Source organism: Emys orbicularis, chromosome 1 (genome assembly GCF_028017835.1).
Source record: "Emys orbicularis isolate rEmyOrb1 chromosome 1, rEmyOrb1.hap1, whole genome shotgun sequence".
Classification (NCBI taxonomy): domain Eukaryota; kingdom Metazoa; phylum Chordata; order Testudines; family Emydidae; genus Emys; species Emys orbicularis.
In genome coordinates this window covers 267,214,510-268,184,283 of record NC_088683.1, presented here as the reverse complement: position 1 = coordinate 268,184,283, position 969,774 = coordinate 267,214,510, and the positions used below count along the sequence as shown (strand labels likewise).

Here is a 969,774-nt window from a genome sequence, read left to right as displayed (position 1 = left end):
TTCTGCTTTGTATAAAGAGTGTTTCTAAATCTTCCTAAATATTATTTACAAATTGACTGACCTGATGCTCATGAAATACAAATGGCCCCCAATCTCAGTATCCAGCCTGTGTTTCTACAGGGGACAGATACCAATGATCATGAAATGGAAAATCAAATGCACTCACTGGAAATGCAATATTCTTATCCTAAAGCTTCAGAGAAAAGTTTTAGAGTAATTCAAGACTTGTATATTTGAGGTGTTTCAAGAACTGTTGAGAGGCCTCATTCTCTGTATATGTATGTATAGCAAAAATATTTATTCTTACTGCATACCTTAAATATATCTTGGAACATTCATGTTCATTGTCAGTACCCAGAGAGAGATTTCATTTTAAATTAAAAAAAAAATAGATTTTTTTCACTGTGATATTTTGTAGTAGAAGTCGTAATAAATACTGTAGTTCTTGATGTTGGCAGTAGAGTTGCAGCTTAAACTATACTGTATAATAATAATAATAATAATAATAATTTATTATCCCACCAGCTCTCCCATATGGATGCCCAGTAGTACAATTTGTAATTACATCTGTCTCTCTAGGCAATACCGTATGTTTCAAGACTATTAATATCAAAATCTTCTTATATAAAATAGTAATAATGTTGACATGCATTTCTTTATATATAATACCTTTAGGTGCTGCTTGTTTTTACATTAATATACCTCTGCACTACTTGTTGCATTTTTGACTTCCTGTACCTATCTTTTAGTTGTATTTGACAGTATTAAAGATTTTAAATTCTCCAGTAAGGAATTCTTCCAGTAAGGAATCCACAACATGTTGAAACCTCCAACTATTACTTATTTAATAAAAGATATTCTGTTCTTTGTTTCTGATGCAAAATCATTACATGCCAAAGCATAAACTATTGAGGTAAAGTGCATGTGCTTATTTTGGACAGTATTTAATAAGTACTTAGTTTACTGTAATTACATGTATTTCTAAAGTGCCAATCCCAGTAGTATCCATGGCATTATGGGAAGTTCATTCATATTTGAAGGGGAAAAAAGAGTAGGAAATCCAGTATTGCATGTTGTAGCTACAGTGTATATATTCATATACACACATATTGTTTTAGATTTTGCTATGAGTCATTTTAAGACATTCTGTGCAGTACAATAGTGACAGTACTTTGTTTAGTTGGAGCAATTTTAGCTGAAAGATTTCCAGATTTTGATAATAAGATGAGTTGGTATAACATATCTCTGTCATCCCTGCATTCCAGTAGAAATTCATGTTGTGTTCTTATTTGAAGGCAGCCTGTGAAGAAACATTAAGCATAGGATCCCAAGTTGGCCTTCATTTGGATGCAGTAGTCTTTGGAGGAGAGGATTTTCGAGCCAGCATAGGTTCTGACCTGTTTGTTTATTATAAATGTTAATGTATGACATTTGTAGTGAGAATAGTGATGGTATTTTATCCACTTGTCCTGACTGCAATAACTAAAGAACTCTAAACATGATTCTGCACTTACTTGTATTGGTACATTTTCCCATCTTTCTGCATAATTTTTATTAATGTAAATTATGTCATTGGCATTTTTAAATTCAGAGCTTGGTAAAATGATGACTTACAAAACACTGGCTTTTTCCTATTCTTGTCACGCTGTAGCTAAAATAAAATATAAACCTGTTGAATCACTAAGCTTACTTTAAACTGTAATATTCATATGAACAGCTATCTGTATATTCTCTTAAGAACCATCTTTCAAGTCATATTTTCATGTGTCTGTTTTTAACATTATTTACAATGAACTGTATTTTGATATCATTCACAATACATCCTTGTTAAGTTTTGCTTTAATAAATGTATTATAAACACTTCCCAGGTCAAAACAGCCATATCTCCTTGTAGACTTGTGTTACACTGATAATGCCATTTCTCCAAAGCCAGAAATATTTCAAAATCTCTTTTGTAAATTATTTGTTTAACGGAGACATTATCTGCTAAAAGCCTCTTTTTAATCTGATTCAGCTATAAACTCCTTAAAGGCAACAAGTACAGTTCAGAAGTATCCATTTCTTAATGAAGTATATACATATTCTAATGTAACAATTAACAACAAATTATTCTATACAAATTGATAATCCATATCTGAACAGTGACCCTAAGGAAAAGAGAACAGATTATTATTTTTTCACACCAGGATTCATGTGAGAATGTTTTTATCTGATAGACTGTGGACTCATGAATTCTTGTGAATGCTTTTGGCCCCTCTCAAAAGTCATCTGCCATAATTTTTCAAATTTTCCAATCCAAGTATTAAAGCTTAAACATTTGGCTAAGGACATCGGTTGTGACAAGAATCGCAACCAAGGAAAGTGCAATTCTGTTCTCAGTGTGAGTTTTTAACCATTTCCTTGTACACAGTATATCCATCTGTATAATGCTTCTCTTGTTGTAACGCTTTTCAGTGCCACTACAATAAGTAATAGAAGCAAATGATTACTGAAGGTGGATTCCTGCAGCCCTTCCTCAGCCAACACTCCCATTGACTTCAATCTCAGGATCTATTATTTGAACCAAATCATACCCTAAATTTCAGAAGCTAAGCACGAAGAAAATATTTTTTCTGGATAAGCTTAATATTTGCCCAACTAAACTATTTAAATTATCTCTTTACAACACTTGGTCAGTTAACCTTTGTATCCCTCAATTATTTATTTATTTATTTTTAATGATGTAAACGAGAACACAAATAAATTTTATTTTATGTTAAAAAAGTTTCAAATGAGAAGATTTAAAAAACAAAGTTAACTTCTTTCTATTCATTGTTTTCTTAGGTGCTACAAGTAGTAAAGAAACTCATGATATTCTGTACGCCAGGCAAAAAATTATTGTCACAGCAAAGGCTTTTGGCCTACAAGCTATAGACCTTGTGTACATTGATTTCCAAGATGAAGATGGGCTCCGTAGGCAGTCAAGAGAGGGTGCCCTAATGGGATTCACTGGTATGGTTATGTGACAATGTCTACAAAAATTATGCATTTTCTTTACAAAATATAGACACATTTTATATCACTTAGACTGCAAACTAGTTTGTGTTCACAGATCAGTTGTTGATCAGTCAGTGCTGTCAAATGCGTCCCCAATTGCTTATGCTTTTAAAATTTCAGATAAAAAAATTCAGACTGCAAAATCATAGGCTGCTTTTCCAAAATCACATCAAGGATATCACTATTTTTGTAATGGAAGCCTGGGTATAAGATGTACAATATGTGATTCTTCCTGACAGACAGTTCAAGTGAGATGTGATATTGTGCTTTGTGATGAACAGTTTATTTTTTTATTACTTTTTTGAATTTTTAAACAATGGCTAATATTTTTTAATTTGTTTATTTATTTATATGGTGAAAGCGTGGATAACCCCCCTACCCCGATATGCTAATACATATATGAAAGTTATTGTCATGTTGTTTTCTTTGATTTGATTTTCCATATTCTGGCTCCCCTCCCAATAAGTGCTTGTGCACCTGGTGACACCTACAGGTACTGGCAGACGGCAAGACCAACAGGCTCCTTGCAACAGAGTCCTGTGACACTGACGGTTATCCAGTAATTGGTATACCACATCACTCACTCTCACCAGTGAGACATCGTAGCAACCAAAAGATGGTGCTTTTTCAATAGAAATGTACCATTTGCTATACATTATAGAATTCTAGAAATCAGTGCTAACACTTTAAATTATTTCTCTCAAAAATTATAATTCAAGTTAGACTCAAGACAGTTGCATATGTGTTAGCTATTCATTATTGAAAGAATATATCCTGAGGTAGTGATATAACAAGAGATGACACTTTTCAAAGTAAAAGTAATGGCACATGGTACTTCAAAGTACTTTCATTAGCTGAACAAAAATATCAAATGAAAATTAAAATTAGTCTAAATGTTTCACACTTTGCTGTTAAAAACAACATAGAATGTCTGAAGAAGAGCTCTGTGTAAACTCAAAAGCTTGTCTCTCTCTCCAGCAGAAGTTGGTCCAATCAAAAATATTACCTCACCCACCCTGTCTTTCATTGAATTAAAAGTAATTCTGGACTCTCTTAAGCACAGATTCTGCCCTATTCTCTGCTGAACCTTGGTACAGTACTTGCAAAATCTGAATCTAGATTCAGAGACAAAATTTTTACTGTGCCAGAGCTATGGAATATTATTTATGTCCTTGTGGACTTTCAGGGCCCAATCCTATTCCTGCTCAAGTCAAGAGGAATATGACAGGGCTCTTTGACTTCATCAGCTGCTGATGGCTAAGACACACAGGCCAATATTTTCTAATTTAGGCACCTACATAAAATAACCTGGTTTTTAAAGGTCTTGAGCATCTGCAGCTCCTGTTGAAGTCCATTAGAGTTGCAGGTGCTAAACATCTTTGAAAATTAGGCCATTTTATTTAGGTGTGTAAATTAGAAAAAAATTTCCATCACTAACCTTGATAGGTTTCAGAGTAGCAGCCATGTTAGTCTGTATCCGCAAAAAGAACAGGAGTACTTGTGGCACCTTAGAGACTAACAAATTTATTTGAGCATAAGCTTTCGTGGGCTACAGCCCACTTCATCAGATGCATAGAACGGAACATATAGTAAGAAGATATATATACATACAGAACATGAAAAGGTGGGAGTAGCCATACCAACTGTAAGAGGCCAATCAATTGAGTTGGTATGGCTACTCCCACCTTTTCATGTTCTCTGTATGTATAAATATCTTCTTTCTGTGTGTTCCATTCTATGCATCCGATGAAGTAGGCTGTAGCCCACGAAAGCTTATGCTCAAATAAATTCATTAGTCTCTAAGGTGCCACAAGTACTAACCTTGATGACATTTGGGTCCAACTGATCGTGATAGGAAGTCATCTGACATCAGTGTGGTGGGGTTTTTGAGAGGTAACAGTGGAGTTGGCAGTAACTAGCTGCATATCGTTTAAAAATACAAAAATGTGACTGAAGTTGTAACACTCAGATATGGCATAAATAGAAAGGCTACATCTGACAATTCAGGGTGTCAAGGGAAGTTAATTCCTAACTCAGCCGTGGAGGGTCTTTGGCCTTTCTATATTACATTTAAAGATCTGCAGAAGGGGCTGAGCTCATTAACATGAACTTGCAGCCTTTGCCTTTACCTTTTCCCGATGTCTCTCCATGGCTAGAATCAGGAAATCTCAAAAAATAGAATGTCCCAGCATATAATCTGATAAATAGTCCAATCAGATGTGAAGTCATAATCCATGATCTTCCACTGGGCAGAAGGCTGTGGATCATTTTTGCTTAAAGACCCCCTTATTTCATACAGCTGTCTAGTAGTGTGGTAATAAAATCTTGATGTTCTGTTAATAGAAGTTCTGAATACTTATTTATCATGTATTTTAAAGTTTTTTGGGTCAAATCCTGCTAGTTTTACTCACAACTAATGCCACTGAAGACAACAGGTGTGACTAAAATGAGCTAAATCTTTTACACAGCTAAAGTAATGATTAATCAATTAATTGGCAAGATACACAGAAAATAGATACAGTACTTATTTGGGACTCATAGGGTCAAATTTGCTGTCTTCCTAAACTGATGCAACTCCAGAATACTTAACAAAGTTGTATATACATAGCCCTGCAGTGAATTTTAACCTTTAATGTAAAGTAATCAAAATATGTTTATTGAAGTTTAAATAGTGTGCACATCTCAGAAATATATAATTACTCAATAAAAAATGGTTTTTCTATTTATTGAAATGCTTATCTGACCATCACCACCATAGTATCTACGTTTTCTTCTCATTTTCTTTTAAACTAGACATTGTAAGCAGCCTATTGTCTCTGCAATAAATGTGCATATATGTACTGAATGTCTTCAATCATCATTTAGCCACTGTAGATTATTTTAAAAATAGGTTTACTTTTACAGCGGCATATGTTTTACAGTACCATAAAATATGAACTTTAAATCAATGCGTTGTCTGTATAAATGGTCGTCAGCTTTAGGAATGTTTATATCCAAAAATAAGTAAACCTTGGAATAAAGCTTTAACAGCTGACTTAGTCATTATAGCTACTCCAGTGCTACATGCTGAGAAGCTAGATATAAATATGAAACACTATAAGTTTTCCTCTCTCTTTTTGCAGTCTTTTGTAGAAGACAAAAATGACACCATCATACAGTTACCTAAAGACTTGACAGGTATTGATTTAAAGCACAATATATCAAGTGGTACTGTAAAAAGGATTTCATGGTCATAAATTTTAATGTCTTCCAATTTTGCACCCTCTCAGTAACTCGTCAATAACAACAGTTCAGTTTAAAATATTTGCTTCATTCCTGCATGGCATTAAACTCTATTATACAGTTGTTTGGATACATAAGATGTGACAAAAGGCAACTCAGGCCATAAATCAAATGTTACATTATATCTTCTATAATCTGTTCACCAATGTCACAATGGCACAAATTGAAGTTTTTTTACTATAAATGCATTTTAAAAAACTAATTTTAATACAGAAATGCAGTTGCCTTTTAAAAAATAATTGATCTGGAGCTTTTGATTTTTTTTTATTGTAATTTAAGTCTTTGTTATAATTTTACATACATAATGAAAATAATTTTCCTGAAAATTAAGCTTTGTAGGCATTACTATGAATTATGTATATAATCTTCAATTTCAGAATTACCAGTTTAACTGTTAAAAATAAAGCAAATTAAAACCAAGAATAATAATAATTTACTCACTTATTGCTATCTTTTGATTTCATTAAAAATTATCTTTAAACCCAATTAAAATGAAATACATTAGCAAAAGAAATTTTCTGTTCATTTAATTTCTTTCTAACAAAATAGTCCTTAAAGTATTTAAAGTTTTAAACTATTATTTTAAATTATTTTTTTCTATAGTGGAGTGAAATATCAGAATCTGAATATATGGATGCCCTGAGGATTGTAAATAAAGGATTGTGTAACAAGAAATAAAATAAAATTGAGCTTCTATGGCAAATTCTTCTTACAAATGTGATAATTCTGCACAATTCTTTCTTGTTTATAAAATGTCTTCAGCTAAATTGGTTCACAAATTTATTTTTATGTACCACTAAATTTTATATTATGTTGCTGATGATTGCAAATATTTTTTCTAATTGTTAAATCATTTAAAAATGAATGCTTAATTTCCATAGTAATACATATGAATTATTACATGAAATAATGTATTTATATACAATGTATCCAACTTTTAGTTTAAATGGGAATTTTAAAAAATAGCTTTTCTACCTGGAAAAAACACAGTTAGGACCCAATACCACAAACTTTTACTTACACGTGCCCTGATCCTCCACTGAGATCCACTAGCATGGACCTCTGCACTCATTCAGAGTCCCATTGGATCAGTTGGATACCAGATGGTGCGGGGGTCTGCACTAGCAGATCCTGACACAGGTTTGGAGCCATGAATAGTCTTTATGCACACAGGTAGTCTGACTGAGCGGCCCTTACTCACGTGAGAGAGTCCAATCTTGAGTGGTTCTGTGCATGTGAGTAACATGGGACCACTTCTGTGAGGAAGGACTATTCATTTGACTAAGGGTTTGCAGGATCAGTCCCCTAATTTGTAACTATTTTTATTTGATGTAAAGGAAAATTAAAGTCTCCTCCATGAACATTTAAGTAAACAGGAATATTACAGTACAATTTCTTTAAATTAATTTTAAAATGTTCATTATAAATAAAAAACCATGCAAAATCACACCACCATGTGAAAATTCCTTTTGAAAAAATTAAGAATGTAAAATGCTATTTTAAAAAATGTAAAACAAATAATATAGGCATTGTTTAATTTAAGCATATACAGTATGAATTGAAACTGAATACCTGACTCAGCAAGCAATGTGAAAATCTATACTAAAATTAACAGGCAACGTTTAATTTCTTTTTATTATATTTATATATATATATATATATATTTATGCAAGAAAGGATAAAAAGATGCCTATCTAAGCCTAGAGAGTACCTTTTAAGTTCATTAATATAACAAATAACAAAAAGAAAAGTATTATGCATCAGCAGTAACTAACTAATCATTAAGGTGGGGGAAGAATTTTGAATATTTTTAGTTGCTAAACGAAGTATGGGAATTTAGGGACTAATCCTTTTGTAGAATTAAAAAAGCTATCAATGAAATATAGCTTGTTTTGTTGTTTAAATATCATTTTCAGGTTGTTTAATTTTTCAGTAAAACAGTAATTGTCAGTTTCTGATGCTATTATTTATACAGCTAGAATTTAAAGATATATTATACTTAAATTGTTATTAACAAATTTGTCTAACACTTACACCTGTAATGACAAAAGGAAGATGTATGGATTGAAATGGATGGAAAGAATTGTAATTTTTGAATGATAACAAATACAACTTCTGTTTTAGTTATATTCGTTCATATAGTATCTAGCAAAAGATTGTTGTTCAGTTTAATAATACAAGAAATCTAGTTAAATAATTAGTTATTTAACATAAAGTCTATGAGGCATTTAAGAGCCTCAAGTGGTTGGAACATTTTGTTGAACATCTGTTTGTTGATGCATGATTCTAGTGTTATTAATCTTCTTTGTAGGTAAGCAGGTGATTCACCCTAACCAAATTGCTGTTGTCCAGGAACAGTTCTCTCCAAGCCCTGAAAAAATAAAGTGGGCACAAAGACTGATTTCTGCTTTTGAAGACCATCAGCGATTAGGAAAGGTAAATATTTTGTTAATGCCACATATACAATACTAGTTAGAATAATATTTAAATTTGAGAAAAATTGGGGAGTGTTTGTTTTTACAATAAAAAGTATACAGTAATTTATGGTTTTATTAGCAAAATGTATGCCAGGGTAGAATACAGCTAGAATATTCACGATAAATGTGGAACTTCTCAAATGCATTTATAAATACACTTTCTTTATTCTCCTGCCTGTCTTAACTTTTATCCTTTAAATAAAATTATTTGCTGCTTAGGGAATTAAAAATACTCTTAAATTATTTCATAGAAATCATGATGATATTGTCATATGAAAATAATTTGCAATCAAAGGACAGGTAGCATGGAAGAAAAAAACACATCCTGCTTGTTTTGGTATTATTTGTGGGAAGAAATAAATAGATTTGAAATTCTTTATTTTAAAAAAATATCTGATAAAATTTCTTTAGTTATGGGGGTCTGATTCTGCAACTGCTTACACGTGTGAATAACGTTACTTATATGCATAACTCTTTGCCAAATGTGACTCTTAATAATTAAAAGTGGGAACGTTTTCTATGTATTTGTACCAATTTCTGGACCTGAGATTTGGATTGAGTGGAAAGCAAATTAACACTAGAATATGATTGTTCCTAATTTAGTGCATCATTGAGTCTCACGTTTCCTGCTCTGTGGGTTTCTGCTATGTAAATATTGCGGTGGTGATGCACAATCTGTCTCCACTTTGTGCCAGTAATACTTAAATTAGGGGTCGCCTGAAGGAAGATTTTATGCTAGTTGCAGCATTGTCAGTTAATTATCTTAAAGGTTATTTGCTATAATCCAGTTTGCCTCTTTTTGAAAGAAAAAAGTTGCAGCTAAGTATGTTTATCTTAGTTACAGCCAAACCTGAGACTGTTAAAAAGCCAGGGGAGTTTTGATGTCGACAACATTTAGTTGCACACAAACTGAAATGCCTGAAGTGTGTTTGTACAAAATGTAAGTGCAAAATAATTATAATTATAAGTAAAAAAATCTTCTGTAGTAAAGCTGAGCACACAAGACTTTGTACAGAGTTGTACTTTTTACTGGTAGAGTATAAATATTCACAATAAATTCCTTTACTTTATGATGTGTGGAAATACATTGGAAGTTATATCTTCCCCATTTGCACACATTTCTAATGCAAGAAAGATTGCATATTAGAAATTCTAGAAAGGTCATAGCAGATTTGTGATTCCTTTATGCCTATCCTTCAGAATAAAGCTTTTAGAATAATAATTTATTATTAGAATAAAGTTACTGGTCTGCCCTTCACTGTCTACCGTATCTACAAACATTTCCATCACTGTGATATTTGGGTGCCAGCCTGGATAATTGTTTCAGGTCACCATCATATGTTATCTTTGTGTCTCTTTGTTCTGTTCCCCTTACCTCGGTGATTAATGTAAGTAACATAGAGAGAACATGCATGCATGATTTTTCACATTTTTCTGATTCCTACACACTACATATCTTACAAATGCATTTTGCTGAGTATACACAATGCCAGTGGTTGGAGTTTTTCAGGGAAATGATAAGCAGATAAATAATAAACATTCAAATGACAGACTCAGCAGAATATTTGTTTATGTTTACGGCTTGTACCTCATGAGCCCATATAAATTGAATGTCAAAACCCTATCAAAAGAGTACACCTGTAAATTGTATAACTGGCGAGGGAATATACGGTAATTACAATATTAGTAGCATAAAATTACAAAAACCTTACAGATATGGCATTTAAAGATCCTCCATTATGGAAGCATTACTTTTCTAATTTGTTTTAAAAGTGTTATTTTAATGACAGTTTGTCCGCAAAATGCTGGTTTCTTGATAAGATCAGCAATTTATGAAAGTTTCATTGTAACAAGTGCTTTTTAATTAGATTAGAAGCTTCTATAACTCTTTGGCAAATATAGATTTGCTTCTTTACTAACCAGTTTACACGTTTCTATATATTTGGTGTATAAAAATCTATCCAAAAAAAAAAAAAAAAAACCTTGGTAGGCAAGTTATTTTGTGACCTGGCTCGAATTCTTAACATTTAAATACTACTACTTTTTCATAACAAAAAAAAATTAGTAAATAGATTGCTGTGTGCAATGTTTCCTGCAAACTTCTTAACTGAGTTTGTATTGCTGTATTATAAATGTGTAGCCAAGAAAAGCCTGAACAATCTGATTACTTAATTTTTCCAAAGCAAAGGTGTCTCGCAGGAGGGATCTCACGCTGTGTGTCCTAGAGAGATGTTAAAATTACAATAATAACTCTTCCCATCCCATCTTCTAAGAAATATTCCATATATTGCTTTTAGAAATCCTAATGTGCAGATAGTGAAACACCACTCCTGCTTTTCTTTTTATTTTATTAAATTAGAACTTGCATGTCAGTAGGTCCAAAAATATAGCTTTGGTTCATACTGTTCAGTCTTGCATGTTTTTGTTATGTTATTAATCAAAATAGAAAGCCTGGAAAAAATAAATGCAAGGGATTTGAATGGCTAGGTTGCTCACAGATAAATTTTTGGTCTTCAACCTCTAGGATCACAGTTTGTTGTTAATTGGTTTCAAAGTTTGATGCCCTTAGTCAACAATAGTTTGCATTAAAATACAATAATCAGCTCTCATAATTTATCACAGTTTGACAGATACAATAGTCACAGTAAGCTTTGTTTGAGAAAAGGCTGAAATCAGACTACTATATCTTGCAGACTAAAATGCTTTGACATAGTGGTCCCTGCATTTGAGAACAGAGGTTAGTAAGAATTAGGATCACAGGTGGACTCTAGGGTATTTTAGACACTCCTGTAGTCCCCAGGGAGAAAAAAAGCTTCTGCTAGCCCAAATTCTTTGGAATAATATTATGGGCATGGTCCTGTTTGCACTGAAGCCAACAACAAAACTTTCATTAACTTTTTAATAGTAGCAGGATTGGGGCCTACGCGTAGGTAATGAAAAAAGGGAATGACTAACACAATATATACACCACTGATCCAAAAACTGGACCTCCTCCTAGTGTGTCATTTGTGTTAGTACTTTATTGTTTGTGTCTGATTTGGACATTGTTGAACTAAATCACCATTCTTTGTAAAGGGCTTTGAGATCTGCAGATGAAAAGTGCTATATGAAAGCAAAGTATTATTATAATATAGCTTCAGTAATTTTTCAAAGAGAAGTGCATTGTACAATTGCTATGACGTATGATTCTTGGGACTAAATTCAGGTACAACCCCCCCCCATGAAAGTCTAAAAGTGGCATAAAATAGATCTTGATCATAGACTGGATTCAAGAAGCAAGATAGTGTATCTTGCACTTACGTGGCATTCAATAGGCCAAATTTTGCTCTCACTCTGGTTTAAATCTGGAGTAGCTCCACTGCAGTAAATGAAGATAATAAAGTGATACAAATCTAAATTAAATGAGGGCAGAAATTGGCACACCTGGCGTACAAAAATGAATAACTTACACTCCAAAAGGGCAGGCTGAAGGTAGCAGGAAAAGCTATTAATAGGGTGTAAGAAAAAAACAGCTCTCCTTTTAATGTAACTACATTACACTTTACAGTGTGCCCTCATTTTCTCGGCCAAAATGCAGCTTACTCCACCATTACATGACTGATAAATTTGACCCAAAAATACTTTAAAAACCATAGAAGCTTTTTGTTGTTTATATATAATAGAAATAGTAAATTAGTTTTAAAATATATTCAGATTGAGTATTCTTGTGCAATCTGAGTTGAAAATATTATATTAGGTACAGTATGATTTCTGTAAGGGTCTTTACCAGTCATCTGAGTTGGGTTTTTTAATCTGATATCAAGCAAAAATGACAAATGGAGTGCAAAAAGATCAAATAAAAGTGTAATTAAGCTTTTACATAAATAAGTTGTAAATATTTTAAAGGAACCTGATTGGTCAACCAGAAAAGAAAGAGCTAAATATTGCCTCAAAAGTCACATGTAAATTAAGTGTAATTTAAAGTTAGGATTAGTAATTCACAATACAAAACTGTAACTTTGGTTGAGTGCTTTAGGCTCCACAGGGCTAAGCTGAAAGAATGCTATATATAGTGCCATGTATGGATAATAGTCTTAGGAGGCCTTTGGCATCTGAATGATATGTGAACTCAAGTGATTTGGCAAACTATGCAGTAGCTTTTATGGTCCTTCCTGGAATCCTTTTATTTACACAGAATCTGGTCTGCAAGGGAATTGCTCACAAAGGCCCTGTCATAACAGTCTTTGTTTAGGAAAGTCTGAACCCAGGCTACTGTATCTTGGAAACAATCTGCATGCTAGGACTTGTACTTGGGAGTGCTCCAACTCCCCTTGAGGTCAGTGAGTGTCTTTCCCCTGATTGCAGTAGGAGTGGGATCCAGCCCCCAGTAAGGATTCTGTCTGTCTGTAGCATCTAGCTCCCATTGCCTTCCCAAGGGGCTGTTGTTCTGGGAGAGGGCTCCTTAGCGCCTGTGCCAATGTGTGTGTGTTTGTGTCTAGTCAGGAGACACTGGTCCCCAAGCTCTTCCTTCATTCTGGGCTTGTCTATACTTACAACACTGCAGCAGGGGTGCTGGAGCGCGTCAGTGAAGACACTCCCTAAGCCGACGGGAGGGATTCTCGTGCTGGCGTAGGTACTCCACCTCCCCGAGAGGCGGTAGTGAGGTCACCAGTCTGTCTAAACCAGGGGTCAGGTCGGTTTAACTGTGTCGCTCAGGGGTGTGGGTTTTTCACATAAAATATAGACAATATGATTAACAAAAGTCTCTTATGTAGCTGTGTTATTCAGAAGAGAGATCAAAGAAGTGTGCTATAGCACAACGGGTGGATTTCCTCCCATAGAAAAGACTATTTGGGGGAAAATCGTGAACCTCTGTTATGTAGAGGTAAGGGGCACATTAGCTTGTTATTCCTACATATGCTGACTTCCCACTGGTACGACCAATCCTGCACACAGTCGTGCCAGTTGGGGTAGGTGTGAGGCAGAAAGGCTCTTCGCCTGCTTTGCAGTTCAGACCTGCAGAAGCTCATGAGAGTGCTGGGAGCTCGTACAAATGATTTGCTTGCCCCCCCCCCCCCACCCCTCCAAGCAGGCCCTCTGTGGATCTTGATACTTTTCCCTCCTGTCACTAAAGCCCTGGGGCTAATGCACAGGGAGGCTAATACAAGCTGCAACCCGGGCCCAAAGTCTACACTGCAGTTAAACAGCCCCTTAGCCTGAGTCAGCTGGCACAGGTCTGTCGCGGGTTTTTAATTGTACTGTAGATGTACCCACATCAGTTTAAAGGATACTTTGGATAAGAAAAGGGAGTCTGTCTCTAGAAATATTCTATTTGAGTGCCTCACTGTTTCTAGCATCTGTGTATTCTGAATATCTTGTGCATCCAGGTTAGTTATTTGATAGCTGCCAGTTCCTGCCTTCCCAGAAAGGAGTTATGACAAGAAACTACCCAAGAATCCTGGATAGATTTGGATTGGGGGGTTCATATGTAAATAGTCTGCTGGGAAGAGAGGAACAGGAAACTTCATCTTGTTATAAACTGAAAGATACTGACCAGGACCATCTCAGGCTTTCCCAAACATCCTCAGCCAGTCCTTAGTGATTTATTAAGCTGTAGAGATTCATCAGTGAAAAGGGGCGGGGGCTTTGTCCCAGCTCGTTATGATAGCTTTTCCCTTTAAAAAGGGTTTTTTGGAAGAAAACCTGGATTCAACCCTACCTGACCTGTCAGGCAATAAATTTAAACTTCCAATGTTGACTTCTCTGAAACTAAGCCTAAATCCTTTTCCACAGGAAAATGTCACCCGTTTGTAGTCAGGAGGTTCCCCGACAAGCATAAGCATAGTTCCAGTTTTTGGGGAAAGGGGTGCCAGTTTCTTTTGTTTCTGTACCTGGAAGTAAACCCAAGCCATTCTCCTGAGCCCCTAAGTAGAAGAGCAAAGGTTTCAGACAGTCAACTTTTTCCCTCCATGGACTTTGCCTAAAGATTTTTGCTTAATCCCAGTGGGAAGTTATCTTTTTGAACTCCTGGGTCTTTTTCCATAGTCTCCTGTGGGTGTCCTCTTAATATCCTCCTGCTTCTTCCCCTCCCCAGAACAATGGTCTTCCTTTCCTTTCTCTGTAAACTGTGTAACAGTTTTGGGGGTTGGGAACAGTGTTCCCAGGCCCAGGCAAACAGATTTTGATGGATTTATTCCATATTCTTTGTGGCCTCAGAGAAGGAGATATCAGACCTTTTTCTTTTTATTTTAGGATTTGGAAGTGGGTGAACAATTTCATAAAACCTCAGAGGATTGAAATGGAATCTTTCAGCTAGCAATGGATCAGGAATATTTCCTAGACTTGACGATGCATGCTTACACATCACCTACTTTCCTTCCCATCAGAAGTACACAAAGTTTGCATTGGCTTGCTGATATTTCCAGTTCAGCACTTCTGCATTTAGTCTGCCTGAGAGTGTTCACAGTCAGCCCTCCATAGAAAGGATCTTACATAATTACTTATTTCGACAACAGGTTTACTCACACACAGTCTCTGGACTGGGTTACCCAAGCAGTATGGGAGCTTTGTTCAATTTACTGGGCCTCATAATGAATAATGGGGGAAGACGATGAACGCTCCAGGTCCTAGACTAACTACATATTGCCTCAGATGTGAGCCTGTCAGGGTGAAGAGCTAACACACAGGCCCAAAGAGAGAGAGAAATTAACCTTCTTAGTGTTCAGAAGGCTAATCCGAGGGAAGCACATCTTCATAAAGTCCATCTGCTCAGCAGTACTTGTGTACCTAGACCATGAAAAACAACGCTGCTAGGGAAGTCTGCTCCTTTTTTTTTTTTTTTTGTTCATCTGAGTAGAGGTCATCATCCTCTTACTTAGGCCATATTGGCTCTGGGTCACCTTACTGTACAGCAGACTGGCTAAAGCAATAAAAGAGTATTCTAGAAGAATTGTCCTAAAGGCCGAAGCCTTTCAGCAAGAATTGGGGAGTCCCCATCATATACCCATTTCCAACAAAATGCAGTACCAGGTGTTCCCCTTTAGGTAGCATTTCTTGGAACTTTCCCCGGCTTGCAATTTTCTCTTCTTCCACTCATTGGAGGGTCCTAAAGAAAACTGAAGGTCACAAAACTGCTTTCATCCTAGTTACCCTGAACTGGCCAAGGTGGTGTTGGTGTGCAGAGTTCATATAAGACTCCTCCTATCCTTATGCCAAGACCTTACTCAGCAGGACCCAGTAATGCCCCATACCTGGGTCCCACTTGACCTGGTTCATAGTAGGGTATTCCTGAAAGAGTTGACATCTCTGACATGGTGGCCCACCCCATGCTGTACACACACAAAGAATAATTATTTTGCTTTCTATTGCGTGTGGACAGTTTTTTCCATGTGGTACAGAGCAATTTTTTCCCAACTAGACAGGCCAGAAGCCAGATTTAGATTTTCTACAGGTTTTTGTCAAAGACCTATCCCCTAGCTCCATTGGGATTGAAGCCTTTGCACAAAATACCTTACAGAAGAGACAAAGAGGACATCAAACCTAGAGACCATTAGCCAGAGCTCATCTGCTGATTAGTGATCGAGACAGTAGATAGTGGAAAAGACAGTTTTTCAGGAAGCTGGTTCCCAAAACACAATTTAGGATTTTGATGATCAATAGAAACAACTTGAATTTCATTTGTAATCAGAGAGAAAGCCAGTATAATATTTGGAGCTGATGTGTAATATGCTTGCTACAGCTTAGGAAAGCAGATCTCCATGTTCTGTACCTGCCGTAGCTTGAGAGCGGTTTTCAGTAGCGTCCCTCATATCGAGAGCATTACAGTAATCCAGATGGGTGGTCACAAAGGTGTGGATGATCATGAAAAGATCAAATGCAGATGAAAAAAGAACTACTGGCCACCTAAGCCATATGCTCTCAGAGATCAAGGAGTATCCCTAAATTGCAAATCTTGTTAACAAAGCATGAGCAAACTCCTTCACTAATGGGGCCAGTCACTATCCCACATACCTCCAAACAATTAGTACTCTGTTATCTGGTTTGGCATTAGTCGCAAATCACATTCTTCCAAGCCTCAATCTCTTGTCTCAATTAGGTACAAGGAAATAAAATACCACACTATCTGGGTTAAATGAAAGACACACAGAGCTGCAAGTCGTCTGCATACTGATAGTCTGAGAATCATAGAATATCAGGGTTTGAAGAGACCTCAGGAGTCATCTAGTCCAACCCCCTGCTCAAATAGGACCAACCCCAACTAAATCATTTTGCCCAAATTGTTTAATTATCTTATCAGAGGTACATGTAGAACAAGAGAATTGAGAGAATAAACCCCTTTGGAACACCACATACTGTATGAGAGGTCTCAGTGTGCATGAGCAATTGTGCAACAATACCACCTTCTGGGATCTTTCTGGAAAAAAAGAGGGGGGAGGGAATGGAACCACTCGCATGCAATCCTGTCCATCCCTGCCATAGTCAAGTCAACAAAACATTACAGTCAACTCTATCAAAGATTGCTGGCATATTTAAAGGAGTCAGCGTGGATACCATCACTAAGAAAGGCCACCAAGTCCATTGTAGTCTCTGTACCATACCCCAGTTGTTTGAGAGAGATCAAGGAAACGTGAAGACTCTGGATTATATGAGAACTGCCCTGCACTACCTTCTCAATAACCTTGTAAAAACAGCAGTTTAGAGGCCAGGAATAATTAACAAGGTCAAAGTCCAAGATAGGATTTCTTGAGCAGAGGTCTAATGAAGACTTGTTTGATGGAAGGTGGCATTTTACCATCCTCCTTAAGGTAAGCATTGATTACCAGACCCAGTATCTCCCTGACTGATTTTATTTTCCATGGCAGAAATAGATCCAACTCACAGTTATTTTCCAAAGTTGCTCTAGGATCTCAAGAAGCTAAATTGATTGAAACTGAACCACAGGAACTGTCCCCTCCAGATACAGATTTGCTCCTAACAGAATGGCAACCCACTCTGAGTCCAGTCAAACTAACATGCAAAAAATGATAAGAGTATTTATGACAGTAAACATTTTATGATGTTTCCGTGAGGTGGAAATCTGAATTTACCAAGCTATTTACCAAACTGAAGTATTCCATAGGGTAAAACTTTTTAGGCCTGGTCTACACTAACCCCCCCACTTCGGACTAAGGTACGCAAATTCAGCTACGTTAATAACGTAGCTGAATTCGAAGTACCTTAGTCCGAAGTTACCGCGGTCCAGACGCGGCAGGAAGGCTCTCCCATCGATACTGCGTACTCCGCTCGCCGAGCTGGAGTACCAGCGTCGACAGCGAGCACTTCCGGGATCGATCCGGGGCACTTCCGGGATCGATCCGGGATCGATTTATCGCGTCTTAACCAGACGCGATAAATCGAACTCAGAAAACCGATTGCTTACATCCGGACCCGGATGTAAGTGAAGACGTACCCTTAGATGCTATTATGATAGAGAAGAAAACCCTCACTTCCCCAAGAGCAAAAGACTAAAGTCTTCTATCAGGAAATCTTTTAGTCTTGGAACGCAATGGACCAATACTGGATCTCTTTATGCTGCTCCATATAGTTCATTTGTCACAAGTTAAGGAAACCTTTGAGGATGACATCATATTGGGACAGACTATCCAGAAGCCACTGTACCAGTGTTCAAGAACCACAGATGGTCATAGTGTCCCACTAGACTGCCTGTAGAATGGCCTACCAATTGTACATTATTCTTTTTTTGAAATCACTGATATCAACTCAGGTCTATGTCTCCATGAATGGCATAATGAAATGGGTCCTCTGTCCTGATAAGAACAAACATAAACCCAAACTGATGTGTTGTAAAGTTTAGTCCTGAATATCTCCGATGGCAACTCCACTGCGTCTTGATGCTTTATTCCATTAGTTTTTCCTAAAATGTCATTTAAATTGTCCCCCTGCTGCAAAAATGTTGTTCCTTTTTGTTTTGACAGCGAATAGGAGAATAAATTGCTCTGTCCTCTTTATAATATCCCTCTGCCTATTCGTAGTCTGTCTCTTTTGTCTCTGTATTATTTTAGACTCACCATGCTCAATTCTTTTTTTCACAGGCCTTATTTTCCAAATCTTGTCATTTTTGTTGGTCTCCTCTGAGAACTTGCTACAATTAGTCTCTCTTTTTAAAAATTCTTTTCCAGCTTTGTTTCCCCTTGGTACCTGCTGAGTGTACCCTGCACTCCATCCTCCAAATCACTTTGGGCTAGTGTTAAATACCAAATAGATCCACTAGGATCCCACTCACCCCTGCACACTTGACACATAAATTACTGTTGCTTTTTAAAACATTTTATCTATTTGAGAGAATATAAAATTTCATTATAAATTCATTGAGCCCAAATGTAGGCCCAGTTTACAGAGTGGGATGGGGCACATAAGCTCCAACAGGCTCTATAGCACAGGCTATTCCCATTGCAGTCTAGGAACGCTGGCCTGCGGTATAAGGATGTGAGGAGGGGAATATACCTGCTTTGCAGGCATGAGTTGTGGAGCTTCTCAGGAGACAGGGACGCCACCTAAATAATCTCCCTGTTCCCACCCACGCAGCCCTGTATGTATCAATAACCTCTTCCATCCCCCCTACAGCTGGAGCTGCAGAGGACTTAACAATTACGTCAACCTCTGTGCAGCTCCAGTAGGCAGGGAGAGAGGGGAGTAGCCAAGTCGCCCCCCTTCTCTCTCTGTCTGAGTTCTGTTATAGACCTGTCAGCAAGGGAAATATCTTTGAGACATGGAGGGCCATGCAGTCTTTCCCCAGCTGTTAGTTTGTTAGGGACAAACCATCTCCACTCCCCGTGAGTGGGACAACAAGGAAGAGCTGCCTATACTCTGCTCCCTGACATTTCCCAGAGCCTGAATGCCACATATGGCACTCAGGCTGAGCGGAGTCAGAGACTCCACCTTTGGGAAGGGGAACACATGCTACCCCTCCCGCAAGATCTGCTTTCACAGCTGGTCAACCCAGGCAGGATGAGGAGCTCCTGCAGCTTTGACGTGGTAGAAGCTGCTGGGTGCAGACTGGGTCCCATTCTTTATAACAACACACCTTTAGGACATCAAAAATGTTGTTACGCTAATGAGAGGTTCTGGTAATGAAAATGGAATGTATGCTGTATTGTTTGAAATGGACATAGTAAAGGAAAGTCCAAAAAGGTCATATGACCCTACCTAAAATCTGTAGCCAACCACATTTCTCCTACGTCTGGCCACAAGACTTTTGGGTAATCCTGTAAAATACACCCATGTTTAAATACTCTGGAAAGAAATAGGATGTTTGTTTATGATGTGCAGATCATGGTGCTTTCATCATGTCACAGTCATTCATGATCTGACCTTGGCAGAATGAGCATGACCCTCCTTTTCTGTTTTGTCTTGGTTTTTTTTTTTTCCTTTTTGTTATTTTCCTTCCCCCTATTCCAGTGTAAGATTTATGGGAAATATTCTGGGGACTACTTTACTGAAGCTTTAGGCACTCTCTGCTTTCCACAGATGTTATTAAATATCACTTCTGATAAAAGAATCACATCAACTCTCCAAAAGTGAGGTTTGGATAATCAGGAAATCCTGGGTTGACTCCCAGGTTATAGAGCAGGTAGAGCTGAGGAAAGGGAGACGAAGGAATGGGAGTGAGCCAAGGAAGTGAGCCATTTTGCAGAGAGTCCAATCCAAGGAGATGTTAAGTGTCCTCAAATACCACGGAAGTCAATGAGAATTGAGGATGCCCGCAGTTTGCAGCTGGCTCTCAGCACCTTAGACTAGAGGGTCAGGCCCTAAATCAGCCTAGCTAAAGTGCCTGAATGGGGAGTCGGTGATGCTCTGTGATTGGCAGAAAAGTAGCACAACACCAACCAGTTCTGACCCAGACACCAGTTCTGATGCTGGGAGCAGGAATAGTCTGTGATGCATTCCCAGCTTGCCAGTTGGAAAATCCCGTGTCAGACCTGCCAGTGTTTTTGCTTCCCTAGCTCCACACCCAAAAGGCTTTGGAGCTGACAAAACTATGTTTCACAGCACTTCTGTACACTGCATACAGACTCTTCCAAGTGGGCCCAGAAGAGTGGTGATGTGAGCAAGTCTAGTACATGGTACGGCCAATCGGCAAATGAAAGTGTTGGATCAGGCATGTGTTGGGTGTAGTGCCAAAATAGCACCACCTGTGGTAGGACATTTTCTGATAGATAAAATGGAAGTGTAACATCACCAGTTTTGACCTTTGCATCAGTAAGAACATGGCAGTTAATTTCAGAGAGAGAAGGTGAACATTTTAGTGTATTTCCAATGGAAAAATGTATAAGAAAAAGAGGAAATTTATAAACAAGGACTAAGGGAGAACAATAAAAACTATGAAGATTGCACAAGTATGGAAACAGAAAAGCTGTCACGCTTGTGAAAGCAAGCAGAAAATGTCTGTTAGCTGCTTAGAAATAGGAAAAAAGAGAAAGAGGATGATTTACATCCTGCAAGAAAACAATAGACTTTTTCTACACACTGGAACTGAAATTGTATCACGTGTTTGCCTTACATGCAGTTGGGCTCACTTTTTTAGGCCCTAGTTTCTGTGATCTTGTGGAGAGTCCAAGGTCCCTGTTGTGATGTGTGCAGGAATTCTGAACACATGTAGGGTGAGATTGTGACTGGCCCTTGCCTGGGTGTTCAGTAGGAGGAAGGAGTCAGGAGTCACTTCATCCTTCTCCCTCTTCTCACACAGCCCATGTAAGGGCCACCAACGGTTGCAATCATTGCATTCAGGGCAGTGTTGAAACGTGCAGTCTGGCCCTTGCATTATAATCCTTTCAGGCTAGGGACCTTGACGTATCCACCTATAAATCACCATGCTCACCAGGGATGATATAGCAGTAGTAAGCCTGCCCAACATGGCTGTAGTTCTGTCCCTAAAAAAGTGCAAGAGATGTACAGGTATGCGTTTTATAAGCATGCACCTGAAGGCCTGGTTCTCCTCTCTGATCAGTTTTACCCAGTGTAACTCCATTATCTTCACAGATGTGAGAGGAGAATTAGGCCCTGAATTTTTAAGACTATGTGCACGGAATATGAAACAAACACCTGAAATCTCCAGAGAAAGTCACCGTACGACTTGAGTTCCTTGTGCCTAGAACTGGCGTCTCATCTTTATGAATTGTTTAAACAAAACTATATAATAGTTCTTAGGCTCCCAGTGACCCACCCACTCCTCAAAAAGCCTGTGGTTGTAACCCATCACACAACTATAGCAAGCATAGGGTTGCAGGAAAGGAGAGGACAGAGGCTTATGGAAAGAGAGAGAGTAAGGGACTAGGGGATGCTATCGGAGGGATGCAGAGAAAGAGAGGACTCCAAAGGCTATTGAAGGGGAAAAGAAGGAGAAATGCTCACATTCCAAGAGACAGCTACACTGAATCTCTAAACCTTAAAGGTTTCCCCAGCACTATCACCAAGTGACCTTTTGGAATCTATTTATGCTAAAAACTATAAACTTATTTCACCCAGATACTGGGGAAAGACTGAATGGCTTATTCTGGCTCTGTGGAGGGTATGAAATGTATCGTAGAACACGAGCAATCTGAAGCCCCACTTGTCACCAGTCATTTAAGGATATTTCAGTTCTTGCTAAAATTTTGATTAAGAATTGCATTCTGATAGAGCATTTTAACAACTAGAAAACTAAATACAGGCTAGAAATGTGAGCTTATTAGGAATGTTTGCCAGTATGAAGATTCAGCTCTGGGACTAAATGTATCCCTAGTGTAACTTCACTGAAGTCAATGGTTTTTATAAAAAAAATCTTGTTGTCTTTATCTTAATATGAAGGGAAATAAAAGGACTTAAAAAAAAAGGCAAATTCCATCTAGTGGAATTAGAAAGGCTAATGTAGGGTAATACCATAATTACTGGTATTGCCGGTCTGCAGAAAACTGGAGGTGGAAAGAGCTACGGTGAATAGAATATATTCAAACTGGTTGCTTTTTCTGGATTTTAGCTCACTATTGCAAATTAGCAAGAAGAAATTAAACCTCAGAGTGAATAAACAAAGAAACCAGCTTGCTTCTGCTCCCACTTCATGTAGGAAAAACAGACATTTTCCTCTGGATGTATGTGTAGAATTCTGATTGATATCTATCAAAGTTACCTATGCACATTGAGAGGACAGCACACCAAAAGCTGTCCTCCTGTTTTCATGTGCATCTATGCTATTTTCTTGTTTTCCCTCTTTAAACCTCTAAACTATTATTTTAGTTATAACAGGGCAAGTGTGCTGTTTACTAAATTGGTCCCTTCTAAAAGAACACATAATGTAAATCCAGTTATCACTGTTATGCTACAAGTGAATTAACCTTTGGAACACTGACTTTTTTCCAAACTATTATTAAACTGACTCCTTATAGCAAAATAGATACAGTTATAAGATAAGCTTTCAGTTAACAAAAATATGTTTTGCATAAATTAGTACCTCAACCACTCCATAGCATTATGCTGAACAAGTAGTTAAATAATAAACTATACATCTTAAAATGTTTGCTTCATTTCTAATTCTTGCTTTCAACAATTGACAAACCTAAGTTATGGTTAAGTAAGTATGTTCTTTTTAAAATAGCTAATAATTAATCTGTAAATGACTGCAATGTTGTTAATAGGAAGATTATTTACATAAGGCCTACAGAGTTCTAGGCAATTTGTAAAGACATTTTTGAAGCATTTTTCATCTGAATTTCTGCTTGATTTGAATGATGATGTCATCACCATCAGCCCATTATTCACCAAATCCTGCTAAAATTCCAGGATAATGTACAGGATATGAAACTCTGAATAGAATAGACTAGAATAGAATAATTGGACTAATAGTTCAAAAATTGGTTGAGTGTCAATTTATAGAATTATAATAAACTCTATAAGTGACTGTGTCCAAGGATGAAATTTTGCTGTGTTATGTCCTAATTTGATAAGATATTTAATTTAATATTGCTTGAATGAGTTAAAGGTATGAGGCTGGGATCCACGGGAACAACGCATTTCCATAATCATTTTTGGAAAATGCTAGATGTTATCATTTGACTTGCTGGATTTCTCAATTTCATTATTAGTCTGTATCTTGTAACTAGAAAATAATAAGCATTAGTTTGTTTCACTCTCAATTCCCCTGGCCTCCCCCAAACACAACCAAACAGAAATGTCTTTCCTCACTCTATCCCCTCCCTGGTGTTGCTCTTATTAGTCAAATCTAAAATGAGTTCATGGTCCTGTATTGATTTCAGTGGGGCTCTAAATGCATGCAGCAGCAACACACACACACCCGCCGCCTACTACACAACGCAGGACCAGAGCCTTTATATGTAAGATCTTCGGGGAAGGGGCTACATCCTTTAATTTGTTGTGTGACATGCCCAGCTCACTTTTGGCCATTGTAAAAGGTAGAAATAATAATCCTGCAAGCTTGTTTTGTTATGTACAAAAAAAAAAATGTCAGAAGTGCCTTTGACAAATGCAGGAAGCAGGAGTCCTGCAATATCACTTAGCACTGTCTTGCTGCAAAGCTTTTTAGCTTCAAAATCCTATTTCTTCAACACAAAATGTTGGAATTTACTGATGGGTTTAATACAATGAAAAGGAGATTAAAACATCCAAAATTGGGGGTGGGGTCAGGTTTGGGGCTCTTTAATACAAGGTTTCTTTTAGTTGAGATGTAACTACAGCTTGTTCATCTCATACTAACACTAAGTGGAACATGAGCTAAGTACTGATAAAAATGAAAAGTTACTCAAAAATCTGCTCTGACTCTGGGATAGTCACTGTTCAGACACTCTTGGTCAATCCTGTGCAGAACATAGTCTGGTAAATTCTCCAGTACAGTAGTGCACAATAGTCAAATACAGCATGTTTTACATTGTTAGATATCCATTCTCTGAACATGAACATAATCTGCTAGCCATATAGGAAGGAGGAAAAGGAGAAAGGAGCAATGCCAGCAGCTCTGGAAGGGCAGCACAAGGCCCTGAGAACTAACTGTCTTACCGGTGGAGCTCTAACTGGAAGAGATTTCCCAAAAAAAGTCTCGGGGCCAAGACCTCTGTTTCAGTTTCCCCAAAGGGTAATAATGCCTCTCCACACTTGTAACTAGCTCGGTGTTCTACGTATGGAAAAATGTGATACCTGAGCACAGTATTGTTACATTGCATTTTGTGAAATGAAAAGTGAAGGGGGCTAGGTGTTGGTATCACTATTTGTCATAGCTGGGGAAAGAACTACTAATATGATGCTATAATTAGTTAGAAATCATCTAATCTGGAGCCTTGCTGAATGTAGACTAAGGCCCTTAGCTGTTCCAGCTCACTTTTGTGTGATGAGTGAGGATGGTCTGATCTCTTCTATAAAAGGGGCCCAATTCTGTGAGGTTAGTTTGTCTTCTTGTACCAAGCTTCCACTTCTTTTAGAACTAGTAAGGGCTATTTTCCCATGTCAATACATATTGTCTGTGCTAATCGGCAGCATGCCCTAAAATTCACCTGTCCCACTGTGTGGATCGTTTCTGCTCTCTGCCTGTTTTTCAGATTGGGAGTTAAATACATACGCTCTTTCCCGCACAGTGTGATCAAGTGTGTTTTTTTCCCTCTTCCTTTTAACATTGAACTCCCCGCCTCTCTCTTCCTCCCTCCCCCCCCCCCCCCTTTCCTTTAGTTTGGCTCTTTCTGAAGGCTATACAAGAAGAATCAGTTTGATTCATGTGGGATCTAATGTTCCTTGTTTTACAGATGGATGTAAAAAAACAAACAAAAAACAAAATAACCTATCATTTTAAAGGTTCTTTCATGAAGTTTGTATTTTCTGTTTTCCAGGGAGCCTTTACTTTCCATGGGAGTATGATAGACATGCCATTACTGAAGCAGGCACAGAACATTGTTACGCTTGCCACAGCCATCAAGAAAAAATGATCTGTTAAATGAAGCTCTCACCATGACTGCAGAGAAGCAGTTTTAAAGAACGACTTTGGGAAAATGTAAATACATCAGAGTTAAGCAGAACTCCATTTACATTTCCGCAGATCTGACATAATTTTTCTTGCCAGACTTGCTAATTACCACGGCTATGTATGATTTAAATTAGTGCTCGCTCCAGTGCAGCCCAGTGTGCTCGTCCTCCTGGATCCTGGAGTGAAGTCATATTGCTGGGTATATGACATCACAATAACGATTACAAACACAGCCTTATGACTTCACTGGGGGACAGCAGCAACATCTGGGCTGGGATGAAAACAAGCTCTTCTAAAATAACAAATGAAACAAAAATCAGGTCAAATGCTTCTGTTTTGTCTGTGCTTTTCCCCGCCCCCATGATATTTGCGGCAGAGTAGAAGTCCTCTTTCGAAGGGCAAATTCATGCATAATTATTAAATAGGTGACACCTTAAAGATAATTAATTAATTCATTAATTATCTTTAAGGTGCCACCGGACTCCTTGTTTTTATTAACTAGTTGAAATTGTTGTTATGAAAATCATTTAATCTCTGTGTGGGCTTTTCCCCCCTCCTATAAATGTACAACAGTAATTAAAAAATTAATGTACCATTATGCGAGACTCTTGGTTTCTTTTTTTAAGTGGTTGCTATTCAGACCATTTCCTCCTGGAAACGTAAAGACCGGGATGGGTTGGACGGCAATAAACGTGTAGAGTTTTCGAGGACACAATGCAGCAGAACTTGTGCATATGGTCTAGAGTCAGATTTGCATCACATTAGAGATACTGCTACAGGTCATATGGGCCGTGTGGTTAACGGGCTTAGCAAAGCTGTTTTGAAGAGGTTAACCCAGCTTGTAGTAAGGGTAAATAAACATAACAACCAGCCATTGTTCTCTATTCAGCATGTACTCTTATATCGACGGCTAAAGGGTATTGAAGCTGCAGAGGATCAACTTGTGGTTGCCAGAGGACGCCAATGAAGTTTGAAACACCAACAATCAGAGATTTTGTTTCTGTTCCTCATTAAATCATGAGCTTTTGTGTTCGGACTATGAACGACTGTTCTTTAAGAAATTACCAGAATGGGAAGTTTTAAACTATGCACCACCCTTTTCATGACCTACACAGCAGCAATGCTGCTGCACTTAGACAAACACCGCGGGGAAGGCTGTTCTGTTTATTTAAATTTGTAAATAGAAAACAGTTGTTTTTAGTTTCATTTTTCACCGCCTCCATCGCCCGTTTACTGCTGGAGCGGGCGGGCACCGTTGCTTTTTCCTCCCAGATGCTCGGGTTTTTTTCCTTCCCTAGGACTGGGCAGCTTTCCCCCCCTGCGCTAGAAACATGTTTTTAATGTGGTGTTGGTGTTTAAGCGACTGTCTCAGGGCGGTGCAAGCGCACGAGGGCAAAGCCCAGCCGGAGAGCGGCTCTGATCGCTGCAGCCCCCAGCCCGTGCCGGGGGCGCCTGAGCCGGGCAGGAGCAGCGGACAGAGGCGGAAATGCTGGAACCAGCCCAGTCCGCTGTCTAAGCGCCCCGCCTCCCTGCGATCCGGCCTGAGCGGGGTAGGGGCGCGCCAGGCCCGGGCCGGGGGGATCTGGGGCGCTGCAGCCCGGAAGCGGGAGCAGCCCCAGGGCAGCGCCCTGCTGGGGACACGCTGCTTAGATGAAGGCAGCCAAGCTGCCCCCGCCCCGCTCGTAGCCTCCCCTCCAAACCCTGCCGGGACCAGGGAGCCCAAAGCCCCCCGGAGCCGGCTCAGCCCCCAGCCGCTGCGCTGCGATCCTTGGCCTCGCGGGAAATAACCCGGCTCCTCCCGGAGCGCCTCGCCCGCTTCCCCGAGCTCTGAGCGCTGCGGGCCCAGCCCGGGAGCTGCTGCGCCGGGGCAGCGCTGGGGCCCCGCTCCTAGTCCCCAGCCACGGCTCAGTGCAGCCGCGGAGCTCCACGCTCTGCACCGGGCCTGCCTCGGGCTCCTACTAAAACCCTCCTGGCGGCCGGGCTTGTCCCCGGCCAGCCCCGCGGCTCGGGCCGGTTCTCCGGGGTTGGGGTTGGCCTTGGCCTGGGCCACAATGGACTAAAACCCGGAAGAAGCCCCAGGCACAAGCCGGGCTGTGCGGAGAGTACCGGGTAGCGGCTCGCCCCGTCCCCCCTCCCCCGCTGGGCTGGCTCAGGCCAGGCTGAGACACGGGCAGTGGCTGGAGCCCGGGGCTGGAATCGCTGCAGAACAAGTCCCGGTGCGCGCGGAAAGGGGCTGCAGGTGCCGGGGCTGCTGTTCTGCAGCCAGCCGCCCGCAGGGAGCGATCAAGCCCGACCTGCTTAGGGAGGGAGGCGAGAAAACCACAGCGACCTCCCCGCTCCTGCGTGGGGCAGGCTGGAGGGAAAGATCCTGGCCCTGGGCAGATGAAGGGACACAGAGACCTGCCAGTGACACAGCCCCTCGTGTTGCAGGGCCCGGGAGCTGCCTGGGGTGACAGAGCCAGTCCAGAGGCTTGGGGAGCTGCTGGTGGCGAGCTGGCTGGGGATGGTAACGACTGGCTGGGGGTGGCAAAGTGCAGGACCTGGGCGCTGGCTGGGAGGTGATAGAGCCAGTCCAGGGGATGGGCAACTTCAGGCCAGGGAGGTGGCTGGGGGGTTAGAGCCAGGCCAGGAGAACGGGCAGCTGCAAGCCAGGGCACTGGCTGGGGCGATAGAGCCAGGCCAGGGGAGAGGGAGCTGGTGGCTAGTCCCTCTCCTGGCTCTGAGCCCCGGGCTCTGACACTCCCCGTTCCATGCAGACTCGCCCTTTTCCCGCTAACCCCCCTAACCTGACGCCTCGCCCCACGCCCGGCCGCTCTGCAATGGCTGCAGCCCCGGGGCGCACAGGGCCGGCGGAGCTGGGCAGAGCCGCAAGGGGCCCGGAGCCCTCGCAGCGAGCTGCAGCCCGCGGGTCAGAGCCCGAGCAAAGCCGCGCCCAGCTGCCCCGGGCTAATCGCGCCCCCTGCGGAGAGGGGCGGCGTTGGGCAGGGAGGGAGGCGCTGGTTTGGGCTGAACAGCAAAGGCCGCTTCCCCGCCTGGCGGGATTTCATCCCCTACTTGGTGCGGGCTGATCTATTACCGCGCCAGGCGCTGGAGGCTAATCTGATTAATTAAAGACTACCTGCTTCGAGTCCGCGGAGCAGCCCCCTCTGTTATTAATTCTTGGATGACTAAATTATGGGTAATACTATTAAAACATTATCCAAACTAATGAGAAACAATTACTTAGAAAATGAGCTGGGACAAGATTGAGCGGCGGACATTGGCGGTTATCCCCGCAGATTACTTGAATAAATCATCAGGTGCAATGCGAGGCGGGCTGCAAAGCCCTGGCCCAGGAAAATGAAAAGGAGAGATTTTTTATCGGTTTGCATAATTTTTTCATTAATCTCAATAGGACCCGTGTGGTGCAGATTGTTTTATTCCCTTAACACCTCGCCTGGGGGGAGGGGGAGATCAAACTAATGGCTTCATTGTTTTACTGAAGGCTTAATGACAATCTGTGACAACCTCATTTTGTTGTACGGAGGCGCCTATCGATACACTCGGGCACTAAGCGAGGTGGCCGGGGAGCCCGGCTGGTGGTGGGCTTGGGTGAGACAGGTCAGGGCGTTTGGAAACACCCCACGCCCGCCGCCTCTAAGCCCTGCAAGTACATCGCGCTCCCAAGCGCTTCCCCCCTAACTTCTTCAGCCAACCCATCGGCCCAGCTGCGGCTGTTTAGCCACCATCCACTTGTACTGCAGCTGCTTGGTTTAGTAACTTCATTTCATGCCACGTTTCCAGAGAACTAAACGATGCAAATCTTTACATTTCTTCCCGCTGGCGGCTGCATACTGATTGCCGTCGGGGAGCTGCGGAGTTTGTTTCCCCCCGACAGGAAAATCCGGCTCCCAGTTCGCTTTTTAAGGGTTTTTCTCCTTATAGAAAATCCGCTTTGATTTCTCTCGGGTTACTTTAGGAAGCGTTAAGTGTTTTCCGTTTTTCTTCCTTCACTTCTTTTTGCCTTGCGCTCGGAAGGCAAGTGATGAAACAAAACAGATGATAAGATTAGCAGCGGGATTTTGTGCATATTAATGACAGTAAAGGGCACCTAATGGGTTTGTAATTGCCGAGCGCTTGGGCTCGGGACTGGGAACCGCAGCCCTGCCTCAGCAAACCCCCCTGCGAGGTTTTCACGTTGGAATTAGGGGGGAAGTGAACCAGTAACTACCAGCGCCCCGCGCTGAAAGGCGAAAGCGCTTCTCTGTCCCTCTCTCCGCGCTCTGGTTTAAAGGGGGAAACGGACAAACCGGGGAGTAAATTACTTTCCAACTCCTGAACGCTACTGCGCAGTTTGCTTTTTTACGTGCTAGCAATGAGCAGGGCGTTTGCGGCTGAACCACCAGCCAAAGGCTGGGGGAAGGGGAGCCCGGGAGGCGAGGGGGAAGCAGCTTGTAAGGTTTTCACAAAGCAGAAACGCTTCTTCTCCCAAGCTGCCGGGTGACATTTGAAGGGGATTTTTTGACCCCTTAAAAGGAGCGTTTGGGTTCCTTCCCCAGCACACCCCCAACGGGCCTCTGCGCAAGGGGCTGCCTGGCGGGAACCCCAAACCCCTTCCACGCGCGGCGTGGGCTCTGTGACCCCGACGCGGAACCTGGCAGCGCTTTAACGCGCATTAGCGATGCCGCTCCGGCGCCGGCGCCCCTTTGCCGGCTGTTCTAACCCAGCGCTCCGCACGGGGCCTGAGCTCACGCCCGCGCGTTGGTGTTTGGCCTTTGAACGCCGCTTTTCGCGGGGCTCACTCTGGAAAGTCCCTCGATCGGAGCAACAAACCCAAAGGCCTTCGGATCTTAACTTTCTCCCGGGTCCTCGCAGTGGGGAATACCTGGGCCGGGCTGAAACGGGGCTTTGGAAACTCTGACAAGCCAATAACAGGGGATAGGTGCTCCTGGGGCGCTCACTGCCTGGGCAGACACTTCTCATTGTGTCCTGGCCCATCCGATCGCGGCACAGCCCGGGGTTTCTCCCGCACCCCGCTGCCGCTGGGATGGGTCAGAGCCTGTTGAAGATTCGGTCGAATATTTTAGGGGCCGGGCAAAAACAGCTGTTCGGAGGCTGGAGAAACAGCTCCGGTTTGGTTCCGTGTTCCCCCGCCCCCCAGGAACACATGGTCCTGGTGCACCCATAAGGTGTGATGGGGACAAACCGGAAAGCAAACGAATCAAGTTGCTAATGCCCACGTCTGGCCTGTGGGTCGGTCTAATCGGGCCAGGGACCGGTTCAGGAATTGCCAGCTGGGGAAGCCAGCCTGGACTTTGTGAAGTCAGACAGCTGGGGCTGGAGCCCAGGGAAGGGGTAATTCCAGACCCAGGCACTGCGCTGAAAGGGAACAGGGAGAGCAAGCTGCTTTTTAAGGGACAGAAGGAAGCAGTAGCTCCCAGATGTGACGTAGGGGGAGGTTGGTTGGATTGGGAGGAGGCCGGTTTTTAGTAGAGCTTCCTCCCTGGGTAGGCAAAGACCAGAGGCCTTGTTGGTCAAGGCGTGTTGCCTTTGGCTGGGGTAGGTGGGCAGTAGGAGGCTGAATATTTTTTTTGTGACAATCAGAACAAGGGACACCCCCCCCCCCAAGAATTCAAACACTGGTAGCTACACACCCTGGCCCGCTGGCCAGCACCTGAGCTTGCCTGTGCACTAAGGACTGGTGCCAACCTGTGAAAAGCAGAAGGCCTTAGGGCAAGAGGGCAGGTGGGGTTGGCACTGCCTTGGCTCCCCTTCTCCTGGGCCAAGACCCTCCCTGGGCAAAGTCTAGCGCAGTGAGTCTCAACCTCTGTACGCTCAGGGCCCATTTGTCAAACCCTGATGGCCTGTCACAAACCAGGAAATAGCTTGAGTGAAAAACCATCTGGCTTACTAACCATTTCTCACCCACACTTTCTAATCACCACATGAAGGTGATAAGTACTAAAATAAATACACCCTGTGTACCACAGCAGCAGATCCCAGGGCTCCTGTCCCCATTCGAGGTGTTGTAATCTGCAGGGCTGCTGAGATTTGGCCTGGCCCAGCCATCTGGCACACGAGGCTCACAGCCCCACTCACTCAAATTTGGTGCGCCCAGCCCCCGGCATCATTACAGGGGGCAGTTGGGCCAGACCGGAGCAGCGCTGCGACCCTGTGCACAAGGTCACAAGGCCTGGAGCTGAGCCCAGCCAGCCCCTCAGGAGGTGCCTTTATGGTGTGAGTGCAGGGCGGGCTCTGAAAGGTCCCACTAGGCCTCCAACCCACCCTCAGGGACTGGACCCAACCTCCCCAGGTCTCCCATGCAACCCTTTGACACATTTTGGGGATCCAATTTTGGGTCATGGGTTGAGAAGCCCGGGGCTCCAGGCTCTGCAACAGAACTGTCCTGCACACAAATTCATCCCCAGTGACGTGAAGATGCCAGCTTTAGAGAGAGGCTGCCTCCACAGGGGAAAGGGCCGAGTAACTGGAGTCTAGGACCGATGGGTCCCTGCTAGCCAGAGTCTCTGGCAAATCTGTTTCAGGAGCCCAGGAGTTAGTGGAAGGGCTCTTTAGGCCACCCCGCTCCCATGCAGGCTTGATACCAACAGCACATTTCTGTGCCTGGCCACTCTAGTGGCAGGATGAGAACTATGGTGTGGGGCAGCTGTACCGTTTTAAACAGAGATGTTCAGGTTGCTGCTGGCTTTCTAGTGTGCCGGCTTGTGTCTGTGTGTCTGTTGGTCTGTCTGACTGTAATGGTGGCAGATCAAAGGCTGCCCCATGTCCCGTGGAGCCCAGGACAATCCCACCCCTTTGTCTGCTGTTGCTAGGAGTCCAGGAAACTAAGAGAAAGTGTAAGGAGCATGTTAATCAGACTCGTTACAGTACAACAATAACGTCTCTCTCTGACAGCCAGCCCAGAGCCCCCAAATGCCCCCGTCAGGCACTGGGACCAGCGGCACCTGCCCTGGAGAGGCCAACCTGTGCAGAGCACCGTGATTTGCTCAGGGCTGTCACACTCACGCCTCTCCCCTCCCCAACGGTGATCACTCTGTCCCCATTCCCCACAGCAGATGCCAAGCGGCAGCCTGAAAGTGCCAGGCTCTCTTCCACAGGTCAACCTAACCACTCAGCATCGCCTCTGCGTTCAGCTTGTGGGGCCTTTCCCTGGGTGAAGGGGAAGAGCTGGAAGGTTCCCCCTTAGCCTCAGTGCCAGAAGAGGGTGTAACACTTAGCATTTGAGTGAACTTTCCGGAGGGAGCAGCAATTTCAGAGTCTGCGGAGGGGAGAGAACCAGTGCTGAAATGCCCCTTCGGTTTGTCATGTTCCAAAGCCAAAGGAATTCTGCTAGTAATGAAAATAATGCAGTTTTACTCACACTAGTGTCCTTCGAAATGCAAAATGCTCTGTGATAGTATCATGGGGCCCCATCTGGGTTCGGGGCCTGTAGGCACTCCTGGAATACAGCACTGCTGCTGCCAATAGTAAGACTGTTAGATCAAACGCTAGTCAGCAGCTCCCAAAGTAAAGCTTGCCTCCAGGTCACACATAGCTACAATACCTGGATAACACCTTACAATGACCTAGGCTACATTTATTAAGTGTGGTAAACTAACACTGCCAACCAGAACAACCTTGATTTTTGACTGCTTGTTTTGTGGGCTTTAGTTTGGGAGCATTTTGGCCCAAGGCTTTTATGTTTGTGCAGCACCTAGCAACAAACAACAATAATACCTGTACCTGTGCTTGTGGTATTTAAGGCCACAGATCAGATTCATGCAGCGGTGAGGATGCAAATGTCTGCATACATCTTTGGTTCTATTCTGATTACCAAGTTTTGTCGGAAAGACCGCCATGACTTAGAGCTCTGATACATGCAACTTCATATGGAAATAGTCCCTGAGGAAGAGGTAACCCTCTGCTTAATTGAGGAGGAGAGGCAGGGTCTGGGGAAAGATATTTTTAAAAAGTTATATGTGGTTGTAAAATCACTTCCCAGCATGCTCAAAGACATTTATTAGCAGTCTTATGAAATCCCACCCCTTTTGTGACATCATTCGAGGGAAGGGAGTGAGAAGAATTCTCTCTACCCACCCTGCGGGGCTGAGAGCTGCCAAAGGGACAGTTTGCACAACAGAGATCCAGCCAGTGGTTCTCAGCCGGGGTATGCATTCCCCTACAGGTACATAGAGGTCTTCGAGGGGGTACATCAACTCATCTACATCAGTGTTTCTCAGCTGGGAGATCGCAACCCCAAGGGGGGTATGGGATGGGTTTAGGGGGGTCGCAAGTGCAAGGCCGGTGTTAGGGGTGGCTAGCAGAGCAATTGCCTGGGACCCCCATGCCACAGGAGGCCCCACAAAGCTAAGTTACATGCTTCAGCCCTGGACGTTGGGACTCGGGCTTCAGACTCCTGAAAGGGGACACTAGCCTGCAGAAATATCACACCCATGGTCCAGCACTTGTGAGCTGCATTAGAACTAGCACCAGTGTGTCCCTAGTGTAATTCAGCTCCGGCATTTGCAGCCCCACGTCATCGTTAGCTGTGGGCAAATTCATTTAGTGCTTTACTGTCTTTCTTGGGAAAAATACCCTACATTCAATGCAAAACCTATTCATGTAATACTAGGGTTTTACAATGCCAATTAAAAGCCAAGAAATCTGAAAGCTAGAGCTGCCACAAGGTGCATTCACTTCATGTTGCATGAAGAGAAGCTGTTTTTTCTTTGTTTTGTATTTAATAGATACCAAATGCGCATAGACACCCAGACCCTCAGAGCAATGGCAGAGGACACACTAACTTCAGTCATAAACACATACATGTCCCCTACACTATGTACTTAGTAGATGGTTACAGCTTCTGGTCTATTATGGGTTTTAACAATGTGTGTACGTCAGAGTGGAAACACGAGGGATGTGGGTATATAGGGAAGCATATGGGGGGGCAGGTATGACTGTATTGATGGGGTGCAGAGGTGCTGGACCAATTTGCACAGTGAGGGTGCTGAGAACCATTGAACCAAACCGTAAACCCTCTATATGATGGAAACCACTTCATGACCGGGGGTGCAGCAGCACCCTCGGCAACCCTAGTTCCAGCACCTATGATGGAGTGTGCAGGTTTATGGGGGTATGCAGGGAGAGGAAAGCTTTCTGGGGGAAACTCCATTTGCTGGAGATGTACAGGCCAGTCTGCTCTGGCTCCCTTCTTACAGGCATGTGCGTGTGCTTGTTTTTGTAAGTTAACATTTCCTTTGAGGGGGGAGAGGCACATAAGCTTCTTTTGATTGCCTCCTCGGCTATAAGTTACCCCACATTGGGCTAGATTTGTCCTTGGAAGTAAGCACAATTGAGAGCAGGGCTGAGGGGACGGGGAGAGGGGGCCCCAAGGCCCTTGCCCGGTGTATTGAACCTGAGCAGGAGGCCTCCGCTGTGCCCCAAGAGCTGATGAGCACAGACAACAACAACTCCACAATAGGGATTGTTACATCGCACTGACTGTTTTTGCAGCTGCACTTTAGGCATTTCCCCCAACCCCCAACAACTACATTATTTCATGTAAGAATGTTGTTTGAAAAAATACACCAACGCTGGCGCTCCTTGCACAACAAGTCTGCCAGCAGCAGCACTGAAATCATTTCAGGCCCTTTTAACATTAATTTATTCATTTACACTTACAAGTTTGTGGCTCTCAATAACCATATGTGCAGCTGCACAAATTGCATCTCACTCGGAGGACACTGCATGCCGTGGTTTGTTTCAGTTAGCACAGCTGGGAAGATAGGTCCAAAACACACAGGTGGCATTTCAGCCCAAACCTATTTTCTTTGCATCCCCCAAATTCCCAGTGAAGTTTCAGGAGGAGCCGACAGAGCTAAGTGGGCACCAGTTTCCCACTTGTCCAGCAAACTAGCTAAGCTTTTCTCTTTGGGTACTTGCAATTCAGTCCACAGCATGAAAGTGACTTCGTAGAACCAGATGATCCCCTCCCATGGGAAGGGGAATTCACTCTGGAATTGTTGGGTGTGACCATCTAGGCTCATCATTGTGTGGAGCAATGGTACAATCGCTGGGATGGATGAGGCATGGACCGTGTCCCTGAAAACCAAGAATGCCCCTGCTTCCAGAGCTGATTCCTGTTGGTTTTCCACAAAACATTGTTTTGTCATGATTCTGGTGAACACCGCAGCGTGGTCACCTGAAGAAAGCTGGCCTCAGGCTGGCTGAATGCATTGCACAGCCACTCCCTGCCAAACCTGTCAGATGTTGCTGGCCAGCCTTCCCCCATCCATGAAGACTCCCAGCGAGCACCTCTCTGGGACCTGATTTCCCCCCCCCCCACCCCCCGAATCAGCTCAGTGAAGAGTTAGAGAATCTCTGGGCTGTGCTGCAATTGGTGAGTTTCGCAGCCCCTCAGCTGTCCTGCTGGCTGTGGCAAGGCACAGACCATACGACTAAGCGTGAACGTGACAGACAGAGAAAGTATAAGTGTGGCAGCGAGTGAGGGGAAGCTACCCTGGAGGGTGAGACAGGATTGAAGGATGGAAAGGGAGAGGCCAAAGGAGCACAGAAGCAAGTAAAGAAAAGGGAGAAAACAGAAGCCAAACATGTAGAAAATGTAAGGCAGGTAAGCAGCTTTCTCTTCCCCTCTCCCCCCGCTGGTACAATTCTCCTGTGCCTGCCTCTCTAGCCCCCACCGAAATATCCATCGCAGTGTCTTGTTTCGCACCTTGAAAACATGGTCACACTATGAGACGGTCACGGGCCTCCCCCAACCCCAGCATTTTACTATCCAATCGCTGAGGGTTTGTGCATTTTCATATCCGGTCTCCCCACATCCCTTACATCTTTTCTTATGTGGTCACACCCCTGCCGGGGGGGGGGGGGGGGGGAGGGAGGGGACCAGTGTGTGTGGCCTTCTAAAACATGCCCATGTTCCCAATAGCTCCTGTGGCTAGCCTGCCTGCTGCAGGACTCACCACTCCCAGCGCTAAGGAGTTGTGCGGCCAGGGACTCCTCCATGACGGCGCACTACCTGCCCTCTAGAGGAGGAGAAAAGCCAGGCCGCAATTAATGCTGAAACTGTGAGCATTCCACGCCATGGGCAATTCTTCAAGGGGACGTCATGGAGAACGACTGGCCTGTGACTGAACCCCTTGTCCTGATGTGCCCACACAAAAATCCAGCCAATCCCGACCAGGTCAAGTTGCCACTGAGAGGCATTCACAGACTAGTGTGAAGAAGTGTGCAAAGCCACCCGTCTGGGCTTACCAAAGGATATGGCTAGTATTTATGCAGGCTTCACCCTCTATGACCACAAAGCAGCTGATCTGTAGCATAGAAATTAATAATGGTGCAAGAAATAGATGCCCCCTTGCCCATCATCACAACCCTTTCCACACACAGAACTCCCATGGACGCCAGTTACAGAGGTAACGTTAAAGGCCAACAGAATATAGTCTCACTCTAATAATAACACTCCCCTGCTATAGCAATTTTCATCTGAGCTTCTCAGAGGCCTTCACAAACATTAGTAAATCAATCCTCAAGCCTCCCTGTGGAGCAGGGCTCATCCTTTCCATTGTACAGATGGGAAAGCACAGAGAGGTTAAGAAACTTGCCAAGGTCCCTCAGGAAGTCTGTGGGAGACCTGGGAATAGGGCCCAAAAGCCTGACCTTCAGCCCCTTGCACTAACCACTAGAGTAATCTGTCTCCTCTATTCTCTCACAAAATCTCTTTCAATGATGTAAATGTAGTGATTCCTGCATGGGGCCAGATTTCAGAGCTTGCTGACTTGTGCACAGCCACATAACTGGGTTTATAGATGGAGGCTCTTTCCCTCATTCCCTTTTTGCTGCTGTGGCTCTGGAACTAGCCTTTTTCCTGACAAAAATACCTAATATGGGACAGTTACCAACACTAGTGGAAATTGTCCTTGTGCAGAAGAATGGTCTTCAACTTCTGTTATTGGAACAGTGACAAATTACCCTGCAGCTGGCTGTTAGCTTCCATTTACCAGGCAGTCAGCTGTATCTCTTGCGTTACTGACATTAGTCAGTGCAGATTTAGACTTTGCCTTATGTTAAAGTGGAGACCCTATTCCACACTGCTTGAACATCAGTGACTCAGCGATAAATCCAATAGCACCAGCCACAGTGACCTGACTTCTTCCTGTCACTGCAGTTAAGGCTCTGCCAATGTTTATAATATATAAGGCTCTTGTAGATTATATCCCAATAACAAACACACTACAGGCTAAAACTTCTTTTACAAGGAGCGAACTTTTCTTTCTTCAATAAGGCACGGGAATACTCTTCCAAAAACATTAAATCACTAACCTTTCGGCCGCTTTCTGTTCTCTTTATTTGATGAGGCCAAGTCTAGCCATTAATTGTTGGTAGTATCTTAGGTGATTTATGTCATGTTTTTATCTACGGTAATCTATTAAAATGGCATAAAATGTTGAGTCAGTAGAATTACAAAGTGCTTTGGGGGCATTGCTGGATGTGAAAGGCGTTATTCAAATTGAAATGCATTTTGTTCAGAGCAGTGGCCTGGGTGGCCAGGTGGCAAGAAGCACTTTTCACCATTGACAAACTGTGAATTGTATTTGGAATTAAGTTTTTTGATTAAAATCTGCATTGCTGAGACTCCTGCTGGTGGCCACCATTTTTCTGAAAAGTGACATCGTCTCTGGCACTGATACTATGAGAGCTCAATATCACAGACTGTAAATCAATTTCCTAGTGCTGTTTAGAAATCAGAATTTTAGAGTGAGCATTAAGGGCCATCTCCTGCATTCTCTGCATACTCACATGGCAGCCGGAGTGCGGCGTGTTCAAGAAATACAGACTTGGGTCCTTGCTTGTTTTAATGAGTAAAGTTATCTTCTTCATATAAGGAAGGAAACAGTTTTTAAAACTGATGTTAAGACACACTATTGCTGATGTCACAACTTATGTCATTTTTCAGCAAGCTGTTAGGTACCAGCAGGAGACTCTGTGATCCCAATCTGAGTTCACAGCTTGTGGACTGATCACCCAAAACTCCCACTGAAGTCAATTCTGTGCTGAGTGGCTCCAGGTCCTGGCTCTCTGTTTGCAAATTATATAAAAGATTCTCCCTACATGAACTTTCAGACAATGCGCTGAGGGGAATGGGTACAGCTTAATATATATACAGCTTGAAGGGCTGATGGTGGCCAGTGGATCTTCTTTATAAACCTTTTTCTATTGCCTCCTAGCCTTTAGAACTGATTATTCTTAATCCAATCCTACGGTCATTTCACACACAGAACTCCCATTGAAGTCAGTGAAGGCCCATTGAAGTTAGAGAGTTTTGCATAAAAAAGGAATGCAAGATGGGCCCATTCCCTTCATCTTTTAAAATTAGATTTTTTTTTGTTTTGTTTATGTTCATTTAACACAAAACCAGCATAAATATACATAAAGAGATTCCTCCATAGAACAGGCTAATCGTTTTTCATATTTTGAGAAATACAATCACAAAAACGTATAAATAAGTGTTTAATCAGTAAAACAAATCAGCTCTTTGGAGGCACTTGCGGTCTGTTTGGTAAACAATATTTTTAAGAACTGCCTTACTGCATATTAACCCATTAGAGTGGAACAATACATCATGTTCTTCCTGGGTACACCCAGGAGACAGGACCATCTAGGCTCAGGGATAAATAATATGCATTACATGACCTGAGGTTGTGAGCCACACCAAGAGACGGAATGAAATTCAGAGCGAAAGGTGACAGCCTCATCGTGTGCTTTTCCCCCCACAATGATGTGAGCCAAAGGTGGAGCGTCAAGCCTCTGCTTTGAATTTCCTGACTTTTGTTAGCGTATGTCACTACATTAAGGGTACAATTGCACAGTGGCAGAGATATGGATTAGATGACAGAACAGGTCTTTTCCATCTCTAAGCTCTCTGATTAATACGATTAAAAGATGACTATTTATTTATTTACGTAGATGGGTGTAGCTTCCTCTGATGGAAATGATACTGCATCAGTGGATTTGTTTCTCCTCTGGAGAAAATCCTTGCTTTAGTTACTACTACAGTCACACACTAATAGCTGAACAATAAACATTTTCACTTCCAGAAACACGATGGCAGGATTAGAATTACTGGGCCTTCGCCCAGACTACATGATGGTGACATAACATAGCATTTCCTTCTGGTAAAGTGACATTGGCACCTTTGAAAACTACTGTGACCTCAGGCATCTGTACATCAAAGGCCATTTCCACAACCTGCGCTTCATTAGCTTTCACAGTTGAAGTTACAGGAACAGTACTTCCTCAGCCTCTAATGGAAAACACGCTGCTCCATTTGCTGTTGAAGTGTTAAAAGTCCCTCTTAACATCAGTTACTGTGCTGGGGCTTCATTGGTATCCTAGTAAAATAAAATGACTTGTGGAGTGGGAGCTGAGTTCAAGCTGATGTAGTCCTTACTCCGGCAAACCTCATTAGCGTTAATGGGCGTTCCATGTGAGTAAGGACGACAACACAGGGCCCTTTGGGTCATTCCCTAAGAATCCATCGCTTGACAGGACCAGGCCCTTAGTCAAGGACTGTGCTTGCAGCTCCTGAGGACTGAGGGGAAGATTTCATGCGTCTATAAGAATGGCTTAAGAAAAGGGACTGGGATGTCTGACGGGAGCTCTGGGTCCAGTCTCACTGCAGTAGGAGACATGGAAGGCCACACCGGATCCTGAAGAGAGAGAGGCTGAGCAGAGAGGAGGGATGCTCTTGTGTTTACGGTTCAATTCCTGGCTCTACCACAGCCTTTGTGTGTGATCTTGGGCGAGCCACGTAATGTCTTTGTACCTCATCTCCCCCTCTGTAAAAATGCAATGAACATACTTCCTTTCCCTGCCTTCTCTACGTAGCGCATAAGCTCTTTCGGTCAGGGGCTGTCTTTTACTATGTGTCTGTACTTAGCATAATGGGGTTGCAACCTCTCTTGGGCCTCTAGTCACTAATTTATGAATGGGTTAAATGGGTAACATACGCTATTTGTATGAACATTCATTAATAAGCTATGGTAGGAAAGAACAACCCAGCTACAGGGTTGTTTCTTGGGAAAGAATAGAGATGTAAGTGGAGTTCCTTCAGAGTAAGGTGTTAATGGATTTCCTTTGATACTGAGAAAGGCCACACTGTTTACTACTGGCCATGAGCCTCCATTTTGGGTCAGGTGCATGGGGCTGATTGGTCATGGGTGGGGCTAGAGGATTACAAAACTAATCTCCAGATGAGCTGGTCACTACAGTTTGGGAGTTTGTTCTCATTGGAAATCTCCAGCATGTCTGAGGATCCTCTTCCATGTCCATACCTTAGTATCAGTCAGGATTATATGTTAGTCTGGGAGTGTAGGATAATTCACAAGTTTCTTCCAGCTTGGACATTTGATACAGCTCAGAAGCTTGCTCTCTTGCTTCCTGGGAATTTAACCTAACTCAGGGGGTTGTTCTAGTTTTAGGAGCTTATTCTGGTCCTGAGAGCCCACTCCTGTTTCAGAAGCTCTAGTTTGGGTTAGGAGCTCAGTGCAGGTTAGAACCTAGAACTGATAGTAGACATCAGATAAGTGTTTCAGTTATGAGCCTTTTTGCCTTACAGAGGGATTTATAAAGGCATATTTATTTCTCAGGAAGCTGCTACTGGAATTTTAAACCTGCTGCCCATTAATTTCATTTGGTGGCCCCTAGTTCTTATATTATGGGAACAAGCAAATAGCTTTTCCTTATTCACTTTCTCCACACCACTCATGATTTTATATACCTCTATTCTATCCCCCCTTAGTCTCCTCTTTTCCAAGCTGAAAAGTCCTAGCCTCTTTAATCTCTCCTCATATGGGACCCGTTCCAAACCCCTAATCATTTTAGTTGCCCTTCTCTGAACCTTTTCTAATGCCAGTATATCTTTTTTGAGATGAGGAGACCACATCTGTACACAGTATTCAAGATGTGGGTGTACCATGGATTTATATAAGGACAATAAGATAGTCTCCGTCTTATTCTCTATCCTTTTTTGAATGATTCCTAACATCCTGTTTGCTTTTTTGACTGCAGCTGCACACTGTGTGGACATCTTCAGAGAACTATCCACGATGACTCCAAAGTCTCTTTCCTGATTAGTTGCAGCTAAATTAGCCCCCATTATATTGTACGTATAGTTAGGGTTATTTTTTCCAATGTGCATTACTTTACATTTATCCACATTAAATTTCATTTGCCATTTAATTAAGGTAATAGGGTTCCAAAGAAATCCTAAGTTAAGACCCCCTTATAGTCTATATTTTTAATGAACTCCCGACTCTTACTGCTCTTTCCCTTCACCACACTCATGAGTCTATGGCACACTGCTTACATGACACAACAGCCGTCTGACATGACAATTTACAAGCATATCAGAAATGAATGTTGTTGCTGCAACATTTTCTATTCTTAACCTGAGCACTTTCATTTGCAATCTCTGAAAATACATAACATTGGTCAGTAACAATAGTGCTTCTCACTTACTCAAGTGTGTGTGTATGAGAGAGAGAGATGAAGTCAGCAACAGGGCACTGGAAAGTGAATCACTAGTGTTTGGTTGTTTTAGTTAATGTGGGAGTATTGTTCTTTAGCGTTAGTACACACAAAAGTGTGTTAAAGAGTATGCCAGGGTGCATTTTGTCACTTGATTTGGACTACAGTCCCCGTGCTCAGCCCACTGCAGGATCAAGTCCGCAGGGCTAGCTGCAAAGCCTGTTGAAGTTAAGGTGAGTTCTACATTTGCAAGGGAGACAATGTACTTGAAGTCTAAAAAACTTGGAAATACTAAATCATCTCTCTCAAATAATTAAAAGAAAACGTCGTCTGTGTTGCCAGCCAGGTTTGACTGAAATGAAGGGAGGTGATCCCACGAATACTTATACTTGCCTCATGCTCCGTGCCAAACCTGTCAAACTCCAAGAGCTGCTGGGGTTTACAGACTTCCCTCAGCTACCCCAAGCAAAACCACAATTGCATAAAGAAACCTTTTCAGTAAAACCGTCTGCCAGGAGCCTTAAGCCAACAAATTAGTTATTTTAAACATATTTCCATTTTTTATTTAGCACTGCCCCCATCCCACCATTGCGGTGGTCCCTAGGAGTGATGTATTATCAAAGACATGCTTCTGCAGAGATCTCCCACTGGAATCCTTGACAGCAGGCTAAAACCTTCACTCCTTCCTCAGACCCAACTCCTGCTGAGTCAAGGAGAGCTTGGCCTGCGTAAGGACAGCTGAAGTGGCCCAAAGTTTCCAAGCTGGCTTCGGAATTGGAAAAGGTTCAGAAAAGGGCAACAAAAATCATTAGGGGTATGGAACGGCTTCCGTATGGGGAGAGATTAATAAGACTGGGACTTTTCAGCTTGGAAAAGAGATGACTAAGGGGGGATATGAATGAGGTCTATAAAATCATGACTGGTGTAGAGAAAGTAGATAAGGAAGTGTTATTTACTCCTTCTCATAACACAAGAACTAGGGGTCACCAAATGAAATTAATAGGCAGCTGGTTTAAAACAAACAAAAGGAAGTATTTCTTCACACAACGGACAGTCAGCCTGTGGAACTCCTTGCCAGAGGATGTTGTGAAGGCCAAGACTATAACAGGATTCAAAAAAGAACTAGATAAATTCATGGAGACTAGGTCTATCAATGACTATTAGCCAGGATGGGCAGGGACGGTGTCCCTAGCCTTTGTTTGTCAGAAGCTGGGAATGGGCGACAGGGGATGGATCACTTGATGATTACCTGTTCTGTTCATTCCCTCTGGGGCATCTGGCATTAGCCACTGTCAGAAGACAGGATACTGGGCTAGATGGACCTTTGGTCTGACCAGTATGGCCGTTCTTATGTTCTTATGGTCCTGTGATTGAAGCCACAATGCAACGAGAGCAGAGCATGGGCCACCCATCTTTGCTTCACAGAATCTTCCCTGTCACTCTGCTCCTCGCAGTTGCTGTCCTGCCATGTGGCCCCCTTCTACACTCAGGTCACCACAGGTTTCAATGCTACCACTCCTGCCATGGCTACATGGTGCCAGATAACGCTACCCCAAAACCAGCTGAATAATTTCTGCTAATACGGTGGCAGAGATTAAGAGGGAGCTGGGGCCCTATTCAGTAGCTGTAATAAAGGATGGGTTCACAGTTACCCAGGTGATCCCTTCTAGCTGTTACCTTTACCCCTTCATTCTCACACCTCCAAGAAGGGGCAGTAAGAGTGAGTTTAGGGACAGGCCCAGCAGCAGTGCTAGTCTTACATGAGTAAGAAGTATAAGAATTACTGGGACAGTGGGCTTGCACTTCCTTCAGTCTCCCTCCTTCTCTTCCCACTGGGAGTTTCTTCCTGCTCATCCTGTCCCCATGAGCCTCACACTGCTCTGACCCCTTCCATCCTTCTATTAAAACAGACATGCTTATTTTAGTGCTGCCATTCCCAGCCCTGGCTTTCATGCCTGACCAACCCTACCCACCACCCCTCAGCCCCTGAATTCATCTGCTCCCATCACAGCTCAACATGTGGCTGATGAAAAACAATCCTGCAGCTGATACAAGTCTCCAGTCAGCCACACCATGGACCCCTACACTTCTTGAGGCCAGTGCCTAGCCATCCAGTTGATGACAATAACACCGTTATTATACGTATACCCAAGTTGGGGCAGGATGCTAGAGGGGTAAGGGTCATTTTTGCCTCCCTCGCTTTCAAGGGCTTCCTGCTTTTGAGAGTAATGTAGTTGATTTTATATTATTCAATTGCAGGGCCAAGTTCTGCCCTGACTCACAAACTTGGCCATGGACCCTTCAACCACTTTTCAGCTTCAGTTTCTTCTTGTCCCCACTGGCGAGTGCCTTTGGCAATCATTGCACTGAATTAACATAGCAGTGGGTAGAACTGCATCATGTTAGAGGATGCGTCACCATAATCCTTTCAGATGAACTCTGGGAAGACCATAATTAGTCGTTACATGTTCACGGTGATGGGACCCTATAAACACTTAGATAAATAGTTGATTACTTTTTAAAATCTAGAAAACAGGTGGCAACCTCACAGTACAATTTATTCAGTATAGATGAGACATGTGTGGCAATTGGTAAGCACCAGAATTGTCAATAAAGCCAGAAATAAATCAAAATGATTTTCTACTTAAAATATTGGAATGACTAATATAGCTGAAGAAAAATTCTGCTGTGGTTACAGTAAGTAATAATCTTGTCAAGATAAAAGCAGAGCTTTAAAAAAGACCTATAATGAAATACAGATTTTGAAACCTAAAACCTACTGTAAACTAAATCCTGTTATATTGTATGTCCATTTTAATTCAGATTGCAGAAACGTATCATCAGAGTGATAACCCAAAGCATATTTAGGGCCTGATCTTGCAAAGATTTATGCACATGAGCCCATGTAGCTCCTTGCTGGGTCTTCAACGTCCTTGGAAATAGGATAGAATACTGTAGCAGAGGGACTAGTGCTTATTGTACTGGGGGGGGAAAAGAATGACTAGTAAATTACCTTGGTTGGATACTAAATCTGACTTTCTCTCTGCTGGAGTGTGGATTCTAGGAACAAAGCTGAGGAGATGGAACAAAAATTGGCTATGCTATTGTGGGATGTAGAACTACTGGCCTCAAAAACAGACCTCTTACCAAAGACAAATGAAAGTATCATAAAGGAAAACAAACAGCTAGAAAACAAGCAGCTACGAGCAAGGTACAGGACCAGAACTCCACGTGCTAGAATTTCCCAGAAGGGAAAAGGACTGAACGTACAGCATTAAAAAATGGCTCCAAAAACATTGGGCCATATTTAGAAGTGTCATAAATGGGGGAATAAGTTATAGATCAGAAAAAGAGTACTTGCTGATAGTGTGTGTATATCAGAGCAGGGATGTAGTAGGGAAAGCAACTAACAGGGGTGTGTAAGATAAACTGAGCAGGCCTGGTGTATTTATCTGACACCTTCTTGTTTCTTCTTCTTAGATGCTTTTGCTGCTACACCTCCATCCTTTTCACCCCATCACACAAACGTACACTCACCAAGTGCACACTGTCTTGGAGCGCCTACACCAAAGGGCATTCATCTCACGGGAGAACAAGTATTTTCATTACCTGCCTTCATTCAGGTTTCTGTTCTGCAGAGGCAGCTTCAAAGTTCTCCAGGAACTGCCTAAGAGGTGTGCTAACAGAAAAGCCTGAAAGTATGTTCTGAAACAGCACATTCCCTGGCTAGCCTAACTGCAGCCCTTGTATGGCAAGAATTTGAGTCTTTGAATATTTATTACTGGTGGTGATGGAGAAGCCAAAAAGAACCTAGTTGGACTTTCAGAGTCTAGGTTGAGTCTGCAGGACTAGCAGTTAGAAAAACTCTCCCATGTAACCAGACTGAGCTTGTATTGTGTGGCATCCCTGAGACACAATAAAATGGAACGCCATGCTGACATGTTTCATGAGTCCTGTTTAAGAGTAGGGCCTATCTTAAAGGGACATGAGAAAATGGTAGAAGCAAAATAAATACATACATAAAATTTTAAAATTACATACTTTATGATAATTGGGGAAATGTCCTCAAGATTCTACTTACTAGAAAAAATATCCAGTAGTTTAGCTCAATTTAAGAAAAAGCAGCCCCCAGTTTTGTCTGACACACCAGAAACAATGTGCAAGCTCCCCTGCTTGTGGCTGGCTATGAAGCACTAGTCCCAGAGCTGTGCATTTTGATGCTAACAGCGTTGATTATCATGGTGCACAATAGTTGGTGTAAACACAAGGCAGCCATTTAGGCTTCTGCTCCACTGGAAAGAGGAAAGAAATGTTTACCAAATGGAAACAGAAAACATTGGCAGGGAGAGAACTTTAATTTCCAAGCTTCAATGAGCGCATCACAAACGCTGAAGATTAAAAATAATTTTCACATGGACTCTCACCTCATGGCCCTTGATTTAGTGCAGGGATTCCCACACATTGTACTCTTGGAACTAATTTCCATGCAAGAGGCAAAATGCAAGCCCAGAGCCAACTTCTTACTCTGTGAATGGAAAAAGGCAGATACATAAATGCGTGCCTGTCATGGGAGGGATTAGAAAAGGATCTGTCAGAGCCTTTCAGGCAGAAGATGATCCACACTCCATCAGGTGTGCCAATCACCAGAGCCCAGGTCTGAGGCTGGTATGCTGGGTTTAGCACACATATGCACGTGTCAGAATTCAGCCTTTTTGCAGTTTATCCAAAAGAGCAATCCTTACTGAGGAAGAGAAAGACCAAGGGAGAGATCCCATTGGATAGCCTAATTATATTAAAGCCTTTTCCTGAAGTCTATAGTAGAGTCCCCGAGGAAAAGACAGAGATGGAGACAGCCACGGCAGGGTACACACTGCAGAGTTGGTTCCCTCCATTCCCCCTGCAGACTGCATCACAGTCTGAAACTGAGACTGGAGCACTTTCCTCTGTTTGAGGTCTCCTCTCAGTCCAGGAGCCAGGAGTGAGGCCAAGAGTGCTGATGATTTACCGCCTTCCACGATATCCCATGGTGGCAGAATGGTATAATGGAAAACTGCAGATGTTAGTTTAGGTGCTTTTTAAAAAATCTTTCCTTCTTTTTTGTTTTCTTTTCTCACCTTTTCATGATTGAATGGTTCAGGGCCGCCTTATTCCCTGCTGACCAGAGAAGGCTACGGAGGCAGGTTGTTTTAACAGCTTAAAACACACACATGCAACGTTGCAGGGGAAAGTGGAGAGGGCTGATTGGATGAAACCCAAGATGATGGAGCTTGTTCATAAAGCTTGTCTCCGGGCATTAGGCAATGTAGTTATGCCAAGACTCAGTTTAGCCCAGACCTCTGTAAGGGCGAGAGCTTCAGGATTCTTCCAAAGGGGATATTGTCCCCTGAACCTGTATCTATTGAGTGAATCCAGTACTTTTCATGGAATTCTAAATAAAAACACACTTTTAAAACTATGAAATCAAATCCTCAGTGGTCTCCATGCTTCCTCCTTGCACCTAACCAAGGATCAGACCATACTATGAGGCCACTAAACCAGGGCACCCAGTACACAACAAGATTCCAGTCTGAGGTGTAGATGGAACATTAACCATGATCCATATAGGAGATAACACCTTGGCCATCTCTTTGGACACAGTTGATCCACCACTACACATTGTAGCCATGTAGGCTGTATTTATAGTGCAAATGTGCCCTACCAGCCACAGTTCCCATTGCCCATGCTACAGCGGCAGTGTGACCGTTTGATTTGATGTGCTATATTTGAGAAATTTCCCTTCTAGCATCTGGCAAAAAAACATTACCAGATGCTGAAAATGTGGCCTCCCACACATACAGCTAGAGCCCAAGTACCAGAAAAAAAGTCATTTTTTTGACATCCACCTCTACTCAAGGGCTGGTGGAGCCAGGATGACAAGTCTGTAATTACAGGGGATTCCAGATCAGAGGGGGAAGGTTGTCTCCCCCCTTGCAATTAGCCTAATTATTATTGAAACTACAGGTGGCCCTGTGCCCGTACCAGCAGTGCCCTGCCCCCTGTGAAGCTATAAACTTGGTGATCCCATCTAGCTTTAAAAACAGTTTGACCACATTGTAGGGAATCAGAAGGGGATAAATAAGCCCTGTGCTACCCACTAGAGCACATGGAGAAGACACAGATCCTCTGCGGAGCCTGCTTGCCACCTCGAGGTGCTGCACAAATGTTAATGGAAGTAGTCATGTATAGCCCAGTACATGCTCAGGCTTTAAACAAGGAATGGCCAATTCTTATGGGCCATTTAACTAGATCTGTAACACAGAGGTGATACTGGCTTACTGCCACAATTACACATAGTCAAAACTCCACTACACGGCTACCACTGTCTGTCCTCTATTTGACACAAGTAGTGACATAAAGACCCACTATTTATAGATTGCTTCTGAACAGAACCATTTGAAAAGGGAGTCCATATTTGCTACAGCTCACTCTTTTAATGTAAATATTATAATTTATATTACAGTAGGGCCTAGGAGTCCTTACTGAGATGGGGGCACTTTGCAGACAGCGTAAGAGAGAGTCCTGCCCCAAAGAGCTTACCATCTAAATAGACAAGACAGACAAAGAACCGGAGAGGAAACAGACTTGCCCCAGGTCACAGAGGAGGACAGTGGAAGAGCTGGGAATAAAACCCAGTCCACCTGAGTCTCACTCTATTGCCCTGACTCTGGCCTCCACTGCCTCTCTGATAGAACCTGTCTCACATCTTCATGGTCATCAGCTCAGCTACAGCTGTTTTGGGGGTAGTACTCTTCTGCGTGGTGTTTTACAGTGGAGGAACGGTGGGTCCTGGCAGTTGTGCTTGAGTAATATCGATGGTTTTCTTAGGCTGGCATTCAGTAATGACAAACCACACTGTTTTATTGGAGGTGTTGTTTGGCTGGACAGTTCCCCAGTGACACTGTCACAGCAGCAGCAGAAGCCTGGTAGAGTTATCATCTCACTCAAGTCTGATAGCTAGTACAGACATATAGAAGTGGTAGCCAGATTAGTACATGTAGCCCACTTTCTCTTTGGATTTAATGTCCTTTATTATGTTTGAATCTCAAGTATTTGTGCTTTGTGTTTCAGACTAAAAATCAAAAGTATTCCTCTCCTGTGGCTCCCTGACAGTTCTTCAATATATTAGAGTTTTAAAAAACTCTTCAAGGCCAAAAATGCACTTTCAAGTGCTGTTTAGGAGTTTACCATTTCTCCCTTCTCTTCATTCCTAGGTCTGCCGGATGCTTTATGAAAGGTGGGAAAAAATCACCTAAAAGTGCTGCTTTTGTATTCAGTTTACATTGCTTCTTATACAGACACCTGCCTGGAAGGAGACAGGTGCACATCCCATGATGTCATGATGCAGCATCGCTAGCATTATTATTACTTTCTATTTCAACAGCTGCACTAGCTCTGGAACTTTCAAAAGTATCAATTTTCTGTCAGAACTAGACTTTTTATAAAAAACATTTTGAGGCTAATGGGGAGAAGCCAAAGTGAGCCCACCAGGCAAATAGCAGTAAGCTCACAAGCATTAAGAAATCTGTTTGCCAGGAGGCCAAGTGGTTTTCTGCAGCTCTTAAAAAAATAACAAAAAGCTATTTTGTGCTTGAAATTAAAGAAAACAAAGGATGCCTCCTACATGTCTATACATGAGATTCTGGAATATTACATTCTTGTATAAAATGTATGCCAACCAAACTGCAATAGCAGCAAAATACCTAGGACTACAATGTTGCAAGCTGGCTGCAATAATATGTGCATACATACATAGCTACATTTACTCTTCTACCATCTTTAAAAATATTCAATAACCTATGGAGGCCCTGTGAGGGAAAGAGGTCGTTCGTATTATATCCATTTTACAGATGTGGAAAGTGAGGTTGGAGTGCTTTGCAAAATCAGTGTTAGAGCTGGGATTAGAATGTGGGGAGTCCTAGCTCTCAAATCCATGCACAGCTCATTAGATTCCGCCTCTCTGAATACATATTTGATGGAAGATTTTCGTTTCCATGATGTGGGCAGGAGGGAGAGGGAAATATTCTAGCTGCTGATTAAGAGAATTATTTCCTTAGGAAAGGGCTCATTAAACATCCTTCCAATGCTGTGTTCTGTTGAGGGCACTGTTAGGATTAGCTGGGTTTAAAATTCCCACTGTTGACTAAAATCTAATGTTCCAAAGTGGCCTAACATAAAACATGCATTTCCGAGCAGGGAATAACATAGATTGTAAATAATCATCAGCAACATAAAGGATCAGATGAAAATGTGGACACAGAGCCTGATAAATGATAAATGGTCATATTCTGTTCCGGGGGGCACCCCCATAAATCAATGTGCCTGCAGGGATTAGGTTTTAAAACTCCTTACAAATGTTGCTTTTATATTGGACTGGCTCACCTTCCTCTCTTCCAGCCACCCAGCTCCAGCATGGAGCAACCAATCTAGCTCCCATGAAGTCTAAGTCAGAACTCCCTTTGACTTCAGTCCTGGCATCTCAACCCATTGCCATCTGTCCCTGCCATCCCAAAGACAGAGGCAGTCTCCCTAGGAAGTGGGCACAACATCCAGACTATATAGAATTGGGAGGAGAGGGGAGGTCTTATCTTCCCTCCCCCTTCCATGCGCACAAGCTGTCACTACAAGTTATCTTCTCACTTTTGAGATCAGCCAGTCTCCTGAGTGGAAAATAAGTGTTATAAGGGGAGATGAAGGTAACAATCCTGTCCACAACTGCCTCTTTCCCCATATCTCGAGAGCTGACTATGCCTCTTCTTCAGCACTCCCTCCAAGGTTGCAGAATGGGAAAGAGTGGCCCCTGGTTGGCACAATGGTACCTTCCAAGCACCATGTCAGCTGGATTGCCCCTTTAAGATGTAATGTCAGATAGTGATTGAAGATGGGTGTAACTATGTGCTGCCTTTTCATCTCAGGTCTGGAAGATTTCTGAGAGCATGACAGAAATATGAGATAGTACTTTGGCAATACAGACCTCTCCTTCAAATGTAGGAGGGCCATTTATAATCTCTGCACTGTAAAACATGTGGATTATGTAATCCTTGTATTCCAGACAACCTGACAGTAGTCGAATTTGTTTCTGCTTTAATAGTGTTCTGTGAATATTGCGGTTTTAGACACAGCCTGGTTAGGTGAGATCTTCTCCTGTCGCCCGGCTTGTTGATTTAACACTGCCTCGGTTACTAACACCTGCTGACGAGACAGCATAGCTTGGCAAAGTAATCCTCAGGAGTCTATGTCTGAATCTATAGAGAGTGCATCCCTAATCATTAATGCAGAGCACACCCTCGCTGGTCATTTAAAACATATGATTAGCCAAAAGAGAATTAATGTGTAGGTTTAAATTTCGCATATAGAGCTCCAAAGTTTTCAAATCTCTTAAAGAACAAAAGAATGATTATGCAGCACACTACAAAAGTGTGTGTGTGCGTGCGTGTGTGTGTATGGATCAACTTTTTGTAGACATGTATTTAAAACGACCAGTGAGGGTTATATATATGTATGTAGGTTTCTCCTCGCTGCATTATATTCTGGAGTTTCTCACTTCCTATATGAATTCTTGTTCTACTGTATCCTACAAATTGTTTATGAAAAAGTATGTTCCTGTTTTAATCCTATATTCTCATTAAGTATTTCTCTACTTGTCATCTCTTCCCAGCTTTATACAGTTACACTTTTCACTACCTAGACGCCTTGATTTGTATGTTATATCCCTCAACAAAAATATCTTCCCCTGATTTTTGTTTCCTGGCCGGAGTCTGGATTATTCAGGTTTAAAAAGCAAAGGACTATTTTCTAAATTCCTCTGTGTGCAGACTTCAGACAAATCCACACAAGGAAGGCAAACGTGGAAAGCCAACCCAGCGCGTGCACTGGGTAACGGATAAGTCTCTTGCCCCGTAGCAATCACAGATTTTCAGGCGCTATTTAGCCAAGACTTGGTTTAGCCACGTTTCTAAAGCTGCCAACTTGATAAACACCCTGGTTTCCTGGAATAATTGGCACGAGGCACCCACCGCAAATCCACACAAAACCAGGCATCCCAACCAGTAAAGAGTGTGTGCGTTTGGATTGTATTGATCAGCTTTGGGTTCCCGTGTAATAAATTGACAACAACCTGAAGGGCCCGTGCCTTGGGGCCCTTATGTCCCTCTTTCTTTTGGCGTCCCTGGGCACCAGGGCTGTGGCATACAGCAAACAATGACGCTATTCTTCGCCAGCCGGGTGCGCGCAGTTCCCGGGACTCTGAGCAATGCATCCTCCCGCATGGGGCAGCGCCCGCCGGGTCGCCAGGGAAGATGGCAGCAGGAGTTAGGCGTGGGAGAAGATAATGAAGGACTATTAATGAATGAATACGCTCCGCCCCTCCTGTCCTGCGCAAAACCTTTGGGCCCAAGGCTGTTGCCCACAGCCAGGCAACGCGTCGTGCCGATGGGAGTAAGGAGGGCAACGTTTGCCCTTGGTTTTCGGAAGCGCTGGGACCAATTTCCCACCAAACAGCCGCGCGATGGGCTCTCTGGTGGCGCTGGGAAGTTTGCTTTGGCGGCCCCCCTGCCGGGGGGCGGTTGTTGGGAAAGGAGCCCCCTTTGCTTGGCGCCTCGGCAGGATGGGGTGGGGGGTGTCTGGGCCGTTCCTAGTGCGGCCAGGGCCAGGGCAAGGAACAGCCCTGCCTAGCTGGCTGTGCCGGCTCAGGTGCGGGGCGGGAGGAAGAGAGCAATTGTCTAGTCCCAGCAGCGTTTTCTCGCTGTCTTTCGCTCCTGGTCTCCGGGCTCTGGCCTTTGCTTGGAGCTGACTTTCAAATCCCATTTCTTTTTTATTTTGAACCCAGCTCAAAGCAAGGCACGTGCATTGTAAAACATGTACTTCTTCGGCCACTGGGGGAGAGAGGTGCCCTGCCCCACGGATGACTTGGTTTATTGAACAGGGGAGTAAAAAAAAGCCAACTCTGCAGAACCAGCCAAACCATACACGTATATCTGCCTTTAAATAGCCACCCCTCCTCCCCCCTCAAGGACTCTTTCTGCTGAGGTCTGTTGTGCCCTTCAGGGACCCACCAACCATAGGGGCCGCCGATGGGGATATTGAATGCCAGCCTTTATTCAGTTTGGATGTATCCTGGAGGAAAATCGCCACGATTTTACTTCTCTAATGAACATGATCCTGAAGATATTTGTCTCATGGCCGACGATTCTGCTAATCATAAATATGTGGGGGGGGGTTAAGTTGTGATCACACAAATAGATACTTTGGGGGGAAATATTAAATAAAACTGTAGCAAAGGCAGGGGGGAAATCTCTTGTTTCTACGGTGGTTTAAAGGGGGGAAATGAAACACCGTTTAAACAAGTTCCATAGTTAACAAATGCTGCTAAATCCTTAGATCTCCAACGGATTAATGTCTCCAAGTACCTTGGGCATACGCTCCAATATTTAGTTACCCCTCAGGAACTTGACTGGGTCTTCGCTTTCATTTTTTAAAATATCTTCTTAGGGTTGTTGTTGTTTGTTTGTTTGTTTGTTTTTGGTGTGTGTGTGTGTGTGTGTGTGTGTGTGTGTGTGTGTGTGTGTGTGTGTGTGAGAGAGAGAGAGAGACGTTAATAGTTTTCTGCTTAAGATCATAATAATGTTGGGTTCCATCAATGAACCCCTAAAACTTCACCTGTGAGCCCAGTCTGCCAGGCTTGTATCCATGGGAACGTGGTTCATTGTCAAGTACCCGGAATTTAAGTGTCAAATAATACAGGGACACTACTACTAACAATCAATGAAGGTTAGGTTCAGTTGTAGAACCGATAATTGGTTACATTTCTCCAACCGCTGCAGGATATAACAAACGGCAAACGCATCTGGCATGTGAACATTGCCAACTAGAGAACAGACATGTAAGTGCTGACAAAGTAAATGGAAAAAGCAGGGCTCCGTAATATCCTTGTTCTGTGCTCTGACTGGGGAGATGGAGTCGCATAAAATAGTCGAAGATCCCCCGTGAACGGATGATGGACAGTTTAGAGAGAGACTTTTCCTGTGGCATGGAAGGGGAAACAAAATTCAAGGGCTGTCCCTGGAAATTAGCCTCTGTTGGCAGTGCTGTTTAAAACACCGGCTGGGGCTCTTTCCTGGCTAACCACCAGAAAACTTGAACTCAGAAGAGTTGGTTTAGTTTAATACTCCCTGAATACCGTTAAAAAAATCCCTCTTGAGAGGCAGGAATTATTTTGTTTTAAAGGCTGTACCCTTGAGCCCCTCCATAATTCTCGGGATTTTGCTCATGATTTTAAAGAAGTTTTATGTCACCTCCGAGACTCTGCCTTTTTGGGGGAGTCAAATATTCCTTAATTAGCTGCTGTCTCTTAACAGAAAGCCACGGCGGCTTTTATTTCATTTTACTTTGCCATTTTAATTTACTCCCTTTCGCGTTTAATAACTAGGCAGGGAAATGCTCAACAGCTGCTGTAAAACATTCCATCTCCGCCTTACTGTTGTGTGCGCTCACAACACAACTTTCCAATATGATCTCCCATCTCAGGGAGCGGAACGGAATAGGAAAAGCGCGGTAGCCTAATCTTAGAGCGAGCCAATGTGTCAGGGAGCTGTTTTAAAACTCCCTTTTTAAAAAATCCGCTTGGCGCGGGATACAACCTTTCTCGTGTCTTACTGAAGATGGAAGAGTAGGCTCTTGGGTGGTGAAATGCCCAGTAAATATATATTAACTCCATGTAAGCGATTTGCTCCCGCTAATAATAGCGCTAACTTCAGAGACTTCGGAATAGTTTGTTCGCAAGGGAGCAGACTAATGCGTTAATTCAGCAGAGAGGTGGGGTAGACGGTGAGAAAACCACCAGAATAAGCAGAAATGACAACCGAAAAAAAGAGGTTCATCTTTAGAATTGCATTAAATCCTTTGCATGTTGCATAACGTCTTTATAACAGCACCTTGGGAGATACCAGGGGGGAAACCCGCTAGCAGGAGCTGCCGCTGATGTACCAGAACCCTGACACTTTTCCTCCCAGCGATCCCCACCTAGTTTGGAGACAACGTTAAAAACGAATTTGTTAGTAGAGGGTCACTGCGTTGTTTTCAAGCCCGTGATGCTGCCTTGGGAATCCGAAGCGCAGTTTGTTTATACCAGGCACAAAAGCAATATAAAAATAGGGCTCAGCCCGGCGTGCTGGGGAGGGGGTGCGCGCGCGCCCTTCTGGCGGACGCACCTATCATAAAATCTAATATTGACTGTAAAACAAACCAGGGCTTTGAAAGTGCTCGCGCCGGACGCTTTCATAAAACCCTCCCGGCACGTGCATAACCTGCTTTGGATAACTGCATTAGTGTGTGAACGGTTCCGCCAAGACGCATTAGACATTATTTAGGATTACGGACAGGATGCGTACACACAGCCCAGGGTGTGTTTGCATGTGGCCAGCGAATTAAGGAAGGGTTAGGTTCTGCGTTGCTTTGGTTTTTGTACTAGTGCTGAGACCGTCTAGCTCGTTTCACATACGAAATTTGATACACTGAATTCCTGGCTTGTAGCCAAATTTCTTTTCTGGCGTTGGGTTATATAACATTTTACCTTTAGTCTCCATAAAATAAGATCAGCATAAACTCTATTAACGCCACAAAATTATTTGGAAACACTGACGCTGAACTGATCTATACCGTTGTTCACACATAAAAATAATGCCCGAAGGATCAAGGAAGAGGAATAATTTGAAGTTTTTGCAACTTCCACAATTAGAAAGATATGTGTGAAAACTCGCAGCATTTGGAAAGGTCAACTCCATGGACTTGCCTAGCCCAGCAATGTAATACTTTGCATCAGGAGGCCAAAAGCTGAAGCAAAAAGTGTCTGGTAGATCCTAAAGGACAATTCTGTCTGGGTCTCCTTGGTTGTTATACCTCACCTTTGTCATTCAGACAAAAATAGCCCTTTCTTGCCAATCTGAAAGGTTTAGTCTCTGCAAATGCCCTTTCATTGAAAGTCGCCTTGCACATTTGAATGAAACTGTTTGGAGAAACCTTTGCCAAATATTCAGTAACTATTTTATCATCTAAAAGGCTTGGTCTGATTTATGCTTTGGTAATAGGTTTGGCGTTTAAACAGAGCACACTAAAATGCGTTTTAATTGTAAGCTGTCTGTTTTCGTCTTTCAGGAGCTCTCGAGCAAAATGAACTTTATTTCACTGAACATGATGCCCTCCCTGGCTGTAGTAGTGTCCGTTCCTTGTTAATACCGCATTATACCATCCTTCCTAGTCCCCTTACAAAAAGAAAGGTTCGGCATTGCAGTCCTTGCGATACTGAAAAAAGGAAATTAGGTTTGTATAGTAATTTTGAGAATTATATCGTTTGGATTTGTAACCAAGTGTTTTCGACAAAAAGTGTCAGGTGAGGCTTGTCCCTTCCTTAGACATTTATTAAAATAAAACAAAATGTAATTATTAGTCGCTTCTGAATTTTTAATAGATTAGAACGCGTATGCAAAGTGAATAATGCAAGCCATATTTTGGCTACTCTCAAACCACCATGATTTCCCCTCCCCCCAAAAAAATCTGGCCATTTCCGTCAAAAAGGATGTGAAGCTACTAAGATACTGACATATACACAGCTCCCAAACAGCATTTCCCATTTTTGTATGTACAATATTTTCTGTTTTATGTTATAAATAGCCGTGTAAGGCTATTCCAAATATTCCAGCATCTCAATGTATGTCTTTTGGTTTGCATTTGGGGGAAATAATGTAAAATATTCCCCCCAAATTTGAAATATTTTCTGGATATGTGCAGTCATATAACGTTGTATTTGTATTTATTTTTAACATTACTATTGTATTTTTATTTTAAAATTTGCTTTCCTAATAATGAATGATGTAACCATACTTGATCGAATGCTGCTTTTCTTGCTCAGATCCTTTTAACTGCAGCTATAGTTTGAGGAAGGCGAGTAGGAGTTGGTTTTCATATACAGAAGAGCTCAGATTTTGTTACTGTGCATTGAGGTGATCACAAAGTTCCTTAATGCAGGCGGAACTCTGAAACAGTTTGATTAGGACAAGACTCTGGGGCTTTTACTCTGCAACCGAAAAAGAGGTGTTCAGGCTGCATATTCATAAAGCGGTTAGATACACAGCTGTCATGTATGAAATACAACCAAAGAAATGTTTGGACAGCCAACTCTTAGTCAGTCTAGGCTTTAAAAGCAATTAGGTCAGAAAGTAAAGATAATGAACATTACATCACACCTCAGTGATAAAAAAAAATTGGCCCCTGTTCATCGCAATGTTTTAAGAAGGTCAAAGTCTCATTAACCCTGTCGATTTTAAGTAGCTAAGGGCTGAGCTCGTCAGCCTGGGAAAAAAAAAGTACCGTATGGGTAAAGATTAATAGTTTAAATATGGGCAGCACCTGAAGAATAGTTTGGCTAATAACATGGTGAGGCTATATACACACCTATGCGCTCTATCCTCCAGGGCTTTGAAATGTTTTGTATCTGATTTTTCATAAATTAATATTTCTCGTTATGGGTGGACCTGACTTTGAGTCGGGAGTCTTCTGATTTATTACGGTTTTCAATAACACTCCTTTTCACGTTAGTGCAAGGGTGGGTGGGTTATTTTATGAGTTGGTCAATGATCTATTTCGAGAGTGCAGCGATCGAGCGAAATATGCAGTATTACAATAGATCAATGCGGCTTTTCCTGGCCAGGGACACGTTTGTGACACCTGAGTTATTGCTGTTTGTTCTGACCCCGCCTCCCTCCACATACACCCCTGGCACCACAGACCTCCTCGGTATTACGCTAACGCTGCCTCTGAGTGCTTCTCTGTCTAGGCGCGCACAGGGAAGATGCGCTCCAGGGGCCGGGGAAGGGGCGATGTTATTGCGCGTAGCGTGGTGTAACGGGTTCTAGAAATATTTTTTTCTTTACAATCTGCTAAAAAGCGAAAGGTTAAAATGCACGGGGTCCGTGCTGAACGCAGCTCCTTCCTCGCCAGCCGTGTCAGCCAGGCTGACCGAGCTGAGCGATCGTGTCAGAAGGCTTTGAGAAGGCGTGTGAATTCTCCAGGTTAGCAGCCGCGTTGGAGGGAAAGGCAGCTCTCCGAAGTGCTCTGCACACACACACACACACACACTCTCACTTAGCCACGGCTAGACAAACCGACAGACACATGCGCACAGCGATGGCAATGATAGACACGCACAGGCTTAGAGAAAAAGTCCCAGTAGGTGCCAAAAACACAGGCGTTCAGCCAGCCAGATGCCTGCAAAGCCACCCAGCTCACATATGTAAAAACACACGCACAGAGCCAGCCACCGAGTCAATGTCTGGCACACACACACACACACACACACACACACACACACACACACACACACATGCCGTTACATGCAAACATCTATCCAGAGAAATCCAACGCCTCCCGCCCAACACACGTACCCCCCCGCGCCCCACAGACCGCTCAGCCACACATAGGCAGTGATTACAGCCTGTCTCTAACCCCCCTCCCTGTCACCAGCGCTCCGCTCCGCACAACAGCCCGCAGCAGCCCCTTCCATTCCCCTCCAGTTCCGGAGCAGTTTGAAGTTGAACTTTGATTCACTAGGAAAGTTTCTCCTTTCCGGAGAGGCAGGCGCGTCCCGCTGAACAACTGGGAAGCTGGTGGTGTGTGTGTGTGTGGGGGGGGGGTCCCTAGGGTACACCAGAAACAGAATCGCCTCCTGGAGATCCTCTCGAGACTTTGTGCCATTCGGGGGTGGGGGGTAGCTCTTCCCCACGAGCGGAACCAGAACACCCGAGGGAACTAGTTTACACCCAGAGAATATTTACTACTTACAGGGGAACGAGCACACACACACACACAGAGGCACTGCAGGGAAAGCACCATTTTGCCTCTCTCACACCGCTCGCTCTCGCTCTCCTCTGTTGCTCTCGTTTCTGACACACACACTCCCTGGCTCTGGCCCGTCGGTTTGCAGCCGTAACGCTTATTTCATGCTCCTCGGGGCCCCTCGCTGTTTCCTTTTGTCCTGAGTTTTGATGACCCATTTCCCTCTCCCCCCTTCTCTTTGTCCCCCCGCTTTTCCCTTTCCCCTCGATTTTTCTCTCGCCACCTCTCTGTCCTCTCCCATTCCTTCCTCTGCTCTCCCCCCCCCACTCCTGTCCCCACTTCCTCTGCGCCCCTCGCCCGCCCCAGCCCGAGCTGCAGCCCCAGCAGAAGGAAGGGGACAGGGACCCGCGCGCTCCCTGCCCCACGCCCCGGGCTCCCCAGCTAGCTGGGTGGGGGTGGGGGGAATCGCCTCCTCGCCCGCGCCTTGTTTGTTTTCCTTTCCCCCCGGAACGCCAGATGAAGACGTGACGCTTACACACTTTTAGTGTGACGGCCGAATAATACCACGAGTCAACACACCCAGCAAACAAAAGTGCTTGTAGTACATGGCCAACCCCGCTGGGAACTGGGCTGCGGTCTGCTGCAAAAATCAAGCTCTTCAGTGCTAATTACAAATAAATGATGATGTGCTCACTAAGTAATTGATTTAATGAAGTTCCTATGAAACTATTAAAACCGGGTAGAGGTCAGGCTGGAGACGCCCCAGAGCGCCCATTGTGGGATGTTTAACTCCACCAATCTCCTCGGGAAGACATCGGGGCTAATAGGTGAAGTCACAGCTGTTCCAGGCTGACTTCTGGAGCACCAGGACTCGCTCCCCAAACATCCCAAGCAGCCGGTCCCAGCCCCCTTGGAGGAAGCCCGGGCAGTACCCTTCCACTACCCTTCCACTGCGGCCCGTGGCCCGCTTCGGCTGCGAGGTCCCTCCCCAAGCCACCAACGCATCCCGCCACCCCCCGCCCAGTCCCCCCAGTTCAGACAGGCAGTGCTGATGGTACTCACTCAAACCTCCAGCCTGGCTGGCTCGCAACTGGGCGCCTTCCACAGAGATCCCGAGTCTCATTAGAGAGGGGGGAGCTGAGCACTGAACTTGTCTCAACTACTACAAGTCGACTGTAATTTCCCCCACTTCTTCAAGAAACTTAAGCTAGTATGCCAGGTAGGGTGCTTGGAAGGTTTTGGCAAGGTGCCTGGAATGGGAATGTGTGCCCATTTTTACTTGAAGGGCTTTCTTTTTGAAAGGCCGCTCGGAGCTCTTAAAGGGGTGAACCGCCAGTTGTATGAAAGTAGGAGAGGGAGGGAAACAGAAATTAAAAAAAAGAAAAAAAAAAGAACACAGTGATTTTATTTTAAGACCCATGTTTGGCTTTTCCTTCCTGCTACTCTGGCGGGACAGAAGGGGCTTGGCAGATTAGAGCTGTTTGCCCCCCCCCCTTTTTTTTTTAAACACCAAATTTACAAAGTTAGTTTTGAAGTGGAGCCCTCGCCGATGTTTGTGATCCTAGCTGCATTTTTTATTTTCTTCTAAAGCTGTCCCAGCTCTCGCACTCTGCGCGGCACAAAGACCCTCTAGTGCCCCTTCCTCTTAACAATCAATATCTATCTCCTTTGTGGGTGTGAAAACGAGAGTTAGAGAGGAAGAAAGAAATGTCCTTGAGTTCTAACATGGTCTGTTTGTATTTGTTTAGCACACAGGCGATGCCTCAGAAAGGGAGGGCTGATTGGCATGTCCCTTTCATCCTAGTCTAGTGCTTCCTCCAACAAGGGTACTAACCCTGCACTTTGCCCTTTTTTGCTGGACACTTTATATTCTATAGTACTGGGGGATGCTACTGTGTCTGCCGCCATATATTTACAATCTACTTTGTATCTCTTCCATCTATCTCTGTATTCAGATTTAGGTTGGATATTTATAGACTAAGCGTCACTTTTGTTTGAGATCATACTAGTTTACACTAAACTGGCAGTTCATTTAGTTCAGGTTTTTATAGGGAGCCTCACAGAAACAATACTTTCTTATATTTCATGATGACCCCCACTGCTCCCCAAAACTCTCCGGAGAGCTGGTTGTGCAATTGCTTCTTATATAAAACAAGATGGCACGCAGTCCTCACGGGGGGAAATAACGCGTTTTCTCCTGGTCCGCAACAACTTATTCCAGACAATGCCCATATCCTTTTGAGTTAGTGACTCCCCAAGCCATGTGGCTATCTACAGCTTTCACTTTGAAAATCATCTACAGCCTCTTCTGTTTCCCTGCACAACAGACGAGTTGATTATCTCATTGCATATGTAGGCATAGGGGTGGAATGTTTAGAACACCAAATCCTTTAATACATTCTTTCAGATTTGTTTTCATTATCTGGGGAGGGACATTTCTGACGATTAATTTGAAACAAATGAAGCCCGCTTGTCTCTTGTTTGCCAAACAGGCTCTAGAAAATGTGCAAACACAGCCATTCACTTCGGCTTTCTGCACCCACTACGACATTTGCTGCTGTTTGAATTCAGCTCAGGACCTAACAGCATCCAATCTTCACCCTCGATCCCCCCCCACACACACACTCCACTCCCGCCCTAATATTCCTATAATACCAGTTGATTACTATATCCACGCTCTCTTTAATGTACGATACGGGTTTCTCTTCAGCTTCACAATAAGTGACACATGCACCCCGAAACCAACGTGTGAGGAGAGCTCTGGATGCAGAGGGCTATTGACAGGAATACTGCAAGGAGACAAAGCTGGAGTCTAGTGGAATCAAGCGCAGCCTTAATTAACACCATCTTAAATAGTCCAATAGGCACCGACGACAAAGTTGAAGAAAGACTTTAAGGCTGAGTGCCCCTCGACAAGCTCTTTTTTTCCCCTCGTGTCATTCAATATTTAATGCACTGTGCTTGTAACGCTACTACTGGTGCTCCTTTCTCAGCGAGTACATTATTTTTTCACGGTGCCCATAGCCAGGGAAAGCCCTTTAGGCAAAGAAAATCAAAATGTTTGTTGTTTTGGATGACTTATAACTCTTGTTTAACACAAGCACTTGCAAGGAAGTATAACAGGCGCAGCCTCCAAAGCAAACAACGGCATCCTTGTGACAGAGCCCAGCACAAAAAGCACATTGTGCTATGGCCGATTCCTTTTCTCTGGGGCTAGATGGGTGCCTGTAGGAGAGGGAACGCCACGATGCCATTTTACTTTTGAACGATTGTTTTTGAGTTATGCCATGTGGTCAAAAGGAGCGAAGGGGAGGCTGTTGCCAAGCTCCTAAGACAAACGAGTTGCCTTTCATTGAGCTACCCCGGCGCTCCTCTACAACGAGGTTTAAATGTCACCTCCATGTTTTTAATGGACACAGGGCTTCAGGGGCGACCCTTCAAAGCGCCTTCAGAATAAACCACCCTTATTAAATATGGCTCTGCCTGGGAAAATCACTTGGCAGAAAAAGGGGGTCGGGGTGGGGAGCACAGAGAGCGCCTTGCGAGAGACCATGTGGCGTTCCTCTTGCTGCACTCCGGGTTGGGATGGAGAGAAAGCTGTGTCCCATTTTGAGTGTGTGTGTGTGTGTGTTTTGTTGAGGGAGGGGTCTGGTGTGTATGGAGGGAGGGGTGTGTGTGCGCGCAGAGCGGGGGGGAGTTGTAATACAACCTCCTTTTCCTCCCCCCATCCCAACACCACCCCCCCAAAAAAGAAGCTGAGTGAAAGGTTGGGGTGTTTTCCTCCTGACTTCTTTTTGTCCTTAGGAGAGTGGCGTCTGCAAGTCTGAGCTGGGAAGTTACTGATTTGCAGGCTGCATGTTAAGGCAGCCCATGTAAGTAATTTCTACGGGCATCCCAGCAAAGGAGAACAAATCGTTGACAAAGGCGAGCCCTTTCAATTCAGCAGCGTCGTTAGGGCAACCAAAAAGTATTCCTCCTATAATAAGTTCCACTTCAAAGGATTTCTCATTCAACGGTGACTGCTTCGCACTTTTATTAAGTCCGGGCTTTTTCACTCGGAGGAATCATCTGTTTGGTTATTTTTCATCGTGTTTATTTTTCACCATTCACACAGTACTTGTATTAAATAAACAAAGAACAATCGCTCTGCAAATAAAAGTGCTTAGGTGGGGAGGGGGGAGAGGAGCTAGGGATGGCGCTTTCTTTCCATTTGTTTGTTTGTTTATTTATTTAAGCCGGCCATGATTGTGAAGGGCCTAAAAAAGAATGGGACGGAAGCCAAAAAATATGAGAGGTTCTGATGAAGTGAAAATTGACTGAACTAACACGGCATGAAACTAAAGGTCAATGCAACTGTATCTTAATAGAGTGTCTCGAATCGAGGTGGACTGTTTTCAATGCAGCCTGCTTTTGCTGTCCTCATTGCCATAGCAATCCTAGCGCTCCATGTTGATGTACCATAAAAGCAGTAGTTTGAATTTCAAAGAACCTGCCTTTGAACTTCTCCCTGCCTGATTAGGCACTTGCGTTGTGTGTGAATATGTGGCTGTGAGTGTGTTTGTGTGTGTGTGTGTGTGTTCATGTCAGTGTGGGGGGTGTGAGGCGCTCAGATTCTCCAGTAATGGGGTCGGGGGCGTATAAGTAGCTAGGTGGACAGATAGGAAGAGGTGGGTTTGGAATTAGTTGGAATGTGTGTGGAAGCGATAAACCGATCGTGTGGCTGAGTAGGATTGTAGCAATTTTTGTGTGTTGACGCGTGTGTTTCCTGGAATACTCTCTAGCCTTCTTTCGAGGGAGTACCTGAAGTATTTTCCTTGAGACAATAGCAGGCCATGTTTCCAAGTGTATTTACAGCGACTTGTCTTAATAGTCCTGTGTACACAACGTGTAAAGAAAGCACTGGCCATTTCTCCCCTGAAAACAAAGCCATATTCTTCCACCAAACTGGCTGTGGATGTAGTGACAGTGCCACACATGTACGTGAGTCTGTAAAAACTATACCTCATTGCCAATACCGCTACTATGTTGTACGTGGTTCTCAAAGGCACCCGCCCCTATAATGTCTTGACACGTAATTTCCCACACTCAAGAATTTTCGAATTCTGTTAAAGTTTGGTATCACTGCTTTACCCCTCAAAGAACTGAACAACCTCTGCAAATAATAATGTGTGGTGAAATGTCTCACAGTTCTTAATACAAAGGTAGATGATTTAAACAGTGTTTGTTAGGAACACGTTTTGCCTAGAAAAGATGAAGTCTTTGATGATGGCCAACTTAGTGTCAATAAGTGGCTTTCTTTGAGACATATTCAGATGGGAACGTCTTGCTTGCCAATTGCCATAGAAATCTTAACACACCATGAAGATTGTCCAAGCGCCAAGCCTTCCGTTCTGGGCTAAATTACTTTGAAGTGGCGCAGGACGTGCACTGGTCAATTTTAACTCTATACACTGGACAGAGAACACTAGGAGTGGGAGATTGTGCGTTTTAAAGCAGAAAATAAGAAGGGGAAACTTGTTTTATACTCTCTATACAAGATTCTGCTCATTGTCAGATATCTTTTATCTTTTATATTTCCCATGAATGATTCATGTCTTGGTGGCTTTGTGTTGCCCTCCTTTTCACAAGAAACTTCATTAGAGAGCTATAAGTTTTCCCATTGATTGGAGCTCTCATTTATGAGTGTTTTTCTGCTTCGTATGTTGGTTATTGTCATTCTGCTTGAAACAACTCTTTGCAACCTGTTTCACCTTTACCACATTTAACAAAACTGACTTTAAAAAAACACTATAACCTTTTGGTGAAACTGTTATTGACATTTTGACCAGTCATTTTCAAGTATTGGGACATCACATTCAACATTCCTGAACTAGCTTTAAAAAATAAATAAAAACAGAGAGAAAAATCTTCAATAATACTTATGTACAGATATAATAGTTTTATCTAGGTTTTTTCTATAGTAGCTTTCACTCAGTTTTCATTTTCTGCACAGAAACTCATTGATATATAGTGATGTATTTTATGCAGCTTGCGAGAAGTTTCTTTGACGTAATCCCATAACATTATATAATATGTATAATATATAAATATATTAAATATAATGTTATATATAATGTTATGAGAATATTTATATAGTCCAGCATAATTTACTGTAACACAATTTTTATGCCAGGATAGCTAATAATTAAACCATTCGATACTCTGCATGCATTATTTGTCATGAGTGCCGGAAAGGTCCAGCAAGGTATAACAAAATAAATATTAGTATTTTAACTACTGGAATTGCCAATTTTGACTAGCTGTCATTAGACTTTTGATTAGCTATCATTGCAGAAGCGAGATGTAACATAGCATATAATCAGCTATCTATCTACCTATCTATCTATCTATCTATTGTGTCTCTGCACGTAAAGATATTCGTAGAATGTCTCATTGTTTCATTATTAGGAGCCAAATCCTGTAATTCTTCTCGCGATTAGCCCGGTTGGCTTCAGTGGGAAACTACTCAGGAGAGTAAATATAGCAGAAATTGATTATGAAGAATGGATATATATAGTTAGAACCTCCCAGTATATACACATATTTGTTGACTGAAAATCAACTCTAAATAACAAAAAGAAACATTCTTTACTTATATTTTTGTTGGAAATAATCACAGTATCTCACATGACCAAGAAAAATATCGTAACGATTGATATTATTGTTCTTCACTGGTGTGCTATGACCTGAGGTACAAAAGTATCTATCTAGCTATCTAGTGTTTGGTCTCTAGCTCGCTCTCATCTATCAGTAAAGCACATGCAATCCATAGAAAGAATATTTTTATTTATTTGCTTGATGATCATTCTTGCTTTCTTATGGTCGGGTTTACAGAGATGACGGGCGTTTTTATTTAGGAGGTATCATGTGTCATAAAATTTATGGGCAGGTGTGTGACCTTATGTGTGGCATAGTACATAAAAATAGTAGTATATCCCTCCGTTTCATATTTTAAAACCCCTGTAATGTAGTAATGTATAGTGCAATCTATTGTTGAAAATTTGTATAAATTAAACAATTCGTTATAAATCAGTAAGAAAATTATTTCTAACAAGATTATATTACATAAATTACCCTTAAAAAGTCCATACCTTACGTTATCATTTTCTATTTATTTGAATGGGCTTTGAAAGTGAAAAAAGCAAATAAAATAAACTTTAAAAATTATTTTCTATTCAAGTTTTCTTGTTGTTTTTTAAGGAATGTCTGTATCTTTAAATTCACCATAACAATATGAAGACAACGTTTAAAGGCTTCCAGATTGACAGCACCATGCACTGTACTAATAATATAATATCTCTATAAACTATATATATCATCACCAACACACTGCACAGAAGACATGCAGGAAGAGCTTGTTTTCACATTACATTGTTCATTCAAGTAAGCTGGAAAATATAATGATTTTTTTAAACAAATCACGGAATCATAAACAACAATCTATCACCAAAATTAATAATATAATTCTTTGGTGTGTTCTGTACTCTTCCAGAAAAGGATGATGTCCGAAAATAAATTAATTCAACTGTACAAAATAATAGCAGTCACATACAAGTTATTAACAATGACAAGACTACATCAACCAGTCACAGCACACAAAACAAATTTCTACAAACCCTGTGGGAGGGGAGGCTACCTGTTTATGTATTCAGGGTCTCTGAGGATAAATTAGTGCTCTTTAGTTTATTTGTATGATGTTTATGATGGACTAACATTTTGCATGGGAAATGTGTCGTACCAACCGCAAATAAATTGACTAAGAGTTATCGTCATAGTTCCCTGACCTTTTCCTTTAATAGCTTGACAGCTATGCCAAAGGTCATGCACTCATCATTTTTTTTTTTTTTTTGCTCTAACTACAATCTTTGTAAATTTTAATATTTGTGACAATTGTTTTTCTCTTTTAATGTAACTGACCACTATACATGGTCATTTGAGGACTGCATGGGATGGGGGGAGAATGAATACAATCATGGTTTTAGATGTTGAAAAAAATAAAGCATTTTCAAATGAGTATCCACAATGGTATAAAAGGAGATTGATCGGTCTAAAATATCAGCTTTCACAACAGTGTCACAGCTTCTCATACTTGAAGATTTTGAAGTAATAATGGCTCTGATGTCCAAAGCACTTTTGACCTAACAACAAACTCTACTACACACATGGTCTGACATAGCAAGATGCAGGATCTTCTCTTTTAAACAAACTTTGCTAAAGGGAACAGAATTCACTTTTGAATTTTGTGTGCTATATTTAAAAAAAATCACAGTATCACAGTTGTCAGATAGCAGCGGTTTTCTTTTATTCTCCATTTTAGTCTCAGGACTCATAACAATACAAATTTGTGGAGAAATGTTAAGAGAAATGCTGCATCTTTTTTTTTTTCTTTTTAAAAAACCATTTTCACATTGTATACAGCTAAGGGATAAGGAAACAAGCCTAGGTATAAAATATCAGATTTGGGTGAAACCTAAGGACTCAGAAATAAAAAGCAAAAATTACAAAAGATCTGAACTGAAAGAGGAAAAAAAACATTTTTTTAATATGTAACCAGTCCAAGATTTGTTGGAAATTCAGCAGGTGGTGGTGGTTTACAATTAAGAGGCCATTGCGGAATTGGGGCCTACTCAAGCTGTTAAGAAGACCCCAGAATGATATATAAAGTATTTAAGAGCCACTCCAGTAAATGGAGAGGCCCTATCAGCTTGCAGGCTACATAATGAACACTCTTCCTCTCTCTCTCTTTTAGAACTATTGCATTGGCAGTGTATAATCTTGATGAACTGATCTGTCCATTGAGCTCCCTTGGCATCTTCCCCATATCTGCAAACATGCAACTTGGTTCACTGAGATAGTCCAGCTTGGTATTTTCATTTCTTATTTTTTATAAAAGGGTCCAAGTGTCTTAATTAAATTAGTTAAGTGTACAAACACCATAGGGTTTTATATACTGAATAAATAGCGGCGATTCAACATGATGGCAATTCTATGCCATCCATTTATTTCAAGCTTTGTGTCATTACAGTTCAGGAGAATGGTCCAAGTACTCCCAAGTCAGAAACTTGTTGTTGTTGTTGTTGTTGTTTTTCTTCTAATGGTTAGTTCTGGTATCAGAGTTTCTATAAGCCTCTTCATCTTCAGATTCAGAGGATGTTACATTGCTGGAAGGTGTATGAAGGTTATTAGAAGCCCCACTGGCCTGACAGACGTACCACTCATTGAGGTTGGTGACCTGAGGGGAAAGATTGGCAGAGCGGCCCCTGGCTGAGTCCTGGGCAGGGGACAGGGGAGCACCTAGGGGGGTTCCTGCAGACTGATAACCGTGAGATCCAGGTGTAGGAGAAAGTGGTGGAGACTTGCAGTGTATCTTCATGTGTTTTCTTAAAGAGCTGGGATGCGTGTAAGATTTATCACAGCCTCTGATTTTGCAGTAATATGGCTTATCACTCGTGTGGACGTGGGAGTGTTTCTTTCTGTCACTGCTATTGGCAAACTTCCTGTCGCAGCCATCAAATTCGCATTTAAAAGGCTTCTCTCCTACAATTGAAAACATTAATAATTATCTTCTGGGGGAGAAATCCTAAATCTTGGTCACTTAATTTTCAGGTCAGAGCTATGGTTAGTTTAAAAACAAACAACAACAGCACTAAGTGGAACATTTCACAGCTCTTATAAAACACGGGTCCCCATGGAAAAATTCACTGCAAATCGTTTCTGTGCTTGTCATTAGGAGACTCGTGATATGGTTGGGAAATAAGGTTATACCTGCCGGAGAGTTCAGCCTGCACTGGTGTCAAATGAATAATATTTTGTAAACTGTGAAATGTTAACTATGATTTTCAAAAAGACTCAGACAGAACCATGAAGTGTCTACTTTTTCCATGCACAAATTCTCTTGCAAATGAAAAATTTAAATGATGCATTAACAAACAAAACTACCCCCATCAATACATTTGTCATCTAGGGGTGGCTTTGTCTATAGACTGGCACATCTTGTCCTAATCCTTTCACAATGGTTTATAGTATATGGAGAATCTTTCCTTTTCGGAAATAAAAATAACACCTGTTTAAGCACATAACCATAACATCGGATTTTTGCAGGCCATACTTTAAATGTAGACCAATATCTATCAACCTTTATTCACAATCTGCACGTTAGTGAGAATAATATACTGTAATAGCAATAGACAGTAATAATGACAACAGTGGACTGCTATTACGGTATCTATTTACCTGAGGCTAATTTGTGTCTAAAAATCTATAGCAAATCTATTTTAATAGCTTTACGCATTGCTTAACAGTTAAAGTGGTTGTGAAAATCAGCCTCAGGCCTTTTTGTCTGGCATACCTTTAAGTTCCACCGGGTCCTGTAATACAATACTTTGGTTCATGTGTATTTTGTTACATATAGCTGTGCTCCAGATAAACTCTTTCCCATAGTTCTTGAATCAGGGATGTGTAAATGCCTATTATTGAGATAACAGGGAAAAATGTGCCATATCATTTTATTACAAATGTAATATAATTTAGAAGAGTAACTTTTTTTCTCTGTCATATTACACGTGAATCTGATACATCTAAAATGCATAACACCATTACTGCAAACATTTATTTAAAATGCTGAAGTTTTATGCCAGATTATGTCTGACGCAAACTTTCATATATATTTTGTTCTACATTTTCAAAAATAACAATGTACTCTAGCCCCCGCAGTGGAAGCACTTCGAGTTTTATTGAAGAAAACCTTGTTAGTCACTACTTTTTGTATAATTATATAATCTTACAATAAAATATTAATTGAAAACAAGCACACTTTTGATAACTGTCTTTTTTTTTTTTTTTTGCTAATGCTATTCAAACATTTATTTCTATATTCTAATTCCAAATCAAGTTATTCAGTTTGAAATCGTTCAGATACATTTGCACTTAGTCACAACTATCAGCAAATATCTAGCTCCACACAAAACAAACATTATTATCTCTCTCCTACCCCAGAAATTACGTTGATTAAGAAAACCAATCTGGTCCTTTTTAAATGCAGTTTTCGTATACACATAAGCGCTCGCGCACTCACACTTCCCACTGAAAAGGATTTCACAACATAGATGAAGTCACTTTATCTGTTCATTTTATCTGAAAAATAGCGTATCTATTGGAAATTTTCGCTACATCTGTATTGTTTTACAAAAATATTAGGTTTACATAGCCGATTGTAATGTGCACTCCGGATATTCTTAAGAAAAGCTATTTGACAGATAAACTGATTTGTACTATTTGCGTCAGACACAGGGATAGTTATTAAAAATTGGTTCCATCAGTGTTTCAAAAAAAGAAAATGGTTCTTTCAAGGACACCTAGATTGCAGTGATCAAATATATTTGGTACTCTGACGGAGACTTTACGTCAGAGTTTAACCATTTGCAGATTGTTCCAGTTTAACATTGCTAGATGAAAAGGATTTGAAGATACACAAGTGCATCTTTGCAAAGTTCTTCCCGTGCACAAAAACACAGTTGTGAAAACATTTGTTTATTTATTGCCAAAGAGTGATAATGCTAAACACTTTCCTGTTGAGGGTCCACAGTTTTAAGCCATATGTTCCATTAACATTATGAAGCAAACATCTTCGGGGATCAATAAAATATTTTGTTTGAGATCATGGATTAGTTACGCGTTACAGTCTTAAGCTATTAGACCGAAATAGTTTGGGATCATATTGTCCAGTGCAGCTTAACAAGGGAGTGGGGGGGGACAATTCAAATTATAGACATATTTCTCCTGTCTGGGGGCCTATAAGAAACACACAAAATCCACTAATAATGAAACATAAAATTACTGTGGTTATTTTAAACAATGACACTAAGAATGAATAATTAGTAAATCCTTAGCGCACTTTGACTGTACATTGTTGAATTAGATCTAAGTGGTAAACACAAGGCTACGGTAATTATCTGATCTTTTCATTTGACTTTCAGATTTGGGTCTTTAAAACAAGTAAATCTTCTGTGCAGACATGTGTTTGCACGTTATGAGATGGTCCTGGCAAAGAGCAGCCTGGGCCGAGTGGCCTAAAACAACCCCTTCCTCCTTCCCTGGGCCGGGCTGTCAGCAGGCTGGAGGGAAGATTTTCTTTCTCTGCTGCAGCCCAGAAGGGGCAGTTTGTCTGTTGCATCCTCCTTCCTTTCTCGAAGGCTGCTGGTTTGCAATGGCCTCCCCGGTGGCTTCTGTGTATGTGTGTCAGTGTGTCTCTGATATCAGTATGTGTGTCAGTCTCTCTCTCTCTCTCTCTCTCTCTCTCTCTCTCTCTCTCTCTCTCTCTCTCTGTGCCACTGTTCGGTGTGTGCCAGTCTCTGAGCTTCTCGCACGCGCTCTCTGTCTCCATATCTCTGTGTGTGCGGCTCGGTATCCGTTTGTATCTCGGTGTGTGTTTTAGTGTGTATTTATTTATATCGATCTCTCCGTGTGTCTCTCTCCCCGTGTAAGTGTATTTTAGTGTGTATTTATTTATATCGATCTCTGTGTGTCTTTGTATCCGTGTATATTTATTTACAGCTGCGTGCCACTCGGTATCTATAGAGATCAGTCTCTCTGTGTATCTTTGTGTGGATTTACTTCTGTACGCGTGTGTGAGAGCTGCTGTACCTCACTGTGTGCATCTCTGTGGACTGGAGTGCACAGAGATCAGTGATCGTGCGTGTTTCCCACTCTGCGGGTGTGTCTCCGTAAGTTTCTACAGCTGCATTTGGCTGTCTCTCTGTTCTGCATTGGAGGCCACTATCCAGAGAAGCTGCAAGGGCCAAGGCCCAGCCGCCTCTTTCTCCAGCCGTGGCCCGCTCCCCATCCGCTGCGGACCATCGGACCAGAAAGAGAAGGCGCCTCATCCTTGGGCTCAACTGCCAGGGAGAGCTGACACCGAAAATCGCCCCTTGCTTTGTAAACAGGATGCCAGAGTGGGAATTAAACCCAGCGGAACCCAGCCGGTCCTGATAGCAGCGACAAGGTTCAAGTCCCCAAACTATGTTTCTAGCGGCGCTGTATTTTGTGCACTGTCCAATGTTACGCCAGCTGCTCACACACGGGAAAAGTTGAGAGCAGCGGTAGGAAAGGGAATGCGCTTCCCGAGTCATAAATCTGAGCTCCCTTTTAATTGCAAAAGGGGAAACGTGCTCTGTGGGCCGCCCTTTGTTGTTGTTTAGGGTTTCTTTTTACAAAGATAAATGAATAAGCCTGCTCCGCTCTCTCTCCCTGCCTCCCCAACCGCACTCCAACCTTCTGCTCACTGCACTGGAAATAGGAGACGGCTCCCAAGCTGCAAATCATATTTTTAGGATTTGGCACCATTCCCTTTTAATATGCAGGAGCCATCCCCACCGCCTTGCACTGTGACAGGGACAAGGGGCTGTAAGTGTCGGGTTTACGTTTTGTTTTCCAAATCATCGCGACAGATGGATACAGATACATTTCAAAAACATGGTAGGGAAACAAGGATTCTCGGAAATGCCTCCAGCATTTCACTCTGTCCGCAATGCCATTAACAAAAAGCTGTCAGCCTGCCTGCAGCAGCAATCCTTCCTGGCTCGGAACTGAACAGCCAGGGCTGGGTGTCCTCATCTCTCTGCGCGTACATCTGGGCTCTTGTCTGACATATTCTGCAGATAAAATCTATAATCCTTTCAGCCATGGGCCATTTGGCTTTGCATTGAAACAACACGTTGCATGTTGTCCGCTTTTCTCTTTGCAGCAACACACAATAAATCAAGAAAGCAATTATGTAAACTCCATTTCCTTAACTATCCTCCAAGGAATAATATTTGTCTACAACTATCAATCCCAACTTCGTTCATTTTCCTCAGAGGTTTTTGTTTTGTTTTGTTTGGGGGTGGTTTTTTTTTGGGGGGGTGGGGAGTTAACCTAAACCAAAATGTCTATTTGTAAACCAACACAAGTCCCATAAACAAAACTCTAGTGAGGGACCCAGGCTGACTGGGGATTTCCCTACAAGTGAAGGGTGCCTGTTTCTCCACGTTTAACTTAGACATCTTAAAATCACAACTTGCGCTGTGAAGAGGCTGCTCTGAAGTTTCCTCCTCAAAACAACAATAAGAAACTTCTTTACACACACACAACCACCAAAAACCACACCAAATGTTACTCATCTTGGAACCTTTAAACGATCAGCATTTAACCAGTGAAACCCCCTATAGCTCAAGTCTTTTCACTGCCCCTAGCAAACACGTTTGCTTAATTTAAAGAGGAACTGCGCCCCCCTGGACCCCCACCCTCCCACTTCAAATGAAACTTTGCCTGGGACAACCCTCCCATGCGTCGTTCGGTTGAAACCCTGCCTGGGACAAGCTCCCCTCCTCCCTCCAGAAGCGCAGACGCGGAAACACCACCCGGGATTTTCGGGTGGGGTGGGATTTGGTCTGCAGTGGGAGATCCCCGCTCCTCATATTCCACGAGGGAAAGCGGGGCCTGGCGAGACTGGCCTTGGTCTTCACCTCCTCCTTCCTGGCGTGCTGTTTCCCAGGCCCTGCCTAATTTCCTAGCTCTAGGTGTTTATCGGCTTGAATTTTCTGCTGCAGGTCTAGGGATTGGCTGTGCGGTTGTGTGTGTGCGCGAGAGACTGTGTGTGTGTGTGAGAGAGAGAGAGCGAGAGAGAGAGAGACTCTGTGTGTGTGTGTGTGTGTGTGTGTGTGAGAGAGAGAGAGAGAGAGAGAGAGAGAGAGAGAGACACGGTGTGTGTGTGTGTGTGAGAGAGAGAGAGAGAGAGAGAGAGAGAGAGAGAGAGAGAGAGAGAGAGACGGTGTGTGTGTGTGTGTGTGTGTGTGTGAGAGAGAGAGAGAGAGAGAGAGAGAGAGAGAGAGAGAGAGATGGTGTGTGTGTGAACGCGCCCTGGGTGCTCCTGAATTACTTATTCATGAAAAAAGTCACATGTTTGAATGGCCGCGTGATGAGAGGAGGAAAAGAAAACAACCCCACCGAGGGAGCGAGGCAGAGGGAGCGGGGGAAATACCCACCTGTATGAGTGCGCTTGTGAATCTTGAGGTTCTCGGAGCGGGCGAAGACCTTGCCGCAGCCCGGGAAGGGGCAGGGGAAGGGCTTCTCCCCGGTGTGCACGCGGATGTGGTTGATCAGTTTGTACTTGGCCTTGAAAGGTTTCCCTTCCCGGGGACACTCCTCCCAGTAGCACACGTGGCTGCTCTGCTCCGGCCCGCCGACGTGCTCCACGGTGACATGGTTCACCAGCTCGTGCATGGTGCTGAAAGTTTTCGAGCAAGGCTTCCCGGCGGCGCTGGGCGGCGGCTCCTGCTCCAGCCACTTGCAGATGAGCTCCTGCTTGATGGGCTGCCGCATGTACCGGAGGAAGGCCGCTGCCGCCGCCCCCGGGTGGTGGGGGGGGGCCGGGTGGTGCCCGTGGCTGGCGGCCGCCAGGTTGACGTTCAAGCCCAGGGAGCCGTAGCCGTGCAGCGAGGAGGCGGCCCCGTAGGGCTCAGCCCGGCCGTACAGCTCCGCGGCCGCCAGCCCCAGGCGCATCTGGCCGTTCAGCGGGTGGTGGCCTCCGGGGGCCGGCTGCTCGTGCAGCGCCGGGAAGACCGCGTGGGCCGCGGCCCCGTCCGACGGGCCGTAGGTGCCGGCGGCGGAGATGAACACGCCGTGGTGGGGGTGCGGGTGGGGGGAGCTGGCCGCGGGGTGCGGCTCCCCCAGCGCCCCGTGCATGGCCACGCCGGGTAGCTCCCTCCGCAGGATGAAGTCCCTGGCGCTGCTGGTGCCGGCGCTGCTGGCGGCGTAGCCCGGGTGGGGAGCCGGGGGAGCCGCGCCGGCCGGGTAGCTGCTGACCGCGGCGGCGGCGCCGCTCTGGGCGGCCGGCGAGGCAAAGGCGGCCGCTGTCTGTGCCTCGGGATGCTGCGAGGGGCTGAGTTTGAGGACGCTCGCTTGGGCCATGTGCTCGGGTCCGAATGGCGTGAGGGCCACGCCGGGGTCACTCCCCATCTCCCCAGGGTGGAGGTGAGCGGCGGGGTGGGAGTGGACGTGGTGGCTCCCCAGCCCCGGGAAGCCTGTCATATTCTGATGAGGATGGGGCTGAGCCGCTGCCAAATCCGCTAATCTCAGTGTCGGGTTCCTCTTGCTCAAAGGGGGCTCCATAACTACACAATCCAGCCCATCTACACTCACTGTTGTTATTTTTTTCCCTCTGCCCGCCTTCAAAAACATGTATATATTAAGCGGCTCTTTAACTTCTTTTGTCTCCGCTCCTAACTCCGCTTATTCCTTTCCCCACTCTGTCCTCCAGCGATTGGCAGAGCGCTCACCACATTTGAGCGGCACAGTGGGAACTAGAGTTTGGAAATGGCACTGGTGGGATTGGAGGGAGCCGAGTGATTGGCAGAGGCCAGGGCAGCGCGATTGGCTCCCTTTCAGGCCGGCTGCTCAGCGGGGACCCGCCCTTACGCGCTCTCCCCCTCTGGTTTCTTTCCCAAAGTTGGGCTGGCCGAAAGTGAGCGCTGAACCTGTGAGTGCCAGCCGGCGTGCCAAAGCCAAGCGTCTCATGCCGGCTACTCGCCTTGTAGAAATAAGGCCCTGGGATCAAACACGCTCTCACACACACTTACTCAATCACGGGACACTGGGCTTCCCAGCCATTCTGGGAAAGAGATTTTACAACTTAAACACACACACACACACACACACACACCCTTATGGCTCGTTCAGCTCCCTCAGCAATGTGCTTCTGTGTTTATTTTCAGGCTGCAGGCATTTTTACTCCTGTGTTCTTCTGTTCAGCACAACTCTGCCAATTGGAACAGTTATTCAGGCAACTGTTGAAAGAAGCCAAGCCATTCGTTGAATAGGAGGAGATTGTTAAATTCCGGGGAAATAATGTCCTGATGCAGCACTGGAAGACAAAACTTACACTCTAAGTACTGATTACAGAATAAAGCACAGTATTTAAGACATTAACTGCAGAAGCAGCACGAATTAAAACTGTAATTTCTTTAATTAATAACATAAAATAAAATAAAAGGCATGTTGCACATGGTAGAAGCGAGTTTTGGAAGGGTCTGCTCAACGTGTATTCTCGAGCTTTATATGGAGATGTAGAACACTTACTATTCACAATCAGGCAAAATAACTGCGCGGTATATCTCTCAGGTAAAGTGGCTGGAATGATACAAGCGGATCTGAGACTCTTTTCACTTACATATGGCACTACAAAGAACCCACAATCAGCATATTTTATAGAAAACGCTAGATCGGTCCCTTCATTTCTCACCATTTCAGTAAAACTCACAAATACATTAAGAGTCTTTGCAAAAAATAGCTGATGAAGTCATCAGATAATAAAATAATGTTACGTCTTATTTTTTCCTTTAGGGCATTAAAAGTTTGATAGAATGGATACATTACATGATGCTTGTTCTTAAAATTTAAAAGCCTCCGACCTTCTGAACTTTGTGCTGTATACAATCTGTGAAACCTTCTAAAGAGAAGCTATTAATTGTTTGTTCTTATCGATTTTTATAAACAGGTGCACAACAGTCAAAGAAAATATTGAAAGTTTCCTTTAGGTTGAAACGTTGTGGCTGTGTTAATCAGATGTCTCTGTTACGTAATTTGACCGAGATGGCAAACATTTTTATACTGATCCTCGAAAGTGAAGCGAAGTTGAGACATTTTCGCTTCTAGGGTATCCGTTCACTTGTTCTTAATAAATTATAAAGTGATAAGACTATCCTTTGAACACGAAAGGTTGATGTCCCTATTTTGGTGTGCTACAAGGAAAGCTATGCTGAATTCTTCTGCAAAACAAATAAAATATAGAAGTTACTGTCTTCTAAAGCAGCCAGATATAAAATAGCAAGAACTAGTATGATTGTTATAATTGGTGCTAAAGTTGGCGTACATTCTGTACTCAATATAATTTGCTTTCTTTAATGACGTGTCCCTGGGGAAGCTAAGTGCAATGAAGTGGTCATTAGATACAGAAATCAAATAAACGAAAACACTGCACGTAACCTTCCGTTTTCTGTACATGTACAAGTAAGAAACTCTCCTTTTTAATGTTATGAGAGAAAACTTTGAACTGGGGATCACATGAGAACTGTCATCTTAGTTCAGAGTATCCCCATCTAACCAGTGCTACTGACAAAAGTGTTATCGATTAGGTAATAATTCGGGTTATTTTGCTTGTTTATTTTTCACACGTGTTTAAGAAAATCCTGTGGTGCTTCTGCGAGTCCCGCTTGAGGGTGGGTATGGCAAGCGCAATTTGGACCATAATGACTTCAGAAACACAAGGGTTCACTTTACATTTCAGTACATCAGACTGGGGCTTGCGCAGCGCACCGTGGTGTAGCTTTGTTTCATTCACCTGCCAAAAGTGTTTGAAACCTGCTCCAAAAACGAGCTTCAGCCCTTTCCTGAAGATCTTTTGGGATTTTAGTCAGGTTAGAAGAACAGTACAAAAATAAACAACCACTTGCTTTTAAAATGGGCTGCTTGGTGTTTTTATTATGCAATAAAACCTTTTCTCTTCAAAATGGCTTTTTACAAAAATTCTAAGCACTTTGTTTTATTGAATTACTGAGATTTAATGGTTTAATGGGTGAATGCATGGAGGACAAGCTGTAAACGTGAATAATAGTATCGCAGCTATGCGGTATCTTGTACACGCCTCCTTGTACAACTCTTGTTAAACACAGCATGATATGTATCTGTCATCGATTTAATATATCTTAATTCAAATATATCTCCCTGATCAATTTCATTTTATGGGGACTGTAAAATAGAGAAAATATTTTATGGTTAAACAATAGTCAGAAAAACGCCGACAGACAAGAAAGACGTTTACATGATCACATGAAAATTCGTCAACCTCTGAGTAAATATAAACCATGGAAAATGTAGGCGACTGCTCAGGTACTTTGATTTTGGACGCTGGAATTTAAAAAAATAATAATTCAAACCAAATACATTACCATCCAGGACTACTAATATGATTTCATATTAGGCCTAAATTGTCCTAAAGATACATATTGTGCTATATTTATGTATATGAGTACACCGAAAATCGCAAAGACACAGTATGTTTGTGGGTATGCACATATACATACACACGCACAGCTGCATCTCCAGAGAGTTTTAGAAACTCAACAGGCCCTTTAAACTCTGGTGAAGAGGTGAATCACTAGTCCAATATAAATATTACAAATAAACGCTCAGGTGGCAGTTTATAAAAGTCAAAATTAACTCTATTAAGCCTTGAAGCATTTTTTAAAGATTCCACTTCAAAATATATAATTATCTTGGCTTTTTTATGTTTGCTTTAAATATTTTGTTGATAGTTGCATTATGTAAATATATGCTAATGAGCACGAGCACCATTTATAAACTGTCGCCTTTAATGCACGTCTTATTGATATTTAGGGAAAAGAGAACAATATTTTATAACATATAAACCTTCTGGGGAACAATTAACATTCAAGCTTTTCTCAACAAGTCCTTAAAACCTGTTAATAGACCAAAACTAAAGTAGATTACCCCTCCCCCCACATACAATTAGATTACTTTTTAGCAAAACAGTCAACAAGACACCCCAAAACTTTCTTCAGCGCCAGACTTGGTTAAACCACTGCAAGTTTTATACACATGCAGTGGTGTGTCTGTCAGAGCGGCCCCACGTTCTTACAAGGTGCTCCCCTGCTCCATTACCTCGCGCCTTGTAAGGCTGTATTCACAGAGACTCCAGCATAACGCTTGATTGCACGCCCTTAATTACTGAACAGATACAAGTTTCTTTCCGATGGATGTAGGTAATTAATAAACGATAAAGGAAGTGAACAGGACGGCTTCCTGGCAGCTTTGCTTTGTTTGTAGTTTTGTTCTTGATCTAAGGGAAAAGACGTACAGAATGGAAAATCCATGTTTATTGCAACGCAAATTACCCTATCGTCAGTCAGGCGTGGTTTATGCCAGGTTTACTTTCTGACAGGCAAGATATTGAAAATGCGACAGAGTGTATCTGCGAGGGGAGACTAAGATTGGAAATGGTTTCAAGTATTAATTCTATGGTAGGCTTTTCACATTAATAATGGTGGAGTCCTCAGAGTTCAAGCCTGATGCACCAATGGTCTCAAAACTCTTATCAGAAAACATGTGTGTGCAGAAAGAGTCACAACCCCATTATGGGTGAAGTATATGGGTAATAATTATTTGATACCAACAGAACAAGTGGAAAGAACCCCGCCAAACACACATGTGATAATAAACGGAAAGTATTTGTTGACATGGAGATTATCCATGCGCTCACACATACCCTGTTTCACATCCCATCAAGTTCCCCAAATTCAGATAGCAGACTAAAAGAAGCCAAGGTATGATTTGTTTGTACATTATACCTACGATGACATATTTATACATGACAGGCCCTTCTGTTTCTTTCAGAACAGAGTTCTCTTTACACACGCCTTTTTATTATTAAATGTTGTATTGGGTGGTATTGCAAGTTAGTGAAAATGCGATCAAACCGATTGGTCTCTGTTGCTACAGAATGGATGTACTATATACGTGTGGAATGCACAGTACAGTCCATCAGTGAAAGGACTCTATTAGCAATGATTTCTAGAAGTACAACTTCTTTGGTTACCACAAAAGAGTACGGAACATGGAGGATTTACTTTTGGTCACACTGCAGTGCGAGGGTTTAAGATTAAACGTCATATGTTGTTGCATAAATACATGGTAGTGAAATGACCTAAAGGTAAAAAAGCAGCAGACTTTGGGATTCTAGATTTTTTCCCCTGATGCAGTGCTCAACTGGATATAGTTTACACATGCTGTGTCTCTTTTAAACTTCAGCTGTTAACAATAAACGCCAACTTTCCATAGCCTCTTTTAATATATCCAAATGAAGGTAGAAGTCATCATGATGGTACAATACAAATTGAGTGTATTTAATTGAATAGTATCCACTTAGTCCTAAATGCTTTTGTGATAAAGGACTGATGATATTGTTTGAAAAATCAAGAGAATTTAGAATATAAACATATTGTGACTGAACTACAATGATATTTTTAAAGTATATTTTTATATGGCAACAAAACCTGAAAAGCAATAATTTTCAACCCACTACCAGTTAGTAAAATCATGGCATAGTTCTAATAGTCTGATTTATTCCCTAAAACTTTTTTTTAAAATAGTAAATAGTGTTTTACATGGCACAGTGTTTATTAAAATTAGTTCAAAATTTAGCGTATTTTTCTCTATATCTGAACGTCAACGTTTGAAGAAGCTGTTGAGATAAATCAAATGGTGACATTTTGACGGCTTTACTTGTATAAGCAATGTGGTTACCATATGGCATTGTTATTTATGAATGACAGCATAAATTGTATTACAAAGTCTATCGCAATAATTGTGCAGTTTATTGGAAAGCTGCTCTGCTGTCACTAGCATTTATAAGGCAACCTCCATATGACAAAGGTATGTCAGTCAAATTACACATTCATGTTTAACATCTCGCTTTTAGTGTTTTCGGTGTTTTTATTTTTACGGTTATAAAAATACTCCTAGTCTGGTAGGGAATTCAGAGTGTCTCCTGTGACAAAATAAATCTGCAGTGTGATGCAGTAGCACAATAACAACTGTAAAAATCTTGTCCAAGTATTCGCTGTTACTTGGCCGATTCTTCATCCCTTAAAAAAATCCACTGTACTCTGCATCACTAAATCACTGGCAAATTCATTTTTATATAGGAACTTTTTATAAGTACAACTGAGAGAACAATAAATTTTAATGGTATGAAAGAAAGGTGCTCCTTTGTAGGTTCCCTATACGTTGTAGTGGGTTTTAAGAAATGGCATTTAAAAGTTACAACTTTGGCTGAGATTTTCATTATTTCCCTTTTCTTTTACATTACACTTCTATTAAACTCTGACAAAGAACTTTTGTTCCAAAGTGTGTTTTACAGAGGGAGGCTACAACACAACACATGTGGTCTTCACGGGTCATAGGTCGAACGGCCTAGAAGTGGCTAAGATCGGCAAAATCAAAGGTAACCTGCAACTTAATATCCTGTTGATGATCTTGTTGAATTTATGAGTGTCTGTGATACAGACAACGGTGCAAGTGATTCTGTTAAATTGCTCTGTTCTTTTCAGGTTAAACAGAGCATCATCCCCCTCTCTACACTCCTTCTCTTCCCTCCATAAGGAAACAAAGCTTGGATTTTATACTGAATGGTGCGCATCTTATCTCTACTTTAAATCTTTAATTTCATTTTTCTTAACCCTAATATATATGCATTTAAATAGACGGTACAGGCACGCCTTGAAATTCATCTTCACACAACCATACATTCTATGCACATCTCCATATCAACTTTTATAATACAACTAGTCCACAGTTCCCAATGTAAACAACAATCTAGTGGGGGGGAAATCTAGCGGAGTTTACATTTTTCTAATACTCAACTGTCCTCTTGAACGTTGATTCCTAGGAAGAGGAAGATTATAAAAGACGAAGACAATACCCGAAGTTAGGAAAAATCCCTTGCTATCACACCCTATCTGCATAAGCAATCGGTAATAGTAAGAGCAGTGTAGTTTTAAAGAGAAATACGTAAAACTTACAAACAGGGAAATGTGAAGCGGCTGTTTGTTCTGCTGGTCTGACACCACTGCACTGCGGTCACCTCCGCAAGCCTGTTGAAAAACTTATTTCACTGAAACAGTTTAGAAGGGAGTTTGACTGGCCGCTCTCTTCCCTCTAAAGAATGAGCTTAAGTCTGCATTTCTGGCAATGGCCCTGAAAGCGATTGCAGGTTTTTTTCCTCTCTCTCTCTCTCTTTTTCCCTTTTCACCCTGTGACATGGGGGAAAGGGGTTTTGCGGTTCGTAGAGAAATAAAGCACTTCTTAGAGGGGACGGCGACATGACTTTGAACTTGGATCAGCTCCTCTGTTTCCTGCAGAGAGAGTAGAACTGGAGCCCTGAAAGAATAGCAAAGAGAGTCCAGCCTGCGGGGTCTCCGGCTGGAATTAACGAATTCTCCCCAAACTGTCCCAATGCAGCCGCCTGAAGCCGCAGAGCCAGCATACAGCAGCAGGGTGATCTGGAAATGGGTAAGAAAGAAAGAAAGAAAGAAAGAAAGAAAGAAAGAGGTGGGCATTTGGATATGTTAACATTGTTTTACTATGAAATATGTTTAACACAATATTTTTCTCTGACATGTTTGGGGGCTCTTCCTTTCTTAGATGCAGAATCTTCCTTTAAACTCTTCTGCTGAAAAGTGGTCTAAATAAGTAAGTGTATGTGGCTATCAGTGTTTATGATTATTCGGTTTTCCGGAGGCAGACACTGTAGATTACTATAACCTCCAAGTTGTGCTCTATCTCCCTAGCTCTGATTCAAGGGGCATCCCTCAAATCCTCTTTTCTGAAGCGTTGTAGGGAAAGGACAATACAATCTGTTTGCTGTCTGGCCATATAGGTTGTAGGGTCAATACAAGGACAGCAAATGCATGAATTCTGCAGTCTGGAAAGAGAACTTCGGGGAGCAGCACTCCCACGTAGAAAGACATGACCAAGGGACGGCTTGGAAGAAGGGCTCGGGGCTTTAGCTAACAGAGGGGTATGTCTAGATACATTTGGAGTTTGTGGGTTTTAACGATCATTTTAGATTAGAAGGAATTCCTGTTATTCATAAAGGAACCCCTCGCGTTTTACGAAGAGTAATAAACCCAGCGATATTTTTATGTTTCAGCTTGTTCCAAGGCAGGCTTTTAATTGTTTTTAACCATTTAGTGGAGGGGGGAAATACTAATTTAACCAAATCAAGGGAGAAAAGCTGTTTGCAATGTTGTTTTGATTTCACATATCGTTAGACACTGTAATATCATCTATCTATCTATCTATCTATCTATCTATCTATCAGCAGAGCATTATAAAATCCCCCCTCCCTCCCACGCAAAGTCCACTTGTATTTGGTGCAGTACACAATAACGTGAGGAGTGACAGGAATGTCGCTGGTAAGAGTATTTATTCCGCCTCTTTTAAAAAACCCACTACATTTTGGGTTGATTCTCTCTGGTGAGCACAGAGATGATTAGAGTGTAAACGTCAGGTTGAGTGCAGAAAGGTCAGTATTACAAATATTATTTTTTTAAAGCGCCTTGTTTATTGGATACTGGCCCCAACATGATTATTTTCCAGCCACTGCAAAACAAACCCAACCAGGGGCCAGACATGTATTTAGTGGAGGGGGAGGGGAAGCGGACTTGTTCGGTGTGTATAGTGTGCTGCTTTTTATTATTATTTATTGTTATTATTCCTGCCCTCTAATAATACGGTTTTCAAACAACAACAGCAAGTTTTGTTGTTGCGGTTATTGTTAGAAATTAGAAAGGAACCATCAAGCCCTATAGCCCCTGCTCTGCAATGCACATGCATAGGCAGTCTGATCTCTCCGCTCTATACAAGTGGTTTAAAACACCAAATAGCTGTTTGGTGTTTTTCTCTCTCTTCCCTCTCCCCCACCCCCCGACGAAATAGCACCGTTATCAATAGTGTATTTGATTTTTCTCTGTCCCTTTCGATTATTTGGCGGATTTGGTTTTGCAGCAGAGGAGAGAAAAGGGGGAGGGGAGCGGCAGTATTGGCAGGTCGTTCCCCCCCCCCCCCCCGTTCATGTTTTAAGCGCCTTGTTTTGCTTGTTTGTTTCCCCCAAGAAGGAAGACTGGAACGGGCAGAGGCAGGCTGGCTCTGGCGGCTCCCCTGCTTCTTCCCCCGATCGCTTCCCCAGCAAAAAGAAACAGCGAAAAAGGGGTTTCAATAAACCCCCCGTTTCCAGCCTCGCTCGCACTTGGTGGCTGGAGCTGCGGCAGCCCCACTCTGCCTCTCCCTGTGGCCGAGCTCTGGGGTGGGGTTGTGCTGGGGGAGGGGGGGCAGAGCCCGGCGCTGCTGCTCGCTGCTGCTGCTGCTGCCGCCGCCACCGCCCAGCCTTGGTGCCGGAGGGGGAGGCGGGAAGGACCCGGAGAAGCTCGAGCCGCTATTAGCCGCTCTTAGGGGGACGCCAGGATTGATGAGGCCAGTTTGACCAATGAGCTGGCGCCTGGAGAATGACCGGGCTGCTGTTAAAGGGGGCGTTTGAAGAGGAGCTGCCAGTCCAGTCAGAGAGTAAGAGAGAGAGGCTGGGAGAAGGGGGGTGGGGAGGGGAAAAAAAAATAAAAGCAGCAGCAGCAGCGCCCACCGAAATAAACAGAGGCGGAGAGACACGGGAGGAAAATAAAACCCCGCATTGAGGGAGCAGCCAGGCGCAGGAGAAGGGCTCACTTCCCCCAGCCCGCTCCAGAGAGGCTTGATCATCTGCAGGGGCTGCGTGTCCTGCTGCTGAGCCCCCCCGCTCGGCTCGGAGACCCAGAGAGGGGATCACTTTTTTTTATTGTTGTTATTGTTTTTAATCCGCATCTCCCCCCTCCTCCTCCTCTCCCCTCCCCTCCCCCCATCACTCCCCCCCCTCAGACCCAACTTAAAGAAAGAGAGGAGGCTACAGAGAGAGGACAGAGACGCGTCTGATTCCTTCATCTGTGGGAATTCGTTCCTGCGAGTTTACTACGTGAGACACATCTAATGCCCAGCCGAGAAGAAGAGGAATAAAAAAAAAGAGAGGGGGGAGGGGGCACCCCAGCCGCAGCCGGAGAGGGGGGAAGCCAGCGAGGTGTGGGGGAGCAGGGAGGCATAAAAGGGGCCAGCGCTTCTGGGGGTGCGGGGCTCAGGGCGGAGGTTGGCGGCAGTGACATTTCCTAGGCAGGGTGTGAGTGAGTGTGTGTGTGTATTGCAGGGAAAGGCAACGCGATTGTCCCCCCTCCCTCCTTCCCTCCCCCCCCTGCTCCCCCTCCTCTGCCCTGCCCGCCCGCCCCCGCCTCAGCTCCTTTAATACACTTTGGTTCTCCGCCTGGCTTTGGACTCGTCTCTCTGTGGCTCGCTCGCTCGCTTGCTCGGCGGCTGCTGCTGCTGCTCGGTGCAGCGGGGGGAAGCCTGGTCCCTGGATCCTCCTGCTGCTGCTGCCGGGTGGTGCCCGGGAAGGAAGAGGAGCAGCCGCGGGGGAGGAAGCGGAGAGGAGCGGCAGGACCATGCTGCTGGACGCCGGACCCCAGTTCCCTGCCATTGGAGTGGGCACTTTCGCTCGGCACCATCACTCGGCCGCCGCCGAGATGCAGGATCGGGAGCTGAGCCTGGCGGCGCAGAACAGCTTTGTGGACTCGGCAGCCCACATGGGGGCTTTTAAACTCAACCCCGGGGCCCACGATCTGTCCCCCGGCCAGAGCTCGGCTTTCACCTCGCAGGCTCCCGGCTACCCGGCGGCAGCGTTGGGTCCCCATGCCGCCCATGTCAGCTCCTATTCCGGGGCGCCTTTCAACTCCACCCGGGACTTCTTGTTTCGCAGCCGGGGCTTTGGGGACTCGTCTCCGGCCGGCGGCCAGCACGGGATCTTTGGCCCTGCGGCCGGGACCCTCCATCACCCGCACACGGACGCTCAGAGCCACATCCTCTTCCCCGCCATTCACGACCAGCATGGCCCCCACGCCTCCCAAAACGTCCTGAATGGGCAGATGCGCCTGGGTTTGCCCGGGGAGGTCTTCGCCCGATCGGATCAATACCGCCAGGTCTCTAGCCCCAGGACTGATCCCTATTCGGCGGCTCAGCTGCACAACCAGTATGGCCCCATGAATATGAATATGGGCATGAACATGGCAGCTCACCACCATCACCACCCAGGTGCCTTTTTTCGATACATGAGACAACAGTGCATCAAGCAAGAGCTGATCTGCAAGTGGATCGACCCCGAGCAGCTGAACAACCCCAAAAAGAGTTGCAATAAAACTTTTAGCACCATGCACGAGCTGGTCACCCATGTCTCGGTGGAACATGTTGGGGGACCCGAGCAGAGCAACCATATCTGTTATTGGGAGGAGTGTCCCCGGGAAGGCAAACCTTTCAAAGCCAAATACAAACTGGTCAATCATATCCGAGTGCACACGGGAGAGAAGCCGTTCCCCTGTCCTTTTCCTGGCTGTGGGAAAGTTTTCGCCAGATCAGAAAACCTAAAAATCCACAAAAGGACACACACAGGTAATTATGTTTGGTTTCGAAGATTTAAAAATGGCTTATTTATTTAAAAAAATGCACTTAAAGATGCTCCCGTATGTAAAGACTTCCAATTTCAGCATGCTGCAGCGTTTCTCGGGGTGTTTTCTCCGGCTCTTTCAGTTTGAAAGGATTTTTTTGTTTTGTTACTAATTGCTTTATATCTGTGGTCATTTATTAATGTGAAAACATGTCAAGACTTGACCGAACTCTTTCCCTTTCAAAGTAAAATACAGGCGAGATATATTCATTAATACTATTAAAATATGGATTGACATATGTATAGATAAAATATTGTCCTTAAGTAATGTACATATTTATATATGACTTGGGTGTGTGCGTGCGTGCATAGGTATTGTAAATATAAAAATATCTCGTAGTAAGTGGCGAAATGTCCCTTTCTGGGAATGCTTTTCATTAAATTTAAATGGTGTGAGTGAGGGCAATAAAATTTTCTAATTTAGAAAGTGTTTTTAAAGTCTCATGTGAGGTGGTTTAGGGTGGTGTTGCAACAGTTTATTAAATTATATAATAGGTAGCAGAGGATTTGAGGTTCAGAAACTTACACAAAAATCAGGTCAGATATGAGAGAAGGACACAACACTTCCTGGTGGTAAATTGCGTGAGCTGAACTGTAACAAAACAAACGCATCATCCTGCTTCATAGAGTATTCATTTACTATTACTCCCAGCTTAGAATTGTGCCAGAGTATTTCATAAAAGACAGCCAAATATTTTAGCAACTTCCACTATAAATATTTACTTGAATACGGGTAAGATCTATAGGCCTATTGTTTTCTTAAGTGTTAAGAATGATGCTAGGTGCGAGACGAGCTTTAACAAGGTTTAAAATTTGAGAAATTTATTTGCATGAAATGCCCGCACTTAAGTCATTGTGTCTGAGCGGATGTCTTTAAGAAACAATTTAGGTGCTAATGGAATTTAATGTTAAATGGTTCCCCCTCCAAATGGGTGGATGTTTGAGTTCTCACCTCCAAATTACTCTGAGCATTTGGAATTCTGGCAACAGGGTGAAGAAATTGTATGAAAATTAAATGGAGTATTTTACAGACATTTAGTTTCCCCCAGCGGATATGTGTTTACTTCGAAGATCCATACATGAAATAAAATGTGTGTAGCCTTAACTCTTTTGTTAATGGTTTATAGTTTAACAGGATATTGGATTTTATACAAAGGTGCAAACGTCTCAATTTAAAAAAAAATGCTTTCGAGCCGATTGTGTGATAGCACCAGTTGAAACAAAACAAAATCCGTAAATTCATTGGAGCCATATCGTGTCACCAGTTTTGACGGAGAACTCCCTACTGGTTTCACTGGGGAGTCCTACTTCAAAAGCAATGGCGAGATATGGCTCCAATATTTTTGTATTTTTTGATAAAATATCTTGTCAGTAACGAAGTGATTAGTTCATAGCTGCACATCAAGGCGTCATCAGAAAACAATCCACACAGTGACATCAATCTTTTGTTAACCATTTTAGTGGATTTGACATTGGTAAACAAAGCACTAGAAATTTAAAAAAATTAAAAAAAATAAAAATTATTCTTATGAACCCCTATTTTAAGGCAGGCAGGTGTGGGTTATTGTGCACAATAAGTAGGGGAGAAGTCCAAGTTGAGTGTTTACTATAACCCAATCCTCCTTGTTTATCTTCCAGGAGAAAAGCCTTTCCAGTGTGAATTTGAAGGCTGTGACAGACGTTTTGCCAACAGCAGCGATAGGAAGAAGCACATGCATGTCCACACTTCAGATAAGCCCTATCTGTGCAAAATGTGCGACAAATCCTACACCCACCCCAGCTCTCTGCGGAAGCACATGAAGGTATACCACATTGCCATTTTTCCAGTGGACATCCTCTGAGGGGGTCGGTCTGGGAGAAGGGTTTAACTCGCATTTTCTTTATTGGGAAGGGAAACAAAAACAGGAGCCGCCTCATCGCCAGGTTGTAAAGCCAGGGAGCCTTTGCGTGGCACAGGAGGCCGGACCTGGGTGCCTGGGAGTGCGCTGGCCCTCCGAGGGTGGTGTGAGCTCTGGCTGGGAGTGCCTTGCGCACAGGGACACTTACTCCACCCTGTCTTGTTGCATTTGCTTTCCAGGTCCATGAATCTTCTCCTCAAGGCTCTGAATCGTCCCCGGCTGCCAGCTCGGGCTATGAGTCCTCCACGCCCCCGGGCCTGGTGTCCCCCAGCGCCGAGACTCAGAGCACCACCAACCTGTCCCCGGCGGCGGCGGCGGCTGCAGCTGCGGCGGCGGCCGCGGTGTCTGCGGTGCACAGAGGCAGCGGCGGCGGCGGCGGGGGAGGCAGCGGCAGCGGAGCCGGCGGGGGTGGAGGGGCCAGCGGGAGCCACAGCGGCCTCTCCTCCAACTTCAACGAATGGTACGTGTAGGGGCCCTGCCGGACTGCTGGGCAAGGCCCCCGCGCCTGCCCTCCCCGCCGAGGAGGAGGAAGAAGCAGACACACCGGGAAGGTGCTGGATCCTGTTTGGTTTGGGTTTAATTCTTAACCAGCGAAAGGATTAACAACTTAAACGGCTCTAGAGCCCAAGAGAGCAAATCCCCGCCAGAGCCTCCAAAACAAAAAAATCCGCCACAGCTAAACTCTTCTTGTGTCCCACCCCCCCTTTTCCCTCTGCCCCAGCACCCTCCATCCCGACCAGCTGTGTATATAGAGGACTCCTCCTTCCTCCTCCAAGGTGGTAAACGAAGTTTTATTCGATTCTTGGTGTATAGAAGTTCGTCCCATTTGTAAACTACGGATTGATTTCCTCCCACCCCCAAAAAGTGATGGACTTTTTTCGTTTCTTTTCTCTTTTTAGTTCATCCATTTAAAAAAAAAAGTAACGTGGAAGAAAATGGTTTCTTTTGTAATTGTGATAATGAATATTGTGTTCTTTTTTAAGAGGCAATTTGATTGTAAACTTAATTCAACTATAGACTGGGGGAAAAACTGTGCCAAAGTCTCCATTTTGTTACACACACACACACACACACACACACACACACACACACACACACACCAACAACAACGCTTGTGAATGTATTTTTCTGTTAGCTGGGTTTACATGTGATGTTTTAGTGCTTTTGCAAGTTCAATTTGTTAGTTCCTGTTTGGAAGATTGTGAGGAAAAATAAACGTCGTGCCGTTAGCTTTTCCCTAATAACACCCTTCCTTCTGTAAATACCTGTTACCATATTTATCCATTTGTAATTAAATTATGGTATTAACTTGCTACAGAGGAAACAGTATTTATAAAGAATGTTTCTTAACTATAAATATGTACAATTGTGAGCATAAACTGTTTCAGATTTTTTATTTGAAGGTTTAAGTGGTTTCATCATTTTTTGTGATATGTTTTGAGAGTAATGCATACAGAAATATAATAAAATGTGTTGAAACTGCATGTACTGGTTCTTTTTACGTCCAAAGGCTTTCTTTAACTGGGTAGGTTGCACCTAAAGAATGAAAATCAGTGTGGCTAGAAGATGCAAAACATTTTTTAAAAACTCGCAAAATCACCTTCGGGTATTTTGTTTTGAAATTATATAAAATTTCTTCAGTTATGATAGCGTTAACTTTCCTCCAAAATATCATTAAAAAATAAAAACAACAACAACAAACCCCTACATGATGTGCCAGTAAAACAATCACATTTTGGAAAGCCCTGTGATGACAATAAGAGCGAGCTTTTCAAGTGTTCTACAATATATATATATATCTGTTAGGTATATGTTTACATTGAATATAAGATACCTCGAGCTTTCCTCAGGAAAGTACACATTTGTCATCTGTTTTACTCTATTATATTTATGTTCTACATTACTTGTTTTTGTAGAAGGTACCAAAAATAGTGCACACTGGAATGTTGGTGGATTAGAAATTCACAAACATTGATCTAAAGTTGTTCCTTTGGTCATGGCATTTGAAATTTACGTTTATTCTTTAAATCTTTAAAATATTAGAAGTGAAAGACAGCATAAGGTAGCTTCATTTTCTCTTAAAGAAAAATGTAAATAAATTTTAAAAAGCAAATATAGTGATTTTAATTAAAATGTATTAAATGAGTAATCAACGCAAACAAATCTACAGATATTAGTCGTGGGGTTTGCAAGGAAAAAGAATAAAGCTTGATCTTAATTAACTCTTGCTTACCGCTGGATTTTAGTGAGAGGCTGAAAGGGTGTGGACCAGCATCCAGGCTTTCTTAAGGAATTAGACATCAAATAAAATAGGGGATTTTCCCCTTTAATGGGCAGGAAGCGGCTTTCTAGGAATACCGGAATAATCAAGACACCCAAGGCGTGTGTGGCACAGCTTGGGAATCTTGGAAAGCTTGGACTTTGCCAAACCGATTTCTAGCCACGTAAGTAGTGAAAACAGGCAGATCGAAGAGCCAGCTCCTTGGAATAGAACTCCTAGCGCCCTATTGTGGCTACACTGTTTTCAGCAAAAACATGTACAGATAGGTTTGCCTCTCAAACGCAGCCAACCACATCAGCTTTCTTTTCTCCCAGTTATTGTTTTGTTCTCCGAGTTTAAATGACAATAGAAGTGTCCCACGATGGCTGGGGAGCTGTGTGTGTTTGTGGGATCCTGTTCTCTTTTTGGATGGGAATGACACACGGCTGGGTATGAATGATACATGCTCAGCAGCAGAAGACTAAATCACATGGGGGGGGGGGGGAAGGGGAAGAACTCAGGAAAATCTCCCCAAATGCTGCTCCAGGAGCAAAGTTTTGGTAGGATTCAGAGACTGCGCCCTTCCTATACTGAGCTCTTCTGCGGGTTGGAGTCTGGCGTTCATTCATGTTGCATAATATAAGACCCTGAAGTAATCAAACAGCTATTAAAATCTAATTTATGTTCTGTAATAATATTACGCAAAATTATTAAAGCAATTGGCATACGCCGCCGATCCCTTGGAGAGATCACTGGAAAAGGCAGCTCGAGTAAAGTTCTTTTCCTATTGAAAAATGTAACCTCATAAAAATAGGGCTTGTTTCAGATTAAAAGTGTTCGAAGTGTGGTTGAAATTCTGGTTATTTTTTGTAACCATTCTCCCCACCTCCACCCAGCTATTGCTACCCTGTTTCCGAGCGGGTTAAAGTTAGTGTGGGGGACTGTAGAAATTAACGCACAGCGCTGGAGACACATTCCCCTTTAAGAACAATTCCTCTGCTATTTTTTAGTCCTAAGAACTCTTCCCCCGGGGTTTTGTGTTTGGTTGTCTCCTGTGCATAGGAGGTAGCTCCCTGACCCCGGCGGGAGGGAAAGCAAGCCTGTGGAGGAAGAGGCATCCTTATGCGCCTCGGAGTTAGTCGAAGTGGCTGCCGTGTTAGCCCAGCCCGGTTGAAGGGAGCGGCTTCGGGGCTCTTGCGGGCTAGTCCACTCGTTCCCCGCTCCGTGGCTGGCCAGTGCACTCAGGAGCTATTGATTGCAGCTCCACTCTTCGCTTCCGTTTGTCAGCCCGCACGAGCATCGGGAGAAGTTTGTACTTCGCTTGCTATCGACTGTGGTTTCCCTTCCCCGGCCCTGGAAACAGATTCTCCGCCGCCCGCCAGCTGGAGTTGTGTTTTCATTTCTTGTAGCCTAATATCTGTTTTGGCGTGAGATCTCTGCCGTAGGACCGACTACCTCTATTTTAAAATAACCCCCCAAAAGCCTCATCACCACCAGAACCGCAACGGGGCTGGGCTCTCTCCCGGCCATTATTTAGGAGCAGCAGATACAGAAAAGTAAAACAAGTCCCCGCCGCCCGGCTAACAAAGCTGCCTTTTCATGACGGGCCCTAGGGAAGGGAGGGCAACAACCGTGGTCATGAGAATGGCTTTTTTTCCCCCTCGCCAGACTGGCCATGAACTTGAACTTGAATTTGACTTGGCTCGCCCGCTACCTAAAGTAAAGCAATCGCCTCCCCCCTCAAGGCTGCCCGGCTTTCCCAGGACCCAGGCAGGGCCCACACCGCCTCTGTTGTTAGTAATAGTTCATAATACATTTAAACCGCCTTTCCTTTCTGAGCCTAGTGATTTCTATGGCGATTGCCAGCCTCGCAGGGTTCCCAGCGGACATTGTGTACAGCCACACACGGATCGACAGCACAAACACACACGCATGCATCCGTGGGGCTGAAGGGTTCTCTGGGGACGGGAGCCAATGGGCAGTACACAGCCGTCTGGGCTTGGCAGATGTAGCTCTGCAAGCAAGACCCCTGTCTCTATCGCGCCGGCTCTTCATCCATCTCCTCTCTCCCACCTTCCCCCCCCCCTTCCCTCCCTCCCTCCCCCCTCCTCTCACTTTTCTCTTTGTCTCTCAGGTTGAGCCTGGTGTTTCCAAACCTGGAGTGTCTTGCTCGCTGCACTTTTGCACACCCCGAAGGGAAACCAAGGACAAATCGTAGGCAAGGCCAGCGGCTCTCTTGGCAGCCCTGGACCCTGCTGCATCCGCACCCCTCCTCCCACCCGCACCCGCACACCAAGGAGTTGGAGAGAGCCAGCTCTATTCCCCAGCAGACAAACTAAAGGCCAGGACAGCACCGAGGTCTGCAGAAGACCAGAAGAGCTCCAGTGGTCTCTCTGTCTCGCACACACCTAGTTCCAGTGAAATAACAAAAGGGGGGCAGGATTTCACAGCTAAGGCAGCAGCATTCACTTTGAAAAACACAATATATCAAAAACGATGCACAGATTACATGTATTTACTGCAAAATTGCAGCTTCTTTTGCAATGAGGTCGCTGTATTACACTGAAAATCAATATCAGGCAATACTGTTCTTTTTATCACTTCTCCTGATTTTGGATTTTGACTCTTTCTTCATATGCCCTATGGAGTACATTTAACGATTTTACCTTTAGCTGGTTTCCTAAAACTTTGTTCCCAAAGCTGCAAATTCAGATTTAATTTATAAAAGAGTTTAGATGTTTTCTCCTGATTTCTCCCTGCCTGTAGGTAATATAGATTGTATCGCGTAATTTTCTAAAATATCCTACCTTTACCTGTACCTTTATTTGACATGACTGTAACAAATCAAACATTTTTTAAAACTATTTAAGCATCCCTAGGGGAAAAAACTCCGTGTGCCAGGGAGGCCAGCATTAAAGTTATATATTTAATACGGTGTGAGTCATTTTATGATTTAATACCCAGAACAGGCTCCCTTCTGCCCAGCAAAATAAAAATACAACATAAAATACAAGCTAAAGGTCAGCTTGCCTGGGATCAGCCCCGCAGAGGATTCATATGGAGAGTCTCCAAGATTGTTCAGTTTCATTCTGTCTAGACTCCACTAAGCCTATAGCAGCCTTTTAAGTTTCTCCTTTGTTTTCAGAAACTCTCACACTCTTTTTTCTACCAAATATGAAGACAGCAAGCGACACAAAACTGCTATCCAACCGCATGTGCACACTGGACATGCTAATTGGTACAGCGAGGTACGTATATTTTTCATCTACAACTTTTGGGGGTTTGGGGCTGGCTTCCCCCCTTCGGCCCCCCGAAACACACACACTGGAGGGCTTCTCATTTTACAAGCCGAGACTCCGGTATTGTAGTGCAAACGTAAGTAGCAACGATTAAATCCACTCTAGGGCACCATGACTCCCTCGCTCCGAAAGTGCGATTTAACTCAAGTTCTATGGATTTTTACTTCCTTCATTCAGCAGCGCCCGCCCCCCTCCTCGCACACGCTGAAAGATTTCACTGCACAAAATGTCCGTGTTTAGTGCTTGCCCTTTTCAAAAGGGGTGCCAGAGGTTTCATGTCTTTATTTAATCATACTTCAAAGTCATTGCTGCTATACTGTTGTCCTAAGGAGAGGAAGCATAACACAAAACGTACTGGCGATCTGACTTCCTACCAGGGAGTTGCACCGGGCAGTAAACAATAACAGGTTATTCCAAATACCTACCATCCCCGAACATTTTAACATGTTTCAAATAGCTTTTTAATGACGCCCTCGGTGGGAATTTTTATGGCCGGGGTATACATTTCCGAGCTGCAAGAAGTTGTTAGTTTACCATTTTTAGAACAACCCTCCTAATTCTTGGTGTAACCCCAGGTGTGGTAGCCATCTGTTGCTTCCTATATGGGAAAACAATTTCTTAATTAACCAGGACACTTCACCTTTTTTGCCACGATCCACACAGACAGAGGGTTGAGTTTTGATGCGAATGTCACCTCTTTAAAATATGGTATAACTGTTAACGGTCCTGTTTTCATGGGCATATGCGTAGTTGGGGCTAGGAGCAGAAGTGATTGCCAATTAATAGTTTTATATTTAGAGACCATTTTCTAGAGATGAACAATATGTGGGAAACACAGGTTCTGTGTGAAACATGGGAAATACATCTGGAGTCTCAGATTGCAATGGTAAATATTTTCTGCCCAAATCTCTTTCCAGCGATTTCCAAGATACAGCAGTTTGATCTCTGCTGTCTAGCTCCCCGCCTCTCCCTTTGATTATTGGGGTACTGATATGCGGCAGTCAGCGGAGGTGCTGGGTTCTGGGCCATGAGGAAACGTTTATTGCTCTGGTCAGGACTATAATGTGGGTGATTAATGTGAGGGCTCCTCCTTGCACCAGCTACAATGACCAGATACAGATATGGACGGTCTAGTTCACACACAAGGGACCCACTTCAACATACCAACTTCATCAGAACTGGGCTGGTGAATAACCATTTCTGTGTGAGTGTCTGCGGAGTTATCTTTGGATCTTAGGTCTCGCAGGAGAGCGATTGTTTTGTTTTGTTTTGTTTGGATCTCGATTTAAGCCAGTTGCTTGTGGCGGAGAAAAGAGCAATGTCCATTCCGACTTTTAAAGTAACAATTCCGCAGTGTGTGTAAACAGCCTTTCCTCGCCTTCTAGTCCTAGTCGCAGGCTGTAGATGAAATAACAGTTTTAATGAGAGCGGTGGCTATTGCTGCATTAGGTGGTGCGAGTTATGAAGATGATCTGACCTGTAGGGAGAGAGTGAAAGGTCAGCTACATGCAGTGACCAGATTTCTGCTCATTCCTGGCACATGCTGCTACGATATTGATCCATGGAGAAAGATAAACATAAAAGCCAGATCCTATGTCATGAATACTAATGAATGTTGGTTCCAGGTTTTAATTGGTGTTGACTTCTTTTTTTTTTCCCCCACGGTAAACATTTATTGCAGACCTCCGTGAAGCAAATCTTCGCTGGTTTTCCTTTTTCCCTGTATCTCTCTCTTGTTGCAAATCTTCGCAGCAATTTACTTTCCCGAACAGCGAATGTATAATCCCAGAGACGCCATTGCCTGCACTCATTTCCATACCACAGTTCACAGGGGGAGATATTACTGAATTAATTAAAACTTGAAACGCAGAAAAGTTCTTATAAAATGCACTATTTCGACCAGGACCCACATTTCGCATATTTATTCAATATATTTCTTTGAATCATTATGTGGTGAACTTGTTCTTCTTTATTTTATCTTCTCTCCGGACTCTGGACCAAAATTATCAGTATAAATAGGGGAGTGATTTCTGGTTAGAGACATCCTAATTCCTGAAATGTTACGAGACTAGTCATCCCTATACTAGTCAATTATCGCATAAACGTTACAATTATCACGGAGAAGTCCTCATTTTAAATTAACTTTCCTCTCTCGTTTTATCTGTTCTGTGTGTATAAAATAGATATGGAAACACACTGAAGGGAATTCAGAAATGTTTCCAGCAATGCCCCTCTTACGAATTTACTTGTTAATAATCACTTTATCTGCAAACTAGTATCTGAATGGTTTTGTCTTATGAAATTGACTCAATTATCTGGGAACCAGGTGAAACTGTGTGTGCCATACCGCTAGTAACACATCCGCTTCATACTGCTGTTAACTTAACATATGTACAATGGGCACAATCCGCTGTACTAAAACAATCACCTCTATCAAGCTGACATTTTTGAAAAAGTTAAACTCATAGGTCACATGGTTACAAATCATTTTCAAGCAAGTAACTCCACGAAAGATTTTTTCCCCTCCTTTACACTTTTCAGGCTATTTTTTTTTATCCGCGGAGTGATTTATTATGTAAGTAATTTTAGGGGATACAGTTTACAGCCTGAATTATTAGACTGAACACCTCTGGCTGACACCACAATGCATTTTTTTCCTGCCTGCAGCTGTGAGTCACAACCCCATTTTCATACCAAACCTCTGCGCATTCCTTTACAATGTAGACTTCCTTCTTGCAAAGATCAAACATGCTTCAGCCAATGTGTTTATTTTAAAATACAGGAAAATTAAAACTAAACATGGGCTTACAAGGAAAACAAATGCATCATTTCTTTCCCTATCCTCCCCTTCTCCCCCCCCCCCCAAAAAATTAACCATGGAGCTGACTAGTCCTCTGAAATAAAACATTATAATAGCAGAGTCAAAACAATTGATTTCAACCGAAATGCTGAAAGAGGAATGGATCCCTTTGTTTTGTATTGCGGGTATGTTTTTAATTATATGTGGAAATGTCAGGGGGAAATGCTGTAACCGTAGTCTCCCCATAGCACACTTTCCCTGGTTATTTAACTTCAACACTACAAGCCCAAAACAGACATACTAAGCAAAATAATCTCAGTATTCTGTTAAATAGTTTACAAACGGGATTCCGGATTTGGATAGCTGCTCAGGGCCTGGTCCATTGAAAGGCCTCACAGAATCGGGCCCTGTACAGAGTAGATTTCACAACCGTCTATTGTTTCAGAGTTGTTGTCTATTGTTTGTTTGCTAATGAAGGTGACAAGTTCCAATTGCCGGCCCTACTTCTAAACCACTTCAAAGCCTTTAACGTGGTGGTGATTTAAAAGCCTTCTTGCAGCCTAGCTGCCCTTACGCTTAGCAATCTTCCTCCATATTTAACATCTACTTTAGGTACAGATGGGAATAGATTTTAGCTGTCTGCTTTTAAGGCAATTTACTCCCCACCTCTCAAAACGCCTTCATGGGAACTGCTGAACTTTTTCTCTCTTCAATACAAACTTGATTCTAGCTCCTCTTTCCTCCTGCCTTTTGCCCTGAGATAGATTTCGGCTCGTCTTTTCTCCACTCATCCATGCGTTCTTCATTCATCTCTTTACACACACAGTCAAAGAATGAAATTTCAATACCAGGGAGCAGGACAGATGCTCTTTCACTTATTAGCTAACCTTAATTGCCCATACGTACAAAAAAGACGATTCCCTGGAAAACAGATCAAAAACTTTGGGAAACTGATCAAAAAACTTACTGGAACTTTGAATAAGTGAATTAAAACTAATAATCGCAGTGCGGTGTTTCTGCAGGTGAAAGGCTGGAAAGGTTTATGACCTTGTTTAACTGGAACAACTCCAGCTTCCCTAAATTATTCACCAGGACACACCGATCACTTTTCGAGAAAACGAATCATCTCTTGGATCCCTTGTGATTGCAGGGTAACTTCTGGTTAAAATTTAAAGCGTAAAGTACATATAATTGGTTCATAATTCAATGCTTATGTATATAAATATATTACCAACACAATCGTAAAGACACTGAATTAAGCTGCTCACTCAACTTTTAGTATTGTAAAGATGAGCAAAGTGACTAATTAGATGAGTGTACAGGTGATGTTGTTTTTCTCCCTTAGAGCTGGACATGATTGTGTGAGCTGGTTGTTTGCCAAGTGTTTGACTTTTATTCAAAGTCTGAAAACCTGAACTTCAGCCTGTTTAGGAGGGATGGGGGAGAGAAGGACTCAGTCCGTCGTATTGTCCGATTTGGATTGCTAAAAGTCAGCAAAGACAACACAGAAATCTTTAGACAGCCAGTTCCACGTATAGAGACTGTCTATTCCTGAATATTTGGATATACTTGGTAATGTGATTTTGTTTCTTCAGTTTCACCTGGACAGTATAGGAGGCATTGGATCCCATCCCGCTCTCGGATCCCATTGACCGATCTGGCAGGATCGGGCCGCTTATGACTTACCTTATTACTATTTGTAATTACTTTTGACGCGCATTCCTGTATTTGAATGAAGTAGGGTAAGAAGAGGTGAATTATGCAGTATACACTACAAATCACGAAGAGGCAACATTTCTACACGGGACAGCACGGCTTCTCCATCAGACTGTGAGTCTTTATCTTTACTGCGCCAGAAACCCACCATATATATGCATAACTTTTGAATGAATCCTTTGAAAAAGATTTGTGATCTGCTGATACATTGTCAGGAAGAAAAGCTCCACAACTGTGAATCACACACACACACACGAGCACGCGCGCGCACACACACGAGCGCTCACACACCAGTTGGGAAAATACTATTATTTTTCGTATGCTAACATTGAACGGGGAAGAGCTAGACATTTACTACATATCAAAAGTGGTTAGCTGACAAATTGAGCTTGATCTTTGAAGATTCTCCAGCTGACTAGGCGGTTGGAAGTTTCAAATTGTGAATTTGGCTAGTTCCTTTGGACAGAACTCCTGCGCTATTTCTCTTGGCATTGAGTTCTTGGTAGACATTTTATATAATTTCTTGTATCACTTCAGCACTTAAACCGATCACTGAAACGTTTGCAGGCGAGAATGAGTGTCAAAAGGTGCTGCAGTTGGCTTGGTTTGTCTGCCTCAAACGGGATGTCGCACTTTGAGAGCTGATGCTTTGGGATGGGAGGCAGAAAACGCCGCGACAAATTAGCCTTTATTTGGGCAGCTAAAATTTCTCCCAGGTTCGTGGTCCCACGGTTGTTTGTACAGTATATGCCATAATGTATTTAGTAACAATTTTAAAGTCGCTCTTGACTTGTGCTTTGGTTTGGATCCTTTAACCCGTCGATGCAGGTGCAACGTAACAAGACTAATCGAAGCAAGAATTTACTTAGAAAATTAATCTGTTAAGCGTTTGCCTTTGCAAAAAGGCTGTATTCAAGGCAACAATAATTATTTGGCTCTGATCTTCGCGTTTCATTTGGTTCCTTAACACCCGTTATACTTCGAAGAACTAAAAATCAGCCCCTTTATAGGTAAATCATCAATTATACTCTGAGTAGTATTTGGTTTCACAATAGTTTTACTAAAGAACAAACAAAGATTGAAAATATGTATTGGATAGATTCAAAATACAGCCGGGAGATCATTAGCTTTCCCTTACATACTCCTCTCATAATTACCCAACTTCGCTATCATTTTTGGTTTAACGTAATACACTCATATCAAATCCCTGAATTCCCCACAGTGCGTCTGCAGAATGGTTCCTAATTAAATGTGCTATTTGGGTTTCCCATCTGCAAACAAAAATAACTAATCGGCTGGATTTTTAAGTCCCGTGTATCACTCTCTAACTAGAGCGTGTTCTGCTGTCCAGCCCTTGATGATCTAGTTGAATGTCTGGACATTGTGCCAAGGAGCGTATTTGAAGCAGATAAGTATGTACAATACAAATGCGTTTTGTTAGACCTGATGGATGCTATTTTTCCTTTAATAGGTTTGTAGCAAACTAACACAATAACACAATGTATTCCTTTTCAAGGTGCATTGTTAATAAGGTCTATTAAGAGTGCGTTGAGCTATTTCTCGCTCCTATTGAACAGTCTGTTGCTCAAACACAACAGCCAACAAGCGCCAGCTGCCTCAACAAAAGTAGAAACCTAACCCTTTTATGTAATGTTTTAACAGAAAGGGGTAGCTGTGTTTAATTAAAAACATTGATGTTTCACTGAAACAATGGAAACTCAAGTTCAAGTGGTGCTCTATTGATTTAAGATGATTTTACTAGCAATGGGTATAATTCCTCCTTTCTGCTTTCACTCGTGGTAAAGGGACCCTTCTTTCGGCATTATTTGGGTGAATGGTAAAAGACAGAGATGGCGATTGCCTTAGAAACCTGATTAACGCCACTTTGCTACAGGAGAAGGTGTTTAATTTCTGAGCGCACCCCATATTTTCTGTCAGTTTATTCACCGTAGGGAAGCTTTGAAAGTAGCTCCTCTCAGCAGGTTAAAAAGTGAAGTATGCGTCCTGGCATTTAAATGTCTTTGTTACTGTTTCAAGGCCAGTTGTTGGGAGCTGCACGGCCGGAATACTAACGGTTTGCAGCGAGTGGCGGAAAGTTCCTTTGTGTGCGTGTCCACACTTCTCACTTCGGTAACAACTTGATCACTCTGCTGGGCTTTCAGCCCTGGGGCTCGTCTGGGAAAGCCACTCTCCGAAGGGATACTTCCGGTCTGGGGCTTTTCAGGCTTTAATCAGACACTGAGAAACGAAGCAGCTAGCTCTTGTCCCGGGGAAATAGAATTTAGCGCCGTACATGTCTGGCCACGTGGAATAAAATACATGTTACCGCAAAGAAATGTGTCTAAGCCTACTGCTCCTTAGCGCACTGGCGTGTGTTGCTTTATATTTCCGCATCCAGGGCATGCACTAAAGTCGTAACCCTCCCACGAGCCCACCACTAGGGTGGTATAAATCACAGCCTTTAGCCCCTCCCCAGTGTGGGGAGCACATGCTTTTCCTATGGCTTCGGGGTCTTGTTTCTTTTCGAGTCATCGGAATCATAAGAAATCCCTTCCCCTGGCTTTCCATCGGGTTTAAAGGGAGGCAACCCGCTCCCTCCCCGATAAGGCGTGGCTGTGTAATGACACAAAGCACGCGCCACCGCTGCTGGCTTGAAGGAAACCCCAAGGATACACCCGCACACAGCATCGCGCCTTGCTGTGCGTCAGGAGCTCTCCGACGCAAACCCGTGTCAGGAGATAGGGAGTTAAACATTCAGCTCTCTAACCTGAACTCTCTAATCTGCCAGCTGCATCCAAACCCGCTCGGAGGCAGACGGGCCGGGGAGAGGACTCCCTTTGCCTCGGGGGAGGGAGAATCATGTCCTCGCTTTTACTCCGGATTACCATGAGTGGGTACACTGCGCAGTGGATCAGGCGCCTTTCAAACAGGCGCCCTTTACACAGTGCTCGAAACTAGCGGTCCCCCTCGCTGGCAGAGTGAGCGAGGCGCGCTCCCGAGGCAGAGGCCTGGGGAGACCGAGAGGACTCCCTTCCCCAGGGGAACATCTCCCACCCCTTCCCCCAGCCGCTCCCTCTCCAGCGCCCACTCCTCTCCACCACCTCCACTACTGCCCGCCTCATTTCCACCCCCCATTTCCCTCTTGCCCCCCATTCCCACTTCTGTTGGGCCCCACCTCCCACAGCACCAATCCCTGGTCCCCTCCCGACTCCCCCCTTCTCCTGCCCCTCACCAGGCTGTTGTCCAGGCTTCTTGGCAGTGCCAAGCTGGCACAGCCCCTTAGGAGGTGCAGTAAGTGTACTGTATTTCTTTCCAGAAAAAGTAAACACGTTGGGGTGTCTCTTCCCTGTTTTCATAGGCAGCTCAACATAAGTTATGTCAGCCCCTCCCGCTCTTTCCACTCCAACCTACAGGATCCTGGTTTCACAATGTAGCCAGCCACATTGTCAAAGGGAGATCTCTGGAGCTTAGGTTTTGTGGGGGAGGAACGGAACACAGAGTGTTTTATAATGCAGGAGGAATCTCAGGGTCTTTCCCTTACTGCTGCATCCCGTGGGTAATCCCACTTTGTGGATGAAGGCTATTGGGGTGTAGCTGAAAAGAAACCTGGCAGATCACACATGGAATCATAGATGATCAGTGGTTTATTTATAGGGAGATGAGAGAGAGTACTTCTTCCCAGCCCCACCACCAAGCAACCTGCCTAAAGACTAAATTTTGGTGGAGTATTTTCCTCTTCTCTTCATTATATATTGTCTGTGGTTTACATTATTTAGTAATTCTATTAGGAAATGGTTACTTCCCTCCACAGCTTTCTGTGTGGCCTTCCACAGCCACTCTAGTCCTTTTCAAATGAATCCAGGCTAGACTGTGATAACATTACTCAGGACCTTACAATTTGAGTAATCCCCCAGAAGACACTGGAACTGGTGGGATGACATACTATTTAGGGTGACTAAAGGGATCAGTGAGTCTGGCCCCATTTTATTAATTAAAAGCAAAACTGTAGGTAGAGGGAAAGTCTGCTTTCTCTGCACTGAGTCTGGGAACCACACCTGTACATCTAGGAGAACTTAACAAATACAAAATCTTGGTTCAAATGCAGAGCTGTACACCTCTACCCCGATATAACGCGACCCGATATAACATGAATTTGGATATAACGCGGTAAAGCAGCGCTCCGGGTGGGCGGGGCTGTGCACTCCGGCGGATCAAAGCAAGTTTGATATAACGCGGTTTCACCTATAATGCAGTAAGGTTTTTTGGCTCCCAAGGACAGAGTTATATCGGGGTAGAGGTGTAATTTGTTAGGTTATTTCATATCCTGTCCCCAGCTACAAAGGTGTATTATTCAAGTGTTTAAGAATATTTGTAATTTGTAAAGAATATTACAAAATATGGGACAGTGTTGGCTCCTTCAGCACATTATTATTTTTTTAAATTTATTTAGGACCAAATAACCAATATTTTCAAAGAATGAAGAACTTCTTTTTAAGTGTTTAAATGTGTTAATGTCTTCTAAATAAATCAAAGTGAGAGGAAATAATGTCAATTATTATAAATTATTATTATCATTTGCTGTTTGCACTATGGTAGCATCTAGGGGTTCCAGTCAGGGATCAGAACCCCATTGAGTAACTAACCATTGGAACAATTTATCAAGACAGTTGTGGTGGATTTTCTATCATGGACAATTTTTAACTCAGGATTGACATTTTCCTAAAAGTTATGCTGTAGGAATTATTCTGGGGAAGTTCTGTGGCCTGTGCTACAAAGGAGGTCAAGACTAGATGATCACACTGGTCCCTTCTAGCCTTTAAATCTGTGAATTATACGAGGCACTGAATATCCCTGGGATCCCTGCCTTGAAAAGCTTGCAATCTAGATAGCAGGTACACCTCTACCTCGATATAACGCGACCCGATATAACATGAATTCGGATATAACTCGGTAAAGCAGCGCTCCGGGGGGGCAGGGCTGTGCACTCCAGCGGATCAAAGCAAGTTTGATATAACGCGGTTTCACCTATAATGCAGTAAGATTTTTTGGCTCTCGAGGACAGAGTTATATCAGGGTAGAGGTGTATTTGGCAAATGTCCTATTAAGATATTATTAATATTTTGCAGTTGAGCTGGAACAATATAACAGGGTGACTTTCCTTTTAAGGTCTAGAGGCCTAGGGCCAGCCAAGCCTAGTTACTAAGTAGGTGCACCTGAGCAGAGGTCAGCTGATTCCTCTATAAGAGCAGCAGAAAACTGGAGTGGGAGAGTGGGGGGAGGAAACAGCATCAGCTCATCCCAGAAGGAGGACTGGGGACTCCTTATCTAAGAGAGACATTTACTGGACTTGGGGCCTGGAGGACCAATGAGTGTCAGAACTAAATAAACTGGTCTCCAAGAAGTTGTTTTAATTACCTTTAGGACTATGATCTGGAGTTTTGAGAAGTCCACAAAGGGAAATCGAGGCAGGGTGGTGCAGAGTGACCTCCAGCCACAAGGGGGCACATGGGAAGTGGCTGACTCTGGTAAAAGCAGAAAAATAGTTCTCTTGAGATTCCTCTGGGAAGAGAAGAAAAATACTCTTGAATGTTCTGTCCATCCATGCATGATACATAAATACCCTATATATGTAGAGAAATTTAGATGCAAATAATATCTGATTTATAGGTTCCGTAGGAACAATATACACATTACATATAAAAAAACATGCTGAAAGAACATTAAGGGGCAAGGTCAAGTACTCAAAAGATGGAAATGCCAGAATTAAGGTTGTGCCATGCAAACTTAATTTGATCCCCTTGTGCACAGACATTATGCTAGTCTTGCCCTATATCCACATGAGAAATCTGTGGCAGAGCCAAGTTTAGAACCATGCTCTACTGGATCCCTATCCTGTGTCTTAAGTACAAAAGAATAGCCTCTCTGTCTTTGGAAAAACTCTGCCTCATTCTGAGTCTCTTGAGCACTGAATGAGGCTAGGACTCTGAAAAACAAAGATAATAGTTTAATTACAATAGTGTAATTAAAGACTATATGACTGTATGTGATCTCCTAGGTAAAAACAAACAAACAGCAAAATGAGAAATTCCATCATGTGGCATCATACTGGATTCCCACATCGCTACACCAGCTGAGCTAATGGGATAACTGGTAGCAGTAGTAGACTGTTATTGTCAAAGTAGACCAGCCACCAGAGGGAAGCAACTGAGGGAGAAGTCACTATTTTACAGTCATTTTCCTTCCCATCCTCCAGTCTAGGACATCTAAGAAGGGTTGGTGTTGTTCAATGGCCACAAGAAAAGCAAGGAACTTGAAGGATTCAAATCCAGGAGGAGCCACTCCAACACTGCTGTAGTTACTCCAAGTGCAGATATTGGGCTAAAGAAGCAGGGCCCATCAATAGTCAGTAAACAACTACTGACTGCGTCTTCTGGTAAATGCACTTCAAATATTGTCTGTGAAACAAATGTGTGTGTTAATTCATGTTCAAGTTCAGTAGTGATCATTTAAAAGAAGGTACACTTGAGGAGCCAAAGTTTACTTGCCTTGCTCACACAGGCAGTTCCACTGACGTCTTGTGTGAGCAAGGCAAGAAGGATTTGACCCCGGGATAACTTATACTAGCAGTTATTTTTCCTGAATGTTCATATTCTGAACCCATCACACCCTCACATCCCACCAGACACAGTGTCTTCCTGCTCCTCCTAGGGTGACCAGACAGCAAATGTGAAAAATCGGGACAGGGGGTGGGAGGTAAGAGGAGCCTATATAAGAAAAAAACCCAAATATCGGGACTGTTCCTATAAAATCAGGACATCTGGTCACCCTAGCTCCTCCTCACCTCTGAGACTACCTGATGCACCCCATCTTGCCCACAGCAGAGGCTCTCTAATGTGCTCCTGTTATATTCCCCCTCCTGGGACATGAGATAACCCCCATTGAAGTCAATGGAAAAACTCCCATTGACTTCAAAAGAGCTGGATCCAGCTGCAATGAGACCTCTTGTCCACCCTGTCTGTTTGTAGAGGAAGTGCTCATCCTCCACGTGTAAAATGGATCTTTTGGGTTTTTTTAACCAATTGAGAGCAAGAGACTTGCTTTGACCTGAAAAGGTGGGAAACAAACAAATAATGCTATCCTTGTTCTGATGGTTGTTTCTGGGGGGGTTGAGTATTGTTCAGAAGCCCTTGCACTTTCATTTTCTTTAATTTGTGTTTACATGGATTACATTTTTGAGGCATTGGAAGAACACCTACACAGGAAGCGATCCTTAACATAGCACAAACATCTCCTCTGAGAGCTTAACAAAGGCTCTGTTGTACAGAGCTACAGTAACAGAAACAGTCTTGCCAGAAGAATTAATGTCCAGCACACCAAACCGTATGCATATTGAAGTATGTATTTAAATTGATACCTGTCGAAGAAATAAGCATGTTTAAAGAATAATCCTTTACTGCACACAAGTTACAATGAAGTGTAATGTTAACCTAGTATTGGAACTGCTATGTGAAATGACTTTTTCTAAGTGCTACACCAATCATTTCCTTCCAATGAAGTCCTGTTACATATTATAGACACAGGGAGTTTTACAAATGAATGACTGATCACCCCCTAAAAAATTATAAAAATTGTAAAATATTTTGTTTGTGTTCAATGGAGTTGTATATTCAATGTGTTGTTACTGTCCCATACAGCTTCAAGAAAGTCCCAGTTAGACTAGGCGGTAGCAATGGTGTGTTGTAATGTATATTCTGATAGCTGTCTCTATACTGCAGTTGTTAAAATAGGAGATTTATGGTGGAACAGAAGGGAATTTGTTTGAACCATAAACCACTCAAGATATTAAGTATCAGTCTGTATCAGTTTTGTTTGCAGTTATTTGTTTGCAGTTACCGTATACAGTCATAAGAGGTTGCCCCTCTATTTAGACCACTTTAAGGTATTATCAACCTTGATGCTATACAATGAAATACAAGTGAAATACAAGTGTTCAGTTTGTGCTATCAAAGAAATAGTTTATTACATCTAAGTTGTGATTACATCAACGTTAATACATATACTTTTTCTCCACAGTTTGTATCTCTGTGAGAGAATGAAGAAGCAAAGATTCTAGTAGCCACATACATTATGGACCTGTTCCAAAGCTCACTGAAGTCAATGAGAATCTTTCAGCTTACTTGTATACAGAGGTATGCATGATCTTATCATGAGGCAACAGAAACCAAGTAGGTATTTTTATCCTTTAAAGTATATTCCATTGCTATCCTTAATTAATCCTTACATATATTTCCTATTCCATTAGTAGGGTTTAAGCATATCTTAAGTGATGTAGAGACCTTGGGTGGCCCCTTTTACAGAGGAATATATTTTACCCACTGTGCCTAGATATTTTGCCAAGTAACTCTTGGGTAGGTGTGTCAGAAATATTTAGATAGACAACACAATCCTCTGTGTTATCAGACTTAGTTGCTGAAATGATTTATAGTAAAGCGACTGCAAATAAGGAATGAGCTGCAGGAACAGATGAACTTCTAAGGGTATGTCTACACTGCAAAGTTGTCGACAAAACTATTGTCTTTCACGGGTACTTAAAAAAGCCCCGCCGCGAAAGACAAAAGTTTTGCCGACGCAAGTGGCAGTGTGAACGTGGCTTTGTCGGCAGGAGCGCTCGTGGAGCTGGAAGTATTTTGTTGGCAAAAGTGCTGACAAAGAGCATTTACACACGCTGACTTTTAGCAACAAGGCTGTGTCAACCTTGTCGCTAAAAGCTGCGTGGTGTAGACAGGTCCTAAGTAAAAAAGAGCTTCTTTTCATTCAGTAATCAAGAATGAGAGAAGACAAATACAGAAAATATTTGATACTTCAGCAGAAACGTTTTGTCAGATAATGGTTTCCATGATATGTCAACAGCCCTTTAAGCATACAGCATTTAAGAATATTTACTTTTCTAGTTGTTATTCAGAAGTGTTTTGACATATGTTTCATTTGACCCATCCTGATTCTTTGCCATTTTCTGCCTGTAGGCACCTCACATTACTGCATTTCTACATCCTCCACAGTCAGTCTCTTTATGTATTAGTGTTGTCTCTTGAGAAGATTGGGCAAAAGGAACACTGAGCTATGTGATTTGAACAGCTGACTAGACCGTCTAGTGTAAGGGCCCAGTCCTGTCCCCCTTGAACTCAATGGCAAAAGTCTGACTGGAGCAGGATCAGACTTTCTGTAGAAGATGTCAGGGTCTGGAGAGTGTATAAATATTCCATTTATTTTTCCAGATTTTAAATCCAGATTTTAAAAACAATGCAGAAATATGCAGACTGGAATTCTACATATAGTTATGAGGTAATATCTCCTCCACAAAATGATGTGTTAAAATGCTGCGCCTCAGTGCTTGATTGTGACTGGTTGTGACAGTGACTTAAAATTTACAAGTGAGGTAGATGAATAAGGATATCAGAACCTTTTTTTCTGGATCTGTCCTTACAAAATATAAATGTTAGGTTGAAATTATTAAGCATGATTATAGTTCGTGTAAACCTATTTTAAAGACTGAATTTTTAAAAAATCAGTTAGGGCCTGATTTTTAGATTGTTTCCTAGGAAAAATTCTATTTGAGACAAATCCTGGTTCCAATTAAGTTCAGAGGAAAGCTTCTGTTGATTTAAATAGAACCAGAATTTGGGCAACTGATTTTAGAGAGAGTTTTCTGCATATAATCATAAAAGTATATTACTCCTAGTCAACAACTATACACTCTCAAGCCATTTCCCAGTGAGCAGGTGTGCACATCTCTCACTCACTTCCCCCACTTCCCCCCCAAAAAACAAACAAACAAGCAAAAAAACCATCACCAGAAATGTCACTATTTTATAGGCTTGTGGGCAATCTCAGTGAGGAAGTCCATGATTGACTAGGCATGGAAACTGAACTACCTTCTCTCCCCTACCAGTGGTTCCTCCAAGCCAGGATGAAAGAAAATAGGTGGGACAGGATGAGGAAGGGTTGTCCACGTAGCAGCTTTCATGAACACTAAATGCAGATGCACAAAATTGCAAGTAAAGAAAAACCTATATCTACATTCTGCAGAGAGAAGAACGACTGCATGCTCCTTGCAACATCATCATATGCCCATTTTGGAAAAAAAAAATACAACACTGATGCTTATAGATATAAAATATAGATATATGCCCAAAACATTCATGTTTTCAGTATGTAAATAAAATAATTTGTCAAAGTATTTTTTTATATTGAAGTTGGAACCATTTGGAATACAGCATTTAAGCTCTGCTCAGAAATCTTTTTATTGTTTAAGCTTTTATTGTTTTAAATACTAAGTAGGGATATTTACTCTACTTTCACAAAGATTGGATTACAATTTCCCATGATTAAAATTGATGAAACTCCATAATCATTATGGGACTGTAACTACCACTATGGAACTTAGGAAATAAAGTCCAACATGAGACACAGTAGATAGATATTAAAAATACTGCATGTTTGTACTACACCATCAGACCAACATTTAAGATGGAGTCAATTTTCAAACTCCTACACAAGCAATTATGGGTGGTATATAAGACATTTTCAAAGAAGAGTAAACTCCCATATGCAGAGCATCATGTTATTAGATCAGTGGTGGATGGAGACTGGGAAGGGCTATGAATCTAGACCACTTAAACTGCCTTTTTAAGAAATGTCAGGTGGACAAGAGTCATTCTGTTCTGACAGTCATAGATGAGTGAAACCGATAACTAAGAAAAATTAGATTTGTTAACAAATAACAAAATCCAGCAGATACTGTAGTGTCAGTTGATGTCATGCCCATAACTTGAATACTGTATGCAGTTCTGGTCACCCTATCTTAAAAAAGATATATTAGAATTGGAAAAGATACAGAAAAGGGCAACAAAAATATTGGGGATATATGGAACAGCTTCCATATGAGGAGAAATTTTAAAAAGTAGGACTGTTCAGCTAAGAAAAGAAACAACTAAGGGGGATGTGATAGAGGTCTATAAAGTTGTGACTGTTGTGGAGAATGTGGATAGGGAAGTGTTATTTACCCCTTCACATAACACGAGAACTAGGGGTCACCGAGTGAAATTAATAGGCAATGGGTTTAAAACAAACTAAAGGAAGTATTTCTTCACGCAGTGCACAGTCAACCTGTAAACCTCATTGCCATGGATTGTTGTGAAGACCAAAAGTGTAACTGGGTCCAAAGAAGAACTAGATAAATTCATGGAGGATAAGTCCATGACCTGGCCCCACCCACACTCCACCCTCAGGCCCCCTCCTGCTTTCTGCCAGTGCAGACTGCGGCTCTTCCCCTGTTGCTGGGGCCACGGGCTGGGGCTGAGGCTAGTGGGGGCCGGCCTTTAGCCCAGGACTCCGGGCTGCTGGAGCCGGAGCTTGTGCCAACCACCTGGTGCTCAGGGGCTGGGAGCACTGGTGGCCACGGCACCTGCCTGCCCACCCAGTGCTCGGGGGCTGGAGGCTCTGGGGGCCACGCTGTCCGCCTGCCCAGCACTCCAGGGCTGCGGGGGGGGGGGCACCACCTGCCTGCCCAGAACTCTGGGGCTGGGGCCACACTGCCCACCCAGCGTTCTGGAGCTGGAGGCGCTCAGGCAGCCTGGGGCTGGGGGTAAGCTGGTGGCCACAGGGGTGGGGGGTGGCTCTGGGCTCCAGTGGAGGAAGGGGGGCAGGAAGAGTGGGGCCCCAGGTAGAAGAAGGGGCAGGCCGGGCCAGCGACTAGCCTCCCTGAACCTGCAGTTCACCCGTCGCCCATGCCAGGGACACAAGCCCATACTCCCAGTGCCACTAAACCTTCAATGGCCAGAAGCATGGGCTGGGAGTGGACTACAGGGGATGGAGCAATCAAAATTGCCCTGTTCTATTCATTCCCACTAAAGCATCTGGCACTGGTCACTGTCAGGGACAGGATACTGAGCTAGATGGACCACTGTATGCCCATTCTTAAGTTCTTACTTTATGGTCTTATAGTATGCACTTTACATTAGTGCCAAATCCTCAGATGGTGTAAACTGGCATAGCTCTATGAGCTGAGGCTGTTCTAAGTAACCCTGTGGGTTGAATCAACCTCTGACAACTCTGAAGAACAGAGCAATGCAAGTGTAGCTTTCAAACACCTTTGCCCAAACCCAGGTCCACAGGTTGGCTGGACAGACCCAAGGATCAGGGCCATTATGTTTCAGCAGTGGCAACTGTCTCTGTAGGGTGAGTCCTTTGCTAGTATTATTACTAGTATTATTATTATTAGTAGTAGTAATACTACTTTATTAGTAGCTTTGCATCTGTATTACCTTGGGTTTTCTTTTCTTTATCTCTCTCTCAAGACACATAGAGTCCGGTCTGCACAGTACTTGGATGGGAGTCTCTAAAGAAAACCCAGTTGTAAGTGGCACTCTTCTATTTGGATCAGCAATGAAATAATATCCCAGCATGGTTAAAAGAAGGTACTGAGCTGCTGTTTCAGGTGAGAGGTGATCATTATAGTTCCATAGAGCTTTCCACACTGTTAGATTGTAACCCTAGAATACTGGGTTGTTATTTTCTACCTACCTAAACCTTCCCTGAATTTTCAGTTAGATAGCCTTTTCTAATTTTCCCTCCTAAAAATCTGTTGTGTGATGTTACAGAACAGCTGTTGTATTCTACCTTATCAGTAGATGAGTGTTCACTACATATACATGCCTGCATCATCCTAATGGTTCACTACATATCCATGCCTCCTCACCTAATGGGTTATCTGTGGTAAGCCTTAGGAGGAGGAGAAGGGGACTGGCCATACTGTATTACCATTTTGTGTTGTCCTGTAGGATTTCCTCATGGATATCCAGCAGAATGTTTGTACTGTTGGAAGATGTATTAGTTCCCGTGGGGCCCTCTCTATGGCTGCTTATGAGCAGTCACCATCGGGATACAAAGCCAATAATAGCAGAACTCTTGAGGGACCAGAGAAACAGCATGGATACTCCAGTCTCTTCTGAAGGGAGGAGCAATTCCTCAGGAAATCCCAGGAGCCATGGAGTTAGGACAACTCCCACACTTAATCCCAAAAATCTTGCTTGTTTTATGATCTACTAGAATGTTGCCACTCTCCAAAGATCACAGACATTCTATTAACCAGTTCCAAGCATTTGGGTTGATGCTTCTTTGAAAAGGTTTGTTTTAGGTAAAAATTGTCAAATTACAAAAATTCTGAAGGTCTTTGTATACTACTTTCCTTTGCAAGAGAATATGGAACCAGTCACTGATGTATACATTTTATGTATGTGAGTAGAGGGGATAAAAGCACAAAGTTGAGTTGAAATTTGAAAAAGTAGCAATAGTCTTTCTTTCTTTTGTTTTTTGGTTTACATTTCAGTGTCCAGCATTCCAGAAGGTGAAGGTGCCCAATGCACACATAGCAGAAAGTAATAGCCGACCTTTGATGGAATCATAATTGTTTTAGTCTCCTCAGATTTAATGTAGTGGGATCTGTCTGACTTAACTATTTTAAAGCTGAATAAGTGACCCCAAAACTTTGCATTCAGAGATATTATATGGTTGCGTGACACTCCATGCAGGACCTGGAATTCATGAACTGAGGAACAGATTATCATGCTCTATTAATATAGTATTTCAGTTGGGAAAGAGAGAATCTTGATCCTATATTCTCCATTTTTCACAAGTTTTCAAGAATAAGTGAGAGAAAACAAAGAAAATAGAATTTTATTATAGATAATGGTGTAATAAATATATGTCAGTTAGGATATGAGACATATTTTATATATTGCATTAACTAGTATATGTATAGTATATACAACAGGAGACAATTGCTGGTGCCCACTATATTTAAGATTGTCTAATAATTTCAATCAATCATACTCTTTCCTGTTTTCTCTTTATAATGCCTTTCTAAATTATTATTCTCTGGGGCCTAGTATCTGTCCAAAAGTGATTTTTTTAAAAGTTTAAGCAAATTTCCTTTATCCACTTTTGAGTTTAGCGGAGGTGTCAATTTTTTCCTATATAAAAGAAACCTTCCAAACTATAACCAGACCTTTTTAGAATGGGGTAGAGGAAAAATTCTTAAGTTTGAAGACTGAAATTTAACATGAACATAACCCTCAGTGAGGGCCAGTGCCTTTCATCCAGATTGGACACTCATTTATACCATGTGCCATGTACACCAGACATCAGTGGGATTGAATAGGTTATAAGTGATGGCAAAATATATCCCTTTGGTTTGAAAAATAATGACTTTGGTTTCACAGATACACCTCTTGTCAAGGCTGTATCCCCACTTTGAACTTTAGGGTACAAGTGTGGGGGCCTGCATGAGGACTTCTAAGCTTAACTACCAGCTTAGATCTGGTCCGCTGCCACCATTCCCACAAGCTAATTCCCTTCCCTGGGAAGCTTTGAGAAACCTTTCACCAATTCCCTGGTGAATACAGATCCAAACCCCTTGGATCTTAAAACAAGGAGAAATTGACCCTCCCCCCCTCCTTCCTTTCACCAACTCCTGGTGAATACAGATCCAAACCCCTTGGATCTTAAAACAAGGAGAAATTGACCCTTCCCCCCTCCTTCCTTTCACCAACTCCTGGTGAATACAGATCCAACTCCCTTGGATCTAAAAACAAGGAAAAATCAATCAGGTTCTTAAAAAGTAGGCTTTTAATTAAAGAAAAAGGTAAAAATCATCTCTGTAAAATCGGTATGGAAAATAACTTTACAGGGTAATCAAACTTAAAGAGCTCAGAGGACCCCCCTCTAGTCTCAGGTTCAAAGTACAGCAAACAAAGATAAACACTCTAGTAAAAGGTACATTTACAAGTTGAGAAAACAAAGTAATACTAAGACGCCTTGCCTGGCTTTTTACTTACAAGTTTGAAATATGAGAGACTTGTTTAGAAAGATGGGGAGAACCTGGATTGATGTCTGGTCCCTCTCAGTCCCAAGAGCGAACGAACCCTTAAACAAAGAGCACAAACAAAAGCCTTTCCCCCCCCAAGATTTGAAAGTATCTTGTCCCCTTATTGGTCCTTTGGGTCAGGTGTCAGCCAGGTTACCCGAGCTTCTTAACCCTTTACAGGTAAAAGGATTTTGGAGTCTCTGGCCAGGAGGGATTTTATAGTACTGTACACAGGAGAGCTGTTACCCTTCCCTTTATAGTTATGACACCTCTACCCCGATATAACACGACCCGATATAACACGAATTCGGGTATAACGCGGTAAAGCAGTGCTCTGGGGGGGCGGGGCTGCGCACTCCGGCGGATCAAAGCAAGTTCAATATAACACGGTTTCACCTATAACGTGGTAAGATTTTTTTGGCTCCTGAGGACCGCGTTATATTGGGATAGAGGTGTGATATGATTGAAAATTGTGTATTGAGCATACTCAGTAGGCAATCTTAAGGCTACATATACAGGCTTGTAAAGTGTTCAGCTTCTTAGTTCTGTGCTTCTTGGCTCAAAGAAGCAGCACTTGTATCATCTACAAGATGATAGCCTTGGAGGAAGGAATTTACAAGCTCCACAAAATGATTAGTTCTAGATTTCTTCTCCCTCCTCCTTCCCTCCACACACCTTTTCAAATTCATTTTCCTTAAAGAAATCTAAGAAAATTAGCATTAATGCATCATTAAGGTTGCAAGATCAAGCGCTTTAAAGTCAGGAAACTCCCATAGTTAAAGTTGCAATGGCAAGATTTATATGATCTGCGTCTCCCTCAAAATGTCTGACATATATTGTAACTACAGATAGGCTCAAGCTACAGCATTTAGATCTGGATTCTGATCATCTCAAGATTCAGACGTTTTCAGATTTCCCCCCAAAATGTATAAAACTAGGGTCCAAATGCAACATTCAAATCCAAATCTGGGTTCAGATTCTGAACATCCTCTTGTTCAGGGAAGTTCAGAGATCGAGGTTTGGTCCAGGCCTATTTCTAGTTCTAACTATTGTGTAAGAGCCTGACCATTTCATCAGAAGCTCATGTGCAGCCTCTGTGATGGGCTATACAAACCCAACACTGGACAACAAAGGGTTAAGGGTTAAGACTTGGAGAGCCTGGAAGAGGAGCTTAAAAGGAAAGCAGAGCAGCTCACTTGTTGGCAGACCAGGGAAGAGAATGGACCTTTAGCTCCTGTGGAGAGGGCTAACTGAAGACAGGAGCTTCCCAGACAATACTGTTTGAAGATCCCTCCCTGAAGGAAGGGAAGGCCAGATCTTGATGCACCCTGAGAGGGAGTCATTCCCTTCTGTGTTTTACTAAGTCAGTCTATTTGAGTTAATTCCCCTTGCTTATTGGTCATGGACTGCCCCAGAATGGGGGAGAATTTAAAATGACCTGGCTGGAGGGCAAAATCACAGGAAGCAGCAGGCTACTACAGAGGCAGAGCAGCCATTGGCAGGAGACACCCAGTGGAAAGAGAGCTGCTATGCCATGCCTGGCCATAAAGAGGGGCCACCAGTGAGTTGACCCCTTCACAAGCTCTCCTTGGCTTCAGTGGGAGTTGAATGTACAAAACTGAGTGTCTGATCAGCCCCTTGAGTTCACTATTGACTAATAAGTTTAGGATGTAGCTGCTGGAGCCCGAGTATTTTCAGATATGTCCCCCAAGCCATTTGAATAATTAGGGTTTATCTGAATTAATTAATTTTCTGCTAATGCTAGTCACGCTTAGTAACATGACCAACTGTAGATTAAGAAATTAGTAGGCAGTTCTGTACAGTATTTGAAACCCAGTGTGATGTTTGTTTTGGAAACAAAAATGTCTAACAATAATACAAAGATGTGGCAAAATTATAGGTTTAAAATATTACATGTTTGGTCAAACTAACCAAATGTACACAGAACCATCAAAATGGAACTTCCAGAATGAAAGGTCACTATTACCAACTAAGGTACACTGACCCCGTGCCACACAGATCTCCATGAAAATTTTTATTTGAAAGGGCAGAATTTGGCCCCTAAAAATGCTGAGAAGTGTCCAACTTGTGTACTCTGCTTTCAGAGATAAAGTCCACAGCCTGACCAGAGACAGCTGGCCAGTATGCTTTTTTTACATATATTTTGTGGGTTTTGCTGAGTGAGGACTTAGTTTATTTCAGTGGAGAAAACACTCAGTCCCAAAATATTGGAAACAATTCTATTCAATCAATTTATATATATATATATTTTTTTGCTGCATATATTATATCACAACAATGGATTTTATATACACATTGCTAGTTCAGACTGATATTTTAGATCAACCTTTCAATCTAAAATGAATGTAGCTGGTTGTATAGGCCACACCCAAAGATTAGCAGGAAAGGGTTTAGTCATCTTGATTTGGCTACTAGAGGGAGGACAGTTTGCTGCTTTAGGTGCAGGGATTTGCAGGATAGCAAAAGAGGGCCAGCTTTGGAGAATTCTGTTCTATATAGATTCCGTGTGGTTCACCTCTATTTTCTCCCTCACCTTCATTTCATAAACAAATGGGGGTCATGGTGAATAAGTGCCCAGCATGGGTGTGATTAAAAATATTATTCTGTTTATCTTGCGGAATAGAAACAAGCATTACCCTATGACCTTCCCCTAAACTAGGACTGAACCCCAACTCATGTTATATCTGAAAGGGAGCTCCTTGGGGGTAGGGAGAGCAGCAGCAGGAAGTATGGAGCAGCTCAGTGGCTGAAACCAGCAAGAGGTATACTTTCTTCTAAAACAAATGATACATGATGGTTATTTATACTAAGGAAAGAAAATCAGGTAGAAGCACATATTGGAGGTGTTCCTGATGCTGTATTAATATGCTGAACTGCTGTGCTTTTTGAAATCAAACCTAGAGTACAAAACACCTTTTCCACTAATTGTGGAGAATCAAATTTAGACAAAATTGTCTCAAAAGATCTCTAAACACTTCCTCCTGTGAAGCTTCCTGCAAGCCTAAAGCCCACAATTTTTAGATTAAAATAGCTTTCCCTTTTTCTTTTGTTAATATACATTCTTATGTAAAGAGCTTTTTAATGCAGCTTTTCAGTATAGATTCATACTTTCAAACTCCATGCGCACAGCATTCTGACATATGTTAACATTAATTTCCATAGTTTCAAATGTTCAGTTCTTCTTTCTAACCCTTTCTCCGTATCTTTAATAGTAATGAAACTGCATTTTAGGGGGCATCATGCAATTCCAAGATATTTTCCCCCAGAATAACTGAGTTACCAGTGAGAAAGGGCAGAAGAGGCAGGAGCAGATGCACCTATCTCTTCCACAACTCTGTCTATACCTTCTTCACACAATGCACAGTCAACCTGTGGGAACTTGTTGCCAGAGGATGTTGTGAAGGCCAAAAATATAATTGGTTAAAAAATAATTAGATAAGTTTGTGGAGGACAGGTCCATTAATGGCTATTAGCCAAGATGGTCATAGACACAACCCCAGGCTCTGGGTGTCCTTAAACCTCCAACTTCTAGAAGCTGGGACTGAATCACAAGGGATGGATAACTCAATAATGGCGCTGTTCCTTCCCTCTGAAGCATCTGGCATCCACTACTATCAAAAGATGGGATACTGGGGGGTGGGATAGCTCAGTGGTTTGAGCATTGGCCTGCTAAACCCAGGGTTGTGAGTTCAATCCTTGAGGGGGCCACTTAGGGATCTGGGGCAAAATCAGTACTTGGTCCTGCTAGTGAAGGCAGGGGGCTGGACTCAATGACCTTTCAAGGTCCCTTCCAGTTCTAGGAGATAGGATATCTCCATTAATTCATTGGTCTGACCCAGTATGGCTGTTCTTATGAATGTAATTAAGTTTCTTAATCTGCTGTTGCTGAGTCTGTTTTATTTCATTAGCACTTTATCCCCACACTTCTCCCTCTTATCAGTTAGAAAAGAGAAAAGGAAAGGAAAAAAGTACTTAGGTCAGGTGATGCAAAAGCAGTGGGTCCTGTGTGAGAAAAAGAAAATGTCAGTCATTTATATACAGCTAAGGAAGCAGTTGCTAGTAAAAGATCACTTAATCAAAGTAATATATTTAATTTGTATATTATTTAAATAATAAATGTACCACCAGAGCAGTTTTTGGAAGGTAATACTGACACAGGGGCTGATCCTGCTTCGTGGGAACTCAGTGAAAGTTTTACCAAGGACCTCACTGGGAGCAGAATCAGGCCCAAAATCATTAAACCACTTAATTGCTTTGAAAAGTCCATAGCAAAGTCCAGTAAGCACAAAAGAGAATATGTATTTTAAAAAAACTGCCATCCAAAAATAATATTCCGATGGTGCAAGAGGGAGCTAGCATTTTATTTTCATTTCCCTCCTCCCAGAAATTACATAAGCAGGGGTCATGTAATGTCACACAGCCCACTGAATTTGGGAGCACAGGAGAAATGGTATTTTATGCTGCCCACACGCCATCCCGGAAGGGCTGTTGGCTGGGGCTGCTGGTGGTAACAGTGGGGTGAGCAGGCCCTTGTGATTTTGAATACAAGTGTGGTATCTATACTGGGTGTGAAAAGCCACTTGAGTGAGGTTGGCTGAGTTAAGGTTCCATTTTTAAAAGCTAGTTAGATGTTGCTAAATTATTAAATTAAATATGATAATGAGAAGTAGTATTCAGTGAACGATTTAACTGAGCAATACAGCAAGGTACATGTTGTATGTTAAGCTGTCTAAGAAATTCCAGTTTTGTCTTATATAAATTAAATAAATAAATTAATGGAGATATCCTATCTCCTAGAACTGGAAGGGACCTTGAAAAGTCATCGAGTCCAGCCCCCTGCCTTCACTAGCAGGACCAAGTACTGATTTTGCCCTAGATCCCTAAGTGGCCCCCTCAAGGATTGAACTCACAACCCTGGGTTTAGCAGGCCAATGCTCAAACCACTGAGCTATCTCTCCCCCATCTTACATCTTGTTAGTCTTCTAACACACACCTTAGAAGACATGTATTTTTGCCATGCAGCTGATATATGGCAGCTGATTGTACTTGTGATCATAGGTGGATCGTTATTAAAAATTTACTATGTTCAAGAACAGTGCAATTTCAAAGCCTTGTAAATCAGCCAAATCTGAACCAATTTTCCCTGGAACATTCAAAGACACTCTTCAGTCAAAGATTAGCTTCCTGTCAAATTTATCTTTTCACTCCCCAGCCCTTTTGTGTGTAGGGAAATGGAGAAAACAACTGCAATATTTTATTTTAAATGAAGAAAATGCAATTTTCACTCTCCTTCTGCTCAAAGATTGCTGAATTGTTTTGCTCAAACTTTTAAATAATAAAAAAAATTACCTTTGACCAGGAAGAGACCCTGAAATTTCAGCCCAATAAGTGACAATTCTGGAAGGTTTTATGCCTGAAAACAGAGGCAACCTTAACTATAGCTCTAGTGCTCCCGCCATAATGAATCATGAGCTAGATCTTGCAGCCCCTAACATACAGACATTAAATTAATTACAATTGTTAATTAAAATATATTTTATTGTTCTTTGGGGAGCGCAGACTAGAAAACACAAGAATATAGTTCTCATAGAGTTAAGGTCCAGAGCCACAAAGGTACATCAGTGCCTAAATCTGAAATCTAGGTGCCGTAATCTTGTGTTTAGGTGCCTATGGTTTAGTTTTGTCTCCACTGTGATCCACAAGACTCCCGCCAAACCCTGTAAATGCCTAAACTCACTCAGCGCCTAAGTTTTCAGTGTAAAAATTCCATAGGCACTTGGATTTCTGTCTCTGGGCATGGGCACTGTTGACTCACTCTAGGCATCCAGGAACTTGTCTTCCGCATTCCTCTGCTGCCTAAGTCACATCTGGGGCCTGATCCAGTTGGTGTGCTCAGAAGCTGCCTACCAGATCACACCCCAATCAAAATTTGGCTAGAGGAGCGGTGACCACCTTCTAACTTTTGGCCTAGTGATTAGAGCACTCCCCTGGGAAGTGGGAAACTCAGATTAAATTCCCCCTCTCTGCCAGAGTGGGAGAAAGGAGGCCCCCTGTTCAAATCCGATGCATCTGAAGAAGTGAGGTTTTTTACCCACAAAAGCTTATGCCCAAATAAATCTGTTAGTCTTTAAGGTGCCACCGGACTCCTTGTTGTTTTTGTTCAAATCATAGTTCAGGCGTGTGCTCTAATCACTGAGCTATGGGATGTTCTGAGATGGGACTCCCTCAGTCTGTCCTATTGAAGCTGTTCCATGATGGATAAATACTGAAAGTGATTAGAGCACGGGGAACAGACTCAGGGTCTCCTATCTCCCAGGGGGGTGCCCTAACCACTGGATTACAGAATCAGTCTCTCTCTGATTCAGCTACTAGTAAGCGTTTATTTATTGGGCCCCCAAGACTTGAGACTCAAAAGCACTAGTTGCTTCAGAAAATCTTAGCCATACAGAGTAAATTGAAATTAACCAACCGGTTTTAAGGCAACTTCACTTATCTTGTAGGCTGACATCCACACACGCAATACTAGTTAAAAATAACAGACTAGCTAGGAAGATGCGAGCTACAAACACTGAATCAATTCACTCTTCTAAAAGAAATTCATTTGAAATTTGAAGAACAGCTGCAACAGGAGAGATTGAGGAAGCCCCCCCCCCATCAGAATATTCCATATCTCAGTGGTTGGGGCACTGACTGTTTTAAGAGATGGGTGACCCCTATTCAAATCCTTGCTCCATCTTATGCTGGGAGGAATTGTACCTGTGTCTCCCTCATCCCCGCTGATTGCTCTAACCAGTGAGCTAAAAGTTACAAGGCAGCACCTCCTCCTCTTCCAGCCAGTTAGGTGCAAGGCAGGTGTCTAACTCATTCCCACAAGAAGTGCCTAAGCCACCTGACTCTAGGTGACTGATTCTTGTTTGTTGATCCCTAAACAGAGATAGGTGCCTCCCTACAGCACAGATTTAGGCATCTTTCTCCAAGAGGGTGCAGGTCTTAGTACACATCCCTCTTGTCAGCATCTCCCATTGGCTAGCTTAGGGGCTCCCCACCTAGTGAACTGGGTTTGTGGATCATACTTTAAGGCACTTATTTCTCCTCATTCCTTGCATAGGAGCCTAGACACCTAAAAGTTCCTGTGGTTCTGTAGATGCCTAGAATTTAGGTGCTGTGATGGTCATCATTGCAATGCCTAAATCCTTATGTGGATACCACCCAAGTAATTATAAGGAACAACTGAAAAAATCTGCCAAATTCACTTTGGAATAGAGATGATATTGTGGTGAATTCACTCCCCCCCCCCCTCCAAAAAAATACAAGTATATTTGATAAAACTGATCTCTGCAAACTTTTCATATACAGACTCCCATAAGAATGTGATGAAAACTGGGGGATCAAAAATGGAAGTTAATGAAAGTTGTGGGAGAATTTGGTTCTCTAAGTACAGGCAAAATTAATTCACATAGAAGATAATAAAAAATCATGGAATATTTCACCAGATGTAGTTCTAAAGAGAGAGATGAAAGGAGGTGGAGAAGAAAATAGAAGTGAAATGAGACTAAATTTTCAAATAGTGGAGGCCAAAAACTTGGTGTTCTATTGTGCAGCCATTGTGCATAATTACCACAATAATAAGTACACATTTGGAAATTGTGAGTGCAAATGGGTAACTTTGTACCTAATTACCTCTCAGAGGACACAACTGCTGGATTAGTGCATACAGTTGCAACAAATGAACAGGCAATTGTAGCAGTGCAAGTGCATGCACAATTTTCCGTGAAGACCTGCACTTTTGAAAATGTAGGCTTCTTAGTCCATTTCATTTTCTCAAGATTTCTTGTGCTGGGGCAAACTTGGCTGCTGTTTTTCAAATGCCAAAGGTTGACTGGATTTTGCAGCAAGCCCATTATAAACACTAGATAGGTTTTCCTCCCAAACATCATTGTATTATGAAATTATAAATGATCTGAAAACAAAGCAAACATATTTACAATGTGCAGTTTCTGTTAAGAATCCATTGCTCATGATATGACCTGACTTTCAGACAGATACCAGATTATTATTTAAACACAAGTCATACCTCTATCGAAAAGAAAAAAAATGGGGAAAAGATATTGAGAGTCTAGATTACTGGTGAAAAAATGCAGAAGTAAATATAGACTTTCGTTTTAAATTTTACATGCTTGTTTATTTATTGACCTTGTCTTAGTAACTGTTATGTGTTGTACTGAGAATCCTGGAGGTTTTTACTTCAAAACAGTAAAACATAAAACAGTGTTGAAGATAATGATGATGAAGATATGGCAGGTTTTTGTTGCTGTTGTTTTTTGTGGCCAGCAATTAAAGAAAGATGGATCAGTTTTACATCCATTAGCAAGAGCTCTTGTATCTCCTAAACTGGCCACAGGTTCTAGCATTCATGTGCTGTGTGTATAAAGCTATGCTAAACTCCATGCTGGGAGAATAGTATGGTTTCATTAGTATGGTTCTCAGACAAAATGTGTGTCCATATTGATCAGAAAACTGTACTATAATTATGCCAGCAGCAACTTTTTTTCGATAAGAACATAAGAACGGCCATACTGGATCAGATCAAAGGTCCATCTAGCCCAGCATCCTGTCCTCCAACAGTGGCCAATGCCAGGTGCCCCAGAAGGAATGAACAGAACAGGTAATCATCAAGTGATCCACTCATTCCCAGCTTCTGGAAAACAGAGGCTAGGGATACCATCCCTGCCAATCCTGGCTAATAGCTAGTGATGGACCTATCCTCCATGAATTTATCTATTTCTTTTTTGAACCCTATTATAGTCTTGGCCTTCACAACATCTTTTGGCAAGGAGTTCCACCGGTTGACTGTGCGTTGTGTGAAGAAATACTTCCTTTTGTTTGTTTTAAACCTACTGCCTATTAATTTCATTTGGTGACCCCTAGTTCTTGTGTTATGAGGAGGAGTGAATAACACTTCTTTATTTACTTTCTCGGCAACAGTTATGATTTTATAGACCTCTATCATATCCCCCCTTAGTTGTCTTTTTTCCGAGCTGAAAAGTCCCAGTCTTATTAATCTCTCCTCATATGGCAGATGCTCCATACCCCTAATGATTTTTGTTGCCCTTTTCTGAACCTTTTCCAATTCCAATATATTTTTTTGAGATGGGGCGACCACATCTGCACGCAGTATTCAAGATGTGGGCATACCATGGATTTATATAGAGGCAACAGGATATTTTCTATCTTATTATCTATCCCTTTCTTAACGATTCCCAACATTCTGTTCGCTTTTTTGACTGCCGCTGCACATTGAGTGGATGTTTTCAGAGAACTATCCACAATGACTCCAAGATCTCTTTCTTGAGTGGTAACAGCTAATTTAAACCTCATCATTTTATACGTATAGTTGGGATTATGTTTTCCAATGTGCATTACTTTGCATTTATCAACATTGAATTTCATCTGCCATTTTGTTGCCCAGTCACCCAATTTTGAGAGATTCTTTTGTAGCTCTTCGCAGTCTGCCTAGGACTGAAGTATCTTGAGTAGTTTTGTATCATCTGCAATTTTTGCCACCTCACTGTTTACCCCTTTTTCCAGATAATTTATGAATATGTTGAATAGGACTGGTCCCAGTACAGACCCTTGGGGGACACCACTATTTACCTCTCTGCATTCTGAAAACTGACCATTTATTCCTACCCTTTGTTTCCTATCTTTTAACCAGTTACCACTCCATGAGAGGACCTTCCCAAGACTGCTTACTTTGCTTAATAGTCTTTGGTAAGGAACCTTGTCGAAGGCTTTCTGAAAATCTAAATACACTATATTCACTGGATCCCCTTTGCCACATGCTTCTTGACCCCCTCAAAGAATTCTAGTAGATTGGTGAGGCATGATTTCCTTTTACAAAAAGCATGTTGACTCTTCCCCAACAAATTATGTTCATCTATGTGTCTGACAATTTTGTTCTTGACTATAGTTTCAACCAGTTTGCCCGGTACTGAAGTTAGGTTTACCAGCCTGTAATTTCCGGGGTCACATCTGGAGCCCTTTTTAAAATTGGCGTCACATTAGCTATCCTCCAGTCATTTGGTTACAGACTACAGTTAGTAGTCCTGCAATTTCACATTTGAGTTCCTTCAGAACTCTCGTGTGAATACCATCTGGTCCTGGTGACTTATTACTGTTTAGTTTATCAATTTGTTCCAAAACCTCCTCTAATGACACCTCAATTTGGGATAATTCCTCAGATTTGTCACCTAAAAAGAATGGCTCAGGTTTGGGAATCTCCCTCACATCCTCAACCGTGAAGACTGATGCAAAGAATTCATTTAGATTCTCCGCAATGGCCTTATCGTTCTTGAGTGCTCCTTTAGCATCTCAGTGTGTCCAGTGGCCCCACTGGTTGTTTAGCAGGCATCCTGCTTCTCATGTACTTAACATTTTTTTTGCTATTACTTTTTGAGTCTTTGTCTAGCTGTTCTTCAAATTCTTTTTTGGCCTTCCTAACTTTGACACTTCTTTTGCCAGAGTTTATGCTCCTTTCTATTTTCCTCACTAGGATTTAACTTCCACTTTTTAAAGGATGCCTTTTTGCCTCTCACTGCTTCTTTTACTGTGTTGTTACGGTGTCTTTAAAAAGTTTCCATGCAGCTTTGCAGGGATTTTACTTTTGGTGCTGTACCTTTTAATTTCTGTTTCACTAACCTCATTTTTGTGTAGTTCCCCTTTCTAAAATTAAATGCTACAGTGTTGTGCCACTGTGGTGTTGTCCGCCCTCAGGGATGTTAAATTTAATTATATTATGGTCACTATTACTACGTGGTCCAGATATATTCACCTCTTGGACCTGATCCTGTGCTCCACTTAGGACTAAATCAAGAATTGCCTCTCCTCTTGTGGGTTCAAGGACTAGCTGTTCCAAGAAACAGTCATTTAAGGTGTCAAGAAACTTTATCTCTGCATCCTGTCCTGAGGTGATATGTAGCCAGTCAATATGGGGATAGTTGAAATCCCCCATTATTATTGAGATTTTTATGCTCTAATCTCCCTGAGCATTTCACAGTCATTATCACCATCCTGGTCAGGTGGTCAGTAATATATCCCTACTGCTATCTTCTTATTCGAGCATGGACTTACTATCCATAGAGATTCTATGGTACAGTTTGGTTCATTTAAGATTTTTACTTCATTTGATTCTATACTTTTTTTCACATATAGTGCCACTCCTCCACCAGCACAACCTATTCTTTCCTTCCAATATTTTTTGTACCCTGGTATTACTGTGTCCTATTGATTATCCTCATTCTACCAAGTTTCTGTGATGCCTATTATATCAATATCTTCATTTAATATGAGGCACTCTAGTTCACCCATCCATAGGTGCCGACTTCTAATGGTGCCGGTGGGTGCTCAACTCCCCTCTGCCCCCGGCCCCACCCCGACTTCACCCCTGCCCTGCCCCCTCCTGCCCCCATTCCAACCTCTTCCCCAAAGTCCCCGCCCCAACTCCGCCACCTCCCTGCCCCTATTCGACTCCTTCCCCAAATCCCCGCCACAGCCCCGCCTCCTCCTCCCTCCCTCCCGGAGCTTGCTACAGTTGTTTGGTGGTGGCAAGCGCTGGGAGGGAGGGGGGAGGAGTGGGGATGTGGCACGCTCAGGGGAGGAGGCAGAGGTGAGGTAGAGCGGGGGGGGGGGGCGGGTCAGGGAACTTGGCTGCCGGTGGGTGCAGAGCACCCACTAATTGTTCTCCATGGGTGCTCCAGCCCCGGAGCACCCACGGAGTCGGTGCCTATGCACCCATCTTATTATTTAGACTTCTAGCATTGGTATATAAGTACTTTAAAAGCTTCTCACTTTTTAGCTGTCTCCCATTGCATGATGTAATTGAATGAGACTTTTTTTCATTTGACTGTTTCTCATCAGATCCTATCTGTATTTTATCATCTTCCATTCTCTCCTCCTTATTAGGACATAGACAATCTCCATTAATAGATCCTCCCCTGATGGATGTCTCTGTCCGAACCACATGCTCCTCCACACCTGTCGGCTTTCCCCCAGCCCTTAGTTTAAAAACTGCTCTACGACCTTTTTAATTTTAAGTGCCAGCAGTCTGGTTCCACTTTGGTTTAGGTGGAGCCCATCCTTCCTGTATAGGCTCCCTATAACAAGGTTGTTGCTATCATGGTTTGAGACATAGACTAGACTGGGCCAGATTGTAGACATGTACACCCCTCCCCTCAGTCCCAAAAGGAAGGCACAGCAAATATGGAGCTCTCGAAGGACTGTATCTTTCTTTGAGGATTAGTTTTTCCCCTTCCATGTGCTTCTACCTGGGAGTATCCAGCCCTACATACATAACAGCATGTGACATGTCAAGCAAGGAAAGTTAAATATATCAATTTTATGTAATACATCCTGAATTGTAATTTGCACTCTGCTACAGATTCTCTGCCTGACCTTGTTAAAGTCATTTAACTGCTCTGTGTCTCATTTTCTTCATCTGTAAGTAAAACCAAGATACTATTACTTACTCTTTTACATCAGATGGGCTTTGTGAGGATTGATTAAAGTATATACATCACTATGACAATGTTAAGGGCTATGTTTAATTAATAATTTCATTTATTATCTATGTCATAATTTATATGATGGCGGGGGGTGGCAAGATGGTTACTGTAAATTAATCCATAACTCAGTAGTGGTACAATGGCAGCTAAGCCACTATTATAGAGTTCGGTGATGTACTTATATGACAAACATTAGAAATACATATTGTTTTAAGCTCTTCACAAGTGATTATGTTGTATTGTTATAATCTGTAGTTGCTTCAGTGAATCTGACTTTTTTGTGTAAGTATCTTGTCAATATTTTGTAGTTTATAAACAAGTCTAAAAATAGATTTAAAGCATGCTTTAATGGAGTAGTTCAGTAGTGTAAAACAACAGTACCTCTGTCTCCATATATTTTCCACTATGTTCAGTCTCTTCCCTGAGGTGTTGGACTTCAGACATGTTTTATTAACATTCTACAGTTGTACCCTTCTGACTAACCAGCCATTAGCTGGCTCACTGATCCTTAACTGCAGATCACTCTCTTATATAGGCTGCATTTCCCTTAGGTTCCAAAATAATTAGTCTCATGGCTATGGATGTGATTTCCGTTTAAAGGAATGTAGAAGCAGCACCTCAATCACTGCTGGTGAGTATCCTTATTCATGTTATGTGCCTTCTGTGGTTAGTATTTATAGAATACCATATTCTAATTCTACTTAACAATTAGACTAACACCAGAGAGAGTTACGTTTGCCTTCCAGCACAATTTTCAGCACAGTGAGCAAGGAGTTACACATACAGAGCTCCCATAGCAACATGTTATTGTTAACTGAAGTTGTGTGCATAGCTCCATGTACTAAAAATTCACTAAGGACCAACTTAGCTGTCAAATTGGACACTGGTGAAGTATCTGAGGGCAGAATACTCCTGTAACCACATAAGGGTATTCTATGGTAATGGAATAGCCCCTAACACTGCAATATTACTATTATAAGTTGTAGTGTTTTGGACCATTACTAAAGAATAATGTGCTCCTTTTTTTTGTAAGGAGTGAACCTAAAGTCTTCATTATTACAGAACATTTGAGTATCACTTCTCAAATAGTAATGCATTGAAAGCCCATAAATCTTCAGTTCTTTGATATCAAAATTATATTTTTAATCCACTACAACATCCCCCATTGAATGTATTGCTACCAGGAAAAAAAGCAGTACCTTTATTTCAGAATACAGGTGGAGAGGGGGGAATGTAATCAGATACTGATATCTCCTTTCAGTCAGCATCTACATGTATTCATCTTAAATGTCAATATTAAAGGGAAACAAAGTGAGATCAATTAAAAAAAATCCTGACATTGATGGAATAGCAAAATCAATAGGTGTATTATTTACATAACCCACCTTCTTCTGGGATCAAAAGACAAAACTGAAAGAGGGTAAAAATACCTGACAGCTGAAGAGTTTCATTTAATATAGTCACTTTAACAAAAACTCAAGTAGGTCCAGTGGTCCTAATTAAATTAATTAGGTGCCAAAAATGTTTAGCTATTATAATCTTTTACATTTTATCCAGTTGCTTTCATCGTACTGGACACATCAAAAGTAGTCATCTACCAACAGTAAGAGACTATCTAATTATTATACAATAAAAAGGATTAACTGTCCCAGCAGAGGCTGCTTATTGTTTCTCTTATTCACTGGTCTACCAGTGTCCACAATTTCTGAAGAGAAATCAGGCAACATATTTTAACACAAGTAAATAGGCATTGTGTATGAATGAGGTACTAACGAAGCATTAAGGATATAGGCCCAGATCCTCAAAGGTAGTAGGCCACTAACTACCATTGGGAATTAGGCACCTAAATACCTTTGAGGATCTGGGCCATGTATGTCAAAAAAGAAAACTGCAACATGCTGATCCTGCAACATGCTGAGTCCCTCCTGAGAAGTGCTGAGTGTCTTCAACTCCCACTGAGTTCAGTAGAGGAGGGGGTGCTTTGTTTAGGAAAGCTACCCAGTGCTCACTGTCCCCTCTTACTGCCTTCAGGGGCACACACCATCCTAAAAGGAGGAGGCACAATCCCTCCTAGAGAGCCCCATAGAGTAGTGCAGCTCTGCCCCAGTGCAAGACAGATTGTAAATTACACAATCTGACCTAGTAGTATGCTGAACATTTAGGGCCTAATTTGATGGAAATAACTTGCTTTTTTCACATGTAATTTTTCATGCACAGTTAATTGTAGGTGCAAATTATAGCATTTAGATGTCTGCTTTACTTGCAGATGCAGCCACCTGTTTAGATGTCTAAATACTAGCATTTGCGCCTTCAAAATGGTAGGCTGACTGACGCCCCTTTAAAAATCAGACTTTCAATTGCAGTACATATTACTTTGCTAAGGATATGTGAACCTGTGAAAATCTTGATTAGATAGATAAATACAAAGAAATATTAGTTAGAAAATAATAAATTAGAAATTATCATCTCATTTTGGAGGATAAAAGCAATCTCCTCTTTGTCTTTCTCTTTCTTTCTGTGCATGTGTATGTGCCAGGTCTGACATGCTAACTTGTTACAAATGTGACTCAGACATATAGCTAGAGTCTTTTTATCTCTCTGGGTGGGGAACATTGAGACAATTTGCATATTTACTTTCTTTTATTAAACTGCATCTTCGTTGTTAACTCATTTAAAAATGCCAATTTAAAACATTGGCTTTGATCTGGTTTCCTGGTAATTAAATTGCTTGCCTTTAAACTTCCATCATTTAAAATAATCCTTATTAAGACAATTTTCCCAAACTTCAAATGTTGGTTTTCAATTCTAGTGTGAAGGGAATGAATAATGGTTCTGGATATATTTACTTAAACACAGGCTGGTTATACCAAACTAGGAAATCTATTTCCTTCCTCATGTATTAACTAAGGGCATGATACAACAAATTCTTACCCTGTCAGAGGCCTTAGTCACACAGTAGTCCCATTTGTTTCACTGGAACAACTTACATTAATAAAATCTACTCAAATGAGTAGGGATTTCTAGGATTGGATCCTAAGACATGCTATTATCCTTCTAGGCAGAATGAAATAAGCATTCCCATGCTGGCCTTTTAGAAAATGTTCATTGTGAAATAACTTCAGTTCTCAAATACAATATAAGTAAAGATGTATAATTATATCTGTGTAGATAAAATATAAATAATCACCACATATTCATCTAATACAATAACCTGTACATCTTGTTGCCTGACTGAACTGCTTCTGATTTGAACTTCACCAGGTCTGAGAGGTTCTGTTCAGATGTTCCAGCTGTGTGCATCTCCACTCATAAGAGAATAAAATAGAAATAAATGTAAAGGGGTAGATTGTGCCTGTTAGGCACACCCACAGCAAGTAATTAAATACAATCTATAAATCTTTGTTTTAATCTGATATAAATATAATTACATATTTCATTATATTTTAAAATATCAATCTCTTCCTTCTCTAATTACACATATGAATATATGGTAATTGTTTTGATTGTGAGGTGGTTAAAAATCTGTGCCATACAATATTAAAAAGAGATTAAAAGGCCTTTTGTTCATATGGAAATACCAAAAACAACATTTTGTTTAAGTGGGATTTTATATTTCTCTAGTCAAGTGATGACGGGGCTTTTGTAAAGAAAACCTTTCATCTTAAACATTCAGTACTCCATCACAACATAATTACCCTAATTTGTATTCCACTGTAGAAATAGGCTTTTTCAGTTTAAACAAATTAAGCAACAATCACTAAGCATACATGGCCAGCATTTTTTCAGGTAACCTGTTATCTGCTCTAGTTACAGCTTTATCTTTATAAACTAGAAATCCTGTTTTTGTTTTCCTGATTTTTCTGAGGATTATGTTAGTCAGATTGTCTAAAGAGGCATTGTGGCTCACTGGTTAGGGCAGTGGATTCAAGAGGTTATGCCCCACTCTTTCCTTACTCATTGTATGATCTTGAGCAAGGCACTTTGGGCCAAATCCTTCCCTCATTTAGACCCCAGTTCAGGAAAACACTTATGCACATACTTAACTTTAAGTGCATGAGTAATCCCATCCCTCTTCAGCAAAGCACTCAAGCACAGGTTTAAGAGCATTGCTGAATCAAGGCCGTTCATTCCCATTGACATCAGCAGATGACGTATGACCTGAAGTATGACAATTTATATCCCTTATAAATTGGGATAGTGATATTCTATCTCTATGTAACTATGGATGTTCTTGCTGTCTATATAAATGTGTCAGGGCATGAACCAACCTCTAACTGTGATGAGGGTTTGAAGAAACTTCCCCTATGGGCAGTTTATTTCAAAATGATCTACTACAGAGTTTCTTGTGCCTTCCTCTGAAGCATCTGGCACTAGCAACTGTCCGAGAAAGGATACTGAACTAGATGGGCCACAGGTATGACCATTCCTGTGAAATCAGTGGAGTCAAACTGGTTTAAAATAGGTATAACATCAAAACCAGGCCCATTACATTCAGGCCCCAATTCAGCTACACACTTTAAAGTGTAAAGCACATGCTTAAGTGCTTTGCTGAATGGGGGCCTCAAAGAGAAAGTAAGGGTATGTCTACACTACAGGATTAATCCGAATTTATATAATTCGAATTTTGGAAACAGATTGTATAAAGTCGAATGTATGCGGCCACACTAAGCACACTAATTCGGCGGTGTGCGTCCATGTACCGGGGCTAGCGTCGATTTCCGGAGTGTTGCACTGTGGGTAGCTATCCCATAGCTATCCCATAGTTCCCGCAGTCTCCTCCGCCCATTGGAATTCTGGGTTGAGATCCCAATGCCTGATGGGGCCAAAAACATTGTCGCGGGTGGTTCTGGGTACATCCTCCCCCCTCTCCAGGGAAGCAACGGCAGACAACCGTTTCGCGCCTTTTTCCTGGGTGAACAGTGCAGACGCCATACCACAGCAAGCATGGAGCCCGCTCAGCTCAAGACAGCAGTCATGAACATTGTAAACACCTCGCGCATTATCGTGCAGTTTATGCTGAACCAGAACCTGCAAAACCAGGCGGCGAGGAGTAGGCTACGGCAGCGCGGCGGCGAGAGAGATGAGGACATGGACATGGAATTCTATCAAACCGCGGGTCCCGGTGCTTTGGAGATCATGCTGTTAATGGGGCAGGTTATAGCCGTGGAACGCCGATTCTGGGCCCGGGAAACAAGCACAGACTGGTGGGACCGCATAGTGTTGCAGGTGTGGGACGATTACCAGTGGCTGTGAAACTTTTGCATGCGTAAGGGCACTTTCTTGGAACTTTGTGACTTGCTTTCCCCTGCCCTGAAGCACCAGAATACCAAGATGAGAGCAGCCCTCACTGTTGAGAAGTGAGTGGCGATAGCCCTGTGGAAGCTTGCAACGCCAGACAGCTACCGGTCAGTCAGGAATCAATTTGGAGTGGGCAAATCTACTGTGGGGGCTGCTGTGATGCAAGTAGCCAAAGCAATCACTAGGCTGCTGCTACGAAAGGTAGTGACTCTGGGAAATGTGCAGGTCATAGTGGATGGCTTTGCTGCAATGGGATTCCCTAACTGTGGTGGGGCAAGATGGAACCCATATCCCTATCTTGGCACTGGAGCACCAGGGTACCCAGTACATAAACCGCAAGGGGTACTTTTCAATGGTGCTGCAAGCACTTGTGGATCACAAGGGACGTTTCACCAACATCAACGTGGGCTGGCCGGGAAGGGTTCATGATGCTCGCGTCTTCAGGAACACTAATCTGTTTAAACGGCTGCAGCAAGGGATTTACTTCCCGGACCAGAAAATAACCGTTGGGGATGTTGAAATGCCTATAGTTATCCTTGGGGACCCAGCCTACCCCTTAATGCCATGGCTCATGAAGCCATACACAGGCAGCCTGGACAGAAGTCAGGAGCTGTTCAACTACAGGCTGAGCAAGTGCAGAATGGTGGTAGAATGTGCATTTGGCCGTTTAAAAGGTCACTGGCGCTCGTTACTGACTCGGTCAGACCTCAGCCAAACCAATATCCCCATTGTTATTGCTGCTTGCTGTGTGCTCCACAATCTCTCTGAGAGTAAGGGGGAGACCTTTATGGCGGGGTGGGAGGCTGAGGCAAATCGCCTGGCTGCTGATTATGCGCAGCCAGACACCAGGGCGATTAGAAGATCACACCAGGAAGCGCTGCACATCAGAGAAGCTTTGAAAACCAGTTTCAGGACTGGCCAGGCTACCGTGTGAAAGTTCTGTTTGTTGAAAACCCGCCCCCTTGATTGACTCATTCCCTGTAAGCAAACCACCCTCCCCCCTTAAATCACAGCTTGCTTTTAAAGGAAATAAAGTCACTATCATTTAAAAATCATGTATTCTTTATTAATTGATTATAAACATAGGGAGAGAACCGACAAGGTAACCTGGGTGAGGTTTGGGAGGAGGATAGGAGGGAAGTAAAAGGCCATTGAAAAAATTCAATATAATGACAGCCTTTTGGTTGGGCTGTCCACTGGGGTGGAGTGGGAGGGTGCACGGAGCCTCCCCCCCCGCGTTCTTACACGTCTGGGTGAGGAGGATATGGAACATGGTGAGGGGGGAGGGAGGTTATACAGCGGCTGCAGCAGCAGTCTGTTATCCTGCTGCCGTTCCTGAAGCTCCACCAGATGTTGGAGCATGTCCGTTTGATCACGCAGCAGCCCCAGCGTTGCAACCTGCCACCTCTCATCTCGAGCATCCCTCATGACATCACGTTCACTGGCATCTTTCCTGTATTTAGATACCGTGTCCTTCCACTCATTCAAATGAGCTCTTTCATTGCGGGTGCATTCCATTATTTCCGAGAACATCTCGTCTTGCGTCCTCTTTCTCCGCCACCTTATCTGAGATCGCCTTCGGAACGGAGGAGGGAGGCTTGAAAAATTTGCAGCTGCTGGAGGGAGGGATGAAAAAAAGGAGAGAAGTTTTTAAAATGATACATTTTACAGAACAATGCTTATACTCTTTCATGGTGAACAAGACTATTCACATTACATAGCACATGTGATTTCAGTACAAGGTCGCATTTTCCATCTTAATATTGAGTGCCTGTGGCTTTGGTGTTAGAGATCACAGACGCAGGTCCGGGCAACAGAATTCAGCTTGCATGCGGCCATGGTAAGCCATTGTCTTTCGGCTTCTGCGCCCTCCTTTCCCACATACCAAACAAAGCCCATTGACTGCTGCGGTTTTCCTGTTAACCTTCAGCAGCAGAAAACAAACTAACCCCCCCACCCATCTAATTCTCTGGGATGATCGCTTTATCCCTCCCCCCACCGCGTGGCTGGTATCAGGGAAGATCCCTGCGGAAACCAAACTAACCCCCTGCCCCTCCCTCCCGCCATGAATTATCTGGGATGATCGCTGTACCCCTCCCCCCACCGCGTGGCTGGTATCAGGGAAGATCCCTGCTAGCCAAACGCGAAAAGCTCAGGGCCAATTCCCCTCCCCCTGCGCTTGGCTAACTGCAGGGAAGGATTTCTTTTCAGCCACAGGCAAACAGCCCAGTAGGAACAGCCACCTCTGACCCCTTAATTAAAGTCCCGTATTTCAACCAGGTTACCATGAGCGATATCACTCTCCTGAGGATTACACAGCGAGATAAAGAACGGATGTTGCTTGAATGCCAGCAAACACCGGGACCATACGCTGCCAGGCTTTGTCATGCAATGATACCAGATTACTTGCTACTAGCATGGCGTGGTCAAGTGTCCTACCATGGAGGACGGAATAAGGCTGCACTGCCCAGAAACCTTGTGGCAAGGCTTTTGGAGTACCTCCAGGAGAGCTTCATGGAGATGTCCCTGGAGGATTTCCGCTCCATCCCCAGACACGTTAACAGACTTTTCCAGTAGCTGTACTGGCTGCGAATGCATCCCAAGTCCTCAGGGCAAAGTAATCATTAAAAAACGCTTGCTTTTAAAACAAGTTTTATATTTTAAAAGGTAAACTCACCTGAGGTCCCTTCCATGGGGTCATGGTCTTGGATACTGGCTTGGGAGGGTTGGGAGGGTACTTCAGTCAGGCTGAGAAAAAGATCCTGGCTGTTGGGGAGAACAGAGTGCTGTGTGCTCTCCGCAAGCTCGTCGTCCTCCTCCTCCTCTTCCCCGTCCGCAGAATCCTCAGGTGTAGCTGATGAGATTACCCCTGCCTCGGAATCCATGGTCAGAGGTGGGGTAGTGGTGGCGGCCCCCCCTAGAACTGCATGCAGCTCGGCGTAGAAGCGGCATGTCCGTGGCTCTGACCCGGAGCGACCGTTTGCCTCCTTTGTTTTTTGATAGGCTTGTCTGAGCTCCTTGACTTTCATGCGGCACTGATCTGAGTCCCTATTGTGGCCTCTCTCCATCATGCCCTTGGAGATTTTTTCAAAAGTTTTGGTATTTCGTCTTTTAGAACGAAGTTCTGCTAGCACTGAATCCTCTCCCCATATAGCGATCAGATCCAGTACCTCCCGTACGGTCCATGCTGGTGCTCTTTTTCCATTATCGGCCTGCATGGTTACCTGTGCTGATGAGCTCTCTGTGGTCCCCTGTGCTCTCCACGCTGGGCAAACAGGAAATACAATTCAAATGTTCGCGGGGCTTTTCCTGTCTACCTGGCCAGTGCATCCGAGTTCAGATTGCTGTCCAGAGCGGTCACAATGGTGCACTGTGGGATAGCTCCCAGAGGCCAATACCATCGAATTGTGGCCACACTAACCCTAATTCTAAATGACAATATCGATTTTGGCGCTACTCCGCTCGTCTGGGTGGAGTACAGAAATCGATTTTAAGAGCCCTTTATTTCGAAATAAATGGCTTCGTTGTGTGGACGGGTGCAGGGTTAATTCGATTTAACGCTGCTAAATCCGAATTAAAGTCATAGTGTAGACCAGGCCTCAGTGAAAGAGAGAAGTGAGGAGTCTTTGGGTATGTCTACTCTGCAATAAAAAATCTGTAGCACTGAATCTTAGAGCCCAGTCAATTGGTTCAGACTTGCAGGGCTCGGGTTGCTGTGGGGGTGCGTCTTGGAGCCCAGACTCCAGCCCCAGCCCAAACATCTACTCTGCAATTTTTAGTCCTGCACCCTGAGTCAGCCACAGCCATGCTACAGGTCTTTTTATTGCAGTATAGCTGTCTAAGTTCAGACCTTGTGCAAGCAGTTGCAACTGCACATGTAGTTCACAGAGTTCTCACTTACATGAGGTCTGAATATGGTCCTAGATCTTTTATATAACAATAACCGAAAAAAGAGTGGTACTGATTTAGAGACATCAGCACTGAACTATACAGAATGATCATTCATAGCATGATGTGGCGGGGGTGAGGGGAAGCAGGAAAGGAAGGAATTTAATATGAAAAGCTCAAGGATGAGCAAATTTAATGAGAAAGATCTTAGTATTATATTTCAGTGATGTGAGGTTCCAATGATAGGTGAATATATCATTTAGGGCCAAATTCAGCACTGATACAAATGGATGGTGTAAGTTATACATCTAGGGCCAGATTCACCACTGTGTTCCAGCTGCTTTGCAACTTTGAGGTAAGCAAAATCCCCATAAAGCTGGTTTATCCAGCAAATAAACTGAATTTACAACTACTTAGCATTGCTTAAGCAGTGTGGAACACCAGAGTGCAATGGTGAATCTAGCCTCCAAGGGACATTGGTTGGAAAGTGAGTGTAAGTAGGCTTAAATGGTGAAATAGCGTAACTTGTGTGGGTGTGCAAAAAACACCCAAACAAAGCAACGTAATTTATTTGGTATTTTATTGGGACAAAATTCAGCCTTGGCATAAAAGGTACAACTGAATTTGGCCCTGGTACTGTTAGTTTGCATCATCTTTCACCTCACTCTTGGTTCTTCATCTTTGTGAGACAAACATGGCATGGCATATAAGTTACATTAATTTTGCCCATGCATTGAATCTAGGTTAGTGCAAGTTACACTACGGTGTCACTTTATACCTCTTTCAGTCTGGCCAATATACATCCAATGTGTAACATATACTGTCATTTATGTCACCCTGAATTTGGTTCAGAAAATTCCAGGAATTGCCCCGGCTTATTAGGTTGCATTTAGATGAATTTGGCTGTACATATGTTTGTTGCTGTTTCATATCTCTTGTAAATAAGTTAATAGATAGATGTATTGGCTGACTGGAAGATTGAATCTGTCTCTCATAGACCATTGAATAGAATGCTAATAGAAGGGAACATGGATTACAGAGTATGTAACACATACTTAAAGTTTCTTCTAGCTTTGAGTCATTTAGGCACAGACTTTTCTGTTATGGTTTTTACATCCTATAAACCTCATATTCTATTTTCTTTGTTTGATAAGGTACAGACATGAAGATTACTATTACACTATGAATTTTCCTTCCCTGAGTTGTAACTTAACATTAAATCATGCTACAGAAGCTTAAAATTTTCTGGGTAAATTCAGGGTTATGTTTGAAGACAGAAGCTCACCAATTCTCTGATTAGGAAGAAGCAAGTCAATTTATAATATCTAAAATTGTAGGGTTTTTTTGCAACCAATGGGCATACTGAGAAAATGATATGGGTCCCAGTCTGGCAGACATTTACGAACGTGCTGAACTTTATGAATGTGAATAGCCCCAATAACTCATTCTGTTCTCATTAGTAGAATTACACATGTGCTAAAGTATTTGCAGGATTAGGGCCTTAGATTTTACAATTTTAAAAAACTATTTATTTAGGAAGTTTTAATGGGTTTATAAATCCACGACATGTAAATATCAAAAACAAAACAATAATCATTACAACAATGAGCTTTGCTTTAAAGAGACATTCTACAGTAATATAGTCATCAGATCTCTTTATTTTACAAGGTGTTACCATATTAGATGAGCATCATTACAACATCTGGGACATATTGTTTCCAGTGATTTTTATGAACTTGAGTGAAATCTGCTATTACACATATTTAATAGACCGAGCATGTCTATGAAATGTTATTTTTAAAACTATTTATTTAGATTTTATAAACAAATCTGATATCCTTGACTTTGAATGGTACTTTTAAAAATTCATGCCTTTAACGAGTGGGAAGTTTTTACTAGAGTTGACCCCCTATTGTTCTTGTAAATTTGGCAGCAATAACTGTATAATTTTAGTCAATTATGTATTTTTTTCTTTTTTCTTTATGTAGTTAGCCTTTTTGAGAAAGATTATATTTGTAGCTTATGATATAAAATTTCATAAATAAAAAAATACAAAAAAAAAATATATAGGCAGAAAGCCAAAGTTAAATCACTCTAAAAAGCAGAAAGGCTTCAAATACAGATAGAACTGACTGGGATTCTCCTACACTTTTTCTCTTGTCCCTTCCATAAGTAAAGTGTTCCTGCCCTTGCTGCAGAAGAAAAAGGACTTGCATTAGTCAGTTTCCTACTGCATCAAGTTCTTTATACACCCAGCTGGCTGCAAAGTTTCTCTTTGCAGCCATGCCTCTGTGTAATCCTAGTCAGTTTCCCTTTGCAACTGTGGGGTGCCTCCTTTGATGTGGCGCTGTAGGAGGTTGCCTATGCTTAAAGGAGGGCCTGCAAACAGAACCCCTTCTGTGGAGCAAAAGAAAACACCAGTGTGATGTCATGTGACTCTTTTTTTAATATATACTGTGGAGGAACTGACATCCATGTCTCAGAATTTTGTTATACAGTTTTATGATGTTATACAGTGGTAGAGATTAGATAGACATAGATATCTCATTTAAACCCTGAAGTGAGGGATATCTACTCTAGACCTCTCTTCTGCGGTTGGTTTAATCAGTGACTTTCCGGACTTTCCAGGGAAAGTGGGTGGAAGAAATTGGAGTGGTAGTTTCCAGGGTATTTTTAGTGGGATCTTTATTGTTAAATGGATTTATCTGTGACACTGATAGATTAAATATATTATGACATGTTTTTAGACAATAAAGGTTTTTTGTGATTAGCTTATTTACATCTGCATGGCTTGAGTAAGCATTTTTAATAATATAAACATAAAACATGTAATAGCAACAATGAAATGTCAGTTTTATTCTCACTGCTCAATTTATATGAGGAAGCGGCACATAACTCATCCCTGTCTTTTAGTAAGCAGCAGGGACAAAACTAGTATTCTACTGTCCACCATTCTGCATCTTCTCTGTCTGTGCAATTTCAGTAAATTTATTGCCATGAGAAGTTAGAAAAAAGCTGACAAAATTAATAAATCTAGGCCAAAGTTTTTAAAATCCTGGGTAGGTGCAAACAGGTGTTTGAGCATCCATTTAGTGGCACAAACTGGAGTTAATCCTGGAGGAAATGTACAAAGTTTGTGTCTGGTTGAACCCAAATATATCTGAGCACTCCAAGGGCATGGGATAGGGACACGGTCTGGAAATTGAGTGTCCGAAAAGAAGTTCTAGAAGGGCCTGGGTGCACTCAGCAGCTGCTGTTGGTGCTCAAAAGTTAGTCGTCAGAGGAAGCACAGTTAAGATATTCAAGCAGCACCCCCTCATTGGTTGTTCTCGACTCTCTGCACTCTGAAAAAAAAGATAGCATGAAGGAAGGACTTGACTCTACATACATTTGAGAGAAACAGAGAATTTACTATGGATTTATAGGATTAGTACATAGGAAATAGTATTATGTACCAGATCAATCCATCGGTCCATCTAGCTTAGTAGCCTGTCTCCAACAGTGGCAGATGTGTCAGAGGAAAGTGAAAGTATGCAATAATCTGACTATAAAGGAAGTTGCTTCCTTAACCCCCTCAACTAGAGGTTGGTTTGCGCCTAGAAGCATGAGCATTTAATCTGTTCCAAGCTTTTTAGACCTATTAAATATAACTACGTATCTATATATATTTTCTGAATGAATGTCCATTTTTGTGCTGTTCTAGGACTAGCAGTATCTTGTGGCCATACATTCCATTGATTAATTTCATAATGCACACAAAAGTATTTTCTTTTCTCTGCTTTAAATTAGTTGCTTTTCACATTTATTGAATATGCCCTTGTTCTTTTATTAGGGGAAAGAGTAAATACATGCATCCCAGTTATCCTCTCCACACGTTACCATTACTGTACTTATTTTTATACCTCTAATTAATGAATCAGTATTACTTCCATTCTACTTTGGACATTCCCATTCTGTCTGAGTGCACAAATGTGGGGAGCCAGACCTTTTACAGAGCCCCCACACCTGAGGCCCTTTGAAAATTTCCCTTCCTGTTTCCCTATAGCCTATGCTATACAGTGATAATGGAATCATAGAACCATTGGGTTAGAAGGGACTGCAAGGGTCATTTAGTCTAACCCCCTCCTAAAATGCAGGATTTGTTGTGTCTAAGCCAGTGATACTCAGACTCAGGCTCACAAGCTGCAAGTGGCTCTTTAATGTGTCTCCTGAGGCTCTTTGCAGCACATATTAAAACACGGTGTGATCTAATTATTAACCAATCGGGAAGATTTTATTATGTTATTCACTAATTGTAGTTGATAAAATAATACTAACTCACTTTGCTGTGAGAATAATATATGTCAATATAAAAACCAAATATTTCCTGTCATACCGTTTAAATATGAATATATAGTACTATTGTAAATGAAACCATGAATTTACACTACTGTGGCTCTTTTGGGTAATATTGATCGCTAATTTGGCTCTTGAACCACTGAGGTCTGAGTATCACTGGCCTAAATCATCCAAAACAGGTGGCTATCCAATCCAGCCTCTTTTTGAAAACTTCTAGTAAAGGTGCTTACAGGGCCTCTCTAGGCGGTCTGTTCCATTGTTCTACCGTTCTTACAGTTAGGAAGTTTTCTTCCTGAGATTTAATCTAAAGCTGCTTTGCTGCAGTTTGACCCCATTGCCTCTTGTCCTGCCATCTATGGAAGAAGAGAACAACTTTTCTCCAGCTTTTTATGGCAGACTTTGAAGACCACTATCATATCCCCCCCTTAATCTCCTCTTTTCCAAACTAAACATACCCAGTTCCTTCAATCTTTGCTCATAGGGCTTGCATTCCATCTCTTTGATCATCTTTGTCCCTCACCTCTGGATCCTTTCCAGTTTCTCTACATCCTTTCTATCCATTGGTGACCAAAACTGGACACAGTTCTCCAGCGGAGGCCTAACCAGTGCTGAGTAGGGTGGTACTATCACCTCCCAGAGCAGGGTGATTGAAGGGTTTTATACTATTTAACTTATTTAGGCTAGAAAAATTTCTAACTAGCAGCCAGACTAGTGACACTCCAGCAGAGCTGGATGTACAAAACGTACCTTACTGGCTGTGATGGACACAGTGTGCATTGGGAGGGGGAACAGCACCCATGGCTAATACCACCAGACCAGTCCGGAGGGGCTGTCCTCGGGGGAGAGGGGGGGCGAGAAGCCAGCAGCTCCTGGGGGCGTTCACAGTGGGTCGGAGGTCCTGTGCGGGCCGTGCATTGCCTTATGTCCTCACAGCCGGGCGGTCCCCGGCAGTGCACTTGCCAGCACGACTCCCAAGCCTGCCTGGAGGCTGGTGTCACCGCCCGGCCTGGCTCGGGGCTCCCCGCGCTGGGGACGTGGCTGCAACAGCCGCCCGCGGAGCCTGGCCTCAGTGCCCAGGTGACTGACCGCGAGCCCAGGGAAGAAAGTGCAGCCTCACGCCGGCGCGCGGCCAGTCACGCTCGCGGCGCCTGTGGCCGGAGGGCCGGATTCAGCGGAGCTGGGGTGGCACTGACCGGCGGGGGCGGGCGGGGCAGCTCTGGGCTGCTGGGGAGGGCGGGGCCGCTCTGGGCTGCCGTGCACGCGCAGCAGCCCAGCGCTCTCGGGGGCTAATCGGGGGAATCCCCGCGTGCCCGGCTCCTCCGAGGCACGAGGATGACGGGCGCGAGGCGGGGAAGGAGCGGCGCGCGCCCTGTCCCTGACACTTTCCCATAGCCTGCGTGCTTGCCTGGAGCGCGGGCGGAGGGAGGGAGGAAGGCGATCCTGATTGGTTGAGCGCGGAGCGCTGACCCCTCCCCCTCGCCGAGGTGAAAGGGCAACCAGGGCTCCGGCTGGCAGTGGCGATGGCGGCGTCCTTGCGCCAGGTGGTTGCGGGCACCTGGCGGCAGCCGGAGCGACACCTGCTTGCGCTGCAGGTGAGCGGGGAGCCGGGTTAACGCTAGCGGTGGCCGGGCCCGAGCGCCCTTCCGGCGCCTCCCGGAGCCGCTCGCGCCCGCGGGGGATGCACGGCCGGTGAGCCGAGCCCTGCGCCCCAGCGGGCGTCGGCGTCTGTGGGAGCCCCCGGAGGACGCGTTACGGGCTGTGGCAGGAGCCCGGGGGAGCAGCGCTGAGCGAGCCTGTCGCCGCCCTTGTCTGGGGCCGGTGAGAGACCAGCGGCTCCCTCCGCAGGGCCCGGGGCCCAGGGATTGTCTCCGGGATCTTGTGCCAGGTGCCCCTTCCCTGCCCCAGGGAGCTGTAAGGGTTGTCCACGTTTTTCTGGGCTGTGACAGGCTAGACCCGGCCAGCTGGTGGGAATAATGTTAAAATGGGCTTCAGCTTTCAATGCCCTTCCTTCAGGAGTCTGCTTGTTTCTCCTGACAGCTCTGACTGCCATGGCGCCTCTCCTTTCAGATTGGAATAGGCACTAGTGTGTGTGTGTTAAATGAGTTACTCTTCTCATATGAGACTTGTGGCTTCTGGACATTCCAGTCAGGATTGGGGGATGATTGTGTCAAAGGTTGTGCATAAGCTAGTTTTCAAAAAGAAAAGCCAAGTTATTTGTCTCACTTCTATGTACTCCATAAAAACTAATGGATAATCTCTCATTTGTTGCACAACGAGTAGCAATTATGTGAAATGCTGTGCAAAAATATTAATATTCTGTTATAAGATATTTCATGCATCAGCTGTTTCTGAACAGAGAGGCATTCATCTAGAGAGGCCTTGAAAATCCTTTAGAGAGGAGGGAGGAGGAGAAAAAGGGTAGAGCTTGGAGAGAAACTTGCAGAACAAAGCATCTGCCTTGTATAGCCCTTAGAACTTGTGAGCCCTGCAGAATAGGGCACCACCTAAACTGGGTGGTGGGCAATGGAAGGGATGGAATGTGAATGCCTGCGATTCTTGAAAGCAAATTGCCTTGGAGTGGATATCTGAAGTAGTCAAGGGAGAAAGAGCACCTGAAAGGGGACCAAAGCCACGATTTACCTGATCAGCAGAACTCTGAGCTCTGCAGAATAGGAACCTTCTCCAGTGTTGTACCTCTTAAGGATGGGTTTCAGAGTAGCAGCCGTGTTAGTCTGTATCCGCAAAAAGAACAGGAGCACTTGTGGCACCTTAGAGACTAACAAATTTATTAGAGCATAAGCTTTCGTGGGCTACAACCCACTTCTTCGGATGCATATAGAGTGAAACATATATTGAGGAGATATATATACACACAGATACAGAGAGCATGAACAGGTGGGAGTTGTCTTACCAACTCTGAGAGGCCAATTAAGTAAGAGGAAAAAAAACTTTTGAAGTGATAATCAAGATGGCTCAGTACAGACAGTTTGATAAGAAGCAAGTGTGAAAATACTTACAAGGGGAGATAGATTCAATGTTTGTAATGGCTCAGCCATTCCCAGTCTTTATTTAATCCCGTGTTGATTGTGTCTAGTTTGCATATCAATTCCAGCTCAGCAGTCTCTCCTTGGAGTCTGTTTTTGAAGTTTTTCTGTTTTAAGATAGCCACCCGCAGGTCTGTCATAGAATGGCCAGACAGGTTAAAGTGTTCTCCCACTGGTTTTTGAGTATTATGATTCCTGATGTCAGATTTGTGTCCATTAATTCTTTTGCGTAGAGACTGTCCGGTTTGGCCAATGTACATGGCAGAGGGGCATTGCTGGCACATGATGGCATATATCACATTGGTAGATATATGTGCAGGTGAACGAGCCCCCTGAGGGGGGCTCGTTCACCTGCACATATATCTACCTGCACATATATCTACCAATGTGATATATGCCATCATGTGCCAGCAATGCCCCTCTGCCATGTACATTGGCCAAACCGGACAGTCTCTACGCAAAAGAATTAATGGACACAAATCTGACATCAGGAATCATAATACTCAAAAACCAGTGGGAGAACACTTTAACCTGTCTGGCCATTCTGTGACAGCCACCCGCAGGTCTATCTTAAAACAGAAAAACTTCAAAAACAGACTCCAAGGAGAGACTGCTGAGCTGGAATTGATATGCAAACTAGACACAATCAACACGGGATTAAATAAAGACTGGGAATGGCTGAGCCATTACAAACATTGAATCTATCTCCCCTTGTAAGTATTTTCACACTTGCTTCTTATCAAACTGTCTGTACTGAGCCATCTTGATTATCACTTCAAAAGTTTTTTTTTCTCTTACTTAATTGGCCTCTCAGAGTTGGTAAGACAACTCCCACCTGTTCATGCTCTCTGTATCTGTGTGTATATATATCTCCTCAATATATGTTTCACTCTATATGCATCCGAAGAAGTGGGTTGTAGCCCACGAAAGCTTATGCTCTAATAAATTTGTTAGTCTCTAAGGTGCCACAAGTACTCCTGTTCTCTTAAGGATGGTGGCAGCAAAGCTGCCATACTGCGTACCTTAGGAGGCCTGCAGGAGAGGAGACTTCTCTTGTCCGATAGAAGGTCTGCAGAAGCTGGGTGAATAAGCATGGCTGTGGCCTGGATGCAGCAAATCAGAACAGATAAAAGCCTCCCTCCCATCCCCCTTTGGGAGCCAGGAAGTGGAAGATTTCTTAAGAATAAATGGTAGAGTGAGCAGCATAGAGAACTTGGTACCTGTCCAATGGAGCATGAGGCTCCACAGAAGCTTATGAGCTTCCAAGGGCAGGCATCTTCTGACAACGGTGAAAATAATTTATAAGAAAAAAACCAAGTTAATAGGTTACATTAATGAGAACTTTATTGAAGTGCACAGTGTGAATTCTTACAAAGATCTCTTATACTTTAAGATACATGTTCATGATATTAAGTATATAACTAGTGAGGCGCATAATGAAAAACTAGACTGTCACTGACATACTTAAAATAGGATTCTAAGCAAAATAGGAGAACATTGGAGACCTTAGTTTCTTACTCTAGATGTTGATATATAGTATAACTTATAGTATTAGGTCAACAAGGATAATGGAGGGAAACCTGTAATTGAAAGTGAAATGCATTATGGATTGGCAGAAGCTTGCCATAATTAAGATTGAAGTTTATAAGCTACAAAGTCCATTACAAATCCAGTTTTCAAACACCACGTCCAAAAAGGGGGAAATTTAACTTGGATCTCCCATATCCCAGGTGAGGGCTCTAACCACTGGGCTAAGTTATAACATGGGCACTGCCTCCGTCTCCTCCAGCCAGGTTTTTGAATGGGATCGGATCTGGTAGGGGGCCTTTGAGCATGCCTATTGGATTGGGCCCTGTATGTGAGACAGGCACTCTAAATCTATCTTTCCACAGTTTGTGGCTTGCTCTGGGGTTTAGGGGGGGAAGATAGGTGTCCCAGCACCTAGAGTGAGTTAGTGGTGCACATGCCCAGAGGGAGCTCTTGCGGTAGAAATTGAGGTGCCAATGAGTTTAGGTGCCTACAGCCAAGCAGGAGTTTTGTGGATTGCAGTGGTGCCTAAGGCCATATTTATGCTAGACACCTTGGTTGGCACAAGTTATTTTGGTGTAGAGCTGCTGCAGTTAGTGTATTGCTCATGCATTCTTGGTTCATTGAATTGGTGCTGTGTGTACTCATCGGGAGTGCCTGTGTTGATGCACCATGGGTAGGTATTCCAGTGTGCAACTTGCCATTGTCTGGCGCATGGTCTTTTGAGAAACTTTGGCAATGCATGGTGGGACAGAAACAAGTTGTGTGGGAGTGATTGGGAGCAAGGGGTCAAGCTCCTATCATGCAACTTCATCTATTTCTTAATTTTCATGCTTTTATAAAAGAAATCGTGCGAAACTGCAGCAGCACTTCCTGCTGTCAGTCCTCTCTAAAAGAACCATGGAGCTCACACAGCTCTGCACTGTTGACATGAGTGTTGCAAACACCGGACAGACAATCCTCCAGTATTTGTAGAGCCATAGGCCTTGGCTACACTTGCAAGTTACAGCGCTGTAAAGCCTCCTGTCCCGCTCAGGGACACCGGATTGAGAGCTGCACTAGCAGTTGAGAAGTGAGTGGCGATTGCTGCGTGGAAGTTTGCAACCCTGGATTTCTACCAGTCAGTAAGAAATCATTTTGGATTTGGAAAATCCACAGTGGGGACCCTTGTCATACAAGTGTGTAGGGCCATTAATTGTTTCCCGTGCCTGCTATACAAGAGTGTCTCTTTTGGTAGTGTGCAGGAGATGGTGGATGGATTTGCAGCAGTGGGATTCCTGAACTGAGATGGGGTGATAGAAGGTGCACACATCCCTATTTTAGCACCAGCTCACCTTGCACAGAGTGAATCAACAGAAAGGGCTACTCTTCTATGGATATACAAGTGCTGATGGATCACCAGGGATGCTTCACCAGCATCAGTGTTGACCGGTCAGGGAAGGTGCATGATACTTTCATCTTTAAGAATGCAGGACTGTTCAGAAAGCTGCAAACAGGGATGTTCTTTCCTGACCAGAGGATTTGGCATTTCAGTGCTACAGTGATCATGGGGGACCTAGCTTACGCCTTGCTTCCCTGGCTCATGATGCTGCACACTGGCCACTTCAACAGCATCAAGGAAAGGTTAAAGTGCTAGCTCAGCAGGCGCAGAATAACAGCGGAATGTGGTTTTGGTAGATTGAACTCGCCCTATACAATAACATTATGGCTCTTAAAATAATAAATAATAAAACAATAAAATTTTGGCTCTTATTCCCAGGGGTATGAGTGTAGGGCAGTGGCACGGAGCACTGGCGCTATTTTCCACAGGTGGTGGTGATTTTTAGCTGATCTTGCTCTTAAGGGTAACAAAGATGTAGAGAAAACAGCTGCAGCTGACATCCTGAAGCCACCTGGCCCTGTATGCTGCTGGCTTGTTTACTTCTATGGTGCTAGCCAAAGTCATTGCAGACTGGCAGGTTACTGTGGAGGAAGAAATAAGGTTACCATCCCTAGAAACCTTTGGCAGAGGATTGCAGTGTAGCTCTGAAAATTTTATCAAGATCTCTCGAGGGCTGTCCTTGTATACATAAACTGCTCTGCATTGCCTCCTGGCTAACTTTATGTGGGAAAGCAGATACCAACTCTGCCTCTGTTTGTTGTACTGCTACCTGTTCTAGTAAGAGTACATTAATGAAAAATCAATATTCATGTCCTGCTATGTAGGGGTTGGGCTTCATCTGTACATTTAAACATTGAACAGGAAGGGTGGTTTTCATTTAAATCACTAATTTGATTTAAATCACTAGTCAGGAAGACTCAATTAATCATGGATTTCTACATAAAAGTGCATTCTTATTGGTTGTTATAACCTTAATACATATTCTTCACAACTCGGAGAGAGACGTAGGTTTCATTTTTAGAAGGCACACACTATACATTTTTAAAGTGATTTATTTTGAAAACTTTTCAGATTAGTTTTACAGCTATATCAGAAAATGAATTATTGTTTGGTTATATTCATTTACTGAAGGTAATTGAAGCAGATACACCTCTACCTCAAGAAAACGCTGTCCTCGGGAGCTAAAAAAATCTTACCGCGTTATAGGTGAAACTGTGTTATATCGAACTTGCTTTGATCCACCGGAGTGGGCAGCCCCGTCCCCCCGGAGCACTGCTTTACCACGTTATATTAGAATTTGCGTTATATCGGGGTAGAGGTGTATTTATGAAGTCATTGGGTGGTGAAATATCTCCAATTCAACAGGTTAATCATTAATATTTGGAGGATTTTCTTGTCATGCTGTATTAGGAGGAGAACATCACCAGACAGACATTTAAATTGTTTTATTTAACTAAAACAACATTATGTATTCTGGATTTTTTTTCTTCAACATATAATCTTTTAACAAAACAAGCATATGAATTTTTGAATTTAGTTAAACATTAGTTTTTTCAAATCAGGTTTGTTTTTGTTTTTTAACTAAAATAGTTAAATGAAATATTAAAAAATAAAATAAAATCAACTGTCAGCCAGGTCGACATGAGAAATTTAAAATCCTGGCTTCGGCAGTTAACTCAGTCGTCTTCACCTTCATTTTCCTGTTTGTTCATAATCTGGAAAAGAAAAACAAGCTTTCCTGCTTTTTCAAGTCCCAAACGATTTCTCAATTTGAAATGAATTAGTCCAAAGGAAGAAAATATTCTTTTTACGCTGGCAGAAGTAAAAACACTTTTACTGCTGTTAAAAGTGAGATTATCACTTCAACAGTCTCTGAATCCAAGTGCTTAAGTGGCTTCCACCACTTCACTGGTTTGACTTTCTTTAAAACATCATCAGCAAACATATTTCTTGATTGGTTCACCCTTAGCTCTGAAGTTTATTATAGTTGGCATTATGGAGGGATGATTGCGGGATGTCCATGTCCTAGCCAACTCCTCTTCTTCGGCAGTAAAGCTTTCACCCTGGTACCGAGTATTGAGAATATTTGCAAGAAAATGAACTAGAGAGAGTGCTTGTCCCATTCATTTTTTAATGCTTGTACAGTAACTCTTCACTTAAAGTCGCATTTTTCAGGAACATAACTACAACATTAAGGGAAACGATGTTAAGCGAATCCAATTTCCCCATAAGAATGAATGTAAATGAGGAGGTTAGGTTCCAGGGAAATTTTTTTTTTTTTTTTGCTGTACAGTACAATAGTTGGGAGGTGCCCCCGCCTTGCCCCACACAGGCACAGCTCACTGGCACTGGAGATGAGGCAGGCAAGGAGGCTGAAGGTGCTGTAGGCTAGGAGAAACACGTTGCGCAGCGGCAGCTTCCCCTACTCTCCAAGCAGCAGGGGCAGGGGGCTCAACCCTCGGCCCGCCCACGCCACCCCTTCCCCCAAGCTCTCACCCTTAACCTGCCTCTTCTTCTCTCCCCCCCCCCCCTTTTACTCTGCACACCACGTCCTCGCTCCTCCTGCCCGCGGCAATCAGCTGGCTTGCGACATTCAGGGGGCAGGAGGGAGGGGGGAGGAGGAGCGAGGACTCGGCGCGCAGGCTCCCCCCCTCTCCCCTGCCTCCTGCCCGCAGCAATCAGCTGGCTTGCGACGTTCGGGAGGCAGGGGACAGAGGGGAAGCCTGGGCGCCGAGTCCTCGCTCCTCCCTCCTGAATGCCGCAAGCCAGCTGATTGCCATGGGCAGGAGTGGGGGGGAGGAGCGGGAAGGTGCTGATCTGTGGGGTCTGCCGGTGGGCGGGAGGCACTGCGGGGGAGGGAGGGCGTAGGGGAGCTGATGGGGCTGCCAGCTGTGGACAAAGCAGGCAGCCAAAAACGTTATAGCGAAGCATTGCACAACTTTAAATGGAGCACGTTCTGTAATTGAGGAGGGACGTAAGATCGAAACAACGTTAAGCGAGAGGGTGTTAAGTGGGGAGTTACTGTAATTTAACTCCATAAAATTGAGTCCCTAATCCATGAACTCCTTTACAAAACTTTTCTTAAACATTACAGGAATATATTGTCTCATACTATAGAATTAGAATTTATAATCCCTATTCCATGATGAGATATATTTGAGCTATAATGTATCTTTAGATAGTTTATCCCCCCCCCTCAAAGCATTTTATTAAAAAAAAAAATAATAATAATATATATTAAAATAATTGATTTGTATCCACCCTGGTAACAGGAAATGGATTCACAAACTTTTCCTGAGGTTTCTTCCTCTGCATTGGGCTTAGCTGCTGGAACTGACTAGACTGTGCTGGAGTCTTGAATGGATACTGGCTCTTGGCATAGCTGGACCTCCCTGACTGTATGTCCCCTGTCTCCCATCTTCCTTCTCCTTGCTGTTCACTGGAGGGGTCTGCATCCTGGGCTCTTCAGAGGAACCCATGGTGCTCTGCAGGGTGCTGGTGGGGTCTCTGCCAAGTGTGCCAGGCAGCTTGTATTAAAAGCAGCAGATCTGTGGCTCAGCACCAGATCAACTATTGGGCCTGACTGGCCTTCTGGCATGCCTGCTGCAGTTCCTTTGCTTTCATGCAGCACTGCTGCTGATCCCTGTCATACCCCTTTGCCTGCATCCCCCGTGCAATCTGTCTGTCAATGTCCATATTTCCAGGACTGCTCCGTAACTGTGCTTGCACAGACTATTCTTCCCACAGGCTCAAGAACTCCAATGCCTCCTGTCTACTCCAGGCAGGCGCACGTCTGGAGCATGTAGGCAGCATGGTCCATTGGGCACTTGTGTGCAACATGGAAGAGCTGCTAGGTGTACTTATCAAACTTGGAAATCAGGAAAAGGCATTTAAAAAATGTGGGCTTTGTACAGGTTGTGTGTGGCTCCTGGTGTCTGTGACCCCTGGGCAGTGGAGTTCACAGTTGTGACCAGTGTGGTCAGTGTCTGGCATTGTGGGACAGCTGCTGGAGAACTGTTAGGGTCAACCTAGGTCACGGTGTCTATACTTGCACTGCGTCAACCACGACAGGCTGACTTCCCCGATCAGCATTGCCATAATGGGGTACTTACATCAGTGGTAGACAAATTTTGAGCATAGACACAGGCATAACTAGGCTGACGCAAGGTGACTTACATAGACCTAACTTTGTAATGTAGACCAAGCCTCTGTCTTTGTGGCTCCGTAAAATGCATTGTAAAATCATTGTTGGAGAAGTTGTTTTATAGATACCTCGGCTAGCACAGAGTTGCCAAACTCTGGTCCTATCAGTACAGGCTCAACCAACTGCTCTTAGTTTAAAAAAAAATATAAAAAAATCATGGTTTTGCTTCCAGTTGAAGCAAATTTGACTTAAACCTTACTTTGAGTGGGTTGTTAAAAACACAACTAACTGCAACACACTGAGTTAGATTACAACTCTGTGTACTTAAGCACTTAGTCTGACAAACTATACACCAAATGTAAACTCAGTACAGAATTTGAGTTTGATTCTCTTAGTATTTTCAATACAGGAAACAGAGGAAGATCGTTGTGATTTGTTTAATGTAGAAGCTTTGTAAATGAATTAGGTAATTTTCATAAAAGTAAGATGAAGTTCCTGTCAAAATTTATATTATAATTAAAACAGTTGAATAAGGTTGCTTACTTTTTCAGTTCTCTAACTGCATGACAGCTTTCCTCTTCCAATGTTAAAAGGTGTTTTCAATAAATTCCAAGGCCTTAAATCCATTTTAATTCCCACTGACTGTAACTTTTCCATTTCTTCCCTTCTAATTTGCTTCTTTTGCACAAAAATCTTCTGGCTTCTCCTGTGCCTTCAGAGTTAAATGGCTTTGTATTGTGGTGTTCACAAGACAGTTCAGTAACCTCTCTTTCTAAATTAGCTGTACACACTTGGTTCAGCCGCTATAAACCATCAGAAGCTTTTCTTCCAGTGAATGATATTAACTTGCAAAGATTTTGTTGAATGTGTGTGTGATTGAGCTCTTGTGGGTTTCCCTACCCTTCCGTAGTAGTGTACAAAAAGACGATGGTGCCTTTCTGTTGGGGAGTGATGGGAGGAGGCTGTGTGTGTGTCCCCTTCCCCCTCTCCCTCTCTCAGTCCAGCCAAAATGAGGTGTCCATTCTTCTATTTCACATGCAGAAGTTGGAATATATGGCCCACTCCTGCACCCATCTACTCTCCCTACTCATGTTCTCTGGTTTGTCCTTTCCAGAATAGAGTACAAAATTTTACCTTCTACCCTTTACATTTTTCCATGTATTTGTCCCACTCTTTGCACAACCCCACTTAATTTGGCCTCCGAATATACTTTATTTATTTTTCTTCAAGCTTCATTTTTCCTCCTTTTCTCTAGCACAGTATGTCTGTGTCATGGTCATGCTGCTCACACTCACTCACTCATCTCCTCATCAGATAGCAGTTCCTTGTGGTACATATATGGAGCTTGGTTATATGGAAAAAACATAAGGGCAGGCAGTTGGAAAAACTCAACTTGATAGTGCAATTACGTAATTATTTATTACCCTCCACCCCATTTTGTATTTGAATCCTGAGTAATCTTCCTGGGTCTAGGGCTCTATATTTCCTTTGTTTCCTAATCTTTCTCTGTCTGTATTCCATACAGCTTTAGACTGTCCCAGTCACTTTTGCAGTTTGGTTTTGTCCTGCTATGTATATTTGTTGCTACTTTAATTTTAGTATTGTCTGAACCTGATCATTCTTGTGTGAAAAAACAAATCCCTGGGTGGGTTGGAAGAGTCATGAAGCAGCCAGGTGGGCTTTAGAGAGATGACCTGAAATGACTGCGAGGGGATGGTGCATGTGTGCCTTAAAAATATATATAGAACTCTTTGCCCCTTGGAAGCCTTGGACTGCGCTACAATTAGTGAAGCTTAAGCCATTGGAACAGGAATAGCTCTGCACACTTTCTGGCAGTGCTTTGTGGGCCACAGCCTGAGAACCACTGCGTCACCCTGTCCCCATCTCTTCTCAAACACTAGATTTTTGTTGGGTCTGCATCTCTCTACAATGGGTAGCTGTAGTGGCACAGCTGTGCTGCTGTAAGGTACGCAGTGTAGACATAGCCTTTGTCACTATGGGAGCTCTGCTTTTAGTAGAATTAGTAGTAGTTTAAACTTATAAGCCACATCAGTTGACCCACAATTCCATTCACAACAGTTGAGAGATTGCATGTAGTAGCTTTTGCAGACTTTAATCTTTGTTCCACTAGACTGTCTTCCATAAGATGGCAGTTTCGGTAGATACATGTGTCCTAGGAAAAGATGGGTGATGCACAAACAGTATTTCTCTGAGCTTTTGCTTCCTCCTGTAAGTTAGTCATTCTTGTGGGTGGACATCTTTCACTGGTCATCCAGAATTGCTGCCCGGAAACTCAAAATGACATTTCAAGTAGTCTGACGTACTGGTCAAATAGACTACCAAATCTTTCTACTTCACCAGCTTTAAAGAATACACTTAGAAGTGCTTATAAAGAGTTGCTTGATGAGGGGAAACTAATTATTTGGCTTTTGTTATTTTAAACTACATGAAATGGAAAAACTTGGATATTTAAGCTGTGAACTGCTAACAATCCTTTTGTAAACAAATTCCAAAATCATTGAGGATGGACAGATGTGTTGGTGGATATATAAGGGAGTAGGACAGTAGATGAAAATGTACTGTCGTTTTAGTTCTGGACACTTCTGGCCAAAATGCTAATTTGAACCTAAGAAAACTTAGTCTTAACCTGGTCCTTTAGTAGTTTCTTAGCCACATAAAATCACTTTTGCCTGCTTTACGTGCTTCTGAGGCAGAAACTATAATCTCAGGGGATGTAGCATTTCAGGTCTGAGATATACTGGCAGACCAGTGTGGTATGTTCAAGCTTCTCTATCAGAACTAAATTCTTTCTAGTTCTCTCTCAATACATCTCTTGTGAGAGGCACTCAATTCTTCTCCCCCCTTTTTAAATTAAAACAAAGCTTCCCCTCCCCCCCCAGCCTAAAATCATAAGGAGAAAAGCTACCCTTTTAAAAAAAGGGGGAATGTGGCAGTAAAAGAACATTCAAGGCTTATAACTTACAGTACTCTTGCAATTTTAACTTTAATCACTGATCGTGCCATGAAGAATCAGTGCTCTTGTTTGGCAATGGAATAAGTTTTAGATCGAATACAATACATAGGGAGAAGTTTTTCATGTCTTGTATTTAAAAAAATTCAGGAAGTTTCAGGAAAGTTTTTTATTAAAGTTTAAATGTAAAGGTTCAAGTGTGGGTTTTGTTGTTGTTGTTTTGTTTAACTTCCTTGCAGCTTAGTATTACTTGAAGAAAATTATTTTATGTATAAATTATTCTTTTAATTAACCAAACATCTGTAATTTGAATCCTTATCCCCTCCATGTTTTTTGTAGTGTGCAACACGCCATTCAAGATGGTGCCTTATAACGTCACGTACATTCTATACAGCTGAATATGATCCCAACGAAAAGGTAAGTTTATAAAATCGCTTGACTATACTGTACCATAAACATTATTTGAAAGCTAAAAGTTAATCTTTTCTCCAGTGCTTATGCTAACACTAGTAGTCTTAGTGAGACTGCCTGTCACTAGCAAAACTCCTTAAATGTTGGATTTAAAAAAACAACAACTTGCTCTTCGGGCAAATACACTCCCAAGAATAAGGATAATTTATTTGCCCATGCCCTGGACATAATGTACTATTCTTTCACATTTAAAATAGTTATTTACACTACACGTAGTCATTATTTTTGAAGAGGTGGAGTCCCCATTTCTTGAGAATCTTTAAAGCTAGATTGGACAAAACACTGCAAATTACTATAGACAGCAACTCTGCATTAGCAGCAGGACATTTATTTAATGACCTAACATGTCTTCCAAATCTAATGTTTACAAACAGTTCACATGCTAGGAAGGTAAAGATGAGACTTTATAGGGCTAGCAGAGAAGAGTAAATCCTCAAGTTTGAGGAGGTTGCCAGCTTTTTTTTTTTCTGGCCCACTAATTGACTCAGGAAGTAGCAATCTAGGTCTGCGGCTACTAGCCAAGGAAAACTTTTTCTAATGGGAGGTACATTCACTTGGCTTGCCTCTAAGTAAATCTGCTTGGATGATTGCAAATACTGTGGCTGCATGTGCTTTGGTATTGAGGGGAAAGTATGGCAGCTGTGTTTCACTCTGGGGAATACAAGCCATAGATTTACATGTCTGCATAGAAGCAACTGACAGGGGATGACAGCTATATTAGAAAATGAAGGGCAGGGGGAACGGGAGTTGTAGAACAGTTTCTTAAAAGTAACTTCATTCTTGGAGAATTTGATCATGAATTTGCACTTGCAACATTTCCTACAAGTCTCGACTGTCACTTATTCAAGACTGCTCCTCCCTCTCCCACTATGGTTAATTTCCTCTCTGTCATGAGGATAGCTCTGTATTGGCAGTGAAACAGGGTGCTTAGCTTCCCTCAATCTGTTAATTGGAAGTCCTGTGAGTACGTGCAGGGGGTAGTGGGTGTCAATGTAGCTCAAACTCAGTTATCTGAACATTATTTAAAAGAACTGAATCCGACTGAATTTCAAGATCTTCTACTAATTAGGGGAAATGATCTACTCAGGAAAGACATCATACATTGCTTTTGAGCAACATGCTGTTTCTTGCTGGATGTAAAATGTGTCCTCTGTAATAGCAGGAACAAGAGTTCAGTGTCTCCTCCTCTTAGTGTGTCTATTGCAGAATTGACTTACTTTATTTCACATAACTATACTGGTTTAGCTCCCTTTGTGGCCAATCTTATTTTGGAATAAGTGGATTTTTTTTTTTTTTTTTTTTTTAATTTGGCCTAAACACTTCCCAAAGCGATGTAAGAAACTGAGGCCGGGAGGGGGGGGGAGGCACTGCTATATTGAAACAAGTGTTTCCACACCAGGAGACCTAATAGTATAACTACAGTGTCTTAAATTCATACCTTGGCTTACAGTGCTGTAACGTTACTATGTCGACAGGCCCGTATTCTAGTATAACTGTGTCTGCACTGGGAGGGTACTGCCTCTTAATTATGCCAGCGTAGTTAAAGTGACAAAACTCCTAAATGTGGACAGAGCCAAAGAGTTCAAGCCTGATGGAACAGCAAATTCCAGTTCAGAGTTGGCAAAATTACATGGAGACCAGTTTGATCACTGTTGATCTGAATTGATTGTCTTCCTTTCAGTCAGAATAATCAAGATTAGACTGTGGTATGAACGAAGGTTTTTTTTCTTCTCATTTACACAAGGCCCACCTCAGAGATTTTTTTACTGGAGTGTTTGGTTTTTTTAGTTATATTTGTCTTTAAAAAGAAAAATGTTGATTCGTCAATGTCTTTCTTCCTCCTTCAGACATTTGAGAAACTCCTTATTGCCAACAGAGGAGAGATTGCATGCAGAGTAAGTTATAACTTTAAAGCATTTATCATTCTTGAACTTTTTTGCTATAAGATTACTTAAATACTGAAAACTCTCTTTTTACATAAATAGGTGATTAAAACATGCAAGAAGATGGGCATTAAAACTGTTGCTATACATAGTGATGTTGATTCCAGTGCTGTAAGTATTGTCTGATCATTTTTGTTCCCTTTTTTTTTTTTTAAAGCTTCTTTCTGAACAACAAAGGAATTAAAGTGTTGCACCACTTGGCAATGTGACACCTAACCTTTAGGCACCTAGGAAATCTCTGGAATCCACAAAGCCTGAATTAGGTGCTTAGGCTCCATATGCAATGCATGGGGAGCAGGTAGTGTAAACCTGACCTAATACAGCAAAAGTAAAGTATCCTACACTAGTTTAGATAATAACTTTATTACAGAGGAAGAGGTAGCAAGTGGATAGCCATTTTTTGTTTGTTTGTTTGTTTATTTGACTCTGACCAACTGGAAATAGTAGCAATAGTTCTTGCATCTGAAGAAGTGAGGTTCTTACCCACGAAAGCTTATGCTCCCAATACTTCTGTTAGTCTTAAAGGTGCCACAGGACCCTCTGTTGCTTTTTACAGATTCAGACTAACACGGCTACCCCTCTGATACTTGGAAATAGTAGGTAACTAGTAACAGTGTTTGTAAAATGAGTTTATACAAATGGGGAAGGGAGAATGAAGCAGTATAAGAATGATGGAAGCGAAAGTTGGGTTTCCAAGAGGTAGGTAGGCTAACGGGAAAGTCTTCTGTGGGGTGAAATTATGGGGAAAAAGTTGGTGTTCCTTCATTTAAAAAAAATTGTCAAGGACTGTTGAAAATCATTCCAGGGGACTGAATGTCTGAGTGCCGATAATGGCGTAAATCTATCTTTGGTACTTATAGCCCCATTGCCATCGTATCTGAGCACCTCACAGTCTCTACTGTAGTTCTCCTCTCAAGATCTCTTGTGAGGTAGGGTGTACTCTTCCCCATTTTTGTAGATGGGGGAACTGAGGCACATAATTTAAGGGCTTATCTACACAGTGCCACAACCAGATTGGAGGTGTGAATTGTAGAGCTCTCTGACTGCCCGTGTAATACCCTACTGGCATAAACTTAAAGGTACCTACTTCATGTTAACGTAGTCTTGTTCGTTCACACTGATGTAGTCCCTATTTCAAAGTATCTTTAAGTTTACGCCAGCAGGGGCTACATGGATCATTTAGAGTGCATCACTTCAGGGCACTCTGCAATTGATACCCCTGTAGTCCAGACCAGCCACTAACGACTTGCCTGAGGTCACACATGAAGACTGTAGGAGAGCAGGGGATTGACCCTGGGTTTCAAAACCCAGGTTAGTGTCTAAACCCCTGGATGGTCCTACTGGACCATCCTTTTGTCCCTGAGAAGAATAGAGTACCTTCATAACCTCTGGCTGAAATTCAGTTCAGGCCAGTGGTAATTGGAAGATATTGCTGTTCAGTGTACTGTGAAATGAGTTTTTGGTCTCTTGTTCAGTTCCTAGTGGGCAGGTGTCCGTGTCACAGTTATCAGTAAATGGTGCTTTTGCCGGTTTAGTTGGAAGCCAAGGATTAAGTGGGTGCAGTGAATAGCCTACTGTTTCACTAGGGTATGCCCACACCGCAGCAGGGAGCATGCCTGCTAAGTATAGGAAAATGAGTTAGTTAGCATGAAGATAAGTTTGAGATGGTAAGATGGGAAAATTGAAGCTAGTAAGGCCATGACCCAGGGTTATGTTGTAGCTATATTTTGATTATAACTGGTTTTAGCACAGTTTTTAGTGAGTGTTTTTGAGAATTGTGATTTTTTTTTTTTAATTATTAAAATGCTGTCTATATTGATAACATGGGAAGGGTATTGGTGCAGATGTTAGTTTAAACTATGTATAATGTAAAAAGCCAATAAAGAGGTGGCAGAAATGTGAACATGGTAATGTATAGGTTTAATGTTAATTAGCATTATAAAAGGAGTAGTTTTGCTAAATTGTGGAAAACTCTAGTTAATACCCAAAAGTATATAATTAAGGGCAAGTTTACACTAGAGCTCTGCTGGCCTAGTGCGGATGTGGATAGCGTGAAACTTGCATCACTTAGGGTGGGGGCTTTTTCACATCCCTGAGCAACGTAAGTTAGATCAACTTAAGCAGCAATAAGAACCAGGAGTACTTGTGGCACCTTAGAGACTAACAAATTTATTTGGGCGCAAGCTTTCGTGGGCTAAAACCCACTTCATCGGATGCATGCAGTGGAAAATACAGTAGGAAGATATATATACACACAGAGAACATGAAAAAATGAGTGTTGCCATACACACTAACAATACTAATCAATTAAGGTGGGCTATTAGCAGCAAGAGGAAAAAATTTTTTGTAGTGATAATCATTTCCAACAGTTGTGGAGAAGGTGTGAGTAACAGTAGGGGAAAAAATTAGCATGGGGAAATAGTTTTTACTTTGTGTAATGGTCCATCCACTTCCAGTCTTTATTCAAGCCTAATTTAATGGTGTCCAGTTTGCAAATTAATTCCAATTCTGCAGTTTCTTGTTGAGTCTGTTTGTGAAGTTGTTTTTGGTTGGAGAATTGCGACTTTTAGATCTGTCATTGAGTGACCAGGGAGGTTGAAGTGTTCTCTGACTGGTTTTTGAATGTTGTAATTCTTGATGTCTGATTTGTGTCCATTTATTCTTTTGCGTAGAGACAGTCCGGTTTGGCCAATGCCCGAGTGGCATTGCTGGCACATGATGGCATATATCACACTGGTAGATGTGCAGGTGAACGAGCCTCTGATAGTGTGGCTGATGTGATTAGGTCCTATGATGGTGTCCCTTGAATAGATATGTGGACAGAGTTGGCAATGGGCTTTGTTGCAAGGATAGGTTCCTGGGTTAGTGTTTATGGTGTGTGGTTGCTGGTGAGTATTTGCTTCAGGTTGGGGGGCTGTCTGTAAGCGAGGACTGGCCTGTCTCCCAAGATCTGTGAGAGTGAAGGATCGTCCTTCAGGATAGGTTGTAGATCCTTGATGATGCGCTGAAGAGGTTTTAGTTGAGGGCTGAAGGTGACGGCTAGTGGTGTTCTGTTACTTTCTTTGTTGGGCCTGTCCTGGAGTAGGTGACTTCTGGGTATTCTTCTGGCTCTGTCAATCTGTTTCTTCACTTGAGCAGGTGGGTATTGTCGTTTTAAGAATGCTTGATAGAGATCTTGTAGGTGTTTGTCTCTGTCTGAGGGATTGGCAGAAATGTGGTTGTATCTTAGAGCTTGGCTGTAGACATTGGATCGTGTGATGTGGTCTGGATTAAAGGTGGAAGAATGTAAGCAAGTATAGCGGTCAGTAGGTTTCCGGTATAGGGTGGTGTTTATGTGACCATTGCTTATTAGCACTGTAGTGTCCAGGAAGTGGATCTCTTGTGTGGACTGGTCCAGGCTGAGGTTGATGGTAGGATGGAAATTGTTGAAATCATGGTGGAATTCCTCAAGGGCTTCTTTTCCATTGGTCCAGATGATGAAGATGTCATCAGTGTAGAGTAGGGGCATTAGGGGACGAGAGCTGAGGAAGCATTGTTCTAAGTCAGCCATAAAAATGTTGGTATACTGTGGGGCCATGTGGGTACCCATAGCAGTGCCATTGACTTGAAGGTATACATTGTCCTCCCCCACAACTATTTCACATTTGGGGACAAAGTCACAAAGTTCAGCCACCAGGTTTGTCGTGACATTATTGGGGATACTGTTCCTGACTGCTTTTAGTCCATCTTTGTGTGGAATGTTGGTGTAGATGGCTTCTATATTCTCTATCTATAGTGGCCAGGATAGTGTTTTCTGGAAGATCACCAATGGATTGTAGTTTCCTTAGGAAGTCAGTGGTGTCTCGAAGATAGCTGGGAGTGCTGGTAGCGTAGGGCCTGAGGAGAGAGTCTACATAGCCAGACAATCCTGCTGTCAGGGTGCCAATGCCTGAGATGATGGTGCATCCAGGGTTTCCAGGTTTGTGGATCTTGGGTAGCAGATAGAATACCCCTGGTCAGAGTTCTAGGGGTGTGTCTGTGCAGATTTGTTCCTGTGCTTTTTCAGGAAGTTTCTTGAGCAAATGGTGTAGTTTCTTTTGGTAACCCTCAGTGGGATCAGAGGGTAATGGCCTGTAGAATGTGGTGTTAGAGAGCTGCCTAGACGCCTCTCATTCATATTCTGACCTAGTCATGATGACGACAGCATCTCCTTTGTCAGCCTTTTTGATTATGATGTCAGAGTTGTTCCTGAGGCTGTGGATGGTGGTGTGTTCTGCACGGCTGAGGTTATGGGGCAAGTGATACTGCTGTGGAAAAGCAGTGTAGACCTGCCCTCAGTTACAGGGTTATAAGGCTATACTTCATTCTGTTGTCAGTGGACTGATCACCCATTGATACACCATTCTATCTTTAAATGTGAGTATAATTGTAATACCTGGTCATTGTCTGCCTGTCTGCTTACCTAATCATTTTTCTTTAGAATAAAGTTTGGCTCTATCAGAGTATCATCCAGGGTTCTCTACTATATTAAATTAACTGACTGTAATGGTCTCCACTCAGGGTCTGGTTGGGAAGCCACGGCCACAACCCTGGACTGCCAAGGGGGTTGTGGGGCGGGAAGCCTGAGCCCTCCCACTCTACTGGGCTCTGACCCAGGGCCCTTTTAGTTACCACTAACCTGGCAACCAAGTCTACTTAAGACTGTCCTCCCTGGGCCTCTTCCACTTGTCCTCCCTTAGGGTCACCTCAGTCCAAGGCCTTCACCTGATGGGAAAATCCAAATCTCAATGAAGCAAGAGGGAGTCGCCACTGTCCAGGGCCACAGAATACTTCCCTCTCTGCTTGTCTCTGTGGAGGGTCCTCCCTTTCCTCATGGAGGGCCCCTTTAGGTTTCGCTCTGCTCTGCTGGAGTTGTGGGCTGCAGATCTGCTCACCTTCAGCATGGCTCGCCAACTGAGCTAATTCGCTACCTTTTAATTCCTCCAGCAGATGGAGCATTTGCTGCAGGTGTGGAGGGGCGGGGCTGGCTGAGCCCAAAATGAGCTCTTTAGCCCTTGTTGCTCAGTGTGGGGTTTGTACACCCCAACACACAGAACTAGAGGCTTGAACCGAAAAACTGATTGGGAAAGCTAAGGCACAATAAACCTATTTAATATTAATTGGGAACATATAAAATTCCAGCAAAGTTCTGAACCACACTAATAGGGGAGAATGGGGAAAGAAAGAAAAAGGCAGAAGCAAGAATGAAAAGCTTAAAGAATGTCTGGATGTATTCAAATAATTTTGCTGTGATAACATGGGGTGTGTTGAATGAAATGAAGTAGTATCAAAGACATTTGGGGTATGTTTACACTGCACTAACCCCCCCCCCCCCCACGGTAGCAAGTCTTAGAGCCTGGGTCAATTAGCTCGGGCTGTGGGGCTAAAAATTGCAAGGTAGATGTTCAGACTCTGGATAGAGTTTGGGGTCTGTGACCCTGTGTGTGTGTGGGGGGGGTGTTGGTGGTGGTGGAAGGAAGGAAGGGTCACAGAGCTTGGGCTGGCTGAATGACTACATCAGTGGTTTTCAAAGCCAGTCTGCCGCTTGTTCAGGGAAAGCCCCTGGCGGGCCGGGCTGGTTTGTTTACCTGCCGCGTCCGCAGGTTCGGCCGATCGTGGCTCCCACTGGCTGCGGTTTGCTGCTCCAGGCCAATGGGGGCCGTGGGAAGCGGCGCGGGCTGAGGGATGTGCTGGCTGCCCTTCCCGCAGCCCCCATCGTCCTGGAGCGGCGAAACGCGGCCAGTGGGAGCCGCGATCAGCCAAACTTGCGGACGCGGCAGGTAAACAAACCGGCCCGGCCCACCAGGGGCTTTTCCCTGAACAAGTGGCGGACCAGCTTTGGGAACCACTGGTCTACACTGCAATTTTTAGCTTGGTAAGCCCAAGTCAACTGAGCCAGGCCAGCTGCAGCTGTGCCACAGGGCTTTTATTGTAGTGTAGATGGCATGTAAATGGCATTTTGGCTCATGGAGGACAGATGAGGCCCTGCAAGACTACAAAAGGGCAAACATAGTGTCTACTTAAGTACCTAGGGAACTAAAGACTAGTAAATATAACTACCATTTAATGAATTATTGTAACTATTTATTAAGCAGCTTAAAAACACCTAAAGGAAAGCAGATGAATAATGTGGATTCCTTAAAAGAAACAGTACTGAAACAACAAAGTTTTAAATCTGGTTGTATTTTTGTAAGTATAATGGATAACAGGTTTAAACAAAACATCTATTGGGGGGGAAAAAAGAACCCTATGCATTGGAAAACTAAAGACATGATTTGTTATTCCCACCATGTTTCCTTTATTCACTATCAGTCAAATATTCCTTTCTTAAGAAAGAATTCTAGAATTAAGTCCTCTAATTATTCAGGGTTGTGTACACAAATTGGAGGGGAAGGGGGTGAGTGTGCATGAGCCAGGTTTAGATAATGTAGGTAGAAGAGTCCAGATGCTAGACTGTACCAGCACATCCTTTAACACAGTGTAAACGGTCCGAGTCGGGGCTCGACCCTTCAGGACAGGAGGGGAGCCACACCGACTCACCACACACGGAATAAACAGTCAGCTAGCTCGGGACTCAGTGGCTCAGGCCCTCTGGAGCAGGGGCTGAGCAGGCAAACAGTTCAGTGGCTCAGGCCCTCTGGAGCAGGGGCTGAGCACAAACAATTAGTCAAGTAGCTCAGGCCCTCTGGAGCAGGGGCTGAGCACAAACAATTAGTTGAGTAGCTCAGGCCCTCTGGAGCAGGGGCTGAGCAGATAAGCAGTTTAGTGGCCCCGGCCCTGGTTCAGGGCGGAGCACAGGCAGTCAGTGAGCTCAGGCCTTCTGGTGCAGGGCTGAGCACAAACAATTAGTTGAGTAGCCCAGGCCCTCTGGAGCAGGGGCTGGTCAGGCCAACAGTTCAGGAGGGGCTCAGGTCCTTACAGCAGGAGCGGAGCATTAACAACACTAGTTCACAGGCTCAGGCCCTTAGGCAGGGAGTGAGCACACCAGTAGTGGCAGCCTAGGTCAGGGCGGGGCAGCAAGCAGGTAAGGGGCTCAGGTTCCTACCTGACCCTTGGGTGAGGGGGAAGCCTGCCACCCGTGAGTGGGGTGGCAGGGGGGGACGCAGGCCCACCCACTCCACTGCGTCCCAGCCCGGGGCCCTAGCAGCGATGACTCTCGCTGCCGGTCAGTGGGGTATCCTGACCGAAACACACTGACATGGGTTCACATGCGTCTACAGCCTGACCAGGGTCGGCTGCCCCCGGGCTACTTCCAGTATCCCCCTCAGGGCCTACCTCGTCCGTGGCACCGGGCTCGGTCCAGTCCATCAGCGCGGGCTCCTCTCGGCCGGGGCTTGGCGGCAGGTCCGGCAGCTCCGTAGGGAAGTCCGGCCACTGACACTCGGGCGGCTCCTCCGGATAACAGCAGGGCCGCAGGGGTTCTGGTGGGGCCTCCCCTTCGGGGTTGCTGTGGGGGAGTTCCAAGGACCCCTCCCAACGACGGGAGCGGGCTGGCTCCGGCGGCTCCTCCTCGTAGTGAGCTCGGGGCAGCTCCGGCCAGCTAGGGTGTCCGCCTCAGGCCTCAGAGGTATCCTGGCGGGGAGCTCCCGGCCGCACGTCTGCTCCCTGCGATGGCCGGGGCCTGACTGAGCTCTGGCGGCCGGCCTTTATACTTCCTGTCCCGCCCCGGGACTTCCGGGGGGCGGGGACAGGCGGTGGTGGCTCTGCCCACTCGGGTGTCTGCAGTGGTGCTCCCTCTTCAGGACAGGAGGGGAGCCACACCGACTCACCACACACAGCATGGAAATAAGAGTGGCTCCATGCTATCTACAGTAGTGTTTCTACCCTTGGTACTATTAGTGTAGCTGAACTGGTGTTGGTCATGAGGTCTCAAATGTTTAGGTCTCAGATCCAACACCTGTTAAAGGAAAGTGTTCTAGTGGACTTCAACTTCAGTGGGCTTTGGATCAGACCCCTAATGTCTGCTTACAAGCAGACAAGACTCATTTATCTAACCACAGGTCACTGCAAAGGAGTCAGGAGCCTTTCCTGTTTCCTATGTTTGAGGGTTGGGGGACTCCGAGGTCTCTTTCCTTTCCCCCTCTCCCCCCCCCCCCCCAGGCTACCACTACAAGATCTCCTGGATTGAGATAATGACCATCCTAGGCAGCTGTCACAAAACAAAACCAACAAAATGCCTACTTGGTGGAGGGGAGACCCACGTTGTGCACAGAGGAGTGGCTGCCCAATGTGAGGTGAAACCAGGGTGGCCGAGAGGATTCAGGCCAGCAGCCACCTCCAGTCTCCTGCCAAAATTAATGGGGGTGTGGAGTAGTAAGGAGGGATGGGTTATCCCAATATTTAGGACTAAATATTTAGGTTACTTTCTCTAAACATTTGAGTCCCCCGAATTGAAGAAGTTTAAATTCCATATTCCCAAATTAAACTACATTAAGTGAATGCATCATACTGGGTATTGTAATCTGACTGACTTGACTGTAACTAACAGCATCTCAAATTTTGCTTTGACAAGTTTAAGTTAATATTCACTCTAGATTTGACATTAAAAACTATAGCTAGTGAAATAGTTTTTATGAACTAACTTTCCTGGTTCCAAGTGAGAGTCTTTACAGTAAGATGTAACCGGAGCGATTGGTTGTAGGATTGGGAATTCTGGTAACGTGTGTTCCCTCTAAGCTGCGTGGTTGCACGGCTGCCCAAGAGTCAATCAAGTGCTGTGCACTTGATTAGCAGAGCCGCACACGTCTGGTGGCATGTGTTCAGGTGCCCCTCCCCCCATTGCTCTGCAGCCGCATTGCTCCTGCCCTCTGCCTTGGAGCCCCTGGTCAGCTGCTCCTGGGACCCTCCTGCTTAACGTGCAGAGCGGGGGGAGGATGAGGGGCACTGATGTCAGGGTGTTTGTCTCCCCACTGCCCATGTACCCTATCTCCGTGGAGTAGGGGAGGGTGGACAGGGCTCAGGAGCAGGACAGAGCTGCTGTGGTCTGAACAATGAGCCTTCTGGTGAGTGCCTTAAAGAGACAGTGCACGGTCTCTCATAGACTTCCTCAGCAGCCAGCACGCGTGCACTCCCCCCCCCCCCCCCCCCACACACACAGAGTCTCTCTGTCTCTCTCACACTTGCCTCCCAACACATACTAGTTGTTGTTGTTACTTTGTTACTTCTTGGTACTTCCTGCAATGCACACACATTCCCTGTAACTTTATTCTTTCAAAGTGCTGTTATTAGTTTTTTGACTGGTCTATGCAGTTCATTATTTTATTTCTCTCTGATGCTTAAAAGTCTGAGTAGTGAGTTCTAAAATGCCTGACCTGTCCTGGCTGGAGTAATTATCCCTGTGGTAACTTTTTAAAAATTTATATCTAGGTTTTTTGTTGGGAGGGGTGTTTGTGTGAGACACACACACACACACACGAGAGACTGTGTGTGTGCACGTGCTGGCTGCTGGGGAAGTCTGAGAGACTGTACGCTGTCTCTTTAAGGCACTCACCAGTAGGCTCATTGTTCCGACCACAGCAGCACCGTCCTGCTCCTGAGCCCTGTCCCCCCTGCTCTGCAGAGATGGGGTACATGGGCAGAGGGGAGGGGGAAACCCTGACTACAGTGCTCCTCCTCCCTTCCACCCCTCCCCCCCACTCTGCACGTTAAGCAGGAGGGTTCTGGGAGCAGCTGACCAGGGGCTCCAAAGCGGAGGGCAGGAGGAACGCGGCTGCGGAGCAGCGGGGGGAGGAGCACCTGAACACACGGCATCGGATGTACCAGGCTCTGCTAATCAAGTACGCGGCACTTGGTTGACTCTTGGGTGGCCGTGCGACCGCGCAGCTTAGAGAGAACACAGCTTCCAGCCATCATCAATTAAGGGAAATAGGGTTAGCTTTACACGTACCATAAGGATGAAAATACTAGAGAGAATATGTCCAGAATGAAGTAGGAAACCAAATAAAGGATGACTGTAAATTTAACTGAGAATACACTGCTTTAAAATAGTTTCTTAAATAGAGAAGTAACAGAAGTGGAATTTAGAAAGTCACAAAGACCTTGACAATATAGCTGCTAAGGAACAGGCAAAGGATATTGCTGGCTATGGGAATTTGAAATATATACAGAGTAGTAGGTCATGATACACACTCTATGGTCTTAAAACATTTGGCTAACGTTTTAACTACAAGCAGTTATTTGAAGAAGCCCAGGAAATATTTTATTGTGAATTACTTGAATGCAGTATAAGCACATGAAAAGTACAACTGGAAAGAAGATTCATTTTGCCACTTGGATAATTAAAAATTGGGCCAGTGGGATTTTTTAATTAAAAACAAACAAAGAACCCTGAAATAAACCAAAAGTTGCTGCATTTGACTGAGAATAAACAAAGATGTTTCAGCCCCAAAGCAATCTTATTTTTTTAAAAAGTGCTTGAAAATAGGGATTTAGGCTGAAAGTACCCCCTCAACCATAGGTATAGCCTTGCTAGAGTAAACACTATAAAGAAAAGCTAAAGAAATATTGTAATGCCTAACATAATGAGCTAAAAGCTCCTGTTAAATGAACAGGTTTACACTAATTAGATCTGAACAAAAGAAGATATAGCATAAAGCAGTGAACTAAATATAATTTTATTTGGCATTTTTAACACAGCAGGGATTCTATAGCCGTAGAATGTAATGAACTATAAATGACTAAAAAAATCCCATGGGAAAGTCATGTAAGTCACTGGAAATCTGTGAAGTAAAAGATGACTAGTTATACCTTAATGTAGGCTAGTTATTGATATTGGTCTTTTTTTCAGTTGAAGTGAGGACTCCAGGTGTGATCTGCTTTTGTATCAAAGTGTGCTAAAACTCAAACATTTTTCATGTTCATAACTCTGTGGATTGGATATTTATATCTACTGGCCATTAAAACATACTTTCCCTTGAGCAAAACTAAAACTGACAAAATATACATGCCAGAGTTGTTTCTAAATTTACAAATACTTTGCTTGTATCAAAGCAGTTGCACTGGATTCAAATGTACTGTAGGAAAACTCCTGCAATGGTGTAGAGGGATGGAAGGAGAAACGGAATGATTTAAAACTGTAGGTAACTTCTCTGACTGTCTTGTGGGTTTTTTGAAATTCAGTAAATTTCAAAATAATTTAGACAATAAAAAAATTACTCCTTTGGAAGGCTATACACAGTATTTTAAAAAATGTTAACTTCTAATCTAGAACCAGGTAACTCAGTCACGTATATTTGTCTTGAGTAGTCCACTCTTTTGAAGAAGCACTGTGATTGCTTCTAGTTTTGTTGATGGTTACCATGCAATTAAAGGGGATACTGTCAAATCTGTATTCCTGACTTCTTAATTCTACTTTGGCAAAAGTAAATAACACAAATGTGGGAGTAGAGTTGGTTAATTGGTTGAATTCAGACTATTAATCTTCCCACTTTGGAAATATTTGCCATTTGTTTCTCACTTTCTAAGAAATGGAAGCTAACACAAAGTATGCTGTTAAGTGTCCAGTTTCTATAAAGTATACAAATATAGAGGCCTAACAGTAAACAGGCTGCAGGCAAACCACAAAATAAAGACAAACTTAAAACATACCTGCCTCAAAATACACACAAAATCCCTCCCTTTGAATGTAACAATATAGAAATGTAAATATCTTGATGGCATAGAAGTATTCCAGTGTGCATCCAGGAGGAGGCTATTCTGGAACTTTGGGCTTGGTTATTACAGCGAGGGGTAGGCATGTGGGCATCAAGATGCCAATATGGGAGAATCTGCCCACCACAACATAATCTCAAAGGGGGGCAGTTCCACATCATAGGCACTGTGGTTAGATGGAGAATATGTTTATTCAATTTATGAATTCTGGTTGCTATTATAAGATTAAGAAAATTGCTGTATCATTGAATACATATGTGCTTATGGTTTCCACCCTTGTTGACAAGAACTGTCTGTCAGCCCTCCCAGACCAGGTACAACGGGGGTCTTTAGAACTCCACTAGTTCCCATTCAGGTGGAAACACCTTGGGACAATGGATTAGCTCAAGCCTAATAGAAGCTGTTTTATCCTACTTCTCTGCAAGGGGCTGGGGAAGTTAGGAGAGTGGAAAATTCTCAAACAGGATAAAGGGACTGGTGACAAAGCAAGGGCTTAAGAAGGACTCAGTGGGAAGCCTTTGGACATAGTTACAAAGTTTTGGGCAGGAGAGGCAAAGAGACAAGCGGGCTCTTTTTTTTTGTAGCTGGGGGGCAGGGGCCCAGTTTAGCTATGGGACCAACCAAAGTCAAAGCAAACTGACCTAGAAAGGGGGTGAGGCCTCCATGGTTGAGAAGAGAAGCCATGTGATACAGAAGAAGGATCCTGGATGTCCCCAGAGGACTCCGATCCCAGCCCAAAGAATGCTCTGGAGGGAAATGCATGTAGGGTTTAATACTTTTGTAGAGAGTTGCAGTTCTTGTGGTTTTAAGTAAAGAACAATGGTGTGTTAGAACTCTGTGCAGTGTGCGTGTGACACCTACTACATACCTTTGAAGAGCTAACCTCTGAATTCCAAGAATCCATATGGCTGGAACTCAGGGAGAGGGTGTGTTTAAGCTGTGGAGGAGTCTGAGGATCAGCACTGATCCCGGGGCTGGGTAGTTGGACCATGAGGTCCCAGCTCTCAGAGCAGGTGCTAGACAGAGGATCGGTACCCCAAAATTGTGCCTAGAGGCCTCACGCCAGGGCCAGTGCCTGGCTCAGTTCAGACTTTGGAGGATTTAAGCACATGGGGCCAGAGTTGTGGGTCCCCTTGTAGCAGTCTAGTGAGTGTCCAATTGGGGGAGCACTGTTAGTTCTGTGCCACACTGCTATGAATAGGTGTGGTCAGCAGTTCCAGTTCAGTGGCTGCAGTTGCCATGGTGGTATCCTAAGGCAGCAGTTCCTCCCTTAGGTTGGTTTTGTATTGCTTAAGGTTTTACATACTAATAGTAAGGCCATGAATGCACCTGTTTGGTAAAGTCTTTTTAAAACCGTTCCATCTACGGTACTGTGAAGAGCAAGAGTTGAAATTCATAAACAGCTCTCTGAATCTTCAGGTAGGCTTAGAAAATATGCCTGCCCACTTAACACTGTCTTGTTACACCCAACAACCAGTTTAAGTTGTGTCTATTTTCCTGCCTATTGGAGAGATGATCTCCTGTTGTGTATTGTTTGTCTGTAGAGAAAATGATTTTGGTACATTCAGTTTTGATAGTCACTATGTGGTGCATTTCTGCTCAGGTGGATGGAAACAGAATGAATATCAAGATGTCCATGAGGCAGAGTGTATTACACAGCTTCTTGAATTAATTATTGAAATTTTTTTAACACGGTGGGATACCTCCTAACTGGATGAAGTGCTGATGCCTAGAGAGTTAAAGGAATTCATTTATATTGTGTGAAGTTTGTTACATACTTACTGCTCTTGTTTATGCACCATGTGATAAATTTTCAGAGATTGATATCTGGTTCTGATAACAGATGTACAGTTCTCATCTCGTAATCTTTAGCCTTATCTTTCATAACATAAAAATGCATGCATAACTCTATTCATAATGGAAAAGTTTGTTTATCCAAATGCTTACAAAATATTTCAGTGCAGTACTTTGTCCTCCATTATCTTATATGAGGTATGGAGAGTGGTGCTCATGATCAGCAGTAAATAATATCATTAGACATTGTGAGTGTGGGGGTTAGACACACAGTATAAATTCCCCTGTATGACTTTGCCAATGCACCTTAGTCCTGAGTTGCAAAAAGCCTTCTTTTTCTGAAGCTAATATTGTGCTAAGCCAGTGGTCCCCAACCTTTTTACGTACAAGATGACTTTTTGAATTTAAGTGCAACTCAGGATCTACCCCACCTCTTCTCCGAGGCCTTGCTCACTCCACTCCCCTCCCCTCTTCCCCACACTCACTCACTCTCACCTGGCTGAGGCAGGGGTTTGGGGCTTGGGAGGGGGTGCAAGCTCTGGGCTGGGGCCAAGGGGTTTGGAGTGTGGGAGGGGGCTCTGGGCTGAGCTTGGGGTACAGGAGGGGGTGAGGGGTGCAAGCTCTGGGAGGGAGTTTGGGTTCAGAAGGGGGCTCTGGGCTAGGGCAGTGTTGGGGTGCAGGAGGGGGTATTGGGTGCTGGCTCTGGGAGGGGGCTCAGGGCTGGGGCAGAGGGTGCAGGCTCTTGCCGGGTGGCACTTACCTTGGGAAGCTCCCGGTTGGCGGCGTAGCGGGGCTAAGGCAGACTTCCTGCCTGGCCTGGCCTGGCCCCAGGCCGCTCCCAGAAGTGGCCAGCATGCCCCTGCAGGGGGACACTTTGTTCCACGCACTGCTCCTGCCTGCAAGCACTGCCCCTACAGCTCCCATTGCCCCCCGTTCCCAGCCAATGGAAGCTGCATTGCCGGACTCTTAGGCCTGGTCTACACTAGGAGTTTATGTCGAATTTAGCGCCGTTATATCGAATTAACTCTGCACCCGTCCACACCACGAAGCTATTTAGTTCGACATAGAGGTCTCTTAAATTCGACTTCTGTACTCCTCCCCAACAAGGGTAGTAGCGCTAAATTCGACATGGCCATGTCGAATTAGGCTAGGTGTGGATGGAAATCGACGGTAATAGCTCCGGGAGCTATCCCACAGTGCACCACTCTGTTGACGCTCTGGACAGCAGTCCGAGCTCGGATGCTCTGACCAGCCACACAGGAAAAGCCCCGGGAAAATTTGAATTCCTTTTCCTGTCTGGGCAGTTTGAATCTCATTTCCTGTTTGGACATCGTGGCGAGCTCAGCAGCACTGGCAACGATGCAGAGCTCTCCAGCAGAGATGGCCATGCAATCTCAGAATAGAAAGAGGGCCCCAGCATGGACTGATCGGGAAGTCTTGGATCTGATCGCTGTGTGGGGCGATGAGTCCCTGCTCTCCGAGCTGCGATCGAAAAGACGGAATGCAAAGATCTACGAGAAGATCTCTAAAGCCATGGCAGAGAGAGGATACAGCCGGGATGCAACGCAGTGCCGCGTGAAAATCAAGGAGCTGAGACAAGGCTACCAGAAGACCAAAGAGGCAAACGGACGCTCCGGATCCCAGCCCCAGACATCCCGTTTCTACGAGGCACTGCATTCCATCCTAGGTGCGGCCGCCACCACTACCCCACCACTGACCGTGGACTCTGAGGATGGGATATTGTCGACGGCCGGTTCCTCGGACATGTTAGCGGACAGGGAAGATGAGGAAGGAGATGAGGAGGACGAGGCAGACGACAGCGCTTACAACGCTGATTTCCCCGACAGCCAGGATCTCTTCATCACCCTTACAGAGATCCCCTACCAACCGTCCCCAGGCGTTAACCCGGACACAGAATCAGGGGAAGGATCAGTCAGTAAGTGTTTTAAACATGTAAACATTTATTTTTAACAGAACAGGAATATTAACAATGGCTTTTTCATGATTACTTTGCCCTAGGCGCTTCACGTTTCAGTCCTTGGCAGTGCAACTACTGAAAAAAAAATCTAACAATGTCCGGTTTAGCATGATTGTTTTGCCCTAGGCGCTCTACTGTTTAGTCCCTGCCAGTGCAGCTACAGTAAAATCCGGTCTATATGTCCGGGGATAGAGCAGAAATCCTCCTGGGACATCTCCACGAAGCTCTCCTGGAGGTAATTGGAAAGCCTTTGCATCAGGTTCCTGGGGAGAGCGGCCTTATTGGGTCCTCCGTGGTACGAAACGTTTCCGCGCCAGGAGACAAGCAAGTACTCCGGGATCATAGCCTTGCAGAGCATGGCGGCATACGGCCCTGGTCTTTGCAGGCTTTCCCGAAGCATCCGTTCTTTCTCCGTCTCTGAAATCCTCATCAGAGTGATGTCGCTCATGGTGACCTGCTTTGAATTAGGTAGGGGAATGTTAGTATTGGGACTGCTTGCCTGTGCCTTTACAGAACTGTAACCGGCGGTTTAGAGCCACGCGGTGGAGGCGGGAGAGGAGCAGCATACAGGGATCTTTCCCTGGGACAGCCGCGAGGGGGTGGGACAGGGGCAGAGTTCATGCTTGCCGGATTGCTGGCAGCAGGGACTGGCATTGCTTTGAACGTGAAAGGAGGCCAGTGCTATTATTAAAGTTTTAAGCAGCCACAAGTCTACGGCTTACCATGTCAGCCTGTTACCCAAATTCCGCTGTCCTGTCCCGCTTGTCTGATCTGCACTGCAAGACCCCAGGCACTGAATGCGAAGGCCGAAAATTCGACCTTGTCCTGAGTGCGCATGTGATAGGTGCTGTGCATGGTCTTGTTCACAGAGAAAGACTGTGTTATTTGTTCAACCAAAAATTTATCTTTCTGAGGAATTCACTCCCTTTTTCCCATCCCACAGCTGCGACTGTCTCCCAAAATACCCTGGCATCACAGTCCCAGAGGCTAGCGCAGATTAGGCGTAGGAAGAAGAGGACACGGGAGGACATGTTCTCGGAACTTATGGGCTGCTCCCGAGCCCAGGCAGCCCAGCAGACCCAGTGGAGGGAGAACTTGTCCCAAATGCACCGATCACACATGGAACGGGAGGAGAGGTGGCGGCAGGAAGACCAGCAGGCGACTCAAACGCTGCTTGGACTAATGAGGGAGCAAACGGACACGCTCCGGCGCCTTGTGGATGTTCTGCAGGACCGGAGGCAGGAGGACAGAGCCCCGCTGCAGTCTATCTCTAACCGCCCTCCCCCGCCACAAAGTCCCATACCCCTCACCCAAAGTCCCAAGAAGGAGGGGCGGCAGAGTCCGTGAAAACTCTCACTCCATCCCTGCAGACTGCTCAAGTACCAGAAGGCTCTCATTCCCCAAAATTTGACAAGTCCTTTCCTTCCCGCCTCACCCAAGCCCCCGTCCCAGTTTCATCCCCCAGTTTCATGTGTAGTTGCTAATAAAAAATACGTTTCTGTTAATTACTGTTTCCATCATGTTCTTTTAGAGGAGAGTCTGTTTGAAGGGGGAGAAGGGGGTTGGTAATTGGACAGGACAGTCACCTTTACCAGGGTACAGACGCGGGGGCAGGTTCAGCAGCAGAGCACACACACATTGCATTCGCTAGTTACCCTGGTCAGTCTGGGAGGTGGTTTTCATGTTGTGTGTGTGGGCTATGTGACTTTGTGGCGGGGGAGGGCGGTTAGAGATCTTATGCAGCGGTCCTTATCCTGGATCACAGAGCCACGCAGCAGGGGATCTGTAACCGTCCTCCCCCTGCCACAAAGTCACATAGCCCCCACACACAGAGTCCCGAACAGGAGGGGTGGCAGGCTCCGTTGAAACAACCAGTCCACCAGTGCGGAGCCTGTCATTCCTGGAGTTTAGAAGCGTCCTTTGCATCACTACACTACACCCGCTCCCCACCACAGTCTGCGTCCCAGGTTCAACACTTTCCCGCGAAAACAGTAATAAAGAAAACGGTGTTCATTAACAAATTTCAAGTGATCTTATTTTTAAACGTGTGTTGGAAGGGGGGGAATGGGGTGAACGGGGTATGTAATTGGAGAGGATAGTGAACATTTACTGGGTAAAGAAATGGGGGCAGGTTCAGCTTCTCTGTAAACAAACTTAATAGTCACAGGTTACCCTGCTCACTCAGGAACCTAGCTTTCAAAGCCTCCCGGATGCACAGCGCGTCCCGCTGGGCTCTTCTAATCGCCCGGCTGTCTGGCTGGGCGTAATCAGCAGCCAGGCTATTTGCCTCAACCTCCCACCCCGCCATAAAGGTCTCCCCCTTGCTCTCACAGAGATTGTGGAGCACACAGCAAGCTGCAATAACAATGGGGATATTGGTTTCGCTGAGATCAGAGCGAGTCAGTAAGGTTCTCCATCTCCCCTTGAGACGTCCAAAAGCACACTCCACCACCATTCTGCACTTGCTCAGCCGGTAGTTGAAGAGTTCTTTTCAGTGTCCAGGGCGCCTGTATAGGGCTTCATGAGCCAGGGCATTAGCAGGTAGGCTGGGTCCCCGAGGATGACTGTAGGCATCTCCACATCCCCAAGAGTTACTTTGTGGTCCGGGAAGTAAATACCTTCCTGCAGCCGTCTAAACAGACCTGAGTTCCTGAAAACACGAGCGTCATGAACCTTGCCCGGCCATCCGACGTTGATGTTTGTAAAACGTCCCCGATGGTCCACCAGTGCTTGCAGCACCACTGAAAAGTAGCCCTTTCGGTTAATGTACTGGCTGGCCTGGTGGTCCGGTCCCAGGATAGGGATGTGAGTTCCATCTATAGCCCCACCGCAGTTTGGGAATCCCATCGCGGCAAAGCCATCTATGATGACCTCCACGTTTCCCAGGGTCACTACCTTTGAGAGCAGTAGCTCAACGATTGCGTTGGCTACTTGCATGACAACAACCCCCACGGTAGATTTGCCCACGCCAAAGTGGTTCGCGACTGACCGGTAGCTGTCCGGCGTTGCAAGCTTCCAGAGGGCTATGGCCACTCGCTTCTGGACAGTCAGGGCTGCTCGCATCCGGGTGTCCTTGCGCTTCAGGGCAGGGGACAGCAACTCACAAAGTTCAAGGAAAGTTCCCTTACGCATGCGAAAGTTTCGCAGCCACTGTGATTCATCCCAGACCTGCAGCACTATGCGGTCCCACCAGTCCGTGCTGGTTTCCTGGGCCCAGAATCGCCGTTCCACAACATCAACATGACCCATTGCCACCATGATGTCCTGGGCGCGGGGTCCCGTGCTTTGTGACAGGTCTTTGCGACTCTCAGACTTCAGGTCCTCACCGCGCTGCCGTAGCCTCCTCGCCCGATTTCTCAGCATCTGCCTCTGGGAAAGGTGGATGATAAGCTGCGAGGTATTGACAACGGCCATAACTGCAGCGATGGTCGCAGCGGGCTCCATGCTCGCAGTGCTGTGGCGTTCGGGCTGTCACTGACCAGAAAAGTGCGCGAACTGATTTCCCGCCGGCGCTTTCAGGGAGGGAGGGCGGTGGTGACGGTTGGATGACGACAGTTACCCAAAACCACCCTCGACACATTTTTTTCCCCCAGAAGGCATTGGGGGCTCGACCCAGAATTCCAATGGGCAGCGGGGACTGCGGGAACTGTGGGATAGCTGCCCACAGTGCACCGCTTCCAATGTCGACGCTTGCCCCGTTAGTGTGGACTCACAAAGTCGAATTACTGTCCTTAGTGTGGACACACACGTTCGACTTTGTAATATCGATTCCACATATTCGATTTAAGTAAAATCGAACTAGTCTCATAGTGTAGACCTACCCTTAGACAGCCCGAAATCACGATCGACTGTCAGAGGCTCCAGGATTGACCAGTGGATCGCAATCTACCAGTTGGTGACCACTGTGCTAAACTATGCTGGCTTAATGATGTAGACAAATGACCACTAGAGTCTGGGATAAGACCAGCAAGCTTGCTTTCACTTGTGGATATACATATTTGAGACTGTACAAAAAGTCAAGAATCAGTTAAATCCTATTTCAAAATGTATGCCTTTTGTAAAAGCAAACCATACTACTCTGTCTAGATCCGCAGGAACTATAAACTCTTAATAATGCTCTAGCAAAGTTCTTATGAAAAAAATTTAACACGGAAAAACCTTGGTAAGGGAAAAAGGTGCACATCAACATTTTTTTGTACCACTCCAGACAATATTGTGAATCATAACAGCTGTAAGGGGGGTAAAAAAGGATGTTTAGGGACATATTGCATCTTTATTTCAAAGTGCAGAGTAATACAAAGGTTGAACGTGTGGCCTTTTTAACCCACATTTCAGGTGCTACAGGCTCCTTCCCAGGAAGGATCCTGAACAGACATCACCTAAAAGGTCCAGTGTATAATGGTCTTTATGCAGTTGCACAAAAAGCATAACTTTACTTTTTTTTGTCATGTTGCCACACAAATATACAAAAAATTCTGCTCTCATCTTCCTCTTAAGTATTTTGGAATGTTTCCATTAAAAATTGTGACACTCTTAGATGGCTTCTCCATTCAGAATTTCTTCTGGACATCTTGACTGCTCCATCTGTCCAGTGGCCAGTCATGCTCCTCAAAATTTTGTATGGGCCAGCTCTGGCTTGGTCTCTAGTTCCTGTCTTTCAAAGATGGATTTTGGGAGTCTGCACCAGCTCCCTACTGCTTCTTGTCCAGTTCATTTGCTGTCATGGTGTTAGGTTAATTTGAGTTAGATCTGGGTTTGGATTCTGCTTTCTACCCCTGGAAGCTTTGTATGGCAGGAAAATACTGCATGGTGCATTTTGACCTCACAACTTCCTCAGTGTAAGCAGGGGCTGTGCACACTCCAAAATTTTGCCTGTCTTGATGCAAAGTTCATGGGAGGCCTGTGAACCATGAATAATTTTGTACACTGCCTGTGCAGGTGTGAATTCATAATAAGATGTCAGCTGAAGATAATACCTTATTTATGAGTTTGCTTCCATAACCCCCTCAGTCTGTAACCTTCCAGTTAGAACTGGTTGTAAGGTAGAAATCACTTCCTGTGAATTTAAAAAATAAAAAGCCAAAGCTCAGCTTTGGCAGACAATTTCCAAACACCTCAATTCCTAAACTTTGCATTAATTTGTACTACTTCAGCAGTTGTGCCCAAGGTATACTAATTAATGTATAAACATATCAAAAAATCATCCAAAGCACAGGACTTGGTGGTGATGGGGGACTTCAGCTACCCCGATATCTGTTGGGAAAATAATACAGCAGGGCACAGATTATCCAACAAGTTCTTGGAATGCATTGGAGACCATTTTTATTTCAGACAGTGGAGAAAGCAACTAAGGGAAAGGCTGTTCTAGATTCTATTTTGAAAGATAGGGAGGAACTTATTGAGAGTTTGAAAGTGGAAGGTAGCTTGGGTGAAAGTGATCATGAAATGATAAGAGTTCATGATTCTAAGGAATGGTAGGAGTACTTTGCTTAGAAAGGAACAATCAATTGCACGCATACAAAATGGGAAATGGCTGCATAGTAGAGTACTGTGGAAAGGGATCTGTGGGTTATAGTGGGCCACAAACTAAATCTGAGTCAACACTGTTGCGCAAAAAAAAAAAACCCAACGTTTCTGGAATGTACCAGCAGGAGTGTTGTAAGCAAGACACGAGAAGTAATTCTACCACTCTGCTTTGTGCTGATAAGCCCTCAGCTGGAGTGTGGTGTCCAGTTCTGGGCACCACATTTCAGGAAAGATGTGTACAAATTGGAGAAGGTCTAGAGGAAAGCAACAAAAATGATTAAAAGTCTAGAAAACATGACCTATGAGGAAAGATTGAAAAACATAGGTGTGTTTAGTCTGGAGAAGAGAAGACTGAGGGGACATAAGTTTTCAAGTACATAAAAGGTTGCTACAGGAGGAGTGTGAAAAGTTGCTCTAGTTAACCTTTGAGGCTAGGACAAGAAGCAATGGGCGTAAAATGCGGCAAGGGAGGTTTAGGTTAGCCATTAGGAAAAATGTCCTTTCAGGGTAGTTAAACATTAGAACAAATTACCTATGGAAGTTATGGAATCTCCTAGCAGGCTTTTAAGAAAAGGTTAGACATATACCCTGTCAGGAATGGTCTTGTTATTATGTAGTCCTGCCATGAGTGCAGGGAACTGGACTAGATGACCTACTGAGATCCATTTCAGTCATACATTTCTATGATTCTGTATAGAAAAACATGTTCTTGCCTTGGAGATCTTAAAATCTAAAACATTTAAAACCAGATGAAAGCATGATGTAAGGGGAGAGTGATATAACCATAGGGGTGGGGTGACTCATAGTTCCAAAAAGACCTTGGGTTTTTTGTGTGTATATGTAAAAGTCTGTCTTCCCTTTCTGCCCTTCTACTGAATTGTTTGCAACAGTAGGCTTAATTCTCACAAGCATTATGCAAGATGGATAGGTCTAAATCAAAGCAATTTAAATAGCTGATTTCTATCAGCAAGCAGGAAACCTTGATTTAAATTATTGGTTTTAATCTTGTTTTGCATTTGAATTTTTTTCTAAACAAAAGTTAATTCTCATTGGTTGGGTAACCATTAAAACACATTGACTTGCAACTAAAATATAGCCTTCATGCTACATTTGGTACTTATTTTTGCTAACCAGGACAATACACTATCTATACACATTTATTTAAGCAATTATACAGCTTAACATACATTTATTCAGATTCTTAATTTTTACATTTTCATTGTTGGAAAATGGTGAATGATGAATTTTTTTACTTTTGATTTGTCAGGCTCTGGTTGGATGAAAATTAGAATTCAGTAAAATGTGCTAAAACAGCATTTTATTTTTGTCACTAAATGGAACTACCTTAAATGTGCTGGACACAAACTTTATCAAAGCATGGTTTACATTTAAAATTGATATATTAAACAAATCTATAGTTAGTGAACCAAATACTTCTGATCACTCTTGTCCTTCAAGATTTTAGAACTAGTAGAGCTCATCCTCTGGCACCACAGTGGCATTCATAAGTTGGAAGAGGAAAAACAAGCTATCCTGCTTTTATAACTCCGTCTGTATTTTAACTTCAAACTAGTAATTGAACTGAACTAGTTGAATCAACTGAAATGAAGAAAATATTCTCTCTGCACCTGTGGAAGAGGTTGCTGCTGTCAAAAGCTGGTTTAGCACTTCAACAAACTCCAGGTGCTTACCAGTGACTTTCACCAGTTCAGTGGTTTGCCTTTCTTTAGAACTTCAGCAGCAAACATATATTGCTTAATGCTTTTTGTTTAAATTATTGTAATAGAGTATAGTAAGTATAGGCCTTGACAAAAGTTGCCATAATTTCAAATTTAATTTTAAATAGATTTATTTTAAAAACATGTATGTAATTTAAAAAAAAAATTTACATTTAAAAAAATTGTTAATCCACCTTGTATTATGCAAGGAATGGGTCTTAAAGATATGAACACTGACCCTGCTGGTTAAAAATTTTAATGTTGTTTTTAAAAACTATTTTCAAGTTTGTTTTTTTAACTCTTAATTTGTTTCATCTATTCACTGTGTAAGAAAGTAATGCTAGAATTATGGAAAAGGGCTATATTTTGGGACCACTCTTTAACCACTGCCTTCAGTTACCTTGACTAGCCTCAAACCTACATGAAATACACTTTTTCTCATGTTAATAGCATTCCATTCCCTCAAATTTAAAAGATTTCCCTACCATGCTTGAATAGCACAGGAAAAGCAGCAGGAGAATAATCAACTAGAGGCATGATGCTGATACCTTTACACTACTTGGGTAATGCCTTACCCCACAAGTAGTCTGATGGAAACCAGTGGGACTACTTCTGGTGTAAGTATTATTTAACATGAGTAAGGGCATCAGAATCTCGGTCAAAGTTAATTTGTAAGCACTCCTAGTAAACCATACTGCAAGACAAACAAGCCCTGCTCAAAGCTATTTAAAAAATAAATAAATAAAAAATTAAAATATATGGCCAGTTTGCTCCACCCTCAAAGCTCTTCAGATTCTACTTTTCCCCCCCTCCACCCTTCTCCCTCACCCCCCTACCCCCAATCCAGAAGGAACAGATAATTTGGTTACTTTGAAATGTACATGGTTTTACTGGGGTATAGTTTTATACCAAAGTACTGTCTGACAATAAGAACGGCCATACTGGGTCAAATCAAAGGTCCACCATCTAGCCCAGTATCCTGTCTTGTGACAGTGGCCAATGCCAGGTGCCCCAGGGAATGAACAGAACAGGTAAACATCAATGATCCATCCCATTCCCAGCTTCTGGCAAACAGAATAGAACACCTTATAGTAATAGAACGCTTTATAGTCTTTAATGAAATGATAAAAGGTGCATCAATGATATTAGCTGGGCATAACCACAGCTCTTTTTGCCCTAATTACAGCTATTATTATTATTGGTCATTTTCAGGTCGGAGATTACACCTTGGTCAAAAGTAACCCAGCTTTTTGCCAAGAAAATATTTTAGAATAACTAAGGGGATGCTTGATGAACAAGCATGGAGTGCGGGGACTTAATGTTCCTTGGTCGGGAATGTTGATAGCATGACCTTTTTTCACACCCTGCTGTAATCTTTTTATAAAACGTCCCATGTTGCTTATTTAGTTGTGAACATGAGAGACATACTTTCACTGGATTCCTGATTTCTTTTTTGACCCTTCCCCTCATTCCCCGAACTGGTGGATCTAATATTGCACTGAGCATCTCTGCTCAATATTTATGTACTATGGAAATGCACATATAGCATATTTTCAATGTGTTTTGCAAATATGAAGTTTTGTGACCTTTTGGGAAGTGACTAGTATTAGTTTGCTTTGACCTGTTGACTTTGTGGGTTTCCTTGCCCAGGTGAGCTAGAACAGGGTCTTAAGGTCCTTTGATAGAGAGGAAAGGACATACCCCCTCCACCTACACCTCTACCCCGATATAACACTGTCCTCGGGAGCCAAAAAATCTTACTGCGTTGTAGGTGAAACCGCATTATATCGAACTTGCTTTGATCTGCCAGAGTGCGCAGCCGCGCCCGCCCGGAGCGCTGTTTTACCGCGTTATATCCAAATTCAGGTTATATCGGGTCGCGTTATATTGTGGTAAAGGTGTATTTGGCAAGAATGCCTTACTTGGGCTTATTAGTTAGCTGTTCAATAAATGATTGGGCAGTTTCATCATCTAAAAGGGTGTGTTCCTTATTTGCCTATGTCTCTAGCAATGTAGCATTTTGTTTCCAAAGATGAATGCAGGAAAACTGCGTTAATGAGACTTACTTTTTACATTGTTCTTGCCTTTTTTGCCACTTAGTTTTCTTGCAGTGTGTTTGCACAGCTTCTCCTTACGTCTTCCTCCATTCCTTTCTCCTTCTGACATACAAGAAATGAACCTCAGTGCTGACCTATTGTTCTTTCTTGTCTCCTGTTGTCCACTTGGGTGAGCCCCGCGTGTGCGGACAGTGACAGGGGAGCGGAGGGGTAGGAACAATCTGGCTGCCTCTTCCCCCCCTCCTCCCCCCCTCCCGCCGGCCTTGCAGGGAGGGTGGGGGAGATAGACGCTCTGACCAGGGGCTCCCGAAAAAATGGTAGGCCCTGTACAAATGTGTGCCCATGCCCCCACTCCCTCACCTGGTGCTTGGGGCGTCTCCCACTCTGCCCTGTGCTCCTGCTGGGGAGCAGGATTGGGGCACTCTGGGCTTGGAAGCCCCTGCGCCCTGACTCCACTCCCTAGCAGGAGGGCCAGTTGAGTGGAGTGGGACAAGCCCCCCGACCCCACTCTGTGGCTGGAGCTGAGCAAGCCTCTGCGCCCCGTCCCCACTCCCTGGCTGGAGTGTTGGGCGGGCATGTGGGGCAAGCACTGGGGTGGGAGCAGAGCTGAGCCGGGACTGGGGGTTTGGGACTGGATGTTAAGTGGGTGGGCTGTGGCCCACTCGTGGCTATGCATATCCGTCACTCATCAATAGGGGAACGTGTTCCGATGGTCCATATCTGCATAGCCATCGTTTGCAACTTACAGTACAGTACTGCAAATGACTGATATGTGGATTGGGACCAACGTGAATTGGAACACGTTCCCCTATTGATGAACGACGGATATGTGAAACAACGTATAAGGGGGAGATGTATATCAGGGACCCCCTGTATAGACATTTTGGCTCAGGCTGGAACCCAGACTCTAAGCCCCTCCCCTTTTGCTGGGTTTCAGAGCCAGTGATCCAGCCTCAGCCTGAATGTCTAGGCTGCTATCTTTAGTCCTCTAGCACAGGGGTGGGCAAACTTTTTGGCCCAATGGCCACATCTGGGTATGGCAATTGATGGTGGGCCATGAATGCTCATGAAATTGGGGGTTGGGATGGGGTGAGGGCTCCATCTGGGGGTGCAGGCTCTGGGGTGGGCCAGAAATGAGTTCAGGGTGTGGGAGGGGGCTCTGGACTAGGGCAGGGGGTTGGGATGTAGGCGGGGGAGGGCTCTGGCTGGGGGTGCGGGCTCTGAGGTGGGGATGGGGATGAGGGTTTGGGAGTGCAGGAGGGTGCTCCGGGCTGGGACTGAGAGGTTCGGCGGGTGGGAGGGGAATCAGGGCTGGGGCAGGGGGTTGGGGCACAGGAGGAGGTCGTGGGCAGGCTCCGGGCTGCACTTAGCTCAAGTAGTTCCCAGAAGCAGCAGCATGTCCCCCCTCTGGCTTCTACTTGGAGGTGTGGCCAGGCGGCTCTGCGCACTGCGGTTCCTGGCCAATGGGAGCTACGGGGGCAGCCCTTGGGGCAGGGGCAGTGTGTGGAGCCCCCTGGCTGCCCCTATGTTTAGAAGCTGGAGGGGGGGACATACTGCTGCTTCTGGGAGCCGTGCAGAGCGGGGCAAACCGTATTAAAACGTCTGGAGGGCCGTAGTATGCCCAGTTCTGCTCTAGCACAAGCCTTGCCAGCCCGTCAGTTGACCTGGGCTTTGAGACTCACTGACCTTGGGTTGGTTTTTTGCAGTGTAGATTTACAATCTCAGGGTATGCTTGTCAAGGCGAAGACGAAGCCTGCCTTTGTCTGTGTAGTGCCTAGCACAATAAGATGCTGACCAGGAGCTGAGTGCTACGGTAGTATAACTACTCATATACTGAAGTGTAGGAGAGAGACTTCTAAGGAGACATAGTCCATACAGATCATTAATACCACCAGTGATGACCATGTCACAAAGTTATGAGTATCACACTCTAGCACACAACCCATCTACGTCTGGCATATCCTGGTATTGGATCACTGCTGGTTCACTTGGTGCCATGGGTGGTTGCACCTATCGTCACGTCTTGTTTAGCCCTGTCTGTCAATGCTGACTATTGGCACTTGTGTAAGATATGCTCTGCATTCCCTCCTCAACCTCTTAGGGCTAGTCCTTCCATCTATTCTCTAATAGATTAAGGGTCACACTTACACTGAGTGCCATAGATTCTTCACCTCTCTCTCCCTCCCCCCTCCCCCCACCCACACCGCCTTGGCAGGTGTCCTCACCAAAAACATAAAAATAGTAGTCTTATACAGAAACAAATAGTTAATTATAAGTGATTTCTTCCCCCATCATCTTGGTCCCAAACAGTGTAATGGCTGGAGATCTGTAAAGTAGCATGCCTGGCATTTGGGCTATTTCTTTTTTAACACTTTACCACAATCTTGAATAGCTGAGTGGCATTCTCAAAATGATGAAAAATTTCCTGAAACAGAGTTACAACCTTGGCACTTTGGGGAACAAGTCCTGTTTCCCCGTGCACATTCCATCCGCCTCAGGTAGTGAATAAGTCAGTGTATCTTGACATTGACCTAAAAAGGAAAGTTGCTTTTAATAGCAAAGATAGGTCATCACCAAAGAGAGGACAGATACTAACTGGTCTGGAATAATGACTTGAATAACTTTATGCCCTGTAGAGGTAGACTGCTGAAGTGAGGTTCTTGCAATCCCTTCTGGAGGGAGTCATATCTTCTAAGGAAATAATGTACTGCAACTTTCCTGGCCAATAGTCATATCTATACATATGCAAGACTTTCAGTTCTTGGAAGTCATGTGTGTAAAATTTAAGGTATCAGAAACGGTAGGCCCTTTTTTAGCTTGTACTTAAATTGATGGTCCTGGGACACTGTAGCAAACTGGTGGTTGGGATTTTAGCAAACTGGAATAGAGTGGCTTGAAGTCCCTGTGATGTGATTTTTTTTTTTTTAATATATATGGATGACTACCTATGTTCAGAAGGTATAAATGATAAGCTCAAGCAGGAATATGTCTCTACTGGGGATATGATGCCCATATGTTATATTTTGTTAACTGAACATCTAGGAAGCATTGTTGCTTACATTAATCCAGTCATCTATTTGAGCTATAACCCAATATCTACTCCACACCAGGCTTGTTGCTCAGTTGTACTGTATGCTAGTGGCAAATGACAAAAACACCTTGAATGAATAATTCTGGTTAAAATATTAAATCCCTGTTTTGTTTAAAAGCCATCTGGCAAACACCCTCAAGTTAATAAAAAACTGGCGTCAAAAAACTAATCCAAAAAGTTGGTTATTTTTTTATCCAAGTAAAACTGAATAAACTATTAATATATATGACAAAATATTACAGGCCAGATGAGTCTACAGGCCATGGCTGAATGCCACAGTGGAAGTTTCAGAATGTGTGATCATCTCTCAGTGATTGTAGCAGCTTGTTACCATTATCAGAAAACGAATGCCTGTCCCTCATGCATAACTTTAATCTTAGCTACAGAAGTGCAGCTTCTGCTCCTTCTGTAATAGAGGATGTCTTCAAATACTCAGTCATCCTCCATTGAGTCACAGAGCTCCAGTTCGGGAAAAAGAACATTTTATTTTGAATTATATTTCCCTTTGAACACATTTTTCTGGACATGGGGAGCTCTTAAAATCTTGGCAATCATGAAAGTTTGAGAGGGTGGTGGTAATGGTGCCAGTAGGCCTAAAGTTCTTAGTGCTTTTCATGGTTTCTTTATAAGTGTTAGTAAACAAAGGATTAGATTTTAATATTGGTGTCCAGAGCAGTAGATGATAAGCTCTCCATTTAGGATGGAAGGTTCTCTTGGGGTGTGTGTGTGTGTGTGTGTGTGTGTGTGTGTATATATATATATATATATATATATATATATATATATATATATATATATATATATATATATATATATATATATAAAATGCTCTGTGCTCAGCATGCTTCCAAGCTACACATTCAAAATGGACTTTGCAGCTTGGTAAAGATACATACAGTGAGCAGAGGTGGCTTTAGAAGGGGTTCATGGGTTCAGATGCATCCATAGAAAGCATGAAACCAAGGGTGCAAACACACTCTTTGCGGGGAGAAGGGCAGGGAGCCATGTTCACTCCTTCGCTTGAGAAGCCATGCATGGCTCGATAGCCTGGATCCTTTGTCATGGTGATGTCACACCTGGCCATGTTTACTGTGCAGTGATATCAGTTGCATGCTGCTACGAAGGCCCGAAAGACAAAAATCTGCCAGAGGAGAGTTGTGGGGGGTGGTGTGGTGTGGATGGATGCCTCCATGTGTCCAGGTCTCCAGGCAGCCTCCACGTGTCCCAGTCTCCACACAGCAGAAAAAGTGGTGCAGGGCACTGGGCTGAAGGCGAGGCCTTTTCCTGCTCTGAGCAGCTGCTTCTGGATGCCGAGCAGAGACACCTCCCCTTGTGTATCCTGGGTGGAGTCTCTTGTCACCGTGAGAAATTGGGACCAGCCCTTGGGTGACCGTGGGCAGCAGGCCCTGTGCTTAGTTGGGCACTAGATGCCCCTCTTCCCCTGGTGCTCTGCTTGTATCCTACTCTTTGTATTTATTTTTTTGTTTGTTTGTTTCAATGTAATGCGATTACATTAGAGTTTAATATGGTGCACCCACTGAATCGGGAGGCTACATCCACCACTGACGGAGTTCATTTCGCACAGAATTCATAAGCTGTACAGACAGATTACCCAAATCATCACATCTTGTACAAGAAGGACCCCCATGATATGTATTAACTTTGCGCTAGAGCAAATGTCACCCCGAAGATCTATTGTGCACTCTGGTGGTGGTGGGGAGTGGCAATGTCAGAGTGGACATGCCAGCATGTCTATGCATCCGATGTGCTATGGGAGGGGTGTCCATGACGTCTCTGGGTAGGATACAGATTGAGTGGGTGAGTGGTGGTGTTAGGGTGACCAGCTGTCCCGATAGTATTGGAACCATCCCAGTATTAGGAGATTTGTTTTATAAAGGCAACTATGGATCACGCCCCCCCCCCCCACCCCCCCCCCCCCCAAAAAAAAAGTGTCCTGATTTTTCACATTTGCTGTCTGGTCACCCTAGGAATTGTGTATGTGTGCACTAAAAACCATGTTCACATCAGTTTAGTGGCTGAATACCTTATGTAGAAAGGGATAGGGACTAGAACTGAGTGAATTTTTTCTGTCATAGTTTATTTGCTGAAAAATGCAGTTTTGGGTCAACCAAAACTGATTTGTGAATTTGGGTTGCATTTGGGGAAAGGTTTTGGCTCCCCCAAAAATGAAGATTTTTTTTCAAAAAAAGAAATGGTTTTGACACTTTAAAACAATTCAACGTTTCATTTTGAAATTGAGCAAATTTATTTTTAAAAAGTGTAAAAATAAATACCCCAAATGAAATGAAATGTTTTGTTCAATCTAAAACAATTTTTGGTATGGATTTATTTATTTATTTTATTTTTTGTTTGACCACCAAATTGAAAAATCAATTATTCGCTCAGATCTATAGATCTGTAGAACCATAGTGGCTAACTGGAATAATAGCCATTGAGGGGCTGTGATTCCTGATGGTTTGAACATGAATTCTATTTTTTTCCTATTAAACTTTAAATGGAAAGATGTTGTAGTTTTGATATGTTCAGAACTACTTGAAACTATATTGAAGTCTTGTCTTTTTCAGATGGAAAAACAAGATTAAGGGTCAAACCTGAATCCATAAAATGCAATAGCAAGGTTGTCAGTTATTTTCATTTTCTGCCATCTGCCTACAGATATCTAGGGCTGACTTCATAATCTGTACCTGGATCTCTGTAGACTAGAGGTTGTTGGAAATTTTCAGATGAAACTAAGTTTTGTCAGCAAATGCTGTTTTGATAAAGTGAAAGGTTTGTTGGATCTGTTTACAGATCCAACTAAATGTCTTTGTTTCTATTAGAAACCTTCCAATGTTCCAGGTTCCACAGCTTTGCATTAGAGATGCTGGGAGCCCTGGGGCCAGTTTCCAATGTCTGTGGCTCTATGGCAGACCCACCATGCGGACTGCTGCTGGCAGCAGACCCTGGGCTTCCAGACTCTCCCTGGCCTGCTGGTTCCCCAGACTGCCCAACTCCTGAGCAGGCAGGCCTGGGAGCCAGCTGGCTGGAGAGTCTGGGAGCTCTGGGGTTCCTGGTTGTAGAGCAGCTCTCAAGGCAGAGCTGCCCCAGAGCTGTGGACCTTGGGAGGCCAAGCAGCAGCTGAGTGAAATTGAGGTTATCAGTTTCACAGCAGCAGTGACACTGACAAAAATGTCAGTTTCACATATTTTTATTTTGGGAACACCAGGTTTTGGTGTTTCCAATGAAATTTTCAGTTCTTGAGAAATAACTCCGTGTCGTTCCCAATTGAAAGAGAGCAATTTTTTGTGAACCAAATCCACTGAGTTTCAGCTAGCTGTATTGTAGACACAATACAGCAGAAAATGAAAAGAACCGTGGCCCAGATCCACAAAGGTATATAGACTTCTGTCTTCCATTGATTTCCGGCTTCTAACTATCTTTGTGGATCTGGACCTAACAGTCTTACTTCTGAATGTTGTGGTTTAGAGGTTGACACTTTGTTTTGTTTTTTCAAGTGAATAAAATTGTCACATTATTTCTCAAGTAACTTGCTGAGAAATTAATTGGAAGAAGCAATAGTGTTAGAAACTGACTAGTGAACTAGGAGGCAAAAATGAGTGCATGGTTTTTGTAGCAAACTTTAGGGGCCTCCATATAAGTAAAGGAAGTTTATGTACTAGCTGATTTTAAAAGCAGAGTTTCTACTTCTGAAGAACAAAAATTAATAAAACTGAGTATAGAATCCAAATAATAAACACACTATATATTTTATAGAATGTTGCATCTTTACTTCATAAACAACATAGTTTATTTAGGTAGTATTTATTTATTAACTAGTATACTAAAGTATATAGGGAATATTATACAGAGACATTGAATAGATATGACAGTTGACTTCTGTGGAGTTTTTCTTTTTTAGTGGATTCGATTCTATTCATGAAGATTGCCCCTAAGATTATTTTTGCTTTTCTACATATACTGCTTTTTGTATGCTATGTGTTCAATTATTTAAGGTGACTATATTGCTTCATTGTGAAACCAGAGACAAATTTTTAAATGTACAGTATCTTTTTTGCCATCTACTGTGCAAATGTGCAAAGATTACATTATATGAACATCATATAACAAGGCATACTCCAAATTAAAGTTTAATGAAATCCTAATTCTGTGTGAACATGGTTATGACAATGGTGGTTATTTTGAATAAAGAGGCTGACTACTTTTCTTTGATCTTTGTTTTCCACATTATGTAGTGGGTTTTAATTAAACTACATAAACTATTGTAATATAGTATTTATTTTTGTTTGAACCATCACATGGGGGAAAAAATCGTATAATACAGCGTACTCATATATTCCAGGCTGATTTTTTTTTTTTATACTTACGAGAAAAATAATGAATTTAAAGCTTTATTTGTCCAAAACTTTAGATGTAGATTTAATTTTCATATTTTTATTTTATTTATCAATAAAGACAATCTTAGTGGTGAATTTATTTGCCTTTGTTATGACTAATACATCTTTAATTTATAGAGATACATAGGCACCCTGAATTTGAAGTACCATGATTTTCTATCTGTGAAGCATAACTTAAAAAAAAACTTGGAAGGAAGACATTTTTGCGATCTTTCATTTATTATAGAATTTTCACTTGATCTTCATTGCATAATAATTTGAGGAATGTTAATGCTAAATCCAGTTTGATTTCCCCATAATGCAGTTTGCACTCAGTCTAACCTGCATTTCACTTCCACTTGTGGAAGGTTTTGAGGATAGGTAAGCTCTCAAATGAATACTGAAAATTGGTTAATCAAAGTGACAAGAAAAGAAAATACATTTTATTTTTGTTTAACACTGGAAGATCTCAGTACAGGCAAGCAGATGGACCAGTGGGTATCATGAACTTTCCTGCTAAAATGGCACCAGCTGTACTTGCTGGGAAAACTTCCCATTTAATTTCTTTCTACAATTGTGGAAAAAACTTCTTCATGCTGAAAGACCATTGCTACAATAATTTAATAGGAAGATTCATGTCTTTATTTATATAATCCTCCAAAGGCTACTGCCATGCACAAAATCAGGACAGGGGCTTTGTCTTCACTGACACAAAAGGGTTAACAGCAAGATAATTAATGCACGCTAGTTGTCCCACTGTAAAATCCTAAGCATGGACAAGGTGGAATTTACTGTGAGGTAGTTAGATGAGCTAAACGCTGTGCCTCTGCACATGGTTGACCTTACCTGATTTACCTCATGGTAACCACTTCAGGTGCCTTGTCTCCACTAGGATTTTACAGCAGGATAACTAGAATGATACTTTTTATCCTCTGGTAAAAAGAGGATTTTTTGGGGGGGTCAGTGAAGACCTAGCCTCAGAATATACTGTATTATTGTAGGTGCTAACCAGTAGCCCCATTCTTCAGTGATGCTACTGTTTAGGATTCCCTATAAGGGTCTATGTTCCTGAAACTCTTATTTGACCCGGTGGAGAAGCTTAATCAGGGTCTGTACTTCCAATTTTATAGAACTGTTATGTGAATGTTTGAACAATTACTTTTGCAGTGGTGAAACTTCCATTTTCTTTTGCATCTTTCTTTTCTCTTTGTGGGCAATTTTTTCAGACTGAAACAAACTAAACACGTCTTGCTTTTTTTTCTTTCATGAGCTTTGTCCAAAAATATAACAGCACTAATTTTACTGTTTTTATTAGGCTAATGAGATTTAAGAAGTATAAATTGCTGTAATATACTCCTGGGGGAATTCTGTGCCAAAAAAATAAAAATTATGTGCACAATATTTTAAAATTCTCTGCAAAATTCTGCATATTTTATTTGTCAAAATAACACGATATATGTCAGTTTCAATTATTTTGGTCATTTATTTCAAAATTCATGTCAGCAAGTATGTCTGTAATAATATAGACGAAAAAAGATTCAGAAAATGTTTTTTGATAAATAGATTCTTTAGTAGGCATATTAATACAGAACTTTGAGTAACTCATTTAAACTATAATGCAGAAACATATTTCCTCCACCCCTCAGAAGCAGTGCAAAGGCTTGCGGGAGCTAGGGGTAACAGAGGAGCTGAAGGAGAGTGAGTGAACCTGGAGGGTTGTTGGGTGTGGGTGGGAGAAATCTGGAACAGGTTTTTTGTGGGGGAGGGAGGGATTGTTAGGGAGTTGGGGAGCCTCCCCCACGCAAACCTTGGCTGACCCGTAGCCTCTCCCATTCAGTCAGGCACATCTGCCTCAGTTCCCGTGTGGCTCTGCAGCCCCTCTCCCAGTCAGCCCCTGGCTCAATGCTGTCACCCCACTAGATCTTGAGCCCACGCCCCAGGCTGTCCCCGACTAGCCCTTCTGAATTCCAGTCTGTGATGCTGTGATGTTCCCTTGGTGTTATTTGGACCGGTGATCTGCTAGGTCACTCCAATCCTTGACTCTGGGAGCCAGCCTTACCTCGCTTTGCTTTGAGAACCCCCCACTCCTGGGCTCTTCACGCACAGCCTTTAGCATGTAAGCTGCTCCCTGGATTGTGCAATCGAATGACACTAGCCAATATCTCCGGTCCCAGACACAACCCTAGGAACCTCCATCTTGCAGTGTCCAGTTATGCCCACTGGATGCTGCAAGCTTATATGAGTTCGTCAATTTAACAAAGAAATTGATATGTACCAGGCTTGTTATCCCAAGGGGAGTCTCTGACACGCTTCAAACCAAACACACTGCGTCAGGTAGAATAAACAAACAGATTCTTTAATTATAAAGCTAGATTGTAAGTGATTATAAATGAAAGCATAACAAGTCGGATTTGGTCAAATATAATAAAAGCAAAACACATTCTAAGCTGCTCTTAACACTTTCAGTACCCTTACAAACTTAGATGCTTCTCACCACAGGCTGGCTGGTAGCCCTTCAGCCAGGCTCTCCCCTTTGATCAGTGCTTCAGTCGCTTGGTGTGGTGTCTGTAGATAGAGGTGGAAGAGAGAGGAAGAGCATGACAAACGTCTCTCCCTTTTATCATGTCATTTCTTCCCTCTTGGCTCCCCCCCCCTTCAGGGTCAGGTGAGCATTACCTCATTGTAGTCCCAAAGTGACCCAAGGAAGTGGGGTGACTCACTTGAGAGTCCAACAGATCCTTTGTTGCTGCCTAAGCCAGTGTACTTTGTCCCTGTGAGGCTGGGCTGGGTTTGTCCCATACATGCCCTGATGAGGTGGGACCTGCCTCACTGCTCTTGGAGAGTTTTTGCCTGGGCTTGCTTTAAACCATGAGGACACGTTTTCAGCCTCATAACTTTATACATGAAATTACAACCTATAACATTAGTATAACAACAATGCTCAGTGCATCATGAGCCTTCCAAAGACACCAGACATGACAAACTTTGCATTGGATACCACACAATCATTTTACAAAGATGAACATGGGAGTGCTGGGTGTTTCCCCCGAGGTACAGAGTGTCACAGACCCCTTCCCCTCCCCCCCCCCCAGCAGCCTCATGTGCACACTCTGTGCCTCCTCACCTGGCCCTACTGTGAGGAACGCAGCCTCTCCCTGGGGTGGCTGTCCTCTTTTCTGGTACCACAGTAGGCCCTGGTGAGCAAAAGGTATAACTGCAGCGCCTCTTCAGCAGAATCTATGTTCTATGGAGAAAAAAAATATGCGTTCCGGGGGGGAAGGCAGGGGGAACATGAATTCTGCACATGCACAGTGGACAGAACTCCCCCAGGAGTAAATATTAGCAACCTTCTGTAAGATAATGCCATATAGATAAGTCATTACTGTACAGAAAAATACAAAACATGAAAGCTGTTGATGAAACTGTGCCTTGAAGGAAATAGTCTGCAGATGCAAGGAAAGCTTAATATATGATGGTTTTATTTATTATCAAGTTATGATGCAGTGTCATCATATGATATTGCTATGGTAGTGTAAAATATCAAGTATATTTAAATCATTTGGACGAACTCAGCATACAATCACTACTACAGTTTTCTGCCATCAGTAGATTTCTGAAAATAAGAATAATGCATTTTCCTTCTAAATTCATTTTGCAGGCAAGCATGCTTGTCTATTCTCTGCCCCAAAATAAATTTAACTGTAAGACTTTAAACAGAGGAAATAAAAGCTCATTTATTTGGATAATATGCTCTTAAAATAATTAAAAGGTAGTTCATGGCTCCATTGAATAAGAGCTTTGTTTCATTTTAGTTGAAAAATAAAATATAACCTCATATGAAACAGTGTCACTTGCTTACTGTTTTTGAAATTGTATAATTTTAAAACCTGATTGGACATGACTCTTGCTGGGCTGTGGATCCCTCCCTCCTTTTAATTTTGTTTCCTCTGACTACACCTCTATCCCGATATAACGTGACCCGATATAACACGAATTCTGATATAACACGGTAAAGCAGTGCTCCGGGGGGCGGGGGGGGGGCGAGAGCTGCGCACTCTGGCGGATCAAAGCACGTTCGATATAACACGGTTTCACCTATAACGCGGTAAGATTTTTTTTTTTTTTTTTTGCTCCCGAGGACAGCGTTATATCGAGGTAGAGGTGTATTTTGTGAGACCAAACATGTAAGCACACTGGTTGTCCCTCTCTAATGGCCCTTCTGTATCTCTAGGAAGAGGAGTGTTGAGTTGTTGAGTCTGCATATTGTAAGCAAAAGGGTGAAAATATCCTAATGTTTGTACCCTAGTTAGGAGTGTTAGATACAGAAGCCCAAAGCTTGTGTTTGGGCTTCCTGGTACATGGAGGAGAGACATCTCTGGTGCAATAACTTACAGTCATCTAAACTTTCCAGGTTGAGGTATGGTAGGTTTATTTAAAATACATTGCATCTCAATGTCTAGTTCAACCTGCCTTTGTACAAGTCCTGTTGGGTCGGAGTGGGGGTTGGGAGTTGGGTGTAGTAAGTTGCAAAGAGTTTGTCTTTGTTCCCACATCCTATCTTTCTGGCATGCTGGATGGTAGTTCCTGTCGTCTTTTGGAGGGAGAGGGAGAGGTTGGGGAAGAGCTTTATGGATGGATATTCTGTAAGCTTAATAAAGGTAATTCCAGGTTATTCTGAAATTCAGATGTCCAGTAGTATGAACATTAACTACATAATACCATACTGCTAAAACTACTTATTCTATATTTTTGTGTCCTCTCTACTGCCATATAGCCCTTACTGTATCACTTACAGATAAATGCTAGAAGTCATACTGTTGCATCATTCTTTTCAGCATATCCTCCAAGTTTCTGTTATTTAAGCAAGAGCTTAGTATATCCTCTGAGGTTCTGTTCTCTAAATGTGTTATCTAAGCAAGAGTTGGTAAGTTGTAGTCTGTTCTGTGTGACACACAGGAGAAATGTTGCAACATGGACAGGCTCATCATGAAACCCTTGTCCCATTTCAGGATGGTCTGAAAAAGTGTGCATGAGTGTTCCTGCCAAGTTCAGGCTGAGTCATGTGGACTTACTGGACATTGTATCAAGGCATCTGGGGAAAAAGTTAATGCCATCAGTCCTTGCAAAACCACTTTTTACTGCAAAATACACTGCACGTTTGGAGACTTCCTCGTCTGCTAAGAAAATACAATTAAATGTAGGAACATACATTTCTACTCTTAACATGTAATGTTTCTTGTGAAGAACTTCAAAAAGATCTCACAAAACTAAGTGATTGGGCAACAAAATGGCAAATGAAATTTAATGTGGATAAATGTAAAGTAATGCACATTGGAAAAAATAACCCCAACTATACATACAACATGATGGGGGCTAATTTAGCTACAACGAGTCAGGAAAAAGATCTTGGCGTCATCGTGGATAGTTCTCTAAAGATGTCCACGCAGTGTGCAGAGGCGGTCAAAAAAGCAAACAGGATGTTAGGAATCATTAAAAAGGGGATAGAGAATAAGACTGAGAATATATTATTGCCCTTATATAAATCCATGGTTCGCCCACATCTCGAATACTGTGTACAGATGTGGTCTCCTCACCTCAAAAAAGATATTCTAGCACTAGAAAAGGTTCAGAAAAGAGCAACTAAAATGATTAAGGGTTTAGAGAGGGTCCCATATGAGGAAAGATTAAAGAGGCTAGGACTCTTCAGTTTGGAAAAGAGAAGACTAAGGGGGGACATGATAGATGTATATAAAATCATGAGTGATGTTGAGAAAGTGGATAAGGAAAAGTTATTTACTTATTCCCATAATACAAGAACTAGGGGTCACCAAATGAAATTAATAGGCAGCAGGTTTAAAACAAATAAAAGGAAGTTCTTCTTCACGCAGCGCACAGTCAACTTGTGGAACTCCTTACCTGAGGAGGTTGTGAAGGCTAGGACTATAACAATGTTTAAAAGGGGACTGGATAAATTCATGGTGGCTAAGTCCATAAATGGCTATTAGCCAGGATGGGTAAGAATGGTGTCCCTAGCCTCTGTTCGTCAGAGGATGGAGATGGATGGCAGGAGAGAGATCACTTGATCATTGCCTGTTAGGTTCACTCCCTCTGGGGCACCTGGCATTGGCCACTGTCGGTAGACAGATACTGGGCTAGATGGACCTTTGGTCTGACCCAGTACGGCCTTTCTTATGTTCTTATGTTCCCTCTCTCCATCTGCTTCTTCATTGTTATTGGCTCACCTTTCTGGGTTTCAGGTGGCTTTCAGCCCAAAATGCAGATGTGCTAGTAGCTGACCCACTTCAATGGTGGGTCTAGGGGTAGCTCAGGCTATAGATTAGTGAGGGCTTTCTAGCAGCTGGATGTCGGACAGGATTTTCTCTAGTCGAGTCCTCGCTTTCCTAAAGTCAGGATTCCTTCTACGCCAACTTCTTCCTTTTAAAAATCCTTATAGCTTGCTAGTAGTCCTAGCTGTTATCTACTGGGAAATTAACCATTTTCAAAAGTATTAAGGGAAGGTGTGGGGTAGGGTTGTAGTGGGAGGAGGAAGGGGAATTGGACTGAGGGGCGCTAGTGGGTGAGTGTGTTCCATTCCTGGGTAGGAATTGACTTAAGAGGGGTAAGGAAGGTTGCTGCTGTGATCTTCATTTGCTAATAGGCAAGTGCATGCCATACTCTTGACTTCAATACTTTAAGAATTTTGTGGAAGTTTCTATTCACCTCCTGTGTTGAACTGAGATGGGGAACACTGAATTTGTGGTTGTCTACTTTTCTGCAGTGTGGAAGGCCAAACTGCATCTCTGACGTTAATCTTCAAAATTTGTATTTGCATTTTACTTCCAAATCTGTTGAGTCTTTTAGGGACAAAAATATCTTTGTAAACTTTGAAAGTTTTTAAACAAGTTTAGTTTATTAATTTTCAGTTAAAATAACTATTAGACTTCTGAAAAACTTGAGATTTGGCTCTTGTTTGACCTCTTAAAAATGAATTGTATCTCTTTAAGCATGTCCTTCCCCCCCCTCCCCCCAGTGTATTGTACACATGTTAAAATGTATAAATATTTGACATTTACCATGTTAAAACAAAAAGTCAACAAAATTCATGAAAATCTCTACTGAGAGCTGCATCTTACCCAGGTGGCCTGCTGCTTGAAATATGACTCCTGGTGTGTATTGTACTCTTAGCCCTAGGATTCAATAATGAGATTGAGTGGTATCTTGCGTGAGCACTCCTGAATGATTGACAGTGAGGTGATGTGAATCATCATTTATCAAGATATTATCATGCCTACCCTTGATAATTTCTCCCTGCTGTCTGGGGAGGTCGTGAGGAAAGATATGACTTTGTGATGTCAAAGTAATTAGTGTTTGTTGGTTTCCAGCTGAACAAACTGGAAGCTAATGATCAGGTAAATGAAGATAGAGTACATTAGTGTAGACAAAGTTGCAAGGACCTTGGGGAAGAGTTTATCAAAATTTCATGGGAGTTATTTGAATGTTTTATGTCTAATTGAGTTTTATTCATTCAGTTGTGAGCCATAGATAAAATTCCTAACATAAGAATACTTCACAAACTATTCATTTTGTTTTCATGACATTTGTTGATTTCTACATTTGGTTAAAGTGTGCCTGCTGTAGGGTTAGAGATATCTTACTCTTTTCATAAAATTTGGATACTCACATACAACAGAGGCAACTGCTAGTTAAATTGTATTAAAGAGTCATAGCAAGGGTTGTAAGGGGTTTTATATATGTGATAAATTACTGAAAATCACCTATACTTTTTGCTTTCCCTGTATTTCCACCTTTCACTTCGTCATTTATTCTCTTAAATATTTTTGGGTTGCTAGAATACTGAACACACTTGGATAATCTTGGATGTCTCTGTGGCCTTTGTAATCTGCATCTACAGTGTCACAGCAGGTACTTAACAAAGATAGTGGTTTCCTAATGCAATTTAAAAGTAATGGGATGCATAAGTCATTACTGAAATATTATTTCTAAAAACCTATTGTGTGCATATTTATCATGTTTCACGTGACAGTGAAGTTACAAAACCAGCTGAATATAATTTAGCTACAAAATCCTTTAAATCATTGGCTGGTGGTCATAGTGTGGTTCACTTATGGTTAGCAATTAATCTCCATGTTAATTAACTTATTGAAGAGTTATCAAATGTGCCTGCTTTTAAAATGTCTTAAATTTACTCATATCCATTCATCAATAAACATGTATTAACAGTATGTCAACCCTCAAGTTTCTTCATGACTAACAAGCATTATTCAAGGTAGATGATCTAACTAACTGCAAACAGAATTTAAGTAACTTTAAGAATAGATTCCTGTTTTTCTCTCCTAGGTTCCCTTCATTAATTAAACCATTATTGCAAAATCATTAGACAGGCTAGAATTTAAATATATGGCTTTAGTGTACGTTTGTATTTTACTTTCTTGGGTCCCATTCACCCCCCTCCTCCCCAATTCTTTGGTGAAAGTGAGTAGGCTAGAATCCCTGGCAGTAAGTTGTCCACATTAATATGGCTCATCAGAGACATTATATTTAATTGGAGAGCCTGCGGTATAGTAGCAGGAGGCTGAAGGGAATTATTTAGCATTAGCAATGGCTCGTCTGGGAGTTGTGCACTAATCAAGGAGCTTGTGTGTTAACTGTGGGGATGATGGGAATTATGACGATTATGACATGTTAGCACATGTCTGTATGAGAACTGGACAGGCAATGAGTTAATCAAGAAGTATATTAAATGGCTCTCATGCTGTTTCCTTATTACTCTGTATAGTGTCTGTCAGGTTGTGTACTTCAAAAACAGACAAAATTGAATATATGGTTTTTGCAGGTAAAGTAGTTTGTTTAAAAAAAAAAAAAAAAGAACCTTCTCTCCATGCTTTTGAAGCATATGCATATTATGTACCAGGGGTCGGCAACCTTTCAGAAGTGGTGTGCCAAGTCTTCATTTATTCACCCTAATTTAAGGGTTCGCGTGCCAGTAATACATTTTAACGTTTTTAGAAGGTCTCTTTCTATAAGTCTAGAATATATAACTAAACTATTGTTGTATGTAAAATAAATAAGGTTTTTAAAAGGTTTAAGAAGCTTCATTTAAAATTAAATTAAAATGCAGAGCCCCCCGGACCGGTGGCCAGGACCCAGGCAGTGTGAGTGCCACTGAAAATCAGCTCACGTGCTGCCTTTGGCACACGTGCCATAGGTTGCCTACCCCTGTTATGTACATTCACTGTTAAGGGAACAGTAAGTGAATATTTGGGCTTCAAGAGGCATACTTTTAAAATGTGCCTTTTCAGTCTGCTGGTAGTTATTTTGTGACTGTTTCGTGTACACAAATCATCTAAATCTTCGCTTTTAGTAGATACTACCTTTACAGGTCTCAATTAGAAAATGAAATTGACTTTTTAACCTTTTTTAAAATGGAAAGCAATTCACATATTTCAGTAAACTATTAATATTTAACACTTGGCAGCTACAGGCAAATAAAAGCATAAATCTTTTCCACCATCAAAATGCTCCAAACCTTGCAAAAAAAAAAAAATTCCCCTTAGCTGTAGAGGGTGGTCTGTTTGTGTGCCAGGTAGACCCATCCTGTGCCCAGCATGGGTAGAGGCATCCATTTCATATCTGTCATGAAACTATCAGTTAGAAATGCTAGAAATGTACATGTTTCTAGGAAATAGAACTAATAAATTGAGTTCATTTTAAAAAATAAATTGAAATGTTGCCTAAATCCGCAAGCGGACTGGATTAAATCTGTAGGCAAACTTATCTTAGAGTTACTGTAGAGATGAGCACACACAATTTTTTTTTATTATTGTAAGCACTGCCAAATTTAATAAAACTTTCTACCAAACTGTGACCTTCATGTATTAACTTAATTAAAGCAGTATCATGGATAGTACTCAAAGTGTTAACCTGTAGGAGGTTGTTATTGAAATCCATTATCTATGGAGTCAGTATTAGTGGTCAGCAGCATCAGAAGTAAAACTGCAAGTAAGAACCTCCCTTGGGTGCTGTGAGCTCAGCAGGTTAAACTGTCAAAGCTTCTTAAAGGACTGATAGTTAAACCCCCTGGAGTTATAGGTAAACCAATCATTTGCCATCAGCAGGGAATATGACTTTATTTAGGAGGCAGAAAAAAAAATTAAATGCTAACAGGAAAGAGGATTTAGTCAGAACCCTCATATTTGCAATATTAGGTTTTGTATATACTGTGTACTTTGGCAAGACTTCCTTAGAATTTAAGGTTTCTTCTTTTGTTCAACAGGAAATTAGTTATTTTAGCAATGTTTTATAAAATAAAGGGATTGAATAAGCTGTTTGTACTGTTAAGTCATATATGACATTTGAAAGTTTATGCATGTTGTAAAAAAGGAAGAAAAAATTGCCTTTTTAAAAAGGGGAGGAGTTGTCAATATGTAGACGTCCTAATTTATATGAAATTGTTACAGAAAGGAAAACAGTATAAATGTGCAGACATAGGTTTACTGAATTTTGTGTACATCATCTTTATGAAACATTTAACACATTATTTATTGATATTTTTGTACACATTTTAAATATATTAATGCTATTATATATAGATCATAAAACATACATGATAAATATCACAAAGAAGGTAACATTGTGACTAACATTTTTGTATTTTCAACTTTATTTTTTATGTTTTAAACATGCAACCTTATACTCCCAGAGGAAGGCAGTTGTTTTGCATTTAATTTCCTTGTTTCTCTCTTTTGTAAAGGAAAACAATATTTTTTTTAACTGAACTGTAATATTTTTAGATGGTCCCAATTAATCTATAAAGCAACATTTCTTATTGAACTGTGTAAATGGGAATGAGAGCTGAGCACATGCTTTTGTGATGACTAGTAAGAGGCTGTATCTGGGACTATGCTAAACTCTAATAATCTTGGCAGTTGTCTGCTGGGAATGCTCCAAGTGATTTTTTCCTGCCAGTAATTTTATGACACTTTTAACTGACCATTTTCATTTTTTATACTTCACGGTTGGATTATATAGTACTCCAAAATAAACACTCTTTAAATATCAATGACCTGTTTCTGCACCACTTTCAGACTGGTGCAATTCTTTTGAGCCATACCAGCTAGATTAGATAATGCAATGGACAATAAGGCTCAGCTGTTCTTGACCAGAGTCTGCTGAGGTACAACTATGTGACAATATTTTTACCTTGGGGAGTTGTTCAAAAAGTTCTAAGCAAGTGAAGAGGGGGAGGTTCGGGTTTATAATGGAAACTGCTCAATAAACTTAGTTGTATTAACTGTAACATTGACTGCACAGTGAATACAGTATTTTTTTGGCAACTTTGGAGTTTCATTGTAGTCATGATCAGAGAATCTCAAAAATTTGCTGCTCTTACAATGACCACAGGACTTGTTGTGTGGGGAAGGAGGATTGGAAAATTCTTTTTTGTAAAGGCTTCTGTTGTGTGGTGCAGAAGGAGCTGGGCCATGGCCTCTCCCACTCCCTGGCTCATCTGACCTCTGTTTGGGCATCTAGTGCCACTGTACATGGTAGACTCACCCAGTGGTTGTGCTAGCACAGCAAGGACCAGGATTTGGAGCGAAGACAGTGGGCCCCAGGCACTCTCCCTCCAGGTGTGCTCAGCAGAAGATAATTCAGTCTGACCCTAAAATTTGAGGTTGTGGTACTGATCATCTAGTAATCTGTAAAACTGTTTTACCAGTGTTCTGTTATACAGCATGTTATTACATGTAACTCCAGATACAGGCTCACTTGTTGACTTTTAGGTCTACAGAGAGATGGTGGTAGTGTGTGTTAGGGCAGCATAGCATAAACCCTTGTAACGTCTACTTATGGGTGAAACAGAGACCAGTATAATAATATAACTAGCATTGTTTAGCTACTATATGTTGCTTATAAAACTAGAAAAAAGAAAATACTGCATGAAACAGTGTTGTGTTCATCTCTCTCCCTCCCTCCCCCCCCCCACGCGTTTTCTAAAGCTCTGTCTGCACTACAGCTTTTATCCAGGTTTGTAACTGGTTGGTGACACGGTTGACTGAAAATGGTTTGTCCCAGCTAACTTACATATGACTCTGTTAATAACCATGACAGCTAATAGTGTTTTCCCTCCTTGCGCAACTACTTGGGCTGTAGCATGATTGTTATCCTGTAGCTTGGTTTTAGTGCTGTTGTGTCCTAGGATAAATGGGATCCCCTAATTGCCCATGTAACTGGTGAATCTGGTTCTTCCTCTCACATCTCTGGTAGGAGATTCCAGAATGCATTTCCCCATATGATGCTCTTTCTGCTTGACTGCTAGGTGCTCTGTGGTCACCTTTGGAAGGCACTGTGCAACAGCTACCTAGTCTTTATTGGAGTACACTGGTGCAAATATAGTTAGATGTCAGTGTAGGTGGGTATGTGTAAACATAGGTGATACTTGGTGGTTTTATGAAAAAAGCTGCTGGGTGGAATCAACATATTGGTCGTAACTAGTTCAAATAAATGTCATAAACTGGTTAAATGATCATAATTATACTTTTGATATAGACAGGACTCAGCTCTTGCTTCTCTTACACTTAGAACGAGCTGCTTTAAATTTACATGTCAGTCCAATTGGTGGTCCTGTAGTAAAATCAGACCACATATACTGAATTGTGCTGACTTCTTAGCTGCATGTCTCTGCCAGTTCTGAAACTCTACTCCTGTAAAATTTTTCTTTTTTTAGAATGTGGTTCTACTGTGAAAAGTTACTCCGAAAACAGTATCCTGGGGTTCCTGGTTTATTGTGTTCCAGTGTCTTCCAGAGCAAATTTACTTAGTTGACAAGTATAAAGATGGTTTTTCTAACAGCCAGACTTGCAAACTCTTTTGGGGATCTGAAAGTCAAGCTGTGTTCTTTCTTGCTTTTGTATCAACACTAGTAATGAAGATTCTGCAGGCCAACATCTGCCCTCAGTATGCTATATGGAACTCCATTACCTTCAAATTCGCCCCCTAACTTCAATAACAATTCTGATGCTTCATGAGCCAGAAAAGAACTCAGCTCAGTCTCCTGTAATTCTGTTGGTTCTGCAGGACTAAAGAAGTGAAGAGTATCAAAATAAGTGAAAACGCACACGGAACAAATCTTTTGAACGAGAAGGTAACTTTTCAGAGTAGAACGACTCTTTGAGCGCCATAAATGCTAAGCTTCAGTGAAAATTGTATAGTGAGGTCATAGTTTAATAAGCCATTTAGATATCGGGTATAACATTTTGGTTTAAGAAGAATGACAATATACTGAAGCACAGGAAAAGTTTTTATATGAAGTATATTTAATGAATCAAAAGTTTGTATAGACTGCTGTAGAACAATGGATTTAATATAAAAACAGTTTACTTGTATGAATATATTTTTGGATGGCATTCATCTTTAAACATGAGAACAAAGTGGTTACTATTTAAATTGAACAAATGCCTTAAAGACATCACAAATGTTCATTCATTGAACACCAAAAAGGGTTCCAGGTGCTACTACATGCCTGGTAGAAAATGTCCCGATCCATGCCCAAAAAGCTTATAATCAAAGGACTGATTCTGTAATTTAGTCTGTGTGAGCAGACCCTCCATTTAAGTCAGTGGCGCTTTGAGAATGGGTGCAGAGGCCCGCCTGAGAACAACTTGTAGCATTGGGGGAGCTAAATTTTTATGGAAATTGTCTGGTGTGTGTGTGTGTGTGTGTGTTAATTGCCCTAGTTTACATAGACAATCTCAATCTGTGCTCAGGCAGTGTGACTGCAGTACTACAAGGTGGGATCACACTTATTACTGAAACATCTCAGGCAAAAGTTATGGGATAATTGATAGGATAGAATTAGCTTTGTTATGCAGTACTGTTATTGATGACATTAGGTAAAGCGTTCTGTGGTAAAGAGTGAGCTTGGCTTCAGTGCTCTAGAAGGTCATGTTGCTGATTATGAATTAGTTCTGACACAGACATGAGCATACCCTGATGCAGGCTTTCTTCCCTTCCAAAGAACCACTGTGTCAAATCTGATTAATTTTAAGACCTTTGCTTTATTCACTCTACTACATATTCATACGTATTTAAATAAAAGAAACCATTTTTATATCAGACTTCACTAACGAATCCAAAAGTTGGAATGTTTTTTTCCCTTATGAAACAGGACATTTTTGTCACAAGTAGCTTGGGCTGTTCACTCTTTGACTTGCATGCACTGAAAGTGTATATTTGTTCAAAAGAATAACAGTCCTACCATGCTGAAGATAGATATAGGTTCCTCTCAATATGAAGCAGACACACATTGTTTCCTCCCTACTTATTGTATCTTCCTTTTTAAAGAAGGATGACTCCAAATTGGGTATTCCATCTACTCGCCTAGTTGAAATCTGTGGGTTTTGGCCCCTCTCTAAAATCTGGACGCACCACTAAGCCAGCCTGAACTGGTGGCTTGAAGAACTACAGGATAAGAATAATTAGGAGAAAGAAAGAGCATCATTGGTAACAGGTTTCACTTTCCTGACTACTTGGTGTGAGACTGCTAATCGAGGACCTGATCCTGAAGACTACTGGGCATATTGTCTATTACTGAGTAGTACCATTGGCTTGCCTGGGACTACTCACATAAGTAAACGCTGTGCACCAAATAAATGCTTGCAGGACTGGGCCCTTGAAGACCAATTTCACTAAAATTACACACACCTTTTTTTTTTTTTTTTTTTTATGGACTCTCAGTTTAGATTGCGTATGCTTCAAAATAGCACTGCAGTTTGATCTACTCATGATGACTTTAGGCTTGACTTGTTTATAAGCTTAAATGAATTTGTACGTTTTTTGAAATGCTGACTAAAAGTAAATGTGGAATATGTGATATTTGTGCTAGTAGTCTTTCACAGTTCAGCTTCTCACAGAGTTTAGAAATAATTCCAGTATTTTATGTTAGGATTAAATACCACCACACAATTGAAGAAGAGCTCTTTAAGTGTAGGCTTGAAAGCTTGTGGCACCTTAGAGACTAACAAATTTATTTGAGCATAAGCTTTCGTGGGCTACAGCCCACTTCTTCGGATGCAGCCCACGAAAGCTTATGCTCAAATAAATTTGTTAGTCTCTAAGGTGCCACAAGTACTTCTGTTCTTTTTGCGGATACAGACTAACACGGCTGCTACTCTGAAACTTGAAAGCTTGTCTCTCTCACTAACAGAAGTTGGTCCAATAAAAGATATGACTTCACCCACCTTACCACACAATTATGGCATTTATCTCAGTGGATAGAGGTTTAAAAACTACTTAGTATTATAGACTTACTGTATTTTCTCTCTCTCTCTGTGTGTGTGTGTGTGTGTGTGTGTGTGAGAGAGAGAGAGAGAGAGAGAGAAATGAGGTATATTTTTGCAAAGAAGTAAATTCAGACTTAATTTGCATTGTTCATTATTTTGGAGTTTTCCATGCTCATTTTTTTTAAGCTACCTTACAAAGAGTTTACTCATTAGCCCCATTTTTATGGCTTGAACTAATTGTAGTTTCTCTTATTGAGCATTATTATTCAATTTGGGTCAATTGAGGGAATCCACTTACATTATAAATAAATTATAAATAAATAAATTAATGGAGATATCCTATCTCCTAGAACTGGAAGGGACCTTGAAAGGTCATCGAGTCCAGCCCCCTGCCTTCACTAGCAGGACCAAGTACTGATTTTGCCCCAGATCCCTAAGTGGCCCCCCTCAAGGATTGAACTCACAACCTGGGTTTAGCAGGCCAATGCTCACATCCATTGGTGCGTTATACTGATTTGAACTAAAAAGGAGTATGACTTGTTTGATGAGTTTGATGAGTTTTTTGTCCAAACAACACTCAAGATCCCATTTATTTAGTATACCAAACAGAAGGGTTCTGATAGAATTGTCGTTACTTTTCAGATCTGGCAAAGACAGACTATATATACAAATATGAAATATGATAGTAAAGTATAGAATCTAAAATGGACAGAGGGAGTGGAAAAACCAGTTACCACTTAGTGTAACCGTGTGTCCTGTAGCAGTATAAAATTCTGCATACGAAGACCTGCGGATACAAAGGGTGACCTAGTCTGAAAAGCTGGGACACTCAGGAAACCGACATTTATCTCCTGAGGGATTGGGTGTGTGTGTATGTGTTTTTTTTTAATTAGGCATTTGCACTCAAGTAATTGGCATCTGTCACATGGTAGACAGCAGCAGCACGTCTTGGTTGCTCTGGGGATTAGCACTGACCAGGTGTTTTGCCCTCCTCTGATGGTGTCTCTCCCATCGTCCTCTCGCCATCTGCCACGCAAGGGGCTTCCTCTTCTTGACTTGGCCCTCTGGTCAGGTCACCATGTATGTTTCCCCCCTGGGGGGTGTATCAAAGTCCCTCCATACAAAATGGCGGTCTTCCCTTTACTGCTCTGACCATGCCACTGCTGCAGTGGTTAGTAGGGGAACCCAGATCCACCTTCTACTCCAGGTCCCGGCGCAGGAGCCCTCTCGTTGGTAGCCAAGGTCTGACCTACCCCATACTATGCTGCTTTTCCCCTGAGCCTTATGTACCTCTCTGGCTCTTCCCCTTTCTCTGGGTTTGCCAGCCCAAACTCCCCGCTCCCAGGGAGTAACTGTAGGCTACTTTCTTCTAGTCCCAGACACACCTCCCTTTTCCCAAAGAATGACTGCAGACTCTTCCCTGCAGCCTCTTCTAGTTAAATCCCTGCCCGTGTCTCCTTCCCCAGATGCAGCCTGAACAATTAACTGGCCCATTTAACCATCTTAACACTTCCTGGCCTAGTGTGGGGTGGACACCCCATCACATGCATCATAGAAAGAAGTTGGATGGAATGAGTACATTTAGAGTGCGTCTACACTGCACCCCTTTTTTGGTAGTATGCAGTGTTCATATATACATATCCTCCCCGCCCCCAGGCATGGGTAAAAATAACAGGGTAGATGGTGAGGCAAGTAGAACTAAAACATGCTTGAAGGGTGTGGGTATGTCCTTGAGTACGTTCATACACTACACGGCTCCCTAATTTTATCAGTGTAGCGTCATTTGCGGCGGGTGAACCCGCGCTTTGGGGAGGCTAGCCCACCAGCCCCGCCCCTTATGCCCAAGGCCCCGCCCTGCATGCTAGAGCCCCGAAACTCCACCCATAAAAAGAAAAGCCCTGAGGGGGCCCCCCTAACCGGAGGAGCCCTGGCCTGCCCTAGCTGGACCCACTGCCCCCCCACAACACCGGACAGAGTTGTCGCCCCCCACCCCCGAGTGTCAGGTCGGCCCCACTGCCGGCCATAGGCGCCGGGTCTCCTGAGTGCTGGGCCAGCCACGCTGCTGGACGGAGCCGCCGGGTCCCCTGAGCGCCGGGCTGGCCCCAGTGCCGCGCCGGGCTGAGTCGAGCCGGCAGTCTCCCTGAGCACTAGTCCGTCCCCAGGGAGGCAGCAGGGAGAGGCTCAGGCAGCTCTCTGCTCCTGAAGTCTTTCCCCAAACCAGGACTTTTCCTTACTGCCATGAAGGGCTCCAGTAGTCGGGGATTTGCTGAATCCTTTCCTCATTGCTTCCTTCTCTGCCAGAGCCTTTCACTGACACATGTAGCTACTCATACACTACAGACTCCTGCCAGTGGTGTATAGGGTAGATGTAGCCTTATTGGCTGAGTAAACAAGGAACTTTTTCTTCTGAAGACAACTGAAGATGAATTGTATTTATGGTCTTTTCATCCTGACAGTGCGGCTGTTGTGAGATTTATGGCGCCATGCTCTTTATAACATGAAGACAAGGGGGAATAAACGCACAGATTGTAGTTCTTGTCTAAGGTCTAAAGTATCTTATTGCATACTTGGCTGTTCGCATGAGTTCTTAACTATAAAGATGGGATATGTCCAAAAGTTGTTTGTTCTGGAGGATGGCAATTCAACTTGGAGTTGTTGCAAGGTCAGAATTCCAGAGATCAATACGTGGCCATGAGAAACTTTCACAAGATCCATTTCCCCCCCCCATGTGGTGATGAGGCATGCCTCACAAGCTGCATTTTTGGCCGTGACATGGCACAGTTCAGGTGGCGTGCTTTTTTAAAAAAATAAAAAGAACATACCTTACACTGTAAGAAAATGCAAGTTATGCTTCATGTCTATGGCCTTACCAAATTCACGGTCCATTTTGGTCAGTTGTAAATTTCATGATTTCAGCTATTTAAATCTGAAATGTCACGGTGTTGTAATTGTAGGGGTCCTGACCCAAAAAGGAGTTGTGTGGGGAGTCGCAAGGTTATTGTAGGGGGGTTGCGGTACTGCTGCCCTTACTTCTGCACTGCTGCTGGTGGTGGCGCTGCCTTCAGAGCTGGGCAGCTGGAGAGCGGCGGTGGCTGCTGCTTGGAAGCCCAGCTCTGAAGGCGGAGCCGCTGCCAGTAGCGGCGCAGAATTAAGGGTGGCATGGTATGGTATTGTCACCCTTACTTCTGCGCTGCTGTCTGCAAAGCTGGGCCCTCAGTCAGCAATCGCCACTGTCCAGCCACCCAGCTCTTTATGCATCCGAAGAAGTGGGTTGTAGCCCACGAAAGCTTATGCTCTAATAAATTTGTTAGTCTCTAAGGTGCCACAAGTACTCCTGTTATTTTTCCAGCTCTGAAGGCAGCAGTGCATAAGTAAGGGTGGCATGGTATGGTATTGCCACTTTTACTTCTGCGCTGCTGCTGGCAGGGTGTTTACAGTCCGTGACGCATTTTTCATGGCCATGAATTTGGTAGGGCCCTATTCATGTCACAGTGCTACAGTCTTACCTTAAGATTTGTATAAGCATTTTCCTTTTGGATGTTTCTTGGATACTTAATTCAAAAACATTTAAATAGAATGATTATGCCTAAATAATTTAACTTCTCTTGTGGTTGAACTACTAATTAAATATAGAATATTTTCCATAATGGATTTGTCATGGATGTGGGGATTGGGAAGAAATAATGCTGTGGATGAGTATAATCTGTTGATTGATTTATGGATCCACACTCACAAGAGTATCACAAACCCACACGGTGTCACAGATTGCTAAATTTTGCCTTTAAATCTGATTTAGCTGAAAGATGTGTGATATCACATGTTGCTAGATCTTTTAGCTACCCTTTTGAAGAAACTCTAGTGTCTTATGCCAACCATGACACGAAATATCTAGTCATTATGAAATGTGTTCTAGATATGTTAATTTTGGAGAATATAAGCAGCTTGTACGTAGGTGTAAGACATGACTTGGTGAAGTGTCATTTTCATGTTGTGTTTTTTTTTTTCCACTCCTTCTCTTAGGACCTTGTATCTGTTTGAAATACATACTTTGGAGGGAGGATAGCGCAACATTATTAAAGTTTAGAGCAGAAACCGTCAGGCACCTCAAAAACATACATTCTTCCATTCATTGGTACTGTCCACGTGTAGAGCTGAGTTTAAACTGATGTTCTAATGATTTAAACTAATCAAAGTCCAAACAGTTTCAACAGTTGTTTAAGAACCAGTTTTTTTTTCATTTGAAAGTAAATGAAGGGAAACAATTACTCCCTTGCAAAGTTTAGCCTGGAATAAGTTGTTATGGCTAAATTAAAAAAACAAACAAACACACACACACTCAATATAGGCATTTATAACTGACAAGCTAAAGCAAGCTGAATTTCAGCAGAGACCGCTGAAATTCACAGTGCTTACAAAGAGAAATGTATTGGATTCTTCAAGAAATGTAAAAAATCTGCATGTATGTTTCTGGTTTTTTGAGAGAAGGGAGCTTGCAGTGTCACTGTGCATGTCTTTGCTCATCATTGTGTGGTAACTTGAAAGGTGATATTGTAATGTAGATACAAATAATGGCTTTGTAATAGTTACCCGTAATTGTGGGTACTCTATATGGTTTAGATATTACCATCATATTTCAGTATAACTTGTTATAAGTTATGTAATTCATTCATGGTACAGTACATGAACATACTTGTGATCCAGTGTGTTACATAATAAGTAAAATGCCTGCTCTAACAGGTATTGGTGTAATAGAGGGATGACACACGAGTGCTAGTAATGAAATTGGTCTTTAAAGTTGGATCACTAGAGCCAGTAAATAATCAGATATACAAAAGGTTCATGCCCCTGCCACATTCCTTCAGTTACTCAAGCGGCTGCCATTAAAGTCAACAAATGCTGACATTCATGCCAGAGGGTGGCATGAAAAGCTCTTTGGCTTGACATGCAGAGAGTCTGTGCTTTGTGCGCCATGCCAGAGCAGAACAGGCAAACTGAAACTAATAAAGGATGTTGTCAGTTCTACTTTTTTGCTATGTCTACACATGAGGTAAAGCAAAAGAGGGGGAGGACTGAAATGATGCTGAACTATGAGCAAGAGATGGGGAAGATGCCAGCAATTAGGGAAAATTTGGGGGAGGTGGAGGGAGAAGGGAAACAACCAGAAAACAAGGGGGAGGAGGGAAAGGAAGTGAGCAGGGAATGCTAAGGGAGGAGAGAGAGCAAAAAAGGGGAGAGAGAAGAAAAAGGAGAAACAAACACAGAAATGTCACTTTTGACTCAGTTCACAATACTTCTAATGAATGCAGTTCTGTGTTTGAGGCTCTGTATCACTTTTGTGTGTTTCTTTTGTTACTCAAAAAATGGTTGTCTAACTTTTTGTCCTAAGATTACATGCTACTGTAAGGAAGGCCTCGATCCTGCCAACATTTACCTGCTTAACTTCGCTCACCTGAATAGTCCCATTTAAGTCAGTAAGATTACTTATGTGCTTGAAGTTTTAAGCTTGTACATCTTGACAAACTGGAGAAATGGTCAGAAATAAATAGAATGAAGTTCAATAAGGATAAATGCAAAATACTGCACTTAGGAAGGAATAATCAATTGCACATATACAAAATGGAAATGACTGCCTAGGAAGGAGTACTTCAGAAAAAGGATCTGGGGCTTATAGCGGATCACAAAATAAATACAAGTCAAAAATATAATACTATTGCAAAAGAAACAAGCATCATTCTGGGATGTATTAGCAAGAGGAAGGAAGGAAGATGCGAGAAGTAATTCATCCACTCTTTTCAGCACTGATCAGGCCACAACTAAAGTAATACGTCCAGTTCTGGGCACCACACAGTGGGGAAAGAGGTGGACAAATTGGAGACAATCCAGAGAGAAAAACAAAAATGATTAAAAGTCTAGAAAACAAGACCTATGAGGAAAGAGTGGGGGAAAAAATTGGGTTTGTTTAGTTTGGAGAATAGAAGAAAAGACTGAGGGGGCACATGATAACATCTTAAAATATCTAAAAGGTTGTTGTAAAGAGAAGGGTGATAAATTGTTCTCCTTCTCCACTGAGGACAGGATAAGAAGTAATGGACTTAAATTTCAGCAAGAAAGATGTAGATTAGACATTAGTAAAAAGTTCCTAACTGTAATAATAGTTAAGCATTGGAACAAATTACCAAGGGAGGCGGTGGAATCTCAGTCATTGGAAATTTTAAGAAGAAGGTTAGACAGACACCTGTCATGGATGGACTAGATAGCACTTAGCCCTACCTCAGTGCAGGGGACTGGACTAAATGACCTATTAAGGTACCTTCCAGTCTATGATTCTATGGTAAGGATGCATGCAGGTTTTGGACCTTAAAATGTTTTTGCTCTTAGTGCTTAATGAAAGCTAGTGCATAAGTTAACTTTGGCAATGTTTGTTCAAAATCGTTTATTACAATCTAAGAATTGTTTTCTGTGTGTTCAAATTGACATTATTAAAATCTCCTGCATAAAGACTTTTTTTTTAAAAAAAAAAATATAGGTGTAGTTGAATAGCTGCATAGTGAAACCTGAGTATTTGTCAGAAGCTGTGATAGTTCACATGTGGTTGATTAGAGATTCCAGAAAGTAACGTGTGTTTGTAGATTCTGATTCAGGGAAGTATTTAAGTGCATGCCTAATTTTAAGCATGTGATTAGCCCCACTAATTACAATGGGACAAAAAATATGCTTAAAATTAAGCATGAATTTAAACACCTTGTTGAGTCTGGGAATTAGGGTTTAATTCTCCAAACTAACTCTTAAAAGCCTGACTAAAAATGAGAAACAAAACTCAGGTTCAGAACAAACGCCCCTGTTATATCAGGGAATTATGCTTCTGCTAGAAATGTTTTTACCACGTCTTCCAGAATGTTAGCTTCTCAAGCAAAATATTGTGGCATTAATATATTTTTGGCTGCCTCTTTTGTTGTTTTATATATATCTTCATGTCTGTGTGCATTTCTCTACCATCTTTTTCCTTGAATAATCCTGTAGTATGCAGAGGCCACATAAAAAGCAAACTGTTTTTATATGTCACCATGTGAATTGACAACTTCATATTCTATTTACAATATAAAATTATCATGCTATTGGAGTAAGATTCCTAAAAGAAAATAAATCAAGGAAATGAAAGTATTCTAAATTTTGCTGCTTACTTTCATGTATTTTAATGCCAGTGTCCAACAGCTAACTGTAATGTGTTAATTTAAAAAAAACATTTTGGCTGTGGTATTTTTAAAATATTACCTGGAAGAAATAACAAACAGGCCTTCACGTGTGTTGGATTTGTACTAATGCTGGAATGCCAAAACTGATAAGTTAACATAGACACTGACTTTAAAAAAAAACCATATTTTAACCATTTTGCAAATTGCAATTAAATGTTTCTCATTTATCAAATATTTTCTTTAAAAAAAAATACATATATGTATTTAAAAATCTCCTTGGCACTCCCAAACCAATGCAAAGATCACTGCTTAGTTGCAGTTTTGTAACTTCTTTCCCCGTCTCTCCCAAACGAACGAAAACAACCCAGTGTGTTATGCAGATGATCCACTTAAATTTCTCCAAAACATTTCTATTTAATTATTCCTATAAAATGTGGGGAAAACTTTCTTAGACTTTTGTATGTTAAGATTTGACTGAAAAATGTATTTGACTATTGCACATGTGAATAAGGATACAGTGGATCAGGAATCAAATGTGAGCCTGCTTAAATAATTTTCAAGATTTTCTGGTTCACGTGTAGTGATATTGAACTCTTTAGTCATAGGCTTTAATTTGTGCATGGTGCTGACCTGATGCTGTGCAGGGACACTCACTGCATCCCTTCATTCAATTCACTCTAATTATCCCCAACTTCCTGGGGAGCCTGCTTAGAACTGGCCATGAATGTTTGTTGTTAAGTATTAAGATATTAGGCTACCCTGGTTACATGTAACAAAGTAGTTTTAGGCTGTGAATTTACATATAGATGATCAGTACAGGAAGCTGAAATTATATTTGTCATAATTTTATTTAATCAAATACAAAGTATATATTGAAATAATAAAACATTTTGACAGTGACTTAAGCTTAGAGCAAATGAAATGCGATTTAATGTTACTTTGAGTTCTTGTACATTGATGTTTAATTTCAGTGCACATTTTAGAAGTGGCTATGGTATGTTAATTATCTTTGAAACAATCAGATTTGTGTGCATATTTCAGGGTGGTGGTAATTATTTTTGCTGGGAGCATCTGTTAATGCAGAATTTTGCCTCTTCAGGTTCATGTGAAAATGGCGGATGAGGCTGTCTGTGTTGGCCCAGCTCCCACCAGCAAAAGCTACCTCAACATGGATGCCATCATGGAAGCCATTAAGAAAACCAGGGCCCAAGCTGTGAGTCTGAATGAGTCTATCTGCTGCAGCTGTTTCATATATAGAAAGCAGAAAAGCCAGAGTTTGTATTTAAAAAAAAAAAAAAAAAAAAAGTGATTGAATATGCTATTCCAGTTAGTTCATGTCACATGAGTTAAATGTGGCCGAAATCGCTACTGGAAATCAAAGGCTTTGTAGCATCTGGCAGTTCTGGTCGCTGATCCTGCAGGTGGCTGCTGGATTCAGCTTTCACACCAGGGAGCAGCTTCAGTTCATTCCCAAATTTGCTTGGGAAAAAAAAACCCAATTAGTTTTGAGCACTAACCCTTTCCATGCCATAACCGCTTTTTTCGATGTTTTTATAAAGTGTGTCCAAAAAAGGCTTTTGTTTAAATTCAGTTTTAATCATTTTTAAAATTACACACATAATTACACTTGCAAAAAGGTAAATGGTGCATCCAGTAATTATTTTTGTTGTTTCATAATGTTCCACAAAATGCACATTAGCATAGATGGGTAAATACGGCTGCTGTTGTCTGCCCCCCTCCTGTCCCAATGGGCCAGAGATCCAAAGTTTAACAGGGATTATATTGGAAAAACAAACATACATATAACTGATTGAAATAATGCTTTTTGCTGTGGTACCAGTGAATTAAATGCATTATTATGTACAAAAACATCTTTAAATAAAATTTGATGGATAGAATCAGTCAACACCAGTAATTACCCTGGAGTGGCTCAGTTAGCATTATCATTTCTTTTGAAATAAATGTCTTTCAGTATGGTGCTTGCAAAAAAAACAAAACAAAACCCACCTTGAAATCGAATTTACAAATAGTACAGATGCTTACACTGTTTAAGACACAATGCAGATAAGAATAGTTTATTCTTTTAATCTTTAGTCTGTCAGAATGTTTCTTTAGTTGACTGTTTATATAAAATTAAAAACAGTGCTGTTTTTGTGTAATTATGCAGAATTTATATTAAAGTGGGGATAGCATGTGAGGGGTACATAATTTTGATCTGAGCTCACATTACTTTCGTCCCTGCTGCAAAAGCAGAGCACATTATTCCATTGATCACTAGCAATGCTAGGAGCATTAGAGGTGGTAGAACTTGTAATGGTAAACACTAGAACTACTGTTAACATCTTATGCTAGAACAGGGGTTCTCAACTGGGGGTCGGGACCCCTCGGGGTCGTGAGGTTATTACATGGGGGGTCACGAGCTGTCAGCCGCCACCCCAAACCCCGCTTTTCCTCCAGCATTTATAATGGTGTTAAATATATAAAAATGTGTTTTTAATTTATAAGGGGGGTTGCACTCAGAGGCTTGCTATGTGAAAAGGGTCACCAGTGCACAAGTTGAGAACCACTGTGCTAGAACAATTTTGGGAGGGAATAGATGGGGCGGGTGGTTAGAGAGGAATAGAAAGGGTGTGGTTGAGGATACATGTTAAGATATCTGTAGTCAGAGAAGTGTGGCAAAGAAAGAAACAAAAAAGATCATTTCTGTGCCTCTGGAGACAGTGCCTCCCTTCTGTCACAGACAAGAAGTGATGCCTCCAGAAAAGCCAGTTCAGACAATGCATGTTAGCAGATGTGATTTGGGAGGGCCAAATCACTTAACCTATGCTGAGGACACACAATCTTGAAATGTTAAGCTAATTTAAATAATAATCAGTGAGACACTGTCTCACCTTGACATGCCTAACTGTCTGTGTATTGATTTCTAGTCTTTGAAATCTGATAAATTTTAAAACTCATCTTGGTTTTTATTTTCAAAGGTCCACCCAGGATATGGATTTCTTTCAGAAAACAAAGAATTTGCCAGGCGTCTGGTAAGTGTTTGGTTTGTTTGTTTTTTTGTTCATGAATCTTTTGCAAAGCACTGGCATGAGGAGGTGTCGTAGATGCAGTACATTCATTGGGAACCAGTGTCTTAGAAGACTTAAAACATTGTTGTTGCAGCATATTTAGAGATTAAACTGCACATATTCCAGAATAGCACTCTAACATGAAGAAATGGATTGTGATTGAACATACCTGAAATATCAAAATACCAATTCATAGAACGTGTAAAGGTTATATTAAAATAAAGGGATTCTGTTGCTTGGTGGGGGGAGGATGAGCGAGGGCGTTTTAATGGTACGGCTGGATTTTTGAATTCTGAGATGTGGATGGTGAGGAAGTTGAAAGAATTTTCCCATTACAAATTTGAATTTTATAACATACTGAAAAAGTATATATTTTCACATGCAATTAACTATGTTTTTATAATACAAAAGCTGACTGAATTTATTACATTTATTTTAATGATTGAACCAAGGACTTAGTCCTGCAAATACCTTTATTGGGACTATTCAGTTGCATAAGTGTTTTTATGATTGGGCCTAGAATGAAATAGCCAAATTCACGATGAGGAGCTTGATTCTGCAGCCACTGAAGACAATGGTAAATCCCCCATTTTTCTAGTGGTGTAGGATCTGGCAATTAGTTTTACTGTAGTCTGCTTCTCAACTTTCAGTAGAAAACTGTTCTTGTCTCCTTGGACCCAGAGGAATCATGTGTCTCTGTGATGGCCAATTCAAGCAGGAGGGAGTTGACACTCCTCCCTGCTTAGCTGTTTATGTAATGTTGCAGTGGTAGGCAACTGAGCAATACAACAGAGAAAAGTCAATGGAAAACCATCAAAGATAAACTATAAACTTTAAAACCACTTGGAGGTGAAAAGGGAACATTATAACAGTCAGGGGATTGCCCTGTCTAGGAATAAAGACAAAAGACAGCTGCCATATATCCGGGGAGAAGGACACTGCATCCATTCACTGAGGAGACATCTTGTTGAACGGTGGTTTTTTATGAAAAATTGGATCCTGGTTCCTGAGAAAACACCAGCTTTGCAACAGACTGAACCAGGGATCGGCAGCCTTTGGTACGTGGCGCACCAGGGTAAGCACCCTGGAGGGCCGGGCTGGTTTGTTTACCTGCCGCGTCTGCAGGTTCGGCCGATCGCGGCTCCCACTGGCCGCGGTTCGCCGCTCCAGGCCAATGGGGGTGGCGGGAAGCGGCGGCCAGCACATCCCTTGGCGGGCCGCGTGCCAAAGGTTGCCGATCCCTGGACTGAACCTTTGGAGAGAGAACCTATTTTATTAGATAGGAAAGATAACTATTAATAAATGTAAGCCCTAGTTCACATTTTATGATTTTGTTTTGTATTTTAACCATTTCTTTCCTTCACTCTCTCATTTCTAGTGGAGTTTCTGTTCTTTCGTAAATAAACCTATTTTTGTATTATAACTGCTGATAAGTGCTGTGCATTATACAGGAGTGGTGACCTAAGGTAAAACTGGTAAACAGGGGTACCATACTCCTTTGGGAGTAGAGGATTGGGAATTTCTGAGAGCAGCCAGTCTCAAGGGGCTGCATATCACAGGAGAACACTTCAAGGGACTTTGGGGAGTGGGGTTCACCTATTGTAAATCTGCAAGGCAAAAGCAGGCTGGCATAGCCCAGAGGAGAGTGCTTGAGAGGCTCACAGGCTGGTGGTGTTAGGGACCTACCACCCCGCTACCACAGGCAAGACTCCCTCTTGCTGGAGGGCAGGAAGTAACAAGGTGATTCTCAGTCCTGGGTACCCTGAGAACTATCACATCTCCCCCCAATGTAACTTGATTACATGTTAATTGAAAAGTGTGACTTATTTAAAGCTCACATATTTTAAGTAGTAAGGAATATTTGTTACCATTTTAAAATAAGTAATTAAGAGTATTTGTACCCTTTATTCATGTTTGAAGCACAGGTGTAAGGAAAATACAAGAATGGAGAAAAGAGTTGACTTTACAGAGGAGATTTGTAAATAGTCCTTGGTTTCCCTTGTCTTACCTGGTCTGTGGTCATTTTGTTCAGGATTCCAGCTGTAAAGTGGGGGAGGGGAAGGCAGGGCTTAGTTGCCCTGGATATCCAGCTTTAATGGACGCCATCTCCCCCAGTAAGAAAACTTTAGTTGTAAGTGGAATACAGAACCCTTGCTATCTTTAATCACCATGCTGCAAAAAGCAGACAAATAAACAAGAGTCCAAATTCTGCATGATGCTAAATGCATCCTGAAAGTTGCTGAGCATCCTTTCCTTCCACTGAAGTTGAAAGGAGTAGTGACTACTTGGTACCTTCCTGGTTTGCCCTCCAAATCTGTTAAAACATCTTAAATTTTAACTTTGTACCGCTAGCAGTTTTTCCATTCTAATTGCTCTGACTGTATAAAGAACAGTATGTTGGCCAGAGCTCAAAATGACTCTTTTTACTCATTTTGTTTTTAATTGTAAGTGAATTCTGTTCCCACTGGATTACTCTAGCATGATAGCTAGTTTTAGTTGGCAGTTTCCTTAAAAACAAAAAAAGAAACAAAAGTATTTGCTCATGTTGTATAACTATTATGTGTATATTTTGCTGCCAAACTTTGAAATTTGATAGTCATTATCCCAAACTGGGCACATTTCCTAGTAATCTGGTAGTTATTTGGTGGTGTGGATTACACTCTGGGTGACAATCTGGAACACTCTTTTGGCAGAACTAAGTAGAATGAAGCAAAGGGTATTTCCCTCCTCCTCAAAATATCTGCAGATACTCATTTGTATCCATGAGATAAAATAATGTCTAGAAGCATATTCAGATCTGGCTGGTGAGATAAATTTAAAATATTTTTTAAATTGTTTATTTCACAAATTTTCTCTCTGTAGCTCTATAAAACCAGAATACAATTTATAATGCTTTTAATTAATTTTTACTTTTAAAAAATGCTCTACATAAAAGTTGCACTGAAGGCCCAATCCTGCTCCCATTGGGTTCAGAATCATGCTCTCAGAGGACTCCTTAATGTAATGATTCCTTGTTTTTCTTACTGAGCATTATTGGTATTTCTCATCCATATATTTAGGTTGGAAACTGAAGGCTCATACATTTCTCTTCATTCCAATCTAGCACAACTGTCATGAATTAATACTAGGGCTGTCAATTAATCGCAGTTAATGCCTGCGAATAACTGAAAACAAAATTAACATGTTAATTTTTTTAATGGCGTAAATCAGATATCTCTGCGTGGGAAGGGAGGCATTGGCTGCAGAGGGACCTAACAGTGTCAGAACAGGCGGAGTAACTCAAGATGCCTCCAGAGAGCGGGAAGAGGAGAGAAAAGGAAGTGGCTCCCATTCTGGCTCCAGTGGAGAGATAGGGATCCTGACCCCACCATGCCCCATTGCTCCCATACAGCTCCTCGCTCTGGGGGGTCCCCCATAGAGAACAGGGGCCCGGCGAGCTCAGCCTCCCTCCACCAGCCTCTCCTGCCCTGCCACATGCTGAGTCCCTGAGGTAAAATCCACCCTCCCTTGCAAACGAGGACTCCCTCAACTGAAGGAAGCCCACCTAGCTCAGTAAAAGGAGGCAAGCCCGGTGAGCCCAGTACCAGAAACCACCCTCCTAGCAGCAGCCAGACACTTCCCTCCTCCTCCTCCTGCACAAAACATTGCTTTCTTCCCCTCCCTCTCCTCGCCCATCCTTGTAGTCACCCCTGTCCTCCTGGACTCTCCTCCTGCACAAGTCATTGCTTGCTAATGATCCCTGAACACTGAATGCAGATTTCTAAGATGAAACTGTCTTCCTCTTTGGACAGGAGGTGAGCCTGTGAGCTCAGAAACCCAGACCAAAAGGAGCAGCATCAAGAATTCACCCTTCTCCTGCACCCTCACCCCTCCCATTTCCAGAATACTGACTTTCTGAGATTAAAAAAATCTTATCCCTTCAATAAGCCAAGACTCTTCTAAAGGAGATGCATACATAATAAAGGCTAACCCAGCAGCAGCAGGGGGAAAAAAAGCCTCTTGCACAATTCACTCTCCTACTGAATTCTAAAATCCTGAGGTAAAATCTTTCCATATCCACAGCAAGGACTGAGTGGATTTGCAGGCTCTAAAGTTTTACATTATTTTATTTTTGAGTGAGTTATGTTAAAAAAATAAATAAAAATTCTACATTTGTAAGTTCAACTTTCATAATAAAGTGCTTGCACAACAGTACTTGTACAAGGTGAATTGAAATACTATTTCTTTTGTTTTTTGAAGTGCAAATATTTGTAATAAAATAATATATAGTGAACAGTGTACACTTTGTATTCTGTGTTGTAATTGAAATCAATATATTTGAAAATATAGAAAACATCAAAAATATTTAAATGGTATTCTATTGTTTAACAGTATGATTAAAATGGCAATTGTGATTAATTTTTTTAATCTCATGATTAATCGCGATTAATCTTTTTAGTCGCTTGACAGCCCTAATTAATACACGATAGCATAGGTTGGGTTTTTTTATTTTGGGGTTTGTTTTCTTTTTTCCCCTCTGATTGGTTGCTCTTCATACTTTAAAGTAATGATAAAATACATTTATGTTCAGATGCATGCATATACATCAGAAGCTATTCCACACAATTCCACAAAGGTAAAAAGGCAATATACTAAACATTATAAACTCACTGTTCTGTCTATAAGAGCAATAACGAGCTGAAAGCAGAGCGTTGTCTTTAATTAACACATGGAAGGTCAGATCACATGTAATCCTATTGTGTGTGATTTGAACAAAAGCATGTCTTTTTGGTCATTATTGCTGAAATGATTCATGGAAAAACACACAGCGATAAACAGTTCTAGTAAAGGGCAGTAATCTTCAATGGTTTTAATGTGCTGATCAAATAATCTGTTTGCCAAATTATTTTCCCTTTTTCCCCCGCTTGGGTTCTCTTATTCCCTGTAGCAAATAAATGAAACGCAAGAGCATATGCACAGTTGGGATTTTAAAAAATCCTGTGAGTTTTGACAAAGTATCTTTTGAAAAGTGAAATTTACTTGCACCTGAAAATCTGAGGTGGTGTTTGAAAGAGTCCTATCAAACTCAGTCACCTCTCTAGGTTTATCCGTTCCATTTTCCTCTGATGACTTAAAAATGTAGTGGACCATTTTTTTTTCTGTATTGAAGTGAGGCTCTATTGTGGATTTCATAATCAAAATTTAAGGTCCATGTCTCAGATATTAAGACTTTTTTATTTTTTATGATATTGTAATTTTAAATAAATCAGTGAGGTAAATAACACTGAAGTTTGATGTACACTGGATACTTAAATTCTATTTTAATAAACTGATAAGATGTACATTGTCAAGCGTGTTAAGTACCTGAGAACCCTATTTTACATTCTAATGTTGTTTCACAGGTTTGAGAGTTCCAGGCTGTAACTCTGTTAATGCCTTATGTAGAGAGAATGATTTATTAACTGAGGCTACTTAATTCAATGCACAAATAGGTCATTACTTGTAAATGCAATTATAAGCATAAACTACAAGTAATCAACTTGAGTTTTGCTGGTGGAATAATTGAATAACATCCTGTATTGACAGAAATCTAAAGATGCAGTTGTCAAATTTCATTTCCTAATAAAAATGGATTTTGAGTATGTTTTACTGTATGTCATGGAAAAGATTTTCAAATGCACAAGTGACAGCTAGGTGTCTAATTTCAGTAAAAAGTCAATGAGAGGTGCCCAACAACGATTTATGCCCTTGAAATCTGTCTCTGTGTTGTAGAAGGAGTGGTTGTGACCCCCTATGTTTAGGTCACGTAACACTTCCAGTATAAAATGGAAAGTGTTCTTCTGATCTCTTTGAGAAGCTCTAACATCTGCATTGTTTGCAACAAGCCTTTGAAATTTGGCCAGGGGAAAGCTCTGTGGCTAGAGAGAGATTTCTTTTTGACCCATGGATCAGTTATTCATTTTTAAAAAATAACCATTTCTCTTTCCTTGCTAACATTTGTCATGAAAATTTTGGCCGCATGCGAAAGTAATAACTGATCAAAAACAGTCTAATGAGCCAGGACCACACAGCAGCAGCAGCACCACCACCATCCTAAACACTGCAGTAGGAATGCCTGGGGGTTACCAAATCAGCTGTAGCAGTGCAGATGGAGAGAGTTGGGCCAGGCCCATACTCAGAGCACCCCTTTACACCTTGCATGTTGTCCCAGTGGCCCATTCCTCTCTGGGGGCACCACATGAGGCACCCAGCTCCTGGTGGTTGGGGGAGAGAACAGGTGTCGGGCAGGGCTACTTCAGCCACCCTCTAGACTCAGCACCTGGCTCCAGCCGCCCATCCGTTCCCTTTCTGGGATTACCAGCCTTCTCCTGTTACCAGCTAATACTAGTTTGTTAGTCCTGAAGCTCAAGTGGCACAAGTCTGAGGTTCAGGGTTCAAACCCTGATGATGATGCATGATGGAGTAGTGTTAGTTGCACACAATGGTGTCTGTTTTTACCTTTTTAGTTAAACTAAACAAAACTAGGAAATTGCTATGAAAAAATCTGTTAAAAGAACATTATTTAGATTACAAAGTTAAATGCTTGAAAATTAGGAAATGCTGGATTTACAGTTGCAGTGCAACCTTAATTCTGCTCCCTGGTGTATATGTAATATGGTAGTCTTTAATTATATGATCACATACTATTTTTTCCACAGGAATACTGTTCCATTCAGTGTATGTGATAGATACATCAAAGGGAAGAATTAAGATTGCACATGCAATCTTAAATTTAGCATTTTCTTAATTTTTGAGTGCTTGACTTTGCATATGGTTTTAACAGGACTTTTTGGTATGTAATCTACAGTAGTAGACCTGGATGAAGATCTTGGTTCCATTTTGATGGTGAGATACAGATCTTCACTTGTGCAGTATTCTGACATTTTAATTAAAAACTTTTTTCTGTTTCTTTAGTGCTCTTCTAGTAATTACTGTACAACATGTCTAAGAAAAGGACAAAGGAACCAGTGCTATTCTTTTAACCTTTAAAGGCTATATTCAGATTCTTGGTAGAATTAAATAATAACAAAAATCCTTTAGCAAAATAACTGAAGAAACAAGATATGTATGGAAATAACTAATCACATGATTATAAACTATTATAAGTCTTGTCTTTCCTGTTACCTCAAACTACTCTCATTTTTTGTGTCATCCTGTGTAATAAGAATCTGAAGCCTGTGCCTACAATGAACTCAGTGCACGTGGACCCATGCTTCCTCAGAGCTAACTGCAGAATTCTCACCTTTAAAGTGTAAGCTTTGGTGGTAGGGAGTAGAGACTTCCCCTTGTGTTTACAGCACGCCATGTACACTTAATGGCACTGTGTAAATAAGTGGGGAGATTTAATTTTGTTTGAAGGACTCTGTCTTGCTTTGACTCAATCTTGACAAATTTGTGATATGTGGTGACGAGGGTGCTATCATGCTGGCACAGTCCTAGTGAGACACTATATGCAGATTTTCTCAAAGCCTAAAAATGAAAGGAAGGGAAACCGACACACCACTTTGACCCTTATCTTCCTTTAATTGTTCTCCAAAATACATTATTTAAGTTTGAAATATAATGGGTTGAAATTTGTTATATTTTGGGAAATGTTGGGTATGAACTACGGCTGTCAAGTGATTAAAAAAATTAATCATGATTAATCATACTGTTAAACAATAATAGAATACCATTTTATTGAAATATTTTTTGATGTTTTCTACACTTTCAAATATATTGATTTCAGTTACAACACAGAATACAAAGTGTACAGTGCTCACTTTATTTTTGATTTACAAATATTTGCACTGTAAAAAACAAAAGAAATAGTATTTTTCAGTTCACCTAATACAAGTACTGTAGTGCAATCTCTTTGTCATGAAAGTTGAACTTACAAATGTAGAATTATGTACAAAAAATAACTGTACTCACAAATAAAACAATATAAAACTTTAGAGCCTACAAGTCCACTCAGTCCTACTACTTGTTCAGCCAATCAAGTTTGTTTACATTTGCGGGAGATAATGCTGCCCGCTTCTTCTTTACAACGTCACCTGAAAGTGAGAACAGGCGTTCACATGGCACTGTTGTAGCTGGTGTCGCAAGATATTTTTACGTGCCAGATGCGCTAAAGAGCCATATGTCCCTTTATGCTTCAACCACCATTCCAGAGGACATGTGTCCATGCTGATGACGGGTTCTGCTCAACAACGATCCAAAGCACTGAACCAACACATGTTCATTTTCATCATCTGAGTCAGATGCCACCAGCAGAAGGTTGGTTTTTTTGGTCATATGGGTTTCTGTAGTTTGCTCATCGACGTGTTGCTCTTTTAAGACTTCTGAAAGCATGGTTCACACCTTGTCCCCCTCAGATTTTGGAAGGCACTTCACATTCTTAAACCTTGGATTGAGTGCTGTAGCTATCTTTAGAAATCTCACATTGGTACCTTCTTTGCATTTTGTCAAATCCTCTGGAATGATGGTTGAAGCATGGAGGGGCATACGAATGTTTAGCATATCTGGCACATAAATACCTTGCAATGCCTGCTACAAAAGTGCCATGAGAACGCCTATTCTCACTTTCAAGTGACATTCTTGTAAATAAGAAGTGGGCAGCAGTATCTCCCGTAAATTAAACAAACTTTATTGGCTGAACGAGAAGTAGGACTGAGTGGACTTGTAGGCGCTAAAGTTTTACATTGCTTTGTTTTTGAGTGCAGTTATGCATTGAATATACATCATTAGGCTTACTTGGATGTAATAAGCCATGTGTTTGGGCTACCTTCATTAACATGCTGAACAAAAAAGTAGCATGGTAAACCTGCTCTCTGACACACAAGTAGCTCTGATCAAAATACTGACAGCGCACCTTAAATGAGAACAAACTTTTTATTTTGGCTACTGTTTGTTTAATAGGATAGTGTCAGGTGGTGTAGGCTCAAGATTTAGATTTTGTAATTCTTCCCCTTGCCCCTCAGTACATACAAAACTAATTTTTTATGGGGTTACATGTTTAACTTACAGAATAAATGAGGGAAAAAAAAGAAAATAGTGTTTTTGTTTGGGTTTAAACATTCACCTGCAGTATTTGCAACTCAGACATTGCAGTGCTGTGCCAGTGCATGAGATCCAGAAAGTGAAACTTACTTGTCTTTTTTCCATAGGGATGAAATACAAAAAGTAAACAGTTTGCTTTTAAATAAGTAGTCAAAAGTACATTAGAATTGTAAAACTCTTTTAGAATCCTAGAATCATAGAATATCAGGGTTGAAAGGGACCTCAGGAGGTCATTTAGTCCAACCCCCTGCTCAAAGCAGGACCAATCCCCAACTAAATCATCCATTAGTTAAGGTGGTATTGATAAATAGCCTAGGGAAATCTATTTTTAAATACTTATAATCTGACAGCATCTCTTTAAAACATACTCTTATTAGTAAGATAATTTAAACACATTCACATTGTTCTGTACTCTGTGGAGAATATTTCAGTCACCCATTTCTACCAGTTTTAGGCAGTAACAGTTGTTTTCATTAACTATCTGCTTAAAAAGTCCTAATAGTACAGTAGAAAAATGGTATTAGTCTTTTCTCTGGAAGATGTTACAATAAATTGGCATATACCAGTACAGTATCAGGGTTCAGTGCTTTAAAGATTGACTAGGATAAATAGTCAATGAAATGAATGCCATTTATACATTTTGTACAATAGCTTCCAAAATCCCACGTTTCTGCGGGTAGGTTGGGTACACAGTTACTTTGACTAGCACTTGCAAATACTTTTTTTTTCATGTATTAATAAATCGAACTTCAAAATTGTCAGGTATGTTTTTTAGAGGCTGTCTGGAAAACTCAGTCTATTAAATAGATAATCTGTATAGTTGGAAAGAATGGCATGGTTTGTGAAGAAAATGCATATCTTTGTCTTCTGTCTATATAATTTGATAATATTTTCTGACACCCTGTGCCTTAACTTCAGAGTGCTTTATATGTTTGGTTTTCTTGTTGACCTTGTGCACACAGGACACTTTTCTCCTCCTATGTGACAGAATCTAAATAGATTTCATTTACCTTTTATTTACAAAATATACCCTTGTTTTTTAACTCAAATATTCTCTTGAAATGTGGTGTCAGCCAAATTCGTCAACCTGTGCGATTGCTGTGAAACCTCTTGATTAAGTAGAAATGATACATTAGTTTAGGATCATTTGTCACTACGTATCATGGGGCAGCCTGACTTTTTAAATGATTTAACTCTATGTATGTGATTGCAGATTATGATGGTTGAGATAGGCAAAATATCTTTCTTTAACGTGGGTCATGTAATTTTTCCCATGAGGTGCTTTTCAACACCAGTTCTGGCACATTTAATGAGGTGTGCGGTACCATAGATGAGTGGATTTGTGGAATTCTGATTTTTAAAATTAATTATTTTTTGACATGCTGTGTAACCACAATAGTTTTTTCCCCCTAGGCTTTCCATAAGCCTTTCTATTGCTTCTGAAATGTTGTTTTCCTTCTTCCCTGCGATCTTCTTCAAGCCATATTTGGTTTATAGTATAAAATTCTAATTACTTGGAAAATTGCATCTTGTGGTATACTATTTTGTGTGTGTGTGTGTGAGAGAGAGAGAGAGAGGAGGCAAATGATTTGTAAACAAATCACTAGAAAATTTCCTTGTTTGATACTGGTAATACTATTACTGCTCACATTGGCTGGCTCTCTTTTCAGTTATTGATTGGGATGACACAAACAAGCTTGCCTTGTTTACAATAAGCTCTCCATCTGCCCGTTCTTGATCTAATACACTTGTTAACTTGTAGTGTTCTGGCATAATTGATACAAGTTTTTGTACAGTAACTTTGAAACTATGATTATGGGCCTGCTCCTTCTCTTAAACCATTTAAATCAATGGCAAAATTCTCATTGACTTCAATGGAATAGGATTGGACCTGAAATTTATATTACAAAGAAATTTCCATTTCTTTACAGTTAAAGCAGATCATATGCCTTTGAAATAAGAGCTCCTGTTGCCCTATGGATTAATTCATTACACGCAGAAGCAGATGGAATTTCAACTTAGAATTCAACAAAGGCAGGGCCTCCTTATAATTAATAGATACTTGATATTTTTGTTTAGGGCATAGGAGAACTTACACACTATAACAATGGGTGGGTTTTCTACAGAGTCCATCTCTTAGAACACCAAATGTAGCTTAAGGTGTACGTGCTTGCTTCCTAAAATGTGCATGTGGGCATAAGTAATTAGATGATTACCACTGTTTAGTTATAGGCCTGGATGTTATCTACAAAGTTACAAAGTTCTTTAGACACTGTATTGAAGTATGGTGTTTGTGATCTGCTAATTTACTAAGTGGAATATATTGTGTGCCGCAAACTCTTATCCCATTATGTGACGTATCTTGGACATTTACTAGATCTCTCTTATATGTGATATAGTTGCTTTCTAACTGTTAATCTTCAAGAATTGGCAAAACAAACTGAATAAAATAACATTCATGCTTTCTGCAATAGATGTTTATTAGTAAACAGTTTTTGTGAAAACTTTTAGCATACTGTTTCTGGTTAAAGTGTCAGAAGGCTTATTTTTGAAAGAACGGCATATTATAAAGAATTTGATCTACTGTTACCTCTGCACATAGCTGTGAACACTGTGCTACAAACTTAATACAGTACATCTTGATGACAAAAATTTTCAGAAGTGGATGACTAAAGCTCCTAGATAGATAGATATTTTGTCTAATTGCTACTGTATCTACATAGATCAGTGGTGGGCAACCTTTGGCCCATGGGCCGCATGCGGCCCATCAGGGTAATCTGATTGCAGGCTGCGAGACATTTTGCTGACATTGATCGGCCGCAGGCACAGCCCCCCGCAGGTCCCAGTGGCCATGGTTCGCCCTTTTTTTTTTCAAGTCAGTGAGGGAAGGGCATTATGAAAGTCCATGAGGTAACTAGACAACCCTTGCTGAGAGGTGCAGCCTACAAGTATGTGGCCTACATCTTCTAACTGATCATAGCAACAAAGGGGGGAATTACAAAGGCCCCACTTAGTCATTAGCTGTACATCTGATCACTCCACATCTGAGGTGATCTGAGATTTACCCAAATGTGGCACAGAAGGTCAAAACCAGTGGGTTGGGCTTGGATCTGTCATGTGATAGGCATGGCTATATTTGAAGCTTGTTCTTGTCACCTAATATGCCAACTGGAGGAAATATTGAGATTGCTTAGGAGACTTTCCCAGATTGGGTGTCTCGAGTTGAGATAAGGGCTCAGTGGATTAAACATATCTTTAAACAGAGGTAGATGTGGCATGCCTTGCACCTTAAGGAACAGATTCTGTGGCATGTCTTGCACCTTAAGGAGCAGACTTTTCACCTGATGTCAGGAGAGCTGTAGTTGGTAGCCAGGGCAGACTGGTCAGTGTGATGGTTATATAAACCCCACACCGGGCCAGAAGGGATTAAAGGACAGTACTGGGCCCAGGTGGCCCACCTCTTCTGCCCTGCAGAGCACACTCCAATTGGAGACAGGATTGAAAAAGGAGCAACTCAGCTCAGAAGGGGGGAGACTGGGGATGAAGACAGACCTACCTGAAAGGTTCTTGACAAAGGTGTTGGAGAAGTCTCCCTGAGGGAATAGGACTATATGCCGAGACCAGTTGAGACTGACAGTTTGGCTTCTTTTTCTTATCTGGTCCAGAAGCTGAGGGAGGAAAGCAGTAGTGGGAAGTGATCTAGGGAGGGTAACTCAGAGGGCCACCTTGGGCTGTTGAGTGTGTGTGTGTGGGGGGGGGGGGGGGGGAGGGCAGTAACCACTAGGCCACACAGCCTACCAAGAACTCTATTACAGTCAGTCTCACGGTACCTGTTATTAGATGCACAGTTTCATTTAGCTGAATGTCTACTAGCCCTGTGTGGAAAGAATGGAGCCACACCAGGTAGCAATACTCTGCTACAGAGTAACCCAAGGAAAGCTCAGTATTTCTTACATTCAGCTAATGTGCAGAGACTATGTAGGGACCCAATTTACTAACCAAATTGACTGTTGACCCCGATCTGATCTTGGAGGATCTATAGTTTTGGGTAAAATATAATCCAAGAATGCTTATAGAAATAATAATGCTAGTTATTGAAGCTGTAAGAGCAAGTAGAAGAACCAAAATCTATGTATTAAAATAGGCTTACCTATAGGTTTTTGGTATGAAGTATTAAGTTTTTATAGTGAAGAAAAGGTACACCACAAACTTACACAAGTTATCTCCAAGTAGGAGGGCAGTTTGGGGTTTGTGCAATATGCTAACTATAGAAATAACCATATTGATGCATATCATTTATTAAGAAATTAATTGACCCAAATGGCTTATGTCAGTGGTCAGAAGTCTAAGTATAGTCACTTGGAATGCCACAGGTGGACGTGATCCAAGGTTTCTTATGGTCACAGAAGGAGACAAATATGGCCATGTATCCGAATGGTTTCATAAAAGGACCCAAAGACAGCATAAACAAATTAGGACCAACTCTCTGATGTGCTCCAATGACTGTTCCTTCCACCTTCGTTTCTAATGGTTCTCCATAAAGTTGTAGGTATGCATGGTGTAAGATTGTAAGTCTGTACAATACAGGAAACCATTTTACTGTGCTTATCTTATTCTTAAACTTTTATATGTTGATTTTCAGTATGATTTCAGTTATATTTGTCTGTATTAACTAAAGCTCAAAGTTCCTGTGTGCTTCACCAATTTCATCATCTTAATTAACTCTAAGTAGCCACCTGAATATTTGTGACAGGTGCACTTTGCATTGTAGACTAATCATGTTACAGGTTATTTCTTGTCTTCAACGAGACCTTGATAAGATGTTCATTGAAGGTCAAGGTGTGGTCCAGTGTAACACATAGATACACAGGCTTTGGGTTGTGGTCCAGAGTGTGTCCATTCAGGAAGATTTTAAGCTGTTTGGTGTGGTATAGATGGAAGTGGCTGGAAACTGTCTTTTTAGTACTAGGTTTAAGTCTGCATCTTTTATGATAGTGGGCCATCTCTTTTATGTCAGCAGTCCGAACTTCTGAGTGACTGGAATCCTGGTCCTGTACTGCCAGACTGGTTTCTAAATCATATGGCAGGGGTATTAGGAACGTCATTTGTGAAGCATAAAACTGGCTGCTGAGTCCCTCCCCATCATGAACTGCTGCTCCAACATGCCATTGGTGTGCGCTATGAGCTCGTGCCCGCTTCCACCTTCCTGCGATTGTTTGACAGGGCCCTAGAAATATGGGATAAAAGGTGTTCCAAATGGATTTAGTATAGGACAGGCAAATTTTTATTAAAATATGGGATGTCCCTTTATAGCATGGGACTATTGGCAATCTTAATTGTATGACTTCCTCCTTACATCTGCTTCATTGTAACCATTCTCTTGTAGGGTCTATTCACACTAAGAAAAATCAGATAGGTAATTCTCTACCAGTGCAGGTACGGTATCTACTTTGTTGCTGCTGCAGTCAGAGGAAGAATCTCCAGAGCCTTAAGAAATATTTTGTGTGGGGGCCACAAAAATACAGTTTACTCCACTGCCTTTTTTGGGGGGAGGAGAGTGTCAAGATTCACTGATGGTTTCAGAACTGCTACACTGGTGTATAACATTGCCTTAACTTCATGATTATAGTTTGCCAGGGGACAGAATAAACAATGCCAGTCCCCTTTGCCCATCGGGGGATTTAGTATCAATATGCTGCTAGTTAGCATTAGACTAGATAATTTTTTTTTTTTTTTTTTTTTTTTTAATTTGGTGGCCAAGTCGAAAAAGCCGGGGGGAAAAATTTTTTGGTTCACTCTGTTTCAGTTTTAATTCAATCTGCTTACTTTGCCACAAGGTAGATTTAGGATAGATATTAAGAAAAAATTTCTAACAATAAGGATAGTGAAGCTCTGGAATAAGCTTGTTGGTGGAATCACTGTCTGTGACGCATTGTACCAAAAAAGACACAGGTGACACCACTCACCATCAGTGCTTGGAAAGTGCACACATTAATGGACTGCACAACAGCAGATAAATCAGAGAGAACAACAGCTCTAGTTGGTAGAGAACTGGCCAGATGTAACATCCAGATAGTGGCCCTGAGTGAAACTTGCCTAGCTGAAAAAGGAAAATTTACTGAAAAAGGAGCTGGCTATACCTTCTTCTGGAGTGGCCGTAGTAATGAAGAGCGAAGTGAAGCTGGTGTTGGGTTTTACCATCAAAACACAGTTAGTTAGCAAGCTTACAAATTTCCCAAAGGGTGTGAAAGATACATGCACCATGACCAACCCAAGTGTGATCAAAGACAATTTTTACAAAGACTTGGGGTCCCTTGTTGCAGAAATGCCGAAGGCAGACAAGCTCATCATCCTTGGTGACTTCAGTGCTAGAATTGGCACAGATTACCAGGCATGGCCTGGTGTCATTGGAAAAAAGGCCTTGGGAATGCAACAGCAACGGGTTCCTCCTGCTGATGAAATATGCCGAATATGACCTACTCATCACCAACAGTCTTTCACTTGTCAAACCGTAAGAAGACTTCTTGGATGCATCTGTGTTCCAAGCACTGGCATCTCACTGACTAAGTCATCATCAAGAGAAGACGGACAGGATGTTAGAGTGACAAAGGCTATGAGAAGTGCAGAATGCAGGACTGATCACAGGCTTATCGTCTCCAAGCTGAATATCTGGATACATCCTAGTAGATTATCACAAGGTAAAAAAGCACCCAAAAACTTAATGTGTGCAAATTGAAACAGGAGAATGTGAAACAGGCTTTTGTTGAAGAACTGCGCAACCAACTTGTAACAACGAGTTACAACTCTTATAATATAAGAGTTATATGCGAACTCTTATAACATCAAGGAAAATTGGGCATCTTTTAGAGATTCTGTGTACTTGCCTATATCCAATACTCTTGGTTCCATTACACGTAAACATCAAAGTTGGTTTGATTAAAAACAATACTGACATAGGGAGACTATTGAATGAGAAACCTTGTCTCCATAAGGCCTGTTTAGGAGATAGCACTTCAACATCTAAGAAGGCAGCCTTCAACAACATTAAGAGGACTGTCCAATGCAGATTTAGAGAGATGCAAAACTCATGCCTGAGCAACAAGGCAGATGAGATTCAGTCCTATGTAGACAGGAATGATATGAATAACTTCTATGATGAGGACAATCTGTGGGCCACGGTCATTAGGATCATCTCCAATACTGAGTGCAGATGGCACCACATTGCCCATGGACAAAGAAAAGATACTGCAAAGGTGGGCAGAACACTTTAACAGCGTCCTCAATCAGCAGTCATCTATTAGCAAGGAGGCAATTGATCGACTGCCCCAGATTGCTATCAACATATCTCTTGCTGATCCCCCAATGCTGACTGAAACTACGAAAGCGATTGACTTGGTATCAAATGGTAAAGCACCTGGAGCAGATGCTATACCAGCAGAAGTCTATAAGGTCGTAGGCTTGCCCAGGGCTCTGAAACTGACTGGAAAAAAAGCAGTCAATGTGGACTCAAGGAACTATACCCCAGGAGTACAAGGATGCATCCGTCGTCCACCTGTATAAGCAGAAAGGTAACAGACAATCCTGTAACAACTTTCGGGGCATCTCCTTGTTGTCAATAGCCAGGAAAATTCTCTCCAGAATTCTGCTGAATTGTCTTGTGCAACACATTGAACAAGGGCTCCTGCCTGAGAGTCCGTGTGGCTTCAGGAAAGGGCGCGGGACCATAGACATGGTGTTTGCAGCTCGTCAACTTCAGGAGAAATGCCAGGAACATACCTTCAACCTGTATATGACCTTCATTGACCTGACAAAGGCATTTGATACAATCAGTCAGGAGGGCCTTTGGCAGATCATGGCAAAATTTGTTTGCCCGGAGAAATTCGTTGCAATGGTTCGATAGTTACATGATGGCATGCTCACTCACATTATGGACGATGGTGAGTCATCTGAACCATTCCCAGTCACCACTGGAGTCAAGCAGCACTGTGTGTTGGCCCTAACCTCCTTCAGTGTGGTGTTTTCTGCCATACTTACAGATGCCTTTTGTGACTGTGACAACAGGATTGGCATCAGATACTGGACTGATGGCAGGCTTTTCAATCTGAGGAGACTACAGGCAAAGATGAAGGTACAGGAAGTGACTGTTCATGCTCTTCTGTTTGCTGACATCTGTTCCCTGAATGCCAAATCTAAGTCTGACATGCAGCAGGGCATAGACTGTTTCTCTTCAGCTTGTGACAATATTGGTCTCACAATCAACATCAAAAAGACAGAAGTGACGTACCAGCCTTCTCCAGGAAAGCCTTACGTAGAGCCTATTATCACAGTGAATGGCCAAACCCTCCAGGTAGTGGACAAGTTCACGTACCTCGGCAGTACACTGTCACGTGCAGTTCATATCGATGACAAAACCAATGCTAGAATTGCCAAAGCAAGTGTGGCCTTTGGTAGACTATGTGCAAATGTGTGGGAGTACAGAGGCATTAGTCAACAAACAAAACTGAAAGTCTACAAAGCCATTATGTTGCCAACTCTGATGTATGCATGTGAAACCTGGACGGTGTACAGGTGCCATGTTATGAATCACTTTCACATGGACTGTCTGAGGAAACTGATGAGGATAAGATGGCAAGACAAAGTTCCAGATACTGAAGTTCTCATACGGGCAGGTATTCCAAGCATCCATAGTCTGTTGATGAACTCAGAGATGGGATGGGCGGGCCATGTCACCAGAATGTCAGATGAGTGACTGCCAAAAAAGATCTTCATGGTGAGCTAAAGGATGGAAAGTTCTCTTAGGGAGACCAGAAGAAAGGTTTCCAGGATTTCATCAAGTTATCCTTGAGGTATTTCAACATAGACCCAGAGATTTGGGAAGATTTTGCTCATGACCGTTCTACCTGGCGAAGTCTCATCCATACTGGAGCTACAGTCTATGAGCAGAAGAGAACTGCTAAGGCAGAGCAGAAGTGTCAGCAGCGTAAATCTCACAACAGCAGCATGTCCGCTGTTAATCAAGCAACCCATAGCGGCATCTCTTGCTAAGTGTGCAACAGACAGTTCAAAGCTCAAATTGGTCTGATCAGCCACTCATGTGTTCATAGAAACCAAACCAATCAGTGATGTCATGGTCATCTTTGAACTCGAAGGATGAACAACAACAATCTCAAAATAACACCCCAAAACCCATATTCACCACAGTTACATGAAAAGTATGCCTTATGAGGTATCAGTTAGAAAGTTATAATCTATTGAGCATCATTGTTCTGTCAAAATGTATCATTGTATATGAAGTTATGAGATTTTGCTATATGTTTGTTACTGAAACCGGTTGTGAGTCTGGGAAATGCCCACAGACTAGCTCTTCAATAGCAACAAAGGAGCAACCAACACCCAGCCAGGTGTTAAATGACCATCACTGGCCGTTCACCAGTAGGGGGGGTTGTAAACAAGAGATTTACAATTCACATGAAAGACAGTTGCTCGAGCACGTACACCATAGGGGCTGCCTAATCCCCATGACACAGCAAGAATCTTTCCAGCACTTGGGAGGAGAGTATAAAATCAGGGACAATGACGTCACCTCTCCTCCCCCAGAAAATTTGAACTGGGGGAAGTGGTCCTAACTGGAAAGCTTTTCCAGTTAGCACAGATTGCTGTAGGCTTTTGGGTAAGAGAAACCTTATTGCTTCAAATGTGTCTTAGCTTGATAAAGTTTAGGAATTAGACTGCGATTTTCTTTTATTTCCTTTTGTATCCTGTTTTGAACTTCTATGCCAGTACCACTTATAATCACTTAAAAATCTATCTTTCTGTAGTTAATAAACTTATTTTAATGTTTTATCTAAGCCAATGTGTTTTTGATTGAAGTTTTGGGAATCTAGTCAGGTTTCAAAGGCTGGTGCATATTCATACCCTTTGATCATATGAAGAAGTAATTAATGAGCTTACTCTGATCAACGGGGTCTTGAGCAGTGTAAGATGCCTGGGGTGCAAGGCTGGGGGAATTTGCGGGTGCCTCCCTGTATACAGTTCATGAGTGGCTGTGAGAGCCTGCATGTAACTTTGGGTGTGCCTTCACATGCTAATGGCTGCGCGAGAGCAAAGCCTGAAGGGGCTGCTTATCACTTGCAGAGCAGTGTGAGAGAGACCCTGAGCTAGAGAGTCAAGGGGGCATAGAAATTCCACAATCCAGGTTGGCCTCCTGGGCATGCTACAGTGGCACCAGCAAGCAGAGTGAAATGCACAACTTGTTGTACCGAGAGAGATTTGCACTTCATACAGTGGTGTAGCGATTTTAAGTGAGACCTTAAGTGTGGTGGCTGAAAACAGTCAAGAAAAGATCACATTTTTGTTATTTTCTGTTTGCTTATTCTGGGAAAGGGAAAAAGGAGCAGAAAAAAGCATAAAGATGAGCAAGAACGAAGCAGTTGCAAAGTTAGAGCTGTACTGAATGCAGGTAGTAAAGAAAGAAAGAGAGCACCACAAATCTTGGAGGTAAAGCAGGCGGAGGCTGCCAGGGAAGAAGCTGCACACAGAACGGCCATGGAGCTGAAAACCAAAGAGGATGAAGAAAAGGGGAGAGAATGCAAATACCAACTGGATCTGATGGAAAAGCAGAACCAGAACTCCCCAACTCCAATGATTCCCATCACTCCAAAATTTTCTAACTGGGAACAACTGTGTCTTGCATACAAAGAGTCAGACTGTATCATGGAGTATTTCACCGCTTTTGAGAAGCTTTGTGAAGTCCATGAAATCCCTGATAACAAGAAGGTTCCCATCTGGATTGCAAAATTGTCTGGTAAAGCTTGAAATGTATTTAATGAAATGCCAGTTCAGGGATGCTTTATAATGCTCTAAATTTAAAGAAATGGTTTTGAAAAGGTTCCAAATTACTCCTGAGGTATATAGGGTAAAATTTAGAAATCTTGAGAGATGTGGGTATGAGTAATGGTGAATATGTATACAGGAAGAATGACCTGATAAGGAAGTGGGTTCAGGGGAAAGGTGTTTAAAATTGTGACCATGTGATCAACCTCTTTGCTCAGGAATATTTCTTGAGTATATGTAAAGACGAGTGAAACAGTGTCTCTGGGATAAAACTGTGACATCTGTGGAAGAAATGGGTGCTCTAGCAGATGCCTTCGAGCAAACCCAGTATTCTGTTGTGAGGAAATCACAGAAAGAGGGGTTTAAACCTGGGGGAAAAGGAAGAGAGCTGGGAGGCTAGGGTCTTGCCTCCCCAAAGTCATTCCTCTCCTAGTAGTTTCTTTCCCAAGGCTCCTGAAAGGGGAGAGGAGCCCAAAAGGTGCTACCAATGTAAGTCTTCTGAACATCTAAGAAATTGTTGCCCAGAGCTGAAAGCAAACCAGCCACAGGCAGCCAATGTTAATTCTGCTGTCCTCAAAACACAAGCATCTGAGTCACCTGAAACTTACAATATTGGTTTTGTGGGACTTGGCTCTGGAGAGCTAGATATGAGGCATGTGAAGACTGTGTTAAAATTAATGACGGAATGCATGAGATGGAGAGATACAGGTGCACAAATTTCTTTGGTTAAACAGAGTATAGTTCAAGAAGGTGACATGTTGCCAGGTCAAATGCCAGAGCAGGTATTAGTAGGAGATTTCAGGATTGTTGTGCTTTTAGCCAAGGTACATTTAAAATATTTTCTGAACTATCATATTTTATAAGTGGGGTTGGTGGATGATATCTCCATTAACATACTTGTTGGAAATGATTTCTCCCCGTGTAGCTAAAGCTGTTAAGGTGGTAACTTGCAGCAAAAGGGAATGTTATGCTGGAATCCCAGAGGGGGTAAAGGCCCAGAGACTGCTGAGTGAGATAAAGTCTCTTTGGTTCTTCTGCAGCAAAAGGAAGCAGCTTGTTTCCAGGCATGAGAGGGAGTGGGTGCTGAGACTGGCTCTCTCACAGCAGAAGGCAACATGCCCTCAGGGGCAGAGGGGTGGGGTTGTTGTCTGTGACTGTGAGGATGCTATCCCAATTGTTAGCTGCCAGGAATTTGCCGCTGAACAAAGGATAGATCCCACTATAGATCCCATAAAGAGATGTTCTAGAGGACAGCTCAGTAAGAGAAAGTGGGGTAAGGATTTTTATAGAAAAAGGACAGCCCTGTAAATGGTTGGTGTGCCTTGCCAGCATCATGGGTAAGCTATGTTGTCAGCACATGAATGTCTCCATGCTGGTCACTTGGGAGGAAATGCCTAGGACAGAGGGACTGTCTCAGCATCTGTCCACCCAGGCAAGCAACCTGCAACTTAGATTCAGAGGGTAAACTGTGTAACTGGCCTTTTGGAGGAGAGATGTCATGGGGCGGAAGCAAGCAGACTATTACCCTAGGCCCCAGATGGTGCATCCTGTTGTACCCTTTTGGGCCCAGGCGCATCTGATTTCCAGTGGGAGCAGAAGTTGGGAATGGAGATTTGCCAAGTCACCGGTCTTGACATGCTTGTGGAAAATGACTATGTTTTAAAGACAGGACACAGCCCCTGCACCCATAATGAGGAACCTGCAGCCCAAGCAATTGGGTGTCTGTGAGTATGCAAATGACCCGTCTTGCAAAGGGAAGAGGGTCTTCCCCTTGGCTGGTAAGACACAGAGAGCAGGTGAAGGAATGCTGCTGGAAGCAGGAACATCTGATCAAAGAGTAGATACTCTTAAGAGAGCACAAATCATAACCCTCTAGGAAAAGGGGGTTGGGAAAGACTCAGTGCTGGGAGTGAGGGGAACGGGTTAACACCAATAGGGGAAATGGGCTTTTTGCATATGCACAACCCTGGGGTTGGGAGTCAGTTCCACAGATGGCCAGCCAATATACAGGATCTCACTGCACTCTTATCTCACCAGACCCTGCAGTACGAAAACCCCAGAAATGTGGTTGGATTAAGAACCCATGCAGAAAGAAACACCGTAGTAAAAAGAACTGTTTACATGCAAAGGTTCAGAAAAGAGTTAAAGGACACAGTAGGTATTGAACAAATCAGCCTCAAAACCAGACTGTCTAAACAGAAGGCATGGTATGACAAAGATACTTGTTAAGGCCCATTTGTGATAAAACATTTGGTGCTAGTGTTAAATCTTATGATAAAAAAAATTGGTGCTGATGTTAAACCCTGTGAAAAAGGTATAATATGCACAATTTTTGGGAAAAGCCCTTGGACATGGTAGGAGTGGTAAATGGGAACACATCCTGGGTTCAGAAGCCTTTATGGTAATGATGCTTCTCAGATATTACCTGTAAACAGACTTAGAGCTTGTCACAGCACAGGAACAATAATCAACCTGGTCTGCTGAGTGGAAAGGGAAAATGAGGCATACCAAGTCATTGCTTTGATGGCTAAATGTCAATATAGCTATGTTTGGAAAACATTGATATCTACGTAGAGCAAACACCAGTTGGAAAAGCAGAAGTGTTAACAATGCTGCAAAGAGATGCTTTCTAGCAACCTGGAGAAAACTCGCTTGCTAACTCATGAGATCACTAGACTGGTCCACAGAGTTAAAAGATTCACAAAACTTTGCAGGAGTATATGTGGTTAACAGTACAATGACTTGGGAGTTCTGTTGTCAAAACTCAAAAGGGCCCCAACACAAATTGCCTTCACATTAGTTAGTGACTAACACTCTTTGCAGTGCAGTAAAGGGGGAGATGTGATGCGCTGTACCTCAAAATAGCACCCCAAAAACCCATATTCACCACTGTTACATGATTATGACATGTTTTGTACAAAGTATGAGGTATAAGTTGGAAAGTTATAATCTGTTGAGCATCATTGCTCTGTCAAAAATGTATGTATCGTATATGAAGTTGAGATTTTGCTATACAGTAACTCCTCACTTAAAGTCGTCCCAGTTAACGTTGTTTCGTTGTTACGTTGCTGATCAATTAGGGAACATGCTCGTTTAAAGTTGTGCAATGCTCCCTTCTAACATCGTTTGCCAGCCACCTGCTTTGTCCACTGCTTGCAGGAAGAGCAGCCCGTTGCAGCTAGCTGGTGGGGGCTTGGAACCAGGGTGGACTGGCAGCCCCCTATCAGCTCCCCGCTCCCCTAAGTTCCCTGTGCAGCAGCTGCCCAGCAGGCTAGCAATTGCAGCAGTCTCTCCCCCCACTGCCATGTGCTGCTCCTGCCCTCTGCCTTAGAGCTGCTCCCTGAGACTCCTGCTTGCTGTGTGTGGGGGGGGGGGAAGGGAGGAAGAGGGGGGGCTAATGTCAGGGTGTCCCCCTCCCCCCCTGCTCCTGCACCCCGCTTACCCCATCTTCCATAGAGCAGGGGGGACACACAACAGGGCTCAGGACGGAGGGAGCTGGCAGCAGCTGCAGTCTCAGCAAGCTGATCTAATTAACAAGGCAGTGTACTTAAAGGGGAAATGCGCATCTCTCTCTCTCTCTCTCACACTCACACTCACACTCACACACTCACACTCACACACACACACACACAGTGTCTCTGTCTGCGATGCTGTCTTCCCTCCCTCCATTCCTGCTGCCTTGTAGAGTGTGAGAGTTAACCCTTGTAGGCTCAGCCAATTGCTAGTTCATCATTTAGCAGTAAGGCATTCCCTGGGAAGTATCACACCCTCTGACTCTCCACCTCAACCAAGCTTCACAATCATCATCACTGTGTACCAGTATTAAATTGTTTGTTTAAAACTTATAGTGTGTGTGTGTGTGTGTGTGTGTATATATATATATATATATATATATATATATATATATATATATATTAGTCTTTTGTCTGGTGAAAAAAAATTCTCTGGAACCTAAACCCCTCATTTCCATTAATTCTTATGGAGAAATTGGATTTGCTTAACATCATTTCGCTTAAAGTTGTATTTTTCAGGAACATAACTACAATGTTTGTTTTTTAAAAAAATTTTTATATGGAGATATACCTATCTCATAGAGCTGGAAGGGACCCCAAAAGGTCATCGAGTCCAGCCATCTGCCTTCACTAGCAGTGAACAAGTACTGAATTTGCCCCAGATCCCTAAGTGGTCCCCTCAAGGATTGAACTAACAACCCTGGCTTTAGCAGGCCAATGCTCAAACCACTGAGCTATCCCTCCCCTCAATATTAAGTGAGGAGTTACTGTATGTTTGTTACTGAAACAGGCAGTGAGTCTGGGAAACGCCCACAGGTTGGCTCTTCAGTAGCAACAAAGGAGCGACTAACACCCAGCCAGGTATTGAGCGACCATCACTGGCCATTCACCAGCAGGGGAGTTGTAAACAAAAGATTTACAATTCACGTGAAAGACAGTTGCTTGAGCATGTACACTATGGGGTTGCCTAACCGGCATGACACAGCAAGGATCTTTCCAGCACTTGGAGGAGAGTATGTGAGAGGTAACCTAAGCTAGAGAGTCAAGAGGGCATAACAATTCCACAGTCCAGTCTAGGGTGACCAGATCACCCAGGTCAAATATCGGGATGCGGGGGCGGAGCAAAAAAAAAAAAAAAAAAAGGCGGCAGAGCAAAAAAAGGGAGAGTTGGCAAGCTCTGGCACCCGCGAACCCCCTGGGCCTGTTGCGGGGACCCAGCAGCGCGCACGCTGCGCCCAGCCCTTGGCCAGTCGCGTCTGGGCTGGTTTCCCAGCTGGTGCTATCCCATGGGCAGCCCCAGAGTGGGGGCAGCAGGCCCCAGCCCCCCCATCCCGCTCAGGTCCCGCAGGGGAACGAGCGGGACTGGGCTGCCTATGCCTCCGCCCCGGGGCCGCTGCGGGATTGCACCAGCTGGGCAGCCAGTCCAGACGCGACTGGCCAGGGGCTGGGCGCAGCGTGCGCACTACTGGGTCCCCGCAGCAGGCCCGGGCTCGGGAGGTTCGGGCCCGGGCGCCAGAGCCGCAGCTGCTGAGCGCCATGGCCGCTTATTAGGCCGTGGCAGTAGGAGCTGCAGCAGCTGCTGCTCCCGAGTCCCGCTGCCCAGGTGGGGAGAACAGCCGCCGCCTGGCCCCGCGGGCTGCCCCCCTACTCTCCCTCCAGGTACCGCCCGACTGAGTCCTGCCTGCGCTCGGGGCCAGGCCGGACTTTCACTCACCCTGGCCCCGCGCTCGCCCTGCGTCTCCGGGGCCTCCCTCCAGCGCTTGTGGAGGGAGGAGGAATGGCGTGCTTGGGGAAGAAGTGGGGATTTGGGAAAGGAGCCAATGGGGGAAGAAGGGGGCGGAGTCGGGGGGGGGGGGGGGCGAGCCCTTCCGGGCTCCGGAGCCTTTGCTTGTTTGTCCAGTGTCCCGACCTAACATTGGTCGGGACGCGGGACAAACAAACAAATATCGGGACAGTCCTGATAAAATCGGGACGTCTGGTCACCCTAGTCCAGTCACACTGTCATTGGAGGTTTTTAAGAACAGATTAGACAAACACCTGTCAGGGATGGTTTAGGTGTACTTGGTCCTGCCTCAGCACAGGAAGATGGACTAGATGACCTCTTGAGATCCCTTCCAGCATTGCATTTCTATGGCTCTGATATTTTTCTTTACCAAAATGAAAAAAATGTTGTTCAAGTTGAACAGAATGTTTTGAAATGAAATATTGATTGGAAAGCACGTTTTTGAAATGGTTCACTTAGAAAATGTTGACATTTCCAAAAATGTCTTTACACTTTTTAATCTGAAACAACTTGCCAAATTTGGCCAAAATTCCTGAAGATTTTTGGTGCCCAGAAAAATTAATTTTCTGGTGAATTTACAGGTGGGTCGCATCATATGCACATTTAACTTACGCGAATTCAACTATTTGTGCTCGGCAAAAAAAAGAAAAACAAGAAGATACCTGTATATAGTGCAGGCGATTCCACCCAATGAACGTATGCCCTGGAGTGAGCGTGAGATGGTAGACGTGAATCTGCTGTTCCCTCAGTCGGTCTCAGTTCCTGCGTGCCTCTCAGAGTGTGAGCATCTCGCCGTGCTGAGTGTGATTCTAGTGTACGAAAAATACATATCTTTAAACAACATGGCCCCTAAACACAAGCCAATTACTTCGCTGTTTCTTCGGTTGAGCACCAGATGATCTGTTCCAACGCTGGAGGAAAAACTGGCTGTGTTGGACTTATTGAGAGACGGTATGTCTGTCTCCAACGTGGCACGTAAATATGGCCGCAACGAATCTAGCATCAGTGCCATCAAGGTTCGAGAGAGAGAAATTTGTCAAGCCGTGGCATCAAGTGCTCCAATAACTGCTAAGGTGACGAGCCAGGTGCGTGATAAGACTTTAGTGAAGACTGAAAAGGCATTCAACTTACGGCTGGAAGACATGAACCATAAATGTGTGCCTATCGATGGCAATGTGTTGCGAGAAAAGGCTCTTAGCCTCTACGCGCTGTTCAAACCTCCTGCCGAAGAGGGACGGCCTTCTGATGAGAAGGAATTCAAAGCCAGCCAAGGTTGGCTTAACAGTTTTAGGAACTGCTTCAACCTCAAAAACGTGCAGACTACTGGTGAAGCTGCATCTGCCAATGAAGAGGCAGCAAAAGCCTACCCCGAACAATTAAAGAAAATCATAGAAGAAAAGGGCTATCTTCTGGAACAAGTTTTTAATGCTGACGAGACCGGGCTCTTTTGGAAAAAAAATGCCCAACCGCACTTACATTTCGAAATCAGAAAGACAAGCCCCTGGCTTCAAAGCAGCTAAAGACCGTGTGAGTGTGTTGTTTTGTGGCAATGTGGCTGGGCATTTAATAAAGCTGGGTTTGCTCTACAGGGCTGCAAATCCCCGTGCCCTAAAAGGCAAGAACAAAAATCTCCTGCCTGTGTTCTGGCAATCAAATAAAAAGGCTTGGGTGATGGCAGCATTATTTCTGGATTGGTTCCACAAGTGTTTCATTCCAGATGTCAAGCGGTACCTCGAAGAGAAAGGACTTGACTTTAAAGTGTTGCTGATCATAGACAATGCTCCTGGCCACCCTGCGGCACTCCGGTTTGCACATAACAACGTTGAAGTCGTCTTTCCGCCCCCCCCCCCAATACCACCTCCATCCTCCAACCTCTCAACCAAGGAGTGATTCGCTGTTTCAAGGCCACGTACACGAGGCTTACGTTCTCACAGATACGTAGCGCTATGGATGTTGATCCCAATGTTAATGTGATGGAGTGTTGGAAGTCCTTCAACATTGCCGATTGCATCACTTATATTAAACAGGCAATGGATGCAATCAAGCCTGAAACAGTCAATGCATGTTAGCGAAACCTATGGAAAGAATGTGTGAATGATTTTAAGGGTTTCCCGACCATTGACAAAGAAGTGAAATGCATTGTTCAGGTGGCCAGGCAAGTGGGTGGTGATGGCTTCGTCGACATCCTTGAGGAAGAAATTGAAGAATTAATTGAGAGCCATTGAGAAACATTGACTAACGAAGAGTTAGAGGAACTGATAAAATCGTCTACAGAAGATGAAGATGATGACGACGAACAGGAAGAGCCAGCAAGTTGGAATCTTCATAAATTTACTGAAGTGTTCCAAGCAGCGAAACACTTGAATGATTTAATTTCTGAATACGATCCCTCTATGGAACGAAGCCTCAAAATCACACGTCGTATTACGGATGATTTGAGACCGTATCAAGAAATGTTTGAGCAGCTCAAGAGACAACAGCGACAGTTGCCGATCACCATGTTTTTCAAGGAAAAACAACCAGCAGCAGATGAACCTACGCAATCAACTTCTCAAGCTGAACCAGAGCCAACCACTTCGTCTACGACTCGCTCTCCGTCACCCAAGCTCTCCGTCACCTCCATCTCCTGGATCGACATCAAGCCCTGATGACCCCCTGTAATTACCCCTTGTAATTAAAAATACAGTACTGTAAAATTATATTTTGCATATGTACTCTTTATTATATACTGTACATTACTGTATACATTATAGATTTATACATATTACTGTACAGGGTTGTATACACAAAACCATGTACAGTATACTGTACTTTATGGGCGATTTAAGGGATTTTCAAGGGTAATTTTGACTATATGCGATTTTCGCCTTACGCGCTGACTTTAGAACCTAACCCCCGTGTAAGATGTGACTCCACTGTACTATTCATTGGAAAAAATTTCATGCAGATCTACATTAAACACTGAGGTTGCATCTGCACTGGGAAAAGTCACACCTGTAACCCTCCACTGGTGTTGCTCCACTGGCAAGAACAATTATGGAATCTGTAGTGCAGACAGCACAGGATTAAATGACATATACCAGGAAGTATCAAATGCCATTGGTCATCTGTTCCCCTTTTGGGGCTCATTTTGATACTTAGCTTATATAATTTTCAAGGCAGGCACCATCTCCTTTTTATGTGTATGTACAGTGCCTAGCACACTTGGGGCCCTTATCTCTGCTTGGGGCCTCTAGGCTTCTGCAATTCAAATGAATAATAATAAAAGTAATATCAGCTTGCGAGATGGAAAAGGATAAATCAAAAAAGCGTTTTTAATTTCAAATAAATATATGTATTATATAGTATGTGAACATCTATATGCATATGTATGTAATTGGTGTAACCTCATTTGTCAATATTTATCATTGAAAGCCCTTTGTTGATAGAGCCAGAGCAGTAACTGATAGTTAAGGATCAAAACTTAATGTCTGCTCACTCAAAAAGTTGTGCTTGGTGGCCCATTTTGAAGGTCTGATTCTGATCTCTTCTGGAGAGTTTAAAATGCTTCCTATACCTTCTATTAATGCAGTTGAAAAGTTGGGTTCCCAAAATTAGGCACCTGAATAAGTGGACCTGTTTTTTTGTAGGTGCTCAGCATCTACATCTGCCACTGCTTTCCATGGAACACATTCAACCCCTCTGAAAATCAGACCACTTATTAAGCTGAGTAAATGTGGATTTAGGTGCTAATTTTGTGTGCAAGTTTCAAAAATAGTGTCCGTATGGTATGTTCTATTTATAAGATATGTCTGTCACCAACATTTAGATGCGTTTGCAATAAAAACTTACTACATTAATGAAACCAATGTTACATAACAAAAAAATCCTTCTTTGTCAGATTTTTTCCATGGCCCCTTTTCCCCAAAACTAAGTAACCCATAGTTGTTCCTCACAATGTTGTGTATCTGAATTATAAAACCCTTGAAAATGGGGTATGCTGTGGAGGTTTTGACAGGTCTTCTCTATAGTGGTAACATCAAGCACCTTTTTAATAAAAGGGAAAGGTACTTTTTTGGTCCCCTAAACCTAGGGGATTTCACTTTTGTCAAACTGTAATAGGGAGGGGAAATGTCACGATTGTGCATTATGTTGGTGGAAACCTGTTTGTGTGAAATGATTTTACACTTAATTTTTTTAATTTACCAGCTACATTTCTGAAACAATAACCTTTTAGGCAATCCGATTAAGTTTTATGAGGATGCCAATGTGGTTAGTATCATTGTGTACACATTTCTGATTGATTAAATAAATGTGTGAAATGCCCAATAATTTTCTTAGCTTTTAGGTCAGAATTAGTAGGTAGCAAAAGACTGCTGGGTAGCAGCTTTGTTACTGTTTAGCAGATAGGTCCTTTAATTGGTGCTGAATTGTGACTTTCAGTACATACAGGGTTAAGTGAAAAGGTTGAAGTAATCTAGTGAGTATTTTTCCTTTAATGTGCTCATTAGCAGTGGCAAGTCTAGGTTTTAGCACATGTCAGTAATTTACATTTCTTTGCTGAGTGGCTGCCCTTGTTCAAGAGTTGTTTCTAAGCCTGATGAATATACTTGTATTGGGAATAAACAGAGTAGAAGAATTGAAAGCCAAATACCCTGCCAGGCTTTTCAGTAGGTTCTGAAGTTTCCAGTGGATCACTGATTAGCAATGCATGGAGCGGTAAGAAAATGCAAAGATACGACCTACAAAAGTTACCACAGGTAGGTTAGCCCATTAAATCCCCCGTTTTTGTAGCTACCTGTACATTCATCCTCACCAATTACTATTTCTTGGCAGGCCTCCTCTTAATATGAAAATACAGTATATTAGATAGGGGTGAACAATGCAGTGTCAACCAGGTTCCTTTCCCCCCTCCTAACAACTAAGCAAAGTCTGATTGTTATGCAATGAGTCCTAAAGAAACAAAGGACTTGATAGGCTTTACAGCTCCCTGGGATCAGATTATTGTGATTTGGATCCCTGTGAATATTTGCTCTGGGACTCATTTCTTTCCTTCTGCCTGATTTGATACCAGCTTGTTCTGGCTTTATTTGAAGACTTGCAGAGATCACACAGTGTAAAGGGAAATATATATACACACACTGGGATACAGTGGCAGTATGGTTGGCAGCTGAGATATGGGGCACTTAAAAAAAATAAATAAAGCAGCTATGAGCTGTTTTTCGAGATTGAATGTAATGCTTTCTTGTGGAAAAATTTGTTTGGGTTGGTACTAAAACCAATATTGCCATAAGATTAGCTAGAAATATTCCTGATGGAATGATATTTTTACCATTTTGAAATCTTCTTTGACTGTATACAGAATGCTAATTTAGAAAATCTGTATTCTGAAATGATACTCTCCTTTGTAGAGAGGATATGCCATGTGCAGACGGATGTGATAGTTATATAAAAGCAAATGAATTTAACAATATGTAGCTATATATGAAATTACACAGATTACCAAGCGTTTTTATTCCAGATGTCATGCTAGAAACATACTGACGCTCTTCTGAACATTAGAAATTTTGGAAAAGAATGTTGATGCACTCTCTCATTCTCCTTAAAAAGATACACGGGTTAAAGTCTATGATGTGCAGCATTGTTTATATTAAAGCTATTTATTAAAGGATTTTGGGACAAAATATATTTAATGACTGGAGCCAGAGAAATACAGCAGAAGGTATTCTCAAATATTTTTGTGAATAAAACCTGCCAGTTCATTGCTAGGTATTTGTGAACATTTGGTGGGCAAAGTTTTGTTTGTTTGTTTTCAGCAAACATTCTTGTTAAAAAGAAAAGTGGTGTGAATATTTGGGAGAGTGGAAATCACAATGTAAATGCTTTTGTGGCCTTCTCAAAAAGCTTTGTGTTCATACAGTTTTGTAGAAAAATTGCATATGTTCATGGACAATTTTCAAACAAGGAAAAAGAAATCCCTATTGTTAAAGAATCCAATGGGAAACCAAAACAATGCCCATGTGACTCAGAGGACCAGTCATACCGTGTGAATAGAGAATAACTAATAGTTTACAAGTCATAGCTTGTGCAAACACATTTTAGCCTGTCTGAAAGATATTTTATACCAGGTTTTTACTGCATCACTATTTTATTATATTTTTTGTCCACCTATTTTCAGTGAATTATAGCTTTACAAAAGAGAGCAAATCAGTTAATAAAGTGGTACAGTACTCTTTGCAGATGAGAGATTAAGGCCAAAATTTTAAAAAATAGGAGCCCAAAGCTAGGATCCTAAATCCTTATTTAGGCTCCTAAATGGGGCCCCAGTTCAGCAATACATATAAGGATGCACATAGTCCTATCTCTGGGGGCGTGATGGTGGTGTCCCAATCCTGTCTGGTATTTCTGGGAGCTATTGCACTATAAATGCATAATTATAGTGCATGTAAAATATCATCTAAAATATGTATCATAGCCATGGGCTTTGATGTGCTAATATATGCTACATAATTGCACCTGGGGCGATAAGAGTGTATATTGCTCTTGCATTTGTTTCCTTTAAATCTTAAAAAAAACAAACAAACAAAAAAACCACCTTTCAGATCTTTATTATAGAAGACTACCTCCCATCCCCAAGTCAGAATGTCCATACGTTCTGTAGTACTGATAGTTTTAAACACAAAGAACTGCATTGATAACTGTATTCATACGTTAGCACAGCATCTCTAGAATTAAAAGCAATACCTGCTTTTTAATTTTTGGTCTTTTTTCCTTCTAAAATAGCTAAGGTGTATTAAGAGATTGTTATCAAAATGAATATTCAAGCTCTGTATGGCTCAAAAGCTCGTCTCTCTCGCCAACCGAAGTTGGTCCAATAAAAGATATTACCTCAACCACCTTGTCTCTCTAATATCCTGGGACTGACACTGCTATAACATTGCAATACTCATTCATGTACATCAGTGGATTTCAGCAGAGTACTGCTGTTATGTATAGTACTTCAAACTTTGTTTTTTGTGTCTCCAAATCAATTAAGAACATTGTTGTTTTTTGTCCTTGGGAAAACAATAAATATATGCATCAGTTCTTGAACACTTTAATATTTCAGCCACTCTTTTAACGAGCCAGCAGAATTTTTTTTGGAAGAGATAATACATTCATTGCTTTATTAGCCATTATTTATTTTATCTGCCCAGAAACAGTGCAAATTTAAAAATATTCCAAATACATAAAGCTGTGTGTATTCAGGAACCATGGTTTTTGTATCAAATTAGATAGATATGTTCCCACTGTACCTGTGTTGTGCAGTAGTGACATTAGTGGCCTGTAACTGCATTTGTTTTCTTTCTCTCTTCTCGCAGTGGGGCTACCCAAGGATTGAGTGTGCGCGTGCTCTTTATTGCACCCATGTAGAACATGCTTCTGACTACATGGAACCACCGTGTGGAAAGAGATTGTATAAGGCAATAAGAATGATGTGGGGTTATGGCCCCTACCTGCAAGATTCTTCTTCGAGTTCTTGCTCATGTCGATTCCTTTCTAAGTGTGTGCACGCCAATGTGCGCAATTGTCAGAGATTTTTGCCTTCGTGGTACCCAAAGGGTCGGCTGTGGTGCCCTCTGTAGTGCCATGCTCATGCAGCGGTATATCAGGCGCTGCCGGCCGTAGGCCTTCTCAGTTCCTTCTTCCTGTCCATGGTGGTTAGTTGGAGCGCCTTCCTTGTTTAGCAAGAGCTAGTGGTTTTTTTTCTTTGACGAAGTTTGTGCCTTAAGCCTTTGTACATAGTTTGAACACACTAATGGTTAAGTAGTTAAGTGTTTTAGTTAGTAGTTAGGGTCCCGGTGGGGACTTTGCCCCAGGTGGGGGATGCCCTGGTCTCCCAGGTTTAAGCCCTGCTCGGATTGCAACAGGTCTATGCCTGTGAGTGATCCTCATAGCAACTGTCTTAAGTGCTTAGGGGAGTCACATGTCAAGGATCGGTGCTGGATCTGTAAGAAGCGGGATATCCACCTCAGGACTCTCCTGACGGAGTCTGCCCTCCGCCTGGCTTCCAAGCCATCCAGGCAGGTTGCACTGAGTGCCTTGGCTTCTGTGTGCAGTGTGCCTCTGGCACCCTGCTCCTCCCAGCACCGTTCGCTGTTGCTGGTGCCGAAGAAGAAAGCTAAGAAGCGCTCCCTGGCACTGAGCAAGAAGGCCCAAGGGTCATCGACCAAGGGACCTGGGCCTGGCTGCCAGGCTACTCTGGAGCCACGTGATCGTGCCTCCCCGGTTGGGGCTCTCAGCCCCATTAAAGGTCTGCCTCCGACTCCTGATAGCTGTATGGGATGCACACTTAAGTTCCCTGTAAGCTGCGAGGCTGCACAGCAGCCTATTTAGCGCCACGCAGGCACTCGGGGAACCCACCCAGCTGGGACCTCCTGCAGCCAGGGGAGGGGCGCCCATAAGCGCCGACTTCCCCTCTAGCTGGGGGGTGCTCGATCCCCATCTCTTCCTTGCCTCCTCCCCCAGCGCACCCCATCCCCGCTCCTCCCCCTCCTGGAGTTTCCTACATGCCACAAAACAGCTGTTGGTGGTGGGCAGGAGGCGCTGGGAGAGAGGGGGAGGAGTTGGTCTGTGGGGCAGCTGACAGGTGAGAGGCCCTGGGCGGTGGGGGGAGCTTGGCTGCCAGTGGGTGCTGCTGAGCAGAACCTGCTAATTTTTCTTTGTGGGTGCTCAAGCAGGGCGACCTGGGTGGGTGTAGAGGCCGAGATGACATTGAAAAGGGTGTCCTCCTGTTCTGCCATCTCCTGCACCTCCAGCCCTAATTTCTTGGCCACGTGCCATAGTGGGCTTGATGCTCCCTGAAGTCATCCAGTGGGCTAGCCCTCAAATGTTCTGCGACCGCTTCATCCGGGGATGATGAGAAAGATTGGACCACTCTGGGAGGTCCCAGGGCATCGACTGCTGCCAGGGATGGAGGCTTACTAGTGGGCACGGGTTCCTCCACTCTGGTCTCCAAACGGACCCCTGGCACTGAGCCTGATGCCACTGGTGCTGCCGATCAATGCTTTGATTCGGTAACCAAGGAGCACTGTGAAGGGGGCAACGTCATGACCGGTATGCCCCACGCGCTCTCATAAGTCCCCTATGCTGCCTGCTGGTCGTACTGCCACTGTGGTGCCACAGATGACGGTGTGGGTTCCCATGTCCAATCTTGCAGATGGAAGCTAGCTGATGGGCTGAACTGGCCCTCTGTGCCGGAGGAATCACCTTCCGGCGACCAGGGAGAGGCTGTCGACGCCTATTTCTGTTTGCTGGTAGTGACTACCGGCGACTGCTAACCAGACATGGGAGACTGGTGTCTATACCAGGGAGAGTGGTACCAGTGATGGGGAGACCTATCCTGGACCTGCGTCACCTCAACAAGTCTCTCATGAACTTAGTTTTCACATGGTCTCCCTGGCCTCCATCATCCCTTCCCTGGATCCGGGAGACTGGTACGCTGCTTTTGACTTAAAGGACACTTACTTTCATGTCTCCATGTTCCCAGGACACAGGCATTTCCTGTGTTTCATAGTGGCTGGGTGCCAATTACAGTTCACGGCACTGTGTCCTCAGATCCCAGGGTGTTCACAAAATGCGTGGCGCTGGTGGCGGCTTACCTGAGACGTCGAGGGGTTCAGATCTTCCCGTATCTCGATGACTGGCTCATCAAGTGCAAGTCTCCGGGGCAAGTTTAAAGGAGCCTCGATCTGGTGCACTTCACCTGCAGCGACTTGGGACTGCTAATAAACACAGAAAAGTCCACGTTAATGCTGGTCCATGCATAGAATTTATCAGAGTAGTTCTTGACTCCATGCGAGGCAGGGCCTTCCTTCCAGAGGCGTGTTTTTGGGTCATGTCGGACTTGATTTCCCACGTAAAGAGCCACCTGCTCACCATGACCCACACATGCCTGTGACTGATGGGCCACGTGCGTGTACGTGGTCAGCCATGCTCGACTTCATCTGCGGCCTCTGCAATCGTGGCTGGCCTCGGTCTATATCGCCAGCAGACACGCCCTGGACCGAGTGGTCATGGTGCCGAGCCACATCCTCTCATCCCTGGACTAGTGGCTGGATCCCAAGTCAGTGCCGCAAGGATTTCCCTTTGCAACCCCATCCCCGTTGCTTCTCCTGGTGTCAGACGCGTCGGATCTGGGCTGGGGAGTCCACTTGGGTGCTCAGCACCCAGGGCCAGGTCGTTTTAGCACGACCTAGCCCTTCATATCAACATCAGGGAGCTCAGAGTGGTACGCCTGGCTTGCCAGGCTTTCTTGCCCCACCTGAAAGGCAAGGTAGTGCAGGTCCTGACGGACAATACTGCCGCAATATATTACATCAACAGGCAGGGCGGTGTCAGGTCTTCAGCCTTTTGTCGGGAGGCACTCAGCCTCTGGGACTTTTGCGTGCGGCATGTCATTCATCTGGTGGCCGCCCACCTGCCTGGTACCAGGAATGTCCTGGCGGATTGCCTCAGCAGGACCTTTGTCTTGCCACGAATGGTTGCTTCATCCGGAGGTGGTCAGCCTAATCTTCCACAGATAGGGGACTCCCCAGGTGGACCTGTTCACGTCCAGGCAGAACCGAAAGTGCCACATCTTCTGTTCTCTGCTGGGCAGGGACAAGGGCTCCCTGTCGGACGCTTTCCTGATCCTGTGGTCAGGAGCGCTGATGTACGCCTTCCCACCAGTGCCGTTGATCCACAGGGTCTGCTCAAGGTGAAGCAAGACAAAGCAGACGTCATCCTCATAGCCCCAGTGTGGCCTCGCTAACACTGGTTCGGTAAGATGTTGAGTCTTTCGGCAGCCACCCCACTACAGCTGCCTCTTCAGATGGATCTGCTGTCCTAGAACCATAGCAATCTGCTGCATCCGAATTTGGTGACGCTGCACCTGACATCTTGGCTACTGTATGGCTAAGTATGGATGAATGGGAGTCTCCAAGCGTTCTTGTCAAGAGTGTCTTACAAGCTGATGCCAACCTTCTTCATGTCCTCCTTCAGCATCTCAAACTACTTTTTTTGGGGGGGAGTGTCTTGCTTGTCGTCTTTGTTCCATGACTACTCACTCTAGTACTCTCTGGCCACCATATCCCACATCTTGTTGTTTCATGTGACCCATCCATCTCAATCAGTACTCTTAGCTTTTCCATGGTGGGTGCTACCTGCATCATGGCTCTCACTGTTTCACTGTATAGCCTGTCAGCTCTCGTCTCATTCAGCATCCACCTGAGTATTCTTATTTTGGCAGTTTGAAGTACAGTAGTTATTCTTCTCTCTTCCTCATTGACCAGCATTCCAACCCATAGATTGTGGCTGGCCTAATCGTGATCTTATCATAGAACCATAGAATATCAGGGTTGGAAGGGACCTCAGGAGGTCATCTAGTCCAACCCCCTGCTCAAAGCAGGACCAATCCCCAGACAAATTTTTACCCCAGTTCCCTAAATGGTCCCTAAATATACACTTTGCTCTTTTGTTTACTTGGCTTAAAGTTGACTTCTGAAGTTTAACAAGGCTGTATTGTATATTTTATTGTAGGAATTCTCCTATATGTAAGATATTGAATCAAAATAATTACATTAAAAGAACATTATTACGGTTCTAAAATCAATCATTCAGGAGTTAAGAAATGCCAGAATTAAGGTTGCTCTTGAAATCTTAATTTGGTTCCATCTTGCCTATGTATTTTGATAGTCGTTAATCTCATGATCACATACAATTTTTTCCATAGTATCCCTGCCTCATTCAGTGAATGGGTAGTTCTTCAATATTTCTTTTTATCCTCCGCATTCAATGTGTGGCCGCATGACTTACTTGACACATGTCAGCCAAACCCTGAACAGAATACAAAATTGTTAATTTCCTCATGGGTGTTTCTTTGGCACTTATCACTGTATGAGTACTTTATACATGTTAATTAATTTGTCTTCACATCACTCCTCTGCTCCTGCCCCTGTCATCCCCATTTCTCACCCCTCTTCATTCTGTTGTGGCGTAGCTGCTTCCTCTTTCTTCTTCCACGTGGCCTGGATGCTTGCAGGAGGAGCATAGAGAACACCCAAGAGACTGTTTATGGCCCCACAGCTGTTGAGAAGATGAATTTCAGAGAAATGTTCTGCTCAACTCCTGTAGCTTTGGCTTAAGCATTCTCAGTGTAGATAGAATATTCAGAGAATTTAAGTGTCAAAACTTGTAAGAAGTATCTATTGAGCATGTGCAAATTGAGACTTTCAGAGGCTTATAACTTGGCCAGATTTGGGCATATTTTTAAGGATGGAATAAAAGCACATCTTTGACACTAGAGCGTCTTCCTTACCAACTTTCAAGTTCCCACTCCAAAGCATGGTGGAACTAGAGGTTCCCAGTGAAATAGCTATAAGAGTTCTTGTAACAAGGGGGGAGATGACACATTTTCATTCTTGGAAACGTCTGAACCATTTTTGTTGCAACTTTCACAAAAGAATTCAGCCCAAGATAGAGGCCTGGTTTGGAAAACTTCCACACAAACTGTTAAAGTGTGGCCAAAGTATAAGCAACTGAAAAAGAGTCTTATAATGGGGAGTGTTGGACAATCTTAACTAGAGATGGAACTATAATGCGGGCCAGTTTCACCTATAATACTGAAACCTATATAAGAAATAAAAAGGTGCCTATGAATTTGTCATGTTTTAGCCACAAAGTTTTTATGCTATGTTTCAAATATTAATATTAGGGGTACATTATATAGTAGGTATACTTGTACATTTTTTAGAGTAGCATTATTTTTTGGCCATATTTAGTTAGTTTAACTAAACTACACAACACTTTTATAGTCATTTCAATGCTTGATAACTTCAGGGTTCATTGCCCCTGTACATTTTTCAAATTATTAGCTTCTTAATGCATATGGCTTTAATTTACCCCCTACTAACATCTTTAAATGGGTTTTCAAGAATTTTGAAAGTGGACGACTATAGTTGTGCTTCAGTGCTGGTCCTGATTGCTGACATAGAATTTCTTAAGTAGCCCCTACAATTAAAGGGATGGGAGGTTCAAACAGCTCCTACGGCAAAAGCTAAAGATTCTCTTGAAAATAGATTTGTATTTGGTTTCCCAGGGTGTTTTTGCTCTGTTTATTTCTGATGACTTGCCTGTTGCTTTTGTGAATGCTTTTACCTCAAAAATGTTACTTTAAAAAGTTGAATGCATTAACTGCAGTTGTCTCTTCTTCTGAGAACTTTTTTCAGGTTTAAACCTCTATAAAATGTGTTTTTAAAATTTTGTTATTAAAAGACCATTTATAGCATAAAAGTCATTTGTCAGAAATTGAACGAGGGTAGGTATATTCCCAGTGACCAAGACTTGAGTACAGACATTGGTCTTACATCTTTATAAGTAATTTTGCTGTACATTTGCTTAACAAATTCTAAACATAAATCCGGATAATACTTTTTGTTCCAAGTGTCAGGAAGTTACAGAACCATTGTTTTTTAATTAAAAAATTAAATTTTCCATCAAAGCACAGTGTAGCATTTTCAGGGGCAAAATGTCATCTGCCGTATGCTCTCTCAAGTGAGTGTATTAAATTTGTACCCAGCTTCAACCATTTACATTTCCACATTTGTGTTGCAAAGATGTTGGTTTACGCCTGATTTTTTAAGTCCTCAGCCATAATTTTTATCTTTCAGCTAGCTATTACATTGTTAATCAATTTTGTTGCAATGAAAATTATTTAAAAATGTGTTGAACATTTAATTTTTTCCTTATATAGTTCTTTTTTGCCCCCCCCTACCTTTCTTCCCAATTTCTGGTTCCTGCTTTGTCACAAGTAACAACCAATATACCACACACTACTTCTAACCAGCAAGTTAAATAAGCTGTTTCCTTCAGGGAAAATGAACATAGCTTTTTATCATACTCTTTATTAGTGAGTCAGTTGTGCTGAGGGATGGGTGAGTCAGGCCTTTCCCCAGTGAATAAGTTCATTACTTCTATCAGCCTTCCACTGGTCCAGAGATTAGGAGCTCATGATCACAAATCAAGATTGGGTAAACATTGGGATGCTGGAGAAGAGGCAAATAATTTTTTTTTATTAGGTTAGGCATCTGGTACAACTAATTTTTGTTTCAAGTATTTCATATCACCCAATGCAGAAACCATATCCTACATAAGAACTGGTTTCTCATGTTCTTGGGTCCTCTTTAGTAGTAGCCCTGTGCACACTGGAACAATGGCAGCATGTCTGTGTTTTGATCTTTTGTTCCCATGTGCGAGAGGACAGTTGGCATTTGGCCTTTAGAGCATTTGTTGCCATCTGACCGTGGATTCGGCAACAGATTGGGTCACATTCTGAAGATTTTGGTCATAGCTACAAGGGCTAGAAGCTTAATTTTTAATAAGAAAAAGTGTTATTTATGCAGAAACTGACAGCAGCCAACCAGGGAAATTCTGGTATGTTGTATAATCACAAACTGGTTCATCCTGATCCCTCACACCGGTGTGGAGAACTGGGATAGAAGAGCCAGATTTTGAAATGCATTTTAAAAAGGAGTATCAGTCAAATGGAGAGTGGTGGGTACTGTCTGCTCGATAGCTGGTTCATTTGCAGCCAAGGATCAAGCTTCAGGTGTTGAGCTATTATTGTTTTTTGAGTTAAGTGCATGTTAGGATGGGTTTGTATGAGGAACATTCGTATCTGTATTACAGCAACAAATAGGGAAGGCCTTATTTGCCTATAGGTTTCTTTGGTGACTTCAGTTTACTATTATCAGAAAATTATTTTTGAAGATCTATATACAAGTCTGTCATTCAGTAGTATGTCAGTTCTGAGCAGGACAGAAATCCTCAATTTAATGGAATTCATTTTTCTGAGATAGGAGTCGATTGCCTTGATTTCTTACTTATTATGGTACTACCTAGAGGCCCCAGTACAAAAGGGTAAAACAAAAGCAATCGTTTCCCCAGAAAGCTCAAAGTCTGACTATGGAAAAATGGAACAGATGTATGAACAAGCGAATTAATGTAGGATGGGGTTGCGAGTAAGATAACTATAAAGTTGTATAAATTTGCATAAACTGGAAGTCTGTGATCATAGTAATCTCAAGATTTTCTGTTCCAGACTGTGATATAATACTGCAGAAAAAAATAAAAATCCCAGTAGAAAAATAATACAATAATACCCAACAAACATATATTTACATCCTAGATAGAACCAAACAAAAATTTGTCTGATGGTGTAATTTGGTAACTTCTAATGTATAAATGAAGACTAGTATCTTTCCTCTGTTTTGAGTGCATAATGGCAGGTAATGCAGAGTATAGAAAATGTAACTTCACTGCAAGATCTATCATTTTTCATATTATTGTTATTTATTTGGCGACAGGACCTCAGGTGCAATCAGGACCCGATTGTGCTAGGTGCTGTACACATAATTAAAGGACGATTTATGCTATTTTTCTTCTGATTCTGTTAACATTTAAAAAGAAGAGAAAATGGAAAATAAGTAGAGTGTACACGTGGGGAATTATCCAGGGCTCTAGGCTAAGAAACATTCAGAAAGGGCATGTAGATTGGGAAATGCAAGCAGTTCCCTCTAGTGTGCCAACTCTGCTTATGCTGACAATTTGCAGATCAGCTCTGTGGCTGGACGAAGGCAGTACTAGAGAATGCGGGGCATTTTTCTTCCTTTGTATTTTCTCATAAAGCACCTCCTTTTCTTCTTGGTTACCCATATATACCTTTTACTCTTATAAGAACAATTCAGTAACATACTTCATTTAAAAAAAGAATTGTTTATGGTTATTTCATTTTGTAGCATGTTTGACTATCAAAACTTGATATGGAGACTATTGAATGTAGCTTTTTTCAGACAGGAGGGTGAGCTCTTTGTCTAAATGCCAGGGTTGTGAATTACAGCTGTTGTAGTTGTCTTTTGGTCTTGATCCTACAGTCTTTGAAGTCGGAGGGTCTATTTGCATGAATAAAGGGTTGTAGGATTGGGCCATAGGTCCCCCCTTCTCCCCTCCTTTTTTTTGTGAGAACTTTTCCCATACATAATGTTCTGGAATTCCTATTACACTTACATGAATCTAGAACTAAGATGTTATTTGTTCCAGATTTAAGTTAGCGATTTCCTTATTTTCACATTTCTTTCCTATATTTTAAAGATCTTTGGGAACCAGCATTTTTGTTAATTTTCCAAAATATGTCTCAACTCATTTTTTAAAGCTACCAACTCTGATTGATTAAACATTTTTTTGGAAAATGTTGAGAAGATTTTCCCTTAAATTCATTTTGCACCGTTGATCATACCATTTCTTTGTCACTTTGTTTGATTTTTAATTTTGTTCTAATGCCTTTTCCTTAGTTTATTTCTCTGCTGGGTATGACATGCAGTCGGTTTATATATGGTGAAGACTGTCGTGAACACACAATCCTAAATTCTTATTATTGAATTTGTTTTGGTATTTTGCTCATTACATACTATCTGTAATTTAACTCTCTCATGAATATAGCCTTTCGTGTAATGACTCGTTTTAGAATAATGAATACATACCATTTTATTCAGCGTTCAGAACAGTTAACAAAATATTCCGTTAGCAGTAGAGGCAGAGCTGGTAGCAACACCTGTAGTTAAATTTCAGAGGGGTAGCCGTGTTAGTCTGTATCAGCAAAAAGAACGAGGAGTACTTGTGGCACTTTATGCCCTAATAAATTTGTTAGTCTCTAAGGCGCCACAAGTACTCCTCATTCTTTTTACCTATAGTTAAGGTTGCCTAACATTTTCTGTTATAAGTGCCTGTTTTCAGTTGCTTATAACTTTGTCATACTCTAACCCGTTGGGCTCTTTTTGCCCCCATGCTTGCTGTGTTGCAGACAGAATTAACTTTCTGTAATGTTTCAGTGAAAATGGTTCAGCCATTTCCAAAGAACGAGGTTAGGAGAAAAAAGTAGTTCTGCTAATGATAAAATATTTTTCAGACACTTTTTTGAAGTGATTTGGAGCAGGAACTTCAAATTTGTTATGGGTATAGTTCTAGAATCAGAGATGTATCCTTTTCTATGTCATAGAAAATCTGTGTAGATTTTTCTATTTGGCTCAGTAGAGCTTGTTAGAACGTGGCTGCTAAAATCCCTAAAGCTGCACTGAGCATGCTCATTCCTCACAGCGCTCCCTGCGTGCCGGTTATATTGCGCATGTTTGCAGCCCTCACCAAACATTCTATGTGGGCAGTAGATGTGGTCACCCCAATCTCAAAAAAGGTATATTGAAATTGGAAGAGGTACAACAAAGGGCAACAAAAATGATTGGAGGTATGGAACAGCTTCCATAGGAGGAGAGATTAATAAGACTGGGACTTTTCAGCTTGGAAAAGAGATGACTACAGGGGGATATGATTGAGGTTGATAAAATCATGACTGGTGTGGAGAAAGTAAATAAGGAAGTGTTATTTATTCCTTATAACACAAGAACTAAGGGTCACCACATGAAATTAATAGGCAGCAGGTTTAAAACAAACAAAAGGAAGTATTTCTTCACACAAAGCACAGTCAACCTGTGGAACTCTTTGCCAGAGGATGTTGTGAAGGCCAAGACTATAACAGAGTTCAAAAAGAACTAGATAAATTCATGGAGGATAGGTCCATCAATGGCTATTATCCAGGATGGGCAGGGATGGTGTCCCTAGCCTCTGTTTGCCGGAAGCTGGGAATGGGCAATGGGATGGATCACTTGATGATTACCTGTTCTGTTCATTCCCTCTGGGGCACCTGGCATTGGCCACTGTCGGAAGACAGGATCCTGGGCTAGATGGACCTTTGCTCTGACCCAGTATGGTTGTTCTTATGGTCACAAAGCTATACCTCCAAATTCGGGGGATTCAGCTGCAGCAGCATCACCGCTCTTTGGCTTCACCTTTGGGAAGGTCCACTTGGTTGGGAACCAGGAGGAGATGATGGTGAGTTCTAGTTCTAGCTCTCCCATTCACTGGTGTTATTTATGTGCTATTCATATCCATTAATATGGAGCAATTCCTCATACCCCCTGCAGGCAGGTATCATTTATCTATATTACAGATGGGATAACTGAGTAGTTGCTCAGGCCAGTTCTAGTCTCAGCTCTGTTAGAACTCAGGTCTCTAATGTTTCAAGTCTATCTCATTGATTTAGCCACACTGCCTTTCAGAATGAATGTGCTGAATCTACATGATAGTTCATGCTGTCTGTAACATCTAGTCTACATTGCCTTCAATAACCTGGAATGGAACCCAGGATTCCCAGTTAACGGCATTCCTTTGCTGTCTAGTAAATAGTTGTGTAAGCCACTGGCAAATTGAGTTTCACATTCCTTTTCTAGTGGCTGTCCCACTAGAGTAACAGTCTACTACTGCTACCAGTTACTCCATTAGCTCAGTTTGTTGGGGTCTGCTCTGTGGTTATAAAGATATGTTGGATTCCAAACCTGCTGCTGACCTCTGTTGTGGCTCTGTGGTCTTAATGGAATTTCTATTTTTGCAGTTAAAAAAAAACACGAAAAACAAAAACTAAAGGAACTACATTAAAAACCACTACACTAAAATAACGCGAGGCTTGCAAAATCAAGCAGTCGAAAGGAAATGTCAGAATTAAGGTTGTCTACGAAATCTTAATTCAGCCCTTTGTGCATATTGCATTATAAGTTTTTCTTTAATACTACCACTGCTATTGTTAAAACACATACTGTTTGTTCTACACAACCCCTGTCTCATTTTGTGTATCTAGTGAACAATGAAGGCAGACACTTACAAGAAGAGAAGGGGTTGGTGCTTTAATGTATTGGACTCGGGCCCAGGAGAGCTGGATTCTGTCCTCACCTGTCACAGACTTTCTATGGCCCTGTGTAAAGTATAAACTTTGGTCAGTGTAAGCTACATCAGCATATAGCTTCTGAAGTTTGTATATTGCTTGTGCATGTACGTTCTTGGCTGCTTGCATTGTCCTGCACATACTCACCACAAGTGCTTGTGTCAATGCATAGTGCTGTGCACCATGGGTAGGAATCTGTGTGCTAGGCGTCGCCATCTAGCACAATTCCTTTTGAGAACCTTTTGCAAGTGTTGTGGGATAGAAATGACTGACTCATGGATCTCTGGGATATAGGGGTCAAGTTTCTAGCATGCAGCTTTCTCCATCCCATAATTTCCATACCATTTTGAAGAAAAAAAAAATCTCACAAACCATGTGGCACTTTTCAGTGTCTGCTATCTCTGACAGAAGCCTGGAGGCCCCAGAGCTCTGCACTGTTCTCATGAATGTTGCAAATACAGAACACACGATTCTCCTGTATTTGCCGACCAACAGGAGGAACTGTAACAATAGGGGCAATGATGATTTTTCTATGGTTATTTAAGTGTTGGTGGCTCAGTGGAGACACGTCACTGTTATCAATGTGCGCTGGTTGGGGAAGGTGCATGACGCCCACATCTGTAAGAACAGAGTATTGTTCAGAAGAATACAGCCTCTCTTCAAATTTTACAACGCCTAATCCATGAATAAAGATTGAATTTTCTGAGGATTAAGTAAATGTTAGTTTGTTTAATGGACCCTTTAAAAAACTTATTCTGGTGAGTCTCACCTTTTTTGTACTCTGCTAACTTAAAAAAACCCACCTATATCTTCCCTCCGGAATACTGCGCTTCACTCACACCCCCATCTAAGAACCTCTTGACATAACACACTTTCCAATTAAAAAAAAAAAAAAATTCCTGCTATTTTCCATGACTAAAAACTTATCTGCTGAGGCTAGCTAAATGTTTATTTCCTGCAGAGAATCTTAAAAAGAAATGTCCTCTTTCAAAATGGATGGCCACCATTTCTCTGGAGCTTATGCAGATGGAAGCTCAGGACCTGATCTTGCAACTATTTAAGCCCACGCATAACTTTAGGTGTGTGAGTAGTCTGATTTCAGTAGGACTATTCACGTGCTGTAAATTAAGCACATGAGTAAGAGTTTGTAGGATTGAGGCTTTAGTCCACCTCAGTAAAGAGGGCCACCACTAGTGAGAGTGAAGCCAGGTTCTCCTCAGGAAAATTGCCATCCAAGTGCTTTTCAGGAGGTGAAGAAGGTGAATATGCAGGTGAGAACAAGGAATATATCAGGGGTGGCCAAATTTACTGGCCCTCCAAGCCACATATGACAATCTTTAGACGTTTGAGAGCCCCAGCAAGCATGCAGCCCCAAGACCCCCCTCCCCGCTGGGCAGAAGGCCCTACTCCTCCACCCTGCTGAAAGGGAGAGGTCCCAAGCTCCCCCCCCCTTTCCCCACCAGTCTGGTAGGTGGAGAATGGTGTGTGTATGGGAGGGGGGAATCTGTGAGCTGCACTTGAGTGGTAAAAGAGCCTCATGTGGCTTGCGAGCCACAGTTTGGCCACCCCGGAATAGATTGTGGTAAGCAGGTTAATATCTGGGGGTGGAGGGTTCGAGGCTATGGGGCAGAGTTAAAGCTGTGGTGGTAATATCTTATGAGTAGACCTGTGTCAGCGTGTTGTGGGTAGATTCCCCGCTGACCCAGTGGCAGACCACTCTGCTGCTGTTAGAGCCCTGGGCTGGGATGCAGTGGTGTTGGGTGGGCCCCTGTCCCCCCTGCCACCCCACCCCTGGAGTGGCAGTACTCTCCCTCCTTAGGTCAGGAGGCCTGTGCTCTGCGGGCAACCCCCTGCTGGTGCCCTATAAATGGCTTTCTGGGGCCCCTGCCCTGGATGAGAGCCTGGGCCCCCTGAACATTTGCAGCTACCCTGTCTAAGGGTTAAAGCCTTCAACTGTGTGGTTTCCTGCCCTGGCTGAGGGCCTGTGCCCCTGAACTATTTGTGGCCTTACCCTGCCTATGGGTTGGGGCCAGAGACTGTTACTTTCCCCATTTACTTAGCCTGTTGTTTTAGGAGCGTGTGTAGCAAAGGGGTGTGGCCTCCCTCAGAGACGACAGCAAGGGAGAGCCACATCCACCTGCATGCTTACAGTCCCATATTTTGTAATAGAGTATTATATGTCTGTTGCAGGTGAATTCAGCAAGTGACTTTCCACATTGCAGTGGTGTGGCTCGATAGCTGAGTACTGCTAAATATGGATCGTCTCTCGCATCCATTGCTTTTTCTGAGCAAATTCTTCATTATACATTTTCCACAGTCAGCTAATCCATTGGTTTGAGGATATCTGGGACTAGATGTCTCAGAATGAAAGTTGTGCATTTTAACCCAGGAATTCCCTCTTCCTGAACTGTGGTCGTTAGTCTTGTTCTTGAAGTTCCATGACATGCAAATACAGATTTAATGTGCCTGACAGCTGTTGCTGTTGTGGTGTCTTCTAGTGGGATTACCTCTGGGAAATTGGTTAAGTAGTTCATTATAACCACATGATGATGTCTTCCCAAGGAATTGCAAGTTGTTTGTTCATTGTCATTGGTTCTTTCTGCTGGTAATATCTGTACTTCTGATGTGTTCCACACTTGCTTTCTTCTATGTCACTATTAATTTGTGGCCAGAACACACCTTCTCTAGCTCTCCTTTTTGATTTGGTCATTCAGAGGTGCCCATCATATATTTGTTCCAATATTTTCCTTCTCATCACTATGGAACCATGATCTGTGTTCTTTTCAAAAGCACACCCGAGATAACTGAAAGCTCCTTTTTACAGTAGGAATAGGCAGGTAGAAAGTGTTTTCCCCCTCCTTCCGGTACTTATTGCTTGTATCACTGCAACGTTTCAACCTTAGCTGTTTGTCACCAGTTCATACCATGTGCCTGTAGATACAGCCCATGGCACTTATGTTCACATATATGTTCATTGCTTGTTCCAGATCATCAGACTGTGTATTGTCAGATGGAGCATATACTCTTGCTAAATGGCATCCAGGTTGGAACTCCAGGGTCATGTCATATACTTTCTGTATTTTCAAAAATAGTTGCTGTGTCTTTGGTGGTGTTTCTCTAGGTCCATTTTGTGTACAGTAGAACCTCAGAGTTCATAGAATATCAGGGTTGGAAGGGACCTCAGGAGGTCATCTAGTCCAACCCCCTGCTCAAAGCAGGACCAATCCCCAGACTGATTTTTGCCCCAGATCCCTAAATGGCCCCCTCAAGGATTGAACTCACAACCTTGGCTTTAGCAGGCCAATGCTCAAACCACTGAGCTATCCCTCCCTCTTGAACACCAGAGTTTTGAACTGACCAGTCAACCACACACCTCATTTGGAACAGGAAGTACACTATCAGGCAGCAGCAGACCCCCCCCTTCCCTACACACACTTAAAAAAAAAAAAGGGGGGGGGGAATACATTATGGTACTGTTACCGCCCAAGTGCTCGAGGCGGACTTCAAATGGTCCGTTGCCCGGTGTGCTTGGCACCAATAAAGACACCGAGGGGAGAAAGCAAGCCAAGTTTATTTCAGAGCTCTGAAATGGCACTAGGAGACCAGCATGCCTCAAATCCAGTGCAACAAATACAAATAACTTTTACCTTTTATACTTCAAGCAGTCTCTGTGTAAGCCTTTGTCCTGTTACTCCCTCTTACACCTCCCACCCCTCCCTTCTCTAGCAGTTACAATTAGAAAAGTTCCCATACGCCTGCTTATCTTGTGGCCTTGCAAGGCCTGTTTACAGCAGTCTGCCTGCTAGAAAAGCTGACCCTTACATTTCTGCTTCAGCTTGCTACAAAGCCTGTAAGCAGCGAGCACAGAAGTAGGTGAGAGTTCACAAGATGGGGTTTGGGGGTGCAGATAGGCCCAGAGCAAAAGAGCTTCATCGACACTTTGGTCTTCCACTCTCCCAAGTTACCTGGTAGCTATGCCTAGTGGTCCCCCAACAGTACTGTGTTAAATGTAAACTACTAAAAAAAAAAAAAAAAGGGAAAGCAGCATTTTTTGCTGCATAGTAAAGTTTCAAAGCTGTATTAAGTCAATGTTCAGTTGTAAACTTTTGAAAGAACAACATAAAGTTTTGTTCAGAGTGATGAACATTTCAGAGTTATGAACAACCTTCATTCCAAAGGAGTTTGTAACTCTGAGGTTCTACTGTATTGCAATCAGTTGTTTGTGATCAGTTTCTTCTTTGAGGCTACCACCAGAGAAAATCATGAAAAGTTGTACCTCCCTATGCCAGCTCTCATTTCTTCTCAGTTTTCAGTTTGTGCGTACGTCTTCTCTGTAGCTGTTGTAGCTCTAGAGGCACACAAGGTTGGCAACAAGTCTGTTCCATGACACTAATAGCACTGCTCCCAGCCCTGTTGAAGCATCTGAAGCATTCAGTGGGCCAAAAAATTACAGCTCTGGAGTTGATGTCTGAACTCTTTCATGCTCTGGCATATATACCCATTCAGTTCCCTTGTGGAGGTGAGTCTTAGGTGCGTTGTGTGAGCTGCATAGTTAGATATGAATTTGCTGACATAATTCAACAGGCCTAGCAACCTTTATATTTCCTTTTTATCTTCTGGTTTCAGCATGGTCACTGTTGCTCAAATCATTGATTTAACCGGCAAAATTCCCTTTGAGGAATCTCTTCCAAGTATGTTATGTCTCTTGTTTGAAATTGACATTTGGTCTTACTCAGTTTAAGGTTATTAGCTCTTGCAATTTGCAGTACTCTCCTCAGTTGTTCCTGATGTTCAATGGCAGTGCTGCCCCAAATTAGGTCATCAATGTATACTTTAATGCCTGCTAGATCCTCTAGCAGCTGGCTTATTTTACAGTGAAATAATACTTTTGGAGCCAAACATATTCCAAAAGGCAGTCTTAGGAAGTGGTATCTCCCAAACGGTGTGTTGAAACCGCAGATCTTGGGCCTGGTCTACACTACACCTTTAATTCGGATTTAGTGGCTTTAATTCGAATTAACTCTGGAACCGTCCACACAACGAAGCCATTTAATTCGAATTAAAGGGCCCTTTAATTCGATTTCTGTACTCCACCCCGACGAGCGGAGTAGCGCCAAAATCGAATTTGTCAATTCGAATTAGCGTTAGTGTGGCCGCAATTCGATGTTATTGGCCTCCAGGAGCTATCCCACAGTGCACCATTGTGACCGCTCTGGCCAGCAATCTGAACTCGCATGCACTGGCCAGGTGGACAGGAAAAGCCCCGGGAACATTTGAATTTCATTTCCTGTTTGCACAGCGTGGAGAGCACAGGTGACCACAGAGAGCTCATCAGCACAGGTAACCATGCAGGCTGATAATCGAAAAAGAGCACCAGCATGGACCGTACAGGAGGTACTGGATTTGATCTCTATATGGGGAGAGGATTCAGTGCTAGCTGAACTGCGTTCGAAAAGACGAAATGCCAAAACTTATGAAAAAATTTCCAAGGGCATGATGGAGAGAGGCCACAATAGGGACACAGATCAGTGCCGCGTGAAAGTCAAGGAGCTCAGACAAGCCTATCAAAAAGCAAAGGAGGCAAACGGTCGCTCCGGGTCAGAGCCGCGGACATGCCGCTTCTACGCTGAGCTAAATGCATTTCTAGGGGGGGCCGCCACCACTACCCCACCTCTGACTGTGGATTCCGAGCTGGGGATAATCTCATCAGGGACACCTGATGATTCCGCGGAAGGGGAAGAGGAGGAGGAGGAGGACGAGCTGGCAGAGAGCACCCAGCTCTCCGTTCTCCCCAACAGCCAGGAACTGTTTCTCACCCTGACTGAAGTACCCTCCCAAGCCTCCCAAGCCAGCACCCAAGACCATGACCCCATGGAAGGGACCTCAGGTGAGTTTACCTTTTAAAATATAAAACATGGTTTAAAAGCAAGCATTTTTAATGATTAATTTGCCCTGAGCACTTGGGATGCATTCGCAGCCAGTACAGCTACTGGAAAAGTCTGTTAACATGTCTGGGGATGGAGCGGAAATCCTCCAGGGACATCTCCATGAAGCTCTCCTGGAGGTACTCCAAAAGCCTTGCCACAAGGTTTCTGGGCAGTGCAGCCTTATTCCGTCCTCCATGGTAGGACACTTGACCACGCCATGCTAGTAGCAAGTAATCTGGTATCATTGCCTGACAGAGCCTGGCAGCGTATGGTCCCGGTGTTTGCTGGCATTCAAGCAACATCCGTTCTTTATCTTGCTGTGTAATCCTCAGGAGAGTGATATCGCTTAGGGTAACCTGGTTGAAATAAGGGAATTTAATTAAGGGGACTGAGGTGGCCGTTCCTACTGGGCTGTTTGCCTGTGGCTGAAAAGAAATCCTTCCCTGCATTTAGCCAAGTGCAAGGGGGGGGGGGGAGGATTGGCCCAGAGCTTTTCGCGTTTTGCTAGCAGGGATCTTCCCTGATACCAGCCAGGCGGTGGGGGGAGGGATAAAGCACTCATCCCAGAGAATTCATGGCGGGTGGGGGGGGGGGGGGGTTAGTTTGGTTCCTGCAGGGATCTTCCCTGATACCAGCCACGCGGTGGGGGGAGGGATAAAGCACTCATCCCAGAGAATTCATGGCGGGTGGTGGGGGGGGGGGGGTTAGTTTGGTTCCTGCAGGGATCTTCCCTGATACCAGCCAGGCGGTGGGGGGAGGGATAAAGCACTCATCCCAGAGAATTCATGGCGGGTGGGGGGGGGGGTTAGTTTGGTTCCTGCAGGGATCTTCCCTGATACCAGCCACGCGGTGGGGGGAGGGATAAAGCACTCATCCCAGAGAATTCATGGCGGGTGGGGGGGGGGTGTTAGTTTGGTTCCTGCAGGGATGTTCCCTGATACCAGCCACGCGGTGGGGGGAGGGATAAAGCACTCATCCCAGAGAATTCATGGCGGGTGGGGGGGGGGTGTTAGTTTGGTTCCTGCAGGGATCTTCCCTGATACCAGCCAGGCGGTGGGGGGAGGGATAAAGCACTCATCCCAGAGAATTGGATGGGGGGGGGGGTGTTAACCTTCAGCAGCAGAAAACAAGCTAACAGGAAAACTGCAGCACAACGGGCTTTGCTTGGTATGTGGGAAAGCAGGGCGCAGAAGCCTAAAGACAGTGGCTTACCATGGCAGCATGCAAGGTGAATTCTGTTGCCCCGACCTGCGTCTGTGATCTCTAGCAGCAAAGCCACAGGCACTCAATATTAAGAGGCAAAATGCGACCTTGCACAGAAATCACATGTGCTATGTAATGTGAATAGTATACACCGTGAAAGAGTATAAGCATTGTTCTGAAAAATGTATCTTTTAAAAAAATTCTCTCCTTTTTTCACTCCCTCCAGCAGGTGCAAATGTTTCAAGCCTCCCTCCTCCTTCCCGAAGGCTATCCCAGATAAGGCGTCGTAAAAAAAAAACGAGAGAAGAGATGTTTTCCGAAATCATGCAATCCACCAGGAATGAAAGAGCTCATCTGAATGAGTGGAAGGAGACGGTTTGCAAGTATAGGAAAGAAGCCAGTGACCGTGAGGACAGGAGGGACCAACGTGAGGACATGAGGGACCAACGTGAGGACATGAGGGACCAACGTGAGGACAGAAGGGACCAACGTGAGGAGAGGAGAGACGCTCGAGATGAGAGGTGGCGGCAGGAAGATCAGAGGAGTCGGGAAGCAACGCTGGGGCTGCTGCGTGAGCAAACAGACATGCTCCGGCGTCTGGTGGAGCTTCAGGAACCGCTGCTGGAGAACCGAGTGCCGCTACAGCCCCTGTATAACCCCCCTACCTCCTCACCATGTTCCATAGCCTCCACACCCAGACGTGTAAGAACACGGGGGGGGAGGCTCCATACACCCTCCCATTCCACCCCAGTGGACAGCCCAAGCAAAAGGCTGCCATTTTTTTAACCTTTTTTTACTGGGCTTTTCCTTCCCGCTGATCCTCCTCCCAAACCCCACTCAGGTTCTGTGCCGCTACAGCCCCTGTATAACCCCCCTACCTCCTCACCATTTTCCATAGCCTCCCCACCCAGATGTGTAAGAACACGGGGGGGGGAGGCTCCGTACACCCTCCCATTCCACCCCAGTGGACAGCCCAAGCAAAAGGCTGCCATTTTCTTAACCTTTTTTTACTGGGCTTTTCCTTCCCGCTGATCCTCCTCCCAAACCCCACTCAGGTTCTCTCCCTCTTTTTATAATCAATTCATAAAGAATAAATGATTTTTAAACAATGGTGACTTTATTTCCTTTGAAAGCAAGCTGGGGGAAGGGGGAGGGTGGGTTCCTTACAGAGAATGAGTCAATAAAGGGGGCGGGTTTTCAGGAAGGATAAACAAACATAAATTTCACACTGTAGCCTGGCCAGTCATGAAACTGGTTTTCAAAGCTTCCCTAATGCGCAGCGCTTCATCGTGTGCTCTTCTAATCGCCCTGGTGTCTGGCTGCGAGTAATCAGCAGCCAGGCGATTTGCCTCAGCCTCCCACCCTGCCATAAAGGTCTCCCCCTTGCTCTCACAGAGATTGTGAAGCACACAGCAAGCAGTAATAACAATGGGGATATTGGTTTGGCTGAGGTCTGAGCGAGTCAATAAGGATCGCCAGCGACCTTTTAAACGGCCAAATGCACATTCTACCACCATTCTGCACTTGCTCAGCCTGTAGTTGAACAACTCCTGACTCCTGTCCAGGCTGCCTGTGTATGGCTTCATGAGCCATGGCATTAAGGGGTAGGCTGGGTCCCCAAGAATAACAATTGGCATTTCAACATCCCCCACGGTTATTTTCTGGTCCGGAAAGTAAGTCCCTTGCTGCAGCCGTTTAAACAGATTGGTGTTCCTGAAGACGCGAGCGTCATGAACCCTTCCCGGCCAGCCCACATGGATGTTGGTGAAACGTCCCTTGTGATCCACAAGTGCTTGCAGCACCATTGAGAAGTACCCCTTGCGGTTTATGTACTGGGTACCCTGGTGCTCCGGTGCCAAGATAGGAATATGGGTTCCATCTATTGCCCCACCACAGTTAGGGAATCCCATTGCAGCAAAGCCATCCACTATGACCTGCACATTTCCCAGAGTCACTACCTTTCGTAGCAGCACCTCCGTGATTGCTTTGGCTACTTGCATCACAGCAGCCCCCACAGTAGATTTGCCCACTCCAAATTGATTCCCGACTGACCGGTAGCTGTCTGGCGTTGCAAGCTTCCACAGGGCTATCGCCACTCGCTTCTCAACTGTGAGGGCTGCTCTCATCTTGGTATTCTGGCGCTTCAGGGCAGGGGAAAGCAAGTCACAAAGTTCCATGAAAGTGCCCTTACGCATGCGAAAGTTTCTCAGCCACTGGGAATCGTCCCACACCTGCAACACTATGCGGTCCCACCAGTCTGTGCTTGTTTCCCGGGCCCAGAATCGGCGTTCAAAGCCTATAACCTGGCCCATTAACATCATAATCTCCAAAGCACCGGGGCCCGCGGTCTCAGAGAATTCTGTGTCCGTGTCCATGTCCTCATCACGCTGGTCGCTGCGCTGCAATCGCCGCCTCCTCCTCCTCCTCGCCTCTTTTTTCTGGTCCTGTGTAAGCATAAACTCCACGAGAAAGCGCGAGGTGTTTATAATGTTCAAGACTGCGTTCTGGAGCACAACGGGATCCATGCTTGATGCAGAATGGAGTCTGCAGAGTTCACTCAGGAAAAAAGGCGCGAAATGGTTGTCTGCCGTTGCTTTCAGGGAGGGAGGGGGAGGCTGTACCCAGAACTACCTGCGACAATGTTTTTTGCCCCATCATGCACTGGGGTCTCAACCCAGAATTCCAAGGGGGGTGGAGACTGCGGGAACTATGGGATAGCTATGTAAAAGCTACCCACAATGCAACGCTCTGGAAATCGATGCTACTATGGTAGCTTGGACGCACACCACCGAATTAATGGTGCCTAGTGTGGCCGAATACATTCGAATTTATAAAATCGGTTTCCTAAATTCGAATTATATAAATTCGAATTAATCCTGTAGTGTAGACATACCCTTGAAGTCCTCTGTGTCCAAGGGGATATACCAAAATTCTGCATCCAATTTGCTGAAAAATTTGGCTCCTGCCAACTCAGACAATAGTTCACTTCTTGTGGGCAAGTGGAATTGTTCTCTTTTTATGTTTTTGTTCAGCTCCTTAGGGTTCATACATAGCTGTAGTCCCCCTCCTTTTTCTCTGCAATTACTCAGGAGTAAATCCAATCTGTTTTGTTTTTCTATTTGGTGAATGATACCATTTGCTGTCATATTTTGCAGCTCTTTTTCCAGCCTCTTGGAACTTTTCATAGAGTCTATTGCAGATTATGCATCTTCTCATAACTGTGTCTTATGTGTTACTTGTTTCCTGTGAATACATCTGTATATGATGTTATTAATGCTTTCTGATTCTTTGATTGTCTGTCTGTCTCTATGGCATTACATCCTCTTAATGAGACAAAGCACCTCACGCGTGTGTAGGCCCAAGATTGGTTGCTTAGTTCTGTGTACCACCACAAGCTCTTGTTGTATCATTTCCCCCCTTGTATTTAAATGTCAGTGTGCATTCTCCCAACACTGGAATTTTTCCTCCATTATACTCTTTCACAGATAGTTTTGACTCTTCAACTTTTATATGCTCCTTACATCTCTCTGTTTCAGTTTACTATATTTATTTGTGCCCCAGTGTCTTACCTTGTATGTCACTTAAGTGCCATTTGCGCATATTTTAATTAGTGACAGGTTTCAGAGTAGCAGCCGTGTTAGTCTGTATCCATAAAAAGAACAGGAGTACTTGTGGCACCTTAGAGACTAACAAATTGATTTGAGCATAAGCTTTCGTGGGCTACAGCCCACTTCATCGGATGCATAGAATGGAACATATAACAAGGAGTACATATATACATACAGAGAAGATGCTATACCAGCTCGAAGAGGCTAATTAATTAATAGGTCATCTTAATTAATTAACCTCTTAGAGCTGGTATGGCATCTTCTCTGTATGTATATATGTACTCCTTGTTATATGTTCCATTCTATGCATCCGATGAAGTGGGCTGTAGCCCACGAAAGCTTATGCTCAAATAAATTTGTTAGTCTCTAAGGTGCCACAAGTACTCCTGTTCTTTTTATTTTAATTAGCCAATCTTTTGAGTTTTCAGCCTCCTCCATTATTGTGCTTAAGAACAGCTCTTCCTCTTTATTGAAGAATCCATTACTGCACTTAATACATGCACTTTCCTGTGTTCTCTGCACATTTTAGCATAAGGGTTGGGTTTATTACTGTTTCTACGTATTGGCCTGAATGCTGGATATTTCCTATATTCATACTGGTTGCCACATTGCTTTACACGTTTCAGTCCCTGGATAATTTAATTTCTGTGAAATTTTCCCTTCCCAATTTAGAACCATCAAGGGAATAGAACCACATGTGAGTTTTACAGATCTTTTCATAGCAGGTGTCAGTAAACTTTACAGCACCATGCACAAATACATATATTATTCAGACTTGTTCTGTCAGGAACTTCCAGCCCATCATATATTTTGTTCAATAGGTTTGAAATAGCTAATTTGTAAGGAAGTTGTTTGAGGCACTGATTAGAAGAGGCAGAGTTTAGTACTGGCCGCAAACTGCAATTTAGAGTTGAAATGTAGATAGTAATATTGGTGAAAAATACAAATTCATGTAATGGATTTTATAATCCAGGTTTTTTGTTATTTTTAAAAATAAGATAAAGGGCCAAATTCTTGCTTGCTTTACTCAGCCAAGAGTGTAAGTTGCATGACTAAGGTGAATAGCATTTGGTGGAAAATCAGCATCACGTACACAGGCCTTCATATCCAGAGATGTTGAAATCAGCAACAATAATGCTTCTCTCAAGTAGGGTTTGGATATAAATATGTGGGTGTTTTGTTTTTTTTAAACACATTAGTATTCAGGAGGAGAAAAAACCCTGTAATAACTTACCTGACATAATTTAGAACAGTTGAACGTAGAACAGAGCAATTGGAGGGAGCATTGTATCACTATTAAATAACCAAGGTAATAGCACGGAAGACTACATGTTTGCTACTTCTCAGTGAGCTTGTTTGGTACTAGCTGTAAGAGAGAGTTTATCTTCCATTACCAGATAATAAGTTTTGTCCAAGTTCTGTGTGCACAAGTTTAAAGGTTGCTTTTTTTGTAGTAAACAAATTTAAAAAAACCTCTTTCATTCAGTTGGTTTATTTGACTACACTATTAGTTTTCTAGGATCTATAGCTATATTATCTCAAATTCCCTCTATTTGTAAGAGGATGATCTACCAATATTGCTGTATTGTATGACAGTGTAATATATACTGTATGTAGTGTTGTATATACTGTAATATATGAGGTTTATTTAGATGTCTGTATTACATGTGTTATAGTTACTTGCATTTGTATATATGTTGGACAATCTTAAAACACTTCACAACTTTAAACTGATATATTTTAGGATGACTTCTCCTACCAATGGAGTGCCTCTAGATCGATGATCATATGCAGCTTGAGTTTGACAGAGCATAGCAACAATGTACTCTTCATTTAAGGGCAGGAAATGAAGAAGAATAGTATGTCCAATTGAAAAAACAGGGGACTTTAGGTAGGCAGAATGTAATTACCCAAGTTGGAGTTTAGTCAGGACAATGGGCTTACAGCCTTATTCTTATGAATAGTGCTACTGGATATTTAATGACTACCTCAGTTTTATGCCATTTGAAAACTGGGACCTCCCAGTATCATGATGATCTAAGCACCCTGCTGTGACACTAGCTCATTACTGATTTGTTGAGACAATGCCACTTACTGAATCATCAATGCCACTACTTCCAGCACCCAGTTCTGCAACAGACTTACATTGGGGAAGTCATTCATACTCTCTCTGACTCAGGTTCTCAATTTGCAATATGGGTATATTGATGCTTATTCAGCTTTGTAACCCCTGTGAGATCTCTGGGGGGAAAAGTATTGGTAAAATATTAAACATTATTGATTTATTATTTGACTTAGAGACATTCCCTCCAAGTTCTGCTTCAGTTTTATGGGATTATTGCAATTAAAAAAATCCTGTGACTACAAGGCTGAGATTGTAAGATTTATGGGGCAGAGACTGTCTTTTATTTCTGTTTGTACAGCACCTAGTACAGTGTGGTCCTGGTTCATGACTGGGGCTGCTAGCCACTACAATAATACACACAATTAAGATTTTATAATTATTTGTATTATTGATTATCATTATTTGTTGAGCTCCAATTGTTCGCATTATTTTGTTATAGCCATGTAAGTTAAGCACAAGCATAATCTTTTGTAGAATTGAGAACTGTTGCAAACATTTCAGAGAAGAAAGTTTCATTCTTGTATTTATTTGAAAGGCTTCATGTACACCTGTGCCATTGAATGGACAAAGGTATGGTTGTAGGGTATTTAGATATGTCATATGCACATACGTATATTAACTTTTAGCTTGGTAATATATGAAATGTAAAATACTCGTAAGAAGTGAGCCCAGTTCCTTAGTAACATGAGATACTAGTTTAGCCAAAGGAACACCCCCTCCTCTCCACCATCGGTGCCTGTTTTTCATTTAGTGTAATGTATATTTTGTATTAAACATCTACTTGAGTGTTCTGTGCCAAGTGCAGTTATTGCTTCCAGACTGAAAGTCAAACAGCTTGGAAAATAAAGTACTTGTACTATCTGCAGTAGAGAAAGTTACCATCTTTGAAGTAGTGCTTCTTTTGGAAAAGAGAAATGATTGGTATATTAGATGAATCCTAAAAAAGACTTTTTTTGGTGGACAGGGGAAATTAACTAATGCCTTTTGAAGAACAAATCTTATGTGGCTGTTTATAGCCTGGAGAAAAGGTAAGTTGCTTAATAATTGGTGTAACTAAAAGGGATTCATATTCACTGTCTAATTGGTGGGAATGGCGTTCCATATGTAGTACCTCAGGTGAGTGAAGGCTTTTTCTATCTTGCTGACACTTTCAGAACGTTTTGTACAACACTTGCATCTTATGAACGTTTAAGAAAAAACAAAACCCCAACAACTTGTACTAATGGTGAGATAGATGCTCCTTTTGCCTCTGGCAAAATCCTCTACCACAGATGGTCTTGCAGTGAAGAGAACTGATAGAACTTTTTTGTCTTACACTAAAAATGAAAATGGTCCCTACAAGGCTGGAAGATTGAGAAGATTGAGATTACACTTGTTAGTGTTTGCCATTTCCTTTGTGCATACCTGATTTCTTCTCTTTATCTTCATGTAATCAGGAGCTATATCCATTTCCAGAATCTAATTGAACGTAATGAAGAAAGAGGTTGGGCCGTTAAGCCTCTGCATTCTCTGCTCTTTGTGCTGATCATGGTGCTAAAAAGAGATGAGTTAACATAAACCTGAGTAGGCTGTTTAACCTTTTTTCTCTTCTGGAAATGTAGATGCAATAACATTTGCAGCTGAAAAGGCTCATTCGCAGTTTCTAATGTTTAAGGATGCAAATGAAGCATTTTGTCTTTACTGTCGCCTGGAGGTGTTATGCAAGAAAACAGAAAGAGGTTTCTAGGATTAGTTCCACAGATTTCTTTTATCATGTAAAAAACCAAGGCATGTTTCAGTGCCATGAACTGAAGAAAACAATATGGAAAACATCTAGGGGAAATTCTTACGTGTTTTCATCTAGTTCTACCTAAATTTTCTGGGTGTTCATTATTTCTGAAAAGTTAAATACTTAGTTCTGTTGTGGTGCATAATGTTCAAGTTAACTTTGTATCCTTTTTGGGATCCTCACTTTTTTTTTTAAAGTATCCTATAGATAGAAGCACAATTGATCGTTAATATTTGTATGTCATGTAAGTTACTGTACACTTACATTTTATAGCAGATTTTCTTTGTTAGAATGTGCTTTCTGACTTCTTATATGGACCGGTGCTGCATTTGGGTTCTTGAGAAATGTACAGTTATAATAATAAAAAGATGATTACTTAGATTATTCTTAAGCTTTGATTTAGTGTTTTATTAAATTAGATTTGGCCTTCATAGTAAAATCCAAAGCAAAAATTTGAATTTGAAAATTTTTTCACGGAGATGGTTAGCTTTTTGAGAGTGCAGAGAACGTTTTTTCAATTGTTTTTTACTGTCGCACTCTCCTGTTAATGATATTTTAGTGTTCTTATTATTGCATTTCTACAAATTGGAAATTTCTTCTAAATAAAAAAAATACAATTTATTGTATATACTATGAAATTCCTTAAATGTGAAAATTAGTTCATACTGTATGATAGTATGATTTTGGAATATATATGCCCTTATAAGATTAATATTCTTTATTGTGCCATTCTAATTACCATGTTATGGGTATAGAATTTCATATTTTAGGAAACTTTAAAATAAATGTTAGTTTCTAATATTACTTTTTCATTTAGTTAGTTGTGCCTTAGGTGATGCTGACTAGATGTATTATGGCTGCTCCTTGACCCCTACCCAAGAGGTTACATACCTTTCTTCTGAGACAACCAGTTGCAGGGGTAGTGGAACTAGACTCCTATAATGCAGTCTTGGGTCCAGTCCATACTGGGCCAGAAACAGTGCTTGGAAATCATGTTTAAACTTTATTTAAGCATGATTCTATCTAAACAGAATTCTGGAACAGTTTCAGTGGTCCTTTTTTTTAAATGTTCGTTCTTGTGGAAGTGTACTTAAATATAGTGTAAACACTGTGCCCATACTCTCTTCGCAGCCTGTTACAGAGAGGGCAAGAGTGTCAAATGTTTGGTGCAACTTGAGGTAGTCCTATTTTTGTATCCTGTCCATAGGAGGCTTGTGCTTGTAATATGGACTGAAATGTATTAAATATCCAGAAGGCTAGACTGATTACGTATGTTATTTTATTGGTATTATAGGACAAAAATTCACTGTCTCCAATAAAATGATTAATTTGCAACAAAATTTATTTCTGGCTAGTTGGCTGTCTGATCATGTATATATTGCCATTACTATGTATAAGTTAGACTGTTACTTGGAATGAAGAGTGGGCTTAAATTCATAGCAGTTCTCAGTGTGTTGGTGTTGTACTACAGAGGAGTATACAAATAAACCTTGTTAGTCTATGTTTTAATAAAGCAAAAACATAAATTTAAGCCTCCCACTTGGATGAATTCCAAGTAGAGTAAATACTATCCAACCTATTTCAGGGGTTGCAGGATTTTAAATGGGTATCCTATCATGGTCACGTTTTTTTCCCTTATGTTCATAGTTGTGAAAGTGCTTTTAAGGTTTCTATAAACTCAATTTTAAGAACAGTCTGAAGCAAATTTCTTAAACCTAGTTTCATTTGATTTGAAGTAGAGTTCCTTCTTTTTTCAACAAGTTTTTTCCTTTGTTTTTTTAAAAAACCCTTTTTATTTTTAAGATTTACTCTTACATACAGCACTTACATCTACGTGATAGAATATGTAAACAGTAACATGCATAATGCAAGGTACAAAACTAAAAAATTGTTACAGGATAACTTGATCAAATTACACTATTTTGATATTTCTGTTGTGACTGGGGTGTGTGTGTGTGTGTGTGTGTGTAATATAAAATATATAAATTTCAAATATAGGATAATGCACAGGGCCAAATTAATTTCTTCTTGGATTCCTTGACCCAAAAGACACTAATGACTTATACAATGTAGGGATTGATTTTCAACATTTGTAGTTGTGCCTCTGCTCACATGTAAAATGTGAGTTTACTTTTTGAGCATCTGACCAGAAGTATGTGTGCACGTATGTAAATCTGTTTGCACACACATGATCAGATAGGTCAAGGGATTTAATATCCACAAATTTATTGAAAACCAGACCTATGATGATGCATTTCTGTAACTTGTCTCTCTTAATATGGGATTCTAGATGTGTTTGAAAGAGTGTATTAATCCTATTTTCTGTCAAGCAGAGAACCAGTCTCTCTAGTATACAGATGGTATTTCCCATACTTAGCTTTTTAACCAATCAGACAGATCATCCATTGTGATAACTTTAATATCTTGGCAAACAACTCTGCTACAGAGGATGGGTATATCCCTTTTGGTTAGAATCTAATTGCTTGAAGTTCATCTGGAACTGGAAAGCTGAGTATCTGCTGATTCTGACTCATTGAATTGAGTGAGCGGTGAAAGTCACAAGGAAGTGTGTGCTAGATGCCTTACGGGTAGAAGCTACATAAAAAGTTTGTTGAAAAACTTCTGTTAGTCACAAAGACTAGTAAAAAGAACAGGAGTACTTGTGGCACCTTAGAGACTAACAAATTTATTTGAGCATAAGCTTTCGTGGACTAAGCAGCTCACTTTATATTATTTTTGATTACGAATAATTGCACTGTAAAAATGATAAACAAAGGAAATAGTATTTTTCAGTTCTCCTCATGCAAGTACTGTAGTGCAATCTCTATCGTGAAAGTGTAACTTACAAATGTAGATTTTTTTTTAATTACATAACTGTACTCAAAAACAAAACAATGTAAAACTTTAGAGCCTACAAATCCACTCAGTCCTACTTCTTGTTCAGCCAATCGCTAAGACAAACAAGTTTGTTTACCTTTATGGGAGATACTGCTGCCTGCTTCTTATTTACAATGTCACCCGAAAGTGAGAACAGACGTTCACATGGCACTTTTGTCGCCGGCGTTGCAAGGTATTTACATGCCAGATATGCTAAACATTCGTATACCCCTTCATGCTTCAGCCACCATTCCGGAGGACATGCTTCCATGCTGATGATGTTCGTTAAAAAAAAAATAGTGCATTAATTAAATTTGTGACTGAACTCCTTGGGGGAGAATTGTATGTCTCCTGCTCTGTTTTTCCCACATTCTGCCATATATTTCATGTTATAGCAGTCTCGGATGATGACCCAGCACATGTTGTTTGATTTAAGAAGACTTTCACTGCAGATTTGACAAAATGCAAAGAAGGTACCAATATGAGATTTCTAGAAATAGCTACAGCACTCGACCCAAGGTTAAGAATTTGAAGTGCCAGCCAAAATCTGAGAGGGACGAGGTGTGGAGCATGCTTTCAGAAGTCTTAAAAGCGCAACACTCAGATGCGGAAACTGTAGAACCTGAACCACCAAAAAAGAAAATCAACCTTCTGCTGGTGGCATCTGACTCAGATGATGAAAATGAACATGCATCGGTCTTCTCTGCTTTGGATCGTTATCGAGCAGAACCCGCCATCAGCCTGGATGCATAGCCTCTGGAATTGTGGTTGAAGCATGAAGGGACATATGAGTCTTTAGCGCATCTGGCATGTAAATATCTTGTGACGCCGGCTACAACAGTGCCATGAGAACACCTGTTCTCACTTTCAGGTGACGTGAACAAGAAGCGGGCAGCATTATCTCCTGCAAATGTAAACAAACTTGTTTGTCTGAGCGATTGGCTGAAGTAGGACTGAGTGGACTTGTAGGCTCTAAAGTTTTTATATGGTTTTATTTTTAAATGCAGTTTTTTCGTACATAATTCGACATTTATAAGTTCAACTTTCATGATAAAGAGATTGCACTACATTACTTATATTAGGTGAATTGAAAATACTATTTCTTTTGTTTTTTACAGTGCAAATATTTGTAATAAAAAATCAATATAAAATGAGCACGGTACATTTTGTATTCTGTGTTGTAATTGAAACCAATATATTTGAAAATGTAGAAAACATCCAAAAATATTTAAATAAATGGTATTCTATTATTGTTTAACAGTGCGATTAATCACGATTAATTTTTTTAATGACGCGATTAATTGTGAGTAATTTTTTTTAATCGTTTGACAGCCCTAATTATAAATTTGCTCTTTAGAAAAGTAGAACCACCAAAATTCCCCTTGTTGTAGTTTGCTTTTGGGTATACAGGAAACAACTGACAAAACTTTACCATTGGGTACATGACCATTCTATTTCTAAACAAAATGCAGATGCATGTTATGCTGAGTTTACTGTGAGACCCGAATGTAACAGTCTAAATGCAAAGTGGAAACGTGGCAAGGGTTGGTGTTCAATAAGTCTTCAAGTTTTGAATATATTTTTGAATACATATGTGGGAAAGAGAACAGTTGGAAGTTGTTCTTGATATTTAGTGTAACAGGAGTTTGACATACTATCAGCCGAAAAGGATTTGGTCTGCATTTTAGCATCTTAGTTTGGGTATTTGTTGAATTTTCTGCAGTTTCATAGGTGTGTTGCAGAGCACAATGTGCAGAGTCCCGCATTTTGAGTGATCTCGTCACACTTCATAGTGTTAAATCACTTTTTGGAATAATTTAGGCGGTGGGAAAGAACTAGATGGGGGAAGTGACCCAGTGTAGCTAGACTAGCTTCATAGGGGGATGAAAAACAGGTGCTTTTCTGTCTCCTGTTGACATTTTTAGAATAGTTTTATGGGAGGACAAAGATTTTGAGTTGTCAGATGCATAGGACAGTGAGTTGGTGCATGTGTCGAAAGGGAGATTGTTTCCCTCTTATTTTTAGAAAGCACAAGTTTTAAACTAAATTTGAAGATGATTTAAGAATTTTTTTAACCCTATGTTGTTGTTGTTGTTGTTGTTTTTTTTAAACCATGCAGGTACTTTAACTTTCTTGGACTCAACATGTAGGAATGTTGTGAGTCTGTCATATCTTCTGCAAGTGTAGAATGTAGATTTATTCTGGAAGTTCTAAAGTGGACTCATCTAGAATCTATTCTTCCTTGGTATCTCTGCTTGCATTAGAGAACAAAAAGACAGCACAGAAGTTTTATTTGTTGTAATTGTGGACTCTGTGCAGCACAATGAGAAGTGGCTTGGCCATAGGATCCAGTTCATGACTTCTTCATTGCTCCTCTTACGGAGAAGTATTCAGACCTTCATCCTGTGAGCTGCTGAACTCTGGCTCAGATCCAGTAAACATTTACGCGTGAGCTTAACTTTGTCTGTGGTTTGTCCCAAGTCAGTGTGACTACTTACATGCTTAAATACTTTGCTGAATTGGGGTCACAATGCTCAGCTCCTTGTAGAACTGAGTCCGTAATGCTTTCCTCTACGCTTCTAGGTGAAGTTCCTTTCTTCATCATCACTTTTTCTGCTCCTTCTCTTCTTAGCTTTTTTTCCTTCCTTCCTCATCCTCATCACCTTCCTAGGGACGAAAGTAACATTCAACATTTACTGGTGCCGGCCCCCGAAAGGGGTGAGGCCTCAGGTGCAAGGGGCGGGGCTGCGGGATCAGCGTCCCCCAGCCAGCTCATCCGCGCAGCCTGGCCCGCACCGCCAGGGGCTCCAGCGGCGACTTAAAGGGCCCAGGGCTCTGGTTGCTTTAACGTCGCTGCCCCCCCTCCCCCTCCCCGGCAGGGCTGCCGATGGGGGGTGCAAAAGGGGCAACGACGTTAAAGTGCTTTAAGCGGAGTCGTTAAAGCACTGCTGTGGCAGTGCTTTAACGTTGGCTAGTACAGGCCGGTACCTGCGGCCACTTTTTACTGGTACGCCTTACCGGCCAGTACCGGCTTACTTTCACCCCTGCACCTTCCTAACATATATCAGAGTCTTAGCTGCCAAAAGTATATGCAATGACTGGCACTTCTGTCAGTGAGATACTGTGCATCACTGTCTGAAGAAGATGAAGTTTCCTTCTCCTTCTCTCTCTCCCGGTCCTCTGAGGAGTTTGATTCTGGCAGACTCAATGATGGGGATATGTGATTAATTACAAAAAATATATAAATAAAGATCAAAGGCTCCTTTTAAATAGAAAAATACAAAGGAAATGTAAGATTTTTAATACCAGTCTTCACAAATATTATTGACTCGTGGACTGAGTGGTAACACCTTCCTGAGAAGAAACTTGTTCCTGTTGTGTGTTCATAACTACTTAAGATTCAAGAATATGAAAGAAACCTGCTATTGTATCTATACTATAGATGCAGCAGATTCTCTTTTTTAATAAAAAGTTGGTCATTTCACTAGGGCGATGCATCTTCAAAAGATCCAGTTAACAAATGAATTCCATGTAACTTAATCACCTCTGCGAATGTCATGAACTTTCCCCTCAGCAGTTTGTGAAACTCTCTCCCTCACTCACTTCTGGATGATGATTCTCCCTCTCTGCTAGTTCAAGAAATAATGCAGGTTTTTGATTCTCTCTGCTAGATCTACCTGAAGGAATCATTCTTCCACATTCTTATCCACCTATTTCACTGTTTCTGTCAGACACTTCAAAACAGGGTTCAATTTAAATACCTTCAAACTTAGGCTCCTAGTTTTCTGTTTAAGAAAAAAACAAAGAACAGAAAACAGGGTTGGTTTTTTTTCTGTTTACGTTCATATTGTCTATTTCCTTAAATCCATTTAAAGACTTAAGCCCTAAGCTGACTTCTTCTGAAACCAAATCTCAATTTAGTGCTGCAGGTTCTCATTAAACCTTTCTATTAACCACTCCAACAAGCCCCTTAGTATTATCCATTACTTGACTCCCTCAAAATAGCCTTTTTTAGTGGCCCTCAATTCAGACTATATCTGAATTTTTTTCTGAACAAAGTGATTGGTGTTCAGAATACCACCCTCCTCCCTAAATACCTAAGGTGCTCATCCCTAAGATCAACTCCTTATTTCATGTCAGTGAGAACATCTTACCATCTCTGCATTCTAAGCAATCCCAAAGAGACCATTTTGTAACAAATAATGTGCATTGATTGTTATTTTTGCAACATCGTGACATTGCATTTTTCACATTTTGGTGTTTATATCAATAAGTTGTTCTTTATTGACACATCAATAAAATGTGAAGACATAGCTACTGTGACATCAGCCATAATAATCATAAATGATTACATTGTCTTAAAAGGCTAAGATAAATAGGTGACAACCCAACATGCGCGCACACACCCCACACACAAAATTAATTTTAATTTTGTAGTTAGATGTTGATAGATGTTTGGCTGTATGTGTGTGTGCTCTCTGTGTGCTGCCCCAGCCCTACACAGACAGCTGGCACGGTGGACCTCGAGCGAATTGCTCAATGACCACAAAATCCGTTAACGGACGAAGGCACCAGGCCAGGTTTATTGTCGACAAAGCACAGTACTATTATCCCACAGCCTCTACCAGACCACTAATACATGTATGCCCATAACAATGTACCAGCTCAGTGAATGGCGGGACTTTCCGTTCCTTCCTAGGCCAGACAGAAATACTTCCTCTGAGATACATCTTTATACCTCGATACAAACAAGTTAGTATTGCCCCTCTAACATAGTTAGTTACTGCCCCCTGATGGGGCTAGTTATTACCCATCACCTTGTACATGTTGGTTCAATCAAAACATCTTTATACGTACTGTCATCCTGACATTTTTTAGAAGGGGTCAGTGTGTTCCTGTTGTCCTTGGGGAATGTTTTTGTACCATCCTTGATATTAGGATGTTCTGGTACCACTTGATATCGGGATGTGTTTGCTCTGTGACTAGGAGTGTGTATTTCTGTAATATCAGCCCTGTTCTTGCCAGATTCTATGAGCAGGTCCTGCCTCATACCAGGCCTCTGATACAAGGGCTTATGTCTCAGGCTCTCTTCCTACTAAATTCCCCCATTTTTTGTCTTTTTATGGGGAGGATCTTTACCCATCATCCCGGAAAAGCATAATGCTTGGACTGAAGATGGCCCAGTGGGCTAAACACTGTTGTTATGTGGCCACCTTACTTTCCCATTCACATATTCACGCCCCGTCTGTTCCTTAGTCTGCACATTCCCTTGTACGACTGATGGACAGATTTTATTTTCCAATTGTTTTTAGTCCCTTATAGTGGACCTGGGAATGTTAGGCCTGGCACCATGACTGAGGCATGGGGTGTAGAGTTGTACTTTGATAACCTGTGTGTGACATGAGGAGGCCTTTATACTTAGTTGGTGGTCAATGAGATGGGCTTTGGTCAGGATTATAATAATATGCACATGTGTATATGTTTGTACCTTAAACATTTATTATAGGACACATTTGGTTCAACACACCTCACAGAGTATCCAAGTATACAGATGTTCAACAGCCTTTACAAACTGGTATAAGTACAAACATTTGCTTTAAAAATATTAATAAGCATTTGATTATTCCTTATCATGATTATTCGTTACTATGGCAGTGTTGATGGTGGCTGACCTGGGTCATTCCACAAACTTTAAAGCACAAATTCTGAACTTCAAAATAGTATCAGTGTTAAATGTCAGTTGAGAAAATATTGGTATTCAGTAAGCTGTCCTTCCTCAACACTTTCAGTTGTGGTGGGTAACTTTTGCTTCTTAACTGATTGATCAGTTAGAGAGAGGTTCTTCTCTTAAATCAAGCCAATGGGAAAAGCCATACAGTCTGGCATGACTACTCTTTTGATGGTTAACCTTAATCCTACTTTGATCCCCATATAAAATTTTGAATATCTTAATAATGTAATAGTTCTGGTTCTAATTTTCGAGTACAAAGGACACACAAGCTACTTACACTACGTGTGTGTGCGCACACAGAAAAGGAAAATAGTAACTTTCACCAAAGGTGATTGCAGTGGAATTGCTGGTGGACCTGCATAATATTATTCCTTAATAGAAGATTCTAAGAAACTGTTATGAAAGGTACATTTTTCACTTAAGAAAACTCACTTTTGTTGGCTAGCATCATAGGGGATAAATGAGGAAAAATCATAATTCATGCTACTGGTATTAAAGTAATTTTTATGCCACCCTGTTTCCAGCTGAATGTGGAAAACCACATTTGTAAGATTTTGCTTGTCTGAAGGATGCATGCAAATATTATATTTTCCATATTGCAGTATTTTCAATATTTTTTAAGTTCAGTCTTCAAAGTATTTTAAAATGTTGAATAACAGACTTTATACTTTCATTTTGATGTTGGATAAGGCTTTGGTTTAAAGAATGCATAATGAAATCCTGAACTGTATTATACTTTAGTAAGCAATCTTTATAAGTCACTTGTGGCTATTTCAATCATTGGTTAACTGGACTGCTCTCACTCAAGGGATATTTCTGATTTTCAAACTGGAATACTTTGACTTTCTGCTGTTTTCTTTGGCCTGGCTTTGATTTATACAGACAAGGATTATAGGGGCTTTGAATCTGTGTGTATGCATGTTTAACAAGTCCATATACATTTTTAATGTACCAGCTCAAATGCTTCTTCCCTTTTAGTTATGTTTCTCCATAAATATATTATTTTCCAAATAAAGTTTCATTAAGTAATTTAGATTTTTCTTGTGTAAACCCATAATGAACTCCTGCCTAAGGATTTTTTTTTTTTTTTTTTTTTAATTTAAACCTTCATTGTCTCCACAGGCATCAGAAGGTGTCACCTTTATTGGACCTGACACACATGCTATTCAAGCTATGGGAGACAAGATTGAAAGCAAATTATTAGCCAAGAATGCAAAGGTCAACACAATCCCTGGCTTTGATGGAGTGGTCAAGGTGAGAAACTGTTTAACTGCTGTCTCTCCTGTATAGGCTCTCACATTGTTTAAATAAAAGTACCACTCTTTTCAAAGGTGTGATATAGGATGCAATTATAAATTCAATATTCCAACTTCAATAGAAGATCCAACTGAAAAATGTCATGGTCCTGATATTTTCAATGGCAAAAATGCTTCTGAAGAAGAAGAGCTGTTGGAAGAATAGAATGAATTGTCAAATATTAAGCAGTATGCCATGGACGGCATACGAAGTGTGGTTCCTCAAAACATCTCACATTTTAAATTACATTTGAGATAGTTAAGACAGGGGAATATGAGTTTAATACACCAGGTGTAGGTTGGTGGTTGTGAGTGTGTGTGTGCGGTGCATGCATGCATGCATACCTTGATGTGTGTTTTTCTTCCTTCATTTTCCCACCAGTTGTATTAACTTTATTGGCATGGCCTAGGTAAAGTGTTGCCAAAGTTAATATGTTAAGTATTTGTGGGCAGCACAGGTTTTGCAGGGGCAATGGCATTTGATACACCATGTCTATTTTGTATTTCTCCCCAGTACTGAGTCAGTTGTAGACTACCATATATTATGAGACTGGTTCTATAAAAAAGCTGTTTCTTTTCTTTTCTTCCAGACTTATAAGCAGTGTTTCTTCCCTGCTTTTAGTAGGAATTCTTGCACTATTTCCCATAGGTTTTTCAACCATCTTTGCTGTGTTTCTTACAGCGAAACGGAAAATGTTTTGATTTCATCTCTCCTTTGACATATTGATTGTGATGTTGGTCTTCTATTTTTCTACCTTTGTGTGTGTCTGTGTATAGGCTACATAATGGGCTCATAATACAAAACTGTTTTCAAATGCTGAAAACTTGTTGAAATGTTCACCTTTTGGGGTGAAATTTCTCATGGTTGGTCTTCATCTTCAAGTTGAATTTTTGGGATAAATTTGAGCAAAAATCCCTTCATCTGTTTTTGTTATGGGATAAAATTATAATCTTGACACTTGGCATTGACCTGGACCTCACAAGGCTTTGTGTACATTATGAAATATTGTTGCGCTTTGAAGATGATTGTGAACAAATGAATTTCTTGACATAATGCTGACCATGATTTAGGGCTTGTCTACTTGGGGATTTCATGGGGATTTTAGTGCAGAATATCTAGGGTGTGAATTTAAAGTGCAAGAGTGCCTTTTTGTGGTGTAGGTTAATTCTCTTCCAAAATGGATTAAGCTAAACTGCACAAAAGCATTCTTTGCACAGAATAAGTGTGTCCACACAAGGAGATGGTACTAAATACTCACTGATAGCTATACTGTACTAGCTATTCTGGGCTTTTCCCTCGTAGACAAACACTTACTGATCTGCATAGACCAAGACACACAGTGTTCAGCATCATGTCAGCTACCCAGGATTAAAACCTTCTGGTGTTTTTTGCTGGAAGGAATGAGTGACAGAGAGATTAATGGGAGAGAGGGAGGTATAGAGGACATGATGAGGGGAGAAATTGAAAGAACATATCCTACGGACCTGGGAGCAGAGGTAGTCCTTCATCTCCATCTCCAAGTTCTGCGTTTTCACTAAGGGTATATCTACACTGCCCACGTTACAGCACGGCCGTGGCGGTGCTGTGACGTGGGCAGTGTAGACCCACTTTATCGCTGGGGGAGAGCTCTCCCGGCGATTTAAAAAAAACAACAACCCACCCCCAACAAGTGGTGGTAGCTTTGATAAAGCGCTGTCTATACTGGTGCTTTTCAGTGCTAAAACTTTTGTCACTTCATGGGGTGTTTTTTCACACCCTTGAACGACTAAAGTTTTAGCGCTGAAAGTGGCAGTGTAGACACAGCCTAAATCTAGCTTTTCCTGCAGCAAGAGAAGCCACCCTGGCTTTTACACAGGTAGCTTTGCTTCCATTATGCTTTCCCCATAGAGAGACAGCTTTACAAAACCATTTTTTCCTGTGTGGATGCTTCTTTGAATTGGCCTGAGAATGACCTAGATAATGACTGGACGCTGGATGCTAGTCACTGTGGATCTGCATACTCTAGGCCAGGGGTCTCAAACACGCGGCCTGGGGGCCGCATGCAGCCCGCGGGGTTATTTTCTGCGGCCCGCGAGCTCCTAGCGCCCCCCCCACCCTCCTCCAGCGTTTACCTAGAGCGGCTCCAGCCGGACGTGCACCGGGGGCAGAGCAGGCTCCCTGCCTGCCTGCCCTGCCCCCGCGCCACTCCAGAAAGTGGCCAGAATGTGGGAAGGGAGGGCCCAGGATCTGTGTGTTGCTGTTGCTTCAGGCACCACCCTCAGCAGCTCCCATTGGCCGCGTTTCCCTGTTCCCGGCCAATAGGAGCTGCTGGGGGCGGTGCCTGAAGCAACAGAAACAACCCTGCACCCTCCCTTCCCCAGGTTCCAGCCGCTTCCCGGAGCCCGCCCCCCGAACCCATCCTGCACCCCAACCCCCTGCTGCATCCCTCCTGCACCCCTACCCCCTGCCGTACCCCACACCCCTCCTGCACCCTGATCCCCTGCCCTGAGCCCCTGCCACATCCCACACCCCTTCTGCACCCCCGGGGGCGGGGAGGGGCGGAGTTGGGGTGGGGATTTCAGGGAAGGGGTTGGAATGGGGGCAGGGAAGGGGTGGGAAGAGGCAGGGCAGGGGCGGGGCCTCATGGAAGGGGTGGAGTGGGGGTAGGGCTGAGGACGGCGGGGGTGAGGTGTCAGTAATGCGGCCCTCAGGCCAATGTACTAGTCCTCATGTGGCCCTCGTGGTCATTTGAGTTTGAGACCCCTGCTGTAGGCAAAATAGCATTGCTAGTGCTGGAGATGGAAATGCCTGGGGCCTGCGATGTCTGAAGGACTCATGTTCACAAATAAAAGTGTTCACAGGCATTTTACAATGGCATTACCATCCAGGAGAGTACACTGCCTTGGATCAAACCTTTATAAAGCCACTACCTACGCTGGTGTACTCTCTGCTGGTGCAGTGCTAATGTTGATGGGAATGCAAAGGTGTTGCAGCAATAACAGGTCATCTTGGATCCATTGCAGGCTTCTATGTCCTGTCTTTCAGCAACTGCTCCATACAAGGTTCGGAAGACTTAGCAACAGTCTAGCTGTTACCCAGCTGAACTCTGCTCTTCCTGATACCTTGTCCCTCATTCTAACAATCCTAAGGGCAAGTGAGGACTGCAGCTGGAAAAAAATCTGATGAGTAGGAACCATGGAGTTTAATATTCATAAATAGCTTTTATTTTACACATGAAACCATCAAATGTTTATGGAACACTTAATATTAAAAATGCTCATAAAGTTGTTTTATTGGGCTATGTCTGTACTGGCAAGTGAAAAACAAAACTTGTGTCGTTCAGAGGTGTTGGAACCCCCCACCCTCGAAAGATGAAAGTTTTGTCGACGACAAGCACCGGTGTGAACAGCGCTCAGTGTGGAGAGCGCTCCTGCCGACGCCGCTAACGCCGCTGATTGGGGGTGGAAGTTTTTTGTCGGCAGGAGAGCCGACAGACAGCGGCTACACTGTGCGCATTTTAGCGGCCCAGCTGTAGTGGCACAGCTATGTTGCTAAAAACTGGTAGTGTAGACACAGCCTTAATGTTTTTAGGTACTGGTTGTTTTGTGCTATTGTAAAATATCCTGATTTTGTGGGCTTGATGAGTGGTTAGTAAACACTAATGACAGAACTAATAGCTAGTTTTCCAAAAAACATTGCACCTACAGGCCTCTGGCATCAGTACATATAGTCAGTTATTTTCCCCATTAATAACTGAAAATAACTGACTATATGTACTGATGCCAGAGGCCTGTAGGTGCAATGTTTTTTGGAAAACTAGCTCAGAAACTCCCAGAACCCCAAATATGAATGGAAAGAGGATCACTAGTGATATGATGTTTGTATTAGTATGTGGATGACAGGCAGCTGTACGTGACCTTTATGCCAAATATAAACAACGTCATCTCCCAGCCCTCAATGTTTGGATGAGATCAGCACCTTCTTGAATGAAGAGCAGTGTCCATCAAAACTCCTGCCACCCCTCCCCCCAAAAATTCTCATAAAACAAAACTTACTAATCAGGTTACATTTCCTACCTTCTGGGGAGAAAGGGAAATTGTTTCTTTTAGATTCTTGTGAGATTCCTGGATATCAGAAACAACCGATAGATATGCATACTAGTCAACACTGCTTCCACATGAAATAAAGCCTTGAACAGAAGAGAGGTTGACTTGACTGGGAAAGCCTGTGACATTATATACTTAGACCCACGGGAAGAACCCCATCAACCGAAGTAGGATGAGAATATCTGCCTGCAATTGCCCGTGAATCCCTGATTGGAAGGAATCACAACAGATGTGAACTTGTTTATTGTGGTATCCACCTGGATCACAGAGTGTTACAGGACTTTTAGTCCCTGGTAGACAGAGGGTTTTTTTGATCAATCAGCTAGAGTGCAGAACAGCTCTGCATTCCATTTGCCAATTCAGCCAGGAAGTGAGGGGCAACGCAGTGTGGAGCTCAGTGGATACTATCACAGGAGCTGCATTCAAGGGAGGGGATGAGGAGCTAGCTAAAAGCATGGTGTTTGGGTCTCAGACTTGTTTTTAACTTTGCATTTCTGCCTTTCTGGTGGCCATCCACTTGGCCAGTGAGCGGGAGAGCCTTCAGGCTCTTCTGTGTTTGAATCCCTACCTGACTTTTCATCAGGACAAGGTAGTCATGAGGAGTGGGATTTTTAAAGACACAAAGGGCTTTTATGTTCTCTAATTCCACTGAAAGTCATTGGGAGTTGAATGCCTAACTCTCCTTTGTGCCTAAATCTGTTCTCCTTTTTACTTACCAAGATGACTTCCTCTTTCCATTTGGAAAGAAAAATGCCTTCACACACTCTGTGTGAAGAGAGCTTTGCATAATACTGTAAAGACCACTTCACAAGTTAGAAAGACAGATCAGGGTTGTTGTTTTTTGGTGGACAAAAAGGCATAAGAAAGATCCAGTGCTTCACTGTCTTGTTCAGTTCAAGACTGCATTAAGGAAGACTACATTGCTCAGAGTGAAGAGCTGTCTGTCTGCTTATTAAATGTCATTTAAACAGTGTCGCGAAATGTACAGGGTGCTTCACAAATCTAGAGTAGACCATGTCCCCTTCCTCAAATAGCTCATCATTTAAGACAACGGTTTTCAACCCATGGTCCATGGACCCAAGGGCATCTGCAGACTATGCCTAAGCTTTCCAAAGGGATCCGCACCTCCATTTGAAAAATTTTAGGGGCCCGCAAATGAAAAAAGGTTGAAAATCACTGATTTAAGATACGAGACAAACAAAGGTCTAAACACAGCACAACAGTTCAGGCAGGAGAGGCTGTGGAGAAGTTATTGACCAGGAGAACAAAGTATTGTACAGTAGAAAGGATTCTTTCAAGGTTTCGTCTTTAAGAAGAGTTTTGAAAAATGGAAGAAGGTGCCTGGCATACAAGAGATGAGAACCTGTTCCCAGGGGAGTGATCATCATAAATGAAGGTCTGAAGTCAAGAGTGGAAGAGGGTGATGAAGGGATCATTGAAGATAGAGTATTGGGAGGAGCAGTGAAAGTGAGTTGGGGAGTAAGAGGAAATAAGAGCACAGCTGTGGGTGAGAGCAGGATTATGCAAGAATATGAGGATGAGGAGCTTGAATCTGATACAGTAAGATAAAGGGAGTCAGTACGGTTTGAGAACATGAGGACTTCAGAAGATATTTTGGTTAGACTGGGGCCTGGTCTACATCTTGAAATTTAGGTCAACATAGTTACATCTCCCAGGAGCATGAAAAACCCACATCACTGAGCGACATAGCTATGCTGACCTAACCCCCAGTGTAAACGCAGTTATGCTGCCTGAAGAATCCTGTGGTGCTATAGCTTTGCTGGTATAGTCTCTATAGTGAAGACATGGCATTAAATGGGAGAGGTGAGAAGCAGAGAGGCCAAAGAGAAAGAAGTTACAATAATAATCAAGGTGAGCAATGACCAAACTGAGTGGTGATAAAGAAGCGTATGTGGGTTTCTCGCATTGGGGAAAGTGACCGAAGGCAAGATTTTACAGTTTAAAGAAACGTGAGGGAGAAACTGGGTAGTGGGGAGGAGGAAAGAGGCTGTAGTGAAAGGTGGGAGTGGGGAAGATAGCGGAGAAAAGTTTTTATTGCTGGATAGTGTCCAGTTTACTTGTACAGAGTGTGCCGCAATGCTGAGTGTGGGTCCAGTAGGTTAATATCTGTAGATTAAATCCTCTCCCCTCTGAAGTCAATGGGAGTTTTGACATAGATTTCAGTGGGGTGAAGATTTTTCCGTATGTTTTGTTTTTTTCCTACGTAGCCATTTCAGTATGTTTTTGAGCTGGATGCTGATGTTAAAATGCCCCCTAAACCTCTTGCAAAATAAATATTGGACATTAGTAACCGCTTATCTATTAGTTTGGATTTTCCAAGTTCCTCTACACCACCAAATATCCCCATCCCTGAAAAATATTATGTAGTTATTACTAAGTAATAAAAATTGTAGAGCTCCCAAAGTCTCTCAACTAGTTCAGCTAGTCAATCCACTTCATCACCGTAGCTCTACTTTTTTCCTGTTTCCATCTGCTGGTACCTGGCAAAGAAGAATTTAAACCAAATGAACAGGTAAGAAATTTCTGTTTAATTTAACAAAAATGACTTTTTAATGCCCCTTTAACTTAACCATGGTAAACTCAGCCATTTGTAAAAACATAATCGGTAAAACGTGACTTTTATATCACTTTTTTATTAATTGTTCAAACTAGTAAAAATGTATTAACATAATAAAATAATGTGCCAGAATTGTATAGTTTTTTATAATTAATCTGTTTTAAACAAAAACTAGTGTAGCTTATGTGTATTTACAGGAAACATCAGTACACCAATGAAACCTTTGCAAAAGATGAAGTACATTAAAATATTTTAAAATACTCTTTTAATACTCATGTTTTCTTTGTATATTTTCCACATGTGCTCTTATGCATTGGGTAGTACATTATTTGTGATACCAAATTTTTTTCCATGGCAACTATGTAGTGTGTCTGTCAGAACTACTCAGCACCAATAATCTAAAAATAACTGCCTTAAATTTTTATTAGAACTTGGACACTTGCCATATTTATGTAATGCTCAAATAAAATGCACCGTATTAAAATTTACTGTTTCAGGGAAAGAGATCAAAAGGCAGTTGCTACAGACTGGATTATGCTAGTTGTTTATGCATTTTTCCAAACAGTTTCTATCTCTCCTCCCTCTTTTAACAATTTGAAAACAAACAAACAATATCTTCTGTTTCTAAAGCAGACTTTGAAAGCTAAAAAATTTGGATATGCATTGAATTGCTATTGTGAAGTTGTTTTAATTTTAATACAATAGAGCTAACTAAATTGATGTTAAATAGTGTAAATAAGTGATATCCTTGCTGGGCAGACTTCTTAAATCTGTTCCCCTCACTGTTTTTCAGGAGGCTATTAATGCTGTGCTCCTCATATTGCGCTATTTATTCTTTAAAATTGTTGACTGTATGTATAAAACAATCATGGCTCTGAAAAGTTGTCTTCCAGTGATTTGCTGCTTGTTTTTCTCTGAACTTGCAATATACGTTAGCCACTTGTTTGCAGGTAACTAAGTGAAAAAATTTATCCTATTTGCTTCCCCCTGTCCCAATTCTATTTTGCAAATATATGACTGAATTTGCAAGAGAAAAGAAATGTAAAAGTTTCCTTCTTGACTATAATCGTGGCTCTTCATCAGTCATCACTCTTCCTGCATTTTGTTCAAGAGGCTCTAATTGTCTGCATTTGGCAGGTTTAACACTTCCTGACAGAGAGGCTATTAAGGGGAAGTATTCTCGCATAACTGTCACAGGCAGGAACAAAGAACCTTCAAACTCAATGTGTGGAAACCACTAACATTCTTAAATGACCCTTTTCATGCATTTTTATCCCTTTAAGCTAAAATTTGGAGAGTGCAGGGTCATGGAAAGCAGCAAGGTGTAATAAAACAGTAAACCTTGATTTTATTTTGTAGATTTATCTCTGACTTAAAAACAATTGTTATTTGGAAAAATCTCATTAACAGATGTGACTGCTTGGAGTAAAAAGACTTAAAACCGATGTAGCTTTCAGGACTGCTTTGAACTTAACAAGCACCGATTTGTGGAGCAGACTAGCTAATGAAAGGAAATTAAATTTTCTGACAACTTCCCCTGCCAGCCTCCTTATTCTTCATGGGGTTGTTACTAGGTACTGAAGACTTTTAAAGAGGATTTTGTTTTATTATTGGACATAAATGAACCAGGTATGAACATTTTGTATGTATTTAAAAAAAAGTTCTGACCTGGGTGCTTTTAAAACGAATTGCCTTAAAAGCTTTAAAAATATTGAGTTTCATTTTAATGTTCATAAGTCAACCCCTTAAGCTTCAGACGTACTTAGCAGCTGGTGGTTTCCAGACATTACTGCCTTCCATTCAAATTTTTTAATGTATGTCACAGAATAGTATAAATATTAGCAAATTTGGATGGAATTTTCAGATTTAACCCATGCCACTATCATATAAACTTTTTTCTTTTTACAGTATCATGATGGAAATATATTGTTGTGGGTGAAGGGCAGCAGAATTTAACTACTGAATGAGATAGAAACTTTGGCTGTTACAAGTGAACCTGTGCTGAAAGTACCTTGGGAGAATCATTTTATTTCCCCTGGCTTCCCTCTCACCCACACTCCATTACATTTTCCTTTCCATAGTTTGAGTCAGCTGATGCAATATAGATGGTGACAACAAAAGAACTTTGCTAATTAATAGTATCTTACAAACTGTTTTTGATCATGGAAACCATTATTTGAATTTATGTATTTCAGACAACAGTTCAAAACCCTAACAAGTTACATTAAAGCATCTGTCTTGAGGCTAAAAATTGTAAAACTGAAGTTGATGTGAATTTTGCCTGAATAAGGACTGCAAGATTTAGTCCTTAAAGAAGTTCTGTAAGATTCACTCTGAATCTGAATCTTATCCAAACAATAGAGAATCAACTCCCCCTGCTGACAGCATCTGGGAAAACATGACATAAATAACCGAGGACAGAAACAAGCTGGCAATGGACAAGCTTTAATGATCTGATTTATGATCCATTATTGATTGTAAACTTCTAAATTCTACCATTTAAATTCCTTCAACTGCAGAAAATCATTTTGAGATTCTGGTAGTGCTTCCTGTCAGCTGATTGCTTGCTGCTTTGAGTTTCTCAGTATAATAATGATGAGGTAGAATTTACATTCCACTTATGGTATTAATTTTACATTCCTCTGACTGAAAAGGGTCAGAAGGTTGTAAAATCAAACATTAAATGAATCAGAGGAGACAGTAGTGCAATATATGACTGCCCTAAGGACATAGTGCAATGGCTGATGGGATTAATGTTAGGTCTCATTTCCTGCTTTTACAGGATGCAGATGAAGCTGTCAGAATTGCAAGGGAAATTGGTAAGTTCTTAAATTAGCTATGGTGGGATTTGTGTGCCTCTCAGCAGACATGGTTGACTAAATTGAATGTGTAATAAGTAATCCCTATAGAACAAATAATGTTTTAATGGTTTTTAAGTTCCCCATTGCCTTAACGCCCTATCTCTTAAATCATCACATTTTAGCTTTACAAACTGAGCTTTAAAGACTGAGCATATGAATGAGTTGCAGACAGGATACAAGACACAGTGATCACTGGTTAGTTTAAAAAGGAATTTATTTTAAAGTATTCATGAAATTAAATATGATATCCTTTTTGCATAAGGTGTTAGGCACGGTACATTTCTCTTTATATGGAGGCTGACAGAATGATGCTTATGCTCTTCATTCTTCATCATTATTTGGACCACTGTTGGCATGAATACAGTCTGGGTCACTAACTTTTCTTCTATCCCATGCTAAAATCAAATCACCATTCTGCTTCTAAATACATTATAGAAAAGCAAACAAAAACCTACCTGGGACTCTTATTTTAGCTAAGGCCAAGTGTAATGTGTGATAGACACCTTCGGTCCTCATTTAGGAAAGCTTCTTATTCAGGAAAATATCTATGCATGTTCTTAAAGTTAAGCACATGCTGAAGTGCTTTCCTGAATTCGGTAATTCTGTAAAGCAGTGGTTTTCAACCTGTGATCCGTGGATCCCTGGGGGACCGCAGACTATGCCTAAGATTTCCAAAGAGGTCCGCACCACCATTTGCAATTTTTTTAGGGGTCTGCAAATGAGAAAAGGTTGAAAACCACTGCTGTAAAGTGTTTTGTGGAGGTGAAAGCCTGGATGGGCTCTCTGATTACTGTTGTATGAGCCTAAGGATTTGTCACTTAAAGAGGGTTTTCTTGTTTTTTTTTTTTTAACTGTGTAGCTACGCCAGGGGTCGGCAACCTTTCAGAAGTGGTGTGCCGAGTCTTCATTTATTCACTCTAATTTAAGGTTTTGCGTGCCAGTAACACATTTTAACATTTTTAGAAGGTCTCTTTCTATAAGTCTATAATATATAACTAAACTATTGTTGTATGTAAAATAAATAAGGTTTTTAAAATGTTTAAGAAGCTTCATTTAAAATTAAATTAAAATGCAGAGCCCCCCGGACTGGTGGCCAGGACCCAGGCAGTATGAGTGCCACTGAAAATCAGCTCGCATGCTGCCTTTGGCACGCGTGTCATAGGTTGCCTACCCTTGAGCTACTCCAACACGAACCCCTACCATGGATGCATGTACTTCACCAGTGCAAAAGGTGACTAGTGCTGTCACACCTTAGACTGGTTTAAAACTGGAATAATTTGTGGTGCTGAATGACACTTTTATACCAGTACAGTGCATTCCCACTGAGAGTTTTTACTGGTGCAGCTATAGTGCACTAGTTTAACTGCACCGAAATCACAGGTGTAGACAAATTAGAAATTAGGATGGCAAAATTTAATTCAGCATTTCTTTTGGCTAGCTTTTATGTCACTGTTGTGAGATCAGGTGATGACTTATCACTCACTGTCATTCAAGCAGAAATGAAAGGAAGACAAGATTGCTAGCCACAGTAGAATTTTAGTAGGAGAATTTGTTAAATAAAATTGCAGTTTTATAGTATGGAACCCTTTTAAAAAAATAAATTAAATACATTCTTCTCAGCTTCATTTGTATATTTTGACTTGCAATTTTGTTTTTGTAGGATTTGTAACCCCTGATCTAAAAGGCTACCTGCAAGTGTTTTTGTAAATTAACTGAGTATTTTGAGCGACACAAATAGCAAGAGGCAGTGGTGCATTCCACATGACTTTTAAAACTTATTCCCACTTATTTTTAATTTTCGACCCCCTGATGTCCTCCTGACCTATTCCTTTTTCTGATATAATTGTCACTTCAACCTGTTAACCTTGATGGGCATTGGAGACAGTTATAGGGAGTTATGCAGGTAGCATTTTTTTTCTTTTGGTCTCTGGCTAGTTTTAAAAACTATGTTTAAAAAGTTTGCCGAATCATGCTGTATATTGAAAGAAAAAAAAAGCCACTTTTCACGTTTCCCCCACCAGTTCAAATAGTTAGACTTCATTGAGGTTTCTAAGGTGATGTATAGTTCTCAGCACGGTTAAGTGCATCATGTGAGGTGGTGATCTGTGTTGTTAGGGGACCTAAAATAAGAAAACAGGATACAACCGAAATCTCTAATGTGTGTAATGCACCTGTACCCTTTTGCTGTTTGGGGCACTTGGAATTTATTTACAGTATTGTCAGGTTACCTTTAACTTTGCTCATCCAAACAGTCTTGCTTTTCTAAGAATGTCTTTGAGATAGTTATTGCAAAGAAAAAATTGTTCTGATGTCAGTTGGAATGCATATATCAGTGTTTAGCATTCCAAGTAACGCCCTCTGCTGATTTCACTTCCTGCTCCTCAATGGTGCATTCTGACTGGCTGTCCATTAGCAATACTGGCTGTGTAGCATGCAGCATCAATATTCTATGTGGTACTGCCTGTAACTGTCTAAGAAAAGGCTATCATTATAAATAAAGTAATAAATATAGCTTAAAGGAAAGAAAACATATTTTATTGTCCAATCATAAGTGAGCTGAATTTGTTTCTTTCCCTCCTTTAATTGGTGTAGTGTTCTCTTAGTTTCCTTCACCCTGCCATTCCCTACGCTGCCCCCCCAAAATTAGGATATGTTCTATGTCATCTCTTCTTTCCTCTTATTGTTTGCATGTTCCCTCTCCCCATACTTTTCTGTGTGAGCTTTACTTCTCCCATAGTCCTTTCTGCAATATATAATCTCACTAGCTCTACTCCTTTACCATTTTTACAGTATTTTTAATTCTCTTCTCCCATCACTTCCGATGGGTTGTCAGTCTTCCTTTTCCCTTCTTGTTGTGGTCCATCCTTTCTTTCCTCTTCTCTCTGCTCCTATTGCTCCATTCTGAAGAGTTCTGTTCTGTGTGATGTACAGGCAGTGATGTGAAACCAGCAGGGATTTTCTTTTTTGGGTAATCTCCTGGCTGTTCCATCTATTCAGGCTGTAAGTCGCAAATTGAAACTTACTAGTGTCCTGAGCTCTGAAGCATGATCAGGATCTGGTAAGTTTCACTTTACATCTTGTCATGTGAGTGAGCAGAACAACCAGGAACCAAAGCCAATATAAAACAAAGCCTGTACAAAAACAAAGTAGCTGGAAAACATGCTATTGTCATGTTTCAGTTCACTTATAGCTGGCTGATGTTTAATGTTGCTTAAAATAGATACTGAAAAGAGACTCTCGTATTGCTGGACAGGCACAGTTTATGGTCCAAAGGCTACTACTTTATAAAAATAATTTAATAAAATAATACCTGACAGTAAGATGTGCTGGCAATGATGAAAACTGGGAAGCAACAGCAATAGGGAACCATCACAAGCCCTTGCTGACCCCTTTTGATACTCAAATACTGAATATACTTAACTGTGCAAAGACTGAACAGACCAACTTAATGATGACAATATTTCGTATTTTATACAGCATCAAAAGTCTACCAGACTCTGTTTAAATTAGGCAAAAAGGCTTGTATATTTCCAAAACCCAGACAGGTGTACAATCCCGTGAATTCTAATGCAGCAGGAAAAGCACCAAAGTTTGCACCAAGAGTTGGGTAAACTCGTGAATCCAAACGTAGGCACAAGAAGGTAAATTGGTGCTTAATCTGTGGGAAAGAGTAGAAGACCCCACCCTGCTCAAATAATTTACCCCTACCTGGGAAGATGAATCTAATCCTTGCTGCTAGAACATACTACCATAGATGCTGTTAGTTTTGAGTTTAGCAACAATAAAAAATCCAGCCAATCTTTAATCCATGTGCATATATTCAGTTATTGAGACTGTAGCCAATGTCTGAGAGGTGCAGGCCATCAATACAAAATTGACTAGGACAATGATAATTAATGCCGTCAGCATCTTTCCCCCAACAGATACACAAAACCCAGCCAAGGCACCCTCATCTCCTATATAGCAGGACTGGCAGGCCTCTCAGGATTGCCAAATAACAAAAGGACCCCCTGGGACATCAGCTCTATCCTTGACCCAAGGCCAGTGTCACAGATGATCATTCTTAATGCCACATTTAGACACACAAATGAAAGTTCTCTGGTTTTTCAGAAATGCTAAATACCCACAAATTCTGTTAAAAGTGGAAGGCAGCTAGTGTGCTTAGCATCTTTGAAAGCAGGCTATTTTTTTGTTTTTTGCTTATGTATTTAGGAAACTAATCTTAAACACACAATTTTGAAAATTTTGGCCCTATTTTATTCTATATTATTTTTAATGTTTTGTTGTCTTTTCACCTGAAGCATTTCTAATTTAAATTTCAAGGGTCATATGTCTAGGGAATGGTTGATGCATTCACATAAAATAGGACTCAACCTCTGCTCAAAATTCACATACAGACCTTCTTGAAATTTGAAAAAGGTTGGATACCCTTTTCTCTCCATTATTTTTTTCATTTCCCCCCCTTCCTTATTTCAGTATATTTCTCAAATACTGTTTTTGAACCCTGTTGTAACAGTAGGGAATAGGCAGTTCTCTATCTGGCCAAACTGTGAGAAAATATTTCAATGGGAGACCTGTTTGAATCATGTTCTAACACAGAAGTCAAACATGGCTCTATTATCTGGGTTTGTCAATACTGTTCTGTTTGGTCTATGGCTTAAATTGTTTTCAATGCCAGCTGAGAGAGGATAGGGAGAAACCATTGCTGCATTTGTCATTTTTCCAAATGCAGACAAAGCCGAAGTATGATAACTATCTAATAAAAATGCTCTCTTGGAAGGCATAAAAAGAGTAGACTGCAGAAATTTTCTCCCTTACTATGGAGAGTTGTATGTGTATATTGAAACTCTTCCTTTATAAAATGTGTGCTGTTTTTTTTACACATAGTGGGACTATGTATAGTCTTGATTTGCCACCTTATGTACATGTACAGCTAATATGAAATCAATACAAATAAAACTACCAAAAAGCAGCAGTAAAGTGCTGCAAAACTCAATGGGTCATACCAATAACAACCCTCCTGTACATTTTTTGTTAAGTAACCCAGTTTAGCCATCTTGTGATCTACATGTTTTATAATATGTAAACAGTATACCTCATTTTCCCCCAGAACTGAATGTCAGCAAAATTATAATTATTTTTATAATGACTGTAGCTCCTATGTATAAGTAAAATCAATGAGTCATTCAATTGAATAATATGATGTGTTATACCAGGCTGAAATGATTAGCCTTATTGGTAAGAAGATGAACTTTTTCAAGCTTCAAGTGGTATTACTATGGGGCACATAACATTAATTTTTATTTTTAATGTTAGATTGGAACATCACAATTGCCATACTGGATCAGACCCATGCTCCATCTCGTCCAATAAGCTGTCTCTGACAGTGGTCAGCACCAGGTGTTTCAGAGACTGGAGTAAGAAATCCACAGTAGGGAGATGTAGGGTAATCTGCTCCCCACAATAGGGCTCATTTAATCTCTAATAGTTAGATATTAGCTAAAGGCCTGAAGTATAAGGTTTTATAATGGGTTTTATATCCCTCCCAATATCCTTTTTTAGCCTTAACAATGATAACTCTGGTGGATATTCTTTTCAGCCATAAAAATGTCTAATCCCATTTTGAATCTTGCTAAATTTGCCCACTGACGTTCTGTGGCAAGGAGTTCCACAGTTAAATTACACTTTGGGAAAGTATTTTCTTTTATCAGTTTTGAATTTACCACCTCAGTTTAACTGAATGTCCTATTTATTTTGTATTATGAGGCAGGAAAGTTCAGAAGCTTCCAATCTGCCTTCTCTAGACCATTCATTAATTTATATGGTTTTATCATCTCCACTTTTATTCACCTCCTTTCAAAGGTAGAAAACTCAAGTCTTCCCAATCTCTCTTTATGTGAAAGTTTTTTCAAGTCCAATTATTCTTACCGGCCTTCCCTTTGAAATTAAATAGATGTGAACTGTTTGAAAAGTGAGGGGTAGAACTAAATAAGTAAACAGTAAAAACGAAAGTGAAATTTGTTAAAGTGGTTGATTCAGGCACCCCTATTTTGGCTTGTATCCAAATATTCACTATCGTCCCCAAATCTCTTAAATAGTGAGCTTCCCAAATTAGTCATGAGTAGAAACAAATCTTCATTTTGCAAGGACAGATCATGATTTTAGTGCCAAGACAAGTCAGCTGGGGTAGAGTTTGCTCTAATTAGCATCCTCATAAACTATACCTGCAGCCCTGTGACACACAAATGGTTGTGAATTTTCCCCCTATCTTTGAAAATATCAAACTATCTAAGAAGCTATTCCAATCTGATCCTCAACTACCAAATGTCTCACAGATTAGTGTAAGAGAGAGGCTGATGAATCAATGCAAATAAGAAATGACCTTTGGAAAGTAATTTGTAATCAAAATAGTTATGCTACATGTACTAATTTCTCTCTCTCTCTGTCTCTCGCTTTCTTTTTAACATTCAGAAAACTTTTACAGCCAAATTGAAAAATTCATAATAAGTTAACTTTACTCTGGGAGTAAAATACTACTCAGTCTGAGCAGGGGTGTCAGATTTTGTCCCTTAATTTAGTGTTTGTATTACATCAGTTTGGGGGAAATACTTCTGTTACCTTCTATTGGTATATAATTGTTAGTATTTTTTATTCACTCGTGACTCTTTTGTGATGTCAAAGAAATTTACTGCACTATTGGCCAAGGCCTTTGAATACATAAGTTGTTGCTGCTGGCCATTTTGACCAATAGCATAGAAACTCCTCCTGTCTACTTCTGCTGGTAAAGTATGTATGTTTTATCTTCATCAGTGAAAATACTTATTTCAACAGAAGAAAGGTAACAAAATTAGTTTGAAGAGTAAAGTTAACTCAGAAGTGAAAAACATACCTTTTCTCTTAAACCACTTGGCCACTCAGGGACTCTGTCCACTCAGTATTTTTGGAGGAATAAATGAAATAGAGAGAACCTCTTTCTCATGGCATCACGAATGTACTGTATTGACAATGTAGTCTTAAAAAGGAAAAAAAAAATCTCTTCTCTCGCCAAACAGTTTTTAATAAACCAGTTATTGTCTGCTGCATTATTGGACATGTGGTCAGTTGTCATGTTCATATGAGCAACTGATCAAAGTTTGAACTTCTGTGTAATTGTTCCCCACTGTTAGGCTACCCTGTCATGATCAAGGCCTCAGCAGGTGGTGGTGGGAAAGGCATGAGAATCGCTTGGGATGATGAAGAGACCAGGTGAGATGCTGTCCAAAAAACTAGCCTTGATAAATACTACAGTTACCAAAGTTCCATTAAACTGCTGTGAACTGACAATTAAACAGATACCAAATGTGAAATGGAGAAATTGGATAGTTTCTGCTTTTATCCCTTTTGTAGAAAGTGTGCACGATACGTGGGTGGTTTCTTTATTTTTTTAATATATATTTTTTCAGTACAAACCTGCCTGTGCAAGCATTACAGTTTACAACTTACTGGAATAAGAAAAAAAATTATCTTCCAACCGCCTTTCTACTGTGGCTTTATTTATTTTATAAATCTATGATGTAAATAATATTTATATTGTATGTCTCTGAATTTATTGTTATATGAATTATCAGTGTATTAAGTAAGGTAAACAGTTATGCCCCAGTCTTGGAAACATTTATTCATGTAATTAGTCCTCTTAAATTCAGTGGGACGGACTACTAATGTACGGAAACGCATTTGTGAGTGTTTTCAGGATCTGGGCTGTAACTAATATTTTAGCTCAAAATCATGTAATTTAATCAATCTCCAGTAAACTGGTGTGTGTGTGTGTGTGTGTGTGTGTGTGTGTGTGTGTGTGTGTAAGTATACTCAACACCAAAAAAAGGTTTTCAGTTTTTTATAATAGGTCTTCCCACAAAATACCGAGCCCTTTCTAGCACTTTTGAGTTCACTGAAGATATTTCGGAATGCATTTTTCTGTGACCTAATAATCAGGAGACCGGTTGCAACTTATCGTATTAGTGATGTCACAGAATGATGCATTTTGGGACGTCTTCAGTGCACTAGGAATTGTCAGAAGACTTTCTCAGTGAGAAAAATGATCTAACTTGAGGTACACTTTTTTCATGATTTATTTCTAAATTGAATTCTGTCCACACTAGGACATAACAGCTGTAATTAACTCAGTTTAATTTTACTTGATAAGTTCATCTTTAATGAACTGCTGTGCCATGTGTTAAAAAAATGAATGAAGTATCGGTTCTAAAAGCTAGAAGAAAATAAACAAAATGAATAGCCAATAATTAAACAATTTTTACATATAAATAATACAATCTTATTTATGTTCTTCACTTCATATAGCTTCTTTATGTTCTAATCTAAATAGGAAATTAAGGATAGCATCTTAGAATGAGGATCTAGGATAACACACTTCATACTTAGAAGGATGCTTTGCTCCTATTGCTTTAGAAATCAGAATTACTCCCTTGATCTTGTACAGTCAACAAGTACTTCTGTTGTACTAAATCAAAAGGTATTCACTTCAGATATCATCAAAAGAAATTTCACAAAATGAGTAACTTTTAAAAAAAATGAAAATGCAGTACTAAACCACGATTGCTAAGTGGGTTTAAAGCAGTACAGATAAGAATTGGGGTGGTCAGAAAGCTCTCTGATGCAAATGAGTGATGTCAACAGAATCCAATTAGGCATGTGATTTTTGTTTATCTTAATAACACTGCTTTAGGGACAACAGCTAGTGATACTTGCCTTGTTTATGGAAAACCCACTGGAATACCATTCAGTGTTTGTTACTGTGTACCCAGGAATCTGTCTCCCGGATGGTCATTTAGCTAGTGTTACATTTATCCTTTCTTTGCAAAGTTTCCTTACCCCACAAAAAGTGTAAAAAATGGTTGGAGAAAGAACATACAGAGTCACTAAGAAAAAAGAGTCATTTACAGATAAACTATATTTGCACTACCCATCTAATCAAGAGGAAATTCTCATTTTACAATTCGCAACTAGGCAGCAGTGAAGCCTAAATTTTAACTAAAGTTGGCTAAATATTTTGCTGTCTGTTACAGAAATGTAAACTGAGATTAAGAGTGAGGGGAAAATATTTAGAATAGGAACAGTATGATTTGGAGAAGTAGAAATATTAATAGAACAACACTTCCCTCTAATTTTTAATAGTCAACATTGACATGTGTGTGACAATGAAAGGTTGTGAAAGATTCTTCTACACACTGATTATATTGTCTAAGAAATATAGTAAAGTATTTTTCCGTTTTGTGTAGCAACAAGAGAGTAATTTCTGGTTCTAATCACATGAAGCCTATTGACATTGATTTTTGAAATGGGTGGCTCCAGGGAAAAGTGATAGTATTTTGCTGTTCTCACCTTGAGCTTCTTATTCTGAGTGCAGCCCAGGTTGGTAATGACAAACAATTGCCATCTGATTAGTTGCTGATTGGTATCCTGTGGGATGAATTTGTGGTCTCAATCCCGTTTCAGTTTTAAAAAGATGCTAATTTCTAATGTTGGCAATCTCATCAGAGAGGCCAAAGACTGAATGAACATGAAGACTGAACTACCTTCTCAACTATAGAGGCAGTACCCCTAGAACAGTATTGTAATATATTGGTGGGCCAGTGTATGCAAATTTATATTGCTTTTGCCCTGTGGATGTAGTTCTGAGTGTGGTGAACATGACACCTTCCATAAATTCTAAATTCATTTTAAGTAACTTTGCTTAAAAAACACTTACTGGATTTTCAGGATATAGAGTATTTGATGCACAGTTTGCAATCTACTTTTCAAAACAGGGGATGCACAATATTTTGTTCAAAGAATTAAGATTAAAGACCACGGATTACGATTCCCAGAATAATGGAAATTGAACATAGAAAAGACCTATTTGAACTACTTCACTCCTTGCTATTGCAAGATTATTCCCTTGTTGCATAATTACTAGTGCTTCATCCTGTGTACTTTTTGAAGGTCTTACGTGATGAGACTTTCAGCATATCTCTTGGACTTTTATTATTCAGTCCTACAGATCTTACTCTTAGGAAAATTTAGGCAGAAAACTTTTCATTCTTAATTTCATCCTATTATTCATCCCTAGTTATACCTCAATCTACCACCCTTAATAATTCTTTTCTCTCTTTGGTATTTATACTCTCCTTGCTTTTGGAAAGTTATCAAGTCTCCTATTAGTCTCTCCTTTACTGATCTTCTTATCTTCATATGTCATCCCGTCAGCTCTCTCACCATTTTAATTGCTCTCTTCTAAACTCCCTCCAAACTATGAATATCCTTGCGGTAATGGAGGTGTCTAGAATGATCAATTGTAGCAGAGCTGTATGGAGTGACTGTTGCCTCTTTGCATTGTGATAAACTTCTCTGCATAAACAGTCCAAAATTACATTGACTTATGTCCTGTTGCAAACTCATAATACATTGTAGACTCATATTGTGATTCCTCTACTTTGCTGTCTGCTGTCACCTCAAGGTCTCTGTCAGCATTACTGACTTCCATAGACAAAATGCATCTCTCATTCAATTTCCCACTTTGTGTGTATGTTTGGAACAGACTGCTAGGGAGTTCTTATCTCTTGGCAACTTTTGTAGTGGTATACATGAATTTTTTGCAGGTAGGGAGCCAACCCTGAAACTCCAAGGTCTCTGGTCTCCCTTCATCCCCAAGAATGATTTCTCAGCATCAACCTTCTGGAGCTTTTGTTCTCCAGTCCTATGTATCTCTCCATCAGCACTAGGCCCTTGCAAAATGTGGCAAGCAGAGGGCTTTGGCCTACATGCATAGATCACTATTCTCCAACCCAGAAAACCTTGCACTGACAGCATAGAGATTGAGCTGTGGAGGTATGTAGCTGAAGGCTTCTCCAAGGTGGTTACAAATTGCATGCATCTCTCAGCAGGATGCAGCCGTCCTTTCTCACCCTTGCTTGGATTGGATTTATGCTTCCCTCACCATTGGAATTGGTGTTCTGAAAGTGGTTGGACATGCAGTCCGTTCCCGCCAGCATGTTGTGTCTCCCTTTCCCCCTGACTCAAGCTGGTTTCAAGAAAAGTCTCAGTCAATGCTCTTTCTGGTCATGTGTTAGCCATCTTAGCTCTTTGTGTGAGCTCTACCTTTTATGGGACCACAATTTCTCTGTCTTTGTACCAGGTAACATTTCTGCAGTGGGATTTATCCTTAGTTTTCCAGGAGATGACAGAACCCTATTCACACCTTTGAATGACAGATCCATGAAACTATGAATACATTAGATAACTTGAAAAAGCAGTTTCTATCTATTTTCAGCTATAGTTATGACAGCCTTTAGAATGGGAAATTATGCTCAGTGATTTTTTTTCTTATTCTCAGTTTAACAACTGCCCCAAGTACCTTCCTGAGATGAGTTTGCCTTGATAGACCGATCTTTTGTCTCCTTTCTTGGGTAGGTGAAGTCATAAGGCTGTCTGTGATTGTTGTTGCTAGGTAGTTTGATAGAAAAGGGGACTATGGCAAACAAAGTTACTGGTGACTTCCCGTGCTGCATTCACTACATCCTCTAATTTTGTAATTCTCCTTTAAAAAAAAAAAAAAAAATCAGATTGCATTCAGTTAAGAAAATTAACACAACACTGATTCTCCAAAGAGATTTTTTTCATGCTGTAATCAAGGATGTTGTAAATAGATTGGATATGAGTTATTTGATAGAATATTAAAAGTGAATAGAGAAAGCTCACTAAATTTGTGAAATTCCATTTTACTGGTGGGGAGGGGAAGGAATCAAATCCCCAGGTATTTAATTTGTGATTCTAGGACTTTGACTGTGTCTTTTTATAAACAAGAAGCCAGCCATTTATATAGTAAAAATATTGTGACTATATACAAGAGTTTTCTCAAATCATTTAAAAGAAATTTGGAATCAAGCTAAAGCATTGTTTTTGTTTGTTTGTTTACTTTTTATGTTTACTTTAAAACTAATTATTTGTAAGGTATTTATATTTTGATTAACGTTAAGCATTGCACTTAACAGTCACAGTTTTAAAGGGATTGTATTGGTGATTCTCAAACAGCTGTTTTTAGAGCTAGGTTTCACAAGAACACAGAACTAGACAGAAAGTGTCTACGCCAGGGGTCGGCAACCTTTCAGAAGTGGTGTGCTGAGTCTTCATTTATTCACTCTAATTTAAGGTTTCGCATGCCAGTAATACATTTTAACGTTTTTAGAAGGTCTCTTTCTATAAGTCTATAATATATAGCTAAACTATTGTTGTATGTAAAGTAAATAAGGTTTTTAAAATGTTTAAGAAGCTTCATTTAAAATTAAATTAAAATGCAGAGCCCCCCGGACTGGTGGCCAGGACCCAGGCAGTGTGAGTGCCACTGAAAACCAGCTCGTGTGCCGCCTTCGGCACGCATGCCATAGGTTGCCTACCCCTGGTCTAAGCAATGCCAGCACTGGAATTTTATTCCCCCCCCCCATTAATTGGTATTTGGCTGGTCCCAGTATCGGATATTGTAATGTGACATTATATCCCAAGTCTCCTACTTACCCTATCTATTTCTGCCCAAAGAAGGTGGTTTCTGTAATTGTAGTGAGGCTGAGCTTTGTGAGCATGCAGTGCTCCCAGATCATTCCATTGCAATTCAGCCAACAGCAAGAAAACTTGTGGGTTCTGTTTTTATTGAATGCATATTTCTTGCCAAGAAGTGTAGTCTTGGTGAAAAAAAGACATTAAAGAAGCCCTACAGCATCCCTGGAGAACCAGTCTGGCACACAGCTCAACCAGAATTGGAGGAGTGCAAAGGCCACCTTTTCACCACCCTCTCCTGAGCTGACAGTATGCTCCTCAGCCATGGCAAAGATCTGAGACAGTATCTCCTAATGCTTTGGGTCCCTAGGCCACTGGTTCAGTACTGATTCAAAGAGAAGCGTGAAGCTTAAAATACGTAATATCTTTGTTGGGCTTACGTCCAGACATTGTCTCTCTGCCTAGTCTGTGTAATCTGACTAGGTCTTCTATGCCCCTTTAAAATGAATGAAATTCATTCTTTTATTAATAGTCTTCATTCTATTTATGGACACAAAGATAGGTTTAGAAAACACAAGTGTGTAAATAAAGTCAAAATACCTAATTAAGACAATCACGTATTTTTAGGTTTTACAGATGTATAGATGAGGTAATTAGGCATATTGATTTTTTTTTTTTTCTTTTAAACAAGCATTGCAGTCTGGATTTTTAATTAGCACATGCTTCAGTGAAGGAAAAATAAAGTAGTCAATCAATTTCACATAATGCTGTCTGATATAATGTTTACAAAAGCAAATCCATTGATTTCAATACACTGGACCTTCGTTAGAATGCGCGTCTATATAGCGTGAATTCACATATAACGCGGTCGCGGCCATGGATCCCAAATTTAATTACTTTAAATGCAATTCATTTTAACGCGGTCCCTGCTATAATGCAGTCCCCGCGTTAACGCGGTACAGCACATGGATCCCAAATCCCGTGTTCTAGCCGAGGGTCCGGTGGACTTAAAATTGTTCAGAATCTGTTTTGATAAATATAGATGTACACCTGTACCTCGATGTAACGCTGTCCTCGGGAGCCAAAAAATCGTACTGCGTTATAAGTGAAACTGCGTTATATCGAACTTGCTTTGATCCACCGGAGTGCGCAGCCCTTTCCCCCCCGGAGCACTGCTTTACTGCGTTTTATCCGAATTCGTGTTATATCGGGGTAGAGGTGTATCTGTGTGTGTGTGTGTGTGTCTGTCTTTCTCTCTCTCTATTTTGCACCATTTTAGTTTAACGTTTTTAGTCAGATAAGCTAGAGTGGTGTCTACTTGTATACAAGTGGTATAATTTTGTTGTACAGAGCATGAATACGCTGAAGTCCATCTTCCTCTTGAATAAATAAATTTAATGATTTGAGGTTAAAAAATAAAATTGGCCAAAGGGAACAACTGAGTGCTAAACAAATTCAAATCTCTTTAAATTATAAAACAGCCATTATCTAAATGTGCGTGTTTAAGAGGATGATAGAGGTACCTTTAAATATAATACTCAAAAAAGGGCCACATGTATCCATCCTACAAAAAACTGTCAGGGAGGCTGTGTTTAGGACACTGAACTGAGTTTGGGAGAGAAGAAATTCACAGCTGCCTCCAACTAATAGGCAAGTGCATCACAGCCCTTCCATGGCTACTGTTCCATTTTATGGGCTAAAACAGTGACTGCTACCACTCTGCACCTCCTACATGTGGTGTTAGGACGACTGCATTCTGGCAGCTGAAGATACAGTAGTTTGCCCCCCACCTCTCCTGTGAATTGGCCTGTCTCTGGGGCCAGCACAGAACCTCTTGTCTGCTGTGTGAAGGGGTTGCAGAGTCCACCATGCAGCCTTTGGGCCCTATTCACATGTGTCAACTTTACCCAGTGGAAACTGTACTTAAATTTGTATTTCACTAGTCATGTCCCGCAGTAGTAACTGCTCTATCAGGAAAAGTGAAACCAACACGTTCAGTATCTCATTAATCAAACAAATGAAAAATTAAATCTTATGTAGGAGAAAGTAAATAAAGGCAGGAGGGGAAATCATACTAAGGGGCTTGGTGCATGCAATGTAAGGCTGAGTTCTACCATACATTAGGAAAATAAACTTATGACTATAGCTAAGTATTGTGTTTAAAAAAATTGTGCATTTAGTAATGTGTAGAACAGCTGAATTTACATAGTACAGCATCCAAGATTTGTCCTTTCATTTAATTTTTGTATAACTAACCTTTGGCTCTGCCATCGTTGAGTTATTCAGACGCTGCAATTCCTAAAAATTAATGATGGACCCATCCAAGATGTGAATTTTGTATTACATAATTGTTTTTGGAATTTTACAATTTTTTCTCTTGGAAAATACGTAACTTGTGCAAAGTTGTCCAACTGTCTTAAAAATGCTCAAACGTTTAAACTCTTCAGAGTTCCCTTTGTTCTTTGAGGGGAAAATTAATGAATTTTTACTTTCCTTCTACCTATCCAAGAAAGCTCTTATTTTTGCATTCTGTTTAAAAAAATTGAATGTACACTTAGTGAATCGTGTCTTTTTGGTGATATATAGATTAACGGATGGTAGTCTGATTTAAGTGAATACCAAAACTCCCACTGAGTGGAAACTGAATCAGGCCGTAAAAGGATTCATTTTCTTTATTGTCAGCCTTGCTTTTTTTGGTTTTTGTTTTTTTTTAAAGGGAAGGCTTTAGATTTTCATCTCAAGAAGCTGCTTCAAGTTTTGGTGATGATCGACTATTGATAGAAAAGTTTATTGATAACCCTCGCCACATAGAAATCCAGGTATGTATTTTTTCCATTTGAAATAAAATTTGAAATGATCAAACCTTGAGATGGTCGAACATGCACTATAATGGTAAGCATGGTCAGATTTATTATAGCTTTAAAGACATTAATGTGGATATCAAACTGTATTCTGTTACTCAGAGACCGTGACTTGGATTCAGCTGTCCTCTCAAGCTTCTTTCAGAGTAGATTCTGGAGGTGGAAAGTCTTACAACCTCTTTTCTTCCACTGCATCATCCCTTCTGCTAGAGAGTCCAGATGGGTCCATCGCAACCCAAAACACGGGTGGTGCAGGCTAATGGGGAAGGCGTTTGTGACCATGGTGGCTATGTGATGTGCTGATCTAGCATATCCCTTGAGCTGCTTCCTGCAGCAGGGTTCCTACAGAGTATCCATCACAACTTAAAACTCCCCTGATCTGGCAGAAACCCTGAGTGCGGCTATTTGATGCAGTGCTACTTGTTCTAATTCATGGGGGCGGGCTTTGCTAGGAGCTATATTTTACCCCTCTTTCCATTAGCATGGATTAATCTATTAATATGCTTCAGATAACAAAATAACATTTTCGCTCCTACTCCCCTCTGTTTTCCAGGAAGATGGGAGAAATGGTATCCATGCATTTGTCTGAACCGCAAAGATCTGCCTGCCCCCAAATTTTCTCCTTTGTTTTTCACCTCCACATCCCACTATCAAAGCATTCTTCAAGCTAAGGTGGTCTAGAGCCAACTTCCTCCAGAGCACATTTAACATTTTCTTATTTGTCCAGAGGGGATTGCTTAATTCCTTCAGATACGTTGGACATAACACAGGAAAATCAAATGAAGGTCATCAATGGGTTCTGATGACTGATGATGCATATCATTTGAACTACACGTTTGTAGTTGCTGTGAAGTCAGTTGAACCACTTAAGGTGTGTGTAGGTGTTGCCTCATAGTTCACAATATATGGCTGCTTTTTACTTGGATAGCTTAGATACAAAAAAAGATTAATTTTGATCTTGGGCCAGACCTGCAGTTGGTATAATTTGGCATAGCTCCACTGAAGCAAATGGAACTACTCCAAATGCCCTTTGTGTTACAAGCAGCTCTTTTCAGATTGAAGATAAATTTTGTTCATGCCAGAGACGCTAGTCTTCTTACAAGAATTCACCAAATCTGAAAATTTAAAACAAGCCTCTATTTTGAAAATAAATACATTTAAAGATGTCTTAACTAATGGAAACAAATCTCTTCTAATGCTCATGCATTAGAAGAATAATGTAGCAAAATATTACAACATTTTCCAAGACAATTTCCTTTGGACTTTTAGCCAAGAACAAGAAATTTGCAGCCCCAAATACTTCTTTGAAATAAGAGATAAATGATTAAAAATAGAGTTTGAGCAGAAGTGCCATCTCAGCTACATCATCATTATACTTCAAAATTGTGCTAAAATTTTAATATTATGTACATTAAAGAATTTTTGAATCTTTGCCATTAGTGGGTATATAATATACTGTGCTTGATTCATATTATGTAACCAATATCTGAGTCATATTTACATTGAATTCAAAGCAAAAAATTATACCATTATTAGACTTATCAATTGCACACAATTTGGGGAGAAAAATTATCTTTAGATTTTTCTGGAGGGAATTTCTTTACATTTTAACGCATTCTTCAATATTTGTTTCAATAAAAGACAAGTACAGTGGTTGTTCTGACAATGTTGGTTTGTATTGCATCCTATTTCATATGGAAGCAGAAACGTATCCATATAAACCCTAGAACTTTCCCACAGATCTTGGGGGGGGGGAGGGGAAAGTATTTATTATATCATGCTTATGTTTGGATTTAGTCATAAAATGTGCCTCAAGCTAAATAATTATGTGGATTTATTATTTCAAAGTGCAAAATACTGGGCATAGAATACGTTATTTAAACAGTCAAGTTAAAGTTTTGCATACAACTCTAACAAACCTGAAAGGGATTCTGAGGTTTCTTTTACTGTTTTCTTAAGACTCTAGGTAAAGTGATGTGAATAAAGATTTTCAAATATATTTATAGCTAATTACAAACCAACTCCTACTTCTTAATATGAGGTTTTTGCCTGTCAGAATTTTGAAAAATCAAAGTTCTGAAGCCCAAGCAAGTGCTATTAGACTAGAGTGAACAACTTACTTGACATCTTTCTTTAGTGTGTATGCATCAATGGGTATCATATAAATTAAAACCAGATTTATTGATACCAAACAGGACTATATTCAGGCATACAGATTTTGGTAAAAAGTTTTACCTGTTTAATATTTTGAATGTATTCTTTCCCATCTTATCTATGGAACTTAAAATTGTGGATGCAACCCTGAATGAATCTCTTTTGACAAGAAATCTATAATGTGTGTGTCAGTTTCCTTAACGGAAGTTTCATTTGTTTTTCCAGTCCAAAATACAAATTCCTTATAATTTGTCATGTGATTTTTTTTCACTGAGACCTTGAGATACTTTGACAGCAGTTCAATAATTTAATATAAAAAACCCTGCTGATTGTGTGGACTGGTAAGTAAGAGGAAAAAACAAATTAACCCCTTTAACACTGCCAAATATGTCCACTCTATTACCCAACATGCTTAGTATGATCTGATTTTTGGTTTTTTTGCTTAAAAATTTCCCTAAACACAGACTTGATATGGTATCAGAAAAATGAGCAAATATTGAATCTACTAAGGGTGAAGGTTAAGCCCAAAACTATATTCTGGCTTTTGAGTGACCAGGAACTGAATCCTATCAAAAGGCCCAAATTTTCAACAGTGACTATTGGTTTTTGGGTCCCCAGCTTTTTTGGGGGCTCCACTTTAAATACCTTAAAAGGCCTGATTTTTCATAAGGTGTTGAACATCCAGCATCTGAAAATCTGGGCCTTTTGATAGAATTCAAATTTGACACCCAAAACTACTATTCACTTTTGAAACTGTAGACTCCTATTCTTCCTTTGTGGCACCAAATACCATCTCTTTGGTCTCTGGAAAGATACCAACATTAAAAAAGTGTCAGCTATCAAATATGTTTTATAAACATAAAAGATCAATATTAAATAGTATCAAAGAGACTCCTCACATGCTTAAAATTAAGCACATGCATGTGTGGTTGTAGGCTTGGGGCCTTAAAGTAATCTGTTCCTCAACAGGGGTAATGTTGGCTGTCAAATTATTTTTTATAAAAATTAAAAAATGATAAATCTTCTCCTTATTTCTCTTCCACCCCATCAAACAAGTAAGCAGAACCACCCAACTGAATCAGTGGCAAAATTTCCTTCCATTTCAGTAGATACAGAGTTGGATCAAAAGTACTATAAAATGCACAGTGAAACTAGCACCTGAAGTGGGGATGGTAGCCTATTTAAGAAGTCTAAAAATGGATTCAGAAATTAAGTTGATTTTTAAGACCCTCAGTTCAGGAAAACTCTGAAAGTCAATGGGATTTAATATGTGCTTAAAGTTAAATGTGTGCTCAAGTGCTTTCTTATATTGGTACTTAATTTTGCAATCCACCTTTATTCACTTCTTATTAAATAACCCTGCCTGACTGATATTTTTTGCTCTACCTTTCAAAAATGTTCGGATATTTCACATTTTAGAACAATGTGATACTATACATCAAATAACATCAAAGATCAAACAAGATATCATTGATTTTTATAATTTATAAATTTGAAATAAGAATAATGAATCATATTTTATCCTTGTAATGCATTATAATACACCTTTACAACAATCCAGTATATCATTTTAGCTACATATCCTAATCAAGTTTAGGATTGACCTTGATTCATGTTCAAACTGCTGAACATACAAACACTTTGAAAACAGATGCCAAATATTTATTAATTTAGCAGTAGCTTTTAAACAGTTTTTTTTAACATTCTTGCACAGCTCCAAAACCTTGCGTACTTAAAAATGTAAGGGTTTCCTGTGCTGAGGAATAAAACAAACACTCGTAAAACATAAAAAAAGGCTAAAACAATTAACAGGAAAAAAGAGTCCAAATAGACTTCATGGCTTGAACTGATTTTTGGAGTCTTGTTCTCCTTGAATATCTGACATGAAGGATCTCAGTTTAAAGTAAAAGTAAACTGAATGTCTAATTGCAAGGTATTTGGTTAAATACCAAATGTTGCAACTGGAAATGGCATTTGGCTGAATTCAAATAGGAGAGAGTGTAATAAATGTTATTTTATTATTTAGTGTAATGAGGTGTCAGTAATAAATACCACTAATTAGTTAATCTTGGAACTTCACAAATCTGACCATTTTCTTTAGTAATTTTTTTAATATCTTGCTTTTATCACCACTAATTAGGAAAAAATACTGTAGATGGAACATGTATTTTTAATTAGAGGTAGATGGGAATTTCAGTTCACCCCAGTAGTAATTAAAGACTGTTATTCCCACTTTCTGTAAATGCATTTTGACAATGAAACCTCTTCTGAAAATAATTATAATTATATATAATAATTCTTTTATTAAACAATTATTTTTGTTTTGTTTCTAAAAATAATATGAATAGTGGTCTCTAGATAAAGACCCAACTCTGGATGTTCCTTTGCTTACACCTGTCAAGGCTGTATCCCCATTTTGAACTTTAGGGTACAAGAGTGGGGGCCTGCATGAGGACTTCTAAGCTTAACTACCAGCTTAGTTCTGGTCCGCTGCCACCATTCCCTACCCTGGGAAGCTTTTAGAAACCTCTCACCAATTCCCTGGTGAATACAGATCCAAACCCCTTGGATCTTAAACAAGGAGAAATTGACCCTTCCCCCCTCCTTCCTTTCACCAACTCCTGGTGAATACAGATCCAAACCCCCTTGGATCTTAAAACAAGGAGAAATTGACCCTTCCCCCCTCCTTCCTTTCACCAACTCCTGGTGAATACAGATCCAAACCCCCTTGGATCTTAAAACAAGGAGAAATCAATCAGGTTCTTAAAAAGAAGGCTTTTAATTAAAGAAAAAGGTAAAAATCATCTCTGTAAAATCAGTATGGAAAATAACTTTACAGGGTAATCAAACTTAAAGAGCTCAGAGGACCCCCCTCTGTCTTAGGTTCAAAGTACAGCAAACAAAGTTAAACACTCTAGTAAAAGGTACATTTACAAGTTGAGAAAATAAAGTAAAACTAAGACGCCTTGCCTGGCTTTTTACTTACAAGTTTGAAATAAGAGAGACTTGTTTAGAAAGATGGGGAGAACCTGAATTGATGTCTGGTCCCTCTCAGTCCCAAGAGCGAACAACCCCTTCAAACAAAGAGCACACACAAAAGCCTTTCCCCCCCCCAAGATTTGAAAGTATCTTGTCCCCTTATTGGTCCTTTGGGTCAGGTGTCAGCCAGGTTACCCGAGCTTCTTAACCCTTTACAGGTAAAAGGATTTTGGAGTCTCTGGCCAGGAGGGATTTTAGTACTGTACACAGGAGAGCTGTTACCCTTCCCTTTATAGTTATGACAACACCATTGAGCTAGATTGTTAAAAGCAACGTCTTAAGCCTTTGTGTTAAGTACTCATATCTGCTTCTTATAAGCCAAGTTTGTTGATAGTGGCAAAATAATAGTTTTAAGAAGCAGATTGCAAACGTGAGTAATGATACAAGCAGTTTCCCGAGAGACTATAGGTACCTCAGAACTGGGGAAAGGAGTGGGAGGAGTGAAGGTGGGTTTCCTAACTAAGAAGGAGATAGGGGAGAGCTGATCAGATGATTCTCCCCTCCCTCCCCCCGGAAAATGTTTATATAAATAGGGGGAAATAAATTTGTCAGATTTCCATTGACAATTTATACTTTTTGTCAAAGCTGTTTTTTCAATTAAAACTTGAATTTTTCTGTGGAAAGCAGACACTTTTTTCATGAAAAGGTTTGTTTAGTTACTTTCACTCCACCCCCAATTTTCTATTGAAAAACTGTTTCAATGGAAAAGCCCGAATAAGAGGGTCTGGTTATAGAAAAGCAGGGCAATGAAGCAGCCATTGTTGTTCCAGAAGAGCAATTCTACACAAGCGAGCATACCCTGTCCTTTGGGTTTTATTATTTAAAATAATATTTATAGTATAAGTCTCCCCTTCTCTAAAGACACTTCTCTACTGGGAGTCCATGGAGTTCAGTTTCTGCAGTCATGGACTGGATGGACCAGGACTGGAATGAGGAGATAGGCTATGCTCTGTTGGATTCTCCATTCTTCTGTTCCAGCACAAGTTAATACACCCTGAAGCTATGCTGTGTTGCTCTGTTTCCTGAAGTGTGCTTCAAAACCTTCCTTTTGGGAGATTCAGAGACCAGCTGTACTTAGGAAACTCCTATGAACTAGTAATGCATTATAATACACCTTTACAACAATGCTCTAGCAGCATTTGTGCTCTCCAGGGTCATTGGGAAGCAGTGGGATCAAGCACCAGCACAAAAGCTAAAGGCACCTATGTGGATTTCTCCTGGGGATCCCCCAAGTTCCACAGGTTAAGTGGGGACAAATTATGCTCCATCCTCACCTCTATCCCCTAAAGATTCCTATGAAAATGTTGAGTTTGATGCTGCAAGTAGCTGATCTGGCCCTGATCCAGCAAAGCACTTTAACATATTATTAACTTTAAACACATAAAGTAGTCCCACTGAAATCAAAACTCAGACTTTTGTCTCATTTGCCTGGGTTATTTCCACATTAGTTAACAATTTTGTGTTGATGCATGAGCTGTAATGGAATCTAGCTCACTCTCAGGTCTATTTACTCTGTGGTGCTAAAAGGAACAAGTTGTTAAAACTTTTTTTTGCTAAAGTAAGCAGATAGGGATGAGTTCACACAGGTTTTTGAGTAAGATGGTACTATTTTTATCTAGTCAATTTTGAGTTCAGAACTGCACTTTTAAAGGATGGGGCATGAGGATTGGTACAGACAATTGTAAATCAGAGCGGGAAGGCTAGTGGAAAAAGGTTTGTAGGAGAGGAAAGTATGCTTAGTACATGAAAAGGGGGGAATTGCTCCAAGAATAGGGAGCAGCATGAAATAAGATATAAAGTTGGGAAAAGCCAAAGGAAGCATTAAGGAGTGGCCTGAGTATGAACGAAAGGATTGGGCTCAGACTAGGACTGCCTATATTTTCCTTTCTTCTGACAGTTTGAAAAGCTCATGATCAGTTGACAGTCCTATCCTGCTGACCTGCACGCTTCTCCAGTCTGGATATGTGAAATGGGACTCAGACTCTTCATCCTATGCCTTGCTCTTCAATATACTAAGCTTGCAGGGACTGCAGTAGCTTCAGCTGCTTGGGAAGGCTCCTTGAAACAACCAGTTAAATTTTCATCTGAATTGTTGGAGAAATCTGGATGTTACATTGCATATCTCATTCTTTCCCCCTCGCTTTTGCCAAGAGACACGGGTTTTTTAACCCACGAAAGCTTATGCCCAAATAAATCTGTTAGTCTTTAAGGTGCCACGGGACTCCTTGTTGTTACGATGTTTCTGAACACTTGTCTCCCATTTGAGGGGCACTGTATTATGATTAACCCATTGAGTAGGCTCCATTAGTAACTGTTTCTGAAAGCTTTTTATCCATAGAGCAATAGCTAAATTTGACATCTTTTGAGATTTTACTCCCTTTTGTTGATATAGGCTATTGTTAACAGTATACTTATGTTTGCAATACTATTTTAGGAGATTACAATATAATTTTGTCCCCATCCATTGATTTTCAGTTTTTTTTTATTTAATGAACTTCACTTTTGTATTTCTCACAATGTTTGAAATTATTGGAGCTTTCCCCCCACATATCCTTCATAAATACAGTTTAAAAAAATAAGTAGTGGAGATTTTAGAAAAAAGACAGTTACTGTGTTTAGAGTTTGAAATAATATTCTCACCGTATTTATAATACAGCTAATTTTCTAGAAAGGACATGTTCATTTCTGTTTTCAGCATGCTTTGCTAGAGTGCTTCTTTTTTATGTTTAATTTGGTGAAACATTTTACATTTGAACTCTTATGTAATGAAATCTATGGCACACAGATGACAGCACAGGCATCTGATAGTGGAATATAAAAAGGCCAAATATATGCACTTCTTTGTTAATAGCAACATATTCTACTAGGTTTTGGCAGATAAGCATGACAATGCTTTGTGGCTGAATGAAAGAGAGTGCTCCATTCAAAGAAGAAATCAAAAGGTTGTGGAAGAGGCACCAAGGTGAGTATAAACTTCTCTCCTTGTACCTTTTTATGAGCATTGATTACGCTTTGGAAAGCTACTTTTACATACTGTACAGATATGAACAATTTTTAGTCCATTAAAAAACACCGTAAAGACAAGTAGTAGTGTTTAAGTAACTAATGTAATTCTGATTCAGAATTTAGCATCGCAGTATTCTGATCTAGCTTCACAATGTTCATTCTATGTCAAGTTATTACAGTTTTTATTCATAATCTTGTATAAAATAGATAGTAAGAGTACTGGTCAAGTATTTTAGACATACACACAGAAATGTTCTCCTTTTGTGATCGTCTCCTACCAGTGAGTACAGAAGCCAAATGAAGTCTCAGACTCGCTGTTCCTGAAGATGTTTGATTGCTACGTTAATTGATAGGATGGCAGAATCTCGCCCTGTTACTCAAGTGTTGAGTAGTACCTCACTCCATAGCAAGTCCCAATCAAATTAATGACCTGTAGTTATTAGGAGTCCAGTACCTCCAGCTGCTCAATGTTTTTAACTCCATTGATTTTAGTAAGAGTTGAGGCACATTAGCTCTTCACAGGATTGGGTCTTAAAAGCTCTCTAATACACCATCTTATAACATGCTGCAAAGGTGTTCACCTGAAAGAATTGTGTGTGTGTGTGTGTGTGTGTGTGTGTAAAAACCTGGATTGTTCAAAATCAGGAGGATGCCCCAAACTGCATTTAATTATCTATTATTAAGTGCAACCACGTTTAGGTCTGAACTTGCAATTGTTCAGTAGTGCAGAACAACATTGTACAACAATTTAGGGTGTGATGACCACATCCAATGGGCATTTTGGATCATTTTAAGTTACTTGAGTTAAAATTTGATTATGGCTGTAGAGCCAACTCTCCCCATCACTTACAAAATCAAGGTCCTAAATGCTATATGTATCTGATCTGACAGACAGTAATTTTAAGTGCAGGATATTACATAACACAATACACTGGTTGAGCACAGACTCAGAGGAAAAAGTGCTACCTTGATTAATCATTGTCACATCTTGCAACACCTGTGTGTTCCTCAAAGGCCTCCCATCCAAGAACCTGACTTTCTTTCACTCATGAGATTTGATTGCTTCAGATCACATGGTAGCGAATGGCATCATCAAAGAAGGGAATTCTCATTGACATTTTAGTGTAGCCTCGGCATAAAATTATGTTTTAGATGCAACAGTGCTCCTCAATTCTCAAAAGTAATCTGCTTTATATCTGGATGAAGGGAGCAGGAATATTTTGGAGAATATTTTGTATTAAAGTTGCATTGATGAACAGAGATGTTAGTGGGATGGGAAGTAACGTTTTGCCCATGTGTCCATCCCTGAGGCTGTAGAAACAATAAAACAAGTCAATTGTATTGTCTTTAATTGGCTGCACAATAGCTTGAAGAAGGTCTCGTATCTGAAATGTCACATCTGATCATATTTTCTCTTCTCGATGCTTTTATCTTGTGAAGTCTTTTTATTCTGCAGCCTTCATGCTGCCAGAGAAACTATTTAGTTCAAAGAGTAACAGGTATATGAGGTGGAGAAGGAGTTGAAGTCAAGTTTAAAATGTTTCATTTTTAAGTGGTATGTGATTAGGTTGGAAAAGGGGCTGTTTAGGGTGTATTGAGAGGAGAGAGTGAATTGTTTAAAAGGGAGAGAAACAATGTACGTAAAAAGTAAAGGCACTGAAGGGAATAGGAAAACCTCAGTTAATTAACCTAGCTGATTGCAGAGATAATCCAGTCATTTTAGTGTATAAAGCTTAACCACATGGCAGAGATCAAGTTTAGCAGTGTGACACTTCTGTTCCATTCTTCTGCTGCAGCAGGAGGCAAAGAGAGAGACCTCAGACATACATTTAGAAAATACGGGAAGATATTACTATAGTACTGGGAAGTAACTGTCCTTTTATCCATATGAGAAATAATAATGCTTGTTCTTGAAAAGGAATACCAAGGCTATAATTCCAAATTAGAAATGTACTGCTCTTCATAAACCATTCAAACTGTGCTCCGTGATTGATGACATCAACAGAAGACCCTTTATTGAATTATAGCTTTTTATTTAACTTGTTGCTATGCATTATTCTGTTACTGAATCAGAATAATAGACCCCCATCTCTTTATATTACCAGTTCATAACCATGCCCTGGTAAGGTGTGTTCATTGCTTTCCTCATCCCTTTGTTTCTTGTGATCTCATCAGAGGTGTTAGAGCAAAGACTGATACCTTTTCTGAAATCAGACATTTTGTTTTCAGATTCTTTTGTTATATGTAGCCAGCAAAGAAGGTCTTTTTCCCTAAATCTAGAGACCTTCTTTTAACATGCCAAAAGTCTCTGGTTTATTGTCCATAAGAAACCCTATATTACCACTCTACGAAGGACTGAGGCCAAACTAGCATTTTACCTATAAAGGAATGGTTTCCCCATTGTCTCTGGTTCGTCCAGAATCTTACCCCACTTTTCTTTTGCTTGAGTCCAATATAACTCATTTTCTTGCACAAACTCGCTGATCATTCATCTTCTAAACATTTTTCTTTCAATTAAAAGTCTTAGGAAATACTGTAAACTAAGGCCCTGATCCAGCATTTGACTCTGTCTAGCCAGTTCTCTGTGGTCATGTGGCGCCCCATTGACTTCACTGGGGCTCCAAGCAACTAGAGGGTTCCTTCTGTGTGGTTCTCTTTGCAGGGGTGGGACCTAATTCAGTAAGACAAGCCACAGATCACAAAATTCAGTGTTGGAGTTGGCTGACTACTTTCCCTTCTAGGCATCATGCACTTTTTTTTAATCCAACTGTCTATAAGCAAAGCTCTTAAAAACGACTTAAAGCAAAAACATTCTTAAAAGTGGCCTGGTGTGGGCCAAAACTGATTCTCTATTATCTTTTTATATTTTACTTGCTTGATTGTAGTTCTGACATGTTTCTAAAATAAACTGCAACAAGGGTGTAATACATATTTTTGCTTACTGTTGTTTCTAGTAAGGGACAAATGTGATCTTTCATTTAAGATCATGTACAAGGTTCAGCATCTCCTAGAGAAAAACTTTCCATAGCTTTGGTAAAAGCCACAAGAGTTTCCCTAGCTGGATAGGTTAATCTAAATCTGAACTTGTTGTGTAGTGGAGAGGAATCATCAGGATATATGTTTTCTTGAGTTTGTAAATTCAGTGGCCTATTGGTGGTGACGTATTTAGTTTCCTGGGGTGAGGAAGCTTGACTGTTGGGGAGCCGTCTTAACAATGGCTCCTGAGGGAGTAGCTGAGCTGCACTTTGGGGCAGAAGAACAACGCTGAATGGTGGCCATGCTGTGTTGAAGGGAATGAATCAAAATCAGAAAGCCACAAAACTAAAACTTGCAGTTTAAGGGTAAAGTTGAGAGAGAGATTTAGGATCTGAAGGTGGAAACTGCAAACTGTCATTGGTTATCAGATTCAATATTGTGCATGTCCTAGTTTTCTTTCATCACAACCTTGCCTGCATACAAGAAAGTCAAATTAAAACAAAAACAAAACACAGTACAGATTCTCATTCAGACCTTACGAACTTCCAAAGTTTATCGTAGCTTGGATTACAGAGCACATAGCTATGAAACAGCCACATAATTATATTTCAAACAGATGCGGAAAACAAGACAACCACAACCATAGGGTTTGCTCTTGTTTATGTAGGCATTACTATTTCCATAGTGTAGCTATTGTCTGCAGGCTTCATCATTGTCCAGAATTTTCTTTAATGTTGGTTTTTAATAATTAGACGTGCTCTCCAAATAACTGATGACTTTTTAGGTTATATTATTTTAAAGATCTCAGTGTTATACAATGTGTATATTGATTTAATTTATATCTTGAAAACATTTTCCTGTAATTTGTCTTGAAGGTACTCTCAATACTGAAATGCATTAATACTGGTTACCAAGAGTGCTGAATGTTGCATTTAATCTTTATTTTTTAAAGGAATTTAGAATGAAATAATCTCTTAGTTCTAAAGATGGGCTAACCTTCTGAGCGTGGATGGAAGTACAGGAATTAGTAGTCTGTTTGCAATTTTAAGGAAAATTAATTTGGAGTAATATAGGGTGTGAATTTAAAGCACAATATTAACTCCCTGTATGGTTAAAACTAATTCAGAATAAGGCACTCTTATTCCATAATAAGAGTGTCTATGCAGGGAGTTAATCAGGAAAAGCTCTTCCAGAATAACTCCCAGTGTAAATAAGCCCTTAACTTGTTTATTCAACAGTAGAGATATAATTTAGTGCATTTGATTGACCAGAAGTGGTGTCCTTTTTAATTTACATGGGTTTTTCTTTTTTGCCCTCTTTTGTGTGTAGCTTAAGAAAAGGATAATATTATGTTTTTCTAACTAAAGAAAGGCACTTTTTCTGCATTTGTAGCACTTTTCTGGACCCTGAGACAAGAAGAGCAATGGGAGAACAAGCAGTAGCTCTTGCCAAAGCAGTAAAATATTCCTCTGCTGGAACTGTAGAATTCCTTGTGGACACCAAGAAGAATTTCTACTTTTTGGAAATGAACACTAGACTTCAGGTAAGAAAAAGAACTGTTCAAATTCAGAGACAGGATTATTTTAAAAAGTGTGTGTATGTGTGTATGTATGTATGTATGTGTATATATGTGTGTGTATATATATATATATAATTATATATAATAATCCCTCCAAACGTAGAGTCTGATCCTGTAAGGATTTACATATATGAGTAACTTTACACTGACGTTAATAGGCCTACTCGCATGAGTAAGCTAGTGTGCACAAATCTTTGCAGGAATGGGCCCTTGCACAGCACATAGAAATAAGCATTCAGTGCTTTGCTCTTTGTTACACTTGACCTAAAGACCTTGCAAGAGGTCACAGTTAAGTGCTACTGTGAGTTCACAGTAAGTGGCTAGCCACTGTGCTTTGATACTTTTCCCTCTTGGTAACAGAAATTTCCATGTATTTTTCATGCTTTGGTGAAAGTTTGTTGAGCTTTACCAGCAAGGTGATTAAACTACACAATGATGTCAGAAATAAAAACATTGACACATTGAATACTATTTTAAGTCATGAATATAGTACAAAAATACTAAAAAAGGATAGCTCTGTGGATTTCAAGTTGGTGTTTGCACTTAATTGTGGAATTGATAATGTGAAATAGAAATGGCTGGGAATAATCCCTTTTTAAAAAATTATATTTTTTATTAAAGGTTCCTGTTTAATAGCTAGTGTCAAAAAAACCCACTATTGATAAGCTTTCTTCTGCTGCTGCTTTAACATACCAGTAATAGCTATACAAGGAAACAGGGTGCATATCTTAAAATCTGTGTAGCATTCTCGAAGATATGACAACATAACTTGCCAAATCTCATGTAAACAAGTAAAGTATTCTCCCCTTTCTTCTCCCATGATGTCGAAGCGTTAAAGATTAGCAGTTCATTTTCTAAATCTAAAAGAACCAAAATGTGAAACGATGCAATAGGAACAATAAAATTCGTTCAATTTTCAGCAGCTTTTTATCTCACTAATTGAGCCAGATTCTGCCTGCTTCTTTATACAGGTCTGCAGTGACGGGGAGGGTAAAAGGAGCTCCTTCTACTTCCATCGTCCATGCTCGACCTGCGTAAAGGCCAGGCACACTTGTAGAGAATGGAGCACAGGGACCACACCCTTAGGTTGGGGAGGGGCACAGAGGAGGTAGTGGGGCCTGTCAAGCTGTCTGGAGTGGCTCAAGAGCATGAGTACCTCAGGGCAGACTGAAGAAGCAGGGCAGAAACCCCAAATTGGTTGAGAGTTCTCTACTTAGATTTCACCAACCAAGTATCAAGCATGAGCTTCTCAGGCACTATAATAGCCTAACCATGGAGTCACAGACAGTCCCCTTGGGTACTCCGGTTTATCTTACCACCCAGGCAAGCTTGCCTTTGTGTTAGATAGTCCCTTACAACAAAAATCACAACAATATTCAGATTACTCCCAGTCCCAAAGGAGCAGTCACTTACCCCAGGTCAACTTCAACTTAGCTCCTACACCAAAGACGACCCTTGTAGCCAATCCTATAATAAACTAACTAAAGATTTATTAACTAAGAAAAGAAATGAGTTGCTTACAAGGTTAAAGCAGGTACACACACACACACACACACACACACTCTCTCTCTCTCTCTCTCTCTCTCTCTCTCTCTTCCCCCCCCCTCCCTCCAGTCTAGATCCCAGAAAGTAATAGAAGCTGCTGTAATATGCAAGCTCTATGAGTTCTCTAGGGCTAACCCAGGCCAAGCACTGGGGAACGCTTGCTTATGCTTAGAGATCTTTGCCCATCAGAGTTCAAGTAGCATAGAGATCATCAGTTCCTTCTTGTCAGGGATTTTTATTCCCTTCCCCCAGCATTCAAGCTGATGGGACAAGTCCACCTGCAGGTCTCCTCTTCATGGGTGTGGTGGGGAGCAGTCAACAGAGTCTTTGTCCTTTGATGTTTCACAATGGCTCAGTTGGTTTCAATGGGCCTGAGACATTCTATACCTTGGGGGAGCGTACTGTAACCCCCATATTCCTCATTTTCATATAATCATAATCTTGCATATAAAGCATGCCTTGTACGGTATCGGGGAAAGGTTATGATCTGCTGAAGGTCATTTCTCTATCCATATATGTATATCATTAATGCATATGAAGTTATGAGGATTGTGTTGTATGGTTGTCACTAAACCATTCTGTAAGTTGGGGAATCATCCAGATATTAGCTCCCCAGAGGCAACAGCAAGGAAAGTAACCAACACCCAGGCGGGGTTTCAAACGATCCATCAACAACCATTGTCCAGCAAGAGAGGTACAATTCAATGACTCACATGCATGAGGCCACACCAGGGGAATTGCTCAACCTTGCCTGGAGACTCAGCAATGCCCCCAGACATGCTTGGACTTGTGCTTCCCAAGCACATGGGACTGAGGTTATAAAACAGAACACAGTGGCCACATGCTGGGCTTTTCTCCTTTACCCACCTACGCTGCAAGCAGCAAGGACACTCTGAAGACTCCAACTGAGGGGACTGGCCCAGATTTCAAGGATGAAATCTATATACAATGGACTGCAATATCCAGTGGGGTGAGGAAAACTGCTTAATCTAGATGTTGCCCCGTCTAATAGGGTTGAGAGTTTAGACTGCATGGTTATATTTTCTTTTCTTTTGGTAACTAACTCTGACTTTTTGCCTATCACTTAATATCACTTAAAGTCTATCTTTTATAGTCAATAAATTTGTTTAACAGTTTATCTTTACCAGTGAGTTTGTATGAAGCTTGTGGCAAATCTGCTCAGGTTTTGCAAAGGCTGGTGTATATTCACTTTCCATCGACGAAGTGGTAAACCAGTTAATAAATTAGTACTGCTCATCTTGAGCAGTGCAAGACAGTATATTCCTGAGGTACAGTGCTGGGAGCTGGGGGGGATTTTGCTCTGGTGCCTTTCTCTGTGTGATTCATGAGTGGCTCTGGGAGCATTCATGCAATCTAGCTGGCTGTGGGGCTCCATATGCTGTTGTGTCGAGTGATCATAGCGCCTTGAGGAGTTTGCTGCTGGTCACTAGCAAAGCATTATGAAAGACAGCCCAGGCTGGAGAGAGTTAAGGGGCACAGCGATCCCACAGTCCCAGGCTGCACCCCGGGACTTCACAGGGCCTTCTTGTGTGCAGGACCTAGCATCTTCTGTAGGAAGCCAGCCTTTACATTAATTTAATGCTTCTTTCCTGCTTGATGCGTTACACAGCTACAGAGGCTTACAATGCAAACACTCAATATAACCTTATAACATGGGGTACAGACGTTACAGGAGATTAATACATGCAGCATCCTACAAGCATTTCATAAAGTCTAAACACATTTTTATAAATCGAATACCTATTTAAATAATACTAACACACAGGCGAGCCAGACTGGTTTCCAGCTACGCATTCATCAGTGTTCACTTGGGGCCTAGGAGCCTTGGCATGAGCTGGCACCTGATCTGCCAGCGTTATAGGGCCATAGACCCATCTTCCCTTCCATCAGCCTGCACTGGAGGGAAGGCTGCACCCTATAACACTGCTCCTCCTACAGGACAAGGAGTGCTTTTTGGTGCCTGCCCTGGTATAGCTCTGCACTGCCCTTACTAGGGCTATGTCTACCAGGCACAATTTAGCCCTATGTCAAATTTGATGAGAAGTGGTAAGGATTAATCACTAGACAAGTTACCAATTTATTGGCCATTAAAGTGCTAGTAAACGCTTGTTTCTTCTGTATATACATTCTGTACATTTATAATTCCTAGTTTGCCTAGCATTTCATATAAACAGGTTTCAGAGTAGCAGCCGTGTTAGTCTGTATCCGCAAAAAGAACAGGAGTACTTGTGGCACCTTAGAGACTAACAAATTTATTAGAGCATAAGCTTTCGTGGGCTACAACCCACTTCTTATGCATCCGAAGAAGTGGGTTGTAGCCCACGAAAGCTTATGCTCTAATAAATTTGTTAGTCTCTAAGGTGTCACAAGTACTCCTGTTCTTATTTCATATAAAGCTTCTGATAAATCTTTTTATGATTATGAAAATTCATAAATGATACAATCCTAACCTGATGCCAGCAAGGATACATGATCCTAAATGTTCTCCTTTGACACTGTGCTCATTATCTATTCAGGTGTTAGGCTGAAATACAAACGTGATCAGTAAAGTACCCTTGTGCTCAATTCTGTCTGTAGCTTTTTTTATCATTGTATGTCTGTCGGTTTTGCGCTGTAATATATGGTGGTAAAAATCTTCTAATTCCTCAGCATCAAACTCATTTAGTTGTGGATATCTCCAAATTGGCAAGAACAAAGCCATCAGAATGGAATGAATGCCATCTTTAGAAACTTTTAAAGATTTCTTTAAAATATTGTGTAAGCAGTTTGAGAGGTCCCCTCTAATAGTAGACCCTTTCTTTCCAAGTCTTAAGAAATTTACTAACCTTAAATTACAATACTTATGTACATTCTCTAATTCTACTATCTATCTTGGCTCTGTATTATCTGTAATTAGCATTTCAGTTTGAGGTTGGAGGGTAGCAATTTTCTTTGTTTCTTCTCCAAGCTTTCCCAATTGATCTGTCACTTTTCCCAGCTCTCAAACTTGAGTTTCTGTTCCACTAACAGATATGTAACTAGCATCTAGTTTTTGCTCCCTTCTATTAAGAGCCAAACATAGACACTCTAATGAACCATCTCCAAATTTAACTTTAGAACCAGGAGAGTCTCCAGATGTCCATGTATTTGCACTCACTTTTACTGGTATATGCTTCAGCCTTCTGCCTCTTGTAGCTTGTAAGTGCTTATGAATCAGGATTGCTAGTGAGTGTACTCTTTCTGCTAGTTTGTGCAGAGCTCCCTGCATTTAGAGAAACTTTCCTTGAGGGTCAGTTTACTAATAGGTAAAAGTGTGCCAAGCCTACCCCTGGGCACACTTCAGGCATTATTCCCTTTACCTTTTAGCACCCTCAAAATTCATCCCAAATAAAATGTGCAGTTATGTCACGGCCTTTATTTACCCCAGAATCAGTCCCAGTCTCTCTCTCTCTGGCCCAATGAATAGTTACTGTAATTATTTACGCAAAGCAGAACAGTTCCAGAAGGAGAGATTGAGGAAGACATTAGAATAGGCAGTAGCCTGGTGATTAGGGCACTCACCTGGGATGTGATTACTCTGAACTGGACAGAGCAGGGTCTCACATCCCAAATGTGTGTCCTAACCACCAAGCTATTGGCTATTCTGGGGTGGGTTGGTCTAAACTCACATACAGTTAACTACATCGGGGCAGATCCTTTCCTCTGTTCCAAACTCTTTATGCTGCCTACTTACCTTCCTTAGGCATGCTGAGCATAGTTCAGAAACATCTGCAGTGTGTCTCTTACCCTGTCATGCGGTTTTAAAAATTTTAGGGGGAGGTGCTATCTTTTGATCAATTCCTTGGGAAGATTCTTTTTTGCCACCACAATCCTGTAAACAAGCACAAATAAAGGATGCTTATGTTTTTTTATTTCTGTGCTAAATGTTGCAGTACAGTGTGAAGTTGGGAGACAGAAAACCAGTGTACCAGCTATATGATTTCTGTTATAATTTACATGAATTGTTTGTTACAGATGTTTTACTCTCAATCAGTGGTTCAGGGAAAGTGAATTATTGTTTGCTGTCAGCAGAAAAATTTTACATCTAACTGTCATGCCATATGCTGATGACTACAAGAGGATCTGAGATCAGCTAATTTTGTTAGAGAATAAATCATTCTTGCTATCATGCAGAAAGTATACAGACTTAGATGCTTCCCGTATCAGTTACAAGTGAGCTTGCTGTGTATTGTCATGTACTGCACATTTGGAATAGCTTTCAGGCAGAGTTACCACTGTTAGGGGCAGAGCAGATGTTGCATATTTGATCCTTTATAGCCACTCGAGGAGTGTATTGGTTCATGTTACTTAGTTGTCATTTGGTTAATAAAAAGTAGTCATACTCAAAAATAGTGTCAACATGCTTTGAAATAAATTAAAAGCAGAATCTCAGCTCTATAACCTTCCTAGCTTGAGAACGGTGTCAAAATTTCCCTTTCTAGCAACCACATTCAAAATTGTTTTTCTTACTTTAGGAACACTTCAGTTGAAATATTATTTCTATTAGGCTTTAGATCTAGAGACACTAAGCTTGTGAATAAGGCGTATATGTAATGTAGAGGTGTACAATGTTGCTAAATTTCCTCTAATGTAAATTATCTGATGAGGGCAAAAAGAAGGTTTCAAAATGTTAGAAGTAATTGTAGTACTTCAAATTCAGAAACATAACCACTTAATTTATGAAAAATATATTATGGGATTGCCCAAGACATGACAACAGTTACTTAAGCAATTTAGTATGTATAATCCAGGGATTTAGGCCAATCTATGCCTAAATCATATACATACAGTGTGGTGATTTTTTTTAAACCAGGTCTGATTAATATAATATGTATTAAAAGGTTATATGTATAAACTGGACTCAGAAGGAGATGTAAAATATTGCATGTAGCTCAAGAGAAGTGATCATTATGTTCTCTTCTCATGTAACAATTCTGTTGAATATTTTTGTAGCACACAATTTTAATTTCTTATTTAGGAAAAAAGAGGAGTTGTGGTTAGATAGAAGTAAGGGAGCATTAGTGTATCATGTTTGTATCAGGTTTACTAGAAGAAAATTTACATATCTCTGTGTGTGTGTGTGTGTGTGTGCTTCCACATTTATTTCCATTATAGCCTGTTCCAGATCTATCATACGTAAGCATGTTGTTTAAGTTTATCTTAAACATTCGAGCCCTGAGATTATTGTTTACTAAATGTCCATAACATGTATAAAAGTGTTGTCTAGCAGCAAAATTCTTGTTACTCTTGTCAAAGTATGAACAATTTCTGGAAAATGTCATGCTATAGTTTTGGTATGGCATGCTACAGGCAACACTCAGTGCAAATCTTTAAAGCTGTGATTTTACATTTGAGGAATTTTGTCCATCCTTACATGTATCTGTATTTTGTTTGCTTGTTTTTATACTGAACTGATAAAGACAGTTGAAAAGAGAGAGAGGGAGGCGTACCTTCCAGCATAGCTAATAGTCCAGGGTTTAGGGTACTCACCTGGGATGTGGTAGACATAGGTTCAAGTCTCTGCTCTGGATTTCCAAGCGCTGCTGTCAGAAAATTATATTCTGGCTTTTATTTTTTTGTTTTTTAAAAGAAAAATTCAACACCGTCTATGAATTAAGCGTTCTGGAAATGGCTTTTGACCAGCTATTGACTGTTCTATGTCTGAACAGCACAATAATGGGGAAAATATCCTTGCAAAGTAAAATTGACGTAACAGAATTCCTGAATTTCGTATCTAGGTAGTAGATCTACCAAAACACCAAAAACATCAGGCGGACCAGGTACTTGAACCTGGGTCTCCCATATTGCAGGTGAATGCCCTGGCTGTTAGCTATGCAGGAGTGGGTTAGTCTGTCTGTCTTTCTTTAGTGAAAATTTTTGAAAGGTCTCGGTTTTGTCCTGATGCAGAATGGGAAAATATTTTGAAACCTTGACAGTTTTCATGGGATGGAAAAACTGGTTTCTGTCCAACTCTTGTAATGAACTCAGTGTAAATAACTAGGATAGATACAACCAGAAGTTGTGTTTTCTGCTACCTGTAGCAAATCCCTGAGAAAGTAAGTGATAGTTTTTGTTGGCTGGTTTGTTTGTTTTTGTGGGGGAGGTGAAAGGGGAGGGAAGGGGTGGTTGTCATTGTATCAGAAGACTGCAATATTAAGAAATGTGAAGTGTCTCAAAGTAAAATTTCAGATGACTACAACTGCAATTTGCTGAGGCATGTTGTTCAGGTTTCTTAATGTTGCAGTGATGCATTGCTGCATTCATTTCACTTAGTTCACCAAACAGGCATCAGATGGTAAAGGCTTTCAGTTGTTACTAACCTGGGCTGGATTTAAACTACTGACCTAGAGGTGAAAGGTTTCTTCTCCCGTTACCAATCCCCTAAGCCTCCCAGAATCCAGTCTTCACAAAGTTTATGCCGGCTGTCCATGCCTGTTTGAGCTGGAGGAAAAGATGATTTTGCTGCCAGACAAGACTCCTTTACACAAGAGGGTCAGCCGACAACAGTTAACTAGATTTTGCCATGCTCTTGCCTCTTTAATGCAACTTCCATTATATAGCCACTGGTCATATGCTGCTCAGACTCTCAGAAAGAACTACAGAAAAGCGTTGCTAATTGTTGTTGACAGAAGAGACTGCATTGTTTCCAAAGTCACTGAATCTGATGGATGCCATTAATAGAGCTGCCAATACATGGAATAATGTCTCAGGCCATGTCTACACTAGCACTTATGTTGGCAAAACTTTTGTCACTCGGGTGTGAAACACCCCCCCCGCTCCCTCCCGAGCGACATAAGTTTTGGTGAGACAAGCACTGGTGTGTACAGCGTTATGTCGGTGGCAGACGCTCTCCCGCTGATATAGCTATCACTGTGCGTTGAGGTGGTTTTATTATGTCGACGGGAGAGTTCTCTCCTGTTGGCATAATGTGGCTACACAAGTGCTCTTACAGCAGCACAGCTGTAAGCTTGTAAGTATAGCTATGGCCTCAGAGATGATACCACCATGTGCCTATAATAAAATATATCAAAGAGTAGAAAACAAAGGAAATTCTTTTTTGGCATTGAGAATAAGCCTGAGAAAGAAACCAAAGATCTTTCTCCAACTACAAATGAGTTTATTAGTTTTAGTTATTTGGATATGAAGAATATTTAAGAATGTGACCATAGCCAGCTTAGTTAGAGGACTTCAAGAGGGCTCTGAGATTATTGCTGAATATAGTCGAAGCAAGAGGAAATAGCAGCTCTAGAAAGAAAGGCATAAGAGTCTTTATCAAGTGTGAAATGGGAAGGAAATTCTGTAGAATTAACAGACTGTCAGGATTTTTAAAGAGCAGGATTTTAGTTTACACAGAAATCTTGAAATTTTGAACAAGGAAATGTGTTGGATTTTCAAAGGCTACTTGTCAGAAAATTATAATTTTTATTTTGAAATTTAACACAGCCTATGAATGTAAGCATTCTGGAAATGACTTTTGACCTGTCTGCTAACTATGGGATATTACATGTCTGTACAGCACAGTAATGGGGGGGGGGGGGGGGGGGGAAATCCTTGCAAAGTAAAGTTGACAAAACAGAATTCTTAAATTTCAAATCTATGTGGTAGATCTTCCAGAACATCAAAATGTGGAAAGTTTTATGGTTATCATGAGAAGAGGACTAAGTATCTCATTATAATTGCATATGCAAAGAGATCTTTTAGAAGAGTCAGCAGGTACTGGAAAGTTTTGTTAAAGTATTTGCTACATGATGTCTTTACTAATTTTGATATAAAACAGCAAGAGGCACCCATCTGTACCCTTTAGAAGCAGAACCTCAGCTGGTGTAAACTGTCATAGCTCCACTGAAGTCAGCTTCCATTAGCTGAGGATCTGCCTCTGACAAATACTTAAAACATACAATAGATTGAAAAGAAATAGTAACCCCTACTATATAATAATAAGTAACGAGGCAGGACAGATGATAAACCAAATTCCCCACTTACAATATTTTCATCTTCAGACCCCCACTCATCCCTGAAGGGATGTGCTTGGCCACATTTCCTAAACGCCAACAGATGTGGGCTTTTGTGAGCCAAAGTTGAAGAAGTGCATTCCAAAAGAAAGAAAACACCTTGCCAGGAGCCCTCTCTCCTTAACGCCTTCTCTTTTTTAAATTCTGCGTGCTGGTCCAGCTAGTGTGCATCTGCTGATCACAGCTCAGGTCGTATGTCATGACTTCACATAATTATTTTCAGTAATTTAGGTGGGCCAGATCATCAGCTGGTGTAAACTGATGTAGTTCCACTGAAGTCAGTGCAGTCCCAATTATTTAAACCATCAGAGGATCTGGTCCTATGTCTATATACATTACATACTCCCCTTTGTCCCCATTCAGTAAAGCATTCTGGGATACGTTTTCTATTAATGTGATCTTGCAAATGGTGGGATTATTGGTGTATGTGAGACTGTGAGACTTAGCAGTCAAGAACACTTGAGGTACGTAAATATAAGTACACTGCTGTAGCTCTACTGTTTTTCAGCTTTTCAATATAAAGAACATAGGTTTACTGAAATAAAAAGCATCTATGTGACCTTGGAATTGTGTATCCAGAATGTATTCTGTAAAATGTTAGTTGGTTTTGGGTAATGAAAATTTATTTTGTTGAGTAGGGAGAGCCCATAAGATTCCCAAGTAAATCATATGCTTTTGTATACTGTGCCATAATTTGAAAGCTTTGGGTTATTTATTTGAATGTAAAGAGGTATATGCCATTGCTATAACCAAGGAAAGACTTTCCGCAGAAAGGATGACATATTACTTTTAATCCCATTGGAATTCAAATTCTCTGGGCCACTGTGCTCTATTCAGATACTCCTGCTAACTTGTAAGTAACATGATGCCATTTGAATACACAGGCATAAGTGTGGTCTAGTAGAAAATCATGGGTACGTCCAGACTACCCATCGAATCGGCGGGTAGTAATCGATTTATCGGGGATCAATATATCGCGTCTCGTCTAGACGCGATATATCGATCCCCGAACGCGCTCCCGTCGACTCTGGAACTCCACCAGGGTGAGCTGAGGTAGCGGAGTCGACGGGTGAGCCGCGGCCGTCGGTCCCACGCCGTGAGGACCCGAGGTAAGTCGAAATAAGATAAGTCGACTTCAGCTACGCTATTCCCGTAGCTGAAGTTGCATATCTTACATCGACCCCCCCCCCCCCAGTGTAGACCAGCCCCATGTGTGTTTACTGATGGGTATGAACACCTCAGAACATTACTCCCTGAAGTTATTCATCTGTGATCTGGGGAACTGCCTTTACCACTCCAGCTCTTGGCTGGATTTGTTTACAAAAGTTATATGATTGTTTCAGTGGCTGCAGTCTATAGCTCTGTTTAATTGGGCGATTTGGTGATTGTGATTAGGTATGGTTTGGAAGCTGGAGCACAAGCTTCTTCACTTTAATCCATGCTCTGACACTTACTGGACTGAGACTTTGACTAAGTTACTTAACCTCCTTGTATTCTTACCCACTTCCCAAAGGAGTTATGAGTGGCTAAGTAAGCAAATACACTTCTTATTTCTGAGGGATGGTGTCTCAGGGTTCTCTACTCAGCGCAGGGGTACCTCCTTGTAGCTGCATCAGGGAAATAGATCTGCCTGGTCTGATGCCCCCTTCCATCTCTTGTTAATGCTGTGTCCCTTTCATGCTCCAGGACAGCTTTCTCTTCCTGACTCGGGATGCTCCCTCTTTGTGGATTGGGATGTTCCCTCTTTGTGGCTTGGCCCTCCGGCCAGGTCACTATATGATTTCCCCCTTCTGGGGTATTAAGTCACTGGATTGGCTGTCTGGATATTGTTCCTGGCAATTCTCTAATTCAAAGCTATGGCTCTTCCCCAGTGGCCAGTAGGGGAACCCTACTGCTACTCCAGATTCTAGGTCAGAGACCCTTAAAGCAGTGGCCAAGGCCTGCACTGTCTAAGACCTTGCTGCTGTTTCCCTAGGCCTTTTCCTACTCCACCTCTATCAGGCTTCTGCTTCACCACCCTTCTGGGTAAACCCTGCCTTTAGGGCCAGGATCCCATGGCTTCTGCTCCCACTTGAGTTTCCTCCTTTCCCTCTCTGAGCCCAGAGAGTGACTGCAGCCCCTTCCTGCTGCCAACTTTCCCAATTTTATACCAGGCCCTCCCCCTCCTGCCTAGCTTGTCTCCATCCTGTCAGGGCTTGTTTCATGAGCATATTTAAACCAGTTGATTTTTTTTTTTTTAAATAAAGTTTTGAGTTAGCAGCCTAGAGGCATGTCTACTCTACAAACTTTTGCCGACGCAAGTTACTTCGACATAAAGCTGTTGCAATGAGTGTATTGCTTGGGTGCATGTGTACTTGGTTCCTTGCATCGGTGCTACGTATACTCACCAGGAGTGCTGGTTTCAGTGCACAATGCGGTGCACCATGGGTTGGTATCCCAGTGTGGTACTCGCCACTGTCCAGCACACTATCTTTTTGGAAATTTTGGCAAGGCACGGTGGGGCAGAAATGAGTCGCACAGGAGTGACTGTGACTGCGGTGTCAAGTTCCCATTATGCAGTTCTCTCCACTGCATAATTCCGTCTTTATCCCATAATTTTTGCATCTGTTTTGAAAATACCACAAACCCATGCGGGACTTGCTCTGATTGAAGCATGGAGTCTGCAGAGCTCTGCAGTATTGTCATGAGTGTTGCAAGCACAGGACATACGATCCTCCAGTATTTGCAGAGCCAAAGGAAGAGCTACAGGGAACATGACTATTTCCTGGAGGGCAGATTGCTGTGGGACATAACTATAACCAATTCAAGATAGTTGGTCTAGGAACACACCACCAACAGTGAACTGTAGAGAGCCACTTTTGGGCCTGAGAAACCATCACTGACTGGTGGGATCACATTGTAATGCGGGCTTGGGATGACGAATGGTGTATGTAGAACTTTTGTATGGGCAAGGCCACATTCTTGGATCTGTATGCAGATCTTACTCTAGCCCTCTGGTAGGGACACTAGAATGTGAGCTTCACTCACAGTGGAGAATTGAGTGTCGATTGCACTCTGGAAACTTGCAATGCCGAATTGCTACCAGTTAGTGGGACACCATTCATCATTTTGGAATTGGAAAATCCACGGTGGGGGCCATTGTTATGCAAATGTGCAAGGCCCAGGTTTGTGACTCTCTGCAATGTGCAGGGTGTGGTGGATGGATTTGCAGTAGCGAGGTTCCCAAACTGTGGTGGAGTGATAGACGGTGCACATATCCCTATTTTGGCACCAGTCCGTTTTGCCACAGAGTACATCAACAGAAAGGGTTAATCTTCTATGGTTATGCAAGTGCTGATGGATCACCGGGGATGCTTCGCTGACATCAGTGTTGGCTGGTCAGGGAAGTTGCATGACACTTGTATCTTTAAGGACATAGGACTGTTCAGAAAGCTATAAGCAGGGACTTTCTTTCCCGACCAGTGGATTATCATTGGCAATGTTGAAATTCTGTAATGATGCTGGGGGACCCACCCTACCCCTTACTCCTCTGGCCAGGGCTGGCTTTAGGCCGATTCCCTCGAATCGGGCCCTGCGCCTAAGAGGGCCCTATGCCCTAAAGAAGAGCGCCTAACTTAGGCGGCTTTTTAATTTTTTTACTCACCCGGCGGCGGTCTGGTCTTCAGTGGTACGTCGGCGGCGGGTCCTTCACTCGCTTCGGGTCTTCGTTGGCATTTCGGCACTGGGTCCTTCAGTGTCATGGAAGAACCAGAGCGAGTGAAGGACCTGCCGCCGAAGTGCCGCACCGCCGCCGGGTATTCGAATCAGGCCCCACACTTATTAAAGCGGGGCCTGCCTCTGGCTCATGAGGCTGTACACTGACCACCTCAGCTTGTGGCTCAGCACGTGCAGAATGACAGTTGAATGTGATTTTGGTAGTCTGAACAGATGCTGGCCTTGTTTGCTCACAAGATTGAATCTCAGTGAGAAAAATATCCCTATGGTTATAGCTGCCCACTGCATAATATCTGTGATGCCAACAGGGAAAAGTTGCTGCCAGGCTGTAGCAGCTGTCTGCTGAGTTTGAACAGCCAGACACAAGGGCTATCAGAAGAGCTCAATGCGGCGCTCTATGGCTCAGGAAGGCTTTGAAAGAGCACTCTAACAGTGAGCCAGAGTAAGGAGTTGTGGTGTCCTGTGCTCTCCCTGGCTCTGCTCTTTGGGGTCCTGTTGGGAATTGTGTGGTGCTTGGTGCATATCTATGCATAGATCACTGACAGTGCACCTATTAATTTTGTGGTGCTTGCTGTACATTTATGCTGCTTATACTGTGTTTGTCACTGATCCTATGAGTTATGTCACAGAGTACAATAACAAGTAAGTGGGTGTTTTCACTACTGCCAGGCACTCTGCCGCATATGTTAGCAACTAATAAAGATTAATTATTTTCCAAACAATACTATTTTATTGAGTAATGAAAACACTTCAAAATATTTTGTGCAAGTTAAAAGAAAATCTGTTAAAACTTTAATAAATGTATGGAACAGAAGGAACATTGATTTCCATTTTAGCTACACATACACTGACCTGTGAGAACTAAGGTTGATGTATGTGAAGCTGTGGTTGTACTGAATGTCCCCAGTGGTGGAGTGGCAGGGGTATGGATGCGACCCCTGATGCAACGTGGAATTTTGAGGGGAGGGGGAGGGAATTATTGGGTGGGGCTATACTGAAGTTCTCCATGAACAGTAAAGGCAGGTGAGCCTGGGATTGTTGAGCCAGTAGGTCCACACGTGTCTGCAGCATCTGTTTGCTGCTCGAAAAGACCCATTATGTCCTGGTGCATCTTCCTCTCCAACTCCTGGGCCTCCCTACTGTCTGCAATATTCATCCTCCAGGCCTTATGGTCAGCATCTGATGTAACACTAGGTTGCAGGATCTTGGTGAAAATGTCATCCAGAATCTCTCTCCCCCCCTCCCCTTTCAGATATGGGTCAGGCACTTCACTGGTGTGGAGGGCAAACCCCTCAAGGCCACAACTGCAGCAGCTACAGATAAAACACAGAGGTACCACTGTCAGTATAGTTGCAATGGAAAGTGAAAGTTAAGATTCAGAACTCCCTTCCCTGGCTCCCTTATTGACACTCTTGCCTTAGTTCCGAGTGCATATGCAGGGTGCTACTTGCAGCTTCAGCCATGTTGAGTATGGCCTGCCAGGGGTGAGGGAAATGAGGGAATTGCTAGGTTGCATGGAACTGAGTATAGGGCAATGGCACTGGATACTGACACCATTCTCCACAGGCAGTGGTGATTTTTAGCTGATATCACACTTCTAACTGGACTGTGGTGGAGTCTCAAAACAGCTTCTGGCTTGCAGCATAGCTGGACCCCAACCAGTCGCATGTCCCCTATCCTCCACCACCATTATCATCACCTCATCCTCACTGCTCTTGTCAGGGACCTGTGACTTGGGCTCCTTGGTAGCGTAGTGGTGGGGATCTCCGTTAAGTGTGGCATGCACCTCTTTTTGTAAAAGTGGCATGTCTGCGATTCATCACTGGATTGACTGTTGGGCTCCCTGGTCTTGTGACATGCCTGCCGCAGTTCATTTGTTTTTATGCAGCACTGCTGCTGATCCCAATGGTACTTCTTGTGCATCCCCCGTGCAATTTTGTAGATGTCCACATTTCTATGGCTGTTCCATTGCTATGCCTGTACAGTCTCTTCTCCCCACGGGTCCAGGAGCTCCAATATCTCCTGTGTACTCTAGGCCAGAGTGCGTCTGGAGTGCATAGCCGGCATGGTCAGCGGGGCAGTTGCACACTACAATGGAGAGCTGCTAGATGGACACTCTGAAAAAGACCTTTCAAAAATTCACAGGGTTTTAAAAGGCAGGGGTGGGGGTTCTGGTCTCTCTGACCCCAGGGCAGAGGACTTCACAATTGTGACCAGAGCAGTCAATGTTGGGTATTGTGGGAAAGCTGCTGGAGAACTGCTAGGGTCAATATAGGTAATGTAGTGTCTATATTCGCGCTGCATTGACCTCAGTGTGTCAACCATGGCTCAGCACCACTCAGGGAGCTGGTATTACTACGTGGGTGCAATGGAGAGCTATCATCACGGGGAGACAAATTGAAGCATAGGCCTGGTCTATCCTACCAAGTAGGTCGACAGAAAGTAGCTTCCACTGATGTAACTCGCCTACTACACTGATTTAGTAACTCCACCTCTCCGAGAGGCTTACTGCTTAAGTCAATGTAATTAGGTCGATGCAGTGTCAGTTTAGACATTGTGTTGCTTACATCACTATTGCTGCCTTTTAGAAGCTGTCCCACAATGCCCTGACACTGACCGTTAAATCAGTGCAAGCACCCTGGTTAGTACGCGCACCACCGACACAAGGAGTGTAGTGTGGATAGGGGAGGGGAGGGGGAAATAAATCCAAGACCACCATGTACAAAAAAAATATTATTAGTGACATAATCACAATCTTTCCATTATTTGAGGAAAAAAGATATATTGGTTTCCTTTTAGGGGGCCAATTCTACGGTCTTTACCCCTCAGAAAGATCTATGGGATTAGACTCTTAGGTTCAGATCCTGTACATGAGCTCTATGTGTGTGGATCCTTGCATCCTCGTGGAGTGTGTTGCAGGATCAGGGCCATAGTTTGAACAGGATAGAACAGTTTTACTCTTTTGGACTATAGGCTTCATGCTCTGCATATTGCTAAAAATATTCAAAAAATGAATTGCAAAGACTAAAAAAAAATGAAGGTTTCTTAGCTGACTGCTTCATGCCCCTGAGATATTTAATTAAAAAATTCAATTTAAAATATTCAGCTCGTTTCCACCCCATTTTATGGATTATATTTTGGAGATTTAACAATGCGAGTGTGTTAACAAAATGTGTGACTAGAAATTACTAATAAAATAGTGTCTAGAGTAGTTCCAACGGAATATGTATATAAAAAAGCTTGCTTGCCATATTTTCGTAATACCATTTTCTTCAAATACAAAGGGAGTCTTTTGAAGCAACAAGATAATATTGACTAAGTCAAAGAGTCTTATTGTAGAGTAGATTAAACAAATGTTTGTGAGTCTTAAGAAACAAACAACAAAAATATTTCTCTTTCCAGAAACATTCCATCCTATTTTGATCATCAACAATAAAGCTGAAAACCACAATGACGCTATTGTGCCTGGAATGCCAAGTGTAATCCAAGAAAAATGATGAGGCTAAATAATAAAAATGTCTTCTTTAGAGAAATGTTACATTTTTTCCTCAGTATTAAAATTCTGAAAATGTTCTAAAGTTAAAGGTAATTTTTTAATTAAAATCCTAACTGTGAGAACAAGTTTCCTGACCAAATAATTGATATATAAGTAACTTTCTATTAAAACTTTGTTTTAATAAAAAATTAAGTGCTGCAGTGTAACACCGCAAGGTGGCTGCTGAATTGTTTCCCAAAAACTCCAAATAGGGTTATTAAGTGTGACATAGTAGAGCGTATAATGTGCCAGGTAAAATCAAGATTGAATCCCAAAGGTATGTTCTTAAACTGCATAATCAGATCCCCATTTCAATACCATGTTTATACTTCAAAGAACAGGTGCTTATTTCAGTGATGATTTGTCATTAAAATTATGTCAAAATGTCTTAAAATGTTGTTGAAACTATAAAAACACTCACAACACACACAGGGCTAATTATGGGTGCCATCTGTTTATTTTTATAAAGCAATTTTTTTTTAAAGACCAGTGCATCTTCTTGCTCTGATAAACCACAAGATTATTATAATGATTAACTGTTTTCCTTCAATTAGTGTACTTGAAGTAAGGAAGACAACTAGTTTGTTCATTGACCTTTTCCTGTGTCATAAAATGTATATAATATGACATCTCATTGTGAAGTGCATTTTCTTAAGATATTTGACCCCTAGAACAAAATCATTTTATAATAAAAATGGCAGTTCTGTCATATTTTTTACTTGGGACGTTCTAATGCTCTCATTGTATGTATCACATGCTAATATAGTATGTGTCTTTGTTTGTGTCTACATAGTAGGACCATAACCCATCTTCTTTGGGTGCTTTCATTTCACAACTTTTCCACAATCGTTAGAGATTGCTGTAAGTTAATAAACATTTTCAGTTTACAACCACATAAAAAACCACGTGTGTGTGCATGCGCGTAAGTTTGCACACGCACCCAGTCCGACCCAGCTTTAGTGTGAATGATGGGTATTCCCATGACAGCATCATCCAAAGCCGTTAGCAGCAATTTGCTGAAAGAGCAGAGTGACTCGACTGGTCCAGCCCAGCTATTGTGCCTGCTAAGCACTACACAGATAAGTCTGGAGGGAAAAAAACTGAAGGATCCATCTGCTCATTTCTGCTACACTGCGCTGATGTAAGATTACGCTAATCTGGTTGCTTGTCAGGACAGGTTAGTGAAAGCAGGCGAATGGGTGAGATTTAGGGTAGACTAGCTCTATGGAAAATCGTAAGCTGCTCCTGTACATGCCATGTTAAGTGTAGCAGAATGGGTTGATTATCAGCTACTTTGAGGATTTCAGTTAAAATACATTACATTGCTAGATTAAAAATGAGTCCTCCTCCTTTATACTTCCAAACAAACAAGAAACTAACACATCTGCACCAAATACCATTATGTTGTAAAAAATAAAACATACTTCCATATTTTTTTGTAGTTTTGCTTTTACTCCTTGTGCTTAGTTATTGTATTTACAAATTGCTTATTTATTTTATTTAGGTTTTTTTTTTAGGTGTGTGTGGGATTCTTGTTTGTTTTTTCTTTTGGTTTTGCTTGTCTCTTCAGTTTGGTTTGGTGAAGAAAGCCCAGAGTTGGAAATTAACCCTTGTCCCATTTTTGGCTGGTGATATCTTTGTTTATCTGTATTTGTTTATGATGGGTTTTTTTGGTTGTTTTTGTTACCTACTGACTGTCAGTTCTTGACCTTGCAGGTTGAACATCCCATCACAGAATGCATTACTGGCCTGGACCTAGTCCAAGAAATGATCCGTGTTGCTAAGGGTTACCCTCTCAGGCACAAACAAGCTGATATTCCCATCAACGGCTGGGCGGTTGAATGTCGAGTTTATGCTGAGGTAAAATAAGTGGTAAGGGGTGGGAGGCTGTATGTGGAGCAGTAATACCCAGGTGTAGATAGGCACCAAGGTGAAGTCAAGGTTTATAATTTGAGATTTGTGATTTACTGTATGTAACACAACTGATTAAAGAAAGTTTTATGTGGATTTTTATGTTGTAATTCAAAAGAATAGCCTGAGACCAAAATTATTGCCACATACATTTTTAGAAGAACCTATCTCCTGCAAGTAGCCAATAATCATTTCAAAGGAAGTTCACGGCATATTTTCAGCCTAATTTAATATGATGATTGGGCTGTATTTCATTTTCTTCTGAACTATTAACCAGTACTTCAGGTTGGCTCACCTCCACGTTTTTCTTAAACCTTTTGGCTTAAATATTTGGGTAAAATTTTGTAAGCTGCCAAACTTTTAATGGCACTGAGGCATTTGCTAATAGTTCAGGAAGGATGTTTGCTCCTCTGTAGCTACATTTGCTTTATATGACCAATTTGGAAAGTGAATTTCAAAACCATAAGTGCACAATTACATTATGACTCTTCATAGTAACAGCAAAAAAAAAAAAAAAAATCTGAATTAAAAAAATTCTCTTTTTAAGCACGACTGAGACTGGTATTGTAAGTTAATGTGTTATTAGCATTGTTTTTGATATTTGGAAATTTAGACTTGTCTATTGAATGAATGATATTCAGCTGTCTTCATTTTGTTTTAAGAATGTTAATACTTTAGGCAATCTTTTACAAAAAAAAATCAGCATCTTGGTATGTGTTTTCCCATTTGACTATTGCTGCTTTTATTGCCCAAGACATCTTAATTTGTCTTGTTCCCCTTTCTTTATTTTTCATGACACAGTAGTTTGTTGCTTGTTCTGCTCATTACAGGATGTATATGACTATTTGGATGAAGATTAAATGTATTTGTGATTTGAATGATACAAAGTGTGCATTGAGTATTAGTATGGCTTTACTAAGGTAGTTGGTATTCAGAATTTTTGCTCAACCATCTATGAATATTAAAGGAGTTTGAACAACAGAATCCTGTTTCACCGTGTGTATGTTGTTCTGTTCACGACAGAATTTGCTGTACTGATAAGTTTGTAAGTAGTTTTATGTGCGAGATTTTTAAAGGCACAAAGGACCCAATTCACATGGAAAGTCAAAGGGAGTTCAGCTCCTAACTACCAATTTTGCCTTTGAAAAACTTCTTTTATGTCATCCCTCCCTTCCCCCCTGCCCAAAAATACCAAAGCTTGAAGATGGCTGAGGAGTTGATACTATAAAGACTTCACTAGGAAGAAATACTCTTTTCTGCTTTAATAATTGCATTTCAGAAAGATGAGGTTTTAATAAATGTTCCAGTTCTTCAGTGGAAAAAGGGAAAATGGCCCGACAATAAGTAATTCCGGAAACAGAATGTTAATCAAAATAGAAGTGGTAGAAGCTGTTAATTTTGCAACTACTTAACCTTGTTTCCTGTATGTAATGTCTCTAAATTAATGCTTTCTCATGTTTTACCTTCATTTCAGGATCCCTACAAATCTTTCGGTCTGCCATCTATTGGTAGATTGTCTCAATACCAAGAACCACTACATGTGTCCAATGTAAGTGACCTGGGCTCTGATTTTCGTAGGTGCTGAGAACTTCAGATTGTCAGTCCCTCTGACAATCAGGCCCTTAGTTTCTATCATCTGTTAAAGGTGGTTAATACTATTATTTGTGCTAATTTAAGATAAGATGATAAAAAAATACAGTACTAACCAAATTGGACTATAAAGCTATAAAGTTTTGTTCTGTATAATCCTTTCAAACAAGCCTCAAATTAAAATACGCTGTAGAGCAAATAGCATAATCAGATGTTGAATTAACTCTTGAACTGCAAAGGACTGAATACTCCAAAGAGAAGCTGGACTGCTATTCAAATTCGCAGCCTTTAAAAAGCAAATACCGTTTGTTACAATTGAAGAAAAGTGATTATTAAACATAGTCTAACTATGCAGAGTGGCTGCTTAACAGTTTTTTGCTCCAATAAAAGAACAGGGACATCTCCTTTTTGTATAATCAAAGTAATAAGTAATAAAGCCACTGTGTCAGCTGGTGGAAGGACAAGACTATACCATCTGTGAATATGATTATTCAGTGTGATTACTTGCATGGAAAATAGTGAAAGATTACAGGAGGAATCCTAAATTTGGAGATGTTATTGGATATATGATTTATTTCGCTTCTTAAATTGTTTTTGCCCATATGCTTTCTAAAGGGACCTGACCCTTTCTGGGCTTTAAGGCTTCATGCTGTGTTCAAAGCCTGAAAGCAGAAGAAAAAATTGTAAAGATTTAACAGGCATTATGTAACGTTAAATAGAAGATAAGAAAACAAGTATCATGGGATGTATCTAAACATTTTTTTTAATGAAACAAAGAGTGTATTTAATAAGAATTTATAATGATTACTCTAGTGGTTGTTAGACATTTTTACCATGTTGTAATAGCTAACAGGATGTCAAACATTTTGCCCTTGCAAGTTTTTGCAATTTGCAATTTTCCAAACGTGAGACCTGTTGAAAGTACAAGTGATAATGGACAAACTATACCCCCTACAGTCTTTGTCCCACCAAATCTTTCTTCAATTAATGTTGCAGCAGGAGTTTTATGTAATAACATTTGCGCTTGTGAGCCATCCATAGAAAGAAAAAACAATTAAAATGCCTTAAATGTTCTGCTTACTGCTGTTATTTGCTTGTGTGAATGTTGCATGTCAGCTAAATGGACCACGGAACAGATAAAGTGATTGGGTGCAGGAGAGTGCACACCAAGCTTTGTCTATCATTATTGCTGGGAGCAATCAAATTGATGCCAGCAGGACAGTAGACGCGTTGACAGCTGTAATTATGTATCTCCATGGTGATCACTTTTGGCCTGTCATGGAGGCCCACAAGTCCCCTCCCTTGCAAGCATTTAATCAGATTGGGCTGTCACTTGTCAGGTAGACAGGGCGGGCTGGGAGTTGTGCTTAGGGGGAGAGGTGAATTGAAAATGAAGGGTGGGAGACGGCTGATAGCTTCACGTGGCCCATCGTGGTACTGAAGAAAGAAATTTTAATTATGCTGGAGGCTTCAGAGAAATGGTTTGAGGATCTCATACAGAGTAGCTGGGCTGTTTTCTTTCTGTTTACTCTCGTTGTCTTATTAAAAAAAAGCTGTTCTATTTTTATTTAGCAAACCATATTTTTGGTCTGTTCCTCTGTAGTAGCAGAAAATGTGCAATACTGGAGATTAATTTGTCTTCTGAGGATGTCACATAATTAAGAATAAAATTGATTTGACTGAAGAATTTGGATATTATATTGAAACTATTGGTGCTTCACCATTTCTTTTATAAATTCCTGTTTTCAAAAGATAATAAGTTGTCTGTAAAAATTTGCTCTGAGCTAAAATTTGGCATAGAAGGTCTCAGTCATGGCATCTTACAAATGTGATTTTAAATTAGTTTGGTTGTTTTTCAAATTAAAGGAGGTAGGGGTGTGTGGATGGGTGGGTTGATAGGGGAAGTAGAAAAGCGACTTGGAAAGTTAGGAAGACGGGGCATTGGGGAAATGTTTTTCCTGTGCTCTAAGAATTCTATACTGGGTTTGAGATTGTAATAATTTTTAAATGTACCAGCTGCTAGTTCAGAGTATGATTTTTAGGGCTAGTGAGTATTCAATTTTTTAAAAAAGCTTAAAATGAGGTAACTACAAAGAAATAAGTATCATCAAGATTGTGACAGTAGAAACTTATTACTCTTGCATGTTGTAACAAACTGACTGTGCTGCAGTTGGCATTAAGATTTGAAGAGCTCCAAAGCCATTCTTCGCTAATGTGATCAACAATCCATTCTTTAAGGGTGCCGATGTTGACATAGTCTGTGGGAGTGAGCTTCCCAGCTCAAGTCAACAGAGTTGGGCTAATGGGGCTTATGCTAGAGCTCTCAAAATAGCTGTGAAGACAGCACGTTGAAGTTGGGGCTGGAGCTTGGGCTCTGAAGTCTGGGGAGGGTGGAGTAGGTCTGTCTGTCTCTTAGACCCCAGTATTGCAGTGAACTGTGTATGGGTGGAACTCTGGGTGCATAAGTTAGTAGGACTTCATGCTGGCAAAGTGGTGTGCCAGTGCACTGTTCATTGCAGGATTGGAGCCAGAGGTTTTGAGGAGAGGCTGAGGGAACTGGGCTTATTTAGTCTGCAGAAGAGAAGAGTGAGGGGGGATTTGATAGCAGCCTTCAACTACCTGAAGCGGGGCTCCAAAGGGGATGGAGCTAGACTGTTCTCATGGTGGCAGATGACAGAACAAGGAGCAATGGTCTCAAGTTGCAGTGGGGGAGGTCTAGGTTGGATATTAGGAAAAACTATTTCACTAGGAGGGTGGTGAAGCACTGGAATGGGTTACCTAGGGAGGTGGTGGAATCTCCATCATTAAAGGTTTTTAAGGCCCGGTTTGACAAAGCCCTGGCTGGGATGATTTAGTTGGGGTTGGACTAGATGACCTCCTGAGGTCTCTTCCAACCCTAATCTTCTATGATTCTATGTTTTCCTAGAGCACCTAACATTATAATATAGTAATATACAATCGCACCACTATACTACACCACTGGAACTGTTTGGGCTATGAAAGGATCTTGACTTGTATACTCTCTGTAGTATTTTTTTAAATACCGAGAAAAGGAAAAACATTAAGTAAAAGTAATGCTAATAAGTATTACTATTAGCTATCAAGATAAACACACTAGAGCAAAGATCTTTAAAATAAAGGTTTCTGTTATATCCAGTTTTGCACACTATAGTTTACAGGATCACCTATTGTTATCAGCCCCCGATATACCTAAGCACAACAGAGAGAATTGAAAATGGTAAAATTATTTCCTTTCTGCTATCAGTTTGTCATTTTTATATAGCTTTTCTGTGTTTATTTTATGAAGAATAAATTTTAGAAGGAATGAAAGCTTTTATTATATACAAACTGGCCCCAGGTACTTTTTTTCATAATTTTATGAAATTATAAAGCAAATTTTCAAGAACCTTTTTTTTTAGTTCCTTGTTTTTCAGTATATTTGAATTTTTAAATTAGTGTGGATATATCCAAGTACATTACGTCTAAGTTTGTGTATACAGTATATACAGTGGAAGCATTGTTTAGTGCACTAAGCATGTAATGGGGAGCCAGGAAGTTCTGATTTCTAATCCTGGTTCTTCCACTAACAGCCAATTGCTGAACTTCTTTTGGCCAAAATCAGCACTGGCATAAACAGTGCCTACTCCTATTTACAGTTGCATCTGCTTATTTCACATCTGAATTTGGCCCTTCTTTATATGTTTTCTCATTGTAAAATTGGGATAATAATATTTGTATACCTCACAGAGGTGTTGTGAGGATTAATTACTTTACATTTGTTTGTTGCTTTGGACATGAAAAGTGTTATATAAATGCCATGTATTATTAGAATATGTACACAGGTATGCTACATGTTATATATGTGTATGTACTGTGCCATACAAGAAGCAATATGCTGCCTCTAGGGAACAGTCTTGACTGGCTGTGGGATGGACTAGATATCTTACTAGTTCTTTCTTATCTCTGTGCATGGATGTATTCATTCATGTATGTATGTACCTGTACAGAGAGGAAGGATGGCTTAATAGTTATAAGAATGGGAATCAGGAAATCTGAATTTCCTGCTACATATATCCTTTGTGACCTTGCCCTTCCTCATCATCTGTAAAATGGGGATGATAATGCCATCTACCTCAAAGTTCTGTTGTAGGGCTAACTAATTGTTTATAAAGCATCTTGATTTCTTATAATGAAGGTGCTGTTGAACTGCAAATACAAATATATTACGTGTATATTAATAAATATTCAATTAAAGTGTTTAAAAAAGAAAATGATCATTAAACCCATGTTAGGATGTAGTTCTCATTGAAGAAAGAGAATAAAGCTGCTGGGATATCTTTTAGGTTATTTGGATAATAAAGTCATCATCCTGTCCTCATGTGGATTCTTTAGACAAGAGGTTCTACATGTGGTCCCTTGGTAATTGCCTAAATTAAAATATTAAAGGCCTAACAGCCGTTGTGTTGACCTTTTTTTGCCTTGCTGCAATCAGATGAGCTGCTGTTTATTAGAAAGATTCCTTCCCACAGGTGGAGATTTAAGTGAGTTTCTAGGTCCCACTTGCCACCCCCTTTACAATGTAAAATATCAAAGCCCTGGTGTTTCAGCAACTTCAATTGGATTCCTCTGTCCTTAAGATCACTGGGATGCATTTATCAGTCTTGAATTACTTTGATTAAAAAAACACTAAAGTGCTTTAGATTCCAGAGTTCAACAGCAACAATTTAATAAATATTTATTTCCCAGAAATTGCTCATTTTAAAAGTTTTATATGGCTAACCTCAATGCCTCACTGGTGAAATCAAACTGAGAGATGAAAACAAGAATCAGCAATATACTAACTGACTTGTTGGCTGGTTAACAGCAATCAGTTTCTTCAAAAGAAATTTTTGAACTTGTGCTATTTTTTCCCTATGAAAATTGCGGAATCAGAGCTTTAATTGGGGCTGTGTCCTTACAAAGCAAAGCCATGGAAAAAGCTGTGTAAACATTAAACACCCAGGGGTACAGCAGCAACAGAAAAAAAAATGTTTTACAGTAGAGAGGGTGAGGCAGAAAAGGAAAGTGTTACAGACATGAAAGCTACAAGACTAGTATTCCTATAGAGCTGATAAGCAGAGCTCCAAAGTTCCTGCTGAATGAGCCTTAGTTGTGTCCCCACCGGAGCCCTCAGAAGGGCTATAGTGGGACACAAGGGATGTGATTACATACATACTCAGAAAGGATGCGATTACAAGGGGCATCTTTCATGCCAGGTGTCAGTTGGCGGAATAATTACAAGTGTATTTTATTGCAGTAATTAAGTCAGCATTGGTTGCATTGAGAGTTCAGATTTAGAGTTGTATAAACCACTATAAATTGATAGAGTGATCAAAACCCAAATCTGGTTGCTCTGGATTTTACAAGAAAAAAGTGATTTTGACTAACAGTTTGCATTCATGTTTTTTTTAAGAGGAGAGTAATTCATAGGTATTTTTCCCACAAGGGGGAATGGGAGGGGATTTTTTAGCCCTTGGTGAAAAGAATATTTTATCTTCTCATGAAACTTGTCAAGTTTAAAAGTATGAGATGTATGTCCTCTATGAGGTCAAAACTTGGTTTTTGTTCCACTGTGAACTTATATTTGCTCCTTTTTTATTTTTTGAAGGTACGTGTTGACAGTGGCATACAAGAAGGAAGTGATATCAGCATTTATTATGATCCCATGATCTCAAAAGTGAGTTGATTTTTTTTAATGTTCTAATATATAAAATACTAGTTTTAGATACAAAATTTTTAAATGAAGAGAGATTTTTTTAGTAATGAGCCAATATTTCAAAGCTGCTGGATGTGATATGCATAAAGGAAACATGAGAGAAAAGAGGCTATATTGAAAAGGAAGCTTAATATGGAAGAAAATTTACAAATATGTCTGATCTCACAGAAATTAGTTCACCCTTTTACTTGTTTTTTATTGTTCTTGTTATGTTTTCTGATTCCTAAAAGCATTTTAAACAACGGCCTGCAGTTTCACAGACTTATCGCATGTCAATCTAACTTTGTTTGATTTTTCTGAGAAATTAGAGGGCCGTAATTCCTGACAAAAAATGTTAAATAGGAGTTAAAGTTTGAGAGTACATTTCAGTTATTTAAGGGTAAAATTGCTACAATGACATTATAGTTAGTGTTTTAAAACGCCAAGAATTAAACTTACAAGAAAACAAAATCTTAAGAAATACGAAAATTCACAGTCAGAGTTCCTGATCTTTAATCGAATTTTTTGTGTGACTCTAAGAAGAATAGAGAGCCAGATATAGATATGCTTAACTCGTATAAAGAAAAAAACCTGATCTTCTGTATCTGGATGCCAGAGGGTTGAGAGGCCTCTCTCTTGTTTTGGGGAAGTGCTCCAGTAGACAGACAGTAATATGTGCAAAATGATTTCTGTAAATGGAATATCTAAACACATGATCTGTGAAGTTTATTTTTTAAAGAAAATTATTATATTTCAGAAATTAAAACTGAATTTTTATAGCTGACTAAATACCTTTGTTTTTAGCTAATTACATATGGCTCTGATAGAGCTGAAGCATTGCAAAGAATGGAAGAGGCTCTGGACAATTATGTAATTCGAGGTAACTACGGAAATTTGGGTTCCTAGTGTGGTAGGCTGGCATCTATTTCAAGCAAACAGCTTGAAAATGTAGTAATTAGCAAATTGAGTAAAGTTCCTGCTTATTAAGTGCAAATTAAACCAAGAAAAGCTTGTGTTAATTAAGCTGAGAAGATACATCAAATCTAAAGAGACTTCATTTTTTCCTGCAGCATTTTTGTTTAAAGTAATTAGTTAAATAATTTAATTAAATTACTTTCAAAAACTGATAAGAGCTCTCGTAAACTTATGGTAGATCCTGCATTTATTACCCTGTGAAATTCAAAGGCAAGTATATTGTAATCATTCATAGTACTTTAGTAGATCTACTGTGTTCTTACAGTACCACAAGCCTGTGTGTTGAGTTTTTTCATTCTAAAGGGTTGTGTTAGCACTGGGGGAATACCATGGCATACAAATTTGGACAATATTTAGAACCCGAGATGATGATGATAAACCTCTCTTTCAGCTCTCTTCCCAGGCCTACCTGTGAGAATCAGATGTTTTTCTTAAGCTCTTTATAGAACATGGATGAGTCTGCCATAATTAATCTTGACTCTTTCCCCCTCTAAGCTCTGGAGAAGGTCTTTGTTTCTCCTCTGAGTTCAAAGGAGAATACAGGGAGAAACAGTGTCTTGGGGGGAATTTTGTTCCACTCTCCAACCTCTGAAGACCACCAGAGAGAGAGGCTATGTAGGAAGAGCCACCAGAATGATGGCTTAGGTTACCTTTTTGGGGGTGTGGCTGAGAAAAGGAGTTAACGTGCACAATGTCCTTTTTAGTTCTTCGAGCAGTGTCCCTATGGACATCGGTGATGCCTATCTGTAAGTGGGCCAATAAAAAATATGATGATCTGGTTATGGAGACAGAATTTCTTTTCTCCCATCCTTCCCCAACCTCATCGTCATCGACATGATAAACTCTTGGGGCTGTCAGTACCAAATGAGATCCACCCCTGTGATAGGGTTTGGAAGTGCTTGGAACTCTTCGGGAGGAAAGCCTATTCCTCGGCCATGCTACAGTTTTGAATAGCAAATTATCAAGCCTTAATGACAAAATATGACTGTCAGTTATTCAGAACTTAACAGCTTTATTGATCAGCTTCCAGAGTCACAGAATGACCAGTTCAAAGCTATCATCCAGGAAGGACAGCTAGTAGCCAAAACAGTGCTACAGTCTGCCCTTGATGCAGCCAATACAGCGGCTCGGTCCATCTCCAGGGTGATGGTTATGTGACATGCATCGTGGTTACACCTTTTGGGCTTCCCTAAAGAGGTGCAGTCGACTGTCAAAGACCTTCCTTTTGAAGGCAGTAAGCACTTTGCAGAGAAGATGGACGCCTCTCTGCATACCCTTGAAGGTTCAAGGGCCACTCTGTGCTCATTAGCGATGTACACACCTGGACAGAACAGAAATTTAGTCCACAGCCCCAACACAAATCACACACCTCTCAATACCCGACTCAGCACTTTTATGAACCTCAGAGACCATCCACCTCCAAACACCAATTGTGACATGTTGATCAAGGTGTCGATAGACAACTCCCCTCAAGTGCTACAGCTGACCAGTGTCTCCTATCCCATTTGGCTACTGTCTTGTCATGATCTGCAGCACCTGGGAATGCATAACATCAGACCAATGGGTTTTGGAAATTGTTCACAAAGGGTATTCCATCCACTTTACCTCCCTCCCCTGCCCACAACACCTTCCCTGTTCCTCTTCTGGGATCCTTCTCAAGAGAGTATACTATGACAAGAAAATAGATTGCCTCCTTCGGTTAGGAGCCATAGAACCAGTACCTCAACATCTATGAGGCAAAGGTTTTTACTCTCGCTATTTCCTAATACCCAAGAGAAAGGGAGGTTGGAGACCAATACTAGACCTCAGAGCGCTCAACAAGTTTGTTAAAGGTCAAAAATTCAAGATGGTCACTCTAGCAATGATTATTCCAGCATTGGAACGTGGAGACTGGTTTTCAGCCCGCGACCTTCAGGATGCCTATTTCCTCAGATTTACCCTAGGACAAAACCACTACCAATACAGAGTACTCCTCTTTGGGCTATCATCAGCTCCAGGAGTATTCTCCAAGGTTGCCTCAATAGTGGCTGCTCACTTACACTCCCAGGGGATCATGATCTACCCCTACCTGGACAATTGTCTCCTCAGAGCCCGGTCCTTCAAAGAGGCTCGCCAGGTTACCAAAACCGCGATTGACTCATTCACGGAACTGGGCCTGCAGATCAATGCCTAGAAATCAACCCTCACTGTAGTACAATGCTTGGAATTCATAAGAGTCGACCTCCGCTCATTACGGGCCAAAGCACTCCTACCTCAGCACAGGTTCCTCTCTTTGGCCAGACTCATAGACACTGTACAAAACAGCCCCCAAATATCAGCCAGATATATCAACTCTTAGGGCATATGGCAGCGGGCACAGCGGTAGTACCAATGCCTGGCTTCACATGTGATGTCTCCAGATGTGGTTCAGTTCAGCTTACAGACCAAACAGAGGGGACTGGTATTTGGCCCCCAGCAGTACATCATCTGTTAATTACCTCATACTGTGTTCCGCAAAATGTTTAAAAATAAAACAAAAAAAATCTGGTACTTGGGTTTTTGGGTGCTATGAGCAATATACTTCATATTAATGATATATCCTGTCATTTATAATACACCTCTACCCCGATATAACGCTGTCCTTGGGAGCCAAAAAATCTTACCACGTTATAGGTGAAACCACGCTATATCGAACTTGCTTTGATCTGCCGGAGCGCTGCTTTACTGCGTTATATCTGAATTCCTGTTATATCGGGTCGCGTTATATCAGGGTAGAGGTGTACATCACATCACGTAATGCTCATGTGAGTCAGTTTTTAGCATGAACCAACATAGCACAGCATGATGTCATGGTGGTGTACATTAAATTTAGGGTTTAAATGGAAATCAGCAGATATTTTTGCATTGAGTACTTATTATTCACATAGCTAGTGCATAATCTGTAATGAAACCAGTAGGCAGAAATAAAGGATATAATATAAAGCAAGTGGTATGCATCAGCTGCTGAAAATCCTGGTTTGCAGGTCTACCCAAATTCTCTTCGATAATGGTGCAAATGTTTAATAGACACACACTGATTCTTTTTAACCTATATGTGTGGCTATAACCCAGCAAAAAACAGGAAATTTAAATTTCCGTCTGACGTCATGTAAATGATCACACCCAAACAGTCTGTAATAAACCAATGCCAGTGCCAGAACACTTTGATGGTGACTGTCCATGAATTAGTAACCTCCGTGTAAAGTTCACTAAATTAAACATGATCAGACCTAACTACCTAGTAGCAGACATTTTAGTTAAAAGTTTCTGAGCTCAAGTTTAGAGTTTGTGTTTCTGACCTCTCCCTTCTTTACAGGTTTACTCAGTTCCCATAAGAAAAAGACATGACAAAAGCAGAACTAAGGGGAAAAAATCAGTTTTATTTATCCACAGTATGTGAGGAAAAATGCTAATTACTTCTACATGTCACATCAGGATGGGATGCAGAAATAGTTTCTTGACACCTTAAATGGCTGCTTCTTGGAGTAGCTAGTCTTAGAACCCTGAGGAGAGTCAATTCTTGATTTAATCCTAAGTGGAGCACAGGATCTGGTCCAAGAGGTGAATATAGCTGAACTGCTTGGTAATACTGACCATAACATAATAAAATCTAACATCCCTGTGGGGGAGGGAATAACTAAAGCAGCCCACCACAGTAGCATTTAATTTCATAAAGGGGAACTACACCTAGGGAGGTGGTGGAATCTCCTTCCTTAGAGGTTTTTAAGGTCAGGCTTGACAAAGCCCTGGCTGGGATGATTTAGTTGGGAATTGGTCCTGCTTTGAGCAGGAGGTTGGACTAGATGACCTCCTGAGGTCCCTTCCAACCCTGATATTTTATGATTCTATGATACACAAAAATGAGGAATTTAGGTAAACAGAAATTAAAAGGTACAGCACCAAAAGTGAAATCCCTGCAAGATGCATGAAAACTTTTTAAAGACACCATAATAGAGTCTCAATTTAAATGTATACTTCAAATAAAAAAACATAGTAAGAAGAACAAAAAAGTGCCACCGTGGCTAAACAACAAAGTAAAAGAAGCAGTTAGAGGCAAAAAGGCATCCTCTAAAAAGTGGAAGCTAAATCCTATTGAGAAAATAGAAAGAAGCATAAACTCTGGCAAGTGAAATGTAAACATATAATGAGGAAAGCCAAAAAATAATTTGAACAACAGCTAGCCAAAGACTCAAAAAGTAACAGCAATTTTTTTTTAAGTACATCAGAAGCAGGAAACCTGCTAGATAACCTGTGGGGCCACTGTACGATCAAGATGCTAAAGGAGCACTCAAGGAAGACAAGGCCATTGTGGAGAAACTAAATTAATTCTTTGCATCGGTCCTCTCTGCTGAGGATGTGAGGGAGACTCCCAAAACTGAGCCATTCTTTTCAGGTGACAAATCTGAGGAACTATCTCAAATTAAGGTGTCATTAGAGAGGAGGTTTTGAAACAAATTGATTAAAATTAAATAGTAATAAGTCACCAGGGCCAGATGGTATTCACCCAAGAGTTTTGAAGGAACTCAAATGTGAAATTGCAGAACTACGAACTGTGGTATGTAACCTATCATTTAAATCAGCTTCTGTACCAGATGGCTGGAGAATAGCTAAGGTGATGCCAATTTTTTTTAAAAGGCTCTAGAGGTGATCCTGACAATTACAGGCCAATAAGCCTAATTTCAGTACCTGACAAATTGGTTGAAACTATAGGAAAGAATAGAATGATCAGACACATAGATCAATGCTATTTGTTGGGGGAAGAATCAACCTGGTTTTTGTAAAGGGAAATCATGCCTCACCAATCTACTAGAATTCTTTGAGGGGACAACAAGCATGTGTACAAGGGGGATCCAGTGGATATAGTGTACTTAGATTTTCAGAAAGCCTTTGAAAAAGTCCCTCACCAAAGGCTCTTAAGGAAAGTAAGCTGTTGTGGGATAAGAGGGAAGGTCCTCTCATGGACATAGTTAAAAGATAGGAAACAAAGGGAAGGAATAAATTGTCAGTTTTCAGAATGGAGGGAGGTAAATAGTGGTGTCTGTCCCCCAGGGGCCTGTACTGGGACCAGTACTGTTCAACATATTCATAAATGATCTGGAAAAGGGGGGAAACTGAAGTGGCAAAATTTGCAGATGATACAAAACTACTCAAGTTAGTTAAGTCCAAAGCAGACGGCAAAGAGCTTCAAAGGAATCTCTCTCAACTGGATGACTGTGCAACAAAATTGCAGATGAAATTCAATGTTGATAAATGCAAAGTAATGCACATTGGAAAACATAATCCCAACTATACATATAAAATGATGGGGTCTAAATTAGCTGTTACCACTCAAGAAAGAGATGTTGGAGTCATTGTGGGTAGTTCTCGGAAAACATCTGGTCAGTGTGCAGCAGCAGTCAAAAAATCTAACAGACTGTTGGGCATTATTAAGAAAGGGATAGATAATAAGGCAGAAAATATCATATTGTCTCTATAAATCCATGGTACCCCCACATCTTAAATACTGCATGCAGATGTGGTTGCCCTATCTCAAAAAAGTTATATTGGAATTGGAAAAGGTTCAGAAAAGGGCAACAAAAATGATTAGGGGTATGGAACGGCTTCCATAGGAGGAGAGATTAATAAGATAGTCTTTTCAGCTTGGAAAAGAGATGACTAAGGAGGGGAGGTGATAGAGGTCTATAAAATCATGACTGGTATGTAGATTAGGAAATGTTATACTCCTTCTCATAACACAAGAACTAGGGGTCACCAAATAAAATTAATAGGCATCAGGTTTAAAACAAACAAGAGGAAGTATTGCAGTGAAGGCCAAGACTATAACAGGATTCAAAAAAGAACTAGATAAGTTCATGGAGGATAGATTCATCAATGGCTATTAGCCAGGATGGGCAGGGATGCAAAACCATGCTCTGAAGTGTCCGGATCCTCTGTTTGCCAGAAGCTGGGAATGGGCAACGGGATGGATTACTTAATGATTACCTGTTCTGTTCATTCCCTCTGAAGCACCTAGCATTGGCCATGGGCGGAAACAGGATACTGGGCTAGATAGACCATTGGTCTGACCCAGTATATCTGTTCTTATGTTCTTACTTTTTTCAAGCCACAGCTCAGCATTGGGGTGTCTTTCAAACCCTTTATTCCAATAATTTCTCATGCACCTCTGCTGTTGTCAGAATGGCAGGTAGGTGTGCAAGAACATAGTGAAGATTTTGATTTCCTTTTGTTGAGGGAGAAACAGTTTAAAATTGAATATACTGTAGTCATTTGACTTGATGCTGGTCACCAGTGTTCTCAGAAAACCTTTGATGTTCCACTGTGTGATTGACTGAGTTCCCAGCTTTCCCTGCTCATGATTGCAATAATCTCCAGGTCCACTCCTTTAAGTGCCTCAACTCAACCGCAAAACAGCAATATTCCATCAGAACTTGAGACATTTAGAAAAGTAATGGATTTGAAATCCCCTTCCATTGAAGGGTCCATTCCCTAGTACTGTGTTCCTCTGTTATCTGATCTTCAATACTCAGAGGTTTGAAGAAGAAAACTTCCGAGAAGCTGTTTCATCCTTGCTCCTCTAGAATCTCTTCTTGTGAGCCCATTTTCCCCATGTGATAACTGGAAATTCCAGTGCTTCAGGAGATCTGATTGCTTGACAACTTTCTAGCTTTCTCTCTACAGTTTCAACATATAAATCACTCTACTAGAGAGAGGGGAGGAGAGAGAGATCTAGAACATTTCCCTTTCCGTTTTCCTCTGCTTCCCCTGTGACTTCTCTTTCAGAGAAAGAAGAAACTAGTAATTCCTGGGCTACCTGAGAGCCCCTTGCACTAACTCCTTTACAGAAAAGCAAGCAAAGAAAATAGTCAGAAATTTAGGTGAAATCCTAGCCCCATCAAAGTCAATGGGGGGTTATTCCACTTACTTCAATAAGACCAAGATTTCACCCCTTATGAATTTTCCTGGATCATTTATTTCTTTTGCCTCATTAACCCACCTCCTCAACTTTGAATTGTCTGTCAGTTTTCAGCACAAATTTAAAACTGTATAAAGGTTGTTACTTTCTTTTGTTTAGATACAAACAAAATGCATTACACGAGAAGTTAGAAATTTGATATTATTTATAAGAGAGAATCCATGACCTCCACTTTAAACTTTCTAATCTTCTGGTGGGAGAAGTGTTCATGCAGTTGTGTAAAATGCCTGTATTTTGTAAACTAAAGGAGGCACATTTCCTTCCCAGGTATACTAGATGCTTTAAGCAAATATGTATTTAAAATTTAACATGCAGGCATTTAAAAAATATGAAATTCTCTTAACTGGCTGACAAAGGATTTGGTGGGAATCAGGCTATGCTTATTTGATAAAGATTTTGTCTCATGACAGAAGTGAATGCCATACTAAGGTACATCCTTCAGAGTTCTCCTTTCACAAATATGTTTACACTCATAAGAGTCACACTAATCCCAGTCGGTATCGCTTCAACGTAATAATCTTTTTTTAACACTGCTTTAGGAAAATCTGACTTGATCATCTACGCTTTCAGTAGAATTTAAAATTCTTATTCTACAGATCTGTGAAGAAGATAATAATTTGAATTACAAGTAATAAGCACAATGTTATTTTGTACAGAATTCCCATACAGAAAACGGAACATTTCCCCAGAAATAGATTATGATACGAGGATCCAAAATTTAGCTCTTTACTCAGTTGGCTGACGCAAATTGGAAATGTGATGCTGACTCTCCCAACTCTCTGAAGGGTGAACAGTGATTTGTAAATCCACTTTGTGGACGTGGATAGCTCTCTGAAGTAGTCCTAGCTGCTGTGACTGTCCTCAGGCTTTAGGGCTCTGTCACAGTGAGGTTTCAAAGTAAGGAAGGATGAAGGCACTGTTGTGCCCTGTCAGTCAGGAACAATTCTGAGTAGGGAAGGTTAAGGGATATAAAGCAGGGTTAAGGGGAAAATGCATTGTGCCGTGAAACCCTGCCATCTGTAACCTGGATCTGGTTACTGACCTGGAAGGGCCCCAATGTGGTCAATAAGCTACACAAGAACAACAAAATAGCACTTGTGTATCGAACACCTGAAAACCCAACATGCAGTTTTTATGTTTTGCCAGTGTGCACTACACAGATAATTTAGATGCCATGATGTTGTGTACTGTAAGCATAGTGCTTAAATAGTTTGTGAAATCTTGTGGGGGTTTTTCTTTCATTGTAAAAGTCAAATTTCACAATATTCCAGGGATATGAAATAATAGTCTTCATTGAGTCTGCTGGCATGAGTGATATTTTAGATTCTGCTACAGACGTGGTATGTGGTTGAAAGCAAATAACTTTGGTCCCCATTCAGCAAAACACTTAAAATGTGCTTAAATTAAGCACGTGCTTAAGACCAGTTGGCTAGGCACTGCCCCATATATGTAGTGTGTTTGAGTCCTGTTTTCGCTATTAAATATAAGTCTTACTATGTCACTTTTGTATTATAATATAACAAAGTCAGAATCTAAGGCCTGGTCTACACTAGGAGCTTATATCGAATTTAGCGCCGTTACATCGAATTAACCCTGCACCCGTCCACACCAGGAAGCTACTTAGTTCGAAATAGAGCTCTTTTAAATTCGACTTCTGTAATCCTCGAAAACGAGAGGAGTAGCGCTAAATTCGAAATGGCAATATCGAATTAGGCTAGGTGTGGATGGAAATCGACGGTAATAGCTCCGGGAGCTATCCCACAGTGCACCACTCTGTTGACGCTCTTGACAGCACTTAGAGCTCGGATGCTCTGACCAGCCACACAGGAAAAGCCCCGGGAAAATTTGAATTCCTTTTCCTGTCTGGCCAGTTTGAATCTCATTTTCTGTTTGGACAGCGTGGAGAGCTCAGCAGCACTAGCAACGATGCAGAGCTCTCCAGCAGAGTTGGCCGTGCAATCTAATAGAAAGAGGGCCCCAGCATGGACTGATCGGGAGGTCTTGGATCTCATCGCTGTGTGGGGCGATGAGTCCGTGCTTTCAGAGCTGCGCTCCAAAAGAAGGAATGCAAAGATCTATGAGAAGATCTCTAAAGCCATGGCAGAGAGAGGATACAGCCGGGATGCAACGCAGTGCCGCGTGAAAATCAAGGAGCTGAGACAAGGCTACCAAAAAACCAAAGAGGCAAACCGACGCTCCGGATCCCAGCCCCACACATCCCGTTTCTACGAGGCACTGCATTCCATCCTAGGTGCGGCCGCCACCACTACCCCACCAGTGACCGTGGACTCCGAGGATGGGATATTGTCCACGGCCGGTTCCTCCTCGGAAATGTTAGGTGACGGGGAAGATGAGGAAGGAGATGAGGAGGACGAGGCAGTCGACAGCGCTTGCACCGCTGATTTCAACGACAGCCAGGAGCTCTTCATCACCCTTACCGAGATCCCCTACCAACCGTCCACAGCCCTTACCCCGGACACCGAATCAGGGGAAGGATCAAGCAGTGAGTGCTTTAAACATCTAAACATTTCATTTTAACATAAGTGGAATATTTATATTGTTAAGAATGGGCTTTTCAGTCACTCAGTTAAACATAGAAACTTTTATTTATAACAAAACAGGAATAATAACTATATCAGTAATTTGTTGTTCATGATTTAGTTGGCTTAGTAACCTTTTTACTACTAACTATGTATAGAAAATCAAGTACTGTCCGGATATTCATGATTAGTCCACAACACGGCCCCTCCACTCTGTAGTCCGTTATGCTCAACTTAAAGGAAAAGGCGGTCAATGTGCCCGGGAATGGACAGACAGTCCTCCTGGGATAGCTCCGCATAGCTCTCCTGGAGGTACCGCTCCAGCATGCGCACGAGGTTCAACGGCAGGGCAATCTTGTTTGGTCCCCCGTGGTAGCACACGTTCCCACGCCATGAGTCCATGAGGTAGTCGGGGATCAGTGCGCGGCACAGCATGGCGGCATATGGCCCAGGCCTCTGCATGCATTCACGCAGCATCCTTCCCCTCTCGGTCTCCGAGATCCTCATGAGGGTTATGTCACACATGACGCCCTGCTTTAAATTAGGGAGGGGAATGTTAGTATTTGGACTGCTTTACAGCCACGCGGTGGAGGCGGCAGAGGGGCAGCATACAGGGATCTTTCCCGGGGACAGCCGCGAGGTGGTGGGACAGGGGCAGAGCTCATGCTTCCCTGATTGCTGCCAGCAGAGAGTGGCCTTGCATTCAGTGCGAAAGGAGCCCAGTGCTACTATTACATGTTTAAGCTGCCACAAGTCTACGGCTTACCATGTTTTCCCGCAGCAGAAGTAGAGGTGTCCTGCAACGCTTCTCTGATCGCAACTGCAGGACCCCAGACACATAAGGCGAGGGCCGAAAATTCGACCTTGTCCTGAGTGCGCATGTGAAAGGTGCAGTGCATGGTGTTGTTCACAGAGAAAGACTATGCTCTTTGTTAGCAACTTCATTTATCTGTCTCAGGAATTTACTCCCTTTTTCCCATTCCCACAGACACATCTGCGACTGTCTCCCAACCCAGCCTGGCATCACACTCCCAGAGGCTAGCGCAGATTAGAAGAAGGAAGAGAAAAACTCGTGAAGACATGTTTTATGAACTTATGGAGTGCTCACGAGAGCAGGCAGCCCAGACGACACAGTGGAGGGAGAACTTGTCACAAATGCACAGAGCAGTCATGGAACGGGAGGAGAGGTGGCGCCAGGAGGACCAGCAGGCTACTCAAACCCTGCTTGGACTAATGAGGGAGCAAACGGAGACGCTCCGGCGCCTAGTGGATGTTCTGCAAGACCGGAGGCAGGAGGACAGAGCACTGCTGCTGTCTATCTCTAACCGCCCTCCCCCGCCACCAAGTCCCACACCCCCCTCACCAAAAGTACAAAGAAGGAGGGGCGGCAAGGGCCGTTAAAACTGTCAGTCGGCCACTGCACACTGCTGCAGCAATGGAAGGCTCTCGTTCCAAACTTTGAAAAGTCCTTTCCTACCCATCTCACACTAGCCCATGTCCAAGTTTCCTTCCCCCCCCCCTTTTCATGTGCGGTTCGTAATAAAACATCTGTTTCTGTTAAGTACTGTTTCCGAGAGTGTCTTTTGGAGGGGATTCTGTCTGAAGGGGGGGAAGGGGTTTGTTACTTGGACAGGACAGTCACCTGTAGCAGGCTACAGAGGCGGGGGCAGGTCCAGCATCAGGACACATACACAGCACAGTCACCAGTTACCCTGGTCAGTCTGGGAGGCGGTTTTCTTGTTCTGGGGTGCGAGGGGGTTGATCTGTGACTTTGTGTCGGGGGAGGGCAGTTAGAGCCTATGCCGCGGTCCTTATCCTGGATCACAGAGCCACGCAGCAGGGGATCTGTTACCCTCCACCCCCTGCCAGAAAGTCACTTGGCCGACACATACATCCAGTCCCGCCCAGGACTGCTGGCAGGCTGCGTTGAAACAACCAATGCAGCACTGCGGAGCCTGTCATTCCCGGACTTTAGAAGCATCATTTGCATCAAAACAGTAAGCCCGCCCCCCGCCACAGTCTGCGTCCCCGTTTAAAACATTCCCGCGAAAACAGTAAAAAAGAGAACCTTGTTCATTAACAGAACAGAACAGATTTTATTTGTTGGGAAGGTGGGGAAGGGGGTATGTAACTTGGAAGGATAGTCAACAGTAACTGGGTAAAGAAACGGGGGCAGGTTCAGCATCTGTGTCCACAAAGTAAAAAGTCACTGGAGACCCTGTTCAGTCAGGAACCTGGCTTTCAAAGCCTCCCTGATGCACAGTGCGTCCCGCTGTGATCTTCTAATCGCCCTGCTGTCTGGCTGGACGTAATCAGAAGCCAGGCTATTTGCCTCAACCTCCCACCCTGACATATAGGTCTCCCCCTTGCTCTCACACAAATTGTGGAGCACACAGCAAGCAGCTATCACAATGGGGATATTGGTCTCGCTGAGATCACAGCGAGTGAGTAGGCTTCTCCATCTGCCCTTGAGACGGCCAAAAGCACACTCCACCACCATTCTGCACTTGCTGAGCCGGTAGTTGAATAGTTCTTTCCCTGAGTCCAGTGCGCCAGTGTAGGGCTTCATGAGCCAGGGCATTAGCGGGTATGCAGGGTCCCCGAGGATGACTGTAGGCATCTCCACATCCCCAACAGTTACTTTGTGGTCCGGGAAGTAAAGACCTTCCTGCAGCCGTCTACACAGACCAGAGTTCCTGAACACCCTAGCGTCATGAACCTTGCCAGGCCATCCAACGTAGATATTGGTAAAACGTCCCCGATGGTCCACCAGTGCTTGCAGCACCATGGAAAAGTATCCCTTTCTGTTTATGTACTGGCTGGCCTGGTGGTCCGGTCCCAGGATAGGGATGTGAGTCCCATCTATAGCCCCACCGCAGTTTGGGAATCCCATCTCGGCAAAGCCATCTCTGATGAGCTCAACGTTTCCCAGGGTCACTACCTTAGATAGCAGTAGCTTGACGATTGCCCTGGCTACTTGCATAACAGCAACCCCCACGGTAGACTTGCCCACGCCAAACTGGTTAGCGACGGACCGGTAGCTGTCTGGCGTTGCGAGCTTCCAGAGGGCTATGGCCACTCGCTTCTGGACAGTCAGGGCTGCCCGCATCCGGGTGTCCTTTCGCTTCAGGGCAGGGGACAGCAACTCACACAGTTCGAGGAAAGTCCCCTTCCGCATGCGAAAGTTGCGCAGCCACTGGGATTCATCCCAGACCTGCAGCACTATGCGGTCCCACCATTCCGTGCTGGTTTCACGGGCCCAGAATCGCCGTTCAACAGTATCAACAAGACCCAGTGACAGCGAGATGTCCTGGGCGCTGGGTCTCATGTTCTCAGAGAGGTCGGAGCTAGTGTCCGACTTCATGCCGTCACGGTAGTGCCGTAGCCTCCTCTCATGATTGATCTGCAGCTGCCTCTGGTACAGGTGGAGGAGAAGCTGCGAGGCGTTGAGAACTGCCACAACTGCAGCGATGGTCGCAGCGGGATCCATGCTCGCACTGCTGTGGCGTCCGCGCTGTCAGTAATCAGAAAAGCGCGCGAAATTATTTCCCGCCGGCGCTTTCAGGGAGGGAGGGAGGGAGGGAGGGCTTGAGTGACGGACGGATGACGACAGGCGCCCAAAAGCACCCTCGACACATTTTTTTACCCAGAAGGCATTTGGGGCTCGACCCAGAATTCCAAAGGGCAGGGGGGACTGCGGGAACTGTGGGATAGCTGCCCACAGTGCACCGCTTCCAATGTCGACGCTTGCCCCGTTAGTGTGGACTCACAAAGTCTCACAAAGTCGAATTACTGTCCTTAGTGTGGACACACACGTTCGACTTAGTAATATCGATTCCACATAGTCGAATTAACTAAAATCGAAGTACTCTCGTAGTGTAGACAAGGCCTAAGGCTTATCTATGTGAGAGAAATAGGCACTAGTGTAACTGCATCAAATTACTTACAGTGATAAATGCCTGGTATAAATTCACTGTACCACTGTAAAATGGGAGTTACACCAGTGCAACTTTATCCAGTAGATGACTGGAGTAAACTCTGCTGATGTAAACCCTGCTTTATATCAGTGTGGTGTATATTTAGTGGGGATTTACACAAGTGCAAACACCTTGACATGGTTACACAGCCCTTATTTCTCTCATAAATAGGCCCTTATTATTACATTAATAACAAACAGTGACTCATAAGGTTTATATTTAATAAGGAAAATGAGCATTATACACACCACATATCTAGAGCATAGCCTGATGTTGCATCTAATGTTATGTGATGGCACCTAGCCAGTTGGACATAAGCACATAAAATCATAGAAATGTACGGCTGGAGGGCACCTTGAGAAGCCAGCAAGTCCAGCCCCCTGCACTGAGGCATGACTAAATATACCTAGATCATCCCTGACCGGTATTTGTCCAATCTGGTCTTAAAAACCTTGAATGTTAGGGATTCCACAATCTCCCTAGGAAGCTATTCCAGAGCTTAAATACTCTAGTAGTTAGAAAGTTTATCCTAATATTTATCCTAAATCTCCCTTACTTCAGAATAAACCCATTACTTCTTGTCCTACCTTTAGTATACATGGACAACAGTTGATCACCGTCTTCTTTATAATAGCCCATAACATAGCTTATCAGGTTGCCGGTCAGTCTTCTTTTCTCAATACTAAACATGCCGAGTTTTTTTTTTTTTTTTTTAAACCTTTCTCATAGGTTAGGTTTTCTAAACCTTTTATCATTTTTGTTTGCTGTCCCCTGTACTCTCTAATTTGTCCACCTCTTTCCTAATGTCTGGCAGCCAGAACTGGACACGGGACAATTATCCAGGTCTTAAATACAACACTCCTGTTAATACACCCCAGAAGAATATTCGTCTTTTTCGCAACTGTATCACATTGTTGACTGATACCGAATTTGTGCTCCCCTATAATCTCCAGATTCTTTTCAGAAGTACTACTACCAAGGCAGTTATTTCCCATTTTGTAATTGTGCATTTGATTTTTCCTTCCTACGTGGAATAATTTTCCCTTTTCTTTATTGAATTTCATCTTGAAGGTTGTGTTGAATTCTAATCTTGTCCTCCACAGTGCTTGCAACCCTTTCCAGTTTGGTGTCATCTGCAAATTTTATTTGCACTCTACTCCATCATCCAAGTCATTAATGAAAATAATGAATAGTACTGGACCCAGGATTGACCCTGTGGGACCCCACTAGATGCACCCTCCAAGTTTGACAGTGAACCACTAATAACTTGTCTTTGAGTATGAACTTTCAATCAGTTGTGCACTCACCGTATAGTAATTTCATCTAGACCAGTGGTTTTCAAACTTTTTTTCTGGGGACCCAAGTTGAAGAAAATTGTTGATGCCCACAACCCAATGGAGCTGGGGATGAGGGGTTTGGAGAGTGGGAGGGGCTGAGGGCTGTGGCAGAGAGTTGGGATGTGGGGCTGAGGGCTGCGGGGTAGGGCCAGGAATGAGGGGTACAGGGTGTGAGAGGGGGCTCTGGGTCTGGGCAGGGGGTCGGGGTGTGGGAGGGGGTCAGGGCTCTGGGCTGGGGGTGCAGGCTCTGGGGTGGGGCTGGGGATGAGGGCTTTGGGGTGGAGGAAGGGGTTCCAGGTTTGGGGGGGCTCAGGCCTGGGGCAGACTTACCTCTGGTGGCTCCTGGTCAACGGTGCAGCTGGGGTGCAAAGGCAGGCTTCCTGCCTGTCCTGCCACCGCAGACTGCGCTGCGCCCCAGAAGTGGCCAGCAGCAGGTCCGGCTCCTAGGTGGAGGCGTGCAAGCGGCTTTGTGTGACTCTCCCCGCAGGCCCCATCCTCCACCCCCGTTCCCATTGGCCAGTTTCCGGCCAATGGGAGTGTGGACCTGGTGCTTGGGGCGGGGGCAGCGTAGAAACCGGACCCGCTGTTGGCTGCTTCCGTGACGCAGCGCGGTGTCGAAACAGGTAGGCACTAGCCTGCCTTAGCTGGGCAGCACCGCTGATGGGACTGTCACGGTTGGCGGTGCTGACCACAGCGAACCAGTGCCTGACATGCTGCGACCCAGTACTGGGTTGTGACCCGAAGTTTGAAAAATGCTGATGCATTTCCCTAGTTTGCTTATGAGAATCTCATGTTGGACTGTGTCAAAAGCCTTACTAAAATCAATATATATCACATCTATTGTTTCCTTCCATCCACTAGGCAAGTAACCCTGTCAAAGAAGAAAATTAAATTGCTTTGGATGACTTGTTCTTGACAAATCCATCCTGGCTATTTCTTATAACTCTGTTATCCTCTAGATGCTTACAAATTGATTGTTTAATAATTTGTTCCAGTACCTTTTTCAGTTACTGAAGTTAGGCTGATTGGTCTGTAATTCCCTGGGTTCTCCTTGTTCCCCCTTTTAAAGATAGATACTATGTTTGTCCTCCTCTAGTATGTCACCCATACTCTAGCAGTTCTCAAAGATAATTTTGAACAGTTCTGAAATTGCTTCAGCTAGTTCCTCAAGTATCATAGGATGAATTTTGGCCCTGCCAACTTGAATACATTTAACTTTTCCTAAATTTTCTTTAACCAGTTCTTTCTCTGTTTTGGTACCTGGTTGCCATTAACCTTTTTAGTGAAGACTGAAGCAAAATAAGCATTGAACACCTTAGCCTTTTTGATGTCATCAGTTATTAGCTCTCCTTCCTCACTAAATAGAGGACCTATACCTTCCTTCATCTTTCGCTAGCTCCTAAGGTTATTTAAAGAACCTCTTCTGATTGCCTCTTATGTCTGGTTTCTGCCTTAGTCTTTCTGATTTTGTCCATACATGCTTGTGCTATTCTTTTGTACTCTTCCTTAGCAATTTATTCATGGTTCCAATTTTTGTAGGATTCCTTTTTGTTTTTCAGTTCATGTTGGGCTGGCACACATTTCTCTCACATAGAACCTAGCTCCTTAAATTTGGGAATTCCTGCCTTGTTTTCTTAATTTTGCAGTCTTAATCTTTCATGAGTATTCTTTTTGGTATTTAAATATTTATATTTGATATTTATTCTTGTTTATAATCTTACCAAGATTAAAAAGATCTTACCTCTGAGAAAAAGTTGGTATGGTGAAAGAGATAAAAATAAAAATGGATAGGAAAGTAATAAGAAAAAGCATTAGTAAGATAACAATAAGCCCAAATATTAACCTGTAGGGCACCAGTTTTAGCTTAGGGCAAAGTCCTAAAATGTAATGAGTTTACAGGACTCGCCGTACTCTTTGGGAGTCACTAGTTTCTATTCGAAAAGCAACACAGATTTTGGCACAGTTTTGCACAGCAGGAAATCTTTGCCCTGTATTTATTTAAGACTGAGTATTCATGGATACCAAACTGTCTCTCATCTCTAGAGAGAGTGATGCCTAATGGGATCATTTCAAAAAGCTTGTTTATACTGTCATCATCTGAACTGCATTGACGCATACAGAACTTCAGTTTCTAGCTCTGTTGGCCCTTTACTTGAACTTGTTAATGTTTTAAACAAAAACGGCGCAGAAGAAATATGAAGTTCCGTCTTGTTAACTCTCTGGCATTTACATCCCAATATTAAAAATAAAATATCTTGTTTTTTGTTCTAACATAGTCTACACATTTTTTATTTAAAATGTTAATGCTAAGTTTTTCATTTTTGATTTATTAAACCAGTATTACATCAAAATGAAAACTACTTTGTAATCTCCAAAATGGGGCTTGCATATGGTAGTGTCTCACACCATGAAGTCACCTCCCATCTAAATGGCAGCCACAAGTAGTAGAAGGCTCAGGATAAATTTTCAGAACAGCGAATGCTGTACTTTGCACCCCTCTTTTAAAAAAAAAAAAGCTGCTTGAATCTATACATAATTTTATATTAATATATTGTGCTTTATACAAATTGTCTGTTTCTCTTTATGTAATAAACTGCACAGCCTAAGGGGGAAATTTTTAGAGTTATATGGTGTTTTAGGTGAACATTTCCAGGTAAAATCCATTTGAGTCTTTGAAAATTTCCATTTAAATGTGCAAGAATCACACTGTTTTCCAAACAAAAGCGTTCACTCATTCATGGGGGGTGGGATGGAGTGACTGGTTAACAGCCCAGGAGACTGCAAATGGATGGCTCAGGGACTGCTAATGGAATACGGAGCCTTTCACCACTTCTGTGTCACTAGTTCAAAGCAGGCACAGGTTGGCAAGGACTTTTAGTACTACCATTTTAATGGCTGCTTGATGACCTTTATGAAATTAGTGGTCTCAATCCAGTTCCTAGTGGATAGGTATCCACCGGGAACAAAACCCACCCTTATAGTGTCATTCATTACAGTCTCAGTACAGAATCTAGGGATTGAAATGGCATGGTGACTGAACCACTTTGCCCCCCAGAGATGGTCCCTCCAAGTCAGGTTAAAGGCATATTGGAGTGGGGTGAGGAAGCTTACTGTGCTGCTTCTTGTTGTGTACCTGTTCTGTGATCAGATAGAAGACTTTGTTTGCCAGTGCTGCCAATCCAACATTTTTCATAAGCATTAAATTTACTTAAAAGACGTATAGTAAAATTTGCTTGTTTGCTAGGAAAAAATCAATTTCTTCTTCCAGCAGTGTCCCTATGGGTGCTCCACTGCAGGTGTGCTTGCATCCCTGCGCGGCTAATCAGAGAACTTCAGTAGCAGTGTCCATTGGAACACAGCATGCACGGGCTAACCCTCCTCAGTTCCTTCTTAACCGCCCCTGGCTAGCAGTCCGTTAAGACTATTGTCTTAATCTACTTAACTCTAGTTAGTCACGCTGTAATTCGCCTCCTGCAGCAAGTACTCTTTTCTCTCCGTTAAGTCAGGGAAGAAGGGCTCGCGGAGGGCAGCTGAAGCACTTCAAAGACATACTGAAAGTACCCCTTAAAAAGGGAGGCATCAACCCAACAAATTGGGAGGACTCGGAATGGAACAGAACACAGTGGCGCCACACCATACACCAAGGCACAGCTCACTTTGAGGAGAACAGACATGCTCATGAGACAGAGAAGCGACAAAGGAGGCAAGAAAGGGCGCACAACAGTCCAGCCAACAACTATGTCTCCTCCAAGATTACAGCTGTCACTTCTGTGGGAAAATCTCCAGGGCATGAATTGGGCTCCTCAGCCACTTGAAAACCCGCCAATGAACCCCCTTGGCAGACATCATCCTGGCATTGAGGGATAGCCGAAGAAGAAGGATAGTTAGTCAGTCTCCTAGTTCTAGTTCTAGTTGTAGTTTCCCCCCTTTCTTTATTTTAGCTTTAAAAAAAAAACCCTTTTGTTTTTCTTCCTGCCTTTTTCCCCCCAACAGGGAACCTTTCCCCAAATGGGGTATGTCTGGTTCACTGGGCTTCAAGAAGACGATCCCGAGCACAAATAAGCACTCTCAGTGCATTCGCTGCTTCGGGGAAGGCCACATACAACAGAAGTGTGGTCTTTGCCAACAGCTCTGGCCTAGATCCCACAAAGAAAGAGAGGTACACCAGAAGATTATCTTCATGGAGGTAGCTCTCTGACCCCAGTCATCTGGTAGACATGAGTCTTCTCCACAGACTTCTACATCTAAGGTCTGAAGGTCGAAGAAACAGCTGCAGACCCTCTCACAAATCTTCTAATAGAGAGGGAAGCCTCCCCAGTGAGCCCTGAGATAGCAGCAAGCAATCACCATCTTGCTTGGTGTCTTTGGCACCACTGCCACCGAGGCCATCTCAGTTGACCCCCATGGCTCATGGAAACTGACAGTAACCGGTACCACTGACAGGGCCACAGGCCTGATGGGCACGGGCATCAAGTCATTGGCACCGAAGGACAGGAGTAAGCACTCCGCTAAAAAGACGCTTCCGCTACACGAGCCTGCATCGGTACCGCTGGCATTGGCTCAGCTGAGACAAGAGTGACCGGTGTGGACAAGATCCCTGTCCCCGCTGGCACTGCAATGGATGATGAGACAATCGGTACAGGCAGAACTGTGCCATTCAAGAGACCTCCACATGCCGGAAATAGCGGAGTCCCCTCCTCTTGGTACTGAGACCTCTGCACTGAGCCTCTACCTCTGTCATGCCATGCCCCTCTGCTATCTAGCGAGCGTTCAGACAGCGAGCCTGAGGCGGTGGCGTTCCAGTACTTCTCCCAAGCTCCATATGGTGCTCACTACCAACAGAGCCCAAGGATATACCCACAGATGGCCCCACCACCACCATCCTGGTATGTCCACCTCTGGGCACCACCACTTGGCTTTGACACCACCCCCCAGTGGTCATATTGGGACCCTTAGGTGGCGCACCATCAACATGCATCTCGAGCACTGAGTCTCACTCGAGAGCCCTTGAGGCACACTCCCTCAGCCACACCATCCAGGGCTTTTTGGAACTGCTTCAAGACTTAGAGGAACAGGAAGCTGGTACCAAGGAGGAAGTGACACTGAGGACCATATCCTCCTCCTCCTCCAGATGAAGCCATCATGCCTTCTCCACCATCTTTGGTGGATGACTTTCGTCTCTTTCAGGAACTGGCAAAGAGGGTGGCAGACACTTTCCAGATTCCATTGGAGGAAGTGAGGAGTACCCACCATCAGCTACTTGATATCCTCCATTCATTGGTCTCCTCAGTGATCATCCTCCTGATTAATGATGCCATTTTAGACCCGGCAAAGACTGTCTGGCAAACTCCGGCATCAGTGGCCCCGACCTGCAAGCAGGCAGACAAAAAATACTATGTCCCCGCTAAGGAATCTGAATTCCTGTTCTCCCACCTAGCACCAAATTCCATCATGGTGGATGCTCTCAACCCTTGCGGCCGACAACACCAATCAAGGGCTTCTCGCTATGACGGGGATTGGAAGCACCTGGATCTGTTTGCCAGAAAAGTCTACTCCTCAGCCAGTCTACCATTTTGTATCGCCAACTACCAGGCCGTCATGGCGAAATACGTTACATAAACTACTCAAAGCTGAATGACTTTATTGAAAAGATGCCAGAAGCACATGATGATTCATTCAAGGCCATTATCCAGGAGGGCCAATTAGTGGCAAAGACATTGCTGCAATCTGCCCTCAATGTGGCCGACACGGTGGCTAAGTATATCTTCATGGATGTGGTGATGCGACGAGCATTATGGCTTCATTTGTTGGGATTCCCGAAAGAGGTGCAGTTCACAGTTGAGGACCTTCCCTTTTAGGGCATGAAGCTCTTCTCCAAGAAGTCTGGCGCCTCCCTTCACATCCTGAAGTATTCCATGGCAACCCTCCAGTCACTGGGTATCTATACGGCATGATAAAAGAGATTATTTAGTCCCCAATTCCAGCGTAGACCACACGCATCTCAGTACCAACCTCAGCGCCACTATGAGCAGCAAAGAAAGAAAGGGAAATTCCCTAAATGAAAATAATCTGGCCCACATTCTTCATCCTAGCCCTCTACCTCTAAACAACACTTTTGATGGGCAGGTCGAGGTGCCGTTAGACCACTACCCAACTGACACTGCCAACCATCGTTTCACACCCATTTGGCCACCAATTAGCAGTATTCCACAGTGCCTGGGAATGCATAACATTGGATTGATGGGTCCTACAGATCATCTGAACCAGGTATTCCATTCAGTTTACCTCCATATCCCCTCCACAACACCCTTCCCAGTCCCTCTTCAGGGACCCTTCTCACGAGAGTTTACTACAACAGGAGGTAGATCCTCTAGTTAGGAGCTATAGAACCAGTACTTCAACATTTATGAGGCAAAGGTATTTCCTAATACCCAAAAGGAAGAGAGGTTGGAGACCCATGCTAGATCTCAGAGCTCTCAACAGGTTTGTCAAGGCTCAAAAATTCAAGATGGTCACCTTATTGACAGTCATTCCAGCATTGGAACAGGGAGACTGGTTTTTGGCACTCGACCTCTAGGACGCCTATTTTCACATCTTGATCCTACTGACTCACAGACGATGTCTCAGATTCACGACAACTACTGATACAGAGCGTTTCCCTTAGGGCTATCATCGACCCAGACGGTATTGTCCAAGGTGCTTTCAGTGGTGGCTGCTCATTTACACTCTCAAGGGATAATGATTTACCCATACATGGACGATTGCCTTCTCAGAGCCCAATCTCTCTGAGAGGCTCACCAAGTCACCGATACTACAATACATTTGTTTACAGAACTGGGTCTACAGATGAACACCCAGAAGTCAACCCTCACTCCAGTTCAATGCCTGGAATTCATAGGGGTTGGCCCTAGTGCATTACAGGCCAAAGCCCTCTTACCTTAACACAAGTTTCTATCCTTAGTCACACTCATACACACCGTTCAAATCAGCCCAGAAATACCAGCCAGGCTTTGCATCCAACTCTTGGGACATACGGCAGTGGGCATGGCGGTGATACCTCATGCCAAGCTCCACATGCAATGCCTCCAAATGTGATTTGGCTCGGTTTACAAAACGAACAAGGACAGGTTGGACAAATTGCTGTCACTACCCATTAGGATCAAAAACTCCCTAAAGGGGTAGAAGGATCCAGCCAATGTTTGCAAAGGGACCCCTTCTTGCAAATATCACCTCATTGCTCCTCACCACTGACACATCACTCATAGGGTGAGGCATACACATAACAGTCTCACGACACAAGGCAAACGGTTGCCTGTCGACCCCACATCAGTCTTTTTGAGCTAAGAGGTGTCAGGAATGCCTGCGCCGATTTCCTCCTGCTCATCACAGGATCACACACCAAGATTCTGACAGACAACATTTGCAGTATGTACTACACCATTCAGCCGGGGGAGCCAGATCGCCCTCCCTATGTGCAGAAGCGATGAGATTATGGAATTGGTGCATCTCCCACAACGTTATACTGTCTGCAACGTACCTCCCAGGTACACAACTCAATAGCGGACAGTCTCAGTAGCAAATTCCCACATGGCCACGAGCGGAAGAGACATCTGTCCATACGTCACAACCTATTCAGATGATGGGGGACACAGTCTACAGATCTGTTCGCCACTTACCTGAACAAGAATTGTCCACACTACTGCTCCAGAGCAAGGATGGGACAACACTCCTTAAGCGATGCTCTCCTTCTCCACTGGGACGGGGACCTTCTCTACGCCTTCCCTCCATTTCCCCTACTATCCTTCTGAAAATAAAAAGAGAAGGAGCTCGTGTCATTCTGATTACGCCTACTTGGCCGAGACAGACCTGGTACCCTTACCTGTCAGAGCTTGCAATGTGTCTGCTGATCTCTCTCACGGCCATTCTGCACCTCTTCTCATAGAACAAAGGATGTACCCTACATCCCAACCTGAGGATTCTCTGCCTCAAGGCATGCCTCCTATTTGGTTCCAACACCTAGAAGGCTCCTGTTCAAGAGAGGTATAAGAAGTTCTATTACATAGTAGAAAGTCCTCAACACGATGCACTTACCTGCAGAAATGGCCCAGGTTTCAGATTTGGTGCACATCCCAACAAATCTCCCCAGCATCCGTGACTCTTAAACATATCCTAGACTATGCTTTAACCCATAAACGGGATGGACTATCTCTAAGCTCTCTCAGGGTTTACCTAGTGGGTATTACAGCCTTTCACCAACCTGTAGAGGGGTACTCAGTGCTGTCACACCCAACTACAAAAAGTTTCCTCAAGAGTATAGTGAACTTTGTCCCACAACCTCGACATCCTACCCCCACATTTAACCTTGCACTGAAAGGACTGACTAGACCCCCACTTTGAACCCATGGGCACCTGTTCCCTAATGTACCTATCCATGAAAATGGCCTTCCTGGTAGCCATTACCTTGGCCAAGAGAATAGGAGAGAGTACAGGTCTGATGGCACGTCCTCCATACACTATATTTTTTCCAGACAAGGTTACACTCACACCGCACCCAAAATTCATCCCTAAGGTAACCTCTCTGTTTCACTTGAATCAGTTAATTTACCTTCCAATCTTCTACCCCAAGCTTCACCAAGACAACAGGGAGGATATATTGCATACCCTGGGTATCAGGAGAGCCCTGGCCTTCTACCTGGACAGGAAAAAGGCCTTCAGGTAGTCCCCATGACTTTTCCTCTCCACGATGGAAAGATCCAAGGGCTCAGCAGTATCAGCCCAAAGACTTTCCAAGTGAATCTCGATTTGTATCAGACATTGTTACCAAGTTCGTAATGTGACCACTCCAGATGCCATTTGTACACACTCCACAAGGTCAGTCTCCTCATCCGTTATCCTCCTTAAGGATGTCCCTATCTCAAAGATCTGTAGAGCGGCGATGTGGTTGTCAGTCCACGCTTTTGCAGAACACTATGCGATCACGGGGTATTGTGCCTCCGATGCCATCTTCGGCTCCATGGTGCTGTCTTTTGTAACAGACCCACCTCTGAAGTCCTGATGCTTCAGAAGGGGAACTGCTCAGGAGTCCCCTACAGTGGAGCACCCAAGGGACACTACTCGAAGAAGAAGTTACTCACCTTGTTCAGTAATGATGGTTCTTTGAGATGTGTCCCCCTGTGGGTGACCCACAACCCACCCTCCTCCCCTCTACTTCGGAGTTCTTGTCAATGACTCTGGTGGAGAAGGAACTGAGCAGGGTTAGCCCATGCGCGCTGGCTAGCCTCATGGCACAGCATGAGAAGAGACAGCACATGTGCAGGCCTAATGGACACTGCTAGTGAAGTTCTCCAATCAGCAGCGCAAGAACCAAGCACACCTACACTGGCGTACTCATAAGAGGGCACATCTCAAAGAACCATTGTTACTGCACAAGGTGAGTAATTTCTTACTTTACATAGTTAGGCTGAGATTTGGGAATTGGGCTTCCAGATTCCTTAGGGTGGCTTTGAACACCTCAGCATTAAATTTTATTCCAAACATCCAAGCTGCATAATTACTGTGCAGGCCTTTTTCAAGGTATGCTTTCAGATAGTTTCATGGCTTCGCTCCTTATATTATAAATATATTATAAATTATATTATAAATCAATTATAATATTGTAACAGCATTACCTTTGAGCCGCCAGTCAGTTTACAGTGCTATTTAATATGTAGTGGAAGAGTACAACTACTGTACACTGAAATAAGAAATCCTAGAATCCACTAGCCAAGTATCAAGACTGAAAGTGGGACTCACTGAAGCAATACTCAGTTCCATTACTGGAACACAAAACCTGTCCTCTATTTTCTACACTAGATATCTACACTATTACTCTTGATGGGTCCGTGCTCTTCCATTGACAAGTAATCTGCGTTTAGAATCTGGACTTGTAGCCTTCTGAGTGACCAATGTTCTAACAGCAACACATTTTTGTCCACTGATCTTTCAGTATAGCCCGCTGATGACAAGCTTCCTTGAGTTCAAACAGATTTGTCTTGAGTTGCTACAATTCTAGTTTCATCCAATCACTGCTGAAGGAAAATGGAATGTCCCTCAATATTAAGAATGATGATTCACTTCTATGGGGGGATTTGGAGTTGGAGTGGCTCAAAATTAGCATCTATTATGTTTTTTTAATATATGTTAATTGTTCACCTTTCTATACTTGACCTATCTTGCAGCCCTTTTGTGTCTGTTGGATTTTGACCAAACTACCTTTTTAATTTGTGAATCCTCAAAGATGTAAGGGTGTTTTCTTTAAATAGCTGAAGCATGCTATTAGGTACGATAGGATTTCTTTTACTAATATTTAAGCAGATGCTATTTGATTCTCAGCCCCCCACCCACTAATGAATGTTTTATCTTTGTAGTTTGTTTTGTTATGTTTAATAATCTGTTCACTGAACAAAATATTTAAAACCTAGCATGATGTTCTGGAAAGTTTTTTGTAGTGTATTTCTATCTCTGTGAATTGTGTTTAAAATGATTGTTTAATTAAAATGGGCACCTTTATGTGGAAAAGCGAGATAATTGATTATTTCAGTAGTCAAGTAGGGGTCTGATTAGGTCAGTTTCTTGTACCAACAAGTATCAACACTTTTTTTGTGCTCCCTGTTGATTCATGTAAAGCAAGAAAGTAAAATTAACAATACCTCTGAAGCTCTGTCATTACTTCGCTGAAGAAATCATGTTATTTTTATTGTGCTGTGGAGGGAGTAGTGCAGCAGAGTATTCTGTGGAAAAGTGGGAAGAGCACACGGAAGGAAATAACAAGACTAAAAGCGGGCAAAAACATGGAGTGGAGGGAAAAGTAAGGCAGCCATTAGGGAACAGTAGTGGAGGAGGAAATCAACAAGAAGAGACAGAAAGAGGAGACAGGATAGAGAGTGATAGGCTAAAAAGGCCGAGAGAAGAGCGACATTTCAAAAGAAAAATGGATACAAAAAGACTGAACCAAGAGATGCTTAGGATGAATGTATGAGAGGAGAGCCACCCACGTGCGTTCCCAGGGGGCCTGGGCAGCTTTGTACTCAGGTGGCTAGCCTGAGCTGCCGCCTGTGCGACATCCAGCTATGCTGCTAGCGCATATTTATCTGCCTGCTCTGGGAAGCCCTCTCCCAGCTGCAGTATAGACATACTCATAGTATATATGTGGAGACAGGGAAGAGTAGGAGGAACAGCTCTTATGCCTCAGTTTCCACAACTGTAAAATAGGGATAATGATTACCTCCTTTGTAAATTGTTTTGAGATCTATGGATGAGAAGTGCTATCTAGAAATTAGATGATGTTATGATGGAGGAAGGGTACAGCATACATGGTGCTGGAGGTAGGCCTGGACTTTCTGGAAATAAAGCAGACAAACTTTCATTTAAATTAGTATTGTATAGTCATAAATCCCCTGGCTTTGCTGGGTAGAATGGTTTACCCAATATTAGTTAATTAGTTAAAATACACCTAACTATACATAATAAATTACTGATTGAGACAGCATGGGTATGGTAAAATCTTTTATTGGATCAACTTCTTTTGGTGAAAGAGAAAAGCTTTTGAGCTACACACAGCTCTTCTTCAGGTCCTGGGAAGGGTACTTAGAATGTCACAGCTAAATACCATGTGGAACAGATTTCTTTAGCATAAGTAATTATCTATATTCTAAGAGACCATTCAAGGTAAAATGTCCTATTTAACACTCTGCAGTCATAGGACAAAAAAGGAGGGTGTTACTGGGTTACAGACTGTTGTGATAAGACATAAATCCAGTGTCTTTATTAAGACCATGAGTTTTAGTGTCTAGCAAAGTTATGAATTTAAGCTTCCAGGCTCGTTTTTTGAAGGTGTTATGCAGGTTTCCTTTGAGGACAATGATTGAGAGGTCAGATATGGAGTGATCGTTATAGGAAATGTGTTTCTTCTTCGAGTGGACCGCTTGGGGAAGTTTATCGCCTGCTTCTTCCTCGAGATACATCCTTCCTGCAGCAACACCAATGGCACTACCTCTGGAACAGCAATGAGCTTTCTCCTCATCGGGAGACTCCAAACCACCAACGAATCTTTGTTTCCTTACCCTACATATCCTCCGCCACCCAAAAGACACACACCAGCTTGGGACCAATCTCCACATTTAGGTCAGAGAGGCTAGCACATCATGCCTTGGGAGCCTCCATGTGCTTCCCCCCCTTCGACCTTTTCTACTGGCTACATTGGGGGGCCCTGGGACCAGCACACCCCTGCAGAGTCGGTCACATCTCCTAGGGAGTCACTCCTTGCCTTTCCTCAAAGGAGACACTCTGATTTCCCCCCCCAGATTCTTCAGAGGAGGAAGATCAAAAAGCAAGGAAGAGTGAGATTCATCTCCCTGTGTGTAGAAGCAGTCAGCTTGTGAAGCGGATGTGTCCACAACCAAATCATCTTATCAGCAGCCTACCTTCCTGGAAAACACATACTTTCTAATAGTAGGAAGGATTCCACTAGACAATGTTACCTGGCTAGGTGGAGACCCGCCCTCCTACCCCTCTTATTGGAGTTGTCGGAAGAAGGAATTGAGGGGGCACAAGGTCGGCAGGGCCCTTTATACTGGTGTTATGAGCATGCGGCACCAGAAGGCGCTAGAGCTAACCCAGCGAACACCACTAAGAGTAAAATGATTGGGCCATGCATACACCTACATTGGAATGGAAATATGCAACACATATTGAAGAACAGTTACAGAAGGTTAGTAACCGCTTTCTTCACTTGAACCAATTGATCCACTTACCTGTGTTCTTCCGTAAACTGCACACTTCCTCTGAGGAACAGACGCTCCACGCTCTCGATGTCCAGTGGGCTGTGGCCTTTTACCAACACAGAACAAGACTAATCAGGAAGTCCCCAAGACTATTCATCACTATAACTGAAAGAATCAGTGAACAAGTGATCTCCATCCAGAGGATCTCCAAATGGATCTCTTGCTGCATTTTACTCTATCGATTATCTAACCTTCTCCTGCCACGGGGTAAGAGCTCATTCCATGAGAGCACAAGCAGTGACTGTGACATTTCTTCAGGAGGTATCCCTCCTTGATATCTGCAAAGTAGCCACATGGGGCTCCATTCACATCTTTGCAAGAGACTGTGCCCTAGTCCAAGACTCCTCTGATATCTCCTTTGGAATGACTGTCCTTTGTTCAGCCCTGCCATCTGCATCCTCCTCCTACTTAAGTACTGTTTGTTAATCACCCACAGTGGGATGCAATAGGGACCATCATTCGAAGAAGAAGAGGAGGAGGTTACTTACCTGTAACTGGAGGTTCTTTGAGATGTGTGGTCCCTGTCTGTATTCCACTCCCTGTCTTCCTTCCCTTCTGCTTTGGATCTCCTCAGATTTGTGGTGGAGAAGGAACTGGAGAGGCAGTCAGTCCGTTCTTCCCTTTATTCCCTCGGTTGGAGGCATGATGTGAGTCAGAGTGCATGCATGTGTGGACCAATGGACACTACTTTCAAGTTCTCCAGCTCCAGGTGCATGGTGCAAATGTGTAACCACCCGTTACAGGTGAAGTACAGATTGGGACCATGCATCTCAAAGAACTTCCAATTACAAGTAAGTAACTTTCTCTTGCCCAAGGGTAATATGGTTTTTTTTTTTTTAAATCATTTTTCTGTGTGAATTCATTCAAGAGCATAGTGATTATCTGGTTCCACCTACATAATTTTTATTTGGGGCATTTGGTGCACTGTATGAGGAATGCCACATGTTGTGGTAGGCATGTGTAGGACCCATGGAACTTGAAAGGTGACAAAGTTTGCATACAATGCAAAATTACTCAAGTTAAGTCTACAGCTGACTGCGAAGAATTAAAGGGATCTCAGTAAACTTGGTGACTGGGCAAGTAAATGGGAGATGAAATTCAATGTTGATAAATGCAAAGTAATGCACATTGGGAAACATAATCCCAACTAAACATACAAAATGATGGGGTTTAAATTAGCTTTCGCTGCTCAAAAAAGAGATCTTGATAGTTTTCTGAAAACATCTGCTCAGTGTGCATCAGCAGTTTAAAAAAAAAAAGCTGCTAATGTTAGAAACCATTAGGAAAGGGATAGAAAATAAGATAGAAAATATTATAATGCCACTATATAAAACCATGGTAGTCCTACACCTTGAATGCTGCGTGAACTTCTGGTTACCCCATCTCAGAAAAGATCGAATTTGGAAAAGTACAGAGAAGGGCAACAAAAATGATTAGGGTACGGAACACCTTCCACCTGAGGAGAGATTTAGAAGATGGGGAATGCTCAGCTTAGAAATGAGACAACTAAGTGTGGACATATTAGAGGTCTATAAAATCATGAATGGTGTGGAGAAAGTGAATAAGAAAGTGTTGTTTACCTTTTCACATAACAAAAGAACCAGGGGTCACCCAATGAAAATTGGCAACAAGTTTAAAACAAACACAAGGAATACTTCACACAACTCACAGTCTGCCTATGGAACTCATTGCCAGGGGATTTTATGAAGGCAAAAAGTATAACTGGATTCAAAAAAGGATTAGATAAGTTCACGGAGGATAGGTCCATCAATGGCAGTTAACCAAAATGGTCAGGGATGCAGCCCCATGTTCTGGGTGTCCCTAAAACTCCAACTGCCAGAAGCTCGGACTGGACGCATCTGGCACTGGCCACTGTCAGAACACAAGATAGTGGGCTAGGTGGACCATTGGTCTGACCCAGTATCGCCATTCTTATGTTCTTATTGTTTAATGTTACCCTGTATGGGTTCCAGTGTGGGGTGGTAGGTGACAACTAGGGGTGTGCTGTTGGAGGTTTTTTTTTCTGTATTGAAGCAGAATGAACTCAGAGAATAACTAATGAACACTCTTTACAAAACAATCACTCCACATCTGATCTCTTAGTTGTCATCCTCAAAGGAAACTTGCAGAACACCTTCAAAAGACAAGCCTGGGAACTTAAATTCATAACTTTGCTGGACACTGAAAATCATGGTTTTAATAAAGACACTGGATTAATGGTTTATTACAAAAACCTGTAACTCACTAATCCCTCTTTGTCCTGTGACTGCAGAGATGTGAATGGGCCACTTCACCTTGGATGGTCTCATAGAATATGTGTTAACTACTTATGATAAATAATCTGTTTTACTTGGTATTTAGTTGAGACACTCTGAGGGCTTGTGTGCACTGCTGTAGAGCTTCAGTGAAGACACTCCCCATGCTGACGGGAGAGGTCCTCCCATTGGCATTGGAAATACGCCTTCCTGAGAGATGGTGGCTAGGTCGATGGTAGAATTCTGGCGATTAGGTCAGTTTAACTGCGTTGCTCAAGGATGAGGATTTTTCACACCCCTGAGCAACAAAGTTATACCAACCCAATTTCCTAGTGTACACCAGGCTTGAGTACCTTTTCCAGACCTGAAGAAGAGATCTGTGTAGCTCGAAAGTTTTCTTTTTCACCAATAATAGTCTAATAAAAGATATTGCCTCACCTACCTTGTCTCTCTAATATCCTGGGATTAATATGGCTACAACAACACCACAAACAACAATGGAAGATATTGAATTTTGCTGTCTGAAATGGAAACTGCACAATATGAAGAAAAAGGAAGCAAAACTAAACAGTGACATCTACTTTCTTAGAAAATGCAAGAAAGAAAATATCCTAGAGGATTCACCATCTGTAACCCTCTAACTACTACATACAATTCCAAGTATGCCGAACAACTCTGCAGAAGGACTTCAGAAAAATTGAGTAACTATCTCCTGCCCCTCATATACTCCAGAAGGGACCACCTCAAACAAGAAATCGTCACATAATTCTGCTCCAGGATAAACCGTTGCACCCGGACCCACCACGTGGACACTATACAACACCCCAACCGTGTCTATTTATCAAGACTACCCCTAACTGGAGCAGAATTATCTGTTCTCTCCAAGGGATTAACTTCTACCCCATCAGAGAACCTGATACCATACTAACTTGTGGAGAACTAGAAGAATTCTTTCGCCGACTCCGCCTCAAAGAATTCTTTCACAACAATGATGATACCAGCCACACCTACCTCCTCCCCTCCAACCGTCATAAGAATAAAGAATCATATGATGGACAGCTCGTGGATGAAACCACACACTTGATCATTACTCTGAGTGTTTCAGGAAAACAAAAGATTGTGAAATCCTTAACAAACATCACATCCAACACAATCTCTCTGTGGCTCAGAAAACAGCTATATAGTCCCTGAAATCTAACTACCAGAAGACAAAAGTGGTGCCATTATAGTTCTCAACAGTGATGACTACGTCAAGCCAACTGCCAACTCTTCGACACCATCTACTATAAAGAACTCAAAGAAAACCCCATACCACAGTTCACCCAGGAATTTAAGGATATCATCAAATCCTTCCCCAAGCAACTCCAAGAGAAACTCTACAACATGACACCCCTCCCCCCAAACCTTCTACAGGATTCCCAAGATACACAAAGAAGGGAACAGAGGCAGATCCAGCATATCCGACCATGGCACTCTTACTGAAGGAATATCAGAACTCACAGAAACCATCATCAAACCACTCACCACACAAAGGGTCAGCTTCCTCCCAGGACACAGCCGTCTTCCTCCACAAACTCTGCAACCGTAACAACCTCCCTCAGAACACCATTATGGCAACCATGGATTTCGCCTCCCTATACACAAATATCCCTCACAATGTGGGGGATATTTGTGTATATGTCTGCCTCACATATCTACAAGACAATGGACAACGCTCCGATAGCCATCTCAAACATATTGCCAAACTTATCCATTCCATCTTCACTCATAACAATTTTACGTTCAACAACACACTTTGTCCAAATCATGAGAACATCAAGGAGTACTAGGAATGCTCCCCAGAAAGCCAACCTCTTCATTGGCCGAAGAGTCCTTGATGAAGAATTTCTGGACAAATACACCACGAAACCAAAGATATATCTGAGATGCATTGATATTTTCATCCTCTTGACAATGACCTAAACTGCCTCATAGACTTCCTCCACATCTTCAACAGCTACCAGCCATCCATCAAACTCTCTCTAGAACACTCCCATACCAGCATCAACTCCCCGGACACCACAATGAGAACCCTACAGACAACAATGTACAAGAAACCCATGGATAATCACATTTTCCTTCAAAGATCCAGTAACCACCTGTAGCGAGGCGGTGGGATACCCCACAGCCCCGCTGAGAGCCGAACCTCCCCTAACACCAACGTGGGTGGAGCCACTGGTTCCGGCACCCGCCCCTCAGAGGTCATGGCGCCGACCCAGAAGTATAAAAGCCCGCCTGCAGAGCTCAGTGGAGAACAAGCCGCCGGAGAGAGCAGACGTCTGTGGCCGAGCTCCCGCTTGGGAGACTGCAGCAGGCCGCGACCGGCCTGAGGACTCACCAGGCCAGCCGAGCCTACCCCTCGCCCGTTACCCCGAGGAGGACTGGCCGAGCCTGCCCCTTTCCAGCTACCCCGAGGAGGAGCCGAGCCTGCCCCTTTCCAGCTATCCCGAGGAGGAGCCAAACCTACCCTTCGCTACCTACCCGGAGGAACCGATGCTGGTGGAGACTACCGAGGATACTAGTACGGCCCAGGTACCCTACGAGGGGGAGTGTGGAAGTAGCCCAGGGGTCGCCGACCCCAGTCTGGCTGCAGCACTGCCAGAGCCTATGTCAGTGTGTTGCGGCCAGGATCCTCACTGACAGCAGCGAGTTTCCGCCACTGCTAGGCCCCCGGGCTGGGACGCAGTGGAGTGGGAGGGCCTGCGTCCCCCCTGCCACCCACTCCTTGGGTGGCAGACTCCCCCCTTTCCCAGGCCTAGAGAGGCTGGGACCTCTCGCTCATTGACTAAGCCCCTGCTTAAGGGCCTGGGTTCCTGACTATTTGATTGCTGCCCCGCCCTGACCTAGGGCCTGGGCCGCTACAAACGCATTGACTCAGCCCCTGCTTAAGGGCCTGAGCCCCTAACCGTGTGTTTGCTGTCCCACACTACCGCTGGACCAGGACTGACGGCGGACCAGAGCGAGGCGGTGGGATACCCCACAGCCCCGCTGAGGGCCGAACCTCCACCGAGACTTCTACACCACCCCAGACACACCAAGGAATCTGTTATCTATAGCCAAGTCCTCAGATACCACAGAATATATTCTGAGGAGAAAGTCTGGGATACACATCTTAACAGATTTAAAACTGCCTTCACCAAACGAGGACATTCCACCAGCGAAGCAGATCGCATCATGCAACGGGCCACACAAATACCCTGTGAGAACCTATTTCAATAAAGAAACTAATCTACTTTGCATCACACACCCCTAGTTGTCACCAGCATCCCACACTGGAATCCATATGGGGTATCATTAAAAAATTACATCCCATACGTGATGGGGTCAACATCTGGAAAGATTTCTTTCCCAAACACATTCTTTTGGCTTTCAGATAACCCCCACCCCCCCACAGTCACTCCAAGTGCATCATCAGAAGGACATTCCCCATAGACCAGGACCACCAACCCAAAGCAGGCCCAGGCCCTGCCATAACAACAGATGTAAAACCTGTAGACATATCTCAACTGCTGCGATGATCATCGTCTGGAATTGTAACTCAGTGTAGTACTTGAATTTATTTAGTTAGTTAGTTAGTTTTTGAGGTCCAAATGAAATGGAATACCTACTTAATGTAATAACTTGTAAAGTACAATACTAGAGTATTTTTTTTCAGACTAGCATTGCTAAATTATCATCAATCAATTCAAACTCTGCATAAAATGAATGTTATGTTTTAGCAATCAATAAGTATGCAAATAAAGTTCTTTCCATTCCACTTAACACAATTAAAATTCTCAGCAAGTTAAATATATTGAATTGTTTATCTGCGGAGAGGCATGTAGGGCTCCAATTAAGTTTACATGGATAAATGCAGATTTATGTTTGTGAATGTCAAGCTGACAGAAGCTTAATACTGTAAAAGGGCTAATCAACACTGAATATGTTTAGTGTCAGTAAATATTTATTGTGAAAATGTTGCTCATGGAATGCTAAGGCACAAAACCAAGTTTATTTTGCTTTTTAATGACTAAATACTGTAATTTGTATATCATCCCATCCGCATCCCTTCTGTATAATTTTGCTTTGTACAAAATTATTTTTATCACTTCATCACTTTGATGATGGTATTGGAGAAGGATGACACATGAGCTTGGCTGTAGGTTTTTTTTTTAATTAATTTAAAAAGGGGTGAATTTACTGGTATTTGTGGTTTTGTTCCATGAGCATATTCCAGATAGCATGGAGCTGGACCAGGTACAGTGCAGATAGGCAGGCAATATGCAGATTTCATCATATAACTCTGACAGTGGATTTTGGGCCTTCTGTTCCTAAACAAGGATACCAAGATTACTAATCAAACTATGCCAAATTGTTTTGGTTTTGCAATGTGCACAGGTATTCACTAGGAAGTTGGTTCAGATCACAAAATTAATTGGACCCAAGTGATGTTATATATAGTGTTAGGTCTCCTTAAATTAAAAGCTAGGGCATTGACCCAAAGAATCCTCATGCTTTTATGAGGCTGCTGTTGAGGAATATTGTCTCAAAATTAATAGATAGATGATAATAGATAAAGAATTAAAAGTACATCTTAAGAAGATCCTTTGTTTCATTAATACTTTACAGTGGACAATATGATGGAAAGAAGGAAAAAGAAATAAGAAAAATCTACTTGTTGGCAACTACTACTAAACTCTACTGTATTTTGCCTCACAGTGCATGTCTACACTTCACTAAAACACCCACAGTTGGCCCAGGTCAGCTGAATTTGGCTCGTGGGGCTCAGGTTGCAGAGGTATAAAATTGCAGTGTAGTTGCTTGGGCTGGACCCTGGGCTCTGAGACCCCACAAAGGGGAGGGTCCCAGAGCCTTGGCTCCAGTCTGAACCTGAATGTCTACATTGCAGTTTTCTAGCCCTGCAGCCCAAGCCTTGCAAGACTGAGTCAGCTGACATGACCCAGCCACGGGTGTTTTATTGCAGTGTAGACAAGAGGTCAGAGAGGAGAAACAACAAAGCTGTGATTGTGATCCTTATTTATACTGGCAACTCTCTTTACAATGTGAATGAGAGGTAGAGAAATAAAAGGTTGTTTTATGAAGGAAACAAAATGAAACTAAATTTTCATGATTTTTATCTCATGGTTTTCCAGATTACAAAATGTGATTTTTTTTTTTAATTATTTTATTTTTAAGTCCTGGGCTGATGGCAGAATTAGTCAGTTGCAGAATGGATATAATATAGTTCAGTTTAGTTTCTAACTTTGCATGAAATAAGCTGTGCCTGTTGGCCTCTGTTTGATCCTGTGAGAGTGGGGGCTAATGTCTGGCCAGTGTTTGGGAAGCAGCAGGTAGTCAGGAGCAAGCTGTTCTAGGGGTCCACGTTTCTGTAGCTTGGTAGTTATTCACACACAGATGGAGACCTTATGAACTTTGACAGAGGTCATGCTAAATTGCAAATCTAAAACTTCTAGACTTCTGAAGACTTAGGGTGGCACATTATTATTTTTTCAGTCTGTGATTAGGAACATCATTGAAGCTGTAAACTTACTTTTAAGGAGTAGATCAACCATCCATTCATTGTTTAAACAAGTGATCTTGGGAACAGATAGACAGTCTTTCATGGTACTTTGAAAGGAAACTATTGCATATTAAAATGCTAATTTACATATGTAGAACATACTTCTTATATTGCTTCTGAAACACCTAGGTTTGCCTGCTTTTATTGAACTTATAGAAGGACTTTTAGAGCTGAAAGCACTGCAGAAGCCTCTGATTTTTTTTCCTGTCACACATGGTTTGGAATGAATTAAGATATTCATGGTAGTTTTTGATTTCAGGTCTTTTGGGGCAATCAATTGAGACACCAAGATCTCTGTCATCTGTCATCAGCCATCATCTCAACAGGGATCTTATAGCGGTTTAGGAAAGAAAAACATGAGATGATATGGTTTCATATTGTAACATATTACATTTTGCATTCAATCAAAGTCAGAGAACACAGAAGGGCTACTCTGTGTTTTTAATTACGATTTTGAAGCTGCTCTTGAAAATCTGTCATATTTTAACTTACTGCAGTTTCTAGTCAAGTGGGAAAATTAGGGGAAAAGTCAATAGTTAGTCTTATGCTTGGGTAGCTCTGCTCTGTAGTATCCAAAATATAGATTATATGTATTCCCAGATTACATTCATTTATATTCTGTAACAGTTCTATGTTTTTACTAAATTGTTTGTTGGAGGTATAAAGAATGGAATGTTATATGTATGTAAACATCCAAGGAGCTTGGATGACCTAATCACTCAGGTGGCTTTGAAACTCTTCTTCTTTTAATCAGATGGTCAAATTCTCATAATTGAACTAGATGTACGGTGCTGGTTAATGGCTCATGAACTAGTCTTTAGAGCTACAACATTGTTTCATGAGGCCAAAGTCAGATTCCATGTGTTGAAAGTGGTTTCAGTATCGGCCACACAGAGAGCTAGAAAATTCACACCGGCAGCAGACTGTAGGGGGAAAATGTTTTTTAAAAGTGTGTGAACTGGGTTATGCATAAGATAACAAGAATGTTATTCATGTTTCTAAAGCTGGAGAAGGGAAAAGGAAAAAAATACTGCATTTAAAAAAAACATTCACTGTATTGCTGTGGCGGTATCTCCATTTCAAAAAAAAGAGAATGTAAATAGTTCGTTAGATCCGCAGTTGTGAAGTTTGACTATATTTACCTATTCCGGTGCAAATAGTACAGCGATTTCATATTTTATTATTTTTAATTATGGCTAACAGAAAGATCAGTTAAGCGGTCGTCAAGGTTGATGTGCAGTTTCTACTAATCCCTGAAAATGTATCTGTTAAGTGACAATCTCTAAAATACAAAGCTAGGAAGCTTTCCTCTGAATGTTAGAACTCTTAATGAAAGTGCCCAGCCCAGTTAATATTATATGGGTTATGCACTTCATATAATTACATAACTCTATAAACTTCTAAGGAATGCCATTATTTACTGTGGGACATTGTTCTCTAGCCAGATCTTTGTTATCCAAGAGCTCATGATGGCTCTTGGAAACCTTTTGTTAAAAGTCCTTCCCTAAATTAAAGGAAGAGTAAGGATAGTGATCTTTGATGGAGATTACCTCCTCTCTGGATACTCCTAAATTATCCTTTCCAGAGATGGCTCTCAGAAGAGAAAACTTTTTAACTTTAGAAATGGCTGAATTGCATCAATGGCAAATATAAGCAGTTTCACCAGGGAGGATGTTTTATTCTTGCTACCTCCATCCCCTCCATGCACCTCTACAAAGTCTTCACCTTCCACCGACATTTCAATGAAATCACATAGACTTAACAGCGTGTTGTGCTATTTATATAGTCAATATAGTTTTGTGAAAGAAATTTTAAATGTTTCTAGCAAAGTGGAGTTGAATGTAAGTTTGTTTTCCTAGAGGTTGTGGATATGAGAGATTTTTGCTTAAATGAGAAAATAAATGAACAGTTTACTCAGTTTTTCACTCTGTCTCTCTGTGGTAGATACTCCTGCAGTACATGGGGTTTATTGCAGAATGTTTTGAGGGAGCACTGTATTAAAATACAACTTGCATGCTTCTGAGCTATATTGTTGTGGGAGACTGTCAGAAGCAACAGAGAGCAGGGTTGTGTGGAGAGTTTTTAGTGGGGAATGTTGGAGTTCAATTCACCCAGGGATCCTGGCCTTCTCTGTCTCCTAGCAGTCAAAAGCTCCACTTCTTTGCTGGCACAATGTCCCCAAAAAGCAGTAAAATGGAGAAAAAAGACAAAATAAAATAAAAGGTGGGAGAAGAAAGAGACAGAATAGGATAAGCAGAAGGGAAAATGCAAAACCCAAGAACGAATATTTTACCTTTTGTGGCCATTAGTGCCATGTAATGCAGACGGGGAAAGGCACAGGGGAGTGAAAAAACTTGATTAGAGATTTGGCTGGGCAAGGTTGAGTAAGAGGATATGAAGATTGTATTCTAGAGAGGATGATGTGCAAGTATGAAGAAAGCACAGAGAAGTCTCTTAATTTTTTTTGTAAGATCTATATATAACCTTTATGAATTATAAATGACAAAACGTTATAAAATCTTATATAAATGCTTCAAACTGAATAGAGAGACAAGCTAGGTGAGGTCAAATCTTTTAATGGACCAGTGTTTTCATTGCTATGTAACTTTCCCAACAGGATGTCTCTAAAACATAAGAATGGCAAGGTGGGTGTGGTTAATGGGAAATGCTGAGCTTGTGGGTATGGCACTGAGACTCTGATGGGACTTCACTGAGCTCTCTTTAGGTCCTGCCTATATCTGGTTGGACTGAAGCAAAAACCTTATGGTCATTTTTTGCCCTTATTGACTTCATTAGGTTTTGGATCAGAGTCTGTCAGAGAGGTGAGAATTGCAAAGATTTATGTCTTAATTAAACTGAATCGTCCAGGAATAGCCAATGTCTGAATGTTAGGTGGACCACCCTCCTCAAAAAATGGTTCTGTCAGTGCCATGGTTGCCAAAGTGGTTGACTGGAATTCAGCCGGAGGGGAAAAAGCAGCCCCCTGAATCGGTTTTGTTTGTTGTTTCTTGGTATTGCTTGTGATTAACACATTCATCTGATTTGACTCAATGTTTTATTTATAGGTGTGACTCACAATATAGCTTTACTGCGAGAAGTGATAATCCATCCACGCTTTGTTCGGGGGGATGTCAGCACTAAATTTCTTCCCGATGTGTATCCTGATGGCTTTAAAGGTTTGTTCTCCCTTAAAATATTTGTGTGTGTGAAAGATTATCTTCATTCTTACAATTTCTGTTTACTTCTAGAGTGAATTGTTCTCTAATCAGTTTTTCAATTTTTAAACAAGATCATTATCTACAACATGTTTTGGAATTTTTAATAACAGGTTGCAAAATTGGAATTATTTTCCTTGAGCTTCAGAAAGACATCTTTGGCTTCAAACTGAAAATAAAAAAAAGTCAAATAATGGTCAGGAAAAACATATTACACATCATCTGATACTGAAAATGCAATAATAAACATCCTGCTGAATAGGGGCACAATCACAGGAGATGCTCAGCACTCATAACTCCTATTGACATATGGGTGGTCAGTGAGCATTTGAGGGCTCTAACATCTTGCAAGAGACACCATATCTGATTGGGCCCTGTGATACCATGGAAAATACAGACTCATTTATCGTTGTTAATATTAAATTCATAAGTAATAAAAGTGAGGGGAAATATTTTCTTTGTATTTATATAATCTGTTGCAAATGTAGTTGTTTTATTGAGAAATTAAACCTGTCAGGCAGTTTGATTTTTCCCCACAAGTTCTTATTTTTGGGACCCTTTGTCCTATCTGTCTAATTTAGTGATTATGCACATATACATTCCATAGCAGATGGATCTAGACTCCCTCAGAACAGACCAAGACCCATAAGGTCAGTGACAAAGAGGAAGCAATTTAGATCTCACCTTTACTATAGATCCTCTTTCCAGTAGTGGTCAAAAGACTTTACAAAAAGAAGGTTTAGACCTCCCTGAAGTGGCCAGTCGGCTTCGTCCACAGGCCCTTCTCACAGACAAGTTCAACATCCAAGCAGTCATGGTGACTGATCGAGGACAGCACACTGACCACATCCACCTATTCCTTCCATTGGAAGATGCCTGTCTCTCTGTGTTTGGAAAGAGATCATGTCAGACAAGTAAGTGCTCAGCACAGTGAAGGAGGGATATGTTAGAATCATAGAACTGGAAGGGACCTCGAGAGGTCATCTAGTCCAGTCCCCTGCACTAAGGCAGGACTAAGTATTATCTAGACCATCCCTGACAGGTGTTTGTCTGACCTGCTCTTAAAATCCCCAATGATGGAGATTCCACAACCTCCCTAGGCAATTTATTCCAGTGCTGAACCACTCTGACAGTTAGGAAGTTTTTCCTAATGTCCAACCTAAACCGCCTTTGCTGCAATTTAAGCCCATTGCTTCTTGTCCTATCTTCAGAGGTTAAGAAGAACAATTTCTCTCCCTCCTCCTTGTAATAACCTTTTATGTACTTTTATGTTATCCAGTTTATCTCCCTCTTCTGAGTTCCCCCTTCCACACACAAACCCCAGTCCCTTTTCAGGGTCCCTTCTCATGAGACCGTTTTGTTTCAAGAAGTACAGTCTCTTCTGGAATTGGGAGTGACAGAGGGAGGTCCCTTACCAACACAGAGGGAAAGTCATCTGCTCATGGTATTTCCTGGTCTCAAAGTTTTCTGGTGGCCTTCATCCCATTCTAGATCTAAGAAAGCTGAACTTCATCATCAAGAAAGCAAAGTTCAGGATGGTCACCCTCACTTCTTCCTTGGGGATTAGAGATTGGCATGGTGCCTTAGATTTACAGGATGTTTACATGTGGCAATACCTTTCGGCTACAGGAAATTATTTTGATTCATAGCAGACAACAACTGTTCTGGCACATGGTGCTCCCTTTTGGGCTGTCGTCAGCTCCGAGGGTCTTCACCAAGTGCATCTCAGTGGTGGCAGCCCACCTATAATATTTAGGCGTTCAGATATTTCCTTATCTGGACGATTGGCTAGTTTACAGTACATCAGGCAACCCCCAAATCCAAAACAGCATGCATGTCAGCAGGCAGCTGTTCTCTCATCTGAGCCTGAAACTACAGTTGGACAGATCAAAGTTATAATCAACACTATGACCCTGGTAACAAATGTGTCTACCAAGGGTTGGGGACCCACCTCAGTCAACTTCGGGCACAAGCTCTTTGGTCATCCCAGGAGTTCTCTCTCCACATAAATGTGCTGGAGTGCAGAGCTATTTGTTCGACTGGCGAGACATTTGTGTCTTCCGTCAACAACCATGTGATACATGTTCTTACAGACACCGCCAGTGCCATGTTTTATTTGAACAGGCAGAGAGGTGCAAGATCATCTCAGCTATGCAAGGAAGTAATCCACTTGTGGAATTATGTATAAAAAACAATGTCTTCCTCAAGGCATTCCACATTCCAGGAGTGAGGAACACAATTGCAGACACCCTTAGCAGGGATTTCATAGACCAACATGGGTGGTCAATCAGAAAGAACATTCTCCAAATCTTTCACCAGTGGGGGGGGGGTACCCAATGATAGACTTGTTTGCTACCAACCTGAACAACTAGTGGAAGAGATTTTGCTCCATGATTGGGGGCAGCTGGGGTTCCATTGCAGATGCGTTTCTTCTCCCCTGGTTCAATCATCTCCTATATGCATTCCCTCTTGTTCCTCCAATTCCAAGGATACTAAGGAAACTGAAGAGAAACAAAGCAACTTTAATCCTAGTGGCATTAGCCTGGCCAAGGCGCTACTGGTTCATTAATCTACATTGGTTTTCCATCACATCTCCAATAACTTTGCCCTAGTCAAGGATCATCTGTCTGAAAACCAGGGCAGGTCTCTGCATTCCAGTCTCCAATCTCTCCACCTCATGGAATGGATGATCTCTGGTTGAATGCTCACAAGAGATTGTGCTCCTGAGATGTTCAAGCCAAAAACAAATTTTAACTTCTCTTTATCTGTAAAATGTGTAAGAATCTAAATAAAATAATTAAGTAAATAAGAACTGATTTCAGTCTCAAGTTTCTACAGGTTTTATTATAAATTGAAGTTAACTTTTTAAATTATGAGATATATCTTGACAACTTTTCTATTAACCTACATTGCCCACTTTAAAGTAAATCTTTGCTTTGACTGGCATAAATGATAGTTTCTATAGTTATTTTAAAACACGTCTCTTCCCCCTATCTAAATTAATTTTCACCAATATAAAAATGCTTGCTTAGTTTGTTTCAGGCATTTTCTTTAAAAAGTTACTACGCCAATTTAAACTCTGTCAGGCATTCTCCGACTGGGAATACTACTACTTTGCTGCTCCTCACACTGTTCAGTCTAGACAGAGCATCAGGGTTTAGCAATGGCCTGGCACTAGATGAGGTATTTATATGGTCTCCATCACGATGGTGTCTGAGCACATCACAGTCTTTAGTGCATTGTGGTACTCCTGTGAGGTAGGGGTGTCACATTATACAGATGAGAAACTGAGGTACAGAGACACTAAAGTCACTCAAGTTCCCAGAAGAGAAATTGAACCACGGTCTCCTGAATGCCAATATAACTTCCTGTCCAGGGGACCATCCTCCGTCTTATCAAGGTCCTCTAACAGCTATGCCGAAAGTGTGGCTTTGTCCCTAACCCTAAATATTGTATTTTTCTAATGTTGGGGGAATTTTCTTTAAGTTGCACACTTCCTGGTTGTGGAAAAGGGTCTCTCTTACTCTACTGATAATGTAGGAGAGGGCTCCTATGTAGACAGGAAGTGGGGCATATGTTGGGGGTGTTGCAGAAGTCATGCTAAAACATATGAGACAGTGGGCAGGGGATCTATCACTTTTCCCGCCCCAGTAGTACCTAGTTTTGGGGTTTGGACCCCATATTGGATAGCATGGTGGTTTTAAGGGCATTCCTAACACAGTTCCCTCTCCTTCCTCTCTGTAATTTCTGTAATGAAGGTGATGAAAGAGGGTTGCATATTGCTCACATTGAGTGTCTGATGGAAACACTCATAGAAGTATTGCATTTGGGATGCTACAGGCAAGGGCTAAAGGGCTCTTTAGAAGTGTGAGAGACTTGAGTGATGCTTTGCGATTGCTTTTATTAAATGAAAAAGAGGAACCATGCAGTGTCTGACCACTTTTTAGGATAGAGTAGGGAGGACAGTTGCTATTGACTATGCCCAAAACTTTGCTCATCTTCCCACCCATTAGCACTGCTTCTTCCTCTTCATTTTAGGAAACAGTCAAACCCTACAGACTTCCTTTACACTCCTAAGGCATTCCAGGTGGCTTTCTTTCCTCCATGGGATCTAGGTTAGAACTTTATGGTCTTTCAGGAGACCCCCTTGCTCTTCAGAATGGCTGAGGATTCTTCTTTTTTCCATTTGAACATCAATTTTAGAAAGGGGTCTGTCCAGCCCCAAAAGATACTGCTCTCCTCCCTTTTCCCATATGCATTCTGAATAACTCAGAATCACACCTGCAGGCACCAGTATTGGCCTACAACTCACCATGTTCACAGGGGAGAAGCAGAGCCCAGCCACACTTCAATGACAAATTTGAGTCTTTCAGGAATTAGTGTCCTTAGTAATGTCAAACTTCCTGACTCAGATGAGTTGGTGTCTGACATTTATGCCAGCCAACCCCCAATTAATTTTTTTTATAAAACAAACACGAAGTTAGCATCCATTTATATTAATCTAAATTTAAATTATGCATTATACTTTCCATCTCATTAATTTTGTATTTAATTTTTGTTCACCCTGAACAGAAAATCACTATGTTAGTATTAAATGACGAGAGTGGGCACAAAACCAGTTGGGTGCGTGGTATGATTTTTTTGGTATTAGTAGGAAACTTTTTTCTGACAAAATGCAAATGAGATTGTTATGGAAAGAATGACCTTTTATGTAATTTAATTTGAAGTTGGTTATTTAAAGTAATTGCAAGAACCTTTTTGACGCAGCTTGGGGGATACGGGGCTAATATTGATTTAAACAGAGCATCAGAGAAATTAGAGAAAAATACCTCTTCTCCCATCTTTCTCCTGAAACAGGATTCTGCTCTTTACTTGTAATAGATGAGTGCAGACTAGTTTTAAATAACTCAAGCAGCAGAGCTTTCATCACTTTTGGTATGGTTTTTATTTTTATTTTAAAAATTAAAACATATCTATCTTGTATGTCCCTCTTCTCTGGTTTGTGGGCCAACAGCCTTAACAATCAGTGCTATGGCTCCACATATGAGGAAGCAGGAGCAACATCTGTCAAGGGGCCAGAGAATGTGCTGTGCCAAGAGGAGATGGGAGAAAGGTGTCTTTATACCACCTTCATGCCTCTTGAATTTTGGGTGGCTCTGGGATGTGGCTCCTGGTGTAAGTTAGAGCAGCCTCAGAGCTCTACAACTGAGACTGCATAGGAGGGCAAGGCAGGCCTATGTATGTTGTGCCCAAGCTGCTTCTGCCCCTGGAGAAATCATTTGGGCAACATAGGCCCCTCTACACCACGGAAATGGCATAAAGAAACTAGTGAGGGCTGGAATCTAGTGCAGGTTGTGCACTGGCATGGGACCTGAAGAATAGCGGATGCCATGGGAGAGGACCATTCCTAACCTGGAGTAGGAGTTTTAAGAGAGGTGCAGAGCTGAAGTTTACTGTGTGCCATTTTTCATGAGATTTGGCTTATGCCAGCCAGTTCACTGTGAGCCGCTGCACTGCCTTTATTTCATTAACTGTACATGATGCACCAAAGTGGTTGTACTTTTGATTGGCAGAGGAAAATGAATCTCTTTACTTATAGAGCTAGTTTATGTATTCTCTAAAGGGTATGGGAAGTCTGGCCAACCTGAGTACTACTAATCGCTCTCTTCCTTCAACAGTTAACCCTCCTTAACATATCAACTACTTATTTTCACAGCAGTTAATGAAATTTTAAAGCTCGCATTGTATAACACAACTTATTAATGATTCTGGGGATGCAGAAACATTCAGTGGGTTGAATAAAGATAAATTGGGAGCTGACTGCCTTTTTATGGTGGATGTAAAACATGAATGTAGTCCAGGAATCTACAATGTGCTGCAGCCAGGGTATTTTAGGGAGGTTGTAGCTTCTCTTTGAAATTCAGGAGCCACTGCTTCTCAAGTGGCTACTTTTCAAAGAGAAACTGTTTTTCTTCCTGTCCAGCCACCCCCATGAAGAGTGCTTCAGAGGTGACTGTTGCTTTTCAGATCTCACTGTTGCATGACTAATGCTAAGAGCTGGATTGTGATACTGTTACTCACATTGAATATTATCTTACTATTTGAGTAATCCCATTTAAAATCAACGAGGGCTATATGTGGGGTAAGGTAGTATTCAGTTTAAAATAAGAGTCTGGCTACGTGGTCCCAGTTTAGCCTCCTAAGTGGAAGTTAAACTTTAAAAGCAGCTTAACTGTGCACAGAGCACACTAGCAGAACAAGAGTGGGAGGGTCAGGGATACTGGAGTTTAGAACAGTAATAATGAAAATAATGCCAGAAAATTCTGATCAACTTTATAAAATAATTTAAATACGAGGGAAAATGGGTTTTTACTATCCTGTGCTTGAAATTAAGAGAGGTCACATGTGGACAGGTCATACTCTTATTTCTCACCATTGCTGATTTGCAGAAAGGAAAACAATATTAAAGAAGGCAGAAAAAGTTGACAAAAAGTTGAGGTGTGTCAGCAGGTTTTTTTAAGGAGGTATGCCGTTTCCTCACCCCCTGCCCCCGACCTATCTGAGTACTGTTACTATATTTTGCCTTTGATTTATTTCCCCCATTTCTCCCTGATTTCCATAATGATATGTTTGCAATATTGTGTAGCCATATTGGCCCCGGATTTTAGAGAGACAAGGTAGGTGAGCTCTGTGTGGCTTAAAGCTTGTCTCTTTCACCAACAGAAGTTGGTCCAATAAAAGATATTGGACTTTACCGTTACAGAGACAAGGGGAGTGTATGTTTACTGTATGGTCTAAATCTTGCAACTGGATCCATATGGACAGACCAGGGCTATCCAGTTTTAGTGTTGGTTCTCATGTTAGTGAGATGATCTAGTGATGACATGCGTGATCTTGCCTTTGTGGTAGATGTAAACACTTATGTCGATGTCAAAAGGCCCAATCACAACTTGACTTTAGACAATGAGTTCCAACAGTAACTTAATAAGGCCTTTCATTATGTGGTCATACAAAACTGTACCATCTCATACTATTTGGCAAATAACATAGTACAAACTATTGTTTGTAGCAACTGTGGATTTTTTCTGTAATATATTTTTCAAATGTATAGCTACATGAAAAATATGTTCTTGGAGTTTATAGTGACTCGATTAACTTCATAAATGTTGTGTGAGCATATAATGAAAAGACCCTTTTGTCATGAAGGGGGACTGTGCTATGTTAAGTAGAGTCTTACATTTCCTGAATTAAAGGGGAACCATAACTTTGACTTTCTTGACTTTTCAGCAGTTAACCTCTCAAGCCTTGACATTGTATTAAAGCAGTTTTTTCTTAGATAAGAAAAATAAACACTGACTATACAGTACATCGAAAGTAGTCTTAAATAGAATTTCAGAAGTCTATTTCCAAGGCTATGCTTCAATAAGATGTGTATCTAATTAATTCATTTTATCATTTTGTTTAATGTTATGCTCAACTCATATGTTATTTCATATATAATCAGTGTATGCTAAATAGATTTAAATTATAGGATTATAGATGTATAAGCATGGCAAGTATTCAGGAGTGATGAATGCAAGGCCTACAGGCTGAGACCTTTAAGATTTTAGTTTAGCCATACTAGGCCATAGGCTTAAGAACACTTGATGTGAGTGGCTGATCTAGGAACAACCCTGTGCCAGCAAGGCCACAAGATTACTGTAAAAGATGTGCCGGTAGGTGATGGTACAGAAACCTAGATCGCAATAGGCTGCAGTGTGTTGTCCAAGATCATGAGACACCTGATTGTCACATCATGGAATGTCCTGTCCTGATGCAGGTTACATGTTGTGCATAGATGCTAATGAGAATGTTTCTTAGTTCCTCTTAATCTATGAAAAATGGAGCACTCCAATATTCATGGGGTGTGGTAGTACAGATAAGGAAAAGAGTGTTGAAACCCTCATGCATATGCATAAGGTAGTAGGTGTGGTCAAAACAACAATGTAAAAGAGGTTCCCTGGTTGGGTAAAAGTGGGAAGACCCCAAGGGACGACCCAACAGGAAACCCCAGCAGGAACCATCCCTCTATTGACGATTCTCTGTTGAGAGGTCCATCGGACCCTAGAATATCTTTGAGGATGTTAGTATGACTACAGTCTTAGTCATTGCATGGGGTTTTGTAGGATTTATAGATGCATGGGAAATTGTAACTTTCTTTATTGCTTTAATAAAACTTTTAGTACAGATAAGACTTTGTCCTTGTGGTTGTGTCTGTGGTCACTATCCTTAGTCTTCATGTGTCCCTGGAGCCTCCAAATTTGAGAAAAGCACCAGAGGTGATTTTTCACTCAGTTGAGCTTGAAACTGTAGCAACAGGAGCTGAACCCATGGTACTTTAATACAGAATTACTAAATTCAATTTAAATGAAAAAGGCTACAGATGGCACCTTTGTAGCAAAACACAGAAAGCTAATTTTGATACGCTTTTAACGGTTTATCTTTTAGGCCTGGTCTAAATGTAGGTCGACATGGTTACATTGTCAGGGATGTGAAAAATTCACACCTTGGCGCAACGTAGCTATGCCAGTCTAACTCGCAGTGCTATGCCAGTAGAGTTTTCAGAGTGTAGATATGACCTTAGACTTAAGAACCACTCTCAGTGGGCGCCCCAGTCATGCTTTGTTTTCTGTTTGTTTAAATTATACCACAACAAATGCAAACAGTGACAAATAAAGAAAGCAGATAAACATATTTTTTCTATGTTTCTATTGGTGAAGAGATGTATGTACCTCTTATTCTGTTGTTAAGCTGTTTCGAGATATTGACCCTTGTTCACTGTTTGGAGTTTGATTTTTATTGAAGATTGAGGAAGAAAATAGTTTTTGCAACATGGCAAGTGCAAAAGCAGTTATTGATTTCATCCCAGATGAAGGTCATACAATAAAACCTGCAAATTGGGATCTTTATAGTTTTTCTTTGTTCTTATATACGAGTTGATGCTATTTGTACTCCTGGGAGCATGTTCTCCCACATATTGGCATACGTGAATTTGGTTACACATACTTGTCATGGGTTTTTAGGACAGAGGGGGAAAAGATCTATTTTTCAGCATATAAGGAACTCTGCTTTTTATTGGGTCAAGGCATGTAATCAGACTATTAGTTTTGAGTACTACCTATTTAAAAAACAAAACAAAATCTCATGATTGATTAAATTTTAACACTTGGTGTATAGAGAGCTGGAAGCTTACTTTGTTATGCATAATAGTCAGACCAGTTTATTCATGAAGTTGTGGAATCATATATGTCCAGTGGTGCCCACAGTCGCATGCATGGTGCCTCCCTTTGGCAGCGATGAGAAACAGCAGTGCTGGCTGCCCTGCTGTCCACTTAGGTTTGGTCCTGCTGGCTCTCCATCGTGATGGGGAGGCAGTGGGGCCAAAATTGAGTGAATGGTGTGGTGACCTGGTGTGTCATCCCTTCTGTCCCCCGTGTACCAGATCACAACACCATTCACTCCATTTTGAACCCGCTGCCCTCTTGTCATGACAGAGAGCTGGCAGGGACAAATTAGAGTGGAGAGTGAGGTGGACAGTGCTGCCTCACCTCACCACTGCCATGGGGGTAGCTTCTGCACCAGGGTTTCCCACTGGGAGACTGCCTGGTTTGGCCCACTTCCAATAGCACATATCCCTTCTCTGGGGTAGGGAGTGACACTGCAACTGGGTGGGCTGGACTGGACTGAAGGATGGGCTGAGCATGGCGCAGACTCAGCAGGTAAGGTGAAGGGGACAGTGGTTGCAGCAGGGATGGCTCCACAGGGATTGACAGTGCGTACCGCCTCAAACATTTCTGGGGTGTCCCTGTATATGTCCCTAAAATACACACAAGTTCAGAGTTCCAAGTTTTCATTTTGCCTTCACACGGTTTCCACCAAATGGCAAGAGAAAGCTCAAGGTTTTTCTCTTCAGAAGTTGTGTTTGTCCATATGTTCATTAAAGTGCATATAGTTTCCATTTTGAGGCAGAAGGAAGCAATAATAAACAGTGAGTGAAGGAAGTTACAGTAATCTGTAGCCCAAATATTGTAATAAATGCTAAATTTAAAAAATAGATGCAGACCTGTATGTTTTTGTCATTCCTTGTTATCTTTAAATTTTCATTCATTGGTTTGTGACAGTCAGTGTAAGGGCATTTAGCATCAATCTAATTGGATACCATTGCTGCTCTGTGGATTCCAAGCAGCACGTTCCACATTCTCTTTTTGCAAGAGGTGCCAATTCCAATGATTGTATCTGCTCCTCAAATTGGCAGAGGACATATTTATTTTGAAACCATGCTACTGCACAAGTTATAGTAAATCCTGCTGCTGTAATTTTCAAAGATATATTTTATATATTTTCAAAGAATCATACTAATCGTACTTTATTATAGTCGTGGAAATTGGCATGTGCTAATAATGATCACAAGTAGAATGTGAATAAACATTGAGGACCCTTTGAATGGGTCTTTTGGTGATCTCTGGATGGTGTTTGCGGCCCTACTGCACCTGCAGGTAGAGGCTCTGCTTGAGGCAGAGACAGAGAGCAGTGTAGAGCTTCTTCAGAGGGCCATCACTGTGATGAGGTGCAACAAGGCTGTATGACCTGCCCCAGGACACCAAATGACCACCTGAGAGAACTTTACTCATGTGAGACATCTTCAGTGAAGGAATTGGGGCACCAAGTAAGTAATGGTGCCTCATGTGAGAGTTTGCAAGACTGGGCCTTTATTATTGCTAACGTAAGATAACCATGAAGCATCTTTGTTTGTCCCACTGTATTGGTCTCTATGTAATAGCTAATCCAAATAAAATGAATGAATTCCCCCCCCCTAACTAGTCTGAGTTGGTGGCACTTTTCTGGGGCACAGATACATTTGACAAGAAAAGTGGTAATCACTTTTGTGTTGTGAAAACAAGGTGTTCCTTCTTTACCCTGTAGCATAGCATAGTTTGTTCCTTACCACTATATCTCTAAGACCCATCTTTTTCTGTCTGTCTGTGTGTCTGTCTGTCTTCCTTCCTTCCAACTACAGCTCTCTTTCATTCCTTCATTTATGTCAAATGCTGCAATATCCTGCTCTCTGGCCTCCCAAACACACACATTGACCCCCCCTCAGTCCATACAAAACACCTCTGCTAAAAATAGTCTTTCTTGCCTGTTGTTTTCACTGTGGGCTCTCTTTGAGTCCCTCAGCCTCCATTACCTCATCCAATTTAACTTCGTATTGCTGCCTTCAAAGGCCTGCTGAACTCTGTCCTCCTTACTTATCCACCTATGCTTCGTTTCCAGTCATTCCCAACTCCTTCTGCTTTGCCTGTGGTGCCAGCCTTATCCTCCCATGTGTCAACTTCTCATGTAAACCCATCTGTGTCTTCTTCAGTGCTATCTGCTGTGCCTGGAAAGTTCTTCCTGAGCTAATCTGTTAGGCCAATAACCTCTCCATATTTAAGCTTCACTTGGAGACTGAATTCTGCTATGTTTCCTATGAGAAATCTAGCTGATTTTTACTGTCTGAACAAAGACCTGGCCAAAGATCACCTTAACCACTCTATTTTTATGTTGTACCCATTCCGCCTAACCTTCATTTGGCTGGCTCTCTTTCAAGTCAAGCTTAGTGGGACAGGGAGGTCATACCACTTTTCTGTTTAGAAAACATCTAGTATAATTTGTGCTCTACCACAGACAAACAAACAGTAATACCCCCAATCTGACAGACACCAGCTGTAACAGGGGTGACAAGTAGTTTCAGTTCCAGGTATTTCCAGTAGGATATATTGCTGTATCATCGCATGCAGGGAGGGAGATCTGTAGCTTTTAGAAAGTAAAGTATTGACAAGAATATTGCATATGTTGAATAAGTTCTAATGTACAGATGGATTCTTTATCAGCATGAGCCACAATATGTCAACCAGTGACATTTTACTAATGAAAACAAGATGCTACAGCATCACTTAATTTTTTTTCTTTCAGTTGTCAGATTGTTTTTAACATAGACACCAGTGTTAACTGTAGGGCTGAGCTGTATGAAAACATACTATTTTAATCCTGGAACTGTGAACGTCTGCCATCCTAAGTGTTTCTTAATTTAGGGAAAAAATAGATTTAAGCTACAGGACTTAAATAGTGTTTTTACTGATTATTATTTTGTGTGGCTAGAAGCACTAAATTGGCTCATGGTATATAACAATTTTAAAAAATTGTTTTTGAAAACTAGGACACAAATTGACAGATCTCGAGAAGAGGGAACTACTGGCAATAGCAACTTCTTTGTATATGGCTGAACAACTGAGATCACAGCAATTTCTAGGGTCTCCAAGGTAAGTTCATTTCTAGGAACTAAAATGTGCTCAATGCTTTTCTTAATGGCATCTTTCCATGCACAGGAGGAACACTGGTGAGAAACTGCATGGTTCCTTAATATAGTCTGTTTTTTCTAAATCCAAATGAGCTTTAGCTTACATTCTGCCCCCCCCCCCAATAAGTCATACATGGTTATTTTGTCTCCCATATTAACAGACAGGCACAAAAAAGTGTTACGAGGCAGAATAGTAATTAATGCACATCAGGAGTTTCATTAATGCAAAATGTTGCTACATTAGTAACTAACCACAAATTGAGCATCACAAATTTCCCATGTGCCTGTTTGAAGTGATCTCAGCATTTTGGGATAGTATGAATATTCAGCTGCATAATAAATCTTCAGAAAATATTGTGGATTCATGAGTAATTCAGTACCTTAATGAAGAGACATAATAGTTCAGGGTCCAATCCTGCAAACGCTTTCTGAGGTGTAAATGTTTGCAGAATGAGGGCTTTACTTTGTAAGTGTACTCTTGAGTACAGAGATGCAATAGGAATCGTGTTTTTCCCCATTCTTTTGGGTAGCAGCGGTTGGTAGCCCACTTTAGCATTATTAATTCACCATGAATTCGTAGGTATGTTGTGGCATGGCAGCCCCATGTAGTGCCCCTTGCTGGCCAAGTGTGGCACTGCCAGCATCAGTTTCCTTCCCCAAGGTGGGTCGTCTCCACTCTCCACATAGCGATCTGTGCTGGAGATGTGGCTTATCTCTCTGGCTTATCCGCTGTGAGAGGCTTTCTGGCTCTGGGATAGAGCACTTACGCCCAGGCTGGTTCCCCTGGCGTACCATTCTCAGCCCCTGCTGGGCTCTGTTCCTTGCATCATTCCCTGCCCTGTGTAGAACACTGGTTCCCCTGGAGTGTCTGGCCTTCTGCAGACCCTGACTCAGGGCCTTCCACAGGAGCCGACTCACCCCCTGAGGTTCCAGATCCCTGACTGAGCTCTCTGTGCTTAGGCTTAGGTGTCCATTAAGCTGGCACCTGACCCTCCTTAGTCTCACCCCTCTGGTGTGGAAACAGCTAATTAATTATGACACTGGTATAGCTGTCCCCAACTCCCCATAAGGGGCTAGTCACTCTGTGTCATGGTAGTAACCAGTGCCAGAAGACTAATTCATTTCTTTTACTCTTTGGAAGACTGCGCTTGTTACTGCCATGATGTACACAGCTTTTACTGGTCTCAGGCCCAAGAGCTTAAACATGAGCCTTTCTGAGTGAGCGGGGGTGGGAGGGGGCAAAGCTTTGACTGTACTCTGCACTGGCCAGCATGGAAAGTTAAGTAATCTGCTGGTGGTAGAGACAAGTAACACTTTCACCCTTCAAACAAGGAGGGGAATCATAAAATGAACTGTGGCTCTCAAAGTCCCAATTGATTCCCTCTTTTCATCTGGCTCTGATACAGTTTGATGTCCAGACAGAACTCAGACAGGATATTTCATTCATTTATCTGGTCAAATTTACATTTTTTGGTGTGAGGGAAAACAGAAAGCTCTTTGGGGCAAGGGTAGCCTCTTTGTTTATGCAATGCCCAGCACACTGGAACCCTGACCTCTAGATGCTATTGTGGTGCAAATATTATAATCCCAAAATTTTGGTGAACTCACCTACATTGGAGTTTCTCCAGGAGGTTTGACTGGAGTCCTGCAACGAAGCACTGTAGAAATGTGGGTACCAGCCATAGCAGTATTTTGTAGCCAGACACATTGAATACTCCATTTGAGTGTTGGGTGCCCAGTTTATTACAAGGACAAATTAGAGAAGCCTGTGACTAGTCATTCTAGTCGCCATTACCTCTGAAAGGCAAGTTTGGAAATTAGTTCCCATATCCATACAAGAGCCACACTGTCTTTGTCACGAGGAAAAGGTTATTGTTATAGCTCCAGAAACCTTTCTGGTCAAGGTAAGTTCCTCTTTCCACAGTTTCTGGGAAGCAGTTCTCTCATCATTTTGTTCTAATCTTTGGAAGGTTGTGGCGTAAATGGGCATTCCTGGAGCTCTCAAGATATAGCTCAAGAATATGGACTACATATGCTGATTGTACCCTGTTCATCTCATTCCGTCCAAAATGCCAAAGCCTTAGGGCCTCGAGGGTGCTGCACCAGTTGGCATGCTAGGCTTCTGGGAAACTGTTCACAGCAGTCACCAGAGACACTAAGGGAAATATGTGTGAGCCTCATCTGAGGAAGATTTGCAAAAGTAATGAGAAATTTCTTACTTGATAATTTCCTTTAGCAGCTTCTCACCAAATTCAACCCACTCTGGGAGTCTGGTAAAGTACCAGAATTTAAAATGAAAATTTTCTGTAAAGGGAGACTTAGACTACGTCTACACAGGTCGCAGAAGTGAGTTCCCTGCCTGGTCGACAGACTTTGGCTAGTGGGGCTCATGCTAGTGCTCTAAAAATAGCCATGTAGAGAGCCCTTTGAAGTTGTGGCCTGGGTTGGTGCTTGAGCTGCAACTTCAAAGGGCTGCCTACACCACTATTTTTAGAGCACTGCATGAACTCTGCTAGCCCAAGTCTGTTAACCAGGCTGAGAGGCTCACTTCCCCGGGCTGTGTAGACATAATGATAGTGTCTTGAGTTTAATTTTAATACTTTATTTCAAGTTGTCTTAATGCTAGTAATAGGTTGCTGGAGCATTTATGCAGCTATAGAAATCTTTTCTGCTGGCCTGAGCTGAAGGGCGGAGCTTAGTCCTGGAGCCTCCAGCAACAGCATTGGACTGCCTCCAAATTCTACAGGTGGGGGGCATTAGGTAGCTCATGAGTAATGAATGGGGGGAGAAGCTGTTCATAGAAAATTGTCAGGTGAGAAATTTCTCAATTTGTACGTGCAGGCAAGGGAAAAAGAAAAGTTCAAGGGTTACAAAATCTTTAACATTTTATTCCTAAAGAAAATATGTTCTGTGAATGTTAGTTTTAAACCACGGTTTAAAAGAAAAAACAAGTTCAAACAATTTCTACCCGAAAGTCAAATTTGTAAACCAAATGTTACGGGAGCAAGCTAGCCTGGTATTCTCTCAATGGTCTTGTGTAGTGGCAAGCCAACAAGAGCACACCCAGAGCTTAATTGTTACTTTTTCCTTAGAGTTTTGCTACACCAAACTCCCCCTTTCATATCTCCTCAGCATGAGGAAACAAATCCTAGAGACCTACCTGAGCCTTCTCAGCTAATGTTGAATGTTACTGTGTATGGACCCCATGTACCACTGACTTGATGCATTAGTTTAAGAAGGCAGAGTTTAGAGCCACATCTTGAAAGGTGGAGATGTATTGTCATTATGAGGTAAGGATTAGCCTCTTTGCTGTCGGTGAGGCAGTATTGTGGATTTTCTGGACTTTCAGCTTAGTGTCCGACAGTTGATCCTGTCTGACTATGCCCAGTGAATAGAGTCCGAATGAATTTCTTGTAGCTTCCCCCTTCAGTTTTCACAAAGTAGTGGTTCAGAGGCCAGTATTTACTTATTGGTGAACAGCTTCACAGTCAATGTCCACATACGTTTTGAGGCTTATCCACTTTGTAACAATACAGTAGAACCTCAAAGATATGAACACCAGAGTTACGAACTGACCGGTCAACCGGACACCAAGTGAAACCAGAAGTAACTAATCAGGCAGAAGCAGAGAGAGAGAGAGGGGAAAAAAAGCAAATACTATGCTGTGCCTGTATTGCATCTTAAAGGTAGGCACATCGGGGGCTGCCTGTCTCCCACCCCAGCCCCCCCTGACCCTCATGTGCGGGACAGCCATTTACAGCAAGATGCCAGGACTGCCAGCCCAAGGCAGCCGGAGCCAGCCAGCGGAGCAGGCGCAGTGCTGGGGTCTGCACCACTTTCTCACACACACACCCTCCCCCGCGGTCAGGAAGGGGCGCACCGTTTTTACACACACCCCTGCCAGGAGGAGTACAAGCTGGCAAATTCATGCCGGGGCTGAGTAGGGAGCTCAGCTGCTGCTGAAGCCTGGTCTGGAGGGTCAGCTGCTGGATCTGGACCCCAAACTGTGCTTTGTTCAGAGTTACAAACATTTCAGAGTTATGGACAACCTCCATTCCCGAGGTGTCCGTAACTCTGAGATTCTACTGTAGTAGCACTGCCTGCTGAGACCAAGTAAGAACAAAATGAAGTAAAAGGGTTTGCTGATGCATATTCACAAAAGAAATAAAAATAAAATTACTAATGATTTTTGAAAGATGAAGCCTTTTAAAGGAAAAATCTGTACAGATAAATATATATTGTATATAGTATTCTTTATAGTGCTTGTGCATTTTTCTTTTGTTTTTTTTCCAGATTAAGCAAATCTCTGGTTTCACCCTTAGCAAACTAAAGGTTTAAGCCCTTAGCTTGACTTTTTGATGTACTTTTAGCCTCACTGTTTCTTCCCAGTACCCACCGTATTTTGCATTAGAATTTCATTCTAACAGCTTTATTACTTTTGGTTCAAGTCTATTGCAAAATATACCTGTACCAGTTTAACACGTTTGTTATTCTGATTAAAAAATAATGGAAAGGAAATATGCAAGACTTGGTCATACTGCGTAAAAAAAACAACTTAAAAATAACCTCAGTGTCTGGTATGCCCCTCTCAGCAAATGTAACCGGGGAGGGCTACCTTGTGCTATTTAGGCACAGCCCTTCTTTTGGAGATGTGGGGTGTTATGCCATCCTGGCGGAGAGTTAAGGGACACTGTAGCACCAAACTACTGCATCCCTTTTAAGTGGTGTACCATAATCTGCCCTCGTCTTATCCAGTCAGTCCTGTCTCCTCAGGAGGTACTTTGTGTCCCAGGGGAATAATAAGGGAGTAGCATTGTGGGCAAATAAAGCACATCTTGCTCTGTATAGGAGAACTGTTGCAAACTGTTGGAAGTGTGTAAATAACGAAGAAGAGCAGAATAAGGACCTTCGTTATTGGCAGCAGACCAAAAATGTTATCTGTTTGGTGGTCTTCAACAAGGCATGTAGTTCATTATGGGTGAAATGGATGTTTGAAGTCTGCATTTGTTTTTAGATCCAGGCTGGGTGATGGAAACAGAACAGCTAAACTGCACGTTTTAAAATTAACGTATCACTTTCTCATAAAATTTTGGAAAACTATTCCAGATCACTGTGATCCTCTTTGGAATTCCAGTTCTGTTGACTGTTTATTTTTGTACATACTGAAAGAAAGTTTTGAGGAATGAATGGATGTGTGAGGAATGAAATTTAAAAGTGGTATTTTTTACATGTATTATATCCTGTAAACCAGGTACAGCTGCTAATCAGAAGTCATTTTCTGCTGGACCTGAGTTGCAAACTGCATACGCCTCCCCTTCTCCCCCCCCCGCCCCCCCCCAAGAGCTGTATATGTCATTTACACAACTGACTCAACTCCAAGGATTCCCCATGTTTTTCTACAGTTTATCCAATCCAACCTCATGGTGATTACACTACAGTTATCTGCATTCTAGCAAGTGATGGCTGGATGGAACTCCTTTCAGAAGACATCACTGCTACACTTTCTTTTGGCTGGAGGGTAATCATGAAGTGATTCCACTACACAGCCAAAAGTATTTGTTCCTAGCCCTTGCCAGCTTGATGAGTGGAAAAACTAGATTCTGCAATTGAACCCAAATCCCTTGCATGATTGTGTGAAACACTAATTACAGGGAGCTGGCCAAATTCCATTGTGCTGGCAAGTTGAGTTATATTTTCATTAGGATCAAACACACAGCTTGTTGCAGTAATTCTCAAATAGACGGGGTGCTTTGTTAGAACAATCTGTGTGACGTACGAATAATACAGGTTGACAAACTATACGCTATAGTAAATGTTTTAGCTGTATCAAAATGACCAGCTCCCATGAATGGGATTGTAACATGTTTGGAGCGTACGCAGGTGAGCTTTCTACTGTTTGCATGAGTGTCCACGCACAACCCCGCCACCAGTCCTTTTGGATAACTTTACCAGCAATTAATTACAATGACTGCTGGAGATATGTAAAATAGTGATAGAAGAGCAGATATTTTTCTTTATATGGTATAACACTTCCTAAATTGTCCTTGTTTTTAAACCAAACTGGTTATTCTTTCAATGGTTTTCTTGGGAAACTGGAACAGATTTTTTCCAAGCTAATTAGCTAATGAAATGCTTTGTACCGGGAGGGTCAGTTACTAGTGTGATTATTTAACTGTGATATTCAGATAATAGGAGCACATATTTCCTACAGGAAGCAGCTGTGAATGATTGATGATTGTTTCATTGTTCAGCTTTCGCTTATTTTACATAGAACTGTCCCTGTTTATTCAGTAGGCCAGTTTATTGTGAAACTGGTGCCACCCACAGCTGCTGAACAGATTTACAGCATCTAGTAAAATTTTGAGGCCTTCTTGACAGAATTCGATCTTGTTTCAAGTGGAAACATATTTGGCTAAAGTGAATCCAGCTTATTTTATGCCTGTTTGATGTAGTTGAGCCTCTGAGACCAAACTCATGTTGTATAGCTGAATCTTCACGTTTTGGCTTCAGTCTTGTTTTCATTAGTGGCTTGGGAAGGGAATAGGAGAGAGTCTCCAGGTGTGGCTACATCATGCTATCTCATGGGTCTACTAATGTAATGTTTATACTTCTAAACCCAATTGCCAACAGCACTTCCTATGTGTTGCTTATGTTGGCTGCTAAGCATATTTTCCTAATTTTTATATGAGTTTTACCCTTTCATCATTTATGACTTGGAAAAAAACCAGTGAGACTACATGTCCATATTACCTGATACTGCATGTAAAAAGAATGGTAATGCATTAAAAATATTATTATCCTGCTTGGAAAAAAACTAGAGGTTTTCTTTGGTCTTGTGGCTGAGGCAGAAGACTAGAACCAGGATATCTAGATTATATTTCTAGGTCTTCTTGTGTGATCTTGGGCAAATTACTTAACTGCATTTTGCCTCATTATCAGTCAATGAGATTAATATTTTCTTATAATCCAGGAGTATTGTGAGGATATATTCATTAAGGTTTGTAAAGTATTTTGAGATCCTCTGATGGAAGACACTGCATAATTGCAAATTATTGTGTAAAATAATCATTTTATATAACTCCACGTAGATTTGTATAGCTGTAATATGTAGTTATACCTGTATTAAAAATATTTGTCTCCAAAGAAATGTATCTGTTGTTAAGATAATGTGTTCAAATATTAAAATAAAAGCATTTTGTTTCTATCAGTAACAGCTGATTATACAGTACTGTTGGTCGAAAAGACTGTCAATCAGTTGATTCTCATTAAATTCCTGAAACAACTGACTCATATGACCTTACTAAGGCCACGATGCTGTATTCAAAATGAAATGGATGAACTAAGAAAACAGAATCATTTGTATAAGTCTTTTTTGTGAGTTATTGTAGATTTGTATCCAACAACAAACTAAACATTTTGGAATAAAACCTCACCTACATCCAGTAAGCTGTGGGAACGGTGAGCCACAAATGAGTTGCTTGATTTCCCCTATCCTCTGTGTAGTTTGGAGCAGCCATTTAACTGTTCAGGGATCAATGGAGTGCAGCACCTTTCAGTCATGCTTGCTCCCAACCAGCATGTTGATGGGTCTGGGAGGGTGTGGCATAGAGTCCGCTCTGTGCCAGCCAAGGATTCTCTTACGCTGGGTGAATACGCAGCTTGGTTGTCCACTTGAAGAAGCTTTCTGGCCCCTTTGCCCCAGTGGAGAAGCACAAAGGGTCCAAAGCAGGAGCCAGCATCTGGCTCGTGACATTCAAAAATAAAAAAATGTAGTGATCTAAAAATAAACTTAAATTTAGTAGAGTGATCTATGCAGGCCTCTTGCAAGGAGGTTGTGTTCTCATTTGTGGCACAGTCTCAATCATCAGTAAATAGTATCAGCAATATGCTATTTTTATAGAGCTGCAGTAATAACATGAGCAGTTATTGTAAATACAGCTAAACATTTATACTTCAGATTACTCTACAGATACCCCTCTGGTGTGAAATAAAGATAAAACACTTTATTTTCATTTGCTAAGGATGAGTAAGTACAACCCACTTGTGGCTTTACTTCATTCCACCACTTCTGAAATATGTAGTCATTCTTAGCTCATGAAAATAACACTGGCTCAGTCTGGGTCCTGATCTCCTCATCAACAACTCAAGCGTTGCTTTAATGATTTATTATGATGCCACCAGAACCCCTTGATGTATTTATGGAATCATTAAAGCTTCAGATGATTATTCCATTATTTCTTTTTCTTTCCCCGTGGACTACTAAGTCACTGAGAATCTTTTCCCCCCTTCTCTTTGTAATATCCTTGCATGTACTTGGATATACTTATATTTTCCCTTTGACTTTTTAAGCAGTACTTGTTGAGTACTTTTGACCTGTCCTAATAAATTATTTTTTCCTAAACCTTTTCCATTTTTGTTGCCCTTCCCTAAAGAAAGTTAAACCAGCTCACCTATATAATTATCTAGCTATTTTTAAAATCTGGCATTTGTTGTTCAACTTACTTATGATAAAAAGAAAATATATACACACACTTAGATGCAGATATATTAAATAGATTTTTAGCTACTAAAGCCTAACTAGAACTAAATAAAATATAAATGTTGCAAGAGAACATCTTAAAGTGGGTATCATGACATAGTTTTCATGGAAAGTAAATATCTTGAGAGACGTAATAATAATTTATTGGGACTAAGTCAATAGTAGGGGGATGCAGAGTACATACTGTTTGAAAGGAGAGCATTACCTCTGTGAAGATAAGTTCCCAGAGCCAGTTGGTCTCTTACGTTTGGGAGCCTATTGTGGTGATGGTTGGTTATGAAATTTGTAGGGTGGGAGAATAGTACTGTGGGCACTCACTCATGCAATCTTTGGAATTACCTACAATAAATAACACTGGTCTACAATTTTTGAGAAGTCGTCTGCTTCAGAGATAAAATGTGCTATTTATTATGTATTTTGATGTGCTGAATTCAAATATGACAATTAAAACAACTGATTGGCTACTGTTTCTAAGATATTTAAGTTTTTACATTTTATGTCTATGTATATTGTGTAGATAGTAGAGTTTTAATCATAAATTGTAAACCTAGGTCTTTTCATGTGTTTATGGTTGCTTTACATGATAATATTTTACCTGTCCTGTTTATGTAACACTTTAGAAATCAGCAAAAGGGTTATATAAATAAAATTTATTATGAAACAAAAGGCAAAAAACTATTCTGTACATAGTTTAGTCCTATTCAGTGTCTACTCGGCGCTTCTTGGCTTGTCTCTTGTATTCATTAAATGGAGCATCTCTTGTTACTGTCCAGCAATAGTCTGCAAGCATTGATGGGCTCCATTTGCCTTGATAGCATTTCTCCATTGTTGCAATATCCTGGTGAAATTGCTCGCCATGCTCGTCGCTCACTGCTCCGCAGTTCGGTGGAAAAAAATCTAGATGAGAGTGCAAAAAATGTATCTTTAGTGACATGTTGCAACCAAGGCTTTTGTATGCCTTGAGGAGGTTTTCCACCAACAACCTGTAGTTGTCTGCCTTGTTGTTTCCGAGAAAATTTATTGCCACTAACTGGAAGGCTTTCCATGCCGTCTTTTCCTTGCCACGCAGTGCATGGTCAAATGCATCATCTCAAAGAAGTTCACGAATCTGAGGACCAACAAAGACACCTTCCTTTATCTTAGCTTCACTTAACCTTGGAAATTTTCCACGGAGGTACTTGAAAGCTGCTTGTGTTTTGTCAATGGCCTTGACAAAGTTCTTCATCAGACCCAGCTTGATGTGTAAGGGTGGTAACAAAATCTTCCTTGATTCAACAAGTGGTGGATGCTGAACACTTTTCCTCCCAGGCTCCAATGACTGTCGGAGTGGCCAATCTTTCTTGATGTAGTGGGAATCTCTTGCACGACTATCCCATTCGCAGAGAAAACAGCAGTACTTTGTGTATCCAGTCTGCAGACCAAGCAAGAGAGCAACAACCTTCAAATCGCCACAAAGCTGCCACTGATGTTGGTCATAGTTTATGCACCTCAAAAGTTGTTTCATGTTGTCCTAGGTTTCCTTCATATGGACTGCATGACCAACTGGAATTGATGGCAAAACATTGCCATTATGCAGTAAAACAGCTTTAAGACTTGTCTTCGATGAATCAATGAACAGTCTCCACCCATCTGGATCGTGAACGATGTTGAGGGCTGCCATCACACCATCGATGTTGTTGCAGGCTACAAGATCACCTTCCATGAAGAAGAATGGGACAAGATCCTTTTGACGGTCACGGAACATGGAAAGCCTAACATCACCTGCCAGGAGATTTCACTGCTGTAGTCTGGAGCCCAACAGCTCTGCCTTACTCTTGGGTAGTTCCAAATCCCTGACAAAGTCATTCAGTTCACCTTGTGTTATGAAGTGTGGTTCAGAGGAGGAGGATGGGAGAAAATGTGGGTCCTGTGACATTGATGGTTCAGGACCAGAAGTTTCATCCTCTTCCTCTTCCTCGTCTGACTCAAGTGAGAATGATTCTGGTGCATCAGGAACCGGCAGTCCTTCTTCGTGGGGTACTGGGCGTATAGCTGATGGAATGTTTGGATAATGCACAGTCCACTTTTTCTTCTTTGACACACCTTTCCCAACTGGAGGCACCATGCAGAAGTAACAATTGCTGGTATGATCTGTTGGCTCTCTCCAAATCATTGGCACTGCAAAAGGCATAGATTTCCTTTTCCGGTTCAACCACTGGCGAAGATTTGTTGCACAAGTGTTGCAGCATATGTGTGGGGCCCACCTCTTGTCCTGATCTCCAATTTTGCAGCCAAAATAAAGGTGATAGGCTTGCTTAACCATAGTGGTTATACTGCGCTTTTGTGATGCAAAAGTCACTTCACCACAAACATAGCAGAAGTTATCTGCACTGTTCACACAAGTACGAGGCATCTCTGCTCACTTTGGCTAAACAGAAATGTGTCCCTTTGCAAAATCAAACACTGACAAATAAGAGAGCACGACACTGTATGATTTCTAGAGCTGAAATAGGGCAATTTGTTCAGCAGAGTGATGTAAGCTTCGTTATGATTGCATCATCCATGACTTCTAGGAATAACATGATGCAATTCATATCATGTATGACGCAATACCAGCTTCAGATTGCATCATTCATTGTTTTGCCTAAAAAGCAAGTACTGTCCAAACCCAGTCATAGATTTATTCATAGATCCAGTCAAAGATGTATTTTAGTCATTTCTGGTTTAAATTGAGATCCCTTCCCTTTATAACTCACTTATCCTCCGCCATTCCCAAGTCAAGGGTCGTATATACTGACCCAGTAGCATATCTTGAAAACTAGAGCCAATCAACAATTGTAAGCATCATTTTCATTCTCAGTGACCCAGAATTAGTAAAGTTTGACTACATTTATTTCAGAAGCATTTTGGCTGTAGAGCAGTGTAATATAAAGGCCTGAACCTGATTGAGTATCTCCTCTCAATATAGGCCTAAAGCAGCAGACACCACTGCAGCTGAGGATGCAGGGGATAAAACTAAAGCCTTCCTGCCTCCCATCAGACCGGGGGACCCTCCTGAGGCATTGGGGTCATTTCTTGTTGTCCTCCACAGCACATGGGGGAATAACAGCAGCAGCTGTAAAAGCCTTCACAGATTTTTGAGATTACCAGTTACTTAACTCTGAATGAATACAGTTTTGTATTGTATTACCATTGGTTGCTGGTCCACCTTAATCCTACCCTTTCCTAGTACTGCAGCTCTTCACCTGCTCAACCTTTACCCCTCTCCATTACTGTGCTTCTCACTTTCCTCTTCCTGCTCCGTTCCCCTTGGTTTCCTTCTCCCTTTATCTACTCTCCTCCCTGAGCACAACAATCCCTTCCTCTCACCTAATTCAATACCATTTAAAATTATGGGGTTTTTATAATAAGCATGTGCATGCACAAACACACTTAATATGTAAAATATATATAAAAAGACATAGAATTAACATTGAAGCCCCTTCACTGGGACTACTCACATGAATAAAGATAAGATCATAAGTGTTAGCATGATCAGGCCCTTAGATTGTAAGCTCTTCGGGGCATGGACTGTGTCCTCCCGTATGTTTGTATAGTGCCTAGCATATTTTGGATGCTATTGCAGTTTAAATATTAGCAACAAAATAAATGCTGCAAAAGTGGGAAGACAAAATGTCTCATTCAGTATTGTCCTTTAAGTTCTGCAATCTTTTACATATATGTATGCTAATTTTCCATTTTGTAACACACTTAATTTATGGCTCACAAAAACTATAGTTAAGTAGAAAATATTGAATAAGGGATAGATAATGTATTTCTAGATTTATTATGGAATATTGCAATTTTAAACATTTTCCTTTTTTCTTTTATTCTGCTGCAGGAGTGGGATGGGATATAGAATAGCCTCGTTATTGTAGGAGTATTTCTCTGTTCCCTGCAATGATTCCAAAAGCTCTTGCACACTTCATCAGTATTATTGTAATTCTTTGGCTGCAGGATATTTGGCAGCTGTTGCACCCCACTGGCAAATCCTATTCATACTTCTCTTCCATTCACCATTGCCATTGGAGAATTGATTTCTCTCTCTCCTGCTCTAACCTTTCCCAATTCATTTTGGATTGTTCAATGTGAAACATTTTAATTTCATATCATACAGCCATTCAGCTCACAATCCTTTTTTAACCTGTCACCAGGGTAACAGCATAGCATGCTTTCTTTAGGCAATCAAGTTTTTATTTCACATGCTTAATGTTGCATTAAATGTTTGCATTTTGTTTAACCCCCTTAAATACTTTGAACTGCAAATATGTTCTGTAGGGTAATGAAGTCTCTGATTTCAGTGTCAAGTCTTCATAAAAATTGCCTTATTTAAAATAAAATGTCAGAAGATGAATCCAGTTAATGAGAAGATTATTTAGTAAAATCCCAAATGGCTGAATAGGATGTGCATCTGAGAATGAGAACAAAAGTTTTCCATTGGAAAAACATTCCAGATGCCTATAATCGCTGGACCTGCACAAATTAGAATTACATTTACCTGTATGTGCTCCTAATTGCATTAGTGCATATGAATTATTAACATTGCAATAACATAACTAAGACATGAAAAAGATTTGCTACACCAGTCATCCTGTGAAATTTGCATATGATGCGGTTGACTAGAGAAACACAACATGAAAAACTTGATATTTTCCCTTCTCTCCAAATATCATGACACTAACTAATCTGTAGTTTTGGTAGATATTGGAATATTAGAATAAAAGGAGTGAATATAAAATATCTAACTGTAAATAATTTTAAAAAGTAAAATAAATCAAAATGCACATTGTGATCTCATATTGGTTGCTTTTAAATATGACCCTGTGGACCAAATCCAGCTTGTCTTGCTCAGATGAGTAGGGCCAACAAGTTTTTTTTCTTCATTGTCCGTTTTTTTGTTTTTTTTAAATAGATTATAGTAAATATTCTTAAAATGAGCAGAGGTATATAACATGCTTTGATAATTCAATGTTTTTAAATTATTGCTTAAAGCTTTTTTTCCTTTGGTCAGATTTTTTTTCTCTGTTACATGGGTGCAAATACAGAGTAGGTCCACTGATTTAAACTTAATTCACGCCAGTGTTCTGAAGCACAAAATATGGTTTAACAATATATCCAGGCTTTAAAAAATAACACTTAATTGTTACGCAATTTTGACATTTTGGAGTAGTAATATTAATGTACACACCCTTGCCTTTTAAAATCACATACATGCATGATATTATAAAGATGCATTTGCTTTGGTGTCCCATCCTAAGTGTTTGAGGTTTTGATATGATAAAGCTTTTCTGTCTTGGTGAGTTCATTGCTTATGATAGAGCAGACCCATATAGTTGGCTTTGTAAGGATTTTTTTTCTTTTAATGGCATTCAGCTAACCATACCAGGATTTAAGTGCCATTTCATCTATTAATTTCCAAGCTCTTTCCAGTTTCCTTTTATTCCAAGTTATACTATAACTACCAAATGTTATTGCCTGCCAAAAAAGTGGTTACTGAATTTTGCCAAAAGGAGCCAAACATATGGGAACAGTTAATTTATTGATTCTTTTAACCTCAAGGGAGCTCTTACGGAGAGTATATTACCTTTTATCTCATGTACTTTAACGAAAAGAGCTATTGGCTTGAAATTTGATATGCCAATATACATGCTGAACTTCAGTACAGTTATGTTCAATTTAGTCTTGTTTAAGAATACGATTAAGAGTGTAGAAGACTGAACTGGGACTTAATTGTTTTTCTTTTAGTGTCAGATCACCTCTGCGTAATTTTGTGTGTGTTTAATTGAAAATTAAAGAAGCATTTTTCAGATGGAAAGAGGTCTTAATCCCTTCCTCGTGCTTGATAAGGCACTTTCAGGTACATACATTAGAGAAGGATAATCCCAGAAAGGGATTTTTGTTATTACTTTCTCTGGTATTACTTTCTCGGTGTTCTCTTCTGTGGCCCTTTTTCAGCAGCATAAGCTAATTCTCACACGGACACAATCAGAATCAGGATAATGTTCCTCAAAAAGCACGTCAGTCTTCCTGCACTTTCTTTTTCTGAGAAGGGTATGTGGCTCCCTCTTTCTTGGCCCAATTCTAGTCTCATGCCATTGTAAATTACGAGGAACTCCACTATGTCAATAGTGATACCAATGTAAAACTGCTGTAGGTCGGGTCACAGATAGGCCCATTTGTTTGCACCTCATAATGTGGACTTGTCTATTTCTGATATGGGAAGAGGGTTTGCAAGAATGCATCACTAATCTGGGCCTTTAGTGAGTAAACCACCTCAATAAATGCACATCTATATTTGTTTCATGAAACTCTCTTTGCTCCAGGTAATATGTGTACTTTGCTCTGTCATTGTGTTTGCTTTTAAAGGAAAACTGTAATTATCCGTTGTAATACCTCAGATGGTTGAGTGAGTATTTAAATAGAATGTATCTTAAAACAAATTTACTCTGATCTCTAATGGCTTTTCATAAGAACTGAAAGAGCTGAATTTTCTTTCCTAATCTGTTTTGAGACAGTTTGATTATTAACAATACTGTATTATATTTCAAGCATTTAACTGTTCAGTGATTTACTTCTCTTTGTAATTAGATGTAGTGATTTAGTTTAATTTTCTCTTAACAAATATTTTACCCTTTCAAAGAATCTAATCTGAGCAAGAATTAGGGCAAGGTCCTGGTTCGATTGAAATCCAAGGGTGTTTTCCCATTGTATTCAGAGGGAGTCATAGTGGCTCCCAGGTCTTTTGTTCTATGTTTGTGCAGTGCCTAGCACAATGGGGTCCTGGTCCATGAGTAGCGCTCCTAGATGCTACAATAATAATAATCTGCTAGCTATTATGGTAGTATTTCTTGATCTATTATATACCAGATTTAAAAAAACAAAACAAATGAAAACACTAGGGCTGTCAATTAATCGCAGTTAACTCACATGATTAACTCAAAAAATTAATCGCAATTAAAAAAATTAATTGCAATTACTCGCAGTTTTAATCGCACCGTTAAATAGAATATTAATAGAAATTTATTAAATATTTAGGATGTTTTTCTACATTTTCATATATATTCTGTGTTGTAATTGAAATCAAAGTGTATATTATTTTTTATTACAAATATTTGCACTGTAAAAATGATAAACAAAAGAAATTAGTATTTTTCAATTCACCTCATAGAAATACTGCAGTGCAATCTCTTTGTCGTGAAAGTGCAACTTACAAATGTAGATTTGTTGTTTGTTACATAACTGCACTCAAAAACAAAACAATGTAAAACTTCAGCACCTACAAGTCCACTCAGTCCTACTTCTTGTTCAGCCAATCACCAAGACAAACAAGTTTATTTACATTTATGGGAGGTAATGCTGCCCTCTTCTTATTTACAATGTTACCAGAAAGTGAGAACAGGCATTTGCATGCCACTTTTGTAGCCGGCATTGCAAAGTATTTACATGCCAGATATTGTAAACATTCGTATGCCCTTTCATGCTTCGGCCACCATTCCAGAGGACATGCTTCCATGCTGATGAAGCTCGTTAAAAAAAGAATCTGTTAAAATACATTTGTGACTGAACTCCTTGGGGAAGAATTGTGTCCTGCTCTGTTTTACCCACATTCTGCTATAACATTTCATGTTATAGCAGTCTTGGATGATGACCCAGCACATGCTGTTTATTTTAAGAATGCATTTTGTGAAATTTGCAGTAAAAGTAAAGAAGGTACCAATGTGAGATTTCTAAAGATAGCTACAGCACTCAATCGAGGGTTTAAGAATCTGAAGTGCCTTCCAAAATCTGAGAGGGACAAGGTGTGGAGCATGCTTTAGAAGTCTTAAAAGAGCAACACTCCAATGAAACTACAGAACCCCAACCACCAAAAAAGAAAATCAACCTTCTGCTTGTGGCAACTGACTCAGATAATAAAAATGAACATGCGTTGGTCCGCACTGCTTTGGATTGTTATCGAGCAGAACCCATTGTCGGCATGGACGCCATGTCCCCTGGAATGGTGGTTGAAGCATGAAGGGACATATGAATCTTTAGCACATCTGGCACGTAAATATCTTGCGACGCCAGCTACAACAGTGCCATGAGAACTCCTGTTCTCACTTTCAGGTGACATTTTCACAAGAAGCGGGCAGCGTTATCTCCTGCAAATGTAAACTAACTTGTTTATCTGAGCGATTGGCTGAACAAGAAGTAGGACTGAGTGAACTTGTAGACTCTGAAATTGTTTTATTTTTGAATGCAGTTTTAATTGTACATAATTCTACATATGTAAGTTCAACTTTCATGATAAAAAGATTGCACTACAGTACTTGTATTAGGTGAATTGGAAAATACTATTTCTTTTGGTTTTTTTACAGTGCTACTACTTGAAATCAAAAATAAATATAAAGTGAGCACTGTACACTTCGTATTCTGTGTTTTGATTGAAATCAATATATTTGAACATGTAGAAAACATCCAAAAATATTTATTTAAATAATATTCTATTATTTAACAGTGCGATTAATCACGATTAATTTTTTTAATCGCTTGACAGCCCTCGAAAAAAACATTCAAAAACCATTAGTAGAATCATGGTCTCATTGAAATCAATGAGATTTTTAGTTTAGAAGGGAAACGTATATTGCACTTTGTAGATCTCTCTGACTACAGTGACATCCATAAATTGAGTAGGAGGTGCCTCTTTCCTAGGGTGCCCATATCTTCAAAAATCTGTTTTCAGAGCTGGGCTCCCAGTTAGGTTGTTAGTTGAGGGTTTAACTGCAGTCCCAGGATATATGGTGTCTGGAGTTCCTACTTTTGCTGTGAGGTTGGGCTAAGCAACAAGAGGTGCTGCTCTGAAACACTTTGACCCAGCAGCAGGAGTTTCCCCCATGCTGCCCACTTTTCTACAATGCAGAGAATGTGATTGTGTAGTTTACCTACTACAAAGCAGCTCCTCCTCTGGCCTGATCCAGGCCCCCATTGGTGCCTCAGACCAGCAGCACCCTACAAATCAGTGTGTCTTCCTTACTGGCTTCCCCTTAACACAGTTACAGCCCCTTTCCTTCCCCAACCCCAAAACTGCTTTGCACCTCTGTAGGCCACTTCCACCTTGTCTGGGCCACAGCTGCTCAACCCCTAAATCCCCAATGTACCCCACGACTACTTCAAGGCACCTACTCCTCCCAGGTCCACCCACTTCCATTTCCTCGACCAGCAGCAACTTGCCCATTCCTGAATTCCTGGCTTTCCTCGTCTGCTGTTACAACAGCCTTCCTGGTCCCAAATGCTGGCTGCCCCAAAACCTCCTCCCCTATTTCAAAGTTCTCCAGCTCCCCAGTCTCTCATAATCCACCAGCTTCCCATGTCCCCTTTAGCTTCAACTCCCCCATTCCTGACTTCATCTGTAAGTTACCCCATTTTGATCTCCAACTTGAGATTTCTCTGACCCACCCCTGCTCTGAGCTCCTCATCTGCTGTTCCCCCGCACCTGTGAGAACTCAGGTCCCAGCTGCAATCCTCAGTGCTCCACAAATTTACTTCCCTAGTCCCCTTCTAATTTATAGGAATCTTCCCAAGAGGGGACCAGGGGGCTGATGGCCTTTCTCCCTCTCCCTGGGTTTCAGGGGGTTGCCAGCTGGCTCACTTCCCCCACTTCCCAACTTGCGTCTTCTGGGGACTACTAAGTGGGGATGCTGCTTCTACAGTCCATCAAGGTAGGAACAAAATTCTTCAGGGGTAGAATCGGCTGCCCTCCCTCCCTCACAAAGAAGGGCTCAGGGAAGTGCCACCTTCAATAGGTGGGCTTGCCTTGCATTCTGAGGGAATCTACATCAAATGTGGGTAAGAAGACATTGACCATAGAGAGACCCTGGCTGCTGTGATATGGGGCATCCCTGAGCCGGGGTGGGTTCAGTGGGAAGGGGAGAGAGCACCCTATCCCCCTAAATCTCAAAATCTCTTCCTGATGTATCTCTATCCCCGTGCCTGCACATTGCCAGACAGCTAATATGGGTTTTCATTTTGAAATTATAGTTGTTGTACTCTTGCCCTTCACTTCTCCCTGTTCAACTGCTACTGGTAGTTTTTCCTCTGAGTTTCCAGGAGGCATCAATTAGAATACTATAGATCAGGGGTAGGCAACCTATGGCACGTGTGCCGAAGGCGGCACGCGAGCTGATTTTCAGTGGCACTCACACTGCCCGGGTCCTGGCCACCGGTCCGGGGGGCTCTGCATTTTAATTAAATTTTAAATGAAGCTTCTTAAACATTTTAAAAACCTTATTTACTTAACATACAACAATAGTTTAGTTATATATTATAGGCTTATAGAAAGAGACCTTCTAAAAACGTTAAAATGTATTACTGGCATGCGAAACCTTAAATTACAGTGAATAAATGAAGACTCGGCTCATCACTTCTGAAAGGTTGCCGACCCCTGCTATAGATGCTGGACCAAAATGATCAGTCATGTAGCTCTGTTGAAGTCAGTTTGGCCATATATCTGGCTTTGTTTCTAATCCTGCGATACTTGCTTCTGGAAATGATTTGTTTTCTGTGTTTCATCCATCTTGTAGAATAACTGTTTACCTTTAGGATTTCAAATACATTGTTGTTTGCAAGTCAACAAAATATAATGTATGTCATATTTGTGCAACTTCCATTGAATATTTTTACTTTTGAATTACTTACCAAAGTATGGCAAGTTTATTTTTCTCTATTTTGTCATCTCTGGAAGTGAAGTGTGCTAGAAAAAACAATGTTTTTACGTGTAATAGTGACAAAAGTGCATCTAATTGGACCCTGGCATCAACATTTTCTATGATTGGCACTTACTTCAGTGATTTTTGTGCTTTCATTTCACAGTCAGTTTTTGTGTGCAGCAGAGAAGCATCTTTTTGAACATTTAGCCCATATCCAAAACAAAGTGAACAGTAAAGATCAAACACATTTATGGTTTATTTCTATCTCATACACTTGGAGTATAGAATGGCAGATTATTACATAGTTGACCTGCATATTCTGCCTTGAGTTCACACCATACATATTTGAGTCAGGTTGCAAGGGGGTTTATAAATCAGGGCAGATTTTGCCCTTTTAATAGTTGTCACAGCTGTACCTCCGAAGTTATAATTACGCTATGAAAGATTTTTTTGTTGGCTTGAGATACTTAACCATCTTTAGCTTAGTTGCAACAGCTCATTGAAGGAATAGGCAGTCCAAATTAGAGCTATGTTTTATACTTATAAAGACCCAAAGCGTGCATTTGAATCTGCATAGGTGGACTCTTGTACCCACATAATACTCCATTTAAGTCAGTCAAGTGCTCCGTACCAAGTTGCATAATAAAAAATTAATAGAATGCAGCCTGCCTCAGTCTCCCCATCTGTAAAATGGGGATAATAATACTTGCAGTTGCCAACCTCACAGGGCTGTTGTGTGTATATGCAGAACTTTGTAAACTTAAATTGCTGTATCATGGATAGGTTTTAAATGGTATCTAGAAACTACACTTGTAACAAAGGACTTCATAGAAAAGAAGGTAGAAATTAGTGCAGCATATTGGAAATAAGGCAGCCTTGTTCTATAAACCCATCACAAACTAAGCAGAATTGGACTGCAGTAAGCCAATACTTGGATGGGACACATCCAAGAAATAGTTAAGTATTACAAATGTGGTGTTGGTCATTAATTAAGTGGTGCTGAATCATTACCTCAGCATGATATTGGGAAAGGCTGAACTGCAGAGACTGTTCTTAAGATGAGCTATAAAACAGACCCTGATTACTTGTGGACATTACATTTCCTATGGAGCTTTTCAAAAGACTACGGCTTTGCCAGCATCCTGGCAAAATTCCATTAGGTATGTTTTGACTACCTAAATTTCCTCTACAGTTTCAACTGACTACAGTAGCCTTCTTTACTTCTTGCTCTAGGCCAGGGATCGGCAACCTTTGGCACATGGCCCGTCAGGGAAATCCGCTTGCTGGTCGGGATGGTTTGTTTACCTGCAGTGTCCGCAGGTTCGGCCAATTGCAGCTCCCACTGGCCTCGGTTCGCCGTTCCAGGCCAATGGGGGCTGCAGGAAGTGGCGCGGGCTGAGGGATGTGTTGGCCGCCGCTTCCAGCAGCTCCTATTGGCCTGGAGCAACGAACCGCGGCCAGTGGGAGCCGCGATCGGCTGGACCTGCGGACGGGGCAGGTAAAGAAACTAGCCCGGCCCGCCAGGGGCTTTCCTTACACAAGCAGCGGTCCCAGTTTGAGAAACACTGCAATAATGGATGTGGTTTGATTTTAGTTTTAAAGTGATTAGTGGTGACTCAGAGAACAACATGCTAAAATGCTGGCAAATTTCACTATTAAATTAATAGACCAAAACACGCACTGAATGCTTCTAATTGTTCGAAAACTTATCAGGTGTTCAAAGTTGTCTTCCATAAATGTAAGGTTGAATGCATATTTTAATATCAAGAGGTCTTAATACATAATATTTTACTAAATCTAAAAACTGAGTTTAAACTATAGCCAACACCATCCCTATTTTCAATATAGACAGAAAACATGTAGTAATTCTGAAGCACAAGAGTGAAAAATATAATGCAAGCAAAAATGAGTTTGGTATCTCAAAATAAGACCCAAATATCTGCATGACAAAACTACTGCCAAATTAGACAGAGTTGGCATTGTCTGCTCAAGCAAGCTCAGGCTTTAGGATTAGAGCCCTATAAATCTTTGGAAATTCACTTTCTATCATGGACCATTTTTGTGGATCGGATACAAATTTTGTATCTGAGCAGGGCTCTAATTAGGATAGTCTAGGTGGTACAAATAGGACTGTAATGCACAGAAGATCTCTGCAGGAAAGCCTGTGGCTTAAGTCAGTGTTAGTCCTTCACTTTCATGAGCAGTATTACAGTTACTCTTACCATTTAGTATTAAACTATTTAAAAATTTTTTACAGAAAAAGGTGTAAAATGCAATGATCTGTGTAATGCCATGCAGTGTTTTCAAAATAAAATATTTTAATGTACGATAATACATTTGGTAGAAAAAATGGTTAAAATACAATAATTTTAATGGCTAGTGTAGTAATTCTCTTCTTTTTGACTGCTCTCTTAACTGCAATACGTTTCTTAACATAAGTCAGTACCATTGATTGATATAAGTAGTTTACGTAAATAGTCCCTACTCCCATAAGTAGTTCCATTGACTTGGATAGATCTGCTCATGTAAGTAATGTTTGCAGGAATGTGCTCATATATACTTTAAATTATTTTTGAAATAAATTCCTCTTCTTTGTACTTGGCAAAACATGATCTCACGATTCTGTATGTCACCTACAAGGACACCACAAACATAAAACAAGGAGCAGCATCTCTTATCCAGCGTTAGGGTTTTCAGTGTTTGATTTTTCCCAGGAGAAGCAGAACACTGAATTTGGGCCCTGACAAGTAATAAGAGGTAATGAGTTTCAGATATCTTGATTTAAATTCCTTTATTTGTAATTTTAAGACTATACTGGCTTTTGACTAATAGTTTAGAATCACTTCCCTTGTTGATTTAGGACCTGATCCAAAGTCAATGGGAGGCTTTTCATTTATTTCAATGGGAATTGAACGAGGGCCTTATGTTGGTGTAAATCCAGGGAAACTCCATTTTGTATTTATCCAGGTAACCTTCAATGTTACTTAATCATTTTAGTACTCAATATTCAGCTAGCGTGTCCATCAGCTGGCTGACAAAAGGGTGTTCGGTGTCTATAAATGTGTGTATTCTTGATCCAAATTTAATACAAAGCAAATTAAATAGAAATACCATTTTGCCAGAACCATAGAGGCAGTTCATTCAGGCTTTGTCTCATAAGCTAGCACATTATGACTAGGATAGGTTATTTTTTTTCTGTGACATACTCAGAACTGTAATTTAGATTAATGATATAGTGTATTGCTTTTGGTGAGATGCATATACATATAGTAGAGAGAGAGAATGTGTTTTTATATGTGTGTGTATATGTGTGATACATGCGTGCGTGAGTGTGTGTGTCTGTATAAAATATATGAAGTTGCTGAGTACAATATTCCCAGTTTTTAGGCCTCTGTCACATAATTTTTAGTTCTTAAAAATATCCCGTGAAAGTGCTGCTTTTATCTTTTCTGTGCAGTGATGAACTTTTATGTTGGAAAGTGTTGAAAGTACTCAGATAGTAAAGCTTAGATTTTTGTTTTGTTTGGCAGTACACTTCTGTTTAGAATTCCTTTAATCTATCCATTCCCTGCTTTTTTATTCATCTTGATAGCTGAAGGTTCTCGGAAGGATTTTTCTTTATATATAAAATTATTAAATTAATAATGCTCAAAAGTGTGAGGTTTTTCTTTCTTATTTGGGGGAGTGCCATGATAAGATGGACTCTTGTATGAGCTGTACAATTTCTATTTGCCTTTCTTGGGTTTTTTTTTTTGTTTTTGTTTTTTTTTGAAAATAACAAAAAAACCCAACAATTTATATGGTAGATCTAAAGTTTCATTAAAATTGCTTATGCCCTGTCCCAGGCATTTTAAGTGGGCCATCTGTCTAAACATCTCTCTATTTTTTCTGATCATTTCCTCGACTTATTCATGAGCCATGGGAGGGCTCCTTTGTAGTCTCCATGTAGCTGGTTCAGTCTACCCCCACTGAATACATCTATGTGCTTGCATAACATATCTTTTCACAGTGCTGGAAATTCTCTGAACTTGGTTCAGATGAATGGCCCACTTTCTGAAGGTCCTCCCTCCCCACCCCCCCGCAAAGATTTGTATGCAGAAACTGACCTCAGTGGTTACAGAATCCAGCACATTATTCTTGATCATTTTACAGGCCACCTGCTGTGAAAGTTATGATGAAAGATTTCTAATGATTCTTTGACCATTAACATTGTTTTAAGTCAATATTTCACTTTTATTTAACTGCTGAATAGGTAATTGTACAATTGAAAAACAGCTTTACTGAGTGTCACATAATCTAGTTTTGCAATGCTCATAATCCTTGATAATTGGAGAATTTGTTAGGATAGTTTGGGCTCTGTATTTACCTAAAATTTTATGCAGCAACAATATAAAAAGTGTAGAGCATTTGTAGGATTTTTTAGAACATTATAGCTCACATTTTGAATGGTAAGAAATCTATACTCAATTTCATGATCCTTTAGGAGCTGGTGACATTTATTGTAGCCGATTACATCATTAACAGCAATCGAGAGACAGGAGTTTATTTGCCACACACTACAGAAAATTGTAGTTTTATTGAGCTCCTCCATTCTGATTGGTTGGTGACAATCAAAGTGGACAGGCCTGGGGCAGAGCTATTACTTGATTTGCTATTGTGAATGTCTGTTTTCCTTGGTTGCTTGACTAGAATAGATAAAAGTTTACTTAATATGTATTTTCCAGGAACACAATAAGTGTGTGTCGATCTAAAATTTCAGCAGTTGGCAGTTTCCCTCACTGAAAACATATTGCAGCAAAGAAAAACAGAAGTATAATTGCTGCTGTTCATATAATGTTAAATAAACCTTTTATGGGTGGAGGAGGGAAGAAAAAACATATGTTCAGATAAATTATGAGACTAGGTCAGCATTTATTAAGTTCAGGATGATGTCAGAGATAAACAGGATGTAAATACTCCAAATTACAGACCATTTCCTCTATCGTATTCTTTAATAATGTAGCAAGAGAAATTTGCATAGAAGTGACTCTAATATTTAGGGCTAGATTATCCCCTTACTCCTGGTATGTGCCCGTCTACTGTTTTTCTTAACATTTCCCTCAGGTTCCAAGTACAGAGGCTCCGAATTATCTTAACTTCATAATACCTGTGTGATTGAGGGAGACATTGCTGTGGACCATGTTCACCTCTGCCCTATACCCTCTTCCTGTTGGTACTGTCTCTGCTTCTCCCCTGCTCTGCCCTTTCCACTGCAGTTCCTCACCCCTCTCCTCCTATACATGTTCACATAATACTAACCTCAAGGGAGAACAACACACAGTAGTCTGTGGAGGCCACCCCCCTCTACCCAATAACCATAAGCACATCCCCCCTCTCTGCACTTGTTTCCACCAGCACCCAAAACCAACCATTCTTTTTTGCTGTTGTACTAGTCCCACCATCCTTTGCCAGTCCCAAAGGATTGTGGGATTTAAGTCCCATCAAAGGAAGATTATGTGAAACTTTTTGCCCCAGGTCGAAAAAAGGTTGTCCCACACATTTTATAATGGTAAAAGTAAGTGTGTGTGTGTGTGTGTGTGTGTGTGTGTGTGTGTGTGTGGAGGGCGTGTGTCTGTGTGTGTTCACTTTCAGAAATGCTTTTGGTCTGGTACAGATGTATCAAATTTCAACCCAAAATGGAAAAGTTTATATAGTTATAAACCTCTGAAAATGACCCTCAAGAATGACAATGCTTGTGTAACCTTATCTAATGGCATTGGTATGTACTGCCTTTATAATAGGTAGAGACACAAGTACACGCACAAGTACATGTTAGCAATATCAGTATGCCAAGTTACAGAGGCATGTGATAAATGCATATTTGATTCTCTGCCCGCTATCTCATTTCCCAGGGCTACGTCTTACATTCCAAACCTCCAAGCAGCTTCAAATAACCATCCTTTTAAAAAACAAACACAAATCCCCACCCTTTATTTGGGCTAGGAATAGTTTGATGGAATCTTTGCCAGAGCCTTCTGCCTGGCCGACCAGGATAAACCACCATTCCTGGGTCAGTCCACCATTGATCCCTCTTTATACAGCTTTGGTCCTGGGCATTCAGCATTGTCCAATTCATTCAGCTGAGTTGTCTCCTGTACATTCAGGCCTGTTCCCCACTGTCACCAGGATTTCCTTTGACTCTAAGCCTCAGCATAGGGTGTCTCACTCCAGCCATACCACATGGATCAATTCAGGATATTTTTTCCATGGTATAGCTTCTAGGTTGGAGGCTGATCCATCTTATCCTGACATACCCTGCCCACTCAGAAGATCTAAAACAGCCTGGGTGTTGAGGAGAAAGCCACCTTCCCGCTCCTCCAGCAGTGAGTATTTTTCAGAGGAACAGCTAGGCTCTCAGCGATTGGCCAAAGACCTTGAAGTGGCCAGCGCTCTAGATCAAAGGACTCTGAGGAGTTCCCAGACAGGGAAAAAGCCTTGCCCATGCACAAGAAGAATTATTATTTTCCAGTGCAGCCTGACCTTCCAGATGTCATCAAAGAAACCTCTTCTTATCCTGGTGGAAAACTTTCCATTTCCAAGGCAATTTAGAAGCTTTGACTTCCCTTCTAAGTCTGGGAAGCTGTCCTTAGGTTGGACTTAGTAACTATACGAGTATGAAGAAACTACATCCTGCTGGAGGACACTCTGGCTCTAAAAGACTCATTTGAAAGGAAATTAATCTAAAGGTAAAAAAGATTTAGGGTTCTCAGAAGCTAACTTCCAAATCCATCTCAGTCAGTACAGCTGCAACCTACTGTTCCAAACCCATGGGCACCCAGTTAACAGAGCTGGAAAAGTCCCTTTGTAAAAGGATCCTGCAGTTTCAGGAAACAAGAGAATTGTACCTGGCAACAAACTTCAAACAAGACATGGCTCTCCATTCACCCTGCTGACCAACAGTGTGATAGAAAGAGGGAGCCTATGACTGTGCTCATGGGCGTTTGACACCCAGGCATAACTGGGATAGTAGCCATGCTTTTCAAGAAGGAATAAACTCGATAAAGCTGAGCAAGAAAGGCTGAACAAAAATAATCTCTGCTGGGAGAGCAAGATAGTTTTTTTTTTTTGTCTTTGATTGCCAGCAAAGTCAAATTTGTGAGGTCACTCCCAGCCAAATCCAACACGAGCAGGACCAAGCCAGCACACTATGCCCAGGGTAACAAATAATCGGATGCTATGCTGGCAATGAGTCTGATCTACTGATAGCCTGGGGAGTAGACTTCACCTCTTTCACGAGAACTAGGGAGATCTCAGCACAAACTGCTAAATCCTATCAGTCGTTGCATCAGGACACCATATAGAATTCAACCAGGCACCACCAAGAACCCACTAAACTCATCCTGCTCTGACTCCTTATCCCAGGAAATGTTGGGAGAGCATCACACTGTTAGCTACCTCCTAACTATGCAGGAAATTTCCTGATTCCAGTGTCTGTACTCTTCTACTTGCTATCCCGCAGAGATCAGGATAAGCGTATCTGGGTGGGATCTAAAATGGCTAAATGAGTTTATGACATACAGGAACTTCAAGATGGAGACCTGGAGAAATATCATTGCTAACAATGCTCCATGGAGATTTTCCTCAAATCTGTTGTTTTGGCATTTGCTTCTGTATGCCAATAGAAGAGGCTTGTCACTGGATCTTGTCCATATCATTTTTAGTATGTTATTTACAAGTGTTGTGGGTATAGACAGCATCTCTAGGTAAGATCACCTGGGAATTTTGGAGTGGGTCATACTTGAGAGGGGATGCTTTTGAGTCCAAGGTCAAGATTTTCAAAAGTGACTAGTGATTTTGAGTAATGTGGCCACCTCAAACGATTGAAGATACAACTTGTATACTACATCATACTATCTGTGTTCCAGGTGCATATGTAATATGTATGTGTGTTTATAATGAAGAGCATGTGTATTTATAAGGAGGATGAGGAAAAATAGGTATCTGCGTAAAATGAATTCCAATGCTATACAGGTAAAATTATTATACAAGAATAAAAATAAAAAATTGAGAAGAAAAAAGATATATGGATTATTTATCAAGGATGTGCCTTTTGGAGCAAAAATAAGATGCTTTTAATTTTTCTTTTTAAAAATGCAACGTGGGGCACCACCGTACACACTTCAGCTTCTCTCAGTGTGGAAATACAAGCAGTTGGATGAGTCTTTGCATGTATGGGGCTGTAATGTGATCTACAACCCCCTTACTAAATGTGGATGGGGGGAGGAGAGTCTCTCCTGTTTACAAGCAAGCAGCTTGATCACAAACCCACGCAGCTGCCAGTCATGGAGGCAGGCACACACAGCTGCAACCAACAGAGGAAACAAGGCCTGCTCTAAAGGGGAGAGTGCAGAGAAGGAATGGGAGTCCGAAAGACTTGGGATAGTAAGGTGGTGACAGCCCTGCCCCAGGCTGCCTCCAAGAAAACAGCCAGGAGACTGCAAGAGACTGCAAACCCAAAAAGTGAAGGGTTGACAGGCTTAATTGAAGGTGAGGGTCCAGGAACTGACCTGACTGAGAGAAAACTAAGCTGGCTCAGAAGAAGCTGAGGCCTCTTGGTGTGGTTTCCTGGGGGCCTAAGGATATGGTGAGCAATAACAGGTGAATACAACAGATGGGGCAACTCAAGTTAACAGTGGGACATTTATAATTAAAGGTTAAGTCATGTGTAGTCTTGTGAAAAGAAGACTGAGTGGGAATCTGATAACAGTCTTAAATATGTTAAGGGCTGTTATTAGGGTTGCCAACTTTCTAAGCGTACAAAACCGAACACCCTAGCCCCGCCCCTTCCCCGAGGCCCTGACCCCCACTCACTACATTCCGCCTCCCTCAGTGGCTCGCTCTTCTCCACACTCACTCACTTTCACTGGGCGGAAGCAGGGGGTTGGGGTGTGGGAGGGGGTGAGGCTCTAACTGGGGGCGAGGGCTGCGGAATGGGACTGGGAATGAGGGGTTCAGGGTGTGGGAGGGGGCTCTGGGCTGGGGCAGGGGGTTGTGGTGCAGGAGGGGGTGAGGGCTCCAGCTGGGGGTACGGGCTCGGGGTGGGGCCAGGGATGAAGGGTTTGGGGTGCAGGAGGGGGCTCCAGGTTAGGGGCTGGGGCCGAGAGATTCGGAATGCGGCAGGGTACTGCGGGTTGAGTCAGGGGTTGGGATGCAGTAGGTGCACCTATCCTGTCTCAGCGCTGTGCCCTGGAAGCGGCCAGCAGGTCTGGCTCCTAGGCATGGGGGGCCAGGAGGCTCTGCGCACTGCTCTCACCCACAGTCAATGCCCCCGCAGCTCCCATTGGCCATGGTTCCCGGCCAATGGAAGTGCAGAGCCAGTGCTTGGGCTGGACGCCTGGCAACCCTAGCTGTTATAGAGGATGATGATCTATTCTTCTTCTTGTCCACTGAAGGTAGGACAAGAAGTAATGGGCTTAATCTGCAGGAAGGAAGATTTATGTTAGTAATTAGAAAATGTTTCTAACTATTGGTATAGTTAAGCTCTGGAATAGGCTTCCAAGGGAGGTTGTGGTATTCCTGTCAATGGAGGGTTTTAAGAACAGACAAACACCTGTGAGGGATGGTCTAGATCAGGGGCCAGCAACCTTTCAGAAGTGATGTGCCAAGTCTTCATTTATTCACTGTAATTTAAGGTTTCACGTGCCAGTAATACATTTTAACGTTTTTAGAAGGTCTCTTTCTATGTCTATGTGACGGTCCACGCCCCTAAGGTTGCGGGCGGCGTGGACTATCCGCCACCGTCTGTCAACTAGCCCTTTAATCCAGGGCTGTATAGCCTAGCGGCCAAAGTCTATGACGTCCCCTTTGCCTCAAGGGGACGCAGCCTAACGGCAAGAGTCTGGAACCCAGCCCGTGGCTACCGGGCGGTAGGGCCTATAGGCCAGAGTCCCGGAAGCGACCCTCGGGCGGAGGGTAGCGTGGCCTAGCGGCCGGAGTCCCCAAAAGCGACCCTCGGGTGGAGGGTAGCGTGAGGCTTTTTCACCAACTCAGTGGGGGGGTTCCGACCGAAACACGCTGAGATTCCCCGGGGGGGGGGGGGGGAGGTACCACTCTGTCATCCTCCCGGGGTCCCTTCCTACCAGAGTCTCCGCTGGGGTCTCCCAGGAGTCGACGGGTCCTTGGTGCTCGGCGAGTTCGGTCGGCCCCTGGGTCTCCTCTAAGCGCCGGGGCGCCTGCGGGCCGTGGACGGCGTCTCTTCCCGGCGTAGCCACCGGCTGTGGCTGGTCCGCCGCAGGAGCTTCCCCGGCAGGTCCTTCGCCTACGGGCTCCAGCCCAGACTGAGCCGGTCTCCCTCCCTTTATACTCCTATAGCACTTGGAGCATGCCCAGTCAGTCCCTGGGGCTTAACTCCTTCTGGGCTAAGGCGGGGTTGCCTGGCCCCGCCACACACCCTCCCCCTTAAGAAGGACCGTCCCCGGGGCTGGTCCGTCTCCCCAACCTCCTTTCCCTGTCTAGAAAAGAAATCCGCGTTAGCATGCGCCTTACCCGGACGATGAAACACGCGGAAGTCGTACGGTTGGAGGGACAGGTACCAGCGCATAATTCGGGGGTTCGCATCCTTCATGCTGTGTATCCATCTGAGGGGGGCGTGGTCGGTGATCAATTTGAAGGTATTCCCCAGTAAGTAATAGCGCAGGGCATCAATGGCCCATTTCGCCGCCAGGGCCTCTTTCTCGATTGTCGCGTAGTGTTTCTCGCGAGGGAGTAGTTTTCGGCTTAGATATAGGACTGGGTGTTCCTCCCCCTCCCATTCCTGGGAGAGGACCACCCCTAAGCCTACCTCTGACGCATCTGTTTGGAGAATGAACTCCTTTGAAAAATCGGGGTGTCGCAAGACCGGCTCCTGCATGAGTCTGTCTTTCAGCGTCCTGAAGGCCTTGTCACACAGGTCGGACCATTGTACCTGTTGTGGCTGGGAGTTTTTTGTCAGGTCCGATAGGGGTGCAGCTATGGACGCAAAGTCCGGTACAAAGCGACGATAGTACCCGGCTAGTCCCAAGAACTGGCGTACCTGTTTCTTCGTCGTGGGCGTAGCTGTGTCCATAAGGGCTTGGACCTTATTGATTTGGGGGCGCAACTTCCCTCCCCCTACGACATACCCAAGGTAGGTCACCTGTTCCTGGCCGAGATGGCATTTCGCCGGATTGGCCGTGAGCCCAGCTGCTCGAAGGGCCTGGAGGACTCCCCTGAGGTGGCGAAGGTGGTCTTTCCAGCTGCGACTGTAGATCACGATGTCATCTATATATGCCGCTGCGTATTGATCGTGAGGCAACAAGAGCTTATTCATCAGCCGCTGAAACGTTGCTGCAGCGCCGTGTAACCCGAATGGCATGGTTACAAAGTGGAAGAGGCCGAAGGGTGTTGGGAAGGCCGTTTTCTCTTGGGAATTGGGCGTAAGGGGGATTTGCCAGTATTCTTTGGTTAAATCTAGGGTCGACAAATACCTCGCTCCCCCGAGTCGTTCTAGGAGTTCTTCTACCCGGGGCATCGGGTATGCGTCGAACCTAGAGATGGCATTAACCTTCCGGAAATCGATACAGAATCGAGTGGTCCCGTCGGGCTTTGGGACCAGAACAATGGGGCTACGCCATTCACTCTTCGACTCCTCGACTACACCCATTTCAAGCATTGTGTCCAACTCTTGTCGCACCGTGGCCCACATCTTCCGTGGTATGGGACGATGGTTATCTCTCACCTTCTGGCCCGGCGTCGTCGCGATATGATGGCTCGTCAGGTTGGTTTGTCCCGGGTGGGTTGATAGCACATCGGGGAAGTCCTTTACAAGCTGCGATATTTGGTCTCGCTGTGCCTGGGTAAGGCCGGCCCCGAGTGTCGCTGGCTTGTGGTCTAAGGGTTCCCCTGCTAGGGGTCCCAATTCTGGGTCTGGGGGTGAGAAGGTGATGAACAAGGATTCCCTAACCTTCCAGGCCTTTAAGAGATTCACATGGTAAGTCCGGGTGTCCCTCCGCCGTCCCGGTAACCGGACTTCATAATCTACGGGTCCGACCCGTCGGATCACCTCGTATGGTCCCTGCCACTTGGCCAGGAGCTTTGATTCAGCCGAGGGTAGCAAGAGTAACACCCGTTCCCCGGGGTTAAAGCTACGTGCCTTAGCCCCTCTGTTATATAGTCGAACCTGCGTCTCTTGGGCCTGTTGCAGATGTTCCCGGGCAAAACCCCCCAAGGTTTGGAGCCGTTCTCGCAGACGTAGCACATACTGGGTGGTTCTGAGCACGCGAGTCTCCTGAGTCTCCCAATCTTCCCTTAAGAGGTCCAGGATCCCTCGGGGCTGCCTGCCGTACAGAAGTTCGAAGGGCGAGAACCCGGTTGACGCTTGGGGTACTTCTCTTATGGCAAACAGCAGGGCGGGCAATAATGTATCCCAATGGCTGGGGTCTTCCTCTACGAACTTCCGCAGCATGGACTTCAGGGTACCATTAAAACGCTCCACCAGCCCGTCTGTCTGGGGATGGTAAACTGACGTTCGGAGCGTCCGTATTTTCAGGAGGCGGCACAATTCTGCTATCAATTTCGAGGATACGTTAGTACCCTGATCCGTCAGGATCTCCGCAGGTATCCCGACCCTAGCGAAGACCTTCACGAGTTCGGTGGCAATTACCGGTGCCGTGGCCGCCCGGAGGGGAACAGCCTCGGGGTACCGGGTCGCGTAGTCCACGATTACTAAAATAAATCGATTCCCTGTCTTGCTTCTTTCTAAGGGTCCCACTAAATCCATTCCGATACGTTCAAAGGGTACGCCGACCACCCGCATGGGTATTAACGGGGTACACCTTTTGGTCCCGCCCGTTGGCATTCTGGGCAGGATGCGCAATATTCTCGGACTTCTTGGTGAATGCCGGGCCAAAAGAAACGGCGGGCCACCCTCTGAAGGGTCTTTTCCCGCCCCAGATGTCCAGCCCATGGGTTGGCATGTGCCAAGTGTAGCAGGCCTCGTCGCAACCTCTGGGGAACCAATAGCTGTCGGAGGGCCTCAGGCGTATGGGGCTCCTGCACCACCCGATATAGGCTGTCCCGCTGGACCTCGAACCGTGGCCCCTGTGGGAGTCTCAGGGGTACGTCCTCTCCCGCTCCGGGGGCAATGGCCTGCTCCCAAGCCCGACTCAGCGATGGGTCCTCTCTCTGTTCCCTCACAAAGTCAATATCTCGTTCCACCTCCCTCTGAGCCTCTTCCATGGGTTGAGGTTGGGCTTCGGCGGGCGTCTGCCCCGCTGTAGACATCCCCTCCCCGGGGTCTGTCTCTGACGTGTGTCCGAGGAGTTCCTTTCCTGGAGACGTAGCTCCTTCAATTTGCGGAGCTGACAGTTGATACTGTTGGAGGACCTCCCTAAACTCGGGCCAATCCTGTCCCAGCACTACGGGGTAGGCCAATCTGGGGGCTATGCCCACGTGGAGGACTTCCTCCCGCTGCCCTATCCCCATCCTCACCCAGGCGGTGGGATAAGGGCGGATGTCCCCATGTACACACTGTAAGTGTATCTTATCCTCCGCAAGTCTAAGGTTCGGGACCAGCCCCTCCCGTACGAGGGTCTGACTACATCCTGAGTCTACGAGCGCCCTCGTGTGGATCCCCTCGACCCGCACCAGAACCACTAATTTCCCTGGGCCCCTTTTCCGGGCTCTATGACCAGCAACCCATACTTGCCCATAGTTACAATCCATAAAAGGACATTCCCGCTGAAAATGTCCCTCTTGCCCGCACTCCCAGCAGCGGTTCCGGCCCTCCGCGGGTCCGTTGCCTTCCCTGGTTGGGCTTCGTCCCCCTTGGGGTGGCCGTTCCCTTCGACTCGGCCTCCGAGGGACTTCCCGCCTGGGTCCGGGATTGTGGAGGTTAGTAGGTGCGGGTTGGATATGAGGGGTAGGTTCCCGAGCCTCCGCTCCCCGAGGGCTTCCTCTGTCTGGGCCTTCTCTCCGGCTCAGGTTTCCGGACCTAGGGGGGTGAGTCTGGGCTTCCTCAGCTGCTAAGTAATCCTCCATCAGGCCCACGGCCGCGGACAGGGTGGCCGGTCGGTGACGCTGTACCCATGCTTTCCCTTCTTCTGGGAGGATCTGGGTGAACTGTTCGAGGGCCACCCTTTCCGCTATGTGTGGCCCGGTCAAGCCCTCAGGCTCCAACCATCTCCAACAGAGGTCTCGTACCCGTTGGGCCACGGCCCGAGGCCGAGCTCCAGGAGGGTACCGTTCTTTACGGAGGCGCTGGCGGTACATCTCGGGGTTAATGCCGGTCTGGTCTAAGATGGCCGCTTTCACCCGGGAGTAGTCCAAGGCCTCTCGGGAATCCAGGTTACGGGAGGCCATCTGCGCCGGTCCCGTTAAATAGGGGGCCAACATCGTGGCCCAGTGTTCTGGGGGCCACCGAGCAGCGGTGGCGATCCGCTCGAATGTAACCAGGAATGCTTCAGGGTCATCGCCTGGTCCCATCTTTGTGAGGCGAACCGTTAGTCCCCCCAGGTGCTCCACAAGCCCCGCGCCTGTGGTGTTGGGGGCGGGAACTCCTGGTGGTCCCATTACCGTAGCTATTTGTTGGACCAGGCGCTCTTGTTGTCCTTGGTATTGGGTGGCCAACTCCCGAAGGAGTTGCTGCTGCTGTTCCTGGTGCTGGGTCATCTGTAGCTGCTGCTGGCTGGCCATCTGTTGCAGCAGGTGTGTCTGTTGTTGTCGCTGTTGGGCCACCTGTTCTTGCTGGTTCTCCAGCCACCACTTTAAAAGTTTCTCGGCATCCATCTTAGACGGCGGGAGGGGTTCCGTCGTCTAGACTCCGAGTATTGGACCTCTTAGCAGGTCTGGGGCGTTGCCCACATTCTCCACCAAGTGTGACGGTCCACGCCCCTAAGGTTACGGGTGGCGTGGACTATCCGCCACCGTCTGTCAACTAGCCCTTTAATCCAGGGCTGTATAGCCTAGTGGCCAAAGTCTATGACGTCCCCTTTGCCTCAAGGGGACGCAGCCTAACGGCAAGAGTCTGGAACCCAGCCCGTGGCTACCGGGCGGTAGGGCCTATAGGCCAGAGTCCCGGAAGCAACCTTCGGGAGGAGGGTAGCGTGGCCTAGCGGCCGGAGTCCCAAAAGCGACCCTCGGGCGGAGGGTAGCGTGGCCTAGCGGCCGGAGTCCCAAAAGCGACCCTCGGGTGGAGGGTAGCATGAGGCTTTTTCACCAACTCAGCGGGGGGGTTCCGACCGAAACACGCTGAGATTCCCCGGGGGGGGGGAGGTACCACTCTGTCACCCTCCCGGGGTCCCTTCCTACCAGAGTCTCCGCTGGGGTCTCCCAGGAGTCGACGGGTCCTTGGTGCTCGGCGAGTTCAGTCGGCCCCTGGGTCTCCTCTAAGCGCCGGGGCGCCGGCGGGCCGTGGACGGCGTCTCTTCCCGGCGTAGCCACCGGCTGTGGCTGGTCCGCCGCAGGAGCTTCCCCGGCAGGTCCTTCGCCTACGGGCTCCAGCCCAGACTGAGCCGGTCTCCCTCCCTTTATACTCCTATAGCACTTGGAGCATGCCCAGTCCGCCCAGGGAGGCGGGACTTCCGCTGTCAGTCCCTGGGGCTTAACTCCTTCCGGGTTAAAGTGGGGTTGCCTGGCCCCTCCCTCTAGTCCCTGGGGCTTAACTCCTTCTGGGCTAAGGCGGGGTTGCCTGGCCCCGCCACAGTCTATAATATATAACTAAACTATTGTTGTATGTAAAGTAAATAAGGTTTTTAAAATGTTTAAGAAGCTTCATTTAAAATTAAATTAAAATGCAGAGCCTCCCGGACCGGTGGCCAGGACCCGGGCAGTGTGAGTGCCACTGAAAATCAGCTCGTGTGCCGCCTTCAGCACGTGTGCCATAGGTTGCCTATCCCTGGTCTAGATTTACTTGGTCCTGCCTCAGCTCAGGAGGCTGCAAAGACTTCCAGCCCTTCCAGCCTTACATTTCTATGATTCTATAATTAGCATAATATGCAGTGGATACAGTGCTTCAGCTGCCCAGTAGTTATCAAGCGTTTTGTAAGCATGACAGCAGGGTTGAATTTTAAGGAGAGAGTTAAATGTGGACAGTGTAGTGGATTTTTACAGGGTGTTCTTGCTATGCATAAGAGGCAGCACAGGAGACCAACTGGCACATAAAAACATCAATTCAATGAAATTCAGAGCTTCAACCAACCTGAATTACTATTTATTTATTTGTGCTAAAATTGTGCCTAGAATCCCGAACAATATAGGAAGCCTATTGCACTTGCCGGTGCTCATACAATAGTCAGAAATAGTCTCTCCAAAAATTTCCGGTTTAAATTAAGACACAACAAGTTAATGTAACAAACTATAGGGAAGGCAAGATAAAGGTGACAACTGATACATAACATATGTATAGACCTACACATTACAAATAAATATAGTTTAAAACAAAACAGCTAAAAATTATTTTCTACTTTTTTTTTCAAACCTGCCAAGACTTGAGTTCCAGGTTCTGGTTCCCTTGCTGTATCTTTGACCACCTTGATGTAACATAAAAGATGCACTTCCCTGGGTTATCTTAAGTTTGTGAGGTCATAGATTATTATGGGAGGAATATAGAACTCTGCTCTCAAGTCCTGGCATGTAAAAATCTTCAGTTTATTGTATCTACAGAGATCCGTCATTAATATATAAAATACATATATTGTTAAAAATAATGTATGGATATTATTCGTTTGGCTGGATTTACATGCTTTTGTGTCTAACTGGCCTTTAACTTAGGTTTGTTGTGCATGATTATGATGTGAAGGTGATGGTGAACCACTTCTGCTCTTGAAGGTCCAAGTAGTCTTTTTATTTTTTCAAGTGCCACTCTTCCTTCCCTCTCCTCATCTGTTTTTCACTGTTTGCAATATCCCAGCAACCAACGATGGCTGGATTTTGGGATTCTCCTCAAATTTTATCAGTACATTTCAGTGACACGGGGTGTCAAGGCAAAGCAGAAAATATCTCAAAAGGCTTCTCCGCTAAAAAGTTTTCGCCTTATGTGCCATAATGGACAAAAAAAAATATCTGGTAGTTTTCCCAAACATGCTCCCTGACTGTGTCAATAGGGTTAATGATGTTTAAAATCCTTTATGAAGACCCTATGAAAGAAGTTCATGTGATTAAAAATGTGGACAACCTGAAAATGCTGTTAAAATATTCTTTTTCCTTTCCTTGCTTTAGAATTTCTCTTGCTAAGCTGGATCTGAACAACTGGGAGCTGTCGGTACAGTTAGGAGACGGAACTTACTCTGTTACAGTTTCAAACAACGGGTCAACATTCTCTGTAAGTTTTGCTCATTTTCTAAGAAATGTGAGGCATTGAGTCAGTGTATATATTCTTGATTTGTGGTACAGATCTCTCATCTGTTCAGTGCACTAGCACAGTTACACATTTGTTTCATCTTCTGCAGGAGGCCTTGCTGTAAATTAGAATACCATCCTCCATATGCTAATTAAGTGGTACATTTCCCGTACAGGGATTTATCTACACTCTAAAGTCAATGAAACATTTTTGTATTCTACTTTCTTCTTATATTTATTTTCTAATTAACAAAATTGTTGTTTAATGCCTTACTTAGAAGTGAGCTTTTATGCTGTGCCACAAGAGGTATTTGAGAGCAAGAAATTAAATTGCAATGTAAGATACTGGTAAAAATCAAACAAACTAACCAGGAAAAATGCATAATCGGGATGACTGTAGCAAGCTACCATTAAAACTGAGGGTGCAAATACAGTAATTAGCCACAATATGCTGACACTTCATTTTGTGTCTGGAAACCATTTGCTTCAGATGCACAAATATACGTGATTTAGCTTTTACAAAACTTGCTAAATAATTTCTTTCCTCTTGTGATATTAAAGAGTGAAAGGCATAAAGCATTGCATTATATTAGGATTATGGTGGAACCACGGATGATGATGATGAAATAAAATCAAGCTAAATCGGAGGTAGGTTAACTTGGAGAGTTGGGGAAAAAAATATGTGGAGGAAATTTGTTTTTATAATTCTGCAGTGCTGATTTCAAAGCTAATCTGAGAGTTTTAAGAATGGACACAATTTACATGAAGTCTGTCAAAGCTTTAAGGCTGGTATTTTCAAAAGAACTTCAAATTGATGCAGCTCCTCAGAAAATCCCAACTTAAATATTTCATGTCATGAATATGGCTTTCTCAAGTTGTTTTACTTTTGCTTTGTTTAAAACCTCTCTGAAAAAAGAGCAAAGATGTAATGATTTTAACTAAATATTAGTCAGATTTTAGGGGGTGTGGCTGCTTGCGGCCACTGAGCAGCTCTGGGGTCCCTCTGCCACAGCTGCTGGGCACTTCAGTGGTCCCTGCCGGTGGCCGGTCAGTTGCAGGGGCTCCCCCCGATACCACTGGTGGCAACTGGGGAGATGTGTGTGGGGGTGTCCCTTCCAGCGGCCGCTGAGCAGATCTGGGGTGCCTCTGCCACCGCCAGAGGCAGCTGGGAGCTGCGGGGCAGGAGGAAGGGACCAGCAGCTCACAGCAGCTGAGCAACTGCAGGGGGGGCCCCTGCCAGCAGCAGCGGCTGGGGAGCTCAGGGGTCCTCGCCGGCAACCAGTCAGTTGCAGGGGGTCCCACAACTGCAGCTGCGGGAGGGTCGCCTGCAGCGGCTGGGCTCCTGCTACTGACTTCAGCAGGTGTTACTGAGCATGCTCAGTTTGTGTGAGCATGCTCAGTACACCCTAACTAGTAAATTCAGTCAGATAGCAGTTTTTCACACTACAAGGTGGCTAGTCAGCTGCGGGGGCCCCTAGTGTCGCGGAGGTTGCAGTAAGTCACAAATTCTGTGGCTTCTGTGACCTCTGTGACATAATCGTAGCCTTATTTATTATGCGAAGAAGAAAGTAGCTTCGAATCCTGACTAGTGCCTGGTTAATGCCCATTTGAAAAATTCTATGAACTCCTTAAAGAGTACAGTCCTCAGAGTCTTGTGTATTCCATTGTTCCATAGCTGTGGGAGTCACCCTTGATGTGGAATTGTGGTGCAGGTTCTAAGGTTTTGTCTTCACACACATTTTCCTTTGAATAACTAAGTGTTTTTTTTTTAACCCAGTTAATTAATTTGGTGCAAATTTGTATTATTTTTGTTCGAGGGTCTTATTTCAGTTTAGTTTAATCTGGTTTAAAAAAGTAATAAATAGAGCGAAACTGAAATAAGACAGTTTACATGGAAACTTGCCCCAGTTTAAAAACACACCATTCGTTAAACTGGTGAAAGTTTGTGTGGAAAAGGCCTTTAAAACCAGAATTATGTTTCTGCCCCTTGTAGTTATAAAGATAACGTTGAAAACACCAAGTGTGTTACCTTCTAGAGTCTGGACAAAGCCTGGTAGCCTGAGAGGTGTAAACTGCCCTGTTCGTCTCAAACATATAAAAACTGAAGAGGGCAATTTAAATGCCAGTATTATTTTTAGCAGTTTTAGCAGGAAAAAAGCGCATGTGCATATCCCACAATCAAAAACGGTCTCCCCAGCTGTCCACTAGCCGGCTGCCAAAACCTCCAGCTTCTTCAATGCCAAAAACAGCAACATATCAAAAAGTGAAAATGTTGTGACAGTCTAAAATAAATGGAATTTAATATCAAAATAAATAACACAGGAGGAGTTGTACTGATTGAATTAACTATGAAAAATAATACAATAAAACCATCAATATTTTAATTTAAGTGAAGCTGCTCCAGAATTTCCAGTCTGTTGCCGCACAGTGAACCCAGATTTTTAGGTCCAGCTTGTCATGGACTCTTTGGTTCTACGTGCAATTAAAATGACATCACCACCATCATAATCAAAGGGTAAAGAGTATGGTCTAGGAAGGAATGAGTAACTTAAAAGTAAACCTATTTTCAGTACTTAAACTGTAACTTAAAGGAATTTATTATCGTTTCATGCCACTTTGCCTAAGAGAGAGAGGCTGGGGGGCAGGGCAACAGGAAAGTACTGCTTTACAGAGTTCCAGCAAGGCAGAACAGGATGGCCATGGGGCTTCCTGCCCTTGTCCCAGCATCCTAGGCAGCATGCTGCTACTTTTCCCTCAGGTTGTGTTGCAGTGAGGCAGACAGGAGCCCTCATGGGCATCCCTATACAGTGTCACTGGCCAATATGTAATAAAATGAAATACATGAGAGAGAGAGGAGTAACTGGACCCTGTGCAGTCTAGAGGTTCAACCAAATGGACTGAGAGTCAGTAGCTTTCTGGGTTCTAATTCTCGGCTGGCCAATAACTTGCTATGTTCCTTGGATAAGATACTTTATTTCTTTGTACTTCAACCAACCTAACTGGAAATTGGATGAGATAGGTGAATCTCATAGAAGACCAAAGGCTACATCTGACCTAAACTTTCCTGGGTGCAAATATATTAGATAAAACCCAACCCTGGAGATTGTAAAGCAAAAGGTAACCATTATTCAACACCAAGACCATGATAAGAGCAGGTTACTGGATAATTAAAGAATGACACATCATTCTGTGTTTGTAATTTTTTGTCAAATTTCTTTTTATCCTCACCTACCTCATGGTGGTTTATGGGTCACTGTAATAAAAATGATCAAATCAAAACCTTCTGAAACATTATTTTAAAAAATTGCGATGAGAAGAAAAAACCCTCTTAAAACTTTAAACAAGGGGCAGAGAAGTCCTGTTCCCGAGAATTGGATGTAATGTACTATGGAAAATGCAAACCCCAATTGCACTGACTTTCCAGTCAGATTTTTCACCTAGAACGTGAAGAAGCAAATACAAGCCACATGTTGAACTTTTAGATTTACTCTTCCCTGTTGCAATGACATGATCAGGGATGCTGACTTTGTGGGATGGATGCCCTCATCGGTTGTGACAGAGGTAGCTGAATCAATTGTTCAGTTGGATAATTCAGTGATCAGTGAAGGGATCATCTTCCCAGCACCATTTGATCCATGGGCCATCTTTATAGTTTTCTTCTCTTACTGTTATCATAAGAGTAATAAAAAATATTGTGCAGTGTCAAGCAACAGTAATATTTATTGTTCATGTTTTCTAATTTGTTGAATTTTTTAAACTTGTCTATTTGTGCAGCTTACTCAGAACAGAACTTCCTTAGTGTAGACTGGCCTAAAAACTGAGTGCCATGGCTTCCCAGAACTTACCTGCTCAAGGGCTCACAACCTTGCAGCGATCTCGTCAGGTCTATAAAATACTACAAAAGTAAAGAAAATTTTCTGCTGCTTGTGCCTACAATAGGGGCTGGAAAATAAGTGGATTAAGGTGTTTTACAAATAAATGAAACTCCCTCTCCTCCATTATCCTGCACCCACTCCAATACTTAACCAATTTGTGCAAAATACATTTAGTTTAATTTTCTGGTATCAGGCATTACCCCAATGTCAGTTCATCTACATGCACTTTAATTGTTCAGAAATTTTATACACAAGTTGGTTTGTTTAAAATCTTGGCTACCTTAATGAGATCTGTTGTCTTGTACAACATGAACTCACTAACTTAACTCATGAAAACATCAGTGTTTCTGTTTTCTTCACTTTATTGCTTTATCCTTTTGTATTGATTGCCAGAAGAATATATGAATTGGCTGCTCATCATACTTTGATCTTTGAAAGACAAAATCTTTATACTCCAGCTCTTAGTTTTCCTATCAATTATGTATATTTTCATTATCAAGAAATTGTCCTATCATCATGATTACCAACATCAGTTTTAAAACCTTCTGTACACCAGCATAGTGTAATAAAACTAGAGTCTTTTTGTTTATTCAGTTTGGACTCAAATATTATTCCTTCTGATGTATGGAACAATCTAGGCATGAAGCATACCAAGTCCAAGAAACAATGCAGCTTTGTTGGTGAGGGGTGAAATCCACTCCCCATGCATCATAGAGTGGTTTGAAAGACTAAATCCACCCCGAATCCAGATTCAGTAGGCATGGCTGCTGTGTGGTTTCTCTCTACCACTGCAGCTGTTTTAAGCCATGGTTTGGAATAGTGTCAGCAGTCTCTCCTAGCCAGTTGCACAGGGTATTTCAGAGGCTAATGGTCTGTGGCCTGCCTCTGGGCCACCTTTATCATGGTCTTCAACTCCAGACTATTTAGAGCGAATGTGAAGACCCTTTTGTTGTGAAGCTGTGAATAGGGAGTGCCCTATTCAGCCATTTTGCCAAGAGACCTTCCGCATAGGTGCTGTGTAGGGCATAAGTGATGTGGAGGTCCTTGGGCTGACCCTTTGCACTATGGGTGAATGTCATACCTAGTGAGAAGCTTTCATCTCAGAAATCTTTGTGGAGTGAAATAATTTAGTTAAATTTTATAATAAAAAGTAATAGCAGAGTGGTAGAGAAATTTAAGAGATATAAACAAGGGAGAATTTAAATACAGTGGTCCAGGATCTTCTGAGCTTTAATTTATTGAATTCACCACCCTGTAATTTGCCTGTTGCAAAGTAAAGGGTTTGGTGATGAACAAAAGAGTGAAAGATAAATAATTACATGATTGTAAGTGTCCTCATTTCACTTCTACCACCCACCCTCTTTTCTTCCCTCAATAGTTTTCAGTATTTCTTTCTTTCTGTTATGAATATCTCCAGAACTAGAAAACGAGAGAGCAGGCTGAATTAGTATCTTTGTTATGGTAAAGATGTTGGCAGGGTGGGGAGGATTTTATTCTTATTATTTTTGGCTACACTCACTGCCTTCACAAAAATGAAGGGTGAATTCAATGTTGGACATCAGCAGTAAGGAATGACACGTTAGAAAGCACGCTGCTTTCTCGTTTTTGTTGTTTAGCATTTTACAGTGCCCAGAAATATGCCAGGTGCTTTAGAGAACAGATTAAAAGATATGGCCCTGCCCAAAAGAGTGTACAGTCCTTCTTCCCTATTTACAGTTCATTTCTTGCTATGTAGGTTGAGATTCTTGTGTCATATTAACAAAGGATTTGAAGCTATGCTGTATGCTATAATGGGTATTTTTAAAATCTCTTTTGGTAAGGCAATTTTATATAAAATTTGTGTCTGATTCTCTGTTTTAATCTTTCAAATTCTCTGTGTTCAAAGTGCATTTGAGAACCGCTCTGCAGCATTTCTCTGAGCTTAGCAATAATTTTTCTCCTTTATCATATTTGAACATTTACCCCTTCCCTCTAGGGCTCTTCATTGCTATAGTGGGTACCTTACTCACCACTTAACCCAGGGGTGGGGAACCTTTTTTCTATGAGGGGTCACTGACCCACAGAAAAAATGAGTCGCGGGCCACACACAGTCCCATGGGGGGCGGGGGAGCACGGAGGCTCAGGGCTTCCCCCCACAGTGCTCGTGGCTCCAGTCCCACGGGAGGATGTGGGGGCTCGGGGCTTCCCCTAGGCTCTGGGGTGGGGCCAGAAATGAGGGTTCAGGGTGTGGGAGGGCCTTCGGGCTGGGGCAGGGGGTTGGGGTACAAGAGAGAGTGAGGGTTCCGGCTGTGGGCTCTGGGGTGGGGCTGGGGATGAGAGATTTGAGGTATAGGAGGGGGCTCCAGGCTGGGGTCAAGGGATTTGGAGTGCAGGAACAGGCTCAGGGCTGTGGCAGGGGGTTGGGGTGTGAGAGGAGGTTCGGGGTACGAGCTCCGGGAGGAAGTTTGGGTGCAGAAGAGGGTTCCAACCTCAGGAAGGGGGATGTGGTGTGTGTGTGTGGGGGGGTGCAGGGTCTGGGAGGGAGTTAGGGTGCGGGAAGGGGTTCTGACATGGGGCAGGGGGTTCAGGGTGCGGGCTTCGGCCGGGCGGCGCTTACCTCAGGCGGTTCCTGGTTGGCGGTACAGCGGGGCTAAGGTAGGCTCCCTGCCTGCCCTGACTCCGCACTGCTCCCAGAAGCGGCCACCATGTCCAGCCCCTAGGTGGAGGAGCCAAGGGGCTCTGTGCGGTGCGTGCGCCACCTCTGCAGCTCCCATTGGCCATAGTTCCTGGCCAATGGGAGCTGTGGATCTGGCACTGGGGGCAGGGGCAGTGGCAGTGCGTAGAGCTTCCCTGATCGCCCCCGCTCTTAGGGGCGCAGGGACATGCTGATCGCTTCTGGCAGCTGCACGGAGCTGACCGGACTTTTAATAACCTGGCAACCCCAGCTTCTCCCTGCAGTGGAGCGAGCTAGCGCTCGCAGCTCCAGCTCCCCAGGGGGATGCCGAGGCTCAGGGCTTCTGGCCCACGGTGCGGAGACTTGCTGTGTGCTGGATGAAATGAAGCAGCAGACCGGATCCGGCCCACGAGCCGTAGGTTCCCCACCCCTGAATTAACGTCACCTTCTCCATTTAGTTGACAGAATTTCCAGATGTTTTCATTTACAGAGTAGCTTCTTATCACTGTAGTTCTGTCGAATGTAAGCTATAAAACAAAGTGGCATGAACAAGGTGAAGTAGTTTGGGAGTCACTTCCAGCAAATGGAAACTTGATCTATTTCCAGTGGGGAGCTGTGTAAATCAAAACACTCAATAAAATGGCTAACAGCAGTTCAGATTACTTTTTCGATCACTGTTAAAATAGGCTAACATTTTTCCATTGTATTGTATGATTTCCTACATTTAAGAAAAGCAAATTGATATAGAAATGAATATCTGTGGGAAGTAGGTGGACTTGTTCAGCACAATGACAGATTTATTAATGAATATGTTAAATGCATGTTTTTTTAGGAGGAACAGCTTACATCTTGCAACAAGATGTCCATGTGTTACATGTCTAGTTGGGTGGACAGTTGCATTTGGATGCACATTAACATTTTCAAGAGCAAAGCTATTACTGTGGACCTAATTGAGAGCATAAAAATAAGTGGATGAATTTGGTCTTGTGAACTGGAGGCATGGTCATTATTAAAATATACAATTCTGTAGACAACATGCTGTTGTCATTAATTGACTATATCCTATATTGTCAATATACTGTAATTAAGTAGCTGTATGCCTGAATTTAGTTAATGTATGCATGTGTAACTAATTATGGTTAAGTTTCAATTTAAAAATGTAATTAATTAAAAGCATGATGTAATTCTATGTTCATTTGCTGCAAATGCAGTTACTAAGGGATATAATTGATTTTTAAATTATTTTGAAAATATTTCCTTTGTTTAAAATATCCTTTAAGAAAGAAAGAAAAAATACTTGAAAATTACCAAAAATCATATCAACTGTTACAAAATTTGTAAAATAGTTATTATAAAAATGAAAAAATGGTATAGTATAATATAAAAGGTAAATTATACATAAACTAGTTATATGTACCCCAGTCCACATGTAATATATTAAATACAAGTATATGTGCAGTAAAATATTCAGATAACTAATGGCTTCCTCCATGTCCATCTCCTATTTATGTAAATATGTAACAGGTTTCCAGACCTGTCTCTATAAAACAGTGGTGGGCAACCTGCAGCCCACGGGCTGCAGTTTGCCCATCACTGCTATAAAATAAATTATTTAATTTAAGAGAATAAATAAAAAGAAATTAGACTGTATTATTATTAATAATATAATTTATAATTAATGCCAATGTGTTAGGTGTGCATTAGTCGTATAGTAATACACAGTGAATAGGGCACAATGGCAAAATGTTAGGGCAGTACTAGTAGGTGTGATAGGCAAAAATCTGTAAGGGTTAAAAAAGAATTTTAAGGAAAAAATGTTAATTTAAGGTAATTAACATATGTTCTTTACATAAAAATAAGTTTTTGCCTGTCACTAATTTTCTTTCTGATTACAGAGTCCTTTGTTAGTTTGAATGAAGGGAAACAGCACATTTGAGGGCACAAATAGAAAGGGTCAGGTATGTTTCACAAGGGAGAACTGATCAGTTTACAACTGTAATGAGAAAAACTTTCCCTGCATTTTACAAAATGTTGATAATTTACTTGAACAGTCATGCACCTCCGTTGGCATGAAAATTGACCATCCTGGTCCTCTGCCTGTATAATGTTTGCAGGAGTTTTTTCTTGAAAGTACCTGACTCCTTTTTTGTATGTATGCAAGATTGCAAAGTTTGTGTATTTATTTATTTTATCTTTAGTAATTTGTAAAAGTTCCATCCCACATAAAAAAATCTGTTGTGTTCGGAAATGGCCCACTAAACTTTATCTTACCTTTTTAAAAAATCTGATGTTCTCTTGAGTTCTCTCATCCACCTTCTTGAATTGTATACATTTCAATCCTATCCTTAATTCTCCTTCTTTTTCTAACGGGTACAAGCCTAACTTTACTTTTCACCACACAATAAAACCTGTTATCTAGTAACAAATTCATTGTGGTCTTATGTACCTCGTACATTGCTTCAACAGCATTCTTGTTATATATTGTGTCCAAAATTATGCACAGTGGCTCAGCTTGGAAGCGCAATGTTCTTGGATGCCCTTTGTGTAATAGCTATAAGGATCTTTTGTTATACTGCTTTCTTATACAGCTGTTTGCTTACCCCCACCTGCAGCCATTTGGGGATGGCTTAAAGGAAGGATGGAATTAAAAAGAATGAAATTGAGTTTAATTGAAGTCAATGTAAGCAGAGGTTATTCTTATCTGCTCTCCACCGTTTTGTTTATGGAGGGACAGAGTTTGAAGAAGGGGTGGCATTTTGTAGGGGAGGGAACTGTTGTCATGTTTTTTCCCCTCTAATTTCTCTAGAATTTCTCTTTTGACATGCTGAACATCCAGCTTTCAATATTTTGAATTATTTTACTGCTTTCTTAATTTTCCTTCTTCTTTGTCATCCATTTGTGGTGTAAATAAGACAAACTTAAGGCTGATCCTAGTACCATTTTCCACTCCTCTCAGTACTGGTTGCTCAAGTGCAACTCAGAATTGTACCATTAGCACCACAGCTATATACTTAATTCTTTTAGTATATTGAGTATTTCAAGAAAGGCAATAAGACTATTTGTTCACCATCAGCAAGACTCTGTCACCGTAATGTAGTTAGAATTTGTTAAACATGACTTCCACTTTAGCAGTTGCTTCTGATTGTTCTGGACCAATCTATATATGTCCAGTTTTGGAAAAAATCTGTACTTATTCTACTTTGTCTTTAAACAATGCCTCTAGAGTATTCCTCAATAAAGCAATAAAACATGTTAAATATTGGTATCAGATTATTTTTTTCCTCTCCTGAAGCAAGTCCCTTTTTTTCCCTAGTGAGGAGTAAAAACATCAGAATTAACTTCTTATACCAGCATTTTAAGGAAGAATATTTTATATAAAGAACACGTCTTATATTCTATATACTGACTTTCTTTGGGCATCAGGTGCTATTTTGCTATTATGTACGTGAGCTACATGGTTGTTTTAAACAACATGCCAGTTTGTAAAATTGGTACATTAAGGGATTGGGTACAAGACATACATCTTTATTATGTAGATGATGTTTGTCCATACATGCTTATTTACATTTGCTATACTAGTTATATACCTTATAAATGGATGAGAAGAAATACCTGTTAATGTTGATAATCAAGAAAAATGTGTTAGCGTATCTGATAATTTTTGGTAACAGAGTTTGTTCTCCATTTTAGAGTAGTTTTGTAACAATGATTACTGTAGTTCTACAATAAACCCTATTTTTCAAGGAGTTGTAACTCTGCTGTAAAACTTGCTGTGAGCTGAAGTCTGGCACACAAGCTCTCATCCTGTGAACAAGTTTAAAAACAAAGACAACAAAGACAAGAAAAAAAGGTTTGAAAAATGTTAGAATGGCTTGTACTTTAGCAATATAGAGAATATTTCAGTTTGGGGCACTTATTTTCCTTTCATAACTTAGAATCAACTTTTTAAATGAAATTTGGAAGCATAGTATCTTATAAGGTTGAATAAGCTTACCAATTGTCAGTTTTAAGCCAATGAAAGCTGGCTACTGCTGATATACTTAGTTGCCATCTTGGTGGCTTGATAGGGTGAGTTTCTATGATATAACAGGTACTATTAACTCTATTCTATATGGTTTACAACCCACTAATGACAGGTGTTTAAATTATTAAAAGTAAAGTAAAATCTAAATAAAATACATGTGAAACTATAACATACCATTTGTTTTCTTCAGAAATCCTATCTTTTGGTAGAGCAATGTTTGTCTCTCCACCCTCTTCCTTTCCCTTTTATGGTCTTTTGTTATTAGATTGTAAACTCCTTGTGGGCCAAGGCATTGTCTTTTTTATTCATTTATGTGCCATGTACAACTATGATTCTGTATTAAAAAGCATACATAATTAATTAAGGATTCCTAAAACAAATCATAAGTAAAATATTTCTTGGATTCTCTTTTCATGACAGAATCATATCCAAGACTATTTTAAAAAAGAGCCCATGATTTGTAGAATGAATAGATGAAAAATGTTGTGAGCTCCTCCTGCTGGTTCAGCAGCAGCAGTAGTTACAGGTGAAACTAAGAGCCTGGCTTAAATCCACAAAAGCAGCTTTAACTCTGCAACTCCTGGCTGAAGCTTCAACTTTAATTCTGTTGTCTCAGTATATATGAGCACATTTGATATGCAGCATCACACTTCAGGTCCCGGATCTCTGACTCCTAGGCACATAGAGATTGGGGGGGGTGGAGTGGGGGGAGGGAAGTGTAGGGTAATTTCAGCCTAGAGTTGTTTTCTTAGCTCTAAATTTCCTTGCTTTTTTAATGTAAGGAAGACTATTAACATTACTTTAATGTAGTTTTCATGGTTGATAAAAATAATGCTGTTGTAATGGCTAGATGTGCGTCAGCTGTGACTAAATGTTTTGATGTAGTCTTCTCAAAAGACAGACTAGAGCTTTCCTTTGAAATATGTGAAGCAGTTTTAGACACAGCTTCTCAGATGGATCTAATTAGTCTTTCATAGAACTGGATGTCCGTTTGTTGCAGCTGAATTCTCATTTCATTCACCCATAACTAGAAACACCTCTCTTCAAACGTGTTTCTTCAAAGGAAGAGGGGTTTAGGATTCCATGTTTTACTGCTTTTTGATGTTGGTTTCCCTTTAACTGAGAAGACCTTATGTTTATACAACTGTTACTATTAAGAAAACATAGCTTTGTTCATGAGAGTTCATTCTGTATCAATGTTGGCTATTGGTAGAAGTCAGAGATCTGTTTAATAGATCTTGCTATACCAGACTAGTAGGACGGCTATATGTCTGACTATTAAGCTCACTGAAGAAAGATATTAATGCAAACAGAATGTATTAATAAAACAGGAAACACTTTTTGTAACAGGATGAAACTAAAGATGAAGGACTATCAGTTATGGGATTCATCAGTAAAGAGTAATCATATTTATTATTTAAGTACAATTGCTGCCAAAAAAGAGCATTTTCTCTACAGCTATATTTACCTTTGTTACAGCATTCCCTATCTTAAAATGAGAAATATTGCAAATACTCTGGGTGGTAAATGTTTGAATTAATCTATAATTATTCAGTAGATGATAGTTAGATACATCCTAAGTATAATACCTAAGAAAAGGGGTCAGATTCTCAGCCTACTCCCATCCCCATTTTGCTGCTTTTGCCAGTGACATAATCAGCTATCTGGATATTCCCCAAGAGCAGTGTTTCTCAATGACCGGTGGATCAAATCTGTGGCACTATGGTGTGAGAGTGTATCTCAAACAGGCATACCAGGAAACCAAGGTACCTGCTGTGCAGCACTGACATTGTAGTATGGTGATGTTGTATTTGCTGTAAATAAATATTGACTCATTGGAGGGTAGAATGTGGCAATGATGTTGGGAGAACAATTCTAGGTTCTTGATGATTACATTATTTTAAACTGTTTTTAAACTTTAGTCATAGTCAGACTGGAGAGTAGCAATGGGAAGTGCCTGAGTAAACCTAGCTAAAATAAGTGATTTTTGTGGAGTGGGTTGAAGGAGGAGAGTGAATTTGCTAGACATACAAGCAAAGGGAAATATTTGTCTAAAATAGCAAAACTGAACTGGGTCACTGCATGTGATTCATATATAGAATATCAAACAGATTATGGAATGATACTTCAGTGTCAGGACTCCTGGTGAAAGTATGCTAACCACAAGGACAAATCACAAACGGCTTATGTAGTCACCAGAAAGATGAAATGGAATTATACCTCCACAATTCTAAATGTATATAGTATTTTATAGAATAGTAGACACAGAAAACTGTTAAAAGACCATTATTAAGGTTGCAAAGTGAAGCATTCAGAAGTTAGGAAATGTCAGATTTAAAGTTGTGCCTGTCCAACCTGAATTCATCCCACTTGTGTGTATGCATTGTGATATGGTCTGGATTACATGATAATATTTTTTTCACAGGTCCCCTGTCTCATTCAGTGCACAAAGTGGACCTGTGGGGATGAATCGGGGTTGTGCAGAGAAAGAGAATGTTGTCTGTTGGCTCACTACTTCATTTATTCCAGAAGTTGGCAGGTGTGTAGTGAATGAGACAGGAGATTGCAGGAAGAAAAAGGATGGTTTTATGGTTACAGCAGTTGAATGCCTCTGCTACAGATTTTCTGTGAGATGCTAGATGAGTCACTTAAACCAGTTTGTTTTACAGGTGGTTACTAATTGTTTATTCCTCATTTTTCTGGTGCCTGACATGAGACCCTGGGGTCTGATTTGCAGAAGCACTGAGCACTCATAGCTGCAATTCAAGTCAATGAGATCTGTTCTTTTAACATATAAAGTGCTATACAATGCTAAGTAATGTGAAAAATCAGGTGCTGGGTGTCTCAGGTTTGGCATCCAAAATGATTGAATACTTCTGACCTTAATCTTTTTGTGGGTTAGTTCCCCTTCTCTAAAATGTGGGCATTAATATCCCTTCATTCCACAGGAGTGTTGTAAAATAAATTAGTGTTTATGAAGCACTCAGATACAATAGTGATGAGTGCCATAAAAAAGCCCGTGAAGAAATTAATAATTGTGTCTTCAGACATAGGGTTTGAATAGTGTTCAGTAAATAAGGTGTGTGGCCACACATTGAACACTGAGAAGACAACAAAATATTGCATAGCTGCTCATAAGTGAGGATCTCCATTTTGTACACTGAATGGGTTGGGGTCCAGTGGAGAAAATATGTGGTCATGTAATTAAAGAGAGTATCATAATGCATGCATAGAAGGAGGCCGAATTATGGTTGCACAAACATCTTAATTATGGCATTTCCTAATTTTTGGGTGCTTTATTTTTCAACTTAAAAATATTGTTTCTATTAGTTTTTTGTGTATATTTGCTGAGATTTTATAAAGCAATCTGACCCCCCCCCCAGAAACTCTATCATGGGGCATCATATTGACACCCATATGGATCATCAATAGGGTTAGCCACTTGAGCTAATTGAATAACTCATAGCAGTAGTAGATAATTATACTCTATGTGGATCAGCTCTAGAGGAGAATGAGACACTTTGCCAGTGGCTTGTGCAGATATTTGCTGAGAGCAAGGGAGTGATTCATGGATGAATTAAAGTTTCACTCCAACTGACTTCTTTAGAGTTGAACTCTGTAAAAATATAAGCAACTTATGAAAAAGCAGAATAGTACGTACCCTGTGAAAGAAGCTTCAGGTAAAAGAACCAGATACAGAACGGCAAATACAGTATAACATAGAACAGATCTGTAAAAAGAACAGGAGAACTTGTGGCACCTTAGAGACTAACAAATTTATTTGAGCATAAGCTTTCGTGAACAGATCTGACAATTCCAAAAATGCTAGAACTGTATACAAGGCACGCTCATCCTATTGCCACTTTCATAATTGCAATTCATTTTCTAGTAGTTCTTTCTACTTACTTTGGCAAATGTAATGAATGCTAAACTTCCTAGGACATATCCTCAGCTTGTATAAATTGAGAGCGCTCCATCGACTTCAATGGAGCTATGCTGATTTACAACAGCTCTAGTCTACCGTGGACTAATTGTCCATGTGGACCCTACTCACACACATTAACAGTTCATTAATGTACTTTGATCTAGTCCACAGCTGACTAGTGTGGGGCAGATTCACACTCTAGCTTGCTGCAAACGAATTGTTCATATAGACAAGTTCTCAGTAATACAATAAACAAATGGACTTTCTTTCCTCACTTTCCCTCGACTAATTTCCACCTCGCTGGAGAAATGTTTTATATAAGAAAGTGCTAACCCAGATGAAATGTTTAAGGCTTAGCAGAGGGAGACCTTACAAATGATTTTGATAATGGAAATGCTTTTAGATTCTATCTGTAATTTGTGGTTGAGGAAGACAGTATTCAATTCATAATCGTGACATAACTTCCTGTATATGCATTTAATACGTTTGTGTATATACTATTGAATTGCCTGATATTGCAACCCTCATGTGAATCCTTACCCACACGAATAGTAACAGTGGCTTCAGCTGTATGATTTCAATGACTGGGACTGTTTGTGTGCCCAGATCTAGAAAAGGAGTTAAGTGTTGCAATGCTCAGAAGACCCCCGTTTAAATTCCTGCTCCTCACCAGGCTTGTGTGGGGGGGAGGTATTGAACTAGGGTCTTCCATATCCTGGCTGAGACCCAAGCCACTGGGCTGAAGGTTATAAGGCAGGCCTCCTCTTCCTCCTGGCTTTTTTATATGGCAGTGGGCATGCTCTGAGCACACCTACCAGACCAGGTCCCAAGAAAGGATTCCCTCCACCCTTGTCTCCACCTGGTTTGATCATTGCGTTGGGGCTTAAGTGTGACAGAGGTACCCAGGCACCCTGAGGGAAGCAGCAGTGCATATGCCCAGGGGCAGAAACATAGGTACCTGCAGAAATGTAAGCACCAGCTGAGTTTAAGTGCCTCCAGGGTTAGGCAGCAGTTGAGCAGGGGTTTTGTGGATCACAGTGATGTTCAAATCTGCTATTTAGGTGCCTAAATCTAGGGCTTAGGCACCTTAGTCCCTTTGTGCATTTGAGACAGCTTGCATAAGGGTCAGTGTTCAGTATCGGACAGCCATTAGTGAATGAGCAGTTTATGGAATTTTGTAAATTGTTCTAACTAACAAGTAATTTGAATTAGGGATGATCAGCTAGGAAACATTTGTTTTGTAACAAAACCCCCCACAAAAACAAACAAACAAACCTTTACAACCAAGCAGTGTTGAATGTGAGCTAGTAGTATACACTGATTCTTCTCAGAGTGCTCCTATACTTTTGTCTTTTAAAAAATGGAGTGTCTCTTCCCTTTGAAAGTGAGCAAAACCTCCCCACAGTTAAATTAGACAGTGGAAAAAACAAAATTTTCAGTTGTTCTCTGTATATTATTAATATAAACATTCAGACAGAATCGTTTTGGATATAGGTCTAAAACCTGATCCTGAGTTATGCAGGAGTGAGTAGTGTATGTACCTCTTTCTTCTGCAACTCATGGTAATCTGATCTATCATGATACATTTATTTGGTCTTAAATACAAGAATATGGACAAATATTGTACTTTAAAGCCAGCCTTAATAGCTGTCATGTTCAAATGTGGCCTCAAGCAGTATGAATCATAATTTGGCACGGTCTTCCTCTCTCTAGTTACACCTTTATAAACATATATATACAATATAAACAAATCCACAGGTTTAGATAACCCTGAGCTTCAATACTGTAGGAATGCTGCCACAGTCACCTAATTCCCTTCTACTGATATGTTAACGTTGTCCTTAGCTAGCGAGCCATGAAAAATTGGCAGAGTTGTTTCCCCCATGTTGGAATACGAGAGTTCAGTTTTAAGAGTAACAAGGAATCTTAATTTTGCTCGCAGACCCCCAAAACTAAAGAACCTTTTCCTAATACACCTCTACCTTGATATAACGCTGTCCTCGGGAGCCAAAAAATCTTACCGCGTTATAGGTGAAACCATGTTATATTGAACGTGCTTTGATCCACCGGAGTGCACAGCCCCGCCCCCCCGGAGCACTGCTTTACCGCGTTATATCCGAATTCGTGTTATATCGGGTCGCGTTATATCGAGGTAGCGATGTAGTTTGACTAGATCTCATCTTTTGTAGAAGTAATTTGGCAACTCTGGAAATGGAATGTAAATATGATATTTTTATTATCTGTGGGGTTTTTCTTCATTTGGTTTTACAGGCTGTTTTTTTTTTTTTTTTAAGGTTCTTGATCATTCTGTGATACCGTACTCTGTTTCAAAGACCTTTTGGCAAATGGTGGCAGAACCAGAGTTGACAGTTTAGGTCAGTGATGGGCAACCTGTGGCCTCTGGGCCGCACGCAGCCCGTCACGGTAATCTGCTGGCAGGCCGCGAGACAGTTTGTTTACATTGATCATCCGCAGGCACGGCCGCCGTAGTTCCCAGTGGCTGTCTCGCTGCCCACCAGCAGATTACCCTGACAGTCTGCGTGCAGGCCGCAGGTTGCCCACTGCTGGTTTAGGTAGTAATTGCTCCAATCTAATGTGACAGTGCTTATTAAGAACTTTGGCAAACTCTTTAATTTAAGAAATTTCTGCTCTAAAGTTGTTCCATTGAAACTTACCAAACCTGTCAATGCAACATCATTTCCTTTGGAGTCACTTTATAGGAAATAGTCAATCCATATTTTGTATTTATATGGTGAAATGGATTACCAACTCTTGACTGGAAAAGGGATTCTAAATACACCTTTGTTCACCTCCACTCACTGTGAGGATTTTCTAGTTCCATGGCAACTGCGGGCAGACTCAGACTTGTTATTTCACAGGCGAGGACGCAAAGGCTTGTCTCATAGGAAAAGCCTGCCTGAGGTTTCTGTCTCAAGAACAGTCGCAACAATAATTTCAGACTACAATTTTTTCCAAAGAGTGTTTAAAAAAATCTACAGATTATATTCTTTTAATAACTCAGTAATGCCATAATACAAAATACTTTAAAAAGCTTTACTCAGTTAGTATCTGGCTGAGACCTGATACACTTCACTTATCTCACAGTCCCTAAGGCTGCAAAGGCTGGATGCAAAGAAATACACAAGTGTTTTGAAATTTGCCTCATGGGCAGTAAACTCCCATCTCCATGCTAAACATGAGCTATGAATTGCAGAAAGGACACCCAGCTGACTGCAGGGACAGTTCAGGTATCTTATCGGCTGGCAAGCTCACTAAGAACACAAGAACGGCCATGCTGGGTCAGACCAATGGTCCAGGTAGCCCGATATCCTGGCTTCTGACAGTGGCCAGTGCCTGATGCTTCAGAGGAAGTGAACAGAGGCACAATTTTATTGACTGATTCATCCCGTCATCCAGTCCCAGCTTCTAGCAATCAGAGGTTTAGGGACACCCAGAGCATAAGGTTGCATCGCTGACCATCTTGGCTAGTAATCATTGATGGACCTGTCCTCCATGAACTCATCTAATTCTTTTTTGAACCCAGTTATACTTTTGGCCTTCACAACATCCCTGGCAACGAGTTCCATAGGCTGGCTGTGTGTTGTGTGAAGAAGTATTTTCTTTTGTTTGTTTTTAAACCTGCAGGCTATTAATTTCATTGGGTGACCCCTAGTCCTTGTGTTATGTGAATGGGTAAATAACTCTTACTTTCTCCACACCAGTCATGATTTTATAGACCTCTATCATATCCCCCCTTAGTCGTCTCTTTTTCAAGATGTACAGTCCCAGTATCTTTAACCTCTCCTCACATGAAAGCTGTTCCATACCCCAATTCCCACCCCCCTTCTCTGTACATCCAATTCTCATGTATCTTTTTTGAGATGGGCCAACCAGAATTGCGTGTAGTATTCAAGATTTGGGCATACCATGGATTTATATAGTGGCGTTATGATATTATCTGTTTTATTATCTATCCCCTTCCTGATGGTTCCTAACATGCTGCACATTGACCAGATGTTTTCAGAGAACTATCCACAATGACGCCAAGATCTTTCTTGAGTGGTAACAGCTAATTTAAACCTCATCATTTTGTGTGTACAGTTGGGATTATATTTTCCAATGTGCATTACTTTGCATTTATCAATGCTCAATTTCATCTGCCATTTTGTTTCCCAGTCAACCAGTTTCGTGAGATCCCTTTGTAAATCTTTGCAGTCTGTTTTGGATTTAGCGGAGTAATTTTGTATGTGTGGATACTTTGCCACCTTGATGTTTACCCCTTTTTCCAAATCATTTATGAATATGTTGAACAGCACAGGTCCCAGTACAGATCCCTGGGAGCCCTGCTATTTCTCTCTCTCCAATGTGAAAACTGACCATGTATTCCTATCCTTTGTTTCCTGACTTTTTACCAGTTAATGATCCATGAGAGGACCTTTCCTCTTATCCCATGACTTCTTACTTTGCTTAAAAGCCTTTGGTGTAGGACAGTGGTTCTCTAACTTGATTGTATTGCGACCCCCCCTCTGACAACAAAAAGGATTACATGGCCCCAGGAGGGGGGAATCAAAGCCTGAGCCCACCCAAGCCCCACCATGCCGGGCCGGAGGGGGATCAAAGTCGAAGCCCAAGGGCTTCAGCCCTGGGCGGGGGTTGGAGGGTGTGTGTGTCCGTAACCTGAGCCATGCTACCTAGGGCTGAAGCCAAAGCCTGAACCTTGCCACCCAGAGCTCAGGTTTGGGCTCAGGCTTCGGCCCCTGGCCCCAGCAAGTCTAACGCCAGCCCTGGCAACCCCATTAAAAGGGTGTTGTGACCCACTTTGGGGTCCCGACCCACAGTTTGAGAACTGCTGGTGCAGGATGTTGTCAAAGGCTTTGTGAAAGTCTGGGTACACTATATCCACTGGATCATCCTCGTCCACGTGTTTGTTGACACCTTCAAAGAATTCTAATAGATTGGTGAGGCATGATTTCTCTTTAGAGAATCTGTGTTGACTCTTCCCCTGCATATCGTGTTTATCTGTGTGTCTGATAATTCTGTTCTTTACTTATAGTTTCAACCAATTTGCCTGGTAATTACCAGCCTGTAATTGCCAGGATTGCCTCTGGAGTGGTTTTTTTTTTTTTTTTTTTAGAAATCAGTGTCACGTTGGGTATCCTCCAGTCATCTGATACAGAGGGTGATTTAAGTGATAGGTTACATACCATAGGTTAGTAGTTCTGCAATTTCATATTTGAGTTCCTTCAGAACTTTTGAGTGAATACCATCTGGTCCTGGTAACTTATTACTGTTTAATTTATCAATTTGTTCCAAAACCTCCTCTATCAACACCTCAATCTGGGACAGTTCCTCAGATTTGTCACTTAAAAAGAATGACTCAGGTGTGGGGATCCCTCTCACATCCTCTGCAGTGAAGACCAATGCAAAGAATTCATTTAGCTTCTCTGCAGAGGCCTTGTCTTCCAAGAGTGCTCCATTAGCACCCCAATCATCCAATGACCCCACTGATTGTTTTGCAGGATTCTTGCTTCTGATATACTTTAGAAGTTTTTTTCCTGTTAGTTTTTGTGTCTTTTGCTAGTTGCTCTTCAAATTCTTTTTTGGCCTGCCTAACTATACTTTTATACTTGACTTGCCAGAGTTTATGCTCCTTTTTATTTTCCTCATTGGGATTTGAGTTCCAATTTTGAAAGGATGCATTTTTGTCTCTAACTGCCTCTTTTACTCTGTTTAGCCATTGTGGTGTTCTTTTGGTCCTCTTAGTGTTTTGGGTTTATTTAATTTGGGGTGTACATCTAGTTTGAGCCTCTATAAAAGTGTTTTTAAAAAGTTTCCATGCAGGTTGCAGGCATTTCACCCTTGTGAGAGTTCCTTTTAATTTTCATGTAACTAGTCGCCTCATTTTTGTGTAGTTCCCCTTTTTGAAGTTAAATGCTACTGTGCAGGGTTTCTTTGATATTTTCCCCCCACAAGGATTTAATTTAATCACATTATGGTCGCTATTACCGAGTGGTTCAGCTATATTCACTTCTTGGACCAGATCCGGTGTGCCACTTAAGACTGAATCACTCTGCCTAATTTCAGAGTTGATACTTTTCCCAGCCTTCCTGAAGCCAAATATCTTGATTGATTGAAAAGAGTGCATCAGTCTCTGGCTCCATCCATTGACCAGTGTGGAGAGTGAATCACTCTCTGGCTTTCGCCCAAGGAACAAGGACAAGCAGGTTCTATCAAAGTAGTGGTACGCTGAAAACCCCTTCTCTTCCTCCTTTGATTTCTTATTAACAAGTTTCTTGGAGTTTCTCTTGAGTCGTCTGCTGCTGGAACCGCAGAGAATATCTGTAATCATAGTTGCCAGCTTTTTATGTTGGGGAGCCCAACAGCAGCCAGTCTTACACAAAGAATATGACCTGTGCCAGATCACAAAGGGAGCACCTTATAGAGTCAGGGAGTCTAAGGTCAGAAGAAATCACCAATGTGTCTAGTATGATCTCCCTCGCATCACAGGCCACTAAATTCCACTCAGGTACCTCTGTATGGAGCCCAATAACCTGGATTAAATAAGTGTTATAGCCTTTAGAAGATTAAGCTATTGTATGCCACAGGCAGAGAATAAGGACAACTGAGGTATACCAATGCCCAACGCCCCCCACAGTGGCAGAGAATTGATATGGTGAGATATACCCATATGATCCTAGGAAGCAACCCATGCGCCATGCTGCAGAGGAAGGCAACACAAAAAAACAGGCTCTCTGACAGTCTGACCTGGGGGGAAATTGCTTCAGGACCCTGATAATGGTGACCAGTTAAACTCTGAGCATGTGAGCAAGACCCACCAGCAAAGCATCTGAGAAAGTGAATAAAGGAAATAAAGACATAGGACCAGAAAGGATTTCCAGGGCTGCTGAACGTAAGCCCCTTGGTACTTTAGGCAACCCCATCTTACAGTCCCACTCATAAATTTATCAAGCTCTATCTTAAAACTAATTAGGTTGTTTTCCCCAAAAACTCCTATTGGGAGACTGTTCCAGAACCTTCTGTAAACAGGCAGGAAGAGTCACAATCATCCAGTCTCTCCAAGGAAATACAAATGGTAGTTTTCTATGTGCAGAGAAATCTTCTTTGTCTATGAGCTATTCTCATCAATGGATGCAGAACTCCCAGGCAAATTGACTCTGCGTGGAGAGGCTGGATTAAGGGGACTCTAATCTTTATGTAGACACATTCATGAAAACCGTAAGTTTTTGGGAAATTGATTATAGCCTTGGGGCTGAATGCTTAAAAGGAATTAGGCTCCTAACTTGCATTGATTTCTATCTCTTTTTGAGCAGTCAGTCCCTGGTACCTGATTCCAATGCTGCTGAGCACTAATGGTTCCCATTTATTTGAAGTGGTATTGTGATACTCAGCATCAGTGAAAATCAAGCTGTTACAGTACTTGCTACCTGAAAAATCACAGCACAGAAATGAAAAAGGTACTACTTTCTGCTTCCTTACTCATTGGACTAGTTCAAATAACAGTTCAGAAGCTTGAGGCAAAGTTCTAGTAATTCCAATTGCTCCTGAATGGCTAGGAAGACTTTAGTTCTGTAGTTTCCTTAACTTGAGGTGGAGTTTTCACTTCCTCTGCCTTCAAGAAGAGGCCTCTTGACACAAAATTCAGTTCTACATCTGAGTCTCCAAGATGTTCCTGTCTGTATGGCTCTTGAGATGAGGCAACTAAGTATAACGTAGGTTTATTTTATAGAGTGACTGAAACCATGATGTCCTTCAAGAAGAACTCAGTCAACAGGGTCTGTGTTAGAATGTGACTCAGAAGCAGACTTTGGTGTAAAGACATGGGATCAAGACAATATAGGCAAAAAGCCAGCACATACTGGAATTGTTTAAATTATAGATTTTTTCAATAGATTCAGCCGGTTTCCTAAAAGAGGAAGTCATGATTGCTATACCTAGCAAGCATTAAACTAGGATTCATTTTGGCACAGCCTTTTATATTGCAATGTTCCCTCCTAAATAAGAGTTATGTTAACAGTTACCCATTGTGGAATCTAAATAAAGTTCTTCAAATTTCAGTTTTCCATCCATCTGAGCCTCCTCAGTCAGTCTTATGAAACATTCTAAAATTTAAGGTTGCTAAACAAATAGCAATTATGTCAACAAGGAGCATTTTGTAGTTAGGATCTTTATGAACAGATAAACCAAACTACAAGATGCAGTGGTTCGGCAAACTGTGATCGTGCCTTCATTCCAAAAATATGAACAGATTTTTATCATTGGTATGAAATAGTTCTGCCTTCTTTTGTCAAGAGACAAAATATAAGAGGAAGAAAAAAAGGGCACAAATTAGATGTGAGGTGTAATATATTAGGCTATACCTCAAAAGAACCAGAGAATTTTGAAAAAAAGTGAAGGGAAACAGCGAAGTGCTAGCTTGCAGAGGGCCCTGCCCCTGATTGAAGGAAACATCCGGTACCATGGCTGGCTGTGAGGAGCTCTGTTTAAAGAAGTTGTTCCAGCAACAGAGTTGTTCCAGCAACAGAGGATTCCCTGGCTGGCTGCTTCTATGGACCCCTCCTGCTTACCTGACTTCTGCGGCCTGTATTCCCACCTGCTCCTGGTTCCTGTCCTCCTTATCCCAGACCCCACATCTGTTTCCCCAATTTCTGTTTTCCTGCTTCACTCCAGCTCCCTGTTCTTATGCCTCACCTCTGACGCTCTCTCTCTAACTCTGACCTTCGGCTAGGCCTCTGACTCTAACCATTAGGCATGACCTCCATGCCCTGGTCATTACATTGGGCACTACCATGACCTCCATGCCCTGGTCATTACATTGGGCACTACTACAATACAAATAATAATATTAGACATGCTTACTTCTCAGAGAAAACTTTTTAGGAAAACATTCTGTATTGAAACAACTCTTGCTGTTTCATATTTATTGAATTTCTGTTTCCTGTTTTTTATTTACCGAGGATGTTTGCATGAAAACAGGTTCTTAGTTTTTAGAAGATAAACTGCTCCTACTGCTTTTTTCCATCTGAAGTCATAATCCTGTTTGTGACATCATAATAATCTCCACAACATGTAGAGGAAAGGTCCTGTTTGCATGCGGATGGCCCTAACAACAAAGAACAGGCAAAGAGAAATACAGAACCTGGGACCTGTAATCTGGATTTTTTTCTAATAGAATATTTTACAGTTTTCTGTGAAGAGTCTATGGATTTTAAGATTGTAATACAAATTAACAACTTTTTTGTTGTTGTTGCCTATTTCCCACAATTTATCAAGTTTTACCTGCAGAGTGTGATAATGTGTCACTTATTCTTCAATACAAATGCAGAAAGAGTTAGGTGTCTGAATTAACTGTGAATGTCTATTTTAATGTTACTTTACATAATTTTGTATGTGAAAGACAAGCGAGGCCTTTTAAAATTGTATTTTGTGTCAGTAATTGTTCTGTAGTCAGTGTAATCATTTATGAAGTCTTATAGTAAATAGAATATATTGATTTGAAGCCACTGTTACATCAAAGCATATTTTTATAGGAACTGGTGCACAGGTATACAACAGATTTCTATCTTGTTTGTGGTGAAATTATTATATGTAGTTGCTAATATTTATAAAGAGTAGATTATTCTTGCAAATTATGTAGTTTTAAAAATTTCCTTTTTTATGAGAGTTTTGGAAGTACAAATTAAGAGCCATATAAGAATCTGCATTCATAGGTACAGGAGTATTTCACTACAGTGGGTATTCATAAATGTTCTTCTGTTTTGAAAGATAGTGCACTTACAATAGGAAATACTGCTAGCACTAGTAATGAAAGGAAACTTTTTTTAAAAAGTGAAACAAGTGTTTGTAAAGCTCATGCATATAGTAGAAATATCTGTATGTTCTTTAGTCCCTGGTAAATTCCCCCACAGCATCTAACAGAAACTAACAAGAGTTACAAGACTGTAGTTTTAAACCGAATGATTTAAACCTATGCATCCAGCTGCTTTAGGCCTCACAGTCCATATGTCATTCAGAAAGATAGATATGTATTGAATATTATTTATTCTTGTAAGCTGACAAAGTGTGGGCTATAGATTTTTAAATACACCTCTACCCTGATATAACGCGGTCCTCGGGAGACAAAAAATCTCACCGCATTATAGGTGAGACCACATTATATCGAACTTGCTTTGACCCCCCCCCCCGTTCCTTGTTCCCTGACCGCCCCCTCCAGAGACCCCAGTCCCTAATTACCCCCTACCCAACCTCCCTGCTCCCTGTACCCTGACGGCTCCGACCCCTATCCACACACACACACACACCCCCCGACAGGCACTCACTGGCAGCTGCGGAAAGCAGAGCAGCCCGGCCCCAGCCCGCTCCAGTTGACCACCTCCCAGCTGCGGCGCTCCGCTTCCTGCCGCCAGAGAGTGCAGAAAGGACGCCCCCCCCCCCCCCCACTCACCTGTGGCAGGAAGCGGAGCGCCGCGGCTGGGAGCTGGCGGAGTGGAGCGGGCTGGGGCCGGGCTGCTCCACTTCCCGCCGCCGGTGAGTGCGGGGAGGTTGGGGAAAGGACGCGCTCCGCACTCACCTGCAGCGGGAAGCGGAGCGATGTGGCCCCAGCCTGCTCCACTCCGCCACCTCCCAGCCGCAGTGCTCCGCTTCCCGCCGCTGGTGAGTGCAGGGAGGCGGAGGGAAGGATGCCCTCCAGACTCACCGGCGGTGGGAAGCGGAGCAACGCGGCCCCAGCCTGCTCCACTTTCCTTGCCCTGGCCCCAGCCGTGTCACTGGGGGGGGAGGGAGGGGGAAGGTCCCGCACTCACCTGCGGTGGGAAGCGGAGTGTCGCGGCTGGGAGCTGGCGGAGTGGAGTGGGCTGGGGCCAGGCTGCTCCGCTTCCACCACTGGTGAGTGCAGGGGGGATCCCTTCCCCCAAGCCCCCTCCCCTGAGGACACGGCTGGGGCCCGGGCGAGGGAAGCGGTGCGGGCTGCTCCCGGCCCCCCGCTAATCCCCCGGGCCACTCTGGGACTGCGGGGCCCCCAGAAGTGCCCCCCACAGCTCCTGCCTCCTAGACCCTGGGGGGGGAGCCCCTGACGGCCTCTGAGACCCTCTGCCCCTTATCCAACCCCTTGGCCCCGGCCCGCCCGGCACCCTTAACACACTGCTCAGAGCAGCGTGTCAGAGCTTTACCGTGTTGTATGCGAACCAGCGTTTTATCGGGTCGCGTTATATCAGGGTAGAGGTGTATATGATTTAACTTGGGTTACAAACTTGTATAGTAAGTAGAACTATATTTTCCATGGGAATAGGTTTGTGAGGTTTTTTCCCTCTTTAACATCAAAACTGAACAATGAATCAGGTGGGGGTTTTCTTTTTGGATGGGTGTGAACAGTTATTCAATGGTTTTGGCAAAAACTAGCTTCCTCTACTACTTCAAATAATGGTATACTTAATATTGTTTAGGATACCTACATAAAACCTGCAATATCCCTTTCTTTTATGTATTAGCATGTGCTTGAGTAAGTTTTAAAGTTGTCTGTAATAAAGATCAGATGCATTAAAAGCAGGGGTATAAAACTTTATAATATTAAATTATTTAAACCTGAAAAGTGGCATTTTAAACAAATGTTCCAGTGCTTCTGAAGAGGTTAAAACCTGTTCCAGTAGAGTCAAATGCCAAGGGTTGTAACTGTAGGATTATAGCCACAAAGATCAGCCTCTCTAGTTCCACCAATATCAGACTTTCTGCATGGAGATAAATAATTTAGTTTTTAGTTTGCTTCTATGGACATTTATTACAACAATATAGATATGTTCCCAGAGAGGATTCCTATTTCTTATTTAGCAGCAGTGAAAATTGCAAATTATTCTGTTAACTTGGCTTGCCAGTAAGTGTCACTATGCCAAAGAAAAATTATCTGGATGGTAGAGAAGAAATGTTTGTTTTTCCTGGCTGTTTGCATATGCTGTTTTTAATTTTAATTAAGCATGAATATTTACCTACAAAACTGAACCTTTTTTGTGTGTGTGTGGTCATTTTCCAAGAAGTAGCCATAGACAACCAGTACTGTGGTTATTGTGTAATGTTAGTCATTATACAGAACAAATAGGTGTAGGTGGTAGAAAATCAATAAAATAGCACCCTGCACATTAGCTGCAACACTATGGCTGCAAATTCTTCATCAGGAAGAATCTGTAGGGGAAAAAGGAAACAAAAAAGCTAGATCAAAAGCAATGTGGGGAATTAGTGTGGAGAAGATGAAAGGGAAACAGGCAAACAATAGAGTAGATGTAAGTGGAGGATTAAATAAAGCAGAAGCAATCATTTTTTGTGTGGGACAGATGAAAAGACATTGAGAATAATTGTTACAGGAGGGCAAGTAGTGGCATCAAGTTGAAAATGACGTGTATTTAATGGCCATATGAAAGCCAGGACTTGTCCACGATTTGCGCTATCATTCATTTTCCCCAGAGTAGCTTCCTAATAGCTCTCTTAGTAAAGTGTACCACCTTCACTGTGACACTCATAAAAGCCTATTTAGCTCTATCAGAAGTTAAAATATCAAGAAAGCGTCATTCAGCATTAAATAGTTAGTGGTAACTATTTTATTTTAAATATATGGGGCCAGATCCTCAATTGATGTATATAGGCATAACTCCATTTGACTTCTGCCAATTGGTATGTGCAGTGTTAGGTTAACTAGTCTGTTTAAAGATGTTTTTACAGAAATAGCAATCATGTTGCTACAATTTCCAATATTTAGTATTTGTTTTAGTAAGTGGGAAGTTGCCGCGATGCAGAATAAACCAGAGCTGCTATTAGGCAAAATAGTGTCTTCATTTTCAAAAAGTACTAAACATTGTTACTGATCAGTTAGAGCTAGATTGAGCCTTTGCACCGAAGCCCTGAATAAGAGGTGGCACAAAGCTACACCATCTTAGTAGGAGCCCTTGGAAGGAATTGAGATTCTCAGGAATTGTTTCTTTCTCTGGTTCCCCTTGCTCCAGTGGAGAAGTAATTTATGCAGTTCTTTATAGGGTGCAGCTTATTCTCCATCCCCATTTCATCAGTGTTTAGGCTCAGTCCACTTGCTTATAAGTGGGAGCAGCAGCCCTGCAAAACCTGCTTAGTGCTTACACCTTGGAAGGGCACACAAGGAGATCAAGAGGAACCATATTTCCTTGCATCGCTGCATTGGGACCAGTGATGATCTGACCCTTTGAGATGCAAAACAAGCTGTCATTAAACAGTGACAAATTCTGCTTTCATGCAACATGTATTCAAATCTGGCAGAAATATTACATCTTACAATATGAGAACTCTCACATTCAAATCTGCCAGGCTTGTTTCCAGAAGTGGCTACTTTAGGGAAAGCAGGATCGCCAGAATCTGCCTGCTCTGATGGGAGCAACCCATTCAGTTGGGATGGGGAGTTAAGAATTGAATGTGTTCCCTCCATATGTTAATAGTACTGTATTCCTCTAGGAGGTGGAAGGCCATTTTCCCCCTGTTTTTTATTTTTTTCCCTCCTTTCCTCTACTTTTGAACATCGTCCCCATCATCTGAAACAAGGACCTGAGTCTGCATGTTAGACTGCTGAGTGCAGCTGATGAAGAGATAAAAGCAAACATAGGATTTTGGAAGAAAGTGTTTCACTTCTGAGAGACCACTGTTATTTTCTTTGGGAGAATCGCCCCTCCCCCTCCATTTTTAAAGTTCTGTGTGTTTTTTGTTTCTCCCCTTTCTACTGTGAGTACTGTGGTTTCAAGACTTAGCCCTTTCCTGTTAAATACACTTCACCATGTCTCTAAATGAGATCAGTCCCTCAGTCACATCCATATCTCATGATGTCCCTGAAGGTGTCCAAAAAGTGACAAACTAACAATAGTCAATTTTGTGTTTTCTGGGAAGTCTGTAATGACTCTGAAAATGAAACTTTATTTCCTTTAAAATCGTAGAAGTTGAGATGGAATAGTCCTGTTAGGTCATCTAGTCCATGTATCTGCCAATATAAAAAAGTTTTCTATAGTATATTTTCTGTTTTTTAATCCAATCTAGTTTTAAATGTCCCTAACTTCTCTACCTTTGGGAAGTTATTCCATGGCCTAATACATGAATGTCATATTGATCAGGAGACCCAGATGAATGATATACAGGGATTTGGCGCAGCCTGCTACTTTATTAACACTGGGGGCAATATGCCACCTCCCCCTTGGTCTCCTGTATACCATACATTTAACTAGGTCCACTGGAGGATCCAGGGCTACCTGCCATATAACCTATAACTCAGAGTGGACCCTCCTTAGCCTACCCTTAGCACTCAGCTCACTTCTGAACCCTCTCTCTCACCCTCTCCTGCCCATGAGGGAAGTAGAGGATAACAACTGTCTGTGAACAGTTCAGATCTCCCATTCTCCCAGAGGGTCTAACAGTGAAAGCCCAGTCCCCTTTTATTCTAGCCCTGCATTTTCAGGCATGCATTCTGCCTGTATATATGTGTGTGTGTCTGTGTATGTCTCTCTCTCTCTCTTTTTTTTTTTTTTTATGGGCCATCTATTGCACTGCTGGTCCAATCAATATCTCCACCTAGGGATAGAGGGTGGCACTCATTCATAAGGGAAGCTATTTGTACATGTGTCAAGCAGTTTTTCACAGTAGCCTAAATTTACTTTTTCTTAATTTCATTTCATTATTCCTAGTTGTAGTCCCAAAAATAATTCCTCTAAAAGCCTTAGTAGATTGTTGGTGATTTCTTCCCCCGCCCCTCAAACAATTTGTTTGTTAGTCGAACTCTGTGATTGCCTAATAGTTACTACACAGTGGTATCAAAGATTTAGTTTTCCTCTATACTAAGAATAGCCAGTCTGGGGTTTCCAGTATCCCTTTGTGATTACTGTAGATAAATTATGACCTTTCAATGTAGACCCCAGTTAACTTTTTAAAATGTTCTTCATAAATCAGTGCAACCAGTCCCTGATGATTTTTGGTGCTCTTCTCTGCACTGTCTTCAGTTTGTCATCTCTTTCCAGTAATGTGCAGCCCAGAACTGAATGCAGTTTGCAGACTCAGTTGCTCTAAGGCTTTATAGGTCTTGATTCCTCTGCTTATAACATGTTTTAAATTTAAACCCATGAGTGCAGACCCATTGACATTAGTGATTTGCTGGATTGGTATGTAGAGAGGGACTGTTGCTTCCCTGCTCAGTGATGTGATGCTATTTCATATACAGCCTGACGTTATATTGGCCTTTTTTGCTGCTGTATTGAATTTCAAACTAATTTCTGATTTGCTGACTTTTATTGATTTTCTGCCCATTTTTCTAATCTCTCTTTGTCTTGTGAAAGGAAGATTTTAAGAGAAGCTCAAAAGTACTAGTATCTGTGTCTCTTTAGTTATTAGTTTTCACACACACCCCTTCTTTCCCCCCCCCTTTTATTACTGTCCCTTCTTCCTCTTCAGTACTATATTACTTTTCCCACTGATATATTTGTAAAAGCCTTTTGGGTTATCATAAATTTCTGGATTTTTTTTGCTTCACTTACATAACTATCTCTTTCTTTTCCTCTAGTGGTTTGCATCACTACCTTACCATTTTAGATACAGTTTATTGCTAACCTTATGTCTCTGAGCAGCCAGGGCTTTGTCAAGCCGGGCCTTAGAAATCTCTAAGGATGGAGATTCCACCACTTCCCTAGCTGACCCATTCCAGTGCTTCACCACCCTCCTAGAGAAATAGTTTTTCCTACTGTCCAACCTAGACCTCCCCCACTGCAACTTGAGGCCATTGCTCCTTGTTCTGTCATCTGCCACCACTGAGAACAGCCTAGCTCCATCCTCTTTGGAACCCTCCCTTCAGGTAGTTGAAGGCTGCTGTCAATACCCCTTCACTCTTCTGCAGACTAAATAAGCCCAGTTCCCCTTGCTTCTCCTCATAAGTCATAGTCCTAGACTATGTCATTGTAAGAACACAGGATCTAAGAGATGTCCAAATCACCCATGTCCTGAGAGGAGCCGATGATTGCTGGACTGACCAACACCTGGTGAGGTCAGTCATGTCCATCAGGATTGCACCGAAACATAGAAAGCAATCAAAATCTCACAGATGGCAATACAACGTCCAAAGAGTTCAATCCTCAGTGTACCAAGAGAACTTCCAAACACTCCTCAGTGAAAAACTGGTCATATGGAAATGACAATATAAGTGTCGAAGAAGACTGGGAAGCCCTAAAACAGACCATCCATGAGGTTTGCGAGGAATCCATTGGCCTTGCTACCTGCCACCATCAGGACTGGTTTGACAACAACAACACTGAGATTACAGCCCTTTTGGACCAGAAGAGAAAAGCTTTCTGCGACTGGGAAAACCAACCTCTATCCAGTCAGAAGCAGAGCTCTTTCCATCAGCTCAAAGCTGAAGTTCAAAGGAGGATCAGAGAACTCAAAAACGAATGGTGGGAAAACAAAGCAAAAGAAATCCAAACATTCGCCGACGGACGTGATATGCGGAGGTTATTTTGTGAGACAAAGACCCTGTACAGACCAAGCTCATGTGGCCTCACACCTCTGAAATCCGAAGATGGTAGTACCCTTCTGAAAGGTAATGAATCCATCAAAGAGCGCTGAAAGGAACAGTACCAAAAGCTTCTAAATCAAGAATCAACTGTGATTGACGACACCATCAACTCCATCCCTCAACTCCCAGTCTGGGAAACTCTTGCCAACCCACCAACACCTGAGGAGGTCTGCAAAGCAATTAAACAAATGAAGTACAATAAAGCACCAGGCCCTGATGGCATACCAGCTAAAGTACGAAAGTGGGGGGAGAAACACTGACTAACAAGTTTCACTTGCTGTTCCTCAAAATCTGGAGCACCGAAGAAATCCTTGCTGACTTACGTAATACTAATATCATCACCATTTTCAAAAAGGGAGTCGGTCCTTGTTTTGTTTTGTTTCCCTTATGGAAAGTCATTTTAGGGCAAATGCTGCCTCTTTGTCTGTGGTGGGTCACTGGCAGTGGAGATGGTGGGGATCTACTGTGCAAATGGGAGCAAGATTTGGGGAGGTTGTTCGGGCATTTAGCACCCCTTGTGTAGAGCTCTGCTTGAAAGAGGCTCACAGCTCCAATGGGGAGAGGCCAGAGGACCCACTACTATGCAGATCCACCAGTCTTTGACTCCTCCTCTAAGGAATCTCCATATTTGCTGTGGCTACGATTTCAGCCCTCTAGGCTAGAGTAGTCTTTGTGGAGTGACTCTGTAGGCACTCTGCCTCCTAGGTGACATGGTTTCTTCCCTGCACAGTTGGCCAAAACTCAGCTGGGTTACATGGGCTGGGCATTGGCTCAGGATTTGTGCCTTTGTGCTTAAATGAAGTGTTAGGAGAAAGTAGGGGAAAATGTTAGTATCTCTGGGGACTAAGAGAGGTTTAAAAGTAAAAATATTAGCATTCATAGTTAAAGTTTCCATTATTTCCCCATCATTGGAGTTTTACTGGAATCTTGTGGCTCCTGTGGAAAATCTAAAACCAGTCTTGATTCTAGGGTAGGAGGGGTTATTGGTTATTTCTTTTGAGTTTTAAAAAAGTGCACAACACAAGAACCTATGTTTTAACCACTCAAATATAAGTAATGATAATGGTGTTACTGAGAGATCCCAAAGCAAACCAGCATTATTTAGAGACAGGTCTAAGGTAGCTCTATGTAAGTATTCTTTAGGAAATAAACTTCTGTTTTCATGGCAATAGAAACAATAAAAAATGAATGCATTTGCATTTAAGAGACCCACACAATTTTATGTTATTTAAACAAGCAAGGATAATATTTGTGGTGTGTTCCTACCTTAGATTTTGGTGACTTAGATGTAGAGTATGTTGTACTGCAACCTGTACAAATTTAACAGTCTTTTCTTTAATTCTGGAGGATGCCTCCAGAATTCCTAATTGTTGCAGTAAACATGTCTTTCTGACTTCATTTTATGGAATGCGTGTTTTATTTAGTGAACTGTAAGACTCATTCCATTGTTGTTCACAACCATTATAAAGACCTGCATCTTTGATTTGCAAAAAAAAGTTTTGAATATTTATAGGTGATTAAAATAGGTTGTTTAGCGGGTGCTGACTTCAATTTGTAGTTACAGTATTGCTGTCGTATCATGAGGTTTCTCTGGTGAGAGAATTAAACAAAAATAATTTCAAAGGATGTAGGTAATCTGCCTCTAATGCCAAAGTATTTCAGGGTGTGCACTTTACTTTTTCCCCTACATTTGCGTAGATCGGAAAACTGAATGTTCCAAACAACTTGTGGAAACTTTTCCACATCAACTTTACATGTACTAAAAATGCAATTAAATGTGTTCAGCTAAATACATAAAAAGGGCTAGAATTAATTAATGTGGGAAAGAATTTTTTTTTTAAATACTGTTGATTTGTTTTTAGCTGATACATTTAACATGGCAAATTTGAAATTAACCCTGGTAAAAAATCAGTGGCACCTAATTAAACTTATTGAGGATACCAAAACTCACAGAATTCATACAGCATTTATTTGCACAAGACATCTCTGTTTCTATCAATGAGGGCATGGTAAACAATGCAAAGCCATTATATGCTCAAATAAATAGGAATAAATGTAAAAATGTATTGTTTGTTTCCACATGATGAGTCATCTCCTGTGGTATCCATCTTGTTTCAAAACTGGAGCCATTTCCAAACTTTTTAATCTCCATTCCTTTTGTGAGAATAGCACTAATAGCTTTCCCCCATCCTTACGTCTCCTTGTTGCATTAGCTTTTCCTCCTGCCCTTAACTCCTATACGTTAGGCTGAACTATCTTATGTGGCTGAATTCGTCTCACCTCTATCTATCGTTGAAGCCTCTAGAGTCATTGACATTCTCTTTCTCTTGCCTGTCTTTATTTTAAAGCCTGACTCAGGCTGTTTCTACAGTGAGAATAAACTTACTATTACTCTGAATGCTTTCGCACAGTCTCTACTTTCTAAAAGTCATGTTGGTTCATTTGGTGAGAAATCTGTATTTGTTTCAAGCCAAGAGTGCTCAAGACAAAAACAGTTGTGAATTTTGTGTGTGTGTGTGTGTGGGGGGGGGGGGGTAAAGTTCACACTACCAAAAGTGTGGTGTGATGTAGATGTTCTCCTCTCACTTACTGTTGCTCTTTGCAGACCGGCAGTTAAAATACCTGCTTCACTTTTAGCGTATGAGCTCGTGTTTTAAAAGTTAGCATGCTCATAAAAAGCCACAATAAAGAGCCTCCTGGTTACATTTTCCTTCATCTATTCTCTTCTCTTGCCTAAATTTTAAAGAGTGAGCCAGTTGCTTTTTACATCTGAAAGTAGAAAAGAAAAGACCTCCAAGGGCCACTTCACTCTGATAACTGGCACAGCTGGTAAAAAGTTGTTTTTACCCAGGTTGGTTAATACGGAGTACAGATGTGTTCACTGTGGTTTTTTGGATGAGAGGCATAAGTTAGAGCCGAAGTGGCCAATGACAAATTAGGAGGGAGTTAAGAAAGAACCTGCTTTAATTCTATAATGTATTTACAAGCTACAGCACAGCAGATTTAGATTAAATGTCAGGAAAAGCCTTCTAACTGTAAGCACAGTAGGACAATGGAACAAAACGCCTAGGGAAGTCATGGAATCTCCTTCACGAGTGGTTTTCAAAAAGAGGCTGGATATAGCCACCTGTCTTGGGTGGTTTAGACACAACAAATCCTGCATCTTGGGAGAGGGTTAGACTAGATGACCTTTGCAGTGCCTTCTAACCCTATGGTTCTATGATTCTGTGATTCCACAGTTGTCTTGAAACCCAAGGGCCAGCTCCAATTTAGTCTCGGGATGGGAAGTGATAACTGAGGGCATGTCTACACTACAAAATTAAGTTGACTTACAGTTACCGCAGTATTTACTGGGTTTTTTTCATGTACACACACACTACCCTTCTTCTGTTGGGGGGCTACTGGGAGCCCAACTGCCACCGGGGCTGTCAGCTCCACTCCCTGCTGAGAACCCAGCCCAGGGGGCTCCCTAGTGGGAGCCCAGCAGCCGCCCAGGCTCTGGGCACAAAGCTCTGCATCCAGAGCCTGGACAGCGCTCGAGCCCAGTGGGGAGCCTGGAGCCCAGACAGTATCTGGGCTCACAGCTGGAGCTCCCCAGCCGCCCTAGGGTGACAGCCACAGCTGTTAGCCGGGTGCGGGGTTCACAGCAGGGACCCTACCAGCCTTTCTTGTCAATTTCACAGCTCCACCGCAGAGCTGTGAAATTGACAAGAGTGACAGACAATGTAAGTAAAGCAGTGTCTACACAGACACTGCGTCGCCCTAACTACGCTGACATAAGCCCTACGCCTCCCCTGGAGACATTTACATCAACTGGAGCAAGGCTGTAGTGTAGACACTGACATAATTAGATCGACATAACCTGCTGTCTGTCTTAGGGTACTTCTACACTGCAGTTGGGAATGAGCTTCCCAGCTCAGATAGCAAGCTAGCTCGAGTCCTGCTAGCACAAGTTTGTCTAACGATAGCCGTGTGGAGGGTGACCAGGTGTCCCGATTTTTGGGTCTTTTTCTTATATAGGCTCCTATTACCCCCCACCCCTGTCCCGATTTTTCACACTTGCTGTCTGGTCACCCTAGCCGTGTGGATGCTGCAGCTCAGGCTCACCCAAGGCCCTGAGTCTGAGCTCAGGAGGCTAGCCTGAGTCTCAGCCAAAGCGGCAACGTCCACACCGCTATTTTTAGCGCACTAGCCAGAGCCCCACTAGCATGATAGCTCAACCCTGCTAAACCCAGGGTTGTGAGTTCAATCCTTGAGGGGGGCCACCTAGGGATCTGGGGCAAAATCAGTACTTGGTCCTGCTAGTGAAGGCAGGGGGCTGGACTCGATGACCTTTCAGGGTCCCTTCCAGTTCTATGAGATAGGTATATCTCCATATATTTTATTTATTTTTATTTTTACCTGGGTTGGGAGTCTGGCCCCAGCAGTATAGACCTACCTTTAGGTACTACTGCAGCCTTGTGTCCTGTTATGTCAACTGAGGTCAGTAGGATTGGAACTACTAAGTGAAATCAGTACCCAAGGGCCCAGTAAACCTAGCTTTTGTCAATACAAAGTGTTCAAATCAAAAGTGTTGTTCTGTCAGTCCTTTTCTTTATAATTTACTAATTTAATGAGAAATAGCATTGCTGCCAGTGCAGTGTAATGGGAAAAATCATTGAAACTAGTGGCTGATTATGTCCAATATGACCACCTAGGTGATGTATAGCAGGGGTTTTCAACCTTTTTCTTTCTGAGGCCCCTCCTGCCCCCCCAGCATGTTGTAAAAACTCCACGGCCCACCTGTGCCACAACAACTGGTTTTCTGCATATAAAATCTAGGGCTGGCATTATGGGGTAGGAAGCAGGGCAATTGCCTGGGGCCCCACGCCACAGGGCCCCCTGTGAAGCTAAGTTGCTCAGGCTTTGGCTTCAGCCCCGGGTGGCAGGGCTCAGGGACCTGGGTTTCAGCCCAATGCGGAGGGGCTTCGGCTTTCTGCCCTGGGCCTCAGCGAGTCTAACACTGGCCCTGCTCGCTGTCCCCCTGGTTATGAACCACTGCTCTATAGTGTCTTGTGTTGGATACAACTTTCAAGTATAACAAAGAACACTTTTCTTTCTCATTAGCTATTTTGAAGCCTGCTGATCTCGTTGGATCTATGCACCAAGTTCTAGATGTATGAAATAAAACGTTTCTGATCTATTGGGGAACTGTTGTAGCACAGTATTTAGCTTAGACCAGACACAGAAGCCCATCAAGTACATAATTCTCATCTTGAAAAGAAGGCCATTTCCAAATAAATCAAGATATTTTTTCCCATGAAGTAGGGGTGTGTGTGTGTGTGTGTGTGTGTGTGTGTGTGTACTTTTTAATTTTTCACATATCCTCTCTCCCAGTAGGTATCCATGCAGCGATACCTATAACTACCAGATGTCTAAAGTTGACTTCCCATAAATAAGACACCAAAAATTAAAGGCACGAGAGTTGCCTATAAAAGAGCCAGAATAGGAATTCAGGAATTCTTGGTGCTCAGGCTATGAGCTAATTGTTAGGGATATGGTCTCTATATTAAAAATTATTTATTTTTGGCCTGTCCATCATTTCTTATTGTGAAACTTACCATAAGGTTTAGTGAAGGTCGCTACTAAATAAAGATCTTTAAAAATTAATTTCTGTTCTAAAATCTGATTGTTGTCTAAAATGGAAGCAGTTTAAATCTATCTTATACTCATGGTAACACAGCTGTACAATAAGGCCATTGCCTATTCTTTTCAGATTTCCACGGTTAAGTGGGAAAAGAGTTGGGATCATGGTCTGCCTCTGAGGTGAACGAATGGAACCTTCGCAACTGAAAGGCAGTTAAAGATCAGACTTGCTTAGCGCTTGCAGTACATAGACATGAGTTTTGGCTCTGAATCTCCAGAAAAGACAGGGGAATGTCTGAACTATTCTGCCATTTTCTGGCTGGCCCTACTTGAGACCTCTCCCTAACATCATTTAGTGAAGCCGAGGCTCTGCTCAAAACTCTGTCACTTGGTGACTATCCCCAATGCACTATCCACAAGCTGAGGAAAGACAGAAAATGGTGCACTTTGGCCACACCCCTATGCATAGCCTGAAGGGAGCGACATATGAGCTAGCAACACCAGTTCTGTACTCTGGGGACTCCATGCTAGGACAAACCCTAGCAGGGCAGCGCTGAGTAGTTTCTGTGCTCTTTGTGCTGCCAGGGTGGTGCAAACGGGATGTAGCCGGGAAGAGAATCCGGCTGTCTCTTTCTGTTCTGTAATGATCCTATGAAAACATGAACCATGCTTCCCAAACCCACTGTACGTGATCAGGCTAAAGGCACAATGGCTATTACAAAATATTATCCTTATAAACGTCAATTTCTCAACAACTAATTTCTTTAACTCTTTGCATTAGTGTGGCTTTGAGCTATGTGGATGCAATTATCTTACAGATATAAGCTATTTTCTCACTAATGACTCTACAAGAAAATCTGAAGCCGCCAAACAACAAAGCATTTGCCATAATAAAATTCATTTAGAGGATATAGTGTCTCTGTTAGGCTTTTCTAAGGGGACTTTTACCCTAGTAAATGCCAAAAGTAGGGTCTTGCTGATCAGAGTGATAAATGCCATCACTTTTCTCTTTCTTTGTTTTGCTTTTTATTCCATTGCCACCGAGCTGAAGAGTTGATATTCATTACCATCTTTCCCCATTACCTCCTAGACTGGCATGCTCCCATTTCCAAAGTGAGATATACCACGCCTCTACTGACAATTTACATGAATCTGCTACCTTACAGAAAAGAAATCTAATATGGAGCTGACTGTGTGTGTGTTTGAGTTATTGGGGAGGAAAATGATCTTGCAGTTATAGGCTGTCCATTCTATAAATGTGGTAAAATGCTTTGAAAATCTGAAAGAAATCATGGCACTCCATACAACATAGAAATGTGCATTTGAAGTCAGAGCCCAGCAATTCAAAATCTTCTGGTCTCATTCATAGCAGGTAAAAGGCTGCCTTGATGACACTTAGAGCAAATGAATTTCTCTCCTGCAGTCATGCACTGAATAAATCGCTTGATCTGGTTTGGTACAAAAGGGCAGGATCTATAAATAGTTAACTGAGCTTTCTTCAGGACAAGTGATGTATAGGCTGGAACTCTCTCTTGGGGTCTTTTTTAGAAGTAAGTGCAAATATGAACAAAAGAAAAGTTTGTAAAAAGGGATTCTTCTAATGAGATTGAAACCTCACACATTTTAACTTCTTTTTTTGAGAGTACAGGAACAACCACTTCAAAGGTATTTAATGCTGACCTTGCATTTGTTTGAAAAAAAAGAAAGGGGGAGGGGAGCAGATTTCTGTTAAACTGATGTGAATATACTTTTGTCAATAGATGCACACAGATAATCTCACCTTATCACTGACTAGTTAATTTGTATCAAGGATGTCCCTATCATATATGCTTTAGTGTGTCCAGCTTTTATTTGAAAGCCACTGCTAGCCGACTTAATGTGAGCTCTCCCCTTTTGTTGCCTTTCCCAATTTGCCCTTGCTTTGTGCTGCGCTCTACTGTTCCCCAAAGGCCCTGCCTGTCCTGTTTGCTCTTTCTTTCACCTTTTCTGCAGCTCCTCTTAGATATATTTATTTTAAATCATTGCTGGGATTGTGTTGAGTGATGTTCTGGATCTAGCCTAAATAAGGCTGTAAGTTATACTCTGGTATGAATACATCCACCAAAATGTCTTGTCAGTGGTGAATATGGTAAATAAGACTCTTCAGAAATACTACAAAGAGGCATCTGTTTTCATGATCTTTCCAGCGTCAGTTTTTTCTAAGGAGAAAAGGTTATTTTCCAATTGAACCTAAGCAGCTGAAAGTCTTGAGTCCAAACCCTCTTCTTTCTCTCACTTTGTCTTACAGACAAACCAACCAAACAAATGATCTTGCACATTCAAAACCTGCCATGTGCCCACAGGGGTCGTTGGAGTTTCCTGGTTGGTGGTTGTAGCCTCGTTAGCCCAGGACAAAAATTAAACAAAAGATTAATGCTGCAAAATTTGCTCATCTGTTTACTACTTAGTGTTTATAAATCACTCAACTGAACTGTTGTCCTAGTGCAGGGGTAGGCAACCTATGGCACGCGTGCCGAAGGCGGCACATGAGCTGATTTTCAGTGGCACTCTCACTGCCCGGGTCCTGGCCACCGGTCCGGGGGGCTCTGCATTTTAATTTAATTTTAAATGAAGCTTCTTAAACATTTTAAAAACCTTATTTACTTTACATACAACAATAGTTTAGTTATATATTATAGACTTATAGAAAGAGACCTTCTAAAAACGTTAAAATGTATTACTGGCACGCGAAACCTTAAATTAGAATGAATAAATGAAGACTCGGCACACCACTTCTGAAAGGTTGCCAACCCTTGTCCTAGTGTGTCATCCTGTAGTGTCTGAATGGCCGCTGCCTAAAGGGAGGTATCTTCAAATCTCAACAAGCTACCGACGCTGATTTCTGTTTAAAACAACAGTATGAACAGGCTTGGCAGAATTTGATTTCTATATATATTTTTTTTTATAATTTTGATGGATATGTTTATTTTTAAGCTTGTTTTTTATATTTATTTACATTTTTCACTGTTGTGTGAAATGGCTTTGAAACATTTGAATTTTATCTGTTAATTTTCACAGTTTCAGGAAATAATGGGGGAGTCAGATATTGGGGGGATCAAATAATTTATTGACAGTAGATATTGAGGTTCAAAAAGTTGACGCTATCTAACGGTTAAAACAGAAATTGTCACCATCACATGTCAAAATATACAAATATCCTTAAATCAGACTCTAATAAGTTCTCAAGCACTATTTTTCTTACTTTGCCTTTTGATTATCATCGATGGAAATATTTTTTCACTGGTTTGTATGTACAGTGAAATTGATGTTTAGTGACATTTACCAATTAAAAATCGAATCCTTCCATGCATAATTATAGAGGTTTGTGACATTCCCACTGAGTCAGACCGTTCTCTGACCATTATATTTGGCTTTCTGCTTCCATCCCCTTAGCTAGCTTGGTTTTTGGACTTGTGGTTCTGCTCTTACTTTACTTGGCTCATTTCTGGAAGGGACAGTCTCACTACTTAAACAAGTAAAGGTCTAATTAATCCCACAAATAACTGTTTTTTCTTTGTTTTTGGCTTGTATAGAAGCTTCTTGCTACATAGCGCAATTAACCTGCTTCCTGCAAGGCCACTCTGCTCTTATCCTCAGACCTTGCCTCATTTTTCCTATGGTGTGATATATTTTCCCCTCCCTGCCCTGCCACTTTAAGCATTAGGGCTTTTGCTGTCTCTGTCACCTTTGCAAAATTTTCTCTGGACTCTCTTTGGTACAAACTGCATGTTCGATTCCCTCATTTGGCCCTACATGTCTTGCTGAATGGTGAATATATGGTAGAAGCAATTCATTGCCTGCATTTTCTCCTTTTCCACACAATCCACAATAAATGCTGCAGGGTTTGAACCATGCTTCACTAATCAAACCTGCTCCTCCAGAGCCTCCGACTTGCATCATGGTCACCCTCACGGTGCATTCTGCCCCATTTCCTGGATGCTAACTTCATCTGAATCACAGATGACTCGACTTGTATATATTCTTGTGAGGGCTCAGAGTCTGGTAACTTGCCAGTATGACACTTTTAAAAATATCTTTTTACAGTGATAGAGGGACCAATAATGAAATTGGTTGCAGAGTTGAGATGTTTGAATGGCACCCTTCACCTTTGATTAGTACTTAGATGTCAGCTGTAGCTTCTACCAGACTATATGTAAATCGTGCAGAAGTACAGCCTCAGAGTGCAGTCTCAGTTGCTTGTTGGCCAGTATTCTGATCTGCTGTGGCAGCTGCTCCTTTGTTTTCTTGTTCCTGAGAAACATTGCAAGTTTATTAATTATTATTATTATTTATTTGTATTACCATAAAGCCAAGGAGCCGTAGTCATATACCAGAACTCCATTGTGTTAGGCACTGTACAAACACAGAACAAAAGATGGTCCCCGCCTCCAAAGATCTTACAATCTGTATATAAGATAAGAGACAACAGATGGCTACCGACAGACAGGGAAGTACAAGGAAAGAATGGGGCAGTACTGGTCAGCGTGATAGAGAGTAGTCTCAGCACACCAGCAGCTTAGCTGTTGCCAAGTTCTTTGTAGGCATCACATCAAAGGAGAATTTTGAGGAAGGATTTGAAGGTGGTGATTGTTTTAGCACAACTGATTTTTTCTTAGTAGTGTTCTTAATTATGTCATCGGAGAAGGATTGGCTTTTCTATCAACTTTAGTTTTTGACTGATAGTTGTCCTTCCAGAGTGTGAAGACAGGGCACCAGGCTTGTTCTGCTCTTAGTGGAGTCTCTTTCACAAGTTTATACTATTCTCAGCAGAGATAATATTTTATTGACATTGGGACAGATTCACTGGTATGCTCCGGCTGCTTTGTGCTGCTCCTGTGATGCAAAGCAGCTGTAAACCTGGTTTAACTTAAGCCAGGTTGATGGCTGTTTTGTATCACTGGAACAGCGCAAAGCAGCTGGATCATGCCAGCTGATCTAGCCTTTTGGTGAACCATTATAAATTACTTGTTTTATTCATGATCTCTATACATGACTGTATTTGAAGTCAAAACCTGTAGGAATATTGAGTGGATCATATCCATTAAAGAAAACTTTTATATTCTAAAATAAGCATCTGTGGAATTAGAGGTTTCTTGGGCTAAAGGTTTTCCAAGGTAAAATGAAATTATGCATATTAGCCATATATGTTTGGTTATATGGAACTCCTTTAGATACAATATAATCACTTGCGTCTGATGAAGTGGGCATTCACCCACGAAAGCTTATGTTCCAATACTTCCGTTAGTCTTAAAGGTGCCACAGGACCCTCTGTTGCTTTTTAATATAATTTTTGCTGCCTTACCCTATTGTCAAATATATTAAATGAAATTATTAAATGTTAAAATTTAAAAATGCTAATTTTTAGATGTCTTTACTATGTTGCCAAAGAAGGGCACAGCACTTATTGTAAATACAGTTTTGCTGTAGCGGTGTTTTCTTCCAGTTTACTGAGATAATTTCAGTGGCATGAAATATAAGTGATTTTGATAAACTTGATGTTATTGTGTGTGATTTATTGATTGGACGTATTCTGGGGCTTTTGAGGGTATGACTGGATGCAAGATAACAAAATTATTGTTTTCCTTTTATTTAAAATATAATGTATAGTTGAGATCGTTTGTACTTACCTTTGCCTTGCATAAATAGCATTTTACATGTTCAAAGCACTCTACAAACGTTAATCAATATAATATTATTGTATAAATGGTATTTTTACTTCCTTTTTATTAAACTCTACTGTTATTAAACTCTGAGGTCCTTGTAGCATAATACAACATTCAGCAGTTTGTGGTAATTTTTTTTTAACAGGGGCTGATAGCCCAATTAGAGTGAATGTAAGAGAGCACAGTCAGCATTATTCCTGTTACTAACTTTGTTTCATAACTCAGCTTGTTTGTCCTTATGTAGAAAAATTCTCTTATTAAAAAAACGCAGTGATGATTTTTTTCCCTTAAGTCTTTCAGGATAACCACAGTGGAATGTAAGTGTGAAATCAGTCCTCTGATTAGTAGTAGATTGAGGGAAAACATGACAGAACTTGCAAAGTTTGACTGGACTTTGAGATGTAACACCAAAGAATTAATTACTGCTTCATATTAATCAAGATAACAATGCAAAACCCTTCATTAAGAGCACAGGGAAAGTTCTTCCTTGGTCCTTGGAGAGGATATTATATGCAAGCCCTGTGGTGTGGGTTGCAAAGTGTCACTGGAATTTATATGCATTACTTGTCTAATTGCAGTAAATGTAGCATGTCCAGATAGATTTAAAAGTTGGATGGGTGTTTGTTACTTGCTGGAAATCACTTGAAACCTCACTACTCAGAGGCAGCTGTTCACAGGTCCTTCACCTCTCCCCAGAGATGCCTAGAAGACTCTGTTGTTGGACCCTGTCTTTTATGGCAGAAGCAGTAAACATGACAGGTTGTTTGGGAGCCATCTGTTTTAAAATGGTTTCTGCTTGGTATGCAGCAATGAACTTGAGATCAGTGTTCTGTCCGTCTTCATGGTAACAGTCTTGTTTGGTGTCTCAACAGGTGGAAGTTGATGGGATGAAACTAAATGTGACCAGTGAGTGGAACCTGGCTTCACCCTTATCGTCTGTCACCATTGATGGCACTCAGAGGACTATACAGGTAAATTCACTGACACATTATTTGTGGAACTGAAATGACTGCACCCCTTCAGATCTAAAAACACTATATATCTGTATGGATACTAAATTTGATGTACAACAGAAAAATACTATGTTGTTCTAACATAGTCTTTCTCCCTCCATTTAACAAGCCCGGAGCTTTATTGAGATCGATTTCTAGAGAAAATATTTGAGAAGATGACATGTCAGAATACTCTTTATATTAGAAACAATATCACACCTTTCAAATATCTCACATTTCAAGGGACCTCTCTCATTTTAGTCTGAGATTTACCTATGTTTCTCTCAATTGTAGAGTCTCCTCCCTTCTATTGTTGAAATAAGAAATATATATTTATTAAAGGAACAAATCTGAAATCATTCCGGCATGAATAATTTTGTGTGTCCCTCATTTGAGTCTTTCCAGATTGAAAGGCAAGGACCGCATCTTTCCTGAATTGTTGTTTTTTATTAATGTATATCCGTTTCTTGCTTTAAAGAAGAAGAAGAAAAAAGTAACACCCTCACTCCCACAAAACTAAAGAATAGTTCATGAATTGCATCAAATTCTAAAGTATCCCAGTGAAAGTGTTTAAAAAAAAAAAAAAAAAGAAATTGCATTGCCATTTTGTATTAACTGTTTTTCAGTTTTCCTCAGGGTAAGGTGGTTCAGAATTTGCTTAGGCTATGTCTGCACTACCACTTATGTCAGTATAACTTATGTTGCTCAGGGCTGTGAAAAGCCACCTACCTGAGCGACATAAATTACGCCAACCTAAGCATCAGCGTAGACAGCACGAGAGCTTCTTCCGACGACATAGCTACTGCCACTCGTTGCGGGTGGATTAATTAAGCCAAGAGTAGCTACACTAGAGCAGTGGTTCTCAACCAGTGGTACTCATACCCCTGGGGGTACGCAGAGGGCTTCCAGGGGGTACATCAACTCATCTAGATATTTGCTTACTTTTATAACAGGCTACATACAAAGCATTAGTAGAGAAGTCAGTACAAACTAAAATTTCATACAATGACTTTTATACTGCTCTATATACTATACACTGAAATGGAAGTACAATATTTATATTCCAGTTGATTTATTTTATAATTTATATGGCAAAAATGAGAAAGTTAGCGATTTTCAGTAATAGTGTGGCTGTGACACTTCTGTATTTTTATGTCTGCTTTTGTAAGCAAGTACTTCTCAAGTGAGGTGAAAGTTGGGGTTACGCAAGACAAATCAGTCTCCTGAAAGGGGTGCATGGGTGCAGCTGCGTCACTGTAAGCTCTCTTGTGTAGCCAGAGTCCCATTTACTAAATAGTCATTTTATTAAAAAGCTCAGGGTGTCTGCACACCCTACAAGTTATAGGAAACAGATTAAGATTCTGAAACCCTGGAATTACTAGAAAAATAGTATAAATTTATCAGTGATTCAGCATTTTTAAAATATTACTGCTGAACATATACATTTATGTTTTTCATTTTTGTTCATGGCGAATGCCACACCGATGACCTTTTCCGTGTGACTGAATTTGAACGACTTCAGCTTTGGGCAACCGAAACAGTTGTATCTTTTAAGGATGGTACGAGTAGGAAATGAGTGACATTCTCACTGTATGCCCAGGCAAATGTATACAATGGGTCTTTCTAGCACATCTATAGTCTTTTGGGACTATTCAAAGTTTTCTTGCAGGGTCGGTGCGGTTGGACATCATCCTCAACTTTTACTTACATGCTCCACTCTCAGAATTTACTTGCTTCTATCTAAAGACAATCTTTAGGTTTAGATTTAAAGCCTGCTCACTTTACTAATATTCAACAAGAAGCAATATGTATTTATAAACATATAAGAGATGTTCAGAAGAAACCCAACATATTTGGTGTGCATACATGCATGTTTTCAGATGAGTTTCCATCAAAACTATTGGGAAGTGCATAAGGATATATTACAGCAGTATACAGCATTAGGAAGTTTTTATTGTTGCTAATAGTAGGTAGATTGATTATATACCAAACGATATTTGACTTGCATCTTCATTTAATTCCCAAAGCACAGAATGTTGCCATAGGTGGACACGTTTACTGCTAGGTGGATGAGCCTGCTAATGGGGTCCTTGAACTGCTGGAATACAGTTGTCATATGCAATGCATGCAGGGGTCACTCCAGCTGCTGTACAACAAATATTTTGGAGTGTGTGTTATACAACAAGAAGTGTAAAAACCATAGTTATTGTTTCTCTTTGAGAGATCTGTAAACCTCTGTTTTGTTCAGAAATCCTGTAGCTTGAAAAGTTATGAATGCTGTGATTGTTTATATATGTTAAATTATGGTTACAATGTGATTAGCCCTTGATATCTGCTCATTGGAATCCAAATTGGATTTTTTGTTGTTATGTTTCTCTAGACTTGTTCCTCTGCAAGGACCAAATTAGACTAGCGTGTTTCTATGGGTCTATTTGGCCCCAAGAGCATTTGATCCCTGAGTCTTAGTGTATCTTCCTTCAGCAAATCTTTGCCCTAGAGCCATTTAAGTAACTAACATAAATGAATCAAATAATTCCAGCTGTGCTTTATTAATTTTCAGGCATTCTAATTTCTCTTCATAGTTGGTTTCATTCATCTAAATTTGTTTAACCAGTATATTCTTTGTGAACATTACATTTCTTTGAAGATTGATTTATGTACCTAGGGCTTGATCCTGAAAGGTGCTGAGTGCTCTGATCCCAATCCAGCAAAGCCCTTAAGCACGTAAGGAGTAAAGAAGGAAATGAGTTTCAAATATTTTGTTTTAAAATGTATTTATGCAAATTGTAGTCTAGATATTCAAATTGTTGAATATCTGTCACCTGCTTAAAATAAGTAGTTAGACATGAGTCTATTTTCATTTATCTGTTAAAGGATCTTGGCTCAAAATGTGTAAATAAAGGAAGTACCGGTCTAAGCAAGGAGTAGATCAGTGACATGCAAAAATGGGTGGGTACCAGAAAATACCGTGATCCTGCAAAGTTGAAATCAGTGGGTTCCTGTTCTTAAAATTAACTGTGTGCTCAAGTGCTTTGTTGGATAGGAGCCAGAGTACAAAGCACCTTGCTGACAAAATCTCAAAAATAAAATATTACTGAGAGTTCAATGACTGCCCCCAACCATAGATTCTTTTATTGAAGCGGTATCTCAAAACAGTTTTGCTTATTATAGATCATGTATTATTTGGGTTTCAGACCCTAAATACAGGAACTGCAAAACAGTTTTGTTTGTTTGTTTAAGCAGTAGATGAGTTTGGAAAGATTTAGTGAGTGAGGTGCATGAAGATTGATTGATGTCTTCCAGTAATACACAGCTACTGTACACTGTTACTTTCATTTTGAAATGGTTGCAGGGTCATTTTTACTATTATCTCTATGAAAGAGAAATATTGCGTATGCTCCCACTTCTTTTTCATAGATGAGAGAGCAGGCCTGGCTTTTCTCAGAGCTTATAGGATCGCTCTATGTTTTCACATTTACTCTGTAAGCCCGCAATCATCACAGCCAAAGGAGCTCATCAGTGTTACTCCAGACATGAGGAGAGGGGTTGCTACTGAGTAACTGATTTTCATTGCCTCACTTGTCACCTGTTCTTGGCAATTGAAGCAAATACAAGAGATCTCTCAAATACCTCATTTAAAAAAAAACACAAAAAAAAACCCCACTACAACCCCCCTCTCCACTCTTCCCTCTCCCATCCCCCAAAAGAAAAAAACATATCAGTGAGTTTTGCTGAAGTATGCAGTGTTGTATTTCAGGCTTCCTTCTTTTTTTAAAACTCTTAATCTCTGTTGTGTGTCATTCTCTGTGCTGTCCCTCATTATTTCCCTACCTCCAATTGTGCAAGCAGAGTGGCGGTTCAGCAATTCCTCTTCCTCCACTGCAGTCCTAGCTCTGAAACCTGATTTTATGACTGAATAAAACAAAAGTTTTCTCTACTTCTCTTCACTGAGAGACAAAAACTTCCAGGGCTTTGCTTCCTGTACCAGGCCACCCACTAAGTTCTTTCCCTCCCCGTGCTTCCCCTTCCCAGTCACGGAGGAGCAGGCTAGGGTTGGGTATTTGACCAGTTCAAAAATAATTGGTCAATTGACCAGTCAAATATTGTCAAATGTTTTAAAGCACTAATTTATAAGAACAGTAACAAAAAAGAGTAAGACTTTAGGGTCTCATATAGGCTTACCCTTAGATACTTATACCTAATTACAAAAAAAAACTGAGTTATTTTCATTCAGAAAAATGCAAAACACCATGAAATGATTTTCTCAAATATGAGAGTAATTATTTTTAGGTTGGCCTTTAAATATGGATATTATTCATAAAATGAATGAAATTAAAAATAAAACACACATAGCATCCATAAAACCAAAAAATCATTTTAAAAATCACTTATGCTAGATAGGCAGCAGGCCAACTCTACAAGCCGTTTTATGGCTGTGCATCTTTACTGTTTGTGTTGGGGGCGGAAGTTTAATGACTGTGAGCCCTCCTCTCCCTCTCCCACTCCCTTCTGAGTTTATTTTTGTATGATTGTCTAGTCAGTTTAGGTTGTAAGCTTTTCAGTGCCAGCCAGGACTGTGTCTTTTAACTTGTTTTAATATGCTTTGTAAATGGCATGGCATAGAAATAAAGATATACATACATACAATGTATGTTCTAGAAGATTCCAGCCAATCAAGATGCTCAACTTTCAATTAGTTGACCTTTTTCCCAACAGGTGGCGTTATCATGCAGTTAAAGTGAGTGATCAAGATATTTCAGTAGGTTTGCTAACAGGAGGCACCATGATGCAATCAAAAAGGCGGTTCTCCTGCCTACATCATGACATTCTTGCTGGAATATTTGACAATATTTGACCATGTTCAAATAACAGGTGTCAAGTTACATTATTTGACCCATCGATTGACCAGCTTGCAAAGTCTAGAGCAGGCTAAACAGGGCAAACCAAAGACGATGTGCTCCATCTGTGAAAAATTCCTCTCAGGAGCCACATAAAGGGAGCTCAGACAGGATAATTTCCAGGCTGAGCAAAGAGAAAGAGCTCAGAGAATGGACAGATTGCTTGGGCCTCTTCATTTCTCTCTCTGCCCCTGTACATCAATAAAGACTTTTCCAGAGACAGCTCCAAAAGGACAAGTGTCAATGTTCCTCTTGGCTCTCTCCAAAATGGACCAACAATGACTCTTCAGGATTGAGGCCAAAATTCCACTCCCCAACACCCAAACTTCATTGTCCTTTCCACCACCAAAGGTGGTCTCATCCCAGGTTCTTAAGTGGGCAGTTGAGTCACATAGCAAAGACGTCTGGCATTCTTTCAGAAGTGCTATAATTGGGGCTGAGCAACTAACAAATATCTAAAGGCAAGGGAAAATCTTTCACCAAAACTAGAATTTGGCATCCCATTTTATTTTGTCTTCAAAGAGATCTTTAGAGAGGAGTGAAAAATTCTTGATAAAGGCTTAGTTAGCAAATCTGGAAACTCTGCAGGGTTCTAGAACACAGATACTCTTCGAACTCCCTAAAATTGGTGCCACGGTGACATCCCAGTCAAAACCTGCTGAAGGGGATTTCTTCTCAAGAGACCCCACAGACAGGAAGAGAGAAGCCACCCTTAAAGAGATTCTGAAGCCTCCTCAGCATGCTTTAGAGTCTGTATGTAAATAGTTTCACTGCATATATAATAGCAGTAATCAAGTAGGTGCACTAGAAAACACCTGAATTATCTGCTTCAGTTTGTTAGATAATTGGTTCCTCTGAGCTGGTGAAATTTTTTTCCCCCCATGCAATAAAATTGATGCTATCTCATCGTTTGCAAGTGGGTGGTCTGAGAAGGGACTGAGACTTCCTTTGTTTCTAAGAACAAAGGGGAAAGGGAAGTCATTTAATAACCAAATATTAAATATTGGCTTGGATTAATCTCTTTTCTTGTGATGGTGCTCATCACTGTGGCATCCGGTAAAATGGGAGCATAATCAGATTCTGCTATTATAGCTGTGCTGACATTTCTCATGGAGTCTACCAGAGTTGCTAAAGTTACTTTTTAAAAAGTTAGTCTTGGATATGCATATGGTCAGCAAGAAAGACAAACATGTAATCTCTGATACAGAGACTGAAAAAGTACCGGATATCTGACATCACCATGTCAGAGGTCTCTAGCCGTAAGGCTACCTTAGCAATGGCAGAGAGGTCTCCAGAGGTCATGACTGATCTAATAATGGGTCAGCAGCTAGTTTGCAATCACTCTATCTTATGGCTGACTCAGCTTCCATGTTGATGATATGGATGGATTGTGTGGTAGGGAGGGAGCTGGGGAATCCAAATTACTAAAGACCATAAGATTATAAATCACTGTTGCCTATAAATGACCATCTTGACCAAGAAGGAATGAAGGACACCAAACATCCTGTACTCTTAATATGTTAGGAAAAGGAATGGCCATTCCTCTCTTCCTAGAAGGAAGAGTTAATTACTCTGCTCACCCAGTCCCTATGGAGTTGGTTTGCCTTTTTAATGAGCTACGTCTCCTGCAATAAGTTCACATCTGCAGTCACCTTTTTCAATTTAGCTCTCAGCTTCTTCAACTTAATGGGGCTGACAAAAGCCTTTACTATCCAAAAGGTTAATTTAAAAGTATTAGCTATCACAATACCATAGCATCATAATTTTCTCCAGAGGAGTTACAAATCCTAGTGACTCAGAATACTTTGTATGAATGGTTGTAAGGAAAAAGTTCACACTCAAACACCAAAAGAATATGTATACTCCAGCATTACATTCAACTAGTTGATGGGCATCATAATCATAAGAGAACTTCTCCCCTGACACATACATCCTCCAGTGTGAGAATGGGTTCTTTTGAACAGAGAGCAGAAATAAAGATACCACTATAAAGTAAAATGCAGTATGGTAATGTGGGAGAAAGAAAGGGGACAGCTAAGATGGAGAGAGAATCATTTAAGAGGGTTTGTGTTCAGCCCCAACTGGGGCCGTGATGATGATGATCATGAGGTGTAGGATTGCATAGTGGTGTATTGTCTGCACTGCATGACAGTTTAAAAATACAAGGCATCCCAGCATATGAAAATTTGTGGTAGGGTTTCCAAAACTTGTTAACCAACTATTCTATTAGGCAGTGTTGGTCCCAGGATATTAGAGACAAGGTGGGTGAGGTGTAGAAGAGCTCTGGGGAAGCTTGAAAGCTTCTCTCTCACTGACAGAAGTTGGTCCAGTAAAAGATAGTATCTCACCCATCTTGTCTCTTTAACTATTCTATTGGGATTTAACATAATAGCATGATTTAGAGAAAACAAAACTGAAAAGGTCATGAGGAGGGCTAACAACATTTTATCAGGAACATGCACAAGACCCAATAGCTAATTAAGAAGACATTGCTAAACTGTTTAACCAAACAAGTAAAAATTGACTAATTAATTATGTGCACTATTTATGGGCATTATGTTAACTACCATAACCAGTTCATTAGGGACTATAGAAAAGGGGAAATTTACCTAATATTACGAATAATTGGCTAAATGGTATTGTCCCCAGTGCATAACAGAGGCTATTGTAAATTGGCAATGAATTAAATGGTGTACGCAAATTCCACTTAGTACAGTTCATAATTTGGGGTCAGTGACATCGCATCCTAATCGAGGCACATGTTGTTCCAAACAGTTGTTCTCAGCGTTGGGTTCTGTGTAGATTTCTTTTACAGTGTTTTTACTGATATTAGATCCTGACACTGCAATATTTGATAAGTTGGCTACTGTCCATCCAGTAGGTTACCTGGAAGACTGCATCTACAAGGAACGAATACATCTACCTCAGCTACAGGTGTACCTACAATATTTCCCAAAGCTGAAGTCAGCTTTGGCATTAGCAAATAGGAAGATACATGAATGGTATATCCTAGTACAGGTTGGGATATACCACTATGCCTGACCGGTTTGGAATGTGATATCCAAAACAGAGATAAGGAAAGGTACAGAACAACAAGTTAAGGAACCAATTAGTAAGATCTTAGGTGATGGAGAAAGTGCTTTTTAACTTGTAAACAGTCATGATATAAAGAGGTAGTTTTGGGGTGTATCTTCAAAGCGAACGTTCTGTGTAAGATAAGAATTGCTTCCCGGAATACGGGTATGTGTATCGCCTTTGGTTATTGTACTGTTTTGTCTTTAGACAATAAATCTGGCTAAACTTTGGCTAGGCTGTTGAACATTTTTAATTATGAACCACATAATTGAAGTGTAGTCAATCAGTTGGCTGTTCGTTTTAATCAACATTTCGACTCAACCACATGGGCCTCTGAAGTGTCAGGAGGCAGGGCTGGGTGGTCCACTTCCTGGGATCCAGATTCCCCAAGCACACACAACTTGCTGAATAAGTTACTGTGGCTCTAATCTGCAGTAATTTATGCAATTTCCTCCTCTGCACTGTGGAACTCTTAACAGCTCCTCCAGTTAGGGAAAGTTCCTTAATGCAAGTCTTCTGCAAGGGAACAGAGGTAGGAAAGGCATGTGTGGAGTCAAGGGGCTTCTTCACAGACTCTTGTTGCCTCCAGCAGATCTCTGAGGTCCATGTGGATCTTGGGGGTTGTCTTCAGGGTGTCCAGGTGGGGAGGAAAACTGGGAAGGAAGAAATTTGGGGAAATTTTGCAAATTTTAAAATACTGATTTTTTTCATTCCTCTATTTTAGAAATAAATCACATGTAGGTATAGCCCATATTTTCATAGGTTAAATTATCTAAAGTGTCTACTAATTTTGGGTGAATCGGTGTTTGGGTTCCCAACATGATAAACCTGGGAACTGATTTTCAAAAGGTGTTAGTACCCGCAACTCCAGTTGAAGCCTACAAGAGCTACAGGTGCTTTGGCATCTCTGAAAATCAGCTCCTTAGTGTGTCAAGTTGGAAACCCATCGATCCACTCTAAAGTAATGGCCGCTTTTTAAAAAATTTAGCTGCGGTATTTAAAATGTGTTCAGAGTAGTCACATGGGCTGTGATATTACTGTAATTATTTTTAGGTACTTTTTGTGTGTTTTATTCTGTATATTTTAATACATTTTACCCCACTGTTTTTGCCTTGGTGCCAAGCATTGATATATAGATATATATAAACCCAAGTACTCTCCATCTTACCTTGAGTAAATGAAGTAGTTTTCAGTATCACAAGATATTTGTTTGCTAGGCTTTAATATCTTTTTTTCTTGTTAGTGAATATTCTTTTTGACTCGACACATTAGTTGTTCATTTGTAAGCAAAGCAACTGCTATTGGTCTGTTTCAGTTTCTTTGTTTGCAGTCATTTCTTCTCTCCACCTGCTCACAGCAGGTAATCTGCAGATCCAAGAGTATCTGAACACTTCTGGCAAATACCTTGAGATCTTCTTCCGTTCTAATCCTGTCTGTATTGGTGTGGTGTGTCTGCCTCTCTCTCTCATACTTTGTATTTTGGGGGGAGTTTTCCTTTCCTCACCCCTCTTTTATAGCTTGTTTCTCAATTTCATTTTTATCTAAAGGTACTTATCCATTGCAGGCTTGAGTACTAAGCTGATTGTAACCCTACTACATCATACACTGAATAGCTCATTGATACCCAACTAAGTGGAACTAATTTTCTATGGCAAAGCAGAAGAATTTGGAGTAGTGTCACACAAACCTCTTGTAATTTAGTGGGAAACACCAGATTGAATTGATTCCTTGTGAAATTATTGCATTATTGCATATAATCATGCAGATATGTGTGATTGCACCCATATGTAGATATATGCACATGGATTTACACTTCCTAGTTATATACTTTGTTTACACAGATTATATCCTGAATGTACATGTTATATTTATGTGTAAATATAAATATATACATACAGCATAATATGCACAAAACCACATGTATACAATATTAATCATTGTATGGGAATTTGATAGCTTTTAGAATTGAAATGTTTTTTAAAGTTAAATCATATTTTCTACAAGTTTTAGTTTAGCTGTCTGCCACCTGAGTTCGCATGAAAAAAAATTATAGTTTTAAATGGGATTTTGTTAACTTAGAATCTCTCAACCTGTATTAATTTAATCAAAAAGAATATAAATTATTTTTTAAAATCCTATGATTTACACACATAACATAATGTTACTATTTTCACAGGAGAAAATATATTATTTAGGCTTTGTGAAAACGGTAGAAATATGCTTTGCATTAATTATTTTCTGCTTCAGACCTCTAAGTAAATGTTTTGCAAATTACTTTAAAAAGGGTTTTTACATGTTGCATGGTATTAGCTGTTCTTTCTGGTTACTTGCATTTGATTACTTTCCTGTTATCAAACATAATATGAAACCATGTATTAGAATGCATAGTTCATGTAAATATACAAATTAGAATAGGTGGAGACTGATATATTTTTTCTAAAAAGGTAGAAAATAAGAGAAACCGTTAACCATCTTCTTTCATTTTCCTGAAAACATCAATTGCATTTACAGATCTCAGTAACAAGCCCACCAGTAGAACAGAAATAACTCCTTTCAGTATGCTTTAAAAAAAATCTAATCACATTTAACAGCTGAGATTTATTTACAACTGTAATTTGAAACATTAATTATGATAATGTGCTGACTTCTTTTGTAATATGCTGTTCAAAAGCCTGGCAGTTTTCTTTTTGGTCTTGGTAACATATGGTTGATTTGGAGAGTCGATCCACTTTTTTTTTTTTTTTTTTTTTTTTTTTTAATATGCCCAGAAGGAAAATTTCTTTTCCCCCCTCTGTGTTTTTTAATTTTCTTCTCCTTCCCCCACCCCGACTTTTTTCTCCTCACTCTGTTAATTTGAGGGATGGATTTTAGTGCTTACAGTGAACTCTTGATACCATTGAAGACTGAATGCTGTACTGCATATTGGATACAGTGTAAGCAGGTGCCGTGGGGACTTATTGTACTGCGATGCCTATGCCCTTTCAACAATGGCAGGCTAAGGAAGAGGGTATTTATCTTCTTATCCCTGATACTGTGGTTATGGAAGTCAACCTTTGGGTATAAATATGTATTTGGTTTTAGGTTGTAGATTCTAATCTACATGTTTCTGAATTTATTTTCTAGATGACTCAACAGTTATCACATGAGCAGGCATTTTAGTTACTCGAAAGTGTGGTGAAGTCCTTGCATTCTTTGGATCTGATTTTGCAAATCTCCAAGCATGCAAGGAGATCTTACATGTGAGTAGTCTCATTGGAAACAAAAGGACTGCTCATATGAGTAAAGACTACCTGCATGAGGAGAGGTTTCCAGGATCTGATCCATAGCTATTAAAACCCACAAGTCCATTCACGATACTAAGCTATTGCTTTGAAAGTGTTTAAAGGAAAAAGAGAAACAATTTTTTTGTTTGGCTTTGTATTCCTCTATGAAATGAGAGTGATGGGGAGATTAGCCAAAAAAATGGAAATTTTATCAGGCTATGAAATTATTGTTAATGGCCTCTTCAAGGGGATAAAAGGGCAACACAGTAAGTGACAGCACTCTAATGAGGGCGAGGGCATTCCAGGAAAAAAAGAAATTAAGTCCCTTAGGTTTTTTTTTTTTTTTTTTTCAACTTGCCATTTTCTGACAGCTTATCAAGTGGTCAGTACTTGTTTGTTTTGGCATACAGTTCATTCATTGTAGACTGTCGGTACTTTGTTCTTCTTTGCAGTTTCCAAAACCTGATTGTGTTTATCCTAGACTGTGGGAAAAGTGTATATTCCTGTTTCCTTTATAAAAGTAAACGTCAGGTTTTGTATGAAATTTTATTTCCCATATTTTCCATTCCATTAATCATTATTGTTGAAATATGTCAGGCCTTGGCACATCCTTCTTTGTTTTCATATGATTGTACAGATTGCAGTGTCAGTATATGACCTGTTAGTTAAAAAAAAAAAAAAAAAATGCAAGTTTAGGCTGTGGTAGGAAAGCTATTGCTTCTATATATAAAATATAGCTGCAAAACATGCCACATTGTCAGAAAAGGGACAGCATTCAACTTAGTACTACTATTGTGTAGCATTTTGTCACTTCATTGTAACTGTCTTTAAAATGTGAAAGTACTAAAGGTAGTTTGCATTTTATACCTATCCTTGTAATATATTGTATATGCTTCCATACATATCGACACACAGGGCATATTGTATAGATATTTATATCTCTTTAAATTTAGAGCTATACTATGTATTTACACTTTTTGACTTTTGTCTTCATTCAGCAAAGCTCTTAACCACATATGTTGTGTGAGGGCCTATGCATACAGTAATTTGACAGCTGTGAGAGAAAATAGAGATATGACAGAGCAAATCAGAGAATTAGTATTCTGACAATGTAATTTATATTAAATAGTCCAGCTAATTGCATTAAATATTATCTTCTGTAAGTCAGACAGAGGAGTACATATTCACTTATTTTACAAGTAAATTTGAAATGTTAAGTCAAAACGCTTCTTCCCATGAAAATGCTTTACAAATATAGTATAAAATCTAACAGTTTGGATTAATGTAGAATTTCTCTGTGAAATGTGTGTGCTGTGAACAGCTTTTGAACTGAAGGAGGAAAAGACTCAAAAGGAGCAGTAACTTCTTGTATATTTCCTGTGTTTAGGTTATAGGTAATATCATGTATAACCAATAATGTGCTTCCTTTTGCACTGCCTAGTGGCTTAATGACAGTATGCTCTACGATTGGTCAGAGACTTGAGCCAACAGCCCCAAGCCAGATAGATAACCAAGTGTTTCACAAAATTATTATTTTTTCTGTTTTCAAAGGAGGAGCATTGTGTGCATGCATTTACAGCACCCTGTCACAAAGAGGAGATGAAAATGTCTCTTTAGAATGAGTGACATGCTTAACATTTATAGAGTTGAGGTAATATGGAGTACATGAAGTGATAATACAGATATACATGTGCCAGAGAATCACCACCTTAGAGGTGGAAAAGTCCTAGTAAGTCATAGAACCATAGGGCTAGAAAGGACCACGAGGGTCATCTAGTCTAACCCCCTGCCAAGATACAGGATTTGTTCTGTCTAAACTGTCTAAGACAGATGGCTATCCAGCCTCCTTTTGAAAACTTCCAGTGAAGGAGCTTCCACAACCTCCCTATGTAGTCTGTTCCACTGTTGTACTGTTCTTATATATCATAACATCCATCTCCCTGAAAACACACACATTCTTCATTGTACGTAGATGCATTTGTTTTCAGTACTCTTCAAAGTAAATTTGTTAGAATCTGTTAAAGCAAAAACTAGAATTTGAGCTTAAGTATGAATCAGCTTCTTAGCACTGAAGCTCTTAAATACATTTTTACATTATGCTTATTTTGTGCATATGTAATATGTCTACAGGCATTTTGGTTATTTCCTGCAGACCTTACAAGAAGAAAATAGCACTGCTTCAACTTACTGAGAAAGCTTCTAATTAATTTTTACATCTGTTTCTTTCAGTGCCTCTCTCGAGATGCAGCTGGAAACATAAGCATTCAGTTTCTGGGCACAGTGGTAAGTATTCAAGATCTACTATACTACATTATGCTTGTATTGACATATAACTTAACAAAAAAATAGGCAGTTGATAATGACTGCACACACACGCCTGTGTTCATGAATTTTGTCGGTATCTGTTTTAGCGTGTGCTTGCTTCAAAGTATAGGGTACATAAAACTCCCATTCCAGGTATTTCAAACTGGATGGAAGCAGAGCGATCCTTCAGTGAATGCTACAAAATGTTTACATTCCACATTTCACTTGATATGAGCCTATAACTTTTTGGCCCCTAAAAGGGTAAGGTATAATTGAAGGTACACTTGTAAGAAATAGGAGATTTTAAGCTTGTAATCTATTAGAATATATTCAGATTTCAGTCCATTTCATCTGATTTCTCTCCTCCCCCGCCCTGCTCATCCATTGGTGTTCTGTACATCTTCGTCCGAGCCCAGGGCCAATTTCTTTCACTCTATACTCCTCATCCTCAAGGCATTGTAGTAGCCATCCTCCCAGCTAAGGAGGACTAGATGAGAATAGCTCTTTTAATGGGCGATTCAAAGCACTGCCTCCATCATCATTGTCTCACTCTACCCTGAGGAGCTGAGAGCTGTTTCCACAGCTCTCCCTCAGTTCTTGCTGGCCTGCAGAATAATAGACTAAGAATCATGACCAGTCTCTACCATGGGAGAACTAAGCAATCGGACAGATCTTTTGCCTCTTTCGTGTATCTTGGGTACTCATGTGTAAGATGGAAAAACAAAATTGTGTGTTAAGTGATAGATGCTTCTAAGTCTACATACTCTATATCAAAATGGTATCTTAATTCTTATTGAAATGGTATCTTAATTCTGTCAGTCACGTGGTTAAAGTGATACTTAAAGTGCTCTAATTGTATTTTTCCAAGTTAATTCTAAACTTAAAGCTTTGAACAGATTAAAAAAAAGGTAAACTGCTGTAATAACTTCTGCTCAAGGATTGTGCGTTTACTTAGGTCTCATTCATTACCAACCACATTATTGGTGCTTAACAATCAGTGAACACTGTCCTATTCATGATGTTGGGCTTTGGCACTGGTCTAGGGTGACCAGATGTCCCGATTTTATAGGGACAGTCCTGATTTTGGGGTCTTTTTCTTGTATAGGCTCCTATTACCCCCCACCCCGTCCCAATTTTTCACATTTGCTGTCTGGTCACCCTACACTGGTCACTTGCTTTGCAGGAAAGGATGTTGCTACATGGCTGGTCTGATAGTCTCACAGCAGGAAAAAATAATGATTGAGACTGTTGCATAAGAATACTAACACATCTTGATCAGTTAATAGTACAAAGTCAAAATGGGCTTTAATCAAAACCCTATTTCTGAGCATCACCAAACTTCGGAAGGTATTGGTCAATTCTATGACTAGTGACATTCTTTTTTTTTTTTAAGTGGGATGCAAGTATGTGTTTTTATTATTAATTACTATTATTATTAATTTGTATTGCGGTAATTCCAGGAACCCCAGTGTTACAACAGTACCTCATTGTGCTATGGGCTGTACAAACACACAATAAAAAGGCAGTTTGTACCCTAGAAAGCTTACAGTCTTGATACGCTTTTAGCTTTAAGACATTGAGAGTAAAACAAAAGGATATTACAGTCGTTTAATTGTCTAGTGCTGATTATTACCATCTTAACTAAAACTAATATTGATTATCTCACACTGCTTTATCAAATCTGCATCTATTCAGAAAACTAATAATTATTTAATGAAAAAGGGGAAAAAATACCAGAATATGTTTTTGGAGAGGGGGAGAAGAGAAGAAGAGCATTTAGTGTGCACTATCAGGCACTTAATGTAGATGACGTAATACAGACTAGTCTTAACATGTTTCTTGTTGGTTGAACCTAAAGAGAGAATTTTAATCAGTAGATTAGAAAAATGGTAATGGAGACAAATCTTTTCCTAAGTCTGCTTTCTTAGCTATGTGTAAGATCTTTTCAGTATTTGGAAGCAGAATTGATAATTCCTTGCAACAGAAGAGGTTAGCATCCCTGAGGTACAGTAGGTAAAAGTTGAAGGGATGCAGGGTTAGGTAAGAGAATTCTGGATGTTCTCTCCTTTTCAGATTGACTTCCCTTCTCCCTCAAAGTCCTCCCCATTGCTTGTCTCACTCTCCCTGGTGTCTATGCTCCTCTCCATTCTGCTCTCCTTATCACCTTCCTTCCCCACTCCTTTGCTCTTATTAACTAATCCCCTCCTGCCTCTCCTGCACCCCAACCTACTACTCAATAGAGGGGGAGAGATTAAAAAAATCAGAACTGCCATGATGTTTCTCAGCTGTCACTCTGAGCTATATTTCATCCCTTTCCTCTACCATGTATCTGAGTTTCTCTTCAGATTACAAGCTTTGGGCTAAGAACAGCATCTTCCTGTGTATTGATGCAGCATCTAGCACAGGGGGAAGGGCTGATATGGATTAGTGCTTTTGGGGCATTGCTGTCATATCAATAATAATAACTAATAAAAATATAACTCCAAAGCCAGAAAAGAGGACCCCTTTCTCCACTCTTAGAACCTCTTTTTGGGAACTCCAGTATGTATGCACTACCATGCCCGTTACTAACAGACAGAAGGCTAATCAATGCATTATAAGGTTGGCAGTGGGGTTTTTCCCCTCATAACACTAAATGCTTGAAAGAAATATTTTGTGATATGATATTTAGATTTCTCAATATTCTGCTTGCATATGCTATACATCACTGTAGAAATTGGTTAGAAAAACAATTTATATTTGATTTTAATATTTTCTGTTGAGAGAAGAAAAACTAGCTTCAAGCATTCTCAGTTTCATACGTATGCAAATTCATCATGAGTTTCAATGCTGACAAGCAGCGTGGTGCTACTTAGCACATGCCCCATATACCTTTTCATCAGCACATGTTTTTAGAACCAGCTGATTGGGAGCACAGTCATCCAGCTAGTCATGAGGGCCTCAGATAAAATAATTCACTTGATTTCCTGACATTAGACATCAAAAGCAGTTTTTCTACTGGTTTTTGATAAGAGATGAGTCTCAACTTGATTGAGCCAGCTGACAGACACTGAAGAGAAGCAGAGAATGCTTCTCTATTAGAAACCTCATTGGCATCCCATGTAGTTAGTTAACGGACAGGGGAATGTACACTTCAACAGAAAGACTTGCATTTAAATAAAAAGCTTTAATATGAATATTAAAGCATAATGTATAGTAAACTTCTGAAGATTTTCTGTTAAGTAGTAGCAAAGGTATTTGTTTCTGCTGTTTTAAAATGAAAATGGAAAAAGCCATGCTACTGTTTCCAAATAAAGTAGGGATCATGAGTTTAAATTCCACAGTGTTGACATAATTCAGAGGTTCTACGTGGGTCTTTAGTAATGTTTCCTGTTGCTGGACACGACTAGAAATTCTTTGCTATTTGGGATTCTCTCTTCTGTTAGTTCATAGTGGCATTAGACAGTTTATGCGTTGCTGTTGTTACTAGCAGGAGTAGCATAACAGGAACACTGAGGAGCCCTGGTCATGGACCAGGGCCCCATTGTGCTAGGTGCTGTACAAACACAGAATGAAAAAGGCCTGAAAAGCTTAAAATATAAGTATAAAACAAGAAACAATAGATGGATACAGACAGATGGAGGGAGTACAAGGAAACCAGGAGACAACTCTTTCTCAATTGTCTCACAAGACATTGTTTCTACTCTTTATCCAATAAGTTGAAGATTTTCAAAAATAGGAGATCTAAAGTTAGGCTCCTAACCCCTTATTTAGGCATGTGCCTGAAATCAAAAAGTGTTGAGCACCCATTATCTTCTGCTGACCTGAGTCAGAGCTGTTGGCTTCTGAGTACTTTTGAAATCAGGCAGGGACATAAATATAGATATAGGTGCCTAGCTTTACGTTGTTCTTATTGAAAATCATGGCAAAGATTATTACCTCACATAACTTTTGATATCCTATGTTACAACCCTGGTGAGTCCTTCTGGATCCAAACCTTGTATCCCACATGCTCTTGGGGCTGGGCAGAGTTTAGGCATCATCTCTCTGTCTCTTGACCTCTAGGCACATACTCCAGGTGCAGACACTGTGTCTGATACCCTTCTTGGCAGAGGCAATCCAGTTGCCCAGGCCCTGAAATTATTGCTGGTTCTCCCAAGCCTCCCCGGCAGCTGGTGCACTTTCCCAGAGTTCCACCAAAGCTGTTGACCCTCTGGTTTACTGTTTCTTTCTTCTGGGACGATGGGACAGGGTAAACAAGTAACACAGAGACTCTGTAGAGGAATTTTTAAACACAGGTACTTTTGCTCATACAGAAAGCACAAGAGCGAAATCTACAGATCTGTGGAAAAAGAACACAACTGGCACACAAATCCCTTCTCCGGTGTCTCACCACCTTTGGGGGTTGGCTGTCCTTTTAGGGGTCCCAGTACCCCTTCCTGTACCATCCCTCCCTCCTTTTCAGCCTCAGGGTCTCTCTGTCTCCCCTGCAACAAGCTCCCCTGAGATTGTTCAGAACCAGGGGTAACAAGGTTTCCCCACATGTCTGTTTTTAACAGCAGCTCCTAACACCTTTTTCTCTGTTCCTTCTTTTCTGCTAGGGAGTTTCCATTGCTCCAACCCTATCCCCTGCAGGCAATCTGGGAGAACCAGCTTCCTTTAACATCCCGATTGTTCTATCAGGGCTGAGTTGTTCAATGTTAGCAATTTTTCGATTGTCTTGTACTGACTTCCAGACAGGGTTTGTAATATACCTGATCAATCTTTGCTAGCAAATAGCTGCTTCAATACACATTGCTGGTTTGATTTTACGAACTCTGTGTGTAACTCTATCAGAATTCATAAATTTTACATAGACAAATTCACCAAGCCATCACATCCTGTTACCAGGTTTATTGAATACGTTGTCATTTTGTGGACCTATACAAAGGTCCATTTTGTGGACCTTTGTGAACTAGTTATAGATTACAGCTAGGAATACAAGAACATTCTCTTCAGTTTGTTTTTCCTGGTAATGGACTTGCATTAATATGTGCTCACTTCTCAGACACCCTTCCTGTACCATTGCCAATGCCTATAAATTGTTGACTTTAGAATTTTCAAGCAATGTGTAATCAGTTTCTTTCCTTTGTCTTCTCCTTCTTGCATCCTTGCATGGTCCAATTAAATAGCGGTAGAGAATGTGAAGCTTCCACTGTATGACACTGAGACTCAGGTTGCAATGGCAAATGTTTAATAACCTGCTTCTTTCACCATTACAGATAAGTCCAATTCTGAACATGCTTGTTTTTCAATATATAGCACTACTGAAACTTTAGATATGAAGGCCGGTGTGGACTTTCAAAAGCGATTTTGAAACCTGTAAAAGCTACAGATATTATATCTAATGGGATGTGGAGACAGTATTAATAGCAAGGAAAAAAATATCTCACATTTTAATCTTGCAAATTCTACTCTGGTTTTCCACAGTTCTTTTTTTGTTTGTTTGTTTTCACAAAGTACCTCTCATTGAGTTTTGCCCCCATCAAGAGTCAAAGTTTGCTCTTCCAGAGTAAGCAGTGGGTATGGTCTCTAGAGTCTGAAGATCACTCGGGATCCTTGCTAATCTGAATTGAATTTCTCTGAAGTCATAGCAATCATGGGAATCACCCTTTTTCTTTACCCTGGCTCCAGATCACCTGGCAGCATTGCTCCAGTGTGACTTCTGGCAGGGGAGTTACACAGTGCAGAAGGGACTCCAGGGGAAAGTTAACAATTGCCTCAGGAAACGTTATTTTTTTGTGCATTCCTTTTGAATATGATGGTGAGCATCCTCTGGCCTACTGTCTCTCCACAAAATGACCCTGGATGCTGCCGAGGGCAGGGAGTGATCTCCACATAGAGATTTCCCTTTCAGTCACGTTGAGTAGTTTTAAAGTGTAATAACATATTAAGATATACGTTGGAGTTGGGATTTCTAAATGTGCTTAAGTAATTTCAGAATACAAGTCTCCCTGAATGTCAATTGGACTTTGTTTCTAAGCCACTTAGACACTTTTAAAAATCCCAGCTGGAATCTCAAATAAAAAAGTAAATAAAAAATAGTCTTTTTTGTGTGTGTGTGCATTTAGTTGTCTTTGTTTTAAAAAAACAAACCAAAAAAAAATCCACAAGAAATTATTTCTGTTTATCAGCTGTAACATTTAAATAGTCCCAGTTAGTCTTTGAAGTTCATGCCTTCAAAGATGGGCAAGTTCCCAGGTTGTTTGTTGCAGTTGACTCCTGAAAAGTTAGGTTACCCATGCAAAGCAGTACGTCTCTTTGGATTGGGATGACTATTTTCTGTAGTGGCCTAAATAAATAAATAAATAAAATTTTAGGCCAAGATTTTAATAAATGGGTTTACTGCAGTTAGGTACCTAAAGTCTTATTTAGGCTACTGAATAAGTGGCCTGACTTTTAAAAGTGCTGAGCACTGATTAGCTCCCATTGGTTTCAGTTGTGTGGAGCTGCTGGGTGCCCAGTGCTCTTTGAAAATCAGGCCACTTGCTTAGGTACCTAAATAAGGGCTTAAGAACCTAAGTAGAACCCAATTATTTAAATCTTGGCCAATGTTTTTAAATGAAAGCTTAACATTTCCAATGAGAATATGCAATGATGGCATTTGTAGGGTGGATTGCACTGTAGTACTTGAATATCTCAAATGATACCATTTGCCTTCCAGAAAAATGAACAGGACTTTGCAACTTCCTCTGTATTTTGCTTGAAAAATTTAGACTGCCTCTTATTCAGCTTGTTGATACTTTCTGTGGCAAGGACAAGGGTTTGGACTTGGTGGCTGCTTGAAGAATAGGTTAACAGGTTACCAAAGGTAGTTCAATTATTTTCCTGTGGGTGGATTAAGACCTACAAGTAGTGATTGAATACTGCCATCTTAAGATGATTACATCATGGTGAATGTTGAGCCTTTCTTTTCTGAGGAAGATTCCTGCTGCCAAAAAAACAAACATATGTGTAGCCTGCGTTTTTTAAACAGCTTTTTGATGGCTGCAGTTTTGGCATTTACCCAAGAGCTGTTTAGGAGATATTAATTTATATGGCTGAGAAGCTTAACTAGGGATCTTAATGAAACAAAGGCATGATGAAGTTAGTAAAGCTAATTTAAGTCTCAGAATGTACATTTTAAATTAAGTTTTTATTGATAATAAATATACTTTGTTTCTCATTAGTCTTCTAAGCTTCAGTGATAATATCTGTAAAATAAACATGTTTTACCAAGATTTAACATTAAGAATGCTATTAATATGACCCTTGGTACAGCAGCACAATTAGATTTCAAAGTGAGCATTTAAGATGTAACAGCGATTAATGACAACCATCGAAAACAATTTTGAACTCCATCGGTTTAACTCAGGAGGGTAAACTTAATATGATAATATATCTAGTTGAATTGTATCAGCTTAGCAGGAAAGTATGCAAATATGTGACCCTTACCTAGCATCTAAATGGATGCTGTGCTGATAGATTTATCAGTTCCATTAAAGAACTTTAGGGAACTTTGGAATTTCAGCAATTGTTCCCTTGGAGGCTGAAAACCAAACCTGATCTCATACTGGGACCATTCTGGTCTGCATATTTCCATAATTTGCCTTTGCTACTAATATGACAGCAAGACGCAAATAACTGTTTCTAATAATATCAAATAGAGTTGTGGAGGACAGCATTTTAATGTAGTAAAAGACCTCCCCGTGGGGTTGTTATTGCCATTGTAGAACAGCAGTTACACAGTTGCAACAATAGTCTGTTAATTGATTCGTTTAATTAGCAAGAGATGAAGCTTGTGCTCCATCTTGTCTTCTGATATCATGGGGGCAGCTACAGAAAGAATTCTTTGCATTTGTCAGGTGTAAGTACACTTAATGAAAAGTTCCAAATGCACTTTTCTGCAGAGGCAAAGTTTGAATGTTTTATGAATTTAAAGCTTTCTCTTACGATTTTTATGATTTAAGAACTGCTTCACCCTTGGAGTCTAGGAATATAATTTATGACAAAGCATTGATGTACTAGAAGTGGGAATTTGTAATTCAGATTTGCTTGCATTTCTAACCTAAATATTCAAGTCTAAGAATTATAGGAATAGTGGATCATTGTAGTAACAGTTCACTAGATTTAGTCTGGAAGAAATAAGGTCAGATTAGTGAAACTGGCCATCTGTCTTGTTCCAGCTTTTTAGTTGTATTTTTATTCCCCCTCTGGATAGACAATGAATTTACATGACCACATGGTATAGTTGGTAGCATGTGTGAGAAAAGAGATTCTCTTTGGGCTTGATTATAAATAAGGATATGATACAGTATTTGCTTCTGGGCAATGAAATAACTTTTTATTCAGTGTGTTTTAAAGGCATTTAAAATAAAATAAGTATATTTAGTTTTAATTTGATTTTCCTTTCCTCTTAGCTTAGTTTTGTCTTCTGTTCAAGGTTATTCTTCCTTATGGAGGGAAAATATTTCTAAGAACAAGACACACTTCTTGTTAAATGCTAATTAAAAAAATGAAGGTTACATTGGCTTACTTCCATTGTCATAATACTGACCTAAAATAAAGGAGCTCTTATAAGTCTAAAGCAAATCACAATAGGGAATGAAAAATTCATCCATTCATCCAAGATTTAAGAGATGTCTCATCCTGTTTTTTATAACACTGTTACTAGTGGGTGCTGTGGCACAGGAGATGCCATCAAGTTAGGGAGCACTGTGCAGCTTGCTGTAACTCAAGATAGCAAAGGGATAGTGTGCTATTGAATGGGCCATCTTTTTGAGGGACTGTAAATGAAGAGCCGGCTCGCTTACAGTCATTAATGTTCCCATGGCAATTTGCACAAGCCCCATAGCACTTTGCATTCTCAGTGTCTTGGCCAAATTCCACTTTGTGTAATTACCTTCTGTCTACATAAATTCCCACCGCGGTTTCAGCTGTATTTGGTATTCTACACTTCCTGTCCTAAACAGTTGTGGTGCTGCTGTGCACTGTTAACAGGTGCTGTGGCTGTATTTCAAGTGTGGGTGAAGTGATTCCTGTACACTTCTTTAATGAATTTTTTGCTCCCATTGCCATAGTGTCTGGGTATGTGACATAAAACAAGACACCAAATTAAAACGGTCACAACAGACAGCACAAATAGCTTAACTTCTCAATTTCACTAGCCCATCATAAAGAGAATCTTCCAAGGGATCATCTATAGGCAGACAAATCTTTGACCAGAAAGCTTAACCTTGAACAATATGCCATGAAGGTCAGTAGACTTGGGTTCTGGTGGACTACTAGAGGGAGTGAAGTAGACAGTCAGGAACCTTTCTGTGAAAACACTCTGCTTCCACATCTCAATAGTGTGTATATCAAGGGGCTATGAGCTGAACTGTCTCTAGTGATCTCTACCATTGCAATCGGGAAAGGTACATAGGAAGAGAGGCCATCTCTAAAGTATCCACATCCCAAATCTTAAATCAAACTGAAAACCTTGCGTCGCACCTTGAAGCAGATGGGAAATCAGTGCAGAACTCTGAATACAGCTGTAATGTGGCTGTGTACTCCTTTACAGCAGCTCTAAAATTCATCCATTTCTACAGTTCAAACCCTTGTCCATACTTGGTTGTCTCTCACCTTGACTATTACAGCCGCTGCTGCCGCCTCCTTTGTTGGTTTCATCTCAGCTGTGCTGCTGCTAAAATAATCTCTTCCTGCTGCTCTGATTTGTCTCTTCTCTCTGAATTGGCTCACTGCCTTCTATGTGAAGTTCAGTTTTGTCTTCCTTTTCAAGGCCTTGCATTACTTTACCTGTCTGACTTCTAAACGTCCTTTTGTTCAATCTTTCTTCCATGCTTGTCTCCACAGCTAGTTCCATCATACTTCGGTGCTCAGACTCTCCCTTTTCTTGTGTGCCAGTCAACCTCTTTCTCTTCCTCCAAGTTTCTTTTAGAAACATACTTTTTCTCAGAGGGGTTATCACTGATGGTCTCCAAGATATCGTCTTTGATCTGAGTTTACACCATCACCAGCTGGCTTATGTGCTCATTGTATCATTCTCCCTCAGGTCCCTCTGATGGGGCTGTGAAAAAAGGAGCAGGAAAAAAATGCAATAAAGAGAGGATGAAAAATTGAGCAGCTTGGATGGAGCAAAGGTAATGAATTAAAAGATGGTGGCAGAGAAATAGGCAGGAGCTTGGTTGGGCTGCACATTGAAGGCATGGACAAGGAGCATAGATTTGATGTAAAAAGGTGAAGGAAAGCCTTTGAAGGGAATGGACATGGTAAGGTAGATAGTCGTCTGTGGCAGCATTTAAGAGAAATGGAAACGTAAGGAATGACAAGGTGAGAGGCCAGAGAGGAGTTTGTAGTAATCGAGGTGAGAAATAATCAGTGCCGGAAAATCTGTGGGAGGGGGGGTGGAGGGGGAAATAGAAAGAAAGAAATGTTTGGAATTGTTGTTGAAATGTATTGAGAGAGTCAGTATGGAGGGAGAAGGAGAGGGCACTATGGTTCTGAGTGGAGAAATGGACTGGACAGTGAAATTGCCAGTGTCCCCTTGTGATATAATTGTGGACTCAGATGAGCAAAACTAACTGCTCTAAACTTTCTCTTCACCACAGCAAAATATATTTAAAACTACATTTTCATGGCTGTAACAGGTCTCTCAGGACCCTCTGTTTCTCCGAAGAGCAGCCAATCTGCCTACCCTGCAGCAAATAAGTACTGGCACAAGTAGGCAATCCACCTCTTCAGTTTATTCTTTCCATTTAATACTTATAGCCGTTGACCCTCAGAAGTAAATGGCTACGGAGGAGGTGAAGGGCAGAGCAGTTGTGGTAGGTCCTGTAGAGCACAGGAAGTATCACACTTGTGTGACAGTCTTTCAAACTCCAGTCCTTAGTTTTGGCGAGATGCCATATTTGCAGCATGCACAGGAAGTATTAGCATAGCAACGTGTGTTATGAGCAACAGAACCACAACAAGGTCCTTCCTGTGTCTGGTGGTGGTTTGATTTGGGAGGAGGAGAGAGGTCAGGACAATGGGGATGGAAGGGGAAAGTCCACACTGTTGTAATAACAGTGAAAACAAATTGCCCAGGTGCCCAAGTGCTTCAGTGCAAAGGATATGGTAAAATCTTGCTGGAGTACAGCAAGATTCCATCAGCGCTGCGAAGTCCAGTTTCTACTAATGCCATCCTGGCACACCTGGCTCCCCCCTCTCCCCCCACTTCATTCCAATCCATCTTAAAGAGTCGTTTTTTTCTGCAATACTCCCACACGCTAACTCTGAAAAACACTTTCTTTGTGCCAATGTTATATAAGGGGCGGGGGGAGTGATATTAGAATTTTAAAATATCTAAGTTAATATCCTGTTGTTGGTCTCCCAGTGCTTAAGATCCTCAGGATAGGACTTTTGTTTGTATCTTGCAAACATCAAGCATAATTGATGCTCAAAAAATAATGACAAGGGTGAAGGAGATCAGAGACATCTAGATACTCTGAGGGGTGTCTTGCAGCCAGTTTGCCCATAATCTTACTCAAAAAAGGAAATATGAAATCAAGCTATAGTTGGCCAGATTATCAATCTCATATGATGGCTTTGTGAAGCAGAGGCTGCACTGATCCTTCCCTCAAAGCACTAGGCCACCTGGCCTCTCTAAGAGAGGCATTTACACTCCCCACCACCAAAGAGTTATTTGCCCACAGCCATAGAGTGAGTCCATGTTACTGGGATTAGAACTCTGGCATTTCATGGTTCCTAGTTGAGTCCTTTTGATCACACAACCGCAAATATAGCAAACCTAGGTGCAATGAGCAACATCCATGATAAATTTGCAGCCTTAAAAAGGCCAGAGAGAAGAAGTCTCAAAAACTTATTTAGGAATTATAAGCATATTAATTCATATGGAAAGAAGGGATTCATGAAGGCATTATAGAAGAGCAACATATATGGGGAAACTAAGTTTAAGTATTTTTAGCTTGAGGTAGTGTTGAATTCACTTGAAAAGCAGAAAGAGTATAAAGAAGAGAAAGCAACTTTTACAAGAACTCATACTGGTATACCAAGAGTATCCTGAATGAGGAGAGATCAGAACCTTTGGTTTTAATCCAGGAGGAGTTGGAGACCCATGCTAGAATAATATACATGCAGCAGAATGTAACTGCAAGGTATTGCACGTATTTGAAGATCAAGAGAACTGACAGGTTGATGCTGCTTAACCTGTCAAAATCCAGCTGGAAGGTGGTGATGGAAGCTGTAGAGAAGGTTAAGAAGAGATTAGCACCAGAGATAAATGGAATTCTTGAAATAATCCACCATTAGTGCTCTGAAGAAATAAAGGTTTAAAGAAATATCGGTAGGGTGCCTAGAGAACAGCAAAGATCTTAGACGCAAGGTGTCAGGCAAATAGAATCACTATCCAAAATAGAGGGCAATTTTTCCTCAGTGGAAACTTTAAATTTGTGTCCTTGTTAAAAGGAAAATACTTAAATTCAGTGGTAGTACATAATATCACCATTTTTCATCTGGGAATGTTAGACAAACTATTGTAGGTAGAAAAACTGCATGAATGCCAGGGTCATAGAAGCATGTTTCAGTAACATGGAAGCTCATTGAGAGGGTAAGCAGAAGAAAAAGAACAGCAAGGTAATGTAATTTGATCATCTCTAAGATGTCAGGGGTTCAACCGTTCATTTCTTGCTCTTCGTTATCCTCCAACATTTGGACCTTGCTCATTTCAATGTAAGATTCACCATTTGATTATTTGCTACAATACAGCAAAAGCTCAGTGTTTAAAATGAGAACTATGCAGCAGATATTGTTTTTCAACTTAATCCTGGAAAATTTGATGGGAGGGGAAAAGGAACCTAGCATCAGTGATTTCCCTGGAATTCGAGAATGGTGTTTTCACAAAAACATTACTGAACAATTTGGCATCAGCAGCCAGTTTGCCAAGAGTGAATGTAATATACATGAAAATTACATCAGATTGTGGCAGAGACTGCTTTAGTTAAGCTTGTATAAGGCCTGGTCTACTCCAGGGAAGTTTCCAAAAATTTTAATCAGTTTTAAAACTGGTTTTAAACCTAATTGCAGACGTATTGTAGAACTGGCTCCAGGGGGCATGAACCAGCTTCAAAACCACTCTCAGCACAGAGGGAATGCTGGGAGTCTGTCCAAAGATAGGGAGAAACAAGACTGCTATTCCACTTCCTCGTTTCTTCTTTCTGGCTTGGTTCATGGTATATTCGGTCTCCTGTGGGTACTAGCTGTCCTAGAATTATGATGGAAACGGCATTGAGCCAGTGTCAGTCATTCAGGTGTCTTATCCAAAATCAAATCCAGAACGGCATTCTTTTTGTTGACAGATGATCTTGCATTTATCAGCATCACTAATACTGTAATGTTAGTGTTCTTGGGTGATGTCTTTGCATCCCAATGATAATAGTGATCTGGGAGAGTGAGAGACAGTAGATCCTAGGTCCCATGAAGGGGCTGGGTCTCCCTTTCTCCAGATGCTAGGGGTCTGACATTGTTGTGCTGTCCTTTCATCCAGTTTGCCTGGTGGCTTTTTGTAAATGTGCAACTGATGTACGGACGTGCTGAAGTGTTTGGAATGGTGGGGCAAAGGGGCATGAGTGTCCATAGCAGACTCAGTTGGGAGTTTCCTCTTTCACTTTGTCTTCTGCTTGCAGTTCTGGGTGATCTGCAGTGGTATTACCAGCCGTTGTGTTGATGTCGCCTACCACTCTGTTGGAGTTGGGAGCTGATGTTACTGCCTGTGGCTTGCATGACAGGCCTCCCAGTGCATTTGGCTAGCTGGGGTGATAGGCAAGGGAGGATCTGAGCAGTCCCTTCAGTTCCATTCCACGGAGAGGAGCAGAGTGAACTCCCACTGGCTTTAGCTGCCTGGAGTACTGCTGTGTGTGCAGGATGTAGGAGAACTGTGAAACCTCTATGGCTGGTGTAGGGAAGGAGGAGTAGGGAGGCTCCTGCAGCTCCTTTCCCTAGGAGAAATCTAGGTGAGCAAAATGTAAATACCTGAGTTGCAATTCAGACTGGATGCTGTGGCTACCACCTATTTTCATACGGAGGGCAAGTAGCATAGGAATCTTTAATTTGAGGTAGTCAGGTCCTGGTTTAATATACAGCATGAAAGTTGAATAGTGTATTTCAGTTCTTGGTTTAAATGTAGAGGGATGGATTTTCCAGTGCACTAAGGTTTAATTGCACCCCAGATATGGCTAGCGGAGGGGTTCTCCACCAGTATAGCCGCCTCCTGTACCAGCTGCCCTTCCTCCCCCAACCCCTAAAACTCCCAGGGTAAGGTGAGGGAAGGGGCTTAAAGACATGGGATGTGGTGGGGCAGGGTTCCACTCTCCTCTGTTGTCCATTGGTGTGAATTTGAGCAGCCTCCCAGAGCTGAGCCCAGAAACTTGTACAGAACAAATTAGCATTTTTATTTAGTGTCAAGATTTCCTGATGTAATGTACAACCAAGACTGGCTTTAAAATAGTTACCCTTAATATTGTTGTCCCTCCCCCTCATGCTTTCATGTTTGAAGGCTCCATTAGTGTCCATAACAGTGAGGGAGTAACGCAGATGGTAAACATTTTTACCACAGAACACCAACAGTGAACACCATATCACTGATTTAGTAGTCTCTGTACTGTGCTTGCTCAGCTGTACATAATCACTCTCATTTCCTTCCCTCGGGTTTCTGGTCTGCTTAGGGAGACTTCACCAGCAAGTTCAGTAAAATCTCATTGACATCACTCAGCTATTGCTCAGTTCCCATGCGTGCCGCTCTGTGGAGCTACAGGCTCCATGTTAGAAAGAGCATACATTGCTTCATGCGGCATTCTGTGACTGCTGAAAATGCAGACTCACTATGCTTACTGTAGTGCATTTAAACATTTTGGAGAAGGAACTGTGTACCGCACTTAAGGTAATGGGGCCTTTCAATGCTACCATAATATGAACAAAAATAATCCTAGGGAATTGTGTTAAGCCTGCCCTCCTGAGCTTTGTGGGCCAGCTGCCATGGAGGAGGCCACAGTGGATTTATTACAGCTCATGGAATATTTTTAAAGTTTGTTTTCTTCCTGAGTGTGTTAATAAAATTGTGCAAGGTGTGATTAAGGGTTTTAACTCTATATTTAGTTCAAAGAAATCTACACTTTGAACAGAGTAATTTTATTTATTAAATGTAATATTATGAATCTTAAATAGATGTGAGGTTACCATTTCATTTATTTATTTAGCAACAACAAAATAACAAAAGTAGGATGTGTCCATCTAAAATGCAGTTAGATCATCTTCTTTATCTGAGTATAAAAGACAATCTCGGATGTATGTTTCATGTCCATGTTATATGCCTAAAATGTAATTGTTTCATTTTTTAAAATAAATAATCATTATTACCATATACCACATCAGGCAACTATTTGGGTTTGTTTGCTGTTCTGGCTCCTCCCCTCCCCCCTTAATCCCAGTTCTTTGTTACTGGCAAAAGCATTCAAAGAGTTTTTGCTTGTCAAATGGAGAAGATCAAAACTGTCTGAATTTCTAGCCAAGTTCACGTTCTCTGGAGCAGCATTTCATTTTCTGGACAGAGAATCTGATGTGTAGTAACTAAAAACTCTGGCTAAGTTCATTTGAACAATCTGAACTTAAAGAAGAAACAGCAAAACAAATACTTTTTAATTCTTGCGCCTTTTGTATTTACATTGGCGTTGTCTTCCTCAGATAAAACATTTTGATATTAAGCAGTTCCTCTAATTTTACTGGGTTCTGTTTCTTTTTATGGTAACACACACTGTGCAGGAAGGTCATTATACTGAGAAAAAAAGCTGTCAGCATAAAAGAGAAAGTTAACATTGCACATGTTGTCTTTGTTTATGGGGTTCCTGGAATGTGTTGAGAATCAAGCCAAGTGATGGCTTAAACTGTTCTTTACAATATGCTGGACAGCTTCTTCATAGGTTCCTCCAATCACAGGTACTTCTTGAAAATGCAGATGGTAAAAATATCAGTAAAAAGTATCTAGCATGTTTCTTTTATATGTTAGCACATATAAAGAAAAGTTAAACCATTTCTAAAGACCACCTTCAGTACTTGTATTCCTACAGTGTGAGGGATATGATTGACATTACATTTAATTAACCCCAGTTCTCCATTGTAAAAACATTGAAATAACTATTAAAACACGTTTAGGTCTGTGACTGCATGCTCTGGTCCGAAACGAGCCACAGGGCAGGCTCAAGTAGGGTGCAAAAAAAATCTATAGAGTTTATTGAGGCAGTGTCCCCACACCTCTCCTGAGCAGGGATTCCCTGAAGCAGTCTTAGTAGGCCCCTCAGGCCTCTCCAAAGCAGCCCAGCCCACCTTTTTACAAACAAGCAAAGAAACATACTCTCAAAATAAACCCAGTAGTCCTGGGCCTGGCCTACCTTGGTCTGGCAGTCTGCTTTCTCTGTCGAAATCCTGAGCTGATCCTTTCCCTCAAGGAGCAGCAGATAAGATCTATTGTCTCTGGTTGGCCAGCAACTGAGCTCTTCTCCTTCCTTTTTAACTACCCCTTCATCACCTCACAGCAAGTGTGGTGGGACAGGGCTGAGTGGTCAACAGCAGCTCATTAAGCCTTGCTGGCCCAGTGTGGGGTTGGTATACCCCGTAACCAGGTTTCAGACTGAAATCCAGCTTCGGTCAGTAGGTAGTGAATGAAAGTCAGTGCTGTCTGATGGCTGTTCATCACAGTGACCTGTGCAAAATGCATTGGTGATTTCTCTCTCTCATTTCTTACTGGACAGGCGTCCACATCACCATCCAATAACCATCCTTTGGTTGGCGTTGTTGTTTGCAGTCTCAGCAGAGAGGCCAAAGATTGTATGCGGATAGAAACTTCGCTATCTTGTATTTCCAGAGAGCACGCCTCTGCTCCGAAGCACATTTCAGGCATGTGGATAGAGCAGGGTGGGGAAGTAAAAAGTTTGCAGTGGTAGCTTAATGTTGGGAAAACAAGGTCTTACATGAGTAAGATGCACATGATTTTTAAGTTTGTATTTTATTGCATGAGAATTGTACTTCTGACCTACCTAAGCTGAAAACTTCCACACTCGGTTCATACCTGAAGTCAGGAAAGTCCTGTCACCCACTGAAACATAAGCATGTGGGGCTAACTGAACGTTAATTGCCTTTAAGAATTCCTGCTTAGCCAGTCCTTCACGGAAAGGAGTTGTCTAATGACTTAGACATATAGGGTAAGTTCAACTATTAAAAGATAATAGCAAGTGAGGGAAGGAAAGGGAAGGTGACTAGCCAGGAAGGATTAGCCTGAGTCATAAACAAATTGCCTGAAACTACTCAAGCAGGATCTTGAGAGGAGATAGTCACTCCCTAGGAGAATAACCTTTCAAAAATGTAGGAGCCAGTTACAAGCAGGTTTCAGAGACTGGCGAGGAAGAAACTCTATTTTGGAGCAAATGCAACATGCTGCCTTACAGAATCAGAGAGAAGAAATGATGCTGTTAGAGATACAAAGGTTTCCACTATTCCCTAAGAAAAGCAATATGCATAGTACCACTAAGTTTAATGTGCTAGTTCCCAGATCCTTTCCACTGGGGAAAATGGAGTGTTTAAAACAGGGATCGGCAACCTTTGGCACATGGCTTGCCAGGGTAAGCACCCTGGCGGGCCGGGCCGGTTTGTTACCTGCCGTGTCCACAGGTTTGGCCGATCGCGGCTCCCACTGGTCGCAGTTCGCCGCCCCAGGCCAATGGGGGTGGCGGGAAGCGGCGCGGGCCGAGGGATGTGCTGGCCGCTGCTTCCCGCCGCCACCATTGGCCTGGGACGGTGAACCGCGACCAGTGGGAGCCGCGATCGGCTGAACCTGCGGACGCGGCATGTAAACAAACCGGCCCGGCCCGCCAGGGGGCTTACCCTGGCGAGCTGCCTGCCAAAGGTTGCTGACCCCTGGTTTAAAAGCTACTCTCTTTATTTTCTGTATGTTTTTCTTTATGTAACATCACTAGATAGTTAAAAGCGTAATTTGGTCAAGAAACCCCAGAGTAACTGTTCTAGATAATATGTTGGGGACAAAATATCGTCTGATGTTTTTAAAGAGATCAGTACCATATACTCTGACCCAAGGCAAGTAAAACAAGTATGAGTGACAGCCTGGGTAGTGGTCATGTGTGAGGAAATAGACTGCAGTTTCTGCTCACAAGAGATGCTACCGAAAGATCTGCAGGCATAGTGTGGGTACATAACATTAAATGACCTGGAAGTGACAGGTATCATCAGAGCTACCTATGTTTGCTTGAGTTAATATATTGTGAGACCTACTCTGTAACCCGAAGTGCCTGTGCATCTGCATTGTGAGTTAACATGAGCCTATGGTTGTCTCATATTCATTGTGGTTTGTTAAAATGGATTCCTTCACAATCCAAAATAGTGTATTTTTTCAGTTGTGTTAGTATCAGTGATGTATGGTAATAGACACCACAATATGCTAATTTCCAATTTCTATATGAAATATAACCCTTATCTTATTTCTTCAAGGATAAAGTGCTTGAGTTGGTATTTCTATGGAACAGCCATTACACCAGTATTCAATAAGGCTGATAGTGTGTTTTTATCCTTAGATTTATCTATCTATCTCACACTTCTCCTATTTAAAGGAGGCACTTACAGTGATTTGGGTATTAATGGTTCAGCATATCCATAGCTACTTTTGGCTTATACAAAATATAAAGAGCCTCCAGTCCCAACTACCAAGTCTATGGATATCCGGAGTGAACAGAGGATTTCACTGAATGGGAAAAAGCTATGTTAAAAGTATATTTTTATTTTTTGTGTGATTACCAAAATATATCTTTGGACTCAAAGCAGGGAAATGTAATTGCCTCTACATCCTGATAAAGCTGTGGCCTCTGGAAGTGGCTTAAGAAAGGGGTAGATTGAGTCCAGTTTTGTTCTGAATACTTCAGATATTTTCTTTCTGCCAGCCCTTTGGTTCAACTCAAGGCACAGGAGAGGGATTTCCTGTGCTGGTCAGCAGACGTGCTGTTTAGCACTGGGAGTAACCCCAACAAGAGAGCTGGGGAGTGCTGCTCTGGGACTAACTCCACATTAATACAGCTGCTAACAGGAGTCAAAGTTTAATTACCAGTATGACATTTGACTCCATAGTGAACTGGAAATAAATTCTGAAGCAAGAAGCATGTCTAACAGCATTGTTGGGTTTTTTTCTTCTGTGATTTGGTGCTTCTCCTGATGACAAAAATATATATTCCTGGCAACACTGGGATTATTTAATTGAGTTTTATAGGATAGTGATGTTTTCTCTATATATCTAATAACACCGAGTCATTTGTTTTAGGGAGGGAGAGGGATAGGCTGAGAAAATCAGCTTGGAAAAATAGCTTTAAAAGTATAATATTTTTTCCATCAAATTATAGAACTGTACTCTGCTAGTTGAAAGCACGTAATGAATAGGAAGTGAGCACTAATCTATCTGGCTCTGTCTGAACCCTCATATTTCTATTTATCACAGTGGGAGATTTTAATATTCAGCTGATGGTATTTTATATTTTGCTAATTTTCAGGTTGAGATAGGGGCACTTAAAATCAAGTTGACTGGCTGAATGAGAAATAAGGTTTTATGAAAATTAATGAAATCATGCTATTATGAATTTCGAAAAGGGGAGTAGGTGATGTAAACAGCATCTGAAAATGGTTTAACGAGCTAGTTTAGCTTTATTTCAAAACTCAGTTCAAATATATGAAAAAAATTATGCCAAAAATGTGTTAGGGGCCAGATTCTGCCCACCTCACTCATGTTTAGTAGTATCTTACTCAGAGAGTAGCCCAAATGAATATGACCATAAGTGACACAAATATGAATAAAATTTCATTACTATAACTGTTTTAATAAATGTCCATTATAACCTTTTAATGTAAATTACTTCTGCCCACCCCTAGGTTACCCTCTATTTTTCATTGAACACCTGGCCTGTCTCCACCAATTTTCCAAAATACTGTTGTTAAACATGCTCTGCCTTTGTGATTGGCTTAGTGACTCAGCAGATCAAGACTTCTGGATTTTTCATGCTTTGTGACACTACTGCTTTAGGTCATAACCCCACTGGAAAATCTGCACTTTGTTCTGGTGTGGAGTGGCTTGTTTTTAATCTCCATCCCAACCTGGCATTGTTTCCTGGGGACAATGAAAACACATTTTTGTACTTTGGTGATATTGTATTTGTGATGAATTTGTCATTTGGATGGGACAACTTATTATAGTGAGGTATGTGGCACCAACACATGAACCAATGTTCTCTTTAGAAATGGTCTATTAAAAAAAACCCTGTGGTCAATTGATGTTGATATGTTGATTCCCCCCCCCCCCGCCCCCCGCCCATTTCTAATATAACACTTAGTATCCAGAAGGCTCTCAGAGCACTGTACAAAAACAGGGCCTAAGGATTCAGAAACAGAACTTACTCCCGATTAAGTCAATGCCAGCGCTCTCTGGCTTCAGTGAGAATTGGACTGATCCCTACACAAGTTCAGGGAATTCAACTCCTTGCAGGATTGGGCCCTTACAAATGATAAACAGGGAATTCTAGAAAAAGGTAGGAAGGGAAGGCGTCACTGATTTCAAGTATTGACAGAAAGTATATATATGTGAATGTACAAACACACAGAGGTCTATGTATATACGACTTCCATAGAAGTTGTGAGAAGTATTTTGTATGGGCTAAGTAAAGTGTCATTCTTGAAGTGTGAAAGTCTGCTTGATGCTCAATGCATGATTTGGAAGGATGGCTTTGTAAAGTGCCAAAACACTTTTTATTAACTATATTAAAGAAATCAAAACACCAAAAAGGGGCGTAAAATTAAGTCATTATAATCTAACAAAAACAAACAACAAAACAAACAACAACAAAAAATTGCAATCCCATATATATGCACAATAATGAATGAATTCATCCACTGCTAAGCTCAGCTACCTTTTTGGCTACAAAAGTTTCCAATTTTCTCTGTTTATTTCTACATTGTGCCAGGATGAACAGGCCCCTTCTAAGGGGCTTTGGGCTCAGTTTCACATGCGTGTAGTTTACCTGCCAGACCATGAGGGTTACATCATGCTGGAGCATAGGACTGAGAACCAGGCCTGAGGGGAGATATAAAAGCAAACTGTGCTCAGTTGAGAGAGTGACCTACAGGGAACTGAAACTACTGGGGTAGGCCAGGCAAGAGACCTGCTGTAACCACCCCCCTTTTGACACACTGCCAATCTAATCCTCCTAGTTGAATAGGAAGGATAATGGTTTTTTACCTTGTGGTTCCCCACATAAAAGAGCCATCCCTTGGGATAGATGAGCAGTTGCACCAAATAAACTTATTTGAATTCTCAAAAATACCAGAATGGAACCACTTAAGAGTCCATCCACCCATGTTAGAGACTATAACCATATCAACAACACCTCATGGTCAATGGTATCAGAGGCAGCTCACTGATCTAAGGCCCTGATTCAGAAAAACGTTGAAGCACATGCTTTCCTGAGTTGGGTCTTGTAAGAGTCAACATGGACACTATTTTTTTTTTTTTATCGTGATCTGTCACCAGGAGATCCTCAACCAATGTCTCTAGCAGAGTTTCAGTTCCATATCCAGAATCTGTTTGATTAGGATCTAGGAAATCTGAGGTCTCCAGGACTCATCAAATTTATCCTGATTCTACCTTGTCAACAGCTTTTCCCCAAAAAATAAAGATTGGCTACATGTTGATAATTAACAAGATTATTAATGTCAAGTGATGATTTCTTGAACAGCTTTATAACCGTTTCTTCATAAAGAAAAGTGTCTGCATTGCACCTCTAAAGAGAACCTAGTGCTACTGGGCTTCACCAGCCAGGAACAAGAATCTGATTCACTTGCTAATCCCCCAGAACCTCAACAAGTGACACTGGCTGAAACTGAGGGCAGGTCTACACTTAAAATGCTGTAGTGGCACCACTTCAGATGCAATTACGCTGATGGAACAGCTTCTCCCATTGAGTAGTTAATCCATCTCTCCAAGAGGTGGTAGCTATGCTGACAGGAGAAGCCCTCCTTGTGACATAGTCTGTATACACCGGGGGTTAGGTTGGTATAACTGCATCACTCAGGGGTGTGGATTTGCACACTCCTGAGCAACTTAGTTATGCTGATGTAAGTTTATTTAGTGTAGACGTGAGGTGAGAGAAGACCTATCATTTATCTCCTTGAGACACTGCTCCCTTATCACAAAATAATAGTCTGGATCTCAGTGATTTAATCCACAAAGTGACAATGCTACTGATTGACCTCTTGATGTCCTCTAATAGAAAGGACAAAAGTCAGATATGGGATTTCCTCCCCTCCTCCATATTCTGTAGCTCGAAATGGATGAGTGTGCCAGATTTCCCGTTGCTAGCTCAGGGGGAAGATTAAGATTGTCAATGAATCACCACGTTGCCAGTGTCATGTTATATTAGATATGCAAATAGTTTAGGTAAATTAAGATGTTGCTCTCAACTATTATGCACTGTTCAAAAGATATTGCCAGGGCTATTTGTGACCTCCAGGGCAGCCCCAGGCTTCTATGGGTCATCTAAGCTGCAGGAAATCCCAGTGAGTTCTTCTTGCAGGCCAGGGTGCAGGACTTTCTTTGGCCCAATTATAATGCAGGGTAGAGGGATTGGACAGCAACCTCTCACACAGCATTACATTTAAACCGAGTTCTGGAGACACAGAAAATGAGAGCTCCCACATTCTGGAGCTATGGCTCTCCAAAGTTCCTTGACTAACAAAGTTCTCCCTAACATCATGAAGGCCTGTGGCCTTCATAGCTCATAATGGAGCTCCAAGTTTGGCTGTAAGCATATGTCATTTGCCTATGCCCAATTCTACTAACCGTACCAGATGAAGGAGATGACAGATTCCCATGATAAAAGAAGCAGTCACATTATCGCATGGTGATGCTAGTGTGTACCTGATGAAATCTAGGTACACACATAGGGTAGCATATGAGTAAACAAAAACAAACAAATTCTTATTAGGCCAGAATCTCAGCTTGTATCAATCATCATAGCTCTATTGAAGTAATCTATTTATGAAAAATTACACCAGCTAAGTATCTGGCCTGTGTATTTAGTATTATTTCTTCAGCCTTACTATGTTGTGATTACCATACCATACCAAAGAGTGGACCTTACAGGGAAGGGAAGGAAACAGATTTAAAATGCTTACAGCCAGATTCTACCACCCTTACTCATGCTGAGCAGTACCTTACTCCACAAAGTAGTCCCATTGAAGAACATGGGATTGCTCGATGAGTAGTACCTTATTGCACATGAGTAAAGGCAGAATCTGACCCTTAGATAAGAAAAGGCACAAGCACTTAGGCTATTTCTGTGGCCCTGGTTTTCAGAAGTGCTGAGCTCCCACCAATTGTAGTCAGTGGAAGTTGGAGGTGCTTAACATCTTTCAGAATAAGGCCACTATTGTGATAGGTTTCTCCACTGCCTCTAACTCTGAGCAAGTTATTTCCGTCAACTGATAGAACTATAGACTTTTTTTCTGCGGATTTGTCTGTAGCTCATCAGTGACATCTTTACTATGCAGGCATGCATGTTGGCCCAGTGGGAGTTTCAGTTCACTTGTTATGAGTCATTTCCAGGCTTTGGACAGAGAATTTCTCATGCACAAATGGTTATTAACGGTTGCGTCAAAGACTTCTTTTTTAGTGCACATAATAAGAGCCAGGTTTTCAAAGATGTATCTATGTCTTTGTGTGAATATAAATTTGTGCAGCTACCATTTGTACGAGTGAGTATGCATTGGGTGATTGTATGGATGTGCAGCCAGGTAAGTGGCCATTCGTATGTGGAAATATTCAGTGAGTGTGTGCACATCAGTTGACACACATGCCATAAATTAGATATGTACAGTTATAGCAACCCAACCCACGCACATATATTTGAAAATGTGATTCTATATGATGTGATTCCACTGATTATGGTGATGTTGTACAGGAAAGTGACTTCATCCAGCAGAGAGGGAGAGAGAAAAATGTTTTAATCAGAACAACAAAGAAAATCCATGCATAGTCGTAAATAAAGGGTTAGTGGTAGGTTTAAAACTTTTTTTAATTAAAAAGTGAAAAATGAAGTCTCAAAATTAGAATTCTTGCTCCTGTTTCAAATGATTTCATTTCATCATTACTTATTAATTAATGCTGTTTTACCATGCAAGAGGAACTTTATTTATTGTATTTATATAACAGTGCCTGAGAAACAGCATGGCTGCTTATATCACAGTGATGTTAGAATAGTTTAACTACAAATATTTTTAATGTTCTGTGTGCTGATGGATAGATTAATCCTATTGCCAAAGATAATGGCTCACTCTAGTAGTTTAGGGGAATGATTTGAGTGTCAGTTTCACAAATGAAAAAAGTCCTAAAAGGAAAAGGAAGCAATTCATTCACAATGGGACATGGTGCAGAGGAGGATAACCTGCCTTCAAAGATTTTTGTTTTGAGTATTATAATGTTTAATAAATAGTTTACTTCAAAGGCCTTTGCTGGGGGAAAAAAAAGGCAGTTTTCCTGCTATTCTTGTTCATTGGTTCAGAGTTGCTATAAGTAGCTCATATCCTGTCCTCTGTGGTCTCAGGTGGCTAGCTTTTGTTTGTGAAACTGAAGCTTCAGCTTAAAGAACTGTGTCACTAGTTTAAATTATTAGCAAGTTGACAATATAATCTCAAAAAACTGATTGAAACTTTTCATGAAATCTTGGCTTTTTGCTTTATTATAAGGATAATGGGCAGAGGCTACATGCAGAGTCAGAGCACGCAAAAATAGAAATTTTCTGAGAAGAGTTTGTACACCCCTCCCCCCCAATAAGTACTCTATTTTTTAGGTATTATAAACATTTCTATACTGTTTGTTTTCCAGCCACTAAGTATTGTGTCCAGTACCTGTGTTCCATTGATGAAAAGCTGGCTTGGGCTACAAAGGAAGGACTGGATATGTCCCAAACAATTGCTCCTAAAATTCTTTGGTGCTGGCCAGATGAACAAAGCAGTAGCTCAGCTCTCCCCTTCCTTTCCTTTTAATTTCCAGGCTTTTAAAGTCAATTTCTGGACAGTAGTTGATGAACAGTGTTATACTACTCCCTTCCCAAACCCCACCATCAGCCCCACCACTTCCTTCACTGGGAGCACAATTTGGAGATTCAAACAAAACCAAACAATCAAAAAACCCACTCCTAGCCCTAAAATTTTTCATGGAACAGGACCTACTGCTGAGATCCTTTCTTCTGCTTGTTCCTGTCTTCCTCCCAGCAAGCAAAGATGAGAAGGTATGTTGTGATAATTGGGCCTACACATTTACTCTAATTGTGAGCTCAACTGTAAAAAGTATGTGAAATTTCACATAAAATGTCCCAGTAACCTATAATAATGAATGTTGATGGGGAAAGGTACTAAAAGAGGACAGGCAGACTAAATTAGTACAAACAAAAAGCCTACTGATATAACTTAATTTATGTTAAAATTGAGTTATATTATGCTCCGTAAAAGCAGAAGATGTGGATCTGGAAATTAATGAACCAAAATTGGCCTGTTGGATATTAGACCTAATTGGTGGACAAAATAATGAGGGGATGGACAATTCCACCCATCACTCCCTTTTTGGAAAGAGACGTTGGGGGAAAATAGAGAAGGACAGAGCTACAGGAGTGAGCTTCACCATCATGGCTGCCACTGCCACTGTTTCCTGAGGCCCTGGACCTTCATCGCGCTGATCATGAGAGATCCTGACTGAATTGGGCCAGAGAAGGATCCAGATGACGTGGCTCCCTACCTGCTCCAGCCGAAACCTGAACACCTTCTGAGATGAAAGGGGATCAGGCTTTAACAGCAGCAGCAACAGCTCCAGCCCATCTCCACTAACGTATTCTCTTTTCCCCTAGAGGACAATTATTGCCATCTTTAATACCATCTAAGAGATGGTCAAACAAGGGGGTTTTTCCTTCTAGACCTCTCTCCAGCTAAAGGGAGCAAGACATGTTAAAATGAAAGCCTTTCTTAATACTTTACATTTCAAATGCTTTACCTGTTTTCCCTTCTTTTCTGTATCTTTAATAAAAGGTTAAAAGGATTTTTAATGGTATGTTTGCCGTGTTGCTAAGCAGGCTGAGGTCTCCGTATACTAGACACCAGACCTTGTTTAACACTGTTTAATAGTGAAAGAGTTTATAACACCTTTAATTCTTTTGGCCCTTGAGATCAACACATCAGTAGTCCACCTGTGAAGAGAGCCTTCGGGGCCACAGAAGGGAACTCTGTAAGCATTGCTCCCAGCCTGCACGATGTTCTGCCAGGGGAAAGGTTTCTGAATGTGGATGGTGTTTGAGAATTTCTACATCCACAGCTGAGTCACATCCAGACACGCCTCTGCAAGGGTTCGTCAGCCCTCAGTATCTGGGACCTATCAAGCAGGGCAGTCTGCTCCAATCAGAGACCAGTTGGGGGTAAGCCCAAGTACTCTCCCAAATGCCTTCCCCCTGGTCCCGTCCAGTTCTAAGAAGAAAAATTTCAGAGCCCCTTTTCTGGTCCCCAAGTGGATAAAGGAGTCTGCTGGGAAGGGGACTGGTATCCTGTCCAACTCACTTTCCTCTCAGGAAGGGTATCTGGGTTCTCACAAGACCCCCCTGCATTTCCTTTCTAACTAATGTCCTATAAAGCGGTGGATGGGAGCTTGAACTTCACTTCACTTTTGGATCTTAGCCTGATGGAGTATCATCTAGGAATAAGCATCAAGCCAATCCCGACAGGAATCAGAATCTTCTATCCAAATGACAAAAGCAAATTAAAAATCTAAAAAGGCCAAAAAGAATAAGGAAAAGGTTGAGAGGCCTTCCAGACCCTGACCCTCTTCTACTAGCTCTAGCTCCAGCTCCTCCCTGAAAGAAGGCGCACACGGTCTGTGCTTTAGACCATGATAACTCTGAGCCAGAGAAATAAAATTCTTCTCCCCGCATGTGTTTGAAGTCATGGCTCGCAAGGTGATTCTACCTTTGAGATTCAGCAGGATGAGGAGGAAGAGCAGGAGAACAAGCGAAAACTCCTCTTCCAAAAGCAAGGCAGAATTTCACAATCCCTTTTAATTCTTCCTACAGGGAAGGCATCAGAGAGGAATAGGAGAATTCTGTTTGAGAGAAAATCCTAAGTCTGCAAGCCATTCAATTTATAAGGTGTCAGAGCATCAAGGATGCTGTTTTTATGTTTCTTAATGTGCGCTCTGCAGTAACATCCCTGGTGAAGCATGCTGTTACTCTGGCAGGAGGGAGCTATTTTCCTGAAGACTCCACATATAGAAAAATAGAGACCACTCTCAGAAAGGACTTCAAAGCCTTGTCGGTGGCCCTCAGAGTCTCGGTAGCTACCATATGTTTCATCATGCTCATGATGTCCTGGTATGCTGAGCCGAAAATAATCGAACCATAGAACTGCAATCATGTTTGTAATGGATGGATGAATAGATTCCATCAAAGAGGCTGTACGGACCATGGCAGCAAACTTAGTGACCAGACATCAGCTCTAGTTCGAACCCTGGCCAGTGAATAATTGTTAAAAACAAATGTTTGCACCTCAAGGCCCTCTGGAGAAATATTAAGGGAGATACTTGAAAAGGTAGTGACTGACAACACAGACAAGATGGAGGGTGCGAGTCTATGCTTTGCCTTCAACAGTCCTGAAGGGTTGCCTATCGCTGCCTATGGGTAGCACCACTGTCCAGTATCTCCCAGCACTATGTACTGTAGGCCCACTGTCCCTCCCACACCCTTGGCATACTCTCCTGTGTCCGGGCTTCTGAAGGAGTACTTGGAATACAACATAGAATCATAGAATATCAGGATTGGAAGGGACCTCAGGAGGTCATCTAGTCCAACCCCCTGCTCACAGCAGGACCAATCCTCAGACAGATTTTTGCCCCAGATCCCTAAATCGCCCCCTCAAGGATTGAACTCACAACCCTGGGTTTAGCAGGCCAATGCTCAAACCACTGAGCTATCCCTCCCCCCATGTGGATGACTTGCTCAGTTTGTGTCCAGGGAAATTTTGCTTTGGACAGATGCAGAGATTTTAGAGCAGCTTTGTACTGCTTTGGCCCATTACCTAGTGTAAAATGGCCAGAGCATCATCAGAATCTCAACCAGAGTGTTTGCTGCTTACTACAGGGAGGACTTGTAAATCCTTAGAGAAGAGCAAAAGTTCAGGAAATGGATCAATTCCCATTTCAGTCCAAGCCGTCAGCCCGAGCCTACTTCTGCCTGTAAAACTAAATCTTTCAAGCATATATGGATCAGATTGATACACAGCTTTGGTTGGATACACTGCATCCAAAAGGGATCAGAACCCATTCAATATATTCCACTGCAGCATCCTGGGCAGAAAGGGACCCAGCTGCCACAGGGAAAATCTGTGAAGTTGCCACCAGGTCATCCCTCAACAGCTTTGTAAACGTACAGTTTACTCACAGGCTCAACCTGCAGTTCTCTGCAGAACAGTCCTTTGGGAAGAAGCTGCCCCAAGCAGTTGTCTCAACATAGTACAACTATTCTAATTAGCAGCTGATTTAATCATGTTCTTTTATCCTGTGTATTTCTCCCTCCTTGGTAAAGCTTCCATACCGTTTTCTACATCCCGAATGTGCCAGGCAGAGGAGAGGCCGTGTTCCAGAATGGAAAATGTTACCTGATATAATCCCCACCACTGTGGCGTCTGAGTGCTTCATGACATTCATGAATTTATCCTCATAACACGACTGAGAGGTAGGGAAGCATTGTTATCCCCATTTTACAGGGAAACTGAAGCAGAGAGATAAGAAGTAACCTGTCCACTCTTACACTAGAAGTCTGTAGCAGAGCCCCTGAAATTGAACCCAGAGCCTTAATCATAAGACCGCTCTTCCCTTTTTGGCTCCAACATATCAATATTGCTGAATGTAAATGTTAGCTGGCTGTAAGGGATATAGAACTGTTAGTGTTTTAAGAATAGGTGACTCATATTATCAGAGAACTTTTTTTGGAGATGCCTAAAAAGGAACATGTCAAACTCAAAACTTGTATCACTGCCTCTCTCTAATGTTGCTGATTGTGAGTGAAAGGAAAAATCTGAGTTTTTTTCCCCATTGTTCAAACTCTTCTCCCCTCTACCTCACCCCCCGCCCTCAAAATTCTTTCCATCCACACAAGTAAACTTATAACAGCAAAAAAATTTGAAAAACAAAACATGATTCCTCAGCGAAGGAGAATTACTTAATTTTAGATTATAAAAGTTGTTAAGCAATTAGCTGACTTGGAGAGATGCTCTTGCATTGAGTGCTCAGATATTAAGGTGATGCATGTGATATGACAGCTTAGATTGATTTTTATCATAACAGAATTTACTCAAATATTAAATGAATTTGTGGAATTACTATGCAACTATATAGAAATTTATAATCCAGATAAAATAATGTAAAGTAAAAACCAGATCAGGCAGAGTGAAACAAAATGTTAAACTAAAAATGAATTACTCCTATATAGTAGTGGTTGAATTGATAGTGTCACCTTAAATTACCTTGCTGCCCCATGGGCAAACCCTAGGGTTTAGGGACTCCTGCAGTTACAGTAGCTTTCTGAATTGAGCTTATGTTTGTATTGATTTCAGTTTGTCACCACATGCAGTCAAAATGTAAATTATGCAAGCTTCTTTTCTGCTTGTATCAGTATTTTAGATTAAACACATCTCAAATGTAGAATACTAGCTATAATATTTTCAATTTAATTTTTATATTAGGGTTTTAAAATTACAGTGAAATAGTGTTGATGTAATTTCCTGAGGCAATTATGGGAGCTCAATTCTAAGCAAGTAAAGAAAGGTCTAATAGAACACAAAATGTTGTAAGTCAGATATTATGGAACACTGCCTGGTGAAAGGCTAATATTGGGGGAAGAAAGACAATGCAGCATTCCAAGTCATTATACTTGTTTTTGATGTGGAACATTTTTCCCCCCAAGCTTGCACACCAGAACAATCCCAGCTTTTATGTCTAATTTGAAAAATGTATTTTGATTGGGAAATAAACTTCCTTCTAAAGTTTTAATTGGTTTGCACATTTTTGCTGAAAAAGCAAACACCAGTTCAGATATTGGCCTGTTAAGGTGCACAAACTAAAAGAAAATGCAGCGCTTAGTTGATTACACCAGATAGGAACTATATAGCTCCAGTATGTATAAAATTGGAATACATTTCTTTAGAAACAACTACATAAAATACATCAGTATTTACCCCAATTAAACAGAGCAGTTTGTTTGTTTGCTTGCTTCTTACTGAAAGGAACATTTCATTATTAAATCATCCATAAAGTCTATGAACAGTTGTACTCTGAAAGGGATTTACAGCAATATTCTTCTCTAGGTTTTCTGTGAAATAAAACCAGGCCTGCTCAATATCTGTGAAAGTTGACAAACTTGCCAGAAGGAAGGTTCAGTACTTCAATGGCTAGGGAAATGATTGCTGCAGGGAATGTCTAAGATGCAAGGTGACATTACATGTGGCTTAAGAGAACAGCACACCAAGCTGGGTAAAGGCTTCAGTGGAAAAACGGGCTGCCTTGAAGATATTGCTGTAGGCTTGTAGTAATTTAGGGGGAAATTTTCAAAGGCACAAAGGGCAGCTAGGCACCCACCACCCAGTGCATGTCAGTGGGAGCTGGGAACTTACATCTTACTGTGGCTTTGAAAATCTCCCCCTTGGACTTTTTTTTAGCTTAAGAAACATCCAAAGTGAAATTATTTAGCTAACCAAAGACTCTGGCTCTTTTGTGTAGTTAACAGCAAAAGTGCATCAAAAATTCTGGCATGATTTTCTTTTTATGATTTTGAATACACATTGTATATGTCTTAAAGATGATTGAATGGAACAAAAAGAACAGTATAATCAACTGAGCCAATTAATCAAATGAAAAATGAAAATGTTGTGGATATCATTACAGTAAATTTAGGTGTCTATCCAACATCTCTATTTTGAATGGAGCATATTGAATTTTACTTTTCATGCTATCCATAACATGTGGATTTTTTCTCCTTCAACTCACTGTTCATTTTAAAAGATGATTTTTTGAAAATGAAAAAATTTAAATTTAAATTACTCTCAGAAATCACTGACAATGCAAAGAGCAGAGTCTGTCAAGGAAAAGTGGGGACATTTTAATAAGATTTGTACATTAGATTTTTAACTTCGTGCCTGTCATTCTGCCCATTATAGGCTTTATCAGAGGACGGAAATATTTAGTTCATAATGGGACCAGTGATTAATTGTTTCTGAGGGTTACTTTACAGTAAATGGTATTAGCTGTGAAATTTAAAATCTCAAACAGAAATTGTTGTGTAAAACCTAGCAGAAGAACTAAAATATTTTGAGCAAGACTCAATGCTCACTTCAGTTGCATTTTGTTCATACTCCACAAAACACACATTTCTGAGTATCGATTGCGTTCATTTACCACAGTAAAGTGCATTCATTGATAACTACCTGCTGATATTGAATCAATTTTATGTGCAGCATGGGGCATTTTTGTCAGGTAGGGTAAATAATATTGATTCCATTTTAAAATGAATAGAGGGTAGGAGAAATTAATTTAGTTCTATGAAGTTATTTAATTATGCTTTATTGACTATTTAAACAGTGAAGGTTGTGAAATAATATGATATCATGAGGCGAGATGCAGCCACAGGCCTTAGCAGGGTTACAAGCTACCCTTATAAAATTACAGTGAACATATTTCTTTTCTTAAAAACATTCCACTGACTGTAGTTGATTAGTCTTAATATAGCATCCTAATTGGTTAAAAAAACTCTGTCACGCAAATTCATTGCTAACTACAACAATGCAGATCCACAGTTATACTTACACCATTTTTGTTTCATTATTAGTGGACAAATTTTAAGACTTCAGATATTGTTCCAAAAAATATATACTCTAGTTCCAAAAAATGTTTAACCCACAAAAAGAGCAAATAAACAGAAATAGAATGAAAAAGTTGACGTAAACCCTTTGTTTCATTTTCTGTCAGCCTGTCCCTGAAATAGAGCAATAAGGATAGACAGATGCTACAGGCAAAGCTATTACAAATGTAAGCTATGCAGACATTTTCTTCACAATTGTTCTTACAATTAACATCTTACAGTGACAATTAAATATTTTCTATTTCAACAGCAGTCTGGATGTTAAACAACTACTTTCAACAATTTCAGTCTGCAGGACCGTATAACTTTCACCCTAGAGTTTTAAAAGAATTGGTCAATGAGTTCTCTTAGCCATTATAGTTACTTAACAGAACTTGGAATACGGGTGCGAGGTGGCGTCAGGAAATAAATCAAGGGAGACATGGCTGTCCGACCGATAGATGGCTGGCACAAACAGGACAACACAAGAGTGCTTTCATTTCAAGCTAAACTTTACTTAGTCTCAGGCACTTACACACGGCCACAACAGGTTAGTAAAACACCCCCCAACCCTCGATAGTTGCCGAAGCTGAATGTGGCTCTCGAGTGGCACAGTGGCAGCCCATCTGCCAGTGGGGAACACAAGATGCATCCACAGGGAGAGTCCAGTCCCAAAGAGTCGCCCTACCTCAAACTTTTCCCCCTTATTAATACATTAGTAATAGAATGACGTGTCCCTTAAAGAAAACTAGTTAAGCAAGCAGTTCCAATGGTCAAGCAAGAGGTGTGGGTTTTTCCAGAGTTTTCAGCCTTGAGACCGCGTTAGACACATTCCTGAGGGCACATCCCACTCCTTTAAAATGCATGTATCAGCAACTTCAACACAATTCTTATCAGGAAGGACGCAGGGTCAAGCTGCCCTTTCTGTGGCACCCCAAACCCCCTCCCCCTCTGCCTTGGTCAAGCTGCATGGCCACTTTACAGCCTGCTGACTTGGCTGCTTTTAGCAATAAGCCATAGTGGTTTCAGGCACTTTACTGGTTTGCTGACATCTCCCTGTACAGTTCCCCTCCTTAAAGGTCACCTTTCACAAAAGGGGGCCTTTACATGATCGCTGCCACACCTTTTCTGGATGCACCTGAGTTGAGATCCAATGAAAGCTCAAGGCTCTTAGCCAAGCCCAAGCAAATGATCTTCTTGTTGTCATCCCATACTTAGCACACCAGCATAGCAATTTGACAAGCGATCGTTTTAGCCTCCTTTCCCATTTAAGGGAGTGGCGACAAGTTCGATATGTTCCTTTCCCGGTGGTATGAGCACCGGTGGCAGTAACCACTGACTCATTTGTCGGGGGACTTGCAGTTGCCGGATTTTGTGCCAGGTCCAGCATGTCATTAGGCTGGTAACAAAAACCACTACTATTTGGCACCCCAAGATTACTATGATGGGGTGTAGGGCCAAATTCAGGATCCCTGTGCCAGTGGGGGACGAGCTCAATAACACTTCCCACCAGTGGTGTGACAGGTCCTGGCCAATTCTTGCAAATACCCGTTTAATTTCATTGGTGGTATGATGCACGGTAACTATGACTCTGCGCCCTTCCTGTTCACAGTATATAGCTGGTTCTGTAAATCAGGTTATACAAGCAATGTCTCTAAAGAGGTTAAATCCTTTCCAAGGGGCAAAAGTTTTACAATAGAATACAAAGTATACGACGCTTTTAACTGACTATATTTAAATTCGGGTACATGAAATTCAACATCACATACCCTAATTGCTCTAATATGGCAGAAACATTTATAACATAACTTCATTTGTTTGCAGTACCTCTATGTTAGTAGCATCCAGTAGTTCAACTTCTAATCCTGTTCCACTCTAAGCAGTTCAATACATTTCTCGGGAGCCTTTTCTTTAGGCTACCCACCCCTCCTGGCTGCCAGGCAAATCCAATAACCTTCAGCAGTTCACATTGAGATAGTATTAGGGCAGCTATACCTTCACTGGGCCTTTCCTTCTTTACATCCAATGTCATACAACACCCAGGTGCATTCAGCTGGCTTGCATGCTGGAAGATGACTAGGAAGTAATAATCGGCAGGTCTTATTATTTTAGTAACCAATGTTTTTACATACTCTTTTTCCCTTGGTAATTTCACTTTGTATATTAAAACATTTTAATGTCCATCCTTTTATTCCCACCAACAGATAAACCTTGTGTCTCATGCATATTTTGCCTTTAAATGTGTCTTTACCACCCAAGGATGTTTCCCTGTTAACAGACTGGCGTTTCTTGACCTCTGCCCTTCTGCAACATTGGTTTCTGTAAATACAGTTAAAATGCTTGTTCATCTTTTTCTGCCTATACAGTATTTCCTTTTTTGTAACACAATACACAACAATGCTAGCAACAAGATAAACAAAACAAGACAAAACATAAAACACAATCTTTGTTGCGACAGTAGACCCATGGTATTCTGGGTTGCTCTTCAGCTGGTACCAGCTTTTCCTGATTTTTCTGAAAGACAAAAAGAACATGTTTCTACCCCTTTTGAGGTGGCAGATGATTGCTTAAACTATCCATTCCTTTTACAAATATCCTTCCTGAGTGCAGGCAAAACAGAGGAATTACCCCCATACTTTCCTGTGTTTTTGTTCTATAGGCAAGCCAGATTTCAATGGCTCCTACCTTTTAAGGATTTAGGGGAAATTATCCCACTGTTCAGTTATGAAACTTATGAGGTGGTGTACCTCAGTTTTTCTTCTTATACAGCAGAACAAGTTTGTAATGTTTTTCTGCTGTGCTAAGCTTTGTGTATTCACAGGTAATAGCTGAGAAGCATCATTACTATATGACCTTAAAGGTTTTTTTCAAAAATCATACACACTATACATTGTTACAGGGGTACTTATTAACATTAAATTTATCCCAATGTTTAATATTAACATCAAATCTATTAAAAACTTCAGATTTCAGCACTGCATACACACACAAAAAGAATATTTTTCCCTACTTAGGGTTAACCTGTCCCTCTCTTATTTTTCGGTTTGATTTATTTTTCCACCTTCCTCTGGAAGGTCATAATTTGAGCCTTTTTGTGTCAGGTAGTTTGCTGACCAGGTATGTTCATTATCTGCAGCTTCTTTGTGCTGCCATTTATGGGCAGTTCTCTCCTTCCTCTATCAGTTAGGTAATTTGCATTAACACACATGCTTTCTGGCTTGCTTTTGGATCCAAAGCCATCAGCAGCTCAGAGACTCTGTCTTAAAAGAGAGACAGTCAACTTCCACAGGAGTTTTGATTTCTTTTCTTTTCACTTTCAACCCCTGCTTCCAAAACACACAGTGATCTGAAAAAGAAAACACAACCTATTGTGGCTACCTTTAGAGCCCTAATAGGATTTTAATTAAGTAGCATGTTTTGTTTGCATTTCTTTTACCCCTTCTACAATATACACTGCACATGTCCTGGGGAAAAAATGCACATTCCTTTCATAGTGTAACTTCTATAACATTATATTAGCTATATCAATTTGTACATAAGGTGTAACAGTTTCTTTTGTGCTCACAGAGTTTTCATGTACCTTTATCAAAGTGACAGTCTCATTACTCAGAGCCATCTTAAGGCTCAGTGTTTCTAATGTTGCTTCCTTTTTGTGCACCTCACCCCTGCTGTTGCTCCAGAGGGGCACTGTCTTTTATCTTTATTCTTTTACTACAGCTCTTATCTGCTATTTTGTCTCCCCCCCCTCCCAAAAAAAAAGGGATCCAGAATTTCTTCCCATTCTCCTGGGTTTGACTGCAGTGCTGCAGCCACGACTTTGGTCTTTATTTAAAAACATTTTAAATTTTGTAAAGCATCGAGTTACCCCTTAAGGGTTAAATGCCAAATCCCAAAGCCAAACAACACTAATTGTCTGGCAAAAAAAGAAGTGTCTGTCAGTTTTACAACTTTGGTTTAGGTCCTAAACACTCCACATATGTACACAATATATTTACACGCACACAGAGATACATACATACCCTTTTCCTTAACGTCCCTTACACTGCTTTAATTTTTACATAGCTGTACATAGGTTACATTTGTATACATTTGAGGTCAGGTAAGTTCCAATAGAAACCCCTTATGTTCTTTTAGCGAATTTGACTAAATTGTTCAATCAAATGATTCAAAGCAGATTGTCTTTTTGCCTGGCTTATTTACAAACGTTCCTTTGGAAAAGGGCCCATTTTTCCTTCAGAATGGCTGCAAAGCAACCAAGAATTCTTTTTCTATAACACTTTTCTTGTTAACATTTTTACAAGGTTCAACTGCTTAATTCCCTCCAGCCTCTGCAGAGTTAACTTCTCACTCTCTTTATCTGTTGCCAGCCTGCATGTCTGGGCCCGATCCTGCTTTCCTCGCTGAACTTCCCCTTCCCATGGGCACAGGCTTTGTCCCACTAACCATTTAGCAAGGAAGGTGGGCTCCTCAACTAGCCCTCCCAACCCCTCCTGGTCCCTTTTCTTTGTTCCCTTTCTCTCTTGTTGCTCGGGGGTGGTCATTCTGCCAGTTAGGTAGTGACCCTTTCTGACAGAAGGCACAGGTACTTTGCTGCTGTTTATTGTCTTAGACTCTATCAGTTCAGTCCAAAAGACCTTAGGCTGCCCGCATTCTCTCCACCAAATTTGTTACCCGCACAAAATTCTCTGTTACTCACACATTCAAGGGCACCCACCTTTACCTCAGTTCCTAGGGCTCAAGGCATAACCCTTTTAATTTAGGCCCCCCCACCCTTTCCCAGTTCCTAGGGCTCCAGGCAAAAAGCACCTAACTTTACCCCTCCGTGGGCTCTGGGCTCTACTCCTCTATGGGCTCCGGACATGTACCCATTCCCTGTGGACTCAGAGCAAACACCCTTTCCCTGTGGACTCAAGGCTTAATCTTTTGTGGATTTACAGTGAAAGAGCTTACACAGTAATATACTACATAACCTCTATTTCTTAACAATCACCAAAAAGAGACTGCACATGCTACACATACAGTGCTCACCACTCCCAATAAGAGAGAGGAACTTTTCCCAGGGCCGTTCCTAGCCATTTGGGTGCCCTACGCAGCCCCCCAGTCCCCCCTCCGCTCCTGCAGGGTCTGGGAGGCAGGAGCTTTGGGGGCCACTTTTGGGGGCCCCACAGGCCCAGAGTGGCCTCCCCCCCGTCACCGGCAGTGGCTGGAAGCGGAGCAGTCCGGCCCCAGCCCGCTCTACTCCGCCAGCTCCCAGCCGCGGCGCTCTGCTTCCTTTCCCCACCCCAAGCGACATGGCTGGGGCCGGGACAAGAGAAGCGGAGAGGGCTGGGTCCGCTTCGCTCTGCTTCCTACCGCCAGTAAGTGCAGGGGGCGATCCTTTCCCCACATTCACCAGCGGCGGGAAGCGGAGCGCCGCGGCTGGGAGCTGGTGGAGTGGAGCGGGCTGGGGCCGGGTTGCTCCGCTTCCCGCTGCTGCCGGTAAGTGCGGGGTCACTGGGGAAGAGGTGGAATGGGGGCGGGGCGGGGGCGGAACAGGGGGGAAGGGTAAGAGGCAGGGTGGAGGGAGATGTCCAGGGCCTCGCACCCCTCTAGGGACGGCCCTGTCCCTTGCAGTGGGCGCAGCCCGTGAGGGGCCGGCTGAGGAATAGGGCTGGTTGCGGGGCTGGTACTGCTGCATATGCAGCATGCAGCTGCCTAGGGCACCATGACATTTGGGGCAATTTAGTGCCCCAAATGTCATGGTGCCCTACGCAGCTGCGTATGCCTAAGGACAGCCCTGACTTTTCCTGATGGCCAGTCAGGATCAGGTCCATCTGGGGGACTCCAGTTTCTGCACAGTGTCATTGGCAGAGTGCTACGGTCTGGCAGCCCTGATCTTTGGGGCTGTGTCCTGGAGTTGGTTCCTTATGTCTGGACATAATTTCTCCACTCGAGCAGGCAATCAGCCTGAGTTCTGAGTCCCAGTAATGGAATGTATCCATAAATTAACTCGCGAATTGCAACATGGGAACTTGTAGGGAGCGACCCCACCTCCTATTGCAATGGACAAACTACAAACTGTTTGTACCGTCCGTCTCCTTCCTCCCTACCACTCCTCGCTGGGGCCTGCAAATTCTGTTACCCGCGGTTTTCAACCCAAAGGTCTTGGTAACTTTTACTCTGTGCGAGGTGGCGTCAGGAAATAAATCAAGGGAGACATGGCTGTCCGACCGATAGATGGCTGGCACAAACAGGACAACACAAGAGTGCTTTCATTTCAAGCTAAACTTTACTTAGTCTCAGGCACTTACACATGGCCACAACAGGTTAGTAAAACACCCCCCAACCCTCGATAGTTGCCGAAGCTGAATGTGGCTCTCGAGTGGCACAGCGGCAGCCCATCTGCCAGTTGGGAACACAAGATGTATCCACAGGGAGAGTCCAGTCCTGAAGAGTCCCCCTACCTCAAACTTTCCCCCCTTATTTATACATTAGTAATAGAATGACGTGTCCCTTAAAGAAAACTTGTTAAGCAAGCAGTTCCAATGGTCAAGCAAGAGGCTCCTCCTGATTATTGATTAACCAGGTGTGGTTTTTCCAGAGTTTGCAGCCTTGAGACCCTGTTAGACACATTCCTAAGGGCATATCCTGCTCCTTTAAAATGCATGTATCAGCAACTTCAACACAATTCTTATCAGGAAGGACGCAGGGTCAAGCTGCCCTTTCTGTGGCACCCAAACCCCCCTCCCCCTCTGCCTTGGTCAAGCTGCATGGCCACTCTACAGCCTGCTGACTTGGCTGCTTTTAGCAATAAGCCATAGTGGTTTCAGGCACTTTACTGGTTTGCTGACATCTCCCCATACATGGTAATCTGGACTCACTCGAACAATATGTGTTTTAATACAGCTAAATGCAGTGTCATACATCTTAAGAACAAATTATGTAGGTCATACTTACAAGATAGAGGACTGTGTTTTGGAAAGGAGTGACTCAGAAATGGCCTTGGGAGTCGTGGTGGGTAACCATCTGAACATGAGTTCCTACTGTGACCAATGACCGAGAGAGCAAATGCTAACCTCAGATGTATAAGCAGGAAAATGTGGAGGAGACTAACCACTATGTGCCACATTGGTGAGAGCATACCTGAAATACTATGTCCAGTCTAGCATCCACACTTTACAAAAGACGTGACAAATAGGAAAGAGTTCAGAAAAGAGCTAGAAAAATTATTCAAGATCTGGAAAATCTGCCTTCAGTGAGAGAATTAGAGTAAATAAATTCATCTAGTTTATCCAAGAAAGGATGAGGTGACTAGATCATGTCATGGTACATAGCTACATGAGGAGAAATTTTTTGATAGTAGAGGTCTCTCTTATTTAGCAGACCAAAGCATAACAAGATCCAGTGGCTGGAAGCTGAAGCTAGACAAATTGAGGGTATGTCTTCACTACCAATGTTAAAGTGCTGCCGCAGCAGCGCTTTAACGTGGCTGTGTAGTCGCAGTGCTGGGAGAGAGCTCTCCCAGCGCTGTAAAAAAACCACCCCCACAAGGGGAGTGGCTCCCAGCGCTGGTGCACTGTCTACAGTGCCACTTCACAGCGCTGAAACTTGCATCACTCGGGAATGTTTTTTCACACCTTGAGCGAGAAAGTTTCAGCGCAGTAAAGTGCCAGTGAGAGGAATGTGGAGGATTCTCTGTCACATGAAGTCTTTACAGCAAGATTGGGTGACATTCTACAAGGTATGCCCCAGCTCAACCAGAAGTTGTGGGCTTCATGCAGAAATCACATGGTGAAATGCCCATGTTGTGTTGCACACTAGATAATCATAAAATCTGAGTTGGGTCACTTTTTAAAAACTTGAGCCCCAAACTCCAGTCTGTTTCATTAGCCTCTTTAAATGTATCATTCTGCCCTACTGCATATGATCTGCAACTTCTGTTATCCTCTGCTGAAGGTTCTTTTTGTAGTTCACAGAACGCTATCTTCTCAGCCAATAACAGAATTCTAGAGTAATAGATGCAGTAATTTTGGATAAATTTAATTTAAAAATGATTAATTTCTGTAATTTCTCTCCATCACATTCACTTTAAAATTTCATTTTAACCAGTATTGTAGGACTCACCAGTTTAACATTATCCTTACTTTATTTTTATTTTTGAACGATGTGCAGTTTCTTTTTCCTACAAATTTGAAGTCTACAAATAGACTGGTAAATCTTGAAAACAGCAGAAGAATCTGGAAGTGTATTCCTAAATCTACACTGAGTTTGGAATAAGTTTTTAAATTTCTTTGTGTTAAGAATATCATGACGGAAAATAATTAGTAATTGCTCTCACATCGTGCAGAAGTGGATTTTTCCCCTCCCCTCCACACACTGGCCAGAATGTGCAGACTTTTGTTTACTTTTGAACTTTATAGGAAAATATTAATATTAGAATATTTGTAAGATTTATAGGATTAATAATATAACTACTTATACAATGTGTAGGCTGTTGTTGCCAATTGTCATTAACATGTACATTGAAATTCTGTGAATAAAAAGTAAAATAATGGTGTGCTGCAACATCAGCGTTACAGTGGTAACATGTTTCCCTGGGGTCAGTAGTTCTCACACTGAGGTCTGTGGAGCACCAGTGGTCTACAGAACTCTTTCCTGGTGATTCAGAAACATGTCCGTATGAAAAACAAACTGTAAGGTTGGGAAGGGAGGTGAGTCAATGAGAAGAACTTTGTGCTAAGAAGTGCCTCACAGAATGAAAAGTTGAAGAACCACTCTTCTAAGTATCAGAACCTTAGTGGCCAAGTTCTCTGCCAGTGTAAATTAGTGCAGCACCATTGACTTCAATGGAGTATCTCCCATTTACACAAACATTGGTGAAAAACTATTATAGCTCAAATGACCAATCAATCAGTTGGATTGTTTTTGCAAATCCAAGGGTGTGAAGTAGATAGGCATAGTTTTTATATAAAATATAAGGTAAAATATTCATACACAAATACATCAACAAAATACATTTTATAGTATAATAAAACTAATTAGGAATGTCTTTTTGTGGCACAAGAAGAATCATCATTGAGTGAGGACTGGGACCAAGATGCTATTTGTTAATTCAGAGTATAAAACCATTTCTCTTGGTGCTTTAAAGTTTCATTAGATATTGGGGGGGAAAAACTCCTTTTTTGCAATTCAGGTTGGCTGTAACAGCTTCATAGGATCATATGCAATTTGCTCTTAACTGGAAAAAAAAATCAGAGTTCACAGAAGCCAGCAGTGTACTCAGACACACCGTGTTCTTAATTCTTTATTCACAAAACCTTGGTCTAATTAAAAAAATTAATACTGACTCATTCAAACAAAAGCTGCAAAATAGTGCCCTAAAGACAGAGGTTAACTCTGTTGTAAAATAATGACCAAAGCTCACATTCTTAACTTTTTTTAAACCCTTGAGAAAACTCCATAATTTATATGTACAGTACCTGGCAGAAGGAGTTGCAGTTTGGAGACTCACTCAGCAGGGTAGTAAGAATTGAAGAGTCTCTTTTGCAAACGTATGTGTTTGCATCTTTTTCTAATCTCCGAAAAATGTAAATAGTTACAATATAAAGTAAGTTCAATTGCACTTCAGCAATATATCACATAAAGTGCCTTCAAGCACAATTCAAGGTTACATCAGGAAGTATGGGGGAGGCCTAAGGGGGAAGTACACTCTAAAAGCTCAAGTGATAGACTGAGAGACAGGGAGATTTTCAAAAACTCATAGGGCATTTGGATGCCCAGCAGCCAAATCCCATTTTGCCTTTGGAAATCTCCATCACAGTACTGTATCTCCATCATTCAGATGAGTCATAAAACCAAGGTCCTTATTAAAGTTCCCACTTATTAAAGTTCCCATGATGCTTTTAGCATGAGTCTGTTAACCCTGGTGATGTGTCAAAATTGCATTTAGGTGATTAGCTTCCACCTGTCTTCTGCCTACAGTATAGTTGGATATGATAATCTTCATCACTTCATGTCTTAAATCTATTGGGTAGTATTGCTGTTGATTGTCAAATGACTGCCATGACTCATTGCAGCTGTGGCTGCACTGTAGTGATGGGCTAAGGCATCCCTAGCATAGAGCTGATTGAATAGTATTCTGCAATTATTAGTCTTTTTTTTTTCTTTGTGAAGCATTTGTGAACCAGTCCTAGTTTTGCAAAATAATGGCCATGATTCAGTAAATCACTTATGAGTGTGCTTAACCTTCAGCATGGGAGAAGTCCTTTGAAAGCAATTTTCTGCCATTTCTTGTGTTTTTACCTTATATTTTACGTCTTGTGTTCTATTTTCATGTATTTCTTTCTTTCCCTTCTGCCCTCCCCACTCTTACACCCTTGGTTCATTTTCTTTCTTTCTTTCTTTTTCTTTCTTGTCACTTTTCCTCTACTCTACATTTCATTTTTACCCTCTTATTTTACCTTTACTTTTCCTCTTCTCTATTTCCATTCTCCTACTCCAGAGCTCCTAGTGTTAGACTTTAGCGGTTCTAGTATGTAGTGCTTCAACTGCAAACAGCATTAGATGTAGTACATAGTAAGTAGAGCATCTCATTTCTAACAGGAGTAGTGCTGTTAGTAATTCCAGATGGGACAATATGCCATTCTGTACTAAAAGGATTAGAGAATATGACAATGGATTCAGATTACTCATTCAGGTCTCAGTCTCACATCCTGAAATCATCCCATGAAACTAAATACTTTGGTATGCAAAAATTTAGGTGTTGTAGGTATATAAAGCTGTGATTCCGTATAATTGGATATTTAGTACACAGGACTTAAGATACATAATTTAATTAAACTAAAATTTGTATCACATCATAAAATTAATGGGAGTTTTTATGCAAATAATATAGTTACTTACCTTGCCCCCAGTCTGTTTTGTTAGTTTTATTGCAATTGGAATAAAATTGTTAAACAGAGCAGCCTAAGACTGGACAGTGAAAAAGGAAAATGAAGAAACTGACACAATTTTTTCCCGTTATTAATCAGCAGTTATTCACTTGATCCCTCCTAATGCCTTGATTGCTGCTGGGAAAATCATAAATATAAGGGACCAGTCTATAAAAGAACATTTTTTTCAATCTGCCTTGTGCCTGTTTATGTCTGATATAGCATCTTTCCTTTAGGTGGATGAACGGCATGAAGCACTTAGTAGAGCATCTTGGGTGAAACCTTGACCCTATTGAAGTCAATGGGAGTTTTGCTAGTGACTAAAATGCAGCCAGGATTTCACCCCTGGTCTCTAATATGAGAAATGCTACTAGTAATCCTGAATGCATTGCCAGTCTGTGGAAGTGGCGTGGAGGTGATTTGGCGAGTAGCAGGTAGTGTGCACGAAGGAGGTTATTACATCTTTGGTGGCTTTAATAAACATAGGTTCAGTCAAACCTTTTCCCTGGTTTCACTTCATGAATGGTCACACTCCTCTGCTTTGACTTTTGGGTTTGCAACAATCCCAGAATGCGTCCGAATTTGCCAAGTGTTCACTGGCTTTGTGTTTTTCACCTCAACCCATAATTCAGCCCAGGTTCACTGATAGGTTCACAAACTCATCCAAATCTTGGTTTTGTAGCAATGCCCTGGTTTCAGGTTGTTACAAAATTTCACACTTTTGTCTGACTTATTATTGCTTGTTATTTGTATTGCGGTAGCATGTAGGAGCCCTGTCATGTACCCCACTGTGGTAGGCACTGTACAAACACATCACTAAAAGACTGACTGACTTACCATATGGTATAGTGGAACCCTTGATTTCAATTGTCTTCTCTAACTCTGAAGTTCTAGATACCACTGCAATGAACTGATGCCATGTCACACAGGCAAATAGAGTGGATTTCTTATGCTAGATTATGCACAGTATATTCGTAGTTAGTTCAGATACTCACATTTTAAAACCTAAGGCATGCTTTCCTTTTTGAGACCAACATCAGTAAGTAACCCTATTTTACTTTGACCTATGAAATTATACTAAAATTGCGGTTCTAAACGTGAAAGAAAAGCACATTAATCTCTAAATGCTAAACCCTTTGGCTGGCCCTAGATTAGATGCCACTATGGATAAGCCTTCATTCTGGGTCTCCTTTGCTTCCACCATGGTGCTTAGCAGTCTCTTCACTACCGGCTGGATCGGCGGGCAGTGATCGATCCAGCGGGGATCAATTTATTGCATCTAGCCTAGACGTGATAAATCGATCCCCGAGCGCTCTCCCGTCGACTCCTGTACTCCAGCTTGGCGAGAGGCGCAGGCGGAGTCGACGGGGGAGTGGCAGAAGTCGACTCACCGTAGTGAAGACACCACGGTAAGTCGATCTAAGTACGTCGACTTCAGCTACGTTATTTACGTAGCTGAAGTTGCGTAACTTAAATTGATCCCTCCGCCCCCAGTGTAGACCAGGCCTCACTCAGCCTTTACATCCCTCCCTTTGAACCCGTCTCTAACTTGCTATTTCATGGCTGTGTTAAACCTTCCGAACTCTGTTAAGACATCTTAATGCTGAAAACTTTATTGTGTCTTGGGTGAGGTGGCTACAGCTGACTGTATGAAACAGGCAAGCTCTTAACAATAATTTTTCAACAGTCAGCAAACTTTGTAAACTGTGAAACCACACAATTCACTCACTTCATCCCCCTGTGTAAAATAAAGATATTAAAACTCATCTTCTATAAGTACAGCGCATGGTCCATTTTAAATTGTTCCATGTTCTTACACACCTGACCCACTGAAGGAGGTGATTCGGAGTCTGCTCCTGCGTCCATTAAAATCACTATTGGAGGTACTATTGACCTCGATGGGAGCAGAAATCAGTCCCTTATTATTCAGTCACCATCCAGATAGGAAAAAAGCAAGAGTGTTTTGGGGTTTTTTTGTTGTTGGGTTTTTTGTTTTTGTTTTTGAAAATTGCAGCAAAATGGCATGTTTATCAAGCCTGCTTGTTTATTGACAATGAGCCTAACTGTGCTCTCATGTGAGTGAATTTTGCCATTGATATCCATGAAAGCAGGATTGGTCCTATAGTTGGTGGTGATAGTTGTTGGCATTTTTTACACTATTTCTTTAACTTTTCTGTAAGCTGAGATGACGTTAACTATCGATTTTTTTTTTAAGCGAGAGCTCTATCTTACCCCAAATTGTATAGTCTTTTTAAAAAGGTACCTTACTTAATGGCTTATAGACTTGTAATTAAATAAAACAATTCAAGCCAAAAAATAGGAAGCAGCCTGTTCCCTTAGCAGATGTTGGCATTGTTATGTCATTGAAAACCTGGCTTTTGAAGATCTATATTATTTTTCCTTTTCTTTAAGTTATCAGTTATAATGTATCACCCAGACCTCTGGTCAAACCAAAATGCACGTGTTCCCTTTGTGAGCATTGTACAGTTAATTCTCAATGGCCTTTTTTTTATGGCTGTGGAAGTGCCACTTATTCCAGCAAATTACCTTTGCAACTTATGCACCTATTTGTTAGACAGCTTACAGTCACCTGTGGGCTGAGCACCGTTCATCGCCACCTTTATTCTTTGTGCACCTGCACAGGTCTTCTCTGCCAATAGCAAGCTCCAAAGTAGTTACCACAATTAAGCCAAACTTTCTCCCTTTGAAAGATGTTAAAGACCTGCTTTTAATGGTATCGTTACCATTAACTACAGCTGCTTACTAATTATAAGAGCAAGAGGAAGGAGGCTGGCTACCTATGTGGTATTGTGCTTGTATTTTCAGTACACTGTGCCTTTGTAGTCATTATATTTATGATATATTTCAGATCCGAGCAAACAGAAAGGATGGTAAAATTAAACATGGCTAAGTACCAGGGCATTGTTTTGGTTTGCTTGTTCTGTTTTGCATTGTACCTGCTTTGCCTTTAGCCTGTGTGCTTTTAGGACCAGGGATCTGTGATTTGCTTCAGCCCTGCCTGCATACAGCCCCATATAACACTGTTAATGAGAGCTGGTTAAAAAACACTGACATTTTCTTATAAAAATCGGACACATTTTGCAAACATGTTCCCATTTTTCAACTAGCTGTGCTGCTAAACAGTCCTCTGCTGTGGGATGAGGAGAGCAACCGAGGGAGAAGGCGTTGTCAGTTCTTAAATTTCACTAATACAAAATAAGCAGGGCAAATGTTCGTACACATTTAAAATACCTGTGTACATTAAATTAAACCTCTATTTAAAAGATTACAGCATGTGAGGGCGTTTGTTAGATTTAATTGCTCTCCCTGTTCACAGCAGTTCATACACAGTCTTTTTCTCCTCTAAAGGAAACTGGCCTCGATCCTGTCTATGACTAATTGCATAATGTGAGTAGTCCCACTGGCCTCACTGGACTGTTCACATGTGTGAAGTTAAGCACATGTGTAAGTGGTAACAGGATCAGGGTCTGTCTGCAAATCTGAGTTATTGCTTTAAACCTTATGGGGTTTTCCCAATACTTTTTCAGACAGACCCTATCAGAGATATGTCCACTTTCCCGGAAGGAATTTCTAGTGTGGTGAGAGCAAGAAACAATCTGTTGATAACATAATTAATCTGCTCGTCCCCATTAGAAACTGGTGTGTCAGGAATCCAACTCTGGCCACACAACAGGCCACGTGGATCTGTTCCATTCCGAGGTAGCTCTCACTGGGCTTTTAGTTAAATGACCGATGTAAAAGTAAATGTTTTAAGTATGGATTTGCCTATATATGTAAGCAAGAGTGATGAAAGTGATGCATTAGATCACCGTAACATATTGACATTATCAATTATATGTTATTAAACAGCTTAGCTAACTGAATGATTTACCTTGTGTTTAACTGCCTTTTTCAATTAAAGGTTGCAAATGCTGGGGAACTGGGGCACAACAGTAGAAACCATATATTTTCTCCTGTTAACACCAGCACTGCTGACATGCAAGTGATGGGAGTGTTGGCGTTTTGCTGCAGGCTGTAATGGGCTAGTTTAAATGGTCTAAAAAAAGTGATTAATGATTAGGAACAGGGCTGTTACACAGCTTCACAGCGCTTTTCCTCAATGCGTTTCCATTTATGTCAACTACCTGCACACTTGGGAGGTGTTATTTCAAAGTAGTCAACACAGTTTTTTTTTCTGCTGCCATTTGTTTCCATTTCATAGGTCCCTTTGGTTGTCTAGATATAGTTAATGTTTCTTTACAGTTGTAAGCTTCACTGATAAAAGAGGATTATCCACAGGCTTTATTAGTCTAGTAACCAAAAGCTAAACTGTTGAATCTGAGTGCCACTTTAGACATGGGGGAATTTCTTTCCTGATATCACACATACTTGGTATTATTTGAGAGATAGTGTAGCAGAAATTTTATAGGATATCCTGAAATTAACCAAACAACTCACTTTTTCAACCAATAGACAGTTTTCTTATAACCATGTTAACTTCCGTGTACTAGAATTTGCAGCAAACACTAATTTGCACATTAGTACTGCTTTATTATAAATAAACCTGTAAAAACGCTACCGATATTCTACATATGTGTGTGTGTGTGTGTGTGTTGCTTTGGGAAATGAGACCAATACAATTTTTCTGAAGCTACTACTAGACATAACACGTTTCCTTTGCCCTATAATGCAAATTACAGTGGAATAGTGGCAATTGAAATAGCTTATGTCTCTGTACGCATGGCTTAGAACCTGATATTGGCTGTATGTTGGGTTGCCATTGAAATTCAGCATTTACCCACCGTTTTCATGCTACGTTCTCCAAGATACCAACTTATTTCCTTATGCTTGCAATCAGAGGAGTGTGGTAACTGTTGACAATGGTTATTTCATGGGTGACCACAATATGAAGCTAATTGTTTACCCTCCACCCCTATATTGCTATATAAAAACAGGATTTTGCCATAAGTTTGTTGTTTAAAAAGTAGAGTCCTGTTACTTCAAGATAACTCATTGTGGGCTAGCAGTACACTCCTGCCAGGCAGATCTTAATATGGCTCTAAAACAGCGGTGGGCAACCTGCGGCCCATCAGAATAATCTACTGACAGGCCACGAGACACTTTGTTTACATTGATTGTCCGCAGGCATGGCCACCCGCAGCTCCCAGTGGCTGCAATTTGCTGTTCCTGGTCATGGGAGCTGCGGAAAGCAGTGGCCAGCACGTCCCTGCGGCCCGCGCCACTTCCACAGCTCCCATTGGCTGGGAACGGTGAACCGCGGCCACGGGTGGCCGTGCCTGTGGACGGTCAATATAAACAAACTATCTCGTGGCCCGCCAGCGGATTACCCTGCTGGGCTGCCTGCGGGCCGCAGGTTGCCCACCACTGCTCTAAAAGAAACAGCAAACACCACTGGATAGGGCAGGTTGCTGACTAGAAGCCTGAACATGCCACTTGGGACATGAAGTGTTGGAAGGCTCAGTAGCCAGCTTCCCTTTTGTAGTGGTCTTGTTACCTTTGAGAGATGCTGCTCATCCAATTCCTCCTGATTTGTTTTCTATTAAGGTGCTTGGCCAGAATGCCAACAAGTCATACAGAAAGAACATCACAGTAGGGCAATGAGATCAAAATGGACTAAGTTTAAAAAAAAAAAAAATTAAGAAAAGTAACACTGAGCGTTATTTTCAAGCACTTTCAGCACACCTCAGTGCACAAAAGGAACACCGCTTTAATGTACCATATAATGTTCTTGCAATCGTAATGATTACAAGTTGTATGTGTTTGTAATAATTTTGCAAGAGAATATACAATATTTTGTAACTTCAAGGTGGCTTGCACAGCACATGGGGAGGGACTCCCCAGGATTTTGTCCTTTATATAGACATACATTAACTGGACTGAATATTATAATATATAATTTATGATTGTAGCATGTGGGAGTCTGGGATCCCAAGCTTCCATCTTCTCTCTGCCTAATAAGGTCTCTAACTAATTAGCAACAACTTGGATTTTATTTTTTAAAACAGAAACTTTTGTGTGTTGGAAGAATTTGTATTTTTGTTCTATGGAAGGGTCAGCAAAACACCTGCTATGGATAGTTTGCAAGTGTTACTTGTTAATTCAGGCTCCCAAACCCCAAACAGAATATTGTGACCATTCACAAGTCATGCTCTCCCAATTAGTTTCCTTTTAGAAGCGTGTCCAGATTCGTTACACATATTTTTTAGTTTTCTGTTGAACTCAAACACTTTATTGTAGAGTCTGTTCGTAAATCGTGATGTAAAAATAATTTTTTTCTACACATCAGTACAGCACTTTTTCCCCCTGTAGTTTAAGAAGCACTGCTCATGGGCAGGTTTCAAAGGAACCTCATCTCCATATGGTTTTACTCGATAATCCTTTATCCACCATCTTCAGCTCTCATTCCGTTGCTTTCTTGCCTGTGGCTACGTTTCTATCTCTGCATCAATTAGCACAGTGATTTATACAACAAGCAAGCAGTTTAGAGGTAATGGTACACAATTAACATCTCATTCCACCATAAAGGGTATGCTAAATACCCCAGTCACTGCTTTCTCTGCCTTGAATTGAAATAAGTGTTTGTCCTAATTCATATGCTATCTGATGTGAAGTGGGCCTGCTTTGTACTGCACTACACCATTAATCTAATTATAGATAGCTGCAAATGAAGTGCTGTCTGAGCACAGAGACTAAAGAAAATAGCGCTTTTGTCATTTACCATGACTCTGTAAAGCAAGATCGCACTTTACATGGCACTATGGCAAAATGGAAATCTGAATAATATTGCTGCCTGTTGCATCTTTTCTAATTACAACAGCATTGTAAACACAACTGGGCGCTGATATAAATAGAGCTGTAGATATGCTGTCATGTGGGTTGTAGGAGAAAATCCTCAGAGTGCTGTTGTATTAAATGATGCATCCTGATTGACAGCTACCTTGAGACTGCGCTGATGGAGTTGTCAAAGCATTATGCTAACAGGCTGCTCCAGTGACTGCAGATGTACAAAGCTCTGAGGCTCACAGAGCTTTCTAACGTCTGTCTGTTCATTTCACCTTCGTCGTCTGGGTTGTAACTCCAAGAGAAGGACATCTACGAGCTTTAATTCTGTATGTTTTTGATCCTGACTGTTTAGCCTTAGCCTAAAGTGAAGGGGATGGATTTTGCATGGCTTTAACCCTTGTTAGGTTTTTCTAGAGTGTTAATTATGTATCACACAATGAATTGAAAGTGGGAACCATGGCTGGATTGCTATTCTAATTAAGTTTTTGCTGCTGGACTGTGTTCTGCATGATGGTGATTTTCTCCTTCTTCCCCCTCCTCCCTTTTGCTGCTGTTAAAGGCTCATGATTTTTGTGGGTATTCATTTTTGACTGTCATTTTCCAGCACGTGCAGTGTTTGCTCCTGCACTATATTAGGGATGTAGTTGCTTGTGTGGAGATCTTAATATTAGTTCTTACTACCACACTGTGGAAGTAAATTAGCTCCAGAACCCAGAGCTCAAGATCTCTGTAATTTGAGACTTACTTTAAATCTCCTTGTTGAGTAAGAAGTCCTTGTCTCTAAAAGAAGATGATGACTGCCATCTTCAAGTAATATGGAATAAATACACAAGCTTTCCTATTTATTTGTCATGGTGAAAATATAAACAAGGATATGGTCACTGCTTTGAAATGTAAAGAGGAATTAACGAAAAAGACAGTGTGCTGATAGCAGTTCAGCATTGAACGTTGCTTATTATTGACTTGAATGATTACTGGAAAACTGTTACTCATGAGCTCCCGATGGCCAATTGACACCTGTTAAATGACTTGAGACAGAAAAGGAAGCTTACTAAGAGCGTTAAAGGGAAATTACCTAGCTAATAAAGTTTATTAATTCAGAAATGGACATTATTCTACTGTATGCAGTGTAGTTGTTTTACTGAAAATAATCAAGATGCACAGTGGGCGACTTATTTGCTAGAAGCTGAGCAATTTACAATTTGTAACCTTCCTACCAGAAAAATGACAGGTTTTAAAAACATGGCTGAATATAATGTAAAGCATACTGTAAATCTGCTTCTGGTCAGCAATCCAAATAGGTACTTAAGTTACATATATACATACGTATATTGCTATGTTAGATTGCTCTATAAAATATCCAGTGGAGTTTGAGTATTTACAACTCATGAGAACGTGAGATTAAGGTATGTAGGGAAGATCATATTTAATGAACTAATGCAAGATGTAACAGGATGCAGTTTGAGCATCATACTTGCAGCATATTATATTCTGTTATAGTTTAGTTTACTGAGCTTTTCTTTAAGTGGAAATGTATTTTAAATATGTGCTTGTGACCTCCTTTAAACCACAATTGGTTGCCTACATTTTTTTCTTTCTCTTTTTTTTACCACTTATTCTACTTAAGAGATTTATACAGTAGGTTTAAAGTAAATATATATAGTTTTCAATTTATTGCCTTCTCTTTGTACCTTTATCCCTGCACATCTGTTATTATTATGCCCTTTTCTCTAGTCAGAGAGATTTAGTTGTAAGAGGTGGTTTTGCATTACATACACCATAGCATTCATTTACCAAGAGACCTAGGACAGCGTACTGTTACCCTAAGCAGACTGTTAGCTAGCATCACCTTTCCCTACCATCGTTTTTGTTTACTGATAGTGGACTTCAATAATCCTGTGAAAAAGAAATACCTGTTTTCTACCCAATCGGGCATGCCTGCCTCCATTCAGGTACTTTATTAACTTTACTTTGGCTGGCAGAATTACCCTCTGAAACCCTGCAGAGTGGAGCAGTGACCAGAGACAACTGCTGATGAGTTCAGATCTGATCAATGGCAGATTTCGCTGCTGCTAAAGTCCACCGACAGACAACCTGCTTATGACTCCAGCAGATGTTCCTTCTGTTTTAGACCAATGAAAACCTTATGGTCTCCACTTGTAATCCAACCTCTGCAATGTTCCCCATTCTCCCCCTCACCACCCAACCAAAAAACACCTTAAAAAAAACATATGGAAACTTCCACTTCAGATTTTAGATTTAATTCAGCAAAGCAAAAGTGCAACAGTATTAACTTGCATATAGCATCCGAAGAAGTGGGTTGTAGCCCACGAAAGCTTATGCTCTAATAAATGTGTTAGTCTCTAAGGTGCCACAAGTACTCCTGTTCTTTTTGCGGATACAGACTAACACGGCTGCTACTCTGAAACCTAACAGTATTAACTGTGTGATACAGACATTTTTGGTATGTCCTTAATTGTCTTTGTTTTAGAGACATCTGTAGGCATTGTATGATTAGTTTGGTCTTCCTAAGGCCTTTGCAGTTCTCATCAAGCCACGTGTGTATGTCTCAGGTTAGGATCAAGAGCTCACTGACCCCCTCTCTGTAATATGGTTTCTGAGAGCTAAGAGAGAGCTTTACAAAGGAATGCTTATGTGGGGATTTAGTGGGGTCCAGCAGAAAGTAGAAATACATCAAAGATAACCTTAAAGAAGGAACCTTCTCTCTGGTGCTTTGTCTTCTTTTTTATATTCTGAAAGGTCATTTGTTAGCCAACTGCACCAAAAAAGGCCTTTCCTGAGAAGTTTACTGTTGTTATTTTGTACTTTTAGATTACAATAACTCTCTTATCCCCAAAACAGACTAAAGAACAATAAACAAATACAAAAGGAAAAGGAACAGTTCATCAATAACAAAGACCTGCATTTGAAAGCTGTTAGTTTACTGACTCTCACATCTCATTCCAAGCAAAGCAGGAGTCCTGCAGAGAAAGGAATGTAAAAGATATGAAAATTATAAAGATGGTAAAAACTGAGTATTTGGTTGGTAGGGATACTATAACTTGGTATGGAAAATTGAGCTTTAACGTGCAACATACAGCAGGACACTCTCCCTGTCTCCCATCCCCCTGCATTGCTTCAGGTTTTGATGTGGGTGGGGAATTACTTTAAGTATTTCAACCTCAGTAAAATGTTGTAAGACGGCTTGTTCCTTGGAATTAAAGCAGATTTCCCCCCCTGCATTTAAAGTTTAAATTTTGAGGTTGGGCAGTGCAGAAGAATCAATCTATATAATACTTAGAAAACCAAATGGAGGGTAGGCATAACTTCTGAAAACTATATCAAAGTAATCTCTAACACCATTTCTGCCAGTCCAGAAAGCTAACTTATTTTTGTTTTCTTCCAAGACCTAGTTTTTTATTATTATTATTTTCAAACTATGAGTACAAAGCAGACACTAACCATGGATACTGAAACTGTGCAATTTGGTGTAATTATATTCCCCCCCATAGATTTAATGAAGGACTTTTAAGTACAATTTATCTTTGATAAATAGTCCCTCTGCACAGAATGTTTATTAGATTGACAGCAGAATGCACTCTGCTAGCTTTTTTCCCCTGCCACTTATGACTCAGATGAATTTAAATAGGAGCAAAAAGCTTTTATTTGCACTGTAATTTCACTTAAGGATCATATCCTTCAGAAACTGGCAGACACTTGTATGTCTTGATTGCAACACACACACTCAAGAGTAAAGAAACATGCATAAGATGTTATTATTTGACCTGTCACATTGTCGCAATTCTGCTTGCAACTTATGTTATCAAATCTCCTCTAGGTATCTTCTCCCACCCCCCACAAGTGTGCATACACGCACATGGTTATTTTTTTAAAGGGACATGGCAAGCAGCTCACTGCATTCAATTTAGTCATTTGTGCAGAAAGGTAAATAACTTACCTTATTTTGTTTTTGAAAAATGTACACGCCACACTCTAATTGACAGCATGATGCCAGCAGGATGTTTTCAGTTAAAGCAGCTTTTTATATACAAAGTGGTGCAGGCTCATATGTGCAGCATCAGACGTACTCAAGGCATACATATTTTGGTGAGAGTCCGAAAATCTCCAGGTGGTGGGTATAGCTTTGTTTATTACTGTGGCACATGACTAAATTCAGAGGTTTTATTTGTTTCATATAAATTGTATCTCATATTTCTGAGTTCCAAATATTTTCCAACCAAATGGTTACATTGTTCACTGCACATGTTCCATCTATCCGGACAGCATTTATGTAGGATGATAACCCTCTGTTAAAACCAAACAATGTGTATCTTCAAAAAGCTGTTTTTTAAAGATTTCCACTGCAGTTAATTAGCTTACCATTGTCTTTTCCGAGTATCCCATTTTACTCCCTGTGGAAGCAGAAGTTAGACTCCCCTTTGCCTTCATCTGTGTCATTTTGTATAAAAATGAAAAGTAGAAAGACTCCATTTAACAAAACAATGGTTAACTATTTCAGTAGACAATATATTTTTTAAAAGGTGTTAAACTTTACCTCATCAAAATACACATTTGAATTTTAAATGAACTTAAGCCTACACCACTTATTATTGAAACCTTTGTTTAAATGATTGATGTAGTGCAATGCTGTTCTTCACTCTCAGTTGATGTTGGGAGATCAAGGAGTTTCTCACAGAGACCTGCTGCCATCTACTGGATTTCTACATTCAGTTTCACATGCACTGCAGCAGATTTGAAGAAAAATTCTCACAAACTCAATGAAATGTCCATGAAAGTGTACACAGGTTTTTAAGAACTGAAGTAAAAAGGGATATTGACATACAAATGTACATAGTTTCAGAAAGGTTTAGTTTAAAGGGATGCTGTTAGATAGTTCAGGCCCTGGCGTTTTGTTTTGTTTTGTTAATTTATAAAACATCATAGAAATATTTTTTCTTTTTAAATTTAGACAAAAACAGTTAAATAGTTTAGGTTGAACAGGACACATCACCCTTATCCTAGAAGGGTTCTATTCATTCTTACCTCACATAGAACTACCAATAGGACATTTCCATGCCTTGTTTGCAGCACTATGCTTGTACACGATATTATGGAAGTGAAATTGTCTGATCTGTTTTGATTGCAAAAGCTGAATGAAGTGTAAGCTGCAAACACTGAATAGTACAAAGTAAAGTAATGTTTTAAAATTAATTCATTGTTAATAGTCTAGGGAGGCGTTAGTAATTCAGGGCTAAGTTAATTCTGCTCAGTGACACACAGGTGTGTATCTGAAATTATTCCATTTAATTACTCCAGACCTAAACCAGGGTAACTCAGAGTAGGATTTGGTGAGAAAAAGGATATTTTCTCTTTTTAAAATTATTTTTAAATTTTAATCTTTTTTCCCTTTGGGGGGGAAAAAAAAGAACCTGAAATGTGTTAACCAGATTATTAATCCAATATTGCCCTTTTAGTTACTCAGTGCTGCTGTTTGGGTTGTCCTGTATTTTTACCTTTGTCCGTATACTCAGGTAGTGAAAATTGTGACACGGATTCAAACTTTAGACAGTTCCATACAGTATAGATAATGTGTGTATAGTATAAAAACACCATCTCTTATGTTGTCATACAAATAGTATATCAGTGCAAGACTTTTAGATCATTACAAAGAATTCACACGAGATTAAATATTTTAAAACATTTTTCTTTTTGTCTTTTCCTTAAGTACAAGTTACGAATACTGACCAAGCTTGCTGCAGAGTTGAGTAAATACATGCCAGAGAAAGCAGTGGAGGATACAACCAGTATTTTGAGATCACCAATGCCTGGAGCAGTGGTGGCGGTTTCTGTAAAGCTTGGGGACTTGGTAAGAGAGGCTCTTTTGCTATATATAATTTTATACTATATTCCACACAGTTTTCTCCACAGTATAATTGAAAATCTGAGCCAGTCTCCTTTACAGAACTTTCTTTTGTAACATTGTCTGGAGAGTATGATTGTGTGTGTGCATTGCTTGCTTCTTTTTCATTATCCGTTGTTTATTCCTCTGTTTAAGCTGTACTTTCAAATTACATTGGGGTGGGGGGAACTTTCATAGTTGGGTGAGAGCAAACACTTATCTGGATAGCATGCTATCCTGTAACAAATGCCCTGGCAGGAAGAAACTTTTTGTTGATTGTGGTGGGGGAGGTTGCTTGATTTTCTGCCATGGACCAGTTAAGTACTGTAGTTGTCAAATACAACCTTCATGTTTAGGTGAAACAGGATAGATGTGTCCTGGGGAAGAGTTACTTGATTTAAAAAAAAAAAACTGTTGTCCTTTAGTGTCAGGACAGGAGTACTGTGATTCACACATTCCTGAAGGGAGCATTCCATGCTAAGTAAGAAATCTCTGTAGGCGATTCCCTCACTCTGTCCAAGGAGCAAAATCTAGGGAGAGGAGGGTAACAGGACACATCACCACTATCCTGGGGGTTTCCATTCTTTTCCACCACACAGAACTAGAAAAAAATGTGATGTTTGAGAGTTATGCTTTACATTACTCAGTTTTGTGTGACCTCCGAGCACAACCACATTAAGAGACTTGAATCGGAGCCAACTTACAGCGTTGAAGGGGGTGATGTTATACTGGGATAGGGGACATTAGAATGAAGCAACACAGGCCTGAGTCTAAAGTGCTTAGTATTGTTATTGTTTAGACAGTACCATAAATAGACATGTGGCACTTTACAGGCAAATAGAAAATCCTGATCCCTGAATTTATAATCCAAGAGTACGTCTATGAAGCAAAAAAAGACCAGCAGCAGCAAGTCTTCAGAGTCCGGGTCAACGGACCTGGGGCTTGTGCTGCAGGGCTTAGAATAGCAATGCAGACACAGGTTGGGGCCCAGGTTCTGGAATCTGGGCTCTAAAACACAGTGAGACCAGGCCTGAGCCCAAAGTCTACATTGCTGTTTTTAGCCCCACAACATGAGCCCCATGACCCCGAGTCAGTTGACCCTGGCTTTGAGACATCTGCCGTATTTTGTTTGTTTGTTTTGATGTGCAGACATACCCCCAGGGTACAATCCTGACTTCAGAGAGAGGTTGAGTACAAGCTGGATAAGGACCCCAAATTACATGTTTAATCTCAAAAGGTGTGGCCCTATAAAATTAGTGCTTCACCTTGTTTTACAAATTTCCATGCAGCTTTCTCTGCTTTTACACAGCATACATATGGACATTTCTCTCTGTTGATAGGAGACAGCGGAAATAAAAGCTCCAGGTGCAGAGATCCAGGAAAGTGGGGCTTTGCCTCCATACGTTTATATTTAATATGTTAATATCTATATGTTTATATTATGTTAATTAAATATAAATAAAATGTATGTATGTACACACACACACACACACACACACACACAAAATCTGAACTGATTCCAGTTCGGTAAAAATGCAACTGAAAGGAAAACTCCACTGTGTCACGTGGCAGAGGTCTGAATATTTCTTGACTGTTGTAATTGCTGCTTGTGGCAAAAGTTGTTAAATGTGCACTTTTAAAAACTGTTGAATTCACTTAAAATGAACCTGTTTCACCACTGAATCTTAACAAACTCTTATGCCTGGGAAGTGACTTTATGCACAGGAAGTGAGCTGGATTACTCACTGGTGTAAAGTGAATTGTGTGGGAGTGTCTGCAGGATCAAGGCCTGAAACACTCAGATGCCTCTTTCACAAGCGATCAGAAAAGCTTATTAGTAAATCATGTGTTGTTTACAGCAAAGTATTAGCAATCTGTCAAGAATAAAAATGAATGGTCAGTTGTTAATAGTTAGCAAACAGCTAGTCTTGAGATCTGCCTAAAAGCTGGTTGGAAAACTGACTGCCTACAACCGATTCATCTCATCGTGTGGAGAGTGAAACCCACTGCTTCTATGTAGAGGCAGTAAGAGTTGCCTAGTGAGTAAGGTACTAAGCAAATATTTGTTTTTGTGGGAGGAAAGATAATGTTTTCAAGGTATTTCAATATTGCAAGACTGAACCGTTTTTACGTTACACTTTTGATAGTATAAATGGAATGGGTTTAAAAAAAGTTAATTCTGCTGGATGTTATAAAATGTTTTCCTTGTGCCTGACAAATATTTTGTGGTCTTGAAGGAATAGAACCATGGGGGGATGGGGCCACGGCCAAGGAATTAAAAACCTCCCTGTACAAATCCACAAGTGGTGCAGTGCAAGAGTACAAGTTGTTAAATAATGTGTGAGGATTTTTTTCTCTCTTCCTCTCCTGCAGCTTTTTGCTGGAGGCACTGAGTGGCAGAGCACTTGAACAGCATAATCTCTGTTCTGCCGCCCTGAGCTTGTCAATGCTAATTGTGTGGCTTTAATTACAAAAACACACTTGCGTTATTGGAAAGGGTTTAACTTAAATCCTTCCTTTCCAGGACTAGTGTCAAAACTTTAAAAAGGAGCGGAGGTAGTATCAGCTATCTGCACTGAATAAGCAGTGGGATGGTGTGATTCAGATTACATGTCTTGGCTGTCCATCAGAACTAGGTTCACTCACTACAGCTGTTCAAGGCACGATGAACAGGGAACTGTAGCTCTCTGATAAATACAAACCTTTTTGTCCCACTGCTTGAATGTGTTCTGATCCTCCTTTTTTTTCAGGCTGACTAAAGAATTTAAGTCATCTTTGTATTTCCAGCTGTATTTACCAGTTAAAATGGTAATGGTGTCTGAAAACAATGCAGCTGCAAAGCAGGGAAAAATCAGATGCTGTTCCTAGTTTTCATTCAGGTTATAGCTATTATGGATAAAACGGCATTGTTATTAGCTGTTCCAAGATTTTTTTTAACTTGTGACCTATGCTAAATATTATTGGAAGATCATATAACAGTCTCTGCACCAGGGCTGTGCTCTCCAAGCGATTATTTTCAGAGACTTCAATAGCATTGGGAGATAGTCTACATTAGCCATACTTCAGAGGTAACATTACAATAGAAAAGAAACTCCTAGTGAGGGGGCACATCATCTTTGTTTGAATGGCTGCATTTACAACTGTCTTTATTATCAGCCATTTCGTTATGGGCATTTTGCTTGGCCAGGTAAAACACATGGTGTTGGTTAGTGTCTCTCTGTGTCCTTGCCAAATGAGAAGCCAGCGATGGTCTCTTCATTAGCTTTTCTCAGACTTTATATCGTTGCCTTTCAATAAAATAATGTTCTCTTTTGGCTGCTATTTATGAAAAACGCTTTGGGCTGCTGAAGCATGATAGAAGGCTGTATGTGTGTGCCCCAGCGAATCTGATAACCAGTTTGGAATTCACTTCTGCCAAAGAAGTAGTGCACAGCCTTCTGCTCTGCTCGATTCCCACTAGGGGAAAGCATTACTTGTCATACGAAGAGGAGTAGGACTTCTCCTGATTTTTTTTTAGCTTTATCATTGCTTTCTTCTTTCCTTACCATTTTCCCCACGTTATCTGAGGGATGTAATTAAATGTCACTTGCTTGTCACTGGGAACAGTTAAAAACAAAGTAATGTGAACAACAAAAGTATTGTGAATTTGAAAACTCTCCGAATGAGAAAAAGATGATGATATTTAGCAGATGAGTCTTCAGTTTAGGCTAAACTTTTATATCTTATTTGTAATGATAGCACTGTCTCTCTAGTAAAGCACATCCATTTTAATTTTCTGTGAAGGGGGTTATTATAAAGAAGTACATATTAGAATGAAAGCCTGTTGTTAAGAGGCCATTTGGTATAGTCAAAATTCAGGACATTGGCAGTGTTAGATGAGACAGGAGAGGTTATACACATTCAAAATCATAGCCTAGGCATTGATCTTGCTCAAATTGACTTCAGCAGGAGCACAGTTGGCCCCCAGGCACGGATTGTGTACATTGCCATCTTCATAAACCTCCAGTAAAATGCTACAGATACAATTTTTAATCTTGTAACAATTACAAAAAATACAACAACATTTAAAAACTCATTCTGAGCTGCACAGACATTCTGTATTAAGCACTGAGGGCAGAATAAAACAGTGTTTACTAATCCTTTGTATATTATTTTCCGCTCTGATATTCTGCTTTGAGCTCTGTGTGTAAAGAATGCTGTAGAGTGAATCGGGAATATGGGAAGCAAAAGATATTATAGTTCTGTGTGCATAGCTCCAATGTTGTATCATGGTTACAGAAAACCTGCCAGGGTGCTCCCAAAATGGGTTCTCTTCATAACTCTTCTGAGTTTGCTAGTCATTGTATACGGCAACAATAATTGATCGTAAAGGTCTCAATGGCCCTCTGAAAATATTATTTTTACTTTTTCAATTTTGCATGTATCTGAAATAAAAACTTTTTTAAAAAAACACAGTAACTAGAAATAGGTGGCATTAATAAGCCAGACACTATTTAGTAATCTATAGCCTGCAGAGTTGGATAAATCAGTTTAATTATTTTCTTTGGGCATCTACAAATATATACAAAAGAAAAGTGATTGTGGATAAAATGTCCAGACACAACATGGATTTGTTTTTTATTTAATTTGTTTGTATATTATTACAGCCATAAGAAGACTGTTAGAGGTTTCTCTGTAATTAAGGATTGTTATCTCAATTTTCAAGATTTTTTTTTTTCAATAAATGTAAGACCATCATGATTTGGGAATATTATCATGTCAAATTACTTTTTTAAATGGACATTTCTCATTTAACAAAACTACCATGACTTTAAAGTGAAGCTGTAATTTGTAATTTAAAACTTTTGCTTGAATAGCAGATGTCTGTCTACTGAGAATGCACAAGACAGTTTCCCCCCCCCAAATATTAATATATTATGGAATTTAACTGATTTGAGTAATTTCAGAATTAAGATTAAAAGCCTGAGGATTGTTTAAAACTGCTGAAGTGAGATGTGTTGGCTAAATTCATTTTGCAAAACTACTTAATGCTGCTAGGCTAGAAACGAATTGGGAGATTTTATTGTAAATTGAATTCAAATCCTCTGGCAGTAAAGTCTAGAAAAAGGCTTGCGTGGATTACAAACATGTCCAGTCTGAGTTTTTAACTTTAAAATATTTAGAGTGAAAAAACAAAACCTCCACAAAAAACAAAACCGCCACCCAAACACATACATTCCTCATTACATTGTAAATTCTTGTAAAATAAGATATTGGGCTTTTATACGCTACCTGTTGCTTTTCACCACTTCACTTGTAGTTTCAAACCTTATTTGCAATTCAGTCCCAAAAATCTAAATAAAGTAGATTTGTCTTTTTTTTTTTTTTTTTTTTTACTTTATGTCCATAATAATTCTTATTCCAGCTGGGGGGAATAACCAAAATGGAAAACAGAAGGAATGGGGTTGGTAATTTAATGTATACCTTTTACATAGAAATCTATGATATTATTTAATATACCCGCATATTTCACAAACCATACACATTCTCCACTCCAGTTGTGAATAAACCAATAATTTGCGGGTACAATTATTGCTTTCTGTTCATTTTTTCCTTTTTTTGTGTGTGTGCAGTGTTCCCAGTGTGGATGTTAGCTGCATATTTCTGAAAGAGATAGATTATGAACTTGATCAAACATGATCAGGAATCTCACTTGCCCTTTTATGCATTTCGTTATATGTTTGTACATTAATTAATTACAAACATATACATTTCATTATAGTTTTTGTGTCTTATTGTAAGGAAAATTATCAGTAAACTGAAGCTGAAACCATTTTTACAATTTCGAAAAACTATAACATTCAAATAGCAAAAACATTCCAAGATTCCCACCATGCTGATACAACAAGGTTGAAGGCAATAGTTAGATTAACTGATTTTTCTATTGTGATTTATGCTAATAAGTGTCCACTATTTTCAAAATGTATTACTTGTTAAAAGTGTATGTTGTTTAATGTAACATTTATATTGGTCTAAGATTGCATTCTTCTATATACAGTTGACTTTAATAATTTTACTTATTTCTTTATGTAATCACATACATTGAAGATTCTTTGGGAGTGGGGTTTTATTAAAGGTGAAATTCTATTGTAGTAATAATAAGAAACAATTCATAAATAATTAGAAGGCCTTACTAGAGAAAAATGTGTAGATGCCTCTCTAAAAAAAATTGTGGCTGTTTTACCAAATTCATAAGAACTTTTAAAAGATCACTGTTAAATCAAAATATTTGTGTCTAAAACAGAAACTAGCCTTTGTCTTAGGCTGTCAAGACCATCTATGTGTGTAGTATTTGGTGGTAACTGCTACCACCAAAATACATATGTAGCACATCAGCTTCCCCAAAAAAGTTTTGGAAATTTCTGAAACCATTGGAAAAACTAGTGTTTTGGATAAGTGGGGGTGCAATGACCAGTGCTCATTGCTGTCAGGAGGACGTCACTGACCTTCGGTTAATCAGAGGTCAGAAAATCTGGGATGTGCTATACCTACATTCATTCATTAAAGGAGTGTGGCATAAAAAGTTGAATAATCATCTGTCAAGCACTGTTAATTGCTGCTAATTATATTTTCAACTCTATAGCTTCTGTTTCCAAGTTAATTTGGAAGGAAGGGGAAACCTGCACTAATTATTTTACACAGATTTGGACAACGTCAAGGAATTTCAATTGCTGCTCATCCAATTCCTCCTGATTTGTTTTCTACTTAGGTGCTTGCTGCCAGAATGCCAACAAGTCATAGAGAAAGGACATCATGGGAGGGCAATGATACCAAAATGGACTAAGTTATTTAAAAAAAAAAAAGAACATTAAAAAAAGTAACACTGAGCATTATTTTCAAGTACTTTCTACATACCTCAGTGCACAAAAGGAACACGGCTTTAATGTACCATATAATGTTCTTGCAACCATAACGATTACAAGTTGTACTGTTTGTATTAATTTTGAAAAAGCATATGCAATATTTTGTACGTTCAAGGTTGCTTGATTGTTGCTTTATTATTGCATAGTCTCCCATTGTCCATTCTCGGTATACATAAATATGTGGGGATGCGAGTGTGGAAATTATGGGAATATTGAGCGATATTTACCAGCCTCCCTCTACCCTCCCCCCCCCCCCCCCCCAGGCTCAGAAAGGAGACAGGATTAAAATCAGATTCTAACTGCGCTTTTAACCAAATCAGAGATACTTTTTGCTTGTGGATATTACTGGGCTTTTCTTCAGATCTAAGAGCCTTAAAAATGTGTTGCATTCAAACACCTGTGTTCTAAATACAATGGTATTAAAAATGTAATTGAAGGATTTTCACTTTTGTAGACAAATCAGCAGGGTTGATATTGATCCATCTTTTTAGGGAGCCACAGTGCACCAGAAGGTGATACTGTAGAGGGCCCTGTAAGCCCTCGGAGCCTTCTGTCTAATTTGGCAGAAAAACACAGAATGTAGGACAACAAAAGAACTATCCTGTTCCATAAGAAATCTTCATCCCACCCACCCCCTTCTCAAAAAAAAAAAAAAGACTTAATTTTTTCAGCTGCACACAATGATTTGGTGCTCACTGTTGCATTGAACACAGTTGCTGTCAGAACAGGCAGGAAACAGTTTTCTTTTAATTGCTGAAATCATTGGGAAATGCTTCATGCACTGCTTCTATACAGCAGATGCTGTGCATTAATTGGCCTGTGTAGGACTGACCCAGGGTTCCTTGCAGCGGGCCCAATTTTAGGCAGAGGGTTTAAATAGCTTATTTATTATTTTGTATAACCTGGCATACATTATGAGTGCTTGCACGTGTTGTATTCATGGTCGGCAGTTTCTAATGTCATGTGGGTTTCAAAACCTGTGTTTCTCTGGTAATGTACTAGCAGCAGGTAAGCTCTAAATACCATCCATCAGAAGCTAATTTTTTATCCAGATACACCAATGACTGATGAACCTGTCTTTTGTCTGAATGTTTAGCACAGTAGAAAGCCATATGCCACTGGCACTGGTTCCTATGCATTCTTTACAGTTGCTAGAGAGTAGATTTTAAAAAAAAACTTCTCCTGCATTTACATCCCTTTAGTCTTTTATTTATTTAGCAGTTAGCACTTTCTAACATAATTCCATTTTTTAACAGCAGAAGGGGATTTGGGTCTTTTAAAAGCAATCTGACTACTCTCATTTTCTTTATCAGAAATATTACTGCACACCCTTAATAGGGAACCTTGTTTTGTTACTCCCCGTCTGTTCAAAACAGACCTTAGCCCATTAGAAGGTCCTCCCTTGTGTGGGAAGACCACAGCTGTTACTGTAAATCTCATCCAGTAACTGTATCACCCCCATTTTGTGGCTCTGAAGGATGAAATTGAGAAATGGAATACTGTGCAGTCATCCTTTACATCTCCAATTTTAGGCCTTTGCACATCATTTTCATGCTTTTATTCCAAATCAAACAACGTTAGCGAGGAAAACCACCTTCTGCTAAATGCCTAGCATGAAAGGTAGTTTCTACAATCTTAATTTTTTTTAAATAGAGAAATCCAAAAAAGTCAACTCTAACCCCCAAAATCTTTGCGGTCTCCTCAAGGCTATTCATGGTTTGAAATCCAAAAAGTAGGTAGATACCTAAGATGCAGCACAGAGGAAACAAGAGCTGCGCTTATTTCACAAACACAACTTAAAAAGGGTTCTGTTTCTTTAAATCTTTGTGAAAGAAGTGGATCTAACTTCTTATGAAGGATATTGGGGGCTTTAATCAGAAATAAGAAGTGGTTTAAATTATTAGCACAACAAAGCAAACTATAAGCTTGAACATAAAAGTCTCTGGGGGAAAGAGTCCTCTGAAAATAAATGGGACTTGATAGATTTCCATATCATTTATAACTTCCCTTAATTACACTTGGAAGACTTGCCAGTAAAACTGGAAAATTGGCAGCCTATATCCATTATAGTAATTTTGCCGACCATGGCAAGCAGCTGGCTTTACTGGATTTTATTTCCCATCACTTACAATTAATCATCAGCTGGAGATGTCTGAAACTCTTCAAAATGTAGCAATACTGTGTGACATTCAGGCCTCCTTAAAATGCTAAAATCTGCTGAGTAAATGGGCTGAGTTTTCCTTCAAGCTAACTCATTTTGGTGCAAGGCAGGCTGCTGCTTAATGAGTGCTACTTTGATAATCGGATGCGAATGTGAACCTTGACCCTATGTCAAAGGAGAGGACGCAGTAAGCTGGATGAAAGATACAAGATTCAGATCTACAAACTTTACACCAATTAGACATAGAGTGGAGAAATACATCAGTGCTGATTGGGTTTATCAAAAAGACTTGTGGGACTTGTGACCATTTTGTAAGCCTAACATTGAAGACATCCTGTCACAATCATTAAGTCTTTATCAAATGATTCACAAAAGTCTTAGAGACATGTACTATACTCACAAAGATCTCTCAGTAGTAATGCCCTCAGATGTCTTATTGTACCTCTGAATTTTAAAGAGCCATCTCTGGGAGTACAATTAATCCTTATGTTCCTCCTGTATGCATAATGAAAATAGCTCAAGGTTGCTACTTTTCAAGTTCCACTTCCACTCCTCATCCTGAATTATTTGGTTAGAAAAACACTGAAGACAGTTCCACATATTGTCTGTAATCTTTCTTTAAGATTGGATAAATAAGACCATGCAGTCCCTAAATTAGACAGAGAAAGAGTTAAAATGGGATTTGCTATTCCAAAATTTCATATCTCTATTGTTAGAAGCAGTTGGATATTAGGTTCCCTTCTCTTCAATTCCTTTCATTTTTGGATCTGCTTAAAAAATTAAAGTGGATTTAAAAAATTAACTATTGAAATATTCGGAGTTACACTAAAAATGCATTCTAGAAACTAAATCTAACTTGTCCATTTTCATATTCACATTAATCCAAGCAATTTAAATGTAGATTTTATATAGCATAAATCTATTAAAACAAAACAAAAAAATCCTTGTTTCTTTTTAACAAACAGAACAAATTGGTCTGAGCCAGTGCAAACTAATCAGAATTTTGGGGTTATTTATTTGTTTGTTTTGACAAATTTGGGTCATCAATGACTTGTCCCTATAAATTTAAAACGTAAAGATGATTGTGAATCAAAATTGGATTTAATTGTTTAACATATATAGGGAAGAAATAGAACATGTGAAAAAAGGCATAATACTTTAAAAAGCCCGGATTAATCCTTAAATAAATGAGGAAGGAAGAAGTTGTACACACCACTAAGATCTTCATTTACAGTCTAAATAATACGGACAGGCTAAAGGATACACACAATTATGTAATGAAAGAAATTGGACAAAGCCCAAAAGAAAATAGAGATACAGATGCCTAATTTTAGGATTGTACAATGAAAGGAATCATAAAGATTTAACAAAAGAACTGTGATTAAACTTCTGTGCTTAAGTGATGCTTTCACCAAGTAGTTTTAAACAAATTGCACATTATCAGAAGTACTGTCACAGCATTTTAACTTTGGGTACTTACAAAAAGCACGCTCTGTCTTCTAAATGAATAAGAATACTAGATATTGACTAAGTTACTTTTGTGTGTTGGATTTTTTTGATTTCTTTATAAAGCCCAACTCTTTTATTATCATCCCTGTAAACACACATCTATATCAAACACAAAAATACTACATTGAATTTGGGGCATCAAACAGAAGCCAAGGAATACAGAATACTGATTCTCACTCATTTCCATCCATTTGCACTGCAGTACCTGACGTGCACAGAGACAACTCTACTTAGCATTTAGACAGTTAATACATTTTTAAGGCTCTGCATAAACATTAACTGATTAATGTGCCAACCATCTGACCAAGTGATCCATTTTACAGACTGTGAAACTGAATTGCACAGGAGCTTGGGACAACTTGTGTGCTTGACATTAAGCACCAAATCCATATTTAGGCCCCTAAATGCCCAGATGTTTTTCAGAGCTCTTGTCACCGCTCCCATTGACTTTGCTGCTTTAGATGTCTAACTTTGAGAACTCGGCTTTGAAAATTGTGGCCTAAGCGATTTGCCCATGGTCACATTGAAAATCAGTTGCAGAGCCGGGATGAGCATTTTATGAATTCCTGGAGCCCAGTCCTCTGTTCATGGCCCTTGACTGTAAAGCTTTTCTAAGAGTGCAGTAATGGAATGGTCTTAAATCTCTGAATTTTCTTTCTTTAGTAGGTTGGTGTCTCAACTGTAGCTAAACTGTAATGTGGGTGGGTTTGGTTTTGATTTCTCTTGTTTGTACTCCCGGGGGGGTGAATGGTTTGATAGGCAGAGATGGGATAGAGACATAACTGGTAATAAAGAACAAGTGTTTGGTACCATACATAGAATCTCAGTGTTAATTACTTAAACTGCTCACCTGACTCTCATGACAGAATTTCTGTATTTACAATGGTTCATGTTAATTGTTCAGCATATCTGGTTAGAATGCAGAGTTCTTAGAGCCAATGTTTTCTGCTCTTATTCCAAAACTCTCATCCTGCTGTTGGTAAGTCTGACAGAGGGATAGTGCAGAAGCTTTTTAATCTAGAAGTAATAAATCTCTCTCTGGCTTGCCTCAGGATCCTGGATGTTTCAGCAGGGGACACACCAGCCCAGAACAGAGTTAGGGGAGATGCATATCTTCAGTACATAACTTCATAAGAAAAGTCATTTAGACACTCAATGTATTCACAGCCATGGTTTCTTTGCTGACTGCCCTCATATCTCTCTGTTGGATAGTACACCCTCACTAACGGGTCCTAGGATACCAGGTTACAATACACAGAGACAAGCAACATGCCCAAGACTGCATAGACCATCACTGTGAATCACATCCCTTCGTGTTTGTGTACCAAAAAATACCACCATCTGAACAGTGCAGGAAAAGAGGACAGAGTTCAAAGGCACTAAAACTGCGTGTAATATAAGAAACACAGTGGAAACCCATGAAGATTACCCAGATGTCTCAGGAAAGTTCATCCTTACACTGAACAAAACCACAAAGGCATGACAACTGGCACACAGGGCCCAGCTTCTTCCATCCAAAGTGTAAATCTGTTGACTGCCATCTCCGATGATCATCACAGGGTTTCCAAAACAATCCTTGTAGTCTGTGGGATTACACCAGCGATGAATTTGGACCATGAAGGTTCCCCCCACCACCGTAAATGGGTAACCTGCATAACCAGCATAAAACCTCAAGTGGCTTATTTCCTTTGCATAGTCAAAGGCGCTGAAGAGAGAATCTGATTCCTAGCCACAGTCAGCCCAAAAGTAGAGCTACACAGTGGGTTGCTTATGACCTTGAGTTTGTATATGTCTGTTAGCACAGTGCAAATAAGCTGAAAGAGGAAACTTGAGAGTTTCCCTTTAAGAGCTGTCAGCTGTGGTGAAAATTGTCATTTTGCCTCGGAGAGCCCTCCCAGGTGGATAAAAATTGGTGTTTCCCTCTAAGCAGTCCAAAGGCATCAGCTACCATCCATATAGTGACGTGCAAAGGTGTGCATTCTTGCTCTGCACTAGTCAAAGGCCCTAGTCCATGCTCCATAGGACTAATGCCAAGAAACTTATTGGCTCCTGAATCAGGATTAGTATCCATATGGATCTGAGCCAGGGAAGTACAGCAGTGGCTCCACAGTCAAAAACCACACAAATTAAATTTTGTTCTGGCCTTTATTGATGTCAGAGTGTGATGGCTGCTGGAAAGTGTGAGTTTGGAAAGTTCAAGTTGCAAATGTGGGATTGGAGGGGATCACTTTGTTTTTGTTTTGTTTCTTTTTCTTCTTCCTCCTCTACCCACTACGTAATTGATTCCTTTTCTGTTTTAATTTTGATTAGCTAAAGGTAACCATGGCATCTCGCACTTCTTGTGCTGTGGACTTCTATATGACAACTTGGTTTCAGCTTTTCTGTGGAAAAACTTTTTAGACTTTGATAAACTTTGCCTAAGGAATTAATCACTTTATTCTGCAGACAGAAGATGCAAGTTTAGCGCATTTAAGTCTTCTATCCTCATTTTTTATGCTGCTTTAATTTTACCAGGTCTCAGAAGGGCAGGAGATTTGTGTAATTGAAGCTATGAAAATGCAGAACAGTATGATCGCTGCTAAAACTGGCAAGGTATGCTTCGTCTCATCTTTTTAAACTGCATGTCACTTGTCAAATTGGACAGAATGTACAAAAACAAGAGAGGAGGGCTGTGGTAGTTAAAGTATTAGAAGTACAATTGTTTTTCATTTTCTAGATCTTTCAAAATGAGGTACCTTTAATTTTTAACGTTTACATCTGCCTGGAAAGCTATTAGAGAGTTACAAGACTTAGATGACACAGCATGCAGTGGTTTTACAGGCTGCAAAAATTAATGTAAATGAGTTCTTCAAAATGATTTGTTCCTTAAGATAGAGCAATTCAGATTGATTTGAAGGATTAGAGGAGCTGCAGCCAGTTCTCCAAATTCCATATTTTCAGAGAGCAGTTAACAGCAGAGATCTTTTTTGCAATTAAATTAATTAAACGTACATTAATTTCACATTGTCCTGATACTTGGAACAAGGTATGGGAAATACATCAGTAGTGTAGATGAGTGGTGTTACCCTAGAAAAGAATATTGCTTTAAAAAAAGTAACAGGTTCCGGACTGAGCATTTTTTGATGAGGACGTTGTTAAACGTGGAGTGTCCAGAAGTGTTCTAGGCTCTTTACAGACAGATCCCTGCTGCAAAGAATAAACAATGTAAGACCTCAGTCCTGCAAACACATACATGTTTAACTTCATGTACTGTGATACTAGCAGATCCTGGCACAGGACCATGACCTAGATAAACAAAATATGGCAAGAGGACAAGAGAGCAAAACGTGAATGCCTCTCTCGTTCTTTCCTATTACTGTAATGTTGTCCCTTGACTATTAGCCTCTTGGTATTAATTCTTTTGCTGTAAGACCAGGTTTAATTTTTCTTTTACATTTATTACTTTTCATTTTTAATATTTGTTACAGTTTAGTTTTGATCTTTACTTGTTTCTCCTTAATTCTCATTTATTTACTCATTGTTTTTAATCTATTCTCATATTGCAGTGGTTACTTAAATTCTATTTTCCTTCTTTCTTAGTTTAAATTAACCTTTACATATTCCCACCCTTGCCTTCGCTTTGACTGATTCATTTTGTGACCCCCTAGCCAGCCTCTGAGCTTCCTCCCAAGTTCCTGCACACCTCCTGATAGCAGTAATGTTCTATTCCTCTGTCCAGATGCCCTTCCCCCCTGCATATGGGTAAAATTTGGCCTGTACCATGCCCAATATGTCATTTATGTCCCTCTTAAACCTTTAAAGCAGGATTTAAGTAGGATCTAAGCTCTAAGTGGTCTCGTTGTATACCCCCACAGGAGTCTCCATTTTAAAATAAAATGATGTAATTTAAGAAAATAAAAACAATTTGGAGATGTAGATAGTAAAACAGTGTCAGTTCACTAAAGCTATTAGAATATAATTATTTTATTTATCGAATGTGAAAAACCAATGACATGGTCAAACATTCTAAAGTTCACAGTTATGGTTCCCACAGCAAATACAACTTAATGCCTTTGCAGAGATGTGTTTTGGTACTCTTGGTGCTGGACTAGATTTGTTCCTTTGAATCTAGTTCATGCCGCAGTTTCATTGGTTTCAGCTGGAAGATATTCAGTTTCCCTTTTTTTGTCTGAATTGTCTTCCACATCCAAAATCCATTTTTATATTCTGAACTGCTAAAACAAGTGGCTTGGGTTTTATTTAATTTGCATCTATTATGGATGTTTGTAAAATGAATAAAAATGAGGGAGCAATTTGGTTGCCTGATGAAGGTTCTAGACTCTACATGTGTCAGAAATAGGCGTTGGCCAAGGTGACTCCAGTAAATTTCAGAAAGCATAGGGGATCCCATTTGCTGAAACTGCTGTGAGAACAGACAAGTGTTTTTTTAATTAAGTAAAGTGTTTTCACACTAATTTTGGGGGATCTTTTTGCATTCAGAATTTAAAAGTAGCTATTTAAAAGATTCAGATGTATGGGTCTGGCAGGTTTGAGGAAAACTGATTTAGAAATAAAAATCTGTTTTAAAAAAAATCCCACTATGTTCTTGCCAGTGTAGGGTCTTCAGCTACTACAAGATGTTGAGCTGGACATATTGAAATAAAACATGCTCTATACTCTGCAATCCCATATACTGGGTATGTGGGACTAGTTTAAAAAAAAAAAAAAGAAATAGTCAGGAAACTGACTTTGTGAACATAAGAGTAAACTGAATATACAATTGCATTTATTTGACAACTATGGTTCTTTGACTTTTTAACCTTTTTATTTTTACTTTTTATTTTATTTTTAATTTTTTTAGGAAGGGGTAACAGTGATGTTCTGAGTTCTTCTTGACATCTCTCTGGGGTAGTATTAAGGTTGTGTGGCTGCCTTGCAGAAAGTGTCACCCTAAGATTGTGAAGTGCTTGGAGATCTACTGATAAAGCGCTAGGTATTATAGTATAGTATTCTTACTGACTCAGCAATCCGTCATTTATTCTGTGTATGTACTGTACATTCAGGTAGATGCACTAGTGTAGGTTGCGCATGCTAAAGAACTCACACAGACATGTTTTCAGGGAAGATTTAATAATTCTTGTCACCTTCACACTGTAGGTGAAAGCTGTGCACTGTAAAGCTGGTGAGACTGTTGGGGAAGGAGATCTGCTCATCGAACTGGAATGAAACATGCTTCCTTCATATCATCATACAGTTCAATTAACTCTATTTATATCCAGCATGTAAAATGAAGGTTGTAAAACAGACATTCCTATGGAGCAAATTTTATACAGTCGTATTTATGAGTGACATTCTCTATCCAGCAGACAAATATTAAGACCGCCAATGGATGTCAGATTTTTATTTCTATAAATAATTGTACATATAAGATTTGTAATTCTCCTGATTTTCAGTATCAAATACAAATCAATAAAAATTGAACATTTCTGCTTAAGTAAAGCCTCTTTGAATGTATTTTAAAGTACATAATATTCAATGTCAGCCACTGCCATTTCAAATGTGCATGAGCTCCACTGTACAGAATAGTTGATAAAAGTGAAAAAGTAAACAGAGCAATTTCCCCTAAACAATAACTACTAAGTGCTTGATTTCTGTTCAGATGCATTGTAAGGCATAGAATTTTGAAGCCTCTACCTAGAAAATGTCTGTAAATTGGAAAATGTGGAACAAGTCTACCACCACCAAGACAAAAAAAAAATGCAGCAGATATTCTAAACATAGTCCATCGTTGGTTGATGCTATAAAGGAAGAGAAGCAAGTCTATATTCCTGACTGGTAAAAATGAATGTATGTATGTCTCCAGTAACCTACTGTGGTTCTTACAAAGCTGAAAGGACTGTGATTCCTGGTGAAAACCCCCCTCACATTACTTCTAGAGCCTCAGGCCAGCTGAGGTAGTAGTCAGGTGTATTTTGTGCAGAACATTTTCAATTGGTTTTAAAACAAAAGAGCATTTGTGATTAGTGTCTACTGCAGGCAAAAGGAAGCGTGAGCCAGAGTGTTTACTGAAAGTTGTTACCAAACTGGTAACTTATGCTCTGCTTAAACATGTTCTTGTAAAGCTGCAGTATAAGAATTGCATTATTTTACTTACAAATAACCAGAGGGAAAGAAAGTTGTACAAAATCTGAAACTACTTTGAATCATCAATTGAAGTTGGATCTTTGTTTATACTCTATTCTAAACTAAAATTAATTTCTCCAGCATCCTAACATGCCGCTGTAGATAGTGGTTACTGACCTTTGACCAGCAGCACCCCTGCTCTCTTGAATGGCAGAGATCACCCTGAAAGTAAACAGGTTCCACATTTAAAGACTGCCTGCCATGGAGCTGAATCCTCACTTTAGGTAGTTTTGCAGAGGTTTCTTTCCACCCCACCCCACCCACAGTTACAAGACTGCATTAAACCCTAAGCCTGCTGGGTGCAGCTCCCACAAACCTGGTTGCTGCAGTCTCAGTTCAAGTGTTTATCCCGTGAGCCTAATTCTGTCATCAGCCCTGCTCTGGATTGTACTGCTACCCAAGAGAGTCCCTAGGAGGGGAGTAGTAGTAGTAGTTTATTTTGCTTTGGGTAGGAATGCCACCAGTTTCTCTCCTAGTGTCTATAGTAGCTAACCATTACAATTACTAGAAAGATCTCCTCCTCCTATCTAGCATGCCTGCGGCCCCTCCATAATGGAGAAGGGTAAAATTTTCAAAATTATTTAAGTGACTTAGAAATTTTCCTCAATGGGATTTAGGTAAATTTCTATCTAACAGAAAATGAAAGTCAAAGGCCCACTTTGCTTGAAGTGTTTTGATCCAAGAGGTATTTTCATTTCAGGGTGAAAGTGACATTAGAACCTTACTACTGGGCTATCTCCAGTTTGGCTGAGAGTATGTCCTTGATTTCTGAGTTACTTCTACCTCAAGCCCTTAGTGATTTGTCTAAGGCCACAGAAAGAGTAATTCAGGCAGGCCTGAAGCCTATCCTGACTAAGCCCTAACCTATGCTATAGTTAGGTCAACATAAGGCAACTTATGTCAACCTAATTATGTCACTGTCTACACTACAGCCTTGCTCTGGCCAATAGGATACCTACTACACCCACATAACTCCAACTGCACCTCCACCAGAGGCATAGGGCTTATGGGAGTGTAGTTAGGGTGACGCAGTGTCAACGTAGACGCTATGTTACTTACATCAGCTGTCTCCCCCGGGGCTCTCAGTTCCCTGACTGGACTCTGGGTGTGGCTTCCCCCTGATCCTACTGGGGAGCTGAGAGCCCTGGGTCTCTGCCCCCCGACTGCCCCTCTTCACTCAATGGAAGTGCTCTTGGTGAGTAGCATGGACATCAGCCACCCCAGTAATTACTAACCTAGATTGTAATGTAGACATGCCCCCTCCCTGTCCTATACTTGGACCACTTTACTTGGTCAAGCATCACTATACTTAATTCAGTATTCAACAGTGTATCCATTCCACTGTCCTAGTTTTACAGCAGTATGTGATAGAACTGTCTGCTTGAGATATTTAGCAAGAAACCATACAAGATTCTTCCAAGTTTCAGTAAAAATGTTTTTAGCCCTTACAGTTTTGAAGAAAAATTAACTGTCAGGCAGCCTGAAATAAAAGCCCTATTGATCTTAGTGGCATGGTTAAAAGTATATAATTTTTCCATGTGATTCTGCATACAACAATGTTACAATTATTTAATAAGAACATATTCTTCCCTGGATCAGTGTGCAACTCTCCCATTGTCATCAGAAGCGGGAAGCAGTGCGAGGGATGCGCTGGCCACTGCTTCCCGTCGCCCCCATTGGCCTGAAGCGGCGAACCACAGCCAGTGGGAGCCGTGATCAGCCGAACTCATAGATGTGGCAGGTAAACAAACTGGCCCAGCCCGCCAGGGGGCGTACCCTGGCAAGCCGCATGCCAAAGGTTGCCGATCCCTCATCTATAACCTTGGTGTTGTATCCCCAGTGCAAGGAACCACACCAAGTGTAATTTGCCTTATTCTACAGATTACATTTCACACACACACCCTCCCCTCATTGACAGGTTTGTACAATGAATGTAGCATGTGCTCTGTGAATATTACATGCAAAGTAGAGGACCTACTAGGTATCAAGCAGCAAGAGAAAAAAGTGTTTGCCTAAATAGTGCAAAAGAAAAAAAGGACTAAATCCTTTTTTACATTTAAAAAATATTTTAAAAAGGGCTTTGCTTACAAAAAAACAGTTCAGTTTCATGTATTTGTGATTTTTGCATTAAAGATTTCCTAGAGACTTATGAGCTATTATATCACTAAGTACTTTGCTAAAACAGTCCTATAATGTATTGGGCAGCTAAAAATCAGCTTTTACAAAGTCCCTGAGCACACATTTACTCAGTAGACTGTAATGGCACCAAAAGTGCTGGTATGGTCTAGTGGGACAAAATAAAAACATTTTAAATTTAACTCCTGTACATTCCCAAGATTTTAGCCTAATACATTTTATAAACCCAGTGGATCTTACAAACAATTGTTACAATCAAGTTAGCTTTAACAGACAAAATTCAGCACAGGTTGTTACACCTCGCAGTGAGAAGTTCATTCTATTTTCAGGCTTTTTTAATTCTCTTTACTACTTTTTCTATCACTTTTTTTTTTTCTTACAGCATTTGACATAGATGTAATTGTTTTCTTGTGAGACACATACTGACTGAGGAGTGTCGTGAAGTGATCTGAGCTGTTTTTCCAATATACTGAAATCAGCCATATTTCATTATCTTGCAGTAGCACTATTGTTTTACCAGTTTTACAAAACTGACATGAAACTTTACCAGTTAGCGTGAAGAACCCTTCTACTCAGCTGCCCTTTTACCTTGATTTTACAAAAGAAAGAAAAAACCCAAACACAAAGTATTTTACTCACCCATCAAAAACAATTATTCATCTTGGCCGAGGGAACAAGTAAAATTTTGCCAGGCTTGGCATTAGAGTCTGTATCTCTATGATAATGATGTTAGAATCAATGCTTTTGTGGTTAGAAAGGTTACAAAAGGTCTTAGGTGCTTCAATAAAAGTATTCTAGATTTACTTGAGAGAGGCTTGTGATCAACATGTGTTTAGTGCATTTTCTTAATACATTGTGTTACCTTCCATTTTTAATCTCTACTTTCACGTAGCACATAATGAAGACCATGATTCCCTAAGGAATCATAATTGTCATAGTAAGGGAGATTTATCCACTCTGGCTGGTAGGTAGTTGTGCTGTACATAAAGCATTCCATAATGCTGTTAACAGCTGGCCTCTCTTCAGGTGCACTGCTTTTACCTTCCCACTCTACTACTACAATTCTCACTGGAGTACGTTGATACATGTCTGGGCAACCTTCAAATTCGTCAAGGAATTGCAGCATCTGGTCATCAAGAGAATAAATCTCTCCAGTAACATGGTGTCCAGTTCCTGGGATGTTCAGCAAAAAAGGAATGTTATATTTTCCTGCAATCACCAAAGGGTATTTCTCCATGGTGCGTCCCCTGCCTTGGAATTTTGTTCTCCCATGGGTACCATTTTTCATGTGCTGGTAGTTGGGCTGGCCTTTTTTAAGGGTTCCATACACAAAAACACGAGCCATTCTACCTACAGAAGGAACAGACAAAAATAACTATTACTAATAATCTATTTCATAAAATATATTAAATTGAAAATTCAGTGTACAATGTGCATTGAAGGTACATGCACACACAAAACTATCTGGAACGATAACTGAGCAAGGGAATTTTCTTACATGATAATTTTTAAACAGATAAATTGCGGCAACAGCATCTATCCATTGTGCTCAAGTCCAGCATAAAAATTGTTTGGGAAAATTCTATTAATCTTTCATTTTCTTTCCTATAAACAGATTAATTTCCATTCTTTCACTACAGCAGCCACAATAGTGACCAAATGTATTTTTGAACATAGTGAAACTAGAACAGGGGTCAGCAACCTCTGGCACGCGGCTCACCAGGGTAAGCACCCTGGCGGGCCGGACCACTTTGTTTACTTGCCGCCTCTGCAGGTTCAGCCGATCGCTGCTCCCACTGGCCGCGGTTCGCCGTTCCAGACCAATGAAGGCTGCGGGAAGTGGCGCGGACTGAGAGACGTACTGGCCACAGCTTCCCGCCGGTGCCAGAGGTTGCTGACCCCTGAACTAGAACATAGCTTGGCTCTTTCTTTCACATGTTTACATGACCCTTGCTACAGCAATGCTAATGCTACTGTGCTATGATGCTTTGTGACAAACCAAAAGCAACCTGGGGAGCCATTTCAGTTACCAAAACAGCTGCACTACGATTTACATGTCCTTTACCGAAAGGAATGTGGAAATGTACAGTAGCAGTTACATTTTTAACTGTCTGTTCCTCTGCTAATTATCACAATTTGGACAGTTGGGTGTAGCAGGTTTTAAGTCTGCATTTGATTTATTGGGACTAGCGAGAACAATGAGTGAGTCATAGCCACGTGGGTGCTTTCCACCTCAGAGGAAAAGTGTGTGGCTACCCTCACAGCACATTTGAGAGTCCTTATTTCACACTGAAGAAAGTGCACTGCTGCCCTAGAACAGAAGCAATACATTTCAGTATGAATGTTTGCATGGCTACTTGTCACACAGGATAACACAGTGGTGTGGAGTTAGTCATTTAAAAGCAAAATTGAAGTGTTTGAACATAGCATCACATCATCATGCTATGTTGCACGAGAGCATTTAGATGAGAAGGAGACAATAAGGCTTATTTTTCCATAGGATGCTGCAAGCTTGGTCCCAACATTAAAGCAAGAACAGAGCCTTGATGTTTATAGTAGCAGTAACCTGAGCTCTGGCCTTAGGAAACAGAGGATGAGTAGCACCAGTGATTGGAGAGGATTTTACAATGGTGCCAATAGGCTCAGAAACAGAAGGAAATGTCCCAAAGTGAGGCACATCAAAAGTGTAGTGGCAAAAGTATAGTATGATGTGGGGTTGTTTCATGTAATGTGCTGAAGAATCTTCTGTAACCTCAGCTTTGTGAGTCAGCATTTGTGAATTCAAAGAGTGAAAATAATAGGAATACCAGATTTGTGGGGGGGATGCAGGGAAAATTAGATCACAACTGAGTCACTGATAGTTGAAAGCAATGGTCACAAGTGCAAGGACATGTAGAGAAAAAGGTGCTCCGGGGTGCTTGTAACAACTATTAAATGACAAACAATTTACAGACTGGGTAGTACCAGAGGACAGTGTTCTCACAAGCTTATCAACTACAAGTCCTTTCTTTTCTGAATGAACAGTACAAATGTTATGATTTACACCTAGCATTTGGGGGGCAGGGGCGAATGGTGAATTTCAGTGCTCATGAAAGTGAAACAACAGCCTGACTTCAGCTGGTGTAGAAGGCAAGTACAGAATGTTGTTCAATCCCTAGCCAAATCCTCATATCCAGTTCTGCCAATGCACTTCAACCTTAACTTACATTACCTTGCCTAGACCACTCCTGAGTGTCACTTGAATTTTTCTGAATCTTCATTTTATTTTTGAGTATAACAGCCCTAGGGCTTAGTGTGGAAGAAAGGGGTGGTTTTATGAGAAAAAAAAAAAAAAAAACCCTAGCTTCATCATTCCTTGGCTATCTTCAAGACGATCTACTCCTCCCCCATTTTTTGTGTGTGTAACAAAAGCAGTTTCAAACTGTTTGATGCGCTTCCAAATTTCACTATCAGTCACTAAGCTGCCTTGAGACTGTCTCATTTTCACCCAACATAGCAGTCTGGCAGCCTAACAGAGGTGAGCCTAACACTCCTTTTTGAAAGAGGTTTATTAGACAAAACTCAAATAGTAAGAAAACCTTTAAAAGCAAAATTGAATTAACGTGTTTTCTGCTAATTGTTCTTATTTTAGTGACCTACCAAATATTTATGGCAGATGGGGAAGAGCTGGACTATTCAGAAGAGCACATTATTGGTCTACAGGATTGTCATTTAAAACAGCCAGCAGCCCATTTGACCATTAGAATAATGCTATTACTTCAGTGAGGAAAAAAATGACTACTTCCACAATATTATATCATTGGCCCAAAACAAAATAAAAACCAAACTTTTCCCCCCCCACTTGTGGGGGAAAAGATCACACTGATTTGGTCTGTGTGTTGTCAAGTTAGTTCAGTATAATTTACCATTCATGACATCAAATGAGTTTTGGGATACAGCTCATTCCCTTACAATAAAAAGAACATTAATATTCGGTTGCTCTGGCTCCCTTTTATAAGAAAAATCATCACCTTTCAGCTTGTGTTTTGAATAACAAACACAGATCCTTCAGGAAGAAACTTGTCCCAGTAGGGATTGAGAAAGGATCAGAGTTAAGCACTGAAACATGCAATTAATTCCCATTAGGGGATTAGGGCACTTGTGTTCACTTTGAATCAGAAAAATGAATTGTGAATTAAATTGTTCACAACCAAGAGGTTACTTGTCAGAGTTAATAAGTTAAAATATAAAAGGAGAAACTAAAATGCACACAAAAAGCTCAATAGTAAATGGTGCATCTGTAAGAAAAAGATATGCTTCATTTCCATTAAACAAAAGATTTTCCCTACTGTACATCTGAAGCTACTCTTTGAAAAAGTTTCTAGTGGGAGGACTGTTAAATGAGAAATGTATGCAGCACATTTTCTTCTATCAAAGTGTACTTGAATGTTTAGTATCATTTCATTTGAATCTATTTTAAAATAGCTAATGCAGTCCCAGCACTCCACACCATTTACCACTTTGGTTTCTGCTAAAAGTTCCAGTTTGTGACACGATGTTTAAAAAAGGGAATTTACCATGTAAAGATCAACTAGGAAATGGAAGTTTCAATCACTGTCCCTCATCTAAATGTAACATATTTGTCTAATGTATCAAGGCCTGAGCTGCTTTGCCTCAAAAAATGTGACTTCTTAAAACACACAACAATAAAAAGCTGTTGCACTGCTTTGCAGTAAATACACTTTAAAACTAATCATTAATCCTGGCCAAACTTTTGTAAAAAAAATTAACCATGGTCCAAACAAGAGCAGTGAACATATGTACTTGATGAAGATAGTTGCTGAATGTTCTTACAGGAGACTACAAGTTATACAGTTCTCTGCATAATAAACAATAAATCCAGTTATTTATCCCACCCTAGTTGTTGCTTACTGCATCACAGAAACAGTTACAAATTATTAGCATAATTTCTGATAGTTATATTTTGTCTGATTTAAGTACATTTTTAGCCACCTTGTGGCAAGAGACTAAAGAGCAGGATCGAATTTTAGGACTTTCAACAAACTGCTAAACCACACTCTAAAAATAGTTCTAGGCTGTACTCCTAGACTGAATATTCAACAGTGAAAACAAACAAGGTGCTTCTTCAGGTAATCCAGTTTGACACTTCATACCTTTACTACCTTAGACTACAGAAAATCAGAGCCTGGGCTTCCTGGGCAAAACAAACCCATTCAAAAGTACTTTCATGAAATATTCATACTACAGTCATTAAATTTTAATGACATGGGAAAATGTGAGTGAAATCTGTATGTCATCTCTTCAAATTATTTCTTTTAACCATGAGTGACAGCCTGTCAAACTGTTGATGCAACCTATCACTAGTCATTTTGTCAGGATTAGACTTAAATACTAGAAGTTAAAGTAACTGGGTTTTAGGATCATGAAATTAGAAACTATAATTGGGTTAGCGTAAAAGCCAGCTATAAAAATGCTAGAAAACAAACAGGGTTGGTGCTGAACATGAGCAGTAACAAGGCTTAAATACTGTATTCCCTTATAAGCCTGTCTAATGACTGAGTCTCTGCTTAGTGCCTCCCCCACCTTACTGCCTAACTATTCAAACACTATGTGAAAGTGATGGCCAGACCTATTGCTAAATGTTATCTTAGTCAACCTGTAATTGCAATTAGATTAAACTGTCACAATTAGAATCTTTATTCCAAGGTTGTCTCTAAAACAAAACCACTGCCTAATATGTCCAACGGTAAATCCCATAATAAAACATCCTTTCCACAATTTTTCAGACAATTATTGGATCTTTTTAGGGATTTTTAAAGGAGACTGTACGAGTGCAGCAGCACCAGGGATGTTAGGGATCATGGTAACAGCCGTTTGGGTTTTATTTTGTTGAAATATTTTCTTGCAACTAAGAAACGTATCCATTTCTCTCCCTTTATACAGTAACATTATTTTCCCTTGAGAAAAATTCTTAGTGTTGGCTCAGTGACCAGATATAGTTACACATTAATTCTTCAGAAGTTTCTTAAAACTGTAGGAAACAGGTGAAAAAACAAAATGCCTTGAACTTTAAACTTGAGCTCAGTCTGTTTGAATGAAATGAATTTTAAGGTCACTCTTCACTCAATGCTAACTTTCAAGAAGGACCAACATGCCAGAAAGGACTCTTGGGACTGCATCCTGTTGGTTCTTTGATGCTTTCATTTTGTTACTTGCTATTTTCTTTATGGCACAGACAAGGGCTTCCTGCTTGGGCCGACCCCTTTCCAACCTTGCTGAATACCTCAGAAAAGTTTATGGCAAAACACCTTTCTTACATTAACCACAGAGGCACTAGTGAAATGATGGTTCCTTTGAAATCAAGAGGTTATGGTCTCCTCTCAGCAGTTGTTCTCTCAAACTATGAAGTGCTGGTTTGTGAAAACAAACAACAGCATTATAGTAACCAATGCCACGTTGGACACTACTGGGGAGTACCTGTAACACTGCACCACCCTATTTTACAGCTTCCTTTGCACTCCAACATTAGATATTTTAGTATACCTAAACCTACGCAGTGTTTGTGCCTGCACTATCTTGAAGGTATTTACAACTAGCAACTATAGCTAAAATGTCCCCCCCTTTTTTTTTGTCACATTCACTTAGCTGCAATTTTTTTTTCCAGATATTGCAAAATATGGATTTTGTTCATCCCAAAAGTTAACAGTATATGAATGAATATGAAAGTGTCTGAATGATCTTCAGAGAAGGTCACCAAACAAAAGAAATGTCCATCTTGTGATCCTGCTATATAAACATGCGAGAGTAACCAGCCCAGAATCTGATCTCCACTCCAGGACATCACGCTTCAGTTTTTATAGACAGATGTATCTGTCTTACAGGCATAATTGCTAGGGCTTTGTTTCACTTTCAGCAGGAAAAAAGGTAGAGTGGGTTAAAGTCAAATCAGCATTAAAGAAAACACAGAAAATAACTTTGCACGGAGTACCACACCTTGTTTGTGCCCAGTGCAGGCACAAACACTGCTATGGGTATTTGCATGCAGCAGAGCACACCACACATCCCACATTGGTTCAAAGTAAGTACCCATATCCTGTAAAGGCAGAATACAGGCATTTTTAAACCTGGAACAGAGCTTTTGCAGCCAGGTCAGCACATTAATTTACATACCAATTCCCAGAATATTTCCAGTTATTGTGTAGAAATGTTAGCTCTTGGAACAAAGCAAGTGCGAAGATGATTTGAGTAGGACTCAAAAAAAGGGAAGGAGAGAAAAATGGAAAGGATATAGGGAGCACAGCAGACTGCAAGTTTCAGGGCTTGTCTACATGGTGCATTAGTCTGCCCTAGAGGAGTCTAAATTCCAGTGCGCATGGGTGTGACACACTAAATGACCCAAGTGGACCCTGCTGCTAAGCACTAAAAATTCCCTAGTGCACATTAACGTCCAATTTCAAATGGCACTACATTAATACAAATTAGGGAACTTTTAGTGTGCACGAGCAGGGTCTACATGGGCCAGATAGTATGCGACACACTAGTGTACAGTAGAATTTATATCCCTCAAGTGCAAACTAATGCACCAGGTAAACAAGCCATCAAATGCAGCATTAAAAGAGAAGGTGATAACCATCTTGTAGTACTTCATAAAAGATTGAAGAGATGGCCAGGTCATTGCTCAGCGAAGTTCTACACCTCTCTCTCTCTCCCCCCAAGAAGTTGGAACAGCTGTCCTAGAATGTGCTCTTAGCCTGGAAGAAAGTTTTAACAGCCTTCCCATAAGACTGAACACCAGCTGATTACCCCACCAAGAGAAGGTTGCTTTGTTCTTGCCAACATAAAAGATGAACAAAGCATTTGTTTGCCTGAGAGACTTTGTTCTGCCTCAGGTAAAATTCAACAACTCTACAAGTGTTCAGGTGATGCCATCTTAAATCCTTAGTATGAGGTTGGTTGGGTCAGATGCAATGTGATGTCCCGATTTAACTGTTAGAAACAACTTTAGAAAGGAATTCTGTACTTGTTCCTAAAACTATTTTGTCAGGAAAGAATTGCAGAAACCGTTTCTTGATTGGCAAGGTATTCTCACTGAACCATCTTGCAGAGATGATTGTCACAAGAGGGGCCAATTTAAATAAAGAGGAAATACAAAGAGCCATAGGCTCAAAAGGCTGCTCTATTAAATGTTTCAGACATAAATTCAGCTTCCAGCTGGTGCTGGGTAGTTTGAGAGGTTGGCAGAGTTTCACCACTGCTTTTACGATTCTAGAAATGTGGGTATGGAATGCCAAACTCTCTCTTCCAGGAGAAGTCTGTAGAACACCAGCAGAGCCACATGAAAGTACTGTGGCCTTGATGAATCTGTCAAAAAGGAAACATCAGCAGGCCTTGACTGGAACTTTTGCACTGAGATCATGTTCAGCACTCCTGAAACTGAAGACGTACCTTACGGCAGTAGATCCTACATTCTGGACTATCAAAATCAGATGCTCAGAGTAGCCACATTAATTAAAGTTAATTTCTATTTTCTAGGCCACCAATAAGAACTTGCCTGGATCTTGGTAGCATACTGGTAACCCATCATGTAATCTTTGATGAGGAACAATCACTATGGAAGATGGACTGATAAGTCCTCTGGAGAGGAGAACCAAGGCTTGTCGAGCTACACAGAGCTCACTATCCTTGATTTTCCTGGTCACCAGAGCTGAAATGGAAAAAAAGCATGTGTGAGATAGATACCTTTTCATGTAATTAGTCAAACTAACTTCCATGTGTGTGTTTGTTTTCCTCTCAATGTCCAGAGCACAAAATATCCAACTTTTTGCTGTTGTTTGATGCATGTAAGCCAAACTAGGAAGTCCCCTCTCCTTGAGGAAAACTGACTGAAGCACTGAAAATTGACTGTCCAGATTTCATTCCCCTGGAGAGGGTGCTGGGAATCAATAAGATAACCTGGGAGCTGAGCTTGTCATATATACAGCATGCCAAAACTGAAAGATCCTCCAAAAGAGGATTGTAAATGGTTTCTGTTCTCAGCTGTGAATTTCACCTTGTTATCAATGCAAATGACCATAATGCAGCTTGTAGTGTTACTGTAACCATGTTCATCCAAAGATAGTAGAGAGACAAAGTGGATGAGGTAATACCTTTTACTTGACCAATTCCTATTGGTGAAAGAGACAAACTTTCAAGTTACACAGAGCTCTACATAGCTACACAGACCTCAAAAGTGTGTCTCTTTCACCATAATGCAGCTGTCACTCAATCAGACAGAAGGAGGCTGTTATGGCATTTCCAATTGCTCTCATCTTCAGCCAGTTGAAGCTCCTCTTGCATTCTGAGGGGGACCACTTCCCTTGGCAACAATGGGATTAAATGTGTTACTCATAACCAGGTCCTCAGAAGCTGTGTATGTGTGTCAGATCTCTGGTCTGGTCCCATCATTTCAGAGATTGGATGGGAGTTGAAGGGAGGGTGAAGTGGTCATCCAGGGATCTGGATGTGGTCAGTGATCCCATAATGACAGCAGCAATGCCTTGGAGACCTCCAACGTAGGGGAGCCTACTCTAGTGTCTGTACGGGAAATCATAATCCTAAAAAATGGTGTCCCTGCCAGATGGGTATCAAAGTAAAGTCCTTATAAGCTCCCTGATCTTGGTTACTTGTTCAAGGGGAAGAACTTTGCTAACATGGGGGTAAAAACCTGGCTACCAGGCACGTTAGGTCTTTCATGGGTGACGTAGCAAAAATTGGATATCTTGGGCCAGATCATCAGGTCTGGGTAAGCTATTCTGGGAGAAGAATCCAAGCAAAGGTAACTTTTAGCCCCCAGCACAAGCCAGAATATCCTCAGGACTGCTCTAACTTATACTGGTAACAACAGCCCCCTGACGCTTCCTACATGAGGTGGAATTGTTGGCAAGAAATGGTGTAAGGCTCATTTCATCAACAGCCAGAAGGGGAGCTCAAGAGGGATGCAAAGACTTTAAATTTAAAAGGAAACTGCCCCAGGAGTGCTGGTTATGGTCAGTTTCTGCCTCTTATGCCTTGGAGATTGGGGAAGTGACTTAGAAAGAGGTGGGTGCTTGCTCCTTTATGCAAGGCTTTATCCACCCTTTATAAAAACCAAGAAACTCTTCCCCAGGCCTGAGCCTACAAAATTAGCCACCATTGGTAAATGTAATATAAAAAAAGCTTCATATCTGCTGCAGTGGGCCCTCTGTCCCCAATTGTCTCCTCATGCTGAGCTGGCTTGGTTGTTGTTTCTGCAGCTATGTCAGGATCCTAGTTTCCCCCCTTCTTGCCCCCTGCCCCTGAGAGATCCTAAGGATCCCAGCACTGCATTTGGTATCTCCTAACTCATCTCCTCAAATCCCTAATCTGCTATAGGTTTGATTAATTTATTAAGTACGCTGGATCTGGCACACACACACAAAAAATATGGAGATATACCTATCTCATAGAACTGGAAGGGACCCTGAAAGGTCATTGAGTCCAGCCCTCTGCCTTCACTAGCAGGACCAAGTACTGATTTTGCCCTAGATCTCTAAGTGGCCCCCTCAAGGACTGAACTCACAACCCTGGGTTTAGCAGGGCAATACTCAAACCACTGAGCTATCCCTCCCCCCCTAAATAGGTGTTTCACATTATGAAGAGGGGGGATATGCCTCACATTGGACAAGGGCAGGAAGAGTTTAATGGTCTGTTCTAGAGGCAGCTGCTGAAGCCAGCTCCACAGCACATGGCAACACTATTAAGCCTTATGGGAGGGACTGACATAAACAGGAAAGCAACGTGCTTCACAAAGCGGCTGCTTTGACCAAGGGCTCTTGGGCACAGAGGACCTAAGAAGCAGGCTGAGCAGCTGTGAGCTAGGAACCGGAGGAGCAGCCAAGCCTGGGGAGGAGGATTGGATTGATTGATCGTTCATTTGTGGGTTACACAATTCAAATGGCATGAAGAGGGATAGTTCTGATCCTAGTCAGGGTGTGTGGCCTATATCTGAGAGCAGATAAGCACTCATGGCCATCCATACCAAAAGCAGGATTTCACAAAGGTCAGCAGGGACTAAGAAACTGGCAGCAAAGTACAATTTTGATTTTACAACTACATTATTAAGCATATAAAATAACTTAAACATAAAAAATTATACTGTTTTGGACTGGAGAAATTAGTAACTGATCAAAATTAAAGATAATCATTCACTTTACAAAATATACACAACTGTCTAAATGGACTACACAGCCCAACAACTTAGTGGAAGAGGACTTTACTCCCATAATAAATCTACACTGAACGCTGATGCAATTAAGTATACAAATCGCTGAGACAGACCTCCCGTCTCCAAGTAGTTTATGATATAACTTTAATAGAATTTGCTCTATATTTGACAGCAATTATCTAGGGATACTTATGAGCCTTTATTAATGTTACACCAGCACCCTGGGGCAAACATTTACTTATTGGTGCTAATTAACTGGAGAAAGAGAAAGCAAAATAGTACAAGGCAGCAGATCCTCAAATGGACTAAGTTGCCTAACTACCCCTTCAGGCAATGCAAAATTTAGATCCTCAAAAACCCCACTCAGCTGCCACCTACCCCAAGTAAAAAGCAACAGAGAGTCCTGTGGTATTCACCCATGAAAGCTTATGCTCCAATACATTTGTTAGTCTTAAAGGTGCCACAGGACTCTCTGTTGCTTTTTACAGATCCAGACTAACATGGCTACCCCTCTGATACTACCCCAAGTAGGTGCCTAAACTTATAGGCACTTAACTTTCCACTAATAAAGTCTGCCAAGTGCCTAAAAATCTGCTAGTGATCGTACACACAGATGCCTACGTCCTGATGCCAAGTGCCTATTTTATGGTGGGATCCTCAACTGAGGCATTCCCCCACCTATCCCACCTGCGGGACACAATCAGGTGGGCATTCTCAGAGGCCACCTAACAGACTGGGCCTCACACAAAGGAGAGGTGGTGATTCCTTAATATACTTCAGCCCGGTAGTTAAGAGTACTCATCCAGGCTGTGGGAGACCCAAATTCCAGTTCCTTTTCCAATGACTATTTAATTATTTATACAAAGTGGAACAAACTCAATAGGAGGGATAGAGGCCCATCCCAGTATACCCCATAGTCCAGTGGTTAGAGCACTCTCCTGAGAGGTGGAAGATATGAGGTCATGTCAAGCAGAGGGGGGATTTGAACCTCTGTTTCCCACATCCTGGAGTGTGTTTCAACCATTGAGCTAAACATTATAAGAGGGGCACCACCACTGTCTAAATAATAAGATGGGTGAACTAGAGTGCCTCGTGTTAAAGGAGGATATTGATATAATAGACATCACAGAAACCTGGTGGAGTGAAGACAATCAATGGAACACAATCATTCCAGGGTACAAAATATATCAGAAAGACAGAACAGGTCGTGCGGGGGGGGGGGGGGGGGGAAGAGGAGTGGCACTATATGTGAAAGAAAATGTAGAATCAAATGAAGTAAAAATCTTAAATGAATCCACGTTCCATAGAATCTCTATGGATAGTAATTCCATGCTCTAATAAGAATACAACAGTAGGGATCTATTATCAATCACCTGACCAGGACAGTGATAGTGACGATGAAATGCTAAGGGAGATTAGAGAGGCTATCAAAATAAAGAACTCAATAATAGTGGGGGATTTCAATTATCCCCATATTGACTGGGAACATGTCACCTCAGGACAAAATGCAGAGACAAAATTTCTCGATACTTTAAATGACTGCTTCTTGGAGCAGCTGGTACAGGAACCCACAAGGTGAGAGGCAATTCTCGATTTAGTCCTGAGTGGAGCGCAGGATCTGGTCCAAGAGGTAACTATAACAGGACCGCTTGGAAATAGGGACCATAATATAATAACATTTAACATTCCTGTGGTGGGAATAACACCTCAGCAGCCCAACTCTGTGGCATTTAATTTCAGAAAGGGGAACTATGCAAAAATGAGGAGGTTAGCTAAACAGAAATTAAAAGGTACAGTGACTAGAGTGAAATCCCTGCAAGCTGCATGGAATAGAGGCCCAACTTAAATATATACCCCAAATTAAAAAACACAGTAAAAGAACTAAAAAAGAGCCACTGTGGCTTAACAACCATGTAAAAGAAGCAGTGAGATAAAAAGGCATCTTTTAAAAAGTAGAAGTCAAATCCTAGTGAGGTAAATAGAAAGGAGCATAAACACTGCCAAATTAAGTGTAAAAATGTAATAAGAAAAGCCAAAAAGGAGTTTGAAGAACAGCTAGCCAAAAACTCCAAAGGTAATAACAAAATGTTTTTTTAAGTACATCAGAAGCAGGAAGCCTGCTAAACAACCAGTGGGACCCCTGGACGATCGAGATACAAAAAGAGCACTTAAAGACTATCAAGTCATTGCAGAGAAACTAAATGAATTCTTTGCTTCAGTCTTCACGGCTGAGGATGTTAGGGAGATTCCCAAGCCTGAGCTGTCTTTTGTCGGTGAGAAATCTGAGGAATTGTCACAGAGTGAAGTGTCACTAGAGGTGGTTTTGGAATTAATTGATAAACTTAACAGTAACAAGTCACCGGGACCAGATGGCATTCACCCAAGAGTTCTGAAAGAACTCAAATGTGAAATTGAGCAATTATTAACTATGGTTTGTAACCTGTCCTTTAAATCGGCTTCTGTACCCAATGACTGGAAGTTAGCTAATGTATCGCCAATATTTAAAAAGGGCTCTAGAGGTGATCCCAGCAATTACAGACCGGTAAGTCTAGCGTTAGTACCGGGCAAATTAGTTGAAACAATAGTAAATAATAAAATTGTCAGACACATAGAAGAACATAACTTGTTGGGCAAAAGCCAACATGGTTTCTGTAAAGGGAAATCATATCTTACTAATCTATTAGAGTTCTTTGAAGGGGTCAACAAACATGTGGACAAGGGGGATCCAGTGGACATAGTGTACTTAGATTTCCAGAAAGTCTTTGACAAGGTCCACAAAAACAACAAGGAGTCTGGTGGCACCTTAAAGACTAACAGATTTATTTGGGCATAAGCTTTCGTGGGTAAAAACCTCACTTCTTCGGTTGCATCCGAAGAAGTGAGGTTTTTACCCACGAAAGCTTATGCCCAAATAAATCTGTTAGTCTTTAAGGTGCCACCAGACTCCTTGTTGTTTTTGTAGATACAGACTAACACGGCTACCCCCAGATATTTGACAAGGTCCCTCATCCAAGGCTCTTACATAAACTAAGTTGTCATGGGATAAGAGAGAAGATCTTTTCATGGAATGAGAACTGGTTAAAAGACAGGAAACAAAGGGTAGGAATAAATGGTAAATTTTCAGAATGGAGAGGGGTAACTAGTGGCGTTCCCAAAGGGTCAGTCCTGGGACCAATCCTATTCAACTTATTCATAAATGATCTGGAGAAAGGGGTAAACAGTGAGGTGGCAAAGTTTACAGACGATACTAAACTGCTCAAGATAGTTAAGACCAAAGCAGACTGTGAAGAACTTCAAAAAGATCTCACAAAACTAAGTGATTGGGCAACAAAATGGCAAATGAAATTTAATATGGATAAATGTAAAGTAATGCACATTGGAAAAAATAACCCCAACTATACATACAATATGATGGGGGCTAATTTAGCTACAACTAATCAGGAAAGATACCTTGGAATCATCATGGATAGTTCTCTGAAGACGTCCACGCAGTGTGCGGCGGCAGTCAAAAAAGCAAACAGGATGTTAGGAATCATTTAAAAAGGGCTAGAGAATATCTTATTGCCCTTATATAAATCCATGGTACGCCCACATCTTGAATACTGCGTACAGATGTAGTCTCCTCATCTCAAAAAAGATATACTGGCATTAGAAAAAGTTCAGAAAAGGGCAACTAAAATGATTAGGGGTTTGGAACGGGTCCCATATGAGGAGAGATTAAAGCAGCTAGGACTTTTCAGCTTAAAAAAGAGGAGACTAAGGGGGGATAGGATAGAGGTATATCAAATCATGAGTGGTGTGGAGAAAGTGAATAAGGAAAAGTTATGTACTTGTTCCCATAATATAAGAACTAGGGGCCACCAAATGAAATTAATGGGCAGCACGTTTAAAACAAATAAAAGGAAGTTCTTCACACAGCACACAGTCAACCTGTGGAACTCCTTGCCTGAGGAGGTTGTGAAGGCTAGGACTATAACAGGGTTTAAAAGAGAACTAGATAAATTCATGGCGGTTAAGTCCATTAATGACTATTAGCCAGGATGGGTAAGGAATGGTGTCCCTAGCCTCTGTTTGTCAGAGGGTGGAGATGGATGGCAGGAGAGAGATCACTTGATCATTACCTGTTAGGTTCACTCCCTCTGGCCACTGTCGGTAGACAGGATACTGGGCTCGATGGACCTTTGGTCTGACCCAGTATGGCCATTCTTATGTTCTTAGGTTTATTTGTGTGTGGCAGGAATAGGCCTAGACACCTAACTGCCGGAGAGCATTCTAGGCAGTGCATTCTAGACAGAGAAAGGTGCCTCCCTTTGACCCAGCATTTCTTATGGGTTAGCTAAGGCAGCTTCCCACTCAGCATGCTGACTTTTGTGGATCCCATTCTCAGGCACCTAACATTCCCTATGTATTGTTAGGGCCCTACCAAATTCACGGTCCATTTTAGTCAATTTCACGGCCATAGGATTTTAAAAATTGTAAATGTCACGATTTCAGCCATAAATCTGAAGTTTCCCAGTGTTGTAATTGTAGGGGTCCTGACCCAAAAAGAGTTGGGGGAGGGTTGCAAGGTTATTGTAGAGGGGGGTTGCAGTACTGCTGCCCTTACTTCTGTGCTGCTGCTGGTGGTGGCGCTGCCTTCAGAGCTGGGCAGCTGGAGAGCGGCGGTGGCTGCTGGTCGGAAGCCCAGCTCTGAAGGCAGCGCCACCGCCAGCAGCAGCACAGAATTAAGGATTGTCACCCTTACTTCTATGCTGCTGTCTGCAAAGCTGGGCCCTCAGTCAGCTGGGCCCTCAGTGCCACTGTCCAGACACTAGGGTGACCAGATGTCCCGATTTTATAGGGACAGTCCCGATATTTGGGGCTTTTTCTTACATAGACTCCTATTACCCCCCACTCCCATCCCGATTTTTCACACTTGCTATCTGGTCACCCTAGCCACCGCTCTCCGGCCGCCCAGCTCTGAAGTCAATGCAGAAGTAAGGGTGGCAATACCATGACTTCCCTAAAATACCCTTGTCATCCCCCTGCAACCTTTTGGGTCAGGACCCCCAATTTGAGAAACGCTGGTCTCCCCTGTGAAATCTGTATAGTGTAGGGTAAAAGCATGCAAAAGACCATGTTTTGGTTCACAATCCGTGACATGTTTTTCATGGCCATGAATTTGGTAGGGCCCTATGTGTTGTATAGGAACCATGGCTTCCTAATTCAGGGCTGTGGATTCCATTAGGTTACAGGCTGCCTAGAGTTAGGTGTTGCACACTGAGCCTAAGTCCCCTTTGTGGATTTAGCCCAATGTAACTAGTGAGCTACTGAGCTAAATTTAATCGTAAATTGAAAAACAGGCATAAAATTCCAGCTATGGGGAAAACAGAAACATACAATAGTAAAGCCATTACAAAAAGAAAAATATTTTTCTTTTTGTATTTATCAAAAAATAATACTTAGTCCTGCCATGAGTGCAGGGGACTGGACTAGATGACCTCGCAAGGTCCCTTCCAGTCCTATGATTCTATAGCAAAATAGGTCATTCCAGGGAAAAGATAGGAAATGGCCACTTTTGATTCTCTGCATTCTGACATTTGTTTTAAAATGGATTGCTAAAAATATTAGTGAAACAGTTTGTCATTTCACAATTCAATATTTACTTCAGTATAACTGACAAATACAAAAATGCATGTTTCTGAATATGGAATGCATTACATTTTTTCCTTTCAACACCTGGTGTCACCAGAATAACACAGTACATTTCTATAAATGCTCTGCACTTGTATATGCCTTGATTTTAAGACAGTTAGTACTTAAAAATAAAAACAATAAAAGCAAAACTGCTCCATAGAAAATTAAGAGGAATCAGGCATGAGCATGACTTTAGTCGCTAACAGGACACATTATCATACAATTGTCCTTGGTAGGTCATTGAGCAATGAACTCCACATGTCTAAAAGTTTTCAAGTGTCTTCGTTAGGGTCTTACTGATGTTAAGAAAAGCCGAAAGCAATGAGAAACAATTTGTCAAAACCTCCTATTTTGATTAGGGCTAAGTCCTGGTCCCATTAAAGGTAAAAAAAGCTTTACTCCTGACTCCAGCTAAACCAAAATTTGGCCCATAGTGATCAATCCTTGCTTTCTAAGTATGTGCCAACTATGACTTTTCCACCTAATCTGTGGCTATATGAGTCAGGTCACTTGAACGATCTGTTAAGAATACAGAGGTAGGAGTATTTTTCTGCTTCTCTGGAGTTCCCGTGTCTTCAAAATAATAATCCTACAGCTCAGAATTCTAAAGAGCCCAACTTTCCTTAACTACTTTCTGCAAAGCAAATTGACAACCCTGTAAGAAAGGCAGAACTGGTGACCCTGTATTTCATTAACTAAAAAGGGTGAAGCTAGTAAACACATGTACTTTTTATATTACTTTAATGGGTACAAGAGGTTGAAATCTTTCCCAGGTTTCACTGCTCATTTTAAAACCCAGACTGAAGTTTGGCAGGCAATTAGACCATAAAATGGTATAATCAGCTTGAGTAGCCAGAAAACAGAAACAATTTTTTAAAACAGCTTTTGAAAGAGGCCATTGCAAATGCCCATAACTTTGAAAAGAAATTTCATAAAAATATTTACTGTGTATAAATTTACATTGAAAACTGGAGACATTGAGCTTGTTTTAGAGCTCCAAAAGAGATCCCCCCCCACACACACACTTTTAAAAGAAAATATACAAGAAAATCAAAAAGCTACAATAAAAGACATTGTCAAGATACTTTTCAACTCACTGTTTATAACAAGGTATATATTCAAACTGTTTCTCTCATTTTTTCCTCTATTATGCATATACTGGCTTATTATTGCAGGTTTCATCATGAATGGTGAGCTACTGATGGCTTTGCTTTTATATCCATCTTTTATAAGTTTCAAACGTTGGCTTTGAAGTGGGAGGAGGTGGAGAAATACACAGGGTTATATGGACTTTACAAGAGATTTTTTTTGAAAAATTAAATATTCTTAGATTTTAAGGTCAGAAGGACATTTAACCATGTAACCAATAATCACTGAAAAAAGTTCCTTTCTGGAAAAGTTTAATTGTGGAGCTTTAACCAATGTTTGGAGGCATTCCCAACCCTTACACCAGACAGTGCATCTCAAAACTGGTTTGGTGCTGGCCAGCATCCTACAGATAGGAGACCAGAATTAGGACCTAGGGAGGAGGAGAGGCATGCAAACTCAGCCTCAAATATTCTCATCAAGGGACACAACTGGGGGGGGGGGGGAGGGGAGAGGAATGGGAAAGCACAGCAGGGGTGCACCTCACAGCTCAATGTTGTAAAAAGCAGTCAGCAGGCTGAGCCTGAATAAAAGGGGTGCCGAGTCTTTAACAAAAGATCTTTCCCCCACTCAATTGCTTGAGTTAAACAGGTGTTTAAAAATTCAAATTTTTGAAGAGAATTCATTGGATTGCTTGCTAACTCAGTTAGGAAGGTTTTACATTCATGATTTGTTTAATATCTTAAATGTACTTGCTCTCCAGTCATTTACAGTCTTCCAAAAAAAGAAAGTCAACAAGACCAGAATTTCTAATGTGAAAAACAAAGTTCGTTTTTTTTCTTTTAAAGAAATTAAAACTGTCAGAGGCACAAACCTATTTTCCTTCATAGATCACACTTTTTTTCCCTTAAGTCAGTTTTGATGCTCTTTGGCCAGATATGAAAGAGTTATGAGGCCCACCTGGATAGTCCTTGGAAACAAAGATCTGTCCAGTGTTGGCTGGGCTGGATAAAATTGTACAACCTTGGTGGGAGAAAGTCAAGGGGTGAAATCCTGACCCCACTGAAGTCAGTGGGGCCAGGATTTCACTTGAGGACTCTGTCTGGGTAGAAGGCACAGACAGAAGAATGTCAGTGAAGGGGTGCTGTTAATCTTATTTAGACCAGGAGTCTTGTCATAACTATAAAGGGAAGGGTAACAGCTCTCCTGTGTACAGTACTAAAATCCCTCCTGGCCAGAGACTCCAAAATCCTTTTACCTGTAAAGGGTTAAGAAGCTCGGGTAACCTGGCTGACACCTGACCCAAAGGACCAATAAGGGGACAAGATACTTTCAAATCTTGGGGGGGAGGGGGGAAGGCTTTTGTGTGTGCTCTTTGTTTTAAGGGGTTGTTCGCTCTTGGGACTGAGAGGGACCAGACATCAATCCAGGTTCTCCCCATCTTTCTAAACAAGTCTCTCTTATTTTCAAAATTGTAAGTAAAAGCCAGGCAAGGCGTCTTAGATTTACTTTGTTTTCTCAACTTGTAAATGTACCTTTTACTAGAGTGTTTATCTTTGTTTGCTATACTTTGAACCTAAGACAGAGGGGGGTCCTTTGAGCTCTTTAAGTTTGATTACCCTGTAAAGTTATTTTCCATACTGATTTTACAGAGATGATTTTTACCTTTTTCTTTAATTAAAAGCCTTCTTTTTAAGAACCTGATTGATTTCTCCTTGTCTTAAGATCCAAGGGGGTTTGGATCTGTATTCACCAGGAGTTGGTGAAAGGAAGGAGGGGGGAAGGGTCAATTTCTCCTTGTTTTAAGATCCAAGGGGGTTTGGATCTGTATTCACCACGAGTTGGTGAAAGGAAGGAGGGGGGAAGGGTCAATTTCTCCTTGTTTAAGATCCAAGGGGGTTTGGATCTGTATTCACCAGGGAATTGGTGAAAAGTTTCTAAAAGCTTCCCAGGGTAGGGAATGGTGGCAGCGGACCAGAACTAAGCTGGTAGTTAAGCTTAGAAGTCCTCATGCAGGCCCCTACATTTGTACCCTGAAGTTCAAAGTGGGGATACAGCCTTGACATGGTGGCACAGCGGTGGGATCGTTTTAAACCCAAAAGCCAGTAAGAGATTTTTTTTTTCCTTCTAGCTGCTTGGAAAGCAGAGCTGAAGGTAGATGCATATCTTATCTCTCCTTGCCTGAAGGCAGAGGTGTTAAGTTTTTTTTAACGAGGGCCTTTGTTAAGAGAAGGGTTCAAAGCGAGCAAACTTTGACTGGTAAAGGCAATTTACAAGCTGAATTGTTTTTTTTTTCTTTTTACATCCTCGGGAGTAGCTTGTTAAAAAGTCTCTGTTAACTCAGCAGCAGCCAGAGCTAAGTACATCCCAGTTTCAGTCAACTGCAGAGGGGTGTGACCCAGCACAAGAAAACAGGAAAATGACTACCAAAGAAGTAGCTAACAAAATAGAACTGGCCAAACTAGAAGCAGAAGAAAATGAAAGAAAACATCAGAGACTGCTTCAAATTAAAAAACTTGAAACAGAGGCCCATAAAAGAGAAGAAAAAGCCAAAGAGGAGGCCCATGAAAGAGAAGAAAAAGCCAAAGAGGAGGCCCATAAAAGAGAAGAGAAAGCCAAAGAGAGAGATGGAGCTGGAAAAAGCCAAAGAGGAGGCGAGAGAAAAAGAAAGGAAGCATGAACTGGAAGCAACAAGGGCTAAGCAGGATGCATCAGACCATCCTAGCAACTCCTCTCCAGGTACCACTTCCCATCCCAGGAAATTCCCCACCTACAAGGCAGGCGATGATACTGAGGCCTTCTTAGAAAATTTTGAAAGGGCCTGCCTTGGATACAGCATCACTCCAACCCAGTACATGGTAGCGCTGAGGCCGCAGCTCAGTGGACCCTTAGCAGAGGTGGCGGCTGAAATGCCTAAGGAACACATGAACAGTTATGAACTTTTTAAAAACAAGGCCAGAATCAGAATGGGGCTAACACCTGAGCATGCCCGTCGCCGGTTCAGAGCCCTAAGGTGGAAACCCGATGTGTCATTTACCCGACATGCCTACCACATTGGGAAAAATTGGGATGCCTGGATATCAGGAGCAAATGTTAAATCTACGGAAGAGTTGCCCTTCCTAATGCAAATGGAGCAGTTTTTAGAGGGTGTTCCTGAGGAAATAGAAAGGTAGATCCTAGATGGGAAGCCCAAAACTGTAACCGAGGCGGGGGAGATTGGAGCCAAATGGGTGGAGGTGACAGAAAAGAAAAAAGCTAGTAGCAGTTGGAGCGAATATCAGAAGGGGCAAGCCGAAACAAAACCTTACCACCGGGGACAACCCAAGGCCCCACCCACATCCCAAGGGAAACCCCAGACGCCTTCTCACCCCACCACACCAGTCTCCATCAACCAACATCGCCCCGGTGATACCTTAGCAGGGCGATGTTTTAAATGTAATGAACTGGGGCATATAAAGGCTCACTGCCCCAAGAACCCCAACCGATTACAGTTCATTACACCCCAATCACACCAAAGATCCCCAGACCCAGATGCCTCTCTCATACCCTCGGAGCGAAGGGAAACCTTGAGAGTGGGCGGAAAGAAGGTTATCGCTTGGAGGGACACTGGGGCACAAGTGTCAACTATCCACCAATCCCTAGTGGACCCCAAACTCATCAACCCGGAGGCTACAGTGACACTTCAACCCTTCGTGTCACAGTCTGTAACCTTGCCTACAGCCAAGTTGCATGTCCAGTACAAGGGCTGGTCAGGAATGTGGACTTTTGCAGTCTATGACAATTATCCCATCCCCATGCTGCTGGGGGAAGACTTGGCCAACCATGTGAAGCTAGCCAAGAGGGTGGGAATAGTCACCCGCAGCCAGGCTAAGCAAGCTTTCACCCCCATCCCTGTTCCTGAGCCGTCCACCAGGGCCCAGTCTGTGTTACCAGAGACCCAAACAAAGGTGGTGGAACCGGATCCCCTGCCAACGACTGCAACAGCCGTAGTGGATCCAATCCCAGAGACCCAGCCAGAGCCAGTCCCAGAACCGGAACTGGCAACGCAACCAGCACCAGAACCATTGCCAGCACTGAGTCCAGCGCTTGCAAGCCCGTCTACAACTCCAATGCCAGAGGGCACCAGCGAGTCTGAACTGGTGGAAGCAGCAGATAACCCTACCCAAGAGGCTCAGCCAGAGCCTGAAATACCACATAGTGCACCAGCGGACAGCGGTTCACAGTCAATGGAAACAGCCCCAGCACCTGCATCGCTTCCAGAGGGACCAAGCCCCAGTCCACAGTCCAAGGAGGAACTGATGTCTCCAGCATCAAGGGAACAGTTCCAGGCCAAGCAGGAAGCAGATGACAGCCTTCAGAAAGCTTGGGCGGCGGCACGGAGCACCCCACCGCCTCTCAGCTCTTCTAACCGATCCCGGTTTGTTGTAGAAAAAGGACTTTTATACAAGGAGACTCTTTCTGGTGGGCACCAGGAAGACTGGCATCCTCAAAGACAGTTGGTAGTTCCCACTAAGTATCGGGTAAAGCTCTTGAGCTTAGCCCATGATCATCCCAGTGGCCATTCTGGGGTGAACAGAACCAAAGACCGGTTGGGGAAGTCCTTCCACTGGGAGGGAATGGGCAAGGACGTTGCTAATTATGTCCGGTCTTGTGAGGTGTGCCAACGAGTGGGAAAGCCCCAAGACCAGGTTAAAGCCCCTCTCCAGCCACTACCCATAATTGAGGTCCCATTTCAGCGAGTAGCTGTGGATATTCTGGGTCCTTTCCCAAAGAAGACACCCAGAGGAAAGCAGTACGTACTGACTTTCATGGATTTTGCTACCCGATGGCCGGAAGCTGTAGCCTTAAGCAACACCAGGGCTAACAGTGTGTGCCAGGCATTAGCAGACATTTTTGCCAGGGTAGGGTGGCCCTCCGACATACTTACAGATTCGGGAACTAATTTCCTGGCAGGGAACATGAAAAACCTGTGGGAAGCTCATGGGGTGAATCACTTGGTTGCCACCCCTCATCACCATCAAACCAATGGTCTGGTGGAGAGGTTTAATGGAACTTTGGGGGCCATGATACGTAAATTCGTAAATGAACACTCCAATGATTGGGACCTAGTGTTGCAGCAGTTGCTTTTTGCCTACAGGGCTGTACCACATCCCAGTTTAGGGTTTTCACCATTTGAACTTGTGTATGGCCGCGAGGTTAAGGGGCCATTACAGTTGGTGAAGCAACAATGGGAGGGGTTTACGCCTTCTCCAGGAACTAACATTCTAGACTTTGTAAGCAACCTACAAAGCACCCTCCGACACTCTTTAGCCCTTGCTAAAGAAAACCTAAAGGATGCTCAGGAAGAGCAAAAGGCCTGGTATGATAAACATTCCAGAGAACGGTCTTTCAAAGTAGGAGACCAAGTCATGGTCTTAAAGGTGCTCCAGGCCCATAAAATGGAAGCGTCGTGGGAAGGACCATTCACCGTCCAGGAGCGCCTAGGAGCTGTTAACTATCTCATAGCCTCCCCCACCTCCAACATAAAGCCTAAGGTATACCATGTTAATTCTCTTAAGCCCTTTTATTCCAGAGAATTAAACGTTTGCCAGTTTACAGCCCAGGAAACAGATGACGCGGAGTGGCCTGCAGGTGTCTACTACAAAGGAAAAAGGAATGGTGGCGTGGAAGAGGTGAACCTCTCCACGACCCTGGGACGTCTGCAGCGACAGCAGATCAAGGAGCTGTGCACAAGCTTTGCACCGATTTTCTCAGCCACTCCAGGACGGACCGAACGGGCATACCACTCCATTGACACAGGTAATGCTCACCCAATTAGAACCCCACCCTACCGGGAGTCACCTCATGCCCAAGCTGCTATACAAAGGGAGATCCAGGACATGCTACAGATGGGTATAATCCGCCCCTCTAGCAGTGCATGGGCATCTCCAGTGGTTCTAGTTCCCAAACCAGATGGGGAAATATGCTTTTGCGTGGACTACCGTAAGCTAAATGCTGTAACTCGTCCTGACAACTATCCAATGCCACGCACAGATGAGCTATTGGAAAAATTGGGACATGCCCAATTCATCTCTACTTTAGACTTAACCAAAGGGTACTGGCAAGTACCACTAGATGAACCCGCTAAGGAAAGGTCAGCCTTCGTCACCCAGGCAGGGGTGTATGAATTCAATGTACTTCCTTTCGGGTTGCGAAATGCACCAGCCACCTTCCAAAGACTTGTAGATGGTCTCCTAGCGGGATTGGGAGAATCTGCAGTTGCCTACCTCGATGATGTGGCCATTTTTTCTGATTCATGGACAGAACACCTGGAAAAAGTCTTTGAGCGCATCAGGCAGGCAGGACTAACTGTTAAGGCTAAAAAGTGTCAAATAGGCCAAAACAGAGTGACGTACCTGGGGCACCAGGTGGGTCAAGGAACTATAAATCCCCTACAGGCCAAAGTGGATGCTATCCAAAAGTGGCCGGTTCCAAAGTCAAAGAAACAGGTCCAATCCTTCTTAGGCTTGGCCGGATATTATAGGCGATTTGTACCACACTACAGCCAAATCGCCGCCCCGCTGACAGACCTAACCAGAAAGAAACAGACAAATGCAGTTCAGTGGACTGATGAGTGTCAAAAGGCCTTTAACCAGCTTAAGGCAACACTCATGTCTGACCCTGTGCTAAGGGCCCCAGACTTTGACAAACCGTTCCTAGTAACCACAGATGCGTCCGAGCGAGGCGTAGGAGCAGTTTTAATGCAGGAAGGACCGGATCAAGAATTCCATCCTGTCGTGTTTCTCAGCAAGAAACTGTCTGAGAGGGAAAGCCACTGGTCAATCAGCGAAAAGGAATGCTACGCCACTGTGTACACGCTGGAAAAGCTACGCCCATATGTTTGGGGACGGCGTTTCCAACTACAAACAGACCATGCTGCGCTACAGTGGCTTCATACCGCCAAGGGAAATAACAAAAAACTTCTTCGGTGGAGTTTAGCTCTCCAAGATTTTGATTTTGAAATACAACACATTTCGGGAGCTTCTAACAAAGTGGCTGATGCATTCTCCCGGGAAAGTTTCCCAGAGTTAACTGGTTAACAATTGTTCTTGAAATAAAACATATTGTTAGTTTTTATATAAATCAGTAGTATGTCTAAAGGTACATGTGTCTTATTAACTCTGTTTTCTCCTAGAGCTCCAGGAAGAAATCACAGCCAGTGTGGAACCGGACGTCCAACATTATCTGTGATTTGGGGGGCGTGTCATAACTATAAAGGGAAGGGTAACAGCTCTCCTGTGTACAGTACTAAAATCCCTCCTGGCCAGAGACTCCAAAATCCTTTTACCTGTAAAGGATTAAGAAGCTCGGGTAACCTGGCTGACACCTGACCCAAAGGACCAATAAGGGGACAAGATACTTTCAAATCTTGGGGGGGGGGGGGGAAGGCTTTTGTGTGTGCTCTTTGTTTTAAGGGGTTGTTCGCTCTTGGGACTGAGAGGGACCAGACATCAATCCAGGTTCTCCCCATCTTTCTAAACAAGTCTCTCTTATTTTCAAAATTGTAAGTAAAAGCCAGGCAAGGCGTCTTAGATTTACTTTGTTTTCTCAACTTGTAAATGTACCTTTTACTAGAGTGTTTATCTTTGTTTGCTATACTTTGAACCTAAGACAGAGGGGGGTCCTTTGAGCTCTTTAAGTTTGATTACCCTGTAAAGTTATTTTCCATACTGATTTTACAGAGATGATTTTTACCTTTTTCCTTTAATTAAAAGCCTTCTTTTTAAGAACCTGATTGATTTCTCCTTGTCTTAAGATCCAAGGGGGTTTGGATCTGTATTCACCAGGAGTTGGTGAAAGGAAGGAGGGGGGAAGGGTCAATTTCTCCTTGTCTTAAGATCCAAGGGGGTTTGGATCTGTATTCACCAGGAGTTGGTGAAAGGAAGGAGGGGGGAAGGGTCAATTTCTCCTTGTCTTAAGATCCAAGGGGGTTTGGATCTGTACTCACCAGGAGTTGGTGAAAGGAAGGAGGGGGGAAGGGTCAATTTCTCCTTGTTTAAGATCCAAGGAGTTTGGATCTGTAATCACCAGGGAATTGGTGAAAAGTTTCTAAAAGCTTCCCAGGGTAGGGAATGGTGGCAGCGGACCAGAACTAAGCTGGTAGTTAAGCTTAGAAGTCCTCATGCAGGCCCCTACATTTGTACCCTAAAGTTCAAAGTGGGGATACAGCCTTGACAAGTCTCATCTACACACTCAATAGAAGGCGAGAGAATTGTACCCTGTGGCACCCCACATCAACAAGCCCTTGCGGTAAGTGTTCAAAGTTACTTTACGCGTCCTCTCAAAAAGAGAAGAGCAGAGAGCGACTCAAGCGCAATTCTGCCTTTCCCTTCCAGGGTTCACAGAGCAATCCATACCCCATCTAGTCCACTGTATCAAAGACAGCTGTAGAGATAAAACAACGATTAGGGATACTTTATATCTTTGTGATTGGTTAATTGATTATCTACTTCTGGCACTGGACAATCTGTGCCATATACAGGCTTAAAAATAGAACCTTTGCATCTGTTCCCACACCAAATTAGTCCAGAACACCTACTGAATGGAAAACATTGAAATAAAAAGTATTGGCTTTAGTTCATTCCTCTCTAGGAACATTTCTAATCATGTTATTAGTATTTTTGTTTACTTGTAAAAATGCACTTATTCATTTCTCTTTCCAAATACACATTCTTTTGTTCTAGTGCTTAGTTTCCTGCAAGTTGTTCCTTTTGAAGTTCAGCTATATATTAACTGACCCATTATCCACATTCCTCCTTCCTTCCCCCAATCTTTTGAACTTTATCTTCTTATACATAATTTTACTGATGTTCCAGTTTTCCTTTCTTTCCTTCTCATTAAACTATACAGTCCCCACAGCATAAAAAACATCCTGCACAAAAATATTTTTATTTTAGCACACCACTTTTTGTTTTCACCGTGTGATTATGATGGCTAAAAGATTTCAGAACAACACATGCTTTTGGTTTTAAATGATCTTGTTGATATGTATTAATGAGGGGCTTCCAAAATACTGATTTAAGTGTATATTTTATTGTCTCTGCTGATAACAGCCGTGTCAACTAGATTACACTGATGTAGAACAGGGGAGAAAGACTAATAGAGGAAATCTGTACCTATAGAGGTTTTTCCCAAGCAGTTGATGTGATAACTGTAGACAAGACGTGCACTATTTTTCTAGACCTGCAGCAAATTTAGGCCCCAATCCTACACAAATACAACTGTAACTTTCTTCACATATGTAGTCCCATTGAAATCAATGGAACAACTCACATGAGGACAGTTATACATGTGCATGGGTATAAGCAAGAGTAGGGCCATAACAAACAGAACAATGTAGGTCAACAAAGGTTTCCTAGGCAGACAGTTAAATAAATGATTATATTGTTGCATCTCAGACAATATGCCACACAAATTGCATCAGCAGCAGTTCTCCCCACAAACCAGAAATAATTAGAAGTTCAGATCCAAGAACAGCTGCCCAACTAAATACTAAATTCTGTGCATGCTGCTCATACTGCTGTGTTTTTACAGATAACACAAGAACAAAATTACTAGGGAGTTTATGCCTCGTAAGAGATAAAATCATTAAGCTTAAGAATGTCTTCTCTATAGTCCCTGAAAATATTTATGAACACTTTTTTCCATTCTGCAGGATGATGCTAGCAGAACAACTTGAACACATTAACATAGAATTACCATTACCTAAAGACTCCAACTGATAATGTGGTTTTAAAAGAACCAGCAAAAGCTGTGGGGGAAAACAGATTTTTAAAAACAGAAATAAACAGGTTAATTTCTAATCTGCAAAACAAAAGCTATACCTGAGAAATAGTTGGTAAAGCCCGTAATCTATGGACCAGCCCCCGGATATCTAAAAATCAGATACATATGATAGGCTTATCATGAGAGTCTAGGAGTCCTATGTTAAAAATTAAACTACAAAAAGTATTAAAGGTACTATGACAAAACTGAAATTATCATTGTGTAGGTGAACAAGCATTAATTTTCTTAAATCACATTTTATCATTAGTATTTTATTGTTGTGGAAATGTGCCTGCTGTGGAGGCAGTTAAGTCTGGATCATAACTGGCTTTTCATTTAAAAAAAAAAAAAAAAAAAAAAAACACAACAAGCTGTGAACAGTATAAAGTGTAGTCACAACAGAGTCCCGCAGTAAAAAAGATGGGACAATATCAGTATTAACATGCTCATAACATGCCGTCCATTGCACTTCACCCATTTGTAATCTTTGGGAAAACAATGCATTATAATATATGCTCAACAAAAGAATAAAGTGCCAGATCAGTTTAAAGGCAGCACTGCATTGGTTTAGATTAAAAAAATAAAACAAGTTTGTTTAAACTAGGAAGAGATAGGAATTTAAGTGAATTTAAGTATCAGGTATTAAAGTCAGAAATGGTTACAAGAGAAATAAAGAAAAGTTTTATCTGCTATGAAGCATTTTAACAAGCTAGACTTGGTTCAAGGTAAAGTCCTTACCACAGGTTCCCTCCCAGCAACACACCTGACCAAATTCTCAGGTCAGGCTCTCCCCCCAAAGTCAAAGGACTGGTTCCTTTGTCTTCTTAGGTGAAAGAGAGAGAACTTGTGGGTTTCTGCCCTTTTCTTTTATAGTCCAGTTAACCTTTGAAGTAGATAGTTCTGGAGGTGACCCCTCAAAGCAAATTTTATTCAAATAGTAAAGAAGGTGACACTAAGGGCATGTCTTCACTAGCAACGTTAAAGCGCTGGCCATGGCAGCGCTTTAATGTGGCTGTGTAGTCGAGGCATAGCACTGGGAGAGAGCTCTCCCAGCGCTATAAAAAACCCACCTCCACAAGGGGAATAGCTCCCAGCGCTGGGAGCACAGTGCTGGTGCACTGTCTATACTGGCACTTTACAGCGCTGAAACTTGCAGCACTCAGGGGGGTGTTTTTTCACACCCCTGAAAGAGAAAGTTGCGCGCTGTAAAGTGACAAGGTAGACAAGCCCTGAGTCTGGTGGTGCAGGAGGCTCCATGTTCTTTCTTCTCACCTGTGTTTGCTGAAATGCAAATTTGCTTTGTCTCCTGCCATCTCCTCTCCCTGCTGTCTTAAGGACCCTGTTTACCTCAATTTACATGAGTAAACAAACATTTCTTCATTCAGGATACTTCTGCCTGGGCAGGGCTGCGTGGTTTTGAACATGTGCTAAGAACATTATACCAGGGGATCTTTTACATATAATATTGCTACATACATTTCACCATGATATTATTGACCAGTGAATTATAAGTTTTCAAATGATACCTTAACAAGGCACATATTTTGTACAAAGATTATTACAATAGCATGTAGGGTGTGAATACAGGTGTGGTTTTGGTCATACTCTACAATCTAAGGGGAAAACAATTAAATGTTAATTTTCTTCTGCGCTTAAAGTCCCCCTCTCCCTCCACCTCTCTTTCCATGAGAGTGATTCAAAAACAAGTCAGCGCTATGAGATACCCATTGACAAGACCCTCTCCTATTTTAGCCCTTCCTATTCCCTTCCCCAAAAACATTGTTTCCTAATACACAAAATTCAGAAGAATATAGCTTTAGTATTTTCCCATGGGTACAATGAGCGTCATAAAATTTCAAGTGGCTGGCTTCACATAATGCAAAGTTCTCACAGTTGGTATATTTAAGCAGTCTCACAGCAAGCATTGCAACCTTGGAGCAGGTTACTAGTTTGATGTGTGAAAAACTTATTGTATGTATATGATATATATCCTGCTGGGTTTTATTCCCTACAAAATCTTCAGATAGGACAAAATTAAGCCTGGAGTGATATTTCCATAAATGGTGTCGAACCATTTCTTGCTCATTCATACAGTTTCACACTCATTTATACATTTTCCTTATGTGGTACAACCTTACTCCTGTACAATCTCATCTAAATTTAATTTAGCTACTCTCTACTCTCTCTCCCTCCCCCAAAATGTTAATAGTTACCAAACAACATATCCACACTTCAGACAACACGGGAGAAATAAAGGGTGCCTAAAGCTAGGCTCTTAAAATTAATATTTATGTCACCACATAAGTGGTTTGATTTGCAGAGGGACGAGTGCTAATTGGATTTGTGGGTGCCCATCACCTCTGAAAAAAAAATCAGACCACTTATTTAGGTGGCACCCAAATCTGAAAATTTTAGTCTATCTATTTTAATAATTTGTAATAGTTACACATTTAAAGAATTTGAGTTACTTTTCTATAAATGCGCACACTTACAAGATAGGGTACGCCATCCTAGGAAGCAGTGACTCTGAAAAAAAGATTTGGGGGGTAATGGTGAATAATCAGCTCAACATGAGCTTCTACTGTGACACACTGTCCAAGAGAGCTAATGTGATCCTGGGTTGCATAAATAAAGGAATCTTGAGTAGGAGTAAACAGGTTATTTTTATTTGTATTTGGCACTGGTGGGACTGTTACTGGAATTCTGTGACCAGCTCTTGAATTGTGGGCACCAGAAGCATGTTAATACATTGAGGAGAGTTCAGAGAAGTCACAAGAATGATTAGAGGCTTAGAAAACCTGCCTTACAGTGACTGAGCTCTTGGAGTCTGTCTATTTAGCTTAACAAAGAGAGGAGTAAGGTGTGACTTGATTACAGTCTGTAGTATCCACATGGGGAACAAATATTTAATAACAGTCTCTTCAATCTAGCAGAGAAAGGTACAACGCAATCCAATGGCTGGCAGTTGAAGCTAGCTATGTTCAGACTGGAAATAAAGCATCATTTTTTTAAAACGGTGAGTAATTAACCACTGAAAGAATTTACCCAGGGTCATAATGGAGTCTCCATCATTGACAGTTTTTAAATTAAGATTGGATGTTTTTCTAAATGATATTCTCTAGTAATTATTTTAGAGAAGTTCTGTGGCCTGTGTTTTACAGGAGGTCAGACTGGATGATCACAATGGTCCCTTCTGGCTTATGGGATCTATAAAATCCAGAAGGAAACTGGACATTAAGGAGCTGATAAGAGGGCATGAATCCTTTCAACTTCCCTTCAGTTCACTGGTTCAAATCCAGCACAGGTCAGAGTAACTGAAAGTCATTACCATCAGTTTGCAGTTAGGTGGCCTGCATGTGACATAAACTGGTCTCCGGTTCCTTCAGAAGGGGTGCCAGAAACTGAGCTACCCTTTCAATTCCAGAGGTGTTTATTCCATATCCAAACTGAGAAACACTGGCAGGGCAGCACTGAGTTTTGTCAACTCTAGTTAGATTCCTAAATCCAGTGTGATCAAGTACTTCATCTTGGAGAATAGATATACAGTACTTAAACAGGAAACTTAAGAGGATGCTTGAGCAGAGCTGACCTGAAGCAAATCTATACATTATCCTGATATTTAGTTCTAAGCTCAGATATTTGCTGTACCTCAAGGGGTGAAGCTTCCCAAGACAACTCCCACCTGTTCATGCTCTCTGTATGTGTGTATATATATCTCCGCAATATACGTTTCACTCTATATGCATCCGAAGAAGTGGGCTGTAGCCCACGAAAGCTTATGCTCTAATAAATTTGTTATGCCAATTAACAGTGATTTTAGGTTGCTCATGAAACTGTATGGTTTTCTTTTCACTTTGATGGCTGTTTTACACAGCTTCAAGCCAGGAAATACTGCAATTCAAACAAGACTCTGCATTTAGGCTTTACAGCAGGAGTTCTGAAGTCCTTTTCTGCCATTTCCAAGCAGAAAGGACATTCAACATCCAATTCAGTAAGCAAAGCTTCTTACTAACAACTCAGCCCTGAGGCCCCTGCTCTCTAAGGCCTTGGCTACACTTGCGAGTTACAGCGCTGTAAAGCCACCCCCAGCGCTGTAACTCACTCCCCGTCCACACTGGCAAGGCATTTGCAATGCTGTATCTCCGTGGTTGCAGCGCTGCATGTACTCCACCTCCCCGAGAGGAATAGCGAGTATTGCGCTGCCGCTGCAGCGTTGCGGCGCCAGTGTGGCCGCCCAATGCGCTGTGAATGGCCTCCAGAATTATTCGGCAGTATCCCACAATGCCTGTTCTAGCCACTCTGGTCATCAGTTCAAACTCTACTGCCCTGGCCTCAGGTAACCAACCATGTGACCCCACCCTTTACATTCCCCGGGAATTTTAAAAATCCCCTTCCTGTTTGCTCAGCCCGGCATGGCGTGGAGTGCTATCAGCGAATCTTTCCAGGTGACCATGCCTCCACCTGCCAAGCGAGCCCCAGCATGGAGCAATGGCGAGTTGCTGGACCTCATCAGTGTTTGGGGGGAGGAAGCTGTCCAGTCCCAGCAAAGCTCCAGCCGTAGGAATTACAATACCTTCGGGAAGGTATCAAAGGACATGATGGAAAGGGGCCATGACCGGGACGCCCTGCAATGCAGGATTAAAGTGAAGGAGCTGCGGAGTGCCTACCGCAAAGCCCGCGACGCAAACGGCTGCTCGGGTGCTCCCCCGCAACCAGCCGATTCTACAAAGAGCTGGATGCGATACTTGGGGTTAACCCCACCTCCACTCCGAGCACCACCATGGACACTTCAGAGCCGGTGTGGGGGGGAGGAGGAAGAGGAGGAAAACGGGAGTGATGGTGGTGGGCCGGATGGAGACACCCCGGAATCCCTGGAGCCATGCAGCCAGGAGCTCTTCTCGAGCCAGGAGGAAGGTAGCCAGTTGCAGCGGCTGGTACTTGGTGGAGGACAAACAGAAGAGCAGGGTCCCGGTAAGCGTTTTGTTTTTTTTTCAGGAAGGAATTTTTTCGGTGCGGGCTCTTTGGGAGAGGAGGGTTAGGCATGCATGCCTAGATGCGGAATAGTGCATTGATGTGGTTTATCACATCGCGGTAATCGGCCTCGGTAATCTCCTCGAATGTCTCATCCAGAACGTGTGCAATGCACTTGCGCAGGTTTATCAGGAGAGTCACCGTGGTCCTTGTCCCAGCCAGGCTAACATGTCCGCGCCACTGTGCCGCGAGGGGACCATTGCTGCACACAGGCAAGCTGCATATGTGCCAGGGCGGAAGCCGCATTGCAGTAGAAGACCCCCCCTTCCTGCTTCCCAGGTCACCCTCAGCAGCGAGATATCGTCCAGGACGAACTCCTGTGGAAAATGTTGGGACAGTGTTCAGTGTAGGTGCCCCCTGAAGCTGTTGGCTCTCCCCAAGGCACAGAAACCCAGAGGACAGTGCAGCCCTGAAACAATCAGTCCCCCTTACTCACCATTTTGAGGCTCCTGTGGGATGTGTGTGCTCTGTTTCGGACGGGAAAATTATGCTATTGTGTAGACCCTGTGTGTTTTCTACTCCTTAAGTGTGGGGGGAATCATTACTCTGTCTGGTATAAACAATGTTGCCTCTGTTAAATGTTGCATTTTGCCTATACAGCTGCATCAACCTTGAGACCTCAGCCGTCCCTCTTATCGCCTGCTCAGAGACTGCAAAGACTCAGGAAGAGACCGCGAAAAAGCAAAGAAGACATGCTGCAAGAAGTGATGCGGCAATCTATTAAAGAGAATGAGAAAGCACAGAACTGGAGGGAGAGAGAAAGCAGGATCCGCCAGGAAAACGCAGCGCACCGGCGGCAAAGCACCACGCACCGGCAGCAAAGCACTGATAGGCTCATAAGTATCCTGGAGTGCCAAGCAGACACTATCCAGGAGCTGGTAGCCATACAGAAAGAGGAGCAGTACCGCAAACGCAAACGCCACCCCCCCTACAGCCCTTGTCCCAAAACTCTCTCCGTTGTGCCCCACTGTCACCTCCAACCCACTTTCCCCAACTTCCGTGTTCTTCACGCCACCCGCTGCCTCCAACACCAGTATCTTCACCACCCAGCCCTGAAAACCATGACCCTTACCCTCTGCACTCAACCTCCATCACCAAGCAGTATAGCTATCCTGAAGTGAAGCACTCACTGCACAGCACACCAGACAGGACATACGTGAATCTGTGATTGTACTGTTCCCCACTCCACCACCTTGTTTCTTTTCAATAAATGGATTTTTTGGCTTTGAAAACATTCTTTATTATTGCATAAAGTAAAAGACTCCTTAGCCCAGGAAATAAACAGGCACTGCAAGTCTGCTTGGCAAACACTGATTCCTAAAGATTGGAACTACTGCACTTCACTCCTGTGCAGGGCACCAGATATAACTGCTGGTTTTCAGCCTCAAATTGCTCCCTCAAGGCATCCCCAATCCTTGCAGCCCCGCGCTGGGCCCCTGTAATAGCCCTGCTCTCTGGCTGTACAAATTCAGCCTCCAGGTGTTGAACCTCATAGGTCCATGCCTGAGTGAAGCTTTCACCCTTCCCTTCACAAATATTATGGAGGGCACAGCACGCAGATATAACCGCGGGAATGCTGTTTTCGGCCAAGTCCAGCTTCCCATACAGAGATCACCAGCGGCCCTTTAAACGGCCAAAGGCACACTCCACAGTCATTCGGCACCAGCTCAGCCTGTAGTTGAACCGTTCCTTGCTGCTGTCAAGGCTCCCTGTGTAGGGTTTCATGAGCCACGGCATTAACGGGTAAGCGGGATCTCCAAGGATCACAATGGGCATTTCAACTTCCCCTACCATGATCTTCCACTTTGGGAAAAAAGTCCCGGCCTGCATCTTCCTGAACAGCCAAGTGTTCCAAAAGATGCGTGCGTCATGCACCTTTCCGGGCCAGCCTGTGTTAATGTCAATGAAACGCCCACGGTGATCCACAAGCGCCTGGAGAACCATAGAGAAATACCCCTTCCGATTAATGTACTCGGATCCTAGGTGGGGTGGTGCCAGAATAGGAATGTGCGTCCCATCTATCGCCCCTCCACAGTTAGGGAACCCCATTTGTGCAAAGCCATCCACTATTTCCTGCACGTTACCCAGAGTCACGGTTCTTCTGAGTAGGATGCGATTAATGGCCTTGCAAACTTGCATCAACACGATTCCAAAGGTCGACTTTCCCACTCCAAACTGGTTTGCGACCGACTGGTAGTTGTCTGGAGTTGCCAGCTTCCAGATTGGAGAAGTGGGTGGCTATTGCACTGGCAGGGCAGCTCTCAATCTCGTGTCCTTGCGCCGCAGGGTGGGGGCAAGCTCCTCACACAGTCCCATGAAAGTGGCTTTTCTCATCCGAAAGTTCTGCAGCCACTGCTCGTCATCCCAGACTTCCATGATGATGTGATCCCACCACTCGGTGCTTGTTTCCCGAGCCCAAAAGCGGCGTTCCCCGGTGCTGAGCATGTCCGTGAATGCCACAAGCAATTTCGTGTTGTACGCGTTACGCGGCTCGATAGCATCGTCGGACTCCTCACTCTCACTGTCACTTTGGATCTTAAGGAATAGTTCGACAACCAAACGTGATGTGCTGGCGAGATAAGTCAGCATACGCCTCAGCAGTTTGGGCTCCATTTCCCGCAGACAGATCGCGCTGCACAGAAACCGTTGAAAGATGGCGCCAAAGGTGAACGGAAACAAAGGGATTTCTGGGATGCGAAGCGATGCATCACGGGGCGTTGGGACAGGACCCAGAATGCCCCACACCCACGCCCCCTTCCCACAACCCATGGCACCAGAATGGGAAAAGGTGCTCTGTGGGATAGCTGCCCATAATGCACCGCTCCCAATAAGCGCTGCAATTGCCGCAAATGTGGCCACGACAGTGCGCTGGGCAGCTGTCAGTGTGGACAGACTGCAGCGCTTTCCCTACTCAGCTGCACGAAGTCAGGTTTAACTCACAGCGCTGTACATCTGCAAGTGTAGCCAAGGCCTAAGTCATAAAGCTTCCTTGAATCTCAGAAAGCTCCTGCTTCAAAAGTAACACTGAACATTAAACTGAATGCAAGAGCAATAGCCTAGTTTCTATTACGAGAATCTTTATGAATCTCCATTGTAGCAGCCTGCATTGAACTTGGAGGGAGGAGCACAGGTTGCAGGAGAGAAGAGTTTGGAGAAGACATCAGGAAGCCAGTCAGTGTACATGTGGCTGGAACGTCAGCTGCAGTTGCAACATCTCTGTCTGTGTGTTCCACTCTATGCATCTGAAGAAGTGAGCTGCAGCCCACGAAAGCTTATGCTGAAATAAATTTGTTAGTCTCTAAGGTGCCACAAGTACTCCTGTTCTTTTATCTCTGTAAGTAGTTCTCTTAATAAAGAGCCAGTTTAATTTTAGAAACATGGAGTCCCTGTGTTATTACCCAGCCTGTGGTATATGAAACATGATGGAAGCAGTCACTCTAGCAAAACCCACCGCAAGGAAGAGAGTGTAATTAGCTGGCAAACAAAGCAGCATCTAGAAACAAAACAAACAGGCAGCATGAAGGGACTCAGACCACTGGGAATGCTGGATTTCCACACAAAAGAAGTCTTGCACAAGCATGAAGCAGTTTAACCAAGAACTGAGTTTGCATACAGAGCCGCCCTTGGGGGATAAAGTTGGAAATATAAAGATAAAGCTTTTTAAATATCTCATTGGGGAAAATAATTCAAGAAGTGAGAAACACACTTTAGCCAGGAATGATGCTCGAAATACTGGAACAAATTGATAAAGTATTTGAGTAGTGTGTAGTGCTGCCAATTTTCGTTGGACACATTCCTGGAGATCTAATCACATGACATAATATTTAATTAAAGATTAATCTTTAATTCCTGGAGACTCCAGGCCAATCCTGGAGGGTTGGCAACCCTAGTACTGTGACCCCAGACAGATTGAGATTGTATGGAGAAACTGTTTGTTTTTTTAACCCAAAACCAAGAACCAGAATAGGGAATAGATACTTACATTACAGAGCTGAGAACTCTGGCATCCACCTGTAACTTTGGAGACATTAAAGATTCCCTAATTAAAGACAGAATCATTTGTGGAACACTAGATTCCAGTTTACAAGAGAGATTGTTGAGAGAAACAGTTCGAACCCTAGAGAATGAGCTATTTAAGTTAAAAGACAATGTTGGCACAAGATCAAATGGCTGTAAAGTGGCCATGAACAAATTCAGACTGGAAATCAGAAGCAGGTTTCTAACCATCAGAGAGGTGAGGCTCTGGAACACCCTCCAAATTTTAAGAGACAGATGGACAACTTTATGAGTACAATTATATGATGGGCTTGCTTGTGATGGATGGGGGCAGGGCTCAACAGCCCTGTGGCTCACTTGCTGTTTATATCTTATGTTCCTAAAGCTCATGCTTCAGGATTTCAGCTGGCCATTGACAGAAGTCAGGAAGAGATATTTTCCCCCCAGTGAATTCTAGTTTTACTTTTATTTTTTAAATCACCTTCCTCTGAAGCATCAGGGATGGCTACAACTAGTGACGGGACATTGGGAACGGTAGGCCAGGGTTCTGAGGTGCACCAAACATTCTCTCTCTCGGGTGCTAGCTCACATGCTCATAGTCATTGCCATACATGGGGTCAGGAAGGAATTTCCCCCCCCAGGGTCAGGTTGGCAGGGACTCTGGCAGTTTTTCACCATCCTCTGCATCGTGCAGGTGTGGGTCATTTGTGAGGATCTAGGTCAGCGGTTCTCAAACTGGGGGTCGTGACCCCTTTTTAATGGGGTCACCAGGACTGGCATTAGACTTGCTGGGGCCTGGGGCTGAAGCCCAAGCCCCACCGCCCGAGGCCAAAGCCCAAGGACTTCAGCCCTGGGCAGCGGGGCTCAGGTTACAGTCCCCCACCTGGGGCTGAAGCCCTTGGGCTTCGGCTTTGGCCCCCCTGCCCGGGGCAGTAGGCTCAGGCTTTGGCCCTTCTGCCTGGGGCTGCGGGCGGGCTCAGTCTTTGGTCCCTCCTCCTGGGGTCATGTAGTAACTTTTGTTGTCAGAAGGGGGTCACGGTACAATAAAGTTTAAGAACCCCTGATCTAGGTGTACCTCATTTAATCATTTCCCTGGCATTGCAGGAGCCTTGAACACTGGTGCACCTCAGTCCTTTCTATTCTCTACCAGTGTCACATAACAGCATAGTCTCCTGTGGATCTCATTTCCGTTGTTGGGTTTAGTGTGCGGATGCTAGGTGGTGTTGGTGGCCAGTGATATACAGGAGGTCAGATTAATTGACTACTGGTCCCTTCTGCCTTAAAAACGCTATGAATGTCCCCAGAAAGGATCAAAACTAACAGCCACTAGTGCATAACAAAGTACACAGGCTAAAGGAACTCAGGAAGCACGACAGAGATGGACCAACCAAGAATGAAGGCACCCTGGTTCAGTGTGTGTGTGTATGTATATATATATATATATATATATATATATATATATATATATATATATATATATATATATATATATATATATATATATATATAGTGGAAAGCAACACAAAAAGGCAGAAATAAAAATGCTCAGTTTAGCAGGACAAGAAACAGAACCACTTCATGTCCCAATGCCACAGCTTCCATAGGAACTAAAAACCAGCAGTGCACGCAGTCACTGAGGATGTTGAGAGTTCCAATGAAGAGGAGGATATCTGCAGTTTGACTCTAGCAGATTCAAATATTCTCACCGTACACGTACTGCAGCCATTCTACGGCCATATTTGCATGAAACAAGAAACATCATTTGGATTTTATAGCAGTTGACACAGAAATACTATCCACTGCTGGATAGAGGGCAGTGCAAGCCATGAATTTGATCACAGTACACCACCAGAATAGCTTCAATATAAGAAAAAGAGGTGGTCATGGTGGCTTCCGCCCAACATTCTAACAGAATATAAGGATATATTTCAAGGAGATGGACACCTGAAGATCATGCTGAAGTCAGAAATAGACCTCCCTATGTAGCCCAGGAGATTATCAAAACGCGAAGTTCCATGGACCCACTGAAGAAGTGGCTGGCCAGCCTGCCAAGAAGAGGCATCATTACAGCCGTTGAAATGAGAGCAAAGTGGCTCAGCAGCCTCATAGCGGTGAGAAAACCTCCAGGTAAATTCCAAAACCACTGAGCAGCGCATTGAAAAAAGTCACTATCCGTTACCAGCAATTGAGGACATACTATCACACTTCAGGGTGCAATTTGGACCAGTGAGGGGTTGTGTCACCACCTTCCCTGTAACTCTTGGTGCCTGAAATGCCGTGGTTGATCTTCCCTCAGTCAGGACCTTCCACAGAAGTACAAGATGCTGGCTTCCTTCATCTTCCTAGGTGAAAAATCTTTGCCTAGTTAGGTGTCTCACCTATACTCAGTTCTCAGAGACTTCAACACCTTCCCCCGCCACCACTTTGCACCTTGGTTGAAGGACCCATCTCTCTAAGCTTGCAAAAGCTCGGCCCCTTGTGTCTATCTAGTGATGGATGCCAAAATGGATTCTATCCATGCTTATATACTCTGAAGGTCAATGACCTTGTTTCAAGAGGCAGGATGACTTCATGCTGTTCTTCCCTTCCTGAGGTCTTCCCATCCTCCTGAAGATCTGAATGTAAATGGGGCTTCCACTGTTTTTGATCATACCTTGCTTAATTTCATTGAGACAGGTGGGACGATCACTCCTGTCTGGGAGAGACCTGCTTTTCCCCTTGTTTGGTCACAGACTGTAAAGCATAATATTAATGAGTATCCATAATTCCTTATGTACGGTTAATACATACAATTCACAATTATATTAATCGCCAGTGTTGTCATAGACTTTCATAAATCACCTCACTCATTATACTTTTATAATACAGTAATATTATATCCAATCAGTTGATTCAATTGCTTATCATCACTTGAGGTTCAGACCCCCTGTCTTTATAGCCCAGATAAAATTTCTCTTCCCTGCTGGGGTGTAGATGCCAAGCTGTTTCCTACCTCATATGTTAGTTTGATAGCTTTGTTCACCTATTATGTAAATGGACTTTCATTATTTCTGCCTGATGACAGAGCTGATCAGAGAAGCAAACACAGTCCTTTGTCTAGGGCAGACCTGTTTATCAACTCCGCCTGACATGCCTGGTTTAAAATACTTCAGTCATAATCCATTTTATATCCATAACACACTGCATACATTCATCTTACAAGAAACTTCATAACTCACTGATCATTAATAATGTCATGGGAAAACTAATGACACCTTTTAGATACAGATTATAACTATAGTGAGTTGAGGTACACGGAAATGGTCAGGCCATCTGAAACTCATTACTGCTACCAGTGAGCCCCTTGACCTCTGGCATTTGGATGCTGTTAGGATGACATCTTCCCTCTTACAAAACTGCAGGAGGGCTAGCTACTGGATGACTTAAGAGAACAGGTCAGAGCCTGCCACCATATCTTCTTTCCCCTTTATACAGAAGAAACCTGTTTTCGTCACCTTTGGGTGTTTGCAGTCTCCAGGATACAATATTAGCGTATCCATAATTTCACCTACAGAGTTGTTACAAACATTTCACAGTGACATTAATGACTGGTTGTTATTAGATTCCAAAAGATATATTACATGTCACCTTTTACATAAATAGTATGACAACAGTGTGTGAGGTGCAGTGAGTACGGCAGGTCTGATAAAAGTTGAATACAGTAGAGAATCACAACTGGACCTCTGTGTCACACATACTATCCTATTTATCTAGAGCTAAAGTATTCACTGTTGATGACAAGAATGCATTCTGAATATTGAGGTAGATGAGACCTCCAGCCACCTAACAACCTTTATCACACCTTTTGGTAAGTACTGTTGCTTGTGGGCATCAGCCAGGTCCCAGAGGTGATCCAGTTCAAACTGAACCAAGCATTAGAGGGAAACCTAGGCATCAAGACTGTAGCTGATTACATTCTTATTGTGCAGAAGGAGAGATCAAGGAAGAGGCAATCCAGGACCATAATACCAAGTTGCAACAACACCTGAACAACTGCTGGGAGCAGAATATTAGGCTGAATGCAGGCAAGCTGAATCTGAGAAGAACTGAGGTGCTCTACAATAAACCACTGTAGATTTCTGAGAGATTCCAGAATCTCAAGAATCAGGGCCTGCAGCAGAACCAGCGTCTGGGCAACCTAATGAGCACAGCTGGCCTGTAGTAGGCTGCCTGATTGGCTATGTAAGAACGTAAGTATGGCCATACTGCATCAGACTGATAAGCCATCTAGCCCAGTATTCTGTTTTCTGACTGTGGCTGATGCCAGATGCTTCAAAAGGGAATAAACAGAACAGGGCAGTTGGTTGAGAGATTCATCCAGTTCCAGCTTTTAGCAGTGGAGGTTTAGGGGCACCAAGAGCATGGGATTGCATCCTGACCCCACGTTGGCTAATAGCCATTGACAGACCTATCCCTCATGAACTTATCTAATTATTTTTTGAATCCAGTTATACTTTTGGCCTTCACAACATTCCCTGGCAATGAGTTCCACAGGTTGACCATGCATTTTCTGGAGTAGTGCTTCTTTATGTTTGTTTTAAACCTGCTGCCTACAGTAGAACCGCAGAGTCACGAACTGACCAATCAATCACTCATCTCATTTAGAACCAGAAGTATGCAATCAGGTAGTAGCAGAGAACAACAACAACAAAAAAGGCAAATCTAGTACTGTGTTAAACATAAACTACTAAAAAAATAAAGGGGAAGCAGCATTTTCCTTCTGCATTGTAAAGTTTCAAAGCTGTATTAAGTCACTGTTCAGTTGTAAGCTTTTGAAAGAACCACCATAACATTTTGTTCAGAGTTACAAACAACCTCCATTCCCAAGGTGCTCATAACTCTGAGGTACCACTGTTTTAATTTAATTGGACAAGCCCTGGTTCTTGTGTTATGTGAAGGGGTAAACAACACTTCATTATCCACTTTTTCCACATGATTTAGACCCTACTGTTTTTACTTACAGTTAGTATGTTCTCCAATGTGCATTACTTTGCATTTATCAACACTGAATTTTATCTGCCATTTCTTGCCCAGTCACCCAATTTTGTGAGATCCCTTTCTAACTCTTTGCAGTCAGCTTTGGACTTAACTATCTTGAGTAACTATGTATGGTCTGCAAACTTTGCCACCTCACCGTGTACTCCTTTTTTCCAGATCATTTATGAGTATGTTGAATAGCACCAGTCCCAGTATAGATCCTTGGGGGACCCTGATATTTAGCTCTCTCCATTGTGAAAACTGACCATTTATTCTTACCCTTTGTCTCCTATCTTTTAACTAATTACTGATCCATAAGAGGACCTTCCCTCTTATAACCATGACTGACTACTTTGCTTAAGAGCCTTTAGTGAGGGACCTTGTCAAAGGCTTTCTGAAAGTCCACATACACTGTATCACCCTTGTCGACATGCTTGTTGACATCAAAGAATTCTAATTGACTGGTGAGACATGATTTCCCTTTACAAAAGCTGTGTTGACTCTTCCCCAACATATTGTTTTCACCTATGTGTCTGATAAATCTGTTCTTTACTAGTTTCAGCTAACCTACCTGATACCGAAGTTGGCAATTACATGCCAGTAAGCCTAAAACCAACTCTGGAGCCTTAAAAAAAAAAAAAAAAAAATTGGCATATTAGCTATCTGCCTGAAAAATTGAGAACCATGAAGGAAATGCTCTGATCTAAGGATATGAAGGGAGTCCAACAATTTATAGGGATAGCCAACTATCTCCAGGTTCTGTCCACACCTATCAGAAGCCTGTGACCCTTCAGATAATTAAAACACAATGATTCAGCATGGGAATGGTCAGAGACCCCAAAACATGTGTTTGAAAAATGTAAAGAAAATCATAAGTGAAGCACCAGTTCTAAAGTACCACAACCTTGAGGAACAGCTAGAGCTACAGTGTGATAGCTCACAAGGAGAAAGAGGAGCAGCACATTAGTGCTGCAAAGCCAGCAGCCCATAGCATTTGCTAGTACAGCCCTGATAGACAGAGGAGCTGTTGGCTTAATAATTCCATCAGTTGACCTCTGGGCTCTAAATGGGCATGCAGTCTAGTCCCAAACCATTAGAATGCATTGTGAAGAAGCCACTGGTGAGTGCATCCATATGACTAGACCACGTGTTGCTGAAACTCCAGCTCTAAAAGAAGAGGATACGACACTGCCCAGAAAAGTCACTACTGGTGCCAGATACACTGAGCAGGGCATATCTTCCAGAGTACAACACAAATGGCTCTGCGTAACAGGTATCAGAGTCTGTGAACATACTTTTGTTGGGGTTACTAGGACTATATGAACCAGAGTTCTTCCATGTTTAAACTCTGTCCTTCCATGTTTAACTCTAATCGACCTCAAGAGCCAAGGACAGAAATTGGAATGTGTAAATAGCCAGTTACCAATTACGACCTTGCTCATACCCAGGTACCAAGCAATAATGATGAGGTTTGCATGTTTCTAGCTGGAGAAGGGGTAATAAACTAAGGGTAAACAGAACCAAATAACTGTTTAGAGGAGTGTTACTAACAAGCTAGATTTATAGCCCTAGAATGATTTAACGGCTTAAATGTATAAACATGCCTTCGGTAGAGAGGGGAGGGGGAGTGGTAGAGGGGGGGGTAGAGGGGGAGAGAGGAGGGGCTTAGTTGTGAAAAGTATATGAGGAGAGAAACTGGTTTTGCTGGTGTGCTCGATTTGAGACTTGTCTGTCTCCTTGCACCACTTTGAGATCTCAAATAAACTTTGATTGTTTCTCCACCCCGGTATGTTTATTGGCGCGAAGCACGCCGGGCAACGAACCAGCGCTGTTGCTGTCCTCGGGCCTGCAACACTTTTGCATCTCTGACTGGAGGCTCCAGGCAACTCAACAAAGCACGGAACAGGACAGAGTTTACAAGCATTGAAAGAGTTCATACTCCTAATTGCAAGAGCCACATTACCTCCCATTACCAGATGAGGGATGAGCTGTGAGTGCAAGCCAGAATTTTGTTTAAAGGGGACCAAGCAGATTTAATTGCTAATATCAAGAATTAGATACACCAAGATAAAGAGGCATGTGACAAGCCAGGCTGTGCATCTAATGGCCTGGAGAAAGATCAGAAGAGACCTTTCCACTTTTAATGACAGGAAGTGCATGGTTACAGTAGCTTACTACTTTAATTTCTGGGAGATGGTCTATCTGGAGGACACTCAGGCAACAACAGCGATCAGGAAACTAAAGGCACATTTTATAAGATATGTCATGTCTGATACACTATACTCGGACAATGGGCTGCAGTGCATTGGAGCAAAATTCAAACAATTCAGCACCGAATGGGAATTTGAGCAAGACAACTTCCCCTGGGTCCCCACAAAGCAATGGGAAGGCAGAGTCTGCAGGAAGAGATTGATGGCAAAAACAAAACAGACAGGAAGGGATGTGCTGGACCATCACAATACACCCTCCTAGGACGAGACACAAGCAGGGGCTCAGTCTGACAAGCACGGAGCCGCCCAGCCCCTGGTACACGAAGGGGGCCAGAGCATTTTACGGGCGCAGCGCGGGTATGGGCTTCCTCCCACCAAAACGCTTTGGTTACAAAGCAGCACGTGACCCTGTAGGCTCTGGCACATGACGTCTTTGAGCCAATCATTTCCGTCCTGGCGGCTCCCTCGCTTGGGGAGGTTAACTTGGGGAGTGCTGCTTTTTAACGGTGTCAACGACCCACGCGCCCCGCTAGCACTCACCCGCCAGCCTGGCTGCCCGCGACGCTTCTTCCCTGCGCGGAGCGTCCCTCCACCCGGCTGCTGCCCGGCTCCCTGGGCTGCTTCCGGGTTTAGCTCACCTCTCGGGGCGGGGCCTGGGTGAGCTCTGGCCCCACCCCTACGGCTGCGGAGAACCCGGAGCGTGCACGGAGGGAGGAGCCGGACGGCGGCACGGGTAGGGGGCGGAGCCAGTTGAGAGGGCGTTGCCGTGGAAACGCCCCTACTCCCGCCCCCCCAGAGAGTGCGCGCGCAGCTGCGAGCTGGGCCAGGGCCATGTGACGCCACGGTGGGAGGGGCTGATGCTAAAGCGTCGAGTCTCTGGGACGCTGAGGGCTCTGCCCCCGCGTGCAGCCTGTGAGCCGGGGAGTCAGAGCGCGCGGGCTGCCCGCGGCCCCCGAGCGCCCCCCGCGTGTCTGCACGTGGCTCTGCCCTGCAGCCGCCCAACAGCAGAGCATCTCGGAGGCGCGGCCCGGGACGGTGGCCAGACCGCTTGCGATGCTGCATCTGCTGCTCCCCTTGGCCCACACACCCGCCCGCTGCTCTGAGCCTGGCTGGCTCCTCCTGGCTTAAGCATCGTCTCCACCTAGCGCTGCCCCACGTGCGAAGAAAGAGTGAAACGAGCTTCTAGGCAGGGCCGTAGCAACAAAGAACGTGGCCCCCTCCGAACATATGTCCGGGCGGGGCCCCTTACAATGCAGAAACTGGAATGCGGTATTTATTTTGCCACCTTTAGGGGCCCCCTTCCTTGCGGGGCCCCCTCCGGTCAGAGGGTACGGAGGGCGCTCGCTTCGCCTCTGCTTCTAGGCGGACTAAAGAGGAAAGTTCCTTCTTACACAAAAACACCTGCAGCGGCCCAGTGACCTCCATGGGCTCCCAAGGCGTGACTAGACCCTAAAGGGAGACAGGAGCAGAAACAGGCCAGATTGAAGCCCTTCCCTGCATCTATGGCCCCGGGGAGTTCTCCACCCGTACAGCCCACAAGCACCTGAACCCACCTGCCAGACCATGTTCCCTTTTAGTTTCTAGGCCAGCCAGTCTGTTTGGGAAGTAGCTGCCAAAAACTGCAGAGGAGAGCAAGCGCATACAGCTTTCCAAGGGCTTTAGTGATGTGACAGCCCCACATTCAGGATCTGTACCGTTAGAGGGAAATTTTGATCAAGTCAAACTTTATTTTGATGGGTTCAGTTCCCCAAGAGCGGTACCTGAGTTGGTTCTGGAGCAAGGGAGAAAACAGCTATGCCAGCCAGTCCTCTTCCCATCCCAGCCAGGCAACATGGGCCCAGCCTCCCCTGGCACCAGTGCTGTGAAGTAACCTTTTTGACCCCACCTACCTTTTCCTAGCAACTAGCTGTCTACCTGCACTGTTTCAGCAGTAGCCTAACATTCTAATTTACTAGCATTCATTTCTGCAGAAAAGCCCATAGGGCTGCAGCCTAAAAGATCAAGATTTCAAATGTAGGTAACCACTGGCAGCAGCAGCAGCTGCTTTTGTAAGGGTTTAGATATAACTGAGCATGCCTATGTGATCTGGTCCCTAAGACAAGATAGGGGGATACCTAGTTGGAGAATCCAGCTGGAGTTTAGGCATGAGTTACATGCCAAGCTGCCGAGTGTTGTGAGGATTTAGGTGGTTGCATGCATGCCTGCCCACCAAAACGTAGACACCGCAGGGACTTTAGTGGTGGAAATTGAGGTTCCTATAAGTTTAATCAGCAGCTGAATTTAGGCTTGTGAATGTTAGTGGTGCCTAAATCCCCCTTGTAAATTCTAACCAAATTGAATTAACAGTGGTTGGGAAGAGGATGGCGTACCTGTGGATAGTGTTATATAATTATTTTTAAAGTTGGAACCAACATGCTGGTCATGACCCTACCTCGTTTGTTTGCTGCACCTTCCCTTCCATCCCCAGGGGTGATTGTTCTGCCCTTTTTTTTAGGCCCCATTTAATCTTAGTGAGACTACTCACAATGATAAAAAATAATGGAGTGTAAATGTTTGCAGGATCAGGGCTTAGATTGTAAGCACACCAGGTCAGGGACCACGTCTTATGTCATATTTCTCTATAGTGCCTAGCACATTTTGGTTACTGCTATAAAATAAACACACCACGTATTTAATTACAAGCAAAAATAAAACCTCAGTAACATGATAGCAAAAAATGCAGATTTATTACTGGGCTTTATTACAAATATGTTTGCTTCTTACTTGGTTGAAACTTTGTAAGTTGGAATAGCTATTTGCAACTCAGATCATTAACAGTACATCAAGAAAGGAGTTCAGATATCAGCATCAAATTCAAAGCCACGGATTTCAAATTTCTTGGGACCAGATTTCTACAAAAACCCATAATTTAATAAGCCTTGAATCATTTCTAATATACCATACACTGACACATACCAAACACCCATGCCACAACACAGCAATGCATTTTTTTAACAGTACAATCAGTCCTCCAGTACATGACTCATGCAGCTACAGGTATCTGCATCTTTAAAAGTAGCAGGTGTACAGTACTTAACCTTTATGCTATAGCAATGTGATTTGTGTTCTCACTTTCATTTCTAGTGGATTAGGGTATTTCATATTACAAAAGATTTGTTAATAGAGGGCACATTTAAGAGACTCATCTAAAGGACTCTGAAAATACCAGTACTGCTTACTCACTGAAAATGAGAATCATGTTTGAATCAGCAGACATTGTAGCTATGCTTGTTGGAAATCTGGTATGCACAAAGGAACCAACATCTAAATAAAATATTTAGATGTTTTTAATTCAAACATTTTATTCTTTTAGCAATATGCTACAATTTAGAGCTTGGAATTCCAAAAGACAGGGTTTTAAAACAAAAACAAAAAAAAACATCAAGCACTTTACAGTTATTTGCTTGATTACTTTTAAACTAGTTGTAAGACTGGACATAATGAAATAAATAAATGACAACGTTACCAAAATACAACATGATCATATATAACCTAGCAATAGGCAAAACTAGCTCAGAAAATAAACTGTCCTAGTCTGAACTTGCGATTCTTTTGGGTAGCCAAACCTTTGTATGAACAGTAACCTCTCCCCCTACGACCCTCCACAAAAAACACAACCCCAAACTTTGATTTATTTCTTCCTTCACTTGTCTTTTACAGTCTCATTCCCTCATTGAGTTACTGTTGCCACCTGACCTCCCCAAGTGTACCTGTTGCTCATATTACATTCAGCCTGAGTTCAAGACTTTTAGGATTCTTGATGCAAGGGACACACACGATAAGGATGTGTACCCATAAAGATAAAACACCAGGAGTTTCAGGAAGCCAGACCTCAGGGGACTAGTTGAAGAGGACAGGAAGAGGAGTGAGGTCTGAAGAAACTTTAACCAGTAGGGGATTTCCTTGGAAGGAAAGAAAGAACAATAGGGTGACCAGATAGCAAGGGTGGAAATTCGGGACAGGGGTGGGGGGGTAATTGGCACCCATACAAGACCAAGGCCCAAATATCGGGACTGTCCCTATAAAATCAGGACATCTGCACATGAAGATGGAAAATGACTTCATATCGTAGGTATAGTTTGCTGTGTGGGATGCTTTGATATGATTCAAATTCTTCTGAGATTCTTTCATTGTTATAATGAATTGTAGGAACTATATGTATCCTAAGAGAAAGCCTGATGTAGCATGGGGAGAATATGTACACAAAGCAATTAATTTGGCTAGTCTTTTTTTATATTAAATAAGGAGGTTTTCATCCTTAGATCACAACTACTTTTACAGAGGTGCCTAACAAATATCGTTGGCTCCAATTTTACAGATGCATACGGTATAGCTGGGAGACAGTAAAGCCAACATTTTCAAAAGTTGAGTGCCTCAATTTCACATATCCAAACAGACACCTAGGGCTTGATCTTCAGATATACTAAAACTGACAATTGCAGTTAAAATCAACAGGAACAGCAAGTGCTCAGCACATCCCAATAGTCAGACCCTAAGTATGACAAGCTGGACACTCGAAAATTGAGGCTCCCAAAGTTTAGTGGATGCTTTTAAAATGTTTCCATGAGTAAGTCAAAATTACAGTGATTAACAGTAGCAGTTGAATACAGACCTTATTCCTAATCTTGTGCTTTATTCACTGGAGCATGCTGCCTACCTTTGCTCTTTCTTTGTAATTTTGTTTAAATGAGTGAACAGCAAAGTGACCAAGCACTTGTGACCTCACAGTCTATTGCCATGGAAATTAATACAATGTCACAAATATAGCTTTATGACTTCACTGCATAATCAAATAGTAAAGGATTGGTCAGCTGGCAAGGAGAAATTAGCAATGGTAATATTTGATATTCGATCAATTAGCAATGGTGGCAAGAAAAAATTATTAAAAAACCAAATGGGTCTTAGCTTATAAAATCTTCCTGTGAAACCCCTCTCTCTTTATCTCTTTTTTCTCTTGCAGGCAATATTTTCTATACTGACTCAGGAGTTCGTTATCAGGTGTGGAAAATTAAACATTTTAAAAAGGCAAGTTCATAAATATTTTAATAGGCCTAATACATTGAATGAGTTGCATTACCGAGTTGTTTGAGAGGATAAAGTGGAAGATATGGGATTAGCTATTCTATTTAGTGTTCTTGAAAGATTTATGGCGTATTTTATATAAACAGAATCTTGTCCATTAGTTCTCAGAAGCCAGTTGAGCTCTGACATTATACTCTGCTATAAGTGTATCATTGCTATTAAGTTCATATACGTGATTATCTTTCATTTTTATTGAGCTAAATAATTATAAATTAAAACACTGAAGACCAATAAAAAAGTTAAGTGATATTAAATAGCCTGAAAATAAATCAAGAAGAGATCATGGGGTTGGTACTAGAAGAGTAAATCAACATTTTCAAATACAGTACAAAATAGGAGGTCCAATCCATCTGAAACTCAGAGTAGGAGGACAAGTCAGCATCCCCAGACAAGTGCGTGTAATGGGTTTGCTGCATAATGAAATGCAGAGATTTCGTGCCTTAAGTATAATATTGATCTATTGGATTAATCCAAAACTAACAGTACATGCCAATAAGGATGATCATACATGTGAACTGCATGACAAGAATAATAATTTAGAACTCAATTACATCAGACATTGTGAATAAACAAATTGGCTTGTTTTTGTGAAGTCATTTCTTTTGTCTACTAGAAACTAGTTTCCATAGCAAAATCCATTATTTTTTTTTGTCTAGAGGCCTATTTAACACAATACCTTCTACATTTGATGCATATTAGGCTGAGCTGTAGGACAGAATATAAAAATCTATAAAAACTTGCCACTTGTATTTTAGTTCCAAATGTGGCACTCTTTTCCAAGCAAAATAACATTTAAAAAGTAGAGTACTGTAGCTGTAAAACATTTCCGTGGTATTCAGAAGGGCAAGATCATGTAATATTCTGTACTATGGCAGACATTTGCCTTACATTTTAAACAGTTTCATATTAAGGTGAGTGGTATATTAAGAATATTCCAGAACTGCCTGTACAATATTATCACACAAGTTAGGAAAGCTGCAAATATTGCATGAATCAATTTCTTCCTATGGAAAAAAAATATAGAATGCAGAAACATGGAGAGAGAGGAGATCAAATCTCTCAATTCTCACATCCAATAGACTGTTCTTCCACTTTCTTTTTAAAAAAGATAAATATTTATGGAAGCAGCAAGTTTGTTGATCTATGTAAATACCAGCACACAAATAGCATTTGACTCCCTCCTCTATGTTGCTAATTAAAAGTTTAAAGTAGGGCTGTCAAGCGATTAAAAAATGAATCGCACTGTTAAACAATAATAAAATACCATTTATTTAAATATTTTTGGATGTTTTCTACATTTTCAAACATACTGAATTCAATAGAATATATTTCAATTACAACAGAATACAAATTGTACAGTGCTCACTTTATAGTTATTTTTATTACAATATTTGCACTGTAAAAAACAAAAGAAATAGTATTTTTCAATTCACTTAATACAAGCACTGTAGTGCAATCTCTATCATGAAAGTTGAACTTACAAATGTAGAATTATGTACAAAAGAAACTGCGTTCAAAAACAAAACAATGTAAAACTTTAGAGCCTACAAGTCCACTCAGTCCTACTTCAGCCAAATTGCTCAGACAAACAAGTTTGGTTACAATTTGCAGGAGATAATGCTACCTGCTTCTTTTTTACAATGTCACCTGAAAGCGAGAACAGTCATTCGCATGGCACTTGCTGGCATTGCAAGGTATTTACGTGCCAGATATGCTAAACATTCGTATGCCTCTTCATGCTTCAACCACCATTCCAGAGGACATGCGTCCATGCTGATGATGGGTTCTGCTCGATAATGATCCAAAGCAGAGCGGACCGACGCATGTTCATTTTCATCATCTGAGTCAGATGCCACAAGCAGAAGGTTGATTTTCTTTTTTGGTGGTTCGGGTTCTGTAGTTTCCGCATCCGAGTGTGGCTCTTTTAAGACTTCTGAAAGCATGTTCCACACCTCGTCCCTCTCAGATTTTGGAAAGCACTTCAGATCCTTAAACCTTGGGTCCAGTGCTGTAGCTATTTTTAGAAATCTCACATTGGTACCTTCTTTGCATTTTGTCAAATCTGCTGTGAAAGTGTTTTTAAAATGAACATGTGCTGGGTCATCATCTGAGACTGCTATAACATGAAATATATGGCAGAATGCAGGTAAAACCGAACAGGAGACATACAATTCTCCCCCAAGGGGTTCAGTCACAAATTTAATTAACTCATTTTTTTTTTTTTAAACAAACATCAGCATGGAAGCATGTCCTCTGGAATGGTGGCTGAAACATGAAGGGGCATACGAATGTTTAGCATATCTGGCACGTAAATACCTTGCAATGCCAGCAAGTGCCCTGCGAATGACTGTTCTCGCTTTCAGGTGACATTGTAAATAAGAAGCAGGCAGCATTATCTCCCGTAAATGTAAACAAACTTGTTTGTCTTAGTGACTGGCTGAAGAAGAAGTAGGACTGAGTGGACTGGTAGGCTATAAAGTTTTACATTGTTTTGTTTTTGAGTGCAGTTATGTAACAAAAAAAAATCTTTTATGACAAAGATTGCACTGCAATACGTGTATGAGGTGAATTGAAAAATACTATTTCTTTTATCATTTTACAGTGCAAATATTTGTAATCAAAATAAAGTGAGCACTGTATACTTTGTATTCTGTGCTGTAATAGAAAATCAATATATTTGAAAATGAAGAAAAACATCCAAAAATATTTAATACATTTCAATTGGTATTCTATTGTTTAACAGAGCGATTAATCGCAATTTTTTTTTGTTAATCGCGTGAGTTAACTGTGATTAATCGACAACCCTGTTTAAAGTGCAGCATCCTCCAAAAGTGGTGCTGTACAAACATCTCAGTCATTTCCATATAATATTTTCTCAGTTTATCAATTAAAAGATGTTTTTTTCCCCTAATTGCCACTTCAGGAAACTCACCCTGAGTTCTGAAAGCGAATCTGGATTTCTTCTGGTTCATGTGCCAGTAGCAAAGGAGTCTGCAGGTCAGTTTCTGTGTGGCTTTGTGCTTGGTTCATCCCTGATGCAGGGACTCCAAGTTGCAACTTCCTGAACCAGTGGGAGTTGCTATGCCCAAGGAGATAAGGATTAACCTGTGGCATAGGGTAGACTGTGTTTGCCCCACCATCCTGCCACAAGGGTTGAGACAACTTTAACGGCTGCTTGGGGAACGGTTCTAGGGGAGTCCTGCCAGCAGAGGCTGATTGGAAAAGGCCACATCAGTGCACCTCCTGTACCACGGCCACACTCACTCCTTAGCCAGTGCTGCCCACTTGTACCACTACATTGTTCTGGGAAGACTTTCTGTCCCTGGGGTCCTTCCACCCTAAAATACCTTGACCGAGTGCACCATCACATGTGGCCGATAACCCTATGCTTGTCAAATTATGGCTTCATTTACACCTTTGCCAACCCCATTGCCTTCAACGGGTTTGCACAGGCACAAACAAAGTCAGAATTTGGACCTACAATTGTAATGATTAACCATTCAGTTGATGTGCTATATAGACTGTAATCCACTTCACTCTCTGAAGTAAATATCTATGACTCCGCATACGTGTAAGGGATCACATTTTCAAGTAGGAAAGTGCCATTTCTTCCAAGTCACTTTCTCCATTTTAGTATTCTACATTGATCCTAAAAGTCAGATGAATGAGTCAACTGCATATGAAAATAAACTTTGCTATTTACTTATAGTGTTGTGAAGTACAGTTTTGAAACTCCACCCTACATTAATTTCACATACCCGTGTCAGTGTATTTAATGGGCTTTAAAAACAGTTAAAGATTTCAGAAAACAAAACCAGAAAAGATAACATTTTTTTAGCTGAAATTTTAGAATCTACAGTTGAGTCAACTGAAAAAAAGATACATTTCCAATGTAAGGCCAAATCAAGCATTTGAGTGTGCTTTAGTGGTGCTGTAATTATTATTTTTAAAACTCTGTGACTGAATCCCTTACATGGTTAAAAGTAGCCCTGTAACATTAAAGGTACGCAGCATGCACTGACAGCCTAAAAAGAAACATCAGACATCGCCTTTCTTTTGCAATTGTTCCAGTTTTCTTTTTAAGAGGCTGTAGTTTTCCTTGGTCCCGGGTGCAGCAGGGTCACGCTTCAGAGAGACTTCATAGTGTTTCTTGGCTAACTCAAGATTTCCCCAGCGATGGTAAAGCACAGCTGAAACAGCAATGAGGAGTTTTCATTAGCAATATTGTTGAATAATGTGCAATCTTGCCAATCACTTGGAAAACAACATTAAAGCATTTGTTTCCAATAAAGGTTTTTTTGGCTGGTTAGTGGCACAGTAGTAGTTTGTTCTTCTGCCAGCTGCAGGAGCAGAGCTTGGGAAAAGAACCAGCCATGGAATGATGGAGGAATGAAATATGTTGTAGCCATAAATTACTGTATTTATATGAGCTCATAAAGGTTTACAAGCATAGCTCAAATGAACCAATTTGCAGCCACCGAAGTTCTGCCGTCTCTGGACTACTATGTGCAACCTATCTGATCTATCATACCATGTGACAGCTTTTAGTTTTTGATGCCCCATTTCCTTGATGGCTTTCTAGAAATTAGTCAGAATAGAAATCCACCCAGCAGGAACAGTCTCAAAACTTCTTTTTATACACAGTGAACATAAGGGAACAAACAGTGCATTTGATAAAAGTTTACACTTGAGGAGTTAGAAAGGTTCTTACCCAAATTACCATGATAACTGGCTGCATTTGGATTGGCTTTAATTGCCTTGAGGAACAAAGCTTCAGATTCCTGAATAATTTGGAAGAAGATGTCAACAGTATAGGTTACTCTTGTAGTAAACAAAATGCAAAGTGCACCAAAGCACCACAAAGACTTCACAAATTGTATTCGAGTTGTAGCCATATTTTCTCATCTATACAATATATTACCTCCTCACAATGTTATATATAACATGGTCTGAACTTGTTGCTCTCTGGTGGCTGCAGCCTCCACTAAATATAAACTACACTAATACTTACTACACAAGCACCAACGTATCACAGGCTTCTGCTATTGTAGCAGGCAACTAGAGGTGCCCACTATGGTTAAGTTTGTAAAGCAGTGTACATTTTAATCAAATTTTCACATATTCCTAATGTTTCAAAGTGTTCACCTTTTAGGTAGAAGTTTTCCCTGCTTGTTATTGGCTCAATATTCTATTTTGTATTGTTTTTAAGTTTTAAGCAAAAGCTTTTGCCTTTAAGTTACATTCTTCCCATGGTTATAAAAATTAACCACTTTTTAAATTTTATTAAAATAGACTAACAGTAAACACATCTGAAGCGGAGGTCTGAATATAATCCACATTGAGGAACAGTACCTCTACTTTAAAATATAAAAACTACAAATCACTGGGAAAAAATCACTACATCTACAAGTGTCCTCTGAATATTCCCACTTGTGGGATGTGTCCTTAGCATTGTTGATGTTTGGGAACCTTTTAGAAAAGCAAAAGCCTCTCATGACCTCTCACCAAATGTTCAGAGCCAAGATTATAAGAATCTGGTCAGTTTCTTAACCACTTCAAGTTTTGTCTTCCCAAAGCTAGCCGCCAGTGCAGAGACCTTTGCTCTGTGCCCAGAGAATCCTTCTGGTTAAAAATCATCATGTTAAAAAAAATAAAGTTAAGTTTAGATATTTTAGAAAGGTAATTTTAGGTAGTTTCTGTGCTGCTGTATATTTTAGATTCTTGGACAGTCTCCAGCTCAGTTCCCAGGCAAAAGACTTAAGAGAGAAAAGGCCAGCTGTAAGTGGTATGTTCCATGCTCCTTGAGTCTGTGGGTGTCGATAGTCTGCATAGACAGACGTGCTAGTGCCACTCAAGTTGGAGCATTCAAAAGAGCAGCGCAGCTGCCGCAGCACGGGCAGTAGTTTGGGCAAGCTGCAAGAGTACAATCCCGCCCAATCCTCTAGGTATATATTTGGCAGCTAGCCCAAGGCACCATCTGGGCCACCTCAGCCACACTGCTATTTTTAGGTGCTAGCTCGAGCAGAGCTAGCATGTATGCTTAAGTCTACCCACTCTGGGAATTGCACCTTCCAGCTGTTGTGTAGGCATACCCTAATGCACAGTTACTGTCCAATGCACCTCAGGAAAGGCCACTACTTCCTAGAAGATTGTCTGGTGTACAAGGCCGTTACATCTTAGGTCCAAAAACCAAATACAGGCTGTCCTGTGAGAAAAGTTTTATAAACCACAGCCATGAAGGCCTACTCTATCCTTACATGGGAACAAGCTACTGAACCATGCATGTGAATTCTTTAAAGTGGGGAAAACAGGCCTTTGGTGGCAGGATTGGCATCTCCATCTGTCTCCAAGTTCATTGCACATACACACACAGCAAAATCCTCCAAACAAACTTGCCCTAACAGCAGGAGCAGGAAAAAAGTAAAAAAGATTAATAAAGTCACACTTCCCACAATGTTGGAATCTCTCTGCAATCTTTGCTGTATTATCCAATATGCTGGAAATTCTAAGATTATAGCTAAAAAGTAGACTTCTACTTTTTCCATTGTGAAGATACAGCCATCGAAGTGCACAGATGTGTTGCTGCCCAGTTAACCCAGTCTTTCAATAAATTGTCACCAGCCACACAGTAGGAGCAGCAAACATAGGAACTCATTCCTCCTCTACCCAAGTATTATAGAGTACAGTTATTGTGCATGGTGTTCTCCAGAAAACTTAATAAAACACGTTTGCAGCTGACTCCCATTACCATATGCCTTCTGGCACATACTTATTGAAAAGATTTTATTGCCATTGCTTTGCTCAGCAGTTAGTAGAAGAGCATCGGATGATTAAAGGCTATTTGAAGACTATCCCATTGCATTAAATAAACATTTCAGTACACTGGGCAATATTTCAGTTGGTCTGGACAGCCAAATCTTTAAATTAAGTGTTGTCAGGATACTTGCAGCACTGTTTGTAGCAAAAGCTTTGAAAAAAGCATGCTGCATATTCCATCTGCTGCCAGAGTTGCAGCACAAAACGAGTTTGTTTTTACCTCAAATATGGAGACACGTTGACTTAGCCAATGGGGCTAACATCTTGTATTTCTTGAACAAAAACACTGTGAATATACATATAATATACACATACTTTCAAAGCGTTACAGATGGCTTCCGAGATCTGTGGTTGCTTTGTCCATTTCAAAAAGGGAGTATATTTAAGGAAGGAAACTAATTTGCTAAAACCAGATCTCAGTTAAGAATTTCCATCTTTCGTATGCTTAGGAGTTACATTTCTGTAACAATAAGTCATCCGTTCTGGAAAAATGCATAGTGAATTTGAAACGACAGGGAACATTGCTGCAGTCATATTGAAAGAAAACCTAGCTTTCAAGCTGGCAAGACATTTCCAAATCAATAGAATGCTTCAAAAGGAATATGGATTGAAAAAAATATGCTTAGTGTGCTTCAAGGGCAGAACTGACACTTTAGCAACCCTTATGCAGACACATTATTTATGAGATTATCTATCCATTAAGTACTGAAAGCCATATCATCATTCAATCTTTCTCCCCAACACAAATTTCACTCAACTTGTCTAGGCACTTGACACGTTCTAATCTTGAATCTTTTTCCTAGAAGGTATCGCCGAGATACAGCCCTTTCTCTCTATCCTTATAGCTAGAATTCTTGCCCAAGCTCTCATCATCTCCCATGTAACCTACTGCTCCCTAGCCTTCCTGATGCCTACATTCTTCCCCTCCAGTCCATAGAGAAGGTAGCTGCTAAGACCATTTCCCTTCCCTGTTGAACAAACCACATCAGTCCCTTCTTTGAATCCCTCCACTTGCTCTCCCCTGCTACACCACACCAAGTTCAAGTTGCCTGTTAGTGCCTTTTAAGGCCCTGCATAACTCCACACTTCCCCACTGATCATACTGAGCTTCTCATTTTCCCCCACTACCATTTTCTGGTTCCTTCCACTCCACTAATGGTGACAATCTCAGAGCCCCATTTTCTCCCACAACCATCTCTTGTAATTTCTTCCGTACTACCCCCCTGCAAACAGGATGACTTTCCTGAGCTGGTCATCAAAGCACCTCCCCTCTTCTCTTTTAAGTCCTCTCTGAAGGCACATTTCTCCTGTGACAACTACAGCAAACTTGATAGCTTAGATACATGGCTAGGTTTCACCGTCCTGAAAAAGGGCAAGAAAATGGAGATAAATATCACCTGACACTGTAATCGGTGAAAAAAATATATTTCTATCCTGAAAGGTCTTGAGGTCATAAATGCTTCTCATTCAAGATGTACTCAGGATGTTACTTCAGTGCTATATTATTGCTACAAATCAAAGGATCTTAGTGGAGCAAACATTGTTTATATGAGAAATCCAAAAAGCTTCCCAGATTATTCATCTCTTCCTGTCACTTACATTTCAGATGATGAGGATAAACACAGAGGCAGTGAGGACAACTACATTTATTCACAGTAGGTGGCTTATTCTCGGTCAGTGATTCCACAAAATAAGACTAACTTTTGGCTCATTAACAAGCAAACATAACTCAAACCCTTCGTGACACATATGTAGAGCTGTGTGCCACTGCTGATCCAAAAACACTCCACAGATGCATGAGTTGACTTTGATAGCTTGCTCCTAAACTACCCATTACAAAAAATGAGACCAAACGGAACAGTTAATTGCATTTTTTTTCCTTGCTGCCCTTCCATTATGTCGTCTCCTGTTAATGTGTGTTTTATTTCTCTTTCATGCTGTAGCAATGGTGACAATTACTGATGAGAATATTTAATCAAGAGACTGATTCTTGTTACATGCGGCAGTCAATTCCTTTCAGAAACAAATGTCTAACACTTACCATATAAACTGTGTTTACCTCCTTATTTGCAGATGTTTTCTTTATGTCCAAGTACAAGGACTGGTTGGTTCTTTCAGTCCTGTCCTATCTACATTCTTAAATACATTATCTGGCTCTATTTTTCAAAATATACACCACAGTGATTGGATGCCCCAAAGTATTTCCAGATTTATTCTCATGACACAATGGATGCTAAGGAATTATCATCTCTATTTTACATTTGGGAAACTGAGGCACGGAGAGATTAAGTATCTTGCCCAATGTCTCACAGGAGTTCTGTGGCACAGTGGGACACTGAACCCCAATCTGCTGAGTCACAGTCCAGTGCCTTCCTCCCACACATTTCACTTTTAAATGCAAACATTCAGATCACTTCCCCCTTTACATACCTTATATTTCTGTGATTTTCCCAGTACATTTGCCAAAGAAAACATAAGAGAATGATCATTAGGTATCAGTTCCAGGGCCTCTCTTCCAACTGCTTCGGCTTGTGCTAAATTCCCTGGGAGTGCATACCGTGACAAAGGAGAGAAGGGAAAGAAAAACAGAGAGAGAACTTTTAACATAGATAATATTTTAGATACTTTCCACACTGTGAGCATATGTATACTGTATTATAAATAAGGCTACAATTCTGTCACAGAGGTCACAGATTCCATGACTTTCTGGAACCTCTGGGACTTCTTCAGGGGCATAACTGAAGTAGCTGCCATTCCCGTGGAGCCTGCCTATGTTAATGCGCGCTAGCTACCTAGAGCACGCCAGCATACAGAGCAGTTAGAGTGCAACATGCAGCCTGTGGCTTGGGCGGTGAATCCAGCACCCCAAACTCCACTGACAATTGCAGTGATTTGCTTCCTATCAGACCCTCACTGCACAGGCTGTGGGAGAGGAGGAGGAGCAGCGGGAGAGGGAACGTGACAGAGGAGGGAGAAAAGGAAGAGTATCATCATCTTGGGAAGGAGGTCCACACCTGGAACTGACCAAGGTAATTATGGGCCCTAGGTGGCATAAGAGGGCAGCTTTCCTAGTGCCGATTCTCCCTTTCTCCCTGTTTGGGGGTGGGAGTCAGGAACATAATGTGGGGAGGGGGGCAGGCCCCCATCTTGGCCACAGACAGGAAGGGGTGGGGGAGAGATCTCTATTTTTCTAGGGAGTGAGGAGAGAGAGGTTCTGGTTTCTTTGGGGTGAGGGGAGTGGGGGAGAGAGAGGTCCAGGCATCCTCCTTTTTTTTCATAAACATCCCTAAAAGTCTCAGAGCCAGGTTGGCATTTTTGCTATCCCTCTATCTATAGCTTCAAGGTTTATACAAACTGTTATGTAAGTAACCATCAAAACCATTAATATACTGTACCTGTATTATCAAGCAATATAATCATGTTGTTCCAAGCCAAACTATGCTCTGGTTTCAGAACTGTAGCATTCCTCCATGCATTCAATGCATCTATGTGGCGATTCAAATCTGCATACTGAAAGTAAGGCAATCCACAGTAATTACATCCTGCTTTGCTTTTGTCATACAGTTCATGCTAAAGATGGTACAGAGATACTCATTTGTCTTTGTTCAGTGTTCCCCATGTTCTTTTCAGAAAAGAAACTAAAACATGTATGTAGTATCAGAATACTATCCCATTCAGCAGACAAGGATGCATTAAAGAGGGTATAAAGTGTTTAAGAGTGGTGGTATTTTTAAATCTTTAGAGATAATCCCTTTTTATGAAAAATTCATATTTTCCTTTTGCTCTTCTGGTATGATTTGTGTATGGTTTTTAGATATACATGTGCCTAGAGGAAAAGGATGGGCATATAATATTTTATTTAGATTAAAAAAAAAAAATATGTGAGACCAATCTGCATTGACCTTTTTTTTTCTTTTTGGTATAGCTCTGTTACGCAACAGGTTGTTGACGTATACTCATTTTTTTAGAACTGAAGCCAAGATTTTGAAAAGTGACTAGTAATTATCTCCTGGAGGAAAAGGTAGCTTTGTGAAGCATAGAAGCTAGATTTTTGCCCAATATATTTGTATTTGTATGTTTTTATATGAAAAAGTAATGACAAACTCAGGAAGCGTGCCTCTTTTGTAGATGAGGGAGAGGTAGATTGGGGATTGACAAGAAATGGTCTTAAAAACATGAGATCACCCCCAATCTACACTCAAGCAAATCTGAGTTATTGTCAGTGTTGAGCGATAAAGCAGAATTTACACTGAAAATCCAGCTATCACAATTTAAATCACTTTTTAATCATATGCCACAATGTCATTCAAAAAACACTTACCAACCGTCCTAAATTGTAGTAACAATCTGGGTATTTTTTCCTGTGTTTAATTGCAGTCCAGTAGCTTTGCTCTGCCTCTTCAAACCTTCTTAAACTATTCTGTACTATTCCTAGATTCATCCATGCAGCAGCAAAATCAGGCCTAGGCAAAAATTTTAATACACATTTTAGCATTTGGAATATAAGATCCCATTGTACTGTTTGTGGTGCAACAATGCTTGCCATTCTTTTAACGTACTGTATTTGCACAGCTAAGGACAGCAGCCCCTCTGCTTCCTGGAGCTCATTTCTTTCTTTCAAGATATTTCCAAGGTTGTTCATGGCATGTACATATTTGGGGTTCAACCTAGAATCGAAGAGAAATTTGTTACTCGTAGGGAAACAAGGTACTGTAGTCATTCCCTTTCCTTTCAGCTGGATGATTAGTTATGTGACACTGCAACATTTTGCAGCTGAAATCCCAAAGTCCTCAACATTTTCTCAGTCTTACTGTGCCTGAGAAATTAAAGAACTTTTAGGATAGCTTAGTGAAATAATAAATTGAAAATACCTTACAGCTTCCCTGTAGTATTTGATTGCAGCTGTTTGGTTGCCTTTATCAGCCAAGTTTTTGCCAACATTGTAGTGCACCTGAAAATACAAATAAAAAATGTATCCAAATGTTCCAGACAGTCAGATATATTGTGGGACCAAGTTGCTAAAGTTTCTGGCTACAAAATCAGTATTCATTTATTTCAGTGCTGAACCTTTTCATAGCTACTTTACTTTTTTCACACCTTTAAGACTTCTTTCCCCCAGGCTAGCAGTCAGGGGTGGGAAAGGTTCCAGTTGGTTCCTGAGATATGGACTATCATGAAGAGGGCCCAAAAGAATCTGAGGAAGAAATGGACAAGTTGGGATCGGGGTGGCCCGTCCATATAGGCGAACTAGGCGGTTGCCTAGGGTGCCAAGTTAAATGGGGTGCCAAATTCGAGGGAAAAAAATCAAATAAAAAAAATGGAAAAAAAATGAAAAAGATGAAAAAATACAAATAAAATAATGAAGATGTCATTATTTCAATTCCCGTGCGCATATGGAGAGAATATGAATTATAATTCATTTCTCTACACTTCTGAGAATTTATTAATATGTCAAATCTTTTATTTACTGCAAAAAAAATATTTTAGCAATTTTTTTTTTTCAATTTGCGACAGGGTCAAGATGACCCACTCTGCAATTTTGATAAGCAATAACTCAGCCACAATTAAACACATCCACCAGCGACAAGAGCTGCAATGCTAGTGACACCTAACTCGAATATACATCAAGGTCGCATAGCCGGAAATTCAAATAGAGCGGAGATATCGCGAGTTGATACATGTCAAACGGTCATTTTAACACATGTCGCTGGTAGATGGTTAAGAATCGAGCGAATACTGTGGAAAATTGTGTTGCTTGGTGCCAAAAAATAAAGAATAATGTCTTTCAGCATTAGGGTGACCAGATGTCCCGATTTTATAGGGACAGTCCCGATATATTTGGGGCTTTTTCTTATATAGGCTCCTATTTTACCTCCCACCCCCGTCCCGATTTTTCACACTTGCTGTCTGGTCGCCCTATTCAGCATTATAAATCCAAAATGTGAGTATCTTTAAGCGTTATTAAACCTTAGTGTTATTATCAGGCTGCATAATTATGAACTTTTCTTTGTTATAACTGGTTCACATGTAATAAATAAGGTCCATAAAAGAAAAGTAACAGCATTAATGCTTAATAGACTACAAAAGTGATGATGTCACACTCCAAGCGGGTAACCGTGAGGAAGGGGATTACTTTCCAAACAACCGGTGTCAGGTTATAATGTTGAAAAAGGTCATTTTGTTTCCGTGTAAACACTGTAACTAACTGTTTTAATAGGTAAGTGACTAAATGTTACTAATCATTGAACCTTTAAGCAGTGAAAAGATGTGTTGGGATGGCTGCAATGTGGTTTAAATTGCCAACCATGTGGTAGGTGTGTCAGCCATCCTTAACGCTATAATGCTTGCAGTCGGGAGCACAGTACATAATATTCAAATGCCCATGGCAGAAAGAGGAAAAAGAAAACCCTCAGGAGCTGAGTATCATTAACCAAAGGCTGAGAAGGAAAAGGACCAAGAAAACAGCAGGGATCCTTCCTGAAATATCTTCTCTTTAATCCAAATAAAGATGGAAGCAGTTCACAGCATCCAGATGAAGGAATTTTACTTGGAGAGGAGGTTAGCTCACATCTGCATGGAAGCAGTTTGGAACATCAAGATGAAGGTATATTACTTCGAGATGAGGGTAGCTCACATCCACAAAAAAGCAGTTTGGAAACTCAAGATGATGGAAACTTACTTCTAGATGAAGGCAACTCACAGCCTCAGACTGATATGGAAGTGGAGAAAATGTATTCACCTTCAGAGACACATGCAGAAATTGAAGTAAATGAAGTAGAAGGAAGAAAGGACAAGGAAGTTACGAACAAGTTACAGTATGGGGACCCAGCTTCATGGCCCAGATGTGATAACCGTGTGCGGCAAATTCTCATGGAACATGAACCCGAACAAGTTCATGAATTTCCCTAATATGGAAATAAAAGAAAATTCTCTGCTCAGCATTAGAAAAGGAAACTCATTAATGGGGAAGAAATTCATCGAAACTGGTTACAATATTCAGTGTCGAAGAACTCTGTGTTTTGCTTTTGTGGCAAGATGTTTAGAAATCAAGCAACTGGTACATCACTTACTGAAAATGGTTCAAAGGACTGGAAAAACATCTTCAATTCTCTCTTCACATGAAAGAAGTACAGAACATTTGGAATGCTTTCAAAATTGGAAAGAACTTGAATTACGATTGAAAAAAGGAAAAAACTATCGAAGAAAATGTGTGTGATCAAGGAAAAAGAAGAATATTGGCAATAAATATTAGAACATCTGATTGCTTTAGTGACAGTTCTCAGTGGGCAAAATTTAGCATTCCGCGGCCAGGGTAGAAATGAAAAATTATACAGTCCAGGTAATGGAAACTTTTTAAAATTTGTTGAATACCTAGCTTTGTTTGATCCAGTCATGAAGGAGCATCTACACAAAATAACTGATCATGAAACACCGGTTCATTATTTAGGAAAAAATATGCAGAATGAACTGATTCAAATCCTAGCAAATGCCATTAAAAAGAAAATTGTAGAAGCTGTCCATTCTGCAAAATACTTTTCAATAATACTAGACTGTACACCAGATGTGAATAATGTTGAACAAATGACAATCATTCATTTTGTGGATATGGAAAAGTCTGCAGATGAAGATAATGTTGAAGTGCTCATAAAGGAACATTTTTGGGGTTTCATACCACTGAAGGAGACGACTGGAGCATTTATGACTGAAACTATTCTACAAGAGCTTGAAACAATGTCATTATCTGTTGAAAACTTATGCGGCCAAGGCTATGATAATGGGAGTAATATGAAGGGTAAAGACAATGGTGTGCAAAGGAGAATGATGGAAATCAGTCCTAGGGCCTTTTTCGTTCCTTGCAGTGTGCATTCTCTGAATTTGGTTGTCAATGATGCTGCTAGATGCTGTTTGGAGGCAAGCAGTTTCTTTGACCTGGTGCAATGTGTTTGTGTGTTTTTCTCAGGCTCAACACGCCGTTGGGAGATTCCGACTCGCCATGTGAATTCTCTAACTGTGAAACCACTTAGTCAGACAAGATGGGAGAGTCACATTGATGCTTTGAAGCCTCTTCGCTATGAACTTGGAAACATTTATGATGCCCTAATTGAAATTTCTGATTATACTACCTGTGTATTGGATCATCTGGCAATACAGCACGTTCAGATGCAGAAGCTCTTGCAAATGGCCTTTCCAAGTTCAAATTTGTGACTTCACTCATTTTGTGGTATAATATCCTTTTCGAGATTAAACTCATTAGTAAGTAGCTTCAGGAAAGAACTTGAACATACATTCTGCCATTCAAAAACTGCAGCAAACTAAAAATATTCAGGAGGAATTCAGAAGTGATGAAGGGTTCAAAAGAACACTGGTAGATTCTCTTGAGCTTGCTGAAGAAATCGACTTTCCAACAGAATTTGAACCAGAGCCAGTTCGCATTCGGCAAAAGAAACAGCAGTTTTCGTATGAAGGACGAGAGACACCCATTCAGAACCCAAAACAAAGGTTCAAAGTGAATTTCTACTTCACAGTCCTTGATACTGCTATTCACTCGGTTGACGAAAGATTTAAACAGATGCAGCAGCTAGAGTCCAGTATTTGGCTTTCTATATGATATCTACAGCTTGCAAAAGAAAACAGCAAAACAGATAACAGAATTTTGTATAAAACTGGAGTTGGCATTGACTCATAAAAATTCAAAAGACACTGATACTACAGATTTGTGTAGTGAGTTTCAGGCTTTTTCAAGATGATTTAAGAAACATTCCACTCCTGAAGAAGTACTGAAGTTTGTTTGTGAAAATAAACTCAGACAGTTTTCCAAACATTTTTATAGCTTTACGCATTCTTTTAACTTTGCCAGTTTCCGTAGCTAGTGGGGAACGTAGCTTCTCAAAGTTAAAATTGATAAAAACATATCTGCATTCAACAGTGGTGCAAGAGAGACTTGTCGGACTTGCCAATGTCAATAGAGCATGAAATAGCTGGAAAACTGGATCTAAAAAACTAGTGACTGAATTTTAAAAACTTAAAGCAAGAAAAGTCATGTTTTAAGAGCACAGAGTGTTATTTATTCGGAGTGTTTTGTAAATACAGGTTAAAGTTCGTTGAAGAGTTTTCTTATTTCTTTCTATATTGGATGTGGTGGTAATGGCAGTTAAAACAGGATAGCGTAATGGATGATTTTGGATTTGTAATAAAAATTATAATTAACATTTTTAATGCATTTTTATTTGAAATTGGACTGAAATATCATCTAGCTGCCAGGTACAAATCTGAAAATTTCATGTCTCTACTTTATCTGATCTCAGAAACATTGATTGGACAGACGGACGGACAGACAAACCGAATAATTAAGCTTCTGTTTAAAAAAAAAAAACCGCTTAAAAAAACATTAAAAGGGGAAAAGGGGCAACATGTTTCCCCGTTTACCAAAAAACTCAGCCTAGATCTGCCCTTGGGGTTTGGGGGTGCCGATTGCATGGTTCGCCTAGGGTGCCAGTTGCTGGCAGCTAGTCTAGGGCTGCCCCTGGTTGGGATACTTATACCAGCTATGATTAGCAAGTCTCTTTGCTTCCTGATACTGCAATGAAGTCACATCACTTTCTGTGAGCTTATCCCTTTCAGGATGGGGGAAATAGAGGTACATTAATGGGAAGCTATTTTCCAGCCAGATTAACCACTAGATTGCACCATGTAGGCATAGCCCATTTCAAAGGGCAGCAAGGCTCACACACACACAGACATTGATGAAGTGCAGCTTACTTCTTCCATGTAGCCAGCCAGTCAGCTCTACTGGCCATTGCACAAGAGACACATGGGCCAGCTTCCTGGCCACCCTTGTGTCCTCCGAGGGGAGTAAGAACAGAGTAATACCTGCCTTCCACTGCGCACAAGAGATGCAATTCCGCTTGGTTTGCTACTCAAGGGGAGCTCCTGATACTGTTCCCTACCCACTGTGCACCTGGGTGAAGACCGGGGGGGGGGGGGGGGGAGGGCGGGAAATCTATCCTTTTATAATTAAACAGACTATAATATTTTAAATTCTGCCTTGAGAAACAAAACTGCCTTCAATGGGAATATGCACGCTTCCTCCAGAAGAGCACTTTTGTTTCCTGTTTAAACATTTATGGGCTGATGTAGCATTTCATTGTCAAATCAGTATTAAAAGCAAGATGTTAACTGGAAATGACCTATTATATTATGCCCACACACTCCTTTACCAGTCTTAACAGGTAATCATCTTATATTAATAGCGCTAAGAGAAAAATTCCTTACAGCTGTGTAACAGCACAGTGCTCTCTAAGAGCTGGGTGATTGGAAAGGTGTAATCTAAAAATGCACTGTAGTATTTTAGAGATACTGTACGGTAGACTCTCAGCTGATATAAGCCAGCATGGCTCCACTGAAGCTAATGGAGCTACCCCAATTTATACTAACCAAAGATCTGACCCTGCATAGTTGTCTTTGCATAATATACCAGTGGGATTAGGAAATCAATACAAACAATTATCAAGCAGGCAACGTAACCGAATACTGTTCTACAGTAGATTGATACACATTGCTTGAAACGCAGTGCTCAAGAAACAATGTTATTCCCCTACACAAAAGCAATGTTTTTGTCCAACCGATTCCTCGTTTTTTCAGCTAGGGGCAGTAAAAGTGGGAATATGACAATTTTATTTTTTTTTAAAAACCTCACACATCCTTCAGTTGGAATACTGGTTATATGGTATTCTACATTTTATTCCCTCTTCAACAAAGTAATGTCTGCTCATGAGTACAACCATCTTTCAGTTGTGAAAGAAAATCAATGATCAAATCTGATATTAAATGGGACACTTGCCCCAGAGGGAATGAACAGAACAGGTAATCATCAAGTGATCCATCCCCTATCGCCCATTCCCAGCTTCTGGCAAACAGAGGCTAGGGAAACCATCCCTGCCCATCCTGGCTAATAGCCATTGATGGACCTATCCTCCATGAATTTATCTAGTTCTTTTTTGAACCCTGTTATAGTCTTGGCCTTCACAACATCCTCTGGCAAGGAGTTCCACAGGTTGACTGTGCGTTGTGTGGGGAAAAAAAATACTCCTTTTGTTTTAAACCTGCTGCCTATTAATTTCATTTGGTGACCCCTAGTTCTTGTGTTATGAGGCGTAAATAACACTTCCTTATTTACTTTCTCCACACCAGTCATGATTTTATAGACCTCTATCATATCCCCCATTAGTCGTCTTTTTTCCAAGCTGAAAAGTCCCAGTCTTAATTTCTCCTCATATGGCAGCCGTTCCATACCCCTAATCATTTTTGTTGCCCTTTTCTGAACCTTTTCCAATTCTAATATATCTTTTTTGAGATGGGGCGATCACATCTGCATGCAGTATTCAAGATGTGGGCATAACAAGGATTTATATAGAGGCAATATGATATTTTCTGTCTTATTATGTATCCCTTTCTTAATGATTCCCAACGTTCTGTTTGCATTTTTGACTGCCGCTGCACATTGAGTGGATGTTGTCAGAGAACTACCCCCAATGACTCCAAGATCTCATTCTTGAGTGGTAACAACTAATTTAGACCCCATCATTTTATATGTATAGTTGGGATTATGTTTTCCAATGTGCATTACTTTGCGTTTATCAACACTGAATTTCATCTGCCACTTTGTTGCCCAGTCACACAGTTTTGAGAGATCCTTTTGTAGCTCTTTGCAGTCTGCCTGGGACTTAACTATCTTGAGTAGTTTTGTATCATCTCCAAATTTTGCTACCTCCCTTCTTTACCCCTTTTTCCAGATCATTTATGAATATGTTGAATCGGACTGGTCCCAGTACAGACCCTTGGGGGACACCACTATTTACCGCTCCATTCTGAAAACTGACCATTTATTCCTATCCTTTGTTTCCTATCTTTTTACCAGTTACCGATCCATGAGATGACCTTCCCTCTTATCCCATGACTGCTTACTTTGCTTTAGAGCCCTCGTCAAAGGCTTTCTGAAAATCTAAATACACTATATCCAGTGGATCCCCTTTGTCCACATGCATGTTGACACCCTCAAAGAATTCTAGTAGATTGGTGAGGCATGATTTCCCTTTACCAAAACCAGGTTGACTCTTCCCCAACAAATTATGTTAATCTAGGTGTCTGACAATTTTGTTCTTTACTGTAGTTTCATAAAGTCTGTGATGCTTTCCCTTTCTACAAGGTTGTTTTCAACCACTCTGTAAACAAATATGAATATAAAGGAGACAATTGAAATCAGAATACAAGATTTTAGGGTCACAAAGATGAATTTCCAGTGTCACACTGTGGCCAAAATGCATAAATTGGAATCTCCAGTAGGATTAGAGAGGTTATTTTACTTCTGTATTTGGCACTTGGGCAACTGCTGCCAGAATACTGTGTCCAGTTCCAGTGTCCAGAATTCAAGAAGGATGTTGATAAATTGAAGAGGGTTCAGAGAAGAGCCATGAGAATGATTAAGGGATTAGAAAACCTGCTTTACAGTGATTGAGCTCTTTGAGTCTATCTATTTAGCTTAACAAAGACAGTTAAGAGGTGTTGATCACAGTCTACAAGTACTAACATGGGGAACAAAAGTATTGACAATGGGCTCTTCATTCTAACAGACAAAGGTATAACAAGAGCCAATGGCTAGAAGTTGAAACTAGACAAATTTAAACTGGAAATAAATCATAAATTTACAAGTGAGGCTAATTAACCATTGGAACAGTTTATCACGGATTCTTGTGGATTCTCCATCACTGGAAATTTTTTACTCCAGACCGGATGTTTTTTAAAAAAGCTATACTCTAATTCAAAAGGAATTATTTGAGGGAAATTCTATGGCCTGGATTATATAGGAAGTCAGATTAGATGATCACAATGGTCCCTTCTGGTGTTGGAATCTATGAATATGACTCTTAGGACGTGTCTACACTACTGCTTAAGTCTATGTAATTTATGTCGCTCAGGGGTGTGAAAAAGCCACACACACCCCCGAGCGACGTAAATTACATCGACTTAAAGTGGTGTCAACACTGCACTGTGTTAGCTTCCGCCTCTCATTGAGATGGAATTATTACGCCAACGGGAGAGCGCTCTCCCGTTGGCATAGCACGTCATCACCAGATGTGCGCGGTAGTGTAGACCAGTGCTAAGTTTTGAAGTTTCAGCAGCAAGAATACAGATGCTTCTGCTCAAAATTTCAGCACAACTCCTTTCATCAAACATTTTCTAAATAATATACAAGACAAAATGACCCAGTTTAAATCCTGGACTTATCCCAGGTTCCCTTTTTCCATCTGCAATTAATGTCTTCTAGAGGTTTAACAACATGACCGTGCCCACATATATGAGAAAGTTAGACATCTAAACATCAATTGTGTCAAACTCCATGGCCATGTTTGTAACTATTCTGTACAACATGGACAGTATGTTTTTCTTTCATGCGTAGCATAGACAAGAACATCAAAAAGTCAATAAAAGGGATGCTCTCTACATCAGCTCAATAAATCTTTTAACAGTTAGTTATAAATCTTGTGCTGACCTGAAGAGAAATAGTGCCAGCCCTTTTAGTAAGGTACAGAAAATTAGTTCTCCACTGTACATATTCAGTGTTATCATAGCTTGCATTTGACACAAGTATAATTTTAGCATAAACTAAGCACCAAGTACATAGCTGCGTTCTCCGTTATGTATGTATCACAAGACTGATATAACAACATTTGCATAGTGTTTTGAAGAAGTGGAGTGATTCGGACTTTGCAAGTGATGACAACCTGTGTATCTAATTTAGTTTGTTTTTCATTTTACTTTTGGAATGTGCACAACGTAGAACAGGGGGACTGATATTCCATTCTGAGAGATTATATGTCACATGGCAATATGGATCAAGCAATATCCTTCTTACATCCTCTGAGATATCTGAGGAGAGAGGATATTGTTATCTGACAGAGCAAGCATATTATGGACTTTATTTGGAATTGCTTTAACATACTTATTTTGTGCTTTAGAACGTTTATGGTATGGGTGTGACACATTCTATTCAATTCTGTTAGGTTCTATACAACACATATCACTATGGTATTTGAACTATACAGTATTGCTTGGAAGCATAGCAAGCTAAGCCTCTTATCAACCTCTAGAATACAGAATGTTTTTGGTGTTATTCCATTCCGTTACTCTCTTTTCTTGTACATGCAATGAATGAAAAGGCGATGGTTAAGATTATCCAAGGAATAGTTTAATTCTGATGCAAGAAGAATGAGATTCAACTTCTGACAGGGTCTAACCTGCTCGTGATGTTTAACATTAAAAGTTATTGTTATATTTTGTAAATGCTTTAAAAATGCATAAAACAGGGTCTGACCTGGTTGCAAGACAGAAATTATGCACTATTGCCAACCCAAGTGTTCAAAAATCATGAGATTTGGCTTGAAAACATGAGATTTAAAGAAATAATAAATGGTGAATTCTTTTATTTGCTTTTTGGACTGTTAAGGTTCACATTTTCAAGCTTTTCTCTGCATCCATGAGGATTAGGAAGTTAGTGGCTTTTTAAAAATGAAAGCGGAGATTCTCATATAATCACCTGATTTCAGGCACTGGGACTTTAATTTGAAGTTTTTCATACAATAAAACGGCTAAGGTTGGAAACGTTGTATAGCAACATACAGTTCTGAAAACTGGCACTTAGACCACATGGTGATGGAGGCTTTGGAACTGCTTAGAAATAGTTCACTTATGAAAAACAAGAAGAAAGTTTAAAATAAATTAATCTTAAGGAAGCTAGTATAGATTCCAACCATCTTAACTTGTTCTTACTTATGTAAGAAGTTAAACAAATGGTGAATCAGCAAAACAAATTAGAAATAAACACTTCTAAAATATATTTTTATTTAATTTGAATAGTGAGAAAGTCTGACTTGGATTAAAGTAATAAAGGAAGAACTTTTTTTTTTTTTTAATTTTTTTAGAAAATGAGATATAAACTACCGTCTCTTTCAGAGCAGTAGAAGTAGAAAGGAATGTGTCAAAATACAATGACAAAACCATGCTAGACAGTGCTAAGAAAGTGGCAAAGGAATTGGATGGCTGAGATAAACGGTTGCTGATCATGTGGCAGGCTTTGAGTGTGGCCAGAGAGAGACAACAGAGTGTAGCAGAAGAGATCTGGGAGTCAGCCTTTGGGCAACTAGTTCCATAGCTTAGTGCTTCAAATAGCGTCAGTTTCAGCTCCAGATAAGGCTGTCTCAACAAAAGGCAAACAAAAGAAATAGAAAAGGCAAACAATGTACACATTTGGAGAAAATGGGAGATAAAGGCAACAGGAAATGCTGAGCATACAGGACCACCACTTTTTCAGAAAAGGGTTCCGAACAATCTCCAGATTACTACAAACTCTAAAATGAAACTGATATCTGCACTGAAAAAGCAGAAGAGCTACAAGCTATATGCTAGCTGTTTGTTGAGATACTGGGGTGACATTAGATGTTATGAGGTGAAATTCTAGAGATTAGTGTGATGAATAGCCTAGGTGTATGATTCAATGTCACCGGAGAAGAGGCTGAAACAGTATGAAGTGGAGGCAGAATCCTGGGAGGTACAGACTAAGCACAACCACCACCCACTAGTTGCATGGACAAAGGGAGAGGCAGAATGCCAGAGACTATCCTAGAGATGCTTCGGAGAGCGTTTCTGTCAGCAACCACTTGAAAACAGACAAAAGACACAGGCATGCATTGAAAGCCAAGGCGAACCAATTTTGGATGCCGAATACACATATAAGCCAGCTGCCCCTTAATTGCCATCTAAACTACTCCATTAGCGGACTTTATGAAGCCACTGGCTATTTGGGAATAACAAAAAAAAAAAACAACAACCTTCCTTGTTCATTATTTTGAAAGCGTTACTAATAAATAAATTCATTGCAATTCTTATTTTTTTAATAATTAGAGTTTTCTAAAGACAATCCAGCAACAGGGAAAGAATTTGCAGTATGTAAACTGTTAAAATTCTGGGACTAGTTTAAAATGATTCTTGCAGCCAGATATGTTTATCCTCTGAAAGGCAAAAAGGGGTAAATATTTTCTACCTCTTTAATGGCTGTGTTGTTGCAGAACTACATGTTTTATTTAGAGTACTTATTAGAGAAAACTATTCAGAAATAAGAATTGTTCATGGTACCAGTGTTGTGTAGATTGCTATAGTTTTGCTTAAAAGGAAAGAAACCGCTTGTGGTTTTCTAAAGTAACAAGACATTCATAACTTAAAATTGTCTGCAATTTGAGCATTTCCAAAAGAGTTATTTTTAAAATCTATAAAGAGGATAATCTGCAGCCCAGACTCAAATGCTCAGGAGTGAGAGAGGTGGTTTAATATCTTGATAAAGTGAACAGCAATAAGGAGAAGTTACTTACTCATACAGTAACTGGAGTTCTTCAAAATGTTTTGTCCCTACAGGAGCTCCATGTGAGGGTGTGTGCACCACACCCATGCATTTTTGATCAGAGGTTTTGGCAGTGGTGTCTGCACCCTACATATTCTCATACTCCAGAATGAGAGCAATTATAGGGAGGCGCCAGTCCGGGTCCTTCTCAACCACGAAGCCCAGAGTCAAGGACTCCAGAGCAGAGGGGAAGGAGGGCAGGTAGTGGAGCACACATAGGGGCAAAACATCTCAAAGAACTCCACTTTCTGTACAAGTAAGTAATCTCTCCTTCAAGGTACTGTCCCTATGGATGCTCCGTCTGAGCAGATTCTGGAGCAGTGCCTCAATACAGAGTACGGTGCTGAGAAGGCAAGTGTAGAGCAGATTGAAGACAGTACTGCCAAAAGCCATGTCAGTGGAAGCATACATGATAGCATAGTGTTGGGAAAATGTGTGCACTACTGACCAGGTGGCAGCCCTGCAAGTGTCCAAGATAGGTATGTTCTCCAGTAGGCTACAGAGATGCAGTCAGCCCCAGGTGGGGAATGTATCACCAAAGTTACGTAGCATGCCAGAATGCATCCCCAAAAAACATTTCAATAATCTTTGTGTGGAAATCAGATGTCCTTAGTATCTTTCTGCAAAAGAAACAATCTGAGAGAATCCCTGAAGGGCCTAGGCCTATGAAGGTAGAAGCAAGAGCCCTGCTTTCATCCAGAGCATGAAGACTGCCTTCCTCTCTGGAGGTGTGACACTTGGGTAAAACACTGGCAATTGATGTGGAAGTCAGAAGAGCTTTAGGTAGGAAATGAGGGTGGAGACAGAGTCACCTTGATAGAACACCGTATATGGTGGATCTGCCATAAGTGCTCCTAGCAATCCTACCCTTCTGGCAGAGGCAGATGGCTACAAGGAATGAGATTCTGAAGGACAGATGAAGAAACAAAAAACTCCAAGAGTTTAAAAAAAATTCCCCCCCCCCCCTTAAGGTGCTAAGGACTAAATTAAGATCCCAAGCAGAGTAGCTTCCCTTACATAAGTAAAAAGGTTAAATAAACGCTTAAGGAATCTCATCATGGTAGAATGAGCAAAAACTGAAAACCCTTTGATTGGGGGGTGAAAAGCTGTAATGGCAGTTAGGTGAACCTTAACAGAGTTCAGTGACAAACCCATGGCTTTTTAAATTTAGCAGGTAATAAAGATTGTAAGGAGAGACTCCAGAGGAGATGTGGACCATTGGGCACACCAGGCTTGGAAATGCTTCCACTTTTGCAGGTGGGTTTTCTACTATTCAGTAGTACTGTCTGAATCTTGGGAGAACACTCCTGTTCTACGCCTAAGAGCCATCAAGGAGTCAAGCCCCGAGGTGAAGCAATGAAAGTTTGGGATGGGTCAGGAGGTCTGCTGTCAGAGGGAGGTGAAGAGGTGATCACAGAGACAGGTGGAGCAGATCAGGGAACCATACCTGCCTGGGCCACGATGGTGCTATAAGAATGATCACCAACCTCTCTCGTTTCTGTTCTGGACCTTGAGGAGCCAGGTCATTGGGGGATAAGTGTATGGCAGGAGGCGAGGCCAAGGGATGAGGAGGGTGCATCTCAGCAAGTTCCGACTGTGCCCTCCCCTCAAGCAAAAGTGCCAGCACTTCATATTGGATGGTGTTGCAAAGAGATCTAGCTCTGGGGAGCCCCAGGTGAGACAGATTTCCTGAAAGACTGCGTTGTTCAACACCCACTTGTGGTCTTGACTGAAATACCTCTTCAAGGAATCTGCTAAGATGTTGTGTAGTCCCAGAAGATAAATTGCTGAGATTTCTATGTGGTGAGATATGCACCAATTCCATAGCTTTATGTACTCTGCACATAAGGACTGGGATCTTGGTCCTCCTCAACAATTTGTATAGTATATTGCTGCCCTGTTGTCTAGCATTAGTCTGACTGAGTGACCTCTGATGTTGGATAGAAAGTGGAAACAAGCAATACGGACTGCTCTGAGTTTGAGAACGTTGATATGGGGGGGGGGGACACCTCTTGTGAGTCTGTTTGCCCTGAGCAGTGAAGTCCTGAAAATTAGTGCTCCAACAGGGAGGCATCTGTGCCAATAATCTTTATGAGGGAAGGACGTGAGAATGGAACTCCCCCACAGACATTCTGTGGATCCTTCCACCAGTTGTGGGATTTGAGACAGTTTGTGCTTGTTGGGAGTGTAGACAGACCCGAGCCAGCTGAGTGTGCAGACCTGCATGGGCAGTTACAAATGTGAAGGCTGCCATATGACCCAGGAGCTGAAAGCAGGCCCTTGATGTGGTTTGTGGGCTCTGTTGTAGCCTAGAAATGTTGTAGCTCTGGCAGTTGTGTAGTCTAAAATGGCTCTAACAAATTCTATGAATTGTACCAGTGTTGGAGTAGACTTCTCCACCTTAAGGCAGCGACAGATAGGGCCTTGTTGGTTGCTGACTGTACCCTGAAGAAGGTGCGAACCTTGAGGAGCCTGTCATCCACATAGGGAAAGACAATTATTCTCAAGTGATGAATTCTCATGCAATGGCTGAGAATTCTTTGTGAAGACCCTCTAGGAGACTGAAAGGCCAAAGGGTAGGACCCAGTACGGAAAGTGGTGCTTGCCAACAACAAATTTTAGGAAACATTTGTGGGATGGGTGCATAGCTATATGAAGGTATGATCTTGGAGGTAGAGGGTAATGAACCAGTCCCCTGGATCTAAAATGGAATGATCACTGCCTGAGTTACCATCTTGGATCACTGTGTGAGGACAAAGGAGTTCAAAAGTGCATAGATCCAAAACTGGTCTCCATCCCCCTCTTTTCTTGGGAACCAGGAAGTACCCGGAGTAGAATCCTTTTCCGGTAAAGTCTGGTGGAATGGATTTGATGGCCTTTAGAAGAAGAAGAGATTGTACTCCTGCCTTAAGAAGCCTTCATGAGAACAGTCCCTGAATAAGGACGGGCGGGGGAGGGGGGCGGGACGGATGGAAGGGAGGCATGGAGCTGAACTGGATGGAATAGCCTGTCAAAATCACTTCTAGGATCCATCTGTCCAAGGTGATGAGCACCCAGGAAGGTAGGAAATAGGAGAGGTGTCATTCTCCACAGGGTGGGTTGATGCAGCATAGGATCCAGATTAAGGGGTGGTTCATGGCTTTTGATCAGCAAGTCAAAAAGGTCGCTTGGAAGAGGTTGCCAACAGAGTTTACTGTAAATGGTGGCCCTTTCTTGGGAAATGTGGTTGGTTCAGTCGGTCTGAGGAAGGTTTGGTAGTCAACTGGGTGGGATCGCTGTGCTGTCTGCAACGTGCTGTATTTTCTTTTTGTTTCAGGTATACAGATGCCAAGAGATCACACAGTCACCCTAGAGTCTTTAAGTGAGCGGAGGGAACCATTCATGGCATCACTGAAAAGCTTAGGCCTTTCAAAAGGAAGGCTCTCCACGGTATTTTGTATCTCCCTGGCAAGGCAGAGGATTGCAACCATGACACCTAATGCATGATTACAGCAGTTGCCATCGAATGTGAAGCTGTATGTGCCACATTGAGAGAAGTCTGAAAGGAAGCCTTAATGATTAACTGGCCTTCTGGGAAGAGGGCTTGTAACTGCTCCCTCTGGTCTTGAGGCAAATGTTCAGTGAAATGTGAAAATGTAATGTAATTTGTGAAGTCATATTTTGCATATGTGATGGGGCTTAATCCCCATCACCTGCAAGGCTAGTGAATGCACCCAGTTAGTCATGCTCTGCAGCTGTGGGGGGGAGCAGGTGAATAGTTAATTGGCTCCCAGCCAGAGGGAGCAGAGCTAAGCCACAAAATAAGTAGATTGAAGGAGTTCAACTGAGGGGAGAGACTGCAGAAGAGACAGGTGCCTCTGGCTGAGAGAAGCCCAGTGTTAGGGTAACAGAGATAATGGGGGCAGTCCCCTACAGGGGCTGCATACACTCCTGCAAAGGAAGCCCTAAAACAAGAGTACAAGGAGAGGACTTCAGCAGCCCAAAGGGGCAGGAGAATTATGCATATTCATTTGGACTTGTTCATGATACCCTGGAAGTGGTTTGAACTTTGTGACTTGGCCAGAGGACTGAGCCACTGGAGTCAGAAGCAGGAAGTCAGCAAGAGGCACTGAAGTCAAAGACAGCAGCAACATCCCGCCCACCAGACATCAAGGCCTGATAGTTCACAACTCTAAATTGGAGAGCAGCCAAGGAATAGCTCTTGTAGCCTGTAAGGTCCATGTACTTACGTTATTTATCAGAAGGCGTATTGCTTATTTCTTTCATTGACAGCAACTATCACCAAGGAGTTAGGGGTGGGATTGGAGGGGAAAAAATACTCCAAATCCTTGACCAGTAGATAGTATTTTTTGTCAATCCATTTGCATGGGGCTGGAATTGTTACTGCCAAACCATACAGGCCGGTGAGAGTAATGCCTCAATAAATGGGCAAGGCAAACTTGCTCTGGGGAGAGGAATGCAGAATATCCACCAGGAGTGTTGAGTTTCTTGTATTTCCTCTATTTAGAAATTATTTTCATCAGATCTTGAAAGACCCTGATATCATCATCTGCATAGGATGCTGGTACAGGCATAACTGCCTTGCTGGGTGAGGATGATTTATTACATGGTGTCTCCTCCTCAGCTATTCCTGGGGAGGAGGGTCCTGCAGTACTGGTGACTTGATGGATCCTCTTATATGAGAGTACCCTATAAAACTGGTCACCATAAGGGGTCCAGGGATTGCGAAAAGCCCACTGTGATAGAGCGCAGAGAAAGGGAACAGGACCCAAGTGGTTCCTGCCAGGGTTGGTGTGGGGTCCCTGGGGTCTCATCCTCAGGATATAACTCTAGGAAGGAAAGTTGGAATGGGAATGTGATGGAGTCCTAGACAGAAATGTCCGAGAATTGTCATCTCCTGTATCTAACAGGAGCCACCGGTATCCATACTGGTGTTCAAGGCGGGACTGACAACCAAGTCAGTACTGGAGGCAGAGTGTTTGTATGGGGGCGCAGTAGCACTGATAGGGATTCCATCTCTGGAAGGCATGTTGGTACCAGTAAGTGATCCCTCCCAGTACCCCTTAGCAAAGGAGATTCAGGTTCCGTCATGGCTTGGATATCCTCATGGGAGAGGAACCTACTCGGTACCAGAGAACCTGGGTACAGTTCTACAGGAACATCAGGTGATACCAAAGACAGTACATAATACATAACAGTGCGTATTCTTTGTCGCCATGACCTGAGGAAGAGGGAACTGGAGCAGAGGTCAAAGCTGATTTTTTTTAAAGGCGTGTTTGTTCCTCAAGGAGTCCTTGCATGTGGAGGGCTCTGATTCAAGTACTGGCAATGGCCGTTCAAGGCTGATTACGAGAAGACTTCTTGTTGTGGGTTGAGCTGGAAGTCTTTTGGAGGTACCAGCATCTCAGTACAATGCTGGTACATGCCTCAGCAGTACTCGCACTGGGACGCAAGGTCTCCTTGTCCCCTGGCCTTACAGGTGACTTTCCCCTTTTTCAGAGGCTCTCTCCAAGTAATCAAGTTTTTTCTTTTTTGAATGCTTCAAAGCGTTTGAAGCTTTTCCAGGGTCTCTATTTATCAAGATTGAAGAAGTCACCGGAGTACCCCGAGCAGCTGAGGTCAGTGTAGGGGGACGGAGGGGGATTTCGATCCCATGGGTCTCATGGAATGTTCCAAGAGGAGACACTTCAGTCTGTCTTCCCTCATTTTCCTAGACCTGCTCTTGAAACCTGAACAGACCATGCACTAAAAACAAGACTAGGAACTCTCCAATGCAGTGGAGGCAGCTGGAATGCCCATTGCTGAGAGAGAAAGACCTGTGGTAGGTCTGCCAGGATTTGAAACTTCAGGGCTTTGGCATAACCCGCACAGGGCAGGCCACAAAACAAACAGGAGCCAAGGACTGCGGGGGGAAACAAAGGAGGGGGGGAGGAGGGACCCCCCCAGATGCACAAACTTGTGCTAAAAACAATAAACAAAATAAGAACCAAATAAAAGGAGATCGATTACATTGAAGTAGGCTGTGATGCTCATTAGTGGACACTGCAGTACTCCATCTTGAGCCGCAGGCAGCTGAGAAGAAACTGGAATGGCAGTGGGTCTGGTTCTCCCAATATTACCAGAGCATGAGGATGTGAAGGGTGCACATGCGGACACAGCTGCCAAAAATCTCCTATCCAAAGTGCACAGGCATGCACACATCCTAATGTGGAGCACCCATAAGACAATAATTCAAAAAAGAATTCAAACTTCAAAAAATCTGCTGGTAACTAGCCTCTAATACCTTTAGTAAAAATAGAAATTATTCTGTAACATTACCTGTTCCCAAGTTTACCAGCTGTAGGTGATTGTTACAATAGTATAGAATTAATTAGACGTTCCAGTAATGCAGTAAAATACTATGGGCCTGATGCAAAGCACATTGAAGTCAATGGCAAGACTCCAATTTGGCTTTCCATTTAGGCCCTTTATAAGCCAGTAACATTGTATTATTCTAAATCCCTAAGCTACCTGTAATCACAGAGCAGGGCTAACTATGAATATGCTATTTTTATGCATATTCATAAAAGTAGACAGAAATAAGTGTTTTACAGCAACTCATACTGGGTCTGATTCTGACTAATATTAGTGTAAACAAGGAGTAAGTCTATTGAATTCAACGAATCTACACAGTTTTAAATGTATAGATTTTTTTTTTTTTGTTCAGACTAATGAATATTCTGTTCATTGAAATAGTCCTCATGTGTGGTTAAAATGATCCTTTTTCAATCTGGCAACATATTTCAAATAGTTGCGTGCACAAACAAGTAGGTTAAAGTCAAAAGTTTCGAATGCGCTTTCTAGCAACCTTTTACCAAAAACTATAGTGCAGGGATCAGCAACCTTTGGCACGCGGCTCGCCAGGGTAAGCTTATAGTGCATTCCCTTCCCTCTAAAACATTTCTCCTATGTCTAAAATGACTCTCAACAGGGAATTCCCAGACTTTTCTCTGTTGTGACCCCTCTTTTAAAATATCAAAATATTTGTGACTTGCTTATAGACTTTTATTTGTTTACACAGGGCCAAATTTATCAAAGCTGGTGCTGGGACAGGTAAAGTTCACCTTCCTGAGCCAGCTAAATCCATTGTCCCAGAGAGGAGATTCAGTACTCTGCAGGACAATCTGAATTCTTGTCACCATACATTCCCTATTGTGAATGGGTGTTTACAAGGCCTGACATACTTGACAGCAAGCTGGAACTAAATTCTGTGCAAGGACTTCAGTTCTACATCAGTCTGGTGTAGTAGATTGGAAAAAAAACTATGTCAGCTCAATTTAACTTTTTTTTGAGTTAAATATGAAAATGAATAGTAACATCAGTGTCTTTGCTATTTATTTTTATATTAAACTTATGCTATGCTGTCCACACATTTATGGTTTTCAATATGCCACAGATTTTGGTTTTGAAGACCTACAGCTGCATTGTAGGAGTGGTCAGGATGGAAGCTGGAGGTTTCAGTAGCTCACTGAGAATCATCTGGGGCTTTTAGAACCTAGATTGGTATGGAAGGCAATTTGGATTGTGGGTTAAACACATTAGCTACATGTTTCTGCTAAAATAATAAAGTAAAAGCAGTGAACTAGTTAATTTAGATATTTAAATGCCATCTTAAGGTTTCAGTGTTAACACTTCACTGAGATGAATGGGTCAGGTTACAGTCCTAATAGCTATGCTGTCTGCAGTCTCAGGAAGATAGCATAGCATCAGTTATGACTGGTTCCCATTTTCATGTTTACTTTTGTAATTATGAGGATTGGAAACAATTCTTAAATCATGGAATAATGATACCCTGGTGTTCTTTTACATTCTTTAGTAGTTTTCCAAAATATGCTGTGATTGGCAATCTGTTACTATGAAAACAACCCCTAAAAAGTTAATATGATTGCAGTGGGAAGGGGTGAGCTAGAGAACTGGGAATTGTAACTATGAAGACAGCAGAGTCACCTCCTTATTTTAAAGGTGACTGCTAGACTAGGGACCTGATTCTCAACTCCCCACTAATCAACACTTACCACACTCTCTCTCACATACACATTATGGCAGAACATTTTGAGAGGGGTGCAAGCAGGCACAAAGAGATAGATTGAATATGCTTCATTTACATTTTACAGCATGTACTAATCCTCCAGAAGCAGAGATCATGAAGTGATCGTTACAAAACAGATGTTTGCCTCGTTACCACACAACAGAACCTCAGATACATGTGGGTTTTTTTTCCATTTACTGAGAAGGAAATAGTGGTAGGTGAGGTAACCCCACCTTGTTGTAAATGTTGGCAAAAGATCCTTTTTAAAGGTGACCCCTTTATAGCTCTATTTCATTAATTTGTATATTTTTCATTTCTCTAAGTTGAATATTTATATTACATTTTTTAAGTAAGGAAGTTCAAATATTTCATTTAAACGCCACAAGACCTCGAGGTCCTGATCCACATTTTCTGAGGCACTGCTCTAGACTACAGAGCTCCGAAATTATGTAAGCTGGTAAGATATTTTTCTACAGGGATGCTGCCCAACGGAAATCTCAGCTTGGACTTGCAAAATGTGAATGAAATTTAAACTGCAGCTATACTTCAAAGAGAAATGGCAAAAATGTAATAGTTTACAATAAGGGGATGGTGAATATTCCTCCTCGCTGCCAGTCCTAGAACTCAACTTGGGGTCAAAATTCAAGCTTTATTCTTTCTGGCTTGTGCATCAACGCTAGTATTAAATGGCGATATTCTGCCCTGCACCTCTTAGAGCGGCAGCACAGAACTTGCAGCCCAAGGATGTGGAGAGCTTACCGTGGCTTTTAGCCACCTTTGAACCCTCCTGATACTGGGCTGCTCCAGGAGCTAAAGAGGCCTAGAACAAAACCTAGATAGCCATGGGGATCTGTCTAAGTTATGGCAGCCTCTCAGGCCTGCCCTATGGGACCCCAGTGCCCACCACTGACTCGTCCCCTCCAGCTTCACCCCTAGCATTCCCCTTAAGTCAGGACTTGCAAGGGAATTCTCTGAAGGCAGCCTTTGGCAGTTTTCTGCAGTGCCTGCCACCAGGGGAAATCATCCCCTGTCCACAATGGAAGCTTTTGGGGCTCCTTTTCATCATTCTGGCCATTTTAATGGATGTCAAGGAGGAGGAGTGAGGATCTCACCCATAAACTCGGCAGTTCTGTTGAGATGTGTGATTCAGTTCATTCTCCCATAGCCCTGTAGAGGCAGCACAGCTAACAGGAGAAAAAGCAGAAATGTACTAATGCCACTGAAGGAGACAAAAATAGGATTCTAAAAACACAGACAGCAAATCAGTTGAATACACTTTTATGGTTTAATTTTTCTTTTTACACAGATTATGAGACTGTTGCAGAAAAGAGTCACTTTTGTATGCAACTATTTCAATGGATGGTACTAGTTATGTATTTAAGTATTTGGTCTTTTCTTATTTGACTGGATGTCTTCATTAAAGTCAATTTATTTTCATCTTTTTCAGTTTTGAATTAAAGTACTGTAACTTGCACTGGCTGAGAAGTTGACTATGCTGTCATTATAATTTAGATGTCTATTTTAGGCTGTGCTTTCACCAGGCTAGCATTGTACATGAGATGCTGTACTGCAATGTATTTACCATGTGGAATATTAAAAAACTAAATAAAAAGTGAGAGTGTGACCAACTTACTTTAGCATTAAGAGGGCACACTGACAGAGCACTCCTAAAAAGCTGTTCTTCAGACCTCCACTGGTTACTGCGGATAACACAGCGCAACACGTTTATCAACAAGATTCCTAGTACAGCAGCAGCAAGCATTTTCTTGAAGAAAGGAGATATAGGTTAATCATCATTGTATTAAAGTTCCTCCACTAGTCTTGGTCATCAGTTTTATTGACAGTTAGTACATACCTTTTTCTTAGCTTGTTTGCTCAATAGACTAAATCCATACGTAAGTAGCATACAATAGCCAATACTGGGGAGGTAGATGACTCTCTCTGCAACAACAAATCCTACTCGGAAGAACAGGTTACTTGCAGGAAGAAAAGGGATAATAAGAAATCCCACTCCCAGTGTAAGAATTCTGGAAAAAAGAAACAGACTCACAATTTAGCAACAAAACTTAGATGAAAAAGTGCTTTTGTTAATATACAAAAACTGTTTACTAATCATTGGAAGCCATTATGTGGACTTAACCTATTCATGTCTACCTCCCATTGAATTTAAATGGGATCTGGATGCCTAACTCTCGTGGGCTTCTTTGAAAATCTAGACACACTTCCCACAAAATTAAACTGAAGTCAAGACGTGGATTCCACGACACAAAATGACACTAATAAACTGGAAATCATTCATAGAATATTAGAGTTGGAAGAGACCTCAGGAGGTCATCTAGTCCAATCCCCTGCTCAAACAGGATCAACACCAACATTAATTCTGTTCTCCCTGATCCAAATATACAGGCAATAAAACTACTGATTACAGCTATATACAAATTTTTGAAACTAATTGACGAATTAAGGTAAAATATTTGATTTTTTTTTTTAAAAAGCCACCTCAAAGATGCATCATAAACATGTTAAAGACACTGTGCTTGAAATAACCAGTTTTCTCAGTTGAAGACCAATCAAAGAAGACAAGTGTTCATGTCAGAAAGCCACCATGTTCATCATAAAAGAGAACCACCATCAAGGTATCTATACATTATGTTAAAATATTTATTTTTACACTAATTTATATTTATAATAAACTTTTGGGAACTTGAAACCGAAATTGGGTGTCCTCCCCCCCGACCCCAACGTGCTAGGCCTTCACTTCACTTCCAAATTATTTTGTTAGTTTAGAGGTGATCATGGATGCTGGCCCATTGGCTCTCTGAGTTGCTGCCCCTCCCTTGGGTGGGGAATGGAGGCAGAAATTTGGGCTTTCACTGGTCTTCCCTCCTCTTCCCTTCCAGGAGGGGGGAGGGAGTGGCTTGGCTCTAACAGGGTCTGAGTCTGACCCACACACTCCGGTTGCCATTGAATGACTAGATCAGGACAGACCCACTGACTGGCTCCCAACTGCAGAGGCAGGAAGTGTTGTTTCTGCCCACGGCTGGCCAATAGCCATTTTGGCTTTGTTCCAGCCCCACCCTTATCCCCTCTTAGTATACTAGATCCTTAAGGGGCTATGCTGCTGGCCAAATTTTATTCGGGGTCTGGAATAGAGTGACCAGATGTCCCGATTTTATAGGGACAGTCCCAATTTTTGGGTCTTTTTCTTATATAGCGCCTATTACCCCCCACCCCCAATTTTTCACATTTGCTGTCTGGTCACCTAGTCTGGAAGGAATTTTTTCCGCTACATGGCAAAAGACTGCGTGGGTTTTTTTATATTACATATATTGCAACTTTGGCTGGTTCCAGTGGGTGGGGAGGGAAGAGGGAGTTAAGAAACAGTCCTATATGAGGTTCTTAACTCAATGTGCTTCTTGGGCATGGGCCTCAAGCACAACTTTGCAGAGTGAAAGGGTCCATGCCTCATGCAGCCTGGCTCTCCTACCTCCAGTGTGGATGAGGGGAATGGGCTGTGACTCTGACTTCTTGCCAAGATTCCTGAGCAGGCCTGGGGGCATACAGGGGGCACTGCCCCCATATCCATCGTGAGATCTGTAGAACCTGGAGCCACTGGCACCCAGTTAAATTCCACACTAGAACAGCCTTGCCAGGTAGTTTGGGAAGGGGTTCCTTGTTGGTTAATTCAGTATATACTCGTTCATAAGCCGAATTTTTTTTTGTAAAAAAGGGAAGCACCAGAGACGGGGGTCGGCTTATGAACGGGTATAGAGAGGAAGAGGTGGGACACAGCCCCTCCCCCCAACAGAGGGAGCAAGGAGAGGCAGCACAGCCAGTAGAGCCAGAAGGGAAGAGGCGGGGCCAGAGTCTCTCCGCTTCCGGCCACGCTGCTCTCCCCCAGCCTCCGAAGGAGCTGCAGCTCCAGGACTGGCAGGCTGCAGCCGTGCCGCTCAGCCCCACTCCCAGAGCGGGCTGCGGCCGCGCCGCCGAGCTCAGCCCGCTGGAACATGCTGCAGCTGCGCCGCCCGGTCTAGCCCACCAGAGCAGGCTGCAGCTGCGCTGCCCAGCCTGCCAGAGCAGCTCCAGCCAGGCCAGAGACATCCTCCCCTGGCCCTCCCCACATAAGGTGGGAAGGGATGGGTTGGGGAGAGTGTGGGGGTCCCAAGCTAGGGGTGTGGTCATGTGGAGTGTGGTCACAGGGGTTACTCCCCTGACACCCAGCTTCTCCCCTCCCCAAAAAAATTTCCCCCCCGGTTGCTGTCCTGGCCTGTCAGGGTAAGCAGCTGGCACGCCGGGACACTTTGTTTACTTAGGTTTACCTCTGTGCCCGCAGACGCTCGAGGTAAACAAACCATCTCGGCCCGCCAGCGGCTTATCCTGATGGACCGGGAGCCAAAGTTTGCTGACCCCTGAATTATAGGGTTGGCTTATGAACGGGTCATAAAAATTTTCCATTTTTACTTATCCATCTCAGGGGGATCGGCTTATAAACGAACCGGCTTATGATCACGTATATACGGTAGTTTATTAAAATTGCAGCTTCTGCATTTAACCATACTCTGGTGTGTGTGTGTCTCACTGCTTCTGTCTCTGTATTAATGAGAGTATTGACTTACTAATGACTTAGGCTGTGCAAACTAGTAAAAGCATGGAGGAAAGGGAAATATATAATAGATTAACATTTTAGAGGGGAAAATTGGCACTGCAGAAGATGATAAAAATTTGAACAATGGATGGCATTGGGATTAAATTGTTTATATAATTTTAAAGAGCTGGCAAATTTATCCGTTAAGGACATCCAAAAAGTGCAACCTAAACATATCATGAGAGATGTTAAATTCTTTTATCATATTAAAGGCTTCTATTTACAGAAGCTTTTGGTTTTCTTTTCTATAAAGTACAATTTCCCCCCCAATTATTTTCTCAATAACCCTTCATTGATAAAAGAGTAATCACTCTGGGATAGCATTTTATTTTTAATCAATGGCCAGAATCACTACATCTTTTCAAAAAAGGCCCCCTTTTTTGTTATTACAAAAGAAGGAAAAAAAGTATTGTAAAAAGAGGGGCACAACATACATCAATTACACTCTGCTCTGACCACAAATTACTTTTTACCACCTACAGTGCTAAGGATCTCAAAATGCCATCTCAGGAGGAAAATAAAGCAGCCATCCATACCTCTTTCTACAAGTTTGCTTCCCAGTAGTCAATGCCCAAATTGGGATGAAACTGCAATAATAGTATTTCAAATAAATATTTATAGCATTTGCTAGATATTGGTTCCACTGAATTTGTTAAAATGATCGGTACTGGATTTAACAAAATAATCCTGTATTTAACCTAGTGTGGAATTTAAAATTCAGCACTGTCTCTTACCTTCTCTTATGGCTGTCTTGTGAGCACAGAGCTTGGCATATCAGGGCAATTAGGCAGAACCAAAGTGCTGCTAGTGCAATTATTCTCCAGTCACTGACTGATTTAATAAGGGGTATGCAGCCCATTGACCAATCAAAACACAGCCACCAGGGACACAGCAGCAACCATGCATTCAACGAATAGTAGTAATTATAGTTTATAGCCTGTCAGTCAAAGAAAAACAAACATTTATTTGATACTAAACTTCCAAAAAAACCCAAAATCTAACTTCAGCACTCTTTGTGATCTTTGTTTCCCTTCCCCTCCACCCCCAAAAATGTATCTTTTAAAATAATAAGTGTCCTAACTCAAATGCTGCATGATTCTAATTACGTACAGGTCCACTCATTTTGCATTTTTTTAAAATCATATGATGATTTTTTATCAAAAACGTTTTCCATGCACAGGATGTTTCTCCTATTCAGGATGGGAGATCCAATAGACAGTACTCTATGTATGTGGATCTGGGTGGGACAATCTCCCAAATCATGAGGCAATGTGAAAAAAGTTCAGCTTTATTATTGGGTATGTCTACGCTGCAATAAAAACCCACAGCTAGTCCGTGTCTTCTGACTTGGGCTCCATCTGCAGGGCTATAAAACTGCAGTGTAGATGTTTGAGCTCAGGCTGGAGCCCGGGCTCTGAGACCCCACAGGTGGAGCGGGTCCCAGAGCCCAGGGACCAACTGAAGCCCCAACATCTTCACTTCAATTTTATAGCCCCGAAGCCCAAGCCCCACGAGCTGAGTCAGCTGACTTGGGCCAGCCGCGGGTCTTTTATTGCAGTGTAGACATACCCACCGTAGGCAAAGGCACCAAAACAAAACAAAACACCACAACAATACAAAGCCACGTACCCAGCCAGAACATAGTGTTATTTTATTCAAAGGTGAAGGAAAAGTGCAGGACCAACTTTCAATATTTGTTAAGGGAAAGGACAGCAAAAGGATTGTATCCCTTCTCCCATGAACATAGAAAAGAGGGGAAGAAAACACACAGTACATTAAATAAAACCACACAAGATTTACTAAAAAGGTGATTCATCATACAGTCCACAAATACAAGAAACACTCATTTTATTGATTTTTTTTTTTTTTTTGAAGTGCTGAAGTAAAATTGAACTTTCCTTTTAAAGACCCAGTTTTTTTGAACTTGCGGAAGTATGACAGGTTTGTGACTTACTCTCACAAACATGCTGTCTGCAAATGAAGCTGGGTTGTCTACTTCAGTAAAAGCGGGTGGTCCTGTGCCCATAATTCTCCAGCGCATGCAGAGCATAGTGGCCCCTCCAGACAACAGAAGAGTTATCCTGAAGAGGAGTCCCTTTTTAAACAGCCCAACATTCTACAGGAGAAAACAACAACAGGACAAATTATTAACACCTTCAGATCTTGTTCCCACCCATCTAAAACAGAAATAGCTGGAGAGAAGATGGTATTTGTGCATTCTAAATATCGAAGGGAATAAATGTTTTACAGCCATTGAACCAAATTCTCTATTGCATGGGTATTTACTTGCTTTATGGCAAAAATATTTATTATAAATAAAGAATAAGAAAGAAGCTCTTCAGAAGAAGGACTGTGCCTTCTGACTGTACAGCATCTGATATATATTGTAGGGCAGGGGGTTCTCAAACTGGGGGTCGGGACCCCTCAGGGGGTCACAAGGTTATTACATGGGGGGGGGGTTGCGAGCTGTCAAACCCCAAATCCCGCTTTGCCTCCAGCATTTATAACGGTGTTAAATATATAAAAAAGTGTTTTTAATTTATGGGGGGGGTCACACTCAGAGGCTTGCTATGTAAAAGGGGTCACCAGTAAAAAAAGTTTGAGAGCCACTGTTGTAGGAGCTTTGGGAAACAAATAATCAAGAAACAAAATAATAATAATAAGGGCTGAGGATTCCCTTCTCTCTGGTTTTATTTTGTGGTCTTCATTGATTAATTTGAAAAAAAAGACTTACTGCAAACAAAATTTTATTGATAATGAATTACAAAGGAAACAATTTCTCTTTAAGAAGCGTCTCTAACAATCTCTGGAAGTTTAAGTTATTTCTCAAGTCAGTTTCTGTCAGGGGATTTGAAGAACATACATGTAAGTATGCATACAGCATGTTGGAAAGATCAATACTCTGAGAATTATTGATAATGTACTGTGAGCATTTAATTTAAAAAACATCTCAATTAAATACAATTGAAATATTTAACTAGTGTTCTGTTTTAAAACAGATATTTTTATATGATATTGTTCCAAAACAAGTGTTTTTCTCCATTTAAATCTATTCAGTGTAAAAATTATATGAGTTGATACATGAAAGTTCCACAGTTAAAAATTAGGGAAAAAGGAGGAAACTGTGGTAAAATTATTAAAAGCATGACTAAACCCAAGTGACTTAGGAACCTATATTTTACTGTAAAATGTATTATTGTAGTTTATACAGGATTTATTATGGAGAAACGAGGCAAGAATTCATCCTTAAGACTGCCTCTGGTGTTCCATTATGACCTCATTTTCAGGTCACTCTGCACTACGTGGTTAGGGAAGTTTATCTTTCATGAAAATCATCATGAATTGAGACAAAATTTTAAAATAAACAAAAATTAGAAGAAATGTCACTGCTCTTTTGTCCAATTCTTATGCCAAGGGTTGAGGCTTAAATGTGAAAAGAGGGTCTGGATCTGAAATTGTGGTAAAAAAAAGTTTAATGTTTCTTTAGGCTCCTAGGGGATGGGGGAAGAAATTGTAAGAAACTTGAAACCGTCTGTATACAACATTTCCATGCACAGATCAGAACAATTTTTGGAGGTGGGAGAAGTTAAAATTAATGAGCTATTAATATTTTCCATCGTATTTTCATGAAATAACTGGCATTTGAAGTTTTCCACACATAGCCCTAATGATTTAAAATTGTAAACCGAAACAATGCTTTAAACTCTTCACATTTTAAAGAGCGTCACTTATAAAAGGTTTATCTTTGAAGCATTTTCCTCAATAAAACTCTGAAGTGGTTCTGCTTTAGTCCCCTACTAATCCCAAGACTCCTCACTTTTCTTAAACTGACTGACAGTCAACTTACACTGTTGAGTGCTCTGGCATTCCTTTTTGCTGCTAGAACTACCCCTTTCCTTTGAGCTAGATATCTTTGCCCAAATTGGCTGATTCAATTCTACAGAGTCCACTCCCATTTACTGAGATCCCTCCTTAAGCTCCAAAGGGCCTTTCATTCACATTTCATCCTTGCAGAGTTTATGGAAGCTCCACAGGGCTTAAACTAAGCACCAGAGGAGCAACGGTTCTCTGCAGTTTTACACCATGCAAAGTCCAATGAAGATTTTTCTGCCTTGTTGAACCCTCCACAGGAGGGACAGATAATTAGTTTGTCATTAGTAACTCTCTTCTCTCTTGAGGGACTATCCAGTTGCAGTCAAAAGTTTACCCAATGCTTGTTATTTCTGGGATTTGCTTGCCACTGCACATGTGACATGCCAGATTCCATCTGAGCTGATAATGGATGAATTAGGGTTCACTGTAGACACCCGTTTATCCTCCAGTGACTGCCAGTGGATTAACTGGGTTCTCATTCACAGCTTCTATGTCTAGCTACTAGGAGGTCTCTTTCTTTCTTGGCAATTTGTGTTCTGGGGGAAAGAAAGTATTTGAGCTGGATTGCCAAAAGAGAAAATTATTCTCTTACATAACAAGTACTTCTGTGCATGCTGTAACTCTTGCTTTTTCTGCCTTAAAATCTGTTTTGTAAACCTGGATAAATAATTCACTCTTCGCTTTGCCAATCGGATGTTGTCAACATCCATTTGACTGGTCTTGGACTGATTCCATACGTTAGAGCCAGCTTTCTTAAATACTTGGACATCAGCTCTTTATATATTGCTGTGAAAAGAGCTATGAAATGCAGGCGTTTAAGTCTTGCTGGGTACAGCAGTGCTCTACCATGATCACTCATGTTGCTGAAAAGACGTTCCAGATCATTGCCTTGTTTTGCTGACTCTGAAATTATATCTAGTTTTTGATTGCACTCCCAGCACATACAAAACTGTGAAAATGGCATCTTTTTTGTTGCCTGGAGAGCTAGAATGAACTGAGACTGAGCACACTCACCTCCAATGACTTGTCCTTATGTAGTACCTTTTGAATAAGTTCCAAAATATTTAGTTTGTTAATCACCAGAGCATCAAATACAGCATTCAAGCCCTAAATAACCAAAAGAAAGAGAGAAAGCAGAATTCATTTATTAAAAGGGTATTTTAAAAATCCTACTTCTATAGTGAATCGTGCCTCTTAATTCTGATTCTGAACTTGTTACAAATGGACAGAGTCAGTGCTCCAAGAAAAAGAAAGAACACTGCAGGAGACCGTGCCTCAGCACTTGACAGGATGCCGCATGCACCCCTGGGCATGGCCAGGCAGCCTCCTGGCCTATGCATGTATAATGAGAACATTACCCCACCTCCTCTCTGCCCTCCCAACCCTTTTTGCAGCCCAGGGGTTGCAGTCATAGGGACTAGTGCAATAAAGTGGATTTTTAAAAGCCACCCATCCCTTACCTCTCACTGTGCACCAGTGAAGCATCCAGCATATTTTGGCTGGATGGGTTCAAATCACCTTTTTCTTTTTAAATGGTCACACAGGTTGCCAGAGCAATGGCTTAGAGTTATAGGGGATCCAGGCAGGATTCTCACTGGAATTACACCAATGTAAGTGCCCGATCCTGCAAGGTGCTGAAAACCTCTGGCAAAATTCTATAGACCTCTATAGGATCTGAAGGCATTCAGCCTTTGTTTCTCAGCACTTTGCCGCACAAAACCTTAAAGTCAAGAGTAATTCAACTTAAGTTGATGGAGTTACACTGGTGAAAACAAGATCAGAATCAGGTCCCATATATCCATCTGCTCCAGTAACCATTTTATTCTGACATGCTATTTTCATGGCATATTCAATGTCAAATACATCCCAACCCCACCAAAAATGTTCAGTAATTTTTAACACTTATGCATGAGGGATATGTAGCTAGCATCCTAATATTAACTTTGGAGATGATCTAGTGTCTAGGGCTACAAGGAACTAGCAGAAGCACATTGCTAGGTGAGGGTAAGGGTTTCTACTCATTAAGAGGCAAAGACAAAATCAGTCTCTGTCAGCCACAGGAATCAGAGGGAAAACTGGCATGAACCTCAGAGTGACTCCATGCAAGGAGGCCAGCAGGCAGTATACGTGGTTGGCTTATTGAGAAAGAGAGGGAGGCAGGGATCCAGTTGGAAAGGGGCATTTCAGCATGAGGCACTATTCATTTTTGTGTGTGGCTTCTATGGCTCTTCTTTACCCTTGTTTTTGCTCCCTTTGGCCTGTGCTTCTCTTACTGTGAAACCCTTAGCCCTGAGCTTGAGGATGAATATAATCATCCTAACAATGCAACATCCAACAAAGACAGCCAGAAAATAAAAGATGAGGCTGCTACTCAAACATTATTGTCATGCTACTATGAGAAACAACCACAGCACATCTTAAGTTAGAGAGCCACTTCTGTGTCTCCCACACATGCCTTTGAAAGATAGTCTATTTAAAAACAATTCTGCTTACGCTCCAGGATATGTTTACTGTCATTTGTTTTCTCTTCTTTATACCAAGAATAATATGAACAAGGCTCTTCATTCCTTAAGTATTCCTCTGTTCTACTACTACTACTACTGTTCTACTACTCCATCCCTCCCAGTTCTAGCTGAAGCCATTCTCCAGCTGTAGAAATACACCCCAATTTTGGCATCTCAGTAGGCTACTGTTGAAGCAATAGGGTCATCACAAACAGGACGACCTCAGGTGAGTAAAAAGATACAGAAGCACATCAACTCAAAAAAAGAAGGCTCCTATTTAGATACGTGCTTAAAATAAGGAAGAGAATTAATAAGAGTGATAAGCAGAACAGCTACTTCTAACTAGGCAGTGTCAACAGTTCCTTTAAAAAAAGGGATGTGGAGCATACGGAAACTTCTTTAGCAGCCATTTATCAGTCTTGTTCATTTAATCTATGAACAATCCCTTTGTAGATTTGCTGGTATCGTGGGCCCAAGAGGACAGTCAGACATGCAAGAACACAGGCATCCAATGTGGCACAAACTAAAACTGGTATTATAATATCTACAAAGCAGACAAGTAGAGACTTCTATAGGTACATGCAAGCTACTCTCAGAGACGCAAACAAGCACAAAAGGAATCACATTAGAAGCACTGGGCACAGAGCCTGGCTAGGTCAACGTTTAACATTCATAAGCCAATTTTCTTAACAGACTAACTAGTGCAGAAGCACAGTCTAAGTTGTTTACAGATGTGGAGAATATTTGCAGCAGCATGTGTGCAGTAGTAGTAGTGGATGCTAAGGACAGAATTTAGTGGATTATGAAGAGACCTTACCAGTACTGTAATTCCTTGTTCTTTGCACAGCATGGCTATTGCACCAAGAAGAACACTCGCCAGTACCCAGAGTATAGAAAAATGGTTCCCTTCCTTATCTGTCAATGTAAAATAGGACATTGAATGGTACATTAACCTAAATTAACACTAGAAATTTTACTTTAAAAAAACCACACTATTCATTTTCTCTTTAAATCTTCTCTCTCATGCCAAGTGAGAGATTCACCTTTTAAGACTAGAAGGCACCAATAGCAATATACTTGCATTAGTCCCTTGGCAGTAGCTATTTAGTGCACATTAGATATCTTCCTGTTTGGTAGACATTCTAGTCTCTCCAATTCTAGTGTGGCAGAGGCTTCACATAGGTTTCCACAATACATTATCTTCAAAGACTAATCCCCGCTCCGTAGACACAAGTTTATCATTCCCGGCTACAGGTCTGTTATTATTGGCCACTCTCCCAGGATGTCAGAGAATAAGAAAGTAAAATTCCTCCTAATTATTATATGTGAGGTATCATCCATGTGAGTCAGATTTTAACTGCTGCTTAATCTGAAAGGTGCACTGGGTTAAAAGCACCTGCAAGGCTGATTTGTTTAAGTAGTACATCAGAATACTCCATTAACTACTCATGAGGGAATTCCACACCAAAAAATAAAAATTCTGCACACAATATTTTAAAATTCTGCAAATTTTGTCAATGAATAAATGTGGAGGCTCCAGCATGGCAGTGAGGAGCAAAGACCACTGGCTGCATGGAGGTGGGAGATCACACTGCAGCCCCTCCCCGCCCGGGACACAGACACGGCGGTGAGGCTGCAGGGCAGGCAGGCTCAGTCCAGCAGGATCTAATTGTGAAGGGGCTTAGTGTGGGGCGATCCAGGTGTGGGGCAAGAGGGTTCTGTTGGGGCGATCCAGGTGTGGGTGGCTCAGTGGGGGGGTCCAGATGCGGCTCAGGATGCACGGGGTTCCTGGGCGGGGGGGTTCCAGGTGCTGGGGCAATGGGACTCTGCAGGTGAACGTGGTTGGGGCGAGGAGTGCTGGAACAATTTGTATAGTGGAGGTGCTGAGAGCCATTGAACCAAACTGTAAACCCTCTATATGACGGAAACTACTTCAAGCCAGGGGTGAGGCAGCATCCCCAGTTCCAGGACCTACGGTTGGGGCTCAGCAGGAGAGGGGTTTGAGTGCAGGGGGCTCGCCTGGTGGGGGATGGGGCTCAGCAGGGTGGTGGTTTGAGTGCAGACACGGTCTGGGTGCAGGGGATGAGGCTTGATGGGGGGGTTGGGGATGGGGGAGGCTGGATGCACAGGGGTTGGATGAACTGGGGAACAGCTTCCTGTACAGTGACCCCTTTCCCCATGGCTGAGGAGCGATGGGGTTTGGAGTTTCCTGCAGCCAGGGAAGGTTTCTGGGGGTGGGTCTGACCTGGGCCCGGCTGCTCCTTGTAGGGGAAGAGGAAGTCCTGTCATGCTGAGCCCGGCAAGGTAAGAGCCACCAGCTGGGGCGTCCCCAGCCCCTGGCAGCGATTTACCTCTCCACCAGCTGCTCCAAGGCACCAGAAACAATGTGCCCAAGCTGCTGGGAAGGGGTGCGCGACTGTGACCGCTCTTGCAGCCTCCCTTTGTTTCCCCATCAGAAAGTCATTTTTCTGCATGGAAGCAAAGAAATCTGCAGGGGACATGAATTCTATGCGTGTGCAGTGACACAGAATTCCCCAGGAGTAATTAACATTGTAACTGAGGGCTTGTCTACATAACCCGCTGGATCGACGGGCATTTACAATATCTACATCACAACATGCCCAACTGTTTCAAGACACTTATGTATTCAGTACGTTTGGACTTCAGAGAAGTACAGCTGATTTTGTATGGCATAACCAAACACGTGATTGTTCAAAACAATACAGGGACATAGATTTTTGAGACTACCTAGAATGAATCAATGTTTATGGTTTCATGTTCCATTGCCATATCCGGTCTTCAGAATATTTTTTGTCCAGACAATTGGATCAGGCTTTTTTTGGGGGGGGGGGGGGGGGGAGGAGGATGTTTGGGGGGTACTTGGCTTTTTTAAACACAGACAGTTTTGGTGAGTGTTTTGGTGAAATTAATATCAGAAGCAGTATGCTAGAACAGGATAGAAATTATCTTAAAATAATAAGTAGTATAATATTTAGCACCTATGGCACCTTTCATGCATGAGATACCCAAAAATCTTTATTAACACAAACCCTGGAAGTGCACTGACTGTGTAGGACAGGGGCGGGCAAACTTTTTGGCCTGAGGGCCTCATCGGGTTTCCGAAATTGTATGGAGGGCCGGTTAGGGGAGGCTGTGCCTCCCCAAACAGCCAGGCGTGGCCCAGCCCCCGCCCCCATCCAACCACCCCTGCTTCTCACCCCAACAGCCGCCGCAGGACTCCTGCCCCAGCCAACCCCCCCTGTTCCCTGATGGCCCCCCCAGGACCCCTGCCCCATCCCACCCCTCCTTGTCCCCAGACCCCCCCGCCCCTGACTGCCCCCTGCCGCCCCATCCAACCGCTCCTCTCATTCCTGACTGCCCCCCTGCTCCCATTCAAGCCCCCTGCTCCCCACCCTGACCCCTATCCACACCCCCAGCCCCCGACCACCACCCCAAACTCCCCTGCCCTCTAAACAAACCCCCCCCGCTACCTGCCCCTTTACCACGCTGCCTGGAGCACCGGTAGCTGGCGGCGCTACAGCCGCGCCACCCAGAGCACCAGGACAGCCAGCCACGCCACATGCAGCACAGAGCACCGGGTCAGGCCGCGACTCTGCAGCTACGCTGCCCAGCAAGAGCTCGCAGCCCCACTATCCAGAGCATTGCGCTGGTGGCGCAGTGAGCTGAGGCTGTGGAGGAGGGGGAAGAGCAGGGGAGAGGCATGGGGCTAGCCTCCCGGCCCAGGACCTCAGGGGCCGGCAGGAGGGTCCCACAGGCTGGATGTGGCCCATGGGCCATAGTTTGCCCACCTCTGGTGTAGGAAGAGAAACCTTATGCTATTAGCAAGATCTCACACATACATACCCTTGAACAGTGCAGCATTTTCTTCCCCCTTCCAGTTTGGGAAAGGAGGGGGATATAAGAGAGAATGGTGATCAGGATAGCCTTAGGTTACTGCATATGCTTTTTAAAAAGGGGCAATGCGTTTTTATTTCCACCTGTTAAAGACCGGGCTGTGGGCAGTCTGGCCTAGTGGTTAAAGCAAGAGTTCAGCCTACCAGTTAGAGCTGGGTCCAGGGTGGGCAGAGTCCAGGAACAAGCCAAGGGTCAGTAACCGAGACACAGGAGTCTAATGCCAGAGCTGGCGGGTCAACCAGAGTCATAAACCAGGGGCAGAGCCAAGGATCAGTACCAGAGAGACAGGAGCAGAAGAGGAACTGTGGCTGGAACAAAGCAGGAGCAAGGATGGAACGAGGGCAAGCGCAGCTGCAGGCTTGCTATGCACTGAGCAGCCAGAGAGCTAATGTTGCTGGGTTAAAAAGCCAGCCAGCTGCCCTTCCTGACCAATCAGGTGATGCAATCAATCAGGTAGCCTGCTGCAGGCCAGCTTTGCTTATTGGGGTGCCAGGAGCCTGACTCCACTGCAGGCCCTGATTCCTGAGAATATCCTCCCTCCCCTCGCCCAAGTGGAACTCCTGGGGGCCTCAGGGCATGTTTTCTTCAATCAGGCGCAGTGAAAAGCATGCAGGTCAGAGTCATGGATGTGTTCCCCAGATTCCCACAAGCATTCATCTGAGCCATATCCCTCCCAGTCAATTAATTACTGGAGCCTTCACCACGGTTGGTGACAGTCCAAAATTTGCCATACTGTGTATTCTTCCTACTCTTCAATGGTTATCGGTGGAGTGGGGCAGTGAAAGGGATTTGCAGTATGTGGTTTTAACAGGGAGATATGGAATACGGGACAGTCCGTGAAAGGATTCCGATAGCTGTAGCCAGAAGGTTACTGGATTAATCTGTTCCATAATCTGAAAGGGCCCCCAAGTACTGGTGGTCCAGCTTCATAGACGGGTGAGTAGATCTAAGGCTCTGGGCAGACAGCCAGACCTTATGCCCTACTGAGAAGCTAGGGGCTGGCTGACAGTGCGGATTGGCATATAGTTGGTAGGCTGCCTTAGCTTCCTCTAACCAGCGTTTAAGCTTTTGGTTCACCTGGTGGATGCAAGCAGTAAGGTCAGAAATGGCAGGCACTGGGGACTTGGTGGGGACCTTGGGGGGAGCGAAGGTGGAATCCATGCTTAGCAAACCAAGGGGGACTGTTGGGTGGAGACGCACGTGGCACTGTTGTAGGTGAATTCCCTGTGAAAGATAAGCAGTGTAGGTGCTGCTCCAGAAACCAAATGATCTGTTCTATCTGACCACTGGTTTTTGGGTGGTAAGCAGTCACGGTACAGGTTCAATTCTTGGAAGGCGCAGGAATTCCTGTCAAAAATGAGAAACAAACTGGGATCCCCAATCAGAAATGATGCTTGTTGGTAACCCACAAAGGCAAAAGATATTTTCTTCAAAAAGGAAGGCTGGTCTCTCAGGTGGTGTGCAAGCCCCAAATGTGGTACAAAATGCAGCATCTTCATAAGAAGATCCCCTACCACTAGAATTGTAGTGTGTCCTTAGAAGGGCGGCAGTTCCACAAGAAAGTCCAGGGCTGAGATGGGGTGGGCAAGGACTGCAGGAGAGACAGTGGTCTGACACAAGGGTCTTCGTCCAGGCACAGAGATCACAGGACCTCACGTAAGTTGCTACAGAAGCACACCAGGCTAGCCACCATAAGCTTCTAGACACCAGGTCCTGGGTCTTGAATTGGCCAAAGTGGCCTGCCAGAGGAGGGTCATGGCAGAATCTTAGGACATGGCGCCTGGGTGGCCCCTCAGGCACATAGATGCGTTCCTTGTGGTAGAGGATCCCATTGTGGTGCGTGAACGCCAAGTCAGTCGGATGGCTGGTATCTTCTAGGGCCCAATCGATTTGAATCGCAAATGATTCATTGGGCAACAGGGACCCGATGGAGGGAATCAGATTGTCGGCACCGCACTCCACAATAAAATTTTAAGGTCTGGGGATCATGGATGGGGTTTCCATGCCGTAACACTTGTCCTTTCTAGATAATGAGTGCACCTTCCCATTCCTTGCTCTGGTGCAGGTGGTGACCATGAAATCAAAGGGTAGAGAAGAGAGACCAGTAGGCCTGTTGGTGATTCAAGGGCCGACCTGTCTTTAGGAATTCCAGAGTCTTATAATCAGTAAGAACTTGGACTGAGCATTTAGCACCTTCCAGGAGATGACACCACTCCTCAAAGGCCACTTTAATTTTCAATAACTCTGTCTAAAATGTCATAAATCTGCATGAATGGAAGGCACAAGGATGAAGCTAGCCATCAGTGAGAATTGGTCCCAGTACAAAGTTTAAAGCATCTGCCTCCACTGCAAATGGTCTGGCTGGGTTTAAGTGATCAAGATGGGGCTGAGACGAATCTCTGCTTTAGGCGATCAAATGCAGTCTGTGGTTCTGGAGACAAATAAACAATGCTCCCTAACATGGAAGTCGGTGCTGGGGCGCCCACACCAGAGAACCCCTTGATAAATCTCCTATAGAAATTGACAAAGCCCAGAAAGCGTTGTATTTTGCAGACTTTAGTACTGCCCAGTCTGTGATGGCTGCCACCTTACATGGGTCCATAGCCAGTTCATTATGGGAGATGACATAGTCCAGAAACTCCACTGTGTTCTGATCAAACTGGCATTTTTCCATCTTGTCATACAGATGATTCAGGCAAAGCTTTTTCAAGACACTTTGCATGTGTTGGTCATGACATACCTGATCCTCAAAAAAAAAAAAATAGGGATGATATCAGTAAATGACGAACTGATCCAGTATGTCCCAGAAGATGTCATGAATAAAATGCTGGAAGGTCGCTGGGGGACGCACAGGGCAACTGGCATGACAAGGTACTAGAAGTGGCCATACCGAGTGCAGAAGGCAGTCTTCCATTCATCTCCTTCTCACAGACATACCAGGTTCTAGGACCCACACACATATGGCTTCATAAAAAGTCAAACTGAGCACACATGGTCTAGGAGCTCATGAATGGGAGGGAGTGGATAGCAGTTCCGAACGGTCACCTTGTGAGTGTCCAGTAATCAATGCAGGGCTGCAAGGACCCATCCTCCTCCTTGAAGATTGGAGCCCCTGCCTGGAATGTGGATGAATGGATGAACTCCTTCTGCAGGTTCTCCTGCAGATATGTGCAAAGAGCCTGCAGCTCCAGTTCAGAAAGGGCATATATACAGTGGAAGGGAATCTCAGCTCTGGGCTGGAGGTTGACAGTCATATCTCCAGTGTGGGGGCAGGGCATCCATGTTTCCTTTTTAATACATCAGTGAGGTCATAATATTTGAGCAGTATTATGACAGCGGCAGACTGGTGTGTGGCAGGCCTGGCGTGTTTCACTGCTGTGAGCTTGCTTATGCAGAGTAGGGATTCCCCAGCTCATGGCACAAGCTGCAGAGAGTACTAGCCCTCTTACTGGCTTCTGGGACACAGGGTTGTGGGCAATACTGCAAGCAGAAAGATATCATCCCTTTCTGCCAGTGGATGTTGGGGTCATGTGCAGATAGCTAGGGCAGACCGAGATGACCACAGAGCAGGGGCCCAAATTAACTCTCACTAGAGGGTTTCCCCGATGCCCATGGAGAGAAACAACTGTTAGGAGAATGGTTTGGAGAATTACTGGGCCCAAGGACAGGAGCAAAGCATCAATGGTTTCCACGAGATCCGGAAAGTTCTTGCACAGAGTAGGAATCACTTGGGCCTTGAAGTCCCAGCCCAGAAAATTGTCCAAGGCCCCCGAATCAACTAGAGCTTCTAGGTGGATCTTGGGACTCATAGAAAACTGGATCTGCGGTGGCAGTCGGAGGGATGTCAGACGCTGAATCATGATTGCTATTGTCCCAACAATGGCACGTGGGAGCCAAGAATTTCCAAAGGAGGGATGAGAGTGGTCCACCACAGGTTACTCTATCGAGGCTGGGGCCTGGCATCTTCCTGACCCAACGACCAGCATGATCTTTGCTGGACATAACACTGAGAAGTATCTGCAATATAAGAACAGCCCTGACACTCGGCGTCTGTGCTTCTCTAGAAAAGGTAGACGTGGGCAGACCTGGTCAAACCACCTGGGTTCTGGAGCGAACTGCACAGTTGAAGAGTCAGAGTCCAGGGAGTTGACAGGGTTCAGAGGGCTGAACCACGCTCATGGCACAGCTTGGCCAGGTGGTTGTCAATTCGAATGCACAAATTATTCAGGATGTCCACACTAGATGGCGCTTTGAACCACACCAGTTCATCTTCAGCAGCTTTGTTCAATCCTAGCCGGAAATGGTGGTGCCGTGCTGCCTCGTTCCATTCAGCATCCATGGACAGACGGTGGAATTTGGCTACGAATCAACACCCCTACTGCAGCACTTGAAGTTTAGCCTTGGCAGTTCAAGAGCGGTGAGGGTCAGCAAAGATCACAAACACTGCTTGAATAAACCCCTCCAACTGGCCCAGGAGGGCGGGACTGTTCCAAAAGGGCAGATGCCTAAGCCAAGACTTCCCCAGTCGATAAATTAATAAACCCAAGCCAAGCCTGGTCAGTAGGGAACAAAGGGGACATAAGAACAGGAGCCATCACTGGTTCAGGAAGGCTCAGAATTGGCTGCGATCATAGTCAAATTTTTCTGGCAGCAGGATCTTCAGTTCCCAGAGGGCTGGAATTGGGGCACCCGCTGATGCCCCCTGCACCTGCAAGTTTCATAGAGCCCCTACCAACTCTGCTAATGAAGGACTGGCCTGGGTGGGATCTATGTCAGCGAGATGGACCCCTAGCCTTGTTATTTTGGGAGGCTGCTCCAATTGTTAGAGACTGGGCCATGGGCGGTATGTGGTTAAAGGGAAAATTCAGTCTACTGATTAGAGCTGGGTCCACGGTGGGCAGAGGCCAGGAACGAGTCAAGAATCAATAGCCAAATGCCACAGTGTAATCAGAGTCGTAAGTCAGAGGTGGAGCAGAGGATCAGTACTGAAGACAGGAGCCGAATGCCAGAGACTGAGGGTCAACCAGAGTCGTAAGCCAGAGCAGAGGATCAGTTCTGGAGAGGTAGGAGCCAAATGGGAACCGAGGCTGGAGCGGAACAGAGCAAGAGCAGGGACTGGAAGCATGAACTGGAACAGGAGCAAGTGCAGCAGCAGGCATGATATGCACTGAGCAGGCAGAGAGCTGCTGTTGGGCTTAAAAGTCAGCCACCCTTCCTGACCAATCATATGGTGTCGTCAATCAAGTAGCCTGCTGCAGGCCAGCTGTACTTGCTGGGTTGCCAGTAGACTGCTTCTGCTGCAGACCCTGATCCCTGACACCACCTGGATAGTCTCAGCCAAACAGAAATAACTTTATTTGAAATACGGATAGTATACAAGCAAACAACATAAAAACAAGCTAAATTCATCTTTGGGGTAACTATGCTGAAGGTTTTGATGAGTGAACCCAGGGATGCATTTGGCTTAGGATGTACCCCACTGAAGGGTTATTCCAGTCCAGCATGGAAATACAGACTTAGAAAACTGAACGACTCTGCTTACTTGAAAGAAAGGATGATCCTATGATTAAGGCATTGGACTAGGACTCAGGATATTGAGTTCAAAGCTCCCAGCTCTGCCACAGACTCCCGGTGACCCTTGATCTCTCTGTGCCTTGATTTCCTATCTGTAAAATGGGGGTATAATACTTCCTTTCTCCCACGCTTTGTCCAGGTGTCCGCTTTAGATTAAGATCTTTGGGACAGGGGCTCTCTCTTTCTACACGTATATAGAACATCTCAAATAAAATGGCCCAAATCCTGGGCCTTCCAGGTGCTATTGTAATATGACGAATATGAAACAAATGCAAAATTAAAAGCCTCATTATAAAGGATTGTAGCCAGTTTTCAAAGATGAGTAATTTCATGTTTGAGTATCTACTACTACAAAGAAAGTATCTACTACAAAGAAAGTTTTCAAATTGATAGCCACAATAGAACAAGATTATTTTTCTCCATCCTTCTATCCTCATCACATACATATGGGGGCAAAATTTCCACATGAAGTAAGATAAAGCTCATGTTTCCCCTGAGCATGGATGCGTGCTCCTATTGTGTTGTAATGCCAGAGGCCAAGGGAAAACCAGCTCAAGTTTCCAGCTCGAATTGCCACAGTCCCAGATAGATGCTAACATCACACCTATTTTACATTTGTTGTTACTTTTTTTTTTTGCTCTCTTATATACACAAGAAGCAGAGACTACTTCTTGGGCACACCTTGATTCTCAGAAGCCAGAATCATCTCAGCATTCCAGGTATAATCTGGTTAAGTACAAGCACTCCTAGATGTTGAAAGTGCTCAGCATGAAAAGAGAAATAAAAATCAAGTTCCTCTCCTTTATAAATGCAATTCCAGTCCCTTTATTTCCTCTTGCTCTCTCAAAAGGACAGTACTGTACTCTAAGATTTAAATATACATTTTCTTGTGTTTTTCCTTGGGTCAATAATTTTTATTCTTCATGCAGAAGTGTCAGTAGTGAGCTAGGCTGGAAAAATAGATCCAGAAGAAAGGCACTTAGCAATGCTGTCAATTAACTGTTGAACAGCGTTCTGAAAATGTAAAACATTGTAAAGTATAAGTGCTAATAATTATTATAAGATACACATACCAACCGAGGTAATCAATTTAATGAAGCACATTCCCTTAACATTGCATTGCTTCCCACTAAGATCTTCTGTCAGAAAAGGAAACCAATCTTTGGCTGGCACCTGTACCTAGTTGAAAGCAGAACACCATATTGTGAGTGGGCATAGTGCCACACTAACAGATGGGTACGATTGTAAATAAGCCAAAGAAACAAAAAGTGTGCATTAAATTCCTGTTCAAAAAGCTGGAAATCAATGCAGTGTTTTGTACTTATACATAAAAGAGATCTTAAGACTGCTGCTTCTTAGAACAAGAATAAGGGCAATAGTCCAGGTGACTGAATGACCAACCCACATGAGCTGGAGAAAAACCACTATGGGATGGTCATCCATTCAGATTACTGTGGTGGGTGAACATTTCTAAGTAATACTGCATACATTGGGTGTGCCACACTGTGGAATTAATTGACCCTAGGCTTTTCTACTGCAACTGATGGACAGCTTGGATTTTAAGGTGACAGCAGCCGTGTTTTTGAGGGGACATACCACAGCACTTAAGAAAGCAAAGTTAACTCTTCTCTTTTGGAGAGACCTCACATTTATTATTATGGTTCAACAAGAGAAAAAAAGTTAAGCAATGTCCTGAACCAATAAGCCACTCAGGTTTTGGATTGGCCAACCAAACAAGGAAGAAAGTATCATCTAGAGCAGGGGTTCTCAAACTGGGGGTCATGACACCTCAGGGGATCACGAGCTGTCAGCCTCCATCCCCAAGCCCCACTTCACCTCCAACATTTATAATAGTGTTAAATATAAAAAGAAGTGTTTTAATTTATAAAGGGGATTGCACTCAGAGGCTTGTTGTGTGAAAAGGGTCACCAATATAAAACTTTGGGACCACTAATGTAGAGTGCATGACCCAACTACATAAAACAACCCACAGCCCTCTGGTTACCATGTGTAGTTTCCTTCTTTCCTTTCTCAAGAAAAGACCTGTCCATTTTCAAGCTCCATTACACAAGTCTCAGCAGACTGATTTAGGCGACTTTCCCTTCAGTTTCAGAGACCTGAGGTAAGAACTCACTGGTCCAAAGAGACCAGGATAGTATCTGCAATTGGAATTTAACCTCAAATTTCCTAAGACCAAGACCTCTTCATTCATCTCCAGTTCTTTGGCTCCATCTAGCACTGCTGTTCAGTTCAGCTACATATTCTTAGGACATCTACACTTTGAGCTGGGGGCAGAGGGTGATTTCCAGCTCAAGCAGACACACTCACATTAGTGCTCATCAAGCTAATGCGCTAAAAATAGAATGTAGCCACAGCAGCACGAGCTAGCCGCCCATATCATGTACTCATCCAAGAAACTGCACGCGTGCTCAGTGCAGCTAACCTGCTCTGCTGCCGCAGCTACGCTCTCTTGTTAGCACGCTAGTGCGATAAGTGCTAGGGCGAGTACATCTTCTTGAGTGGGACTTGCACCTCCAGCTCAGAGTATGGACATACCCTTAGTGACTAAACTAGAGCAGGGAGTGCCATTGCCTTTTGAGGTCCTAATGGATCTGTGTATCCCAAGAATCCCTAATCTAAGTATATAAACGTAAACTGCTCTACAAGGGGATCACTTCATCTATCACTAAGGCTGCGATTTAGTCATGTGTATTTTTCGTAAAAGTAAAAGTTCAGGTCATGGGCAATAAACAAAAATTCATCGCCCATGCCCTATCCAGGACTTGTACTATAAATACCCCTGATTAAATCTTAGTTGGGGGGGGGGGTGCGCGCTGCTCTGGGGGGCCAGAGGAGGCCTGCTGCTTGGGGGGTGGGGGGGAGGAAGAGACAGGGACAGCAGCACCAGCTGCCAGGGGCCACTGAGCAGCGGCTTCTCCAACTGCCCCCAGAGCCACCCAACCGCTGCTGCTGCTCTGGCCACCCCCGGGGCCGCTGCCGGGAGCCGCTGAGCTACAGCTACTCCCACCACCGCGGCTGTTGCTTGGGTGGTCCCTGGGGCCAGCCCTAGGGTCAGCCACACTGGCCGCTGCAGATGTCACAGAGGTTGCGGAAAGTCATGGAATCTGTGACAGATATGGAGCCCTATCTATCATTCACCTACAACCAGGTCAGGGGAGACATGCGCCACTCATTTCATACTACATAGAAAAGCTACACCATTATTTTAGACAGGAAGAGGAGAAATAAAACAAGGCTGAGATTTTCAAAATTAGCCATGCACATAGGAGACACCTGATGTGCAGACACATGAACTGCGCACACACACACCCCTCTGAAAAATCAGGCCCCAAGTGTTTAATGGCAAAAGAACAGTCATCTGCCAACTGCAAAACAACTAACAGAAATAGTTCACAGAGTCTGCTTCAATACTATAAAGGTAATCTTCACATAGAAGAGATGAATATTTCCAATCTAAACAAAATATGAGTAGTAGAACCACGCAAATGCATATCACTCTACTTTACTTTGAATGTTATACCACATTAAAGACAGTAAGACGTGGGTGGAAAAGAATATTAACCAGAAACTTTAAACTTTGAATAAAAAGCAAAAGCAGAACAAAGTCACTTTTAGCATGTGCACAATATAGGAACGAAGTGTACGATCCTTTGGTTAATATCTTGGTCAAATATTATTCACATGCAGTGAATCTCAAGTTAATATCATCCCACAATTATCACAAATCCACAGAGCAAAACACCCACAACAGGATTGATTACAGGGCTGAGGACAAAGCAAGGCAGGATGAACATTATAGATCTCTTTATTAATTCCCCTAAGTACAGTGTATTAAAATTCAACCAACTTAAAGTCAATAATTTACAACGGTCTTACAGGATCTACTATATCCAAACAGTTGTCAGCTCTTGCTTTTTCCAAAAGCCAGAGTAGATTTTCAGTCCCAGATAAATGTGTTTTAAAATAGAGGGAGAGAATGAGAAAATGGATTAGTAGCCATGCAAATATAATGATATTCTATGGAGGAGTTCTAGTGACATCAAATACCATGAAAAGGGAGTAAGAGAAATTTAGAGCCGGGACACACAAGACATAATTATACCCTATATCCTGATGCATTTTTCTTAAATATAATACAAAAGGCTCCAGTTAAAACAGAGTCTGTCTGTTCGACAATCCAGACAAAAGTCACAAGTAAACAAAACTAGACAAGCGTGCTAGAATATAAACTGCAAAAAACATTCTTCTTTCCTGAAAGTTTTCCAGGTTGACAACTTCTCCTACTTTCCCGCACCCCTGGAACAGCTTCAATACTTCATCCCTCCCAGGCAGTGCCAGCTCCCTCTCTGGACCTTTTCAGGTCTGACTCCCAAAAATGTAAAAAAGACACCTTATTGCTTAACAGGTCTGTTCTTTCTAAATATTCAGTCGTATGTGCTTACCTTGGAGACAAAAAAAAATGTTTTTATGGCTTTTTACTCCTGCATGCCCTGCAGAACCACCACAGTTAAGGGGACATCTATACTGCGGCCAGCGGTGTGATCTGCAGTTCAGCTGCAGCACTAGCTGTACGCTAGCTCTCTCTCTTAAAAAAAGAAGCGAGGACACTGCAGTGGACACTAAAGTGCCGGCTGCACAAGTGTGCCTGACCCCCAGGGTACACACTCAGTTGTGCAGCTGGCATATCAGCAGAATTGTTCAGACTCTGATCAGTGTGAAAACCCACTAAGGCAATGGGTCCACAAGTATCACCGAGGGCCTAATTGGGTCATCTTTATTACTGGCGAAGGTGTGTGGAAAGAAGGAACCCAGCTTGAGTCTAAGGAGGCTGAGTTTGCAGGGATATTTGGTGGGGGAGAAGTGGAACCCACATCTTTTTCCTTACAAAAACTACATTTGTTCTGAAAGTCAGTCAAACACCAAAGCATACAGTGGGCATTTTACAGTCACTTTTCAGACTAGAACTCCGCTTTAAGAGCAGAACCAGCCTGTGCCAATGTGTGTGTAACCTGGTGGGGGGAGCACCCTCCTGCACCTGTGCTCCTCCTGCCAACTTCCATGCAGCCTGCTACTGCATTCCACAGTATCTCACTACATCTTTAACAAATATTCCCTCATTTATGACTCCCCAGACTGAATCTGTGATGCATGAGCTGAGGCAGTTACGAAAGGCTCCTAGGAGAAGGCAACTGAATTCAGATTTCGGGAGAGCCATGAGCAGAAAGCTTGGATACAATTCTTGGGCATGAAGAAAGCCTTGATTGCTTTCCCCAAACAGTGCCAAAGGTGGTATGGTGAGGGCCAGTATAAACTTTGGGAGAGCTGAATTGGCCTGGAAGATAAAAGGCAGGCAGATTGGGCTTTCCCTGATAAACCAGCTTAATAAAGACTAACTGTATCTGTTAACGTTGAATATTCTTAGAAGGTCACTAGTATTGATGTAATGCCACATCTATCCCACTAAAAGCACAAGAGTCAGCATTTTCAAAGATTAGCCCCATAGCCACCGCAAGACATTGCTTCAGAAAACAGAGTTCCCATCTTCTGACCTCAAGGGACAAGGATGAGGTTAAGGAAAGATGATACTGTTTCTTTCATGGAATTTTTCTCCAGCTTTACTTTTTTTTCCTTTCTCCTGTCAGTAGTACCATAAAGACAGTTGTCTGCAATTCGTTTCCAATAGATTGTCCAAGCAGTACTCTGAATACCCTCTACACAATGAAGGGTTCCCCCACTACATCGCTGGCAGAGGTTTCTGCACAAGGTGGCTAATAAAGTAACCAAGGCTTCTTAAAACAGCCTGGCTAGTCTTTTTGTATTGCACAAATATTCAGAATACGTAGGATCAGAGCCTAAACATTCTTTTCAATAATTTTCAGTCTACTCATCATAGTAAAATTGTTATTTTAAAGTCTCCAAGAGTCATGCTAATTTTTTGTTCCTGTGTTCTTCTAGTGGCGTTCTACCTCTGCCACATATCTACCAGCATCAACAAACTGGCAGACAAGTCTCATATAGGGTCTTATTGCATGCACAAAGTTGTCTTTAATTTATTTGATTTAGTACAGAGTGATTGCAGGGAAATATAGCATATCGAATCACATAAATGTAGATCTGGAAGGGACCTCAAGAGGTCATCTACTCCATCCCCCCACACAAAGGCAGGATTAAGTACACCTAGACCATCCCTGACAGGTGTTTGTCTAACTTGTTTTTAAAAACCTCCAATGACCTTTCCTGACACAAATATGTAGCGAGAGAAGTAAACAGAAAATACAAGATGGTGTCTGGACTATTTATTGTGAGAGTGATGGTGTAGAGTTTCCTGATTAAGCTCAGTTTAGTTGGCATAGTCACCAGCTACACAAACATTTAGAAGTGAACAGCAGCCATTAAAAATCATTTAAGTGGCCAGTAGTCTATCATATCTTAGAGAAGTATTATAACAAAGTTCTTCTACCACCGCACTCACAGAGCCACTAAATAGGGCCTTAACCCCACCCACATTTCTGACAGAGGCACATTAAGATGCTATAGCCAGATTTTCAATGCTCTGTACACATATGTATAACTTCATAATCAGACATTAATGTATTCTTTTAGACACCTCTGTTAAATAGGGCCCCAAGATATTTTCTCAAAGCAAAGTATCTGTACCACCAAATTACTTTCAGATCAAATACCACAGCAGAGCTCGCTTGGAAGAGTATCTCTGAAAGGTCTATGCATGTTAAAATAATACAGGTGATGTGAACTAAAGCCTATGGGCCAAATTGAGTACACCTTAAACATGTTATGGGCTTGCTGAAACCTTGTTCTAACTTGAGTAAAAACTTTGAGATTGGAGGGTGCATTTGCACCCATCAATTAACATAACTGTAATGATATATTAATCACAAACCTGGAGCTAAGAAAAAAGGGTTATAGGAACCTGCACAGGAGTCCTGGATTGTAAGAGTACAGGGAGTTTTGCTGAGTATTGTTTTGCGTAAGGGGAGAGTGTACGTGAGAGAGAAGGCAAAACAGGACCAGAAAGAGAGAGAGAGCACCTGAAGAAATCCAAGGTGAAGACTGTAAGCATGGTATGACCCCAAGAGTAATAGTAGTCTGGATCAGGATGCTGGCTGACAATAAGCTTGGGCCTGTAAGCTAAGAAACTTCTCCTTTTGCCTTTGGCTCCTCCTGCATTTGGACAAGCAGGATTTGTTTATTTATAAGGCATGTACCAACGTTGCATCAAAAAAAATAGACTCCATCATCAACCTTTTCTCCCAAATGGAATATTTCCAGGACTCTGAACCTTAATTAACTGCTTGGGTCAAAAAGGGGGTAAATGCACAAGCACTTCCACTGAATTCAGAGGGACTAGTCACGTAAGTAAAGTGAGCGGGACTTGGCTGTATATTAAAATACAAGTAGGGCTTATAAAGTTCATTCTAGTGTAAACAATCCCAGCATGTTGACAAGCATGCCAAAAAGATTAAGATAGGAAAGTCAGCCTGTCAATTTATACCCAGAGATGTATCGGTTTAAACTGATTTATTCCTTTATGTTCATAAAAAATAAGCCCTGTTACAAAACAAACCTTTTACATAAAATGTCTCTCTAATGTACAACAGGAGTCAGGTATAGAGTTTCTCATTTCCTCTAGTGGCATGTACCTGTTAAAACAGATCTTCTGTATTTCCTGATAATTTAAACAGCAGTAAAAATAGCTCATGACAAGTTGATGGTTTAGTTTACTGTACTTTACAGAGGCTGTGAATAAAATAATTACATAAAAGAGGCAAACATAATGCTTACTTTCTCTAAAGGCTTTACAATAGCCAAGGAAAGACAACAAAAAGAACAGGGCACACAGCAGGTCTGCTCTGCCAACAATCCCTGCAACCTTTGAAAAAAGAAAAAGAAAAAAGGATTTACTTTTTGTTTTTTCTTTAAAAAATATTTTTGATAATACGTGAGGAAACGTAGAAATATAATTAACTGAAAATATGAAATGGACATATCATTTTGTGTCACTTTCATTCCTGTAAATTGTTTTAATAAACTTCATAAGACCATGGGCATTTTCCCTGATTTGGGAGGAATATTTGTTTGTCGACAGAAGAAGCCGGTAGATGGTTTGGCTTTTACTCACTGAAAATTTACTAATATTTAAAAAAAAAGGGGGGGGGAATTGTGGGTGTGATCCAAAGCCTATTCAGGTAAATGAAAAGACTGTCATGGATCAGGCTGTATATTTGTATAATTCTTGGACAACTTTTGGGCCCTAGCAAACCTACAGCTGTGGAACCTCAAACCAGAAATTGAAAGAATCTCAGCTTTCAGAAGAGTACATATTACAGCTGAAGGGAGAGGGTGAAAGAGGCCTAAAGATCTTCCCCCAATCTCTACACACACTTTTTATATAATCTGAATCAGTTACATGTGGGGTACCTTCCAAAGAATCACCTAGTCTCACTAACAGTTCTGCTATGTTGGGGGGAGAACCCAGGCAGGGGGTCTGCACCTGTAGATCGGGATCCAAAACCCTGGAGTCCTTCCAGTGACTTCAGCAGGTTTGGCTCAAGCCAAAGTGCTGAAGCCCAATTTTGCTGGAGCCTCTGGAGCAGCATAGATCTTTGGAAATAGGATTGGACCCACCAGTTCTCCTCCTCACCCCCTTATTTAGGGAGGGGACTCAAGGACTACAGAGGCTACTCAGGCTATGCTGCTGCTCTGCCATTTTTTGAGGAGTGGAAAGAGGTGAATTCCTCCCCCACTTGCCTCACTGGAGTTCTCTAGTCTTCTCTTGGGCAAAGCACAGGGTTCAGAGTGAAATGCAGACTCTGGAGCAAGGCTGTGCTACTCTGACATGAGTAAACTGCATCACTTAAATAGAATTTTTGAGGGCTGAAAGGTCTAGTGGTTTGAGTGCAGGACCAGGGGACTGATCGAAAACCCACTGAAGTCAATGGAAAGATCCCCCCGATTTCAAATGAGCTTTTAATTCAGGCCTTTGGGGAAGAAACTGCTGAATTCTAATTCCAGATCTGAAAGAACCCCTGGTGTGGCTTTGGACAAGCCACTTAACCCCTGCCTCAGTTTCTCTATCTGTAAATTAAGGATAATAGTATTTCTCTACCTCATAAGGGTGTTGTGAGGATTAACTCAATGGCTGTAATGCGCTTTGAAGGTGAAAGTCAAAGTGTTGTTTTGTTTCAGGAACTGTTATCAGCTAATGACGTAAAAGAATCAATTCTAGAAATAAACATCAATGTGTTACAGCAAAGGGCCTGGTCCTCTAATACCTATTGTCTCATTGACTTCAACAGCACTCCTTGTGTAAGACAGAGGCGCAGGATCAGGCCCATAGCCTCTGGTCTCAAGGCAACACACAGAGTTTTAATTTTATGATCAAACTAGCTATCAAAGTTCCATGCAATAGGTAATATTTTAATCACTCATGTTTGAACAGGAAGAATTCAACACATTTTTTGTTTTTTTTTTAAAAGACAAAACTATACAGCAGAAGTACTTACCTGCTACTCAGAAAAATCATACTGACATAACAAATTTTATCTTCAGACATTACCAAGACTAAACTTTTCAATATCCATTTTACATATGAAAGCTTTAAAATTCCTTGTTTTTGAACATACCAAAAATCAAAACAGGAAACTGAAACTCTTCACAGTTATATGTCAAAACATGCCATCTAATTTTAGAGACGGGTTGTCATGATTTCAAAGCAACTGAGTTTTCAGCCTCCTGGGAGGTGCTATTTGAGGAGTGAGAAACGCATGCATGTATGTGCTGCTGGAAGCACACAATGTCTTGATTGTTACAGTTAAAAATATTGAGTGTAAAAGATTTACAATTCATTGTTTAGCAGATTAAGTACATCTGTGCACCATCTGATCTTAGAAAAGGCATGTTTATTTTCAGCACGCTAGGTTCTTCTTTCCAAAATATAAACAAATTTTATAGTTCCCAATCCTGCAAGCTCATATACACAAACAGACCCCCTGAGCCCATGCAGATTAGTTTGCAGAATTGGGGCCTTAGTAACATTTAGAGCCCAATTTAAACAAATATATGTAACAGTTTATATCATCAAGGACTAGGTAGTAATTCTATTGTTCAGGCTGCACTGAGATTTCACGGATTCCCAGGTGCACAGAAGCTGCACTCTCCACCACCTTTTTGCCCTACATCTGGTCTTTGGGACAACCAAGAGCAGTTTTCACCCTCACGTAACTTTACACTGGTAGCCATGGTTCTCTAGATTGCTGAAATGCAGAATGCTCTGGTCACACTCCTTACTAAGGGTGGGGGACAGGAAAGCCTGATGTAGAGCTCTGTACATAAGGATCCCCCTGCACAACAGCAATTCCCCAGCAGGCTGTTTAATATAGGGGTCCCTTTCTTTTTCACCATCAGCATTGCGCAAAAGGGATGGAGCAGGGCCAAGGATCTGGCTCAAGTGGTGGAGTAAATTCCTTTGCTATGTATGGAAAATAATGTGCACCAAACTTAAGAGCACTAGGGCAGAGACTGAACGTTAGAATGAAAACTCTTTGGTAATTTACAATGGAAAGGCAGTTAAAATGCCTCCTGCTGGATTATGATTATTCATGAATTTTAAGGTCAGAAGGGGCCATTTGTGATTATCTAATCTGACCTCTTGCCTAACACAGGCTATAAGACTTCCTTGAATTAATTCCTCCTTAAGTCCAATAACTACTGTTGAACTAAAGCCTATCTTTTAGAAAAACATTCAGTTTTTAATTAAAATATTCCCATTAATGGAGAATCCAACAAAACTCTTGGTTAATTGTTCCGATGGTTATTGACCCTCACTGTTAAAAACGTGCACCTTAGTTCAGTCTGAATTTATCTAGCTTCAACTTTCAGCCACTGGACTTTGTTATTCCTTTTTCTGCTAGATTAAAGTGCCCGCTATCAAATTTTTGTTTTGTATTTTTATTGCAGACTAATCAAGTCAGTCCCTTAACCTTCTCTTTGTTAAACTAAATAGATTGAGCTCTTGCGTCTATCGCCATATGACTGGTTTTCCATTCCTTTAATCACTAGCATGGCTCACTTCAGAACCCTCTGTAATTTATCAACATATTTTTTGAACTACAAGCACCAGAATTGGACACTGTGTTCCAGCAGTTGCTGCACCAGTGCCAAAAACAGAGGCCATAACCTCCCTGCCCCTAGTTGAGATTCCAGTTTATGTAAAGCAAAAAAAGGAATTAACCGTGATTAAGCCCTTGCATGCAGTTTATTCATGCCTCTCCTCTACTGTTCATGAGATAGCATGTCCAGCAATGTATTCTTTATCCACTAACTAAAGATGGATGGCCTGAAACAATAGTGTTTAATTATTGTACTTTTTTTGTCCTAAATAGTGACTTGCTCTGAAGAATCACTAACTTGTGAGCGTATTAACCATAATATTACATGATTCTCAATGTAATACGTGCAAAACTGTAATAATAGATACTCTGTGTAGTAATGACAGATACAGTGTGTAACTTATAAGAGTGTTCCAAGATTAATTAGTGTTGGTCAGGAACTCTGGAGATCTAAAACATTATACAAAGATCTAAGTATTAGGTACTTACACATTCAGTATGCACTGGATGCACAGCAAACAGTGAAGCAGCTAGAAGAGATGCTTTTGGAGCAAGGTTTAGCCTTCTTCCTTTACTGCTGTATTGCAGCCCACCCAATAATATCGAGAAGACATCAACCATTAATACAGAGATAGCACAATGCAGTATTATATTGATGACATGAAAACCCACTGGGTGAAAGCCTCCAGCAAAAAGGTAATTAATTCTACATAAAAACAAAAACATTGAGATTAAGAGTCAGAGGAGAGCTTGGAGACACACAAAGAAAAACTAAACACTCCTGAAGAAAGAGAAATAGCCTTTGCACGAGAAGCTTAATATTAAAAGTACATTTTAAATAATATCTAACAGAACCATGGTAAGGTGGGTGTATCTCCAAACATCCCTGTAGGCTCCTAGCCTGCAGCTACCAGGCCCTGATCCTTTCCCAAACAGAGGATTTCCCTACAGAATAACACCCATACCCTCACACCAGTGCCAATTTGCACCACCACCACTACCTTTACAAGATCCCAAATGGGAAACAGCGACTGTGGCTGCTTCTCAGTTGGTGCCATAACTTTAAAGTTGCATGTTATAATAGTGCTCTGGGACACAACCCTGTGTAAAATTAGAAAGTTGGAGAGTCCTGCAGAAAAGCAGCCCAATCTGCTGGAGGGCATCTTTGAACTTCAGAGATAGTGTGTGCACATGAATGTTCCTGGGGGTGCAAGCAGGAAGGATGGTGCAAGATGAGACTGTTCTTTCAGATTATACCTTAAAATAAATGTTTAAAAAAAAAAGTCCACATCACTCACACACTGAGGTCTTAACTGACTTGCATAGACACTAAAGACCCCATGAAGCTTTGTTTTTTTGTTTGTTTGTTTGTTTGTTTTTTTAAAGATTTGTCATAGGATCTTTGGCCAAAATTTTTCCAGTGTGTATGGCCCACTGCTGGGTTTTCACTCTCCACCCCAGTGGTGGCTGCATTTCAGTGGTGCTCTACACATACAGTTAAGTGATGTACTTTGGGATTTTGCACAAGGAAAAGGCACAACATAAATTATTATTATTTAAAGGGTGTATGTGGAAGCAGCATTCTTTTGGGGACAAGGAATGGGAGTGTGGGTGGAAAGAGGTCAGGAAAGTAGGCTGGAGAGGTGTGAGAGGGAATTAGTACTGGTCAGGCTGTTTGGATAAAGGTCCAGTGTAGGAGCTTATTCTGGGTAGGAAAGCTGAAGGGGAAAAAGTGTACCACAATTTTCTGTATAATACAAGCAATATGCTAAAAACATACAGAAACTTAACTTAGATAATGGATTTCACCTAGTATGTCTAGCCAACCTGCATCTGGCGTAAGTGGAGTTCATTAGGATGATCTAACCTGTTATAAATGTGTAATACACATAAAAGCAAAGTCTTAAGGGAGGTTAGGGAAGGCCAATTTCTTGCTTGAGGAAATAGCATTTTACTGGCTACCTCCACGTGCTCCTCTACGGTTTCAGATTTTTAAATACTTGTGCGTACGTTTTCTGTTTAAATTAACCAGGGTGTTATTGGAGTCAGAATGAGCCTCAGAGGCCGCAGGAGGAAAGGAATAATTTTATAATGTATGTTTTATGTAATATATGGAAGCCTGTAATAGGCATTTCAAACACCCAGACATTTACATTATTTGTATTTGTATTACAGTGGTGCCTAGATTGGACTGAGATTGGACCCGACAGTGCATGGTCACAGCCCTTCCTTGACCATGCAGGGGAGGAAAGGAAAGTAAGGTCCCATGCAGACTCTTCTCTCACCATTACAGCTGGAGTCACAAATTGAGCAGGGGAATACTTGCCCAATACTCCCTGCTAAGAACAAGTGGGTGGGGAGGAGTCCTGGATCTGCCCCCTTTACTCACCAGGGGGAGTGGCTGGCCAGGCTCACAGCATGCAGTAAGCAGCTCCATGACAAGGGTGAAGTTACTTACTCCTTTCCCAGGCAAATAGGGAGCATGGATGGAACTCAGTCTCCTTGGTCTGCTTGTAGGACAGTGCAGCTACATCCACCCCCCGCCCCACCCCCACGTAGACTGTAAACTGTAAACTTCTACAATCTAGCCATTGCGAGAAAGTCCCATGGCCCTTGCCCCAAACAGCCTATGACCTAAATGGACAAGAACAAGGCTGGGAGTGGAAACAGAGGCACAAAGAAGCAAAGTGACTTGCCCAACATCACTTTGCAAGTCAGTGGCAGAGCAGGGAAAAGAATCCAGGTCTACTGATGCCCAGACCTGTGCTCTATTCACCGAACCACGCTGCCTCCAGTACAGCTATTATAAGAAAGCAACAATATATGTACAAAGATACATTAATATATAGCAGGAAAGTATATTAAAACTGTGTGTATTGGGGGGGAGACAGGGTCAACAGTTAAAAAACAAACTGTCAAGCTGAGGTTAGAGTAGATGGGCAGAGATCAAAATGCAACCGAACCCCAGGAAAATGAGAACAGAGCCCATTTTTGTTTAGTTTTATACTTCTTATCTCTGCATTTTAGCACCTAGATTATAAGCTACTATTATTGATGTTCTATATATACTTAAGATAGATTGATAAACACAAAGCTGGGCACATAGATTAAAAAACAGAACAAAGCTATGTATACATCAACCAGGATGTATACTGTTCAGTCTACTTCCACCAAAGGGTTCTGGTGACATGAATAAATTTCTCTAGCTACATTCTTACTGTTTAATATCACAGCACCTCTTGCCATAGGAAAAAGAAGGGAAGAAGAAATGGAGCAAAAGGGAGAAAAACTGGTTTAGATCATAGAAGGGTCTTCAGACCTTCAACTGATAATGTGTGGAAGCTGCTCAGACATTACAGTGATTAAAGAGAAAAGAGACAATTACAGAATCTGAGGTGGGGATACTTTTCTTGGTATATTAAACGTGACTCTGGAGTAAATTTAAGTAGGAGGTATTATATAATTTATATTAATTATATAAACAATTATGAATAATGTTCTCATCTATCCAGACTCCACTTTTCTTCCTACTGGGCAGAACTTACACTTATGCAGAGCACCAACACAAGGTCTATGTATCAATTAAATCCCTTGTGCTGGCCCTCTGCATAAGGGTGAATTTCACCCTTTGGTTCCGAACCTGCAACAAGCTGTGGGATGTGGGAGTTCACCTGCATGGAGCTTATTGCACGATCAGGTCTTTGGAGTTAAGCAAGGTAGTAGCTGTACTGCAAATAAGTTGCAGCAGAGATTTCACTTCCCTCAAAGTCTCTTATTTTCCAAAACAAAAAAAGTCAGTTAACAAAATAAACCTCCAAACCCAGTACTATGGGCACGACACCAGGTCTCACCTGAAAGTCAGGACAGTAAGTGGTCGATATGATTTGTGGCTGGTATTGCTGCTGAGTTTGCCACCCCAAAAGTCATGATGCCACAGGTCACCAAGTGGAGTTTCTGCTCTGAGGTCCTGAAAGAACACACGTTTAGCACCAACATTGTTAACATTTCAGTTTAGTTAAAGCAGTTGGAAAGAGAACAGTTACATACAAAGCAAACGGGCACCACCATGACCATATTTTATAGACAACACTTTCTATCAAGTCTTTTAGTGACTGGCTACTGAAACCTGATTGATAGTTCCAAGCCTTTTCAATACCCTCTTCTATTCCTTTAATTATTGTGGACTAGATCCTCATATAGCATAAATCAGCATATTTTCATGAATTTCAATGGATCGACGCTGATTTCCACCAGTTGATGTTCTGACCCAACAGCTCTAGTGTAAAATATATTTAAAATATCTTTATTTTTGTACAATATCTTATTTTAGAGATAGGATCTTTGGAAATAGGAACAACACAAGCTGTTGCAAATTGCCATTTTTCCACTAGCACCAGTAGGAGAACCATTAATGAAAGCAAGATAGATGTACAGCAAGGACTAAAGATGGCAACCAGTGATTAGCTCTTTTTTAAATCCTTTTGGGTGGCTTCCTTAACTTTCACATAACACCACTCAACTAGCACTCTTTGCTTCTGACATATCAAACCCATCAGCAAGTTCCTCTATGTACCGCTCTTCAAGAAAATTCATAGTAGTAGTTAGGAAAGGAATTTCTTAGGTACCATCATGAAGGAAAAATAAAATCACACTTTTTAAAAACAATTACAAAATGGAAGTGTACAGTTTGCTTAATCTCATAACTAAGGTGATAAGGAAGCAATTTTGATTATTTCAACTGTAAATGGTGCCATAGGAGATTATGTGAAAATCTGAAGAACACACATGGACATAAAGGCAGCCCTTTAAAAATATGTTTTTGTATATGTATACATATGTATATACAAACACACACATACATACACACACACACACACACACACCCCCTCTGAGAAATTTCTGTGCAGCAGCACAACATGCTTCATATTAATCAAATAAAGCTACTCCACTGAGAAGGCCACCTTACTTCCACCGAGCTCCCATACCTCTCCTCCACACACACAGCGTGCCAAATTCTGCTCTGATTTATGTTAGTGGAACCTTGTGGGGTATAAATGAAAGCAAAATGTGCCCTTAGTTTGATCCAAAACCATTAGAGCACCTAAGAGTGAGATATCACTACCCAAAGAATAACTTCAATAGGAGAACGGGTACTATGGATGCAATCAATTATAGCTTACCTTATTTCCCATTCAACTAACAAAGTAGTAAAAAAACCAAACCAAACCAAAAAACCCAAAACTCCACCATCACCACATGAAGCCAAGTACTGTACTTTCTAAGGGTTATTAAACAATACGTAGGGCCAAGTTTAGCACTGAATTCAGCAGGGATGTATAGGTTGCAACTCCACTGCATTCCTATATCTGAGAGAAAGGATGTTCGTGTGATTAAGACACTGGATACGGACTGTAGAGACCTGAGTTCAATTCTCAGCTCTGCTACAGACTTCCTCCATGATCCGCTGCAAGCCACTTACAGTCTGATTTTCCATTCCATTGCAATTGTTTGCTATTAACTTGTCAGTATATAGAACATGTAAAGCTATCAGAAAGTCTAATATATTTCTTAAAATAAAAGCATTACAATTTGAATACCATCTCTCATGTCAAGATTGTATCAATAACAAGAGGTACAAAATATATTTGTTGTGTGCTAACAGAAATTTTTAACCACCATAAGAAACAGTACTCAATATCATTATGTTCATAAAACAGAATGTGAACTATAAGAAAAAGTCTTGCATGGTCTTTAAGTGCTGCAGCTAGGAAACAGTTTGCACAATTTAATCCGAGTTTATTTTTTATCTTCAGTAGGAAACAAGCAGACAAAGCAAAATATCCAGAAATACCTTGTGATTCAATTCCATTTACTTATGACCTGAATTCTCCAGAGCTCAGAAGTGGTGAACTTGACCACCAAGCACTGGAAGTTTGGAGAAAGCTACATAAAATAGTTTGTTCATCTTCACGGGATTACACTAAAAAAAGGGAACGGTTTGCTTTTCCTTAACTGTAAGAACTTTGCATCTATTTGAAAAGTTATGTATGATTTTCTCCATTGGAACAGAAAGTGGATACCTAGGAATCCCTAAATATTTGATTAGCAGCAGCCTATGCACAGTAGGGTGCAGTACTTGAAGAAGGGTCAGTTCTTCCACATAATGGCTTACGGAAAAGATGCATTGTGTCTGAAATTCCTGCTAACCCAATGATTTGTTTTGCCAAAAAAATAAATAAAGACAAATCACTGTTGTGCACCAGTAAAAAAGTGGTTTTAAATGACAAGGAAGCATCTGGAAAACAGCCTTGAACACCAATAAAATCCAATAACTGAATGCGCCACGATACGGTAGGCATGGGGCCAACTAACAACATATATTTCATTAAAACAGGAAAGTGGGGGGAGGGCTAGCAAGTTAACAAAAGGGTCACAGTGTGGTACCTAAGAAAATACTGGCAAAGCAAGGCTCAGCAGATCCACAGAATGCCTTCATCAGCTGTATTTCACATGAAAAATAAAATATGGCATGTAGTACCTTGCTTAATAAAACCTGCCTTTATTATGGTACTTTCCCTCCCCACCAATTCATAATCCCTCATCTCTACATTTTTGGTACTGATTTAATATTTCTACATATTTATCTAGCCCCTTTATTATAAAGTCCCAGTGGCTCCAAAATCCCATTCAATTTCTAAAGAAATGTGTCAAAATTTAGATAGGGAAATAAATTAAATCTCCATATTTTCAAATGCAGGCTGAAGTAAGAAAGAATGAGGTTATTTAAGCAATTGATTTAGTTTTTTCTCCTTGCCCGCAGCCAGAATTTTAGCACAGCTTTTTTATTTGCGTGCGTGTTGATAAACTGAAACAATAACATTTGTCAGGTAAACGTGGAGAGAAGTGGAGGAAGATTACAAGTGTAGAAATTGCATTGAAACAAACTACATCCACCATTGCCTTGGTTTAAATGTCAGTAAGAAAATGAAATTGCATCGTTATCCTTCAAATACATCTCCTGGGAAAATTTGGTTCTGCAAGTTGTGTCATTTTACAAATACAATACATTCTATAATCTTTGTATGTATTTACATTGCAATTTGGCAGACACTCCCCCCGACCCAACATTTTTCTAGCTTAGGGTATGGCTGACTTATCAAGTACACTACAAATTTATTTGAGCAACGATAATTCTGTGGGATGCTGAAAGGCAAATTGCAGTAGGCTACCTTTATACTTTCTGTTGTGAAAAAAATACTGTAGATCAAGGGTAGGCAACCTATGGCACATGTGCCAAAGGTGGCATGCGAGCTGATTTTCAGTGGCACTCACACTGCCCGGGTCCTGGCCACCAGGCCAGGGGGCTCTGCATTTCAATTTAATTTTAAATGAAGCTTCTTAAACATTTTAAAAATCTTATTTACTTTACATACAACAATAGTGGAGTTATATATTATAGACTTATAGAAAGAGACCTTCTAAAAACGTTAAAATGTATTACTGGCACGCGAAACCTTAAATTAGAGTGAATAAATGAAGACTCGGCACACCACTTCTGAAAGGTTGCCGACCCCTGCTGTAGATTATATTTTTTCCAGAAGGTTTTTCGGCTACCACTATGGCATTTTTCTCTTCATTCTTTTGGTGTCAAGAGAGTAGAGTATCTGTATCTATTCCTTTTCTTTTTGCTTCTATGTCCCTCTCTTACCACCTCTATCACTCATACCTCCTAGATCAGACTAGGACCACTCTTATAAGGCCAGGCCCCACCCAAGGGCCCACTCTTGGAAGTTATTAAATGTCCCCTTGGGAGGCATCTCAGGAACTGAGGACACTCAATATCTTACAGGACCACACCTTAAACCATCTATTTCAGGATTTATACTTTAAAATCATGTAGCTTGAAAACTGGCTAAGGGATGTAAGCAATGATTGGCTAAATAGTTTTTCAAAAAAGAACAAGATTCGCAGTGCATTGAAGACTGTTTTAAAAAAAGCAAATACTTTCTTAATATTTTCTACTCAAACAATTGTTGTATTTGCCACAGGAATGTTACAAGTGAGATGGTCCACGAGACTCTCTCTCTCTCTCTCTCTGTTAGGCTGGGGTTTACCTTATGAAAAACCTTGAAAACTCTTGCTGAGTGAAACTCACCATCAGCCCATCCTGCAAACACTTCTGCACAAGAGTAACCGTATCCATTTGGCTTCCATCCATCACCCATTGGAGTCAATAGAAAGTCTCCCACAGACTTCAGTGGGTATTAGACTGGATCCTAAGAACCATAATTTGAATTCACTGAAGTCTATGGTAAAACTCCCAGGACCAGATCCACAAAGGTATTTAGGCTCTCAAAATGGTAGTTAGGCACCTAAGTCCAACATTATAGATACCAGTGAGATCCTCAAAACCCCATTCATCTGCTGCCTAACCTTGGAGGTGTTGAAATTCCCTAGGTGCCTAAGTTTGTCGGTAAAGTCCCTTAGGCACCTAAATTTTTGCTAGTGAGTATCCACAAAACAGCCTCAATCCTGATGATGCTGAGCTGCTCAGTCCCCTAGTCCATACGTAAACCTTGGTGGAATTCTCAGACTAGGTGTTCCCCCACCTAACTCATATGTGGGGACCTATTCAGTAGGCCTGCTCAGAGCACACCTAGCAGATCTGGTCAAAAAAAGGACAGCTGGGAAAGAGCTGGTCAGGATTTTTTGGAGCTGTGCGTGTGTCTCCTTATACCCAATAGCCCAGTCATTAGAGTACTCACCTGAGATGTGGGAGACTCAGGTTTGAATCCCCATTTGTCCTGATTTGGAACAGGGACTTGAACCCAGATCTCCCACATCCCAGGTGAGTAACCTAATCGCAAGGGTATTGGCAATAATGGGGTGGAGGGCTCTCACTCCCCGTTTTTTCTACAAGCAAGGACTGACCTGGCTTGGGTATCTAACTCCAGGACAGGGTTCATGTCTGTGAATCCTGAGCAGAGGAAGGCACCTCCCTCCAATCCCCAGTTAAGAGACCTAACCATTTTTGAGGGGCGGGATGAAGCCCTGCCCCTCTCCTTGGCATTTTCTACTGCGTAGTTTAGGTGACTCCCTGCTCAGCTTGCTGATTTCTGTGAATCCCTTCCTTAGGTTCCTGACTCTCTCCATACAATGCATGGGGAGCCTGGGTGCCTAACTTCGTTAATTCCACTGGGCGCCTAAATCCCCTTTGTGAATCTAACCCCCAATGACTTTAATGGGAATAAGACTGGGTCCATAAATAGTCTCGTGTACACACATCCATGTGCACAAGTGTTTTCAGGATCAGGCCCAAACATTGTGCAAATCTAGCCAATTTCACCCACAGTACACATAGCTTTTGTGCATTATTTACATAAATAGTGGCTTACTTTTTAAAACCCTTTGCAGAGACAAATGACCATCATAAGAAAGGGAGGGGGTCAAGGAGAAATTCAACCCAAAATTCTTATTTTGCATGGGTCAAATTTGGGGCCTAACTAAGTTGGCAGTATCAGTTTAAATCAATTTTTTCTACTACAATTTAAGTCAGAATAAACACAAACCTTATTATTGATGATAGCTTCAGAGTCATCAAAGACAAAATCTCCATCGTAGCTGTTAGCAAAACACATGCAGGAAATGAGTCCAACAATAATTTTAGCCCAATAAGAGGGAAGCACAAACCATGATATTTCATGATCCAAATTAAATTCTGATTGTGCCATTCTGTGAAATGCTTGTTTCGAGTGTGGAGCTCCAGCATTATGTTGGCTGCAAATCTGGAAGAAAAAAAAATAATCATGAAATGTACAATTACATTTAAACACCATTAGCTTTGCTTAAAGAAATGAAAATCATACTGACATGTTTTACATAGGAAAACATGACATCTTACACGAGTGAGATGTAATTCTGAAATCCATTAAGGTAAAAAGGAAAATTTAAAAAAATGCTATCAAAACCTCTTAGAACATAATTTTATATTTCAGATTTGAGAAAAGTAGAAAAGCATGGTTGACTATGGTCTGAGCATAGAGTCGAGTTATAATCTTGACTCTGACACATGCTACCTCAAAAGCCTTGGGCAAGTCACTCTACTTTTTGGACTCAGTTTCGTTTTTCAAATAAGTATACCACCACCCATTTCATAAACACATGCCTTGTGAGGATTAGTAAATGTTTATAAAGTTTTTTGAGGATGATGAATACCAGTTAGGGCACAATAAACCCAAATACAACTGCGCTGATGCAACATGAAGGGCCTAAGTTTGCAAGGACACCATGTGTGGAACTCACAGGGACTTCAACAGGAAACACATGCATAGAGTTCTTAAAGAATGAGGCCCTACAACTGGTATTCAACAAAGTACAGTCAAGAATAGGGTTGTCAGTTTGGGTTGGATGGATTCCTGGAGGTTTCATCACATGACAATCTTCAATTCCTGGAGACTCCAGGACAATCCTGAAGGATTGGCAACCCTTGTCGAGAAGCACAAACTTAAGATTCCAACTGCAAAGTTCACTAGGTCACGCAGCACGTCATGCATATTTTATAATACACATCTTACTAACAAAGATAAAATAGGCACATAATCAAATATATATTTAATAAGGAAAAAGAACAGTAAGTACATGTTGCAACCCTGCTTTATTAATGCTGTCAAAACCTTAAGTTTTGCATTTCTTGACTTTATGATTTTAACCTGTGGAACCTTAGTGGTGGGTTTTTGCATTTGATCTCCTAGTTTTATTTATTTTAAGAAAGAAAAAGACTAGATTTTTTTGTCTTGTGGAGTTTACAAGCTCTGCTGGCTTGGCAAATGGAACTGATAAAGTTCCTTGCTCTATAGCTGTTCAGCTTGCAGAGCTTGTCAGTGTTACCAGTGGAACTCATACAAGTTCCTTGAAACAGTCTACACATTCCTAACCTGTGTAGGTACTTGAGGTGTGCCCCCTCAAGCCCTCTATTGTGGTACCCAATTCTGTTGAGATACAGGTGTGGAGTGGTATGGATCTGAGAAAGAAAGAAAGAAAGATTCAGAAGAAGCTATCTAGCAGAGCAGAATAGGCCAACCACTAAAAGCAAAATATATTTTCAAATGTAATCCACTTCTGGTTTACAATCTACTGAAAGATTAAAACTGTAACCCTTAATCAGAAGAAAGCACATATATTGCTACTAACAGCTTACATACGATGATGATGGCCACTACAGAAATCCTTAATTACAACAGATTTCAGCAGCTGCTCAGAATTCCCCTTTCCCAGAAAGTTTCCCCTTAACCAGGCTGCTTTTTTCCATTTTTCTCATTTATATTGGTCATTATTTAATAGTACCTATATATAGGATTGGTCCATCTGTGGGGTTTTTCATTACAGGGACAGAACTGTTAAACACTCAAGCATGTTCCCTGAATATGGGGGGAGAAACAATCATATATATCACAGATGTTTTGTTTGTTTAAATGGGACCCAACTGTGTGCTTGATGCCAGGGGACCATACCACCTGGGATCTGACAACACCCGCTCTCTTTTTGGTACAGTCACAGTGCATATTTCCATTTCACTGCTGTGTGGTGTGGCACAGCACTTAATAAAAGATCATTATAGGGGGTTCCTTTACATGTAGAAGGAAAGTTGCATATTTAGTTACATGCAACACCACATTCCACTAGCTGGCAGCGTATCTAAACATACTGCTAGAGCTCAAGACTCCATTGTAACAAGAACAGATTACTCTGATATTTGTGAATTAATGAGGCTGTGGTGTCTCAGATGGAATCAGTTGTTTATGCAGGTGAAGAAAACCAGAGAGTCAGTACTCCGCCTGCATGAGAACGCCTCTGTCATTGTACAGACGATGATATCCACACATGGTCCCGCTATAAGAATATAGCTGGCCACGAGCGTTGTTTGGGGAATCAAGAAACTTGATCCTAGTTTCCATTCCACAGCAGGGAAAGGCAGACGCAGAGAGCTCGCCCTCTGGAGCCTGTACTCTCCGGAAGAAGGAGGACTGTTCTGCTGGGGAAGGCGGCAGCAGGGGAGTGGGAGAAGGGTGGGATGAGACCGGTGCAGAGAGCGCTACTAGCAAGTACAGGAAGCTTTGGCCACACACACGTTTTCAGAGCTGTAGCTGCGGCGGCTCCGTGTATTTCTTTTGTCCTGGGAGCAGCAGCAGCACATGAATGACACACGATGTAGCGTGGTTCGTAACGCTGGCGAGGTTTCCATGCTGCCTCCGCCGCCCACTGCAGCAGAAGTCAGGAGCCAAACCCACCCCCTACCTGGCGAGGTACAGAGCCACCCCGGCCAGCTCCGCCGAGCCACCCCCCCGCCCCTGACCTGGTTCAGCCCCGTGCCGCAGCCCAGCCACCTACCGGGTGCACAGGATACCTGCCCCCCTGGAGCGCCCCCCTGACCAGCCCTGGTCCCTGCGGGCGGCACGCGGGGCAGGCACGACCGCCCGGCCCTGCTCCGGGAGCCCCGCAGAGCTTTACCTGCAAGGAGACGGAGCCAGAGCGGCATCTCCCACCCAGCTGCGAAACTCTGCCCGCTCTACGCGCCCGGGTGCCGCCGCCGGAGCTGCTGGGGCGGGGGAGGGGCCGCCACGGCGTCTGCCCCTGAAAACATCCTCACTGCCCATTGGCCCATGGCCTGTCCCCACCCCTCCTTCTCCCCGCCCCGCCCCGGCAGCCTCCGGCGCCCATTGGTGGCTGGCGCTGTGACGCGAAGCGGAGCGAACAGGGGAGGCCGAGAGCGAGCGGAGCTGGCTCTCGCCCGGCTGCAGGAGCGGGGGAGCTGCGCTGAGCCACACCCCTCTGCTCTGCTCTACACACCAAGGAGAGAGAGTGGGGGGAAGATGCGGCCGCCCAGCCGGCATTGCGCAGGCCCACAAGGCTGCCGCCCTCTGGTTTGCAGATCGTTCCTCATTCACAAAAACCTTTGTCTCGGCGGCACAGCGTGTGTCGCTCCCTTTGCTCTCGTGTGTGCCGAGCTGTGCGGCTGACATGCACGCTGGAAGGACTGTACTCTCACTCATCCGCTTCCCCCCCCCGCCCTGCTTTATTATTGATCACTCTCGTTTGTTTTATGTGGGGATTACAGTAGTGCCCACACCGGAGAAGGCCTTTCCCCCAAGGACTTTACAATCTGAACGAACCTGAAAGGTTTAAAATATCATCTGTTTAGTTCTCTTTTGCTTCACACCGCACCTCTCCTCTTGGAAATAAGTTTTCTTCTGAATCATTACACATAGTGATCCTGGGGAAGACGATGTTATAAACCCATTGCAATAAATAATATAGAAAGTTGCTACAAGAGCCAGTTCTAGGAGCAAGTAATCAGGGTGGTTGCCCTCAGCACAAGCTTCTAGGGAGTGCCATACTACTGTGCCACTTTTGGGGGGTGGGGGGGGCTCAGCCTCTCTGGGGGATGCTGAAAACATCTTCTGCTCTGGCCAGCAGAATGCTTAGGTTCTGTTCCTGCTAGGGTTGCCAATTTTGTTTGGATGTATTCCTGGAGAGTTTTATCACATGACATAATCTTTAATTAAAGATTCATCTTTTAATTCCTGGATACTCCAGAACAATCCTGGAGGGTTGGCAATGCTAGCTCCTGCTTGCACTAGTGACTAGGACACCAGCTGTTAATTATGAATTTCACTAATGAGATCCATGCAGACAATAAGATATGCTAGTTAAATAAGTGAACAAAGTACATTTGGGGATGCATTCTCCTAACTTTCTCACTGCTTTTGTTGATTTAAGCCCCAATTGTGCTGTGAGTGCCACAAGAGCAGACCACTCTGTGCAGGCAGACAGTTGTTACAGTGGTCTCCCATGTGGAGCTCATTGTGAATGTATTGGGGCCAATGTGAACAAAGGAAAGCAAGGAAAATGAATCACAAAATGTACTTGGTACATGAATTTCACAAGTGTACTTTCATTTTAAGCAGTTAAGCGTATGTATCCAAGTATACTGTTTAATGTTCTAGTATCTTTTCTAAAAATAGTGAAGTCATAGTAATATGAGACCTCTCTACAGTCATCCATGAATCGTTGCTAAGGGCAGAGCAGAGACACATAATTTTGGTTTGGAAATTCTGAGGTGTTTGTGTTATTAAGCTTTAAATCAGTGAGGTTCTCTCATATATAGCACTTTTCTGTCATAGATCTCAGTGCTGGGAGGGGTTGCAAGCACTTTGGAGGACAGGATTAGAAATCAAAAAGACCTTGACAAATTGGAGAATTGGTCTGAATTTAACAAGATGAAATTCAATAAAGATAATCACAAAGTATTTCATTCAGGAAGGAAAAATCAAAATGCACAACTACAAAATGGGAAACAATGCCTGGTTGGTAATGCTGCGGAAAAGGATTTGGGGGTTACAGTGAATCACAAATTGAATATGAGTCAACAATGTGATGCAGCTGCAAAAACAAAAAAAGGCTAATATCATTTGGGGTATTTAACAGGAGTGTTGTTTGTAAGACACATGAGGTAATTGTCCTATTCAGCTCAGCACTGGTGAGGCCTCATCTGGAGTACTGTGTCCATTTCTGGAGACCACACTTTAGGAAAGATGTGTGCAAATTGAAGAGTCCAGAAGAAAACAAAAAAGATTATAAAAGGTTTAGAAAACCTGATCTATGTGCAAAGGTTAAAAAAACAGAGTACATTTAGTCTTGAGAAAAGAAGACTGAGCAGGGACCTGGGAATCTTCAAATATGTTAAGAGCTATTATAAAGAGGACTGTGATCAATTGTTCACCAGGTCCCTTGAAGGTAGGACAAGAAGTAATGGGCTTAATCTGCAGCAAGTAGATTTAGGTTAGATATTAGGAAAATCTTTCTAACTATAAGGGTAGTTAAACTCTAAGAAAAGGTTTCCAAGGGAAGTTTTGGAATCTCCATCATTAGAGGTTTTTAATAACAGGCTGGACAAACACCTGTCAGGGATTGTCCAGGTTTACTTGGTTCTGCCTCAGCACAGGGGGCTGAACTCAATGACTTCTCAAGGTCACTTCCAGCCCTACATTTCTATGATTCTGTGGTGAGTTTTAGAAACTTTTTACCCTTCTTATGAAAGGGAAAACAGACACAGATAGACTGAATGTTTGCAAACTAGTAGGCTTTGTATTGAAACTCCAAATCACCCCACCTGTGCTACCAGCATCACACAATCATGACAGTTTGCCACAATTAGCAATCTTCCTACATGTATATGCAGCATCCCCACAACACAATGTAGAATCATAGAATCAAAAATGTCAGAGATGGAAGAGGCCTATGTGATCCTTCATTCCATCTCTGCAAATGCAGGGTGGTCCCTTTGTCAATTTAGGGAATCTGTCTGTAAATCTAATTGGTCTGGTTGATATTATGAAGTTGCTATGAACATTTCTGTCTCATGGAATGCGTCTCTGTCAATATGTATCCATCATTGCTGACAAAGCTGTAACCATCTCTCCCAGACTAGCTACAATGGACAATAGTTTACTTTAACGACCATACTCTGATTGGTCAATATGCTAAGGAGGTTGGCTGGAGCTGGGAGAAGCCATTTCTTCCAGCTTGTCTGTGTGTAGAGGCTGAGGTTTGGCTACTGGACAAAGCAACCAGGTATTGTTGGTGGGAAATATAAACTTAAGGGACTCACAGAGAGACTTGGGAGAGAGTCATGCTTTTGGGGGAGGTGGGTTAGCTCTTATACCAGGGGTGGGCAAACTTTTTGGCCCGAGGGCCACATCTGGGTGGAGAAATTGCATGCAGGCCATGAATGTAGGGCTGAGGCAGGGGGTTGGGGTGTGGGAGGGTGTGCGGTGTGCAGGAAGGCTCAGGGCAAGGGATTGGGGTGCAGGAGGGTGCAGAGTGCGGGAGGGGGCTCAGGGCAGGGGGTTGGGGTGTGGGAGGTGTGGGGTGTGGCAGGGGGCTCAGGGCAGGGGGTTGTGGTGTGGGAGGGTGTGGGGTGCAGCAGGGGGCTCAGGGTTGGGGTGTGGGAGGGGTTGAGTTACGGCAGGGGGCTGAGGGCAGGGGGTTGGGGTGCAGCAGGGGGTTGGGGTGTGGGGTGCAGGAGGGGTTCAGGGTGCGGGCTCCAGCCCGGTGCTGCTTACCTGGAGCATCTGTGGGGTGGCAGCAGCGTGCAGCGGGGCTAAGCCAGGCTCCCTGCCTGCCCTGTCCCCGCGCTGCTCCCGGAAGCGGCCGGCACCACATCCCTGCGGCCCCTGGGAGGGGGGGGGCAGAGGGCTGTGCGCGCTGCCCTCGCCTGCAGGTACCTCTCCCGAAGCTCCCATTGGCCACAGTTCCCCATTCCTGGTCAATGGGAACTGCAGGGGGTGGTGTCTGCAGGCAAGGACAGCGCACGGAGCCCTCTGCCCCCCCAGGGGCCACAGGGATGTGGTGCCGGCCGCTTCCCGGCATGGGGCCCGCGGTGCCACAGGGTTGGCAATCCCGTGGGCTGGATCCAAAGACCTGACAGGCCGGATCTGGCCCACAGGCCGTAGTCTGCCCACCCCTGTCTTAGACCAACCAAGGCTATAGAAAGCAAGTTGACCTAGGGAGAGAGAGGCTCCAGGGTTCAGATATCAAGGCATGAGCTGCAGCAAGAGGATCCTGACCCCAGCCCAAAGAATGCTCCAGAGTGGTGAGGAAACCAAAGCAGGTAATGTTACCAGAAAATTCTTTACCAAAGAGGGAAGCAATCTTTATAAAGGACTCCCTCCCCAGCTTCTATCTCTTGAATTAGTATCTAATCACCGGTGGTGATTCTCTAAATGAAATAGACCAGAGATAATTAGGGTACAAATAAAACAAGGGCTTTATTTATAAAACAACTCTGTGGTTAACACCCTCAGAAGCATAACGCCTAGACCCCAAACTAACCAAATGTGGGTTACAAGGATATGAAATAAACTGTCTACTTCACCACTCTGCACAAAACTCATTAGAAGCTGAACAGGAACCAGGGAGCCACATAGGGCCATACGGGGCCAACAGGGCAGGAGCTACCAGGAGACCAATGAAACAGGAACCACAGTGAGGCCGACAGGAACAAGGTAGGTGTCAGGAGCAGGAACCAGCATGATCTTCTCTCTTCTTGATGGAACCGAAACGCGAGCACGGGCTGCCACGCAGGCAGACAGCACCCTGCGCAGGGCTCAGAGTTGCCAGGCAGATCTTACTTGTGACCTTTCCTGCCGAAGTCTTCCTGCCAATGTGCCTATTGCTGGGCAGATTTCAAGGAAAGGGCGCCAACAAGGAGGAGAACCAATATGGAGGATAAGGACAAACAAAATGGCGAAATAAGCCTAACAGTAAATGTGTGTAAGATTTGTTATTTTTGTATAAGTCTGTGCATTTCTTGCTCTATTAAAAAAGCGCAGTGATGTTTTAGAATTCTGTGCGGTCTGTGTTATGGGTTACACCTCTCGTGTGCCCTGGAAGAGGTAAACTGTAACCCAAAAGTCTCATGCCTTCAGGTGGGGTTTGGGAGAGGATGTGTTTAAGCTACACAGGACGTATGAGGAGATCAGCACTCGTCCCAGGGGCTGGGCTGTTGGACTATGAGGTCTCCTTTCCCCAGGAGGATGTGCTAGAAAGAGGGTCTGCACCCTGAGATTGTGCCTAGGAACCCTAAGCCAGGGGCAGTGCCTGGCAGGGCCGGCTCCAGGCACCAGCATAGGAAGCAGGTGCTTGGGGCAGCCAATTCAAAGGGGCGGCACTCCGTCCGGTATCGGGGCGGCACGTCTGGGTCTTCGGCGGCAATTCGGCGGTGGGTCCCTCATTCCCTTTCTTCCTCTTTGAGCTGTCGCTGAATTGCCGCCAAAGAGGAAGAGAGGGAAGACCCGCTGCTGAACCGCCACCGAAGAAGCAGCGCGATTTAGCTGCCGCCGAAGTGCCGCCGCTTGTCTTTTTTTTTTTTTTTGCCGCTTGGGGTTGCAGAAAAGCTGGAGCAGGCCCCGGTGACTGGCCTCTGTTCAGGCAGACAAAGCTCATAGGATACAGCAGTTAGATCTCCTCGCAGCAGTATGGTGAGAGCCCAAGAGGGGGCATTTGACCAAATCTGTGATAGTCCCTAGCACTACTTTCTAGGGTTCCTTTTAAAAATCCCAAGCAATAGGATTTACACCACTTTTTTTGGAAGATAGGTTTACAGTCTAATGGAATTCATTGTCAGGAAATTTTATTGATTTCCAGCCGAAATTTTCCTTATTACTCCAGGTTATGCCTCACTGAACCACCTAAAATAATTCCTTTCCCTCTTTGTGCTAACACTTCAAATATTTGTAAGCTATTGCCCTACAAGACTATTGTAGACTTCCCCAAATCCAACACTCATCTAAGCCACTCCGCCTATACAGATCTTCAACTTCTTTAGCTTTAATGATGTCCAGAGAACCAATTCAGGAAAACATTTTTATTCAGGAAGGATGCTTAAGCATATGTTTAACTTTAAATACATGCTTAAGTCCCGTTGAAGTCAATAGAATTTTAAGCATGTGCTAACGTGATTTCCAGTTTCTCCCATTGCATAAATTCTTACAATTGGCAGACTTATACCAACTGAGTCATCTTGTATTATATATTGTTCTAAAGAGGATTTGACACTATTGTTTGCTGCTCTATTTGTGTCTGCTAATGGGCCATTCACATCAGACACTTACCTTGCCAAGTTGTTTTGCTCACAACTGATACATCTGTGCATCTTTGATCCATGTTTAGTATCCGGAATTTCATTTGTTCAATGTAAGTCTGCTAATATTATCAGCTCTGGTCAGATGCACACACCCACACATACCTACACACCTTTGGCCAGATCCTCAGCTAGTGTAAATCAGCTTCTCTCTATTGATGTCAATGGAGCTGCGTTGATTTACAGCACTTTAGGTTCTGGCCAACACATATTAGTCCTGCTTTCTTCTTATTTTCAGAGTATTTTAATTGGTATATTTCTTCAGTCCTCTTATTTCACCATCTGTAGTGCATCCCTTATCACACTGACCTTCTGTTCTGTTTCAATTAATCAGATGAGTCACAGAGCAAATACCTGTTTTAGGAAGGGTTCATTCTATAGTTCCTTCAAAATCTGGTTCAAATCAATTATATTTGCAGAATTTATTTCCAGTCCATTGGCTTCACAGCAGTGTTACTACACTGTTTTATTTTAAAACAGTTGTTCCTAAATACAATACTTTTTTTAAAAAAAATCTGCAATTTCTGGGAAAGAATATCTGGAGTGAGATTCTACCTACTCTGTAGTTTTCTCAGCATGTTACGTTGATCTGCCTACGTGGGTAGACCATCTTTGTTTTAGAAACATAATGTCGCAGGACTGGCAAGAACAAAGGCATATGTAAGCATGAAAAAAGTGTACAAACTACATGATATTGTTAAGAATAGGTATAATGTTACTCATACTGGAATGATTATGCAAATGTGAGGATGTAAAGTTGGTATGGGAGTGACTATATTAATAATATCTTAAATTTCTGAGCATACCCCATATGACCTCCATATTTTCAGAAGCTTGAAGAAACACTATCTGAATTGGGTGTTTCTGAGGTTAATAAGAGTGTGGTAGTTTCTCTCCCCAATGAACATGCCTCCTGAGTATTTTCTAAATATGACAAAATGTACTGCACAGTATAATGTTTGGGCACCCTGTCTTTTATTTCATTTTAAAAATATATTTGGCATCCTTTAAAATTGTAGTCAGGAATAAACTCTTATTGATTAGTAATAAATTATAGAGATAACATTCAAAAGGAAACAATAAAAAAACTCACTTGCAAGTATTAGGCCTTGATATTGCAGTTACATTCATACTTAACTTTATGTGAATGAGCAGACTCCTGAAGGAGTACTATTCACCTGTAAAGATAAAAGTGTGTTTGAAAGATTGGGGCCTAAATCCTCAAATTACTTTGGATGCTATTCTTAAATACTATTTTAAATATTCTTAATCCAAAAAATAAACAGCTACCAAATGTTTCTAAAAATAGTAAGAAAATGCAAGAAATACATTCCTCTACCGGGAGATTGTGAAATGCACTCATGTTAATATACGGTGAAAACTCCACAGCACATCAAAATACTTTTCTAAAATTCAGAAGGTCAGAAACAGCCTGAACCATCCAGACCCTCAACTCTCTGCCTTTCTTTCCCATTATTCAGACTTAGCCTACAAGCCTTCGCTTTCTCAAAAAAGTGAACTTCTTCCCATCTACAGTAGCTGTGCAGAAGTACTGATGCAGGCAGAGCAGCTGATAGAAAACTAAGATTTAAGCATCAGCAAATTAGTTCTGTGCATCTATGTAGCTCTTGCTAAATGCAAAGTTTTACTCGCCCATGATGCTTTTCCCTTATTTCTCCACTTCACCTCATCTGCCAGATATTGAAGTGAAAGTAGCTATCGTGTTTAGAACAAAGCAGATAATGGAGGAGAAAATTTTAAATGGAAAGTGGAGTGCTTTAATCATTTTCAAAGAGGGATCAGATTTTCTTCCCAAAATTGTTTCAACGGATAAAAGGAAGAGATTTGAGTCATCTAAAGTCTCAGAAAGACCAAATATTCTAAGATTATATCATTTAAAATTATTTTCTAAAGCTTAAATTTTGTATGAAGAATTGCATTATCCTTCATCAAAACATCTCCTTCAGTATCAGTGCTGTCAGAAACAATTTGTAATTCATTATGTTTCTCTACCAGTTTAACAGTCTCTTTTATATAGATAGTTTTAAAGTCTGCTATATCTATCTCACTAAAAGTGACTGAAACTTGATTGTACACCAAAGCTGCGTTTGGTAATATACATTAGGAGATGAGGGAACAGAATAGAAGGAGGACAGTTTTCTGATTGCCCAAGCAGAGACTAAAACTGCTTTCATGGCACTGTGACTGATAAGAGAACAAGGAAACCAATTTGGCCTTCCCAGGGCTGGCTCCAGGCACCAGCCCACCAAGCTTGTGCTTGGGGCGGCACCTGGAGGGGGGCGGCGCGGCACTCCGGCCGCCAGGGAGAGCGGGGCCATGGCCGGGCTCGCTGCCCTCCCCCCGGCGCTCTGGCCGCCCTCCCCCCGGCCGCCGGGGGGAGAGCGGCGAGCCCCGGCTGGGGCTCGCCACCCTCCTCCCAGGGCTCCGGCCGCCCTCTCCCCCGGCGCCCTCCCCCCGGCCGCCGGGGGGAGAGCGGAGCCCCCACCGGGGCTCCGGCCGCCCTCCCACCCCCCCACCCCCATTGGGGGTGGGGGGGCGCGGCCGGCCGGAGGCTTTTTTGCCTGGGGCGGCAAAAAAGCCAGAGCCGGCCCTGGGCCTTCCATACACTTTCTGGTGTTACAAAATTGGAGGTTCTGGGCCTGGTTCACTGTTTCCGTGCTCCATGTGTAGCCATTTACACCAATGCAAAGTGAGTGAGAAATGGAACTATTATGATTTGATAGCATTTGATACCCATTCAGAACTCCCATGGCATGGATGTACATGACTAGCCAAGAGGCCTGATGTTTTGTTGCACTGCACCTTGTATATTCTCATTTACACCAGATCAAAGTGGATGATGAGTGTCAGAAGGATGACATTTTCTAGTGACTAGTGTAAATAACTACACAAGGTGCACAGCAACAGTCAATCAGGCCTTATGCATTTTTGTGTACATACACTTTCTTTTCTCTCTTTTTGATAGCATTATACTACAAACTAAGGCTCCAGTCCTGCATCTTGTTCGTGCTGGGGGGATCTCTGCCACTGCCAAGCTACAGGATTGGAGCCCCAAGGAAAAAAAGTAGGGAAAAATTAAAATTGTCTTTTAAGATCAGCCCAAAAATAATAAGGGAATACTTGAGAAATGAATATAATAAAGTATCCCACAGTATAGAGGCTCAGAATTCTTAATTTCAAAGAGCCAAGTATATGACTCATGCAAATACATATTAAAATATTAAAAACCCAGTTAGAAACTCACAAATCAAAATATATGCATTTGAAAGCATTCTCCCAAAGGGCAGAGCGAAGGGAAGGTTTTAAAACCTGTCTCTGTCTGATATATATCCTGTTTGAGGCACGGTAATGAGTAGCACCAGTAGAGGGTAGACCGCAAAATCTCCTACAAAGCAGAAGGAAGGTGTTTAAGCTTTTTTCCCTAACATCAGCATTTGTGATAGCCTTGTTATTTTTATTAAAATCATGCTTTATGGATATTTTGTAATACACCTTGAGTTCTAGGTAGGCACAGCTATAAATCTGAATACAGTAATTAAATGAGTAAATTTTTGTGCCTGCTCACATAAGCACTCTGGAATTTAGTGCATATGAGTTATTGTGCGGTATAATTAAAGTAGCTACTTGTAAATACCATTACTCTTCCCTACTTTTTTGCTCAGGGGTAATTTAGGGTTGCTATATGACATTTGCTTAAAAGAAGAACTATCTTTAGCTTAGCTCTTTTAATCCAAAAATCTTAGAGGTTGGCAAAGAAAGATAAGTACCATTACCCCTACTTTACAAATGGAGAAATTGAGGAATAGTGTGGTAAAGTGACTTACCCAGGATTATGCAGTATATCAGTGGCAGAGCTGGAAATAGAACCCAGCTTGTCTGGCTTCTAAGCAATGTCTTTACTCTTTTGAATACACAACTTACTATTAATTATTTGCACCCCTGTGCCCCAACCCACTCCGCCCACTTGCCTGGTGCAACTGCCAGGGAGTAGGGTCAGGGGCTTGCCCCACTCCACCTGCCCAGGTCTCCTGCCAGGGAGTGGGGGAAGCCCCTGCACCCCAACTCACTCCCTGGCAGGAGCGCCGGGTGGGGGAAGCCCCTGTGCCCCGACCCCATTTCCACGGCAGGAGCATGGGGGGAGTGGTAGGGAGGCCTCCAGGCAGAATGGGTAGGGAGGGACCCCCACTTGCTCTGGCCCAGGGCCCCACAAAAGCTTAATCCACCTCTGTGGAATGGTAAAACTTCCAGGATAGGTCCCACTATGCCAGGCACTGTAAAAACATAACAAAAAGACAGCCTGTGCCCTGAAGAGCTTATCCTATGCCACTGTGTCACAACAGTATCGGTCAGCCATGCAGGCTGCTTGACCTTTATAGGTAAAAACACGTTGCAGTTATTTAATGTTTGATAGGCCCTCTAGGGATTATGGTAAGATCCATCCCTACTGGTGCTGAGTCTGGCTCAGGGACGAAGGCAGACTGCTTGTGGGTTCTCTGTGCTGGGGCTCCTGGGGACTGATTCATGCCCTATCACAAGTAAGAGAAACCCTAAGAGCTATTTGTGACTCCATTCCTCATTTGTAGAATGGGGATAATAATACTTATCCTTCTTTTCCAAGTCTGCGAACAGCTATATAATTGAATACCGAGAATAGATACTAACAAGTTTCAGGTACAGTTCTCTCAAAGGCATTCTCTTCACTTCACACATATTCAGTAGAATTTATGCATACACTTCTCTTTATAGTTGAACTCATTTTCTGTTGCAATTACTGCAAGTAAGTTTCATGGTTGCAAACAGATTTGGCCAAATGGAGTCAATTGGTGACAGTACAGCACATGGCAGAAGAAAGGTGCAGCCATGTACATCAGCTTTCATTCTCAGTACTATTGATATTCTGAGCCCCCTGCCAACAAATCATCTGTGGAATTGTTGGGCTGCCATAGATTCTGTAACAGGCTCAGTCAATGAAAATAATTAGAATAGTAGCTTAGTGCCACCCAAATTGAAGCCAAGACAATATCAACAATATCTTGCATTTATTTAACTTGTATTAAGAAAGAAAGAAAGATCCCATTGCCATTGTTTCTGGGCTCGTAACATTTTTTTAAAACATATCACCAAATAAGTGAACTCATGTCAACCAGAAAGAGATACTTCACCCTACCCGCTAGAAATAAACATAACACAGACACACTCCAATCCCATCCCCTCAGGCAAATATACAAGAGCGCTTTCAGCAGTTTGGCTCTTTGAACATTTTGTAGAAGCCTTCAGGCAGACTCTATGAATAGAAGAGGTTCGTGGGGGCTACCATGTCCTCTGTTTTTCATTCTTGTAATATTTCACTTCCAAGTGAAATGAGGATTTTAGGGAATTCTTTCACCATCGTACTAGCATCATTACAGCTTTCTCAGTGCTAGCAAGTGATAGGAGTGCTCATGTAGTTCAGGCACCAGTTGTTGGTATAAAAATATCTTCCTATCCCTCCCAGGGTTAATGAACTCAGTGTTTTCTTTACCTATATAATTTTAGGGCTCTCACTAGTTAGAGAAGTTGTGTAACACTGCTGTACCTTTAAACAACTACAGCAAACCTCACTTCCCCCTACAATTATGTACGTTTTCTGCCTCAGATCAAGTGCCAGTCATGAAAGTTGCCAAGCACTCTCAACTACCACTGACTTCACTGATGGTAAAAGATGATTACCACATTGCAGGAAGCAATGAGCACCATACAGGATTGTGCCCCAAGTTGTTTACATACAAACTTTCTCCTAAAGCCTCCTTTCCAGCATGACTCATTTTGAGATACTGAGTGTCTCTGAGGAAGTACTCTGCACCTCACAAGATCATATCCTCAGTAATGCCACAGTCCAGCGTCTCTGACCTCTCATTTCATCACTATGGCAGCAATGATGATGTTATAGACACAAGATCATAGACTCAGTGGTCCAAATTCTGTCCTGGTATAACACAAGGGAGGAATTTCAGTAGGCTATTTTTTCAAATGAACGAACCATTCTGAAGGGATAGACCAATCAGAAAGGAGACAGCTTCTATTTATTCATGAATATCTTGTTAATCAACAGTAATGGGAAAAGAAATGCAGCAAAAGTACATAAGCTGGGGCTAGTCTACTACTGTCCAGTAAATGTACAAAATACATAGAGTATTGTAGGTTTGTAGCTTCATGATTCCCATTACAGATAAACTAGATTAAATGGGAACTGAGGCTAAACCCTGTACAACTCTGAGAATGTCAATGTATTTTAACAGTATTTTTATTACATTTTTCTATGAACACATTATCTGGTTTGAAAAAATAGGCATATTATAGCAAAACCACAAAAAGTCAAACCAACAATATGCAATCACACATACAGCAGAACTTTAGAGTTATGAACTGACCAGTCAACCATACACCTCATTTAGAACTGGAAGTACACAATCAGGCAGAGACACCCCCTCTCCCCCCAAAAAAAGCAAATACAGTACAGAACTGTATTAAACATAAACTACTAAAAAAAATAAAGGGAAAGCAGCATTTTTCTTCTGCACAGTGAAGTTTCAAAGCTGTATTGAGTCACTGTTCAGTTGTAAACTTTTGAAAGAACATCCATAATGTTTTGTTCAAAGTTACGAACATTTCAGAGATATGAACAGCTTCCATTCCTGAGGTGTTCGTAACTCTGAGGTTCTACTGTATCACGATAACCTATGGTTTTAAAAAAGTTTAACACACTGATTCAAAAGAAGGGGACAGAAGGGAAAAAAGGAGAAGGGAGGAAGACAAAATTAATACCCTAGACATTTATTATAACAGACAATGATTCCAATTATATTATCCTAGAAGTTCCATGAAGTGTATTTTTAAACATTTGCCTTAGTGCAGCAGTGGTTCTTTAAATATACTGGGGGAAATGTAATAGCGCTTGACTGCAGTAATAAAAAAATCTTTAAAAACAACACCTTAAAGACTAACAGATTTATTTGGGCATAAGCTTTTGTGGGTAAAAACCTCACTTCTTCAGATGCATGCACAAAAAATCTTTGTGCAACTCAATCTGCTCCATCCCACCAATTTTATAATTCCTTCAGGAACCCCTATTTTATGCTTAGAGTCAGCAAGTGTTATTATCAGATGGTGCATCATGGTCAGTATCTAATTTTTAAAGGATTAGAATAGGGATGAACAAGCCAGTTCAGACAACATAAGAATTGGTCTTATTCATCAAGCTCAGAAACAAACCAAACTAGATTTTTCAACTGTGTAGATTTGGGGAAGATCCAGTGTAGCAGGAAGAGAGCCTGAGTCATAAGCCCTTGTATTAGAGGCCTGGTATGAGGAAGGACCTGCTCACAGAATCTGGCAAGAACTAGGCTATAATGCAGAAATACACATTCCTAAGAAGTGCTAGTCACAAAGTGCTCACGCAAACACATCCCGATATCAAGTGGTACCAGAACATCCCAATATCAAGGATGGTACAAAAACATTCCCCAAGGATAACAAGAACACACTGACCCCGCCTAATGGATAAGGTCAGGATGATGATAAAGATGTTTTGATTGAACCAACATGTACAAGATGATGGGTGATAACTAGCGACGTCAGGGGGGGAGTAACTAACTATGTCAGATTGGCAGTACTAACTTGTTTGTATCGGGGTATAAAGATGTATCTCAGAGGGAGTATCTTTGTCTGGCGTTAGGGAGGAACAGAAAGACCCACTGTTCACTGAGCTGGTTCATTTTTACGTGCATACATGTATTAGTGACCGGTAGAGTCTGCGGGATACTAGTACCATGCTTTGTTGACAATAAACCTGGCTGGTTACCTTCATTCCTTATCAGATATTTTCTTGTGGTCATTAGGTGGTTCGCTCGAGGTCTGCCATGCCAGCTGTCTGCGCAGGGCTGGGCGGCACACAGAGGGGACACACACACACACACACACACACACAGCCAAACATCTAGCAACATCTAACCACACCCAGTAACTCCTCCCCATCTCCTCCACCCGCTCATCACCTCAATCCTGTGAGCAATGACTATAATTACCTCAGTGGAAGGTCATTTTTGGTGACCTGGAGGGGTGGAAAGGGATGGTCTTCTTTACCTCTAGTGGTAAGGTAATCTCTTGAGGAAACTATTAGGGGGACTAGATGGCCCAGTGGGGTACAATAACAGCATATAGATTATCTTACTGCTGTGCCACTGGTTAATAAAATCCAGCCCAGTGAGCAGTAACTGAAAATCACTCCCATGAACCAGCTGTTCAGTGAAATGAGTTTGGTGGGTCTCTGTTCAGTGGTGACCTCATTGCTAATTGACACATTTTTTCAGTTTATTGATAAAAAGATCAACAGGTGGCTTGATTACAGTGTATAAGTAATATATGGGTACTAAGGAGTTTTTAACCTAGGAGAGAAAGGCATAACAAGAGTCAACAGCTGGAATCTAAAACCTGACAAAATTTAAATTAGAAATAAGGCACATATTTTTAACAGTGAGGATGATTAACCATTGAAACAAACTACCAATGGAAGTGGTGGATTCTCCATCTCTTGAAGTCTCAAGTCAAAACTGGATTCCTTTCTGGAAGATAGACTTTAGTCAAACGCAAGCCATTGGGCTCAATACAGAATTGGATGAAATTCTGTAGCCTATGTTATATGGGAGGCCAGAGTACATGATTTTATGGTCTGTTCTGGCCCTAAACTGTATGACTCTTTGAAAAGAGGGATGCACACCTTTCTTCCTTTCACACAGAGGCAATGTAGTTCAACAGATAGTGCACTCACCTGAGTGTCAGGAGACCTTTGTTCTGTTCCATCTCTGCTGCTAACCCACTTTATGACCCCAGCTCTCTGTGCCTCAGTTTTGCTATCTGTAAAGTAGGGATAATAATGCTTACTAACCTTAACAAAGCACTTTAAGATCTACCGATGAACAGCACTATATCAATGCTAAGTATTATCATCTTATCTCTGCTGATCCCTCCTCTGGTGGCAGTAGATACATGTCAGGATCCTGAATCCCAGTACTGAGATCTACAGCTGTCGTTTTATTAACTGTTTCCTGCCCTCAGCCAACAGTGACTCCTCAGCATTCTTCAAGGAAGGGACTGTTTCTTTGCCTCTGTTTGTACAGTACAATGTGGTCACTATTATACCATAAATATGAAATAATAATAATAGTAGCTAAATATGATGAGTTCTTAGGATCAAATCCTGTATGTTGGATGATTTCAGCCATCTATCGGCCTCCTGCAAAGCTCATTAAAGTCAATGAAAAGCTTCTCATTGACTTCAATGGGTTTTGGATCAGGATGTGTGTGAAGAGGGGCTGCAGGATTGGGCCCCGTTGTAATTGTTTTATTCATATACTAAGGTAATTTCATTGCCATAATGGTTCGGTATCTACTGACTTAGGCCAAAATGTTTCAAACATGGTTGAAAAATTCCTGTCACACCTATGGCATTGTATAAATAGTACTACTAATAATCTCCTGCCTCACTGTGCACTATAAATTTTCCAGATTAGTATTGTGGGGTGGTTCACTTTGGAACTAGCCAACACTGCTGCCTCCTCAGCTGGAAGATTTGTGGTTATGTGCTATAAAGTAAAATGTTCTCTCTCCTCCCCATTACGTATTAGAGCATGACCGTGCATCCTCCTTAGCACTCCCACCTTCTGTAGCCCCAGCTCTTAGGAGACAAGGACCAGGAAACTAATTTACACGTCCCACATGGCAGTGAAGAGTACAGTACCATTAAGCACCAGCCGGTCTAAATTCCCTTCTAAAAATTTCCTTGGAGTGGTGCCAATTTGGATCTCTAACTGTAAAGTTAAATCCAACATGCTGTTGGGAGCTGTTTTTTTTTTTTTTTTTAAAGGGACAAAACTCTTATATTATAGAAATAATGTATAAGGCTGAATTACTGTCTGCTACACGGAAACAAAGCATTTTATCTTTGGCTCAATATTTGTTTTCAGTAAATGCCTTAGACTGTATGTTCCACCAGAAGTTCATTACATAGACATAAAGCAGAGCCATGGGCAGCGGGTACCATAGGCTTGTGGAGGCTGTGCCTCTCCAAACAGTCAGGCATGGCCCTGCCCACACTGCACCCCCAGGCCCTCCCCCTGCTTCTGCTTGGCATGGCCGCTCCGCCTCCAGTCTCCCTGTGGAGGGCCCCGACTGGGGCCATCCCTCCCGTTGCTCCGGGGCTGGGGCCACGCCGACTGCCCTCCCATTGCTCTGGGGTTGGGGGGCTGTGGCCACACCACCTGCTCCAGGGTGGGAGGAAGCTGGGGGCACTAGCCTGGAGTGGGGGCCAGTGGCTGCAGTGGGGGGAGCTTTGGGCTGGGGTGGGGGACATGGAAGGGGGGTTCTCGGGTGGAAGGGGCATGGCTGGGGGCTAGCCTCCTCCAGCCAGCGGTTCACACACCGCCCATGAGCAGCGCTCCATTAATAGCACCACCTAATTAATTGCTAATACTTTTTACCCCATCTCTTCAATGTGAAGGTGAAATTAAGCATAAAAAGTTGCATTTATGTTAAATTTCTTTTGTTCGAGGACACACTCCATCTTTTCCAGCCACAGACACAACAGCTGTCCCAAGCTTTATGTAGTGACAAATGAGTTTCTGTTTTAGAAATCTTTAAACTTGTATGCAACAATAATGAACCCAAATGCCTGGACAGACAGACAGATCTGGAATTTTGACATTTTGGGCTCACCCCTAGAGTGTATCATTGTCATTTCACACACTATATGACTTTGGGAGGAGTCTGGAGTGCTAGAATTCCAGAGCTATCTGTCCCCCCAGGAATTTCTGCCATCTTAATTGTTGCACCCGAGTTCTAGATTTGGGAAATAGAAAACCTTATCAGTACAAAAACGTGGGGTCCATTGTTTATAAAGATGAAAGCTTAAATAGTGTAAATTCATACAGTATTAACTGAGAGTGTGTGCTGTCAAGTGCAATGAAGTCATATGTTAGCAATAAGAATATGCGCATAGGAATTCGTTGTTGGACCACTTTTGTTGGTGAGAACTTACTTCCAAGAGAAATTGCATTGATGTCAATTTCAACACTTGGGTGAGTCAATGCTCTGCAACATGAATACGTGTTCCACAGTCAGATTTAAACAGTGGTTAATTGTGCCATTAAAATGCAGAAGCAGCAAAGAGTCCTGTGGCACCTTATAGACTAACAGACTTACCTTTGTTTTGTAACCCTAAAGTTCACTGCCTCCCTAATTTGTGGGTACCTTATCCCAAACTGACAGATTGCTACTTTTTACAAACTGGTCTCTGAATGGTTTGTTGGATAGCACCTCTATGATTTAGGACTACAGGATAGAAGTACTAACTGATGATGAAAACACTTTCCCCATCTCTGAATTCAGCCTGTTGTTTTCCCTTTCAAGATTACAGTTTTGAGCCCAGTCACTGCTTGTAAGCAATAGCCAAATCAACGAAGGTTATACACACAGAAGTGTCACTGGAAAAATCACATTTTTACTGGCAAAGGACTGCATTCATATAAAAAATGTTCATGTCTAAAGAAAATGGATAATCCTTGAGTGCAGTTTAAAAGCATCTATGCCCCAAAGCCCAATAAGGGAATGAGAAGGCAATGCTTGTGTGGAGTGTGACAGTACTTAAATTGTGGGCTACAGCAATCTTACAGTGTTAGGTGCTAAGCAGAAAAAAATGAACAAAAGTCTTGCAGAGAAGGGTAAGTATTTGTCATTTTGCTGGAATTTATCTCTTATTGACAGTGGTGGGGAAGGGGAAATGTTTACAATGACCAAATCATCCCCTCTGGAAACATAGCAGATTCCCTGCCAGGGAAGGGATCAGATGCCTCTATGCCTTGCCCCCATCTGTCCCTAGGCAAGCCCTTCTGTGGCAAGGGGGCAGGCTGGGGGTGGAAGAGAAGAGCTGGAGAGGGGCTGGAGGCAGGATGTGCTAAGCTGACCAGTTAATACAGCCTGAGCCTGCATAAACGTTGACGTCTCTATTCTGCCTTGTTGGACCCTCTGGTTAGGTGAGATCCAAGAATAGCTGCAGAAAGGATATGGGGAGGGCTGCAGGAGGCAAAAGGCCAAAGGCCATTCAAAAAGCAAAGTAGCTGGTTCTGGCCTCCCTGAGATCCCCTGCTATTCATGTGCTTAACAAGAGAGCCACAGGTTTTAGGGGCCAAAGAATCACCTGCTTGTGACCCCTGCTGACTCTAACAGAACACGCTAGTTAAGTCTTTTCTTGTTTCCTTGCAGACTTTCCTGTTTCTTAGGTTGGTTTTTCTGTAAGGGAGAATTAGATGGGCCACAATTTGTCAAAGCTATTCTAAGTTCCTAGGTTTCAATCTCTGAAGGAACTTTCCCAATTTGATTTGCAGTTACTACTGGTACTTGAATAGCCATTACCCAGCTCATATTCAAACAGGCAAAGCCTCAAGTCCTTACTCTTGGAAGCAGTAATAATCTTGGGGTTCATTAAATAACAAACAAATAACAAAGGAATAAAACTTTAATAAAACAAACGGGAGCTTTGTTCTGTAGCGAGCTGCTGCACACAACCATATGGTGTTCCCAATCCCCACCTCCAGGGCACATCTCCAAATTCCCACACTCGCAACACAGTATCTTATGAAGGAGCATCTCCAAATTACAGTCTTTTATAAACATATCTCTACATCTTCCCTCTTAAAGAAAAACAAATTAATTCTTATATAGGCCTATTAAACACTGAGATAAAACTGAGTAATGACTTCAGGATTTGACTCTTCGTTTTCACTCATTTCTTAGACCAGCAAAGGACCCAGTGGGACAAATCTTGACTCTTGAAAACAATGCCAAAAAACCCATTGACCTTCAGTGGGATCAGGATTTCAGTGACAGCGTTACTGCAGGAATAACATAGCAAGAACTTCAGCATCTGGCCAACACTGCACAAGCAGCCTAAATCTCTCTCTCTTCTTTTTAAAATGCAAATCAAGAACATGAAAAGAAGCCCTTTATTGCATGTTAGTGGCTAACTGAAAGCAGGGCTCAGAGAAACAATGAAAGTCAGTATAAATGCACACAGCTGTTTCCAACGTTGTTCTTATTTTTAATTGATAGCATGAAGCTATAGAACAGAGGCCATGCTTTTAGCAATGTATTTATGATGCAAATGTTTTACATATTTTATATTATTGAATCTATTAGTAGAGTAGCTATTTATGAGGGCAAATGATTAGCTATTTCTTGTAGGCTTGTGAAGTGTTACTGTGGCCTCTGACAAAAGATAGCCCAGTAATTTATTCTGGTAAATAAAATGTCCAGCCACCCACTAGATGGTGGCAAGGAGCATGTTTTAAAGTTTTGTTTACAGTAGTTCACCTGCTGTCATTTTAGCAACAGGGCCAGATTACTCTAAAACACCCCCCCGCCCCCCGTGCAATAGCTGCAAAAATCTTTTTGTTGACCTTAGAGGAGCAGGAAGAGGGGCAGGGACAGGAGGGAGTCTGGGGCTGAGCTGTTACTGTGTATGCATATGTCTGCAATACAGATGGAATTCTGTGATCGTTCAGTGGCAGAGCCTTGCTAATCACATGAGACAGACAGGTGGCCCACGGCCTGAAGGTTGCAGAGGCTTCGGGCTCCTAAGAAGGGAAGCAGAACATTAGCTTGACATTACCGTGATGGTGTGACTGATCACAGGGTAAGGGTGTGGAATAGCTGGAGTTCCATAGCTCCCAGTGGATTTCCTCACTTCCCCAACCTGGCACTTCAGTGGTCCCCATGGTACCCCGTCTGAGAGGTGGAGGGAGGGGAATCTCAGACTATACTGCTCATTCAAATCCCTTTTAAAAACTCATTTTTGCCATGTCACTTATGAGCTAAATAAACCAACTAATGGAACCAGATGGCTGACTATCTGTGTAACCTGCTATTGTCCTTCCTCCCCTTTCTTGTTTGTTTACGATCCTCCGTTTTTGCAACATATCTGAATTTAGCCTGTAAGCTCTTCAGGGCAGAGACTGTGCCTTCACTTATTCCTGTGAAACCTCTAGCATTCTTCTGTAATGGTATATGCAAAAACGTTGGTGAGGGGACTAGGGCAGATTGTGGGGGCTCCCATGTGACCTCCAGAAGAAGAAAGAGGAGCATCCATGTACCAGCAATGCAGATACAGGTGAGCAACCGTTTTCATGTTCTCTCCACAGGTACTAATGCGGAGAGTGGACTAGATGATACATCTGAGGGAAGTGTGAAAGTAGAATGAATTATATTGTAAAAGTAGAATGGATTAAAGAAATGCTGTATGTTCCTTTAAGCAGGAATGAGAAATGTTGAGATACAGTTGACAGGAAGAGAAACATTAAGGTATTGAACAATGGGTCCACTTAAGCTGATGGTGGGACATGAACAGGAGATCGGTAAGAGTTAATAAGGAAATAAGCTATGTGTGTCTAGCCCCAGGTAAACTTATCAGTTCTGCTCCCTTTTGTCATCTTGTTAAGTTTGCGCCCTTTTTATCTGTATAAATAAGGTAGTTTGGGCCTTGCATGGCACTCACATTATCTGGGTGTATTAGCAGAGCGCTTTTGCTAATAAACAGAGTGGTCTGACAAATTGTGAGTCCTGAGTCTGACTTTGACAGAAGGGAGCAGAAGGAGACTCCACCGATTGGAAGACATGAGATGCACTGTCCTAGGGATGAGGGTTCCACGACCACCGCTCCCAAGAGAAGGAGGTGGGTGGTGGTGGTCGGGGACTCCCTCCCAAGGGGGACTGAGTCATCTATCTGCCGTCCCGACCGGGAAAACAAAGAAGTGTGCTGCTTGCCAGGAGCTAGGATTCATGATGTGATGGAGAGACTGCCGAGACTCATCAAGCCCTCGGATCGCTACCCCTTCCTGCTTCTCCATGTGGGCACCAATGATACTGCCAAGAACGACCTCGAGCGGATCACTGCAGACTACGTGGCTCTGGGAAGAAGGATAAAGGAGTTTGAGGCGCAAGTGGTGTTCTAGTCCATCTTCCATGAATCGACGGTCTCTACCTGGGCCTTTTCCTTCCACAGGGCAGTCAATGAATGGCTACGCAGGTGGTGTTGGAGAGAAGGCTTTGGATTCTTTGACCATGGGATGGTGTTCCAAGAAGAAGGATTGCTAGGCAGAGACAGGCTCCACCTAATGAAGAGAAGGAAGAGCATCTTCACAAGCAGGCTGGCTAACCTAGTGAGGAGGGCTTTAAACTAGGTTCACCGGGGGAAGGAGCCCAAGCCCTGAGGTAAGTGCGGAAGTGGGATACCAGGAGGGAGCACGAGCAGGAGAGCGCAAGAGGGGAGGACTCCTGCCTCATACTGAGAAAGGAGGACGATCAGCGAGTTATCTTAAGTGCCTATACACAAATGCAAGAAGCCTGGAAGTCCTGGCACAGTCAAGGAATTATGATGTAATTGTAATAACAGAGACTTGATGGGATAACTCACATGACTTGAGTACTGTCATGGATAGATATAAACTGTTCAGGAAGGACAGGCAGGGCAGAAAAGGTGGGGGAGTTGCATTGTATGTAAGAGAGCAGTATGACTGCTCAGAGCTCCGGTATGAAACTGCAGAAAAACCTGAAAGTCTCTGGATTAAGTTTAGAAGTGTGAGCAACAAGGGTGATGTCATGGTGGGAGTCTGCTATAGACCACCAGACCAGGGGGATGAGGTGGCTGAGGCTTTCTTCCGGCAACTAACAGAAGTTACTAGATCACAGGCCCTGGTTCTCTGGGGGACTTCAATTACCCCGATATCTGCTGGGAGAGCAATACAGTAGTACACAGACAATCCAGGAAGTTTTTGGATAGTGTAGGGGACAATTTCCTGGTGCAAGTGCTGGAGGAACCAATTAGGGGCAGAGCTCTTCTTGACCTGCTGCTCACAAACAGGGAAGAATTAGTAGGGGAAGCAAAAGTGGATGGGAACCTGGGAGGCAGTGACCATGAGATGGTCGAGTTCAGGATCCTGACACAAGGAGGAAAGGAGAGCAGCAGAATACGGACCCTGGACTTCAGAAAAGCAGACTTTGACTCCCACAGGGAACTGATGGGCAGGATCCCCTGGGAGAATAACATGATGGGGAAAGGAGTCCAGGAGAGCTGGCTGTATTTTAAAGAATCCTTATTGAGATTGCAGGAACAAAGCATCCCGATGTGTAGAAAGAATAGTAAATATGGCAGGCGACCAGCTTGGTTTAACAGTGAAATCCTTGCTGATCTTAAACACAAAAAAGAAGCTTACAAGAAGTGGAAGATTGGACAAATGACCAGGGAGGAGTATAAAAATATTGCTCAGGCATGCAGGACTGAAATCAGGAAGGCCAAATCACTCTTGGAGTTGCAGGTAGCAAGGGATGTTAAGAGTAACAAGAAGGGTTTCTTCGGGTATGTTAGCAACAAGAAGAAGGTCAATGAAAGTGTGGGCCCCTTACTGAATGAGGGAGGCAACCTAGTGACAGAGGATGTGGAAAAAACTAATGTACTCAATGCTTTTTTTGCCTCTGTCTTCACGAACAAGGTCAGCTCCCAGACTACTGCACTGGGCAGCACAGTATGGGGAGGAGGTGACCAGCCCTCTGTGGAGAAAGAAGTGGTTCAGGATTATTTAGAAAAGCTGGACGAGCACAAGTCCATGGGGCCTTATGCACTGCATCCGAGGTTGCTAAAGGAGTTGGCGGATGTGATTGCAGAGCCATTGGCCATTATCTTTGAAAACTCATGGCAATCAGGGGAGGTCCTGGATGACTGGAAAAACGCTAACGTAGTGTCCATCTTTAAAAAGGGAAGAAGGAGGATCCAGGGAACTACAGGCCAGTCAGCCTCAGCTCAGTCCCTGGAAAAATCGTGGAGCAGATCCTCAAGGAATCAATTCTGAAGCACTTAGAGGAGAGGAAAGTGATCAGGAACAGTCAGCATGGATTCACCAAGGGCAAATCATGCCTGACTAACCTAATTGCCTTCTATGATGAGATAACTGGCTCTGTGGATGAGGGGAAAGCAGTGGACATGTTATTCCTTGACTTTAGCAAAGCTTTTGATACGGTCTCCCACAGTATTCTTGCCAGCAAATTAAAGAATTATGGGCTGGATGAATGGACTATAAAGTGGATAGAAAGCTGGCTAAATCATCGGGCTCAATGGGTAGTGATCAATGGCTCCATGTCTAGTTGGCAGCGGTATCAAGCGGAGTGCCGCAAGGGTTGGTCCTGGGGCCGGTTTTGTTCAATATCTTCATTAATGATCTGGAGGATGGCGTGGATTGCACCCTCAGCAAGTTTGCAGATGACACTAAACTGGGAGGAGTGGTAGATACGCTGGAGGGTAGAGATACGATACAGAGGGACCTAGACAAATTAGAGGATTGGGCCAAAAGAAATCTGATGAGGTTCAACAAGGACAAGTGCAGAGTCCTGCACTTAGGACGGAAGAATCCCATGCACTGCTACAGACTTGGGACTGAATGGCTAGACAGCAGTTCTGCAGAAAAGGACCTAGGGGTTCAGTGGACGAGAAGCTGGATATGAGTCAACAGTGTGCCGTTGTTGTCAAGAAGGCTAACGGCATTTTGGGCCGTATAAATAGGGGCATTGCCAGCAGATCGAGGGACGTGATCATTCCCCTCTATTCGGCATTGGTTAGGCCTCATCTGGAGTACTGTGTCCAGTTTTGGGCCCCACACTACGAGAAGGATGTGGAAAAATTGGAAAGAGTCCAGCGGAGGGCAACAAAAATGATTAGGGGGCTGGAGCACATGACTTATGAGGAGAGGCTGAGGAAACTGGGATTGTTTAGTCTGCAGAAGAGAAGAATGAGGGGGGGATTTGATAGCTGCTTTCAACTACTTGAAAGGGGGTTCCAAAGAGGATGGATCTAGACTGTTCTCAGTGGTACCAGATGACAGAACAAGGAGCAATGGTCTCAAGTTGCAGTGCGTGAGGTTTAGGTTGGATATTAGGAAAAACTTTTTCACTAGGAGGATGGTGAAGCACTGGAATGGGTTACCTAGGGAGGTGGTGGAATCTCCTTCCTTAGAGGTTTTTAAGGTCAGGCTTCACAAAGCCCTGGCTGGGAGGATTTAGTTGGGGATTGGTCCTGCTTTGAGCAGATGGTTGGACTAGATGAGCTCCTCGGTTCCCTTCCCACCCTGAGATTCTATGATTCTATGTGTTGCCAATTGCCTGTTGTATGTGTTTTCAGCAGGTGGCTACTAGTGTCACTTGGGGCTGTCAGTTGGCTGTTGCCAGAGGGTGTGATGCTCGCTCGCCGCAGTGTTTCCTTCCCTAACAGTCAGCTGAGGCACTCACTGCTCTTCCTGTGCACCACCTCCCGGATATCACCAGCCCCACTGCCATATACAGGCTGGTGTCCCAGATGTGCCATCGATAGCAGCCAGTGGCCATGGAGTAACTCTGGCATCATTGCTGAGGGCGTTGATTGCAGCTTTATGGGCACAAACACCAGCCAAGCCACAGAGGTACCCAGACCCCATGCCTGCTTAGCAGAAGGATTTGGCTCTGTGTATATGCTGTAGGTTAGAGCATGCCTGGAGAAAAAGAGATGTGTTTAAGAAAGATTAGTTTGATATACTATATATATAGAAATCACAAAATACACAGAAATCTAATGCAATGAAATATATTGTACGGGTTAAGTCCTTTGCCATAGTCTAAACAAGATGTTAAGGAAGGGTTTAAATGAAAAATACTTTACACAGATGACCAAGTTTACTTTAAAAAGCCTGTTTTGTATGTATATTTTTTGTAAACCATCAGTGATAGAAAAACCACAATAGAGAATAGGTCTCAAGCACATTAAGGAAGGCTGATATCCCCACTCACGTGTAATTAGGTATATCGAACACGCCTGCAGGATGATGAACAGTGTGTTTGAAAGGTCTCTTCTTCCATAAAAAGCTGCTTAAAGTCATGAAGGCTATAAATAACTCTTAATTCCATTCTTCACACACAACTATACAGAGAAAAGGTTGCCCAGACCCTTTATCAAACTCTACATTACAAAGCAAGATGCCCAAAGTAAATGAGAAATAGACAAGAACTAATATGTTTCTTAGTCCTCACCAGCAGCAGAAACAGTCTCTGATAGTATTATCCATAAGGCTTAGGCCAGGTCTACACTACCGCGGTAGTTCGACAGCTGGCAATCGAACTTCCGTGTTCGATTTATCGCGTCTGGTCTGGACGCGCTAAATCGATCCCGGAAGCGCTCGCCGTCGACTGCGGTACTCCAGCTCGGCGAGAGGAGTACCGCGGAGTCGACGGGGAGCCTGCCTGCCGCGTGTGGACCGCGTCTGAACCGCGGTAAGTTCGAACTAAGGTATGTCGACTTCAGCTACGTTATTCACGTAGCTGAAGTTGCGTACCTTAGTTCGAATTTGGGGGTTAGTGTAGACCAGGCCTTAGTTAACTGATTAGGATAAAATCAGAACCAGCAAGGACTTCAACCATCCCTTTACCAAAAAGCAAACCTTTAAAAAAAAGTTTTGTTACAGATCCCTCTTGCTTCAAAGAAAAGGAGGAGGTAGGGTGTCCCTAATATGTTGCTACTGCTTCATATCATGGCACGAACTCACCAGCTTTTGAATTCTCTTCTCCCCTGGTGTGAATCTTGTTAGAGTTTAGCAGTTCTAGAAGCCCCTCAACCCCAAAGCACATTGGTTTAGTTAACAACCATACAGCATTGCAGTTTATCTAATTTACTGACATCCCTGTTAATTCTTTTTTTTTAAATGAAAGTAAGTGTTCATGAAAGGTGCTAGAATAACAGTTCTGCAGACTAGAGTCTATTTATCCACAGAATATGTACATCAGCAGTGCATGCATCTACACACTGGCTTGCCAATCTGCCTCAACCCTGGCATACAGTGAAAGATTCTACTGCTGCTCCCAGAGTTCTCTATTTTAAAACATAGGGAATGTCTCTCTGGAACTGATATGTCTGGCCCCTCTCTGTAATGATTTTCCACCAAAACCTAAGAACCAAAACCTCCCAAACTTTAGAGGAGGGGTTGGATGAGGGAAGTTGAAGGGATTGAAACCTAGATCAGATCCAAATTTTGCAGCTTAGTCTCATCTCTGATTTTGATACCAGTTTCAGACATGATCCTGAGCATGATCGCCACCCGCCAGTTTAACAGATGGGAGACTTGCTTGGATCTGCAAGGTGTTGGACAGCTTTAGAATGAAAAGAGAGTGTACACAGGGGTAGGCCCTTCCCCCCCCGAGCTAGAGGGATGTGAGCTGATGGGCTCTAACTCCCCACAATCATGAAATTAAACATTTGCCTTTGGACCCTTTTTAGCTAGTTTTAATGTCAGTTTCATAGATAATATTGAGCATCACTTACTTTTCATTTAAAGTCGGAATGTTTGTGTATAATTTCGGTAGCCTTATTCTGTACTCAGCACCTGGTCCAAAGCTCACTGAAGGCAATGGGTCAGGTAGTCAACAAATATGGATCAAATACAGGGGGAAACAGTTTCTCATGACAGCGTCTGCTGGTGATCATTACGTACAATTAAGTTTTAAAATATTATCACCTTCAGCTTTTTCTCTGGAGTAGTAATTTTGGGGACTCTTCCTCGTGTTAATAAAAACACATTTAAAATATCGCTAGTGAGCCAGCCTGCTGTTACCAGCTGCAGCCTGCGCTGTTACATTATGCATGATTCCTGACTGCTCAGAGTATGGGGGGGCGGAGGAGGGGGGCACGGGAAAAACACACAACAAACCCTAGTAGTCTTTCATTACTGATTTCCAATGTTATGCTAAGTGTTTTCAGTTTATTATTTCTGATAATGATGGTAACCTAGTACTATTTACATATTTATAAACATGTGTTGTTAATAATGAGACAACGTACTCTTATTCAGTATTAATACAGTCAATTCAAAATTAATTTATAAGCAATGCGATAGATTGCTTTCTAGTGCATTTGCTTGCAAAGAGGCTCCACACTGAACAGTAGAGTCATGTACTATAGATCGCTCACTGTGCTGGAGTCATGTGTTTCTAGGTAATTTTACATCCTCCTCCCTGTCATGTTTACAGATTTTTATAACTGGTATTGATTCACTGCATTAAAAGTGAACACCTACCCACATTTATTGCCTACACGTTTTTTTCCATATGGAATCATCTGAACCTTGCATCACACACTAACAAAAGATGGTGGGTTTATTTCAACATATGTCCTTGTTTTTCCTTTTTGCCCAGGGCCTTCTTTTTCAGGGGGTTTTAAAAAAATAAATAAAAATTAAAGGCTCATTCCTGAAAGATGCTGATTGCCCCCTGTGGGAAGCGGAATCTGTCCATTCCCTCTTACAAGGTGCTCAGCACCTGGCAGGTAGGCCCTGAATATTGACTCAGGGAACTGGCCCGTGGACCACCATGGGAAATGAGGGGGCTCAGCAGCTTCCAGAGGCGATTAGAACCTCACAAGATTGTGCTTTCAGGACCTGATCCTCTAAGGTGCCAAGCACTCTCTGGATTCAGGGAGCTGTTGCATCACAGTGTTGTTTACAGCCATCCTAGGGCTGCAGGATCCAGGATGCACATCTTGCATCCTATCTTGGGCTAAGGTGGCCCACAATTGGGGTCACGGTCTTTACAGTATCCAGTTTAATAACTGTAAATTACAAATTGAATCCAATGTGAGAAAAATTGCTGAAGAATTAAATGCCAATCGTGTTTACTTTAAAAACATATCTATTCATAAACTTTTTTAATCCAGAATTTGTGGCATAAAATTGCACTTAATTTTCATAACAACACTTTGCTTGTTCAAACGTTAACTAATTAGTCCTCACAAAACTCCTGTGATGTAGGTAAGTTTTTATCTCCATTTTACAGGTGTGAAAACTGAGATTGATCAGTAAATTGACTTGTTCAAGACCACACAACAAGTAAGGGCTAGCGTTGCCAACTTTCTACTTGCACAAAACCAAACACTCTTGCCCCGCCTGCTGCCCCACCCCTCCTCCAAGACCCCACCCATGCTCCACCCCTTCTCTGAGGCCCTGCCCCCTGCTCACTCAATCCCTCCCCCCTCTGTCGTTTGCTTTCCCCACCCTCACTCACTTGCTTATTTTCACCAGGCTGGCTCAGGGGGCTGGAGTGCAGGAGGGGGTGAGGCTCTGGGGTGGGGCTGGAGATGAGGGGCTTGGGGTGCAGGAGGGTACTCCAGGGTGGGACTGAGAGGTTTGGAGGGTGGGAGGGGGATCAGGGCTGGGACAGGGAGTTGGGATGTGTGTGGGGGGAGTGAGGGCTCCGGGTGGGGGTGCGGGCTCTGGGTTGGGGCTGGAGATCAGCGGTTTGGAGTGCTGGAGGGTGCTATGGGCTGGGATCGAGGGGTTTGGAGGGTAAGAGGGGGATCAGGGCTGGGGCAGGGAGTTGGGGCCCAGGAGGGGGCAAGGGGTGCAGATTCCGGGCGGTGCTTATCTCAAGTAGCTCCGGGAAGCAGCGGCATGTCCCCCCTCTGGCTGCTACGTGGAGGCATGGCCAGGCGGCTCTGCATGCTGTGCTGGCAGCAGGCGCTGCCCCTGCAGCTCCCATTGGCCGTGGTTCCCAGACAATGGGAGCTGCGGGGGCTGCGCTTGAGGCGGGGGCAACGTGCGTAGCCCTCTAGCTGCCCCTACTCACAGGAGCTGGAGGAGGGACATGCCGGCTGCTTCCTGGGAACTGTGTGGTGCTGCCAACCGGACAGTCAACGGCCCGGTCAGCAGGACTGACCGGAGCTGCCAGGTTCCTTTTTCAACTGGGTGTTCCGGTCAAAAACCGGACACCTGGTCACCCTAGCAAGAGCAGAGACAGGATCACAACTCAAGAGTTCTGAATCTCATCATGGTTTTTATTTCATGCACCGCCTCCATTCACAATATTATGTCTTAGGGCAGGTCTACACTAACCCCCCAATTCGAACTAGGGTACGCAACTTCAGCTACGTGAATAACGTAGCTGAAGTTTGAAGTACCTTAGTTCGAGCTTACCTCGGTCCACACGCGGCAGGCAGGCTCCCCCGTCGACTCCGCAGTACTCCTCTCGCCAAGCAGGAGTACCGCAGTCGACGGCGAGCACTTCCGGGTTCGACTTATCGCGTCCAGACAAGACGCGATAAGTTGAACCCAGAAGTTCGATCGCTCGCCGCCGAACTACCGGGTAAGTGTAGACCTACCCTTAGAAAAATTGGAGGACCCAGCAGAGTAGAAATGGTGAGTGGATGATGTCAGGATTGTGAACATAATTAGTGTGAAATGCTGAGATTGTGGGCGTAACAAGTGAAGCATGCTGGGATTATGGATGGGTTGAGTAAAGTTTGAGAGTAGAGTATTTTCACTCTCTTCCCAGTCTGTCATCTATATTTACACAGTGATATATGTGTGTATGGGTGTAGGCACATTGTAGACCTCTAGCAAACACTGGCATATTCTTGTGCATGTTTGTGTGGGGATGGGAAATCAATTTCTCCAACTTTTGCAGTCGTCAGGTGAAAAGAATTGTTGCTAAGTAGTAAGACATGGCATGTTCTTGTTGGGGGCCATCTTATTGGGGAGCAGAAATGAGTCACACAAGATCCCTCAGGGCTTCCAGCCCAAAAGGATCTAACAATCAGCAGCTTGATCCTGTGAAGAGTTGAGCCAATGACAGCTAGTGGGCACCTGGCACCTCCCAAAGGAACCATTCAGTCATTCACTCAAACCAGCATCATGCAAGGGAAAATAATGCAGCTGCCCAAATCTTGGTTCCTTCATGGCCCCCTTTCTAGCTCAGAGTTCATTATTTCATTCCCAAGTATCAACAGAAAGTCAGCTTATAATTGTAATTTATGAAATAAGGTATCACCTTCAAACTGGAGACCTAGAGTTCTGTACCCCCAAAATTAGATGAATGGATGTGACTTTTTTGTCCACAGCAGACACAGCTTGCTTCAAACTGAACATTAATGAACTAGAACGATACCGTTTGTCATTATTTTTTGATTCTTTGAACTCATGCTCCTCACCCAGTAGCTGGCAGGCCAGCAGGAGCAATCTCTGTTGTATGGTGCTGTATGCTGTGAGAACAAAGAATCATTGCTTGTATATGGCTTGCATTTCAGAATTACAGAGAACTATTGCAATCTAGAAAGTGAAAGTGAAGAAAATAGTTGAACTAGTGTTAAAAAATAGAACCTTCAAAATAAACAAAACTAAAATTAGCACAGAAGATTATCAGATATGTGACTTGCCTACTGATGAAGCATATTCATCCCCACTGGGTGTATATTTTGGAGAGAATTTGGAACATCTCTAGCTATTTTCTTTCTTTTGTTCCCTTTTCGTCTGTAGAACCAACTATCCCTACTGTGTGCTTTGATTCTGAGCAGGAGGAGTATTTTGGCAGTCCATGAATGCCTTGGCAATGGGCCAACTATAACTGTGAAGAAGTGAAACAAATTATACTTAATGACTTTTGTTTTACTCTTTTTTTTTAAACTACAAATCATTTCTGACATTGTTGCACTAGAGTTGAGAAATATTAGCCTCCTTTCATAATGTATAATAATAGTAATCTAGTAGATTTCCTCTTTCCCTTCCCACTGTCCATATACATTTTCTTCTCCTCCCCCCCCCAAATCAGTTTTTCAGCAAGAGTCAGGGACAGAGCTTGACATGTTTCTGGTACTCATATAACACATTTTGTGATGCCAGTTCTTCCTGTGAATTCTGGAGAGATTCCAAGTTTTCAGGACAATGAACTGAAATTTTGGAACAGGTCAGTCAAACGTCATTCTTCATTTTACTTTGCTACAGTGACCACAACTGCTCTGTCCTCTGGCTTTCTGTGGTAGTTGATCTCTGACTGATCTTAGCTATAGACCTCAAGCTGGTGGAGATAGCTGAACTTTTAGAAAAAGGTGAAGGCATGAGATGCCTACTGCTATTATCTGTTGTAGGAGCCACAAGGTTCCTGGCATTGGACAACAGATGTTCATGAAGTAACTGCCAAAATAGTGTTTGGGGAAAGAATACATGTGTTACTTGGAACTAAAGGATTAAGGAAGTCAATAGGTTGCCTGCTTCTTCACTTAACACAGTGACATACAATAAAGTGAAAGATGAGACTGTGCAGTCCCAAAGTCATGCAGAGAAGATAGATCTAGGAAAGACTTTCCAGAACTGTCAGTATGCTACTCTGTCCTGAGGTGAATAGAAATTTTTCATAATAGCATGGTACTTGCATGATGCACTGAAGAAGAATTAGTATACTGATAACAGCGACTGGTTGTTCTGTAGTACAGCAGGGACCCTTACTATAGAACAGAATTTATCATAAATAATGCAAATTGCCTGCATAATTTCTCAGTGCAGGGGGGAAATTGACAGTCACAACTGCATTTTCTTGTGTAACTGCTAAAGCTTTCTTTCTCTGTACTTCTACTCACATACAGAATGGGAAGTTATACCATGTGAAGCTTTTAATTTAACAAAATGGTTTTAAAATGCACTTAGAAGTAAAAGCCAATTTGCTTTCACTTTAAAAAATGCTACTATTAAGCATAACATTGCAATAAAAGAACCTACAAAGCAGTAATATTTAAGCTGCTAAGAAAATCTAGGAAAGGCAGAGCCAGCATTTTGTGCTTAGGATGAGTATTGCAGATGTCTCCAAAGAGTGGTTAATCTTACATAATAGATATGGGACTTTACCTTCTCTTCTAATGTAACAAAAGCTTCTGATAAATTGTGAGCATGTTTGGTACATTGTATTAGGGTATTTCAGGGCCCGTGGCTCACTGAAGTTTCAAAATATATTCCTCATTCCCAGTCTCCTTTTCACATCAGTAACTTAAGCTACCTCAGTTCCCCTCTCTAACCCATAATGTTTTTCTTAACACTTTGAACACACCTTTTTACTCAGCAATTTAATTTGAAACTACATGGGATTCTTCCTTGAATTTTCTCATTATTCTCGTCTCCCCAGCATTCTGCCCATGCGGCTGTCATCATAACAATGAGGTAAAAACTGAATGTCACTCTAGGGAAGCCAATATACCTAAATAGGAAGTGGTGCCATTCCGAAGCTGTCATACGAGAGTGTTGCTAGGAAATATCTTGCGTCTCCTATAGCTGTTGTTATTTTGGAGTACAGCAGTGCTCCAGCAACCTCTCAGCAATATAAAACATATTGAGTGCTTGATGCTGTGGCTTTCTAAGTTATAGTACATGCATTAGTTCTTGTGAGGTAAGATGAGAACGTTCTCTGTTTTAAAAATAAGGAAACTGTTTTTCCAATTATTTTGGGGTCCTAGGCTACTAGTGGGTTTCTCCAGTATTTTGTTGTTTTCCCATTGAAGAGAAAAGCAAGATTTGTGAGATCTAATATAGGCTGGCAAAATTCAACTACTTCAACTGCCACAGGCATATCACAACTTCCTAATCAGCCAGTGCCATCTACTGTATGTGAAATAAAAACAAACACCTCCGGAAAAATTATAATTTGCAGAAGTACAGCCTTCTGTATATTTACTAAATGACTGCATTCTGACTGGAGAAATTGCAGAGAACAGATGCTAACTGATGCAGCAACACATACCCTACAGTGAGAATAATGTGACAATCTTTGCTCAACTGGATAAAAATATATTTTAAATGGCTTTAAATTGTTTCATTTTTATGTGCTGTAATGAACATTCATTTAACCGAAAGTTCCAATAGAAAAATTGGCTCTAGCTTTTATACAATTTTCCTTAGGGCTTTGGTACAATAAACGCTTTGGCTATACCTACTGGCATTTACTATACAACAGGGATATTTATTCCCCATTTTGCTATGTTGTGTAGAAAGAATGTTATCACCTACATATCTCATTGTTACTTCCATTTCAATTGCTCTCTTGTGATGCAATTCAGAATTGAGGTATTTTTCATTAATGTGGTTTGCCATGGAAACTCATGTTAGATAAACGTTGGCTGGATCTGTTGGTAATACATAGGACTTCTTTTTCTCAATTATCATTGACTTCCTGATAGTGTATTTATTTTCTAGCACACACTTTGCCGCAAATGGAACCAAAGCACAAACTATCATATTAAAAATATATTTGTTAGAACTGGTCAGGAATTGTCCAGCAAAATGTTTTCCCTTGGAAAATGCTGATTTGTCAAAACCAAAACTGTTTGTGGGAGTCAGTTTCAATGAATCTCCCAGTTCAAAAAAAAAAAAGTTATGACAATTCAGAAAAGGTCAAACCAAAACTTTCTGAAATTGAAACAAAACATTTCAGTGGACCTGTTCCACAATTTTTTTTATTATTGGTTTGAGAAAGTTTCCAAGATTTTCACTTTTCTTCTTGATTTGAGACAGAACAATTCTTTGAAATTTCAAAAATTCTTGTGGGATGGGAAAACCATATCCTGTCCTGCTCTAATTTTTATAGGGCCAGATTGTACTAATTTGCCCTTCATGCAGAAGGACATTCATACACAGATCATAGAATCATAGAAGATTAGGGTTGAAAGAGACCGCAGGAGATCATCTAGTCCAACCCCCTGCTCAAAGCAGAGACCAACTTCACTTCCACATGAAAGGAGGGCTGAGCCACTTCCAAAACACCACCCACCCCACCCCAGATCTAGCTGAATCCTCTCTGTGCAATCTGGATTTCAATGAGACTTTGGTGCATGCATGGGAGACTGGCCCAAGTGCCAGAAGCTTCCCTGGTGCCCAGACCATGGCTGAGGCCCTGCCCCTGTTTGGCCTCCTCCCCCGAGGCATCTCCCATGATCCATCCCTGCTCCGCCCCCTCCCTTAGGCCCCCCTGCCCACCTCTGGCTGAGTCCCTCCTCTCCTCTACCTCCTCCCCTGTGAGTTCCCCCTGTCTGCCACTCCCCACATCCCTCCTTTCCTCCACACCCTCCCCCATGAGTCCCCCCTCACCCACTGCTGGCTGAGTCCCTCCTCTCCTCTACACACACCTTCCCTCGAGGCCCCCACCACTTGAGTTCTCTGCCCCTCCCCCAAGCTGAGCGCTCCCCCTACCCGATTTGAACAAGTACAAAGATTTGGAGGGGAGCATTCACTGCCTCCAGGTACCCCCTAATTGCTGCCTGCTGCTTACCAGGAGGAGGGATGTGGCGCCTCGAGGGGATCGGGGGTGGATGAGAGAAGGGACTCAGCCAAGGGCAGGCAGTGGAGGTCTCGGAAAAGGGGCGGAGCAGGGATGAGAATAGATGGAGCCTAGGTAGGACCATCATGGCCCAGGCGTCCATGCTCTGAAAGGCAGTGAATTGGCGGCTGTGCCACAGGGGAGGCTTAGCCTCCCCACCTATTATTCCCTCTGCCTTTGAGTGCATGCTTAAGTCATTTGCTGAGTATGGATGGGGCTACTCATAAGTTTAAGCACCTTGCTGAAATAAGGCCAAGGGCTTTGTCTTGATGAGGGAAAATGCTCGAGTTTAGGTCAAGATTAGCTAATATGTGGCACCTAAATGTAACTTTAAATCTTCTAAAGCTTTTCCACAATAGATACCTCCTCAGCTTGATTTTCGTTGGTCACCCTCAGCAATAGCTGGATCAGCTAAAATTGAACTACAAGGTATTCCCTCTACACTAGGAAAAAAGTTAAATTTAAGTCAGCTTTAGCTACCATATTCTTCCCTCGTCAAGACAAAATTTACGTGACTTGCCCAAGTCACACAAAAATCTGTGGCACAGCCAGGAATTTAACCTACATCTCTGAGTCTGTCTAGTGCCTTAATCACAAGATCATCCTTCCTTCCAATCCACAAGATCAGTCCAACTTCCAATTAGCAGAATTTTAATTAATGTACTAAAATTATAATTTGAGCTAGCTAACATACAGAATACAATCTTTGAACTTTCCTTTCTGATTATTATTGGTTAAAATAAGAAAAAAATATCTGGACATCACTCAAATCTATAGCTATGTCTGATGCCATTAGTCAGAACACTCAATGTGACAAAGCATCTCTGCTGTGTTATTTCATAGGTTTGTTAAGGCTGCAATGCACCTATAATGGGTCATCCCTGAACTCTGTGTGTGCTGGATTCTAAAAATAATGAACAGCTGCTGGGAATAGCCTCCATGATAAGAGAGTAAACAAGCCTGCTCTAAGAGGTATATAATTATAATGTTAACAAAAATGAAAGTGACTAAGCCTTTACTAAAGCAAGAAGATATCTCTAACTACTGACCTTGGAGAATGTTTGGCACTGATTTCTTACTTTGACAGTACAAACACTACCTAGGAGAGCCTCAGAACAAATGCTAAAACTACAAATATTGACTTGATTTTTTTGATAGAATGTTTAACACACAATTATCAATGAGGGCAGGATACACAAAGTTACTTAGGTGCCTAAACCCCACACTTAGGTGCCTAAGTCTCAAGTTTCGGTGCCTAAATCCCAATTTTGGCCCCACTGTGATCCACAAAACTCCTGCTGAACTATGTAGGTGCCCAAACTAATTTTTCAGTGTAAAAGTTCCCTACGTGCATAAGTTTCTGCTTCCGGACATGACAATGCTGCCTTATTCTAGGAGTCCAGGTGCCTAACTCCTGTCTGTGTCCCAGAGCAATTCATGAACCAAGGAAAGACAGGTGTTCAGACAACTACGTCCCTTCAAAGATCCCACCTCGTGTCTAGCACATTGTTGGTACTGTGTCCCTAATTAAAAAAGCATTTAAGCACCTGCTTAAGTCCATCCCTATTCCCAAAAGCATGTGAACATGCACTTAAATCCCAGCAAAGTGAATGGGATTTGAACACATGGGGAAATACTGTGGTGGATAGGGTTGGATTGCTGAAGTAGGGCCTCGTTAGATAACAAAATAGATCAATAATAATAGTGTTCTCCCAATTGCCTCCTTTCGCTCTGATTTATAAAAGCACTTCTTGCTCTTTTGACTCCTTTCACTGTTTTGCTTTTTTACTACCCTTATATTTTCCCCTAGAAGCTATTACCTAGGCTCTAATATTACCTGGCTATGGGATTTGCCATGGAATTCACCCTTACTGCAGAATTGTCCTCAAGAATCTCAGCTTTCATTAAAAAAAAAATCTAATGTTTATGGATGCAAAGAAAACATGAATTAAGTATAAACTGATGCAGCTACATCGGCCAGAGTTCACAGCTTGGGACGGCTAACTCTGTAATTTAAAGATGACAGTTTAAAATGTCAATCTTGTTATATTTAATTGTTGAAAATTTCAGCTGAAATAATCCAATAGTTTGCTTATCCTGTAACCCCTAAAATAACCAGCACAGGGGCTATTGAGCTGACCATAATGTTCATTTTAATATTTATTTCAATAGAACATAATATTTTAAACAGCCACAGACTCTCTCCAGTTTTTCACCAGCATGCTGTGGAATCCAGGGACTTTGCTACAAAATTTAGACCGTGCTTGACACAGAGTACACAAGGCTTTGCCAGTGCAGTTTGTAGTGTTCTTGTTTGTGTGCCTCCTCACTTTTCCATTTCCAGTGCAGGGTTTCCATTTAGCCTCAGATCTTTGAGAAGCCCCTCATGAAATTACATAATCTTCTATTTCTTTGATTCTTCTTCTTCAGAGAAACTGCAGTTTGTTCTGCTTTAATTACAGTTTATTTTAGGATTCCTTGGTCTTTGCCTACAGAACAACCTCTATGCTGCTTCTTTTATGACTCTTGCAGGAGGGAGGACCCATGTAGTGGGGGATTTTTTAGTTCCCTCCCTGCCTGTCCTCAGTAAACCACTGCAACAATATATACTTGTGCTTCACAATGCTTATGTCCTATTGATGGAGTGGAGCTTCCTGCTGGAATTCTTCTGGAATCCTGCTATCACCTGACTCCATAAAGAAGAGGGGCCCACACTATGCACAGAAAGGAATTGGTGAAAGGTGGGTCTTAATCAAGCCAAAAATATAGACTCTATAGCTACTGAATTATGGAAGCAATTCATTTGATATTAGTCTCCTTTTTTGTGAACCCTTCTCCTCTTATGACCAAGACCCAACAATTTCTAATAACTTTGTAAAAAATATTATTTAAATGTTGGGTTTTTGCATTGTTTCAAATTATTTTTCCCCTTTGAAATTCACACTGGACTCATGCTATGGAAACAAAAACAAACAAAAAAATGGTTTCCTTGTGCTGTTCCCATGATTACATCCATTAGCAAGGCAATTTCCCGTATCTGTTTATATTCTGTACTCTTCCTCTTGTGTTCAAAAAATGGAACCTATTGATCAGGAATATTAAAAATACAATCCAAACTATAGGTTTATTAATTTTCTATTAACTTTATAATTGAATTAGTGAAATGCATTTGATGAGTAGACCCAGACAGAGAAAATAGCATGTCTGAGGTCTCTTTGCTAAACACATGTTTTGATAGAGGTTTATGGGTCAAAAACAAGGCTGTAACACAGATCTACCAATTACACTTTTGATGTTGCAGACAGGATCTTCACTAATCTACATGTTTTCTCATAGAGAAAGGTTGTAATTATTTTAGGCAGCAAAGGGTAAACAACACTCCAGGGCAAGATTATATATATATATACAGAGAGAGAGAGATAGAGAGAAAGAGAGAGGGCAGTAGGGCACCAAATACATCTCTTTCAGACCAGTAGACAAGTCAAAATACAGACATCATATGCGTACCAATATTTTTCAGGAAGCCAAATAAGCATGATGTTCTAAAGAGCCATGCATCTCTCCTAACCACAATAAGGATCATAGGAATTAGAGAAAGAAGAGATCAATTAGATCATTTTGTCTCTCTCCCTGCCAATACTGGAATGTTCCCTCCAGTCTATATAGAGTGCTTTGTGTAGACTGGTAGCGAAGTTTCACATAGATCAGGGCTGGGCAAACTACGTCCTGGGGGCCACATCCGGCCCTTCAGACATTTTAATTCAGCCCTCGAGCTCCTGCTAAGGAGCAGGGTCCGGGGCTTGCCCTTCTCCAGCGCTCTAGCTGGGGAGTGTGGACAGGGGTTGGCCCACGCTCTGCGCGGCTCCCAGAAGCAGCGGCATGTCCCCCCTCCAGCTCCAAAGCATAGGGGCAGCCAGGGGGCTCCGCACACTGCCCCTGCCCCAAGTGCGGCCCCTGCAGCTCCCATTGGCTGGGAACCATGACTAATGGGAGCGGCAGGGGCAGTGCCTGTGGGTGGGGCAGCATGCAGAGCTGCCTGACCATGCCTCTGCATAGGCGCCGAAGGGGGAACATGCCACTGCTTCCGAGAACTGCTTGAGGTAAGCACTGCCTGGCGTCTGTCCCCCTGTCCCCCTCCCAGGCCCCAACCCCTGCCCCAGCCCTGATCCCTCTCCCGCCCTCCAAACCCCTTGGTCCCAGCCTGGAGCACCCTCCAAATCCCTCATCCCCAGCCCCACCCCAGAGCCCAGACCCCCAGCCGGAGCCCTCACCCCCATGCCCCAACCCCCTGCCCTAGCCTGGAGCCACCTCTGCATCCTGAATTCCTCATTTCTGGCCCCACCCCAGAGCCCACACCCCCTCCTGGAGCCCTCACCCTCACCCTCTCACACGCCCCAACCCCCAATTTCATGAGCATTCATGGCCCACCATACAATTTCCATACCCAGATGTGGCCCTTGGGCCAAAAAGTTTCCCCACCCCTGACATAGATGTTGTTTCCCTCTAAAATGCTGGCCACTTTTCAAATACTCAATATTAAGGAGTATATTTAATGAGGCAAAGAATTGTCTGAAACACTACATATGTGCAATATAGTGGATAACATTGGTCATGTGAATCCTATAGAAATTCCTGAATTTGGGGTATATATGTTTTGATCCTATATATTGCATTTTAATTTTTTAAAAAAAATCTATAATAATGTGAATTATATTATAAAAGTTGATGGATAAGTGCATTACTAATGTCTTATTTTTACTTATTCATACTTTGTATATTAGAAAATCAGAATTGTACTAAATTTGTACACTCAAGAAACAAAGTTTTACTGCCTAAAGCTATCTACCCATTTCTAGTAACTCCATTGCCTGTTTAGCAGAAAACCTAATACTACTATGATGAATACTACCTAACAAGCCGAGGTCATTATTAACACCAAACTCAACCACACTCAGGGCTGAGTTTTTGGGTCTCGTCCTACAAACCTTATTCATGGGAGTAAATGCTATTCATAGAATCATAGAATATCAGGGTTGGAAGGGACCTCAGAAGGTTATCTAGTCCAATCCCCTGCTCAAAGCATGACCAATCCCCAATTAAATCATCCCAGCTAGGGCTTTGTGAAGCCTGACCTTAAAAACCTCTAAGGAAGGAGATTCCAGCACCTCCCTAGGTAAACCCATTCCAGTGCTTCACCATCCTCCTAGTGAAAAAGTTTTTCCTAATATCCAACCTAAACCTCACGCACTGCAACTTGAGACCATTACTCCTTGTTCTGTCATCTGGTACCACTGAGAACAGACTAGATCCATCCTCTTTGGAACACCCTTTCAGGTAGGTGAAAGCAGCTATCAAATCCCCCCTCATTCTTCTCTTCTGCAGACTAAACAATCCCAGTTCCCTCAGCCTCTCCTCATAAGTCATGTGCTCCAGCCCCCTAATAATTTTTGTTGCCCTCTGCTGGACTCTTTCCAATTTTTCCACATCCTTCTTGTAGTGTGGGGCCCAAAACTGGACACAGTACTCCAGATGAGGCCTCACCAATGCCGAATAGAGGGGAATGATCATGTCCCTCGATCTGCTGGCAATGCCCCTACTTATACGGCCCAAAATGCCGCTAGCCTTCTTGACAACAAGGGCACACTGTTGACTCATATCCAGCTTCTCGTCCACTGAACCCCTAGGTCCTTTTCTGCAGAACTGCTGTCTAGCCATTCGGTCCCAAGTCTGTAGCAGTGCATGGGATTCTTCCATCCTAAGTGCAGTGAAGTTAATGGAACTACCTGCATGAGCAAAGACTATTCAGGTGAAGTTTTGCAGAGTAGGGAGTTATGCTATCAATCAGAATGTTTACTAAAAATATACCATACAGTACACACACCTGGAGAGTATAATGAGCCAGTTTCTGATGCCCCAGCTTACACTAGTTTCAACTGAAGTAGCTGCTCACCAGTGGGAGCAAGGAGTTCATGATGTGGCCCACCATGATTGAAGGCATCAGAGTATGTCCCCAAATTAGATTGTGAGTGTTTCTGCTTTGGATAGTCTTTTTTTTACATAATCAGAGTATAAAGTGAATACATTATATGGGATGAGCTGATTTCTTATCAGTTGTTTTTACTGAACAGCACCTGCACAGCACAACTTTCATCTAAAGGATCAATCAAGAGGCAAACAGCTTAAAGCTTAATTGCTTCTTTGTTAACTGTTCTGTGCACTCAGCTAAAAATGGCTCAGCCTTCATTAAGTCCATGAATAATTCTTTAACAAACACTGCAGCACAGTCCACCATTAAAGATATTGGTCCCCATATTGGAAAGCATACCTCAGAGCTGCTGAAGAAGTGATTAGATGGGTATGATTCCCCACAGGCCATGTGAATGATCTAAAAGTCTCCCCTTGACTCCAAGGGGTTTGGTTCAGGCCTTGTCTGTCTTGAAGGCACTCTCCTTCCTTTTATATGGGAAGGTGATTTTAAGAAAGAAGAAGAAGAAGTTAACATTGGTGGTTTGGTCCAATGTTTAGGGTTGGTCTACACAGGGAGTTATTCTGGAACAGCTATTCCTGATTAACTCTATGTGTGGACACACTTATTCTGGAATAAGAGTGCCTTATTCAGAATTAGCAAAAAGTAGGTTATACTAATTTTGAATAAGGCACTTTTGTTTCAGAATAGGAGCATCCACACATGAAGTTGATCAGGATTAGTTAATCTGCTTTAAATTCACACTCTATCTTATTCTGTATTAATTTTCACATGTAGAGAAGCCCTTAGGTGCTTTGGAAAATTTTACCCTAAAAAAAAAGTCTTTCATTTCTGAAGTAGTTAGGAGTTCAAATTCTGCCCTGAGTTAAAATGAAAACAACTGGTGGCTTCATCACAGCCCCCATATGTACCTTTTACATGCTTGGTTGTGATTTGCTATCCCTGCTTAGGAGAAGCCCTGATCAAACCTGTACTGAGGTGCACCAGCAAGAGCCTGCACAGGCCTCACTGCGAGAGCCGGTTGAAAAATGTGTTTTATTTTCTGTCAAAAATTTCAACAACAGCAAAAACTTTTCATTTCTTCAGCTTCTTTTGCTGATTTTTTTTTGGGGCGGGGTTGGATTTCATGAAAAAGGATTTTTTTTTGATGAAAATGAAAAAAATTCACAACAAAATTTGATTAAACAAAAAGCCATTTTTCAAAAAAGAAGTCTTGACTTGCAATACTCACTGGTTTGTGTTCACAGCTATTAGGTCTTCACTATTAGAAAGGGCAAAGAGACTTCCTGACTTGAACGAGAGAGTCTCCCGGTGACAGATTTTCTACATATTTCATCTGGTAACTTTGATATTCTGTCATCCTCTGCAACATTTGTATGGCAGCGCAGTGATCATGTGTGGGTTTCTTTTTTATCCTAATTTTAATTTTGTCAGGACAGGTCGATCCAAAACCCATAAAAACTTGTAACAAGAGGAACTGCTGATAGCACTACGTGAATCAACACATTGTACTGGATGTGTATTTGTAGTCTCTCTCAACTAACCTCCTTATATAGAAAATCAGTTCAAACAGTTTATTACTATAAAAACCGAAAGGGCTGGAAGTGGGACATGAGAAGAGCTGTGTGTGCAAAGGTGAGTTTAAGTCACCTTTCTTCCTTTCCAACTTGGCCCACTACAGCACTGGGAAAGTCTGTAGCAAAAATCAGACTAGTTCAGGGCTGGTCAAAATTGTACCCAGTTACCAACAGCCCCAAGGGTTCACTCTGATAGCATACCCCAGCCACACCCCTTTTGCCAAGGACAGAGCGGGAGATGGCATAGAGCCCAGCTGCATGCTGCTTCCAGGATATGGTTCTTAATGGAAAATGTCCTAACATAGTACGTGCTGTTTTATAACAAACTAAAGAAATGGCATATCTTGGAAAAATGCATAACACCAACAATGAATCTTTTTGTCTTTCATGATCATTAATTACTTGAAAAAAGAACAGGAGTACTTGTGGCACCTTAGAGACTAACAAATTTATTAGAGCATAAGCTTTCGTGGGCTACAACCCACTTCTTCGGATGCATATAGAGTGAAACATATATTGAGGAGATATATATATATATACATAAAGCTTATGCTCTAATAAATTTGTTAGTCTCTAAGGTGCCACAAGTACTCCTGTTCTTTTTGCGGATACAGACTAACACGGCTGCTACTCTGAAACCTGTCATTAATTACTTGATACATTCTCAAGAGCCTAAGTATGAAAACAACTGACTGGTAATGCAATGGCCAGCATAATTTTCATTATTACGTAAGCATAACTCACTGATCTCCAGGGTTTTTTATGACTAGTTGATTTCTTCAACACGCTTTTCAAGGAGGCTCAGCAATGACTTGGCATTTATGTTTCTGTCCCGCACAGAATGTTTTCATATTACATTTTTGTAAACCTGAGTGGGTTATTTGGTGTTTTGTCTCTCTCAAATTTGATTATAAAAACAAAACAAAAACTTACAAACCCAGACGCCAGTCTGGTTCTTTTAATCCTTTACATCTCTTAACAACAATGTATCAGTGTACCCTTGTAAGTCATATTTATTGCAATAATTTATCTGATGATCTCCATAAAGTGCTAGTTAGTGTTGCTGCAAATATTAATTCTTCATAGAATGAGCAACTATCACAGCTCAAGGCAGTGTTTCCAGATTTAAATGCTAGGGAGAAACATGGGATTTATTTTCTGAATCACACCACCTTTCAGAGTCCAGTTTTAAGAAAATCCTTGTACTCTGTTATTTTAGCAAATATCATGCAGTGTATTTTCTATTGAAATAACTGCTTGTGCATTGTGGCATCACTTTTACTTGCCTATTGAAAATCTACCAAATTTACTGCATGCATGTTTAACTGCTACTTATCTAAAATACTGCTGATTCACTTGTTTTTTTTTTCTATTCACGTTATAGATTTTAAGTGCCATTAGTTAATTGATAGGGTGTCCCAGCATGCTAAAGGCAAGTGTAGAAGTCCTAATAGTGTGGTTCAGTTACCAAGACTATTGACCATGTATGAAACTGTAGGGAGAGAGAAGAGACTTGATAATTTTGGATCTCAACATGACCAGTAATAAGGTTGTTTCTTGGACAGTACTACCTCTTGGAACAAGCCAAATAAACCAGCATTATCTAATCACCATAACACAAAAACTTTAGGTGCTCATTGTTTTGCCCTGACACTGCATCTGTCCTCTCATCATTTGCCGGTGTGTGTGTTCATATTCTATCCAGTGTTTTACCCTTTTGAAGTATACAAGGCACAGCTGTGTAAGCACTTGGAGCAACACCCATTTTTCACCTCATATAGTAAAGGTGCAAATGCATGTAGTCAATGTACAGAAGCCATTACTTTGATTGCTATAAATATGTTTGGGAAGCAAAGGGAAAGCTCAAGAGGGAACTGTTTCAGGATGCTGTTAGGGCCAAAGTGGAATATCATTAGGGACCGCTTCAAAGTTCTTATCCATTTAGGAAGCTTAAATTACATCGCATGAGCTGCTCTAACCAGCTGCACAATTACATTATGTTAGTTTTTGGATTGCTTGGAGAATGAACCCACTATACAGTGTTCAGTTAATTATTTGTAATTTTGTGCTAAGCTTGGCAATATTTTACTATAATTTACTTTAATGTATTGCCATTTTGCATATTTATATTGCCTTATTCAGTTGCAGTTGTGATGATATGTTGAGATATGGCGAATAAAGAATACTTCTATAATACTACATTATCTGTAAAGTAACAAGAAGTCACATTGCCCACAGTATTAAATTTGCTTTGTACACTTATATTTGCTTGGTAATTTAGTAACTTTTCCCCTGTTGTGTGAACAGGTCACTTTGATAACTTTATTGACTGACTTTCCTCAAGGGAAATAAAAGGAACTAGCCAGTGGATAGTGGCAAGGTGGTAGAGGAATTGGGGATAATCTTTATATTTTTCATTAGGAAGAAATGACTATTTAAACATGTATTATCAGGACCCGGCCAATTACCACCTGACCACTGTACATGTATTTTGTGTCCCTTTCTCCTATACTCCAATTTTGATTCTGAGCTGTACCATTCTGAAGGGGGGCAAGGATGACTATACCATCTTTGCACTTCCAGCTGGGTTGCCAGGGGCCAGCACAGTTCCTAACATAAAATGTAACAGTTCCAAGGGTTGGTCTAACATGCCCAGTCTGCAAAAGTGCTCAGAGGACAGTCTGGCAATCCCAGAATAACTGGAGCACAGAGTGCTCTGGCCTCATCCCTTCTCGTAATCCAACATGTCCCCTCCCAATGCCATGATAACTGGCACTATGCTCCTTTGTAAGTAAGGCCATGTCTACACTTACAAGTTTACAGCGGCACAGCTGTCCATCCAGCCCAGTATCCTGTCCTCTGACAGTGGCCATTGCCAGGTGCCCTAGAGGGAGTGAACCTAACAGGTAATGATCAAGTGATCTCTCTCCTGCCATCCATCTCCTCCCTCTGACAAACAGAGGCTAGGGACACCATTCCTTACCCATCCTGGCTATAGCCATTAATGGACTTAACCTCCATGAATTTATCTAGTTCTCTTTTAAACCTTGTTATAGTCCTAGCCTTCAGAACCTCCTCAGGCAAGGAGTTCCACAAGTTGATTGTGCGCTGTGTGAAGAAGAACTTCCTTTTATTTGTTTTAAACCTGCTGCCCATTAATTTGATTTGGTGGCCCCTAGTTCTTGTATTATGGGAACAAGTAAATAACTTTTCCTTATTTACTTTCTCCACATCACTCATGATTTTATATACCTCTAGCATATCCCCCCTTAGTCTCCTCTTTTCCAAGCTGAAAAGTCCTAGCCTCTTTAATCTCTCCTCATATGGGACCCGTTTCAAACCCCTAATCATTTTAGTTGCCCTTCTCTGAACCTTTTCTAATGCCAGTATATCTTTTTTGAGATGAGGAGACCACATCTGTACTCAGTATTCAAGATGTGGGCGTACCATCAATTTATATAAGGGCAATAAGATACTCTCTGTCTTATTCTCTATCCCCTTTTTAATGATTCCTAACATCCTGTTTGCTTTTTTGACTGCCGTTGCACACTTTGCTATGCAAAGGAACACTCCTGCACCACAATAAGTTGCAGGTGGGGAGAACCAGCTATTTTGTGACTCATTTATGCACTTGGAGCATCATAAAGAGGCCAGAACACAGAGCAGAATCTGGGCCACACTTCTCCCTGTCTTTGTCCTTTAGAGTGTGAGCTTTTTATGGTAGGGACTGTGCCTTTTGGTATTTGTGCAGCACCTGCCACTTTGTAGGCATGATAAAACAGTTAGCCTATGAAAATGGGACACTAATTGTTTAGGCAAAAAGATAACGGGAGAAATCCTGCTGATCTTATTTACAGAGGTAGGTCCTTTGAAGTCAATGGGACTACTTGCCTGAGTTAGAGAGAGCAGGTTCTGGCCCATTTTTGCATATATTTATTTCATGTTTAATGAAATACTAGGCCAGTCCCTTGGGGACTGCCAAAATGCTCAGAGCACACGTGAGGGGAGTGATGGGCATTATTCTGATCCTGGTGCTTCTCTATGCATTTCTTCTACCATGCAATGTACTGAAGCAGCCTGAAGAGGCTACAAGGGCCAAAACATTAACCCAGATGGCATGGGGATAGCCCATTCCTCCCTCCCTCCACCACCCATGCTCTCCCTTTTCCTGTTTGCTCACAACTGGGAGGATGTGTAGTATGAGCCCCTATGCCAGCTATATGCCACTGTAGGATCAACCTTACACTGGGCTGATCCTCCCTAGGTCCATTACTCAGGTTTTGTGGCCAAACGTTGCAGGTGGTGTTGCTCAAAGCAGAAGCAACACATTCAGGAATCTGCTCATTATATTTACAACGTGCCAATGTTTACTTTGTTTACAACATTGTCAAAGTATTCAGTTTCATGTTACTAAATATGTTGTATAAAACAAACATAACACCATTATACTGAAAATAGAGGATACTTTCTAAGCTAACCATTATAAGCCAGAGCATCCTTTATATGGAGGGAAAAAAGCTCTCCTAGGGGAAAAGAGACGATGAGTTCTCGTTCATGGTGTTCCCCCTACACCATTCCATCACAGGCTTGGGCCGAGAGTTTTGCTCTACCCCTGTGGAACTGACAGGGGGTTTGGCTCTATAAATCCATGGGTCATGAGAGATTAGTGGAGTCCTGGTACTTCTATGCTGAGACCCTGTGCCTCAGTACTGTTTTCATGACGCTCTGGACTCCATGGCAGCATGCTAACTCCTGAGGCCATGATCCCATGCTGTGGCCTAGGAGTCTCCCATTAAGGAGCATGTTTGAATCACCCAGATCAGATCATGGTGAATAGGTCAGCATGATCCTTACCTTGGTAAAACGTGTGGGTTAATTGCATGGCCATGTCACCAGCTAAGCCCTTCCTGCCCCAGCCGACCTCCTCACGAACAGGTTCCAGTCCTCATTGTGCAACTATAGAGCAGCTTCTGTGGAGTCAGGGGAATGATGTTGCAGAAGAGACACTCTCTGCCCTTCCATTGCTCCCAGATCAGCTCCGCTAGTTGTATTCGGTTACATATATTAAAATAGATGATGTGCACATGTATGTGCACTTCAACAATCACCATAGCTGCAAGACTGATTCTTTTTATGTTGCCATGGGGGCAAAGATAATAGTAGTGTTTTATAACCAGTCTCTCTTATGGAGCTACTGATAGGGTTTCACTATAACATAGCAAAGGGGAGAGGAAGCTGCAGCCAGACCAGAATTACACAAAAAAATATTCTCCAACTGACTGACTCACTGAGAAAGGTTGAATGGGAACAATCAAGTAAGCCTCTTTCTTCCCTATCTCTTTTGAGGCCACTGGGAAAGAATACAGTATAAATTTTCTCCTGAGAATTCTATTCTTTTTGACTTTTCCCATTACTCTGACTACAGGATGTAACAGTTGTTGCGTATCACTTCTAACACACAAAATAAAAAATCCATTAAATAAAGCTTTCTATTCATGTGTTTTACTGGTGTTTTTGTTGTTGTACACAGTAAATTAAGGATTTTGTAGCCAGCTAACTACTCTACAGCCAGAAGTTAAATATCTTTGACTGCTAGGCACACGAGCTAGCCCTCCGCTCGAGCGCTAAGAATCCCTGAAGTAGAATATATGAACAATAGAATAGATATTCTTCTTTTGTATGAGGACTTGTCAGTGTGGGTCAAATACCCAGAGACTAGACTTTGAAATACATGTGTACTGAAAATAAAAAATATAAATCATCCCAGTGCCTTGGCAACCGCCTTTTGCCTCAGAACCCCTGCTCCCTGCTGGAGTTTTGGCAATGTCACTTCAAGTTGCCTGGGGAGTATACAGATCACAGAACTCATGCTTCTCTTCATGGCTAATGTCAGAGTTCTAGTGCTTTGGAGAATTGAAAAGCCCAGAGGGAAAATGAGAAGCAGGAAACTATTAGGATTAGAACAACAGATGGACAAAAATTCAATGACTCTACGTGTATCATTTCCTCATTTTGGTAGGGACTGTATCAGGGCCGGCTCTAACTTTTTTGCCGCCCCAAGCAGCAAAAAAAAGCGCCGCCCCCCGTAACACCCCCCCCGCCGAGTGCCGCGCCGCCGACCCCCCCCGCCGCGCCGCCGAACCCCCCCCCCCCCCGCGGAGCGCTGCCAAACACCCCCTGCCGAGCGGAGCGCCGCCGAACAGCCCCCGCCGCACTGCCGAACACCCCCACCCCCCCACCGCACTGCCGAACACCCCTGCCCCCCGCGGAGCGCCGCGCCGCCGAAACCCTGCCGAGCGTCGCGCCACCGAACACCCCCCGCCCCCCCGCCGAGCTGCTGAACACCCCCGCCCCCTGTGGAGCGCCGCGCCGCCGAAACCCCCCCCGCCGAGCACCGCGCCGCGCTGCCCCCTGCCACCCCAAGATTGGCCGCGCCTTACCAGGTGCCGCCCCAAGCACGTGCTTGGTTGCCTGGTGCCTGGAGCCGGCCCTGGACTGTATTATGCAAGTTGGGAGTCTTTGTTATAGATAAATCTGGGTCAGGTGTACACGGAAGAGCTTATCCTCACACTGTTTAGGGCTCCCTCCTAAACAGGGCCGGCTCTAACTTTTTTGCCGCCCCAAGCAGCAAAAAAAAGTGCCGCCCCCAGTAACACCCCCCCCGCCGAGCGCCACGCCGCCGAACACCCCCCGCCGCGCCGCTGAACCCCCCCACGCGGAGCGCCGCCGAACACCCCCCGCCAAGTGGAGCGCCGCCGAACAGCCCCCGCCCCCCGCCACGCTGCCGAACACCCCCGCCCCCCGCCGCCGAAACCCCACTGAGCGCCGCGCCGCCGAACACCTCCCCACCCCCCTGCCGCACTGCCGAACACCCCCGCCCCCCGCGGAGCGCCGCGCCGCCGAAACCCCGCTGAGCGCTGCACCACCGAACCCCCCCCGTCCCCCCGCCGAGCTGCCGAACACCCCCGCCCCCTGTGGAGCGCCGCACCGCTGAAACCCCCGCCGAGCGCCGCGCCGCCGAAACCGCCCCGCCGAGCGCCGCACCGCGCTGCCCCCCGCCACCCCAAGATTGGCCGCCCCTTACCAGGTGCCGCCCCAAGCACGTGCTTGGTTGCCTGGTGCCTGGAGCCGGCCCTGCTCCTAAAAACCACCACCACAATCAGGGCCAGATTAGCTCTCCTGTGAGTCCATTAGATTTTGTGGGGCCCCTGTATACAAGTCTTTTTCCTAATTTAAAACAAAATGATCACAATTATGGCATCGAGGCTGTTAATGCTATACTAAACTTGCCTTTTAATTAACATAAAGCCATTCTGTGGTTACATTTCAGTCTTAAAATGTGTAGTTAAGTTAATTCAAAATAACCTACTTCTCACCTTAGAACAGCTGTTATATTAGTTTCTTTCTGGGAGGGAGTTTGGGTGCAGGAGGGCGCTCTAGGCTGGGGCAGAGTGTTGGGGTGCAGGCAGGGCCAGTGCAAGGAAGTTTCGTGCCCTAGGCAAACTTCCACCTTGCGCCCCCCCCAGCCCTGCAGCAGCTTCCCCCCCTCCGCCCTGAGGCGCCCCCCTGCAGCAGTCCCCCCCCCCCCGGGTAGCTGTGTGGCAGCTCCCCACCCCAGCTCACCTCTGGTTCCCGGCCAATGGGAGCTGTGGGGATGGTGCTGGGGGCGGGGGCAGTGCGTGGAGCCACCTCCCCCCTGCCAGGGGCTGCAGAGACATGCCAGAAGCTGGCCGCTTCCGGCAGTGGCGTGGGGCTATGGCAGGCAGGCAGCCTGCCTGAGCCCTGCTGCGCTGGGACCCCCCTTAACCTGAAGCCCTGGGCTGCAGTCCCTAAAGCCCGTGCATTAATCCGTCCCTGACCACTATATAAGTATATGCTCACTTACATATGTAATAGCATAGTTATCACTGAGCAACCAGGAAGATTTTGACATGATAGTTTACATTACAGTTCCATATGTTTGAGGAACATTTCTAAAATTTTCTGAATGCAATATTATTAAAGAAACTTTTTAATCCTCTGAAAGAAGGAGGGAGAGAATGAAAATAAAATTGGATCCAGGTGCACTACGAGCAAAAGAAAGCAAAGAAGGAAAAAAAGAAAGTCAACATTACCTGACAAACTGGGTTGTCTGTGAATCAAATCTGTGAAGTATAGTAGCATTTGGGGATTGAAGGAGGCCTGTAGACAGTCTAGATCCATCTACCTCCACTTACAGTATGCTAGTGATATTTGTGGCTTGAAATGTTTTTCCTTTTAAGTGTTGGCTCATTTTTTCTGAATATACAGATGGGAGCAATCCAAATTGCACTTTTGGTAGTTCTGCCCAGGGCCGGCTCCAGTCACCAGCCGACCAAGCACGTGCTTGGGGTGGCACCTTATAAGGGGTGGCCAGTGTTGGAGTGGCGGGGGGTGCTCGCGGTGTTTTTGTTTTTGTTCGGCGGGGCGGCGCTCGAGGGTTTTTTTTTTTGTTTCGGTGGCGCGGTGCTGGGGGGGGGGGGCAGGGTTTTGGGCGGCCCAGCCCGGCGCTGGGGGGGGTGCGGGGGTTTGGCCGGCGCGGTGCTCCGGGGGTTTGGGCGGCCCGGCGAGGAGCTGGGGGGCGGGGGCGGCCCAGCGAGGCGCTGGGGGGGGGGCGGGGGTTTCGGTGGCCCGGCGCGGCGCTCGGGGGTTTGAGCGCCCCGGCGCTCGGGGCGGGGGTTTGGGCGGCCCGGCGTGGCGCTGGGGGGGGGGGTTTGGCGGCCCGGCGCGGGGGGGGGGGGGGGCAAAAAAGTTAGAGCCGGGGGGGGGGCGGGGGTTTCGGTGGCCCGGCGCGGCGCTCGGGGGTTTGAGCGCCCCGGCGCTCGGGGCGGGGGGTTGGGCGGCCCGGCGTGGCGCTGGGGGGGGGGGGGTTGGCGGCCCGGCGCGGGGGAGGGGGGCAAAAAAGTTAGAGCCGGCCCTGGTTCTGCCCTCCACCTTAAATCGCCCTTGGCATAAAGACATTTCTCCTAAACTACTTTTAGGCTTGTCTTCACTGTGGGGGTAAGTCGACCCAAGTTACACTTCACATAGCTGGAATCGACGTAGCTTAGGTTGACTTACCCCGGTGTCTTCACTGCGCTGTGTTGACAGGAGACGCTCTCCAGTCAACTTCCCTTACTCTTCTCGGAAAGCTGGCGTACCGGGGTCGACTGGAGAACGCTCTGCCATCAATTTAGCGGGTCTTCACTAGACCCGCTTGTAACAGGGCCTCCTTGGTCCCGTTTCTGTCTCCATCGACAAAGCCATGCAGAGATCCCTTTGCTGTTTCAACACCCTGTGCAGTTGATTTACAATTGGGTCCCACCACCTTTACAGCATACCTAGCACCTTTACAAGCAGGGGGAAAGTGATGTCCCTCTCACTTCCTGCTTCCTTTCCTTCCTTTGCACTTCCCTCCTGTGCCTATTTATGGGCTTGGGCTAATGCAGTGGTTGGCAGCCCGCAGGCCACACGCGGCCCCTCAGGATAATCCGCTGGCGGGCCACCAGACCGTTTGTTTACATTTGCACAGCTGCCCACAGCTCCCACTGGCCACGGTTCGCCATTCCTGGCCAATGGGAGCAGCAGGAAGTGAGATGAGTTATTTATGCCTTTGATATATTTTTAGAGAGCAATCATATCTCTCTTCAGCCTTCTTTTGGTTAGGCTAAACAAGCTCTTTGAGTCTCCTCTCATAAGACAGGTTTTCCATTCCTCGGATCATCCTAGTAGCCCTTCTCTGTACCTGTTCCAGTTTGAATTCATCCTTCTTAAACATGGGAGACCAGAACTGCACACAGTATTCCAGAAGAGGTCTCACCAGTGCCTTGTATAATGGTACTAACACCTCCTTATCTCTACTGGAAATACCTCGCCTGATGCGTCCCAAGACCGCATTAGTCTTTTTCACGGTCGCACCACATTGGTGGCTCATAATCATCCTGTGATCAACCAATACTGCCCAGGTCTTTCTCCTCTCTCACTTCCAACTGATAAATCCCCAGATTATAGCAAAAAATCTTGTTGTTAGTCCCTAAGTGCATAACCTTGCACTTTGCACTATTACATTTTATCCCATTTCTATTTCTCCAGTTTTCAAGGTCATCCAGAGCTTCTTGTATAATATTCCAGTCCTTCTCTGTATTGGTAATACCTCCAACTTTGTGTCATCTGAACATTTTATTAGCGCACGTCCACTTTTTGTTTCAAGGTCACTAATAATAATGTTAAATAAGATTGGTCCCAGGACTGATCCCTGAGGAACTCCACTAATAACCTCCCTCCAGCCTGACAGTTCACCTTTCAGTACGACCCATTGTAGTCTTCCCTTTGACCAGTTCCTTATACACCTTTCAATTCTCATATTAATCCCTATCTTCTCCAATTTAACTAATTGTTTCCCATGTGGAACTGTGCCTCACTGAAATCCAGATGTATTAGATCTACTGCCAGAGGCGCCAACTTCGAGAGTTCCTGGGGGGTACTCGACCCTCCTCCACCCCAAGTTCTGACCCCACGCCACCCATTCCACCAAGCCCATTCCAGTCAGCTTCCCTAACTAGTTCCTTTAATTTTTTTAAGTTTGCCCTTTTGAAATCAAGGACTCTAGTTGCAGACCTATTTTTGTTTATCCTTCCATTTAGTTTAAACAGATGGTTTAAAGTTTCCTCCCACTATTATTCCTGGACCCTTTTCTTGATCAGTGCATAGCAACTTTTAGAAAATAACCATTTAGAAAATAAAGGAACAACCTTGCTCACATCAACATAAATGGAAGTATTGCCATTGACTTCAATAGGGACTAAGTTTTACTAGTGATCCTTTTATCAGTTCTCAGCCATGTCCTCATTGCTTTATATTTATCTACATGAAATTGCAAATGTCATTTTCATCTCATGCTCCCCACAAGCTGCTCCAGATTTAGCCTCCCTCCTTTGGGGTACTGGTAAACCCACCCAATTGTGTCATCTGGAAAATAGCACCATTTGCTGCAGATTTCCTTTGCAGGTAATTTGAACAAATTTGAACTCAACATCAGTCACCATAGCAATTGCAATTGATTCCTATATGATTTGCCACCATTTACCACTACTTTGGCTTCAGCTACCCAGACATGTTTTGTGTGTTTATTTGAACACTGCATTTCACTGTCGGAACCTTACCTTTTAATGTGTTTTAAATAATACTAAACTGGAATGGTCTTGGTCAATAAGAGTTCAAGGATGCTGAACAGTGAGTTGTACAACTATGCAGTTATTTCTAAGTTGTGTGCAGTTCCCTGCACTCAAACTGGTTGTAACTGTGTGATTTACACCATCACTGCAGTGTTATTTCTCAATAACTGTTAGGTAGTCAATCTATACTCTGTGGGCAACAATCAATCAGTATGCTGTGACAGTTGTGATTAACCACTCACAACGCAGGGGTTTACATAATCATATAATTGTTATTTTAAAATAACTTTACTGTGAATATGCAAATATCTCTCTTCTTACTGGCTTCTAAAATTCCTCTGCTCTGGTTGGCTGCTCTACTCAGATTTTTCAAGTGTCAGCCAGCAACAGATACTGTCTCAGATTTTCTTTCATGCTGATTTTGGACAGAAGGGAATGAGAAGAGAGGGGAAACAACACCACAAAAGATGAGAAAATGAAGCTGAGGAGGGGTAAAGGTGGGGAAAGTACATAATAGGAAGGCAATAAGGAAGAAAAATACGATGGGAGGATAAAGCACATGACAGGCGGTAAATCATAGAATCACAGAACAAGAAGGGACCTTGAGAGGTCATCTAGTCCAGTCCCCTGCACTCAAGGCAGGACTAAGGCTACATCCTCACTACGGGGGGGGGGGGGGTGATTTAAGATACGCAAATTCAGCTACGCGAATAGCGTAGCTGAATTCGACGTATCAGATCCGACTTACCCTGTTGTGAGGACGGCGGCAAAATCGACTGCCGCGGCTCCCAGTCGACGGCGCTTACTCCCACCTCCGCTGGTGGAGTAAGTGCGTCGATTCGGGGATCGATTGTCGCGTCCTGACGAGACGCGATAAGTCGATCCCCAAGAGATCGATTTCTACCCGCCGATTCAGGCGGGTAGTGTAGACCTAGCCTAAGTATTATCTAGACCATCCCTGACAGTTGTTTGTCCAACCTGCTCTTAAAAATCCCCAATGATGGAGATTCCACAACCTCCCTAGGCAATCCATTCCACTGCTTAACCACTCTGACAGTTAGGAAGTTTTTCCTAATGTCCAACCTAAACCACCCTTGCTGCAATTTAAGCCCATTGCTTCTTGTCCTATTCTCAGAGGTTAAGAACAATTTTTCTCCTTCCTCCTTGTAACAACCCTTTATGTACTTGAAAACTGTTATCATGTCCCCTCTCAGTCCTCTCTTATCCAGACTAAACAAACCCAATTTTTTCAGTCTTCTCTCATAGGTCATGTTTTCTAGACCTTTAATCATTTTTGTTGCTTTTCTCTGGACTTTCTCCAATTTGTCCACATCTTTCCTGAAATGTGGCACCCAGAACTGGACACAATACTCCAGTTGAGGCCTAATCAGCGCGGTGTAGAGTGGAAGAATTACACCTCTACCCCGATATAACGTGACCCAATATAACACAAATTCGGATATAACGCGGTAAAGCAGTGCTCCGGGGGGGCGGGGCTGCGCACTCCGGTGGATCAAAGCAAGTTCGATATAACACGGTTTCACCTATAACGTGGTAAGATTTTTTGGCTCCCGAGGACAGCGTTATATCGGGGTAGTGGTGTACTTCTCATGTCTTGCTTACAACATTCCTGCTAATACATCCCAGAATGATGTTTGCTTTTTTTGCAACAGCGTTACACTGTTGACTCATATTTAGCTTGTGGTCCACTATGATCCCCAGATCCCTTTCCGCAGTACTCCTTCCTAGGCAGTCATTTCCCATTTTGTATGTGTGCAACTGATTGTTCCTTCCTAAGTGGAGTACTTTGCATTTGTCCTTATTGAATTTCATCCTATTTACTTCAGACCATTTCTCCAGTTTGTCCAGATCATTTTGAATTTTAGTCCTATCCTCTAAAGCACTTGCAACCCCTCCCACCTTGGTATCGTCTGCAGACTTTTTAAGTGTACTCTCTCAAAGGAGGAAGAACCAGAATGGTGTCTTAACTTCTTAAAAACCATTTGCCTTTCACCCTTTAATTTAAGATTAAAATATTTAAACAAACATTCAGTATAATGATTTGGTAATAGCTCACTATGGCTAATAAAGTCCTTGGCCTTCAGCCTTGGAATCTATTAGTCCACATTATGAATATTGACTTTGAAACAAGAGGCACCCTCAAGCTGTTATTATTATAAACAGATTTCTTGTTAACTTCTACAACAGAAAACACTAACAAATATTCTTTCAACTTAAATGTAATACAATAACTAAACTTGAATGACTAAATACAATTAGTACTTTTAAATACTCTATGATGCACATACAAATATTTTGTTAGTATAAGTTAGCTTCAATTGTTCAAACTAAAAACAAGTTTATGCTTTGAAGAACTTTATGGGCTCCAGTCAAAATGGTGAGATAAGAAAATCTCGATTTCTCTTGGTCTTGTAGTTCTGATGAAAATACAGTTATTCACTGGCTGTATGGTTGTTATATTCTAAGTTTTTCTGGACTCAAGTGGGGTCTTTTATCAATGAAATATTTATATACTGACTTCATTTCTCCTTCAGTTTAGTTACTCTTGATTTACACTGGTGTAAGTGAGAGGAGAATCAGACCTGTTGTTTTCATGTGACTTTAAGCAGGTGCTTTTGTTATGTTTAAATTATGGTTTGTTCATGGCATAAATACAGAGAAGTTTGATAAAAATATACATATGCCAGCTGGAAGGTTGCAACCTAACACTACTTTATGTCTTAGAATTCAGAATGATTACACACCAGAACCCCCCAAAAAGAAAGTAAAAACAGGTTGCTCTCTAAGGCAGTGAGGCACAACTCACTACACTTTGTTTTAAGCTGGATCTTTCCTGTATGGCTGACACTGATCAAATACTTTCTTACAGAGCCCCCTGCTTTGCAAACATGAGCTGGAATTGCCGCCTTCCTCCCTCCCCCCCACTCAAAGTGATAGTTTGCAATACCAACACAGACCTCAATACACCACATATTTAAATCCTATTTTTATTATACTGATTAGCCCCATGAATAACTTGGCAGAAGGGAGCATGTCATCAGTTATCTGCTGCAAAACAGAAGCCACTTTAATTGTCCCATATTCATTTGGTCTGAAATATGCTCTCAAATAATAAGCCAATGTTTTGATGTCTTGCATCTAGGAATAATTTTGAGTCAGTTGCAATGACTCAGTTTCATGAGTACCAGAGAGTGCCAAAGTTCCAACCATTGCTTGGCTCTATGTAGTGTTATTCATCCCCAATTTTTAAGAGAAAAAAAACAAGGAGAAATCATTTAAAAACACAAAGAAAATTAAATCTTAATATGAAAGAAAGTTTTCACTGATTGTACAACATGATATTGTCTAGTTCTTTTTGACCTGCATCGGGTGATATAGAGTTTCAAAAATGTATGAACACATAAAGATGCAGATAGACTCTTAATGAAACTTTCAAATCCTAACCTGTTTAGGCATCTTTGAAAATCCCACCAGGCACCTAGCTTCATATTTAGGCACCTACGTACTTTTGAAAATCTGTCTCTTGGTACACGTGAAGAGGATAACTAATAATTTCTGCTTGAGTCCTGTGTTTTGGTTTGGCTAGGCAGGCCTGAAACTTCATTTAGGAATGCTAAAAATGAGAAAAAAACTCAAACAAACAAACAAACAATCTGAAATAAAGCTGTCTATTACCTGGAGTAAAAGCATACCGATTATTCACTCACTCCACATGGCTATAGCAGAGCAGAGCCAGCATATAGCAATTGCACTTTTAATTCTTAAAAGTAATAAAAGGTATTAATTACATAAATAATGTACTGCTTGAATAAACAACTAATATGTATATATAAAAATCCCCCAGCTACAGTGTTTACTTATTGTTAGGCTTAGCAGAATTCATTTTTTAAATAATTTTGACAGATATCAATGTTTATTTTTAAGCATTTTAAAATGTTTGTTTCCAATTTAAATGTTCACAATTGTGCAAAATTCTGGGTTGTAAGCATTTTTTATGGGTATTGATCAACATTTTCACACTTGTGGGAAATTATGCGGGGGTTAGACAATTATTTAATGAACCTAGGTATTGAGATTCAAAAAGTTAAATCTTTATAAATCCTTGAGGCACACATTGTCAACATCACATATAAAAATATACAAAATAAATACCCTTAAATTAAACTCTAATAAGTTCTCAAGCAGCATTTTTCTTACTTTGACTATCTGCAAATGTCAATTATCACTGATGGAAATATTTTTTCATCAGCCTGTGTGTGTACAGTGAAATTGACGTTTTCTGACATTTACTGATAAAAATCTAATCCTTCCAAGTCTAATTATAGTAAATGAAGACTGCATCCCACTGTGCCTGAATACTGCCAATATTAAAGTGACATCCAGAGTGTGAAGATTATACATGAATGCAGAATATTATCAGAACTGTGAGTGTTTATTTTTCAAAAATTCTTTTTGTTCCTCTCCTTGCTCGCCCACTCAGACTTTTTCCCTTCTGGCCATTGGTTTCTGGTGAATACTATAGTATGATACAGAATTCCTATGTCTGCATGACAGAGAGAAAGCTTGATTTAGAGCTGAGGCCAGTACTGACTGGCTTATGTAACATGACAACTACATTACTGCCAAAACCATCCTCTTCCTTCCCAGAAATTATAAGCATTTCTTTATTACTAGGATCAGTTTCTATCTTCTCAGGACCTAGACACTTGAATTGGCTCTTCTCACATGGTATATCACTAAATATCACTGAGGACCCCACAGGTTGCTTGCTAAATATTGAATACAAGCAAATGCAGTATCAGTGATTTAAATCACTTTTTACATTTGGAGATGGTAATCTCTACAAGTCAGGTTTGATGTACTGTCTTACCATTATGTGTTATCTCCTATGGCAGCACTATAATTGCCTGGTCCTCCCACAATGCAGAGGTGTCTTTTGTATGTGTCTTATGCCAGCCAAAGCCACCAGAGACTGGGACATAAATGTGAGATCAGAATTTCGCATGGCAGCGCTAGTGTCTTCTATCTGCTCCAACATTTTCACACGTGCATTGTTTGTTTATCAAGCAGGACCAGACTGACACGTAGCAGCAGTTTGGAAGATCTCTTTTAAGCAACCCACTGGGTAATTTTTGACAAGAAGAATAAAGCCCTTATTGGGGAGGTTTGGAAGTATTCTTCCCCCGGGAAGTATTTTCAGCCAATATAACAGTTATCCCTTATAGGGCTGGTTTAACAATATCCAGGTGGGGCAGGGATGAATAGGAACATTGACATTGCCAGATCAGGTCACACCAATGATCCTCTAATGCTGTGGGTCCTCAACCTTTTAGTACTGTGACTCCCTTACTGATACTTTAAAATGTGATGGCTCTTCACAACCAAAAACCATTTAATTAATTTATTTATTTTACCAACTCAGGACACTAGATTCAAGAGCTCAGAACACTACAGTTTTAACAGTTTTGCAACTTTATTCAGCTACATATAGCTTGTTTGATTATATAATCTGATCTAATCTGGGTTTTTAAAACTGTAATTTGAAACTATGGATTTTTTTGCCGTGTTCAGACTCAGATTTAGATTTTAGTGAGAAGAATGAAGTTCAAAACAGTCCCATAGTTGCACAATGTTTGGCTGAATCTAAAAGCACCAGACATAAGTCGTTTTCCAAGTTTAAACAGTTTTTATGTTTAGTTTTCAGACATCATTGCTGAAAATCCAGCCTCTCAGCGATAACTGGAAGCAAATGGAAGCAGCACTTTCATAGCTTCATCACTGAATTCTTCATACTCTCCCTTTACAGAAATCCAGAATTTCAGATTGGTTAGATTTGAAAACTTGGTCTTCGGCATGTGATCCCTTGATAATTCTAAGAGCTTTTCTTGAGCTGAGATACTTAAAATTGGAGTAGAGTCAACTCTTACTGAGAATGTATTTCAGACCCAATCAGTATCTGGCAATTCATGTTCAATTCCAGGAAAATAATCATCAACGTGGGAGTACAATTCAGACAAATGAGTTAATATTTGGTCTTTAATAACATTTTGATCGCTTTCACTCTGTTCTTTTAAAAAGTCTGATAAAACTGAAAACATCTCAGTAACTCCTATTTCAAAATCCCCCTGATTTTTATTTTCACATCTAGTACTGTATATTTGTATTCCTACCTTGAAGTATTAGGATCAATGCCTTCAGTTTGCCAAATAAGTACACCAGCTAAGGTAACAGTCAAGGAGTCCACATTACCTATGAAATCTACAAGGTTTGTTTTCCCAAGGAGAAAAATTCTAATTTTGTGACATGATCCAAAGATGTGTTGTAACACTTTCCCATACGCTAGCCACCTGACTTCACTATGAAACAGAAGGTCTGTGTGGTCAGAGCCCTTCTCTTTCACACCTGTGTATGCATTGCTCAAGATTTAATAAAATTAACCATTTTTATAACAACAAGGAGGGCCTCACGTACTTCAGGTTGCAGCTTCTTTGATGCTATAGCTTGATGAAGGATGATGCAGTGTGTCCAAATTGCTGCTGGTGCCACTTTCTTTACTTGTGCCACAACCCCACTATTCTTTCTGGTCACGACTGCTGCCCTATCAGTGCACAACCGCACACACATAGTCCAGTTAAGACCTTCATCTACTCTGAATTTATCAAGGTTCTAGACCAGAGGTTCCCAAACTTATTTGGCCTACCGCCCCCTTTTCAGAAAAAAAATTACTCAGCGCCCCCCTTTTCAGAAAAAAAATTACTCAGCGCCCCCCTGGAAATCTACCTTCTTTAAGTGAACAAACAGAAAGATGCAGTGACAAATTTGCGTTCTTTTATGTATCTATGTTTCTACCTACGTCCTACAATATAGTAAAGAAAGATGTGTTATTAGAATATCGCCCACGACATCAGGTATACAGTGGTTTTTGCGTAAGATGGCAAAAGACAACCAAACTAAAATATTAATGAAACTAATAAACTGGGTTTTGTTCTTTGCTCAGCATTAGATATATGTATTTGATATTAAATTGTCAAATATCAAACTAAATTTATCAAGAAATAATTAATTTAAAAAATAATCAATATGCAATTAAAAATCAGTTAATAGTTTTAATTTAGTTTGCCCTTATTTAAATAATTGTTCCTTATTAACACATGCCTTATTTACCAATTAACACAGATGATTCGATAGATATAAATAAATGTTAATAGTTAACAGTTTTTTTACGATTTCATTCCCCTGTTTTCGTTAATATTGTAATAAAAATATGACAAATATATTAACTGTACACTTCAAATAGTACTGTACCGACACAAGCCTGCTACGATTTTATTAGTAGTAAGCACTAGAGACACAGAAACGTACGGTAGATATGTAAGAAAATGTATAAAAATACTCACATGTAAATTGCTGTTTTATTGAAACAACAATAATACAATTTGTTTTGTATGTGATCCGTAATCCGTAAAGATCGAAGGTATCGAATATGAATAAAAATTTTTAAATACTTAATGCACTATTGTTAACTGCTTTTTACACAATTCAGAAACAATCTAAATTAGGGCTAGTCTACACTTACCCGGTAGTTCGACGGCTGCGGATCGAAGTTCCGAGTTCGATTTATCGCGTCTGGTGTGGACGCGATAAATCGAACCAGGAAGTGATCCCCGTCGACTGCGGTACTCCAGCTCGGCGAGAGGAGTACCGCGAAGTCGACGGGGGAGCCTGCCTGCCGCATGTGGACCGCGGTAAGTTCGAAGTAAGGTATGTCGAATTCAGCTACGTTATTCACGTAGCTGAATTTGCGTACCTTACTTCGACTTGGGGGGTAAGTGTAGACCAGGCCTTAGATTTCATACATGTCGCCTATTTATAGTATCGTATTGTAAACAAGTCATTACATGCATATATTTCTGCCGATGCATGCTGGACTTCCCGACAATGCGCGACATGCTCGCCTGCCAACACTTGCTTGTTAAGAGCTGTTGGCGGACTTGACACCTGATCGGTTATAATTTGTGAATTTATTTGGAAAATAAAGTAATCACTACAACTTTAACTCTATGTTACACAACAGATGAAACATGTACGAACGGTTTTTCAAAATTTTCTTATACTCTCTTCTTTCTTTATGCTTCCACCGCCCCCTTATTTTTATTCAACGCCCCCCAATTGCACCCGAGGCTACTACTGCCCCCCTGGATCATTCCAGCGCCCTCCAGGGGGTGGTATCGCCCACTTTGGGAACCTCTGTTCTAGACTATTTCCTCATCGGTTGTTTGGGTTGGAATTTCTTTGCAAAATAAAAGTTCTTCAACTAGTGCACCTGCTTTGACAAATCTCACATAACACAGAAGATGAGCGATGTTGGCTATGTCTGTGGATTCATCAAGCGGCAGTGCCAAATATTGACTTTTCTTAACTTGTTCTATCAACTGGTCCTGGACATTTTCTGCAAGGTCATCAGAGCATTGTTGGATAGTATTATTTGACATAGGAATAGTGTTCAGTGCCATGGCTGCTTGCTTCCCATTCATAATTCTACATCTCTGTTGCTTCTGGAAGCAGAAGGGTCTCACCAATTGTGTGTGCTTGTTTGCATTTTGCAATTCATCTGGTCACAACATAAGATGCTTTTAAGGCTTTTTGAGGAACAGCTGTTTCATTAGATGTGCCTTTTTTCTGCTTTAATTCTTTTGGTTTCAGAAGGAAAAAATTGTGGCTCTTGTTCACGACTTAAGGGTGTTTGATTTCTAAATGTCTCTGTAGTTTCCCTGGCCTTCTACTTTCATCCACTTGAAACCAAATGCCTCATTGTGGCTGTGGACTTTCTGTAGTAATAGCAAGACACAAAAATCCAAACATAATATAACGAGTATTGTATTCAGAGTGGTAGCCGTGTTAGTCTGTATCAGCAAAAACAACGAGGAGTCCTTGTGGCACCTTAGAGACTAACAAATTTATTTGGGCATAAGCTTTCATGGGCTAGAACCCACTTCATCAGATGCATGGAGTGGAAAATACAGTAGCAGGTATATATATACACAGGACATGAAAAGATGGGAGTTGCCTTACCAAGTGGGGGGTCTGTCTAACGAGACAATTCAATTAACAGTAGAATACCAAGGGAGGAAAAATCACTTTTGTAGTGGTAATGAGGGTGGCCCATTTCAAACAGTTGACAAGAAGGTGTGAGTAACAGTAGGGGGAAATCAGTATGGTAAAATTAGGTTTTGTAATGACCCATCCACTCCCAGTCTTTATTCAGGCCTAATTTGATGGTCTGTGAGAGTAAAGGATCATCCTTCAGGATACGTTGTAGATCTTTGATGATGTGCTGGAGAGGTTTTAGTTGGGGGCTGTAGGTGACGGCTAGTGGTGTTCTGTTACTTTCTTTGTTGGGCCTGTCTTGTAGTAGGTGACTTCTGGGTACCCTTCTCTTATCTTTTTACCGATCCCTTACTCTCACAGACCTTGGGAGACAGGCCAGTCCTCGCTTACAGACAGCCCCCCAACCTGAAGCAAATACTCACCAGCAACTACACACCACACAACAAAAACACTAACCCAGGAACTAAACCCTGCAACAAACCTGGGTGCCAACTCTGTCTGCATATCTATTCAAGGGACACCATCATAGGGCCTAACCACATCAGCCACACCATCAGGGGCTCGTTCACCTGCACATCTACCAATGTGATATATGCCATCATGTGCCAGCAATGCCCCTCTGCCATGTACATTGGCCAAACTGGACAGTCTCTACACAAAAGAATAAATGGACACAAATCTGACATCAGGAATTACAACATTCAAAAACCTGTAGGAGAACACTTCAACCTTCCTGGTCACTCAATAACAGACTTAAAAGTGGCAATTCTTCAACAACAAAAACCTTCAAAAACAGATTGCAACGTGAAATTGCAGAACTGGAATTACCGGTAATTTGCAAACTGGACACCATCAAATTAGGCCTGAATAAAGACTGGGAGTGGATGCGTCATTACAAAACCTAATTTTACCATACTAATTTCCCCTTACTGTTACTCACACCTTCTTGTCAACTGTTTGAAATGGGCCACCCTCATTACCACTACAAAAGTGATTTTTCCTCCCTTGGTATTCTACTGTTAATTGAATTGTCTCATTAGACAGACCCCCCACTTGGTAAGGCAACTCCCATCTTTTCATGTCCTATGTATATATATACCTGCTACTGTATTTTCCACTCCATGCACCTGATCATTGTATTGTCTATGGTTCTTTGGATTAACTTTATTAAAATGGTCTTCTTCTGCCAAGTATTTGCTAAATGGAGGCTTAGCACCTGGTAGATATCATTCCATTATAAAGATCAGATGCACCTGTCTCTTCCTCAGCCCTCTTGCCCTATCTGCTGGTGCTGGTGCTGCTGACACTGGGAGTCTCTCTTTACCCTCCACTCTAGCAGGGGGCTTTCAGCTGAGACTTCCTGATGAATGTTTCTCCAAGCAGGAAGTCTCTCTGCTGAGGGCCCCACTGCAGCAGTGGAGGGCACAGACAGGCTCCCAGGCCATGGAAGCAGCAACAGCAGCATAAAATACAGACCCGTAGAGTAAGCCAGGTGATTTTTAAGCCTAGTTTAATAGTCTCTTAATTAGAAAAAATAGAAACAGTCATATCAATTACAATTTCTCCCCAAACACTTGGGGCTCTCCCATGAACCCTTAGTAGCTCCCCAAGGGAGGCATGGCTCCTAGTTTGGGAAGCACTGCTCTTATCCAGTAACCCATCTCCAATAATGGAGATCAGAGACCGAAAAATACCCCCTGGTTCGCCATGGGTATATGCAAACATCATCTACATATAACTCTAACTGACCTATCACTTGGAAAAAAAGACAACTCCAAACAAAACACATCTTCTCACTAAAAGTCTCACGTGTCTTTTATTCTGCCATGCTAGACTGGGCAATGGTTTCACAAAGCCACCCAGCAGAGTCCAAAGGTAAAGCGGAGACTACCATATGCTGCTTCCATGACCTCAGTAAGATTTATACCCAAATTGCCAGGGGGAGAATGTTATTTGCAGGATGATTTCATTGCTCCCAACACCATAAATCATTTTATGAAATAACAGTGTAAGAATAACCGAGCCAAGAAGGAGGTTTAAAGTAATGCGTATCTATGGAGAGGGAACAAAGAGCTTTTCTCTCTCTCCTTTCACCCCTGTGCAGGAGTCAGCCACAAAAGGTGGGATTTCCAAAAAGTTCTCTGTGCTGGTGCATAAGCTTTCGTGGGCGAATGCCCACTTCGTCAGACGCATGTAATGGAAATTTCCAGAGGCAGGTATAAATATGCAGGCAAGAATCAGTCTGGAGATAACGAGGTTAGTTCAATCAGAGAGGGTGAGGTCCTCTGCTAGCAGCTGAGGTGTGAACACCAAGGGAGGAGAAACTGCTTCTGTAGTTGGATAGCCATTCACAGTCTTTGTTTAATCCTGATCTGATGGTGTCAAATTTGCAAATGAACTGAAGCTCAGCAGTTTCTCTTTGGAGTCTGGTCCTGAAGTTTTTTTGCTGTAAGATGGCTACCTTTACATCTGCTATTGTGTGGCCAGGGAGGTTGAAGTGTTCTCCTACAGGTTTTTGTATATTGCCATTCCTGATATCTGACTTGTGTCCATTTATCCTCTTACGTAGTGACTGTCCAGTTTGGCCAATGTACATAGCAGAGGGGCATTGCTGGCACATGATGGCATATATAACGTTGGTGGACGTGCAGGTGAATGAACCGGTGATGTTGTAGCTGATCTGGTTAGGTCCTGTGATGGTGTTGCTGGTGTAGATAAGTGGGCAGAGCTGGCATTGAGGTTTGTTGCATGGATTGGTTCCTGAGTTAGAGTTGTTATGGTGCGGTGCGTGGTTGCTGGTGAGAATATGCTTAAGGTTGGCGGGTTGTCTGTGGGTGAGGACTGGCCTGTCTCCCAAGGTCTGTGAAAGTGAGGGATCATTGTCCAGGATGGGTTGTAGATCACTGATGAGGCATTGGAGAGGTTTAAGCTGAGGACTGTAGGTGATGGCCAGTGGAGTTCTGTTGGTTTCTTTTTTGGGCCTGTCTTGTAACAGGAGGCTTCTGGATACACGTCTGGCTCTGTTGATTTGTTTCCTTATTTCCTTGTGTGGGTATCGTAGTTTTGAGAATGCATCCGCATACAACCACATCTGCTCCAACCCCTCAGACAGAGACCAACACCTACAAGATCTTCACCAAGCATTCTCAAAACTATGATACCCACACAAGGAAATAAGGAAACAAATCAACAGAGCCAGCCAGGGAAAGTGGCCAGATGCAACATTTTTGCCCCATGTACCCAGTTAAAAGGTGGTAGCGCTTCTGCTGCAGTCTGAGTGAGCCAGGAATCCTCTTGGGGCTTGTGATAAATGAAGGAGGAATGTTTTCAGCTACCCCAGGATGGACAGAACGGGCGTACTATTCCATTGACACAGGTGATGCTCGCCCAATTAGAGCCGAACCTTACCAGATGGCTCCTCAAGCCAAAACCACCACAGAAAGGGAGATCAAGAACATGTTACAAATGGGTGTAATCCGCTTCTCTGAGAGTGCCTGGGCCTCTCCAGTGGTTCTGGTTCCCAAACCAGACGGGGAAATCCGCTTTTGCATTGACTACCATAAATTAAATGCTGTAACTCGCCCAGAAAACTAGCCAATGCCACGCACAGATAAGCTGTTGGAGAAACTGGGACATGCCCAGTTCATCTCCACCTTAGACTTAACTAAGGGGTACTGGCAAGTGCTGCTAGATGGCCCTGCCAAGGAAAGGTCAGCCTTCATCACCCATATAGAGTTGTATGAATGTAATGTGCTTCCTTTCGGACTGCGAAATGCACCCACCACCTTCCAGAGATTGGTAGATAACCTTCTGGCTGGATTTGGGAAATTTGTAGTCGCCTACCTTGACGATGTATCTATATTCTCAGATTCCTGGTCAAAACACCTGGAACACCTCCAAGCTGTCTTCCAGTGCATAAGGGAGGCAGGATTAACCGTTAAGCCCCAAAAGTGTCAAATAGGCTTAAACAGGGTAACGTACCTTGGACACCAGGTGGGTCAAGGTACTATCAACCCTCTACAGGCTAAGGTAAATGCTATCCAAAATTGGCCTGTCCCTAAGTCAAAGAGGCAGGTCCAGTCCTCCTTGGGCTTGGCCGGGTATTACCGATGATTTGTACCAAACTACAGCCAAATTGCCACCCCACTGACAGACCTGACCAGGAAAAAACAACCAAATGCAGTTCAGTGGACTGAGAAGTGTCAGAAAGCCTTTAACCAGCTTAAGGCGGCCCTTACGTCTTACCCTGTACTGAGGGCCCCAGACTTCAACCAACCGTTGTAACCACAGATGCATCCGAGCGTTGTGTAGGAGCAGTTTTAATGCAGGAAGGACCAGATCAACAATTCCATCCTGTCGTGTTTCTCAGCAAAAAAATTTCTGAGAGGGAAAGCCACTGGTCAGTCTCAGAAAAAGAATGTTACACCATTGTGTATGCTCTGGAGAAGCTACGCCCATATATTTGGGGACAGCAGTTCCACCTGCAGACTGACCATGCTGCACTGAAGTGGCTTCACACAGTCAAAGAGACTAACAAAAAACTTCTTCGGTGGAGTTTAGCTGAAATACAACACATTTCAGGAGCCTCTAACAAAGTGGCTGATGCACTCTCTTGGGAAGGTTTTCCAGAATCAGCCGGGAAAAAATGTCCCTGCATTCTAAGTCAATGTAGTCCTTGAAATGTAAAAAGTACTGTTTAGTTCTTCATATAATTATTAGTAAAATTAGAGGTACATGAATCTTATTAACTTTGTTTCCTAAACCTCCAGGAAGACATCCCAGCTGGTGTGGACCCAACCTGAACCAGGCTGGCCAGCACTGTCTGTGATTTGGGGGGGCGTGTGATAAATGAAGGAGGGGGTAGCCCCCATTTATGAACACCCAGCCAGTCAGTTAGCTGTCAAATCCCTCTTGGTGTCTGTTCTCTGCTTGCTTTACCTGTAAAGGGTTAACAAGCCCACAGGTAAAAGAAAAGGAGTGGGCACCTGACCAAAAGAGCCAATGGCTAGAACTTTTAAATTTGGGATCCTTGCGGGTCCCTACTTTCTGCACTCGGAGTGACAGAGTGGGGATTCAGCCTTGACAGGGCTCCTACTGCAACACAGCCCCACCACAAACAATTATTTCACGGCAAGGGCCAGGGCTGTGCCTTTCAGATACAATCTAGCCCTTAATGTAATTTCTCTTCTTAACTAGTAGCCACTCCTGAACAAAAGGTACATGATTATAAAATATGGAAGCGATTCAAACAGTGACTCTGTACGGTAGAGCATGCAGAATGAGACCTCTATTTGAGATTTTGTTTTCTTGATAGCAATGGTGAGTGTATCCAGAGTTGTGAGGTGCCTTGCTAGCAACTGGCCTTTGCATGAGGAAATCTTGTCTGTCCCTACCATGCGTCAGCTTCCCAACTCCACTGGCCATGGACAACACAAGCACCCTCCTCCAGGCCTCGCAGGCCCTGCTGTCACTTCTACAGGTTGGTGACTGCCACACCCCAACTGTTGAGCCCTCCCAGTGTCTCCCTGGAGTGTCAGGACACCCCCTGCTGTTTCTGAAATCTACAAGAGAATAAATGCACAGGATGAAGCAAAGTGCCTTTTGCCTGTGGCTCAGTATGCAAATGAGCATACAATACACATATGACCAGACAGGAAGCTAGGTGTCTGTTATCTCCTGCCTGAAAGGAATATCTTTTAGATATGTCACCACCTGGTGCCCCGCCTGAATTCCAAGATCTCAAGAACATAATTTTTAGTATAAATACATAACTCCTTTAATATTATCCATCCATACATCACACGATGATTATGACGACTCTCAGAAGAGACCTCACATGCCACCCTTTGGTGAACTATTATGCATATATCTGACCCAGGGGATTCCTTTAAAATTCTATGCACCTCTGCCAGTTGGCACCAGTGGGGTCCCTGGGTCACAGTGGGGTAAGTTCATTTTTGTGAAAACAGGTAGGCAGTTATATTTTTGTTTGTGTCCAAAGGACAATTATGTGTTGTTCACCATCACAGGAAGAATTGGCATAATACACACTGTGGGATTTACACCCTGTTTTAGAGTGGAAAAATTCATTGCAACATTTAATATGGAGCCACGAGGGTGCCTCCAAGATGAATGGGATAAGCACATGTGGAAGCTTGGTATGTACGCTGCAAAAGAATATTTTGAAGTGTATCTGGTTACTTGAGGCTACTGGAAATGTTACTTAAGAAGGATGGCCCTCCAGAGGGTGACTGGCATTCACTGGAAAAATAATGGCAAGAACTAAACTGCGAGGTAGTTGAGAAAATTACATATTGATTTTAGGAGTGGGTCTGGTGTGTGGTGTTATTAAACTCAATTCAGTGGTGTTAATCCTAGGTTTCACACTTTCTCAGAAGATTACACCAGTTAACGCCACATTATTTTAGCTTCAAACACCAGATACATGATCCTTAGATTCTCTTCGCTCAGAGAATCGTGTGAAAACTGTGATTAAAGATAATAAGAAAAAAATTGTCCCATAGCACAGATTAGTACTACATTTCCTAGTACAATATAGAAGGCCTGGGTCTAATTTCACTTTCCAGTTTTACACTATGGTTATTGCATGGACTGAAGTGTAGTTACTCCTGATTTCACTGGTATGAATCAGAATCGTGCCCATAGAATTTAAACAGTTGGAGTAACTCTGAGAGTAAGAGCTGTGTTTGAACCTGCTTCCTGATCTGAACCCCCTGACAGCTGTTGTGTACTATTATTTCATTACATAAAATTACATTTTGATTTCACTTTTAATCTGACATGCTTACTAGAACAGCAGTGGGCCACGCATACAGCTGCCGTAACGAGGCTCAAATGCAGCTAAGCTAAAGGGCCAAGTTCTATTTTTGCAGTTACGCTGGCGTAAATCCAAAGTGATTCATTTGAATAATAATCCAGCAGATTTACAACTATATATAATTTAGAGAATAGTTTGGCCCAGAGGAGTTACACCCACTTATAGCAGTGGAGATTTCGTCCCAATGTGCTTCTCTTTTAGTGTTGGTATCCCAAAATAAACAGGGAGATGAAAAATGTAAGACCACACTTTGGTCTTGCCTCCAATTCCATTCATAAAGAAACAAGATACTGCTTAGGAGTTAGCCACCATGGCTAGGATGGCGAGTAAGAAAGCAAGGTTCTACTCAGATGCTGGTGCTCCTCCATTCTCAAAGACAATTCAAAAGTGTGTCTTTGTTGCCAGGCTGACATTTGAATTAGGAAGGGCTTTCAGTACTGTGTCTATATTGCTCTCCAGTATTTGTCTCATCAATGCAAGAATATTTATAGAATCCTGTGATTCCAAAAGCCAATATAAATTCTGGTAATAGATTTCCCAGTCTCTGAAAGCAATTGTTATTTTGGAAGCAGAGACGAGTTTGAGAGAAATACAAAGTAAGGGACTGAGAGCAATATAGAGGACAGACTTCATTTTTCTATTTTGCCTTATGTTTGCAGTGTGAACTACAGAGATAAGATTGGAGTGAGGAAAAGATTGCATTTTTCATGCTCCTGGGCCAAGATTGCTAACTGAACCACATGTTCTAATAGTGGTTAGATGGTAGTGTTTAGTTTTTGACTAATTCTCGGCATACTGGAAGCTGAAGTGAGACCATATGTTTCATGTATTGTAATCACCGCTCATAAAATCCACCTAGTTGGTGCTGGATTTAAACACTTCATTTAAAGAAGAAGATAAAAGTTAAAGAGAGAGATTTTTAAAAGAAATAAATTAAACTACTAACCATTAGGAAAACTGTTGCATTATTAAAAGACCAAACTGAGAATTACAGTGTTGTTGTAGCTGTGTTGGTCCCAGGATCTGAGAGAGACAAGGTAGGTGAGGTAATTTCTTTTATGGAACCAACTTCTGTTGATAGAAGGTGCAAACTTTTCAAGCTACACAGAGCTCGTCTTCAGGTTTGGAGAAGGAAGTCAGAGTGAAATCAGAATCAGTCCAGTAAAAGACATTACTTCACCTACCTTGTCTATCAAATTGACAATGTCAGCTGATTTATTAACATATCATATTTAAACTATGTGCTACTATTATGAAAACATATTAGTGCAAAGAAACTAGTATATAGGCAAATCTGTCCTTTTTTAAAAAAAAACCAAACCCTTAAGATAAATGCCCAGTCTAATAATTCTAGCATAAACACTCACGCATTTGTTAATTTTCTTTAAACAACAGCAACTCCTTTCTCTCCCCCCCCCCACCAAATATCCCAGCCAAAAAAATCCTTCTATCCAGAGCTGGAGGCACATTAATTAGTGCCTGGAGTCACCAGGGGTCCCAAGAAAACTCCGATATATCTCTCAGATTCTCCATTGATCTACATTCTTTCCAGACAACATCAAACATTTTGTTGCCCTAAACCTAGTTTTTCATCACAGCCTTAATTCTCCCTTTATGTCCGGTGCAGGTGATTTCCTTATTAGTCTGTGAGCTGTTGAACCTGGGCCACACTCCCTCAGTGCTTGGCCTCTCAAGGTAGTGTGTTCAGCATTTTAACTCAGCCAAAGAATAGAGTTGCTAATGAGAGTCGCTAATGCTAAGAGAACTGCCCAGCCATCATGTCCCCCACTCTAGTCACTCACAGGTAGAGCTGAGCAAATTATTGATTTTGCTGTTTGGTGACCAAACCAAAAATGCCCCACAAATGCGGTTCTTTTCAAACTGAAACAGTTAGTTTGAAAGTGAAATGTTGAAACAAAGTGTCGATTTGAAGCATTTTGAAACAAAACAGTTCATTGCAAAATAAAATGTCAAAACGGTTTGTTTCAAAAATGTCAAACTATTTTGACTTTTTTGAAAAAAAAAAATCTAATTTTTTATTCAGCCGAAACTATTGAATTTGACCTGAATTCTTGAATAGCTTCAGTTGCCCCGAAACAGCATTTTCCATCAAATTTACTATTTTACCAAAGTGTTTTTCCCAGTTGTACACATGGGTGGTATGAATGTCTCTTATACTGTGGCGCCTCCTCTTGAATTCTTTGCTACAGCAAGCATCAATTAGTTAGAAGGCGTCATCCAAGCTTTGCTCCTCTACCCTCTTTCCTCTGTTACCCCGACAAATGGATTTTGGGACGCTGCTGCAATAACTTGCCTATTGCCTCCTTAGTCTGTTCTTCCCGAGGTAAAAGTTCCTTGGGTTGCTAAGGAAACACTAAGGACATGGACAGAGCCTTCCATTAAAGTAATCGACACAGGCAGTATTCTTTCCAAAACAAAATATTTTTTATTGATGTAACTAATAATCCCTACTACAATATGATCTAAAAATCCTAAACAAGTCACAGAGTCCCCGAGACACAAATCTGTTATTGCAAGTTAAAGAGCATTTAAATTACAATAGCATGTAGTTCAAATGATTCTAAGCGAAGCAATTTGTTACAAGTGGCCAGTTTGTAACATATTGCCGACAGCAGATCTTAAATTGCTTTAAAGTTTATATAGATATATTGCAATTAATAACAGAATTCTATGCATTCTTATCCATGCACACACACACATACTTATCCCATATAGTATCCTCCACTGTACTGATACTAAATTATAATTAAAAGAATAACAGGTTTACTCTATAAATCCATTGATGTTTCCTTTAAAAGAATCACTGCTGCTGCTGCTGAGTTCCTGGTTAGGCAGCTCTGCTCCACTCCAGTTTTCTTCTCTCTCTCTGCAGCGGTTTTTCTTTGGCTTCTCTTGCTGGCTTCTCGTCATTTCTCGAACGCCTCTCTCTCTCTCAGACTCAGACTCCAGACTCCAAAACTGTTTCTGGCAGCTGGCCTTTTATGTTACATTGTAGCTCTCTCTTAATACACCTTTCTATTCTTAGAAGCAATTATCTCATTCACAGGTGCTCAGTCTTAACCATTAATTCAGAATTCTGATTGACAGCTCTGACCTTTAAAACAAGTTGTGACCAGTATAAGTGGGTTCTGACCAGCTAGCTGCTCAGCTAACTGACCTCTCTGTCACCTCTTACTGCACATGCTCAGTAGCCACCAATCTTGCATATGCTCACTGTTGTCATTTACCTCAGAGCTGTGATTCTGCTGATACACACACACACACACACCTGGCTCTTTGCCAGGGCACCATTTTAGAAATCCTAGGTTTTCACTGAGCATGCTCAGGGTCCGCAGCATCCATCTCAGGGTGGAGGGACTTTTGCTTATTCGGAATAAAAATTTAGGAAAGCAAAGTGGAGAATTTCTCTGGTAACATCCCAGCCAGGTCCCATGACCTGACAAGAGGAGAAGAGATGGATGCGTGACTCTCCACATTAGGGTGACCAGAGAGCAAGTGTGAAAAATCGGGACGGGGGTAGGGGGTAATAGGCACCCATAGAAGACAAAGCCTCAAATATTGGGCCTGTCGCTATAAATTTGGGACATCTGGTCACCCTATTCCACATTCTCCTTAATTCATATCAAGTCCTTTATCAGCAATCAGCTGACAAGTACAGAGTCTGTTGATGTTCTTTGGTTCAAGGCCAGCTGCTGCTTCTGTCATAGGCACCAAGCAAGTGCCTTCAAATAATGGACCCCAATCTCTTGAGGAGCCAAATATCCATTCTTAATCTTCCTCTGCTGCAGAAACCCACTTCAGTTAGATTCTAAAGCTTTAGCACCCAAACATTTTGGCTACCTCAGTCTTTATATATGATTTTTCTTATGAATGGAGATGCTGCTCAACTGTATCATTGGCCAGTGGGGTGGGGATTACCTTCATTGTGACCAACAACAGTATATTAATGTCATCTCCTCTGATACAGCTGATCACAGTCCTCCAGCTTAATATTGGGCTATTGAGTAGTTAGTCCCATTGACTTCAATGACGCTATGAGTTACGCATGTGCTTAAATCTTCAATGATCTTAGGTGCCTAAAGTTGGGTACCTAATTTTGAACATTTTGGCCTGCATGTATGGATACATCTGCTTGTATCACTTTCTAATGTTAATATATTTCTTTGTCAGTTAGCATATCTTATAACAAAGAAAAAAATGGGAAGACTAATTATTGGGGTTGTTTTACAACATAAACCCCCAGATCATTTAAAGCTATTTAAAAAGTAAATGTTTGACTCAGAAAGTTGTTGGTTTGACAGATTTTGAAACCAAAGTGTCTTTTCTCAAAGATCAGACAAAGTATGGACAGTAATAATACAATATTGTCCAAATCAACCATAATGCCTCATTCCTGAGGAGGAACTACATTAAAAGGAGCGAGAGAGTAACTCACTCTCCTTCAGTCTCTCATAAATCATGAACAAGAGCATTAATGGTGATGGTGGTCTTTGTACTGCAGACACCTGTCAACTAGGAACTGGACTGAGACCACAAAATCATTGAACAGTGTCAAATAGTATTGATTTTCAGTCACAACTGATGGGGCTGGTTTTGAACCAATGACCTAGAGGTGAAAGGCACTGCCTCCCATTAATTGTCCTCTGAGCCAATTTAACTTCCACTTGTCAGGTTGAGTTTACCTTCCCACTATTCTTCCTATAGCTTCACAAAACAAACAAGAGTTTATGTTCAAGTTAATCTCTGATCCCTATGTCGTACAGGTAAAGGGTCCTTTATCCATCATGTATGTGTAATCAGTTGCTATAAACCCATAGTAAATGTATTTACTAAATTAAAATACCTGTTTTCCAAGCCTATTGATTGAACAATGTAAGTTCTAGATCAGGGATCGGCAACCTTTGGCATGCGGCCTGTCAGGGAAAGCCGCTGGTGGGCTGGGACGGTTTGTTTATCTGCAGCATCCGCAGGTTCGGCCAATCGCAGCTCCCACTGGCCGCGGTTCACTGTCCCAGGCCAATGGGGGCTGTGGTAAGCAGCGGCCAGCACATCCCTCGCCCCGCGCTGCTTCCCTCAGCCCCCATTGGCCTGGAACGGCGAACCGCGGCCAGTGGGAGCTGTGATTGGCCAAACCTGCAGACGCTGCAGATAAACAAACTGTCCCAGCCCGCCAGTGGCTTTCTCTGACGGGCCGCATGCCAAAGGTTGCCAATTCCTGATCTAGACTATGGGTAACTTAGCTTCTTGATTTTTTTTAAACTACTGAATTGTTAAAAGCTTCTCTTTTCCAGGCAACTGACCTACAGTTAAAATACAAGTGATGAATCATCCATCAGCATTCAAACTTTTCAGCAACTTTTCTAACTTTTCTAGTTAGAGAATAACGTGGAAATCTGTTCTTAGCCATTAAGACACCCGACACTTTATTCTAAAACTATGATCCATTGTCATTCTGTATTTTAATATGTAAACTGGCTGATTGTTTATTAAAAGCCACTTCAAGACTCCTGTTCTGCAAGCCCAAAACCTCCAGAACACTCATTATTAAAATAAAGGGAGAACTGGTTAAGCAGAGCTTGGAGAATCAGTCACTAAAGCTTTATTTAAATAGGATTCCCCCTCATTACTAATAATCTGGATAATGTGAGTGTGACGGGTTGGATCACAGAAACCCCGTTGGGGTTGGCAACTGATGTGCCAAGACTACTTCTGCCCCTGCTTTCCCTGCCAGTTTGGGACTCCAGAGCCCTGCCTGGTTTGAGCCAGACACGCCAGTCTGCTCCAGCACAGACCCAGGTCTGAACCACGTGCCCCAAAGCTGCAGAGTTAACTGAAAGCAGCTTAAGAAGTGTTCCTGTCTTTAACACTCAGATGCACAATTCCCAATGGGGTCCAAACCCCAAATGAATCCGTTTTACCCTGTATAAAGCTTATACAGGGTAAACTCATAAATTGTTCGCCCTCTATAACACTGATAGAGAGATATGCACAGCTGTTTGCCCCCCCAGGTATTAATACATACTCTTGGTTAATTAATAAGTAAAAAGTGATTTTATTAAATACAAAAAGTAGGATTTAAGTGGTTCCAAGTAGTAAGAGACAGAACAAAGTGAATTACCAAGCAAAATAAAATAAAACACGCAAGTCAAAGCCTAGTACAGTAATAAAACTGAATACAGATAAAATCTCACCCTCAGAGATGTTTCAATAAGTTTCTTTCACAGACTGGACACCTTCCTAGTCTGGGCACAATTCTTTCCCCTGGTACAGCCCTTGTTCCAGCTCAGGTGGTAGCTAGGGGATTTTGCATGATGGCCGCCCCCTTTGTTCTGTTCCACCCACTTCAGATACAAGAGTGATGCATTTATACAAATAGGATGACCACACTTAGTAGATTATAAGCTTTGTAATGACACCTTACAAGAGACCTTTTGCATGAAGCATATTTTAGTTACATTATATTCACACTCATCAGCATACTTTCATAAAATCATATAGAGTGCAGTGTCACAATGAGCATAACAACAAGAACAAGATTTAATAGTTGACAATTACAATCTAACATCACCTCCCATCACATGTTTTCCATTCCAATTTTAGTTATGTTTTTACCCCTTTCCTTACCTCCTTTTATAATGGTGCTGGCACTGCTAAAAAGCACAGTGCATTGCACTACAAACTGTCCAACCGTGTGCGACTCCGGTTCTTTTGAATGAAGGGAGCTACATAAGTGTATTATAAATACTTCTATCTCCCGCACAAAACACACACTTTCATTTCTGTAGACTGGCACACTTGATTCTCATAAGAATACCAAGTATCTTCTTATGGAATATGATCAAAATCATAGAAATTGTATTGCCATATATAGTTTCTTCTTTTCCCCTTCTTTCTTTCAAATCTGCAGGGCGTTTTCTAATTACAGTATTTGAAGATTGCATTTGTTTGGCTCAGAGAGGCTTCCATTTTCCCTGTTTGATTGATATTTTAGGGAGAAAATTGGTATAATGAAAGTAGAGCAGAAGAATAGTAAACTAACACCCATGTTCCCATGACAATAATGTTTTGCAGTAACAAAAATGCATCAAGTAATCATGGTAATTTTTGGTTTGTGATGCTGGTCTCCACCACCACCCATTATGGTGTGAAAAGGGATTTAAGAAGTTGTAAGAGAATCTGACTCTTTGAGTCTGTTAGTTTTTGTCTACTACTCAGCTCTTTAGGGGTGAAGAGACCACTGTGTATCAAGGCCTGATACTGATCTCACAATGGTTTTCCATCATGTAATTCTATAGGCTTCAGTGGAGTTATTCCATTTTTCATTGACATGAAAGCAGAATTTGGCCCGTTGGCTTCAATGGAGTTTCTCCTACAATGGTATAACTGAGGCTACATCTACACTACAGGGGGGGGGGGGGGTCGATTTAAGATACGCAAATTCAGCTACGCGAATAGCGTAGCTGAATTCGACGTATCAGATCCGACTTACCCTGTTGTGAGGACGGCGGCAAAATCGACTGCCGCGGCTCCCAGTCGACGGCGCTTACTCCCACCTCCGCTGGTGGAGTAAGCGCGTCGATTCGGGGATCGATTGTCGCGTCCTGACGAGACGCGATAAGTCGATCCCCAAGAGATCGATTTCTACCCGCCGATTCAGGCGGGTAGTGTAGACCTAGACTGAGATTAGAATGCCTGATTTTGAATTAGGCTATAGGAGGTCTGTGTATCCCTGTATGCTTATTGACATAGGGTTCGATTCTGCTATTCAATGAGAGTTGAGGAATACATAACAGCTTGTACTGGTACATAAAAAAGAGATTTCTTCGGTGAGGAGAATTGTGTAGTGTGTAAATGAATTTCTGCTGGACTGGACAAAAATGCTGCTTCATTTAAACTGTCAGAGCACAACCTAACTTTGGAGCCTACCTTAAATTTCTCCCTGTAATTCTACCTTTTCCTGCAAGTGTACCTATTCACCTAAAATGTTCTGTCAAAGGCTGTGAACATATGACTCATCAGCCTACATGGCCCCTGCTGGCTGGGCAGGCTTTCTTCCTTAGGGACACCTGCTGACAGCTCCACTCTGGTCCTGTGGTACTCTGCTTCTACTTACATTTTAGCCCTGTAGCCAGGTCACATATAGTCCCACCCCTTCAGAGGTAAACCAGTAGTCCAACAAACAATCGTCCTTTGACCTCCAGACCCCAGACTCACTAGTCCTTACCCATGTTATCAGGGGCTTTCATTAGTTCTTATCCCTTATCAGGGAATTTCCACATCACCTTCCAGCGTGGGCTGGTAGGGGAACCCAGGCTGCCCTCTCCCCTGGGTTCCAGTCCAGGGATCCAGTAATAAGCAGTCAAGGCCTAACTACGCATATCTCTGCCTTCCTGTACCACTTCCAACCTTACCACAGCCTGTTCCCAGGCTCAAGGTATATCAATTCCTCCCTCTCCAAACCTCTTCCAGAGGCTCACTGCAGAACTTCTTAACACTTTCTGCCCACCCGGTGAGTTCTACTGCAGGAGAGGTTTCTCTGTTTCCCTGGCAGGGCAGTTCCTGACTCAGCTGACGTTTTCCTGCTCCATGCAGGCTTCCCCTCTGCCCCCAGCATGAAGAATCCTAGGTGGACTGACTTCCTCCCACTCTCCTTCCCAACTGCCTTGGGCTCCCTGTTGCAGGCTTCTGTCCTTCAGGGAGGCTCTGTCTGCCAGCAGTCCCACTCAGCATCCTGAATCCAGCCGGCTTCTCTCATTGAGTGAGAGCCAGCGGATTACTCTCCTGTATTCTACCCTGGTTCCCCGGCCCACTGGGGATATTAGTTGATGGCTCCTTCATAGAGCCATGAGCACAGGCATGTACCTGGTGTGGTTCACCCCCAAGTTTCCAACACTTGCCCCTTCTGCAGTGCGAGGCAGACCCTGGCACACATCTACCTTGAGTGCACCAGGTTTCAGCCCCTTTTCCAGCTCCTCCAGAACCTTCTCCTCAGGTTATGGCTGCACTTTTCCCTGCACCTCCTGATATTTGCACACCATAGGCGCCAACTTTTTTTCCCTCTGGTGGATGCTCGTGCCCCCGGCCCCTCCCCAACTCCACCCCTGCCCCAAAGTCCCTGCCCTAATTCCGCCCCTCCCTGCCCCTATTGGACCCCTCCCCAAATCCCTGCCCCGGCCTCCCTCTCCTCCCCCCTCCCTCCCACGTTTGCCGCATGAAACAGCTGTTTTGCGGTGCAAGCGCTGGGAGGGAGGGAGGGAGGAAGGGAGGGAGGAGAAGCAGGACGTGGCGGCGCGCTCAGGGGAGGAGGCAGAGGCAGAGCGGAGGCAGAGGTGAGCTGGAGCTGTCATGGAGCAGGACGGGGAGCTGCCGTGGGTGCTCCAGCCCTGGAGCACCCACGGAGTTGGTGCCTATGTTGCACACACCATCCATGGCCCCATGAAGTCTCGAGACCTCTCATTAATGTCCTCCTGGTGCTTGCCAAGGTGGTCATCCCCCACACCAGTAGGAGGAAGCTGGACGGGGAGGTGCTCTGCAACTGTGGGACCTGTTTCTGCTCCTCCCTCAGGTCACGTATCCAGGCAGAGTTCATCTGGACTGTGTCCATTGGATCTTTGGATGCCTTTGAGGAGCAGTGGGTGCTGCCCATGGTTCTCTGCTCAGTATCTCTCTCTGGTTCCCTGATTTCGACCCTATGACCTCACTCCCATCCGTGTTTTATCATTTGTTGCCCTCTAAACTCGTTTGATGCCTGGGTCCAGTGGTTCCTCCCTGTAGGTTTGGGTGGGGGGGTCCTTCAGACGTGGGTGGGATTGCACCTGCCCATCCCTGGCAATTCAATAGGTCCATCTTTCCTTAGGTCTTTCATTTTAAATGTGGTCCTGAATGTCAAAGTGTTAGGTCAACCATCCTTAGCTTTTCTTTATTAGAGGTAGGGAGGATTCAACTGCCTCTAATGTCAGTACCGGGCAAATTAGTTGAAACAATAGTAAATAATAAAATTGTCAGACACATAGAAGAGCATAAATTGTTGGGCAAAAGTCAACATGGTTTCTGTAAAGGGAAGTCATGTCTTACTAATCTATTAGAGTTCTTTGAAGGGGTCAACAAACATGTGGACAAGGGGGATCCAGTGGACATAGTGTACTTAGATTTCCAGAAAGCCTTTGACAAGGTCCCTCACCAAAGGCTCTTACGTAAATTAAGTTGTCATGGGATAAAAGGGAAGGTCCTTTCATGGATTGAGAACTGGTTAAAAGTCAGGGAACAAAGGGTAGGAATAAATGGTAAATTCTCAGAATGGAGAAGGGTAACTAGTGGTGTTCCCCAAGGGTCAGTCCTAGGACCAATCCTATTCTACTTATTCATAAATGATCTGGAGAAAGGGGTAAAAAGTGAGGTGGCAAAGTTTGCAGATGATACTAAACTGCTCAAGATAGTTAAGACCAAAGCAGACTGTGAAGAACTTCAAAAAGATCTCACAAAACTAAGTGATTGGGCAACAAAATGGCAAATGAAATTTAATGTGGATAAATGTAAAGTAATGCACATTGGAAAAAATAACCCCAACTATACATACAATATGATGGGGGCTAATTTAGCTACAATGAATCAGGAAAAAGATCTTAGAGTCATCGTGGATAGTTCTCTGAAGACGTCCACGCAGTGTGCAGCGGCAGTCAAAAAAGCAAACAGGATGTTAGGAATCATTAAAAAGGGGATAGAGAATAAGATGGAGGATATCTTATTGCCCTCATATAAATCGATGGTACGCCCACATCTTGAATACTGAGTACAGATGTGGTCTCCTCATCTCAAAAAAGATATACTGGCATTAGAAAAGGTTCAGAGAAGGGCAACTAAAATGATTAGGGGTTTGGAACGGGTCCCATATGAGGAGAGATTAAGGAGGCTAGGACTTTTCAGCTTGGAAAAGAGGAGACTAAGGGGGGATATGCTAGAGGTATATAAAATCATGAGTGATGTGGAGAAAGTAAATAAGGAAAAGTTATTTACTTGTTCCCATAATACAAGAACTAGGGGCCACCAAATGAAATTAATGGGCAGCAGGTTTAAAACAGATAAAAGGAAGTTCTTCACACAGTGCACGATCAACTTGTGGAACTCCTTGCCTGAGGAGGTTGTGAAGGCTAGGACTATAACAGCATTTAAAAGAGAACTGGATAAATTCATGGAGGTTAAGTCCATTAATGGCTATTACTCAGGATGGGTAAGGAATGGTGTCCCTAGCCTCTGTTTGTCAGAGGGAGGAGATGGATGGCAGGAGAGAGATCACTTGATCATTACCTGTTAGGTTCACTCCCTCTGGGGCACCTGGCATTGGCCACTGTCAGTAGACAGGATACTGGGCTCGATGGACCTTTGGTCTGACCCAGTACGGCCGTTCTTATGTTCTTATGTAATAAAAGTGGGGGGGGGGGGGGAGGGGGAAGGAGGTGGAGTGGGACTGATCCACACAACCACACTGACACTGATACCTCATTTAAAGATTATTAGAAAATATTACTACCTAGAGTGTGTTTTCTAGTTATTTAGGACTCCATTTGAATCCCATGCTAGGAGATGGCATGACAGTATTTCCTTATTCATTTTCAGAGTGTAAATGATTCAAGGTTGAGGTGGAAAAAAAATCAGATCTCACAGATGACCTTCTACAGAGTTCTCTACTTATCATACCTTAGTCTTGCAGACTACTGAAGACTACAATAAATTAATCAGGTAAGAAAAAAAGGCAGGTTCATGGGATTAATTTTTGCAATATTTACTGAACTTTTCTAACAAATTATTTGCGTATTTATAGCCTGTGCAAATTCATTAAAGTTAACAGGGTTTGCATTTGGATTGAATAGATTTTGGACCAAGGAAATTGCCTTCAGTGTTAGTAAAGACAGATTTGGACATGAATAAATATTCTTTAATAGTAACCGTATTTAGGCACAGTGGATATTAGATCTTTTTTCAAAAATGAGATATTGTAACATCTCACAAAACGCCTTAACTACATGAATTAGCCTGTCATTTAGGGCCCAATATTGTATTTGAACCACTTGTGCAGCGCTCTGAGTGTGTGTGTGCATGCACAAAAGCAGCTCTATAAATTATATACTTTGACTTGATCTTGTTCCTAATCACTTCTGTTGGTAAAACTCAGATTAACAATAGGGCCTGTTGTTATTGTTAATGGAGCAAAATTTACTGTAGTTTGTAGTGCAAGGTAAGATTGCAGCACTCAAGTGTTATATTGAGGCAAGCTTTGCATGCCAGCACTTTATAGTCTGTGTATTACATTTAGTCGTAATACATCATCATTGAAAAGATTTGCAATGCTTTAAGATTGTTTAAAATAGCCCTGTGTTTTTAAACCTTCTTTTACTTTTAAAAAGAAAGACCAGGGGGTGCTCCTTATTTCAAACTCCAGCTATTGTCTAGAACAATGTTTCCCAAACTGGGAGGGAGGGATAGCTCAGTGGTTTGAGCATTGGCCTGCTAAACCCAGGGTTGTGAGTTCAATCCTTGAGGGGGCCACTTGGGGATCTGGGGCAAAATCAGTACTTGGTCCTGCTAGTGAAGGCAGGGGGCTGGACTCAATGACCTTTCAAGGTCTCTTCCAGTTCTAGGAGATGGGATATCTCCATTAATTATTAATTATTATTATTATAACTTGGGATGCCGCTTGTTTAGGGAAAGCCCCTGGTGGGCCGGGCCGGTTTGTTTACCTGCCGCGTCCGCAGGTCCGGCCGATCAGAGTTCCCACTGGCCGTGGTTTGCTGCTATAGGCCAATGGGAGCTGCTGGAAGTGGCGGCCAGTACGTCCCTCGGCCCGTGCCACTTCCAGCAGCTCCCATTGGCCTGGAGCAGTGAACCGCGGCCAGTGGGAGCCGCAATCGGCCGGACCTGCGGACAGGACCGGTAAACAAATCGGCCCGGCCCGCCAGGGGCTTTCCCTACACAAGCGGCATGCCAAGTTTGGGAAACACTGGTCTAGAAAGTTTTTTTTAATTAAGCTTTTTTAAAATTAAGGGTGAGGAAAAAAATCTCAGAAATTGTTTCTCCAGTGGCTTTTAAAAAGCATTTTACAATGAAATTCTCTCCCTGCCTATGAATTTAATAGGCCAAGCTTTTCCTTCACAGGAATTTTGTATTGTGTATGTGACCATGTACACCCATTAAAATTGGAGTTTATAACTGACAGTCCACGATAACACACCTGTGATAACACACCTACTGAGTACTGTTAAATGAAATGTTAATTTAATCATATAGAAAGCTTGATCCTGTCAACTTTATTCATATGAGTAATCCTGTAAAAGACCATTAACTACCATGTGTTTAAAGTTTGCAAGTCTGGAGCCATAATTATTGAGCTAAATCAAAATATATTATCTATAAACTTTGTTTATATTGTATCTACTTTTGGATGTCACTTTATAATTCTGTATATGTATTATTCCTTCATTAATAACCATAATAAATTGTGTGGCTAGAGTACAATAATTGCATCTTTAGGGCATTGCAAAATGCAAACTAGACATGCTAATTCCCTGCGGTTATGATTAGACCTTGGTAACCAATCTCTCTTGAGTCATTTTTTTTGCTAATATTGTAAGTCTGGTCTCTATTGTAGAGAAGTGCTCACTTCAACCTAATAGAAAGAGACAAAGTTGGCAGTTCAAAATGATAAATAAAAGTTTTAGGTGAGAAGTATGAGCAAAATAATGTGACCCATTGCATGCTCTGCTTCTCTGTATCACTGTGTTAAGTACTGTATCATCCCTTTTAAAAACAGACATAATGAACCAAGCCCTTTGCAGTTGTGAAGCTGACAATTATTTATAAACAGAACAACATGATAAAGTGGTCTATTGGAGCAGTACAGAGGGGGGCAAATTCAACCTTGACACTTGTAGGCATAACCCTACTGACTTCAATTGACCATTTTATACAAGTTTTTAATTTGGTCCACAGGGCACAACCTGAGACTTTTAGGGCCAGACTTTAGAGGTATTTAGGCACCTAAAGATGCAGATAGGCACCTAGTGAGACTTCAAAGCACCGAGGTGCCTAGTTCTCATTGTGGGAGTTAGGCAATATAAGGCTGATATCAGCAACATATAAGGCACTGCAGTGATGAATAAGTCAAGAAAAATATTGCAATGTATTTAATCCTTTAAAAATTACATATATGAATTCTAGATTTGCTCAGAATTATTGAATTTTTAACAGCCTGGTGAAGCCTAGGTTCTCCTTTTCTCAGTCTCAAGAAGAGTGTTTCACCAAAAGTTATATCTGGAGACGTACAGAGGATGAAATTCTGGGCAGCCAAGAGAAAAATTGTCTAGGCACGGTTCGTCCTCCTTTACCTTTGCAACTAAACCACGTTTAGCATCAACTCAGCTGCACCGTTTGCTGGCCTCCATTGTCAGCATTACTTATCATAGTGTAGACAGGGCTTAGGACAGATAACTATTTAGAAGAGATAGCAGCAAATGTGAAGTTCCCCTCCTTGCATTGACTTACATGGCATATGAAATTCTGAGGCTATGCTCCATTCACCTCAGAAGTGTGAATGCGAGCCCCTTGAAATTAAGTCAGGAGCTGGTTTACTAACTACTGCTTCTATCATCACAAACTTCTTGCACATTCTAGAGATTTCAGACAGTATTTGGCGGTGTGCCTTTCCTACACTACAAATAATATGCATAAATTATATGTATTTGCTTTGTGTTAGCCTATGATGGGGTGTGCATACCCCACACTAGGCTGGAATGGGTTAATCCCACACTATGGGCGGAGGAAGTCCCGCCCCTCAGACCGTACTGGGCCTGCTCCAACTGCTGTGCTAGTATAAAGGAGAGCAGCCCAGTTCAGTCTGGGCTGACTGCCAAGGAGGAAGGACGCTTGGTGGAGGCTCCAGCCCAGGAACTGTTACAGCACTTGCCTGTGGGAGCTGGAGATTCCGGAGACCCATTGCCTACAGCTGACTGGCTGGAGTCGGAGTCCCAGGGAATTACCTGCACCAAGGAGCCTGGAGACCCTGTCATATGGACTGCAGTTTAAGGAAGCCTGGTATGAAGTGACCCAGGGAGGTGGAGTGAGTGGTATCTCCCACCTGTGTAAAGTCAGCATGTTGTGGTTGGATTCCCTGCTGACCCAGTGGTGGACCACTCTGCCACTGTTAGGGCCCTGGGTCACAACCCAGGGGAGCCGAGTGGGCCCAGCTCCCACTACGCCGCCGCCACCCCCAGTTAGTAATGGCTCTGGATTTGGCCATTAGGCCACGCCACCCTGCCCTCGAGGTCTGCCGCATTGACTCCACGTGTTAGGCCACGCCACCCTGCCCTTGAGAGCCGCCACATTGACTCTGACCACTAGGCCACGCCGCCCTGCTCTTGTGGGCTGCTGCATTGACTCTGGCCGCTAGGCCACGCCACCCTGCACTCATGGCAGCCATATTGTTTTGGGCCATTAGGCCATGCAGCCCAGAACCTAAGGGCTGCCACTTTGACTGGCCATTGGGTGGCACTGTTGTGAGGCCCAGGACAGTCTAGTAGACTGTAACTGCGATGTCAGAGCACCCACGATCCACCTCTGAGTGGGATGGGGTGTGCATACACCGCCACATAGTCATATTTTAATAGGACTGAATGTTTTCAAATAGTTTCATAATCAGTTACCATTGCTTCATAATTCCTAGTTTGCAGCATAATTCACTGCTGTTCTGCTGTATAAATTGGCTACTTATAATTTTAATGTACCACCGATTAGAAGAGGCCTTATTCACATGGAAAAATCAGTGGGTAGGTCCCAGTGTGAGGCTATCTGTAGTAATCCAGGCATACATGATGCTTTCCTCTACAAGGAAGACAACCGCCACAAAAACACCACTCAAAAGACAGCCCATGGAAATTAGTTTCTAATACGTCTATTAAGGGCGGTGGACTTATTTCTGTTTTACACCTATGAGTAGAGAGAATCAGGGCCTAAAATTCTCTGGATTAAACTGTTGTGGTCTGTTTAGACACTTATGGCTCTGCAGGGCCGTAGCCACAAAGAACGTGGCCCCCTCTGAACGGTGGCCCCCTCCGAACATATGTCCGGGCGGGGCCCCTTACAATGCAGAAACTGGAATGCGGTATTTATTTTGCCACTTTTAGGGGCCCCCTTCCTTGCGGGGCCCCCTCCGGTCGGAGGGTACGGAGGGCGCTCGCTACGCCTCTGTGGCTCTGTGCAGATTTGAGAATAGGAAAGCCATATTTTTCCATTTCCATCAGTTGTCTCCCACCTGTTTTGTCCTTTGCTTTTTTTAAAAAAATGTTGTGCAGTATATTCAAGAGGTTCGTCTCCCTCTATGAAATGATTTACTATAATCAAAATGGTTATTTGTCTGTTTACAGTCTTCCTTCTCTCCCTCTCCCATCACCAGCTTCTTCCATTTCTCTTATTTTCTTCACTATTAAATATAGTAAATAATTATAATTCTGCAGGATCTCAAAAATATCCGGTTCTCTACTTAGCGAAACACCCACTCTTCACTAATAAAGTGGAAAACAGTTTTGTTCTATTAGACATTTTTTTGCAACTGATTTTCCAGCTAAGTTGTGCAACTGGCACACTGTTTTTAAGGGATGACACATTTTTTAAGATTCACTGAAAATTTCCAACAGAAAAACTATTGTACAACCTTGATGTGACACTGCCTTTTGATTTTGCAGAAAATATTTTGCAAAGTTAAAAGCAAGATTTGCCTTACTCAAGTAAATGCAGGACTAAAGGGAGGATGTAATAGCAGCTTACCTGGTCCAGCATCAGGAGCTGTCTACTGCGTCAGTTTCCCCTCACTCTACACCATAGTTTCTCCTCTGGCTGAACAATTGATTTTGGGTTTGTTGGTGATTTGACCTTGGCCAAAGTAAGAATCCTCCCTGCCCAGATCAAATTAAAAGAATCCAGAAAAAAAACTAAATAGACCTTTATCAGCCCTCCTCAAACTCACTAGTTCTTTCCCCATAAGTGCAGTATGCCCATTCCATCTCTGTAGGTGGCACTGTTGAGACATCCTCTGCTAGAGTCTCTAGCCCTGGACCCCTAAATCATGGGCAGCAGTCTGCTCTCAACCTAGGACTGCCCTGCTCCACTGTCTCCCAGGGTCATTTCCTCCAGTGCCTATTGCTGGTCAGGCTTTCTTTGCCTCTTTTCTGGCTTCTTCTGCTAAGCTCCCACTCAGCCAGGAGCCACAAACAGTCCTTCACCAGTTCCAGGACAGCTTCCCAATGTAGTGCTGCTCCTGTTAGTTCTCCCTCTGCTAAGAACTGGGGGCCTCTTATATTTTCCAGCAGGCCTGGTTTGAAATCATCTGCTCGCTAAATTATGTGATCAGGAAGAGGTGGGAACCAGGCACAGGTCAGAGCTGGGATCTGAAGCTCTTAAAGGCCCAGGGAACCTTGTGATACAGCAGGATATATAGCCCTTTAGTGGCATATCCTACCACCCGTACCTCCTTGGAGTAGTGTCTAGCACCACTGATGTAAATAGGACCACCCATCAAGAAAAGTACTACTCCATGGAGGGGAGGTAAGGTAAGGGTGGCAGAATCTGGCTCTTAGTGAAGAAGAAGACATCCAAGAACATGATGGCACTAATAACTAATTACAATGAGTGCTGACAAGTGAGTTTCCTAAAACAAATGATTTATTTCAGTCTCATAAAGAATGCTTAAGTGCATGTTGTGTAAAATTATACATTGTATTATTATTCCAAAGTTTAAATACCATGCATAATGCCTGCAATAGCTCAACAACATCTTGACACCCACATGTTTATGAGAAAAATGAAGAGCTTGTTAAAAACCTTGGAAACAATAGCACAAACTTTTTGTTGTGCACTCTATAGTTGGGACAGTTAACAAGTCAGTTAACATGTTAATACATTCAGAATTTCTTATTTAAATAGATCTGGCTCAATGATTATTGCAAGCCATCAGTCATTTGTATTGCTCCAGAGAACACGTACTGTCTGAAATGTACTTGTATTAATTAATTCTCTTCCACTTCACACATAAATATGGTACTTGACACACCGTCCTTGGTGATGTATAATAGCAATCTGCTTCTGACCTTAAGGTCCCTTTCTTTTTCATGTGTGCTACACACTGAGACTTCAGGAAGCTCATATGCATGCTTATCATGGAACTAGTTCTTTCTAACAACCTCTGTTGCTGAATGATAAATAGTTAATTACTTCTCAGATTATCTTTTGTTCTGAAGATCTAGCACTTCCAAAGGAAGGACTGAAGAGTATAGTTTCTAGAGGAACATGCATGTAAAAACGCCTAGATTTTATGGACAGGAGAGAGGGAGAGAGAGAGACTATCTGCCTCCTCATACATATATTGAAACATGTCATACTTAGTTCAGGCTATTAATGCCATTTTAAAGATCTCCAGCACTAGCTGCTGTTATACGTAGAAGGCTAGTGTTTTATAACTGACCAGGCTAAGAGTGAGGAGATGTTTAAGAAAAAGCGGCTTGTTGAAAGGAAATTTAAAAATCTCTGTTTTAAATACACAATGGTGACTTGATATTTAGTATAACCACCCCTATTAAAACTAAGATTATGATATAGCATTCTGCTCTCATATAGGCAACACAGTAAATTGTCCCTGGCCCCTGCATGAATTTGCAAGGCAGTGAGGGCACAGGGAACTTCCCCTCTTGCACTGAAGTCCTGGCACTCGCTGAAGTCCTAGCACCCAAAAGCGATGAGAAGAAAATGGAGCTATATCTGTGCCTGTATCTCTGGCCCCCATGAACAGGAGCATATGTTGCACCCCCTTCAAGAATAGTGCAGCTGTCACATTCCATCTGCTTTCCTGGATGCAGTGCTTAATGCAGGTCTCACTAGGGTGTTGGTCTCTGCAACCCCCTCCCCAGCCCCTCACCGCACGTGAAGCTTAGTGATACTACCAGAAACAAGCACCTATCAAATTCTAATGGTCAAGCTGGAACTTAATGGCAAAAATTGTGAAAGCACAGTTAGTATTCTAGTTCTTCTTCAAGAGGCCATTTTCCTACTAGTTATGTTTAACCACGACTATGGAAAATCCCTCCCTGATGTAAGTACAAAGTTTTACCCAGTTTAACTCTGATGAACATAAAGACTCACATCCATTTTGGGTGCTAGGACTTTAATGAGTGCAAGGACCTCAGTGCACGAGGGGACGTTATTTATGCCCTCACACATCCCTACATACTAAGCAAGTAGATCTCAAACTATGACTTAAGTAGTTCATGGACCTGCAGCTATGGAGTCTTTAAGCAGTGATATTTCCTACTAGTTTTAACCCAGTCCAGAAACTTCTCCCTATGACCTAAACCTAAACCCACCTCATTAATCTTCATGGTTACCTACCCCTTACATCCCATGCATTCCCTGACACCTATTCATATCCCATGGGACTCCATACTGACTCCTCAGTCATCTCAGGAGGTGCCTTAATAATTTTATAGGTGTCTCACTCAAACAACTTTCTTCAGAAGAACAGTGACTTGGGATACTTGGTCATGGAAGAGAATGATTTGAGGTCAGGAGATTCCTTCCCATCTTGCACCTTGGAGTGTAAGTATGAGAAATAATGTTTAGAAATCTGAGACACATCAGTGTTCCTCTGTAGCTGCCATAAAGAATGGATGCCTGAGAACCTAAGCGGGCAGTTCTAGGGTAAGCTTCTCAAATACATGGGACAGAGTGCTAGCCCTGGCTGGTGTTTAAAGTTATGAATTCAGCGACCTAGAATCAAAAAGAACTAATAGAGACTGTTTTTAGGGTTACTTGTTTGTTCTTTTCTCTTCCTGTTTATCTTTGAGTGTAAGGGACCCAGTCTCCTGTTTGTTCCTGCAGAAAACTCCTTTATGAAGAGTAACGGTGATTTCTGTAGTGAGGGGAACTACCAAATAACTGCTGAAAGGCAAATATGTGCAGACTTGCTCAGCTAGTTCTATAAGTCTTCCCATTGTACTTTTTGGGCTACTGACCAATCCTGATTTTCTGTGATTCTGAATTGTTTAGACGTTTGGGAAGTTATAGCAGTTTATATTAGGGAGACAGGAACTTCAAAATATTTTCAATAAACAAAATCTTTCTAATATTTTGATAATGATTCCAATAAAAATCTTCATAAAAATTGCTGAAAATGAAAAAAAGTGGTGCTGCAAATTTGAAAAAACGATGATCTGAATTTTTTTGTGAAATATTTTTCCTCAATCAGGCAGTCTACTGCAGCAGTTTGAGTTCACTTTGGCAAGAAAACTCTGAAATGATGAGAAAGGCATTAGCATTTAACTAAAACACTGCAAAATAACACAGACGCATCTTTATTATCAGAGAAAAGCAAGCTACACAGCTCAGCACTGGGTCGTTGATGGCAGGCAGCCCAGAAATACATAGTACTCCATATTAAAAGGGGGGAGGCAAGAAAGGGTCTCCTTATCCTTCTTTCAAAGCCCTGACAACTCACTGATTTTTAAAATGTATTCTTCTCTTTAGCCATCCCAGTACCAGCTGCCATCCTCCTGATAAAAGGAAGATTGGATGAGACTCCAGCTGTTCTTTCATTGGCCAGTGGACCACCATGGAGCACTATGGAGTACTCTTGGGGTATATCTATACTGCAGCTGAGAGGGTGCCTCCTGTCCAGGTAGACAGACTTTTTCTAGCTCTGCTAAACCCAGCATGCTACAGATTAGCAGCAAGGACATTGCAGCACTGGCACTCACTCTAGCCACCCAAGCTCGGAGCCAGGGCAGCCTTGACTTCGGGAGGCTGAATGTCCACACTGCTATTTTTAGTGCACTAGCTCTAGCAGAGCTAGCACGAGTCTGTCTGCCTGGACTGGGGGGCATGATCCCAGTTGCAGTATAGACATACCTGTACATGCCAGGGGGTTGAGTGCAGCTCCATGCTGTATGGCCGAGATGGCTTGACACCACTTCTGTTCTGCACCTCTCATTCAGAAAACAGAGGGGCCACAGAGCTAGTCCCTTCTGCGGCACCTAAGTGGAATCACAGTCTAGATGCAACCTCTGGAACTTGGTTGAAAACAGAACCAGTTAAAAGATTGATTCATCTGTGGTTCTTTGTGGGTCATTTCCCCTTCCTATTTAAATCTGAATATAAGATGTAAGTGAGCGACTCACAGGTGTGCCCCTTTGCAGCTGAGCACAGTATAGCAGGCTCTCCTCCTTTAGCATCCACTGTGGACAGCTGCTCTGGCCCTGCGGGGGCTGCTTCTCCTTGCAACCTGGCTCTCCAGCCAGGTCACATATAGTTCCACCCGTTCTGGGGTAAACCAACTGTCCAACAAACAAATGTTCACGGACTTCACATTAGAACTTAGGTCTGACTCCTGACTTATCTCTGCTATCATGGGGTTTCAATAGGCCTTAGCTCTCGTCAGGGGTTTCAGCTCCACTTTCTTCAGTAGGGGAACCCAGGCTATTCCTCTCCACTGAGTTCTGGTCCAGGGACCCTTTAACAAGCAGTCAAGGCCTGACTACACAGACCCCTGGCTGCCTCTCTGGACCACCTCCTACCTTGCCCTATGTTGTGCCTCTGCCACAGACTCCTCTTGGGCTCACAGGGTATCAGCTCCTCTTTCTTTAAGTCTCTTCCCAGGCTCACTGCAGAGCTTCTTAGTGCTTTCTGCCCAAGCAGTGAGTTCTGCTGCAGGAGAGATTTCTCTGTTCCCCTGGCAGGGCAGTTCCTGACTCAGCTGGAGTTTTCCTGCTCTCTGCAGGACACCGCCCCCCTCCCCCCCCAGCATGGAGAATCCTAGAGGACTCACTTCCTTCCACTCTCCTTCCGAACTGCCTTGGGCTACCTTCCTTCATGGAGGCTCTGTCTGCCAGCAGTCCCACTCAGCGTCCTGACTCCAGCCAGGCTTCTCTCACTGAGTGAGAGTCAGCAATTTGCTTTTCTTCCTGGTCAGCCCCCCACAGGACTGGGTTCAGTCCTTTTAACTCCCTCCTCTAGGCGTGACACCTATTGCCAGTCTAGCAGGGCAAGGCTGATTGAGCCCACAGGTTCTTATTAACCCCTTCTGACCCAGCGTGGGTTTGATACATCCCATCACAAACATCAGTGAACATTCTTGGTTGAATTGTCCAACTTTTACAGAAAAACAACCCCAAAGAACAAACAAACAAGGCAATATCTCTGACGTGATGATCTAACAGAGGAATGCTGGCAATAGTTGACTGCATTGTTAATTGCTGGATGCTACTATTATAAAATAAAGTTCTAGGAAGAAGGAGAAGATAATTTTCACTGATAATTGCACACGTTGCTGATTCCTGCTCTATCTTGAGGTGGATGGTGATCATGGTATGGACAGAGGCCTCAGGATCAAACAGCAAATCCACAAGAACTGAAACATAGAACAAAGTCCAGTTAGAAACACAGCACAAAAAAATCAACAATTTCCCACAGAAAAAGTCTCCACTAGAATTGGCCATAACATTTTTAACACAACTTTTTTTTGGTCAGAAAATGCAGTTTTTGTTGAAACCGCAACTTTTTGTAGAGCTGTATTGATTTTGATGACATATTTAATGGAAAGATTTCTGAGGTGGACTCTCTGGTCAGTTAGGCGTAGGAGGACCCAAACAGCAAACCTCACTTTTCAATCTGAAAATGGGCATTTCAACAACGTTCTGTTTCGTGAAAACTTTCAAAAAGTTTGGTTTTCATTCCAATTCAGAATGAAAACAAATTTTGAAACCTTGAAGTCTTCATGAAACAAAATTGTAGGCCTCTGGCCAGCTCTAGTCTCTACCTTTTTCTGACTGTGACCTAAATCCAGTATATCCCAGGTACCTCCTGAATCCTCCCCTTCCCCTGTTCCCAATATCCTAGTTGGCACCCCCCATCTACTCCTTGTATCCTATAGAGACTCCTCTGTGACTCCACAGGAGATGCCATTATTCTAAAGGTGACTCATCCAGTGCTCTTTTTTTCAAAAGATGTTGGTTTGGAATACAGGATCTGCAGTGGAGAATTGGAGAAGTTGCCAGGGTTTCAGAAGGGACGTGATGGATCCCTTTAAACATCTGAGAAAACCCCACCTGGGTTCCTCAATGAGCTGCATCCCTCTAGATTCAGAGATACAAAACTGCACACAGTATATGATATCTTGTAATCAATTGGAGCTTTGCCACTGATTTCAAAGGGCACTGGATCTGAGCCCTATTTATTTATATTTCACAATTTTACTTTTAGGGCTTCTGACTATTCCTTAGTTCTCTGATTTTAAGCTTTGGCATTATGACACTTTATATTAGAAATTCAGAAACTTCAAAAAGTTCAGTGGTTTGAGTTAGAGCCTTTCCAACACCTCCTCTAAACTTTCTGAGCCTCTTGGGTTTGTAAATTTTGGGGTGGAAATTTCAACAAAGCAGAATTGCTTGAGATGTGTTTTCCTGGTTGTGGGTCCAGCTCTACATATAAGCACAAATATTGTGACAGCTAATGGAGAGTCTCCTTTAGTTCAGAAGATAGGGCTTGTGCTTTTGGAGAAGGACCTGAATTTGATAAAGATTATGAATATTAAGTCTTTTGTAGTCCTGGATCCATTACACCAGCACTGTGACAATAATCGAGGTCATTGCTCATTTTTGCATGTTTCTATTAGACAAAATGAGGCAAAGCTTACCACAGGAAGCAGCAGGCCATGGCACATGGTGCTGGGTAAGGCCTGCATACTCGCTCCATCTCCTCAGTGGTGATACTGGCAACTGTCTGGATTGATAGTTCTGATTCTAATGGTAAAGACATGAAAGCTGAACCAAAGAGCAAAGGGCAGGGCAGAACTGCCGCATAAAGACAGAAATGACCTGGATCTTCTCACTGTCACCAGTCCCAGCTACCATGGGGACTCCTGCATGATCACTCATGCATCCCAGAAGCCTCTCCACCCCCACTGTCACATGTTACTTGGAGAGCTCTGTCTAACTTTATTCTTAAGCGACTTTCATTGAGCGCAGTCTGCTCTCATCTCATCTTGTGTGAACTTTGAAAGCCTGATCTCTTTCTAAATGTCATGTTACTACTCCATGGGTGAGGGAGGGGGAGAGGCTCCAGAGGCTTGTCTGGAATGATAATGACTGATGGAATCATATACATAAATGCTACAAAAAGTCTATGATTAAGTTATCTATGCCATGGTAGTCCAACCTGTAACCCAAGGGCCACTTGTAAACCTCAAGCCTCTAAACTGTGGCCCTTGAAGGTGACTGTTTTAAGAAGAAAACTTGTATTTGATTATGAATGTAAATGTTATCTGAACTGCATATTGTGGTTTTTAAATGAAAATGCCTGAAATAGGGGAGAGTAGGTAGGGGGTACCACCTCCTCATTTGCCTCCAACCACCCCATCTGCAGCCCAAGGAGCTCAGCAGCTCACCCAGTGGATTGGAGGGAGTAACTCTGGGTGGTTTTTCTTTTTTTTTTGCCTGCTTCCCTGCTGAGCATTTAGCGCCCCAGGGATAGAAGGATAAGTGCTCTACTCACTCTGTCTGAGTCTAGGGGAGTGCCTAGCAAACAGCCACCCAGAGCAGTCCAAGGGAAGGTGTGGTGGGGAGATGAGAACCAGCAACGGCACCCTGATTCTCTACCCTGATACAGTTAGAGCAGGCCAAGTGTGCCTCTAACTTGTGCTAACTGCCAACCCTCTCCAAGAGATAGTGCAAGGTAAAGGAGGTTGCTTTGACCTGCGCTGGGGCAGAGAATCAGGAAATTGTAACTGGTTGCTGGTTCTCAGCTTGCAATTGTCACACAAGGTTGACATGAAGATACCACGATTGAAGTGAAGGATGGACATGTGCAATCACAGACAGAGATATGTAGATGTCTGTGTGTCAATGCCAAGGAAACACACTTGGTTTTAAACTGGAAGTCATTACTTACTACACTGCAATAAATCCATGGCTTCCTTTTCCACTAGGCTGTATTCCATATGCTGGATTATGACATCTAGAGGTAAATAAAAACAATTAATGTCACATAACATTTCATATCCTCCAGTGAAATGTCTAATATTTTGTTCTGCCACCAAACTCCTAGATACTGAGGTGGATGTCTGGAAAGTGGATTAGGGGTAGTGTAGTGGGAGTAACAAGAGATGTTAAGGCTCTAATGCGTTTCCTCTATTTTTGCGTAAATTCTAGTGTTAAGTCCTTCAGGTGATGGAAATCAAGACTCTTGGAACTAAGGGATTAGCTCTTGCTGCTGTCGGAAACAGTCCTGAACTTGTTAAGGGTGGTGATGGAAGCTGAAGGAGATCAAATAACTTAGTGTTTACCTATGAATATGCCGGCAGCTCTTCCTGAAGAAGTCCATGGGCTTCTGAGATACTCTTGGGCCTGGTGTAAGAAGCTCCATAGTCTTCCTGGGTATTGCTCGATCTGGAAAAAAACAAAGAAGAATCTCAGATTAGTGAGGAACGAACATCCCTTTAGTGCCTATATTCCACAAGCCTATGCCTAGTGCCTATCAACAAACAATCCTTTCCAAACAAAACTTTTTAAGTATCTAGAGTCATTGACTGGATTACCCCCAAAGAGTAGAAATACCGGATGGCGATGGTGTGGAACTTCATGAGCCACGTCAGGTGATGTACTGGAGGAGATGGAAGTCCCTCACAATTTAAAAATTAAGCTTATGTTTGTTACCCTTCTTTTCCTCCCACATCACTGAAAAAGCAACATGCAGAATGAAGGAAATCCCAGAGTTCTCTTACAAGATGCTCACAGATAGTGTCCCAGGACTCCTGGTTGTCATTTAAGGTCCATCCCAAGAAAACTTTACACTCCTGTAAGGTGTCTGTACAGCTCTACAAAAGATGAGACAAGAAGGGTTTCCAGAGTTAACAGAGAGGAGTACCAATAATATTATCAAATAGGTGACAACTGAGAATGGAAATCCAGTTGAAATGAATATTAAAGGGAGGGCTCAGTAGGCCATATTGTTCCCCCGGCCTTTAACATACTTTTGTTCATAGCGATCATAGGGAAGTAGTCTGTTAGGGGCCATATAGTTGTCTGAGCCATTCATATCCCTCTCTTCCTGGTAATGGAATAAATTCTTAATCTCCACTTCACTAACGGCCTGCACAGAATGTCTGATCGCATGAAAACCAGGAGTCTTGGGATACTAGCATGAAAAAGGTGAGATGATGCAGCCTTGGGAGTTTAGCAGCAAAGTCTGAAGATCAGGCTTGTAGTGTTGTGCTGTGGAACTTATGGCAGTGGCATTTACCTTGATCACATCAGGACGCTGTTGCTGCAGATTCAGCAGCAGTGGGACCATACTGCTGAGGACCTGCTCCTGCATGAGGGATTTATCTTTCCTATTCAGGGCCCTGAGCAGATCCCCCAAGAGCTCAGTTGCAGCACAGCATATTTTGTGCCTCTCCTGTGAATGACAAAGGAAAGAACCTCAACAAAGGGCATTTCCGTGCAATTCACTGAGTGATCACAGCATAATGCCAACCATGGAGAGAAAATTGTTTTTTTAACTTACCAAAAGCCAGACTCTGTCAAACATTTCTATTGATTAAATGGGTTAAAGAAAGGAATGATCAAATGAGTACTAAAGCCAGAGCCAAGAACTCCCATTTGTTTCTATTTCATGTGTGTATGAGTACAGCTCATAGTATTTAGGCCCCAAAATACAGTCAAATAAGAGAGGCATAAGATTCTAGTTTAAAGTGTTCTTCACTTTCCCTCTTCTGGGGTTTGGCCACATATACTTTGAGGTTTTTGTAACTCATAGTGTGACCTTGGTTGTGCAAGTCATTGAACATCTGTGTCCTGGTTTTCCCATCTACACAAATGAGGATAACAACATTTACCTACTGCACAGGGCTTCTGTGAAGCTTAATTTGTTAAAGTTTGTAAAGCACTTTGAAGATGAAAAGCTCTGTACCCTGTAAGTGCTAAATGTTACTGAATTAAGGCAATGGTAATATCTCCAGCATGTGCAGTATCAGTGACAGATGCATGCAGGAGATGCACCACTCTTGGCTTAGGCATCTGCACACCCTATCAAGTAATACACTGGATTTGTGTGTCTCTGTGTATATATATATATATATATAAACACCAGATCTGCACACCATGCCTTTTATTTTGTTGTCTGTGATCTGTGTATGACAATAATAGCACACCCTGTAGTGTATTATTGCTTATACACTCTGGGCTTGATTTTGCCCTCACACAGATTTCATGCTGGTGTAACTCCATTAGCTTCAGTGGATTACTCCTCATTTGCACCAGTGAGAATGCAGACTCAGGCCCTTTATATTGCTTGAATCCAATCAGATAGGATTTTAGCCTGTCCATAGTTAGTCTTTGTCTCCAGTCCTTATGGGAGCAAGTCTCTTTTTTCCATCAGAAATTATTCTTACCTAACAGGACCTGAAAACAGGAGTGTTCAGTTGCAACCAATACAGTAACAGACAAGAGTAGCAACAATGTTTGCTATAGAGTAAGATTTGGCTTCTATTTTTATTTGACATGCACACACAAGCTTCAGCACCCCTCCTCCCCACCCCCCGCAAAAGTTTAACCACCCTCACTTTAACAGTCTCCCCCACCATTGTGCCTTACGTCAGCCAGGAATGGGTGAAGCTGTCTGGCAGTTTTCACAAATTCTGTGCCAAGATGGCCCTTGTGCTTGTGGCGGGTGACAATTTTGGTAGCAGCTTCAAAAGCCATCAGAATTACCTTCTCCTCAGGGTCATTAAAAGTCTCCAGGATATCAGTAAGCAGGGCTTTGACTTCTTTCTGCTGCAAGAAATGGAAATTTGTTGCTCACATCCCTAGAAGTATAATAACAATCTCACAATCCCATAGCCATTTCTTCTAAGATGGATGGAAAGGAAGATACCCAGATACACAGCAAAGGTGCTCATCCCCCTGTAGCTGAGGCAGAGGGTATTAGAGACAGTGAGGAACAGTTATTTTTCTCCTTGAAGATTCATGGGCAGATTCTGTGGCTGTGCCAGGTATCTCTCACTGAGTCCTGACTCCCTCCAGCACTTCTTATTCTACTTTGGTAGAGATGTGGTTTGTTTCATTGCTTTTATGGTAGGTTTAAATATCCTTGACAGTCCTCTAGAGTTTGATTTCATGTATAAACAATCATCACTCACCTTCTGCAGGTGAAGTGCAACATTTCCAAGTCCAAGAAGACCAAACCAACGGACAGTAGGACTTGGGTCAATGTGCCAGTTCTTCAGGTGGCCCAGAATATATTGCTTTTTTAATGTCACATATGTGGACTCAGTAGAGAGAAGCTAAAGAGGCAGAACACATAATAAATAGCTGACAGGCAAATAGAAAGATTTTCCTATGGGTCATATCAGATATAAAACTTCCTGGACTTGATTCTCTGTTGCCATGCACCTTATGTGGTCATTTTAGGCCAGAGCAAAGTGGATTTAAGTCACACCAAATCAGAACAGCAACGGGGGGGAGGGATAGCTCAGTGGTTTGAGCATTGGCCTGCTAAACCCAGGGTTGTGAGTTTAATCCTTGAGGGGGCCACTTGGGGATCTGGGGCAAAATCAGTATTTGGTCCTGCTAGTGAAGGCAGGGGGCTGGACTTGATGACCTTTCAAGGTCCCTTCCAGTTCTAGGAGATGGGATATCTCCATTAATAAAAAAAAATGTTTTATGCCCACTTTGCACTGGTATAAATGACTATATAAGGTGCAGGGCAATGGAGAGATTCTACCCATGGGTCAGCTGAGATGTTGATGCAAATGACCCATTACCTCACTGAGCTAGCCTGAGAGTGAGCAGTTCCCAAGAATCCCAAACATTTACAGCATATAAGAGTCTTACCTCTGTGAACAAGGCCATTGCAGTCAGCTTCTGTTTGTCATCCCCATGGTGCAGGAGAGGGGACACCTTGGTAAACACGGCAAAATCCAGGCTCCGGTGGTGTTTTACAATGGCTCTGTAGAACACATATCAAAACTTTTACTATTGGGGGAGAAAGAGTAAATAAGCCAAGCACTAGAGGATACTCCAGACAGAAACCATGTTGGCCAGAACAGCCAGATGAACTCAACGCTCCAATCACTTACCTAGCCAGAAGAAGAACTCCTTCCAGGTAAGTCTCTGGCACGGATAAAAGGTCCCAGCCTCCTGCCAGACTCACAGATTGCATCAAAGAGGATTTTTCTCTTTTAATCACAGCTTTCAGAGCCTCCACTGCACAGCTAAATTCCGGACAAGAGAGTGATAGATGAGTGATATTTGGAGACACACCAAGACATAGATTTTGTTATGCAAAGCAATTGAAGGGCTAAACTTGTGTTTTTAATTTTTGTTTTTAAAATTTATATCTGTTTTTAGGGGTTGTGTCAGTTTAAAATTTTTATTTATTGATTGTATTATGTGCAATGGCCTATGGCTAAAATGCTAAGTTAATAAACTAATGTAATTAAGCCATCAGTACCCCTTTTTCACCACATGGTATATTGTACTGGATAGAGTGAGAATTATGTGACTGCCATCCCATAGACTTATTCAAATGGTTACCAGTATATGTCACCCTACAAGGGAGTGGCTGGACTGGTCAAGAAATATGGCTAATGGAGACTTTATTTGGTTCCAGTAGGACAGTCCTGTGTTTTTGGAGCCAAAATTCCTGGGGTCTATGCCTTCAAATGACATATGTGTGCAGCATAGCTAACACTGATGTTTACATTTTAGCACATGGGTCGGCAACCTCTGGCATGCAGCTCGCCAGGGTAAGCACCCTGGTGGGCCGGGCCAGTTTGTTTACCTGCCGCCTCTGCAGGATCGCGGCTCCCACTGGCTGCGGTTCACCGCTCCAGGGCAATGGGGGCAGCGGGAAGCTACGGCCAGCACATCCCTTGGCCCGCGCTGCTTCCCGCAGCCCCCATTGGCCTGGGATGGTAAACCGCGGCCAGTTGGAGCCGCGATCAGCCAAACCTGCGGAGGTGGCAGGTAAACAAACTGGCCCGGCCCGCCAGGGTGCTTACCCTGGCGAGCTGCATGCCAGAGGTTGCCGATCCCTGTTTTAGCATGTTTGTTACATTTGTAGCCATGGTGTACAGCCAAGATATCAAACCTATGAGCATCACCATACTAAACTGCAGTGGGATCTGAGCCCTTTGAGGTTTACTTTGAATTTTTAGTACATCCGAACTTGAACCCCTAAGTATCTGCCTTTCTGAGTCAGGGAAGTCCAGCTGGTAGCCCCGCTTCTCCTCTGTTTCATAGCATGCATCTGCTGGGGATCATCTTGTCCCCACACTAATTAAGCTAAGGAAAGGAATGCTTAGGATGAATTTATCTTTTGGAGGCAAACTGTCTTTTTGCATTTTTTTTTTACCTTAGCCAAGAAAAAACACAAACATTCCTGCTGAATGTCCTTTTGGGGTTTTGGTTCATCTCAAACGAAAACCCCAAATGAAATTCAAAGGAGTAAGAAACTCCAAAAACTACAATCGGAAGAAAGCCCCAGTATTTACTGGAAACCCAGTGAAGCAATAAGCAACAGAGGGTCCTGTGGCACCTTTAAGACTAACAGAAGTATTGGGAGCATAAGCTTTCGTGGGTAAGAACCTCAGTGAGGTTCTTACCCACGAAAGCTTATGCTCCCAATACTTCTGTTAGTCTTAAAGGTGCCACAGGACCCTCTGTTGCTTTTTACAGATTCAGACTAACACGGCTACCCCTCTGATACTTGACACCAGTGAAGCAAGATAGGCTGAGTGTTACACAGAGCTCACCTCCCTAGATTATCCCTGGCCTGTTACACTATGTTAGAAACATTAACATTTCTTTTTTCATTTCAGTTCTTTTAATGCAGCGTCTTATGGCTTTTTCATGTTTGTTAATTAATTGTTGGCACCCAGTGCATAAGGCCTTTTACGCAAATAAATAAGCAGAGAAGGCAGTGGGTACAGGTATCAAAATGAGAACAAACAGAAGAGATGAAGCAGGAGAGATTCTGTTTCCAGACATTCTAATACTTTCCTTGTTATCTGCATTTAAAAAAACATACATGGATTAACCTCCTCCCACCCCATCCTCCAAAGAACATTCATTAAATATTGATACTGTTTCTTTTGCATTAATTAAAGCCTCTTATCTCAAACCCATCAGGGAGCATTATTCTAAGAGATTGCTCTGACAGAAATATTCTTCCAGGGGATAGGCCTGACTGGGGAATTGTCTTCTAAGCGGGATGTCCTAAACACTCTCCTCAGAATTTCCCTATGTAGATCATCCCATAGGAGAGTTTCTAAATCAGAAGTTCCGCTAGTGCAGAGGTTCTCAAACTATGAGGCCGTGGATTACTACTGAGACTTTGATGATGGTGATTCACAGAAATAGGATTATCCACCTAATTAGCACCTTGTCAGAAATTACCTCACAAAGCTGGATGTTTGGAACCTGTCCTCCCAGCCACACACAACCTTTGGGAGGCTCACCAGGTAATGCAGCTGAATGATCAGGAAGATTAACACAGATACATAAAAGGCATCCATAGGCACTGTGCATTCTTTATTACTGAATATTATGCACAGGGCCCTTGTTGCCTGAAAAAGATAAAAATTAGACACAAATTTAACTCTAAAATCCTCCATTTCCCTCCAACATTTCTTTTTCTCTGCCACAAATATGCTTTGTTCCTCTCCTGGCTCACAGTAAATCACAGAAGATGGAACTGTGTCCCATGAAATATTGTCATTAGAGCAGCCAGTACACGGCACTACCATGCTACAGAGGCCCAACTTTGATTTTCATCCCGGTTACTTGTTTCATAAACTGCAGGGCCTGGCTGTACTGAGGAAGGGTGAGAATCCTAAAAAGAGAAGTGCCAGAACGTAGTTCTGGAACTATCATTCGTACGTGATACTACCAGAAGTACCAGAATGCCCTCCAAAAGTGCCAGAGCGGCATTCTGGAGCATTCCAGTATGACATGAGCTCTACTCAGGGCTTGGCTACACTTGCAGATGTAGAGCGCTGGGAGTTAAACCAGCCTTCAGAGACCGCAGCAGGGAAAACCCTGCCGTGTGTTTACACTGTCAGCTGCAAGCACACTGGCGTGGCCACATTAGCAGCTCTTGCAATGCCAGAAAGAGCAGTGCATTGTGGTAGCTATCCCAGTATGCAAGTGGTTGGGGCGTGCTTTTCAAATTGGGGGGGGGGATGGAGTGTGTATGTGGGGGGAGAGACAGTGTGTTTTGGGTTCTTGTAAGTTCAGACAGCAACAGACCCCCCTCCTCCCTGCCTCTCTCTCTCACACATACTCACAACAGCAGCATTCCACAATAATGGTTGCTTTGTCCCAGAGCAGATAAGCATGCCGGTTGTCAGAAACGGAGCTTTGAAAGGGAATACCCATATGCCTGCAGCCGAGTTCAAAACAATGACAAGAGTGGCCACTTGACTTCAGGGGATTGTGGGATGTTTCCGGAGGCCAATCACAGTGCAGTAATGCAATACGTCGTCCACACTTACACCAGGGCATTTCAGCCGGGGCGCAGAAAGCTTTATGCTTCTCGTGGAGGTGGATTACCAGGAGCGCTCCAGCTGCAGAGTCCAGGCGCTCTAAGTGCCTTGCCAGTGTGGACACTTCAGGAGTTAGGGCACCCGGGGCTGATTTAATGGACTCTAAGGCTAGGTCTACACTACCCGCCTGAATCGGCGGGTAGAAATCGACCTCTCGGGGATCGATTTATCGCGTCCCGTTGGGACGCGACAATCGATCCCCGAATCGACGCTCTTACTCCACCAGCGAAGGTGGGAGTAAGCGCCGTCGACGGGAAGCCTCAGAGGTCGATTTTGCCGCCGTCCCTACAGCAGGGTAAGTCGGCTGCGATACGTCGAATTCAGCTACGCTATTCGCGTAGCTGAACTTGCGTATCTTAAATCGACCCCCCCCTTGAGTGAAGACGAACCCTAACTTGCAAGTGTAGCCAAGCCCTCAGTCTGCTTCACAGTGAACCCCTCGTTGAATGAGTAGCTGATGTCATGACCTACAAAAGTACTCATGTTCCGTGCTCCTGTAAGAAGGTTAATGTCTTGGGTGAGGAGAGAGGCAAAGCAGGAAAAGATGAGGAAGCTGTCATGGCTTTGGCAAGGACAGGGCTGGCTCCAGGCACCAGCTTAACAAGCAGGTGCTTGGGGCGGCCAAGGGAGAGGGGCGGCACCTGCGGCAATGCGGGGGTGGCAGGTCCCTCACTCCCTCTAGGAGCGAAGGACCTGCCGCTGAACTGCTGCTGCCGATCACGGCTTTTTTTTTTTTTCCCCCAATTGCCGCCGTTGATCGCGATCGCGGCTTTTTTTTTTTTTTTTGCTTGGGGCGGCAGAAATGCTGGAGCCGGCCCTGGGCAAGGACATGAAGGACCTCTCTCGTTTCCCTGTGCCATGGAGCTATATCTCTCCAAACTCAGACATCCAGTACTGAGCATAATATTATACATTTCTTTCTTGGTGGAGGGAGGCCATACCTTGTTGCAGTAGTAACATGGACCCTTCTTCCGTTTCTCTGGCCTGTGGGTTGTTTGGCTCTCCAGCTAAATTAAGACCAGGTCTACAGCAGGAGCATTTTGACGCTATATATACCAGTATACGTTACCAGCAAAGAGCTCCTAATGGGGATGCAGCTCATACCAGCAAAACTGTGCTTTTGCCAGCACAGCTTACTGCAGCCCTCCTGAGAGACATAACCTATGCTGGGGCTTTTGCTCGCACAGCTATGTCATTTAGAGCTCACTGCTCATCGTACCCCCAGCTGACATAGCTACGTCAGCAAAAGTTTAGATTTGGGTTAAATTTCACCCCTTTCAACAAACACTGACCTGCCCTTCCAGCAAAAGTCCAAACAAGAAATCTACCCTTTCTCGGGGTTCTTCCTTCCCCAGTGTTACTCCACAAATAATACCTGACCCAGTCTTCAGCCACTCTGGTCTCAGGGTCTCTGCCGATGTTTACAATGAAATTCCATACCAATGCAATGGAGGGAGATGAGGAGGTAAAGGGGAGATTTTGACCAGCCTCTACTATAGGTTGAGACCCTAAATGTACCCAAAAGTTTTATCCATCACTAAGGACCCCAGTTCCAAAACACAAAGCAGACCAATTTCCCCTACCCTCGGTTTCTCCTTCCTTGCTGCTTAGTTCTGGAAAGGCTCCTGCAGCAGTAAAAGCCACCACCCAAGAGTTGTCCTAGAAAGACCCAGCAGCATATCATGCTCTCTAGGTCTCTCCATCTTCCAAGGGATGAGAGCTCCCTGCACAGGTTGCCATGAAGTATATAACTCCTAGGTAGCCATATAGACAAGTCCAGAAGCTGGGGGATAGGAGGGTAATATTTGGGTTATTACTTACAGCTAGAGGCAAAAGAGAGGCATTATCCTCAAAGCTATTCCTTGACTCAGATGTTTCAATCTTCTTGAGGCATGGTCTTCTTTTTAGCATCTCCAGGAGCTCAGCAAGCACCCGGAGGCTGACAGTTTTTTTGGCTCTGCCTAGGGCCTCCCAGATCTGACTGACATGGCTGCAGATTCGAAAACACAGGAATATGTGATTTACAGATCTCTTCACAGTCGTTCTGTGCTAGTAAGCAGAGCTATGGCCATGAGTGGAGGTCAGTGAAGGAACTTAGTTCTGGAGTAGCACAGTTGGGAGCTGAGACATATGTTTAGTAACTGGGATCATGTAGTCTTCAGTAGAAAGAATTGCTGTCCTTCAAAAGGGTGTGGAGGAACACCCTGATAGCAGAAGGCACTCTGAGTCTGCATCATATCAAAGTTGACAGGGATTATCAGACTTCTGCTGCTCTATTTGGTTTTCTTGTTTTTAATTACAAACACTATTTTACATATAAAAGAGTCATTGGGATTAACTCTATTGTATTCAGCATCCTGTTCCTCCTATCTTTCCATCTATGGGGAAGTGGATTGAGACCAGATTCCATCTCTGTCCTCACTCAGCTTTGGAACCATGAAGGAGAGCAGTGCAGCAATTTTACCTGTCACATGGGAGCGAGAGTCTCAATAGGGCTGAGACTACTTCTCTTGTGTGCTTTTCAGCTAGTAAACACACAGCACCCATAGCGGCCTGTCTGGCACTGGCCTCCTGGATAGACTGCAGGTGGAAATAAATAATATCCATGATCTCTGGCACCTGTAAAAAACAATAAAACTGGTTTAGAGACTGTTTCTTCTGTGGTTTCATTCCCCTTCCAGTTTATGCCTGAATGTAGCAATGATGAATGTCTGGGTGGGACTGATTCATGGTGCTACAGAATACTCCTGCTGAATAACAAACAAAGCAACTCCAGGGGTAGGGTGACCAGATGTCCTGATTTTATAGGGACAGTCCCGGTTTTTGGGTCTTTTTCTTCTATAGGCTCCTATTACCTCCCACCCTCTGTCCCGATTTTTCACATGTGCTGTCTGGTCACCCTATCCAGGGGTCAGAAGAACTAAAGGCCTTATGCTACAAGGTGATGAACATATCCTGTGCACCCTCAACTTCCATCAGTTTCAATAGGAATTGAGGGCACTAAGCATTTTGCAAGATTAGGCCCTGATAGAGAAACAAACAAAGGGCATATATGGGAAGATTTGCTAATTCAGTTCGTCAAGTGTCACCATTGTAATTGCTGGGCTTCTGAGTAATCCTGATCTCATGTGACAATTTACATAATGATTACCCATTGATCATTTATAATTAGTGAAAGTTGAATCTTTAAGGGTTCAGATATTTGTATCAGATACGCATCCAAAATGTGGACACTCTTTCAAACTATCTGAACCTCCTGTGTCTGCAAAACTGGATTTGAGAGCTTGAACACTGGGTTCCTTACAGGATTTCTGGTAGTTCCTGCCTCTGTTGAGTCTGGAAATACCACGAATGTGGTTTTTCTTGCATTATTTTGGCTTCTAGTCCCATCCAGATCTAGGAAATGCAAAGATGCAGTGAAAATGAAAAACAATGAAAAGAAATAAAAGTCAACCAAACTACCTCAATTCCCTAAAAATGCATTGTTTAAGGTTTGGATGATCAATTTGCTGACCCCAATTGACATCTGATATTTCAGATGCATTTTCCTGTTTTGTAGACTGTGCTTTTATACAAACAGGATATAAATACTCATAGAAAGACATAGGAAGGATTTGCTCATCTACCTTTTAAGCAGAACAAGAGGGGACTGCACAGTCCTTGAGGAAAAAGTTTGGATTATCTTTTTAAAAAGATAATTCTGAGCCTGTGCTACAGGCTTCAAACTTGTAAAGAGAAAGACAACTCAGAGACTCTAAAGAATGCAAATTCCATCTTCTAGATCCAGAAAAGAGAATTCTAACTTTCCCAACCTCTTACCTTTTCCTTAATATTGTGCCTCTGCTCTTTCAGGACTGAGGTCAACATTACTGCAGCTGCCTGAGCATTGGTTTTCACTGTGTCTCTCAGACCAGCCGCAGCTACAAGGATCTGGCTAGTAACTGTAGCCAGGGGACTAGATTCCTCATAGATCTGAAGGAAACAGGGAAAAGCCTTTGTAAATAAAAACATAAGAATGGCCATACTGGGCCAGACCAATGGTTCATCTAGCCCAGTATCCTGTCTTCTGACAGCGGACAATGCCATATGCTTCAATGGGAATGAACAGAACAGGGCAATCATCAAGTGATCCATCCCTTGTCGTCCAGTCCCAGTTTTCGGTAGTCAGAGGCTTACGGACACCCAGAGCATGGGGTTGCATCCCTGAACATATCAGCTAATAGCCATTGATGGACCTACCTTCCACAAACTCATCAAATTCTTTTCTAAACCCAGTTATATTTTTGGCCTTCATAACATCTCCTGGCAACAAGTTCCATGGGTTGTGCATTGTCTGAAGAAGTACTTCCTTATGTTTGTTTTAAACCTCCTGCCTATTAATTTCATTGGGTGGCCCCTGGTTCTTGTGTTATGTGAATGGGTAAATAACAATTTCTTATTCACTTTCTCACACCAGTCATGATTTTATAGACCTCTATCATATCACTCCTTAGTTATCGCTTTTCCAAGCTGACTAGTCCCAGTCTTTTTAATCTCTCCTCAGATGGAAGCTGTTCCATACCCCTAATCATTTTTGTTGCCCTTCTCTGTATTTTTTCAATTTCTCATACATCTATTTTGAGATGGGGTGACCAGAACTGTATGCGGTGTTCAACGTGTGGTTGTACCATGGATTTAGTGGTGGCATTTACTGTCTTATCTATCTCTTTCCTAATAGTTCCTAACATTCTGTTCGCTTTTTTGACTGCCACTGCACATCGAGCAGATGTTTTCAGAGAACTATCCACAAAGACTCCAAGATCTCTTTCTTGAGTGGAAACAGCTAATTTAGACCCCATCACTACAAATGTATAGTTGGGATTATGTTTTCCGAAGTGCATTACTTTGCATTTATCAACACTGAATTTCATATGCCAGTTTGTTACTCAGTCACATGGTATTGTGAGTTCCCTTTGTAAATCTTTGCAGTCTGCTTTGGACTTAACTGTTTTGAGTAATTTTGTATCATCTGCAAACTTTGCCACCTCACTTTTTACCTGTTTTTCCAGATCATTTATTAACATGTTCAACAACACTGGTCCTACTACAGATCCCTGGGGGAAACCACTATTTACCGCTCTCCATTCTGAATACTGACCATTTATTCCTACCCTTTATTTCCTGTCTTTTAACTTTTACTGATCCATGAGAGGACCTTCCCTCTTATCCCATAGCTCCTTACTTTGCTTATGAGCCTTTGGAAAGGAACCTTGTCAAAGGCTTTCTGAAAGTCCAAATATACTATATCCACTGGATCACTCCTGTTCACATGTTTGTTGACCCCCTCAAAGAATTCTAATAGACTGGTGAGGCATGATTCCTTTTATAAAAGCCATGCTGACTCTTCCCCAACAAATCATGTTCATTTATCTGTCTGATAATTCTGTTCTTTACTATAGTTTCAACCAATTTGCCTGGTACTGAAGTGAGGCTTACCGGCCTGTAATTGCCAGGATCGCTTAAGGAGCCCTGTAGTGGGGTGGTTACACCGCTCCTGCCCTGAAGGGCTTAAAACAGCCCTGGGAGAGGGCTGTGGCAGGGGAAAAGCTGGGCTGACTGGGGAAGCGGCCACAGCTGGGCCACGCCCTAATCAGGCCACAGCTGGCCTGTATAAAAAGGCTGTAAGCCAGAGGCCCAAGAGTCTCCCTCTAGCTGAGGAGGGAGATGGACCTAGCTGCCTGAGTGCTAAAGGGTACTGGAGTGAAGCAGGGCTGGGGAAGGCCAGAGGAGCTGGGGAGCTCCCGGCTGGCAACTCCCCAGGCTGCAGGGCCTGGTCCAAGGCCCCTGGAGGTACTGGGTTGCAGGGAAAGGCAGCAGGTCAAAACCTCCCATGCCTATGATGACTGGCTTATACAGACTGCAGTCGGCCCCAGCGAAAGGGGGCTAGATGGTGACTGGCAGTGGTCCATAGGCTGAGGCAAGGTGGGGATAGAGGGTTGGGGGTTTCCCAGAGAGGGGAGACCCATAGAGACTGGTGGGGTTATTACCAGGGGGCAGCCCCAGGGTAAAGGGGCACCGGGTCCTGGGCGGGACAGTGGCCTGCAGAGGGCGCTCCAGAGGCTGGAAGAGCTAATTCCCGAGATGACCAGCAGGAGGCGCCGCAGGGGGTGAGTCCCGCACGCCTACAAGCCCTTTTGAAAAATTGGTATCACATTAGCTATCCTCCAGTCATCTGGTACAGAAGCTGATTTAAGTGATAGGTTACATACCACAGTTAGTAGTTCTGCAATTTCATATTTGAGTTTCTTCAGATGACTTATATCGCCTGCATTCAAAAGACTGATACTACCAGGAGTCTAGTTAAAGCCCTGAATTGGAGAGGAAGCTTCCTTCCTGGTGTCAGATGTGTTATAAAATCTCACAGCAGGTTTCCTTAATCTTTAATATCATAGTTTATAAAATGGCTTGAACTGTATGAGATAGGTGTACAAAAAGAAGGCCCAGAGCATGCAGGATAAGTGTGTGGAGGGAAAATAGGGGCAGTAGCATGCAGATAAGGGCCAGAAACCTGCAGTAGATGTGTGAAGCTAAGGGCCAGATCATGCAGGGAAATGTGTGCATAGAGAGGACCTTGTTGTATGTAGGGTTAAGTGGGCAGAGAAAGAGCCTGGAGTGTGCAGAGAGTTGACCAGGAGCACACAAACAAGATGCTCTCAGCGTGTGGGACTAAACAGACCAAGTGAAGGCATGGGGCATACAGAGAGAGGGCTGGAGCATGCGAGGCAAAGAAGCAGGTGTGAAAGTAATATGAAACACTTACCAGTACGGGGGGCCAGCTCTGGGCCCCCGGAAGGGGCGAGTCCTCTGGCGGAAGGGGCGTGTCCTCTGGCGGAAGAGGTGGGGCTGGGGTCAGCCTCCGCCAGCCAGCCCATCCATGCTGCCTGGCCCGCACTGCCCGGGGCTCCAGCGGCAATTTAAAAGGGCCTGGGACTCCGGCTCCTGCTGCGGTAGTGGCGGCAGCAGCCGGGAGCTCCAAGCCCTTTTAAATCACCGGCCCTGGGGTAGCTGCCCTTCTTACCCCCCATCGGTGGCCCGGGGGAGGGGGAAGGGGCAGTGAGGTTAAAGCACTGCCACGGCAGTGCTTTAAGGAGGGTCCTTTGCCGCGGCAGCGCTTTAACGTCAGCTGCATACAGGCTGGTACCGGCTTCTTACCGGTATGCCGTACCAGCCCGTACCGGCCCACTTTCACCCCTGCAAAGAAGCCATGATTTGCATAATAAATGGTGAATGTTTGTACCTCATAGTTGCTCTTCTCTTCCTGCTGTGGGGAGACAGCTGTATTAAAACCACGATACGTCTTTGCGCTTTCCCCTTCTGCACTGATATTCTCTTTTTCCTCCTCCTGCTGCAGGGTGATGCTTTCTGCCTCCTCCATTATAATACGGGGCTTAGGCTCTAGTTCACCAGTTAGAACCTTCTCCTGCACCACTGTGTGTCTGATTTTCCTTTTCAGCACATAGCGTCTCTCCTTCCCATGAGCAATGCGCTGAGATGTTTCAAAAGTTACCTGCTGCTGTTGGTTCATAGTGTTTGCCTCATTCCCCAAGCACAGCTGTATATTTTCATCTAAGAAGATGATCTCTGGTGGGAACCTTCTTCAGCTCCAAATAGATAATATAGGTTGTTTTGATGAATTTCTTTATAGCTAACGACAGGTTTCAGAGTAGCAGCCGTGTTAGTCTGTATCCGCAAAAAGAACAGGAGTACTTGTGGCACCTTAGAGACTAACAAATTTATTAGAGCATAAGCTTTAAAGCTTATGCTCTAATAAATTTGTTAGTCTCTAAGGTGCCACAAGTACTCCTGTTCTTTTTATAGCTAACGCCATCCTACAAGCAAGACAGAGAGAAAATCCACCCATTTTTATTCCTACCACAGAGAGACAGTGTGGTCTAGTGAAAATGGTATAAGACTGGGAGCCAGAAGCTCCTTATTCTAATTCTAGCTCTGCCACTGCCTATGGCTACATCTACACTACAGGGGGGGGGGGTCGATTTAAGATACGCAAATTCAGCTACGCGAATAGCGTAGCTGAATTCGACGTATCGCAGCCGACTTACCCCGCTGTGAGGACGGCGGCAAAATCGACCTCCGCGGCTTCCCGTCGACGGCTCTTACTCCCACCTTCGCTGGTGGAGTAAGAGCGTCGATTCGGGGATCGATTGTCGCGTCCTGACGGGACGCGATAAATCGATCCCCGAGAGGTCGATTTCTACCCGCCGATTCAGGCGGGTAGTGTAGACCAGGCCTATGTGTAGCCTTCGGGTGCGTCCTTTTGGCCAGAATTTCCAAACTTGGGTGCCATTGACTTCAATGGAAATTGTGGATACTCAGCATCTCTGATAATCAATGTAGGAACACAGGAAATGCCAGATTGGATCATACCTAGGGTCCAACTACTTAGTATCCTGTCTCCGCCAGTGGTCAGCACCAGCTGCTTAAGAGGAAGGTGCAAAAACTCCGCAGTAGGCAGATGTGGGGTAATCTGGCCTCCACATTATGTCTCATCCTAATCTCTAATAGTTAGAGATGGGTTTAAACCCAGCAAGGTTTTCTATCCCTTCCAACATTCTTATCATCAATTATGATAACTCTGGATAACTTAAGGCATTCAAGTTTGAAATGTTGGCCCTAAATTATTGAGGCCTCAGTTTCCCGTTTGTAAAATGGATATAATAATTACCTACTTATCATGCAGGGGTGTTAATTAATGTTTCTTTTAACTATGTGTGGTAAATTTAAACCTTTCTCTTTTTATGTTAGTAACTTACATTTCTACCAGTGGGTATACTTTGGTCATGAGAATGTCTTTGTTTCCAAATATTAATTTATATTAATTAAAAGTTGATATACTAAGACAATCTTCACCCTAAAATATTTCCTATTTGTTTCAAATTCAAAGGGACACACTGACTAACGTGCTGTTGAGATACGATTGCACAGACTTTCCAAAAATATTAGAAGCTGCCATTAATGATTAACATTTTATTTTGCTTTGGAACAGCTGAGCTCACAGATGCTTCTGGTGCCAAAATGAGGTACCACATAACAGACATTTCTTCATCCAGACAAGGACTAGAGTTTCAGTCATTCAAATTCTCACTTCACTAATCATGTAGTTCAAAACTCTAAGCTTAAAATTTAATGTTTTTTAATTGCCATTCCCAGGGGACACCACTGTCCACTCAAATATTGGATATATTCAGGTCAAGAATTTTCCCAGCTATATCCTCTGTAAGAATTTTACTTCAAATTCTATGTCCCAGCCAGGAAACTGAGAGCTACCTCAGGAAATCTGGCATTCAAAAAAGTCTCAGCCTGGGGAAGACTGGCTGCTGCTGGCAAACAACTCTGAGGATGGCATTAACCTGGTAACTATCACCTGGTAACTATCACCTGGAAACTACAGAACTGGGGGTAAGCAGCCAAGTGAAAACTGCATGAGTGATGGTGCATCGAAGCAGATGACATCAGATTAGATTGGATTAGAATAACAGAGAGTTAGAGAGAGTAAAAACCATCAATCTGTATTGGGTAGCAGTGCAGGGCTCCAAGGGCAGGGCACAATGGACAGGAACGTCACTCACAGGTAGCGTGGTTACCAAGAAAACACATTTTTGTTTTAAAATTAAATAAAAAACATGGTGAAACTAGCGCCACAATGTGACCCTGCAACCCACTATTAACAGTGTGGTATGTGTCCCCACTCTGTGTCCAGGCCAAAAAGGATACGAATCTGTTATAGTGCCCAGCTACAGGACTCAGTCCTTTAGATGAAGCAGTATCTCTTAGCTTAGCTTTTAGCTCTGTGCAATACTCACTCACAACCAAGATGGTGGCCATCATGCCACAAAAGGATAGAAAGCAACATGGAAAAGGCCAGGCAGACCCTGCATGATATTCACAAGCTGACAGTAATTGCCACCTGGAGAGCATCAGGGCAAATGATGGCTGATGGGATCAGCAGAGTAAATGCCATATGGGGATGCAGAATGTGCGTAGAAGCATCTGGGTAAATGGGAACATCCACTTATATGTCTGAGATGATGGGATGCTGAGTAATACTGTGTGTCTCCAGTTTGATTTCTGCAATCAGGAAAGCAGCATCTGCCTTAGTGGAAGTAAAGCAATCACTTGGGGCTGGGCTAGGGAAGGATCTCACTAGTGGTTAAGAGGCAGGAGCATGGCACAATAGACTCACTTGTGTCACAAGTGTTATGGTTACCATGACAATGGCTAGGTGATTGCTAGTGAGGGTGTTACATTCTCCTCAGGGCACCCAGAACCATAAGCCACCGTGTTACTCTCTGTCTCAGCAAGAGAGCCCTTTGCTGGAGCTTAAACAATAATACAAGTGTGTGTTGGGGAGTGAGTGTGTGTGTTGGGGGAGTGAGAGAGAGAGACTGTGTGTGTGTGTGTGTGTGTGTGTGTGTGTGAGGGAAAGCAGAGGGTGTGCTGGGGCAGTGGGAGAGACAGTGTGCTGTCACTTTAAGCTCAGCACCCACCAGTCTGAAGGTTTGTTCACTCTAGCAGCAGCGGCCAGCAGCTCCCACTTGTGACCCAGAGGCTCCGGTCTGTCCCCCCCAGATCAGCAGAGACCAGGTACATAGGTGGGGGATGTTGATACCCATCAGCACCCTCCCCCCCCCCCCCCGCACAGCAGACAGGAGAGTCCCACCCAGGATCAGCGTGGCCAGGGGCAGCTCCAAGCAGGGGGAGGAGGCAGGAGCAGGGATGCCAGAATGGGGGGTGGGGGTCAGGGGGCCTGGCTCCATCACTTTTAAAAGTGGGAGGGCTATGCTGTAAGGGCAAGTGATGGCGGGGAGTGGGCGGAGAGGAGCAATCAGGGGGCAGGGTCTTGGGGGGGGGAAGAGGCGATGCAAGGGCAGGGCCTTGGGGGGAAAGGCAGTGTGAGGGCGGGGACTCAGGGGAGAGGGACGGCGTGAGGGCAGGGGCGCAGGGGGAATGGGCTGTGGTGCCCCCCCACTTTTTAGGGAGGACCAGGAGCAGCAGCGGGTGGAGGAGCAGTGGGGGGAGGAGGGACAGGACACCCCTGCTCTGGAGGTGCCTCCTGAGCAAGGCGCACCCTGGGTGGTCGCCCAACCTGCCCACCGCTAAGGCTGGCCCTGGTTACAGATTTTAAAGTATAATATCAGTAAATATCCATAATTCCTCATAGAGTATTAATACCTACATTTCACAATGAGATTAGTCACCAGCTTTCATAAAAGACCTTACTCGATCCACTTTTATAGTACAATAATATTACATAGAATCAGTTGATTTCAATTGCTTATTCTTTGGAGTTCATATCCCCTGTTCTCCCCTGGGATGTCTGGACTCTGATTGTCACAGTGGGGCTCTTGGCTCAGGCTCTGATTCTGCTCCCATTTAAGTCATTGGCACAACTCATGGTGCAGGATGAGGCCACACATAAAGATTAAAACTGATTTTCCTGTTAATGACTTTCTCACTCTTAGAAGAGTTATTATTTCCCTATATGTAATTTTCTGGGACCTTGGAATTCATGGAGGACTTTGGTGGACTAAAGTACTGAGCTACACGACGAGTGAGATGAGTGACAGGTCAAATACAGACGCAAGAAACTGAAACGTTTTTCTTGAAAATCAGGGAGCTTAATCTGAGAACTGTTCACTCAATAATTTAGGGAAAAAGCTAGAGAATAATTTAAAAGTTGTAGGGAAACCATCCCTGATCCTGAATCAATCAGTGTAGCTATCTTCTTTTATCCGTTAGCCTGTACACCCTTCAGGCAGGGATTGACTCTATTCTGTGTTTGTACACAGAACCCAGGATAATGGGGCCCAAGGTCTGATTGGGCATCATCATCATCATCAAATTTGGTACCAATCAGTATAAGATCATAAATAATGACATTCCAAAAAGAGAAAAAAGGGTATGTTTGCTGATGTCTGAGATGACTTACCTGTCTGGATGCAAGAAAGAAGCAAGAAGAGAAGATACACTGTCTGAGACTCATAATTTGGCCAAATTTGGCCCAATTTTCATGTGGACATCCATAGGTTTATTGCTTGCACCAAGGTGACCCCCTCTGCCAATTTCAAGTCCCTGCTCCAAGTATGAACATGGTAGAACTGCTCAATGAAACAGCTTTATAAGAATGTTCAACATGGGTAAAACAATGTACTTTTTCTGAATCTCACCTGAGACTCATTTCAGCTGAAATTTTCCAAAAAGAATTCAGCCTACGCAGACACTGAGCAGGGAAAATTTTAGCCCAACTGGTTAAAGTTTGGCAGAGTTACAAGCAATTGAAAACAGGCTGTTATGGAAAGTGTTGGACAACCTTAACTGTAGGCTTCACTATAGTGTGTTGCCTATAAGATCTTTTTTTTTTTTTAGCTCAGAAGCCATTTTTCTCGATAAACAGAAATATCCTTGAATAAAACCAACAGCATGACTTCTTAAAAATACAGAAAAAAACGCTTTGCAGACTCAACCTAGATTTGTCCAATAACAATTTACAAGGCTTGGAAAAAGCTGTCGGTAGCTGAAAGGGCAATGGAATGAGCTAGGTTGGGAATTTCCCTTCTGGATCGTATCCCAAATGAAATGATTAGAGAACGCAGCGGTGTGAAAGATATTGTCATGGAAAGCAGAGATAATAAGATACGATGGGCGGGCCACATAGCACGGTTCACGGACAATAGGTGGACCACAATCATTACTGAGTGGTATTCACGAGAACAGAAAAGACCACCTGGTCAGCCTCCAAGAAGATGGGAAGATGACATTGTTAAACGTTTCGGACGAACATGGAGAAGAAAGGCAAGAAAGTGAGAAGAATGGCGGATGTGTTGGGATCGGCGCAGTCTTAACGACAGCTGAAGACCGATCGATCCAGGTGATCCAGGTGGAAAAAGCACAAAATACACACGATTTGTCTTCCCCCCACCATCGGCAGCACTCTCCTTTCTGAGTCATTAATGAACCAATACCCAGCATGGTTGTAGGGAATGCTTTGTTGCATGTTCAACTCTGTTGAATTAAATGTAAAACCAAAGTTTAACCACTTGTGTTCATTACAGAATCCAGGTCACTTTTTATAAGAGACTGTGTGCTAGCTTTGGTGTTCTGGCCAAATCCAAATTTCACTAGGTACATATTTCCTACTTAAAAACTCCTGAAATTTCAATTCTTTCCCCCTTTCCTGTCCTAATTGTATATGTAATGCTGCTGCACACTGTTAATCGGCTCAGAGATTTCCCCCCAAGAATTGGCTGTACTTCAGGGCAGGTGAAATTACTTCTGTACTGTAGATGTAAAATTGATAAGCATTTTAGGATACTTCAATATAGAAGTGTAATAACATAAACATTATGGAAAGGATGAAGCATAATTGTAGGATTTGTTCAACAGCCCTTGACAGATATGAATCCGAGTGGGTGTACATGAAACATTTCAAATAGTACCTTAATATTTTGCCTGTTTGAAAAATACTGGGATCATAATTGCACCTGTAGACATCAGCGCTATAAATAGAGTGAGACAAAAGAAAATGAGATGTGAATTTATAATAATGTTTTGTATAAAGTCCCTGTCATTAGCATCCATCTGGACAGAGCTGATTAATTCTCTTAGCACAGGTGCAGTCTTCACCAGGCAGGGGATGTAAAGATTAAAGGATATTTGACAGTAGAGAACCCAGGAAGTTGAACCATCCGTGGAATTACTACATGAACACTGACAAGATGTAGATTACCCTAATTTTCTATTATTTAACTTGTTATTGGTACCTCATGAAACTTCACTGTATAAATGGTTCAAAAATATGTTATTTTCAATGAGAACTTATCTTTTTACTTTGAATTCCTTTCCAGCGATCCTCCTTGGGTGGCACAACTACACCCGGCCCCATGTCGTGGGCTTGGCTCAATCTATCCCCAAATGTGGGTCCAGGAAACATAGAGCCTTATCACAGTCAGAGTAGATGGAAATGCCTTGAAAAGCATAGAAAGAAACATGTACTCTCCAGACAACTAGAGCAGAAAAGACAGAATATCATAGATACAGACTAACATCTTGGATTGAAAGAAAGATACCCTTAGGATAAATTTATGAGAGTGACAATTGATTGATGAACAAGGACATTCAACTATAAAGGATTTTGTGTTTATTATAATCTTTTTGAATTAAAGGGTTAAAGGGAAAATAGTTTCAAATATTTTAATGAATCTATAAAGTCACTAAACCCTCTATTTTACATACAAATATTTAACCCACTAAGTCTATGTCTACATTTAAAATGCTAACATCTGTGACCCTGCAGCTTGGCTGCTGTATTGCTTCAGCGTAGACACTTACTACAGTGGTGGAATGGGTTCTCCCATCGCTGTAGTTAATCCACTAGGTTGAGGGAGGAATTCTTCTGTTGAGCTAGTGCTGTCTACACTAGGGGTTAGGTTGGCATAACTATGTTTCTCAGGGGTGTGGATTTTTCACACTTCTGAGAGTCATAGCTATGCTGATATAAGTTTCCAGTGTAGACAGGGAATTAGGCACCTAATTGCTATTTGTGCCTTTGAAAATCTCTCCCTAAAATCTTAGTTAAAAGTCTAATAGTCAGATGCAAAAGTTCATGGACATTATCCATCCTGAGTTACCCAGCATTAACCTAAAATCAGATAGGTAATTTGTTTGGTCTTCATCAGTATGGAACTCTAGCCACCAACACCTTGTCTACAATCAGAAGATGTATATTCATTTTTCTGCATGGTTGAAGATCCACCAGTGCTACCAATGTTGAAAAATACCTATTTTTCCATTGTACCGTATATATCTTCCATTAAAATTCAGAGATATTACCCATTGTTCAAGTCCCTAGGCCATGGGAAAGGTTTGTTAACGGATATACTACATGAAGGATTGTCAAATTTACCACATTTTAATAGAGAGGATTGTCTTAGTAAATTCAAATGATCTTACAAATTCTAAACCTTTGAAAAGCTAAAGGCTGGGGACTATATTCACTTCCACAACATGTCCCCTTTGTACCACTCTAGCAGTGCAAAGAGGCCATAAAGTTGCCCTGACAAAGATCTGAGGATTCCCCCAGTTACCACAATGTTTCCTGGTCTAAATCTACAGAAAATCTTGTAAAATGCGACAAAGAGTCCTGTGGCACCTTATAGACTAACAGAAGTATTGGAGCGTAAGCTTTCATGGGTGAATACCCACTTCGTCAGACACATGTGGTGGAAATTTCCAGAGGCAGGAATAAATATGCAGGCAAGAATCAGTCTAGAGATAACGAGGTTAGTTCAACCAGGGAGGATGAGGCCCTCTTCTAGCAGTTGAGGTGTGAACACCAAGGGAGGAGAAACTGCTTTTGTAGTTGGCTAGCCATTCACAGTCTTTGTTTAATCCTGAGCTGATGGTGTCAAATTTGAAAATCTTGGTAACTATTAACAAATGCTGGGCTAGATTCTATGATACAGGGTGGTGAAAAGTAGTCATAAAAAGAGGCTTAAATGACCCTTTTAGAATACCTTCATCACAGGGGGATTCTCTAGCTGGTATAGAGCTAGTGTAAAAGCTGGCCCTGCTCCTGGCATAGGGTGTGTGCTGGGGATAGACTGAGGGGTGGAGAATGTGTTTTCAGATGGCATAATTTAGACTAACCCTAGGGCTGCTCTCAGTTTTGCTGGGCAGGCTCTAACTGTTGCCAGAATTAGCGAGATGCAAAGGACAGCAAATCTGGCTTTTTAATGTGGACTACTATATTGCTGCTGATATGCATATGAAAGATTGGGACCACTGGTATATCTTAGACTGGGAATCATAGCTCAGTTCTACCATTTATGTGTTAGGTGTACATAATTACATAGATTCATGTTCTAATGATGCATTTTAGCAAAGGAGTGTTTGCAGCAAAATATATCAGGAAAATGAACCACTTAAAATGATATGACTGTAAATATCTCCAGAGCACGAGTGCTTTGAAGATGTATAGTAAAAGGTTTCATTGGTCACAGGATGGGGGCCAGATGTTTCTATGAGCAGTGAGTATACTGAAGTCATTTTTTCTTACATAAAAAACAAAATTTGCTCATAGAGGATTCCATCAAGAAACAGCCCTATATATATCCACAGTGAGACACACAGGCAGAATTATGCTACTGTGTATTGTGATATATACAATTAAAAATTTAAAGGGCAAGTTCCTTGGCTTTGTTAACTGGGCTTTGAACCCACTTGAATGGTGGGTTACTACCTGCAGGTTGTTTTTTACCTACAGTTCTTCCTTTTGAAAATCACATCTACTATGAAATTCATATCTCCTCTGTGGTTTTCCCATTGTTTTCCTGTGAGTCTCAAAAGCTGTAAAACTAGGAGAGTTGCAAGAGAAATGGTTTACTGTATTATGAGTACTGTGACATAAATTCCCACTTACTAATCAGAGTCATAAATTCCTGTCTGATCTGAGCAGCAAAATAAGATAAAAAGACATATTGGTGCCAGCATACATCAAAATAACTGTGAGCTGTGCTTCCCTGTCAGACTTCGTAAATATTAGGCCTGACATTACAACTGAGCTGCAGAACTGCAGACAAGACAGCAGCAAAGTATTTATTTGATATGCTTATGCTATAAACTTCACATCTGATTTTTCTGTCTCTGATAGAGTAGTGTTTGATAAGAGGAAACAGTTGTATTGTACACAACATATGTATCATCTATGAATTTATAATCACCATGCCTTTTGTCTCATTTTTTTGATGCATGAGTGATCCATTTTGCTCCTTTTGCTTCATCAAAGAAAAAGCTAATTATATTAATTTCTGCAAATATGGTTCTTAAAAGTGAGAGAAATGGCTCTGAATAAAATACTGAACACACTATGAATGAGGATTATTACTATTATTAATAAAAAGACATTCTCTTTGCTGTAATTGTGGTTATAGTTGAAATAATCTGGCTTCTGATAGTCATTGCAGAAGGCAAGAAAAAAAATCTGTGTATCAAATAACTGTGCTTCAGATAGATGTCTGCTTCTCTATCAGCACTACAAGCCACATGTCAGCTACTTGACTGGAGGTGGTTTGGGAGGATGATCCTTTGAGAGAAGAGAGACAGACAGTTTAAAGGCATTTTCCCCTCATTCACTTCCTTTAATCTCTTCTCATGTTTCTGTTTTTTAATCATTCATCCTATGGCAATGGTGCTGAATGCTAATAAACTAGTACCTGGTGCAACACAGACCATTTAGGAGTAATTAATGCTGGTACCAAGTGCCCACTCTACACTTTATCAGGCAGTTGGGGTGTGTGTGGGGGTGGAATCAGGAAATGCAATTTGAAATGTTTCTATTTACCACACTTCATAAGGAGATGGCAACAAGATGACATATGTCATTGTTCCAGTTCAGCTGTTTTCATTTCTGAAGCAGTTATTATCCTTCAGTTCATTGAATACTTCTGTACATGTGTTCTCACTAAATCTAATTTGATATTTGCAATATAGTTACATAGCAGATTCAAACCTCTTTTATTTGTACATTATCTTTGTAAGTCTCTGATGGTTATTTCCTGTAGGATAAATACATGCTATTATATTAAATACTATTCACAGACATTTTAATCAGCTTTTAGCAGAGTTTAAATACATTGAGTTCTCAAGGTGATGTCACAGTGATGGGCTTGTTGGTGTTTGTAATTTTATTTTAAAAGTTAATATCTGTATATCATTTCTTATTAATAAGTATTATTTGTATAGTGCCATAAATATACATGGCACTTTAATCGATGTGTAGAAAGATGGGGTCCTTTTTAATCTAAAGTTAGGTTAAAGACATAACAATTGGCAGTTGTCATGGGAGAATGAGAAGGTGACAAAAAGAGAGAGACAGGTCTTGTTGGTTCAGAATCCTGCAGACTGCGAGGGGAATAGGTGGCTGCCCCATTGATTTCTTGTGAGTTCCTTTTGACAATTTTATCTAATGAAATTTATAAGCATATTGAATATAAAGGCATTAAGAAAATTATCCCTTTAGAGAGAAAATATATTTAAAATATACTGTATAAACCATAAGGTGTACTGATTAAAGTGCCAGTATGCAAATTGTGGCCAAAGCTACAAATATTTGTATACCTATTTTTCTTACAAAGATTCAGATTATAGAAATGAAATCTGCCCATCTATGTCATAGTACAGAATAAATATTATATTGTATTCCATAAATAAAATTTGATTTAAAAGGGTTAAAGGTTGGTCAATTGTGACAGCTCCCTCAACACAAATCCCCAAAGCAACAATTGCAAAGTTAGGGATCACCTATTAGCCATACTCTAATGCCTACAGAGCACATTTCCTTGCACAGTGTCAGAACCCACATAGAACTTCCTTCTAGTTCCTATCTGTAAATACACATACTGCATATTAATCTCCTTCCTAGCATCATGCAAAATGTTAATTACAGCCTCAACAACATTAGCAAGTTGGGTTGATTTATATGCCCTAGTTAAGTGTGTGGTGTGTTATGTGTTTGTGGGAGAAGCATCAGGCCATAATTAAAGTTTTGTATAGCTTGCCTTAAGTAGTTAAAAGTGCATTAGCCAATTCATGGGAGCTCACCAGTTTTGACAGCTACTGTCCCAGGCCTTGACATATTGCGATGCTGCATTGCTGACTGGATGTAGCAAAGGGCCAGAGAAGAAAAGTATCTGGAAGAAGCACATACCCTTAAGCAGGCCCATAGCCAGCCAAACAAAAGCGTGTGTGGTTGTGCAAATGTAGTATACACAGCAAAGTAGGGGCACATGACTGTTGCTCCCTATTTCCTCCTTCTACCAGGCTTAAGAATTGGGCCAGGAGGGTGATTCTGTATTGATGCAAAATTAATTCATTTGTTCATTAAAACAAAGATGTCAGTGGGAGGAGGGGTCCTCCACAGGAATTTTCAAAATGACCAATATAATTCTTTGTAATTTAAAAAGCTAATTAATTTTGTTGTAACCTAACCTCATCTCATAAGAGGTATTACAGGCAAAATCTACCGAGCTGGAGGGTGGCTCTCCTTTTTCCTTTCTCCCCTTAGAGGGAAGTTGGAGGCAATGAGCATGGGGGAGGAGGGTTCTTTGTGTTTCCTTCTCCCTGTGCTGGGGACGGGAACCTAGGGAGTGGCACAGATTTTCTTTCAGATGAGAAGAGAATGGGGCCACCTTTTAAAATTGGTTTAGGTGCCTAAAGAGGCAAATAGGCACCTAAGCTCAACATTTAGATGCCACTGACATTTTCAAAGCTGTTGCTCAGCTGCGGCACAACCTCAGGGGTACCTAAGTCCCAAAGGTGCCTAAGTTTCCCCCAGAGAGCATTTTCAAAGCCAGCTTAGCACTGCTGCTGTCCCACAGCTACGAGCTGCTCAGAGTCCTAGCTCATGCTAAAGCTTTGCAGTCCCCAAGTGGGATTTTTAAATGCCTGTCTCACCCACAAGGCCTGATCTTGTTGATGTGCTCCGAGACCAGTCAGACCCCTCAACAGGAAGGCTGGACACAACAGGCCATTGACAGATGGAAGGACAGCACAGAGTCCACACAAAAGGCAGCCGGAGGCAGAGGGAAACATAGGGTGAGCATCAGGAAAGTATTGAGTGTGAGCAAGAGAGAGAGAGTTCTGGGGAGAGAGAGACACGTCATGGGCAACCTACATTGCTGACCTGGCTTAGGGGCCTACCTCCAGGAGAGGGTTTGTGACTGAGGAGCCCGAGCAGAGAGAGGCATCTATCTCTGGTCAATCACCCAGGAGCAGCAGCTCAGACACTTAGTTGCCTAAGCCCCACTCCTCTCCTTGTCCTAGCCCTCTGCCCCATTCCCCACCCCTATGTTCAGAATGTCACTAGCTAGCAACGTGTCCATATACTTGCAACAGTAGCATTTCCTAAGAGCTGGGCTTGACTGCAGCAATTGTCTTGGCTAGCCATTGCTGCATGGCCTGCCATGTCTCTCATCACTTCAAGGTTGCCAAGTGTGGATTTCGTCTCCTTCCTGGGTAGCCTAGGTAGCACCTTGCTCAGCTGACTGGTTTCTGAAAATCCCTTTCTTAGGCACTTAACTACCCCCATGTACTCCATAGGAAGCCTAGGCAGCACCTAACTTGGGGCTGAGAATTCCACTATGCAGAGGGCCACCCCAGAGATTAAGTGTTGTTCTGTCCAGTCAAGAAGCACCTAAATCCCTATTAAAAATCTGGCCATAGGGGCTCTCAGCTGGGACGCCTCTTCTCATGTTAGATGCTATTGCTGCTTCACCCAGTGGCAGGAAGGCTAGGAGTCCTAGAAACTCCTAGGCCAGGCACCAGCTCCTCCTACTACCACCAGTTCAGATTCCCCTGCCTGGTGCAGCCTCTCTTTGCCAGCCAAGTGAGGAGCAGAGATCCGCAAAGCTGGACAGAAGAGTGGGAGCCCTCCATCTGCTTGTAGCCTCTTAGTGCCCCTTAGTTTAACCCCTGGTGGGTTGGAGCTGACAAAGAGAGATGAAAGTGAGTGAATTTCAAAGTGAATATTCTGCATGCTATGAACTGCAATGTGTCTCGCCTCCTCCCCAACCACCACCATGAAAGTAAATAGAAAAAGAAATTCTTGATAACTGAGTGGAGCTCTGAACTGGCTGTGGCAAGTCATTATAGTATGTAGATTTGATTGCTTTTTACATAAAACCATTATCAGAATCTTACATAAGCCTCTTCTGGTAGAATCTAAAATTGCATGTCTGATCTTTTATGCAACAACCGCCCCCCCTCCCTTGGAAATACTTTTGCAATTTAAATTCTGTGTGGAGCAGTGTGACTGACACCCAGTGGTGGTTCACTACTCTGTGTCAGACACTCTTGTCAAGCCTGACATACTCATTACATCTGTTGTCATAATCTGCTGACTGATATCTAAAAGGTGTCATATAAAGTATCATTGGAAAACTAATACCCACTGATCATTAATATTATTGCATGGTGTACATATAATGGTTGTACAAAGAGTTATGGATACGTGCTAGAATTATGTTCTTAAAATGTGTTTGGCAAACAATGCATAAGTCCAGTCTGCTTAGACAATGGAATGTGTATTTGTTTGTCTTACCAGCCATGTTGTCAGGCAGAGACAATGCAGGTATATTTACATAAAAGGTAAATAAACGTAGGGAGTGGGGGAGATAACCTCTTAGCTATAAAGATAGGGGTCTGAAGCTCAAATGATAAGCAATTGCTTATAATAATATTGATTATATACGATATTACTGTATTATAAAAGTGTATCAACTAAGGTCTTTTATGAGAGCTAATGAAACACTGGTGATTAATATAATTGTGAAATGTATGTATTAACACTATATGAGAAATTATGAATACTCTGTGATATTATGTCTTGTAGTCTGCGACTAACCACAAGGAAAAACAGGTTTTTCCCCAGACAGGAGGGAAGATAGCTTTATGGAATCAAACCAGTGGAAGCTCCATTTACATGCAGATCAGCAGGAGGATGGGAGGTATACAGGAAGGGAAGAACAGCGTAAGGTCATCCTGCCTTTTGAAGCAGGGTCAGTGAACTCTGAGAGATATAAGGGAAAACAGAAAGCCATTTTGGCATCCTTCACTTAGGAAGACAAGGGAAACCAGCACCTTGTATTTCTGTGGAAGGTCCTGACTGAGAGAAAGACAGCCATGGCTGGAAAGAAGAAAAATAGATAAGAAATCTGCATTGAGTCAAGGCTGTAGCTTGTTAAGTCTTAGCAACTAGAAAGCATATTTTACTTTTACAGTAGATTCTTGCTTAATAGCAATCCTCACAATAGCGACTTCTCATTAAGGGCAACATAATGCCAGGAACCAGTCCCATCCCATTAACATCAATGTTAATGGCATTTGGATATTAGCAACAGGCACGATGCTTAATAGTAACTTTTTTAGAGGGAAGGTCCTACTTGTAATTAATTTCCTGCCTCTGAGCATGCGCAGATGAGTGCTTCCACTGTGTGCCATAGTTTCCAAATGCATAGGCCTATCTCTCTGGATGCTGACCACACCTACGAGCCATAGATGTTGCCAAAAAACAACCCTGATTGTGTATGAAAATAACCAGTTACACTAATACAGTCACCATTGTTACAAAGTTGCAATAAATCTAGTGCTAAGTATGTCATATAAGGTATCAATGGAAAAGTTATGATTTGCTAAGTATGATTTTTCCTATTTATAGACAAGTATCATCGTTGTATCTGAAGTTATGAATATTGACTATGTATCTGTACCTCAAATATGTGTTGTATGCCTGGGTGACACCCCCACACCCCCCCAGATAGATTTACATCAGGGCTAGCCAGCTATGTGTTGATGTTCCATTAAGGACACTCCACTCTTACATTGGGCCATTGAAGAAACTCATACTGTCTAATAGGCCTTTCCTGTGGATGCCACAGACAGCAAGGAGCCAGTGGCCACCCCTGTGATTCAGCAAATCATGTACAGACATATGATGTGGACACGTGACCTAAGACTCCATCTTTTACCAGTAACTTTCCATGCTCATGTGACCCTGGACTCCTTCTTGGGCCAGTACCTTTCCATGCACATGGCAAAGGATCTTTGGGTTTTCATCAACAACAACAAAAATGATGGTCTGGTGGACACTGATGTGCTGGCCAATGTTTTTATTCCTGAAAATCTAACTGCAGAGGAAGTTGAGGGCAGTGTTGAGTTTGACAGTCATTTGGAGATAGAGTGGGGGGAGCGGGGCTTTCTGATGCCAAACTTCTGGAGACTCTAGTGGCTGTGAAGCACCAATAGGCTGATGAGGCACAAAGGGATAGTGCATGTGGTGATGAACCCAAAGAGCTTTCCCTCACAGAGCAGCTACATGTGGTGGACATTTTTTTGCAGGATATGCCAGAGTCATGGCTTTAAGAACAGTTACAAGGCTGCACACAAAATTGAGAAGGATTTACAGATAAAGGTGGCAAAATGGAGAAAGCAGCCAATATTGGACAAATTTTGTTCTTAAAAAACATTGTTTATTTTTATTTTTTGTAAAAAATTTTGCTGCTTTAATTTGTGTGATACATAAGGAGCACTAACCGTAAGTATAATACTGCTCAGCATACAGAGGCATTATACTTTAAGTGTTTTATAAGTTTGGAGGGTTTTAAAAGCTTTCTTTATACAATACTTTAGAATTGTGTTCTGCTTTACAGTATTTCTTGTGCCACATAGCAAGCTGAAATTTCCAAAGTTTGCTCTAAGCATTGTGGTACACTTTACACTGTATCTATTACTGTGTGTCATGTTTGATTTTCTTTAGTACAGAAAGTTAATAAACAGTTTCACAATAACTATTCTGTACAACTTATCATTGTTCTGTGCTCATTTTTCTATATATCCCCCTGAAAACAGTGCCTTCTGCTTTTTGGCAACTTCTGGGTAATAGCAACATTTAGAGAACCAAGAGGTTGCTATTAAGCAGAAACTGCTCTATTTGCTGGTAACCATTTTGGTCTTTATCCACTGTACTTGAATTCACTTAAAATCTCTCTCTTTTTCTTTGAATAAACTGGTTTTACTTTTGATCTAATTCAACCCAGTGGTGTGTTTGGATTGAAGTGATTGTTAACTCCAGTTAAAGGAATAAACTGTGCTTTTGTTCTCTTTAAAGGAGCCATGAATATTATTACTTCTCTGAGTATTCCAGGAGAAATTCAGGACTGGGAATGTGTGGGTGTCACCCTGCATGTAGTAACCAAGGCTGGTGGGGACCAGGATGGGGCTGTTGTGTTGTGTTGTAGGCAGGCTGTTGGGGTCAGAGCGCTGAACCAGGTGTGCACAGCAACAGAACATTTAAGGCACCCAGGGTTACAGGGTAACACAACCTCTCACTGGTCTGGGTTGCACCCCAAATGTTACAAGTAGTTACCATTCATACTCTAATGGAAGAAACTGGAATTTATCTTATCACAGTCATTAATGTGACTCTCTTTAGCCAAGCAGTGCAATGCAGTATTCCTGGATATACAAGGGCATCAAATTGTATTTTTTATCATCACATATAAACTGGGCTATAACACCATATCAATAAACCTCAATTACACTCAGGAAAATACTAAAAGTGAAGCTCAATAAAGTCTGCAGGCACATGAGATCTGTATGGAATAGTGACATCCATCTGGTATTTTTCAGTGACTTCTTGTAAATGACTACATTTCATCATGTGTAATCCTCTTTTATCTTCAGTTCCTGCTGCTTCGGTAATTCTCATTGTGCTACGTCTGTGATTTTACTGTGAATTTTTATCACCTATGAGTAAGTGGATTTTTTTGTTTTTATATATATACACACACACACACTAGTCATTGAACTATATTGGCTGAAAAATACTCAATTGCAAGAGAAATGAAACACAGATTCAAAGACTACATGGTAAATGTACAAAATACATGTATACCAATAACAGAACAAGCACTGCAAAAGCAAAATATAAATACAAGACACAGTGTATGTGCTCGTATCCGTAGTGATTATTTTTATTTAACCTGCCATGGTTTGATCTTAAGGTACTTCTGGCAACCCATTAAAATAGGATTCTGGCAGAAGACATAATGATATTTTTCTGGGAGAAGGAAGCTTTTTGAGATTTGACTGTCATGTTTTTATTATGAACACTAAATCCAGAGATAATAAAAATATTATAAGTTGAAACCTGTAATGGGAGAGAGTTACTAAAAGCATCAGTGGTCCCACACCAACCTAGTCAAAGGAAAAAGAGCCACAAAGAGATGGATTCTTCCTGGCACTAGCAGAGATGTGGGGGGAGGGCAGGGAGGATGCAGGACGAATCCTTCCACTGTCACACTCCATGCAAAGGTCAAGGAGAGTTGCAGTCCTTGTTCTCAGGGGAGCATATGGACTGCGCTCTCTGGGCCCCATTCAGCATTGCATTATATGACCCCTTTGCACCAGCTAGGTTGGTACAGAGGGCCTCAGGGCTGGTGCAAAACCGTCTGGGGATTACGCTCTAGTGCATGAGGTCTCCGTGCCATCTCCACAGGAATCCTAAATTCAGGAGGCATTCCTGGGTAGGCCAGGAGGTGAATGGGGTTGGGGTGAGGGTGGCCCAGAGGAAGGCAAGGATGGATTGGGGGGTGAGAAGGGGAATAGCTGGGGTGCACCCCCATGCTGACTATTCTGCACACTTGGAATGGCCCCTAGGGGTCATTGCAAGAGGGACACAAATTAGGGCAGCCTTCAGGGGAGCTACTAGGTCCCCAGCAGGTAGCTTATGGCCAGGGAAGGCCCAAACTGCCTCCCCTCTGTCCCTACATTGGAGCAGAGGCCAGTGCAGGGATGGATTTCTGCCACTGGGCACAAAACCCAAAGATGTAGGGACTAGAGATGCTTGGAATTATTTGAATAAGACATTTTTTCATCAAAAACAGTCTTTTAAAAAAATTAAGTTTCAAGAAAAAACTGACTTTTTTTAAAAGGTGGGGTTTATTTTGGTGACTAATTCAAACATTTGAATTGGAAGCCCATTTTTCAGAAAATGAAAAATTTCAGTACCTTCTTGTTAAATATTTCTATAGGGCTCTCGATAAAATTTTTTGAACACAACCCCCCCCCCCCCCCCCAATGGTCTGGTTTGAACCACCTGTAACAAAAACAACTTCAGAGTTTTTCTTGAAAATATATTTTCCATTTTTCAACTAGCTCTGATATGGAGAGGCAGCTGTGATGAATCCCTGAGTTACCGCTGAGCCTAGAGCTGGGTCCATGCTACATGGTTTGGTTGACATAAGCTGCCTTGTGGTGACCTAGCTGTGGAAGTGTCTTAAATTTGACTCCCACCAACAAAAGTGCCTCTTTGCTCTGATTTAGTAACACCACCTCCCTGAGCGGCGTCGATGTAATTAGGTTGACACAGTGTCAGTGTACACACTGCATTGCTTACATCAACTGTTACTGGACTTCAGGAGCCATTCCACAATGCCCCACACTGACAATACAATTGATGCAAGTGCACCTGGAGAGGACGTGCACCACTGACACAAGGAACCAAGTGTGCGCACACACAAGATATTTAATTTAATTTAATACTGTGGTGGCTGTATGCTGGCATAAATTAAGTCAACATAATTTTGTAGTGTAGACTTGGCCGGAGCGTGCATTACCACTGAGCCTGAATCTGCTCAAACTGTCAGAGTCACCAGGTGACTGGCTGAGGCAAGAGCGATGAAGTCTGGAGCAGGTGCTGGCTAGCCTGGAAACAGGCATACGCTGGAGCTGGAGGAGTCTGTCAGAACTAGTAAGCAATGGGAGTGTTCCCACCCACAGGTAGTGACACTGAGCAGACTAGAAAGTCTCTTTCTCTTAGGAGCCTGTATACCTACCTTGAGATAACCTGAGTGGGTCCTCACCTGTGGCTTTGTCTAGCTGCATGCCTTTAAACGGTTTGTCTAAATTACCTCTACTTAGGCCAGTCCTGAATTTTCCCCTTAATGTCTGCTGAGAGTTTCAATACATCACTTTCCAGAAGTGAATTGCAGTTTCAATATTATTTTATCTACAATGAACCACTCAGTTCTTTGATGTCTATCAATTTAAGTTTATGTTTATAGGACAGAATTGTCTTGGTTCAAGTCTTATCTTTTTGGGAGACCCCAATGTGGCTCTTAATGCCATTCCTGTGATCATTAAAAACGTATTTGGTAGTGCTGTTCCAGAGCTTATCTTACACCTTGTTTTATTTCAGGTGCCTTCACACTGTAGTTTCCTAATCTTCTGAGTACAATATAACCCTGGAGTCTTCTTGGATTCACAGTTGTCATTTGTTACTCCAGTTAGTTACATAGTTGCAACACAACAGTGTCCGTTTTCCTGAAATGGAAAGCACACAGATTCACACACTTGTGTCCTTTAGCAGTTCTTGATTAATGTCATTCTGTTTATTTTGGCCACCTTGGAACTTTAATTATGAAATTACAGGTTGTTCAAAATGCTGCAGTTACCCTGCCCATTGTTGCAGGTTTAAGTGATCACGCTCCCTCTATACTTCCTTTGCTGTGCTGGCTTCCCCATGCGGTAAATAACACTGCAGGCCAGGCCAGTTGCACAGGGTGGCCCACAGGTCTTTTGTCATTTTAGGCCTTTATTTTTTCTTCCAATATGTTTGAGTCCAGGGCCACATAGACTGAAAATTCTGATATTTCTTTAAATTTCTGATATGTCTTCTGAGAAACCCCACACCTCCCTCCTCTTTTACCTACTCGAAAGTTCTGCATTGTAGCATCCTTCCCTCCAGCAAGTTGATACAGCTTCTTCACATTACCAAAGGAGTGAATAAAGGGAGAAGGACAAGCAAGACATTCCAGTCCCCAACTGAAAAATTCTGTTTGGTGCCTGCAATATGAAAAGGCTGGGTTGATGGGTAGGAAGCTGAGTAAAGCTCAGGGAGAGAGGGACTGAGTTGCTGTGCTGAGGACTTCAAGCTTCCCTCTGCCACCTCAAGTGACAAGTCAGTTCTGCTCTCTGGCCTATATTTAGTAGAAGCAGACAGACAAAATTGGTGGTGGTTGTAAGTCAGATTTTGCAGAACCAACCCCAGAAATAGTATGAATCCAGGTTTTAATTTTTCCAAACCCCTAAAGTTTGAGCTGGGGATGAGAAGCATTCAGACAAATTCATTCTAGCTTTGATTCATCTCTACTCAAAAGTCAGAAACTTTAGTGAATCTTCCAAGTTCCCGGCTTTGATTTTCAAACTGTGCCAAAATCAGAAGCCTATTAGGTTTTGTGTAGTTTCACTGAAATCATTTCCCACAACTGTTATAAGCCCTGATTCAGTAAATGCTTAAGTTGAAATCAATGAGACTACTCAAATGCTTAAAATTAACTATGTGTTTAAGAGTTTTGTTGAATAAGGGCCATAATGAGCTTGTGACAGTTCACCATCGTGGTGCCTCCTGCTGACCATCCTGGGGATTAGCTCCCCAGTGCGTACACCCTGTTCCAGTGGTGCTCTCTAGTCATTGTCTCCGCATACCAACCTGTGTCACTCCAAGAATCACAGCACCTTCTTCATGACTCAGCCCTCTGGCTGAATCACCATCCATATTTCCCCCTTCCGAGGTTCAGTCCATCATTCCAGCTACTTCCCCAGTGGCTAATGGGGGGACCTAGGACCACCCACTACTCTGGGTCCTGACCCAGGGACCCTGCAGATAGCAGCCTCCAGCTGTGCCTCTTTAACTAAACTCCATGCTGCTTTGTTTCGCTGGGCCACTTCCCCATGGTCTCAGTACTTTCTTCGCCCTTACTTCAGGTCATTCAGCCAGCAAGTCCCACTAGCCAGCCAGGAGCTTCCTCTTGCTCCCCCAGTCCCTGCTAGCAACTGCTCTGTCCAAGGTGCTACCCTTCCTTCAGCCTGCTAGGAACACAGTTCTCCCTCCTTGGGTTCCTCATGGCAACTGACTCCTGCTCTGCTGCACTGCAACTCCTCTTATATGGGCCTGCAGGACCCAGATTGGCTGCTTCCTGCAGCTCTTCTGTAATTGGCTGCACCCATGCAGCCTCTCTAGGCTATTTGGAGGACCCACCTCCATTGCTCCTCTTGGGGATGTCATGGTTAATCCCTTCCACACCTGTGTGGGGTGGACACCCCATCACAGAACTACAAAGAGGAAATGCATACAATTTGATATTATGTGGTTTGGGGTAGGGATATTTTGCTGATTCATTCTGATATTTTCTTTCTCTTATTTAGGGTTTTGTCCTTATCAATTTTTTGTAATGTGTGGAATTACTGCAACTGTAAACATTAATTCACAGAGTAGGAGTAATGAAGTTCTGATTAGGCACATTAAGAGAAGTGAAGGTAATCAGGACAGCTTCCTTTGAACATCCGCAAAATTGCCATTTATTTTTAGTCTTGTCTAAAAGTTAATGTCCCAATAGCATAATCTAAGTAGTGTGAAATGCAAACATAGTTCATTGTTGACTTACAAGATGAATGATAGGAGATTTTTTTAGGTTTACTCAATGTAAATGTACTGAATCTGTACAGCGTGACTGACTTGAGTATGTATGCAGTGTTATTGTAGCCATATCAGTCCCAAGATATTAGAGAGACAAGATGGGTGAGGTAATATCTTTTATTGAACTAAGTTCTGCTGGTGAGAGAGACAAGCTTTTGAGCTTGAACAGAGCTCTTTTTCTGGTCTGGGAAATTTACTCAGAGTGTTACAGCTAAATACAAGGTGGAACAGATTGTTTAGCATAAGTAGTTAACTCATATTTCAAGGGATCATTAAAGGTGAAGTGGCCCTTACCACCCCTCCAGTCATAGGGAGGACAGGGAGGATGAGGGGGAAGAAGCAGGGAGGGGGGCTTTTAGTGGATTACAGATTGTTGTAATAAACCATAAATCCAATGTCTCTATTCATGATTTTTAGCGTCCCATATGGTGTATCTCAGCCAGTGCACTAAATGCCCCAGTAGCAACTATGAACTATGTGGGTTTCTTGTCCTCAGAGGAAACCTGAACATTTTCAGAATTGAGCCTGGGAGCTTAAATTCATAACTTTGCTAGACACTAAAAATCATGGACTGAATACACTGTATTTATGGTTTATTACAACAATCTGTAACCCACTAACACCCCCCCCCCAGCTGCCCTCTTCCCCCCCCCCCTCCCGTCCATTCCTTCTTATGACTACAGGGGTGTTAACAGGCCACTTCACCTTCAGTAGTCCCTGAGAATATGTGCTAACCACTTATGCTAAACCATCTGCTCCACCTTGCATTTAGCCTTGACGATGGGAGTGACTTTCCCATACCTGAGGAAGAGTCAATGTGGCTTGAAAGTTTGTCTCTCTCACCAACAGAAAGGGTCCAATAAAAGATTTTACCTTACTCACCATGTCTGACTTGAGTATGAACTGAGATTTTCATAGCTCACCCTGGACACAAACAAGGGATCAGACTTACTCTATTGAGAACAGGGAGGTGTAAACGAACGTTGAGATAAAACCAGTGAAGATAAGCAGAGAATGGACAGTCAAAGATTTTGAAATATATGTCTAAGTGGGTGTTGCTAGGATAGCTAAGGCAACAGTCAGTGGTAGAATGAGAAGGAGAAAGATTAAGAAGATATTAAAGAGCAGAGAGCTAAGAATGGAGCCTTGCTCTATATAGTAGAGTTTTAGTCACAAAGAAGAACCACCATCACCAGAGAGTGTGTTTTGAGACGTAGATATGGAACTATGACAGGAGGGAACCAGAGACCTCTGTACAACTATCGAGGCAGCTCGGGAAGATCCAGTAGTCTACAATATTGAAGGCTACAGTGATGATTAGAAACAATTTTTCCCTGGGGAGAAACTGACCATAGGAAGGTGCAGCTGTTGTCCCCAGGAACTCAGACCCACTCTGTGGGCTGATGCAGAAGAGGGGCGGGGCATGGATTTGCCTATTCTTTATCTTTGTTTGTCCAAGTGCTAGGACTGCAATTGTTACTGACCCTTCTTGCACCCCTCCTCCCATATCTTGTACCTGTGCAAAGGCCAGTCACAATACACATTCTGTTTTTAGAAAAGTCACACCTAGGCCATAGTGAGACCTCATTTGGAGTACTGTGTGCAGTTCTGGTCTCCTATGTTTAAAAAGGATGAACTCAAACTGGAACGGGTACAGAGAAGGGCCACTAGGATGATCCGAGGAATGGAAAACCTTTCCTATGGAAGGAGACTCGAGGAGCTCGGTTTGTTTAGCCTAACCAAAAGAAGGCTGAGGGGGGATATGATTGCTCTCTTTAAATATATCAAAGGGATTAATACCAAGGAGGGAGAGGAATTATTTCAGCTCAGTACTAATGTGGACACGAGAACGAATGGATATAAACTGGCCGTGGGGAAGTTTAGGCTTGAAATTAGACGAAGGTTTCTAACCGTCAGAGGGGTGAAATTTTGGAACAGCCTTCCGAGGGAAACGGTGGGGGCGAGAGACCTTTCTGGCTTCAAGATTAGGCTTGATAAGTTTATGGAGGGAATGGTTTGAAGGGACAACGTGATTTTAGTCAATTAGGCATTAACGTGCCATCGCGGGTAAAATGAGGGTCTGGCTGTAGAATCTTGCCTGTATGCTCGGGGTACTGCTGATCGCCATATTTGGGGTCGGGAAGGAATTTTCCTCCAGGGTAGATTGGCAGAGACCCTGGAGGTTTTTCGCCTTCCTCCGCAGCATAGGGCAGGGGTCGCAGGCTGGAAGATTCTGTTGTGGGTGGGTCAGCTTTTGTGGCCTGCATCATGCGGGAGGTCAGACTAGATGACCATATTGGTCCCTTCTGACCTTAAAGTCTATGAGTCTATGAGTCTATATATATAGGAGGGGGACTATATCCTGGAAAACAGTGACTTGAAAAGCACCTAGATGTCATAGTGGATAATAGGGATGGTCAGAAAATGGGATTTTCACAAAAAGTGTCTGCTGTCTGTGGAAAATTTCAACTTTTCAGCAAAATAATAATAATAAAAAAGAAATATTTCTGCCTAAAATAGAAATAGTTCCGTTTGGAAATGTGGCCTAGTCTGGTTGGGGAGTCCAGCCCACAGAGGAGAACAGGGACATGAGGCAACTGAACTACCACTTTGATGAGGCACCATGGCAGAGTTTCTGATTTGAAATATTTAGTTTTTTGAGCATTCATTTTGTCAATGAAAAATAAAGAAAGCAGGCTCTTTTTTGTGCAAAAAAATTGAAGTTGTCAAAACACCAATTTTCTATTGAAAAACTGTTTTGATGAAAATTTTTTGATCGGCCCTAGCTGATAACAAACCAAACTTGAATGAGATGTGATAGCTAAGAGTGCAAGTGCAAACTTTGGATATATAAACTAGGGAACATCAAGCAGGACTAGGGGAGGTGATATTATCTCTGCATATGGCCTTGGTGAGAACATTCATAGAATCCTGTGCCCAGTTCTGGTGTCCACACTTCAAAAAGGATGATGAACAACTGGAGATGTTTCGGAAAAGAGCTACAAGAATGACTAGAAGCCAGTAACACTGCCCTACAGTGAGAGACTTAAGGAGACAATCTATTTAGTTTATAATCATAGCGTTCCCTTTTGACCTTAAAAATCTATTCATCTATGATTTTGTTTTCAATCAACCCAGCCTATCTCCCCTGCTCCATCTTTCATCAAATAGTTCAACTGCTAATTCAATCATACTAGCCATCTTAGGGGGTTTATTCATAGTTATGATCAGGATGTCATCTCTAGGAAAGAAAAGCAGAGAATATGATTTCCTTGCATTGTTTAAGTCCATCTGGTTTACCAGTTTAGGATAATGCAATAAGAAACAACAGATGAATACAGAATTCCTACGTGGGTCAATCAAAAGGAGAGCTGGTATTGCAACTGCTTCAGAATTGCATATGTCTTCAGGCCATATCTCTGACTCTGCCTAGGCCCAAATGTGGGATGCAAAGTGTAACACACTCAGAATGAGGGGCACAACATAATTATTTTTGCAGGAAACTTAAAAGTGACAGGGGATTCCCTCAGTTAGTGCAACTAACTTTCTCCATAACCTCAGTTTCTTGAGTCTTTGTTTCTGATGTAAATAATTTTCAACACCCGACATGAGGAGACATCAAATCTGTATCACACAGAGGTAGCTGGAACTAAAGTGAGTGGTGGCCCTCAAAATGAAGGACATTTGAGAGGTATGGCTTAAACTACAGTTTTGAACATTCACTAATTCAAGATGTGTGTAAATTAAAGTGAAGAGTTACATCAAATTAGCATTACTTCGCACGATTATGCAAACTTAATTTTTCATGCAGTGTCTAAGTGAAGAATCCAAGGAAAGTTGTCAAGAAGGATTTAGTGTTACATGGAGTGGGGGAGGAGAGGCAAGTAGAGCAAAAGAGAAATGAGGATATTTATGGACTGAGTGATAGCAACTCTGATTTTTGGATTGTAAAATTACTCTCTTTGGTTTGAATCTCTACTTTCTCTGAGTCAGCAGTGGTTTGCTCAAATTTTGTTCATACTGTGAACTGCCTGTAGAAGGTTATTGCAAACTGTTTGGATCCAACTGGATATTCATGAAATGTGTCGGGCTTTGTTCATGGTATCTTTTGAGTGTGAGGCTGTTTTGCTGGAATAGGTCACATAAGGTGAGCCACATGGGATTCTTTCTATGTCCCTGAGTGGTTAAAATGCACTCATGTGATCAAGAGGATCAGGTTAGCTCAGCAGAAGTCATTGCCACATAGTTTCTCTGAAAAAGAGAATGCATTTTAGTTAAACCCAGTGATCCATTGAGAAAAGTGGGTAAAAGAATGTGTCTCCTAGCAACTTCAGAATGAGTCCAACCCTGACTTTATTTAGGGAACCAGGCAAGACACACACACATCTCTTTGTCATGCAATGGTAGAAAAATGGCTGGCACTGTCTCTAACAGCTTTTTTTTTTAATTCTCAAAGTAATAGACGTTGAAGCAGGAGTGGTGGAGAGTAAGGCTAGGTCTACACTACAGCGGGGGTCCGACCTAAGATACGCAACTTCAGCTACGTGAATACCGTAGCTGAAGTTGCGTATTTTAGGTCGGCTTACCTGGCTGTGAGGACGGGGGAAAGTCGACCGCTGCCGCGCTGCCGCCGACTCCGCTGCCGCCTCTTGCCGTGGTGGATTTCCGGAGTCGACGGCAGAGCGATCAGGGATCGATTTTATCGCGTCTTCACTAGACGCGGTAAGTCGATCCCCGATAGACCGATTGCTACCCGCCGGATCGGGACAATTTGATGAAATTATTAACTTTGTACTCCATAGTCAGATACCATGATATGCTACAGCTACCTATGCCTAGAAAACATGGCCATTCTAGAAATCTGATTCCTTGAGTGAGAGTACTGTTGTATCACAGTTTAAATCTAGTCTGTGAACAGTGCAAACCCGCATGAATGGATATTAATCCATTGGACTCACACCTTGCCCAATGTGTGTGCTATGACAGAACATTCACACATAGACCTTTACCAGAGCCCGAGTCTGTGAACCCAGGCAACCTAGGCTATGTAATCAAACTTTGAAAGCATCGCACAGTACTAGGTATTATGTTTACAAAAAGAATTTTCTGAATGGAAATCTAACAGACGCTATTCTCTGTAAAGACTTGTTTCAAGTTTAATTAGCCTCTGTTGGACTCCTTAAAGTCCTTGTCAAACATTAATGGAGAATAACTTTATCAGAAAAAGAATGTACCTGATCCTGAGGGAAGCTGAGCACTTTCAGTGGCCAACGAAAATAACACAAATTATTTTTTGTTATTGTTTGCATTAAAGTAGTGCCTAGAGGCCCCAACTGAGATTGGGAGCCCATTGTGCTAGGTGCTGGACAAACAGAGTAAGAAGTTGTCCCTCCCCCCAAAGAGTTTACAATCTAAATAGGCTACAATAGACTAAATAGACTACAATCTAAGGGCTGGTCTACACTGGGGGGGGGGGGGGGAATCGATCTAAGATACGCAACTTCAGCTAGAGAATAGAGTAGCTGAAGTCGACATATCTTAGATTGATTTACCTCGTGTCCCCACGGCACGGGATCGATGGCTGCGGCTCCCCCGTCGACTCCGCTTCCGCCTCTTGCTCTGGTGGAGTTCCGGAGTCGACGGGGAGTGAGTTTGGGGATCGATTTATCGTGTCTAGATGCGATAAATCGATCCCTGATAGATCGATTGCTACCCGCCGATCCGGCGGGTAGTGAAGACGTACCCTAAATAGCCCTCTGACTACTACCCCCTGCTACTCCTCCATGTGGGCACTAATGATACAGCGAGGTATGACCATCAGCAGATCAGAAGTGACTACAGGGCTCTGGGAGTACCAGTGAAGGAGTTGGGAGCACAGGTGGTGTTCTCTTCGATCCTTCCGGTCAAGGCTAGGGGCCCAGGCAGAGACAGATGCATCCTGGAGGTGAATGCCTGGCTGCGAGGATGGTGTCACCAGGAGGACTTCGGCTTCCTTGACCACGGGATGCTGTTTCAGGAAGAAGGACTGCTAAGCAGAGATGGGGTCCACCTATTGAGGAAGGGGAAGAGCATATTTGGCTACAGACTGGCTAACCTCGTGAGAAGGGCTTTAAACTAGGTTCAAAGAGGGCAGGTGACCAAAGCCCACAGGTAAGTCAAAAACATGGAGGCCTGAGAGAAGGGTCAGAATATGGGGGGAGCATGGACTCTTATAGCAGAGATAAAGGAGAGACAAGACAGAACTGAGAGGGGGGAATCAAATCAGTATCTTAGATGTCTGTATACTAATACGAGAAGTATGGGGAATAAGCAGGAAGAACTCGAAATGCTAGTAAATAAATAAACTATGACACAGTTGGCATCACAGAGAATTGGTGGGATAATACGCATGACTGGAATATTGGTATAGAAGGATACAGCTTGCTCAGGAAGGACAGGCAGGGAAAAGAGGTAGGGGGTGTTGCCTTATACATTAAAAATGTATACACTTGGACTGAGGTTGAGATGGAAATAGGAGACAAACTTGTTGAAAATCTCTGGGTAAGGATAAAAGGGGTAAAAAACAAGGGTGATGTCATGGTAGGAGTCTACTACAGACCACCTAACCAGGAAGAAGAGGTGGATGAGGCTTTTTTTAAGAAACTAACAAAATCATCCAAAGCACAGCACTTGGTGGTAATGGGGGACTTAAACTACCCAGACATCTGTTGAGAAAATAACACAGCAGGGCACAGATTATCCAATAAATTCTTGGAATGTGTTGGAGATAATTTTTTATTTCAGAAGGTGAAGAAAGTTACTAGGGGAGGGGCTGTTCTAGATTTGATTTTGACAAATAGGGAGGAACTGGTTGAGAGTTTGAAAGTGTAAGGCAGCTTGGGTGAAAGTGATCATGAAATGGTGGAGTTCATGATTTTAAGGAATGGTAGGACGGATAACAGCAAAACAAAGACAATGGATTTCAAGAAGGCAGACTTTAGCAAAAAGTCTAAGGGGAAAAACAACTGAAGACAATTGGCAGTTTTTCAAAGAGACATTATTAAGGGTACAAGAGCAAACTATCCCACTGCATAGGAAAGATAGGCAGTATGGCAAGAGACCACCCGGGCTTAACCAGGAGATCTTCAATTATCTGAAACTCAAAAAAGAATCCTACAAAAAGTGGAAACTTGGTCAAATTACAAAGGATGAATATAAACAAATAACACAAGTATGTAGGAAAAAAATTAGAAAGGCCAAGGCACAAAAAGAGATAAATCTAGCTAGAGACATAAAGGGTAACAAGAAAACATTCTACAAATACATTAGAAGCAAGAGGAAGACCAAGGACAGGGTAGGCCCGTTACTCATTGAGGGGAGGGGGGGAAACAATAACAGAATAAGTGGAAATGGCAGAGGTGCTTAATGACTTCTTTGTTTTGGTTTTCACCAAGAAGGTTGGTGGTGATTGGACGTCTAACATAGTGAATGCCAGTGAAAATGAGGTAGGATCAGAGCCTAAAATAGGGAAAGAACAAATTAAAAATTACTTAGACAAGTTAGATGTCTTCAAGTCACCAGGGACCGATGCAATGAATCCTAGAATACTCAAGGAGCTGACTAAGGAGATCTCAGCCATTAGTGATTATCTTTGAAAAATCATGGAAGATGGGAGAGATTCCAGAAGACTGGAAAAGGGCAAATATAGTGCCAAACTATAAAAGTGGAAATAAGGACAACCTTGGGAATTACAGACCAGTCAGCTTAATTTATGTACCCGGAAAGATAATAGAGCAAATAATAAAGCAATCAATTTGCAAACATCTAGAACACAATAAGGTGATAAATAACAGTCAGCATGGATTTGTCAAAAACAAATCGTGTCAAACCAACCCGATAGCTTTCTTTGACAGGGTATCCTTGTGGATAGAGGGGAAGTGGTAGATGTGGTATATCTTGACTTTAGTAAAGCTTTTGATACTGTCTCTCATGACCTTCTCATAAACAAACTAGGGAAATGCAACCTAGATGGGTCTACTATAAGGTGGGTGCATAACTGGCTGGAAAACCATTCCCAGAGAGTAGTTATCAGTGGTTCACAGTCATGCTGGAAGGGCATAACGAGTGGGGTCCCACAGGGATCAGTTCTGGGTCCGGTTCTGTTCAATATCTTCATCAATGATTTAGATAATGGCATAGAGAGTACACTTATAAAGTTTGTGGACGATACCAAGTGGGTTGCAAGTGCTTTGGAGGACAGCATTATAACTGAAAATGATCTGGACAAACTGGAGAAATGGCTTGAAGTAAAGAGGATGAAATTCAATAAGGACAAATGCAAAGTACTCCACTTAGGAAGGAACAATCAGTTGCACACATACAAAAGGGAAATGACTGCCTAGGAAGGAGTACTGCAGAAAGGAATCTGGGGGTTATAGGGAACCACAAGCTAAATATAAGTCAACAGTGTAACACTGTTGCAAAAAAACCCAAACATCATTCTGGGATGTATTAGCAGGAGTGTTGTAAGCAAGACATGAGAAGTAATTCTTCCACTCTACTCCGCTCTGATTAGGCACCAACTGGAGTACTGTGTCCAGTTCTGGGCGCCACAATTCAGGAAAGATGTGGACAAATTGGAGAAAGTCTAGAGAAGAGCAACAAAAATGATTAAAGGTCTAGAAAACATGACCTATGAAGGAAGATTGAAAAAATTGGGTTTGTTTAGCCTGGAAAAGAGAAGACTGAGAGGGGACATGATAACAGTTTCCAAGCACATAAAAGGTTGTTACAAGGAGGAGGGAGAAGAATTGTTCTTCTTAACCTCTGAGTATAGGACAAGAAGCAATGGGCTTAAATTGCAGCAAGGGAGGTTTAGGCCGGACATTAGGAAAAACTTCCTGTCAGAATGGTTAAGCACTGGAATAAATTGCCTAGGGAGGTTGTGGAATCTCCATCATTGGAGATTTTTAAGAGCAGGTTGGACAAACACTTGTCAGGGATGGTCTAGATAATACTTAGGTCTGCTATGAGTGCAGGGGACTGGACTAGATGACCTTTTGAGGTCCCTTCTAGTCCAATGATTCTATGATAAGACACACAAAGACTGAGAGGAGAAACAAAGGAACAGAGGTGAAGTGCTTGGCCCAAGGTCACACAGCAGATCAGGGTGACAGGAGATGGATCACTTGATGATTACCTGTTCTGTTCATTCCCTCTGAAGCACCTGGTATTGACGACTGTCGGAAGACAGGATACTGGGCTAGATGGACCTTTGGTCTGACCCAGTATGGCCGTTCTTATGTTCTTATGTAATTGGGTATAGAAACCAGATCCCCAGTGTCTGATTCACTGTACCACATTGCTTCTCCACACTCAGCATTTCAGAGGATCAGGGCCCTAACCTTTATGGTTCTGTTTAAGCAAACAACCTGAACATTTTCCTTATGCTGTTCCCAAATTAATGCAGAATGGACACTAGTTTCACAATCTGTTCCATTCAATTTCCCTGCTGCTGTTGTCACTTTTCAGCAAGTTGCCCCAGACAGCAGACTGGCTCAGCAATGACAATTTCAATTAAAAACATTTGTTCTCACGTCCATTTCACAGTTTCCATATGGTGAGCTCTTCTCCCCATGAGAGCTTCCAGAATGGGACACTAAGCAAAGGTGTGCAGTTTTCTTTTACATGGAAGAAGCAACTCTATAGCATGTGGCATCACGCTGCACAAGGTGCCATGATGATTCATTACTGTATAAGCTCATGGAGCAAGTCTGGGTCGGTATCAGAAAAGCTCAGACCTTTTCCATACAAATTTTAAAAAGGGAACTTAAAGGGAGGGCACAAACTGGATAGCTAAGAAGGGCCACAAATGCCCAGTCTCCAAATAGGTTATTACTACCCAATAGATTATGTTACTGCAACTGCTGAAGTTATCCATACTTTTGGGGGTACAATGGGGATTTAAAAGACTTTGAGCCATTGTGATTCTGTAGTTGATCAGACCCATTTAAACGCATTTTGCCACATCCAGAATGCAGTGTTTGTATCTCATTGCACTGGGTTAAGGAGACACTTGTGATAACGTGTAAACATATTAATAGATTAGGGATGTGGATAACAATGTGTGGAATCTATTGATAATGCACAGCCCTCCTCCCCCCCAAAATAGCATATATCTCAGCCAGGACCAACAAACTCCACTTTGTACCTTTAGTTTCACAAAGGACTCCCAGCAATCAATAAGCTGTCAGGGGCAAAATAGGTATTTGTCTTGAACATAGCCATGAAGACACTCTAGCATTTGAAAAGCACTGTGGACGTGAGTGCTGTGATGCTCTGGCACATGCTTCTTGGGGGGAACTGTGCTCTGCCAGTGATGCTCCCTCTCCTCATCCATGAACTTCCCTTTGTGTACATCCAGGCCTTGCTGAATGCGACTGCTGCATATTAAAGCTTCCACACTGCCACACTGACTCCTTCAGCAGTACTGATAGATACTACATTCCTTTCTCTGTCTGATAATCAAGGAGTGGTACACAGATCTATAGCTGTTGCCCATCTGGGAGTGTGAGCGGCAATAAGCAACATTCCTACCCGTGTTGTGCTCTGGCAGAGTTCAGAAGATTGCTGGGGCAATAGAGAGTGAGAGAGAAAGGAGCCATATGTGTGTTTCTGTGTAAAGGGAAGAGAGGCCCAAATAAGAAGAAAGTGATGGAGTGAGGTGTGGGTGAACTAGCCCTTATTTAAAACAGACACGTAACACTAGCGTTTGTAACAGTGTTACTGCAGTGTTTGCCCATTACTGTAGGATACTGGACCATAACATTTAATCAGGTAAATAGGGGAAAGAGTGGAGTCGGAGGCAGGGACGTGGATAACCTGGGAGAGAGGAATAGATGGGGGATAATGGGAAGAAGAAATACAATGGGGCAGCGGAAGGCAGTCTGAGGAAGTTGGATGTAGTGTAAGATAGAGCTGGAGAGGCAAACCCCAGGGCAGAAAATGATGGGAATGAATGGGGGGAAAGGCTAGATAAAGGCAATGGGGAAAGAGAATGTAAGGAGACAAAAAAAAATCTTATTTGATGCTTTACAAAATATAAAAGCACTCAAAACAGTAGGGAAAAAAAATCACATAATACTGAAGAGAAACACACTTACCCTATAAACAGTCTGCAAAGTCCAGCAGGTCCAGTGGGGAGGACGATGTCACCGGAAGAGTGCTTATGAGGTGTCATTGTGAACAGAAGCTGGTGATCCAGGAGGTGTCTGGACTTGATGAGTTCTGCAAAACCAAAACAAAGCATCCCAAGTAAGATAAATTGAACCAAAGGGGACCCAAAATCCTTCTCTCCCTGCTCCTATGGGGGGCATTCAGTACATAATTCTATATAGATTCATAGTCCCAAATACATTACACACACACACCCTCCACATACACCCCCCCCCCCCATAAACATGGTGGTAATATCTATAATATCATATCCAGATAATTTCCTTCTTCCACAGCAGCACAAAAGACAGTAGCAACCATCACAAACAAATGGTATCACAACTGCTACACTTGCTAACATGAACATATATCACTGGTCTACAATTTTTGAGAAGTCATCTGCTTCAGAGATAAAATGTGCTATTTATTATGTATTTTGATGTGCTGAATTCAAATATGACAATTCAAACAACTGATTGGCTACTGTTTCTAAGATATTTAAGTTTTTACATTTTATGTCTATGTATATTGTGTAGATAGTAGAGTTTTAATCATAAATTGTAAACCTAGGTCTTTTCATGTATTTACATGATAATATTTCACCTGTCCTGTTTATGTAACACTTTAAAAATCAGCAAAAGGGTTATATAAATAAAATTTATTATGAAACAAAAGGCAAAAAACTATTCTGTACATAGTTTAGTCCTATTCAGTGTCTACTTGGCGCTTCTTGGCTTGTCTCTTGTATTCATTAAATGGAGCATCTCTTGTCACTGTCCAGCAATAGTCTGCAAGCATTGATGTGCTCCATTTGCCCTGATAGCGTTTCTCCATTGTTGCAATGTCCTGGTGAAATCGCTCGCCGTGCTCGTCGCTCACTGCTCCGCAGTTCGGTGGAAAAAAATCTAGATGAGAGTGCAAAAAATGTATCTTTAGTGACATGTTGCAACCAAGGCTTTTGTATGCCTTGAGGAGGTTTTCCACCAACAACCTGTAGTTGTCTGCCTTGTTGTTTCCGAGAAAATTTATTGCCACTAACTGGAAGGCTTTCCATGCCGTCTTTTCCTTGCCACGCAGTGCATGGTCAAATGCATCATCTCGAAGAAGTTCACGAATCTGAGGACCAAGAAAGACACCTTCCTTTATCTTAGCTTCACTTTACCTTGGAAATTTTCCACGGAGGTACTTGAAAGCTGCTTGTGTTTTGTCAATGGCCTTCACAAAGTTCTTCATCAGACCCAGCTTGATGTGTAAGGGTGGTAACAAAATCTTCCTTGATTCAACAAGTGGTGGATGCTGAACACTTTTCCTCCCAGGCTCCAATGACTGTCGGAGTGGCCAATCTTTCTTGATGTAGTGGGAATCTCTTGCACGACTATCCCATTCGCAGAGAAAACAGCAGTACTTTGTGTATCCAGTCTGCAGACCAAGCAAGAGAGCAACAACCTTCAAATCGCCACAAAGCTGCCACTGATGTTAGTCATAGTTTATGCACCTCAAAAGTTGTTTCATGTTGTCATAGGTTTCCTTCATATGGACTGCATGACCAACTGGAATTGATGGCAAAACATTGCCATTATGCAGTAAAACAGCTTTAAGACTCGTCTTCGATGAATCAATGAACAGTCTCCATTCATCTGGATCGTGAACAATGTTGAGGGCTGCCATCACACCATCGATGTTGTTGCAGGCTACAAGATCACCTTCCATGAAGAAGAATGGGACAAGATCCTTTTGACGGTCACGGAACATGGAAACCCTAACATCACCTGCCAGGAGATTCCACTGCTGTAGTCTGGAGCCCAACAGCTCTGCCTTACTCTTGGGTAGTTCCAAATCCCTGACAAGGTCATTCAGTTCACCTTGTGTTATGAGGTGTGGTTCAGAGGAGGAGGATGGGAGAAAATGTGGGTCCTGTGACATTGATGGTTCAGTACCAGAAGTTTCATCCTCTTCCTCTTCCTCGTCTGACTCAAGCGAGAATGATTCTGGTGCATCAGGAACCGGCAGTCCTTCTCCGTGGGGTACTGGGCATATAGCTGATGGAATGTTTGGATAATGCACAGTCCACTTTTTCTTCTTTGACACACCTTTCCCAACTGGAGGCACCATGCAGAAGTAACAATTGCTGGTATGATCTGTTGGCTCTCTCCAAATCATTGGCACTGCAAAAGGCATAGATTTCCTTTTCCTGTTCAACCACTGGCGAAGATTTGTTGCACAAGTGTTGCAGCATATGTGTGGGGCCCACCTCTTGTCCTGATCTCCAATTTTGCAGCCAAAATAAAGGTGATAGGCTTTCTTAACCATAGTGGTTATACTGCGCTTTTGTGATGCAAAAGTCACTTCACCACAAACATAGCAGAAGTTATCTGCACTGTTCACACAAGTACGAGGCATCTCTGCTCACTTTGGCTAAACAGAAATGTGTCCCTTTGCAAAATCAGACACTGACAAATAAGAGAGCACGACACTGTATGATTTCTAGAGCTGATATAGGGCAATTTGTTCAGCAGAGTGATGTAAGCTTCGTTATGATTGCATCATCCATGACTTCTAGGAATAACATGATGCAATTCATATCATGTATGATGCAATACCAGCTTCAGATTGCATCATTCATTGTTTTGCCTAAAAAGCAAGTACTGTCCAAACCCAGTCATAGATTTATTCATAGATCCAGTCAAAGATGTATTTTAGTCATTTCTGGTTTAAATTGAGATCCCTTCCCTTTATAACTCACTTATCCTCCGCCATTCCCAAGTCAAGGGTCGTATATACTGACCCAATAGCATATCTTGAAAACTAGAGCCAATCAACAATTTTAAGCATCATTTTCGTTCTCAGTGACCCAGAATTAGTAAAGTTTGACTACATTTATTTCAGAAGCATTTTGGCTGTAGAGCAGTGTAACCTTTCTCCATCGGTGAAATGCTCCCAACACACAGTCTCTATGTAAGAATCCATACAATGCACACATTTATTTTTAACCTGCTAAATAGTATTTGTATGTTTATCAGCGATGGAATAAAGTGTTTAGAACATAAGGTTACTTATAGCTAAGCTTAACACTGCATAGATAGTATCTATAAAATACAGTATCTGTTCTATAACACTGTGCACACTAGGCTTTTGACTTCAATGGGCACTGGATCAGACCCATTCTGAATAAATTAGAGCAAGATGCCTATGGAAGGCAAATACTAGGAAAGCTTGTTCCAGTGTGCTTTGACACTGTGAATATTTGATGCTGGTAAATAAACAAAATAATGGCCTGATGGAGTTATTGTTATATCCTAACTAAAGAATTCAGTCATTAATTTACAAACAGCTTCTGTAGGCCAGCTGTATTCTCATCCTATACATGACTGCAATGATTTGTGTACAAAATATGCCTTGTGAGGTATCATTTGAAAACTAATAACACACTGGTCAATAATATCATTGTAAATATATGTATCAAATGCTGTATGTGAAATTATGGATAGTCACTGATGTTATGCTTTGAAGTCTGTGACTAAAAGGTGTAAACCAGGCATGTCAGGGGGAGTTGATAAACAGGTTTTCTCCAGACAAAGGAAAGAGGCCGACACCTCAAACCCAGTGTGGCCAAATTCAGTGGGCTATTTATTTGTAGCAGACGCTGCAGCAGAAAGAGATCGTTTGCATAGCAGCAATCACCTGCAGGGGAGGAACCAGCATGGAGCCTTATCATCCAGACCTCGTGGTGCCTTTACTCAGCATGACTAATTAACTTTATCTGGGGATACCCTTCAGAAGAATACATTTCAGAGTTTCAGTGAATGATAAGGAGAGGGGGAGCAAACCCCTAAATGATCTTTCACCTTAAGGAGATAAAGAAACCAAGCTATTTGCTCTCTGTGATGGGTTCTGGCCAGGCCAGCCAGTAAAAAGCTGGAAAGAAGACTATAGGTGACAGAAAACCATCTTGAACAAAGACTGTATCGTACTAGGTTAAGTTTTAGACTTTTAGATGCTTGTAATCATCTCTACCTTTATCTTTTTTACTTGTAAAAGCAGCAAAGAGTCCTGTGGCACCTTATAGACTAACAGACGTATTGGAGCATGAGCTTTCGTGAGTGAATAGCCACTTCGTCAGATGCATGTAGTGGAAATTTCCAGAGGCAGGTATAAATATGCAAGCAAGAGTGAGTCAGGCTAGAGATAACGAGGTTAGTTCAATCAGGGAGGATGAAGTCCTCTTCTAGCAGTTGAGGTGTGAACACCAAGGGAGGAGAAACTGCTTTTGTAGTTGGCTAGCCATTCACAGTCTTTGTTTAATCATGAGCTGATGGTGTCAAATTTGCAGATGAACTGAAGCTCAGCAGTTTCTCTTTGAAGTCTTGTCCTGAAGTTTTTTTGCTGCAGGATGGCTACCTTTAAATCTGCTATTGTGTGTCCAGGGAGATTGAAGTGTTCTCCTACATGTTTTTGTATATTGCCATTCCTAATATCTGATTTGTGTCCATTTATCCTTTTACATAGGGACTGTCCAGTTTGGACAGTTTGTTCACACCTCAACTGCTAGAAGAGGGCCTCATCCTCCCTGATTGAACTAACCTCGTTATCTCTAGCCTGACTCACTCTTGCTTGCATATTTATACCTGCCTCTGGAAATTTCCACTACATGCATCCGACGAAGTGGCTATTCACCCACGAAAGCTCATGCTCCAATACGTCTGTTAGTCTATAAGGTGCCACAGGACTCTTTGCTGCTTTTACAGATCCAGACTAACATGGCTACCCCTCTGATACTTTTTTACTTGGTATGACTTAATCCATGTGCCTCAGTTAATAAACTTGTTTTACTTTTAATCTAAACCAACTAGTGCTATGTTTGAATGGAAGTGATTGTTAACTCCAGTGAAAGTGATAAGATGTACTTTTGTCTCTTGAAAGGAGCAACAAACCTTATTACTTCCCTGAGTGTTCTACAAGAGGCCTGGATACTTTAGGGTAGACCATTTGGGGGAAACTTGGGAGTGGGGATGTGTTGGGGTCATCGTCTAAGTACTAACCAAGGCTAGTGGAGACGAGTGTGGGGCTATTATGTTATAGGCAGGCTGCTGAGGTCAGAGCGCTGAACCAGGCTGCACAGCACACAGTCAGGGAACTGCATACTTGTCTCCGGGCTGTGAGCCACAGCAGCAGAGCATTTGACGCACCCAGGGTTACAGGGCAGGTGATGACACAACCTCTCGCTGGTCTGGGTTGAACCCTGAAATGTGGAACTAGCTGATTAATTATTTCTATAAACTGTGCATCCCTTCTAGTCATCATATCAGAACTCCATGCTTATATATAGCAGTTTGGGTAAGATGGAGAAAAAGTCTTTTTTGTTCAGTCTTAGGATGCACAAATTTATTTGTTTTATTTGTAGTAGATAAATCAATATCCTAGCAGTTTTAATGTATAATATTTTTATATGGTCAATTTCATGTATCTTCTCCAAAAACAATATATTCAGTTCTCCTCTTAAAGTGCCATTATGATCAGAAGAGTGACTATTTCAAAATGTCACTATTTATGAATCTTAACATAAGAACAGCCCTACGGTGTCAGATCAATGGTCCATCTAGCCCAATATTTTGTCTTCTGACAGTGGCCAATGCCAGATGCTTCAGAGGGAATCCTATTTGCTTCCTTTACAGATAAAAATAAGAGTTTATTACTTGTGAGGTCTGCAGAGCCAAAAAAGCTAGGAGAGGGTGAGATAGAATCTCCTGCAACTTGTGATCAACAGAATAATTAACTAATTTCCAGTTGCAAAGTCTTTGTTCCTGATAATATTTGTCCTGTTGTGGATGCACAAGGCAGAAAGAACTCAGCTTGCCTTCCAGAATCCTGGCTGGATTTGTAAGGTTTACCTGAATGCTGAGTAAATCCGATATTGAAATAATTGACGGACAGATATGGAAAGAACTGCTACCAGCAAAGGTACTCACGCTGGATCTCCCTTGTAAATGGCAGGGAGTGGGTGGCAAGGCTCCAGGAAGTCTCTTGAATTTTGAACTTACTCCCCCCCTGGGCAAAATAGTAAGATCTTGGCCTTCACAGCATGCTACAGAACAAATCCTTTTACTAGCACTTTTTTGAAGGCATAGGGAGGTTGACTCTGGGCCAATACTGAGGGGAAATGTTTACAGAAGGTGGGATATCCTGTAATCTTTTTGCTGTAAGGATTAGCTGGTTATCACTGACATATAAAGTATCGAGGGTAGCCGTGTTAGTCTGTATCCACAAAAACAACAAGGAGTCCAGTGGCACCTTAAAGACTAACAGATTTATTTGGGCATTAGCTTTCATGGGTAAAAAACCTCACTTCTTCAGATATATAGTGGACTTTGCTGCTGGATTTGTCTTTACAGTCTGATTGTATTTTTAAGAAATGTCAAAAGCCTCGAGATCATGTTTAGCCATTTAAAATGTATTTATAAATCTGAATAAATGATAAAAATAATAAAAATTCAGTCACTTTTCAAAATATACCCTCATTTAAAGAATACCAATTTAGCTGTCAGACATGGCAATCTTTTAGCATTATGTTTCCAGTCTATCATCTGATCTGAATGTCAAGGACACACATTCTCTATCTGTCTTCGTTTTTTTTCTGAGAAACAAATTACTTGTTCCATGAGAACAGCTTAAGCTGCCTCCCTACTTCTCCATCATCATTACTCCCTTGAATATTGGCCAATTTCCCATTGAATGGTTCCTGATAGCAGGAAGTTTGGGAGGAGCTGGGGTCTGGGTATGTGGGCTATGCTATTCAAAAAAACAAACCTGGGGACTGTAGTGGAAGCAGATGAGGATTTATGTGAGGGATGAGCACCACCCTGCCCCATTTGCCCACTACTGGAAATCCTCCCAGGTGTATGTCTCTGCCTCAACCAAAGGCAGCATGTCCTAAGTTCTCCTCCTTGCCATATCCTCCTCTTTGACTCCCTTTATTGGCTCCTTCTTCAACAAGGCATCAAATTTACACATCTTGACCTCACCCTCACAGCCCAACACAGTTCTGCCCTGAACTACTTTTTTGGACCTTGTCTCAAAACACATCCCCTCCTTAGCTTTACCATTGGTGGCAGCTTTGGTGCTCCATGCATTCTCTTCTCTTACTGCCACCTCAGTGCCTTTTTCCATGCTGTTCCCTATATGTGCAATGACATCCTAGTGCTGGTTCACAAATCAATCCCCTCTCCTGATTCGAATCACTCCTAAAAATAAATTTCTGTGATGTCCGTGAGTTGTCAGTGCATAAGTAAAAAACAAACAAGCCCTTAGACTTTTCCCTCCTCTGGATGTCCTAGCTACTCTGTCTTTAAAGGTATGTGTACGCAGCAAGCATGTGATATTACAATTACAGCTTCACTTACAGTGTAGACATACCTTTAGGCTGTACACTCTTCAGGGGAGGGACTATATTTTTCTTTGTGTCTTCTACAGTACCAGGGATAGTGTGGGTACAAAAAAACACCCCAGTAATGACAAAGGTTATATAGTGTTGTAGCCATGTTGATCCCAGGATATTAGAGAGACAAGGTGGGTGCAGTAATATCTTTTATTGGACCGACTTCTGTTGGTGAGAGAGACAAGCTTTCAAGCTACACCAAGCTCTTCTTCAGGTCTGGGAAAGGTAAAGAGTGTCACAGCTAAATACAAGGTGGAACAGATTGTTTAGCATAAGTAGATAACATAGATTCTAAGGGACCATTCAGGGTGAAGTGGCTTGTTAACATCACGACAGTCATAGGACAAAAAAGAGGGGTCAGTGGGTTTCAGATTGTCATATTATTAAGACCATGGTTTTTAGTGTCTGGAAAAGTTATGAATGTAAGCTCCCAGGCTATTCTTTTGAAGGTGTTGTGCAGGTTTCCGTTGATGGTGAGGACTGAGATGTCAGATATGGAGTGATCATTCTGTGAAAAATGGTTGCCCGGGGTGATACAGTGTTTTTGTCTTTTATCATTTTTCTGTGTGAGTCCATTCGAAAGCGTAGCGATTGTCTGGTTTCACCCACACAGTTATTATTGGGGTATGATGCATGACCAGAAAGGGTTAAGCATCCTGCAGGATGAATGACTCAAATTCAACCCTTAAAGACATATGGGGAGATAATGTTTGTGTTTGTGTGTATTTACATATATATTGGTAGCGGTCAACAATGTCATCAACAGTCCCTGGCTATGCTGTATTCTGTTAATTCAGAGATCAAAAGAACATCTTAGCATTTAAATGAACTGTAAACATAGGATGTCGCTGTATTCATCTCTCTTTGAAATGTATAGCCAATCAGCTGCGAATAGTGGAAAAACAGGCAATTGCCTTATAAGTCAAGTCGTGTATCTAAGTACCAGTGATGGACCTACTTCAAAATCGGCCTGATTACCTATTGTAAGCCAAGGGACTCTAATCTGTCAAAGAAGGCTTGAAATTGTATAAAAGATCCTTGGTTCCTGATCCTGTCATCTCAGATCTGCTTAAGTTTCATCAGGGGAAGTTTAAGTCACAAGATTGCGATCCCAGTTAAACTGGTACACCCTGAATATGGTATTGGACATTGGACTATAACCTATGGATCGAATTCTAAAAGAACCCTTTGCAACTACAAAGCTCACCATCTCTGCTCTGAATCTGAACCTTAAGAATTGAACTCATGTGTGTATGTATATTGATCTTTTAACCATACTCTCTCTCTTTTCTTTTTAAATAAATTTTAGTTTAGTTAATAAGAATTGGCTCTAAGCATGTATTTGGATAAGATCTGGAATATTCATTAACCTGGGAGGTAATGTGTCCGATCCTTTGGGATTGGTAGTACCTTTTCTTTTATATGATGAAATAAGATTTTCATTAATCCTCATCATATCTGACTTGGTTAACTAGATGGAGGCCTGAGGCTGGGTTACTTTAAGGGAACTGTGTTTTGGACTTCTGAGTAACCAGTAAGGTATAATAGAAGCTGTTTAGTGCTGGCTTGGTAAATCTAAGTATTGGAGTATCCACCAGATTTGGGGATTATCTGCTCCATTCTTTGCAGTTCACCCTAATTGAGTGACCTCAGTTGGCTCCCCTGGGACTCCGGTCACATGGGGCATTTAGTACTCTGGATGAGGTATGCCACATATTGTGATAGCCATGTGTAGGACCTATGGATCTTGAAAGGTGTGTTCTGGGGGGTATTGATCATCATAGCAGTGGAGATATGTCTGTAGGCTTTAGATGTGGTGTTATGGCAGGGTCTGGTGCCACGTTTTGAGTTGGTAAATCCTCATCTATGAGGAGCTTGCTTCTGATGATGAGCTTGGCAAGGTTGGGGGGTTGTTTGAAGGCCAGAAGAAGGATCTTGGCAAAGATTTCTTTCAGGATGTGGTCCCCTTGAGTTATGGGTTGGAACTGTTTAATGATCACACTGAAACTCACAGGGGTGGGTGGTAGGTGACAACTAGGAGTGTGCGGTTGGAGATTTTTTTTTTCCTGTATTGAAGCAGGTTCTCTCAGAGTATTTGGGTGGCCCATTCCATGATGTGATCTACTTCTCTGGTGGAGTGTCCTTGTTTGGTGAAGGCAGTTTTAAGTGTGTTAAGGTTTGTATCCCAGACTTTCTCCCTGGAGCATACTCTGTGGCATCTGAGGGCCTGGCTGTAGATAACAGAGTTCTTGTTTTGTTTGAGGTGTTTACTAGATCTTTGAAGATAAGTGAGGTGATCTGTGGGTTTGTTGTATATAGTTGTCTGTAGAGTTCCACTGTTGAAGCTGATCATGGTATCCAGGAAGCTGATGCTGGTGTGAGAGTGTTTTAGAGAGAGTTTGATGGATGGCAGGTGGTTGTTGAATTTGTGGTGGAAATTTATGAGGGAGTTTAGGTCATCTGTCCATAGGATGATAATATCATCAATGTACCTCAGGTATATCGTTGGTTTCATAGTGCATTTGTGCAGAAATTCTTCCTCAAAGTGGCCCATAAAGAGGTTGGCATATTGGGGAGCCATCATAGTACCACTGGCTGTTCCCATGGTTTAGGCAAAGCGTTTGTTGTTGAATGTAAAATTGTTATGGATGAGGATGAAATGGATGAGTTTAGTGATGTGTCTGGGGTGGAATTCTGAGTGTTGTTCCTTGTCTTGTAGATATTTGAGGCAGGCAGTGATGCCATCATGGTGAGGGATGTTGGTGTATAGGGAAGTGAGATCCATGGTGGTGAGGATGGTGTTCTGAGGGAGGTTGTTAATGTTGAGGTGTTTCTGGAAGAAGTTGGTTGTGTGCTGAAGGAAGCTGGCTCTTTGTGTGGTGAGTGGTGTGAGGATGCTTTCTATGAGTCCTGATATTCCTTCAGTAAGAGTGCCATGGCCAGATATGATGGTTCTGCCTGCATTCCCTTGTTCATGTATGTTGGGAAGCATGTAGCATATCCCTGGGGTAGAACTGTGGGGATAAAGTTGTAGTGTTTCTCTTGGAGTTGTTTGGGGAAGGATTTGATGATATCCTTAAATTCCTGGGTGAATTGTGGTGTGGGTCTTCTCTGATTTCTTTATAGTAGGTGGTATCAGAGTGTTGTCTGTTGGCCTCAAATTAGTCATCACAGTTGAGATCCCTTTGTTTGCTGGTTTGACCACTACCTGGTGGTTGGATTTCAGGGACTGTATAGCTGTCCTCTTGACACTGGAAAGATTGTGGTGGATGGGAAGTTTGTTAAGGATTTCACAGTCAATTTTTTTTCCTGAAGCACTCAATGTAATGATCAAGTGTGTGGTTTCATCCACTATGGGGTGTCCATTCAGATGATTCTTTTTTTTTCTGACTGTCAGTGGGGACATGGTAATTGGTGTTTCCATTGTTATGGAAGAATTCTTTGAGGAGGAGTCCGTGAAAGAATTCTTCTGGTTCTCCACAGGTTAGTATGGTATCAGGTTCTGTGGTGGGGCAGAAGTTCAGTCCCTTGGAGAGAACAAATAATTCTGCTCCAGATAAGGGTAGTCTTGATAAATTGATGATATTAGGGTGTTGTGTAGGGTCCATGTGGTGGGTCCTGGTGCCATGGTTTATCCTGGAGGTGACTTTTCTGTGGGCTGTGGAGTTGTTGTAGTTGGTTTCACTTTTTGTTTGTGTATTGGATGGCTGTCATCAGGGTTTTTTTAATAGTTGCTTTGGGTTTCTTGCATCATCTCCAGATAGGTTTTCTGACTTTTTTTTCTAGTGTGTTAGACTTTAATTATTTCTTGTATGAGATGGTCCCTTCTGGAGTATGTGAGGTGTAGAAGAGTATTCCTCAGTTTTTCTGAAGTGCTTCTGCAGAGCTGTTCAGCATATTCAGAATTGTATGGACTGTTAACTACTTATGATAAACAATCTGCTCCGTCTTGAATTTAGCTGTGACACTCTGAGTATCTTTTCCAGACCTAAAGAAGGCTCTGTGTAACTTGAAAGCTTGTCTCTTTCACCAACAGAAGTTGGTCCAATAAAATATATTACTGCACCCAACTTGTCTCTGTAAAGGTTATATAGTCCTTCAAACCTTTGAGATGTATGATGTGCCTCATATAGTGGAACACTTTGATAGATAGCAGACTCTGTAGAATCTTATCTATTGTTTATTGACTTAAAAAAACAAGGTGTATTTACTTACATCTCTAGTCATATTGGGCCAATCATAAGACTAAAAATACTAAAATGATTAGTGTTGCCCACTCTTTTTGCTGTATGTGTTAGTCCTTTATGGCTCCCAAGGCAGAATAGAGGTTGCAGCTCTGAAACCTGTATCCAGTGGAGTTTCCATCATAAAGACCAAGTGCAAGGGTTTACACTAGTATAATGTGAAAACACACTACATTTAGCCCATGGTTTATAAAGAAAATTAACTTTAAAGGGTAAAGTTTCTTTGGACTGGAGAGGTAATTAACATATAGCTGTATTCCTGAGAATGCAGAGATAGTAGAATTTTTTTTTCTAGTTTGCAGAATACATAAACAACCCTTGAGTGAAAAGCCATGTTTTATTTGTAGGTAGTCGAGAGGCTTGTACTGAAGAGATCATTCTGTAACCATAGAGAGAAAGCTAAAGCACAACATTAAAACAATGCTAAGATTCTTTCAGGTGAGCAGTGGGAAAAGCAAAGGTTGCTTCCAGAGGAGTGGAGAATGCAGAGGAAAAAGTGTCCAAAACTTCTTCCTGATATAAATTAGACAAACCAGTGGTAGACTCATAGACTTTAAGGTCAGAAGGGACCATTATGATCGTCTAGACCAGTGGTTCTCAAAGCTGGTCCGCTGCTTGTTCAGGGAAAGCCCCTGGCGGGCCGGGCCAGTTTCAAGTTTCTAGTAGTCTTGGAAAGCTTCCACTGGCATGGGAAATTGACAAATCAGAGTTCAATGGAATAACCCCAAATCTGAAAAACAGAGCAGGTAAGACATTACAGCACTGCACTATTCAGAAAAATGCTGCATGAGTGACGTGGAGGGCCAATGCAAGACCCTCCCCCACTTACATCGTGCATTGGAACTATGTAGATGAACACACACACCATCTGTGTGTTGTAGAAATGGTCTTTGTGCTGGCCCCACAGATGCTGGTCTTGGGGGCTTGGATAGGAGTGGGTCAGGCCAGGGGAGTAGTGACTGCAGTGTTCCAAACCTGGTGGCTCTTGCTTCCTTACTCTACTTTTGCTTTCCTGTAGAACCCAGTACTTTGTTTGACATGGCATACATTTCCAAGCTGTGTAGAAATAATACAAGGCATTGTAAATATTATGTGCTCATATAAGCCAAACTCTTTTCCACCTCGGGGGGGGGGGGGGAGGGGAATGAATACTTTATTATTGTGTTCTCTTGGTTTTTACATTTTGTCACTGTTTGAAAAATAAAACTATTTAGAGCTGACAGAAAGGACTGAAGTCTGTTTTTAAAAGGGAAGAAATTGCTGGCCTTGTGACTTTCAGCTTTGATCCAGCTACCTTGAAAAACTGCCCAAAGGCTCCTGTGAGAATACTGACAAAAGCAAATGTTATCTCAGGGATCAGCAACCTTTCATAGAATCATAGAATATCAGGGTTGGAAGGGACCTCAGGAGGTCATCTAGTCCAACCCCCTGCTCAAAGCAGGACCAATTCCCAACTAAATCATCCCAGCCAGGGCTTTGTCAAGCCGGGCCTTAAAAACCTCCAAGGAAGGAGACTCCACCACCTCCCTAGGTAACGCATTCCAGTGCTTCACCACCCTCCTAGTGAAATAGTGTTTCCTAATATCCAACCTAGACCTCCCCCACTGCAACTTGAGACCATTGCTCCTTGTTCTGTCATCTGCCACCATTGAGAACAGCCGAGTTCCATCCTCTTTGGAACCCCCCTTCAGGTAGTTGAAGGCTGCTATCAAATCCCCCCTCATTCTTCTCTTCTGGAGACTAAACAATCCCAGTTCCCTCAGCCTCTCCTCATAAGTCATGCGCTCCAGACCCCTAATCATTTTTGTTGCCCTCCGCCGGACTCTTTCCAATTTTTCCACATCCTTCTTGTAGTGTGGGGCCCAAAACTGGACACAGTACTCCAGATGAGGCCTCACCAATGTCGAATAAAGGGGAACGATCACGTCCCTCGATCTGCTGGCAATGCCCCTACTTATACAGCCCAAAATGCCGTTAGCCTTCTTGGCAAGAAGAGCACACTGTTGACTCATATCCAGCTTCTCGTCCACTGTGACCCCTAGGTCCTTTTCTGCAGAACTGCTACCTAGCCATTCGGTCCCTAGTCTGTAGCTGTGCATGGGATTCTTCCGTCCTAAGTGCAGGACTCTGCACTTGTCCTTGTTGAACCTCATCAGGTTTCTTTTGGCCCAATCCTCTAATTTGTCTAGGTCCCTCTGTATCCGATCCCTACCCTCTAGTGTATCTACCACGCCTCCTAGTTTAGTGTCATCGGCAAACTTGCTGAGAGTGCAGTCCACACCATCCTTCAGATCATTAATAAAGATATTAAACAAAACCGGCCCCAGGACCGACCCTTGGGGCACTCCGCTTGAAACTGGCTGCCAACTAGACATGGAGCCATTGATCACTACCCGTTGAGCCCGACGATCTAGCCAGCTTTCTATCCACCTTACAGTCCATTCATCCAGCCCATACTTCTTTAACTTGGCAGCAAGAATACTGTGGGAGACCGTATCAAAAGCTTTGCTAAAGTCAAGGAATAACACATCCACTGCTTTCCCCTCATCCACAGAGCCAGTTATCTCATCATAGAAGGCACACCTTTGGCATGCGGCTCGCCAGGGTAAGCATCCTGGCGGGCCGGGCCGGTTTGTTTACCTCCCGCGTCCGCAGGTTAGGCCTATCGTGGGTTCCACTGGCCGCAGTTTGCCGTCCCAGGCCAATGGGGGCTGCGGGAAGCAGCGGCCAGCACATCCCTCGGCCCGTGCCATTTCCTGCAGCCCCCATTGGCCTGGAGCGGCGAACTGCGGCCAGTGGGAGCTGCGATCGGCTGAACCTGCGGATACAGCAGGTAAACAAACCTGCCCGGCCCGCCAGGGGCTTTCCCTGAACAAGTGGCGGACCTGCTTTGAGAACCACTGGTCTAGTCTGACCTCCTGCACAACGCAGGCCACAGAATCGCACCCACCCACTCCAGTATCAAACCGCTAACTTATGTCTGAGCTATTGAAGTCCTCAAATCGTGGTTTAAAGACTTCAAGGTGCAGAGAATCCTCCAGCAAGTGACCCGTGCCCCACGCTGCAGAGGAAGGTGAAAAATCCAATATACTTAATTCAAAATGTATAAATATTAAAACTCAACATACATATTTTCTTTCATTAGTAGAATTGTACAATGATATTAATTTATCTGACATTTCAGTTTCTTTTTCTAGTAATACGGAAGAGCTCTTTTCCAAGTAATTGAACCCTTCCTTCCAAACTTGTTACTAAGGCTGACAGAGAATCTGATTCTGTTGTCCAATTTAGTGTGAGTCAGAGTCTCATGCTGCAAGTAGTCATATTGGTTTTAATGAGATTACTTGTAAAGTAAGGTTTACTCAAGATATGTGAGGGGAGCACAATCTAACACATAGGCCCACATTTTTAAAGGTATTTAGGCATTGCTGCACTGAGCATTGAAACACTGATCAGATTTAGGAGCCTAAGTTGCAATCTGGGTCATGGGATCGCAGTGCCAGTGCCGTAACAGGGGCGAGGCGAGTGAGGCACTTGTCTCGGGCACACAAAGCCGTGGGGCGGGGAGGCCCAGAAAGTGGTGGAGAGAAAAAAACAAAGATGCTGGCACGGAGATATTTATAACCCAGGTGATCTCCCCCCTGGCCCCACCTGCTGCCCCCCCCCCGTGCCTCCCCCGAGTGTCTCCCGGCCCCAACTTGCTCCCCCCCTCCCCTTCCCCAGCCCCGGAGCAGAGTCCCTGTCTTTCCCCTGCAGCAACTGCTGCCGCAGGGTCCTAGTGCCCCCCATCTCCACTGCGGGGCAGACTGACTGTGAGCCTGCCCTTCCCCCTCAGACCCTTCCCTTTTCCAATGGGATCCTCCAGCAGCACAGGGCCCCCCCGCCCACAGTCACCGCTCCTGCCCCATGCTGGGCAAAGAGGCAGCCCCATCCTTCAACCCCAGTGAGGCTACAGTCAGGGGCAACAGCAGGGGAGGAGGCGCACGCAGCGCCCCCCGGCACCCATCACGGGGGAGGCGAGGGAGATTCCTGGACGTGAGAAGGGCCCTAGGAGCACATGCAGTGACAGGATGGGGGTGAGTGTGCTGCTGGGGGGGCAGGAAAGGGGGACTCCTGCCCCAGAACTTGCTGCTGCTGGCAGGGAAAGGGCTGGGGGGAGTCCTCCTCTCTGGCCCCTGTCCCGGAGCAGCCTGCCTGCACCCCAAACTCATCCCAGACCTGCCCCACCCCAGAGCCCACACCCCCAGTCAGAGCTTTCACCCCCCACCGCACCCTCAACCCTCTGCCCGAGCCCTGAGCCCCTCCAGCACCCCAAACACCTTATCTCCAGTCCCAGCCAGAGCCCTCATCCCCCCCACACCCCAACCCTCTGCCCCAGCCCTGATCCCCTCCCACACCCCAAACCTCCCATTCCCAGCCCCAGCCAGAGCCCTCACCCCTACTCTCACCCTGAGTTCCTCCCACACTCCAAACCCCTCATCTGCAGCCACAACCCACTGCCCTCACCCCTGCACCCCATCCCCCTGCACCCCTCCCATCCCCAAATTCCCTCCCAGAACCTGCACCCCCTCCCTCCGCACCCCCTCCCATCCCCAAACTCCCTCCCAGAGCCTGCACCCCAATCCCCTGCCCCAGCCTAGGGCCTGCACCCCAGACCTCCTCCCTCACCCAAACTCCCTTCCAGAGCCTTGGGCGGGTGGGGGGATGGAGTTTGGGTGGGGGTGGGTTCTGGGCACCACCAAAATTTCTACAAACCTGCCACCCCTGATCCTGCCCTGCAAACCTGAACTCCCAGCATTCTTAGGTCACATGCTGATCCCTAGTGGCCACTGCTGATATCCAGCACCTCCCTCCTCTCTTAACCTGTGAGTCCCTCTCTGGATTGGAACTAGACTGGAACCAAACACCATCTTGGAAGCAACATTACCAGCCCAAGCAGTCAAAAATCATGAGTTGACCCCCCAAAATCACAGGCTCTACCGCCGCCGCTTCATTCATTCTTCGGCAGCAATTCGGCAGCAGGCCCTTCCCTCCAAGAGGGACTGAGGGACCCACCGCCGAATTGCCGCTGAAGAGCCGGCCCTGGGGGAGGGCGCAATTTTATATTCTTGCCTCGGGTGCAAAAATACCTAGTTACGGCTCTGCGCAGTGCCACTCAGGTTTGACCTGGCCACCCCTCCATTCATGACGGGGTACCCAGAACAAATTTGAGAGAGTGGTGTGATGCAATGCCATTATCTCAACTTCCACTGGTTTGGGCCAAACTGCCCCTTTTGCCCTCCCTCTGGGCAACCCTAAATGACCCTCATCAAGCTCTGCCTGAAGTGCTGGAATCACAGATGTTGCTGGGAAAAGTCTTCCAATTTCTGATCCAAGGCATTTTTGTGTATAACCCTCCCTCCGCAACCAAATGTAACACAAAGAAGACAGAAATAACCAAGAAATGCACAAAGCGGGATGTGTTGAAACACTAATTAGCCAAGCTAATTTTATAGAGAACTAAAGATATACACCTCCACAAATACCCTACTGTTGGCATGTCTTTGTGTTTGTGCAACTGAGCTGAAGAGTTATCGTTACTGGATGTAGCTAGAAGACAATGGTAAACAATCTGAAACGGAGACTGAAACAAAGTGTCTTCCAGCTAAGCCAGTTATTAATTGAATTTGAATTTAAAATATAAAAAGGTAGAGAAAATTACCACACAAACGTAGTCAATTACTAAAGAGAGAGCAAGAGAGCGCAGTATTTAAAGAATGCTTAGCTAAGTAGAAAAACATACTGCTAAAGAATTCATTGAACTTTTTATTCTTGATATTACGGTTAAATAAAGAAATAATTATCTGATTAATTGTATCCTGGAATCCTTTTGCACTTCTAACTTTTGAGTCACTGACCATACAAAAATGTGTACTTAAGACTTAAATTGGAATTTGAAGGTAATTTGCAGTTTGGCTCCAGGAAAGCTGATTGCTCTGAGATATTCTGGTCATGGAGCTGAGGTAAAACTAGATATTTGTGTGAAAGAAAATAGTTGGGGGTCTATCTAAAGACTACATGGCATTCAGCCTAAACAGCGAAATATTTTTTTGATCACCCAAACTTTTATAATTCACATCTCTGTGTCTCAGTTTCCTCCTATAGTTATTGACCCCGTGTTGTAGATACGGTCTAGGAGTCATTACATATTTGTACAGCACTTTGACGGTTCTTTGTTTCTTCTTATTGTGTTAGTCCAGGCTTTCCCAACCTTTGATGGACAAAAACCAGTGTGGCATAACAACAGAATAGTACCAGGTCATAGTTATTGTAACACCGTCTACCTTTTAGAGCACAACACATGCATTGCAGGAGCCATCTGCTGCTGCGAAAATTAGACAAACCCAGTAATGGATAGCAGTCAAGTGCCAACATATTGCTTAAAGACTGAACTCCCCACAAGAAATTTCATTCCTAGAAACTTGGAGAACCTGGAAGACATATAGGGAATAGGAGAGAAAAAAATCCTTTTAATAGACAAATGTTAGCCAGCCTCAAGGTAGAAGGCTCATTGTAAAGGGTCTTATGTTAAGGAAAACATCTGGAGACTTCTGACTTCCTGAATGGTACATGGATTCTAGCTAACTGTAAATAACCACGAACAAAAAATATCTCAGTAGCCAATATTTTTCTCTGCTGGTATCAAATGAAATTCATTTGGTATCAGCTGGAGTTTTTATAGTGCTAATGGAAGTTATTTTCAGTTATCACATCAGTCCATAAGTATACAAAGGCAGCAATTTCACTAGTAATCTGGAGATCAGTTTGTATGTAGGGGGTATGCTTTAGACTGTTTCTGCAGTGTAAGCTTTTATCTTAATAAATGTGGTGAATCATAAATAAAAAGGGAATAATGAAAAAGAACAGTCAGCTAGGGCTAAAGTTGGGCTTGGAAACATTTCCTAGTGTGAACAGCTGAACTCCCAAACATTGGTGATGTCCAGTAAGCCCTATACTCAATGGGGAACAGGTATACCTAAAAATGAAATCTGACTGCTTTACTGTATGATAATTCTACTGATACCTCTTTAAAGCCTGACGTGATATATAAGCTGGTAAAATTCCACTGGGCTGAATGGCACACATGTAATCAATTTCTTTTAAATAAACTCATATAATTTCAACATACATCAGGCTCTCAGATGACAAAGTGGACAAGTAAAGAAGAGTTTGCCCCTCTTCAGGCTTATATTAATTGTATTTTTTTCACACCAATTGAAATCCAAACAGCAATGCCCTTCTTTATTTATAGTAAACTGATTAGTGTTTCAAATAGACTTTGTCAAGATTTCTGAGGGGCAAAAGTGGCCGACTTCAAAATTGTTCTAATTGAGTGTGGAAAGTCGTCCATATTCTAATTATCTTTAAAACCCTCCTACTCATTCTCTGTGATGCTGAACATACCATTAGTGAGTTAGAGTGTGTCCAGTATAATATGTGTATAGTGCTTTGAAGCGGCAAATGCATCTATCTATTTTGAAATAGCCTTTATGATGTTCGATGAGAGCAGGATCAGGCCCTTAAAAGGCAAGGCAAAAAGCTCATTCCACTCCCCAGGGGAAGAATTGTGTGTGCAGCAGAGTATTTTGTTTTGGTAGGCTTTCAGTTTTAGGGTTTTTTTGAAATGTACACATTTCTGTGTGTGTCAGAGAAGGTGAGGTCAAAAGTGTGACTTGCACTTGAAGTGCAAAGCAGTGAGATTTTGGGAAGGAAGCTCTGGGATGTGCTGAGCATGGGCCCCCAAAATGCCAGGTAGGGCACAGCTTGGAGAGCTCTGGGGGAGGTACCTTGCAGCCCATCCCCACTCCCAATGGAAAGCCCTGGCATACAGGCTGCAGCCCCTCTCACTGGTGCTCCCCTGCCTGGGGCAGGAGGCTCTGGGAAGTGCTGGGTCTTCCCCTCCCAGCCTGGGACGCTGGCAGGTGTTCCCCTATTGGGTGGGGATGCAGGTACCCCATTCCGTTACCTCCTGTTGTTGACTGGATTTTATACTTGGCCAGAAGACCAGTCTCAGGAATGTCTCCCCCCTTCCATGTCTATCATTGGGGTCTTATTTCCCCCAAAGGAAAACTGGCAATGGTTAGGGTGCAGAACAAGAACAGGTTTATTGGACAGGCAACAGTTAACAAGGGTAAGATTAACTCAGGTAAGTAACAGGCAGGTAACTATAAGCACTCCCAAACTATAATAAAAAAACAAGGGAACTAATTATAAAAGGGCACTGGCTGTGACAAAGAGGGCTTAGCTTCCTTCCCAAGGCTGACCCCAGGTAGGTTAGATGGAGGACAAATGAGTCTCTACCATATCCTGCAGCTTTATCCCTGGCACGGGCACGACAGGACTGGCTCCGGACCCGATCCAGATGGCAAGGCAGGTGGAAGGCAGGACTTCAGGTACAGACTGATGGAAGCTCTGTCTTGTTCTTCTTGCTGCTCTTCTTCCCTGCGTCGCCGTGGGTGGATGTCTGAGGCAGGATCAAAATGGCAGATGACGGCTCGTTCTCACATGCAGGTAAGAAACCCTCCCTACAGCCCTATGCATGATACTAATGTCTACCCTCCAAGGCAAGCAGTAGCACACTGCAGCACTCTGCCTCTCAGATGGGCAGCAGCAGCACACACTACCTCCAAGATGGGCAGCCCCGTCTGACAGACGTGCTGCTGACTTTTTTATAATGTACGGTTGCTAGGCAGATTACAGGTCAGGTGACCTAGCCATTTTTCCGCCTTAGAGCAAAAAGGGCACCAAAGGTGTAACAGGAGCTGAGGAAGAAGAGCAACCAATATGGATTCCCTGTTGTTACTAAAGGGATACAAGATGGTGTAAGGGAGATAACAGTAAAATAAAAATTTTCTCCCTAAACTGTGCAGACAGTGAGTCCCCAGCCACAGAGCTGCCCTGTGCTGCTGTCTCAGGCCTGGCCAGGAGGGGAGGCTGAAATTGCTTGGTCCCTGCTCAAAGCTGGACAAGGGAAAGGTTTGGGTCCCCCCTTTGTTGCACCTCTGTCCCTGCCTCTCCCATGGTCATGCCACAGGCAGGGAGAGCTCTTTACTGCAGCACAAGTTGAGGGGTCCTGGCAGGAGTATAGTGACATCCCCACCCGTTTTGGTTGGCTGTGAGCAAGTTGACCCAGACAGGTGGCAGCAGGGGTCAAACGGAGAAGTGAGTTCTGGCACTTCTACTTTTTAGAACTCAAGCACTATTCATCAGTGTCACTAAAGCTATTTCCATTCCTTGTCCTGGCCTGAATCTAGATTGTGCTGGGTCTAGACTTTTAGCTTCCATCAGATGAGCATGTAGTCAGCCTTTGGCTAACTTCTCTGAGCTCACTCAGGAACAGTTTGATATTGGGGTTGTAATGGGATAGAACCAATGTATCCAGGGTGGGTTCATTCAGTGTTGGTCAGACTATTGCATGTTTGAAGTAAGGGTATTGTCTACACTACGGGATTACTCCGAATTTACAGAATTCGATTTTTGGCAACCGATTGTATAAAGTCGAGTGCATGTGGCCACACTAAGCACATTAATTCGGCGGTGTGCGTCCATGTACCGAGGCTAGCGTCGACTTCTGGAGCATTGCACTCTGGGTAGCTATCCCATAGTTCCCGCAGTCTTCCCCGCCCATTGGAATTCTGGGTTGAGATCCCAATGCCTGATGGGGCCAAAAATTTGTCACGGGTGGTTATGGGTAAATGTCGTCAGTCAATCCTCCCTCCGTGAAAGCAACGGCAGACAAACATTTTTGCGCCCTTTTCCCTGGATTGCCCGGGCAGCCGCCATAGCACGGCAACCATGGAGCCCGTTCAGCCTTTTTTCACTGTCACCGTATGTCTACTGGATGCTGCTGAGAGACGCGGTACTGCACCGCTACACAGCAGCATCCCCTTGCCTTTGCAAGTTAGCAAAGACGGTTACCAGCCATACATGCTGGAGCTCTTTTTTGATTCCGGGACTGCATGGTAACCTGTGCTGATCAGCGCTCCATGCTGGGCAAACAGGAAATGAAATTCAAAAGTTCGCGGGGCTTTTCCTGTCTACCTGGTCAGTGCATCTGAGTTCAGATTGCTGTCCAGAGAGGTCACAATGGTGCACTGTGGGATAGCTCCCGGAGGCCAATACCATTGAATTGTGGCCACACTAACCCTAATTCGAAATGGCAATGTCAGTTTCGGCGCTACTCCCCTCGTCAGGGAGGAGTACAGAAATAGTTTTTAAGAGCCCTTTATGTCGAAGTAAATGGCTTCGTTGTGTGGACGGGTGCAGGGTTAATTCGATTTAATGCTGCTAAATTCGAACTAAAGTCATAGTGTAGACCAGGCCTAAGAAGGAAAGATTCCTTGCCTGAATGAGGCATGAGCTATTTCAGTCATGAGTGGCACCAGTTGCTCATGAATCTTCCACCAGCCAGGAAGGGCCCGGGTAGGATTCACAGTTCTTGGGTTGAGATTCCTTTAGGGTGTCCAGAACTACTCCATCAGTGAATGTATCGAACTCTGGGAATTCAGGCAGGCTGTTTGTTGGTGGATGTAGGCAGTGCAGATCCTTTCCTAGGGAAAAGTCACTCACTCACTCATGCCCGTCACCCCAATCGGGGTATGGGCCACCAACCACAGATCTCCAGAGTCCTTTATCCTGGGCCATTTGCTCTAGCTGGTTCCAGGTATAGCCCATTTTTATGCTATCAGCCTGAAGGTCGCGTCGCCAGGTGTTTCTTGGACGGCCTCTTTAGGGAAAAGTGATATGAGGAAAATATTTAAAGTATGATTACTTTCTTTTAATGTGATTTAGCACATTAAGGAAAGGAAAGGGAGCCAGTTGCTAAATCACAGTAAAGGAAACTAAAAATAACCCCATTACATATTTTCCTCTGTATAACTTTTTTGCTGTACTTGTCTGATGGATGTAGGGTGACCAGATGTCCTGATGTTATAGGGACAGTACCGATATTTGGGGCTGATTGTTATATAGGCGCCTATCATCCCCCACACCCTGTCCCGATTTTTCATACTTGCTATCTGGTCACCCTAGATGGATGCTATTTGATCACCAGTGGACAGAGAGGAAGGTGGTGTGTGCAAGTATGAATGGGAGGGAAGGGCCCCATGGAATGTCTTTAAGATGTGGACCACACTAAGGAAAAGATTGAAAACACCTGGTCTAGATTGTTCAAGCTCTTTCATGCTCACAGAGACCCTTGACAATCCTTCTAGGACACTGTTTTGAGAGGGAGGCCAAAGCCTCTTCTCTACTCAAGACCTGTACCTATTCATTTCTCAGTGTCCCTTGATAGACCTGAGCACTTTATTCCCTCTTTTGGGATGTCTGCTATTTCCCCAGTTAAGTTATGAGACCCAATTTAAATTCTCTTAAATAAAATAATATTTTTATTAGCAACTGCACAGAAATAGATAATCATTAAGTAAACGAAAGGTAAAAATAATTATGGCAAGTCATAGAAAGTATATCTAAGACGGTACTCAGTGGAGTCACCCAGTATTGAAATATTATTTAAAAGCCCTTTCTTACCTCACAGTCTAAAAGCAGTCTGTCTGCCAGCTCTCTCTCACTGGTACCTATTCCAATGAAGGGCATGTGCACCCCAGTGTAATAACTGGGAATATGTCCCATTAGCTTTGGGAGTTCAAGTGTGAAGTCCCAGCAATTGGGATTAAATGATCTTCCAGTCCAGATCCTGTGTGATGACCACTCATTAGAAGTAACAAAAGCATATTCCTTTTCAAGTACTAGATTCTACTAAATAAGGGTTCCTACTGTCACCATATGTGCGTGCGCGCACACACACACACACACACACACACACACACACACACACACACACACACACAGAGTCACCAGACATAAGTACTGGTTATTATAATGATGGAATTGCCTCAACCAATCACAGCAGAAAAATGCTATACGCTTACTGATCCATAACGCTACCATTTTTTTCCTTGGTGTACATTTCTCTGAATTCTAGTTCAGAGTGTCTGATCTGCACAAACACTGTGCGGTTATTTCTCAATATGTAGGTATTCCCTGTATTTAAATCTCTGTACTGACTTGTGAATAATGGATTTGCAGAGTAAAGGGATTTGGATTTGCATATTGAATAGTTACTGCATAATCACTGTACCGTTATATCTCAACAAATGCTGTGTGTGTCTATGCTTTCTCTACTCTGCACTGGCCACGCTAATTCCTATGCTCTGAATGGCTCCTCTGCTTAGTTACTTTCAAGCTAGGTTGTAGTAAGAAAGAGGCCACCTCAGCTTCTCACTTCCTTCAGCTGAACCAGAAAAGTGCAAAATGCACAAGGACCCTATCCAATCCACTGCAATGGAAAAAGCTCTTAAAAATTAACCCTCTGTGTCCCATTCCTCTACCTACAAACCAGCAAGACTCTTTTCCCAGAATAAATGTGATATATAGTTGGGGGAGCTGAATCTGATCCCACTGAATTAAATGGCAAGTTTTTGTAAATGTGGTAATTAGTTTGTTCATCCCAGAATAATGAACAAATCCCTCCTCCCTTGGGGGAGGAGGGATAGCTCAGTGGTTTGAGCATTGGCCTGCTAAACCTAGGGTTGGGAGTTTAATCCTTGAGGGGGCCACTTAGGGATCTGGGGCAAAATCAGTACTTGGTCCTGCTAGTGAAGGCAGGGGGCTGGACTCATTCAAGGTCCCTTCCAGTTCTAGGAGATAGGATATCTCCATTAATTTATTATTTATTTAGAATAAGAATCCAGCTACTGGTAAATACTAATGCTTACTGCACCTCACTTCAAGCACGCACTTTTTAAGATAAAAATATACTGTGCATAAACATAGAATAAAATGATTAGAGAAAATTAAAGCTGGTCATATTGGCCTTACTTGTGACAGTGACAAGATTTTTAAAAACTATATTATTATTAACAATAGATGATGCAATAAACAACGTGCTATTGAAAACCAGAGAAGAATTTCAAATTAGCAATTAGTGATCCCGAGCTTCCCTTCAAAAGAAGTAATATTTACAGTTCTGATTATCTTCCTTCCCTCTGTAAAATCCACAGCTGAAGTTAACAAGATTTTTTAAACAAATAGTTTACAAAACAAATGCCACTCAGACCCTTATATGATGCCATTAAAGTCAATAGAAAGATTTCTACTGCCTTCAATGGGCTATCGATCAGGTCCCTAGGGACTGATCCTGCAAATCCCTGTTTATTAGTTTCATTTAGATTACTTGCATGTGTAAAGACCAATTGAGTAAAGATGGGCAGAACTGGGCCCATATCTATAGACATAAAGTTACAACAACTTTAGGTGCAACAAATAGAAAACATTCTTTTATCATGAATGCTGTTAAACTGCTCCGAAAGGGAATAATATCAGTTCTTGTAGGTTGTATGCAACTTGCAATGCTCACAATAAAAAAGTACTAGGTTTTAAACACTAATGACCAGATTTTTAAATGTATTTAGGCACCTACAGGGATTTTCAAAAAGCATGTAGGGGCCAAGCACCCACTGAAATAAATGGGAGTTAGGTCGTGAGATGCTTTTCAGACATGCCAAACCTGCACACACAAAAAACACAGAAATTGGGCTTATTTTTGGCTTAATTGGCTTGTGAGTTGCTTGTTGGCTAATTTTTGGCTTGTAGCTTGTTTGGCTTGTAGCTTGTTGCTTCTTTTTTTTTTATCAGCTCCTGGCAAGCAGGGGTGGGGGAAGGGGGGCCCAGCAGGGACAAGGGGGGGGAGAGAGTCAGGGGTGCACAGCGGGCCCACCACAGTCCCAGACTGCACGCCAGGGGGATCTAGTCACATAGAGTGTTGGGGTTCTTAGGGACTGGCTTGTTTTGGCCTTGTTTTGAAATGGGATTAGCTGGATTTTTGGCTTATTGTGAAAGTCGGGGTGCTTCTTTACCGTGTGAAAGTTGGCAACTGTGATTCTTTTGAAAACCCTACTATGTGTCTATATATCTTTCAAAATTTGGCTCTAAACCTTTTGTAAATCAATTAAACAGGTGTAGCATAACAAAAATATAATTCTCATTATGACTAGGTTGTTTTTTTAAATCTACCACAACAGTAAAACTTCAGTGTCCATAGTGTGACAATATCAAAATCATTTGGCATTATAACAGTCATTAGACTAAATATTTTGAATGATTAGAACCAGCCTTAATTTTGTAGGGAAATACATTGTTATGTCTGCCCCCATTCAAATACTGGTTTCAAAGCCACAGAACCTAAACAATAGCAGGGAAAACAACAACTCGTTTCTTAACAAAGAAAGATTTTCAGGGTTCTGGCAGCAGCCATCTGTCATGGTTGACTGTTGATAATAATGAGAAAGTTACAATCACATTGTCCAGATGTTACACTTTTTATAGATACAGACTCCTGAGTGCTTGGTAGGAATAGAAATTTATCTGGCTTCCAAAGCAGTATATTTTTTAAGAAACTAAATGTTCACATTTTCTGATATTTTACTGGGTAATGACATTATATTATCTGTAGCACCAGCCTCTCCAACCATTTCGTTTATCTGAATTTTCTTAAAACGAATGTTTTATCTCATTTCCCAGAGTATCTTTGTATGAGAGGAAATCCTGCTCCTACTGAAGCTAAATTCCTGTTGACCTTAATAGGATCAGAACTTGACCCTTATAAAGTTTCTTTAACAAACAGCCCACCTGGAGATCTTAAGTTTTATAAACAATAGATCAGATCACACTTCCTAGTATACAAGAGTGCACACCTCTAATTATGGGCAAGATCCCAGTCAAAAAGTGCCTCTCTGAGGCTGCTTGCAGAAGAATCTCCTGTTCTCAGTGGCCAAAGAGCATTCAACTAGACATTAGCTCTCTCAAAAGCATACTGAATCAGCAGGATTGTTAAATACAAGCAACCAAGCTTCTGAGACCCAGGCTTCTAGCTTCTGCACCAGTCTCACTCTCCGGTCTTGTGTTTTGTCATCCTTTGAACAAATCCGTAAAAGTGGAGCATGTTTTGTTTGCTACAAAACATAGCTCTGCAGCTGTTGCAGCTCTGAAGCAGGTATCAGGCACATATTTGCTTTAAGTAATTAGATTTTGAAAGTTCTTAAGACCCCAAACCTGCAAGCAGATCTGTATGAGCATTCCCCTCTGCCCATGCAGAGCCCCATTAACTTTAATGGGACCCCCCAGGGGCACAACAAAGGTCCACTCATGTGGATTCAATTGCAAGATCAGAGCCCAAGCCTATATTCTATAAAGTTGAATACACAATAGGGCTATTTGAATCCGGTGAGGTCCAGTTTGCAAAGGGGGTTCATGAATTGAACCCTGCATGTTAATTTGCAAGGACTGGAAGTAAACCAAACTCTGCAGGTTCACTTGGAGATGTGACCACTCCCTATTTTTCAGACATCCTTCTTCCTCCACCCTAGAGCCCTCTCTGTTGTCCAGGACAGGGCTGGCTCCAGGCACCAGTGAAGGAAGCAAGTGCCTGGAGCAGCCAATAGAAAGGGGCGGCACTCCGTCCGTTATTGGGGCAGCACGTCCGGGTCTTCAGCGGCACTTCTGCAGCAGCTCAAGCGCTCCGCTTTAGTGTTCAGCGGCAATTTGGCGGCGGGTCCTTCACTCCGTCTCTTCCTCTTCGGCGGCAGCTCAATTGGGTTTTTCTTTTTTTTCTTTTTTTTTTCTTTGCCGCTTGGGGCGGCAAAAAAGCTGGAGCCGGCCCTGGTCCAGGAAGTCCTGAGAGTATCCCTTCAGATATCTCAGGAGGTTCCAGAGCTAGTTGATGGCAAGTTGGGAAGAGGGAAGTCCATTGGCTTGCCACCTGTGCAAACAACTTTCACATGGGTTTGCTGACTTTTCACAAACACGAGCCAAAATTCACTAACTCATTGAATGTTGAGCCAAAGACAGCCCAGGGAAGGCTTGTCAAATTCAAGTATACAGAAATCTTGAGTTAGGCCATAAATCATGAAATTGGCTTAAAAATCCTTAGATTTTTTAAAAAAATAATAAACTTTGGGTTCTTTCTATTTGCCTTCTGGTCTTTGAGCCTTGAGGCTGTGCACTTAAAGCATGTTTTCCAGCTTTTCTCTACACCCTTGAGGACCAGAAATTTAGCTTTAATAATGATGATAAAAATAGATTTTCAATCTCTTGATTCTAGCAACTGTTTTTGTTTTCTAAATCAAATACCACAAGACTTGTAATAAAATTGTGAGAGTTGGAACCACTGCAACATGGCAACAGCTGACCACACTACCCCACCTGACCAAAGGCAGCTAGCTACACATGAGTCCTTCCAATGCAAAGAGCTAGATCCTGGGTCCCGTGCGCTGTGGTAGGAAGAGAGCCTGAGACATATGCCCTTGTATTAGAGGCCTGGTATGAGGCAGAAACTGCTTGCAGAATTTGGCAAAAACAGGGCTAACGTTGCAAAAATATACATTTCTAAAAAGTGTTAAGCACAAAGTGCTCACACAAACACATCCCAATATCAAGTGGTACCAAAACATCCCAATATCAAGGATAGTACAAAAACATTCCCCAAAAATAACAAAAAACACACTAACCCCTCCTAAAACATAAGATCAAAATAACAGTATGCAACTTGTTTGTATCAGGGTATAAAGATGTATCTCAGAGGGAGTATCTTCGTCCAGCCTAGGGGGCAGTGGAAAGTCCCGCCACTGACTGAGCTGCGTCCATTGTAACAGACATACATGTCTTAGTATCCTCGTAAAGTCTGCCAGGTGCTATTATCGTGCTTTGTCAACAATAAACCTGGCTGGATGCCTTTGTACCTTAACGGATCTTGTGGTCATTGGGCAGTTCGCTCAAGGTCTGCTGTGCCAACTGTCTGCGCAGAGCTGGAAAGGCACACAGGGAAAACACACACACGCATTCAAATATCTAACCACATGAGCTAAACCTTTAATTTGCTCAGCATCATAGAATATCAGGGTTGGAAGGGACCTCAGGAGGTCATCTAGTCCAACCCCCTGCTCAAAGCAGGACCAATTCCCAACTAAATCATCCCAGCCAGGGCTTTGTCAAGCCGGGCCTTAAAAACCTCCAAGGAAGGAGACTCCACCACCTCCCTAGGTAACGCATTCCACTGCTTCACCACCCTCCTAGTGAAATAGTGTTTCCTAATATCCAACCTAGACCTCCCCCACTGCAACTTGAGACCATTGCTCCTTGTTCTGTCATCTGCCACCATTGAGAACAGCCGAGTTCCATCCTCTTTGGAACCCCCCTTCAGGTAGTTGAAGGCTGCTATCAAATCCCCCCTCATTCTTCTCTTCTGGAGACTAAACAATCCCAGTTCCCTCAGCCTCTCCTCATAAGTCATGCGCTCCAGACCCCTAATCATTTTTGTTGCCCTCCGCTGGACTCTTTCCAATTTTTCCACATCCTTCTTGTAGTGTGGGGCCCAAAACTGGACACAGTACTCCAGATGAGGCCTCACCAATGTCGAATAAAGGGGAACGATCACGTCCCTCGATCTGCTGGCAATGCCCCTACTTATACAGCCCAAAATGCCGTTAGCCTTCTTGGCAACAAGAGCACACTGTTGACTCATATCCAGCTTCTCGTCCACTGTGACCCCTAGGTCCTTTTCTGCAGAACTGCTACCTAGCCATTCGGTCCCTAGTCTGTAGCTGTGCATGGGATTCTTCCGTCCTAAGTGCAGGACTCTGCACTTGTCCTTGTTGAACCTCATCAGGTTTCTTTTGGCCCAATCCTCTAATTTGTCTAGGTCCCTCTGTATCCGATCCCTACCCTCTAGTGTATCTACCACGCCTCCTAGTTTAGTGTCATCGGCAAACTTGCTGAGAGTGCAGTCCACACCATCCTCCAGATCATTAATAAAGATATTAAACAAAACCGGCCCCAGGACCGACCCTTGGTTGGTATCATCCTTACTATCATCCTTACTATCATAAAAACAAAACCACATTCAAACTGCTGCTTTTTGGGGGGGGGGCTAAAAATGGAGTTTTTCTCAGAACAGTCTAACAGTTTTCATAAGCTTCTTATGGAATACCAGCCTGAAGCATTTTTCTCCTCAGTGGTATTAAAAACAAATTTGGGCAAACAGAAACAGTCCAATAAACAAGCAAGTCAAAAGTCTATAAGATTCTACAACATGTGCTATTCCCCAGCATATCTAAGCAAATAATCCATTTTTTTTTTGGTTTGGTAGCCAAACTGAAAAATCTGGGGGGAAAAATGTTTTGTTTTTGTTGACAAAGCGAAAAAACAATCACCACCACAAATTGTTTGCGTCAAAATCAAATGTTTTGACTTGTGTTTTGAACTGACATTTTGTTTAGAAAATTTCATTTAAAAGCAAAATGTCAAAATGGATCATTTTGACATTTAAAAAAAAAGCGAGTTTTTTTGGATGAAACTATACACCAAATTCAACCCAAATTTGCAAACCGTTTTAGTACCTCAAAAAAAATCCAAACAAACAAACAAACAAAAACCTGGTATTTTTTGGCCAATTTAATATTGACTGGAAAAATTTCTCCCAGCTCGATTCCTCGGTACCACTTAATTGTGCTAGTGCCAGCATGGATCTGCTCTATACTAGAATCTCAAAGCTCCTTGATGGTATTAGGTGTATTGCCAGCATTCATCCATCCCATGGTGAAGTCTAAATTTAATATCTGTGTTTTCACCTTCCCTGCCTGTGAAAGAACAGACCCAAACAACAGGCCCAAAATTGTGGGTCTTCCCACAACAAAGAATAAATCTGTATCAGATGGTCCCTGCTGTGTGTGGCTCTAGAAGCCACAGTGTGAGCCAGTTTCTGCTGTGAGTGTCTTTCTAATGGAATCCAGCTACACATCTCTTCTATTCTTCCAATCCCTCAAATTGGGTTCTGGAAGCTATTTGTACCACAAAGTTGTCTCTCAACTTTAGCTTTCCTTGATGGACATAGCCTGACGTAGTAAAGCTTTTGGGGAGTTCAGCCTGTAACCATCAGTTTGCTTGCCATACGGCTCGCAGAAATAACCCTCAAATACAGAATTTAACTAGACACCTGAAGTCATTCAAATATTAAACATTCACCTAACCAGGATTTATTTTTATATGTTGTTTACTGTGCAACTTTCTTAACTAAAGCTGTTAGTTGCAGCTAGCAGGGTTGGGGGTTTTGTTTGTTTGGTCTGTTTTAGTGATCCAAGGTCATGTGAGTAATTAACAAAAAGAACAATTTCTGCACATGGTAATAATATACGTGCAAAGACTGAACCATTTGCTTAACCGACATGTATAACAGGTAGATCAGAATTGTTAACCAGTGACCGTTAATAAGAACATGTGCTTTGCTGCTAACAAAGGGCTTGGGAAATGGACATTCAAAACTTCCCACATCTTGTTTTTCCTAATCATTTTCCTTGATTGGCACTTGTCTTTTCTGGCCAAAAACCTGGTCTTACAAGCCAGTCAGTCTGAACTCGTTTCTATTCAATTCTGTACCGTGCTCATCACGGTAGTAGCTGAGCGCCTTCCAGAAGTGCATTGAACAGCATAAGTGGTGTTTATTTTAATCAATTCAAGGGCACATAACCATTCAGAGTGCACACGTGCACACAATGATTTACTCTTTGCTGGTTAGAAACATGCAATGGCAACAGCCCCATTGAATTATCCTGCATCATGCTGTGCCAGTCCTAAGTGCTTAGTACAGTATCACTCTCTCAAGCTTGAATCCTGTTCTAGTGAGCCATTTCTTTGTTTTCTTTCTTGTACAGATGTTATTTTATGGGGCTTCCTTTGAAAATTCAACATTACTTTTTATTATAACTAGGCTGTAATAGTTGCACTGTCTGCAACTTAGAGTTTATTTTGTACTGTGACTAGGAGTAGGACTTCAGAAAGTTCTAACATAGCTGAGGCAGATAATGATCACATTCTGTATGGAAGGCAGAGTTTCTTTTATGTATATTTAATAGCCTCATCAAATGAGGCATCGCATTTAAACAGTATTTTCTAGGACTCGGATTAATCCATTTTTTCTATCTTTCTGCATAGCAAATACTGGGTATTCTGCTTACAGGACACTAGCTATGTGTACCAGCTAATAACATGAGCAGTGGCTGTTGTATAAAATCAATTACAAATTGATTAAAGCAATATTTATACAAATTACATAAAAACAAAATCTATGTTAAAAGAGCATTATTAAGGTTGAAAAGTCAAGCACTCAGAAGTTAGTAAAGGCCAGAATTAAGGTTGCCCATCCAGCCATAATTGGATCCCCTTGTGCATATGCATTGTGATAGCATGCAATCATGTAATTAAAGACTATTTTTTTCACAAGACCCTCTGCCTCATTCACCAAAAAGATTCAATAGCTCTTTCAATTCTCCTCACTCAACATGCAGCTCCACCCCTCATTAAATGCACTCCATTCAAATCCAGCACTGAATACAGAATTATTAATTTCCTCTAGGGCATTTCTATAGTGCTGTCACCACGGTATCTGAGTGCTTCACAAATACAAATGAATTTACCTTCACAACACTTCTATGAGATTAGGTAGGATTATCCCCATTTTACAGCTGAGGAAATAAGGAACAGCGAATAAGGCCAAACCTGGGAACTGATCTGGGATGCCCAATGTGAGACACGTATGATCTGATTTTTTCAGAGTACTTAGTATTTTTATTGCACATATGTTTAAAGCACTGCTCCAATCGATGTTAGTTACAGTTGTGAGCGCTCAGCACTTCTGCTAATCTGGCCCCAGGTGTCTCATGAGGAACATCCAATTAGTGGCCACAAATATGTATGAACATTTTGGTTTAAGTGACTTGCCCAGCATTACAGAGGAACTCCATGGCTGATGCAGAAAGAGAATCAACTTCCTTAATCACGAGGTCATCCTTTTTCTTCCTACAGTCCCCTGCCTCATTCACTGCACACCTTTCAACTTCTGCAACAAATGAGGCCTGGGTCCTACAGATAGGCTGCTTCACTACGCAACCTGATTTATTCCCAGAACACTGTCCATCCTGTGGACTAGAAACACCTTTTGGTAGTGGGTTTCACAACTATTTGCTGAATGCAGAGGAATATAGGGTACTTCTACATTGCTCTTAGACACCCATGACTGGCCTGTGCTGGCTGACTCAGGCTTGCGGGGCTGTTTAATTGCTGTGTAAACATTTGGGCTGAGGCTGGAGCCCAGCTTCTGAGGCCCCACAGTGGAGGCGGGGAAGAGGGAGGGTCCCAGAGCTCAGACTCCAGCCAAAGCCTGAATGTCTACACCATAATTAAACATCCCCTTAGCCTAAACCCCATGAGCCTGAGTCAGCCGGCATGGGCCAACTGTGGGTGAGACATACCCATAGAGACTCAGGACCAGAGCTGAGTGATTTTTTTTTTTTTGACAAATAGTTTATTTGCTGAAAAATGCGGTTTTGGGTTGACTGACACTATTTGTGTATTCAGGTGAAATTCAGCAAATAGTTTCAGAAAAAGGAAGGGGGGGCATTCCGAACAAGTCAAATGATTTAATTGCAACATTTTCAAAACAAAATACTTTCTCTTTTCGATTCAAAATGGCATTTTGTTTAGAAATTTAGCTATATTTAACCAAAAAAAAAAAAAAAAAAGGGTAAGGAACACCCAAAAATATTTAGTCGACTCCCTGCCCTCCTGCCTCAAGAAAAAACAACAACCCACATTAGAGAGCTGGTAAAAATATTGAAAAAAGAATGTAGACAGTACTGGAATTATTTTGTCACAGCCTATTTAATAATAATTCCTGTAAATGGAAGATTCAGAATATAGCCAACAAGACCCTCAATGTCAGAAGGTGGCATCTTAAGCAATGGAGGTAAGATGTCACCTATATTTTCTTTTGGGGGATATTGACAGTCAAATGAGCAATGATCTCAGTGCCACCCCACTGGTTTTCACCAAACAGGAGAGATATATAACTACCCCACAGGTTGTGGTTTCCACTGTCCCCAGCACCTCAAGGCCCCCTGAGCATCAAGCCATAAAGATTACGCTTGTCCCAAAGGACCAATTCTGCACTCAGAGAAGCTGAACTGGCATGTGGTCCTTCCGTCAAAATCAATGGGATCCCCAAGTGTGCATCTTATGGCAGAATTTATCCATCACATTTATTATATCTTTTTATAAAGATTTTGGTTCATGTTTAAGGATTTGATATGAAGGCAGACAGCCTTCCTAAAGATTTAGAGAGTATTATTGGATCTGGAAATAAATCTGTCCACATATTAATAATAAAAGTCTAACTTGCCAACTGGTAATGATAGCTATATTTTACAGAGGATATTTAGTTTTAGAGTAATCCAAAGGGGCCATTTCTGCATTATAGTCCTGTGAGACAGCACTAATGTGAAATCCTTCCTGCTGAAAGTCACTGTAAACGCATCTTGGTTCTTTCAGTTAGTAAGATATGCCATGAGTAGTAGTCCCCTGGAATTCAGAAAGTTCCATTCACGCATTCATAGACTGAGATTATTTGCATTTCAGAGGTCGAGGCTAAGCATGTTTTATGATGCATGGATTAGTTGCTTTTTAAAATAATTACAGTACATGAAAGCTGATTTCATATATCATATGTCAGCCATATCATTCACATATATAAGTGTTGGGGTTACTAGGCCTATATATATGAACCAAAGTTCTTCCATGTTTAAACTCTGTCCTTCCATGTTTAACTCTAATCGGCCTCAAAAGCCAAGGACAGGAATTGGAATGTGTAAATAGCCAGTTACCTATTACGACCTTGCTCATAACCAGGTCCTAAGCAATAATGATGAGGTTTGCATGTTTCTAGCTGGAGGAGGGGTAGTAAACTAAGGGTAAACAGAACCAAATGACTGTTTAGAGGAATGTTACTAACAAGCTAGATTTATAGCCCTAGAATGATTTAACGGCTTAAATGTATAAACATGCCTTCGGTAGAGAGGGGAGGGGGAGTAAAGGGGGTGGTGGTACAGGGGGAGAGAGGTGGGGGCTTAGTTGTAAAGTATAAGAAGAGAGAAAATGTTTTTTACTGGTGTGCTCGATTTGAGACTTGCCTGTCTCCTTGCACCACTTTGAGATCTCAAATAAACTTTGATTGTTTCTCCACCCCGGTATGTTTATTGGCGCAAAGCACGCCGGGCAACGAACCAGCGCTGTTGCTGTCCTCGGGCCTCTGTGCCTGCAACATAAGCTTATTTTTACCCCTGCCAAAACAGGAGGCGAATATCAGGGCAGGAATTTGGCTCATATATGAGTCAGTTCTGCCTCAGATACCCATCCTCCTGATGGGAGTAGGGAGTCCCTAATGCTGGGAGATAGCCCACAACTGAGGGAGGCATGAGGGGGCATTGTACCCCTGCCCACATTTCTCCCCCCCCCCTGTAGAAATTAAATGTGTTCCATTTCCTGCCCTCTGCCCCCCAATTTCTTATCTGAGTTTCCACAGATAATTATAAGTGATTGTAGGTCTAAAGCCACGGAGTAGTAGTCACAATTCTGGTAGCTAGCAGAGGTCGGGGGGTGGGGCATTTTATTAACAGTCTTTCAGCAAAATTAAATTTGGGGATTGCATTGTAATCCTGGTAAGAAAGTACTCACATGCTTAAGGGTCTCTGTAAGGAGGCTTGCAAACAATACAAAGTAGCTAAGTGGGGACATAGGGTTCTATGCTGGAGTTTCTGTGACCAGACCCTGCCTACCTGTTTGGAGAGAAAAGAAGGAAAGAGCTCCTTTCCTTTCAAACTGAGAGAGAGGAGAAAGCTCCATTTAGCATGCATGAGAGTGCACGGATGGGCTGACTTGAATTGGAATGCTCCTCTAGAGCCTAGAAGAAACGTTAGATGGACTGTCCAGGCTCCAGGGACTGTGACATCATTGCAGAGTCAAGGGGAACTCCTAGACAGGCAACAGATTGTGAATACCATCTCTGTTAAAGCTGATAAGGCCCTTTGTTTTCCTTGTGGGATATATGCACACCCTGGCAATGTAGGTGGAATAGGAGTTGATACGGTTTTTATCAAATCTGAATTTTTCAAATGGAAAAATGCACTTTCTCCAGACAAAAGTTTAATCAAATATGAAAACTGCTTCGTCTGCTTGAATAAATTAGCTGATTGGACTGCAGCAAGGAAAAGAGATGCTACAGGTAATTTTTTGCTATTTCTACATTTCTGTGACAATCAGGGTCCAGACAGCCCAATGGAAGAATAGGAGGTCTGAACGCCAAACAATATACAATTTAATCAAATGGTTGTATACCATATTAGTGTGTATAACTATATGTCAAGGAAGCTCTTTTATGAAGGCTTGTCATGTTCTGAACCCAATGGTCATTATGAGATATGTATACAAATGGTGGTTATGTATTTGTGTATATAAAACTGTGCTCATAATTTCTGTGAAGCAATCAGGCAGGGAGGGGGCCGCCTCCTCAAATAGACAACAAAGCTAGCTCCAAGTACTTAGCATTGTACAAGTCAGGAAAAAGACAGTGGTGGACCATTAAAATTAATGGGAAAATATCGGAACAATTTGAAACTGAATAAAACCCCTTTGTACTGGAAAACTTGGCTTGGGCTGCACTACAAATACTGATTTATATCAGTATAAATCCACTCCTCTGAATGACAGTTATATCAACCTAACCGCCAGCGTAGACAGCACTATGTCAACAGGAGGACTTCTCCTGTCAACGTAGCTACCGACTCTTGGAGTAGCTATGCAGAATTAGTGTCTTCACTAAGTGCAACAGCAGTGCAGTAAGTGTAGACAAGCCCTAAGAAAGAAGAAAATTTTCTCCACCCTGAATAACCATGAGTCACCATGCCAAGTGTAGGGGGTGGAAGTGAAAGAAGCAGGAGAGAGGGAGAAACTTAAAAAAAAAAAATCTTCGGCATCTATAAATTTTAAATTCCTTGTCTTGAGGAAAGCTTTAAAACTTGATGTGGTAGATCTATCATACAAAAATTTGCTAAATTTTATTATTTCAGTGTGTATATTTGCTCAATAACATTAATGAATTATGATATTTATTTTATCATAACTTGCATTTTCAAGTTCCACAATTGCTGCTTTGGTGTCACCTTCATAAACTGAAAGAAACTAGTACTATTTAAAAACCTTGGCAAAAATTATCCAGTTTGCAGTGATAAATGAGTTGCTTTTGAGAAGAGATCAAGATATCATAAACTTCAAGGACTTACATCTTACTGTGAACAATTCATCAGGAATTTTCATCAACATACTTATGTTTATCCACTGTTTTATGCTCCTCTGTTGACAGCAAAAGCCAAGGAGAGACTTATTGGACTAGCCCAATTGCATGGCCTCATTGCTGAAGATATTACACGACAGATTTTGAAAGATCTCCACAAACTGGCTCTTGACCCTCAAGATACGTTGTTTTTGCTTTGATGATGCAAAAGTTATGTCAGGGTGCAAAGGAGGTATATAAATGCTTTTACAACAGACATTAAACAAGCAAATAGCTTACACACACTGCTTGAATCACCAATTACATCTGGTGGTTACTGGTGTGTGAGAAGAACACAGCTGTGACAGATATGTTCTCAAATTGTAGGTCTGTATGCAAATTTTTTCACAGGCATGAAGTGAGTGTGCTGAACAAAGGCCGCACCTGCAAAGACTCATAAGAAACAAAATAGACTGATCACCTGAAAAACTTGGAAAGCCTTGAGTTCAGGGGACTGGACCAGATGACCTCTCAAGGTCCCTTCCAATCCTACACTTCTATGATTCTATGAAATAATCCTCAATAATTTGGAAGAGATTCAGAGTATTCTGTCAGCCTTTGTGAATGGCTATGGCGATCTGTTCATTGAAGAAGAGGGCTGTTGGAAGTTACAGAATCATCCAAATTCTTGTTCTGAGCAGAGGTTATGAGAATTTTGAAAGTTTTTGCTCCTGTGAACAATTACCTTCAAAAGGAACTAATGCATTTTGCTAACTGAGTTGAATTGATTATCGTTGCCTCTGAAGAACTTCAATAATAGACATTTGAAGGTTTTTTCTCAGAGATTTCATCCAGCAACCAGTTTTGAAAGATACATGTGATGAAACATCAATATTAAGTTGTGCCACTAAGAGAGCCAAGGTATTGCTCCCAGAATTTCAAGATTCCATAGTCACTGAGCACTTACCTGGATTTTGAAATGTAAATGAGCATCAGTGGTTCCAGATTTATCCTGAACTGATTGATTAAACCAATAGTGAATTGCAGATGAGATTTTCTGAGAAGAACCCCCAAATTATACAAAAGGTTGTGAGCAGTCTATTTCACCAGCTCTCTGGAATGTGAAAAAGTCCTAGGTTCTGCCAAGGAATCAAACAAGGCTTTCCCATGTATTCTGAAAGGTTTATAGTGGTCTTTGTTGTTTGGCGCATCAACTGCAGCTTGTGAGAATTCCTTTTCTTGTTTGAAAAGCATTTTATCAGAGAGCATGACTCATGAATAAAAGAGAAACCTAATTCTCCTACCATATGATAATGCTTTGAGTTCAAAACAGACCCTGGATGTCTTTGAGAAAGAATTCAGATGTCATTATCCAAGAAGATTTCACCTTTAGTTGCCTGAACAGTCTTTACGTTACACAGCACTTTCATGGTAAGGACTATACTTTTATATTTCTGAATCTTTTTTGAATGCTTGAATATGTATTATACTGAACAATCACATATATATGGATCTTATTTTTTTTATTTCCTAAAAACAAAGTTTTAAAAAGGCTTCTGACTGAGACTGCGTTTTTCACTAAGTACATGAACTTCCGAAGGCAATGACCCTCTTGCCAGGCAGTCTGCCACCATGTGAATGTCCTAGCTACAGAGCTGCTGGGAGACAATGAGATGCCAGTCACGTAGGAGGCAAGTTGTGGAGGTTAGGAGTTTTTAAGATTTGCATGCATCCGACACTTGCAGAGAGATGGTGGGTGTGGGAACGGCTATTCTTCACCCACCTGAGCAACTTGGTGTTGGCTCTATTGTACAACAAATATGGCGTGTAAGATTCTTGGGTTAACGTGGGTAATAGTTTTTTAGGCCCTGATCCTGAGGCCCACCCACTTATGCACCTATCTATAGTGTAGGGAAAAAACCCTGTATGAGCATGGCGGATTTCAATCTGAGTGAAATTGTGATGGAGGTCTTACGATGCCATCATATCCTTGGAATTTCTAAATTTTATAGATGACAATTTGCTAACTCAAAAAGTGTTGCGGCCAGGATGTAGGACTTCTATATTCAACCTTCTCCTAAAAGATAAAGAGGAACTGATCACAGAACTAAAAATTAATGGCAGCTTAGGTACAAGTGATTATGACTTGATCACATTTATAATGTGCAAGCAAAATAAAGTCCAGACCAGTAATATATATACTTGGTGCTTTAACAGGGCCAGTTTCACAAAACTGAAAACAATTATGAGTCGGATCAGCTTTGAGGAAGACTTTAATGAGAAAAGTGTGAATGATACCCAGGAATCATTTAAGAACACCTCATTAGCTGCCCCCAAAGCCACAATCCCACAATTGAGGAAGAGGGCTGTGATGGTTAAAAAGCTGACCTGTTTTAGAGGGGAACTGAAGGCAGCTGTAATCTATCTATCTATCTATCTATCTATCTATCTATCTATCTATCTATCTATCTATCTATCTATCTATCTATCTATCTATCTATCTATCTATCACAAATGGAAGCAAGAGGAAGTTAATAAAATAAATATAAATCAGAAGATAGGAATTGTAGAAAATTGATAAGGGAAGCCAAGGAACACAAGGCAAACTCTATGGCCAACAGAGTGAATGTAATTATCCATTGTTCCAGTGGGTTGTGATGGATTCTACATTACTGACAATTTTTAAATCAAGATTGGATATTTTTCTAAGAGATATGCTCTAGGAATTATTATGGGGAAGTTCTATGTCCTGTGTTATACAGGAGGTCAGAGTAGATGATCACAGTGGGGTCCCTTCTGGCCTTAGAATCCTGCAAAAATTAGCAATTAGCAATTACCTAAGTATTTGCAGGATTGAGCCCATAGTGATTTTCTTCCTTATGAGAGTCTGATCATTCAGAAATATGGATAGAGTGACACTTCCCTGGGGTACCCAGGGTTGTGAGGCACCTTGCTACCACCTGCCCTTAGTGTGATAAAGCCTTCTCTGTGCCAGCCAAGGGTCCGCTCTCTGACTTCACCTGCCACAGACACTCCTCTCACCCTCTGCAGGTAAGCAATAGGCACTCTCCAACCCCCAAGTTCTCTGAGTGTCTCTGTGGAGTGCCCAGGCCCTGTTCCACTAGACTCTCCCAGAAGTCACAGATCCACTGCTCCCAAAGAACAGTACATTTCAGTTTAATGGTTTCACCCCAGAATCATTGCTCTGCTCAATGCACAGCACTTAAATAAACATACTACCAATGAATCTAACTAAGAATAAAAATTTAAATAATAGCAAGTAGGTAGAGGTACTGGAAACAATTAGTTACATCTAAACCAAAATTGTAATATGCCTTCTAAAGCTTAGACTAAGAAGCTGTTCTCCTCTCTCAAAGGATAGCTCAACCAAAATCTCTTTCCAAGCGTTCAACTGCCAGGCCCAGCGTGCCCCTCTGTTCGTAAGATAAGCACTCTAGCTGCTTGTCCCCTAGGTGAAGGATACCAGGCCAATCCTTTGATTTTAGTTATAAACAGGATGCCCTCCTGATGTGCATTCCTTCCTGTAGATTTTGTGATCCCTTGTTGACTTCACAGTCTTGATTAGCCGGTTGTTCCATATGCAAATAGACTTACATTGTGAGAGGAGATAAGTGTCTACAACCCCCCTACCTGAACAGAACCTGTTTATCATCTTCTGGTGACCGGTTTTAACTGACATACCTTAAGAACATAGTTTTCACTATAGATACATATATACCTTTTAAAATAATATCCTTACAAATATTTTGCAATGATTATGATGACCAGCAGGCTACAGGCTCTGAGACCTTATGTGCTATCCTTTGCATAAGTATTATGTAAACATCAGACCCAAGTGATCCTGTAAACTCCTGTGCAGCCCTTATGCCCTCTGCCAGTTGGCATTAAGGGGTCCCTGGGTCACATATGGTAACGTTGCGTGTTATAAAACCATCTTTTTTATTAATTTTTTATATCTGGGAACAATGATTCCGTGAGACCTCTGTCCATCTTGGGGTGAAATCGTAGTCACATTGATGTCAATGGCAAAATTCCCATGGACTTCAATGGGATCATATTTCACCCTTGGAGATTTAGTTCAGCATGCAGTAGCCTAGAGATAAAATAGCCATTTAGTTATGATTATTAACGTATCAAATGCCAGGCAGCTTTAATTGTCCAAGGGCTAACTCAAAAGGCAAAAACTTATCTTACATTTTAATTATGGCATTTACATGATTATATTTTTTGTCTAGAGAAAGAAATCAGAGTGAGCTTTTCTTCTTAAAATTGTATTTTAGATTAAATCCCTAATGTCCATTGAGAATCCACAGTAGTAGTTTTCATTTATTGCCAATTGGCACCAAGTGGTAAGAACACACTTAAGGGCTAACCGATCAGGCTTTTTTACAGCTGACCTCAGCCAAGATGTAAATTGCATCATTCCACTGAATGTTTTTGCTTCTAAGACAAATGGGAACATTATGGACTATTTTCTTAGTCTGCTGAGGAGCACAATCAAGCCCTATCAGGCTTTTGGAAACTTGCCCCTTAACCAAGTTTTTTATGACACTTTCATACTGTGATTGTGCCTTTATTATGTAGATTATTTATCTGGATTATATTTAGGGCTCTATGAAATTCAGTCCATTTTGGTCAATTTAATGGTCACAGAATTTTAAAAATAGTCAATTTCATGGTTTCAAATGTTTATATCTGAAATTTCATGGTGTTGTAACCATGGGGGTCCTGACCCAAAAGAGGATCATGAGGGAGTCGCAAAGCTGTTGTAGGGAGGTCGCAGGATTGCCACCCTCACTTCGGTGCTGCCTTGGGCTCTGAAGGCAGCAGCTGTGGAGCTTCCTGAAACCAGGGGAGATTCCAGAGGTAGGTCTGATCTCCCCTGTGCTGCTGGGAGTGCCCCAGCAGGGGGCTCCTAGCTGCAAGTCCCAGCTGGGCTGGGGAGGGATGGGACTTCCTCTTCCCCTGCACAGCCACTTTCTGGGGGAGATCAGACCCTCCTCTGGAAACCTTCTCCTTCTCCAGCTGCAGGAAGCTCCCTGGCTGCTGCCTTTATAACCCAGCTCTGAAGGCAGTGCAGAAGTGAGGGGTTCTGAAGGCAGAGCAGCCATGGAGCTTCCTGCAGATGGCGGAGGTACCTGGAGGTGGGTCTGATCTCCCCCCCGGAGTAGGGTTGCCAACTGTCTAATCGCACATACCCAAACACCCTTGCCCTGCCCCCTGCCCTGCCCTCCCCCTGAGGCCCCACCATGCCCTTCCCTTTCTGAGACCCCACCCCCACTCACTCCATCCCCCTTCCCTCCATCGCTCACTCTCCCCCACCCTCACTCACTTGCTCATTTTCACCAGGCTGGGGCAGGGGGTTGGGGTGTGGGCTCTGGGCTGGGGCTCTTGGAGTGTGGCGGGGGCTCTGGGCTGAGCCTGGGGAAGGGGGTTGGGGTGCAGGAGGGAGTGCAGGCTCTGGGAAGGAGTTTGGGTGTGGGAGGGGGCTTAGGGCTGGGGGTTACGGTGTTGTAGGGGTGCAGACTTTGGCCAGGCAGTGCTTACCTCGGGCAGCTCCCGGAAGTGGCCGCATGTCTGGCTTCTAGGCTCAGAGGTGGCCAGGTGGCTCTGTGCACTGCCTCTACCTGCAGGCACCGCCCCCGCACCCTCCATTGGCTGCGGTTCCCAGCCAATGGGCGCTGCGGAGTTCGCACTCAGGGTGGGGGCAGCATGCGGAGACCCCCTTGCCGCCCCTGCGCCAGTTGCTTCTGGGAGCTTCACGGAGCCATAGCAGGTAGGGAGCCTGCCTTAGCCCCACTGTGCGCTGACCAGACTTTTAGTGGCCTATTAAAATCTCCCGGACTGGTTTCCATAGCAACTGGGAGATCAATTCTGATTGGGAGACTACCAGCCAATCCAGGAGGGTTGGCAACCCTACCCGAGAGCGGCTATCGGGGGAAGACGAAGTCCCGTCCCTCCCTAGCCCTGTTGGGACAAGCAGCTGGAGCCCACAGCCCTGTCCCTCCCTGTCCCATCCAATAGCTAGATTTCACGGGGAAGTTGTGATTTCAGGGTCTGTGACATGTTTTTCACAGACATTAATTTGGTAGGACGCTAATGATATTGATTCTGTTTAACACCAGCCTTTAAAAATGAGACAACACAATACATATGGTTTACCTAGTGAAATATCTGTATGTAGGTTTCTTTAAATACAATGTACAGAAAACATACCTGGAATGTTAACTGCACATTACACAGCAATAAATATATAATATGAAGACAAAAATAATTAGCCTTCATGAACAATAAGTGTTAGCTTAGCTATCCAGTAAGTTAAGTTAGTATTTCTTATTGAGAATGATGTAAAACACATCTGTCTCTTCTCTGAGCCTATAGCTAATAAACCCTAAAGGTGAATTTCAGTGCCCTTGTCATAAATATAAAGGGAAGGGTAACAATCTTTATGTATGCAGTAACATAAAATCCCTCCTGGCCAGAGGTACAGAATCACTTACCTGTATGGGGTTAATCAGTTCAATTAACCTAGTTGGCACCTGACCAGAAGGACCAATGGGGAAAGAAGATACTTTCAAATCTGGGGGGGGGGGGTTTGTTTGTGCTCTCTTTGTTGTTCCCTCTCGGGACAGAGAGAGAGACCAAGCAGGTAAACCAGCTCCTAAAAAGACACCTGAAATGATACATATAAAATTACAGAAATTGTGAGTAAAGGCAAGGAAATGTGTTAGAGTATCTTTTGTTTTAGCTTGTGAATTTTCCCTATACTAAGAGGTAGTTTTATTCCTGTTTTTTGTAACTGAAGTTGAGTCCAGAGGGGAGTCCTCTGTGTTCTAAATCTTTTATTACCTTGTAAAGTTACCTTCCATCCTGATTTTGGAGGTGTGATTCTTTTACTTTTTTCTTTATAATAAAGTTCTTCTTTTAAGAACCCGATTGATTTTTAGTGTCCTAAAAACCAAAGGATTTGGTCTGTGCTCACTTTGTTAACCTATTGGTTGGTATATTATTCTCAAGCCTCCCCAGGAAAAGGGGTGAAGGGGTTTGGGGGGATATTTTGGGGAAATAGGGACACCAAGTGGTCCTTTTCCTGAATCTTTGTTCAAATCACTTGGTGGTGGCAGCAATACCATCCAAGGACAAGGAAAGGATTTGTGCCTTGGGGAAGTTTTTAACCTAAGCTGGTACTTATAAGCTTAGGGGGTCTTTTATGCGGGTCCCCACATCTGTACCCCAGAGTTCAGATTGGGAGGGAACTCTGACAGCCCTTTTGCACCAAGCCTGAGTAAATAAGCTTTATGTAGGAATCTATGCAGGGGTTGCAAATCTAACTCCCAGCTCACAAATGATGTGTGAGGCAGTTGCTGTGCATTCTTCAGTCCCTCATTTGGAACAGTAGCCACAAACCCTTTGCACCCCTCTGAGTGAATTTTGGCAATTGGATCTATAACAGCTATAGACCACAGGCTGCTCCTCCTCTCCTGTCCCGTCCTCAAACTCTCCTCTATCATAGTTTATACATAGTTGATTTAGGGCCTAATCTTATCCTGATTTCAACAGGAGTATTCACATGAGTAAAGTTACTTACATGCTTAATTCAGAGTAGCAGCCGTGTTAGTCTGTATCCGCAAAAATAACAGGAGTACTTGTGGCACCTTAGAGACTAACAAATTTATTAGAGCATAAGCTTTCGTGGGCTACAACCCACTTCTTCGGATGCATATAGAGTGAACCATATATTGAGGAGATATATATACACACACATACAGAGAGCATGAACAGGTGGGAGTTGTCTTACCAACTCTGAGAGGCCAATTAAGTAAGAGAAAAAAAACTTTTGAAGTGATAATCAAGATGGCTCAGTACAGACAGTTTGATAAGAAGCAAGTGTGAAAATACTTACAAGGGGAGATAGATTCAATGTTTGTAATGGCTCAGCATTATGCAAACTAGACACAATGCAACTCAGGGCTAAATAGGGATTGGGAATGGCTGAGCCATTACAAACATTGAATCTATCTCCCCTTGTAAGTATTTTCACACTTGCTTCTTATCAAACTGTCTGTACTGAGCCATCTTGATTATCACTTCAAAAGTTTTTTTTCTCTTACTTAATTGGCCTCTCAGAGTTGGTAAGACAACTCCCACCTGTTCATGCTCTCTGTATGTGTGTGTATATATATCTCCTCAATATATGGTTCACTCTATATGCATCTGTAGTGAAGCGGCCTGGCTCCCGACGGCCCCTGAGAGGGAGGAGCCAGAACAGCCACCCAGGTGGGCGGAGCCAACCCCAGAGGGGGAAGAGCCAGAGCCGCCACTCAAGTGGGCGGAGCTACCACCACCTGTTCCCGCCCCCCGGAAGTCAAGGGGCGGGACAGGAAGTATAAAAGCCCGGCCCCAACACTCAGTTGGAGCCGAGCGGCCGGAGAGGACAGACGTTCCGGCCCGAGCTCCTGCGAGACGGAGCCTACCCCGAGCCCGGTACCTGGACGCAGACGGGCCGAGCCTCCCCAGACCCAGGCACTCTAACACCCAGCGCCGCTCAAACCTCCCGCTTGGCAGGTACCCCGAGGTGGACTGGCCGAGCCTGCCCCGAGCACGGTACCCCGAGGCGGACCGACCGAGACTGCCCCAAGGAAGGTACCCCGAGGTGGACTGGCCGAGCCTGCCCCGAGCGCGGTACCCCGAGGCGGACCGACCGAGACTGCCCCAAGGAAGGTACCCCGAGGTGGACTGGCCGAGCCTACCCCGAGCACGGTACCCCGAGGAGCCACCCGGACCTGAGCCGGACCCGAGACCGGAGGAGCGGCTCGACCTAGACAACACCCAGCAACCCGAGGAGCCCATGGTGTGGGACCCCGCTGCCGAGCCCGGCGAGGAGCAGGTACCCATGGAGGAGGAGGAGTTGGGAAGTAGCCCGGGGATAACAGACCCCGAGCCTATGTCAGTGTGTTGCGGGCAGGATCCCCACTGACCCCGCGGCAGACGGACTGCTGCGGATAGGGCCCCGGGCTGGAACACAGTGGAGTGGGTGGGCCTGTGTTCCCCCCTGCCACCCCCACGTCGGGTGGCAGTCTCTCCTCCTCCCTGCCTGAGGGCCTGAGCCCTGAACTGCGTGTGTGCTTGCTCAGCCCCTCCCTGAGGGCCTGAGCCCTGAACTGCGTGTGTTGTTGCTCAGCCCTCCCTGAAGGCCTGAGCCTAGAACTGCTGTTGTGCCGCCCCGCCCTGACTGAGGGCCTGGGCTTAAACCACTAACTTTGTTGCTCAGCCCTACCTGAAGGCCTGAGCCCAGAACTGCTGTTGGGCTGCCCCGCCCTGATTGAGGGCCTGGGTTTAAACTACTGACTCTGTTGCTCAGCCCTACCTGAGGGCCTGAGTTTAGACTGACTGTTTGCTGCCCCGCCCTGATTGAGGGCCTGGGCTGAATTACTGACTCTGTTGCTCAGCCCTGACAGTGGGCCTGGGCTGATTGTTTGCTGCCCCGCCCTGACCTAGGGCCTGGGTTGCCATTACATGCCTGCTCACTCCCTGACTGAGGGACTGGAGTTGCTAAGTTTGGGGCGCTCAGCTCCTCCTGCAAGGACCTGAGCCCCCCCCCCTGAACTATTGGTTAGTGCTCAGCTCCTCCCACAAGGACCTGAGCCCCTCTTCGAACCCTGGGGTATCACCCCGCTCTGAGCTAGCCTTCGGGCTTATTGGACTGTGTAAGTCCCCAGCTCCGGCTGAAGGAACCGGAGCTTAGGACGGGTCCACTGTCCCGCCCTGCCTGAGGGCGGGAACTCCTTGCAGCGGCAGGGAGCCTTTTGTTTAGCCCCTGCCAAAGGGGCGGAACCCTTAGACCTCCCGGGTACGAGGTCTGACTTGGCCGTGCAGTAAAGCGGCCTGGCGCCCGACGGCCCCTAAGAGGGCGCGACCCCCGCACCGGACTATTACAGCATCCGAAGAAGTGGGTTGTAGCCCACGAAAGCTTATGCTCTAATAAATTTGTTAGTCTCTAAGGTGCCACAAGTACTCCTGTTATTTTTACATGCTTAAGTCTTTGCAGGATCAGCCAAACTTCATGGTAGAATGGACTATACGCTTCCCCTGTGTGTCAGCTCCACAGCTGTACACCCCATGTATAGCAGAACTTACAATTCCGTTGCAATGGGGGCATTCTACAGCCCATATGGCCATAGTTGAATTTAACCTGGAAGGAATACACCCTAGTTAATTCCTATTCGATATATTATGTTATATTATATATTAGAACCCCAGATGCAAGCATTCTAGACATGAGAGATGAATAGGGCAGCTTGCAAGGCAGAATGGATATCAGCACTGAACCACCATCAGAAGCAGAAATAGAAAGAGGAATGAATCTGTTAAAAAATAGGAAAGCTGGAGGAATAGATAATACAACAGCTGAGCTGCTACAAGCTGGTGGACAAATGCAAGAAAAACATTAGGAAAAATAAATAAGAAGGTATAGGAGCAAGACGAGGTACTGGATGATTTATTAGCTTGTTATCAGTGCTGGGAAATATCATGATTAAAGTAACTGTCAACAGATTAAGACTAGTTTTAGAAGAAGTAGTAAATCAGGAACAGTGTGGCGTCAGACCAGGCTGACGTTGCATTGATCAGATATTCGTGCTCTGACAGCTGATGGGGGGGGGGGGGGGGGAAGCAAGAAAGGGAATTAAAGATGTTTGCTGTTTTCATCAACTTCACAAAGGTATTTGATTTGGTTTGGAGGAAAGCATTATGGAAAGTAGTAAAATCATATTAAGTTTGCCACGCTGTCTGGAGTAGTTCACAGCCGTGAGTGCCAACCTCAGAGCAGACTGTCAAAAAGCAGGACAGACACCCCAACACCTGGTGGTATGTTCTATAATTAGATTTCAGCAACCCAGTAACAAATGTGAACTCCTGAAGTGCTATAACAGTCTTACATGGAGTCACTGACAGTCCCCTTGGGCATTCTAGTCTATCTTACCACCCAGGCAAGCTGGACTATGTGATAGTTGGTTGCTATACATCAAAGATCACAGAAGATTCTGATTGCTTCCAGTCCCAGGAGACCAATCACTTACCCCAAGTTAATTTGTACATCAGATTTCACACCAAAAACAATGCTGTAGCCAATCCTATAGTAAACTAACTCGAGAGTTATTAACTAGGAAAAAAAATGAGTTATTTACAGGTTGTAGCAGGCAAATATATGTATAGACAAATGAGTTACAGCCTATGGCTCCAAAATGTCACAGAGTTGTAGCAGTCTGTCAGCACTGAATGTCTTTCAGGACTAATCCAAGTTGACCCTGGGGATCTCTACTTCTATTTCGTAGCTCTGGCCCTGTGAAAGCCCAAACAGCAAAAGAGATTAAAAGTTCTTGTCACCTATCTTTATTTCCTTCTTGCAGAATTCAAGCTGATGTGAGGAGCCCTTTTGCACATAGCCTCTTCCTGGGTGTGCCGGGGCAATTAGCAAAGTCTGTATTGTGATGTCCCACAATGGCCCATTTAGTTTTGATAGTCCTTTCTGATGAGCAAGTAGTAATACCTTTCATAGGGATTTAGCATTTTGCACTAGGTATAGTTTTTTCTTGTTTGGTGAGTTATGTAGTTCAGAACAGATAAGCATTTAAGTATTATTTTATAGCACGGGATACAGACATTATAAGTAGTATTAAAACATGTAGCAACCTACAAGCATTTCATAAAATCTGAACACTAAATACTTGTTATAAATTCAATACCCATCTCAACCATACTAACACAAAGGTGAGCTGGACCGATTTCCAGCAATGAAATTATCAGTGCTCGGCTAAGGCCTAAAGCTTTGGCAAGAGCTGACACCTGGTTTGCCAGCATCATGAAGTTCGAGATAAGACTATTGCAATTATAAAAGTTAGGTATGAAGACTCCTGTAGTGCCGTAAGAATTGGTGGAAAATTAGACAACTGATTCAAGTCAAAGTTTGGTGCAAGACAAAGGAAAATGCCCCTCTGAGGGTCGGTACCTTGTGGTGAAGGGGTTTGCGTGTTTTGACAAACCCCAGGGCTAGGCTATGTTCCTGATAGGGTCACCCTAGGTGAATAGGTCTTGGGGGAGGTTCCAGACTAAAAATGATCCACCTCAAGACCCTCATGAAAGCCCCAAAATGACCATATGAACCTTGCCTGGCCTAGGGATACCAGGACCTACCCCTGGGGGTGGTGTCAGGCGAGTGCCTGGTGGTTGGGCTACCCATGTAACCCAGCTGGGCCCAGCCTGAAAAGGTGATGTGGACCTGTCTTGTGGGCTCACCACCCATGAGGCAAAGAGTGAGGGTCGGGTGTGATGCCAAAATGGCAGCAGGAGGGATGGACCACAATGAACTGGCCCTCTGCAATGGAACTGGCTCTAGAGACATGGAATGTCACTTCACTGGCGGTAAGGAGCCAGAAGAGGAATAGGTGGAAAGGTACTGACGAGATATAGTTAGCCTTGCCTCCACACATAGCATTGGCTCTGAAAACAAACATCTCGATAGAGGGTGGTCTCTTTCCTACTCAGGAGTGGCCCCACATGAGAGGCCTTGGGCGGGTGTGGGGATACTCACAAGTCCCCGACTGGGTGTTGTGCAGTTGGAGTTTGTCTTGGTTGATGAGAGGGTCACCTCGATGACACTTCAGATATCAGAGAGGAAAACCCTGACTGTTGTTTGTGTCTATGCACCTAACGACAGTTCAGAGTACTCAGCATTTCTGGAGACAGTGGGATTGGTGCTCAGTAGAGTGCCACCTACCGATGCTATAGTTCTACTAGGGGACTTCAATGCTCACATGAGGAATGATGGAGATACCTGGAGGGGAGTGATTGGGAGGAATGGCTTCCCTGGTCTGGACCTGAGAGGCGAGTTGTTCTTGGACTTCTGTGCTAGTCATGTCCATAACGAATACCATATTCGAGTACAAGGTTGCTCATACATGTACTTGGTATCAGAGCACCTTGGGCCGAAGATCGATGATAAACTTCATAGTCGTCTCATCGGACCTAAGGCCATATGTTCTGGACAGTTGGGTGAAAAGAGGGGCAGAACTGGCAAATGATCACCACTTGGTGGTGAGTTCGATCCAACGCAAGGGCCGCCAGCCAGATAGACACGGGAGACCCAAACGATCAGTGCAAGTCGCCTGGGAACATCTGGTGGAGGACTCTGTGTAGAAAGACTTTAATTCCCATCTCCAGAAGAATTTCTCCTGCATTCTGGCTGATGTCTTGGACATAGAGTCTGAGTGGACCATGTTCAGGGCCTCAATCGTTGAGGCAGCCATGAAAAGCTGTGGCCTGAAGGTGCTTGGTGCTTGTCATGGTGGCAACTCTAAGACCCACTGGTGGACTCCAGTGGTGAAGGAAGCTGTCAAGTCAAAGAAGGAGGCCTTCTGAGCAATGCTTGAACTGGACTCCTGATATGGCTGAGAGGTACTGGCTGGCTAAGAGGGCGGCGGCTGTGGTGGTCATTGAAGCGAAAGCCCAGGCATGGGAGGAGTTTGGAGAGACCATGGTTAATGAGTACCGGATTGCCTTAAAAGTGTTCTGGCAAACCATTCGTCACCTTAGGAGGGGTCAGCGGGACGTTGCTCAGGCTGTACACAGTAAGGGTTGTGAAACGCTGACCTCGACTGAGGAGATCGTTGAGAGGTGGAAGGAGCACTTTGAGGAACTCCTCAACCCAATGGACATGCCCCCTTCCATGAGGCAGGTGAGATTTGATCTATTTCTGATATTGAGGTCGATACGGTGATAAAGTGCCTTTGTAGTGGTAAGGCAGCAGGGGTGGATGAGATTTGCCCGGAGATGTTGAAATCACTAGACAATGTTGGGGTGTCGTGGTTAATGTGCCTCTTCAATGTTGCGTGGAAGGTGGGTGCAGTTCCTCTGGACTGGCAAACTGGGGTGGTGGTCCCAATCTTTAAGAAAGGAGAGCAGAGGGTGTGTTCCAACTATAGGGGAAATCACACTCCTCAGCCTCCCTGGCAAAGCCTATACCAGGGAGCTGGAGAGGAGGTTATACCCATTAGTTGAACTTCAGAATCAGGAGGAACAATATGGATTCCATCCCATCTGTGGAACAACGGATCAGCTCTTTGCTCTGTCACAGATACTCGAGGAATCGTAGGAGTATGCTAATCCAGTTTACCTTTGTTTTGTAGACCTGGAAAAGGAATATGACCATGTTCCCCACAATGTTTTGTGGGAAGTGGTGCACGAGTATGAGGTGCTTGTGCTGCTTTTGTGTGCTATCTGGTCTCTCTATTCTCAGAGAGAGAGAGTTGTGTTTGTATTCTTGGCATTAAGTCCAGTTCAGTCAAGGTGGGTGTCCAACTCTGCCAAGAGTGTCTGGTCCCTATTCCTGTTTGTGATTTTTTCATGGACAGGATATCTAGGTGCAGCCGAGCTGTGGAGTGTCTCCAGTATGGAGACTCGGAGGTGGCATCTCTGCTGTTTGCAGATGCTGTTGTCCTTCTTGCTTCTTCAGACTGCGATCTCAAATGCTCACTCAAATGTTTTGCTGCTGAGTGTGAAGCGACTGGGATGAGAATCAGCACCTCCAAATCAGAGGTCATGGTCCTCTCCCAGAAGAAAGTGGGCTGCTCTATCCAGGTGAGGGGGGAGCAGTTACCCTTAGTGGATGAGTTCAAGTATCTAGGGGTCTTGTTCAAGAGTAATGGCAAGCGGGAGCATGAGATAAACCAGCAGATTGGTGCAGCATCTGTACTGATCCATGGTGGTGAAGCAGGAGCTGAGTTCTAGGGGGAAGCTCTCTGTTTACAGGTCACTCTATGTCCCATCCTCACCTATGGTCATAAAATGTGGGTAATGACTAGGGCCCTACCAAATTCAGAGCCATGAAAAATGTGTCATGGACTGTGAAATCTGGTGTCCCCCCGTGAAATCTGGTCTTGTGTGTTTTTACTCTATACTATACAGATTTCACGGGGGAGACAAAATTGGGGGCCCTGACCCAAAAGGGAGGTGCAGGAAGGGTCACAAGGTTATTTTAGGGGGGGTTGCGGTATTGCCACCCTTACTTCTGCACTGCTGCCTTTAGAGCTGGGCGGCCAGACAGTGGTGGCTGCTGACTGAAGGCCCAGTCAGCAGCCGCCTACAATAACCCCCCTACAATAACCTTGTGACCCCCCCAAAAAACTCTTTTGGGTCAGGAGCCCTACAATTACAACACCGTGACATTTCAGATTTAAATAGCTGAAATCATGAAATTTACAATTTTAAAAATCCTATGGCCGTGAAATTCAGCAAAATGGATCGTGAATTTGGTAGGGCCCTAGTAATGACCAAAAGGATGAGATCGCGGGTAAAAGCAGTGGGAATGAGGTTTGTCAGCAGGGTGATTGGGCTTACTCTTTGAGATAGGGTGAGGAGCTCGGCTATATGGGAGGGCCTTGGAGTAGAGCCGCTACTCCTCTGGATCGAGAGCAGCCAGTTGAGGTGGTTCGGGCATCTGATAAGGATGCCCCACTGGGAGGCTTCCATTGGAACTATACCAGGCATGTCCCATGGGGCGAACGCCCCAAGGCCAACCCAGGATACGCTGGAGGGATTATATCTCCCGGCTGGCCTGGGAATGCTGGGGAATCCCCCAGGAGGAGCTGGAACCTGTTGAGGAGGAAAAGGAGATCTGGTCCTCCCTACTTTCCATGCTGTCGCCACGACCCTCACCAGAAAAAGCAGCATAAAGGAAGAAGAAGAAGAAGAAGGGGAAATGGAATCATCATTACCTTTTTCTCATATTCTTAAATTGGACAGTAAGAATGTAGGTAAGGTGGAGGGCATGATATTGGGTGATCTAGAGTTAAACTTTTGTTTATGGTGCAGATGACACTGTACAGCTGACACCAATGTTTGAATTAATAATGATGCTCTTCATTATCTTGGAAAACTGGTGTAGTCGACTTGGATATACAACTACTCTGTCTTCTTGGCATTTATTATATCTTGGAAAAGTGACAATAGATAGAAGTGTTGAAATGCAGCAGCAGTGAAGTTGCAGAGCAAGGAAAATCTTATATGTATCTTGGAGGCTTGATCAGTGCCAATGGTTCCAGCACGGATGACTTTAAAAGGAGATGTATTTTAGCTACAAGTGCTGCACAGAAGTTGATGAATTTATGGACTGATAATAACATTACATTTGGTACAAAGTGAAAAATTATCAAACTAGTCTACTAAAAGTGTTACTCTGTGGTCTGGAAGCAGCTGCATTAAATTAAACGGACATCAGAAGACTTGAGGCAGTAGACATAGGAGTTCTCCAGAAGATGGCAGGTGTATAGTGGAATGTTTTTAAGATAAATGAAGATGTTAGAAGGAGAGTAGGACGTGAAATCAGTGCATGGGATTGGCTGCAATCAAAAAGATTATAGTAGTGGGCACATTGCAGAAGGCAAACAGATGATGGGATGCCAAAGAAAATAATGCAAATTCAACCAAATTCAGTCAGACCTAGAGGCTGACTACTGACTCGATGGTGGGACATCTATGCAGGAACATGACCGGGCTGGGCTTAATGGAGGAACAAGCCATGGACAGGAATGAATGGCGATGCTGTACTGCTTCCCATGATTGTAAAGATTGTTTGGGATGAGAAGCTACATTATATGCTTGGGCTGGTGCAGCACAGAATCAGGGGCCATAATTGGCTTTCAATGTCATCTCCCCCCCACCCTAAACACATGTAAACATGCACATACAGCTGAGCAGAACTCACAGTGATTAATGCCCTGATCCTGCACCATGGAAGACAATGATAATTTTGCTATTGGCTTCAAAAGGAGCAAGACTGAGTATTAAATTAACTGCCCAAAGTCACATAGGAAGTCTGTGACATGGCCAGGAATTGATCCCAAACCTCCTGAATCCTAGTTTATTGTCTCACCCACAAGACCATCCTTTCTTCCCTATTTTTCTCCAATCAATTAGTTCTAAATTATTTTAACCAAGATTCATTAATTCTCCTCCAACTTCAAATGTGAATCAAGAAATTCCCCTACAATATATCAATCATTTTATATTTAATACACATTTTTATCTAGAAGAAAAAATAGTATGCAACTTCTTAGGTCCTAACTACATTCTCTGTTGAAAATTTAATAGATCAATTTAATATTTTGCATTAATTTAGACCTTCCAGATCTGTTTGCAAATTGAAATCCAGTCCTCCTGAGAGGAATCCAAATCTGAAGTCTCATTCCATTTTTAAGATAACCCTGAATGCTTTAATATTAAAATTGGACAATGGTTTTCATCAGGGTCCCAGAAGTGTGGTGAACCCAGGCTGACGCAACCCCCTGGGTAGTTCCTCAGTGGATCAGACCACATGGTCTAAGGCAAATGCCCCGAGTGGCATGGGACAAAATGTGAATGAGACGGCGAACATTTGCTTATTTTACAGCAGAGATTTGAGTTGAGGTTGTGTATAACAATTGTGTGAAAAATATGCCTTTGCATTTTTAAATATACTTTTAAAAAGAGTTTTCTTATCTTGGAATCTCTTTGCCATTATTGTTATTTTTGTATATGTTGAGCATCATCAGAGACAGAGCTATTCAGAAAGGTGAAGGTCTTTTAAAGGAGAGTAATGTTACTTACTACAGGCATATTCCTATGTTGCCAAGGAGACCAGATGCTATGGTAAAAGATAAACACCTCAATAACAGAAAAGCACTTACACCATTTATGATGTTCATCTCTAAACATTTTCGGAAGGCATGTTATGAACCCATTTGCAGAAATGAGTCAATACTAGATAGGGGTATTAGATGGGAAAATAGCATATGCTGTTATTTACTGTGCTCTGACCTCAGAAATTATATCAGATTTACTCTTGCTCTCTGTAGAATGAGTCACCCACAGTCCCTGACATGGGATTTATTCCATTACTTGTGTTTGGTTCCTAAGGATAACTGTTGAATTATTTCTGTTTGTTGACAGGCAAAACCGTGCCTATATCCTCAGACAAATAGAGAAAGTACAGTAGAAAGACATTTTAATTAAGAGAAGGACAAAAGGGAATATGAGCTTCTGTGTGCAATAGTGCTTGCTAATTACCTAAAAGAAAGGTTTATGCTATTTGAATTGATACTGTAGGGAGGTATAGCACAGGACTTGGAGCACAGGCAGAGGCATTCCTATTTGGGGCTGCTCAAGGAGCTCTGTAAGTTAGAGCAGCCCTAGGTACTACTTCAATTTTTGACGGCCTGGCCTGGCTGCATATGCAGCCCAGAACAGTTGTAGTGTAAAGTGCTGAGGGCGCTGCCTGCTTGCTCTGACGTGTTCCCTCTTGCCATGGCCATGCATCCTACATGCCTCATGCACTGGGCTGTGCAGGAGGGCAGCATACAGCTGCCTACATGGGCCCTATGTTGCCCCTGCATTCCCCAGAGGGCTGCTTTGCCCAATTTAGGCCTTTTTATGCTATTAGAGTGGTGCAAAGGGGGCATACCTGTCTCTATATATCCAATACAGAGGCAAGTATATTCTGTGAATTGCTTATTTGTTGTCTTCCATACAGCAAATTAGTTCAATGTGATCCTGGTACATTCTAACATTTTGCTATAATAAGATGTTACACAATGTGACAATGTCACATTCGCATTTTTTTACAATGTGTAATTTGGATGGATTATCTGCTGTGAATTCAAAATAAGGACCAGGATCTGCATTTTCAACCAAAAAAGGTTGGGCAGATAGAGGGCAGAGGTGGGGGTGGAGATGGGAGAAAGGGGAACCAAAAACCCACCCATAAAACAGGACAGTGAAAATGTTAGTAAGTTAGATTAAAAAGAGAATCACAGCTATGTGGTTTCATTCCGCTTGATCTCTTTGACTTCATCAAGTCTATAGTTTACAAAGTTAGAACTAAAGAAAGGTCAAACTATATTTTTTTGTGTCTGAGATTTACCTGCAAATGTGAGTTGGTCATGAGGTTTCCCTGACTCCTTTAACAGTGTGTGAATGTGTAAAATCTCTGTAGAGATCACAGCTCCCCAACATGCGTGAAGTTACTCAGAGAGAAGGGATTTGGTTTAATGCCTCTGCAAAATATAATATAGATGTAAAGAACCAAAAGCCACAATTTTGAAAGACCAGTGTTGAAGATAGAAGCCAACTTTTTAGATTCCTACTTCCTTTAATGAATATATATACATATATTTAGTATTCTAAAAGAAGCAATATGTGCCTCTCAATTAGTATTAACAGCTAATCTGAACCCACCAAAGCAGCAATACTGTCATCTAACAGCAGGCAACTTGTTTTATTTTTTAGATGCAGTTTGGAGATTATTTGAAAATTCTACTTAAGAGACCAATGTAGAGGAACCATCCAGCCGCAGGAAGGATTTCAGCTGATACAAACGACAGTATTAATGATGGATGTAGGAGCACACATTTTAGACTGGAGTTTAATTAGGTAAGTGTTGCAGCTGGTTTTGGTTGAGATAACTTGATGGGACATAAAGCTATTATGTGGCTTCACATCAACAGGGTATCTTTTGAGCTGAAGCAGGAGTGAGATAGCAGGAAATGCAATCATGACATTTTTTTGAAGATGAGTCACTGGAAATATCTTTTAATAAGAAAGGGCATGACACTTTTTTATTAGTTTTATGGATGGATTGAGTGCTCATGAAAGCGAGACACTAATAGCACAAATTTGTGCCAGAAAGAATGCAGGCAGGTGCTGTACAAGCTTCCCTTAACACAACTCTGGCAATGCAATGCACCTTAGTCACAGCCAGCAAAACTCCTCTTATTCCAGTCCTGACTCTCACCCTGAGCGGCAGCTGCCAATTGAACCAAATTCTATGGTGTTTTTTGCTGTGGACAAAACATCCAGAAAGGACCGACATGAAGAAACCACACACATTTCCACATATGACCAAAGCAGAATTTGAATGTTATACACACTTTACATTGTTTATTCATAATATGACAGGTCCCTGCCCAAAGGAGTTTATGATCTAAGACCACAGTCCTTCATTGTGTAAACTATGCATGGGCAGACTAAGATAGTCAATGTATGGCTGTGTTTTTCCAATAAAATTGCACAGGTACAACTTAAGGTGTGAATTTTAACCTGTTAAAAATAGTTAAACCAGTGCAAAAAGCTTTGTGGACACTATTATTTCAGTAAAAGTGGCTTATTTTTGGTTTAGCTTAATTTGATTAGTTACAGGTTTAACAGAAACTGAAATAAGCCTCTCCTACACCAAAATAAGAGTGTCTCTGCAGGCCTTTTGCACTGGTTTAATTATATCAGTTTAAAAGCCAATTCAAGATATACTGGTACAACCTTTTCATATAAATAAACCCTTACATCTAGTAGAGAGGGCAGATGGCATCAGAAATGGTGATGGGGAAGGATATCAGAAGAATAAGATTTCCACAATAAAAACACGTGGTTATTTATTAATGTATGAATCCAAAGGAATTACGAAGTACACTAGACTACTCAAAAGGTCTACAGCACCAATGGGGCTTAGTGGAGGGTCCTCAAAAGAAAGTAAGTCCATTCTGATGTCACATCCCTCGGCCCGCGCCGCTTCCCGCAGCCCCCATTGGCCTGGAGCGGCGAACCGCGGCCAGTGGGAGCCGCGATCGGCTGAACCTGCAGACACGGCAGGTAAACAAACCAGCCCGGACCGCCAGGGGCTTTCCCTGAACAAGCGGCGGACTGGCTTTGAGAACCACTGGCCTAAATCACACTTGAAATGCTTCTAAAGATAGTGTAGTTTTCAAATCCGTTCTCCGAACAGGCAGAGGGGAGCAGGAGTTAACACTATGAAACGTGGGAAATCCTCCTCTGTTAAAGGTGTAAATAAGAGTTCAGTTCTCTTATTTTGGCCAAAACATACAAACTTGGATACCTAAAGTTAGGCACCTAAATCCAAATTTAGACACTGTGATGGGGTGTGCAAACCACACACTTGGCAACAAGGGATTATTTTGGGCTCAGCCAGCCCTGCCCTGCCACACCTGCCGGAAATGTTCCATGTGCTGGAGGAATTAAAAGGCAGGAAATTAGCTCATTTGGGTGGCAGAACTGGCAGTGAACTAGCTTGCGAACAGGAGTGGCTAACAGGGGAGTTTTGCGAGGGAGTTCTCCAGGGAGGAGCGTGAGGAGGGGGGCTAGATAAACTTAACATTCTTTAAATTTAAAGCCCAAAACACCTCCTGATAAAAACAAAACAGCAACAAAGGAACGAGCTTCAGGAGTAAAAAGATAATGCAGGCAGAAGTCCAGCAACAGATTGGGGGCTATCCAGTTTATTGCACCCAGTGCAGCATGTATGATTTCCTACCTTATGGGCAGGTGGCGTATGTGTGCATTCGGTGCAAGGAGCTCCTGGCCTCAGAGACCATGTACGGGCTTGGGAGACCAGCATGGCTGAGATGGAGGAGCTAAGGGAGATGGAGAGGTGCATAGATGAGACTTTCCGGGACACAGTAGAACAGTCTCACCCCCCAGTCTAACAGCCTAAGTGCTGTTGAGGAGGATGAAAGTCTCAGGGAAGGAGAACATCCAACTGGAGCAGAGAGAAATGATCCCATAGTTGGGACCCTCCTTCCAGATGATGTTGTGGTATCTTCTTGCACTGATGATACCTCTCCAGGGGAGGGAACTCCAGTTATTAGGAAGAGACAAGTATCAGAAGGGTAGCCATGTTAGTCTGGATCTGTAAAAAGCGACAGAGTCCTGTGGCACCTTATAGACTAACAGACGTATTCGAGCACAAGCTTTCATGGGTGAATTTCGTGGGTATTCACCCACGAAAGCTTATGCTCCAATACATCTGTTAGTCTATAAGGTGCCACAGGACTCTTTGTCACTTTTTAGGAAGAGACAGGTATTAGTAATGGGCGATTCAATCATTAGAAACATAGATAGCTGGGTTTGCGATGACCGGGAGAACCGCATGGTGACTTGCCTGCCTGGTGCAAAGGTTGTGGATCTCTCGAGACATCTAGATAGACTTATGTGCAGTGCTGGGGAGGAGCCGGTGGTCGTGGTACATGTAGGTACCAATGACATAGGAAAGGATAGGAGAGAGGTCCCTGGAGTCCAAATTTAGGCTGCTAGGTAAGAGAGTGAAGTCCAGGACCTCCATGGTAGCATTCTCTGAGATGCTTCCAGTTCCACGCACAGGGCCAGATAGACAGGCAGAACTGCAGGGTCTCAATGGATGGATGAAACGATGGTGTAGGGAGGAGGGGTTTAGATTTATTAGGAACTAGGGAAACTTTTGGGAAAGGGGGAGCCTATACAGGAAGGATGGGCTCCACCTAAACCAAAGTGCCAAGATTGCTGGCACTTAAAATTAAAAAGGTCATAGAGCAGCTTTTAAACTAAAGGCTGGGGGAAAGCCTACAGGTGCGGAGGAGCACATGGTTTGGACAGAGACATCCCTTAGGGGCGGATCTATTAATGGAGATTCTCTATGTCCTAATAAGGAGGAGAGAATGGAAGATGATAAAATACAGGTAGGATCTGATGAGAAACAGTCAAATGAAAAGAAATCCCACTCCATTACATCATGTAATGGCAGACAGCTAAACAGTGACAAGTTTTTAAAGTGCTTATATACCAATGCTAGAAGTCTAAATAATAAGATGGGTGAACTACAGTTCCTCATCTTAAATTAGGATATTGATATAATAAGCATCACAGAAACTTGGTGGAATGAGAATAATCAATGGGACATAGTAATACCAGGATACAAAGTATATCGGAGGGACAGAACAGGTTGTGCTGGTGGAGGAGTGGCACTATATGTGAAAGAAAATGTAGAATCAAATGAAGTTAAAATCTTAAATGAACCAAACTGTACCATAGAATCTCTATGGATAGTAATTCCATGCTCGAGAATATAGCAGTAGGGATCTATTACCGACCACCTGACCAGGATGGTGATAGTGACTGTGAAGTGCTCAGGGAGATTAGAGAGGCTATTAAAATTTAAAAACTCAATAATAATGGGGGATTTCAACTATCCCCATATTGACTGGGTACATGTCACCTCAGGACGGGATGCCGAGATAAAGTTTCTTGAGACCTTAAATGACTGCTGCTTGGAGCAGCTAGTCCTGGAACCCACAAGAGGAGAGGCAATTCTTGATTTAGTCCTAAGTGGAGCACAGGATCTGGTCCAAGAGGTGAATATAGCTGGACCACTTGGTAATAGTGACCATAATATAATTAAGTTTAACATCCCTGTGGCAGGGAAAACACCACAACAGCCCAACACTGTAGCATTTAATCTCAGAAAGGGGGACTACACAAAAACGAGGAAGTTAGTGAAACAGAAATCAAAAGGTACAGCGCAAAAAGTGAAATCCCTGCAAGCTTCACGGAAAATTTAAAGACACCATAACAGAGGCTCAATTTAAATGTATACGCCAAATTAAAAAACACAGTAAGAGAACCAAAAAAGTGCCACCATAGCTAAACAACAAAGTAAAAGAAGCAGTGAGAGGCAAAAAAGCGTCCTTTAAAAAATGGAAGTTAAATCCTAGTGAGGAAAGTAGAAAGGAGCATAAACTCTGGCAAGTGAAGTGCAAAAATATAATTAGGAAGGCCAAAAAATAATCTGAAGAACAGCTAGCCAAACACTCAACAAATTACATCATTTTTTTAAAAGTATTTCAGAAGCAGGAAGCCTGCTAAACAACCCAGTGAGGCCACTGGACGATCAAGATGCTAAAAGAGCACTCAAGGATGATAAGGCCATTGCGGAGAAACTAAATTAATTCTTTGCATTGGTCTTCATGGCTGAGGATGTAAGGGAGATTCCCAAACCACAGCCATTCTTTTTGGGTGACAAATCTGAGGAATTGAGCCAGATTGAGGTGTGATTAGAGGAGGTTTTGGAACAAATTGATAAACTAAACAGTAATAAGTCACCAGGACCAGATGGTATTCACCCAAGAGTTCTGAAGGAACTCAAATGTGAAATTGCAGAACTACTAACTGTAGTCTGTAACCTATCTTTTAAAGCAGCTTCTATACCAAATGACTGGAGGATAGCTAATGTGACTCCAATTTTTAAAAAGGGCTCCAGAGGTGATATCGGCAATCAGGGCCGCCCGCAGGGGGGGCAAGTGGGGCAATTTGCCCCAGGCCCTGGGCCCCGCAGGGGCCCCGTGAGCCCTGCCCGAGAATCCCTTTCCTGGCTAGAGGCGCCTTTTTACTTACCCGGCGGCAGTCCGGGTCTTCGGTGGCATTTCAGCGGCGGGTCCTTCAGTGCTGCCGAAGACGCGGAGCGACTGAAGGACCCGCCGCCGCAGACTTGGCGCACTGCCTGGTGAGTATGTCTGCTCCCCCGCTTTGCCCCAGGCCCCCTGAATCCTCTGGGCGGTCCTGCCAGCAATTAGAGGCCAGTAAGCCTGACTTCAGTACCGGGCAAACTGGTTGAAACTACAGTAAAGAACAAAACTGTCAGACACATAGATGAACATAATTTGTTGGGGAGGAGTCAACATGGTTTTTGCAAAGGGAAGTCATGCCTCACCAATCCACTAGAATTCTTTGAGGGGGCCAACAAGCACTTGAACAAAGGGGATCCAATGGATATAGTGTACACCTCTACCCCGATATAACGCGGCCCGATATAACACAAATTCTGATATAACGCAGTAAAACAGTGCTCCGGGGCGGTGGGGCGGGGCTGCGCACTCCGGCGGATCAAAGCAAGTTCGATATAACGCGGTTTCACCTATAATGCGGTAAGATTTTTTGGCTCCTGAGGACAGCGTTATATCGAGATAGAGGTGTACTTAGATTTTCAGAAAACCTTTGACAAGGTCCCTCACCAAAGGCTCTTAAGCAAACTAAACTGTCATGAGATAAGAGGGAAGGTCCTTTCATGGATTGGTAACTGGTTAAAAGATAGGAAACAAAGGGTAGGAATAAATGGTCAGTTTTCAGAATGGAGAGAGGCAAATAGTGGTGTCCCCCAAGGGTCTGTACTGGGACCAGTCCTATTAACATATTAATAAATGAGCTGGAAAAAGGGGGAAAAAGTGAGATGGTAAAATTTGCAAATTATACAAAACTACTCAAGATAGTTAAGTCCCAGGCAGACTGCGAAGAGCTACAAAAGGATCTCTCAAAACTGGGTGACTGGGCAACAAAATGGCAGATGAAATTCAATGTTGATAAATGCAAAGTAATGCATATTGGAAAACCTAATCCCAACTATACATATAAAATGATGCGGTCTAAATTAGCTGTTACCACTCAAGAAAGAGATCTTGGAGTCATTGTGGATAGTTCTCTGAAAACAGCCACTCAATGTGCAGCGGCAGTCAAAAAAGTGAACAGAATGCTGGGCATCATTAAGATAGATAATAAGACAGAAAATATCATATTGCCTCTATATAAATCCATGGTACTCCCACATCTTGAATACTGCGTGCAGATGTGATCGCCCCATCTGAAAAAAGATATATTGGAATAGGAAAAGGTTCAGGAAAGAGCAACAAAAATGATTAGGGGTATGGAATGGCTTCCGTATGAGGAGAGATTAATAAGACTGGGACTTTTCAGCTTGGAAAAGAGACGACTAAGGGGGGATATGATCGAGATCTATAAAATCATGACTGGTGTGGAGAAAATAAATAAGGCAGTGTTATTTATTCCTTCTCATAACCCAAGAACGATGGGTCACCAAATGAAATGAATAGGCAGCAGGTTTAAAAACAAAAGGAAGTATTTCTTCATACAAAGCACAGTCAACCTGTGGAATTTTTTGCCAGAGGATGTTGTGAAGGCCAAGACTATAACAGGGTTCAAAAAAACCCCAGATAAATTCATGGAGGATAGGTCAATCAATGGCTATTAGCCAGGATGGGCAGGGATGGTGTCCCTAGCCGCTGTTTGCCAGAAGCTGGGAATGGGCAACAGGGGATGGATCACTTGATGATTACCTGTTCTGTTCATTCCCGCTGGCGCACCTGGCATTGGCCACTGTCAGTAGACAGGATACTGGGCTAGATGGACCTTTGGTTTGACCCAGTATGGCCGTTCTTATGCTCTTAAGTGAGCAGACCTGCAACCCACAGCACCAGCAGAGCAGAGGGAAGCCTACAGGCTCTGACACAGCTGCCCAAAGGGGCCTTCCCCCAGGGAAGGAAGGACCCACCCATAGAGGGAAGTATCCTGGGGACCTTGGACATTAGTAACTGCCTCTTACTTATTCTGGTTGGATTTCCCCAGCAGGGGAAAGCCTTGGACTAAGCTGACCCTGCGGGGGAGGTGGGTGACAAGAGGAAGAGGCCCAGAGAGGACATCCTTAAGCAGTCTTGGTTGCCAGACTACTGGTAGCCCAAAGGACCCTGCATCAGAGCTCGGTGGAGTGGGAGGGCCTGGGCTCCCCTCCCCACAACCCCCTTGGCAGTCACGGGTTGCGGCCGTGACCACTAGGCCATGCTCCAGAACCAGACCCCGAGTGAGGACCATTACAGACACCTATATAAATAACCCTTTAATCAGAAGCATCTGCTTCTCAGTGACTAACTTTAGGCATCCATGTTTGAAAGTGTTTGTCCCACTTTCACTCTGTGAGTCCCATAAATTATAAACAGATGTGCCTTCTCTCCTGCAAAATTTGAGGGAGTTATGGGGGGGGGGGGAAGGGAGGGTTTAGTAGCATGTTGTCTCACACTTTTCTTATCTACATGATTAGAATTTCAAAGGAAGTACTGCAGACAATACTACATTTGTTTCTTATTCCAGAGGGAGAAACCTGAAGAGAAAAAGAGAGTGTGGCAGTATTGCAGTCAGACAGGCCTGGCCATTTGTCGCTGCCTTATCTCAAGAGTGATATGGGATTAGGACTAGAGGCACCCGCTGATGGAATGAGAATGCTGCTGGAACATTTGACAGTGACTTTAAAGTAAAATTAGTTGGAAAATATTGGATGAAAATAAATCTTCATGTTCTGTTGGCTGTGGTGGTGTAAGGAATTAGACGACTCAGTGACTGACATTCTTTTCTCACTGAGCACCCAATACATCTTCAACTAGCTGCCATGTTGTAGTGCTTGAAATTTATAGTTGCTGTCTAAACTGGTGGAAAAATTGCACACTAGCTATACTTGAATTTGAGGTGCCGTGTGTTACAAAAGCATTTGATCTATCATGAGGAGCGCCGCCAGCTTTTCTGCCGCCCTAGGTGGTGGAAGGTCCCGCCCCGAAATGCCGCCCCCCACAGATGTGGCGGAAGGTTCCGCTGCCGAAATACGGCCGCGGTCGCCGCCCCCCAAATTGTAGTGCCCTAGGCAACCGCCTAGGTCGCCTAATGGGTTGCGCCGGCCCTGTCTATCATTATCATTTTATTTATGCAGAGAGATGCAGCGTAGAATCTTGCCTCAGCTGTTTTCTGTACCCGATAAGGTCAAGGAAGAGTTAGCAGATGTTACGTTCTTTTTGTGAAGTAAGCTAAGTGTAAATGTAGGGCAGGTGTAAGTAGCTCTTATTCAGCACAATGCAAAGGCAGAGTATAAGTATGTGTGTTACGGGCATATGGGTGCATCATTCAAAGACAGCATAGGACAGGGATCTAGGAAACCTGGCTTCTATTCCCATTACTGACACTGACTTAGTGTGTGACCTTGGTCAAATCACTCTGTCTCAGTTTGTGAATCTGAAAAACAGAGCTAAAGATGCCTGTCACCTTTTGTGAAGTTCTTTAAGATCTACAAACAAAAAGTGGTATGTTTTAATTAGGTATTGCCTACATGCAGTTTAGAAATTTAGTGCTACTGAATATGAGTAATGGAAATATTGTTCTGAAAAGTCTCGGGGCTAAAAAGAAATTAAAATGGCCATTTCACTTGCCTCATTAATTTCATGGTAGGGGCATCGCAGGGTATGGTAGTTCCCAAAGCATTGATTCTACTGTGAAATGAAATTATTATTGACCAGTCATTTTATGAAACTACCGACACATTTTAAGAAGACCACTGGGGGTAGTAGAACTTGCAGTCGTTTCTACATTCGCTGGCCTCATAGGTATGAACCTGTCTGTACTCCTGTTATAATAGAAATCAGATGTGTGTTTAATTAATGCTAGGTCTCTATGCTATTCATTATAATTTACCATGTCATTATGGCTTGCTATGGACACTTGATTAGCAAGGGGATGACAAATTTGTGGCTAGAAGAGATGGCATTTTTTAATTTGGGGGCGATTTAAAAAGAAAGCCTAGGCAGAATTTTTTTCTCAGATTTGCATATAGCTCCTCTGAGGCAGAATCTGACTTTAATTCACAATAGGATTGTGCAGTTCTGCACTGAAAACTCATTTGCACCATGTTGAAAGGGCATATAAAACAGCTCAGCTTGGCTTTAACTGCTAGTGTTATGTAGGTTCAGGCTAATTACTTTTTGGCACAGAGAGACCTGGAATCTTAGTTGCTTGTTTTGAGATGTCATTTGTAAATTAACTGTCAAAACCCACCAAACTTGTGTGAGCAAAAATGGCTCATTACATCAGCTGAAGGAAACATAAGGGCATTAAATCATTTTATACAACCCAGAATTTTCACCACTAGAATTTCTGGTGAGAACATAACTTTTGAGAACTCAAGTTAACTTTACCCACTTCATAGTCTTTAAGGTTTAGATGTTTAGCTGCTTAAATATTTCTAAAGCTACTAGTAAGGGTCCCATAAGTATACATCTATCACAACAAGTGAAACTTGGGAAGAAGAAATCATATTATGGATACAGTTGTTCCACCATTCAGGGATACATTTTCACAATTCTGGGAAGACTAGTAATGCTAATCCACAAATAAGGCTGGTCTATGCTTAAAAAATTTACTAGTATCAATATTTTGGTTACGGGTGTGATTTTTAGCTAAAGTAGTTACATTGGTAAAGCACTACTATGGACACAGTTATATCACTATAGAAGTGCTTATATCACTATATCTTATTCCCCTTCTCATACAGGAATAAGCTATACCGATATAAGTACTTTTCTACCCATATAACTGCATGCCTGTATAGTTAAAGTGGTACATCTTCTTATGTGTAGACAAGCAATAATGGTCTTATCCAAAGCCCATTGTAGTCAATGGGAGAATTTAGGGGCTAGAGTGGGCTTTGGATCAGGCCCTACATGTGTAGTATCACACTGCCTGAAGACTTTAACTTCACCTACTCATTCTGTATTTTCTGTTTCTGAACTGTATTATGTGTCTGTCTTAGGCCCTGACAGAACAAGACACTGAAGGCATGTCTACACAAGGAGTTAAGATGAATTAACTAACAGTGTGAAATTAATACACATAAATTAAAATGCATCAAAACCCCGGGTGGATGCTCTCATGCAGAAGTAAAATGGCTTTAGTTTGCTGAAGTTTAAACCCACTGCAAAATAGTGAGAGCCCTTAACTCCCACTGCAGTCAATGGGAGTTGAAGATGCTCAGTGCTTCAGAGGATGGAGCATTTCCTAGAGGAAATGAAGGGGATAGAGAAGGAGGGAATGTATCCGAGCAACTGCACCAAATTACAATGAATTTATTTTCGTCTTGACTCTTTACTCTTGTCCTAATTTTTTTTCTTTTCTTTTCATTTAACAAAGCACTACAGTTGCCACAGAGTAATTTTGAGAGGGCTATTGGAAAGTTTGGGGTGAGGTGGTCCATAAGTTACTCCTGGGGGAATTCTGTGCTCCTGTGTAATGCAGAATTTCGCAGAAATTAATGTGCTTGCAGAATTTCCTTTTTCCCCCACAGAAGTGGGCTGCAGAGATATTGGCCACCACTAGGGGCCGCTGGACCTATCAGAGCCCAGCTCGCAAATAGAAGACAAGGCCAGGGGATTTGGCTCATAAAATTAGTACCTTTCTTAGTAATTATTTCTTGAGGGATCCCCACCCAGGAAAACACTTTTATGAGCTCCAGGGTAAGGGACATCACTTTTGCGGAGCCGAGAAGGAAGGAGGTGGCGGTGCACAGGAAATTCCGTGCAAGCCCAGCATCAGTTGGAGTTGGTCCTGCTTTGAGCAGGGGGTTGGACTAGATGACCTCCTGAGGTCTCTTCCAACCCTAATCTTCTATGATAGCATGATCAGGCTGTTTCTCCCTCTAGCTCCCTGGGCTCTAGGAGGGTAAGGTCTGCGAGTGTCTGGGCTGTGTGTGTGGGGGGGGGGCTCAGCTGGTCTCTGGGGGGGTAGGAGGTGTGAGTGTCTGGGCTTGGTGGGGCCCACACCTGGGCTCTGGGGGGTAGGGAGTGTGAGTGTCTGGGCTAGGGTGTGTGTGGCTGGGCTCTGGGGGTAGAGGGTGTGAATGTCTGAGACGGGGGGTGGGAGGGGTGGCGTAGCTGGCCTCTGGTATAGCAGGGCTACAGAAATTCCTGCTGCTGAGAGCTCCTTGAGAGAGAGAGAGCAAATAAAGTGGTGTCGATGGTAACACATATTGCTAGAGAGATAGGACATGAGTTAGAGGAGGACAGAGCATCGGTTCCCCTCCTAGTCGGTATGGTGAAACTGATGGAGATAGACTAACCTGTGGGGCCAGTTACTGGAAGTAGGACGAGAGAGTTAGTTCAGGCTGACATGGTACCTTGAGGAGCAGAGTCAGAGACTGAGTTTCAAGAGCCGCAGGGAGAGTCAGAAGAGGAGGTTAGCAGTGAAGCAACTACAAGGGAAAAGGGAAGTCCCAGAGTGACACAGCAGGAGGTGGAGTCAAGTGTCACCTTAGAGGAGGGGACTGGTGATGCAGAGGAGACTAGTGGAGCAAAGGGGGAGGAGATATCCTCTTCTCTGTTAGCGTCTCCCCTGATAGAGAAGAGGAAATGCCTTTGGAAACTGTGATTGTACAGGAACTAGACATCCCTGTGTCACAAGTGACACAAATAGCTAATGCCTGTGAGGTAGTAATCTCTAGGTTATGAGAGAGAGAGAGAGAGAGAGAGAGAGAGAGAGAGAGAGAGAACAGCCTAATGTCACATTATGGTTTAGCATTGGGGGACCAGTTGCAACACTCCCACTATAGGAACTCTTCTATATTTACACCACACGCCCCTCCAGTGGTTACATGACATGAAGGACCACACCCCCTGGATTTTGTACCTCTCACTACAGCTATATCAGTCTGATGTGCTGCACCAAGTGGGAAAAGATCACAAGTGTGTGGACTTCTTCTCATGGGATGGAGGAATTTCTCAACACAGACCAACCCCATTAAGCCAGGCCTGAGTTGGGGTGGTGGTGTATGAAACTAAGAGAGTGAAGGAACAGTACTGCACCTGAGGGCCCCACCCCTCAGCACCTGCAGATCATGCTCCAAATGGAGGATTTGCTCAAAAGGGGACTCTGACAGTCAAGCAGAGGGGAGAATAAAGGAGAGGCTGTCTAAAGGAGGAAGCCAGTTTGCAGCTTCTCTGGACAAACCAATCCACAGACAAGGGTCTGGACTATGGGTAAGATCCAACTAAGAGGGTAGGGGCCTGCTCCTTTCCCCTCCCACACTCCCTGCTGAGGAGAATAACTGGACACTAGGAGGAAAACTGGGGAATGTTCAGTTGACTGACTGAGCTATTGGGAGTGCCTGAGAACTCCCGCTGGGGGGGAAAGTTGCAGCCATACCCCAAACTAAAGAGAGAGCAGAGATGTAGGAAGCAATCCAGGGGAGCCTGGTGCGCCTGACCAGCAAGGGGTGGTGCTATCCAGTGTAACCACACCTCTCCCCCTTGTGTCCTGGGCTGGGACCTGGTGGAGAGAAAAGGCCCAGAGGTCCCTACCTCCCCTCACTCCCATTTGTCTGGGAGAACTCTGGAGCACCAGGGAATTGATGGGCCATGGTCTGCTCACTGCTGGCCTCTGAGTGAAACCCACTATTGTGCTGATGATACACACAAAACTTAACAGGAGTAAATAAAGTGGCACTCTAGGATCCACTCATTCCTGTCAGGCAGATCCCAGAAACTCATGATGGAAACTTTTGCCTCCTCACACATCAAATCCTGTAAGGTTTAGTACTTTACCCTTTCCACTTAAAAATACATACCAGCCCCTATTATCAAAATATTGTGCAGTTTGGGGACTGTGCTGGACTCCCCACTGCTCCTGGATTTCAGCCGTGATTAGGAAAGCCTTCTTCCCTCTTTGGTTGACTAAGAGACTGCAATTTTTCCTTTCAAATTAGAGTCTTGCTACAGTAAGTTGTGTTTGTCACCTTCCAACTATACTCCTACAACTCACTTTACCTTGCTCTACCTTAGAAGGTGAATGGCACATGGAAGAAACATCTTGTTTAACTTTCAGCAACCCACCTATTAAACAAAAAAGGACAGTGCACCATATCACTCCAATGTTCTTCTAAACTCTATTGGCTGGCTCCCTTTTTGTTTTCACATTGAATTCTAAATTCTAGTATTAATGTACAAAAAGTTCTTAAATGTCTATGACCTGGCTATCTCAGATCTCAGATACCTCACTATTACAATCAACACAACATCTGCACTTGAAGATATCCAAAATATGACTCTCAGGTATCAAGGGAAGATCACTCTCGGCTGTAGGATATTGGACTCATTCCTGACCCTGTTCATATCAAAATGAAAAACCCAAACTTGTGCCCAGAAATAAAATCATTCCCATCGTAGGTTGTTGATGGAGAAGATTATAGATAAGAAGGAAAAATGAAAAGAAGATGGAGAAGAGGAAAGAAGAATTAAAATTGACATATAAGAGGTAGAAGTCTGGAGTCACAGTATGGTTTTAGTTTGGAAAACCCTGTCAATTGGTTTTTGATTTTGCGAAACCAAGCCCAAACCAAGGTGATGTTCATATTAAGGTCCTATTTCATCTGGAGTTAGAATTGTGACATACCAGGGTATAGTCCAGACCAGTGTGGGGTTGTGTCACCCCTGCTCTACAACTTTGGGAGCCTTATAGTGCCTTGCTGAAGTAGGTCCCATGTGGGCCTCTGACAGCCTTCCAGCATGCAAGCCACACCCTGAGTGTCTGACAGCAGTTCTGCTGTGGCTTCCACCAGCCTTGGTTATACAGCACGGTGATCCCAACATACTTCCAGCCCCAGATTTCCCCCAGAAATGTATCTCTTGTGTACTGCCCAGCCCTCTCCTAGATAGTACAACCATTTTAAACCCATTATTCTTTTAAGGGAATAATATGTCAGCTTATTATCTCAAATAGTTATTCAGACACTTTAATTTAAACACACTAAAACAGTAAAACAAGTTTATTAACTATAAAGAGAGAGATTTTGAATGAGTACAAATAATGAGGCATAAAAGTCAGAAATGGCTACAAAAAAATAAAGACAAAACACTTATTAATGCCTAACTTAGCAAACCATGTAAGATCCAAGCAAGGTTTCTCACCACATGCTTTCTGCAGTACAGGTCTGTCGCATCTTACGCTGGGGTTATGTTCCGCAGTCAGTGCGTAAAGCGAAAATCGCATATAGTCAAAATTACATTGAGTGTAATGGCGGGCCGGAATCGCCCGCACTACAGGTACAGTATTAAAATTGTTATTTTTCTCTCTTTTTTTGTTTTTGTTTTGTTTTTGCCGACCGCGTAAAGCTGAAATTGCGCATGTTAAATGCGCATAAGATGCGGCAGACCTGTATTACTGACCAAACTCTGTGCGCCAAGACCCCTCCCGCAGAGTCCAAAAAATGCTTCCTTTGTCTCTTTGGGTCCAGTGAATGTGATGGGCAGGGGAAGAGAGAGGTGCTCCTTGGGGTGTTTGTCCCACCCTTTTATAGTTTCAATCCCCTCTTGAAAAACATTTACAGCTGGGCACTAGGGAACAAAGAGTTTATGTGGAAGGATGTTCCCTGCTGGCTTTGTCTCACCTGTTTGAACTCTGTTTTCCTTCCTGCTTGATGACTCTGTGCTGATTAAATGTTTGCCAGCTTCTGTTTGGGCAGGGTTGTAGGGTTTGGAACATATGGTAATAAGACTATGCAGAGGAATCTTATAATTTCACATACAATGTTGTCACACCTATTTTATCAGGACATTACTGACCAGCAAATTATGAGTTTTCAAACGATACATTACAAGACATACTTTAAACAAAGATTATTACAATAGCATGTAGGTTGTGAATACGGGGGTATATTCTGTCACAAGAATAAATAGTTCCAGTCCATCTCCATTACAAACATAAGATGAAATGTAAGATCTGGATCCCATTTAATCTGAATCCTCATAAGATAATATGTTATATGTATATATATATAGTTATATGTATACTTCATTTTTACATACCACAAATTACCTTTATGTTATTTTGCAGTCAAATGTCTGTTGTATTATTTCAGAGTAGCAGCCATGTTAGTTTGTATCCACAAAAAGAACAGGAGTACTTGTGGCACCTTAGAGACTAACAAATTTATTTGAGCATAAGCTTTTGTGGGCTACAGCCCACTTCATCAGATGCATAGAATGGAACATATAGAACATATAGAATGGAACCAGCAACCACACACAACACAACAGAAACACTAACCCAGGAACCTATCCTTGCAACAAAGCCCGATGCCAACTCTGTCTACATATCTATTCAAGTGACACCATCATAGGACCTAATCACATCAGCCACGCCATCAGGGGCTCGTTCACCTGCACGTCTACCAATGTGATATATGCCATCATGTGCTAGCAATGCCCCTCTGCCATGTACATTGACCAAACTGGACAGTCTCTACGCAAAAGAATAAATGGACACAAATTCGACATCAGGAATCATAACATTCAAAAACCAGTAGGAGAACACTTCAACCTCTCTGGTCACTCAGTAACACACTTAAAGGTGGCAATTTTGCAACAGAAAAGCTTCAAAAACAGACTCCAACGAGAAACTGCTTAACTGGAATTAATTTGCAAACTAGATACCATTAACTTGGGCTTGAATAGAGACTGGGAGTGGCTGGGTCATTACACAAATTGAATCTATTTCCCCATGTTAAGTATCCTCACACCTTCTTGTTAACTGTCCGAAATGGGCCATCTTGATTACCACTACAAAAGTTTTTTTTCTCCTGCTGACAATAGCTCATCTTAATTAATTAGCCACTTAGAGTTGGTATGGCAACTTCCACCTTTTCATGTTCTCTGTATGTATATATATCTTCTTATTGTATATTCCATTCTATGCATCTGATGAAGTGGGCTGTAGCCCATGAAAGTTTATGCTCAAATAAATTTGTTAGTCTCTAAGGTGCCACAAGGACTCCTGTTCTTTTTGTTGTATTATTGACTTAGGACAATATTTTCAACTAAAGTTGAGTAAAGTTAGGCTTCTAGATCCATATGTAGAGACCTACAGAGAAGTGGATTGATTTTCAGAAGTGCTGAGCACTCAGCTGCTCCCATTGACTTTAGCCTCACATTAGTCACCTAAATTTTAAAATATTGCTCTTAGTTTCCAAAGCATGTAATAGCTTTCTAGTTTAATGTCTCTTTGAACCTATCCATGCTATATTTCAAACCAGTGTATCAACTATAGAGTACAAAAGGTCTTTCTTAACCATAACTTTGCTTGCATATGTTACTTTTCAGCTTTTTTAAATAAACATTTTCTCATCCTCAAATGGTTAAATGGAAAGAAAAATGGTAGTAATTTAGAACCGCAGGTCCTTTGATGCTCATTAAAGAGAATTTTAATGGGAGTAAATATGAGGGGAAAATGCAGATCTTAGAAGACTCTTTGAGCAATTTCTTTTGGTCAGTAACTAGGAAAGCATTAATATATAATACTTTCTAACTGTCCCAGAACTCATTATGGTGTGGAATGAGGCCAAGTGAATTATTAGTGGCAGTTGCTCATTTAATGACTAATGGCTCAACCTTTGGAAACAGTGGGAGAGAGACATTTATCAGTAATGTTATAAAATGCATTTCACAGAGGTGTCTGTGCAATTAATATATTATTCTAACTCCATAAAGGAAAGGGTTCACTGTTTTAATTTACCTTCCATTTTAGATTTGCCTTGGCTTTCTTTTTTAAACTTCAAGAAGAAAAGTGCTAGCAGTTTCTTAACCTTGTTTATATGTGTTTTTCTGGTTATGTTCTTCCACTTCTTGATCAGGTGCCAGCATCTGTATTAAGGGTGGGTGAACTTATTTGAGTAAAGTATTAATCAGCATCAACCTTTGGAACAGAACCTTTTAAAAAAAAGTTTTAAAAAGTTTGGTTAACATTTGCCTCTTTATTTTCCAGTCTCTTCTGCTTTCCAGCTGACACCAAACACAGATACTATGAGAAAGGCTGACTGTGCAAGATTTCCAGCTCAACAGCTTGATCTTACTATTCACAAAACTCCAACTGAAATTTATGGGAGTTTTAGAAATATCAGGAATGTGGGATATGCTCCAGTTTTAAGGATGCAAGAGCTTTGGATACTGTGGATAAGGATCAAGTAAGCATCAACATTATCCCAACCAAACCTCTTCAACTGTGAAGGCCCTGATTATCCAGCACCAACTGAGATGGAGCGGGCATTGTGTGCTCATGCCTGATGTATGCTTACCAAAACAACTGCTGTACGCCCAACTCACCAAAGGAGAAAGGAAATGGGGAGGCCAAAAGAAACACTGGGAGATAGCAGCTCAGGATAGGGATAACTGGCGAAGACTTGTCAGAGAGGGAACTTCCACTTCTGAGGAAAATCGCCTTGCCCTGGTCACAGAAAAATGCCAGAAAAAAAAGGAAAGACGACTGTCACAGTGCAATTGTGGCCCAACCCTGTCTTCCATCACCACCTGCAATGTCTACCAACAAGCCTGTGGCTCAAGAATCGGACTCCTCAGTCACCAAGGACCCATGAAAATCGGTGAAAGAGACATTCTTGACCTTGAGGGATCACCGACAACCTTCAAGCACTGAGGTATGAACTATCAGTGATCTAGATCTATCTAGAATAGTCATTTATCTCTTCTGCAACTTCACATTTCTAATATTTCTTTCAACAACTATATTGATTTCCTATCTTTACCACTTTTGCTATGTGATAGCTAAACCATGGCCAATGGTAATGCAGACATCTAGAAATACGTTAGGAATGGCATTGTATCAGACCACAATAATTACATGTGATTTCATTCCCGATACTTCTGCTTTCCAGAAGAAATGTTTCTAGGAAAAAAGGAAAAGACATGTTGACCTTCACAGTTCAGAGCAATAACAGGTATTGCGCAAGCACCCACTGGCAGCCAAACTCCCCCCTCTGCCCCCCGCGCCTCTCCCCCACTGGCGGCCCCGCTGATCACTCCTCCCCCTCCCTCCCAGTGCCTCCCACCCATTCTTAACAGCTGTTTCACAGCGTGCTGGTTGGCTCCAGGAGGGAGGGGGAGGAGCGGGGACGGGGCGTGTTCAGGGAAGGGGGTGGAAAGAGGTGGGGAAGAGGCTGGGTGGGGCAGAGCAGGGGCAGGAAGAGGCAGGGTGGGGGAAGGGGCTTGTGGGAAGGGTGGAGTAGGGGAGGGTTTGGAGGGAGGGGGTCAAGCACCCCCCGGGTAGAAGGGAAGTCGGCGCCTATGGGGTCAGGGAAAAGAAGAGGTTGGGCGAGAGAATAACTATCATAAACCTGGTCTCCTACAGGAGCCATGGTTACATGCCCTGTTAACTAATGGGAGTTAATTATGATCCAAGCAGTAAACTCTTACTGGGTTCCCCTCTATGCATGCTACAGTGAGACTCCTGGGTGAGCCACTTTAGGAGCCTTACTGCTGGGAGAAAGGGAACCAGCTTGGCAGCTATATGAAAGTACCAGGTTTTCCAAGACAACTATTAGTTTAGGAGGGCAACCTCTGTGGAAAGGGGAGCTTGCCATCTCCTTATGGAATATGAGGAGAAAACTCTGAGTTTAAACTTTTATGGTATCTCCCCACTGTGTAGATTTTTCCTGGGTCCAAAAGAATATGTCCATACAGAAGCACTGCAGGATTTGGCCCATTATTTGTACTGGGGAAACCCAAAGACATAGAAACTGTGATCGGGATCCCAGGGGAGCCACACTGAGGTTACTTAATTAGGGCAAACTGCAAAGAATGGGGCAGACAATCCCCCAAACTGGTGGTCATTCCAGTATTTAGAGCCACCAAAGTAGCCTCGAAACAACTCCTATAATACCTTACTGGTTACCCAGAAGCCAAAACACAGTTCCCTTAAAGCAACCCAGCCTTAAGCCTTCACCCAGGTACCCAAGTCAAATATGGAGGATTACTGAAAATCTTATTCATCATATAAGAAAGTTCTACCAATCCCAAAGGATCGGACATGTTACCTCCCAGGTTAATGTATACTTCAGATCTTACCCAAATAGACGCTTACAGCCAATTCTTATTAACTAAACTAAAATTTATTAAAAAAGAAAAGAGAAAGAGTATTGGTTAAAAGATCAGATACACACAGACATGAGTACCATTCTGAGATCAGTTTTATAGTAGAGATGGTGAGCTTTGTAGTTGCAAAGAGTTCTTTCAGAATTAGTCCATAGGGTATAGTCCAATGTTCATATCCAGGGTGATCCAGGTGGGACTGGAGATATCAGACTTATGACTTAAGCTTCCCCTGCATAAAGCATCAAGCAGATCTGAAATAAAAAGGATCAGGACCCAAGACACCTTTATACAGTTCCAGGCCTTCTCTTGACAGCTAGTAGTCTGTAGGTGAACAATAGGCACTCATGGAGACTTTGAAGTAGACCTATTTCCTAAGCATCAGTGGTGCTTAGCTACAGGGATTAATATAAGGCAATTGCCTGTTTTCAGCCATTTGCAGGTGATTTGCTATACATTTCTAAGAGAGCTGAATACAGTGATATCACTATATTTACAATTCATTTAAATGTTAAGGTCTCCTTTTGATCTCTGAATTAACAGATACAGCATAGACAGGAACTGATGGATTACATTGTTAACTTCTAACAATATATATGTAAATACACAAAACCACAAATATTATCTACCAATATGTCCCTAGAGGTTGAATTTGGGTCATTTATCTTGCAGGATGCTTAACCCTTTCTGGTCATGTGTCACAGAAACATAGAAATGTAGAGCTGGAAGGGACCTTGAGAGTCATCAAGTCCATCCTCCTCCAGTGAGGCAGGACCAAGTATACCTACGCCATCCCTGACAGGTGTTTGTCCAATCTGTTCTTAAATATCTCCAATGACAATGATTCCACTATCTCCCTTGGAAACTTTTTCCAGTGCTTAACTATTTATATTTCCTAATATCTAACAATCTCCCTTGCTGCAGATTAAGCTGATTACTTCTTGTCCTACCTTCAGTGGACATGGAGAACAATTAATCACCATCTTCTTTATAACAGCCCTTAACATATTTCAAGACTGTTATCAGGTCCCCTCTTCATCTTCTTTTCTCAAGAGTAAACATGCCCAGTTTTTTAACCTTTCCTCATACGTCCTAACCCTTCCATCATTTTTGTTGCTCTCTTCTGGACTCTCTCCAATTTGTCCACAGCTTTATTAAAGTGTGGTACCCCAAACTGGACACAATACTACAGCTGAGGCTTCACCATTTCGAGGTAGAGTGGGGCAATAACCTCCCGTGTCTTACATGTGATACTCCTGTTAATATACTTGTGACAAAGTGCTGAGGCCTAACAGATGGGTCAGCACTCTGACCACTGTGGCCTTAACTAGTTTCTCCAGTGATGGTTGTTTGGCTAATTCCTCCCTATTTCCTCAATCATATGGGGAGACTGAGTGAGTTAAGGAACTAATTGGCTCATTAGTTAACTAGCATAGTAAAAGGCAGGAAGGAAGTGTTAGGCGAGGACAGGGCTAGCTGTGCCCAGACCAAAGGAGATCTTAAGGAAGGGAGATTCCTTTTCCTCCCAGGGCCCTGATGAACAGGGGTTGAAGGCAATAGGGTTATAGGTATTAGAATGGTTGTATTGCACTGTACAGGTGCTGGTGGAGGAGACTTGAATAAATTATACAGAGTGGACACCAAAAGAGTGGTTTCTGTGGTGACTCAGGATGGGAGGATGGGGAAAAACATAAACCCTTGTTATAGCACCCCAGAATATTAGCCTAGTTTTCAAATGCATCACATCGTTGTCTCAGCTTCAATTTATAATCCTCTATAAACCCCAGATCCTTTTTGGCAGTACTACCATCTAGCCAGGTAGTCCTCATTTTGTGTTTGTGCATTTTATTTTTCCTTCCTAAGTGTAGTACTTAGCGTTTGTCTGTTTTGAATTTCATCTTGTTGATTTCAAACCAATTTTCTAATTTGTCATGGTCATTCTGAATTCTAATCCTGTCCTCCAAAGTGTATGCAACCCCCTCTTGGTATCATCCATATATTTTATATGCATATTCTTCCTTGCATTACTAGGTCATTGATGAAAACATTAAATAGTACAAGACCCAGGACAGCCCCTTGGGGATCCCCACAAGATACATCCTCCCAGTTTGACAGCGAATTATAGTCTCTGAGTAATTATACTCTCTGAACATGGATTTTTATCCAACTGTGCACCCATTTTATAATAATTTTATCTAGACCATATCTCCCTAGTTTGCTTATGAGAACATCAAGTGAGACTGTGTCCAAAGCCTTACTAAAATCAAGATATATCACACATACTGCTTCCCTACATCCACAGGCCAGTAACCCTACCATAGAAGGAAATTAGATAGGTTTGGCATGACTTGTTCTTGACAAATCCATGTTGGCTATTTCTTATCACCCTATTATCTTCTAGGTGTTTACAAATTGATTTTTTAAAATAATTTGTTCCAGTATGTTTCCAGGTATTGAGGTTGACTGGTCTATGATCCCCAGGTCCTCTTTGTTGCCCTTTTTAAAGATAACAGGAGTACTTGTGGCACCTTAGAGACTAACAAATTTATTAGAGCATAAGCTTTCGTGGGCTACAACCCACTTCTTCGGATGCATCCGAAGAAGTGGGTTGTAGCCCACGAAAGCTTATGCTCTAATAAATTTGTTAGTCTCTAAGGTGCCACAAGTACTCCTGTTATTTTTGCGGATACAGACTAACACGGCTGCTACTCTGAAACCTTTTTAAAGATAGGTACTATGTTTGTCCTTTTCCAGTCTTCTGGGACCTCACCCACCCTTCATTAGGTCTTGAGGATAATCATTGAAGGTTCTGAGATTGCTTCAGGTAGTTCCTTAAGTACACATGGGAAAATTTCATCAGTTTATTGCCAAAAGTCACTCCGACCACAAGACTTAGTCAGCAAGCTTTGTTTGCAAGCTTCTGAGTGCTATTTTCCTAAACCACTAGAGTTGGCCTTACTTAAGACTATCCAATCTAACCTGAGATCCCATCAGCTGAACTTTGCCCTCACTTACATCTATACAATCCCATTTGGTACCACATCTCTGCCTAAAGTAGAACAGATGATAAAATCATTATGCTGTATATTGTTGGCCTTCCATAGAATGCAAGTGTCAAGACTTTCTGGAACTTATAATAAGAAATATAAATGAGTGGCTCACTATTCATTCCTTAATGTTACTACAAGGGGAAGACTTGAAAAGCCAAAGGAAATGTAAGGAAAAATGTATACACCCTCACGGCCAAACATAAAAAAGGGGTAAGTATTTCAGATCATTCTCTCCATAGATATTAGTCTAATCATTTTTAAAAAATAAATGTTGCGCCATCAAAACAAAGATGTAAATGTTATGCGGGGAGAATATAATTCTTACTATAACTTTGCTATTAGACGTCAATCAGTTGTCCCAAATGTATTATATGAATGTAAGTCCTGATCTTGCATTGGAGCCTTACTCTTGACTTTGGTAGGATCAGGATAAGTCCATATTGAAAAAAATGTTACTGAACATTATGTCCAACACATTTTTCTGGGTTATAATAATAATGATCTCTAACACTGTCAGAGTTATAAGAGTTGTATTTAAGGTACATGTACAGTATAAATGTGTATTAGAAACTAACTATTCAGTTGCCCCCAAATGACATGAAATATATTTTATTAAGTCTCTAGTAGGGATCTTCAACTCATTCCCAGCTCAACAAATTTCATGTTGAAAATAAGGTTAGTTCTAAATTCACCTCTGGAAGTTTTTCTGCTGAAGTGCAGTTATCAGAATTATCACAACACATGTAAACAGAAATGGAACATCACCTGTATCATGCTTCTGACAATGCCAGGGTAGAAAAGACCAAATTTAATTGTGACTAGTAACAAACCACAATTGGTGGGAATATATTATAATTTAAAAATGCAGGTTATCTTTTGTTAAATTCTTTGAACATACATATTAATACAAACCTATTTAGCAAAGTTATCTTTGCTATCGAAAAAAACAATTTAAAGGAACAAAAGCAGCTCCTTTTTTTTTTTTTGCTTTGTAGTTTTTAATTTTTATGGTGGTCTGGTGCAAGTGTTCTTTAAAGCTAAGTCAATCTAGCTGCTTTAGACCGTCTGCTGAATGATGTAATTTTAGATTTTCCCACTGAAAAGAAATTATTATTGTGCTAAAATTTATATATAATACACACACACAGAAACTGAGATATTCCCTATTTCTTAAAAAAAGATAATTTCCCCATATAATATGAGTTACGCTCTTCCCTAGTTACCTAGTTTAGAACCGTGATGACCTTGACTATGAAAATTTGGCTAATTTAATTGATGAACATAAAGGCATTTTCATGTTGAGAGCAGCTCCCTCTTTAGTTATAAGTAAATAATTTGTCAGAGGGTCCTTTTCCATACAACCAAATCACTGCCATGCAACAGAAGAGGAGTTTTCATGTGCACAGTTTTAGCTCAGCTAACTGGTATGGTAGAAAATCAAAGATATATGAAATGCATGAGAAACCACTGTAGTTGGCTTTGATTAGCTATGTATGTACAGGGGTGGCTATGACTGCTTACCATTAGCACATTTTCCTCTTTAAAAGAGGCATTGATGATCTCTGTTAGGAGAGGCTGCAAGTGCTCTGGACTGACATTTACCTGCCAAGACTGTCATGGATCAAAGTTGGCATGTGGTATTAGGATCTGTTCAGTGCCTCAAGGACTTTCTGCTACATGGAAATGCCTGTTGATACCCAGGGATACAACCCTGTAAGATCCAGTGAGACCATTCCAGATTATGTTTTCTATGGAGTAAGGCTCAGATCCTCAAAGCTATTTAGGTGCCTCACTCCCATTGCGTGCCTTAAATGAAAAGGCCTAGGCAGCCTGTAGCTCCCCCCCTCCCCCCCATTATCCTGTTGTGCCTTGCCTGTTATAGAGTTGCTGTATGGTTCTGCTAGCAAACGTAAGTGGGAGCCTTAAATCATCTCCCAGTTCAGCTTTTTAAACCAAAGTTTAACTTTAGCTTTTTTGTTGTTGTTGTTGTTGTTGAGAATATTAGCCAGTGTATCTACAGTCATGGAAACTGAAGCCTTCTGCATATTTACAGAACTATCTGCTTATTTACAGGGCCATGGCTCTGCCAGTTTCTCCTCATTGTTCTATCAATAAACCTCAATGCTAACCTGAAGGGACCATGTCTAGGGCAGGGAAGGAGCGCACTGCCAGCCCAAGCGCCTGGCACTCCGGGGCTGGAGGAGGGACCATGCTGCCCTCCTGCATGGCGCTTTGGGGCTGGGAGAGGGGGCCGCACCGCCCGCTCGGCACGCTGGGGGGAAGGAGTGTGTGTGTGCAGTCTGGGGCTGAGGGCCACGCGGGGGGGGGAAGGAAGCACTGGGTTTTGGGTCGGGCCTCGGGTAGAAGTGGCGGCCCAGGCCAGGAGCTAGCCTCCCTGAGCCTGGGGTTCACCCGCCGCCCATGCACATAATGAAAAGTCTAGTCAAATATGTTGGTGTGATTCAATAAAATCATCTTCAGGCAAGACTCCTGCATGCTCAGTCAGGTGCAAAAGGGCTGAGGCAGGGTTCCTGCTAGCTTTGCAAGCTAAATCCTGGTGGGTCTATACCTTCTGTTGATATATCAGATACTGGCCACTGCCAAAGACACCAGGCGAAGTATTCAACATGGCATTCAGCATGGTAATTCCTATGTTCTATGAACAAAAATTTTAACTGAAACTGAAAGGAAGCTGTGTGAACCCCTGTAACCTGAAATCCTCAAGTTTCTAACTGCTATGAACTTCTCTATCTGGTCAACAAGGAAAATACAAACCAAGTGTGAGCCACATATTTTTAACGAGATTAAGCTGTGAATGCTGTGGCATGTGCTTTGTTGAAAATAGTAGGTGGCCAAAATTTCAATGAATTTTGACGCAAATAAATACAAAGCAACTTTTGAGTGTGTGTGTCAGATTCACCTCTGCAACTTCAGGGGTGTCATTTGTATACACCATGCCCTGCCCCAGAGGAGTCAATATTGCTGCTGCCCTCCTTCAAGGGTCCCATGTGGGGAAGGAATCTTTAAAATCTGACGAGAGCTCTTATGGAGTGTGGCCAGGAGAGACTACCTACGAACTCAATGAATCAGGAGATCTCTTTTTGGCCAGGTCCTTCTCAGCAAGCCCTGCCCACTTCTTGGGCTGGTTTCACCCAGGTCTGGCCAATTTGCACTACTGAACCCTCACATCAGGCAGACTTACCATTGCTGCGGACTTGAATTTGTTGGTGTTCCCAGTAGTGAACTAGAGTCTTTCGTAGCTTGAAAACCAATTTTCATAAGAGGGGCATCAGTTTGCTAGCCCTGTAGAAAAACTGTAAACACAGCAAGGCTGTGCACTAGAACTGAATCCTGTACTGATTTTCTAGCTCTTTTGCCAGGGCTGTTCAAATCTCAACACAAACAGAAGATTCTGGGCTATAGTCTAAATCATTAAGAAGGATCATCTATCATTTAAAAAGAGTAACAATCTGAATCAAACAAATAAATAAATAAAATTCCATAGTTAACTATCGGAACTAAACTCCTTAAACTTTCAGTTAAAAATGACATTTGTACAAATTATCCTTGTAACCACTTGGATGTTTTGGCTTATAATCCTCACTTAAAACAGCTAATGATTTATGACATACTCTTAATTATATATGCCTTCTCTCCACCATTATATCAGAGTCAAGTACTAACCAAAATACATATGGAAAGCTCCTCCCTTTCCAGAGGAATAGTTTCAATATTTGCATTGTTATGTAATAATATCAAAGATCCCAGGCTAACACTAGAGTCAGTTAGTTAGTTTGCTGATCATAAAAGCTTTCTGAAGGTTTCTGCTAGGAGCAATAAAAATAAGGCTAGGTGTTCCTTTGAAAAGGCAATCCAGGTTACCGTGAAATTTGAGCTGGCTTCTAGATTGCTATTGATGATTAACTGTGTACTTCAGTGGCTGTGAGAACTTCTTGTCTGGGGAGTATTCAGTTTTATTGCCAAAAGTTCGTAAAGATTGCTAGAGAATGCTGCTCCTGGTAATGATCTAGGGATACTGTACATGAGTCCCAGAGGTCTACTTGGGAAAAAGAAAGGGAAAACAAAGCTCATGAATATCTCCAGATGGTCTTGGGTGGAATATCCACATTTTTGGAAGCTGGCCTTGTGAGAAAAGAGGATGCTTCCCTTGTAGTGGCTAGAGAAAGGCCCAGTCCATTTAGGAAGCTACTCGTTTAAAAATAAAAAAAAAAAGTTGAAGAATTAGCCATTTGAGTCCCCGTTTAAAATCGGCAAAGCAGGCAAAGTACAGTGTCATATTTCCTCCTCCCTGGGACTCATTTCAGTAGTTTGATTCCCAAAGAGCTGTCAGCCTGCCGCGCTCTTTAGCAGGGATGCTGAAGGGTTTGCTTGGGAAAGGAGGTAGGAGGCATTTAAATCAGTGTCGTAGTCTGCCAAGATCAAAGCAAAAGTTGCACATTTTAAAAAGTGTAATGTGGCAGAACGTCTAGTCGCTGTAGTGCGACGGCACAGCCAGTGTTGTTAATAGTGCATCACATGAGTGGCCTGTGTCTGTGACATGGTCTGCTGCAGCAGCAGGAGATGTTTCTCACTGAGGGGGAGGAGAGTGTGAAAGCCAGAGAACCTCCTGTTGGAGGAGTGGAGTAAGAAAATTAGATTGAAGCTGAATGGGGGAAAGCGATCCGAGACTGGAGGGAGGATGAGAGAAAGACAGATCAAATTCAGTTTAAGAATCTGGAGAAAGAACAAACTTTAGAGAGTTCTAACTTTTAGTAGTGCAATTAATTTGTAAAAGAAGCATCCATGAAGCTCCCAGTGGCTTTAGGCAGAGTAGCAGTAGAAGGACGCCTGCAGAAGGTACCTACACCTAGCTCAATCATTACGAAACCCTGGAAGCATTTGGAGACTTGATGAGTTAGCACTGATACGGGAATAAGAACTTGTGCTCCAGAGGAAACCTGGTCCATGTATTTCAAAATGTCAGACTGATTGACGTCCCTGGCCAGTCTCCTCCGTTCAGGTAACCAGTTCAGCTGCAAGCATGAGCCATAAAGATATACACACATCCATGAGAGCTCACAAAACACACGTATGTGTGTAAAAGACAGAAAATGCCAGTCTGACCACTTTCAGGCAGTCATAAATCAAAGCAAACGATTGAATTGCTGCAGATACAATGAAGAGAGCATAGTAGATGGGCAACTGAGTCAGAGGCTATTAAAAACCAAGTCCATTTGTTGATGTGTAACAGGCATTCTACATAGGCTCTGAGTACTGGCTACAGACAGTGACAATGATTCAATGAACAATAGTTGGGGCTAGACATTCTACTGTAGACATAAGTGAATAGTTAAAAAAAATACTGGGGGCTTGCCAAAGGGGTCCGTTTGACAGCCCTGGAGACTGAAGAACATAAGAACATTAGAACGGCCATACTGGGTCAGACCAAAGGTCCATCAAGCCCAGTATCCTGTCCTCTGACAGTGGCCAATGGCAGGTGCCCCAAAGGGAATGAACAGACAGGTTATCATCAAGTGATCCATGCCCCATCACCCAATCCCAGCTTCTGGCAAACAGAGGCTAGGGACACCATCCCTGCCCATCCTGACTAATAGCCATTGATGGACCTATCTGCCATGAATCTATCTAGCTCCCTTTTGAACCCCATTATAGTATTGGCCTTCACAACACCCTCTGGCAAGGAGCTCCAGAGGTTAACAGTGCATTGTGTGAAAAAATACTTTCTTGTATTTGTTTTAAACCTGCTACCTCTTAATTTCATTTGGTGGCCCCTTGTTCTTGTATTATGAGAAGGAGTAAATAACACTTCCTTATTTACTTTCTCTATACCACTCATGATTTTATAGACCTTTATCATATCCCCCCTTAGTTGCCTCTTTTCCAAGCTAAAAAGTCCCAGTCTTATTAATCTCTCCTCATACAGAAGCCGTTCTATACCCCTAATAATCTTTGTTGCCCTTTTCTGAACCTTTTCCAATTCCAATATATCTTTTTTGAAATGAGGCGACCACATCTGCACACAGTATTCAAGGTGTGGGCGTACCATGGATTTATATAGAGGCAATATGATATTTTCTGTCTTTCCCTTTATCTATAGAACAGGTAGAGCATGTGAAGCAGCAGTGCAAGCTTCTCAGCATATGGGCTGGTCTACACTAGAAACTTACATTGGGATAGCCGTGTCTCTCAGGGTGTGGAAAGTGCACACCCGTGAGAGATGTAGCTATACCAACCTAACTCCCCGTGTAGACAGTGCTAGGTCAATGGAAGAATCCTCCCTTTGAGCTAGCTACTGCCTCTCAGGGACGTGGGTCATGTACGCCAATGGGAGAGCCCCTCCCGTCGGCATAAGTAGTGTCTACACTGAAGCACTACAGCGGTGCGGCTGTGCTCCTGTAGCGCTTTAAGTGTCGTCATACCCTGTATGCCTCAGTACTGATCTGACGAGCCTGCCATGAACGCAGCGATGCAAATTCAGTTGTTGGTCTCCTCAGGGACTCTGTAAGCTAGTGTCATTGTGATGGTAAACATAACTCAGTGAATAGATGTCAGATGGTAATATCTTTCAACTAATACCAGCCAGAACCAAGTTTAAACCAGTACCCTAAAGATGAAAGACTAAGGCCCAGATTCACCACTTCGCTTTTATGTAGGTGTAATCCCAGTAAATCAACCCCTCTGTGTCCCATTACTATTCTCTTAATTCAACATCTTTACTGTTCCTATTTTATATTTTGTCTTCCATTTTGGCCTGGATGGTTAGCCAACATTCAGGGCCTTGTGGGTTGTTTGCATTAAGAAGAAAAATTGGATGATGGAGTCAGGCATACTCTTTTAAATAACCCCATTTATTTACAAAGAATGTTCATAAAATCCTGTTTCCCTGAACACAATAGGATCAAACAGCAGGAGGCAGAGTTTTATTGTACGTATTTAGTCTATGAACTTATCCTTGATAAATTTAGGAGAAATATCCAACCTCCTCTGGAAGCAGACACTTAGTTTTTAGTAGCAAAGAATTTTTCACTCCAATCTATAACTACGTGGCTTTCTTGTTTGGGCAATCAGAGAAAGGCATTTCAAAAACACAAAAAAAGCCTTCAGTGATTGGGCTTAAAATGTGATGATGCAGACTATTCAATTATGTTAAAAAGTTATTCAGCCAAGAGGAGAGCATCGTAAGAACATAAGAACGGCTATACTGGGTCAATCCATCTAGCCAGTATCCTGTCTTCCAACACTGGCCAGTGCCAGGTGCTTCAGAGGGAATGAACAGAACAGGGCAATTATCGAGCGATCCATCCGCTGTCATTGAGGCCCAGTTTCTAACAAATTTAGGGACACCCAGAGCATAGGGATGCAACCCTGATCATCTTGGCTAATAGCCATCGCTGGATCTAACCTTCATGAACTTATCTAATTCTCTTTTGAACCCAGTTATATTTATGGCCTTCACAACACCTCTGGCAATGAGTTTCATGGGTTGACTGTGCATTGTGTGACTTCTTTATGTTTGTTTTAAACCTGCTGCCTATTAATTTCTTTGGGTGACCCCTGATTCTTGTGTTATGTGAAGGGATAAAAACACTTCCTTATTCACTTTCTCCACACAAGTCATGGTTTTATAGACCTCTATTATATCCCCCCTTTGTCAGCTCTTTTCTAAGTTGAACAGTCCCAGTCTTTTAAATCTCTCCTAATACAGAAGCTGTTCCATACGCCAATCATTTTCGTTGCCCTTCTCTGTACTTTTTCTAATTCTAATATATCTTTTTCGAGATGGGGCAACCAGACTGCACGCAGTATTCAAGGTGTGAGCATATCATGGATTTATACAGTGCCATCATGATATTTTCTATCTTATTATCTATCCCTTTCCTAATGGTTCCTATCATTCTGTTAGCGTTTTTTGCCTGCTACTGCACATTGAGCAGATGTTTTCAGAGAACTGTCCACAATGACATCCAGATCTCTTTCTTGAGCAGCAACAGCTAATTTAGACCCCAACATTTGGTATGTATAGTTGGGATTACGTTTTCCAATATGCATCACTTTGTATTTATCAACATTGAATTTCATCTGCCATTTTGTTGCCCAGTCATCCAGTTTTGTGAGATCCCTTTGTAACTCTCCGCAGTCTGTTTTGGACTTAACTATCTTGAGTTATTTTGTATGATCTGCAAACTTTGCCACTGTTTTCACCTTTTTCCAGATCATTTATGAATATGTTGAACAGCACTGGCCCCAGTACAGATCCTTATGGAGCACCGCTATTTACTCCTCTCCATTGTGAAAACCGACCATTTATTCCTATCCTCTGTTTCAGGTCTTTTAAACTGTTACAGGTCAATGAGAGGAGCTTCCCGTTTATCCCATGATTGCTTACTTTGCTTAAGAGCCTTTGGTGAGGGACCTTGTCACTATATACACTAGATCAGAGATTCTCAAACTTTTTCTTTCTGAGGCCCCCCCAACATGCTATAAAAACTCCACGGCCCACTTGTGCCGCGATAACTGGTTTTCTGCGTATAAAAGCCAGGGCTGGCGTTAGGGTGCAGCAAGCAGGGCAATTGCCTGGGACTCCATGTCACAGGGGCCTCCGCAAAGCTACATTGCTCAGGCTTCAGCTTCAGCCACGGGTGGCAGGGCTCAAGCGAGTCTAATGCTGGCTCTGCTTGGAGCCCCCTCGAAACCTGCTCGATGCCCCCTAGGTGGCCCCGGACCCCTGGTTGAAAACCACTGCACTAGATCACTATATACACTTGATCACCCTTTGCCACATGTTTCTTGATTCCCTTGAAGAATTCTTATAGATTGGTGAGGCATGATTTCCCTTTACAAAAGGAAGATGTGTCCAAGCCTTGTTATCTGGAACCATTTGGTCAGAAACAGCATCCTGGACTAGGTGAACCTTTGGTCCGATGCAGTATGGCCATTCCTATGTTCTTACAGACGGCCCAATAGGTGAGCATGACAAAGCCCTAGTCCATGGATTTCTGACTATATGCTCTCCCTTGAGACTCCTTCAAAGTAACAACAGTATGGCTTTTGTCTCTGCCTTGCTATGTAATGACTGGGTCCAAGTGTCCATCTGGCTGCCCATATTTTCTCCATGATTTGGTGATGCTAATAAGGAAGTGTTGTTGTCACTCAGGGCGGCAGTAATTTTGTGTTATATGTTCCAATATTCCACCTTTAGTTCTCCAGCTCTGTCGTCCTCCTCCTCCCTTTTGTCACATGGGGAATGTTAGTTTAGGATCACATTTGTCATTTAGACTTTTTAGTAGAGGAGGCTGGTATTCTGCATAAGAGTAGAATAGAGTTATACATCCATCTTCAATCTCCAAGCAGTCTGCAAGCATTTGTAATGTAACATTCTGCTCCTGTTGTAGGAGCAGCTCAGAGTAGCAGATTGTAGTGCATGGAAAATATCAAGAGTCACAACTGAATGTTTTTTCAACATTGCAATGAATTTTCAAATCTAAAGCATCTGGTTAGCGCAGCCACTCAACTTTTGGAATAGCTGCCATAGGAGAAAAGAGAAACATTTAAAAGCAGCACAGGAGAAATAACAAAAGTCTTGTAAATAAGCTAGATGATACTGTTCAGCATTGTCTCAGGCTTGCTAGTGCAAATGGGGAAGTGAGGATGGCATGTGTCCAAGCACTCAGCTTGGTCGTAGCAGCAATGTTCCTTCTAATGCTTTGCTCTTTGAGTGGAATTAATTAGATGTAAAACCCGTAAACACATCACACTATTCTGATCATCAGATATTGCTCTTGATCCATCTACATTTCAGTACTGCCAACCCCAAGTATTCAAAAAACATGAATCAGGCAACCCAAAACCATAAGATTTTGTTAGAAGTCATGAGATTTTGGGGAAAAAAGCAATAAATGTTGAGTTGTTTTTATTAGCTTTCTGGTTTCTGAGCCTGTAGGTGGCATTTTTAATCTCTAAATACAAGGGCTAGATATTTACTTTTTCTTTAAATGAAAACTGAGATTCTTACTTAATCACATGCCTCCAGGAGATGGGGCTCCAAGAAAAACACCACATATCACAAGACTCACGATAACAAGCTCAAGAATTAGCAACAATGGTGTTTGAATTCCCCATCAGCATCAGTGGCAACTCTCATGGATCAAAGTCTGCACAGGTTCCTTGGTGTGCAATTTACATGTTGTCCCCATGTTTTCTTTTCCCTCCTAGAATCTGGTGGTGTCTCTCTTCTCTCTCCTGCTGGCTGCTAGGAAGTGTTGTGTGATTATGGGTGCAGCCCCTCTCTTCCTAGCTGCTGCAGTTGTGAGGGCGTGGGGAGGGTCTCTTCTTTCCTACCCCCTGGAAGGAAGTGTTACTTTTTGCTCCTAAAACAGGTTTGAAGCTTTTGAAGGGAGGAAGGGCAGCCTTGTGCTTAAGGCTCTGGGCTAGGACTCAAAATATAAGGGTTTAGCTCCTGGCATAAGCCCAGTGTGTGGCCTTGGGCAAGTCATTTTACCTCTGTTTGCCTTAATTTTCCATCTGTAAAATGGAAATAATATTTTCCTACTTTATTTGGCTACAGTGAGGATAAATTCACAAATACGTGGGAGGCAGTCTGGAAATACTGTGATGTGTGTGTTGGGGGTTATAATTTCCTAGATACAAAGAGAGATGAAAGCCATTTGAAGACTGTTAGAAAGTATGACCTTCAGGGCCATTATTTCTACTGCATAGGAGACAAATGGGAGAGATAGCGGAAGCCAATTAGATATAAAAAAAAAGAATGAACAAATAAAATTAAATGCCATCAATTCAACTGGTAATGTTCGCTGGGTCTCTCTTTTAAGACTACATAGTAAGTGAAGATCTTCTGGCTGAGGGCACTAATGATCAACTGCATGGCGAGTCATCTCAGACCTGGAAAAGAAATGCTGGGTGCACTGCAGACCAGATAAGTGAAGTCACAGGGCACAAACAGAAAATAGAACCATAGCAGCTTTGTGAGCCATTAAAGGTTAACACATGGTTAATGGCTGGGCTATTTCCCTTCCACTTCCTACTTTCTAGGTAATCTTTTCCTTTAGTAATTGGATCAACAGTCAAGCTGAAGGTGGCATTTCCAAAATGCCATTTCTTACGGAAAGGTTAGACCGTTAATGAAACTTCAGAGAAAATGTAGGTTGTTTTTCCTGTATTTGGTTTATATGTAAGAGAAGATAAAAGGTACATGGAAAAGTCAAATATTTGGCATTTATAGTACTTCCAAGTCACTCAGCTATTAAGGGCCAAAAGTGATTTTTGAATTTTCACTGACCTAATGTTTATTTGGCTAGTAGAATATTTTTGAATGTTTACTTATTTATTTTTGCTTTGCATAACATCTAACTAAACTCTAGGCAATTTGCATCAAAATTCCACAACAAGCTGCCCTAATGGACCAGAGAATTTGGCCCAAGTTTAAATAAATAATAAAAACAGAACGGGAAGATAAAAGAGTACAAAAGTAATTTACTTGAAAAAACATATAAGTACACCAAAACACAAAGCTTATTTAAATAGCAATTGCTTTTCTTGCCATTCCACTCAAAACAAGACAGCCGTTCCCACAAATAGTGTTTGCACCAAGTTGACCCTTATGCCGCAATTAGTGCCAATGAGCCCCAGGGAACTGAGTAACGTGCTTCGTAACATGAGTAAGGGTGGCAGAATCTTGACCTTGGTTATTAATGAGGATATTGTCCTCATCCTCAAAGGAAACTGCACAACACTTTCAAAGGACAAGCCTGGGAGCTTAAGTTCATAATTTTGTAAGAGACTAAAAATTGTGGTCATAATCAAGACACAGGATTTATGGCTTATTACAACAATCTGCAACCCACTGTCATGGGATACACTACTCACTGATGTGGTGCCTCCTAATGACCACATCTGGGGATTAGCTCATGACCACTCTGATGCCCCCTCCTTCAGGTTCTCACCCTGTGGTCTTGCTCTCTCTGGAGCCAGGTGACTCCCTCATCATAATTCAAGGTGCTCCCTCCTCATGGCTCGGCCTTCTGGAGAGGTCTCTATTGTCCTCCCTTTCCAGGGTATTAAAATCTCACTGGACAAGCAACCCATATGCTGTGTCAGGCAGTCTTCAGGTCCAAGTCCAGGTCGAGTGTCACTTTACCAGTGGCTGATCGGGGAACCCGGGCCTGCCTTCTACTCTGAGTTCCGGCCCAGGTGCCCTATGCCTAACAACTGTGGTCTACTCAATCTCAGACCCTGTTGCTGTTTCTCTGGTCTCCTTCCTATATTACTTCTCTATGTCCTGGCCCATCCCTGGGTTTACCAGCCCATGCTTGCTCTGATCCCAGTGGCTACTCCCCCCTCTTGGCTCCTTGCCAGACTCTGTAGTCCAGGGCAGGATCTCAGGTCTTACTTGCCCCTATAGGTGCTGTCAAGGTTCCTTCCCCACTCTGAACTTTAGGGTACAGATGTGGGGGACCTGCATGAGAAGCTCTAAGCTCAATTAACAGCTTAGATCTGATCTGGCTGCCACCACTCCCAAGCACTAATTCCCTTCCCTGGGTAGCCTGGAGAGACTCTTCACCAATTCCCTGGTGAACACAGATCCAAACCCCTTGGAACTTAAAACAAGGAGAAATTAACCATCCCCCCTCCTTTCTCCCACCAACTCCTGGTGGATCCAGCTCCAATCCCCTTGGATCTAAAAACAAGGAAAAATCAATCAGGTATAAAAAGAAGGCTTTTAATTAAAGAAAAGAAAAGTAAAAGAAAACCCTCTGGGAGAGATTAGCATACCAGCTACTCTCAGAGACAGCAGATTCCAAACACAGAGGATGTTCCCCTGGGCAAAACTTAGTTACACAAAAAATACCCAAATACCCAATTTGATGATTCCTCTGATTGCACAAGACAGGTTACAAAGAAATAAACATAAACCTATTTATTTCCTTCACTGATACTCACTACTTAATAAGAGGCTGAATTCTGGAGCTTTTCCCTCCGGTCAAAAGTGAAACTGACCCAGACAAAGGGAACTTCCCTCCTTCCCTTTGAACCATCTTGTCCTCCCATTGGTTCCTCTGGTCAGGTGTCAGCTAGGCTAGGTGAACTTCTTAACCCTTTACAGGTAAAAGAGGCATTAACCCTTAACTATCTGTTTATGACAGGTGCTGACTCCCTGGGTGCTCCAGGGCTGGAGCACCCACAGAAAAAAATTAGTGGATGCTTAGCACCCACCGGGCAGCCAAGCACCCCTCCGTCCCCCCCCAGCACCTCCCGCCTGCTGTGGATCAGCTGTTCCGTGGCATGCAGAAGGTGCTGGGAGTGAGGGGGAGGAGTGAGGGGCGTGCTTGGGGGAGAGGGTCAGAACTGGGTGGGAAGAGGCGAGGAAGAGGTGGGGTGGGAGTGGGAACTTGGGGGAAGGTGTGGAGTGGGGGTGGGGCCTGGGGCTGAATGGGGGTTCAGCACCCCCAGGCAAAGTTGGAAGCCGGCACCTGTGCTCGCCCCCACAAACTCCTCCTTGTGCCTAGCCAACCTCCTTTCTTTCTAGGGAGTGACTGCGGAGCTCCTCCCTGCAGCCCCCTCTCACGCTCAACTTCCTAGCTTTATACAAGCCCAGCCTGTACCTGTCTAGGTGGGCTTCATATTCAGCTAAAAGCTTATCAGCCTTGCCTCTCCTGTAGGTGAAGCCTATAAGGTTAATTGGCCCTTTCTCACTACTCAGACCTTGTATGAGGTAGGCACCCCATCACATCCACTAACCCCCCTTTTTTTGTCCCATGACTGCAGAGGTGTTAATTGGCCACTTTACCTTGAATGATCTCTTACAACATGTGTTAGGAAGTATGCTAAACAATCTGTTCCACCGTGTATTTAGCTATGATACTCTGAGCACCTTTCCCATACCCGAAGAAGAGCTCTGTGAAGCTCGAACGCTTGTGGGCAGGTCTACACTATAGAATTACTTTGGTATAACTTACTTTGCTCAGGGGTGTGAAAAATCCCGCCCAGATAGCTACCAGCTCTGTCCTGTCAGCATAGAGCGTCTTCATTAAAGTGCTACGGCGGCACAACTGCATTGGTGCAGCTGTCCCAATATTAAGTGTAGACCTGCCCTGTCTCTTTCACCAACAGAAGCTGGTCCAATAAAAGATATTACTTCACCCATAGGTGCCAAGTTTATAATCTGCCAGAGGGTGGTCCCTGCTGGCTCCGCCCAGGCCCCATCCCCACTCTACCCCTTCCCCCCGACCCCACCCCCGCCCTGCTTCTTCCCATCCCCACCCTGCCTCTTCCCCAGCCAGTTCCGCCCCATTCCCCAAGCACACTGCGCCCTTGCTCCTCCCTTCCCCCCCAGCGCCTCCAGATGCCACAAAACAGCTGATCCACAGCAGGTGGTAGGTGGTGGGAGGAAAGGGGAGGCGCTGATCAGCAGGGCCCGCCAGTGGGCAGGAGGTGCTGGGGAGAGGGGGAGGTTCTGGTAGGGGGGCTGCCAGTGGGTGCTCAGCATCCACCATTTTTTTCCTGTGGATGCTCCATCCCCAGAGCACCCACAGAGTCAGTGCCTATGACCTCACCCACCTTGTCTCTCTAACATTCTGGGACCAACAAAGGTACAACAAAGCTGAAAACATTAATGGACACGATTTTTGATTCTTAGGATTATTTGTTTGCTCCTGAGGATTATTCCTTCATGTGAAATTCACCCCTGTGCAGAAGGTCTGCCCAAGGAACTTCACACCAGTTAGATCCAATTTTAAACCTTGCCTAAAGGGCCAAACCCTAAGAGGTAATGAACTTCTGCATCTCCCACCGAAGTCAATGTGCTAAATGGCTTAATGTCAATGTGCTAAATGCCAATTTCACCCTTCCTGACCGCAGTCATCCATTTGTGACAATTTTTTCCACCACATCCAAGCAGTGATTTAAAAGAGGGAGGATTATAGGCTTATGACTTTGGACAAGGAATAAATTGCAAGAGCAAATAAACTCCTAAGTAGCAAATAGTTTAATGCTTGTGTCTTTTAGAAGATAAACCAGAACATGAGATATATACACATGCAGAAGATAGGGGCTACCATGCGAAAACAGGCCACTTTCTGCGGACGTCATTTTTTGCGATCACAAATAACTGCAAAACTATTCTTGCTGGTGCAAATATTGGTAGACAAACTGATAGACATTAATAATATTTATTCTGGCAATTAATACAATAAAAAATGAGGGCACAATTATGTTTGCTCATGCTACTATATATAATATAATGCAGGTTCTTTCTAACTGTTGTGCCAGATTGCATCTGGCTATGCCATAGTGTGCAAGTGGTGATGAGGAACCATAAGGAGCGTTACACCTCTTGTGTATGTGTGCGGAGAGTTGACACAAAGATAGACCCCCGTGCTCTCTTGAGTGCAAAGAGGGCAGTGCACTAGCAGCACTGCTAGCCCGAGAATGCCCTTTCTAGCAAGTGCCAGAGCTAGACAGTTCCTCAATAGCCATATTCCTCCCCTCGTCCGGGGGGCGTTCAGATCCTCAGCAAGTGTAAAGATGTCCTGGCTCCATATTCTGGCCCTATGTAACTACCTGAATTAAGGTGCCTCTAGGAGCTCCCACTGGGGCAGAATACTTCTGCATCACCTCTTAAAGCACTGTGGGCTGTGCTAAGTTATGATTGAGCCTAGTGTATTTTTTAAAGCTGTCCATGTTGGCCTTCAATTATTTTACATTGCTTTAGAATGTGTGTACTGATGTGATGGAATGAAATATATCATTCAAAATACATGGAGTATATACTGGCCTTTGAATGTAGCGTGCTAGCAGGTCTTTAACTGTACATCAAGAGAAGAATATCTCCTTTGTATTTTCCTGCAATATCTAAAGAGGAAAAAGCTACATCTACATTTTCAGCTTGTTATTTGGCTTGGTTTCCTGATTATTTCAGTTCTTTGTATTTCATTTTTGAAAATTTATATAGTATAATCTTTCGATTCCCTAATGAATTATTAGAACAGCACATCAAATTATGGGTTTTCAATTGCAAGATGTCTATCTGTCTCTTTGCAGATGCATTTTATGTAAAAATATGAACATGCATCTAATTTGCCCACTACTGTGTGACTTTGTAATATGGTTTTGCTACAAGAGTTTCAAAAAATTGTTACAGACCAGTGGATCATATCTGAAAGAACAAAGCAGCAAATAAATTGTTGCTTTTTAATAAAGTTAATGCATGTTAATATATGCTAATATATATTTCAAAAGTACCAAATAATGATATCAGATTCCTGCATGAGATTGAATGGTTTGGTCACAGGAGCAGGTGAGTCATCTTGATAAACCACTGAACTCAAAGTTCAAAGATTAAAAGGAAGGTAGAAAAGCTCAAGAAAAAGGTAGCTTTTCCTACAACATATTGTGGAAAGACTGCTTGTCGTCACTGTGGACTAATGCCCCAGATCTTCAGTTCCAGAGACCTGTATTCAGATTTCCTTAGGTCTCAGTCTTGAGAGGCCCAGAGAACGCTAGGGGACAGATTTTGATCTCAGGTATACTAGTGCCCTTTTCACTCAGTGGAGTTACTCCAGAATTGCATAGTCATAGGGCATGCTTCTCCAGCATTCCCCCCTTATGGTCCATCATGGGGCTGCAGTTACATTGAGCTTAGCTCCCCTTGGGTCTTTTCAAACAATTACCCAGACCAGACGATTCAATCCTACTTTGCAGGGTCTGGTTTATTCATTCATTCTACAGAGGATAACTCACTTATTTAGCTGCTCAAGTTCACACACAGTCTGTGTCCATTGAAGAGTCCTGGTCAATTTCCTTCTCTGTTCAGGAGATTCAGGTCTACCTCCCGGAGCTAGGTTGTACTTAAGACAATCCCTCTGTCCTTCTCCTTAAGACAGAAGCCTCCTAGCTCTCCTCCTTGGAGTTGGAGTGGACTTTAGACCAGCCATAGAGCCTCAGGCAGCTTTTCCTTCAACTGGTCCTTCTCCCAGTCAAGCCTTCCTCTCTCAGGCTGGGAGGGTTGAGCAGGCAGCCTTTCCTCTGCTGCTGTCTTTCCCCGGCTCACACAGGGCCCTGCAGGACACTTCTTACTTCCTGCAGTATCTGCAGGCATCTGCACTGTTATGAGCATGGCCCTGCCAAATTCACGGTCCATTTTCGTAAATTTCATGGTCATAGCATTTTTAAAATCTTGAATTTCACAGTTTCAGATATTTAAATCTTAAATTTCACAGTGTTGTAACAAAGCATGAATATGTATTTTAAAACGGCAAACTATAAACATGTAAAGCCCATGACAACCCCCCATATGACCCGCCCATACCACGCCACCCTTATTTCTGTGCTGCTGCTGGCAGGGTGCTGCCTTCAGAGATGAGTGCCCAATCAGCAGCCGCCACTCTCCAGCTGCCCGGGTCTGAAGGCAGTGCAGAAGTAAGGATGACACTACCATGACACCCCTGCAATAGCCGTGCAACCCCCTTTTAGGTCAGAACCCCCAGTTAGAAAAATGCTGCTATTGGGTAAAAATACATAAAAGACCAGATTTCACAGGGCAGACCAGATTTCACGGTCTGTGACATGTTTTTCATGGCCGTGAATTTAGTAGGGCCCTAGCTATGAGGGAGGAGGCATCAGCATTTATGCTTGTCCCCTTTTCCCAACTCATCTCCAATTGCTTGGGAGAGAGGGGGCCTTGTCCTGCTTTCTCTGCAAGGCTCCTGGCCCCAGGCCCTTCAAGAAACAGTACCAAGGTGTGACATCCCCCACGGTACGGTCTGGACTGTTGAACAGCTGTGTCCCCTCGATTCTCCACCCTGGGGTGCCTTTTACACTGCTTCTTTGTGAGAGCTACCACTCCGGGTCTGCTCACACACAGCCACCAGTATGTACATCACTCCCAGCTATACTGTATGAGTGCTATGGCCAGCCATTCTTGAATTACACTGAAGAGCAACACCAGCAAATTCCCAGTCCCAGACTTGCCCCCGGAAATGTGTGTCTTGTATTGCCTGGCATCCTCCTGGACAATACAAGCTCATATAAAGCCCATCATTTTATTAATAGAAAGTGATATGCACAAAGCCTGTTATTTCAAGATTTTAAGTTATTACAAGTAACAAGACATAAAAGTCAGAACTGGACATAAGAAAATAAAAGTAAAATGCAACTAAAGTCTAACTTAACAAGCTAAATGAATTCATTGCAAAGTTTTCTCTCATCACATGCTTCAGCATCTTACTGGCTGGCTTCCTTTCAGCCAGGACTCCTCCCCCAGTTCAGCATTACTTTCCTTGTCCTTCAGGTGTTGTTGATGCCGTGGCTAGAGAGAAAGGGAGGAGTATTTTGGGGCATCTGTTCCCCTTTCTTATAATTTTCTTTTTCCTTTGAAAATCAACTCCAGCTGAGGTTCAGGAGAAAGTGTTTGTGGCTGGGAACCTCAAGCTGTTCTTTTGTCAAAATGTAGATTTCTCGCTCACACCCTCTTTCCTGCCAAAGAATGGCCTCTTAACCAGGTGATAGTCCATTTGATTTCATTGACACCTGGCTGAGGTATCAGTTTGCCTTTTGTCGTTGAGGAAATGGTTTGTGCCTGCTTTTCTACACTTGGAACATGTCTCAGTAATGCCATACAGTAGAATCTTATAACTTTACACACAATGTTGCCACACATATTTTACCAGGACAATAAATGATCAGCAAATTATGAGTTTTCAAATGATACCTCACAAGACTTACTTCATACAAAATTTATCATAGTCTTATAAAAGGGATGAACATAGGGTATAGACCACAGGTGGGTAACCTCTGGCCCACAGGCCACACGCAGCCCGTCAGAGTAATCCGCTGGTGGGCCGCCAGATAGTTTGTTTACATTTGCACAGCTGCCCACAGCTCCCAGTGGCCAAGGTTCACCGTTCCTGGTCAATAGGAACTGTGGGAAGTGGCGCAAATGCAAACAAACTGTCTGGTGGCCCGCCAGCAGATTACCCTGACGGGCCGCATGCAGCCCATGGACTGCAGGTTGCCCACCACTGCCATAGGCTGTCCAGGAGGGGCTGTTTATGCCACCCCTATGCCATGTGAGGTTTCCTTTATGCTAGATGAGGTAATCCTCAGATGCGGCAATAGGCAGCTTTAAGTACCTCTTGAGCAAGTGAAGCAGTGCAAAGGGGACATCAGTGGATGCCAAGGTCTGGCCCTGAGGGTCACCATACTGCCCCTTAATGAAGCTCCTAGATGGTATTTCAAGTTTAAATATAATCTTCCCAGCTGACCTTTGCATATGCACAGTGATTCCATTTGTCCTATGCCATGTAAGCCTGAAGCTGCGTGTTCTGTGAATTAAAACAGAACCCTGTATGTTGTATGGCTATGTGTTCTTACAGACTTCAAGAAAATAAAACAGTACAGTGGTACTCTTGAGAAGCAAGCAGTCAGCCTGGAAAATCTGTTGCAAAAAGCAACAAGCATTAGTGCTAAAGAATCACATGTGTGGATCCCTTATGCAGTGACGGAAGAAAAGATTTTTATATTTTCCTCTAGGGATTAGCAGTAAAATTAAGAACCTTTTGGTTGAACAATGGAATTGAAAAGTTTGACATTCTCTTAGTCTGGGTACTATTCACCCTGTGCAATGGGCTAGCACGAGACCAGTTATTTATGCCCTGAGTGGGAATTAAGTGATGCATAAATGTCACCCTTTCATCCTAGTGTAACTTATGACTTTCCCCAAGAACTACAGTAACCAGTTGTCTGTGGGTAAAGAAAGTTATGGTGGAAAAGAGGGAGTAATTTCTTTAACTGCATAATATCAGAAATAATTCTCAGAAATGGCAAACTCAAATCTCATAACAAGCAAGAATTATTTCCTCAACTCCCATTTTTATCGAAGAAACTGGATTTCTATTGCAGTTTTTCTCCCTGGAAAAATGATCTTTGTAATAGAGACTTACATGTTCTATTAACTGCTGTGACTTTGGGCCATACCCAGAGCCACAACTTTTGAAAGTGAGCACCTTGTTTTCAAAAGAGCAATAACAAACATGCAGAAAGCTATCTCTGCTAGTGCAAGTGCCACAGATTCTACCCAGGGCCGGCTCTAGGCACCAGCAAAACAAGCTGGTGCTTGGGGCGGCACATTTTTAGGGGCGGCATGGCCGGCGCCAGAATGCCGCCCCTAAAAATGTGTCCCGGCCGCCCTAGCTCACCTCCGCTGCCGCTCGCGCGCCGGTACTCGCCCTCCCTCCCAGGCTTGAGAGCCTGGGAGGGAGGGGGAGAAGCGGCGCCTGCGCCGTGGCCACTTGGAGTCTCCCCCTCCCTCCCAGGCTCTCCCTCCCAGGCTCCCTCCCAGGCTTTCGCACGCCGCTGCTCTCCCTCCCAGGCTTGAGAGCCTGGGGGGAGGAGGCAGGGCTGGGGATTTGGGGAAGGGGCAGAGTTGAGGCGGGGCTGGGGGTGGGGGTAATTAAAAAACGGGGGGGCGGGGGGGGGCGGCCAAAATTGTTTTTGCTTTGGGCGGCAAAAATCCTAGAGCCGGCCCTGATTCTACCATTCCAAACAATGGAAGGAAAGACTTGCTAAATGCTAAAGAAGAGATAAATAACTCTCGCTAATATCTGTAAAGTTCTTGGAAGAAGAAGGTTGGTGTATAAATGCTAAATAGTGCTAATCTCCTTTTCAACCTCATTGCAACTCTTCTATTCTTAGTGAATGTTTATTAATTTCAGTGCGGTGAAAATACAATTTACAAGAGATACCAGATTTGCCATTCTTCACAATCAGAGTCTTGCTGTGCCTTGCTGGCTTTGCTACCTATTAGCCAGAGGAAATTTGATGTTTTCTCTAGCCTTGTACAGTGAAAACCTATGAAAAATGCTCATCCCTGGGATTAGAAGAAGAAAGCAGTGACTAAACATACAAAATAGACCACAAGATGACAGATGTATTATGGCAATAATATGTAATCTGGAGAGTGAATGTTGTTCATTAAGACTGCTGGGATTCTATACTCAGTCTCTATAAAACAAGATTTTAAAATATTTCACATAAAGACTGAAATAGCCATAATACGTACTTCCATAAGTGATGATTTAATTATTTAAAAACAGGAATCGCATCTATGAAATATTATTTGAGTTTTTGTGCAGCTAAGACATAAGGATATCAGCTTTGTTCAGAAATGATCTGCATCAGGAAGGGTTTGAGTAAAACTGTAAAATAAAGGCAATAATCCCTATCTTCAAGTAACACAGAGGGGCAATTGCATTGTTTGAGACTTCTGCTTTTTAGCAGCATTCTTAAGCGTCACCCCCTTTTTGAACCCTTCCACTGACTCCCCCTTCTCCTCTGCATCAGGTTTAAATTTCTGAAGTGAAAATCTGGCCCCAGTAACGTCAATGGGAGTTTTGTATTTGTTTACAATGGAGTCAAGATGTCACTCTTGGTTCACTATCAGAGACCCTCCATAAATCTGCTTTTTTTTCTACATCCAACATAGTCTTTTACTGCATCACCCCCCAGCTTTTGTATGGGCCTACTCCATGCCTGGGGTACACTCCCATTTCTAGTTTTCCAAGACACTTCGCTTTCATCATATCATTCAAATACTGCTTCAAGGCTCATCTCTTCCATGTCCATAAGAAGACGGTCAATAAAGAGTAGCAATAAAAATTAAAAATATGACTTAAATTCAATAAGTTGGGTCTGCACAGTTTTACAAATAGGTAGGCAAATATAAGAAATGTTCACATAAGTCAGCAATTGGTATCAGCACGCGGTCAGTTGTTGATTGTTATTATTTTATTACTGTTATTATTACAGTAGCATCCAGAGGCACTGATTGGAGATCAGGGTCCCATTCTGCTATGTGTTGTACACAGACTGTCCCTGCTCTCTGGAGATTACAATCTATGTTTGCAATGCTATAACCAGTTGACAGATGTAACCCACACACCTCCTGGGTGTGGTGTTCTGTCCAATCTAGTGGCACTGAGACCACTTAGAAAGAGAGAGAGAGAGAGAGAAAATGAGTCTGCTCTACAGCCTTAGCTAACAGCCAGCTGTTTTTTAGTTAAGGCTGTAGAGCAGACTCATTTAACTCTCTTTTAAGTGGTCTCGGTGCCACTAGATGGGACAAAACACCACACCCAGGAGGGTTATGTGTGGGTTACATAAATAAGTAGAGGTGGGAAGACAAGTTAAACAGTGAACCAATTAGGATTAGCTTCAGAATTAGTTGTTTCAGTATGTAGTTGCCAAAATAACCATGTCATGGGCAAATACTGCTCATGCGTATATATAACCAATCAGTGAACCTCAGGTTCATAGATGTGATCCCACTACTGATTTGCATGGGAGTTATGGCCTGCTCCATTTCTGACCTGAGCTGGAGCATTCCTCCTAAGAAACCCTGATGACTGCAAGCTCCTCAGGGATCACCGTACGGATGCTGAATTTAGTGCAGACACCAATCAGATTAGTACAGTGCAGCCCAGGACTCCTGAACTCAAGTGATCTACCCTGGGTCAGGGTCACACATTTACATATTAGCTATTTGCACACACAAGATAGGTGCACACAAATGTACATAAACAAGTTTCAATGTACAACTTTGTAAATATGGTCCACGATATACTTTCCCCATCTGTTTTGTTTACAGTTACTAAAAATCAGAGTGACCTTCCCACACCCACATACTTTTTTTAACATAGGTGTTGCATACTTTAGTTTTGAATAATTTTGAATGGTATTTAAAAACACGAGAAACCTTTGCAGCATGAAAACCCTAATGCTTTTGTTACTATTGTGTTGCATTCCGGCACTTTCACTTCAACTGCTGTGAGGAATGTTTTATTAAAATAGATGTTTTCTAGTATGTGACCTTTTCAAATAACATTTTACATTTTACTTAACGTCCGTGAACCATTGAAAGCCCACCGTTCACATTACATATCTGTCCCATTTAATTTCTTCACTCCTCTTCAGTCTCAAAACTATAAGGAATCAGCTCCGAAGGAGAGCCTGCTCTCTTAATGGGATGCAAAAATGCAATGGGACCTTCTCAGAAATGACAATGTATCCGTATGCAGATGGAGATATATAAAATCAGTGACAACGAGATAAACATGGGGTGGCCTGTACTGCCAACTTCTGCTCTTGAGGATTCTTGTTGGGAAAGGGTGTTTCTGAGGGTTCTGTTACCCTAAGCCAGCTGGCAAATGTTCACCCATGTTCACCCTCTTAGTTACTGCTCCTGTTCTGATTTGGATCTAGCTGATTATGCTGAGGACAGACTTACTTGAAAAGAACTGGAAGAAAAACACACTTTCTTGGTCTGAATTTCAGTCACCCTTTGGGAATGGGAAATTTCGGGGGTGTCTTCTTTTGATCCGATCCTGCACCATCTTTAACTAAAAATGTACCATAATGAACAGTGCTGCCTTGGCAGGTGAGTAGACTCACTAGGTGACCTCAGCAGTTACTCCATTTCTATGCAGAATAGGAGAGGACAGCTTTGCCTAGCCTGATTCTCCAACACCCTGTCAGATAAGGAAAAACAGCTGGCTTTTGTCCTGCTGGATGACCTGTGGGGTGGGGTATCATCTCACTTCTTGTGCCTGAATGTATTATTTAATGCTGTCAGGTATGGCAGCATAACCAGAGGTTACATGTCTTTAAGAATGCAGGCAGGAGTTAGCAAAGTAAAGTGTGTTCTCCTCATCCAAGTGACACCAACCTGCTCCATACAGCCAGAGGAGGAGGAGTTCCCTGGCTTATGAAGTAATGGAAAGGTCTCAAAGAAGTTTTATATTTATTTATTTTGACTTATGGCTGTTAAAAAGTCACCTATGCCAAATTCTAGCACCTTACACTTAACAATAAGAAAACCCAGTGGGCGGGGGGTCACATGATACTCATGAGGAAGATAACTACCTAGTCCCAGACCTCCTCACTCCCCACATATCAATCCATCGTTAATAATTACTTTCCTAGCAAATTGGCAATAAGTTTCTGTCATAAAAGTTTAAATTAAATCCCCTGGATAAATGTCAAACAGTTGAATATGGATTCCAATGAAAAAATGTTGGTGGGGGGGGGGGGGAGCAACAGAAGACCTAAGCCTGAATCATTTAAGCAGCTGAAGGGGGAGAGCACAAAGCCACAGCAGAACCTACCCCAGAATATTGCAGCACTGTAAGAATTCCTTACAGACTGACTGGATTCAATCTCAAAAGATATTTGTGGCCTTTCTAAAGATGTGATGTAAAATCCTGACTGGCTCCCTTGGAAAATGAGCTACAAAAGACTGCCATTGATATCAGTGAAATTAAAGAAGAAACTGCCTCCTTAAAGCTTAGACTAGACAAACTGGGAGAAAAATGGGATGACTTAGAAAATAGCTCTCAAAGAAATAACGTTTGCCTCTTGGGCATTGCTGAGGGTCTAAAGGGGAAGGATATTATCAGCTTTCTTCAGAAGCTGCTCCCTGACATACTTAAATTGGACCCCCAGCTGCCCCCATTAGATATTGAAAAGGCTCATTGAATGCCTGGTACTAGAAGGCAGGAGTCTGGCAAGCCCAGAACCATCATCTTCCAGCTGCTTAAGTTCAGTGATAAAGTAATGTTAATGAATTCTGCTAGAAAAGCTGAAATCCTGATGTACAAAGGCCACAACATTTCTCTTTTTCCTGACTTCTCAGATGAGCTTAACAAAAAGAGGGTTGCATTCAATGGCATAAAGCAAATCCTGAGGGGGACCAAAGTCAGATACAATATGAAGTACCCATCTACCTTCATTATAGATTTAGCAGGCTCCACAAGATTTTGCAAGACCCCCTCTGAAGCTTGGCAAACACTTCAAAGACTGAGACCAGATTTGACCAAAAATAGCAGAATGGTTTTATCACAAAAAGCATACCTCAACAAGTTTAAAAATCAGTTTGTTTTTCTATGTATCCTTATAGATATGGTAATATTCGCTTATATAATCTTCAAGCTCCTAACAGCTAACCAGCTAGACTGAACTCTTCTGTTATCTACTTTGGAACTGAGCAAATAACAACTGTATAACCCCCCTATGCATTGAGTAACAGTTTAACAGTAAGCTGGGGTTTATAGCACCATCTACTGACTGAAGTATTATGTGCACTAATCATCAGAACTTGCACTGCTAGACACAAGTCCCTGGGAATTGTCAATACTCCTGACATGTAAAGTAGACTATATCCTAAACCTTAAATACCAGTTACTCAGATAAATACTTAAATACTAGTTATTCAATTTGTGCAGGGCATTTCACATACTATGAATATGATTTTTTATATTATATTTTTCATATTTAGATTTTGTACTAATTTATATTTGATTTAGCAAATCTATTGTAAATTTACATGTGATGAGTCTATATATATGTGTATGCATATATGTATGTATACATAAAATCTATAGGTAGGAATATATTATATATTTTCTAGAATATCCAATCGTATTTACAGGGTAATATTTGATTTAAAATATTTTTGTATTTACAGCTGTTTAGACTATTAGAAAATATAGGAGGGGAGGAATGGATGAAACCAATGCCAGCAGGAATCTGAACATGCCCACACTGCTTGTTTTAAGTCTAATTTTAAAAAAAATTAGACTTAAAAAAAAAAAAATCTAGTTAATTTTTTTGTGTTTTGTTTTCTGTTACAAATATACTTTGGAAGACACATGATATTTAACTATAGATCTCTTTGTATTTCTGACACTCTTAGAGGCTCAATTGAAGGCATAAATTCATCAAAACTAACCAGTATCAAATATGTATAAATACATAAATATATCCTAGTGTCAAGGTTCCTTCCCCATTCTGAACTTTAGAGTACAGATATGGGGACCTGCATGTGAACCTCTAAACTGAATTACCAGCTTAGATCTGGTTTTGCTGCCACCACTCACAAATACTAACTCCCTTCCCTGGGTAGCCTTGAGAGACTTCTCCACTAATTTCCTGGTGAACACCGATCCAAACCCTTGGATCTTAAAACAAGGAGAAATTAACCATTCCCCCTCCTTTCCCCCACCAATTCCTAGTGAGTCCAGATCCAATCCCCTTGGATCATAAAACAAGGAAAAATAAATCAGGTTCTTAAAATGAAGGCTTTTAATTAAAGAAAGAAAGGTAAAAATCATCTCTGTAAAATCAGGATGGAAAATAACTTTACAGGGTAATCAGATTCAAAGAGCCCAGAGGAAACCCCTCTAGCCTTAAGTTCAAAGTTACAGCAAACAGAGGTAAACCCTCTAGCAAAACGTACATTTACAAGTTGAGAAAACAAAGATAAACCTAACACGCCTTGCCTGGCTGTTATTTACAAGTTTGAAATATGAGAGACTTGTTCAGAAGATTTGGAGAGCATGGATTGATGTCTGGTCCCTCTTAGTCCCAAGAGCGAACAACCCCCAAAACAAAGAGCACAAACAAAAGCCTCCCCCCCACCAAGATTTGAAAGTATCTTGTCCCCTTATTGGTCCTTTGGGTCAGGTGTCAGCCAGGTTACCTGAGGTTCTTAACCCTTTACAGGTAAAAGGATTTTGGTGTCTCTGGCCAGGAGGGATTTTATAGTATTGTACACAGGAGGGCTGTTACCCTTCCCTTTATAGTTATGACACCTAGAGATATGGTTTTACAATATCAATGGGGAAATATGTATCTTTAGAATAAGGTTATATGTCTTAATACAGTAGAACCTCAGAGTTACGAACACTTCTGGAAAGGAGGTTGTTTGTAACTCTGAACAAAACATTATGGTTGTTCTTTCAAAAGTTTACAACTGAAATTGACTTAATACAGTTTTGAAACATTACTCTGCAGAAGAAAAACGCTGCTTTTAATCACCTTCATTTAAATGAAACAAGCACAGAAACAGTTTCCTTACCTTGTCAAATCTTTTTTGTAAACTTTTCCCTTTTTATTTTAGTAGTTTACATTTAACACAATGCTGTAGTGTATTTGCTCTCTTTTTTTTTGTCTGTGCTGCTGTCTGATTGCATACTTCTGGTTCCAAATCAGGTGTGTGGTTGACTGGTCAGTTCGTAACTCTGGCGTTCGTAACTCTGAGGTTCTACAGTATATCTACCGTATTGTCATGAATGTTCTTAGACTGTGCTGCTGGAATGTGAGGGAACATAATCAACCTTCCCCCCCCAAAATTAAAATACTGAGGCACCTCAGATCAAAAAAGTGTCAAGTAGCTTTATTGCAGGAAACTCATCTAGCATTGATGCCAATAGAATCAAGATGTGGGTAGGTGTTGAGTATCATTCATCATTGAATCCTAAGAACAGATGCACATCAATCTTAACTCATAAAAGTATGACTTTTCAATGTATGCGGTCTTAGTCTGATCCTGAAAGAATATACATTCTGTTTGAAGGTTGTTTTAACTCAAAAAAGTTAATTCTAGGAAGGTAAATCTGAATTTTTCAAAGACATTGAAGATATTCTAATAAAAAAGACCTTCCTGTAATACTGGAAGGTGATTGGAATACTACACTAGATAGACATCTGGACAAATCCAATTACATGAGACCCAGCTCTCACAGCACAATAAGCCAACCCTCATTATTAATGAATGAATTTGATTTAAAAGATATGTGGAGACCGAGACACCTCAAGGAGCATGACTATACATATTGCTCTACATTACATTCATCTTAGTCCAGAACTGACTTTTTTCTTTTGTATTCAGAACTGATTGCAGGATGCCTAGAAGCAGCTATTGATAATATATTAATTTCAGATCATGCTCCAATTATTCTTACCAAGGTCATTAAAATAGCTCAGTGGTTTGAGCATTGGCCTGCTAAACCCAGAGTTGTGAGTTCAATACTTGAGGGGGCCACTTAGGGATCTGGGGCAAAATTAGTACTTGGTCCTGCTAGTGAAGGCAGGGGGCTGGACTCAATGACCTTTCAGGGTCCCTTCCAGCTCTATGAGATAGGTATATCTCCATATATTAAAATCTTCTAGGTGGAAGCTGAACACTCTGCTACTAAAAGATGCAAAGTTTTGTTTCACAGTTGATTCAGTCATCTCTAACTTCATACAAGGAATAAAGCACTCATTTACCTCAGATACCATCTTTTGGGAAGCCCTGAAAGGGGCAAATGCTTAAAGTATGCCTCCCAAAAGAAGAGAGAAAGACTCAGATTAGTAAATTCTCTGCACCAGGAAATAGATGAATTGCAGAGAAAGTATAAGACCTACCCAAATAATGAAAACCTCCTACATTCTCTAATCAAAGCCAAATGTAAATATAATGAATACTTATTCAGCTTAAATCAAATTTGCACTCAACAGGGTCACACAAAGATATTATAAATGGGGAGATAAAGCAGGAAAACTACTTGTCGGAAGACTTAGGGTGGAACTAGGCAACAACAATATTGCTTCCCTATTACAAGAAGACGAGAGTGCCGTCCTTGAACCAATAGATATAAATAATCAATTTAAGCAATTCTATCAAGCTTTTACATAAATCAGACAACCAATTTGACCCTAATAAATTTGATCATTTCATCGAGGGCCTGCCTTTTCAAACTCTAACTTCAGAACAATGTTGTTTATGGACAAAGCTATCTAAAGCAATGCAAGAGGTCAAACAGGCTATAAAAATATTAATTCCAGCAAGGCCCCTGAGATGCATGGCTTTCTGACAGATTTCTACAAAGCATTTTGTAATCAGCTATCTTGTATTTTTTCAAAGGTCTTCACTGAAACATTCCAAAAAGGAACCATGTCTGATTATATGAGAACTGGTTTATTTACTTTAATATTAAAGAAGAATAAAGATGGTTGCAACTGTGGCGACATCCATCCCATATCTATATTGAACACAGACTACAAAATAATTCAAAATTTTTAGCAACGTGACTGAACACCAGCCTCCCAACAATTATACACGCAGATCAAGTTGAGTTTATTAAAGGAAGATGGACTGCTGGTAATACAAGAAAAAATTGCTCACTTGATCCAGCAAGCTCAGATGTCAGATGTTCCCTCCATAGCCTTATCTCTAGGTGCAGAGAAAGCCTTTGATAGGGTTGAATGGCCTTGTCTAATCTTTTTTATCTAAGAAAACATGACCTATGAGAAAAGATTGAAAAAACTGGGTTTGTTTAGCCTGGAGAAGAGAAGACTGAGGGTGGGCATGATAACAGTTTTCAAGTACATAAAAAGTTGTTACAAGGAAGAGGATAAAAATTGTTCTCAATCTCTGAGGCTAGGACAAAAAGCAATGGGCTTAAATTGCGGCAAGGAAGATTTAGGTTGGACATTAGGAAAAACTTCCAAACTGTCAGGGTGGTTAAGCACTGGAACAAATTGCCTAGGGAAGTTGTGGAATCTCCATCATTGGAGGTTTTTAAGAGCAGGTTAGACAAACACCTGTCAGGAATGGTCTAGTTATTACTTAGTCTTGTCTTGAGTGCAGGGGACTGGTCTAGATGACCTGTTGAGGTTCCTTCCAGTCCTACACTTCTATGATTATATAATTCTATGATTATAGCATTCCCCTCTTACTATAGGTGCTGGAACCAGGGGTGCTGGGGGAGCGGTAGCACCCTCTGTCTTGAAGTGGTTTCTATCATATGCAGGGTTTACAGTTTGGTTCAATGGCTCTCAGTACCCCCACCATACAAATTGTTCCAGCACTCCTGCATCTTACTAATTCTCTTCTCATACCACTATGGGATAACACGTGCCTCAGGATCAAGGCCAACTCCATGCTTAACATAATTTGGATAGACTGGCCTAATTTGATTTACATGTGTAACAAACGTTAGCTACTGCTCTCTCACAGATCCTTCTTTCAGCGGCTGTGCTCAATGATTCATGCAAGGACAGGATACAATTGTTCTGTTTCAACTCTCTCACCTCTAGAAGAACATGTTAAGAAATATGGATACAAAAATGACTTTGTAGGAATTACTGATAGGTGGCTTAATTTGTATTACCCTCACAATCTCAGTCTCAGATTAAAATGGGGGAAAGAATTTAGCCTTAGTATCACAACAGAAATCTGGGAAGATACCTGGCTTAATGTGAAAAATACTTCAAGTTCTTTATCCTTACGATTCTTCCAAAACAAGATATTAAACAGGTACTACCTGACTCCGGAACATTTGTTTAAGGCTAGATTGGCAACACACAGTGAATGTTGGAGATGCAATCAGCCACATGCCAACCTTTCACACATTCTCTATACCTGTCCAAAAATGTATGTGTTCTGGCATGCCATATTCAGTCCTTTCCTGGAGGGCCGTTTACTTTAGAGGATTGTGACAGAGTTTCATTTGGAATGCAGCCCAAGGAACTGAGAAACATTTTATGTGACTAAGGAGAAGGCAAGACAATACTCTCTATATTTTTTTATTTTGCAAGGCAGACTACTTTTCTAATTAGGGTGGAAGAACAGAACCTAGGGAGAGAGCTAAAGATAACAACGGTCAAAGCTTAAAGAATTGTTCCGATATGAAAGAAACCCAAAAAGTGCTACAGTCAAACGTTCAGACACTACTCTGAGTTTCAGGCAGACAGATTATTCTGTGTGCAAAGAACCAGTCTGTCCAACCTCTTTCCTCCTTCCAAAGGGTACAAAAAGGGGAGAAGCACTCCAGAAAATTCCCAGATGAACAAGGCACATAGGAACAAAGAAGAAAAGAAACAGGAGCTACAAAGAATATCACTAGAAGATATTGTAGAACTAAAACAAGACTGCAAAGGAAGTCCTGCTCCAAAGGGAAGCACTGGCCTTTGGCTTCCTCAGGTACCATCCTTCCTTTACTGTATGTTAAAAGCTCCATGTAAAGAGCTGCACACGCAGGAGCCATTTGGAGTGCACAACAACTAGTAATTATCAGTGGTTTTGTTGCTGTTAATGCTGGTGCTGGTGTACCATATAAGCAAGTGGAGCCTTGGAAAATAAAGCTCCAAGAGAAACAAAAGGAAGAAAATCAATGTTAGCTACAGAAAAGCAACGTGCAGTGAAAGGAAATGACTGCTGAGGAATGGGATTTTGTTATCCCCCCCCCCCCCCCCCCCCGCATGCTCTCTCAAGCTTTTCCCCAACAGTCAGAGATCTGGAATGATAAAACACTGGCTGAGGGGTTGCTGCTGGTGCCCCTCTCAGCCCAAGATGTTCCAGTTTTGCATACAGAATCTGCTATAGTCATAATATTTTGTGAGAGTTTTTTTTTTTAAAGACCAAGCAGCTGCAGATTACCTGCTGTGCATCTCTGGGCTGTGCAGTGGGCATTGGTTCATCTTATTTAGAGGTATGAAGTAGGACACCAAAATAAAGGAATAACACATGGACCCTAAGTCATGTTGATGGATAGAAAAATTCTTTATTTGCAGGGCATGAAGCCAGTGTGAATGTGCCCAGAATGGGGCAGTTAGTTCTTACTGAGGAGTGTACACTATATTGGGTTATTGATTTATCCTCTGCGTGGAGATAAAAATAAGCAGGAAACTCTTTTCACACTTGACCTCAGGCATGTTCAGCAGTGAATTGTTTCCTAACAGATTCTCATGCATCAGTTTTTAACCTTTAGATGCTGCTGTCTCCATTCACTCAGCAAGGACACTCCACACACTGTTATCTACACTTAACCATCAGCTAATTGGTCATTCCAAAATACAGCACATTCAGCCACAAATTATTAAATCGATGCAGTTTTTCAAACAAACCATTAATTATTTTTCAAAGCTCTTGTTGTTTGTGTGACCTGCTTTTCTATCAGCACATCCTATTAAGCAACAGTTTTAACTTGTACCGACTCTAATGATATATATTTTTTTCTATCTTCAGTCATTAAAATAGGGACAATGATGATTCACACAAAAATACGGATAAAGAGGCAAATGATTAATTAGAGTATGCATTGGTAAGCATGCAGTCTCCCTTATTGTCAATTGCAACACAACAGTAGGGATTTAGCAAGTCCAAAAGTAATATCGTTTAATATAAATAATAAATCACTATATAGTCTCTTTTTTTCTTGAGAGCTACACTTAAAATTGCAAAGCTTCTGACGAAAGATAATGCACTTATTTTGTCTGACTCTTCAAACCTAACCACATTAATAACAAAATTATTTTCATTGTTTGTGCAGTTAATATTGCTGGTTGAATAATGCAAAAAGTGATTCTCAAATATTTGTGTGAATAAGTAGTACATTCACTTCATCTTTCTATTATTGGGGGGTCATATGATACATTGTCTGCACAGTCAATTAGACACCAGCTATTTGTGCAAATGTTCAAGGCAGAAAAACTCAAAAATGTAATTAATTTTAACATAAGTGTTGATTCATCCCCACAATTCACAGCACAAATTATTTATCTACTCTTGATCATTCTCCTTTTTAAAATGTCTCAGCCATCCAATCAGGGAGCAGGAACAATAACCTCTGATGTCAGTGACCAATCTTACACCCCGAATAAAAAATGGTGAATAGCTGAGGTTAATATTTCCCAATCATCCATAGACTTAATCTATTCCACACATTTATGAATAACAAACACATACTTTCATATCAGGATTGAATCACAATTGATTTACTCTGAGATAAAAAGGCTAAATTTGCAATGAATATTATTCACAATGAATAAATTGACCTGTTGGTATGGCTAATGTATGCCATTTATTCTCTATTCTTATACAGTTTGAAACATAATATAAAAACTTTAACAATGGGTGAGTGACAGTGAAAAGTTTTCTGATAGCTTCTTCTCAACTTTGATACTGTTGAAAGTGGACGGTAGCCCTCCTTTATTAATCTTTTTTCTATATTGACTTCTAGATTCCTTGAGGACTTTAATCCAAATGACCCTATCACCCACAGTCACTTTTAGAGGAAATGTGGGTTTGTTACAACAGTTAGTAAAGCTAGTGTTTATGAGGTAAGTAAATAATTCCAACAAACTCCTATTGGATTTCTGGTGGTGTCATATTTCAATAAACAACAGGACATTTTTTTAAACATAAAATAACAATTGGATTGTCACAGTATGGGTGGTTTCTCAATAGGCACCACTTTTGTCACTGGACCAGAAGATAAAAGGTTGAAATATTAAGGGACACAGAGACAGATGTGCTTCATCTGTCAGCATCCCAGCATGGTACCAGTGATGTGGTTCTGTGGAGGAGACATTAAACTGAAATCTCCAAGAATATTAACCCTTGTGTCATCATTTTATTCCTTTTGTCCATACACTCACATCCTCCACCGCTGAAAAGGGGATAATGCCACTGTGGTGCTACTATCCATGGTGTATTTTCACACGATTGCAGAAAAGATGTACTATCAACATTTGGCTTTATCCTGTCAGCTACAGAGTACCTTGAGCTCCCACTGAAGTCTCATTTAGTGGACCTCTCCCAGGACAAACAGCATTTATTTGTTGTACCTCTCTGTACATGTCTCTGAATATGTTCTGTGATGTTACCTACAATATTACCTCAAGATTCTAAGGCAAGCTAAAGTCACACTGCAACTGTAAAATGAATTTGCTTTAGCAATGCTTGTACCCATCATGCTGTGAACATTTGTGTATTTGAGTTGTACTAACACAAATGTTCATGGAAGGCAGATTTAAAAGTCTCACATGCACAAGGATTTTCGATAAGGGGTCTTCAATTTGCATATGCAAGTGTTTGGTCCAGAAGTACTTGTTCACTCATCTCCTCAGGGTACAGAAGCAGTAACAGGGTATTTATCTGCCCAATCTCAACTAACAAATACAATTCAAATATCAAGTATTTGCAGAGAACTCTTTGCAGTCAATCCATAGTTTTAAAAGTTTGCTCCAAAACTATCAACAAATACTTTCCAATCATGAATAAATTTGAGGAAAGCGTGATCTGCTGATGGCTATTCTGCTAGCAGAAAAAGTGGCTAACTTAACTGAATATATTATTCATTATTATATGCGCATCTCTAGAAAATACAGACAGCTGCATCTATTGAACAAGAAAATCACCTGGGGTCTGATTACTCCTGGGGGAATTCTGTGACAAAAAAATTAAAAATTCTGCTCACAATATTTTAAAATTCTGCAAAATTCTGCAAATTTTATTTGTCCAAATAACACTACATAATCACGCCAATTTCAATTAGTTTGATAATTTATTTCAGAATACCTGTCATCAAGTAGGTCTGTAACAATACAGACACACACATAAATTTCCCCTTTGATTAGAGAGTTAAAGAAACCCCTATGACAACCCAGTTCCTGTTTTTCTGCCCCCTTCCCCCCCCCAGTTGGGGGGCCAGACACCCACAACCCCTCCCCCCAGAGCCCACCTGCAGGGACCGCCCAGCCAATACACCTGAACCCGCTCCTCCCCAGAGCCCAACCATGGGGCCAGCCCAACCCAGCTGGCACTGGGTACCCGCACCCCCATCCTAGAGCCCAGATGTGGCCCCCCCCCTTTCCCAGACACCCATCCCCCTCTTCCCCCCTCCCCCTGAGCCCAGGGATCCAGAGGGAGAGACAGCCTGATACTCAGTCCCAGGCTTGCACAGTGTTTCCTGCGCGCCACCACCTCCTTCCTTCAGGGCATGCTGGGAACTGCAGCTGCCAGGAATCCTCTAGCTCCCTCTCCCTCCCCTCAGCAGTGTCTTCTATGTGCAAGCTGGGCTCTGCTGAGTCCATTGGCCTCTAGTGGCGGCCAGCAGCACTGCAGACCATTTGTGTAGGGGAAAGGAAATTCTGCACGCACAACATTAATTTGTGCAAAATTCTGCATTGTGCAGTGGCGCAGAATTCCCCAGGAGTAGGTCTGATCTTTTGGTCCTCTGAGGTGCTCAGTACTTTCTAAAAATTCTATTAAAAAAATATTAGTGGACACATTGCAAAGTGCCAACCAGCCTGAAACAACTGTGACTTCATACATGTTGAATTTCACTAAACGTGGGGTATGTACTTAGTCTCCTTAGTAAACTACTGCCCTACATTTATCTCTTCTTATTTATCACAGGTATTTTGCTTAGAGATGCTCAGTAGTAAAGTCTTTCAGGCCTAGAACTTAAATAGCTTTAAGAGACCTAGGACTAATATAGGGGTTCTCAAACTGGGGGTCGTGACCTCAGGGGTCATGAGGTTATTATGTGGGGGGTCGCGAGCTGTCAGCTCCACCCCCAAGCCCTGTTTCACCTTCAGCATTTATAATAGTGTTAAATATATTTTTTAAAAGGTGTTTTTAATTTATAAGGGGGGTCGCACTCAGAGGCTTGCTGTGTGAAAAGGGGTCACCAATACAAAAAGTTTGAGAACCACTGGATTAGTAGATAAGTAGCTCAGGAAAATCTCAGAATGTTTAGCACATCTCTCCTCTTCTTTACTGAAGAATATCTCTGCATAGTGTGACAGGAATGCTCAGCAAGGCGTAAAATGATATTTTTGGAAATAGCGAGACAAGGTGGTTGAGGTAATATCTTTTCTTGCACCAACCTCACCCACCTTGTCTCGCTAAGACCCTGGGATCAACCCAGCTACACTACTGAATTTCTCTAAGTAGTGAGTTAATAGATGAGGTGCCAGGATATGGTGCTCAGAAAGATGGAGCATAGTTCGTGACATCTGCCAGACCAATAATTATAGTGCGGACTAGTTACCTGCTGCTGTGGGGCCACCAGAGAAAACACAAGAGCCCAAAAAGGAAGGGTGGTCTTGTGGGTTAAGGCCCAGGGTTGGGATGAGGGAAGCTGAGTTCAGTCCTGAGCTTCCTGTGTGGCCTTGGGTGAATAATTTAAAATGGAATTTTTCAAAAGTGCTCAGCTCCCATTGAAATCAATAGGACTTCATGGTGATGCTGCAGTCTGCTCACACAGTTGTCCTCAGAGGACCAGGACCCTACACTGTAAACTCTTCGGAGCAGTCTCTTACTGTGTGTTTGTAAAGCACCTAAGGGCCCCGATCTCATCTGGGGCCTCTAAGAAGTAATGTAATAATAACAAAACACTCCTTCCATGTGGGTCCCATATGGATATTTATCAGCTCTTCAAAAAACAGGTCTTGGAGAGGAGAGTTTTCTTTAGGGCGGTGGAAAAAATGATCACTGAGAGCCTGGAAGACGTAAACTTACCAGTTGTGATCACTTTGACATAGGTGAAACTTTAGGCTTCAACATCTGTACAATTTCTGTTTCAATTATAAACGGTGCAAAAATGATTAGGGGTATGGAACGGCTTCTGTATGAGGAGAGATTAATAAGACTGGGACTTTTCAGCTTGGAAAAGAGACGGCTAAGGGGAGATATGATTGAGGTCTATAAAATCATGACTGGTGTAGAGAAAGTAGATAAGGAAGTGTTGTTTACTACTTCTCATAACACAAGAACTAGGGGTCACCAAATGAAATTAATAGGCAGCAGGTTTAACACAAATAAAAGGAAATATTTCTTCACACAACACGCAGTCAACCTGTGGAACTCCTTGCCGGAGGATGTTGTGAAAGCCAAGACCATAACAGGGTTCAAAAAAGAACTAGATACATTCATGGATGATAGGTCCATCAATGGCTATTAGCCAGGATGAGCAGGAATGGTGTCCCTAGCCTCTGTTTGCCAGAAGCTGGGAATGGGTGATGGGATGAATCACTTGATGATTACCTTTTCTGTTCATTCCCTGTGGGTCACCTGGCACTGGCACTGTCAGAAGACAGGATACTGGGCTAGATGGACCTTTGGTCTGACCCAGTAGGGCCATTCTTATGTTCTTATGATGCAATTATTCCATCTACAGCTCGCCGTCTGTATTTTCTGGTAACTCTTGAGTTCTTTCCGAGATTGCCAGAGGGTCTGGCCACTCAGATGTCACTATATTTCCCTTAAAACCATTCTATTGGCTCACTCATTATAAGAAAATGTGCCTGCTTTATTTCAGCCTTGCTTGTGCTATTTCCAGCCAGGCTTTTGAAGTGGTTTGAAGAAATATGGGGCAATTGGCTCCTCCCAGTGTAACTTATGGCATCCTTCAAGAAAAGGGTTTATTTTCTTAAATGTACTTTTAATTGTTTTCTGCTGGAATGTGTGGGGTAGTAAAGGCAAGGACCAGTGGTAAGTGGCCAGGATTGTCAAATTTGATTAGCTAAAACCATATTTACTGTTATATTTGCTGAGGTGCCTCACATCAACAGAAGGCTGCATTGTAAAATGAAGGTAACAGCATCAGGAGATTTTCTTTTTTGCTATGTTGTCATTCCTTGTGTTATTAGGGCAAAGTCGCAGGAGAAAAGTCTGAATTGAAAAACAACTAACGTGACATTTTGATGTCATTTTTATCATCAGTGAGATTAGCACATGAAATACTGTTCACAAGTCAATATAGCTAATGTTCAAAACAGCTAGAGGAACTCCAGTAGTATTGTTACTGAGACTGCACACCCAGCTGGTTCAGGTAAAATCTAACATCCAAGAAGATGTGATCAATGAGCAGGTGACTCAAATCATTACACGTGTCAAAGGCCAGGACAGCCAATTAACAATTGGACAGCTGGTGGCTTGTGAATTTAAAACAGCTGTCAAAATGAGACACACTGCACAGACTGGCTCTAGGACATAATGGTACAAAAACATTTGCGAGTATGAATGAGGTTCCCCTTGTGCTGACAGTGGACTGGTGGATGAGGATGTTGCAACTAATTGCCAGGTAGTAAGTCAGTCCTTGATAGTCAGTGTCATGGATCCATAGGGTCTGTGCCACACCCCAGCTTTTAAACAGTCCCTTGGAGGAACCCTTTCTGTGTGGCACACCCCAAAATGGTCCCAGTCTTCCTTAAGTGTAGGCCACGTGGCCTCAATGCAGGGGAGGCACCAGCCTCTTCCCGGTGGGGGGTCTGAGGCGAGCCTTAGGCCCCCCCTTGCCACGAGGCCCTGCCTGTCTCTGTGGCCCTGCCCCTCCTCTCCCGCCAAGACCCTGCCCCCTAGCCCTGTTGAATGCCGGAAGCTGGAGCTGGGCAGGATGCTGGAAGCTGGAGCCGGGCAGTGCGCAGCGCTGGCTGCTCCCAGGCAGTAAGAGCGACCCAGGCAGGGGACCCAGCTCCAGAGATGGCAAAGCCCTTTTGTGGTGCTCGGGGAGCAGTGACCCTGAGGGGCGGGGCTGAGGAGCCCAGGATGGAGGGGTCAGTCCAGGCTGCTGTGGGGAGCCCCGGACTCTCCATCTGCCCTGGGCAGTGCACCCCGGCCGGCAGGGACGGGCTAGGAGCTGCTTTTAGGCACCCCTACCCCTCGCCCAGGCTTACTTCTCCGCTGCTGCTGGAGCTGAGTGCCTGGCCAGAAGCCACCACTCTCTCCACTCGGCCTTCACAGTTAGGCAGCTAGAGAGCAGCAGCTGCTACAGGGTGGCTACAGTGTGGCTAAGGCAAATTTTGGGGTGGCTATAGCCCCCACAAGCCTCCCCCCCCAGTGCCGCCCCTGCCTCAATGACTCCTAGATTGAGTCTCTGGGCTCCAGCACGCCTGCTTCACACCAAGAGTTCTGCCCAGAGAGTCCAACTCACATAGACTCCTAATCAGAGATTTACTCTCTTCAGTGACCAATGCTTCTCAGCAAGTATTTGCAGTGACACCAGGCAGCCTTTTTCAAAAACAGACTAGAGTTTATTAGTCAACTGGAACACAGCAATGGGAGTCTTTAGGTGAGCACAGAGAAATAAAGTTTAAGACATTGTCTCACTCAGCCATGCTGCCATGGACTCTTGCCAGCTCTTTTTGTCACTTCCAGGTGAAAGCCCTGTGTCTCTTCAAAAGGGCAGCTCTTACCCCAGGCACCTGACAACTTTCCCCTTTGTTCTTGGGCCTGTGCTCTGCTTCCCTGGTGAGATGTTGGGGAAATCTCCTTCCTCCTGTTTGAATATCCCAGCAATCAGGGTTCCCACTGTCTTTTTGGATTCTCTATTGATATGGGTTGGTTTCAGCCAGTCCTTAATGACCCATTCATTCCACCCAGACAGCTACGTGACATATACACCACATGGCTCTTGCTCTGCTCCAGAGGGAAACTGAGGCATGCATAGGATTCATAAAAATATTACAGAAAATTCCCAGTTCCTCACACAGAGGATCTTCTGATTCTCCATCTGTTTGTGAAACGGAGCCCTCCTCATTCCCCAAAATCTTCAAACCAAGGTGGCCCTAACTTGTCTTATTTAACATTACTGTTTAAATGGCTATTTCCATAGATCTCTGTGTATGGCAAAGCTGTTTCTTTTAGGACATTAAATATCTTTTGGCTCAAATACAATTCACTAGACGAGCCTGATTCTTTGCTGTTTTACAGTGCAGTGTCAAAAACAAATAACTCCCCATTATATGTCAGTGTGGGGAACCACAGCTCATCATAAACAGCTACCATTAATCTGCCATCTTTTCTTTGCTGTGACAATGCCACTTATGTATTGCGGCTGATACTGCAAGTAAAGATAGCTCTGGCTAGTGAGGACACACTAATAACAGCACTACAGTGTTTGTACGTTCACATCTCAATTGTAGTGTTTAATAATACGGTGGCTTTTATTTTTTAGCTGCACACAAGTGAACATTATTTCAGTGAAAGGTTTTCCCCTTTTTTCCCTCATTCAACGTCTGCTCCATCACAAAAGATTTTTTTTCTTGTAGATGTTATTACAAACCTCCCTGAGTCCCCCAGTGGATTGTCACCAATCTTGTAATTGGAAACCATGTGATTCCAAGCCGGCGAGGTCTGGGCAGAGTCCAAACACTGTTTCTAGCTTTGGGCCTCACATGCACACTCCTGGATGCAGATCTTCTGTCTGGCCCCCTTCCTTGGGAAGTGGCACTCTGCAGCCCAACTAGGCCCTGAAAGCGTCCCCAGTCATGGCTGCCCAGATTTCCATCTCCATAGGCATTCTGGTTTATAGTTTAATGCCTGGGACGCTTGTGGCAGATCAAGTAAGAAACCCAGGCTTTGCAGGTCTAAAAACCATAGTAATTTATACACTTAACACCTACAAGAGTTACAGATCTTTAACGCAAACCAACAAAAACATACACACTCTCAGCCCTGAGCCTATGCTCACCCCTTCTTGTGAGTACAAGAAAAAACAACTTGACTCAATGCATTCAGCCAGCAAATTGGACTGAAAATCAACCACAATAAGACAGATATCATGACCTTTAATATTGTCTCACCATCACCAGTACGGCTAGAGGATTATGTTCTCACCAATGTAGAAACAGTCCCATACTTTGGCAGCACCAACAGCCAGGACGGTGGAACAAGCCAGGACATCCGGAACAAAATCAATAAAGTCAGGAATACCTTCAACAGTTTAAATACAGTCTGGAAATTATCAAAATACAACACCAAAACCAAACTCAAGATTTATCAGACCTGCGTACTTTCAATACAACTTTATAGTGCAGAATGCTGCGGAATGAGAAAGTATGACATGTCCAAACTGTCTTCATTCCATACAACCTGCCTCAGAAAAATCCTCCATATCTTTTGGCCCAGAACAATCTCAAACTAAGATCTATTGACACAGTGCAGCCAAGAGGATCTGAGCACCATCATTGCCAGGAGGTGCTGGAGATGGATCGGTCATGTGCTGGGGATGGAAACTGATTCCATCACCAGAGCAGCAATAAGATGGACACCTGAAGGCAAGCGAAAATGAGGCCGCCCGAAAACAACATGGCGAAGAGCTGTGGAAGCCGAGCTGAAAAACCTGGGGCACAGCTGGGGAACCATTGAAAGACTTGCCAGAAACAGACAGGAGTGGAGGAGCTTCATCACTGCCCTAAACGCCAGAGGCATAATAGAAACATGATGATGATGATGATTTTTAATAAGTCATGGACAGGTCATAGGCAGTAAACAAAAATTCACAGCCTGTGACCTGTCTGTGACCTGTCCATGACTTTTACTATATACTAAACTTGGATCGGGGTGCCATGGATGCTCTGGGAGTGGTCTGGGGGCGCCGTGGGTGCTGGGGGGGGGTATGCAGCGGCATGCAGCCTGGAGCCCCCGCTGGCGCTGGCAGGGGGAACGTGTGGTGGCATGCAGCTTGGGACCCCGGCTGGTGCTGGCGGGGGGGAGCACGGGTAGCAGCGCGTAGCCCAGGACCCCTGCGAGTGCTGGGTGGGGAGGGTTGGTATGGCTCGCAGGCTCCCTACCCGGCTCCACATGTCCCTAGGGTGGCGCTTACCTGGGGTGGTGGGCCAGCAGCAGCAGTTTGGACATATGGGAGAGGGTGGGCTGGGGTGCAGGGTGACGCTTACCTGGGGAGGGGGTTCCCCAGCTCCCACCAGCATGTCCCTGCAGCTCCCACCACAAGCTCAGGCTCGGCAGCTCCCATTGGCCAGGAATTACAGCCAATGGGAGCTGCAGGGGTGGCACCTGCGGTCGCAGGCAGCGCGTGGAGTCCCCTGGCCCCTCTGCCTAGGAGCTGCAGGGACATGCTGGTGGGAGCCGGGGAGCCTTCTCCCCAGGAAAGCACCACCCTGCACCCCAGCCCACCCCCTCCCATATGCCCAAACTGCGGCTGCTGGCCCAGGGCAGCCCCTGAGCCAGCATCGGCGGCTGCAAAAGTCATGGAGGTCACTGAAAGTCACAGAATCCGTGACTTCAGTGACCTCCATGACAGACAAGCAGCCTTAATCTTATAAACCAAGGTTGGATGTAAGAAAAACACCCCACATTTTGGGGAGGAGAGGACTGGCTCTATGACCAAGCCAAAATATGTTTCTTAAACAAAGAAAAGGGATTTCTTATTACCAACCTCTCCCTTTATCTTTACTAAAATGGATTTAACTCCCAGTCCCAATCAAACCTAAAGAGCAAAAGACTCACCTGGGATAATGCTTCTTATAGGCACACCTAAGAGAGCAATTTGCTTCAACTGAGCTCAGTCCCACTTGCCCTAGCTGGGTTCCTTGGCCTTTTCTGCAATGTTTAATGTTACTTTATCCGTGCCTGGGGCCCAACCAGCTGTTCCTATCCCTTCAACCTTTCCATAGAGTTAATACTCTCTGAAAAGTAATGAATTGAAAGGAAATAGGTGGTTTTTGAGGGGTGTTGGGGTTATAGTCCTGCTCCCATTGATTTAAGTGGGAATTTTTTTTACCATTTATTTCAATGCAAGCAAAATCAGACACTATGGGTCTGATTCATTAATACGCTGCACCTTGGGTAGCTACTTACACTTGGGTAACGTTCATGCAAAATGGGTAGAAAATGTTACGATTCAGATTGAGTATGAGAGTATTGCGCTCTCTATTGGCTGGTTGCAGCACAGAAAGAACATATGGATTCCTCGATAGATAGCAACAAATTCATCTAAAATGTAGGAGATTTGTGTGTTTGGAACTGAGGGACCAGTGCGAGCTCTGCAGGAGAGGGGATAGGCCTGCCAGGTGTAAAACTTACTTTGATTTCTCTTGTATTGTTGGAGAAAAATTAGAAAGGGGAGGGGAGGAAATAAAGGAAAGTTGTCTCAACAACCTTAACTCTGACTCCTTCCTAACAGTATTCTTTCATCAGAATCATCAGAATATAAACAAAACACAAACCCTACTGAAAAAAACATGTTAAATTATAAGAACATATGAACAGCCATACTGGGTCAGACCAATGGTCCATCTAGCCAGGTATCCTATCTTCTGACAGTGGTCGGTGCCAGGTGCTTCAGAGTGAATGAACAGAACAGGGCAATTTTTCCTTTGACATAACTGCATCTTCATTGGGGTTTAGGTCCACATAGCTATGTTGGTCAGGGATATGGCTTTTCATACCCCAACCGACATAGCTATGTTGACCTAACATTACAGTGTAGAACACGCCTTTGATGTCCTAAGCTATTCATTACTTTGTTTTTAAGTCTTTAGGTTTTGTAAAGGATGTTCTAGCTAAGTTAGTCTTTGGAATTCAAATATGGATCTGAAGTGCATGCCAGCTGGCATGCAAATGCCTGCAATGACTGCTAATACAGAATATCAATTAATCTGTTACAACTGAAGTCTTATATTACCACTTCTGTCAAATAGCATAAAAATGGGCAATGCAAATTGCATCATTTTAATGAAAAATGTACTTCCCAAACAAAAACAGTGAGAGTTTCTCTGGGAGCACTGTCAGGTTAATCAAAGGTCATGTGTCATATATTAATGTTTGAAATTTCTTGGTACTTCTAAGATACTGTCACCAGGGTATCTAAGTGGTGGGCTGAGCACACCAAGCATTCACCCTCTGCTGCTCCATGAACATAGATAATAACCACCACATCCTGTCTGAGCCTCGTGCCTGCAGACAGCCAATGTAAGGTAATGTTAGCCCTCTAGTGTTCAAAGAGAGTTTAGAATTCCCATAATAATAATGCCTCAGCATATAACATGGGCTTTTAAAAATGTGTTTATTGACTCAGTCCAGGGCATTTATTTACTGTATCTAGCCAGTCTGGCTCAGTGGTGACTAAGAATTTTGATAGCAATTACTAATAAAGGAACCCATGTTGAAATAACATCACTGCAGTGACCAGCTAGGCTACCCCTACAAAGTCAAGCAGTCTCAGGGCTGTTCTTATGTGAGGTCTTCTACATGCAGAGGTTGCACCGATCAGTTTTAAAACCAATTTAGTAAAAGCAATGCAAACCCCAAAGTATTATATTGATGGAAAACTGGCTTAAAGCAGTTTAGCTTGGACCTATAACTGAGGCCTTGTCTACACAAAAAAGTTGCACTGGTGTAACTAAAAGTGTGTTTTAAACTGATTTAGTTAACTGGTGCAAAAGGATCTGTGACACTCTTATTTCAGATCAACCCAAGTTTATTTTGGTTTAACAGAAAATAGAAATGTGTTGATGCTAAACTGAAATAAGTGTGTCCCCACAGGGTTTGAACTGGTTGATATAAATCAGTTTTAAAACAAACTTTAAGGGCATGGCTACACTTGCGAGTTAGAGCACATTAAAGCAGCCCAGTGTGCACCAACTCACGACGCGGCCACACTGGCAAGGCACGTAGAGCGCTCTGACTCCACGGCTAGAGCGCTCCTGGTAATCCACCTCGGCGAGTGGAATAACGTTTGATGCGCCCCGGCTGGAATGCCACGGCGCCAGTGTGGACGCCCTGGTCTGTTAATGCGCTTTGATCGGCCTCCAGAAGTGTCCCACAATGCCTGTTCTAGCCACTCTGGTCATCAGTTTGAACTCTACTGCCCTGCCCTCAAAGGTGACCAACCATCAGACCCGCCCTTTAAATTCTCTGGGAATTTTGAAAATCCCCTTCCTGTTTGCTCAGCCAGGCGTGGAGTGCTCTTAGCAAATCTTTCCAGGTGACCATGCCTCCACGTGCCAGGCGATCCCCAGTATGGAGCAATGGTGAGGTGCTGGACCTCATCAGTGTTTGGGGGGAGCAAGCTGTCCAGTCCCAGCTGCGCTCCAGCCTTAGGAATTACGATACCTTCGGGCAGGTATCAAGGGACATGATGGAAAGGGGCCATGACCGGGATGTTCTGCAGTGCAGGGTTAAAGTGAAAGAGCTGCAAAATGCCTACTGCAAAGCCCGCGAGGCAAACAGCTGCTCCAGTGCTGCCCCCGTGACCTGCCATTTTTACAAAGAGCTGGACGCGATACTTGGGGGCAACCCCACCTCCACTCCGAGGACCACCATGGGCACTTCAGAGCCCAGTCCAAGAAGGCAGGAGGAGGAGAAGGAGGAGCAAAGCGGGAGCTAGGGTGCTGAGGAGGAGGAAGACACCCCAGCATCCCTAGATGCATGCAGCCAGGAGCTGTTCTAAAGTCAGGAGGAAGTTAGCCAGTCGCGATGGCTGGTGCTTGGGGGAGGACAAACACCAGAGGAGGTTCCCGGTAAGCGGCTTTTATTTTGGGAAGGAAGTTATTAGGTGCGGGCTCTTGGGGTAAGGACGGTTAGGGCTGCATGCAGAATAGATGCAGAATAGGGCGTTGATGTGCTCTCTCACATCGCGGTAATCGGCCTAAGTGATCTCTTCAAAGGTCTCGTCCAGAACTTGGGCAATGTGCTTGCGCAGGTTTCATGGGAGAGCCACTGTGGTCCTTGTCCCAGTCTGGCTAACATGTCCGCGCCACTGTGCCGTGAGGGGCAGGGGGACCATTGCTGCACATAGGCAAGCTGCACATGGGCCAGGGCGGAAGCCGCATTGTAGTAGAAGACCCTCCCTTGCTTCCTAGGTCACCCTCAGCAGCGAGATATTTTCCAGGACGAACTCCTATGGAAAATGTGGGGACAGTGTTCAGTATAGGGGCCCCCTGCAGCTGTTGGCTCTCCCCAAGGCACAGAAATCCAGAGGACAGTACAGCCGTGAAACAATCAGTCACGCTTAACCCTGTGCTTACTCACCATTTTGGGGCTCCTGGTTTTTTTTTCATAGATTCATAGATTCTAGGACTGGAAGGGACCTCGAGAGGTCATCTAGTCCAGTGCCCTGCCCTCATGGCAGGACCAAATACTGTCTAGACCATCCCTGATAGACATTTATCTAACCTACTCTTAAATATCTCCAGAGAAGGAGATTCCACAACCTCCCTAGGCAATTTATTCCAGTGTTTAACCACCCTGACAGTTAGGAACTCTTTCCTAATGTCCAACCTAAACCTCCCTTGCTGCAGTTTAAGCCCATTGCTTCTTGTTCTATCCTTAGAGGCTAAGGTGAACAAGTTTTCTCCCTCCTCCTTATGACACCCTTTTAGATACCTGAAAACTGCTATCATGTCCCCTCTCAGTCTTCTCTTTTCCAAACTAAACGAACCCAATTCTTTCAGCCTTCCTTCATAGGTCATGTTCTCAAGACCTTTAATCATTCTTGTTGCTCTTCTCTGGACCCTCTCCAATTTCTCCACATCTGTCTTGAAATGCGGTGCCCAGAACTGGACACAATACTCCAGTTGAGGCCTAACCAGCGCAGAGTAGAGCGGAAGAATGACTTCTCGTGTCTTGCTCACAACACACCTGTTAATGCATCCCAGAATCACGTTTGCTTTTTTTGCAACAGCATCACACTGTTGACTCATATTTAGCTTGTGGTCCACTATAACCCCTAGATCTCTTTCTGCCGTACTCCTTCCTAGACAGTCTCTTCCCATTCTGTATGTGTGAAACTGATTTTTCCTTCCTAAGTGGAGCACTTTGCATTTGTCTTTGTTAAACTTCATCCTGTTTACCTCAGACCATTTCTCCAATTTGTCCAGATCATTTTGAATTATGACCCTGTCCTCCAAAGCAGTTGCAATCCCTCCCAGTTTGGTATCATCTGCAAACTTAATAAGCGTACTTTCTATGCCAATATCTAAGTCGTTAATGAAGATATTGAACAGAGCCGGTTCCAAAACAGACCCCTGAGGAACCCCACTTGTTATACCTTTCCAGCAGGATTGGGAACCATTAATAACTACTCTCTGAGTACGGTTATCCAGCCAGTTATGCACCTACCTTATAGTAGCCCCATCTAAATTGTATTTGCCTAGTTTATCGATAAGAATATCATGCGAGACCGTATCAAATGCCTTACTAAAGTCTAGGTATACCACATCCACAGCTTCTCCCCTATCCACAAGGCTCGTTATCCTATCAAAGAAAGCTATCAGATTGGTTTGACACGATTTGTTCTTTACAAATCCATGCTGGCTATTCCCTATCACCTTACCACCCTCCAAGTGTTTGCAGATGATTTCCTTAATTATTTGCTCCATTATCTTCCCTGGCACAGAAGTTAAACTAACTGGTCTGTAGTTTCCTGGGTTGTTTTTATTTCCCTTTTTATAGATGGGCACTATATTTGCCCTTTTCCAGTCTTCTGGAATCTCTCCCGTCTCCCATGATTTTCCAAAGATAATAGCTAGAGGCTCAGATACCTCCTCTATTAGCTCCTTGAGTATGTTATGGGTTATGTGCGCTCGCTTTGGGACGGGCAAATTATGCTATTGTGTAGACCAGGGGTCTCAAACTCAAATGACCACGAGGGCCACATGAGAGGTAGTTCATTGGCCCGAGGGCTGCATCACTGATACCCTACCCCTCGCTGCCCCTGGCCCTGCCCCCACTCCACCCCTTCCATGAGCCCCCGCCTCTTCCCACCCCTTCCCTGCCCCCATTCCAACCCCTTCCCTGAAGTCCCCACCCCAACTCCACCTCCTCCCTTCCCCCAGAGGGTGCATGAAGGGTGTGGCGGGGGCTCAGGGCAGGGAGTTGAGGTGCAGCAGGGGGTTGAGGTTCAGGCAGGGGGCTCAGGGTGCAGAAGGGGTGTGGGATGCATCAGGGGGCTCAGGGCAGGGGGTTGGGGTGTGGGATGCAGCAGGGGCTCAGGGCAGGGGGTTGAGGTGCAGGCAGGGGGCTCAGGGCAGGAAGCTGGGGTGCAGGCAGGGGGCTCAGGGCAGGGGATTGGGGTACAGAAGGGGTATGGGATGCAGTAGGGGGCTCAGGGCATGGGGTTGGGGTGTGGGGTGCAGCAGGGGGCTCAGGGCAGGGGGTTGAGGTGCAGGCAGGGGGCTCAGGGCAGGGAGTTGGAGGCGGGGTGCAGGAGGGCTTTGGGCTCCGGGGTGGCAGCGGCATACACCAGGGCCAGGGCTGGCTGCCGGCCCCGGCCCCGCTCCGCTTGCCGCGCCTCCAGGTACCTCCCCCGAAGCTCCCATTGGCCGCGGTTCCCCGTTCCCAGCCAATGGGAGCTGGGGGGGGCGGTGCCTGGAAGCCAGGGTAACACACGGATGGAGCTCTCTTCTTCTCCCCCCCCCACCGCAGGGACGTGATGCCAGCTGCTTCAGGGAGGGACGCGGGGCTCGAGGGGGGCAATCCTGCGGCTGTAGTTTGCCCACCCCTGGCCTGGAGGTAGGCCGGGGGGCACGGATGCAGGCTGCTTGGTGGGCTGCAGGAAATAGCCCCGCGGGCCGCTGTGTGTTTGAGACCCCTGGTATAGACTGTGCTTGCCCTCCTTAAATACGGGGGAATCATTGCTCTGTCTGGTGTGAACAATGCTGCCTCTGTTAAGTGTTGCATTTTGCCTTTACAGATGCAACCTTGAGATCTCAGCCCTCCATGTTATCACCGGCCGAGAGGCTGCAAAGAATCAGGAAGAGGCCACGTAGAAGCAAAGAGGACATGCTGCATGAAGGCATGCAGCGCTCCCTTAATGAAAATCAAAAAGTGCAGGAGTGGCGGGAGAGTGAAAGGAGGGTCTGCCAGCAGAATGCGGATCACCAGCACCAAAGCACAGAGTGGCTGATAAGCATCATGGAGCACCAAGCGGACTCGATCCAGGTGCTCGTAGCCATGCAGGCAGAGCACTACTGCACCTCCCCCCCCCCGCAGCTCTTGTCCCCAAACTCTTTCCCTTGTGCCCTCATGTCACCTCCAACCCAATTTCCCCAACATCCAGGTTCTTATCACCACCAGCTGCCTCCAACACCTGTAGCTTCACCACCCAACCCTGAAAACCATGACCCTTACCCTCTGCACTCAACCCCCATCACCATGCAGTATAGCCAGCCTGAAGTGCAGCACTCATTGCACAGCACTCCAAACAGGAAGGCTGAGTATGATAACAGGACATACGCAAATCTGTGATTGTACCGTTCCCCGCCCCACCCCCTTGCCCTTTCTGTTTCCCAGGCAGTTGTGTTTCTTTTCAATAAATGCATTTTCTTTTAAATAAATCAGGCCTGCACAACATACGGCCCGCGGGCCGCATGCGGCCCGCGGGGGCTCACTGTGCGGCCCGCGGGGGCTCACTCTCAAGCCTGGGAGGGAGGGGGAGCAGCGGCGCGCGAATCAGCTGTTTCGCGCGCCGCGGCCGCTCGGGGTCTCCCCCTCCCTCCCAGGCTCTCAAACCTGGGAGGGAGGGGGAGATCCCGAGCGGCCGCGCGCGAAACAGCTGATTCGCGCGCCGCTGCTCCCCCTCCCTCCCAGGTTTGAGAGCCTGGGAGGGAGGGGGAGACTCCGAGTGGCCGCGGCGCGGGCGCCGCTTCTCCCCCTCCTTCCCAGGCTCTCAAACCTGGGAGGGAGGGGGAGCAGCGGCGCGCGAATCAGCTGTTTCACGCGCCGCGGCCGCTCGGGATCTCCCCCTCCCTCCCAGGTTTGAGAGCCTGGGAGGGAGGGGGAGACCCCGAGCGGCCGCGGCGCGGGTGCCGCTTCTCCCCCTCCCTCCCAGGCTCTCAAACCTGGGAGGGAGGGGGGGAGATCCCGAGCGGCCGCGAAACCGGCCCCCCTGCCCCAAGCGGGACACGGGCAGGGAGCCCTCGCGCGCTGCCGCCCCCCCCCCCGCCCCAAGCGGGACACGGGCAGGGAGCCCTCGCCCCCCCCCCCACCAGGGACACGGGGCTCAGCCACCGCCCCCGTCCTGAGCGCTTTTTGGCCCACCCCCCCCCCCCCGGGACTCCTGCCCCATCCACCCCCCGCGTTCCTTGATGCCCCCCCCCGGGACCCCTGCCCCATCCACCCCCTTCCCTGTCCCCTGACTGCCCTCCGCCGCCCCATCCAACTCCTCTCCTGATTCCCTATCCAACCACCCCTTCTCCCTGTCCCCTGACCACCCTTGGAACCCCTGCCCCTGACTGCCTCCCACCGCCCCATCCAACCCCTGCTCCTTCCTGACTGCCCCCTGGGACCCTTGCCCCCATTCAATCCCCCTGTTCCCTGCCATCTGACTGCCCCGACCCCTATCCACCCCCCCACCCCACCCCCTGAACTCCCCTGCCCTCTATCCAACACCTCCTCCCTGCTCCCTTACCGCGCTGCCTGGAGGTGGCTGGCGGCGCTACAGCCACGCCGCTCGGCTGGAGCCGGGCCACGCCGCCACCGTGCAATGCCTGGAGCACCGGGTCAGGCTGAGCTTGCAGCCCCCCTGCTTCCCGCGAATCAGCTGTTCACGCAGGAAGCCTGGGAGGGCTGAGAAGCAAGCGGCGGCTTCGCGCTCAGGCCCAGGGAGGCGGAGCAGAGGTGAGCTGGGGCGGGGAGCGGTTCCCCTCCGCGCCCCTCCCCCCGGGTTACCTGCTGTGGCGCGGGCGGCTCCCCCCACCCCAGCTCACCTCCGCTCCGGCTCCCTGGGCTTGAGCGCGAAGCCACCGCTTGCTTCTCTGCCCTCCCAGGCTTCCCGCGCGAACAGCTGATTCGCGGGAAGCGGGGGGGGGGGGGATGGGGAGAAGCGGGGCAGAGTGTTCAGAGGCAGAGGCGGAGCGGAGGTGAGCTGGGGCTGGGGAGCGGGGCGGAGAGCTGGAGCACCCATGGGGTCGGCTCCTAAGGCGCCACTTTTGGATAATGTGCTCAGGGGGAGCAGCCGCTCCCTCTGCTTCCCCCCAGCTACGGTCCTGGTCACTTCAACTTACCAGTTGTTAAATTTAGAAGCCCTTTTAGAACCGGTTGTCCCGCGCAGGACAACTGGTTCTAAAAGGGCTTCTAAATTTAACAACTGGTTCCCGCGAACCGGCTCCCGCTCACCACTGGAGACTCCCCTTGCCGCTCTCACCCTAGGAGCCAGAGACCTCCCAGCAGGGCTGGTGAGTACGGCCAGGGAAGGGGGAAGGGTGTGGTGGAGTGAGTGTCTGGGACATGTGCGGGGGGTGCTGGGCTGTGAGGGTGTGGAGGGCGCTGGGCAGTGGGGGAGGTTTGTGTGTTTTGGGGTGCTAGGCAGTGGGGGCCTGTTGGGGGGTGCTGGGCAGTGAGGGAGATCTGTGTGTGTCAGGGCACTGGGGGTCTGTGTGGGGCATTGTTTAGTTGTGGTGGTGGGGCTTTGGGGAAGGGCACTGGGAGGGAGGGAGGAGAAATCTGTGTGTATTGGGAAACTAGCGAGTGGGGGGTTCTATGTGGGGTGCTGATGTGTATTAAGAGTTACCAGCTGGATTGAGGACTGATAGATCTGGACAGAGTTTATATTGAATGGGCAAATGAAAAAGATCGCAGGGAAAAACAGTAAGGTTAGTTTAGCCGTCTTTGACATTTCGACCAATAAGGACATTAAAATGCATTTGTAATTACATATCTTATTCTTGGCTGATAATCATTTATTGATATTTTTTAGGAAAATTTTCAATTTAAAACACAAACTTTTGTTTTTCTTTTTTTACTTATGATGTCTATCTGAAAACCCATATAAATTGACACAAATTGCAAATTAAAACTTTTTAAATGTATAAGCATTTTACTCACTTGGGCGCATTTGCCTCATGGCACACAAATTTGAACTCTGCTTCAAAAATTTGCACAGAAGAAATTTTTCTTTTACCTTAATTATACTATCTTAGGAGCCCGCTATAACATAGTACCAAGGTTCAATACAAAGTCATATAAAAGTTATACAAAAATGCATAATGCAGAGATTTATCTACAACTGCATTGATTGACTGCTGTGTGCAGTAATATAGTGACCCCTGGACCTACAGGCTTCCACACACCGTCAGTGCCTTGATAGTGTGCCATGCGCCGTGAGATATCTCTTCTCTTTGTGTGTGACTGTGAGTGTTTCCCTTGTGTGTGAATTTATTCAACAAAATCTTGAGCTTCATAATGGATACCATGAGTGAAAAGAAAAAGAGAAAAATAGAATCAGAGCACAGAGTTTTCAACACTGAATGGACGAATAAATACTTATATACTATTTCCAAAGACAAAATACTGTGCCTCGTGTGTCGCGAAACATTAGCCGTTCCGAAAGAATACAACCTTCGGTGGCACTTTGAAACTAAGCATCCCAATCTCGCCAAATTGAGCCCAAATGAAAAAATAATTAAAGCAGCCAGTTTAGCGAAAAACCTTAGTAGAGAACAGCAAATTTTCAAGAAAGTGAGCACTGAGAACGATACAGTTACTAAAGTAAGCTTTAAAATTTCTAAGGAAATTGCTGCTGCTGGGAAATGCTTGACAGAAGGCGAGTTATTAAAAAAGTGTATGTTGATTGCTGTATCTGAGTTATGTCCAGAAAAGAGGGGAATATTTGAGAATGTCAGTCTATCACACATGACTGTACGGAGAAGAATAGCTGACATTTCTACCAATTTAAGTGATCAGTTAAAGCAGAGAGTCAGTGAATTTTGCTTTTACTCCCTAGCTACAGATGAAAGCACCGATTTAAAAGACACCGCCCAACTTCTTATTTTTATTAGAGGTATTGATAAAAACTTACTGAAGAACTTGCTGGCATGTGCTCCATGACGGGTCACACAACCGGAAAAGAAATTTCCAGTGAAGTGATAAAGTGCACGAATGATAAGTCGGGATTAGATTTCACAAACTTGGTGGCCATTTGTACTGATGGTGCTCCAGCTATGTGCCAAAAAAATGTTGGAGCAGTTACTCTTCTTGAAGAATTTATCGGGAGAGAAATAACCAAACATCACTTCATTATGCATCAGCAGGTTTTGTGTAGCAAAGTCTTAAAATTTGAGCATGTAATGTCAGTGGTAGTTTCCATTGTAAACTACATCCGTTCTAGAGGACTAAAACATAGGACATTTCGAGCCTTTCTTGAAGGGGTAGACACCGAGTGCAATGACTTAATCTACCATACAGAAGTGAGATGGTTGAGTCGAGGAAGAGTGCTCCAGCGTTTTGTTGCTTTGAAAGAGGAGGTAGCAAAATTCCTAGAAAATGGGCCAATAAAATTCCCAGAGCTTGAAAATGAGTCCTGGAATCAAGATCTCTTTTTCTTTTGTGATATTAGAGCACACCTGAATGATCTCAACATTCAACTTCAGGGAAAAAATCAACTTATATTTCAAATGTGTGCAGCAGTGAAAGCTTTCAAAATGAAATTGAAACTTTTCAGAAGTCAGCTGTCAAAAGGTGAAATGTGTCACTTTCCCACTTGTGCACAGCGTATCCCTCAGCACAAACACGCCGAGTTGGGAGAAAAATACGCAAAGCACATCCTTCTTTTGATTGAAGAATTTGACAGAAGACTTACTTTGTCCGTTCTAGAGGACTAAAACATAGGACATTTCGAGCCTTTCTTGAAGGGGTAGACACCGAGTGCAATGACTTAATCTACCATACAGAAGTGAGATGGTTGAGTCGAGGAAGAGTGCTCCAGCGTTTTGTTGCTTTGAAAGAGGAGGTAGCAAAATTCCTAGAAAATGGGCCAATAAAATTCCCAGAGCTTGAAAATGAGTCCTGGAATCAAGATCTCTTTTTCTTTTGTGATATTAGAGCACACCTGAATGATCTCAACATTCAACTTCAGGGAAAAAATCAACTTATATTTCAAATGTGTGCAGCAGTGAAAGCTTTCAAAATGAAATTGAAACTTTTCAGAAGTCAGCTGTCAAAAGGTGAAATGTGTCACTTTCCCACTTGTGCACAGCGTATCCCTCAGCACAAACACGCCGAGTTGGGAGAAAAATACGCAAAGCACATCCTTCTTTTGATTGAAGAATTTGACAGAAGACTTACTTTGTCTAAAGAAGAAGACGTCCAGTTGAAGCTGATTGAAGATCCCTTTTCTGTGGATCCAGAGGAAGTGCCACTAGATTTGCAGTTGGAGGTTATTGAACTTCAGTGTTCAGCAGTTTACCGAAATAAGCACAGAGAAAGCAGCTTGCGGGACTTCTACAAAAGTCTGGACAATGACGTTGCACTGAAAACGTTCAGCATTTTTGGACGCACTTACATATGTGAACAAACATTTTCCATCATGAACATGAATAAAAACAAGCAACGTTCTTCTCTGACTGACGACCATTTGGAAGACATTATGAAAATATCCACTTCAAATATGACCCCCAAATGCGACAAGCTTGTTGCCGAGAAGAGATGTAATATTTCTCATTAAATTTGCAAGGTAATTATGAAAAGTACAAATGTTTTCTTTCAACGGAACAGATGTTTTTAATTTTTCCATGATTAATAAAAAATTTTAAAATAATTTAAAAAATTGTTTGATTTAATTGAAAAATTCTTAATAAAGTATCACACACCCTCCCCCGCAAACCTTAGCTGTTTCGGCGGTGCGGTGCTGGGGAAGGAGGGTTTGTTTCCGCGGGGCTGGGCGGTGCTGGGGGGGGGGTGTTTCCGCGGGGCCGGGAGGTTTCGGCCCTCAGCTGTTTTCTTTGGAGTAATATGGCCCTCGCCGCTTTACGAGTTGTGCAGGCCTGAAATAAATGGATTTTTTGCTTTGACAACATTCTTTATTATTGCATAAAGTAAAAGATACCTTAGCCCAGGAAAGCAACAGGCACTGCAAGTCAGTGTATCATACGTAGCAAACACAGATTCCTACTAACATTGGAACCACTGCACTTCACTCCCGTGCAGGGCACCAGACATTACTGGTGGCTTTCAGCCTCAAACTGCTCCCTCAAGGCATCCCTGATCCTTGCAGCCCCGTGCTGGGCCTCTCTAATAGCCCTGCTCTCTGGCTGTTCAAATTCAACCTCCAGGTGTTGAACCTCTGAGTTCCATGCCTGAGTGAAGCTTTCACCCTTCCCTTCGCTCTACATTTGCAAGTGTAGCCATGTCCTAAGTGTCACTTAGTTCCACCGTCTCATGTAGACAAGGCCTTACCAGTGCAATATAAACGGATATGTTCAGGTTTAAATTGGTTTAAGAGAGTCCACAGACAAAGAGGCAGTGGTTTAACTAAAGGGGTTTAAAATCACAACTTTAGTTAAGCCAGTGCAACTTTCTGATTTGACCAGCCCTAAGGACTTGTCTACACTTACAGCTACGCTGCTGTAGCGCTTAAGCCTGGTCTACACTACACAAATAGGTTGACGCAAGGCAGCTTACATCGACCGAACTTATACACTAAAATTTCACTCCTGCCAACATAAATGCCTTGCTACACTGACTTAATAACTCCGCGAGAGGCATAGAGTCAATGTCAATGTAGTTAGGTCAACACAGTGTCAATGTAGACACTGCTTTGTTTACATTGTTTACATTGACTGTTAACAGCTTTCAGAAGCTGTCCCACAATGCCTCACACTAACAGTACAGTTGGCGCACACGCTCCTGGTGAGGACACACATCGCCGAGACAAGGAGCAAAATGTGGACACGCAAAAGGGATTTAATTACTGTGGCGGTTCTATGCCAACGTAACTTAGGTCAACATAATTCTGTCGTGTAGACAAGCCCTTAGTGAAGATGCTACCTTTGCTGATGGGAGACCTTCTCCTGTTGTCTAGGTACACCGCCTCTCCAAGAGGTGGTAGCTAAGTCGACATGAGAAGCCCTCCCAACAACATAGCACTGTCTACACTGGGTTTAGGTAGGTAGACCAGGGCTAAGAGTTGGCAGACAGCTGAGAAGGAAAAAAAAATAAACCCAAAAACAGCTTTTGGGTTTTTTTTTTTGATTATCTGTTTAGTTTTTAAAACATCTAAAGTGTTTAGAAAAAAAAGATTGACACAAACATCCGCAACCGAAATTTGGATCAAAGCAATTGAAGCAAGCACAGCAAAATGTTAGCGTTGTTGTATAATTTTAATGTGTCAATAAGCAATGAGATGAGCCATATAATATTTCCCCCCTCTCCTCTCAGAACAGAGACATTTTTCTTATGCCAAAAACAGTAAAATGAAATCCATAATAACAACATGAGGCTTGGAAGTCTTTAAACTGTACTAGTAGTAGAGTTCTCAATCAGTAAGAAGTAAGAGAAGCCCAGAAAGTAACATTACTGATCTAAGGAGAGTGTAGGGCTCCTAGAGGAATACCCAGATGGAAAATAATACTGATTTCCCTTGTAAAACTGCAGTCAGATCCAATATGTGAAAAAAAATCAAACAATTATAGTGACACATAGCCCACTAACTGAGTGAATATTGAGAATGTTAAATGTATCAGGCTGCTGTCTGACAGGCAAGTTGGCGTTTTGAGGCTTTAAAAAAAACAGGCTGATATAATGGCATAGAACTACTAAATCCAGCCTCTCCATCAGCGAACTCAAGTAAAAAAACCAACAAAACCTTATCTGGTCCTCCTAAACCCATGGCATAGTCTTAGCCACTCAGAGAACCAGCAACAACACCATCCAAGTCTTCCATCATGTGACTACTCCAGTTTGAAATTCATAGTTTCCAAGGTTAGAAAGGCCCAGCGTGATCATCTAGTCTGACAACCTGTATAGCACAGGCCATAGAACTTCCCCAAAACAATTAGTAAAGAAGATCTTTTAGAAAAACATCCAGTCTTGATTTAAAAATTGTCAGTGATGGAGACTCCCCCATGACCTTTGGTAAATTGTTCCAATGATTAATCACCCTTACTTTCGAAAACGTTCGCCTCATTTCCAGTCTGAATTTGGCTAACATCAACTTCCATCCACTGGAGCATGTTAGATACAAACACCGTTCTCTGTTAGATTGCAGAGTCCATTATCGACTATTTGTTCCCAATGTAGGTACTTATAGACTCTAATCAACTCACCCCTTAACCTTTGCTTTGTTAAACTAAAGAGATTGAGTTCCTTGAGTCTACACTATCGCTAATTCAGAAAGCATTGTCAAAGCCTTCCCCAAATTCTTACTGATATGCAAGTAGTACAAACGTTTTTGTGTCCAACTTCAGCAAAAATTTTGCTGAGACACAAAATGTCTATTGAAAAACTCCAGTTTTGTGGCAGCAACAAAAGAAGAAAAGGCTCTTCAAATCTGAGGAGGAAACGTCAGGCAGCTAAACATTTTATTCCTTTTAACCCGCTACTTAGGCTTTTCTTTCATTCACAATAAGCTGCCCTTTTGTAAGGGACACTTTTGTGTGTGCCCAAATTAGTCGCCCAAATCCCCCAATGCACATGTGCAAGTCAGGTAAAAGTATGAACCCTATAATGCTAGTGAAATAAATAGCTGAGATGGGAACCTGCAGAAGGGGGTTAAATGTGCTGCATATACACTTAGCTCACTGAGGGGTTAATAACTCTGGTGTTTGAAGGTACTTCAGTGAGAACAATGAGCAAAAATTGCTAATGGATTCCCACACTACAGCCCTTGAGATTAAGAGGAGGTTAATTGAATTCTAGTGAGCTTCCTTTGTGTTGCAGAGCAATTGAACAAGACAGGACAACCAACTTGTCCATCAACAACCTATATTTTGGGGCAAATTAATCCCTCCTGTAAATAAATTGACTTCAATGGAATTACAGCAAGGATAGATTTGGCTTGCTGACTCTGAGCTCAGGGAGGTTGAGATACCCATACCACCTGCTTGGGTTCCAGGTGATTGTGGTTTGAGCAAGATTTAAGAGGAGTTAAGAAAGTGCAGTCTGGATTGCAGTTTAAACACAGATCTATGTTTCTGGGGTTCCAAAAGTATTGTTACACCGAGCGAAGCTTTGCTGCTGCTTTTGTGGTTAATAGCCATCCTTTTTTGAAGCAATGACAGGAGCAATGTGGATTATTGCAAATAAAAAATAGAGCAGGAAATCTCATCCTGATTCTGTCCCCTCAGAATTTTTCTCCTACAAAGAAAACACCCCACTTGGGAGTACAACTCTCCTCTGACTGCTCAGAAGCTGCGATATTGATCTTCATAGATAGCCATTAACTAATATAACATGAATTTCAGGCCCTTTCAGAAGTTCTGAGGTGACACAATATTTTTTGAGGAGAATCTGCCCATGAGAAAGCCCACCTGGTCCTCACTGACTAAAGAAATGATAGACAAACATCTTGCTTGAATTTTTAGATCAGCATTAAGAATTGGTATCTCCTTATCAGAAATGCTATCCATTTTTGGTTGCAAATTTAACTGTCTGAAATCTGACATGATAAAATAATATTGAACCAATAAAATAATATTGAGCTCATTTAAGGCTGGTGCTCAGATTTTATAATAGTTTGCTTTTTATTTCTGTGAGAGCTCAGTATTGCTCTGTTGAAGTCACAGGGATTTTTGCCACTGACATCATGGGGAGTAGGGCTGGGACTTATGGGGATCCAAAATATTTTATTTTTTCATTTTCATGTGATAACTCTGGGTTTGGTTTCATATACCAAGGGCATTGTGTGCAACAGATGTTTCTGGCCTTGTGGGAGTGCTCCTTTGGGTTGTGTTTTTTTTTTTTTTTTTTTTTTTTAAACTTTTAGGTCTGTGGTTTTTTCAACTTCTCTCTTCTCTAGGACACTTACATTTCCATCGGTGAACTGGTGCACTCTGCCTCCCTGTCGGGCTTTTCTTTCCCTGGCTGAACTGTATTGTTCAGGCAAGTTGTCACTGCACTTGAGGTGATTTTTCAACTTGTCGCCTCTTAACCTCTTTCCCCTGCTAGGTTCTCCACTATTGAATGTGATGGCTCTCTCCTATTTTTTAGTTATATAAGGAGGTTTTTCACCTGGTTTCTGACATCCCTGAGTGTTACGATTGACATATATACATTTCCACATCTCTGTAATTGTATTTGATTGCTTACATCTGTAACAGCAAAACTACATAAGAACAGCCATACTGGGTCAGACCAAAGGTCCATCTAGCCCAGTATCCTGTCTTTCGACAGTGGCCAATGCCAGGTGCCCCAGAGGGAATGAACAGAACAGGTAATCATCAAGTGATCTATCCCATGTAGCCCAACTAGGGTACAGACAACTGGATTCTGGCTTTTCCATTGTGGCTAACTCTTAATCTGCTTGTTTTCCTTGAATATGCTTAAAAATATTTGTTTCAAGGTAAGTCGAGAGGCCTTGGCTCCTCCAGTAATGAAATAATATTGATATAATTATCCATTACAGGATTTCTTGGCCTTTCATCAGAAACATCTAGAATACTGGACTGGATGGACCACTGCTCTGATCTGATATGGCAATTGTTAGGACTTAAATGCTACCACTGCTACTCTGCATGCATTTTAAATAAAATTACACGCTACTATGCAGCCAACTAATATATGAGGTAAGCACATCAAATGCAGTTATAATGAAAGTTTGGGGGATGGATCTGGCTTAATGCAACTCACTTTTATTAACAGAGTACTGTAGGCAAGGACAAAATGTTTGCCAGATTTTTTTTTTTAAAAAAGACGACTCGCAGTAACAATGATTCAGAAAGTTTCTGCAGTTCAATACATTATTGAAAATCAAGATTATATCTTTTATAAATCCAATATTTATCAGATTGTCTTATATACAAAAGCTGAACTTCAAACTGACACAAAACAGAACACAAAATACTGGCCTTGTCAAAGATGTTTTGTAATTTTCTTAAACGTTTAGTCATAGTCTACTTAAAAAACAACAGAATGCACATACTGGGTTACTCTAAATCTATGATGTATTTAAGTTTTGACTAGTTTTAAACTTAAATGTACCACAGAACAGAATGACTACACCAAGCACAAATGTGTACATGATGACTCTTTGAGACTATTACGTTTAAAAAATATCTGTTCAACAGCACACAGAGAAATGTTGATAGATGCCATGAAAACTGTATTTTATGGTCAAAACTGAGTTTGCATCACTGGTGAAGGCATCAGTGAAAACCATACTGTCTTCTGATCATTCTCCATTACTGTTTTGGCCAGAAAACACTGTAGAACACTGACAATTGCCAGTTTTTGAAAGAAAATGTTACATGTGGAGCCATACATTAACTGTGAGCCTCTCACAAGATCTCACGTCAGGCCATGTTAAAGCAACCTATCATTTCCATAGGAAACAATGGTAGTGGAAAAGGTCTCC

General features: G+C 42.3%; 6 protein-coding genes across 11 annotated transcripts in view; 3 read left to right on the top strand and 3 right to left on the bottom strand.

Annotated features, from left to right (window-relative positions):
* CLYBL (citramalyl-CoA lyase) overlaps positions 1-26,369 on the top strand; it is a 247,727-nt gene extending 221,358 nt beyond the window's left edge. The window contains exons 5-8 of the mRNA XM_065409542.1: positions 1,296-1,389; positions 2,824-2,991; positions 8,630-8,754; positions 25,640-26,369. Of these exons, the coding sequence (XP_065265614.1) occupies positions 1,296-1,389; positions 2,824-2,991; positions 8,630-8,754; positions 25,640-25,735 (483 nt within the window). The 3' untranslated portion in view covers positions 25,736-26,369. The remainder of the gene's footprint in view (positions 1-1,295; positions 1,390-2,823; positions 2,992-8,629; positions 8,755-25,639) is intronic.
* Positions 26,370-68,293: 41,924 nt separating this feature from the next.
* ZIC5 (Zic family member 5) lies at positions 68,294-75,417 on the bottom strand. Its single transcript, XM_065421568.1, has 2 exons — positions 74,223-75,417; positions 68,294-68,739 (listed from the first exon to the last, which is right to left on the bottom strand). The coding sequence occupies exons 1-2, from the start codon at positions 75,415-75,417 to the stop codon at positions 68,294-68,296; spliced, it is 1,641 nt and encodes a 546-aa protein (XP_065277640.1).
* A 9,914-nt stretch (positions 75,418-85,331) lies between these two features.
* Positions 85,332-88,754, top strand: ZIC2 (Zic family member 2). 2 transcript variants are annotated; one of them, XM_065417093.1, is made up of 4 exons: positions 85,332-86,331; positions 88,025-88,188; positions 88,464-88,653; positions 88,699-88,754. In XM_065417093.1, exons 1-4 carry the CDS (start codon positions 85,332-85,334, stop codon positions 88,752-88,754), a joined length of 1,410 nt encoding a protein of 469 aa, XP_065273165.1. The 2 variants fall into 2 exon arrangements, with proteins under 2 accessions (XP_065273165.1, XP_065273156.1); XM_065417084.1 differs by having other exon boundaries at positions 88,464-88,754.
* A 52,122-nt stretch (positions 88,755-140,876) lies between these two features.
* On the top strand, positions 140,877-561,916 carry PCCA (propionyl-CoA carboxylase subunit alpha). Of its 5 annotated transcripts, none has more exons than XM_065409497.1 (24): positions 140,877-140,979; positions 152,794-152,871; positions 154,773-154,820; positions 154,911-154,979; positions 210,685-210,798; positions 212,564-212,617; positions 281,026-281,157; positions 290,645-290,681; positions 297,890-297,968; positions 305,965-306,067; positions 314,170-314,264; positions 318,677-318,827; positions 337,425-337,568; positions 339,094-339,168; positions 344,857-344,925; positions 345,748-345,823; positions 384,504-384,614; positions 396,892-396,994; positions 433,486-433,588; positions 476,852-476,950; positions 490,437-490,490; positions 545,966-546,106; positions 559,226-559,303; positions 561,848-561,916. In XM_065409497.1, the coding sequence occupies exons 1-24, from the start codon at positions 140,908-140,910 to the stop codon at positions 561,914-561,916; spliced, it is 2,154 nt and encodes a 717-aa protein (XP_065265569.1). In that variant the 5' UTR covers positions 140,877-140,907. The 5 variants fall into 5 exon arrangements, with proteins under 5 accessions (XP_065265569.1, XP_065265577.1, XP_065265603.1 ...); XM_065409505.1 differs by lacking the exon at positions 140,877-140,979 and adding an exon at positions 148,284-148,300 and having other exon boundaries at positions 152,805-152,871; XM_065409531.1 differs by lacking the exons at positions 140,877-140,979; positions 337,425-337,568 and adding an exon at positions 148,284-148,300 and having other exon boundaries at positions 152,805-152,871.
* Positions 561,917-565,390: 3,474 nt separating this feature from the next.
* On the bottom strand, positions 565,391-609,595 carry GGACT (gamma-glutamylamine cyclotransferase). Its single transcript, XM_065423210.1, has 2 exons — positions 609,590-609,595; positions 565,391-566,359 (listed from the first exon to the last, which is right to left on the bottom strand). Exon 2 carries the CDS (start codon positions 566,352-566,354, stop codon positions 565,881-565,883), a length of 474 nt encoding a protein of 157 aa, XP_065279282.1. The 5' UTR covers positions 566,355-566,359; positions 609,590-609,595; the 3' UTR covers positions 565,391-565,880.
* Positions 609,596-618,208: 8,613 nt separating this feature from the next.
* On the bottom strand, positions 618,209-689,759 carry TMTC4 (transmembrane O-mannosyltransferase targeting cadherins 4). The gene is made up of 18 exons (XM_065413964.1): positions 689,673-689,759; positions 686,735-686,950; positions 681,017-681,132; positions 677,655-677,871; positions 673,840-673,927; positions 657,344-657,441; positions 655,037-655,129; positions 652,104-652,265; positions 650,884-651,086; positions 647,360-647,531; positions 647,138-647,269; positions 625,858-625,937; positions 625,546-625,653; positions 625,308-625,449; positions 624,382-624,496; positions 623,417-623,529; positions 618,882-618,951; positions 618,209-618,360 (listed from the first exon to the last, which is right to left on the bottom strand). The coding sequence occupies exons 2-18, from the start codon at positions 686,894-686,896 to the stop codon at positions 618,209-618,211; spliced, it is 2,223 nt and encodes a 740-aa protein (XP_065270036.1). The 5' UTR covers positions 686,897-686,950; positions 689,673-689,759.
* Between the last annotated feature and the right edge of the window lie 280,015 nt (positions 689,760-969,774).

Bases quoted from the DNA above. Each gene is read 5' to 3' on its own strand.
- ZIC5 (XM_065421568.1), bottom strand. From the start codon at position 75,417: ATGTTTTTGAAGGCGGGCAGAGGGAAAAAAATAACAACAGTGAGTGTA. The intron at 68,740-74,222 runs GTGGGTATTTCC...TTTCAATTGTAG, and splicing joins TCACAAGCGCACTCATACAG to GAGAGAAGCCTTTTAAATGC.
- ZIC2 (XM_065417084.1), top strand. From the start codon at position 85,332: ATGCTGCTGGACGCCGGACCCCAGTTCCCTGCCATTGGAGTGGGCACT. The intron at 86,332-88,024 runs GTAATTATGTTT...TTTATCTTCCAG, and splicing joins CCACAAAAGGACACACACAG to GAGAAAAGCCTTTCCAGTGT. The intron at 88,189-88,463 runs GTATACCACATT...TTTGCTTTCCAG, and splicing joins CTCTGCGGAAGCACATGAAG to GTCCATGAATCTTCTCCTCA.
- PCCA (XM_065409497.1), top strand. From the start codon at position 140,908: ATGGCGGCGTCCTTGCGCCAGGTGGTTGCGGGCACCTGGCGGCAGCCG. The intron at 212,618-281,025 runs GTAAGTGTTTGG...TTGTCTCCACAG, and splicing joins AAGAATTTGCCAGGCGTCTG to GCATCAGAAGGTGTCACCTT. The intron at 281,158-290,644 runs GTGAGAAACTGT...CTGCTTTTACAG, and splicing joins GCTTTGATGGAGTGGTCAAG to GATGCAGATGAAGCTGTCAG.
- GGACT (XM_065423210.1), bottom strand. From the start codon at position 566,354: ATGGCTCGTGTTTTTGTGTATGGAACCCTTAAAAAAGGCCAGCCCAAC.
- TMTC4 (XM_065413964.1), bottom strand. From the start codon at position 686,896: ATGGCACAATCAGAATTTAATTTGGATCATGAAATATCATGGTTTGTG. The intron at 673,928-677,654 runs GTAAGTACCTAA...CTTTTTTCAAAG, and splicing joins ATCCAGTGCATACTGAATGT to GTTGCAGGGATTGTTGGCAG. The intron at 625,450-625,545 runs GTACGTTAAAAG...ATTTTTGCCTAG, and splicing joins TCCTTAGCTGTGCAAATACA to GCCTGATTTTGCTGCTGCAT.